Source organism: Phyllobates terribilis, unplaced genomic scaffold (genome assembly GCF_046119375.1).
Source record: "Phyllobates terribilis strain yellow unplaced genomic scaffold, ASM4611937v1 Scaffold_9__5_contigs__length_417890890, whole genome shotgun sequence".
Taxonomy (NCBI): Eukaryota; Metazoa; Chordata; class Amphibia; order Anura; family Dendrobatidae; genus Phyllobates; species Phyllobates terribilis.
Window position 1 is genome coordinate 100,077,397 of NW_027362769.1, and position 1,119,498 is coordinate 101,196,894.

A 1,119,498-nucleotide genomic window follows, 5' to 3' on the forward strand; every position below is an offset into this window, starting at 1 on the left:
CTTTGGAACAATTTATGTGCAAGTAGTGTCACACTGCAAGGGGAACTTAGGTGACTACAAAGCTATTCATTACTTTTGGAAAATGATCATATTAAAAGGTCATTAGTTTCTGAGTAGGTTTTCTTTACTCCAGAGTCCATTTTGCATGTGTATAGTATTCCTGTCCACGAGAACTCTGCTCTCTGGGAGATAAATTTCTCACCTCCCAGAAGTTAGTATCTCATTGCAGAGTCATTTATGGAAGCATCTGTCTGGAATCTAGCATCCTATTATTATGCACTTATGGTCGTTCCAAGATGGGGGACTTCATGAAGTTTTCTCAAGCACTTGTAGGTATGTTAAGCATTAGTCATTTTACATATTTCTGAACTATGCTGCAAATGAAAGCCCATATGTCATAGAAGGGTTGAAAATTCTGCTGAGAAATCACTCTCAATAGACATTTTCACATATTTTGCATATTATAGGGTTTTTCTCTTTTTTGCAATTAATGATTAGTTGGGCTCTAACTGCTGGGTGTCCACCAATCACAAGAATTCAAGTGAATGGAGATGAATTACAGGGGTTTTCCCACGAACAAGGTCAATTTTATTTAATAGAACTTGGAATAATAAAAAGACGCACAAAATTGTTCTTGTACTGAGATAACCTGATAAATGTGCCCCTGCTATGTACTGTGTAATGGCTGTCTTACCATGTAGAGTTGCTCCAATTCATGGTCAGAACATACCACAGCTCCTGGCCAGGGGAGAAAGCATAAGTCACTTATGATAAATGAGTATACAGATGAAACAGCAGTGGCTCACAGGTAACACATTTCCCTGCCTGTTTTATCACAGGAGTGAGTGTTTCTGCTTCATCTCTAGCCTCCTGATCTCATCATAAATCAAGTCAGTGCTTGACATATAAGCTCAGAGGTTGCTACGTCACTGACTTCATTTATGATGAGCTCAGGGGGGTTATGCAACAGAAACACTCACTTTGGCTTGGACTGGCCCACAGGGAAACAGAAGAATCCCCCAGTAGGCACCTGTGATGGAGTGCTAATGAGTAGTGCTATTGAACTTTAGTCACAATTTTCAGAAAAAAAGTATAATATAATCAATCATTAAACAAACTAACTATATTATTATTACATAGAACCAAAAGAAAAATTGTGTACTAGGGTCAGTTTATGTTTGCATGTAGCTGAACAGTGGGTCCCAAGAATCAATGTTGCTTATGGGCCTTTGCCAAGCCAGTCTGACACTGCACTCACTCCTGAGATAAAACAGGCAGTTAAATCTGTGATCTCAGAAAGCAGCAGCTGTGAGCACCTACCATTTTATCTGTATACTCACTTATCATAAGTTACTTATGCTTCTCCCCTGGCTAGGAGGTGTGGTATGTGCTGACCATGAACTGGAGCAGCTGTACATGGTCGGATACAGAAAATAACAGTATATAGCAGGGGGCAAATTCATAAGAAACATTTTTTAACACATCCAGTTCTGGAACTTGTTATTATTCCAAGATCTATTGATTAAAATATACTTTGCTCATAGGATAACACCTTTAAAGCACTTTCTGGATCTGAGTAACGACATGGTGCCTTCATTCTATCAATTATCAATCCCATTGACCAGTAAGTGATGACATGCCCTAATGATATAATGATATGCCTTCACTTTCGAAAAGATTAAGCCCTAAGCTACATCACTCCTGGAAGATGTTTCAACTAAGATTAACTTGTTTGGTAAGAAATGTAATTTAATAATATTAATCTTATTTTTTTATTTACACGGAATAAACTTATTTTTTACTTTGAATATATAATTAATTTTTTTATGGACAAAATATATCAATCATATTTAAATAAAAATAAATAAATAAATATATATATATATATATATTTATGTTTTGTTTCCCAAAAGCAGCACTGCCAGGTGAACCTGTGTCATTTTCTTGCACAGCTACAAGCACACATTCACGCGAACATGCCACTTCCAGTTTCAATCAAAGCTTTACGGAGCGAGTGCCTGCAGACATCAGAAGACACACAGGTCTGGAAATGACATACAAAGATACTAGTTAAATCCAGCCTGGTATCCCTGCATGTAGAAACAGTGAATCAGCACCTCTGACTTATCACAGACATTAACTGTGACATTGATGTGATCCTATACAGGTCACATCAAATGCACAGATTTTATTACGACTGTCTTTTATATAGTCTCTGAATATAATTGAATTAATTTAGTTAGCAAATAAATAAAAATGAATAGAAAGAGCGGCAATTTCTTTGACTGGTGGCAGCAATTCAAAATTGGGCATCTTTGTGAAGATCTATACAGGTATTTAGCCAGTAAAGAATGTAGAGACATTTTATGTTTGAATCCAGCAGAATTATGAATGCAGCTCTGGAGTATAATACAGAGATATAACTTAAGATAACTAATGCAATGTATTTATAACCCCTTAATGACTACAGTTTAATGATTTTTGCATGAACTCTTTAGGGGACTTTTTCTGATGTGTTACCTTTTGATGGCAGCGCTTCAGAAGAAAAAAACCTCAAAAGAAAAAAAACTTGATTTTGAATCATCACATTTCTCATTCTATTGCGGCATGTTTTGTGGAAGCAGGATGATTCCAGCAATGTGTCACTTACTGGGCTGCTTGGTGCAGTTTTGATAGAATCCCTGTTTTCTCTGCTGTAGATGTAGCAGTGCTCAGAATGCTGAGCTTTGTATAACCCCGCCCCCACACCACTGATTGGCAGTTTGCAGGAAGCTGCCAATCAGAGGTGGGGGCGGGATTACACTGATTCGCTGGTCTGGCTTCAGGTGAGATCTAGTCCTGCAGTGACAATCTCCTGCTGAGAAAACACTGATTTATATTGAAACTACAGCACACAGCCTACTTGGCACATCCCTGGAATCAGGGTCTCTGCCCCTACATTATTCTGCTGTCAGATTAAATAGCAAAAAAATGCTGACAAATTCTTTTTATGGCCTTCAACTTTTATTAATAACTTTGGGCATCATGTGCTGACCAGAGACCAATAAAGTTGATTTCTAATATTCTAACTCCTTAGACGCTGCTGTCAATAACGACTATGGCATTTAAGGTGCTTGATAGAAGAACAAAGGTTAAAAAAAATAGTCAAGAGAGGAAAAGCACTGGTAAATAGTTAAGGCTAGATGTAAGCTAAAACAAGGGATTTTACGTGTAATTAAAAAATCAATGCATATCAGTATTAGGCCTCGCTCACATGAGCGTATACATCGGACGAGTGCTATCTGATGTTTTGTCAAACAGCACTCGGACCAATGTTATACTATGGGGCAGTGCAGATCTGCGTTTTATTTCTCATGCCGATTTGGCAAGAGCAAAAAATGTCAGGACACTGCAAGTTGCTGCACAAATCAGATGGCACGCTACCTTTCAAGTCTGTGGGTGCATGGAAAACATCGGACTGCACTCGGATTACATCTGAGTGCAGTCTGATTTCCACAGACTCACACAATGGAGAAGATGGAGAAATCTTGTTCTCCATCTTCTCCTGACAATGTGCTAAGATTCTCTCATCCGAGAGAATAGGATCATACTAAGCTGACACTCTGATCAAACTCTGATCAGAGTTTTATCAGAGTGTCATTTGCATAATCGATCTGTGTGACCCGGCCTAATATTGGCACTTTCTTTAGGCCAACAAAAGCATAAATACTAGCAGTAACACACAGGTATAAATAGTATCAAAGGGGCAGGCAAAAACAGTTATAGTGAAATCAGAGAAATAGCACACGAATCCTGAAAAATTGTTAAAATAATGTTTAGATTCATAGTACAATTAAGGGAGAAGTCAGTGAAAATATCTTACGTGCAAACTAAATAGTAATGATGCAATAATGAATTTGTGATACAATGTTGGGGCATAACCATGAGCCGAGAGCATCAATTTGCCATAAATACCCCCAAAATTGTTGTCACGGCAAAGAGGGTTGAGATGAGCTGTGGGTTGGGAGCAGTGTGAAAAGCTGGTATATGCACACTGAGATCTAAGCAATATAGTGTCCTGCTTTGGTTTTCTCATTTTCTCAGAAAAATTGACAGATACAGAGGGCTCCTTCAGTCAGAACTCAGACCCATGACAAACCATCAGTGATACTTTCCTTAAAGAACTTGACCTTAATAATTTCTTGAAATACCATTTATGTTAAAATTTGCTGATTCAAGATCCCAAGTGAGGTTTTGTCTGGTAGAATAAAGTTAAAAGGAATCTGTCACCAGGTTTTTACTATGCAATCTGAGAGCAGCATGACGTAGAGGCTTAGACCCTGATTCAAGCAATGTATCACTTGCTGGTCTGCCCACTGTCATGTTGATACAATCCAAGTTTTCTATGCTGCAGATCTAGCAGTGCTCAGACTGTTGAACCATATACAACCCCGCCCAAACCCCTGATTGGTAGCTTACTGATTACTCTATATATTGATAGAAAGCAGCCAATCAGTGGTGGGGGTGGGGTTACATAGAACAGTTGACTAGGAGGCACAAGACACCTAGTCTTGTAGTGATAATCTACTGCTGACAAAACACTGATTTTATTGAAACAGACTTGTAAGCGACACATCACTGGAATCAGGTTCTCAGCCCCTACATCGTACTGCTCTCAGATTACACAGCAAAAACCTGCTGATAGTTTCCCTTTAAATAGGTTAATAGCAAAATAACAATTGGAATAGCTTGTAAGAAGGACACCGCTAGATAAACTTTTCAGTGCTTTATTGTGAAACATAACTGTGCATTACAGCAACATTTCTTTGTTATGTGCGTTTGTGCTCCATGATAAGTCTTTGAAAAAATTATCTGCCAATGATTGCACTGTTTCTACATATTGGACTTCTATGGTCGCACCCCTAAGTTACCACACCCCACCCTTACCTAGTGCTCTTATTTGGCGTTTATGATACCTATTCAGATCAGCACAAGCAGTTAGGTGGTTCAGTGGTTATGGCCTCGTTCAGACATCCATTTTTTATGTACATGCAATATTAGTGATTTTCATTGATAGAACCTATACTCATTATTGTCTATGGTGCATTTCATATATCCTTGTTTTTTGTGGACTGGTGTCTGTTTTTAATACATTTTTGCCTGGCGCCATTAAGTCACTGTATGATTTTTGGATGTGCGGTCCATGTCTTTTTCTACACCATTGATAAAAAGTTAATTAGTCTACAATATTTTAATATTGATACTACGTTACACGTGTTGGTTGATAGATATCTTACATTTATTTTATAGATGTTTTGATTCTGTAGATGGATGACTTTGATAAACTGACAAAATATATATCAGGATACTTTAGGGATATGCATTATGCACAAATATGAAAGATCGTAGGAGCAGAAGCAGTCAGAACATCAATCTTTCATAACAGCATCATATATTTTCAATCTAGCATGTTCTCTTTATATATATGTATTGGGCACATGGTATAAAAATCTAACATGGTTATTTAGATACACCGGGATTGTGACTATTCTACAAATATCTTACGTTTTATTGGATTTTTTTTTATAATATTCACAGACGCCAACTTGAAGAGCAGAGTTACGGAAATGGTCCAAGTGTCATTTCATCCAAAAATATGACCACAATAATGAAAAAAAACATGGAAATTCTCTATCTACCCATCTTCTGCCAACATCCCCATTTATCACACCATCAGAAGGTTCTTCTCGTAGAATCCTCTAACAACAGCGGAATGTTCACTTGTCATTGGCAAGTTCTCAGTTCTCAGTAACCCGAATCTACTGACTTATATATCATTGCTATTCAGTTCTATGATAACCTTTCTACATTTCGAAACATGCAGTTATTACAAGTACGAAGACCAAGGCAACCTTGGGAGCTTCAAAGCTGACCGCTCACTTCACAATTCCTTTCGAACTGATTGCAAAGTCTATGTGTTCCCTTTGATTCCATAAGAACTGGAATTGCCACTGAACACTTAACTGAAATTGCTGCTACCTAACTAATGACATTCATGTTTCAGAGGGTCAATGTGACTACTTATTTCTCATTCCCTTATATTCAGCAAGATTTCTGCAGATCGTCCTCTTCTGCCTCAGGCAATGTACATAGATGGTTATACACTATACACTATTTCTTCAACTCCTACCGTTAGAAGAAAGGAGAATCTAGTTATTACATTGATCAGAAAGGAACTTCTAGTAAATTAATAATCTAAAATATTGAAATACATAATAAGTAAAATAATAGATAATATTGCATTCCCAAACCAATCTACATTTTATAAATACATATTATTATAATGAATTAGACGTCTACAACTTCAGCGTTCTCATTCAAAGAAAGCACCTCCATTCATCTCCTACTCACTCTACTTATGCTTTTATTTTAGAAATATTAATAGTTATTTGTCTTAGTATAATGTCAGTTCTTTGTAATAAAATGTTGAATTATTCATGGCAAAAAGAAATAAGACACATTCATCAGAAAAAAAAAATCTATGTATCTTCTTCATCTACAGTAATTTAGGACCTAATCCTAAATTCTATTTATTATGACTTGTCTGTAATGAATACTGCCACTTCATGAGGCAGGATCGGAGAAGAAAAATCACTAAACCATGCACTCAGTAACAGACAAGTGAACTAAAAGTGGATCTGGCCCAACATAAGTATTGTTTGTGTACATACAATGTTCAGAATAAATGAGTACACCCCTTTTGAAAGGTAAGATTTTAATCAATATCTCACTAAGCACAAGAAGAATTTCAAAAATGTTGACACGACTGAGTTTTATAAAACATTTTTTGAACCCATAACATGAAAGTAAGGTTATTAATATAACTTTAATTATAAAATCTTCAGTTTTATGAAATTATTTGATGCAAAAATGAATATATCCCACGTCAAAAACTACTATATCTAGTATTTTGTATGACCTCCGTGATTTTTAAGGATAGTACCAAGTCTTCTAGGCGTGGAATGAGCAAGTTGTCAACACACTGCAACATCTATCGTTTTCCGTCCTTCGAGAACGACCTCTTTTAGAGCCTGGATGCTGGATGAAGAGTGAGGACAACTTGTCTTTTCAGAATTCCCCATAGCTGTTCCGTTGGGTTCAGATCATGAGACACTTGGCCACTGAATCACTTTCACCCTGTTCTTCTTCAGGAAAGCAACAGATGTGTGTTTTGGATCATTGTCATGTTGGAAAAGTGCACGTCTACCAAGGGCACAGAGTGATGGTGGCATCTTCTCTTACAATATAGAGCAGTACATCTGTGAATTCATGATATCGTCAATGAGATATAGCTCCCCGACACCAGCAGCACTCGTGCAGCCCCACATAAGGACACTGCCTCCACCATGTTTCATTGTAGGCACCATGCATTTTTTTTTTTGCACTCCTCATCTTTGCGACACCATAGCGTTTTGAAGCAATCAGTTCCAAAAACATTTATATTGGTCTCATCACTCAAAAGTATAGCGTCCCAGTAGTCTTCATATTTTTCACAGTGAGCCTTGGCAAATTATAGGTGACATTTTTTGTGCATGGGCTTTAGGAAAAGCTTCCTTCATGGACGACACCCATGCATGCCATTCCTTTGCAGTGTATATTGTGTCAGGAGAAACACTCTCCTCAGTTTTGCTTTCTACTTCTTTATTTAGCTGTAGTGAATTGCAATTTTCTACTACCCTTCTTATCAGAAGACATTCCTGTTTAGGTGTTAACTTCTGTGGTCGGCCAGGACGTTTCTGTGAGATAATTGCAGTTCCATCTTTGTTAAATGTTTGTATCACTTTTGCTACAGTATTGTGACAGATAAGTAAAGCTTTGCTGATCTTCTTGTTGCCTTCACTTTTCTTGTGTAAATAAATTATTTTCTTTCTCGGGTCTTGTGACATTTCTCTTCCATGTGGTGCCATTGCTGACAGCATGAAATTGGGAAAGGATTTTCTTTGTTAAGTAATGCCCTTTTATAGTCAACTGTCTGCTGGACACCTGTTTAATGAATAATTAGACTGTTTGTATATTAATATTATAATAGCACACAAAAGAGACTTAGCTTGGCTAAAAAAAATCTTCATAGATTCATTTGATAGCTAATTTACCAGTCAACCTATCAGTGACTTCAAATGGGAGGTTGCAGCTTTCAGTTACAGATTTTACAGCGTTAATGCAGGGGACTACACTTCTTATCCAATAATTCTTATACTTTGCAAAAGCAATGCAAAGGTAGAAGCCTCCAATAGTGAAGACCTGTGACAACCTATTTGCCTGAGCATATGAATTTTATTTTATTTACAAAAGAGTCTGATTAATCAGCTGAGAAGTCCAGAAGAATAGAGATATGGGTTTTAAACCTCTCTATCAAAATGGGCTTATTGTTAAAGGGAATCTGTCACCAGGCTTTGCTACCCCATCATAGAGTAAATCTCCAATCCGCAAAAAAAAATATAACCACAAAAACAATAAAAATGGTAATTTAATTAAATATTCATCTTTATTAAAGGATAGACAATACAAATAAATACACATTAAAAGGCGACACAACCCCAGGAGGAGTTGTTAATGTTTTTAGAATCTTTATATAAATATGATGAAAATCAATTCATATGGGCCTAACTTATTGGAATAAAGTGCAGGAGTACAATCAATACTTATAGTGGGCATATCTCTATATAGGACAATTCATATAGGACTCATTGAAGTAAAGTGCAGAAGTGCAATAAATAAATAATTACAATGGGCATGTCCCTATATTATGCACTACATAAGACAATGAATCACTATTAGTACATAAATGAATCAACCATACAATATGTGATGTAACTGCACAGTCATCCATATGCTCAGGCCATATATCGTATTATAAAGTAACATCACATGTACTGACCTGGGGGCATCTCCTCCTGCTGATATGGAGCCACAAGCATCCCAACGCGCGTGTCGGTGTCTGCCTTCATCAGGGCGCGTGGAGTCAGACCAGCAGGACTGTCTATTTATATGGTATAAATCCAATCAGATAATTTAATTTAGTAAGGGGGTGGGGTTATATGCGGCACACAGCGTGTGCCTCAGAGTTGCCAAGCACATCCCACACCACGTCATCCCGGGGGCGGGGAGAGTGACGAGAGCAGGTACCCGACCACATGGCTATCACATGATCAGGACATGGTCACGTGACCCGGCCAGCACCAGGATACAGTGACAGCATACGATACGGCCAGCCCTCCAAGAGGCCGCATGTGCACAACCCCAGATCCATCAATGAAGACATGATTTTTTAATAGTACGATCTGTTATGGACTTTAGTATTCAAACTATATACCACATACCTGAAATTCACATGATAAACACATAATCTAATGGGCAGCATGGTGGCTCAGTGATTAGCACTGCAGCCTTGCAGCGCTGGGGTCCTGGGTTCAAATTCCCACCAAGGACAACATCTGCAGGGAGTTTGTGTGTTCTCCCCGAGTTTGCATGGGTTTCCTCCGGGTTCTCCGGTTTCCTTCCACACTCCAAATACATACTGATAGGGAATGAAGATTGTGAGCCCCAATGGGGACAATGCCCATAATGTCTGTAAATTGTCTGAATTGTAAAGTGCTGTGGAATATGTTGGCGCTATAGAAATAAAAAGATTATTATTATCATCATAAACAGCTAGAAAAGGAACATTAAAGTATATAAATCTAATAATTGATGACATATAGATATTTACACCTATATACATATACAGTGGGTACGGAAAGTATTCAGAGCTCTTTACCTTTTTCACTCTTTGTTTCATTGCAGCCATTTGGTAAATTCTAAAAAGTTCATTTTCTTTCTCATTAAAGTACACTCTGCACCCCATCTTGACTAAAAAAAAACAGAAATGTAGAAATTTTTGCAAATTTATTGAAAAAGAAAAACTGAAATATCACATGGTCATAAGTATTCAAACCCTTTGCTCAGTATTGAGTAGAAGCACCCTTTTGAGCCAGTACAGCCATGAGTCTTCTTGGGAATGATGCAACAAGTTTTTCACACCTGGATTTGGGGATCCTCTGCCATTCTTCCTTGCAGATTCTCTCCAGTTCCTTCAGGTTGGATGGTGAACGTTGGTGGACAGCCATTTTCAGGTCTCTCCAGAGATGCTCAATTGGGTTTAGGTTAGGGCTCTGGCTGGGCCAGTCAAGAATGGTCACAGAGTTGTTCTGAAGCCACTCCTTTGTTATTTTAGCTGTGCGCTTAGGGTCATTGTCTTGTTGGAAGGTGAACCTTTGGTCAAGTCTGAGGTCCAGAGCACTCTGGAAGAGGTTTTCATCCAGGATATCTCTGTACTTGGCCGCAGTCATGTTTCCTTCAATTGCAAGCAGTCGCCCTGTCCCTGCAGCTGAAAACACCCCCATAGCATGATGCTGCCACCACCATGTTTCACTGTTGGGATTGTATTGGGCAGTTGATGAGCAGTGCCTGGTTTTCTCCACACATACCGCTTGGAATTAGCACCAAAAAGTTCTATCTTTGTCTCATCAGGCCAGAGAACCTTATTTCTCATAGTCTGGGAGTCCTTCATGTGTTTTTGAGCAAACTCTATGCGGGCTTTCATATGTCTTGCACTGAGGAGAGGCCACTCTCCCATAAAGCCTGTAAGGGCTGCAGTGATAGTTGACTTTGTGGAACTTTCTCCCATCTCCCTACTGCATCTCTGGAGCTCAGCCACAGTGATCTTGGGGTTATTCTTTACCTCTCTCACCAAGGCTCTTCTCCCACGATTGCTCAGTTTGGCTGGACAGCCAGGTCTAGGAAGACTTCTGGTGGTCCCAAACTTCTTCCATTTAAGGATTATGGAGGCCACTGTGCTCTTAGGAACCTTGAGTAATGCAGAAATTCTGTTTTAACATTGGCCAGATCTGTGCCTTGCCACAATTCTGTCTCTGACCTCCTTGGGCAGTTCCTTTGAGCTCATGATTTTCATTTGGTCTGACATGCACTGTGAGCTGTGAGGTCTTATATAGACAGGTGTGTGCCTTTCCAAATAAAGTCCTATCAGTTTAATTAAACACAGCTGGACTCCAATGAAGGAGTAGAACCATCTCAAGGAGCATCACAAGGAAATGGACAGCATGTGACTTAAATATTTGTGACGCACCCCCTGGGCCATATTCTTTAGGGGAATACCCGGAGCCGGATCAGATGGGGGTTGTAGTCTCCGAGTGGCTGTGACCCGGTCCGTGCCCAGGGTGTCAAGCTCAGTGTGTGGCAGTCCTTACTGATGTTACTAAAGTTCTTTATGTCGACTACGCCACCCGTTGAATTGCGGTCACTACGGCCGCCGCTGCAGCAGGGTCCGCTGAGGCTGATGGTGTTGGTGCAGCTTTAGATAGTATAACCCCCAACGGGAGGGGTATGGCCTCAGGGGGTCAGGTGCAGAGGATGGGGGTTGTGGTGGTGCAGCGTAGATGATAATTAAAGACAGAGTCGGGTTGTGCAGTTCAGGGTGTTTACTTACTGCAGATATTCCGGTCACTCCGGCCTTGAGTGACCACCCGAGCCGTGCTGCGTCCACCAGGTCCTGGATTCAGCCAACCCCCAAGCAAGTCCGGAGCGTGTCCCTGAGCCCTCCTTCTTGTCCTTTCTTCTGGCCGTCCCCACCAGGGATCCACCTAGGTCCAGCTCCCTCGGGCCTTCTGTTGGGAGACCCTTGGCCTTGGGTTCCCTGACCCTACACGTGGTTTGCCTTCAGGGTGGATGTGGTGGGTGGCCGTGGCAGATCCTGCCCACGGCCTCCAGTCTCTGGCTGAGGTATGCTTTAGCCCCCACCAGTTTGGGATCCGGTACCCTATTGCCAACTCTTCACCCTAGGGTTGTACTTGGGTTCTCAGAGTTCCTTCTGTCTCCCCCTCTCTGGGTCTTTCTTGTTCTCCTCTCTCACTCTCTCTGGGCCTTGGGCTGCTCTGCTCCTCTGCTTTCTTCCACTGCTCTGCAAAGGCTGACTTCTCACAGACTGACTGACTGACCTTGATCTTAGATGGTGCCCACCTTTTATACACCCTCTATGTGTGAGCTCAGGCGACCAGCACCCAATGAGCTCCTATCTTTACCCAGGCTGCTCCCCCTATCTGCCCCTACACTACTTGGGATGTTCCACCCCCCTCCCACTCCAGCCAGGAACAGACTCGGTCGTACCTGCACATTTCTAAGTGGGAGTACCGTCGGCCTGCCCCTCGGAAATGGGATGTGTGTAGTGCATGCAGCCTACCGAGCTCAGGTCCACACTCCATCCTTACCCGGGAGTGGAATATCACACCTCTGGGTTGAGGTGCAATACCCCTGTAGCAGCCGAACCCTCAGGGTGCTACATTCCCCCCTGGTAAATCACAGCACGTCCTCGGGCTGTAAGACATAAACAACACCAAAACATACAAATTTTTTTTTTTTTTCATATCAACAACATAATAAAAACATATAAAACAACATATATTAGCAGCATCATAAAACTTTTCATATAAAACATTCTCGTCGCCTCTGGCTTCTCCTCCGGTCACTGTGCAACGTGTGACCGGGTACAGTGCGACAGTCTTTTCTTGAAAAATGGTTTTCCTATAAAACCGGTAGGGGGCGCTTTAGGAAGCGCAACTTTATACAAAAGGGGTAGTGGCCGCTCTCAGTCCTCGGCCAGGTATTAGGGAGGAATGACCGCTCTCAGTCCTCGGTCAGTGGGATTTAAGGGTTAAACGGGTAAACAGTTCACACTTGCTGGTCCCAACGGGGACTATGATAGCAGCAGTAACAGTTCACGGTGCCCCGACGGGCAACTATATACAGCTTGTACTCTGCTGTACTTAACGACGGCGTCCTCCTGCTCTTTCTTTATGGTTACCTTTGGCTTCAGACCCGTCCGGGTCCTCTTGCTCTTCCTCCTCACACCGCAGCTCTTCCTCCGTCAGACGATGCACATGGAGGGCGTAGGGTCCTTTGGCACACTTGTGCCGGGTGAAGGTGACCTCGTCCCCGATGTAAAGGTCACGACCTCTGTGTCCCTCCGGTAGGTGGGACTCAACGTCTCTCCTGGTCACGAAGACGTCGCCTAGGGTGCGGTGGTCTCGGATGAAGCCCCACCCATGCTGCATGTTAAACTTTATCACAGTCCCGGTGGTGCGGGGACTATGCGCTGCACGGGGGTCTCTCCTGGCCCGGCTCTTCTGCTCCGCGCTCCTTATTTGAGCTTGCTGTTCCCGGACCCGCCTCTCTCTCCGCTCCCTCTCGAAGACCTCGAGCTGTTGGCGGCAGCACTCAGCACGCTCCGCTGCAGCTGCCCGAGTCTCCTGAGTGAACCCCATGAGATCTTCTCCGGTGGGGTCCCACTCAAACTGGGTCTCTTCTAGCGGGGGCGAGATCCTCTTTACGGGCTTTGGAGCCGGGATCAGGGGTGCACACATGGCCCCAGCCTTCCTCTGCCGTTCCAGTTCATGATATTCCTGGGGCCAGATGAAAGGCTGCCCATCCGGGCACGTGTGTTGGGTAAACAGGTCCTCTCCCAGATGCGGCACTTTTGGTCTTATGGGCGCGGTGGTGTTAGCGCCCGGGTTGCCCGGGCCTTGCGGCCAGGCCTGGGGTATCTGGAAGGTGAAGGGCACCGTAAGGACGGCGGCGCCCTGGGCTACTTGGCCCTGCGACCAGGCCGGTGGCTCCGCGGAGGTAGGGGGCGCTGTTGGTATTGCGGCGCCCGGGGGTACTAGGCCCTGCGACCAGGCTGGTGGTACTTCCTGCTTGGTCACGCTCGGGGTCGAGGCGTGTGACGTCACAGGGGTCGCGGCTCCCGTTTGAGGCCTAGTCTGCGGCGGTGACGTTGCAGCGACGGGCACGGCAGGATAGACTTCGGGCTCTGCGACGGGGAGCTGGGGCAGGTACGCGGTTTCCCGGTTTGGGGTATAGACGTCCCCTTTACCTGCCTCCTTTCGTTCGGCTCCCTTCCCGGCGCCGTCTCCGGCCTTCAGTCCTCCTGCGCCATCCTCAGAGGCGGTCTGTCTCCTCGTCTCGGGTGGCGTGCTCCGCTGACGGGTTCTTGTCTGCTGGGCCATCTCACGGCTCCATTCTGCTAACGTCTCTCGCTGCACCCGGGCCATCCTCCGTGCGAGGCCCTCCAGCGCAGTCTGTGCACACTCCCGATCTCGGGGGAGCTGTGCCAGGACCTCCACTAGGCCTAGTGGGGTCGTTGCTTCTAGCAGGCTCCTGACCAACGGGTCGGTGCTGCTCTGCTCTCCTCTCGTTGTCTCCAGCAGGCCTTCTGGAGTGGCGACCGGCAACAGGCTCCTGACCACTGGGTCGGTGCTGCCTGGAGTGGCGGCCCGCATCAGGCTCCTGACCGCTGGGTCGGTGCTGCCTGGCTCTCCCTCCAGACGTCTTGTCTCCGGGTGCGCTCTCTCCAGACTCCTCCAAGCGACACCCATCTTTGTTCTCTTCTTCTCAGTCCTCCCACTTCGAGGGCGGTCCCGGGGCCATTTGGTGATTGTCAGCTCCAGGGGCAGTTCTTTCACGCTGACAGACACCTCTAGCATCACAGTCTCTGTTGGTGGGGGCGGTTTCCACTTTTGGCGCCATTTTCGGTCCTGGCCCACGATGGGAGGTGGCCTCTTGCCATCCTCTGGCACGCCCATAATGGCGTCCGCTCTGACAAGGCGGGAAACCTTTGGAAATGGCGGGAATCGTCTCCCAGTGGCGGGAAACTCTGCAGATGGCGGGAAAAAGCTGTTAATGGCGGACAACCGGCTGGAATCGACCTGTGATGGAGTCCGATGGCATGGACCCTCCGGAACCGGCGGGAGACTTCTTTTTGAGGTAAACTTGTTCTTTTCTTCAGGCACGCAGTACCCGGTTGTTGTGGGCACGTAATCCTGCCAACTACGCCAAAGTTGACGCACCCCCTGGGCCATATTCTTTAGGGGAATACCCGGAGCCGGATCAGATGGGGGTTGTAGTCTCCGAGTGGCTGTGACCCGGTCCGTGCCCAGGGTGTCAAGCTCAGTGTGTGGCAGTCCTTACTGATGTTACTAAAGTTCTTTATGTCGACTACGCCACCCGTTGAATTGCGGTCACTACGGCCGCCGCTGCAGCAGGGTCCGCTGAGGCTGATGGTGTTGGTGCAGCTTTAGATAGTATAACCCCCAACGGGAGGGGTATGGCCTCAGGGGGTCAGGTGCAGAGGATGGGGGTTGTGGTGGTGCAGCGTAGATGATAATTAAAGACAGAGTCGGGTTGTGCAGTTCAGGGTGTTTACTTACTGCAGATATTCCGGTCACTCCGGCCTTGAGTGACCACCCGAGCCATGCTGCGTCCACCAGGTCCTGGATTCAGCCAACCCCCAAGCAAGTCCGGAGCGTGTCCCTGAGCCCTCCTTCTTGTCCTTTCTTCTGGCCGTCCCCACCAGGGATCCACCTAGGTCCAGTTCCCTCGGGCCTTCTGTTGGGAGACCCTTGGCCTTGGGTTCCCTGACCCTACACGTGGTTTGCCTTCAGGGTGGATGTGGTGGGTGGCCGTGGCAGATCCTGCCCACGGCCTCCGGTCTCTGGCTGAGGTATGCTTTAGCCCCCACCAGTTTGGGATCCGGTACCCTATTGCCAACTCTTCACCCTAGGGTTGTACTTGGGTTCTCAGAGTTCCTTCTGTCTCCCCCTCTCTGGGTCTTTCTTGTTCTCCTCTCTCACTCTCTCTGGGCCTTGGGCTGCTCTGCTCCTCTGCTTTTTTCCACTGCTCTGCAAAGGCTGACTTCTCACAGACTGACTGACTGACCTTGATCTTAGATGGTGCCCACCTTTTATACACCCTCTATGTGTGAGCTCAGGCGACCAGCACCCAATGAGCTCCTATCTTTACCCAGGCTGCTCCCCCTATCTGCCCCTACACTACTTGGGATGTTCCACCCCCCTCCCACTCCAGCCAGGAACAGACTCGGTCGTACCTGCACATTTCTAAGTGGGAGTACCGTCGGCCTGCCCCTCGGAAATGGGATGTGTGTAGTGCATGCAGCCTACCGAGCTCAGGTCCACACTCCATCCTTACCCGGGAGTGGAATATCACACCTCTGGGTTGAGGTGCAATACCCCTGTAGCAGCCGAACCCTCAGGGTGCTACATTTGTGTCTGAGCAAAGGGTCTGAATATTTATGACCATATGATATTTCAGTTTTTCTTTTTTAACTAAATTTGCAAAAATGTCCACATTTCTGTTTCTTTTTCAGTCGAGATGGGGTGCAGAGTGAACTTTAATGAGAAAAAAATGAACTTTTTAGAATTTACCAAATGGCTGCAATGAAACAAAGAGTGAAAAATGTACAGGGGTCTGAATACTTTCCGCACCCACTGTATATGACAATAAGTTCATATTCCCACTTCCACAACATACAGATATTACATCCCTGGAAATTCTATGTGAGAATGCCGCAAAATATAAAATAATAAATAAATATATGCATGTTAATACATACTATAGAGCAAATATATACATTCCAGAAATGTGAAAAAATTACACAAGTGAATATATATTGAATATGTGAATACTTGAATATATACTGTAAATAATATAAATCAAAATATACAGAATAAATAAAGTGAATGAATCAATAAAGTAAAAAATATATAAAGTGTATATGTACATCAATATGCCCACACGTCAATCATATGAATTCATCTTATATATATTAATTGAAAAAATTAATATGTGAAAAAACGTGATTAACCATGATTAAAAAATAAATAAAATAAATATACAAAAAGTGTGAGAATAAGTGATTGACAAGTTTAAAAAAAAACATTAAGATGAGATTCATATGTGTAAAAAAGGGAGAAAGTGAACAGATATTCATGTATGTGTTATGAAATACATATAAAATATATAAAAGATAGGTAATAAATGAAGAAGTAAATGCATACATACACACATATACACACACACACTTGGAATGTGTATGTGTATTGTAATGCAGCAGCTTGCTAGCATTACTGTAAATGGTCCAGGATGTGTTTACCGGACCATGTACCTTCCCCTTTAACTGACTGGTCACATGACCGTGACATCACACAGGTCCTGATGCACACAGTTAAGGTCCTGTCAGTATGGGTGTATGTGCGCACAGGATATATAAACCCTGCTTAATTTGAGACAGGTGTGTTCGGTGTGAGGCGTGAGGCCTGTGCTCCGTGTGTGTGGGACACCGTTTGTGAGAGGCCTAGTGAGGCCGAGTGAAGCCTGGCAGCCTGAAAGGCAAAGACTGGATCCTGTGCGGATGCTAGTGTCCTTGGAAGGCAGCGGCTTTGGAGTGAAGCCTGGTACCTGGAAGGTCGAGCCTGGATCCTGTGTGGATGTCAGTGGCCTTTGAGGGAGAGCCGGCTTGAGTAAGAGTCCTGAAAGGCAGAGCCTGGATCCTGTGTGGATGTCAGTGGCCTTTGAGGGAACGACGGCTAGAGACCCCTACCTGGGAAGCCACAAAGCCACAGTGGTGGCAAGCGTAATGGACTGAGACAGCTAAACCCGGCAAAGGTAATACCCTGTGCTATATGGACATTGTGATATGAACATTGCTACTTTATTACCTTGCCGTAAGCTGTAACCTGGAGCAAGTGGGCCTGTGTGCCACTTGGCTCATGAACATTGTGTTTATGTGTGTCGGCGTGCCACGGAGTTGGACCCGGTGAACTGTGGCTTATGATGTAATAAACTGCAACATTGTGAGAAAAACGTAAAGACATTGCACGTGTGCATTGATTGATGCAGCGAAGAGAGTTACCCCCAATATGATGACTAGCGCTGCCTTACAGTATCTACATCCGCACATGTGTCAACACCCATAGAGTATGATAAATGTGGTGCTGGTGAGAAATTAATTTGCATATTTTAAAGAATCATACTATACAAAGATAAATAGAATATAATATAGATGGTACCAAAGGGAAATATGCCAAAACAATATAGATATAGTATTAATAATTTACATAAGTTGAAGTATATATACAAATATATCGTTTTCAAAATATATTGTAGGATCTTGAGTCCGATAGATAGTATCCATATTTTCTAATATGATATAGGGTATGAACTTCCCATATTCTTCAGAGATAATTCAGTTTAATAGGCTACTAAGGAGAAAAAAATAGAAATTGTTTAGTCTTTATCAAAATTGCACATAATTTGCCTAAATCTTTCATCCTAAATAGGAGATCATAAACAGTCCACACATATAAATATACATAATTAAAACCAAAATAAAAACAGTAATAAAAATCTATTATAAAATCTAAACATGCGTAAGCAAGAACAATGGACCACACATATATATAAATATATATATCTATATATAGACATATCTATATATAGATATATAAATATAAGATATGATGGTCAAGTATATTCAGCAGAAGGTGGGCAGGGGAAGAGATGTCGGAATATTAAATTATTACAAAAAATTATTACAAAAAATTATTAGAAAAATGGTGCAAATCTTATAGTTTCATTTAAGCCAATTGGTTGGATTGTGTTAAGGGTAGTGTTGAGCATTCCGATACTGAAATATCGGGTATCGGCCGATATTCGCGGTATCGGAATTCCGATACTTAATTCCGATACTTTTGCAATATCGTATACCGGAATCGGAAGTTCCCATAATGCAATGAGCCATTTTCATTTTATTCAGCCAATGAGGATCCTAAGAAGTGTGGGCACATCCTGTTAGGCATGTAGGCATCTTAACTAATGGCATGGCTGTGATTGGCTGCTGAAATGATGTCATGATGCACTATAAAAGCCGCCGCCGCCATTTTGAGCTCATTCTGCTGTGAATTCAGTTTGGGATAGGACGCTGTTGTTCTGAGGGACAGTTTTAGCTACCTATTTGGTCTATTCTGCTTTACCCAAGCTACTTTATAAATCGCTGTGCCTTGCAGTGCTAGTGCACAGTTCTCTGTGCTGTTCACCGCTTTCTGCAAGGTCTCTGTGTGTGAGTGCAGCTCACCCTGTAGTGTGTACTTCAGCCACGTCTTGTTGTAGTGCACTCAGTGTGTGTCACTGCCTCATACATTGTCCTTTTTTGCCAATTCATAATTTTTCCTGATATCTCCTATTAGTGTGGTGGTTCCATCCGTATTCAGCTAAATTGGTTCCAAACACACTATATAGGAGAAGATAGAGAAATTTTTTTGGTCTTGCAGCGCTAGTGCACAGTGCTCTGCATCTGCACTGTTCACCGCTGTCTGCAAGGTCTGTGTGTGTGAGTGCAGCTCACCCTGTAGTGTGTGCTTCAGCCACGTCTGGTTGTAGTGCACTCAGTGTGTGTCACTGCCTCATACATTGTCCTTTTTTGCCAATTCATACTTTTTCCTGATTTCTCCTATTAGTGTGGTGGTTCCATCCGTATTCAGCTAAATTGGTTCCAAACACACTATATAGGAGTAGTTAGAGGAGCCTTTCTGCAGCATTGGGCCCTGCAGCCCCAGCCAGTTTAGTATTACCCTATTTTTTGTAGCCTCATCTATTGCATTGTAGGTTACCTTCCTACATTGTAATAGCTACAAAAAGTTTGTGATACTATCGGTATTACATCTTTAGGCACATCCAGTGTCTTTTTGTGACAAAAAAAACCTAAATAAAGTTCACCAAACACTCCATTTTACAGTTGTGTAGGCCACATTAGCTCATATTAAAGTCTAGTCCACACTTTATAAAATTAGTGTTTCTTATACCTGTTAGCAGCTGTTCAGGAATAAGCACACTAAGCCCTTAGTACTTTTCTGCCTATCTTTATCAGTCTACCAAGATGAAGAAGGCAGGGAGTAAGGCATGTGGTCGTGGGCGTGGGCGTGGAGTTTCTGGAGGGAGAGGACGTGAGGATTCTGTGCCTGCAGGGAGAGGACGTGGGGATTCTGTGCCTGCTGCGGGCACCAGTGACTCAGCATCCCCCAGTTTTACCAGGGAACAGTCCTTTATGCGCAGCTTTGTAGGAGCTAGCCGTACCCAATGCTGCGGGAGGACCAAATTGAAGCCGTTGTCGGATGGATGGCAGCTAACGCATCGACTTCAATTAGTTCCAGATCCTCTCAGGTCCTGAGCACTGAAGAGCACCCATCTATCTCTTCACCACCTGCCAAATTGCCCAGGCAGTCAGAGAGCCCTGGACAGGAGCCATCTCTACTTCTGTTCTCTGAATCTCTTGGCTTGGAAAGAGGGGGCCAGCCAAGCAGAATTCGAGAATTTGAAGAAGAGGTAGTATGCAGTGATGCGCAACCGTTTTGTCTCTCTGAATCTGAAGAGGCGGGTGGGCCAGTGCCTATGGTCAGCAGCACACCTCAGTACGCATCTGATGATGAGACTCAGGTGCCACTTTCTGGTGCGTACTGTGCTGTCGAGACTACCCAGGAGAAGCAGTTGTTTGAAGAGGGTGGTGTAGATGATGAGGTCCTTGACCCATCATAGCGTGAGGGACAGGAAGGTGGTGGGAGTAGCTCTCAGGAAGAGATTCCCCGAACAGCCCAAAAAGGAGGGAGAGGGAGGGGGCAGACTTGGTTGCCTGTAGCCTCCACTTCGGCACCCATTAGGAGCATGGCTCTTCCAAAATCCAAAGCGGGCGCTCCCAAGACTTGCAGTACCTGGTCCTTTTTTGACACAGTTGCAGATGACATTTGCTTTGTCAAATGCAAGCTGTGTAATCAGAAGGTGAAAAGAGGGAAAAGTGTCAGCAACCTCAATACCACAAATATGTGGAAACATGTGCGGACCAAGCACGTGGTGGAGTTACAAAAACACACTGAAGACCTAGGCCAACCTACAGCGCCACCTACCACCTCTTCAGCTCGTGTTGTAGCCTCTTCCTCCAGCTCACACACAGCTGGTTCGGCTTCCTCACAGGATCGCCATGGAAGAATCTCTGGCACTGTTGTACAGAGACACAGTGTAATTCCACCCACAGCACCACTTTCCCTGTCATCCTCACACTCCCAGGCCAGTCTACAGCCATCGTTAGCACAGGCATGGGAGAAAAGGCGCCCATACTCGGCAAACCACCCCCGAGCACAGGCTCTGAATGCTGGCATTGCTAAACTACTGGCCCTTGAAATGCTATCATTCAGGCTGGTGGAGACTGACACCTTCCGTAACTTTATGGCATTGGCAGTCCCACAATACAACGTGCCCAGCCGCTTTTATTTCAGCAGGCAAGCCGTCCCTGCCCTGCAACATCATGTGGAGGGAAAAATTAAACATGCGCTACAAAAAGCCGTCAGTAGAAAGGTCCACCTGACCACCGATGCGTGGACCAGTAAGCATGGACAGGGACGATACCTTTCCCTCACTGCCCATTGGGTAAATGTTGTGGAGCCGGGTACAGATCTTGAGAGTGGCGCTGTACGTGTTCTGCCAACTCCAAGGATTCCAGGAATCCAGTCTGTACACATTGACTCCTCCTCATACTCCAGTTCCTCTGAATCATCGCTGCAGGAGCCGTTACGGTCTACCTCCACATCGACCTGTGAACGGTTACCTGTTATGATGACCGATATGAGCATAGCCGTGGCCAAACGTCAACAGGCCGTATTAAAATTAATTTATTTGGGGAATCGAAGCAACACAGCGCAGGACCTCTGGAATGCCATCAAGCAGCAGAGCGACGTGTGGTTTGTGCCAGCGAATCTCCAGCCAGGCATGGTAGTGTGTGACAATGGCCGAAATCTGGTGGCAGCTCTGGACCTAGGCAACCTCACTCACATCCCATGTCTGGCACATGTGCTCAACTTGGTCGTGCAGAGTTTTTTGAGGGACTATCCGGACCTTGATGCACTGCTTCACAAGGTCCGCATAGAGTGCGCTCACTTGCGGCATTCCAGCAACGCAAGATCACGCATTGCAGCTCTGCAGCGCCGATTACGTCTTCCGGAACATCGCATCATATGTGACCTACCCACCAGGTGGAATTCAACGTTACATATGTTGGAGAGGTTGTGTGAGCAGCAGGCCGCAGTAATGGAGTACCAGCTGCAGCAGGCGCAAACAAGTCGCAGTGCGCGCCGTTCACACTTCACCACCACTGAGTGGGCCTCTATGAAGGACATTTGCCACGTTTTGCGTGCCTTCGATTATTCCACGCGGATGGCGAGTGCAGATGATGCACTAGGTAGCATGACTATCCCCCTTATCTGCCTGCTTGAAAAAACACTGCAAGCACTAAGGGACGAGGTTTTGGAAGAGGTGGAGGATGAGGAGTCACAAATGCCATCTGCTTCTGTACAGTCTGCGCAACGTGGTTCCTCACAAAGGCCTTGGCAGGGGACACTTTGTGAGGAGGATGAGGAGGAGTCAATGGATGAGGAAGACATCTGTCCAGAGGAGGGAGGTACACAATGCTCTAGTAGTCAGTATCTAGAGAGAGGGTGGGGTGATGCAGAGCAGGCAGAGATCACGCCTCAAGCAGGGGACAGCGTTTCTTGGCCAGTTGGCAGTCTGCAGCACATGGTTGATTTCAATCTGCAGTGCCTGAGAAACGACCGCCGCATCGCCCACATTCTCAACACGGCTGATTATTGGGTGTCCACCCTCCTAGATCCTCGCTACCGGGACAACTTACAAAGCCTCATAACACCGTTGAACCGGGAGCATAAAATGCGGGAGTACCAAGACGCACTGGTGCATTCCATCATGTTCTCCATTCCAACCGAGAGCAGTGCTGCTAGTGCTTTACAAAGCAGCTCAGTGCGTCGAGGCAGTGGAGAAGCTCTGCACAAAGAGGGAGCAGAAGCAGCGCCTCAGCACAAGGCAAGACCAGTATGGCCGAAATGTGGCAAAGTTTTGTGTCCCCGCCGCCACAAATGTCTACACCATCACAGACGGCTCCAGTCAGCAGGAGGCAACGTTTCCGTCAGATGGTGACAGACTACATGTCTTGCCCTCTTAGTGTACTCCCAGACGGCTCTTTTCCCTTCAAGTTTTGGGTCTGTAAGCTGGATACATGGCCAGAGCTTTGTCAGTATGCATTGGAGGTGCTAGCTTGCCCTGCTGCTAGTGTATTATCGGAACGCGTCTTTAGTGCCGCAGGTGGTGTACTAACAGACTGTCGCATGCGACTATCCTCCGATAACGTTGACCGGCTTACTTTTCTCAAAATGAACAAGGCCTGGATCTCTCATGAATTTGCCAATCCTCTTCCAGAATAAATAATTGGTTGGCAACAGTATCCAGGTCTCCTGTTGTGTTCATGTTTCTACCACCTGAACTGTAATCCCTGAGCTCCAACACCGCCAGTTGGCGCTCGGAAGTGCCGTCTGCACAGTCAACACTTGCTGCCGTGTTATTGGGGTTCAGTAACGTCAGCTGTTCCCCTGGTGTGCGGACGGCAATTTCTCCTGCTCTGTCCACCTTCTCACTACTACAGATTTTAAAGTTGCTCCAATTACACCTCTGGCTCCTCTGTTTTCAGTATTATCCCTGAGCTCCAACACCGCCAGTTGGCGCTTGGAAGTGCCGTCTGCACAGTCAACACTTGCTGCCGTGTTATTGGGGTTCAGTAACGTCAGCTGTTCCCCTGCTGCGCGGACGGCAATTTCTCCTGCTCTGTCCACCTTCTCACTACTACAGATTTTAAAGTTGCTCCAATTACACCTCTGCCTCCTCTGTTTTCAGTATTATCCCTGAGCTCCAACACCGCCAGTTGGCGCTCAGAAGTGCCGTCTGCACAGTCAACACTTGCTGCCGTGTTATTGGGGTTCAGTAACGTCAGCTGTTCCCCTGCTGTGAGGACGGCAATTTCTCTTGCTCTGTCCACCTTCTCACTACTACAGATTTTAAAGTTGCTCCAATTACACCTCTGGCTCCTCTGTTTTCAGTATTATCCCTGAGCTCCAACGCCGCCAGTTGGCACTCGGAAGTGCTGTCTGCACAGTCAACGCTTGCTCCAGTGTTATTGGGGTTCAGTAACGTCAGCTGATCCCCAGCTGTGTGTCTGGCAATTTCTTCTGCTTTGTCCACATCCACTGTACTACTGATTTAAAACCTCCTCCAAATACACCTCTGGCTCCTCTGTTTTTAGTATTTACCCTGGGCTCCAATACCGCTAGTTGCTGCTCAGAAGTGCCGTCTGCACAGTCAGCGCTTGCTCCAGTGTTATTGGGGTACAGTAACGTCAGCTGATCCCCAGCTGTGTGTCCGGCAAATTCTCCTGCTTTGTCCACATCCACTGTACTACTGATTTAAAACCTCCTCCAAATACACCTCTGGCTCCTCTGTTTTTAGTATTTACCCTGGGCTCCAATACCGCTAGTTGCTGCTCAGAAGTGCCGTCTGCACAGTCAACGCTTGCTCCAGTGTTATTGGGGTTCAGTAACGTCAGCTGATCCCCAGCTGTGTGTCCGGCAAATTCTCCTGCTTTGTCCACATCCACTGTACTACTGATTTAAAACCTCCTCCAAATACACCTCTGGCTCCTCTGTTTTTAGTATTTACCCTGGGCTCCAATACCGCTAGTTGCTGCTCAGAAGTGCCGTCTGCACAGTCAACGCTTGCTCCAGTGTTATTGGGGTTCAGTAACGTCAGCTGTTCCCCTGCTGTGTGTCCGGCAAATTCTCCTGCTCTGTCCACATTCACACTACTACAGATTTTAAAGTTGTTCCAATTACGCCTCTGGCTCCTCTGTTTTTAGTATTTACCCTGGGTTCCAGCACTGCCAGCTGTTTCCCAGCAGTGTCTTTGGCACGGGTACTCCCTCCTGCCCAGCCTGGTTCCAGCACGCCAACTGTTTCCGGGTAGTGTCAACGTCACTTTGCCTCCAATGCGTTGTCCTGTCGTGTTGCGGTCGGGTTAGCCGACTCTATGGTGCCTGCAGTTTAGGTGACTCCTATGTGGACTGCGGGATCTGGCAATGAAGGCTGGTTCCATAGTGCCAATAGGACAAGCACCCCCTGTAGGACTGTAGGTTTTGGTAACTGCGGCCAGCTCGCGGCCTTGAAACTTTTTTTTACATGGGTACCTTCTGCTACCCATCCGGGTTCCAGTACCGTCAGCTGGTTCTCAGCAGTGCCTTTGGATTAGGTGCCTCCTTCTCGGTATCCAAGTTCCACCAACGTCTGCTGGTCCTTGGTAGTGCTTTCTGGCACAGGTACCTCCTGCTTAGTAACCGAGTTCCAGTACCATCAGCTGGTCCTCGGTAGTTCCACTGGCTCTTGTACCTTCTGCTACCCATCCGGGTTCCAGTACCGTCAGCTGGTCCTCGGTAGTTCCTCAGCCTTCTTGTACCTTCTGCTACATTTCCAAGTTCAAGCTTTTTGAAATGGTTCTTGGTAATCACTCTGGATCTCCCTGACGAGGACCCTGAAGACGAGGACCCTGAAGACCAACCCGAAGAAGACGAGGACCCTGAAGACCACCCCGAAGAAGACGAGGACCCCGAAGACGAGGACCCCGAAGAAGACGAGGACCCTGAAGACGACGACCCAGAAGACCACCCCGAAGAAGACCAAGAAGATGACCCTGAAGAAGTTGACCAAGAGGACAAAGAAGAGAAGACAACCACCAAGATACAGAAGAACAAGAGACAGAAAACCAAGATGCAGAAGTACAAGAAGCTGCAGAACAAAAAGCGGAAGAACATTAAGCATAAGACTAAAAATCAGAGCAAAAGATAATATCTAAATTATAAGCAGAAGATGACTAAGCAGTGTATGGGGGTGAGTCCGTTCCTCCTCGTGGTGCCCCTGGAAAAGACCTGCTGCTGCAGGCCAAACTGAACACGGACAAATCCTGTTGTAAATCTTTTGTGACGGGCAGAACGAAAGGTGTAATGTCCAAACTTTTAAAGATAACAACTACAGGAATGCCTGTCACAAATAAGAATATGATGAAGAAGAAGAAGATGAAGAAGTAGAATATAAAGAATGTAAAAAAAAAAAGAATAATAAGAAGAAGGTGAAGAAGAAGAAGATGAAGAAGGTGAAGAAGAAGTGGATGAAAAAGATGCTGATGCTGAGGATGATGAAGGAGAAAGTGTGGGAGAAGTAAAAAAGAAGGTGAAGAGCATGGAAGCAGTGAAACATAAATATCTGACAAAATCTAAAAATACTTAACATAGTCAATATTTCCGTAACTCAGAACGTCTTAAAAAAAAAATATTAATTCCTGCTATTCCATTTGATTGGGCTAAACCTCTATGCCTTTATTGTCTCCCCCACCTCCCCCAATACATTCTACATTATTCTTAGTTGTTTTCCTTCATGTAGAATTAACCTACAAGGAAAGAAAGGGTTTATTTTCATTCCGATATTTCTGTCCCATTGACTTGCATTGGTTTCCGGTATTGGAATCGGCGATATCCGATACTTTTTCGGTATCGGTTCGATCCAATCCGATCCGATATTTTGGAAGGTATCGCTCAACACTAGTTAAGGGTCCAAATCCTTTAACACTCACATTGTGAGAGTGTCTTGTTCACATTACCTCCATGTGAACCTGATAGGATCCTGTCAATTCCTTTCACATGTAAAAGTGTGTGGTCACATCCATGGTATTTTTTAAAGTGTCTAGCAATTGTCTTCAGGGATTCTACATTTGTCTCTGTTTTTGCTGCCATAATATCTCTTACGTGTTCACGTACTCTTGTCTTCAGCTCTCTGGACGTAAGGTCTACATATATTTTGGGACACGGGCAGTATACATAATAAATGACAGCACCCTTAGAGCACGAGATATTATGTGTAATAGTGTAAGTTTTTGTGCCCTTTGCGTTTGTAAAGTGCGTAGCTCTCTCAATATTTGGACACACGATACACTTTCCGCAAGGGGCACATTCCCAGCTGCAGCCCGTTTTCATTGGTGCCAACAAGTTCTTGGTAGGTTGGTAAAGGCTAGAGACCAATAGGTCTCTCAGATTATGACCTCTCCGGGCCCTCATACTTACGTTCGGTGACACGTACTGTTTGATTATTGGATCTGTAAGTAGAATGGGCCAAATTTTCTTAACACTTCTCCTCATTATTGAGTCATTAGATCCCAGTGCGAGTGGTACTGAGTGATTAGTCTCACCTGGTTCTTTCTTGGTTGCTTAGTAGACGTGTATAGAAGTTGTTCGCGATCCAAGTTTTTAGCTCTGTAATGTCCTGATTAATATTTCTTTTAATGAAGCCTCTGTCCAGAAAGTGTTTTTTTTCAACTTTACTGCCTGATTTGTTTCACATGGAGAAATTGCCCGGTAGGAATGCCTCTGAACGTTTGCGGTGGGTGAGATGACGTAGCATGTAGGTATGAGTTCATGGCAGTCTTCTTTCGGTACACATCTGACTGTAAGACATTCATATGGTCCCTCTTGATTATTATATCAAGGAAATCCACTTGATCCCTATCATACTTGTATGTAAGGCAGAGGTTACGCTAATTGTCATTCAATAGTTAAAAAAATGAATATATTTTGAATACAGAAATATTTTAATATGGTATTTTAATTGTTTATTATTCAGCTTTGTCTAAAAGTTTACTATTGTCAGACAACATTATCTGATTAAGCTACTGCACTGGATTACTTTGTTTTAAATGCGTAAGTTAGATTTTCTCCCTTCCCATGTTCCTTTCTTTCATGTATCACTGTACTAGATAATAATTATATTTATGTTTTGTTCACTTTGAAAAATTCAATAAAGATAATTTAAAAAAAAAATGAATGGAGTTCTGCTGGAATGCTCTGCCAAATAAGAAAAATATCATCGATGTAACGTGCCCTAAATATGACACGCTCCATAAGTAACATTGAATCTGATAGAAATAGGTCCCTCTCCCACATTATGACACATCATAGAGCAGCATGATATAGGGGCTGAGACCCTGATTCCATTGATGTGTCACTTACTGAGCTGCTTGTTGCAGTTTTGATACAATCACTGTTTTCTCTGCTGCAGATCTAGCAGTTCTCTGAATGCTGAGCTCTGTATAACTCTGCCCACACCACTGATTGGCTGCTTACTATGTACACTGGGCATAGGCAGTAAGTTGCCAATCAGTGATGGGTCGTGAAGATACAGAGCTCAAGAATAAAAAGGACTACATGGCAGCATATTTACTAGTTCTCTAGTCCTCTTATAATTTCCTTGTGATAAAACAGTTATTTTATAAAAACTACAGCAGGCATCCCAATAAGTGACGCATCGTTGGAATCAGGGTCTCTGTCTCTATCTCTCTGTCTCAGTCTCTCATTATGCTGCTCTCAGATTAGATGGCAAAAATCTGGTGACAGATTCCCTTTAACTCATTCTGCACCCTGCTAGGTACAGCGATATATGGAGACTGTAGAAACCAAACCATCCTGAATTTTTAATGAAACTTCATTACAGAAATAATTTTTCTCAAAAAATGTATGCATTTACGTAACCAAATCTGCTTCCAAAAGATGTTTATATCCTTTCATCAAGTACTGTCACAATTTTAATACAACCAAGTATTGGCCAATTAATACAAGCAGATAGTTTCTCATATTCAAACACAAGTGATCAAGCATGTGCGTGCGCTGTGGTTATTCTGCACATTTGGGAACTATCTTATATGTTTTAGTTGCCAAATGTCTGCAAAAAAAATAAAAAATGGAGATAAATGTCTGTTTTTGGATCCTTATCATGGATCAAACTCACCAATGCAAGTCTATGGGTCAGTAAAAATCAATGACAGTGCTCGGATGCCATCCATGTGATGTCCATTTCTCACTGATAGAACTTAGAAAATCTACATCAGTTTTTTATTTTGTAAGCTTGAAAAACTGATGAAACACTGGTGCTAAAAACTGACACTCTGACCAAAGACTAAGCAAAAATTGATGAAAATCTGATAAAATAATTTTTATTATTAGTTTTATTACATACACAAAAAAAATGTAAAAAAAAGGTCTATGTGAGTCCTAAGCCTAAAAATGTATGAGTCCAATTATATTTTTGGACCATATTTGTCACCATTTTAGTTATTTTTGCGACATTTATCATGGGTGATTGGTGGAATCATTGCATTTATGGCTACAGTAGCTTCAAGTATAATTGGAATATAATTTCCTATTGTCCTGTATAGCTTATCATTAATAAATTGCAATCCAGGGGTCAAGTAAAACACAGTATTTTTATATTGTTATTATATTTATACATTTAAATGTCGTATTTTAAATCTTGTTACATTTTTATACTCAGGATAACTAGAATTACTAGGATATATTATGAATGTGCTTTCTACCCTCGTCATAGTGTGTAAATTGTGCAGGTCCTGAATTAACCTTCTAATGATGTCTTTATATGGATTCTACACATGTATCCCAATGAGTGGACACAGCTCTCGCTGTAGTGATGCCCTGGGGGATAATATGTCCCTGTCAATAAAATAAACCCATGTGCTGAAAATGCTGTCTTCACAATTACTGCACGTTTCCGTTATATGACCTACTGTTCACTGATTCTATTGCATACAGAAGTCTTGACCATGAGTATGTTTTGGTCTCTATACTTTGGCATGTACTAAGTTAAAGGGGTTGTCCGGGACTTTAACATTGATGATCTATCCTTAGAATAGGTCATCAAAGTCTGATCGGTGGAGGTATGACACCTGGTACCCCCGCCGATCAGCTGTGCCTGGTGTCGATGGCAGTCGGAATTCCTCAGTTATGGAGCTACACAGTTACAATGACAGAATAGTGGCTATTGGCGGGTACTGCACATCTTCCCCCTATTGTACCCGTCCTTGCCAACTATACAGTCGACACAGCACAGCTCCGTAACTGAGTAATTCCGTCCACCACTGACACCTGGAACAGCTGAATGATAAGGGTGCCGGGTGTGTGATCAGATATTGAAGACCTATCCTAAGGATAGGCCATCAATATTAAAGTCCCAGATAACCCCTATAATTTTTGGAATAGGAAAAGGCTGAAAAAAATGTGCATACGGGGACAGCTCGTAAGATACCGTACATGAGGATGAGTGCTGCTGTTTTTCACAGGAAAACTCAATATTTTTCTAACCTCATACAACCCCCTGTTACTCACCTGTCCCGGCTCCAGCACTGGACTTTGCTTCTTCCCGTATGGTCAGCTCTCTCTGTGCTAGTTCGCACCAAGTTATTATGGTAACCCGGCATGCACCTCTGATGTCATCATCCAAGGTCTTTTACGGTTGACTCAAGTGGCTGCACACCATCTACCTATGGGAGCGCACTGTCACTGCGCATTTAAAGGAAAGAGAGCACGGTTAGCGTGTAGCTCATACTAAGCATGCATTGGAATTGACAACAAAAGCATGCTATGTTGCTCAGGGACTAGCCCAGCCTTTAAAACAGATGTCACTCATGCCGCTTTGTTTCATGATGGTGACCACAGCTGTGATCCCCTGATGAAGTCCTGTTTGAGTATCCCAGCATGCACTTTGGATTCTCAAATGAAACATCATCAGAACAGAAGTTTAAAAAGAAAAAAAAAAGCAGGAAGATAGAGGAGAGAGATTTTCTTAATTAAAGTATATTAAAAAAGTGATTTGATTATTACATGAAACAGATAGACATTTAGACTTTGGTTTCAGACCATCCCTTTAAGGAAGAGAACATTCGAAAATAAAACCCAAGATAAAACACTACAGGGCGAATTAATTAAAACCGGCATGTCTTCATCCAGTCTTGAAGAAAAGTGGGCTGGAGTAAAATGCTTAGTGAATCTGGTGCATTCGACTGTCTGCTAAAATCTAAGTCAGCAATGAGCCAGAATAGGTTTTTGCTATAATTTACGCCACTTTCTGGTGTAAATTAGAATGAATTAATCGGATTGAAGTTGACCATTCCACTCCTGCTAAGACTAACTAAACTTTTTATGAAAGTAGCTGGGTTGGGGGCATAAAAGCCAAAATTTGTGAAATTTGTGAAATTATAAAACAGAAATCTGGCGTTAAGGCTATGATGAATTCCCTGACACCCCCCCCCCCAAAAAAATGCTACTATATTTTAAGTCAAGGAAAGTCGACAATAGTCATTGCTGCTCTGCATCAGGTCATGTGAAAATTCACAATATAATAAAATTAATATTATTATTTACAAAAAAAATTTGACCGAAATTAACATATTTGATAGTTCAAATCTACAGTATACCAGCCCCAAAGTATTTCTATATTTCCTACATCGTGTGTGGATCGAGCTGCTGCATGCATAATGGGGGCCGGCAGCGTTATACAGTTGGCATCTCCCTCTAAACAACAGTGTCCAGAGCCAGCTCCAATAGCTGCCGTTTAACTATTTACATACCGCTGTCAACCTCTAGGTATCACCACATCTGAAAATGTCTTAATTATAAAAATATAAAACCTACAGCTCGCCAAGCAAAAAAAAAAACTGTCCTCGCACAGTTCCATTGATGGAAAAATAGAAAGGTTATTCGTATTAGAAATTGGATTTGCAATTTTTTTTTTAACAAAATTCTGAGTTTTTTAAAACCACTAAAATAAGATTAAATGCTTCAAAACAAAATATAGTGTCAGAGTCTGTTAATTGCTGCTAATGTACATGCTGATTTCCAGGAAAAACAGGAATTTAGACCCTAATTCATCAAATTTTCACTAGAATTCTGATCTAAATCACTTCTAAAAATTTAACTTTTGCAAACTTTTTGCGCAACACAAGCTTGCGTGAACATTTTGTGACTTTTGGCATTTCCGCGACAATTTCGTCCGGCTCCACCAAAATCAGTGGAGCTAGTGTGGGATAGGTTGTAGTGATGGCACCTCATTTATTTCATGATGAGGTACGTCTTAAACTGGAGTAAGATTTGTGGTACGGCATACAGAGGTGCACACCACTTTTAAGATGCACCTGCATCATTAAGACGTGGGTGCCTCTTAATGAATCATGTCTCTGACTCCATCACGTCCCCTCTTTAAGTCCAGCAAGAACAACACCGGTTTTGATGAATCAGATATCCTAAAGTCTAAAAAAGCCCTAGTGGCCAGTGTGAAAATTGCAGGATTTCTAATTTTTATTTATTTTTTATAAAAATTGTGAAATGAAAAACAAAAAACACTGGGAAAGAAAAACATTTAACACAAAAATCTGATTGAAATGGTAATTCATTTTCTGATGACAAATTGCCTTTAAAAAGAACAGCAGTTGCAGTTTTACATTTCTAGTGGATTAGCAGTAGATTTTTTGCCATCTGACATAAACTGCTTTTTGGGGGATATTTCTATCGCACAACACTTAAGCCATAGTGACCTAGATACTGTATATTGGATAAGACTATAGACCTCGTTCACAGTTTTAATGTTTTCTTCTAAAACTAAAATAAAGACCATTTTGTCATAAAAATGATAACTGTGATCTACAATATAATGATGTAGAAAACACCGATATCTATCTATCTATCTATCTATCTATCTATCTATCTCATATCTATCTATTATCTATCGATCTATCACATATCTATCTATATATATATATCTATCTATAGGTGCTTCTCACTAAATTAGAATATCATGAAAAAGTTAATTTATTTCCGTTGTTCAATATAAAAAGGTAAACTCCTATATTATATAGAGTCATTACACACAGAGTGATCTATTTCAAGTGTTTATTTCTGTTAATGTTGATGATTATGGATTACAGCCAATGAAAACACAAAAGTCATTATCTCAGTAAATTAGAATACTTTATAACAACAGCTTGAAAAATGCTTTTAAAATCCAAAATGTTGGCCTACTGAAATGTATGTTCAGTAAATGCACTCAATACTTGGTCGGGGCTCCTTTTGCATCAATTACTGCATCAATGCGGCGTGGCATGGAGGGATCAGCCTGTGGCACTGCTGAGGTGTTATGGAAGCCCAGGTTGCTTTGATAGCGGCCTTCAGCTCGTCTGCATTGTTGGGTCTGGTGTCTCTCATCTTCCTCTTGACAATGCCCCATTGATTCTCTATGGGGTTAAGGTCAGGCGAGTTTGCTGCCAATCAAGCACAGTGATACTGTTGTTTGTAATCCAGGTATTGGTACTTTTGGCAGCGTGGACAGGGGCCAAGTCCTGCTGGAGAATGACATTTCCATCTCCAAAAAGCTTGTCGGCAGAGGGAAACATGAAGTGCTCTAAAATGTCCTGGTAGACGGCTGCGCTGACTTTGGTCTTGATAAAACACAGTGGACCTACACCAGAAGATGACATGGCTCCCCAAACCATCACTGATTGTGGAGACTTCACACTAGACCTCAAGCAGCTTGGATTGTGGCCTCTCCACTCTTCCTCCAGACTCTGGGACCTGGATTTCCAAATGAAATGCAAAATTTACTTTCATCTGAAAACAACACCTTGGACCACAGAGCACCAGTCCAGGTAAGACTCTTCTTGCGTTGTCTATTGGTCATGATTGGCTTGACACAAGGAATGTGACACTTGTAGTCCATGTCCTGGATACGTCTGTGTGTGGTGGCTCTTGAAGCAATGACTCCAGCAGCAGTCCACTCCTTGTGAATCTCTCCCAAATTTTTGAATGGCCTTTTCTTATCAATCCTTTCAAGGCTGCGGTTATCCCGGTTGCTTGTGCATCTTTTTCTACCACACCTTTTCCTTCCACTCAACTTTCCATTAATATGCTTGGATACAGCACTCTGTGAACAGCCAGCTTCTTTAGCAATGACCTCTTGTGGCTTACCCTCCTTGTGGAGTGTGTCATTGACTGCCTTCTGGACATCTGTCAAGTCAGCACTCAGCAGTCTTCCCCATGATTATGGAGCCTACTGAAACAGACTAAGGGACCTTTTTAAATGCACCTGAAGCCTTTGCAGGTGCTTTTTGTTAATTATTCTAATTTACTGAGATACTGACTTTTGTGTCTTCATTGGCTGTAAGCCATAATCATCAACATTAACAGAAATAAATACTTGAAATAGATCACTCTGTTTGTAATGACTCTATATAATATGAGTTTCACTTTTTGTATTGAAGAACTGAAATAAATTAACTTTTTGATGATATTCTAATTTAGTGAGATGCACCTGTCTATCTATCTATCTATCTATCTATCTATCTATCTATCTATCTATCTATCTATCTATCCATATATCGATCTATCTATCATCTATCTATTCCAAATCTATCTCTATCTATCCATCTAATATCTATCTCTCTATCTATTCCATATCTATATATCTATCTATATCTATCTATCTATCTATCTATATCTATCTATCCATCTATCTAATATCTATCTATGTATGTATCTATCTATTTAATATCTATCTATCTATCTAATATTTATCTAATATCTATCTATCTCTCTATCTATCCCATATCTATATCTATCTATATCTATCTATCTATCTATCTATCTATCTATCTATCTATCTATCTATCTATCTATCTAGCATCTATCTATTCCATATCTATCTATCTATTATCTATCTATGTATCTAGCATCTATCTATCTATGTATCTATCTATCTATCTATCTATCTATCCATCTATCTATCTAGCATCTATCTATTCCATATCTATCTATCTATTATCTATCTATGTATCTAGCATCTATCTATCTATGTATCTATCTATCTATCTATCCCATATCTATCTATCTATTATCTATCTATGTATCTATGTATCTATCTATTTAATATCTATCTAATACCTATCTATCTATCTATCCGTATATCTGTCTATTTAATATCTATCTATCTATCTTATTGGAAAGTCACACTACAGATAGTCTCCATGTAGCCCTAATGTATTAATGCTCCATGCTTTCTTGGAGTTGTACTTGTTTCTCTAGTATTTGACCTCTGGAAATAGTGAATCCAGTAATGTAGAGAGATGTAACATAGTAAGTAACTGGTTATTGCTTTAGATGGCCACTAGGGGTAGCTAGCCTCAGAAATATGACATGGCTAGCGAGCAGGAACATTCTTGCTGCTAACCTTCCAGGCACATACAATGCTGGGCAGCCCAGAACCTGCACCCAGGAGCGAGCAGCCTCCTCTCTGTCAGCCCTGCTGCTTTAGAAAGGTAAAACTCTTCCTGAGAGATCCAAGGGGGACACAGTAAGGGAAAGCTTCCTCCTCCAGACTTGTCCCCTGCCTGCAGTTCCTCCTGGGTCCTGACTTGCTACCTCTTATTCATTATATGTGTCTATGGAAATAGATGAAAAAAAAAAGAATAAATGAGGAGGCTGGGAGAGATGGGAGAGGAGTCATTTGTAGGCAAGTGTTGGTTGTGTGCTTCCTTGCAGTGGCTACCTGTCTTGTGGGTTGGACTCAGAGATTAACCCATGCTGTGCTGCCTGGCAGACTGAAGCACCATTAGGTGAGTAAACATTTGAACTTTCCCTCTTTCCAGCCTCCTGTGATAATAAGCCTTGCCCCATGTGATGGGAGAGAAAAAGGAGCTGGAGCTGACAGCATCCCTCAGAGCCCAGATGGAGCTGTTACAGCAATGTGTGTAGTAAAAGTTCTTGAGAGACGTTGGATTATTTATCATCGTGGACAATTTTCATTCCATTTGTTTGAATTTTTTTTTTTTTTAATATTTTTTTTTTCCCAAAAGTCTGCACATGGTTTTATTAGTAACTGATGGGACCTTTTAATGACACTGAAATGTTTAATGTGAATATTCTGTGGGAGGAACGCAGGAGTTAACCCATGTTGTGCTGCCTCGGAGGACCAGAAGGAAACAGACTGGGCTGAGTGAGGAACAAGATCTGGGTAAAGAACATCAACAAACACAAACTACTACTTCTACAGCAACTGACACTACAAGTACCAGCCTCTCCAACCTGCCCATACTGCTAACAGCCAGCAAAGGTAGGACGTTGGCACCTTTAAACCTCCCCTTTAATGACAGCTTGGCTTTGCATTGCTATGGGATAAGGATATTATTTACTTCCACTCTGTGTTACGTTCTGTCACCACTTCTAGCAGGAAATGTAACTTCTGTGCCCTCTCTGTGTATAACATACTGGCATCCCTGGCAGATGGGGAAATCAATCCCATGGCTTTAATTGTGAGTCACATGCTGCGTGACACAAACTGGAGAGAAAAGTACTAGATGGGATCTGTCAGTAATAATAAGAGTCCATCCCAATGAATGCCCTGTGCACTGGCCACAGCCCAGATCCTGCATGGAAATAGGTTAAAGCTGCGCAGTGTTGTCCTCAATACTTCAGTGTGAAGGATGGATTATTGTGTCGTCCTCTGTATACAATGTGCACAATGCATGCGCTGCAGTCATTCTGCTTTATTATATGTCCTATGTTTATGGTGCAAATATTTGTATAGCGTTGGCTTTATACTAGGAGGTGCAAGAGATAAATACAGGTGCAGGCAAAACGTATCCAGAAATAAGTGGTCATGCAATGCGATAAAAACACAAATATTATTATATCCCTTATAAATCAGTACTGGTGTATGCAGACGCTACCTAGGATTGAAAATTAACTCACATACTAAAATAATAACTAGCAAAAAAGTGCTTGATGAGAATCTAACTTTAGTTACAGCAGTCTAGAATATGTATAGAATATGAATGGACAATGTCTACCTACACAAGCATCCCCTATGTGTATATATATATATATATATATATATATATATATATATATATATATATATATATACACATCTATATCTATCTGATATATGTATATATAAAAAATGGACAAAGGCTCTGCTCTTTGGAGCTGAAACGTTGCTTCTTTGCACACATGACAAATTAAAAGTTTGTTCACTTTTTGATATTCCTATAGTGTGCTGTCTGCTTTTTTGTATTTATATTATTTTGTTACTAGGCTGTAACCTGCAGGCTGGCACCTATTATCTGCTTTTTGGTATAGCTTGTGCTGCATCATCTTTTTTCTATCTATCTATCTATCTATCTATCTATCTATCTATCTATCTATCTATCTATCTATCTATCTATCTATTATAGCAGTATCTGCTAAAAAGGCTCCATAGAGAGAGCTGAAACATAGCTGGTGTTGGTGAATAGAGGATCCTTACTTTTTCATGTGCTGCCTACTTTTTTTTGATTTTTTGGATTTTTACATCTTTGGTAGGAAACTTTGTCAGTTTCCTTGAGGGACTTTTGCACCCATTCAGGCAGTGCTGCTGTTTTTCTGGATATATATAGACATAGGGGTTCTTGTGCAGACATATATTACCTATGCATAATATAGTTTCTTTATAAGTGGATATGTAGAGCAGGTCTGGCTGAATGGCTACAATGTAGCGATCACCAGACCTTACACAGATGGTCTTTTACTTTTGGGGAGTTATTGAAGATTAGGTATATTCAAGAAAACTATGCAAAGTTAGAGCTGGCAGTGTTGACCTGATCCGAACACTTAGGCTATGTGCCCACGATGCAGAAATGAAGCAGAAAATTTCTGCAGCATTTCTGCATCTCCATGGCAGAAAAAAACGCATGCAGATTGTGCATGCGTTTTTCCTGCAGAATACATGCGGATCCACATGCGGGTTCACATGCGTTTCCGCATGCAGATTGACAAGCGCTTTCCAGGCGATAGCATCACTTGGAAAGTGCTTGACAACTAGGTCACACTGTATAAATCCATGCAAACAGCATGGATTTATACAGTGTGAACCGTAAAAATTAAAACAAATAAAGCTATACTCACCCCCGAGGCCCCGGCGTGGCTGCAGCGCTGCTTCCTGGCTGGTTCCCGGCTGCCGGCATATCGCGAGACAGAGCGGTGAAGGGCCTGCGGTCACATGACTGTGACGTCACCGAAGGTCCTTCAGCGCTGCTGGCATTCAGAGAGAAGACGCCGGACAGGTGAGTATAAACTTTATTTGTTATTTTATTCTTTTTTTACAGGTACAATGGTACCCAGGTCTGGATGAGAGTCTCCTGTCCTCCAGAACTGGGTACCATCCGCACATAGAGACGCATAGAAGCCGCTTGTAAAAATGTACAGTCGCGGTTTCTATGCGTCTCAATGCAAGTCAATGGCGGGAGTTCCGCTGCGCTTCCGCAAAATTAAATGACATGCTGCGGATTTTTGTACGCAGCATAAACGCTGCGGAAAAATCCGCAGCATGTGCATAGAACATGCGGAATCCCCTTGGGGACCATGGGGTGCGGATTACCTAGCGTTTTACAAGCGTTTCCGCTGCGGAAATTCCGCAGCATAAACGCTTGAAAAACGCTACGTGGGCACACAGCCTTATATGCCTATGAGGCTACTAAGTTCGGGTGAGGAGCTGCACTTCCGGTCCGGGAGTCATGGTCCATACTGGGACTGTGAATATAGATCTGGCCTCACACTGACTGTACTGCTGGATAAATCTGACAAGCTCAGCTGCACCGTGTATCTGTATCGTCTCAGCTCCTATCACATCTGAAACTGTTGTTTTAATGCAATTTCCCAGCACTGCTACATCTGACAAACGTAGAGCTCTCTATCTGGCTAAGTCAGCTCTGCGATATAATGCAGATGAATAGGGAAATATTGTGATCCGCACGGAGCTGTGACCTCAACAAACAAGTCACAAAAAATCTAACTGATTCTGACTTTCTGTTTTGATTGCTGTTGTGCCCTACCGGTCGCAATGTGAATCCATTCACCTGTATTATCTGCAATGTAGCAGCGGCACAGAGCAATCATTTGCTGTGTGGTCCTGGCCTAAAACTTAGCTCTGCTACATCTAACAAACACAGTGCTCTTTTATTTTACCAACTCGGCCCTGACTGACCCAAGCCGCGCTGTGTACCTACATTGCATCAGCTCCTCATACCGTCAGGAAGGTTTTGTTGCCAAACATCCTTAATGCAAAATCACTTGATCGGCAATAGACAAACTAATGGGATGAATGTCACCGTCACAAATCACCGGCAAATGCCTGTAGATGACTTCTACCAAGGAAAGTCTGCGAAATGTTCCAGTGCTCTGTGATACATCACTAATAATTCATGGGAATGCCCTATATTTTACACTTTAGTTTACGAGGGTCTGAGGATGTGACAATGAAGTTAATTTAAGTGAATGGTTAAAGAAGTAAAATGTAGCTGTACATATGTGTATCATTGAAGGTGATCTCACATCTATCTATCTATCTATCTATGTTACTCACGCAGGTGGCACACGTGGTTAGTGGACTCACTGTGCCACAGGGCCAGGCTTACCTAGGAGGGGCGCAATTAAAAGAAACCTGTCACCAGGTTTGTCCAATATTAGAGATGGCCAGCATCTTTCAGCCCTTATATACAGCATCCTATAATGCTGTATATAAGCCTCCAACCCGACCTGAAAGAGAAGAAAAAGAGCTTTTTTTTCTCTCACCTGTGGGGCGGTCCGGTATGATGGGTGTTCCTCGTCTTAGTCCGGTGCCTCCCTTCTTCTTGCGATGCCGTCCTCCTTCATGCTTCCTGTGGATGGCGCGTCCACACAGTCTCCCCAGCATCGCTCTCATGCGCAGGCGTACTTCTCTGCCCTGTCGAGGGCAGAGCAAAGTACTGCAGTGTGCAGGCGCCGGGGAAGGTCAGAGAGCCCCGGCGCCTGCACACTGCAGTACTTTGCTCTGTCCTCAACAGGGTAGAGAAGTACACCTGGTCAGGAGCGCAATGCCTGTATGGATGATGTGGGGATGCTTCATCCATACCAAGCAAGGAGGACGGCATCGCAAGAAGATGGGAGGCGACGGACCAAGACGAGCAATATCGATCTGACCGGATCGCCCCCCAGGTGAGTATAATAAAAGCTCTCTTTCTTGTCTTTGCAGGTCAGGTTGGGGGCTTATATACAGCATTATAGAATGGCTGTCCCTGGTATACAGCTGCTGACCACAGGGGTCAGGTACTCAGACACGGATATGGACTCGGACTCCGTTCAGACTAATAGGTTCTGCATCCACAGGTAGAACGGTTACTGACATGGAATAATCAGACAGGACTGATTCGGAGACTTGTTTTAGCAGTTTAGATGCACGGAATACTCGGATAGGCACACATTCAGACACACGGGTCTTGGATATAGATTTAGGCACTGGCCGCACACGGACCCGGGAGACGAGGTTCAGGCACTGGCTGCACAAGGACCAGGGGACCAGGGATTTTGGGTTAAGGACTGGCCCACAAGGACCAGGGACTTCGAGTTCAGGATTGGCCGCACAAGGACCAGGGACTTCGGGTTCATGACTGGCCGCACAAGGACCAGGGACTTCGGGTTCAGGACTGGCCGCACAAGGATGAGGAACTTTGGGTTCAGGACACTGACCACATCAGAACCAGGGGACCTCACACACCTCATTAGTAGACTACCACAGTATCTAATGATACTTGGGTTACTTGGCACCCTCCCTATTGCGGAGGGTGCCTTTTAAACAAGATGCCTCCCAGTTATTGGCTGGGGGCACCTTAGCAGGTGTGTGCACTAGCCCTTTAAGAGCAGGGCAGCATGCATGCACTAGGTGTGCTGCCTGAAACTGTGGCGCACACAACACCAGGGAACAGGGAGCACGCTGGGGACCATGACGCGTGACCGGGGCGGTTAGTATGCCGGCATCCCTGCACGGAGGGGGCAGGGGAACCATGCAGGGGCACCGGTAATAATGTTGCAATCTATCTATCCAATATCTATTTATATATCTATCTATCTATCCATCCCATATCTGTCTGTCTATTTATCTATCCATTCAATCCAATTCAAAGAAGCTTTATTGACAGGACCAAATATATACATTAGTTTTGCCAAAGCAAGTGTACAGTAGGGTATAGGAAGAGGGACTATGTGGATGATAGGTAGGGACTGTAGGAACCATGGATGGGGGCACATCTAGGGTGAGGGCTATGGAAGTCCATTGCATATCACAGTTCTCTGTTTATGACATGTGCTCACATGCTGCGCTGTTATCTCCACTGCTATATCTATCTATCTATCTATCTATCTATCTATCACTTTTTCAACTTATCTAAAATCAAAAATCAAAATCAAATGGGCTTTATTGGCAGGACTAAGTACATGTTAGCATTGCCAAAGCAAGTGGTAAAATAATGGGGGGATGGGGATAGGGATAGGGGGGACACATCCAGGGTGGGGTATCTGAGTCCATGACATATCAGGCTCCTCTTAGTCTGTGGCAGGCACTGACATATTGCGCTGCTATTGTCGCTGTACTTTCCTCTTCCCCCAGTAGTATAGGCAGTTTGTCTTCCTCCATGGAGGTGAAGTCTGGGAGGAGATCGGACAGTCTCACTGTGGAGTATTTGGGGCACCTCAGTAACAAGTGGGCCTCATCCTCCATGGCCTCCTGGGGGCATTGCTGGCAGAGTCTGCGCTCTCGGGGCATGTAGTTCTGTCGGTGCCGCCCGGATTTGATGAGTAGGCCGTGAGCGCTAAGTCTGTACCGGCTCAGGATCTGTCGCTCTTTGGGGTTTGTGAGTTTCTCTAGATATGGGTCCAGTTTGTATTCCCTCTGTAGGTTCTGGTATACCGTCAGTTTCTGTGATTTGGTAATGTCGTTCCTCCAGACGCTGAGATATTCCTCTTTGCCTTTGTGTACCATCTTCCGGATATCCCTTTTTGTCAGACCATGCCGGTTGGTGGCTTAGTCAGGCTGGTTTGGGGTGATTTGTGTTGGGGGGCTTTGTTCTCCTAGGGCTCCTGGTGTAGCAAGGCTTTGTGATGGTAGGAGCTAGAACTGCTACTTTGTAGATGAGCCTTGAATGATGGCGCCTTCTTCTGGATCGCAAGGTGCAGCGGGAATCTGCTCGGCAGGCGCTGTTTGATGTGCTCCGATGAACTTGGCAGGAGGTGTTTACAGAACTCTAGGTGGAATATTTCTGTTGGTCAAGCATCCCACTTTGACCAGTTTGGGTACGAGACTGGACCCCAGACTTAACTGCCGTACAGAAGGATTGGGGCAATGATGGTATCAAAGATTTTTAGCCAGACTGTTACAGGTGCCTTGAGATGGTACAGACGTCTTGTGATGGCAAAGAAAGCTTTGCACGCCTTGTCTTTCAGCAACTGTATGGCTTGCTTAAAGCTCACTGATTGGCCCAGGTAGGTGTACTTGTAGGTTTCCATAAGTGGACACCTGTCTGTTATGAATGGGGGATGGCCTCCTGGTTTCTGCTTTCTTTTTTGGAACACAATGATATTAGTTTTCTTCTGGTTGATTGTCAGTGCCCATGTGGTGCTGAAGGTGTCTGGGATTTTCAGATTATCCTGGAGGCCTTTCTCATTTGGTGATAAAAGCACAAGGTCTTCAGAATACAGCAGAAATTTCACCTCTGTGTCATGGAGTCCTGGTGCTGAGGAGGACTCCAGAGCCACCGCCAGTTCATTGATGTAAATGTTGAAGAGCGTTGGACTGAGGCTGCAGCCCTGTCTCACTCCTCGGCTCTGTTGGAAATAGGCCACCCTCCTTCCATTTACCCTATCTATCTATCTATCTATCTATCTATCTATCTATCTATCTATCTATCTACCCCATATCTATGTAACTATCTGACCCATATCTATCTATCTATCTATCTATCTATCTATCTATCTATCCATCTATATATCCCATATTTAGCTATCTATAACTTATCTAACGATCTATAACTTATCTAACTTATCTATCTATCTATCTATCTATCTATCTATCCCATATCTATCTATCTATCTATCTATCTATCTATCCCATATCTATCTATCTATCTATCTATCCATCTATATATCCCATATTTAGCTATCTATAACTTATCTAACTTATCTATCGATCTATAACTTATCTTACTTATCTATCTATCTCATATCTATCTATCTATCCCATATCTCATATTTACCCCCTATCTATCTATCTATCTATCTATCTATCTATCTATCTATCTATCTATCTATCTATCTATCTATCTATCCCATATATCATATTTAACCCATATCTATCTATCTATCTATCTATCTATCTATCTATCTATCTATCTATCTATCTATCTATCTATCTATCTATGGCTTTTGTAGGTTGGCATGGTATTCGCTGTGTTATCATGTTGAGAAACAGATCTATTTTCATGTCAGGGCTCATATTTGTTGAATGAGGGAGTACCAGGAGTGTCTCAGGTAATTAGGTGTATGTGTGACAGATCCCCTGACCAAGGTGTATGTGGAATCATTTAATTTTAATAAGCCTGTATCTAAGTATATTGAGGACGGCCATGCAATCCTCTGCTGGAATGCAGTGCGTTAATCACACTTTGATGAAACCTGCTGTGCTGTGTAACCTTTCAAATATCGAGACCAATGTTACACATTTAGCAACTAAGTCTGAAATTAGATTTCCGGAGCTGTGTGTGATCTAGATTCAAAGTGAGACATTTGCCGTGTGCTTCAGGGAGGTTGGTTTTGAGCATTGCAAACACTCCAGCAATGTCTGCGCCTTAATTCTGCGCTATTTGAAGTTTTACTCTCTTTAGCTGATGATTAGGAGTTTCGGCGCAAGAGGGAGGCGTGGACGCAGCAAGGTATTCCTTTCAACCATCAACAGGAAAAACCAAGAACAAGTATCTGAGTCAAGGGCAATGGGAAGGAGGGTGGTAGAAAGGGAATATCAGATTGTGGTGGACTGGATGGAAGGGCTAAAAATAAAGATTTGCAGAAAGATGCTTCAATGGACTATTATGAGGGTAGAACACATACATAAATATAAGAAGGCAACAGCCATAAATATATAACTACTACTAATAATCTAACATAAAGATGACGCATGGATACATGGTAGCTGAATAAAGATAACACCGGTCACATTTTGCTCAGAATTCTGCAGAACTTACACAGTGCGATTGATTTAATTGTCGCTAAAAATCACATCTACGGCACAGAGAGGGTGGAATTGTTTCTGTACAGTTGTATAAAAAACAAAGACAATTACCCAAATGTATTCCAAAAGAAACCCCGCCATAAATATTGGTATTTCTAATATGTCTTTACATATTAAGTTGATTGTAAGCTGTGCGTCTGAGCATTCTTATTTTGATATACAAGTAGCAAGTAACCATGGCTCAGAGCAGAATAGGATAGTAATAGGATCCCATTCCACCATGGCGGCCTTCTCCAGAGAGTTCAGCTTGTGATTATTTGTGATACAGAGATGGTAGAGGCATAATGCACACAGTGATGTCACAATTGAGACATAATGCACACAGTGATGTTACAATTGAGACATAATGCACACAGTGATATCATAGTGCAATTCATAATGCACACAGTGATGCTACAATAGAGACATAATGCACACAGAGAAGTCATAGTGCAGCCATAATGCACACAGTGATGTAATAGAACAGGCATAATGTTCACAGTAATGTTACAATAGAGACATAAAGCACACAGTGATGTTACAATGGAGACATAATGTACACAGTGATGTTACAACAGAGACATAATGCACACAGTGATGTTACAGTGGAGACATATTGCACACAGTGATGTTACAATAAAGACATTGCACGCAGTGATGTCACAGTAGAGGCATTTTGCACACAGTGATGTTACAGTACAGGCATAATGCACAAAGTGATGCCACAGTATAGTCATAATGCACATAGTGATGTCACAGTACAGACATAATGAACATAGTGAAGTCGCAGTACAGCCATAATGCACACAGTGATGTCACAGTACAGGGGTAATATACACAGTGATGTCACAGTACAGGCATAATTCACACAGTGATGTCACGGTGCCGGCATAATGCACACAGTGATGTCACAGTACAGGGGTAATATACACAGTGATGTCACAGTACAGGCATAATTCACACAGTGATGTCACGGTGTCGGCATAATGCACATAGTGTTGTCACAGTACAGGGGTAATGTACATAGCAATGTCATATTACAGCCATAATCCACATTGTGATGTCACAGTACAGGGGTAATGCACACAACAATGTCATATTACAGCCATAATCCACATAGTGATGTCAAAATACAGGGATAATGCACTTTATGAAATTCAAGCACAGGAAACTTGCACAAAAAGTTCACTATCTGCACCGTGACACATGTCACAAGTAGCCATTACATCCCAATATCAGGATTATGCAATGATATCTTAACAATGAAATAATTAAAAAAGTAATGTCGCAGTGAAGCAGTGATAAGAACAGCAAGGGCAGCTATAGTAAATCTTAGGACGGGGTCACATTCCATTACCCACAACCACTTGCATTGTTCACAGCCATTACTAGCTGCACCTTATACCAGTGGACCCTTAGTTGCTGATGAGACCAGTAGCAGCTGCTATAACTGCTTCCTAAATACTGTAGTGTATGGTAAAACTGGATTAACAAAGCTACATTTTTATCCCTTTGTACAGTAATGTGAATCATGTTGCATAAGTAAACTTTTACATATCTACACTTGTAGGTTATTTGGCTTCAGGCCACATACAGTATATACAACTGTATATAGCTTCCGTTTTGCTGTGGGGAGTTTCAATTCTGATTGATTGTCGGTTCCAAACTGCTCTGCATCTGCAGCAGAGAGGAGAACAAGGGCGCTGAAGATAGCCGGATCCAGCAATGCTGCCAGATTCAGAGTAACCATTGTTCTAATTGCCTAGGGGACCGACCACCGTTGATAGACTGCAGAGGTGACAGATAACCTAGGGAAAGCACAGTAAACTATGGAATTAAAAATTCACATCATTATAGAGAACAGAAAGGATTTTTAAAGGGAATCTGTCACCAGGTTTTTGCTTTCTGATATGAGAGCAGCATGATGTAGATACAGAGACCTTGATTCCAGTGATGTGTCACTTACTGGGCTGCTTAGTGTAGTTTTTAGAAAAGCATTGTTTTATCAGCAGGAGATTATGACAAGAGGACTTCTTGGCCTGTTGCACAGTGTACACAGAAAGCTGTCAATCAGTGGTGTGGGCAGGGTTATACAGAGCTCCGCAATCAGAGAACTGCTACATCTGCAGCAGATAAAACTGTGATTTTATCAAAACTGCAGCTAGTAGCCTGGTAAGTGACATGTTGCTGGAATCAGGGTCTCTTCCCCTACATCATGCTGATCTCAGTTGGGATATCAAAAACCTGGTAACAGATTTCAGTTAATAAGACGTAAATTGCAAAGTGCTTCGAACCATTTATGATGATGAGAAAACCCCTTAAAAATGGAAGCACAAGGATTTTCTTTTCCACACATGCCAAATACAGAGGGGGCAAAACCAGTTTTACTCTAAGGTCACTCCATTGACCCATCGCTCTCCAGTGCCAAACAACTTCCAGCATTGCAGGCCATTAGAATATGGTCCTCGGAGAAGACAGTAGGATATCAGGGGCTCTTCAGTCACCTCCAAGTTAGGTAATGATCATATTAAATGAGAGCCACATGTCCTTTTGTTAACGGATGTTCTGTATTATAACCAGTAGCTACATCACAAGGTGAAACAGATTTCCCTCTTTTCACAAGAAGAACGTATATGTTAATTTGTGGCTAAAAATAAAATGTCTTTGTATAGAAGCTAATGTTGGCTATTAGTGGATGAAGCGCAGGTTGTAATGAGCGCAGAAGGCTGTAATTCCTGAATTGTTTCATCATTTCAAAGTCACTTTGTGGGCAGCAGCGCTCCGCGGCTCGTGTACTGTATGTGGTTTGGTCAATCACTTTACATGTACAGTAGATCAAGCAGAAATGTTGATAACTTTAGAACAATGTTTCTCGTTGACGAGATTCTTTCATAGAGATTTCAATTAATCTTGTCTGTGAAAATTGTTATTTTTTACTTCCTAAATTAGCATCACATTTTCTCCTCCCTCATCACTTACATTTCACTTGGAGGTTGTTACCATTTAGTAATTGATCCACTGTTGCATAGATGAAACATTGCTCACAGATCTAGCCCAATTATTATTATTACTATAAGTGAACGTATTGGAGGCTAGGAAGATAAAGTGCTGATGGTGAGAAGTTAAAAAAACTTTAGAACAGTAGAAAATTATAGTAAATATATTAGGTCACAGTTGACTAGGCCCCCTCCTGCAAGTCCTGACAATTTTTTCCAAAATGGAAATAGTAGGGGAAAATTGGAAAAAGATGCAACATTTTTTGCCAAAATGCAGGATACGATAAAGTTGTGATTGTGCTACGCTACTCGGACAACTGCTTCTCAATTCTCATGTTTCCCCTTGTAAAGTAATAACACTTATACTCACCTCTGGCACCAGCTCTCCCAGGGATCGCGTGATATTGTTATGTCATGCGATCCCTGAGGCCAATCAGCAGCTGCTTCATTCTCACCACTTTTGGACAAATCTCATACATCCAGAGGAAGACAGAGCTGCCACTGATCTCTATCACCTTTTACAGATGTATGTGATACATTCAAAGGTGGGGAGAGTGAAACGGCTGCTAATTGGCCACAGGGATCACTTGACATAACAATGGCACGCGATCCCCGGAAGAGCCCGTGCCGATACCACTGGAACAGCACTGGCACCAGAAGTGAGTATAGATGTTATTATTTTACAAGGGGGAAACATGAAGATTGAGAGGGGATTGTCCAATACTCAGACTACCCCTACTCAATCCTCATGTTTCCCCCCCTTGTGAAATAATAACAGTTATACTTTAATAGATTTACTTAATACCATCAGGATTGGCCGATGTATGGGGGGGACCTTCCGACTTTGGCTTGACAGAAGATATCAGGAGAAATAATAGACATTTCAAAATTATATCGTAAACTTTGGGTAATAATTGGCTCTGGCTATATTCACACCCTCAGTGGTGTAGTGCGGGTGTACTCTTTTTTGAAAGAATAGATGAGATGGCTGTCAGCTGAAAGAGCCAACATCTGTCTCATGTGCAGCGTAGGATTCACCTGCAAGAGACTATACATCATATATAACTGCATTCACACCGTGCAAGGTTACAAAAATTGTCCTTATAGGGGTTTTTATAGGCAGATATTGACAAGTATGAGTATACAGTAAAACTTCTAATTGTCTTTTGCATAAAATGTTCATTGACGTTTTTTGTCTAATCACAGGTTTTGCATTAAATAACTCCAAAGGTTAAAAAAGGTTTAAAGCTTTCAGCTATGTTTTCATTTATGCTTCTTTATTCTTTCAGATCCACTCAGAAAGAACTGCACTAAAACTGCACAGTGTGAACTCGATCTGAGGGATTGTTCATACTCTGCTGCTATAAGTGGTTAAAGTATTATAAAGGAATTAAAGAAGTTTTCTAACTCTATAAAATCTTTTACAAATAGCTTAGAAACATTAAAAAATAACAAAATTAATAATATTCACTCTATCAATCATGTCACCAATACAGACAGTATTCGTCTGCTACGTAATTTCTGGAAACCATGGAAGGGTCAGCGCAAGAGAAACAGGCGACAGGCAACGTGTTAACTCTGTGATTTGATATAATTGTCAGCTGTTTGTAAAAAAATTCATGGCATTTGAAAATGTAGTTAGGGTGGCTTGACACAAAGGCCCCGATTTATCATTTGCATTTTTTTTTATGGTCACTTTTGTTTCAGTCTTGTGGCATTTGTAAAAAATTTTTGCACCAAATTCTTCAAAATGGCACCTTTGTTGCATGAATTTGTTGCTATAAATAATCTTTTTTTTTTCTTTGACATTTTTTACGACTTTTTAACTCAAAATGTTTCACATCTCGCAAAATGGCGCAGACATTGGGCCAAAATAACTGGCATACATAAAATCACTCTGGATGAAGGTGGATGAGAGGACGAGAGTATATTTGTGACAAATGTTACAACTTTTCAAAAAGTCAAAAAGGATGAATAAGGCAAAAACATTTGGAGACCCTAAACTTCGTGTATAGTGGCAAACTAGAAAAGGAACAAGCGAACAAATGGAAAGATGAATATGGCGTAAACAAAAAAATGGCACCAAAACACTAAAACTTGACAAAAAAAAACTGGTGCAAATGCAATAAGGTATCAGGCTCAAAGTGAATTTTTTTCTTTCTTTGCAGCCAGATGTTTGCTGTTAGTCATTATAGCAGTGTGAAGGAAATTGAGGATGTTCGGGGGTCGGGAAAGTTCTATTACTGTGGCACCGCTGGCATGTGAGACCAAGCCGCACAAAGATCATGTGAAGATGTGGCCTTATCACAATTGCGCCTTCACATGTGACTGACAGCCATAAAATTAATAGAAGTTAAATGCTAAGGTATATATGTAAAAAACAACAGACCTAAAGTATAACTCATAAGCTATGCTGGCAGAAAAGTATAAAAAAGTATGATTGCTGGGATACAGTGAAAAAAGTAAAAAACATAGGGCACAATTAATCATGTGCAATTTTTGAAAGTCACTTTTCTTTTTGTCTTGTTGTGTTCACAGAGTTTTTTTGCAGCAAGTTCTTCAAAACGGTGCACGAGGTTTTGGCACAAAATAAAAAAAATGCTCTATATTTTTTGTTTTAAACAGTTGTAGCAAAGACAGATAGGCTAAGGTTAAATTCTAGCTCTACAGGATTTGATTTGATGCACCTGCCTAGCTTTTTTCTAGGACCAGGTGTTCACTAGGTGTGTCAGTCTGGTGGTTGAAGAAGAGATGAGTGTGCTGCTGGTGAGTGACCAGCCAAAATGTGAGCTACAGCTGGGAAAGAGACATGCCAGGGTCTCTCTCTGAAAGGGGATTGCATGGTTCAGCTAAGAAAACTGAGCAGTCTGTGTGTTAGAGTTGCTGAGTGAGTGGAAGCTGCAACCCGTTCAGTGTGAACTGTACTTGGAGATGAACACTTCTGTTTGGCGCTGGAGCTCAGACTGAAGGGGATATCGAGACATGGTAGGAACGTACCTCTTCTGTATGTTAAGTTTGCTCCTTGAGAAAGGACTCTAATGTGTCTGGTGAACCTGCACTGACATATGTGCCCTGCTAAATGAACTGTTTAGTTGCTCTTATACCTTTGTGCCTGGAAGAGGCTGTTTTTGGTTTTGAATACTTTGGAGTTTTATGAAAGCAATAAAACTGCACTTGTTTGGACCAAACCCCATTGTCTGTGCGAACGCTACCTAATGCCTACCTAAGAGTGAACCCCTAAGCTGTTTTTTGTGATTTTTCAGCATCAAAAGTCACAAATCCTTTTAAAACTCTCACATTTTGTCAAATTGAAAACTCCACAATAAACACTACTCCCGGTGGGACTGGAGTGAGATGCTCCAAAAAATGTGACATTTGGTCAAAGTTGCATTTCATTAATCTGTCTAAAACATTTGAATAAGAAAAATTGGTGTGGAAAGATAAAAAAAAGACTTAAAAAAGAAAGACAACTTAAAAAATGGAGCAAATCTTATAGAAAATCAGGCACCCTAGAAAAAGCTGTTGCGAAACGCGGGTTGGGTGTGTTTGGTGGGTGAGCTACTTTTATACTCTGCTACTTGATCATTTACTTTTGTATCCCCTTTCTCTTTTGAGCAATTGATGGTTTATTGTGACTTTATTTGTTGGACATTTACTTTGGAATTTACATTTATGACTTTTCACTATAACTATTGTGGCCTATTGTTTAGTCTTCTATTGAGGGAGATTCCTCACTTCTGGTTCTATATTGTATGTGATACTCACCTGTCTGTGTGTTTTCATATTTCATATGACTTTTTAACATGCATTCAATATAAGTAATATTTTTTTAATTTAATTTGTGAGTTCCTAAATCTTGAACATTCCCATTGGTTGTTGTTTTTTTGAGTAATATTAAAGGGGTTGTCCACTACTTGGATAACTCCTTCTAAATCTCTATGTTGCTCTCTTGTAAAATAATAACACTTATACTCACTTAAAGAAAACCTCCAGTAGATATACAGAAAGGGGGCAATATGTAGCAAACTTAACAAGAAGAAAACCCCTTAAAAAATAACCTTTATTAATATCAAGTTAAAATTGAATTAGAAATTATTGTATCTATCGGAAAAACGATATTACACTATAGGGTCAAAGATATTGACAGATAAAGCTACCAGATATAATGAAAAATAGTAAAAAAAAAGTCTGTGGGGAGGATGAGGGGAATAAATTGACCCTCACTGACCCTACCTAGCCGCAGAGGTTGGAACCCTAATAAGTCGATGTGACACTCCCGCTCAACGTAGGCTATCCCTAAATGACCCTATTGTGGCCTCCCTTAAGTACATGTAAATGATACAAAATATACATATGTCTGGCTATATAACCCTATTTAAAAAAAGGAGCATTTTCGTGCATGGTTTGTCACTTATACTCACTTCCAGTGCTGGCGCTGTTCCATAGGTGTCAGCCCTGGCTTTCCCAGGAATTGCATAGCATTGTTATGTCACACAATCCCTGCTACAAACCAGCGTTGGCATCATTCTGGCGGCCTTCGGACAAATCACATACATCCGGAGGAGGTAAGAGAGGAATTAATGGTAAAAGTAATAATACTATATAACAAAGCAATGTATTTTTTAAACTATTGGCAACTATAGTTATAATACACAAATGTGGAAATAAATTAATTTTGAGAATTAATCCAGCTGGAGGAAGGGATAGGAGGTGCTGCGTTCATTGAAGTCTCAGATTCAGCATCTGTATCATGGAAAACACCTTAAGAAATCAGTTTCTGAGTATGTTTACAGCAAATCATCGCGGCAAACAGCTCCCAGCAATATCACTGTTAGAACCTTGCTCTTAGGTTTTTTCCTTTGCTGGTCACATGACCTTGTTGGCCTATTTAATCCTGCTCCGCCCTTCTGGCTTTGCTGGACTTCATTGTATATCTACTTTCTAGCTAGCCTGTGCTCTGTATCTAGCTCTGTTAGTTTGCTTGGTCTACGGACCTCTATGTTCTATCTATTTTGTTTGTTCGTCTGTCTGCTACTATTTCTGTTAGGAGGTGTCCCATATTCCTCCCAGTCCTTAGTACTTGTAGGGATTCCCTCCCCACATCTATAGGTCTCCGTACAGACTAGATTAGGACTTTAGCAGGTCTGATCGCAGGATCAGGTTCCCTGTTACATCGTAGGGATTCAGCTGAGTCCTATAGTAGGGACAGATCTCCTCTCTTTCCTTAGCTTTGGTAGCAGAACATAACAATCACTGACTGTGCTGCTGCTGGCCGATGATTGGTGTGAAATGACCACATTTAAAATGTAATATGATGAAGAGCTGTGTCATCACGTTTTATGATTGTCTTCTAGCTTATGACATAGAATCTGTATAGGATCTGCAGAAATGCTGAACCCAGGGAATTGGATCACTTATCTTCTTCTTTACTTCCTTTTGCCTGTAACACATTATTTCTGATTTAAACTAATAAGTGAAGCACGCTCCATACGTAAGTGCACACACAAGCGCCACTCTAGTCCATGGATAATGTACCGTGCTTCCTTTAATATGTATACAGCAGTAATCTTGAAATCTATCGATTCTCAACAATAAAGTCCAATACAGCAATAATTGTGAGAGTTCAGTTAAAATATAACTTGTATTATATCAATTGGCTGTGTGTTTAGGGTCATTGTCATGCTGGAAGACCCAGCCATGACCCATCTTCAATGCTCTTACTGAGGGAAAGGAGGTTGTTGGCCAAAATCTCAAGATACATGACCCCATCCATCCTCCCTTCAATATGGTGCAATCTCCCTGCCCCCTTTGCAGAAAAGCACTCCCAAAGTTAGGGGAGGATAAGACATTTTTTAATTAAAGTATATTAGAAAATTGTTTAAATTGTGGCATTAAATAGATAGGGATGTCACGGGTGTGTCAGGTTTGACAGACAGTCATTCTGGATCGGGCTGTAGAAGGTCGCTGCGCTTGGCCTTCCAGACACCTTCTTGATCCTTTCATCATCCCTCCCTCTCTTGGACCCAGCCATGATCTCCACCTTCTGCTGCTAATTAACACACCCTTGCTGGATCTTTAAATACACTCAGTTGCTCCAGAGAATCGCTGGTGATAGAGTATATTCCTCTGTTCAGGTCTGGAGTTTTAGTAGTCAGCTAGATTTTTCTTAGAGTTCCTTTGTGGATTGTAGTCGTGATCTCTCTGGTGTCTTCTCAAAGCTAAGTGTATCCCCTTGATTGTTTACCTTGTTTATCTTAAGTTGCAGTGGGACTGACTAGTGTTCACCCCTCCCTGCCTAGGGCCTAGCTCTAGGGTCAGCCAGGGCTAAGGTATCCTGCTCAACGATAGGTGCGGAACCTATTTAGGGACGATAGGGGAGTCAGGGTGTTGTTAGATCTGCCTAGGGGTCTCTACTCTCTCTTTCCCCAGTTGTTGGGCTTCCCCCCTTTTCCCATTATCATACGCTGGGTCCTTCCCACACCAGCATGACAAGGGATTTAGGATGAAAATTTATTTCTATTTCAGACCACCTCTTTAAATATGGATGGATAAATATATATCTCCAAAGAAAAAAAGGCAGCACTCCATATGTAGTGGAAAAAATAGGACTTTATTAGCCCATCAAAATTGTGGCAACGTTTTGGCTGAGCACAGCCTTTCTCAAGCTGGATAGATATATAGATAGATAGATATCCATTGCAAAATGTAGAAATAACTTGGTTCTTAGATTTTTTTTCTCAAACAGGATGATTAAAAATCCATATATTGTAGCCTGGTCATGACACAGTTAAAGCAATTATTTTTATTGCATCTGAACCATTGTGCCTTTCTCTCCCACATGAGCAGCATGTGTCAGAAATGACTTAACAGCAGGCTCCTGCCGCATGACATGATATTCCAAACTCCTTTGTCGCCTGCAGTCCAATATTAACGTGGTAAAGAAAAGCCACAAATAGAAGCATTGAACACCTTTACCTTGCATTGCTGCTGGTATTCTCAATGGTAAAAGCCGCTCAGCCTTGTATGAAGAAAGGAGCCATATACGTTCTTCACATAGGAGGTCAATGCTATTTAGGTAGTGATCGGTGGATAAGGCTATAACGATGGGCCTGATGGCGTCTGCTGGCAGGGTACGATCATACGAGGGAGCTCCAGATGGGCTTTTATGATGATTACGCTGATCTATACATATTATACAATACTTTTCCTCGCATTGATTTTTGCTTTAACATCAATAAATCATTTGGAAAATTCAGCTGGCATATATCTCAAGTGTTTTTTTTGTTTTTTTTACATTACTTGGAGCTTATCTTCCAGCATAATTAAAGCTTTAAAATCATTAGCTGTTTTACTAGAGGATATTTAATTATTTAAAGGAATAATATATAGCCATTTGGCATGCATAGCTTTTTAAAGTACTGTGCTAACAGCATTATCAAGGAAATAGCACATTTAGTTGTTATAAAATGAAGCTCGTAGACTGGCAAAGTTTATTGTTGGACATAGATTAAAAGGTTTTACTTGAACTTTATTATGGCCTCTATGCTGCAGACAGAAGGTCGGCACCGCTATCATTTTTTACTTAGGCGCAACGCCATATATACGGTTGTGGATGTGCCTGGTATTGCAGCTCTGTCAAATTCATCGTGTTGATTGGCGTGAATTTCAGGAGATGAGGCCCTGACCCCCACTGATCAAATATTAATGACCTACCAATTACCATAAAAAAATTTTTTTTATGGTCATGTATCTTGGACCATGTGCACTTCTGCCCATAAGGAGTTAAAGGGAATCTGTCACCCCCTGTGACATATCAGACCTCTACTATGGGCATACAGGTTATAGCAAAGTAAATCTATACTTACCTGTATGGCCCATAGTAGAGGTTTAATTGCAGAGAAAAGTGTTTTTATCACCTCTTTTTTCCAAAGGCGTGGCATCTGAGGGACTCCAAGAAATCCCCACCTAACTGTTTATTATTCTCCTAAATCACCGCCTGTATGCTTAGTTACCATAACCCCCCTGTGCACTGTGCTCCCTGACTTCCCGGGCATGCGAAAGCGCCGCTCACATAGAACTTTGCTTCCTCCCGGCCCCGTCTGTCTGTGCACTGCGCCGCAGAGTTATATTGCGCAGGCACCAGGAAGTCACCGTCACTTCCCGGCACCTGCGCAATAGATTCCTGCGGCACAGTGCACGGAGAGACGGGGTCGGGAGGAAGCAAAGGGCATTCTATGTTGAGCGGCACTTTGCGCATGCCCGGGAAGTCAGGGAGCACAGTGCACATCAGAGGGCCCTGTGACGTGCAAGTGAGGGGGGAATATGGTAACTTAGCATATACTCGGGGATTTAGGGGAATAATAAACAGAGAGGCGGGGATTTCTTGGCGTCCGGTGGATGCCAAGCCTGTGCAAAATGGAGTTTATAAAAACACTTTTCTCTGCAATCAAACCTCTACTATGGGCCATACAGGTATGTATAGATTTACTTTTCTATAACCTTTATGCCCATATTAGAGGTCTGATATCTCCCAGGGGTGACAGATTCCCTTCAACTGTTTAAGGAGTTGAGATTAGGATGATAAGATTAATAATGTCATTTTTCTTTATATTATATATAAGAAACCCCCTAAGTCAGCATTTACCAAACAGGAGGCCACAGTTGAAATCCTCAAAGGCTGCCACATTCAGGATAAAAATGAAGGTGTAGGAAGATAAAACAGTAATGAGTGACATAAACACAGGTGATAGGCAGGAAGTAGCACAGGCGGTAGGCAGGAAGCAGCTCTTGGCTTCCTGCAGCGCCTCTGATATATTCAAATGCCTTTGCGTCTTTAAAGGGATTGTTCACTACTGGACAACCACAATTTAATCAATTCAGGACCACATATAAAATAAGAACAGTGGATACTTATTGTAGCAGCGCCGGTCAGTTGTAAAAAAGGAGAATCATATTTTGAACCATCTACTCCTGATCAAGTTAAAGGGGTTGTCCAGGAGTATATTATTTTTTTACTATGGGCCTAAGAATTAACAGGCAGGTAGTTGCTACCTACCTGCCTGTTGTGCCTGGCGCCGATCTCTTGCGGCAGAGAGCGGTCATAGACCATTCCTGTCTGTGAATCAGCAGATTCTGCTGACATTATGTTGACAGAGCAGCGAGTTCTCTTCAAGGCTGCTCGGTTGATGAGGTGTGGCTACTGACATAATACTGATTGACATCCGGCTCCCCGCTGCCTAACTGCAGGGAGCTGGCTGTCAGTCAGCATGATGTCAGTAGCCACACCCCATCAACAGATCAGCCTTAAAGAAGAAAAGCTGGTCTGTTGACGTGGAGCAGCTGAATCGGCGGCAGGAGCGGTGGGTGACCAATCTAAGCCGTTGCTGGGTACAACGGGTAGGTAGTTGCATCTACCTGCATGTTATTTTTTAGGCCAATAGTAAAAAAAATATAGTCGTGGATATCCACTTTAAATGGGTTATCGACTTATCTAAAATTGATGCCCTATCCCTAGTGCAGGGCATCGATATTAGATGGATGGCGATCCGACTTCCCCTTTATATTCACCTGTTTATATTGCACCATACTACACACGCCATACTTTTAGTGCAGTCGAATAAATGTTGCCTAGAGCCCAAGCCTGATTCTCATTTTGTTTTTTTTTGTACCAGGAGTGGCATTGCTCAAGAGGCTGTGGAACATAACTGGGTCTAAGGGTACAAGAAGGGGTCTCTCCGTGGTTCCTATTATTGTAAAATCTAAAATGTGTAAAATGCTGTGATGCAGCAGAGGTTTAGCATAAAACATGTAACAAACAAAGCAGCACACTGTAACGCTAAGTAGGCGAACTTTAAATATATGACATTTGAATAGCATTACTGCTGTAGAAAAATAGAAATAAATGAGAAATCTTAGCGCATAAATTGGCCAATTCATGTTTACCTGGTAGCCACGGTAAGGCGTTTCTCAAAAATACCAGGACCCTTATTTAAAGTTCGCCTACTTAGTGTTACAGTGTGCTGCTTTGTTTGTTAGTTGTATATGGAGGTAGCTGCTCCTAGTAAGCACTTGTTCACGCCTATTTCTTGTTTTGGAAGTGGCAGCCAGTTTTTTCTGTTTCTAACATAAAACATGGCCATGGCTTCATTTTATTTACCAATGTCGCAGTGAATTTGGTGTGAGCAATGCCCGGAAGTTTCCTATGCCCCACTCCTACTTGTGCGTACAATTTATGAGAAAAAAAAGTTGGGTTTGTTGGATCAACTTGTGTTGTAGCTTGAATTGTCCTGTACATTTCTTTCCTTTTGCTTCCCCTTCAAGATGAATTATTAATGTTCACATAGAGACTGTGCTTTCCTAAGGAATGTATTATGAGTCTCTAAATGCTTTATACTATTATCCTGTTTATCAAAAACATTTGTGATTTACAAGACTGATAAAAAATTAGAAAGTTAAAAACTTGGCTTCAAATATCGCAACGTGGAAGCAAGAAGAATAAGAATGAACGAATGAAGAATTGTTTATGTGTCAAAGATATTGCTTGTTACTATGAGGACTGCGGTCATAAGGGTAGAATATTTGATTTATTGCAAATAATGTTTATTGTAAATGGAGCAAAAAATATAAGGAAATTTGACTTTTGTGACTACATTTGTTGGGTGCAGTGGCATAGCAAGTGAGGGCCAGGGCTTTGGTTGCCCTGGTTGCCACAATCTATGAAGGTACAACATTTTGCTGCCCCTTTCCCTCACTTCCCGCACTGTAAAATGATCACTGTCTGCAAGCCCTGCAGGTAGTGCCCACACAGCACTTCTTATACAGAACTGTTGCGCTCTGCGAAGGCAGAAACCGAAATGATAAAGCTCAGTACAACAAAGTGATCTTTGTCATCTCAGTCACTGCCTTTGCAGAGCGCAGCATCCGATGACAAACAAATCTCCACTGCTGTGCTCTGCACATGCAGTGATGTAGATGACAGAAGATTAGCAAGTAATGAATAAAAATGGTATTAAATCAAAAGCTGATTTTATATTTTCACACTTTTACCAAGCCTAACTAGGGTTAGGGTTAGATTTAGTGTTAGGGTTAGATTTAGGGCTAGGGTTAGCCTTAGGGCTATGGATTGGGTTATGCTTAAGGTTAGAACTAGGGATAGGCATGGGGTAAATAATATTATTACATAATGGGGAAAAAAAAACGGTTACAACTTTTTATTTTTAAAATTTAGGCAAAAAGCAGAAAAAAAAACTAAAAGGTCAAACCGCAAACCATAGCTACATCAACATTTTCCCCAAATTACAATACATGTGACTGGATAATGAGAGATTTAATACTGGACTAGTGGAGGGAACTCTGTGAGCGCTCATGGTTCATGGGTTGATGGGTGGAAACTAATTGCCTTTGCCTGGGCATTGGTAACTCAACCTACGCCATTGGTTGGGTATACAAGGCAAAAGTAATTACCTGTGGTTTGTCAAGCTGAAACTCTCAACGTCTAAACTTTAAAAGGACCATGAAAATATATATTTGATGTATTTTAATCAATTAAATCCCTGCTCATTCTAGCCTTAGGGGTCAAAGGAGTGGCTCTAATAAGTGATTGAGAGCCTTCCCCTATAAGAGTACCTACAGAGATAGCCGTCATTCACTTATTAGCCCCGCCCTCTTGACTCCTAAACCCAGAATGAGTGACTATTTCGAGCAATAAAATCCAAGTTATACGGAATCGTTTCCCTCAAACCTACATATCAATCTGCCCATCCATCTCTTCTCTGTAACACGTTTCTCATAGACTTCACATCATTTCCAAACCGACTGGATCCCTTTAAGTCAAGTTAACCCAATGCTAAATCCTATAAATCAGCTGAGAATCTCAAAAAGCGATTTAGGAATGTGTCTGTCTCCCTTGTGACCTACTTTTCAGTAAATTACTCTTCCACATGTATGCTGCATAGGATAAAACAGAATAAAAAGAAGCTCTTATAATTAATGTATATCAAGTAAATAATATACTGAGTTAGTGCATGTATAGGATGTGTTGACATCTAATTAATTAATATCAAATCTGTTAAGGCAACACAATATTCATTATTCATGTATTCATTTACTAGTGCCGCATGTATAAAGCATAAGGCGTTACAGCATTTACTTTGCAGATTGACCTCTCCGATTGATATCATTATTGAGAAAATTGTTTAGGTTGAATTGTACAAGAGATTAAGACAATTTCTACTGGCCATAATGTGGCCATGTGTTAGCGTGCGTAATTATGTGTACCTAGCATTTCAGGTGATTATTGGCTATTATATGACATTTTTACCATTAATCCCTTCTACATGCTCTGTCACTAGTTTTCAATTGTTCCTTAGCTAGTGTGGATGGATGGTAACCGCTATGTTGTCTGTCTTACTTGAAACTTAGAGACCTAAGGGATTCCTGATCTCCAAAGTAGCAGCAGTAGCATGGTAGACATCGGGTGAGATAAAACACTTAATAGAAAATAGCAGCACAAATTTGTGTGTTGATACCCTCACTCTGCTTTTCACTCTGCTCCTTTCTACCACCGCCACCAGCACTACCTCTTTAAGGGTAGGTTCACACGACCGATTTCTCCACATCCGAGAAAAATAGTCTGATTATTCTGATCAGATTTTCATCAGTTCAATAAGTTTTTCTCTCACGTCGAGAGAAAAAAAAAAAAGTTTCTCCACCCCCTCCATTCTGTTTGTCCACGAAAATCGGACTGCAGTCGGATGTCATCCGTGTGCGGTCCGTTTTTTTTCATGGACCCATAGACTTGCATTGCTGATTTTGATCCAACAGTCTGATCAAAATCGGACATGTTTCTGATTTGGTCCAAGGAAAACATTCTATACGTGCACAACCCCATAGAATGAAAAATTATGGTAGTTTCCGGCACAACCGACTGGATAAAAAATATAAGTTTATTGACACAAGTTAAAAGTCCATTAAAAGTTAAAAAGCCTCAACACCTGAGTAGCGTTGAGCGATACCTTCCGATATCGGGAAATATCGGATCGGACCGATACCGAAAAAGTATCGGATATCGCCGATTCCGATACTGGAAACCAATGCAAGTCAATGGGACAGAAATATCGGAATGAAAATAAACCCTTTCTTTCCTTGTAGGTTAATTCTACATGAAGGAAAACAACTAAGAATAATGTAGAATGTATTGGGGGAGGTGGGGGAGACAATAAAGGCATAGAGGTTTAGCCCAATCAAATGGAATAGCAGGAATTAATATATTTTTTAAGACGTTCTGAGTTACGGAAATATTGACTATGTTAAGTATTTTTATATTTTGTCAGATATTTATGTTTCACTACTTCCATGCTCTTCACCTTCTTTTTTACTTCTCCCACACTTTCTCCTTCATCATCCTCAGCATCTTTTTCATCCTCTTCTTCTTCACCTTCTTCATCTTCTTCTTCTTCACCTTCTTCGTATTATTCTTTTTTTTTACATTCTTCATATTCTACTTCTTCATCTTCTTCATATTCTTCTTCTTCATCATATTCTTATTTGTGACAGGCATTCCTGTAGTTGTTATCTATAAAAGGTTGGACATTACACCTTTCGTTCTGCCCGTCACAAAAGATTTACAACAGGATTTGTCCGCGTTCAGTTTGGCCTGCAGCAGCAGGTCTTTTCCAGGGGCACCACGAGGAGGAACGGACTCACCCCCATACACTGCTTAGTCATCTTCTGCTTATAATTTAGATATTATCTTTTGCTCTGATTTTTAGTCTTATGCTTAATGTTCTTCCGCTTTTTGTTCTGCAGCTTATTGTATTTCTGCTTCTTGGTTTTCTGTCTCTTGTTCTTCTGTATCTTGGTGCTTGTCTTCTCTTCTTTGTCCTCTTGGTCAACTTCTTCAGGGTCATCTTCTTGGTCTTCTTCGGGGTGGTCTTCAGGGTCGTCGTCTTCGGGGGTCGTCGTCTTCGGGGTCCTCGTCTTCTTCGGGTTGGTCTTCTGGGTCCTCGTCTTCGGGGTCCTCGTCTTCTTCGGGGTGGTCTTCAGGGTCCTCGTCTTCTTCGGGGTGGTCTTCAGGGTCCTCGTCTTCTTCGGGGTGGTCTTCAGGGTCCTCGTCTTCTTCGGGGTGGTCTTCAGGGTCCTCGTCTTCAGGGTCGTTGTCTTCGGGGTCCTCGTCTTCTTAGGGTTGGTCTTCAGGGTCCTCGTCTTCAGGGTCCTCGTCAGGGAGATCCAGAGTGATTACCAAGAACCATTTCAAAAAGCTTGAACTTGGAAATGTAGCAGAAGGTACAAGAAAGCTGAGGAACTACCGAGAACCAGCTGACGGTACTGGAACCCGGATGGGTAGCAGAAGGTACAAGAGCCAATGGAACTGCCGAAGACCAGCTGACGGTACTGGAACTCGGTTACTAAGCAGGAGGTACCTGTGCCAGAAAGCACTACCAAGGACCAGCAGACGTTGGTGGAACTTGGATACCGAGAAGGAGGCACCTAATCCAAAGGCACTGCCGAGAACCAGCTGACGGTACTGGAACCCGGATGGGTAGCAGAAGGTACCCATGTAAAAAATGTTCAAGGCCGCGAGCCGGCCGCAGTTACCAAAACCCACAGTCCTACAGGGGGTGCTTGTCCTATTGGCACTATGGAACCAGCCTTCATTGCCTGATCCCGCAGCCCACATAGGAGTCACCTAAACTGCAGGCACCATAGAGTCGGCTAACCCGACCGCAACACGACAGGACAACGCATTGGAGGCAAAGTGACGTTGACACTACCCGGAAACAGCTGGCGTGCTGGAACCAGGCTGGGCAGGAGGGAGTACCCGTGCCAAAGACACTGCCGAGAACCAGCTGACGGTACTGGAACCCGGATGGGTAGTAGAAGGTACAAGAGCCAATGGAACTGCCGAAGACCAGCTGACGGTACTGGAACTCGGTTACTAAGCAGGAGGTACCTGTGCCAGAAAGCACTACCAAGGACCAGCAGACGTTGGTGGAACTTGGATACCGAGAAGGAGGCACCTAATCCAAAGGCACTGCCGAGAACCAGCTGACGGTACTGGAACCCGGATGGGTAGCAGAAGGTACCCATGTAAAAAAAAGTTCAAGGCCGCGAGCCGGCCGCAGTTACCAAAACCCACAGTCCTACAGGGGGTGCTTGTCCTATTGGCACTATGGAACCAGCCTTCATTGCCAGATCCCGCAGCCCACATAGGAGTCACCTAAACTGCAGGCACCATAGAGTTGGCTAACCCGACCGCAACACGACAGGACAACGCATTGGAGGCAAAGTGACGTTGACAGTACCCGGAAACAGCTGGCGTGCTGGAACCAGGCTGGGCAGGAGGGAGTACCCGTGCCAAAGTCACTGCCGAGAACCAGCTGACGGTACTGGAACCCGGATGGGTAGTAGAAGGTACAAGAGCAAATTGAACTACCGAGGACCAGCTGACGGTACTGGAACCCGGATGGGTAGCAGAAGGTACAAGAGCCAATGGAACTGCCGAAGACCAGCTGACGGTACTGGAACTCGGTTACTAAGCAGGAGGTACCTGTGCCAGAAAGCACTACCAAGAACCAGCAGACGTTGGTGGAACTTGGATACCGAGAAGGAGGCACCTAATCCAAAGGCACTGCCGAGAACCAGCTGACGGTACTGGAACCCGGATGGGTAGTAGAAGGTACAAGAGCAAATGGAACTACCGAGAACCAGCTGGCGGTGCTGGAAACCAGGGTAAATACTAAAAACAGAGTGGAGCCAGAGGTGTAATTGGAGCAACTTTAAAATCAGTAGTAGTGAGAATGTGGACAGAACAGGAGAAATTGCCGTCCGCACAGCAGGGGAACAGCTGACGTTACTGAACCCCAATAACACGGCAGCAAGTGTTGACTGTGCAGACGGCACTTCCGAGCACCAACTGGCGGTGTTGGAACTCAGGGATAATACTGAAAACAGAGGAGCCAGAGGTGTAATTGGAGCAACTTTAAAATCTGTAGTAGTGAGAATGTGGACAGAGCAGGAGAAATTGCCGTCCGCACAGCCGGGGAACAGCTGACGTTACTGAACTCCAATGACACGGCAGCAAGTGTTGACTGTGCAGACGGCACTTCCGAGCGCCAACTGGCGGTGTTGGAGCTCAGGGATTACAGTTCAGGTGGTAGAAACATGAACAGAACAGGAGACCTGGATACTTTTGCCAACAATTATTTATTCTGGAAGAGGACTGGCAAATTCATGAGAGATCCAGGCCTTGTTCATTTTGAGAAAAGTAAAACGTTATCGGAGGATACTCGCATGCGACGGTCTGTTAGTACACCACCTGCGGCACTAAAGACGCGTTCCGATAATACACTAGCAGCAGGGCAAGCTAGCACCTCCAATGCATACTGACTTAGCTCTGGCCATGTATCTAGCTTACAGACCCAAAACTTGAAGGGAGAAGAGCCGTCTGGGAGTACACTAAGAGGGCAAGACATGTAGTCTGTCACCATCTGACGGAAACGTTGCCTCCTGCTGACTGGAGCCGTCTGTGATGGTGTAGACATTTGTGGCGACGGGGACACAAAACTTTGCCACATTTCGGCCATACTGGTCTTGCCTTGTGCTGAGGCGCTGCTTCTGCTCCCTCTTTGTGCAGAGCTTCCTCCACTGCCTCGATGCACTGAGCTGCTTTATAAAGCACTAGCAGCACTGCTCTCGGTTGGAATGGAGAACATGATGGAATGCACCAGTGCGTCTTGGTACTCCCGCATTTTACGCTCCCGGTTCAACGGTGTTATGAGGCTTTGTAAGTTGTCCCGGTAGCGAGGATCTAGGAGGGTGGACACCCAATAATCAGCCGTGTTGAGAATGTGGGCGATGCGGCGGTCGTTTCTCAGGCACTGCAGCATGAAATCAACCATGTGCTGCAGACTGCCAACTGGCCAAGAAACGCTGTCCCCTGCTTGAGGCGTGATCTCTGCCTGCTCTGCATCACCCCACCCTCGCTCTAGATACTGACTACTAGAGCATTGTGTACCTCCCTCCTCTGGACAGATGTCTTCCTCATCCATTGACTCCTCCTCATCCTCCTCACAAAGTGTCCCCTGCCTAGGCCTTTGTGAGGAACCACGTTGCGCAGACTGTAGAGAAGCAGATGGCATTTGTGACTCCTCATCCTCCACCTCTTCCAAAACCTCGTCCCTTAGTGCTTGCAGTGTTTTTTCAAGCAGGCAGATAAGGGGGATAGTCATGCTGACTAGTGCATCATCTGCACTCGCCATCCGCGTGGAATAATCGAAGGCACGCAAAACGTGGCAAATGTCCTTCATAGAGGCCCACTCAGTGGTGGTGAAGTGTGAACGGCGCGCACTGCGACTTGTTTGCGCCTGCTGCAGCTGGTACTCCATTACTGCTGCCTGCTGCTCACACAACTTCTCCAACATATGTAACGTTGAATTCCACCTGGTGGGTAGGTCACATATGATGCGATGTTCCGGAAGACGTAATCGTCGCTGCAGAGCTGCAATGCGTGATCTTGCATTGCTGGAACGCCGCAAGTGAGCGCACTCTATGCGGACCTTGTGAAGCAGTGCATCAAGATCCGGATAGTCCCTCAAAAAACTCTGCACGACCAAGTTGAGCACATGTGCCAGACATGGGATGTGAGTGAGGTTGCCTAGGCCCAGAGCTGCCACCAGATTTCGGCCATTGTCACACACTACCATGCCTGGCTGGAGATTCGCTGGCACAAACCACACGTCGCTCTGCTGCTTGATGGCATTCCAGAGCTCCTGCGCTGTGTGGCTTCGATTCCCCAAAGAAATTAATTTTAATACGGCCTGTTGACGTTTGGCCACGGCTGTGCTCATATTGGTCACCATAACAGGTAACCGTTCACGGGTCGATGTGGAGGTAGACCGTGACGGCTCCTGCAGCGCTGATTCAGAGGAACTGGAGTATGAGGAGGAGTCAATGTGTACAGACTGGATTCCTGCAATCCTTGGAGTTGGCAGAACACGTACAGCGCCACTCTCAAGATCTGTACCCGGCTCCACAACATTTACCCAATGGGCAGTGAGGGAAAGGTATCGTCCCTGTCCATGCTTACTGTTCCACGCATCGGTGGTCAGGTGGACCTTGCTACTGACGGCGTTTTGTAGCGCATGTTTAATTTTTCCCTCCACATGATGTTGCAGGGCAGGGACGGCTTGCCTGCTGAAATAAAATCGGCTGGGCACGTTGTATTGTGGGACTGCCAATGCCATAAAGTTACGGAATGTGTCAGTCTCCACCAGCCTGAATGATAGCATTTCAAGGGCCAGTAGTTTAGCAATGCCAGCATTCAGAGCCTGTGCTCGGGGGTGGTTTGCCGAGTATGGGCGCCTTTTCTCCCATGCCTGTGCTAACGATGGCTGTAGACTGGCCTGGGAGTGTGAGGATGACTGGGAAAGTGGTGCTGTGGGTGGAATTACACTGTGTCTCTGTACAACAGTGCCAGAGATTCTTCCATGGCGATCCTGTGAGGAAGCCGAACCAGCTGTGTGTGAGCTGGAGGAAGAGGCTACAACACGAGCTGAAGAGGTGGTAGGTGGCGCTGTAGGTTGGCCTAGGTCTTCAGTGTGTTTTTGTAACTCCACCACGTGCTTGGTCCGCACATGTTTCCACATATTTGTGGTATTGAGGTTGCTGACACTTTTCCCTCTTTTCACCTTCTGATTACACAGCTTGCATTTGACAAAGCAAATGTCATCTGCAACTGTGTCAAAAAAGGACCAGGCACTGCAAGTCTTGGGAGCGCCCGCTTTGGATTTTGGAAGAGCCATGCTCCTAATGGGTGCCGAAGTGGAGGCTACAGGCAGCCAAGTCTGCCCCCTCCCTCTCCCTCCTTTTTGGGCTGTTCGGGGAATCTCTTCCTCAGAGCTGCTCCCACCACCTTCCTGTCCCTCACGCCATGATGGGTCAAGGACCTCATCATCTACACCACCCTCTTCAAACAACTGCTTCTCCTGGGTAGTCTCGACAGCACAGTACGCACCAGAAAGTGGCACCTGAGTCTCATCATCAGATGCGTACTGAGGTGTGCTGCTGACCATAGGCACTGGCCCACCCGCCTCTTCAGATTCAGAGAGACAAAACGGTTGCACATCACTGCATACTACCTCTTCTTCAAATTTTCGAATTCTGCTTGGCTGGCCCCCTCTTTCCAAGCCAAGAGATTCAGAGAACAGAAGTAGAGATGGCTCCTGTCCAGGGCTCTCTGACTGCCTGGGCAATTTGGCAGGTGGTGAAGAGACAGATGGGTGCTCTTCAGTGCTCAGGACCTGAGAGGATCTGGAACTAATTGAAGTTGATGCGTTAGCTGCCATCCATCCGACAACGGCTTCAATTTGGTCCTCCCGCAGCAGTGGGGTACGGCTAGCTCCTACAAAGCTGCGCATAAAGGACTGTTCCCTAGTAAAACTGGGGGATGCTGAGTCACTGGTGCCCGCAGCAGGCACAGAATCCCCACGTCCTCTCCCTGCAGGCACAGAATCCTCACGTCCTCTCCCTGCAGAAACTCCACGCCCACGCCCACGACCACATGCCTTACTCCCTGCCTTCTTCATCTTGGTAGACTGATAAAGATAGGCAGAAAAGTACTAAGGGATTAGTGTGCTTATTCCTGAACAGCTGCTAACAGGTATAAGAAACACTAATTTTATAAAGTGTGGACTAGACTTTAATATGAGCTAATGTGTCCTACACAACTGTAAAGTGGAGTGTTTGGTGAACTTTATTTAGGTTTTTTTTGTCACAAAAAGACACTGGATGTGCCTAAAGATGTAATAATGATAGTATCACAAACTTTTTGTAGCTATTACAATGTAGGAAGGTAACCTACAATGCAATAGATGAGGCTGCAAAAAATAGGCTAATACTAATCTGGCTGGGGCTGCAGGGCCCAATGCTGCAGAAAGGCTCCTCTATCTACTCCTATATAGTGTGTTTGTAACCAATGTAGCTGAATACGGATGGAACCACCACACTAATAGGAGAAATCAGGAAAAATTATGAATTGGCAAAAAAGGACAATGTATGAGGCAGTGACACACACTGAGTGCACTACAACCAGACGTGGTTGAAGCACACACTACAGGGTGAGCTGCACTCACACACCAGACCTTGCAGACAGCGGTGAACAGTACAGATGCAGAGCACTGTGCACTAGCGCTGCAAGACCAAAAAAATTTCTCTATCTACTCCTATATAGTGTGTTTGGAACCAATTTAGCTGAATACGGATGGAACCACCACACTAATAGGAGATATCAGGAAAAATTATGAATTGGCAAAAAAGGACAATGTATGAGGCAGTGACACACACTGAGTGCACTACAACCAGACGTGGTTGAAGCACACACTACAGGGTGAGCTGCACTCACACACAGAGACCTTGCAGAAAGCGGTGAACAGCACAGAGAACTGTGCACTAGCACTGCAAGGCACAGCCATTTATAAAGTAGCTTGGGTAAAGCAGAATAGACCAAATAGGTAGCTAAAACTGTCCCTCAGAACAACAGCATCCTATCCCTAACTGAATTCACAGCAGAGTGAGCTCAAAATGGCGGCGGCGGCTTTTATAGTGCATCATGACATCATTTCAGCAGCCAATCACAGCCATGCCATTAGTTAAGATGCCTACATGCCTAACAGGATGTGCCCACACTTCTTAGGATCCTCATTGGCTGAATAAAATGAAAATGGCTCATTGCATTATGGGAACTTCCGATTCCGGTATACGATATTGCAAAAGTATCGGAATTAAGTATCGGAATTCCGATACCGCGAATATCGGCCGATACCCGATATTTCAGAATCGGAATGCTCAACACTACACCTGATGCGTTTCTGGCGTACTAGGGCGCCAGAAACGCGTCAGATATTGAGGTTTTTTAAACTTTTAATGATGAACTTTAAACTTGAGTCAATAAACTTACATTTTTTATCCAGTCGGTTGTGCCGGAAACTACTCTAGTTTTTCTCTCCGTCAGCTGCAGTCTCCAGCAGGTATGGCTCCCACCGGTTTCTAATCACAGCAACGAATTCATTTATGTTACCAGCGTGACAGCTCGCCTCTCCCCTATGCCCAACCCTATAGAATATCATGGCTACGAGTGCTATCCATGAAAATCACGGACAGCACTCGTCCCAGAAAATCGGTCGTGTGCACAAGATATAATAGGCAGCTGTAATGTGACAGCTAAGTGAACTGGCAGTTTATCTTGTTTTGATGATGAATTCAGGAGGCAGAGGACAGGGGAAGGAGGAGAAGAAGTGGCTCATAAGTGAAGAAAAAGCATATTTGTCTAGTACAATTGTTGAAGCCGCAGTGACCATTTAAACAAAAGCAGTCACAGACCATTCCTGCATCTGTCTGGCCAGAAGCAGCCTTAGGGTTTGTTCATATTTGACAGATCCTTCTATCAAATCTATCACATATTTACTAAAGGACCAATGATGGACATCCAAAACTGATACTCAGATTTCTTCTGCAGATGTGCATGTCCTGCAGCAGACCAGCACCAGGATTATTAGTATTCAATGGGGGTAATTTGCAAGTGGCTAATTGACTGTTTTACTCTGTGCAGAATAGTACCTAGGTCTTTCCTGTAAGAGTTCCTTTTGTTTTTCAAGAAAGATAATTTGCCAATTTAGAGGCAACGTGTCAGCAGTTTTATACCTTATAATCCATGTCCATCACTTTTAAAAGGATGCAAACCCCTTTATACCCTCATAGGTGCCCCTGCATACCTTTGAAAAAGTGTTTTATTCATGTCCTGTGCTGCATTTAAATTGCGCTGTCTAGTCCGATGGGCGAATTCTGATAACGCTCAAATGCCATCTAGTCCCTTCAAATGCCGCCTCTTCTATCTGGATGGAAGTAGATGATGTCTCCTACGCCATCCAGTGTTCGACGTCTCGTAGAGACTGGCACAGAGAAGTCGTGTACTCAATAGGGCAAAGTGAGGCACCTCTCTGCAGGTCTCTTATTCCACTGCTCAGGCGCGAGACTTCAAACACTGTGTGGATGACGTAGGAGACGTCATCTACTTCCATCAGGATAGAAGAGGTGGCAGTTGAACATTTGAAGGGACCGGTGCAGCACTGAGCACAATCTGGAAACATCCATAAGACCCAACCACGTAATTTTCATTCAGCGTAGGACATCAATAAAACACTTTTTCAGAGGTATGAGGTTATACACTGTGTGCAGAATTATTAGGCAAATGCATATTTTGATCACATGATACTTTTTATACATGTTGTCCTACTCCAAGCTGCATAGGCTTGAGAGCCAACTACCAATTAAGTAAATCTGGGGATGTGCATCTCTGTAATGAGGAGGGGTGTTGACTAATGACATCAACACCCTATATAAGGTGTGCTTAATTATTAGGCAACTTCCTTTCCTTTGGCAAAATGGGTCAGAAGAGAGATTTGACGGACTCTGAAAAGTCCAAAATTGTGAGATGTCTTGCAGAGGGATGCAGCAGTCTTGAAATTTCCAAACTTTTGAAGCGTGATCACCGAACAATCAAGTGTTTCATGGCAAATAGCCAACAGGGTCGCAAGAAGCGTGTTGGCCAAAAAAGGCGCAAAATAACTGCCCATGAATTGAGGAAAATCAAGCGTGAAGCTGCCAAGATGCCATTCGCCACCAGTTTTACCATATTTCAGAGCTGCAACGTTACTGAAGTATCAAAAAGCACAAGGTGTGCGATACTCAGGGACATGGCCAAGGTAAGGAAGGCTGAAAAACGACCACCTTGGAACAAGAAACATAAGATAAAACGTCAAGAATGGGCCAAGAAATATCATAAGACTGATTTTTCAAAGGTTTTATGGACTGATGAAATGAGAGTGACTCTTGATGGGCCAGATGGATGAGCCAGAGGCTGGATCAGTAAAGGGCAGAGAGCTCCACTCCGACTCAGATGCCAGCAAGGTGGAGGTGGGGTGCTGGTATGGGCTGGTATCATCAAAGATGAACTTGTGGGACCTTTTTTTGTTGAGGATGGAGTGAAGCTCAACTCCCAGACCTACTGCCAGTTTCTGGAAGACAACTTCTTCAAGCAGTGGTACAGGAAGAAGTTGGTATCGTTCAAGAAAAACATGATTTTCATGCAGGACAATGCTCCATCACATGCATCCAACTACTCCACAGCGTGGCTGGCCAGTAAAGGTCTAAAAGAAGAAAAAATAATGACATGGCCCACTTGTTCACATGATCTGAACCCCATAGAGAACCTGTGGTCCATCATAAAATGTGAGATCTAGAGGAAGGGAAAACAGTACACCTCTGGGAACAGTGTCTGGGAGGCTGTGGTGGCTGCTGCACGCAATGTTGATCGAAAACAGATCAAGCAACTGACAGAATCTATGGAAGGAAGGCTGTTGAGTGTCATCATAAAGAAAGGTGGCTATATTGATCACTAATTTTTTGGTTTTTGGTTTTGCATGTCAGAAATGTTTATTTCTAAATTGTGTGCACTGATATTGGTTTACCTGGTGAAAATAAACAAGTGAGATGGGATTATATTTGGTTTTTATTAAGTTGCCTAATAATTCTGCACAGTAATAGTTACCTGCACAAACAGATATCCTCCTAAGATAGCCAAATCTAAAAAAAAAAAACACTCCAACTTCCAAAAATATTAAGCTTGAATATTTATGAGTCTTTTGGGTTGATTGAGAACATAGTTGTTGATCAATAATAAAAATAATCCTCTAAAATACAACTTGCCTAATAATTCTGCACACAGTGTAAAGGGGTTGAAAGAACCTTGTTGACGTGCTTTTAAAGGCGCAGTCAGACGGCCGAATAAACCGCAGCAAGATTGGAATGCAGTGCACGGACTGGCCAGCAGCTCTTCTGACCCAAGCGTGACAGTTTAATGCATTTCTATGCAGCTCTCCCACTCAGGTTGCAAGATCCACCAGTCTTTTTATAGTGAGTCCATTGTGTTCCGATTTATATGGCCGTCTGATTTTACCCTAGATGTAATGGGCATGGATTATAGGATGTAAAACTGTTGACAGGTTCCCTTTAGGCTGTCTGCCCACGATGCGTTTTTTAAGCTTTTCCACAGTGGCAAAAACGCATGGTAGCAGGTCTGCCATGTTCCCCAATGATAATCCGCATGTGCTATGCACATGCTGCGTAAATTTCCGCTGCGGATTATCATTGCTGAAAAAACGCATTACTACCAATTATTTTGCGGAAGCGCTGCGTTTTCGCCGCCATTGACTTGCATTAGAACGCATGGAATCCGTATCACTGTACATGTAGATGCGGAATCCAAGCGTTTCAATGTACCCAGGTCTAGAGGAGAGGAGACTCTCCTCCGGACCCGGGTACCATAGAAACTGTAAAAAAAATAAATAAATATATACTTACCTTCTGGTGGCCCCCGCTGCGCTCCTCCTCTCATGCCGGCAGATCGCGGTGGACTGAAGGACCTGCGCTGACGTCATAGTCATGTGACGGGTCACGCGACACTGACGTCGGCAGGTCCTTCAGTGTACCGCGATCTGCCAGCAGCCTGGACGGTGAAGCAAGACTGCGGGGACCTTCGGAAGGTAAGTATATATTTATTTTTTTATTTTTAACCATTCTTTGGGGTCACAGTATATAAATCCATGCCTTTTGCATGGATTTATATAGTGTGACCAAGTTGACAAGCACTTTCCAAGTGATGCTAAAATCGCTTGGAAAGCGCTTGACAACCCGCATGCGGAAATGCATGTGAAGAACACTTCACTTCCGCATGTCCCTGGCAGGAAAACGCATGTACAATCCGCATGTACAATCCGCATGTACAATCCCCATGCGTTTTTTCTGCCAGGGAGATGCAGAAACGCTCAGGAAAAATCCGGAGCATTTCTGCATCGTGGGCACATAGCCTTAAGCTTCATTTACACTGCAAGATTATCTTGAACAAGTGTTCTTAAGAACGCTCATTTCACGATTATCTTGCCGTGTGAACTATCGGCCGATCACCCAATCAAAATGCCCGTTCATCGAGCAAAAGAATCCTGTGCGCAGCGCAAAAGATCACCGTTCTTGGCAGTGCATTGTTCTCTATAAACAGGACTTACACTATTACAGATTGTTCAGTACACATAGTTTTTTTTGGTCTGCCTGTGTAAACAGGATTATTAATGGACCACCAATTGGTAAATGTTTACTGCTCGGTAGTCGTTTAGTGCCGCTGGTTGGTCCTTGTAAACGAACCCTTACACCATACAGCTTGCTGACAGTAATCTTATGCGGTGCAGTTGAATAAATGTTTTATTTTACCATGGGAGAGAGGGAGAGAAAAGTAGAGTTGTCTATGAATATTCATTATGGGAGTTGGAGCATTAAATTGGTAGTGAAAAATTAAATATACTGTATTTTTCAAAACTCAATTGAAATCCCAATTTTTGTTTAAAAACAAATAACCAACCATTAAATTTTATGGACTGGTTGAGTTGATATTGTGCTGGAGTGAAATCAGGTTCCATCATGCTGACTGCACAGACAGGCGCCTGTTATATATAGTGTCAGTGATACATTCCTTAGCTTTGTGGAAGCTTTTTAGAGATTCTGATGTGTAACTTGTGTGGGAACTTCGAACCACTTGCTGGAAGACACCATTAAGATCATTGTGCTTGTTGTGTTTCTATTATGAAATTATATGAAAGAAATATGTAAGCTGAGTTTCTGCAAGGGAAAACAAATTTAATTATGCATTTAGGCATGAAATAATAAACTGATATTTTAATTGCTAGCACACACTGCGTAGTGTCATTGTATTCTGTCCTATGCAATTAGATAAGTTCAATTATATCAAGTTTACAGGGCATGGATAAATTGCAATGGCATAGTTAGAGACCTAAATACTCTGATGTATCATCGGAACTGGAAGCCCAACCCCCACCATGTGCAAATATCCTGCATAATTCAGACTCTCATTATGAAATACACTGCACGTACAGTAGCTACTAAACTGACTTCAGAGCGTTTTCACAATGCAAAAAGTTCTAAAAATAAATTCCACCTTTATAAAAGAACACACAAGTAGTTGAGTTGTAACATTGTGTTCATAGCTACTTTTGCACTACTTTGTAAGAAAATGTGCCATAAAAAATGAGAATCCCCAGCGCTGTGTGTACAAAAGATTGCCATCTGCCGTCCAGGCAGGACCCTGCGGAACCAATGGGAAGAGGGAGAGTTTCAGGAAGGAAGAGTTTAGATGGTACATCGGGTCAGGAGACCTTGATGATGCATTTACCCAATATAAAAGCCCAGCGGGCCAAAATTGGAGGAGATTTGGTGCCAAGTAAAGGAATGGGCAAGATTTGTGCTGGGGAAGAATCTGAGGCCATGGTAAGCAGGCTGTGGTAAAGAGCACGAAGCAGCGGGTTGTGGCTCGCCGGGAAGCAGCACCCAGGCTGCACCATACAAGTCACAGAGTCCACACTACGCAAGACAAGAGCTGAGTCCCAGCCCTCACTACTTTGGGTACGAGAGACGTCCGCCATTGGTCAAGCACTGAAGATCCTCGAGGAGATTCCTCTCAGGAGTACATGCCTACGGTGGAGAAAGGGAGGCGCGAGTAAGCTGGGCTGTTACTTGTAGCACTGACATATGGTACAGGGGTTGGTCCAAGCTAGTACAACAGACAGGGCGGGGGCCAGTTGAAGTGAAGACGGCCCAGCGAGCCTTGATAGACTTTGTCAGGAGAACTTGCGGCCTAGTTGGAAGAACAGGAGACCCCCGCTAGGGCCTGTGTTTGAGGAAGAGATAATGCTGTGGACTATATGTTTCAAGACTATCACCATTGTCAGTAGTTACAGTAAGATATGGTTAGAGACTGCTAAAATAGAGTGGAGACCCCTAAGCACATCTAACAACTCCCTGACTCACCTATCGTCCCTAAATAAGTTCCGCACCTATCGCCGAGTAGGATACCTTAGCCCTGGCTGAACCTTGAGCTAGGCCCTAGGTAGGGAGGGGAAGGGGTGAACACTAGCCAGGCCCCACTGTAACTAAAGACAAAAAAGGGAAACATACACAGGGATACACTTAGCTTTGAGAAGTACTAGAGAGATGATGACTACAATCCACAAAGGAACTCCAAGAAGAATCTAGCCGACTACTAGAATTCAGACCTGAAGAGAGGAATTTACTCTATCACCAGCAATTCTCTGAATAAACTGAGTGTATTTAAAGATCCAGCAAAGGTGTGTCAATTAGAAGCAGAAGGTGGAGATCACCGCTGGGTCCTAGAGAGGGAGGGATGATGAAAGGATCAAGAAGGTGTCTGCAAGGCCAAGCGCAGCGACTTTCTATAGCCGGATCCAGAATGACTGTTTGTCAAACCTGACACAGCCGTGACAGTGTTGTCTGATTTTCATGGACTGACAGAATGTAGAAGTTGGAGAAACTTTTTTTTCTCTCCACGTCTGAGAAAAACTGATGCCATTCTGATCAAACTTTGCTCAAAGTCTGATCAGAATAATCAGACTCTTTTTTTCAGATGTGGAGAAAACGTTTGTGTGACCCTACCCTAGGGCCACATTTAAATGTTCAGTATTTGGTCAGTATTTTACATATTTTTTGTAAGCCAAAATCAGGAGTAGAACAACCAGAGGGAAAGTAATAAAAATATGTGTACCACTTCTGCATTTCCCAGCCATTCCTGGTTTTGGTTTACAAGTACTGATGTAAAATACTGACCAAATTCTGAACGTGTGAACATGGCCTAAGCCTGATAGTAGGAGACAGAGTTGAAGTACACCTTTCACACTGACCATGCCCCAAAGTAGGATTTACTCGAGCAGACAGCGGGAACAGCTTGACTATTCAGATGAAAGTCTCCACCCACAGGACTGCTTCAGGGTAATTGTAATAAAACCACTCATAAATAAAAGTTAATTGCAGTAAATGTTATTAGCCAGCATAATTAAAACAATGCTAGTAAAACTATTACAGAGTCATCTTGGTGACAGTAGCTGGCAGGCTAAAAATCCAGTTGTCACAACTCTGTTGGCGGGTATCCTGGGACCAGGGGCTCCTTCCCTGTTCCTAATGCTAGGGGCATCCTAGCTAGCCCTGTTCCCGGGATTACTTCAGAAGGTGAAGACGCCGGGGCCACGTACCTTGTCTGAGCTCTTCAATCCACCCTCAGTCTGTTCCCTTCCCCCAAACAGGGAAGAGGGGAGTAGTAGTGTTTCGAAATACACCAACCAGACTAACAAAGTAATATAAACAGGTCTAAAAGAAAATACCAATCATACAAATATATACACACAAAAAACAGAGGATAGCACCAGGGAGTGGAGGATGGGGAAAAAAACAAAGTAGGAGAACGAGAGGATTAACACACAACCAAAACCTTGCTACAGTTTTACCTAAATCTGCCAAATGCCTTCTCAAACAACAAACCTCCAAACTCCTAACCATGCAGCAATGAAGCTATCTCTGGCAATGACTGTTAGTCAGAGTCCAGTATATATAGGAGCTGGGAGTGGCTAACAGTAAACAGCTGCGCGCATTAAGGCAGGAAAGCTTCCAGGAGTTCATAGCTAAACAGATTAACCCCTGTTGTTCTAGAGTCTAGGTAACTCCTTCATATAGTCAGCCTGCTGCTTCTGACATAAATGCGACAGGACACTGCTCCTGGCTGTTTCAGGTCTCACCTCTCAGGGTTAGAAATAACATTAGAGAACAGAGTAGATCAGGGCGGGGAGGAGAAGCCTCAGAGAGACTAGATAATACAGGATGTACTGTATCACAGTGTAACTTGGGAAGAAAGCATACACAAGGCAGTCTGAAGGGAGAGCAAGAAGGAAATTACAAACTCTTTAACATGAACTTTTTTGTCAGATCAATGGAGAAATGATCCTTCATGGTCTGTGGAAGTGGAAATCAGTACATGAATGAAGATGAGCTGACACATGAGAGCTAGTGAAGGCAACAGGATCCTGGACTCAGATCTCAGATCTAGACTGTACTACTAGGAAAGATACAGCCACTTGAGAAAAGCTTGAGATTAAGAGCAGTTTGCAAACTGAACATCATGGAGTCTGCAAATGAAGACTGCGGCCTGAAACTTAGTCAAGGCAACCATTAACATACGTCAAAATCATCTTCCATTCTTCCATCTCGGAGATTTCTACAGTCTTTAAAATTATGCTTAGCTATAATATACTTAAAATACATTAAAAAATTTTTTTCACAAAAGTAGCAGCAAGAAATGGCTTCCATTAAATTTCTATACCTAACAGAAAGAATTAGAAATCTGCTTAGTTCTTTTGTAATGGGACAAGGATGAAAACAGATAAGATGACAGATTTGCTGCTGTGAAAGATCAATGAAAATCCATGTGAATGTAATAGTGGCTATATTGGTTGTCACATTTTTTTTCTAAAATTATAGATATTCTACTTTTTTTTCTCTGTAATCCCTCCCATGGAGCCTTTATAAAGCGGATAACTGATATATAAAACATAGTTAATAGAGCAAAGTTCAGCATTTTGAACCCTTGTGTGGAGAACAGCTTTAAAAGAACACTTTTCTTCCACCACATCCTCATAATAAATGGACCATTGATTTCGATAAGCAGTTTTTATTGCTTGTAGAGATGAGTGGATCGCTTTTTGTGACCCAGGTCCATGGTTCAGGTCAGTGCTCTCTGGCCGTGAACAGGAACTTTTCAAATTTCCTTACTCTTTGGGATTCCAGAATTGGCGTATGATTAGCCGGGCTGGTGAGATGTCACTTGTGCGCTCCATGCCACAGACAAAAAATGAACTGCTGCTCAGGAAAATCTGAAAATTCAGGAAAATTGCGTAGCTCATGTCTGATGCCAGAGAGCACTGACCTGGACCATAGATGGAGGTTGCGCAAAGCGATCCACTCATTTCTAATTTCTTGTTTTCATCTGTTGACTTGTTCCTGGGGCATTAATACCTATGGATAGTAAATTCTATCTGATTGCTATGGATTGGAAGGTAGGGTAACACACAGAATCCACCATTTCCGCTGTGGGAGACATTTAAATTAATATTGGCCATATGCCCATAGATTGCACCAAACACATCAGCACTGCATATTTTAGTCATTTACAGTCGTGGCCATTGTTTTCTACTAGCTTTACTAGTTATCCTATACTATATTAATAGATGTGATCTTCAGGATATAGTAACAGATTGCATAGATACTTGACCTCACTAAACACTTTTTTGTAGATTCAACTTCATAATGTTTTAATATCATTGATGAATCACTGAATTCTTCTTGGTTTATTGAATTCAATTGTAGCAGAGATGACGTCCCTACATTCACCTATGAAATGGAGCTAACAGATATCAATATGAAGCTCTATTTGCACGACGGGAAATAGATAATTTGCCCTTTAAATGGAATATATTGCAACTACTTATGGTATGTCCTCTGCAATAGAGTAAAAGCTCCTTATATACAGTTAGGTCCATATATATTTGGACAGAGACAACATTTTTCTAATTTTGGTTCTAGACATTACCACAATGAATTTTAAACAAAACAATTCAGATGCAGTTGAAGTTCAGACTTTCAGCTTTCATTTGAGGGTATCCACATTAAAATTGGATGAAGGGTTTAGGAGTTTCAGCTCCTTAACATGTGCCACCCTGTTTTTAAAAGGGGCCAAAAGTAATTGGACAGATTAAATAATTGTAAATAAAATGTTCATTTCTAGTACTTGGTTGAATACCCTTTGTTGGCAATGACTGCCTAAAGTCTTGAACTCATGGACATCATCAGACGCTGTGTTTCCTCCTTTTTGATGCTCTGCCAGGCCTTCACTGCGGTGGTTTTCAGTTGCTGTTTGTTTGTGGGCCTTTCTGTCTGAAGTTTAGTCTTTAACAAGTGAAATGCATGCTCAATTGGGTTGAGATCAGGTGACTGACTTGGCCAATCAAGAATATTCCACTTCTTTGCTTTAATAAACTTCTGGGTAGTATGAAACAACGACCAATCAGTTTGGCTGCATTTGGCTGGTTCTGAGCACACAGTATGGCTCTGAATACATCAGAATTCATTCGGCTGCTTCTGTCCTGTGTCACATCATCAATAAACACTAGTGACCCAGTGCCACTGGCAGCCATGCATGCCCAAGCCATCACACTGCCTCCACCGTGTTTTACAGATGATGTGGTATGCTTTGGATCATGAGCTGTACCACGCCTCCGCCATACTTTTCTCTTTCCATCATTCTGGTAGAGGTTGATCTTGGTTTCATGTGTCCAAAGAATGTTCTTCCAGAACTGTGCTGGCCTTTTTAGATGTTTTTTAGCAAAGTCCAGTCTAGCCTTTTTATTCTTGATGCTTATGAGTGGCTTGCACCGTGCTGTGAACCCTCTGTATTTACTTTCATGCTGTCTTCTCTTTATGGTAGATTTGGATATTGATACGCCTACCTCCTGGAGAGTGTTTTTCACTTGGTTGGCTGTTGTGAAGGGGTTTCTCTTCACCATGGAGATTATTCTGCGATCATCCACCACTGTTGTCTTCCATGTGCGCCCAGGTCTTTTTGCATTGATGAGTTCACCAGTGCTTTCTTTCTTTCTCAGGATGTACCAAACTGTAGATTTTGCCACTTCTAATATTGTAGCAATTTCTCGGATGGGTTTTTTCTGTTTTTGCAGCTTAAGGATGGCTTGTTTCACCTGCATGGAGAGCTCCTTTGACCGCATGTTTACTTCACAGCAAAACCTTCCAAATGCAAGCACCACACCTCAAATCAACTCCTGGCCTTTTATCTGCTTAATTGAGAATGACATAACGAAGGGATTGCCCACACCTGTCCATGAAATAGCCTTGGAGTCAATTGTCCAATTACTTTTGGTCCCTTTAAAAACAGGGTGGCACATGTTAAGGAGCTGAAACTCCTAAACCCTTCATCCAATTTTAATGTGGATACCCTCAAATGAAAGCTGAAAGTCTGAACTTCAACTGCATCTGAATTGTTTTGTTTAAAATTCATTGTGGTAATGTCTAGAACCAAAATTAGAAAAATGTTGTCTCTGTCCAAATATATATGGACCTAACTGTATGGGGACACCTAATGGATCTGTCAGCAAAGTGAGTGTGTAATTCCGATTTCATAATCCTTTAAATAACTATATTTACAGTTAGGATAAAGTATCTATAATATAACCGGCTAAGCGTCTCTCTGTCTGAAGCCTTTATAGACTGAACACACATGCCAGGATTGTGGGGTGAGGGGACCATGCATACCGGGATTGGGGGGTGCGGGGACCATGCATACCAGGATTGTGGGGTGAGGGGATCATGCACACCAGGATTGGGGGGTGAGGGGACCATGCATACCAGGATTGTGGGGTGAGGGGATCATGCATACCAGGATTGGGGGATGAGGGGTACCACACATACCATTATTGGGGGATGAGGGGACCGTGCATACCAGGATTGGGGGGTGAGGGGTGCCATGCATACCAGAATAGGGATGAGGGGTACCATGCATACCAGAATAGGGATGAGGGGTACCATACATACCTGGATAGGAATGCGGGGTACCATGCATACCAGGATGAGGGATGGGGTGCCATGCATGACAGGATGAGGGATTGGGTGCCATGCATTCCAGGATGAGGGGTACCATACATACTAGAATAGGGATGAGGGGTACAATACATACCAGAATAGGGATGAGGGGTACCATACATACCAGGATAGGGATGAGGGGTACCATGTATACCAGGATTGGGGATGAGGGGTACCATGTATACCAGGATTGGGGATGAGTGGCCCATGCATACCAGGATAGGGATGAGGAGTGCCATGCATACCAGGATGGGGGTGAGGGAGCCATGCATACCAGTATTGGGGATGAGGGGTGCCATGCATACCGGGATTGGGGATGAGGGGTGCCATGCATACCGGGATTGGGGATGAGGGGTGCCATGCATACCGGGATTGGGGATGAGGGGTGCCATGCATACCGGGATTGGGGATGAGGGATGTCATGCTTACTGGGTTTGAGGATGAGGGGTGCCATGCATACCAGGATAGGGATGAGGAGTGCCATGCATACCAGGATGTGGGTGAGGGGCCCATGCATATCAGGATGAGGGATACCATGCATACCAGGATTGGGGATGAGGAGTGCCATGCATACCAGGATTGGGGGTGAGGGGTGCCATGCATACCAGGATTGGGGATGAGGGGTACCATGCCTTCCAGGATTAGGGTTGAGGGGTGCCATGCATACCAGGATTGGGGGTGAGAGGTGCCATGCATACCAGGATTGGGGATGAGGGGTGCCATGCATACTAGGATTGGGGGTGAGGGGTGCCATGCATACCAGGATAGGGATGAGGGGTGCCATGCATACCAGGATGGGGATGAGGGGTGCCATGCATACCAGGATGGGGATGAGGGGTGCCATTCATACCAGGATAGGATGGTGGGGACAGGAGGGGGGCAGCACATACCAGCATGGGAGACCATATACCAATAAAAATGCTCGCCACCCGGGCATAGAACGGGTTTAATATCTAGTTAATAGTATAAAAGTATGAAACTCTTCACTCTGCTGTGTAGAAAGATCCCAATGAATATGTTAGATGATACATAACCCCCATTCATTCAAAGAGATCAAATATCTGTCTTATTGTTCTTCTTGCTGTTTGGCGTACCTTTTTTTTACTCTATGGGCTCGCTCACACGACTGTATAAATTGGACGAGTGCAATCTGATAAAAAGGGTATTGCCCTCGTAGCTATGTCTACAGTGCTGATCTGCGTATTTTTCTCACATGTAGTCGGCGTGAGAAAAAAAATTGCAGCATGCTGTGATTTCACTCTGAAATTGGATGGGTGCGAGAAAAAAAATTGCATGCCATACGGAGCCATTATATGGCATCCGATACAATTCTGTAGCATAGGAAAGTGTAAATGGTCTTGTAAATGTTTAATAACTGATGAATAGAAAATGGATTGTGTACAGATGACAAGTAAGAAGAAATCGTCGCACTTTTCTAGTTGAAAATCGGACTGATTTTTTTATACACTCGTGTGACCCCCAGCCTATAAAAAAGCATTGTAGACAACCCTTTTTCGTAAGATAACATCCAGTAAAAAGTATGCCACACACTATATGTTTTTTAATAATGGAGCGTATCAGTGATGGATGCCATTCAGTGGCATCCGTTAATAGCATACATATTAGGTTTCCATCTGGATTTCTTCTTGACAGAATCTTAGAACAGAACAGGAACAAGAGAATGTAGTAGAAACGGAGCCTTAAGGAACCTTCTCTAAGGATCTCAACTGGCATCAGCCTAATCCGTATACAAGGAGAAAAATCAGTGAGATAATTTAGAATAGATGTCTAGAATTCTAATTTAGGATTCTATTACATAGACTTTTATAGTGCGCAGCTCGTTGCCTAAATTACTGACCACCCTGAAGTTTCAGAGTGGCCGGCTACCTAGGTAAGGAGTGCGTGCCGCGTGCAGGCTCTTTGCTTTAGATCCTGCTTGTGCTGCTCTGACACTCGCTGGATCACTTGATCTGACCAGCCTCAGCTTCCCTATGCTTCTCCTATGCTGCAAAGCTGCCGCCATTGAAGGCATGGAAAAGCTCTCAGTTTGGACCAGCGCAGACATGGCATTGGTCCAAAATGTCAATCTTCAGGAATGCACCGCCCGGCAATCAGGAATTTGAGAGGTTGGGAAGCGGTGTGCTTCTAAAGCAACAACATGAGAAAACCCCTTCAAGCCCTTCCATCTTTGGACAATTTTTATTTTTGCATTTTCATTTTTTTTTTCCTTTTTTCCAAGAGCCATTTCTTTTTTATTTTTCCATCAACTTTGTCTGTTTTGAGGGCTTGATATTTGCAGGACAATTTGTATTTTTTAATGACACCATTCATTTGAACATACAATATGCTGAACAATGGGATTTGAATTCGAAGTGCACAGAAATTTTTAAAAAAATATTTTTGGGGGGGGTTTCTTTTACGACATACATTTTGTGGTAAAAATGACTCTGAATCATGATTCTCCAGCTCAGTACAATTACAGCATTTTAAAATTATTTTGATTTTTTTTCCTTTAAGTGGAGAAAGAAAATTCAGAAATTTGTAAAAAAAAAAGTGTTTATTTTTTTAGTTTGTGTTGCCATTTACCGAGGTGTGTAACATTTTTATTTTTCCATTGAGCTATGTGAGAACTTGTTTTTTTGCTTGTCAAGCTGATTATTTTTTTAATACCATTTTAGGGCACTCAGGAGATATTGATCTGTTTTTGTTGCATGATTTTAGCAAGGAGTGGAGACCCCAAAAATTGCACTTCTGGCGTTTTTATTCTTTTTCTCATTACCGATTTGGTTAATAATTTAATATTTTTTTATATCAAACTTTTACAAAACATGACGATACCAAATATGTTTCATTTTTATTTCTTTAACTTCTTTATTTTTACTGGGGGAAAATAGGGGCAATTTGAACTTTTTATTTTTGTAATTATTTTTTACTTTCTTTTCTAGTCCCTTCAGGGTACTTGAACCTGCAATCGTCTTGCAGTATATAGTTAAAATCCCGGTCTCTTTTGAAGCTCAGCATATAGCTGAGCTTCAGAGGAAGATCAACATGGTCCCAACTGGTAACACATCGGCACCCTGCAATCTCATTACAGGGTGCCAACAGAAGCCAGTATGCTTGAGCACCCGGCATGCATTTAATTTAAATGCCGTTGTCATGGATTGACTGCAGTGTTTAAATGGTTAATATCCTTGTCCAAAGATCAGCTGTTAGGGGCAAATGCTGATTGTTTAATATAGCTGGTGTATACCATGTATGGAGAGAGCTCAGCTACTGAGCCCTTTCCACATGCGATCACCCCCGCAATCACATACAGTACAGACCAAAAGTTTGGACTCACCTTCTCATTTAAAGATTTTTCTGTATTTTCATGACTTTGAAAATTGTACATTCACACTGAAGGCATCAAAACTATGAATTAACACATGTGGAATTATATACTTAACAAAAAAGTGTGAAACAACTGAAAATATGTCTTATATTCTAGGTTCTTCAAAGTAGCCACCTTTTGCTTTGATGACTGCTTTGCACATTCTTGGCATTCTCTTGATGAGCTTCAAGAGGTAGTCACCGGAAATGGTCTTCCAACAATCTTGAAGGAGTTCCCAGAGATGCTTAGCACTTGATGGCCCTTTTGCCTTCACTTTGCGGTCCAGCTCACCCCAAACCATCTCGATTGGGTTCAGGTCTGGTGACTGTGGAGGCCAGGTCATCTAGGGTAGCATCCCATCACTCTCCTTCTTGGTCAAATAGCCCTTACACAGCCTGGAGGTGTGTTTGGGGTCATTGTCCTGTTGAAATATAAATGATGGTCCAACTAAAAGCAAACCGGATGGAATAGCATACCGCTGCAAGATGCTGTGGTAGCCATGCTGGTTCAGTATGCCTTCAATTTTGAATAAATCCCCAACAGTGTCACCAGCAAAGCACCCCCACACCATCACACCTCCTCCTCCATGTTTCACGGTGGGAACCAGGCATGGAGAGTCCATCCGTTCACCTTTTCTGCGTCGCACAAAGACACGGTGGTTGGAACCAAAGATCTCAAATTTGGACTCATCAGACCAAAGCACAGATTTCCACTGGTCTAATGTCCATTCCTTGTGTTCTTTAGCCCAAACAAGTCTCTTCTGCTTGTTGCCTGTCCTTAGCAGTGGTTTCCTAGCAGCTATTTTACCATGAAGGCCTGCTGCACAAAGTCTCCTCTTAACAGTTGTTGTAGAGATGTGTCTGCTGCTAGAACTCTGTGTGGCATTGACCTGGTCTCTAATCTGAGCTGCTGTTAACCTGAGATTTCTGAGGCTGGTTACTCGGATAAACTTATCCTCAGAAGCAGAGGTGACTCTTGGTCTTCCTTTTTTGGGGCGGTCCTCATGTGAGCCAGTTTCTTTGTAGCGTTTGATGGTTTTTGCAACTGCACTTGAGGACACATTCAAAGTTTGCCCAATTTTTTGGACTGCCTGACCTTCATTTCTTAAAGTAATGATGGCCACTCGTCTTTCTTTACTTAACTTCTTTTTTCTTGCCATAATACAAATTCTAACAGTCTATTCAGTAGGAATATCTGCTGTGTATCCACCTGACTTCTGCACAACACAACTGATGGTCCCAACCCCATTTATAAGGCAAGAAATCCCACTTATTAAACCTGACGGGGCACACCTGTGAAATTAAAACCATTTCCGGTGACTACCTCTTGAAGCTCATCAAGAGAATGCCAAGAGTGTGCAAAGCAGTCATCAAAGCAAAAGGTGGCTACTTTGAAGAACCTAGAATATAAGACATATTTTGAGCTGTTTCACACTTTTTTGTTAAGTATATAATTCCACATGTGTTAATTCATAGATTTGATGCCTTCAGTGTGAATGTACAATTTTCAAAGTCATGAAAATACAGAAAAATCTTTAAATGAGAAGGTGTGTCCAAACTTTTGGTCTGTACTGTACATATACGTGATATTGCTGTAAGGAGTTCAAGTGAACCTGTCATGTTGAAAATGGTCTCTGTTCTGCAGGTAGGTTGATACAGAACAGGAGGAGCTGATCGGATTCATGTACATTTTTATGGGAAAAATTTAAAAAACTTGTATTTTATTAATTGAAATCTATGGTGTTTGTGTACATAATAGTCCAGTGGGCGGTCCTATACAGTGATTGACAGTCTGCCATGTATGCCATGTATGAGTCCTTCTGGATGTCGTCTTTGTGTTTAATGAATCATCAGCACTTTTTGTTATGTTTATGTGACCTGAGTGCTCTGTTTCTGTTCCCAATAGGTTCATATACGGCATGGAATACATCATGTATAGTTACATTATACGTAATAGATAGTGTTGAGCAAGCGTGTATTGTTAACCCTTTCGGCGAGCATGCTTGGGTGCTCGCCGAGTATTTGCGACGTGCTCGGCATCTATGTAAGTGTCCCCGTGGCTGCATGTGTCACGGCTGTTAGACAGCTGTGACACATGCAGGGATTGCCTGTTTGTTAGTCAATCCCTGCATGTGTCACAGCTGTCTAACAGATGTGATACATGTAGCTGCGGCGACACTAACATAGATGCCGAGCAAGCCGCAAATACTCGCCGAGCACACGAGTGTGCTCACCGAAAGGGTTAACAATGCACGCTCGCTCAACACTAGTAATAGATCATAAAACAATACTAAAATGATCTTTTTACTTTTCATAGTATATAAAATTCAAACATATTATCAAAGCAATTGTGTTAATCTTAAAGGGAATCTGTCAGTAGGATCACCCCTCCTAAGCCGTCTATATGACCAGGTCATAGAAAGCTGAATAAAATGATATCTTGATATCTCTGATCCGATATCTTATTCTAGAGAAATCCACGTTTTTCTTGTAAGTAAATGAGCTATTAAGATCTATGGGCCGGACATAGATCCCCCCAAGAATCTGCCTCCAGAGTTTATTATAAATGAAAGTGGAAATCACCAGTGTAAGACGTGTAGGTCAGGAGAGCAGACTGTCAGTCATTACATGTCTCACACTTCTAACGCCCAGTTTTTATTTAAAATAAGTTCTGGTGGCAGATTCTCAGGGAGATCTATGTCCGGCCCATAGATCTTACCACCTCTTTTACATATAAGAACATGGATTTTTCTGGATTAAGATATCGGATTGCAGATATTAAGGTATCACTTTATTCAACTTTCTATCGCCTACATGACCATACAGACAGCTTAGGAGGGTTGATCCTACTGACAGATTCCATTTAGAGCAAGTGTTTTTTTTGTAGGATCCTTGAATTATTGTATCCTAATGTTCAGATCATTTTAAACTTATGAATTTTTGATTACAAATAAAAGTGAAAAAATGTGCAATCCGCAAAAAAAAAAAAGTTCAACTCATACTGTGATTTTGACAATGAAAATTCAACCTTACTAAAACATATAACACAGATCATTAATAATGTATATCTAAAGTGTGTCTTCACAATCCATCTCTGCATAATCTATTTACAGAGGAAATCAGATGGAAGGAGAGAATACTCTAAGAAAAGACGCATCCACTAAGTATATGTCAAACTAATAGCTGTCAATAAAATGTTTGCATAATTCAGATTTGCTGAATCATACAAATTTGTTCCCATAACATTTATTGCACATCCCCGCTATATGCTCAGACCTCGGCCAGTAATTCTTATAGGAGAATAGATTTCTGCTCAGTTGACATTTAAAGTTGCAAAAGCGTTTAGCAAATACATGACAAATTCAAGACTGACATGTTACTTTCCTTGTGTATGAGCTAGTGCTGACATCATCCTGCAGATGTTTTGTTCCTTATAGTGTTTGGCCGACAGCTACAGTGGGAGAAATAAGTACTTGATCCCTTGCTGTTTTTGTAAGTTTGCCCAATGACAAACACATGAACAGTCTATAATTTTAAGGGTAGGTTAATTTTAACATTGAGAGATAGAATATCCAAAAAAACAATCGAGAAAATCACATTGTATAAATTAGATAAATTTATTTCCATTCCTCCTGACATGTGCGCAAACCTCATCATCAACTGCAAAAAACGTCTGACTGCTGTTTTGCCACCAAGTATTAAGTGTTGTTTGCCAGAGGGATCAAATACTTATTTCTCACTGCAAAATGCAAAAAAAAATTATGTAATTTATACAATGTGATTTTCTTGCTTTTTTTTGGATATTCTATCTCTCAATGTTAAAATTAACCTACCCTTAAAATTATAGACTGTTCATTTCTTTGTCAATGGGCAAACTTACTAAAACAGCAAGGGATCAAATAATTATTTCCTTCACTGTACATACACATCATGGGGCCCAATAGTAGACATCAGAATTTCCTCCACTCCCCCCACAAAAAAATATAAAATAAAATAAAACAATTGTTAGACAGGCAGGGTCACGGTACATAGGCACAAAGAAGAGCATACCTCCTAACTGTGAAAGACCGGACAGGGGGACATATATTATGACAACACAAGTCCTTGACTAGGGTATTGAAAAGTGTCTAAAGCATCTATAAAATAACAACATAACGCTTGAGTGATGATGGAATATATATGGCCACAGCAGTCTCTATCGAATATATCATATATATATATATATATATATATATATATATATATATATATATATATATATATATATTAAACACACCATTAGTTCCCTGAATAGATCCTGGATGGCCCACCAGCACTGGACAGTACCGGACACAACAATCCCCAGGCGTCCCACTCCAACTCGGGGTTGACAAACTGTCATGATACTGCCCATACAATAATTTCCTGTTCCCCAGGAACCATCCAAGCGAGAACTAACCACACATAATAATGAGGAGTCACCATACCGCCGATGGGACCCCGACCCCATTATCCAAGGCCATCTCTGACCTCCTCAGATAAAATCCTACTTCCACCACTAATGTCTGATTGTTACTAACCAAATATGCAAGAAAGGGAGGGTGGGTGGGATGTACGCTGATCCTGGTTCAGGATGACAGCCGTTACTCCTGGTATCCTCCTCTCATATCAGGTACCCTGCCTCCCTAACTAAATTAATCCTAGACCCAGACCCATCAAGGGGTGGAAATATCATTGGGGCAACCTGTGCGGCTGCACAGGGGTCCAAGAGGTAAGGGAGTCCATTTCTACCTCCAAAGCAGGTGCAATTGTGCATTTTTAGGACCGCTTAGGCTGCAAAGGTCCCATATATTGTTCTTGCACAGGGGCCCTTTTCTTTCTGAGTCCAGCAAAGGGCCGACCCCCATGTGACCAAACTCTGACTCACGCCCTCTAACTGTCCCTACTGAAGTTCGTGCCAAACTAGCAATTAACCCTTACTTAGCCTCCTACTTTCAAACCCCTGTCATGTCTGGGCCTATTCTAGCTGAGCTCTTTCCAGCCCTATCTTTCTATGAAATATAGCAATAGTATAGCACTTTAATATAACAACAAAACTGCCCAGAAATGGGGAAAAAAAACTGGACTTAAATGAAGTGAACTAATAAAATAAGTAAATTTTTATTATATATATAATCATAAAACACAAATATTAAAAAGATGCCTGTGTGAGGGACACAGAAATAGCCAGTATGTAATGTATTAACTGACCGATAAATGTGGTATAAGAGGGGGCATGGTATAAAAAACATATATCCTAAATAAATTTCCAAATAAATCCACCCTGACACAAATACTACAAATGAGCAGTCAGAAATAGGTACAAAATAGTGCCACAGTAAAATGATACAGTTAGGAAGAATGTTCCTTAGAACAGCGCTAAGCCAGTGATGTGTTCAGCACAGGGTTAAGCTCTGTGTCCCTCCACTAGACGCGCGTTTCACCCAGCTTATTCAGGGGTGTTGTCCCCTAACTAACCCTAAACGCTGACGTCGGCGGTCGCGTGACCTGTCACATGACTAAATGACGTCATGAAAGGTCCTTTCACACCACCGCGAGCCGTACAAGAGACCGGACGCAGCGGAGAAAAGACCGAGGGCCATCAGAAGGTAAGTATAATCTTTATTTTTTACCATTTTTATTCTTTTTTTTTTAACTATTAACTTGGTCATACTGTATAAATCCATGCCGGTTGCATGGATTTATATAGTGTGACCAAGTTGTCAAGCACTTTTCTAAGTGATGCTAAAATCGCTTGGAAAAGCGCTTGATAACCTGCATGAGTGATGCTAAAAACGCTTGACAAACGCTTCTACCTGGCAGGAAAAACGCATGTAAAATCCACATACGTTTTTCCTGCCAGGGAGATGCGGAAAAAATCTGCAGCATTTCTGCATCGTGGGTACTTAGCCTCAAAATATTGCATTATTTTTGATTATTCAGTACTCCAGCTTTCTACAACTACAAAAGCCCCTGAATCCCAGGGTTAGCACCATGGACAAGGCCTGATAAGTGTTATGGTGTGACACAGCTTCCCAGCACTGATATTACGGTACAGTTTTGCTTTGTGCATTTACCTATGATTTATTACCGGTTATTAATATAATGTCTGTGCACACTACACAGTTTGCGCTCACATCACTCATGTGATTTTCCCCTGGGACGCCCACCATTTCCTGAATCTCAGGCAGGACCTTACTTATGATAAGACAGCCATAACAGTGTGAAGTGCATTATAGCGTAATCCCTCCGCCCTGATTCACTTTCTCTTTCTTTTCTGACCTGTATCTTGATGGATGGAGTAAATCCTCCTACTATGTTAATTGCAGGATTGCCTTGCAAGGAGTCACTCATAGGTCAGTGAGAAGTTTTACATGGATTAAACACTCATGGGTTTAGTCTTCTCCTCTGATGCTTTTTATAAAGTGAAGAGAATGCCCAATTTGAACAATTGTTAACTTAAAGGAGTTGTCTGGGACTTTAACATTGATCGTCTTTATCCTTAGGATAGGTCATCAATGTCTGATCAATGGTGGTGTGACGCCCGGCACCCCCGGCAATCAGCTGTTCCCGATGTCGGCGGTGATCTGAACTGCTCCGTCGTGGAGCTGCACAGTACAGTTCCGTCAACAGAATAGAGGCCACGGTTGGGTACTGCACATCCACCTCTATTGAATTGAATAGGTGACGGATGTGCAGTACCCGGCTGCGACCAATATACAGTCGACGGAGCTGTGCAGCTCCGCAACCGAACAGTACTCTACGACACCGGTAACAGCCAATCAGCAAGGGTACCGGTTGTCGCACCCCCACTGATCACTCATTGATGACCTATCCTAAGGATAGGCCATCATTGTTAACATCCCAGACAACCATTTAAAGCAAAATTCTACCTTGCATCTACTATTCATATCTAATAAGGATTTGTATTGTAGTTTGGAGATCACTTACAGCCTATAGTAGAGTTTCCCAACCTTCTCAGCCTTCCCAAACTTTTCAGTTTTTCAGTTGGTTAAAAAAAGAATGATCTTGTTTAAATCCCTATCAATTATTTTTTATAAATAACAAAAAAACACCTAAAAGGACAAAGCACAATACCAATACATCACTGTTGACTATTACCATCAGAATCTAACTTTACTCATCCCCATAGTGTGTGAATTTATTTCTGTACTTACCTACAATGATTTTTTATTTTTTTTAAGTGGAAATTTTTGTCAGCTGGGATCCTATTGCAGACACAAATGAGACAGATTTTTGTAAAGTTCATAGTTCAACATGTCAAAAGAATTGTTAAAATGGCTAAAGCGAAGCCACTGTGCCCCTGACATGTAATATAAAGCAACTATACCAACTGAATGTAAAATTAGGCTACTGTGCCCCTGCCACCCCCCCAAATCTAACATGAAGCCACTGTGCCCCCTAAATATAACACAAAGCCACTCTGCCCCCAGAATATAACACAAAGCCTCTGTTCCCCCTGACATGTAATATATGCCCACTGAATATAAAATTAGCCTCCTGTGCCCCTGTCCCCCCCTGAATCTAACATGAAGTTACTGTGCCTCTTGAATATAGTATGAAGCAACTATTCCCTCTGAACATAAAATTGAGCTACTGTACCCTCTGAATATAACACGAAGCTACTCTGCCCCCAGAATGTAACATGAAGCCATTGTGAAACTTGAATATAACATTAAGCCATTGTTCCTCTGAATGTAACGTTAAGGCACTGTGCCACCTAAATTTAACTTGAAGGCACTTTGGCCCCTGAATCTAACCTGAAGCCAATGTGCCCCTGAATATAACATGAAGTCACTGTGCCCCCAAAATATAACACGAAGCCACTGTGCCCCATGAATGTAACGTGAAATCACTATGCCACCTGAATATAACATTAAGCAATTGTGCTACTTGCATGTAAATAAAACCACCCACCTCCCATGTGGCTCTCCTGAATGGTGCTGTTTTCACGCCTCTCTCTTGCTGAATAACACAGGTGGCATAGTTGTCACACCATCATTTTCTCAGGGAAGACGTGGTGGTGCAAAGCAGAGAGCTGATCATTGCTTCCTGTGGCACTGCTGCTACATTAAATTGGATCTGTGTTTTAAGGCCATGGACGCTATGGAATATATTTTTGGCTCTTCAGGAAGCCACAATCAGCTTCCTGCCTCGCATCCTGCAGTTAGCTAGTGGCCTTTTTTTTCCACTTTTTTTCTTCCACTGTTTTTCCTTCCACTGTCAATTGTCTTGCACCCACTGTGAAATTTGGTGGAGGATCGGTGATGATCTGGGGATGCTTCAGCAAGGCTGGAATTGGGCAGGTTAATCTTTGTGAAGGACGTATGAATCAAGCCGCATACAAGGTTATCCTTGAAAAACACTTGCTTCCTTCTGCTCAGGCAATGTTCCCCAACTCTGAGGACTGGTTTTTCCAGCAGGACAATGCCTCATGCCACACAGCTAGGTCAATCAATGTGTGGATGAAGGAGCACCACATCAAGGCCCTGTCATGGCCAGCCCAATCGACAGACCTGAACCCCATTGAAAACCTCTGGAATGTAATCAAGAGGAAGATGGATGGTCACAAGCCATCAAACAAAGAAGAGCTGCTTAAATATTTGTGCCAGGAGTGGCATAAGGTCACCCAAAAGCAGCGTGAAAGACTGGTGGAAAGCAGCCAAGACGCATGAAAGCTGTGATTAAAAATCATGGTTATTCCACCAAATATTGATTTCAGAACTCTTCCCGAGTTAAAACATGAGTATTGTTGTTTCTAAATGAATAAGAACTTGTTTTCTTTGCATTATTTGAGGTCTGAAAGCACTGTGTTTCTTTTTTATTATTTTGAAGATTTCTCATTTGCTGCAAATAAATACAAAATATTTAGTTTTGAATTTCGGAGACATGTTGTCAGTAGTTTATAGAATAAAACAACAATGTACATTTTACTCAAAAATATACCTATAAAGAGAAAAATCAGAGAAAATGAAAATTTTGCAGTGGTCTCTTAATTTTTGCCAGAACTGTATATACGCTCCAGACTCAATGTTTTATGTCTTACTTCAGTGGTGACATGCGACTATACACTACAGCCATTTATTATAAAAAATATCATCTATTGCATCAATGTAAGAACCTGATCCTTTGTCTCTACTTAGATGTGGATTCCAGTACATGGCTGTGGGATTATTCTAATTAAGCACTATGTCACTTTAATTATCGTTTCCATTTTTGCTATGTACAGCACCATTTGGGTGCCCGTTTTGGGCATTATTTTAGCTTTATGAATTAAAAGGTAAATTTTATGGGATTTTTTTCTGTTATACTTGTCTACATTCCCTAACCACTAATTGGTACTTTGTAAACTCAAACATTCAGGCCAGTAAGACACATTGTAATTTACAATATACTGCACAATGTCACAATGTATCTACCTTGTTTATGGTCTCCATGTAACATACAGAGCCATGTATCAGGAAGGTCAATAGTTGCTTATTCCTTATAGACAAATACATCTAGTATTATTTTACACATTTTTTTTTTAATGAAGGTTTTAGCAACAGTGGGATTTCCCTTGTTTTCCACAGCAGGAAGGACACAGCAGCATTTATTTTCTACCATAAAAGTGACACTTTTCCTTGGAACAGAATTTTCAGCTTTAATAATCATTCTGAGTCTTCAGTATCTTATTACCACTGAAGAATTATGAAATGTTCAACAATTGCTTTTATAGCCGTTTGTTCAGTAACAACGTGTAGCCATGAAATTCTATTATCTGCCACAAAGTGGAAAAAAAAACAGAAAAATGTCAATTGCTGCTCCCTGTGGATCATGTTATATACACAGATACAATATGAACATGGAGTGACTGTGATTAAATGTGGTAATATATAATGATATAAAAGGAGATGATAGAATTGATTGATTTCCAAGTTTTAAAAATAGACATTTTATTAAAATGTATACAAAAGACAGAAAAATATCTATGGGTTTTATAGGGAATTTTGGGAAAGGACTACAAAATGTACTATTCTGAAAAACTTATGTGGGTAATGACATCCATATTACTTGTCACCTAGTTTTCACACAAGCATATATATTATGAAGCCTTAGAATGGGCGATAAGTCATTGCCAGTTTTCTTAAAGTGGAAGGTCACCTTTAGAAAATGAGTCAATAGCTATCAAATGTAATCATGAGCCACTCTTTGATATATTTTAATTATACATTTAGCCTTTTTTACCCCATAGTGTATTTCCCAGTAATGTACAGATTTTAGTGGTTAACCACTAGATTGACATCAGTCTCCTATGTAGTCAGGTTCAGTAGTATTCTATACCATTAGGCCATGTGCACACACGTTCAGTATTTTGTCAGAACAGTAGTTTGAATAAGTGTTTTCCCCCTTCCTGATTTCTTATTCTTTTGCATATTTGTCACACTTAAATGTTTAAGATAACAAAACAAATTCAAATATTAGACAAAGATAACACAAGTAAACACAAAATGCAGTTTTTAAATGAAGGTGTTTATTATTAAGGGGAAAAAAATTCCAAACCTACAGGGCCCTGTGTGAAAAGGTGATTGCCCCCCCCCCCACCTTAAAACATAAATTAACTGTGGTTTATCACATCTTTGGGAAGCTGAGTTCTATTTCCCTAGCCACACACAGGCCTGATTACTGCCCCACCTGTTATCAATCAAGAAATCACTTAAATAGGACCTACCTAACAAAGTCTACCAAAAAGTCCTGAAGGAGAATGTCCGGCCATCTGTTTGTGACCTCAAGCTGAAGCGCACTTGGGTTATGCAACAGGACTGTGATAAAAAATACACCAGCAAGTCCACTTTTGAATGGCTTAAGAAAAACAAAATTAAGACTTTGGAGTGGCCTAATCAAAGTCCTAACCTTAATCCGATTGAGATGCTGTGGCATGACCTTAAAATGGCGGTTCATGCTCGGAAACCCTCCAATGTGGCAGAATTGCAACAACTTTGCAAAGATGAGTGGGCCAAAATTACTCCAGAGCATTGTAAAAGACTCATTGTCAGTTATCGCAAACGCTTGATTGCAGTTGTTGCTGCTAAGGGCGGCCCAGCCAATTATTAGGTTTAGGGGGCAATCACTTTTTCACACCGGGCCCTGTAGGTTTGGATTTCTTTTTCCCTTAATAATAAAGACCTTCATTTAAAAACTGCATTTTGGGTTTACTTGTGTTATCTTTGTCTAATATTTAAATTTGTTTTGTGATCTGAAACATTTAAGTGTAACAAACATGCAAAAGAATAAGAAATCAGGAAGGGGGCAAACACTTTTTCACACCACTGTATTTTCCATAAGTATTTGTTAAGCCAAAACCAGGAGTGGGTGAAAAATGCAGAAGTGGTGACGTGTTTCTATTATACTTTTTCTTTGATTGTTCTACTCCTGGTTTTGTCTTACAAATACTATTGTAAAATACTGACCAAATACTGAACATGTGAACGTGGCCTTAAAGCGACAATGCACATCAGATAGCTGTCTGCTCAACAGCTATCTCTACCAGAGACATACAGGTCAAATACCTGACTGCCGAATGTTATGGCCTCACCTGTAGACGTGGATTCAGTATGCTGGAATTAAGGTCAACAGCACAGACTCGAAGCATTGATACAGCAGAGCTGGATAGCCGGATGGCATATGTATCAGGAAGTATCAGTGTAGCTGGAAATGCATGGCGGCACATGGAGCAAAGTTGGAACTAATAGATTCAGCTGAGCCAAGTCTGGGGACAGAACTAAGGATCACCGGAGATGAGTGGGCAGTTATGTATCTTGATGAAGCGGAGTTAAGAATGTAAACAGCACATTGGATAAGCAGAGACAAGTAGGCAGAATGGTACCTTAATACAGCAGAGTTAAGTGTGCAGACAACACACAAGACCTGCAGAGTAAGGCATCTTGTTGCAGGAATGTAGAAAGCACACCAGAACAATAGCATTAGATAGGCAATCATGCACTTTATTGCAGGAGTGCAACTGGCACAATGAATCTGCATAGTTGAGCAAGCAATCGGGCACCTTGTTGGAAGAGTTTGGATAGCACATAGGAATAGCAGAATTGAGTAAACAGTAAGCACATTGTTACAGAGTAGCCAAATGGGTATAGTAACCCGGCACAGACCAGCACAGACGGAGCCGGCTAAGTCGGAAAGAAGGAGAGGGGTCTAAGTGCCGATGTCGGGCAGGTTCAGAACGCTATTAACCTGGAGATTAACCACATGTATGCAGATTAATAGTGTTTTTTCACATGACAGGTTCTCTTTCATATACTGTAGAGTAGAATTTTGTTTTTGCTGCCAATACTGCTGACTGATCATAATGAAGGGTAGCACCTCCAGACCCAGATACCTCTCATCTACCATAACAGTAACATAAAAGTGGGATAGTAGTAGTAGGAGTGCCACTCGTGTCACCATGCACTATACACTTTTAGAGGGACTTTACATTCTTATGTTATTTTGTACCTATTTTGAAATACATTTTATTCTCCATCTACATTAAAACCAAGTTTTTTCCTGATATCTAGTAAAAATGCTACCTGTTCATCCCCCAGAATTTTTAAAACAGCTATATATAGAAATAGTAGACATAGATATGACATTGTATACCAGCATATTGTGCATTAATATTTTATTTACAGATTCTTCCTAAGTGTTCTTCACCCTTACTCTTGAGTCTTATATACTTTATTATACTCCATTATGACTTTCCGATAATACAGAATATTTTATAGTATGGAACCTGCCAGGTTATATATTCATGCTGTATTTGTACTATATTGTACTGTGTTTCCAGCATTTTGGCGAAATGTCTCTTAAGCAAAACTACAAATTTGCAACATTGTCCCGTGGTATGTGTTTTTCCTAAGTGGTTGTGGCAGAGCGAATTTCATGCCTAATGTAGCGCTAAGACCCTTTCACGCATTATCTTGGAAACCTAAGTTAAACTTTCTGTAGCTGCCGTTACAATGCTGACGAGAATTTTGCCTGGATATTATGTAGAATCTCTTAGACAGCATGCCTCCTCTTGGCAAAATGAAAATTAAAGCCACAGCTATGTTTTTCAGAGTCAGGAGTAAAATAAGTTTTATCTTTTTTGAAGTTTGCTTAATATTTATAGAGTTAAAACTCATAAGAACAACCCTAAAGGCTCAGCCTTACTGTGTTTGCTGCACTGTATAAAGTTGCACCCAAAGGGACATTTAAAACACATTTCAGGGTAATTAAAAAAGACAGTTCCTTGAGGAAATATAAAAAAGGCACAAACAGAAGGTACAAAATTCTGTGCATGAAAGTTGCAGTCAGGCTTGTACTTGACCGTAAACTGAAGCCATTCAGCAATAAGAACCGCAGTTAAAATGTTTATCTTGTTCCTGTAAGTCAACAGAGAAAGCCAAGTGATAGCAAACAGTTCAGAACAAAATGATGAAAGGGTAAAGAAATACAGATGTAGAAAATGTTGTCTAGACTGGATACAATTGTAACAAATTCCCAGCTATGAGTTGGATTACTTCTATGTGGATTGACAGCAAATTAAATTTTGTTGTAAATTTTTACAAAAATTGTAAAACAAATTTATGTAATTTTTACAAAATTTTTACAAAACATAATCACAGTTTTAAAGATTAATTTGAGGTTAGTTCCCAAATTTTATCTTTCATCGTCAACTCATAGCAAAATGCATAAATCCATAAGTTCAAATAATAATAATAATTATATCTGTATTCTGGGAATTTGATCACTAAGAAAAGTTCTGAATTTTAAAAATATATTGGTTGCAGCTATCAAGAGAACGACAGCCAGGTGATTACCTTTTAGCAGTGGCATGCCACTAATAGCAACAGACCACATGGCCACTATGGGGTCTGTAAATTTAGCAGCCTATAAATTGGGGGGATGGAGACGCTGTGTCACGCAAGGTGTGGGAAAGACTTAGTGCAACACAGAGGGAAGAGGGAAAGGGAGCCCAGACACTAGGAAAGGGGGGAGTGGAGACCTCCTAGTCTGGTCTAGCGTCACCCTGTCTCAACTACCGTCCCTATATTGGCTCTTCTCCAATCGCCGCACGCGTGCCTCGCCCTGACTTTCCCTGGCATGTGGCTAAGGCTAGGGAAGGAAGGAGATGAGTACTAGTCGATCTCCACTAAACTTTATAGACAACAAGGATAGACAAACAGGGGGGAATTGCTTAGCTTTAGACGACTCCAAACAATGGCCTCAAGCTCCAGAGAGGACGAAGTACTGCTCTTGCTAAGCCTCACAAGTAGTAATGAATATCACCGGCACCTCCCTCTCAGACACACCAGGTATTTCTACACCCAGGCCAGGGAGCTAATTAGTCAGAGGGAGGCAGCAGGTGGGTCCTAGAGACAGCCAGCCTCGAGGAAGATGTTTGTAATGCCAAATGTAGAGATCTCCTGCAACCAACTGCAGGGTGACTGTCTGTCACCTCTGACACACACATGACACGCTGCCCAGCTGCAAATACAGTGGAACACAATGGTGGAGCAGAGAGCCGTCAGCTCCTGCTTCACCGTTCAGTCTGTACGTCTGAGTCCCAATGTAGCAGGTGAGATGATATTGACGCACCCCTGGGCCTATGTCGCGCTGCGTTGCGCACGCGGGAGCTTACCCGGCGCCGGATCTGTTGAGGGTTGTAGTCTCGTGGCGGTGACCCGGTCCGTGCCCAGGGAGTCAAACTGAGCGGCGATGTATCAGCGGTAGATGTTGGACGACTACGCCACCCGTTGAGTACAGCTAAGGAGCTGCTGCTGCAGGGCAGACCGCTGAGGCCGGTGGTAAGATTGTGCAGCGTGATAGTATAACCCCCAACGGGAGGGGTATGGCCTCAGGGCAGCCGACGTGGATGATGGGGGTAGCAGGAACCACTCGGAGACGGTACGGTGTAGTTCAGGGTCTTTACTGGTGACAAAGATAGACCCTCCCGGAGTACTGGCTAGCGATTGGGGCCTGGTCAGTCCTTGAGCAGATGGGATCTCCCCTGGCCAGGCGGAGTTGTAGGCCTCCCAAACTAACTGTACTCTTCTGGCTACCTTGCTAGAGGCGGGTATAAGTAGCCCACGTCCCTGAGTGTACCGTGTGGTGCTCACCCGTATGGCCGGTGACTCGGGGCCTTCTAGTAGCTTCCGCTCCACGACGGCGGTGCTGGTCCCATGCGTGTGACCGTGCCTTCGGGTTTCTTGGCCAGAGGACCTGGAATCCCCTGCCTGACGGATTCTGCTGCTGGGTAGGAGTTAGTCCCCACAGCCTCGGACTCCGGGTCCGGTAAGAAATCTTCTCAGTCAGGGCGAGCTCTGCAGCTGCCAGCCCCTGACTCCTTGTAACACTGCTCCCACAGAGCTCCTGATGTTCTGTTCCTATATTTGCTTCTTTTCTCTGTCTCTACTTCTTCTCTACTCACTAACCCTGCCTCAGCCCTAGGTTTATATAGGGGAAGTTCTTCCCCTCCCAGGACTGGGCAGGAGGTGTGGCATGCATAGGATTCCTGACCAAGAGACCTCCCACCTGCTCTCAGACATAACATTGCTGTTACCGTGGAAACCAGATCCCTGGGGTGCCACATTCCCCCCTAGTGAAATTTAGTACTCCGGGACTAAACATATTTTAGAAAAACATAACAAGATATAACAATACAATAAAGAAACACATAAAGGTGGTCACGGCATGTCCGTAACCGGGTGCAGTCTTTGAAGAAAGCAAGGTGTGGGGTCTTCTGCCTCCTGGACCGGCTGTTCTTCCAGCTCTACCTGTTGCTCCGTAGGTGCTTGGGATGCTGGTTGGAGGAAGGTGAGTACGGGTACCACAACTGCACCATTGACTTGAGTCCAAGACCGAGGGAAGTCTCCGAGCACAGTACTAACCATATCTTCCCTTTCCTCTACGGGTCGATGGTCTTCTTGTTCCTCTTCAGGGTTCCGTAGCTGTTCAGGACACTTCTTCGGGTGATCCCGGGATACAATGGCTGTGGTCTCCCCTCCGTCTTTACTGATGGTACAGACCTTCGGGTTCTCGTGGCTTGAGGGCAGTACGGTGTACGGGTCCTTCTCCCACTGGTCGTCCAACTTGTGGAGCCGTCTTTTCCTCTTCAAGACCTGCTCTCCGGGCACCAGGGGAACAGCGGGAGCATACTGGTTGTAAGTTTTCTCTTGTCTCTCCCTAGCCTGACAGAGACTTCGCTCCACGCTCTCCTGTACTTTCCGGTACTGCTGCTGCCTCTCTGTGTCCCAGTCTGCTTCTGGTGAAGTGTCCTCGGGTGTCAGGACTCCCATTTCCAGGTCAACAGGTAACTTACCAGGTCTCGCCCTCATTAGGTAAGCCGGGGTACAGTTGGTGGAACCTACCGGGATGTGGTTGTATAGGTCCACCAGATCGGGCAGCTTCTCAGGCCACAGACTGCGTTCTTCCAGGGGCAACGTTTTCAGAAGATCCATTACCACCTGGTTCATTTTCTCACAAAGTCCATTAGTTTGCGGATGATAGGGTGTCGTCCTTATCTTCCGGCAGCCATACAGATTGCAGAATTCCTGGAAGACCTCCGCTTCAAAGGCAGGTCCCTGGTCCGTCAGCACTTGGTCCGGGTACCCGTGTGGATGGCAGAAGTGCTGCTGGAAGGCTCTAGCTGCTGTTTGAGCCGTTAAGTCCTTGACGGGGACGACAACCAAGAACCGGGAGTAATGATCCACGATGGTTAACGCGTAGACGTAGCCACTTCTGCTTGGGGTCAGTTTTACATGATCCAAGGCTACCAGTTCCAACGGCTGCCGGGTGACGATGGACTGCAGGGGAGTCTTCTGGCTGGCACGGTCCTTCCTCCTCAGGTTGCTCGGGCCACAGTCTCTGCACCACCTCTCGATGGTTCCCCTCATGCCTACCCAATGGAACCGCCCACGCAGCAGGAACTCCAGCTTCTTCCATCCGAAATGCCCAGCTCCATCGTGGTATGCCTCCATCACCATGGCTGCGTCTCGTCGTGGCACCACTACTTGCCAGATTAGTTCATGCGTCCGGGAGTTAACCATCCTGCGGCACAACTTCCCCTTGTAAAGGAACAGTCTACTCTTTTCTGCCCACAGTTGCTTGGCTTCCTCCGGAGCGTCTGGGTCAAGGCGAGCCTCTGGCTGAGTCAGCATCTCCTTCACCAGCCGGACAGCAGGGTCACTGTCTTGCGTTTCCGCCCAGTTGTAGTGAGGTAAGGGGTTAAGCGTAGCGCCTTGCTTACTCTTTACCCGATGGGAATACTGGATAGTCCCATGACGGTGAAACGCGGGGAGTTCGACTTCTTCCAGTCCCTCTGGATCTTCTCCTACGTCCGGTAGGTTTGGCATCCTGGACAGGGCGTCCGCGTTGGTATTGGAGCGTCCTGCCCGGTATTTGATGGTGAACTCGTAGTTGGACAGGCGGGCCATCCATCTCTGCTCTAGGGCACCGAGTCTTGCCGTGTCCAGGTGTGTCAACGGGTTGTTATCCGTGTACACGACGAACCGGGAAGAAGCGAGGTAGTGCTTAAAGCGTTCGGTGACTGCCCACACCACCGCCAGGAACTCTAGCTTAAATGAGCTGTAATTCTCAGGGTTTCTTTCGGTGGGTCGCAGTTTTCGGCTGGCGTAAGCGATTACTCGCTCTTTCCCCTGCTGGATCTGGGACAGCACGGCTCCTAGCCCGATGTTACTTGCGTCGGTGTAGAGGATAAAGGGCTGGCTGTAATCCGGGTACGCCAGGATTTCATCCCCCGTGAGGGCCATCTTCAGCTGGCGGAAGGACTCTTCTTCCAACTTCTCCCATCTGAAGGGCGGCTTCTGGTTCTTGGCCTTCCGGGACTGGCCTATCAGGAGGTCCTGCATAGGAGCTGCCTTTTTGGTGAAACCGGGGATGAACCTGCGGTAGTAGCCTACCAACCCGAGGAACTGCCGCACTTCCTTTACACTGGAGGGACTTGGCCATTCCTTAATTGCGGTGATCTTATCAGGGTCGGGAGCCACTCCGTCAGCGCTCACCACGTGTCCCAGGTACTGCACCTTTGGTTTCAGGAGGTGACACTTGGAGGGTTTCACCTTTAGGCCGTAGCTTGCCAGAGCTTCGAACACTTCCGCCAGGTGTTCCAGGTGGTCCTCATAAGTCTTAGAATATACGATGACATCGTCCAGGTACAACAGGACCGTCTCGAAGTTTCTGTGGCCCAGACAGCACTCCATTAATCGTTGGAAGGTTCCTGGTGCGTTGCAGAGTCCGAACGGCATGCAGGTAAACTCGCTAAGTCCCATCGGGGTGGTGAATGCGGTCTTCTCCCGGTCCGCCTCTGCTACAGGAACCTGCCAGTACCCACTAGTGAGATCCAAGGTAGAGAAGAAGTTAGCAGATCTTAAAGCAGCCAAAGACTCCTCTATCCTTGGTAAGGGGTACGCATCCTTGTGTGTGATACGGTTGATTTTCCGGTAATCTACACACATCCTCATGGTGTTGTCTTTCTTTTTGACTAAGACTAGTGGAGTTGCCCAGGGGCTACAGCTATCCCTGATCACCCCAGCCTCCTTCATGTCTCTAAGCATCCCCTTGGCGTGTTGGTAGTGTGCAGGGGGTACGGGTCGATACCTCTCTTTTATGGGAGGATGGTCTCCCGTGGGGATGTGGTGTTCTACCCCCTTGACTCGCCCGAAGTCTAACGGGTGTTTACTAAACACTCTCTCGTACTCTTGAACCACCCGATAGACTCCCTGTTTCTGGTGTGAGGGAGTGGAGTCAGTACCCAAATGTAGTTGCTGACACCAGTCCTCCATTGTTTTCTTAGAGCCGTTACCTTCCTCCGGGTGAGATGGAGGCAAGGGTTCCACAGACTGTATAGCATTTTGGTTAATGGTATATAATTTGGCTAGCGTGGCATACCGGGGCAGGTACACTTCCCTCTTCCCGATATTGATTATGCGAACGGGCACCCTCCCATGGCGTACATTAACCACCCCCCGTGCTGTCAAGATGGTGGGCCTACTGTCTGAGTAAACTGGTTCTACCATTGCCTGGTAATCTCTACCTCTCAGACCAATAGCTGCCCGGCACCAAATCATCATTTCACTTTTTGGGGGCATGGCAATAGGGAAAGGGTCACACATTCTCACGCTACCAATCTCACCGCCGGAGAGTTCCACCTGTTGCCGTCGCATCAGTGCCCGGATCTCTTTTTGGAGCACTCGCTGCTCGCCGGAGCTGGCGTTCTTGGCAACCTGCTGTAAAAGGAAAATCACCTCTGCAAGACAATTTTCAATTACATTAGTTCCTAGAGTTATCTTTGGGTGACTCTCGTGTTTGTCAATGTCTACAATGATCAGTCCCTGTGCTGCCAGTTCAACTCTACCAATTTTAATGGTCACCTCTTTAAATCCGATCTGTGGCACGGGCTGACCATTGCTGGCGATGATACTCAAGTCGTCGTCAGGGTAGCGGGTAATATCCGAGTCATTCCAGTACTGCTTGAAGAGCACGTACGGGATGGTGGTGACCTGTGACCCGGTGTCCAGTAGGGCACTCATAGGAATGCCATCCAGTACCACAGGCAAGACTGGACGTCCTCCCACATATTTGTCGCGCCAGTTCGATGGGCCTGATGATCTTTTTCCTAGGGGTTGGCCCTCTACCCTAGGTTGTGCCAGTTTAAAGGACAGTACCTTGCCATATGTCCGGGTTGATTACAGTGGCGGCAGATGGGTCGTCCGTCCTCGTTGTATCGGTCGCTGGGTCTTCCTCTGGCCGGTGGGGTCCTCCTCGGTCGACGCCACGGGATGTCCTCCGGTCCGGATGCCAGCTGGATCTTCCCTGGAGTAGAAACCTGTAAAGACTGCACAGTTCGGGTTAGCGCAGCAACGCTTTTAGCTAGCTCTTGGACCTGATGGTGCAGGTCTGGAGCCGGGTCATTGCTCAAAGCCTGCGCATCAGCTCCCACAGGCCCTGCCGACAAGGGCGCCGCCTCTTGATGGTAAGTAGTAGTGGGGCGTCTGTGGGTCACAACGCCACCTGGTGCCGGTTCTCGGAGCACCCGGATGGCTCTGTCCTTGAACTGTGCAAATCCCAGATGAGGGTCCTGTAAGGCCATTGCCCGCAACTGGGTTCGGTGGGCATTGCAATATAAACCCTCTATAAATTGTTCAGTCAACAGCCTGTCCTCGTCTCCCACGCCGTCAGGGTCGGTCTGCTTAATGGCTCTCAGGGCCTCTTATAGGTTCAGGGCATAGTCCCTTATACTCTCATGTGCCCGCTGTTTGCACCCGTAGAATCTAAGCTTGATCTCGGCTGAGGTGCGGGTATCAAAGGTGTCCCTCAGCCGGGTTAGTATCCCTGCGACAGTCCTCCCCCCAGGTGGCCAGGACTTTACCTCCCTTCGGGCTGCCCCAGTTAATTGGGCCACCAGGATGCTCACTTTTTGCTCTTCTGTGAGGGGGTACACCTGGAAGAGGCTATCCAGCTTTTCTCTAAAGTCATGCAGGGTATGTGACTCCCCTGAGTACTGGGGTAGCCAGGCCGCTCCCGGGATATAGGGCATGGTGAAAGGCATGACTGCAGCAGCGATGGCGCTGGCGGGGGTTGAGGAAGTGAAGCTCTCCTCCGTATCCGACATCCTCCTCCCCCCTAGTGGACCGTGGCCTACCTTGCGATGATCCTCTTCCGTAGGCCGCGGCTCCGCAGTAGATCGTCAGGGTTGAGGACCTTCCGTCGCGCTCCTGTGACGTCGGCGTCTGCTGGGCTCCTTCCAGGACCTTACGCGACGTCCGGAGGTGAGGCGGGGCTTCAGTTCTCGCGCGCTTTCGGAGTCCACGCCCCTCTTCTTCCCGCGCGACGTCTTCAAGATGGCGTCCAACGGCGGGAAAACTCCACGGAAGGCGGGAAGAAGGCTGAAAATGGCGCCGGATGGCGGGAATCTTCACCGATGGCGGGAAGAAGGCTGAAGATGGCGCCGGATGGCGGGAATCTTCACCACAGGTAAGTTTGAACAGTCTCTTTCAGGCACGCAGTACCCGGTGGTTGCGGGCACGAAATCCTGCCGACTACGCCAAAGTTGACGCACCCCTGGGCCTATGTCGCGCTGCGTTGCGCACGCGGGAGCTTACCCGGCGCCGGATCTGTTGAGGGTTGTAGTCTCGTGGCGGTGACCCGGTCCGTGCCCAGGGAGTCAAACTGAGTGGCGATGTATCAGCGGTAGATGTTGGACGACTACGCCACCCGTTGAGTACAGCTAAGGAGCTGCTGCTGCAGGGCAGACCGCTGAGGCCGGTGGTAGGATTGTGCAGCGTGATAGTATAACCCCCAACGGGAGGGGTATGGCCTCAGGGCAGCCGACGTGGATGATGGGGGTAGCAGGAACCACTCGGAGACGGTACGGTGTAGTTCAGGGTCTTTACTGGTGACAAAGATAGACCCTCCCGGAGTACTGGCTAGCGATTGGGGCCTGGTCAGTCCTTGAGCAGATGGGATCTCCCCTGGCCAGGCGGAGTTGTAGGCCTCCCAAACTAACTGTACTCTTCTGGCTACCTTGCTAGAGGCGGGTATAAGTAGCCCACGTCCCTGAGTGTACCGTGTGGTGCTCACCCGTATGGCCGGTGACTCGGGGCCTTCTAGTAGCTTCCGCTCCACGACGGCGGTGCTGGTCCCATGCATGTGACTGTGCCTTCGGGTTTCTTGGCCAGAGGACCTGGAATCCCCTGCCTGATGGATTCTGCTGCTGGGTAGGAGTTAGTCCCCACAGCCTCGGACTCCGGGTCCGGTAAGGAATCTTCTCAGTCAGGGCGAGCTCTGCAGCTGCAAGCCCCTGACTCCTTGTAACACTGCTCCCACAGAGCTCCTGATGTTCTGTTCCTATATTTGCTTCTTTTCTCTGTCTCTACTTCTTCTCTACTCACTAACCCTGCCTCAGCCCTAGGTTTATATAGGGGAAGTTCTTCCCCTCCCAGGACTGGGCAGGAGGTGTGGCATGCATAGGATTCCTGACCAAGAGACCTCCCACCTGCTCTCAGACATAACATTGCTGTTACCGTGGAAACCAGATCCCTGGGGTGCCACAATATCACTACATTGAACCTGCTGTGTGGAGCCACAGACAGTACAAACCGGATCTGTTCAATGAAGGAACGGTGTGAATATTATTTTATTCTGTCAGTACTCTGTTAGTGAGGCCTGTGGGGCCTCATAATTTGTGTGAGGGGGATGAATGTGGGGATATCATACTGATTTGAGTGCACTGTAGGGGCATCAAGCTATGGTGGGGACACTGTAGGGGCATCATACTATGTTATTAGCACTTGAAATTTTTACTTTAAGTCTTTTTTACCTAAATATAAATTTGGCAGATATGTTTTATTATTTTATTTTCCTACTAATACTCCTTTAAAGGAGTTGTCCACTACTAGGACAATCAACCCCTTCCTAAACTAAATGTTCGGCCCCGATAAAATAAAAAAACCTATACTAACCTCCAGTGCCGGCTCCATTCCAGCGGTGACAGCACTCTTGTTCCCGGGGCTGTGATGCGGTGGAATAACACATGATCCCGGTGCCTAATCAGCACTGGAGTCACTGTTCCCACCTTCGGACAAACTGAACATGAAGAGGATTTCCGGGATCAGCTGCAGCTGCCGAAAATTCAGTTTAAGAAGGGGTTGTCCTAGTAGTGGACAGCTCCTTTAAACGTCCTCATTTAAGCCCCTCAAGTGTAGTATATTATATCAGTATTTCTTGCATTGCATTTTCAGATTACCTTCACATATACTTTTAAGCAAGCATTTTTTCTGCCATTTTTTCAGGGTTCTTTTTTTAATTGTGTTTAAGTACCTGTGTTTTTTTAGTTATATTTTTAGCATATGTTTCATCGATCATGCAATTCCAAGATTCTTAGAATCCATGATTTATAATGTCAAAAGCACAACAAAAAACACCACCCAAAATGCAACATACAATAACACATGTTTTTAATAGAGTGGAAAAGAACAATGGAGGTATATGGGAGGAAACATCACAAATTGCCTGAAAAGCTTTCAAAGGGGTTGTCCGGTGCTGCTCACTTCCGCATTGGTATATGTGCAGTGCTGATGTCATCGCCTCCTCACATACCAACTGGGTATTTTGCACCTAACCTCTTCTTTAGAATTGGGTATGGTTCCCAGCAGGTATGTAGCATGCTATATGATAAGCGCTGCCCGCCTCCAAATTTAGAACTGAGCACAAAAAGTGCAAAAAAAGTGAAAACAAAATCACTGAAACTAGTGTAGGGCTTCCAGCAGACTTCAGAATGTAGAGCTAAAACCTTGTGTGTTTTCATAGAGTTTTCATAAAGTTTGTATCTTTTCTAAATGCTACAGTTAATCATTTTATCTGATGAATTCATTTTTTATGTCTTTATTTGAAAAAAAAAAAAAAACTCACAACATTTCCATATTACTCTTTAATGAGACCACAAATGATAGATTATGCTTTCATTTGTGTAAAAATGAAATATGAGCAAATGAAGTGGAAAGCTTTACATAAATTGTTGTGTACTCAATGTGGTTCTGTGTGCCAAAGAAGAAAGGTTCAAAGCAATTGCCGAGCCATTTATCACAGCGAGCTCTCAGAAGATCTGCTCCCATTAAAAGACTTTTGTGATTTTAATGAAAATAGAAATCCACAAATTGTAGAATAATCATTGAAGACAATATGTGCCAACAGGAATGTTTTTATAGAAAAGTAAAGAAATAATTATTTATACAGAGTTTCATAATAAGTATTGGTAACCCTCACGGGATATAGAGACGCTGTAAATTCTATGATGTGAGTACTTCCACTGTAACATGCATAGGGCTCGGCATAAATGAGTACACCACAACACATTTGTCATAAAACCTTTAGTTTCCTTTCAGAATCAACATTTTCTAGCTGATAACATACTACAAAATACTCCCACAAATGTAGGCCATTGATTGCAAACAAGATTTGTTATTTTGCAGACCCAAAAAAGGATTTTTACTAACAAATTCGTTCAAGACCATATTGCAAAAAAATGAGTACACCCTAGAAAAAGTCTTAAGAGCAAATCTAAAGTTTAGACTACAAAATTCTAGTAACAAGAATTCAACCACAGGGAAGTCTAATTATTCATTAAACAGGTGTCCTGCGGAAAGTTGACTATAAAATGGCATTACTTAACAAAGAAAACTCCTTCCCATTTCATGCTTTCAACAATGGCACCACATGGAAGAGAAATGTCACAAGACCTGAGAAAGAAAATAATTTCTCTACACAAGAAAAGTGAAGGATACAAGAAGATCAGCAAAGCTTTACTTATAAGTCAGAATACTGTAGCAAAAGTGATACAAAAATGTAACAGAGATGGAACGCCAACCATCCATTCACATATGTCCAGGCCAACCATGGAAGTTAACACTTAAACAGTACCATTTTCTGATGAGAAGAGTTGAAGAAAATCGACATGTAAGCTCCCTGCAGTTGGCTAAAGAAGTAGGAAGCTAAACCGGAGTGAATGTTTCACATGATATAATATGGCATACATGGCACGAAGGAAGCCACTCCTAAAGCTCATGCACAAAAAAGCCCGCCTACAAGTTCCAAGAGCCCATGCTGAAAAATATGAAGACTACTAGGACTCTATACTCTGGAGTGTTGAAATCAAGATAAATGATTTTGGAGCTGACTTCAAAACTGTATGGTGTTGCAAGGATGAGTAAAAAGAAAAATGAATGGTACCTACAGCAAAACATGGTGGTGGCAGTGCCCTTATGTGGGGCTGCATAAGTGCTGCTCTATGTTGAAAGAGAAGATGCTACCATAACTCTGTGCCCTTGGTAGACGTGCACTATGAAACTCAATCTTGTCAAAATTTTGGAAAATGTTCTTGTGTTCAGTGAGATATTGATTACAATCTTACATATCACAGGGGATGTACCGTGATTACTGTGTAATTTATGCTGAGCACTTCATGAACAAAAGTAGTTTTTGACCGACTAAATTACCTTACTTTGTGCACGGTGAATAGGTGATTAAAGTTGTGTTCACATCTCTTTAGGAGTGTATTCCTTCTTGTATACCTCCAACATATAACTTTAAGGGGTTGTCCGGTACTAATTGATATGTCTGCAGTCACGCTATGTGACTGCAGACTTATGAATCCTCTCGGCGTAAGCACTGTGCGCTGCGGGGATTCGCCAGTTTCTGCCCCGTGACTGAAGGGTATTTATGAGTTATACATACTTCCGGCCAGGGCCCGTCTAGTGGGTGTGGCCTTGCTCCATGCACTTGTATTGAGCGAGGCCGCGCCCCGTCTATTGATACGGCTGGCCTGGCCAGTGGGCGTAGCTGACTAGAGGGCACAGCTTTGCTCCATACAACTGTATGGAGTAAGGCCATTCCCACTAGAGGGGCCCTGGCCCGGAGTATGTGCAAATCATACATATCCTCCAGTCCCCGTCAGAAACCGGCGAATCCCCGCAGAGCACAGTGCGTGCGCTGGGGGGATTCATAAGTAGGTAATCACACAGAGTGACTGCAGACTTATCAGTTTGGACCGGACAACCCCTTTGAATACTTAAGCATGGACCATAATTATAAAAAAGGTATGTGTAATTTTTTTTTTTAGAATTATGGTAAAAATTATGGTCCATGTGGTATACATTTTTTTGGGTGGCTCACAGTATAGGAAACTGCAGTCTGCTGTGCCAACATTATATATATGTAAACACAACATGGGTAAGAACTGGCCAATACAGTGATTTTCTCACCAACTAGTAAAAGGAAGCACTCAATGAGACCTCCCTATTCTGTTTGTTTTTGAGGATTTACAGGGGTTGTGCTGTATAAGCTTTAAAAACTATGTCTGCTTTCTTCCACAAATAGCTTTATTTTCTCCAATGGCCTGTGTCACACATTGCAGCCCAGTTCCATTCAATGAAGCTGAGATGCCATATTAAACATATTCTATGAACAAGAGTAGCGCCATTTTGGGTGGAACTCAAATTTCTTTTTCTTAGAAACTCCATAGGCTAGACCCCAGGGTGGTTGTCACCTTTAGTCCCCTACTATGGAGTTTTTATTACAATTCGTGAAAAACTGTTGCGCTTATAATAACCTTTGGTGGAAATCTGGCAGTGTAAATTTAGGTGTGTAATTAAATATATGAACTATTTGCAAATATATAAACTATTTGCAAACTGTTGGTTTACCTATTTTGAGCCAGCTTGTGGTGTTTTGTTCCATATACTTCTATTGTCTTTTACCGTGGTTAAAAACAAATTACATTATCTCACCGTTGCCGTCACTCTGTCAGGACTTCATCAGGGATTCGCGAGCACATGATGCCGACTACTCACTATGTAGCTATCGGCAAGCGAGCAGAAAGCATATGGCATCACACCTTTGGATTCCAACGCATGGAATATGTGTACACGCCCCGTACGGTTACTTCTAGCTTCACGAAAGCCCGATAAATATTATTCGCTGCCACCACTGACCAAATTTGAAATATATTACTGTCCTGGTCGGACTCCTGTTTTCTGGTAGCGTATGGCTTCGGGGGAGGGAACGATTACAGGACAAAAAAACAAAACTATTACATTTTATATTTAATCCAAAAGGGAGGCAGTGTTTAGGAAAAATATACAAAGATTTTACAAAAGGAGACAATACAATACATATGCAGTTACACTAAATAATGATTAAAGAAGAAACTTACTATATGATCGCAGAGACGATTCAATATAGCTGGAGGGGAGACACTCCACTTGATTAGACCGTTATCGAATGTGATCCTTTGCTATAATAAATATATACTCCTGGCAATGAATACTACTCCAACCTCCGTGGATTATTTTATGCCTAAGGGGGAGACCTGCCTACACACCCCTTGGGATGACATCACAGGGACTAGGCTCCAACCTTCATATTTTTCTTAGAATATCTGGCTTTTGCGATAACTCATCGTTGGTTGATCGCAGAAGCCCGGAAGCAATACCATTTTTTCCGTTGTGAATTTACCTTCCTTTAAAGACCACACATGACATAGTTGCTGTCTGCTATTTTGTTACTTTTGCGCCACAGCCCCCCGAAGGGGCTTACAGCAGCGGAAAAAAATCCACACTGTTCCCCGGCTGACCCTGCACTAAAAACATAGGTCCATTGCCATCAGAATTATGGACCTTGAGATATTCCATATTTCGTATCGGCTCCAGCCGTCTGCAGAGCTCTGTTGAATTCCCGGGAACTAATCTTCCTTGGCTAGATGTACATTTTTTACAAATCTGTGTCAGAGGAAACTTCCCTCGCATTTTAATTGGGTTTGCAGCACCTAGCATTTGATTACAAGGCACTTCTCATGTGTGTGTTAATTTGCATAGGAGCAGATGGTCCAGGTGTCAGCTCTTGGTCCTTTGACAAATGGTATAGGGGAGGAGGATGAAGAGGGGTTTCATGGAAAGAGAGAAATCCTTAATATTTTTCTTAGTATCTCCATGACACATGTGTCAATGTGTTTTGCGTTTTTTGGTAGATTTTTTGGCAATAAACAGTACTGTGCAAAAATTTAGGACTGGTGTACAAAAAATGCTGCAAAGTAATAATCCTTTCAAAAATTGATTAGTTAACACCTTATTTTTTTTTATCAATGAACAAAATGCACTTGCAAAGTTTTTGAAGGGACTCAGCAGAGAATTTGTTCCAAACATCTTGGAGAACTAACCACAGATCTTCTGTGGATGTCGCTTGTGCAAATCATTCTATTTCTTCATGTCATCACAGACAGACCCAATAATGTTAAAATAAGTACACATAAACAAATAATTAGACTCATTTCTAGTATAACGTTCTATTCAAAAAAATAATGAGGATACCCAATATCGAATATATTAATTATCATACCTCATTATAATAAGTAAAAATAAACATTTCATATATTATCAAAGTATAGAAAGTTTATTACATCAAGAAATACCAAATTACACAGTCAATAGACAAAGCCCTTTTATTAAATTTGCCCCTAAAAAAGACCCATTAAAAAAGACTGCGGCAGTGTGGTTCTAGATGAAAATATTGTTTGGCACCATGATTATATTGTCAAAATTGAACAGCATTAAAGTTCATACATTCATAGAATAGAGTTACATAATTGGCATATATTATGAATTTCATACATGTACAGCTTTACAACAATAGCTGTTTGTAAAAGTAATTATAATTACAATGCATGATTCTGAGATAGATATTGAGGACTAGTGTGTATCACACATAATTTAAATCTATATCACAATTATTATCTCAATGGGTTCAAAGATCATTGGTTGCAAATACAAAAACCACCCAGAGATACTCTAGTTAGCCCAAGAAGGAGGAATTGCTGTCACCCCCATAGTTATATAAATCAATGGTGAGCATACAGACCATGTGCCATCTTGTAATGAACCACACTGCCTCGTACCCCAACGCGCGTTTATCTTTCTGCTTCATCGGGGGGTACTGAGGCAGTGCCATACCTGGGTTTTCATGTGGTGAACAATTTCAGGTCACCTGGAGCGTCCCATGGTTTATGGGCGCGTGCGTTCCGCCCATCGCACATCGCCTCTTATGGCCGGCGTCCCGGAAATCCAGATACGCATGTCCGCAATGCCGGAGTTCCGATTGGACGCCAGGCGACGGAGGTGAGGCCGCGATGATGCAGCGCGCACGCGCACCTCATGAGAGCTCACCAGGCGCCATTTTGGGTTAGGGCACACATCCCAATACCCATTTTTAACCATATACAGTACAGACCAAAAGTTTGGACACACCTTCTCATTTAAAGATTTTTCTGTATTTTTACATAGTTACATAGTTTATAAGACCGAAAAAAGACAAGCGTCCATCCAGTTCAGCCTATTTCTTGTGCACTGCAGCTATTCCGCAGCGTTGATCCAGGGGAAGGCAAAAAAAAACCCCATGCGGTATAGGCCAATTTACATCATTGAGGAAAAATTCATTTCCCGACTCCAATCTGGCAGTCAGATTAAATCCTTGGATTAATTAACTATCACTAAGCATAAGATGTAATTTTATTGTTCTCAAGAAAGGCGTCCAGGCCTCTCTTGAACTCATTAAGTGAGTTGGACATCACCACTTCCTCTCCCAGAGAGTTCCAGAGTCTCACGGCTCTGACCGTAAAGAATCCCCTTCTATGCTGGTGCAGGAACCTCCTTTCCTCCAGACGCATAGTGTGCCCCCTCATCTTTGTCACCATCCTTGGTATAAACAGGTCATGGGAGAGATCTCTGTACTGCCCTCTGATGTATTTATACATGTTTATGAGGTCTCCCCTAAGCCTTCTCTTTTCCAACGTAAATAGGCCTAATTTTGACAACCTCTCTGGGTATTCTAGTCCCTCCATTCCCTTTATTACCTTAGTCGCCCTCCTTTGTACCCTCTCTAGCTCCAATATGTCTTTCCTGAGCACCGGAGCCCAGAACTGTGCACAATATTCTAAGTGCGGCCTTACCAGTGCTTTATACAGAGGAAGAACAATGTTCTCATCATATGACCCTATTCCTCTTCTGATGCATGCCATGACTCTATTTGCCTTCGCAGCTGCTGCCTGACACTGGGCACTCCAATTTAATTTGCTGTTAACCAAGACGCCCAGGTCCTTCTCCATGTCAGATTTCCCCAACGGTTTCCCATTTAATATGTATGGGTGACTGCTGTTTTTCTTTCCCATGTGCATGACCTTACATTTATCGGCATTGAACCCCATTTGCCATTTTTTGGCCCAACTCCCCAATTTATCTAAATCCTCCTGTAGCTGTGCCCTATCCTCATCTGTATTAACTACTTTACAAAGTTTAGTATCATCTGCAAATATTGCTATTTTACTATGCAACCCTTCCACTAGATCATTAATAAATATATTAAATAATATAGGGCCCAAGACAGACCCTTGAGGCACCCCGCTAGTAACCCTGACACACCCTGAGCTTACTCCATTGATAACCACCCTCTGCTTTCTATCACTCAGCCAGCTATTTACCCACTTGCACACATTATCCCCCAGACCAAGCATTCTCATTTTATATACCAACCTTTTGTGTGGCACGGTATCAAACGCTTTGGAGAAGTCAAGGTATACAACATCCACTGACTCTCCCCGGTCCAGCTGTGAGCTCACCTCCTCGTAGAAGGCGATCAGGTTTGTTTGGCAGGAGCGATCCCTCATGAATCCATGTTGATATGGAGTTAGACAGTTATTATCATTAAGATATTCTACAATAGCATCTCTAAGAAATCCTTCAAACAATTTACCCACAACAGACGTTAAGCTTACTGGTCTATAGTTCCCTGGGTCACTTTTACACCCCTTTTTGAATATTGGTACCACATTTGCTTGGCGCCAGTCTAGTGGGACAGTCCCTGTCCATAAAGAGTGCTTGAATATAAGATACAGCGGTCTGTCTATCACATTACTTAATTCTTTTAGTACCCGGGGGTGTATGCCATCTGGGCCTGGTGACTTGTCTATTTTGATATTATTTAGGCGGTTCTGAACTTCCTCCTGGGTTAGGTGGGTGATATTTAGCGGAAGGTTTACTTTATCACTCTGCATTTCCTCCGATAAATTGTTTTCTTTTGAGAAAACAGTGGAGAAGAAGCTATTGAGTAGGTTTGCTTTACCCTCATCGCCCTCTATGATTTTACCCAGGTTATTTTTCAATGGGCCAACTCCATCAGTTTTAATCCTTTTACTGTTTATATAGTTAAAGAACAGTTTGGGATTCGTTTTACTTTCCTTGGCAATTAGTCTCTGTCTCCTCTTTTGCTATTCTTATTTGTTTCTTACAGATTTTGTTTTTTTCCCTATAAGATATTAGCGCTTCCTCGCTGCCTTCTTGTTTAAGTTTACCGAAAGCCCTTTTTTTGTTTTTCATTGCTCTCTTGACTTCCTTATTTAGCCACATTGGCTTCCTCCTATTCCTAGCCCTTTTATTCCCATAAGGTATGTACCTTCTACAGTGACTATGTAGGACTGTTTTGAAAATTTCCCATTTTCTATCCGTGCTCCTATTACTGAAGATACTATCCCAGTCTATAAGGTGAAGGGCATCTCTTAGCTGATCAAACTTTGCCCTCCTGAAGTTCAGTGTTTTTGTGACTCCCTTGCTGGGCACCCTACTGAAGCCCATGTGGAATTGTATAATGTTGTGGTCACTATTTCCCAGGTGCCCCCCGACCTGCACCTCAGTTATTCTGTCTGGCCTGTTAGTTAATATTAAGTCTAAAAGGGCCGTCCGTCTAGTTGGTTCCTACACAAGTTGTGACAAATAATTGTCTTTGATAATTGACAGAAACCTGTTTCCTTTCTGAGATCTACAGCTTTCGGTTTCCCAGTCTATATCGGGGTAGTTGAAGTCCCCCATAATAATCACCTCGTTATTTTTTGCTACTTCGTCTATTTGTCTCATTACTATGACTATGAAAATTGTACATTCACACTGAAGGCATCAAAACTATGAATTAACACATGTGGAATTATATACTTAACAAAAAAGTATCAAACAACTGAAAATATGTCTTATATTCTAGGTTCTTCAAAGTAGCCACCTTTTGCTTTGATGACTGCTTTGCACACTCTTGGCATTCTCTTGATGAGCTTCAAGAGGTTGTCACCGGAAATGGTTTTCACTTCACAGGTGTGCCCTGTCAGGTTTAATAAGTGGGATCTCTTGCCTTATAAATGGGGTTGGGACCATCAGTTGTGTTGTGCAGAAGTCAGTTGGATACGCAGCTGATAGTCCTACTGAATAGACTGTTAGAATTTGTATTATGGCAAGAAAAAAGCAGCTAAGTAAAGAAAAATGAGTGGCCATCATTACTTTAAGAAATGAAGGTCAATCTATGTTAGTTGAACTCAGGAAAAATTTGACTGCTGTCAAACCATCCTCATGGTTAATCGACGTATATGACGACTCAACGTCTGCAGTTGCCATGATAATATCATGATCAAAGGTTATGTCCTGAAGTCTAACTAGCAGATCTGTTGAGTCCCTGATATATGAGGGAAGATTCTGTACAAGTGGCTTTAACTAATGATCAAGAAATTTTCAAACTGGTTCGCATAGCCCATTCATACCCGACACTATTGGCCGCCCCGAAGGTTCAATCATATCTTTATGAACCTTCGGGAGAAGGTACAGCGTAGGTGTAGTAGGTTAATTTGTAATCAATCCCTCAAAGAATTGCGCGTTGGGGTACGAGGCAGTGTGGTTCATTGCAAGATGGCACATGGTCTGTATGCTCACCATTGATTTATATAACTATGGGGGTGACAGCAATTCCTCCTTCTTGGGCTAACTAGAGTATCTCTGGGTGGTTTTTGTATTTGCAACCAATGATCTTTGAACCCATTGAGATAATAATTGTGATATAGATTTAAATTATGTGAGATACACACTAGTCCTCAATATCTATCTCCGAATCATGCATTGTAATTATAATTACTTTTACAAACAGCTATTGTTGTAAAGCTGTACATGTATGAAATTCATAATATATGCCAATTATGTAACTCTATTCTATGAATGTATGAACTTTAATACTGTTCAATTTTGACAATATAATCATGGTGCCAAACAATATTTTCATCTAGAACCACACTGCCGTAGTCTTTTTTAATGGGTCTTTTTTTAGGGGCAAATTATATAAAAGGTCTTTGTCTATTGACTGTGTAATTTGGTATTTCTTGATGTAATAAACTTTCTAAACTTTGATAATATATGAATTGTTTTTTTTTACTTATTATAATGAGGTATGAGAATTAATGTTAAGATAAGGGCTCTGTGGGGCCATATCATCATGTCCAGGACTCCTTGTTCTTCTTTACACTGGCTGCATTTTTTGGGGTTATTGTTCTCCTGTAGACTCAATTTTAAGCCGGATGCCTCCTTGATAGTATTGCATGACGGATAAGTACCTGCCTGAATGTGAGTAATGTTTCATGCACTCTTTGACTTATAATGCGCAAGAAAAATGGTGCTCTGGACTGATGAGTCAAATTCTGAAATATTTGGCTAACAAAAGGCAATTTGTTCTCTGAAGGACTGGAAAGTGGTATGATAGGATGAGTGTCTGCAGGAACAGTAAAGCATGGTGGAGGGTCCTTGCAAGTTTGGGAAGCAATTCAGCCAATGGAGATGGGGATTTAGTCAAGATTATTGGTGTGCTCAATGTTGAAGAATACAGACAGATACTTATCCATCATGCAGTACCAACAAGGAGGCATCTGATTGGCTCCAGATTTATTCTGTAGCAGGCTCAAACATACAGCCAATGTCATTAATAACTATCTACAGTGTAAAGAAGAACAAGGAGTCCTGGAAGTGATTATATTGCTCCTAAAGAGCCCCAGTCGCAACATCATCGAGCCTTTGTGGGATTACACAAAGAGAAAGAAAGATTTGTGCAAGTGACATCCACAGAAGATCTGTGGTTAGCGCTCCAAGATGTTTTTCCTTCAAAAACTGTGTGCAGGTTTACCTAGAATTGATGCTGTTCTAAAGTCAAAGGGCAGTCACTAGTGATGAGCAAGTATGTTCGGTTAACCCTTTCGGCGAGTATGCTCTGGCGAGTACTCAAGATTTAATACACTGCTCAAAAAAATAAAGGGAACACTCAAATAACACATCCTAGATCTGAATGAATGAAATATTCTCATTGAATACTTTGTTCTGTACAAAGTTGAATGTGCTGACAACAAAATCACACAAAAGTCATCAATGGAAATCAAATTTATTAACCAATGGAGGCCTGTATTTGGTGTCATCCCCAAAATTAAAGTGGAAAAACACACTACAGGCTGATCCAACTTTGATGTAATGTCCTTAAAACAAGTCAAAATGAGGCTCAGTATGGTGTGTGGCCTCCACGTGCCTGTATAAACTCCCTACAACGCCTGAGCATACTCCTGATGAGGTTGCGGATGGTTTCCTGTGGGATCTCCTCCCAGACCTGGACTAAAGCATCCGCCAACTCCTGGACAGTTTGTGGTGCAACATGACGTTGGTGGATGGAGCGAGACATGATGTCCCAGATGTGCTCAATCGGATTCAGGTCTTGGGAACTGGCGGGCCATTCCATAGCTTCAATGCCTTCATCTTGCAGGAACTGCTGACACACTCCACCCACATGAGGTCTGGCATTGTCCTGCATTAGGAGGAACCCAGGGCCAACCGCACCAGCATATGGTCTCACAAGGGGTCTGAGGATCTCACCTCGGTACCTAATGGCAGTCAGGCTACCTCTGGCGAGCACATGGAGGGCTGTGTGGCCCTCCAAAGAAATGCCACCCCACACCATTACTGACCCACTGCCAAACTGGTCATGCTGAAGGATGTTGCACGCAGCAGATCGCTCTCCATGGCGTCTCCAGACTCTGTCACGTCTGTCACATGTGCTCAGTGTGAAACTGCTTTCATCTGTGAAGAGCACAGGGCGCCAGTGGTGACTTTGCCAATCCTGGTGTTCTGTGGCAAATGCCAAGCGTCCTGCACGGTGTTGGGCTGTGAGCACAACCCCCATCTGTGGATGTCGGGCCCTCATACCACCCTCATGGAGTCGGTTTCAAACCGTTTGTGCAGACACATGCACATTTGTGGCCTGCTAGAGGTCATTTTGCAGGGCTCTGGCAGTGCTCCTCCTGTTCATCCTTGCACAAAGGCGGAGGTAGCGGTCCTGCTGCTGGGTTGTTGCCCTCCTACGGCCCCCTCCACATTTCCTGGTGTACTGGCCTGTCTCCTGGTAGCACCTCCAGCCTCTGGACACTACGCTGACAGACACAGCAAACCTTCTTGCCACAGCTCGCATTGATGTGCCACCCTGGATGAGCTGCACTACCTGAGCAACTTCTGTGGGTTGTAGAGTCTTATGCTACCACAAGTGTGAAAGCACAACCAACATTCAAAAGTGACCTAAACATCAGCCAGAAAGCATTGGTACTGAGATGTGGTCTGTGGTCCCCACCTGCAGAACCACTCCTTTATTGAGGGTGTCTTGATAATTGCCAATAATTTCCATCTATTGTCTATTCCATTTGCACAACAGCATGTGAAATTGATTGTCAATCAGTGTTGCTTCCTAAGTGGACAGTTTGATTTCACAGTAGTTTGATTTACTTGGAGTTATATTCTGTTGTTTAAGTGTTCCCTTTATTTTTGTTGAGCAGTGTAGTAGTAATGCTTGTTTCTTAAGCATTCCTCACATGTATTAAAGCTGTCAAACAGTCGCAAATCATGCTCACGGGTGTGATTCAAACATCAGTACGCTGAAGATACTCGCTACTTGCCCGAGCATACTCGCCGAAAAGGTTAACCGAACATACTCGCTCATCACTACCGGTCACACCAAATATTGATTTGACTTAGATTTCTCTTTTGTTCTTTACATATTGATAATAGATAAAAAATAAACTATTAACACTTCTACTTTTGAAACCATTCTTACTTTGCAAAGTTTTAGGCTGATATGGGTGAAATGCTGCATAGTACTATGTATGTAGACACAGATATCATAATATCCATATGTAGCACCCTGAGGATTCGGCTGCTACAGGGGTATTGCACCTCAACCCAGAGGTGTGATATTCCACTCCCGGGTAAGGATGGAGTGTGGAACTGAGCTCGGTAGGCTGCATGCACTACATACATCCCATTTCCGAGGAACAGGCCGACGGTACTCCCACTTAGAAATGTGCAGGTACGACCGAGTCTGTTCCTGGCTGGAGTGGGAGGGGGGTGGTACATCCCATGTAGTGTAGGGGCAGATAGGGGGAGCAGTCTGGGTAGTGATAGGAGCTCATTGGGTGCTGGTCACCTGAGCTCACACATAGAGGGATATATAAGGTGGGCACCAACTAGAATCAGGGTCAGTTGTAGAGAACAAGTCAGTTGGAGAGGAGCCTGTCTGATGCAGAGAACAAATCGGCAGAGAGAAGGAAACAGCAGCCCTGGAGAGAGAGAGAGTGGAGCAGAGAAAGACCCAGAGGGGGAAGACTGAAGGGACCCAAGAACCCAAATTAGAGCACCGGGTGAGGAGTCAGCAAAAGGGTACCGGAACCCAAACTGGTGGGGGTAAAAACAATCCCCAGCCAGAGACCGGAGGCCGTGGGCAGCATCTGCCACGGCCACCCACCACATTCACCCCGAAGGCACACCACATGAAGGGTCAGGGAACCCAAGGCCAAGGGTGTCCCAACAGCAGGCCCGAGGGAGCTGGACCTAGGTGGATCACTGGTGGGGACGGCTGAAGAAAGGACAGAGGGAGAGCTCAGGGCCACGCTCCGGACTTGTTTGGGGGTTGGCTGGATCCAGGACCTGGTGGACGCAGCACGGCTCGGGTGGTCACTAGCAGCTGGAGTGACCAGTACAACATCTGCAGTAAGTAAACACCCTTAACTGCACAACCCGACTCTGTCTTCACTGCCGTCTGCACTACACCACCACAACCCCCATCCTCTGCGCCTGTCCCCTCTGAGGCTATACCCCTCCCGTTGGGGGTTACCATCACAAGCTGCGCACCCACCATCAGCCTCAGCGGACCCTGCTGCAGCGGCGGCCACAGTGACCGCATCACAACGGGTGGCGTAGTCGACACAAAAGAACTTTAGTAACATCTGTAGGACTGCCACATAACACTTAGCTTGACGCCCTGGGCACGGGGCCGGGTCACAGCCGCTCGGAGACTACAACCCCCCCCATCTGATCCGGTGCCGGGTATTCCCCTCAAAAAGGAATATGTCCCAGGGGGCGCGTCACATATGTCTTATAAGCAGTGGTTTCTACTATTAAATCTTGAGGACTCAGTATGACATTTTTTAGTTGCCTAACTACATTTAAGTAGGTCTTAAAATCTGTGAGCAGTGAAGTTATTTCCTCTACAACTTCCACGGAGTCAGCACTATCCTGCAAGTAAAACCTTGTCTTCTGACTAATTAATTAACATTACATTCAAGTTAATTTGACATATTTCAGTAGGATATGGAACAAATGTTTCTGTGCGCACAGATGTAAATATGAAAGATGTGCCTGAATACCGTTCCATTCCGTATTCCTGCTTTGGTGTTAGTATCTCCAGACAATTGGAATCAATTACAGACCATAACATAAACATAATTATGTGAACACAGCATTATGTTCTGCTCCATTTTGCAGGCAAAGAGCTGTTAAAAGTCTATAGCCGTGCATTATTTTAAATGTCCCCAGTGCTTATCTTAAGGCACTCATCTTTGTGAACTGCTACGAATGAAACAGCTTCCTGTTAAAGCTTCCATACTACATGGAGTCAGTTTAGCATTGTGCAAATGGGACACTAAAGGCCCCTTTATGGGTTGCAATTCTTCCAAATCACCGGTTAATGATGCCCAACTGCCATAATCCTTATGAGCATAAGATGGACGTGCACATCATTGCAATTATTGTGTGTACTAGGACCTACAAGATTGCAATTGCAAATGCAGTCAAATAGCAATGCAGTTCAATCGATAAAGTGGATAAAGTGGGAGAGCAACTGACGCACATCAGAAGAACAACATATTGTCATGTACTGAAATGACTTCACCTGAAATCTTGGGCTTTGTTCACATGTTGCGTTTTTAATGCTTTTTTTATGCTTTGTTTATGCAAATTAAAAGCTGCTTTCTACAGTACCAGCAAAAGCTATGCGATTTCAGAAATCTCATGCACACGCTTGGTTTTCTTTTCCTGACTGAATTGGAAAACTGCTGTTTTTTAAAAAAATTTGCACCATATCAATTCTTTCAGTGTTTTTGCAGCATTTCTTTCACCATAGAAAAACAATGAGAAAGTGCAAAAACGCTGGAAAAATGCAACCCTGCTGCGTTTTTTTTTGCATTTTCTCTTCGTTTTTGGTGAATAAAACTTCCTTTATTAAACATGTGCTGTAGACAAATGACACATAATCTGTACCAAAAAAATTCAGCAAAAAAAAGCAGCAAAAAGGCACCAAATCCTGCTTTTGATAAGCAGCTTTTTTACTGCCAAGAGAGCAGGTTTTGTCTGCAGAAAAAAAAGCAGCATAAATGCAATGTGTGAACATAGCCTTAAAGAGTGTCAGTTGTGCAAGAAGTGTGTGGGGTTTTGCAATTGTCTGTTAGTTATTATTACGGATAGCTAATTGGAACTGCAATACCAAGTGTATGATGAATAATGGTTCCATCTAACTAAAAGTGTTTATACTCAGAACTATAGGTACTGGTGCACAGATAACTCACAGCATCTACAAAAGGCCCTTCGTGATACAAAAATCAGGGTTCAGTGTGTGGCTGTGGATGCACTGGTTATGTGTCCACTCTTCTTTGATAAAAAATCCTCCATCTCTGTTGTTTGGCTGCAGAGGTGACGTCATGTCGACAGTGTTACAGGCAATCACTAAGCTCAGTGGTTCTGCCAGTTTAAACAGCATGGGCTAACTGGCTTTTTTAATATAGGGAGTCTCCAACTTACAAACCTCAGACTTCCGTACGACTCCTATTTACGAATGTTGGATGTTAAAAAAAAAATAATTTACTCAGCTCACCTTGGAGCTCTCTGACCGCCGTCCAATCCTCTGTTTACTGTCATCAGGTGCACTGTATCTCCACCCTCTCCACAATAGACCAGGACTCCTGGAAGCTTCCAGGCTTGATCTCGCTACCCAATATCACAACCTTATGACGTGCAGTAAGCTACGGCATGGATTCAGTAGGAAGTCCTGGCCTATAGTGAAGAGACCGGAAATGCGGTGCACTTGATGCAAAGAGGAGGACCAGACGGCCAAGTGGTGAGTATTGTTTAAAAGAAAAAAAAAGAAATACAGTAGTCACGTCTTCGGCCACCCCACTGCTCGTCATCCGCTCCAATTCTTTCGGCTGTCACGTACCAAATTTCCAAGACTTCTGGACACGTCCAAACAACTGGAAGTCACTGCACATCATAATGTCTCGACATTGATGTAGTGACCTTATGACGCACAGTAACCTCCGAGGCCTGGACGCAGGCATAAGTCATGACCTATAGTCAAGGAGCCGGAGATGTGACGCACACAACAACGGAAAGAAGAGGAATGGGTAGCAAGTAGCGGGTCGTCTGGAGTGACAGCAAGGTATTATTTATTTGTTCCTGGCCCTGTTCCAATTTACATAAGTATCCTGGACTTGAACAAAACTACAAAATGCATCTAATTTGCAATCTGGGGACTGCCTGTACTGAAACATAGCATTTTTGGACCAAAAATGAGCATTTTTGATCAAAATGCTGCAAGTGTGTGTAAAAGAAGCCTAATAGGAGTGTGTATGGAAGGAATAGATGGACTGTTTCTTTGATTTTAGCCAGGGACACTGGGGGGCCCAAGATAGCAGATACACTTGATACCCTTTATCCCTTTAGGACAAATGTGACTCATTTTAAAATACTAAAATACTGAATAAAACTAAAAAAAGGAGAGTTTTTGTATCCCCGAAAAGCTATGACTCTTCAATGGAATTTGGAATATTTACATAGTTATGATCAATTGCTCAATTTATCATTTAATTTGTTAATTTAATTAACCATAACTTTTGTAGCTCCAGCATATTATGCAGTGCTAAACATAGATTTTAATTTTGTATTTCATATATTTTCATGTAATAGATTGCACATTGGCGTATTGCTTTATTTTTCCTGTGGAAATATTTTAGCCAGTCAATTAAATGTAGACTGCATTGATTTGTTAAATCACCATAAATATAATATACTCATTTTCCTGTTGTATTGGAAATAATCTACTTAAAGCAATTAGCCATTAAAATTGCTAAGTTGCATTAAAGGAAGGTGCATGCAATCAATTTCTTTCACGTTTCCTGTCGGGCTCCTGTTTTTCCATTTATATTTATATCTCCAGGCTACATTTTGTTAGAGTGTGGACATAGGACAAAAAAAAATAAATTGGGCTCATGTCCTCTATTCTCAAAGGAGGTCTATAAATGATAGACAGAGCCTGGAAACTGGGATATAAAGATCCCACCTGGTCTTAGTAATTATCCATTAAGATGGCTTCAGAAAAATGCAGGGAATGAATGTGCCTTTGGACTGTCAGTCATTTAGCCCTCGGAAAAGAAAAAATGGAAAAAAAAAAAAAAAAGTGGTAATTTCAAATGCTTGAGTCAAATGAATCAGCAATGTCATTTAATGAAACCTGGGAGTTTTTCATAGCACAATATATAGTTACCTGATTTAAAGGGCATCTGTCAGAAAAATCAACCCCCTCTACATCGTTTCTTTGGATATGTAGGTCAGGGAAACATAAATGCATTGGTACCTTAATATCTGTTATCCGCTGCCTTCATTCTAATAAATCCACAATTTTCTCAATATGTAAATAGGGCTGTAAGTGCTTTCTCCTGCCCAGAGCACTTAATAAAACTCTGCCTCCTGGGGTTATTTCCATCATTAGTGTCTCCCTCCCTGTTAAGTGGTAACTCAATGCGTCTGTGAAGCCAGTCACTGACCAGGAAAGCTATTGCCTGCCTAGATCATCATTTTCCCCGCTTCTGCGCAATAAGGTGCCCAACTTCAGCTTTCTACTGCGCATGCGCTATCCAGCCACGATGTACACCTGGATGTCCTCCTTGCTCTTCTTTAGGGTGGCTGTCTTCTAAAGTGTGGCTTGGTGGTAAATTTGCAGTAGAAAGCTGAAGCCAATACACTTTAAGGGATTGTCCAGCCTTGTGAATATTCACATCACGTGCTTTGTGCGCTGCGAGGATTCTCCCGTGCCGGGGGCGGGAGGACATGTGACCGCAAGTGTACGATTTTCATATTTTCAGCCACATTCCAACTAGACTGTGTCCGGCCTCGCTGAGTACACTTGCATTGAGCAAGGCCGCACCCATCTAGTCGGCATGTAACCGCATGTATGCAAATCATATACTTGCAGTCACGCGCCCGTTGCCAGTACCGAAGAATCCTCACAGTGCATGATGTGGAAATTTCCTAAGGTCAGACAACCCCTTTAACAAGGCACTTTAGTGCTCATAAGCTAGTAGAATAGTGCTCTAGGCAAGTGCTAGACTTTCTGGCCAGTCCCTGACATCACAGACACATTGAACAATCACTCAACAGACAGGGAGGTGCTAACGATGCAAATAACGAAACTCTGTCTACTGAGGTTAAGTGCTCTGGGCATGACAAAGCACTTAATGCATACAGCAAAAATTCTGAATTTCTTTGCATTCAGGCAATTCATTGTGAATATAATAATACTAATGTGTTTACATTTTACTGTCCTCTTACCTCCGCACTCCAGAACCTGCACCACCACTCCGCATGTGTAGTCCCGAATAAACAGGAATATTATCAAGCAACACTGTCGGTGAGTGCATTATCTGTTCCATTTCTACAGCTTTTACGGCTCAGGTTTACATTTTACTGGCTTACATGCATTTATAAACAGTTTTGGGGGTTTGATCTTGTTGACAGTCTCTTTATTTATGCAATTTGCAAATGCTGACCTTTTCCTTGAAGGAGAGGACAGCATGACATGCGTAAGAGTGTCGAGGTTACCGCTCACGTAGCAGAGTGGTAACCATGATAAACAGCGAGTTACTAAGTGCGCGTGCGCCCCTAGTAACCCGCTGTTTATCATGGTTACCAACCTGATCGCTGCTCCCGCTGGTCACACACAGCGATGTGTGCTGACCAGCGGGAGGGCAAAGGCCAAAAAATGGTCCAGGACATTCTGCAGCGTTCAGCGACCTCACAGCAGGGGCCTGATCGCAGCAAAGTGTCACACATAGCGACATCGCTGGTGAGGTCGCTGTTGCGTCACCAAAACCGTGACTCAGCAGCGATCTCGCTAGCGATCTCGCTATGTGAGACGGGGGCTTTAGACCGGATGCGACACATATCTTAGTGGTTACGGACAATGGCACTTAGCTTAACGGTTGCATTTTATGGCACACAACTTGGTGGTTGCAATCTCTGGCACATAGCTTGAAGGTTACGATCTTGCACACACATCTTGGTGGTTACAGTCTGTAGCATATAGCTAGTCAGAGACTGGTAATTTAAACCAAAAAGCCAGGCACCAGGTAGGCAAGAGTTTTATTTCTCTCTCTTGATCTCTGATTGTCTTTGGTCAAGCTTGTGACACTTCACCCAATGTAGATGATCTGTTATTTTGGGGGGCAGTTCACTCCCGATTTAGTAACAGTTCAGGCTAAAATCATCGCCAAATCTGTGCAACCCTGATGCTGCTATGTGAAGCAGTTTTGCCTCTACAGCATCAGGAAGCACAAAGGGACTGAAGCTGGATGGGATCAGGTGCAACAGTGCACTCAAGGGATCCCAGCCAGCTTTAGTGCAGTGCTTACAAGCTCAATGGGAAAAATCTTGTAAGCACTGCACAAGTTCAGTCATTCCCTTTGGAAACCAGCATTAAACAATAGAAAAATAAACTTGTAAGTATCAGGAGAAAAAGGCAAATATTAATACAAATTAAATTGGGAAGTTGCTTGTTTTACAAGCGCTATCCTAACATCGCCAGTTATGGAGATGGAATTAACTCTTTAAACGCATTTAAAAATTAATTGTTACAATTGCTATGTTTGTTTATTGAAAAAAGTGTGCCTTAACGGCCTTGTTTTTTAGATATTATAAAAGGAAATATCTAGGTACTACCCAGCTAGGACCTTCTTCTTCAGTGGTAATTTTCTGCTTTTATTATTGTGTGGGTGTGTCAATTCTGGCACATTATAGGCACTGCTGTACAGGGTGCAGAGGTAGCAGTGACACCTGCAGTGTCCAAACAGCCCTTCTGTCACATACGAAGATGCCTGTTTTAAGAAATGGTAGGTGCAGGGGCTGTTGCACATATTGTATTGGGTCTCAAGAGTTTCATATTACTCCTCTGAATCTCTATACTTTTACAAGTGGTGCACATTTTGCTGCACCGATAGGAAGCAAAAATGGTGTGATAATAGGAGAATGCCTACACTGACTTACAAGGAGGAAGGATGAGAGCTCAAGGAACATTCCGTGTAATTAAGCAGGCTTGTAATCTGATAAAGGAGTCTGGAAGACCAGACTGCAACCTTATCAAGATATCAAGTTTGACACACATATAGATAGGTCTGCTTAAAAAAAAAACGACCAAAGTAAAAAAAAAACTACTGGTGGATTTTGGAGCACTGTGAAATGGACATTTTTGACTGAAGCTATAGTACATACAACATGTATATAGTAATTGTAGGTGTTATGAAATATAATAAAAATAAAATTCATCATACAAAATAACATTAATTGTATAAAGTAAATTAGGTCTGACTGGATAGAGGCTCCATTCAATTCCTGTTACATTTGGGATATTTCAAATACAACCTGCACATCGTTTGGCTTTTGTTATAATTAGAAGCCCGATATGAACAGATCCTTAAAGAGAACCTGTCACTAGGTCAGTGATGGCGAACCTTTTAGAGACCGAGTGCCCAAACTGCAATCCAAAACCCACTTATTTATCGCCAAGTGCCAACACGGCAATTTAACCTAAATATTGAGGTTTTAGTTTAGAAAAAACAACTGATACAAAGAGCAGGCGAGGGCAGTATAGAGCAGACACGGGAAGGAGCTGGGGTATGAGACCGCAGAAATAAAGAATGTGCTCACCCCCATCTTGGTATATGCCCCAATCCATGAATATATGCTGCCCTCCCCCCATCCTTGTATATATGCTGCCCCCCCCCCATCCTTGTATATATGCTGCCCCCATCCTTGTATATAGGTTGCTCCAAAAGTAGGTGGACAGAAAGTGTAATGAGGTTATGAAGGGGGAGATTTATCAAACACTAAATTGCTATAGGTTCGCCAGCACTGCACTAGGTCAATAGTGGTCAGGTTTTGCTTTTATTTTATTCCCGCTGCTCCTTTGAGTATTCCATATTTAGTTTTCTGTAAATCGCCATATGGTTCCTGAGATACGGGCCTTTTTATTGAGTGCTACCTGCTCTGGTCTCTACCAATTGGGCGTTGCTCACAGGGCAATTATGCAGAGCAGCCTGAAGACTCATCTCCAGAGAGTTCTGTGAGCCACGCCATCTTAGTAGAGACCAGAAAAATTAGCACTAAATAGAAATCCCATATCTCTGGAACTATGCGGCGGAGTGACAAAAAACAAAGACTGGAATACTCAGTGAAACAGCGGGAATACATTATAAGAAAATTCTGGTTACTTTTGATTTGGTGACAGGTCATCTTTAAACATGTGACTGTACTGATAAAGGTCTTGGATCTGGTTGTTGTGGCCAAAACCCTACCTACACATGGCTGGTCAATAGCTTTAGGGGAAGCCTTCAAAATCTCACCACCATTACCCAACCACAGTACATGGCGAATGCCGGACTGCTTAATTTTTAACCCTCCGTCACATACAATAGGCCTGACAGGCACATCTCTTTTACTTTCATTTCTCCTTCCTCACCAGATTGTGAGGAAATCCCCTCCCTCCAGGTAGTCTCCTGTCTCTAGCAGCTCTGTGAAACCTCATACCACAGTTGGATTGCAGAGCTTCAGGAGGACAGATATAACTGCGCTAATCTCTCAGGCTCATTGTATGTGAACACGTCACACTCAATAAGGTTGGTATTTTATGTTTTTATTCATCACAATTGTTTATTTAGCTTGTTTTATGAATGTATAGCACAAAGTGTGAGGATATTTCATAGAAATAAGGCAGATTAAAAAAGAAAGTGTGCTGCTCAGGCATATATGTAGCACCCCGAGGGCTCGGCTGCTACAGGGGTATTGCACCTCAAACCAGAGGTGTGATATTCCACTCCCAGGTAAGGATGGAGTATGGACCAGGATTCGTTTAGCTGCATGCACCACACACACCCCATTTCCGAGGGACAGCTCAACGGTGCTCCCACTAGACAGAAGTGCAGGCACGACAGCATCTGTCCCTGGCTGGAGTGGGGCGGGGGGTGGAATACCCAGTGGTGTAGGAGCAGATAGGGGTGGGTCTCTGGGCATAGGTAGGAGCCCATTGGTTGCTAGTCACCTGGGCTCGGGTGTTAGAAGGAGGTATATAAGGTGGGCACCATCTTAGGACAGTCAGTCAGTTGAGCGAGTTCAGAGAGGAGTTCAGCCAGAGAGGGCTGACAGGGAGCTGTGGCTCAGTCTGGGCCCAGCTCCAGAGGCAGGCCTGGAGTGGAGGCCAGAAACAGCAGAAAGATAGAGGAGAAGGAACGGAAAGGAAAGTAAGAAAGGAACTGGAACAGAGGAGAAAGGAAGCAAGGAACACAGAGAAAGGCCCAGAGACACGAGGACAGAAGGAACCCCATATGCCCAGGAGATACAGGATGAAGGGTTGGCAGAACAGGGTACCGGAACCCAAATTGGTGGAGGCAACAAATTCCTCAGCCAAAGACCGGAGGTTGTTACCACATCTTGGTGCGACCCCTCACTACATCCACCAGGAAAGCATACCGCATAGGGTCAGGGAAACCGGAGATAGGTTTCGCCAAGAGAAGGCCCGAGGGAGCTAGACAAAGGTGGGTCACTGGTGGGGACGGCCAGAGAAAGGAAAGGAAGGGAGCCCTGTGCCACGCTCTGGAATTGCCTGGGAGTTGGTCGAGTCCCTTGCCTGGTGAACGCAGCACGGCTCAGGCGGTCCCTCATGTGCACAAGCGACCAGAATAACAACTGTGAGTAAAGCATTGGAAACTGCAATTACAAGTCTCTGTGTTTCATCGCCGCACCAGCACCATCGGTCCTGGGACGCTCACACAATCACTCCCGTCATCCACATTAGCTGCCCTGAGGCAATACTTCTCCTGTGGGGAGTCATCCCATTCCTGGCTGCGCATATAACATCAGCCTCAGCGGTCTGCAGCACAGCGGCGGTCCCCACTGACCGCAATCCACGGGTGGCGTAGTCGGACAATTACAATACCAATAGACTGGCACTGGTTTGACCACCCTGGGCACGGACCGGGTCGCCGCCACACGGAGACTACAACCCCCAGCATCTTACAGAAGGCCCGGCTCCGGGTATCCCCTGCGCAGCACAGGCCCAGGGGGCGCGTCATATACAGTAGTTCCCTAACACATATTCCTTCTCTTGCTTTAGATTATCTGCTGAAATGGAGAGGAAAATGTACAATTTATCAAAAAACCTTGATGTTGAGGAAGTAACAAACATGCTGTTAGATGATGCAGACCCCACACTGAATGAGGATTTAGGAGAGGAAAGTGAGATTGATTCTCATGATGAGGTGGAAGTATGTGAAGTGGATTCTGAAACAGAGCAAGATGGTGACAGTCATGAGGATGAAGATGTAGAATCTTATTATATGGGAAAAGATCAAAAAAAACAATGGAACAAGAAGCCACTGCAGAAAAAACGTAGGGAACCTCAAAACATTATTACTCACCTTCCTGCAGTTATAGGAACTGCAAGTAATGCAAAAACTGCAGTTGAATGCTGGAATAGTTTATTCACAGATGACATTCTGGACTCTATTGTCACATATACCAACCAATATATAGACATTATAAAGGACAAGTTCATCTGCAACAGAACCATCAAGGCCACAGATGAAATAGAACTGCGTGCTTTTTTTGGATTATTATACCTTGCAGGAGCTTATAGGGCAAATAGACAAAGTTTGGAGGAACTTTGGAATAAAGATGGGGATGGAGTTGAAAAATTTGGCCTTGTTATGTCCATAAACAGATTCAAGCTTCTAATTCGGTGCCTTCGGTTTGACGACAGAACTACCCGAACCGAACGTAAAACACATAACCGACTTGCTCCAATTCGTGATATATTCCAAAAATTTGTTGAAAACTGTAAAAAAAGCTATTGCCCTGGGGAGAATCTCACTATTGATGAAATGCTCCCTGGTTTTCGTGGTAGATGTGCCTTTCGTCAATATATTCCATCAAAGCCTAACAAATATGGAATAAAAATGTATGCCCTTGTTGATGCCAGTAAGACCTACACTTACAACCTGGAAGTTTATGCAGGAAAACAACCAGAAGGTCCTTACTGTGTCAGCAACAAACCCAGTGATGTTGTAAAAAGACTGGCTGAGCCCTTATTTGGATCGGGTCGCAATATAACAGCTGACAATTGGTTTTCAAATTGTGATCTGATTGATTATCTGAAAATGCAGAAGCTTTCATGTGTTGGAACTGTAAGAAAAAATAAAAAAGAATTGCCTACACAGTTTGTAAGTGTGAAAGGGAGACAACAGTACAGCAGTATGTTTGCATTCCATAATGGAAAGGTTTTGGTTTCCTATGTACCACAAGCAAAAAAAATTGTACTTCTTCTATCAACACTTCATGATGATGATGCCATCGATCCTGGGACTGAGGCACAAAAAAAACAGAGATAATTACATTTTATAATGCAACCAAAGGGGGTGTTGATACAGCTGATCAGATGTGCTCAACTTTCAACGTCAGCAGAAACACCAAACGCTGGCCAATGGTCATATTTTTTGCTATGTTGAATTTGGGTGGTATAAATTCACAAGTCATTTACCTTGAAAACAAGCTTGAACCACTCCGTAGACGATTCTATCTGAAAAAATTGGCCCATGAACTAGTGCTTGGAGAGCTACGCAGGAGAAGTATGAAAACAATCGGTATCCCCTCTCGCCTTCAAGTTCAGCTCAAAAGATTCCGCCCAGAAGATGATAGTGAAAATTCACCACCTGCACCACCTCCCAAAAGAAGGAGATGCACCACCTGCACCACGGAAAGCGGAATCAGAAGGCTTTCTAATTATGAATGTCACAAATGTCATAATGCAATCTGCCTGACACATGCAAAAATGATGTGTAATTCTTGCTCTTTGCTCTGCAAGTGTAATTTTTCTGGGGAAACTTCAGGATCTAATTCTGATTGAATATGTGTTTAATAGTACTTAAGGTACCTTAAAATTAAGTTTGTTTCCATAAATTTTCTTTGTAGAGTTTTTGGACAGAGTCGAACTGGGGACTATTTGGCGGGAGTTTTGAAATGTTTGTATTTCATTGTTATTAGTTTTATGTTAAGTAAATGTTTTTTTTTTGCACCTGATTATGTGTAGTCTCTTTTATTACATCCCTATGAAGGTCACTGATCACTTTTAGAGCACTGAAATTGCAAACATTAGATATTATAGGTATTTTTCTAGCCTGCGCCTGACAGTCACATTGTATGTGAACTCGTTAGAACCGATATTGTATGTGACGGAGGGTTAAAATCGAGACAGTCCGGCTATCACCATGAACCTGTGCACCTACAGTTGTGCCAAAGGCTGCACAATTTCATGTGCATGCTACCAAATGTGCCAGGCCGACATGACCCATGTGCCAGCTGTGGCACATTTACCAATGATTGAGAACCCTGCCCTTGTGATTTTCTCTAGATCTGTATTTTTTTCATCTGTACCCTATTTTTCTTCTTTACTTCAACAAGAGCCATGATTAGGAACTTTTTCTAATCTGAAATACATAGGAACTATATTTTGCTTTTATTCTTTGTGAGTGCCAATTTTTACGATATGGAATAAAATTTTGGAATAATTTTTAATCAATGTTTGCTAATGCAATGACCGGGCGTCATCTTACTACCTGTTTGGTATCATGTGTCCCGTAGTCTAATAACTACCAGTGACAACCGCTGATGTGTTTATTACATACGTAAACGGGAAGTAATTCGCAGATAGATAGAAGTGTGCTCACAAGAGAGGGCCTATCCCCGGTCTCTGCAAGATTTGCTTCCGCTTTTCATGACATTGTCTTGTGTTATCGTTTCACACATAGGACATGTAATCATTAAGGTATCGTAACTTTTCTGTGAACTGTCCTGTATAAAATACAAGCAACTGATAAGTTTTGTTTGGCAAGTGATGCTCATTATGGCCCTGAAAAGGATGCACAAAGAAGGGAGAATTTGGGTAAAATATTCCTAGAATCAAGTTGCAAGGAACTTTTTCATAGACTTTGGATGCACATGATACATGGTATACCAGAATGTACAAAATATTAATAAAAAATAATACATAAACTATGCATTGATATTTATGGACGTACTGTGGCTATGTTTTCCTGCATGACTTACAGATTGGATATGCAAACGTAGATCCAACTCTGAATCAAACTATTCTTTCACTGTTTTGGATGCTTATATAGATAATTGATGGTTGTGTATGACCTTTTTGATGTCTCAAATAGATGGTAATTTGCAGGTGGACTCTAATTGAATGCAAATAATGACGGCTTGTAGAGTAAATTTTTGTAAAATACAGAATATTAAGAAAACCAGAAAAAGGAACGAGCTTGATTGCTGCAGCAAAACGTTAATATTATAAGTATGGGAACACAAAATGTTCTGCGGAGCGGACACTGTGAAGGATTGCATTATAAACTAGTTGTGAAGTCTTAATCACCTTCAGTTTTCGGTAAACACTAACATTCTCTGGGTTATTTCTTTTTCTGCCTCTTAAGTGTCCTCCATTTTAAAAAGAAAAGGGTACTTAATTATGCAAAAAAAATACTAGATTTACTGAGATTAGGTAACCTGAAGCGTGAACAAAAAGGACAACGAAATTCTGTATGTAAAATAATTTTGTAATTCCAATGATTTAGTATACTGGAGAAGGGTAAAAGAGCATCCTTCCCATATTGGAGACATTAAGTTAGCCCATTCATGTGTCAAACTGCTGCCACCCCCAGCCGATGTAGCACCCAACTAAGGTGATGTATTTTTTTGGATACTGCACTCCTACCCGCTATATTTTTAGGCTTCTGTAGCATTTGATGTTTATGCTTAGCTATTATTATTATTATTATTTATTGTTATTGCGCAATTTATTCCATGGCACTTTACATGTGAAAAAGGGGTATGCATAGTTGAAACACTTGCAATAATCTTAAACAAAATGAGTGAGTGACTGGTACAGGAGGAGTGAGGACCCTGCCCGTGAGGGCTCACAATCTACAAGGGATGGGTGAGGATACAGTAGGTGAGGGTAGAGCTGGTCATGCAGCGGTATGGTGGAACGGTGGTTACTGCAGGTTGTAGGCTTGTCGGAAGAGGTGGGTCTTCAGGTTCTTTTTGAAGGTTTCCACGGTAGGCGAGAGTCTGATATGTTGGGGTAGAGAGTTCCAGAGTAGGGGGGATGCACGGGAGAAATCTTGTATGCCATTGTGGGAAGAGGAGATAAGAGGGGAGTAGAGAAGGAGATCTTGTGAAGATCGGAGGTTGCGTGTAGGTGAGTATTGGGAGACTAGGTCACAGATGTATGGGGGAGACAGGTTGTGGATGGCTTTGTTGTATGCCAGGCTGGGCAGTAGCGGGGGACAGGTGGATTAGTCGGGCAGCAGAGTTTAGGATAGATTGGAGGGGTGCGAGATTGTTGGAAGGGAGGCCACAGAGCAGGATGTTGCAGTAGTCGAGGCGGGAGATGATGAGGGCATGCACTAGTGTTTTGGTAGAGTCTTTGCTGAGGAATGTGCAGATCTGGAAGATATTTTTGAGTTGGAGTAGGCAGGAAGTGGAAAGGGTTTGGATATGTGGTTTGTAGCAGACATCAGAATCCAGGGTTACCCCGAGGCAGCGAGCTTGTGGGACTGGGGAGAGTGGACAGCCATTAACTTTGATGGATAGGTCAGATGGGGGGTTGAGTGAGGTGGGGGGAAGATGATGAATTCAGTTTTATCCATGTTAAGTTTTAGAAATCTAGCAGAGAAGGATGAGATAGCGGACAGACATTGTGGGATTCTAGTTAGTAAGGAGGTGATATCAGGTCCAGAGAGTTAGATCTGTGTGTCATCAGCATAGAGATGATGCTGAAAGCCATGAGACTCTATGAGCTGTCCCAGGATGAGGGTGTAGATGGAGAGAGCAGGGGCCCTAGAGCTGAGCCTTGGGGGACACCGACAGATAGGGGACGAGATGAGGAGCTATGTACAACCATGTAAATATGGGATATTTCATTACCATGTGAAATATGGCACTTAGAGAAAAATAGGTAGGGGGATATTTATTCTATCATAATAGTGTACATCATAAATGTATGGCAAATACACAAATGATCCAAATGTATCAACACCATGTTTTTTAAATACATACATCTAAACAGGAACGCTATTTATTTCCCGATAGCAGTCCAAGAAAAAAAGTTAATTACAAAGCTCCAATTCCCTAATTAATTTCAGCCTAATAAACCCCCAAAATACAGAAAAAGTTTGGACCATACAAGACCTTTGTCAAGCCTTCATGTATTTTGCCAATGTTCCCTAAACAAATGTCATCCTAAATTTAAGCCAACTGTATTAGTTTCTTTCTTTTTGAACTATATCTGTAAATGCATATATTTATTAGTATCAAATATTTTTTATAGTATGGCTCCCTCTTACCAATATCTTATGGGTATAGTCCCACCAGTCCCATTCCTCTTCATAGCCATGCTATGGAGTCTCTTGGTCTACCAATTGTGCTCTTGACCTCTTCTTACTTTTGTAAGTGGATGTAGGAGGTGTCTTTTCAATGTGGGCCCCCAGTGCTGGCACCTCCACAACAACAAGAATAGGGAACCTGGGAGGATTAGTTGAACATGTACCGAGCTTCTGTTTTTCATATCTACGAGACTAACAAAGATAGTCGAATTCTGTACTTGGCCATTACTCAGTCTTACAGACTTGGCCCCCAGACATAATATACTCATCATCTTTCCAAAGGACAGGTGAAAATGTTGAACCTGGTTTAATCTTTTTTAATGTTGTCTTTAGCTTACAAGTGATAAATAAAATAGATAATAAAAAATACAATAAATTGAAATAAAAGTGAATTAATAAATAGCATAGAAAAATAAAACAAAACCCAATTATTAAAGCGGTGTTTTCAAACTTAAAAAAAAATTGTGTCAAAATCTTCTCTCCACTTTCTCTGACCAATTTATAAATAATCAAGTAGAGAAATCAAAAAGAGCTCTCCCGGATCACTGAATTCCACTTCACATACCCACCTTTTCCCCTGTGGTCTAAACCCCTGTGATTTTTTTTTTTATATTTTCTGTTGTCTAAAACCTGTGTGTGTTCTATAGTCTTGTTTGTCATTTACAAAAATATAAATTTGGTATTTTAATATAACATTCTTATGAGCATCTCCTTGAGGGTTTTGTAAAAAATTACTGAAGCTCTGCTTAAATGGTCACCATACATCTTTGCATAAATCAGTAGTTCTCAATGGTCCAAAAGGGGGTGTTCTCTAGCACCAAAGGGAAGTAGTTAAAACTTAGCCTTTAGTATGTATAGGAGAAAAAAATGGAGAATATGCACATTTAAAATAAAAAAACACATTATGCTTACGCATTTCAGGTAGAAAAACCCTTTTTTTTTAATCTGAAACGTATAAGCATAATTTTTTTTATATATACAGTACAGACCAAAAGTTTGGACACACCTTCTCATTTAAAGATTTTTCTGTATTTTCATGACTATGAAAATTGTACATTCACACTGAAGGCATCAAAACTATGAATTAACACATGTGGAATTATATACTTAACAAAAAAGTGTGAAACAACTGAAAATATGTCTTATATTCTAGGTTCTTCAAAGTAGCCACCTTTTGCTTTGATGACTGCTTTGCACACTCTTGGCATTCTCTTGATGAGCTTCAAGAGGTAGTCACCGGAAATGGTCTTCCAACAATCTTGAAGGAGTTCCCAGAGATGCTTAGCACTTGTTGGCCCTTTTGCCTTCACTTTGCGGTCCAGCTCACCCCAAACCATCTCGATTGGGTTCAGGTCTGGTGACTGTGGAGGCCAGGTCATCTGGCGTAGCACCCCATCACTCTCCTTCTTGGTCAAATAGCCCTTACACTGCCTGGAGGTGTGTTTGGAGTCATTGTCCTGTTGAAAAATAAATGATGGTCCAACTAAACGCAAACTGGATGGAATAGCATGCCGCTGCAAGATGTTGTGGTAGCCATTCTGGTTCAGTATGCCTTCAATTTTAAATAAATCCCCAACAGTGTCACCAGCAAAGCACCCCTACACCATCACACCTCCTCCTCCATGCTTCACGGTGGGAACCAGGCATGTAGAGTCACCTTTTCTGCGTCGCACAAAGACACGGTGGTTGGAACCAAAGATCTGAAATTTGGGCTCTTCAGACCAAAGCACAGATTTCTATTGGTCTAATGTCCATTCCTTGTGTTCTTTAGCCCAAACTTGTCTCTTCTGCTTGTTGCCTGTCCTTAGCAGTGGTTTCCTATCAGCTATTTTACCATGAAGGCCTGCTGCACAAAGTCTCCTCTTAACAGTTGTTGTAGAGATGTGTCTAATGCTAGAACTCTGTGTGGCATTGACCTGGTCTCTAATCTGAGCTGCTGTTAACCTGCGATTTCTGAGGCTGGTGACTCGGATAAATTAATCCTCAGAAGCAGAGGTGACTCTTGGTCTTCCTTTCCTGGGGAGGTCCTCATGTGAGCCAATTTCTTTGTAGCGCTTGATGGTTTTTGCAACTGCACTTGGAGACACTTTCAAAGTTTGCCCAATTTTTCGGACTGATGGCCACTCGTTTTTCTTTACTTAGCTGCTTTTTTCTTGCTATAATACAAATTCTAACAGTCTATTCAGTAGGACTATCAGCTGTGTATCCACCTGACTTCTGCACAACACAACTGATGGTCCCAACCCCATTTATAAGGCAAGAAATCCCACTTATTAAACCTGACAGGGCACACCTGTGAAGTGAAAACCATTTCCGGTGACTACCTCTTGAAGCTCATCAAGAGAATGCCAAGAGTGTGCAAAGCAGTCATCAAAGCAAAAGGTGGCTACTTTGAAGAACCAAGAATATAAGACATATTTTCAGTTGTTTCACACTTTTTTGTTAAGTATATAATTCCACATGTGTTAATTCATAGTTTTGATGCCTTCAGTGTGAATGTACAGTTTTCATAGTCATGAAAATACAGAAAAATCTATAAATGAGAAGGTGTGTCCAAACTTTTGGTCTGTACTGTATGTGCACATTCTCCCTATTTTTTATCCTATATGATTAAAGGCTAAGTTTCAACTACTTCCCTTTGGGGCTTGAGGACATTTCCTTTTGCACCATTGAGAGCTATTTAACAGGAAAACCAGACCAGTGCATACTCCGTGCACCACACACAGACCACAGACTATCTACCCTGGAAGTCTCCTTGGATACTTATCTCTAACACATAAGTCATGAGCTGAATTGATTTTTTTCAGGGTTTTTTGTTTAAATCAGTATTGCAAAGAGATATAACAAACTTTATATTTAAAAAGACAAATATGCTTCTTTCTCCACTCCACGTATGAGCCACTTCCCTCACCTCCTAAACTGATCATTCACAAGATGGTCTGTGAGCTCACTAAGGAATCAGGTTATAAGCTGCCTATTGAAGTCTGTGGATAGGTTGAAGGAGTAGGGAGGAGCAGTGTGTGAGAGAGACACAGGCAGTGTTGCTGCTTTTTAGTGTTTCATCGAACCTCATTGCTGGATTCACAGTTACCCTGCTCAGTATGTTTAATGTCCTCCATTCTGCTGCTGCTTCTGAACATGTGCTACCAGATAAAGGAGAGCGGATATCCCTCATGTGTCTGTGTACTACGTATGGTAGATATCTCAACAACAGCAACCATTTATATTGTTCTTTTCTCACAAAGGACTCAAAGTCTCCACACACCAGCTCAGAAAAAAAGTGAAATTAAAGACAGAGCCAACACAGGGAAAACTGGGGAGACAATTCAGGGTACAATCATATAATGGACAAAAAAAGACAAGTTTGGATTTTGGCTGTTTTCTTGCCCCCATTTAATGACAGGTACTTTTATTACATTTGGACCATCACAGATGTCACTGTCACTGTGTGATAGCAAGATATCTTGACAAACCTAGCTTTCTTGACATTTATAAATCTATGTCAGAATGTTATATTTAGTTACAAGTGAACCTTGCTAGAAAACTGCTGCAGAAACCAAGCTTTTTTTGCTATGAAGGATATCAAGAAGCGTTATATATTATTTCATTCCTTTTCATTACCCTCCTTAGGATCATTCAATTTCTGAACTTCTACGAGTTTCTCCAAGTTAGTAAATTGAGAATGGAAACGGAAGTCAGCGGAGAATATTTTATAATGTAGTTCTCTAACCTCTCACTTTCCACGAGTTCCAGAACAGTTGAATTTGCTGAATTTTATTAAAAAAAAAGGTCTATATTCATAATAGACTGTACAGAGCTCCCCAGAAGAGTAAAATGTATTCACCACATTCGAGAAAACCCTATACTGCATAATTGTTATGACTCATCATGAGTGGACAGTAGAAGCAGTTGTACCGTAGTCTATATTCTGTTTACCAGGAAAAAAAATTAGGGATCTTCCAAAATATAGCATAAAAATCCCCTTAAAGCACCACTCAAGCATTTTTTTTATTTCAGCCCAGAAATGGTGCTACTAATCTAAGCTTCCTGCACTTAGTCTCATACTTACCAGCCACCATCTTCTTCTGTTCTCAGTGTTGTCTTCTGCAGGTTGTGACCTGCTGGATCGCTCAAGTGTTTGCTGACGTCACTTCTTAATATAAGTCTATCAGAGCCTGAATGAGGCCAGAACAAGGCTCTCATAAACTTACACTGAGAGCTTGTGATCGTTACCTCTGACTTCTGGTCAGTCAGAAATTGCGGTCACAAGTTGGTTGTGTGGGACTGAAGTGGTGCCGGGAAAAGATGAAGATGGCGGCTGGGAACTTACATTAGTACCACCACTCCAGTGCTGAATTTAAAAAACCACTGGAGTGGTGCTTTAAGGACACTTTAGCATACACTTTTTCTTCAGTGTTTTTAAACGCTAGTAAAACCATCAAAAATATCAAACATTTTTCTTAGCCTTTGTAACAAGTGTCCCATATAGAAACCTTAGGAGAAAATTCCTGACCCACAAAATGAACCAAAATACTTTATATGTGGTGCATTTTGTATTTCACTATAGAAAAATGATGAAAAAACACTTCAAAAACATTAAGTGCAAATCCAATCTTACTGTGGTGCTAGTGGATGAAGGTGCTAGAGATCAAATCTCTATAAATGGGGGCTACATACAATAACTTTCAGCCGGACAAGCTCTTGGCTGTTAGTCTAGGTGTATGGACCACTTCACTGTGTCATTGCTTTAGAGAAGCTTAGAAAAGCTTGTTAATATTGATGAGCGAGCATGTTCTGTTAACCCTTTCGGTGAGCATGCTCGGGAAAATACATGTGAGGAATGCTTAAGAAACAGGCATTCCTCACATGTATTAAAGGTGTCAGTCGCAAATCATGAGCATGGAGTGACTCAAACATAACACCCGAACCCACTGAAGATACACGGAAATCACCCGATCATGCTCGTAAATCTTGAGTAACGAGCATGCTCGCTCATCACTACTTGTTAACTCTGATAACCATTTCTGGGCTACATCTTAATTACATCTGCTGTTAATCGCATGTGTATGGACACCAGATTCTTATCAGATTCTTCCATATTTAGCCGCGTATGCCAATGGTCGAAAAATAAATAATATTTTAGATTTATTGCCCACATACCTTAATACCAATCTATGGCCGCCATTTTTAAAAAAAAAAACGTAGACAGACACAGCCAGATTATTTTTCAAAATATAACATATTAATAAAAATGCCCAGAAATGCCCCTAATGCCCCTCTAAATTATGCGACTTTCTAGCATATGTCAGGTCTGAATTTCCAGATTGTGGGATCCTAACGTGCAGCTCATACAACCCTCCACATCCTCGCTTACTGTGAAATCAGAAGATCTCACATGTTATCGAGAGATCAAGTGTTTTCAACTAAACCAGCGTTGCCACATCTTTGACTAAGCAGGTACCGATTGACAACATCATTAGAGCAGTCACTCGATAACATGCAAGATCTCACGCTATCACAGTGAGGGGGCCATGGAGAGTTGTGGGATCACAATCAACATGCATTACTAGAATGTCTAGTCCCTAAGCCTGGCAATAGGGGCTTTTCTGAGTTTTTTTGTTAATAAGTTATATTTAGTAAAAGCACTTGTCTGGAGTTGCCCATTGTTTTCTTAAAGGGAACCTGTAATCTGCAGATATAGGGTTAATCTGCAGGTTGATAGCGTTATGAATGTGCCCGACTGCAATCCTAAAATGGCGGCACCTGGGAGAAAATTAACTTTATTTCTCTAGGGAGCCGCCAGCTTTTAGTCATAGGGGCGTGCCTGGAGAAATTACAATCCCCACCTATAGAACTGAAAGTGGAGGCTGTAAGCCTGCCCCAGCACTGACTGACAGCCAGCTCTGCAGGGCATCAGTGCAGAGCCGACTGTCAGTCAAAGTGCCGGTACGCCCTTACAGCCTCTAGTCTCAGTACTGTGATCAATGACTGAAGCCGCGTTGGCTCGCTTGCATGACTGTCAGTCGGCGCCTCCGAGTAAATTTCACATTCTCACAGGTACCACACGTTCAGCACTAAGCCAAGAACATTCATAACCCTATTAACCTGCAGATTATCCCTATATCTACAGCTTAATAGAGTTATCGGACCTGACAAGTTCCTTTGGAATAAAAATGGCAGACAAAGACTAGTGATAGGTGGTCTTTAAGGCTTTGATCGCATTTTGTTAATGCATCCATTGGAGTTATATGCCAGAAGTGTTTCCCAAAGAAAACCTCTGACCGAAGCCTCCACCATATACCACTGTATAGACATAAATGTGGCACATGTCAGCCATTGACTCACAATGTATAAACATGTATATTGTGAAGCATTGTGTTTTCATAGAGTCCTTCTGTATAAGAAAATATAGCAGATTATACTTTCATATATAGGGAAAAAATACTGTCAAATACTGGCTCAAAATATGCCAAAAAAGACGTATACTATGTGCTGGGGGAAGCCCATAGATACGTTTAGTAAGTGTGCCATTAGTTTTCCTGTGCTTACACTGAGCCTGTAAGTGTAAAAAATGGCTAATTTAAGATTAGTGTAAAATATGTGAATTAAACAAGTTACCAGAGAAATGGGACCTTTTAAAATCCCTGGGAGAAGGGCAATGCGGCCAGTGTTTTTCAAGTGTAGAAAAAACAAAAATGTATCGTCAAAGCCTAACGCTTTATTATTTATACCCTAAACGTAATTCACTAATATATAAATGAAAGAGATTGTCTGAAGACCTCTAGATAAATCTCTACTTTTGTCTCATTAAGAGTCATTTAAACCCCATTACAATATCCTTATTCATTAGTTTTACTTTCATTTACCTCTTTGAGCGTCTTTTTTGACAGAAGTAATAAAAACAAAGCTTAATAGGATTTTCATGATTTCATCAGTCTGAAAAGATGTAGGGATAACACGCCTTTACTTATTGTATGGAAATTGTATTACGCTACGCAGGAATTTTATAGTAAACCGTTTTTTTGTATAGGACCAGGTTCACACAATGCAGTTATATGGAACGTTATAGTATATAAATAAAACTTTTGCAGATGACACAGAGGGAATATAAGGGTGGCTTCAGGCTTTTTGCTCACTGAAGCCCATGGTCTGCAATCTGCAGATTGGGAAAGTCCATAGATACTGTGCTTATCATATTTGTAGCACATACCATTATTGAGGCCAATAGAGGCAAAACAATAGATATTCACTAAGGGGGTTATGTTTTACTGCCATATTAGAGTGTATTTAGCTAATAGATGATGTATTGGGAAGGGAGGGTATATCTATGCCATGTATTTCACCTGTGGTGACCATAATGGCCTCTATAATTGATGTGAGCTTGAATACAATTTTTGTCAACTTAACAGAAAAGGAATTAGGCTAGTTACCTTTCGTTCCCACTTCCATCATGGCTTCTGTTTTTATCCCACTGGACCTTGATGGATCTCATTGACCCGGTCAACCATCAAATTTTTGTTGGTTTTCATAGCAAAATTAGCAATGCAAACTGCACTTTCATTGGAAAAAATACTAATAGCCAGAGACCCACCACCAGGGTAAAGCCCCCTATACATTTTAGATAGGCAGCAGCTAATTTGTCCGACTCCCATATAAATGTTGCTTTGCCTAGTGCTCCTATATTTTCTTAGGAGAACCGTTGTTAGACATCTCTGGTGGCAGCTTATATGTTAGAGAATAAAAGTAACGGCAGTTCGAAATCAGTCATGCCATATCCTTAAAGGAGTTGTCCACTTCTGGGACTACTCCTTCTCAATCTCTATGTTTCCCATTTATAAAATAATAACACCTATACTCACCTCCGGAGCTGAAACTGCTTCAATGGTGTTAGTACTAGCGTTCCTAGGGATCGCGTGACATTGTTATGTCACATCATCCCTGCTGCCACTGTCCCCTTCTTCAGACAAATCACATACATAGAGAGGAAGTCAGAGCTGAATCTATAACAGTGTCACACAATCTCCAGGAGAGCCAGTGCCAACATTGCTGGAATGTCGCCGGCATTGGAGTTGAGTATAAGGGGTTCAGAAGGAATTGTCCGAGCAGTGCACAATCCCTTTAGCTACCTTGACTTCATCTGTTGAGGGAGAGTCTTGAGCCCTTATACACTGACTTTCGTCCGAACCCATCAATAATGACAAGTTTGCCCAATGTTAGCATAATTTGGATAGGGATCTTAAAAGGAGCCTTGTCTGTGAAGGCTATTGTACTCTTTAAACGTGCGATGGGAGTCGACTTGAAATACATTTTCAAAGTATCTCTAAAATGTCCTTTTTACAACTATAAGTAAAAGCTGAGTTTTTGTATTATGAAAAGTTATGCAACTTCCCAATATTCTTGTGTTTAAATTCTTTACTATTTTTAAGATCTACACTTGCTGTCAGTGGCTATTTGCTATGGGGCCGCATGATTTATATGTGTGCTCCTTTGCTGTCAGTCTACAGAAACATTTTTATCTATGTTAAAGGGGTTTTCTGGTCTAAGAAGCAAAGTCTGTAGTCACACTTAGTGACTGCGCACTGGCAATTCGATAAAGTGCACGATGACAACATTGTCACAATTCCCCTGTATGTCCCGTGTGGGAGGCGAGTCATGTTAACTAGAGATGAGCAAACCCAAACTTAAAAGTTCGGCGTTCGTGCCGGACAAGTAGTGTCAGGTGCTAAACTCCGAACATGGACTTTCAGTGGAAGTCCGTTGAAATGTTCCGGGAGAGAAAGAGGGAGAGATGTTTTTTTCTTGCCCAAACAAAAAGTTCGGGTCCCCATTATTTTCAATGGGGTTTGGGTTCTGGTTCAAGTTCGGGTATAGTTCTCGTACCTAAACTGAACTTTGGAATAAAGTTTGAGTTGGGTAACAAAACCCGAACTTACGTGGGTCCGCTCATCCCTAATGTTAACTTATTGTATGCAATTTTGAATATTTGGGGTCATATGATGACTTGACTCTCCTCCACTAAAACATGAGAAGCGGAGGAGAGCTAGGCGGGCACGTGACCGCTCACACGCACAGGGAATACCGCACACTGTCATGATTCAGCAGTCACATAGCGTGACTACAGACTTTTCTTTTTAGACTGGACAAGCCCTTAAAGCAGCTGAAATGTCTGTCCTAATTACTTCCTTCTTGCACAGCAAGAACCCTAGGCGCAGAGTCCCATATAGGAGCTGTGACTGTGTTGAGCTCATTCAGAAGAGTGCATTTTCGGGGCATTTGCTAACAGTCTGCACACGGACAGCACAAGGACCAATGCACGTGAATGGGGTAGGTCAGATGAATATTTTTGAAAGAAGCACAGTGGTTTGCATTTAAAAGTATCATAGTATCAGGTGTTACTCTGATGGAGTTTTAGGATCAGCCATTAAATTCAATTTGTGTGTAAAAAAAACAAGCTAACGCCATATAAACACCATCCACATGGCATCCATTTTTAATGAATTTGTTTCTCTTATCAGAATCAGTATTTGATCTTGTTAATGTATTAACATGAATTTCATACAGATGTAAAAATTGGACATACGGATGATATACCGATGGCATAGGGATGACAATACGGAAGAAAAATGACAGATATTGCATTCTCTTGTCTGAATCTGGCATTTACCTCACGGATTGATTGTACCAAATGCATAAAAAAAGAGCAAAAATGCAAAATAAATGGTATAATGCAGAGTTACATAACATTTTATCATGCAATTTAGACTTTACGTATAAGATTGAACAAGCTCTAGTATTTATGTGACAAATACTATGGTAATTTATGGAATATCCCTTTAAATTCATATGCTAGAGATAAGAAAAATGTCCTTCAGATACAGTCTCTATATTTATATGGGATGCATCCGTAATTTACAGCCTGGCCAGACTTAGTGTGTGTAAGATACCATCCTATATATAGATGACGGCGGCTCTTAATAAGACCAGTAGAATGGATCGCTTCTGTCACAACCTAGATTTAATGATCTGTTGGTTAAGTTCTTAGTGGCATGTCAAGGTTAGATGTCCCAGCCAGCTGATAATGTGAAGTGATGTATATGTACTTTATATTGTGCCGATTAGCGGAGGTGAAGGTAGGATTAACAATAGAGGTAGAGGCTTCATTATCCAGGAACCTGCACCCAGGTCAAGATAAGACATCACCGATACAAACATGTCTGATCAATACATTCTCTGCACCCTTCTCTGATCCGCTGTATGACTGAGCTATCCGGTGATAGATGTCTGCTGTCCTCTTCACATAGAGAACTTTCTATTTGCACAAGATGCGTGTACCAGGCAATGTAATTATATGGCAGTAGTATGGAGGCCGCTATGGCATTGGCTGAGACAGAGATTCCTGTCCATCATCTACTACTGATTGATTTGAAACCTTCTTATCTTTTTCTTAACGATAGAGAAAAACAGAAATGAGGTTCTCCCTGTGTAAAACCGCAAGTTGATTGTGAGAGTAATGGGATGAGAACCGCTCACCTGGGTTAGTTGTGTGCTGCACAACCCCATTGTAGGTTTGATAGCAAACACTGGACGGCTTCTGCTACGGCCGCTGCACTCACACCCGCCTAGGTGGAAAGAAGATTACAGAGTATGGGAGAAGGATCGGCAGTGGTGTCCGGACACTGCCAACAAGGTCACAGGTTTCGCAGGTGCTCAGTGCTGGATTCACAGCTACATTGTTCAATACTGTTGTATAATGTCCTTCATGCTGCTTCTGAGGGCATGCTATAAAAAGATAGGTGAGCAGGATCTCCTATTCTCTATCAAGTCCTGAGCAGAACAGGGCACTCGCTCATTAGCAGCTTCTCCAGTCTGCGCTGCAGTGATGGAAGATGTCTCCTTCAGTAAAAAGCTACAGGTAGAACTGAAACTACATTTTAGCTATTGAAAACTGTTCATTGTTAATATCAATAAACTAAGGCTTTTTACAGCAACACTAATGATACTGCCCTAGCACTGTGCTGTTCTGTGCTCTGCAGATGCAGGTGGGGGACTGAACAGCAGCAGCAGCATGAAGGACATTATACAACAGTACTGAGCAGTGTGGCTATGAATCCAGCACTGAGCACCTGCAATACCTGTGACCTTGTTGGGAGTGCCCAGACACCACCGCTGATTTTTCTTCTACACTTTTCCTAGTGAAGACCTTCTGCTGTCGCATTTCTATGTTCTGCAGCACCTAGGGGTACATTACTGTAGAGTTCACACTGCAGTTGCTGAAGGAGATCTTTGAAAAGAAAGGGTGGGAATACCTTCTATGGGGAACTATGCATGATAATTATTTTCAAGGGGCACTATGATGGCGTAAAGCTTTAGGAGCAATATGTGTGGTGCTATATCTTAAGGGGGCATCATATCTGACATCATCAGCAGACATTTCATTGGAGCAACTTGTGCAGCCACACAGGGGCCCAAGTGGTATGGGGGGGGCCATTTCTTCCTCCAAAGCAGTTGCAATTTTGCATTTTTTTGAGCTCTTGGGCTTCAAAGGTCCCATATATTGTTCTTGCACAGAGGCCCTTTTCTGTCTGTGTACGCCAGTGTCTGACACTGTGTTGTTGTAGGGCACAATGTGGTGCACTATTATATTCAGAAGCCTGTGGCATTTTTCTTTTTTGGGGCGCAGTGTGAGTCACTATGATCAATTTGCCTTAGTATAGAGGGTAGGGATGTGCAAAGAAAAAAGACCAAAATATCTATGTTGCTAACAGTACTGATGCAGGTTGTGGATGGGAGAGGTTGGCATGGCGGTCAGACAAAAAGGACAGGAAAATGATGGTGAAAACTAATAAATATAAGTCACCTTGATGTCAATGTTTATTCCGCCTCTGACTGCTTTTGACTAGTAGTGTACACTATCTGCTTAGATAGCCTACAGCGAAATGATGTGTGGTACAATACATTAAACTGAGTTTTGGCACCGTATTTACATTATGAGATTAGTTCTGTTACTGTGTTCACGTTATTACTTTGAATCTGGTGCTATTTTCAAGTAATGAGCTTGGTTCTGGTGCTTTGCCTACGTGCAGAATTTATTTTATGATTTTGGCTTTGGCACTAAGCTTTCATGTGATATTGTTTTAGTACACAAACATTAGAATTTAGGGGATGTATCCTAAAATCTGGGAAATTTGCCTTGCACAGCTTTCATCCTCTTTCTCACGGTACATCTAATATTTACATTTAACATTAAATGATATAATGCTTATTGTAATTGATTGATTTAGTCTATAGATAATTTCTGTTGCACATTACACACATATCTCAAGTGTCTGCTGTTAAAAATGTAAAACCCATCCATTTATAGGAAGGGTTGAACTTGATGGACCAAAGTTTATTTTCGACCTATGTAACTCTAACACTATAGAATTATATACACTACCGTTCAAAAGTTTGGGGTAATTTAGAAATGTCATTTGAAAGAAAAGCACATTTTTTTTCAATGAAACTAACATAGCATGAATCAGAAATACACTCTATACATTGTTAATGTGGTAAATGACTATTCTTGCTGCAAACGTCTTGTTTTTATTGCAATATATACAAAGGTGTATAGAGGCCTATTTCCAACAACCACCACTCCAGTGTTTTAATGGTACATTGTGTTTGCTAACTGTGTAAGAAGGCTAATGGATGTTTAGAAAACCCTAGAAAACCCTTGCACAAGTATGTTAGCCCAGCTGAAAACGGTTTGGCTGATTTGAGAAGCTATAAAATTGACCTTCCTTTGAGCTAGTTGAGAATCTGGAGCATTACATTTGTTTGTTCTATGAAACTCTCAAAATGGACAGAAAAAGAGAACTTTCATGTGAAACTCGACAGTCTATTCTTGTTCTTAGAAATTAAGGCTATTCCATGCGAGAACTTGCCAAGAAACTGAAGATTTCCTACAACGGTGTGTACTACTCCTTTCAGAGGAGAGCACAAACAGGCTCTAACCAGAGTAGAAAGAGAAGTGGGAGGCCCCGCTGCACAACTGAGTAACAAGACAAGTACATTAGAGTCTCTAGTTTGAGAAATCGACGCCTCACAGCTCCTCAACTGGCAGCTTCATTAAATAGTACATGCAAAACGCCAGTGGCAACGTCTACAGTGAAGAGGCGACTCCGGGATGCTGGACTTCAGGGCAAAGTGTCAAAGAAAAAGCCATATCTGAGACTGGCTAATAAAAGGAAAAGATTAATAGGGGCAAAAGAACACAGACATTGGACAGAGGAAGATTGGAAAAAAGTTTTATGGACAGACGAATGAAAGTTTTAGGTGTTTGGATCACACAGAAGAACATTTGTGAGACGCAGAACAACTGAAAAGATGCTGGAAGAGTGCCTGATGCCATCTGTCAAGCATGGTGGAGGTAATGTTGCTTTGGTGCTGGTAAAGTGGGAGATTTGTACAAGGTAAATGGGAGTTTGAATAAGGAAGGCTGTCACTCCATTTTGCAACACCATGCCATACACTGTGGACAGCGCTTGATTGGAGCCAATTTCATCCTACAACAGGACAATGACCCAAAGCACACCTCCAAATTATGCATGAACTATTTAGGGAAGAAGCAGGCAGCTGGTATTCTATCTGTAATGGAGTGGCCAGCGCAGTCACCAGATCTCAACCCCATTGAGCTGTTGTGGGAGCAGCTTGACCGTATGGTACGCAAAAAGTGCCCATCAAGCCAATACAACTTGTGAGAGGGGCTTCAGGAAGCATGGGGGGAAATTTCTCAAGATTGCTTCAGCAAATTAACAGCTAGAATGTCAAAGGGCTGCAATGCTGGAATTGCTGCAAAGGAGCATTATTTGATGAAAGCAAAGTTTGAAGGTGAAAATTATTCTTTCAAATAAAAATCATTATTTTTAACCTTGTCAATGTCTGGACTATATTTTCTATTCATTTTGCAACTCATTTGATAAATAAAAGTATGCGTTTTCATGGAAAACACAAAATTGTCATGGTGACACCAAACTTTTGAATGGTAGTGTACATACTTAAACATGCATATATACATAGTTATATACATAGTTATATACATACTTAAATACTATATACAAAAACATTTTTTTTCATAGAGATACAACTTTTTCCCCCACTCTCCTTATAGGAAGTGAGAGGAGAGTGTTATCATATATATGAATATGCTAGGTCCTGCCTATAGGGCTAAGGTAGAGGTCCCAACCTTGCTGAGCAGAACCATCAGGGCAAAAATATCCAAGTCATACAAGGACTACCTGCAACGACTAGACAAACCTTCTTACCTTGCAATTGGCAGAACATTAAATCACCTGGTTGGGATCCCTGGATGGAGATTGGCCAGATACAATTTCCACCCAAAAGTTAAAATGTAGTTGTGACCATAAATTGGATCTCCATGACTTAATTTCTCCATAATGTTCCCAAAAATTAACTACCAGCACAGTTAGCAGCTTAGAAACTATTATCCATAGCAAAATATTTTTGTTCTCTAATGCAGTGCAGTACATTAGGTTTTGAAAACATTCCCATTAGTGATGAGCCGTGGGTCACATTAACAAGCTATGTCTATATACGTCTATATGTAATGAAGCCTGGTGATGCTGTGCCAACATCTGCCATTTATCCATTGGGGCACCTCTAGATGTTTATGTCATCTTTTTTTTCCCTCTATCCTTTTCTTTCGGATGGAATTACCAAGTATGTCCTCTTCCTAAAAAAGTGCAAAAAGGGAGGCCATTATTGAGTATTAAAGCCCATTATAGGGAATTATTAAATGGAACAAATCTTTATGACAGTGCAAGCCACTAGAAATGCACTTGATGTCTCTTTTGCAAACAGATTACATAATATCCTTTGAAACTAAGCTGCTTGCCATATGGTTTATTGCTTCTAAGAATGTTTGTACCCGGCTTGTCCTAGGGAGAATTAAACAATGCCCTGCTGCTCTGTTTGCTTATTGTGTTTGTGTGATGTCAGTATCCATTACAATTATTACATTGGAATAACATGTTTGCTCATACAGATCATTACAGTAGCTTTGCATTACACTAATTTAATGAAAAAATCATGCAAAGATGAACGCGTCTTCCTAATAGGCCAATTATACTGTATATCTTCGATATTACTGTCTCGTGTCTCCATCCTGCTCAAACGTATTAAGATCTGCCATTACTATCTGTGAACTACCCCAACTCACCTTCACGGTATGTCACATTAGGAGAACACAGGGAAGTTAGAAACTAAACTTTTTTTTTGGAAGATGCACACAATTCTCTGCAAGTGTTAGAAAATTGGCATTATGTGTCACGGGTGTGTCAGATGTGACAGACAGTCGCCCTGCAGTTGGTTGCAGGAGATCTCTTCATTTGGCATTACATCTGTCTCACTCTAGGACCCAGCGGCTACCTCCCTCAGGCCTGGGTGTTTAAATACTTCCTGTTTGCTATAGGGAGGTGCCGGTGATATTCACATGACCCTTTGTGAAGGCTTGGAGCTGTTACAGTCTGGTTACTTCCTCTCTGGTGCTAAGAGGATGTGTGTGTAATCTCTCTGAAGTCGGCTCAAGCTAAGTTACTTCCGCCGTGTCTGTCTCCCCTTGATGTCTTTAGTTGTTAGTAGGGACTGACTAGCACTCATCCCCCCTTCCCTAGCCAGGGCCTAGCTCTAAGGAGATGCAGGGTTTTAGGTTCCTGATCGGCGATTGGTGAGAAACCAATATAGGAACGATAGGGAAGACAGGGTGATATCAGATCAGCTTAGGAGTCTCCACTCCCTCTTTCCTTAATGAATGGGCTCCCTTCCCCTCATCCCTTCGTGTTGCACTTTCTCTTTCCTACACTGTGCGTGACATTATGTAATGATAAATTGCTTTTGTGAAAACATGCCCTTAGGTATCACCTATGATTACACTGGTCTACAAATTTTCAAAAGTTTTCTAGTTCAGAAATGAAATGTACAATTTCTTAAAGAAGCACTCCCATTTTTCTCTTAATATATTGCAGTCATCATATTATATAGCACTGTGTGCTTAAAATTGCTCCTTTTACCTTTCTACCCTGCTAATTCTTCTCTTTTCTTCTCTATGTAGAAACAGGAAGTCTCTTGTCCCTGCATTTATCATCCCCCGTTTCAACTACTGACCCAGTTGCTTCCTCCTCACCCCTGACAGAGACTTTTGTAGTGACTCATGACTCATGCTGGGAAAATTCACCTCCTGTTTCTACATAGAGCATAGAAGGTTAGAAGGATTCAGCTAGTCAGCTTTTAATCATGTAATGTCATAGACCTAATGTAAAAGAGAAGAATTAACTGGGTAAAAGGACAAAATGAGCAATTGTAAGTACATAGTGCCATATAATATGATGATTGCAATATATAATGAAGATATACATTTTTATGGGAGCGCTTCTTTACTAATTTTGATGTGATGAATTTAAATATCACAAGTTTCATTTTACTACTGCACAAATTGCGTAGATAATGTATAGAAATTTAATCACAACTTTTAAACATTATTTCTGCCACCATAAACGAGGCACATAGTCATAATTCAATTTACTATAATATATCTAAACACAATTGGGAATGATAAGTGGAATGCACCATACAGAAATAGCAATTAGTTGTGTGATCGGTTGGCTCTCTACAGGACATTCAGCCATTGCTTAAGATGTGATGCGCATCTATTACTGAATATGTGTGGGGCCCAACTCTTGTCCCGATTTCCTATTCTGTAGCCAAAATACCGGTGGTAGGCTTTCGTATCCTTGGGAGTCAATTTCACTTTTGCATCACAAAAGTCACTTAGCCACATACGGTATATAGCAGAAATTATCAACTTTGTTCATGCAAGTTCTTGGAATCTCTGAATTTATTCATATAGAACCAAGCTAAAAGGCTCACAAATAATGCTGTGTGAGTGATAGAGAAAGGATATATAAAGCCAAGTGACGCAATTTTAATTAGGATTGCCTCATCGGGGCTGAAATGACAGATTTCTATTGGTCACTCTGAGATAATGCAATACTGATGACTCAATAGACATGCGACTGACTGTTAGTGTTAGATCCTAATTAGTGTTAGGTCCCAATAGACCCCATTGATTTATAACGGGGTACTTCAGAGTATGTATGTGATTGTATGCTTCTTTAAAGAATGACTAATCTTTTTTAGTTTAATTATTGTTCAGACTATTATTGTAAAGTTATGAATATTTGTAATATAGTTCATTACCATGGTTTGTTTCTTTCTGTGTTTAACACCATGCTGAAAGCGATTGCTTATCTGCCTAGTTCATGCTGTTGTAAGGTGCCTGAGCGGGTAGTCTCTGGCGAGCTGCAGCTCCTGCACGCGCTGACACCCTACAGGAAAATGGTGTCCCATCCCCAGTGTGCTGTTAGGTGTTGGGTGCATCACACTTACTTGTGGGCCATAGGCCTCTGCTGACTCCAGACTTCCATCTTTCGGAACCGCCACACACAATCCAGGGGACACCAAGTGCTTTTCAACAGTCAATCTTTTACTGAACAGTTCACAGTCATTACAGTATAGCATGTGGGATAGGGCACAACAGGTTACAGTCTTTCCCTCAGGTACCGGACATAACTTTATCCTTAGCACTCGTTCTCGATTCCTTCTCCTGCTGTCTTCACTACCTCTAGGGATCCCTCTCCACCAATGGAGTGCACCCGGATGCCATCATCCTCCACATGTGAGGATCTGTGTCCATCTTCCGCTGCAAGTCTGCAGGTGCAATGTGCCCGATGGCCCCGGTGCCAATCTCGAGATCCCTGGCCTGACGAATGAATCCACATGGAGGAGTTGTATGGCAATCCACTGCCACGAGTGATAGGCCCATGTTGTCCCTAGCAGCCCACTGCACTTGAGCTCCACAAAGAACTTGCTTAAACCTTCCACTACTCCTTGTTTGAGGATGCACATTCACCTTAAATGTATTGCGGTGCAGAGACTAACCGGGTCCCTGTACCGCAATACATGCTGCCAGCCAATAACGTTGACGTGCAGGTCACTGGCGGTGCATGGCAGTAACATTATGCATGCCCCATTACCTGCCCACTGAAGTAAGTTGCCGGCTTCTGCACTGGTTATTGAAGGAGTTCGCCCTGCTTGTCATGGGAGCGGAAGAAGGTGAGTAGAATGATTTACTTCATATTTGTTGGAGAAGAGCCGCAGAACAGGCACATTATCACTGGAAGAAGCCAAGGATTTGGCACATTATACCAGGATGGGGGACATATATTACTAAAAGGGGGCCAGGATGGGGGACATTATACCAGGACGTAGCCCAGGATGAAGAACATTATATCAAGAAAGGGGCCCAGGATGTAGGACATTATACCAGGAAACAGAGACATTATTACTGTAAAGGGCCCAGGATGGGAGACATTATTACTGTAAGGGGCCCAGAATGGGGGACATTATACCAGGAAAAGGCCCAGGATGTAGAACTTTATGCCTTGAAGGGGTCCAAGACGGGGTACATTATTACAGGAAAGTGGCACAGGATGGGGGACATTTTTATGGGAAGGGGCCAGGATCGAGAACATTATGACAGCATTGTGCACATTGTTACATGAGAAGGCAAATCCTGTATGTGTTCACAGGATCTGGAACGCTACAAAGGCCCATACATTTGACGGACATACAAGTGGGGGTCCAAGTCCAAATTTTGCATCGGGCCCATCTGACTCTTGTTGCGCCACTGGATAGGCATCAGTTTTAACAGTGGGCTTGCACTTGTGAGACTTTACACAACCACTAGCAAAATCCTCTGCAGCTACTCTGGGATAATCTTTGTATGACTCCTGTTCCAGCGCAGCACTCTCACTAGGTACAGCATCTCTTAAGAGCAATGAACTGCAATATCAAGTCACACATGTAAATGCAAATCAGTGCCTCTTACATCCAGGCATAGGTCTCTAGCCATCTTTGATGTAGTAAGCCAATTTTTGACCCAGACTCCTCTAGTATGATAGTCCTCAGAGTAACCTATTAATATGGGCATAAACATTATAGACTATTGAAAAAAGTCCTACCCGAATGCCTCATATCAGATGCCTTGTTGCGGATAAATCATCTTTACCTCTTCCAGGCTATGAGGAGGATGCTTCCCAGAAGATAACTCTGCCTCCATACTTCCTTATATGTGAAGCGCCTCCCACAGCGTCACTGGTTTTCGTCCTGTAATCTCGCGCCTGTGCGGTCAAAGTGCTGTCATTCCTCTTCAGTGTTCTGCCATTCTCAGGGCATTGGCTTCACGTTCCTTCTGCACAGGTGCTGGCGAGTCACTGGTACATCTGCTCCCAGTGATTCCGAGATAAGTTTGCTGTCTGAGTAAAACGGAGAGACCCAGAGGTTATTTAAGAGCTGGTTTCCATCCATTCTGGGTCAGTTGCAGAGGATTTGTTGAGTGGACATCAGCTACACTACTTGTTAGAGACTATGGCATGTAAATGGAAAGAGGACACATTTGAAGCAAGGTGTCACCCCAATGTACAAAGGGGAGATTTCCCCTGTGTTTTTGTCCAGACTTAAAGAAGCCATGCTCATTCATAAGGATAGGGAAAAGAAACCACCAGAATATGAGAGGAGTGGGTAGAAGCTACATTGCTTGATAGAGCCCATGACTTGTAAATTGGAAGAGGGCACATCTGAAGAAGTGTTTCACCCCAGGTTATGGAGAGAAGATTTCTTTTGTGATTTTCCAGGTCAGATGAAGATGTGCTCACCTGAAGGAGGAGGAGGAAGAGACAACCCAGAGAATGAGGGCAAGGCGCTTAGTGCGGGGGCCTCTCGAAGTAAAACAAATTTGTTTAATCTCACTGCTCTCTCATATGATCTCTGTCGCTCTGCTGTATCACCAGAGATTCTTGTGTGTACATAAAACAGTGGAGAGTTTGTCACCGAGATTGTAAAATGCAAGGACAGTGAAGAGTTTGTCAGTGAGACTTTGAGGTTTTCTGACTGTATGTTCTTAAATGCCAGCAGTGAAACTAGCCTGAAGTGATAGATTTGGAGGATTTGACAGCCACAAGTGTGAGTGTAAGCCCTTTGTGGTGAAGTAGCCAGAAGATGCCTGTGTGGAAGTGTGACGCCTCTTCTCGGAAGCCCTTGTCTTTACCCTGGGAGATGGGGACTCGGAGTCGGGTCCTGTGATGGAGAGATGGGGTGCAGCCGTGGCCCGGACCCGACCCGTGCTCAGGGCCATCACATTAAAAAGGATGGTGTGGGCTTATCCGGGTTGAGTGGCTGATTTACGACTACGCCACCTGTGGCACCTGGTGAAGGCCACCAGCGCCGCCGCAGTCTGCTGAGGCATGGTGTTATGGCGGCCAAAGTTATTACTACTCCCCACAGGCGGAGCAAGGCCTCAGGGCAGAGGGACAGGATGGAGGGGGTAGTAGTAGAGGAGAACGGGCGCCGCGTCGTGCGGTGTAGCGCAGAATAAACAGTCCGGAGGCCATAGGGGTGAACTTCCAAGACTTTACTCACTTTAGAGATGGCAGAAGGAAGGCGACTTCCTGCTCCCCACGGAGTCCTGCGGTCACCAAGGACGGGGGTCCGACAACCTCCGAGTAAGTCCAGTGTTCATTCGGGACCCTGCACCAGAGTGTTCCTGAACTACAGACCGAATCCTTTCCTGTCCGTGTGTGTGTGTAGATAGGCTGGGTCTCCCTCTGAGCTCCTCTCAGAATAAGGGCACGGGTGGCAGCTCCGCTCCTTCCGATACCCGGTGGGATCCTCAGGGCCTACCGGGCTTTCCCGACCAGGACATGGAGTAGCAAGGTCGGGTGTCGGGGGCCGGTACCCCTCTTGCAGCCGGACTCCCTCTGAATATATCAGCGTGGCGAGGACAGGTGGCGTACACCGCTCCGTCTGCATCCTGCCTGGGATCCATTTGCTGTGGAGCCACACTCTTAAGCTCCGGGCCTTCTTGGTCCTGGTCCTCTACCGGGTTGAGACACTCCTGGTCTACAACCTGCCCCTAGACCCAAGTCCAGGGTACGAGGGCTGCATCTCCATCCGCTGTAGGCCCACACAGGATCCACTATCAGGGTAGGAGAACACAGTACTTGACCGCCAAGAGACTTGACCTTCAAGGTCTAGGCTTCCTCGAACTAAAAGCACTAAAAAGGACCAAGAACCAAATATGAAATTTACAGTGTCACTAGATTGTGAGTCCTCCACCCTCACCCACTAACTGGTTCCCCTAACTCTTGGTTCCCCACTCTACCTGTAACCAGGAGGGCAGCACATTGTGCATTCTAACCCCCTCTGGTGGAGAAATGTGGTATTGGATGCAAAGGTTGGGTTCCGACCATCACACTGTTCTTACCTCAGAGGAGGAATACTACACTCCATTAAAGAAGTGCAGCATCCCTGTGGCGGTCGAACCCTCAGGGGCGCCACAGAAGAAGTGTATACAAACAGACTGAAAATATATTTTTGTTGTGACATTAAAGCCAAGTCTTCATCTAAGTAAAATTCTTTGCTGCTGCTATTAAAACAGACCTTGTCACGTCCATGCTTATCCACCACCCCAAGAAGGGAATCCCCAGCCAGGAATGCCCTGTAAGTTTAACTGAGGTGGCGGCATACCACACTAGTGTCTGTCTGGCATCTAATCTATCCTCCAGTATGATAGAACTGTGATATCAATTTAACTTTTTTTTTTTATTATTATTATTAGTCATGTCCTTTTTGTTTCCTCATCCATCAATCTCATGAAACATATGACAGATTCAACCCCCTTATGTTAAAGCAGAACAGTGTGAGGACTTACTATGCATCCGAGGCCTGCGGATTACGTTTTATCTGTGCCATAAAGGATACAAATCATTTAGATTAGACATAATCTGATTGTATGGAGGTACAAATTATAGCGCGGATGCTCTTCAAGTGGGTTAAGTGACCAAGGTTTTGCAAACACCATATGACTACTGATTGGTCCACAAAAGAGTATTAGCTGAGAGATAATGACGAGTATTAAGTCAAATCCCTAAAACACAACAGCTGTAGCTTGCAAATGAGTTCAGTTTCTCGACCTTGTGGGATACAATTTATTTTCTTCCAGTCACCAATTTCTTAAAAAGTAATGTATTGTGACGAAGCACAAATGCCATATGTTCTACCTCCTATGTCTGCAGTATTTGGATATGTTTTGGCAGCCTTATGATCTTTTGCCTATACATATGTAGCTAAGCTGAATTTGTCTCTCTGGGGCTGCATACAATAGTAAATCTCTGAATCAAGTCAATTCAGCAGGTGTTTAAGAGTAGTTCTATGTAACGACGCTTTCACGTTGCGCTGATCTTCACATTCGTGGGTCTCGTTGGGGCTTGCTTTCGAATCCCCCACAAAACAGGATCGGGCGTTTGCACCAATGGGACCATAGACAATAATGGTGCCGGCAGAGCGAACGTGCGCTCTGACGTGCATCATTTTCGGGTGTATACGCCTACTGGAAGCGGACACTCAGACGTAGTAGACTTCATTTGGGTGTCCGCCTCCAGTAAGCGTATACTCCCGAAAATGATGCATGCAAATTACACCATTATAGTCTATGGCCCTGTTGGCACATACATCTGTCTGGACGCAAGCCCCGAGGAGCCCCTCGAACGTGAACATGAGCGCAGTGTGAAAGCCCCCTAAGACTTAGTTCACGTATCCAGCAATCTTCCATTAGAATGGATCCAGCAGGAATACGTACATTGACAAAAAAAGTTGTGCAGACATAACTATTTTGTTCATTTTTAAAAAACTGAATTCAGCTGGATCCGTTTTTTTTTAACATTGTAGTCTATGGAATACAGTGCCGTTAATTATCCATCCGTTGTTCTTACATTTGAAACTGATCCGTTTTTTGATTACTGGACGTGGAAAAATAAATATTTACCATATACTACTGGACATGTGAATTTTCAAGTAACCATCTATTTGAAACTGATCCAGTAAGCAAAAAGCGTATCTGTTTCAAATGGGAGAGCAACAGATGTCTAATTATCAGATCCATTTTCCATAGACTTCAATGTTAAAAAAATGGATCCAGCTGAAATCAGGTTTTTTTAAAAATGGACAAAAAAGGTGTGTCTGCACAACTTTTTTGCCAACGGATTGCTGCTAGGTCCATTCTAACAGATGTGATATGTGAACTTAGCCTTAGAACGGATGCAGCAGCAATCCGTTGACAAAATTTGTGCAGACACAACTTTTTTGTCTGTCACCCTCAAAAAACTGATTTCAACTGGTTCTTTTTTTTTAACATTGAAGTCTATGGAAAACGGATCTGTTAAATAGCTTAAAAGTTCATACGTCCAGTAGTATATGGTAAATATTTATTTTTCCAAGTCCAGTAAGCAAAAAACGGATCCTTTTCAATTGGGAGAAAAATGGAAGGAAATTTAAAGAAGGACTCCTCCTCCCATCAAAATTTTGATCCTCTTAAAATATTGCAGCCATCATATTATATAGCACTGTGTACTTACAATTGCTCATTTTGCCTTTCTACCCACTAATTCTTCTCTTTTCCTTGAGGTCTATGACATCACATAATTAAAAACTGACTAGCTGAATCCTTCTAAGTGCTATGTAGAAACAGGATGTCAGTTTTCCCTTGCATGAGTCATGAGTCACTGCAAAAGTCCCTGGCAGGAGGGAGGAGGGGATGATTAATGCAGGGACAAGAGACTTCCTGAGTCTTCATAAAGCTGAGAAAACAGAAGAATTATCTGGGTAGAAAGCCAAAATGAGCAATTGTAAGTACACAGTGCTATATGAAAAAGTTTGGGCACCCCTATTAATCTTAAGCTTAATGTTTTATAAAAATTGGTGTTTTTGCAACAGCTATTTCAGTTTGATATATGTAATAACTGTTGGACACAGTAATGTTTCTGCCTTGAAATGAGGTTTATTGTACTAACAGAAAATGTGCAATCTGCATGCAAACAAAATTTGACAGGTGCATAAGTATGGGCACCCTTATCATTTTCTTGTTTTAAATACTCCTACCTACTTTTTACTGACTTACTAAAGCACTTTTTTTGGTTTTGTAACCTCATTGAGCTTTGAACTTCATAGCCAGGTGTATACAATCATGAGTAAAGCTACTTAAAGTGGCCACTTGCAAGTTGTTCTCCTGTTTGAATCTCCTCTGAAGAGTGGCATCATGGGCTCCTCAAAACAACTGTCAAATGATCTGAAAACAAAGATTATTCAACATAGTTGTTCAGGGGAAGGATACAAAAAGCTGTCTCAGAGATTTAACCTGACAGTTTCCACTGTGAGGAACATAGTAAGGAAATGGAAGAACACAGGGACAGTTCTTGTTAAGGCCAGAAGTGGCAGGCCAAGAAAAACATCAGAAAGGCAGAGAAGAAGAATGGTGAGATCAGTCAAGGACAATCCTCAGACCACCTCCAGAGAGCTGCAGCATCAACTTGCTGCAGATGGTGTCACTGTGCATCGGTCAACTATACAACGCACTTTGCACAAGGAGAAGCTGTATGGGAGAGTGATGCGAAAGAAGCCGTTTCTGCAAGCACGCCACAAACAGAGTCGGCTGAGGTATGCAAAAGCACATTTGGAGAAGCCAATTTCTTTTTGGAAGAAGGTCCTGTGGACTGATGAAACCAAGATTGAGTTGTTTGGTCATACAAAAAGGCGTTATGCATGGCGGCAAAAAACACAGCATTCCAAGAAAAACACTTGCTACTCACAGTAAAATTTGGTGGAGGTTCCATCATGCTTTGGGGCTGTGTGGCCAATGCCGGCACCGGGAATCTTGTTAAAGTTGAGGGACGCATGGATTCCACTCAGTATCAGCAGATTCTTGACAATAATGTTCAAGAATCAGTGACAAAGTTGAAGTTACGCAGGGGATGGATCTTTCAGCAAGACAATGATCCAAAACACCGCTCCAAATCTACTCAGGCATTCATGGAGAGGAACAATTACAATGTTCTGGAAGGGCCATCCCAGTCCCCAGACCTGAATATCATTGAACATCTGTGGGATCATTTGAAGAGGGCTGTCCATGCTCGGCGACCATCAAACTTAACTGAACTGGAATTGTTTTGTAAAGAGGAATGGTCAAAAATACCTTCATCCAGGTTCCAGGAACTCATTAAAAGCTACAGGAAGCGACTAGAGGCTGTTATTTTTGCAAAAGGAGGATCTGCTAAATATTAATGTCACTTTTCTGGTGAGGTGCCCATACTTATGCACCTGTCAAATTTTGTTTGAATGCAGATTGCACATTTTCTGTTAGTACAATAAACCTCATTTCAAGGCAGAAACATTTCTGTGTCCAACAGTTATTACATATATCAAACTGAAATAGCTGTTGCAAAAACACCAATTTTTATAAAACATTAAGCTTAAGATTAATAGGGGTGCCCAAACTTTTTCATATAACTGTAATATGATGACTGCAATATATTAAGAGAATAAAAACTTTGATGGGAGGAGGAGGAGTGCTTCTTTAACAAATCTATTTTTCATAGACCTCAATGTTAAATCAATTTTTTTCCAGCGGACATAAAAGTTGTGTCTGCACAATTTTTTTGTGAACGGATTGCTACTGCATCCATTCACAAACTTGACACATTACTTGACATGTGAACTTATTCTAACCCTACAGGTAACATTGTGAATTATTGGGAAGTTGTAACAAATGATAAGGCTCAGGCTACACTGCGACATGTTTAGAGCGAAACAGAAATCACTTGATATATTGAAACAGTGAATATAATGACTTCCTATGGTGTCATGTTGCGACCTGTGACTGCAACGCAGAGTTCCAAATGTATTGGATTCTCTGTCTCTGGTCGCATGCGACACACTTGACACAGACTTTAAGGCTCTTGGTAGAAGGTCTACAATGTTCCCCAATGATAATCCGCATGTGCTGTGCACATGCTGCGGAAATTTCCGCTACGGATTATCATTGCGGAAAAATCCGCAGCACTACCAATTATTTTGCGTAATCGCGGCGTTTTTGCCCCCATTGACTTGCATTGAATCGCTTAATATCCGCATGACTACATGTGCACATACAGATATTAAGTGATTCAATGTGCGGATGGTACCCGGGTCTGGAGAAGAGGAGACTCTCCTCCATACCTGGGTACCATAGTACCTGTAAAAAAAAGAATTAAAATAAAAAATATACATTATACTTACCTTCTGATGGCCCCCGGTCTCCTTAGTGATGCGTCCTGGCTCCCCGGCAGCTCGCGATGGTCTAAAAGGACCTGCCATGACGTAATTTAGTCATGTGACGGGTCACGCAATCGCTGACGTCGGCGGTCGCGTGACCTGTCACATGACTAAATGACGTCACGGAAGGTCCTTTTACACAACCGCGAGACACCGGGAAGACTGGACGCATCGGATAAGGAGACCGGGGGCCATCGGAAGGTGAGTATATGTTTTGTTTTTTAACATTTTTATTCTTTTTTTTTAACTAACTTGGTCACACTATATAAAATTCATGCCAGGTGCATGGATTTATATAGTGTGACCAAGTTGTCAAGCACTTTTCCAAGTGATGCTAAAATCGCTTGGAAAGTGCTTGACAACCAGCATGCGAAATCGCATGATCAAAACGCTTCACTTACGCTTGTCCCTGGCAGGAAAAACACATGTAAAATCCGCATGCGTTTTTTCTGCCAAGGAGATGCAGAAACGATCAGGAAAAATCCGGAGCATTTCTGCATCGTGGGCACATACCCAAACAAGTCGACACGACTTTTGTGCAACTTATCTTCAGCTTGGCTGCTTTATTTACAGTAAAACCAGAGCTATAAAATAGTCGAGGATGAGTTGTAGAAGTGTTCTGCAGAGAAATGTTGTCGCGCAGTACGTATCGCCGAGTATCCCCAGCCTAAACTTGGCTCTGCTACATCTGCTCATTCGCAGTCTAATCATACACAAGTAAAAGATCTTCTTCCTGCTGTTTAGATCCCATTACAGCTACATCTTTATTAAATGCAATCCTAGATCGCTTTTTAATAAATGTCACTGCAAGGTAATGAATTTGCCAACTGGAAAAGAATAAGAAAAATAAGTTACTGTTTACAATTAACTGCGGAGTTCAGTGTAATTAGCTTCTCTTCGTGCTGTAAATCTTCCAGCCTGTGCTCAGTACATCATTTCCCCTAACTTTAATTATCATATTTTAGTTAAGTGTTGCTAAGTTACTCTCTTATACATTACAGAAGTCTGCATTATCGTATCATACATTTGTACAAACAAATCTGCCCTCCATATCTGCCTACAAAGTGTATTTTTTTATTGTGTAGCTTATATTTTACATATTAATCCCAAAAACCAAAAATTTATGATTTTGGGGGAGTTTTTGTAGGAGGTTTTTTCTTCCTGAAGCATTTCCTAAAGTGGTTTTCATGAGGTTTTGAAGAGGTTTTTTTTCCCCCATGAATATTTCATTGCAGCCTTTTAATTGGACAGTTTCTTTTTTGGAGAAGTCTCTTCAGGATCCTTTTCCTAGATGTAACATGCACTTTTTTTCCACCTGGTGTTTTTCAAAAGAAAATCAGTTGGTTTGATTTCTAGTAATAAATTTTAACCGGACGACCACAGCAATTATAAAAATTATAGATCCTTTATTTGTAACTCAACAATTAAATAACATGACAAGGAAAAAATAATAATTAATAATTGAGTTTTCAAAGCAGAAATAGAGCAGAAAGAGTCCGGGGTCAAATGCCAGAAGGGAACGTCAAGATAATGGAGTAAAACAAACGAATAGTCAGAGGCCAAGTCCGGGTCAGATACCTGAAGACAGAGAACGTCAATAGCAGGAGGGATAATCTACAAGAATAGTCAAGACGGGGGCGTGGCCAGGACCTCAATGTAAGAGGCAGTGTGTGTGAAGAGCTCCTGCTGAGCTGAACACAATAGAGGCATAGAAGAGGCAGAGTACCGGCATTTTCACCTCAATTACAGCACACATGGGGCCACGACGTGCTAGGACACCGGCATCCACTCCAGGGCCAGTGATAGCGACCGCACTGGACACCTTTCTTCAGAAGGACTCAGCGCCTCATGGTGTCCCGGAGCCATCTTGGCTGGAACAGACCGGGCTGCAGCAGCCTCAGACAGAGCACAGAGGTGAGGGGAGTGGGAACCAATCTCAGCTTGCAGCCTCTGCTGATGTGGATTTGCAGGGACAGATAACAGCAAAAAGCCGAGGCAGAGCTGTGGGAGTCGTCTCCTCTGCAAATGACTCGCCCCCTGGGCCGTGGGGCACTCGGGACCAGTCTTCAGGGCAATGCTGGGAGTAGTAGTGGCGACCCGGTCCCGTGGCTCAGGGTGGTCAGACCAGTGGTAGTCTGCTATGTGCTGTAGGTAATGTCCGACTACGCCACCCGTGGATTGCGGTCAGGGCTAACCGCCGCTGCAGTGCAGACCGCTGGGGCTGATATAAATGTGCAGCACTGAATAGTTCAACTCCCCACGGGAGGAGTATGGCCCCAGGGCAGTATATATTATGGATGACGGAGGGGATGATTCCGACCGCGATAGCCAGGAAACGGAGGCCTCTTAAACAGTTCAGGGTCTTTATTAGAACAGGTAATATGACCCAGAAACAGGCCCGGCTAGGAGGGGGCCTGGATGTCTGAGAGCAAGTGGGAGGCTGGCCCTGGTCAGGGTGAGGGTGTAGGCCTACCGTGCTCTCTGTGCTCCTTCTGGCTATTTCCCTCCTTGTAGTGTAACAGCCCACGTTCCCGAGCTCACCATGTCCTCTCGCCCGTATTTCTTGCAACTTGGGTCCCTTTCTACTCCCGGCCTGGTACGGCTTTGCTGGTCCCTTCTGCTGTGGCGGAGCCTCCGGGCTTCTTAGGCCAAGGAACATACAGTCCCCTGCGGACTGGTTATCTGCTGTAGGACGTGGAATCTTCACAGCCTCAGACACCAAAGTCTGGTAGATTAGTCTCTTCGTCTGCCAGGACAGGCGCACTTCGCCTCTTGTCCCTGGCTCGTGGCTCTCCTACTGCCACACGTCCTCTTAGGCTGCAACACAACTGTCTGTCCCTGCTCTGGGACACTTCTCTATCCAGAGACAGGTTGTCCAGTTCTCCCTAACCCTGCCCCCAGCTCCAGCTTTTATAGGGGCAGCCTGCTCCCCCTACTGGCCTGGGACAGGAGGTGCTGCATGCTAGTGGTCCTTGACTAGAGGACCTCCCCCTTGCTCTCAGACACAGCTTTATTATATTTGTGGCATCCAGGCCAGGGTGACACACAAATAAGACTGTTGCAGCTCACATGAGGTGCATATCAGAGCCCCCCTCCTCCCCACTGACAATTGCACAGATAACAGCATGTGCTGCTGATCATCCCCATCCCCCATCAGAAGATGGAGGGACCTTCTCTATGCATTCCCATGGGAAAAGGAGCAGACAGGCAGACAGGGAGATTGAAGGAGAGGGGAATATTTTCACTGTCCATGGTAAAGGGGGTGGAGACTTGTCCTCTTCCCCTGGCTGTACTGAGGATGAATGGGGGGTTGGGAGCCTGCAGTCTTGTGCCCCCCCATGGCAGAAGTACCTAGAGCATTTACCCTCCAAGACAGACTTCAAAAACCTCATAAAGGAAGTCAAGGATACCTGCAGGTCAGAGATTGCTTGTGTGAGACAAGACCTGAGGGACTTGGCAAATCGTATAGAAATACTGGAGGAAGATCATAATACTACTAGAGCTCATGTAACCAAACTACAACAAGTGGCCACCCAGCAAAAATCAGTGATGCAGGATATGCATGCCCACATTGAAGACCTTGATAATAGGGGAAGAAGAAGCAACATACGGGTGAGGGGTCTCCCCGAGTCGGAGGGGGGGGATCTCAGAGCTATACTGCAGGAGATCTTCAACTCTACCCTGGGTGACAAATTTGATAGAGCTCACAGAGCCTTGAAGCCAAAAGGTACTACAGCATTTGCGAGGGATGTAATATGCTGCTTGCATGACTTTGAGCTGAAAGAAAAGATAATGGACAAGGCAAGGGCCCAGAAAGCCATAAAGTATAGGGGGGCGTACATCCAGCTCTTCCCGGACCTGTCTAGAATTACCCTGCAGAAGAGAAAGCATCTTAAACCTCTGCTCAGCATGCTCCTGGATAAGAAGATTCCCTATAGATGGGGCTTCCCCTTTGCTTTAATGGCTCGCAGGAATGGAGTGTCGGCAGCGCTCCGCTCTATGGGGGATTTGGCCAAGTTTTGTGGGGACCTCCAACTAACAGCACTGAACATTTCGGAATGGGACTATCTTCTCCCCCCGGAGGCTCCACCTCCCGTATGGCAAAAGGTGGGGAGGCGGGGCAAAGAGGGAACGACACCTCGCAGGCCTGGGGAGCAGGGCCCGTCCTCTGGAGTGCATAAGAATAACTATGGTTGACTGTAAAACCCAGAGCATAAGCGGCTTCGCTAGAGGGTTTACTTTTTGTCTTTACCGCTCTCTCTTTTTCACTTACAAGCCGGTATTCAACGTCAAGTTCTGAAATACTTATATTTGATATTTTTCTATGCCTTAAATGAATGAATATTTTAAAGTGTCACTTTGACAACCTGTTTATAAATGCTCAGTGGGGTTCCTTGGGTTTCGGGACAAGGATTTTGGTTATTGTTTCTCGTCTCACAGGAAGGTTTTTTTTTCCCCTTTTTCTGGACTCCCTCCAATATATTTTTCCAAAGGGTTGTTGGATAGCAAGGACATTGTGATTTCCCTTAACTGCATAGTACGTTTTTGAAACTTAGTGGGCTCACCTTGTGCCACCGTAACAACCCTTCTCCAAGAGTTACTCTTGGGAAAATTGTTCTGATTTGTATTGATATTTGTACATGTTTTCTCTTTATGTTGGTTTGTTTCAGTCTGTGTCTCCCCCGCATCCCACTGTCTTTCCCCTCCCTCCTTTTTACCTTTTCTTTTCCTTATCAAGAGAGCAGGGGTCATTCATGAAGCTCCATGGCAGGTCATTATGGGGCGGGAGGCTGCAACGATTGTCAGTGAGTATGATTATAAGCAGTAGTTCACCTTTTCTCACTAGCAATGGTTAAGTTGATCACTTTGAATGTAAAGGGGCTTAATTCCCCTAGAAAAAGAAGGCTCACACTGCAGGAGTTGAAGGCTCAGAGAGCGGACATTGCCTTTTTACAGGAGACGCATTATGACCAGAGTGGGACGTTTAGATTTGCGGCACATCATTACCCTTCTGCCTACTCTGCCTATAATAATAATAAAAAGGGTGGAGTGGCCATGCTTATATCATCTTTATGTCCAATTCAAATCTCTAAATCTCATGAGGGCCCGGCAGGTAGATTCTTGCTATTGGAGGTTTTTTTTCAGGGCAAAGCAATAATATTGTGCAACATTTACTTCCCAAATTCGGGCCAAATACCCTTTATTCACAAGGTTCTAGCTAGCCTTCAACGGCTGCAGCCTGGGGCATTGCTGGTGGGGGGGACTTTAATATCCCGTTCTCAGAAATAAATGATAGGCTTGCTTTGAGGGGGAACCCTCCATCTGCTGGTTCGTCCCGATTATCATTGGAATTTAGAAAATTGATCCGGGCAAATTCCCTTTTTGATATGTGGAGAATAGATCATCCCAAAGAAAAAGCTTACACTTTTTATTCAAATCCGCATCAGACTCATACCAGAATCGATTACTTTTTTGCTAATATTGTCACACTTAGAATGCTAGAGAATGTGGAGGTGGGGTCCATAACATGGTCGGATCATGCGCCGGTAATATTAAATTTAAAGTTGGGTCTCAGTTCCTCCAGAGCCTGTCACTGGCGACTGAATGAATTTCTGGTAAAGGATCCCTGTATTCAAAAATCTTTATCAGATCATTTAACCCAGTATTTTGAACTAAATTCGGGATCTGTGCCCTCCCTTCCTATTTTGTGGGAAGCGCATAAGGCGGTAATAAGAGGGTGTTGTATTGCAGAGGGAGCAAGGCTTAAAAAAAATTCAAGGCAACTTTTCTCAAATGTTAATTCTCAGATTCGCCTTCTGGAACGTAGATTTGCCTCTTCTCCGTCAACTGGGACTCAGAGGAAGCGGTTGGCCACTAGGGACAAATTGAATGATCTCTCCATCCGTAAAGTGGAGAAGATGCTTGTATTTTCAAAACAGAGATATTATGAAAAAGGGAACAAGGCCCATACCTTGTTGGCTAGGCAAAGGCAGGATCGCTCTGTGGCCGCGGCTCCTCAGGCTCTTAGAGACGATGAGGGAACTACCCACTATGACCCGGGGGAATTGTCAAATATCTTTTATAAATTTTATAAGAAATTATATAATCTTCAGGACCCACTGGCAGGCAATCCAGAATATAGGCGATCAGAGATAGACAGCTTTTTTCGGAGGATTAGTCTGCCAGTTCTTTCAACGGAGGCACAAGATTCCCTTAACAAACAGATCACTCTTGAGGAATTAACTGACATTTTGAAAGATTTGCCCCTGGGTAAGTCACCGGGCCCGGACAGTTTGACCTATCTATATTATAAAACTTTTGCGGATATACTACTTCCCTATATGGTTGACCGTTTTAACTCCTTCCTGACGGGAACCCCGATTCCTAGCTCGCTGTCTCATTCATATTTGGTGTTAATTCACAAGGCTGGTAGAGATCCCCTTGACTGCGCCAACTATAGGCCCATAGCCCTCTTGAACTCGGACTTAAAAATATTTACCCGTCTCCTTGCAAACAGACTGAATGTCTGGCTTCCGCACATGATTCATAAGGATCAGGTGGGATTTGTGCCCTTCAGGCAAGGAGGAGACCACACAAGGAGGGCTGTGGACCTGGTGGATGTGGTCAATAGGAATAAGTCTCGGGCGCTTCTCCTCAGTCTTGATGCGGAAAAGGCTTTTGACCGCCTTAATTGGCCCTTTATGTTTGAGACAGTGAAAACTTTTGGGATATCGGGTGCTTTTCTAACAGCACTAAAGGCCCTTTATTCTTCTCCCACGGCGTCCATTAAACTTCCCCATTGTGTATCACCCAGTTTCTCTATAGCAAATGGTACAAGGCAAGGATGTCCTTTATCCCCGCTCTTGTTTGTCATGTGTATCGAGCCTCTAGCGGCAGCAATAAGAGTTAATCCTGACATATCGGGGGTGGAGGTAAGGGGTAAAGTATTTAAAATTTCCCTATTTGCAGACGATGTGCTACTGACCCTTACGAATCTGCATATCACCCTCCCTAATCTTAAAGTGACACTTCGGGAATATGGCATGATCTCAGGATATAAGATTAATTCTAAAAAAACAGAGACACTTCCACTAAACCTTCCCCATCGAGAATTAGATCATCTTAAGCTGAATTACAAATTCCGGTGGAAGTCAGAGAGTATCAAATATCTGGGGATTAACATAACGTCAGACTATGGGACCCTGTTTGCTCATAATTTTCCGCCCCTTTTTAAAGAATTGAAGGGTCTTATGGTCAAGTGGGCCAATCTTCATATCTCATTTTTGGGGCGGATATCGGCGGTGAAGATGTCCCTTATTCCTAAACTCAACTACTATTTTGAAACTCTACCAGTTGGGGTTCCTATGGGGGAGTTGAGGGCTCTCCAATCCTGTATAATGAAGTTTATATGGAATAATGGGAGGCATAGAATCTCCAAGCAGGTACTGATCTTGGGGAGGGAGCAGGGGGGGTTATCGGTCCCGGATGTGGTAAAATACTATTGGGCGGCTCACTTGAGAAGGATTCCTTCGTGGTCATCCCTTTGGGCATAAAATAAGTGGACAGAAATTGAAAAATTATGGATAGCCCCAGTTCATCCGAATTCACTACTGTGGTCTGAGAAATCTGTTAAACTCCAAACCACTTTACTGGGCCCTATGCAATTCACTAGAGACATATGGGACACCTGTAGGAGGAGATTTCCTCTTTCTTCTAAACACTCCTCGATGATATCGTTTGTCTTTCAGCCTTTGCTCTCTCAGAGCCAAGAATCATCGATGGTTCACCCCTGGATCAATGCGGGATTATTTAGATTTGCGGATATAGTGGACAGAAACACCTTAGTAATACATCAGTTTGATTATTTAAAAGAAAGTTTTAACATCACTAACCGGGAATTCTATCAGTACATACAGATTCAGTATTTTGCAAGATCCCTGTTTGGCTCATATAAAGTGTCCATCCCCATGGAGTTTGAGAGGCTGTGCAGGAGAGGTCCCTGTACCAAGGGGTTGATCTCGGATATATATAAAATAATCAATTCACCGATGGGTGGACCCATCTTCCAGCACCCCTATATGTCTAAGTGGGAGGGATTCTTGGGAAGGAGGCTTTCCCCTCAGACATGGCAGACAATATGGTCTAAAGCAGCTAAGACATCAATTTGCACCCTATACAAGGAAAACCAATATAAAATTTTAATGCACTGGTACCATACGCCGGATATCCTGAATAAAATGAACCCGCAGGTCCCGAGTATATGCTGGAGATGTGGATCATCAGTCGGCACTCTGAAACATGTTTTCTGGACCTACAGCAAAATAGTTCCTTTTTGGGAAACAATAAGAAAACTGGTTCAGGAGGTGCTATTTACAGAGATTTCTCTGGAGCCCTCTGTTTTCCTTCTCAATGTGACCCCTAGGGGAATGGGTAAACATTCTTCCAAATTGCTCCTTCACTTGTTGACAGCAGCGAGATGTATGATTGCTCTTTGCTGGAGAAGGGACTCACCACCCTCTAGACAAGAGTACTACGCTAGGGTCTGTGATGTGAGGCGAATGGAGTCCTTGACCACAAGTCTTAATGCAAAGATGGACCTGTTCGAGACAGTATGGGCCCCATGGGACTACTATTGGGCGCAGCGTAGTGAATGACCAACTGTTTCTTGATCTTTTGTCTATATCGTTCTTCCTTTCCCTTCCTTCTCTCTGTGTTGTCTTAGTTTTGTTTGTTTTTCTCTTTCTCTGTGTTTTATGGACTGTTATTTAAAATGGATGTCATATCAGATATTTGAATTTGAAAGCTTTAAAGTGATCTCTAATGGGCCGGCCTGTTGGAGGCCTAAGTGTTTTCTCTGATATGAAAATGTGAATGACTTCTCTGTGTTCTATGTTTCCTAAAAATATGTGAAAAATTTTAATAAAAATTACAGTTATATATAAAAAAAAAAGAATAGTCAAGACAAATCCTAGGTCCAGAAACAAGGTCAGAGGAAAGAAACACAGGGCTAAGCAAACAAACCTAAGTTAAGCAAAGCTTCAACTGACACTGGCTACTAACAGCTAGCCAGCTAAATACCTTGCAAATGATTAAGGATAGAAGGCAGACTAAATCAGATTGACCAGCAGGGCTGTTAATCAAAATGTTGATAACCCAGCACATCCCAGGATCAGATTGGATAACTGGACTGTCACTCACAAAACTGACAGTCCAGCACACTCCAGATCCCAAAAAGGAGTTGAGCTGTCACTCACAGCATTCCTTGGCCAATCAATGTTGAAACAATGACACTCATCTTTATATTCTATGACCTCTATTCTTCATTTGCAATTTTTAAAGTCTCTCTCTTTTTTTTTTTTTTGTGGCAGTCTCTGTGATTTTTATTCCCGTGCAGGTTCATGGATATATCAAAGATGCTTTTTAGTTTTGTATTTTTAACCTTTTTATAGCAAAATAATTCCATGATTTGTTAAAATTTGCACAAAATTTTCTGGTATATGTAAAATCACTCCAGGGAAAGGACTGCAGTACATTTGTTCAGAAATCCTGCGATTTAAACCCCCTTCCCAAAAAACACAAATAATGATTTGGCCGCAAACATGTGGACTACACATAGCATACACACAATGCCGAACTGAGAATAAAGAACAGACAAACAAGTAGAAAATATACTTCAAAATTTGGTGCAAATTGGTCCCAAACAACAAAATGAATGTATGAAAAAAAAATAGGTGCGAATACAATAATGAAATGGGCCCTTCATCTCAATTGTTGTGCCCATTATTAATATCAGTGTGAAATCCATTTTTCCCAAATAAAAAAAAAGAGTAATAACATTTCCAAACTTTAGCTACCCATTAGACAATAAAAATGGACAGCACTCAGATGATAACTGGATGACATTAGATCGTGGTCCATTTTTGTTTTTTCATTAACCCATTAACTCAAATGTCCAAGTTTGATCCTCAGAATGGATCAAAAACTGGCATGTCTCTGTTTTTTTTTTTTGTGGACTATTAACCCAAAAAAGAAAATGGACATGTAATCAGCTTATACACTGTAATGGGTATGTGCTCTATTCCTAAAAAATACAGATAGAACTTATACATAAAACCTCGGTAAAATTTTGTCATTCAAAATGTTATTATCCCATGTAAAGGCTTCTTAGAACATTTACCTAAAAAATATTCCCATCATAAAAAGTGATCACTCCCCCAAGTTTTCTCCTATACTTTGGATATCAGTGGAGGTCTCAGCAGTCAATCTTATTCTAAGGGCTCATACGCACCACCAATTATATCGGATGAATACTATCATTGGTTTTCACAGATAGCACTCGTCCCCATGCTATTGTCTGGGGCTGTGCACATGTCTGATTTTTTTCCCGGACCGAGTGGTCCAAGGAAAACAAGAAGAAATCGGCATATGCGATTTTCATCCTAGTGTCGGATCAAAATCGGCAATGCAAGTCTATGGGTCTGTGATAAAAATCAGACTGCACTCGGATGACATCTGAGTGCAGTCTGATTTTCATGGACTGACATAATGGAGAAGATGGAGAAATGTTTCTTTCCTCTCCTCCGACAAGAAAAACTTATCAAACTCTGATCAGCGCCTTTTCAGAAAAATCTCACTGTTTTTCTCTGTTGGAGAGAAAACAGTCGTATGCAACTACCCTAAGGCTATGTTCACACATCATGTTTTTTTCAGCATTTTTTTGATGGAGATTTTTATGCAAATTTTCAGCTGCCTTTTGCAGTACCAGCAAAGTCTATGAGCAACCAGAAGTCTCTATTCACACATCATGTTTTTTTTTTTTTGTTCAGGATTTTGTGCCTTGCATGTTTTTTTTGGAAAATAGAGCAAATCACTTCTTTCAGCGTTTTTTCACCCATAGGAAGTAATGGGTGGTGAAAAAAACGCATCAAAATTTGTATCAGCGTTTTTTCAGCGTTTTTGATGCCAAAAATTGGGTTCTTTTTTTTCACAGAACTTTATGTACATGCATAAAAAAAAGAGATAGAAGGATAGTTAAAAAAAATGCATGAAAAAGCACCAAAACTGCAAGAAAAATCCTGAACAAAATGCCCTTGAAGATCAGGTTTTGCAGCAGATTTGTGATGCAAAAAAATACCATGATGTGTGTGAATATAGCCTAATAGTAGAAAAACTTTCTTAGGCAACGTACACACAGGACCATTTACCATGTACTGTAATTCCTGCAGACAAAAATCTGCTGCTGGTTTTGTTGCAGAAATGCTTTTGCCACAAATTTCAAGTAAGGTTAAATTCCCAGCATGAATTGACATTCTGCAGATGTCAAATCCACTTTGCCGCTCAACTTACGCTGCAGATTTGGTCCCCAACCTGTAAATTTCATACATATTTGTAATATGTAGAAAAATAACACTTGTGTAACTAAAAAAGAGCGATTAGAATTTAGGCTAACAAAATATATTACTATACAAATCCTGTATGTGTAGACTAGGATGGAATATTATTATTATTATTGTTATAATTATATACAATGATACAGTAGAAGCAAGTCTATTATTGCTTTTACTATTTAGTCCTTTTATTTTCCAAAAATGCAGTCTTCATAAACCATGTGAAATCTCAGTTTTGACAAACATGTTTGTTCTCTAAGCGATCATTCTGCCCAGTAATCTACAGTTATTACTTCTATTGAGCAAATGTTCATGTTCTCGTGCCAAAAATTCACAATAAATGGAAACACTGCAGGAGCGGACAATATGACAATGGGTTTCTCGCCTTTTGAAGAGAAAGGCTGTGACTCTTCTCGGTGCGTTATTTTATCTTTACGGAATGGCATGTATGGACATTGCCAAGCTATAATCCGCTGCAAGCTACCATCTACATAGTCCACATTGCTTTGAAGTCTCCGCGTACTGTAATTACAGGAAGATAAATCCGTACACTTGTAGTAAGATGAGCATAAAGCATTTCATGTATCGTGTTTTATAACTGCGCCATTAAATATAGAGCAGGTAAAGGGAACCTGTCATCTGATTCGTCCTGCCCAAACTGCGGACAGCATGAATAAGATGATTGCATCCAAGTATATTTTTCTCTGAAATGCTCCAGAATTTCAGAGAAAATATAAAAATATTTAGATTTGAGAGTCCTCTGGTTGATACCTTTTAATGGCTAACTGAAAAGATGGTAACAAATTGCAAGCTTTCGAGACTGCTCAGGTCTCTTCATCAGGCATAGTATACCACAAAATCTGAAGAGTCACATATTTATACACAATAAGACACACAAAAAAAATGCAATAGGTAAGACAGGTGATGAAAAGCAGAGTTATTATGGAAGAGATAAACAGTTCTGGCTATAAATATTTTAGCAGTTAATAGATAAGGAGTGTGAAGGTTTTATTGTCCTGTGTCCAGTGTTATGATGGCCTCACAGGTCTGAGAGTCTGAGGAGCACATTCCTTAGTTGATGTAGAATGACATAAATCCATGCGACACATTCATTCCTGCTCTGAAAGTGTTAAAGGTCACCATCAGTTTATATTCTGAGACTCTCCTTTCTCTTTGAGATTTGAAGTTACCTTTTAATACCAGTAATTTCATGTCTTTTATGCTGTGATCAGGGGAACAAAAATGCTTGGCTACAGGTAGATGTATTCTTTTTTATTTTATTGTGTGGCGATGATGATTCATCCTTGTTCTAAGTTTTTGCCCTGTCTCCCCTACATAAAGACCCCCAGCTGGACATTTGGTACATATAATTAAGTACAGTACATTAGATGTGATACAGCTGAACGTACCTGGGATCTTGTAGTCCTGATGTGAATTGGGAATCTTTATCTTGTCTGTGGTCATTATAAACGGACAGGTTTTAAATTTTTTCTGGTTGCAAGGAAAGGTTCCTGTAGCTGGTGGAGATGACAGGGAGCTTCTGACAATGATTCTTCTTAGATTTGGGGGCTGCCTGAAACACAGAAGTGGGGGGTCTGGAAATATGGATTGTAATCTTTTTGTAGTAAGGGTTGTAGTTTCCGTGCAGCTCTCCTTAGCGCCTCCAGATTTGGATTGTAGGTGACTACTAGAGGCACCCGGTTGCTTTCTTGTTTAGTTTTGTAATGTAGGAGATCATTCCTTGATATTCTGGTGGCTCTTGTAATCTGGTTCTCAGTTGTTCTTGGATGGTAGCCCTGTTTCAAAAAGGTCTTTCTGAGGCCATCAAGGAAAAAGAATAGATCTGCCTGTAGCCAAGCATTTTTGTTCCCCTGATCACAGCATAAAAGACATGAAATTACTGGTATTAAAAGGTAACTTCAAATCTCAAAGAGAAACAAGAATCTCAGAATATAAACTGATGATGACCTTTAACACTTTCAGAGCAGGAATGAATGTGTCGCATGGATTTATGTCATTCTACATCAACTAAGGAATGTGCTCCTCAGACCTGTGAGGCCATCACAACACTGGAGACAGGACAATAAAACCTTCACACTCCTTATCTATTAACTGCTAAAATATTTATAGCCAGAACTGTTTATCTCTTCCATAATAACTCTGCTTTTCATCACCTGTCTTACCTATTGCATTTTTTTTTCTTGTGTGTCTTATTGTGTATAAATATGTGACTCTTCAGATTTTGTGGTATACTATGCCTGATGAAGAGACCTGAGCAGTCTCAAAAGCTTGCAATTTGTTACCATCTTTTCAGTTAGCCATTAAAAGGTATCAACCACTGAGGACTTTCAAATCTAAATAGTTTTCTATCTACTGGCTAACACAGTACAAGAATATATATTTTCCCTATAGAGAAAATATAGTTAAAAGATCTGGCCGGTGACCACAGCTGTAGACTACTCCAGGACCACCCCAGGTCGGCTCTTCCCAGCGCCTCTTTAGGTGATTGACAAGTCCTCTCGCTGTGAGAGAGACCTGTACATCACCTTTAGCAGGCGATTGTGCAGCCAGGCGCTGCTTCATGCTGTCTGATGTTTGGGCAGCCATGAATGAGATGACAGCCAAGGGCCCAACAGTAACCAACTCCAGGGCCCCACTTTTCAGCTACATGCAAATGTGACATTATCCTCAATCACAAATTTATATAACAAGGAACTGGGTAGATTGTTAGATAAATAAGATGCTGCCTTTTACTGTACAGTAGTGATTCAACATGGTGGTGGCCCACCGGAGGATTCTCCTGCTCTCCTGTGGGCCAGTCCAAGCCCGGATGACAGGTTCTCTTTAATGTTAAAGTACATACGGCAGCTTAGGGCTTGCGAACTATGTTTTTTTTTTTAATACACAGTTAAATAAAAAAAAATCTTAAAGGAGTTTACTCATGATGATGAAAGTGGGTTGTTCAGGCATTTGATCTGATGACCTATCTTTCAACACCAGGTCAGTGGGGATCTGCTGTTATTAGCCGATGGATGTAAACAATAAATGGAGCTGAACAGCACAGATCAGTTTAATCTGTAGCGTCTGCTGCTGGGTACTGCAGATCAGCTATTCTCTTAAATAGGAGCTATTCTACAGTTCTCGACAGAGGCCAATCGAATTGAGCTGTGCTGTTAATCTTTGTTCAGTGTTTACACCAATTCACTGCCGGAGCCAATAACAACTTCTGTGGGCGTTCCTGGTGTTGGACAGCCACCGATCTGATATTGGCGACCTTTCCCAATGATATATTATCAATACTATATGCCCATATAACCCCTTTAAGTCTCTGAAAGATTCAGCACTCGACCTAGAAGACCCAACCTATTCAACTAATGCATGTAATACCTGATTTCCCTTCCATTTGGCAGCTTCCTGCAGTTTTCGCCAATGAGTATTGATTACCTAGAGCTTCAAAAGTGAAATTTTACTTTTGTTAATTAAATATGTAAAAAGTTAAGCGTTTATTTTGATAAAGGCTTCCTGTGTATGATGCTATTGTCCCATCCCCTGATGACGCCTCACATGCGGTGAAACATGTTGGGGGGAACATGTGTTATAAACTGTATGTCCTATTCTGCCAGTTAGTGATGACACTCCAGGGTGCCATCAATTGCAAATATAGGTTATCCTTACAAATAATTCACAATAGGCAGATTAAGGACATCATTTTTATTACCCAGTATGCATTTTAAATATAGTAATAAAAGCTAAGTCTTATGGCTTGTTAGAGAGGGATTGAATTTCTGCTTCCTATGTATGTGTGACGTAAGGGGTGACAAATGCATAACAGTGTCATCCATCACCCATAGGCATCAATTTACCAAATACGTTATGAGCTCTTGATAAGCTTTTGATGATGTATCGTCTGTTCGGTTACACCAATAGGCTAAAAAATTGTTTAAAAAATTGATATAATGTATTTTTACTTTTTTTATTGGATACTGTTGTATGACTTATATACATATGGATGCATTTTTCCATTTAATTTTTTTTTACTGGAAAGTATAGTATGACCTAGCATGGTTTCCTGTGCTATTGCATGTTTTATTGTGGTATATTGATGTGTACAAGCCAGAGGGCTCACTCTTGGCTTCTGACTAATGGACTCCTATGGATTTGTTCAGGCTACAGTATCTGCCTTAAGAATTCAAGTTTTCACTTCCATTACAGCAGCAATAAAATTAATTGGAAGCTGAGATGCACATATTACATGACGGAAGACCGTGCCAGATGGACCCCACTAACTATAATGAGATCCATCGGGTTTCTGTCCCAGTGTCCAGCATTTTTCATGAAATTAAAGTTACTTTAAATCTAATTTTCCACCTTTTTTAATGGAATCTGCAACAGAGGCTTTAAATGAAATAGGAATGTACCCTCAGCGCTTATTTTGGAACTTACCCAATGTATTAGTTAAATGTGAATAAAAAACTAGAACCAGGTGAAGGTTATCATTCTGATGTCCACGACAGTATTGTATTTGTTCTGCTGTGATTGCCTAGATTGGAAATTGTCTCTTCAGAGAGGAAGAGGACCAGAACTCTAGTGCCACCTACAGGAAGTAGCAATCCTAAAAGTCAATAGTGACCCTTTAACAAGCCTTGTCACATGACTTAGGAAATAATCCAGAACCAGAAACTCAATTTGCAGACACTGTTTCGGGGTACTGCCCCTCGTCAGTGCAAAGTGTGAGTTCTGGTTTGGCTGGGTGAGAGGTGTCAGACCGGTATCTAGGGGTAATATTTCTCCTTGCAGAGAGTGACATGTTAATCATGTCAAGTGAGGAGACTTTTAAAGCCGCAATGCTCCTCTGGGAAATATGCAAATTGTCTCTTCAGAGAGGAAGAGGACCAGAACTCTAGTGCCACCTACAGTAAGTAGGCATTGCGGCTTTAAAAGTCTCCTCACTTGACATGCTTAACATGTCACTCTCCGCAAGGAGAAATATTACCCCTTGGATGCCTAGACTGGATACTGCACTTTTGGTACTTTGTTAGTTGGGGGGAGGAAGAGTTGAACATGGACCCTCTGAATGTAAGGAACAATTGTGTAGCTTTAATAAAATAGTTTTTTTTTTATAAAGTATAAAATTGGACTACACAATCTTAAAATGCACCAAATTTATCACAGAGGTTCCCTCTGTAATTAATCATTTATAGTTTCCTATGTTACAGAATTGCCATGTATCCGTAAAAATTGGTTGCTGTAATGTGGTTATGTACGGCATCTGATTTGTTTCTTGCATTCATAAACTTGAATAGCTGAGTCTCATCTGATTTCAGAGTCAAATCGCAGTACCCTGCAATTTTTTTCACAGACAGATTCTGTCAGTAAAAAAAATTGGTAATCTGCACTGCCCCAATGAATAACATTGGTCAGTGTGCTAAAATGGATAGTTGTCGTCCGATTTATACGCTCATGTGCACGAGCCCTCCGGCTATGTACCCATGATGAGCTTTTGGTACCTTTTTGATGCTGCAGAATTTCTGCACCATTTCTGCACCTATTATGTTAGGCTATGTGCCTACGTTGCGGAAATGAAGCAGAAAATTTCTGCTTCATTTCCGCATGTCCTCTCCCGGAAAAACGCATGCGGAATTCCGCAAGCGTTTATCGCGCGTTTTTCACGCGTTTTCGACATGCGGAATTGCCTTGCGTTTTTTATTGCATCGTATAAGGCAATTCCGCTTGCAGAAACGCAAAATTAATGAACATGCTGCGGATTTTTGAACGCAGCATAAACGCTGCGGAAAAATCCGCAGCATGGGCATAGAACTTGCGGATTCTCATTGGGGACCATGGGATGCGGATTACCAAGCGTTTTACAAGCGTTTCCGCTGCGGAAAATCCGCAGCAAAAACGCTTGTAATCCGCAATGTGGGCACGCAGCCTAAAGGTTACTTGTGTTTTTTCATTGCGTTTTTTAGTGCATTTTTTTAACATGCGTTTTTATCGCGTTCTTGACGCTGCATTTTTTGTCTCTTTTTGTTGTGTCAGCTTTTAAATAAAGCTATTTTGTTTTTGATACTTCCTGGTTTTTGACTTTGACAAAACTTTATTGACATACTTAGGTGCGGATTACATGGATGTTTCATGCGTTTCTGCCGCGGAAATGCACTTAAAATGCATGTATGTTTTTTACCTGCGTAATTTTCCGCACCTATTGTAAGTCTATGGGGAAGTTCCACACAGAAAACTCAGCGTACCCGCAAGAGAGATTGATATGTTGTGGATTTGAAGCAAGCACCGTGGGCAGGAGATTTCTATAAATCCCATCCACTTTGCTGGAACTGTAAAAATGTAAAAATGCTACTTTTTTGACACCGCGAAATTATGCAGCATCAAAACTCACCAAAAAATTTTCATGGGCACACAACCTTAGGCTATGTTCCCATGATGAATTTTTGGTGACATTTTTTACGCTGTGAGTAACCTATTTTACTTAATAGGTGCAGAAAATCAGCAGCATCAAAACTTCGCCAAAAGCTCGCTGTGGGAGCATAGCCCTAGAGATAAAAGAAGAAGAGGTAGGTTGTTGTAAATAGATGTCCTTTGGAGAGGGGGGAAAGAATGCACAGAAAACAGTCAGAAAAATACATGGAGAGGAAAGTCCAGTCTTGGAGCTATGCTAATATATGAAAGGAAGTAAAGACAGCAGCCTCCTGGATACATACAGAGAACTTACATCCAGCCTATTTTACTGTGAGAGACAATCCCACAAGAAAAAAAAATCTGAAACTTGGATCTGTCTACAAAATACATCTTAGGGCCTTGAAAATGAATGAAAAAATGAAGGCGGCAGACTTAAACGGTAACCACTAACATGTAATGACTACCTTTTTTCCATGTCAAAGATGTCAATGGCCTTTAAAGCCAGACAATGAGCAGCGCCACTTCGCTTCCATAATGGATTTCCGTAACCACACTTTGATCCTTACACAATGATAATAATGTTGGTTCAGTAGGATTACACTGGGTTCAGCTGTTGTGGATGTAATAAAGACTCTATAAGGGCTGCATTACTACTAGAGATTCTTATGTGAAATCGGGTGCTAATTTAAGTCCATTTCAGCGCTTTTAAGACATTTTTTATTAAAGAGGTTGTCCACTACTTATACTTTAATGCCTTATCTGTAGGATAGGGCATCAATGTCTAATTGGCCGGAGTCTGACCATTAGCTGTTATCAGAGTCGGCGGCGGCATTAAATTGAATAGGAGGCGGATGTGTAGTACCCCACGGCGGCCACTACAAGTAGACGGCCAAGCTTAGCAAGTGCGTGCTTCTGGCCGGCGGTCGCCACTGCTACAGATTACAGCTGATCTGTGCGGGTACCGCGTGCTGGGCCCCGGCCGATCAAACATTGATGTTCTATCCTATGGATAGGGCATCAATGTATAAGTAGTGAACAACCTCTTTAAATACAACTATTTATTTAAACTAATATTAAACTTTCTGTTTTGTAAATTCATGTAGAATACTCTGAATTATCCAGATCAAATCTGTGTTTATGGTAAACTATGACATGCAGAAGTGGTGCTGTTGCAGAGTGTGACATGCAGAAGTAGTGCTGTTGCAGAGTGTGACATGCAGAAGTAGTGGTGTTGCTTTAAAAGAATTCAGCAACTATTAGAAGTAACACAAGCACATGAGATAGGAAGTGTTGTGCTCCAGAAGCATCCAGCAACTAGAGGGATTAACACAGTCACAGGAGAAGGGGAGTGTTTTAGCAGAGCCCCAGGGGGATTGTGGGGAAGTTGTTTACTGTCTGGCTGGAGCTGAAGAGAAAGGTGGTGTGTGTGATCTGTATCTCACAGAAGCACCCCTGCAGGTGAAAACGATTCAAGTCAGGAGTGAAGCTAAGCACAGGTCAGGTAGAGTTCCTGAACTAGCAGTGCAGAGTATTGTCAGGCAGAAAGATAAGGACTGGAAGAAATGGTGTCACAGGGATTATCTCCCTCAGCAAACCCTCCCCCCTCCTCCATCTCACTGTGCTGTATAGAATGCTGTGTTCATTAATGTGCCTTTGCATTAGAACTGTGCTTTCCTGTACTACTGGGAAGACTGTGAAATGCTGTGCTGCTAAGGAAACGGTACTGTTTGTCACTGGAGCCTGTTGCTCATAAGACTTAACTTGCACTGGCTGTGCGGCTTCTTATTAAATGCTACTGTTCAACCGTTTATGAGGACTCTTGTCAAGTGTGTCTGGTCAGCAAGTGAAACAACCTACGTGTCTGTGCCTGAGGGTCAATACCCCTGTGTGCCTGAGAGAAGCTGCAGCACATGGTCTATGGTCGCCCTGAGTAACGGTTCCCCCAGGATTCCAAAGAATGCATGTAACCTGTCTCGGCCCTATCTGAACCTAGCGGCGTGCGTGTAACAAAACTTACATTTTTATTCTTTGCGTGATTGAAATTATCACATTTAGATCTTAGTCAATAATTGATCACCAATTGAAAACAAGTCAATCTTGTAGAAAGTCCACGTCCGTCTGTTTTTCAGATGGATGATATGAGTTCATATGTACTTTCTTAGTTTGGGTTATAAATCTGTACAGGAATTGCAGAGTGTCTTGCAGGCGTGTTTTGGGCAAAGCAACTATGTGTTTACACACATTGTAATTTTGTCTAATTTTATCCGTCTTACAATGACCAGCCTTGCTGTGTACATAGCACATTACATTGTAGTGCTGACTTTTCACTTTGCTGTTTTAATAAGCAAACTGTGCATTCTGCATTGTAGGCAATGATAAAAGCACTGGTAAGGCAGAGTCTCATTACTCCTTTTTAGTCATGGGTGATATACTAATAAGACATCCATTTTTTTTTCTAATTTGCTTTTATTTTCTGATTACCTTTTATCTTCTTTATATGATTAATTATTAGGATTCTTAAACATAAGAAAATGAAATACTAAATACCTATTTATGAGGAAGTGCTGTGATCATGCTTAGTTTTATTTGCAGTAGCCATTGTGCATCAAGGAGGAGGGGGGATAAATTGCCCCTTCAATATTCTGTTTTCTTAAAGGGAATCTGTCAGCAGATTTTTGCTTTGTAATCTGAGGACAGCATGAGGTAGGGGCTGAGACACAGATTTCAGAAATGTGTCTCTTATTTGGCTGTGTGCTGTTGTTTCATTACAATGAGTGTTTTTATCACCAGGAGATTATCACTGCCTGGACTACAGCTCTCATGAGCTCTAGTTTGACCACACCCCCTCCTCTGATAAGCATCTCACTGTTAAAAGACAATGTATACAGAAAGCTGTGATGTGGGCGGGGTTATCTTTCTGAGCTCTGCTACATGCTATACCTAAAAACTCTGATTGTATCACAACTGCTGCACCCAGTAAACTAAGTGATACATCGCTGGAATCAGGGTCTCTGTTCCTACATTATGCTGCTCTTAGATGAAGTAGCAAAAACTTGCTGACAGATTCCCTTTAATAGGGATTGATTCATATGAGATGAAAGAAAAAATAATAAATATGTTTAAAGGGAACCTGTCAGAATATTTTTACATATGGAAGTAGTAGCATGGCTGTATAGGTGCTTTGTAGAAATCTGATGTATGAGAAATCTAGTATAGAAGCCAATAATAATTTTTCTTAAGGAGATAATGTAGCACCCTGAGGATTCGGCTGCTACAGGGGTATTACACCTCAAGCCAGAGGTGTGGTATTCCACTCCCGGGTAAGGATGTAGTGTGGAACTGAGCTTAGTAGGCTGCATGCACTACATACATCCCATTTCCGGGGGACAGAACAACGGTACTCCCACCAGTATATGTGCAGGTACGACAGCGTCTGTCCCTGGCTGGAGTGGGAGGGGGGTGGAACATCCCAGTAGTGTAGGGGCAGATAGGGGGAGTAGTCTGGGTAAAGCTAGGAGCCCATTGGGTGCTGGTCACCTGGGCTCACACATAGAGGGAGTATATAAGGTGGGCACCATCTTAGAATAGGGTCTTTAGTCAGAGAGAGGAGGAGCACAGCAGAGGAGCTCAGCCAGGAGGGCTGACAGGGAGCTGTGGCTCCGGCTGGGCCCAGCTCCAGAGCAAAGCCTGCAGTGAAGAGAGAGAGGAGGAAGAAAGGCCCAGAGAAGCAGAGACAGAGGGAACCCTAAGATCCCAGAATCAGACCAGAAAGGGTGAAGGGTTGGCAGAAGAGGGCACCGGATCCCAAGCTGGCGGAGGCAGAAGTAACCCTTAACCAGGAACCGGAGGTCGTGGGCAAGTTTTGCCACGACCCTCACCATATCCACCAGGAAGGCACACCACGAGTAGGGCCAGGGAAGCCAGAGAAGGTTCAACCACTAAGAGGCCCGAGGGAGCCGGACAAAGGTGGATCCCTGGTGGGGACGGCCAGGAGAAAGAGAGTGAGAGGGAAGCTCAGGACCACGCTCCGGAACTGCCTGGGGGTTAGCCGAGTCCCGCACCTGGTGGACGCAGCACGGCTCGGGTGGTCACTCAAGGCCAGAGTGACTAAAGCAACATCAGTGAGTAAAAACCCTGAAACTGCATCTCCTGACTCTGCCTCTCCTTCCTGCATCATCACAACCCCCATCATCCACACCTGCTGCCCTGAGGCCATACCCCTCCCGTTGGGGGTTATACCATCACTGCTGCACATATACCACCGGCCTCAGCGGACTGCTCTGCAGTGGCGGCTTCAAAGCCGCACTCAACGGGTGGCGTAGTCGACACTTAAACAACATCTACAAAGACTGCCACACACTTAGTTTGACACCCTGGGCACGGACCGGGTCACCGCCACAAGGACTACTACCCCCATACAGATCCGGCTCCGGGTATCCCTTGAACATGGCCCAGGGGGCGCGTCAGATAAGATATGCTAGTCATCTCCAGTGCAGCAGTCATATGCAAATCAGACAGGAAGTGCTCTAGGGGTGTGTCAATGCATTAGACAAAGCTGTCTAAATATGCTGACATGCCCTCAGCACATCTCCAGGCTGATTTGCATATGACTACTACACTGGATTTTCCTAGACTAGCACATCTATCCTTTAAAAAAGGTATTATTTTTATTTGTGAACAAGTACCTATATAACCATACTACTACTTACATATGTAGAAAATAAGCTGACAGGTTCTCTTTAAAATAAAAAAACTTAAAGAATAAACATTGTTTTATTTTTTATTTTATACTGTAAATCAATAGTACACATGAAAATAAGCAAGTTTGTAATATATCTTATCAGAGAAATCTTTTTTTTTTTTCTATTGGACTTATCTTTCACTCTCAAATCATTGGTAAAATCTGTATTCAGTGAAGACAGATATACCCATTACTGAGATAACGGTTGGTGCTTTTTAAATCCCATGCAGGGAGGGAGGAGCTAGAGGCAGACACAGACATTCTGCTGCAAGTTCTTCTTAAAGGGATTCTGTCAGCAGATTTTTGCTATGTAATCTGAAGACAGCACGAGATAGGGGCTGAAACACTGAATTCAGCCATGTGTCACTTATCAAGCTGTGTGCTGTTATTTACTTACAGTGAAGGTTTTATCACTGCCAGGTCTGATGTGCACACAACTACTAGTCCAACCCCTCCCCCTCCTGTGATAAGCAGCTCACTGTCAATAGACAATGTACATACTACAGAGCCTGATGTGGGCGGGGTTAGCTGTCTCAGCTCTTCTTCACGTTACCCCAAAGAACTCTGATTATGTCAGAACTACTTCACCCAGAAAGCTAAGTGATTCATCGTTGGATTCAGGGTCTTTTTTCCTATATTATGCTGCTCTCAGATGAGTTATCAAAAACCTGCTGAGAGATTCCCTTTAAATGACAGTTGCAGTTTTCCATTGAACTTTATGAGCACCAACTATCATCTCCTACCTCAGTAATGGAATAATATGCATTCACTGAAGACAGATTTTACCCATGAATTGAAAATTTTGAGAGTGAAAGATCAAACCAGGAGGAGAAAGAAGCAGAATTCTCTGATACAATATATTACAGAGTTTCTAATTTTCATGTGTACTGTTGATTTATGAAAATAAAATTAAAATGAAGGTTATTCTTTAACATACACAATTTGTCATTTTTAAACAATACTGTAGTTTACGTTTAAGCAGAAATATCAGACAGTTGATGCAGTTCTTTCTGTTGAACGCCTGATGTAAGTGCTATCTAGCAGGAAAAAAGGAAACTTTACATTTAAGATAACACAGCTTCCTCATTCCACTAATCAGTCAGTAGTGCTGGGGACATTTATATATGACAGCCTTTCGCCTCTCCTAAAAAATTCTGAAATGAGAACATTTAAAACAAATTCATAAGAAGGGGAGACAGTGATCTGTACATGTTGTGGCATCTCTGGAAAAAATGTAAAAGTTTTAGGCTGTGTGCCTACGATGAAATTTTTAATGTTGCGTATTTTCGTATTTTTGATGCCTTGGATAGGCCATCAATGTTGGGATCCGACACCCGACACCCCCGCCTACCAGCTGCAGTGTCAGCGGTGCTGGATGCAAGTACTCACTTGCCGAGCTGCTCGATTTTCTGATAGTGGCCACCGCAGGGTACTGCACATCTGCCCCCTATTGATTTGAATAGGAGGCGGATGTGCAGTACCAAGCCTCGGCCACTACAAGAAGACTGCAAGCTCAGAAAGTGGTTACTTCCGGCCGACGTGGATGCCAGGTGTAGCACCGCGGCCAATCAGACATTGATGACCTATCATAAGGATAAGTCAGCAATGCTAAAGTAGTGGACAACCTCTTTGGACACTTATACTGTGCGCTAAATAACATTGTCTGCAATTGGGTTAAATTTAGTTAACTGAGAATCTATTAGTGAGCTTGCGCTTATGGAAAAGTTTTCAGCTCTTTTGTGTGTTAATTTCTGCGTTCCTCTCAACTGATTTATGACCACATAGTTCAGCTCAATTTTGATGTGGCCTGTGGTCATAAATCAGCAGAGAGGAGCTCAGAAAAGGACACATAAAAGAGTTAAAAGCTTTTCCATATTAATAAGCTCACTAATGGATTCTCGGTTAACTCATTCATAAGCCAGCAATGTGCAGTGTTTGAATTGATATGCAAATGAGGCTTAAGAGCTATTTGTAGATCTGAAGCCTATGTCACTCCAGCTCTATTAACCGGCCAGTGCTGCTTTCTCCTGTTTGACTGATGGCTTATTTGCTTGAAGTCACACAGCATAGAGGCTGTCAATCAAGCAGGAGAAGGTGGTGCAGGGCAGGAATAGAGCTGGAGTGACAGAGGCTTCACATCTACAGCCTTCTTATCAATTCAAACATTGCTTTCTCAATAACCGAGGAACGGACTGGCCAGGTAAAAGTATTGCTGGACTTGTCTGTGAAATAGCTATATGCACATAGTTTGGGGTGTGAAGTCCTGCTGACCGATTCCATTTAACTCATTCTGCACCCTGCAACAGAAAGGAAACGCAGAGGCTATAAAAAGCAAATGGTGTAAAATTTTTAATGAAACCCAATTACAAAAATTATCCTTAGCCCAAAATTCATGCATTAAGGTGTTGTTGTCCCTTAAGCGATAATGAGAAAAGACATTTGATTTTTAATTAGTGCTGCCTAGCAAGTAAATGTCAGATGGCTAGTAATTAGATCAACACATCGGAAACTCCTTCACTGTCTCGCGCAGATAATAGTTCTTTTATTTCTTACTTAAAGTGTTATGACACATATTTTAATTTTCTGTGGCACAATGTGAAATGAGAAAGCCTAGTTGTAGTCCTCTGTCAGCATTTGCTGACCTTGGATGTTACTTTATATCACATTTTCAGAGGCATTAAGATTTGGATTGCAAATCTGTAACATTGAACTGATGTAGAAGTTCTACGCAGAAATTTAAAGGGGCAGTGGGTTGTATGTTCTCAGTCCTGCTCATAATCCCATATCTGTCTAAAGATGTCATATTGGCATTTGTGTTATAAACTTCTGTATTATATTCAGTATTATTCAGTATATACGTCCATCATGTTATGAAACTGAGGTCTCTCCAGACTCTAGACTTGCATTTCCCAAGCTCCAGTACTCATGGCCCCCAACAGATCATGTTTTCAGGATTTCCATAGTATTGCACAGATGGTGGAAGTATCATCATAACCTGACCCTAGTACACAAATTTACTTTTGCTTCTATGTAATATTAATTTGGCTAGCTTGTTTAATGAATGATTAAATTATACCTTTTTCTGCAAATTGTGAATCAAGTGTAATAGCGTTACTCATTAGCACTCCTTCACAGGGGCGGCCTACCGGAGGATTCTCCTATTCTCCTGTGGGCCAGTCCAAGCCTGGGTGAGGGCCTAGTGAGTATTATTTTTGTTTTATTTTTTTTAAACCCTTTCCAAGCACTTTTAAACCCAGCAAAATGGTGGCCATCCTGCCACAATAATGCTGGATGCATGTGAATTGGGAGGGAAGGGAGGAAAGCAGAAGACATGGAATGAACCACATACAGTACAGACCAAAAGTTTGGACACACCTTCTCATTTAAAGATTTTTCTGTATTTTCATGACTTTGAAAATTGTACATTCACACTGAAGGCATCAAAACTATGAATTAACACGTGTGGAATTATATACTTAACAAAAAAGTGTGAAACAACTGAAAATATGTCTCATTTTCTAGGTTCTTCAAAGTAGCCACCTTTTGCTTTGATGACTGCTTTGCACACTTTTGGCATTCTCTTGATGAGCTTCAAGAGGTAGTCACCGGAAATGGTTTTCACTTTACAGGTGTGCCCTGTCAGGTTTAATAAGTGGGATTTCTTGCCTTATAAATGGGGTTGGGACCATCAGTTGTGTTGTGCAGAAGTCTGGTGGATACACAGCTGATAGTCCTACTGAATAGACTGTTAGAATTTGTATTATGGCAAGCAAAAAGCAGCTAAGTAAAGAAAAATGAGTGACCATCATTACTTTAATAAATGAAGGTCAGTCAGTGCGAAAAATTGGGCAAACTTTGAATTTGTCCTCAAGTGCAGTTGCAAAAACCATCAAGCGCTACCAAGAAACTGGCTCACATGAGGACCGCCCCAGGAAAGGAAGACCAAGAGTCACCTCTGCTTCTGAGGATAAGTTTATCCGAGTCACCAGCCTCAGAAATCGCAGGTTAACAGCAGCTCAGATTAGAGACCAGGTCAATGCCACACAGAGTTCTAGCAGCAGACACATCTCTACAACAACTGTTAAGACGAGACTTTGTGCAGCAGGCCTTCATGGTAAAATAGTTGCTAGGAAACCACTGCTAAGGACAGGCAACAAGCAGAAGAGACTTGTTTGGGCTAAAGAACACAAGGAATGGACATTAGACCAGTGGAAATCTGTGCTTTGGTCTGATGAGTCCAAATTTGAGATCTTTGGTTCCAACCACCGTGTCTTTGTGCGGCGCAGAAAAGGTGAACGGATGGACTCTACATGCCTGGTTCCCACCGTGAAGTATGGAGGAGAAGGTGTGATGGTGTGGGGGTGCTTTGCTGGTGACACTGTTGGGGATTTATTCAAAATTGAAGGCATACTGAACCAGCATGGCTACCACAGCATCTTGCAGCAGCATGCTATTCCATCCAGTTTGCGTTTAGTTGGACCATCATTTATTTTTCAACAGGACAAAGACCTCAAACATACCTCCAGGCTGTGTAAGGGCTATTTGACCAAGGAGGAGAGTGATGGGGTGCTACGCCAGATGACCTGGCCTCCACAGTCACCAGACCTGAACCCAATCGAGATGGTTTGGGGTGAGCTGGACCGCAGAGTGAAGGCAAAAGGGCCAACAAGTGCTAAGCATCTCTGGGAACTCCTTCAAGATTGTTGGAAGACCATTTCCGGTGACTACCTCTTGAAGCTCATCAAGAGAATGCCAAGAGTGTGCAAAGTAGTCATCAAAGCAAAAGGTGGCTACTTTGAAGAACCTAGAATATCAGACATATTTTCAGTTGTTTCACACTTTTTTGTTAAGTATATAATTCCACATGTGTTAATTCATAGTTTTGATGCCTTCAGTGTGAATGTACAATTTTCAAAGTCATGAAAATACAGAAAAATCTTTAAATGAGAAGGTGTGTCCAAACTTTTGGTCTGTACTGTACATGTATATTGCGACCAGATGTATGAGGGAAAGAAATCCCGGAGGTGCGGTAGCTGTGAAAGATACCACAAGATGAGAAAGTGAAGAAAATACCCTTAAGTTTCATCCAGAGTGCAAGGAGTGGAATACCTTAGGAATGGAGGTGAGCAGATCTGATATATGGCGTGAGGAACGCGGTATCCACCGCTTGTTCTTAGAGGACGCCTACCATATGGACCCCATATGGCGGTTTATAGAAGAGGCGAGGTCCTCTGTATAATGGGGAGTGATTTGATTGGTGGCAGTGTGAAAAGCGCGCCTATAGTGTGATGGCGCAGGACCTGTGAAAACGGAAATTACGTCGCTATGACGTCGTCAGGTCCGCCGGCAGGTCATGTGACCGGAAATGACGCGGGTATGCGTTCCACTACTCTAATTGTGCGTTCCACAGCGCGGTTGATGTAAAAGGAGATGGATGTAAACAGAATAGGCGCGCCAAGGAGAACATGGGATGACCATAAAAGGAGATCCAAGGGGATGGGATTCAGGTGCAGAGCTGACCCTTTCACTGCCATCATCTGTACTCCAAATAAGTACATTTTGATATCAATATCTAAGCCACTGAAATGATTTTTTTTTTTACAGAAATGAAGACAAATCCCCTAATAAAATGATTTGCAAATTTTCAGAACTTTCTACGATGGACAAAACTCTTAAAAAATAGCTACTCTTTAAAAAAAAAATGGAATTTGTTTCCTTAACTGTGTATTATTAATAAATCATATCCGCTATATAGTGTGGTAAATAGATCTCTCCTCGCGCATCAGATTGCAATGATTCAGCCTTCTCAGAAATAACATCATGTTCTGGTGTATTTTTTTGACCATGACACAAGTTGATGATGACGTGTATGTATTAAAAGAAGCATTGAGATTAACTTGGCAGCTATGAGCAAATATTCTTTCCCATTTTAATCCCACCATTAATGGGATGCTGTTAAGCACTAATTAAACAGAAATGCAAATATTTCCTTCAATCTGTTACTTCTATTCTCAATTTATGATATTGGAAAGAGCCGTCATGGCCACGTATCAGGCAATTTAGTAAAAGTGCTTATTGTCAACCAGCGGAGTGAGAGAACAATAAGAATTTAGCTGTTTAAGAGCCACATCATTATTGATATGAGCAGGAAAGGGTTTTATGGCCACATAGCAGTTATTAAAATTTGAGTACTTGTGTTCATTTATTTTGTAGATTCCTTTGCAAAAGAATTAGGACTAGAAATGTTAAAATGTCATTTCAATTGTTCTTGTATGGTGATTAAAACATCAATAAGGCTCAACATTTTAACCTGCAATTATTATTTTATGATTTAAAGGGAAAGCTCAACACCTTCTGAATGTCAGTGGTCATGATTGAGGTCAGTGTTTTGCCTATCCATTACCATAACAAAGAGGATGTGTATTCACATTATAGTATAATTTAAAGGTATTATCCAGGACTTTTACATAAATTGCCTATCCTTAAGATAGGACATTAATATATGATCGGTGGGAGTGTAACACCCAGCTTCCCCACCGATCGGCTGTTCCCGATGCCGGCGGCAGTCAGATGTGCTTAGTTTTGGAGCTGAACAGCACCATTAACTGTATAGTGGCTACGGCCAGGTACAGCACATTCGTCCCCTATTTAGTCGAATAAGGCAATATGTAGTTGATAGAGAGGTGCTGTGCAGCACTTTCAGCAGCCGCCAGCATTGGGAACAGCTGATTGGTGGGGGTGCTGGTTGTTGCACCTTCACTGATCAGATACTGATGACATATCCTAAGGCTAGGATCAAACAATCGTGAAATTCTGTCATCCGAGAGAATCGGGTCCATCATGCAAGTCACGCTGTGATCAAATTCTAATCAGCGCTCAATCAGACCGTGATCACAGTGTGATCCGATTCTCTCGAATAAGGAGAAGATGGAGAAAAAAATTCTCCATCTTCTTCCTTGTGTCAGGCCGTGGAAATCATCGGACTGCACCACGAACTGACAGAATGAAGAAGATGGAGAATTTTTTTCTCCATCTTCTCCTTATTCGAGAGAATCGATTCACACTGTGATCACGGTCTGATTGAGCGTGGATCAGAATTTGATCACAGCGTGACTTGCATTATTGACCCGATTCTCTCGAATCACAGCGTGACTTGCATGGCCGAGTGCGATCCATATATCGGATGCAACTCAGACATGCAGCGATTTTTTTTTCACCAGACTGGCTCAGTTCTAGAAAAATGCTGACATGTGCACTGCCCCATATAATAACATTTTTGTTTTCTAAGTGTTATGCCTGTGTAGCAACTCACTCAGGAAAATAGGTTATACACTAAAAACTGCAACTGACCATTCCGGACACTGTACAGACTAAAGATCATGACCCCGCAGTCCATAGTGGTGCCTGCGGGTGCAGAGATAGCCCTAACCACAGACTAGGAGATGGCAACTCGGACCTAACTGCTTAAAAGGCCAACGAGTTGTCTTCACGTTCCTCCTAAAGAACCCGAGACTCTGAGCAGAGTGTGAGGAGAAGTGTACTGAACAAAGGAAAGATGCCAGAGTCAGTAAAGTAAATAATGAAATTCCAAACAAAGAATAAAGCAAGTGCTGTTAAGAAATATACTGCCTACGTCCTAATGATGAACAGAAGATAGACGCAAAGTATAGCAAACAAACAGCAAAGCAAAAAAAAACATAACTGGAATCTCACAGACTGGTCCCAAACATCAATAGAATATCAGAACATCCAAATGAATTTATCACCAGCAGGGGGACAGAATATAAAGCTGCACCTAAAAGGTGATAAGTAGACAATCAAAAACACCTGTGTTAAGTTAGACAGACTGCAGCCAGAATAGCAGAGCCAAAACACCCAGAGAAAAGACGTGTCTCCTGTGGCTATGTATAAAATATTTTTGTTCTAAATTGTCTGTTAGATCATAGATGTGTTTATATATTTTTTGGCTTTGACACATAAAACCTATAATATATGTGTGTTTTGGATTGAAGTCTGCCTTTATTTAAGAATAAAAAACATGGGCTCCTGTAAAGATAAGACGTATCATTACCAGTCACAGGTGAATTTTTCCGACAATTTTTACCTTTGGAAATATCAATTAATTATGATTGTCTTAAGGAAAAACATAATAAAAAAGTATGTATTGTTTAAATTGAGTTTTTGTGTTTAGTGTATTTTTAGACATTTTTGGCACTGTGCTTTTTTCATATCACAGTATGTAATTGTAAAAAAATAGAAATCTTTTACATTTCACACTGGGCACTGAGGCTATTTTAACTTTCTGTTTTTAAGAGAATCCTTTTCAGTAGTCTCACTATCATTACAGTATAAGGGGCCACTGGATTTGAGAGTTTATATCAAAGTTTATTAACAATAAATAGTCACACAATAGGGGTAAGTGCAAGTACAATAGGATAGACTAAAAAAGCCATAAAAACAGCCCACTCCACATGGCAGTCATCATATTAAGCCCCATATTATATATACTTCCGTCATAGATTTAAGACATAGAAAAGCAGAGAAGATGCCACCATGGGGAACATAGCAAGTGACAACTCTATGCCAAAAGTAATCTGTCTTAATGCCCTTATATCATATAGAGGGTGAAAGAAATGCTCATAAACAGTAACATATACATTATCCCCAGAGCATTCACCATATACATATACAGTCATATGAAAAAGTTTGGGCACCCCTATTAATCTTAAGCTTAATGTTTTATAAAAATTGGTGATTTTGCAACAGCTATTTCAGTTTGATATATGTAATAACTGTTGGACACAGTAATGTTTCTGCCTTGAAATGAGGTTTATTGTGCTAACAGAAAATGTGCAATCTGCATTCAAACAAAATTTGACTGGTGCATAAGTATGGGCACCCTTATCATTTTCTTGTTTTAAATACTCCTGCCTACTTTTTACTGACTTACTAAAGCACTTTTTTTGGTTTTGTAACCTCATTGAGCTTTGAACTTTATAGCCAGGTGTATGCAATCATGAGAAAAGCTACTTAAAGTGGCCACTTGCAAGTTGTTCTCCTGTTTGAATCTCCTCTGAAGAGTGGCATCATGGGCTCCTCAAAACAACTGTCAAATGATCTGAAAACAAAGATTATTCAACATAGTTGTTCAGGGGAAGGATACAAAAAGCTGTCTCAGAGATTTAACCTGTCAGTTTCCACTGTGAGGAACATAGTAAGGAAATGGAAGAACATAGGGACAGTTCTTGTTAAGGCCAGAAGTGTCAGGACAAGAAAAACATCAGAAAGGCAGAGAAGAAGAATGGTGAGATCAGTCAAGGACAATCCTCAGACCACGTCCAGAGAGCTGCAGCATCAACTTGCTGCAGATGGTGTCACTGTGCATCGGTCAACTATACAACGCACTTTGCACAAGGAGAAGCTGTATGGGAGAGTGATGCGAAAGAAGCCGTTTCTGCAAGTACGCACAAACAGAGTCGACTGAGGTATGCAAAAGCACATTTGAAGAAGCCTATTTCTTTTTGGAAGAAGGTCCTGTGGACTGATGAAACCAAGATTGAGTTATTTGGTCATACAAAAAGGCGTTATGCATGGTGGCAAAAAAACACAGCATTCCAAGAAAAACACTCGCTACCCACAGTAAAATTTGTTGGAGGTTCCATCATGCTTTGGGGCTGTGTGGTCAATGCCGGCACTGGGAATCTTGTTAAAGTTGAGGGACGCATGGATTCCACTCAGTATCAGCAGATTCTTGGCAATAGTGTTCAAGAATCAGTGATAAAGTTGAAGTTACGCAGTGGATGGATCTTTCAGCAAGACAATGATCCAAAACACCGCTCCAAATCTACTCAGGCATTCATGCAGAGGAACAATTACAATGTTCTGGAATGGCCATCCCAGTCCCCAGACCTGAATATCATTGAACATCTGTGGGATCATTTGAAGAGGCTGTCCATGCTCGGCGACCATCAAACTTAACTGAACTGGAATTGTTTTGTAAAGAGGAATGGTCAAAAATACCTTCATCCAGGATCCAGGAACTCATTAAAAGCTACAGGAAGCGACTAGAGGCTGTTATTTTTGCAAAAGGAGGATCTACTAAATATTAATGTCACTTTTCTGGTGAGGTGCCCATACTTATGCACCTGTCAAATTTAGTTTGAATGCAGATTGCACATTTTCTGTTAGTACAATAAACCTCATTTCAAGGCAGAAACATTACTGTATCCAACAGTTATTACATATATCAAACTGAAATAGCTGTTTCAAAATCACCAATTTTTATAAAACATTAAGCTTAAGATTAATAGGGGTGCCCAAACTTTTTCATATGACTGTACATACCAGGGTAAATCGACCCAGGTCACGGAAAAATCCGGGGGCAACCAGGAAATAAGGAGCCCAATAGGAGAGCGCACACGTGGAGTGGGATGCCCAGGATACCCTGGTATGTATATGTAAATGGTGAATGCTCTGGGGATAATGTATATGTTACTGTTTATGAGCATTTCTTTCACCCTCTATATGATATAAGGGCATTAAGACAGATTACTTTTGGCATAGAGTTGTCACTTGCTATGTTCCCCATGGTGGCATCTTCTCTGCTTTTCTATGTCTTACATCTATGACGGAAGTATATATAATATGGGGCTTAATATGATGACTGCCATGTGGAGTGGGCTGTTTTTATGGCTTTTTTAGTCTATCCTATTGTACTTGCACTTACCCCTATTGTGTGACTATTTATTGTTAATAAACTTTGATGTAAACTCTCAAATCCAGTGGCCCCTTATATCGTTTTTTGTTCTCTATGTGTTTTCCGCGTCTATTTAACGATGGGGTTTTATTTAGTCCATTATTGGTAGTGTTCAATATGGTAATAAATGGGATACTAATTTAAAGTGTACACCTGTTTAGGGTGTACACACTACCTTTTTTCCATGAATTGTGTATATCATTATCATTACAGGTATGATTACTATGGCAGGTAACACCTACAGTTGAAACCAGAAGTTTACATACACTATATAAAAAGACACATATTCATGTTTTTCTCAATATCTGACATGAAATCAGAATAAACCTTTCCCGTTTTAGGTCAATTAGGATTACCATCATTTTTAATATTTGCCAAATGCCAGAATAATGAGAGAGAGAGAATGTTTTAAGGCATTTTTATTACATACTGCAAAGTCAAAAGTTTACATAAGTTTCATTAGTACTTGGTACCATTGCCCTTAAAGTGAATGACTTGGGTCAAACGTTTGAAATATCCTTCCACAAGCTTCTCACAATTGTTGGCCGGAATTTGGGTCCATTGCTCCAGATAAAACTGATGTAACTGATCCAGGTTTGTAGGTCGCTTTGCTCGCACCTGCCTTTTCAGCTTTGCCCATACATTTTCAATAGGATTGAGATCAGGGCTTTGTGATGGCCACTCCAAAACATTGACTTTGTTATCCTTAAGCCACTTTGTTACCATTTTGGCAGTATGCTTCAGGTCATTGTCCATTTGGAAGACCCATTTCCGCCCAAGCTTTAACTTCCTGTCTGATTTCTTGAGATGTTGCTTCAGTATTGCCACATAATCTTCTTTTCTCATGATGCCATCTATTTTGTGAAGTTGTCCAATCCCTCCTGTAGCAAAGCAACCTCAGAAGATGATGATGCCACCCCCATGTTTCACAGTTGGGATGGTGTTCTTATATTTATCAATGAAGTAAAATCCGTGCACTCACATATGTTTTCAATGCTTCTTTAATGGACAACCACAGAAGACGTTTCAGCCCATCCCGAGCTTTTATCAATTGATAAATGCTTGGGATGGGCTGAAACGTTTCTGTGGTTGTCCATTAAAGAAGCATTGAAAACATATGTGAGTGCTGGGATTTTACTTCATTGATAAATATTCTGATTTTCCACGTGCACCACCTTTCTCAGAATGGAGTGCCGACCATTTCTACTGGGATGGTGTCCTAGGCTTCCAAGCTTCTCCCTTTTTCCTCCAAACGTAACGATGGTCATTATGCCCAAAAAGTTAAATTTTAGTTTCATCAGACCACAGGACATGTCTCCAAAAATTAAGGTCTTTGTTCCTGTGTGCATTTGCAAACATTAATATGGCTTTTTTATGTTTCTTTTGGAGTAATGGCTTCTTCCTGGCAGAGTGGCCTTTCAGCCCATGTTGATACAGTACTCGTTGTTTCACTGTGGATATTGACACAATCTTACCAGCTTCCGCCATCATCTTCACAAGGTCTTTTGCTTTTGTCCTTGGGTTGATATGCACATGTCGGACCAAAGCACGTTCATCTCTGGGACACAGAACCCGTCTCCTTCCTGAGCGGTATGATGGCTGGACATTCCCATCTTATTTGTACTTGCATATAATTGTTTGTACAGATGAACAAGGCACCTTCAGGTATCTTGAAATTGTACCCAAGGATGAGCCAGACTTGTGCAAGCCCACAATTCTCTTCCTGATATCTTGGCTGATTTCTTTAGGCTTTCCCATGATGCTACACAAAGAAGCAGTGTGTTGCAGGTGTGCATTAACATACATCCACTGGTGTGTCTCTAATTAACTCAGATGTTGCCAAAAAAACTGAAGCTTCCAAACACATGACATCATCATATGGGCAGTCCAGAATTGTTTAAAGGCATAGTAATCTTAGTGTATGTAAACTTTTGACTTTGCAGTAAGCAATAAAAATGCCTTAAAACATTCTCTCTCTCTCTCATTATTCCGACATTTGGCAAATATTAAAAATTATGGTAATCCTAATTGACTTAAAACGGGAAAGGTTTATTCTGATTTCATGTCAGATATTGAGAAAAACATGCATATGTGTCTTTTTATATAGTGTATGTAAACTTCTGCTTTCAACTGTATATACACAGCTGATAAGACATCTATACACCAATCACAATATGCAATATCACAGCTCCCTTGCTCTAGCTTCCTTCACAGTGACCTTTGCACCCGGTCATTAGATGTTTCAGTACAAAACATGGGGTATGAATTAGTCTATCGCTGCTAATGTACATATTCATTCCCAGGAAGAATAGGAAATAGCCCATGTTGCCAGTGTGAAAATTTATTTAATGCAGATAATGATATATGGGGAAAAAAAATTACAAAAAAACTTAAAATATATTTAACATAAAACCTGATGTAAGAGTTAACTCAAAAATATCATAATAGCCAATATAAAATTTTAAATCTTATATATGTTTATTCCTCAGATAAGTCTGTTCTGGGGCTTTTCTTATGGGGGATATTTGGCAAACATTAATGATAAATCACCTTTGATTATAATATGACTACAAACAATTGGTTAACAGCCCCATAAAGGACCCATAAAAACAGAGACATAAGGGCAGTGTGGTTATAACTTAATACAGGTACATCAATAATTCATATATCAAATATCAAAAAGTACAGGGGCATAGGTAATCTCTCATGTACAGTATTAACCCATTATGTTTTTTTTTTAACCAATTGTTTGTGGTGTGTCTAATTTATCTAATAATAAAGAATGAGTTTATAAAAAAGAATTTGATTCAGTAGATATTACTGTGCTACTTGGTGGTAATGTACATACAGAGCCTGGTGGGGGCGGTGTTAGCTTCCTCAGCTCTGCTGCTTTGCTAAATCTAAAAACTCTGTGTCAGAATGGCTTCATCCTGTAAACGGGATGCATCGTTGGAATCAGGGTCTCTTTGCCTACATCATGCCACTCTCAGATGAGGTAGCAAAAACCTGCTGACAGATTCCCTTTAAGCATTTCACTTTGGACTTGTCAGGACAGGAAACTACTTGCCACTTACTTTAGTAATATAAAAAATATAACTTCGCATTTATGATATTTGTTATAGGTTAGATGAATTCACCGTTTACCCAACTTAAGACCAGGCCATTATCCCCCGTTCCTCACCGGGCATACTTTTGAAGTTTGACATATATGCAGTTTATAGATCTGTACATTTTTTTTCTCATTTGGATATTCAAATGATTTTTTCTTTTTTCTTTTTTTATATTTGGGGCCTATTTTTTTTTTTTTTTTTAAATATTAAATATTAAAATACATTTTATGATTTGTTCCCCTTTGCATAACATTTATTTATTTAGTTTTTTTTTCTTTTTTTTTTCTCACACATTGTGTTCTTCATTAGATCATAAAAGATCCTTGGAAGGGGGCATTTCAACATTGAGATACTGTTTTTTAATATAATTATCCCTGTAACTGATGCCGGTATATTAGCCCCAGTTACGGGGGAAACTCAGGCCACTAGCTGCATAGCAGAGCTGGCTGTATTTCCGAGTCCCAGCTGGTCCTGTTCCCTCCCTACACCCATAAATCACACGATCACTGGGTCTTGAAAAAAGTCACTGTCACTGTATGAGAGATTTCTGACTAGGATCTAAGGGGTAACGTTTCTCTTTGTGGAGAGTGACATGCCTGGCAGAGGAGCACGTGCCTTATAAGCCTTCTTACACTGGCATGTCAGGTATGTCACTCTCCACAAGGAGAAACGTTACCCCTTAGATCCTAGTCAGAAATCTCTCATACAGGCAGATCAGATCTCATGCTGCAAACTGATGAGGGGCAACACCCCGCCACACATGTCTATAAATTGAGATTGTGGTTTGGCTTTTATCCTAAATCATGTGACAAGACTCATTAATATGTCGATATTGACTTTTAGGATTGCTATTTCCAATAGGTGGCACTAGAGTTCTAGTCCTCTTCCTCTCTGAATACGAAATCTGAGTATTTAAATCAGATTTTTATTATTATATTATACTTTATCATAGTTTTTGGTGGTATGTGTTTTTTTTTTTGCAATTGATATAAAATAAAATTTTGTAATGAGCTTTATTCACTATCTGTCTTTTTCTTCCATAGTAGTTTAACTTTGAACTAACATCCTCTCAAGGTTGCCCTCAGTGACTCAAGATTCCCTTTATTAACACATATTTCATTGTTACTCAATGCCTCTGTTTCAAAAATAAATCTTTTTTCACTTGACTAATGAGATTCTTTGCTGGTCATTAGTTTTTAACATTACAAGTTCAAACCCTTTTAGTAGACATTTTTCTTTCCTGATTATTCTTAGATAAAAGAAGCCATAATTAAAGATGTAGAATAGATTACACTATGTAGCAGAGTGAAACCGCAAAGAGTCCAAAATGGAAGTCCTAGAATTATGGTATGATAAGACTATGTCACATCTATTATTTATTTACTAATTGTTAATTTTTTATCAGTTGCTCATTATCATATGTACTTGCATTAGTAATACTTCTCTATGAGGTAGATTGAACATATTGATTCTGACTTAATGATCATGCATGTTCCAATCATATCACTGTGATATATTGCTTGCGTTAAAAGCTATTGGAAAATAGAAGTGGAAACAGCGCTGACTAGTGTGCTATCTCGCCAGTATTGAATACAAAGGAACACAATAATTCCACTCACTTTTAGATGTTGCTCTGTGGACATGACATCAATTGTCAAATAAATTGATATAGACCATTGCGTTGATCGTTCCCGGAGCATCATAAACGATAGATCTAGGGGAATCCTAGACCAGTGTCCGCTCAATGAGGGGTCACTGATAAAAAAGCTGTGACTGGCACTATACTAAATGACACAAAACTGGTGAAACCTACATTGTGCAACGCGTTTCAACCTTGGTACCAGGTCTTTGTCAAGCTCAGAAAAAGCTACAACATGACGCAATCTAAAATACATTAATAATAGTATTTTAGATTGTGCCACATTGTAAGTTTTTTTGTGAGCCTGAGGAAGACCTCGTACTAAAGTTGAAACGCGTTGCTCAATGCACAATAAACTAATTACAATTTCCACTGTGTGTTTCAACACTTCCGTGTTGCTCAGTAGAGCGCCGGTCGCTGTGTTTGATGAGTTCCCCTGCATTAACTAGACACTGGTAAAGGATTTCCCTCGATCTATCTTTAATGTTTCAGGTAATAGCAAAATTGGATCCTTTTATCAAGTTCAATGAAATTTTTTTAGCTTGGATATACATGGAGTTTATCCAATAAGACTTGCTGTTCTGTTATATGTAACCTTTTTTATGTTAAAGTAACAAAAGATTTGGTTTTAACCATAAACAATCAAATCAAAATTTGGTACATGAATACATACATGGCTTAGTCCGCAACCCCCTCCATACAAATAGTCTTTTGAAAAAACTTGCCTATTTGATGAAGGTAGACTGGGTGGAGGAGTCTTTTTAAAAGGAACGAAGAGTTTAAGATTTCTTTAACATTTGGGAGAGTTTCATAGAACTTTTACCTTTCCACATTCGTTAATCCTTGCAAGATAGTTTTTGACAAACCACATGGTTTCAACAAAGGCTGTTGATGGGAGTTATCCCATAATGTTACCTTAGTTTTCCACTACAGGTTAAGTCTACGACATGGAGATGCAAAGTCACGCACCACGAGGATGAGATCCTGTACTATTATTTCTTCTACAATCACTATAATTTTCCTTGATGGGAGAAAGGCGGAAGCATGGACAATTGTTGTTGTTGACCAATCTAGCAGAGCTCTGTGCTCGACAATCTTCATTAGTAACATAGACAGTGAATAGAGTCGTAGTGCATATCCGTGACCATAGCTCCATTCAAACATAGCCTTGTTCTTGGGATTGGTGGGGGCCCATTGGTTGAACTCATACATTTATCACCATTCTGTCTAGAAAGTCTCATATATTGTACTTATTAGCCCATTTGCTCTAAGAGAATGTATAAAAGGAAAATGACTTATTATTTAAATCAGGTTTTTATGTTAAAAAATAAGTCTCATCAAAATTTTTGTTCCATAGTGTATCGTAATTATGTATATAATGGTATATAAGTGTATTAAAATCTTTCCCAGTTTCCGGCACCATTCCGGTCCTCTTCTGACCCCACCCCGGACACTTCTGGCCCACATAACCTGAAATAAGACTAGCTGGCTTACACAGCTGTATATGTGTGGACCAGAAGTCACTTTCTCAATATAAGTCTATTGAGCCTCCAGAGCTGAGATAGAAAGAAGAGAAGATTGCAATCGAATCGGAAAGTATTTTTATATACTTACAAAGATAATTAGGAGGGATTTTAAAATAGAAATTCTGATAAGACTTCTTTTATAAATAATTATTCTTTTTATTTTATTTTGTCTTTGTGTTTAGATCACGATCTATTAAACAAAAATATAAGGCAATTTTCACAGTCAGACCCAATTTTTTTTTTATAGAAGCCTTCTCAATTTTTAGGGGGAAGAGGTGAGCTGTGATATTACAGGTGTTTTCAATAATTGTAATCCTGTTTGTGATGATAATAAGACTGCTGAAAATACTTTTATAAAGATCAGGAAGTGTTAATGTAGTATAAGACCTAAAGGTCAGCATTAAGAATGGAAGATTTGAGTTTTTTTTTAATATAGATAATGATATCGAAAATTGAAAAAAAAAAATCAAAATGTTAAACAAATACCTTCATAATAAAATGGTATGGTGGCTCAGTGATTAAGACTGTGGCTTTGCAGCACTGGGGTTCTGAGTTCAAATCCAACCAAGGAAAACATCTGTAAGGAGTTTGTATGTTCTCCCCGTGTTTGTGTGGGTTTCCTCCTGGACTCCAAAGACATACCAATAGGGAATTTAGATTGTGAGCTCCATTGGGGACAGTGATGATGATGTCTGTAAAGTGCTGTGGGATATGATAGCGCTATATAAGCAATGCATAATTATAAAAAAAAATCCTTATTTAAACAATATCTCATTTACTGATTACACATTCCCTTTAGATGAAAATTAGCTGAAATATTAGATAGGTTTCATGGAGAAGAATGCCTCTGTGTCTATAAAAAACAGTAAACCTTGTTTTCAAGTCCTGATCAACTCGTTTCAGAACATTAAACTAAAGAAGTGCTGATTACCCTTTCTTTTATTTTCCATTACTGGGGTTATTGACAGGGAACCTTTGGGCTTTCACTCTATATTTGTAAGTTCAGTGTTATTCTTTCACATTCACAATATTGCTTATTACCGTTAAATCATGACATGTACTTGTCAATATTTTATTGGTTTCCAATGTAGGTAATCAAAGGGTTTCTACAAGAGCAATTTAGCACTGGGTAATATATTAAACAAGCTCTTAGTAATCAATGAACTATTATACGACCATTCTAATAATAAAAAGAATACTAGAACATGAGTTTAAAATATTACCGTCCATGTATGACCTGCATTATATATGGTTCCTCTGCTGTTGACTTTGTGCTTACAAAATTTTGGGGGTAAACTGAATTTATTTTTTAAAACTTCATGAGGCAAAAGACTACAGCAGAAAAAAAGAATACTACTCACCTTTCCCCATTCCCCCACTGAAACGTCAGCTCAGATGCACAGGGAGTATGATGGAGGAGGGAGCTGATGGCTCCCTGCTCCATCATTGATTTTAACTGTATCTGCATCCATATACATTAGAAAGTATGATTTTGGGTAGGTTGAAGGCCGGTGCTGACATCAGGCCCCATAGTGGCTGCAAGATTTACTGCTATTAGCAATACACCACTGATTGCAACATACATTACATGGAAAATTGTATGTCAACTGCTCATATACACTCATCATTGACAGGTGCACAGCGTTTTTAGCTTATGTAGTCTGTATATGCCAATATATTGACTTTAGCGATGAGTGAATCTTTTGATATTTGAATTTACCAGTTTTTCTGAATTTTCCCAACAAATTTGATTAGCAGTGAATCGAATCATTTGCAATTGAAACTACTCCAAAGCCTCCAAATTCCATGAAAAACGTGTCTGACATTATTCTCTTTTCCTCACACACTTATCTTCTCCACTGCTGTCCTATCACACACTATCTGTATAGTCTTCAGTGTTTTATGGCTTTGTCTCCCTATGTCTATTGCTAAGTTGTGAGCTGAGATGTCCTCTTATTATCCAGAGTAGCAAAAAGTGGCTACTTTATTTCCTGCTTGTGCTTTTATTCTGGTTATGATAGTTCCTTCTGATTGGCTGTGCTATACCATGTAAGGTGATAGGTGCATGAAGAACCATGCCTGAGGTCAAGTGATCCTTCTCTGGATGATGCAATCTTCTGCAATGTGTAAAATAGTGGTGAAAATATATATCTTTGTATCGTGTTACCCAGTAGATAGAAAAATATTTCAATTTGTGAGTCCTCAGTAGTTGATATTTTTTAATGGTTAACTGAAAAGATGCTAACAAATTACAAGCTTTCGAGACTACTAGGGTTTCTTCATCGGGCACAGAATAACACAAAATCTGAAGAATCACATAATGATACACATTAGGGCACAGAAATAATGCAGTAGATGAGACAAGTGACATGAAGCAGAACTATCACTATGGGAGAGGAAGAAGCAGTTGTGGCTGTAAATATTGGAACAGTTCATAGATAAGGAATGTGAAAGTTTTATTTTCTGTGATTGAGGTCTGGTCCATGGTTGTGATGCTCCCACAGGTCTGAGGAGCACATTCCTTAGTTGATGGGTATTTGTAATAATCTATGTATATAAGAAGTAGTGATGAGCGAGCGTGCTCGTTTAACCCTTTAACCGAGCATGCTCGGGTGCTTCCCGAATATCTTCAGCATGCTCGTATATTATGTTCGAGTCCCTGCTATGTCTGCATGATTTACAGCTGTAAGACGGACTCAACACATGTGAGGATTCCATAACAAACGGGCAATGCCTGCATGTGTTCAGGCTGTCTTACAGCTGTAAATCATGCAGACGCAGGGACTCGAACATAATATACGAGCACGCCGAAGATACTCAGTAAGCATGCTTGCTCATCACTAATAATAAGCTCTGTAATAAGCTCAGGCTTGTCTATCTATGTATCTAAAAAAAAAGTGTGCAGAACTCAAAAGCAAATTCCATGTGCTGGCACCTTTACTTGCTTTTTTGTTTGTGCTGCTCCATTTTTTGTCTATCTATCTATCTATCTATCTATCTATCTATCTATCTATCTATCTATCTATCTCTCCATCATCTGCACATAGATTATGTAAATTAATATCTAATAAATAAGTACAGTATATATATATATATATATATATATATATATATACATATATACATGCAAAACATATGCTTCATTAAATTCTCTATTTATCATTTTCTATTCATTTGTTAAAAAAGTGTTTTAATTAAAGAAATCACATTTTTAATTCTGCAGGTATGAAGCGGTCATTGAGTCCCGATTATGGGCAAGAAAATGGGAGGATGAGCGCGGCAATGTTTTTACGATGCTTTGAGGAAAAAATGACTTGGACGGACAGGACGGACTGCCCGTTCTCTAGTGAAAAGAAAAAGATCTTATATTCGTTATGTGAAGTGTGCAACATTCAACTGAACTCTGCTGCCCAGGCACAGATTCATTACAATGGAAAGTCCCATCTAAAAAGAGTAAAACAGCTAAACAATGGAAAGCTACCGACAAACACATCGCCTGGATCTTTACTGGTCAGCACCACTGGAGGTAGGAGAAATACATTACTGCTAATATAAGAAATGCGTGTAACATTTCTGGTGCAAAAATATTTGGTAAAATCAATTTAAAGTGATATGTATTTACTATGACTAAAGTATTACTGAAATTTCATGTATTTACTATTTATGTATAATATGTATAGATGTCAGGTTGTACCTTCACATGTGGGATCTGTTATACATGTAAAGCAGGTGTTTGATTTACTTTTGTTTCTTCACTGCGTTCAATTAGCTAGACTTAAAGGGTTTTCCAGGAACAAAGTACACTTTAATCAATAGATATTGGAATAAAAATAAGTGTCATAATTGGATGTGTTAAAAAAAGTTCCTGCTCTGAGATAATCTTATAAATGTGCCCCTGCTATGTACTGTGTAATGGCGCCCCCCGAGGAAGTATTGAACACAAAACGTGCGTTGGGGTGGAGGGACATCAGGCTCCACATGTGCTCGTATTTCTACAACCCTCTGTTAAGATAATATACCTACACACGTTCATACCTTTGGCTGTTTCTCTATCTCACTTAGCACATGAATCTTTCACTGAATACTGAATATGCCATAACCTATATATAGGTGTATGATTGATTTATGCTATCCAGAGGGTTGTTAACCATTAGTATATATCATATGCTCATTTGTTGGTGGATAGAATCTTCAGTTTTTGTATACAGCAATTTGCCTTATAGAGACTGTTTTAAGCAAATATAGTTTTTTTTGGAAACTGATTATTTATCTCGCAGCGATGTCCTTTACAGTGTGAGGTTCTTTTTTTTATCTAATTTTTGTGTTTGTTATATTGTGTATATTTTCTTTCAGTAATAAAGGTTTCTTATTAGTGATGAGTAGTGATGAGCGAGTATGTTTTGTTAACCCTTTCGCCGAGAATGCTCGGGTGAGCACCGAGTAGTTACAGCTGCTCGGTGTTATGTTTGAATCACTCCCGTGTGCATGATTTGCAACTGTTTGACAGCTTTATTACATGTGAGGAATGTGTAAGAAATAGACATTCCTCACATGTAATAAAACTGTCAAACAGTCGCAAATCATGAGCACAGGAGTGATTCAAACATAACACCAAGCAGCTGTAACTACTCGGCGAGCACCTGAGCATACTCGGCGAAAGGGTTAACAAAACATACTCGCTCATCACTAGTGATGAGCGAGTATGTTCTGTTAACCCTTTCCGCGAGCATGCTCGGGTGCTCGCCGAGTATCTTCAGCATGCTCGGGTATTATGTTTCAGTCGCTCCGTGCTCATGATTTGCGACTGTTTGACAGCTTTAATACATGCCTGTTTCTTAGGCATTCCTCACATGTATTAAAGCTGTCAAACAGTCGCAAATCATGAGCACGGAGTGACTGAAGCATAACACCCGAGCACGCTGAAGATACTTGGAAAACACCCGAGCAAGCTCGTAAATCTTGAGTAACGAGCATGCTCCCTCAGCACTATTTCTTATGTTTTATATTGCAATGGTTGGTTGGTTTTGGGGCCGAGACCTCTAGTTAACCTTACCGTGTTGATCTCTATATGTTTTTGTGCACAGCAGTGCATAGTGCATGTCTTGAGGACACTTATTTTGGATTGTAGACATTACAGCAAGCTGGTTTCTGTAAAGAAAAACTTTTTCGTTAAAAACTTGTTTTACATCACATAACGATTAGAGATGAGCGGTGTTCGACTAGAACTGTTCGCCAATCTCAAATTCGAGCTGTTTTGGGTGGTGTTCGAGTTGTTCGACGAACCCGAACAATTTGCAAAAAATTCGGCTGTTCGAGGTTATGTTCGATAACTGTTCGTGCACCAAAAGCTTGTCCTGCATGTCTGGCGCTATTTTGAGCACCAATCATGCAGGGATTGCCTGTCACTCACTGTAATGCCACAGCCATGGTGGTTGTGGCATTACAGTGATTGCCCAAATCGATGGGAACAGTGCCAACAGTGAAACATGAAAAGCGGCAATTCAGCAGCGGCATAGACCGGTACCCGACAATTTAGAACAGAAAGAATAGAGCATCACACATAGATTAGATAGATAGAAACAAGTCAGTCACATATATACGAAGTACAGTGACAGTGTTGCTTACTGTACTTGTCATTTAGTGTAAAGGATTTATCAAAAAAAATAATAGTGTTTTCATGCACCGTCTCTTTAAAAAAGCCGGCCGGCAATTCAGCAGCGGTACCCGACAATTTAGAATAGAAAGAATAGAGAATCACACATAGATTAGATAGATAGAAACATGTCAGTCACATATATGAAGTACAGTGACAGTGTTGCTTACTGTACTTGTCATTTAGTGTAAAGGATTTATTAAAAAAAATAATAGTGTTTTCATGCACTGTCTCTTTAAAAAAGCCGGCCGGCAATTCAGCATCTGTACCCGACAATTTAGAATAGAAGGAATAGAGAATCACACATAGATTAGATAGATAGAAACATGTCAGTCACATATATATGAAGTACAGTGACAGTGTTGCTTACTGTACTTGTCATTTAGTGTTAAAATAAAGGATTTATTTAAAAAAAAATTGGCGTGGGGGTCCCCATAATTTTAGGCTCTAGCGGAGGTTAAGCAGACGGCTGGGGCAGATGTTTGAAGCCTGGGAGGGGGGTAATACCCATGGAGCTTCCCAGGCTACTAATATCAGCCCCCAGCTGAATACCTAGCCTTTACTAGCTATTAAAATGGGGGACCCCCCCCAAAAAAATGACGTGGGGTCCCCCCTATTTTAATAGCTAGCAAAGGCTAGGCAGACAGCTGGGGGCTGATATTAATAGCCCAGGAAGGGTGCCATGAATATTGGCCCCCTCCCAGGCTAGAAACACCAGCCGTCAGCCGCCCCAGAACTGGCGCATCCATAGGATGCGCTAATTCTGGCACTTAGCCTCGCTCTTCCCACTGCCCTGTAGCGGTGGCAGTGGGGTAATAGGGCTGGGGTTGATGTCAGCTTATAATGCCAGCTGCCATCAAGCCCAGGTTAGTAATGGAGAGGCGTCTATAAGACACCCCCATTACTAATCCCATAGTCAAAGTTAAAAGAAAACACAAACACCCAGAATAAACTCCTTTAATTGAAATAAATACACATTCCTTTATTATTCTAAATTAAACCATACTTACCACCACGCCCATTCCAGCTGAAGCCAACGATCTCCTGCAATAAAAGTAAAATAATAAAGCAACATCATCCTTACCTTTCCATGGTTCCCACGACAGCTTCAGCTCTGCTACATCGAGATGACAGGCTGGACCGCAGCAGAACGCTGCCATCCAGCTTGCCATGCTGCGGACACTGAGAAGCGCAGGCATGCTTGCGCTCCTCAGTGTCTCGCTGTGACGGCATAAAGATGAGACAAGTTCATGTCCAATGAACTCAGCTCACCTCATGCACGTCACTGACAGCGTGGGAGAATTCTCCTGCACTCAGCGCTACAGCGTGAGAATTTTCCCACGCTGTCAGTGACGTGCATGAGGTGAGCTCATTCATGTCCAATCATCTCAGCTCACCTCATGCACGTCACTGACAGCGTGGGAGAATTCTCACGCTGTAGCGCTGAGTGCAGGAGAATTTTCCCACGCTGTCAATGACGTGCATGAGGTGAGCTGAGATGATTGGACATAAATGAGCTCACCTCATCCACGTCACTGACAGCGTGGGAAAATTCTCCTGCGCTACAGCGTGAGAATTCTCCCACGCTGTCAGTGACGTGCATGAGGTGAGCTGAGATGATTGGACATGAATGAGCTCACCTCATGCACGTCACTGACAGCGTGGGAAAATTCTCACGCTGTAGCGCTGAGTGCAGGAGAATTCTCCCACGCTGTCAGTGACGTGCATGAGGTGAGCTGAGATCATTGGACATGAACTCGTCTCATCTTTATGCCGTCACAGCGAGACACTGAGGAGCGCAAGCATGCCTGCCCTTCTCAGTGTCTGCGGGATGACAGGCTGGATGGCAGCGTTCTGCTGCGGTCCAGCCTGTCATCTCAATGTAGCAGAGCTGAAGCTGTCGTGGGAACCATGGAAAGGTAAGGATGAGGTTGCTTTATTATTTTACTTTTATTGCAGAAGACATTGGCTTCAGCTGGAATGGGCGTGCCGGTAAGTATGGTTTAATTTAGAACAATAAAGAATTGTGTGTTTATTTCAATTAAAGGACTTTATTCTGGGTGTTGTGTTTTTTTTAAATACTTTACTAGAAATTCATGGCGGTCATGTCTAATATTGGCGTGACCCCATGAATTTCGGGCTTAGGGCCAGCTGATAATGCCAAGCTGGCCCTAACCCCTTTATTACCCAGTGAGCCACCGCACCAGGGCCCTGGATGAGTTGGGTACAGCGCCAGAAGATGGCGCTTCTATGAACGCGCCATTTTCCGGGGTGGCTGCGGACTGCAATTTGCAGCGGGGGGGGCGACCCAGAAAGCTTGGGCCTCCCTGCGCTGCAGATTCCAGCCCCCAGCTGCCTAGTTGTACCTGGCTGGACACAAAAATAGGGCGAAGCCCCACGTATTTTTTTTTTAAATTATTTCATGAAATTCATGAAATAATTAAGAAAAAAAGGGCTTCCCTATATTGTTGTGTCCAACCAGGTACAAATAGGCAGCTGGTGGTTGGGGGCAGTCCGTTCCTACCTGCTGTACCTGGCTGGACACAAATATAGTGCGAAGCCCCACGTCAATTTTTTTTTTAATTATTTCATGAAACTAGATGGTGGCCCGATTCTAACGCATCGGGTATTCTAGAATATGTATGCGGCAGACCCGGCGCAATCAGCAGAGCGGTGTTTAAATTTGGCGCCAAAATCGCTGACTGGTTGCGGCCAGCAACCGCGACCAATCAGCAAAGCGGTGTTGAAATTTGGCGACTATATCGCTGATTGGTCACGGCCGGCGGTTGCGACTAATCAGCAGAGCGGGGTTTAAATTTTGCGCCAATAATGCTGATTGGTCGCGGTCGCGACCAATCAGCAAAGCGGTGTTTAAATTTTGCGCCAATAATGCTGATTGGTTGCGGTTGCGACCAATCAGCAAAGCGGTGTTTAAATTTGGCGCCAATAACGGTGATTGGTCACGACCGCGACCATTCAGCAGGGCGGTGTTTAAATTTGGCGGCAACAATGTTGATTAGTCGCGGTCGGCGGTCGCGACCAATCAGCAGAGTGGGGTTTAAATTTGGCGCCAATAATGCTGATTGGTCGCAATCGCCGGCCGCGACCAATCAGCAGAGCGGTGTTTCAATTTGGCGCCAAAATCGCTGATTGGTCGCGGCCGGCAACCGTGACCCATCAGCAGAGCGGGGTTTAAATTTGGCGCCAATACTGCTGATTGGTCGCGGCCGGCAACCGTGACCAATCAGCCGAGCAGGGTTTAAATTTGGCGCCAATACTGCTAATTGGTTGCGGACGGCGACCGCGATCAATCAGCAGAGCGGTGTTTAAATTTGGCGCCAATAATGCTGATTAGTCGCGGCCGGTATCCGCGACCAATTAGCAGAGTGGGGTTTAAATTTGGCGCCAATCTCGCTGATTGGTCGCGGCTGGAGTCCGCGACCAATCAGCAGAGCGTTGTTTAAATTTGGCGCCAATCTCACTGATTGGTCGCGGCCGCTATTTAAATGTGGCGCCCAAATCGGTGATTGGTCGCGGGCAGTTTCCGCGACCAATCAGCAGAGCGGTGTTTAACTTTAGCGCCAAGATCACTGATTGGTCGCGTGCGGAGAGCGCGACCAATCAGCGAATCGTATTGGTGAGGACCGGGGAGCGCCGCTGCCTGGTCGGATACTTCCGCTGCGAGAAGCCGGGAGATGAGCGACTGCTCGCAGCAGATGTATCCCGACCCGCAGCTCCGCTCCCCGGTCCTCCCTTGACACCCTAGCCGCTGATCTCCCCACAGTATCCGCATGGTGTTACAAAGATCCGGACATTTGTGTTAAAAATCGCTGATTGGTCGCTGGCGCTGCCCGCGACCAATCACCGATTTGGGCGCCAAATTTAAATATCAGCCGCAACCAATCACCGATCTTGGCTCCACATTTAAACACCGCTGTGCTGATTGGTCGCCGACGCTGGGCACGACCAATCACCGATTTTGGCGCCACATTTAAATAGCGTCCGTGACCAATCAGTACAGCGGTGTTTAAATGTGGAGCCAAGATGGGTGATTGGTCGCGGCCGATATTTAAATTTGGCGCCCAAATCGGTGATTGGTCGCGGGCAGCGCCAGCGACCAATCAGCGATTTTTAACACAAATGTCCGGACCTTTGTAACACCATGCGGATACTGTGGGGACATCAGCGGCTAGGGTGTGAAGGGAGGACCGGGGAGCGGCGCTGCGGGTCGGGATACTTCTGCTCCGAGCGCCCGCTCATGTCCCGGGTTTTCGCAGCGGAAGTATCCACACAGGCAGCGCCGCTGACATCCATGCGGCTAGGGCGTGAAGGGAGGACCGGGGAGCGGCGCTGACATCCAATTGGTCGCGGCCGCTATTTAAATGTGCCGCACAAATCGGTGATTGGTCGCCGTCTTGACCGCGACCAATCACTGATCTTGCCGCCAAAGTTAAACACTACTGTGCTGATTGGTCGCGGACGCTGCCCGCGACCAATCACCGATTTGTGCGCCAAATTTAAATATCAGCCTCATGCACGTCACTGACAGCGTGGGAAAATTCTCCTGCACTCAGCGCTTCAGCGTGAGAATTCTCCCACGCTGTCAGTGACGTGCATGAGGTGAGCCGAGCTCATTGGACATGACCTCGGCTCATCTTTATGCCGTCACAGCCAGACACTGAGGAGCGCAAGCAAGCCTGCGCTTCTCAGTGTCTGCGGGATGACAGGCTGGATGGCTGCGGTCCAGCCTGTCATCTCAATGTAGCAGAGCTGAAGCTGTCGTGGGAACCATGGAAAGGTAAGGATGATGTTGCTTTATTATTTTACTTTTATTGCAGGAGATCGTTGGCTTCAGCTGGAATGGGCGTGATGGTAAGTATGGTTACGGATGCGCCATTTCTGGGACAGCTGACGGCTGGTGTTTCTAGCCTGGGAGGGGGCCAATATTCATGGCACCCTTCCTGGGCTATTAATATCAGCCCCCAGCTGTCTGCTTAGCCTTTGCTAGCTATTTAAATAGGGGGGACCCCACGTCATTTTTTGGGGGGGGGTCCCCCATTTTAATAGCTAGTAAAGGCTAGGTATTCAGCTGGGGGCTGATATTAGTAGCCTAGGAAGCTCCGTGGGTATTACCCCCTTCCCAGGCTTCAAACATCTGCCCCAGCCGTCTGCTTAACCTCCGCTAGAGACTAAAATTACGGGGAACCCCACGCCAATTTTTTTTTTAATAAATCCTTTATTTTAACACTAAATGACAAGTACAGTGATCAACACTATCACTGTACTTCTTATATATGTGACTGACATGTTTCTATCTATCTAATCTATGTGTGATGCTCTATCTTTCTGTTCTAAATTGTCGGGTACAGATGCTGAATTGCCGGCCGGCTTTTTTAAAGAGACGGTGCATGAAAACACTATTATTTTTTTAAATAAATCCTTTACACTAAATGACAAGTACAGTAACCAACACTGTCACTGTACTTATTATATATGTGATTGGCATGTTTATATCTATCTATGTGTGATGCTCTATTCTTTCTGTTATAAATTGTCGGGTACCGCTGCTGAATTGCCGGCCGGCTTTTTTAAAGAGACGGTGCATGAAAACACTATTATTTTTTTTAATAAATCCTTTACACTAAATGACAAGTACAGTAAGCAACACTGTCACTGTGCTTCTTATATGTGTGACTGACATGTTTCTATCTATCTAATCTATGTGTGATGCTCTATTCCTTCTTGTCTAAATTGTCGGGTACCGGTGTATGCCGCTGCTGAATTGCCAGCCGGCTTTTTTAAAGAGAGCGTCTTCTGAGCAGTTTGTCAGCTTTTGGACACCTTTGAAGGTGTTTTCTATGTGTTTCTATGTGTTTTTGTTTGCCTGCCATTGGTTTTAACGGTGTTCGACGGTGTTCTAAGGTGTTCGACGAACAGTTCGACGAACAGTTCCTCGAACATCCCGGTGTTCGACGAACCGAACCGAACCCGAACACTACGGGGGTGGCTCAACACTAATAACGATTCAGCTGTGATCCCATGCTGTCCTGTCTGTATCCTCTCTTTTGCGTCCTCCCCTGCCCAAGAGATGTGGTATGATCAGACCATGTTCCTGCACAGTCAGACACAGCCATTACACAGTACACAGCAGGGGCACATTTATAAGATTATCTCAGCACAGGAACATTTTATTATATCCAATTGTGGAACTTATTTTTATTCTAAGATCTATTACTTAAAATGTACTTTTTGGAAAATCCCTTTAAGTTTCATTCAAATCTCTGTGTAACATGGTACGAGTAGTGGCCGTGATGAACAGTCTGCCCGCGGGTCTTCCGACCAGAAGTCAACAGCCTCATATAAGCCTACGAGGCTGTAAGGTTTTGGTCAGAAGCCACAGGGACAGTCTTTGCATTACGGTCTGTACTCAGGCTGAGGTTCAGGGACGTCTGAATGAGACTTTAGGACAATATTTTAAATTTCTGATTTATACTTTAAATATGTCAGGAAGCGAGCTGATTGTGTTTTTGATTTATGGCTTCAAAATTATATTTTTGGTTTATTTGTTTTAAATGGGGCATTGGCTATGCAGATAAGGAAATCTATTGCTCCTTGGTATATAAGATTTTACATTTTGAAGGGGCTAACTAGGTTACATTTATGGTATTAGGCAAGGCTTATACTGCTTTTTGAGTATCAAAACTAGAGTTGAGCGAATCTCCTGAAATTCTATTTCCAGTGCTAAATTCTCTTTGCACCAAATAAATTATAAGCAAGCTGAATTGGCTAGGAAGGGGTTGAAAAAATAAAACCATATACTCACCACTCCTTAGCCCTCCCATACCCATCCAAATGCTACAGGTCCTCCCCAAATCAACTTTTCAATCCCCAACCTCCCTTCTGGCCGCTTCTTATTTTCACTAGGTCCCGCTCCATCACATTCGGTCCAGTTTGTATCAACTCACTTAATTGATGTTGGGCCCCACGTGGGCTATATGGGGACTAGTGAATGGAAGACTCAGCTGGAAGGAAGATAGAATAAAGAAGACAGAAGAGCCGATTGATGGAGAGGTATGGGAAGGGACTAGGAAAGGTCAGTATACATTTTTCTAAACCCTTTCCCAACCCTCTATAATGCAGCAAAATAAAGAACGCTCGGCTACCATTTTGCTAGATTTTCCAAAAGCAAATGGCAAAAAATTCGGATTTGGGTGATTTTTTTTTTGTTAAATTCAAGAAAACTTAAAGTGGCCTCAAATCATTTTAACTCAACTCTAGTCAAAAGTCAAGTGACATATTTGGATGTGAAACATTTGTGAACAGTAAAAGAACAAGAACTATTAATTGTTGGTAATCTATATAAGTGTGTGGCAGGATGAAGACTACTAGAGAGTATATTTTGCAGGGGTGTCAGTAGAGATCAGTTTGGAACTTTTTGGTGTTCTTTTCAGGGGGCGAACCCTTAAAACATTGCTTATAGAGGTTAGTAGAAGGGAAGTAATCATACCTGCAGACATAACTATGTTGACTGTGGTCTACAAAGGTGACCACCCTGTGACAATCTTCATGCCACTTATTGATGGACATTAATCACTTTATGTATAAGTAACCCATTTTTTACTTTATCTTTGTAACATTTTTTTTTGTCTTTTTAATATTTCATAAATCTTAGGCTTTTATTTATAATACCAGGTACCCCCTGATTGCTTGTCTGTATTTAGTAGCCAGATAGCAGTCGTTCATAAATATATGTAACCGCTATGGCTTCTGTTCACCTTCAGGAGGCCGGGTGCTACAGCAATGTCCACCATGTCTTGACATAGTAGAGCAGGGGTCTCAAACACGCGGCCCGAGGGCTGCATGTGGCCCCTGAGGCTGCATAATGTGGCCCGTAGGCACCGGAGCCCCCGTAATGATTACAGCCTGGTCCTGAGGGCCGCCTAAGTCAGTGATTATTTTCAGTTGAATGTTCTACCTTCTAAGTTAGGGACCAGGATGGGCACATTACTACACGATGGGGACCAGGATGGGCACATTACTACAAGATGGGGACCGGGATGGGCACATTACCACAAGATGGGGACTGGGATGGAGGACACTACTACAAGATGGGGGCCAGGATGTGCACTTTACTACAAGATAGGGACCAGGATGGGGGACATTACTACAAGATGGGGATCAGGATGGGCACATTACTACAAGATGGGGACCGGGCTGGGCACATTGTAAACTTGTAAAAACTATAAAACTGTCCCATAACCCATAAAATGAATGCCATTTAAAAGAATAAAATAAAAAAGCCAAAAATGTTCAAAAATTATCCAAAAGGTGTAAAGAAAAAACAATATGGTATCATCAAAAATTTCCTATCATCCTGCAAAGAATGCGGCCCTTCAAATTCACATTTTTTCTATGTGCGGCCCATATACTTAGCGGAGTTTGAGACTCCTGTAGTAGAGTGTCAAGATTCAATATAGATTTATTAGAGATTGGAAAAAAGCTCACATAGAGCATAATCCAGATAGCCTGTGGTTTTAACACATTTTTTTGTGCTCACCTTGTCAGGCTGTAAGATCGCAACACTTGAATAGCCTTAGATTACAATATCCCAACAGCAGCTTCTGTGAGTCGGTTTCCCTCTCTGTTGGACGACAGCCTGTGTTGTCTCTGTCCAACTGCTGATAATGCTCTTGCTTTGTTTTGTTGTGTTGCTTTTGTGCAGGTGTTTTCACTTCCTTGTTTGGTTTGTCCTATCACATCTTGGGAGGGGCTATTTATACTCTCCAGGCACATGCAGTCTTTGCTGGCTAAATTCCAAGTTAGATGGATGTTTGGAGTCCCAGCTCCCCAGTCAATGATTATCTTGCTGAGGTTTTCTCTATTGCTTCTCCTGGTTTTTTTTTGCGTGTTCCCGTTCTCAGCACTTTTCCCATTTTGTTACATTCAGGGTCTGTTTTTTTTACGTATACCGCAGTTTTTTTGGGGTTCCTTTCTTTTTCTTTCGTCTTTCATGTATGACTGTTTGAACACGTCTTTAGCTCTGTGTCTCAGCCTCTGACTGTGTGCACTATGTTCTGTTGTTGTTGTTTTGGGTTACACTCTGTATGTAGTTGAGGGTGCAGTTAAGGACACTCACGGTCAGTCGACATTGAGTGAGAGCGCCATTGCATAATTTTAGGGTGCCAACCTCTGTGGTCAGGCAAGTGCAAATCAGGGTCAGGTTAGGGATTTGCCTAGTCTGTATATGAAGCTGTGATGTGCAGGTTTAAAATTTCCCCTGTTTTTTTCAACCCCATATGAGTGTTAGGGCTCAGTCATAACACTGCTGATCCGCTGGTTGGATAAAAACAACGTTTGATACATTGGGTGGCTCAATGGTTAGCACTGCCGCCTTGCAGCTCTGGGGTCCTGGGTTCAAATCCCACCAATGACAACATCTGCAAGGATTTTGTATGTTCTCCCCGCTTTTGCGTGGGTTTCCTCCAGGTTCTCTGGTTTCCTCCCACACGCCAAAGACATACTGAGAGGGAATTTAGATTTTGAGCCCCAAGTGCTGATAATGTCTGTGAAGCGCTGTGGAATTAATGGCGCTATATAAGTGAGTAAAATAAATTAATAAATATACTAACGCGTTTCTAGGTTGAACGGACCTCATGGTAGCATAATAAAGAGGCCTCTGAAGAGGAAGAGGTCCGTTCGACCTAGAAACATGTTGGAAATAAACTGCAACCTCTTTCTGTTCATTTAAATCCCGTGAATTTGTCACCGGCAGCGCAGCACACTCGCATTTCTCCCTTTTGGTATAACACTCAATATAAGGGCACCTGAGTGGGTACAAAAGCTATAGCATGGTAAAGCTATGTTCACATGCCCAGTAATCATTAGTTAGAACGGATACAGCAACAATCCGTTAACAAAAAGTTAACTTTTTTGTCCAGCTAAAAAAAACTGATTTCAACTGGATCCATTTTTTTAATGTTGAAGTCTATGGAAAGCGGATCAGTTTAATAGCCATCAGTATTTCTTTAATTTAAAAAGGATCCATGTTTTGCTTACTGGATCAGTTTCAATTGGAACAAAACTGATGGCTTTTTATCATTGGTGTGCGGCTTGTTTCCTTCTTATAATTTACAAGTGTGCAGTATGTATTCCTTAGAGCAATGTGTACAATATACACATTTGTATATATTTTTCTTCGTTCATTAGTTTTGCTATATCACAACCAAAGAGGATAGCATTGGAGGAATGTATATACAAATAATGAACCAAATGGGAAAACCCATATAATTATCCCTCTCTAAAAAGGCTATAAAATGTAACTTTTAATCTTTATATTAAAATATGAATGTAGAGGGTATTAAAATATTATCCCTAATCAGCCGAAATGATAAATAGACTAAAATCTATGATGTTCTGATGGTACCGTGGGGTGTCATCACTAGAGATGAATGGGATAAATAAATCTCAGCACATGTCCCCCCAACATGTTTCACCACACTAGCTGTGTCATCAGGGGATGGGGCACTAACATTCCTGTCATTATTCATTAGTTTTGATAGCACAAGAGGCCTTTGCCATTAAAGGTACAGGCGCCCAAACACACTTCTTGCACAGGGGACCACGGCTTTTAGGGATCAGAATCTAAAGAATTATCTGTTCTTCAGCTTTCCTCTATGGAATTCCCAGTTTTCTACCTAGAATAGTCACTGCTGGCAGCAATTGACATTAAGGCAGGTTGAAGATCAGTATCAAGGCAAAAGACAGAGGCGTAATCGTGTATAAGCCGGGGTCGGATCAGACACAACTCTTGCAGAACTATGAGCTAGACACAGGGTCAGGCAGGCAGCGCAAGGTAGAAAAGTCAGGAGTCAAGCCAGAGATATATATAAAACAGAGAAGAACTTTTGCCCTGGCACATTAAGAGGTTGAGTGCAGTGCGTGCCAAGGCAGATAAATGGGTGACGTCCTATACAATGAGAAAAAAAAGTGTTATACCGGCTCCTCTAACCCAGTGGAGAATTTTTTCCATATGCCAAGTGAACGGAGCCCTATTGATGCATTCAGCATAAGCGCTCAGTGTAAACTATTCTCCTTTAAATACTACATCAGATAATCAGGATAATGTCAGCTGAGCAGCCACCGGCCCCATGCTGAGGATATCCACAGTCTGCTTATCACTAAACAATGTTCAGGACAGCTATTGATGCCAGCTTCAGCAGAGTATCATATTATGTGAGATCTCCTAGCCTTCCATTTGCCCTTGACTGATAAATTTGAGTTTAGTTACCTAATGTATGAGATATGCAAACTCATCGCAATGTCAGGACCTGCAGTTAAAAAAATATGTTTGTCCTGCAGGAGTAGGATAGATGTGTGTAGGTCGCTTTAAAGGTCGGCACGGTACCACGCAGAGATTAATCTAACTGTAAGTGTTCCGAACATTACTTCCACTGTGAGGCTGGCAGTTCACATCGCTGTCATTAATCTACTTACCCAGCACACGGGTTATGCTGCCGCACTTTATCTGAGCTAGGAAAGTCTTAATTTGCTAGAAAAGAACAAGGGATTGCGACATCGATATTTACATGAGCACTTCTTACTTTCTGCGGCAGAAGCCACTTCTAAGATATTTTAATTGCTTCTTTAAAGAGTAATCGTCATTTAAGTTTTATTTCATAAATCAATAATACACATGAAAATAAGCAGCTGTGTAATGTATCTTATCAGACAAATCTGCTTCTTTCTCCTTCTGGACTTTCATTCTCATTTTATGGGTAAAATCTGTACTCAGTGAGGACAGATTTTTCCATTACTGAGTATCCCCCATCCTCTGGAATTCTGTGCCCCAACATGTCTGATTATCTGCTACATTCAGAACTTTCAGACAGAATTTGAAAACCCATCTCTTCAAGAAAGCCTACAGCCTGCAATGTCCCCGCTGCCACCGCACCACCATCGGAACTTCTGGAACCCCCCAACCTACTGTCTCCTTCCCCATTATCCTGTAGACCAAGGGTGGACTATTCATTTTTCCAAGAGGCTGCATAACAGACAGTGACTTAATTCTACTTATTATTATTGTTTTCTACTAATTTTTATCCCTTAATATTGAGCGGAATTAAGTATGGCGACTCGCTGTTACTTTTAATACATGTTATGATCGGGGTAACTTGTATTCTTACCTGCAGCAGCGAATCAGCACCATATAATTTACAGCTTTTTATAAAGTTTATATGAAGCACTAAATCTTATGCTCCTGTTATGCAGTCCTTGGACCTTGATCAACAGCTTCCAACACAATAAGATGCCCCCAAAGTCTCCACACACAGTATGAAGTCTCCACTTAGTATGATGTCACAACACAGCCCCTAAAACAGTAAAATGTCCCCTCATCAGTATGATCTCCCCACAAAGCCCCCTGTACAGTATTATGTCCCCACACAGCCCCTTTACACAGTGTAATGTCCCCACACAGACCCTTAGACAGTGTTATCTTCCCACACAGCACCCATGCACAGTATGATATCCCCCACACAGCCCCCATAAGCAGTATGATGTCTCTCACACAGCCCCCATGCACAGTATGATTTCCCACACAGAAACCCCATGTCAATATGATGTCCCCCACACAGCCCCCTAGCACAGTATGAAGTCCCCCACACAGATCCTACACGCAGTATTATGTCCCCCACACAGCCCCCATACACAGCACGATGTCCCCTACATAGCTCCCATGGGCAGTAAGATGCAAAAAAAAAAAAAAATGCTAACCTTACCCTGTTCCCCCGCAGCTCTGGTTTGCACTGTGTACTGAGGCACAGCTAGCGCAATGTAGTGACATCATCACGTATGCTGCGCTCTCAGATGGAAGAGGGAGCCATTTTCTCCTTGTTCCATTATTGATTTCACTGGTATCCATATCCCGAGTATACAGATACTGGTGAAGGTGAGACACCAGGCATAGGGCAGCTGTGTGGTGCAGGACACTACTGCATAAAGCCCTTTGGTTGTCCAAGTCTGCGAGTCGCACCGGAAGAGCCAAAGGGACGCATGTGGCCCGCCGGTCGCATTTTGCCCATGTCTGCTGTAGTCTGTAAGCCTGCAAGCACAGGCCCTCTCCCCCTGTATTCCAGTCTGTCATTGTTACTGTAATTTGTTATTGAAATCTATATGCATATTTTTTATATAACCCCATTTAACATGTACAATACCATGGAATCAATGGTGCCCTAAAAATAAATAATAATAATAATAATAATAATAAAAATAATTCAGAACCATCACATTTTCTTAAAAATGCCAACATTTTTTATGTGGTTTTACATATAAAGCATGCCAATTCATTAGGCCTTGTTCAGACATGAAGGAAAACTTATGGTGCAGATTTTCCACAAATTTGGGTAAATTTATGTGGATCTAGCTTTGGGTAGGTTTTTCACAGATTGAATCCTTTTGACTGCATAATGTGAAATCTGGAACAAAATCACGGATATATAAAAACATGCAGTTAGCCCTAAAGTCCACACAATCTTTTATGCTGTGTATGAATAAGTTTTTGAACTGTACTTTACTTTTTTTTACAGATTTTCAATGTAAAATCTGAACCAAAAATCGGGAAAAAAATAGCCTTATTTTACTGAGATTCTTCTTTTCCTTGAATTTCCATGTTGCTTGCTAAGATTTTTGTCATTATGTTATATTGTCCCACACACACTCTATTACTGGGACACGTTTATTACCGATGGGAATAGATTTATTTCACTCCTCTACATCTGTTAAACCAGAATGTTAATAATCCTGCACCTGTCTGATCCAGTTGAAGGCAGATTAATGATATATTACTGTATTATTCATATTACCAGCTTATTATTTTTCCATAAAAAGCTGTGTGTATACTGACCCCCCAATCACGTGGTACCTCTCCCATCTGCCTCTTTAAAAAAAAAAGCATTTCGTGGAGAGGAGTGTCACCTGACTGCATAATTAGATTAAGCTCGTGTAACTACGGAAACATATAGATATGGATTAGAGCTGCAAACACAAAACTGGAAGACTTTTATTTTTTTGTATGCCGGGAGGACTGTGCTCTTGAAGATGGACAGTTCATGCAAGTGGCATGTTTACATCTCTGGCCCAAACATTGCGCTCTTCCATGATACAAGCAGAGGCAGCTTTGCCCTGTGCAGCATCGGAGGAGTGCAGGGCGCTGCAGCTGGCCAGATCCAGCTTTCCGACCAGCTTCAGAGCTGCACTGGCAAACAGCTGCTTGCCAGTGCTGCACTCTTTGCCTTTGAAATCGACCACCTTTAATAGACTGCAGAAGTGGTCGATAACCTAGTCAACAAATATTAAACTATAGAATTAAAAATCCATCCATTCTTGAGGAAGGATTTTTAATAGCAGGTGAATTGCAAATTTGCTTAGTTTTACAAGCACTTTGCAACGTTACCCATTGAAGAAGTTGAGGCAACCCCTTTAAGTCTCACCAATAGCCTGCCTTAGTTCCTAAAACGAAAAAAAAAATGTATACAGTATTTGCATAAACCTTAAAGGGAATCTGCCAAACTGTTTATATGTGCATGTAGCTCTTGTAAAGACAAGTCCATCCGTACCTTCAACTAGTCTGCCCGTTCCTCCATTGTCAAGAAATTGCAGTTTAAATCGATATGCAAATGAGGCTGAAGTGCTTTGAGTGTGAGAAAGCACTTCCCTTGCCTATGTCGCCCCAGCTCTACTCCATGACTTCTTCTGCTTTACTGACTTCTTTGTTGTCACACAGCAAAGGATCTGTCAATCAAGCAGGAGTGAATAGAACTGGGGAGACAGAAGCAAGGGAAGTGCTTCATCACATGCAAAGCACTTCAGATTCATTTGTATATTCTTGTTTTTTTAAGAATGGATTTTGTAGTTAAAGGTAGAGATAGACTTGTCTTTGCAAGAACTACAGAGCACATGTTTGAGGATAAAATCTAGATGCCAAATTCCTTTAAATGTGTCTGGAAACATTTTATCTTTGTAGATCAAACCTGTAGACTACGCAGAATTCAATAAAGCGCCATCATTCATATGAAATGCATCCTTTGTTTAATTCAGTACATGTAAAACCATTACACTGGTAAGAAAGTGTTTAGTGTAAAGACGCTCATTCTGGTTCTTCTATATGTAGAAGCACTGGTGCCCTCTTCTGTCAAAACACCATCTGCAAAGGAGAATTATTGAGAACTCATTAGCAGAACTAGCATTGCTCAAACTACATTACTGAATAATGAGCCAGTAACCTAACAAGTAGAAATCTTAATGGAGCATGTAATAATCCCAGAGATAAACCTGCCACAATGCCCATATATTCTACAGATGACAAGCGGTCACATCAGACACTGTGCCAAATGGTCCGGGCAATATTCAGCATTACTGATCAGCTGTTTGCAAGTTTCCTGTTCGTAAAAGTTGCTTATGGAAACGGAAGCAGAAGGACCTCATTGATGAAACGGAAGCAGAGGGACCTCATTGATTAAATGGAAGCAGAAGGACCTCATTGATTAAATGGAAGCAGAATGACCTCATTGATTAAATGGAATCAGAAAAACCTCATTGATGAAACGGAAGCAGAGGGACCTCATTGATTAAATGGAAGCAGAAGGACCTCATTGATGAAATGGAAGCAGAATGACCTCATTGATTAAAAGGAAGCAGAAGGACCTCATTGATGAAATGGAAGCAGAGGGACCTCATTGATTAAACGGAAGCAGAAGGACCTCATTGATTAAATGGAAGCAGAAAGACTTCATTGATTAAATGGAAGCAGAAAGACTTCATTGATTGAACGGAAGCAGAAGGACCTCATTGATTAAACGGAAGCAGAAGGACCTCATTGATTAAACGGAAGCAGAAGGACCTCATTGATGAAATGGAAGGAGAGGGACCTCATTGATGAAACGGAAGCAGAAGGACCTCATTGATGAAACGGAAGCAGAAGGACCTCATTGATTAAACGGAAGCAGAAGGACCTCATTGATTAAATGGAAGCAGAGGGACCTCATTGATTAAATGGAAGCAGAAGGACTTCATTGATTGAACGGAAGCAGAAGGACCTCATTGATTAAATGGAAGGAGAAGGACCTCATTGATGAAATGGAAGCAGAGGGACCTCATTGATAAAACGGAAGCAGAAGGACCTCATTGATGAAATGGAAGCAGAGGGGCCTCATTGATTAAACAGAAGCAGAAGGACCTCATTGATTAAATGGAAGGAGAAGGACCTCATTGATGAAATGGAAGCAGAGGGACCTCAGTGATAAAACGGAAGCAGAAGGACCTCATTGATGAAATGGAAGCAGAGGGGCCTCATTGATTAAACAGAAGCAGAAGGACCTCATTGATTAAATGGAAGCAGAAGGACTTCATTGATTGAACAGAAGCAGAAGGACCTCATTGATGACACAGAAGCAGAAGGACCTCATTGTTGACACGGAAGCAGAAGGAACTCATTAATGAAACGGAAGCAGATGGACCTCATTGATGAAATGGAAGCAGAGGGACCTCATTGATGAAACGGAAGCAGAAGGACCTCATTGATGAAACGGAAGCAAAAGGATCTCATTATTGACACATAAGCAGAATGACCTCATTGATGAAACGGAAGCAGAGGGACTTCATTGAGGAAACGGAAGCAGAGGGACATAATTGATGAAACTGAAGCAGAAGGACCTCATTGATGAAACTGAAGCAGAAGGACCAAATTGATTAAATGGAAGCAGAGGGACCTCATTGATTAAATGGAAGCAGAAGGACTTCATTGATTGAACGGAAGCAGAAGTACTTCATTGATTAAATGGAAACAGAAGGACCTCATTGATTAAATGGGAGCAGATTGACCTCATTGATGAAACGGAAGCAGAACGACCTCATTGTTGACATGGAAGCAGAAGGACCACATTGATGAAACGGCAGCAGAGGGACCTCATTATTGACACGGAAGCAGAATTACCTCATTGATGAAACGGAAGCAGAGGGACGTCATTGATGAAACGGAAGCAGAAGGACCTAATTGATGAAACTGAAGCAGAAGGACCTCATTGATGAAATTGAAGCAGAAGGACCTCATTGATTAAATGGAAGGAGAAGGACCTCATTGATTAAATGGAAGCAGAAGGACTTCATTGATTGAACGGAAGCAAAATGACCTCATTGATTAAATGGAAGCAGAAAGACCTCATTGATTAATTGATTAAATGGAAGCTGAATGACCTCATTGATGAAATGGAAGCCGAGGGATCTCATTGAATAAACGGAAGCTGAAGGACCTCATTGATTAAATGGAAGCAGAGGGACCTCATTGATTAAATGGAAGCAGAAGGACTTCATTGATTGAACGGAAGCAGAAGGACCTCGATTAAATGGAAGCAGAAGGACCTCATTTATTAAATGGAAGCAGAAGGACCTCATTGATGAAACTGAAGCAGAAGGACCTCATTGATTAAACGGAAGCCTGAAGGACCTCATTGATGAAACGGAAGCACAGGGACCTCATTGATCACACAGAAGCAGAAGGACCTCATTGTTGACACGGAAGCAGAAGGAGCTCATTGATGAAACGGAAGCAGAGGGACCTCATTGATGAAATGGAATCAGAGGGACCTCATTGATGAAATGGAAGCAGAAGGACCTCATTGATGAAACGGAAGCAAAAGGACCTCATTATTGACACGGAAGCAGAATGACCTCATTGATGAAATGGAAGCAGAGGGACCTCATTGATGAAACGGAAGCAGAGGGACTTCATTGATGAAACGGAAGCAGAAGGACCTAATTGATGAAACTGAAGCAGAAGGACCTCATTGATGAAACTGAAGCAGAAGGACCTCTTGATTAAATGGAAGCAGAAGGACTTCATTGATTGAACGGAAGCAGAAGGACCTCATTGATTAAATGGAAGCAGAAGGACCTCATTGAATAAATGGAAGCAGATTGACCTCATTGTTGAAACGGAAGCAGAGAGACTTCATTGACGAAACAGAAACAGAGAGACCTCATTGTTGACATGGAAGCAGAAGGACCTCATTGATAAAACGGAAGCAGAGGGACCTCATTGATGACACAGAAGCAGAAGGACCTCATTGTTGACACGGAAGCAGAAGGATCTCATTGATGAAACGGAAGCAGAGGGACCTCATTGATGAAACGGAAGCAGAAGGACCTCATTGATGAAACGGAAGCAAAAGGACCTCATTATTGACACGGAAGCAGAATGACCTCATTGATGAAACGGAAGCAGAGGGACTTCATTGATGAAATGGAAGCAGAAGGACCTAATTGATGAAACTGAAGCAGAAGGACCTCATTGATTAAACGGAAGCAGAAGGACCTCATTGATTAAAGGGAAGCAGAAGGACTTCATTGATTAAACGGAAGCAGAAGGGCCTCATTGATTAAACGGAAGCAGAAGGACCTCATTGATTAAATGTAAGCAGAAGGACCTCATTGATTAAATGGAAGCAGAAGGACCTCATTGATTAAATAGAAACAAAAGGACCTCATTGTTGAAACGGAAGCAGAGAGACTTCATTGACGAAACAGAAACAGAGAGACCTCATTGATGAAACGGAAGCAGAAGGACCTCATTGTTGACATGAAAGCAGAAGGTCTTCATTGATGAAACGGAAGCAGAGGGACCTCATTGATGACACGTAAGCAGAAGGACTTCATTGTTGAGACGGAAGCAGATGGACCTCATTGATGAAACGGAAGCAGAAGGACCGCATTAAGGGAAACTGAAATAGAAAGCCCTCATTGATTAAAGGGAAGCAGAAGGACCTTACATAGTTACATAGTTTATAAGGCCGAAAAAAGACAAGCGTCCATCCTGTTCAGCCTATTTCTTGTGCACTGCAGCTATTCCGCAGCGTTGATCCAGGGGAAGGCAAAAAAAACCCATGCAGTATAGGCCAATTTACATCATTGAGGAAAAATTCACTTCCCGACACCAATCTGGCAGTCAGATTAAATCCCTGGATTAGTTAACTAAGCATAAGATGTAATTTTATTGTTCTCAAGAAAGGCGTCCAGGCCTCTCTTGAACTCATTAAGTGAGTTGGACATCACCACTTCCTCTCCCAGAGAGTTCCAGAGTCTCACGGCTCTGACCGTAAAGAATCCCCTTCTATGCTGGTGCAGGAACCTCCTTTCCTCCAGACGCATAGTGTGCCCCCTCGTCTTTGTCACCATCCTTGGTATAAACAGGTCATGGGAGAGATCTCTGTACTGCCCCCTGATGTATTTATACATGTTTATGAGGTCTCCCCTAAGCCTTCTCTTTTCCAACGTAAATAGGCCTAATTTTGACAACCTCTCTGGGTATTCTAGTCCCTCCATTCCCTTTATTACCTTAGTCGCCCTCCTTTGTACCCTCTCTAGCTCCAATATGTCTTTCCTGAGCACCGGAGCCCAGAACTGTGCACAATATTCTAAGTGCGGCCTTACCAGCGCTTTATACAGAGGAAGAACAATGTTCTCATCATATGCCCCTATTCCTCTTCTGATGCATGCCATGACTCTATTTGCCTTCGCAGCTGCTGCCTGACACTGGGCACTCCAATTTAATTTGCTATTAACCAAGACGCCCAGGTCCTTCTCCATGTCAGATTTCCCCAACGGTTTCCCATTTAATATGTATGGGTGACTGCTGTTTTTCTTTCCCATGTGCATGACCTTACATTTATCGGCATTGAACCCCATTTGCCATTTTTTGGCCCAACTCCCCAATTTATCTAAATCCTCCTGTAGCTATGCCCTATCCTCATCTGTATTAACTACTTTACAAAGTTTAGTATCATCTGCAAATATTGCTATTTTACTATGCAACCCTTCCACTAGATCATTAATAAATATATTAAATAATATAGGGCCCAAGACAGACCCTTGAGGCACCCCGCTAGTAACCCTGACACACCCTGAGCTTACTCTATTGATAACCACCCTCATTGATTAAACAGATTTCGCTATTTGTCAGTTCTTAGAACAGAAGAAAATGTTTTTCTGCATGATGAGCTTTTCCTTTTGTTTAGAATCGAACACATGATGGAACCTATAGGGCCCCTTAATAATCAATGAGGTCCTCGGCTTCCATTTGTATCAGTTATGCAACGGATCTGTTTTAGACATTACAGTTAAAATTTCTTAAATGGAACAGACAAACAGAATGTCAGAATGGAAATGTGAACATGGTTTAAAACAGAGATCTGTCACCAACAGCGAGATAAAACAAGCTGATTACACCTCTGCACCTGCTATGTTTGCCTGTGATGTTGTTTTTTGTGAAATCTATGCTTGCAGCGCTCACATCTTGTTATGTCTCATCTGGGGAAGAGAATCCTCAAAGCCCTCAGTCTGGAAGAGCAGTGGGAATGCAGCACGGACTGATTATGCTGGTGCAGCAGAGAGGTCCATTTGGAAGTACGAAGACTGTAGCAGGGGGGACATAGCATTGGTGCAACCTGTGCAGCCAGACAGGGGCCCAAGCAACAAAGCAAGCCCAATTGTGCATTTTGCTGAATTATTGGATTGCAAAAGGACCATATACTGTTCTTACACAGGAACCCTCTTCTGTCTGTGTCTGCCCCTGGACTGTAGCACTTGAGAAGTAGAGCAGTGGTGGATAGATAAGAGACTCACTGAAGCGATTTAGCAGAGTCCAGTGATGTAGCAGATTTGAACATGTCAGAAAACACACTGTGGAAATGTAGCAGAGCCCAGCGACGAGTTGAGTTGGGTATGTCAGGAGGCACACCGTGTCATTGTAATAGAGTCCTGTGATGTGGCAGAGCTAAATGTGTAAAGAAGCACTTAGAGAAGCCTAACTGGGTATGTCTGGAGACACAAGGGAGAAAATGTAGCAGAGCACAGCAATGTAGCAGAGCTGGTTATGTCAGGAGACATATAGGGGCAATGTAGAAGAGCTTGGTTTGTCTGGAAGAGTAGAGTGTCAGGCCAGCAGAACTCAGCGATGCAGCAGAGCTGGGTATGTCAGGAAGTCCAGCATTATCAGTGTGGATTGGTGATAGTCTGATATACTGGCTCATGACAACCAGCTGAATTCTCTCGTTGCGTGAGTCGGGCTATATAGTTCAGGTGAGAAATGTAACAGAGATGTAACGGGAATGTGCGCAAAGGAACAGAAAAAAATCACTGCCTGTAAAAGGAAAACAGGACTGGGGTCAAGATCATGAGTAACACATCTTGTGTAAGGAAGGAGATGTCAGTATTTAGGAGCTAGTGATTATTTTAGTCATCCTGTCATTTTCATCCTACAGATTCTGGTCCTCGTTGCTCAGTGATGTATTCAGTCACCATTCTAGCACCTGAGGTCAGTGGAACAATCCCCTTCTGGTCATCCGTGGCAAACATTTCTGGAATATTCTTGGCTCAGTCTCATCACTTTGTACAAAACATTGATTATTACATAGTGGTCTGTGGGACAGTCAACATCTTATGGTCCTGATTAGGGATGAGCGAGTAGTGAAATAATCGGACTCGCTATACTCGTAACGAGTAGGTCCCAATACTCGGGTACTCGTTACGAGTAGCGAGTCCAATGTAAGTCAATAGGAAAAGTGAGTAAGCCGAGTAAGTGTCTGCTGGAGCCTATAAAGCGGTCTGGGGGCTGAGGAAAAGGCTGAAATGGGTGCATGATTGTTTAAAAGCCGGTGGTAAAAAGCCACCTTCTTTTAAACAATCACTCAGCCCCATACTCGCTTCCCCGCAGCCTCCCATCCCGATCCTCCGCTCCCCCCGCCGTCTCCCATCCCGATCCTAAGTTAGGAGCGGGCGGGGAGCGAAGCACCAGGGAGCGGGGAGCGCAGCACCAGTGAGCGGGGAGCAAAGGACCCGGGCGGGGCAGCCGGCAGTGAAAAAGCTTCACCGCCTACTTTCCCGTTTGGTGCTGCGCTCCCCGCTCCCTGATGTACGCTCCCCGCTCCCTGGTGCTTTGCTCCCCGGTGCTTTGCTCCCCGCCCGGTCCTAACTTAGGATCGCGATGGGAGGTGGCGGGGAAGCGGGGGCGTACAAAATTGCCCAAATCGATGGGAACAGTGCTCAATTAAACATCAGACAGGCAGAATATATAGGCAGACAGGCAGGTAGGATATATAGGAGGGTGCATGAAAAACATAGCAGGGCACTTGGAACTCACTAGTGCCCTCCGATTTTCATGCACCCGTCTCTTTAAAAAAGCCGTCCGGCAACTCATCAGCGGCATACACCGGTACCCGACAATTTAGAACAGAAAGAATAGAGCATCACACATAGATTAGATAGATAGAAACATGTCAGTCACATATATAATAAGTACAGTGACACTGTTGGTTAATTTTAGTCTCTAGCGGAGGTTAAACAGACAGCTGGGGCAGATGTTTGAAGCCTGGGAAGGGGGTAATACCCACGGAGCTTCCCAGGCTACTAATATCAGCCCCCAGCTGAATACCTAGCCTTTACTAGCTATTAAAATGGGGGACCCAAAAAAAATGACGTGGGGTCCCCCCTATTTTAATAGCTAGCAAAGGCTAGGCAGACAGCTGGGGGCTGATGTTAATAGCCAAGGAAGGGTGCCATGAATATTGGCCCCCTCCCAGGCTAGAAACACCAGCCGTCAGCCGCCCCAGAAATGGCGCATCCATAAGATGTGGCAATTCTGGCACTTAGCCTTGCTCTTCCCACTGCCCTGTAGCAGTGGCAGTGGGGTAATAAGGCTGGGGTTGATGTCAGCTTATAATGCCAGCTGACATCAAGCCCAGGTTAGTAATAGAGAGGTGTCTATAAGACACCCCCATTACTAGCCCCATAGTGTAAGGCAATTGTAAATTAAAAACACCAATACCCAGAATAAAATGCTTTAATTGAAATAAACACACATTCCTTTAATGTTCTAAATTAAACTCTACTTACCGTATCGCCAATTCCAGCTGAAACCAATGTTTTCTGCAATAAAAGTAAAATAATAAACCAACCTTACCTTTCCATGGTTCCTAGGACAGCTTTAGCTCTGCTACATTGACATGACATGCTGGAATGCAACAGAACACTGCCATCCAGCTTGCCATGCCACAGACACTGAGAAGCTCCTCAGTGTCTCGCTGTGACGGCATCCAGATGAGCCGAGTTCATGTCCAATGAACTTAGCTCGCCTCATGCACGTCACGGACAGCGTGGGAGAATTCTCCTGCGCATGCGGTGCCGGAAAATGACATCACCGCTTGAGCAGGAGGATTCTCCCACACTGGGATGGCATTGAGATGGCAGGCTGGATGGTAGCAGAACGCTGCCATCCAGCTTGTCATCCTTCAGAGACACTGCGGAGCGCAGACATTGAGATGGCAGGCTGGATGGTAGCAGAACGCTGCAATCCAGCTTGTCATCCTTCAGAGACACTGCGGACACTGAAGGATGACAAGCTGGATGGCAGCGTTCTGCCACCATGCAGCCTGCCATCTCAATGCCATCCCAGCGTGGGAGAATTCTCCTGCTCAAGCGGTGACGTCATTTGCCGGCACCGCATGCGCAGGAGAATTCTCCCACGCTGTCAGTTGCGTGCATGAGGTGAGCTGAGTTCATTGGACATGAACTCGGCTCATCTGGATGCTGTCACAGCGAGACACTGAGGAGCTTCACTGAGGAGCTTCTCAGTGTCTGCAGCATGGCAAGCTGGATGGCAGCGTTCTGTTGCGATCCAGCCTGTAATGTCAATGTAGCAGAGCTGAAGCCGTCCTGGGAACCATGGAAAGGTAAGGATGAGGTTGGTTTATTATTTTACTTTTATTGCAGATGATATTGGCTTCAGCTGGAATGGGCGATACGGTAAGTAGAGTTTAATTTAGAACATTAAAGGAATATGTGTTTATTTCAATTAAAGGACTTTATTCTGGGTGTTTGTGTTTTTTTAACTTTGACTATGGGGTTAGTAATGGGGTGTCTTATAGACGCCTCTCCATTACTAACCTGGGCTTGATGTCAGCTGGCATTATAAGCTGACATCAACCCCAGCCCTATTACCCCACTGCCACCGCTACAGGGCAGTGGGAAGAGCGAGGCTAAGTGCCTGAGTTGGCACATCCTATGAATGCGCCATTTCTGGGGCGGCTGAGGGCTGGTGTTTCTAGCCTGGGAGGGGGCCAATATTCATGGCACCCTTCCTGGGCTATTAATATCAGCCCCCAGCTGTCTGCCTAGCCTTTGCTAGCTATTAAAATAGGGGGACCCCACGTCATTTTTTTTTGAGTCCCCCATTTTAATAGCTAGTAAAGGCTAGGTATTCAGCTGGGGGCTGATATTAGTAGCCTGGGAAGCTCCGTGGGTATTACCCCCTTCCCAGGCTTCAAACATCTGCCCCAGCAGTCTGCTTAACCTCCGCTAGAGACTAAAATTACAGGGAACCCCACGCCAATTTTTTTTTTACTAAATCCTTCACTTTAACACTAAATGACAAGTATAGTAACCAACACTATCACTGTACTTATTATATATATGACTGACATGTTTCTATCTATCTTATCTATGTGTGATGCTCTATTCTTTCTGTTCTAAATTGTCAGGTACCGGTGTATGCCGCTGATGAATTGCCGGACGGCTTTTTTAAAGAGACGGGTGCATGAAAATCGGAGGGCACTAGTGTGTTCCAAGTGCCCTGCTATGTTTTTCATGCACCCTCCTATATACTCTGCCTGCCTGTCTGCCTATATATTCTGCCTGTCTGACGTTTAATTGAGCACTGCTCACTGGTGCTTCGCTCCCCACCAGGTCCTAACTTAGGATCAGGATGGGAGGCGGCAGGGGGAGCGGAGGATCGGGATGGGAGGCTGCGGGGAAGCGAGTATGGGGCTGAGTGATTGTTTAAAAGCCGGCGGCTTTTTACCGCCGACTTTTAAACACTCATGCTCCCATTTCAGCCTTTTCCTCAGTCCCCAGACCGCTTTATAGGCTCCAGCAGACTCTTACTCGGCTTACTCGCATTTCCCATTGACTTACATTGTACTGGTTACTCCTAGCGAGTAATCACAAGGAAACTCGGGGAGTAACGAGTAGCCCGAGTACCGTACTATTCGGTGAGTACCGCATAGTAACGAGTATACTCGCTCATCCCTAGTCCTGATGGCTGTGACCAGCAGATGATACACAACTGATCATTCCCCAGGCGACCTTTCATCTGACATATACTGTACAGATGTGGGGTCCATTTTTGGGACTGTGCTGTTATTGGCTCCATTATTGACTACGAGTGGCCGACGGCATTTAGGCTTAGAGACGGAGTCACAATTTTTATATTGTTACCATATTGAAGGAGCAAAATGTATATACTTTATTATGGCACATGCAGGACCTAAGAGGGGTAATGAATGACACAGAGAATCTCTCCTTATAGGGGTTGTCTAATACTTTAATATTAATGGTTCATCTTTAGGATAGGTCATCAATACCTCATCAGTGGGTGTGAGACACCTGGGACCCTCACCGATCAGCTCGGCGGGGGCTGGATGTGATCAGTTGCGGAGCTACACAGCTCGATCAACTGCATAGTGGCCACAGCCAGGTACTGCACATCTGCCCTTGTTCAAATTAATAGGAGTGGATCTGCAGTACCCCACTGCGGCCACTATGCAGTTGATGGCGCTGTGCTTTTCTGCTCTACAAGTGAGCACATACATCTGCTGCCAGCTGATCGTGGGGGTACTGGGTGGGGTATTGACGACCTATCTTAAGGATAGGCAATCAATATTTAAATGCCGAGCAACCCCTTTAATATTTTTTAAATACCTATTATGCATTGTCTTCTATGGCTCTCCACTAAATATAACTCAGTGCTGCTGAATTACTAAGATAAATGCATCTGAATCCCAGTTGAATTTGCACAGAAAACTTACTTTCCTTGCACTGCGTCATTGTGTGTTTTAAACACTTTTCCGACTTGTTTGACAAGTCAGCAGTATCCATTAGAACGTGGCTTGCCGACAATAAAGTGAAGCCTATACTGTATTGCTGCACTTTGAAAAGAGCACGAGCTGCTATAATAAATTTTGAGCATTTGTCTAATCTAAGTTTTTCTAAAAGTTAGTTTTGCCCTAATGAATTTTTTTCAGTGTTTCTTTAGCTGCTGAAATAAAAATTAAATAATCCCATAATAGCGGTAACTCACACTTGGAGAAAACTTACTTGGGTACTCTTGCATTAAAAAAAAAACAAAACGGAGAACAGCGACATAAAAGCTAAGTGCACACAGCGTCTTTCAAACTGGGGTGAACCTCACAAGTTCCTCAAGCAGAAGACACTTCAGGAAACTCTTTTTTTTTTTCCTGAAGCTTGTGTCATTTTTTCCGGCATTTCTTTGAGTGTTTTTTCTTTGTAAAGTACAGAGCGTCTTCCCGGAGGAAAACTGACGAAGAATGAATGAAGTCGCTCATTTTAACCATTTGCCGTCTTTTTTTTTTTTAGAAATATGAAGTGGTTAAAAGACGATCAACAGCCCATAGACATAGACATAGTTATGTTCTTTATTTTGAACCTTTTTTGAAAGGTTTTTCAGGTGATTTCTGTGGCAGAATTCACCTGAACAAGACGTTGTGTGCACATAGCCTTAAAATATAACTTAAAGGGGTTTTCCCACGAACACAGTTAATTTTAAAGTACATTTTAATCAATAGATCTTGGAATTATAATAATTTCCACAATTGGATGTGTTTAAATAAAATGTTCCTGTGCTGAGATAATCTTATAAATGTGCCCCTGCTGTGTACTGTGTAATGGCTGTGTCTGACCGTACAGGAACATGGTCTGATCATACCACATCTCCTGGACAGGGGAGAAAGAAAAATAGTATACAGACAGGACAGTACGGGGTCACAGCTGATTATTTTTGTGAGGTAAAACATTTCCCTGCCTTTTTTAAACAATGTTTTACCTCAATGAAAGAATTATATATGATCCCGTGCTGTCCTGCCTGTATACTCTTTTTCTTCCCTCCTGCCCAGGAGATGTGGTATGATCAGACCATGTTCCTGTACAGTCAGACACAGCCATTACACAGTACACAGCAGGGGCACATTTATAAGATTATCTCAGCACAGAAACATTATCTTTAATCACATCCAATTGTGGAAGTTATTATTATTCAAAGATCTATTGATTAAAATGAACTTTGTGGGAAAACCTCTTTAAGACTAAAAATGAGCATTGAAAATCATAACAAATGTGTCACATTAAAATATATTTAAAAAAAAATAAAGCAAATAAAAAATGTTCTGTATCATACAATACTAAAAGATATATCAGAGAACAAAACAAATCTGTGAAGTCTGAAATGAAATAAGGAATGTGGATGCTTGTTACTTGAATTGCCACTAGATGGAGCACTAGTCCTGTCATAGCACAGAGTCATAATGAAGAGCTACCAAGGAGGACACAAGTCCTGAGCAGAGGAGGCTGCGCTGCATAGTCTCTGTGTACTCCAGTTATTAACTACAGGGAAGCTCGGCAGCATCTGTTATTCTCTGTGGTTACTGTGTCTTATTGATCTTCACTCATCTCTTTTTACAGTTGGAAACACATTCCATTCATATCCGGCAGTAAATAATGTCAGGCCTCGGAAAACATCATCTTTAAGAAATATTTACACATTTTGCAGAATAAGAAGGATCAAGGGTAGAGAGGGCCATGGAGGATGAGGCATATAGAAAATGCATTGATGTCTTGCAGTTGTAAGACAGAATGGATAGTAGCGTTGACTATAGATCAGATACTGGTTATAGGGGACTAATGATAAAATAACAGATTTAACCCCTTAAGGATGATCAATTTTTCATTTTTTTATGCTGTAATTTCTTCCTCCCCATCTTCCATGACCCATAACTTTTTTATTTTTTCCATCACTAACTTTTTTTCTTTTTTTGCGAGACTACTTGTAGTTTTGAATGATATTATTCCTTTTATTCACAAAATGTACTGACAAAAAAAATCCAAGTGCAGTGAAATGGTGAAGAAAAAAAAAACACAATTCCGCCATTGTATTTTGTTTTTTTATGGTGTTCATTGTATAGTGGTTAGAAATAAAGATTTTTATATTTTATTATATATTATAGTTGGGCAATTAAACAATTGTCAGTACCAAAAATATTGTTTTTTGTTTACTTCTTAGATATTGCTATTATTATACGTTTGGGGAAAAGTAGGTGATTTAAACTTTATTTTTGGTAAGATGGTATGGCACTCACCAAGCTGTGTGAAAAAAACATTATTTTTTTTATTTTTTTAATTTTTTGGAACTTTTTATTAGTCCCCTCAGGAGACAAACTTGCAATAGTATTGTGGTTTATTGTAAATTGACTGGTCTCCTCTGAAGGGCAGGCACAGGCAGGGCTTAATTCTAGTTATACCATGGCAAACTTGGAGGTCTTCAGAAGTACAACTGCTGACATGGCAGCCCATCATCAGCAGCCCAAGATCCCATTGTATAGGGAGCAAATGGGCTCCGGAGTGATGGCGACCATGTTGGTGTCATTTAAAATGCTGCTGTCACACTTAAAAGTGGCGTTTAAGAGCTTAAAGGAAACCTGTCACCAGTTTTGTGACATAACCGCTAAAAATATCACCTTATTCAGCGTCTGTGGTGCATTCCCCACTTATATAACCCCCTGACTCCCTCAGTATACACCCGAAAAACCTTTTTAATGTCTCCCGCGCTGTATGCTAATCTTCTCAGTCCGATCTGATGGGCATGGTTTCGGGCCTCTCCATCCCTCCACCCCTGGCTGCTGCTCGCAGTCCTCCTCCTTTGATTTACATGATTGGCGCCTCCTGCATCATCCAAATAGCTGGGTTAAATCCCACTCTTGTGCAGAAAAATCGCCGGCTCGCTCATGCGCAGTACGCTTTGCCCAACTGGGTGCAGAGCCGAAGAACAGAAGTGATCATGCGCTGGCACACGTCTTTCCGGTCACGTACCGGAAGTATTTCACGACCATGGCTGTGCACATGCGCACTGATGTTCTCGGCTCTGCCCACAGTAGGGCACAGCATAGTGCGCGTGCGCGAGCCGGCGATTTCTCTTCTCAAGCGTGGGATTTCACCCAGCTATTTGGATGATGCAGGAAGCATCACCCATGTAAATCAAAGCAGGAGGACGGCGAGCAGCTGCCGGGTAGGGGGAGGGATGGAGAGGCCCGAATCCACTCCCATCGGACCAGACTGAGAAGATTAGCATAAAGCGCGAGAGTCAATAAAAAAGTTTTTTGTGTGTAAACAGGGGAGTCAGGGGGTTATATAAGGATTTAGGGAATGCAGTGCAGACGCGGAATAAAGTGATATTTTTAGCTGCTATGTCACAAAACTGGTGACAGGTTCCCTTTAAATTCATGCAATTGGCGCTATCTCCCTACAGCTAGCACCAATGCTGCATGGAGCGAGCTCAGCTCATGAACCCACTCCATACAGTGATGATGTACAGTCACAGTTTATGTATGGCAGCTGCTAAAAAGGGAACATGTCATCAGGTTTTAACACCCCTAAAGTGGTCACATTAAGCTTTACGTCATGTAAAAAGACCTTTCTAAATCTTTGCCTACATGTCCCAATTGAGAAGGTAAACTGTATAGAGAACAGAGCGCACAAGACCATAGGGTAATACCCTAATAGAGAAGAAAGTAAAATAAAGCATTGCCCTCATCTGAGCGAGTTGTGTAAGCCTTACACAACTCCTGGAAAAACGTAATGTCAGCAGCTAAAGCCCTGTAGCTAAGGGATAAAATCCTCCAGGACATTTGGCCTGAATGGACGATGCACGATGGTGTGGGCTGTGCTGCCGAAATAGAGATCCTTTTGTCAATGTTGAATTAACGGCTTTTATTCCACGGCGCGTTTCAGTCTTTAAGTGTAAATACAATTGTACAACACACAGAGCTTTAATGTCCCCAATGGAGCAGCAAAAGATACAAGAAGAAGTTTTTAACTTCTCATATGTAAATGAGGTCCTGAGGTGTCTGATGGGGGTATACTCTACGTGGAGGCGTCACACATTTTTATCTGTGGTCATGTTTCCTTGACTGCGTCAGCGTCATCCTCAGTTTTCTCCAAACTGTAACTAGCGAATGCGAAGAAGAGATTTGAACTGTTCACATACAACGTGCAGCAAGAATGTGTGTGTATGAGGCCTGGAGCAACATCTACATCAATTATGGAAAGATGGGTATGATGACAGGTAAAAGGCTGAACATTTCAGCCCTCCTTTACATGTGAGGCAGATATTAAAACTTCTTTTTGTAATGTAGGCTGCACTAATGAAGAGAAGCAAACATAGAATTAGATAGGTGTTTACATGATTTACAGATTGTTAGGACCATGTTAGGGGAGTAAAGTACACATGCCAGCTGCTTGTAGCCACCTCTAGAGGGAGCTAACTAGATTGCTGCATACATTGAACTAAATAAGAAAGCACAGAATTACAAATCACTGCTGATGATCGAGCATGCTCGTTGCTCGAGATTTACGAGCATGCTCGGGCGAGCACCTATTATCTTCAGCGTGCTCGAGCTTTAAGTTTTCGTCGCTCCGTGAACATGATTTGCGACTGTTTGACAGCTTTAATACATGTGAGGAATGCTGGAAAAACAGGCATTCCTCACATGTATTAAAGTTGTCAAACAGTCGCAAATCATGCGCACTGTAAGGATTCTCCGGTGCCGGGAGCAGCAGGCACGTGACCTCAAGAATGAGATTTGCATACATGCGGTCACGTGTCAATTAAATGGGCACAGCCTTGCTCAATGCAAGTGTATTGACACAGTCTAGTTGGAATGTGAAAATCGCATACTTGCAGTCACATGAACGCCCATTCCCGATGCCAGCACCGTAAAATCCTTACAGTGCGCCATGTACGTGATGTGAGGATTGACACATCTGCTGTCACGAAGTGACAGAATGACTGCAGACTTATAGCCTAAAGCTTGACAATCCCTTTAAGTTTAGGCAAACTTGTTCCTTGTCCACAAAGGAGATACCTCTTCCTTACAATGAGCAGAGAAGAGAATAGACAAAGAGGGCATATTGTTGTGTCATATATTCACTTCTTTTATTTGATTCTTTTATTTCTGTTGGACGGTGATGAATCATCTTGTATGTAGAGTATGGAAACTTCTTTTGGGTCGTGTGTACTACACAGCATTATTAAACCACTACTACTCTCGCCTTACTTTATGGATCAGTAATGTGGATACTATTAGAAAGCCAACAAATGCATATTCACGTCAGTAATACGGCCTATGCTAACTAGCTTTTTTCTTCCCCTCATTGTGGCACGCTGATTGGCGGTTAATTATGGCTAATCGCAGCCACCTTCCTATTGAAATGTGCAATCCGAGTGCAGTCCGATGTTTTTCACGGACCCATAGACATGAACGGGCCAGTGACATCTGATTGTCGGAGGCAGATTGTGCATGATGCTATTTTTTTCCTCTGACCATTTGGTCCAAGAAAAAAATCGGACTTGTGCACTCACTCATTGAATAACATTGGTCCGAGTGCGATCCGATGTTTTGACAGATCGCACTTGGACCGAAACTACAGTCGTCTGCACGAGCCCTTAGTAGTAGTGATGAGCGAGTATGTTCGGTTAACCCTTTTCTGCGAGTATACTCGGGCGAGTACCGAGTATCTTCAGCGTACTCGGTGATATGTTTGAATCACTCCCGTGTGCATGATTTGCGACTGCTTGATAGCTTTAATACATGTGAGGAATGCGAAAGAAACAAGCATTTCTCACATGTATTAAAGCTGTCAAACAGTGACAAATCATGCACACGGGAGTGATTCAAACATATCACCGAGTACGCTGAAGATACTCGGTACTCACCTGAGCTTACTCGCCGAAAGGGTTAACAGAACATACTCGCTCATCACTACTTAGTAGTAGTCATTAAATGGCTCATTCCAGTGCTAGGACAGGCAAGGCAATCCCTGTACGGTATAGCAGACTTTGTGTTTAGGAAATCTGGCTGCTGGGGTTCAAGGAGAAAGGCAGCTGCATCCTTTGCTCAGAAAAGTCAGCTGTAATATACACTGCCTCTAAACGATACAATCACACTGTTACCATGTAATACTATTATACAAGGGTTAAATAATACCTCCACACCAGGACCACATTTTACCAATTTCCAGTAACTAGATAATATTGTCCTAGTGTTATTGAATAAAAACCACTATACATGACCATGTAGTAGATATAAGCTCTATACAAGTGCACTGCAGACCATATCAGTTTAACACAGTTTAAATACAGAGACTCATAGGTGCTGTCTTCTCTAAATGTAACCATTTACTTTCCCTTTTCTTCTCCAACTGCTTCAGATCTCCACGACACCTTCTCCTGACGACAGCTCATCTATGCAGCGTTTTCTGTGCAGAAATCTTTGAATCCTCACTTTACCATCAACTACACTATCTATCCCCGTAATGTACACAAAATCGATATTCCCTGTACTGTACCTGAGGCTTCTCCTTGTGCCCCAATAAGTACAATTTCTACCAAAAAAGTGGCAAACAGATGCACCAAAAGATAATAGTTCCTGACAAAATATTAATGTCTATCTTTGTGTCCAACACAGTTATAGTGCCTCTTTTTGTGCCCCACACAGTAACCGTGTTAATTGGTGCCAGTGGTGGTGGTACTTCTGCTGATGCTAGCGGTTCCCCCATTCTTAACTGTGGTATATATTTTTTTCTTTTACACTGCCCTGTCCATTGCCTCTTTTTCTTTTACAATACATTTTGTACAATAAAATAATTTCCAACAAGAAATGTTTGGTAGGTGAGTACACATCCAGAAAGCAAAATGTGTCAGCAGGACGCAGTATAGGTGTGGCGTATACATTTGTCAAATTGGACTAGTAGAACAGGTGTGCAAAAACATACATGTACAGTTAAATATCTAAAACAAATTTTAGATATTTTAACAAAATTAAAGGTAAGGTAATTATGCATCCACAAAGTTATTACCTGCAACGGAGCACTGTACTGCTGTGGTGAGTTTGGATGTAAAAGTTGAAAAGTAAAACAGATGAGCAAAAGAATATTGTTTGCGACATGCACACTTTGACACTTTGCAGTTAAATTACACTAATTTCAGATTTTTTTCCTTTATAAGAAATATTGTGCTGGCTTGCTGCTCCTTTCTAGTGCATTAAGAATGAAAAAACAATGTATAATTAGAATTGCAGATGCAAGCTACACCATTTCACTGATTAATCTGTTACTGGTGCTGATGGCCGTTCTCCTGTCTCTCTCTCCCCATCAGTTGAATCTGTGTACTATGTACAGACTATTTCTCCAATCTTCTTATCTGCTGCAGTTGTACAACAGATTATTATCTGGAACATTTGTCTAATTTTTTATGGCATTTTCTTCCTATCTTTATTGCTAAGCTGTGACTTCTGGCATATTCTCACTATCCTAAACCACTCTAAAAATGTCAGCTGCATTCCCTGCCTTGACTTTTATACAGGTTATAATAGTCTACCCTAATTTTCTGGCTATGTCATGTGATGTGATAGCTGCAAGGCACTATCGAGAAGCCTGAGCATTCATGCTTGAGGTCATGTGAGTCTTCTGTGGCTGATGCAATTTTCTACAATGTGTAGGATGGCAATGGGCATTTTTTTGCGACTCAAATCGCAAAATAGTTCAAATTAAAAGGACCTACAAATTTCATTGGATTTATCATGAATTTAAGTTGCGTCAAATTGATTTGCTCATCTAACCTCTACACAAAAATTAGTTAGTGACCTCCTCACAGAAATAGTGCCCCTTTACAGCCCCTACTCAATAATAGTACATCTTTAGTGCCCCCACACTATAAAAATGCCCCTTTCACAGATAAAAAATACCACCTACCGCTCCTCATGCAGTAAAAATGCTTCTCTACATCCTGCTAGTTTCCCAGCCATTTAACACTGATGGTTTTGCGTTGCGACTCAGAACAAGCCCATGCTGATGTTGTATTGGTCAGTTGGACTTAGCTGCAATTTCTGGCAACCGACATGCCCTGCTGCCAAAGATCAGGGTATATGATGCTAGTCACACTCACATATTCCAGGTGCCTTCTGGGAAAAGCGAAGAGTCTCCTTCAGCTAGAAGATCGTTGGGTACAGCCGGGACCAGCTGCTTGGAAAGCATCGCCAAACCGCGCGCCTAACGGCGCGCGATTTTGTTTAATTCGTTTATCCTAGGGTATCACGAGAAAGAAGACAGACATCAAGTCAGCAGGGACAAGGAGCAGCATAGCAGATGTGACAACCTACATGGTGAGCTGCAACATGTGCTACATGTTCACAGATCGACCAGAAGCTGAAACCAACTTCACCTGCCAGAAGTGTAGACTACTGGATCTTTTAGAAGAAAAGGTGCGGGGACTGGAAGAAAGAATTGCGACATTAAAACTAATCAAGGAAAATGAAGACTTCCTGGACAGAACAGAAGCGTCACTACTGGTCACGGAAAGTGAAGGAAGCATCAGAGAACCTCCAGAGGCAGACAAGTGGAGGCAAGTGACCAAAAGAAGCAAGAAGACCATGGAGACACCACCAACCACACAACTGAGAAACAGATTCCAAGGACTTGTGGAGGATGAAGATTGCACACCTAAGGATGAGGAACTACCAGCAAGCAAAAAAGAAAAGAGCACCCAGAAACACCCAGAAGCGACAAGAAAAAGGACAGCCAAGAAGGGAAGAAGAGTGGTGGTGGTTGGAGACTCACTACTGAGAGGAACAGAAGCAGCTATCTGCAGACCGGACATAACCGCAAGAGAAGTATGCTGCCTCCCAGGGGCGAAGATCAAGGATGTTACCGATAGGATACCGAAGCTCATCAGTTCCAAGGATGTCCACCCATTTCTTTTGATACATGTTGGCACCAATGACACGGCAAAGAAGGACCTACCGACAATCTGCAAGGACTTTGAAGCATTGGGGAAGAAAGTAAAACAACTGGATGCGCAGGTAGTTTTTTCTTCTATCCTTCCAGTAGACGGGCATGGCGTCAGGAGATGGAACAGGATCCTTGATGTGAACAACTGGCTGAGACGATGGTGCAGACAGCAAGGATTTGGATTCCTGGACCACGGTGTGAATTACCTCTATGACGGACTCCTTGCCAGAGACGGACTACACCTCAACAAACCCGGGAAACACACATTCGCCAGGAGACTCGCAACACTCATCAGGAGGGCGTTAAACTAGAAGAAGAGGGGATGGGAAGAAAAACGCCGGACACGAACATGCAACCAGAGAACATACTAATGAAAGATATGAAGTGCGACAAAGAAGGTCCAAGACAGGATACTTGGAAGGGAGGTAAGAAAATTTCTAATACAATCCACAGGGAGAAGATTGGAACAAAACAAAATCGTGTAAACTGCATGCTAGCAAATGCCTGGAGCCTGACAAACAAGATGGATGAACTGGAAGCAGAAATATCTACAGGTAACTATGACATAGTGGGAATAACCGAGACATGGTTAGATGAAAGCTATGACTGGGCAGTTAACTTACAGGGTTACAGTCTGTTTAGAAGGGATCGAAGAAGTCGGAAAGGGGGTGGAGTCTGTCTATATGTAAAGACGTGTCTAAAGCCTACAATACGGGAGGATGTATGGGAGGGAAATGAGGAGGTCGAGTCCTTATGGGTGGAGATACATGGGGCAAAAAACAATAATAAAATTATCATAGGAGTCTGTTATAAACCACCAAATATAGCAGAAGCCACGGAAAGTCTATTAATGAGACAAATAGACGAAGTAGCAAAAAATAACGAGGTGATTATTATGGGGGACTTCAACTACCCCGATATAGACTGGGAAACCGAAAGCTGTAGATCTCAGAAAGGAAACAGGTTTCTGTCAATTATCAAAGACAATTATTTGTCACAACTTGTGCAGGAACCGACTAGAGGGACAGCCCTTTTAGACTTAATATTAACTAACAGGCCAGACAGAATAACTGAGGTGCAGGTCGGGGGGCACCTGGGAAATAGTGACCACAACATTATACAATTCCACATGTGCTTCAGTAGGGTGCCCAGCAAGGGAGTCACAAAAACACTGAACTTCAGGAGGGCAAAGTTTGATCAGCTAAGAGATGCCCTTCATCTTATAGACTGGGATAGTATCTTTAGTAATAGGAGCACGGATAGAAAATGGGAAATTTTCAAAACAGTCCTACATAGTCACTGTAGAAGGTACATACCTTATGGGAATAAAAGGGCTAGGAATAGGAGGAAGCCAATGTGGCTAAATAAGGAAGTCAAGAGGGCAATGGAAAACAAAAAAAGGGCTTTCGGTAAACTTAAACAAGAAGGCAGCGAGGAAGCGCTAATATCTTATAGGGAAAAAAACAAAATCTGTAAGAAACAAATAAGAATAGCAAAAGAGGAGACAGAGAGACTAATTGCCAAAGAAAGTAAAACGAATCCCAAACTGTTCTTTAACTATATAAACAGTAAAAGGATTAAAACTGATGGAGTTGGCCCATTGAAAAATAACCTGGGTAAAATCATAGAGGGCGATGAGGGTAAAGCAAACCTACTCAATAGCTTCTTCTCCACTGTTTTCACAAAAGAAAACAATTTATCGGAGGAAATGCAGAGTGATAAAGTAAACCCTCCGCTAAATATCACCCATCTAACCCAGGAGGAAGTTCAGAAACGCCTAAATAATATCAAAATAGACAAGTCACCAGGCCCAGATGGCATACACCCCCGGGTACTAAAAGAATTAAGTAATGTGATAGACAGACCGCTGTATCTTATATTCAAGCACTCTTTATGGACAGGGTCTGTCCCACTAGACTGGCGCCAAGCAAATGTGGTACCAATATTCAAAAAGGGGTCTAAAAGTGACCCTGAGAACTATAGACCAGTAAGCTTAACGTCTGTTGTGGGTAAATTGTTTGAAGGATTTCTTAGAGATGCTATTGTAGAATATCTTAATGATAATAACTGTCTAACTGCATATCAACATGGATTCATGAGGGATCGCTCCTGCCAAACAAACCTGATCGCCTTCTACGAGGAGGTGAGCTCACAGCTGGACCGGGGAGAGTCAGTGGATGTTGTATACCTTGACTTCTCCAAAGCGTTTGATACCGTGCCACACAAAAGGTTGGTAAATAAAATGAGAATGCTTGGTCTGGGGGATAATGTGTGCAAGTGGGTAAATAGCTGGCTGAGTGATAGGAAGCAGAGGGTGGTTATCAATGGAGTAAGCTCAGGGGGTGTCAGGGTTACTAGCGGGGTGCCTCAAGGGTCTGTCTTGGGCCCTATATTATTTAATATATTTATTAATGATCTAGTGGAAGGGTTGCATAGTAAAATAGCAATATTTGCAGATGATACTAAACTTTGTAAAGTAGTTAATACAGATGATGATAGGGCACAGCTACAGGAGGATTTAGATAAATTGGGGAGTTGGGCCAAAAAATGGCAAATGGGGTTCAATGCCGATAAATGTAAGGTCATGCACATGGGAAAGAAAAACAGCAGTCACCCATACATATTAAATGGGAAACCGTTGGGGAAATCTGACATGGAGAAGGACCTGGGCGTCTTGGTTAATAGCAAATTAAATTGGAGTGCCCAGTGTCAGGCAGCAGCTGCGAAGGCAAATAGAGTTATGGCATGCATCAGAAGAGGAATAGGAGCATGTGATGAGAACATTGTTCTTCCTCTGTATAAAGCGCTGGTAAGGCCGCACTTAGAATATTGTGCACAGTTCTGGGCTCCGGTGCTCAGGAAAGACATATTGGAGCTAGAGAGGGTACAAAGGAGGGCGACTAAGATAATAAAGGAAATGGAGGGACTAGAATACCCAGAGAGGTTGTCAAAATTAGGCCTATTTACGTTGGAAAAGAGAAGGCTTAGGGGAGACCTCATAAACATGTATAAATACATCAGGGGGCAGTACAGAGATCTCTCCCATGACCTGTTTATACCAAGGATGGTGACAAAGACGAGGGGGCACACTATGCGTCTGGAGGAAAGGAGGTTCCTGCATCAGCATAGAAGGGGATTCTTTACGGTCAGAGCCGTGAGACTCTGGAACTCTCTGGGAGAGGAAGTGGTGATGTCCAACTCACTTAATGAGTTCAAGAGAGGCCTGGACGCCTTTCTTGAGAACAATAAAATTACATCTTATGCTTAGTTAATTAATCCAGGGATTTAATCTGACTGCCAGATTGGTGTCGGGAAGTGAATTTTTCCTCAATGATGTAAATTGGCCTATACTGCATGTTTTTTTGTTGCCTTCCCCTGGATCAACGCTGCGGAATAGCTGCAGTGCACAAGAAATAGGCTGAACTGGATGGACGATTGTCTTTTTTCGGCCTTATAAACTATGAAACTTATAAACCTTGCGTTAACTGAGAGCAACACAGCATTAAGAGTCTGTAAGGGGATGTAAGGCTGCCCCAATTACATAGGGCAAATGTCTTTTGCCTCCACCATTGCATTTAACTGTACATGCCTCCTCTTGATGGGTTTAACTGTTATCCCTCCTTATACCCTTTTATATGACCCAGGTAAGTGTTAATACAGCAGTTATGCCATGAAAATCTTTCTTGTGATATCTCCTTTTTCTATATTATTAGAGAACTTGCTCTGAAAAAAACACCATCCATTAACAAAAATATTGTTTTTATGGTAATAGTTGAATACGAGATGACAAAAAAAAAACAACATTTCTAATATGCCGCTTGTTGCTCTCGTAGAATTAATATGACTACTCGGAAATAAGCACAGTCATTTCAGAAAGACCACGTGGGATCCAACAACGTGTTTAGATCATCTACTTTAACTTGACCTGATCTCGAAGGACGTGTTTCTCAGACTCATTAAATTCCTCCCGACATATAAAGGAGGTTTGTTTTACTTCCCTTTGCGAGGTTTAAAAGAAGATAGAAAATTGCTGCAAGAGACAAACCACTGTGATGTCTGCAAAACATCAAGTGCAAGTCTTAGAAAGATGTATGCAAAATAAATTTTAATTTTTTAGACAATTGCATTACTGCAGAGTACTAGAAATGTAGGGTAATTAGACGTAAATTATTATTATTTATGAATTTTAATTCTATAGCTGCACCTTCAAGGTGATGCTTTGTCTCTTTGTACTGACTTTTTCCGGAAAGGTTAATATATTATTGCAATTCCATGTGGAATGCCAGTTTTTATTCTTTAGTGCTTCAAAGGGCTGTCCGACCTTAGACTACAAGTCTGCAGTCACTCTATTGACTGCAGACTTGTGAATCCTCACATTATGTGCATTTTGCGCTTTGATGATTCCCTGGTTCCAGCGTGCGGTAAGATTCCGACTAGACTGTACAGTGAAGGAAATAATTATTTGATCCCTTGCTGTTTTTGTAAGTTTGCCCACTGACAAAGACATGAACAGTCTATAATTTTAAGGGTAGGTTAATTTTAACATTGAGAGATAGAATATCCTAAAAAATATCAAGAAAATCACATTGTATAAATTAGATAAATTTATTTGCATTTTGCAGTGAGAAATTAGTATTTGATCTCCTACGAACCATTATCAGTTCTGGCTCCTACAGACCAGTTAGACACTCCTAATCAACTTGTTACCTGCATTAAAGACAGCTGTCTTACATAGTCACCTGTATAAAAGACTCCTGTCCACAGACCCTATTAATCAGTCAGACTACAACCTCTACAACATGGGCAAGACCAAAGAGTTTTTTAAGGACGTCAGGGACAAGATCATAGACCTGCACAAAGTTAGAATGGGCTACAAAACCATAAGTAAGACACTGGGTGAGAAGGCGACAACTGTTGATGCAATAGTAAGAAAATGGAAGAAATACAAAATGACTGTCAATCGACATTGATCTGGGACACCATGCAATATCTCACCTCGTGGGGTATCCTTGATCATTAGGAAGGTAAGAGATCAGCCTAAAACTACACGGGAACTTGTTAATGATTTCATGGAAGCTGGGACCACAGTCACCAAGAAAACCATTGGTAACACATTACACCTTAAAGGTTTATAATTCTGCAGTGTCCGCAAGGTCCCCCTGCTCAAGAAGGCATATGTGCAGGCCCGTCTGAAGTTTGTCAGTGAACACCTGGATGATTATGTGAGTTATTGGGAGAAGGTGCTGTGGTCAGATGAGACAAAAATTGAGCTCCTTGGCATTAATTCAACTCGCCGTGTTTGGCGGAAGAAGAAGGATGAGTACAACCATAAGAACATCGTCCCAACCGTGAAGCATGAAGGTGGAAACATTATGTTTTGGGGGGTTTCTCTGCTAAGGGCACATTGACTTGAATAAAGCTGAGCTGCAGTTACTTGCACAAAAAAAGATTTGCAAATATGAACACTGTTTCTGAAAAAGGAGACCATTTTTTTTTTCTTAAAGGGATTTTCCCACGAACAAAAGTTCAATTCAAAAATTGTCTGTCTGACGGCGTATGGAACATACCACCACTCCTGGCAGGGGAGGAAGCAAGTGACAATACAGACATTACAGCAGGGGAACAAAGAGGAGTCATTTTGTGAGGTAAAACATTTCACTGTCTGTTTTTAAACAATATTTTACCTCACAAAATGAATCCTCTGCAATCCTCTGCTGTAATGTCTGTACACTCTTTTGCTTCCTCCCCTGTCCATGAGTTGTGGTATGTTCCGTACACGGTCAGACACCGCCAGTTTTTAAAATAAACTTTTGTTTGTGGGAAAACACCTTTAAGCAACCCTTTAAAAGGTTGTCCACTACTCGGACAGCCTTATCCCAATAATCATGTTTGCACCAGTATAATAACAACACTTATACTTATCTCCAGTGTCAGCTCTGTGACAGAGGTGATAGCACTCAGTCTCCCAGGGCTTGCATAACATTGTTATGTCACTCAAGCCCTGCAACCAATCAGCGCCGGCTTCACTCTCCCCTCCTTCGGAAGAATCACACACCAAGGAAAGTGAGTGACCGGCCGCAGCTCTGACTTCCTCTTGATGTCTGATTTGTCTGAAAGCGGGGAGAGTGAAGCCAGCGCTGATTGGGTGCAGGGATTGCGCAACATAGCAAGGTAATGCAAGCCCCGGACGAGCGAGTGCCAATGTGGCGGCTGTGTCTATAGTGCCACAAAATGCCTGCATGTGTAATATAATTCAAATGTATTGCCAGTTATGGTGAGGGTAAGTTCTCTGCTCATTACATACACATATTGTTACCCGATCCCTTACTGGAGGATTGTGCACTGTTACCTAAACCAGGAAGTTGTGCACAATCCCTCAGAGAGGGGAGGAGGTGGTTGGGTAGTTGTAGTGTGAGGAAGAAAGTAGCATCATGGAGGTCCTGGATGCAGAGGCATGCTCTCTGCATGTACAAGCTGCACAAGGCAGGGTCCAGTCCCTAGAGCACAGAGACTTCCAGAGTCTGTGCTAAACTGTGAGTCTGTTCGGTCTTCATATAACAAGCAGTGAAGTGTTTTCCTGGGAGCTCAGCAACTGCATAGAGTCACAGAGACACTGCTGCCAGAGAAAGTGAGTGTTCTGACAGGTTTCATGTTGCCTGCTTGCTGGAAAGGATAACAGATCCAGTAACTGTTTACCATGGACCCCTGGGGATCCAAGGAATCGTCTACCAGAGGTTTAATTAGCAGCAGGAAGGCTACACAACCTCACAGCAGAGAATCTGAACCCTCACCATGCAGGCCGATCCAAACCCCTGTATGTGAATTGCATAGAAGCTTCTGGAACTGTTTGCAGAATTCCAGTGAAAGGTACAAACTGGTTATTACCCTGTCTAAAGCTAATTATTTTCTTCTGCTCCATTCCTGCTCCAACTCCTGTAGGAGCCAGCCCCGGTTGGGAAGGGTTAATCATCTGGCACTGCTCATCACCACCTAACTCCCAGGGATCTTCATCAGTGCCCGGCCATACCAGGCCAAACATCCCAACTGACGTCACAAACCCTTTTTATTATTAACCCCCACAATTGATAAAGACTTGTGCGTGCCCTCGGTTGGACCATACCAGCACTCGGACCGTTGTGCACCAGCACCGTGACCGCAGCGGCCCGGCCGGGGTGGCACGCCATTGTAGCACCCCGAGGGCTCGGCTGCTACAGGGGTATTGCACCTCAAACCAGAGGTGTGATATTCCACTCCCGGGTAAGGATGGAGAGTGGACCAGGACTCAGTAAGCTGCATGCATCACACACACCCCATTTCCGAGGGACAGCTCAACGGTGCTCCCACTAGACAGAAGTGCAGGCACGACAGCATCTGTCCCTGGCTGGAGTGGGGAGGGGAAGGAAAACCCAGTGGTGTAGGAGCAGATAGGGGTGGGTCTCTGGGCATAGGTAGGAGCCCATTGGTTGCTAGTCACCTGGGCTCAGACATAGAGGGAGGTATATAAGGTGGGCACCATCTTAGAAGTTCAGTAAAAGACAGTCAGAGGAGTGAGAGAGGAGTTCAGCCAGAGAGGGCTGACAGGGAGCTGTGGCTCAGTCTGGGCCCAGCTCCACGAGGCAGGCCTAGGGTGAAGGCCAGAGCCAGAGAGAAAGAACGGAAACAGAAAGGAACAGAAAGGAAAGAAGGAAAGGAACATTAAGAGACGCCCAGAGACACGAGAGAAGAAGGAACCCCATAGGCCCAGGAGATTGCAGGTGACGGGTTGGCGGAATAGGGTACCGGATCCCAAATTGGTGGAGGCGACTAATCCTCAGCCAAAGACCGGTGGTCGTGACTATATCTCGGTGCGACCCCTCACTACACCTACCAGGAAGGCACACCACATAGGGCCAGGGACGCTGAGATCAGCATACCAAGAGAAGGCCCGAGGCAGCCGGACAAACGTAGAGTCACTGGTGGGGCACGGCCAGAGAGAGGGAAGAGAAGGGAGCCCTGTGCCACGCTCTGGAATTGCCTGGGAGTTGGTCGAGCCCCTTGCCTGGTGGACGCAGCACGGCTTGGGCAGTCACCGCCGGTACCGAGGTGACTAGGACCAGTAAAGAACTGTGAGTAAAGCATTGGAAACTGCAACCACACGTCTCTGTGCTTCTTCGCCGCACCAGCACTATCAGTGCTGGGACGCTCGTGCACCATCACTACCATCATCTGCACTGACTGCCCTGAGGATATACTTCTCCCATGGGGAGTCATCCCATACTTGGCTGCGCATACAACATCAGCCTCAGTGGTCTGCATCGCAGCGGCGGACCCCACTGACCGCAATCCACGGGTGGCGTAGTCGGACAACTAATCTAAAACCCTTATAATACTACTAAGACTGCCACTGATTTGACCACCCTGGGCACGGACCGGGTCGCCGCCACACGGAGACTACAACCCCCAGCATTCATCCTAAAAGGCCCGCTTCCGGGTTCCCCACAGGCCCAGGGGGCGCCTCAACTTCACCGCTGGAACAGAGCAGGCATCGGAGGTGAGTATAAGTTTTATTATTTTACTGATGCAAACATGCTGATTGAAACAGTTTTTTTCCAAGTAGTGTACAACCCCTTTAAACTACATTATTAATGTGTAGTTGACAATTGACTGTTTACCCGTTCTTAAAAGGGAGCCTGAAAGAGGTGTGCTATCTGCAGATGAGGCTGGACTGGACCACACTTGAGGCACGCCATTCTGACTAGTCTAATGATTTGGATATGCTTTCGAATGTAGAATAAAAAGGTGAGTATTGCTATATACTGTAAACTTTCCCCACACAATGGGGTTGTCAAAAATCAACTTTAAAAGACAGATGCAGCCATGTAATTAGTTTATAGGACTTGAGCCAGCTGTCAGGTTCCCTTTAAAACAGATGGGCTGGAGGCTCACCTTGACATAAATTTGATATATGCCACATGTGTAACTTTATGATACTTTGTTTTGTTAGAAACTTTTTAGATTTAGTTAGTGTTATAGCAAGCACATAAGATACAGATAAATCATCAGAAAAAAACATCTCGTTTGCGGGGTAGGTATTTAATTGTGCTAGGCAATTATAATCCAGGCTGGTGATTTCACCTGACATTTGACATTACTAGGTCTCCTGCGGCAGCTAAACCATTCCATCTATTGTTATTATTATTTTTCGTTGTCGGTGGCTCAAGAATAGTCTCATTGATCATTTGTAAAAGGTACACAATGAAAATAATCAAGTGATCAATCATAAACAAAAGGTTCAGATGACTAAAATGCTTTCTGTAGGAAGACAAAAATATCTCGGCTGCTAGACCCAGAGCTACAGTGTAATAATGTGCAAATACTTATATTGTGTGACACTGATATTTTTATGTAACATAATGAGAATTTCATGCTTCAGAGCAGATAAATACGCTTTGAAAGTTCAACAAGCAGAGCAACAATCGAGCAGCAATGTATTAGTTCATAAAAAAATGAACATGATAACACACTCATATGTATTAGGTTGTGTTTTATTTTGAGTTTTGTTAAATTGAAGGTCACATCCCAGTTATTACTCTGAATATGCTATTCCCCTAATTTTTTATGAGTAAAGTTGCAAAAAAATTGCTAGTAAAACTAGAAACTTTGTAATTTACTTGTTGTTAAAAGTGTTTTTTAACTTTACTGTTTACTGTTTATGGCTTGTTGCCCAAGTTGCCAGCCATTACTGCCATCTAGCATCAGTGGCCAAACATGCGCAATGCTTACAAGCTCTTTCCAATTGAGCTTGTAAGCACTACTCTAAGACTGGCCAAAATCGCACAGTTAGCTCTTAATCCTGACCAGCAATAATTCCACTGTGCTCTTAGGCATAGAAGCATCGAAGATCTCATAGTTTGATCTGCATTGGCAGTCATACATGAGAGCACAGCCCCAGCAAGCAGGATGCCGGGAGACTAGGGAGCAGTGCACACCCAAAAAGACATTGTGAGAGAAAATCCTATACGCAATCTTTTTTATTGATATTTTAAAATATACAAAAAAAAACTCCTTGTAGAAATGCTAGAGTTTAAAATGCAACATGCATTTTTTTATTGCACTTTTATAGCATTTTCTAATAGATGTCTTTTTTTTTGGCACACTAATTTTTCTGTTTTTAACTGACTCATCTCTCTGTATTCTTTGATGCACCTTCACCCTGTTTCCTGCCTCCTGCTTGTTATATGTGTCTCCCTATCAGCTCTTACAAGCAGAAGCCAGGAGTGAGCAATGTGCATCTTTTAGCAATCAGTCATGGAGTGTATATCTTCAGTTACATGGGGCAGGGGTAGGGAGTGGGGGACAGTATAGAGCCATAACAGGAGAGGAGTAGGGCTATAGAGAGAAGGTGTCTTGAGCGTTACCAAGAGGCATTTGAGGTGATGATGTCACACTGTGGTTCACTGGAACTCAAAGGCTGACCTCCTGTCTACACATGAGAGCATGTATTGGACTGGCTACTAGAGTACATAACACAGCTGCCCATAATGGAAGGTGGAAATTACATATCTATGGAATACTACTGGTGAATTATATTGCAATAAAATGTGTTGATGTGTTACTTTAAATCTATAACTTATTCACAGAAGGCAAAAAATGCTCATGTTAGGATTGGACTTTTTCATGTACTTCATTGATTTATTAATCACTTTTTATTTAAAGAAAAGTTAAATATCATTTTTCTGTATAAAGTCTATAGAGCTATTCATCTGGCACCACCTGGATCATGTATTGTTTTAATTTTAAACCCTTAGCTACATTTGCCTTATATTTGTGAAGGATATGTTTGCTTACTATACGGAGCAGGCTCAAGAGCTGAGCCTGCTCCATACTGTGCAGATACAAGCCTTTCTATACTGCCAGCACCTGTCAATGTTAATAGCGGCATTAAAGAGCTTAGTGAAGAGAGGTGAGGGTGGAATCTGTGTCTCCCCAGCTTGTGCAGTGCATAAACGATCAAGTGATCAAAGGTACAGTCTTCCAAAAAGACTTCTAAGGCCACGGTCCCACTATCTGTGTTTGGTCAGTATTCGGTCAGTATTTTTTCTTAGGAGAGGAGTGGGAGCCAAAACCAGGAGTGGGTGATAAATACAGAATTGGTGACTTGTTTCTATTATACCTTTTCTCTGATTCTTGGTTTTGGCTCCCACTGCTGAAAAAAAAATACTGACCGAATACTGACCAAATACTGATAGTGGGGCCGTGGGCTAAGAATGAAGAAAACATAAAAAAAATATAAAAAAAATATAAGGGTAAAAAACAAACTAATAAAATTCTATATCATCACCTTTTGCTTAAACGCAAATAGCGAAATCTAAAAAATAAAAAAATTAACATATTTGGTATAGTTCATCAGTATTGTGATAGACTTTGGTGCAGCTTCATATCATAAATTAGCAAATTGCATAATTGCAAAATAAAATCTATACTATATAATAAGTACCTTACAGTATGTACTACATAAGAGCGATACTCCTATTCTAATGCACTCCACAGCTACTGTCACATCTCTTTTCATAGAGCATGGGAAGCTTTCTGTCCATTATTGAGTGATGTGAAACCCCTTGTTCCTTCTCAAAAATAAAGTCTGCTGCATTTGACATGTCTGTTATGTTATTTTTACACATATATATATATATATATATATATATATATATATATATATATACTGTACAAATACGTACATGTATACAGTTGGAGAACCTAATTATTTTAGAAAGAGAGAACTACATGTCAGCCAATCAGTGATTGATAAAGGAAAATGAATTTCCTGTGAAAGCAATCTGCGCCACACTGCCTCCGCAGGAAGAGATGAGTAGTGCTGCTTATCAATGTATACTCATCAGGTCCTGATATCAGATATAATCTTTAGTTACATAAACGTTAGTATATTACACAGCCATAGTTGCTCCATTTACAAGAAGGAGAGCTGAGAATGGATAATAAATCGGATTTCCTGCTCATTTCTGAAAAAAAAAACAATATCTGAATGCGAGAAAACTGCTCAAAAAGCCATTACTATAAAAGTGGATAATACATTGTTTTACTTTAAAGCCTGCAAAAACACTATATATGCCATTCATTTATTTCCTATAGTAATGATAAGGGTGAATCTCCACAATTACCATTGCTTGCATTGCTCTATTTTTGTTTTTTTTTTGCTTTAAGGAATTTTTTTTTTAAAAATCTCCTTTTTTTTCTTTCCTAGCCTTCAAAACAATTACTCATCACGGCACAGAATGCTGATTATTCTCTGCCTCCACAGTCCGTTATTAAGAGGGGAGAGGGCTATTTTTAAGTGCACAGTTGATAACAGAGGACTCTTTCCATTGTACGCGGTTCGGAGCAGATTTGGTGGAACCTTTCATAATCGCACGCCTTTCTATGGCTTGCGTGAATTTGATCACAGTAGCTGATTTCATGCATTGATAATGAAGGCTTAGGTGACGTTTTCTTTTTTTTTTTCGCCTGCATAATTTCACATCAGGCTTCTGCTGTGACACAGCTCCGTGTGTTTCAGTCTGGATAAAGACACAGGGCTGGTAATTGCTTTTTTTTGCTTTTCTTTACAAATGACTCAGTGTGCGTTTTCTCCTTCTCTAAAATGTTGCCAGCATGTAAAGGATTTTCAATGAGTGCTGAGATGAACCAGCGTTGAGGGCGCTCGGAGCTGCATTGATTCGGAACTGTAGAGACACATACAGATGATCATCGGAGCTTGAGCCAAAGAACACTAGTTCCAAATATCATTCCATTTACCTTTTGGAACTTCCGCTCATCTTCCCCAGTCTCTGGCTACTCACTAAGCAATAGGCTGCAAAAAATGTGGAGTGGGTTATCACGTCGAGGTAAGCACTGATGTTCTCCATGCACGTCTTTGCTGGATGTGTGTTTGGTGTGCTGATCGCTATATGATGTATGATGATGATATATAACTTATCTGCAATCCTCCTCGGTCATACATATCCTTGAAATATTCTAGGAATTCTTCCTTCCTTCCACCTGCGCTTGTCTTCTACATATACCTATTTCTTTTTCCTTGATCTTATATAATTTTATATCCTGTTGTTATTATTGTGGCTTTATTATGTGTTTATATAGTCATTTTCCCATTTTAAAGCTTTTGGTATTGATGACTGTGGTTACTTATTCTATACAGAAAGGATCGACCGAGAATAAAATGTAGAATTTGCGTTAAGAGGTTGAGGATGACTTTGATGGAAAGAAAAAAAAACAAGCTAAGTGATAATAACAAGAACCACAATGGAATATATTGTTTTTGCAGGAAGGTACCAGGCATTGAAAAAAAAATATCATAGGAACTACAGGTTGCAATGGCATAGAAGACATGCATTCGTTCCTATACCTGCCCCATACGACTATGCATTCCTTCCTATACCTGCCCCATATGAATGCCTATGGAAGTGAGAAATGACTGTATTTTGTATTCTTCTCCTTAATCGAAGTTGCAATTTATATTGTGGATTATTTTAAGCAGTGTAGCGAGCCAACTTTTGGAAAAAAAAAACTCTTACACCATACTAATTTAGTTCCAATCTCTGCTAATATCATAAATAAGGCAGGTGTACAATGGCAGCCACCAGTGAATTATTAGGCACAGTGTTGATATCAGTAGAACAGAAGAGTTTATAATTTCCATTTGTTGCCAATATAACCCCCCCCACACACTAGATAAGAAGCAAACCAATTGTGCTAGCCAATCTGTCAGGTCCCAGGGCCACTATCTTGCTTGAAGCCACTGTGTGCTTTTGAAAGCATGAAATTAGTTTTATACTCAGCACATGGTTTCTCGTTTTACTGCTCTTTTTTATGGTAATGGTCAGTTTATGGTTCGGTGAAGGGATTAGACACTTTTGTAGCTGCTAGCTCTTGCAAAGATGATTTAAGAGGGATCAAAAATTGTCATTTTCCTTACAGCCGGGTTACGATTTGTCCCATCAGAAATTCATACCTTTATTTTTTAGCATTTTCTTTTCATAGCTTAGGCTTTTGGTAAAGGTAGTTTTACTATGGTTTGGGAGATTCAACTTGGTACTTAAGGTAGTGAAGATACACTGAAGGTATTGAGACATAACATTCTTTTAAGACTCGTTTCTGGGCCACCGATAAACCAATCATAGCTCTATTCTTAATAAATATGGACCAGTTCCAAAAGGCATTATAGGGTTCCTTCACTTGTTCCATAAATGAAGTAATTATTGTCTATCTTGGCAGACTACTTTATCAAATGTTCTTAGCATCTTCATACTACAGTGAAAATGATATTTGATCATATGTGGAGTCGGGGTGGAATTTGTCCCCTAGTATGGAGCTACTGGTGTCTGCCCCATGGAGTTTTTGCCTTCCTCTGGATCAACATATTAGGTTACAGGTTGAACTTTAATTCTACCTTCAACCTTAAAAGCTATTAAACTAACTATGAAAAATTTTCTTAGATGGTAGAGGGCTAAATGAGCATGGTTTGGGCTTCTAAATCTATGCTGCGGATTGGCAAAATCAAGTTACCCAAAAAATTGGTGAAAACCAATGTTCTAGAAACTTGAAGTTTCACCTTGCCCATTAGTATTTCAGCCTTTTCTTGGTTTCTATTATTGTTGGTTGTGTGGGACTGACCACGTCTCATCAAGCTATTTTTTTGTTTTCTTTCATACAGCAAAGCTTTTTTTAGATGTATCTTGAAGACGCTTCGTTTGGGGTAAATTATAAGATACTTTAAAGAGGTTTTTAGTCTTTAGAAAGACTAGAAAAATAAAAACAGCAGCAGCAAATACTCTAAAATGAAAAAACACAATTATTTCTTCTTCAATTGTCTACTGATCCAGCACACAACCTCAGGTAATCTCCCTGGTCTTTGCTTAGAGCAACCAGAAAGTGAATACTGTAGACAACCATTGGACCTAGTGGTCACTTACTACTGTAATGCTGTACTACTGGCATTGTGGCTCCCATTGCTGTGTGGTGGTATCATTCACTGGCTACTATAATGCTATGTGCCCACGATGCAGAAATGCTGCATATTTTTTCCGCTTCTCCCTGGCAGGAAAAACGCATGCGGTTTTTACATGCGTTTTTCCCGCCAGGTAGAAGCATTTGTCAAGCGTTTTTGCATGCATTTCTGCATGCGGGTTATCAAGCGCTTTTCCAAGCGATTTTAGCATCACTTGGAAAAGTGCTTGACAACTTGTTCACACTATATAAATCCATGCAACCGGCGTGGATTTATAGTAGTGTGACCAAGTTAGTTAAAAAATAAAGAATAAGAATGGTAAAAAATAAAGATTATACTTACCTTCCGATGTCCTCCCGGTGTTCTCTCCGCTGCGTCCGGTGTCTTGGGCGGCTCGCGGTGGTGTGAAGGACCTGCGGTGACGTCATTGAGTCATGTGTCAGGTCACATGACTCAATGACGTCATAGCAGGTCCTTCACAACACCGCGACCCATACAGCAGATCAGACGCAGCAGAGAAAACACCGGGAGGACATCGGAAGTTAAGTATAATCTTTATTTTTTATTTTAAATTCTTTTTTTTACAGTTTTCTATGGTACCCAGGTCTGGATGAGAGTCTCCTCTCCTCCAGACCTGGGTACCATCCGCACATTGAACCATGTGATATCCGCTTGTGCAAATGCAGTGATGCGAATGTCACGCGGTCCAATGCAAGTCAATGGCGGCGATTACGCTGCGTGTCCGCAAAATTAATGGACATGCTGCATATTTTTCCGCAATGATAATCCACAGCGGAAATTTTCGCAGCATGTGCACAGCACATGCGGATTATCATTGAGGACCATGGGGCACGTATTACCAAGCTTTCTTTAAGTGTTTTCACTGCTGAAATTCCACGGCAAAAACGCTTGAAAAACGCATAGTGGGCACGCAGCCTAATTACAGCTATCTGCTTGCAAGCAAAGACTAAGGGACAGCTGGGGCTTCTGCACTGGAATGGGAGAGGATGGATTGAAAAGGTACATATTGTTTGTTTTTTTTGCATTATGTGCTGTTTTTTTCTCTGTTTTTCAAAAGCCAACTAACCTGTTTACATCTTATCTTATGAAACTCAATTTTTAACTAACACTGTCAATTATTTTTGTCGACCGGCTTTGTGCTATGAAGTAGGGGAAAATAAGTACATAAAGGACTCTTCATTTCTTTTATGGGTTGATAAAATTGTTGTGAAGATTTTTTGACCTAAATGTGAGAACAATACATTTAAATTTCATATTGGGTATATGGAGTGGGCTCAGGAGCTGAGTCCACACCATACCTGGCAGATGATGCTGGCTGTGCTATACAGACGGCATCTGTCTGTAACAGCAGCGATCAGAGCTGAGGTTTAACTGCTTAACTCCTTTACCAACCTTGTGATTTTCCATTTTTGCTCTTCTGTTTTTTGCTTCCCTTCTTCCCAGAGCCATAACTTCCTTATTTTTCCATCAATATGACCATGTGAGGGCTTATTTTTTGCAGGATGAGTTGTACTTTTGAACCACACCATTGATTTTACTATATTGGGTACTGGAAAACAGGAAAAAAATTACAAGTGCAGTGAGATTGTTTTTTTATTTAGCATGTTCACTATATGTTAAAACTGACCTGGCATTAGTATTCTCCAGGTCATTACAAGTTTGCAGATAAAAAATAACATACACATGTTTGGTATTTGTGAAAACAAAATTCAATTTAAATTTTTCACTCTTTGTTTCATTGCAGCCATTTGGTAAATTCTAAAAAGTTCATTTTCTTTCTCATTAAAGTACACTCTGCACCCCATCTTGACTGAAAAAAACAGAAATGTAGAAATTTTTGCAAATTTATTAAAAAAGAAAAACTGAAATATCACATGGTCATAAGTATTCAGACCCTTTGCTCAAACACTCATATTTAAGTCACATGCTGTCCATTTCCTTGTGATCCTCCTTGAGATGGTTCTACTCCTTCATTGGAGTCCAGCTGTGTTTAATTAAACTGATAGGACTTGATTTGGAAAGGCACACACCTGTCTATATAAGACCTCACAGCTCACAGTGCATGTCAGACCAAATGAGAATCATGAGCTCAAAGGAACTGCCCAAGGAGCTCAGAGACAGAATCGTGGCAAGGCACAGATCTGGCCAAGGTTACAAAAGAATTTCTGCATTACTCAAGGTTCCTAAGAGCACAGTGGCCTCCATAATCCTTAAATGGAAGAAGTTTGGGACCACCAGAAGTCTTCCTAGATCTGGCCGTGCAGCCAAACTGAGCAATTGTGGGAAAAGAGCCTTGGTGAGAAAGGTAAAGAATAACCCCAAGATCACTGTGGCTGAGCTCCAGAGATGCATTAGGGAGATAGTGGAAGGTTCCACAAAGTCAACTATCACCGCAGCCCTCCACCAGTCGGGCCTTTATGGCAGAGTGGCCCGACGGAAGCCTCTCCTCAGTGCAAGACATATGAAAGCCCGCATAGAGTTTTCTCAAAAACACATGAAGGACTCCCAGACTATGAGAAATAAGATTCTCTGGTCTGATGAGACGAAGAAAGAACTTTTTGGTGATAATTCTAAGCGGTATGTGTGGAGAAAACCAGGCACTGCTCATCACCTGCCCAATACAATCTCAACAGTGAAACATGGTGGTGGCAGCATCATGCTATGGGGTGTTTTTCATCTGCAGGGACAGGACAAGTGGTTGCACTTGAAAGAAACATGAATGCGGTCAAGTACAGAGATATCCTGCATGAAAACCTCTTCCAGAGTGCTCTGGACCTTAGACTTGGCCGGAGGTTCACCTTCCAACAAGACAATGACCCTAAGCGCACAGCTAAAATAACAAAGGAGTGGCTTCAGAACAACTCTGTGACCATTCTTGACTGGCCCAGCCAGAGCCCTGACCTAAACCCAATTGAGCATCTCTGGAGAGACCTGAAAATGGCTGTCCACAAACGTTCACCATCCAACCTGACGGAACTGGAGAGGATCTGCAAGGAAGAATGGCAGAGGATCCCCAAATCCAGGTGTGAAAAACTTGTTGCATCATTCCCAAGAAGACTCATGGCTGTACTAGCTCAAAAGGGTGTTTCTATTCAATACTGAGCAAAGGGTCTGAATACTTATGACCGTGTGATATTTCAGTTTTTCTTTTTTAATAAATTTTCAAAAATTTCTACATTTCTGTTTTCTTTTCAGTCAAGATGGGGTGCAGAGTGTACTTTAATGAGAAAAAAATGAACCTTTTAGAATTTACCAAATGGCTGCAATGAAACAAAGAGTGAAAAATTTAAAGGTGTCTGAATACTTTCCCATCCCACTGTAGGTCGTAAAGGGGTTAGATGTCAATGTCAGTCTCTGACAGTGGCAATTAAGGCATGTAATCCTGGGGGCCCACCATTTATGGTACTAATTGTCTCCCCAATGTGATCATTTGGTACCAGTGGATTTCTATGGCAGCCAGGGGTCGATTAAAAACTACTATGGCGGCCATGTTCGTACTCCTGTGGAAACCAGTCACAGGCTGAGCTTCATAGTAAACCGTGATTTTAGGTATATTAGGGGACTAAAAAAGTAATATTAAAAAAGTGATTTAGAAATATTAAAGCATAAAAAAATTCCAATCACCCTCTCTTCTTCCATCTATCAAAATACTACATAGAAAAAAAATAGACTCTCCAGAACTGCCCCTCAAAATGCAATAAAATGTGATCAAGGAATTATATGCACTCCAAAATGGTTTCAATGCAAATGTCAGCTGTCACAGGTGTGTCAGATGTAGCAGACAGTAGTTCTGCACCTGGTTGCAGAAGATCACTTAGTTTGGCTTTACAGACGCCTTCTTAAATCTGTCTTACTTTAGGACCCAGCGACTACCTCCCTCCTGCTCTGATTGACACCCTGGCCTGGGTGTTTAAATACTTTCAGTTTGCTGTAGGGAGGCGCTGCTGATATTGACATGTTCCCTTGTGAAGGCTTGGAGCTATTGCTGTCTGTTTACTTCCTCTCTGGTGCTTGGAGGACGTTTGGTGTTATCTCTCTGAAGTTGGCTCAAGCTAAGTTTCTTCCCCCTTTGTCTCCCTTGTTGTCTTTAGTTTATAGTGGGGACTGACCAGTGCTCATCCCCATTCCCTATCCAGGGCCTAGCTCTAGGGATATACAGGGCTTAGGTTTCCTGTTCGGCGATTGATGAGGAACCAATATAGGGGAGGTATGGGAGACAGGATGATATTAGATCAGCCTGAGGGTCTCCACTTCCCCTTTCCCTAGTGTTTGGGCTCCCTTCCCCTCATTCCTTTGTGTTGCACTTTGTCTTACCTACACTGTGCGTGACATCAGCTTTCCAAACAAAAATCTAACCCTCACACAGCTCCATCGACAGAAGAATAAGAAAGTTAAAGGTTTCAGAACATGATGATACAAACCTCCTTTCTTTAAAAAAAAAAATACAAATTTCGGCATTTTTTCTCAAAAAAATTAAAAAAAACTATAACATTTTGTATCACTATAATCTTACTGACTTGGAGAATCATGATGCCCAATGCTTTTTCCTGCATAGTGAAAACCACAAAATCATGTCACTCAAAATGCCATCTCATCCTGCAATTCAAACCCTTATATGGCTATGATGATGGAAAAATAAAGTTATGATTCTTGGAAGAAGAGGCGTAAAAAACAAAAGTGTAAAAATAATAATTGTCTGCTGCTTGAATGGGTTAATGTTTTTCAATGCTTGATCAATGCTTCATCGATGCTTTTCTTTAACTAGCTGTCTATGAGTTTTATGGGTTTTTAGAGGAGACAAAATGAAAAAAAGAGCAATTCTGTATTTATTTATTTTTACAGCATTCACTTGGGATAAATAATGGAATATTTTACTAAGTCCGACAGATAGAAATACAACAAACCAAATATTGACAAATTTTGACATTTTCATTTTTTATTCAAAAAATGGGAACGTGGGCAATTTAAACTTAATTTTTTTTATATCTGTAAAAAAAATGTAAGTTTATTTTAAGAAATGGATTTGAAGGGTTAAATACAGGTACACAAAAGCTTCCTTGATTAGAACCTTGGATGCCACGGATGCCCATCATCAACCCATTATCAGTCAGTAAATGTGAGGCCAATAGGCACCAACCTATTTAACATTAATGTCGGCAGTCTTTTTTTTTGGAAAACAATAGCCATCTGCAGCTATATTCAGTGGTGCTTCACCATAGACATAAAACTTGCATTTTGTTGAGAGACAAGAAGAAAGGTGGCACTCACCATAAGCTGCGGTAAAAATAGTCCTTTATTCCAACAAAGACATCTGGAGAGGCAGTACGCAGTGGGTGTGCGGGAGTGTGGCGACCTGAATGATGGCAATTTCGCACAACAAACTGCCCTTCTACAGGTCCACCGGGTCCACCAGCTTATGGTGAGTACCACCTTTCTTCTTGTCTCTCAGCAATCAAGCCATTATCATACTGTGGGGAAGGAGAAGGGTGTGACAGATAAGGCTCGCCTCTTTCTAATCAAACTACCCTCACGCTGCAGTCTAGGATGTTGGCCAAGGGGCAGGGGTATTGATTACAGCGCTCTCACTGTACAGGGAGCAGTGACTGTTACCGCTCCCTGCCCCACCCAAATGACTAGAAGCGAGCAGCTGCAGGGAGAATAAAACTTAATTTTCGCCCTGTAGCTCCTCTTCCAATTAAACTGCCAAACATGGTTTAAAACAGTATTTACCTTCAGATTACCATTATGTCTGATGGTAAATACTGGATTTTTTTTGGGGGGGGGAGATGCTGACAGGTTTCCTTTAGTTTGCTAAATTTGCTACCTCCTGCCATCATAAACAATGAATGGAGTGATGTTGCACATTCTCTATTTCCACTCTATACAGATAGGGCGCTATAGAGCCCGATTAGCATGATACAACGTATTCTGATAATTTGCTAAATTGAGACAATCCCATTAAGTTTCTAAATGTGCAAAAAAAAAATAAAATAAGTGAACCTTCTGTTAAGTATCACTCAGCCTGGCCAATGTCCCTCATATTTAGTAAATTCAGTGGAGTTTGACTTTCTATTAGTCAGAATATATCATATTAATTAAAACCATACCATTTTGTGTATACATAAGCATCAAAACAAAATAAAATAGCAGTAGAAATATTCATGTAATTTCAAAAAGTGCTCCCCGAACCGTGAGGCTGGTCTCGCCTGTGAGGCACCCCTAGTTATTGGCAAGGCTCTGTCCTTTATCGGTCTGCTGCAATCTCTTGTTTTGCTGCCAATTTAACTCATTTTATATGTTGTACAGAAGTCTAGGGACAAAATATAAATTGAGAAATTGATTTCAGAATGCACATTGCAAATGGAAGGCGAGGCCCAGGCATCACCTTGACCCATCTGGTGAGACTCCAGCAGGAAAACTTTGAAGCTTTGAAGCACCTACTGGTGATATGACTGTGTATATTCCAGAGCACATTTTGGGCATGTGGTCAGCTTCTGGACCAAACACTGGTTGTTTTGGAGAATAATCCTAAACTAGTCATACAGTTTCAATTTAAATAAAAGAGGTTGTCCAGGACATTTTTTACTATGGGCCTAAAAACTAAAAGGCAGGTAGTTAACAAAGTCAACTACCTGCCTGTTGTACTCACCTCTGGCACAGAGCAGTAACCAACCACTCCTGCCAGTGATTCAGCTGCTCAGTGTCAACAGATCAATTCTTCTTCCGGGCTGCTCTGCCGATGTTATGCTGATTGACAGGCAGCTCCCCGCAGTCAAGCAGGGGGGAGCCGCCTGTCAATCAGCATGACGTCTGCAGTCACGTCCCATAAAAAGAGCAGAGCAGATGAGAAGCCGCTGCTCTGTCTACGAGATGTCAGCGGAAGCTGTTGAATCACCGTCAGGAGCGGTCTATGACCATTCTGTGCCGGCAGAGATCTATGCTGGGAACAACATGCAGAAAGATAGCAGCTACCCGCCTTAGGCACATTGTTAGAAAATATAATTCTGGATAACCCCTTAAAATTTGGCAGAAAATGTAAATTTGCATGAAAGTAATTCAATAATAATAATAATAGTACTAAATGTAAGGTTAAAAAAAAAGAATACTCACCTCACTGCTCACTTGCCCATCTGCAGAGCACATTTTTGACGCCTTCACTCCCGACACATGTCATCCATTTCAGCCTCCTTCAGGTTGCTTAGGGCTTCTGGCACTGAGTTTGCCTTTGAAGTCACGGCGTACATAGATGTTATGATGTGTGTTGCCAACGCACTGACTAGGTATTGATCAACCCACATGGTTGTGTCATGCTGTGTCATGATGTTCCAGTGTCAGAGGCCTACTTAGAAGAGCCCCCATGTTGTGGAAGACTGGGCTGCAGGCTGTGGTGGGACTTGAGTGGAGAGGTATTTTTTTTTAACTTTTGCAAATTGCAATTTTTAAAAAAAAAAAAAAATTCCTGACAAATTCAGCTTACCTTGAACAAATTGACTAATTTTTAATGACTAATGATTTTAGCTAAACCAGAAACTCTTCTAAAAAGAAGAGACACCCAAGTGGTGTTGATAACTGTTTTGGGGTCCTGGCTCTTGTTCTTTATAGTTGTTAATTTATCCTCTTATATTTGTAGTCCAGCTCGCAGGTAGTAGTTAATGGCCCTTTACAGGGTTGTCCACTACTCAGACAACCCTCTCTGAATTAGTATATTCCCCCATGTTACATAAAAACAGTCTGCACTCACCTCCGGTGCCAGCGTTGGGTGCATTGCTATGTCAAGTGAGCTCTGCAACCAATCAACATCTACTAATTGGCCGCTTCACTTTCACTTCTTTTGGCCGAAAATTACATTTGGAATTTGGAGGAAGTCAGAGAGCAGCAGCAGGTCTCATTTCCTCTGGATGTCAGTTTCATCCAAAGAAAGTGAAAATGAAGCGGCCCATTAGCAGGCACTGATTGGCAGCAGGGCTCACGTGACATAACAATGTTGCATGAAACCCTGGAGATCCGGCACCGGAGGTGAATACAGGTTGTTTTCATTTTAAATGGAAGAATATAGTAATTGAGAAGAGGTTTACTGAGTAGTGGGCAACCCCTTATAGCTGAACTCACATATCTATTGGAATGGTAGCATCTGTGAAAAATGGACTGTTTTTTTTCTCAGTTGTCATCTTAGTTGTTTGCATCCTGGCTACATGCAATGATGAAGTACATAGCTCGGAAACGCGTTTGCAACTTTTAACTCTTGTATGATTTATTCCAAGTTATACAATAAAGTAGATGCATTTTAACAAGGCATGAGTCCTGTTGCTGGATATTATCTTAACACACCCTAGTTGCTTCCATTTTTTTCTCTTCATTGATGAGTTGTGCTTGCTTCCAAGGCAATAAAAAGACCCCTATAATACCCCTGTTTTTATTCAAATGTATCACTAAGCAACAGATCTGTGAGACACGAATGCAAAATGGTAGCAAATCAGAAGACTTCCAATTTGCATGCATGTCTGACAAATGTCCATAGACTTTAATGGTTGATTCTGATCAAAATCAGATCAAAATAGGACCTGTTCTGAGTCACAATGATATCATGCTCAGATCCGAGATTGTAATAAACGTGTGACTATGTAGCGCCCCGAGGACTTGGTCGCTACAGAGGTATTGCACCTCATCCAGAGGTGTGATATCCCACTCCCGGGTAAGGATGGAGTATGGATCAAGGCTCAGTAGGCTGCATACAGCACACACACCCCATTTCCGAGGGACAGCTCAACGGTGCTCCCACTAGACAGAAGTGCAGGCACGACAGCATCTGTCCCTGGCTGGAGTGGGGAGGTTGGTGGAATACCCAGTGCTGTAGGGGCAGATAGGGGTTGGGTCCTGAGCATAGGAAGGAGCCCATTGGTTGCTAATCACCTGGGCTCATGGTCAGAGGGAGGTATAAAAGGTGGGCACCATCTTAGCTCTGGGAGAAAGAAGAAGAAGTTCAGTCTGTGAGGAGAAGTGGAGAAGGCAGGGAGCAGGGCTGCTGCATGGGCTCTGCTCCCTGGGCAGGCCAAGCACAGAGGCTGGGGCCAGAGAGAGAGAGAGGAGAGGGAACAGTGGAAAAGAAAGGGAACAAGACCAAAACAGAAGTAACAAGTGAAACTGAAAGGCTCAGGAACGAGAAGGAAGAGAGAACCCTAAGGACCTAGGAGATTGCGGGTGACGGGTTGGCAGAACAGGGTACCGGATCCCAAATTGGTGGAAGCGAATCATCTTCAGCCAAGAACCGGAGGTCGTGACCAGCCCTTGGTGCGACCCCTCGCTACACCTTGCTAGGAAGACATACCATAGAGGGTCAGGGACGTGGGCACGTAGCCCTCCCAAGAGAAGGCCCGCGGGAGCTGGACATAAGCTTGGTCACTAGTGGGGCACGAGCCTGAGAAAGGACGGAAGGGAGCTTTGAGACATACTCCAGAAAGACCCGGGAGTTGACCGAGTCCCTTGCCTGGTGGACGCAGCATGGCTTGGGTGGTCACTGCTTCGCGAGAGTGACCTGGAGAATACAAACTGTGAGTAAAGGACATTGGATTGCAACACGTTGTCTGTGACTTCTTGCTCCTCCGGCACTATTGGTATTGGGGCTATCTGCACTATCACCCCCACCATCCACGACACTGCCCTGGGGCTGTACTCTTCCCGTGGGGAGTCACACTACCTAAGCTGCATACACCATCTGCCCCAGCGGTCTGCCTTTCAGCGGCGGTCCGCACTGACCGCATTCCACGGGTGGCGTAGTCGGACTATTATCTCACTAATAAGACTGCCACTGAATTGACCACCCTGGGCACGGACCGGGTCATCGCCACGGAGACTACAACCCCCAGCGATCCAGCTCCGGGTATTCCCCGCACACACGTGCATGCACAACACAGGCCCAGGGGGCGCGTCAACTTCATCCAATTCACTCTATGGGTCCGAGTGCTGTCCGATAAGGCTCATTCACACCACTACATTTTTGGTCCTAGTGCTATCCGTGAAAAAAACAGTTATCACTTGGACTAATGTTATTCAATGGGGCAGTGCAGATGAGTTATTATTTCATGAGAGAGAGACCCCTAGCCCTTACTAAGACCATTTTACAGCACCAAAGTTAGGGTCACCATTGATTTCTATGTGAATCCTGCATTGAGCAGGGAGTTGGACATGATGACCCTGGAGGTCCCATCCAACTCTAACATTCTAGGATTCTAAGGGGTTCGGGTTCAAGTTGGGGTAGAGTTCTGGTGCCTGAACCAAACTTTGGACAAAAATTCGGTTGAACTGGAAGAACCCGAACATCCTCGGGTCTGCTCATCCCTAATTAATAGCTGCTGCTGTAAAAACACACACAAAAAAACTGCACACAGATGGATGACAAGTGAGAAACTTGTCCCGCTTCTCTGAACAATTCTTTATACGCTTCAAAGAACCAGGGCTGTGGAGTCGGAGTTGTGGAGTCGGAGTTGGAGCCCATTTTGGTGGAGTCGGAGTTGTGGAGTCGGAGTCGGTGTCCATTTTGGTGGAGTCAGTATAAAATGGACCAACTCCGACTCCTAAAATATATAATAAATTGGGTACAGTAGTTCAATGCAGTTTGTGGGGAATGTTTTTTCATAAGAATTTGGGAAAGTTATGAACTGTCCTATAAGTGTCTGTCCTATTCCTGATCTAAGGGTCTAGACTTTTAGCGGAGATGAATCTGTGCTACAGTAAATTTATCACTTAAACATAAGCCATGTATGAGGGAGTCGGAGTCAGAGTCGGAGGTTTGGCTTACCGACTCCACAGCCCTGGTCAGAACGTACCTTAACGATGCAAAATTGTCTTATAGGATATTTGAAATAGATCTTTTAATACAGACAACCCCTTTAATTTGTAATACAAATATATATTTTTCTAGCCATACTGTAAAGCGAATAATCCCGTACAGCAATACAAGTTGGACATTAAACCTCCAAACTTCCTATGCTGAATGTGCTGTTTTGCATACATTTTTCCTATGTTGCAGATCTTGCGAAACAGCACATCAGACGTTAATTACAGAGCAGGCAAAGCGTGACAGCTTAGATTGCTGTGACACTCACAAAGCCGCCCATCAACATGTCCTTCATACAATGCACTGCCTCTGAGAGATGAGAGCACTTCATGACTTCAAATTTAGATCGTAAAGCAAGGAGATAATTTAAGCAAACATATCTCAGAAACTGTGCAGTGTACTCAGAAGCCATCCAATCCTTATTATGTCTGCTGGCTAATTGTACAAAGCAATTGTCATCATAGCGTTTCATGGTAAATAACTTCTGCAATGACTGCCATTAGAACATTGAGATCTCCTCAAGGCTTGTCATCCATGCACATTTTTATATATTGGATAAATAATTACATTTGTTGAGAAAGATGGTGCGCCTATATGTGAGAACGCAAGATATTTTCATTTATTTCCACACAAATCATTCCTTCACAATTACCCAAATGTTGATGTCTTGTGCATAAAATTACATAATATGGTTCTGAAACAGCTCGGAGCATCAGTCAACCATTTCCTTAAATAGGAAGTTTTGAAGAATTTACTACATTAGAAAGTATATATTTAAAATGTATTTTAAAGGGGCTATCTACTTTGGACAATTCTCTTTGCGCCAGAAAAAAATAAAGTAATGTTGTCCTACTGGTGGTCTTCCTTCATCATCTGTTAACAATAAGAGGAGATAAGAAGCCGGGCTGATCCTCCGCGCTGGTCCAGAGACACACAAGGGTTAATGATAAACCAAACTTTCTTTATTACTTGGCCTACGCGTTTCGTGGCTACACTGCCACTTCCTCAGGTAGTCCTGAGGAAGTGGCAGTGTAGCCACGAAATGCATAGGCCAAGTAATAAAGAAAGTTTGGTTTATCATTAACCCTTGTGTGTCTCTGGACCAGCGCGGAGGATCAGCCCGGCTTCTTATCTCCTCTTATTGTTTACTGATCAGCGGGGTCTCCTGCTGCGGCCATCTGTCAGGTGCTTCACAGTTGGTTGTGACTCAAACAACCTCAGAAAGTGAGTCAGACTGATTGTGGGACCTGGTATTTACTGTTATACAGATAAAGCCCTATGTGCGCTGTCTTTTCTATCTTTTGCTTCATCATCTGTTGACATCATCAATCATCCTATGGTGCTCCCACAGGGAAAATGGAGCATTACTTGATGCTACAGCTGATCGGATCTGATCAGATTAGAATTCTTCAAATCCACCAGATTCAAATTCTAATTTATTCTCCACAAAATGAATGTCCCTTCTTATGTTTTGGGATTTGGAGAGACCCCAGGGCATAATAAATGTAAGATGTAGAAACAAAAACGAACAAACATTACTCAACACTCACCTCCACTGCTCACTGTCCCTCGTATGGTCCTCCATGTGTCTTCTTACCACCGCACCCTGAAATCCCAGGCATCTTCACGCTGGGCCGAGACTTCCAGCCACAACTAGGCCAGAAAGCCAGAAAAGTGACATCTCAGACCTAGTCAAAGTGGAAGTCTTGGCTTAGTGTCCAACATAAGGTCACAGCGCACGTCCTGATGTTCTGGTGTGAAGACGCCCTGGGTTTTAGCTTACAGTGGTGAGAAGAAAAGGATCGTACGAGAGAGAGAGTTCAATGGAGCTGGCCGGGAAGTTAGCAATGAGGTCAATACCCCTTTTTCTTCTTTTTTTTTTTTTTAACCTTTTGCCGACCATCTGTGGTTAAACCAGTCTCCATGTTGCTGAATTTGTGCAGAGCAAATTCTAAAAAATTTGCATTATGGAAAATAATACTTTTTGTAGAATTCGGGAAGAATTTAGTTTGAAAAAAAAAAAAGTGTCAATTTTGCTCACCACTTATGTGATAAGTATCCAAGGAGACTGCCAGGGTAGACAATCTGTGGTCTGGGTGTGGTGCACGGAGTATGCACTGGTCTGGCTTCCAGGTCAAATAGCTCTAAATGGTGAAAAAGGGCAGGTTCTCCAGCATCAAAGGAAAGTAGTTAGAACTTTGTCTTTAATCATTCAGGAAAAATTTGGAGAATATTCACATATTAAAAAAAAGATCCATAATGGGTAGTTTTGGGTAGAATAATCCTTAATCATAGGTTTGCTAGGTATGATTAAGGGTTATTTTACCCGAAACGCATAAGTGTGGCGCCCCTGAGGGTTCGGTCGCCACAGAGGTATTGCATCTCAACCAGAGGTGTGGTACCTCACTCTCAGGTAAGGAAGGAGTATGGCTCAGGATCCTAACACCAGCATTCACTGCACCACATTTCCGGGGGACAGGGCGAGATTGCTCCTACGGGAGAGCACAGTCCCTGGTCCCTGGCTGGAGTGGGGGGAACCACCTAGAGAGGGGGAACTATGTAGTGGATGGGGTGGAGGACGTAGATCCTGGGAGCACTGGAGTAGGAGCATATAAAAGGGGATGGAACCTTCTAGAAGCAGCCAGTCAGAGGAGGAGAAGTGAAGGAGCAGGGGCTCTGTAGGAGCTCTGCTCCAGGGGCGGGCCTAGCCTGAGAGGCCCAAGCCTGAGAGGAGAGAGAGGAGCAAGGAAAGGCTCCAGGAACAGAGAAGGGACCCTAGGGGTACGGGCCGTGCAGAAGGCCACCCGTATGCCCGCTGCTACCAGGAGGTAGAGGAGTCAGGCCAGATAAGGGGAACGGGTCCCTCAACTAGCGGAGAAACAGCAAGGCTCAACTAGAAACCGGAGGCTGCAGCACTTTAAGTACCGTAGGCCGAAAGTCCACACCAGTCGCAGTAAGAAGGTAGCCACATAGGACCCAGGGGACGGAACACACGTCGCCCTCCAAGGCCCGAGGATACCGGATAGAAGTGTCACTGGGTGTGAGGTGCAGGGAGAAGGCCAGAGAAAGGACACACAGAAGGGGGTCGTGCTAAATACTCCGGAGTTACCTGGGGGTCGGCTGAACCCCACACTGAGTGAGCACAGAACGACGAGGGCCGTTACATGGGTCCCTGTAACCAGAACTGCAACAACTGTGAGTAAAGATCTTGGGACTGCATCACACAGACTCTGTGTTCATTACTGACTCCCTGCACTATAACCACCATCATCCACCCACACTGCCCTGAAGCTACACTCTTCCTGTGGGGAGTAATAATACCCTTGCTGCAATACCACCAGTTTCAGAGGACTGTTCCGCAGCGGCGGCCCCCTTTAGCCGCACTCCACAGGTGGCGTAGTCGGACATTATAAAACCCATACATACAAATAACCCCTTGGATTGACCGCCCTGGGTCACGGACCGGGTCACCGCCACAGTGACTACAACCCCCAGCATCTACCGGCCCGGCACCAGGTACCCCACGGCCCAGGGGGCGAGTTAACAGCATTATGTTTTTTTTTTTAATATGTGCACATTCTCCCAATTTTTTTTATATCGTATATGATTAAAGGCTAAGTTTTAACTACTTTCCTTTGGTGGTGGAGAACCTGCCCTTTTGGACCATTGAGAATTTCATTTCACCAGAATAAATTCGCCCAACTCTACTTGATGCCCATTGAATTCAATAGATTTACCAGCTTGTCCAAAGTGTGAGACGCTGTTTGCAGCTCTCTTTCCATACTATCTAGTAGGGGAGAGTTCTGAATGAACAACTTTCTCTCTTAACCCCTAATATAATTTATTCTAAAATGGGTGTTCTGAACCACACAATGCATTTAAAGAGGCACTCTCACTTTCAGACTCATAAAGGCTCTTATGTGTGAATCAGAAGTTACATTCACTATGAATTCCTCCACTCACATCAAGGCTTTCATAGGAATACATGGAAAAACTCTCTTGCATTCTACACATGAGAGCCTGGCAGCCAGGCTCGGTCAGACGGTCGTAGATTCTCTTATCCGAGAGAGTCGAGCCGTTTATGCAAATGGCACTCTGATTAAACTCTGATCAGAGTGTGAGCATAGTGTGATCCAATTCTCTCGGATGAGGAGAGGATGAAGAAAAAAATGTTTTAATCTTCTCCATTCTGTGAGGCCTCGGAAATTGGACTGCACTCAGATGCCATCTGAGTGCAGACCGATGATTTCCACACACTCATTGACCTGCATGGCAGAGTGCGACCCAAATATCGGTTCAAACTCAGGCATGCTACAATTTTTTTCTTGCACTAGAATGATCCGAAGATACAGAAGGACAGGTGCACAGCCCTACAGAAAAACATTGTCCCAAGTGCGATCCGATGTTTTGTCGGATTGCAGTCGGATGCAAATTACGATGGTGTGAGCGAGCCTTTAGAGGAAATATGGAAAAAATTGTCTTACTTGTCTCTTTAAAGAACTCTTATCTCTTAAAGGTGTTGCCTGGTGCTGCCCACTTCCTTATTGGGAGGTAAATGGTTCTGATGATGTCACATCCTCACATATGTGTCGGGATGCAGGCACAATTGGCAGGTAATATGCACAATATTTGCTGATTGCAGGTGTGTCCAGGCTGTTTTGTAGGGATCCAATGTCATAGGCATCACTCACCTCTGGATGCAGAAGTGAGTAGCACCAGACAACCCCTTTAAAGAAGATGCCCAACACTTAAATATTGATGATTAATACTTAATATAGGTCATCAATTTCAGGTCAGTGGGATCCAATACCAGGCGCCATTATTAGCTTTTTGCAGCTCAAACGGTGGCTAGAGGTACACCGTGTACAGAGCCTGAACAGCTCCCTACCTTGTGTCCTGTGTGGTGGCCATTCTCAGGCACAGCAGCTCAGCTGTCATTCACATCAATAAGTGCTAAGCTGTAGCGCACGAGAACGGCCACCATGCAGTGCCCTGAGCTGTGCCGTCCCGGCACTGTACACTGTGTAAGTCCTGCATAATTTCTATAAAAAAAAAAATAACAAACAGCAGATCAGAACACATTATTAATTTATCTTTGTTTTTTTGGGAAAACTACACAACAGTAGTTTCAAGTGTTGTCATATTGACTGATGGCCCAGGGCCAGCAATACCACCCGGTGCACCCGGACAAGTGCCGGGGCCCTGGATAAACGGGGGCGGGGCCCACTCGCAGGGGCATAACTACTGTGGTTGCAGCGGTCGCCACCAGCGGGTGAGGGGCTCACCAATGCAAGCAAATACTTTGGCTGGATGTGTGTTCTCAGACGCACATTCAGCTGAAGTGTTTTGCAACGCACAGACCCATCAGGTCCGCGCACGGCAGTGCACTCTGCAGGCCAATCAGAGATGTTCATTACACTATATGAAGGACTATGGGCTGTGCATTATACTACATAGTTGACTATGGACTGTTCATTTTATATAGAGGTACATTATACTACTGTATATGGAGGAATATGGGCTGTGCATTATACTATATGGAGGACTATGGGCTGTGTATTATACTATATGGAGGACTATGGGCTGTGTATTATACTATATGGAGGACTATGGGCTGTGTATTATACTATATTGAGGACTATGGGCTGTGCATTATACTATATTGAGGACTATGGGCTGTGCATTATACTATATTGAGGACTATGGGCAATGCATTATACTACATTGAGGACTATGGGCTGTGCATTATACTATATCGAGGACTATGGGCTGCGCATTATTTATGAAGGTACATTTTACTATATGAAGGACCATTGGATGTGCATTATATTATATGAATGATATGGGCTGTGTATTATACTAATATGGAGGACTATGGGCTGTGCATTATATATGGAGATGCATTATACTATATGGAGGAATATGGCGGACTATGGGGGTGCATTATACTATATGGAGGACTGTGGGCTGTGTATTATACTACATTGAGGACTATGGGCTGTGCATTATACTATATGTATGACATTGTAGAATTTACAATAGATATCACTCATGTAATGTAAGAAGCAAGTGAAATCTTTGGCCTTGTACTATACCTATCTTTCTTTCTGTACCCGTGCATCATGAATCACAGTATGTGTTAAAGGAGCCCACTGAGACTCTTTTAACCGGGGCTCACGAAAACCTGGAGCCGGCCCTAAACTATGCTAAATTTTCCATGATATATTTGTAGTAAAAAAAAAGTCTAAGGCTGTGTTCACACGATGCGTATTTCATGCGTTTCCGCGGCGTTTTTGCAGTTGCGTAAACGCCGCGGAAACGCATGAAAAACGCATGGTAGAAGGGAAGCAATGTTCCCCAATGGAAATCCGCATGTGCTGTGCCCATGATGCGGATTTTTCCGCAGCGTTAACGCTGCGGTCAAAAATCCGCAGCATGTCAATTAATTTTGCGGAAACGCGGCGATTTCGCCGCCATTGACTTGCATTAGAACGCGCCAATTCCGCAAGACAGCATCTGTACTTGCGTAATTGGTGCGTTCTAATGTGCGGATGGTACCCGGGTGTGGAGGAGAGGAGAGTCTCATCCACACCCAGGTACCATTAAAAAAGCTGTAAAAAGAAGAATAAAATAAAAAATAATGTATTCTTACCTTCTGTCGGCCCGCGCAGCGCTCCCGCTTGGTTCCCGGCACTTTGCAGTGAGTTGTAGGACCTGCGGTGACGTCAGAGTCATGTGACGGGTCACGTGACGCTGACGTCGGCAGGTCTTTCAATTCAAAGTTGCCGGCAGCCGGGAGAACAGATTGAGCAGGACAGCGCGGGCCATCGGAGGTAAGTATATACACGCTCTCGGTTCACACTGTATAAATCCATGCTGTTTGCATGGATTTATACAGTGTGACCTAGTTATCAAGCACTTTCCAGGTGATGCTAACATCGCCTGGAAAGCGCTTGTCAATCTGCATGCGGAAACGCATGTGAATCTGCATGTGGATCCGCATGTATTCTGCAGGAAAAACGCATGCACAATCTGCATGCGTTTTTTCTGCCAGGGAGATGCAGAAATGATGCAGAAATTTTCTGCTTCATTTCTGCTTCGTGTGCACATACCCTTAATCAAACTTTTTTGGTATAACAACTTAATAAATCTATGTTCTCAAGATGTTTGAATATTTAAAACTAAAATAAGGGGTAAAACAGATGCAGAGGACCGAGCTCTTAATTAATTAATGAACCTTTTTCTATTTAGCTAATAAATATAGGTACCAATATTCAGCTTTTCTTGCTTTTTAGAGTTTTGTCATTTTGCAAGCACCTGAAAACACGTACAGAATCAATCTCTTGGCTTAGAACCTTGAAATGCTCTAGAAATGTTTGATTACCGATAGAGCATAGAAATGTACTTTGCCCCACATTATTGCACACATTTGATATAGGAGCTTTACATTATTACTTCTTTCTGCTTTCTACCATCATATTCTACTCCTTCTAGCACTTCACTTTCATAACTCACTTGCTTCAGCTTTTCTTTTCACTCATCCTCAATTTTTTGTGGTTTTACCGGTCATTGTCATCAGTGAAAATTCATGAATTAGTCCTTGGAAATCATTAGCTACTGGTTTTCTGTCCTCTTCAGCTGAGAAGAGTTGAGAACGACTTGTGTGATCATTCTAGAGAAGTGATTATTTGAATTAAATTATGAAACAAAGTAGTTACTTTTTTTCTAATGTGTACATGGATCTCTACCACTTAAAGAGAATCTGTCAGCAGGTTTTTGCTACTTAGGCTATGTGCCCATGATGCAGAAATGCTCCGGATTTTTTCCTGAGCATTTCTGCATCTCCCTGGCAGAAAAAAAACGCATGCGGATTGTACATGCAGATTGTACATGCGGATTGTACATGCGTTTTCCTGCCAGGGTCATGCGGAAGTGAAGCGTTCTTCACTTGCATTTCCGCATGCGGGTTGACAAACGCTTTCCAAGCGATTTTAGCATCACTTGGAAAGTGCTTGAAAACTTGGTCACACTATATAAATCCATGCAACCGGCATGGATTTATATACTGTGACCTTAAAGAATGGTAAAAAATAAAAAAATAAATCTATACTTACCTTCTGATGGCCCCAGCAGTCTTTATTCGATCCATCCTGGCTGCCGGGAGCTCGCAGTACACTGAAGGATCTACCGTCACATGACTGACGTCAGCGCAGGTTCTTCAGTCCACCGCGATCTGCCGGCAAGGGAGGACGAGCGCAGCGAGGGCCATCAGTAGGTAAATATGATATTTATTTTTTATTTTATTCTTTTTTTTACAGGTTCTATGGTACCTGGGTCCGGAGGAGAGTCTCCTGTCCTCCACACCTGGGTACCATCCGCACATTGAAACGCTTGGATTCCGCATGTACAGATCCAGTGATGCTTATTCCATGCGTTACAATGCAAGTCAATGGCAGCGAAAACGCAGCGCTTACGCAAAATAATTGGTAGTGCTGCGTTTTTTTCTGCAATGATAATCCGCAGCGGAAATTTCCGCAGGATGTGCACAGCACATGCGGATTATCATTGGGGAACATGGCAGGCCTTCTACCATGCGTTTTTTAAGCGTTTCTGCAGCGTTTTTGCGGCTGCGGAAACGCTTAAAAAACTCATCGCAGGCACACAGCCATAATCTGAGGACAGCATGAGGTAGGGGCTGAGACTCAGATATCAGGGATGTGTCACTTATTAGTCTGTGTGCTGTTGTTTCAATGCAATAAATGTTTTATCACAAGAAGATTATCACTGCCTGGACTACAGCTCACATGAGCACTAGTCTGACCACGCTCTAATAAGCGGCTCACTGTCATTAGACAACGTACACATAAAACTGTTTCTGGGGGCGGGGTTAGATTTCTGAGAACCGCTACATGCTACATCTAAACACTCTGATTGTGTCACAACTGCTGCACCCAGTAAACTAAGTGATACAGTACAGACCAAAAGTTTGGACACACCTTCTCATTTAAAGATTTTTCTGTATTTTCATGACTATGAAAATTGTACATTCACACTGAAGGCATCAAAACTATGAATTAGCACATGTGGAATTATATACTTAACAAAAAAGTGTGAAACAACTGAAAATATGTCTTATATTCTATGCAATGTTTTATTTTGTTTTAGATATGTCAGAAAAGAATAGTTTAAGAAAACGCATTCCCAGGTAGAAGACTACAGGGACATGGCAGGGAGGTTCCTTACGGCTACTCCTCCTGCCTTCATTGACAAGTTCCTCCCTATATGCAAATAATAGAAGACATGTCAATCAAGCCAGTATGCCACAAGCTTTCACATAAGCAGTTAATAAAAACGTAATCCTTACCAGAAAAGGGTTAGAATTATTCAATATAAACAACCTACAATCAGGTCCCATAATGAAGTTTTTAAAATACCAGATTATTCTTTATTTTGTTTTTTTTTAATTTTTTTTTTATTTTGTTTTTTTGGGGGGGGCTTTAGAGTAAACCATAGCCCTGTGTAATGTACATAATACTGCAGATGTTCGAAATTCAATATTAAAATGATATACAGTACTTGGGTAAATAGTGAGATCTTTTGGATAATAATTAGCATACAATGTCGTACTTTGCTCTGCTGCTGTTCTAATTTATTTCAGACTTCAAATTTTGCCCCCTCTATTGCCGAAACATTGGTGATAGTCGGAACGAAAAAGTACTAAAATAATAAAGCAATTATATTTTTAGACATCTTGCATGTGGTTGAATACTGTCCAATATTCTGTAATTCAGAAACTAATGTTGCTCATTAATATATGAAAATATATTTTTGACAATTGTCCTTTTCAAAGAATTAGAGTAAAACTAATGAAGAATGTGAATTTAAATCCCTGTATAATTTTGTAACGATTATAAAACATCTTCTTTTCGTATATAAACAACCAAAGTTTTTCAGCTTTGTGAGACAAAAATCATGAACAAATTTGAATAAATGGTTGAAGGGACCTGTCATGGTTAAAATACAGGACAGTAATTTTGGGGGCAAAATTACTTTAGCAGATTCTTAGATATCTTTGTTGGAAAAGATTCAGTATGTCTCGCAATTTAGTCATTGAAACCTCTGCTAATTCTGTGCTTAGGAGTCCAGTGGGTGGTCCTACTCAAGGATTGACCACCCACTGGACTCCTAAGTCTGGAATGAACAGAAATTTAATCAATTCAAATTATTATATTTTGATAAATAAATTATAACGTTTATATTTTTAATCTGTTTAAGTCTTTATAAGTTGGTTCTTGCAAATTAGACTACACTTCATTTCTCAAAAATATCTAATGTATCAGTTACCAGGGGAGGGGGGAAATATCACCTGGAATAAGGATATTTTCGGGTTCTCTTGGTAGTGTAAGGAGGGCGGGTGCAGACAACTTTATTATAATGGAACGCAACCGACCCCAGGGTCCGCAATGCAGCCTAGAGGGCTGCTGCCGAACACTTTCCGGGTGGAAAGTAAAGTAACCAACAAAAATGTTAAACCCTTCCGTGTTTCAGCACACAGGAACGGGTATAGCGGTTCGCTCTATCTCCGTTAGCTGCACGGGAGACGAGTGACCGGGATAGCACCTACTTAACTGAAGAACCACTCCGAGTTAATGCACACGGAGCGGGTTTCAGCGGCTCACACAATCTCCAAGAACCGCAGGGAGACGTGCGACCGGAGGGAAAGCAGTAACCCTGTCTTCGATACAGGCGCTACGCTGTAGGGATTGGCGCTAAGATGCGTGTGTGACTACGCGACGGGTACATGTGCCTCCAGCCGGCCTGCCACCGGACTGAAGGGTACTACTCCACGTGGCTGACAGGCGATAGCCGTGGACAGGGTGTCTGCAGACTGCTCGAGGTATTAGGCGACCTCTTTGGCTGAGCCAGGCTGCAAGACGTAGCTACCTGCCTAAACGAATCTAAGCCTGCCTGAGTGATCTGTGCTAATCAGCCGAGCTAATTCTGGCATCGGCAGGTCACGGAGAGAGCAGCTAGAGAGAAAGTGGAATACACTCGTCCACACAACGGCAACACTTGCAAAATGATCTGAGTGCATCACCATGTTTGTGGGCGGGCCTTTTAAAGACTAAGCCCTGCCCATCGACGCGCCATTGGTGACGTTACCCGTGAACCAATCAGGCGGTGCCAGTTCACCGGGTCAGGTGGGTACCGAACCACCAATCATGATCCGCCAGGTCACGGACATGCTCAGTGCGTCATATCCTGGACTTAGACTCCACGAGCCCTGTCTCCCTCTGCAACCTATGCTTAACACTGCTAGGCATAAAATACCTGTGAGACAATTTGTACGGCTCGTGGAGCATCTAGGCGTTGGGGCTGATGATGATGCTGAGCAGCATCAGCCCTGGCTGGACCAAAATGGGAGACCACAGAAGGTCCTGGACCCATTTCAAACCCAGCCACAGACCAATGCCTAACATTACCCCCCCCCCTCCACTTGACGCTCATTTTCCTCCATGAGCCGGGGGGCAAGAATGTGGTCCACTGGGTCACAGGAAGGATTCACGGAACTGTGACCCCTCCGGTGTACAGGGTACCCTTTTTTAACGTGGGAAGCAAGATGGCAAGGAGTGACAACCAGTTCTCCATGTGTCTTCACGGGTGACAGAGGGACAGGACCCGGCGCTCCCTGGCAGAAAGATTTATCTCTCGTGCAGACGAAACTCGCGTTTACAAAGTCCTTGACGTCCTGGCGCCACCGGGGCCACCAATAGGACCGTTGAAGAGACTTAGTGGTACGTTTGACCCCCAGGTGGGCTCCGATCTTAGGGGCATGAACCCAGGAGAGCACCATATTCTGTAGATTAGGGGAAACAAACGTCTTCCCTGACGGAACCGGGTTAGAGGACACTGCAGCCACCCTCTTTTCCTGAGAGTTCTTTACGACATAATCTGACAAAACCCGGGACCTGGGGACAGACAAAGAATCTGTACCGGATGCCACAACGGTAGAGGGATCAGAGACTACCCTCCGGGTGACTTTGACTATACACTGAGACGCACAATTCTCACTCCAGGAAGAAATTCTCTCCGTATTCCAGTCAATGTGTGGAGAATGACAAAGTAGCCAGGGGAGACCCAATAACACCTCGTCTACCCCACCGGGAATAATAAGAAATAAGATGACCTCCCGGTGGCCCTGAGGAAATGACATGGTGAGGGGAATCGACTGGTGGGTGATTTGCGCATCCAGGAGTGAACCATTGACAACATTGGTTCATTGGTCTGGAGAGTAACTCAATAGGGATGGCTTGCCTCTGGGCAAATGTAGAAGATAAAAAATTGCCATCAGCACCAGAGTCCACCCACGCCTTGGCAGTAACTGTAGATTTACCAAGGGACAATGTCACATTATATGAAAATTTGGAGGAAGAAGCCCCGGGCTTTAATACACCTCCTCCAACGGTGGTAAGACCTACTCGTTTTACCGACTGCTTGGAACCCTTATTTACGGGGTGCTCCAAGAGATGTGCGGGTCGGGAACGAGAGGAACTAGACTCAGTCTGGGAAATATCCATAGCCTCAGGCTCCGGGTCGAGAGTGTTGGGTTTGGGTCTAAAGACTCCTGGTGCCAACAGATGGTGAGGTCTGGCAACCTCCAGCTCTAACTTATGTTCCGCATGACGCAAGTCAATACGGTTAGCGAGAGATATTAACTCCTCCAGAGAGGTTGCAATCTCTCTGGTAGATAAGGCATCTTTAATATGCCCAGCCAGACCCCTCCAGAACACCGGAATAAGCGACCGCTCAGACCAATCCAGTTCAGCCGCTAGGGTTCTGAACTGGACGGCATAGTGACTGGCGGTGGCCAAACCCTGGACCAACGCAAGAAGCTTAAGAGCCCTATCATGCGTGACCTGAGGACCCAGGAAAACGCTTTTTAGTGTCTTAAGGAAAAGACCCGCATTTACTACAACCGGGTCGTTCCGCTCCCAGAGAGGAGTAGCCCACTCCAGAGCCCTGTGGGAAAGCAATGAGATGATATATCCCACTTTGGCTCTTTCGGAGGGGAACCGTGCCTCCATCATCTCCAAATGAATGGAGCATACATTAATAAAACCCCTGCAAAGTTTACTATGCCCAGCAAATTTCTCCGGGAGAGCAAACCGGGGTAATGGGGCACTTGCAGTGGTTGCAGTATTCACTGCAGCCGAGTTAATGATATTGGCTGCAAGAGTAGCTGCCTGGGAAGCTACTGCAGTGATATCAGCGACCGGAGCACTTTGTTCCAGAGTTCTAAGTCTGGCCTCCAGTTGCTGTATATACCGCTGCAGTTGTTGGTTGTCGGCCATGTTCGGCAAGACCCTGGCGCTCAGATACTGTTAGGAGGGCGGTTGCAGACAACTTTATTAAAATGGAATGCAACCGACCCCGGGGTCTGCGATGCAGCCTAGAGGGCTGCTGCCGAACACTTTCCGGGTGGAAAGTAAAGTAACCAACTTAAATGTTAAACCCTTCCATGTTTCAGCACACAGGAACGGGTATAGCGGTTCGCTCTATCTCCGTTAGCTGCACGGGAGACGAGTGACCGGGATAGCACCTACTTAACTGAAGAACCACTCCGATTTAATGCACACGGAGCGGGTTTCAGCGGTTCACACAATCTCCAAGAACCGCAGGGAGACGTGCGACCGGAGGGAAAGCAGTAGCCCTGTCTTCGATACAGGCGCTACGCTGTAGGGATTGGCGCTAAGATGCGTGTGTGACTACGCGACGGGTACACGTGCCTCCAGCCGGCGTGCCACCGGACTGAAGGGTACTACTCCACGTGGCTGACAGACGATAGCCGTGGACAGGGTGTCTGCAGACTGCTCGAGGTATTAGGCGACCTCTTTGGCTGAGCCAGGCTGCAAGACGTAGCTACCTGCCTAAACGAATCTAAGCTTGCCTGAGTGACCTGTGCTAATCTGAATCTCTCCAAAACTGAACTTCTTGTGTTTCCCCCATCTACTAACCGAACTCTACCTAACATCGAAATTACCTTGGAGGGGTCAACCATAACTCCCAAGCAGCACGCCCGCTGCCTTGGGGTCATATTCGACACTAACCTTTCCTTTACTCCCTATATCCGATCACTTACTCGCTCTTGTCACCTGCATCTTAAAAACATCTCCAGAATCCGATCTTTTCTCACTTTGGAAACTGCTAAAACTCTTACTGTCGCTCTTATTCACTCTCGTCTGGACTACTGCAACTCTCTTCTGATCGGTCTCCCTCTTACCAAAATTTCCCCTCTCCAATCTGTCCTGAATGCGGCAGCCAGGGTCGTATTTCTGTCCAGCCGCTTCACCGATGCCTCCACCTTGTGCCAGTCATTACACTGGTTACCCATTCGCTACAGGGTCCAATATAAACTCGTTGCTCTCACCCACAAAGCTCTCCACAGTTCTGCACCACCTTATATCTCCTCTCTCATCTCAGTCTATCGTCCTACACGTGCCCTCCGTTCCACAAATGACCTAAGTCTAACATCCCCCATAATCCGAACCTCGCACCTCCGTCTCCAAGACTACTCTCGTGCTGCGCCAGTTCTCTGGAATGCTCTACCCCAGACGATCCGATTGATGCCTAGCCCCGATGTCTTCAAGCGCGCTTTAAAAACCCATCTCTTTAAACAAGCCTACCATCTCAAATACCCAGTAAACTAACTTTCCCCTGTTCCCTCCTAAATACTACTCAGAATCTGCCCCCTACTGTTCATCTGTTTCTACACCCTCCATGCACACGATAACTGCACTCGGTAATTGAGTATTGCACTTTAACATACAGGCTGATGACCGGATCATAAAGCTTTATATGATAATCCCGACTTATTATAATTGCCTGACCTGAAATAACAAGCACTTTCCACCTATTGTGTCCCCCCATTTCTGTGTAGAATGTAAGCTTGCGAGCAGGGACCTCACTCCTGATGTAACTGTTAAACTGTCTCACCTTGTATTGAATTTATTGTTTGTACATGTCCCTGCTTAATTGTAAAGTGGTGCGGAATATGTTGGCGCTATATAAATAAAAATTATTATTATTATTATTATTATTAATCAGCCGAGCTAATTCTGGCATCGGCAGGTCACGGAGAGAGCAGCTTGAGAGCACGTGGAATACACTCGTCCACACAACGGTAACACTTGCAAAATGATCTGAGCGCGTCGCCATGTTTGTGGGCGGGCCTTTTAAAGACTAAGCCCTGCCCACCGACGCGCCATTGGTGACGTTACCCGTGAACCAATCAGGCGGTGCGAGGTCACCGGGTCAGGTGGGTACCGAACCACCAATCATGATCCGCCAGGTCACGGGCATGCTCAGTGCGGCAAATCCTGGACTTAGACTCCACGAGCCCTGTCTCCCTCTGCAACCTATGCTTAACACTGCTAGGCACAAATACCTGTGAGACAATCTGTATGGCTTGTGGAGCAGCTAGGTGCTGGGGCAGATGCTGATGCTGAGCAGCATCAGCCCTGACTGGACTAAAATGGGAGACCACAGAAGGTCCTGGACAGATTTCAAATCCAGCCCCAGACTGACACCTAACAGGTAGTTATCAAGGTTTGTGCCATTTTTAAAGAGATGACTCAGTGGTATGTCTTTGTGAGGTATGACTATGTGACAGTTTAAGCCTCTGTGTTATATTTAGGTCTTGTTGAAAGGGAGGATTTACAATTTCCTATAACCATTTCGTGGGTATATCAGGTGAATTGATTTACTGGTAATGGCTTTTGTCCACAGGGTGCAGTCCCGCGCACGGTGTGTATGTGTGATGCAGCTCAGTGTCCCAATAAATGATGCTGATCTATTTCTCTCTATACCATAACCACTTTCATTAGTGTAGAAGCTCCTTCTATTACATGGGTACACATTATTCTAACAATTTGTATTCTCCAGATAGCAAGGCCTCCTCCCTAATTTGTTATGGACTGTATGTTTCAGCTGCCTGTCCAAACAGCTTGATAATAAGAAATTAATCTGATCATATGCAGATCTGGATATCACACCGAGAGCTTAGTGACTAGATTATCTGCATGAAAAATATCAAAGGATTTGTGGTGAAGAATATGTTTCCCCTCCAGATATATCTGTTTGTACAGTTTACTTGCTTTTATGTGGATATGAATTTCCGATATTTCCCTGGTAAATAGAAACAACAAGGATATAAATACATTCACACTGGAACTATGATGTATTTTAGTGCCTGATACTGAGTAAGCATTACTCTGCTGCTAGGGGGCTATAGATGACGAAATAAGTCCCTTTCTTTGAGGCCCACACCCACCTTGCAACTAACAGAACTTAAATGATCAGCTACTATCTTCTTGGTGCCAGATACAGTAGGGCACCTTCAGAGGTCTTGTGGGGTCCATGCCTCAATGGGTCAGATCAATATTAGGGGCATGAGAAGGACCTACATAATAAGACATGTGGTTTTAATGTTATATGGAATGGTCTGTTGTTCAATGGGTTGTCGTTTTAAAAAAAAAAAAAGGGCAATAGTGTGAAATTATTAAAAATAACATAATAAACATGGGCTGCACTGGAATCTAGAATTCATATTGCACCAAGAACAACATCTGCAAGGAGTTTGTATGTTCTCCCTGTGTTTGTGTGGGTTTCCTCCAGGTTCTCCGGTTTCCTCCCACACTCCAAAGACATACTGATAGGGAATGTAGATTGTGAGCCCCAATGGTAACAGTGATGATAATGTCTGTAAAGTGCTGTGGAATTAATGGCGCTATATAAGTGAGTAAAATAAATAAATAATACTTACGTTCTGATACCTCTGTTGATACAGCGCCGCTACGTCAATTACTTTCTTCAACAGTAATGCTAAGGTAGACTATGCAAAACTGCTGAGCTTAGTGATTGACTGCAGTGTTAGATCTTAAACCACTGTCACTCCAGGTCTAGTCCCTACCTAGCGCCACATCCTCCTTCCTAGACTGATGGCTCCTCTTACTAAAGTCAAACAGCAAAGAGGCAGTCAGGCAGGAGGAGACAGCACTGGACAGGGAATAGACTTGGAGTGACAGACAGTAATTTGCATATCAATTCAAATGCTGATTTCTCTGTAATGGAGGAACAGGCAGGCCATGTAAAGATATTGCTGGACTTGTCTTTTAAAGAGACACATGCTCATATAAATAGTTTAGGCTGTGAAATCCTGCTGACAGATTCTCTTTAAGCATTTCTTGCCTTTGTCACATAATTTTTTTACTTTATAAAGGAATTCTGACCTTATAGAGGAAGGTCCATAGTTTAGAATTCCAATTCTCTAAAAAAAATTGTCTCTTGTTCTGTTGAATTAAACATATCCATACATTATATGATTAGCCCATTGCAATGCTTCATTCCACAAGTGGTGGCACTGGGGGGAAATTGAACACTCGCTGAAAGATCTCCTTCCAGAATATAACTAATAGACTGATTTATAGGGCCCCTAATGGATTGTCAAAAGTGAGTAACCCTTTAAACATTAGCGAGAGATCCCTGATATGCTAGGGTGCATAACAACTACTTGCTCTCTATACACTAGTAAACAGATCCATTACGACCATAAGATCAATGCACTCAGCTAACATTGTGGTTATTCAGGTTATCTGCTGTTGTAGTGCTCTGTCAGTGGTTGCCTGGCAGCTCTAAAAATGATAACCATGTCCAAACTTAGTGCAATCCACTCCATTTACCTTTTTTCTGGTTACCCTGGCCTTCCCCTTTAAACTGCTGTACAGGGATCTGGATTTTCACATGGACTCCTGGGTTGGGGCACATGGAGTCAGCTACTGGCCGATGGTGCAGGCTTGGAGGAGTGGTCAGGTAACCGGGTCAGAATGAGAAGGGCAGTCTAGGTAGAAGATCAGAAGGCAAATGAACGGTCAATAAATTGGCCATGGTCAGGCAACAGGAATACCCACAAGCTAATCAGGAGCTGAGAGCTCAGGACTGAACCAAAGAAGATAAACTTTTAATTGGCAGTGGGAGTCAGAGGTTCAGGAGTTTAAATAAAAGAAAGTACTGCCCAATGCTGACAGAATGGAGCAATCTAAACAGCAAGGAGTTAACCCTGTAGATCTTTGATTTAGCAGCATCCAAAAGCCCCAATAATTAAACAGGACTGCCCCACCTGTCCTTCAAAAAAGGTGCCATACCGCCCAGCAACCAAAGTGGAAACAGAGGGGATAGGTACTGCCTGAATGTTCCACCTATTAGCTACACGTCTTGTTACACTTAACCAATGCCCTAACACAATCGACCTATGTTATTTTATTCAAGGCAGTGCGTGAACTTGACTTTAATGAATGTCATAATACCAGTTAACACCACTTAACCTTACTTTCTAATATCATCAATCTGTCCTTTACTGTCATCAGCCTTGCATTACTACAAAGCCTGTTTACATATCGAGACAAGACTGCTTTTGTATTCAGTAACAGTGTATATTAAAGAGTTATTAAATATTCATATAGCACTGCTGTGAAAAAGTAGATCAAGAACAATATTCCATCTTGGTTGTTTGTTTTACAGTAGGTAGGAGATTTCAGACGAAAGAAATTAAAGGTAGGAATGAAGATTCAGCATTTCATCAAGTAAAATATTTAACACTTGTATTTTTTATAATTTTTCAAGGTAGAGATGGCACAGAATAAAAACACATATGATACTGTGTCATTTCTATTATTATGGGTCAGGAGACTGCATTAAATTAACCCAATAAAATATTCACACTCCATTAAAATGTGTTCAGAACCATTAATGTCTTCATTTAGAGCAGATTTAAAGGGGTTGTAAAAAAAAGAAAGCAAAATGATAAAATGTAATATTAAGATCTAATGGACAGTCAGAAGTTCAGCAATATTAAAAATGTTCATCTGTCACTCAAAAATGCAGTGCCCTTTTTCATTACAGAATGTTTTTACAGACTGTCAAAATTTGACTAATGAGATAATAAAATAAATAGGAATAATGGAGCTTTCCTATCTCTAAGGATATATATAAGGCTTTGCTTACATGCATCACATGTAATTAAAGTAAAAATTAGTAAAATGAATATATTGGGGTCACATGACATATCAGCACCATTGCTTCTTTCACTCTGGTTTTCTTAATGTAAAGATAATATTACACATTAGATAAAAGTTGGCTGAAAGTGCAGATTTTGGTGGGATTGGCCAACCAACTGATGTGTATCCCGACTCTCCTCTAACAGTTGATTTTGGGGAAGAGAAGACAGTTGGAATTTCAGATCCCTTTATTTCACTGGAGATAAGCTGCCGCCAGAGCTGCCTGGCAGTGGCTTTTTCCATTAAAAATACTTGTAAGAACTCGTGTATATGGGGGCAATTGGGAGAGATAACTGTCCACCACATGCATGTTCGGCTGACAGCTATCTGTGGCCAGCTTTAGTTACAAGGTGCATTGTACACTGTAGGTTCTAGACAGCAGAGTTAATAACTACAGCTGTATGAATTAGCCTGCACAGCAGAATTTGCCTATTCCTTTCTCAATCTCTGATATCACCTGCTGAAGATATTATATACGTGAAATTAGCCACTGCTATCTATATATATTTTGTATATATACTATATATAGTATATATGTATTTGGGCAACCAAATATTAAGTTGAGGGTGTCAACAATTTTGTCCGGCCCATTTTGGGGGTTTTGTGTGAAATTATGTCTAATTTGCCTTTTTTTTCTCTGTTTACTTGTGTTGTTCCAATACACAGAAAGGAAATAAACATTTGTGTAACAAAATATTTGTAATTGCATATATGTAAATTATTACAATTACAAATATTTTGTTATACACATGTTTATTTCCTTTGTGTATATTGGAACAACACAAGTAAACAGAGAAAAAAAGGCAAATTAGACATAATTTCACACAAAACCCCCAAAATGGGCTGCACAAATTGTTGACACCCTCAACTTAATATTTGGTTGCCCACCCTTTGGAATAAATAACTGCAATCAATTGCTTCCTATAATCATCAACAAGCTTCTTACATCTCTCAACTGGAATTTTGTATCACTCTTCTTTGCAAACTGCTCCAGGTCTCTCATATGTGAAGGCACCTTCTACCTACAGCAAATTTAAGATCTCTCTACAGGTGATCAATGTGATTTATATCCGGACTCATTGCTGGCCACCTCAGGATTCTCCATCTCTTTGTTTCCATCCATTCCTGGGTGCGTTTTGAAGTATGTTTGGGTCATTGTCCTGCTGGAAAACCCATTACTTATGACGCAAACCCAGCTCTCTGACCCTGGGCACTACATTGCGACCCAAAATCTTTTGGTAATCTTCAGATTTTATGATGCTTTGCACACAGCCAAGGCATCCAGTGCCAGAGGCAGCAAAGCAACCCCAAAACATCTTTGATCCTACACCATATTTGACTGTAGGTACTGTGTTCTTTTCTTTGTAGGCCTCATTCAGTTTTCGTTAACCAGTAGAATGATGTGCTTTACCAAAAAGCTCTACCTTTATCTCATCAGTCCAAAAGATGCTTTCCCTGAAGGATTTTGGCTTACTCACATACATTTTGGAAAACTTCAGTCTAGCTTTTTATGTCTCTTTGTCAGCAGTGGGGTCCTCCTCAGTCTCCTGCCATAGTGTTTAATTTCATTCAAATGTTGACAGATAGTTTGCACTGACACTGATGCACCCTAAGCGTGCAGGACAACTTGAATTTCTTTGGGTCTTGATTGGGGCTGCGTATCCACGATTTGGACTATCCTGCATTTTCAGCCTTTCATCAATTTTTCTGTGCCATCCAGGTTCAGGGAGAGTAGCTACAGTGCCATGGGCTGTAAACTTCTTGATTATGCTGCACATCGTGGACAAAGAAACATCAAGATCTCTGGAGTTGGACTTGTAACCTTGAGATTGTTGATATTGTTCAACAATTTTGGTTCTCAAGTCCTTAGACAGTTCTCTTCTCTTTTTGTTCTCCATGCTTAGTGTGGCACACGCAGACACACAAGGCAAAGATTGAGTCAACTTCTTCCTTTTTATATGGTTTCAGGTGTGATTTTTATATTGCCCGTACTTGTTACTTGCCACAGATGAGTTTAAATAAGCATCACATGCTTGAAAGAAAGTTGTTTACCCTCAATTTTGGAAAGGCGCCAACAATTTTGTCCAGCCCATTTTTTTTTTAAATTATATCCCATTTACTTTTGTCAGTTTTTTTGTGTTGTACCAATACACACAGAGGGAATAAACGTGTATAACAAAGCATGTGTAATTGCAATAGTTTTCTGGGAGAAATACTTAATTTTCTGAAACATTTATTATACATTACCACACATTACAGGACTCTGTGAGCTCCAGACAGGAAGAGGAAGAGGAGGAGCCAGTTGGTGCTGGGAGTTTGTGCTGCTGTAGGAGCTGGGAAGGAGGGAAAAACATCTCCAGGACTTTTTCATCTGACCCCTTCCCAGCTACAGAGAGAGCACGTGACCGGAAGTGAGAGCGCGCGTGGGGTGTGAGCACGTGGGCTGTGGTGTGGCTGTGGTGAGCGGCGTGCGGCGAGGTCCGACTCGGCTCGCGGCCCTCCGGCGAGGGAGCCAGGCGGAGGTGACCGAGTGGACCGGGTGGACCAGTAGGAGGCGACCGGAGGGACGAGCGCAAGAGAGCGCTGTGATAGCGTGCAGCGCCGGCCGGCGGAGGGCGCCAGGTGGTGGTGACCAGGAGGTGACCAGGAGGACCGGTAAGAGGCGACCGGAGGGGCGAGCGCGCTGTGATAGCGTGCAGCGTCCCTAGAGGAGGTGAGTGAGGGGCAGGAGGCCGCGATAAGCGGCCCTACTGAACCCGAGTGTGTACTGTACTGTACTGTATTGTATTTGTATTTGTATTGTAATTGTATTATATTTAAGTGCTCCCCCCCCGGCCTTATCTAAATTAATCCCCTGTCCATACTTGATCGATCTCCCCCCTATCCATATTTAATACAACTCCCCCGGCCATCTTTAGTGATCCCCCAGTCCATATTTAATTGATCACCCCCCGTCCATATTTTAATTGATCCCCTGATCACCCCCCGTCCATATTTAAGTGATCCCCCTGACCACATTTAAATTGACCCCCCCGTCCTCATTTAATTGATCCCCCAACCACCCCCGTCCATATTAAATTGATCCCCCGACCACATTTAACTGATCGACCCCCCCAGCCCATAATCAATTGATCCCCCTTGTCCATATTTAATAGATTCCCCCTGTTCACTTTTACTGATCCCCAGTCCCTATTTATTTGCCTTATCCCCATCCATATTTAATTAACCCCCTGTCCATAATTAATTGAATGATTCCCCAGTCCACAATTAATTATTTCCCCAGTCCATATTTATTGATCCCCAGTCCATAGTTAATTGACACACCATCCATACTTAATTAATCCACCTGACCTACTTAGCTGATTCCCCCGTCCATACTTGATACTTAATTGATTCCCCGTCCATACTTAACTGATCCCGCGCCGATATCTAATCGATACACTTGCACATCCCTAATTGATCCCCGTCCATACACCTATATATAAATAATTGTGTTTTGGACTTGTATATATATATACTGACTGTATCCCCATATTTAGAATGACGTCCATGTTGGCCGGAGCCGTGCAGTGTACATCTTGCGCAATGTATGCATTCCGTGAGCAACCGCTCGAGGATCCATACTGCTGTGAGAGATGTGAGCATATCGTGCACTTGGAAGCCCAAATTCTGGATCTAAGTGCTCAGATAGCGTTACTGAGGAGCATCGACAACATGGAACGGAGTTTGCTGCTCACCGATCAGACACTCAATGGGTCAATATTGGGGGTGGAGCATAGAGGGGAAGTGCAGGCTGAACAGGCAGGGAGCTGGATAACAGTTAGGAGGGATAGAGGGAAGAAGTATAGAAGAAGGCTGGTTCAGAACCGGCATTATTGGAGCACGACAGATCCTCTGACCGCCAGGGGAGTGTATGCTCCAGTAATGAGGGGGAGGGGGGAAGTGTAGGGCAGGCAAGACAGGTCCTGGTAGTGGGTGACTCTATTATTAGGGAGAACAGACAGGGCAATCTGTCACAAAGACCGGGATCATCGAACGGTGTGCTGCCTCCCTGGCGCTCGAGTCCGGCACATCGCGGATCGGGTTGACAGGTTACTGGGTGGGGCTGGCGAAGACCCAGCGGTCATGGTCCACATCGGCACCAATGACAAAGTGAGTGGTAGATGGAGGGTCCTTAAAAATGATTTCAGGGACCTAGGTAGGAAGCTTAGGGCAAGGACCTCCAAGGTAGTTTTCTCAGAAATACTACCAATCCAGCGAGCCACACAGGAGCGCCAACGGGAAGTTAGGGAGGTGAATAAGTGGCTAAAGAGTTGGTGCAAGGCAGAAGGGTTTGGGTTCATGGAGAACTGGGCCGACTTCGCGGTCGGCTACAGGCTCTACCGTAGGGACGGGCTGCACCTCAATGGGGAGGGTGCAGCGGTGCTGGGGAAGAAGATGGCTAATAGGTTGGAGGAGTTTTTAAACTAGAGACGGGGGGGGGGAACCAAGGAGATAGGTGGGATGTGAGGCAAGCATGTGAGGCAAGCAAGGGGGAAGGGGAGAAGTGAATATAATGAGGGTGGAGAGGGGGGTGGGGATAGTACAGTTAGATCGTTAGAGAAGAATAGGATGCTAAATAACCCCAAAGTTTTATCTTGCATGCTGACCAACGCAAGAAGCCTGACCAATAAGGCAGATGAGCTGCGGGCGCTTATATCGGAGGAGAGGTATGACATCGTAGGTATAACAGAGACTTGGCTAGACGATAGCTACGACTGGGCGGTAAATTTATTAGATTATAGTTTATTTAGAAGGGACCGGAAACAGGGGAAAGGCGGAGGAGTCTGCTTATATGTAAAGTCATGTCTAAAGCCCAGACTAAGGGAAGATATAGGAGAGGGAGAAGAGGGGGTCGAGTCCATGTGGGTAGAGATAGAGGGGGCAAAAAATAATAATAAAATATTACTGGGGGTCTGCTATAAGCCACCAAATATAACAGAGGAGAATGAGAATCTGCTATTAGGACAAATAGACAAAGTAGCAAAACATAATGAAGTGATTGTAATGGGGGATTTCAACTACCCGGATATTGACTGGGAAACAGAAACCTGTAGATCTCAGAAAGGAAAAAGGTTCTTGACAAATATTAAGGATAATTATCTCTCCCAACTAGTGCAGGAACCAACGAGAGGGAAGGCCGTGTTGGACTTAATATTGACTAATAGGCCTGATAGAATAACTGAGGTACAGATAGGGGGGCACCTAGGTAATAGCGATCATAATATTATCGACTTCAAAATGCCCTTCAGTAGGGTTATCAATAAGGGAACAACAAAAACATTAAACTTTAGGAGGGCGAAGTTTGATCAGCTGATAGAAAACCTTCAACATATTGACTGGAAAATATTAAAAAATCTTAAAAACATTAAGGATTTTTTCTGGAAAAACTATGAAATGTTACATATTTTTAGCTAAAAGAATATGGAGAAATAAAGATATAATGTGGTATATGCATGCAATAAATTTTACAATCTGCGATGTATATGGTTTTATGTGTAGTCGGGGATTATTTAAATATATGAATTCACTTGTTCTTTTTCATTGTGCAACTTGAGTTTATTATTGCTTAATTTTTTGTATGTTGTTGTAAATTCTGTTATATAAAAATTTTTTATTGGTCTACTCTTTTTTTTATGTTAATGAGAATTATGTCATTTCCGTGGATTTGTTTATAAATATCTTGACTGAATGTATTTAACCACAATTGAAAAAAGCCTTGGACAGGCTGAAACGTCTTGTGTGAGTTGTGGAATAAATCAACTGATTATCAACACGTGAGTGCCGGGATTTTCTTCTGTTGAGACTGGGTCTGTACCACTTGATTGGCGACAGGCGAATGTAGTGCCAATATTCAAAAAGGGAGCAAAAAGTGACGCCGGAAACTATCGGCCGGTGAGTCTGACGTCCGTTGTGGGCAAAATTTTTGAAAGCTTCATTAAAGAGGCAATTACGGAGCATCTTGATGCTAATAATCTTTTAATCCCAAACCAACATGGATTCATGAGGAATCGCTCCTGCCAAACAAACCTGATTGACTTCTACGAGGAGGTTAGCTCTCGAGTAGATCAGGGGGAACCAGTGGATGTCGTGTATCTCGACTTCTCAAAAGCGTTCGATAGCGTGCCACATAATAGGTTGGTATACAAAATGAGAATGATGGGTCTGGGGGAAAATGTCTGCAAGTGGGTAGCAAACTGGCTAAGGGATAGAAGGCAGAGGGTGGTTATAAATGGAATATACTCTGATTGGGTAAGCGTCACTAGTGGGGTACCACAGGGGTCTGTACTAGGCCCAATGTTATTTAATATCTTTATTAACGACATAGTCAACGGGATAAATAGTAAAATATCAATATTTGCAGATGACACAAAGTTATGTAAAACAATTAATACAAAAGAGGACAGTGCAGACCTACAGAGGGATTTGGATAAGCTGGGTAGGTGGAGCATTAAATGGCAAATGAGGTTTAACGAGGAGAAATGTAAGGTCATACATATGGGAAGGAAAAATGGAAGTCACCAGTACTCACTGAATGGGAAATCATTGGGGAATTCAGAGATGGAGAAGGACTTGGGCATCTTGATTGATAGCAAACTAAATTGGAGTGCCCAAAGTCAGGCCGCTGCTGTAAGGGCAAACAGGGTAATGGGATGTATCAGAAGAGGTAGAGCTGCAAAGGATGAGAACATTGTTCTTCCACTGTACAAAGCACTGGTCAGACCACACTTGGAATACTGTGCTCAGTTATGGGCCCCAATATATAGAAAGGATATAAATGAGCTTGAAAAGGTACAAAGGAGGGCAACAAAATTAATAGAGGGAATGGAGGGACTGCAATACCCAGAGAGGTTGGCAAAACTAGAACTATTCAGCCTGGAAAAGAGAAGGTTGAGGGGGGACATAATAAATGTGTACAAATATGTTAGGGGACAGTATAGAGATCTTGCCCGGGATTTGTTCAAAATGAGGGATATTATGGTAACAAGAGGGCATTCACTAAGACTGGAAGAGAAAAGGTTTCAGCACCAGCATAGGAAGGGGTTCTTTACGGTAAGAGCAGTGAGAATATGGAATTCACTGAGTGAGGAGACGGTAATGTCGGATTCACTAAAGCAGTTCAAGCGGGGACTGGATGCTTTTCTAGATACCAGGCAGATTTCTGCATATACTTAAAAATAAAATAAAATAGTAGGTTGATACAGGGATTTATTCTGACTGCTGGTTTCAGAGTCGGGAGGGAATTTTACCACAGGTGAAGATTGGCTAAATCATTTGGGGTTTTTGCCCTCCTCTGGATCAACTATAGCAATTACAGAACTAACAGGTCGAACTTGATGGACGCAAGTCTTTATTCGGCTTTACAAACTATGTTACTATGTTATATACAGTATATATATATCGGTGGCTGATGTCAGAGATTGAGAATGGGATAGGAAAATTCTGCTGTGCAGGCTCATTTCATATTAATTAATTAATACCATCATTAATACTGAGACCTCTCTCCTTCCTTTTAGTTACTATTTCATGTAGTTTGACCTGAAAGTACCGTAATAATGTCAGAGCACTGAAGCTTTGTTTTGATAGTAGTTATTATTATTATTATTATCTATGGTGTCAAGGGGTTCTTTAAACTACAATGTTAAAGTTGCATTTGAGGGGACCAGTTTGAAATAATTAAAAAGTCCTGGTATTTTAAATGACCCTAGCGGATCAATTTTTATAATTATGAAAATTTGCTTAGTTTTGCTTTTAAGTATTTATTGCATCTTGGAATCATGCTGGGACTTTCTGCTTTGAGAGGGAGATGGAGAAGTGCCTCATTCACAGTCCAGGCACAGAGCTGTTCACATATTTATTTATTTATATCTTTGTACCTCATCAATGATGTTGTACTTTTCATAAAGATGTAATCCAATCCTTTTAAGGGGTTGTCCACTACATTCCCCCACGTAATCTAATAACAGCCTGCACCTAATTCCTGTACCGGCACCGGATCTCCCGCGGCTCACTGCCACCAATTGGCTGATTCCATTTCCTTTGGACGAAACTGGCAAGAAGTGAGAATGACTTCTACTCTTTGACTTCCCACAGATGTCAGTCAAGTCCGAAGGAAGTGAGAGTGATTGACTAATTGGCTAGTGGTTTGACCCTTTTCTCTAGTCTCACACACACAAAGAACATACTGGATTTAATCTGTGATCAGTTGTATTAGTAAAGGTAAAGTATAAGCATGACATCCTACTGCTAAGTTAATCACATTATAAATTATGGATTTTGTCATTTCTTCAAGCACCCTCATCATGGCACTTATGAAATGCAAACACAGCTAATTCATGAATCAACTGTCAGATCACATTAGTTTTCAAGAGAGAGAAAAGGAAATGGAAAGTATTCTGCATATTAGTTATTTATAGCTTTGTGTAAAAATTAAACCCACATGAAATAGGAAATTAAAAGTCAGTAAGAATGGTTCAAATTGGAATGTTGAAATAAGATACAAAATGGGAAAATATTTTATTGGTAAGAAACCTGGTATACACTATTCAGTGTCTGAGACGATAGTATGTCATACCTTGTTAGATTTTGTATTGATTCGATAGCTAGATATTGGCATAAACAGATTCCCAAAATATAAAACATCAAATTTACTGTAGCGCGGAGCTGTCACCAGGTCTAAAGTGTCCAGATTTTGCTCTTATTTTATTCCCATTCCCACTGTGTATTTTTTTGTTGGATTTTTTTGTTGGATTTTTTTGTTTAAAGTCCACCATACGGTTCCAGAGATATAAACTTATTTAGGTACAATTCTTATGGTCGTTAAAAAGGGGGGCGATGCTCACAGGGTAATAATGCAGAGAGGTCTTTAGATAGTCCCCGAGAGAAATCTGTGGACAGCTACCCTTTGGTAAAAACCATAAAAGTTTGCACTAAATGAAAATGGCCCATATCTCTGGACCCTATTGTAGATTTAAAAAATAAAATAAAATGGAATACTCTGGGGGGAGCAGTGAGAATAAAATAAGAGCAAAAAATTGGCCACTTTTGACCTGATAACAGATCTTTAAAAATTTTGTACTTGTATAATTAGAAAATGACATATTGTTTAAACCATATTTTTGTGTGAGATGTATTTAAAAAAAATGGCAATGGTTTATTTTTCATATCAAAATCTGTATTAAAAAATAGAAATCTAGCAATTTTCACACTGACTGCTGTGGCAGTTTTAGATTCATACTTCCTGTTCTTTCAGGAAGAATTTTCAGAAGTCTCATTATCACCAGAGGCTGGATTACAATGACAGCTTTCTGAGCTCTGCTAAATGCTACATCTAAAAACTCTGATTGTGTCACAACCGCTGCACTCAGTAAACTAAGTGATACATCGCTGGAATCAGGGTCTCTTTTTCTACATTATGCTGCTCTCAGATGAGGTAGCAAAAAACTGGTGACAGATTCCATTTATCTTCTAATACAAAATAGAAAAAGAGGACGATAATGACCTTGGAGGAATGTCTACTGAATTCTTAACCAAATGGAAAGAACCCCATATAAATATCCCTCTCTATTAGGCCATAAAATTTAACTTTTATTAATGCATAGAGGGTATTAAAATATTGTCTCTAATCTGCCTATAACATTTTGCTTTAAGTTGCCACCTATATATCGATCTGATGGCACCATGGAATGCTATCATTTAAGGCTGAATAGGATAATTAATTGTTTAACAGCACATGTCACCCCATGTTTCACCGCACATGCGGCGTCATCAGGGGATGGAACACTAGCATGAATGAATGAATTCATTATCCTGTAGTAGGACATTTCCAGTCGATTTTTATCAATATGAGAAGTATAAAGTGCATATACCAATTAGTATATAATGAAATTGATGAACAAATGTGTATATTACGTGAACAGTAACATACTGTATTTAATACATAAAATATGTGTTAATTGTATCTAATCTATCAGGGAAAATATTCCATTAGTCAACCCTAATTCACCCCTTGATCCAGAAGGGGGTGATTTAATTCAGGGTTTTGGCATGCATTATGCCAGTAGTGGTGACTTTGTGACTAATGCCTGGGAATGCCATGCTGTTGTGTCACCCCAGGCCTGGATGCCACAAGCTTGTAAGGCTGTGTCTGAGAGCAGGAGGGAGGTTCTCTGGTCATGGACCATTTGCATGCAGCACCTCCTGTCCCAGGCCAGTAGGGGGAGTAGGCTGCCCCTATAAAAGCTGGAACTGAGGGCAGGGTTAGGGAGACCAGGACCCACTTCTGAAGCATCCAGAAGGGTTCCCAGAAGAGAGGGACAGGTCAGCCGCAGCTGAGGAGTCCAGGAGGCAAAGGAGGAACAGAAAGCCAGGGACAGAGGCGACGAGAGCCGGTCCCTGGTTGAAAGAGAACTACACACCGGACACTGGGGTCCGAGGCTGTCAGGATTGCAAGTCCTGCAGCAGATCATCTACCTGCGAGGGATTTTAGGTCACTTGGCCTAAGAAGCCTGGAGGCTCCGCCACACAGAGGGACCGGTACAGCACGGAGAAGCTACAGGTACCTAAGGCCCGAGTTGCAAGCCATACAGGCGTAGTACACGGCAAGCTCAGTGATGTGGGCTATCATACCACTAAAAGGGGGAGATAGTCAGCAAGGGCAGAAAGAGAACGGTAGGCCTACCCACTCACCCTGACCAGTGGAGCTCGCCCGAATGCCCTCAGACACCCAGGTCCATTCCTACCCTGTACTCCTAGTGGGTCTGTGATAAGTTCTGCAGTAAAAGACCCTGGACTGCATTGTTGGACTCTGTGTGGTTACTGCTGCGCCTGCACCATCACCCCCAACATCCTAGTACACTGCCCTGAGGCTACACTCCTCCATTGGGGAGTTGTACTATTCCCTGCTGCATCCACAACACCAGCCTCAGCGGTCTGCCTTGCAGCGGCGGTCCCCCCTGACTGCAATCCACGGGTGGCGTAGTCAGACTTTCAAAACCTATCAATACACCGCCACAGCATTTGGTCTGACCTCCCTGAGCCACGGGACCGGGGTGCCACTACTACTCCCAGCATTGCCCTGTTGCCCGGTTCTGAGTGCCCCACGGCCCAGGGGGCGAGTCACTGTCACGGGTGTATCAGGTTTGACAGACAGTCGTTCTGGATCAGGCTGTAGAAGGTCGCTGTGCTTGGCTTTGCAGACACCTTCTTGATTCTTTCATCTCTGTAGTGTAGTGTTATCCTTCTCTCGCTAGGACCCAGCAGTGATCTCCACCTTCTGCTGCTAATTGACACACCCTTGCTTGATATTTAAAAACACTCAGTGTCTCCAGAGAGTCGCCGGTGATAGAACTATTTTACCCTGCTCAGGTCTGGAGTACTAGCAGTCGGCTAGTTTCTTCTTGGAGTTTTTGTGGTGGATTGTTGTCGTCTTCTCTCTGGTATCTTCTCAAGTTAAGTGTATCCCCTTGTCTGTTTTCTTTGTCTTTAGTTGCAGTGGGGGCTGACTAGTGCTCACCCCTTCCCTTCCCTACCTAGGGCCTAGCTCTAGGGTCAGCTAGGGATTAGGTATCCTGCTCGGCGATAGGTTCAGAACCTATTTAGGGATGGTAGGGGAGTCATGGTGTTGTTTGATCTGCCTAGGGGTCTCCACTCTCCCTTTCCCTAGTTGTTGGGCTTCTCCCCTTTTCCCATCATCGTACACTTGGTCCTTCCCTTACCTAGCGTGACACATGCACACCCTGTACGTTTCCTCGCTAATCGAATGGCATCAAATGATTTTTGCCATATTGTCACCATTACTTTGTTGCACAGGAAACTGCTATGTAGCATTACAGTACAGGGGACGTCCATGCATCCTTTGTCAGTACAGTATCCTCTATCACTCACCTTGCAGAGTCAGAGGAAACTCTGAAATACAATTAACCTCAATGACAGAGCTTAAAACCCAGAGCGCGTGCCAGGGCTTGATGCGGCCAATGCTGTTTACCAGGTGAAGGCTATATCCTTGCTGCTGTTCTGCTAAATTGATCAGAAAGGAAATCTATTCTCCGTCTTTCTATCGTCTCACATTTTGTTTAAACGACTAGGTTTTTTTTTCGGTGTTAAAATGAGAAGCATTGAATGTGAAGTTTAATGTCAGGTTAGTAAATCTGGGTTAATAACAGATCAAATACTTGGGAAAAAAAAATGAAAGGATAAAAAGGCTCGAGCGTCAGTAAGAGATGCTTTGTCAGGGGAGGTGTTTTGTGTGGGCTCTATTGCTTTTCTGTGTAGCTGTAATGTTCAGACCTGGGGGTGACAGAATACAAGATGTTCCTCCAGGGAAAGTAAGGAACTACTATTCCCAGTACAGTGTTTAGCACTTCTTATATAACTGTGAGCTTCAGGAAAATCACTGGATGCACTGCTGGATGTAAGTAAAGAGATTGACTTATTACATACATTTATACGTCTGATATTTGGACAGCCGGGAGAGTTTATTTCCTAATACGAAAAGAGAAGTGGTCAGCTCACCGATGAAGTGGTAACTAGATACAGCAGCAGGATCCGCACGGAATAGCCTGGGACCGAGTTTGGTGTCCAAATACGAAAAGAGAAAAGTTCCAGCGGATAAAGTGAGATAAAAATCCAGTTTATTAGAAAATTAAAAGGAATGGAGGCACTACAATCCAGCAGGTACACAGAAACCAACGCGTTTCAGCTTATACAGCCTTACTCATGGTTCATTGTATAAGCTGAAACGCGTTGGTTTCTGTGTACCTGCTGGATTGTAGTGCCTCCATTCCTTTTAATTTTCTAATAAACTGGATTTTTATCTCACTTTATCCGCTGGAACTTTTCTCTTTTCGTATTTGGACACCAAACCCGGTCCCAGGCTATTCCGTGCGGATCCTGCTGCTGTATCTAGTTACCACTTCATCGGTGAGCTGACTCTCCCCCTCCCCGTTTTGAGTTTATTTCTTAGGTACATAAAGAGTAGGAGTAAAGTCAAAAATAATAGTATTGTATGGAAAAAAGAAAAATGTTTATTACAGTCATCATTGTATATAAAAATGCAATACAATTTATACAAAAAGAAGGGCAAAAATTGGACGGCAGGACTGGATAGACATTAAAGGGAACCTATCACATTATACTAGCAATCTGATCTATAAGCAGAATCTGGGAAAAGATTTAGTATTATTTGTATAATATTCATTGAAATCGATTCTCATTCTGAGTCAGGTGGGCGGTCCTAATTAGTCTATACAGAACTAGTTACCAATCATTAATAAGGACCACCCACTGGACTCCTAAATCCAAAGAGAAAAGGAATTTTATTCTCTAAAATTCAAGTTACATTTAATCGTTTCCTACTAACCTATATATCAATCTGCTCAGCTCCTCCTGCTCTATAACAATCACTTTACATGATCAATGTGACAGGTTCTCTTTATAAAGTAGTTTTGCTTCAAAAAAGTTTTGACATTTTTCCTTTTTCACAGGGTCTAATGGCGTCCAATGATAACAGCGTGTTGATAAGACTAAACATAGACCCGTATAAATTGGAGATGGTGCAAATCGATTCATGGGATCCAGTCCAGTGGGACCAGGACAGTAATCTGTGGTCATCGAATAGGAGCACTGAGGACCGGCTTCTAATTTCTGGCATCCGTGGCTCTTTATTTGATAAGCTGGTCTGACATTAAGTCATTATTGGGGCATGACACACATTTGATGTCCAGCCAGCTAATCAAAAGGAGGACTGGGGATGCTGGGAGGTAAATGGTGATTCTCAGGGCTCCCATCTATAGGTCACAGATTACCGACCTGGTCTATTGACTGAGTCCTGTAAATCGATTCACACCATCTTTACTAATTGGTAATGACATTATATTGTTTCTATTAATCATGTGAAGGGTCCTATGGTCATTGCTAATCACAAGGTTCCCCACTGCCTAGACCCCAGTGAACAGTTGTGGTCTGAAACTTAGTAGAAAGTTTTCAAATCTTTTGCAAAGACACCATAGTAAAGATAAAGATAAAGCATGTAGTAAAGGAAGGATAATCCAGCCTAACAGCCTTGCAATCTTCTTTATTCAAGTAAGTAGTTTACAGAGGACAACTGGATAGACCTTCATGTTTAAATCAAAGATGGCATCTATGCGTTTCAGGTGCCGCAGCGTCCTTAATCATGATCAAGATAAAGCATGACACAAATTTTGCCGAAATCAAAGAGCTGTCCATATAATATATTGAAGTTGGGTCTTCCAGAGCAATGTGTGCTCTTTTTAGCTTAATTTTAGTCTAGCCAATAGTTGTGGGGTATTTAAAAGATGTCAACCCTCTATTAAAGGTGTTTTCCCAAATCATATTTTATCATAAGATAGGGATAACTTACTGATCGCTGGGGATCCGACTGCTGGGCTCTGGGCTACGGATCTCTAAGAACGGTTTCTGCTCCATTACTATAGGAATTGTTTACTCTGCTTTCTCTGGCAGTCCCATAGACAATGGATGGAGTGGATGGACCCCCAGCGACAAGCTAGTTATTGCCTGTCTCACAGATATGGGATAAATTGTGATTATGGAAAATCCCCTTTAAAGGGAATATTCGGGACTTAAAAAGCTGTCTAAGCACTAACAGTCAGGCAGTTGCTTCCTACCTGATTGTTGTTAAGGGCGCCATTCTCCACCGGTACAGAAGTCCGCTGATGTCACATCAACAGAGCAGCGGTTTCTCTTCCTGTTGACAGGGCGGGACTACTGGTGTCATGCTGATTGACCACTGCAAATTGGGGGAAGCCGGCTGTCAATCATCATGATGCCAGTAGTCCCGCCTGTCAACAGGAAGATAAACCGCTGCTCTGTTGACAGGGAGCAGCTGAATCTCTGGGAGGAGCGGTCAATGACCGGTGCCGGGTACAACAGGCAGGTAGTTGCCTCTGTTAGCAAGTACATGCCTTTTTTAAAGTCCTGGATATCCCCTTTAACTTTAAAAGAGTGTTTGAAAATAAGTTTTGTGAATCAGGTAATCACTTTAATAAATGTAAAAAGTTAGTTGCCCTTCATTTTTTGCTGCATTCGGTTACACAACTGAATGTTCAGGGGCATCAGTGACTCAATACCCAGTATCTTTTATCTATATCCCTGCAGATGAATTTAATCTATCATCACCTTTTTACTTAGGCTCTATGATCCTAGCCTCTACAAAGACCGCAATAATTAAAAAAGGAAAATTGCTGCAATATAACTCTAACCTGAAAGTGACTCAATACATGCCATCTTATACATCTCCGTTAATTAAAACTCATTGTCAAAAGTGGTTGGTGTGAACTCCGCTGTACAACCAGCTTTAAGTCTGCTAAGTTTCAGAATCACAAAATTATTTTCCTAATTGGTGCTGAGATTGAGCAGTGAAGCTAATGGACCATTGAAAAAGCTTAGTCTTGTTATACGTAATATGTGGCTTTAATGAAGGACTCGGCTCACATTGCTCGTGATCATAAGCGTCTAATTAATTCCAACAACACGATTGATGCAGCCATGCTTCCCATGAAAGAACAATATGCTCCACTCAGCAAAATTATATTTACTGATACACTGGTATCCAGACAAGAGAAAATTATAGTATTACAATTAATAAGAAATAATGTTGGCTCTGCAAAATTCAATTTATATTGATGGATTGTAGTGTAAAGAGGAAGGCAAAGCGCTACTATTAAGCTAAAGGTAGTGGGAGGTTATAGGGAACCCCCATGGTATCTATCGTCATTGAGGATCCGAAAGCAGAGACTAGTGATGAGCGAGCGTGTTTCGTTTACCCTTTCGCCGAGCATGCTCGGGTGCTCGCCGAGTATTTGCGGCATGCTCGAATGTTATGTTTGAGTCACTCCATGTGCATGATTTATGACTGTTTGACAGCTTTAATACAAGTGAGGAATGCCGAATAAACAGGCATTCCTCACATGTATTAAAGCTGTCGAACAGATGCAAATCATGCACACAGAGTGACTCAAACATAACATTCAAGCACTCCGAAGATACCCAGAAAACACTCGAGCATGCTCGCTCATCACTAGTAGAGACCAATCACACCACCACTATGGGGCTTGTAGTGGCAGGGAAACTGACACAGCTGAATCCTTTCACTGGATCTACTGCCACCACTGCAGAGATTTCCTACATTAAAGGGGTTGTCCAGGACTAAATTATTTTTTTTACTATGGACCAAAAAACTAACAGGCAGATAGTTGCTGACTAGTTAGCAACTACCTGCCTGTTCCATCCAGCGCCAGCTAAGAGCGGTCACTGACAGTTCCTGCCGGCGATTCTTTTGATCCACGTCAACAGAGTAGCTCTTCTTCTTAGCTGGCTTGACTACTGGGCTTGACTACTGATGTCATGCTGATTGACAGGTGGCTTCCCGCAGTTAGGCAGCGGGGAGCTAGTTGTCAATCAGCATGACATTGGCAGTCACATTCGGTCAACAGAGAGAATCCGCTCCTCTGTTGAGTTGATGTCAGCAGAAGATGCAGAATCACTGGCAGGAGTGGTGTGTGAGCATGTACCCGCCTGTTAGTTTTTAGGCCCACAGTGAAAAATTATATAGTCCTGGAGAACCCTGTAAGATTTATACAGGTTCCAGAAACTGTAAATTTGATCTTGTGATGGCTGCCAGCAATCAGATTTTGAGGAGCAGAAAATATGGAGCTTTTTATTTGAACAATGAAGCTTTGAAGCCTATATACTGTAGATTATGTTTACCATCAGAGAATTTCAGAATTTTAATAAGGAAGTAGCACTCTGAAATATTGCAACACATACTGTGTACATCTACACTAAAATTCCAATAATCTTTAGAACAATGGACATTGTCCAGTTGATTTTTATGCCATTTTGTTGATACAATGTTACTATCCAATCGTACGGAGTATCATACTAAAGTGTCTAACACAGGTTTTGAGTCAAGTTGGTTCCTTACCCTTCAAGATTATTACATGTGGCGGCTTATTGTAGGGACGAGGGGAATAGTTTGGTGACACAATGTTTTTATGTGTTCCCCTGGCTATAATTCTAATATGATTCTGGCCAATTTTATCAATTGAAGGAGAGAGAGATCTTGGGTCCGCATTGTTTTCAATGGAATTCAGGTCCTGGTTCAAGTTCGGGTGCAGTACTGGTACCCTAACAAAACTTTGGAATAAAGTTCAGGTTGGTTACCAAAACCCGAACTTCCACGGGTCTGATCATCCCTAATCGTAATACACATATAGAGCGAAGAGTGTGATACATGACTTCACCTCGCCTGTTTCATTTGTTAGGATCCAGCCTAAAATACCAGTCACCTATCATAATCTAAACATATAGTATAAACCCTCTTAAATATCACCGATATGGCCATCATCTCAAGGTCTTCTGTACTAATTCACAGCAGTCACAAATAGGCAGTTCAAATGGAGGAAATATCAAGTGGATTTCCGCAAGAACACAGCCTAAACATAATGCAACTACAGCAAATAAAAAAATCCTATAGAGAAAATACGCTTTGAACAGAAACGTGCTAAGGACGACAAGAAGCACATTGATGCATAAAGGAGCATGTGGGGTAAGACCTGTGTGTGGAGGGTAATCAATGGAAACACCCAAACGCGCGTTTCATGTGCGGCTTCTTCCTGGAAGACCCCCCAGAAGAAGCATATTTTCTCTATAGGAATTTTTAACTTGCTCTAGATGTATTATCTTCACTCACTGATTAGGCTGTGTTCTTGTGGAAATCCACTAATTATTACTCCTTTTGGAGTGGAACGGCTTAATCTGAGTTCTATATGTACTTGCTGTTAGCCACTTGGCTTCTTTTTACTATGCCTCATTTTTGTGGTAAACCATTTGGTAACTCCACAGCATAAATACTGCTTAGGTATATGGTTACCTTAAAGAGGTGGTCCACTGCACTGTACAATGTGCCCATCGATTTACACCTTTTAAATAAGTGTTTTTGTAGTTACCTTCAGCTGCCATATGTGCCTGTGAGTGGCGTTATCACTGCTCGCTCAGTCCGCATCACGTGACCCTTGCTGCAGGATGTCACGTCAACTCCTGGACTTTCTGGATTCACCCAGTCATGTCCCAGTGCCCCCCCCCCCCCGATTGACTGGGCTGTGGGCGGCGTATCACCGCACGTCACAGCCCAGTATCCAGCACGCGCTTTCACCCTCTCCGCTGCTTTCATTGGCCGCAAGCGTGCGCTAGATACTGGGCTGTTACGTGCGGTGAAACGCTGCCCACAGCCCAGTCAATCGGGGAGGGGGGGTGTGTGACTGGGTCACACCTGGGTAAATCCAGGAAATCCGGAAGTTGACATGACATCAGTGGATGTCATAGGCGGCGGCTGCAGCTGAAGTCACGTGATGCGGACTAAGAAAGCAGTGATGGCGCCGCTCACAGGCTCATATGGCAACAGAAGATATTTACAAAAATACTAATTTAAAAGGTTTAAATCGATGGGCGCATTCTACAATGTAGTGGACCACCTCTTTAAATTGCATTCTTACAGTGAGCTGCTTGGCCTTTCCTTACTATATTCTATAGCTCAATATCCTTCTGGTTTCCGCAGTTTCCTCCTATATATTTCCCTACTGGAGATTCACTATTTCTGCATGTTATTTAGTGCTTAATAGTGATGAGCGAGCATGCTTGTTGCTCGAGATTTACGAGCATGCTTGGGCAAGCACCTATTATCTTCAGCTTGCTCGGGCGTTAAGTTTTCGTCGCTCCGTGAACATGATTTGCTACTGTTTGACAGCTTTAATACATGTGAGGAATGCCTGTTTTTCCAGCATTCCTCACATGTATTAAAGCTGTCAAACAGTTGCAGATCATGTTCACGGAGAAATGAAAACTTAAAGCCCAAGCACACTGAAGATAATAGGTACTCGCCCGAGCATGCTCGTAAATCTCGAGCAACGAGCATGCTCGATCATCACTAGTGCTTAATGATAATTTGACAAGTTGTTTTGCGGACTTACGTTATGGACTAGTCTTCTGTTTGACATCCTCATTTTTATTCAATTATACCATGTGTGTTTTTCTGTTAATAAAGATTTACTATTTTTATCCTGATTCTGCCCGTCATACTCCTATTGCTTTGTGGGTTATCTTGCTTTTTGAGGAGGGCTTTCATTAATTTGGTCAACTATAAGTGTTTATTCATTTACATATAAGAAAAATGTAGATTTCTCTGGAATAACACATCGGATCGCAGATATCAAGGAAATATTTTATTCCACTTCCTATGACCTACATGCCCATATAGACAGCTTAGGAGGGTTGGTCCTATTATTATTATTTATTTATATAGCACCATTAACTCCATGGTGCTGTACATGAGGAGGTCCTACTGACAGATTCCCTTAAAATGATTTTAATTGTCTTCATGAAAAGACAAAATTAAAAACATCAGGCTGTTTTTTTTTTTATCTATAGTTCCAATGCAGACCTTTGTGTCTCCATGGTAACAGACTACAAACAAACTGTGTGTAGTCTGATCCTTCAATCATACTTCCAACTAATACTCCTTTGATAAAACATTTGGTAGGAATGGTAAGAAATACATGGCTGGCAAAGCGACTGCAGGATCACAACTCAAGAGTTTGTAGATTTTTAACATGGGCGCACATTGGTGTGCATAGGAGCTGTATACAGAAAAAGAATAGGATTAAGTCAGACTGTTTACAAAGTTTTTCATATTAAATAATAATCAAATATCTAACTAGTTTAGAGGAATGGCAATATCTATAGAAGTAATATTCTTACCTGAGTTTTACGTCTCAGGGTCATTTATTTTGATAAGTGCCCATTGGTTGAAGTCTGGGCACTGTTACATACTCCGTGACTTTTATTCCCCTGTCTTTTTCTTAAACTTGTAGAATAATGTTCCTGAAATGTGTTTGGTAAACAGTGCTTTAGAAAATGTGACAAGATAATAAGCTCATTACATTTACATATGTTCCCGTCACAGTGAATAATGAGTTAAGAGATGAACCTCAACTTTGAGGTGAACAGTTAATCAACATAAATGAGAAATGAGGCAAAAATGGAAAATTATCATCTACTCCGCAGAGAGAAATCACATTTTATTCCGCATCTGAAAGCATTTGATACACAATTTAAAGGAGCCACGTGCAATTTTTGTTCAATATCCAGTATAGCAGCTTTTTACTACCTTGTGAGCTGGTTAGGAAATTGTGGTTTGCTACTAAATAAAGTTTTGGTATGTGTTTAAAAATAGAGTAGATGGTGTGTATTTATATAGCGGGACATGATGTTTCATTCGGAGGAAAAGAAATAAAGCTATGGCGGAAAGTGAGTAGAGATGAGCAAACCCAAACTATAAAGTTCGGGGTTCGTACCGGACACCTAGTTGCCGATGCTGAACTCCGAACACCGACTTCTCCCGGAAGTCCGTTTTAGAGTTCGGATGGTGAAGAAAGAGAGAGAACCAAATTTTGGCTCCTCATTGACTTCTATGGGGTACAGTTCTGGTACCTAAACCGAACTTTGGAGTAAATTTTGCTCAACCCCGACGAACTCTGACATCCATGGGTTTGCTCATCCCTAGAAGTGAGTCATAGAAGCCATCTAGATGAAGCACCGGAGGTTATTCCATCAAAATGCCCTATAAAAATTTATTTAACGGCTATGCAAACTTTTCACTGAATTATTTTTGTCATTCATTTGCTCTCTAAATGTAAATATATGGAGCGTTTCTAAAAAGTAACTATTAAAAATATTCCTTCCATTTTGCTGCTGTAGATTTCATGTAACTTCTACAGGTGGTACCCTTGAGATTATGGAGTGGAAAGGGAGGAAAGCATCCAAGTTTTCAGTGAGGTCAGATCACATAGACTGCAGTACATCAGTGTAGAAAGGGAACAAAGCTACAGTAATTCATGACAATTAGTGAAGTCATCATTTTGGACAAGCAGTCTTCACATCCAGCATGTATTACTCTAAGGAAAATTGGAGAATAGAAGAATTAACCAAAATGATAATGACCGTATTGTACACTTCTCCACTTAGGAGAGATCTTAGACAATCTGCAGTGTCAAGTGAGGGTGTTCACACTCATCCTTGAAAAATTCTGCTTTAGAGGAGTCCCTGAGATACGTGTGGTAATGGATGTACAGGACATCAGGAGCCTGTAGACACAGATTTTCTCGGGGTCTTTTCTCTACCACATCAAAGGATCCATTATGCACATTATGTGGTATTCAAAGGGAAATATAGCATTGAATGAAGACATCTCAAGGGAATCTTACCCACCCTATTATTAATCAATGAGACCTACAGCAGGTGGCAGTCATGTAATGGATCCTGAGCAGCATTGATGCTTCAGTCATAAATTGAAACCAATGTGATCCGAACATTAACGAGTAACTGTTGTTTCAGTTTTTATTTCATAAATCAATAGTGCACATTAAAATAAGCAACTTTGTAATATATCTTATCAGAGGAATCTGCTTCTTTCTCTGCCAGGACTGATTCTTCACTCTTAATTCAGGGGTAAAATCTGTATTCAGTGAAGAGTGATTTTCCCATTACTGAGATAGGAGATGACAGTTGGTGCTTTTACAATTCTATGGAGAAGTGAGGAGCTAGAGGCCGACACAGAAATTCTCTTGCAAGTTCTCTTGAAACGACATTTACAACTGTTCATAGAACTTCATGAGCATCAATAGTCATCTTCTATCTCAGTAATGGGAAAATCTGTGTTCACCGCTGAAGACAGATTTTACCCTGAGTTATAAGATTTTACCCATGAAAAAGATGAGTCCAGGAGAAGAAAGAAGCCGATTTCTCCGATAAGATCAATTACAAAGTTTCTTTTATTCAAGTGTACTATTAATTTATGTAATAAAAATTAAAAAGATGATTATTCTTTAAACTTATTCTTCAACTTAGAGGAATTTTCGGAAGAAAAAAAAAACCAAATGATCCTTTATCCATAGCATAGTGGATATCTTGCTGATTGCTGGGGACCCGACTGCTGGGATCTCTAGTAATCACAAAATTGGGGTCTGGAACCCCAAGACTAGGGCTCTGCAACCTTGTCTTGTATGGAGTAAAGGTGCGCATGCTCCACATCTTTTCCATTCATTGACTATGTGACTGCAAAACAAAACTGTTCCCGACAGTCCCATTGACAATGAATGCCGGGAATATATAATTTACAGATGAATACACATACTAATTCTGTTTAATTTAGCATATGCATATATATATATATAGTACAGACCAAAAGTTTGGACACACCTCATTTAAAGATTTTTCTGTATTTTCATGACTATGAAAATTGTACACTCACACTGAGCATCAAAACTATGAATTAACACATGTGGAATTATATACTTAACAAAAAAGTGTGAAACAACTGAAAATATGTCTTATATTCTAGGTTCTTCAAAGTAGCCACCTTTTGCTTTGATGACTGCTTTGCACACTCTTGGCATTCTCTTGATGAGCTTCAAGAGGTAGTCACCGGAAATAGTTTTCACTTCACAGGTGTGCCCTGTCAGGTTTAATAAGTGGGATTTCTTGCCTTATAAATGGGGTTGGGACCATCAGTTGTGTTGTGCAGAAGTCTGGTGGATACACAGCTGATAGTCCTACTGAATAGACTGTTAGAATTTGTATTATGGCAAGAAAAACGAGTGGCCATCATTACTTTAAGAAATGAAGGTCAGTCAGTCCGAAAAATTGGGAAAACTTTGAAAGTGTCCCCAAGTGCAGTTGCAAAAACCATCAAGCGCTTCAAAGAAACTGGCTCACATGAGGACCGCTCCAGGAAAGGAAGACCAAGAGTCACCTCTGCTTCTGAGGATAAGCTTATCCGAGTCACCAGCCTCAGAAATCGCAGGTTAACAGCAGCTCAGATTAGAGACCAGGTCAATGCCACACAGAGTTCTAGCAACAGACACATCTCTTCAACAACTGTTAAGAGGAGACTTTGTGCAGCAGGCCTTCATGGTAAAATAGCTGCTAGGAAACCACTGCTAAGGACAGGCAATAAGCAAAAGAGACTTTGGGCTAAAGAACACAAGGAATGGACATTAGACTAGTGGAAATCTATGCTTTGGTCTGTTGAGTCCAAATTTGAGATCTTTGGTTCCAACCACTGCGTCTTTTGGCGACGCAGAAAAGGTGAACGGATGGACTCTACATGCCTGGTTCCCACCGTGAAGCATTGAGGAGGAGGTGTGATGGTGTGGGAGTGCTTTGCTGGTGACACTGTTGGGGATTTATTCAAAACTGAAGGCATACTGAACCAGCATGGCTACCACAGCAGCTTGCAGCGGCATGCTATTCCATCCGGTTTGCGTTTAGTTGCACCATCATTTATTTTTCAACAGGACAATGACCCCAAACACACCTCCAGGCTGTGTAAGGGCTATTTGACCAAGAAGGAGAGTGATGGGGTGCTACACCAGATGACCTGGCCTCCACAGTCACCAGTTCTGAACCCAATCGAGATGGTTTGGAGTAAGCTGGACCGCAGAGTGAAGTCAAAAGGGCCAACAAGTGCTAAGCATCTCTGGGAACTCCTTCAAGATTGTTGGAAGACCATTTCCGGTGACTACCACTTGAAGCTCATCAAGAAAATGCCAACAGTGTGCAAAGCAGTCATCAAAGCAAAAGGATGCTACTTTGAAGAACCTAGACTATAAGACATATTTTCAGTTGTTTCACACTTTTTTGTTAAGTATATAATTCCACATGTGTTAATTCATAGTTTTGATGCCTTCAGTGTGAATGTACAATTTTCATAGTCATGAAAATACAGAAAAATCTTTAAATGAGAAGATGTGTCCAAACTTTTGGTCTGTTCTGTATACACATATATATATATATATATACACACTACCGTTCAAAAGTTTGGGGTCACCCAGACAATTTTGTGTTTTCCATGAAAACTCATACTTTTATTTATCAAATGAGTTGCAAAATGAATAGAAAATATAGTCCAGACATTGACAAGGTTAGAAATAATGATTTTTATTTGAAAGAATAATTTTCTCCTTCAAACTTTGCTTTCATCACAGAATGCTCCCTTTGCAGCAATTACAGCATTGCATCCCTTTGGCATTCTAGCTGTTAATTTGCTGAGGTAATCTTGAGAAATTTCCCCCCATGCTTCCTGAAGCCCCTCCCACAAGTTGGATTGGGTGGATGTGCACTTTTTGCGTACCATACGGTCAAGCTGCTCCCACAACAGCTCAAAGGGGTTGAGATCTGGTGACTGCACTGGCCACTCCATTACAGATAGAATACCAGCTGCCGGCTTCTTCCCTAAATAGTTCATGCATAATTTGGAGGTGTGCTTTGGGTCATTGTCCTGTTGTAGGATGAAATTGGCTCCAATCAAGCGCTGTCCACAGGATGTGGAATGGCGTTGCAAAATGGAGTGATAGCCTTCCTTATTCAAAATCCCATTTACCTTGTACAAATCTCTCACTTTACCAGCACCAAAGCAACCCCAGACCATCACATTACCTCCACCATGCTTGACAGATGGTGTCAGGCACTCTTCCAGCATCTTTTCAGTTGTTCTGTGTCTCACAAATGTTCTTCTGTGTGATCCAAACACCTCAAACTTTGATTTGTCTGTCCATAAAACTTTTTTCCAATCTTCCTCTGTCCAATGTCTGTGTTCTTTTGCCCATATTAATCTTTTCCTTTTATTAGCCAGTCTCAGATATGGCTTTTTCTTTGCCCTGAAGGCCAGCATCCCAGAGTCGACTCTTCACTGTAGACGATGACAGTGGCGTTTTGCGTGTACTATTTAATTAAGCTGCCAGTTGAGGAGCTGTGAGGCGCCGATTTCTCAAGCTAGAGACTCTAATGTACTTGTCTTGTTGCTCAGTTGTGCAGCGGGGCCTCCCACATCTCTTTCTACTCTGGTTAGAGCCTGTTTGTGCTCTCCTCTGAAGAGAGTAGTACACACCGTTGTAGGAAATCTCCAGTTTCTTGGCAATCTCTTGCATGGAATAGCCTTCATTTCTAAGAACAAGAATAGACTGTCGAGTTTCACATGAAAGTTCTCTTTTTCTGGCCATTTTGAGAGTTTCATAGAACAAACAAATGTAATGCTCCAGATTCTCAACTAGCTCAAAGGAAGGTCAATTTTATAGCTTCTCAAATCAGCCAAACCGTTTTCAGCTGGGCTAGGGTTTTCTAAACATTAGCCTTCTTACACAGTTAGCGAACACAATGTACCATTAAAACACTGGAGTGGTGGTTGTTGGAAATGGGCCTCTATACACCTATGTAGATATTGCAATAAAAACAAGACGTTTGCAGCAAGAATAGTCATTTACCACATTAACAATGTATAGAGTGTATTTCTGATTCATGTAATGTTAGCTTCATTGAAAAAAAAAAGTGCTTTTCTTTCAAAAATGATGAAATTTCTAAATGACCCCAAACTTTTGAACGGTAGTGTATATGACGCGCCCCTGGGCCTGTGTCGCGCTGCGTTGCGCACGCGGGAGCTTACCCGGAGCCGGATCTTTTGAGGGTTGTAGTCTCGTGGCGGTGATCCGGTCCGTGCCCAGGGAGTCAGACTAAGTGGCGCTGTATCAGTGGTAGATGTTGGACGACTACGCCACCCGTTGAGTACAGCTAAGGAGCTGCTGCTGCAGTGCAGACCGCTGAGGCCGGTGGTAGAATTGTGCAGCGTGATAGTATAACCCCCAACGGGAGGGGTATGGCCTCAGGGCAGCCGACGTGGATGATGGGGGTAGCAGGAACCACTCGGAGACGGTACGGTGTAGTTCAGGGTCTTTACTGGTGACAAAGATAGACCCTCCCGGAGTACTGGCTAGCGATTGGGGCCTGGTCAGTCCTTGAGCAGATGGAATCTCCCCTGGCCAGGCGGAGTTGTAGGCCTCCCAAACTAACTGTACTCTTCTGGCTACCTTGCTAGAGGCGGGTACAAGTAGCCCTCGTCCCTGAGTGTACCGTGTGGTGCTCACCCGTATGGCCGGTGACTCGGGGCCTTCTAGTAGCTTCCGCTCCACGACGGCGGTGCTGGTCCCATGCGTGTGACCGTGCCTTCGGGTTTCTTGGCCAGAGGACCTGGAATCCCCTGCCTGACGGATTCTGCTGCTGGGTAGGAGTTAGTCCCCACAGCCTCGGACTCCGGGTCCGGTAATAAATCTTCTCAGTCAGGGCGAGCTCTGTAGCTGCCAGCCCCTGACTCCTTGTAACACTGCTCCCACAGAGCTCCTGTTGTTTCTTCCCATAGCTGCTTCTCTTCTCTGTCTCTACTTCTGGCATGGCCCAGGAGCTGGGCCCAGCCGGAGCCACAGCTCCCTGTCAGCCCTCCTGGCTGAACTCTCCCTCTGAACTCCCCAACCCTGCCTCAGCCCCAGGTTTATAAAGGGGAAGTTCTTCCCCTCCCAGGACTGGGCAGGAGGTGTGGCATGCATAGGATTCCTGACCAAGAGACCTCCCACCTGCTCTCAGACATAACATTGCTGTTACTGTGGAAACCAGACCCCTGGGGTGCCACATTCCCCCCTAGTGAAATTTAGTACTCCGGGACTAAACATATTTTTAGAAAAACATAACAAGGTATAAACAATAATAATACAATAAGAAAAACACATAAAGATGGTTACGGCGTGTCCGCAACCGGGTGCAGTTTTGAAGAAAAGCAAGGTGTCCATTTCACCAAAACAGGGAGACGTAACCAGGTAGGGGTCTGTCCTGCCCCGAGTCCTTAACAGTCTTTAGTCCATTCCTGGGTTACGCTCCAACCATGTACAAAGGATTCCCGGTAAATCCACCAAAGACTCCCATAAATTACTAGAAACACATAATTATTTACAGGATATGGCCGCTCTCAGTCCTCGGCCAGTGGGGATAAGGAATGGCTGCTCACAGTCCTCAGCCTGGTTTAAGATAGGGGCACATGGGGAACAATTCACTAATCCCAACGGGGACCATATTTTAATTAGCAGCAGTCCTTGTACCCTTACGGGTAACTATTTACAGCTCTTTATTCACGCTACTTCCCTTCAGTAGCTATGTCCTCTTTGTGCTCCCTCCTGAGGGTAGTCCTCAGACCCGTCCGGGTCCTCTTGGCTTTCCTCGTATTGGTAGTACTGCAGCTCCTCCTCGGTTAGCTGGGTTAGTATCTCTGCGACAGTCCTCCTCCCAGGTGGCCAGGACTTTACCTCCCTTTGGGCTGCCCCGGTTAATTGGGCCACCAGGATGCTCACTTTTTGCTCTTCTGTGAGGGGGTACACCTGGAAGAGGCTATCCAGCTTTTCACTAAAGTCATTCAGGGTATGTGACTCCCCTGAGTATTGGGGTAGCCAGGCTGCTCCCGGGATATAGGGCATGGTAAAAGGCATGACTGCAGCAGCGCTGGCGCTGGCGGGGGTTGAGGCAGTGAAGCTCTCCTCCGTATCCGACATCTTCCTCCCCCCTAGTGGACCGTGGCCTACCTTGCGATGATCCTCTTCCGTAGGCCGCGGCTCCGCAGTGGATCGTCAGGGTCGAGGACCTTCCGTCGCGCTCCTGTGACGTCGGCGTCTGCTGGGCTCCTTCCAGGACCTTACGCAACGTCCGGACGTGAGGCGGGGCTTCAGTTCTCGCGCGCCTTCGGAGTCCACGCCCCTCTTCTTCCCGCGCGGCGTCTTCAAGATGGCGTCCAACGGCGGGAAAACTCCACGGATGGCGGGAAGAAGGCAGAAGATGGCGCCGGATGGCGGGAAAACTCCACCGATGGCGGGAAGGAAGCGGAAGATGGCGGCGGATGGCGGGAATCTTCACCACAGGTAAGTTTGAACAGTCTTTTTCAGGCACGCAGTACCCGGTGGTTGCGGGCACGAAATCCTGCCGACTACGCCAAAAGTTGACGCGCCCCTGGGCCTGTGTCGCGCTGCGTTGCGCACGCGGGAGCTTACCCGGAGCCGGATCTTTTGAGGGTTGTAGTCTCGTGGCGGTGATCCGGTCCGTGCCCAGGGAGTCAGACTAAGTGGCGCTGTATCAGCGGTAGATGTTGGACGACTACGCCACCCGTTGAGTACAGCTAAGGAGCTGCTGCTGCAGGGCAGACCGCTGAGGCCGGTGGTAGAATTGTGCAGCGTGATAGTATAACCCCCAACGGGAGGGGTATGGCCTCAGGGCAGCCGACGTGGATGATGGGGGTAGCAGGAACCACTCGGAGACGGTACGGTGTAGTTCAGGGTCTTTACTGGTGACAAAGATAGACCCTCCCGGAGTACTGGCTAGCGATTGGGGCCTGGTCAGTCCTTGAGCAGATGGGATCTCCCCTGGCCAGGCGGAGTTGTAGGCCTCCCAAACTAACTGTACTCTTCTGGCTACCTTGCTAGAGGCGGGTACAAGTAGCCCTCGTCCCTGAGTGTACCGTGTGGTGCTCACCCGTATGGCCGGTGACTCGGGGCCTTCTAGTAGCTTCCGCTCCACGACGGCGGTGCTGGTCCCATGCGTGTGACCGTGCCTTCGGGTTTCTTGGCCAGAGGACCTGGAATCCCCTGCCTGACGGATTCTGCTGCTGGGTAGGAGTTAGTCCCCACAGCCTCGGACTCCGGGTCCGGTAATAAATCTTCTCAGTCAGGGCGAGCTCTGTAGCTGCCAGCCCCTGACTCCTTGTAACACTGCTCCCACAGAGCTCCTGTTGTTTCTTCCCATAGCTGCTTCTCTTCTCTGTCTCTACTTCTGGCATGGCCCAGGAGCTGGGCCCAGCCGGAGCCATAGCTCCCTGTCAGCCCTCCTGGCTGAACTCTCCCTCTGAACTCCCCAACCCTGCCTCAGCCCCAGGTTTATAAAGGGGAAGTTCTTCCCCTCCCAGGACTGGGCAGGAGGTGTGGCATGCATAGGATTCCTGACCAAGAGACCTCCCACCTGCTCTCAGACATAACATTGCTGTTACTGTGGAAACCAGACCCCTGGGGTGCCACATTCCCCCCTAGTGAAATTTAGTACTCCGGGACTAAACATATTTTTAGAAAAACATAACAAGGTATAAACAATAATATTACAATAAGAAAAACACATAAAGATGGTTACGGCGTGTCCGCAACCGGGTGCAGTTTTGAAGAAAAGCAAGGTGTCCATTTCACCAAAACAGGGAGACGTAACCAGGTAGGGGTCTGTCCTGCCCCGAGTCCTTAACAGTCTTTAGTCCATTCCTGGGTTACGCTCCAACCATGTACAAAGGATTCCCGGTAAATCCACCAAAGACTCCCATAAATTACTAGAAACACATAATTATTTACAGGATATGGCCGCTCTCAGTCCTCGGCCAGTGGGGATAAGGAATGGCTGCTCACAGTCCTCAGCCTGGTTTAAGATAGGGGCACATGGGGAACAATTCACTAATCCCAACGGGGACCATATTTTAATTAGCAGCAGTCCTTGTACCCTTACGGGTAACTATTTACAGCTCTTTATTCACGCTACTTCCCTTCAGTAGCTATGTCCTCTTTGTGCTCCCTCCTGAGGGTAGTCCTCAGACCCGTCCGGGTCCTCTTGGCTTTCCTCGTATTGGTAGTACTGCAGCTCCTCCTCGGTTAGCTGGGTTAGTATCTCTGCGACAGTCCTCCTCCCAGGTGGCCAGGACTTTACCTCCCTTTGGGCTGCCCCGGTTAATTGGGCCACCAGGATGCTCACTTTTTGCTCTTCTGTGAGGGGGTACACCTGGAAGAGGCTATCCAGCTTTTCACTAAAGTCATTCAGGGTATGTGACTCCCCTGAGTATTGGGGTAGCCAGGCTGCTCCCGGGATATAGGGCATGGTAAAAGGCATGACTGCAGCAGCGCTGGCGCTGGCGGGGGTTGAGGCAGTGAAGCTCTCCTCCGTATCCGACATCTTCCTCCCCCCTAGTGGACCGTGGCCTACCTTGCGATGATCCTCTTCCGTAGGCCGCGGCTCCGCAGTGGATCGTCAGGGTCGAGGACCTTCCGTCGCGCTCCTGTGACGTCGGCGTCTGCTGGGCTCCTTCCAGGACCTTACGCAACGTCCGGACGTGAGGCGGGGCTTCAGTTCTCGCGCGCCTTCGGAGTCCACGCCCCTCTTCTTCCCGCGCGGCGTCTTCAAGATGGCGTCCAACGGCGGGAAAACTCCACGGATGGCGGGAAGAAGGCAGAAGATGGCGCCGGATGGCGGGAAAACTCCACCGATGGCGGGAAGGAAGCGGAAGATGGCGGCGGATGGCGGGAATCTTCACCACAGGTAAGTTTGAACAGTCTTTTTCAGGCACGCAGTACCCGGTGGTTGCGGGCACGAAATCCTGCCGACTACGCCAAAAGTTGACGCGCCCCTGGGCCTGTGTCGCGCTGCGTTGCGCACGCGGGAGCTTACCCGGAGCCGGATCTTTTGAGGGTTGTAGTCTCGTGGCGGTGATCCGGTCCGTGCCCAGGGAGTCAGACTAAGTGGCGCTGTATCAGCGGTAGATGTTGGATGACTACGCCACCCGTTGAGTACAGCTAAGGAGCTGCTGCTGCAGGGCAGACCGCTGAGGCCGGTGGTAGAATTGTGCAGCGTGATAGTATAACCCCCAACGGGAGGGGTATGGCCTCAGGGCAGCCGACGTGGATGATGGGGGTAGCAGGAACCACTCGGAGACGGTACGGTGTAGTTCAGGGTCTTTACTGGTGACAAAGATAGACCCTCCCGGAGTACTGGCTAGCGATTGGGGCCTGGTCAGTCCTTGAGCAGATGGGATCTCCCCTGGCCAGGCGGAGTTGTAGGCCTCCCAAACTAACTGTACTCTTCTGGCTACCTTGCTAGAGGCGGGTATAAGTAGCCCTCGTCCCTGAGTGTACCGTGTGGTGCTCACCCGTATGGCCGGTGACTCGGGGCCTTCTAGTAGCTTCCGCTCCACGACGGCGGTGCTGGTCCCATGCGTGTGACCGTGCCTTCGGGTTTCTTGGCCAGAGGACCTGGAATCCCCTGCCTGACGGATTCTGCTGCTGGGTAGGAGTTAGTCCCCACAGCCTCGGACTCCGGGTCCGGTAATAAATCTTCTCAGTCAGGGCGAGCTCTGTAGCTGCCAGCCCCTGACTCCTTGTAACACTGCTCCCACAGAGCTCCTGTTGTTTCTTCCCATAGCTGCTTCTCTTCTCTGTCTCTACTTCTGGCATGGCCCAGGAGCTGGGCCCAGCCGGAGCCACAGCTCCCTGTCAGCCCTCCTGGCTGAACTCTCCCTCTGAACTCCCCAACCCTGCCTCAGCCCCAGGTTTATATAGGGGAAGTTCTTCCCCTCCCAGGACTGGGCAGGAGGTGTGGCATGCATAGGATTCCTGACCAAGAGACCTCCCACCTGCTCTCAGACATAACATTGCTGTTACTGTGGAAACCAGACCCCTGGGGTGCCACATATATATATGAAATGCAAATTATGACACCAGTGTATCGAATACAATTGTATTCTGCAAGCAGGTGACTGTTCTCTGCCTCTTTCCAATGTTTCTTAAAAACTTCCTCTCTAATTTGGAATATTGGAGAATGCCTGATTAAAGGTATTTTAATATAACGTCCTTTAACATAAACTGAGCTCTATTTATCAATCTGACACAACTCCATATAGGAAAAAAAAAATATTTTTTTTCCTTCATTAAAATGTGCGTATTGTAAACGAATAAAGCAGTTTTTTAGACACCAGAAAGAAGAAATATAAAGCAATTATATTAATGCAATTGCACAAAATGAGGCTATAATTCTATACAAGGCTCTAAATATATTAAATGTTTTCATCCCTGCAAAACAATTAAGATTTTAATTTGCAAGATGATATGCCCTCAAGGGCTCATTTGTTTTCATATCCGCTCATTGGTGTGCCACAAAACAGATGGGATAGCACTACAGCCACTCAAAGAGAAAACATTGTTTCTACCTTAGTATATTCACAGAAAAGGATGTTGTTTATGACTTAAGGGTTCTTGCTATTTTTCTTTTCTAGGTGTCCAAGTGGTGATACTTAACTGCTGTTTATTAACTGAAGTACCTTGGGCTACAATGTTAGTATCTGTGAATTTTTTGGTAACTTTGTTTTTAATGTGTATAGACACCAATATATTCTGTTTAATGCTCCTCAAAATAATACCGTCATGTAACAATCATATAATAAATGACTAATACCAAACGAATAATACTACACAATAATCAAATAGCAGAACCATGGTGTATAAATAAAACTACTAAATAGTGGTGAAATAAATGGAAATACCAGCTGTAGTGCCCTATAAGTCATGTCATTGGTAATGGTAGTCACACTGCCACCTTAAATGGTGCAAACTAGGTCTTCATGACCATTAACCTACTGGATATTTCAGAAAATGCCTGACCTTACGAAGACTGCACACGTTAGTAGACTCATGCATGATCGGTGTTTAGGCGGTATGTTTTGAACTTTGACATATGGTGGATATAAAAAAATGTACACTCCCCTGTTAAAATGCCAGGATTTTAGCACACGTTTCAGGACTTTTTCACTCATAATCTGTACAAATCCATTGAGAAACAAACTGAACTTATTTTGAGGGGAAATAGAAATAACAAAACTAAAGTAATGTGGTTGCATAAGTGTGAACACCCTTATATAATTGAAGATATGATGGTGTCCAGAATTAGCCAATGACATTTAAACTCATGTTATATAATAGTCATGATTCTAATTAACTTAGTTGCATTTTGAAACAAAAGCCATGGTTAGTAAACAGCTTACAACACAGCATAGGGTATTCTTGAAAGTTATCAGTCAGGAGAAGGGTACCAAAATCTTTCCAAAGCATTAGCTATACTATGGAACACTGTGAAGACAGTCATCAAAAAGAGGCTTACATTTGGCACAACAGTGACATTACCTAGAACTAGACTTCCCTCAAAAAAGTGATGAAAAGACAAGAACAATATTAGTCTGAAAGGCTGCCAAGAGGTCTACAGCAACATTAAAGGAGCTGTAGGAATTTCTGACAAATACTGGCTGTGTACTGCATGTGGAAACAATCTCCTGTGTTCTTCATATGTCTGGCAAGATATGGGTGGGGTAGGGTGGCGAGATGGAAACCTTTCCTTACACAGAAAAAACTCCAAGCCTGGTTATATTTTGCCAAAACGTACATTAAGCCTGCCAAAAGCATGTGGAAAAATGTGTTATTGTCTGATAAGACCAAGGATGACATTTTTGACCATAATTTCAAAAGGTATATTTGGCGCAAAGCCAACATTACAAATAACCCCCCAAAAAAACACCATACCCACAGTGAATCATGGTGGAGGTAGCATTACGCTTTGAGGCTATTCAAATATCAGTCAGTTTTGCAACAAAACCCTCAGGCCTCTGCTAAAAAGCTGAATAGGAAGAGGAATTCCACCTTCGAGCATGGTAACAACTATAAGTAATACCTCTAAATCAACAAAAGAATGGCTTCATCAGAAGAAGATCAAAGTTTTGGTATTGCCCAGCCAGAGCCCAGACCTGAATCCAATAAAAATTTGTGGGTTGACGTGAAGAGGGCGCTGTACACAGGAAATGCCCCCTCAACCTGACAGATTTCAGTCTTTTTTTCAAGCGAATTGTACAGATTGTAGGTGGCATTAAAAATAAAAAAAAAGTCCTGAAATGATTATTCTTGTTATTACTTTTTTGCATGAACAAAACCTGGGATTTTAACAGTGGTGTGTAGATTTTTATATCCACTGTATATACAGTTAAAATAGTAAAACACGAGAGTTTTGCAATCAGTAATTCACTTTTTTAAATTTTTACTGGAATGGTTAAAGTTAAAGATTTAAGCTTAAATAAAGATGTTGGCCACTATTTTTTCAGCTCCATCATTTCTATAGTGGGCACTGCCACAATAGGGGATGGACTGCAGTACCAGCCGCAGCCACTATAGTTTTGACTGAGCTGCTGTGTACCGACGGCATCCGAGAATTTCTGGCTGCCCCCGACGCTGGTAACAGCTGATTGGCGGGTGTGCTGGGTGTTGCACCCCCTCTGATTAGATATTGATGGCTTATCCTAACGATAGAACATCAATAAAAAAAAGTTATAACCAACCTCTTTAAACCTTTTGCTAAGGATGTGCCTAATTTGTCATTTATGGAAAAGTTCATTGATAACTGTGTCATATAATGCTCTTGAATAAATTCAGTTTACTTGTATGGCCTCACATTCTCCAATCTCTAATGTACCCAAAACCTTTGGAAAGATTTCAGACACTAGGAATCTTGGACACAATTGTTGGATTTATAACGCATCAATGTTACTAAGAAAATTAGCAAAATGATTTATTATGCTTGTTTATATACAGTTATATAAAAAAGTTTGAGCACCCCTATTAATCTTAAGCTTAATGTTTTCTTAAAATTGGTGTTTTTGCAACAGCTATTTCAGTTTGATATATGTAATAACTGTTGGACACAGTAATGTTTCTGCCTTGAAATGAGGTTTATTGTACTAACAGAAAATGTGCAATCTGCATTCAAACAAAATTTGACAGATGCATAAGTATGGGCACCCTTATCATTTTCTTGTTTTAAATACTCCTACCTACTTTGTACTGACTTACTAAAGCACTTTTTTTGGTTTTGTAACCTCATTGAGCTTTGAACTTCATAGCCAGGTGTATGCAATCATGAGAAAAGCTACTTAAAGTGGCCACTTGCAAGTTGTTCTCCTGTTTGAATCTCCTCTGAAGAGTGGCATCATGGGCTCCTCAAAACAACTGTCAAATGATCTGAAAACAAAGATTATTCAACATAGTTGTTCAGGGGAAGGATACAAAAAGCTGTCTCAGAGATTTAACCTCTCAGTTTCCACTGTGAGGAGCATAGTAAGGAAATGGAAGAACACAGGGACAGTTCTTGTTAAGGCCAGAAGTGGCAGGCCAAGAAAAACATCAGAAAGGCAGAGAAGAAGAATGGTGAGATCAGTCAAAGACAATCCTCAGACCACCTCCAGAGAGCTGCAGCATCAACTTGCTGCAGATGGTGTCACTGTGCATCGGTCAACTATACAACGCACTTTGCACAAGGAGAAGCTGTATGGGAGAGTGATGCGAAAGAAGCCGTTTCTGCAAGCATGCCACAAACAGAGTCGGCTGAGGTATGCAAAAGCACATTTGGAGAAGCCAATTTCTTTTTGGAAGAAGGTCCTGTGGACTGATGAAACCAAGATTAAGTTGTTTGGTCATACAAAAAGGCGTTATGCATGGCGGCAAAAAAACACAGCATTCCAAGAAAAACACTTGCTACCCACAGTAAAATTTGGTGGAGGTTCCATCATGCTTTGGGGCTGTGTGGCCAATGCCGGTACCGGGAATCTTGTTAAAGTTGAGGGACGCATGGATTCCACTCAGTATCAGCAGATTCTTGACAATAATGTTCAAGAATCAGTGATAAAGGTGAAGTTACGCAGCGGATGGATCTTTCAGCAAGACAATGATCCAAAACACCGCTCCAAATCTACTCAGGCAAGCATGCAGAGGAACAATTACAATGTTCTGGAATGGCCATCCCAGTCCCCAGACCTGAATATCATTGAACATCTGTGGGATCATTTGAAGAGGGCTGTCCATGCTCGGCGACCATCAAACTTTACTGAACTGGAATTGTTTTGTAAAGAGGAATGGTCAAAAATACCTTCATCCAGGATCCAGGAACTCATTAAAAGCTACCGGAAGCAACTAGAGGCTGTTATTTTTGCAAAAGGAGGATCTACTAAATATTAATGTCACTTTTCTGGTGAGGTGCCCATACTTATGCATCGGTCAAATTTTGTTTGAATGCAGATTGCACATTTTCTGTTAGTACAATAAACCTCATTTCAAGGCAGAAACATTACTGTGTCCAACAGTTATTACATATATCAAACTGAAATAGCTGTTGCAAAAACACCAATTTTTATAAAACATTAAGCTTAAGATTAATAGGGGTGCCCAAACTTTTTCATATAACTGTAGCAGTAACATTCCACAGTCTGTTACATACATTGTCATTTCTCACTATCCCCCATTGTGTCTCACAATCTAAATTCCATGTGAGTCTGTCTTTTTTATATTTGGAGAATGGGATAAAGCCCACGCAGACAGGGAGAACATATAAACTTCATGCAGATGTTGTCTTTGGTCAGATTTGAACCCAGGACCCCGGCGCTGTGACAACCACTGAGTCACCATCTGCCGCCGATACGATAGGACAGGATAATATTATTAGAACACCAGAAAAAAAATATCAAGAATCAGCATAGCAATGGATTTTGTAAAGCAGATATGAGATAAAAAGAATTTTTCTCTGTGATGGAGAATAACATCAGATATGGGATCAGAAACCTTATTCCCCACATTACAGTAATATATTATTTATAAGCTGTGCTGCACTCCGTTCTGTATGACTTCCTGTATTGCTTGGTTATTCCGCAGCTCACTACACTATTGTATTACTGTTTCATGTAAGTAAGATGAGTTGCTGCATAGGGATAAAGTTATATACTCGCTGTGCATTGGTTAATAAAATGCAGGATGTGCTGCCCGAGTTTCAGAACTGTTCTAGAAATGTAATTCAGAGCTTAATAATGGAATTGATTATACTTTAATATTGCAATTTGAACTCTTTACTTACTGAAATATTCCATAACACATTTCCATAGTAAATCTTATCTTTGTACTTTTTTTTGGATGTAATAAACTATTCATAACTTTCAAAAATTTCAGTCTTTTTATTAACATCAGAACCCTGGACCAGACTTCAATCACAGGACAATACAAATTTCACACTCCTTATCTATGAATTGCTCCAATATTTACGGCCATAACTGTTTATCCCTCTCCCATACTAATAGTTCTGCTTTACGTCACTTGTCTCATCTATTGCATTATTTCTGTGTCCTGTTGTGTATAAATATGTGACTCTTTAGATTTTGTGTTATACTATACCTGATGAAGAGACCTGAGTAGTCTGTAAAGCTTGCAATTTGCTACCATCTTTTCAGTTACCCATTAAAAGGTATCAACCACTGAGGACTCTCAAATCTAAATAGTTTTTAATCTTTTTATTAAGACATCATACCTGGCAAAATAACTTGCCTATAGAGAGCATTCAGTGCAGCATGGCACTTATTTGGGATGGCCACAGAGCAATGTGCTATGCCCTAATTCACATCAGATTAGGACATGGGTACAATGGCTACTAGCAACTGCACCCTCTAAATTATTCCCAATATTATTACAGAATTTATAAAGATAAAATGCCCAATCCGATTTTCTGTGCTCTGCAATATTATTGGAGTCATGAAAATCACCTTGCACTTGATGAAAATCACCTTGCAGCACCAGCTTTGGTTGAAAAGTTTCAAGAGTTCTGCAATATATTAGCAATATATTAGCTTAAACAAAAAGCGGTTGGCCGGTGAAAATAAGGTATCACCTATCCACTAAATAGATGATAACTGCTGATCAGTGGGGTCCAGCCGCTGGAACCGGCACCAATTGACAGAACAGACACTTTTATCCTCATTAGAAAGGAGCAGTAGTGTGCATGCTTGACCTGAGCTTCACATATTCCTTATGGGTCTGCCGAGTGCTCCACTCAACTTTTTTCTATAGCCCCATAGAGAATAAATGGAGCGATGGTTGGGCGTCCTACCTGCCACGCCATTTTGTAGCAGAGATAAAAGTTCCCCATCCAAAAGAAAACTTCCCCAACCAATGGATCAGCAAGTTATTCTCTATCTTGCAGATAGGAGATAACTTTTTTAACTCGACAACCCATTTAAAAAGATGATCCCATATTGGTTTTTGGTTGTGATCACACTTAGATCTGGAATACCTTCTTCGGGGTCTGCCGATCGCTCCACTTGGCTTTTTTGTGCAACTCCATAGAGAATGAATGGAACGATGATTGGGTGTCCAATTTGACATGCCATTTTGTTGCAGTGATAAAAGTTCCCCATCCAGAATAAAAGTTCCCCAACCAATGGGTCAGCAAGTTATCCCTTATCTTGCGCATAGTTGATAACTTTTTTAACTGAACAACCCTTTTAAAAAGATGATCCCGTATTGGTTTTTGGTTGTGAGCACACTTAGATCTGGAATATTGTCTATCAGGAGCTGTCTTAATGGGACATTCCCTTTTTTATACTTGCCCCATTGATCAGCTGATTACGGCTTGTCCAGCACCTGGTATATCTTGCTTTCAAGCAGAAGAATTTTAAAGGGGTTCTTCTCAGCGGGGGCCCAACACCCTGAAACTCCACCACCGATCAGTTATTAGTTCTGGAAGCCTTCGGATGGAAACATTGACTAGAGCTGTGCTGCGCGGCTCCGTTCAATGTATAGCGTCTTCTGCCGAGTACTACATACATTCTCTTATCTTCTTGAATAGGGAATGCAGTGCAGAATTTTTCAGCCACAGCTGATAACAACTAATCACTGGGGTGCTGGATGTTGGACTCATCGGATCTGACGTTGAAGATCTATCCTATGGTCTAAGGATAGGTCATCAATATCAAATTATGGCAGAACCCTTTTAATTATTACGTGGTGACCATCCAAATGCCGAGTCCCTTAGAGCAGAAGACACTCTTATAAACCAATGGAGTAGAAAAAAGCAATGGTTTTACAAAAAGTGTCATGAAGCTTTACCTTGTGTGGGCTATGATATTTAAAAATTGTGTAGCACAAATCAAGTTATAGATTGAGTCTTCAATTTTATAACCTATATTACAAGCAACTAGATTGCCTGCAGAATTCTTCTCAGGAGATGCCGTGTCTCTATGGTAACAGCAATTGCACATTATAACATTCGACAACAGCTTCTGGGGTAAGCCAGGCCTCATTCTAAAGAAAAAGTGAAGAAGAAAGATGGTTGAGAATCAATAAGGCTTTAATCGAAGAAGTAGAAAGATAGTGGTCAACCAATGAATGATGTTATGACTTCCTTCATCCTTCATTAGCCTTCTTCTCTCACTTTTCTTTAGGCTTAGAAATTGATGTCAGAATTTTTTGATAAATTGCTTTCACCAAAATCTAAAGATTTAATTTTAAAAGGAACCTATCAGTCTGTAACATGGTGCCCAAACCATGAACCTCACGAATCAGAGCCTGGCTTCACAATTGCAGCCAGATATGTTTTTCTACGAAACTTTTTTTAGAGAAAACATAGTGTAAAGATTGGGGACTATAGGAATACAACTGACTAGTCTGGCTGTGCCCCCCGGTCGGCTTCTACCCACAATGCTCTAGTTGATTGACAGGTTTTTCATGATGTACACACTCAGGGAGCCTGAAACAATGACCTAGCTTTCTTAGGAGTTATGCAAGTCAGATTATAGTGACAGTAGATAAATTGAGTTGTACTTGCATCTAGCAAGTTTAGAGAAAAAAGCTCAAAAAAGTGCATAGCAGGAGGAGAATTGAGACTCATTGTATGCTGATCAAAAGTCTAGGTGGTGGAGAATGGAGTTCTCCTGAATCATGGAGAGTGAGACCTAAGAAAGACATATAAAAAATTAGTCTGCTGAACAAGTAAAAACTTTCAAGTATTGTTCCTCTTCATGAGAATCACTATACTTGCATGCCTCCGTGAACTCAAGAGCTGTGCAATGTGGATCTTGAAGTTACATAACTCAACTGAGTCAGATTTCTTGCATCGATCATAAAGTTGCTTGTTCCTTTTTTTCCATTGGGAATCATTAGGTTCATTGTAATTCCCAAATGTAATCCAATTGATGAGCAATGTGATGGTGCCTTCAACTTTGACTTCTACTAATAATAATGTCTAATAAAGGGGTTGGTTTAGTTGATAGAACACATTATTAGGAATATTTAGCACACATGAAAGCTGCCACTACCACTAGATTAGGGTTATGTAGATAAATGTTTGCCCAGATGACAGCTATCTTTCTGCCCAGGAGAGTTCGTAATTCCATGATCCAACTATCATGATGTACCCACATGGATGCCACAAGGATCCTGCGAATCTCTTGACTTATATGAGCTCATCTGGCTTCAAAAAATCAAAATCCGAGACACCTCAATTATTTTTTATGGGCACTGAAAAAATGCCATATTTTTACGGACTGTCGAGTAAGTTACAGACAGTTGGGAACTCAGAGGTTAGCACTATTGCATTGAAGCACTGGGGTCATGAGTTCGAATCCTATTGAGAAGAACATCTGCGATGAGCTTGCATGTTCTACCTGTTGGTGTTTGGACTTCTAATGGGTACTCTGGTTTCCTCCCACACTCCAAATACATAGTAAGGGTATGTGCACACAACATTTTTCAAGTGGATTCTGCCTGATATCCACCTATAAAAGCACTTATGAAATGCTAAAAACAATGGGCATATGCATTGCAATGTCAAATCCACTTGCTTTGAACATCTTCGGTCTTTTTAAGCTTCTTTTAACTGCTTCAGGATTCCAAAGCCATGAAGTGGCTAAAATACGTGACCTGACAATTCTTCAAGCAGCTTCTGTTTGGAAGATACTCACTATTATATAATATATATACAGTAAAAAAAAGCCAGTAGTTGTAAAGCCACTGTAAAGATATCCAAAAACACGCCCTTTGAAGATGCTTTAGGAAAAACACTGCTTGCGTTTTCCTGAAGGATCTTCTGCTTTAAAAATTCAGTGAGTACATTGGCTTTTCAAAGACATCTTGTGCATATACCCAAATAGGGAATTTAGATTGTGAGCCTCAGTGTGGACAGTGATAATAATGTCGGTAAAGGGCTGTTATCTAAGGAGATGGAAAAAAACTTTTTCTTATACTTTGCTACATATGAAAGCAAGCAAAATAAATAGGTAAATACATAAAACGAGCTGCTATTTGGTCACCCATCCTGTATATAGACCCACTACCTCTCCTCTCCTCATTTTCTACTTGTATTTCAGTCATGTGTATAGTGTGTAGTCATGCTCTTATGTCTTCTTTATCTACTATAAAAGAAAGGTTCCCATCACTCACATGACATCCCACTGCTCATTGCCTGAAAACTTGCAATGCAGGTTTGAGACGGGTGTACTTACTGTGAAAACACATGTCAATATGGCTGTCTAATCCTAATATTCAGATTAGCATATGAGTCCAGCTAATGAATGAGAGAGCTCATGACTTCATGTACTTTTAATCTCTTCCCACACAGGCAGACTGACAGCTGCAGCTTGTACTGAGTAGTGTGAGGCTTCAGCTGCAACAGAGGAGGAGAGACACTGAGGTGCTGTCAATCAGGATAGATGGGTGGAGATTGAGTGTAAACTTTCATAAAGGGTTATACAACCATTGTGACATGGTTTTCAAAGTAAGCAAACCAGCCTGAAAACATGCACTGTTGGTGGCCCTTGAGGACTGGAGTTGTGCACGGCTGGTCTCATCTAAGGTCTAAAAAATCTATATAATGTATGCAGTGATTATTAGGCCCCCGCGATGTCATGACACTGTTGGAAAACGCAGGTTATGACATCTTGTGAAACCTCGTGACTAAGATTCATGTGAAGTCATGACATCAAAGAGGCATAGTAATCACTATAGGCTCCTTGGATGATGGCATTCGAGTGCCAGCTGAGGAAGTTTGCACTGCCCTGGTCCATGGACATCGGACCAGGGTAATGCAAATCTTTCTCCTCAACTCTAGAGATATGTTAAGGTTATGTGCAGTGCCGTCATGTGCTGAGTCTCTGAACATGTTTTTTTGAGACTTCCAAACTTTGGAAATCTTAACTTTATTGAGTTTATATTCTTCTTTTTTTTCTAAAATAGCTAAACAAGCTGGGCAGACTTTTTTTTCTCACATGAAAGACATTTGCTACTCCAAGCATTAAGCAGCATGCAGTGTATAGAAAATGAAACATCATAGTCAACATGTAGCAGAAATGTCAGCAAAGCTATTACTTGTTTTTTTCTGAATATCTTACATCTGGTCCTTAATTATAAAGGTTTCGTTTGCTAGCGTTAGCAAATGACTGTTTTTAACTAAATATGAGCGCTTCTCGGGAAACTTGATGGCTATTTTTTACCTTCTTTTTTATGACTTGAAAACTGTAGAGTACAAGAATAAGACTTAAGAGAGGGTTGTGCAACATCTTTCCCTTCCGCCTGATCTGGCACGCTGCACGCTGGGCCAGACACTTGAGACATTTGCCATGGTACAATTCCTGGAAGGAATCATTGACGTGACCTATTAGTTTCTCTTTCTTTTATTTGCACTTGCAATTTCACCTACATACAAATTAATCAAACTAAATATTTTAAATAGTCATGTATGTATCTTATATATAAAGAATTTTTGGTAGATACTTGACCCCTTGGTCAAGATCCTTGTAGTGCACCAATAATTTTATTATGGTGGTAGCAGCATTTTTAATGGCTCAATAAAAGCTATGTTTTATTCAAGTTTATAGTCTGACACGCTGGATTATGCTACCAGAAATATCGCTGTTAATCTGCAGGTTAACAACGTTATTATGCTGTCCGGCGCCTGCACGCAGCCAAATGCAGCCGGGAGAAAATAAATGCCAGCATTCGGTTTCAGTTATGGAGGTGGAATAGAAAATATAGAGTGGCGGCTGTAACCGTGCCCCCGGCCAGCCGCAATGCAGAGGGTGTGCAAGTCAGGGCCAACGGGTGAGGTTGCAGCGGCCCCTCTGTATACTCAGAGAGATGACTGAACCCGCAGCGCCCCCACCCCCAGGACTGAAACCAAATGCTGCCGGGGAGAATAAAGTTAATTTTCTCCCTGCTGTATTCGGCTGTGTTCAGGCGCCGGGCAGCATAATAATGCTATTAACCGCATATCTGCAGGTTAATAGCATTATTTCTGGTGACAGTTTCATGGGTACATGTTCTATCCTTAAAACCACAGGTTTAAGATTTATGAGAAAATCGGATGTGTGAAAGGGCTTAAAGCTTGTGAACTTATCGAAATCTAGCAATAATTACTCTGACAATAAAAAGGAAGTTATATATAATTAAACTTATATATCCTTTACCTCATTTCAATGATGGTTTACAAGTGGATTGAATACCTCCAGGCATAATCGGTATTAAATATGAATATGAATATAACTTCTGTCCTCCCCATTCATTATCCGTTTCAATGATTTTCCTGTTCTGAAACCAATTTCTATACTCTATGGCTTCATTTTACCTGTTGAGCTTTTAGTACAGTTTCTATTCCGAAAGAACATGATTTTCCACATCTGAAATCATAAAGAAATTTTTCATTTCGTCTGCTTGCATCCAACTGCGCTCCGCATGAGCCAGCTGACAATTTCCTGGGAAATCAGAAAATAAGAACACACAAAAATACTGGAGAACATCAGATCTTCTCATTTTGGATAATCTATCTAATTTTGAAGAAGTATAGAGTAAGATTTTACCCATATGGCTCCTGAAAACTACAGTGCAGAATATCATGGTGCGAGAATTCAAAAGTGACCTTGTCGTGATTTATTTCATTGGTTGTTATGTCTGAAGTGTATCAGTTTAATATAACTCTTGTTTTATAGCTGTGCAGTGGAGCTGTGTATGAGTGTGCGAGTTCATTAAAGAGATTTTCGAGTTTTATGTGAATATAGATTTTCTTTCTAAGCCAGACGTCAGTGTCAGAGGAGAGCTGTGCTCGGCTGAGCATCTGGACTCGGCATCTGGACCCCCAACAATTGAAACTTGTAATGTGTCTCTATAACATATCAAACATTTTTAGAAATGGTATTTGCACTTTAAACATTGTATAGTGGAAAGTTCTGTAACTTTCTAGTATACTTTGTGTTTCCATGTCCAATGATTTGGTTTTGGTTTTCCATATTGTATCAGCATAGGTAAAATGTATCAAGCTGCTATGGCTAGGGGCGGTGAGTAAGCTGGCATCCCCGCATGGTGGAAGGAGGGCAACCATGCAGAGGCACCGGCAGACGCTACAATTACCAATTACCCATAAACATATGACCGCTACAGAGAAAAGTCCATGACGTGTCCATGGCTTCTGCTGCAATAATACCCATTAAATCATTGTCTCGGGAAAATTTAACAAATTTGTAGTCGCCTTAACCGTGGTTTGAGGCTGGAATATGATCACTTATTCAGTTTAGAACTCTTAAATTGGATCTGTCACCCCCATATGCAAACAGCATACATTATTAGATCTCATAGATCTGAGGAGACTGATCTACTTACTTTGACAATTAATTGCAGAATAGTTTTTCGCCTGATATTACAGTGAGTATTTTAATATGAGTATATAAGGCTCATTTTCATTTGAGGATAATAATAATAATGAATGCAGATTTTATTATGAAATCTGGTGATAGACCCAGTTTAAACTTATGTTCTTGCTTTTCTGATTGCATTATATTTTTTTCCAACGATTTAATTTTTCTTTTATTTTTAATCACTTGGAATATTTGAAAATGTCTTTTACCAAAATGTATAGAAATATGACTAATTTGGTTGTAACAGGAAGAAAAAAAATGATTTAAGTCTTGGCTTTTAGACCTTTCCTTAGACTGCGTTAAGCCAAAATTATACTTTGAGCTAAAGACCTGAATAATCTGAGCCAGATCAATAGCTAGGGACGTTCTGCTTGACAACCACACGGAATATACACTATATGTTACAAAATATATCCATAGCAATCAGACTGTTAAGTATAACTGCTGGGATAAAACTATACTGACACCAGAGATAGGATTACAGTGAAAGTTTATCCTCTATACACAGCTGATAACACAGGATCCACCAATCAAAATAGGTGGTGTCACCAAAATAGGTGATGTCACAGCTCCCCCTCCCTTCTCAATGATCAGTTTCTGATTTATTTATTTTAATTTATTTGACTTACTTATATAGCACCATTAATTCCACAGCACTTTACAGACATTATGGGCACTGTCCCCATTGGGGCTCACAATCTACATTTCCTATCAGTATGTCTTTGGAGTGTGGTAGGAAACCGGAGAACCCGGAGGAAATCCATGTTAACACGGAGAGAACATACAAACTGCTTGCAGATGTTGTCCTTGGTGGGATTTGAACCCCGGACCCCAGCACTGCAAAGCAACAGTGCTAACCACTCAGTGATGATAGATTCTCTTTAAAGGGAATCTGTCACCCCCTGGGACTTATCTGACCTCTAATATGGGCATACAGGTGATAGAAATGTAAATCTATACTTATCTGTATGCCTCATATTACAGGTTTGGTTGCTTTGAAATGTCTTTTTATAAAATCAGTTTTCCTATGCTTGGCGTCCGAGGGAAAGGAAGAAATCCCCGCCTAATTACTGAATTTCAATATTCACCCCCTCCTCTGCACGTCACAGTGCCCTCTCGTTTTGCAGATCCCACGCATGCGCAAAGCACCTACAACTCAAGGCATGCTTTTTTTTCTCCCGGCCCTATTTTTCCCTGCAGTTCTCTAGTGCACAGGTATCGGGGAGTCACTGTAACTTCCGCTCCAGTGACCTCCAATGTGCTCAACAATAAGGCATTCTGATAGTTAGAAACCATATTGTGTATATGTATATATATATATTTTATATATATATATATGTGTGTGTGTGCATAGATATATATACATATATGTATATATATATATATACAGTACAGACCAAAAGTTTGGACACACCTTCTCATTTAAAGATTTTTCTGTATTTTCCTGACTATGAAAATTGTACATTCACACTGAAGGCATCAAAACTATGAATTAACACATATATTCCGCAGCATATATGCTTGTAAAACAGTACGTGGGCACATACCCTTATGGAGGCCACTGTGCTATTAGGAACCTTGAGTAGTGCAGAAATTCTTTTGTAACCTTGTCCAGATCTGTGCCTTGGCACAATTCTGTCTCTGAGCTCCTTGGGCAGTTCCTTTGAGCTCATGATTCTCATTTGGTCTGACATGCACTGTGAGCTGTGAGGTCTTATATAGACAGGTGAGTGCCTTTCCAAATCAAGTCCTATCAGTTTAATTAAACACAGCTGGACTCCAATGAAGGAGTAGAACCATCTCAAGGAGGATCACAAGGAAATGGACAGCATGTGACTTAAATATGAGTGCCTGAGCAAAGGGTCTGAATACTTATGACCATGTGATATTTCAGTTTTTCTTTTTTAATAAATTTGCAAAAATTTCTACATTTCTGTTTTTTTTCAGTCAAGATGGGGTGCAGAGTGAACTTTAATGAGAAAAAAAAGTGAACTTTTTAGAATTTACCAAATGGCTGCAATGAAAGAAAGAGGGAAAAATTTAAAGGGCTCTGAATACTTTCCGTTCACACTGTGTATATAATGAAAAAGGTCCACAATATGGAACCGAAATGCCGCCACATGGCCTATTAAACTATATCAATTTTTTTCATTTATTTTGTGTTCTGCCTCCGTACTTTTTTTTAGAATTTTATATATAGATAAAAACGAGACTTTATATCTATCTATCTATCTATCTATCTATCTATCTATCTATCTATCTATATATATATATATATATATATAGCGCTATATATGTGTATATACAGATAATTTCTGTCTCCTGGACTATCCTCCCAGTCCAGTTATTCCAGACTGGTGCTCACTGTTGAGCGGTGCGTTCAGACTGCCTGGGTGACAGCTGTAGCCGGAATCAATAATTTCTGTCTCTTGCGGAGCACAGCAGTACGTTACCAGCGGGGTATGTGAGAGAAAGTGGATATAAGGGTATGCTCGGTTAGGATTACTTTCCAGAGTTGATTATCAGCATATAATGGATATACATTGTTACTGCGTTTAAACTCACAACCAAGCATCTTATTACATATTAGCATGCATTATGTATTGTGGGATAAGATAGGATAGAATGGAATAAGTAAATGATTTTTTGGGTGAAAAACACCCAACATTTATACACACAGACATAGTAATGCTGCTTTTGTCATCTAACAAGTTTTTTTGTATGTTTCTTGCCTGTTCTGGAAATAACTACCATATGTATCAATGTGCCGAACTGTATATATTTGCTGCATTGACAAAAATGACTTACAAAATAAGGTTTTTGTACCAAATGTGTTTTTTTATTTTATTTTTTGCATTTTTTTTTAAGATTATTCACGATCTTTATTAAAAAAAAAAAAAAAAAAACATTGGCTTATTCTTGGAACAATGTTAGTCTATGGGGCTATTCATATCTCCTCTTTTTTTGCTCGGGCACAGTCTGTCCGAAGAAAAATATTGCAGCATTCCCTGAGTTTGATCCGACATTTAGATGCAAGTCTGTGAGTCCATGGAAGAAATCGGACAGTGCTCAGATGACATCTGAGTGAAATCCGATTTTCATGGACTGAAAGAATGGAGAAGATGGAGAATTTTTTTCCTCATCTTCTTGTCATCCGAGAAAATCGGATCACACTATGTTCACACTCTGATCCAACTCTGATCAGAATGTGATTAGCATAATCGGGCCGATTCTCTTGGATAAGAGAAAATACGATGGTGTGACCCTACCCTTAGGCTTAGTTCACACTTGTCCACAATTATCCCTGGCTTGTGCTTCCATGCAGTGTATGCCCTATTTCTTTTGATAATAAAATGTTTTGTGCTCTTACCCATGTTCTCTGATAAGCGTGCACTAGCCTTTACACCATAAGTGTATCGTGAATCTGGTATTACATTTCCCAGCTGATAATCTGCAGGTTTTACATCTAAAATGTAGACAGACAATAATGTATCAGAACATAAACTACACTAAATTTACGCCTACACATTACATCTATAGAAGCTTTTATGATATCCCATTGTAATTCATTCTAATCCACAGTCATTAATATGGAATTAGTCCCCCCCCCCCCCCTTAGCAGTTAAAACATCTTCTGCGCTTCTGGGAAGGCTTCCTACAAGATTTTTGAGAATGTCTGTTGAAATTTTTGCCCAATTTTTCAGAAGAGAGTTTTGGAAGGTCACACTTTGGAGATGTTTCCATTCTAGTTTATCCCAAAGATATTTGTTTGGGTAACGGGTGGTGGGCTAAGGAGCCTTGGTGAACCCCTGAAAAACAATATCATAGTTTTAACTCTCTTCCACCAGACTTTACAATTAGCACAATGCATTCACCGTATACAAACTTGCCCAGAACTGTAATTTGTCACTCTACAAGACACGTTTCCGCTGCTCCAGAGTCTAGTAGCATCGTGCTTTACATCACTCCATCCAATGCTTGGCATTGTCCTTTGTAATGTACGGCTTTCATGCATCTTCTGTTGATGCCAAAGTAAGTTTGGACTCTGCAGTTATAGAGTCAGCGTTGATGACTTTTCTGCCCTCTGCTCCTCAGCATCAGGTGACCCCACTCTGTAACTTTACATGGTCTCCACTTCATAGCTGAATTTCTGCGGTTCCTTAAATTTTTCAATATGTTACACGCACGCCGCTAGGTTCAGATAGGGGTGAGACAGGTTACATGAATTCTTTGGAATCCTGGGGGAACCATTACTGAGGGTGACCATAGATCATGTGCTGCAGCTTCTCTCAGGCACACAGGGGTATTGACCCTCAGGCACAGAAACGTAGGTTGTGTCACTTGCTGACCAGACACACTTGACAAGAGTCCTCATAAACGGTAGAACAGTAGCATTTAATAAGAAGCCACACAGCCAGTGCAAGTTAAGTCTTATGAGCAACCATCTCCAGTGACAAACAGTACAGTTTCCTTTCCTTAGCAGCACAGCAGTTCACAGTCTTCCCAGTAGTACAGAACAGCACAGTTCTAATGCAAAGGCACATTAACGAACACAGCATTCTTTACAGCACAGTGAGATGGAGGAAAGGGGGAGGGTTTGCTGAGGAAGATGATCCCTGTGACACAATTTCTTCCAGTCCTTATCTTTCTGCACTGCTAGTTCAGGAACTCTACCTGACCTGTGCTTAGCTTCTCTCCTGACTTGAATCCCTTTCACTTGCAGTGGCGCTACTGTGAGATACAGTACACACACACCACCTTTCTCTTCAGCTCCAGGCAGACAGTAAACTACTTCTCCACAATCACCCTGGGGCTCTGCTAAAACACTCCCCTTCTCCTGTCACTGTGTTAACCCCTCTTGTTGCTGCATGCTTTTAAAGCACCAGCACTACTTCTGCATGTCACACTCTGCAAAAGCACTACTTCTGCATGTCACAAATAGAACCACTCACATGTGATGTGGGAATATTTGGGAAGGTAGAAATGCCATAAACTGACTTGTTAAAATGGTGACGTCCTATTACAGGACCATTCTGGAACTCAGTGAGCTCTTTAGAAAGAGCCATTTTGTCCTACTTGTTAGTAAAGGTGGACGGCATGGTGGAGGGCCAGATAGTATATACCGGTAGCAGTGGTTCTGAATGAAAAACCTGAATTCAATGATTAAGACGTGCGTCCTAATACTTTTATCCTTATAGTATATGATCATTTGCTTCCCTAAATCTTTTCAGTACCTTGGAGAGCTCCTTCAGTTTTCGAACTTTCTTACACTGGAACAGATTGCAGAACTCATTTTACGTGCCAGGTCTTTTTTTATCCCTTAATCTTACTCTTCATGTTTTCATATAATTATGAGCTGCTGGAAGAGCCCTCCTTGCATCAGACACTATTCGGGGACATGGTATAGTAGTAGTGTGGTTTATTGTTAATATAGGCAGGAGAGCTATCAGCGCTAAACAGACCTCAGTGGCCATCATCACAATGGTATCCACTTTTAAGTAATATCTTTCATAGTTTATGTGTCTTGTAACAAGGTTTGTTCTGGAACAAGATAGAAACAATGTCAAGGAGCAAGGCCAGGACTGGAGTTTGGAGTCTTCACTATTAGTCAACATGTTACATGTTGAGTATAGGTATGTCAGCGTTGATAAATTTAATAATTAAGGGTGGGGCCCCCAAATAAATAAAAAAAAAGTAAATTTTTAGTTCAAAGAAAAATTAATTTACAGGATACTGTAGACTTTGGCTCATGCACATGTGAATGGAGCTATGCAGGAACTGTTGGTAGCATGAAGTTCAGAAATATCTGCATGGGAAAAAACTCATGAGAGGCACAATCTTCCTATCTTCTTATACAGTGGCTTGGAAAAGTATTCACCTCTCTTGGCTTTTTACCTATTTTGTTACATTACAGCCTGTGATTAAATATTTTTGTAATCCGATTTCACTGTGATGGATCAGCGCTAAATAACTAAAAATTGGCATGTGCATATGTATTTACCCCTTGTGCTATGAAATACCTAAAAATTCCACTTGTGTACAATCTAAGTGTCACTGGTCTGTCAGTATATACACTTTACCTTTTCTGAAAATCCACAGAGGATTCAACACCATTAACAAGAGGCACTACTAACCAAACACTATGAAGACCAAGGAGGTCTCCAAACAAGTCAGAGACAACATTTTTGAGAAGTACAAGTCAGGGTTGGGTAATAAAATAATATCCCAATCTCTGATGATCCCCCCGGAGCACCATCAAATCAATTAGCATCAAATGGAAAGAACATGGTATCACAAACCTGCCAAGAGAGGGCTGCCCACCAAAACTCTCAGCCCGGGCAAGGAGGGCATTAATCAGGGAGGTAACCCTGAAGGAGCTGCAGAGTTCCCAAGCAGAGACTGGAGTATCTCTCCATAATATGACCACAATAAGCTCAAAATTTCATAGAGGTGGCCTTCATGGAAGAGTGGGCAGAAAAAAAGACTTTACTTGCACACAAAAATTGTAAGACTCGTTTTGAGTTTGCCAAAAGACATGTGGGAGACTCCCCGAATGTATGGAGGAAGATGCTATGGTCAGATGGGACATATATACCAGGGAGGGGCCCAGGATGGAGCACATATATACCTCGAAGGGGCCCAGGATTGTGGACATTAGTACAGGATGGGGGACATTACTACATTATGAAAAGGGGAAGCGAACATATATGTCTTTGTAGGATTTAGAACGCTACAAGGGCCTATACATCTGACCAACATGCATGGGGGCCCAGGTCCAAATTTTGCATCACTCTAGTTACACCACTGGTAATAAGCTTCATATACTGCAAAACATGCTGTATGTAATGTAGCACTGCAAAAAGATTATGTAAAAACATCCAACAACATGTTCATCACAGATATTCTGTAACATTAACATTCTCCATCTTTTAGTCCCATTCTTTAATATTTAAGTATTTCTGACATATTAGTAAAGATTAGTAAAGAAATATAATATGAAAATACATTCCCCCAGCCAATAATCACCTTCAGGGCTGACCTGAATTTTTACTTCTTGTCCCTGTCCAGCAGATTCTGCTGATCGCTATCATACACCAAACACTTGTTAAATCCCTGAACATCAAGTGGTCAGTCATGTCTCTGCTTATCAGTACAGCAGGTTTACCAGATAAATGATCACTCTTTATCGCCGATGATGCAGCACCTAACACTTTATCAAGCTCTTGTGACTCCAGCAAAAGATAAATGACCCCTTTTGATATGCGTACTATAGATATTAGGCATGTAAGTGGTATTGAAAGATTGCTGCATTCTACAGCCTTAGATAAGCCTTATAGCCTTAAGGCCCCGTCACACATAACGAGATCGCTAGCGAGATCGTTGATACGTCACGGTTTTTGTGACGCAATAGCGATCTCGCTAGCGATCTCGTTATGTCTGACAGGTAGCAACAATCAGGCCCCTGCTGTGAGATCGCTGATCGTTACAAAGCTTCCTGGACCATTCCTGGGTCGTTGCACTCCCGCTGGGCAGTGTGCATCGCTGTATTTGACACCTTATCAACGACCTCGTTAGCGATTCAGAACTGAGACTCGTAGGCGTGCATAAATTGGACTTTTCCGCGCCCCTTGTCCCCGATTGGTGGTCGCTACAGCGTTCTCATTTTCCGCCGTGCATAAAGAAGGCAACAGAATAGCGATTCCATCCTTTCTTTCTGACCTCGTGCTGGATTGCAGATCCTAGCAGAATTCTCCGGGCTGTTGATATCCGTTCATTCGACTGAGTCCTGATTTTGCGTAATTTTATGCACGCCTTTGTGACACAGTGCAGTCCCTATCAAGGTGTGGATCGTTGAAATAGCTGCTGTGTGAAAGCGTCCCAACGACCGCCGAGATCGTTAGTTAGATCGCTGGGGCGGCCAAAATCGTTGGGAAGTTCTGCATGTTTGACAGCTCCCCAGCGATCACGAAACGACTCTCCAGCGATCCCAAAACTGTGACGTAATAACGATCTCACTAGCGATCTCGTTATGTGTGACGGGGCCTTTAGATACAGTCTTACATTCCCACTGCTTGGCACCAGATAAATCTATCGTTAACATGTGAGACCTATTTTGCAGTTTTAGATAACTGTTTTGCTTATTATAATAATGAGGTTGACTGCAATGAGCACAAATAGTACTCAAAAAATTTGCTCCAAAGAACAGATCTTAACCATTGCAGCTACAGACTATATTGGATGAGAAAGTGGCGCGTATCAATTAAAGAGGTTGTCCACTACTTTTTGATTGATGACCTATCCTCACTGCCCCCTCAGTGAGGATACACACAATGATCCTAGCTACAATCAACAATAGCTCTATGAAAAAGAAACAGAGAGGGAAAAGTGGCAGCACTTACTCTGAGAAGTATGAGCTATTTCCGTAGAAAGGTGTGTTGATTAGGCAGGCTTTGCAGAATCACAGCCATCAGCTGTTGGTTGTGGCGTGGAAGTCCTCAGCCAGCCAGACCGAGCGCAATACTTCAGCAGTTGATGCACGGTTACCATACGTCCAGTTGGGTCTGTACTGATGAGCCGGCGGGGTAAAGCAGGAGCGTGCTCTCGAAAACGTGCCTCTTACCCACTCTGTAGCGCTGGTACAAACGCGGCGTGCTCCAGCTGTAGGCTTGTGGCACCCTGTACATCTCATACTTTGGGCTGTGAAGTCACAGTGCCGCGCCCCCACCAGCTCTGCGCTCACGCGGCCAAGCACCTTTTCGGGAGGACGCTCCCGCTTTACCCCGCCGGCTCATCAGTACAGACCCAGCTGGACGTATGGTAACAGCGCGCATCAACTGCTGAACTATTGTGCTCGGTCTGGCTGGCTGAGGACTTCCACGCCACAACCAACAGCTGATGGCTGTGATTCTGCAAAGCCTGCCTAATCAACACACCTTTCTACGAAAGTAGCTCATACTTCTCAGAGTAAGTGCTGCCACTTTTCCCTCTCTGTTTCTTTTTCATAGAGCTATTGCTGATTGTAGCTAGGATCAATGTGTGTATCCTCACTGAGGGGGCAGTTAGAAGTAGGATATCCATTTGGGTTGCACTTTCATTTTCCTTTTTTTGTATTTATCTACATCCATCTAGTCAGAGCCACCAGCTCTGAGTGTACTTAGCGCGGTAGTATTTGTGGTTGTTTTATTATTATTATTATTATTATTATTATTATTATTATTACATTGTGCAGGCAGATACACACAGAGCCTGCTTACTACCAGCAGCTTTTATATCCTGTGTGAAGCGCCAGTGTGTTTTTTAGTTTTATATAACCCTTATTCATAGTTGTCAATGTTTCGGGTTAACAACCCTTATTCATAGTTGTTAACATTTCTGGTTAGCAACCCTTATTCATAGTTGTTAACGTTTCGGGTTAACAACCCTTATTCATAGCCTTTAACGTTTCTGGTTAGCAACCCTTATTCATAGATGTTAACGTTTCGGGTTAACAACCCTTATTCATAGCTTTTAACGTTTCTGATTAGCAACCCTTATTCATAGATGTTAACGTTTCGGGTTAGCAACCCTTATTCATAGTTGTTAACATGTTAACATTTCTGGTTAGCAACCCTTATTCATAGTTGTTAACATTTCTGGTTAGCAACCCTTATTCATAGCTTTTAACGTTTCTGGTTAGCAACCCTTATTCATAGATGTTAACGTTTCGGGTTAGCAACCCTTATTCATAGTTTTTAACAGCTATGAATAAGGGTAGTTAACTCGAAACGCTTAAGCTTATGGATCCTTGCCCTTTCTTTATCTTTTTGTGGTTTCACCCATGTTTTAAACTGCACAATAAAAGTTATGTTTTAACATTTTCCCATTGGTGCTGGAACCCAGTCCTCATGGATCTTCTCTCCCATTTCTGACCTGGATACCAGCCTGGGGTGTTCCTACACTCCTTGCACCACACCCTGACCAAGCAAGGTCTACCAGGGTTCCATTTTTTCTCCTTCACTTTCTTCTCTGCACCCGCTCTAGTTCAGCTATTTCCTTCTTATACATCGGAGACCAAAATTGTACACAGTATTCTAAGTGTGGTTGCACTAGTGACTTGTATAGAGGCAAACCTATGTTCTTGTTATGAGCATATATGCTTCTTTGAATACATCCCATTATTTTATTTGCCTTTGCAGCAGCTGCCTGGCACTGGTCACAAAAGTGGACTTTGCCTTCCACCCATACACCCAAGTCTTTTTCAGTGAGTTTTACACAGCGTTTTACAATTTAGTACATAATTATACATTTCCTCTGCCCAATTGTCATACTTTCAAGCATAATCTATGTGTCTATGTGTAAAATGTATTTATTGACCTCAACAGGTACAACAACAGGTGAGCCGTCAATCCTCCATACCCCTTCCAGTTTTGGAAAACTATACATGAAGCTGTACAATTCTGGGGAAAAATTAAATGGAGTATGTTTTGAAGGCGCAATCACTTTTTTCTCAGTAACCGTTTTTGATAATTTGATGATCCAGGGACGATACAGTCATAATTAGTCTGTCACAAGGATTTTATATGGGAACTAGAATCAGCAACCAGCTGATGCTCGTACACCTCTAATTACATAGACGCCATGCCGCTGAGAAGAATACAGTCAATCACGATTCACCGAGCCTTATATGTAAATAGACTACTTAAAACTCATGATCCATGCAAATTGGTCTCTTCTCTGTCACCGGCTCTTATTTGCCCAGGTTCGGTAATATTTTATCACACATTGTCAAATGTGTTTGCTGTTATATAGTCAGCTGTCTTGATAATAGTTTTAATCACCTAAAGGCCCCATCATACTTAGCGACACTACAGCGATCCCGACAACGATACGACCTGTCAGGGATTCTTGCTGCGTCGCTATGTGGTCGCTGGTGAGCTGTCAAACAGGCAGGCTCACCAACAATCAGGGGAGCAGCGACATCGTGGAAAGAATCTTTCCATGATGTCCTGCTCCTGGTTACCAGCCTGCTGAAGCAGGAGCAGGCTGGTAACCATGATAAACAGCGGGTTACTAGGGGCACACGCGCACCTAGTAACCCGCTGTTTATCATGGTTACGAGCCTGCTACGGTGAGCGGGAGGTTACCGCTCACGGTAGCAGAGTGGTAACCATGATAAACAGCGGGTTACTAAGTGTTCGTGTGCCCCTAGTAACCCGCTGTTTATCATGGTTACCAGCCTGATCGCTGCTCCCGCTGGTCACACACAGCGATGTGTGCTGACCAGCGGGAGGGCAAAGACCAAAAAATGGTCCAGGACATTCTGCAGCGATCAGCGACCTCACAGCAGGGGCCTGATCGCTGCAAAGTGTAACACATAGCGACATCGCTGGTGAGGTCGCTGTTGCGTCACCAAAACCTTGACTCAGCAGCGATCTCGCTAGTGATCTCGCTATGTGAGACGGGGGCTTTACATACAACTGTGCAGACACCCAGTCAGGAATCAAAAAGTAAAGTATGTGGACAGAAAAATGTTAATCAAAAGTACTGAAGGTTTATCTCCTAGTTAGATTTGATGCCAATCGGTAGGACCCAGTCCTTCAGCCACATCAAAAGTCTGTGTCTGCTGGATGGGAACTCTAAGAAGTGCCTCTTACCTCCCAGAATCTGCAGCTCTGCTTTTGATTAGCCAGCCTGGCACGACGTCTTCAGAGCCCTGTTCTCAGGTTCGGTTTGGGTCCCAGCAGTCGGACCCCCAGTGATCAGGAAGTTGTCCCCTATTTAATAGATGGGGGATAATTTCCAAGCTTGGTTCAACCCCTTTAATTCACCCATTACATTCTGTGGACCAGCAGGGGCGTTTTTTAAGGTAATAGCTACTAAATGTCATGTATTCACTATGAACTAATGACCACTATGCACTTTTAGTGTTACCTCTGATTTTACCTGGGGTTGTGGAACTTTAGTTACCATTTTTACTGTTGTATTCCGTTGGCTTTTTTTTTATATTTATGTATTTTGACCATCTTTGATAACTCACTTTTTGATTGGCGACACTTTGTCATGTAATTACAGTTATTGATACAATATTATTGAAAAAAAGTCTTACCGTACTCATAGTGAGCTTTTTTTTTTGCTCTGGTTCACCCTCTTACATTTTTTTGTATCTGTTTCATAATTTATATACATCATTTGGCTATATCCCCTTCATCTTTGGTATTATGTTGCCCACAATGTTATCGCCTATTATCAGGTTTTAACTTTTGTTTCAATAAAGATAATATTTTAGTTATAGCACAGTCTATACTTTTGTAGGTTTTTGTTTTTATATGCTATATATGTGACTGTGCTTTCTTTTCTTATTTACTTTGTTTACACTGGCCCTTTGTCCAGACGCCATACCCTTGTAGGATCAGCAGGTCAACAAAATGGAAAAACGGCTCTACTTTTCACATGTTGTATAGAATTAGCTTCTCTCTCACAATTAGTATCTCCCAGAAAAGAGAATGTCACTAGCAAATCAGATGATTTTCCTCAGTAAAATCTAAAGACATATAACTTAAAGGGGTTGTCGACTACTAGAACAACTCATTTTTTATCTGTTTGGCCCCGATGAAATAAAAAAATTTATACTCACCTCCTGTGCCGGCGCCGTTCCAGCGGAGTTGGCACTCGCGGTCCCAGGGCTGCCGTGCTGTTGTTGTGACATGGGAGCCCGGCGCCCAATTAGGGCTGGTGTCACTGTCTCCTCCTCCTGTCGAATTGAACATGAAGAGAAAGTCCGGGCAGTGGTTGATCTCTGATTTCTTCTTCATGTTCAATTTGTCCGAAAGCGGAGACAGTGACGCCAGCGCTGATGGGCACCTGGCTCACATTTCATAACAACCGCACGGCATCCCTGGGTACGTGAGTGACGACACCGCTGGAATGGAACCGGCACAGGAGAAGAGGATGGGCTTTTTTATTTTATCAGAGCCATGCGTGGGGGATGAGAAGGATTTGTCCAAGTAGTGGACAACGTCTGTAGTCGGTTATCATTTTTTGTGTTTTTTAAAACCGATTGGTCCTCTTTAATCTAGAGTCAGTCCATGGAGCCATTAGAGAGAAAGAGTCCATCCATGATCGGTCCCATACTGTGTGTCTTCTTTCCAAGAATTTGTGCAGGATTCTCCAAAAGAAATGCTAGAACATAAGGATATTGCCCAGGTTTATAAAGAGTATGTGAAGTAGAAAGCAAACAACACCACCTTCTTTACTGGCAAAACTTTTCTCAGGGGTGAAGCTGGAAAGGTCAACTGGGACATGTGCCGTGGGTGTTGAATGCCGGGAGTGCACCAACAAGCCATTAGCTTAGAGAGCGTATTTAGACACAGCTAGTTCAGCAAACTGAATCTTAGCCCCTAGTGAAAGAAAGCCTAGCTATTGCCGTGCTTACTATGATGTCTTCTTTCTATGTGCACGGCTCAGTCTGTTGTATCAGATGCATAGAGAAGGCACTTCAGACTTGAATTCAACTTCTATACATATACAGTAGCTTTGATCTAAGAAGTCATTGTGAATTTCAAGACTTTTCAATTAGGCTCTTTATAGATAATGGATTTCTGTATATTTTATCAAATCCCTTGCAGCGCATGCTAAAGTGACAGTAAGTATTAGTTATGAGTGCTCTGTGGGCAGTGTAGAAACGATTTTAGAATTCTTTTTCCATCGATAGTAATATTAAAAATAAGAACACACCATGAAAAATAGCCAGCCCTCTGGTTCAATGCTCACCTGGAAGCAACGTGCTCCTGATTGACTGACAGTTGGTAGCAGTGGCATGTCTCTCTCCAATCCTCAAATTAAGGAAAAGTATAAGAGTAGCACAGCGAATCCACCATCTTCAGAGCAGTGCTTACAAGCTATTTTGGAGAGAGCTTGTAAGCACTGCCTTTCTTGCTTTAGAGATCAGCCATTACAAGCAATAGGCAATGAACAGTTAGCAACAAAATTATAAATCCCTCCATTCTTGAGAAAGGAGAGGATTTTTAATAACAAGTGTTGCATGATTTTACAAGAACTTTGCAATCTTACTGATTTTAAAATAATGAGAATAACCCTAATGAGATAATGAGAATAGAACTGTACTTTTAACAGATTGTGCATACATCAATAATACAGGCAAATATATGAAATTTAGTAATGTATCTTATCTGAGAAATCAGCTTTCTTCTCCATTGATACAGTGGGGAAAAAAGTATTTATTCAGCCACCAATTGCGCAAGTTCTCCCACTTAAAAAGATGAGAGAGGCCTGTAATTGACATCATAGGTAGACCTCAACTATGAGAGATAAAATGAGAAAACAAATCCTGAAAATCACATTGTCTGATTTGGAAAGAAATTTTTTTCAAATTTTGGTGGAAAATAAGTATTTGGTCACCTACAAACAAGCAAGATTTCTGGCTCTCACAGACCTGTAACTTCTTCTTCTTTAAGAGGCTCCTCTGTCCTCCACTCATTACCTGTAGTACTGGCACCTGTTTGAATTGTTATCAGTATAAAAGACACCTGTCCGCAACCTCAAACAGTCACACTCCAAACTGCACTATAGTGAAGACCAAAGAGCTGTCGAAGGACACCAGAAACAAAATTGTAGCCTTCACCAGGCTGGGAAGACTGAATCTGCAATAGGCAAGCCATTACATGTCCAGGCCTGTCTGAAGTTTGTTAGAGATCATTTGGATGATCCAGAAAAGTATTGGGAGAATGTCATATGGTCAGATTAAACCAAAGTAGAACTGTTTGGTAGAAACACAACTCGTCATGTTTGGAAGAGAAAGAATGCTGAGTTGCACCCAAAGAACACCATACCTACTGTGAAGCATGGTGGTTGGCAACATCATGCTTTGGAGCTGTTTCTCTGCCAAGGGACCAGGACGACTGATCTGTGTACATGAAAGAATGAATGGGGACATGTATCGTGAGATTTTGAGAGCAAACCTCCTTCCATCAGCAAGGGCATTGAAGATGAAACGTGGCTGGGTCTTTCAGCATGACAGTGATCCAAAGTACACCACCAGGGCAACGAAGGAGTGGCTTCATAAGAAGCATTTCAAGGTCCTGGAGTGGCCTAGCCAATGTCCAGATCTAAACCCTATAGAAAACCTTTGGAGGGAATTGAAAGTCTGTGTTGCCCAGCAACAGCCCCAAAACATCACTGCTCTAGAGGAGATCTGCATGGAGGAACCAACATACCAGCAATAGTGTGTGCCAACCTTGTGAAGACTTACAGAAAACGTTTGACCTCTGTCATTGCCAACAAAGGATATATAATAAAGTATTAAGATGAACTTTTGTAATTGACTAAATACTTTTTTCCCCCACTGTAAGTCACTTCCTCCAGAACTTGCCATCTTCTCTGAAAAAAAACAGCTCACATTCATCTTACTCAGACAAAATGGACTGCAGGCTCCCTGTGGCATCATGTGTCTCACCCCCTTAAACTGTAAAAAGAAGAGAATTGAGAGGAGAAATGAGGAGCAAGAAGAGGAAACAAGCAGAGGGAGAAATAGAAAGATCGAGGTGAGCTTTCTAACAAGTCACTCATTTTAATTCAGAGCAGATTCACATCCAGATAGCTCAGTACTGCCGAATAATTTCCTCCATGCAGCTTTAGCTTGACAATATGGTAAAAAGAATGAAGAGCAGAATCCCTGCCAGAGTTCTGTGTTTTGTATGGGAAAGATCACTTCAGCTAGTCTCCTCTATCCAGCTCTTAGTGAATTACCGTATTTTTCGGATTATAAGACGCACTTTTTTCCTCCAAAATTTTGGAGGAAAATGTGGGGTGCGTCTTATAGTCCAAATGTTGGGGGGGGTATATATATGTGGGGTGTGGTGGGATCGGTAGCGGTGGAGGAGCGTGGCTCAGGAGGTAGCAGCCGTCCGCTGCAGCCTACACTGTCCCCGCTGCTAAAGAAAATGAATATTCACTGCTCCCCACGCCCATGGAGCGTGGAGAGCACTGAATATTCATGCTCCTTAATAGCAGAACACAGTGCATCAACAGTGCTGCTCTTGCTGCTGCTGGAATCGCCTGTGCCCGCTGTTAAAGGGCATGAATATTCAACCTCTCTCCACGCCCATGGGCGTTAGGAGGGGTGAATATTCATGCCCTTTAATAAGCGGACACACGCGATAGCCCGGCAGCAGTGCGGCTACACTGTGTGCTGGCTATTAAGCAGCATGAAGTCACTGCTCCCCACGCACACAGTCCCGGCGTGAGGAGCAGTGACTTCCGGCAGCTGATCTCTCCATGTGAGCCGCGCATGGTAGTGACGCCATGCGCGGCTCACATGGATAGATCAATGGGGGCAGACCGGACGCAGCACTGGAGGAGAGAGAAGAAAGGTGAGTAGGAGTGTTTATTTTTTTTCTATGTGCAGCCTAATGGGGATGAGGGGGCCATACATACCAGGTTAAGGATGAGGGGGCCATACATACCAGGGTAAGGATGAGGGGACCATACATACTAGGATAGGGATTAGGGGTGCCATGCATACCAGGATAGGGATTAGGGGTGCCATGCATACCAGGATAAGGATTAGGGGTGCCATGCATACCAGGACGGGGATGAGGGGTGCCATGCATACCGGGACAGGGATGAGGGGACCATACATACCTGGATAGGGATTAGGGGTGCCATGCATACCAGGATAGGGATTAGGGGTGCCATGCATACCAGGATAGGGATTAGGGGTGCCATGCATACCAGGATAGGGATTAGGGGTGCCATGCATACCAGGATTGGGATGAGGGGTGCCATGCATACCAGGATAGGGATGAGGGGTGCCATGCATACCTGGACAGGGATGAGCGGTGCCATGCATACCAGGATAAGGATGAGGGGTGTCATGCATACCAGGATGGAGGGATGCCAGGCATACCAGGATGGGGATGGGGACTACGTATAAAAGGAAGGGGGGGCATATATACCAGGATAGGAAATATTGTCAGAATTGGGGGATATTACCCCTATACTAGTGTCAGCAGAAGACCCCCTCCCCCTTAAAAGTGCATCATGAACACATTTTTTGCTTACATTTTTTTTTTTATTATTTTCCTCCTCTAAAAGCTAGGTGCGTCTTATGGTCCAGTGCGTCTTATAGTCCAAAAAATACGGTACATATTAGAGATAGAGCCTGCAGAGCAGAATACTGGTGAAAATGCCAGATGCAAGTCATATAATGACCAGATATAGTATTATTTTTCATAAAAATACTGGTCAAAATGCCAGATACAAGTCATATAATCACCAGATATAGTATTATTTTTCATGTACACACTTGGGACAGCGTATTCACTTATTCTTACTGTACATTTGAATTTAATTCCATGTGTAATTTTGTTTAATATTATGGGGCAAAAAACTAATGAACATGAAAGCCATTCATGAGCTGGTATAAAGAAAAAAATCATGCCTTATATGCCAAGTAAGTTGTGTTAAACTATCATGCCATATGAAATTTGGTCCAACTTACATGATTTTTAGTGGCTCATAAGCTAATGCATTCTATGACATTATTGTTACATTTTCCTTAGGGCAGGTGCTGGTGAGCTTATTTTTGGTCCGAGTGCAATCCGACCAAATGTTGGATTTCACGTAGACCAATTTTATGCTATAGGACCGAGCACGTGTCAGATTTTTTCCTCGGGCCAAGCTGGTGCGAGGAAAAAGATAGCTGCATGCCCGACTTTGATCTGATATTCGGATTGCACCCGGCCATGCAAGTCAATGAGTTGGTGGGAAACATTGGTGTCTCTATACTGTTGTCTGATTACCTGGGACCAGGGTCTCCTACCCTGTCCCTAATGCTAGGGGCGCCCTAGTTATCCCTGCTCCACAGGTTACTTCTGATGGTGAAGATGCTGGAGCCTCATACCTTGCTGTTCTCCTGAATCAGCCCTTATCTGTCCCCCCCACTCAGGGAAGTGGGGAGGAGTAATGTATGTAAATACAAAAACTAGACAAACAAGGAAAGGATGTACAGGAATAAATGAAAATACCAAACATACAAAATATGCACTCACATCCAACCGAGGGTAACCAGTTAAAGGATTAGGAAGGTAAACAAAAATAGAAGAGGAAGGGGCTATGCACACAACCGAAACACCAAGCAACAGTCACAGAACAACTCTCCTGAAAATCAGATCACACTATGATCAGACTCTGATCAAACTCTGGTCAGAGTGTGATTAGCATAATTGATCCCATTCTCTCAGATGAGAGAATACACGGTCGTCTGTACCAGCCCTTAATGTTCCAGTTGCTGAGATCTGCTGACTTTGGTTGTTTTATATAGAATATAGCACATTCATTTCAAATACATAAACTAAAAGAAATACAGAACAAAAGTTGTATTTCTTACTTGACTTATCTAGTGTCTCATAAACTGATTGACAGCAACCTCATAAATATTGGCACAGGCATGTTAACAAATTCATGCTAGCGAAAGAGCAGCATTTCCAAAGCACAGAAAAAAACCTCTACAGCTGGGGACAAGCAATCACATCCTGATAATAGTCCTATTTGGAGGGAAATTTCATACCTAGTCATTGCTTATAAATATACAGCAGACAATTCCAGCACTACCGTAGAAATGTTAGAAAATTGCAGCACCCGGTACAGCCATTGATTTCTGTTGTTAGTCATGAATCCTTTGTCCCCAGTTCTGCCATTTTTACAGGTTGCTATCTTTATTTAAAGCCTCAAATACTGAAAAAATGAATCTTGGTAAATGGACGACGACAGGTACATATCCTACAAACTACTGTGATATTAAAATCAATATCAAAAGAGAAAAAGTGTGCTAAATTCACATTTCAAAACTGGGTGCAATATCTATAGACTATATTCGCTTCATAGGGAAATTGTTTCTCCATTCTGAGAACCAGGAGAAAAGAAAAGAAATTAAAGGGAATCTGTCAGCAGGTTTTTGCTATGTATCTGAAAGTTCCATAATGTAAGGGTTAAAACACAGATTTCAGTGATGTATCACTTACTTGGTTGCTTGATGAAGTTTGGATAGAATCCCTGTTTTTTCTGCTGCAGTGCTCAGAATGCTGAGCTGTGTATAATCCCGCCCACACCACTGATTGGCAGCTTCCTGTGTACATTGTCAGCCAGCTGCCAAGCAGTGGTGGGGGCGGGGTTACACAGATTAGCTGGACTGGCTTGCATGTGACACCTAGTCCAGCAGTGATAATCTCCTGCTGATAAAACGCTTATCATATTAAAACTACATCATGTAGCAGAGCAAACTACATATTCCTGGAATCAGTCTCTCTGTCCCTACATTATACTGCTCTCAGATTTTTATTAAAATGTATGGTTTGTTCTTGACATGGAAAACAGCCCAGCAAATATTTTATACAACCAACCAAATCTTAATAAAATTCAAACTGATGGAATTCTTCAGCAAAGGCGAAAATAAAATAAAAATTCTAAAGGCAAAATTCAGATTCATTCCAAACTTTCTGGTGAGCTTTAGCACATGGTTCCTATTGCTGCATTGTTATTACAAAATGTCTGAAAGGTGGTAAATCTTTTACTCTTTATTCAGTATTTTTCATCAGTATTTCATCAGTATTTGTATGTCAAAACCAGGAGTTTCTCCAAAACACAGAACAGGTGTCATTCTTTCAAGTATAGTTATTCTCTGTACAATCCACTCCTGCTTTTGGCTTACAAATACTAATGCAAAATACTGACCAAATACTGACATGTGAATAAGCCCTTAAATGCACTTCAAGGGACTGGTCGCATTTAATTTGCAGTACCAATTTATAATTTTATAAGAAAAAATTCAATAGAACTTTTAATTAGAATAATAATAATATTTTTTATTTTTATAGCGCCAACATATTCTGTAGCACTTTACAATGCAGAGGGAACTTGTACAAACAAGAAAAGACATTACAGAGTAACACACAGTCCAACACATACCAAGAGGAGTGGAGGTCCTGCTCGCCAGATTACATACTACGAGAAAATAGGGGGGACACAAAAGGTAAAAATAAAGTGCTTGTCTTGTAAGGTCTAGTCATCCGTATAATAAGGAGGGGCATTCAAATAATGATTCAGTCACCAGCCAGTATTTGTACATGTACAGAGTAAAAATGTTATTATGTGCATGGAAGGAGAACTGGGAATAGTTAGTATATTAGTGAGGTGAGGTGAGGTGATAGGATAGTCTAAAGAAATGTGTTTTAGGGCATGCTTGAAACTGTGGATACTAGTAATTAACTGGATTGTCTGGGGTAGTGCATTCAAGAAAACTGGTGCAGCACAAGAGAAGTCCTGGAGACAGGACTGGGAGATTCGGATTATACATGATGTTAGTCTTAGGTCATTAGCGGAATGGAGAGCATGGGAAGGGTGATAGACAGAGATGAGGGAGGAGATGTAGGGTGCTGCAGAACTGTGGAGAGCTTTGTGAATGAGAATAATAAGTTTATATTGGACTCTGTAGCAGATGGACAATCAGTGCAAAGACTGACACAGAATAGCAGCATCAGTGTAGTAGATGGACAGAAATAGGATTCTGGCTGGTGTATTTAGGATAGGTTGAAGAGGGGAGGGTTTTAGAGGAAGACCGATTAGTAAAGAGTTGCAGTAGTCCAGATGAGAACAAAAAAAAAGCAACTTTAAGAGTTTTTGCAGAGTCAAAGGTAAGAAAAGGTTGAATTCTAGAGATGTTTTTGAGGTGCAGGTGACTTGAACGAGCGAATGAATGAGATATCTGAATCAAATATAACCCCAGACAGCGAGCCTGCTGCTTGGAAGTTATAGCAGAACCACCCAAGGAAATGGTGATTTCAGGTTTAGATACGTTAGTAGAGGGGGGAAACACAAGGAGTTCAGTTTTTGACATTCAAATTCAAATCATTTATTAATTCAGATTCCTGCTCATTCGAGGGATTAGGAGTCCAGTGGGCAGTCTTATCCAGTGAATGACGGCCATCTATGTGTGCACAGTAATACAGGGGAGAGTTTAAATTAGTGATAGACCAAGCACTAAACTCCAAGGCACAACGTGAACAATCTAAGGGATTTACAAATTCTATTGAATCTGTTCCCATAAAACTGCATATCATTCTGATCAGCTTTTCCATGCCAGGTTCCTGTTAATTTGATACTGTCAGATTATGTCAGTAGAACTAGACACAGGTTTCTAGTTCTCCAAAATTATTAATTGAACAGTTCTGTCCTCATTTTTTCTGTGCTGACAGAAAAGTTGCACAACTTTTTTTTGGGGTTCACTTGTGGCTGAAAAGCTCCTTGAGTTTGTTTCACAAGTACAAGTATGTTAGTTTGGATCCCAGAGCACACTTCACTAGTAAACGTCAATCACTCGGTCTGAGAGTCCTGGGAGTGATGTTGGAGCTGTTTACGAGTGATTTACTGATGGCTGCCCCAGGGCTGTTTTCTGCATTATGACAGTGTGTACCGGGCTGCTTGACAGTTATATAACGTATCATTATTTTTGTAGATGGGAATCTTTGATTATGTTCAAACACTGAAGAACAGTTAAGTTGTTAGTCTTCCCTTATTGAACTCTTTGCGAGTAGCTTCGATGAGTAATGTACAGTGGAAGTCTGCTTCGTTTGACAGTTTAAACTACAGAACTTCATTTATGGGGTTAAAGGGAATCTGTCACTTGATGGATGAGTCTGTAGGCAGCACGGTACAGAGCAAAAGCAGCTGAGCAGATTGGTATATAGTTTTGTAGGAAAAGATTCAGTATGTATTCATTTAAATTGATGCAAATTTTTTTGCTCAGGAGTCCAGTGGGCGGCCCTACTGAATGATTGACAGATGTATTTGACAGTTCCTTGTATGACTGGACTCCTAAGCATAGAGCAAAGTGAAGAAATAGGGCATGTGGGCAGCAGTTTTCCAAATTTGACTCATCATGAAACCACATAACATTAACTATTCTAATCAATACAATTGGATAAAGAGCATTTTACCATTGTTTTTTTATTTAAAAAAATGCAGCCAATCAGGTCAACATGTAGTTCTGTAACATTAGTAATTGAGATATTACTTGGGTTAGATCACATTTTATGATCTAAACATACATCTCAGCGTCTGATCTATTATACTTATTATCTTACAGTGGCTAACAAATTTAGAGCGCTGGCAGCCACCAATAAAAAACTACAGAAGACCAGAAGGAAACGTTTAGAATGTGTCCACTGTTTATGGCTCCTCCAATGCAAACAGCCTCTTCTTAGAGGAAGAGAATAGGAACTCTAGTGCCACCTGGTGGAAGTAGTAATCCAAAAGGTCAATATTGACCCTTTAAAGGGCTTTGTCACATGACTTGGGATACAAAGCCAAACCACAGCCTTCTTTGGCAAATACACTTGAAACCAGAAGTTTACATACACTATATAAAAAGACACATATTCATGTTTTTCTCAATATCTGACATGAAATCAGAATAAACCTTTCCCGTTTTAGGTCAATTAGGATTACCATAATTTTTAATATTTGTCAAATGCCAGAATAATGAGAGAGAGAGAGAAAATGTCTTAAGGCAGTTTAACAACTTTAACAAAAGTTTACTTACACTAAGATTACTATGCCTTTAAACAATTCTGGACTGCCCATATAAAGATGTCATATGTTTGGAAGCTTTTGATAGTTTTTTGGGCAACATCTGATTTAATTAGAGACACACCTGTGGATGTATTTTAATACACACCTGAAACACACTGCTTCTTTGTCTAGCATCATGGGAAAGTCTAAAGAAATCAGCCAAGATATCAAAAAGAGAATTGTGGACTTGCACAAATCTGGCTCATCCTTTGGGTACAATTTCAAGATACCTGAAGGTGCCTCGTTCATCTGTACAAACAATTATACGCAAGTACAAACAAGATGGGAATGTCCAGCCATTATACCGCTCAGGAAGGAGACAGGTTCTATGTCCCAGAGATAAACTTGCTTTGGTCTAACATGTGCATATCAATCCAAGGACAAAAGCAAAAGACCTTGTGAAGATGATGGCGGAATCTGGTAAGATTGTGTCAACAACCACAGTGAAAAGAGCACTGTATCAACATGTGCTGAAAGGCCACTCTGCCAGGAAGAAGCCATTACTCCAAAAGAAACGTAAAAAAGCCAGATTAATATTTGCAAATGCACACAGGAACAATGACCTTAATTTTTGGAGACATGTCCTATGGTCTGATGAAACTAAAATTGAACTTTTTGGGCATAATGACCATCGCTACATTTGGAGGAAAAAGGGAGAAGCTTGGAAGCCTAAGAACACCATCCCAACTGTGAAACACGGGGGTGGCAGCATCATGTTGTGGGGTTGTTTTGCTGCAGGAGGGACTGGTGCACTTCACAAAATAGATGGCATCATGAGAAAAGAAGATTATGTGGCAATACTGAAGCAACATCTCCAGACATCAGCCAGGAAGTTAAAGCTTTGGTGGAAATGGGTCTTCTAAATCAGTGGTCGGCAAACTTTTTTGCACCAGGGACCGGCTTTAAGCAAGACCAGTTTTCAATGGCCCGGTGGGGGTGGGGGCGGGGCTTTGGTCATATGTGGGTGGGGTTATGGAGGGGTGGAGCTTAGTGCATACTTATCATATAATTATGACATTTATAATGAGAATGTGATTCAACTTACCATAGGTTCAGAATGAGTGGGAGCACCAGGCTTGTTTCCCTGGATCAGTGGGAGCACTGGGCTTGTTTTCCTGCAGCAAGACGGTCGCATCTAGGTCCCATCTGATGATGATGACCACTACTGCTGCTACTGGACACAGCCACTGCTGCTATGAATTTTCACTGTTATTTGCTTTTTTCACTTTAACCAGAAAATCTGCTGCTGGGCCGCACGACACCAGAACACAGCTACAGGAGTCATAAGGGTGGGACACCTGACGTCATATCTAGCTGCCCATTAGCATCCAGAGCCCCTCCCCCTCCAACTCGCAGCTAGCAGGAGGGGAAGGAGCGCTGGACACACATGACCTGCTTGTCCCTGCTCCTGCCTGAGCACATTCTGCGAGTAGGGCCGCATGGCTAATTATCTATTCACTGCCAGTCCCTCCTCCTCTTTTCCTATAGGCTACTGATCACATGCTGGCTTTCTCCCTGCTGATCCTCTACAACTGTCAGCGGCGCCGCGGACCGGCTGAAAAACCCCAACGGCCCGGTCCTGGTCCGCGGACCGGCGGTTGGGGACCTCTGTTCTAAATGGACAATGACCCAAAGCATACTGCTAAAATGGTAACAAAGTGGCTTAAGGATAACAAAGTCAATGTTTTGGAGTGGCCATCACAAAGCCCTGATCTCAATCCTATTGAAAATTTATGAGCAAAGCTGAAAAGGCAGGTGTGAGCAAGGCCACCTACAAACCTGGATCAGTTACACCAGTTTTGTCAGGGGGAATGGGCCCAAATTCTGACCAACTATTGTGAGAAGCTTATGGAAGGATATCCCAAATGTTTGATCCAAGTCATTCAGTTAACCCTAGAACGCATGACCATAAAAATCTACTTTTTCACATACCTGGGGCCTTTTAGGCCCGTGTGCAAATAACATGGAATAACTCACACAAAAATGACAAACAACTATATACCTGAGGAATACCTAGAGTTTCAAAATTCTAACTAAAGTAATCTTGCAGAAAATAGAAAACAATTAACAGGGCGGGTCTGCGAGGCCCCAGGTATGCGTTCTAGGGTTAAAGGGCAATGGTACCAAATACTAATGAAATGTATGTAAACTTTTGACTTTGCAGTGAGTAATAAAAATGCCTTAAAACATTCTCTCTCTCATTATTCTGGCATTTGGCAAATATTAAAAATTATGGTAATCAACTGTACATGTATAAGGGTTTTTGCCCCTCATCCGTGCAAAGCAGAAGAACATTGACTGAATGAAAGTCTCTGACATGGGGTCCAAAGGGTAAAGTGTCTTCTTGTGAAGAGGAACAAGTTGGCATAGGGAGACTTATAGGCAGTGCAATATCCCCCTTTTCAAATAAATATGCAAATAGCCTCTTCACACAGGAAGTGAACAGGAACTTTAGTGCCACCTATTGAAAGTAGCAATCCTAAAAGTCAATATCAACTCTTTAAAGCACCTGTCCAATTTTTTATTTTATTGTAGCGCTGGATTGGTGCTACTAATGTAAGTTCCCGGCATTACTCTAATACTTACCAGCAGCTGTCTTCATCGTTGTCCGCGCCGCACCAGTTGGTCTTCAGTGGTTTGTGAACTCCCAGATCTCTCCAGTATTTTCTGGAGCAAGCCGGAGGTCACTTTTCAATTCAAGTCACTGAGAGCCTCGTTCTGGTTCTCGTAGATTTGCATTGAGAGCTTGTGACTATTACCTCTGACTTACGGTCAGTCAGAAGTTGCAGTCACAAGATGGTGGCATGGAACCAGAGCTGTGCTGGGAAGAGCTGAAGACAGTGGGTGGTAAGTACACTGCTCAAAAAAATAAAGGGAACACTTAAACAACAGAATATAACTCCAAGTAAATCAAACTTCTGTGAAACCAAGCTGTCCACTTAGGAAGCAACACTGATTGACAATCAATTTCACATGCTGTTGTGCAAATGGAATAGACAATAGATGGAAATTATTGGCAATTATCAAGACACCCTCAATAAAGGAGTGGTTCTGCAGGTGGGGACCACAGACCACATCTCAGTACCAATGCTTTCTGGCTGATGTTTTGGTCACTTTTGAATGTTGGTTGTGCTTTCACACTCGTGGTAGCATGAGATGGACTCTACAACCCACAGAAGTTGCTCAGGTAGTGCAGCTCATCCAGGATGGCACATCAATGCGAGCTGTGGCAAGAAGGTTTACTGTGTCTGTCAGCGTAGAGTCCAGAGGCTGGAGGCCGGCGCTACCAGGAGACAGGCCAGTACACCAGGAGACGTGGAGGGGGCCGTAGGAGGGCAACAACCCAACAGCAGGACCGCTACCTCCACCTTTGTGCAAGGAGGAACAGGAGGAGCACTGCCAGAGCCCTGCAAAATGACCTCCAGCAGGCCACAAATGTGCATGTGTCTACACAAACAGTTAGAAACCGACTCCATGAGGGTGGTATGAGGGCTAGACATCCACAGATGGGGGTTGTGCTCACAGTCCAACCCCGTGCAGGACGCTTGGCATTTGCCACGGAACACCAGGATTGGCAAAGTCGCCACTGGTGCTCTGTGCTCTTCACAGATGAAAGCAGGTTCACACTGAGCACATGTGACAGACGTGACAGAGTCTGGAGACGCCGTGGAGAACGATCTGCTGCCTGCAACATCCTTCAGCATGATCGGTATGACAGTGGGTCAGTAATGGTGTGGGGTTGCATTTCTTTGGAGGGCCGCACAGCCCTCCATGTGCTCGCCAGAGGTAGCCTGACTGCCATTAGGTACGGAGATGAGATCCTCAGACCCCTTGTGAGACCATATGCTGGTGCGGTTGGCCCTGGGTTCCTCCTAATGCAGGACAATGCCAGACCTCATGTGGCTGGAGTGTGTCAGCAGTTCCTGCAAGATGAAGGCATTGAAGCTATGGACTGGCCCGCCCGTTCCCCAGACCTGAATCTGATTGAGCACATCTGGGACATCAGGTCTCGCTCCATCCACCAACGTCACGTTGCACCACAGAATGTCCAGGAGTTGGCGGATGCTTTAGTCCAGGTCTGGGAGGAGACCATCTGCAACCTCATCAGGAGTATGCCCAGGCGTTGTAGGGAGGTCATACAGGCACGTGGAGGTCACACACAATACTGAGCCTCATTTTGACTTGTTTTAAGGACATTACATCAAAGTTGGATCAGCATGTAGTGTGTTTTTCCACTTTAATTTTGGTGGTGACTCTAAATCCAGGCCTCCATTGGTTAATAAATTTGATTTCCATTGATGATTTTTGTGTGATTTTGTTGTCAGCACATTCAACTTTGTACAGAACAAAGTATTCAATGAGAATATTTCATTCATTCAGATCTAGGATGTGTTCCTTGAGTGTTCCCTTTATTTTTTTGAGCAGTGTACAATATTAGGCGCAGGGATCTTATATTAGTTGCACCACTCCAGGGCTGCAATAGAAAAACCGCTGGAGTGGTTCTTTAAAGAGTTTTGTCACTTATCTAAGGATATACAGTATAGCCAAACCACAAGTTTCATTTACATTGTTTCATGTTCATTGTTTTAGTTGTATGCCAGATCCCAGCTCTAAAGAAGTTATGTATGATATGCAATTTTTTTTTTAACAATCAGGCACCAGCTTAAAGTCAAAATAAGTTTTTGAAAGCAACAGGCACAGTTACAGCATTGTCAGGAATGGTTAAGAAAAACAGTATAACTAGTTCTGCAATACTGCCTGCTTGCAATCTTTATTGTATGTGTGATAAAACTGTCGATAGGGAACACAGCATCATAAAACAACTCCATATTTGTTAGATCTAAACTAATATAAAGGAGTTATCTCAGCCATTAATGGTATGTCATTAGGATTTAATACCAGTGTCTCATAAGCAGGGATGTTGTGATGATGCTACTTCGCCTCCTGTTGGCTCCAATTGGTAGTCTTAGGCTATGTTCACACGTTGCGTTTTTGCTGCCTTTTTTTTTGGCAGTAAAGAATCAACGTAAAAAAAACAGCTTTTCATGAGTTTTTGGTGCATTTTTTGCTGCATTTTTTACTGCAGTTTTGTCAGTGTACATTTGTCTCTTGTGCATGCTGATAATGTTTAGTGCATAAAAAAATAAACTGATTTAACTTCCTCAGGTTTTGGCACCAAAAACGCAGAAGAACGTGATACCTGCATTTTTTTGCTGCGTTTTTGCTCTACCCATTGCTTTTTATGGGTCAAAAATGCTGCAAAAACATTGAAACAAGTGACATGCTGCATTTTGCAAAAACGCAGCTCATTGACAAAACAGTCTGGAAAAAACAAGGTGTATGCATGAGATTTCTGAAATCTCTTAGACTTTGGTACTGTAAAATGCAGCTGAAAATTTGCAAAAAAAAGTGCAGCAAAAAAATGCTGCAACAACGCAACGTGTGAACATAGCCTTATAGACAGTATGCTCAGCCTTATATAGTTAATGGCTGACTGTTCATACGAGACAGGTCGTTCTGGCTAAATATAGCATCAAGTTATTGTAGAGGGGAGCACACGGGGCCTCTACCATCATGCTGTGTGTCGGAACTATCTTTTCTTCGCCCAATTTCCACTGCACTATTAAGGACTGAGACCGGAGTGTGTGTTGCCATGGAGGATTTTCTGTACTCACTGTTACGCCGTCCTTTGGACTAGGACTTACAGCGACCGCAAGCAAGACAGGAGATCGTGGATCCGGGTTAACAGACTCAGTTTTACTGCGCAATTCTTCCATACACGGCTGCAGTATATCGATCAAGACAAGATGTTTGGTTAGTGAAGCCCTTGGGAATGTGCCTTTACAGTGTCTGTTCTCATCCCTTCTTGAGACTCCACATCTTCCACATCTCCTGGGACCCGGCTGAGAGACTCTCCTCTAGGGAAACAGAGGCCTTGCACTGAGCACCTCTTACAGGCCATGAGCCTAGGACATAGCCAGCGTCCAGATTCTGTCTCAAATGTGCCCTCATTTTGTTCCGATAACTTGTACTAATAAAACACCTTTTCACTGCTGATACTGCTGTTGTAGTCTGCTTTCCTTTCTGCTCGGTCGTCCTCCACACTCCGTCTCTCTCTGTGTATGGGAACAGAACCTTCCCCGGTTCTGTACACTCGGGTCTTGAACCCAGGAATGGAGTGGCCTGGCACAGGCCTCTCCTAACGGCAGGCGTACACTGCCTAATGTTCCCCACTCCGCACTCTCCCCCAACTAGACTGTCTGTAACCAGGAAATGATCTTCTATAAAAAAAACTGTTCTTATGCTGTAACTCCTCCCAACTAATGGTGTAACCCTTTTCCTATCCCTCTGGTGTCTAAGCAGTGTAGTGCAGCTGAACCCCTGTTTATTGTATAGTTCCCCTCTGGGCAGACCTCCCGCATCCCAGGGACTGCCTTAGGCAAAGCCTATGGAGAACCGGATACAATAACGGCCATAGGGATATCACAGCAAACACTTTATCAGAAACTATATACCCATATAAACATATAACAAATACAATACACTTAACCCCTTCTTGACCCGGCGTCTTCATCACCCCTCAGGCACCTACATTATTATCAGCACATCTTTTGTTTACATGGGGTGAGGTGCTGCTGAGAACGACGATTTTTATTCCGATATCCAATGATAATAATTGATGACATGTTTTCATCGGTCGATAACTGGGAATGAGTGTTTGCTCGGTGATTGATGGTTTGTCTAAATGCACCTTTAGATGTGTAATATATATAAATAAGGATGATAAGTTTAGGGATTAATTAGACAGCTTGGAGGTAAGGAGTTCTGGTTCTGACACTTTTCATAACTTTGTAGTCTTGATGGTGAAAAGTTTTGTAGAACTTTTATTATTAAGTAAAGAAGCATTTTTTTTTTTAATTGAAATTAGAGTTGCCTAAAAAAAAATTTTGACTTTCTTTGAGCCACTGTCTAAGGTTGCAAATTCATGTGCGGTGCCTCTAATAAATCAAAGGATATTCAACACTAAAAACCTCATTAAATGTTAGCAGTGTGTCTGTAGAGATCTCCCATAGATTGCACTGTGTGTGATATTAATTAACATGTAATTAATTTACCTCTGACCAAACGAGAGATGGTGTATCAACGGTTTGAACATAGTCTTTGTAGAGGAGGATCCCTGGGTATTATTTTTTGCAAGCTGATTAAGAATAAAAGAATTAATAGATTTCTCCAATTACAGTTAATGGCCTGCCAAACCGATATGTCTTAAGAATTATATCAGTGTAGTTCCTGAGGTTGGGCCCGCAGAGATTTACAGTCAGGGCCCGCAACTCATTATAATTGTGATTAATGACTAGGTATGTACAGACACGAGTCCATTGGAATTAAGGAGCGTTGTGGACCCCTAGGAGTCTTCTCATGTGTAGGTGTCCAAAGCTCCTATTGATTTTAATTGAATGATACAAAGATTAAATAACATTTTACAGTGTAGTCATTTGCTTAATGTACAACATGAACCTTTTCTGATATTTCTCCTTTGATAAATCAGACTTTTATAATTCATTAGGTAGATTTTGTGGAGCAGGCTGCCATGGTGAGTTCTCCTTCAATGGAAGTCTTCAAACAGAGGCTGGACAGACATCTGTCTGAGATGGTTTAGTGAATCCTGCATTGAGCCGGGGGTTGGACACGATGACCCCGGAGGTCCCACCCAACTCTAACATTCTGTGATGTTGCCGAAGAAATATAAATTGAGTAACATGCTTCATAGTCATGAAGAAGACTGTTATGCACACGCCCGGGCTAAGCGGCGTGTGCGTGTGATTGGTAGTGATTCCACTGGACCGTGCCGGAGAGTGAATGCCTGGAGGGGCGTGACTAAGTATTCACCCGATCCGACCAGGGTCGCACGACGGCATACGACGCCAGTGCACCAAGGAGGAACCGAGCAGAGGGACCAGGTGCTACTCCAGGACAGACCCCGGACACGGCTGTTGACCCACACAGGGGAATACAGGAACAGGCTGGTAGGCTGGCACACAGACTGGTGGGTATAGGCAGGCACGACTGGTATGCAGGCAGGCGGGTATGCAGGCAGGGGGGTAAAGGCAAGCACAGCTAGAGTGCAGACAGGGAGGCACTAGCAGGTAGGAACACAGGCGGGATAGGACCCAGTACACACCGGGACTCAGGAACAATACAGGCAGAGGGTTACAGGCAAGCACGGCTAGAGTGCAGACAAGGCTGAGCAGGGAGGACAGGGCTCTGTTCACACGGAACAGACAGGAAGGGAAAGGCAGAGCCAGACACCCACAGGGTACTTGCAGTGAAGTAGCGAGTGGACCACAAACTCACAAACGGGAGTACAGAGACAACTGGCAGGAGTTAGGTACGAGTTCAGACTCTGCAGAAAAAGGAAGGGAACGGACATAGAGGCAAAAACAGGTAAAGGATAGGAGAGAGTTCAGACTGGAACTGAGTGTACGGAGGAGACCGACACTGCAGCGGGATACAGGAGCGGGTCTGGGAATACTGCCCCCAGAGAGGCGGGACGAACAGGCAAGGAGCGTGTTCAGACAGGACAGACAAGATACAGGAGCGGGTCTAGGTAATCGGCCCCTAGAAGGCGGGAGGAACAGGCTAGGAGCGTGTTCAGACAGGACAGACAAGAGAACACAGAAAGGACTCAGTTCAGACACGGGAACTAATACCGCAAAGCAGGAGACATACAGGACTCAGTTCAGACACGGGAGCTGATACCGCAAAGCAGGAGACATACAGGACTCAGTTCAGACACGGGAACTAATACCGCAAAGCAGGAGACATACAGGACTCAGTTCAGACACGGGAACTAATACCGCAAAGCAGGAGACATACAGGAGTCAGTTCAGACAGGCCTGGAAATACAGCCTCCAGGAAAGGCAGACAAGGAAACAAAGAACGGGACCTGGCACCTTCAGAGTGCAAGCACACACTGAAGGAAACACTATGCTCAGGCGCCATCTTGAGGAAGAAGGTGGTATAAATACCCAAAGATGGACAGCAATAGGCTGAAGGTGCAACAGGGGCGTGTCCGCAGCAGGTACAAGAAACAGGAAGTTCAGCGGGCGTCGCCCTATGCAGCCAAAACAGACAAACAGACAGCAAGGAGGAAAGCCAGAGAGACATTCTGGACAGGAGATCAAGTGCGCGCTCTTGCACAGTGGGAGATGGACCACTATGCAAGGACGCCGCCAGGTATGTTACAAAGACTACAGTGATCTATATGCACTATCAGGGTGCAATATTGTCATAGAGAGGCTACATCGCTCATGTCCACCAGGGGCCCACTCCACAGCTTTTGCAAATATAATTTGACCTTCTTTCGCAAAATCCCTACATTTGGTTGGAAAGGTGGCTGAGTTTACATGCAGCCACATATCCACTGAAGTGTATGGAGAACGTGATGATGGGAATTGCTGCACCTTAAGGCAGATGATCTTAGAAATCACATTTATGGCATAACCATTGAAGGATAATTGAACCGGCACATGACTTTTTCCTTTCAAAGACTTTACAAAGGACCAGGGAGCACTCATTACGGGTGGAAGAAAGGTGATTCCGGTAGCTAAACAGGAAAGGGTTCTTTACAGTTAGAGCAGTCAGACTGTGGAATGTTGACCACAAGAGGTAGTAATGGCAGACACTATAACAGTTTTTAAAAAATGGCTGGATGATTTCCTCATTATACATAACATTGTGGGATATAGATAATTTAGTGACAAAGAATTGAAGGTTGAAGTTGAAGGACCTGAATCTTTTTTTCAACCTATGTAACTATGTAACAAGTAGCGGCCGCAGTGTGGCCAAAAGCTTCAACATGTAGTTTTACAATAAAATGCTTTTTTTCCGTTTTCTGATTGAGTAATAGCTGTGCATTTGTGTAGGGTCACATCAGCTTATTATGCTAATCACACTCTGATCAGAGTTTGATCACCGTATAATCCGATTTTTTCTGATGAGGAGAAGATGGGGAAAAAACCCTTCATCTTCTCCAGTCTGCCGGCACTGCAACCAAATGCCACTCACTTCCTATCCATAAAGTTGTGAATAACTTCCCGATAGCTGGGGGGCTGACTGCTAGGACCCCTACCAATCCCAAGAACGTGGCTTTGAAGAGCTCTGTCTAAATGGAACAGAGGCTGAGCATTCGCACCTCTTCTCCGGCACTAACATTGAGAATAACTGGAATGGAGGTGCGCATGCTCAAACTCCACTTTCTTCAGACAGGGCTCCATTCTCAAGATCGATGGAGGTGCCAGTAGTCGGACCCACAGCGATCATGAAGTTATTCTCTATCCCATGCTTACGAGGTAATTTCGAATCTTGATGCATAACCTTTAAGAAAGTTACTTTGTGGAGTGTAATATGGGGAAACCTTCACCTCCCATCAGGTCCGGAGGGTCGGGAGCTGTTCCTTATGGAATAAAAAGTGATGACAGTAACTTGAAAATTAGTTTATTCTAATTATTTAGAAGAGAGGGTGCACTCACTTTTTTCAGTTTTCAGATTTTTATTGCAGTCAGTACTTTATTCAGTTCTCTGACCAAGGCAAACACCGTCAATATCGAATAATTCCTTTTCCTTTCTGTACTTCAAGTAAATCAAGTTAATTTAATGGAAGGTTCACAAAAACAAAACCTTCATTGGAAATACTTCCAGTCTGAACTGACGGGAAAAAAAAGATCAATCCTTGCTTGTACATCAGAAGGTGAAACCACATTTCGTGTAACATCATAATCAGGACTGGATGATGAACAGAGCAGAAGTCATTGATGTAATTAACCTTCAGCCCGATGCCATGTCCCTCTTCTTGACTATCTCACAAAATTAAGCAGTGAGGAGCCGTATGTTAAATCATCAGATAGTTTGAAATGATTAAATTGAAATTCCCATCATTGTAATGAACAGAAAAGAAACAAAACTTATTTTTCCCAAAGGGACACGTACATTAAATTCTGTATAAAGTCTAATATTGCTGTATAGTTGAATACAATCTATTACCATGTCTAAGCAGCCACTTCGATAGCCTGATTTCAGCGATGTGTCACTTACTGGGCTGCTTGCTGTAGTTTTGATAGAATCCCTGTTTCCTCTGCTGTAAATGCAGCAGTTCTCAAAATGCTGAGCTGTGTATAACCCCGCCCACACCACTGATTGGCAGCTTCCTGTGTACACTGTGTCAGAAAGCTGCCAATCATTGGTGGGGGCGGAGTTACACCGATTAGCTTGACTGGCTTGCACATGACACCTAGTCCAGAAGTGATAATCTCCTGCTGATAAAACACTGATTGTACTGAAACTATCTCAAGCTGCTGAGCAAGTGACACATTGCTGGAATCAGTCTCTCTGCCCTTACATTATGCTGCTCTCAGATTATCTAGCAAAAGCCTGCTGACAGATTCCTTTTAATCATTACTATTTTTCTAATGCATCTCCAGTGGAGATAGCGCAAATTGGCATGACCTGAGCCACAGGCTATGTCAGTTATCTGTGACCCCTAGACAGGAGCCTTCTTTTGATTAGCCAGCCTGGTGCGACATCACGTGTGTCACAATACTACAATGAGGTCACACCAGACTAGCTAAACAAAAGGAGAGCTACAGATGACGTCAGGTAAGAGGTTTCTGTCCAGCGGCAACAGATTATTGACATAGCCAATGGACCGGGTCATGAGAATCTGAAACTGTAATCCACAGTGAATCTCCAGACACATTTATATACATGTGTCCACCCTTAATTCTTCTTGAATTTTGTTAAGAACTTCAATTTCTCAACAAAAAAAAACAAATTCAATACAGTATCGCATCATGCTGGCAAAACACGTGACTGGCTGCAATTCACATTATAACCACTGGGTGGTCACACATATAGCGTGGATATTTTGTGACAGAGTATCAGAAATTCATGTTTTTTTTTCAAAGCTTGTCATCTCACACCATTTATCTCAAGATATGTTGAGCCAAGGGAAAAAGTAAAGAAGATCATATTGGTATGTGAATGATATTAGCAGCTCCCTTTACTGTATGACCCTTGGATTTTAGATTTAGTTGCCTCTAACCTTCTCCTGTTATATTTTTCTTTCTTTTTTTTTTTTAACCAAGGATATATAAAGTAATTCAGTCACTAATTTACTTGTTCACATTTCAGCCTATATAGTAAACTTTTATTCCCATTTTTGTTACTGCCTTACCACTTTATGATTGTCAAACCTGCTGATCTACCCCACACTACAGTTCCATGATCTGCCCTACTCTGCAGTTCCATGATCTACCCTACTCTGCAGTTCCATTATCTACCCTACTCTGCAGTTCTATGATCTGCCCTACTCTGCAGTTCCATGATCTACCCTACTCTGCAGTTCCATGATCTACCCTACTTTTCAGTTCCATGATCTACCCTACTCTGCAGTTCCATTATCTACCCTACTCTGCAGTTCCATTATCTACCCTACTCTGCAGTTCCATGATCTACCCTACTCTGCAGTTCCATGATCTACCGTACTCTGCAGTTCCATGATCTACCCTACTCTGCAGTTCCATGATCTACCCTACTCTGCAGTTCCATGATCTACCCTACTCTGCAGTTCCATGATCTACCCTACTCTGCAGTTCCATTATCTACGCTACTCTGCAGTTCCATGATCTACCCTACTCTGCAGTTCCATTATCTACCCTACTCTGCAGTTCCATGATCTGCCCTCCTCTGCAGTTCCATGATCTACCCTACTCTGCAGTTCCATGATCTGCCCTACTCTGCAGTTCCATGATCTACCCTACTCTGCAGTTCCATGATCTACCGTACTCTGCAGTTCCATTATCTATGCTGCTCTGCAGTTCCATGATATACCCTACTCTACAGTTCCATGATCTGCCCTTCTCTGCAGTTCCATGATCTGCCCTACTCTGCAGTTCCATGATCTACCCTACTCTGCAGTTCCATGATCTGCCCTACTCTGCAGTTCCATGATCTACCTTACTTTGCAGTTCCATGATCTACCCTACTCTGCAGTTCCATGATATACCCTACTCCGCAGTTCCATGATCTACCCTACTCTCAGTTCCATGATCTGCCCTACTCTGCAGTTCCATGATCTACCCTATTCTGCAGTTCCATGATCTACCCTACTCTGTTGTTCCATAATCTACCCTACTCTGCAGTTCCATGATCTACCCTACTCTACAGTTCCATGATCTACCCTACTCTCAGTTCCATGATCTGCCCTACTCTGCAGTTCCATGATCTACCCTACTCTGCAGTTCCATGATCTGCCCTACTCTGCAGTTCCATGATCTACCCTACTCTGCAGTTCCATGATCTACCCTACTCTGCAGTTCCATGATCTACCCTACTCTGCAGTTCCATGATCTGCCCTACTCTGCAGTTCCATGATCTACCCTACTCTGCAGTTCCATGATCTACCCTACTCTACAGTTCCATGATCTACCCTACTCTGCAGTTCCATGATCTACCCTAGTCTGCAGTTCCAGAAAGACATGGAACATGCACATGTTAGTGTTTTTGGATTAAACGCCACCACTCTTGATCTCTGAATTTCAGCACAATAACAAATGGATGGAAAATCATTCTTTTTAAACAGATCCGTCACTAGATTTAACAATACTATACATTATTAAATAGATCTCTTAGACCTGATGAATGTGTGCTAAGTCTCCGCTCACCCAGCCTGACAGCTGCAGTTGATGATGAGCAACATGAGATCTCAACAGGGAGGAGGGACACTGAGGAGCTATGAATCAGACTAGGTGGGCAGAGATTGAGTTTTAACTTTTATAAAGATTATACAGCCTTCAGACATGCATTTTATAGTAAGCCCACTGGCCTCATCAGGTCTAAGAGATCAATTAAGTAATGTATGCAATTGATGAAATCTAGTGAAAGATCCACTTTAATTATCACCTGTTACATTTCTCTCCATTAGTCTCTATTATATTTATATGGGGAACAGTAGTAAAAAATGAAGGGCAGGACACAATGTTTTACATTTAGTAGAAGTGAATCATGCTTTGATGATTTGTACTTTTTATTCTTCCTTTAAGAACCCGCAGCTCTCTGTACAAGTTGCATTTTACTGTAGTTATACTATGTCTACTGTGTTAATAACTAGTATTGTCCTCACTTACAAGCTGCTATTGAAGGAAATGTAACATTGGCAGGTAGAAAAATATCTATATACCCATAATCTCTAAGCTTCTCTATGTATTTTTTTTTTTTTTGCATGAAAAGTTAACAAAAGAAACGATGCAGACATCAAAAGCACTCAACAAATCAAGTACTAAAAGTAACATAAAGGCACAATCATCTCTTTCTTTTCTTGTGCTTTTCCATTTTAGGAGTCTGATGGAAAACATGCATTTTATTTCTTCATTTCCATAAATTTACTTGCAGACTCAATTTTTCCTGAGGAAATCTGCTTTTTTGCTAAGTACTGTGATCTGAGGAAATGGTTTTGTTTCCCCAGTTAATATATTAATTTATGATCGCTCTATTAATAAGTAAGCATTTTAGGGGAAGATAAATGATAGGACAAGCAGACATTTGTCAGAAGTCGTAGAGAGGACAGATGGGAATTCAACTTTTTTTTTTTTAAACAAATCTTAAGTGATAACCATTGAAGTAATGTGAACAGCGAGATTTTCTCATTGCACTTGACCTTGGAACTTATATGATATCAGGGCGGCATACTTTTAGAAAGTTATCATCTTTATATACAGCACTATGCTCCCCCTTCCCTATGAGTTAGGTGTGGCACTATCTGTGCATATTTCTTAAGTTTTATGACAGCAAGGCCTTACTTATCACCTGGCATGCCAGGTAAATCGTGATAAAGCTAGAAAACTGACAAGAAGAACACAAGAATTACTTCATAGTATAGAATTACATAATCAAATACAATGGGGTATATATGTTTATATAGCGCTAACATATTCCGCAGCGCTTTACATACATAATTATCCCTGTCCCCATCAGGGCTCACAATCTAAATTCCCTATCAGTATGTCTTTGAAGTGTGGGAGGAAACCGGAGAACCCGGAGGAAACCCACGCAAACACAGGGAGAACATACAAACTCCTTGCAGATGTTGTCCTTGGTGGGATTTGTATCCAGGACCCCAGAGCTGCAAGGCTGCAGTGCTAACCACTGAGCCACCGTGCTGCTCTCTACATCATCCACGCAGTTCCCGAAGTCTCACGCCAGTGTAATCGGAGACCTCACTGTGCCCTATTGAACAACTAGTGATTCCATTGCACAGGCGGGAGACTTTGGGCAGAGTCGGGATGACGTAGAGACGTCATTCATTTATAGGCGTTTGAAGGGACCATTGCAGCGTTTGAAGATAGCGGGGCGGTGCTGATCACAATTTGAAGACACCCACTGGACCTGACCTCACAATTTACATGTAGCATGGGACAAGTATAAAACACTTTTTCAGAAGTATGCAGGAGCACGTCTGAGGATATAAAGGGGTTGCAGGAACCTCATTCACGTGATCTTAAAGGTGATGGGCATAGTTTATTAGCGAAAAAAAATGATGACATGTTCCCTTTAAATGATATGTTACATACAGTGGGGTAAATAAGTATTAGATACACTGCCGATTTTGCTAGTTTTCCCACCTACAAAGAATGGAGAGGTCTGTAATTTTTATCGTAGGTCACTTCACCTGTGAGAGGCAGAACCTTAAAAAAATATCCAGAAAATCACATTGTATGATTTTTACATAGTTAATTTGCATTTTATTGCATGAAATAAGTATTTGATCACCTACCAACCAGCAAGAATTCTGCCTCTCACAAACCTGTTAGTTTTCTTTAAGAAAAAAACACAGCAAAAAAGGCAAGAATGTTTACCTGCCATATCTCAGAACTAATGCACTCAGGATGCAGCAAACCCATATAATAAAGATGGCGGCAGCACAGGTGCAAAATACTGATGAGATAATCACTCACAACCTACCAATTCATAGACTCATAGAGGGAGTGATTACTTAGTATTAAAATTCCACACAAAAGGCTTGTATAGGGCGCTGTTCACACCTTGGTAGTGCACAGTATCCAGCTTACAGCCTATTAGTTACACCCATACTATTAGATTAGTTGGGCTGCCTGGTACTATCTAAGTGCACCCAATGAGAACAAAGACCCTAGTTTACAATGCCAGCACTAATGGGCCTGGCTGCACCCTGAAAAAAAAAAAAAAGTGCAATATATATATATATACAGTACAGACCAAAAGTTTGGACACACCTTCTCATTTAAAGATTTTTCTGTCTTCATGACTATGAAAATTGTACATTCACACTGAAGGCATCAAAACTATGAATTAACACATGTGGAATTATATACTTAATAGTATATAATATATATTAAGAGAATGCCAAGAGTGTGCAAAGCAGTCATCAAAGCAAAAGGTGGCTACTTTGAAGAACCTAGAATATAAGACATATTTTCAGTTGTTTCCCACTTTTTTGTTAAGTATATAATTCCACATGTGTTAATTCATAGTTTTGATGCCTTCAGTGTGAATGTACAATCTTCATAGTCATGAAAATACAGAAAAATCTTTAAATGAGAAGGTGTGTCCAAACTTTTGGTCTGTACTGTATATATATATATATATATATATATATATATATATATATATAATATATAAGGTATTAGTTGATATTTTGATCAATATACGCAAGCTCGCAACCTGCGTCAAGGGTCCTCATTGCTTGCGAGTCCCTATTCTAAACACAAAGCAAAGCCCAATAAGAAGAATTAAAAATTCCCCCAAGATTCAAGAAAAAAAAACAGCAAAAAAGGCAAGTGTGTTTACTTGCCATATAATAAAGGTGGCGGCAACACAGGTTGTACTCTTTACCTGTATTAATTGCACCTGTTTGAACTCGTTACCTGTATAAAAGACACCTGTCCACACACTCAATCAACCACACTCCAATCTCTTCACCTTTGCAAACAAAGATTTCTGTACCAAATATTAAGTTCTGTTTTTCTATTGTATCAAATACTTATTTCATGCAATAAAATGCAAATTAATTATGTAAAAATCATACCATGTGATTTTCTTGGTTTTTTATTAATATTCTGTCTCTCACAGTTGAAGTGTACCTACGATAAAAATTACAGACCTCTCCATTCTTAGCAGGTGGGGAAACTTGCAAGATCAGCAATGTATGAAATACTTATTTTCCCCACTGTAACTTATTAGGCCAGGTGCCCTGGTCCTCTGCTAGCCGCTTCATTCTAGGTACCACCAGACATTTTGCTTCAATAGCAAAGTCACCCAACTTCTCTGTTGTGTAGACAGTAGGAGGCTCACATAGTTATTAATATAACAGTCAGTCAGCCCTTGTACACACTGTGTGGTCACATGCCAGGAAATTCTGCCCAGTGTCGAGCACTATACTGGAAAGTGAGGAAATGATGCGACTGAGGGAACGATGAAGGAGTTAGCTGAGGAATAGGCACCTGCCCCAATAGGACTATGTTACTACATTAGAGAACCTTCTATTTCAAACTCATTTATTCTTCATTTATTTTTGGGGTCACTGAGTACTGAGGTGCAGAGTGCATAAAAAGTCACCAAGGCTCTGCTGACTCAGTGAATGCAAAGTTACCAACCTCCTCTGGCATTAACATCAGCATAAAAACTGTTTTCCGCCGAGAGCTGCTTGGTGTCAGTTTCCAAGGTTAAGCGGCTGCATACAAGCCTTGCATTACCAAGCACAATGCCATGCTCGGGATAGAGTGGTATAAGGTCACCCTGGAGCAGTGGAAACGTGTTATCTGGAGTGATGCTTCTCTATCTGGCAGTCTGATGGATGAGTCTGTTTTTGGTGAATGTCAGAACATTCCCTTAAAGGGAATCTGTCAGTAAGATTGACCCCTCCACCAAAAAAATGCAAAAGCCATCCTACCACTTCATGGTGACCCTCACCTTGATATGATGGGATGGCTTTTGCATTTTTTTATCAAAATTATGTTAACTAAGTACCCTATATTATTTTCATGCATTATTGCTGTTTATTTATTTACTGCAGGATATTTGTTTATTATGTTTCTAATTATCTTTGTTTTTTTCTGTTTAGTGCCCAGTGTGAACATGCACTTACATGCTGCATGCACACCCACTTATATCCCAGTTCATTTCCTTAGGTTATTTTGACATTTATTGTTGTTCTGTTAAACCATTTTTACATATACAGCATTGCTGAAACACGTAACCATGTGAGTAAATCGAGTTCATTTTTTCAACCTCAAATACATATAATTATATAGTTCTGGTCTACATAACTCAGTGTTCTTACTTTTCTATGTACTTTTTGTGCATTTACTTCTAGCTCCATGAACTTTTAACACAGGAGGGATTAATGGATTAAAATAACATCTTAAATACATACAAGTGTGCTGAGTTCCAGCTTATAAGAAATCTCTCTGAATACACTTCTGCTTTTTCTTGTTCCTTGTATGGTTTATATAATCTATTATATCAGTTATACATTGTTAGACGTATACATCAATTTAAATACCAGTATAGAAAAAAAGGGTTTAAATGGAGTCTTGTCAGCACAAAATGACTGTTCAAACCAAGCATTGATACAACCTTAACGTGGACAATCAGTTTAGTGTACCTTCCCACTTACTTGTTTTCTTTCTATCTCCGGCTTTCTCTTGGTCCGGATAAAGCCAGACCTATCAATTAAGAAAGAGGGAGGTGGATATAGATGGAAAACAAGTAGGGGGGAATCCACACAGAGAGTCTGTGCTTGGTTTGAATAGTCATTTTGTCCTGACAGACTCCCTTCAAGATGGACACAGCAAACTTTTATTTTTAACTTTGTGGATTATGTGTTTTAAGTAGCTCACTACTTGTTCACATTGTGCTTGTGGCCTCTGTTTAACATATACTGTACATCAGCAAAAAAATGGCATCCATCATAGTTAAAAAAAAATCTGGGATCAGTTTTTTTTAACTGGACTCCTCCCCAGGATGGAAAAGCAGAGTTTACTCCTATTTTCCATACTTTTTTTTTATACTTATACAGAGTTTTAGTCATTACTTTGGAACTCTTCTGGCATAAATTCTAAATGTGGGACACAAACATGACATAAACCAAGAATTAATGGGATCTAGGGCAGTCATGATGAGTTTTTGAGTGCCAAACATAAAATATTGAGGGCATTTTATGAGTCTTCTAAGCAATAACATTGGGGATGGTAAAGTGTTCAGTATCTTTAACTTATCTGATTGCATTAAAACTTCTCTGCCCATTATTTGTTTTACGAGTTTTTTGTGACACAGAGCTCTAAATTTACAGATTTACTCCACTTAAAAAAGCCAAATAGCTAAATCCCCAAATTATAGCTGGCTATAGCCAGAACAAAGACCGGCTGCCAGAAAAATTATCATTCAATTCTATGTTGTTGAATGGCTCGGTTGGCACCCTATTTGGCTCCTAAGGGCAGTACTACCCTGATCCTGATTCAGGTCTACATAGGTCCCTTCAGTCAGTCATGACTTGGTAATGGGACATGTATAGTCCTGAAATACATTTTCTGTAAATGGGTTTTCTAGGTTTGGCACAAAAGTCTGCAGTCAATCTGTGTGACTGCAGACTTGTAATTCCTCACATCGCGCACAGTGCATGCTGTCAGGATTCTCCGCTGCTGTCTTGTGACTGCAAGTATGCAATATGCTTACTTCTGGCCACATTCTGACTAGACGTGCATGTCTGATCGGAATGTGGCCAAGAGTATGCATATCACATACTTGTGATCACATGACTGCCCACTCCCGACACCGGCACAGAAGAATCCTGACAGTGCACAGTGTTCGAGATCTGAGGTTTCAGAAGTCTGAAGTTATATAGAGTGACTTCAGGCTTTCAGGCCAAACCTGGAAAACCCCTTTAACTCAAAAAATGATGTCTTATTGCTAGAATGGAGATCTCTGCCTATTTCTACATTTCATTCCATTTTACAAATAGAGTTGGTACGAATCAATTCACTGGACCCCATCCGTCGACCAACCATCCATCCATCGACCATGTCAGTAATCTGTGGCTGCTGGACGGGACTTCCGAAAACGTCCTCTTACCTCACGGAATCTGCAACTCTTCTTTTGATTAACCGGTCTGGCACAACGTCACATGTGCGTCATACCGCAACGCTGACATCACGCCAGGCTGGCTAATCAAAATAGCAGCCATGGATATTGGGTTGTAAAAGGCTGTTCTCGGGGCTCCCATGGCCACAGATTATTGACGTGGATGATAGATCGGGTCCTGCGAATGATTTAGCACCAGCTCTAATTACAACATTTCTTATCTACTCTTCTACTATTGATTGATAGATACATGATTGCAATAAATTTCACAAATTCAGTACTAGGTAAAAATAGATTAATAGCAGTAGCCGGGTCATTCCCGGGAAAAAGGCTCTGATAAGTCCTATTAGAACGGACCTGAGTCCAGCACTCAGAACCACATTCTGGGATTGGTACAACCTCTTTAAAGGGATTTTTCCAACAAGTTGTGGGAATAAAAAATCATTCATCTGCACAGCCCTATTGAATAACATGGGTTAGTGTGTTCTCCGATTAAAAATCGGATAGCACAAGTCCGATTTATGCGCTTGTCAGCATGAGCCCTTAATGTTAACCTAATGTTGGAGCAGAGAGCCTGATTCCTGGGATGTGTCACTTGCTCAGCATCTTGTTGTAGTTTCACTACAATCATTGTTTTATCAGCAGGAGATTATCACTGCAGGACTAGGTCTCTCTTGCAGCCAGTCCTGCTAATCTGTATTACCCCGTCCCCACCACTGATTGGCTGCTTGCTGACAATGTAGACAGAAAGCTGCCAATCAGTGGTGCGGGTGGGGTTATACAGATTGGCTCAAATACAACAGATAAAACAGGGATTCTATCAAAACTACATCAAGCAGCCCAGTAAGTGATATATCGTTATGATCAGGCTCTCTTGCCCTATGTTATGCTGCTCTCGGATTACATAGTAATAATATGCTGACAGATTCTCTTTAATTCAATGTTCATATCTGTACATTGTAACTAATGTGCTTGAGTAGTAGGCAGCTATGGTCCACCTTAACTTTGATAAGGCTACTTGCCCCCCTGAGACCCACTTTCAGTGCATCCAAATAAAGTTGTATATTAAATAAGAAAATAGTAATAAATGATTTGCCCTTCCTGCCTCTCAGCATTTTGTTTTGCTGCTTTTCATTATAAACTACAACATAAAAACGTTGAGTCATTGACTAAAGCTGTGAATTGATGGTTTTGTAGAATATTCTCAAGCAGCACCAGCGCTGTGCCAGATGCTAATGTCAAGGACTATTAATATTATTGACAGTATTCAGTTTGGGTTCTTTCTGTGCATTGATGCTGAAAGGAAATAGGGTAAATATTGTCATTTTTAATATAAAAGAAAGTACATCTGCTACGGCTGTTCTACAACATCATTCCTTACAATGGTCTCATAGAAAGGTTCTTCATCGTTCTGAAGCTGATTTATAGAAAATATCTGTTATGTTCATTTTCAGAAGTGAGATGAGCACATATAGCCGGTCTGCTTTACACATCTGGCATAAGGCTATGTGCCCACGATGCAGAAATGAAGCAGAAAATTTCTGCAGCGTTTCTGCATCTCCCTTGCCAGAAAAAACGCATGCAGATTGTGCATGCGTTTTTCCTGCAGAATACATGCGGATCCACATGCGTATTCACATGTGTTTCCGCATGCGGACTACAAGCACTTTCCAGGCGATTAGCATCACTTGGAAAGTGCTTGACAACTAGGTCACACTATATAAATCCATGCAAACAGCATGGATTTATATAGTGTGACCGTAAAAAATAAAGCTATACTTACCGATCCCCCGCCGCGTGTGCTGCCGCGTGTGTTGTCGCGCTCCTTCTGGGTTGCCGGCATATCGCGAGACAGCCTGCGGTCACATGACCGCAACATCATCTCAGGTCCTGGAAGATAAGCGCTGCCGGCCGCACGCGAGAAGGTAAATATAAACTTTATTTATTATTTTATTATTTTTTTCACAGGTACAATGGTACCCAGGTCTGGATGAGAGTCTTCTCTCCTCCAGAACTGGGTACCATACGCACATTGAAACGCATATAATTCCCGTGTACAAATGTACAGACACGGATTATATGCGTCTCAATGCAAGTCAATGGCGGCGCTTCCGCAAAATTAATGGACATGCTGCGAATTTTTGAGCGCCACAGAAACGCTGCGGAAAAATCCGCAGCATGTGCATTGACATTGCGGAATGCCATTGAGGACCATGTGGTGCGGATTGCCAAGCGTTTTTGATGCGTTTCCGCTGTGGAAATTCCGCTGCGGAAACACATGAAAAACGCATCGTGGGTGCGCAGCCTAATACCAAGCTCAAATCACCTTGTTCCTGAAAAAAAAAATCCAACAGCAAGAAGAAATCCTTATAAAACATCCAGTTTATAAAACATCCAGTTTATTTTAGATACATTCAAATTCCAGAGCCTGTATTGCCGGATTACGCGCTTCAGACATATGTATCCAGTCTTGAGGCCAACTAACTTACATTTTTTTCTATATAAAGTTGTCCAACATGTAAAGTTCTAAAACTTTGCAAATCACTTTATTTGGGGATTTGTCTTCATTCCTATAACAATTGCATGTAAGTACCTGTACATTATTACATAGATCTCTTAGACCTGATGAGCCTACTTACTTTTAAAGTCAATGTCAGAATGTCATGCACAGTGTGGGAAAGACTAAGTGCAACACGAAGGGATGAGGGGAAGGAAGCCCAAACACTAGGGAAAGAGGGAGTGGAGTCCCCTAGGCTGACCTAATAACACCCTGCCTACCCTACTGTCCCTATATTGGTTCCACACCAATCGCCGAGCAGGATTCCTAATCCCTGTATATCCCTAGAGTTAGGCCCTTGATGAGCACTGGGGAATGAGCACTGGTCAGTCCCCACTATAAACTAAAGACAACAAGGGAGACAAACAAAGGGGGAAAACTTAGCTTGAGCAGACACCAGAGAGATAGCACCAAACGTCCTCCAAGGGCACCAGAGAGGAAGCTAGCCGACTGCAAAAGCTCCAAGCCTTCACAAGGGAAAATGTGAATATTACCGGTGACTCCCTGAAGCAGATTGAGAGTTTATAAACACCCAGACCAGGGTGTGTCAATCAGAGCAGGATTGAGGTTGTTGCTGGGTCCAAAAGTGATAAGGATTAAGAAGGCATCTACAGTGCCAAACGCAGTGACCTCCTGCAGCCAGATGCAGAGCGACTGTTACATCTGACACACCCGTGACACAGAATGGCTGTATAATCCTTTATTAAAAAATTAACTTCAATCATCGCCCACCTAGCCTGATTGACAGCATCTTATTGTCCCTCGTTCCTCCCGCTGCTGAGATCTTACACTACACAGTACATGCTTGTCACGGGTGTGTCGCCACGAAGATCGTCACGATTACACAGCCTGACTTCTCGCAGCTGAGTTTTTGGTGCTTTGTGTTTTTCGGCAGTGAGGGAGTTAACTCTCTCTCTCTCTGTGCTAGACGAGGTCCAGCCTCGCCCAGCTGCAATCAATGTTGCTGTAGTGGGACTCCTTCAAATGCCTGCCGGTCTGTTAGGGAAGTGTCGGTGAAAGCATTTCATGCAGACTAACAGAGCGGATCGTGGTATTTGGAGTTTCAGAGCTAAGTGTATTTGGAGTGTTTTTTCCCTTCCTCGCTTTATCATTTATCTCCTTTCCCATTGGTGTTCCCTCTGTTGTAGTTGTGTAGTTTTTGTATGCAAGGTGGTTTTGGTTTTACCCTTGTACTGTCTCGTTCGTCTAAGTACTGAGTGTGAGCATATTATTACCTGTCCCCTTTTGTTGTGATCAGGGGTCCTTCTCAGGACTAGATTACTTAGGTGCAGGGATCCTCAGGAGGTAGGGGTTACGCTGGTGGCCTGGACCTCTGTACCTTTAACAGTACCTCTAGGTAGAGGGATTAGTCAGGGCCCCAGCTTAGGGTCAGCTTAGGCCCCCTACCTCCAGTACACAGAGACAGCGTGACATTTTCACCGACCACTTAGATTTTCTCCAGCTACCATGGATCCAGTAGCCGGTCTAGCTCGGCAGTTGCAGAGTTTGTCCATGGAGCTGGCGGACGTTAGGTCCAAGGTTTTGTATCCTCAGGAGCAAGCCGGACCAGAACCTAAAGTAGCTCTCCCTAACAGGTTCACTGGGGGGCGGGACAAGTTTTTTGTTTTCCGGGAGGCATGCAAGTTGTACTTTCGGCTGCGGCCTCGGTCATCGGGGAGTGAAGAACAAAGGGTTGGAATTGCCATCTCGCTCCTACAAGGGGACCCACAATCTTGGGCGTTCTCTCTTCCCCCGGGCTCTCCGGCTCTCCAGTCAGTGGATAGGTTTTTTGCAGCTCTGGGTCTCGTATATGATGACCCGGATCGGATCTCCCTTGCTGAATCTAAGTTACGTAGGATCCAGCAGGGAGATCGTCCGGCGGAGGAATTCTGTTCGGAGTTCCGTAGGTGGGCCACTGACACCCAGTGGAATGACCCGGCTCTTAGGAGCCAGTTTTGTCAAGGTTTATCCGACAAATTACAGGATGTGTTGGCACAGTATGACTCTCCCGCGTCACTGGAAGCCGCTATGGCCCTTGCTATTCGCATTGACAGACGGCTTCGGGAGAGGTGCGGGATAACTCCACCCCCTGTGATGACTCCACCTCCTACAAGGTCCCCTCATATGGTGGTTCCCCTGGTCAGTCCAGAGGAGCCTATGCAATTAGGAGGGACATCATTTCGGGGGAGGGGACCGGTGGTGCGCCATAAGACAGGAAGGTGTTTCTTCTGCGGGAGAAAGGGACATTTTATTGGGGGGTGTCCATCCCGTCCCTTGCAGAGTGAAGAGTCGTCGGAAAACTGTTGATCCCGGGTTGTGTGGTGGACGGCAATCTGGGAGTAGGTATTTCGTCCCTAGGTTCGTCTCAGTTTCTCGTTCCGGCGGAGGTGGTGGTGGGTACGAGAACTGAGAGGATATCTGTTCTTCTGGATAGTGGGGCCGGGGCTAATCTGGTGGACGCTCGGTTTGCCCGGGTTCAAGGTATGCGATTGAGTGAGTTGGCTAAACCCATCCCCATATTCTCGATCGATGCCAGGCCTCTCGGTCAGGGAAGTTTTTTGCAAGCTGTGCATAACGTAAAACTTCAAGTGGGGGCGATACATAAAGAACTGTTGTCTTGCTACGTGTTGGAGGGTCTTCCCACTCCTATAGTGTTGGGCCTTCCTTGGTTAACTAAGCATAACCCGGTTATTAATTGGCAATCCAGAGAGATAAGCCAATGGAGTAAATTCTGTAATAAAAACTGCATGAATACGGTCATCGGTGCGGTTACTCCTAGGGTCTTACCTCCATTTCTGGCGGACTTTGAGGATGTATTCTCGGAGAAAGGGTGTCAGGAACTACCTCCTCATTGCGAGTATGACTGTTCTGTAAAACTGCTCCCTGAGGCCAAGTTACCTAAAGCTAGGTTGTATAACCTTTCTGGTCCTGAGAGGCAGGCCATGAAGGATTATATTTCAGAAAGTCTGGCTAAGGGGCATATTAGACCTTCATCTTCACCGGTGGCCGCGGGGTTCTTCTTTGTTAAGAAGAAAGATGGAGGCCTACGCCCTTGCCTGGATTTCCGTGAACTTAATCGGATTACGGTCCGAGATCCGTATCCGCTCCCACTTATTCCCGATCTCTTTAATCAGATCGTGGGCGCCAAATGGTTCTCTAAGTTGGATCTCAGGGGGGCGTACAGTCTGATTAGGATGAAGGAGGGGGATGAGTGGAAGACGGCGTTTAACACTCCGGAGGGGCATTAGGAGAACCTTGTCATGCCATTCGGTCTGACTAATGCCCCGGCGGTGTTCCAACACTTTGTTAATGACATTTTTCGCCGCCTGGTGGAACAGTTTGTTGTCATATATCTGGATGATATCTTAATTTACTCGCCGGATCTGGTGTCTCATCAGGAGCACGTTAGGCAGGTGTTACAGATCTTGCGGGATAATAAACTGTATGCCAAATGGGAAAAGTGTGTGTTTGCCGTACAGGAACTCCAGTTTTTAGGCTTCCTGGTTTCAGCGTCCGGTTTTCGTATGGACCCTGGGAAAGTGCGGGCAGTTCTTGAGTGGGATCGGCCAGAGAATCTTAAGGCACTACAACGTTTCCTGGGGTTTGCTAATTATTACCGGAAGTTCATTCGTAATTTCTCGTCCATGGTTAAGCCTCTCACAGACATGACTAAAAAGGGGACGGATTTTTCTAGGTGGTCTGACAAGGCTTGTCAAGCATTCTCCTTGAAAAAATGTTTTGCCTCAGCACCCATACTCATTCAACCTGATGCGTCACAGCCATTCATTGTAGAGGTAGACGCTTCCGAGGTAGGGGTGGGAGCAGTATTGTCACAAGGTTCGTCCCCTGGTAAGTGGCATCCGTGCGCATTTTTCTCTAAAAAAATTGTCGTTCCCTGAGAGGAATTACGATGTCGGCAATAGGGAACTCTTGGCCATTAAGTTAGCTTTTGAGGAGTGGCGCCATTTTTTAGAGGGGGCAGTCCATCCGGTCACCGTCATCACCGATCACAAGAACCTGCTATATCTGGAGTCCGCGAAACGTCTGAATCCCAGACAAGCTAGGTGGTCATTGTTTTTTACCAGGTTTAATTTTGTCGTTACATATCGTCCTGGGTCAAAAAATGTAAAGGCGGATGCCTTATCTCGTAGTTTCCCTGGGGCCGGGAATACGGACGACCCGATTCCTATCCTTCAGGAGGGGGTGGTGGTTTCGGCAGTATGCTCTGAGCTTGAGGAGGAGGTATTGGAGGCTCAGGGGGACGCCCCTGTTGGACCTCCGGGGAGACTGTTTGTTCCAGATCAGTTGCGACAAAAGGTGATCGAGGCACACCATAACTCAGTTTTTGCAGGACACCCGGGGAGTAAAGCAACTGTGGATCTCCTCTCGCGTCGGTTTTGGTGGCCTAGCTTACATAAGGAGGTGGTAACTTTTGTCGCATCCTGTGGGGTTTGTGCGCGCTCTAAGACCTCACATACCCGTCCGTCTGGGGCCCTCTTACCTTTGAAGATCCCGGAGCGTCCTTGGACTCATCTGTCTATGGACTTTATTACGGACCTCCCTCCGTCTTCGGGTAAAACAGTCATACTCGTTGTAGTGGACAGGTTCAGCAAGATGGCACATTTTATCGCTCTTCCTGTTCTTCCTAATGCTAAAACTCTTGCGCAGGTGTTCATTGGGGAGATTGTGAGGCTTCACGGGGTACCCTCCGAGGTGGTGTCAGATCGGGGGTCTCAGTTTGTGTCCAAATTCTGGAAGGCGTTTTGTACACGGCGGGGGATGCATTTATCGTTCTCATCGGCTTTTCATCCTCAGACCAATGGTCAGACGGAACGTATGAACTAGAGCTTGGAGACATATCTCCGGTATTTTGTGTCAGAGAACCAGGAGGACTGGGCTTCTTTCTTACCTCTGGCAGAGTTTGCTCTTAATAATAGGCAGAGCGAGTCCACTGGTAAGTCCCCGTTTTTTGGGGCATATGGTTTTCACCCCCAGTTTTGTACTTTCAGTAGGGGGGGCTCTTCGGGGGTTCCTGAGGAGGAACGATTTTCCTCATCACTCGCTTCAGTATGGAGAGGGGTGCTGAAGAATCTGAATACTATGGGGAACCGATACAAACGTATGGCTGATAGGAGGAGAGTGTCTGGTCCGGACCTAAGTGTGAACGATCGGGTATGGTTGTCTACCAAGAATATAAAACTTAAGGTTCCCTCCTGGAAACTGGGTCCCAGGTTCATCGGGCCGTACAGGATCAGTTCTATAATTAATCCGGTGGCATTCCGTCTTGACCTCCCCCCTACGTTTAAAATTCACAACGTGTTCCTCAGATCATTGCTTAAGAGGTATGTGGCGCCGGTGGTACCGTCACCTTTACCTCCCCCTCCAGTGGTGGTCAATGGTAACTTGGAGTTCCAGGTATCGAGGGTCATCAATTCACGCTTTAATCGCCGGTCCCTTCAGTACCTGGTTCATTGGAAGGGGTATGGTCCTGAGGAGAGGATGTGGGTTCCTGCGTCGGATATTAACGCAGACCAATTAGTTCGGGCCTTCCACACGACTCACCCGGATAAACCTGGCCCTGAGGGTCCGGAGGCCCCTCATAGAAGGGGGGGTACTGTCACGGGTGTGTCGCCACGAAGATCGTCACGATTACACAGCCTGACTTCTCGCAGCTAAGTTTTTGGTGCTTTGTGTTTTTCGGCAGTGAGGGAGTTAACTCTCTCACTCTCTGTGCTAGACAGGTCCAGCCTCGCCCAGCTGCAATCAATGTTGCTGTAGTGGGACTCCTTCAAATGCCTGCCGGTCTGTTAGGGAAGTGTCGGTGAAAGCATTTCATGCAGACTAACAGAGCGGATCGTGGTATTTGGAGTTTCAGAGCTAAGTGTATTTGGAGTGTTTTTTCCCTTCCTCGCTTTATCATTTATCTCCTTTCCCGTTGGTGTTCCCTCTGTTGTAGTTGTGTAGTTTTTGTATGCAAGGTGGTTTTGGTTTTACCCTTGTACTGTCTCGTTCGTCTAAGTACTGAGTGTGGGCATATTATTACCTGTCCCCTTTTGTTGTGATCAGGGGTCCTTCTCAGGACTAGATTACTTAGGTGCAGGGATCCTCAGGAGGTAGGGGTTACGCTGGCGGCCTGGACCTCTGTACCTTTAACAGTACCTCCAGGTAGAGGGATTAGTCAGGGCCCCAGCTTAGGGTCAGCTTAGGCCCCCTACCTCCAGTACACAGAGACAGCGTGACAATGCTGCAGCTGAACGCATGAACTATTTAATAAGCTGGTAGCCGAACTCATAAGCTATTTAATTTTATAGCTGGATTTATAAAATGCCTATATTAGTAGCAAGGTAAAATAGCTATTCAGAAGGATTTTCTAAGTAAATACACTGGTCTCATCAGGTCTAATATATCTATTTAATAATGTAAACCATTTGTATTCTGAAGTTTGGTGACAGATCCGCTTTTGTTCTAACACAGTGTAAATATTACATCAATGTTACAATTATAATATATGCTGGGTCATATGAACAACATTTATAGACATAAGAAACCTGCCTATTGAATATAGTGTCTGATCTGTCAACAGAATTTTACAGAATAAGAGACACTGAACAGATGGATATAAAGTTTTGTGAGAAAAGGTTAAATATAACATACTGTATAATTTATTCATTTAAAGAGTACTTGTCACCAATCTGAGGTGGTGCACTTTTTATTTTTGTTTGAACTGTTGGCCACTACTTGGACAACCCCTTTTGAATCTCTGTTTCCCCCAGGGGCTGACACAGGCTGTAGTGGGCCCCTGCGCAAGAATTTTTTGAGGGCCCCCCCGCCCTTCATAGGGGGCATGAAGGGCCCCCTCGTGCATCTCATCCCCCCCGTGCATCTCTGATTCCCCCCACTCCTAGTTAATTAATTGTATTTAAAAAAAAAAAACATGTTATACTTACCCCCAGGGCCGGCTCCAGGTTTTTGTGGGCCCTGGTCGACAGAGTCTCAGTGGGCCCCTTTAACACATACCATGATTCATGATGCACAGATACCACAGAGAAATATATATATATATATATATATATATATATATATATATATAGTACAAGGCCAAGGATTTCACTTACTACATTGCATGAGCGATATCTATTGTAAATTCTACAATAGCTCAGAAACCGGCGAATCCTCACAGCGCACAGTGCAGACCGGACAGTATAGTCCTCCATACAGTATAATGGGCCCCATATAATGCTCCATACAGGATACTGACCCCCATAAAATGCTCAATACAGGATACTGGTCCCCATATAATGCTCCATACAGGATACTGGTCCCCATATAATGCTCCATACAGGATACTGGTCCCCATATAACTCTCCATACAGGATACTGGTCCCCATATAACACTGAATACAGAATACTGGTCCCCATAAAATGCTCCATACAGAATACTGACCCCCATATAACGCTCCATACAGAATACTGGCCCCCATATAACGCTCCATACAGAATACTGACCCCCATATAACGCTCCATACAGAATACTGTCCCCCATATAACACTCCATACAGAATACTGACCCCCATATAACACTCCATACAGAATATTGGCCCCCATGTAAAGCTCCATGCAGGCTGTTCCCCCCTCATAATGCCCCCATGCAGGATGTCAATTCCCCCTCCCCCATATAATGCCCCATGCAGGATGTCAATCCCCCCCCTCTTATAATGCCCCATGCAGGATGTCACACCCCCTCCTTTATAATGCCCCATGCAGGACGTCACTTTTCCCCTTCCCCTCTTATAATGCCCCATGCAGTATGTCACACACACCCCATATAATGCCCCATGCAGTATGTCACCCCTCCCATATAATGCCCCATGCAGGATGCCACACACCCCTCCCTTATAATGCCCAATGCAGGATGTCACCTCTCCCCCAATATAATGCCCCATGCAGGATGTCACCCCCCCATATAATGCCCCATGCAGGATGTCACCCCCCCATATAATGCCCCATGCAGGATGTCACCCCCCCATATAATGCCCCATGCAGTATGTCACCCCCCCATATAATGCCCCATGCAGGATGTCACCCCCCCATATAATGCCCCATGCAGGATGTCACCCCCCCCATATAATGCCCCATGCAGGATGTGACCTCTCCCCCCATATAATGCCCCATGCAGGATGTCACCCCCCCATATAATGCCCCATGCAGTATGTCACCCCCCCATATAATGGCCCATGCAGGATGTCACCCCCCCATATAATGCCCCATGCAGGATGTCACCCCCTCATATAATGCCCCATGCAGGATGTCACCCCCCCATATAATGCCCCATGCAGGATGTCACCCCCCCCATATAATGCCCCATGCAGGATGTCACACCCCCTCTCCCCCCACCATGTAATGCCCCATGCCCCCATACATAAAAAAAAATATCAAATACTCACCTCACTTCTCACCTGATGCTGATCCGGACTCCAGCATCGCCCACGTCTTCCCGCTCTGCGCTGTGACAGCTCAGGAGAGATCGCGCGCAGTGTAAACATATCACCGTGCCCTCTGACCTGAGACGTCACGGTCAGAGGACGCGGAAGACACTGTGGAGGCACGGGGAGGGGTAAGTATTGTTCCGGCGCCGTCACATGACCGGAGATGTCCCTGTGCTTAGCGCTCAGCATGGGGCCGGGGGCCCATGCTGAGCGCAGGGACATCTCCGGTCATGTGACGGCGGGGGGTCATGTGACGGCGGGGGGTCCTGCGGGGGGGCCCCATGAGGAGACGCACAAGAGGGGGGCCCCAACAGGGCTCCGAGGGGGTCCCGACCGGCCGGGCCCCATGCTGGAGTCAGGGCAGTCATGCCCTGATGGTGGCCCTGCTGGAGGCTGGAGGGGCCCCGTCTCCCTCGGGGGCCCCCGTTCAATGAACCGGCTGCACGGGCGATAGGTCCGCCCCTGGTTTCCCCCCCAGTAAAATAATAACTCTTAGGCTATGTTCACATGTTGCTTTTTTGCTGTTTTTTTTTTCTGCAGCTAAAACCTGATCCCTTGCCGTAAAACAGTGCAGACAAAAATAGGTTTTGCTGGCTTTTTTGCAGCTTTCTTGCTTCGTTTTTTGCTGCGTTTTTAAGTATACAAGAAGCTTTGCTTCCACCATACAAGCATGAACAATGCAAGGTGTTAGGCCACTAATGCAAGACATATGTGACGCCATAAAACATTTTTGGAGAAAAGAGCAATTTGATCAAATTATTTAGTATAAAAAAAAATTATTCCTGAAAAAAATAGTGACTATTCTGAACAAAAAAGTTCATATGAATTCATGAAAAAATATGCAGTTGCAAATGTAAAAACAGCAGGGGGAGAAGAATTGGTGAGGCATTGTTTACCGAAGACATTGGCAGGGCATTGAGTTGCTCAGGCATTGTTTACTTTAACACATATCACTAATTTAATTCAACTGTACTAATACTAACATCCTTTCTCATTTGAGAAAACCAAGACATTTTAGTTTAGACTTGGGAAAATCATAAAAATAGATGGGTTTCACATCCTGCTGTACCTGCATTTTTTTTTTCACTAAAATCGCTGTAAAAGCTGATGACAACATTTTTGCTGTTGTTTTGCACTTACTCATTGCTTTCTATGGGTGAAAAAATGCTGCAGAAACACTGAAAAAATTGACATGTTGCAGTTTTAAAAAAATCAGGAGTTTTCCAATTCAGAAAAAAAAAACTTTTGTGTGCATGAGATTTCTGAAATCTCATAGCTTTTTTTCTGGTACTGTGAAAAGCAGCTATTAATTTTCATAAAAAAAAACACAGCAAAAAAATGCAAAGTGTGAACGTAGTCTTATACTCAACTCTGGTGCCGGCGCTGTTACAGTGGTGTTGGCACTGGCTCTCCCAGGGATCACCTGACATTGTTATATCACGCAATCCCCGCGGTCAATCAGTGCTGGCTTCACTCTTCTCTATTTCGGACAAATCAAGACATTCAGAGGAAGTGAGAGAGTGAAATCAGCGCTGATTTGCCGCAGAGATCACATGGAAGGGGCCTGATTTTTGCAAGAACTTCCAGGTTGTGGAATCCCAGCATTAATAGTAGGGTCCCACAACGCTATCCGGCCCGTCTCTCAGTGAAATAGCGAGATCTCTTCAGATCTTGCTCTTTGCAGTAACCTACGCTGTCGCCTACTTTACTAAGTTGTTACCAATCGGTAACTACTCTACTGATGTTACAATACGGTAACCGCTTATTAAAGTACTCTTCAGCGCAGTTAGTGCAAAGAGCAAGGACTTGCTGGATCTCACTCTTTTATTGCAAGAGAGGCCAGGGAGGGTGGTGGCACCTCGATTTGCATAAAGTTAGGGCCTGACTTTTTCTAGAAAATTGTGCCCTTTCTGAGGGAATTAAGGTTACTTTTGATAATATTTGTTAATAGGTGATAGTTAGGAAAATCACCAATCTGGGACTGCCCACTCTTTTTATTAGATAAAAAGCACAGCCCCAGATTGGTGATAAGTCCACTTTAAAGGGGTTATCCAGGACTATATTATTTTTCACTATGGGCCTAAGAACTAACAGACAGGTAGTTGCTAAGTACCTGCCTGTTCTGCCCAGTGCAGATCTCTGCCGACACAAAGCAGTCAGTGATCGCTCCTGGCGACGATTGAGTTGCCTCTGCTGACCTCACGTCGCCAGAGCAGTGGCTTCTCTTCTCTCTCTGCTCTGTTGACGGGGCGTGATTGCTAGTGTCAGCTAATTGACAGCCGGCTCCCTGCTGCCTAACTGCAGAAGCCGGCTGTCAATCAACATGATGTAGGCAGTCACATCCCGTTGACAGAAACGAACAGCCTGGAAGAATTGCTCTGATCCAGTGCCAGATAGAACAGGCAGGTAGTTTCTAACTAGTTAGCAACTACCTGCCTGTTTGTTTTTTGGCTCATAGTAAAAAAATAATTTAGTCCTGGACAACCCCTTTAAGTCACTCCTCTTTATATAACTAGGAGTCTAGTGGGTGGTCCTATTCAGTGACTGACCACTTTCCTTGTATATAAATATAAGTGTCAATCTCAAAGTTGTAGAGCTCACCTTGTGAGGTGGACCCTCTAAGCCCAGGTCCGGGTAGCCACATGGATCTCGGGCGTTGATGCAGCAGCTGAAAGGCCCATACTGATCAAAGACTTGAAGCACTGGAGGCCACAGGCAAACAGGACACAGGGAAGCAGGTATGGAGCAGGTAGTGGTGGATAGTCAAACAAACAGAACAAGAGTCTTGATGAGCCTTATTTAGGCCTATGCAGATGATCGCATGGGAGCACGCCGGGCCAATTAAAAAAACAGGAGTGCAGCACAGCTGAGGACAGCAACTATAGGAGAAGGAGATGAAGCCCTTCCGAGCCAAAACCGATGAGTAACAGGCAATCGGTGTCACTAAGGACCTCCCACTGGACTACTAAGCATCCAAAAGTAGTTAAATACATAACGTACAAGTTAAATTGAATCTTTTCTCACAAAACTTTATATCATTCTGCTCAGCTCCTTCTGCTCTATACCTACAGTATATAGACCTGCATGTACAACTAGATCCGTTCCCCTAGAGAGTCAAAGCTGGGGGGTTAATGGTAAAGGCTGTCCATGGTGAACTCCCTGACCGAGCTGAGGGTTCTGTGTTAATTAGTCTATAGTATTATACTGAAAGTGTTAGTGTTATCTGCATGCTCCAATCATATTGGAATTAGACATATTGATTAGAAGAACATGAGGATGCGTCCAATTAAACAAAGACACCAAAAACAAACATCAGAGGCAGCGGTAAAGCAATGATTTCTGTGCTAAGTGTGAGGAGTTCAGTTCAGACAGTAATGATTTTATTTCAAGGGTCACTAAATAATAATTATTCTACCATTGAAAATCCTTAAGCAAACTGAAAACATGTTTACCAGCTTTTAGGGGAAAAAAAACAACTTTGTTTGCTGACAAAGGCTTGAAAGCAAATGTCAACACAGTGCCAAAAATCTCATTAAGTGATCCCGTGTATGAGATTGCAGGTCTCCCCAGGGCTTATTTAATTATTGTCACTTTAAACATCCTGACGACAAAGAAAAGCTAATTTTCTCTCAAAATGAGTTTAACCATAAACGCTACTAATTTATAGTATAATAGCGCTCCCCGATTTATTGTCCATAAGTGGATTATATCGTGCATAGATTCACATGAATCAGGCAGTTGATTTAAAGGGAACCTGTCACTAAGTTTTCCCAATATAAAGTAGGGCCAGCACCATTAAGCCCTCTTTTATAGCATTCTAGTAAACTGTATGAATGTCCCCAATCCCCTTTGTATTGAACAAAAAAGACCTTTTATTTTGCACACAGACGGTCCGGTCTTATGGGCATCTCTGGTCTTGAACTTGTAACTCCTCTCTTCTTGCGATCACCTTTTTCCTTCCCTGCTCCATGTGGATGACTTGTCCTACGTCATCCACACAGTGCCCCCCCCCAACGCGTTCCTGCGCAGGCGCACTTCTCTCTGCCCTGCTGAGGGTAGAGCAAAGTACTGTAGTGCGCATGCTCCGTCTTTACCTAGAGGTCATCGGCGCTCTTTGTCCTCTCCTGACGCATGCTTATTACAGTGCTTTGCCCTCGGCAGGACAGAGAGAAGTACGCCTGCGCAGGTGCGCGTTGGAGGACACAGGTGACGTAGGATGCGTCATCCACACAAAGCAATTAAGGAGGACGGCAATTGTAAAAAGAGATGAAGTGCCGGATCAAGACCAAAGACACCCATGGGATCAGTCCACACCATCTGTGAGCATAATAAAAGCTAATTTCTGTGCCTTGGGTAGGGAATCAGGGACATTCATATAGCATTCTAGAATGCTGTAAAAGAAGGTTTAAAGGCGCTCGCCCTACTTTATATTGGGAAAATCCGGTGACAGGTTCCCTTCAAGCTGAGAAGTTACCAGCCATATATTCTGAATATGTCTTCAATCCAACACCCTATCCATACTGTTGCAAAACATTGCTTTTAGAATAATAACCCAGTGTCATACAATGGCAATATCCGGTAACCCTAGAATGGTCAAAATCTCAACAGGTCTGTGTGCTTCAATGTTTTTGCTCTGTATGGAAATCTGTTTGGGGTGGGAGATGGAGAAGGAAGCAGCAAAGTGAAAGAAAGAGCAAAAGACACAGACCCATGCTGCTTCTTTCTAGGAAGTGTTTTAGTTTACCACAAAGCTGGATTTACAGCTACACAGCTCAGTGTTGCCTAATACTATTCTCCATGTTGCTGCTTATAATCATGTTCTACATAGAGACTGGAAAACACGAATCCCTCATATCTGTATGTACAGTGTTTTGAAAGCCTTCAAAGCAGCTAGTCTCCATCCACTAGTTAGGTCGATATCTGTTGAGACATTTTATTGCCAAATATGCCAATCATTGTAAAACAGATGGGGTGTGAAATGTCTAAATGATAGTGTCACTATGGCGGCTTTTGTAGTATACATAAAAACTTTAATTTCTCACAGTGCAAATATAATACATCATTGCTAACAAAACCCGAGAGGCTGGAGCGCGCAGCACAGTCACTGGGTGGCTCAATATAGACACATATAGCATAAACAACTCCTGACATAGGGTCAGGATATCATGTTTTGCTTGTTTTTTGTTTTTAGAAGAAAAGCGGGTCATCTCATGTCACTCATCTCAGGATATGTTCAGCCAAGAGAGAATGACTCCTCTGTACAACATGCCATTGAGTATTTGCGTAAAGCTACAAAAAGCCTAAGTGTGAACTTTGTAATTAGCCACTCTTACCTTTGGAAAACTATAATTTGTTGGAAAAGTTCAGAATCAATAATGACTTTTGCTAATAGAAATGTTTATTATGTAGCAACAAAACAGCTAAATATGTGTCGGAAAGTTTTATTTTCTCAATAAATTTAAGTATTTTCTCCCAAATTCTCTGTTAAATACACGTTCATTGTTTTGTCACCCTTAATTTTTCTTTCAGACGCTTATTCTTTATTGTTGAAAATGCTGTAAGTGCATTAGGACAGCTAATTAGGAAGAATAATTGCACTTACCTTGCACTCATTTAGAGGCACTCAGAGAAAGCGCCCTGTACGAAAGAACACACTTAAGCAACGTAATTACAGCCATAATAACACACCCTGGAGTGTCTTATTGTACATGTGTTGTGTATGACAGTTTTGTATTAATACTCAGCATAGGAGATTGGAGAATGGAAAACAAGTGATGTTATTATTGGCTAATGGGCAAAAGCCATAATAATGTGCATGGATTTCACACCTCTATAAATGTTATGCTGTCATTAGACTCTCCCTTTCTTTAATGTATATGTGCTATCTGTTCATCGAATATAAACAAGATCATTGCTCTCACATTGTCGTATTCTTTATTGGTTTAAAGGGGAGTTTTCAATCTATAGCAACCCTGTGGGTTCTGGTGACTTCTGAATAAACTGTTCTATGGGTACATTAGGAATAACATTATATTAAAGTGATTTTGGAAAATTATTGTCCCCCAGCAGCATATTGTTTAAAATAAATCTGCCAGGTCAAGGCTGAGTATCTGCTCTATTTCGGGCTATTATATGACTTCTATCTTGCATTTTTCACCATTTTTATCCTCTTCAGACGTTATCTGTAATTTTCACTTATCTCTGAGCTAGTGGGGAGAGACTAGCTGCTATGATGTCCCCTGTACACTGCATACACAGACAGGAAGGATTCATGCTTTCTGTCCCTATGTATGTAGGAGATAATCAGCAGCAGTATCAGAGATCTTGTACAACTGTGATAAGCAGTGTAGCTGTGAATCCAGCACTGGGGTGAGAAAACACTTGATAGAGCTAACAGCACCATCTGTATCATCCTTCTTCTCTCCCTCATTATAATCCGCCTTCCCCTACACTTGCACAGTGCTCCTTGAGATGTTTCAAGTGCAGAGAGCATCATGAAGACCAAGGAGCACACCAGGCAGGTCCGAGATACTGTTGTGGCGAAGTTTAAAGCCGGATTTGGATACAAAAAGATTTCCCAAGTTTTAAACATCTCAAGGAGCACTGTGCAAGCGATCATATTGAAATGGAAGGAGTATCAGACCAGTGCAAATCTACCAAGACCCGGCCGTCCCTCTAAACTTTCATCTCGAACAAGGAGAAGACTGATCAGAGATGCAGCCAAAAGGCCCATGATCACTCTGGATGAACTGCAGAGATCTACTGCTGAGGTGGGAGAGTCTGTCCATAGGACAACAATCAGTCGTACACTGCACAAATCTGGCCTTTATGGAAGAGTGGCAAGAAGAAAGCCATTTCTCAAAGATATCCATAAAAAGTCTCGTTTGAAGTTTGCCACAAGCCACCTGGGAGACACACCAAACATGTGGAATAAGGTGATCTGGTCAGATGAAACCAAAATCAAACTTTTTGGCCACAATGCAAAACGATATGTTTGCCGTAAAAGCAACACAGCTCATCACCCTCAAAACACCATCCCCACTGTCAAACATGGTGGAGGCAGCATCATGGTTTGGGCCTGCTTTTCTTCAGCAGGGACAAGGAAGATGGTTAAAATGAATGGGAAGATGGACGGGGCCAAATACAGGACCATTCTGGAAGAAAACCTGTTGGAGTCTGCAAAAGACCTGAGACTGGGATGGAGATTTCTCTTCCAACAAGACAATGATCCCAAACATTAAGCAAAATCTACAATGGAATGGTTCAAAAATAAACGTATCCAGGTGTTAGAATGGCCAAGTCAAAGTCCAGACCTGAATCCAATCGAGAATCTGTGGAAAGAGCTGAAAACTACTGTTCACAAACGCCCTCCATCCAACCTCGATAAGCTCGAGCTGTTTTACAAGGAAGAATGGGCAAGAATTTCAGCCTCTCGATGTGCAAAACTGATAAAGACATACCCCAAGCGACTTGCAGCTGTAATCGAAGCAAAAGGTGGCGTTACAAGTATTAACTCAAGGGGGTCGAATAGAATAATATTGCACGCCCCACTTTTCAGTTTTTAATTTGTTAAAAAAGTTTAGAATATCCAATAAATTTAGTTCTACTTCACGATTGTGTCCCACTTGTTGTTGATTCTTCCCAAAAAAAATAGAATTTTATATCTTTATGTTTGAAGCCAGAAATGTGGCTAAAGGTAGAAAAGTTCAAGGGGGCCAAATACTTTCACAATGCACTGTATATATATATATGTATATATTTTAGTGGTTGAAAAAATTCAGAACTTTGTAAAAAATAATAACATCCATCATTTTTTTTAATTTTCCGTTGATAGAGCTGTATTAAAACTTTTTTATTATTTCTTACATTTTTTTTGGACTTTATTTTTTTTAATACCCTTAGAGGACTTAATCATTTAGTATCTCATACTATAGTACATACTGCAATACTGTCTCCTACGAAGCCCAGACAGTTATAAATACAATATATTCATACCTAAATTATGGACTGGTTTTCACAGGAGGAACAACATGGAAACCATGGGGACCTTTAGAAGGCATCTGGCTGATATTGTAGCCCATCAGCAACCCAGTGCCTCGGTGCCAGGTGGTGCACGTGCGCATCAGCAGCTCAGTCATTTACATGCCGCTTAGAGTAATGGAAATTGAAAATTGTCAAACAGCAATGACAATGCAACTCTGATCGCTGCTGTTACAGGAGGTTGCTGGCTGTGTAACACAGCTGGAATTTGACTGGAATGTGCAGGGTCAGCTCCTGAGCCTGCTCCATACAGACGCACTTTGTCTGTGATATAGACTGTAGTTACATCAGACTGTGGAAAGTGGTTACTGGTAGGGATGAGCGGATCCATGGAACTTTGGGTTCATCGAGTTTGACCGAACTTTGGTCTAAAGTTCGGTTTGGGTACCAGAACTCTACCCGAACTTGAACCGGAACCCAAACTTCATAGAAATCAATGGGGACCCGAACTTTTGAGCTGGAAAATCTCTCTCTCCCCTTCCCCAACTGTAAAACGGACTTCCAGGAAAAATCCGCGTTTGGAGTTAAGCACCGTATGAACTACGAACTTTACAGTTCGGTCCCGCTCATCTCTAGTTACTGGTGTTGTGACATTTTGTTTTTACATTCTGTATTAAGGTCTGTGCATAGGTTGCGGTTTTATCACATTTTTGTTGCTTTTTTTCTGTGCAGATTTGTCATAAAACAAAAAAGGCTTTCCTGATGCCAGCAAAGTGAAAGGGATTCCTGGAGTCTTGTGCACATGTTTCTTATTTTTTTCCTTGCAAATTTGCAACAGATTTAAATCTGCAGCATGTCAACTCTTTCAGCGCTTTTGCTGCAGATTACACCCATACTAATAAGTGGGGAAATATCTGCAACAAAAACACATGACAAATGAGTAAAAAATGGAACAAAAATACGGCAAAAAACCGCACCTCTCGTTATTCCTGCCTAGAGATGCAGAAATGGTGCAAATACGTAACGTGTGCAGGTATCCTTATTCTGTATTAGCTTGGAGTGCACACATCTCTCGTGTATTGCCTCCAATCTATTTACTAGCACAGTTTTCTATAAATATTAGCACCCAACAGCTATACTTTAAGCTGCAGTCATCATATTATTGGTTGGGCGCGTACAAGTCAGTGAATCCCTATGGACGACAGCTGTAGTGAGACAGTTACAATTGGAGATATTGATCTAGAAAAAGTCTGTATGTGGCCTCAGCCTCTATAGCAAAAACCTCATAGAAATCTATGACCTTCAATATTTTGAAACCTATTATTAAAGGTCAATTCTCCCTTCTCTAATGTATATCTGTAGAACTCCGTGACAAAGCAAACCAAGTCTTTCCCATTGTGTTGTACAAACATCATTTAGCTAACACATTTTAATTTCAGAAATTGAAGAAGTTCAGCGTTTCTTTTTTTTGTACAGCTGATATCTTCTGTTTTGGATCCTTTTGTGCAAGTGGGAATAGCTTAAGAGACTTCTGCTAGCATTATGGTCCTAAAGCCTGTGTTTAGGGTATTAGGAAGGTAAATCCTCACACACTTGATTTATAAGCAGTTACATTCAATGTCTGCCAGTATTTTCTGGCTAGACAACGCTCATCTACTAGTTAAAAAAATGGTCAAGTTCAATGCAATCTACTAGGGTGATTTTAACTATACGTATGCTGGAGGTGATGGTTATTGATCCTACAAGCAGGCAGGATAAACTTGCAGAATTGTGAAAATCTTTTGGGATGTGACCCCCCGATACTGTGTTTTTACTTAATTATCATGTTACATTCGTAACAGTTTTCGTTAAGGATTGCCGCCGTGCGGCTCTCATCCTAAACCTCCTGTTACTATCTGTGCCAAAGTGCTCATATTGTTCTATGAGACATTTCATGTAGGTTATCATCTGGAAGTCAACTGAGACATTTCTGTCTTCTCATGAAGCTGAGCAGATTCAGAATAGCAGGAAGCAAAATGATAGTCTCCTTCTTGTTGTGCATGATAGTAAGATTGCACAGTTCCTGGCAGTGTCGAAACTGTTCCCAGTAGGAAGTAGTGTGACAGTCACCAAGAACATATGCAAGAAGAGGGAAGCCACCGGGCACGTAGCATCAGGGAATCCAAATTCAGCACTGTCTTGGCAGCACAAGACAAAGAATAGTGTAAGGAATCTTCATTGTAGCAGCTACTGTACATTTCTTGCCAAGAAAAGAGATTCTTTCTTTAGTTATATGACCATATGAACAACTATTGATACAAGGAAAACGTTTATTCCATAAATGCATAGCTGCATTATCAATGAACTAAATGTTATTATTGAAAAACTATGCTATTATTTACCATATTTCGCTAGTCACTACTCATGGATAAACCATGAGGTTGGGTAGTCAAGAGGTCAAAAGCCAAGACAGTACGGTATAGACAGAGGGATGAAAAGGAGGCATAGTCAGGAAACAGTCCGAGGTCAATAATCCAAGAATGTATCGGATCACTACAAAAGGGCTAACCAAATGGATGGTCAAGACAAATCTTAGGTCAAGCAACAAAGATCAGAATACCAGACAAGGAGCACAGAGCAAGCACACATCTCATGAGCAAAGCTACAATTGGCAGAGATCAAAGACAGAGAGTTGGTTAAATAGGCAAGTAATTAGTCTAAACACGAGACACATGGATGAAGCCTCGGCACACGCTGGTCCCGATTGGACAGCTAAACTGTCACTCCAGACACTGACAGTTCAGCACGCCCCAGCATCCAATTGGGTGACTGAGCTGTCAATCACCATACTGATAGCTCAGCACACCTCATTCCTAGATTGGACAGCAGAGCTGTCATTCACTGGATCCAGACACTCAGATAGGAGGAATCATGACGATAGATTTCCACATCAAGCGTACATGCAAAAAATGTGAAGCCCAAAAGTAGTAAAACTGAACCCTGAGATGCTTGTTCCATTTTTTGATTGTATTGCTACTGAGCACCATTCACTTAATTACATTTTCAATAGAAATGAGCTGCAATATCGCACACAGCCAGTGGGGGTGCTATTTCTTGGCAAAAAAAAGTAGATCTCTTTCTCTATTCCAGGATAACCTCTTCATGATAGACGTGACAGTAGACTTTCAGGTTGTAATAGTGTCATTTAGGTAACTGTGTAGGGATTTAGTTAAACATTATGGACACAATTAAACACTATAGTTACATAGGTTGAAAAAAGACCCAGGTCCATCAAGTTAAACCTTTTTCCACCATTTACATATTTTTTGTCACTAAATTATCTATAACCCACAATGTTATGTGTACTGAGGAAATCATCCAGCCCATTTTTAACATCTGTTAGTGTCTGCCATTACTACCTCTTGTGGTCGGACATTCCACAGTGTGACTGCTATAACTGTAAAGAACTCTTTCCTATTTAGCTATCGGAATCGCCTTTCTTCCACCCGTAATAAGTGCCCCCTGGTACTTAGTATGGTCTTTGGAAGGAATAAATCATGTGCCGTAATATGTATTGACCACACATGCTGTATATTATACATTTAAATGAGATCTCCTCTTTTTTCTAAGCTAAACAAGCCCAACTTTACCAACCTCTCATTATGAGAGGCCTTCCATCCCTTGTAATAATCTAGTTGCCCGCCTTTGAACTGGCTCTAACTTCTGAATGTCCTTTTTAAAACGTAGAGCCCAAAACTGGGTCCCATATTCCAGATGTGGCATCACCAGTGATTTTTTAAAGGGGTAACAAAACGTTGGGATCACAGGTGTCACGCAAGGTGTGGGAAAGACTTAGTGCAACACAAAGGGAAGAGGGAAAGGGAGCCCAGACTCTAGGGAGAGGGGGAAAGTGGAGACCTCGTAGGTTGATCTAGCATCACCCTGTCTCCCCTAACGTCCCTGTATTGGCTCTTCACCAATCGCCACACGCGTGCCTCGACCTGTCTTTCCCTGGCGCATGGCTAACTCTAGGGAAGGGAGGAGATGAGCCCTAGTCGATCTCCACTAAACACTATAGACAACAAGCGTGGACAAACAGAGGGAAATTGCTTAGTTTGGATGAATCCAGACAAATGTGCACACGTCCTCAAGCTCCAGAGAGGACGAGCTACTGCTCTTGCTAAAGCCTTCACAAGTACTAATGAATATCGCTGACACCTCCCTCTGAAACACAGCAGGTATTTATACATCCAGGCAGAGTGTTAATTAGTCAGAAGGAGGTAGCCACTGGGTCCTAGAGACAGCCTCTAAGAAGATGTCTGCAATGTCAAATGTAGAGATCTCCTGCAACCTACTGCAGGGCGACTGTCACCTCTGACACCTGTGACAGTACCCACTCCTCTACGAGTGGCTTCTGGATACTCAGGACCGAGTTTCTCAGGATAAGAGGTGTGGAATGAGCGAACCAACCTGGGAGCGTTCACCTCTGATGCTGAAACCCACATCCTTTCCTCTGGACCATAGCCTTTCCTGTGCACCAAGTATTGTAGAGAACAACATTGCAAACGAGAATCTACAATCCTCAAAATCTGGAACTCCAGATTACCATCAACCATTACTGGGGGCGGTGGTAGAGGTGAGGGCTCTAGAGGTTCCACATACTTTTTGAGTAAGGACCTGTGGAACACGTTGTGGATCTTAAGGGCCTGAGGAAGTTCAAGACGAAACACTGCTGGGTTAATGACGGCGGTTAATTTATAGGGAACAATAAACCTAGGTCCCAGCTTCCAAGAAGGAAGGACCGTGACAACGGGATTCTATCTCTCTTTTTATACACCCCCTTCAACTGTGCAAAAAAACATTAGATAGATTTTGTAATCAATTAGTGTACTAAAGAACAATTACACAAAAATGTTGAAAAGTCTCAAAAGCTAACTTTGGTTAATCTATTTGCCTAACCAAAACCATGGTCATAATGCCAAACAAAAAAATACAGATAAAACCAAATAGGGTGAAGTTAAAATAATGGCATAAATTAAATAAAGCACAAATAAATAGTCACTGTTGGAACTATTTTTACTCCAGAAAAAAATACAAAAGCAATGATGAAAATGCCTCTATGTGCCAGTAAGAAGAAGTAATTCTACAAGTGTCAAATTGTTGCTATATAATGAACTCTATTTTTTGGCAGATAATTCTAACAAAAATTACCCTAAAGAGTAAGATCCTTGGAGTACAGTCTTGATATTAGAAAATAATGAAGACCATATGATCTGGTGATACAATGCTGTCGCTAAATGGAAGCCCTTGGTGGGTATTGTGGATCAAGTCTTCTTAAAGACAAGTACCACTTAGAATCAGAGAATCATAGAAAGACAGAGTTGGAAGGGACCTCCAGGGTCATTGTGTCCAACCCCCTGCTAATTGCAGGATTCACTAAACCATCTCAGACAGATGTCTGTCCCGACTCTGTTTGAAGACTTCCATTGAAGGAGAACTCACCAACTCTCGTGGCAGCCTGTTTCACTCATTGATCACCCTCACTGTCAAAAAGTTTTTTGTAATATCTAATCTGTATCTTCTCCCTTTCAGTTTCATTCCATTGCTTCTCGTGTTTCCATGTGCAAATGAGAATAAAGCTGATCCCTCTACAGTGTGAAAGCACTTGAGATATTTGTAGACAGCTATTAAGTCTCCTCTCAATCTTCTCTTTTCCAAGCTAAACGTGCCCAAATCCTCTAACCGTTCCTCATAGGACATAGTTTGCAGACCGGACACCATTCTGATCGCTATTCTCTAAACTTGATCCAGTTTTTTTTTAAATGTGGTGGCCAGAACTGGACACAGTATTCCAGATGGGGCCTGACCAAGGAGGAGTAGAGGGGGATAATTACTTAATGTGATCTAGACACTTGAGCTCTGCATCTGCCCAGGAGTGCTGTCCAAACTTTTCATTACTTACATATTTCTTTGACAAAGTTATTATGATTTCAACCTAAATTGCTTTACAGTTAACAATATTAGCTCCAACAAAGTGTCTTTCTAGATATTTGTGTATCATTTTTTAATGTTTTTCATGAGCAGTATTTTCACTGTCTCTTTAGGCTGGGTCCTCGAACATCCCAAAAGTTTTTAGTGATTTGAAAAAGCATTGGGGAGAAACTTCACCCTTATAAATACTATAACTTAGGCGTTTATTGATGAGTGCGGAATAAACATTGGTGTTTTTGGAGGTTTTGTTAAAGACTTTAAAGCACCAAGGCATTTTTTTTAATTTCAGCTCTGGAATGATGCAACTAACATAAGATCCTGGCACCTAGAATTATACTCACCACCCACAGTCTTCAGCTTCAGCTCTTACCGGTCCCGGCATCTTGTGACTGCCACTTCTGACTGACTGTAAGTCAGAGATAACGGTCACAAGCTCTCAATGCAAGTGTGACACCCCAGGGGTCTGGTTGCCACAGTGATAGAGATATTATGTCTGAGAGCAGGTGGGAGGTCCTTTGGTCAGGGATCCTGTGCATGCCACACCTCCTGCCCAGTCTTGGGAGGGGAAGAACTTCCCCTATATAAACCCGGGGCTGAAGCAGGGTTAGCAGTCAAGGAGAGTAGAGACAAGAAACAGCAGAAGCAATACTACTACGAGTCAGGGGCTGGCAGCTGCAGAGCTCGCCCTGACTGAGAAGCTTTCTTACCGGACCCGGCGTCCGAGGCTGTGGGGACTAACTCTTACCCAGTAGCAGAAGCCGACCGGCAGGGGATTTCAGGTCCTCTGGCCCAGAAACCCGAAGGCACGGTCACACGCGTGGGACCAGCACCGCCATCGTGGAGCGGAAGCCATTAGAAGGCCCCGAGTCACCGGCCATACGGGTGAGCACCACACGGTACACTCAGGGACGTGGGCTACTTATATCCGCTTCTAGCAAGGTAGCCAGAAGAGTACAGTCAGTTTGGGAGGCCTACAACTCCGCCTGGCCAGGGGAGATCCCATCTGCTCAAGGACTGACCAGGCCCCGTTCACTAGCAAGTACTCCGGGAGGGTCTATCGTTGTTACCAGTAAAGACCCTGAATTACACCGCACCGTCTCTGAGTGGTTCCTGCTACCCCCATCATCCACATCTGCTGCCCTGAGGCCATACCCCTCCCGTTGGGGGTTATACTATCTACGCTGCACCATCCATCCACCGGCCTCAGCGGACTGTCTTGCAGCGGCAGCTCCATAGCTGCATTCAACGGGTGGCGTAGTCGTCCTGCATCTACCGCTGTTACATCGCCGCTCAGTTTGACTCCCTGGGCACGGACCGGGTCACCGCCACGAGACTACAACCCTCAAGAGATCCGGCTCCGGGTAAGCTCCCGCGTGCGCAACGCAGCGCGACACAGGCCCAGGGGCGCGTCAACTTTGGCGTAGTCGGCAGGATTTCGTGCCTGCAACCACCGGGTACTGCGTGCCTGAAAAAGAGACTTTTAAAACTTACCATCCGTGAAGTTTTTCCGCCATCGGTGAAGATTCCCGCCATCCGGCGCCATTTTCAGCCTTCTTCCCGCCATCTGTGAAGATTCCCGCCATCCGGCGCCATCTTCAGCCTTCTTCCCGCCATCTGTGGAGTTTTCCCGCCGTTGGACGCCATCTTGAGGACGCCGCGCGGGAAGAAGAGGGGCGTGGACTCCGAAAAGCCCGCGAGAACTGAAGCCCCGCCTCACGTCCGGACGTTGCGTAAGGTCCTGGAAGGAGCCCAGCAGACGCCGACGTCACCGGAGCGCGACGGAAGGTCCTCAACCCTGACGATCCACTGCGGAGCCGCGGCCTACGGAAGAGGATCATCGCAAGGTAGGCCACGGTCCACTAGGGGGGAGAAGGATGTCGGCTACGGAGGAGAGCTTCATTGCCTCAACCCCCGCCAGCGCCACCGCTGCTGCAGTTATGCCCTTCACCATGCCCTATATCCCGGGAGCAGCTTGGCTACCCCAGTACTCAGGGGAGTCACATACCCTGCATGACTTTAGAGAAAAGCTGGATAGCCTCTTCCAGGTGTACCCCCTCACAGAAGAGCAAAAAGTGAGCATCCTGGTGGCCCAACTAACCGGGGCAGCCAAAAGGGAAGTAAAATCCTGGCCACCTGGGAGGAAGACTGTCGCAGGGATACTAACCCGGCTGAAGGATACCTTTGATACCCGCACCTCAGCCGAGATTAAGCTTAGATTCTACGGGTGCAAGCAGCGAGCGCATGAGAGTATAAGGGACTATGCACTAAACCTACAAGAGGCCCTGAGGGCCATTAAGCAGACCGACCCTGATGGAGTGGGAAACGAGGACAGGCTGTTGACCGAACAATTTATAGAGGGACTATATTGTAATGCCCACCGAACCTAGTTGCGGGCGATGGCCTTACAGGATCCCCATCTGGGCTTTGCACAGTTCAAGGACAGAGCCATCCGGGTGCTCCGAGAACCGGCACCGGGTGGCGTTGTGACCCACAGGCGCCCAGCTAGCACTTACCACCAGGAGGCGGCGCCCTTGTCAGCAGGGCCTGTGGGAGCTGATGCGCAGGCTTTGGACAATGACCCGGCTCCAGACCTACACCATCAGGTCCAAGAGCTAGCTAAGAGCGTTGCTGCGCTAACCCGAACTGTGCAGTCTTTACAGGTTTCCACCCCAGGGAAGATCCAGCTGGCATCCGGACCGGAGGACATCCCGTGGCGTCGACCAAGGAGGACCCCACCGGCCAGAGGAAGACCCAGTGACCGATACAGCGAAGACGGACGACCCATCTGCCGCCGCTGCAATCAACCCGGACATATGGCAAGGTACTGTTCTTTAAACGGGCACAACCTGGGGTAGAGGGCCAACCCCCAGGAAAAAGATCACCAGGCCCATCGAACTGGCGCGACAGATATGTGGGAGGACGTCCAGTCTTGCCTGTGGTACTGGATGGCATTCCCATGAGTGCCCTACTGGACACCGGGTCACAGGTCACCACCATCCCGTACGTGCTCTTTAAGCAGTACTGGAATGACTCGGATATTACCCGCTACCCTGACGACGACTTGAGTATCATCGCCAGCAATGGCCAGCCCGTGCCACAGATCGGATTTAAAGAGGTGACCATCAAAGTCGGTAGAGTCGAACTGGCAGCACAGGGACTGATCATTGTAGATATTGACAAACATGAGAGTCACCCAAAAATAACTCTAGGAACTAATGTAATTGAAAATTGTCTTGCAGAGGTGATTTTCCTTTTACAGCAGGTTGCCAAGAACGCCAGCTCCGGCGAGCAGCGGGTGCTCCAGAAAGAGATCCGGGCACTGATGCGACGGCAACAGGTGGAACTCTCCGGCGGTGAGATTGGTAGCGTAAGAATGTGTGACCCTTTTCCTATTGCCATGCCCCCAAAAAGTGAAATGATGATTTGGTGCCGGGCAGCTATTGGTCTGAGAGGTAGAGATTACCAGGCAATGGTAGAACCAGTTTACTCAGACAGTAGGCCCACCATCTTGACAGCACGGGGGGTGGTTAATGTACGCCATGGGAGGGTGCCCGTTCGCATAATCAATATCGGGAAGAGGGAAGTGCACCTGCCCCGGTATGCCACGCTAGCCAAATTATATACCATTAACCAAAATGCTATACAATCTGTGGAACCCTTGCCTCCATCTCACCCGGAGGAAGGTAACGGCTCTAAGAAAACAAAGGAGGACTGGTGTCAGCAACTACATTTGGGTACTGACTCCACTCCCTCACATCAGAAACAGGGAGTCTATCGGGTGGTTCAAGAGTACGAGAGAGTGTTTAGTAAACACCCGTTAGACTTCGGGCGAGTCAAGGGGGTAGAACACCACATCCCCACGGGAGACCATCCTCCCATAAAAGAGAGGTATCGACCCGTACCCCCTGCACACTACCAACACGCCAAGGGGATGCTTAGAGACATGAAGGAGGCTGGGGTGATCAGGGATAGCTGTAGCCCCTGGGCAGCTCCACTAGTCTTAGTCAGAAAAAAGGACAACACCATGAGGATGTGTGTAGATTACCGGAAAATCAACCGTATCACACACAAGGATGCGTACCCCTTACCAAGGATAGAGGAGTCATTGGCTGCTTTAAGATCTGCTAACTTCTTCTCTACCTTGGATCTCACTAGCGGGTACTGGCAGGTTCCTGTAGCAGAGGCGGACCGGGAGAAGACCGCATTCACCACCCCGATGGGACTTAGCGAGTTCACCTGCATGCCGTTCGGACTCTGCAACGCACCAGGAACCTTCCAATGACTAATGGAGTGTTGTCTGGGCCACAGAAACTTCGAGACGGTCCTGTTGTACCTGGACGATGTCATCGTATATTCCAAGACGTATGAGGACCACCTGAAACACCTGGCGGAAGTGTTCGAAGCTCTGGCAAGTTACGGCCTAAAGGTGAAACCCTCCAAGTGTCATCTCCTGAAACCAAAGGTGCAGTACCTGGGACACGTGGTGAGCGCTGACGGAGTGGCTCCCGACCCTGATAAGATCACCGCAATTAAGGAATGGCCAAGCCCCTCCAGCGTAAAAGAAGTGCGGCAGTTCCTCGGGTTGGTAGGCTACTACCGAAGGTTTATTCCCGGTTTCACCAAAAAGGCAGCACCTATGCAGGACCTCCTGATAGGCCAGTCCCGGAAGGCCAAGAACCAGAAGCCGCCCTTCAAATGGGAGGAGCTGGAAGAAGAGTCCTTCCGCCAGCTGAAGATGGCCCTCACGGGGGACGAAATCCTGGCGTACCCGGATTATAGCCAGCCCTTTATTCTCTACACCGACGCCAGTAACATCGGGCTAGGAGCCGTACTGTCCCAGATCCAGCAGGGGAAGGAACGAGTAATCGCCTACGCCAGCCGAAAGCTGCGACCCACCGAAAGGAATCCCGAGAATTACAGCTCATTTAAGCTAGAGTTCCTGGCCGTAGTATGGGCAGTCACCGAGCGCTTTAAGCATTACCTCGCTTCTTCCCGGTTCACCGTGTACACGGATAACAACCCGTTGACACACCTGGACACGGCAAGACTCGGTGCCCTGGAGCAGAGGTGGATGGCCCGTCTGTCCAACTACGAGTTCACAATCAAATACCGGGCCGGACGCTCCAATACCAATGCGGACGCCCTGTCCAGGATGCCCAACCTGCCGGACGAAGGAGAAGATCCGGAGGGACTGGAAGAAGTTGAACTCCCTGCGTTCCACCGTCATGGGACTATCCAGTACTCCCACCGGGTAAGGAGTAAGCAGGCTGCTACGTTGAACCCCTTACCTCACTACAACTGGGCGGAAACGCAAGACAGCGACCCTGCCGTCCGACTGGTGAAGGAGATGCTGACTCGCCCGGAGGCTTGCCTTGAACCAGACGCTCCGGAGGAAGCCAAACAACTATGGGCAGAGAGGAGTCGACTGTTCCTTTACAAGGGGAAGTTGTGCCGCAGAATGGTTAACTCCCGGACGCATGAACTACTCTGGCAAGTAGTGGTGCCACGAAGAGACGCAGCCATGGTGATGGAGGCATACCACGACGGAGCTGGACACTTCGGGTGGAAGAAGCTGGAGTTCCTGCTGCGCGAGCGATTCCACTGGGTAGGCATGAGGGGAACCATTGAGAAGTGGTGCAGAGACTGAGGCCCGTGCAACCTAAGAAGGAAGGATCGTGCCAGCCAGAAGACTCCCCTGCAGTCCATCGTCACCCGGCAGCCGTTGGAACTGGTAGCCTTGGATCATGTAAAACTGACCCCAAGCAGAAGTGGCTACGTCTACGCACTAACCATCGTGGATCACTACTCCCGGTTCTTGGTTGTCGTCCCCGTCAAGGACTTAACAGCTCGAACAGCAGCGAGAGCCTTCCAGCAGCATTTCTGCCGTCCACACGGGTACCCGGACCAAGTGTTGACAGACCAGGGACCTGCCTTTGAAGCGGAGGTCTTCCAAGAATTCTGCACTCTGTATGGCTGCCGGAAGATAAGGACGACACCCTATCATCCGCAAACTAATGGACTTTGTGAGAAAATGAACCAGGTGGTAATGGATCTTCTGAAAACGTTGCCCCTGGAAGAACGCAGTCTGTGGCCTGAGAAGCTGCCCGATCTGGTGGACCTATACAACCACATCCCGGTAGGTTCCACCAACTGTACCCCGGCTTACCTAATGAGGGCAAGACCTGGTAAGTTACCTGTTGACCTGGAAATGGGAGTCCTGACACCCGAGGACACTTCACCAGAAACAGACTGGGACACAGAGAGGCAGCAGCAGTACCGGAGAGTACAGGAGAGCGTGGAGCGAAGTCTCTGTCAGGCTAGGGAAAGACAAGAGAAAACTTACAACCAGTATGCTCCCGCTGTTCCCCTGGTACCCGGAGAGCAGGTCTTGAAGAGGAAGAGACGGCTCCACAAGTTGGATGACCAGTGGGAGAAGGACCCGTACACCGTACTGCCCTCAAGCCACGAGAACCCGAAGGTTTGTACCATCAGTAAAGACGGAGGGGAAACCACAGCTATTGTATCCCGGGACCACCTGAAGAAGTGTCCCGAACAACTGAGGAACCCTGAAGAGGAACAAGAAGACCATCGACCCGTAGAGGAAAGGGAAGATATGGTTAGTACTGTGCTCGGGGACTTCCCTCGGTCTTGGACTCAAGTCAATGGTGCAGTTGTGGTACCCGTACTCACCTTCCTCCAACCAGCATCCCAAGCACCTACGGAGCAACAGGTAGAGCTGGAAGAACAGCCGGTCCAGGAGGCAGAAGACTCCACACAAGCAGAACAGGAGGATCAACCCTCTGTTTATAGTGAGCCTGCCGTACCCCTAGTGAGACAAAGAGCCGGTAGACAGCTGCCCAGTTTACCCTTGACAGCTCCTACACCCTGTAGTTCAGGGCCAGACAGTCAGCTCCGTAGGTCCACTAGGGCCACTAGAGGCCAGTTGCCCGCACGCTGGAGGATTTGAAGTGTATAAATTGTTTTATTTATGTTTATCTGTGTATTGTTGCTTGTGTATAATTTTGTGTTTCCAGTTATTTTTAGGAATCCTTGGTGGATTTACCGGGAATCCTTGTACATAGTTGGAGCGTAACCCAGGATGGACTAGAGACTGTTAAGGACTCGGGGTAGGACAGACCCCTACCTGGTTACGTCTCCCTGTTTTGGTGAAATGGACACCTTGCTTTCTTCAAAGACTGCACCCGGTTACGGACATGCCGTGACCACCTTTATGTGTTTCTTTATTGTATTGTTATTGTTATATCTTGTTATGTTTTTCTAAAATATGTTTAGTCCCGGAGTACTAAATTTCACTAGGGGGGAATGTGACACCCCAGGGGTCTTGTTGCCACAGTGATAGAGATATTATGTCTGAGAGCAGGTGGGAGGTCCTTTGGTCAGGGATCCTGTGCATGCCACACCTCCTGCCCAGTCTTGGGATTGGAAGAACTTCCCCTATATAAACCCGGGGCTGAAGCAGGGTTAGCAGTCAAGGAGAGTAGAGACAAGAAACAGCAGAAGCAATACTACTACGAGTCAGGGGCTGGCAGCTGCAGAGCTCGCCCTGACTGAGAAGCTTTCTTACCGGACCCGGCGTCCGAGGCTGTGGGGACTAACTCTTACCCAGCAGCAGAAGCCGACCGGCAGGGGATTTCAGGTCCTCTGGCCCAGAAACCCGAAGGCACGGTCACACGCGTGGGACCAGCACCGCCATCGTGGAGCGGAAGCCATTAGAAGGCCCCGAGTCACCGGCCATACGGGTGAGCACCACACGGTACACTCAGGGACGTGGGCTACTTATATCCGCTTCTAGCAAGGTAGCCAGAAGAGTACAGTCAGTTTGGGAGGCCTACAACTCCGCCTGGCCAGGGGAGATCCCATCTGCTCAAGGACTGACCAGGCCCCGTTCACTAGCAAGTACTCCGGGAGGGTCTATCGTTGTTACCAGTAAAGACCCTGAATTACACCGCACCGTCTCTGAGTGGTTCCTGCTACCCCCATCATCCACATCTGCTGCCCTGAGGCCATACCCCTCCCGTTGGGGGTTATACTATCTACGCTGCACCATCCATCCACCGGCCTCAGCGGACTGTCTTGCAGCGGCAGCTCCATAGCTGCATTCAACGGGTGGCGTAGTCGTCCTGCATCTACCGCTGTTACATCGCCGCTCAGTTTGACTCCCTGGGCACGGACCGGGTCACCGCCACGAGACTACAACCCTCAAGAGATCCGGCTCCGGGTAAGCTCCCGCGTGCGCAACGCAGCGCGACACAGGCCCAGGGGCGCGTCACAAGGATATGAGAGCCAGAACGAGGCTTTCATAGATTTGCATTGAAAAGTGACCTCCGGCTCACCCAGCAAACACTGGAGCGATTCGACAGGTCACATCTTCGGAAGACCGACTGGAGTGGCATGGATAAGAGATGAAGACAGCAACAGGAAAGCGTGATAGTGGGGGCAGGGACTTTGTATTAGTAGCATCACTCCAGCTCTGCAATAATAAAAAACGCTGCAGTGGTGCTTTAATATCTACATACTTCTCATTCATTAGTGAAGTATATGAGCTTTCTTATCATTGAATCCTATAGTATATAAGGAATTATGCCTAATTTTGCTTTGCGTACAGGCTAATAATAATCCCTAAATCAGAAAACAATTCTCATGAAAATTAAAAGAGAGAACGGATTGAAATAAATTATTACCATATGTATAATGGCCAAATTATGTAATTATTCTGCCATTCAAATCTGCAGAATAGACCGAGGAGCAGAATTTAGTTGTATATGGTAAGGTTGAGTGATCATACTTTCACTGGGGGATCTGAAGGACGGGAAAAAATCCTGGATGTCAGAAAATAGTTTTCTCCAATTATATAAATTATAAAAAAAAATAATTGTTTCATTTTTAATCATTTTATTTTTTATTGTAATGTTTACTTGTTATTTTTTATTAGCCATTTTTAGTTTTGGGCAAATTTCTATTTAACAGAGACAACAAATATTGGAGATACCAGACCTAAAACCAATTTCAATAAGTATGGTATCTCTACACATTACAAAAAATCAGATGTTGCCTAAACAAAAAATATTTTTTTTCATCTTGCAACTATTACTTTGAAAAGCACCTGTAACAGCTTGTGCTAAACTAATAGTGTAGCTTTCTCATGATGAAGACATTTATGCGAGCCATTATGCTCATAAATGTGATTGATATGTACATTAAGTGTGCGATCGAAATTTAGACATCTAATAAGCCGGTCATCAATCCCACAGCTGCTCTCACAGAACTTGTGCCAGTCATGATTTATCTCTGAGCGGTGTTCACCCATTACAGTAATTGTTTATATATGGTCATGCTGTTGTATAGACTATGGTTATGCTCCCGCGGTCTGCCGTCAGATGGTTGACAAAGCGTTTAATGTGTCACATATCTGAAATTTATAACATATACTGTATTTTGACATATACATTTTCCAAATCATTACCTGCTCTTCATGACTTGTAAAGGACTTTTTGTTAAAAATTTTTATTAGACAGCTAGAAATTTCTGAAACTTGGTTACCTTTTCTGATAATTATATAGTGCGATGTCCAAAAACTAGTGATTTCTGAATAAATATGGAATCTTCTTGTAGCAGTTCTTGCTAGTAATCTTTTCTTAAGCTTTATTATCTTTTTGGAACAGAAACCCCAAAAAAAGCCTAATGCTAAATCAAACATAATCAAACATCTGCTCCATAGAGCTGACCACTGGTATTCCTAGCAGAAGGTCTCCATAATTAGCTTATCATCAGATGACTTTTACAAAGGGTTTGTCCAAAGCCAAAGATACTTTTATTTCTATAGGGCATCACAGCTTATTCTAGTACTGTATATAGAGTCAAAAAGTAAGTATTGTCAGCCTTCAAAAAAAACATGGACATATAAGAGATGCTTAATTACCATCATAGAGGGGATCCTTTTGTTTGTTAAATAATCAGATCCTGTTGACGCTGATATACCTATGAGTGGTACATTTTCATAGCTTGATTGGGTATAGAAACTCATTTATTGGCCAGCTTTAAAAGAGTTCTCCAAAAATATAATAAAATGCCCCCCTGTCAGGTAATTCAAACTGAAGTTCGTCTGAATCACGTCAGGACTAGCTGCAGCTCCTGACACCTGTGTCTCAACTGAAAGAGGAACTGTATCATAAGCACACATATCGGAGCTTCCAGAGAAGGGCTGTGACAGGAAAAGAAATACATCTTGACATAAACTGACTGTGCACGGAGGATTGAGACTGGAGAAAAATTCCTTTGTGCTCAGTAAGACAAGGGGAAGATTTATTTCTTCTGATTTCACAGCCCTTCTCTTCAGCTCACTGAGGTACTTGTGTTTACGATACAGCTCCTCTGTCAGTTGAGATACAGTTTCTTTAGAGCTGCATTTCTTCAGACAGCAGCTAATCTTGACACGTGACTAGTACGGGCTGCTGTTTGGATTACATGACAACTACTATTTTAATATACTCTTGGAAAATCCCTTTAATGAAAAATCAATGGCCATTGAAAAAGCCTGAGTTTGGGTCAAAGTCAGTGTAAAAGTATAAGTGTCTTTCGATTTACTAAGTGCTAGAGCCCATTCATTTAACCTTCTCCTCTAATAACCAGTTAACTTGTCAATTCATCAATGGTTTGAATGCTTCTTATTCTGAAATCTTACCGTGTATCAATAAATATAGAATCCATTCTAAAGATATGTACTCTGATGTCAATGATTTTTATTCATTTTAAAGAGCTAAATGGTGATTTGGTAATTTTGGTGATTTGTTTTTAGGGAAAAATCCTACATGTATTAAATGTATTTGATCAATCATTGTATTATATTGCTTCATAAATTAGATTTAAAAAAGTAAATATCTGAATAAACATGAATACACATTTGTTGAAAAACCTTGGTAAATTGCTTCCCGATATGGGGATAAGGTGCAATTAAAATGCAGAATATGTCCTGATTTCTTGATTCACCATTTTGATACCTATATTAAAGCACAATGGTAAATCACGTGAATGGTGAAGTTAATTTTATATATAAATAATATATTTTTATATTTAAATGTATAACTAGAGGAATTCTGTAGCACATAACGTAGTCATGATTAAATTAAAACTACTCTTTTATGTATATAGTTCCTAGTCAGTCCTGTGTCTCCACAGTAACAGACTACAAACAAACCTTGTGTCGTCTGATTCAGAAATTCATGTGTTACTCTCTTTAATCTGCAATACTCTTCTTGCTCACTTGTAGACAGAAAAGGGGCACTTTTGACAAATCACAGCTGTCATCAAACCCATATATTAACACAATTGCTACCGCATCAGGGCAATCATAATGGGCCAGGTAAAGGGTCAGAATTGGGGCATATAATGTGATATGCCAATTCTGGGGCAGCTGCGGGTTTCTATGTTTGGCTGGGGACGGACCTTTAACTATGGACCGTCCCAGCCTAATAATAGAAGAAGCTTGCAGCTGTCTGCTTTAGCTGTGCTGGTTTTAAAACATAGGGGAAACCCCACACCGTTTATTTATTTATTTATTTAATGCGCTGACTACAACTATCATCAGCGCTGCCTGGTCTTGCTGATCGCAGGGAGACCAGGCGAGGATGATGAGAGTTGTAGTAGCTTCCGGCGCCTGGGAAAAGCGCTAACTGTACTGCTTTTCCCAGCCGCCAGAGTTTTTCATGCGGCTATGTGTCACACAGATGTCATCCATGTGTCATCAGTGTGCACATATGCAACGCGCATTTCCGCCATGCTGCCGGAAACTAAAGAGCATGTCAGCAGATTTTTCACAGGGATACACGGTCTTTGTGAAAAACCAGACATGTGCGCACCACCATTGAACACAATGAGTGTGCGTGTGTCTGTATTTGTGGTCCTTGAAAACAGACCTTATACGGAACAAAAAAACGGACGTGTGAAGGGGACCTTAGATGGTTTCCGCTGGTGAACAGTAATCTTCAAGTCTGACCACAGATTGTTTATTGGATTAAGGGCGGGGCTTTGAGTAGGCCACTCCAAAACATTTACACATTTACCCTTAATCCACTTGAGTGTTGCTTTAGCAGTGTGCTTTGGGTCATTGTCTTGTTGGAAGGTGAGCCTCCGTCCCAGTCTCAAATTACTGACAGACTGAAACAGGTTTTGCTCAAGGATATACCTGTATTTCGCACCATCTACCTTCACCTCGACTCAGACTACTTTCCCTGGCCCTGCTGCCTAAAAACATCCCTACAGCATGATGCTGCCACCACCATGTTTCACTGTGTGGATGGTGTTCTTGGGGTGATGAGCTGTGTTGGTTTGGCGCCAGACATTGCGTTTACCTTGATAGCCAAAAAGTTCACTTTTGGTCTCATCTAACCACAGCACCTTCCTCATACATTTGGGGAGTCTCCCTTATGTCTTTTGGCAAACTCAAAACAAGCCTTACAAATTTTGTGAGTAAAGGCTTTTTTTCTGGCTACACTTTCATAAAGGCCACCTCTATGGAGTGTATGGCTTATTGTGGTAGCATGGACAGATACTCCAGTTTCTGCTTGGGAACTCTGCAGCTCCTTCAGGGTTACCTTTGGTATGTGTGCTGCCTCTCTGATTAATTGCCCTCCTTGCCCGGGCTGAGAGTTTTGGTCGGCGGCCCTCTCTTGGCAGATTTGTTGTGGTACTATTTTCTTTCCATTTGATGATAATGGATTTGATGCTGCTCCAGGGGATCATCAGAGATTGAGATTTTTTTATAACCCAATCCTGACCTGAACTTCTCAACAACTTGTCCCTGACTTGTTTGGTGATATCCTTGGTCTTCATGGTGTTTGGTTAGTGGTGCCTCTTGTTAATGGTGTTGCAGCTTCTGTGGCCTTTCAGAAAAGGTAAAGTGCATATACTGACAGACTATGTGACATTTAGATTGCACACAGGTGGACTTCCTTTCACTAAGCATGTGACTTATAAAGGTAATTCCTTGTACCAGAAATTTTCAGGGGCTTCATAGCAAAAGGGATGAATACATATGCACAGTCCAATTTTTAGTTATTTTATCCCATAAATGTATTTGTTGCCTATATTTTTGTTACTTCACTTCATCAACTTAGACTATTTAGTGCTGATTCATCACACACAAATCAGATTAGAAAATATTTAAACATAGGTTATAATGTAGCAAAATAGTGAAAAAGCCAAGGGGGTGAATACTTTTGCAAGTCACTGTACAAGTTATGAAAATCCAGTTTATAAAGTGGCATGTGATGTCATAGCATTATGGGGAAGCCCACTCATCAGCACAAACCGACATTAGGCCGCTCACTCATGCTTCTCTAGAGTGGGAAAATGGTGATGGGCATTTTTTATTTATTTTTATTTTTTTTAAATCGCAAATCGAATCTCAAAGTGTTCAAATTCACATGGAAGCGATCCGCTCATCTCTAGATTTTATCCTTAACTTTTCTCTGTGGATATCTTCTTGAGGGTCACACCCCCTTTGAAAAAAAAAAATACGACAAAATTTTGATACGTAGTGCAAAAGGAAAGTGAGGGCCATATCTCAGGAATGGAGGGGCACCAAAGCAAAAATAAAATGCCAGATTTATGAGAAAAATGGAATTTAGACCAGGTAAAAAAAAATTGACTGGAAATAAAATGCCAGATTTATGAGAAAAATGGAATTTAGACCAGGTAAAAAAAAATTGACTGGTCCTCTTGAATGTGAGGCAACTGCAAGGGAATTTGAAATCTTGTGACTGTGTATAATTAATGAAAGTCTGCTGCGGCGGCTGAAGGGACTGTTTCCAATAATATCATTACATCAGGCGATTGTTATATTCATGCAATACCCCAAAATATTCTTTAAAGCTGTTCCAAGGTGGATCTTTAGTGTAATCTCATGCACAACATGCGTTATTCGCTTTGCCAGCAAGTGCATTTTCATTTTACTGACAGGGTAAATATATCACATCCATAATACAAGATATTACCATCAGACTTTGTGTTCAATGCCACATAGAGGCTAGTTTACAAATCATCTTGACAACGTGTTTAATATGTTGCATTTGGCATCGGTGAATGATTTAGCATTAGTAAGTGACTTGTGCAGTAATTAACAACAGTATCACTTTACTTTAAATCCCATATGGAAGCAGGGTCATTAATAATAGCATCACTGAATGAAAGAATATGAGCTTGCTGCTTTTGTTTCACAGCTGTTATCAAACGTGTTCCCATTCAAGAGCCTCTTCTATTATGCAGCTGAAGTAAAGCAAATAAAAAAAAAGAAGGGGAATAGCGAGTGTCGAGAGCCTGGAAAGTGATTCACCATACTGGAAAGGGCTGCACTAAAAGCATTTTGGAATATTTCAGTTCTTATAAAAGAAAAATTAGTTGTAAATACGGTGAAATGTATAATTTATTATAAAGCTCTTAGAGTGCGATCATTCTCCAAACATTAGGTGAAGGCTCCTGATTTTGTTTTTTCCAGCATAAACCCTCATAACTAGGGATGAGCGGACCCGTGGAAGTTCGTGTACTGGTACCTGACCAAAGTTTGGTTCAGGTACCAGAACTGTACCCGAACTTGAACCAAAACCCGAACCCCATTTAAATCAATGGGGACCCGAACTTTGGAGCTGGAAAATCTCTCTAAACTATAAAACGGTCTTCCAGGAGAAGTCTGTGTTCGGAGTTCAGCACCGGACACTAGGTGTCTAGCTCTATCATACATACATACTTGTAAATTACTCTCTGCACAAAAATACAACTAGCAATGAGTGAATTGATTAGTAATGAATCAAATTATGAATTTTCCCCAAAACTTTAGATTTTGGCTAATCCAAAATATATGGGATTAAACTCGTACAAAGCAAGGAAAATAAAAACCAGCCAGATAACACTTTCTTCTTTTCTTTTGAGGGCTAGGAAGGGATTAAAAATAATAATAAAATACATGATGGTTATAGATTCTAGGCCTTCACCTGCACTAATGCTGCCTCCACTCCCTGGCCTCAGGGCTTGGCCGTACACTGAGGGGATGGCACGCATGTCATTGATGTGCGTTGTCCTCCCCATATCATTGCGTGAAGCCAATCACTGATCTCAGTAGTTAATCCCCTCTCTTTATTAAGCCTTATATAGATTTTTTTCACCTCAGTCAGAATAGTTTAAATTCAGACCGATTTTATTCGCAAAGTTTGGTCATCTCTAATTATAACATGACTTGTGCATTAAGAAAAAAAAACATCTAATTTCCAAGAACAGTTTTCAGATATGACAAAATGAAATAAAGAATAATAATAATAAAAAATAAACTAATTTAAAATGCCCCATATGGGAATTAGGAAGATCCCAAATTTTTAACCATTTGCAAGAGAAACTAGAAAATCACTTCATTGCTCAGACATCCGATTGACATTAAGTGACACCATGCAATGTCTCCTTCTTTGGTGAGAAGAATCAAAACTTGCTACTAGGTTTGCCAAAATTCCCTGAAATTACAGGGATAGCCTGTGATCTGCCTATTACCAGTATTTCTGTAAAAGATTGGTTTCACATGTCCGACATTCATAGTCCGATTACCAACCACGATGTCCTTATGTGAGTAGACAAAACGGCTGACAGCACTCACTTGTAGAGGACGCCTGTTCAAAATTCCAAGGAACCCACTTGGAAATTATAGACAATAAAGCGACAAATGAACAGCGACCAATTCAGGGTGATAAATCTAATTCTTAAGTTTATTCCGCCATCAAATACAACGTTTCGACCACTTGCCACTTTTCATACTTGGCAAAGACCCATAAGTGGTCAAAACGTTGTATTTGATGGCGGCATAAACGTAAGAATTAGTTTCATCACCCTGGATTGGACGCTGTTCATCTGCTCCTATATTATTGGCATATGTGAGGCTGTCGAGTTTGGGTTAGGAGACCTGTAGTCGGTCCAGAGAACGCGGTCCGTACTCAGGATGTGAATGTTGGACTTGTGAAACTAGCAAAAAGGAATTGTCCCAGGCAGACCACCCCTTTGAGAACTTGAAGCATTACATATGCTCAGGTTTCCCGTTATTAAATTACCCATCTCCCTCCTAATTGGATCCTAACGATTTATTGCATGCGCCCCTGCAACCCAGCATGCCCCTAAGGGTCCGTGTTCTCTACGTCTTTTAAACATGTATGAACCCACCAACTTTTTCAAGAGGAGGATACGCCAGTATCTTTTGTCCTAAAACATCCCTCTTTTTGCATCTTTTCTAGAGCGCTTTTTGTGACATATTTGCATTTTTTTTTGTATTGTATAACTTAGTGAGAAGAATGGTCAGGTCACTTCTTTTAACTGCTTAGCATCTTTGAAAACGTTAAGTGTTGAAGAGAAGCTCAAAAGACTAAAAATATCCACAAGCCATTTCTAAATAAAAATCCATATGTTCATTCTTTTTAGAGTTTATTTAGAGCTTTTTCAGGTGGGGTACAGAGCAGACCCACCTGAAAAAGGTGTGCACATATCCTACAAATGCTCTTTATCCACTTCCCTCCTGCATGGTACTGGTCAGTAAGCTCGCATAGCTAGCACCATGAGTCAAATACATAGGGGTCTGGTTAGCGAGCTCACTACAGGTTAATCCGTACACTCTCATCGGACCGCTCACTTCTGAGTAGTATGCAGTAAAGCAGTGAATAAAGATCATTTTTAGAGGTATATCGGGTTGCATGGAATGGATCGTTAGGTTCCTGATTAGGAAGGACTTAATGTGTTGGCAGCATTTTTATAACAAGATACCTGATGACAAGTTCAGTTTAAGGTTTTTTTTTTTATAAAAGCGTATAGGACCAAATGAGAGAACAGAATCTCTACTCTACCTTCATTACCTTCATTGATCATAGGTGATGACTTACCTTATATCCAATAAAAAAAGCATAGATTTCTTTTTTTCGTAGAAACAGGGCATGTAATCAACAGGAATATGGCTGCGATAAGAATAATTTCTCCATTAGTCGTCTTCCAATTTCATGCTTCATTAGTGATTTTCATCTCATCAAGGGATATTTGCTAAAATTCATTTTACAGTAGGTTGTTTTTTTCTGCATATATCTAAGTGCATGACTCTGGACCGGTACTTTAAAGCATCACATAATTCAGTATGGAGGATTGGAGTTTAATAGATGGGAGACATCCACACGGCTGAATTTCTGCATTTTAAAGCTGCGAGTCTCAGCAAGATGATATTTATTGCACCAGTAGATAGACTTACAAGTGGACTTTTCAGGAGCTCCAGAAGGGGCAGTCACTGTGTGCTGTGATATTTTATGGTGGGGTTATTAGGTTGAATTCTCCCTCTTGTGCCCTAACTTTTCTTGGCTCATGTCCTATTGTGGCAATTGTGACTGTCTTGGTGAGCATAACTTTTGCTCCCTTTAACTAATTAAAGTGGTTGTCCATCCTCTAGTAAGCCACTGCAAGCCATGTAAGTCTCCGAATCCTAACACCAGTTTAACACCTTAGAAGACAATTTCAATCATGACAGCAGCATTTAAGAGGTTGGAAATGGGAATGAGATGACCCCTCCTGATGCCAATCAGCCCTCGTAACACGATTCTAGAGTACCTGAAGGCGTTGACATATAGCCGGGAGCCTACTGATGGCACCCTTATTTGCCATGTTTGTACACATATGAAGCCCTGACTTTGGGGGGGTTGGGATTAAAAAAAATGAGATGAACAATAAAAAATATATATTTATAAATGTTTTAAAATGTAAATACCCCCCCTTTTTCCCAGAACGTAATTAAAATCCAAAAAAAACACAACTGTAAGTGTCCCAAAGTAATAATATCTAACAATATTTACCCCATGTGGTGAACGTTGAAATTAATTAAAAAAATAAAAATCGAAATGGCAGAATCACTGTTTTTCAGTCACTATCCCTCACCTCCCAAAAAAAGAATAAAAATAAATCAGAAAGTCCGAAAACCCTAATGCCAATAAAAACTACAGCTTGTACCATTCTCAATCATACAATTATATAGACCGAAAAATTAAAAAGTTACGGTAGCTCTTGGAGGGCTCTTGAGATTGTTGATATTTTTCAACAATTTTGGTTCTCAAGTCCTCAGACAGTTCTCTTCTCCTCTTTCTGTTCTCCATGCTTAGTGTGGCACACACAGACACACAATGCAAAGATAGGGTCAACTTCTCCCCTTTTTATCTGTTTCAGGTATGTTTTTCCACACATGCTACTTGCCACAGATGAGTTTGAATGAGCATCACATGCTTGAAACAAAGCTGTGTATCCACAATTTTAGAAAAGTGACATCAATTTTGTCCGGTCCATTTTTCGGGTTTTGTGTGAAATTATGTCCAATTTGTATTTTTTTCTCTATTTTTTCGTGTTATTCCAATGCACACAAAGGAAATAAACATGTACATAACAAAACATCTGTAATTGCAATAATTTTCTGGGAGAAATACCGTATTTTTCGCATTATAATATATATTGGACCATAAGACGCACCTCAAATTTTGGGAAGGAAAATGTGAAAAACATTTTTTTGATAAAATGGTGGTGCGTCTTATAGTCCGCTTTTACGGTAGCTTATTTGAGGGGCAGCTACGGTGGAGCGGGGTCCAGGAGACAGGGTTGCTTGCAGGAAGCTGGTGGCGACGGTGGCATGAGTGGTGTGATGCTGCAGGCCCCGGGCCGGGAGGAGGGGGTATTTGGCGGTGCGAGGCTGTGGTGGGCTCCAGGCTTTCAGAAAATTTCAGGAGTTCCCGCACTTCCCATCCTTTTCACTGTGGTGGACTGCTGGAAAATGGCCACCGGATGCAGCGCATGCACAGATTGATATCTCCTGGGCCTATATGTGTCTGGTTAGACTTAGGTAACAGTATTTATGTATTTAAGCTGCCAAGAGCATCCTCAATGGTCATCACAGATATACATGCATTTTACTAAGGAGTCTGAGACATATCCATACATAGTATATCCTATACTTAGATGAAGATGAAAGTTCACCTTAATCCTGTTCTTTTTCATGTATAGTGTAGAGATGTGAACAAAGTGAACCGGAATATTTAAATTACACATTATCCCTATTATGCATTCCTGTTTTTAGCCATGTACTATGCTATTCACTCCCACCGGCCAGAAATAGAGACGCCAGAGCAGCTCTTTAAATAGGATGTCAAAATAAGTGTTCTGATTAGTCTAGATAAAATGCTAATGAGCCAAAAAGTCAGGTAAGTTTATCCCACACACTTCCGATTAAAATATCTCACATCATTTTTCTTGTTCTTCTTTTGGACAGGTAATACTTAAATGCAGATTTAATTTACATGCATGTCATAAGTGCTAGACTGGGGATGTACAATATATTTGAAATAGAGCACAAGGATATACAGTAGGTAATTAATATTATCATTTATTGTTCATTTCTAAAAGTTGTCTTCTAAAGAGAACCCCATAGTTGGCAACAGTTCTATAACTTCTGCCCATAACCCTGGACATGAGATAGTTGAATGAGGACTTATTTTGGCCAGGACATGTTATACTTTTTACTTATACCAATTAGGGGTGTGCACCGATGTAGTAAATGTCAACTGTGAATGGGTTAAATTATCTCTTAAAGGGAAGCTGTCATCAGAAAATTCAATCAGGTTTTTGTGTTACATGTATTTTTTTTTTAGAAATGTTGGCAATGTTTTTTTCTTTTTTTACATATGCTCTTTAAAAAAAATAAGACATAGTCTGCTTGCAATTTTCACACTGTCCACTAGGGTTTGTTTAGACTCATAATTCCTATCCTTTTAGGGTGGCTTCTCAGCAGTTTCCTTATCAGCAGGGGCAGGATTCCAATGACTGATAACACCTCTATACACAGCTGATAGATAACACAGGATCCACCAGTCACAATAGGTGATGGCACAGCTCCCCCTGCTCCCTCTCCTTTAACAGTGACATGTGTACACGCTCATTAGATGCATCAGTACAAAACATAGGGTGGAGATCCAACAATTGTGGCTAATGCACAAGTATTATGTCCTGAAACAAAAGGAAGGGAGTCTAAAAGAAAACAACATGTGGCCAGTGTGAACATTGCTATAGTTCTTAATTTTATCTCTAATACCGATTTTGTTATGTACACAGAAAACACTGACCATTTTTTTTGGGGGGGGGAAATACATTCATTGCAAAAACCTGATTTAGTCAATAGGTCATTTTCTGATATTAGGTTCCCTTTAAAATGTTGCAGACCTGAATTTGATACTTATGGGCATACGATGTGCTAAACATTTGCCACATCAAGATATGTAGCACGGGAAATGCCAAGTTACAAGTTTGCTACTTCTGTAAACTTTAGCAATATATTTTATTAGTTATATATTTAAGGACACAAGCAAAAAAAGAGTGAGATTCATTTTATGTTATGTTTTTTGTTAAAGAATACATTCTGACAACCCCGTCTTAACAGGGACAGTTTTCAGATTTGCGATTTAATTTTTTCCTCAATTTTTTTCCATAAGACATAACCTTTTTATTTTTTTCTCAACATATTTGTATGAGGGCTTGTTTTCTTGTAGGGCGTGTTGCAGTTTTGTATGATACCAATCATTTTACCACAAAACGGGCTAAAAAAAAAAAACAGAAAAAAATGTGGGGTGAAATAATGAAAAAATAAGGAATTCTGCCCTAGTTTTTCAGACTTTATTTTTATGGCGTTCAGTATTTACGATGCTCAGTTATGATCATACAAAACAGACTGTTGTTTGTATTTTAGTGGTACAACTTGATTTTTGTTTTGGGAAAAGGAGGGTGATTTTGATTTCTTTTTTTTACATTTTTTAATATTGTTAAAAATATTTTAAAACTACTCCCCCTAGGACAGTGAACCAGCAATTTACCGATCACTTACATTATATAGAGCAATACTCTACTATTACAGCATATACTGAAAACAACTATTTTCAATGAAGCGCAGCCACAGGCTGTACATCCAAAGAGGCACAAGATGGTGGCAACTAGGGGCCATCGGTACAAGAACAGACCCCCACCCCCCATATCTTAATGACAAAATGCCACACTCAGTGATTGACAGTGACATTTAACAGATAGCTGTCAGGAAGGAATGAAAAAATTAGTATAGTGTTTATTTATTTCTTGTTTTTCTCATTTTAACCATAAGTCTACCAGTTGCAGAGGAAACAAGGCTATATATTACAGTCCAGATCTGTGATGTTCGTGTCAGTGCATGCATTTCCTATCTCTGCTTCTGTCACCAGGCGGCACCGTGCTCTTATTACGGACGATGCAAAGCGAATACTTTAGTTCAGTGTTCACAGGTACTTGTAAATCTGTCTATTCCGGGAGATCAGGTGTTATATTTTCTCTTTTTGTTTCCTTCTGTGTGGTCTGGGCAGAGCCCCATGCTATTTAAGCTCCTGAAAGCCTGCCGTCCACTGCCAGTTATAATTTGACTTAGTCCTAGTGAACTTCTCATAGTCCTGCTTTGGCTCCCTGCAGACATTTCTGATTTTTGACCATAGCTTGTTTTTTGACTACTTTGCTGACTTGTGATTTTCCAGTGTACTGACCTCCTGGTTCTGACTCAGCTACCAGACTATTCTACTTACCATATAGCACCACCGATTGGCAGCTAACTCTGTGGTCCCAGCCTAGGGGTCCTTGTTAAGTCCAGATTCTTGTATAGTTTTTAAAGGGTAAAGGCCAGGGTAACCCCTTTGATCTGGAAAATGGAGTAGCTAGCGCAAAGCCTATTCATGGTAGCGTTTGTTAGAGCTGCTAAGTGACCATGTAGAGTACTCCCATTACAAGATCCTTACATTGATATTGTGGATGTAATGTTAGTGCTCATGACAAAAATATATGTCATAATGCGGCAACTCATGGTTGTCCATGTTGCACATTTTACGTCAATAATATATTTTTTCTCAAAAAAAATAACCCCATCTACATTTCTTATGCTTTCTATCAACCCTCAAGTTCATATGACTCAATAAGATCCAATATGTTAGAATTTCAGGATGCAACGAGGTAAGGCTTTTTTTTTAAGCTAATGACTGCCATTCATTTTTTTTAATACAGCAATTGCTTCTTTTCCATGGCAACAGAAAATGTAACAACAAAAGACTAGCTTGCCGATATGTCGACTAAAAAAAAAATGCGACAGTGATGACGGTGATTGACAGCAAGGAAATCAATAAAAGGGACATGCTTCAAACTATTAAAGAGTCGACTCCTCGCTTATCATTCTCGTGACATTTTATAAAGGGGGAAGAAAAAAAAACGATAAGTGCAAATATTTTATAAATGATATATTGTATTCATCGCACCCTGAATACAAGGCTGAGGCAATAAATATAGCTTGTCAAAAGCTGAAGTGGTTTGACATATTTCTCCATCGCTCGTAGGTGCAGGCTTTATAGCCACACCTATGAATAATGCATACGCGTCTTTCCTTTTTTATGTTCTTTTCCTAATCAATAAAAATAAAAAGTTTAATCAATCATCAATTGTAAAAGCTCAGAATCAATTTCAGATTAAAAAAAATATAAAAAAATATAGGGTACAGCCTAAAAATAAATGAAGGGTAATAATGGCCTCAGCTTCTGCTTAGTCAAAAGTACATACAGTGCTCAACAGAAATGAGGTCACCCCCATAGATTTGTCAGAAAACCTTTAGTTTCTTTTAAGAATAAACATTTCCTATGGGATTCCGTACTGTAAAATACTTTTACAAATGTGGGCTATTGATTGCAAACAAGTTTTATTATTTTGCACAGCCAAAAAAGGAATTTTACTAACATTCACTCAAGACCATGTTGCAAAAACAAATACACCTCAGTGAACGTCTTTGGAATAAAGCTAAAGTTTAAACTACAAAATTCTAATTAACAAAAATCCAACTGCAGGGAAGTCTAATTATTCATTAAACAGGTGTCCAACAGACAGGTGACTATAAAAGGGCAGCACTTAACAAAGACAACCTCTTACTATTTCAGCATGTCCGCAATAGCACCACAGGGAAGAGAAATGTTACAAGACCTGAGAAAGAAAATAATTTCTTTATGCAAGAAAGGTAAAGGCTACAAGAAGATCAGCAAAGCTTTTCCTATTAGTCAGATACTGGAGCAAAAGTGATACAAAGATGGAACTGCAACCATCTCATAGAAACATTTAGGCTGACCATGGAAGTTAACACCTAAACAGAAGTGTCTTCTGATGAGAAGAGTTGAAAAAAATTGACCTGCAAGTTAACTGCAGATAGCAAAATAAATAAAAAGCCAAATCCGGGTGAGTGTCTCCCATCAAAATACGGCATACACTGCGGAATGGCATGCATGGGTGTCGTCCACGAAGGAAGCCTCTCCTAAAACCCATGCACAAAAAAGCCCATCTACAATTTGCCAGGGCCCATGCTGAAAAATACGAAGACTACTGGGACTCTACTCTGGAGTGATGAGATCAAGATAAATGTTTTTGGAATTGATATCTTCAAACCTGTATGGTGTCGCAAAGGTGAGGAGCACAAAGAAAAATGCATAGCGCCTATGGTGAACCATGGTGGTGGCAGTGTCCTTATGTGGGGCTGCATGAGTGCTGCTGGTGTTGGGGAGCTACATCTCATTGATGGTATCATGAATTCACAGATGCAATCCTCTATGTTGAAAGAGAAGATGCCCCCATCCTTTGTAGAAGTGCACTTTTCCAACATGACACTGATCTAAATCACATATCTGTTGCTTCCTGAAGAAGAATAGGGTGAAATTGATTCAGTGGCCAAGTGTCTCCTGATCTGAATCCAACCGAACACCTATGGGGAATTCTGGAGAGACAAATTGAGCATCACTCTCCATCCAGCATCCAGGCTCTAAAACAGGTCATTCTGGAAGATTGGTAAAAGATAGGTGTTGCAGCATGTTGCCAACTTGTACATTCCAGGCCTAGAAGACACGGTGTGGTCCTTACAAATCATGGAGGTCATACAAAATACAAGATAAAGTAGTTTTTTTTATGGGGGGGGTGTTCATTTTTGCCTCAACTAATTTTGAGTAAAACTTAAGATTTTGTAATGAAGGTTATATTATTAACCTGACTTTCATGTTACAACTTACAGGTTAAAAAATGTTCTATGAAACTCAATCTTGTCAAAATTGTGGAAATTGTTCTTGTGTTCAGTGAGATATTGATTAAAATCTTACTTTTCAAAAGGGGGTGTACTCATTTATGTTGAGCACTATTTTACGGGCAGGTTATTCTGTGCTCGGTGTGCATGAATGGTGACGCCTGAATTGTTTTACTTATCTCACAGGGATATGAAGCATAATGTATTCTTCTCCATTCACATCTAAAGCTGCATCAAAATGTTAAATAGTCTCTTGACTTTTTTCACAAGTACAGTAACTTGCAGAATCTTAAAGGAAGCAACTCAATGTATGTTTGGATGAAACGTAAAATAAGTACAGAATAAGTCGATTTTTACTGGAAAATGTTAAAATTGCAGATATACTCTAATAGGTTTATAGTTATTTCTGTGCCCTACCAGCCACTTGTTCACTGCCATGTTTGCCTATTCGGTTGATCCTCCATGTAATAATATATTTTCTATATATTGGTTTCATTAGCCAGGGCTCCACGATCAAGAGAGGGGTACATTTAGAAAGGGAGTGGTCTCACTGGTCAGTCAATTTAAAGGACTACAACAAAAAAAAACAAAACAGGGAGGTCTTCTTTCAAAAACAGCGCCACCCCTGTTTACAGGCTTTATTTGGTAATGCAGCTCTGCTCGATTCACTTCAATGGAGCTGAGTTGCAATACCAGACAGTCTACCAGGATACAAATAGGCAGCCATTTTTAAATTCTAGACAATTAATTTTATCTAGAAGAGGCAATTTCCCGGAAGAAGCTTGATGTTCTGATGGGGCAATGTGACCTTTTCCATTTGATATCTTGTCTTCGTAATTCTGTATGTCTGCATTCCTCCTATACAATGAGCCAAGCCATAATTTTCACAAATGCATGGGAAAGCTGGCAACGGATAAACAATCAATGATATCAATGGTGAATGCATGACGCTTTTTTCATTAATCAATGATCATTTAGTTTGTAATTATAATTACAAGCTCTCATTAGGACCAAGATTTTGCGGACATTCCATGGGGACGGAACATCCACAACAAAAGTATTTCATGTTTGCTTTTGAATATTGCTTTGAATGCAATGCTTTTACATAACAAAAAAGGAAAAGGAGAAATTTTGATATTTTTTCTCAGTTCTATAACTTGGTTTTCACCCGCATTTTGGTTGTGAGTCTGGAGTGGTAAGTGACAGATTGCCTACTCAAAGCATTATGTCGACATTGCCATGCTGTGCTATTATCAATGCATCACAGCTACTTCACACATTTTCCCTGGATTTGGTCTGAAAGCGGGCATGGAACGAAAGAAGCCATGTTTACCAGTACATGTTTCTAAGGGGTAACATTTCTCCTTGTGGAGAATGACAAGCCCAGCCTGGCATGTCAGTGTAAGAAGACTTATACACCATGCATGCTCCTCTGCAAAATTAAATATGCAAATTGCCTCTTCAGAGAGGAAGAAGACTAGAACTCTAGCGCCACCTATTGGAAGTAGCAATTCTATAAGTCCATATTGACCCTTTAACAAGCCTTGCCATTTGACTTAGGTTTGGCTTTTATCCTAAGTCATATGGCAAGGCTTGTTAAAGGGTCGATATTGACTTTTAGGATTGTTACTTCCAATAGGTGTCACTGGAGTTCTAGTCCTCTTCATCTCTGAAGAGGCAATTTGCATACCAATACATGGTCACAGTACTAATGTCCTAAGGAAAAGGGGGGGTGGCTGCTTTGTATTATAATTGCATACTGCTAAGGATTGCATATGGTGTCAGACACACTGATACATGTAGTGCACCAGGCCTAGAGATGAGCAAATATATTTGAGTTGAATTGAATTCTACTGAAATATTACAAAAATTTGCATTCAACAAAATGCAGATTTTTTGTAATGCATTTTTGTGCGGCTGCCATTTTGTTAAACCATAAAGATCCTTCGAACTGCTAAAAAAATAAAAAAAAATCTCATACATTATTTCTCACCTCTCTGGCCTTGTCGCATCTTATGGCTGCCCCAAGTGCTGAATCCTTGGTCCTCTTCACACTAGGCCGGGACTTCTGGTCCTGATAAGGCCTGGGATGGTTTGGCGCATTCGTGCTCAAGGTCATGGCGCACGTAACAACTTCTTGACGTTGTGACTTTAATGGCCAAAAGTCCTGACCTTACATGAAGATGCCCTGGGATCTGGGACTTATCAATGATCGTGGCAGTGATAAGAAGATGCTAGGAGGACCAGTGATGGTGAGGAGAGGAGAGTATGATGAAATGATAAGTAAGGTGTGTATAGGACTTATTATTATTTTTTTACATCTTGGGTTTATTATACTTAAAGGTTTGGAAAGACCCCAGAGCATAATAGGGTACATACAATTTGTGTAGAATAACTTCTCTTTGAATCGAATTTCCCAGGAAAATCCGCATGACATCAGGGGTGCACACAGACAGAAGGGGGCCCCTGTGCAAAAACAATATATAAGCCCTTTGCAGTCCAATAGCTCATCAAAATGCACAAATCAACTTTCTTTGGAGGTGGAAGTGGGCCTCCTTACCTCTTGGGCCCCTGTTCGGTTGGCCCTGGTTGACATTTTGGCCAAAATACGCAAACCCGCAGCCTTCATCATGGTTCCTCATTGTCTTGTGAGTCCATAAATTGGATCATGGTTGTTCATATTTTATTTTCATTTTCAATATTATTACATGACGTCTAAAAAACAACATAAAAGTCATACATAAAGCAAAACATAGAAAAAAAATATATTTCGGGATTCATAACCTTAATTGGCTTTTTGTCTCCAACTACAGTTGTTCATGCCGAGTTTAATGTACTACAATAATGGACTTTTTCATAACATTTTGATCTTGTATAACTACCTCAGTTACTTAATACAGAATAGTAATAAGATTTTTTTGGCAAACTAAATTCCCGAGCCGATACCTTTTGCATATTATGATATGATCAGTACTAAAAACATTAACCTTAGCTAGAAATACAAACCTAAAACAATGAAACATGAGCGTAACCCCATTATGGAAGTTGTATAATAAAGCTTTTCATCTTCATAATCCAAAGCAAGGAAAATAATAATGAATGTGTTCTACGTATACCTGATAAACTTTTCTCTACAACCCAGTAAATCCCATCCTGTCCTATATAACCACAAAGTCCATTATTGTTATTTAGTATTTAATAATGGACTTTGTGGTTATATAGGACAGTATGGATTTACATGGTTGAAGAGAGAAGTTTATCAAGTAGACGTAGAAAACATTTCTTATTTCTTTCCTTGCTTTGGATTATGAAGATGAAACGTTTTATTCTACAACTTCCATGATACCACACTCATGTTTGTTTTTCTTTTAGGTTGGTATTTTTAGGTAAGGTTAATGTTTTTAATACTGATTACATCAAAATATGTAAAAGGTATTGGCTTGGGAATTTAGTTTGCTGAAAAATCGTATTACTATTCTGTATTAGGTAATTGAGATAGTTATACAAGATCAAAATGTTATGAAAAGATGGATGAATTGCTGATACTAGGATTCCCTGAGGAACTTTCCAATTCAGTGTGTTTGCCATATTAATAAATGAAAGTGAGGAATTGAAGCGTTCTGTGTGGTTCATTAAAGCGAACTTAAAGCTTCACTAGATTTGTATTTTGTGAGACTCCACATTAATTATATTTTCACATGAGATATATTTGTATTACTTCTACATAATTGATCAATAGTAATGTCATAGTTTTACTTTATAGTGTTCCAAGAAAAAAGCATATTACATTGATTAATAGGTGGATGCTTAGTCGCCCTTTTTTTTCATCTAGTTGTGTTTATTAAGAAGGATCACCCTTAGCTTAGAGTGCCAAAGAAAATAAAAAATGAAGCCCTATCTGTGGAGTTTGGTCTCCCTCTGCTTTTCTTTCTATGGACCTGTACGAAGAAGAATCTAGCACCGAATTGCTCAACGTCTTCTCTGTATTTTTACTTGCAACCACCACGAGGGGAAGAGATCAGTGAAAAGCAAAATTCACATCTGTGCTGTCAATTCTGGCTTTCTTACTCATTTTAATAGCAAAAACCTACAATGACGGTGTAACCAGCGAACTCTATTAACTTATAATGGGGTTATCTTGAACACCATTCTATAGACGTGAAGAAGAGCACGTAAGGGACGCACTAGGTGACGGCATTGTGAGTAAGCATGAGTGCGAATTTTTATGCCCCAACCACCCTGTGATGGCGACGTTTTACAGTCTACCTAAGGTGCATAAGGGATTAAACCCATTGAAAGGACGTCCTATTGTATCTGGGGTGAATAACCTTACACAAAACCTGGGGGTCTACCTCGATAGAGTCCTTAGACCCTTTATGACTGGTCTCAATTCCTTCATCGGAGATACTAATGACCTTCTCCGAAGATTGGAACATATGGTGGTGGATACCGATACACTACTGGCGAGCATCGACGTGGAATCTCTATACTCCTCGATACCACATGAGAGGGGTATGGAGGCAGTGCATTATTTCCTTAGTGGGAGGGGTAGACAGTTCGGTAGGCATAATATGTTCATTTTGGAGGCCCTTCAATTTTGTCTAACAAAAAAACGTTTTCCTGTTCAGCAGTAAGTACTTCCACCAGCTCAGGGGCACAGCAATGGGGAGTCCGTGTGCCCCCTCATATGCTAATTTGTACCTGGGCTGGTGGGAGGAAACAGTTGTTTTTGGGGACATGCCCGTGGAGGGGAGTGACAATGTTTTATTGTAGATTCGCTATATTGACGACGTGTTGATTATGTGGAAGGGGGGGGGACATTTGAGGATTTTGTCAAAAGACTGAATCTTAATGATCTAAACCTCCACTTTACCTTTGAACACGGCATGGAAAAACTACCCTTTTTGGACATTCTTATCAAAAAAGGAACGGATGGATCGATAGGAACAAAAACGTACAGAAAGAAAACGTCCTCGAACTTTCTTCTCAGGTGGGACAGCAACCATCCTGTGCCCCTGAAAAGGGGTATTCCGAAGGGTCAGTTTATGAGAATTCGGAGGAATTGCTCTAGTGATGCCACTTTCAGGGAACAGGCTGATGATCTGTGTCGGCGGTTCTATGATAGGGGATACCCTAAGAGGGTGGTGACTGAGGCATATGGGGAGACTCTGGCAAGGGACTGCACCTCTCTATTGTATCCCCCCCCAAAACCGGCTGAGGGTGATAACTCATGCAGACTGATTACCACATTCTCTAACAGAGCTCACACCGTCCGCAGGATTTTACTGAAATATTGGCCTATCTTGCAAATGGACGATGACATAGGCACATTGGTGGGCTCAGGACCCTTGGTGACCTATAAAAGGGGAAGATCTTTGCGAGATAGGCTAGTTCACAGCCACTATATAGGTCACCAAGGAGGCAGTTGGATTCAAAACCCCACTAAGGGCAGCTTCAGGTGTAGCGGATGCATAGCCTGCAGAGTCATGCTGCAAAGTAAAGATTTCGTGAGCAATGTTACCGGCGAGACCTTTGTCATCAAGAATTTCATCAATTGTAGATCAAAGGGGATTGTCTATAAGGCCACGTGTGTGTGCGGTCTGGAGTATGTAGGTAAAACAAAGAAAGAGCTGAGGAGAAGGGTGGGGGAACATCTAAGGGATATTGCACTGAGAAGGGACACTCCCTTAGCAAGGCACGTTTACAGCGCCTATTCAGGTTGTGTAGATGTGGTGCGATTCCTGGGAATTGACAAGGTCAACGCCCCACCAAGAGGGGGGGACTGGGACAAAATGATTCTCTACAGAGAGACTAAATGGATCTTTAAGTTACAAACAATGGTTCCACAAGGTCTGAATGAGCAATTATCCTTTAGATCCTTCCTGTAAATGTAGGGCGTATCAGGGATAGGAGTGTAGGGTGAGCCGTCGCGGAGTGGGGGCGCCAATTGCGCAGGTTTTTAGGGTGCCAACCTCCACTATTAGGCAGGGACGGTATGGCTAGTTCTGTACTAGGGAATACTAGTTCCCCATCCCTCACCTACCCCTCTATCATTGGTGTGGTCCCTGCCCTGGTCTCCCTTGGCCTCTTGTCCCATTCATCGGGGGTCTTCTTTTGGGTTGAGTGTGCGCCATTTACTCTCAATTGGCTAGTGACTACTGATTCATTGTGCCGCTTTTCTTAAGCCATTTTATCCCCTGGGGACTATGCAGTGCGGTCTGTCACTGCATAGGGTGTATTTCTGGGGCTGTGTCTTGATATGCCTGTGTGCATAGACACACCCCCTATTTAAGAGTGCGTACGGGTATTGCAGGCAGAATGTGTGTGTCCTCCCATTCCCGCGATCACGTGATCAATGTTTACCTCACGTGATGTACCCACTCCATGTCTGGTGCGCGCGCGCGTTTGGTGACGCGCGCACCGGATGTTGTTTGCATGTCACCTGCGTTCCACACACAGGAAGTGACAATTCCGGAACCGGAAGTGACGCGCTCGCGTGCCCATAGCGCTGGGATTTAAAAAGATGATAGGATCTTCTGCAAACTGTGCCACCCTTAGTGTGAGGTTGGCAACAGACACCCCCATCTCCCCTGATGAGCAAGTAAGCATAAGAAACACTTTGGGAGCGGTGTTTCTTCATGTGGATGGCGGACAAAGAGATGCTGATGCCCCACATAGCGAGCTGTCCTGAGGAGCATCCGTGAGCCGATCACGTGCACGGTGAGATTGTTCCTATATTGTTGTGAAGTTAGAACTCTCACCTAGAATCACAGGCACCGGCCTGATTGCATACCTCCTTGTGATTTTCTGACGGCTCTGATATATATATATGTTCTGCCACATTCTTGTTAATGTGATAGGTGGGATATGCCCTAGGTATGTGCCCTTCCATTCCTATTTATAACAGGTACACATTTTGGTTTAGGCAATTTTTAGGCGGACATTCTATTGCATTTCGGGTCCTAGTGATATTTTTATCTTCTATATCGTTTTAACATAAATATATTTATTAAAGGTTACGTTTTATCTTCTTTCACCATCCATTTGCTTCTTTACCCATATTTCGTGTGGTGAACTATTTGAAGTATTTATCCCTTTTGGCTGTCGCTATGTGCCCACAATGCAGAAATGCTCCGGATTTTTTTTGAGCGTTTCTGCATCTCCCTGGCAGAAAAAACGCATGCGGATTGTACATGCGGATTGTACATGCGGATTGTACATGCGTTTTTCCTGCCAGGGACAAGTGGATGTGAAGCGTTCTTCACTTGCATTTCCGCATGCGGGTTGACAAGCTCTTTCTAAGCGATTTTAGCATCACTTGGAAAGTGCTTGACAACTTGGTTAGACTATATAAATCCATGCAAATGGCATGGATTTATATAGTGTGACCGAAAGAATGGTAAAAAATAAAAAAATAAATCTATACTTACCTTCTGATGGCCTGCCGACATCAGCAGTCGCGTGACCCGTCACATGACTAAATGACGTCACCACAGGTCCTTTAGTCTACCGCGAGCTGCCGGCAAGCCAGGATGTATCGGATAAAGACACCGGGGGCCATCAGAAGGTAAGTATAATATTTATTTTTTATTTTATTATTTTTTTTACAGGTTCTATGATACCCAGGTCCAGAGGAGAGTCTCCTGTCCTCCACACCCGGGTACCATCCGCACATTGAAACGCATGGATTCCGCATCTACAGATGCAGGGAAGCGGATTCCAAGCGTTCCAATGCAAGTCAATGGCGACGAAAACGCCGCGCTTCCGCAAAATAATTGGCAATGCTGCGGATTTTTCCGCAATGATAATCCGCAGCAGAGATTTCCGCAGCATGTGCACAGCACATGCGGATTATCATTGGGGAACATGGCAGGCCTTCTACCAAACGTTTTTTAAGCGTTTCTGCAGCGGAATTGCCGCTGCAGAAACGCTTAAAAAACGCATAGTGGGCACACAACCTAAAAGAAATTATTATAATTAATATATTAATATTGTGCCAAATTAATTTCAAGTGAACTATCATATGATCTATCACAGGGGATCATGTGACATGTGATACATCAGGTGTGTGTGTGTGTGGGGGGGAGTACGCCTTCTAAACTGCCCGGGGCCCTTGCTACTCTTAATCCACCCCTGTCTGCAATGGACGCAAATGGACGAAGATACAAATCTAATTCGATGCATTAAGCTTAAACTATATTTAATACTTCCAGAGAATTCATAGGTCTGTGCCAGTAAAAAAAAAGTATGCCTCTTTTCTATAAATCCAATGTACCCTGTAGGCGAATCACACTTTGGCTCCATATGCTAATTATTTGGATTGCAAGTGATTTGTGGATGCACATGCAGAGTCAAGTTCCACTTCAGTACTCCACATCTGGTGCCATCCTCATCTCTCTGATTTCTTTCCCATTCTCTTTTTGTTGTCTGAAATCTTGTGCATCCTCCATCACTGCCTTTGCTAAGAAATGTGCAGTCTGTTCCAATGTGTGAGCAAATGCCTCATTATTGCACTGCGCATGAGCCGGCCAAAGCGGTAGTGGAGGATGCAAAAGATTTTGGATGGCCAAAGGAATTATAGGACAGGAAATCAGTTAATAGTTAAGGACAGACTCTCCAGTCCGTTCTTAACTCTGCTGCCTGACTTATCCATCTCTCGCCCCGCTACTCCTCCACTTCTCCCCTCTGCAGATTCCTCCCAGTTCCCCAGTGTATCCAGTTCAAACTACTAACACTGACCTACAAAGCCATCCATAACCTGTCTCCTCCGTATATCTCCAAACTAATCTCCCCTTATCTTCCCTCACGCACTCTCCGATCCTCCCAAGACCTCCTTCTCTCCTCCACACTTATTCGTTCTCACCCAGTCACCTCCAAGATTTCTCCCGAATATCCCCCATCCTCTGGAATTCTGTGCTCCAACATGTCCGATTAGCCTCCACATTTGGATCCTTCAGATGGAACCTGAAAACCCATCTCTTCAAGAAAGCTTACAGCCTGCCATGACCCCCGCTGCCTCCTCACCACCACCATCGCTGCTGCAACCCCCCAACCTACTGCCTCCTTCCCCGTTCCTGTAGAATGTAAGTCCGTGAGAGCAGGGTCCTCCTCCCTCTGTACCGTTCTATCATTGTTAGTTTGTTTACTGTAAGTGATATCTGTATTTGGTGTGTAACCCCTTCTCATGTACAGCACCATGGAATCCATGGCGCTATATAAATAAAAATAATAATAATAAAGAAGGACATAGCTGTGCAAGTCCATCCACATGCCTTCAATGCACTTGCAGTTTAATTGACCGAGAGTCAGTCCAAAAAAAAATCAGTGCATGAGCAAGATTGATCCGATATTTGGATCACACTCAGTCATGCAAGTCAGTGAAAGCATGGAAAAAAATCGGACCACACTCCGAGTGTCATCCAGTTTCTACGGACTCCCAAAATGGAGAAGATAGAGATATTTTTTTCTCCAACTTCTCTGCATCTGAGGGAATCGGATCACACCCCATGATCACACTCTGATCGGAGTTTGATCAGAGTGTGATTTGCACAACTGACCTGATTCTCTCGGATGAGAGAATCTATCGTCGTCCGAAACCTGCCCTAAATATAAATAAAATAATATTGCTCTGAAAATTTCCATTTAATAATTATTCGGCAGTGGCAGGTCTTATAGTTGCTGATTACATTATCTTTTTATATGCCCTCTGTACTGATTGTCGCTTGCACCTATTCTAAGATATTGTCTCGTGTATTATACCTATGATAACCATATGGTATGAATGAATGGAAACCTGATGCGTTGTGGTTCGTCCTGATGAAGAAGTATGTGTACTTCGAAATGTGTTGATTAATAAAAAACGCTTTTCAACTCTTCCAGTCTCCTATTCTTTTCCGGACCATTGGCAGCACGGATTTGTACCCATCTACTTCCAGCCTCACAAGTAACTACATGGTAGAGTGCATGTTTTTCCTATATCCGTAGGGATCCCTTCCTTTGTACTCACTGACCTTTGTACCATGGAGATCAATAATATCAGTCTATAAACACAGATCCACCTGCAGCTCTGAATGTTATATAACTGGGAAAAATGCATTTATTCCATCTACAGCGTACGAGCCGCGGCACCACCGAGTGCGAATAAAAAAAATGCTAAGATCAGACTATGATATCTCCGGCATCAAACAGCCCACTCCTGGCTCACGCTGTCTATGTGGTGGGTATATGAAAGACATCTACTGCCGATATCTCCCCCCAACATAAGGAACAAAGTTTCTTATTCTTGAACTTTCCCCCATTGTCTTTAATGTTTTATAGTTGAAAACTGAAGAATGATGTGAAATCTTTCTGGAAGAAACTAACTCAAGCTTGTGCCTCATAGAGCTGTAATGTGTCATTATATCAGATAGTTACTGTGACACTTCTGTACATGTAATGGAATATGGGTCACCCAGACCTGAGGTGAAGCCGATACAAGGCATCCTACCACCATCCACCACTTATTAGTAGCAACATTTAATTTACCCTATAATACAATAAATGAAAGGGGTTGTCAGGGTATTCGATGTGTGCAGAATTATTAGGCAATTTGTATTTTTTGATTATTCATTTTATTATTTAACAACTCCAGTGCTGTCTGTCAATCCAAAAGGTTAATAAACCTGAAACCTGAATATTTTAAAAAAAGTAAAAGTGAGGTTTTGTGTTTCTTAGGAGAATATCTATGTGCAGAATTATTGGGCCACTAAATTAAAAATTAAAATTTTCCCATTTTGATTGTTTAGTTTCACCTGTTAAAGTAAGGATAATAACCCAACAACTCAAAATGTACAAAAATACATTTCAAAAAAATATATTTCAGTGCTTAACAGAGCAGCTCTTCTCTTCAGTAACAGTCATAAGCCGTCAGTTTCTTAATCTGTTGACAATCATCTTTTGGGCATCACCAACCACAGCCCCCCAGACACTGTTCAGAAAGGTGCTCTGCTTTTCTTCACCTTAAATCTTCCATTTCAGAAGGGCCCACGAGTTCTCAATAAGGTTTAGGTCAGGTGAGGAAGGGGCCATGTCATTATTCTTTAATCTTTAAGGCTTTTACTGGCAGTCGAACAGTGGAGACTTCAATGTTGCGATGGAGCATTGTCCTGTATAAAAATCATGAAATATGATATCTAATCGGTAACATGTCTCTTTGCGGAGAGTGACATGTTAAGCATGTCATGGTGAGGAGACTTTTAAAGCCGCAATGCTCCTCTGGGAAATATGCAAATTGTCTCTTCAGAGAGGAAGAGGACTAGAACTCTAGTGCCACCTACAGGAAGTAGCAATCCTAAAAGTCAAAAGTGGCCCTTCAATGAGCCTTATCACATGACTTAGGATATAAGCCAGAAACTCAATTTGCAGACACTGTGTTTTGGGGTACTGCCCCTCGTCAATGCAAAGTGTGAGTTCTGGTTTGGCTGGGTGAGAGGCGTCAGACCGGTATCTAAGGTGCTTGCAAATTAAGTTTCTGGTTCTGGCTTATATCCTAAGTCATGTGATAAGGCTCATTAAAGGGTCACTTTTAACTTTTAGGATTGCTACTTCCTGTAGGTGGCACTAGAGTTCTAGTTCTCTTCCTCTCTGAAGAGACAATTTGCATCTTGAAACATGCAGACATTTTCCTGTACCTCTTGAAGAAAATTACTTCTAAAAACTGGCGGTTCGGTTTGGGAATTGATTTGGAGTCCATTGTCAACCCGAAAAAGTCTAACTAGTTCTTATTTATTAATACCAACCCATAGTATTATACCACCTCCACCTTTTGGTGTCTGAGTGGAAGTGGAGGTCTGTGCCCGTTACTGATCCAGCCCCGAGTCCATCCATCTGCTCTGTCAAGAGTCACTCTCATCTCAAAAGTCCATAAAAGCTTTGAATAATTTATGTTCAGATATTTCTTGTCCCAGTCTTGACGTTTCACCTTCTGGGTCTTGTCCAGTGGTGGTCGGGTTTCAGCCTCCTTACCTCGGCCATGTCTCTGAGCACTGAACACCTTGTACTTCTGGGCCTCCAGGGAGGCTGCAGTTTTGGAATATGACAGCACTGGAGGATGATGGCTTCCTGGTCGCTTCATGTTTGATTTTTCTCAAATCTTTGGCAGTTAATGTGCGTCTTTTTTTCTTATCACACAGTGTACAATACTGATCAACTATCATAGAAATAGGTTATTAATGTCAGATTTCCAGGGGCCCGACACACAGCATCCCAACCAATCAATTGCTTGCAACTCTAGTATAAAAGAACTAAACTTTATCTTTTTTTCATAATTTTCTCCATCATGGAAAGTTATGAAACTTTGCAAATTAATTATTCCTGTAAAAAAATTGCCTGTGAGCAGCTTCTAAACCCTGTGCTTTTACCCTGTCTATTTGCCTGCCTTAGAAGTATTAGAGTACTGATCCTGGCAGTAAAAGTGTCAGCACTTTTGTCCTAGACCTCATTCAGATATCAGGGTTTTTTTTTCTTACATACGAGAAAAACTAACCGAGTTTCTTCTGTGATTTTCTTAGAGTTTCATCAGATTTTCATAAGAGTTTGGACAAAGTTTCAGCAGTTTTTTCACTGATTAGAAAGAAAACAATGGTTTCTCCACCTTCTTTTATCGATCAGTCAATGGAAAGCAGACAACACTCACATGGCATATAAATGCTTTCAGATTTTTTTCACTGACCCATAGACTTTCATTACAGATTTTGTTCTGACACTCAGATCAATATCGGACATGTCTCTGCGATTTGCATGGACCTCTCGGACCGAGGAAAAAATCTGACATGTGAACAGCCCCATAGACCCTCTTAGGTATGAGTGCTATCCATGAAAAAAATGGAGAGCACTCGTATGTGAAATACTGATCTGTTTTTTGGGCTTTGTAAGTAATAAGAGGGCAAAGATTGTAGACTTTGGGCCTTCATTAGGCTCTAAGCTGCAATGCCAACCCATGGGCACCCAACGATCACGTTGCAGAGGGCTAATGGTGTAACAGAGGGTGCTAGTTATAATTGAGGCAGTTACAGGTGAGTGGTACCCGCTGCTTAAAGGGATTGTCTGGTCTGAACCAATAAGTCTGCAGTTACTTTGTGTGACTACAGACTTATGAATCCCTCCCGTGCACGCATTGTGCACTACGGGGATTCGCTGGTTTCAGACCCGGGACCGGAGGGTATGTATGAGATATACTGTACATACTCCCGGCTAGTGGACACAGCCTCGCTCCATACACTTGTCTTGAGGCAAGGCGGTGCCCCGACTAGTGACACGACCGCCTAGTGGGCGTCGTCGACTAGAGGGCGTGGCCTCTCTCAATACAAGTGTATGGAGAGCGAGGCCGTACCCAGTGATAACTTATACATACCCTCCGGTCCTGGATCTGATACTGGCGAATCCCCACAGTGCACAGTCCAGACTTATCGTTTTGGACTGGACAACCCCTTTAAGGATCCTCAGTCTGCATCATACAACTCTGTCTGACATCCACCATAAACATGCAGCGGATGTTAGGAAAGGCCTAAAGGAGTTAGTTGTCTGAGACAGTTTTTCTTCCAGAAATAGTGGTACTCTCATCCATGGATTGTCTGTGCAGCTCAGACCCATTCACATACACAGGGCAGATCTGAAATACTTTATGCGGCCTATGGACAAAACCGGCGCTATATCATAAAGTAAGAAAAATCAAGGAGACGTGGAAAAAGTAAATATAAACTGTACTAAGAAACGCAATGATAAACCACAGGAACGATAGATAGGAAGCATTATAAGATTAAAACAGTTTAGTCAAAACTCGTCAACATTTACAACTCCTTTGTGATGACGATTTTTTAATTGAATTTAAATAAAGCAAGGAATATTATGGAGTTACCAGCTTTCTTCCTTTTTCTAAAGGAAGTATTATAAGTAAGATTAGGCTGGTGCAATAAATGAAATTTGCTTTCTTTACTAATTTGTATTTACTTTGTATTGCTGAAATACTTGACTGATGATAATTATAGTTTTATGCACATTTTAAATTATTCAGTCCCAGCTTCATACTTACCTTATTTCTCATTTATTTTAATGCCAACCCAGGAATATTTGGTAAGTCATACAGAAAATATTTCTTTGTTTTGTTTTGCACTAATGCAAAGAGTAAATATGGAGAGCGCTCATTTATATGTCAGACCTCAGGGCATACAAATTGTTTCCATGTATATTGTGATGTATGTAATGTTATTCAGTGGAGCCGTTTACTTGTATATTATCACGGCTGTAATTTCCATATGGTATAACTAAATACACCAGGAGCGTGCTCTTACAGATGTTGGATGGGAGACACATTTCCCTAAAGGAGGTAATGGAGCATGAAAAAACATGTATTGACAATAGGAATTAATATTTTACTTTTGTATGCATATGTGTCTGCATGTATCAGTATAATGGATCATTATTTGTATCTGCAATATGATAAATGGTGGAGAATATGGATGAAAAACAATGATGGCACAAACACACAACTGCCACAAGATATGACAAATACTGGGTTAAATATATGAACAGTCTATGTTTCATATTCTATCTAGCTTCATATTCTCATTATATATTATCACTTGTGGGCATTAGGCCTTAAAGAAGCACTCCTCCTCCTCCTCCCATCAACTTTTTTAGAATCTTAATATATTGCAGTCATCATATTATATCACAATGTGTTATTACAATTGCTCATTTTGCCTTTCTACTCAGTTAATTCTTCTCTTTTCCATTAGGTCTATGTCATCATCTGATTAAAAACTGACCAGCTGAATCCTTCTAAGCTCTATGTAGAAACAGGAGGTCAATTTTCCCTGCATGAGTCACAAGTAACTGCAAAAGTCCCTAGAAGGGGGAGGAGTGGAGCAGCTGCGTCAGGAGTTGAAGAGGAGAATGAAATCTGCACGGACAAGAGACTTCCTGTTTCTACATAGAGCAGAGAAAAGAGAAGAATTATCTGGGTAGAAAGGCAAAATGAGCAATTGTAAGTGCACAGTGACATACAGTGCCTACAAGTAGTATTCAACCCCCTGCAGATTTAGCTGGTTTGATAAGATGCAAATAAGTTAGAGCCTTCAAACTGCAAACAAGAGTAGGTTTTATGAACAGAAGCATAAATCTTACAAACCAAAAAGTTATGTTGCTCAGTTGAATTTTATTAAATTTTAAACATAAAAGTGTGCGTCAATTATTATACAACCCCTATGTTTAATATTTTGTGGAATAACCCTTGTTTGCAATTACCGCTAATAATCGTCTTTTATAAGACCTGATCAGGCCGGCACAGGTCTGTGGAGTTATCTTGGCCCACTCCTCCATGCAGATCTTCTCCAAGTTATCTAGGTTCTTTGGGTGTCTCATGTGGACTTTATTCTTGAGCTCCTTCCACAAGTTTTCAATTGGGTTAAGGTCAGGAGACTGACTAGGCCACTCCAACACCTTGACTTTTTCCCTCTTGAACCAGGCCTTGGTTTTCTTGGCTGTGTGCTTTGGGTCGTTGTCTTGTTGGAAGATGAAATTACGACCCATCTTAAGATCCTTGATGGAGGAGCGGAGGTTCTTGGCCAAAATCTCCAGGTAGGCCGTGCTATCCATCTTCCCATGGATGCGGACCAGATGGCCAGGCCCCTTGGCTGAGAAACAGCCCCACAGCATGATGCTGCCACCACCATGCTTGACTGTAGGGATGGTATTCTTGGGGTCGTATGCAGTGCCATCCAGTCTCCAAACGTCACGTGTGTGGTTGGCACCAAAGATCTCGATCTTGGTCTCATCAGACCATAGAACCTTGAACCAGTCTGTCTCAGAGTCCTCCAAGTGATCATGAGCAAACTGTAGACGAGCCTTGACATGACGCTTTGAAAGTAAAGGTACCTTACGGGCTCGTCTGGAACGGAGACCATTGCGGTGGAGTACATTACTTATGGTATTGACTGAAACCAATGTCCCCACTGCCATGAGATCTTCCCGGAGCTCCTTCCTTGTTGTCCTTGGGTTAGCCTTGACTCTTCGGACAAGCCTGGCCTCGGCACGGGAGGACACTTTCAAAGGCTGTCCAGGCCGTGGAAGGCTAACAGTAGTTCCATAAGCCTTCCACTTACGGATGATGCTCCCAACAGTGGAGACAGGTAGGCCCAACTCCTTGGAAAGGGTTTTGTACCCCTTGCCAGCCTTGTGACCCTCCACGAACTTGTCTCTGATGGCCTTGGAATGCTCCTTTGTCTTTCCCATGTTGCCCATGTCTGAGTGCTGTTCACAAGTTTGGGGAGGGTCTTAAATAGTCAGAAAAGGCTGGCAAAAGAGATCTTTAATCCACACATGTGAAGCTCATTATTCTTGGTGCCTGAACTACTTCTTAATACTTTAGGGGGACCAAACAGAATTCTTGTGGTTTGAGGGGTTGAATAATAAATGACACTCTGAATTAACTTTTAACGTTTTAAAAAAAAAAAAAAAAAAAAAAAAACAATTTGCTGCAGTGCATTTCCCACTTCCAGGCTGATCTACAGTACAAATGTCACAATGCCAAGTTAATTCCGCATGTGTCAACCAGCTAAATCTGCAGGGGGTTGAATACTACTTGTAGGCACTGTATAACATGATGAGCGCAACATAGTAAGAGGATAAAAACTTTGATGGGAGGGCTTCTTTAATTATATGTGCAGCATCCAAAATCTGTTGTACAATGGCACACATTTCAGAAGAGAGGGGCTTTATAGCAAGGATCAAAATAGATCCTTAATATGATGCTGATTTTTATTGCCCAAGACAGAAGGAATTAAGGTTTGCTTCCCTCTAGATGTCCTTTGATTTGAGTTGGTACAAATCGATTTACAGTCCCCAGTCCATTGACTACGTCAGTAATCTAAAAACATAGAAAACAGAAAAAAAGGGGCTTTATTGAAGTGCTTCTGAATGGACTCTTGACACACAAAAAAGGGATGTAGGTACAAGAAAAAAAACTTACACTCTGTGAATGGCAACCCAGGGTCTGATGAAGGGGCAACCCGAAATGCGTAGATAGATTTCTTTTTATCTTTGTAATGGTTGATTACATTTTTATCACTCACCATGAGTCGATTCATCTTTCCAACTCATCAGCTCGGCTGGGATTCAGATGGCATACTTGGAAGAGAAAGGGTATATTGGGAGTAAGTGCTGTCTAGTTGTAGTTTGCATATCCACAGTCCATTCTTGCTTTGCTGTTTTTTGTTACAGTTTATGTACGTCAGTAATCTGTGGCCAATGGACTGGAGCCCTGAGAACCGTCTCCTACATGACGGCATCTGCGGCTCTTTTTTTGATTTGCCAGTCTGGTGCTATGTCACACCGCACACCGCAGCAATGACATTGTACAAGGCTGGCTAATTAAGGAAGAGTCGCGGATGCCAGGAGGAAGGAGGCAGTTTTTAAGGCTTCTGTAGAGCAGAGAAAAGTTGCTGAAGTGGCCAATGGATCGGATCCTGTAAAGCGATTCGTACCAACTCTAAGCCATTTCTTCTCAGATCTCTGTAGACAGGAGTCACCCAATAGCAAAGAAGATGGAACCAACCTAGGTCTTCTCTCTGTAATGGCCTATAGAAGCCCCCTAGTTTGCCTCTATGTATATATGAAGTTACTTACAAAAGAGTGTCATTTAAAGCTATTATATTACGTGTGACATTAATTCATTGGCAAACTCTTACTTTGCTAGTTTTAGTGCTGGCCAACCACATGGCAGTTGAGAGTACTGAATTTTTTCTTCATAAACACATACAATCTATGCACATATTTCCACTCTGTTTAGAAACTGGAGCTCTGGGCGTCATACACAAAAGCCTTCAGGAAGCACCATTTTCTAGGGGGTTTTAGGAGGCTTTGGCGGTGCCTGTGAGATTTGACAACACTTTAGAGAGGCCAGGAGATCTTTTTCCAGGAGTTTTCCTGGATATTTCGAGAGAGGTGACAAATATGGGTCACCCATGGTCACCTCCATTTTTTTCTCCTAGAAAACATTTTAAAATTATTTACAGAAACTCACATAGCATAAACTTCGCCTAACTTCAGAAACATGTTAGGGCTCATCCAGATGTGAGTGATTTTTCTCGTAGGCAAGAAACTGATCGATTTTCAGCAGTATTTTGGATCCGATTTCCATCAGTGATTTCGATCAGAGTTTTGTCCATGTGTCAGTTTTTGCCATCAGACTTTCATCAGATTTTCTTGTATGCAAAAGTAAAACTGATGGAGGTTTCTCAAGCTTCTTCCATCAAACAGATTTTTTCAGGGACTCAAATACTTGCATTGGTCAGTTTGATGCGTAACTCAGATCAAAATCGGACATATTTCCATCCTTTATTGTGGACCACTTGGTCTGAAAAAAAACATGGACAGCCCCATAAACTATAATGGCTACAAGGTCTATCTGTGAAAAACATGGATAGAACTTGTATGTGAGAAACTGAAGTCTGAATGAGGTCTTAGGATCGTTTTTACATTTTCTTTTTGAAAATGTATAAGGCTAAGTGCCCACGATGCAGAAATGCTGCATTTTTTTCCCGCATCTCCCTGGCAGGAAAAACGCATGCGGTTTTTACATGCGTTTTTCCCGCCAGGTAGAAGCGTTTGTCAAGCGTTTTTGCATGCATTTCTGCATGCGGGTTATCAAGCGCTTTTCCAAGCGATTTTAGCATCACTTGGAAAAGTGCTTGACAACTTGGTCACACTATATAAATCCATGCAACAGGCATGGATTTATATAGTGTGACCAAGTAATAGTTAAAAAAAAAGAATAAGAATGGTAAAAAATAAAAAATAAAGATTATACTCACCTTCCGATGGCCCCCGGTCTTTTCTCCCCTGCGTCCGGTCTCTTGCACTGCTCGCGGTGGTGTGAAAGGACCTTTCATGACGTCATTTAGTCATGGAAGGTCCTTTTAGACCATTGCGAGCCGCCCAACACACCGGACGCATCGCTATGGAGACCAGGGACCATCGGAAGGTAAGTATAATCTTTATTTTTTATTTTAAATTCTTTTTTTTTACAGGTACCATGGTACTTGGGTCTGGATGAGAGTCTCCTCTTCTCCAGACCCGGGTACCATCCGCACATTGAATCGCTTAATATCCGCATGTGCACATGTAGTCATGTGGATATTAAACGTTTCAATGCAAGTCAATGGCGACAATTACGCTAAGTGGCCGCAAAATTAATGGACATGCTGCGTATTTTTCCGCAATGATAATCCGCAGTGGAAATTTCCGCAGCATGTACACAGCACATGCGGATTATCATTGGGGACCATGGGGCACGTGTTACCAAGCGTTTTTTAAGCGTTTTCGCCGCAGAAATTCTGCGGCAAAAATGCTTGAAAAACGCATAGTGGGCACTTAGCCTAATTCTTCACATTCTTCCAGATCATGGACGGTGTTATGGGGCTTTCATGCAATGTGTATTCATTTGCTTCTCATTGTGAAATCTGAGTTTATGAACTCATTATTTTAAAAGATGGATGTGTCCGAGGGCTCCATAGTGCAAAGCTTGTAAAGATCTTGCTGTTTTCTCTGGAGGCAAATTTGTGGAATCCTCTATCTCCGCTAACTAGTACGGCCTGCATTGCTTTGTAAATAACATGACTTGACCTAAAAGGTTGAAGTCAGTTTCTTTACAAGGAACAGTAGCTTTTGTGCCGTAAACTTAGAACCTTTCTTTATTGTCATCTAGCACGGGTATGTTATTAAAGCATCAAGTTCAGTTTAAATGTGCACAACCTCCCACCTTGCCCTTGCCCACCCGGGACCTAAGCCTTGTCTTTAGTCAAAGCATCAGAATTATATCTTGTAAACAGAACTGTAGTGTGGATAATTTGGTGCACAAAGTAAAAAATAACTAAGCAGTAAGAGATGCATCAGTGAAGTTTGGCATTGTGTAAAAATGTCTGACATGTAATATAAAAGACAGAATACAGCCTGAGGATAACAAGCAATATCTAGTTGATAAATTCATTTGTTTTGAGACTTATATTTCTAGTATAGAACTTTAAAGGTGTTTTATAATATAAAAGGCGGACTAATGATTACCCATGGGTCCAGTTCTTCTAACTGAAATGTGGAGCAGGTCTGTAGCCGTGGGTGAGATACTCGTATTTTACTCCCTGGCACGCTATGTGAAAATGGGGGTCTTGGTTGGGTAGGTGGACTTTAGCTGTGATGGGGAGAAGGTCTTGCAGACCTCATGGTGCCATTGTTTTTGGCTGGCCAGGACCAGTTGTTATACAGTTCAAAGAGAGAGGCCATAGTCCATAAATAAACATATTTTTACCAAAATAATAACTTCTGAGGAACTATATACAACAGATAGTAGGCATTCTTCTTCTTGGACATTTCAGTTATGACATAGTACATTATCATACACTTCTTCCCCTCTCTTCTTGGAGTCACTCTACCTTTCTGCTTCTCTTAGCTCTTCTGTCTCAACACAGCCCAGCTCACTACCCCAGGAGTCTCCTCAGGCCCCAATAACGGCACTAGAGACCAGCAAGCAAGAGTCCTATACTTCCACCCGCGATTCTGCATCTTACTCCCCTTAGGAGAGTTTTCAATGCCAATAAGGCTGCTACTTAATTTCTCATACTTATTGATGCCTCTGGACTATAACACGGGGCTTTTCCTCTTCATCTCACTTGTACTTGCTTCTCCGTCCCATTATTCGACAGAGAGACAACTCTGTGCCGTCCCACTGGGCTTCCTACCCCAGGCCCGGATACTTCTTACTTTCCTCTCTTTTATTCTGAACCTACTTCTGACTTAGCTGGGTAGAAAGGCAAAATGAGTAATTGTAAGCACACAGTGCTATATAATATGATGTCTGCATACCAAGTTTAAGAACACTATGTTCGAAACGCATCTGGTAACCTAATAGAAAGCATCATACCCCCTGTACCCCATCTAATTTTGTATGGATTATGATTTTCATCATGTTTTATCTAAGTATTAAATAAAATTTTGGATTTTACACGTTGGTTTCCGGTGAGCTGAGTCAACTCCATTTTCCAATCCACATTGCCAAGCGCCGGCAGAGCGCTGACTGCGTGCTCCTGGATTCATCGACTTTACGGGGGGTGAGCTGTTTTTTTCTTTTTTTCACAACTGTTCATACAGCTTCACGGAACACCGGGGACCATCAATGATTTACATTCATATTTCCCTAGTGTTTTTTAAAGTTTTTTTTTTAACCATCCAAAAATATTGTTCGTGTAGTCCATTTATTACTGCACAAAAAAATCTTTCTAAACTGTTATTTACTGAGCAGTAGAAAACAAATCTCTCTTCTCATTGTATTGTGTTTGAATTCAATTATGATTGTCGAGTTTAATAGTTCATGTCCAATCACCGCAGAAATAAAAAGCGGCTACAGTAACAGGGAGATTATGGCTTTGGCAAGATAATCCTGTTTGCTTTCCAAATCAATTTAAATTTAGAAAACAATAGAAGGATTAGCTAAGTCCATCCTCCCAAATCTGTCACATTTCTTTCCAAGAAACTTCCATTCTTTTGAACATCAATTTTTTTCATAAATTTTATTTTTCAATGTTTGTTTTGCAAATAATTGCACATTTGCATTTCCGGGAGACATAGAATTGTAAATTAAAATGCAAACCACAAATGCAATATATAAAAATTCTGCATATCTAGAGCTGCAAAAATGGCCCCCAGGTTGTACGCTTTTGTCATTGGTATGAAAAGACTTCACACCAGCTTCTGAAAGGGTCGTTGATCTTGAAGATTAAGTTATGCTTCTCGTAATCCATAAACATAGCAAAATGTTATGAATTCCAAATGTATCACCACATTAATGCTACACTCTTTCTCAGGATATGAAATGTCTGTCATTGCAAGTAAATGTTTTGTAAGGCTCAGAGCTGCGCCCGCACAGAACTATTCATTTATACTGCATTTAAACCCATTCAAGTAAAAAAAAGATAGAATATGTCATGCGATAAATGCATTGCTATCCGCACAGCTACATAGGCGGAATTTGATACCAGAAAACTACATTTTAAAAGTTGTCTAGGGGTTTATATAAAATATCTAAAATACAAAAAATATTCTGGGAAGAAATACAAACTGCTCAGTGTCCCTTAAATCAATAAAAATAATGCTCAGATACAACATCCGACAACCCCGCCAGTCAGCTGTTACCGGCGCCAGCTTCAGGGTACTTCAGATCCACTCCCTCTTCATTTGAATAGGAGGTGGATCTGCAGTACTCAACTGCGGCCACTATAGAAATGACGAAGCTTTTGTGTTCCGACAGCATCCGAGAACTTCTGGTCACAGCCGGCGCCGGAAACAGCTAATCAGCAGGTGTCACACCTCAACCGATCAGATAGTGATTGCCTATCTTGATCTTTAGGATAGGCCGTCAATCAAAAGTAGTGGACTCCTTTAATGAATAATAATGCCAAGAGTACACCCTAAATCAGCAATAATTTTTCCAGAGTGCCCCTTAAAGGGTATTTTACAGGCTGAGAACAAAAGTATGCAGTCACTCACTGCGATCGCAAATTGCCAAATGATGACAGTATGCGTTGTGCACACTACTATGATCCCCCTTCATTCTCCATGCGAGGGAGGGAGAGACTCGCTATAGCTATTCTCTAAAAGTGAAAACCCCCCTGCATATTAAATCAGAATGTTCCAATTTGGTAGTTTTTTACACCAGAAAACTTTTTAACCTTAGGATGGCAATGCTCACTGCAGTTTTCTAAACCAAAGTCAAAAGTGGTTCCAAGAAGAATAAGTATACATTAATCCTTTATATTTTACATTTCTTTTAAACCCACTTCTGATTCTTTTAAAAAAAAACTGCAATAAAAATGGAATGAGGTGCTTAAAAAAATGCTGAGTGTGAAACCATCCTTAAGAATATGAACCTGAACAAGTATCTGAGTGGAGCATCTCTTTAGAATATAGGTATGTGCCTTGGAACAAATATTGCTACTATATATTTTTTTTGCAATAACTGAGGCTATAGTACAATTAATAAAACACAATCCACTATATAATTGTCTTATCCCGTCTGTCTGTCTATCTATCTGTCTGTCTGTCTTGGAAATCCCGGGTCGCTGATTGGTCCGGCCGCGGCCAATCAGCGATGCGGCATTTCTGAAAAACATGGTGACTGTTAGCGGCTCATGTGCGGCATGGAGGTCAGCGGCGATGCAGCCGGGAGATGCAGCCGACTACTCGCAGCATAAGTCCCCCGACCGCAGGCGCCGCTGACCTACATGCGGCTATCGTCGGAAGATCAGCGGCTACGGCCGCTTATCTCCCGAGGACAAGTGTGACGCCCCTCCCCTCCTCTCCCCTCCCCTGTCCTCTTCTCCCCTCCCCTCTACTCTCCTCTACCCTCCCCTCTCCTCCCGTCCCTCCCCCCGCTCGATCAGGACCGCGGCGTCATACTTACCCCTCCCCTCCCGTCCTCTCCCCTCCCCCCGTCCCTCCCCTCTCCTCCCGTCCCTCCCCCCGCTCGATCAGGACTCCGGCGTCATACTTACCCCTCCCCGTGCCTCCGCAGCAGCTCCTGTGTCTTCCGCTGATGCTCTATGACGTCTCAGGTCAGAGGGCGCGGTGACGTCTTTACACCGCGCTCTCTCCTGACCGGTCACAGCGCACAGCGTCAATATGCGGGCTACGCTGGAGTCCAGAGAAGCAGCTGAGAAGAGAGGTGAGTATTGGATTTTTTTTTTCTGTATGGGGCCATAGGGGACCTGCATGGGGCACTATGGGGGGATGGATATACAGGGGATATGACTTCCTGCATGGAGCATTATATGGGGGGGAGAGGTGACATCCTACATGGGGCATTATATGGGGGAGAGGTGACATCCTACATGGGGCATTATATGGGGGGGGGAGGTGACATCCTACATGGGGCATTATATGGGGGGGAGAGGTGACATCCTACATGGGGCATTATATGGGGGGAGAGGTCACATCCTACATGGGGCATTATATGGGGGAGAGGTGACATCCTACATGGGGCATTATATGGGGGGAGAGGTGACTTCCTGCTTGGGGCATTATATGGGGGGGGAGGTGACATCCTACATGGGGCATTATATGGGGGAGAGGTGACAACCTACATGGGGCATTATATGGAGGGAGAGGTCACATCCTACATGGGGCATTATATGGGGGGAGAGGTCACATTCTGCATGGGGCATTATATGGGGGAGAGGTGACATCCTGCATGGGACATTATATGGGGGGAGAGGTCACATCCTGCATGGGGTATTATATGGGGGAGAGGTGACATCCTGCATGGGACATTACATGGGGGGAGAGGTCACATCCTGCATGGAGCATTATATGGGGGAGAGGTGACATCCTATATGGGGGAGAGGTGACATCCTGCATGGGGCATTATATGGGGGGAGAGGTCACATCCTGCATGGGGCATTATATGGGGGAGAGGTCACATCCTACATGGGGCATTATATGGGGGAGAGGTGACATCCTGCATGGGGCATTATATGCAGGGAGAGGTCACATCCTGCATGGAGCATTATATGGGGGAGAGGTGACATCCTACATGGGGCATTATATGGGGGGAGAGGTCACATCCTGCATGGAGCATTATATGGGGGAGAGGTGACATCCTACATGGGACATTATATGGGGGAGAGGTGACAGCCTGCATGGGGCATTATATGGGGGGAGAGGTCACATCCTGCATGGGGCATTATATGGGGGAGAGGTGACATCCTACATGGGGCATTATATGGGGGAGAGGTGACATCCTGCATGGGGCATTATATGGGGGGAGAGGTCACATCCTGCATGGGGCATTATATGGGGGAGAGGTGACATCCTGCATGGGGCATTATATGGGGGGAGAGGTCACATCCTGCATGGGGCATTATATGGGGGAGAGGTGACATCCTGCATGGGACATTATATGGGGGGAGAGGTCACATCCTGCATGGGGCATTATATGGGGGGAGAGGTCACATCCTACATGGGGCATTATATGGGGGAGAGGTGACATCCTGCATGGGGCATTATATATGGGAGATGTGACTTCCTGCATGGGGTATTATATACGGGGGATGTGACTTCCTGCATGGGGCATTATATGCATGGGGTATTATATATGGGGGATGTGACTTCCTGCATGGGGCATTATAAAGGAGGGTCGGAAGACATATGCTAGAATACCCGATGCATTAGAATTGGGCCACCATCTGTCTGTCTGTCTTTCTGTCTGTCTGTCCTGGAAATCTCGCGTCGCTCATTGGTCCGGCAGCGGCCAATCAGCGCCGCGGGATTTCTGAAAAAAGATGGCGGGTGTTAGCGGCTCATCTGCGGGACGGAGATGCAGCCGGGAGATGACCGGCGCGAGGCGCTCATCTCCCGGCCGGTAGCAGCGGAAGGACCGCCGGCGTCGCTGACCTCCATGCGGAAGTGAGGACCGAGGAGCGGCACTGCGGGTCGGGATACTTCTGCTGCGAGCGCCCGCTCATGTCCTGGGTTCTCGCAGCGGAAGTATCCGCACAGGCAGCGCCGCTGGCATCCATGCGGAAGGGAGGACCGGGGAGCGGCGCTGACATCCATGCGGCTAGGGTGTGAAGGGAGGACCGGGGAGCGGCGCTGACATCCAATTGGTCGCGACCGCTATTTAAATGTGCCGCACAAATTGGTGATTGGTCGCGGTCTTGGCCCGCGACCAATCACTCATCTTGCCGCAAAAGTTAAACACTACTGTGCTGATTGGTCGCGACCAATCACCGATTTGGGCGCCACATTTAAATATCGTCCGCGACCAATCACCGATCTTGGCTCCACATTTAAACACCGCTGTGCTGATTGGTCGCCGACGCTGGGCGCGACCAATCACCGATTTTGGCGCCATATTTAAATAGCGTCCGCGACCAATCAGCACAGCGGTGTTTGAATGTGGAGCCAAGATCGGTGATTGGTCGCGGACGCTATTTAAATGTGGCGCCCAAATCGGTGATTGGTCGCGCCCAGCGTCGGCAACCAATCAGCACAGCGGTGTTTAAATGTGGAGCCAAGATCGGTGATTGGTCGCGGCCGATATTTAAATTTGGCGCCCAAATCTGTGATTGGTCGCGGGCAGCGCCAGCGACCAATCAGCGATTTTTAACACAAATGTCCGGACCTTAGTAACACCATGCGGATACTGTGGGGACATCAGCGGCTAGGGATTCAAGGGAGGACCGGGGAGCGGCGCTGCAGGTCGGGATACTTCTGCTGCGAGCAGTCGCTCATCTCCCGGCTTCTCGCAACGGAAGTAGCCGCACAGGCAGCGGCGCTCCCCGGTCCTCACTAATACGATTCCGCTCCCCGGTTCTCACCAATATGATTCGCTGATTGGTCGCGCTCTCCGCCCGCGACCAATCAGTGATCTTGGCGCTAAAGTTAAACACCGCTCTGCTCACCGATTTGGGTGCCACATTTAAATAGCGGCCGCGACCAATCACCGATCTTGCCGCCACATTTAAACACTGCAGTGCTGATTGGTCGCGGACGCCAGCCGCGACCAATCAGCGAGCTTGGTGCCAAATTTAAACAACGCTCTGCTGATTGGTCGTGGACGACAGACGCGACCAATCAGCGAGATTGGCGCCAAATTTAAACAACGCTCTGCTGATTGGTTGCGGACAGCAGACGCGACCAATCAGCGAGATTGGCGACAAATTTAAACAACGCTCTGCTGATTGGTCGCGGTTGCCGGCCGCGACCAATCAGCAGTGTTGGCGCCAAATTTAAACCTCGCTCTGCTGATTAGTCGCAACCACCAGCCGTGACCAATCAGCGATATTGGCGCCAAATTTAAACACCGCTTCGCTGATTGGTCGCGGTGGCCGGCCGCGACCAATCAGCGATATTGGCGCCATATTTAAACAACGCTCTGCTCATTGGTCGCGGTTACTGGTCACGAATAACCAGCATTATTGGCGACAAATTTAAACACCGCTCTGCTGATTGGTCGCGGCCATGACCAATCACCATTATTGGCGCAAAATTTAATTACCGCTCTGCTGATTGGTCGCAGCCGCCGGCCGCAAACAATCAGCATTATTGCCGCCAAATTTAAACCCCGCTCTGCTGATGTGTCGCGTTCGCTGGCCGCGACCAATCAGCATTATTGCCGCCAAATTTAAAGCCCGCTCTGCTGATTAGTCGCGACCGCCAGCCGTGACCAATCTGCGATATAGGCGCCAAATTTTAACACCGCTTTGCTGATTGGTCGCGGTTGCCGGCCTCGACCAATCAGCGATTTTGGCGCCAAATGTAAACACCGCTCTGCTGCTTGCGCCCTGTCGGCCGCATACATATTCTAGAATACCCGATGCATTAGAATCGGGCCACCATCTAGTAATATAATAGTGAGCTGGTAGTGATTGGCTTCCTTGCTGCTAGTGAGTTGCTGGTGGTCGAGGTTTTGTAGCTTTTACAGTTCTTTTGCTGAGCGAAATAAGCTGTGATTAAATTACATTGAAAACCTGAAATCAATATTAAACCCAGCAAGTTTTCATTTATATTTTGAGTTAAAGAAATATAAATTTTTTTTTTGTTGTTTTAACTGTAATTATGATGACGGTAGTGGCTTGACTACAAAGTGGGGATGATTTTGAAAAAGGATAATAGAAAAGTTTGTTTGCTTGTAATTTCTGACATATAACTGTGTGGTTGGTCAGCAATGTGTTGTATCCTTCTTTGTTTGCAGGGTTATATGAAGCTGGTGCTGATGGAGTAGTATATAAATAAGGGTTTTACCATAACTATACATCAAAAATTTGACCAATCAAATTACAAAATCCAGAATTTAACATTTTTTTTAAACAAATATGGAGATCCCATGTTTGGAATCCTTCTCTATGAGCCAGAATTAAAGGGAATCTGTCACCAGATTTTTTCTATGTAATCTGAGAGCAGCATGATGCAGGGGCTGAAACCCTGATTGCAGCGATGTGTCACTTGCTGGTCTGCATGTTATAATTTTGATAAAATCACAGTTTTCTCTACTGCAGATCTAGCAGAAATCAGAATGCTGACCCCCGTATAACCCCTCCCGCACCACTGATTGGCAGGTTTCTGTGTACACTGTACATTGACATAAAGCTTCTAATCAATAGTGGAGCGGGATTACACAGAGCAGATGAGTAGGAGGCTCGAGACACCTAGTTTCATAGTGATAATCTCCTGCTGATAAAACACTGATTATATTGAAACAGCAAAAACAGCCTATTAAGTGACACATCACTGTAATCAGGCTCTCTTTCCCTACATCATGCTGCTTTCAGATTACATAGTACAAACCTACTGGCATAGTCCCTTTAAGAGGATGGGCCATTCATCTAAAAGGCTGCCTTATTATACTACATTTTTACCTGTAGCAATTTATGCAGGTGAAATTTTGGCTGGCCACTTCTACATCCAGCAAAATGAGCTGTTTTCCCTTGGGGCCAAGAAAATTAATATGAAAGGGACTATCCCTGATGACACAAACCCTTTAAGAGATAGAAAAAGAGATGGCGATAAGAGATAGAAAAAATATGGCATTATTCCTATATATATTGAATGGATGTGTAAAAGTCAATTCTTAAGAGTAAACCTTTGTAAATATATCCTAAAAGCATTGTGTATGCCTTATAATATACCTAATACAATACATGCTATTTAGGTTTAAGAAATATGAGCAAATCTAAAAATTTTAGTTTAAAAGCTAAACCTTAGGAGCAGTTTGAAAGTGGAATAAATTTACAATTCTGTTGGGAGAACATGCGGCAAAGTGTAAATGAAACTATAAATTTAAACTTGTGATGGTACATAATTGTAAAGCAGACTGCTGATAAATGTGTTGATATTTTTGACAACACTGAAATGCTGTAATGCGAAACGTAAAAGTAGCTAAAATCAGTAGCTAGAAAAGTAAACAAGTGATAACTGCAGTTAGTATACTATGTATACATGCACTTACTGAAGTTGACAAAATTGTTGGTTTCTTAGGGAAAATACCACCCAGATTCTCCCTTTTTGCCATCTTCTGGCATCCCCAGTTGTCCATTGTATTGTTCCTTAAGTATTAATATTAAAGGGGTTGTCCACTACTTTTATCCGTAGGATAGGGCATCAATGTATGATCGGCCGGGGTCCTGCATGCAGCACCCCCGCCGATCAGCTGTTATCGGTGCCGGCGTCCGGAAGTGCTCTCCTGCGGGGCTCCGCCGTCAAGTGGTAGTGGCTGCCGCGGTGTACTGCACATCCGCCTCCCATTCAATTCAATAGGGCATCAAAGTAAAAGTAGTGGACAACTTCTTTAATATTTGTCTTCAGCTTAATATGACAAATTAGTAATTGAAAAGTATTTTGAATGGATTGGAAGATATTAATATTCATAATGCTGTAAGTCTTAAATCAATTGGGGACTTGATCAAAACCTTTACATCAGTTTTCTTTGATTTTACGACAGATGCATTTCTTTTCTAAATAGTCAGTGGGGCTTTATGATAGCGGTAGATTTAGATCCACTGCACCACTGGCCGAGCTTATCCTGGAAGGGTGTAACTAAGTGGATACTTGGTCTTCACTAAAGCCTCTGATTGTGAGGTTAGGCTTGGACCGTTAGGATAGCCACCAGGTGCCACTTCAAGGCAGAGTCCAGACCTGCAGAAGCTGAACAGTGGGTCAAGGCAGGGATATGAGGCACCGAGGGCATATGCAGACATGTGTTCAAGAGGTACGAAGTCAGGGCAGGCAGCACAGGTTCAGGAGACGTAGCCAGAGTCAGGAGAGGAGAAGTCAAATGAAAGGGTCGGTAACAGGAAAGTCAGAACAATACAACACCTTGACAGAGCACTAGAGCAGACGGCAACTAGGAGCTAAACTCAGGCAAGGTGTGGAAGGAGAAGCTGCCTGATATACCACCTGCCTGCAAGGGATAGGCCAGGGAACTTTGCAGGACACTGTGATTATAAATTCCTGCAGAGTCTGGCTGCACCTCAATAAAGCCGGGTGGAGACTCTCAGCAACAGGATAGAGTAATAGTAGTGCTGGAAGTGTCTGCAAGAAGCAGCTCAGTGAGATGGCCTGACCCTGGGAGGAGCAGAGCTGTGCACACAGTGAGTAGGGTGGCACTTACAAGCTGTGTGATTCACCGGCGTGATAGGTTTAAAGGGAAGGAGCATAACCAATCACACTGCAACAGATTTAAATGCAGAAATTGGCATAAATTATAGCAGACATCTACACCAGCTCATAACTGGGGTAAATTAAATTTTCTGGCACAAAGACAGCACAAAGGTGCATCAAATTTATTAGGAGGTGTGTGTCTCTCAATAAATAAGGCACATTTTTCTTTAATGAGTTTTTAATCAAGACAAGCATATAAAAATGTTTTATAATACAAGTTTGTGTTTTACATTGCCTGATAGCACTAAATTAAAGCGATAGTCTCAATTTATCTCTTCAATAGTACACAGCTCTGAAGTCTCCTTACTTCCTGGTTGCTTTGGGGGCAAGTGCTCCTCCTTGAGTGACAGTTCTGTTGAGTAGTTTTATCATCACATCAACTGTCATTGTTCTGAAGTATACACTGTTATCATTATATTTACATATAGAAATAAGAGTGTATTTTAAAGGCGTTGTCCACTACTTTCACATTGATGCCCTATCTGTTGTATAGGGCATCAATGTATGTTCGGCTGGGGTCCCGCACATGGCACTCCCGCCGATCAGCTGTTATTGGTGCCGGCGGCGGTGGCCGCAGGCCGGAAGTCCTTACCTGTGGTACTGGGCCGTCAAGTTGAAGTGGCCGGTGCTTGTTGCTGTACATCCGTCTCCTATTCAACCAGCCGATCATACATTGATGCTCTATCCTACGGATAGGGCATCAATGTGAAAGTAGTGGACAACTCCTTTAACGAACTCACAGCTCAGGAAAGTGAGACCCTTAATTAGGAGGACTGCTCAGCCCAGGGCAATGTGGGGAAGTAGATTGTGATTATGCAGGAGTGATAAAAGAAGCTCAGTCAGGAGCTAAAAGGGAGGGTGAGAGAAGTGAGTAGCTAACTGCTATATAGAAATCAATGGGCTGGAGAGAGGTTGCTGGGAGCTTAGGAGTTTACTCTTCTCCTGGAATGTAATTACTGCAGAAACTTGGCCAGGCTCTGGTGACCAAGATCCTTGGAGACAAGCAGAAAACTATGTATGATAAAAGCAATCACAGCAAGATAATGGCAGCAGATAGAAAAGCAAGTCAATTGCAAACTTGCAAAATTGTTTCCATGCTGTCTAACTAACTAAAGCAATTTAATAACATGAGACTGAGACTACCCCTTTAATGAGAGTGGGACACTCATATACTATAGTCACACTTCCTCAAAAATGTAAACTACTCTCAATTTATTGCTACATTTCTTAAAGCAACCCCCTTTTCTACCCATCAAGTTGTATTCACAGTGATACATGAATCTGAGATCTGGACTGCTTAATGCAAAATTGTCACATTATGACTAAGGCCTTATTCACACATTCAAGTTTTACTAAAGTGCTCTATGAGTTAACAATGTACTATTGACTCTTACCACAATATGAATTTACAAGAAAGCTCCATGATTTCAGTCATGGGAAACATGCACTATGAGACTTTTCTCCAGAAATGTCACAGTTGTGGTGACAGAATAGTCCTATTTGTGGACTTTTTCATCCACTAACAACATTACTTAACACTAACGATACATTGCGGAGGAGGTCATAGAAGGTTCCAGCCAATAGATGACAGTTAGTTCTGTTAAATCCATGCATTTATATTCCATTTATCTTGATCGAATGCTTGAATCGATTCTTTAATATGTAATTTTAATACAAGAGCTCATTCCTCCTTAAGAAATAAATTTGTTTTTGAGATAATTGCAGCGTTTAACAATCTCAATGAGGAGATTGATCCGTTGTCTGAAGCTTTTCCTTTCTTTTATGACTTCAATCAATCAAAATCTTAAAAGTGGGCAAATAAAAATGATCGATTTGGCGCCCAGACTGCTCCTGCTGGCACACGTGTTGGGATTATGAGACAGGCTAGGGAACCTGCAGAGATATTTTGATAAAATCAGTCTGCGGTGAGGAAGGACTGAGATAGGATCTGGTTTTCTCTTCCCTTCCCCTTGACGCTTCAACATAAATTATAACATTAAGATTAAGAGTGCAAGTTTAATCATTGCTTACCTCCGAGTCTTAGCGACATATTACTAACAGACTGCTTTACTTCCCATAATGAAGCTGTTACATTAGTAATGCTCTGCTTAAAATTACAAGGTGTTTCCTCAGGATACAAGAACGTAGTGATACAACTATCCATCTCTATCAGCGTAATGTCAAATGGGACATGCTTGCACATAGAACAATAAATATCCAGCGTTAATAATTTATTATTCACTATCTATAAAAAAGGTAAACCGTCACAGAAGATAGTAAACATAGTATTTAAAATGATTTTCCAGTCTTGGAAAATCCCTATCCACCGGTTGCAGATTGTTTTTTTTTTCTAATCAGACCATTTTTTATTGACAAGTGTAAAAAAGCTAACAGTTGAACAACAACCAACTATGCATTGCAACATCAATATAATTGTACAAAATCGTACCATGAATTATATCTAAAATACAGTTAGCTATTCATATTTTCTTTGTTTTTATATGCTCTAATTAAATGAAACACCCATTCCCCTCCATCCCATTAACGTACCAGAGAAACCTATATCTATTCTATTTCCTAGACATGCAGCTTCATTGAGACAGTACTAACTACTCTTCGGGCAGAATAAATACATCACCCAATAAAAGATTACCAATGAGCTATTTATTGGACTAGGTATAGCGCTCAGACCGTAATAACAGGCAATACTAATTGCACCACCCTCTCTAACAATAACATTTCAGACTGCCGCCAGCGCATGCGCAGTAGCATCTCACGTTTGCCGAGAGATGCTACCTCTCACGCGCGGGTGCCAGTTTGCGTTTGGAAAAAGAATTTGAGTGTAGTAATTTGGCACCGCGCATGCGCAGTAGCATCTCTCGGCAACTGAGAAATGCTGCTGCGCAAGCGCGGGCGGAGGGGGCGATATTGCTGCAGGCAAATTTCTATTTTCTCTAGCAAAATGCATGTGCAGTAGCTAAGCGCCGCTAGCAGCGCCTTGTTGCTGGAGGAAAAATAAATTTACCTGCAGCAATACGGCTCTTGCACAGTAGCATTTCTCAGTTGCCGAGAGATGCTACTGCGCATGCATGGCACCATATTGCTGCACCCAAATTATTTTTCGAAAAGCAAAATGGCGTTTGCGTGTGCGCAGTAGCAAACGAGAGATGCTACTGCACCTGCGCTGGCGGCCGCAGCCATTTTGGGGAATGTAAATTTCAATGTGACACAGAAATTACAAAGTCAGTATGTAAAATAGTAGGCAGGTCACTGAAAGCACAGCAGCCTGTCACAAGACACAGATAGGGTACATGAATACATAATGAGAGCACCAGAGCACGAGCATATCATTATGGCAGAAATGAAAATAAAGATTACACAAGAACAACTGGATGAATTTCATCAACAAAGGTATCATTTTACTCAGTGTAATGTCGCCCACCTGATAGTGTATGTGGTTTACTAACCACAATCCTGCTGACAGGTGCGCTTTAAGCAACCTTGCCAATAGTTTTTTATTTTGTGTCTACCACTATTATGCAGAACTATGTGTCACCATGTTAAAAGACTACAAGCAAATGCGAAGTAGTTGGATATTGCAGACATACTCCATTCCATCTGTCCTCTAAATCATGATACTACATATTTAGCAGGCTAATAAGAAATAAGGGAAGAATAAAAGGGCATATGACTTCAAGATCAAACTACACATAGGTTGTTTATGGACTTTAAATATTATATGGGTCTGCAGATTAGCTATAGAACAAAGATCGCTCATGGAAAAAAACAATATGTTCAATATCTAGATATATGTATACGGCACATATTATCAAATATATATCATGCCAAATATTTAGAAGACTAAATTGGACCACTCGTCATAACATACATAAACAAATGGAGAAAACGATGATTAACAGTCCAGAGTATATATAAAAATAGTAATTTTTATTAGTCAATTATAGATATAAGATGGAAAAATAGGGAACAGGCACATGTGTGGAGAATACTCTGCAAGGGGGGCGCACAAACTTGGAGCAATATACATATATAAGTATATAAATATGCATGCACATGAAAATCACATAAACTGACATATATATATGATATAGTGAGATATCCTGCAGTTTATCTATAGTGGATACACAGAGTGACAGGTTTACAGGTAATCATCAGTATAGACCAAGGTAATTTTGTCTGGCCATGCAAAGTATAGTTCATGTAAATACCTAAATCATCCATGTGTGCAGGAGCACCCAAGGTTTGTGCGTCCGCCCCGACGTGCATTTCAGTAACCTTCGTCAGGGGGCAAAGGTTACCAAAACTTACGTTGGGGCGGACGCACAAATCTCGGGTGCTCCTGCACACATGGGTGATTTAGGTATTTACATGATCTATATTTTACATGGCCAGACGAAATTGCCTTGATCTATACTGATGATTACCTGTTACCCTGTCACTCCGCGTATCCATTATAGATAAACTGCAGGATATCTCACTACAGTGGGTACAGAAAGTATTCAGACCCCTTTAAATTTTTCAATCTTTGTTTCATTGCAGCCATTTGGTAAATTCTAAAAAGTTCATTTTTTTCTCATTAAAATACACTCTGCATCCCATCTTGACTGAAAAAAAACAGATATGTAGAAATTTTTGCAAATTTATTAAAAAAGAAAAACTGAAATATCACATGCTCATAAGTATTCAGACCCTTTGCTCAGACACTCATATTTAAGTCAGATGCTGTCCATTTCCTTGTGATCCTCCTTGACATGGTTCTACTCCTTCATTGGAGTCCAGCTGTGTTTAATTAAACTGATAGGACTTGATTTGGAAAGGCACACACCTGTCTATATAAGACCCCACAGCTCACAGTGCATGTCAGACCAAATGAGAATCATGAGCTCAAAGGAACTGCCCAAGGAGCTCAGAGACAGAATTGTGGCAAGGCACAGATCTAGCTAAGGTCACCAAAGAATTTCTGCATTACTTAAGGTTCCTAATAGCACAGTGGCAGCCATAATCCTTAAATGGAAGAAGTTTGGGACCACCAGAAGTCTTCCTAGACCTGGCCGTCCAGGCAAACTGAGCAGACACAGTTCATCACCTGCCCAATACAATCCCAACAGTGAAACATGGTGGTGGCAGCATCATGCTATGGTTTTTTTTTTCAGCTGCAGGGACAGGACGACTGGTTGCAATTGAAGGAAACATGAATTCGGCCAAGTACAGACATAAACCTCTTCCAGAGTCCTCTGGACCTCAGACTTGGCCGAAGGTTCACCTTCCAACAAGACAATGACACTAAGCACACAGCTAAAATAACAAAGGAGTGGCTTCAGAACAACTCTGTGACCATTCTTGACTGGCCCAGCCGGAGCCCTGACCTAAATTCAATTGAGCATCTCTGGAGAGACCTGAAAATGGCTGTCCACCAACGTTCACCATCCAACCTGACGGAACTGGAGAGGATTTGCAAGGAAGAATAGCAGAGGATCCCCAAATCCAGGTGTGAAAAACTTGTTGCATCATTCCCAAGAAGACTCATGGCTGTACTAGCTCGAAAGGGTGCTTCTACTCAATACTGAGCAAAGGGTCTGAATACTTATGACCATGTGATATTTCAGTTTTTCTTTTTTAATAAATATGCAAAAATTTCTACATTTCTGGTTTTTTTTCAGCCAAGATGGGGTGCAGAGTGTACTTTAATGAGAAAAAAATGAACTTTTTAGAATTTACCAAATGGCTGCAATGAAACAAAGAGTGAAAAATTTAAAGGGGTCTGAATACTTTCCGTACCCATTGTATACATATATATATATATATATATATATATATGTCAGTTTATGTGATTTTCATGTGCATGCATGTTTATATACTTATATATGTATATTGCTCCCAGTTTGTACTCCCCCTTTGCACAGTATTCTCCACACATGCGCCTGTTCCCCATTTTTCCATCTTAAATTTATAATTGACTAATAAAATTTACTATTTTTATATATACTCTGGACTGTTAATCGTTGCTTTCTCCGTTTGTTTATAGGAGCAATAGATCAGAAACTTTTGGAGATTTTTAAACAAAACCCTCAGCAAACTTGCTTCTATTTTGTGGGAGATACATTCGAGAACTAAAATATTAATTGCAGTTGTGTACATACCTTGTAATAGGGGAAGACAGAAATACCAAGAGGATGAAAATGGGCTTTTATGATCAAGTTTATTTTTGCCAAAATGTGCAATGTTATCGTCAGTTTTCTGATTGGATGAATCTGAATATTTTCTATGGCTTCTTAGTCATGCGTCTGGTTGCAATTGATTAGAATTTGTTTTTAAAAGCATGCAGCTATAATTTTTGTGAATTTCCATGATTAGAGGGGTATTTATTCAAGTTATTTAAACGTACATTGCATTTACTTTGCTTCATTACATGACATGTTTCACAAAAAGAATGGTTCTCTCTAAGTGAGAACGTTCCTTTCATCACACAGAACACATTTCTGTTTAGATGTGAAAAAAAAATAAATTAGATTTTATTTTCATCTTCTCCCCGGTTCTGATTGTATTTTGAGAGTTGATTTTTTTTTCACTCTTCAGAGACGTGTACTTTATTAATATCTACAGAAAAGTGTACACAATGTGATTATAGGAGAGTGCACTGTCATTGCAGCATTATTCTCATGTATTTTTCACACCCACAGTTTCTGCCGCTCTTTTACAATTCACTTTAAGATACGGAATGTTTTCTAATGGGAAATGTGGTTTTAACTCCAGCTGTGGTCTATTGAAATGTTAATGTTCTTTGGAAAGAACTTATTTAAAAAGTGTGAAAAAAAAGAAGTGTTCATTGTTCATTCTTACCACACTTTCCTGTGTTGGAGTGTATGCTTTAACATCCTGGTATGTTTTCCTCATTCATAGAATCATAGAATGGTAGACTTGGAGGGGACCTCCTGGGTCATCTGGTCCAACCCCCTGCTCAAAGCAGGATTCACTAAATCATCTCAGACAGATGTCTGTCCAGCCTCTGTTTGAAGACGTCCATTGAAGGGGAACTCACCACCTCTCGTGGCCGCTTGTTCCACTCATTGATCACCTTCACTGTCAAAAAGTTTTTTCTAATATCTAATCTGTGTCTCCTCCCATTCAGTTTCATCCCGATAATGTATGTAAAGCGCTGCGGAATATGTTAGCGCTATATAAAAAAAGAAAGATTAGATTATTATTATTATCCCATTGCTTCTAGTCTTTCCTTGTGCAAATGAGAATAAAGATGATCCTTCTACAATGTGACAGCCCTTGAAATATTTGTAGACAGCTATTAAGTCTCCTCTCAGTCTTCTTTTTTGCAAGCTAAACATTCCCAAATCCTGTAACCGTTCCTCATAGGACATGGTTTGCAGACCGGTCACCATTCTGGTCGCTCTTCTCTGAACTTGCTCCAGTTTATCGATGTCTTTTTTTAAATGTGGTGCCCAAAACTGGACGCAGTATTCCAGATGAGGCCTGACCAAAGAGGAGTAAAGTCCGATAATGACTTCACATGATCTAGACTGTATGCTTCTGTTAATACATCCCAGAATTGTATTTGCCTTTTTTTCTGCTGCATCACACTGTTGACTCATGTTCAGTCAATGATCTATTAGTATACCTAAGTCTTTTTCACATGTACTGTTGCTTAGCTCTATTCCTCCCATTTTGTATATGCTTTTTTCATTTTTATTGCCCAGATGTAGTACTTTGCATTTTTCCCTGTTAAAAACCATTTTGTTGGTTACAGCCCACTGCTCCAGTTTATTTAGGTATTTTTGAATCCTCTCTCTCTTCTGTAGTATTAGCTATCCCTCCTAACTTTGTGTCATCAGCAAATTTAATCAGTTTACCCTCAATTCCTTCATCTAAATCATTGATAAAGATGTTGAACAATACAGGTCCCAGGACAGAGCCCTGTGGTACCCCACTTGAGACATTCATCCAACTCTTTGCCATTTACGACCACTCTTTGAGTCCGATCACTAAGCCAGTTAGGAATCCACCCAACAGTTGCCTTGTCCATTCCATACTTGGTAATTTTTTCAATAAGGATGGTGTGAGATACTTTGTCAAATGCTTTGCTGAAGTCAAGATATACTATATCTACAGCATTTCCCTGATCCACCCAGTCAGTGATTCTGTCATAGAAGGAAATTAAGTTAGTCTGACATGACTTGTTAGTTACAAACCTATTCTGACTCTGGTTAATCACTTCATTCTTATCCAGGTACTTTCATACATATTGTTTAATAATTTGTTCAAAGATCTTTCCTGGTATAGAATTCAGACTCACCGGCCTATAGTTCCCTGGGTCCACCTTCTTCCCCTTTTTGAAGATGGGAACAACATTTGCTCTTCTCCAGTCTTCTGGGACTTCTCCTGTTCTCCAAGAATTTTCAAAGATTATGGAGAGTGGTTCTAAAATTTCTTCTACGATCTCCTTCAGTACTCTGGGGTGTAATTCATCTGGACCTGGAGACTTGAACTCATTTATGTTAGCTAAATATTCCCTCACAATCTCTCTGTTTACAGATAACTTGGATTTTTCTATTCCTTTAATAGGACAGTGAAGATCAGTTGATGTTACATTTTCTTTCTGAGACAAAACTGATGTAAAATAGGAATTAAAAAGTTCGGCCTTCTCAACATCCTTTCTTACCATTTCACCATTTTCATCCTGTAAAAATCCTATAGCATCTTTGACTTTTCTTTTACTTTTGACATACCCCCAAAATCCTTTTTTATTGCTTTTGACATCTCTTGCAAGCCTTAATTCATTGTCAGCTTTAGCTAACCTGATACGTGCCCTGCAGGATCTGCAAACTGCATTATAATCTTCTTTAGATATGCCTCCCTCTTTCCATTTGATAAACATTTCTTTCTTTCTTTTTAGCATGTGTTTAAGTTCTGTGTTCATCCATCCTGGTTTCCTTAAATGCTTCCCATTCTTCCTACTTTTCGGGATTGTTAACGATTGTGCTTTGAGAATCTCATTTTTAAAAATTTCCCATCCTTCCTGGACATTTTTGTCCTTAAGGACATCCAGCCATTGGATCCCTCCTATTCTCTTTCTGAGTCGCTTAAAATCTGCCTTTCTGAAATCTAACCTTGAAGTTTGAGTCTTCACATGTCTTCCTCCTCTAGTTATCCAAAATTCTATAATAGCATGATCGCTGCCTCCTAGGGTCCCAGCCACCTTTACCTCCTCAACCATTTCCTCCCTGTTTATAAGGATTAGATCCAAAGTATCAGATCCCCTTGTTTTCTCCCCTACCTTTTGGAAGATAAAGTTGTCAGCAAGAGAGGATAAGAATTTGCTTGACCTGTTAGTTTTACTTGAGAGAGATTCCCAACAAATGTCTGGATAGTTGAAATCTCACATCACCACTACGTCATATTTTTTGGTGAACTTGGTCATTTGATACATAAAGAATTCATCCATATCTTCAGCTTGCCCAGGTGGCCTGTAGTAAATGCCTACAATGGTGTCCTTTCCGTTGTTCTCTCCTTGTATTCTTACCCAAACAGTTTCCACAGAACTCCCAGTCACTGCTTCAATCTCTGTGCAGATATACGCTTTTCTAACATACAATGCGACGCCTCCTCCTCGTTTATCAAGTTTGTGTCTTGCAAATAAGTTGTATCCTTTTAGCCTTGTATTCCAATCATGTGTATCGTCCCACACAGTTTCAGTGATTCCGATGACATCATATTTCTTTTCCTGCGTTGGTAGTTCCAATTCTCCTTGTTTGTTGCCCATGCTTTGTGCATTTGTATAAAAACATTTTAGTTTGTGATTGGTTTCTCTTCCTCCCATATTTTTATTATTTACATTTTTTTGTCTTTGTTCTTCCTTTCCACTTCCAGTAGCAGAGATCTCAATAGTATTTGTCAGCTGTATATCTTTTTCTGGCCTTTTGCTTCCCTTCCCACATTGTTCTAGTTTAAAGCTCTCCTGATGAGTGTAGCAAGGCGACTTCCAAATACATGTTTTCCAGTCTTCGTAAGGTGCACCCCATCTCTAGCAAGTAGTCCATCATATAGGTAATTCATTCCGTGATCCAGAAATCCAAATCCTTGTTGACGGCACCATCGACGTAGCCAGTTGTTCACCTGTAGAATCTTATTCCACCTCATTGTTCCATGGCCATCCACTGGGAGGATGGATGAGAAGACCACCTGCGCTCCCAATTCTTTCACTTTCTTGCCTAAGTCTTCAAAGTCACTGCAGATGGTTTCCAGGTCCTTTCTTGCGGTGTCATTTGTCCCCACATGTATTAGCAGGAATGGGTAGTGATCTGTAGGTCTGAAGAGTCTTGATATCCTGTCAGACACATCTTTAATTTTTGCTCCTGGAAGACAGCACATTTCTCTTGAGGTTATGTCTGGTCTGCAGATAGCGGCCTCTGTTCCTTTCAACAGGGAATCCCCCATGACCACCACTCTCCGTTTTTTCTTCACAACATTTTTCTTTCTCCATCCAGGAGGATTCTGAGGGCTTACAAGATTATTAATTGTGGGCAAAGTCTTATCTTGCTGTATTTCTTCATCGTTCTCCTGCGTGAGCGCCTGGTACTGGTTCCTGAGCAGTATGGGTGCTGACTGCCTCTCGATCCTCCTGCTTCTCTGGGTCACCTGCTTCCATTCCTCTGTTTCGTCAGGTGCAGTTCGAATTTCTTCTCTTTCTGTATCATGAAGATATAATTCTGCTCTAAGAACTCTTCACCTTCCTTAATGATTTTCAAGGTAGTTAACCTCTCTTCTAGATTTTGCAACTTTTCCTACAACAGGGACACAAGCTTGCATTTCTGGCATGTGAAGTTTGGCTTTTCCACTGGCATGTCTGTGAACATGTAGCAGGATATGCAGCTCACCAAATGGCTCCTGGACTCTTCCATGTTCTTATTGTTGATATGTTATGAAAACAGTGAAAAACGCTCACCGATGCCCTCCTTTCAGCTCCAACGGCCAAAATCCAGTGTTCTTTGAGCTCGCGGAGAATCTTCACTTATCCCAAAATGCAGTGAGAATATGCAAATTGTCTCCTCAGGACTCCTCCCCTGGTTCACCGATGTCCTCCTTTCAGCTCCAATGGCCAAAATCCAGTGTTCTTTGAGCTCGTGGATACTCTTCACTTATCCCAAAATGCAGTGAGAATATGCAAATTGTCTCCTCAGGACTCCTCCCCTGGAAGTGATTCAGAGAGTAAGGAACATAGGAGAGTGCTTTTAAATACACCGACCTGAAAAGTAAATCTACCCACACCTGCACAGTATTTGTAAGAATTCTTTAAAATATCCCTTTTATCTTAATGAATTACTGCATTTGTTTTTCTTTTAGGTTTCTTTTGTTTTGTTTTTTGTTTGGTTTTATGGCATCAACATACTGATCAGCAGTGTCAGACTGGGATGCCAAGGGCCCACCAGTAACAATGACTCTGGGGTCCCACTTTTCAGATGCATGCAAATATTATATTACACTCATTCCCACATTGATATCATAATAGACTTGGTAGTTAAATGAATAAGATCTTGCCTTTGCCTGTACTTAGTGAATAAAGTGTATTTTACCAACCACTTCTCATATGGAAGGATGGGAGGCCCACCAGAGAATTCTCCTGCTCTCCAGTAGGCCAGTCTGAGCTTGCTCAGCAGTATTTTATAGAGACTGTTAGCCAGGGGCGGACATACGATTGGTGCAACCTGTATGGCTGCACAAGGGTCCAAGAGGTAAGGGGGCCCACTACCCCCTCTGTAACATTAGGATTTGTGCATTATGATGAGATATGGGACTGCAAAGGACCCATATACTGTTCTTGCACAGGGGTCCTTTTCTGTCTGTGTCTGCCAGTGGACTACATGATTGATGTGACAGGTTGACTTTGCAACAAATTGTTGTATGTGACATTGTAAGGAGCGTATTACTTTTAGTGAATAACCTTTCATTTTTGTCATTTGTTTTTTTAAATGTACAATATTAAGTAATATATTTTCCTGTTGAGTTAAACCCAGTTATTCAAGCTAGAATAGGATCACGATGATATGAGGAAAACAAATCTTTTTTTCAGATGTATGTTAGCTTATTACAAAACTAATAGTACATATGTCAGGTAACATAAATATGTGCACTGTGGTTTATAGATTGGGCATAATGAGTTTCTGTTTTTCAGACTCACAGTCCAATTCTTTTTTCTGTATATTTATATGGAATATATTATAGAAGATTTGTGATGTCCAAACCATAGGAAGATTTTTTCCAAAAATCTATGTTTTAAAGATGTAGAGCGAGACCTGCTAGTGTAGCTGAGCAGACAGAGAGATGCCAGCAGGGACCAGTCCCTTGTACTAGTCACCTAATCCCTAGCCAAATTAGCATGAATTAGCAGATACGTTCCTTTTGAACAGGTATTCTCATGTTATTAAATTGCTTTAATTAGTTGGACAGCATAAAAATAAGCTGGTTTGCAATTGACTTGAATGGTATTTAATTCTCCTGCTGTGAGAGCTTTTATCTGACATAGGGTACAGCTCATTTTCAAAGCGCTCGGCCACCAGAAAATGGCTAAGTATGTGATACCAGCCTTCTCTCTCTAGCCCATTGATTTCTATATATCAGTTAGCTTCTCATCTGTCTCCCTCTCAGATCCTGACAAAGCTGCTCTAGTCAGTCCTGCTTAATCACAATCCCCTTGCTCTCAGCATTGGCAGTTTCCAGAGTAGTTCTAATCATGGCTCTCACTTTCCTGTGATTATTCAAATGTCCTTTATGAAAATATAGCAATAACAGTGTAGACTTCAGAACAATGAACAGAGTAGAAGAAAATTCACCGGAAATGTCATTCAAGATGCCCCCCCATCCTTCCCCAGCAACTAGGAAGTAAGGAGACTACAGAGCTGTGAGCTGATCAGGAGACAATTTAAGAATATCGTTTTAACCAACCCATGTCTTCTGGCTTTGGAATTTGAACATGTGTGCTATATCTAACACCAGTGCAAAAATAACACAGCTTAATTTTCTTTTGGTTAAGTAAATTTACACCACAATTATAGTTACCTCATTCTTAATACTCTTATGTAAGAAACACAACAGTCAGGCAATATTTGCAATGTCTTGATTATATTATGACATCGCATGGCGAATAATCACTATGAAGCAGTAGCCTACAGTAGAAGCTTCAACAACACCATCCAAAGTATGCATATATTGATAATACTGGTACTCTTTTTTGCTTTGTTTTGCCAAATAAGTGGTAATTTGGAATGATATTTTGAATTGAACCCTATATTCTAGAAGAAAAGAGGCAACTCACATCTTTTTGTTCACATTGTTAGTAAAAAAAAAAATAGGAATAAAAATGGATGTCATCAGAGATTTCAAAATGGCGACATTTCTGATAGCTTTCTGAGAACGTTTTACCAAATTTTACAGCTATCTTTGCCTTTCAGACTGCAGAGATAGAATAGGCTGCACTATGCCCAGTGGAATGAATTCTCTCTGTGCAGCACCTTGGTCAAGTAGGAACCACCAGTGGTCCCCAGGAAGTTCATAATGACACCATTGCATATCAAATTGGACTTACTGAAACATTTTGACACAGCATTAGATAAGGAGTAGGCAGGTTTTGAGAGCCTTCAACACTTTTCCTAAACTGTCTGAGACAAAAGTAAATCAAGTGTCTTCATATGACTACAGATAAAGAAGATCCAAGAGTGCACAGAATTTAACAAACAGCTAGCTTGCAAGGAGGACGTGGTTTGGAAAAGCTTTGTCTCAGTGGTTCGGGCATCCTTGTCACTTAAGAAATGGAGGGTAGAAAGATGTGTGACACTGTATGGAGTACTTTGGTGAAGAACTAATGCACAATGGCTGCACCATGTCCCTTAACTTCCATATACTCAATGATCATATTGATAAGGGAGAACATGGGAGCATGCTAAAGGTGGCCATAAACAGAAGTAGGTCGAACAACCGTTGGAGAAATGATTGTCCGATGAATATATTTTAGGCTGTTACAGTCATTAAAAATTTATTGGGAACATTATGTTATGGAAATATTTTTCTTAGGCTAGCTACTATTGGACAAATATTTTAAACATGGCCGACTTCTTTTCAGATGATCGCTATCTGTTAACTTATCGTTCCTTATTGGATTTTACCTACGAACTATCATTTTGATTAAAATTATCTATTTTGATCAACTTTAGATTGATATGTATGGCCTCCTTAAGATGGTTAGCATTTTTCAGTAATCTTTGTACAATAGATGCATATTCTATAGTTAAGAAATACCATTTACTAGCTATGAACATTAATTGCATTACACAGTGGCTTAGTTTATACAGGCTTAGACATCACATCTGCTTTAGGCATGGACGCTGTCTCCACACGAAATACATCTCTAATCATACATTCCTGCCCTAGAACTGCAATAAATCGAAACCTTGCGAGGATGGCCAGGTGTGATTCATAAAATATTAAAAACCATAAGGCCATAATACTAATAAGCCTCCTAGTCTATCTCAACACTGCTCAATTTCTGAGGAACGTTACTCCTCCTTAGCTTGCTTCTGGCCAATTAGTTATATACTGTACATTTGTAATCTCATCTGAATAGAGATAATTGGGATGTATTTTTCTTGTTTTTCCACGATTCTTAACAATTTTTGAGCAATCATGTTGCTAAAATGTTTGCCAACAAAATTTATTGATTATGCAGACATGCTTTACTGTAGGCGCTTGGTTTTACCGCCTAACACATTGGGCCCAATTCACTATTTGTGATTTATTGAACTCACTTTTCTTTTTTGTTTTGTGGTGCTGATATTTTTTGTGCCAAATTAATCAAAAAGGCTCAAATGGTTCATGAATTTGGCGTATTCTCAAACTTACTATTTATTTTTTACTTTTAACTGTTTTTTTTTCAACTTTTCACCACCAAAATCACAATCCTTTAAAAAGTTGCAAAAATGTGCCCAACTGAAACCTCATCCAGAAACCTTACTCCAGGGAGGACAGGAGTGGGATGTCCCAAAAAAATGAACATTTGGTAAAAGTCATATTTCATGTCTAAAACATCTGAATAAACAAAGCTATCGAGATGAAATAAAACAAGAAAAAGTCTGAAAAAAGAAAGACAAGTGGTGCAAAATGTATAGAAAATAAAATGTAAATATGTAAAAATACAGATTTTATTCAGACAGACGTGGTATTCAGATCATTGAAATAAAACAAGTTTTTAAGTGGCAGTCATTTAACCGATAGGGCCGCGGAGCACAGCGCTCATCTATAGGATGGGGTCATGCGTTGTTAATTGAATTACACACATCACATATAATCTCACTGAGATCTAAATGTTTCTTCCTACAGCTGGAGAGCTACATATAATATACTGCAATTAAAAAAATAAAAAATTGGGAGATTAAGTTTCATTTAAATACCATAAATTGTAGATATATTTAGGGAAGCATTGAACATTTTTCTGACGTGTGTATTAAATTCTACACATAGACGTGGACAGAGTAAGACTAAAACAGAATACAAAAGTGGTCAGTTTGTTTATCACCATGAGTTTGATGGTAGATTTACATCACTATCTGCTTCTGAGTGCACTAAAACATCCATCTTCTGGCATTGATGGGGATTTACACCTGCACCAATAAAAGCATTTATGGATTTACTCACTTGGTTAAACTCCAAGCTTGTTCCAATGTTCATTCCTCATCCTTTTATTCCCACACAATATAATCCCTGAAAACAGAATTTGAACTTTGGAAAATGCACCAATTGAGGTCAAAGGGGTTAGCCAGCTGAAGAATTTATCTGTTATTAATTGTATAGAGGATGAATGGTAGATCCGTGACAGCCCAACTACAGCAATCCCTACAGAAATGGTAGATCGGTGCGCTCCAAGTACAGGAATCCCTACAGAAATGGTAGATTGGTGGCAGTCCAACTGCAGGAATCCATACAGAAATGGTAAATCGGTGGCAGTTCAACTACAGGAAACACTACAGAAAAGGTAGATCGGTGGCAGTCCAACTAAAGGAATCCCTACAGAAATGGTAGATCGGTGGCTGTCCAACTACAGGAATCTCTACAGAAATGGTAGATCGGTGGCAGTCCAACTGCAGGAATCGCTACAGAAATGATAGATCAGTGCCAGTCCAACTACAGAATCCCTTCAGAAATGGTAGATCGGTGACAGTCAAACTACAGGAATCTCTACAGAAATGGTAGATCGGTGGCAGTCCAACTACAGGAATCGCTACAGAAATGATAGATCAGTGCCAGTCCAACTACAGAATCCCTACAGAAATGGTAGGTCGGTGACAGTCCAACTACAGAAATCTCTACAGAAATGGTAGGTCGGTGACAGTCCAACTACAGAAATCTCTACAGAAATGGTAGATCGGTGGCAGTCCAACTACAAAGATCTCTACAGAAATGATAGATCAGTGGCAGTCCAACTACAGGAATCCCTTCAGAAATGGTAGATCAGTGACAGTCCAACTACAGGAATCCCTACAGAAATGGTATGGTAGATTGGTGTGCTCCAACTACAGGGTTACCTACAGAAATGGTAGATCGGTAACAGTCCAACTACAGAAATTTCTACAGAAATGGTAGATCGGTAGCAGTCCAACTACAGGAATCCCTACAGAAATGGTAGATCATTGACAGTCCAACTACAGGAATCCCTACAGAAATGGTAGATTGATGCGCTCCAGCTACAGGAATCCCTACAGAAATGGTTGATCGGTGACAGTCCAACTACAGGAATTTCTACAGAAATGGTAGATCGGTGGCAGTCCAACTACAGAAATCCCTACAGAAATGGTAGATTGGTGACAGTCCAACTACAGGAATTTCTACAGAAATGGTAGATCGGTGGCAGTCCAACTACAGGAATTTCTACAGAAATGGTAGATCGGTGACAGACCAACTACAGGAATCACTACCGAAAAGGTGGATTGATGGCAGTCCAACTACAGGAATTTCTACAGAAATGCTAGATCAGTGACTGTCCAACTACAGGAATCCCTACAGAAATGGTAGATCGGTGGCAGTCCAACTACAGGAGTCCCTACAGAAATGGTAGATTGGTGACAGTCCAATTACAGTAATCTATACAGAAATAGTAGATTGGTGACAGTGCAACTACAGTAGTCCCTACAGAAATGGTAGATCGTGGCCGTTCAACTACAGGAGTCCCTACAGAAATGGTAAATTGCTGACAGTCCAATTACCGGAATCTCTACAGAAATGGTAGATCAGTGACAGTCCAACTACAGTAATCTCTACAAAATTAGTAGATTGGTGACAGTGCAACTACAGGAGTCCCTACAGAAATGGTAGATCGTGACAGTCCAGCTACAGGAATCTCTACAGAAATGGTAGATCGGTGACAGTCCAACTACAGGAGTCCCTACAGAAATGGTAGATCGGTGACAGTCCAACTACAGGAATCTCTACAGAAATTATACATTGGTGGCAGTCCAACTACAGGAATCCCTATAGATTAGTATTGACTGGAACCCCAGACTTTTTTTTTTGACCACCACCCAAATACAATTAAGAGATGTTTAAATTTTATTTAAAGTGTGCTTAGTGTAATATGCTACCTCCACTTATATTAACCTTGGACCTATAGATACTTATATGTTGTATTACATTCAAAATAATGGTTTCCATACTCATGATGATCCATGGAAGAAGTTTGAGATTAACTTAATCACGTTTCACTCTTAAAGGGAATCTGTCAGTAGGATCAACCCTCTATGCCGTCATTATGGGCATGTAGGTCATAGGAAGCTGAATGAAATTATATTTGCGATCTGATGTTTTTATTCCAGAGAAATCTACATTTTTCTTAATATGTAAATGAGCTGTTAAGATCTCTGGGCTGGACATAGATCTCCTGGAGAGTCTTTCTTCAGTGCTCATTTTAAATTGAAGTGTGAGACATATAGATCAGGAGAGCAGACTGTCAGTCATTACACATCACACTAGTAATGCCCCCTTTAATTTAAAATAATCCCTGAAGACAGATTCTCGGGGACAGTCTTCACATTTTCATGGTTATTTTTTCCTGCTCAGCTGTATCATTGCGGCAGCCTGAGATTCTGTTGGGTGGGACTGAAGGCTTATACTACAAGATTATTGTGAATCACATTCCTATTAACAATCGTTTCACAATAATTTTGCAGTAGAAACAGGCTACTAATCACCCAACGAATGAGAAAAATGCTCAAAAATTTATTTTTTGTTCTACACAAAAGATCATCATCTTACACATTGTCCTGTGTAAACAGGATTCGTGCTACTGAGCACTTCCAAAGTAGCAAGCAGCCTCTGTCACAGACACCTAATCCTAACCCATGTACGGTTCCTGCACAGGACCAACTGAAAGGAGTATTCCCATCTCCAAAATCCTATCTCAATAAGCAGTAGGTGTAGTAATAATAATATTAGCAAATACCTCCAGTTTAGTGTAGTTCTTCTGATTAGCTATGTTGCTTACCCCATGTGCAGGGCATTGTAGTAGCTTAGGTATCAAGGGTTATGGCCGCTCATGCAGTGAAAGTTAGTTAGTGAGCTGTTAGTGGTAGTAACCATGGATATCTAAGCTACTGCAATGCCCTGCACATGGGGTATGTGTACATAGCTAATCAGAAGAACTATACTTCATTTCTAATTGGAGGTATTTGCTAACATTATTATTATTACACCTACTACATATTGGGATAGGATTTTGGAGATGGGAATACCCCATTAAGCTTGTGTCCGCCACTGTTCTCGACTTATTGTTGGACAGTGATGGATACTTATATACTCATTCAAGGTTCATTCACATTATAAAAACATGTATCCGTATAAGAATTCACAACCAGATATTTACTTCTGACTCAGAGTGTAACAGGTTTGCAAAACAGACAATCATTGAATTAAAGCCTCAAATTGATAGATAATCTAATGTATTATGGCAATCCTGGGTCTATTTTTGGATCAGATCAATACCCAAGTAATTGTGTCTCCTTGTTGAGCTGAAGCTGGGAGATTACTCATCAGTTTAATTCAATTTCTTTGTATTTGTGTAAGGACGTGACCTAAAGAACATATTTGATTGAGTTTCCATTAAATTAAAGAGGTCTTTGGTATTGTGTGGTGCAAAGATCGTAAGAAAATTCTACTTTGTGTTTTATGTACAAATCCTGAGACTTCAGGTTATTTTAGCAGTACTCTCTTGTTAAAGGTCCTGCATTTTGTTTCAAGGACCTTTCTCAGTCAATGATTGACGGAGCAATACTAGTTGCAGCAAATACCCAAGAGGGGCTATAGTTCTTATTTTTGTTTAAAAAACAACAACTCTACTTTGTGTTTTATGTACAAATCCTGCGACTTATTTAAGGTTATATCAGCAGTACTCTCTTGTTAAAGGTCCTGCATTTTGTTTCAAGGACCTTTCTCAGTCAATGATTGACAGAGCAATACTAGTTGCAGCCAATACCCAAGAGGGGCTATAGTTCTTATTTTTATTTAAAAAAAAACAAACAAAAAAAACTCTTATTTCTATTCAATGACAAGAATGGACAGTTCACAGATTTAGGCTGAATAAATTAAGATCCTTGATCTAGAGATATAATAAGCGTTTTTTATTCCACGACGCATTTCAGTCGTGTACCTTTAGTTGGTTTTTACACTTGATGCAGATGCTTATTATATCTCTTGATCAAGGATCTTTATTTCAGTAGTGCAGCCTAAAACCGTGAACGGTCTCTTCTTGTCAACAATCCTGGTGGAGTTAAGATGAGCATATTACCTGGATCTATTGTATTTTCATATAAGGGTATCACCATATAGTCTGGTCCTCTGTTTCCCTACGGTTTCTACCCATTCCTATTCAAGAACACCCTGAAACTGTTACTAACTCTCTGCGACTGTGGTCTCTGAGACAGCTAGGTGACAAACCATTAAAGGGGTATTCCCATATCCAAGATTCTATCCAAATATGTAGTAGGTATAATAATAACATTAGCAAATACATCCAATTAAAAATGTTGTATAGTTCTTCTGATAAGCTATGTCGCTTACCCCATGTGCAGGGTAATGCAGTAGCTTATATATCCATGGCTATGACTACTAACAACTAAGTAACTGTCACTATATAAGTGGTCATAAATATGGATACCAAAGCTACTACAATGCCCTGCACGTGGGGTAAGTGACATTGCTAATCAGATGAACTATACTACATTTCTAATTGGAGGCATTTGCTAATATATTTTTACAAATGCTACATATTGGGATAGGATTTTGGAGATGAGAATAACCCTTTAAAGCCAGTATTACAACTCCCATTACTTGGCTCCACCTTGGCCACATTTTAGTATAGCCAGACAGTAAATATTCAGTTCTCATCATAGGCACTACGTTATCTTCCAATATTCTTGTGCTACAGTTTAATGGGAATCTGTCATCAGTTTCATTGTGACGAACCACAAGAGACATAAAATCCCAAAAGTGACCCCTATGAGAGAGAACTACTGTATGATTTACTCTGGATTGCTCTAAAAATTACAAAAGAAGAAATGTCCACTGTGAGCTGTCCCAGCCCAGTTTTGCTTGATTGACACGTCTTACCCTATTTTCGTATAAAGAGAGACCCATCAATCAATCTGAGCTAAGTCTTGGTTGATAATTCTTTTCCTATTTAACGTATAGATACAGAGACCTATCAAGCAAACCAAGTCTGGTTGGCTTTTTTTTTAAAGCTATGAGATAGATTTACTGCTGTGACTTGGACCTTTGATGTATTTTGGTGTAAATTGTTGCTTCAAGTCTACATGTTTTTATTGTGTTCAGAGAAGAGCGACCAGAATCGTGACCGGTCCGCAAACAATGTCCTATGAGGAACGGTTAGAGGATTTGGGCACGTTTAGCTTGCAAAAGAGAAGACTGAGAGGAGACTTAATAGCTGTCTACAAATATCTTAAGGGCTGTCACACTTTAGAGGGATCAGCTTTATTCTCATTTGCACTAAGAAAGACTGGAAGCAATGGGATGAAACTAAAAGGGAGAAGATACAGATTAGATATTAGAAAACCTTTTTGACAGTGACGGTGATCAAAGAGTGAAACAGGCTGCCACGAGAGGTGGTGAGTTCCCCTTCAATGGACGTCTTCAAACAGAGGCTGGACAGACATCTGTCTGAGATGGTTTAGTGACTCCTGCATTGAGCCGGGGGTTGGACCAGATGACCCTGGAGGTCCCTTCTAACTGTAACATTGTATGATTCTATCTGTGTTAAGAACAAAGGCCCCAATTAATCATTACCTTTGCACTTCTTTTTTGTCTGGTTTTGTGTATTCTGCACCTTTTTTTTGTTCACACCCAATTCATTATTCTATTTGCGCATTTTTTGAAGTCTATTTTATATGTGCTCGCCTGTTTTGTTTTGTTCTTTTTCCCCTTTGTGGGCAGAGTTTAGCGATTCCAGATGTTTTAGCCTGATTCATCAATGGTGCCTTTTTTAAAAGCCACAAAATATGGTGCAGCTTCACTCCAGCCCCTCCCTTGTGAATTTTCAGTACGGCTGTATGTTGGTTCAACTTTTTAGACTTTTGGTGCCAACTTGTGACTTTTGGTACCAGACGTTGCTAAAACACCGGAGAAAGCCCATTTTTGACTTTATGACAAATTCATGAATCGTTTGCGTGATTTTGATGTATTTGGCACCAAGAATTACAACTAAAACCACAAGACAAAAAAAGGAAAGTGACTTAAAAAAAACCCCGCACATGATGAATCGGGTCTAAAGTTTTCATCTCTCTTGAACAAGGGGTATGGCTTTGTAGAGAGGGCGAGGCTTACCTGGGAAGGGGCATGGCTGACTGAAATTGTGGCAAAATGCTCCAAATTCTAGGCCCAAAGAAAGTTCATCAAAAGTCAGTATAAAGTTAGACAAAAGTGTTTAAAGTTGAGCCAATACACCATATAGTATAAGCTACTGTAATAAATTTGGCTCATTTTCTCTGGATTACAGTAGAAAATTTTGGTCCTCTGTAATGAGGGGCGCTGTCTGGATTTCTTGCTACCTGTAGTTCAGGCATCATGAAAATGATAACAACACCAAAGAAATGAGCCAGAGCATAAGTTGTTATACATGCAGTGTATAAGAGCATGTTCACACTGCTGCCATTTAGCAGAACAAAATAAGCATATACCCTGCTGTAAGTAATTAAATAGTAATAATCTTGTTCTGCCCCCATGTACATTGAGGTCATCTGACACAAGGTGAGGTTTTAATATTAGAGGATAGGACCATTCTGATTGGTTACACCTTGACACGGAGGGATGGTTTTTATGCTTTTTTTGATCAAAATCAGTGTTTACTAATGTCCCTGTGTTTATACGCACTATTACTATTTACTTACTTACAGCAGGGTATATGATCATTTTCTTTCTATCTTAGGGTTTATCTGTTAAATGGCCACAGTGTGAACATGCTCTAACACGCTGCTTGTATACCAACTTATGCTCCGGCTCATTTCTTTGGTATTGCTGTAGTTTTTTGTACTTTGTAAAAACAAGGTTGTGCTTCTCTTCCTTTTTTGACATAGGCATTTAATTTATATAGCTTCCCATGGCCAGGTGTCTGACCAGTCGGACCCCAGTCCTGCTCTGCCTCCATCTACATTTAGGTCGTCTGTCATAAGGTGAGGTTTTAATACTAGAGGATAGGACCGTCCCAATTGGGTACACTTGTTGCGGTGAGATGGCTTTTACGCTTTTTTTTTTAATCAAAAAGTGTTTACTAAGTACCCTATGGGATTTATATGTACTATTACTATTTACTTACATACAGCAGGGTATTTGCTCATTTTGTTTCTATCTTGGGTTTTATCATGAAAATTATGACAGGTTGTTGTTATTGTGAATCGCATCCCAGATCTACTGGATAGATCCCACTAATCCTCATGTTATTTTTTTATTTTTTTTTTCTCTTTACTGATGTATTGTTTTTAGCTTATCATTTGTTTTGTTTTTTGCCTTCTAACCAAACAAAATTTCAGCCTACAATAATACAGTATATGTTCAATCAATAATTTCCATCCAAACGAGGTAAATCAGTAATCATTTTTTGGTAACTATTCTCTTGTGGCATGAAGCTGTCAATCATCTGTCACATCTGTTCTGTTCACGGCGCTCGTTCCGACAGTGGAATGATAACTAAGTTTAGTCCAACATTGCAGCCGTAACTCCTTAGAATAACTCTGGACTATTTATAACAGCGCTCTCCCATTGTTATTGAAAGGATGAAGCTGTGATGATATGAGACTGGTTCTTCTCTCTCCGGATTCACGCTGCACACATGATGTGGTCAGTAATTAGAGCTAGTCAGCAATTACATGTGACTTGCTCAGACTTATTGGTCTCCTAGCAGCCGGTATAACAAAAGGAGCCGCGATGAAATGATGAGAGTGTTTACTTCGAATTGTAACTGTCTACAAAATACTTGAATGCTATAACGAGAGTGGAGTTTAATCTTGTAATCCAAGGTAAGGATGGGAGTCTATCGGCACTTAGCACCTTAATGATGATGATGATGATATTATTATTTATGATTACCCAGGTAGAGTAATACACAATCACATGCAATTAGAGGATATGCGGAGCAATATTTTACATCAGGGCAAAAGGGAATTAATTACTTTCGTCTATTTCCTTTGCCGGTACTAAACCTTCTGTGCTAATGCTTCACTTGAAGATGAATGGTGTGTGTTGTGTAAATCACAGGGCATTAGTTTTAAAGTAATATCTATTTTTTGTGAATTAATTTCAGTTGCAAACATAATTATAACATTGACTACATTCTAGAAAATGACTTGAAAATTCTAATATTGCAAGAGAAACGACCCCATAGAATAGAGCCGCAGTTATAAATCTGTTCTAAGATTCCCCAAGTACCAATTTACATTAAAAATGACAAATGGATAATGAATATTACATTTTCTTTAAAATTGAATTTAAAAATTTGTGCGGTGGGAACTTTTGTCACTTAGCACTGGATAAAATGGTGATGATGTGTTATGATGACAAATTTCGATGAGATGAAAATTGCTTTGCTTCGAAGGTTGCAAATATTTTCCTATAGGTAGGTATGTTTACATAAAGCAAAGAAAGAGTCATTTCAGGAGACCCCTATAATTTGTAATGATTAATACATTATTATTTACTTAGGATGACCCAATTTTTAATGTATTCTTTGAATACTATCACATTCTTTCTTTCATGACCTGCCTAAAAAAGTGAAATATTTTTCTATATAAGTTGAATTTATCTAATATATATAATCGTCTTATCCCGTCTGTCTGTCCGTCCAGGAAATCCCGCGTCGCTAATTGGTCCGGCCGCAGCCAATCAGCGACACGGGATTTCTGAAGAAGATGGCGTCCGTTAGCAGCTCATCTGCCGCACGGAGGTCAGCGGCGATGCAGGCGGGAGATCACCTCCATGCGGCTACCGTCGGGAGATCAGCGGCTAGGGCTGCTGATCTTCCAACGGCAAGTGTGAAAGGAGGACCGGGGAGCGGCGCCGCCGGTCGGGATACTTCTGCTGCGAGCAGCCGGGAGATGACCGGCGCTAGCTGGTCAGCTCCCGTCTGCTCGCAGCGGAAGTACCCGCACAGGCAGCGCTATTGGCGCGAAATTTAAAACCCGCTTCTCTGATTGGTCGCGGCCAATCAGCAACTGGCGCAGACCGGCCGCGAATTGGCGCCGGATTTGAAATATGCAGGCCACCGTCGGGAGATCAGCGGTGACGCAGCCGGGAGATGAGCGGTGCTAGCTGGTCACCTCCCGGCTGCTCGCAGCATAAGTACACTGACCGGCGGCGCCGCTGACCTCCATGCGGCTAGGGCCGCTTATCTCCCGACGGCAAGTGTGACGGGAGGACCGGGGAGCGGCGTCGCCGGTCGGGATACTTCTGCTGCTCGCAGTGGAAGTACCTGCACAGGCAGCGCCGATCCCCGGTCCTCACTAATACGGTTCGCTGATTGGTCGTGGTCGCCAGCCGCGGCCAATCAGCGATATTGGTGGCAAATTTAAACACCGCTCTGCTGATTGGTCGTGGCCGCTGGCGCGACCAATCAGCGATATTGGCGCCAAATTTCAACACCGCTCTGCTGACTGGTCGCGGCCGCCCGGCCGCCACCAATCAGTGATATTAGCATGAAATTTAAAACCCTGCGCGAATTGGCGCCGGATGTGAAACATGCAGGCCACCGTCGGGAGATCAGCGGCGACGCAGCTGGTAGATGAGCGGTGCTAGCCGGTCATCTCCCGGTTGCTCGCAGCATAAGTACACCGACCGGCGGCGCCGCTGACCTCCATTCGGCTACCGTCGGGAGATCAGCGGCTAGGGCCGCTGATCTCCCGACGGCAAGTGTGACGGGAGGACCGGGGAGCGGCGTCGCCGGTCGGGATACTTCTGCGAGCAGCCGGGAGATGACCGGCGCTAGTGGAAGTACCCGCACAGGCAGCGCCGCTCCCCGGTCCTCACTAACATGGCCGCGACCAGTCAGCGATTTCGGTGCCAAATTTAAACACGCTCTCCAGCCAATTGGCGCCCGATTTAAAATAAGTACGCCAACGTCGAGAAATAGCAGCGCTGACTCCGCCCATGTGACTCACCAACTGCACATGATGTACTGAACATGTTTTGTCAGTCACAGTGTGTGATGTACTTCTGTCACGTTTAAGGAATACGTTCTGTCAGTCACAGTGCGGCAAAGTTCAGTCACGTTTACTAAACACGTTCTGCCAGTCACAGCACGCTGAACAGATACTTCTTTACTGCACGTTATCACGATTTATGCTTCCTGTCTTCCAATGGGTCGTAAGCGAAAATACGCCACTGAGGATGACAGAAAAGCAGCAGAAGCAGCAAGGAAACGACAACGTCGAGTGCAACAGACACCACAACAAACTGCTGCCACACAAGCCCAGAATGCGTAATCTCACAGAAAACGTCGGCAACAGGAGACACCACAACACACTGCCGCCAGACAAGCCGAGGATGCGGAATCTCACAGACAACGTCGGGAACGGGAGACACCGCAACACACTACCTCTAGGCAGGAACACGATGCGGAATCCCATAGACAATGTCGGGTGAATGAATCTCCAGAATCCAGGGCAAACAGACAGCAACACAATCGCCAAATTTATAAAAAGCGAATGCTCTGCCAACTAAGGAAAACGCAGCAGAATATTCAACAACTTGCACGTTACGTAACAGACAATGAAACTATAATTATTCAACACTACTGTGGGAATATGAATGCAGTTTGTTCTAAATGCAACTCTCTGAATTTCATTGATGAAAAACCATCTGCCAATCAGTTTACTCAATGCTGCCAAAAAGGAAAAGTTATGCTACCGAGACGTCACTACTCAGATCTGTTTGAGCAGTTGATGAAAGGAACGCATGAACACAGTAGAAATTTTATGGAAAATATCAGAGAGTATCAACAGCTCTCATGTGTTTGCTTCATTTGGTCCCAACATTGCACCGCCCCCTGGATTCGGACCGTATTGTTTTAAAATTCACGGCCAGATCTACCACCGCACTGGAACACTTCACCCAGAAATAGGACAACCACCAAAATTTGCACAATTATACATCTTTGATACAAATGAGGCTACAGAACAAAGGATGAACCTGAAAGAAAATGAAAACTGTTATGCTGAACTGATGAACCTAATTGCCGTACATTTACAAAAAAACAGCCCATTTGCTGCCACATATCGAATGCTAAAAGACGTCGAAGCTGAGGAGGAACAGAGGGCTATACAAAATGGGACTGAAATGCCTTCTATTATCATGGCCATTAAACAAGAACGTAAACAAGATCCCTGATGTTACAACAAACCACTTGTAAGTGAGGTCGCAGTTTTTCAAAATAATGATGGAGAGCCTCCTTTTCAAAGGGATATATTAGTCCAACTTAAGCCAGACCAAAACAACCCTTTCGTTCTTAAAACACAACGAATTAGCATTTTGCACAGCAACCTTGATGCTCTTCTGTATCCGCTATTCTTTCCAAGAGGTGATCAAGGGTGGCATGAAAACCTACACCAGCAAGGAACTTCAAGAAGAATTACACAACTGCAGTACTACAGTTATCTTCTGTCTGTCCAAAATTACTTCAATCCTATTTTAAACGGTGGGAAACTGACACAACAGTACTTAGTCGATGCATACGTTAAAATTGAAACTAATCGTCTAAATTTCATACGAATAAACCAAAAACAACTTAAAGTTGAAGACTACTGCGTTGTTCAAGAACATTTGCAAACACAATCAATTCAAAAGGGAATTCCAATTGGAAAAACAGTAATTCTCCCGTCGTCGTTTGAAGGTAGCCCCCACAACATGCAACAGCGTTATCAATGACCTGTAATCCTAAATGGCCGGAAAGTACCGAAAATCTAGAACCCTGGCAGCAAGTTGAACACAGGCCAGACTTAGTTGCACGCGTATTTCGACTAAAACTCAGCAGCCTTTTTAAAGACATCAAAAATGGACTTATTGGAACAGTCGTAGCAATGGTACACATCATAGAGTTTCAGAAACTAGGTCTTCCACATGTGCATATACTAATTATCTTAGACGCGGATTCCAAGTTTTGCACTGAGGAAGAAACTGACAACATAGTGTGGGCTGAAATTCCAAACCAAGAAAAGTATCCTGAATTGTATAATATTGTAGTCTGTCATATGGTTCATGGCCCATGCGGTGTAGCAAATCCAAAAAGTCCATGCATGCAAAATGGAAAGTGTACAAAAGGGTTTCCAAAGCAGTTAAAACAGCACACTGTTAAAGACTTGGATGGCTACCCATCCTACCGGCGACAACACATTGATAACATTGTACACAACAAAAAAATTATAAATAACTCATGGATAGTCCCATACAACCCGTACTTATTAAAACGCTACAACTGTCACATCAATGTTGAAATCTGCGCTTCAATAAAAAGTGTAAAATATTTTTTCAAGTACATCTACAAGGGGCATGACAAAGCTAACGTTGAAATGCAACAGAAAACAGTCAATCACGATGAATCATCAAGTTTTGTTGATTCAAAATATGTGAGTGCTCCAGAAGCTGCTTGGAGGATATTTGCGTTTCCAATGCATTCACAGTCCCATGCCATTATACATTTAGCTATTCATTTACCAAATCAACAGCAGCTTTATTTCTTTGAAAATTCTCAAGTCGAAGATGTCCCAAAAACTTTAAGCACGACGTCAACATTAATGGAATGGTTTTTGCTGAACCAACTTGCCGAAAACGCAAGGCAGTATTGGTATCGAGAGATTCCAGAGCATTACGTTTGGAATAAAACTTGGAATCCAAGACAACGAGGACTTAGCAGAATAATTGGACACATGTATACTGTTAGTGTCAAGGATCAAGAAAGATATTGCCTTCGGCTGTTACTACTGCATGTCAAAGGAGCTAGAAGTTACGACGATTTGAAAACGGTTAACGGAGTATTGCATGATACATTTAAAGCTGAAGCTTTGGCTTTAGGACTTCTATTGGATGATACTGTGTGGACACTTACTTTAGAAGACGCAGTTACCCTACATATGCCTAAGAAACTTTTCGAATTGTTTGCCTACATTTGTGTATTTGGACCGCCTACAAATCCGGCTCAACTTTGGACAAATTTCAAAGAACATATAATTCAGGATTACTGCTTCCGTCTTCACAACAAAAGTGGAAATTGTCAAAATTGCGAATCTTATGCCATGCAAGATGTCCAAAATGTCCCACTACTGCATGGAAAAACGTTTTCAGACTTTAATTTGCCACAGCCTGCAAGTTAAGTTCCACAAATTCCAGAGTATGACGAAGCTTATGAATTATTGTTGGCAGCAGAGAAGAAAAACTCCTTAAATGAACAACAACGGATTGCATATGACACTATTGTGAGCGCTGTAGAAAACCAAGCAGATCCAAGGCCAAAATGTTTCTTTATTGACGGTCCAGGAGGCAGGGTAAAACATACCTCTATGAAGTTTTAATGCATCACGTTAGAGGGTTGGGAAAAGTCGTATTGCCATCGGCTACAACAGGTATTGCAGCAAACCTTTTACGAGGAAGTCGCACTATGCATTCACTCTTTGGGATACCAGTTCCAGTCAATGAAATCTCCGTTTCCAGAATAAAACAAGACACATTTGCAGGAAGACAGTTAAACAGTGCAAATCTTTTGATACTTGATGAGTGCACCATGGCACCCAAAAATGCTTTGAGCTTAATTGACAGACTTCTGCGTGAAGTTATGACTACAAATGTTGCTGAAAAAAATGAAATTCCTTTTGGAGGTAAAGTTTTTGTAATTGGCGGAGATTTTAGGCTATGCCTTCCAGTTATACCAAATGGAACAAGAACAAATATTATCGAGTCCAGCTTAAAAATGTCTGACCTTAGGAAACAGTTTAATAAACTCCAACTAATTAACAACATGCGATCTTCTGACCCAGAGTACAGCAACTGGCTTCTTAAACTTGGTAATGGTGAACTTAGCAATGAATATAACCTTGGAGAAGACATTATTAAAATACCAGAAGACTTGTTGTGCACTGACTGCATCGTAAGTGATGCTTTTGGACAATGTGTTGAAATTGATGTGAACGATCAAAGCAGTGTTGAGAGGGCTTCTTCCTATGCAATTCTCTGTCCCAAGAACGATAACGTAGCTCTGCTAAATTCCCGTGTGATGGATAGAATGCCTGGAGAGTATAAATTGTACAAAAGTGATGATTCGGTGGATGTAGACAATGAAGATGAACGAGAGCATTATCCAGTTGAATTTTTAAATAGTGTTACGCCATCAGGAATGCCATCCCACAGACTACAACTTAAAGTTGGAACAATCGTAATGTTGCTGCGGAATCTAAATACAAGAAATGGTCTATGTAATGGAACTCGCCTTATTGTTACTGGACTCCATTCCCACATAATTCAATCAAGAGTGATCACTGGATCAGCAAAAGGAGACGAAGTGTTCATTCCCCGCATTGATTTATGTCCTTCGGACACCGGTCTTCCATTTAGGCTTCGGCGTCAACAGTTTCCAGTAAAACCAGCATTTGCCATGACAATAAACAAGTCACAAGGTCAAACTCTACACCGTGTTGGCATATATTTACCGGAGCCCGTTTTTGGTTATGGACAACTCTATGTTGCATTTTCAAGAGTTAAAATGAGATCCAACGTCAAGGTGCAAGTTTTGGATACCCCTTTACAAGGAAAGTTGCTTAGAGATAGTAAAAAAGTATTCACAAAAAATGTAGTGTACAAAAATATTTTGGGTTGATATTAAGAAATATATTATAGGGTCGTACTTCTTTTGTCCGATGATTTATTTAAAAATATAGTTAGATATTCATGGAATAGTTTATATACAGTTATATGAAAAAGTTTGGGCACCCCTATTAATCTTAAGCTTAATGTTTTATAAAAATTGGTGTTTTTGCAACAGCTATTTCAGTTTGATATATGTAATAACTGTTGGACACAGTAATGTTTCTGCCTTGAAATGAGGTTTATTGTACTAACAGAAAATGTGCAATCTGCATTCAAACAAAATTTGACAGGTGCATAAGTATGAGCACCCTTATCATTTTCTTGTTTTAAATACTCCTACCTACTTTTTACTGACTTACTAAAGCACTTTTTTGGGTTTTGTAACCTCATTGAGCTTTGAACTTCATAGCCAGGTGTATGCAATCATGAGAAAAGCTACTTAAAGTGGCCACTTGCAAGTTGTTCTCCTGTTTGAATCTCCTCTGAAGAGTGGCATCATGGGCTCCTCAAAACAACTGTCAAATGATCTGAAAACAAAGATTATTCAACATAGTTGTTCAGGGGAAGGATACAAAAAGCTGTCTCAGAGATTTAACCTGTCAGTTTCCACTGTGAGGAACACAGTAAGGAAATGGAAGAACACAGGGACAGTTCTTGTTAAGGCCAGAAGTGGCAGGCCAAGAAAAACATCAGAAAGGCAGAGAAGAAGAATGGTGAGATCAGTCAAGGACAATCCTCAGACCACCTCCAGAGAGTTGCAGCATCAACTTGCTGCAGATGGTGTCACTGTGCATCGGTCAACTATACAACACACTTTGCACAAGGAGAAGCTGTATGGGAGAGTGATGCAAGCTCGCCACAAACAGAGTCGGCTGAGGTATGCAAAAGCACATTTGGAGAAGCCAATTTCTTTTTGGAAGAAGGTCCTGTGGACTGATGAAACCAAGATTGAGTTGTTTGGTCATACAAAAAGCCGTTATGCATGGCGGCAAAAAAAAACAGCATTCCAAGAAAAACACTTGCTACCCACGGTAAAATTTGGTGGAGGTTCCATCATGCTTTGGGGCTGTGTGGCCAATGCCGGCACCGGGAATCTTGTTAAAGTTGAGGGACGCATGGATTCCACTCAGTATCAGCAGATTCTTGACAATAATGTTCAAGAATCAGTGACAAAGTTGAAGTTATGCAGGGGATGGATCTTTCAGCAAGACAATGATCCAAAACACCGCTCCAAATCTACTCAGGCATTCATGCAGAGGAACAATTACAATGTTCTGGAATGGCCATCCCAGTCCCCAGACCTGAATATCATTGAACATCTGTGGGATCATTTGAAGAGGGCTGTCGATGCTCGGCTACCATCAAACTTTACTGAACTGGAATTGTTTTGTAAAGAGGAATGGTCAAAAATACCTTCATCCAGGATCCAGGAAATCATTAAAAGCTACAGGAAGCGACTAGAGGCTGTTATTTTTGCAAAAGGAGGATCTACTAAATATTAATGTCACTTTTCTGGTGAGGTGCCCATACTTATGCACCTGTCAAATTTTGTTTGAATGCAGATTGCACATTTTCTGTTAGTACAATAAGCCTCATTTCAAGGCAGAAACATTACTGTGTCCAACAGTTATTACGTATATCAAACTGAAATAGCTGTTGCAAAAACACCAATTTTTATAAAACATTAAGCTTAAGATTAATAGGGGTGCCCAAACTTCTTCATATAACTGTATTTTGATCATCTGTTTAATAATTTCGTTCAGTTGTATTAAGTTCTATAAGCAATAATATTTAATGATAAAGTATTATTTTACCCAGAAAATCCTGTGTATTCATTGCATTATTCTTAAATCTTCATAGCGGCATCTGCAGCATCTGGTACTAAAGTGAATGCAGATTTGTGCCTCTTCATGCACTTAGTCCCGGCGTGGAGAGGAGCGAATCTACAGACAGCAGCAACTCAGGGCAGTATCTGAGAGCGCGTGCTGTGCCTCCAATCCTGCCAGGAGCTGCTGTAGACAGGAAAGACAGCGCTGGAGCAGAGGTAAGGAAAGAAGGTGAGTATTAGTGTTTATTTTTTTAACTGTGCTGTGGGGATGGGGGAATGAGGAGGTCATACAAAACCAGGATGATGGGGCCATACAAGCCAGGATGAGGAGGCCATACAAGCCAGGATGAGGGGGCTGTACAAGCCAAGATAAGGGGGCCATACAAACCTAGATTAGGGGAATGACGGAGCCTTCCAAACCACAATTAGGGGATGAGGGAGCCATACATACAAGGATATGGAAATTTAACAGTAGCTGCTGCATTTCCCACCCTAGGCTTATACTCAAGTCAATAAATTTTCCCAGTTTTTTGGTGGAAAACTAGGGGTCTCGGCTTATACTCGGGTCACCACGCACAGGCAGCATGTGACCCCCGGCTGCAGCTGGCTCTTCCGCTTATGTCACGACTATTTGCGGCTGCAGCCAAGGGGTCTCCTGTTTCACGTTCCACGGTGAGTAATAGGCTGTGGGCGGGGTTATCCCCCATCCCGTCACACCCGGCATCCACCGCACGTGCATTCATTGACAGAGCGCGCGGTGGATGCTGGGTGTGACACGATGGGGGATAACCCCGCCCACAGCCCGTCATTCACCGTGGTACGTGGAACAGGAGACCCCTGGCTGCAGCCGCAAATAGTCATGATGTTAGCGGAAGCAAGAGCCGGCTGCAGCCGGGGGAATCATGTGCTGGCTGTGCGCGGTCAGCGATGTTGTCACAAGCAGTATTGACAACATGACGTAATTACAAAATTCATTAGGGGACCCGGGGGGATACTTTGGGGGGTTAATTTAAAGTAGTGCACAACCCATTTAAACACTGCTTCGCTGATTAGTCGCGCCCGGTCGGCCGCATACATATTCTAGAATACCCGATGCGTTAGAATCGGGCCATCATCTAGTAGTTCATAGTCTGGACTGAGTCATAAGAGAAAGGCAACGAATCAAGAATTTAACTCTGCATTACAATAAAAAAAATATATCAATTACTCCCTTGAACAGCTCAGTTACAAACCAAGTGATTGTGAACATTAAAAATTAGCTTCACCTCTAAGGTTGAGTTCAAATCATGCTGGCTCTGTAAAGGCTTCAGTCTGATGCCCGAAAAATGAGATTTAGGTGTTGCCACCAATGAGGCCATTGACTTTAATGAAGCCTAGAAAATCACTTTATGTTCTGTCTAACCTCATTTTTGTCAGTGTAGGCATTTTTGAGACTGGCCCAAAAAACGTAGTCAACTACCTTCTTTGCCTGACTCTAAAAGGCGGACACTGCCAAAAATAAGTTCAGACAGAGCACAAAGTGACTCTATCTGTTTAAGTAAAGTCATGAGCTCCATCGACGAATCTCATTTTTTACAGAAGGAAGCCTCAATAGAACTATTGGTGTGTGGTTAGCGTGACGTGAACCCGGCCTATTTAGGCAAAGTCAAAATCAGGGTCACCAGAATCATGATCTATGAAAAAAATTAAACTACTATATGTGTACTGACACTATGGAAGGCTTTATGAAAACTTGGCATCCCTGGATCCAGTTTCTCAACATTCCAGATATTTAACCAATGGTTCCTTAAAGTATAACTAAACTTGGTGAATCTTCAGTATATACTATTAGGGGCAGGCACAGTCAGATGATTGTATAAAATGGATGACGATCGTATCGCAGTTCATGGGCTGGCCAGCGGCTCTCTTGACCCGAGCGCAGAGCTTCCAGCCAGTCCGTGCACTACGATGTGATCGTAGTCCATTTTATATGGCCATCTGGCTGCGCCCTTAAATTCTGGTTCGGTCTGTCTTCCTTCCTTCTGCTTGTAAGTACTGACAAGGAGAAACCTGTCTCAAGAAGCAAGTAGGAAAGACATACTGAAGCTGAGTCACAAAGGATACATTAAGAACCTCTAGAGCCAGTTTAGAAGTAGTAGTTTTATGTTGCTGATAAATCACTGCTGCCTAGAGATAGGACTCAGAGCATACTTAGAGCAGTAGGATGATTCTTGGCTCCTCTGAAAAGTGTAATTTGCATTAGGGACACCATATTTAAAGATTTTATTGGACCATGCATTTTGCTTTAATATGCACATTTCTAATATCCACTAATTATTATTATTTATTATTATAGCGCCATTTATTCCATGGCGCTTTACATGTGAAAGGGGTATACAAAGCACAAGCAATTACAATAATTTTTGAACAATACAAGTCAGCAACTAGTACAGGAGGAGAGAGGACCCTGCCCGCGAGGGCTCACAATCTACAAGGGATGGGTGAGGATAAAGGAGCAGCGTGCAGCGGTATCATGGAGTGGTGGTTACTTTTGATTGTAGGCTTGTCGGAAGAGGTGGATCTTTAGGTTCCTTTTGAAGATATCCACGGTAGGCGAGAGTCTAATGTGTTGGGGTAGAGAGTTCCAGAGTAGGGTTGCATTTTTAACATGGTTGTTGCAGGAACTTCAGCGCTTGCCCCATTCATTTGAAAAAGGACCTGCAAAAATCCACAAAAATACTGCACAAACAACCCTAGCTCAGATGTAACTTATGGATTCTTGATTTATTAAGCTAAATTAAGATGAGCTGTGAACTTTTCAGATGTGACTGGATCCATATGCATCTCTGTGTATGCATCCACATAGCGGACAGGTGCAGGAGCTGTCTACTATTTAGATGTCCTAGTCTGGTAATGTGAAAAATCACCAATACACACTAGCACATAGGCAAACATTGGTCCATGTGCAGTCTGTTGCACACACAGACAGCACACAGATCAAATAAATGTTTGTGTGAACATAGCCCTAAATAAACTATTGTAAGTAATGGATCAAGATGATGGAACTCTTAGTGACCACCAGTTTTAGCCAGTATGTGATGATGTGTGAATAATGTCCTAGATGCAATATTAATAGCCAGGCTATTACGCTGTGTATGTGATGCATGAGCTTATAGTTAATATCCAGTAATCCAGTCTGGGATTTCTTTTATGATCCATCACTTAATATGGCTACGACCTCAGCTGTCATCCTCAGCTGCATCGATGCAAAATTGATGTTTTTGTAAATTGTGTTTATCTATGTAGAAGAGAGGCATGAATAAGTAAAAGTAGCAACAAATTTGGCATGGTATGAAACTGTTTAGTATTTCTCGTCTGCTGTCCTGGAGTTCTGGGAATGACCAGCGCCATCTTGTTATTTTATGTATTTTATGTCATGTTAGTACCTTTTCTCTTATTTTTTACAAAAAAAAAGCATACAGTGGTTTCATCTTAGGTACCGAAGAATATGTTTGAGATGCTGATGCACAATTGCAGTGTCCACTTTACATGTGCAGGGACTTCATCAATGAATGTTTTGCAATGAGAAATAAAAAATATTGTAATGCTGCATATGCTATAGCAAAGTTGGACAAAATACTATAAATTTATAGGAAAATGCCACTTCTGGACATTTTTAACCATCTGTAAACACTTTTCTTGCAGGCAAGTTTAAGCTAACTTACGTGTTTGCTCATACATACTTATAATAATATTTTTTTATTTCCATAGAGTCAACATATTACGCAGCACTTTACATTTAAGAAGGGACTTGTACAGACAATAAAAGACATTACAGAATAACAATAATCACATAAATCAACAAATACCAGGAGGAGAGAGGGCCCTGCTGCTCGGAAGCTTACAATCTATGAGGAAATAGGGGGGACACGAAAGTTAAATGGTAAAAAGTGCTTGTATTATATGGTCCAGCCATCAATATAAAAAATAAGGAATTCATATAACGCTATAAGAACCGGTCACCAGATAGTATGTGAACAAGTACAGGCACAGGGGGCTATTATGTGCATGTAGGGTGTGTGAACAGATGTTACGAGGGCCCTGGTTTGGAAGAAAATGTTGTAAGGGCAAAACGGCGATAGCTAGATAAGTGAGGTGCTAGGCCAGTCTAAAAAAAGTGCATTTTTAGGCCACGCTTAAAACGGTGAGTATTGGGAATTAATCAAATTGTTCTGGGTAGTACACTCCAGAGAAATGGCGCAGCACACGAGAAGTCTTGGAGACGGGAGTGAGAGGATCGAATTATTGAGGATGTTAGTCTTGGGTAGAAATGAGCGTTGTTCTACTCGAACTGTTCGCCAATCTCAAATTCGAGCTGTTTTGGGCGGTGTTCGAGCCGTTCGGCGAACACGAACAATTTGAGAAAAATTTGGCTGTTCGAGGTTATGTTCGATAACTGTTCGTGCACCAAAATCATAACTGGATTTTTTCTCAGTAATGATGAAAATTAATGTTAATACGCAGTTTGAGTGTACAGCGGGGTGGGGGGAGGGGCAGGGGATGGATCTCTGCAGGAACAATGAAGATCTCCATTTTTTTTTCTCTTTCCCGCATTTGCAGTGGGGAGGTGCAATCTGTCAGCCTATCAGCAGCGCACACACGGAGCGAAGTGCTTTTTTTCACACAAGCAAGGGCATGTGTCATTGGCAGTGTATGTCACATGTCCTTGCCCTATAAGACCAAGCCATTTTCCCCGTCGCCACCATTTTCTCACTGCTGCAGCTGCGTGTTAGACGGCACCGCTGTTGCTGTGTGCGCTATACCTTGTTAATTTCAAGCCAATTTTCGCACAAATATACAGATAGCTTGGGAGTAGGGAATAGTTGTGATTGCAGTCCTTTTAAGGACTAGGTTACAGCATTTCCTACGACTTTTATCAGGGAGGTCTGTGCTCTTAAATAGATAGGTTGTGGGAGTAAAGACTAATTGTAATTGGAGTCCTTTTCAGGACTAGGTTACATCAGTTCCTATCAGTTTTTGCCAGGCAGGTCTGTGCCAGTGCTGTGCAAGTTTTTTTCACAGCATTTGGCTGAATCTAGCAAAGCTAATCCTTTTTGGCCTATTGCAGAGTGTGTTAGTCAGTGGAGTAGCCTATCTGTGTTGCAAGATATACCACCTGTGTATAGAATACCAATTTTTTTACTGCACCTAGTGAAGTAAAATCTTTTGGGCATAGCATCATTCTATTAGTCCATCTATACTGACCTCCATCAGGTTGCAAATTAAAACTAATTTTTATCTGCATCTACAGTACCTCTGAAAAAATATTTGGGCTTCTACCTGTGTGTGGGACTTGTTGTATTAGTCCATCTATACTGACCTCCATCAGGTTGCAAACTGAATATAATTTTTTTCTGCATCTAGCTCTGAAAAAATATTTGGCCTTCTAGTAGTGTGTCGGACTTTCTCTATTAGTCCATCTATACTGACCTCCATCAGGTTGCAAACTGAATATAATTTTTTTCTGCATCTAGCTCTGAAAAAATATTTGGCCTTCTAGTAGTGTGTCGGACTTTCTCTATTAGTCCATCTATACTGACCTCCATCAGGTTGCAAATTAAAACTAATTTTTATCTGCATCTACAGTACCTCTGAAAAAATATTTGGGCTTCTAGCTGTGTGTGGGACTTGTTGTATTAGTCCATCTATACTGACCTCCATCAGGTTGCAAACTGAATATATTTTTTTCTGCATCTACCTCTGAAAAAATATTGGGCTTCTAGCTGTGTGTGGGACTTGTTGTATTAGTCCATCTATACTGACCTCCATCAGGTTGCAAACTGAATATATTTTTTTCTGCATCTACCTCTGAAAAAATATTGGGCTTCTAGCTGTGTGTGGGTCTTGTTCTATTAATCCATCTATACTGACCTCCATCAGGTTGCAAACTGAATATAATTTTTTTCTGCATCTAGCTCTGAAAAAATATTTGGCCTTCTAGTAGTGTGTCGGACTTTCTCTATTAGTCCATCTATACTGACCTCCATCAGGTTGCAAATTAAAACTAATTTTTATCTGCATCTACAGTACCTCTGAAAAAATATTTGGGCTTCTAGCTGTGTGTGGGACTTGTTGTATTAGTCCATCTATACTGACCTCCATCAGGTTGCAAACTGAATATATTTTTTTCTGCATCTACCTCTGAAAAAATATTGGGCTTCTAGCTGTGTGTGGGACTTGTTGTATTAGTCCATCTATACTGACCTCCATCAGGTTGCAAACTGAATATATTTTTTTCTGCATCTACCTCTGAAAAAATATTGGGCTTCTAGCTGTGTGTGGGTCTTGTTCTATTAATCCATCTATACTGACCTCCATCAGGTTGCAAATTCAAAATAATTTTTTTCTGCATCTAACCCAGCCAATAGTTTTGGCCTAATACCACAGTTTGGCCACTCAGCTCTGCTCGGTTACCATCCATTGTTTTTTTGTGCAAACAACTCCAGAGTTGTGAATTAGTTAACCACCAAAATGAGTGGAAAAAGGCCTGCTGCTGGTGGAAAGGGGAATAGGCGTGTTGGGAAGGGGAAAAAAGGTTGTGTCCGTGGGGTAGGTGTTAAAGCAACAGTAACATCTGCAGAAGAAAGACCATCTTCCAGCCAAACTAAAATGTCTACTTCTTTTAGCGGACAATGTGATAAGATCCCTTTCTTACGGCCACGCCTATCGCTACAAATTCCAGATGAGGCACAAAAACAGCAGGTGCTTCAACGGATATCAAGTGCTCCTTTAAGTGGGCTCTCCTCCACATCAACTTCAACATCACAAATACTCCAGTCCTCAAAGGTGTCACCCAAATCGCACTTGCTTCCTCACAGCTCCCAAATCTCCAGCTGCCCGTCTGAGTATGAGGTAGAACAGATGGTTGAGTCTGCAGAGCTGTTTACTCATACTATAGCCTGGGAATCAGAGGTCGACTCCAGCGCTTCTGTGAATCCAGACGAGGAAATGATCTGCACTGATGCCCAGAATCTTTATGAGTCGGATCCAGGACCAGACGCAGAAGGTTCTGACCATAATGTAGACCCTCATTCCCAAACTGTAACTCCTGTTGGTGGAGACAATGAGGAAGACGATGATAAGACTCAAATACCTGATTGGAGCGACAACTTTAGTTTTTTGTCAGGGCAGGAACAGGTTGGCTCTGAGGACGACGGGTGTGATAACGCACAGGGTGATGATGATGAGGTCGGAGATCCCACTTACTGTCAACCCACAGTCAGCCAAGAGATCAGGTCAGCAGAGGAGGTGGAGGAAGATGCTAGTGACGACGAGGTCAGGTTGCGCCTTCCTGGACAGAGACGTAGTACTGGAAGCACGTCAACAACTGCATCCTCAAACACAACTCTGCCTCTCACCACAAGTCGTGGTGGCTCTTCAGGTCGCATGGGTGCTAAGCCTTGCATAGCCTGGGCATTTTTTCAGATCGATAAAGATGACCCAACTCGTGTTATCTGTAACATTTGTCAGCAAAAGCTAAGTAGAGGCCAAAAAATACATAGTTTGAGTACTTCATGCATGAACCGGCACATGGACATGAAGCATAAGTTGCAGTGGGAAGCTCAGTGTGCTACAATGTGGCCTAGCCAGCCAGGCCAACCACCGTCTGCCATATCTTGTGCATCCGCGGCCTCTTCATCCTCTGTGACTGGGGGGACAGCAGTCACACCTGTTTTGGGGCGCAGACCTGCCACCTCTTTACCCGCAACAGCCAGCGTGATTGGCAGGTCATCATTTTCTTTGGAGGTGGTAACACCAGCTGGTGTTGAGCGCTGTCCGACATCGATAGCACCACCTTTGGATCAAGGCAACCTAACATGTCCGCCTGCATCTTCCTCACAGACCGGCAGTTTGCCGGGGACACCCTTATCAACCCCGTCTAAGCACAATAGCCAGCCCTCGGTCCCTCAGATGTGGACAAGTAAAAGACCATTTCCTCCTAGCCATGAGAAAGCTAAGAGGTTGAATTTCACCATCTGCAAGCTCTTGGCTACAGAAATGCTGCCTTTCCGCCTGGTGGACACAGAGGATTTTCGAGACCTTATGTCCGTCGCAGTGCCCCAGTACCAGATGCCCAGTCGGCACTACTTCTCAAAGAAAGGTGTGCCTGCGCTCCACCAGCATGTCGCACATAGCATCACCGCTTCTTTGAGAAACTGTGTGTGTGACAGGGTGCATTTCACCACAGACACTTGGAGGAGTAGGCATGGACAGGGGCGTTACATGTCGCTGACTGGGCACTGGGTAACTATGGTGACAGCAGGACAAGGGGCTGCTGTCCAAGTCTTGCCGTCCCCACGAGTTGTGCGTCAATCCTCTTTATGTCAAAGTTCCTCCACTGCTTCTGCCTCCTCAACCTCCTCTCGGTCTTCCACCTGCACCCAAAGCCTGTCTGGTCATGCCACAAGCTTTCTAACTGCGCAGAAGGGATCCTGCACACCTCCTTACTATGCTGGCAGTAGGGCTCAACGTCATCAGGCGGTTTTTACATTGAAATGTCTGGGAAATGTGAGTCACACAGCTGAGGAGTTGTGGTCAGCTCTGGAGAACCAATTTCATGAATGGTTGTCTCCACTGGACCTGAAACCAGGGAAGGCCGTGTGCGACAATGCTGCAAACCTGGGTGCGGCCCTTCGCCGGGGCAATGTCACACACGTGCCTTGTATGGCTCACGTGTTGAACCTGGTTGTCCAGCAATTTTTAGCCCACTATCCCAGACTATATGGCCTTCTGCAGAGGGCACGGTCGCTGTGTGCTCACTTCCGCCGTTCGCATCCCGCAGCTCAGCGACTTACATCTCTACAGAAGTCGTTGGGCCTGCCACTTCACCGGCTAAAATGCGATGTGCCTACCCGGTGGAATTCAACTCTGCACATGTTGCAGCGACTGTGGCAGCACCGACAAGCCCTGGTGCAATACGTTCTGACGTATAGCCTGGGCCAACGAGATTCAGAGGTGGGGCAAATCACGCTGGAGGAGTGGTCTCAGATCAGGGACCTATGCACCCTTCTGCACAGTTTTGAAATGGCGACGAAGATGTTTAGTGCTGACGATGCCATTATCAGCATGACTATTCCGGTGATTTACATGCTGGAGCACATGTTAAACAGAATTCGGAGTCAGGTGGTGGCACAAGAGGAGGTGGAGGAAGTAGAGGAGGAGGAGTTGTATGCGGAAGGGCTAACATCTGCAAGGTCCAGACGGTCGGCAGCACCAAGGCGGCAGGCATGTGAGGGTGGGGGAGATGGTTTTACCAGGGCGCATGGTAGCAGCCAAACTAGTGAGGAAGGTGCAGGAGCCCAGGAAGAAGTGGAGGACGAACTGATGGAAGACTCATCAGATGAGGGAGTCCTTGATCACATTTCTGTTGTGCGAGGTTGGGGGGAGAGGACAGAGGAAGGAAGCATGATTGTTACCTCGCCACCAACACAACAGGGACTTGGTGCTCCTGGATGCGCAACACACATGAGTGCCTTCTTGCTGCACTACCTGCAACATGACCCTCGAATTGTGAGAATTAGAAATAATCCTGACTACTGGGTTGCCACACTGTTAGATCCCCGGTACAAAAGTAAATTTGCAGAAATTATTCCTGCCATAGAAAGGGATGCACGCATGCAGGAGTATCAGCAGAGACTGTTGCAGAATCTTACATGTGCTTTTCCACAAAATACCAGTGGTGCACGTAGTGAATCTCACAGTTCCAACTTGCCAACCGTGGGACCGTCAAGTGTTCAGCACTCAAACCGTAACAGAACCACAGTATCTGCTGGTAACATCAATTTTGCGGAATCATTTCACCACTTTTTTAGCCCATCCTTTGCAAGGCCACAGGAGACAAGAAGTCTGACACATAGTCAACGCCTAGAGAGTATCTCCAAGTAAACATTGAAGCCACGACTGTGTCACTGGACCCTTGCTCTTTTTGGGCTTCCAATCTGGATAAATGGCCGGAGCTAGCCACTTACGCCTTGGAGATCTTGTCATGCCCCGCAGCCAGCGTTCTGTCTGAACGTGTGTTCAGCGCTGCTGGTGGTGTGCTGACAGATAAGCGCACGCGGCTCTCCACTGATAATGTAGACAGACTCACGTTCATAAAGATGAACAAATCATGGATCCGAAACGACTTTTCTACTCCTGTGTCATCCTGGGGAGAGTAAAAGCTTGATGATTGGTTAAAATCACCCTACCAACCGTTTTAAGCTTTCAAATTACTAATCATGTTTATCTGTATCTTGACTGGAAAATAATTTGGGCTTTGTAGCAGTGTGCAGCACTGATCCTATTAGGCCATCTATACTAAAGCTTCACCAGATTTAAAATTAAAAATAATTTTTAGCTGCATCTAGCCCGGAAAATAATTTTGGGGCTCCGAGATACGCAAGGCACATAAGTGCCTTCTTGCTGCACTACCTGCAGCATGACCCTCATATTGTCAGAATTCGAAGTAATCATGACTACTGGGTTGCCACACTCTTAGATCCCCCAAACTTTTCGATCAACCTTTTCATTTTAATAAAGACCAAAAAAATGGTCATTTTTGAAATTATAAGCATTAGCAGGTTGTTAGAAACTGAAATCAAACAGTTTTCAACTCAAAACTTTATTCTAGGTGATGTTACATTTTCACATAGGACCCCTTGTTCGAAAGGAGCTTCTGAACTCTCTCGTCCATTGAATTTGTCAGGTTTTGGATGGTTTCTGCTTCAATTGTTTTGCATGAGGACAGAATACCCTCCCAGAGCTGTTGCTTAGATGTGAACTGCCTCCCGCCATCATAGACACTCCTTTTAATGATGCTCCAAAGGTTCTGAATGGGGTAGAGGTCAGGGGAGCATGGGGGTCACACCATAAGTTTGTCCCCTTTTATGCCCATATCAGCCAGAGATGCAGATGTTTTATATGCAGCATGAGATGGTGCATTATCATGCAGAAAAATGATCTTGCTGTGAAATACACGGTTCTTCTTCTTGAACCATGGCAGGAAGTGCTGTTTGAGAAAATCCACATACATTATGGAGTTCATCTTTAGCGCCTTCAGGGATCCTAAAGGGGCCGACAATCTCTCTCCCCATGATTCCAGCCCAAAACATTACTCCACCTCCTCCTTGTTGGCGCTGTAGCCGTGTTTGCGTGGGGTGTCCATCAACCAGCCATCCTCCACTCCATCCATCTGGACCATCGAGCGCTGCACGGCACTCATCCGTGAACAAAACAGTTTTGAAATCAGTCTTCATGTAATGTTTGGCCCACTGGAGCCGTTTCTGCTTGTGTGAAGTGGATAGAGGAGGTCGACAGGATGGCGCATGCACAGCTGCAAACCTCTGAAGGACCCTGCATCTTGTTGTTCGGGGGACGTTGGAGGCACAAGCAGCTTCAAAAACTTGTCTGCTGCTATGACAAGGCTTTTTTGCCGCTGCTCTTTCAACCTGACGTAATTGCCTGTAGGAAAGAGTCCTCAATTTGCCCTTATCAGCACGCACACGTGTGTACTGTGAATCAGCTACATACTTCTTGATTGCCAAGACACTTCATCCTGATCATCGCACAATGTTGATTGTAGTCATGCCTTGACCTAAACACTCCACAATTTGTTGCTTCTCAGCAGCCGACACATCCTTTTTCTTTCCCATTTTGGCAGAAAATGTAGGCTGCTTAATAATGTGAGAGAGCCTTCTTAAGTAGTCTTGCCTTTCATTGGACACACCTGCCAAACTAATTAGCACAGGTGTCTGCAATTGCTTACAGTGATATAAAGAGCCCTGACACACATCACCATCAATGAGTTTAACTGACAAACAAACAAATTCTTCCCTTATCACTCCTAAACACGTTTTGCATAATAATTTGGAACGCAGTGTACATGTGCTTTTCCACAAAACACCAGTGGTTCACGTAGTGAATCTTACAGTTCTAACTTGCCAACCGTGGTCTGTATGGAGTTGTTCAATAAAGGGCCCAAAATTAAGATAACATAGATGGGAGAGGTCTCTATGAATAGGAATTCCTAAGTATTTGATACCCTGTGAGGGCCAGGCAAAGGGAAAGTTGGGCTGGATGGAATCCTATATGGATTTGGGGAGGGAGACATCGAGGGCCTCAGACTTCGCTGCATTGATTTTAAAATTTTACCATGTAACAAAGTGATCTATTTCAGCCATAACAGCATGGATGGATATATGTGATTGAGTGATATATACTAGGACATCATCAGCAAATAGAGAGCACTTGTACTCGGTGCCTCCCACCTCAATCCACCTAATATTGGGGTTATGGCGAATTGATGAGAGCAGGTGCTCCGTCACTAGGATGTATAAGAGAGGGGACAGAGGACATCACTGCCTTGTCCCATTGGTGATTGTGAAAGGTGATGAAAATGTTCTGACGCACCCCCTGGGCCTTGGGACACCCGGAGCCGGACCCTTTTTGGTGGATGCTGGTGGTTGTAGTCTTCGTGGCGGCGACCCGGTTCCGTGGCTCAGGGCGGTCAAACCAGTGGCGGAACTATTTATGTGGTTTTGATGTTTAAATGTCCGACTACGCCACCCGTGGATTGCGGTCAGAGTGAACCGCCGCTACAGGGCAGACCGCTGAGGCTGGTGTTGTGGGTGCAGCAGAGCGTAGCATAACTCCCCACGGGAGGAGTATAGCCTCAGGGCAGTGTATGCGGAGGATGGGGGTGATGGTGCAGGGCAGCAGCAGTAACGACACGGAGTCAGTGATGCAGTTCAGGGCCTTTACTCACAGTTCTTATTATCCAGACAACGTCTGCAGGTAACGGCTGCCCACGTCGTACTGTGCTCACCAGGTGAGGGGCTCAGACAACTCCCAGATAACTTTGGAGCACTTCACAGGACCCCCTTTGTGTGTCCTTTGTCTGGCCTTTCTTACCAACACTTCTGTCCGGCTGCCTCGGGCCTCCTCTTGGTAAACTTGGCGCCAGTTTCCCTGACCCTATGTGGTGCCTTCCTAGCGGGTGTAGCGAGGGGCTGCGCCACATAAAATGTCAGAGCCTCCGGTTTCTAGCTGAGGGTCGTTTCCTGCCTCCACTAGTTCGGGGACCGGTCTCCCCCTTTGGCCTGACCCCTCCACGCAGGTGGATTCGGGCGTGCGGTGGCGACTCGCCCGTCCGCAACCCTGGGATCCCTTCATTCCTCGTTCCTGGAGCCTTCTCCGCTCCTCTTCCTTCCTTCTCCCTCTTCCAGGCCTGGGCCTCTGTTACTAGGCCCGCCTCCGGAGCAGAGCTCATGCAGAGCCCCTGCTCCCTGCCACTTCTGCTCAGACTTCTCTGCACTGAACTAAGATGGTGCCCACCTTTTATACTCCCTTCTCAATGCACCCAGGAACTGCTTCCTCCCTGCTCCTGCACTACAGGGTTCCCCTTCCTCAGTGTTCCCTCCCCCCACTCCAGCCAGGGACAGGGACTGTCGTGCCCATCTCAGGGGCATATTGGTCGCCCTGCCCCACGGCAATGTGGTGTAATGCATGCAGGTGTCGGGTCCTGATCCACACTCCATCCTTACCTGAGAGTGAGATATCACACCTCTGGGTGAGGTGCAATACGTCTGTAGCAACCGAGCCCTCAGGGTGCTACAGTTCCATTTATCTTCAGCCTAGGTGACGTATTGCGATACAGGGCCGTGATTTTGGCTATAAAAGGGTCCCCTAGACCCCTACCCCAAGCTTTTTAAGAGAATCATATATGGCGTGCCAGGAGACTCTATGGAATGCTTTCTCAGCATCCAACGAGAGTATCTAATTACAAATTTTTAACTGCATCTAGCCCAGGAAATACTTTGTGCCTAGTAGCAGTGTCTGCTAGTCAGCGGATTATCCCGGCTGTTAAGCAAGCTGCACCACCTGTAGTTTAGACACTTAATTTTTTCAAAGGAAATGCTTCGGGACCATGGGATACTTAGTGAAGAGCATCAGGAGGCACCCCAAGGCATAGGGGCTGGGACTGGCAGTAGGATGCCTTGCGGTGGACAGCCGAGCTCGATCCTTATAAAAGCTTTTTAACTGCAGCAGCTTTAGTGGACGCTACTGGAGCTGGAATTACCGCGGCTGCTGGCATGAGACTTGCCCTCCAATAGATCCTTGTAAATGGATTTAAAGTGTATTCATTCAAATTAGAGAGACAATTTAAATTAAAAAGCTTAGAGCTGCCTCCACCACAGGGGGGCTCGCTCGACCCACCAGCGGACAGGCACCAGTATTGGGAGAGGGGGGCTGGCCGTCAGGGTTCACCGCGGCTCTGGCACAAACCCAGCGACACGGAGGTGGCACGGGCAGGAGCGGACTGGCCGTGTCGGCTTCTCACTTTTTGGATTTTAGAAGGGCATGACATGCCTATATCTGTGTCTCCCCCTCCTTTTACTCCTCCACCTCTTTTATTTTCGCATGACTATATGTACTTGTCACTTTTCCATGTGTTAGTTATGTCTTCTCAACAGTTTGTCATCTTTTGGACACCTTTGAAGGTGTTTTCTATGTGTTTCTATGTGTTTTTGTTTGCCTGCCATTGGTTTTAACGGTGTTCGAAGGTGTTCGACGAACAGTTCGACGAACAGTTCGGCGAACACACGGGTGTTCGACGAACCAAACCGAACTCGAACACTACGGGGGTGGCTCAACACTAGTCTTGGGTCATTAGCAGAAGGGAGAGCACGGGAAGGGTGGTAGACTGAGATGAGGGAGGAGATGTAGGGCGGTGCTGACGTGTGGAGCATTTTGTGAGTGAGAGTGATAAGTTTATCTTGAGCTCTATATCGGATGGGCCACCAGTGCAATGACTGGCACAGGGTAGAGGCATCAGTGTAGTGGTTGGAAAGCAATATGATCCTGGCTGCTGCATTCAGGATGGATTGGAGAGGGGAGAGTTTAGTAAGAGAGAGAACGATTAGTAGACAGTTGCAATAATCCAGTCGAGAATGAATAAGAGCTACAGTAAGGGATTTGCAGAGTAAAAGGTAAGAAAAGGTCAAATTGTAGAGATGTTTTTGAGGTGTAAGTGAAATGAGTGAGCGAGTGATCGGATGTGAGGAGTGAAGGAAAGATCTGAATCAAAGATGACCCCAAGACTGCAGGCATGTTGCTGGGGAGTAAAGGTAGAGTCACACACGGAAATGGCAATATCAGGCACAGGTAGGTTAGTGGAGAGAGGAAAGACAAGGAGTTCAGTTTTTGACAGACTCAGTTTTAGGCCACGGCCCCACTATCAGTATTTAGTCAGTATTTGGTCAGTATTTATTCTCAGGAGTGGGAGCCAAAACCAGGTGAGGAACAATCAGAGAAAAGGTATAATAGAAACAAGTCACCAATTCTGCATTTATCACCCACTCCTGGTTTTGGCTCCCACTCCTGAGAAAAAATACTGACCGAATACTGATAGTGGGGCTGACGCCTTAGAGGAAGGACTTAATGTTAGTGACAGCGGACAGACAATCCCTGATATTTTGTAATATTGCAGGGATGATGTCAGGAGAAGAAATGTATAATTGGGTGTCATCAACATACATCTATCAACGAGAAGTGTGCCTGCTGAGAATGGGTGGATGGGGAGAATCATCATTGGCCGTTTATTGCCCTGCATTCTCCACCTAAGCTGAGAATACTGATTAACTCAGAGCATTATGGTATGCAGAGACATTACTGTATTTATAGACGCAAGCACAAAACTATAAAGCTAGTGATCCAAGGAATTCAGAGTTATCCCTACCTTGTTGGGTTTTATTTTTGCCATTTTTAGGCTTTTTTGAAGCTTTATTTCAAATGACAAGAGGCAATTATGCCAAATATCAATTACATTTTGCCTATTTTAAAAGTAAATCAGATTTGATGTTTTGTAACAACCAAAAAACAACTGATATACCTGAAATAGTAGAGTAGTAAAATTTTGAGTTGCTTAATATGGAGAAAGCTAAAAGAAGTCATACACTGATCCAATCCAAGGGGGGGATGATATTGGAACATATTTAGAATAAAATATATTCATTCTGAGACATCTTCTAATATGACTATATGCAGTCAAAAAAGAAAAAATCCCTGCAGCTGCATCTCAGAGAACATTGACTCATGTCTTAAGTCATGTCACTTATTATAGACTTTTTTACACTTTCTCAGCAGTCTTCAACTCTAATTCTAGCTCTACTTAGCTAAAGGTTTCGCTTGAGTTTTTCCATATCAAATAATATTATTTTACCATCTGCAATCTGTTATTTTAGAAATAAATCTCCCTATATATTTTTTTAAGAAATCTGTGTAAATGTTTGGGAGGCTTTTTTTATATATATATATATTTATTTCTATATAAATGTTGTTAACAGCAGCTCAAACAAGATGGATGCAACCATAATCATGTACAGAAAATTGAAAAAAATATCTAGAAATGATAAAAATGGATTAGCAAAAAATAGTATTTATCAGAACTTGTTACAGATTTAGCCATTTTTAAAATAACCAACATGGTGCCCTATGTCATCATCGTAGAGTGTTTACAGCAACTGCTGTGTATTGAAACACCTGTGCTATGTAGTTTTAGTAAGAGACATTGGGATGCCACAACCTATGTCTCTATATTCCGTTCAAAACATGGATATTACATGCTACCATCCTCTATGTGGACATAGCTTTGGATTTGGTAACTCTTGGACTATGGCTCTTCAACAACATCTCTTCATTTCTCATCCATGCAAATAACATGGATTTTTCTATTCTTAGTCTAAGGGGTAGCGTTTCTCCTTATGGAGAGTGACACACCAGATCTGGCACTTCAAGGTAAGGAGGCTTATTCGCCATGCAATGCTCCTCTGGGAAATTCAAATCAGTTCTCATACTTTGCACTGATGAGGGCCAACAGCCTGAAACACCGTCTCTACAAATTTGGATTCTAATTTGGCTTTTATCCTAAGTCATATTGCACGACTCGTTAAAGGGTTGATTGTGACTTGTAGGATTGCTACTTCCAATAGGTGGCGCTATAGAGTACAAGTCCTCTTTTTCTCTGAAGAGGCAATTTGCATATTAAATTTCCCAGAGGAGCATTGCATGGCGAATAAGCCTCCTTACCTTGAAGTTCCAGATCTGGTGTGTCACTCTCCATAAGGAGAAACGTTACCCCTTAGACCTCAGTCCAGAGCCTCGCACCTAGCCAAATCAGTTCTCATACTTTGCACTGATGAGGGCCAACAGCCCGAAACACAGTGTCTGAAAATTGAGATTCTAATTTGGCTTTTATCCTAAGTCATATTGCACGACTCGTTAAAGGGTTGATTGTGACTTGTAGGATTGCTACTTCCAATAGGTGGTGCCATAGAGTACAAGTCCTCTTTTTCTCTGAAGAGGCAATTTGCATATTCTTAGTCAAAGCTTGAATTACGGATGGGGAAAGTTGGATTAAGATATATACATTGCACATATATTGTTTGTAAAAGAGATAGTTTGTAAATCCATTGGAACCTGCTATTTCACTAATTATTTAAAAAAAAAATTATAATAAAATTTGGAGATTTTATGGAGGATCTGTTCGCTGGATTTTTTCCTTCTGAATTCTGATCTACGTTGTTGCACTACGAATATCCGTGCGGAGGATCCTTCTGACGGTGAGCTGACTCTCTTCATCTTTTTTGGACTGCTGCTATTTTTTCATCATATTGCTTTGTATGATATACCTTGACATTAGTGATATTATAATGGTCCGATGATCACTCACTGAAGTAGAGGTTTCTGTGTCTCCGTCTTTGATTGCCCGTCCTGTGTTGAGTTGTCGGTATTTCATTTCTTTCCTTCCAGGAATGTTGGATAAGAGACGCGATTGTCATCTGATCTGTGATGTGCTTGACTGAGCACTTTTACACTCTGATGCTATTAATACGACCTAACGGTGCTAAAAAGGCATTGAAAGGTTTATTCTGGTACTATCATCCTAATGACCTTTTCTGACATATGTCCATATTCACTAAGCAGTGCTGCCAAATCAGGGTAACATTGTATTATCCTGCTCACGTCTGCTGCTCATCTACGGTCTGTTATCACATAAATGGCTATTAAAGGGGTTGTCCAATGAAAACAAATTACCGCCTATCGACAGGTGGGGGGGGTCCTATTGCTGGGATCAGCTGAATATTAGAATGGATCAGTAGTGCATATGCTCCAACACTGATCCATTCATTCCCTATTGAGATGCCCATGTGTTGCACTTGGCTTTTTCCAGCAGCCCCATACAGAATGAATGGAGAAGGGGTCGGACATTTTACGGGCCGCTCCATAAAAGTTCATTGTCTTGGATAAAAATTCCTTGTTTTGCTGATATATGCACCTCCCTGTTTTCGGACACCCACTGATGAGCAAATTATCATAAAATATCTTGTTTTCACTGGACAGCCATGAAGATTATAATTTACATGTCCCAAGCAATTTATAATTATAGAGCAGACTGGCTTAAAAAGATCAGCTATGTGTAAATATAAAGGAAGGGGGCACCTGCTGCATGACAATGTTCCCTCCTACATTAGGTGCTCATTTAAATGGGGTTGTCCACTACTTGCACAACCTCCTTCTCAATCCCTATGTTTTCCCCTTGTAAAATACAACACTTACACTTATCTCTGGTGCCGGTACTGTTTCCGCAGTGCACTGATTTTCCAGAACTGGCTTCACTCTCACCTCCTTCTGACAAATCATATATATCAGGAGGAAGTGAGAGCTGCTGCTCTTTCATCTCCTTCAGATGTATGTGATTCATCCAAAGGTGGGGAGAGTGAAGCAGCCTTTGACTGGCCACAGGGATTGCGTGACATAGCAGTGTCACACCATTCTCGGGAGAGCCAGTGTCGACACAGCTGGAACAGCACCAGCACCAGAGGTGAATATAAGTGTTATTATTTTACAACAGGAAAACACAAGGATTGTCTAAGTCAAGTGGACAATCCCTTGAAGGTGAAGTCATTTATATGTGCTATTCGAATTCTGAACCAACATCTAATCTAAAGGCTACTTCTCTGGTTAAGGTTCTATGAGATGGGAAATAAAAGGTAACATTTATGTGTGCAGGATGAACATTTTCACTCTCACACTTTCTAATCCTTTAACCCCCCTTATCTTCATCTATAGCCATGTAGAACATGTTGTCTTAGGTTTTTCAAGAACTTGGCCATCGAGTTGTTTGGCCACATGCTGCTCCACCTTTTGATGTCCAATGCCTGTCCATTATTCGGATGTCTGAAACTGGAAAATAATCATTCATCATTACGAATTACATGGGGGAATTCCTAAAAATATTCCTTAAAAGCTAAAATAAGAAAGTGAGCCAATCTCTAAGAATTATTACATTCAGATTTTAGCACTGCCATGGAAAGTGTCTGGATGTGTTACTGTACGTGCTAAGTTGTTAGAGAAGGTTTAGAGCTACAATAGAAAACATATTTTATTTTTTTGTAACATTTACAAGTCATTAGTGAACGTATTTCCAAAACTGATTAAATAATTGAACAGGTGGCTAACAACAAGCCGCAAAAGTTCACGGTGGTTGTTATATTCCGAGGGCGTAGTTATACTTTTTTAGTTTTCCTTTTTTTTCTAAATAATTAGATGATCTTATTCATTTCTATAATACTTGAGAATGTTTAAAGGGGTCGGTAACTGACTGTACAGCTGCCCAAAAAATGGCTGGTGGCCTGTCAATCAGCCTCTTTCAATTGAAAAATAACTTTCCCATGTTAAGTGCTTTTAGATTGGAGGAGGAACTTATTATACTTATATATTAACAGGTAACACAAAATCCTGCCACCACCACAGTTGTTAGAATAAAGTAGATAATCCCTTTAAATCTAGCTCTTTGCTTTACTGCTAGTGCTAGCAGCTCCTGTTTTCAATTCTGATCACCTCTGATGGTGGAATTATACAATGAAGTGGTATTATTGCTGCCAGAAGTGGCAATGAAGTCTTAAAGGAGTTGAATATAATTAAAGTAAAGGATCTGATTTTTCCAGAAACAGCTCCACTTATCTATAGTCTGTGTCTGATATTGCAGTCCCATTTATTTGAAGGCTGCAGAGCTGCAATACCAGACAAAGCCAGTTATAAGGGTGGTGCTGTTTCTGCAAAAAGATTATATTTTAACTAATCTCATAAAACCCTTTTAAAACATTATTATAGGTGTAATGTCTTCTCAGACATTTATGCCATAATCCCCCCCCTCCTGACAAAGGAGGTGCTCATTGCTGAGCCATTTTTGGAACTCCCATAAAAGTCAATGGAGGCAGCAAAGCATGCATAACCACCTCTCCATTGACTCCTCTGAGAAGGACGGGAGACCCCCATTCCCGAGAAAGATGTAGGTTCAGAGAATTGCCTCTTCCAATAGGTGGCACTGAAGTTCTAGTTTTCCTCCTCTCGGAAGAGGCAATTTGCATATTTAATTTCCCAAAGGAGCATGCATGGCTTATATAAGTCTTCACACGCTGACATGCCAGACCTGGCTTGTCACTCTCCACAAGGGGAAACGTTACCCCTTAGATCCCAGTCTTAAGCCTCTCACCTAGCCAAATCAGATCTCATACTTTGCACTGATGAGGGGCAATACCCCGAAACACCGTGTCTATTGTGATTCTGCTTTGGCTTTTATCCTAAATCATAAAGGAAGGGTCAATATTGACTTTTAGGATTGCTACTTCCTATAGGTGGCTCTAGTGTTCTAGTCCTCTTCCTCTCTGAAGAGACAATTTACATATGTAAAGTTTAGGTTATAATTTATGATAAACCCAATTGGGCATTACCAGAGATTTTCTTCTTCCCCTATATGACATTGACCAATCATAACCAGGTAATAACATACAGGGGACAAAATAAAACAACCACACAATAGCTTAGAACAGTTTTTTTTTCAGCATAAGACATGTAGTGACAGACAGCTTAATCTCAATGATCTCGCTGCAGAGCTGTGTGTCATTAAAAACTGCCAGGACTAGAGCATAGATGAGTGTGATTACTTCTTCATCTTTCATAGCATGCAGTGTGGGGGGAGGGGAAATACAGCTAAGCTGAGCTTTGTCGCATTGCAAACACCTCTAGCAGTTCTCCTTTCAAAGTGTTGTCAGCTCTACTTTCCCTCCCCCACACTGACTGCTGTGAGATGAAAAGTGAAGAAGTGTTAGTAATCATACGAACCTGGGCTCTTCTCCCATCCCTTTGTAACACACAGCTTTGCAGTGAGATCAGTGAGAAGAGTTAACTGTCTGTCTTTACATGTCTCTCACAAGAGAAAGCATGTTCTAAGTTATTTCATCTTATCAGTAACAACCGCCATCTCCTATGTCAGTAATGTAACAATCTGTCTTCACTGAATATAAGTTGTACCTGGAAATTGAGAATTTTCAAAATAAATGATTAGTCCTGGTGGGGAAAGAAGCAGTTTGTGCCTTTCTTTTACACTGCTTAAACTGACCTGCGGTGCGTTTTGAAGCCTGCAACATGTCAATTTCTTTATCGGGTACGGAGAGTTTTATGTGCGGATTTTCCCCATAGAAATGTATTCGTTGTGTAAATTCTGCAGGTAAAAGAATACGTGTAATACGCACATGATTATATAGATAAGATGTTATCAGAGCCAAATGCCAGGAATTAGCAAAAGCAAAGCAGCTTTATTTAATATATAACATCCCAAAAATGACAAAAAACGCAGCGTCAAAAACACAATAAAATTGTCTGCCCACAATGAGTTTTTTTTTGCTTTTTGACGCTGAGTATTTTTGCTGCTTCAAAAAAAGTCTTAACAAATACCAGGAAGTATCAAAAACAAGAGACAAAAAATGCATGCAAAAAAAAGCACACAAAAATTCAATGAAAAATTGCAAGTAACCTGAATTACTTAATAAGTGCAGAAATGGAGCAGAAATACGACAGCATCAAAAACTCACCGTGGGAACATAGCCTAATAAGTATAGAATGGTGTGGTGCTATTATATCTTTCTTTAAAAAAAAATACCGGCATATTATCTGAAAATGTTGGTTAATATTTCATCAAGGTTAATAGTTTCACTGGGAAACTCAAAGTGCAAAGGCCACAGCAAAGCACCCGAGGGACAGTTTAGATTGGACATTTATGTAAAATATACTATTAAGGAATTTCTAGATTGTATGTAAATAGCATCAAAGAGTAAAACTAAAAGCTGGGACATTAAGACATACATGGAAAAAGGTCTGAACAATATCCAAGAACAATGGGATGGATTATGGAACCTTTCTGCGTTATTCACAATTGTGAAACTGGACACTGAAAAAGAATCAATAGGGGAGGGTTCCTTTTTTACTCTCGATCTCACCTGTTCACTCATTTACCTGTTACTCTGTGTTTCAACATAGCAAGGAGTAAAAGCAACTGGAAATTGGCACGAAACAGGATATTACTTCTCCAATGTTTTCTCCACTGATAATGTCTGATCAGAGAGGTACATGCAAAATGAATGTTTTATATTTTTATTACAATCATGTGACCTTTTACATAGATGATAGAGTCAATAAGATTAAGATAATAAGATTTTATTATCAGCACTAATAGAAAATGTAGATGGCTGTTAGGAAGTAATAATTTTTAAATTATGATGTATTTATTATTATGATTATTATTATTATATGTTTTTAAAATAATATACATTGTAGTGCCATAAAATGAGATTCATTTAAAGATCTATAATATAATCGGCCAAGCGTCCCTCTGTCTGAAGCCTCTATAGACTGCGCATGCGCGACGCGCAGTCTGGCTCAAGACAGAAGAACGCATGGAGCCATTACAGGTAAGAGGAGTGTATGGCACCAGAGATCGCGGTATACGTAGACACTGAACGCATACCGCGATCTCCGGCGCCATACGTACATACTTACCTGACTGGGAGGAGCGTTGTCGCGGCACCTCTCTTCTGGCCAGAGACCGGGGGCGGAGTGAAGGCGTCGGAATCGGTGCATGCGCATAGCACTATCAGGCGCCATTTCACTGAAGACACATTTGCAGGGTGTCTTCAGCAAAATGGCGCCGGACAGCGCGGTGCTCCGGCGCCACACTCCTCCTCCAGCCTCCGGCAGAACAGGACAAGGCAGCGCTGAAGCACAGGGAAGAAAGGTGAGTATAAGTGTTTATTTTTTTTGTATGTGTGCAGCGTGAAAGGGATGATGGGTGCCATACATACCAGGATTGGGGGTGAGGACCATGCATACCAGGATTGGGGGATGAGGGGACCATGCATACCAGGATTGGGGGATGAGGGGGCCACACATACCAGGATTGGTGGTGAGGGGACCATGCATACCAGGATTGGGGGATGAGGGGGCCACACATACCATGATTGGGGGTGAGGGGACAATGCATACTAGGATTAGGGATGAGGGGTACTATACATACCAGGATTGGGGGGTGAGGAGACCATTCATACCAGGATTGGGGGACGAGGGGACCATTCATACCAGGATTGGGTGATGAGGGGACCACGCATACCAGGATTGGGGGATGAGGGGACCACGCATACCAGGATTGGGGGATTAGGGGTACCATACATACCAGGATTGGGGGATGAGGGGTACCATACATACCAGGATTGGGGGCTTAGGGGGCTATGCATACCAGGATTGGGGGTGAGGGCACCACACATACCAGGACTGGGGGATGAGGGTGCCATGCATACCAGGATTGGGGATGAGGGAACCATGCATACCAGGATTGGGGGTGAGAGGACAATGTATACCAGGATTGGGGGTGAGGGTACCACGCATACCAGGATTGGGGGTGAGGGTACCATGCATATCAGGATTGGGGGATGAGGGGGACCACGCATACCAGGATTGGGTGATGAGGGGTGCCATGCATACCAGGATTGGGGATGGTGGGGTGCCATGCATTCCAGGATTGGGGATGAGGGGTGCCATGCATACCAGGATTTGGGGAAGAGGGGTGCCATGCATACCAGGATTGGCAGGTGAGGGGACCATTCATACCAGGATTGGGGGACGAGGGGACCACGCATACCAGGATTGGGGGACGAGGGGACCACGCATACCAGGATTGGGGGATGAGGGGTACCATACATACCTGGATTGGGGGATGAGGGGTACCATACATACCAGGATTGGGGGCTTAGGGGGCTATGCATACCAGGATTGGGGGTGAGGGGACCACACATACCAGGACTGGGGGATGAAGGTGCCATACATACCAGGATTGGGGATGAGGGAACCATGCATACCAGGATTTGGGATGAGGGGACAATGTATACCAGGATTGGGGGTGAGGGTACCACGCATACCAGGATTGGGGGATGAGGGGGACCACGCATACCAGGATTGGGGGATGAGGGGTGCCATGCATACCAGGATTGGGGATGGTGGGGTGCCATGCATTCCAGGATTGGGGATGAGGGGTGCCATGCATACCAGGATTGGGGGAAGAGGGGCACCATGCATACCAGGATTGAGGGGTGAGGGGTACCATGCATACCAGGATTGAGGAGTGAGGGGTACCATGCGTACCAGGATTGAGAGTGAGGGATGCCATGCGTACCAGGATTGGGGGTGAGGGGTGCCATTCATACCAGGATTGAGGGTGAGGGGTGCAATGCGAACCAGGATTGAGGGTGAGGGGTGCCATGCATACCAGGATTGGGGGTGAGGGGTGCCATGCATACCAGGATAGGGATGAGGCGTGCCATGCATACCAGGATAGGGATGAGGGCAGCACATAAAGAATGGGGGAAAAGAATTGGGGAGCACAAATACCAGGATGGGGGCAGCACAAATACCAGTATGGGGGCAGCACATACCAGCATGGGAGACCATATACCAATAAAAATGCTCGCCACCCAGGCGTAGAACGGGCTCAATAGCTAGTATAGATATAATCATAAAATGGCTTTTAGGAATTAATAATATTTAAATTTATGATATATGTTTTTTATTATTATATGTTTTTAAAATAATATACATTGTAGCTCCATCAGATGTGTATAATTGTATGGATTTGCCAATAAGCCATGCATTTTAGTAATCTAAGAGCTCATAATTTTTCTCAGTAAGTGTATGTGCCATCGGATGATGTTAGAGATGAGTAAAATTATTTGAGTGGGATTGAATTCTACTTAAATTTAAAAAAAAATCCATATTCTGGAGAATATAGATTTTTTTGTAATTCACTGTGTGAGAATTCAGCAAAATGGTGACCAGCTTCAGCCTCCATATTGTTAAACAGTAGTGTTGAGCGAGCATGCTCGACACTGCTCGGTACTTGCCCGAGCATCTCACTACTCGGGATGTTCGGCGAGCACCGAGCATTTTCGGGTTACTCGGGCGGGAGCTAGGGTCTCCGCCCTGCATGTTTGGCGCTCTTTACTAGAGATGAGCGGTGTTCGACTAGAACTGTTCGCCAATCTCAAATTCAAGCTGTTTTGGGCGGTGTTCGAGTTGTTCGACGAGCCCGAACGATTTGCAAAAAATTCGGCTGTTCGAGGTTATGTTCGATAACTGTTCGTGCACCAAAAGCGTGTCCTGCATGTCTGGCGCTATTTAGAGCACCAATCATGCAGGGATTGTCTGCCACTCACTGTAATGCCACAGCCATGGTGGTTGTGGCATTAGAGTGATTGCCCAAATCGATGGGAACTGTGATCACAGTGAAACATGAAAAGCCGGCAATTCATCAGCGGCATACACCGGTACCCGACAATTTAGAACCGAAAGAATAGAGCTTCACACATAGATTAGATAGATAGAAACATGTCAGTCACATATATATGAAGTACAGTGACAGTGTTGCTTACTGTACTTGTCATTTAGTGTAAAGGATTTATTTAAAAAAATAATAGTGTTTTCATGCACTGTCTCTTTAAAAAAGCCGGCTGGCAATTCAGCAGCGGTACCTGACAATTTATAACAGACAGAATAGAGCTTCACACATAGATTAGAAAGATAGAAACATGTCAGTCACATATATAATAAGTACAGTGATAGTGTTGATTACTGTACTTGTCATTTAGTGTTAAAATAAAGGATTTATTTAAAAAAAAATTGGCGTGGGGTTCCCCTTAATTTTAGGCTCTAGCGGAGGTTAAGCAGACGGCTGGGGCAGATGTTTGAAGCCTGGGAAGGGGGTAATACCCACGGAGCTTCCCAGGCTACTAATATCAGCCCCCAGCTGAATACCTAGCCTTTACTAGCTATTAAAATGGGGAACCCCCCAAAAAAATGACGTGGGGTCCCCCCTATTTTATTAGCTAGCAAAGGCTAGGCAGACAGCTGGGGGCTGATATTAATAGCCCAGGAAGGGTGCCATGAATATTGGCCCCCTCCCAGGCTAGAAACACCAGCCGTCAGCCGCCCCAGAAATGGCGCATCCATAGGATGCGCCAATTCTGGCACTTAGCCTCGCTCTTCCCACTGCCCTGTAGCGGTGGCAGTGGGGTAATAGGGCTGGGGTTGATGTCAGCTTATAATGCCAGCTGACATCAAGCCCAGGTTAGTAATGGAGAGGCGTCTATAAGACACCCCCATTACTAACCCCGTAGTCAAAGTTAAAAAAAAACACAAACACCCAGAATAAAGTCCTTTAATTGAAATAAAGACACAATTCTTTATTGTTCTAAATTAAACCATACTTACAGTCACGCCCATTCCAGCTGAAGCCAACGATCCCCTGCAACAAAAGAAAAATAATAAAGCAACATAATCCTTACCATTCCATGGTTCCCACGACAGCTTCAGCTCTGCTACATCGAGATGACAGGCTCGACCACAGCAGAAAGCTGCCATCCAGCCTGTCATCCCGCAGACACTGAGAAGCGCAGGCTTGCTTGCGCTCCTCAGCGTCTCTCTGTGACGGCATCCAGATGAGCCGAGTTCATGTCCAATGAACTCGGCACACCTCATGCACGTCACTGACAGCGTGGGAAAATTCTCACGCTGAAGCGCTGAGTGCAGGAGAATTCTCCCACGCTGTCAGTGACGTGCATGAGGTGAGCTCATGTCCAATGAACTCAGTTCACCTCATGCACGTCACTGACAGCGTGGGAAAATTCTCCTGCACTCAGCGCTTCAGCGTGAGAATTCTCCCACGCTGAAGCGCTGAGTGCAGGAGAATTTTCCCACGCTGTCAGTGACGTGCATGAGGTGAGCCGAGTTCATTGGACATGAACTCGGCTCATCTGGATGCCCTCACAGAGAGACACTGTGGAGCGCAAGCAAGCCTGCGCTTCTCAGTGTCTTCGGGATGACAGGCTGGATGGCAGCGTTCTGCTACGGTACAGCCTGTCATCTCGATGTAGCAGAGCTGAAGCTGTCATGGGAACCATGGAAAGGTAAGGATGATGTTGGTTTATTATTTTTCTTTTATTTCAGGAGATCGTTGGCTTCAGCTGGAATGGGCGTGACGGTAAGTATGGTTTAATTTAGAACAATAAAGAATTTAGAACAATAAAGAATTGTGTGTTTATTTCAATTAAAGGACTTTATTCTGGGTGTTGTGTTTTTTTTAAATACTTTACTAGAAATTCATGGTGGTCATGTCTAATATTGGCGTGACCCCATGAATTTCGGGCTTAGGGCCAGCTGATAATGCCAAGCTGGCCCTAACCCCTTTATTACCCAGTGAGCCACCACACCAGGGCCCTGGATGAGTTGGGTACAGCGCCAGAAGATGGCGCTTCTATGAACGCGCCATTTTCCGGGGTGGCTGCGGACTGCAATTTGCAGCGGGGGTGGCCCAGAAAGCTTGGTTCTCCCTGCGCTGCTGATTCCAGCCCCCAGCTGCCTAGTTGTACCTGGCTGGACACAAAAACAAGGCGAAGCCCCACGTCAATTTTCTTTAAATTATTTCATGAAATAATTAAGAAAAAAAGGGCTTCCCTACATTGTTGTGTCCGGCCAGGTACAAATAGGCAGCTGTTGGTTGGGGGCAGCCCGGTCCTGCCTGCTGTACCTGGCTGGACAGAAATATAGTGCGAAGCCCCACGTCAATTTTTTTTTAATTATTTCATGAAATAATTAAAAAAAAAAGGTCTTCCCTATATTGTTGTGTCCGGCCAGGTACAAATAGGCAGCCGGTGGTTGGGGGCAGCCCGTTCCTGGCTGCTGCACCTGACTGGACACAAGTATAGTGCGAAGCCCCACGTCAATTTTTTTTAAATTATTTCATGAATTTCCTGAAGTAATTTAAAAAAATTGAAGTGGGGCTTCGCACTATATTTGTGTCCAGCCAGGTACAGCAGGCAGGAACGGGCTGCCCCCAACCACCAGCTGCCTATTTGTACCTGGCCGGACACAACAATATAGAGAAGGCCTTTTTTTCTTAATTATTTCATGAATTTCATGAAATAATTAAAAAAAAAATATGTGGGGCTTCGCCCTATTTTTGTGTCCAGCCAGGTACAACTAGGCAGCTGGGGGCTGGAATCTGCAGCGCAGGGAGGCCCAAGCTTTCTGGGCCCCCCCCAGCTGCAAATTGCAGTCCGCAGCCACCCCGGAAAATGGCGCGTTCATAGAAGCGCCATCTTCTGGCGCTGTACCCAACTCATCCAGGGCCCTGGTGCGGTGGCTCACTGGGTAATAAAGGGGTTAGGGCCAGCTTGGTATTATCAGCTGGCCCTAAGCCCAAAATTCATGGGGTCACGCCAGTATTAGACATGACCGCCATGAATTTCTAGTAAAGTATTTAAAAAAAACACAACACCCAGAATAAAGTCCTTTAATTGAAATAAACACACAATTCTTTATTGTTCTAAATTAAACCATACTTACCATCACGCCCATTCCAGCTGAAGCCAACGATCTCCTGAAATAAAAGAAAAATAATAAACCAACATCATCCTTACCTTTCCATGGTTCCCATGACAGCTTCAGCTCTGCTACATCGAGATGACTGGCTGGACCGCAGCAGAACGCTGCCATCCAGCCTGTCATCCCGCAGGCACTGAGAAGCGCTGGCATGCTTGCGCTCCTCAGTGTCTCGCTGCGACGGCATCCAGATGAGCCGAGGTCATGTCCAATGAACTCGGCTCACCTCATGCACGTCACTGACAGCGTGGGAAAATTCTCACGCTGAAGCGCTGAGTGCAGGAGAATTCTCCCACGCTGTCAGTGACGTGCATGAGGTGAGCTCATGTCCAATGAACTCAGCTCACCTCATGCACGTCACTGACAGCGTGGGAAAATTCTCCTGCACTCAGCGCTTCAGCGTGAGAATTCTCCCACGCTGTAAGTGACGTGCATGAGGTGAGCTGAGATCATTGGACATGAACTCACCTCATGCACGTCACTGACAGCGTGGGAAAATTCTCACGCTGAAGCGCTGAGTGCAGGAGAATTTTCCCACGCTGTCAGTGACGTGCATGAGGTGAGCTGAGTTCATTGGACATGAGCTCACCTCATGCACGTCACTGACAGCGTGGGAGAATTCTCCTGCACTCAGGGCTTCAGCGTGAGAATTTTCCCACGCTGTCAGTGACGTGCATGAGGTGAGTTCATGTCCAATGATCTCAGCTCACCTCATGCACGTCACTGACAGCGTGGGAAAATTCTCCTGCACTCAGCGCTTCAGCGTGAGAATTCTCCCACGCTGAAGCGCTGAGTGCAGGAGAATTTTCCCACGCTGTCAGTGACGTGCATGAGGTGAGCCGAGTTCATTGGACATGACCTCGGCTCATCTGGATGCCGTCACAGCGAGACACTGAGGAGCGAAGCAAGCCTGCTCTTCTCAGTGTCTGCGGGTTGACAGGCTGGATGGCAGCGTTCTGCTGCGGTCCAGCCTGTCATCTCGATGTAGCAGAGCTGGAGCTGTCCTGGGAACCATCGAAAGGTAAGGATGAGGTTGCTTTATTATTTTTCTTTTATTGCAGGAGATCGTTGGCTTCAGCTGGAATGGGCGTGATGGTAAGTATGGTTTAATTTAGAACAATAAAGAATTGTGTGTTTATTTCAATTAAAGGACTTTATTCTGGGTGTTGTGTTTTCTTTTAACTTTCACTATGGGGTTAGTAATGGGGGTGTCTTATAGACGCCTCTCCATTACTAACCTGGGCTTGATGTCAGCTGGCATTATAAGCTGACATCAACCCCAACCCTATTACCCCACTGCCACCGCTACAGGGCAGTGGGAAGAGCGAGGCTAAGTGCCAGAATTGGCGCATCCTATGGATGCGCCATTTCTGGGGCGGCTGACGGCTGGTGTTTCTAGCCTGGGAGGGGGCCAATATTCATGGCACCCTTCCTGGGCTATTAATATCAGCCCCCAGCTGTCTGCCTAGCCTTTTCTAGCTATTAAATTAGGGGGGACCCCACGTCATTTTTTTGGGGGGTCCCCCATTTTAATAGCTAGTAAAGGCTAGGTATTCAGCTGGGGGCTGATATTAGTAGCCTGGGAAGCTCCGTGGGTATTACCCCCTTCCCAGGCTTCAAACATCTGCCCCAGCCGTCTGCTTAACCTCCGCTAGAGACTAAAATTACGGGGAACCCCACGCTAATTTTTTTTTAAATAAATCCTTTATTTTAACACTAAATGACAAGTACAGTAACCAACACTATCACTGTACTTATTATATATTTGACTGACATGTTTCTATCTATCTAATCTATGTGTGATTCTCTATTCTTTCTGTTCTAAATTGTCGAGTACAGATGCTGAATTGCCGGCCGGCTTTTTTAAAGAGACGGTGCATGAAAACACTATTATTTTTTTAAATAAATCCTTTACACTAAATGACAAGTACAGTAAGCAACACTGTCACTGTACTTATTATATATGTGACTGACATGTTTCTATCTATCTAATCTATGTGTGAAGCTCTATTCTTTCTGTTCTAAATTGTCGGGTACCGCTGCTGAATTGCCGGCCGGCTTTTTTAAAGAGACGGTGCATGAAAACACTAATATTTTTTTTAATAAATCCTTTACACTAAATGACAAGTGCAGTAACCAACACTGTCACTGTGCTTCTTATATGTGTGACTGACATGTTTCTATCTATCTAATCTATGTGTGATGCTCTATTCCTTCTTGTCTAAATTGTCGGGTACCGGTATATGCCGCTGCTGAATTGCCGGCCGGATTTTTTAAAGAGAGTGTCTTCTGAGCAGTTTGTCAGCTTTTGGACACCTTTGAAGGTGTTTTCTATGTGTTTTTGTTTGCCTGCCATTGGTTTTAACGTTGTTCTAAGGTGTTCGACGAACAGTTCGATGAACAGTTCCTCGAACACCCCGGTGTTCGACGAACCGAACCGAACCCGAACACTATGGGGGTGGCTCAACACTACTCTTTACAGAGCCAATGAACATGCAGGGATTGCCAGACAGTCACTGTAATGCCACAGCCATGTTGGTTGTGGGCATTACAGTGATTGACTGGCCGCACAGTGTCACCTCGAGTATTTAAAACCAGGCGCTGCCATCTTGGACACAGTCGCTCCGGATCAGACAGTGCAGGGAGAGTGCTGCTGAGCTAGGGAGAGATTTATATTGTGAAATAGGTAGTGTAGGGTCTCTAAAGCCTGCCAAATCAAACAAACTGTCCTTCTCAGGACTAATATCCATCCCAGATAGACAAGGACTTGCACGGGGATAGTTGCAAGTCTGCATCTTCTGATGCGGCAAGGATCACTTCTGATGGGCACACTTTTAGGCAGTGACCTGGGTGTCAGAGATGCTTCAAGGGGTCTTCCCCATGCTGTTCTCATGTCTTTTCAGCACTGTATGCATGTGTCACACAGCATATGGCCAGATAAGGTTGTAAAATGTTAAAATGACATTTCCCGGTGAATGCATTTGTCACGGTTGAAAGCAACACAAAAGTGCAAAAACCCATAAAAAATGCTACTTGTGAACATAGCCCAAGGTGTGGAGGAGTATTTTTGTTTTTGGTTATTTATTTTACCTTATACACAAGTCTTTACCCTGGAAAGGAAGTTCCTTAACATATTTCACAGGAAAACCGTTTCAGTTTCGTTTTTGAACGTTTTATTGTGAGCCCGTAAAAGTGGCTTAATACCTCTGACCACGTTGTTGACAGCAGTGACCTGGGGGTCAGAAATGCTTCCTGGGGCGATGCCCATGCTGTCCCCATGTCATTTGAACACTGTCACTATCGTTTTGGGCACTTTTTAGGCTTTCTACAGACTGCCGGGGGTGCCGCCGCAAAAATGCTCGGGTCTCCCATAGACTAACATTGGGCTCGTTGCTCAGGTCGAGCACCCGAGTATCACTGTGAGCTCTGCCCGAGCTTCGAGCACCCGAGCATTTTAGTGCTCGCTCAACACTATTAAACAGTAGAATGCTGGCAAAAGGTTAAAAAGAATATATATGTATATATATATATATGTATATATATATACTAGATGGTGGCCCGATTCTAACGTATCTGGTATTCTAGAATATGTATGCGGCCGACCGGGCGCGACTAATCAGCGAAGCAGTGTTTAAATGGGTTGTGCACTACTTTAAATTAACCCCCCAATGTATCCCCCCGGGGCCCCTAATGAATTTTGTAATTACGTCATGTTGTCAATATTGCTTGTGACAACATCGCTGAACCCGCACAGCCAGCACGTAATTCCCCCGGCTGCAGCCGGCTCTTGCTTCCGCTTACATCATGACTATTTGCGGCTGCAGCCAGGGGTCTCTTGTACCGCGTACCACGGTGAGTGATGGGCTGTGGGCGGGGTTATCCCCCATCGTGTCACACCCAGCATCCATCGCGTGCTCTGTCAATGAATGCACGTGCGGTGGATGCCGGGTGTGACGGGATGGGGGATAACCCCGCCCACAGCCCATCACTCACCGTGGAACGCGAAACAGGAGATCCCTTGGCTGCAGCCGCAAATAGTCGTGACATAAGCGGAAGCAAGAGCCAGCTGCAGCCGGGGGTCACATGCTGCCTGTGTGCGGTGACCCGAGTATAAGCCGAGACCCCTAATTTTACAACAAAAAACTGGGAAAATTTATTGACTTGAGTATAAGCCTAGGGTGGGAAATGCAGCAGCTACTGTTAAATTTACATATCCTGGTATGTATGGCTCCCTCATCCCCTAATTGTGGTTTGTAAGGCTCCGTCATTCCCCTAACCCTGGTTTGTATGGCCCCCTTATCTTGGCTTGTACGGCCCCCTCATCCTGGCTTGTATGGCCCCCTTATAGAAGGACGTCACACTGTGACTGACAGAACGTGTTCAGTAAACGTGACAGAAGTACGTCACACTCTGACCGTGTTTAGTAAACGTGACTGAACTATGTCGCACTGTGACTGACAGAACGTAATCATTAAACGTGACAGAAGTACATCACACACTGTGACTGACAAAACATGTTCAGTACGTCACGGGCAGTTGGTGAGTCACATGACCACATGGGCGGAGTAAGCCCTGCTATCTCCCGATGGTGGCGTACTTATTGGCCGCGGCTGGACCAATCAGCGACGCGGGATTTCCTGGACGGACAGACAGACGGGATAAGCTGATTATATAGTAGATATATACAGTATATACAGTACAGACCAAAAGTTTGGACACACCTCATATAAAGATTTTTCTATATTTTCATGACTATAAAAATTGTACATTCACACTGAAGGCATCAAAAATATGAATTAACACATGTGGAATTATATACTTAACAAAAAAGTGTGAAACAACTGAAAATATGTCTTATATCCTAGGTTCTTCAAAGTAGCCACCTTTTGCTTTGATGACTACTTTGCACACTCTTGGCATTCTCTTGATGAGCTTCAAGAGGTAGTCACCGGAAGTGGTCTTCACTTCACAGGTGTGCCCTGTCAGGTTTAATAAGTGGGATTTCTTGCCTTATAAATGGGGTTGGGACCATCAGTTGTGTTGTGCAGAAGTCAGGTGGATACACAGCTGATAGTCCTACTGAATAGACTGTTAGAATTTGTATTATGGCAACTTTTTTGTTAAGTATATAATTCCACATGTGTTAATTCATAGTTTTGATGCCTTCAGTGTGAATGTACAATTTTTATATTCATGAGAATACAGAAAAATATTTAAATGAGAAGGTGTGTCCAAACTTTTGGCCTGTATATATATATATACAGTACAGACCAAAAGTTTGGACACACCTTCTCATTTAAAGATTTTTCTGTATTTTCATGACTATGAAAATTGTACATTCACACTGAAGTCATCAAAACTATGAATTAACACATGTGGAATTATATACTTAACAAAAAAGTGTGAAACAACTGAAAATATGTCTTATATTCTAGGTTCTTCAAAGTAGCCACCTTTTGCTTTGATGACTGCTTTTCACACTCTTGGCATTCTCTTGATGAGCTTCAATAGGTAGTCACCGGAAATGGTCTTCCAACAATCTTGAAGGAGTTCCTAGAGATGCTTAGCACTTGTTGGCCCTTTTGCCTTCACTCTGCGGTCCAGCTCACCCCAAACCATCTCGACTGGGTTCAGGTCTGGTGACTGCGGAGGCCAGGTCATCTGGCGTAGCACCCCATCACTCTCCTTCTTGGTCAAATAGCCCTTACACAGCCTGGAGGTGTGTTTGGGGTCATTGTCCTGTTGAAAAATAAATGATGGTCCAACTAAACGCAAACCGGATGGAATAGCATGCCGCTGCAAGATGCTGTGGTAGCCATGCTGGTTCAGTATGCCTTCAGTTTTGAATAAATCCCCAACAGTGTCACCAGCAAAGCATCCCCACACCATCACCCCTCCTCCTCCATGCTTCACGGTGGGAACCAGGCATGTAGAGTCCATCCGTTCTCCTTTTCTGCGTCGCACAAAGACACGGTGGTTGGAACCAAAGATCTCAAATTTGGACTCATCAGACCAAAGCACAGATTTCCACTGGTCTAATGTCCATTCCTTGTGTTCTTTAGCCCAAACAAGTCTCTTCTGCTTGCTGCCTGTCCTTAGCAGTGGTTTCCAAGCAGATATTTTACCATGAAGGCCTGCTGCACAAAGTCTCCTCTTAACAGTTGTTGAAGAGATGTTTCTGCTGCTAGAACTCTGTGTGGCATTGACCTGGTCTCTAATCTGAGCTGCTGTTAACCTGCGATTTCTGAGGCTGGTGACTCGGATAAACTTATCCTCAGAAGCTGAGGTGACTCTTGGTCTTCCTTTCCTGGGGCGGTCCTCATGTGAGCCAGTTTCTTTGTATCGCTTGATGGTTTTTGCAACTGCACTTGGGGACACTTTCAAAGATTGCACAATTTTTCAGACTGACTGACCTTAATTTCTTAAAGTAATGATGGCCACTCGTTTTTCTTTACTTAGATGCTTTTTTCTTGCCATAATACAAATTCTAACAGTCTATTCAGTAGGACTATCAGCTGTGTATCCACCAAACTTCTTCACAACACAACTGATGGTCCCAACCCCATTTATAAGGCAAGAAATCCCACTTATTAAACCTGACAGGGCACACCTGTGAAGTGAAAACCATTTCCGGTGACTACCCTACCTCTTGAAGCTCATCAAGAGAATGCCAAGAGTGTGCAAAGCAGTCATCAAAGCAAAAGGTGGCTACTTTGAAGAACCTAGAATATAAGACATATTTTCAGTTGTTTCACACTTTTTTGTTAAGTATATAATTCCACATGTGTTAATTCATAGTTTTGATGCCTTCAGTGTGAATGTACAATTTTCATAGCCATGAAAATACAGAAAAATCTTTAAATGAGAAGGTGTGTCAAAACTTTTGGTCTGTACTGTATATATATATATATATATATATATATATATATATATATATATATATATATATATATATATACACACACACACACAGGTGCATTTCTCAAAATTAGAATATCATCAAAAAGTTAATTGATTTCAGTTCTTCATTTCAAAAAGTGAAACTCATATATTATATAGAGTCATTACAAACAGAGTGATCTATTTCAAGTGTTTATTTCTGTTAATGTTGATGATTACGGTTTACAGCCAATGAAAACACAAAAGTCATTATCTCAGTAAATTAGAATACTTTATAATGCCAGCTTGAAAAATGTTTTTGAATCCGAAATGTTGGCCTACTGAAATGTACCGTATTTTTGTGACCATAAGACCCACTTTTTTTCCCTAAAATTTGGAAGGAAAGTGGGGGTGCATCTTATGGTCTGAACTGTACTTTACCGGTGGTGGTGGAGCGGAGATCGCAGGGTCCTCCGGCGGCGGCAGAGGTGAGATGCGGCTGGAGCTGGGGCCTGTACGTCTGCTGGTGTCCGGCGGTGAGGCAGAGGAGCCGGGGCCTCGGCTGGGCTGTGAGTGGCGTCCGGCGGTGAGGCAGAGGAGCCGGGGCCTCTGCCGGGCTGTTAGCGGTGTCCGGCGGTGCGGCAGAGCGGCGTGTGCAGCTTCCGGTGGCCGCGGCCATCTTCCCGAGGCCGTAATCCACGGGAAAATGGCCGCCGGAGCTGGCGCATGCGCCGACCCAGAGCTCCGGCGGCCATTTTCTTGCATATCACAGCCTCGGGACGCCGGAAACCGCACACGCTGCTCTGCCGCATCTCCGGAAACCACTCACAGCCCGGCAGAGGCCCCGGCTCCTCTGCCTCACCGCCAGACGCCGCTCACAGCCCGGCAGAGGCCCTGGCTCCTCTGCCTCACTGCCAGACACCAGCAGAGATACTGGCCCCAGTCCACAGGTCCAGGCCCCAGTTCACAAGTGCCAGGCCAGGCCCCAGTCCACAGGCCAGGCCCCAGTCCACAGGCCAGGCCAGGCCCCAGTCCACAGGCGAGGCCCCAGTCCACAGGCCACAGGCCAGGCCCCAGTCCACAGGCCACAGGCCAGGCCCCAGTCCACAGGCTAGGCCCCAGTCCACAGGCCAGGCTAGGCCCCAGTCCACAGGCCAGGCCAGGCCCCAGGCCCGTACACAAGCCCCAGGCCCGTTCACAAGCCCCAGGCCCGTCCACAAGCCCCAGACCAGGCCCCAGTCCACAGGCCAGGCCCCAGTTCACAGGCCCCAACCAGACATCAGCATCTCACCTCTTCTGCTGCCGCCGGGTTCCTGAGGCAGGGAACAGAGGGACCTGCGATCCTGCTCCACCACCCCCAGGTAAGATACCTAATCAGACTATAAGATGGACTCCATCTTATAAAAATTATTTTTTCCTATTTTACACCCCAAAATTTGGGGTGCGTCTTATGGTCCAGTGCGTCTTATAGTCCGAAAAATACGGTATGTTCAGTAAATGCACTCAATACTTGGTCGGGGATCCTTTTGCATCAATTACTGCATCAGTGCGGTGTGGCATGGAGGCGATCAGCCTGTTGCACTGCTGAGGTGTTATGGAAGCCCAGGTTGCTTTGATAATAGCCTTCAGCGCATCTGCATTGTTGGGTCTGGTGTCTCTCATCTTACTCTTGACACTGCCACATTGATTCTCTATGGGGTTAAGGTCAGGCGAGTTTGCTGGCCAATCAAGCACAGTGACACTGTTGTTTGTAAACCAAGTATTGGTACTTTTGGCAGTGTGGACTTGTGCCAAGTCCTGCTGGAGAATGAAATTTCCATCTCCAAAAAGCTTGTCGGCAGAGGGAAGCATGAAGTGCTCTAAAATGTCCTGGTAGAAGGCTGCGCTGACTTTGGTCTTGATAAAACACAGTGGACCTACACCAGCAGATGACATGGCTCCCCAAACCATCACTGATTGTGGAAACTTCACACTAGACCTCAAGCAGCTTGGATTGTGTGCCTCTCCACTCTTCCTCCAGACTCTGGGACCTTGATTTCCAAATGAAAATTGGAATTTTGGGACCTTGTGGAGTGAGTCAATGACTGCCTTCTAGACATCTGTCAAGTCAGCAGTCTTCCCCATGATTGTGGAGTATACTGAAACAGACTAAGGGACCTTTTTAAACGCTTAGGAAACCTTTGCAGGTGTTTTTCTTAATTATTCTAATTTACTGAGATAATGACTTTTGTTTTTCATTGGCTGTAAGCCATAATCATCAACATTAACAGAAATAAACACTTGAAATAGATCACTCTGTTTGTAATGACTCTATATATGAGTTTCAATTTTTGTATTGAAGAACTGAAATAAATTAACTTTTTGATGATATTCTAATTTAGTGAGATGCACCTGTATATGTACCTCACTGGTCACTTCTCCGGATGCCCCCGCTACTCCTTGCCCACTGTCCGGTTTTCCATGCCTCTGTCGTGCCAAATCTTTAGCTCGGTGTTCATTCTGTCCTATGACTTCCAGTTGAGAAGTCACAAGAGAGACCTCAGGGGCCAACTCGTGGCCAGAAGTCCGAGTCCAGAGTGAACACCAGGCCAGAGATGCAATGCAATGGAGGCACAGAGAACCAGACAGAAGGCAGGGAGCAGTATGGGTGGCCAGAGAGTTGAGTAGGGATTTATGAGGTTTTTTTCTTTTTACATCTTACATTTATCATGCTCTGGGGTCTGGAGAGACATTAAATTCGCGGAGGATAATTTTGATATGAATGGAATTTACTGGTAAAATCCGCACAATTCGATTTTTTTCTGATCCATTCAGCTCTACATCTAATACAATGGAAAGATCCTCCTCTAGACCAGGGTTGAGGAACCTTCTTTCTGCCAAGGGCCATTTGGATATTCAAGCCATCCTTCGGGGGCCGTACAAATTGTGCGCTAACTCAAACCACAAAGTACGTCCTGACGCTGGCACTGTTGTCCGGACATAATCTTTAATTGCACACTCCTCAGCATGCAATAGTGAACGCTGCATGCATGTGCTCACAGAGCAAGAAGAAATTAAAAGGCTGGTAGCCATCAAAACACAGCTGTCAGCCCAAGCACTGCGGCCTCTAAGAATCTGCCTGGAGGCTGGAGAAAAGGTCATTGCGGGCCGTAAATGGCCCTCATGCCTGAGGTTCCCACCCCTGCTCTAGAAGCATTGCTTCCAGTGGGCTATATTTGTGTAAAATATTTCAGCATAATAGAGAACTGTAAGGGCATACAGTGGCTTGCGAAAGTATTCACCCCCTTGGCATTTTTCATGTTTTGATACTTCACAACCTGGAATTTCACAGTAATTTTTTGAGGGTTTGCATCAGTTCATGTAAAGAACATGTCTACAACTGTGAACATTTGGTTTTATTTTTACTGTGAAGCAAACAACAAATAGGACAAAATAACTGTAAACTTCAGTGTGCATAACTATTCACCCTCAAAATTCAGTACTTTGTAGAGCCTCCTTTTGCGTCAATTACAGCTGCAAGTCGCTTTGGATACGTCTGTATGAGCTTTCCACATCTTGCCACTGGGATATTTGCGCGTTCTTCAAGGCAAAACTGCTCCAGCTCCTTCAAATTACACTGTGTGCAGAATTATTAGGCAAATGAGTATTTTGATCACATGATACTTTTTATACATGTTGTCCTACTCCAATCTGCATAGGCTTGAGAGCCAACTACCAATTAAGTAAATCTGGTGATGTGCATCTCTGTAATGAGGAGGGGGTGTTGACTAATGACATCAACACCCTATATAAGGTGTGCTTAATTATTAGGCAACTTCCTTTCCTTTGGCAAAATGGGTCAGAAGAGACATTTGACGGGCTCTGAAAAGTCCAAAATTGTGAGAGGACTCGCAGAGGGATGCAGCAGTCTTGAAATTTCCAAACTTTTGAAGCGTGATCACCGAACAATCAAGCGTTTCATGGCAAATAGCCAACAGGGTCTCAAGAAGCGTGTTGCCAAAAAAGGCGCAAAATAACTGCCCATGAATTGAGGAAAATCAAGCGTGAAGCTGCCAAGATGCCATTCGCCACCAGTTTTGCCATATTTCAGAGCTGCAACGTTACTGGAGTATCAAAAAGCACAAGGTGTGCGATACTCAGGGACATGGCCAAGGTAAGGAAGGCTGAAAAACGACCACCTTTGAACAAGAAACATAAGATAAAACGTCAAGAATGGGCCAAGAAATATCTTAAGACTGATTTTTCAAAGGTTTTATGGACTGATGAAATGAGAGTGACTCTTGATGGGCCAGATGGATGGGCCAGAAGCTGGATCAGTAAAGGGCAGAGAGCTCCACTCCGACTCAGACACCAGCAAGGTATAGGTGAGGTACTGGTATGGGCTGGTATCATCAAAGATGAACTTGTGGGACCTTTTCAGGTTGAGGATGGAGTGAAGCTCAACTCCCAGACCTACTGCCAGTTTCTGGAAGACAACTTCTTCAAGCAGTGGTACAGGAAGAAGTCGGTATCATTCAAGAAAAACATGATTTTCATGCAGGACAATGCTCCATCACATGCATCCAACTACTTCACAGCGTGGCTGGCCAGTAAAGGTCTAAAAGAAGAAAAAATAATGACATGGCCCCCTTGTTCACCTGATCTGAACCCCATAGAGAACCTGTGGTCCATCATAAAGAGAGATCTACAGGGAGGGAAAACAGTACACCTCTGGGAACAGTGTCTGGGAGGCTGTGGTGGCTGCTGCACGCAATGTTGATCGAAAACACATCAAGCAACTGACAGAATCTATGGATGGAAGGCTGTTGAGTGTCATCATAAAGACAGGTGGCTATATTGATCACTAATTTTTTGGTTTTTTGTTTTTGCATGTCAGAAATGTTTATTACTAAATTTTGTGCACTGATATTGGTTTACCTGCTCTAAATAAACAAGTTAGATGGGATTATATTTGGTTTTTATTAAGTTGCCTAATAATTCTGCACAGTAATAGTTACCTGCACAAACAGATATCCTCCTAAGATAACCAAATCTAAAAAAAACAACACTCCAACTTCCAAAAATATTAAGCTTGGATATTTATGAGTCTTTTGGGTTGAGAGAACATAGTTGTTGATCAATAATAAAAATAATCCTTTAAAATACAACTTGCCTAATAATTCTGCACACAGTGTAGATGGTTACTTCTATTGAACATTAGTCTTCAAGTCTGACCACAGATTCTCAATTGGACTAAGGTCTGGGCTTTGACTAGGCCACTCCAAAACATTTACACATTTCCCCTTGAACCACTCGAGTGTTTCTTTAGCAGTATGCTTTGGGTCGTTGTCTTGTTGGTAGGTGAACCTCTGTCCCAGTCTCAAATCATTTACAGACTGAAACAGGTTTTGCTCCAGAATATCTCTGTATTTCGCACCATCCATCTTCCCCTCAACTCGGATCATTTTCCCTGTCCCTGCTGCCGAAAAACATCCCCAGACCATGATGTTGCCACCACCATGTTTCACTGTGGGGATGGTGTTCTTGGGGTGATGAGCTGTGTTGGTTTGGAGCTAGACATAGAATTTCCCTTGGTGTCCAAAAAGTTCAATTTTGGCCTCATCTGACCACAGCGACTTCCTCCATACATTGGGGAGTCTTCCACATGTCTTTTGGCAAACTCAAAATGAGCCTTACAATTTGTGTGTGTAAGTAAAAGCTTTTTTCTGTCCACACTTTCATAAATGCCACCTCTATGGAGTGTACGGCTTATCGTGGTCATATGGACAAATACTCCAGTCTCTGCTTGGGAACTCTGCTGCTCCTTCAGGGTTACCTTTGGTCTCTGTGCTGCCTCTCTGATTAATGCCCTCCTTCCCCAGGGATGAGAGTTTTGGTGGGCGGCCCTCTCTTGGCAGGTTTGTTGTGTTATCATGTTCTTTCAATTTGATGATAATGGAATTGATGGTGCTCTGGGGGATCATCAGAGATTGGGATATTTTTTTATAACCCAACCCTGACTTGTACTTCTCCACAACTTTGTCCCTGACTTGTTTGGAGATCTCCTTGGTATTCATGGTGTTGTTTGGTTAGTGGTGCCTCTGGCTTAATGGTGTTGCAGCCTCTGTGGCCTTTCAGAAAAGGAGTGCATATACTGACAGACATGTGATACTTATATTGCACACAGGTGGACTTCCTTTCACTAAGCATTTGACTTATGAAGGAAATTGCTTGCACCAAAATGATCAACAAATAGGTGATAACTTGGCAGCAGCCAGATGGCAGCACAGTGGCTCAGTGGTTAGCACTGCAGCTTTGCAGCGCTGGGGTCTTAGGTAGAATTCCCACCAAGGACAACATCTGCAAGGAGTTTGTATGTTCTCCCCGTGTTTGTGTGGGTTTGCTCTGGATTCTCCGGTTTCCTCCCACACTCCAAGGACATATTGGTAGGGAATCTAGATTGTGAGCCCCAATGGGGACAGTGATGATAATGTCTGTAAAGGGCTGTGCTAATAATGACGCTATATAAGTCAGTAAAATAAATAAATAAAAACTTGTTTTCAATGGACAACCCCTTTAATTAAACTGAAAAGTGTCTTGTAAAGAGCCATGCACTTGTGTATCCATCACATCACATTGGCAAGTCAATTTTTTTTTTTTATCCCCATTAATTTAAATATTGGTTTCTATTGATTGACAGCAAACAGAAATCTTGGAGAATGAGAGGTATTGATATAATTCATACATACTGGAATATTAGAACACATTGGGATATTGAAGAACGTTCCCATATAGAATCATTAAGCATATTTATTGTATGCTTCATATCCTTGTCATCTTGGTGAGATAAAGCTATAGAATGTTATAAGTTGCCCTTTGTTCCTCGGAGTTTAACGGATAGTCCTGTTGTTATTGCACCAATTATCTGGACTTCAGTAATATATATTACTCTGCTTTATCTTGCTGCAAAGATAAAACATTTTAGGCTGGGCTCACAAAGGGCATATATGCAACTTTTTTTTTCTGGTTAGGATTTATCATTTGTGGACTATAAAAGTTACTGGAAGACTGCCACCTAGTGGTGCTCAGTGCTACTGCACATTTGCTAAGAAGTCAAAAGTGATTTCTAGGTGTGTTTTGTGACACACAACTTGGATGTCTGTCTTGTTAGACTCCTAAGGATATTGCCTATATTATTCTTGCAATTTTGTATTTTTTTAAAATCCTACAAATATAATGGAAAGACTTACAAGAACAAATTAATTTAATAATGTGCACTGGAAATAGCACATGATGAGCAATGTGTTCAACCTTGTGATAAGAGTCACACCAAAGGGATGTGGCAAAATGAATTGCCAAATTTGTGTGGATTTGCTCAATTTTTTATATAAAATATATCAATATAATATCTATTAGGTGATGAAATTTAGAAGACTGCATCTAATATGCCATGTGTTGGCATTCTGGATATTTGTAGCCACCACTAGAGGTAGTATGGGAGCTTACTGTAGACCATGTGTTTTTGGATTTCAATGTGCGCCAGTGTGCAGTAAGTTTCTTAGCTCCCTCTAGTGGTGACTGCAGGTAGCCAGCAAATTCTGATTGAAATTAATGTCAATGCAGGGAATCTGCAGCTGTGTAACAGAAAATGGAGTGCTCACCACTATCAAAATATATTAATAAATTTAACAGGAAAGAATTTTGAATATGTTTAAATAAAAAATAATAATGCATGCATCGGTTAATACTCACTGTACACGCCCTATAATTCTCTTTTATTTTTTTAATTCAATCTCTGATTTAGGCTTAGCAGGAGACATGCGCTCTCTATTCTGGATGCTCTGGAAGTGATAGAATAAAAGAATACCAGATTCTGCAGAGATGTGTGTCTGTAAGGGCGCATTCAGACTGCTGTATAGACCGGAACGCAGTGCATGGACTAGCCAGCGGCGCTCCCGACCCAAGCATGACAGCCTCATGTATTTCTGTTCAGCTGTCACGCTCGGTCGCCAGCCAGTCCATGCATTGCGTTCCCATCTCCCATGTCCAATTTTTTCCTTCCATCTGACTGTGCTCCTTATTGTGCTTGATAACCTCATTGTCATGCTGTTTTAACTCTTTCCACTGCAGATCACTCAGCGTAGAGGAAACACTGGGTTGTCACCGACTACAACCCAACTCATTTGCTCTAATTTAGGCCAGAAATAAGCTCATAAATTGCATGCATTTCAGTTACTAATCAAGTTGACTTATTTTTAAAGGAGTTATCCACTACTTGGACAACCCTTTTTTGAAAAGTTATCCCCCTTGTAAAATAAACAAAAAAACATACTTACCTCTCGCACCAGCACCGTTTCAGCAATATCAGCATAGGGTCACCCGAGACTCCCGTGACATTTTTATGTCATGTGAACCCTGCAGCCAATCAGTGATCGCTATTGAGCTGCTATGCTCTCACCTCCTTTAGGCAAATCTTGGAACCCTGTGGAGTTGTGAGAACTGCAGCACATTAGCGGACACTGATTGGCTGCTGGACTCGCATGGAATAATTATGTCATGCGAGCCTCAAGACACCCGGCACCGACTGCATTGGAACAACATCATTATGGGAGTTGATTATAGGATATCTGTATTTTGGAAAAGGGTATATAGTATTGAGGAAGAGGTTATCAGAGTAGTGGACAACCTCTTTAAGTCCAGGCAAGAGAAGTAATGTTTATTAGTCCAAATCAAGGTAAATTTCTTCCTTCTAAAATCTTGTTGACCTCAGAAAGTAGTGTTGAAGAAAAGGAGTTCAAGAATTATTATTTGATGGAGAATACTAAAACAGACATGTCAGAAGAAACTGAAGGCTCCTCTGCAATGTGAAAATTCTGCCTGCCTGCATCGACCTCTAGGGGGAGCTTACTGCATGCATAGGACTATGTAAGAATTGTATGCAGTGACTTTCTATGCTCCCCCTAGTGGAGGTTGCAGGTTTCAAATTGTATAAATGAACTATGTCAATGTAGGAGATTATGAGCTATTTAGTTTAAAGTAAACGTGTAATCTGAAAATGAACTAAATGCATTTTTTTTAAATGTTTGGCAAAGAAAGTTTTTTCTTCCTATGACAATTTGTATTAAAAATAAAAACTGTCCTCTGGGACATTTTTAGATTCCTATTTTCTGATGTTTCAGGGAATTTACATGAACATTACAAGCAATAGACTGACTCAGACCCTATTTTTGGTATTGAAGCATCTAATGAGCATGTGCAAAGGTCATTGTGAAGGGAGAGGAGCAGGGTCAGCTGTGACATCCCCTATTGTGATTGGTAGATCCTGTGTTATCAGCTGTATATAGAGGTATTACATGTCATTGTAATCCTGCCTCTGATGATAAGGAGACCGCTGTAAGCTCTTCCTGAAAGGACAGGAAGTACGAGTCTAAAACAGCCCTAGTGCCCAGTGTGAATATTGCAAGACTATTATTATTGTTATTAAGCAATATTATTATTATTATTATTATTAACAATTCTTAATTATTATTAATACAAATTCTTATTATGAATAAATAATAATTAATTAAATATAGAATATAGAAATAAATAGAAATATAAAGAATTAAATAAAGAATTAAATATAATTCATAAAGATTGTGATAAAGGCCAAAATAAAAATAAAATAAATACATGCAACCTAAAAACCCAATTTAGACAATAGTTCTCAGTTTCTTTAAGGAGACAAAAATGTGTTTAAATTTATAGCATGCAGAAAACCAATAATAATGCAGACGATCGCGATATACCTTTTTCGAAATCACTTTCATTAGCAATTTTTCCCATCAATAATATCACAGACCTGTGCCATGGTCTGTGCTTTCTCCTAGGTTTCCATCTCCGTTGCTGTAGAATTTGATGTGATCACACAGCGCCGGAGACAGAAACCTGGGAGATGGTATTTTCTACTGTAAGGGAGGACATGATATGACCTATAATTATTACATTGTGCTGATTGCTATTAGTGGCTCTTCTGTTACTTACTAGCATAGATTGGATCAGTGTGACTATAAGTAACTGCATCACATACTTCAGTATAGTCCATCCTATTATAACACCATTTATTGGCTTTAGCCTGGTGACATTAGAGACTGGAATGTACTGTGACCACATGGCGGCTGTCTGAGTGCAGGATCAGGCTTGCAGATTTCATTCCCACAACTAAGACAGAAAGAGATCATTACGGAGTTGTGATACATTTCATTTGCAGCGTGTTGACAGCCTCTTCTGCGCCATCTGACCTAATTGTTTCTTTAAGTGCTAAACTGAGGCACCAGATTGTGCTACCAAACGACTGGATAAAATGTTCATTCTGCACCGGAGTCTCACTGTCCTGGGATGGACTCTCATAAATGGCATTGGCTAAGGCTATGTTCACATGTCTAGTAATCATCCGTTAGAACGGATCCAGCAGCAATGTGTTGGCAAAAAAAGTTGTGCAGACACAACTTTTGTTCTCCTGAAAAAAAAACTGATTTCAATCGAATTAGTTTTTTTTAACATTGAAATCTATGGAAAACTGATCCGTTAATTAACCATCCATTGTTCTCCCATTTGAAACAGATCCAGTAAGCAAAAAAAACGGATCCTTTTCAAAAGAAAGAAAAACATTTAACTCTTTAACAAATCCATTTTCCATAGACTTGAATGCTAAAAAAAATAGATCCAGCTAAAATCAGTCTTTTTTTTTTAGCTGGACATAAAAGTTGTGACTGCACAACTTTTTTGCCACTGGATCCATTCTAATAGATGATTACTGCACATGTGAACATAGCCTTATATAAGTCATGTCTATTCTATGTACAGTATATTGTCTATTCACTGTTAAAAAGGAAAAACTAAAACTGGGGTATATATGAGTTTGATAGCTGTCTTCTAGGAAAGACAGGGCCAGATTTTAGGATATGTGCAAACTGAGTTTTTTGAAGGTGGAAAAATATGGAGAATTTTTTATAGGAATCGACTTTTTTATTTTTTTTTAGGTGTTTTTTCTCGTGAACTTTTTTTTTTATAAGAGGACTTGAAGAGGCTTTAATATATTTTTCTTCTTTTTTGTCGTGGGTACTGATATCTCAATCCAGGCTTTGGTTTATTGCAAAGGTTTCAAGTTAGCATGTTCATTGCAAAGCCTTCATGTTCACAAAAAATCACAGCGGGTTTTTATGAAATTAAACTATATGTTGTTTTTTTTTTCACACGCTGTTTTGAAGGCTTTTCCTTTGACACTGTCAAGTTTGGAGCGAATTCCATCGCATCACTTTCACGTGGAGAGATTTTCATTAACCTTATCAGAAGAACGTACAAAAAAAACTTAGGAACAGCAAAGTAGATTTTCAATTGAAGTGAAAATAAAGAGCATTAAAAGTTTATTTGAAGCGGTTTCTCATGTGGATTTTGAAGCTGATCCACTTCAAAATCCTCTTTAAAAAATACTTTTGCGCACAGCTCCAGCATTTCAGAGAAAATATACATTAAAGGGGTTGTCCACTACTTGGACAACTCCATCTTAAACTAAATGTTCGGCCCCCATGAAATAATAAAGGCTCTGCTCACCTCCCGTGCCGGTTCCGTTCCAGGGGTGTTGGCACTTCCGGTCCAGGGGCTATGATAAGAGTGGAGTGACACATGGTGCCCAATCAGTGCTGGTGTCACTGTCCCCACCTTCATACAAACTGAACATGAAGAGGAAGCCAGGGCTTCAGCTGATCCCAAACTTCCTCTTTATGTTCTGTTTGTCCAAAGGCGGGGACAGTGATGCCAGTGCTGATTGGGTGCTGGGCATCACTTGTCATTCCAGTGCATCACAGCCCTGGGACCTTGAGTGCCGACACCGCTGGAACAGAGCCGGCACGGGAGGTGAGTATAGGTTCTTTTATTTTATCGGGGCCGAACATTTAGTTTAAGAAGGGGTTGTCCTAGTAGTGGACAACCCCTTTAAACATCCAGATATGGACCCTACTTGGAGACAAGACAAGTCTGGCTCAGCCCCTGGCCTTTTTTTTCAAGTGGTGGTGCAGGTGATTGACAGTTCTCTCGCTAAGCAAGAGACCCGTCAATCACTTGCACATGCACTGGGAAGAAGTGACCAGGGGTGATGCTAGACTAGTGTCGTCTCCGGTTATAGTTCACATATGGACGTTTAATGTATATTTTCTCTGAAACTCTGGATTATTTCAAAGAAGAGAGTATACCCAATTGCAATCATACAACCAGGCTCTGATTCATGCTGTATGCAGTTTGGGCAGCATAAATCACTTGAGAGGTTCCCTTTAAGGGTTGCAATGTAGACTTTTTCCCAGAGCACCAGCTGAAAAATGAGAGCCTTAGGGGCTAAGGTTTTTTTTTATGAAAGACAGCTCATTCTTATCTATAACACTGAGGGACATATATGAGTACATCTGTGTGACTCTCGCAGCCCTTCCCTGGGAGATGGGGGTACACGGAGCCAGGTCAGATGTTTGGTGGGTTGTAGCCGTGGCCTGGACCCGTTCCGTGCCCAGGGCCATCACACTAAAAGGGATGTAATGGGCTTTCAGGGTTGGTGCTTATCGAGTGGTTTAGACTACGCCACCTGTGGTGCCTGGTGACTCCCCACCAGCGCTGCGTTCAGTCCTCTGAGGCGGGATGTAGTGGCAGCAGAAGATGGAACTACTCCCCACAGGCGGAGCAGGGCCTCAGGGCAGAGAGGACAAGAGGATGGGAGCTGTAGTGGAAGATGTGGTGCGATGTGGTGCGGTGCCGCGTTGCAATAAAGAACCGGAGGCCATAGGGGTAGTCTTCCAAGCTTTACTCACGGTAGAATGCGCAGCTGCAAAGCTTCTCCCTGCTCCTCACGATGCGCTGCGGCCACCAGGACCGGGGGGTCGACAACCTCCGAGTAATTCAGATGCTTTGATCAGCACCCCGCACCAGAGTGTTCCTAGACTTTCCCACTAGGTCCTCTCCTGTCCGTGTGTAGTACTTGTACTAAGGCGGGGTCTCCCTCTGGACTATGCACAGAACCAGGGTACGGGTGGCGACTCCGCTCCATCCGCTATCCGATGGGATCCACTGAGCCTCCGGGCTTCTCCGACTAAGACTTGAAGTGACAGAGTCAGATATAGGGAGCCGGTACCCCTTTTGCAGCAGGAATCCCTCTGGTTAGGCCAGAACAGTGAGGACAGGTGGCGTACACCGCTCCGTCTGCATCCCCCTGGGATCCTTTTGCTTGTGGAGCTTTATTCCTCCGCTCCAGGCCTTTTTGGGCAGGGACCTTGACCAGGTAGAGACAACCGTTAACTCTTGCCCGCTCCTCGACTCAAGGCCAGAGTACGAGGGCCGTGTACCCATCAACTGCAGGTTCACACAGAAAGCCACGTTCAGTGATGAAGATCACAATCAAAAGACCATAAGTCCAAGATGGCCGTTTATTAAATATGAATTATTAAGTGTAACCTAAATGTGCGTCCTCCACCCTCACCCACTACATGGTTCCCCCTATCTTTTGGTTCCCCTCCATCTCCTCTTATCCCGGTTGGGGCAGCACACTGGTGCATATAAGCCCCCCCCTCGGGTGGGAGAGGTGTAGTGTTGGATGCAAAGGTGGGGTCCTGTCAGCCGCACCATCCTTACCTCGAAGGAGAGATACCACACCTCATTAAAGAGATGCAGTACCCCTGTGGTGACCGAACCCCCAGGGGCGGCACATTCCCCCCGGGTGAAACACAGCACGTCCGCGGGCTGCAAAGAGAGAAAACCTGGTACAGACTTTTTATATTTTTGTTATAACAATTGAACAATCTTCCCATTATGGGAGGCACTTTTTTTCTTAAATGTTTTAAATTTTAAATAGTACACAAGTATAAAAACATATAAAAACATCACAGAGACATTATGCATATAGACAGGCTGATTAAAGTGCGGTATGAAAAGGTCAGTTCAGAAGTGCGAGGGACCTGTCCCAAACCCTCAACGTAGGCCCTGGGGTGGCTGCAGGGCATGAAGATCCCGAGTTGGATCTTCATGAGAGCCACGCCAGGCAGGTTTTTCTTCCGAGGTCTGAGGTAGAAGTAGACGGCGTTTTGCATAAAACCAATAGGGAGCGCCTAAAGAGATGCAAACTATATACAATAGAAGAGTCTGTCTACTGCAAGTCCGCAGGGACAAATGTCTCTATAATCCGGGAGGAAAACATGGGGTTAACTTGAAACATAATAACTGCAAAAAAGTTACAGCCGCCAGGGCCGCTTACTCCATAGGTCCCCACCGGGGAAAGGGCTCATTCCTCCCAACGGAGGCTGACCGATCTTCCACTGTCGATCGCGAGGGGGCGTCACTCCTGGACACTTTGTGAACATCCAGGGCGTACCACCCCCGCACCCCATGGTGGCGGGTGTACGATACAAAGTCACCCGGGAAGAGGTTCTGGCCAGGGTGTCCCTTCTTCAGCCGCGGCTCGACATCCCGTCGGCTGACAAAGACGTCTTGCTCAAACTGGGGACTCCTAATGAAGCCCCATCCTGCCTCGTGGTGGAAGCGAACAACTTGCCCTTCCTCACGGGGGCTTGGATAGGCTGCCTCCTCCTGGCGGGCCCTGGATTTTGCGCCCATGGCGCGCACTTCCAGGCGCTCACAGCGAACCTCCCTTTGCCGTTGCTCCCGGTCGAGCTGGAGGATTTGCTGCCGACACAGGTCGCTCCTCCTCCTCGCTTCAGCCCGGGTCTCCCGGGGGAAGCCCATCAGGTCCCCCCCTGGTTGTCCCAGGCCAACTCTTCAGCTGCCAGCCAGGTAACTGGAGGTGCGGGCAGCGGTGACAGCAGGGGCTGCTGCAGGTTCACAGGGAGTGCGGACCAGTACGGGTTGGGGTCGGTGGATTCCCCAGCAGACACAGGTTCCTCCGAGATGGGAGGCGGGCGGCAATGCAGGCCTCCGGCGATGGCGAAAGCTTCTGGCTCCGGGGCAAAGACCTGCTCCCAGGTTACCGCGCCAGGTAGCAGGTAATCCGTCATTGGATCCAGGAGGGGCACTGTGGGCTCAGCAGCGGGGACGGGGGTATCACACTCACCCGATCCTGGACTGCACGCGACCTCTGTTGCTTCTTCCTCCCAAGTTGCTGCTCCTTGGCGGCGGGCCCGGATCCGCTGCAGCATTTCTTCCCGCCACGCGGCGGGCGCTGCATGCTGGGCCTCAGCTACCCTTCGGGCAAGGTCCGGGGTTTCCTTGAGGAGAAACTCAATATCTCCCGGGGTCAGGGACATGCCACACTCCTCGCCGACGGGAGAAGGACCTGGGCCAGGTTCGGAAGGCTCCAGTAGACTTCTCTCAGCAGCGTCCATGTCTGCTCCTAAGGATGGTAAGTCTCGGACTGTTATGGCCGCACCTTGTGGTTTTCCTCGTTCCCTCCTCTTTTCGGGGTGACCCCAGGGCGGTGAGCTGGCAGGCCCTCCTCCAGACATCCCATCCATCTTGACGGGCACTACCCCACGGACAGTCTCTAATGGAAGGGGCGGTCTGCTCTTTTGGCGCCATGGGGGAGCCAGGCCCACGATAGGAGGTGCTAGGACGCTGTCTTTTCTACACATTATGGCGTCCGTTCTTCTTGGGCGGGCGCCATTTTAAGTGGAAAACGACAGTCTGAGGTAAAAGGCGCACAGTACCCGGTAGCAATGGACAATCCTCTTCCGTTGCTGCGGGCACGCTATCCTGCCGACTACGCCAGTTGTGTGACGCTCGCAGCCCTTCCCTGGGAGATGGAGGTACTCGGAGCAGTGTCAGATGTTTGGTGGGTTGTAGCCGTGGCCTGGACCTGTTCTGTGCCCAGGCCGTCACACTAAAAGGGATGTAATGGGCTTTCAGGGTTGGTGCTTATCGAGTGGTTTAGACTACGCCACCTGTGGTGCCTGGTGACTCCCCACCAGCGCTGCGTTCAGTCCTCTGAGGCAGGATGTAGTGGCAGCAGAAGATGGAACTACTCCCCACAGGCGGAGCAGGGCCTCAGGGCAGAGAGGACAAGAGGATGGGAGCTGTAGTGGAAGATGTGGTGTGATGTGGTGCAGTGCCGCGTTGCAATAAGGAACCAGAGGCCATAGGGGTAGTCTTCCAAGCTTTACTCACTGTAGAATGCGCAGCTGCAAGGCTTCTCCCTGCTCCTCATGGCGCGCTGCGGCCACCAGGACCGGGGGTCGACAACCTCCGAGTAATTCAGATGCTTTGATCAGGACCCCGCACCAGAGTGTTCCTAGACTTTCCCACTAGGTCCTCTCCTGTCCGTGTGTAGTACTTGTGCTAAGGCCGGGTCTCCCTCTGGACTATGCACAGAACCAGGGTACGGGTGGCGACTCCGCTCCGTCCGCTACCCGGTGGGATCCACTGAGCCTCCGGGCTTCTCCGACTAAGACTTGAAGTGACAGAGTCAGATATAGGGGGCCGGTACCCCTTTTGCAGCAGGAATCCCTCTGGCTAGGCCAGAACAGTGAGGACAGGTGGCGTACACCGCTCCGTCTGCATCCCCCTGGGATCCTTTTGCTTGTGGAGCTTTATTCCTCCACTCCAGGCCTTTTTGGGCAGGGACCTTGACCGGGTAGAGACAACCGTTAACTCTTGCCCGCTCCTCGACTCAAGGCCAGAGTACGAGGACCGTGTCCCCATCAACTGCAGGTTCACACAGAAAGCCACGTTCAGTGATGAAGATCACAATCAAAAGACCATAAGCCCAAGATGGCCGTTTATTAAATATGAATTATTAAGTGTAATATAATTGTGTGTCCTCCACCCTCACCCACTACATGGTTCCCCCTATCTTTTGGTTCCCCTCCATCTCCTCTTATCCCGGTTGGGGCAGCACACTGGTGCATATAAGCCCCCCCCTCGGGTGGGAGAGGTGTAGTGTTGGATGCAGAGGTGGGGTCCTGTCAGCCGCACCATCCTTACCTCAAAGGAGAGATACCACACCTCATTAAAGAGATGCAGTACCCCTGTGGCGACAGAACCCCCAGGGGCGCCACACATCCACATCAGTGCCATACAAATTGAATGGAGCAGCATAGCTCATTTGCCACCATGTTGCTCCAGTCAGTCCTGTCTGCAGGAAGGAAGAACAGATGATCTGGATCCTGATCTTGTGCTGTTTTCATTGGAAAACACCTTTAAATTGCAGTATTATTTTGGTTCTTTAGAGAAGTTTTATTTGTTTGCTATATTGTATATTATTGTGTATGTCAGTATTACCTTGTCACTTTATAGCTAGTAGCATTATGAAATTATAAAATAAACTAAGAATGACAAAGGTGGAGGAGGAATCTTTGTTTGAGGCCACATTTTGCATAAAACCAGTTCAAAGAGAAGGGTCCTGTTATGGCTGCCAAAGCACATTCTTACGGGTAACGTACAAACCAGGAAGACAAAGAACTGAACCTGACAGGTCCCTGTTCAGACTAGGAAAACCCCTTCTCTGACCCTGGTCTGTCCCTGCCTGACCATGGAGGTTGGCACCCTTTGATAATGTAATGGTGCTCCCACTTGATGGCGGCTTACCCTTAATGTCCTTAGCAGTTCCTAAGATCGCTACAGTAGCAGTTCTCGAAAGAATAAAGCAATCGCACACAAAACTACAGCAACCAACAGAAACTACAGCAAAACAAATGAATGAATCCAACAAAGTCTATCACCAGCAGGAAACATCAGTAGGGGAAGGTATTTAAAGCTGAACCCGAAAGGTGATAGGACAGACAAACAGAGTAAGTAAAAAACACCTGTTACCCAAAACCGATAGAAACAAAGATAATAGAACTGAAACACCCAAAGAAAAGGTGTATCTGTTGTGGCTCAGCGGAAAGAGATGCCGACCACAGAACGCAGAATCAAGGGTTTGAATCCAGAAGCATGACAGGTCCTCTCTGGCTAAAATAAAATATGACCCATCCTTTAACGCTGTTTGGCGACACTGTCACCATGTAGAGTGATGTAGCACTTGAGCTTGTTGCCCTTGGTGTGGTTTGCTACCATTTCGGTGTTTGTGCAGAGGGTATCCATATACAGGTTCTTACTACCCATGAGGAAGAGGATGGAATGAGTCTGAGCGGGGTCCACTACTGTACATGGCTCTATATCAGAAATGTCAGACTTTCATTTTCTCAATAAGTTTCTCTTTTCTTCTTGTTGTTTCTAGTTTTATATAGGTACTCTTAGTTTTACTGAATAAGCTGAAATAAAGTCGTGATGTAAAGTTTTCTCGTAGAATAAATTATTTATACTTCTCTTAAAAATGGGTGGGAACCAGACAAGAGGTTGTAGGATATTTGAGCTGAATGTTACTCACAGCTCCTCACCGGTCAGAGTTGCAGCGATCTGTAAGAATTACATGTATTATTCAGCAGGTCATACAATAACGGCGCTGTAATCCTCTTGTAATTAAAGGGCTTTTTTCCAGTTGTAATTAAACCAAATGATCATTAAATAAGGTAATAGGTAAAAAGTACAAGCTAGAATCCTTGAATCACAGACTTTCTCACGCATTAATAATATTTTTCTTCCCAAATAATTTTTTTTCTGAAGGTCTAAAAATTATTACACTTTCAGCCTGAACCTGATGGAAATCTCAATGGTCTGCTCAACTAGACCCAAACTACTTTTTAATCTAGACATGAACTAAAATGTTCTGTATCACAAAGACAACAATTTCCTGCTGTGCATAGGCTAATTGCCTCTTCAGAGAAAAAGAGGACTTAAACTCTATAGCGCCACCTATTGGAAGCAGCAACCTGCAAGTCACAATCGACCCTTTAACGAGTCGTGCAATATGACTTAGGATAAAAACCAATCAGAATCTTAATTTGCAGACACTGTGTTTCGGGGTATTGCCCCTCATCAGTGCAAAGTATGAGAACTGATTTTGGCTGGATGAGAGGCTCTGGACTGAGGTCTAAGGGGTAGCGTTTCTCCTTATGGAGAGTGACACACCAGCTCTGGCAGGTCAAGGTAAGGAGGCTTATTCGCCGTGCAATGCTCCTCTGGGAAATTTAATATGCAAATTGCCTCTTCAGAGAAAGAGAGGACTTGAACTCTATAGCACCACCTATTGGAAGCAGCAAACCTACAAGTCACAATCAACCCTTTAACGAGTCGTGCAATATGTTTTAGGATAAAAGACTGCTGTACATAGAAAATCTTCAGATCTAAGATAAAAAATAAGCTCCCATTTGGGTTCTACTTGACATCACCATGATCCTAACCACCTGGGATCATGTAGTTTGGTCCAGTGGATCAATAAGTGGGATCAGGAGGGAAAGATTAGCTTATTCATTACATGGCAACACATGTACTCTTTGTGTTTGCTACCATTGTTGTATGCAGGATCATCACCCATTATATATTAAAGACTACTCCTTTAAGGACTAATGTACAGATCTCAACCATAAGGTCCATTTACACAGACTGACTGGCAGCATGATACTACTGTCGATCTGTAACATTTTACTGATCTGCGGTGGCAGATCAAAGCAAATGACATGCACTGAGCAATTTATACTAGATCGTTTGGTGCGCATAGGATGCCATGGTTCTCAGAAATTTAAGTCCTGTTTACACAGGATGCTGCACCACCGAGAACAGTTATCTTTTATTCTACACAAAAGATCATTTCACCCAATGATCGAGCATTTTGCTCATTGATCGGCAGCCTGTTTACATGGCAAGATAATCATGAAACAAGCACTTTTATCAACACTTATTCTCTATTATCTTGCATTGTAAATGCCCCTTTAATGTTTACTGTGTATTTCCATGTGACTCTTTTATATAGGGAAACTAAAAAATGTATACAAATTCTGTATGCCTCTGTGAAAAAAATTCTCTATGTATCATCACATGCTCTGATATGGAGGTATTCTCCCCAAAAATATTGTTTGATAATTAGATAATCTTACCAGTTTTTTCATCGTTGGGTATGTGCACACTAATGTCTTTTAGATGCAAGCGGTACCGAATAGGGATGAGCGGACCTGTGGAAGTTCGGATTCTGAGACCCGACCCGAACTTTAGTCCAAAGTTTTGGTTTGGGTTCTAGAACTATACCCGAAGTTGAACCGAATCCCATCGAAAACAATGGAGACCCAAACTTTGGATCTGGAAAAATGTCTATCTGTCTTTCTCTATGCAACGGACTTCTCCCCGAAGCATCGAACTTTCAAACGGACTTCCGGGAGAAGTCCGTGTTTGGCATTTAGCACCTGACACTAACTGTCCGGTATGAACCCCGATCTTTTAAGTTCGGGTTCACTCATCTCTAATGCCAAGGTTTTCAAGCAGATACCACTTCAGGAAAATGCTGTTAGTGTTTTTCCTCATGAGTTTTCTTTGGCATCTTACTGTTCGTTTTTGCGGCGACTTTGCACTGGCGTTTTTTTTAAACACTATATGAACTAGTGAGCGGCCACCTGAAGCCACCTGAAGAATGGTTAGATGAGTACTTTTAGCCGATTCGTGGCTTTCGAAACCTGAATCGGTTAAAGGAATCTCAAAAAGTCAGGACTTGTGCACAGCAAGTCATTTTGACATTGCAGTGCATATATTCTTTCTTTCTAACATTTTTTAAAGCACAACTCTAGCAATTTTTTTATTGGAGTGGAGTGGTGTTACTAATCTAAGTTCCCTGCACCTAGACTTACCAACCGCCATCTTCTTCTGTTCTGTTCTCGGCACCTCTCCGGTTGTCTTCTGCAGTTTCTGACCTGCCGGATCGCTCCAGTCTTTTCTGGGCGAGCCTGAAGTCACAACGCAGTGTAAGTCTATGAGAGCCAGAACCAGGTCAGAACGAGACTCTCATAGACTTACTTTGAGAGCTTGTGACTAAGGATGAACAGACCCATGGATGTTCGGGTTCGTCGGGTTCGACCGAACTTTAGTCCAAAGTCCAGTTCGGGTATCAGAACTCTACTCGAACCCGAGCCCCAACGCCATTGATGTCAATGGAGACCCGGACTTTGGTGCTGTAATTGTAAAAGGGCTGTAAAACGGTCTCTCTCTCCATCCAAACTCTGAACGCTAAAACAGACTTCCAGGAGAAGTCCGTGTTCGGAGTTCAGCACCAGACACTAGTTGCCCTGTACGAACCGCAAACTTTACAGTTCAGGTTCACTGATCTCTTCTTGTGACCATTACCCCTAACTTCTGGTAAGTCAGAAGTTGCGGTCACAAGATTTGCGGCACTGGAGTAGCAGCGGGAAGAGCTGAAGACGGCAACTGGTAAGTATAATACAAGGGTCAGGGAATTACATTAGTGGCACCACTCCAGCACTGAAATAAAAAAAATGTTGGAGTGGTTCTTTAAGCATTTTTTCTGGTGGAATCCTCGTGAAAAAGATGTTGTGTGCACATACCCTTAGTTTTGAGAAATACCCTATTTTATTGCTTTATGTTGCAGAGCTATCTTGCTACAACCAAATGACGAATTTACAGACTTTCTAGATTACTGGAAAAAGAAGTCCTAAGTGGAATTGAAGCAGAGAGAGAATGCATTTCCCTCATAGTATTTATATAATAGCACTGACCATCCAAGAAGAATATAGCCGAGAGGGAGAGCAAAAAGCCGACCCCATACTGTATATAATGGTGTAGAAAACATTTTTGTTATACAATCGATTTTACAAAGCGAATGCTTGAGACGTCTCCATTCTTGGAGTAGACATCATTCCCCCTCATTAATAAACAGAACAGAACTTGACAACCAAGAATATAAATGAGAAACAACGTGAGAAATAAAAGGCACCATGCAGAAAGATTTACTACGTTACCTTTCTTTCCAGAGCACAAAAGCAAACAACCAGCCCCATAAATAATACGATACAATGATATAGGATGATTTTGGTAAATTGAGTTCATATAATATTGAAATTAATTTGAGGGAGATTGATATATCGGTAAATTTAGAAGTCACATGTAACGGTCTGTTTCCTCAGTGAACTTCACCTTCAAAGTGAGAAGTGTTAATGGTGTGAGAACCATCTGGCTGCTTCCCTGTAAGGTTATATGCAGGGTGTGCTTCTAGAAGATCATTAACATTATGGATGTTATCAAGTTTTATTGTGTCTATGTGAATTATAGGACAATCTAACGTAATAAAAAAATGTTTATTAACCATTGTGATGTCAGATTAGGGAGTTATATCTATTTCTTTTACTAAAGTTTAATGAAACTCTTACCTTCCTGTGTACTTACAATTGCTCATTTTGCTTTTCTACCCAGTAAATTCTTCTCTTTTTTTTCTGTTCTATGTAGAAACTGGAAGTCTCTTGTCCCTGCATTTATCATCCCCCTCTTCAACTCCTGACCCAACTGCTTCACTCCTCCCCCTGCCAGGGACTTTTGCAGTGACTTATGAGTCATACAGGGAAAATTGACCTCCTGTTTCTACATAGAGCTTAGAAGGATTCAGCTAGTCTGTTTTTAATCACATGATGTCATACACCTAATGGAAAAGAGAAAAATTAACTGAGTAGAAAGGCAAAATGAGCAATTATAAGTACATAGTGCCATAGAATATGATGACTACAATGTATTAGGAGGATAAAAATTTTGATGGGAGGAAGAGGAGTGCTTCTAAAACTGTGAGTCTACCAGTGAGCTTATTATGAGGATCGCTGGGATAGTTTGTAGAACTTTTATTTGTCTTTTCTGAGCTCCTTTCAGCTGATTTACGACCTCTGACCACATCAAAGTTGAAAGTGCAGGGAAACAAAGTGCCTGTAAAAGCAAAACTTGTTATGAATAGTGATGAGCGAACGTGCTCTCCACTACTCGATACTCGGTACATCTATTTCAAACTGTGTTTTCTCCGTCACACGGCTCACATATACGTTGTCAGAAAATACTGCCATTTCTGGCCTCCATTAAAAATTTCTTTCAGTGTGTCAGTGAAGGAATTCACAGCAGTTTGCTGGTCAAACTACTTACCTACAGGCCAGGTATTTAAAACTCTGTTTTCTCCGTCACACGGATCACATATAAATTCGCTCCAAACTCAGTCATTTGTAGTGAGCGTGGAAGATACTGTACTCCATTTAAAATGGGCAAGGCACGTGGCAAGGGACGGGGAACTGGACATGATGGTAATGGTGCATGCAGAGGCCGAGGACAAGGCCGTGGGCAAGCCGAAATTGTGCCACAACAAACACCCACATCTTCTCGCCTGACCTTCCTGTCCCAATTTCTAGGGGACCGCAGCACACCATTATTGAACCCAGAGCAGTGTCAAAAGGTTGTTGGTTGGATAGCGGATAATGCTTCCAGTCACTTAGCCACCACCACCACCACCCTGTCTTCCACACGGTCAAGTTTCAGTAGCCGTGAGTCTGGACCGCATATTCCTCACCCTGATCCTCCTTCCTCCCACCATGCCGAGTAACCGGAGACAACTGATCCCACACTTGGACACTCTGAAGAGCTGTTCACTTTTCCATTTATAGATTCGGGCCTCTCGCCCGGTCCACTTGAAGCGGGGCTAGAGGAGATCGCATGTAGCGATGCCCAAATACTTGAGCAGCCACGGTCACACGAAGGCGACGGTGGGAAAGTGTCACAAGAGGTGGACGATGATGAGACACAATTGCCAGAAAGTCAGGAGGAGGACCAGGGTGCGGAAGTGGAAGACGAGGTGGTGGATGATATAGTAACTGACCCAACCTGGCAGGAGGACATGCAGAGCGAGGACAGCAGCACACAGGGGGAGGGAGGCAGAGCACCCCAACAGACAGGAAGAAGCAGTATGGTGGCCGCAGAAAGAAGGCAGGCAACCATTCCCCGTAACACCAACATGAAGGAAGTTGCCAGTACAACTGTTAGGTCTTCCCGAGTCTGGTTGTTTTTAAAAGACTCTGCCGATAACCCCAAAAAGGCTATTTCCAACACCTGCCAGGCCAGCATCAGCAGGGGTGGCAAAACGACCAGCCTGATCACCACCAGCATGATCAGGCACAAGGCAGCAAAGCACCCGACTTTGTGGTCCGATCCCCAGGGTCCAGGAACAGTGTCTGCGGGTGGCACCATTGCTTCTTCCACTGTTGTGCATGCAAGCCAATCCCCTGTCCATGGTGCATGCAAAGATGCCGACTGCCCTGCACCTGTCGTTGCACACTCTCAAGTAGCAGCATCAGGAAGCATGTCCATGTCCTTGTCCCAGCGCAGCGTTCAGTTGTCCATACCCCAGTCCTTGGAATGCAAGCGCAAATATGCAGCCAACGCCCCACAGGCCACGCTACTAAATTCTCACATTTCACGACTGCTTGCGCTCGAAATGTTGCCTTTTAGGCTCGTGGAGACGGAAGCATTCCGCAACCTGATGGCGGCGGCCGTCCCTCGGTACTCGGTCCCCAGCCGCCACTATTTTTCCCGGTGTGCCGTCCCCGCATTACACAAGCACGTGTCCCAAAACATTAGCCGTGCTCTCAACAACACAGTTACCGGTAAAGTCCACCTAACCACAGACACGTGGACAAGTGCTTGTGGGCAGGGACGGTACATCTCGCTGACGGCACACTGGGTTAACATAGTCGAAGCCGGGACCCAGACGGACCTTGGGACGGAACACGTCCTCCCGACGCCAAGGATTGCGGGCCCTAGGTCAATCAGGGTTGCCCCCACAGTCTACAGCTCCTGCACCTCATTCTCCTCAGCCTCCTTCTCATCTTCAGCCTCCATCTCCAAAATGACCACATCAGTCACAAGCTGGAAGCACTGCAGCACTGCCTCGGCCAAGCGGCAACAGGCTGTGCTGAAGCTAATATGCTTAGGTGAAAAACCGCACAATGCTGAAGAGTTGTGGACAGCTCTGAAAGAGCAGGCAGATCTGTGGCTCACACCGCTGAACCAACAGCCAGGCATGGTCGTGTGTGACAATGGCTTGAAAGCCTTGAAATTAATAAAATCTGCATTACTTACCTACGGCTAATTAATGGATCCGTTTTCCATAGACTTCAATGTTAAAAAAAACAGATCCAGCAGAGATCAGTTATTAAAAAAGGGACAAAAAAGTTATGTCTGCGCAATTTTTTTGCCAACGGATTGCTGCTAGATCCGTTCTAACTGATCACTTCTGGACAAGTAAACATAGCCTAAAGCCCCCGTCTCACATAGTGAGATCGCTAGCGAGATCGCTGCTGTGTCACGGTTTTGGTGACGCAACAGTGACCTCACCAGCGATGTCGCTATGTGTGACTCTTTGCAGCGATCAGGCCCCTGCTGTGAGGTCGCTGGTCGCTGCAAAGTGTCCTGGACCATTTTTTGGTTGTTGTCCTCCCGCTGGTCAGCACACATTGCTGTGTGTGACCAGCGGGAGCAGCGATCAGGCTGGTAACCATGGTAAACATCGGGTTACTAGGGGCACACGCGCACCTAGTAACCCGCTGTTTATCATGGTTACGAGCCTGCTAAAGTGAGCGGTAACCTCCCGCTCACCGTAGCAGAGTGGTAACCATGATAAACAACGGGTTACTAGGTGCGCGTGTGCCCCTAGTAACCCGATGTTTATCATGGTTACCAGCCTGCTCCTCCTTCAGCAGGCTGGTAACCGGAGCAGGACATCGTGGAAAGATTCTTTCCACGATGTCGCTGCTCCCCTGATCGTTGGTGAGCCTGCTTGTTTGACAGCTCACCAGCGATCACATAGCGACGCAGCAACGATCCCTGACAGGTCGTATTGTTGTCGAGATCGTTGCAGCGTCGCTAAGTGTGACGGGGCCTTAAGTTTACTCTTGACAACAGGCAGTGGTCAACAAGTTAGATAGTAAGGTCACGGCCTCACTGTCAGTATTTGGTCAGTATTTTGTCTCAGGAGTGGGAGCCAAAACCAGGTGAAGAACAATCAGAGAAAAGGTATAATAGAAACAAGTCACCAATTCTGCATTTATCACCCACTACTGGTTTTGGCTCCCACTCCTGAGAAAAAATACTGACCGAATACTGACCAAATACTGATAGTGGGTCCGTGGCCTATGGTGACAGCTAGTGGCCGGCAACCTGGAATAATTCAGGGGAAAAACAACTTTTTTAAAAAAAAATAATAATGCAGACTCCCTATTTAGCATGTTATCAAGTTGTCTGAAACTACAATGACCATTTAAATGGATGCAAGTATTCTGCCACATATCATGATAAATACAAATTATCTTTATGCTACCCTCCCTCTATCTAATGGGGGTCACAGTGAAAATACTTTTAAGATAATTAAAGGGGTTGTCCACTACTTTTTCATTGATGACCTATCCTTAGGATAAGTCATCAATGTCTGATCGGTTGGGGGTTCGACATCCGGCACCCCCACCGATCAGCTGTTATCGGTGTCGGCAGCAGCCATCGGCCAGAAATATTCACTAGCGGAGCTGGCCGTCTTTTGGTAGTGGCCGCGGCTGGATACTGCACATCCGCTTCCTATTGATTTAAATAGGAGGTGGATGTTCAATACCAAGCCGCGGCCACTCTAGGAAGACGGCCTGCTCTGCTAGTGAGTACTTCTGGCCGGCGCCTGCAGACACCCAAAACAGCTGATTGGCGGGGGGTGCCGGATGATGGACCCTAACCGATCGGATGTTGATGCCCTATCCTAAGCATAGGTCATCATTGAAAAAGTAGTGGACAACCTCTTTAAGCAGGAATTTACTTTGGCAGGGTGGAGACTGGCTCTGCTTTGGGTTTATTATAATATAGCTGTCAGTATGGGAGAAGTTTCTGGGACTTTTTCATCACAGTATATTTTGATACATCTGACGAAATGCTGCTGATCGCATCCACATTTATCTCGCAGTCGCTGCTTGATGCTTCATTGATATAAATGTAGTGTTATACCAGAAATCTGCCTCCATGAACATAAGAAAATAAAGCTTAGTCTGGACTTAAATCTAACATGTCTATCACTGATGAGCTGGTGGCGGATTATGACCCTGACCGGTGTTCTCATCTATTTCCATATATTTCATAATAAATACAAAGATGATAACTGACAGCCACTAACAGGGCAGAGCGCTGTCGTTCTGTGTATTCATTTCAAGCTTCAGTGTTTTAGCTTTTCTCTGAGCATTTAGCCAGTCATCTGAATCCCGACAGTCCGAAGCTCAGCTATATGTGAAAGCAAATTTGCATTGATATATCTGTGATTTGGAGAAAAATAAAATCACTTTTCGGGAAATGAAATGAGATGTATGAAAAGCCAGCCAGACATTTATTAGATAGACAGATAGATATGGATTGGTGGATAAATATATATCTCATACTTTTTCAGTCTCAATCAATATAGTTATATGTTAAAGGGAACCTGTCACCAGCTTTTTCCCATATAACCTACGGCCACCACCTTTCAGCCCTGTGTAACAGCATTCTGGAATGCTGTATATAAGTCTCTAGGCCGTCCTGCAAAACAAAAAAAGAGCTTTTATTATACTCACCTAGATGGCGGACCGGTCCCATGGGCGTTTATGTTCTTTATCCGGCACCTCCTCTCTTCTTGCGATGCCGTCCTCCTTCTCTGCTTCGTGTGGATAACATATCCTACATCATCTATACGGTGTTCCCCATCACGCTCCTGCGCAGGCATACTCCTCTCTGCCTTCTCTAGGACAGAGCAAAAGTACTGCTCTGAGCATGCGTGGGAAAATGCCAAAGAGCTCCGATGCATTTCAGAATGCTGTTACATCGGACTGAAAGGTGGTGGCTTTAGGTTATATGGGAAAAACCTGGTGACAGGTTCCCTTTAACTGTTCTCTTAATTCATAGGTCATATACGGAGCTATAGTTCTCCATTTATGTCACTTTTTCCCCTCGCCCTGCCGGCTCAATTCATCATTTACTTAGAAGTGCAGTCAGCTATATCTCACCCGAGTGTCGTATTCACAGCTACACTGCTCAGTACTGCTGTTCAATGTCTTTCATAATGCTGCTGCTTTATTGTATGTGTGTGTGTTATATAGAGACAGGAAAGCAGAAATTCCTCATGCCTCTGTGTGTCTTGTGTATGGGAGATATCAATGCAGTTAGTCTCTACTCACCAGCTCGGAGATAGCTGAATATTACAGACAGAGCATGCAGAGGGGAAAACTGATGAAATATTTAGGCTATAAGTCATATAATGGCCAAAAAAGTGTTACATACCTTATTTATACTGCACTAAAGTATGAAAAAAGAGACACACGCCTTCTAATACATTTGGCACACATTGGATAGACCACGCTGGAAGCAAGTGCTGCAAAGTAAGCATTTGTTTGTTTTTAACCCAGAGAAGTTTATGGGCTCAAAAAAAATTAATTAATGAAAAACCGCTTTAATACATTTCTTAAAGTGGTTTTCCACAGCTCGGACAACTCCTTCTCAATTACTATATTCCCCCATGTAAAATAAAAACTACTAACCTATGGTGCCAGCATCTCCTAGAGCTCATGTGACATAACAATGACATGCAAGCCCCAGGAGACCTGATGCCGGCACTGGAGGTGTGTACAGGCTGTACAGGTAACTGACTACATGGGAGGGCTTGCGTGTCGTTATTATGTCACATGAGCCCTATAGCCAATCAGCGGCCCCTAATGGGCTGCTTTACTATTACTTCTTTTGGACAAAACTGAAATCTCGAAAAAGTAAGAACTGCTGCTGCTCTCACTTCCTCCAAATGTCAGATGCATCCAAAGGAAGTGAGTGTTACAACTCTCCTGTTAGGTTTTTTTTAGTTTGCTGGTCACATGACCATTTTGCCTATTTAATCCGGCTCCGCCCTCCTGGCTTTGCTGGACTTCATTTGTATTTACTACTGTTGAGCTAGCTTGTTGCACTGTTGCCGTTCTCTGTTAGTTTTGCTAGGTCTTCTGACCCTTATGCCTTTTTGTTGTGTGTTTGTCTTTGACTGCTACTATTTCTGCTAGGAGGTGTCCAACTATTCCCAGTCCCTAGATCATGTAGGGATCCCTCCCTCACATCTATAGGTCTGCGTTCAGACTAGCCGAGGACTTTAGCGGGTCTGATCGCAGGATCAGGTTCCCCGTTACATCGTAGGGATCTAGTTTAGTTCTATTGTAGGGACAGATCTCCTCTCTTTCCTTAGTCTCTGTAGCAGATCATAACAGTAAGTCCAGCCCTAAAAAAAAAATTTTCTCTAAGGAAAGACCTCCAGTTTTCCATCATGGTCTCGGTGCAAGATTTGGCTCAACGCTTGCAGGGACTCTCTCTGGAGGTGACCAAGCTCCAACAACACGTGAGTAGCTGTTCTGGAGCGCATTTTGTGGAACCTAAGGTACGTCTGCCTGATCTATTTTTTGGCGAACAACAAGATTTTTTTTCTTTTAAAAATGCTTGTCTATTATATTTTCGTTTGAGACCCGGATCCTCTGGTGATGAATCACAGCGCATAGGGTTCATAATGTCACTTTTGCGCAAAGATCCTCAGGGATGGGCCTTCTCTCTCCAACCTAGTGATCCGTGCTTTAGATCAGTGGATAGTTTTTTTTCTGCTTTGGGTTTGTTGTACGATGATCCTGATCGTGTCTCATCTGCTGAGTCTGAATTAAGACGTTTGAGGCAGGGATCAGGTAATGTGGAAAAATATTGTTCTCACTTCCGTCGGTGGTCTGCCCAGGTGGGGTGGAACGATTCTGCTTTGAAAAGCTTGTTTCTTGCAGGGCTATGTGAAAGGGTAAAGGATTTACTGATTGCTTATCCCACACCTGGAAACTTGCAGGAGGCTATGCAATTAGCTATACGGGTGGACAGGAGACTGCGTGCAAGGGTTAATCAGAGCAAATCCTCTGCTATTTCAGCTTCGAGTCTTGAGAGGTTCTGTGCTGACAATGGAGAGCCGATGGAAATTGGGGCGATGCACCCCGCTCTCAGGAAAAAGACCGCCGACTTTCTGAAGGCTTGTGTTTCTATTGCGGAAATTCTGGTCATTTTATTAAGAGCTGTGTGCTTCGTAAGAAGAAAGAAAAAAAAATGGTCAGTCATGCTCGTATTGCCTGTTTAAATTCTAAGGGAGTATTCCTATCTGCCACTACTGCTGCTCAGGATGAATTAATTGAATTTCGGGTATTTGTGGATTGTGGTTCTACTCTGAATGTGATTGATGGGGGATTCTTGGAAAAACTTAGATTAGAACCTAAAACTTTGTCATCCCCTATTGCTGTGGTTTCTGTCGATGGCTCTCCCTTGAAGAGTGTTACTCACAAGGTCTGTGAATTTCCCCTCAATATTAATGGTATTCATCAAGAGAATTTGGATTTGGTGGTATTGGATAATTTGCCTTCTCCAGTAATATTGGGGTTACCCTGGTTAAAATTGCACAATCCTGTACTGGATTGGTCTACCAATGAAATTAAGTCCTGGAGCTCTAAGTGTTATGACAAGTGTTGTAACGGGCGCATTGCTGCTGTGGATAGAGGGGAATTGCCTGTACCTATTCAGGATTTTTGGAGAGTTTTTTCTGAGGAGGAGTCGCAGGTTTTGCCTCCCCATTGAGACTATGATTGTACCATTGAATTTGTCCCTGGCGCGACTCTTCCTAAGAGTCGTTTATTTAATCTTACTATTCCTGAAAGAAAGGCTTTGGAAGAATACATACAGACAAGCTTGGCCGCCGGTCACATTAGGCCTTCCAAGTCTCCTGTGGCTGTTGGATTTTTTTTTGTAAAAAAAAAAGATGGCGGTTTACATCCTTGTCTGGACTTTCGTGAGATTAATAAAATTACTGTACGCAATCCTTACCCACTGCCATTGATTCCTGATTTATTTAACCAGTTAGTGGGGGCCAAGTGGTTCTTTAAAATTGATCTCCGGGGGGCATACAATTTGTTGCGCATGAAGGAGGGTGATGAATGGAAGACTGCTTTTAACACTCCTGTGGGTCATTTTGAGAATCTGGTTATGCCTTTTGGTCTCACCAATGCTCCAGCATTTTTTCAGAATCTTATTAATGACATCCTTAGACCTTTAATCGGCAAAAATGTGGTTGTGTATTTGGATGACATTTTGATTTATTCGCCGGATCTGGAGTCTCATTGGCGGAGCGTACGTGAGGTATTACAGTTATTAATGGACAATTCGCTTTTTTCTAAGCTGGAGAAATGTGAGTTCGCTGTACAGAGAATTAGTTTTTTGGGCTACATTATCTCCAGTGAAGGTTTTGAGATGGACCCGGTTAAAGTTCAAGCTGTGCAGGAATGGCCTAGGCCTATTGGTTTGAAATCGATACAGAGGTTTTTGGGTTTCGCCAATTATTACAGAAAATTCATAAAAATTTTTTCTATTATTGTCAAACCGCTGACCGATCTCGCCAGGAAAGGTGCTAATGCGGTTCAGTGGACTTCTGAGGCCATTGAAGCTTTTGTGTTTCTAAAGGAGAGGTTCACCTCTGCTTCCATCCTTATGCAGCCTGATGTGACTAAGCCGTTTTTGGTTGAGGTTGATGCTTCTTCGGTGGGGGTTGGTGCGGTGTTGTCTCAGGAAAACCAGGATGGAGTACATCCCTGTGCCTTTTTTTCAAAAAATTTTCCGAGACTGAACTTAATTACGATATTGGTAATCGGGAATTGCTGGCGATTAAACTCGCATTTGAACACTGGCGTCATCTCTTGGAAGGTGCTGAATTTCCCATTCAGGTTTTCACTGATCATAAAAATCTGATCTATCTTGATGCTGCCAAGCGCTTGAATGCCCGTCAGGCTAGGTGGGCACTTTTTTTCTCGCGGTTTAATTTTTCCGTTACTTACATCCCGGGTACCAAGAATGTTAAAGCGGATGCTTTGTCTCGCAGCTTTTCTCCCATGGTCGGTCTTGAGGAGGAAGAGGAGACCATTTTACAAGAAGGTGTTGTGATTGCTGCTTTGGACTCCGTTTTGGAGGATGAGATTCTTAAAGCACAGGAGAATGCCCCATCTAACACTCCCCATGGGAGGTTGTTTGTGCCTAGGACCTTTAGGAGAGATTTGTTTGTTGAGTGTCATGAGTCTCGGTTGGCAGGTCATCCAGGAATTTCTGAGACCAAGAGACTTGTGGGTCGCAGTTTTTGGTGGCCTGGATGGCAGAAGGAAGTCATTAAGTGGGTGCGCCAATGTACTGTTTGTGCAAGATCCAAGTCTTCGCATGCTCCTGCTGCGGGGTTGCTTTGCCCTCTGGAGGTTCCTAGTGCACCTTGGACACATCTGGCTATGGACTTTATTACTGACCTTCCTCCCTCTGAAGGTTTCACGGTCATCTGGGTGGTCGTGGACCGTTTTAGCAAGATGTGTCACTTGGTTCCCTTCATCAAACTGCCTTGCGCTAAGACACTCGCCAAGGCCTTTGTCAAGGAAATTGTCAGACTACATGGTGTTCCTACTGACATTGTTTCTGATAGGGGACCTCAGTTTGTGGCTCGTTTTTGGCGTGCCTTTTGTGACAGGTTGGGAGTTCATTTGTCGTTTTCATCCGGATATCATCCTGAGTCTAATGGCCAGACAGAAAGGAAGAACCAGGATGTTGAGCAGTTCTTGCGTTGTTTTGTGGCAGACAATCAAGATGGGTGGTCTGAGTTTCTGCCACTTGCTGAATTTGCTCTTAACAACCATACATCCTCTTCTGCTGGGTGTTCGCCTTTTTTTTGTTGTTCTGGGAGACATCCGTCTTTTGGGTCATTTTCCAAATTGGTTTCGGCTGTGCCTGAGGAGGAGAGTTTTTCCGGTGATTTGGAGAGAGTTTGGACTGATGTGCGTGGTAATCTTCAGGAGGCTAACAAGAAATCTAAGAGGTACTTTGATAGGAAACGGCAAGAGGTTTTGTTTGCTGTTGGTGACATGGTTTGGTTGTCCTCTAAGAATCTGCGATTGAGGATTCCTTCTAAAAAATTGGGTCCCAAGTTCGTAGGGCCTTTTAAGGTACTTCAGATAGTTAACCAATCTGCTGTTAGGCTGGAGGTTCCTACGTCCTGGAGGATTAATCCGGTGTTTCATGTTTCTCTGTTGAAAAAAGCTGATGTGTCGGATGGTGACGCCTCTGCCACTGTTCCTCCGGTGGTGGAGGACAGGGAATATGAAATTTCCCGCATCCTAACTTCTAGACGGTATAGAGGGAGTTTGCAGTATCTCGTCGCTTGGAAGGGTTTCGGACCTGAGGATAACTCATGGGTGAGGGCGGATGATGTTTCTGCTCCCAGACTTGTCCGAGCGTTTCACAGGAGGTTTCCTGGTAAGCCTGGGCCTAGGGGATCCGGAGGATCCTCTTAGAAGAGGGGGTACTGTTACAACTCTCCTGTTAGGTTTTTTTTAGTTTGCTGGTCACATGACCATTTTGCCTATTTAATCCGGCTCCGCCCTCCTGGCTTTGCTGGACTTCATTTGTATTTACTACTGTTGAGCTAGCTTGTTGCTCTGTTGCCGTTCTCTGTTAGTTTTGCTAGGTCTTCTGACCCTTATGCCTTTTTGTTGTGTGTTTGTCTTTGACTGCTACTATTTCTGCTAGGAGGTGTCCAACTTTTCCCAGTCCCTAGATCTTGTAGGGATCCCTCCCTCACATCTATAGGTCTGCGTTCAGACTAACCGAGGACTTTAGCGGGTCTGATCGCAGGATCAGGTTCCCCGTTACATCGTAGGGATCTAGTTTAGTTCTATTGTAGGGACAGATCTCCTCTCTTTCCTTAGTCTCTGTAGCAGATCATAACAGTGAGAGTCTAGTGACCAATTAGTGGCCACTGATTGGCTGCAGGACTCACATGACATAAAAATGTCATGTGAGCCTCGGTAGAACGGCTACAGCTGCAGAAATGAGTACATGCTGTTTTTATTTTACATGGGTGAATATATTAATTAAGTAGTGGTTGTCTGAGTAGTGGACAACCCCCTTAAGGGTTCCTGCTCTGCTATATAAACTATGTAGGAATTCAGTAAGAATAAGTCATTCTTGGGGATTTAATTATTAGGAGAGAATTGATGGAGTTTGAACGTACAAGTGCAATAATTTGAAATATTTTAATGTCTATGAAAGTTTTGTCTTATGTGTATTATGTAATTCATGGCTTAAAAGCTGAGTGAAAAAATGTTCTTCTTATTAACCTTTTTATGGGAGTGAAGACATTCTTAATTAATGTTGATCTCGGATTTGCTTATCAAGACAAATCTTTTGTATTTCTGGCTTTGCTGAATCTAAGTATTAACCTTCTTCAAATTATTTATTCACTGTTGAACCTTTTGTGAGGGATGTTTGTGCCTATAAACCCTTTGTGACTTATCACAACTCTTCCACTGAACCCCCAAGGTTCAGAAATGAATACTTCATGTGCTGTGTAACAGTATATGCGCTCACAGGTCACCGGCTTGTCTTGGAGGACAAAGGATACTACATTTCCTAATTACAAAATCACTATGTAATTTAATAGAACACTTCCATGGTGTGACTTTGGAGAAAATGAATATTACTCTAATTGAAGGGATTTTTTGGGCACCACTTGCCAGTCTTTTCATTAACATATAGGCACAAATTAACCACTTTGCGCCAGAGCCTGTTTTTGCCTTCGTGACCGGGCCAATTTTTTCAATTCTGACCACTGTCACTTTATGAGGTAATTACTCTGGAACGCTTCAACGGATCCCCCTGAGATTGTTTTTTTGTGACATATTGTACTTGATGATAGTGGTAAAATTTCTTTGATATCACTTGCGTTTGATTGTGAAAAAATCAGAAATTTGGCGAAAATTTTGAAAATTTTGCAATTTTCAAACTTTGAATTTTCATGCCCTTTAATCAGAGAGATATATCACACAAAATAGTTAATAAATAACATTGCCCACATGTCTACTTCACATCAGCACAATTTTGGAACCAAAATTTTTTTTTGTTAGGAAGCTATGAGGGTTAAAAGTTGACCAGCGATTTCTCATTTTTACAACAAAATTTACAAAAACATTTTTTTTAGGGACCACATCTTATTTGAAGTGACTTTGAGGAGCCTTTATGACAGAAAATACCCAAAAGTGATACCATTCTAAAAACTGCACCCCTCAAGGTGCTCAAAACCACATTCAAGAAGTTTATTAACCCTTCAGGTGCTTCACAGGAATTTTTGGAATGTGGAAGAAAACAATGAACATTTAACTTTTTTTCACAAAACTGCTACTTTAACCTCAAATTTTTAATTTTCACAAGGGCAGCCAGAAAAAATGGACCCCAAAATGTGTTGTGTAATTTCTCCTGAGCACGCTGATACCCCATATGTGGTGCAAAGCCACTGTTTGGGTGCACGGCATGGCTTGGAAGGTAAGGAGCGCCATTTGACTTTTGGAATGGAAATTTGACTGGAATGGATAGCGGACGCCATGTTGCATTTGGAGAGCCCCAGAGGTGTCTAAACAGAGGAAACCCCCAACAAGAGACCCCATTTTGGAAACTAGACCCCTCAAGGAACTTATCTAGATGTGTGGTGAGCACCTTGAACCGCCAGGGGCTTCACAGAATTTTATAATGTTGAAGTGTGAAAATAAAAAAACACATTTTTAACACAAAACTGCTACTTTAGCCTCAAATTTTTAATTTTCACAAGGGCAGCCAGAAAAAATGGACCCCAAAATGTGTTGTGCAATTTCTCCTGAGCACGCTGATACCCCATATTTGGTGCAAAGCCACTGTTTGGGCGCACGGCATGGCTTGGAAGGTAAGGAGCGCCATTTGACTTTTGGAATGGAAATTTGACTGGAATGGATAGCGGACGCCATGTTGCATTTGGAGAGCCCCTGAGGTGCCTAAACAGAGGAAACCCCCAACAAGTGACCCCATTTTGGAAACTAGACCCCTCAAGGAACTTATCTAGATGTGTGGTGAGCACCTTGAACCCCCAGGGGCTTCACAGAATTTTATAATGTTGAAGTGTGAAAATAAAAAAACACATTTTTAACACAAAACTGCTACTTTAGCCTCAAATTTTTAATTTTCACAAGGGCAGCCAGAAAAAATGGACCCCAAAATGTGTTGTGCAATTTCTCCTGAGCACGCTGATACCCCATATGTGGTGAAAAGCCACTGTTTGGGCGCACGGCATGGCTTGGAAGGTAAAGAGCGCCATTTGACTTTTGGAATGGAAATTTGACTGGAATGGATAGCGGACGCCATGTTGCATTTGGAGAGCCCCTGAGGTGCCTAAACAGAGGAAACCCCCAACAAGTGACCCCATTTTGGAAACTAGACCCCTCAAGGAACTTATCTAGATGTGTGGTGAGCACCTTGAACCCCCAGGGGCTTCACAGAATTTTATAATGTTGAAGTGTGAAAATAAAAAAACACATTTTTAACACAAAACTGCAACTTTAGCCTCACATTTTTAATTTTCACAAGGGCAGCCAGAAAAAATGGACCCCAAAATGTGTTGTGCAATTTCTCCTGAACACGCTGATACCCCATATGTGGTGCAAAGCCACTGTTTGGGCGCACGGCATGGCTTGGAAGGTAAGGAGCGCCATTTGACTTTTGGAATGGAAATTTAACTGGAATGGATAGCGGACGCCATGTTGCATTTGGAGAGCCCCTGAGGTGCCTAAACAGAGGAAACCCCCAACAAGTGACCCCATTTTGGAAACTAGACCCCTCAAGGAACTTATCTAGATGTGTGGTGAGCACCTTGAACCCCCAGGGTCTTCACAGAATTTTATAATGTTGAAGTGTGAAAATAAAAAAACACATTTTTAACACAAAACTGCTACTTTAGCCTCAAATTTTTAATTTTCACAAGGGCAGCCAGGAAAAATGGACCCCAAAATGTGTTGTGCAATTTCTCCTGAGCACGCTGATACCCCATATGTGGTGCAAAGCCACTGTTTGGGCGCACGGCATGGCTTGGAAGGTAAGGAGCGCCATTTGACTTTTGGAATGGAAATTTGACTGGAATGGATAGCGGACGCCATGTTGCATTTGGAGAGCCCCTGAGGTGCCTAAACAGAGGAAACCCACAACAAGTGACCGAATTTTACAATCTACTCCTCTGTATAAATTTATCTAGTGGTGGGAAAATAAGTAGATAGGTAAATGGTCACTAAACCCATTGATGAATTCCCACAGAGGTGTCATTTCTATAATGGGGTCACTTCAGGGGGGATTATGCTGTTCTGGCACTTTTCAGAGTACCAGAGCTAAAGAATCCCCCCTGAAGTGACCCCATATTGGAAATGAAACCCCTCTGGGAATTCATCTATGGGTTTAGTGACCATTTTAACTCAATGGATGATTTCCAGAAACAAGCACGCAATGGAAGGTTTAGATTCTGGAGAACCCCCCCTGGAAATTAAGTGAGCTCTACTCGAATGTGTCATTCACTAAATGAACCAAATGTTTGAATGACAAATTGGGATACATTTTTACAGTTTAAAAACGTGGTTCTGTGTGGAAGATTTTAAAGCAGTCAGTGACGCATAAGGCTGGCAATGATGGGCATTGTGGGCAATAGTAGCGGGTATCACGCCTCATTCCTCTCTTAGTACATACACAACATCTTTTCTGGGGGTTCCTTCTTGTTTCCGTTGCTGGAATAAGTGCAATAAAATGTCGCTCAGTGAGTCTTTTCACATCCTCAGATTCTAATGGATGAGCGGGGCTAACACTTTGAAAGACAAGATTTTCAATTACCTTTTCTTGATAATCAAGAAAAGGATCTGAATTTCCTGCTTTTTTGTACAACACAAAAGAATTGTATGTGGCCACCTGAAACAAATAAATAACCAACTTTTTATACCAGGTATAGGACTTTCTTGATACCTGGTATGGCTGTAGAACCTGGTCTGCAAGGTCCACACCCCCCATGTGTTTGTTGTAGTCAATGACTGACACAGGTTTTTGCTTCGGAGTGGTGGATCCTAGTTCTACAGTGGCCCTTGTGGCATCTGTGTGGATCGAGCTGAGGACAAAAATATCCCTCTTATCCCTATATTTCAGGGCAAGCAGCTCTCCGTTGCGTACAGCCCCTGACTGCCCCTTTTGAAACTTTTGGTTGACCAATGGTTGTGGAAACCCCTGACGGTTTTTACGGATGGTCCCACAAGCCCCGATGTTGTGTTCAACCAGACTTTTAAATAGGGGTATGCTGGTGTAATAATTGTCCACATATAGATTGTAGCCTTTTTGAAAAAATGGACTTATCAGCTCCCAAACAATTTTTCCAGATGTCCCCAGATAAGTAGGGCATCCTGGTGGGTTTAGTTGGCTATCTTTCCCCTCATATATGCGAAAAGCGGATGTGTATCCGGTTGAACTTTCGCACATTTTATAGAGCTTTATTCCAAACCTTGCCCTTTTAGATGGGATAAATTGCTTGAGGTGCAGTCTTCTTTTGAATTTTACAAGGGACTCGTCTATAGAAATATTTTGTGTTGGGGTGTAGAGGCTTAAGAATTTTTCTGACAAATTTTCAATGATGGGTCTAATTTTATATAACCTGTCATGTTCTGGGGCATTTCTGGGCAGGCATTGACTATTGTCGTTAAAATGCCAAAACCGCATGAGCATTTCATAACGGGTCCTAGGCAGAACGACTGAAAACATAGGGGTGGCTTGAACAGGGTGGTTGGACCAGTAGGATCGAATGCTCGGTTTTTTAACAAGCCCCATGGCAAATGTAAGTCCTAAAAATTTTTTTATTTCCGGGACATTAGTTGGTGTCCATAAATTTGCCCTAGCATAGTAAGATCGGGGATTCTGGCTTATGAATTGGGACGCGTATAAATTTGTTTGCACGACAATATGCTCTAGCAAGCTGTCTGTAAAAAACAAATTAAAAAAATGAATTGGTCCAAAATCTTCCACCTCCACATTTATACCAGGAATGGCGTTGAAATCAGGGCTGAATGGAGCAGCCGAATCTGAAGCCTCCCATCTGGGAAATGCTAGATCATGTGGCAACGCCCCTTGTACACTGGCGTGCGCCAATTCACTAGTAGCAGGGACAGCTCTTGTACTGGGCAGTGTTCCCTGATTTGGAGACGTTTCTCCAGTAGCGCTATTTGCCCCTATTGCTGTACTGGTCCTTGGGCTTGAGGATGGAACAGAATCACTGCTCATTTCTGGGCTCTCAGTGTCGCCGCTACTAAAGCCCTCAAAATCCATATCTCCATCTGAGATTGCGCTGTCATCAGTGTCAGAATACAGCAGGGCATACACCTCCTCTGCGGTATAAGTCTGACGGGCCATTTTATTTTTATATTTTTTGACTGGACTGAACGGACCGGACTGAAAGGACGGGACCGGACTGGACTGACCGGACTGATCTGACAGGACTGACTGACTGATGTGACAGGACTGACTGACTGATCTGACAGGACTGACTTACTGACAGATCTGACAGGACTGACTGACTGACAGATCTGACTGACTGACAGATCTGACAGGACTGACTGACTGACAGATCTGACAGGACTGACAGATCTGACAGGACTGACTGACTGACAGATCTGACTGACTGACAGAGCTGACAGGACTGACTGACAGATCTGACAGGACTGACTGACTGACAGATCTGACAGGACTGACTGACTGACAGATCTGACAGGACTGACTGACAGATCTGACAGGACTGACTGACTGACAGATCTGACAGGACTGACTGACTGACAGATCTGACTGACTGACAGATCTGACAGGACTGACTGACAGATCTGACCGGACTGACTGACAGATCTGACAGGACTGACTGACAGATCTGACAGGACTGACTGACTGACAGATCTGACAGGACTGACAGATCTGACTGACAGATCTGACAGGACTGACAGATCTGACTGGACTGATCTGACAGGACTGACTGATCTGACAGACTCACTAACCCTAACTCTTACTTTCTTTTTTATTTTATTTTTTTTTTACTTTCACAGTGGCAAGGCTGACAGCTCTTGTCACACTGTTTCTCCTCTGCTCTCTCACTGAGATCGGAGGAGAAACTGCATTTATCAGGCAGATCGCCCGGGAAAGTTTGTTGCTAAAACAAACTTCCCTGGTGATCTCTCTGATTGGCTGGTGTGACGCTGACATCATCGAGACCTGAGCCAATCAGGTCTCGATGATGTCAGAGGTCACAGCACCGGGATCCCCGGCGCTGACAGGTATGTGGGGGGTCCCGATCGCCGACCACCGGCTGTCCCTATCTTTTAAATGCCGCGATCGCTATGGATCGCGGCATCTAGAAGATAGGAACAGGTTAACATCATGGGGACCTGATCCAATCAGGTCCCAATGATGCCACATGTCAGAGCTATCGCTCTGAACCGGTACCGCAGCGCTAGCAGGACCCTGGGGGTCCTGAGCGCTGCGGGACCACCCACCGTTTTTAAACGTCGGCGCTGCACAGAGCCCAGGCAGCGCCGACGTTTATGTACAGTGGGCGGTCCTGAACCGGTTAACTCAGGGTTGATTTATCCTAATGGTGTTCGGGCAAATTGGAACACGATGGATGGATGATTGATGCATTTTTCTTCTACTGACAGTGACGCGCCCCCTGGGCCTGTGCGGTGCAGAGGGATACCCGGAGCCGGATCGCTGGGGGTTGTAGGCCTCCGTGGCGGTGACCTGGTCCGTGCCCAGGGCGGTCAAACCAGTGGCAGTCTATTGGTGTTATAATAAGTGTCCGACTACGCCACCCGTGGATTGCGGTCAGTGGGGACCGCCGCTGCGCTGCAGACCGCTGAGGCTGATGTAGTTTGCGCAGCCGAGTATGGGATAACTCCCCACGGGAGAAGTATTGCCTCAGGGCAGCTAGTGTGGATGATGGTGGGAGTGATGGTGTGAGCGTCCCAGTACTAATGGTGCTGGTGCGGCGATGAAACACAGAGACGTGTGGTTGCAGTTTCCAATGCTTTACTCACAGTCTTTACTGGTCCTAGTCACCTCGGTACCGGCGGTGACTGCCCAAGCCGTGCTGCGTCCACCAGGCAAGGGGCTCGACCAACTCCCAGGCAATTCCAGAGCGTGGCACAGGACTCCCTTCCTTTCCTTTCTCTGGCCGTCCCCACCAGTGACTCTACGTTTGTCCGGCTGCCTCGGGCCTTCTCTGGGCACGCTGATCTCTGCGTCCCTGACCCTATATGGTGTGCCTTCCTGGTAGGTGTAGTGAGGAGTCGCACCGAGATATAGTCACGACCGCCGGTCCTTGGCTGAGGATTAGTCGCCTCCACCAATTTGGGATCCGGTACCCTGTTCTGCCAACCCTTCACCCGCAATCTCCTGGGTCCTTAAGGTTCCTTCTGCCTTCGTGTCTCTGGGCCTCTCTTGGTGTTCTGTTCCTTTCTTCCTTTCCTTTCTGTTCCTGTCTTTTCTGCTGGCTCTGGCCTCACAGGCTAGGCCCGCCTCCGGAGCAGAGCTCCACAGAGGCCCTGCTCTGTCACTTCCTCTCTCAGACTGAACACTGTTCTAAGATGGTGCCCACCTTATATACCTCCCTCTATGTGTGAGCCCAGGTGACTAGCAACCAATGGGCTCCTACCTTTGCCCAGAGACCCACCCCTATCTGCTCCTACACCACTGGGTATTCCACCCCCCACCCCACTCCAGCCAGGGACAGATGCTGTCGTGCCTGCACTTCTGTCTAGTGGGAGCACCGTTGACCTGTCCCTCGGAAATGGGGTGTGTGTGTTGCATGCAGCTTACTGAGCCCTAGTCCACACTCCATCCTTACCCGGGAGTGGAATATCGCACCTCTGGTTTGAGGTGCAATGCCCCTGTAGCAGCCGAGGCCTCCGGGTGCTACATTCCCCCCTGGTAAATCACAGCACGTCCTCGGGCTAGAAAAGAATAAAACAATTTGAAAACATACAAATTTTTAGAATGCATTCGCATATAAGACATTCAACAATTAACCCATCCCTTTATGGGAGGTACTCTTTTCCTTTTAAACGTTACTGGTATAAACATCGTAAAAACATTATAAGACTTTCTTCACACACATATAGAATACTATAAACTCCTTTAGCAGCATATGAAACTTTTTCAGTATAAGACATTCTTGAACAAAAACATTTTCAAGTAAAACATTTTCAAAACATATTCTTGAGTTCTGGCCGCTGTGCAACTTTTGACCAGGTGTTCTTTCTTCTTAGGGGAATGGCTGCTCTCAGTCCCCAGCCAGATTAGGAAAAAGGGATGGCTGTTCTCAGTCCCCAGCCAGATAAGGGATATAGGGGGTAACTTCAACACAGTTCTATATCAGTCCCAAAGGGGACCACACTCCACTCAGCAACAGTTTCTATACCCTTACGGGTAACTATATACAGTTCCATTTACCATTCACTGGTAACGGTGTCCTCCTGATGCTTCCTTCTTGTACTCTTCAGACCCGTCCGGGCCCTCAGGGTAGTCCATGTCTGGGCGGTACCGCAGTTCCTCCTCTGTTAGATGGTGGACATGGAGGGCATACAGTCCCTTTGCGCCCTTGTGTAGCAGGCCTTGCGACCGGGCCTGGAGAAGGTCGCTGTTAATGACGCCCGGGGTCAGAGGGTGCGACTTTGGGCCTGGGCGCGGGCTGGTGGCGGCAGTGACCAGGGCTGGAGGGCTCGGCAGCAGGGCTTGTTGCGGGGTCTGGAGCAGGTCGGTGTTTGCAGCGCCCGGGATCGACGGCTCCACCAGGGGGCCCGGGAGCAGGCTGACGCTGGCAGCGTCCGGGACAGGGAGACTCCTTTTACCTGCTCCCGCGACCGCTCCTGCATCACGCGTTTTCTCCTGGCGCTGGTCGGGGCCCGCGACGGCTGGGGCACTGCCGATGCTGGGCAGCTTAGTCTGCTGCCGGTCCGCCATCTTGCTCTCCGTTCCTGGTGTCCTCCTCACCCCTGGTGGACCGCGGCCTACCTTGCATTGATCTTCCTCCGTAGGCCGCGGCTCCGCAGTCGATCGTCGGGGTTGAGGACCTTGCGTCGCGCTCCTGTGACGTCAGCGTCACTCCCTCTCCCTTCCAGGACCTTACGGAGCGTCAGTGCGTGGGGCGGATCTTCGGATCTCGCGCACTTTCGGCGTCCACGCCCCTCTTCTTCCCGCGCGGCGTCCCGAAGATGGCGCCCGATGGCGGGAAAACGACTGCGGATGGCGGGAAGACGGAGGGAAACGACCCAAGATGGCGTCCGATGGCGGGAAACGGTCCAAGATGGCGTCTGATGGCGGGAATCGGCTCCGGATGGCGGGAAACGACTCCGGACAGCGGGAAACTTCTGGAAATGGCGGGAGACTTCTTTTCCAGGTACATGTACAATTTTCTTCAGGCACGCAATACCCGTTTGTGGCGGGTTGGTCTCGATCCTGCCGACTGCGCCAAAGTTGACGTGCCCCCTGGGCCTGTGCGGTGCAGGGGGATACCCGGAGCCGGATCGCTGGGGGTTGTAGTCCTCCGTGGCAGTGACCCAGTCCGTGCCCAGGGCGGTCAAACCAGTGGCCGTCTATTGGTGTTATAATAAGTGTCCGACTACGCCACCCGTGGATTGCGGTCAGTGGGGACCGCCGCTGCGCTGCAGACCGCTGAGGCTGATGTAGTTTGCGCAGCCGAGTATGGGATAACTCCCCACGGGAGAAGTATTGCCTCAGGGCAGCTAGCGTGGATGATGGTGGGAGTGATGGTGTGAGCGTCCCAGTACTAATGGTGCTGGTGCGGCGATGAAACACAGAGACGTGTGGTTGCAGTTTCCAATGCTTTACTCACAGTTCTTTACTGGTCCTAGTCACCTCGGTACCGGCGGTGACTGCCCAAGCCGTGCTGCGTCCACCAGGCAAGGGGCTCGACCAACTCCCAGGCAATTCCAGAGCGTGGCACAGGACTCCCTCCTTTCCTTTCTCTGGCCGTCCCCACCAGTGACTCTACGTTTGTCCGGCTGCCTCGGGCCTTCTCTGGGCACGCTGATCTCTGCGTCCCTGACCCTATATGGTGTGCCTTCCTGGTAGGTGTAGTGAGGGGTCGCACCGAGATATAGTCACGACCGCCGGTCTTTGGCTGAGGATTAGTCGCCTCCACCAATTTGGGATCCGGTACCCTGTTCTGCCAACCCTTCACCCGCAATCTCCTGAGTCCTTAAGGTTCCTTCTGCCTTCGTGTCTCTGGGCCTCTCTTGGTGTTCTGTTCCTTTCTTCCTTTCCTTTCTGTTCCTGTCTTTTCTGCTGGCTCTGGCCTCACAGGCTAGGCCCGCCTCCGGAGCAGAGCTCCACAGAGGCCCTGCTCTGTCACTTCCTCTCTCAGACTGAACACTGTTCTAAGATGGTGCCCACCTTATAAACCTCCCTCTATGTGTGAGCCCAGGTGACTAGCAACCAATGGGCTCCTACCTTTGCCCAGAGACCCACCCCTATCTGCTCCTACACCACTGGGTATTCCACCCCCCGCCCCACTCCAGCCAGGGACAGATGCTGTCGTGCCTGCACTTCTGTCTAGTGGGAGCACCGTTGACCTGTCCCTCGGAAATGGGGTGTGTGTGTTGCATGCAGCCTACTGAGCCCTAGTCCACACTCCATCCTTACCCGGGAGTGGAACATCGCACCTCTGGTTTGAGGTGCAATACCCCTGTAGCAGCCGAGCCCTCGGGGTGCTACAACAGTAATGCAGTAACATTAGAATGAAAAATGTCAATTTCTGGAGCCAAAGAACAATGCGGCGGTACATGATAGTCTGTTTGTTGGCCTTTATTTTCATTTGGAAATTAGGAGAGAAAAAACTTTGTGGACATATTTCATATAAGGACACCTGTTCCTTGCCTAAAGGGATTGTCTAATCAAAACAACCATTTTCATATTGAAGTGATTGACATAGGTTCTGCTGCAGAAACTTCAGCTGTTCACTTTCAGGGGCTGTGGCTGAACCCCACAGTGGAATTGTAGTCCTTGCTGGACCTTCAAATGAATGATTGGTCATCTGATACATGAATTGACCAGATTCTCTAGCAAAGCTCCCAACTGTCCCAGCTTCAGCGGGACTGTCGCAATTTAAGGGCTCAGTCCCACTGTCCCGGCACCTATGGGGCTTTGCCCTGATTTCCACTCAGACGCTTCTCTCTGGCGTCTTCATTGGTCCATAGCTCCTCCTCCTTAGAGGCAGGGGACGAGCGTCTCTGCACACACTTACATTACTTAAATAAAAAATGATCTTTTTGCAGACCGTAGCTATATCTATGTCTATGAGTCACAAACTGCACTGATCAGCCTATGAAAATTTGGTAATCTTGAGCTGTATTGCAGAATCTGACATCACAGGCAGATTATGCTGATACATAAGAGATAAATCTGTATATAGCAGTGTATGTCTTTGTCCCTATATTCTAGAGAAAAAATAAAGTTCAGATTTTTTGTTCCTATAAAACTACTAACAAAAATGAAAAACAATTTAAAAAATGTAATTTTCGCTTTTATGTGTGAGTCTCCCGGGAATCGAGTACACTACCTACACTATAGTAGGCAACAGCTAAAGCTATGAGCCACAGTCTACACTGACAACACTGGAAGAATTTTGTATACTTGAAGCTGCATTGCAGGCTCTGAATCCAAAGGCAGATTAAACTGATACATAGAGATACATCTGTACACAATGGTGTATTTCTATGTCCCAGTATTCTAGAGGTAAAGAAAAAGTCAGATTTTTTTTCATCCTATAAAATTACTTAAAATAATGAAAAACAATTACAATTAAGTCATTTTACTGCACTTTTTAAAAAATTAATAAATATAAAAAATCAGCAAATAACAGACATATTTGTGTCTCTGTAATTGTGATAACCCGCACAACCCAGCAATCAGATTATTTACGTTGATCGATGAATGGTGTAAAAAAATTGTGTGATTTCCACTGATTATTGTGTGTTAGCTGTGTTTTTTATGCCTTTTCCCCCTTATTTAATGCTTATTTGGTGCAGATGTGAAGCTGTATTTTTAATAGGGTTTTGTAGTGCAAAAAAGCTTTGATTCTGCACTTAAAAATGCAACAGCATTTTTTTTCTACATGCGTTTTTTTCATGCTCTCCATAGAGCCCTAAAGAGAATAACAGCACCAGAACGGCACAGTTCAAAAGCGTCTTCAGTTGCACCGAGAGTAGTGTCTTCATGAAATCATCCACGTAACTTAGACATTTAGGCCATGTTCACAAGTAATGTAAATGCTGCATTTTTTGCAGATAAATTATGCTATTTAACTGTCCAAGGAAAGCGGGTGTAATTTCATGAAAACAAAACGCTCAAATACGTTGCTGAATTGTGCGGTTTTGATGCTTATTTTCTACAGTCTTCTATATGGAACTTAAAAAAAAGGTATGTAAAAAATGTTGCATTTTAAAGTGCAAAATCAAAGTTTTTCTGTACTATAAAAACCACATTAAAAACTTAAACGTAATTCTAATACTAGGCGACCACCCCTGAATGGTCGGTGTGTGAGCGATGGTTTCATCAATATTTTGACCTGTGCTGCCTCCGTCTTCATCATAGCGGCTGCTGCATCTTCTAAGTGCATTAGTTTTCTGATCTGTGTTGGAAAATACAGCGACTGACTTTTTTCTGCTATATTTTTTACAATTTTTGTGTCCTTTTGTTGTGTTTTAGACTAAATATTTAGTTACATCTATTGCTCAGTGGCTCATCATAAATGTGTCTTGTCATAAGATTATAGGAAAAGTTAAAAAGTTCCGGTTTGAATTTCTTCAAATGACATTGTTTTCCAGGAAATATAATGGCAATATATCAGCTGCTGTTATTAATCAAAGCTCATTGTAGTAGAGAATCCTGGAATTCTTTTTCTGTAGCTGGAAGGAAAATAATGCATTGTGTCTGAGAAGCCAGAGTCGGCTGCACCATTGTGTTATGTTCCAATCATCAGAGTTACATCATGTCGCTATTACCTTACTTAGGCAAAAGCAATAAATATTTTATATTCTGTGCTTCAGTCTGTTACATTGTTGTTTTATTATTGGGTGGTGCAAAAGCTGCAGAATACTAACATGCTTATTCCATACAATGTGGGCAGCACGGTGGCTTGGTTGTCAGCATGGGCGTACCCAGGATCAAAACTGGGGGGGGGGGGCAAGCCATGGTCGTTCAGGTTGTAAAATTTTAAAACGAAAAAGGTGAATGAAATGAAAATTTTAAGAAAATTATATGTAATTATAGAAGTGCTTTATTAGTTATTACAATTATTTGCTTGCAAAAAATATAGATTTTTATTCTAATTACATGTCTTATACTAATATCATTTTTCTTGGGTTTGAAAAAATCTTGTTCAAAACTTTAGTTTCAATCCAGTCCTGATTTTCCTTGAAGAATTTCTGATGGACGCTCATCAAACACAATCCAGTCAGTCTGTCCAGTCATTGTACTTTTGAGCCAGGTCTTTACCCTTCGAAGGGTACTGAAAGATCGTTCAACAGTAGCTGTGGTGGACGGGAAAGCACTTAAAATGAAGAGTGCGTGCCTTGTTGCAGGGAAAAAAATATTAGCCTCCTCAAAAAGTGCAGCCACTTCAATGTCTTTAACCACCTGTCCTTTCTCCAGGTCTGGACCGGTTCCTACTCCCAAGGCCCAGGCCCTTCCAAATTTCAATAATTACACAGTAAGTGAGTGTATTGTGTAATTTACACTGGCTGGCTTCCACAGTCACTGGCAGCCGGCCCACAGTAACAGGACAAGCGCTCCGCTCCGGCGGGATTCTCAGAGACAGGAAACAGGGGAGGCAGGCAGCGTGCTACGTCAGCACTCCTCAGGAGTCAGGACCCTGATCAGGTGACATGCGGCGTGCTGTGTCACTCAGCGTGCGTTAAAGGTAATCCCGGCCGGACCCCATGCAGTGACACTGCGCAGTTCCGGCCGCCGGGTGCAGAGCAGAGCAGTCACCTGCGGCCGGCCACAGAGGGAACCTTCACTGGCCGCGACCGCCGGTGATCTAAGTGTGTGTGCGGCAGGGCCGGCTCCAGGTTTTTGTGGGCCCAGGGTGAAAGAGTCTCAGTGGGCCCCTTTAACACATGATGCACAGATACCGAAGAGAAATATATATATAGTACAAAGCCAGAGATTTCACTTCTCACATTACATGAGTGATATCTATTGTAAATTCCACAATAGCTCAGAAACCAGCAAATCGCTCCACACAGTATACTGGCCCCCATAAAATGCTCCATACAGGTTACTGGCCCCCATATAATGCTCCATATAGGATACTGGCCCCCATATAACGCTCCATATAGAATACTGGCCCCCATATAACGCTCCATACAGAATACTGGCTCCCATATAACGCTACATAGAGGATACTGGCCCCCATATAATGCTCCATACAGAATACTGGCCCCCATATAATGCTCCATACAGAATACTGGCCCCCATATAACCCTCCATACAGAATACTGGCCCCCCATATAGCGCTCCATACAGGATACTGGTCCCCATATAATGTTCCATACAGAATACTGGCCCCCATAAAATGCTCCATACAGAATAATGGCCCCCATATAACACTCCATACAGGATACTGACCCCCATATAACGCTCCATACTGAATACTGGCTCCCATATAACGCTCCATACAGGATACTGGCCCCCATATAACGCTCCATACAGAATACTGGCCCCCATATAACGCTCCATGCAGGATGCTGGCCCCCATATAACGCTCCATGCAGGATACTGGCCCCCATATAATGCTCCATACAGGCTGTTCCCCACACATAATGCCTCATGCAGGCTATTCCCCCCATATAATGCCCCACGCAGGCTGTTCCCCCCACATAATGCCCCATGCAGGCTGTTCCCCCCCATATAATGCCCCATGTAGGATGTCACCCCCCCTTAAAATGCCCCATGCAGTATGACACTCCCCCATTCCTTATAATGCCCCATGCAGGATGTCACACACAAACCCTCCCTTATAATGCCCCATGCAGGATGTCACACACCCCCCCCTCCCTTATAATGCCCCATTCAGGATGTCACACACACCTCCTCCCTTATAATGCCCCATGCAGGATGTCAACCCCCCCCTTATAATGCCCCATGCAGGATGTCACACACACCCCCCTTCCTTATAATGCCCCGTGCAGGATGTCACACAACCACCCCATATAATGCCCCATGCAGGATGCCACACACACCCCCCCTCCCTTATAATGCCCCATACAGGATGTCACACACACCCCCTCCCCCTTATAATGCCCCATACAGGATGTCACACCCCCCCTCCCTTATACTGCAACCTGCAGGATGTCACACACCCCCACCTCACTCCCCTCCCTTACACTGCCACAGGCTTCCATACAATAAAAAAAAATCAAATACTCACCTCACGTCTCACCTGCTGCCGCTGCTCCGGACTCCAGCGTCGCCCGCCTCATCTCGCTCTGCGCTGCCTGTGACTGCTCAGGAGAGAGCGCGGTGTAGAGACGTCACCGCGCCCTCTGACCTGAGACATCACAGTGCCGCAGCCGCGGAGGATGCAGGAGCTGCTGCGGAGGCACGGGGAGAGGCAAGTATTGTGCCGGGTGCCGGGGCCCTGAGCAAGCGGGGGGAGCGGGCGCTGACACCGCTCTCCTCCGCTCACGGGTCCCATAGCGCGTGGGGTGCCCGATGATGAGGGGCCCCCCCGCCTGCTCAGGGCCCCGGCATTTACCCGGGTGCGCCGGGTGCTGACGCCGGCCCTGGTGTGCGGCGTGCTTCCCTGCTTCTAGGGGGGGACAGCTGCCCCCCGCTGCCCCACGGTGGGTACGCCCATGGTTGTCAGTACTGCTGTCTTGCACCATAAGCAGTTTCCATATGTGATCTATGTGTTTATGATATTGCTCAATCCAATGATATCAGGGACTGTAGAGAATAAGTGCACAGTTCTGCAAAATATGGAGATCCATTATAAATGGAATAAAATAATAATAAATATCCACTAGGAAAGTAAACAATGTAAAGCGACAGATGAGACTTTTGAATATCATATTATGGCCTTTTAGAAATATTGTTACTACAAGTACTTAGGTGAGATAAAGTTTTTAACTTTTTGGGTCCTGCACTGTAATAACATTCCCTGTAATCAGTTGGGGGGGGGCAGCAATTGTGGGGGCAGTCCTTCTGTAAATGTAGAGATCAGCATATCCGCTGTTCTCCGCTATCTAACATTTGGAATATCATAGTCATCGGTACGAGCCAGAGAGGTGGACCACCATTGATCACATCACAATCCTTGTGATTAGAGCCCATACCTTAAATGAGTAGCCATCCCAGGGTTCAATGAGGGAAACCTCGGCTTTCTGACCATATTTTATCTTGTTAGTGCATACTTAAAGAATAAATAACTTTTTTTTAAATTATCTTTGAGGCATTGCAAAATAATGAAATTTTAGCATATACCATACTTAATTTCCTTAAATTACCTACTTCTCTCCCAAATACTATGCCACAATGCTGTTTCATTGCCCACTTTTTGCTGCTTTGGAAGCTTCTTCAAGCTACTGCTCAATAAAGATCCCTAAAGATCACAAAATGTAAGCAGTGTGAATACAAGAATTCCCCAACATGGGGGGGGGGGGAGTACAAGACTCAGACATGGAAAGTGCTGTAGACAGACTGCATCAATATAGTGCATGAATATTTGCTGAGCAGCAGTTGAAAGCAGCTTCTAAAGAAGCATTAAAGAGGTTGTCCACTACTTTAGAATTGATGACCTATCCTTGGAACGGAGCAGCTCCGCAAGCGAGTACTTCTGGCCAACGGCCGACACCGATAACAGTTGATCAGAGGGGGTGCCGGGTGTCAGACCCCAACCTATCAGACATAGATGACCTATCTTAACCCCTTTTTGACGTGGTACGTAATAGTACGCACCACGTCGGCACCCCCTGCCCTATTCAGCGTGGCCTCCAACGCTGAACCCGCACTGAACCAGGCACATGTGAGCTGATTTATACAGCTGACATATGCCCGCAACACCCGCGGGTGAAATCGCGATCCACCCGCGGCTGTTAACCAGTTAAATGCCACTGTCAATCTCTGACAGCGGCATTTAACTCACGCTTCCGGGAAGCGCGTCCTAGACCCCGCCCATCGGTGACCCCGTCACGTGATCGCGGGTCACCGATGCGTGGGCATGACAACCCGGTGTCTGCAGCAGACCCCTGTGGTTGTCATGTAAAGATTGCTATGAGCGCCACCTAGTGGTCGGCGCTCATAGCACATGAACATTTCTACTACATAGAGGTCGATCTGCTCATCACCTCTATGTAGCAGAGGCGATCAGACAAGTGCTGCTTCTAGTCTCCATGGAGACTATTAAAGCAAGTAAAAAGTGTAAAAAAAATGTTTTTAAAAAAATATAAAAGTTTAAATTGCCCCCCTTTTGCCCCATTCAAAATAAAATAATAAAAAATAAACCCCACATACACATATTTAGTATCGCCGCGTTCAGAATCGCAAAAATTATGTTTTTTTGGTCTCCGCAACATTGCAATAAAATGCAATAACGTGCAATCAAAACATCGGATCTACCCCAAAATGGTATCAATAAAAACATCAGCCCGGCACACAAAAAATAAGCCCTCACCCGGCCCCAGATCTCGAAAAATGGAGATGCTACAGGTCTCGGAAAATGGCGCCTTTTTTTATTTTTTTTTAGCAAACTTTGGAATTTGTTTTCACCACTTAAATAAAAAAGTACCTATACATGTTTGGTATCTATGAACTCGTAATGACCTGGAGAATCATAATGGCAGGTCAGTTTTAGCATTCAGTGAACGTGGTAAAAAAAAACAAAAACAAAAAACAACTGTGGAATTGCATTTATTTTGCAATTTCACTGCACTTGGAATTTTTTTACCATTTTCCAGTACATGATATGGTAAAACCAGTGATGGCGTTTAAAAGTACAACTTGTCCCACAAAAAAAGCCCTCACACGGCCATATTGAACAAAAAATAAAAAAGTTCTGGCTCTGGAAAGAAGGGGAGCAAAAAGCAAAAACGGATAATGCTCCGGTCACAAAGGGGTTAAGGATAGGTCTTCAATGCTAAAGTAGCGGACAACCTCTTAAACTGGGCATTGAAACAGCACTGATGCATAGTGTTAAGTAGAGAAGAAAGCAAAATATGAAGTATGTTTAAAAAATTGTAGGATTTCAATTAAGAAAAAAAGTTTAGTTACTCTTTAGTTATGCTCACATGCACATTTTTCTTAGAATCTTTTTGAAGATTTTTTTATACAAATAAGAAGCTTCCTTTTACAGCCAACAAAAGCTATGATAATTCTCGTGCACACTTGTTTTTTTTTTCCTGACTGAATTTGAAGAACTGCAGCGTTTTCTAAATCTCCAGCATGTCAATCCTTTCAGCATTTTTTCACCCATAGAAAGCAAAGATAGAATGCAAAATTGCTGCATTTTTTACTGTGTTTTTGTTGACTGAAACTAACTATTAGGCATGTACAGTGGACAAAACATATACAAAATGCAGTTAAAAAACACAACAAAAAAGTTGGACGAAATGCAGCAAAAACTGCATTTTGAACACAGCGTTTTTACTGCCAAGAGCAAAAAAATGCTACCTGATGTGAACATAGCCTTTAATTATGACCTAATAACTGCTTACTAGTGATGAGTGAGTATATTTTGTTAACCCTTTCGCCGAGTATGCTCGGGCGAGCACCGAGTATTTACAGCTGCTCGGTGTTATGTTTGAATCACTCCCGTGTGCATGATTTGCGACTGTTTGACAGCTTTAATACATGTGAGTAATGATGAGCGAGTATGTTTTGTTAACCCTTTCGCCGAGTATGCTCGGACGAGCACCGAGTATTTACAGCGTGCTCGGTGATATGGTTGAATCACTCCTGTGTGCATGATTTGCGACTGTTTAACAGCTTTAATACATGTGAGGAATGTCTGCTTCTTACATATTCCTCACATGTATTAAAGCTGTCAAACCGTCGCAAATCGTGCACATGGGAGTGATTCAAACATAACACCGAGCATGCTGTAAATACTCGGTGCTCATCCGAGCATACTCGGTGAAAGGGTTAACAGAACATACTCGCTCATCACTACTGCTTACCCAAACACAGTGTAAGTTAAATGCCAGAACATTATAATTAAAGGGATTGTACAATATTAACAAACAGTTGCCCAACATCAGGAATTGTTATAAAATACTAAACTCTTTCCCTGTTGAATCCCCCTGCGCACTCGTGCAGACAATGCGGTGATCGCTGCTGTCAATGACATCACGTCCATAGTTCATGTAACCACAGCCAATCACTGGCACGTGCAAGTGTCACTGCTGAGGCCAGTGATTGGTAGCAGTCTTGCTTATGTGACTAATTGTCATCACTTTAAGGTTACATTCCCATGATGAGCTTTTGCGAGCTTTTGATATTGCTGATTTTCTGTACCATTTCTGCACCCATTAATCCCTTTACGACCTATGACATATAAGTACATCATAGGTCGCCTCCACCTGTTTGATGTGTTCCCGCTTCTTTTCTGGCACATGTCAGCAGATGAAAGCCCCTAACAGCCGTGTGTGGAATCACGATCCACCCACGGCTGTTAACATGTTAAATGCCGCTGTCAATCTCCAACAGCGGCATTTAACACAGCAGCGCCGGAAGCTCGTCATAAGACTCGCTCATCAGCATGCCTGTCACATGATCACGGGGCGCTGATGGGTTGGCATTACAACCAGGGGTCTGCAGGAGATCCCTGTGGTTGTCATAGCCGATCTGCTATGAGGGCTGCTCAGCGGTCGGCGTTCATAGCAGATGAGCACTTTTGTTACACATGGCAGGGCTGAAGCCCTGCTATGTGTAGCACAGGCGATCGGATAATCGCAGTTTCTAGTCTCCCATGGAGACTATTGAAGCCAGTAAAAAAGTTCAAAAAAAAGTTTTTAAAAATAGAAAAAATATAAAAAAAAATAAAGGTTCAAATCACCCCCCCTTTCGCCCCATTCAAAATAAAACAATTAAAAAAATCAAAAATGCACATATTTGATATCACTGAGTTCAGAATCGCCCGATCTATCAACATATAAAAAGAATTAATCCGATTGGTAAACAGCGTAACGAAAAAGAAATCGAAACACTAGAATTAAGGTTTTTTTGGGTATCGCAACATTGCAAGAAAATGCAATAACGGGCGATCAAAACATTGTATCTACACTAAAATGGTATCAATAAAAACATCAGCTCAACCCGCAGAAAATAAGCCCTCACCCGGCTCCAGATCCCGAAAAATGGAAAAGCTACAAGTCTCGGAAAATGGCGCCATTTTTTTTTTTACAAACGTTGAATTTTTTTTTTCACCACTTAAATAAAAAAGAACCTATAGATGTTTGGCGTCTACAAACTCGTAATGATCTGGAGAATCATAATGGCAGATGAGTTTTAGCATTTAGTGAACATGGTAAAATTAAACCCAAAAAATCGTTTTGCAATTTCATGGCACTTGGGATTTTTTTCCTGTTTACCAGGACATCATATGGTAAAACTAATGAGGTTGTTCAAGAGTACAACTCGTCCCACAAAAAACAACCCCTACATAGCCATATTGATGGAAAAATAAAAATTATGGCTCTGGGAATAACAGGAGCAAAAAAAACAAAAACTAAAAAATGGAAAAACCCAAGGTGGTGAAGGGGTTAAGTACAATAGGTCACTTGTATTTTTAAAAAAATATGCAGCCTAAAAAACTCACCAAAACTCATTGTGGCAACATAGCCTAAGCCTGGCAGATATCACCAGTGTGGCAGTGCTAAATATATTGTGACTGCAATGCAGAATGATGCTCTTTTACTAGGTATCTGATTCAATATATTTTCTTTATTTGTTTGCCTTGATTTTCAGAACTGAAAATCTTAGGAGGGTTGGAACATTGTGATTATAAATCCATGAAATGATTTTTTGGTGCTGACTGAGACATGTTGCTCAGTGCCAAATAAGGATACAACAAAGGGGGGGGAGAATAAATGTAACTAATTTTCTGCTAATGTGTTTTCCATTTTGCTCCAATGCAAATTTATGTTTTTTAATGGAATAAAATTGCTAATACGTATTATTTTTCCTTTGCTATTTGCAAAGTAGTTATGAAATGAAAGAATGCACTGATGAGTGGTTAATTATGCAGAACAATTCCCATCTACAATCCTTACTTTTTATTGGAGCAGAGTAAAATGAAAATGTATTTATTAAATATGAGCTTTACTTTGCAAGGTATTGAATCCTGCTAAGGAAGGCAATTACTTTGCATTATTTTTCTTACTACATGAGAACATCCCTGTAATGAATGTTTCAGCTCTTTTATATTGTTTGATTGCTTATGTTTTATTCCAATAGTTACTTATAATTAAAGCTGTGAGTCGCATCCTATAAATAGTGCGCTCTTTGTCTTAGAAGCCGGGGGAGTTGTAGACACATCTTCTTCCAAGAATAACCCAATCAGCACTTTGTTGCCCTCTTTATCAACTCCCTTTGGGGAATTCTCTTCCTCCAAGAAAATCGCACTTCTTCCAGACCATGTAGCACTGCAGATAATGATTTGTTAAACATGTCTTTTACATTTTGTATTTAGTAAGAGCAGTTCAGTCCATGTATCGTGCTTTGTGACAGTTATCAGAAATTTTAGGAATCAAGCATAAAGCTTGTAATATGGCAATCCATAAGATGGGAGCTATAGCTTGCTAAGGAAGGACCTGAAGTTTTTGGGACGAGTGTCATGCAAGTGTCATGTGATTTTCATGCGAGTACAATACGATTTATATGACATAGCTTCCGAATGACATCCAATTGACATGCAAATGCGATCCTATTGCACTGCAATTTTAACATGAGCCTTTACATAGAGGAATTCTCTATGTCATTTACACATAGTTTTCCAAGGAAATATTCTTCAATACAAATAAATAAATAAATATATATATATATATATATATATATATATATATATATATATATATATATATATAGCACAGACCAAAAGTTTGGACACTCCTTCTCATTTAAAGATTTTTCTGTATTTTCCTGACTATGAAAATTGTACATTCACACTGAAGGCATCAAAATAAAACTTATCCTCAGAAGCAGAGGTGACTCTTGGTCTTCCTTTCCTTGGGCAACTGCACTTTGAGACACTTTCAAAGTTTTCCCAATTTTTCGGACTGACTGACCTTCATTTCTTAAAGTAATGATGGGCACTCGTTTTTCTTTACTTAGCTGCTCTTTTCTTTCCATAATACAAATTCTAACAGTCTATTCAGTAGGACTATCAGCTGTGTATCCACCAGACTTCTGCACAACACAACTGATGGTCCCAACCCCATTTATAAGGAAAGAAATCCCACTTATTAAACCTGACAGGGCACACCTGTGAAGTGAAAACCATTTCCGGTGACTACCTCTTGAAGCTCATCAAGAGAATGCCAAGAGTGTGCAAAGCAGTCATCAAAGCAAAAGGTGGCTACTTTGAAGAACCTAGAATATAAGACATATTTTCAGTTGTTTCACACTATTTTGTTAAGTATATAATTCCACATGTGTTAATTCATAGTTTTGATGCCTTCATTGTGAATGTACAATTTTCATAGTCATGAAAATACAGAAAAATCTTTAAATGAGAAGGTGTGTCCAAACTTTTGGCCTGTACTGTGTATATGTTCATATATATATATATATATATATATATATATATATATATTGTTAGATTGATAGATAGAAGGAAGAGCGGAGGCTAAGCGCGAGAATTGGCACCTTTTCTGGGGCGTCTGAGAGTTGATGTTTTTAGTCTGGGAAGGGGCCAATATCCATGGCCCCTTCCTAGCCTATTAATATCAGCCCACAGCTGTCTGCCTATCCTTTGCTGGTTATTAATTATAGGGGGGCGCCACGTAATTTTTTTTTCGGGGTTCTCCATTTTAATAACCAGTAAAGGCAAAGTAAACAGCTGTGAGCTGATATTAATAGCCTGGGAAGCTCCATGTTTTTTACCCCCTTCCCAGGCTATAAACATCAGCCCCAACTGTCCGCTTTCCCTCTACTGGTTAATTAAATTTCTGGGGATCCCACACCATTTTTTTCAGAAATGTATTCATTTAGTAATTAAATACATGTACAGTAAGCTACACAGTCAAAGTAGTAATTATATATGTCACTAACATCTTTATATCTATCCATTCTATGTATATATATCTATTCTATCTATTCTATTCTGACTTGTCACGCTGTGATTTTACTGTACGCGGCTGATGAAATATCGGGTTTTCAAGGAGATGGATGAGAAAAAAAATCGGACGGCACTCTCATGGTCCGAGTGGCGTGCAATTTTTTTCTCACACCCATTGACTTGCATTGGTGAGTCTGGTCCGATATACACAGCAAATCGCAGCATGATGCGATTTTTTTCTCAGTCCGATCTGAGCTGAGAAACAAATCGCAGATGAGGAGAGACTCATAGATTTGGTCAGAGTGCAATCCGATTTTTTGCACTTGTCCGTTTTTCATGCAGATGAGTATGAGCCCTTATACACAGCCACACAAACATTTTTTCTCACCAGTATCTGTGAATCCCAAGACCAAAGAGTTGTGGTATATTCCAAATGCTGTTATGGAGTTATCCTTACCTAGAAGCATTACTTTAGGAGATAACACTGTACCTCCTTAAGGCACCATATGGCGGCAGGTAGATGGCTGTTGTGCTGGCTTTTTTCTTGTTTGAGGTCCTAGGCCACATTCACACATTCAGTATTTGGTCAGTATCTTACAGCAGTATTTTTAAGCCAAAACCAGGAGTGGGGGAAAAATACACAAGTGGTGATGTTTTTCTACTATACTTTTCCTTTGATTGTTCCACTCCTTATTTTGGCTTACAAATACTGATGTAAAATACTGACCAAATACTGAACGTGGCCTTAAAGAGTTTTATTGGGGACTTTAAAATTTGATTACCTATCTTTAAATGGGCTATACCATCATTTATTTCCTAGCCACAATGATTGTAGTATTATGTAAGTGTGATCACTTTATCCACTGTCTATGGTAGCGGTGGTCACACATGTGCACTACTGCTCCTATACAGTATCAGGAATAAGAAGAACATCCAGTATCGAAGTATTAAAAAATCTTCTTTTATTGTGGCAGGAAGTATAAAATTACTTCCAACCACAGAATACCAGCATGTGTGATCATACACATTACAGAATTAATCCTTAGTCATTTTCTCTAAGGATCAAGCTGGAAACGCGTTAGCAGGCATGTGACGCACCCCCTGGGCCATATTCTTTAGGGGAATACCCGGAGCCGGATCAGATGGGAGTTGTAGTCGCCGAGTGGCAGTGACCCGGTCCGTGCCCAGGGTGTCAAGCTCAGAGTATGTGGCAGTCCTACAGATGTTATAAAGTTCTTTATGTCGACTACGCCACCCGTTGTATTGCGGTCACTACGGCCGCCGCTGCAGCAGGGTCCGCTGAGGCTGATGGTGTTGGTGCAGCTTTTGATAGTATAACCCCCAACGGGTGGGGTATAGCCTCAGGGGGTCAGGTGCAGAGGATGGGGGTTGTGGTGGTGCAGCATAGATGATAATTAAAGACAGAGTCGGGTTGTGCAGTTTAGGGTATTTACTTACTGCTGATGTTCCGGTCACTCCAGCTTCAAGTGACCACCCGAGCCGTGCTGCGTCCACCAGGTCCTGGATTCAGCCAACCCCCAAGCAAGTCCGGAGCGTGACCCTGAGCCCTCCTTCCTGTCCTGTCTTCTGGCCGTCCCCACCAGGGATCCACCTAGGTCCAGCTCCCTCGGGCCTTCTGTTGGGGAAACCCTTGGCCTTGGGTTCCCTGACCCTACACGTGGTTTGCCTTCGGGGTGGATGTGGTGGGTGGCCGTGGCAGATCCTGCCCACGGCCTCCGGTCTCTGGCTGAGGTGTGCTTTAGCCCCCACCAGTTTGGGATCCGGTACCCTTTTGCCAACTCTTCACCCTGTGTTTGTATGTGGGTTCTCAGAGTTCCTTTTCTTTCACCCTCTGGGTCTCTCTTTCTCCTCTCTCTCTCTGGGGCTGCTCTGCTCCTCTTCCTCTGACTTCTCACAGACTGACTGACTGTGGCAGACTGACTGACTGACTGACCCTGATCTTAGATGGTGCCCACCTTAAATACTCCCTCTATGTGTGAGCTCAGGTGACCAGCACCCAATGAGCTCCTATCACTACCCAGACTGCTCCCCCTATCTGCCCCTACACTACTTGGGATGTACCACCCCCCTCCCACTCCAGCCAGGAACAGACTCGGTCGTACCTGCACATTTCTAAGTGGGAGTACCGTTGGTCTGTTCCTCGGAAATGGGATGTGTGTAGTGCATGCAGCTTTCTGGGCTCAGCTCCACACTCCATCCTTACCCGGGAGTGGAATACCACACCTCTGGGTTGAGGTGCAATACCCCTGTAGCAGCCGAATCCTCAGGGTGCTACACATGGGCTAGTGTTTTCTGTTTAGATGTGACAAAAGTATTCTCAGAGTGATACCTTTACTGGCTAACCAGAAAAAATATATATTGGCAAGCTTTCAGAGCACAGAGGCTCCTTCTTCAGGCAGGATTACATTCATTTGTGATCCTGCCTGAAGAAGGAGCTGCTGTGCTCTGAAAGCTTTTATATATATATATTTTTTTCTGGTTAGCCAGTAAAGGTATCACTCTGAGAATACTTTTGTCATTTTTGGTCATAAAAGTATTTACATCTGTTTAGATGTGGTATTATACCCGATGCTAGAATAAAAGAAGACTGTACTGAAAAATATTTATTATGTTGAGATAAATCTTTGACAGATGGATGATGGATTTGATGGATTTTCTTGTCTGTGTTCTTAACGCTGAAGTTTTCCACCATCAAATTTGAACAAAACATCAGCATCATATCCGCCACATGTGAACATACTCTAAAGAAGCTTCCTATAGAATGTATTCACGACCTGTCTCAAGGACATATCTGTATAGATTTGTTATAGCTTTAACTCTGCCATTAATGTAACGTAATATTACCGTGTTTAACCTTTGTGAATTATGGCAGCTGTTGAAATCTCTGTGTTAGAGGGATTTTTTTTCCAATCAGTCAAGTTTCATTTGCTTTTGTGATAACATATTGATCTTTCTCCTAAGCCCAATATCACGCTGATGTTGAAAGTTCCATATTGAGAAGCATCTAAGGTCATTATGTTGTGAGAGATCACAGCTATAGACTTCAGGACTCCTCCAGTCGGCTTTCAGGGGAGCCTGATATAAAGAAGAAATCCTATTTTATGTATTACTTAAAAACTTTCTACAAAAGACAAATTTTCAATTTGATTATTTTTTAAATCAGAAACCATTAGTTTTTCAAATCTGCTTAAAGGGGTTGTCTAAGATCAGAGAAAAATATTTTTTACTTTATTAGATAATTGAATTGTACTTTACTGTTAGGGTAGATGCATATGACCGATGTATCCACATCTCAGAAAAATGGTCCTATTATTCTGACCAGAGCTTGATCAGAGTTTGATCAGAGTTTGGTCAGAGTTTGGTCAGAGTTTGGTCAGAGTGTGACCAGAGTGTGACCAGAGTGTGACCAGAGTTCCATAAGTTTTTCTCGGAGGTGAACAGCAAATGAAAAAATTCTCCACCTTCTCCATTCAATCAGTCCTTGAACATTGGACTGTATTTGGACGTTCTCCGAGTGTGGTCCAATGTTTTCCACCAACCCATAGACTTGCATTGTCGATTTTGATCCGACCCTCAGATGTAAATTGGACATGTCACTGGACATATGCAAAGCCCCATAGAATAACATGAGTATGAGTGCTCTCCATGAAAACCACGGCTAGCACTTGTCCAATATAACTGGTCGTTTGCCCTTAAAGCAATTGTATTGTATGGAATAGGGGTCTTCATTTTTTCCTAGAAATAGCAACCACTTTCGTCCTAAAGCCTCATTACGATGTGTGTTTTTCAGTGTTTTTTCACAGATAGAACACCCACTCATCATAGTCTTTGGGCCTGTTTACATGTCTATGTTTTTGTGGACCGAGTGTCTTGAAAAAAAAATGGAGATATTTCCTTTATTTATCCAAGCGGACACACATGTGTGTCATCCGAGTGCTGCATATTTTTAGTTTCATGTGAGGGAGAAGATTAGAAATTTTCAGGAGGTGGGGGGGTTAACACATTAGGAAAAACGAATGCCACACTAATGGTAGTAATGGACACTGGGAACAAAAATATATGAAAATTGGATTTAGCAAACTGATGAAGATTTATTTATTTTACTCACTTGTATAGGACCATTAATTCCATCATCATCATCACTGTCTTCATTGGGGCTCACAACCTAAAATCCTTATCAGTATGTCCTTGGGAAACTGGAGAACCCAGAAGAAATAGACGCAAACATGAGGAGAACATACAAACTCCTTGCAGATGTTGTCCTTGGTGGGATCTCAACCCAGGACCCCAGCGATGCAAGGCTACAGTGCTAACCACTGAGCCCCCGTGGTGCTATCGGTCCATTTTTCACATACGAAGAAAAAATGGATGTCTGAATGAAGCCTTAGATTATTTCTGATACAGAATCTTGAATTTGTTGTAATATCAAAAATTGTTTATGGGCAATGTCTACTTTCGGAAAATCACATTAACAGGTATTTTGCTCACTGATTGCTTCACCCCACAAAATGTTTGTACCTCTATTCAAAACTAATAAATATACAAATGAATGTACCATATATAACTGTAACTGTTTTTATATTACCAGGCAGTACATGTCATACCACCGCTCTCCCTGCATTAGTTCGGACCCCGAGCCTTGTGGTGCAACCCTCCTTGGATATGAAGCCATTTGTGACATTTCCAATGGAAAATAGTCCGGCTGTTGGACTCTTCCCAAACTTCAACACAGTAAGTAAATTTATTCATGTATTGTATAAGCGTAAAGGAAACCAGTCAACTCAATAGCACTGTATATGTGTATACTCACCAGTTCACCACCCATAACTATCAATTGGTTTACAAAGCTCTGATTATCAAATCAGGCAAATCTGCAAAATGTGTAGTTAAGGAAGGAAATTTACATTCACATTCATCCTTTGTAATGATTGACAGATAAAGGCAAACACTTTCAATATGGTCCAATCAGCAGAAAATGGCCTATTGTTTAAATCAGGTTCTTGTGTTACATTTATGTTTTAAAAATTGCTGTCAATGTGTTTTTTATTCATATCACAATCTGGATTAAAGCTAAAATCATAATCTTTCAATTTTCCCTGGCCACTGGGCTATTCTGGATGCTTACTTCTTGTTCTTTACCGAAGACTTTTCAGAACTCTCATTATCATCAGAGGCAGGATTACATTAACAGAGTAACACCTCTATATGCAGCTGATAACACAGAATCCACCAATCGCAATAGGGGATGTCACAGTTCCTCTTCCCTTCACAATGCACACACAAATTAGATGCTTCAATACAAAACATGGGGTCTGTGTCTCTAATGCTGCTAATGTACATGCAAATTTCCTAAATGAACAGTAAGTAGAATAGCGCAATAGCGAGATTGAAAACTGCAAGATTTTTTTTTAATACAAATTGTAATATATAAAATAATAATAATAACAAAAAAAAACATTTAACTTAAAACCCTGATTTAAACAGTGGGTAGTTTTCTGATGACACATTCCCTTTAAGTGAGTTAAATGACTGTACAGTAATTATAGTAATTAAAAGACTAAAATAACAATTTCATAATACAGTGTTAATAAAGGGAATCTGTCAGCAGGTTTTTGCCATGTAATCTGAGAGCACTATGATTTGGGGTAGGGGAAGAGAGCCTGATTCCAGTGATGTGTCACTTACTGGGCTGCTTGTTGCTTTTTTCAATATAATCAGTGTTTTATCAGGAGGAGATTATCACTACAGGACTAGCTGCCTCATGCCTCCTAGTCCAACCACCTCTGATTAGCAGTTCTCTGTCACTATACAATGGACACTGAATACGGTGGTGTGGGCGGGTTATTCACAGATTAGCTTTGCTAAAACTGTAGCAGAGAAAAATGATTCTATCACAACTGCTGCACCCAAAGATGGAATCAGGGTCTATGTCCCAACCTCATGCTGCTGTCAGATTACATAGCAAAACCTGCTGACAGATTCCCTTTAATGGAATACTTCCTGTAACAGAGGCGGCTTTCTGATATAAAACAAGATGTGTTATTTATAGTTCTTGCTGCTAACAGCAGCCTTTAGATGATAGAAAGCAGAAAGTCATAATACGTCACATCTCCTACCAGCAGTATGTCATTTATAATACTAATGTCTTTGGACCCCCTCAGTCTACATGACCCTGGTGCAACTTCTACTCCTGGATTCCCTATAGCCAGGCTCGGACTGGCCCATAGGAGAGCAGGAGAATCCTCCGGTGGGCCACCACCCTCTTATATGAGCAGTACTTGGCACAATACACTTGAATCACTATGTACAGACAGAGGCAGCATCTTATTTATTTACCAGTATACCCAGTTTATTGTTATATACATTAGTGATTGAGGATAATGTCACATTTGCATGGAGCTGAAAAGTGGGGCCCTGGAGTTGGTTACCGGTGGGCCCTTGGCACCCCAGTCCGACACTGCCTATAACTAAGCAGGTCCGGTCTGATGTTGTGATTCTTGTTCTTGATCCTGTGGATATAGAGCACAGTTCTCTTTAAAGCTTTATATTCTAGTATTGTTGTTTGGGAATTTGCAGAATATATTCTAGTAGGGCAGGCATGTCCAAAGTCCGGCCCGCGGGCCATTTGCGGCCCGCGGTCCGGACTAATAAGGCCCCCAGGTATCCAGCAGCATGTACCTTGCGGCCGCTGCCGCTCTCGTCGCCACCGCCGCTCTCGTCGCCACCGCCGCTCAGTACTCCGGCGCAGGGAGAAGAGCCGAAATCTCGGACATCGCGAGATTTCGGCTTTCCTTCTCCCTGCGCCGGAGTACTGAGCGGCGGCAACCGGCCAGCCAAGATCTCGCGACGTGCGAGATCTCCAGCCCCCAGGGGTTGTAAGACGTTCAGAGGTCAGATAGGCTGAAGACCTCAGCTTAGTTGTGTAAAATTATATAAATAATATATATATTAAGTTATATATAAGTCCCTGCGCCACCTTACACCTCCAGAAAGGTTAGGCCAGCAGGGCTCTCACACAAGCTTGTGGTAGCAAGCTGTCATACCCTTCATTAACCCCTGACTGCCTGTCACTGTGCTATAATTCCATTATCTGATGTGCGACTGTTGCACAGCTTGCTATTCTCTGCCTGTGTTATAAAGCATATAGCAGTATCTTATTTTTGCTGTTCCACCCTCTGCGCCTTTTAATCTCTCCCCTTCTGGCCAATTTTTATAATGGCAACTACAAATAAGAAACGAAAAGTTGACAGTGAGGGCCGCCGCTTCCAGGACAAGTGGAAAGTAGAATATTTTTTCACTGAAATAAAGAATCACTGTGTTTGTCTGATATGCCAAGAGACCGTTGCTGTTTATAAAGAATTTAATGTCAAGCGACACTATCAGACGACACATAGCACATACGACAAGCTAACAGGGCACGACCGAAGTGAAAAGTATAAGCAACTTGAAGCTGTTTTATTGTCACAACAGCGACTTTTTACAAGAGCCCGTGAGTCAAATGAAAATGCCACAAAGGCGAGCTATGAGGTGGCAGCGTTAATTGCTAAAAATTGCAAATCTTTTGCAGAGGGTGACTTTATCAAAGAATGTGTTATGAAAATGGTAGAGAATGTCTGTCCCGAGAAGAAGCAAGAGTTTTCCAACATTTGCCTGGCTCGTAACACTGTAGCACGGAGAATTGAAGAAATTTCATCGGATATTAAGAGACAGTTAATGTCAAAAGGAGCTGATTTTGACTTCTTTTCAATAGCCTGTGATGAAAGCACGGACCTATCTGACACGGCTCAGTTGCTGATTTTTTTAAGAGGGGTGGACGATGAAATGAATGTGACTGAAGAGCTACTTGACCTCCAGAGCCTCAAGGATCAAACAAGAGGGAAAGATTTATTTGATTCTGTTAGTTCTGCCATAGATGACATGAAACTGCCTTGGAACAAAGTTACTGGGATTATTACTGATGGGGCACCTGCCATGACTGGTGAACGAAGTGGATTATCAACCCTAATCTGTAACAAGGTGAGCGAAGAAGGAGGCAAAGCTATTAAACTTCATTGCATCATTCATCAACAAGTTCTCTGTGCTAAACATCTCCAATATGATCATGTTATGAAACCGGTACTAAAGACCATTAATTTTATCCGCTCTAAAGCCCTGTGCCACCGCCAGTTTAAACAGTTTCTACTGGATATCCAGGCTGAATATGAAGATGTTTCATATCATAACGATGTAAGATGGCTCAGTCGGGGGTCTGCACTGCAACGTTTCTACTCTCTCAGAAAGGAAATAGGAGAATTCTTGGAAACAAAGGGACAAACGATGCGAGAACTATCTGATCCAATTTGGCTGGCTGATTTGGGGTTTCTAGTCGACCTAACAAAGCATCTGAATGTACTGAACATGAATCTTCAGGGCAAAGATGCAGCGGTGAACCAACTTTATTCACACCTCAAAGCCTTTGGAACAAAGCTGCAACTTTTCCTAAGGCAGTTGTCACAAACACCGCCCAATACCATCCATTTTTCAGCGCTACAGGAAATAATTAACAGTTTTCCACAGGATGATATCCATGCGCAAATAAGCAGGTATGCAGCAGACATCACATCTCTGGCTGGGGAGTTTCAACGGCGCTTTCAAGATTTTGCAGCTATTGAAAAGGAGATCAGCATTTTCTCCTCTCCATTCTCTGTTGACCCCGACAATGCTCCTGATCAGTTGCAGCTCGAGCTCATTGAGCTACATTGTGACAGCGAGTTACGCAGTCGTCATCAACAGCTCTCTCTTGTTAACTTTTACCGCCAACTGGATAAGAGCCGGTTTCAAGAGATTCGAACATTGGCTAAGAAAACCCTGAGCTTGTTTGGCTCAACATATTTGTGTGAGAAGACATTCTCTGTTATGAACTTTAACAAGAACCGCGTGAGGACAAGACTAAGTGACTCTCACCTGCGTGACATTTTGCGCATCAAAACCACGGCCATTGAACCAGACCTAGTCTATGTGCTGCAGTCCAGATCCCAGTTTCACCCTTCACATTAGTGCAGGCTAGTTTCTTTTTTTTAATTGAGATTAATATGTTGTAAAATCTCAATTAATGTCAGTTGGATAGACAGTTATATATTTGAACACATGTATACTTGCTGTTATGTTCCTGTTCACATTTTTTGAACTTATAAGTTGACAGACAACCTTACATTACTTTGTGTAATGTACTTTAAAATGTTCCTGAGATATCTCAGTTTCCTGTTTTTATTATATTAAAGGGGTTGTCCAAGTTCAGAACCCAGACATACCCCCTTTTTCACCCAGGCAGCCCCCCTGCCATGGGCATCAAAGCATCTCATGCTCCGATGTGCTCCCTTGCCCTGTGCTATTTACAATGACACACTGCCGGTAGGAGGCTTCACCGGCTCTAATGTGCAGGCTTTAGCGCTGCTCTAGCTGGTTTACTGGTGATAAAGCCCGCCCATCAGTGCCGGTGACGTCACTGGGCTTTCTGCCAGCCCCGTGGAGAGCCGGGTATGTCACTAGAACTCCAGAAAATGCCTTTCCTCTGCGCAATTTAGTGCAGGGCAAAAGTAGGACATTGGAGCATAAACTGCTTCGATGCTCAAGTCGGGGAGGGGCTTCCTGGGTGAGAATGGGGGTATGTCTGGGTTAACCCCTTTAAGGCAGATTGATTAAACACCTGTTTAGATTTGTCATCCAAGTCACAAAATAAAAAGTATGCCGTTTTCAATAAACTTTGCAAAAAAAGTTTATTTGCATTCATTTTAATGGTCCAAAGAATGTCAAGCAAAATGATCGGCCCTCGCACATGTTCACTTCATCAAATTTGGCACTCTTAGAAAAAAGTTTGGACACCCCTGTAGTAGGGTAAATGAAGGTGACTTTATACTGGAAGATATTTATTTACTAGAGAAGAATCATTTTACAAATCTCCCATATTTCTGTCTTGCTGGCTATTTATTTAGAAAACAGACATGAAATAACAAGTTTCCATCGAAGTCGTCCGAGGCTTGAATTGCAGTGCAGAGAGCCGTGTGCCGGCCGGGAAGGCCTCTCCATACACAGATTACAGTGCGTGCATTGATTTTTTTTTCTTAACTGGAAAGAGTGAATTGATTTTGGGTTTCATCTCACCAAAAGCGGTTTTTATATGGATTTAAATCAATGTTCCATCAGCTAGGATGAGTAACGCTTTTACGTAAAGCTGCAGGGGAGCGCACTCCTCCACTTTGAATTTTTCCAGACAACACAGTTTAATGAATCCATTGTCTAAAAAAGATATTAAATGTTTGATAAAATGTCTTGCATGTGAGATTTATAGTAAGTATTGTGCTTGTTTCCTCCGGCCCTGTTACTTTCGCTATTGATTCCATTTCACCATATTGGATATATAGATACATTTGTAGATTGTGAGCCCTCGTGGGCAGGGTCCTCTCTCCTCCTGCATCAGTCAGCGACTTCTATTGTCGAAGATTATTTTTATTATGTACACCCCTCTTCATATGTAAAGCGCCATGGCGCTATAATAATAAATATTAATAATAATAAAAATTGGAAGAATTTCTTCATCGCTTGATGTATGACAAAGCATTCTTGTCAAGAATGAAAGTAGCAGTATCATTTTAACATAGCCATGAGGACCGCTACCATCAATCAGAATAAAATGAACACGTGATAAACAGGTAAATGCCAGTGTACGCCCAACAGACAGAATCACTCCCAACTACACTGAGTACTCAGATGTGTATACAACATAGGACAGTGGTCAGCTCACTATGGGTGGTCTGAATCTTGGACAGGACCCACCTAACATATAGTTGTTGTCAGGGTTGGATGGGCCGATCAGAGAACCGGAGAATCCTCCGGTGGGCCCTGGCTTCTCCTTCAGGAGAGTTCATATTGCAAACCCTGCAGGTGCTATGGGGCAGGAAGATCAAATCCTCTGGTGGGCCCAATGTTCTTCAGTCTGATACTGGTTGTTGTATATAGTCTTTTTAAAATGAGTGATCATTCATAATCAATCAAGGGTGAGTAAAAAATAGGAACAGTCTCACCCGTTTGTTGTCTCCAGAGAGCTTCCAAGCGTCTCAAGTCATAATGCCAGGCCTCATCTGGTTAGAAAGGTGGGGTCTGGAGACCTTATTATGCCCTAAAGACACTAAAAAGGCCCTGGTTTCCCAAGACTCCCGCCCTGACAAGGAGAGTCCACATCGGTCCCTATGTAGACAAACCCTACAATTGCCCTGCGTGCTTTCCGACCCGTTTCTTCCTTACAGGGTCATCAGGGGATCGCAATGCACCCATATGTCAGTATACGGGTTCTGGCACAACCTAGTTGTGATCCAGCAAAAAGATTTTTTTTGTATCAGCCTGCTTTTTGCTAGATCTAATGTGTATGGGGGGGGGCCTTTATAAATAAAGAGTTATTAGTGTGTATTTTTCATATATTTTTTATTTATGTTTTATTCGACTCTTTTTTTGCTTTTTATAATTTTCTTTGAAAATATGTTGCTTGCACTGTGAATGCTGCATTGGCTGGGACCTCAAAGCCTATAATATTACATGTTGTACAGAGTCTAAAGTTGAAAAGATAAAATGTAAAAGGATTATATAATGGTAAAAAAAAATCAAAGTTAATAAAAAAGCAACTCACAGTAAAGCTTGTACGTAAACGTATGTTTGAAGTAATATTGGAATATGGAAATAGCTGAATATAAAAAAAACATAAAACAGTTTGTCTAGTAAGAAGTTTATTAACTAACTGTTCTAATAATTCCTAATAAAATGAAAACCTAAGGATTCATGAACATGGAAACGCTATGTGTACGGGTCCTGTACAGCAGTACGCAGAATAAAACAGAGTCCCAAGCACTCCGTATGCGCTTTTCTGATTCCAGTTTTTTCTATAATATGTCAGGAGTTGTAATAAGCCAAGAAAAATAAGTGTAAAAAAAAACAAGTTTTATAGATATTAATCGTTTTCTGTAATCATATCCCATTAATTATTTTTGGGTATTGTGTAGTAGCCACTTTTGTTTTACCACTGGTTATTTATGCTATATATATTACTTTTTTTCCATGGATTTTGTTTTCCTATGAGCTGTGTTTATTGATCTTTGCTCTTTATTTTCCCTCTGAGTATTTATTTTTCTTCCTTTTATCCTTACTGTACGCCTTCCAGTCATCCACCGAACATGTACACCTGAAGTCAGGTGAGGGTGTATGGAGCGGGTTCCAAGAATTTATTTATTTTTTATTTTTTAAAAAGTACAGGTCTCAAAAATACCAACGTGAAAAAAACAAACATCTTCTTCATATTTCAAAACTTTTTTCACAACTAAAATATAAAAAAAAAAAAACTGGACAAGTTTAGAATCGTACTCACCTGTAAAATCATAAACTCAGGTCATTATTGCCAGATAATAAACGCTATAAAAAGAAAACGCCATAAAAACAATGTTGGAATTGAATCTTTTTTTTTTACAATTTCATCACACTTGAATTCTTTTTCCTGTTTTAAAGTTCTTTTTATGGTTGAATTAATGGCATCATTCAAAATTTCATCTTGTTCCAGAAAAACGAGCCCTGAAATAATTCTGTGGATGCAAAACTTAGAAAGTTAAAAGAAGGCAAGTAAAAAAAGGAAACACAAAAACGAAAAATGAAGTAAGGATGTAGGTAATTTGTATAACATTATCTACAAGACACTTCATTTAGAATCGGAATTGAATCTTATTGTATTGCTAGTGATATTGGATCAGGGGATCTAATTTCGCAAGTACTTTTTATACTGTGGACTATTGGGCTCTAGAGATGGATGAATTTATTTGAGTGGAATTGAATTCTACTCAAATTTTACAAAACTCCACATTCTGGATTTTTTTTGTAATTCACTTCATGCGAAGTCAGCAAAATAACGGTGAGCTGCATCGGCCTTCTTGATGAACAGTAGAGGACTGGCAAAAGTTTAAAAGAAAACAACTGCTCACCTCGCCGGCCACCCCCACTGTTCTCTGCTTGCCGTCTGGTCTTCCATTCCTCCATTGCATCTTTGGCTTTGTGTTTAGAGATGACGGTGAACCCAAACTGTAAAGAAAGAGAGAGATTTTCCAGCTCCGTTCTGGTACCTGAACCAAACTTTGGATTAAAGTTCGAACTCGACAAATCCAAACTTCCACAGATCCACTCAACCCTACTTGTGATGATTCTAGCCCAGGGCTCATACTCTGGTGCCCACTTGCAGGCTTAAGCCATAGCCTAGAAAACATTGGGCCTGATGCTCGCTGTGATAGAGTTGTGGAGGACAGGACAGCGGGCAAAGAGTCATGTGAGTGGCTGGAGAGGTGTGCGGAGGGCGAGTATAAGGATTTATTATATTTTTATGTGTTATATTAATTTAATTTGTGAGAATAACTTCTCTGCAAATTGAATTTCCCAGTAAAATCCACACGAGCAGACAAATTCGAATTTTGTCTGATTTGCCCATCTCTATGGGTCACTATATTCAGAATCTGATTATTATTATATTGTAGGTGATATTGGAACATGGGATGTTTTTTGCTTCCTATATTTTGAGTCCTGCACTCCTTTCATTATCAGTAATTGTATTATGTAGTAGGCTACAGCATTCTGCTTCCTTTGCTTGGTTGTTTTATCGGTGTCATTAGAGGTGTTTTCTATAGTTATGAAGGCAGTCTCCTTGTCTGCTGAGATGTCTGCCCTGTGGACAGATACTTGTTAGGATAAAGAATTATACTGTCCCTTTAGGTTTTCATTTTGTTGAATTGCCTGAATTTCTTGACCTCTGTTCCCGGAAGATGAGATCCAGCGCAGCAGTCCAGCCAACGCTCCTCATTATGAGGTCTCCATAGAGCGTAGAAATACTATAGGTGACTACTGTTCATGATAAAACCGCCAGAGGGACAATTAGAGCATGCAGTCTCTGTCTTCTTGTATCTTCTTTCAACTTTATTCTTTACAAATCTTCGCTTAAACTTTTGAAGTCTTTTTACAATTTTATTTTATGGACACCTTCAATGTGCATTGGTATTTTGTATGATTTGCCAGCTTCTGACACTAAAATAATATGGTTTATTGTAGTACAACTGTGGTTTAAGTTGGGGAAACTTATAAATAATGCTATTTGTTCAGTCTACGTTTTTAGTACTATAAAGGTCCAACTCATCATAGAATTATAATGATTGTGTATGAGACTGCCACAAGCCTTTACCCACAGCAGTTTTCAGCAGATGTGATGAAAAGTAGTCCGAATGCAAAAACAATGATAGGGGGAGATTTAACTAGACTGGCGTTACACATGCTACTGTTAGGCTATGTGCCTACGATGCAGAAATACTCTGGATTTTTCCTGAGCGTTTCTGCATCTCCTTGGCAGAAAAAACACATGCGGATTTTACATGCGTTTTTCCTGCCAGGGACAAGCGTAATTGAAGCGTTTTGATCATGCGGGTTGTCAAGCGCTTTCCAAGAGATTTTAGCATCAATTGGAAAGTGCTTGACAACTTGGTCACACTATATAAATCCATGCAACTGGCATGGATTTTATATAGTGTGACCAAGTTAGTTAAAAAAAAGAATAAAAATGGTAAAAAAAAATTTAAAAAATCCATTATACTCACCTTCCGATGGCCCCCGGTCTCCTTATCCGATGCGTCCGGTCTTCCCGATGTCTCGCGGTTGTGTAAAAGGACCATTTCTGTGACGTCATTTAGTCATGTGACAGGTCACGCGACGTCGGCAGTCGCGTGACCCGTCACATGACTAAATGACGTCATGGAAGGTCCTTTTAGACTATCGCGAGCTGCCGGGAAGAAAGGACGCATCACTATGGAGACCGGGGGCCGTCAGAAGGTGAGTATAATGTATATTTTTCATTTTAATTCTTTTTTTTTACAGGTACTATGGTACCCGGGTCTGGAGGAGAGTCTCCTCTTCTCCAGACCCGGGTACCATCCGCACATTGAATCGCTTAATATCCGCATGTGCACATGTAGTCATGCGGATATTAAGTGATTCAATGAAAGTCAATGGTGGCGAAAACGCCGCGATTACGCAATATAATTGGTAGTGTTGCGTTTTTTTCCGCAATGATAATCCGCAGCGGAAATTTCCGCAGCATGTGCACAGCACATGGGGATTATCATTGGGGAACATGGCAGACCTTCTACCAAGCGTTTTTTAAGCGTTTCTGCAGCAGAATTGCCGCTGCAGAAACGCTTAAAAAATGCATAGTGGGCACACAGCCTTACTCTACAGTATCACTGATTAAAGTGGAAAGAAACTTAATTAAAACTATAATATCCTACTGTTAGACTGAATGTAGTGGTGTAAAATGCTCACATGTCAAAAAATGAACTTTATCCTAGCAATGAGCAGGCATACAGCCTTGGCCAAAAGTTTTGAGACTGACCCAAATTGTGGACTTCACAAAGTTTCCTTCTAAAGTGTTTTTAGATCTTTTAACATTTATTATATTAACTTTTATACTCTTATTGACAAATATATCAGGTTCATGCAAAGACTCAATATTTGCATGACATGCTGGATATCTGTTTCTTGGCAGCACAGTGGCTCAGGGGTTAGCACTGCAGCCTTTGCAGTGCTGGGGTCCTGGGTTCAAATCCCACCAAGGACAACATCTGCAAGGAGTTTGTATGTTCTTCCTATGTTTGCGTGGGTTTCCTCCAGGTTCTCCGGTTTCCTCCCACACTCCAAAGACATACTGATAGGGAATCTAGATTGTAAGCCCCAATGGGGACAGTGCCCATTAATGTTGTAAATTGTCTGGATTGTAAAGTGCTGCGGAATATGTTGGCGCTATGTAAATAAAAAGATTATTATTATTATTGGCCACATCCTAACTGATGCCATCCAATTCTTATGTAAACAGTGCTTTAAGTTGTTCACAATTTCTGTGTTTTTGTTTGTTCACCGGCTTTTTGAGGATTTACTACAGGTTCTCAATGGGATTCAGATCGGGGGAATTTCCTGGCCGCGGACCTATAATGTCAATATTTTTGTTACGGATCCAGGTGGTGGAACCTCTGTGCTGGGATGCAAGGAGGGACCAGAGGGGCGTAACTAAGTGCCTACTCGGACCGACCCTGGTCGCACAGCGGCTTAGTCGACTCCGTGAATCCAGGAGGGACCGGGAAGGTGGACCAGATGCCACTCTGGGACCGACCTTGTGTGAGAGCAGGCGACTCCCACTGGTCGGATGGCTGAAGCTGACAGGTACAGCGGGAGAGCACGGTAGGTAGCCTGATGGCCATTGGCCTGTGACTCTTTAGGACGGCGCTTGCAGTCCTTTTAAGAGAGAGCGCACGTGCGCGCCCTAAGCACGGTGCCCGGGAAGCTGCGCGCGGTACGCGCAACAGCAGCAGCTGTAGCAGGGGAGCTGGAGGACGCCGGACCGGGACCGCGGCGGTGAGGGGAACAGCGTCTCTGCCCTGCAGAAGGCAGAGAGGCTGACGCTACAGTTTTGCTCATCGAGCCACTTAGTTATGACTTTTGCCTTGTGACGTGGTCTCCAACATGCTGAAAAAAAGATTGTTCATCACCAACTACTCCTAGATAATTGGGAGAAGATGCTCTTGGAGGGTGTTTGGATATAATTTTTTAACTCATGGCAGTGTGAGTCCACTTCTCTGGATAAAAAGCAATGTTACACATGAATTGTCTCAGGATGCTTTATTGTTGGCATGACACAGGATTCATGGTAGCGCTCATTTTTTCTTCTGCAGAATATCAGTGTTACAGATGCCCCATACAGTCTGAAGGAGGCTTCATTAGAGAAAATAACTTTAGTCCTGTCCTCTGCGGTCCAATCCATATACTTCCTGCAAAATGTCAGTCTGTCCTTGATGTTTTTCTTGGAGAGAAGTGGCTTCTTTGATGCTATTCTTGACTCCAGGCCAGCATCCAAAAGCCTTTGCGTTACTGTGTATGTACAGTACAGACCAAAAGTTTGGACACATCTTCTCATTTAAAGATTTTTCTGTATTTTCATGACTATGAAAATTGTACATTCACACTGAAGGCATCAAAACTATGAATTAACACATGTAGAATTATATACTTAACAAAAAAGTGTGAAACAACTGAAAATATGTCTTATATTCTAGGTTCTTCAAAGTAGACACTTTTTGCTTTGACGACTGCTTTGCACACTCTTGGCATTCTCTTGATGAGCTTCAAGAGGTAGTCACCGGAAATGGTTTTCACTTCACAGGTGTGCCCTGTCAGGTTTAACCCCTTTAAAGCCCATGACGTACTAATACGCGTCTGTGCCCTGGGCTTTAAGAGCCTGACCAGTATTAGTACGTCATGGCGATCGCGCGCGCACACAGGCTGTGCAGGCGCGATCGCCGCCGGGTGTCAGCTGATTGTCACAGCTGACACCCGATACTATGTGCAGGGAGCGGTCCTGCACCGCTCCCAGCACATTAACCCCCACAATGCTGCAACCGAAGTCGATCGCAGCATTGCGGAGGCAAGGGGAGGTGATCGCCGATACTCACCTCCTCTTCCGGCGTCCAGCGCTGTCTGCCGCGGCTTCCCGGGTGTTGCCATGACGACCCGATGTCGTCATGACAACATCCGGGTCACCAGACAGCAGGAAGATTGTTTGGACATGCGCAGTGCATCTCCAAACTATCTTCTCCCTGTCCAGCGCTGACAGCCTGCATGGCACAGGGATGGTGCTCCATTCCTGTGCCATGCAGGCGATCAGAATAAAAAAAGTGAAAGTCCCAGAGTGGGACAAAGTAAAAAAGTAAAAAAAACTGTCTGAAAGTGAAAAAAAAATTAAAAAAAATTTGTAAAAATATTTTAAAAAAAATAAAAAAAATAATCCACTAAAAATAAAAATATAATGTACCCATCAATAAATATTATTATGAAAAAAAAACAAACAAACAATAAAAGTACACATATTTGATATCGCCGCGTCCGTAACAACCTGACCTAGAAAACTGTTCCACTAGTTAACCCCTTCAGTGAACACGGTAAAAAAAAAAAAAAAAAAAACAAAGCAAAAAACAATGCTTTATCATCATACCGCCAAACAAAAAATGGAATAACACACGATCAAAAAGAAGAATATAAATAAAAATGGTACCGCTGAAAACGTCATCTCATCCTGCAAAAAACAAGCCGCCATACAGCTCCATCATCCGAAAAATCAAAAAGTTAGAGCTCTCAGAATAAAGCGATGCAAAAAAATATTTTTTTCTATAAAATAGCTTTTACTGTGTAAAAGCGCCAAAACATAGAAAAACTATATAAATGTGGTACCGCTGTAAACGTACTGACCCGAAGAATAAAGCTACCTTATCAATTTTACCACACGCGGAACAGAATAAAAAAATGTAAAAAAACACAATTCCTGAATTGTTGGTTTTTGTTTATTCTGCCTCCCAAAAATAGGAATAGAAAGCGATCAAAAAATGTCACGTGCCTGAAAATGGCACCAACAAAAACGTCAACTCATCCCGCAAAAAACAAGCCATCACATGACTCTGTCGGCCTAAATATGGCAATGCAAAAACTAGATTTTACAAAATGTGTCTTTTAGTGTGTGACAGCTGTCAATCATAAAAACCCGATATGATTCTGGTAACGCTGTAATCGCACCGACCCGAAGAATAAAGTAATCTCATCACTTATACCGCATCAGGAATGGCGTAAAAAATAAACGCTAGGGCTGGGGTTGGGGTTGTGCTAATGTTAGGGTTGGGGTTGTTTTTTCACCCAATGTAAAAAAAACAAACAAAAAAAAAAGATGACGATATGGCGACTAGTGCTGAACGCAAGTGCTCGCTACTTGAGTTTGCATCGGGTGCTCGGGTATGCACTGAGTATCGCGGGTGCTCGAGTCTCCGCCCCATATGCTTCGCGGCCAAAAAAACTCGCGGGGATTGCCTGCCATGCACGAGCGATCCCCGCATGTTTTTTTTAGGGTGTCTAATAACTGTGAAACATGCGGGCGGGGAATCAAGCATTTCACTTGAGCACGGTGCATACCTGAGTACCCGATGCAAACTCAAGTAGCGAGCACTTGCGCTCAAGAGTAATGACAGCTTATTCAATATGATGACCTAATGTTATCAAATTCTGTGTTGTACCTCTGGGTTCAAAATATTCACTATACCCCTTGATAAAATCCTTGAGGGGTGTAGTTTCCAAAATGGGGTCACTTGTGGGGGAGCTCCACTGTTTAGGCACATCAGGCGCTCTCCAAACGCGACATGGTGTCCGCTAACAAATTGAATGGAAAATCGGCTCAAATTGTTAGCGGACACCATGTTGCGTTTGGAGAGCCCCTGATGTGAATAAACAGTGGAGCTCCCCCACAAGTGACCCTATTTTGGAAACTAGACCCCCCAAAGCACCTATCTAGATGCAAAGTGAGAACTTTGAACCCCTAGGTGCTTCACAAATTGATTCGTAAAAATGAAAAAGTATTTTTTTTTTCCACTTTTTCATTTTTACGAATCAATTTGTGAAGCCCCTGGGGGTTCCAAGTGCTCACTATGCATCTAGATAGGTGCCTTGGGGGGTCTAGTTTCCAAGATGGGGTCACTTGTGGGGGAGCTCCACTGTTTAGGCACATCAGGGGCTCTCCAAACGCAATATGGTGTCCGCTAACAATTTGAGCCGATTTTCCATTCAGTTTGTTAGCGGACACCATGTTGCGTTTGGAGAGCCCCTGATGTGCCTAAACAGTGGAGCTCCCCCACAAGTGACCCCATTTTGGAAACTATACCCCCCAAGGCACCTATCTAGATGCATAGTGAGCATTTGGAACCCTCAAGTGCTTCACAAATTGATTCGTAAAAATGAAAAAGTGGAAAAAAAAATACTTTTTCATTTTTACGAATCAATTTGTGAAGCACCTAGGGGTTCCAAGTTCTCACTATGCATCTAGATAGGTGCCTTGGGGGGTCTAGTTTCCAAAAATGGGGTCACTTGTGGGGGAGCTCCACTGTTTAGGCACATCAGGGGCTCTCCAAAGGCAACATGGCATCCGCTAATTATTCAAGCAAATTTTACAATCAAAAAGTCAAATGGCGCTCCTTCCCTTCCGAGCCCTGCCGTGCGCCCAAACAGTGTTTTTTCCCCACATATGGGGTATCTGCGTGCCCAGGGGAAATTGCACAACAAATTTTGGGGTCCATTTTTTCCTGTTACCCCTGCGAAAATAAAAAAAATTGGGTCTAAAGTAACATTTTTGTGAAAAAAGTTAAATGTTCATTTTTTTCTTCCACATTCCAAAAATTCCTGTGAAGCACCTGAAGGGTTAATAAAGTTCTTGAATGTGGTTTTGAGCACCTTGAGGGGTGCAGTTTTTAGAATGGTGTCACTTTTGGGTATTTTCTGTCATAAAGAACTCTCAAAGTGACTTCAAATGTGATGTGGTCCCTAAAAAAATGGTTTTGTAAATTTTGTTGGAAAAATGAGAAATCGCTGGTCAACTTTTAACCCTTATAGCTCCCTAACAAAATTGTGCTGATGTAAAGTAGACATGTGGGAAATGTTATTTATTAACTCTTTTGTGTGACATATCTCTCTGATTTAAGGGCATAAAAATTCAAATTTTGAAAATTGCAAAATTTTCAACATTTTCGCCAAATTTCCATTTTTTTCACAAATAAACGCAAGTGATATCGAAGAAATTTTACCACAATCATGAAGTACAATATGTCACGAAAAAACAGTCCCAGAATCAGGGGGATCCGTTGAAGCGTTCCAGAGTAATTACCTCATAAAGTGACAGTGGTCAGAATTGTAAAAATTGGCCTGGTCATTAACGTGCAAAAAACCTTGGGTTGTAAAGGGGTTTATAAGTAGGATGTCTTGCCTTATAAATGGGGTTGGGACCATCAGTTGTGTTGTGCTGAAGTCAGGTGGATACACAGCTGATAGTCCTACTGAATAGACTGTTAGAATTTGTATTTTGGCAAGCAAAAAACAGCTAAGTAAAGAAAAATGAGTGGCCATCATTACTTTAAGAAATGAAGGTCAGTCAGTCCGAAAAATTGGGAAAACTTTGAAAGTGTCCCCAAGTGCAGTTGCAAAAACCATCAAGCGCTACAAAGAAACTGGCTCACATGAGGACCGCCCCAGGAAAGGGAGACCAAGAGTCACCTCTGCTTCTGAGTATAAGTTTATCCGAGTCACCAGCCTCAGAAATCGCAGGTTAACAGCAGCTCAGATTAGAGACCAGGTCAATACCACACAAAGTTCTAGCAGCAGACACATCTCTACAACAACTGTTAAGAGGAGACTTTGAGCAGCAGGCCTTCATGGTAAAATAGCTGCTAGGAAACCACTGCTAAGGACAGGCAACAAACAGAAGAGACTTGTTTGGGCTAAAGAACACAAAGAATGGACATTAGACCAGTGGAAATCTGTCCTTTGGTCTGATGAGTCCAAATTTGAGATCTTTGGTTCCAACCACCATGTCTTTGTGCGATGCAGAAAAGGTGAACGGATGGACTCTACATGCCAGGTTCCCACCGTGAAGCATGGAGGAGGAGGTGTGATGGTGTGGGGGTACTTTGCTTTGACACTGTTGGGGATTTATTCAAAATTGAAGGCATACTGAACCAGCATGGCTACAACAGCATCTTGCAGCGGCATGCTATTCCATCCGGTTTGCGTTTAGTTGGACCATCATTTATTTTTCAACAGGACAATGACCCCAAACACACCTTCAGGCTGTGTAAGGGCTATTTGACCAAGAAGGAGAGTGATGGGGTGCTACGCCAGATGACCTGGCCTCCACAGTCACCAGACCTGAACCCAATCAAGATGGTTTGGGGTGAGCTGGACCGCAGAGTGAAGGCAAAAGGGCCAACAAGTGCTAAGCATCTCTGGGAACTCCTTCAAGATTGTTGGAAGACCATTTCCGGTGGCTACCTCTTGAAGCTCATCAAGAGAATGCCAAGAGTGTGCAAAGTAGTCATCAAAGCAAAAGGTGGCTACTTTGAAGAACCTAGAATATAAGACATATTTTCAGTTGTTTCACACTTTTTTGTTAAGCATATAATTCCACATGTGTTAATTCATAGTTTTGATGCCTTCAGTGTGAATGTACAATTTTCATAGTCATGAAAATACTGAAAAATCTTTAAATGAGGAGGTGTGTCCAAACTTTTTGTCTGTACTGTAGATGCACTGACAGCAGCCTGCTGCCATTCCGGAGCAAGATCTGCAATCATGTTTAACCAATCCAATAGCTAAATTCTCTTTATGAGATGGTCTTGGCACTTGCTGGACTTTCTTGGGCACTCTGAAGTCTTCTTCACTGCAATTGAACCTCTCTATTTTAAATTCTAAATTATCCAATAAGTGGTTGATTTAGGAGCAATCTTACAAGTAGCAATATCCTTGCTTGTAAAGCCTTTTTGATGCAATGCAATGATGACAGCACGTGTTTGCTTGGATGTAATCATGGTTAAGAGAAAGTCAATTATTTCAAGCACCAGCCCTATTTTTAAAGCAACCTGCCTTTTTACAATGCAGTCAGTATGACCAGAGTGTTATCAGCTGCCTTGTCACCATGTCTCCAGAGACCAAGGAGAGCACTGAAGTGATGTAAGCAGGTCATTTTGTACCAGGGTTGAAATTCAGTGGAAATTCGGTTTTTGATTCATTTAATTTTCCTGGCAGGGAATTACTTTGAATTTTTTTTGCAATTCATGTGATCACTCTTCTTAACAAATCAGAGTTAAATTAATTTGCCACTATGAAAACACTGAAGCGCAAACTGGGAAAACCAAAATTTGTGTCATTCTCAAAACTTCTGGCCAAAACTGTAGATCTGTGGGGGAAGGGGGTGCCATTTTATGGTCTTAAACTTGTTGCTGATTTCAGATTTTAACAGAATCATGCAACACTCAGACATTGTTTGAGAGTGACCTGTTATACTTGGGACATACAGCATCCATTGCCATCTACATCATCAACAGGGAGGTTTACATGAAAAAACTTACACACATTATCTTGAAAGGTCATACTTTAGAATCAAGGTGAGCTATTTGCACAAAAACAATCTAGAAAAGTTAACAGCATCATCTGCTGTCTGCTCAAGATAGTCCTTCTACAGCATAAGCCCACAGTTGTTGTATGCAACATCCTACATCCAACAACATTTTTCGACAGCAAAAGCTTAGTCTATTAGGCAGTTCCGGCATCAGCACCTGTGCAAGTACCAGGGCCCTGAGCAAGCGGGGGGGCCCACTCACCGTCGGGCACCCCGGCGCACTATGGGATCCGTGAGCAGTGCGATGCTCAGGGCCCCGGCACAATACTTACCTCACCCCGTGCCTCCGCAGCAGCTCCGGTCTCTTCCGCGGCTGCTGCTCTGTGACATCTCAGGTCAGAGGGCGCAGTGACGTCCTTACACGGCTCTCTCTCCTGAGCCGTCACAGGCAGCGCAGAGCGGGAAGACTCCGGCGTGGGTGAGGGGTCCGGAGCAGCGGCAGCAGGTGAGAAGCGAGGTATTTGATTTTTTTTTTATATGTATGGAGGCATGGGGCATTATATGGAGGGGGAGGGGACAAGTGACATCCTGCATGGGGCATTATATGGGGGGGGGAGGTGACATCCTGCATGGGGCATTATATGGGGGGAGAGGTGACATCCTGCATGGGGCATTATATGGGGGGGAGAGGTGACATCCTGCATGGGGCATTATATGGGGGGAGAGGTGACATCCTGCATGGGGCATTATATGGGGGGGAGAGGTGACATCCTGCATGGGGCATTATATGGGGGGAAGAGGTGATATTCTGCATGGGGCATTATGTGGGGGGAGAGGTGACATCCTGCATGGGGCATTATATGGGGGGTGACATCCTGCATGGGGCATTATAAGGGGGGAGAGGTGACATCCTGCATGGGGCATTATATGGGGAGGCAGAGGTGACATCCTGCATGGGGCATTATATAGGGGAAGAGGTGACATCCTGCATGGGGCATTATAAGGGGGGGTGACATCCTGCATGGGGCATTATGTTGGGGCCAGTATTCTGTATGGAATGTTACAAGGGGGCTAGTATCCTCTATAGAGCATGATATGGGGGCCAGTATCCTCTATGGAGCATTATATGGGGACCAGTATCCTGTGTGGAGCGTTTTATGGGGACCAGTATCCTGTATGGAACGTTATATGGGGAGCAGTATTCTGCATGGAGCAAAATATGGGGCCCATAATATTGTATGGAGGACTATACTATCCTATCTGCACTGTGCGTTGAGATTTCTGAGCTTTTGTAGAATTTACAATAGATATCACTCATGTAATGTAAGAAGTGAAATCTTCGACATTGTACTATATATATATTTCTCTGCGGTATCTATGCATCATGAATCGTGGTATGTGTTAAAGGGTCCCACTGAGACTCTTTCGCCCAGGGCCCACAGAAACCTGGAGCCGGCCCTGTTGTTAGGCCATGCCTCTTCATCAGCCTGGATCCTTTCTTGTTCAGTGCCGTAACTCCATATGTTCTTCTTCTTGAAGGTGCCATGAGTTCTTCAGTTGGAGGTGTCAGATAGACAGGTCTGATCACATGCTTCTCTGTCAGGCAGCCATTCCTCCCTTCAGCAGTGGACACAAGCTCTCCGTGGTCTGTGAGGAAAGCTGCATTAAAAAGTACATGACGAGATCCTATAATACTTATATATTAATAAGTGCCACAAAAAATTATGTCCCCAACATATTTTGTAAAATATTGATAAAGTAGCAATCCCTTTAAGCATTAGAGATTATAGCTTCTTGTCAGTCCACTATAGTTTTTCATTACTGATACATTTTATTATCACACTCAACATTGTCTCATGTTTCATTGGGTGTTTAAAGAAGCACTCCTCCCATCAACATTTTTATCCTCTTGATATATTGCAATCATCATATTATATAGCACTGTGTACTTACAGTTGTTGATTTTGCCTTTCTACCCAGTAAATGATTCTCTTTTCCATTAGGTCTATGACATCACATGATTAAAAACGGACTACCTAAATCCTACTAAGCTCTATGTAGAAAAAGGAGGTCAATTTTCCCTGCATGAGTCATCACTGCAAAAGTCCCTGACAGGGGAGAGCAGGAGCAGCTGGGTCAGGAGTAGAAGTGGGGAGTAATAAATGAAGGGACCAGAGACTTCCTGTTTCTACACAGAGCAGAGAAAAGAGATGAATTAGCTGAGTAGAAAAGCAAAATGAGCAATTGTAAGTACACATTGCTATATAATATGATGATTGCAATATCTTAGGAGGATAAAAACTTTGATGGGATGCTTCTTTAAGGGTGTTTTTCAAAGCTTCATGTACAATGAACAGTTGTGCTCAAAAGTTTACATACCCCGGCAGAATTTTTCCTTTCTTGATCTTGTTTCAGAGAATATGAATGATAACAAAAAAACGTTTTCTCCACTCATGGTTATTGGTTGGGTGAAGCCATTTATTGTCAAACTACTGTGTTTTCTCTTTTTAAATCTTAATGACAACCAAAAACATCCAAATGACCCTGATCAAAAGTTCACATTCCCCAGTTCTTAATACCGTGTCTTGATCCCTTTAACATCAATGACAGCTTGAAGTCTTTTGTAGTAGTTGTGGATGAGGTTCTTTAATTTCTCAGTTGGTAAAGCTGCCCATTCTTCTTGGCAAAAAGCCTCCAGTTCCTGTAAATTCCTGGGCTGTCTAGCATGAACTGCGCGCTTGAGATCTCCCCAGGCTCAATGATATTGAGGTCAGGAGACTGAGATGGCCACTCCAGAACCTTCACTTTGTTCTGCTGTAGCCAATGACAGGTCGACTTGGCCTTGTGTTTTGGATCGTTGTCATGTTGGAACGTCCAAATACGTCCCATGCGCGGCTTCCGGGCTGATGAGTGCTCACACATCCCCAAAAAATCAACGATCCACCTCTGTGCTTTACTGTAGGAATGGTGTTCCTGTCATCATAGGCTTTGTTGACCTCTCTCCAAATGTAATGTTTATGGTTGTGGCCAAAAAGTTCAATTTTGGTCTCATCACTCCAAATTACATTGTTCCAGAAGTTTTGAGGCTTGTCTCTGTTCTGTTTGGTGTATTGTAGGCAAGATACTTTGTGGCATTTGCGCAGTAATGGCTTTCTTCTGGCGACTCGACCATGCAGCCCATTTTTCTTCAAGTGCCTCCTTATTGTGCATCTTGAAACAGCCACATCACTAGTTTTCAGAGAGTCCTGAATTTCAGCTGACATTATTTGTGGGTTTTTCTTTGCATCCTGAACAATTTTCCAGGCAGTTGTGGCTGAAATTTTTGTTGGTCTACCTGACCGTGGTTTGGTTTAAACAGAGCCCCTGATTTTCCATATGTTAATCACAGTTTGAACGCTGCTGACTGGCCAATTCCTTGGATATTTTTTTATATCTCTTTCCTGTGTTATACAGTTCAACTACCTTTTCCTGTAGATCCGTTGACAATTCTTTTGCTTCCCCATGACTCACAATCCAGAAACGTCAGTGGCTAGATGAAAGATGCAAGAGGCTGTCTGGATCCCAGAAACTCACTCAGCTTTTATGCACACACACTTATTACAAGCAAACAGGTCACATGTGAGGAGGTTACCTTTAGTAGCCTTTTAAACCCATTTGTGTCAAATTCTGTGCATGTTATCTAGCCAAAATCACCAGGGTATGTAAACTTTTGATCAGGGTCATTTGGATGTTTTTGATTGTCATTAAGATTTAAAAAGAGAAAACACAGTAGTTTGACAAAAAATTCTGCTGGGGTATGTAAACTTTTGAGCGCAACTGTATATCTCAGAAGAGAAGGATATGGGTTGTGCAAATTACTGTAAAATAAATATAGAACCTGTTGTTTTTAGATATCTCATTCCCACATTCAGAAATCCCATTCTTGCACATTAGTCTATACATCTGGATCTATACAGTGTATCATGACAGTTGTGTTTTGTCAGCTACATTAGGTTATTGAAATTTAGACTTCTCCTCCTCTAGCATCTGAGTAGATAGTGATACATTCATACATTCATCAAGACTTCAGTTTTGTTACTAGATATATGTTTTCTCTGTAAAGTAATACACTAAACTGTGAATGTTGGTCACACCCCACTATCCTGTCTATTGCCTTATTCTCAACTTACCACCCCGGACACTGATATTCCATAATGACTATCTACCAAGCAATGCACGCTTAAAATATTTAAACATAAACCAGCAGTCCTTTCCAGTTGTACAGATTATACATTTTGAAGAAAATTAAGAATTGATATAGTGTTCTCTACACAGGAACGCTCGTTAAGTTGTGTTATACAAATAATTAATATGCAAATTGCCTCTTCAGAGTAAAAGAAGACTTGAACTCTCTAGAGCCACCTATTAAAAAATTATTAAATTAATATAGTGATCTACTTCTTATATGACTAACATCATATATACACTAAACATTTTATAAACAATTTTTTTAACAGCATTTGGCTCATTTGATCGATGAACCCTCCGTAGGAAGATCGATCTTGTGTAAGCCTTGATAGGTCCACCAGGGTCTTCTCTATCGTTATCTTGATAGTATCAAGCCATCGGGTTGCTGGTCTTTCTCTTTGCCTTGTTCCTTCTCTTCTTCCGACCATGATCTCCTCCTCCAGTAGTTGCTCTTTTTGTATGATGTGTCCAAAGTATGCAAGTCGTAGCTCGGTGATCTTTGCTTTGAGTGACATGTCTGGCTTGATTTGTTCCAAAATTGATTTGTTTGTTCTTCTTTCCATCCATGGTATTGATAACATCCTCCTCCAGCACCGCATTTCAAAAGCGTTGATTCTCCTTTCTAAACGATATGTCACCATAATTGAAGAGTGAAGAGCATATTTGCTGTAATAGATGAGCTGTCTTTCTTTAAAAAAAAAAACTTTTCCTCCTGTTTTCCAGGTGGTGCTCTGGGAAAAAGTCTACTTTGTTCAGCCCTGGTTCTTATATTCCATAAAACTCAACCTTCTCGGTTAGACAGGTAATTCAGAGAATTGGGGCACTGGTAAGACCAGTGGTGCATCTGTCACAACAATGCTTAGAGATCTCTGAGCTGCTCAGGAAACATACAGATATTCCCATTTACGGTACATACCAGGGTCGTTGATAAATGTGTAACAGAAGTTGTACGTTTATAGCACAAATCCCTTTCCATACCCTACAATAAGCTTCCCTGTACAATGGTCCCTAAACAATTAATCACGGCATTGTTAAAGTTCTCCACAATTATCCTCTTTGCTTTGACCTTTGTTTTTTGCTGCTGAGTTCACAGTTAGTGTATGCACAGGGACAGATGTGCCGTTATCCCATAATATCTTTTATTTCTATCTCCAGAGTTCAGTCTTCTCGTTCAGTGTCTCTTCTCACTATTATTCCTCATTCTGTGGAATCCAAACTGTTCTCCCTTCTGTTTGCATATTTTATGAAGCACAATAAAAGATATGGAAAGTTTTCGGTTTTCTAAATGTTACGGAAACATAGTATCTCTCTTTTACAACTTAAGGTGCCTATTGTAGAAACTCGGGAGATCTTTTTTTTTCTGAGCAACAACTCATATCTGTATCATTCTTCAGAAGGGATTGTGTTAAACGGTTACACCTAGAGTGAGTAAGTGTGTATATATTATGTGTATATATTTATATGTAGTGTGTATGTATGTACTATATATATGAGTGTGTATGCATGTATGTACAGTCATGGCCAAAAGTGTTGGCACCCTTGAAATTGTTCCAGAAAATGAAGTATTTCTCCCATAAAATTATTTCAATTCCACATGTTTTGTTATACACATGTTTATTTCCTTTGTGTATATTGAAACAACACAAAAAAAACCAGAGAAAAAAAGGCAAATTAGACATAATTTCACACTAAACCCCCAAAATGGGCTGGAAAATATTGTTGCCACCCTCAACTTAATATTTGGTTGCGAACGAGCACTAAAATACTCGGGTACTCGTTGCTCGGGTCGAGCAAAGTGGAATACTCGGGTGCTCGACCCGAGCAACGAGCCCAATGTAAGTCTATGGTAAACTATAGCATTTTTCAGGCAGCTCCCCCCGGCGGTCTGCAGAGGGCCTAAAAATTGCCCAAATCGACAGGAACAGTGCTCATATGACACGGGAACAGCATGGGGAAGACCCCTGGAAGCATTTCTGACTCCCAGGTAACTGCTGCCAACAACCTTGTCAGAGTATTATGGCACTTTTACGGACTTACAATAAAACATACAAAAATGAATCCAAAATGGATTTTCCTGGGAAATATGTTAAGGAACATCCTTTCGAGGGTAATGACTTGTGTATAAGGCAAAATAAATAACCAAAACCAAAAATACTCCTCCACACATTGGGCTATGTTCACACGTAGCATTTTTGATGCGTTTTTGCACTTTTGCATTGCTTTCAACCAAGACAAATGCATTCACTGGGAAATGTAATTTTAACATTTTACAACCTTATCTGGCCATGTGGTGTTAGACACATCATCAGACACATGCATACAGTGCTGAAAAGACATGGGAACAGCATGGGGAAGACCTCTGGAAGCATCTCTGACTCCCAGGTCACTGCCTAAAAGTGTGCCCATCATAAGTGATCCTTGGCACATGCGAAGATGCCTCCCGCAATGCACCTGTCATTGCAGACTTGCAACAATCACTGTCCACGTCCTTGTCACACTGCAGCGTTCAGTTGTCCCTACCCCATTCCTTGGAATGCAAGCGCAAATATGCAGCCAGCCACCCACCCACAGACTGCAATACTACACTGCCAAATTTTTGACAGCTGCTTTCACATGAAATGTGGCCTTTTAGGCTCGTGGAGGCAGAAGCTGTTCACAATCTTATGGCGGCGGCAACCGGGAATCTATACTCGGTCCCCAGCCGCCACTATTTGTCCCGATGTCGTCTCCGCCTCCCACAAGCACGGGTCCCACAACATTACCCATGCCCTCCCCAGTGAAGGAAGGACCGCCTAACCACAAACACATGGTCAAGTGAATGTGGCCAGGGACGGTATGGAGCCAGTCCACAGCTTTTTTTGCTGAGTTGTATTTCACCACAGCCATATTCTTTAGCTCGGTGAAAGGACTGGTTGGTATAGAGGGAAACTGTATCTACTCTGGGTGTCATTTCTCCCAGGAAGTCCTCTAATGCGGCTTGTTTCAGAAGCAATGGCAGCCCGTCCAACATCAACTCGCACTTGTCGGTGGTGCTTTGACACAAAAACATCTTTCTTTGTGCATTTAATTTCATGACTACAGAGTTGGGCAATGGCCTGATCTGCAATGCGGTTTGAGAAATAACATGCATAAGCACATCTGATCCACATTACAAAAGCAGCCATAGAGTGTCTGGGAATCTTCCCTCGCACTTTTCTTAGCCAGGGCTGCTTCTCGGCAGTGATGGACGGGCCCACCAGAAAACCGGAGATTCCTCCGGTGGGCCCTGTCTTCTCCTTCAGGAGAGTTCACAGTGCCGAGGTGAGGCCATGATGATGATAGAGGCCACCATCTGCTTAGTTTTCTGTTACTTGGAATGCAAGCGCAAGTATGCAGCCAGCCACCCACAGGCCGCAATACTAAACTGCCAGATTTCTGGGCAGCTGCTTGCACTTGAAATGTGGCCTTTTAGGCTCGTGGAGACGGGAGCTTTTGACAACCTCATTCCGGCGGCAGCCGGGTGTCAATACTCGGTCCCCATCCACCACTATTTCTCCCGGTGTTGTCTCCGCCTTCTACAAGTACGGGTCCCACAACAATACCCGTGCCCTCCCCAGTGAACACGTGGTCAATTGAATGTGGCTAGGGACGGTACGGAGCCAGTCCACAGCTTTTTTTGCTGAGTTGTATTTCACCACAGCCATATTCTTTAGCTTGGTGAAAGGACTTGAGAAACCATATCTACTCCAGCTGTCATTTCTCCCAGGAAGTCCTCTAAAGCTGCTTTCACTTGAAATGTGGCCTTTTAGGCTCGTAGAGGCGGAAGCTTTTCACAACCTCATGCCCCGTGTCCATACTCGGTCCCCAGCCGCCACTATTTCTCCCAGTGTTGTCTCTGCCTTCTACAAGCGCAGGTCCCTGAACATTACTGCTGGTACTTTTCTGTGGGAATCTGCTTGCCTCCTACCAGCCTGGAATATTTCCAGTAAACTATGGTACGACGTCATGGTATTAGCACTGCCCCCAGTACCAGTAGCGAAGCCATCCCCAATTTCCTTCTCAGGAATTTTATTTGGTAGACTGAGTGGCTGCCCAAATACATTTTCTCACAAAGGAGCTGAAGATAGAGTGGCAGTAGGTGCAAGTTTCTCCAGCCTGTTAGATATCAGAGGGTGAACGGCAGCACATTGGATCAGTGGTTAGCACTGAAGCCTTGAAGCACTAGGATGCTGGGTTCCAATCCCAGCAAGGACAACATCTGCAAGGATTTTGTATGTTCTCCCCGTGTTTGCGTGTGTTTCAACTAGAGATGAGCGGTGTTCGACTCGAAATGTTCGCCAATCTCAAATTCGAGCTGTTTTGGGCGGTGTTCGAGCCGTTCGGTGAACACGAACGATTTGAAAAAAATTTGGCTGTTCGAGGTTATGTTCGATAACTGTTCGTGCACCAAAATCATAGCTGGATTTTTTCTCAGTAATGCTGAAAATTAATGTTAATACGCAGTTTGAGTGTACAGCGGGGCGGGGGGAGGGGCAGGGGATGGATCTCTTCAGGAATAATGAAGATTTCCATTTTTTTTTCTCTTTCCCGCATTTACAGTGGGGAGGTGCAGTCTGTCAGCCTATCAGCAGCACACACACGGAGCGAAGTGCTTTTTTTCACACAAGCAAGGGCATGTGTCATTGGCAGTGTATGTCACATGTCCTTGCCCTACAAGACCCAGCCATTTTTCCCGTCGCCACCATTTTCTCACTGCTGCAGCTGCGTGTTAGACGGCACCGCTGTTGCTGTGTGCGCTATACCTTGTTAATTTCAAGCCAATTTTCAACAAATCTACAGATAGCTTGGGAGTAGGGAAGAGTTGTGATTGCAGTCCTTTTAAGGACTAGGTTGCATCATTTCCTACGACTTTTATCAGGCAGGTCTGTGTTCTTAAATAGATAGGTTGGGAGTAAAGACTAATTGTAATTGCAGTCCTTTTCAGGACTAAGTTACATCAGTTCCTATCAGTTTTTGCCAGGCAGGTCTGTGCCAGTGCTGTGCAAGTTTTTTTCACAGCATTTGGCTAAATCTAGCAAAGCAAATCCTTTTTGGCCTATTGCAGAGTGTGTTAGTCAATGGAGTAGCCTATCTGTATTGCAAGCTACACCACCTGTGTATAGAATACCAATTTTTTTACTGCACCTAGTGAAGTAAAACCCTTTGGGCATAGCATCATTCTATTAGTCCATCTATACTAACCTCCACCAGGTTGCAAATTCAATATAATATTTTTCTGCATCGAGCTCTGAAAAAATATTTCGGCTTCTAGCAGTGTGTGGGACTTGTTCTATTTAGTCCATCTATACTGACCTCCATCAGGTTGCAAATTCAATATAATTTTTTTCTACATCTAGCTCTGAAAAAATATTTGGGCTTCTAGCAGTGTGTGGGACTTGGTCTATTAGTCCATCTATACTGACCTCCATCAGGTTGCAAATTCAATATAATTTTTTCTGCATCTAGCTCTGAAAAAATATTTCGGCTCTAGCAGTGTATGGGACTTGGTCTATTAGTCCATCTATACTGACCTCCACCAGGTTGCAAATTAAAAATAATTTTTATCTGCATCTAGCTCTGAAAAAATATTTCAGCTTGTAGCAGTGTGTGGGGCTTGTTCTATTAGTCCATCTATACTGACCTCCATCAGGTTGCAAATTCAATATCATTTTTATCTGCATGTAACCCAGCCAATACTTTTGGCCTAATACCACAGTTTGGCCACTCAGCTCTGCTCGGTTCCCATCCATTGTTTTTTTGTGCAAACAACTCCAGAGTTGTGAATTAGTTAACCACCAAAATGAGTGGAAAAAGGCCTGCTGCTGGTGGAAAGGGGAATAGGCGTGTTGGGAAGGGGAAAAAAGGTTGTGTCCGTGGGGTAGGTGTTAAAGCAACAGTAACATCTGCAGAAGAAAGACCATCTTCCAGCCAAACTAAAATGTCTACTTCTTTTAGCGGACAATGTGATAAGATCCCTTTCTTACGGCCACGCCAATCGCTACAAATTCCAGATGAGGCACAAAAACAGCAGGTGCTTCAACGGATATCAAGTGCTCCTTTAAGTGGGCTCTCCTCCACCTCAACTTCAACATCACAAATACTCCAGTCTTCAGAGGTGTCACCCCAATCGCACTTGCTTCCTCACAGCTCCCAAATCTCCAGCTGCCCGTCTGAGTATGGGGTAGAACAGATGGTTGAGTCTGCAGAGCTGTTTACTCATACTATAGCCTGGGAATCAGAGGTCGGCTCCAGAGCTTCTGTGAATCCAGACGAGGAAATGATCTGCACTGATGCCCAGAATCTTTATAAGACGGATCCAGGACCAGACGCAGAAGGTACTGACCATAATGTAGACCCTCATTCCCAAACTGTAACTCCTGTTGGTGGAGAGAATGAGGAAGACGATGATGAGACTCAAATACCTGATTGGAGCGATAACTTTATTTTTTTGTCAGGGCAGGAACAGGTTGGCTCTGAGGACGACGGGTGTGATAACACACAGGGTGATGATGATGAGGTTGGAGATCCCACTTACTGTCAACCCACAGTCAGCCAAGAGATGAGGTCAGCAGAGGAGGTGGAGGATGATGCTAGTGACGACGAGGTCAGGTTGCGCCTTCCTGGACAGAGACGTAGTACTGGAAGCACGTCAACAACTGCATCCACAAACACAACTCTGCCTCTGACCACAAGTCGTGGTGGCTCTTCAGGTCGCATGGGTGCTAAGCCTTGCATAGCCTGGGCATTTTTTCAGATCGATAAAGATGACCCAACTCGTGTTATCTGTAACATTTGTCAGCAAAAGCTAAGTAGAGGCCAAAAAATACATAGTTTGAGTACTTCATGCATGAACCGGCACATGGACATGAAGCATAAGTTGCAGTGGGGAAGCTCACTGTGCTACAATGCGGCCTAGCCGGCCGGGCCAACCACCGTCTGCCACATCTTGTGCATCCGCGGCCTCTTCATCCTCTGTGACTGGGGGGACAGCAGTCACACCTGTTTTGGGATGCAGACCTGCCACCTCTTTACCCGCAACAGCCAGCGTGATTGGCAGGTCATCATTTTCTTTGGAGGTGGAAACACCAGCTGGTGTTGAGCACTGTCCGACATCGATAGCACCACCTTTGGATCAAGGCAACCTAACATGTCCGCCTGCATCTTCCTCATAGACCGGCAGTTTGCCGGGGACACCCTTCTCAACCCCGTCTAAGCACAACAGCCAGCCCTCAGTCCCTCAGATGTGGACCAGTAAAAGACCATTTCCTCCTAGCCATGAGAAAGCTAAGAGGTTGAATTTCACCATCTGCAAGCTCTTGGCTACAGAAATGCTTCCTTTCCGCCTGGTGGACACAGAGGATTTTCGAGACCTCATGTCCGTCGCAGTACCCCAGTACCAGATGCCCAGTCGGCACTACTTCTCAAAGAAAGGTGTGCCTGCGCTCCACCAGCATGTCGCACACAACATCACTGCTTCTTTGAGAAACTCTGTGTGTGACAGGGTGCATTTCACCACAGACACTTGGACGAGTAGGTATGGACAGGGACGTTACATGTCGCTGACTGGGCACTGGGTAACTATGGTGACAGCAGGACAAGGGGCTGCTGTCCAAGTCTTGCCGTCCCCACGAGTTGTGCGTCAATCCTCTTTATCTCAAAGTTCCTCCACTGCTTCTGCCTCCTCAACCTCCTCTCGGTCCTCCACCTGCACCCAAAGCCTGTCTGGTCATGCCACAAGCTTTCTAACTGCGCAAAAGGGATTCTGCACACCTCCTTACTATGCTTGCAGCAGGGCTCAACGTCATCAGGCCGTTTTTACTTTGAAATGTCTGGGAAATGTGAGTCACACAGCTAAGGAGTTGTGGTCAGCTCTGGAGAACCAATTTCATGAATGGTTGTCTCCACTGGACCTGAAACCAGGAAAGGCCGTGTGCAACAATGCTGCAAACCTGGGTGCGGCCCTTCGCCGGGGCAATGTCACACACGTGCCTTGTATGGCTCACGTGTTGAACCTGGTTGTCCAGCAATTTTTAGCCCACTATCCCAGACTAGATGGCCTTCTGCAGAGGGCACGGTCGCTGTGTGCTCACTTCCGCCGTTCGCATCCCGCAGCTCAGCGACTTACATCTCTACAGAAGTCGTTGGGCCTGCCACTTCACCCGCTAAAATGCGATGTGCCTACCCGTTGGAATTCAACTCTGCACATGTTGCAGCGACTGTGGCAGCACCGACAAGCCCTGGTGCAATACGTTCTGACGTATAGCCTGGGCCAACGAGATCCAGAGGTGGGGCAAATCACGCTGGAGGAGTGGTCTCAGATCAGGGACCTATGCACCCTTCTGCACAGTTTTGAAATGGCGACGAAGATGTTTAGTGCTGACGATGCCATTATCAGCATGACTATTCCGGTGATTTACATGCTCGAGCACATGTTAAACAGAATTCGGAGTCAGGTGGTGGCACAAGAGGAGGTGGAGGAAGTAGAGGAGGAGGAGTTGTATGCGGAAGGGCTAACATCTGCAAGGTCCAGACGGTCGGCAGCACCAAGGCGGCAGGCATGTGAGGGTGGGGGAGATGGTTTTACCAGGGCGCATGGTAGCAGCCAAACTAGTGAGGAAGGTGCAGGAGCCGAGGAAGAAGTGGAGGACGAACTGATGGAAGACTCATCAGATGAGGGAGACCTTGATCACATTTCTGTTGTGCGAGGTTGGGGGGAGAGGACAGAGGAAGGAAGCATGATTGTTACCTCGCCACCAACACAACAGGGACTTGGTGCTCCTGGATGCGCAAGACACATGAGTGACTTCTTGCTGCACTACCTGCAACATGACCCTCGAATTGTGAGAATTAGAAATAATCCTGACTACTGGGTTGCCACACTGTTAGATCCCCGGTACAAAAGTAAATTTGCAGAAATTATTCTTGCCATAGAAAGGGATGCACGCATGCAGGAGTATCAGCAGAGACTGTTGCAGAATTATACATGTGCTTTTCCATAAAACACCAGTGGTGCACGTAGTGAATCTCACAGTTCCAACTTGCCAACCGTGGGACCGTCGAGTGTTCAGCACTCAAACCGTAACAGAATCTGCTGGTAACATCAATTTTGCGGAATCATTTCACCACTTTTTTAGCCCATCCTTTGCAAGGCCACAGGAGACAAGAAGTCTGACACATAATCAACGCCTAGAGACGACGGTACAGGAGTATCTCCAAGTAAACATTGAAGCCATGACTGTGTCACTGGACCCTTGCTCTTTTTGGGCTTCCAATCTGGATAAATGGCCGGAGCTCGCCACTTAAACGCCTTGGAGATGTTGTCATGCCCTGCAGCCAGCGTTCTGTCTGAACGTGTGTTCAGCGCTGCTGGTGGTGTGCTGACAGATAAGCGCACGCGGCTCTCCACTGATAATGTAGACACTCACGTTCATAAAGATGAACAAATCATGGATCCAAAACGACTTTTCTACCCCTGAGTCATCCTGGGGAGAGTAAAAGCTTGATGATTTGTTAAAATCACCTCACCAACCGTTTCAAGCTTTCAAATTACTAATAAAATTACTAATCATGTTTATCTGGCTGGAAAATAATTTGGGCTTTGTAGCAGTGTGCAGTACTGATTCTATTAGGCCATCTATACTAAGCTCTACCAGATTTAAAATTACTAATCATGTTTGTCTGTATCTTGGCTGGAAAATCATTTGGGCTTTGTAGCAGTGTGCAGTACTGATTCTATTAGGCCATCTATACTAAGCTCCACCAGATTTAAAATTAATAATAATTTTTAGCTGCATCTAGCTCGGAAAATAATTTTGGGGCTCCTAGATGCGCAAGACACATGAGTGCCTTCTTGCTGCACTACCTGCAACATGACCCTCAGATTCTCAGAATTCGAAGTAATCCTGACTACTGGGTTGCCACACTCTTAAATCCCCCACACTCTTCGATCAACCTTTTCATTTTAATAAAGAACAAAAAAATGGTCATTTTTGAAATTATAAGCATTAGCAGGTTATTAGAAACTGAAATCAAACAGTTTTCAACTCAAAACTTTATTCTAGGTGATGTTACATTTGCACATAGGACCCCTTGTTCGAAAGGAGCTTCTGAACTGTCTCGTCCATTGAATTTGTCAGGTTTTGGATGGTTTTTACTTCAATTGTTTTGCATGAGGACAGAATACCCTCCCAGAGCTGTTGCTTAGATGTGAACTGCCTCCCGCCATTATAGACACTCCTTTTCATGATGCTCCAGAGGTTCTGAATGGGGTAGAGGTCAGGGGAGCATGGCGGTCACACCATAAGTTTGTCCCCTTTTATGCCCATATCAGCCAGAGATGCAGATGTGTTATGTGCAGCATGGTGCATTATCATGCATGAAAATGATCTTGCTGTGGAATACACGGTTCTTCTTCTTGAACCATGGCAGGAAGTGCTGTTTGAGAAACTCCACATACATTATGGAGTTCATCTTTACCCCTTCAGGGATCCTAAAGGGGCCAACAATCTTTCTCCCCATGATTCCAGCCCAAAACATTACTCCACCTCCTCCTTGTTGGCGCTGTAGCTGTGTTTGCGTGGGGTGTCTATGAACCAGCCATCCTCCACTCCATCCATCTGGACCATCGAGCGTTGCACGGCACTCATCCGTGAACAAAACAGTTTTGAAGTCAGTCTTCATGTATTGTTTGGCCCACTGGAGCCATTTCTGCTTGTGTGCAGTGGATAGAGGAGGTCGACAGGGTGGCTTACGCACAGCTGCAAACCTCTGAAGGACATTGCAACTGGTTGTTCGGGGGACGTTGGAGGCACTAGCAGCTTCAAAAACTTGTCTGCTGCTATGACAAGGCTTTTTTGCCGCTGCTCTTTTAACCTGACGTAATTGCCTGTAGAAAAGAGTCCTCAATTTTCCCCTATCAGCACGCACACGTGTGTACTGTGAATCAGCTACATACTTCTTGATTGCCAAGACACTTCATCCTGATCATCGCACAATGTTGATTGTAGTCATGCCTTGACCTAAACACTCCACAATTTGTTGCTTCTCAGCAGCCGACACATCCTTTTTCTTTCCCATTTTGGCAGAAAATGTAGGCTGCTTAATAATGTGGGACAGCCTTCTTAAGTAGTCTTGCCTTTCATTGGACACACCTGCCAAACTAATTAGCACAGGTGTCTGCAATTGCTTACAGTGATATAAACAGCCCTGACACACATCACCATCAATGAATTTAACTGACAAACAAACAAATTCTTCCCTTATCACTCCTAAACACTTTTTGCATAATAATTTGGAACACAGTGTACATGTGCTTTTCCACAAAACACCAGTGGTTCACGTAGTGAATCTTACAGTTCTAACTTGCCAACCATGGTCTGTATGGAGTTGTTCAATAAAGGACCCAAAATTAAGATAACATAGACGGGAGAGGTCTCTATGAATAGGAATTCCTAAGTATTTGATACCCTGTGAGGGCCAGGCAAAGGGAAAGTTGGACTGGATGGAATCCTGTATGGATTTGGGGAGGGAGACATCGAGGGCCTCAGACTTCGCTGCATTGATTTTAAAATTTGACCATGTAACAAAGTGATCTATTTCAGCCATAACAGCAGGGATGGATATATGTGATTGAGCGATATATACTAGGACATCATCAGCAAATAGAGAGCACTTGTACTCGGTGCCTCCCACCTCAATCCACCTAATATTAGGGTTATGGCGAATTGATGAGAGTAGGTGCTCCGTCACTAGGATGTATAAGAGAGGGGACAGAGGACATCCCTGCCTTGTCTCATTGGTGATTATGAAAGGTGATTAAAATGTTCTGACGCGCCCCCTGGGCCTTGGGACACCCGGAGCCGGACCCTTTTTGGTGGATGCTGGTGGTTATAGTCTCCGTGGCGGCGACCCGGTTCCGTGGCTCAGGGTGGTCAAACCAGTGGCGGAACTATTTATGTGGTTTTGATGTTTAAATGTCCGACTACGCCACCCGTGGATTGCGGTCAGAGTGAACCGCCGCTGCAGGGCAGACCGCTGAGGCTGGTGTTGTGGGTTCAGCAAAGCATAGTATAACTCCCCACGGGAGGAGTATAGCCTCAGGGCAGTGTATGCGGAGGATGGGGGTGATGGTGCAGGGCAGCAGCAGTAACGACACGGAGTCAGTGATGCAGTCCAGGGCCTTTACTCACAGTTCTTATTATCCAGACCACTTCTGCAGGTAACGGCTGCCCACGTCGTACTGTGCTCACCAGGTGAGGGGCTCAGACAGCTCCCAGATAACTTTGGAGCGCTTCACAGGACCCCCTTTGTGTGTCCTTTGTCTGGCCTTTCTTACCAACGCTTCTGTCCGGCTGCCTCGGGCCTCCTCTTCGTAAACTTGGCGCCAGTTTCCCTGACCCTATGTGGTGCCTTCCTAGCGGGTGTAGCGAGGGGCTGCGCCACATAAAATGTCACAGCCTCCGGTTTCTAGCTGAGGGTCGTTTCCCGCCTCCAATAGTTTCGGGGACCGGTCTCCCCCTTTGGCCTGACCCCTCCACGCAGGAGGATTCGGGCGTGCGATGGCGACTCGCCCGTCCGCACCCCTGGGATCCCTTCATTCCTCGTTCCTGGAACCTTCTCCGCTCCTCTTCCTTCCTTCTCCCTCTTCTAGGCCCTCCTCCGGAGCAGAGCTCATGCAGAGCCCCTGCTCCCTGTCACTTCTGCTCAGACTTCTCTGCACTGAACTAAGATGGTGCCCACCTTTTATACTCCCTTCTCAATGCACCCAGGAACTGCTTCCTCCCTGCTCCTGCACTACAGGGTTCCCCTTCCTCAGTGTTCCCTCCCCCCACTCCAGCCAGGGACAGGGACTGTCGTGCCCATCTCAGGGGCATATTGGTCGCCCTGCCCCACGGCAATGTGGTGTAATGCATGCAGGTGTCGGGGTCCTGATCCACACTCCATCCTTACCTGAGAGTGAGATATCACACCTCTGGGTGAGGTGCAATACCTCTGTAGCAACCGAGCCCTCGGGGTGCTACAGTTCCATTTATCTTCAGCCTAGGTGACGTATTGCGATACAGGGCCGTGATTTTGGCTATAAAAGGGTCCCCTAGACCCCTACCCCAAGCATTTTAAGAGAATAATATATGGCGTGCCAGGAGACTCTATGGAATGCTTTCTCAGCATCCAACGAGAGTATCTAATTACAAATTTTTAACTGCATCTAGCCCAGGAAATACTTTGTGCCTAGTAGCAGTGTCTGGTAGTCAGCGGATTATCCCAGCTGTTAAGCAAGCTACACCACCTGTAGTTTGGACACTTAATTTTTTCAAATGAAATGCTTCGGGACCCCGGGATACTCAGCATCAGGAGGCACCCCAAGGCATAGGGGCTGGGACTGGCGGTAGGACGCCTTGCGGTGGACCGCCGAGCTCGATCCGTATAAAAGCTTTTTAACTGCAGCAGCTTTAGTGGACGCTACTGGAGCTGGAATTACGCGGCTGCTGGCATGAGACTTGCCCTCCAATAGATCCTTGTAAAAGGATTTAAAGTGTATTCATTCAAATTAGAGAGACAATTTAAATTAAAAAGCTTAGACCTGCCTCCACCACAGGGGGGCTCGCTCGACCCACCAGCGGACAGGCACCAGTATTGGGAGAGGGGGGCTGGCCGTCAGGGTCCACCGCGGCTCTGGCACAAACCCGGAGACACTGAGGTCTCACGGGCAGCAACGGACTGGCCGTGTCGGCTTCTCACTTTTTGGGTTTTAGAAGGGCATGATATGCCTATATCTGTGTCTCCCCCTCCTTTTACTCCTCCAACTCTTTTCTTTTCGCATGACTATATGTAGTTGTCACTTTTCTATGTGTTAGTTATGTCTTCTGAGAAGTTTGTCAGCTTTTGGACACCTTTGAAGGTGTTTTCTATGTGTTTCTATGTATTTTTGTTTGCCTGCCATTGGTTTTAACGGTGTTCGACGAACAGTTCGACGAACAGTTCGGCGAACACACGGGTGTTCGACGGACCGAACCGAACTCGAACACTACGGGGGTGGCTCAACACTAGTTTCAACCTCAGTAAAAAGCGGCTGTAAAGTGTCTGGGAACCTTCCCACACACTTTTCTTAGCCAGGACTGCTTCTCGGCAGGGTTGGACGGTCCCACCAGAGAATTCTCTGGTGTGCCCTGGCTTCTACATCAGGAGAGTTCATGATAGCGCTAACTTTGCAGCTGCTATGGGGCTCTTAAGCGGGGGAGAAAGAATCAAATACCCTGGTGGGCCCAATGTTTTTCAATCTGAAACAGCTTCTCAGTGGGAGTTGTATTTCACCACAGCCATATTCTTTAGCTCGGTGAAAGGACTGGCATAGAGGGAAACCGTATCTACTCCGGCTGTCATTTCTCCATCACCAGGTTCCGCCCATTGTCACACGACCATGCCTGGCTGTATGTTCAGAACCACAGATCAGGCTGCTGTGTTACAGCTTTCAACAACTCTGCAGCGCTGGGTGGTTTGTCGCCTAAGCATTAAGCATGTTATCTTCAGCACAGCCTGTTGCCGCTTGGCCAAGGCAGTGCTGCAGTGCTTTCAGCCTGTGACTGTTGTGGTCATTTCGGAGATGGAGGAGGAGGTGCAGGAGCTGAACAATGTGATTACGTTAAGGTTAAATTGCTGACGCTGTTTTTTATGTTAAAGAAAGATCCTACTGTTTTGTTTTTTTTTACGTTATTTTTTAAGACAAATGCATTCACCGGGAAATGTCATTTTAACATTTTACAACCTTATCTGGCAATGTGGTGTGTGACACATCATCAGACACATCCTGTTTCATTTATGATGGAGGGACTATGAAAGTCACAAAGCCTATTTTTATAGGGCCATCAGGCGGCCCTTATTATTCTTAAAAGGTCAGCAGTCGGCCCTCGCTATTGTTAGAGAGCCATCAGCCGGCTATGCTTTGTTGTTCCCATTATTAACGAGTGGGTCTCCTATACTGTTATTACGTATGCAGTGACTGCAAGGGCTGCCAAAAATCCGGATGCAACCTTATACCCCTTTGAAGAAAAATAGAGGAGGGTCTCAGTAAAAAAAATGTTCCCATTATAAAGGAGAGGGTCTCCTATAGTGGTAATGCCCATGCTGTGACTGCAAGGGCTGCCAAAATTTGGGAAAAACCCCACTAAGAATTTAAAGACACATAGAGCAGGGCCACAGTAACGACAAATTCCCATTGGAAAGGAGAGAGTCTGTCTGCTATACAGTTATAGGGTATGCAGTGAGTCCAACGGCTGACCTGACCAAATTTAGGAAAAACCCCACTAAGAATTTAAAGACACATAGAGCAGGGCCACAGCAACGAGTACGACATGTTCCCATTAGAAAGGAGAGAGTAACAACAAATTCCCATTATTAAGGAGAGAGTCTCCCATAGTGTTGGCCTATGCAGTAAATGCAAGGGCTGCTAGAAATTGAGAGGCACTCCAATGCCCCTTGGAAAAGACTTAGATGGCCTCATAAAAAAATGTTCCCATTAGAAAGGAGCGGGTCTCCTATACTTGTAATGCCCATGCACTAAGTGTATGGGCTGACAAACATTTACCCCTGGGGGGTATACATGAACAAAATATATAAAAATAAAAATTTTACGGGCATCATAAACACCCTTTAAAAAAATGATGTGCTTGTTGCATCACGGACCACGGTCACCCTGGTGATATGGTAGTGGAGGATGAGGAGAAGGAGGAGGACAAGAGCAAATAGCCAAAATCAGGAAGCGTATACCCATGTGTGGGTGTGAAAAGGTGCATGGAAATACACCTCCCAAAAAAAGACACTGGATTTGAGTTTATGTTACGCTGCTATCATTCAGTGGTGTTGAGAAGACTGGCCCAATTCAGCCCTTGTTCATTTCTTGTTCAGCCTGTCAGCATTTTCAGTTGACAGGCGGATGCGCTTATCAGTTATAATTCCACCAATGGCACTAAAAACCTGCTCTGATAAAACGCTGGCGGCAGGGCAGGCCAGGACCTCCAAGGCATAGAGAGCCAGTTCATTCCACGTATCCACCTTGGAGAGCCAATAATTATAAGGCACAGAGGAATCACGGAGGATGTTGGTACGGTCGGCAAGATAATCCCTCAGCATCTTCCCAAACTTTGCACTCCTTGTGAGAGTACCCCGCGCCTCAAGGCTTGTGCGATGGGAGGGGCTGAGAAAATTCTCCCAGAACTTTGACAGTGTTCCCCTGCCTCTACTGGATTGGAGTTGTGCCTCTCTCGACTATAGTCCTTGGTTGTCCAACGAACTATGACCTCTGCTGCCAGCGTTTTCAGATGGGAATTCTGGTATTGCCCCAATTTTGTAGACCTGTCCGCCTCAGGAATAAGAGATATAAAGTTCTCCTTGTAGCGTGGGTCTAGAAGTGTCACCAACCAGCAATGAATGTCACCCAAAATTTTGAGAATGCGAGGGTCATGGGAAAGGCAGTGTAACATAAACTCAGCCATGCGTGCCAGACTGCTAACAGGCAAGACTTCCGTGTCCTCACCAAGAGGATGAGTGACCATGCTCTCCTCCTCCTCCTCTCTGTCCTCAGGCCATCCACGCTGAACAGACAGTATGACATTTGTGCAGGTAGTACCGTCTATAGCGCATAAAACTAGCTCCTGTTCTTCCACCTCCTCCTCTTCCTCATTGTCACCTAATCCACGTGGGGATGAAATGAGGCTGGGCTGTGTGTAATCACCGTGTATGGTTCCTTGCTCCATCTCATCGTGCTCCACCTGCAATGCATCCTCTTTGATTGTGAGCAGAAAGCATTTCAGAAGACAGAGAAGAGGGATGATGGTGACGCTAATTATGGCGTCATCGCCGCTCAACATCTTGGTGGAGTCCTCAAAGTTTTGGAGGATGGTACATATGTCTGACATCCATGTCCACTCCTGAGGTCTTATGTGTGGAGTCTGAACTGAATACTGACGGCCTTGTTGATGCTTGTACTCAACAACTGCCCTATTCTGCTCACAAATCCTTCCCAACAACTGCAGTGTAGAGTTCCAACGCGTGGGGACATCACACACCAGTCTGTGAGCCGGAAGCTGCAAACACTGCTGAAGCACGGCAAGGGCGGCGGAAGCTGCAGGTGACTTTCTAAAATGGGCACACAGGCGGCGTACTTTGACAAGCAGATCTGGCAGCTTCAGACAGGATTTGAGAAATCGCTTAACCACGAGGTTTAGCACATGGGCCAAGCATGGAACGTGTGTGAGCTCGCCTCACCCCAGAGCGGCCACCATGTTCCGGCCTTTCTCACACACGACCATGCCTGGCTGTAGGTTCAGTGGTGTGAGCCACAGATCTGCCTGCTGTTTCAGAGCTGTCCACAATTCTTCAGCATTGTGCGGTTTGTCACCTAAGTATATTAGCTTCAACACAGCCTTTTGCCGCTTGGCCGAGGCCGTGCTGCAGTGCTTCCAGCTTGTGACTGATCTGGTCATTTCGGAGATGGAGGCTGAAGAGGAGGAGTAGGATGAGGTGCAGGAGCTGTAGACTATGGGGGCCACCCTGATTGACTTTGGGCCTGCGATTCTTGGCGTCGGGAGGCTGTGTTCCGTCCCAAGGTCTGACTGGGTCCCGGCTTCCACTATGTTAACCCAGTGTGCCGTCACCGAGATGTACCGTCCCTGCCCACAAGCACTTGTCCACGCGTCCGTGGTTAGGTGGACTTTCCCGGTAACTGCATTTTTGAGGGCACGGCTAATGTTTTGGGACACGTGCTTGTCTAATGCGGTGTCGGCACACCGGGAGAAATAGTGGCGGCTGGGGACCGAGTACCGAGGAATGGCCGCCGCCATCAGGTTCCGGAATGCTTTCATCTCCACGAGCCTAAAAGGCAACATTTCTAGCGCAAGCAGTCGCAAAATGGTGCAATTTAATAGTGTGGCCTGTGGGGCGTTGGCTGCGTATTTGCGCTTGCGTTTCAAGGACTGGGGTATGGACAACTGAACGCTGCGCTGGGACAAGGACGTGGACATTCTTCTTGATGCTGCTACTTGAGAGTGTGCAATGACAGGTGCAGGTCAAGAGGCATCTTTGCATGCACCATGGACAGGAGATTGGCTTGCATGCACAACAGTGGAAGAAGCAGTGGTGCCACCTGCAGACACTGTTCCTTGACCCAGGGGTTCGGCCCACAAAGTCAGGTGCTGCTATGTGCCTGATCATGCTGGTGGTGGTCAGGCTGATCATTTTGCCACCCCTGCTGATGCTGGCCTGGCAGGAGGTGCAAATGGCCTTTTTGGGGTTATCAGCAAAGTCTTTAAAAAACAACCAAACTCGGGAAGACCTAACAGTTGTACTGGCATCTTCTTTCATGTTGGTGTTACAGGGAACGGTTGCCTTCCTTCTTTTTGCGGCCACCACACTGCTGCTTCTTGCCTGTTGGGGTGCTCGGCCTCCCTCCCCCTGTGTGCTGCTCTCTTCGCTATGCTTGTTCTCCTGCCAGGTTGGGTCAGTTACTATATCATCCACCGTCTTTCACTTACGCACTCTGGTCCTCTTCCTGACTTTCTGCCAATTGTGTCTCATCATCGTCCACCTCTTGTGACACTTTCCCACCGTCGCCTTCATGTGACCATGGCTGCTAAAATATTTGGGCATCGCTACATGCGATCTCCTCTTGCCCCGCTTCAAGTGGACCGGGTGAGAGGCCCGAATCTATAAATGGAAAAGTGAACAGCTCTTCGGAGTGTCCAAGTGTGGGATCAGTTGTCTCCGGGCATTCGGCATGGTGGGAGAAAGGAGCATCAGTGTGAGGAATATGTGGTACAGACTCACAGCTACTCAGACTTGACTGTGGAACACAAGGTGGTGGTGGTGGCTAAGTGACTGGAAGCATTATCTGCTATCTAAACAATAACCTTTTCACACTGCTCTGTGTTCAATAGTGGTGTTCTGCTGTCCCCTATTAATTGGGACAGGAAGGTCGAGCGAGAAGATGTGGGTGTTTGTTGTGGCACAATTTCAGCTTGCCCACGGACTCGACCTCTGCATGCACCATCACCATCACGTCCAGTTCCCCGTCCCTTGCCACGTGTCTTGCCCATTTTAAATGCAGGACAATATCATCCACGCTCACTACAAATGACTGAATTTGGAGCGAACCTATATGTGATCCGTGTGACGGACAAACCACAGTTTTAAATACCTGGCCTGTGGGTAACTATTTTGAACACCAAACTGGTGTCAATTGCTTCACTGACACACTGAAATTTTTTTTAATGGAAGCCAGAAATGGCAGTATTTTCTGAAAACGTATATGTGATCAGTGTGACGGAGAAAACACAGTTTTGAATACAGGCCAGAAATAGCTGGCCTGTAGGTAACAATTTTGAACAGCAAACTGGTGTCAATGGCTTCACTGACACACTGAAACAAATTTTTAATGGAGGTCAGAAATGGCAGTATTTTCTGAAAACGTATATGTGATCCGTGTGACGGACAAACATGGTTTTTTAAGGTTGAAGGAAGACTAAGTCCATCTAGTTCAACCCATTAAAACCACAGTTTTAAATACCTGGCCTGTAGGTAACTATTTTGAATAGCAAACTAGTGTCAATTGTGTCACTGACAGACTGAAATTTTTTTTTAATGGAGACCAGAAATGACAGTATTTTCTGTAAACGTATATGTGATCCATGTGACGGAGAAAACACAGTTTTAAAAAGTTGGCCTGTAGGTAACTATTTTGAACAGCAAACTGGTATCAATTGCTTCACTGACACACTGAAAAATTTTTTAATGGAGGCCAGAAATGGCAGTATTTTCTGAAAACTTATATGTGATCCATGTGACGTACAAACCACAATTTTAAATAGCTGGATTTTTAGCGTTGTAATATGGAAAGGACCTGGCTGCATTCTGCAGTGCTAACAAGCAAATGGCGCAGAACAACGGTGTTCTCTGGATTGCTTTTTAAGGAAATAATGAGGATTAAGATACAAAAAAAAATATTCGTGGACCCTGAGACCTGGGCCTATTTCTAGAAATATCTAACAGCAGCAGCAGACAAAACTGGAATGGAGCCTCTTGTGCTATGTGCACTGCAGTCTGCTATATACTCTGCCTGCCTATATACACTGCCTGCCTGATATCTCTGCAGATGGATTAGTCCTCATAAGGACTGTTTGTTGAGATGATATGTGTCTCTAATATAGTTTGGTATACCTACACTAGCTAGAAACAAGCAAATCTCTCCCTAGCTCAGCAGCAGCTCTCCCTACACTGTCTGATTCCAGAGTGACTGTGACGAGCATGGCGGCACCAGATCTGATATAGACCTGATGACGCTGTGCGGCCAGCCAATCACTGTAATGCCACAACCAACATGGCTATGGCATTACAGTGAGTGGTAGGCAATCCCTGCGTGTTCATTGGCTCTGTAAAGAGTGCCAAACATGCAGGGAGGAGACCCGAGCTCCCGCTGATAAACCCCGGAAATACTCGGCGAGCTCCGAGCATCTCGAGCAGTGAGATGCTCGGGCGAGCACCGAGCAGTAGCAAGCATGCTCGCTCATCACTAGTTGCGCACTCTTTGGAATAAATAACTGTAATCAATCGCTTCCTGTATACATCAACAAGTTTGTTACACCTCTCAACTGGAATCTTGGAACATTGTTCTTTTGCAAACTGCTCCATGTCTCTCATATGTGAAGGCGCCTTCTCCCAACAGCAATTTTAAGATCTCTCCACAGATGTTCAATGGTGTTCAATGAGATTTAGATCCAGAGGCCACTTCAGAACTCTCCAACGCTTTGTTTCCATCCATTTCTGGGTCTTCTTGAAGTATGTTTGGGGTCATTGTCCTGCTGGAAGAACCAAGACCAAAGATGCAAACCCAGATTTCTGACACTGGACACTATACTGCAACCCAAAATCCTTTGGTAATCTTCAGATTTCATGATGGCTTGCACACAATCAAGGCACCCAGTGCCAGAGACAGCAAAACAACTCCAAAACTTCTTTGAACCTCCACAATATTTGACTGTAGTTACTGTGTTCTTTTCATTGTAGGCCTCATTCCATTTTTGGTAAACAGTATTATGACGTGCTTTACCAAAAAGCTCTATCTTGATCTCATCTGTCCACAAGAAGCTTTCTCAGAAAGATTTTGGCTTACATACATACATTTTGGCAAACTGCAGTCTAGCTTTTTTATGTCTGTGTCAACAGTGGGGTCTTACTGGGTCTCCTGCCATAGTGTTTCATTTCATTCAAATGTCGATGGATAATGCGCACTGACATTGATGAACCCTGAGCCTGCAGGACAGCTTGAATTTATTTGGAGCTTGATTGGGGCTGTTTATCCACTATCCGGACTATCCTGCGTTGCTGCCATGGGTTGTACACTTCTTGATTATCTTACTATGGACAAAGGAACATCAAGATCTCTGGAGATGGACTTGTAACCTTGAGATTGTTGATATTGTTCAACAATTTTGGTTCTCAAGTCCTCAGACAGTTCTCTTCTCCTCTTTCTGTTCTCCATGCACACAGACACACAATGAAAAGATTGATTAAACTTCTCCCCTTTTTGTCTGATTTCAGATGTGATTTTCATATTGCCCACACCAGTTACTTGCCACAGTTTGAATGAGCATCACATGCTTGAAGCAAAGTTGTTTATCCACAATTTTGGAAAGGTGCCAACAATTTTGTCGGGCCCATTTTTGGGTTTTTGTGTGAAATTGTATACAATTTGCCTTTTTTCTCGTTTTTTTTTTCCAATACACACAAAGGAAATAAACATGTGTATAATAAAACATGTGTAATTACTGTAAATTTCTGGGAGAAATACGTAAGTTTCTGTAACAGTTTTAAGAGTGCCAACACTTTCAGCCATGACTGTGCTGTGCAATATGTGTATATAGTGTGTATGCGTAGGTTTACTGCATTGTATATGTGTAGCATGTGTATATAGTGTGTGCATGTATTTATTGTATTGTATGTGTATGTATGTAGTTTTTGCATGTATGTACTGTGGATATGTACTGTGTGTATATAGTATCTGTACATGTATATACTGTATGTGTATAGTGTTTGCACATATGTACTGTGTATGAGGGTGTGTATTATGTATGTGTAGTGTCTGTGTGTATGTGTGTACTATGTATGCAGGTGTGTACTATGTGTATGTAGTGTGTGCATGTACTGTATATCCTGTGTATGCTGGTGTATACTGTGTATATGTATTATGTTCGTGTATGTAATGTATATATAGCTGAGCACTGTATCTGTAGCATGTGTATGTACTGTGAATGTGGGTGTGTAAGTGTGTATACGTGTATGTATGTAATGTTTTAGTGTGTATATAATGTATATGTATGTGGATGTGTATGGTGTGTGTAAGGTTGCGCTAATATAATTTTAAAATTAAAGAGAATCTATCATGGGTGATGGGCGCCCCCTAACAAAGGACAACTTTGAAATGGCCTATGAAGCATGACCCAGCCAGTGTTTAGTACTACAGCAGGTGTTTGGGGAGCTGTTCATGTATGCTGGAAAATCGACTGGCTTGTGTTTCTTATGGTACCTAATAAATGGCCCATAATTAAAAGATTTTCCTTTTACTGGTTTATTTTAATGTCAAAGGGAAAGTAATACTTTACAACAATTTGTTTATTAATCCATGTTATCCCATCATTTTATGTCAACAGTTCCTACACAATCTCATTTGTCTCCATAGTTGCAGACTACAAACAAGCTGAATATTTTCCCTCCTTCTTGTTAAGATACATTTGCAAGGTTTTTAAGATGAAGGGCACAGGTAGATTTTGACTGTGGGCTTTAGACTACAAAGGGTTTGTTTGTAGTCTGGGATGATAGAGACGCATAAGAGGCGTATGATCTGTAGGCACAGAACAATACGATTGTTATCATCCAGTTTATTTTTTATTATTTCCATTTAGCTGAATTCATATTCCAACATGGTATTGAAATATGTTTCAGGCATGTCAGTGGTATTGTACTGAGCATCCTTATCTTTCAGCCTTTAGCTCTATTATTATCTGTATTACTTTTTTTTTTTTTTTTTTTAAATGTAAAGGATAAGTAATTATTTTTTTTTTTAATTTTGATATGTTGTAAGTATGGTTTTGTACTTTTTATCAGTGGCTGAGATCCCCACTGATCACTTAAAGGAAGAGGCAGCAGTGCTCAGCTTTACCCCATGCATGGGCAGAATGGTTCACAAGTTCAGTAGAAAGTCTATGGAATCGTACTGCACTCCACTCATGCTCTGAGGATTCGCTGAGCCTTTCTGTCTTTTTTGAGCCAATGGAAAGGTTCTCAGGATCCAGACCACCACTGATCAAAGCTACTAAACAGTGGCTGCCACATATCAAAAACTTGAATAAGTTTAGTTTCCTTTTAAACTTTACCTTCAAATCACTGAAGAGTTTATGTAAGAGATTTTAAAGGGATTCTGACAGACAATTCATGCTGCCCATTGTTTGGGCTCTTGCAGCCAGGTGTTTTTCTCTGAAATGCCAGCCAAGAACTATTGGAACAGAGGAGACTAGTCTGGATCAACCCCGGCCAACTTCTCCCCGCACCGCTCTAGGCGATTGACAGGACTCTAGTTGAGTGACAGGTCTCTCCCATGTACATAGCCAGAGTGATGCAGGGAGAAGTCCACACCACTCTACTTGGTTGACAGGTCTCTCTCCTAGGCTCATCAGACAATGTTTTGTTTGAAATGCCAGATTGTTTTAGACAGTAACATACCTGGTTTCAGTCGTGCAGTCTGGCTCTGATTCATGCTGCCTGTGGTTTGGTCAGCATGAAGTGATTGACAGGTTATTATTATTATTATTTATTATTATAGCTCCATTTATTCCATGGTGCTTTACATGTGAGAAAGGGGTATATATAATAAAAAACAAGTACAATAATCTTGAATAATACAAGACACCGACTGGTACAGGAGGAGAGAGGACCCTGCCCACGAGGGCTCACAATCTATAAGGGATGGGTGAGGATACAGTAGGTGAGGGTAGAGCTGGTCGTGCAGCGGTATGGTAGAGCGAGGGTTACTGCAGGTTGAAGGCTTGTCGAAAGAGGTGGGTCTTCAGGTTCCTTTTGAAGGTTTCCACAGTAGGCCGAGAGTCTGGTATGTTGGGGTAGAGAGTTCCAGAGTACAAGGGATGCACAGGAGAAATCTTGTATGTGATTGTAGGAATAGGAGACAAGAGGGGAGTAGAGCAGGAGATCTTGTGATGGTAGGAGGCTGCGTGCGGGTATGTAACGGGAGACTAGGTCATAGATATATGGAGGAGACAGGTTGTGGATGGCTTTGTATGCCATGGTTAGGGTTTTGAACTGGAGTCTCTGGGCAATGGGGAGCCAGTGCAGGGATTGACATGCTATAGGTTCCCTATAAGCAATCAGGATCAATTTAATAATAATTATGCAGAAATGCAGTGAACTGCAGGTTTCTAAACACAGTGGCTCAGCGGTTAGCACTGCAGCCTTGCAGCGCTCGGGTCATGGGTTCAAATCCCACCAAGGACAACATTTGCAAGAAGTTTGTATGTTCTCCCTGTGTTTGCGTAGGTTTCTTCCCACACTCCAAAGACATACTGATAGGGAATGAAGATTGTGAGGGAGACAGTGCCGATATTGTCTGTGAAGCGCTGTGAAATTAATGGTGCTATATAAGTGAGTAAAATAAATAAATAAATGAGAACCCATCTGTAAAATACAACCAATGGCCATGTGTTGTGATGTTGTCCTGTGATGACTAGCAAAGTGACAGTTCCACTAGAAGCAGGAAAAAATCATAACTACCCTACGACTTTAACCAGACATCGATTTCATTACCATGCCATGTACAATCCAGCCAACTTAATAGCCATTCGCCTCACATTCCTATTATTGAGTAATATGTATTCTGAATGTGACTGAATAGAACTTTATGGGGGCGCTATATGGTACTGTTATATACATTATTTGATTCTAAACTAAGCTTCTAGAAAATGAGATTTGTCTTTCAAAAATGTCTTCATACTTTTATATTGATCTGTATTTTACTAAATTTCACGTATATCTCCACTCCAACTTTGAGATCTCCAGCTGATTATTAGTGGTGCACGTCAGGAAATAACATTGAATATAGTTATAAATAGTGTTGAGCGATACCTTCCGATATCAGGAAATATCGTATCGGATTGGATCGGACCGATACTCAAAAAGTATCGGATATCGCTGATTCCGATACCGGAAACCAATGCAAGTCAATGGGACAGAAATATCGGAATGAAAATAAACCCTTTCTTTCCTTGTAGGTTAATTCTACATGAAGTAAAACAACTAAGAATAATGTAGAATGTATTATGCGAAAAGCCGGCAATTCATCAGCGCATACACCGGTACCCGACAATTTACAACAGAAAGAATAGAGCTTCACACATAGATTAGATACATAGAAACATGTCAGTCACATATATATGAAGTACAGTGACAGTGTTGCTTACTGTACTTGTCATTTAGTGTAAAGGATTTATTAAAAAAAATATTAGTGTTTTCATGCACCGTCTCTTTAAAAAAGCCGGCCGGCAATTCAGCAGCGGTACCCGACAATTTATAACAGACAGAATAGAGCTTCACACATAGATTAGATAGATAGAAACATGTCAGTCACATATATATGAAGTACAGTGACAGTGTTGCTTACTGTACTTGTCATTTAGTGTAAAGGATTTATTAAAAAAAATATTAGTGTTTTCATGCACCGTCTCTTTAAAAAAGCCGGCCGGCAATTCAGCAGCGGTACCCGACAATTTATAACAGACAGAATAGAGCTTCACACATAGATTAGATAGATAGAAACATGTCAGTCACACATATAAGAAGCACAGTGACAGTGTTGCTTACTGTACTTGTCATTTAGTGTAAAGGATTTATTTAAAAAAATAATAGTGTTTTAATGCACTGTCTCTTTAAGAAAGCCGGCCGGCAATTCAGCATCTGTACCCGACAATTTAGAATAGAAGAAATAGAGAATCATACATAGATTAGATAGATAGAAACATGTCAGTCACATATATATGAAGTACAGTGACAGTGTTGCTTACTGTACTTGTCATTTAGTGTTAAAATAAAGGATTTATTGAAAAAAAAATTGACGTGGGGTTCCCCGTAATTTTAGTCTCTAGCGGAGGTTAAGCAGACGGCTGGGGCAGAAGTTTGAAGCCTGGGAAGGGGGTAATACCCACGGAGCTTCCCAGGCTACTAATATCAGCCCCCAGCGGAATACTTAGCCTTTACTAGCTATTAAAATGGGGGACCCCCTCAAAAAAATGACGTGGGGTCTCCCCTAATTTAATAGCTAGCAAAGGCTAGGCAGACAGCTGGGGGCTGATATTAATAGCCCAGGAAGGGTGCCATGAATATTGGCCCCCTCCCAGGCTAGAAACACCAGCCGTCAGCCGCCCCAGAAATGGCGCATCCATAGGATGTGCCAATTCTGGCACTTAGCCTCGCTCTTCCCACTGCCCTGTAGCGGTGGCAGTGGGGTAATAGGGTTGTGGTTGATGTCAGCTTATAATGCCAGCTGACATCAAGCCCAGGTTAGTAATGGAGAGGCGTCTATAAGACACCCCCATTACTAACCCCATAGTCAAAGTTAAAAAAAAAAACACAAACACCCAGAATAAAGTCCTTTAATTGAAATAAAGACACAATTCTTTATTGTTCTAAATTAAACCATACTTACCATCACGCCCATTCCAGCTGAAGCCAACGATCTCCTGCAATAAAAGAAAAATAATAAAGCAACCTCATCCTTACCTTTCCATGGTTCCCACGATGGCTCCAGCTCTGCTACATCGAGATGACAGGCTGGACCGCAGGAGAAAGCTGCCATCCAGCCTGTCATCCCGCAGACACTGAGAAGCGCAGGCATGCTTGCGCTCCTGTGTCTCTCTGTGACGGCATCCAGATGAGCCGACAATGAACTCAGCTCACCTCATGCACGTCACTGACAGCGTGGGAGAATTCTCCTGCACTCAGCGCTTCAGCGTGAGAATTTTCCCACGCTGTCAGTGACGTGCATGAGGTGAGGTCATGTTCAATGAACTCAGCTCACCTCATGCACGTCACTGACAGCGTGGGAGAATTCTCACGCTGAAGCGCTGAGTGCAGGAGAATTTTCCCACGCTGTCAGTGACGTGCATGAGGTGAGCCGAGTTCATTGGACATGACCTCACCTCATGCACGTCACTGACAGCGTGGGAAAATTCTCCTGCACTCAGCGCTTCAGCGTGAGAATTTTCCCACGCTGTCAGTGACGTGCATGAGGTGAGCTGAGTTCATTGGACATGAACTCGGCTCATCTGGATGACGTCACAGAGAGACACTGAGGAGCGCAAGCATGCCTGCGCTTCTCAGTGTCCGCGGGATGACAGGCTGGATGGCAGCGTTCTGCTGCGGTCCAGCCTGTCATCTCGATGTAGCAGAGCTGAAGCTGTCGTGGGATCCATGGGAAGGTAAGGATGAGGTTGGTTTATTATTTTTCTTTTATTGCAGGAGATCGTTGGCTTCAGCTGGAATGGGCGTGATGGTAGGTATGGTTTAATTTAGAACAATAAAGAATTGTGTGTTTATTTCAATTAAAGGACTTTATTCTGGGTGTTGTGTTTTTTTTAAATACTTTACTAGAAATTCATGGTGGTCATGTCTAATATTGGCGTGACCCCATGAATTTCGGGCTTAGGGCCAGCTGATAATGCCAAGCTGGCCTTAACCCCTTTATTACCCAGTGAGCCACCGCACCAGGGCCCTGGATGAGTTGGGTACAGCGCCAGAAGATGGCGCTTCTATGAACGCGCCATTTTCCGGGGCGGCTGTGGACTGCAATTTGCAGCGGGTGGGGCCCAGAAAGCTTGGGCCTCCCTGCGCTGCGGATTCCAGCCCCCAGCTGCCTAGTTGTACCTGGCTGGACACAAAAATAGGGCGAAGCTCCACGTATTTTTTTTTTTTAATTATTTCATGAAATTCATGAAATAATTAAGAAAAAAAGGGCTTCCCTATATTGTTGTGTCCGGCCAGGTACAAATAGGCAGCTGGTGGTTGGGGGCAGTCCGTTCCTGCCTGCTGTACCTGGCTGGACACAAATATAGTGCGAAGCCCCACGTCAATTTTTTTTTAATTATTTCATGAATTTCCTGAAATAATTAAAAAAAAATTGACGTGGGGCTTCGCACTATATTTGTGTCCAGCCAGGTACAGCAGGCAGGAACGGGCTGCCCCCAACCACCAGCTGCCTATTTGTACCTGGCCGGACACAACAATATCGGGAAGCCCTTTTTTAAAAAAAATATTTCATGAAATAATTTAAAAAAAAAATACGTGGGGCTTCTCCCTATTTTTGTGTCCAGCCAGGTACAACTAGGCAGATGGGGGATGGAATCTGCAGCGCAGGGAGGCCCAAGCTTTCTGGGCCTCCCCCCCACTGCAAATTGCAGTCCGCAGCCACCCCAGAAAATGGCGCGTTCATAGAAGCTGGATGCTGTACCTGGCTGGCATACAAAAATATGGCAAAGCCCACGTCAAAATTTTTGGGAAAAATTAATTAAAAAATAAATAATAATTTAGGGACTGCATCTTTATTAACTCCTCAAATGTCATTTAGTGTTAAAATAAAGGATTTATTTTTAAAAAAAATGGCGTGGGATCCCCCATAATTTTAGTCTCTAGCGGAGGTTAAGCAGACGGCTGGGGCAGATGTTTGAAGCCTGGGAAGGGGGTAATACCCACGGAGCTTCCCAGACTACTAATATCAGCCCCCAGCTGAATACCTAGCCTTTACTAGCTATTAAAATGGGGGACCCCCCAAAAAAATGATGTGGGGTCCCCCCTATTTTAATAGCTAGCAAAGGCTAGGCAGACAGCTGGGGGCTGATATTAATAGCCCAGGAAGGTTGCCATGAATATTGGCCCCCTCCCAGGCTAGAAACACCAGCCGTCAGCCGCCCCAGAAATGGCGCATCCATAGGATGTGCCAATTCTGGCACTTAGCCTCGCTCTTCCACGCTGCCCTGGTGCGGTGGCAGGGGGTAATGGGGCTGGGGTTCATGTCAGCGCCAGCTGCCATGAAGCCCAGGTTAGTAATGATGGGCGTCTATAAGACACCCCCATTACTAACCTACAAAGTGTTAAAAAGAAAACACACACTACACCCAGAAAAAAATAATTTATTTGAAATAAAACACACCATTTTATTTAATTCTTAGTTTACTAAAAATAATAGTTACCTGTCCACGTTCCTGCGCTGATCTCCCATGCACAGCTGTCACATCTGGAGATGGTGACAGCTGTGCATGGCTGCTGTAAGCTCACGCTGCCGGGAACACGTCCGCTCCCGGCAGCGGGAGCCACTGACTGAGGTCACCGGAGTGCATTCAGGCAGCGCAGCTCCGGAGACCTCCTTTACGGCACTGCTGTACCGTGGGAATTTCTCACGATACAGCAGGGCCGTAAAGGAGCTGACCGGAGCAGCGCTGCCTGAACTCCGGCGAACCCGCTTATGCAATGACGGGGCTGCTTTACGGCCCCATCATTCTAGCGGTGGCAGCGGTTCAGAGCGGTCACATTCTATGTGGCTGCTCTGAACTGGAGATCATCGTGGGACACTCATGGACTACTATGGAGGGGTAAGGATAAGGTTGTGGTTTATTATTTTATATTTTATTACAGGAGATCGATGGCTTCGGGGAATTAGGTGTCTAGGTGAGTATAGGTGTATTTTTTTATTTTTTACTTTATTTTAGGTGGCGATCGGCGGGGACAGGTAATATATGAACTAATTTATTGTAGGTAACCACTGGCCACCAATGACATGTATTTAAAATTTATTGGGGACACAGTAGGGCAATTTAAATAGCAGGATCAGGCTGATGGGAACTACTGCTCCCATAGAGCTGATCCTGCTGGCACGAGTGGACGGGGGACAGACATAGGCCTATGGGAGTAGTAGTGTCACATCGGCCTATGTCTGCCTGCACGCACACACCCGCAGACACCGCACAGACACCGCACAGACACCGCACAGACACCCCACACACCCCCACACACACCAATCATGACCGGTCTGGGAGGTGAGGCTGACCTGTGCGGCCGTGGGAAAGTTCATGTGAGTTCATGCAATGCAGTCAAGCATGAACTCACATGAACCCTCTGAGGGCACCGCGGCGACTTCAAATGAACAACTGATCGGCATCACCTGATACCTCAGCTGTTCATTTGAAATAACCGGCGGGAAAGCGCAGCACAGAACGGGAAAGCCGGCGGTGAAGTCTTTTCACTGCCGGCTTCCCCGCCCGGGTTCTTCGCTCCCCGCTCCTTGGTGCTGCGCTCCCCGCCCGGTCCTAACTTACGATCGGGATGGGAGGTGGCGAGGGGAGCGGAGGATCGGGGTGGGAGGCTGCGGGGAAGCAGTATGGGGCTGTGTGATTGTTTAAAAGCCGGCGGCTTTTTACCGCCCGCCGGCTTTTAAACAATCAGGAGAATTCTCCCACGCTGGGATGGCATTCTGATGACAGGCTGGATCTCAGCTGAGCGCTGCCTTCCAGCTTGTCATCCTTCAGAGACACTGCAGAGCGCAGGCATTATGGGAACTTCCGATTCCGGTATTCGATATTGTAAAAGTATCGGAATTAAGTATCGGAATTCCGATACCGCGAATATCGGCCGATACCCGATATTTCAGTATCGGAATGCTCAACACTAGTTATAAATAATTGTAAAATCTTTAAATTGACTATAAGTCAGAGCTTTTATTTAATTTTACTGCACCAACCACCACAACATTTCTACAGTAAAAGATATGGTTGGTACACATCTATAATTGTCCGCACGGCACCTTATTATTATTAAGTTTACTTTCTGCATTTATTTCTATTTTCAGTTACATTTTCCATCAAAATGTGCTTTCAGATCTCATGTATAATAAATAGGATGAGTGGGCTGCCCTTGTTTTGATAGAGGAATGAAGATATGTTTCGTTTCATTAGATTGTTCAACAGACAAAGCTATGGTATTGATTTTGCTCGGGTTGAATCACAAGGACATCTGATAATATTTAAGACTCATTTTCTGACAGCACTGACCTTACACCATGAAAATTTATATCTTACATCATCTATGGCTCAATTCAATATATAATGATGATATTCTACTTAAAGAGAAAATTCCCAAAACTGTATATGTACAAAATGCAATGATGGTTTATCACAATGCAAGGGATGGATGGCATGTGACTCAGCTTAAAGGGTAACTCTACTCCCAGTTATAGTTCATATCTGACCATGAAACTTATAACTGTCATTGGGGAAGCCTAGGACACCTGAAGTCACTACTGCAAATCTGCAAAACTCAGCTATGCAGGGCACAATTTTGTTCTTTTCAGCGGATGCAAAAGCACAAATTGGCCATTACTTAAAGGGAATCTGTCAGCTGGATTTCACCCCACCTCAAAACTGTATATATCACCCCATGCAGCTATTTCAAAGACAAATCACAAAGCTTCTCACCCAGCCAAATCAGATCTCATACTTTGCCCTGATGAGGGGCAACACCTGGAAACACCGTGTCTGCAAATTGAGATTCTAGTTTGCCTTTTATCCTAAGTCATATTGCAAGGCTTGTTAAAGGGTTGATATTGACTTTTAGGATTTCTACTTCCAATAGGTGGCGGTAGAGTTCTTGTCCTCTTCCTCTCTGAAGAAACAATTTGCATATTTAATTTCCCAGAGGATCATGCATGGCTTATAAGTCTCCTCACTCTAACATGCCAGGCTTGGATTGTCAATCTCCACAAGGAGAAATGTTACCCCTTAGACCAAAGACAAATCCCAAAATACCTTTACCAGTATTTACACAGTTCGTGCCTCTGTTACTGAGAAAACAGCATTTGAATTGATATGCAAATGGCTATGGTTAATCTGAAGCCTCTGTCACTCCAGCTCTATTTCCCCCCACTCATCATCACCGCCTCCTGCTTGACTGACAGCCTCTATGCTGTCCAACTTCAGGCAAAGGAGTCATTCGTCAAGAAGGAGGAGGCGGCGCTGGGTGGTAAACAGAGCTGGAGTGACAGAGGCTTCAGATCTACCCTGCCCATTTGCATATCAATTCAAATGCTGATTTCTCAACAACAGAGGAACTGGTCGGCCATGTTAAGGTATTGCTGGACTTGTCTTTGAAAGAGCTACACTCCCATATAAATAGTTTGGGGGTGAAATTCTTCTGACAGATTCCTTTGAGGTGGTTTTCTCACTCAGCTGATTTTGAAGACCGCTCCATCACACTGTTTTAGTGGCTGCTGCTTTGTATTGGAACTCAGCCCCTATAATTCAAATAAGAGCAAGCAGTCACTAAAAAGTGCGATGCGGTAATGTTCGGCTCCGTACAATCGTTACAATAGGCCTCATCCAGTACTGCAAACAGTTGGATTAGAGGGAGTGCCAGGGGTCGGACCCCAACAATCTAATATTGATGACCCATCCCGAGAATAGTGGCTTTTAATATCTTTTATGGCTCAAGAGCCAAATTATCATAATCAACCTTTCCCAAGGTCCATAATAAAACTTAAAGGGGCATTACTCTCTGAGACATTTATAATACATCAAAAGTAAATACCATAAATGCTTGATAGGTTCAGGTTTCACTTCCAGGACTCCCACCTATCAGGAGAAGGTGGGACCCCAGCATCCCCAATCAGCACTTCAGAGGAGAGTAGACCATGCAGACATGTGTCTATCTCCGTTGAGGATTATGAGCATTGTAGTAACTGTGTAACATTTCACCACTCCCATAAACTACAATGGACAGACTCATAGCATGCCTCCTCTTAACTCATATATTCTCTTATTAATTGGCAAACAGGCATCTCCTGATATATGGGGGATACAGAAATGGCTTCACAGGCTCACAGTGCTTTATTAGTGCTAGGTCATATCTAATCCTGAGCCACTCCACTTCTCTCTGACTTGGAAACTATATGTGAGTCCAGATGTTTCACGGGCTGCATCTGGTTCCCGGGACACAGGTTGTGCCCTCCTGCCCCAAATCATTCTTATATTTGTAAATCAGTGAGTTATGTGAATCAGAAACTTCAAAAATCTACTAGATCGCATGGGTGGCTCTTCATCCATGAGATGATCCATACTAACAAGACTGTTCCTTAAGGGGGTTGTCCACTACTAGGACAACTAAATGTTAAAATAAAAATGCTTATACTCACCTCCCATGCCAGTGCCATTCCAGCGGTGTCGGCACTCGTGGTCCCGGGGCTGTGATGCGGTGGAATGACACTTGATGGCCAGCGCCCAATCAGCGCTGGCGTCACTGTCCCCGCCTTCGGACAAACTGAACATGAAGAGGAAGTCTGGATCAACTGCAGCCATGGCTTCTTCTTCATGTTCCGTTTGTCCAAAGGCGGGGACAGTGACGCCAGCGCTGATTGGGCATGGGAGGTGAGTATAAGCTTTTTTATTTTATCGGGGAAGAACATTTAGTTTAAGAAGGGGTTGTCCTAGTAGTGGACAACCCTTTTAAAAGGGTTTTTTCAGGGAATACAGTATTAATAATTTGTTAACACGTCTCAGACTCCTGGGGGGAATAACTGAGAGTGTGTTGTATTTCTTTCATTTTTTTTTTTACGTATGAAAATTTGAAAAGTAATTTATACTCCATGAAAAACCCCTTTTAAATACTGTATGGATCTCCATATGCTAATATATAACCACGTAATGTACAGCATTTCATTTCCTTATGAATCTACATTACATTTATGAATCTAATAAGAGAACGGTTATCACTTGACTTGTTGCCGCGCAGATTGTTTTGCATTCAAAGTTCTAGATAGAAAATAAGCATTGAAATGGAAAATTCCGAACAGATGTCAGCAGTAGATATTTCCATTCTATAACTTGCCGGTAATTAATTTTCATGGTCAGACCAGCTTTACAGTCAATAAATATGTTCTATGCAGATAATAATAATTGCAGTTTATGCCATTACCTAATATATTAGCGGAGGTTCATCAAGCCAGAACTTACACATTACATTTGTTACACAGATTTTGGAACAGATAATGGGAAATACTACACTCACAGCACCTCTACGAGGTCACTTATCTCAGAGAGCTTCTCATACACTTTGCTGTTATGTGACTTTGCTATAATTAAAAATTGATAGTAATAGGAATAAGGCCAGGTGGATAATGGGAACAATTGTGATGCTGAGGTGTATAATGATTGCAAAAAACAATAAGTAAAAACTGCTTACGTGGAAAATACGCAAACAATAAACATTTGTAATACGCTGTTCTCATACAAGGGACCCACTACATTTTTGATTGACTATCGAGAGTGCAGTGAATATCTTTCTCAAAGAGCAGCTTGGACATTCTTTTGGCTCTCGTATGTGGAAATTTGTGGAGTGGATGGTCAGTGGCCACCATTTAGGTGCTCAATAGTGTCACGCGAATGTGCTCGGATTAGGTGTAATCCGAGCACGCTCAAGTCCTAACCAAGTGTCTTCGGCATGCTTGTCAAATATGTTCACATTGCATGTCTCGCAGCTGTTAGAGAACCCCAACACATGCAGGGATTGCTTGTTTGTTAGGCAATCCCTGTATGTGTTGCGGCTGTCTAAAAGCTACGAGACATGCAGCCGCTGTGACGCAAACATATCTGATGAGCATGGCGAAGACACTCGGTTAGGACTCAAGTGTGCTCGGATAGCACCTTATTCGAGCAACACTAGTGCTCAACAAGCAATCATTGGGGGGGGTTAATTATTTTTTTTATAGAAATCAAAATAACTTGGTTGAGCAAATGCAAATCAAATTTGTGGCGATTTTTTAGGAATTCGCCTTATTCAGTAAATTCGAACAACTTGCTTAGCGCGAATCGCGTAAAATTGTAGCCACTATTTCACACATTGCACAAGATTTCATCAGTGATAGAAGGCTTACTTGACTTGCCAGGCAGGGTTATCCATAATACATTGCAGCTATAATATCCCATGGTATAGCCTAGCCAGTCACAAGTGACTATCATAGCCTGTTTAAAAGCAGAGGCCGGGAATGCAGCAGCTATTTTATGCTGAATCTGGATAGCGAGAGGACATTGGTGTGTGAAGAACAGGCTGTTACCATGCAGTAACCCTAAGCTATGTATGTTGAGGTCACTTTGACAGTTCCTTTCCTGTTATTAGGTCCCCACCCTGGGCCCATTTCTATAATAATGTCCCTCATTCTTGGCCCTTTCTGTAATAATATCTCGCGTCCAGGCCCCTTCTAATAATAATATTTTCTGTTCTGACATTCTTAACCAAAACATTTACAAAAAATAATCAACTCTTCTTCTCCCATAGTCAGTACAGAGGCCAGCAGCTGACTTCAGCTTGCCCTCCACGGGCAGTGCATGACATCACTGCCATGAGCCACCCATGACGACCACACCAACGTCAGTTCTGGACTCTGAGTGGCTGGTGGGGGGAATTGCAGTGCAGGGAGCCCGCGGGTCTCTGCACCACAATACATTTCAGCTGAATATGCGTCCCCAGAAATGGGCACTAGCGTCGTCTGGTCCCCTTCCCGCATGGGTCCAGTCGTGGTCACACCCGTTGCGACCAAGATCGTTACGCCCTAGCTTGGTGAATTCTGTCTCTGGTAGGTGCCTGCGTGATTGTCCATGACTGTCATAAATTTTACTAAAGCATGACTATGCATTCGTAGCTTCATCTCAAGTGAAACTGAGAAACAGGACTTGATTCATTCTTGGGATCTGTGGGGGTCTTAGCTGTCAGACCTCCACCATTTTAACTTTAGACATGGCACAAAAAAGTGTTTTTCTGGGACATCTTCTTTAATGAAACAACTTCTAATAATTTTTGCTAGTCTCCTTTCACACTTTCACATCACATTGACGAGATTCATATTCCTATGTCTTTTTTTGCTTATAATGAGGGACAGATCTCATAACTAAAGGGGAAACAGCTCCTAAGGATATTAGGAAATAGTTATCTTTACCCGTGTGCCAAAGTTCAATTCTACTTTTCAGCAAAAAAAAAAACCAAAACATACATACTAGTGAGGGGATCTTTTAATCTTTTAAAAATGATGTGCACGATGAGGGACCATAAACTAGATTGTTACATTTAGGTTGTTGCATCCTCCAGATCTCAAGCTGAATTCCCAACACGAAAAGGGAAACAAACCCTTATTTCCATCTAAAATGAAGCTGGAACTTTATTGCCCTATTTAAGATTAAATAAAGTTTTGGGTTTTGTTTTCTAAATTTTAGAAACTTTCTTACCACTATGGGCTACACTTGTAGATTTCTGCATATCTCTTTTCACTTCCCGTAAATTCCCACTAGTTGCCTGTGACTATGGCAAGACAAGAATTAATTGAACAAGAAGTTGTGTCTATATTGTTTCAGTTCTCGAGTTACAACCAGACGACACTTTGAATTCAACCATAGAGTAATCCACCTAAGTGTCAGCCATATTTAAATGTTAATGTAGTCCCTTCCTGAATTCTAATAATGACCTGACTCCACTCAGCTCCCATGTTTGGGAAGCGTCGTCATCTGCTCAGAAAGGAATCTTACACTTTAAAGCCCTGGAGACTTCCGGAGAGTACACTTTGTGTTGCTCTGTCCTCATTGCATTTGTTTGCACAGACAGGAACTTTGGGCATGATCTGCCCTCTCTCTCATCATCTGTCAATTGCCAGAGGATTCTCAACTCAAGAGGCCACAAGTTCTTCACTGCTGAGCAGACAATACCTGGAAAAGTGGTTCAGGTAGTTGAAGCAAAATGTTCCCTTGTGCTTTTAGGTGAAGCTTTTCTCTGCACCTTTCTTTGTGGCTGTCATTCTGGAGTTACACAGACAGTAGTCCTCCACTGTAGAGCATCTCAGATTTGCAGTTTTTGACTTTTTAGGCTGTGTGCGGTGAGTTTTTGACGTATATTTTCTACAGCTATTAGGTAAATTAGGTTTATTGCGTTTTTGAGTGCATTTTTTTTTACATAGTTTTTATCTCTTTTTGGCATGTCGTGTTTTAAAGCAAAGCTGCTTTGATTTTTATTCTTCCTTGTATTTGGCTTTGACAAAACTTTATTGATAAAGTTCATGTCTGCATTACATGCATTTTTTAATGTGTTTCTTCCGCGGAAATGCATTAAGAACGCATGTTAATTTTTACTTTCAGATTTTCCGCATCTAATGCAAGTCTATGGGAAAATCTGCACATTAAACTAAGCATACCCGCAAGAGAAATTGACGTGTTGCAGATTTGAAACACGCAGCGCAGGTCAGTTAACGCTGAGTAAAAAAAGCTCAGAGGACACGAGATTTCTATAAATCCCATCCACTTTGGAACTGTAAGATGCTACGTTTTTGTCGCAGTTAATGTGCACAGTGTCAAAACCAAATCAAAAACTCATCATGACCACCCAGCCTAAAACTTACTTTTGATTTAGATTTTATTCGTTTTTTCATTCTGTCTCTCGTTATCTAGCTATAAATGGAGGAGAGATGAATTTGTCAGGAAGAGGAGAGTCTGACAGTTCACCCTGATATCATGATTTGATTGCAGTGCTCCTCCTAGATTATTGTAAATCTCTAATGATTAATATAGCAAAAATACCTCGGCTTCTTATGTATGTTTCCAATCACAAAAGACTTTAGAATAGTGACTAGCATTGATCTATGGCAGAAGTGCTCAATTCATTTTTTTTGAGGTGCCGCATGAGAGACTCCAGCTATTGGAAAAAGCCGAATTATTATTATTGAATTATTAATATTTTATATTATTATTTTATTGCTCAATGTAGGGCACAATTAAGTTTGGTGAATTGCTGCTATTACTAATATATGGTATAAGATGGCTTATTGTAACATGTATTCTCACCTGTAGCATCTAATAACAACAATATTAATTCAATGTTTTTTGTAAAGTTTATAAATTATACTGCTTGTTTTATTCAACCTTAATCATATACAAGTTTAAAACATACCTTAATCTGCTTTAATTCTTACAATGATCACTCCATGGACTCTATACGTGTCCTGTTCTCTGTGTTTCTCTTTCTTTTTATCTCACAATCCCACTCTACTTTTTTCTCCTTCTCCTGCTCTTTGTGTTGTTTCTGTTTCTATTCTCACACTCCTTTTGCTTCTCCGTTGGCTTTACAATGTAGTGTTTGTACCTGACCTGCATTTAATGGTCAGGTCTACGTATCTACACAGGTCAGGTGCACACACACTGCAGCGCCGACAGGAACAGCAAAGTAGCCCTTGGGCTGCAGTTTAGACAGGTCTGGTCTATAGTGTCCAGGGATGCTAGTTGTCATGCATGTACCACACTCGCACATGTGTAAAGGAAGTAAGGAAGACTTACTATAGAGAGATCCCTAGCCGCACAACAAAAAACACCACCTCAGACCTGACTCCTTTAAAGACCGTCAAGGGGTTTCTCAAGCCTCCTGAGGAACCAGAGGTGAGGCCGCAACACACTGTCAACAAGAGGAGAGGGAAGAGTGCAGGTGGGCACAAGACCCAGGGTGAGAAACTTAAGCACATTAATAAAAGGTGAGAGAGGGAATAATAAGGAGAACTAAACAATAAACAAAACTAGTATATCGTCCTAGAAACCTAACAGTGGTAAAGAGAAAATGTACTGGAAAGGTAGGCAAATAGGCACACAGCAAGAATAGAAGCAGTGTAAATTTAGCAGGGAAAATCCCTTTGATAAAGGGCTGATACTCCTTAGCACAAATCCACCTTGAAGTATTGCCAGCAAGGAAGTGCAGTGAGCGAATAATATGTAAAGCCCAGAACGTGATAGGGCAAACCAAAATGGAAAAATGGAAAACACATGGAGAGAAGCAAACCAAGAAGGGAGAATAAAGATAATAGGAAAAGTCCGCATTTGGACAGGGCTGGAAAAGAGCAACAGCTCAACAAACAGAAGAGCCGACCATAAAAAAACAGATCACTAAATTGAATCCCCAAACCGTGCCATGACCCCAGCAATCTGTAAATTCCTGGAAAGTCCGCAAACAAAGAGGATTTTTTTATCTGGAGACCATAACAGAAATGTGATGCCCCTGTGATTTTCCAGACATTGTGCAGGTTATTATGATCATAATTATCATAATTATGTTAGTCACAGTAGGTACATAAAATTTCTTTACATTAGTATTTTTATCTTTAGAGATATACAGTTACAGTTTTTAAATTTGACAGTCTGTGATGTTTGGAGTTGTCTAAAAAATAAAAATAATCAGGTAATCCTGTAAACTATACATTTTATTTTATGATTTAAAAGTAACTAAAACGTTTTAACATTTTTTATATTTTACTGCCCTTTCTTTTTAATTGCAAGCAGATCACTGGGGTCCGATTGATAAGACCCCCACCACTCACCCTCCCCACCATCCCGCAGAGGCTATGAAACCTGTACTGACTCAATAACTAGAGAACGAATGTAAGGCTCTTGAGACACCGTTTCTTGGCTATCTTTATGTATTGGTACTCACACAAAGATATTTCATCAGATAGCTTGACTCGACTGCAAAGGCACGTATGAAGATTCCATAAGAAAGTTTATTTTCAAGCTGAATTCTTGTAGTTATGCACAATTACAGTAGGTAAAAAAAATACTATTCAAGACATGAGCTTCTACAATGGCTGACATACTCAGAATGAGGAAGAAGAATGGAGGGGTTACTGACATCAGAGCAAGGAAGGCAGACAGGGAGAGAGGGAGGACAAACTTCTTAAAGGAAAACCTTACTACATAGCACCACAACAGGCACAATACAATACTGTATGATTTCTAATTTGTGGAACATGACAAAATAGTGCATTCTATTGAATCTGTATCGTGCTCTGTGTGCGCTCTCAAACAGAAGCTATTTTCTCCTGTCACCTCAACTGTGCACCTCTCAGAAGAGTTTTAGACAATTGATGGGGGTCACACGTGAGACCATGACTGGGGTCCAAACCAACATAAAAGGTTTAGTTACCCTTTAACAATGATATTGATACCATTTAAAATAAACCATGACTATATAAATCTTTAGTGTTTTTCTCTTGGTTTGATATTTTGGCATAGTTGAAAAGTTGTTGGCAACTTTTACTCCCACAAGGAACCTTAAAATGTAATCTTGAAATTGTAATGCAACTCGAAAACGCTGACCTGCTGCTAAAGTTTCTTTTTCTGAGGGTATTATACTATACAATAGGGAAATGCTGAGCTTGGATTTATATAGTTTGTTATAAATTTGAATTAGTTTTCTTGTGTAAAAAGCAGTTTAAAGGGAATATGTCAGCAGGTTTTTCCTATGTAATCTGAAGACAGTTGGAGATGGAGGCTTTAGATACAGAGTTGAATGATGTGTCATTTATTACCCTGTGTGCTGTTGTTTACTTATAGTGAAGGTTATATCACTTGTGATTAGCATTGCTGGGGACTACACTAGTTTGACTCCACCACCTCCCCCTGTGATAAGCAGCTCAGCTCAGTGTTACTTGCCATTGTATATAGAGAGGCTTGTGTAGGCGAGGGCATCTTTCTCAGCTCTGCTGTATTCTACATCTGAAAGCTTTGATTGGGTCAGAACGGCTGCACCCAGTAAACTAAGTGATACATAAGAATCATGGTCTCTTTTCCTACATTATGCTGCTCTCAGATGAGGTAGCAAAAACCTGCTGACAGATTCCTTTTTACTCACGGACAAGCCGTGAGGCCGGGTAGTCAAACGTTCTGGGGTTAGATAACAAGAAAGCATGTCGTAAATTAAGGGGAAAGACAAAGGCATAGTCAGGTCACGGTCCGAGGTCAGAATACCACGAAGATAGCGGATCAGAGCAAAGGGGTTAGGCAAACAGAAGGTCAGAGCAAGGTCCAAGGTCAGGCAGCAATAGATCAACAAGCAGAGCACTGAAATAGAAGGCAAACATGCACCACCGAGCAGATGCTACAACTGGCAGTGATCTGGGACTGAAAGCTTAGCTATGTAGCTAGGTAATAACTCAGAACAGGGAACACCTGAAGGAAGCTTTACATTTCACTAGGGCTTGGGCCACGTGCATACTTTCAGTATTTGGTGAGTTTTTTACATCAGTATTTGTAAGCCTAAACCAGGAGTAGAACAATCAGAGGAAAAGTATAATAGAAACACGTCACCACTTCTGCATTTTTTACCCACTCCTGGTTTTGTCTTACGAATACTGAAGTAAAAACCTCACCAAATACTGAACGTGTGCATGTGGCCTAAGGATTGTGCGTTGTTGAGAACAAACTCATTTTTGAAATTAAATATTTTTAAGATTTTTCAATTTAATTTTGATTGTCTTTTGCTCAGTTGTGGCTGAATCCAACCCTGTTACCTGACAGGCAGACGATATGAAGCTCTTCTATTTTCCTAGGAGAAGGAATATATTACGAGCAATAGAGAATGGAATGAATTAATAATAAATCAGGTTGACTCATTAGTCATTGCTGGTCTATGCTGTTGGCATTCTCAATGTTTTCTAACAGCCCATCTTATTTCTATGATCTAGCAAACATTGGGGCATTCATCAGTGCAATTACGACAGTGTTCTGGAGCTCAATCTGAGAGAGACATTTTTTTTTTTTTTTTTCTAGTAATATTTGGTGTCTCAAGGGCTGAGTGCTGAGAACCTCTTCAGCGTCCATTATGGTGAAGAGTGCGCCACACACTTTACTAACAGTCCATACTGAGGGACTGCACAGTATGAGTGAACATGCCCCATTGATATGAAAATGGATTATGAGAACTTGATTGATTTTTTTTTAAAACTATTTGAGAATATTTTGGACAAATGGATTTTCATAGGAATTTGATTTAGATTCTTGGCTACTTATAACTTGTAGCCTGTGTGAGTGTATGTGCAAGTGGAAAAAAAGTTAAAAAAAGAAAAAAACACAGTCTGCACATAGAAAGTAGATCAATTAGACCAGATAGACACACATTCAACTTATAAGATGTGACACCTTATGTTGCAGTCAATGGAGTATACATTATGTTTGCATTATACATCACCGTGTAGACTTGTCACCCTATATACCTAGCGACAAATGAGCAGATGTCACCTCCGTGTGAAGACAAACGTGATGTATCAACTGCTCCCATCCAATATTCAGCAAAACATAGCTGTGTGTACAATGCAAGACAGTGCGTTTATATGTATTATCTTTCTTTTTAGATGGATCCTGTGCAAAAAGCAGTCATAAACCATACGTTTGGTGTTTCCATTCCACCAAAGAAAAAACAAGTCATTTCTTGCAATGTCTGCCAGCTTCGTTTTAATTCTGATGTAAGTATACATGATATTCTAATGGACAAAGAGGAGGAGTTATTATTGGATCGTTTGCTATATGTAGGATATGTCATTTGCTGTGCTCAGACCAGACATGACAAAGTGTCACTTGAATTCTTCAGAAAAATGTTCTCACCTTATCTCATGTACACGTCTGTATTAATAGGGTTCTTATTCCATTGTATGAGGCTTTTACTATAACTATGTCGGAAATTGTGGCAATACGTCACTAGGGAGCCGCGTGACTTCCATGATGTACTAGCTCCGTGGACCTGACTCTGCCATGAGCATGAGCATTATGCAGTCTGTAGTTATTTGACTTTTACAGTATCATAGTTGCCAACATTCTAGAATTTGCTGGACTGTCTCGAATTGTTGGAAACAACTGGCAAAAATGAAAACTGTCTTTTTTAGGTGGGCGGCGCTGCGGAAATGAAAAGCCTTGGGGTTTCAAAAGTTTTTTTTATTAATACCAACGCGTTTCTGCGGTACCTTTCTCAAGTTATAAAAACCAACAACCAAATGACACTTGTTTTTTATATCTAGAGAAAGGCGCCGTTCTGGCACCGAAACGCGTTGATATTAATACAAACCGATTGGGAATCCCAAGACTCTTCATTCCCACAGCGCAGACCGCCTAAACATGACAGTTTCCATTTTTGCCATTATACATCTGGAAGAACCATTTCCTCCAGCCACGGAGCAGCAGTAGCAGATTTCCATGCTTTATAGGTGTTGTGCCTGCATACAACACCTTCAGGTGAGCGCTACCATCGCTTAGACTTATCCTGTACCAAGAAGTTACCCTATTTTGCAAATTTTGGCATATCCCAAACCAGAAAGGGGCAAGACTATTGCTGCTGGGCTGAAGCGATCGCACAGATGAGCCGCTGTCCAATATGTCATTTGCACATGCTTTTATATTTGGCAATGCTCGGCAAATTTCTTTTCTATTTTGTACCTTCTTTTAACGACGAAGACCTACTTCATTCTATTACTATACATGATTCCCACTGATTAACCATTTATGGCCGATCAATGTGTTTTCCAGATGCTGAAATTCAACTAGTTAAATTGAGTCAGTCAGCACTGAACGACTGTTCAAACCAAGTACAGTGCCAGGTGCACCCTTGGTGTGGCTAAACCTTTAAGGGCACCTTCCCACCTACTTGTTTTTCCATCATCTCCGCTCCATAAAACCAGAGCTGTCAATCAAAGAAGGATGAGGGTGGAGCAGGGCCAGCTCCAGGTTTTTGTAGGCCCTGGGCGAAAGAGTGTCAGTGGGCCCCTTTAACACATACCACGATTCAGGATGCACAGATACCGCAGAGAAATATATGTATAGTACAATGCAAAGATTTCACTTCTTTCATTACATGAGCGATATCTATTGTAAATTCTACAATAGCTCAGAAACCGGCGAATTCTCTCAACGCACAGTGCAGACCGGACAATATAGTCCTCCATACAGTATTATGGGCCCCATATATTGCTCTATGCAGAATACCGTTCCCCATATAACGCTCCATGCAGGATACTGGTCTCCATATAACGCTCCATACAGGATACTGGTCTCCATATAACGCTCCATACAGGATACTGGTCCCCAAATAACGCTCCATACAGGATACTGGTCCCCATATAACGTTCCATACAGGATACTGGTCCCCATATAATGCTCCATACAGGATACTGGTCCCCATATAATGCTCCATACAGGATACTGGCCCCCATATAACGCTCCATAGAGGATACTGGCCCCCTCATAACGCTCCATACAGAATACTGACCCCCATATAACGCTCCATACAGGATACTGGTCCCCATATAACTCTCCATACAGGATATTGGTCCCCATATAACGCTCCATATAGGATACTGGTCCCCAATATACTGCTCCATACAGGATACTGGTCCCCATATAATGCTCCATACAGGATACTGGTCCCCATATAATGCTCCATACAGGATACTGGTCCCCATATAATGCTCCATACAGGATACTGGTCGCCATATAACGCTCCATACAGGATCCTGGTCCCCATATAACGCTCCATACAGGATACTGGTCCCCATATAACGCTCCACACAGGATACTGGTCCCCATATAATGCTCCATACAGGATACTGGCCCCCATATAACGGCTCCATAGAGGATACTGGCCCCCTCATAATGCACCATACAGAACACTGGCCCCCACATAATGCCCCATGCAGGATGTCACCCCCCCTTATAATGCTCCATGCAGGATGTCACCTCTACCCCCATATAATGCCCTATGCAGGATGTCACCTCTCCCCCCCATATAATGCCCAATGCAGGATGCCACATCCCCTCGCCATATAATGCCCCATGCAGGATGTCACCTCTCCCCCCCATATAATGCCCCATGCAGGATGTCACCTCTCCCCCCATATAATGCCCCATGCAGGATGTCACCTCTCCCCCCACATAATGCCCCATGCAGGATGTCACCTCTCCCCCCCATATAATGCCCCATTCAGGATGTCACCTCTCCCACCCATATAATGCCCCATGCAGGATGTCACCTTCCCCCCCATATAATGCCCCATGCAGGATGTCACCTCTCCCCCCTTATAATGCCCCATGCAGGATGTCACCTCTCCCCCCATATAATGCCCTATGCAGGATGTCACAGGATACTGGTCCCCATATAACGCTCCATACAGGATACTGGTCACCATATAACGCTCCATACAGGATACTAGTCCCCATATAATGCCCCATTCAGGATATCACCTCTCCCCCCATATAATGCCCCATGCAGGATGTCACCTCTCCCCCCATATAATGCCCTATGCAGGATGTCACCTCTCCCCCCATATCACGCTTATGCAGGATGTCACCTCTTCCTCCATATAATGCCCCATGCAGGATGTCACGTGTTCCCCCCCATATAATGCCCCATGCAGAATGTCACTTGTCCCCCCCATATAATGCCCCATGCAGGATGTCACTTGTTCCCCCCCATATAATGCCCCATGCAGGATGTCACTTGTTCCCCCCCCATATAATGCCCCATGCAGGATGTCACTTGTTCCCCCCCATATAATGCCCCATGCAGGATGTCACTTGTTCCCCCCATATAATGCCCTATGCAGGATGTCACTTGTTCCCCCCCCACCATATAATGCCCCATGCCTCCATACATTAAAAAAAAATCAAATACTCACCTCACTTCTCACCTGCTCTGGACCCCACACCCGCCCTGGCGTTTTCCCGCTCTGCGCTGCCTGTGATGGCTCAGGAGAGAACGCGGTGTAAAGACGTCATTGCACCCTCTGACCTGAGATGTCACAGTGCAGCAGCCGCGGAAGAGACTGGAGCTGCTGTGGAGTCACGGGGAGAGGAAATTATTGTGCTGGGGCCCTGAGCAAGCGGGGGAAAGCGGGAACTGACACCGGCACCGCACCGCTCACAGGTCCCATAGCGCGCCGGGGTGCTCGATGGTGAGTGGGCCCCCCGCCTGCTCAGGGTGCCGGCACTGATTCCGGCCCTGGGGTGGAGATAGAAGGAAACCACATTGGACGGAAGGTGCACTTAACTGATCAGCCCCGCCATGGTGCACCGACCTCCTGTACTTGGTTTGAACAGTCACTCTGTGCTGCGGACTCTCCTTAAACTCTGATGGCCTATCAATGCCTTATTCTCAGAATACCTCATTAATACTAGAGTGCCATGAGAGATGTATGGCAATATCTCATATTCATTGACACAACTTATGCTATGCTGTTACTTGTAGTGCAGGCCAGAAACCATACCAGCTCAGATCAGAAGTTCTTCTTTGACACTTTTTTAAAAGGTAACGTTGTAAAGATTGTCAGTAGATGGATCACACACTTGTCAGAATATGAAACCCGGAACAGGGAAAATATATTGATAAATCTGCCCGACCTTGTTCTTGTTTATGGTCTCGCATACAAATGTAAAAGAGTCTACAGGCAAATCACCTCCATAGACTTCAATATACATAGGTCAATGCCAATATTTCAGACATTTATACCTGACTGTAAGGATATTCCCTGCCAATCCATTACTAACTAGTAGATCAGTGAAGCATAGATCATAGATGACTCAAAAGCCATGGCATTCCAATTAGCTATTCTTAATGGATAGACTTTTCTGTACATACTACTCAGCTCCTGTAGCTGGCCATGCACTTTAGGCCACGTTCACACCTTCAGTATTTGGTCAGTATTTTACATCAGTATTTGTAAGCCAAAACCAGGAGTGGGTGATAAATACAGAAGTGGTGATATGTTTCTATTATACTTTTCCTCTGATTGTTCCACTCCTGGTTTTGGCTTACAAATACTGATGTAAAATACTGACCAAATACTGATAGGCTAAGATGGCTTTCAGCTGAATGTTTGCTCACCTTACAGCTACCCTTTCTGAATCCCTTATACATAGGCACATGCACTCTTGACTCTTCAGGATGAATGAGATCTTAGTAGGAAGAATGGAGTACGCCGATGCCAGACACCTCTGGCCGATGCTCTATTCCCTTGACAGCAAAGGGATGGGGTATGTTGAAACCCACCTGCCCAATCCTTCTTTCCTTTTGATGTCAGAAAAAAAAAATCGGAAGGCCTCCATACACAGTGGATAATCGACTGGTCCCACAAAAAATTGTGGATTCAATTGACTTTAATGTGTATAAGGCCATACGGCTTAATTCATCCATCCTAATTAATAAGTTTACAGCTATTCCTCATTACTCCAATTTCATATATTTTCTTAATATGAATAAGGCTGTACACCGATGCCAGAAACATCTTTCGTCGGTTTATCTTCTCTGACAAGAAAAAGTACGGGCTTAAGATGAGGGAATAAATTCGAATTTCGAATGGAATTGAATTCTACAAAAATCTGCATTTGCCAAAATGTGTATTTTTTTGTAATTGGTTACCGCACGGATTCAGCTTAATGGCTGCCATTTTTCTAAACCGTAAAGTCCCCTTGCCTCACGCTGGGCCGGTATTTCCAGCTATGATGAGGAGGGTTCCGTGTGAACGTCATGATATTGCAGCGTGCGTTGTGACTTTGTTTGCGCATGCGTAAAACCCTTCCGGCTCCATCAAAGCCAGAAATCCCGGCCCAGCACGAGAGACCCAGGGATTTAATTGCATGCGGCGGTGATATGAAGATATGGAAGGACCAGATGGGTAACGGTGAGAACCCGAGGGGCAAGAGAGGTGAACAGTAAGGCGAGGATAAGGATTTTCTTTATTTTTTACATATATTACTCTATGGGGTCTAAAGAGAACCCAGATCATAATAACGGACATTACATTTTCAGAGAATAACTTATTCACAAATTTAATTTCCCTGGATAAAAAACCACGCGGATTTGAATTTTGACTGATCCGCTCATCTCTCGTACGGGCATGTTGAAATCCAAAAGCTTGTTCCTTTTTTTTTCCCGTCATGTGATATCAGACAAGAGTCAGGACACAATTATGCACAATAGATGGTCGTCCAATCCAGCCAAAATCAGCAATTTCCGTTGACATTCATGTAATGTATACGGGTCAGCTTTATTCCGTGTAATATGTATCTAGGGTATCATGTAGCTTTATTATGGAACCTTTAATAACTTATCATTTTTATATCTAAGCATACATTGGATAAATTGCATAAACTATTTATTAAAGCACTCAATGCTCGTCTTTCAAATTTGTATTTTTATTTTTTTATTATTATTATTATATCTTGATTCTGTTGTAGACGATCGAATGAAGAAAAAAAAAAAGCCAGAACATGATATTGTGTTGTAAGAACTAGAAATATATTTTGCCATTTCAAAGTACTAAAATATTGGTGCATGGGAACAATAGAAATACATGCCGCTCCTTACTTAGTATTGCAGGAATGTTCAGCAAGTCTAACAGAGATTGTTGTCTTTGGCAAGCGGAGATGACACATTAGGCCTGGTTTATCAGCTGTTTATACTAATGCCAGTTTATAGATCGGCACCAGCGCCTGTGCCAATTCTGTTGTGTCAGCTGTACCAAATGACCCGAGATCTAATAAGGATTATTCTTAATGGCTTAAGGAATCTGTGTTTCCATTGTGACAGATGCGCTCTACTCTCATCCGTGTACAATTCCATTTAGGATGCTATTTATTGCGCCTGTCGAGGACAAATAAGCAGAACATTGTTATGAAAGGTAGAAAGTTCAGTGGCTGAACCTGTTGGGTAGAAAGGGGATAGTAATTTGTTTTCTGGCGATTTGGCCAACCTATTACCCGCGTCTAAGTATTCTCTTTTTTTATAGGAGATATCTTTTATTATATCTCATATATAACTGTTCTTCGAGCACAGAGCACTTTACAGGTGTAGTGTACTGATCCGCACTATCCTCAGATAGGTTCAGCCATCCGGTGTTGAAGAGATTTTCTGATTTCGGAACAACTTCTGTGTCTGGCTGCATTTTTTTTTTCCAAAACAAACAGTACTTTACTCACCCTCCCTGGGTCCAACACTGATTCTCTGTCTCTCACTCTCTGTTACTGTCAACAGCGTTGTTTTCACGTCAACAGCACTGCAGACAATCAGTGAGCTCAAACTGCAGCTGGGGGACCACAGTTTTTCTTTTAGGGCTCATGCAGACAAGCATATAAATCGGACTTGTGATTTCTGATTTTTAATCTGACAGCCAACTGACCAATGTTATGCAATAGAGCTGTTCAGATGAACGATTTTTCTCTCGGTCCAACTATCCGTGAGAGAAAAATTGCACCATGCCGCTACTCTCTCCCGAGTTTTTGAAAAGACTCACCCAATCAAGTCTTTGGGTGAGTAAAAAAAATCAGATCCCACATGGAACATCTGAATTTTACGGATACATTTCTTCTTCATCATCAATATAGTCAACATTTCTAATATACACCTAGGAAACTTTATTTGTTCATGCACATTTTTTAAAAAGCAGTGTCTTACAGTTCTAGTGGATGGGATTTATAGAAACCTCATGCACACTGTGCTTCTTTTTAATGCTGCGTAAACTGACCTGTGGTGCGTGTTTCAAATCCGCAGCATGTCAATTTCTCTTGCGGGTACGCTGAGTTTTCTGTGCAGATTTTCTGCTTAGATTCGCATTAGATGCAGAAAATCAACATTAAAAAAAAGCGCACATGCGCTTTTAGTGCTTTTCCGCGGTGGAAACACATCAAAAACGCATATAAACTGCATCTAAATATAGCAATAAAGTTTTGTCAATTCAAAAAAAACAGGAAGTGTCAAAAACAATGCAGCTTTATTTAAAGCATGACACACCAGAGACGAAAAACCCAGGGTCAAGAACGCCATAAAAATGCATGTTAAAAAAACGCACACAAAAACGCAATGAAATAACACAAATAACCTAATTTAAATAATAGGTGCAGAAATTCTGCAACATCAAAAACCCATCATGGAAACAAAGCCTTAGGCTATGTGCCCAAGATGCAGAAATGAAGCAGAAAATTTCTGCAGCATTTCTGCATCTCCCTGGCAGAAAAAATGCATGCAGATTGTGCATGCGTTTTTCCTGCAGAATACATGCGGAATACATGCGGATTCACATGCGGACTGACAAGCACTTTCCAGGCGATAGCATCACTTGGAAAGTGCTTGACAACTAGGTCACACTGTATAAATCCATGCAACCGGCATGGATTTATACAGTGTGACCGTAAAAATAAAAAAAATAAAGCTATACTTACCTCCGGTGCCCCGCCGCGTTAGCTGTCGCGCTTCTTCCTGGTTCCTTCCTGGCTTGCCAGCATCTCGCGAGACAGCCTGCGGTCACATCTCAGGTCCTGGAAGGAGAAGCGCTGCAGGGGCCGCCGGACAGGTGAATATAAACTTTATTTGTTATTTTATTCTTTTTTTTACAGGTACAATGGTACCCAGGTCTGGATGAGAGTCTCCTCTCCTCCAGAACTGGGTACCATACGCACATTGAGACGCATATTATCCGCGTGTACAAATGTACAGACACGGATTCTATGCGTCTCAATGCAAGTCAATGGCGGCGCTTCCGCAAAATTAATGAACATGCTGCGGATTTATGAGCGCTGCAGAAACGCAGCATGTGCATTGACATTGCGGAATGCCATTGGGGACCAAGGGGTGCGGATTACCATGCGTTTTTGATGCGTTTCCGCTGCGGAAATTTGGCAGCGGAAATGCATGAAAAACGCATCGTGTGCACGCAGCCTTAGTGCTGAAAAAAATCCTGAAATTTGGAAAAAAAAATTATTTTGCTTTATTTTGCCATTTTTGGAGACCTGTAATGTTTTTATCTTTCCATTGATGGAGCTGAATAAGAGTTTGCAATTTGTGTGGTGAACCGATGTTTTTTATTGATACCAATATAAAACATTTTGATCACTTTTTATTGCATCTCTTATAAAGGTGAGCTGACCAAAAAAAAAAAAAGAATTCTGGCATTTAATTTTTTTTTCTATTTACTGTGTGTACGGGTTATTTATTTTGATTCATTATTTTTAATGGGGGTGATTTAAATTTTAATTTTTTTTTCTATTTTCAAAAAATGTTTTTTTTTTTAAATATATTTTTAGTCCCCTTAGGGAACTTGAAACTGCAGCCATCCGATCGATAATACTGCATATTGCATTACCGCAGTATTGCAGTCTGTAGTACAAATCATGGTCTCTTATGGAACTCTACCTGAGGATGGGCATATCAAGAGTACCAAGATGAGATCAGCATGGGGCATTCAGATACCCACTGGCTGACATGGTATGGTAACCTATTGGTACCCCACAATCTCATTGTAGGGGGACCTTTTGGAGCTTGTGCGCTTATGCACCAGCAGCAGCTGTCACGGGTGTGTTGCCACGAAGATCGTCACGAGTACACAGCCTGACTTCTCGCAGCTGACTTGTTGGTGCTTTGTGTTTTCTCGGCAGTGTAGGAGTTAATTCTCTCTCTCTCTGGGCTAGCTGAGGTCCAGCCTCGCCCAGCTGCAATCAATGCTTCTTTAGTGAGACTTCTTTATATTCCTGCAGGTCTGTTTGGGAGATGTCGGTGAAAGCTTTTCATTTAGACTTACAGAGCGGATCGTGGTGTTTGGAGTTGCTGAGATAAGTGTATTTGGAAGTGTGTTTTCCCTTTCCTCGCTTTATCATTTATCTCCTTTCCCGTTGGTGTTCCCTCTGTTGTAGTTGTTTAGAAGTTGTATGCAAGGTGGTTTTGGTTTTTCCCTTGTACTGTCTCGTTCGTCTAAATACTGTGTGTGGGCATATTATTTCTGGTTCCCTATTGTTGTGATCGGGGTCCTTCTCAGGACTAGATTACTTAGGTGCAGGGATCCTCAGAAGGTAGGGGTTACGCTGGCGGCCTGGACCTCTGTACCTTTAACAGTACCTCCAGGATGAGGGATTAGTCAGGGCCCCAGCTTAGGGTCAGCTTAGGCCCCCTACCTCCAGTATTCTGTGACAGTGTGACATTTTCACCGACCGTCTTAGTTTTTCTCCAGCTACCATGGATCCAGTAGCCGGTCTAGCTCGGCAATTGCAGAGTTTGTCCATGGGGCTGGCGGACGTTAGGTCCAAGGTTTTGCATCCTCTGGAGCAAGCCGGACCAGAACCTAAAGTAGCTCTCCCTGACAGGTTCACTGGGGGGCGGGACAAGTTTTTTGTTTTCCGGGAGGCATGCAAATTGTACTTTCGGCTGTGGCCTCGGTCATCGGGCAGTGAAGAACAAAGGGTGGGAATTGTCATCTCGCTCCTACAAGGGGACCCACAATCTTGGGCGTTCTCTCTTCCCCCAAGCTCCCCGGTTCTCCAGTCAGTGGATAGGTTTTTCGCTGCTCTGGGACTCGTATATGATGACCCAGATCGGATCTCCCTTGCTGAGTCTAAGTTACGTAGGATTCAGCAGGGAGATCGTCCGGCGGAGGAATTCTGTTCGGAGTTCCGTAGGTGGGCCACGGACACCCAGTGGAATGACCCGGCTCTTAGGAGCCAGTTTTGTCATGGTTTATCCGACAAATTACAGGATGTGTTGGCACAGTATGACTCTCCCGCGTCACTGGAAGCCGCTATGGCCCTTGCTATTCGCGTTGACAGACGGCTTCGGGAGAGGTGCGGGATAACTCTACCCCCTGTAATGTCTCCACCTCCTACAAGGTCCCCTCATATGGTGGTTCCCCTGGTCAGTCCGGAGGAGCCTATGCAATTAGGAGGGACATCATTTCGGGGAAGGGGACCGGTGGTGCGCCATAAGACAGGAAGGTGTTTTCTCTGCGGGAAAAAGGGACATTTTATTGGGGGGTGTCCATCCCGTCCCTTGCAGAGTAAAGAGTCGTCGAAAAAACTGTTGATCCCAGGTTGTGTGGTGGACGGCAATCTGGGAGTAGGTATTTCGTCCCTAGGTTCGTCTCAGTTTCTCGTACCGGCGGAGGTGGTGGTGGGTACGAGAACTGAGAGGATATCTGTTCTTCTGGATAGTGGGGCCGGGGCTAATCTGGTTGATGCTCGGTTTGCCCGGGTTCAAGGTATGCGATTGAGTGAGTTGGCTAAACCCATCCCCATATTCTCGATCGATGCCAGACCTCTCGGTCAGGGAAGTTTTTTGCAAGCTGTGCATGGCGTAAAACTTCAAGTGGGGGCAATACATAAAGAACTGTTGTCTTGCTACGTGTTGGAGGGTCTTCCCACTCCTATAGTGTTGGGCCTTCCTTGGTTAGCTAAGCATAACCCGGTTATTAATTGGCAAACCAGAGAGATAAGCCAATGGAGTAAATTCTGTAATAAAAACTGCATGAACACGGTCATCGGTGCGGTTACTCCTTGGGTCTTACCTCCATTTCTGGCGGACTTTGAGGATGTATTCTCGGAGAATGGGTGTCAGGAACTACCTCCTCATCGCGTGTATGACTGTTCTGTAAAACTGCTCCCTGAGGCCAAGTTACCTAAAGCTAGGTTGTATAACCTTTCTGGTCCTGAGAGGCAGGCCATGAAGGATTATATTTCTGAAAGTCTGGCTAAGGGGCATATTAGACCTTCATCTTCTCCGGGGGCCGCGGGGTTCTTCTTTGTTAAGAAGAAAGATGGAGGCCTACGCCCTTGCCTGGATTTCCGTGAACTTAATCGGATTACGGTCCGAGATCCGTATCCGCTCCCACTTATTCCCGATCTCTTTAATCAGATCGTGGGCGCCAAATGGTTCTCTAAGTTGGATCTCAGGGGGGCATACAATCTGATTAGGATGAAGGAGGGGGATGAGTGGAAGACGGCTTTTAACACTCCGGAGGGGCATTATGAGAACCTTGTCATGCCATTCGGTCTGACTAATGCCCCGGCGGTGTTTCAACACTTTGTTAATGATATTTTTCGCCACCTGGTGGGACAGTTTGTTGTCATATATCTGGATGATATCTTAATTTACTCGCCGGATCTGGTGTCTCATCAGGAGCACGTTAGACAGGTGTTACAGATCTTGCGGGATAATAAACTGTATGCCAAGTGGGAAAAGTGTGTGTTCGCCGTACAGGAACTCCAGTTTTTAGGCTTCCTGGTTTCAGCGTCCGGTTTTCGTATGGACCCTGGGAAAGTGCGGGCAGTTCTTGAGTGGGATCGGCCGGAGAATCTTAAGGCACTACAACGTTTCCTGGGGTTTGCTAACTATTACCGGAAGTTCATTCGTAATTTCTCGTCCATGGTTAAGCCTCTCACAGACATGACTAAAAAGGGGACGGATTTTTCTAGGTGGTCTGACAAGGCTTGTCAAGCATTCTCCTCCTTGAAAAAATGTTTTGCCTCGGCACCCATACTCATTCAACCTGATGCGTCTCAGCCATTCTTTGTAGAGGTAGACGCTTCCGAGGTAGGGGTGGGAGCAGTATTGTCACAGGGTTCGTCCCCTGGTAAGTGGCATCCGTGCGCCTTTTTCTCTAAAAAATTGTCGTCCGCTGAGAGGAATTACGATGTCGGCAATAGGGAACTCTTGGCCATTAAGTTAGCTTTTGAGGAGTGGCGCCATTTTTTGGAGGGGGCAGTTCATCCGGTCACCGTCATCACCGATCACAAGAACCTGCTATATCTGGAGTCCGCTAAACGTCTGAATCCCAGACAAGCTAGGTGGTCATTGTTTTTTACCAGGTTTAATTTCGTCGTTACATATCGTCCTGGGTCTAAAAATGTAAAGGCGGATGCCTTATCTCGTAGTTTCCCTGGGGCCGGGAATACGGACGACCCGATTCCTATTCTTCAGGAGGGGGTGGTGGTTTCGGCAGTATGCTCTGAGCTGGAGGAGGAGATATTGGAGGCTCAGGGGGACGCCCCTGTTGGACCTCCGGGGAGACTGTTCGTTCCAGATCAGTTGCGACAAAAGGTGATCGAGGCACACCATAACTCAGTTTTTGCAGGACACCCGGGGAGTAAAGCAACTGTGGATCTCCTCTCGCGTCGGTTTTGGTGGCCTAACTTACATAAAGAGGTGGTAACTTTTGTCGCGTCCTGTGGGGTTTGTGCGCGCTCTAAGACCTCACATACCCGTCCGTCTGGGGCCCTTTTACCTTTGAAGATCCCGGAGCGTCCTTGGACTCATCTGTCTATGGACTTTATTACGGACCTCCCTCCGTCTTCGGGTAAAACGGTCATACTCGTTGTAGTGGACAGGTTCAGCAAGATGGCACATTTTATCGCTCTTCCGGCTCTCCCTAATGCTAAAACTCTTGCGCAGGTGTTCATTGGGGAGATTGTGAGGCTTCACGGGGTACCCTCCGAGGTGGTGTCTGATCGGGGGTCTCAGTTTGTGTCCAAGTTCTGGAAGGCGTTTTGTGCACGGCGGGGGATGCATTTGTCATTCTCGTCGGCTTTTCATCCTCAGACCAATGGTCAGACGGAACGTATGAACCAGAGCTTGGAGACATATCTTCGGTGTTTTGTGTCAGAGAACCAGGAGGACTGGGCTTCTTTCCTACCTCTGGCAGAGTTTGCTCTCAATAATAGGCGGAGCGAGTCCACTGGTAAGTCCCCGTTTTTTGGGGCATATGGTTTTCACCCCCAGTTTTGTACTTTCAGTAGGGGGGGCTCTTCGGGGGTTCCGGAGGAGGAACGATTTTCCTCATCTCTCGCTTCAGTATGGAGAGGGGTGCTGAAGAATCTGAATACTATGGGGAACCGATACAAACGTATGGCTGATAGGAGGAGAGTGTCTGGTCCGGACCTAAGTGTGAACGATCAGGTATGGTTGTCTACCAGGAATATTAAACTTAAGGTTCCCTCCTGGAAACTGGGTCCCAGGTTCATCGGGCCGTACAGAATCAGTTCTGTTATTAATCCGGTGGCATTCCGTCTTGACCTCCCCCCTACGTTTAAAATTCACAACGTGTTTCACAGATCATTGCTTAAGAGGTATGTGGCGCCGGTGGTACCGTCACCTTTACCTCCCCCTCCTGTGGTTGTCAATGGTAACTTGGAGTTCCAGGTATCGAGGGTCATTGATTCACGCTTTAATCGCCGGTCCCTTCAGTACTTGGTTCATTGGAAGGGGTATGGTCCTGAGGAGAGGATGTGGGTTCCTGCGTCGGATATTAACGCAGACCGATTAGTTCGGGCCTTCCACACGACTCACCCGGATAAACCTGGCCCTGAGGGTCCAGAGGCCCCTCGTAGAAGGGGGGGTACTGTCACGGGTGTGTTGCCACGAAGATCGTCACGAGTACACAGCCTGACTTCTCGCAGCTGACTTGTTGGTGCTTTGTGTTTTCTCGGCAGTGTAGGAGTTAATTCTCTCTCTCTCTGGGCTAGCTGAGGTCCAGCCTCGCCCAGCTGCAATCAATGCTTCTTTAGTGAGACTCCTTTATATTCCTGCAGGTCTGTTTGGGAGATGTCGGTGAAAGCTTTTCATTCAGACTTACAGAGCGGATCGTGGTGTTTGGAGTTGCTGAGATAAGTGTATTTGGAAGTGTGTTTTCCCTTTCCTCGCTTTATCATTTATCTCCTTTCCCGTTGGTGTTCCCTCTGTTGTAGTTGTTTAGAAGTTGTATGCAAGGTGGTTTTGGTTTTTCCCTTGTACTGTCTCGTTCGTCTAAATACTGTGTGTGGGCATATTATTTCTGGTTCCCTATTGTTGTGATCGGGGTCCTTCTCAGGACTAGATTACTTAGGTGCAGGGATCCTCAGAAGGTAGGGGTTACACTGGCGGCCTGGACCTCTGTACCTTTAACAGTACCTCCAGGATGAGGGATTAGTCAGGGCCCCAGCTTAGGGTCAGCTTAGGCCCCCTACCTCCAGTATTCTGTGACAGTGTGACAGCAGCTCCCTTGAAAGCACCATTCCAGCATTTTTTTTTATTTCAGCACTGGAGTGGTGCCACTAATGTAAGTTCTCTGCCCCTACTCTTATACTTACCAGCTGTCATCTTCATCTGTTATTGGTTCCATTCCGGTTGTCTTCTTCAGGTTCTGACCTTCCCAGATCACTCCAGTGTTTGCTCGGCAATCTAGAAGTCACTACTCAATGTAAATCTATCAGAGCCTGAATGAGGGCAGAACGGGGCTCTCGTAGACTTACATGAGAACTTGTGACTTCCGGTCACTCAGAAGTTGCAGTCAAAAGATGGAGGAGCGGAACTGGAGCGGCACTGGGAAGAGCTGAAGATGGTGGCTAGTAAATATAATACTAGGGGTAGGGAACTTACATTAGTGGCACCACTTCAGCATTGAAATAAAAAAAAATCGCTGGAGTGGGGCTTTATATGCCGCTGTCGAAAATTAACAGTTCCATCTAAGCGGTTAACAACCGAGGCCAGAGCTCAGTTGCAGTGGATGGAGATTAATTTCTGTCCTACTTTACACCTGTGGACCTCTTCCCAGGATACTTATTCATGGCCTACTGCAGAAATGAACTAAGAACCTTATTAAAGAGCGTTTGGGAGCAGCTTTAGTTCACTTCCATTTCCAAAACTTCCTAAATGTTCTAGGATATGGTAGTTGCAATCAATGGAATGAGCAGAAGCCTTGAAAACTATCTCCCGCTGAGCACCATCAATAATTTTTATTGAGGAGAGGTCACCCTGAGCGTTAACGTCGGAGGACTTCATTGACATATACATTTATTATAACTTTATTTAGTATCCGCTTTTGATACATTTCGAGCCTGTCTTTTACTGTCAATTATGGAACATTACAATGCTAAATTATGCAGCAGATGCTAAAGGAAATCTGGGTTATCTATCCCGAAGAATGAAATACAAAAAACAGCATCTTTCTTTTTCCTGAGGAAGAGAAGCAGATTCATAGGAAGGAAATTGGCCGCCTGCCACCGTGTGTCATCCTGAATGAATCACCTCACAAGTTTGCCGTCATTATAAGTTTGAAGCGCTAAATTATTTATCAGTATTGCAGAGAATGCAATAATTCCAGCTCATCTGATGACCCAATATAACGCATGTCTTCCATTTACATAAAGCCCCGAGTCTATGTCACATATAATGGCTTTCTGAGGCCATTTGACGTTCTTGTGAATGAAAGATGTTGGAATACTAAAGCCAATTACAAAAAATGCTCCCTGTAGACTCTGAGCCGAGCAGTCTCCATGGCTGTGAAAGGGAGTCTAGAGATTTATATGTATAAGTAAAATTGTAAGTGTGTTCTAATAGATAAATATGTCATTTCTGAATAGAATCTGCAGAGGGATTTGCGTAATTGAACAGCGTTGATTTTGAGATGTGGTAGGAGTAGAAAATTGGAAGGAAAAAATGACTTCAAAACATCATTATTGGGTAAAGGCTGCAGACATGGCCATTATATAGTTTAGGCTGATAACAGGCTAGTCCATCACTGGCACTATATTGATGCCTTGACATTTTGGGGTTACCACTTTTGGGTTTTATCTCTTGGACAGCAATCAGATTCCCTGAATCGACCATACAGATATGTGTAAGAAGACAGGCAGATGTCAGACCTTACCAGAACCACTTTTCTTGATGGAAACAATAGATATGGAAAGTTAAAACCCCAATGGTCTTTCTTTCCTTTTGTGTGTGTCTTGTGTCTGTTCTGTGCTGTTTTCTATAGTGTTCATCATCTTCTTAGTTCTCATAACTTTTTTGATATTTGTATTGGATTCGAAGGGCTAATTGGAATATCTTTGACTAACCGAGCCATGTTGGTACAGTTCCCTCCAAAGCCCTTCATTTATCTAAGATGCGTAATTGTACACGTATATCACCTTTTACTGTTTCATTGCTTGCCTATGTGATTCATCTTTCCAATGTTTTCTGTAAGTTTTGGATCTGCTGATTTAAAAAGTAAAGTGTAAGAAAAAACAACTACTGATCTACTTTTTTTCCCTGATATTAGTCATTAAAGGTGTATTCTCAAGTTTAGGGCTCATGCAGACGGCCGTACATTCTATCATCCAAGAGAATCATACCGATTATGCAAATGACACCAAACTCTGATCAGAATGTGAGCATATTTTGATCTGATTCTCTCGGATAAGGAGAAGATGGAGAACAAAATTTCTCCGTCTTCTTCATTGTCAGTGCGTGGAAATTTTTTCCTCGGATCGACTCAGTGCGTGGAAATTTTTTCCTCGGATCGACTCTGTCCGAGGAAAAAAAAAACAAATCGGACAGCTATCCGACGTTTTGTCGGATCGTACTCGGACAGAAAATATGTCCGTCTACACCTGCCCTTAGTTTCAAAGTTATCCCCTATCCAAAGTGATAGGGGATAACTTTCTGATCACTGGGGGTCAGACCGCCGTAGCCCCCCAGCAATCCCAAGCCCCGGCTGAATAGAGTGGTGGTTGATCATGTGCACTATTGCATTCACCCTTATTAGTAGTGCCGGAGATTGCCAAGCTCTGCACTCGGCTGATCTTCAGTATTTCCATAAGGCTGAATGAGGCAGCAGTGCATATGATCGACCTCCACTCCATACAGCTGGGGTTCTTTTGAGCCCCAGTTCTTGGGATCGCTGAGGGCCACGGCAGTCGGACTCCTAGAAATCTGCAAATTACCCCCTAGCCAGTCGATAGGGGATAACTTTTAAACTTGAGAATACTCCTTTAAGCCAGGGTATAAGAGACCCAAAACACAAGGGGTGTAAGTTATAATTACTAGTACAAAATACATTGGTACAACCAATTGGATTTTGTCATTTTGTTCAAATGCCGGCAGTGAGTTAAAAGGCTTATCCAGGGAAAATATATATTCTTGTACCGTGTTAGCCAGTAGATAGAAAAATATTTAGATTTGAGAGTCCACTGAGGACTCTCAAGGCTTATCCAGAACTTCATTTCAAAGGTAACTAAGCTGCAGTACCTGAGTACCACTACACAGTGCACGGAGCTGTGGTATTTCAGCTCCAAACACTGTTAACTTCCTTCCGTCATGGATTCTGCAAACAGCTGATCTGTGGATGTGTCAGGTGTCGGACCTCCACCGCTCTGATACTGATAAACTATCTTAGGGATATCATTAATATCTAACACAGACATCCATGCATACAATATGCAGACATGCCACATAGAGTAGGCAGACATGCACAAACAATATGCAGACATGCACACATATAGTACGCAGACATGCACACACATACAGTACGCAGACATGCACATACACAGTATGCAGACATGCACACACAATATGCAGACAGACATACACACACAATACACAGACATGCACACATACTGTACAATGCGCAGACATGCACAAACAGTCGCAGACATGCACATACATAACCAGACATGCACACACATATGCACACATACAATATGCAGAAATGCACACATACAATATGCAGACATGCACACACACAATATGCAGACAGACATACACACAATACACAGACATGCACACATACTGTACTGTACAATGCGCAGACATGCACACACATTCGCAGACATGCACATAGATAACCAGACATGCACACACATATGCACACATAAAATATGCAGAAATGCACACACACAATATGCAGACATGCACACACAATACGCCGACATGCACACATACTGTACAATACGCAGACATGCACACACATACTCAGACATGCACATACATAACCAGACATGCACACACATATGCACACAAAACATATGCAGACATGCACACATACAATATGCAGACATGCACACATACAATATGCAGACATGCACACATACAATATTCAGAATTGCACACACACATATTCAGACATGTACACATACAGTACGCAGACATGCACACACATACAGTATGCAGATATGCACTCATATAGTATGCAGATGTGGCACCCTGCTACAACAGGTACCACAGGACCCAAAAGGGTGCATGGATGGACTACTCCACAAGAGGCCCTCACTACAAACAAACACCTCCACCTTCCACCTCATACCACCAGAGGGAGCCCTGTTAGGGACATATATATGGAGGGTGGAGTCAGGCAGTTCAGTTTAGTCTGAAGATAGTGTGCTGGCACTTAGACCAGTGAAGAAGCAGCATGGCTGCTGCTGTATTGAGGGCCCCGAGTGTGGCCGACGCAAGGAAAGAGGAGAAAGGAGTTAAGGGGGCAGAGGAGCATCACAGGCTCGCCTCAAGACATAATCCAGACACCGTGTCCACGCCTACAGGGTCCTCTATACCCAGTAGGGATTACCGGTATACCAGGAGGATTACAGATCCCTGGTCGACCCGAAGCTAAACCCTTTACAGGACTAAGAACCACGAAGGCCCCCGCGTCCAGGGATAGTGGTTGCCAGAGAAAGGTCCTACTACCAAGCGACAGGTGAGAGAACGACACAACACAGAAGCTAGGCCCAGTTGCAGGCTGGCCAGGAGCTTAGAGAGAGGAAGAAACGGACCAGGAGGCCTTATACCCGCTCACTGGGGAGAGTCCAGAAGTGCACCCTTCCTACCGAGTACCCTGGACCGCCCCTGACATCCGCACCAGTAAAGGTACTGAAGTGAATCTCCTGTCTCTTTCAGTTACTCCTGCTGTGCCATCTCTTCTGCACTACAACGCCCAGCATCACCATCTGCACCCACACTGCCCTGGGGCTGTGCTCTGCCTGTGGAGAGCCGCACCAACCCAGCTGCCCTAACACCTGCCCCAGAGGTCTGCAGCAGTGGTGGTACCCGTTACCAGAAACCACAGGTGGCGTCACGAGACAAAAACTGTTACCAACCATAAAACCCCTTTTTCAAGAGAGACCCCAGAGTACGGGCCCAGGAGCCGACTGCCGTGACATCCTAAACAAGGTAAAAGGCCCGGGTACCAAGTCCCGTATATCCCCCTGGGCGAGACACTCTCTTCCTGGCGTCACTACAGGATTTCGTGCCCGTTGCCACTGGGTACTGTGTGCCGTAATTGAACTGTGATTAAACTGTGGTGAACATCACCGCCATTACCGCGCGAGAAGAAGAGGGGCGTAACCGCGGGAACCAGAGAGGCGTGACTGTTAGTAGCGCACGAAGCCCAGGCCCCGCCTCGACGCTGAACCGTCGCCTGCGGAGCTGCGGCCTACCCGATCAAAAGTAAAGGAGGTAGGCTACGGTTCACTAGGGGGGCGCAACCATGGCCGACGACCAGCAAAACGCCGGAGCACTGGTTAACGCTCCTGATGCTCAACTCGCGCCCGGCACTGCTCAGGCCGGAGCAGCCGCCTCACCAGCAGGGGTCGCGATTCCAGTCATACCCATGGCCCTGCCGTATATCCCCGGAGCGAAATGGCTTCCCCAGTATTACGGCAAACCGGACACCCTGTCTGGATTCAAAAGGAAAATATGCGGTGTACTGGACATGTACTCAATGACTGGTAAGCAGAGAGCCGCTGTTGTGTTGGGACAATTGACTGGTGCCACAGAGCGGGAAGTTGAGACCTGGCCAGCCGCAGACTAGGAATCAGTAACTATTATATTTAAGAGACTGCAAACTGTGTTTGAAAACCGCACTGAGACAGATCTTCGGATGAGGTTCTATCACTGTACCCAGAAACCTGAGGACAGTATCCGGGACTATGCCTGGCGTCTACAAGAGGCACTGCGGGCCCTGAAACAGGTTAGTCCAGCCAGCATACATGATGAGAACAAAATGCTGACAGAACAATTCATCCGGGGGTTGAGGTCCCAGGAGGAGAGCAGAACTGTACAGTGGTGGGCATTAGATCATCCAAATGCCACCTTTGACACCCTGAAGGGCATGGCTATTAAGGGCCTTCAGCCCCTGGAAACATCATATACTGCTATCCAGCGTTACCAGGGTGGGGCCACCCCAATGGCCACAGCACTTACTGCCCCTTCATTAGCGGCTGAGACAAAAGTGCAAACAGCGCCCCCTAGCGAGCTGGACAGCCTGCTCTCTGAAGTAAAACCCTGACCACTGTCCTGAGCGCCCTGCAGCTACAGACAGAGCCCGAGCTGGATGGAAGGATCCTACTAGCCGACAGTCCTGAGGATGTCCCGTGGATGAGGAGAAGAAGGAGGACAACGCCACCCTGTGGGAGGACCAACGACCAACGTCGCCCTCCAGGAGAACTCATCTGCTACCGTTGCCACAAGGCAGGCCACACCGCGCGGATCTGTCCTTTAAACGGGCAAACCCTGGGGCCAAGGCCTCACACCCAGGAGTAGATCAACCTGGCCCATCAAGCTGGTACGACCGGTTTGTAGGAGGAAGGTCTTTCCTGTCCATCGTGCTGGACAGCATAGCAACACCTGCACTACTGGACACCGGCTCACAGGTAACCATCATACCTGATGTCCTCTACAAAAGGTACTGGTCCGTAGACGAACTCCACCCGCCAGCCCCAAATCTCTCTGTGTATGCCCATCAGTTCAGAACACAGACCTACACTCCTAACTGCTAGAGGGGTAGTTGATGTACGCAATGGAAGGGTACCCGTACGCCTCCTAAATTGTGGGGAGGAGGAAGTTAAATTGCCACAATACGCCACTGTTGCCAGATTGTATACTGTGAATAATGATGCCATACACACAGTGGAATCCTTGACCCCACCAGATACAGTGGAGGACAATGACTCTGAAGCTCAGCTGGAGGAATGGTGTCAACAGCTCCATGTTGGGACTGACGCCACTCCTGTCCATCAGAAACACGGTGTTTACAGAGTGGTTCAGGAATATGAACAGGTGTTTAGTAAACACCCACTTGATTTTGGAAGGGTTAAAGGGGTACAACACCACATACCCACAGGTAACCATCCACCCATTAAGGAGGGTTACAGACCCGTACCACCAGCACATTACCAAAAAGCCAAAGAAATGTTGCATGATATGAAAAAGGCAGGGGTAGTAAGGGATAGCTGTAGTCCCTGGGCAGCTCCCCTGGTCCTGGTCAGAAAGAAGGACGGTAGCATGAGGATGTGTGTAGATTATAGACAAATTAATCGAATAACACAAAAGGATGCATACCCTTTGCCCTGTATAGAGGAATCCCTGGCTGCACTAAAATCTGCCAATTATTTCTCTACATTGAATCTCACTAGCGGGTACTGGCAAGTCTCTGTTGCTGAGGAAGACCGGGAGAAGACAGCCTTCACCACCCCGATGGGATTGTGCGAATTCAACAGCATGCCGTTTGGACTCTGCAACGCACCCGGAACGTTCCAGAGGTTGATGGAGTGTTGCTTGGGACACCGGAACTTTGAGACAGTGCTGCTATACCTGGATGACGTTATCGTGTACTCGAGGACGTATGAGGACCATCTAAAGCACCTAGCGGAGGTATTTGAGGCATTGTCCCGGTATGGGATGAAACTAAAACCTTCTAAGTGCCACCTGCTCAAGCAGAAGGTTCATTACCTGGGACACGTGGTCAGCTCAGAGGGAGTAGCACCAGACCCGGAGAAGGTCACTGCCATCCAGAAGTGGCCTGAACCGAGAAACATTAAGGAAGTACGTCAGTTTCTGGGACTGTTCGGGTACTACAGGAGGTTCATAAAGGATTACACCAAAAAGGCAGCACCTTTACAAGATCTCCTGGTAAGACAGTCCAAGAGAGGTAAATATCCCCCATTCCAGTGGGGTAAGGAACAGGCTGAATCCTTTGCAGTAATGAAGGACGTCCTAACTGGTGAAGAAATCCTGGCTTACCCTGACTACAGCCAGCCTTTCCTGTTGTATACCGACGCCAGCAATGAGGGACGTGGAGCTGTGTTGTCCCAGAAGCAAAAAGGCATAGAAAAGGTAATTGCCTATGCCAGTCTGAAGCTTCACCCTACTGAAAGGAACCTGGAGAATTACAGTTCCTTCAAGCTGGAGTTCCTGGCGTTGGTCTGGGCTATCACTGAAAGATTCAAGCATTACCTAGCCTCAACTAAATTCACAGCCTTTACCGACAATAATCCCTTGACACACCTGGAGACAGCCAGGTTGGGAGCCATGGAACAGCGTTGGGTGGCCAGACTGTCGAATTATCAGTTCACAATCAAGTACCGGGCAGGTCACAAGAATACCAATGCTGATGCCTTGTCAAGAATGCCCCACCAGTCGGACACCGAGGATGAAGTGGATGATCTCGAAGAAATTAAACTACCTGCTTTCCACAGAAATGGAATGGTCCACGAGCAGCACGCCTCCAGAAGATGTCATGGTAGGATGCCAAACCCTCTACCTCATCACAGCTGGAAGGAGACCCAGGACTGTGACCCGGTTGTCAGCCTCATCAAGAGACTGATAACCCAAGAAGGTTCTCACCTGGAGAAGAATGCTCCCCCACAAGCCAAACACCTGTGGAATGAGAGAAGCCGGCTGTTCATCTACAGAGAGAAGCTGTGCAGAAGGTATGTCAACCCCAAGACCCATGAAATGGTGTGGCAGATTGTTGTACCTAGGACGCATATCCAGATGGTGTTAGAGGCCTACCATGACCAAACGGGTCATTTTGGCTGGAAGAAACTGGAAACCTTGTTGAAGGACCGATTCTATTGGGTTGGGATGCGGAGTTCCATAGAAAGGTGATGCCGGAATTGTGGGCCCTGTAGCCTCAGAAGAAAAGACTACAGCAGCCAGAAAGCACCCTTGCAGTCTATCAAGACAACCCAACCCCTGGAGATTGTCGCTCTGGATCACGTCAAACTGTCGCCCAGCAGATCAGGCTATTCCTATGCCCTGACCATGGTGGATCACTATTCCCGGTTCCTGGTGGTAGCCCCTGTCAAGGATCTGACAGCAGAAACTGCAGCAAGAACGTTTCAAGCCTACTTCTGCAGACCCCATGGATATCCGGACAAGGTGCTAACAGATCAAGGCCCTGCTTTCGAAGCTGAGCTATTCAAGGAATTCTGTCACCTATATGGATGCAAGAAGATCCGGACTATGCCATATCATCCGCAAACCAACGGTATGTGCGAGAAAATGAACAACATCGTTATAGACCTGTTGAAAACCCTACCTTTGGAAGAGAGGAACCAGTGGCCAGAAAAGCTACCTGACCTAGTGGACCTGTATAACCACATACCCGTGAGTTCTACAAATTGTACCCCAGCGTACCTTATGAGAGCAAGACCTGGAAAATTGCCCATGGACCTGGAGCTCGGAGTGGTAGAACCTGCTGCAGATACGTCCACTGAAGATTGGGACACAAGTCGGCAAGAGCAGTACAGGAAAGTACAGGCCTGTGTCGAAGACAGTCTAAACAAGGTGAGGGAAAGCCAAGAAGAACAGTACAATAAGCATGCACCAGCAGAACCCTTGGCACTTGGAGAAATAGTGCTAAAGCGGAAAAGAAGAGGTCACAAGCTCGATGACCAATGGGAAAGAGAGCCCTACACCGTGTTAAACTCCAGATTTGACAGCAGTAAAACCTGCCTGATCAGCAAGGATGGAGGTAAGACAACCGCAACAGTCTCAAGAGACCACTTGAAAGTGTGTCCAGGTCTACTGAAGACACAGGAGGAAGAAGTACCTCTTATAGCATCGGAAGAGCCCAAGGAAGATGTAATTCATACAGTTCTAGGAGACTTCCCTGCGGACTGGCCTCAACTTGATGGAGCAGTTATTATACCAGTGATACACTTCTATCAGCAACCAGGAGAACCTCCACCAACAGTAGAACCTGTAAGCACCCTAGAAGAACCTGCTCAGGAACAGGAAGAGTCCCCAGTAAGAGGAGGATCACCCGTTGAAACAGAGCCTGAAGGCCCAGTAATCAGTGTACTTGCCAGTCCCATAGAGAGATTGAGGCAGTTCTATGACTTACCTACACGTAGACCTGAAAGGTTAGCGGATAGTGTATGCACAAACACCAGTACCACCCCAGTGCTATGAAGGTCCACACGCAGCACACAAGGCCAAATCCCTGCCAGGTATAGGGAATAAGTACAAAGTGCCTACATTGTAAATAGTTACACAGTTGGGTAATGCCTACTGTTATTTATTGTGTAAACTGCAAATAAAATGTGTTCATTTAGTTACCCGTAAGGGTATAAAGACTTGTAGGCTGAGGACTGTGAGCAGCCAAAAACTGTCCCTGTAAGTAGTTGCACTTATCAAAGTGCCCCCCCTTATTTGTTTCATAAAAGACCACTGAACAAAAACCCGTTTGGCGTGGCCGAAGACGTGGTCCAACACCTGGATAACTTATGCCCTGTAGCCACGCCCAGGGCCTACGTTGAGGGTTTTCAGGCGGGTCCCTCATGCTCCTGTTGTTACACCTTCATCAGTGGAATGGACACCTGGTGACGGGACTTACTGTAACATGGTTATTGTTATTGCTGTTATTGTTATTGTTGTTACCTGTTTTAAAATGCTTCAGTCCAGGAGTACTGAATTGTACTAGGGGGGAATGTGGCACCCTGCTACAACAGGTACCACAGGACCCAAAAGGGTGCGTGGATGGACTACTCCACAAGAGGCCCTCACTACAAACAAACACCTCCACCCTTCCACCTCATACCACCAGAGGGAGCCCTGTTAGGGATATATATATGGAGGGTGGAGTCAGGCCGTTCAGTTTAGTCTGAAGAGAGTGTACTGGCACTTAGACCAGTAAAGAAGCAGCACGGCTGCTGCTGTATTGAGGGCCCCGAGTGTGGCCGAGGCAAGGAGAGAGGAGAAAGGAGTTAAGGGGGCAGAGGAGCATCCCAGGCTCACCCCAAGACATAATCCAGACACCGGGTCCACGCCTACAAGGTCCTCTATACCCAGTAGGGATTACCGGTATACCAGGAGGATTACAGATCCCTGGTCAACCTGAAGCTAAACCCTTTACAGGACTAGGAACCACGAAGGCCCCGGCGTCCAGGGATAGTGGTTGCCAGAGAAAGGTCCTACTACCAAGCGACAGGTGAGAGAACGACACAACACAGAAGCTAGGCCCAGTTGCAGGCTGGCCAGGAGCTTAGAGAGAGGGAGACATGGACCAGGAGGCCTTATACCCGCTCACTGGGGAGCGTCCAGAAGTGCACCCTTCCTACCGAGTACCCTGGACCGTCCCTGACATCCGCACCAGTAAAGGTACTGAAGTGAATCTCCTGTCTCTGTCAGTTACTCCTGCTGCGCCATCTCTTCTGCACTACAACGCCCAACATCACCATCTGCACCCACACTGCCCTGGGGCTGTGCTCTGCCTTTGGAGAGCCGCACCAACCCATCTGCCCTAACACTTGCCCCGGAGGTCTGCAGCAGCGCTGGTACTCGTTACCAGAAACCACAGGTGGCGTCACGAGACAAAAACTGTTACCAACCAAAAAACCCCTTTTTCAAGAGAGATCCCAGAGTACGGGCCCAGGAGCCGACTGCCGTGACATCTTAAACAAGGTAAAAGGCCCGGGTACCGAGTCCCCTATATCCCCCTGGGCGAGACACAGGCATGTACATATACATTACCCAGACATGCACACATGCAGCACGCAGACATACAGACACATATAGTATGCAGATATGCACACACATGAAACATACAATACAGAGACATGCACACATACAGTACACAGACATGCACACACTCAGACATGCACACACATGCTTGTACACGGTATGCAGGTATGCACACATTAACAGAAACCAAGAGAAAAAAAGTTTGAATACAGGTCCAATATAAATTAAACAAATTTTATTTGTTCAAAATACTGACATGAACGACAAAGTGTAGTACGCAGACAAGGGAATAAAAACAACATGCAAAGAGAGGGCGCCACAGCAGATCCATCCATGTGTGGTAAACAATCAAATGTTTGTTTAGCGTATCTGGCCTGTATAATGACCAGAAATGTACAATGTGCCTAAAAAAGAGAATAAGCAGCACAGTGCTGGTGTAAAAAGATATTCACATTATTGTTTCTGAGAGATGTACATAGATAAATGTGAACATGGTTCTAAGCAACCTGAAATAAGCTAAGAACACTCACAAAACTGAACAAGTCCCATACAATGTCTGTTTAGCGTATCTGGCCAGTGTAATAGCCAAAAATGTACAATGTGCCTAAAAAAGAGAATAAGCAGCACAGTGCTGGTGTGAAAAAATTTTCACATTACTGTTTCTGAGAGATGTACATAGATAGATGTGACCATGGTTCTAAGCAACCTAGAATGAGCTAAGAACACTCACAAAACTGAACATGCTTGTCAGTGGGGCACTAATAGTACATACTGTAGAAAAACAAGTCCCATGCAATGTCTGGAACTAACATTATGCTGAGGAGGTAAGCATACTCACATGTGGATGATGGACTACTGCTCTGCGATGGTGCCCACCCCGACGCGCGTTTCGGCTGAAGCCTTCGTCTGGCTGACATGCACACACATGCTTGCACACGGTATGCAGGTATGCACACATAAAATTTGCACACATACAATACGCAGACACTCACATACACAAACATATACAAGGATATGTACACATACAGGCATACTTACATATAGATATTTGAAGACAAATTCACAAAAATACATATAAACAGACATAAATACAGTATATACAGTCATACACACTGACATACTGTACATATATATACACATCATACATGCACACCCAAATACACATTAGAAATATTTTTTAATATGGGGAACCCGGCAACAAGCCTCGCTCACCTACCCCCGGCTTGTCTCATGTTCAGCTCCTGTGGCATGTGGCTGTGCAGGGAATGCTGCTTGATGGCCGACAGTTTCACAGACATTGCTGCACACAGTGCACTGTTCGGCTGTGTCTGCCAGAAGTGGCACGGCTGGGTCAGCACTGAGCCTTTAACTTTGCTTGTGTATCTGCCCAGCCGCATCACTGGTAGCAGACACAGCCGCACAGTGCATGTCTGTGAAAATGATGGCCATCAAGCGGCGCCGAAGAAGAAACAGGTGGCCCTGCACAGTTTCGGACCCAGCGGAAAATGTATGCTGGCAAGCGGCGAACCGCATGTGCTGCAGACAGTGTTCTCGACGGCGGGGGAGCCATGCCCACCCTGCCATTTGTCCAGGGTCCAGACACTTGCCCGGGTGCGCTGGGTGGTGACGTAGGCCCTGGTATTGTCAGATAGCAACTCATACAGGAGTAAGAAGTAGTACAGGAGCCCAGTGCTACTTTTTATTTAGCTCTGGAGCCCCTATTACATCGTGTGTCTACAGAGTGTCCCTAAAGTCTGAACACATACAAATTCTCATTAACTATAATTTTAATTAATTTAATTGGATTAACTATAATAGAAGTTTGCAAAGCGCATCAACCTTTGCATTGTAAATGATGGAAATCATATTGAAGAAGTTATTTAATATTCCTATTGAATAAAATGTTGTTAATCAATTTCATTTCTTGAAAATATTTATTTTTGCCTATGTGTCCTGTGTGCCCAGACTTTAGGGACATCCTGTAGTTCATGAAAAATTTAGTGAATGGTCCTTTTTAGACCTCATTCTCACATATGAGAAAATGGACCAATTATTTTAATCAGACTCTGACCGGCGTTTGATCAGTGTGCTCAGAGTCATCAGTTTTTTCTCATACTGTATATGGAGAAAAAAAAAAACTTTCTCCAACTTATCCTTTTACATAGTTACATAGTTTATAAGGCCGAAAAAAAGACAAGCGTCCATCCAGTTCAGCCTATTTCTTGTGCACTGCAGCTATTCCGCAGCGTTGATCCAGGGGAAGGCAAAAAAAAACAAAAAACATGCGGTATAGGCCAATTTACATCATTGAGGAAAAATTCACTTCCCGACACCAATCTGGCAGTCAGATTAAATCCCTGGATTAATTAACTAAGCATAAGATGTAATTTTACTGTTCTCAAGAAAGGCGTCCAGGCCTCTCTTGAACTCATTAAGTGAGTTGGACATCACCACTTCCTCTCCCAGAGAGTTCCAGAGTCTCACGGCTCTGACCGTAAAGAATCCCCTTCTATGCTGGTGCATGAACCTCCTTTCCTCCAGACGCATAGTGTGCCCCCTCGTCTTTGTCACCATCCTTGGTATAAACAGGTCATGGGAGGGATCTCTGTACTGCCCCCTGATGTATTTATACATGTTTATGAGGTCTCCCCTAAGCCTTCTCTTTTCCAACGTAAATAGGCCTAATTTTGACAACCTCTCTGGGTATTCTAGTTCCTCCATTCCCTTTATTACCTTAGTCGCCCTCCTTTGTACCCTCTCTAGCTCCAATATGTCTTTCCTGAGCACCGGAGCCCAGAACTGTGCATAATATTCTAAGTGCGGCCTTACCAGCGCTTTATACAGAGGAAGAACAATGTTCTTATCATATGCCCCTATTCCTCTTCTGATGCATGCCATGACTCTATTTGCCTTCGCAGCTGCTGCCTGACACTGGGCACTTCAATTTAATTTGCTATTAACCAAGACGCCCAGGTCCTTCTCCATGTCAGATTTCCCCAACGGTTTCCCATTTAATATGTATGGGTGACTGCTGTTTTTCTTTCCCATGTGCATGACCTTACATTTATCGGCATTGAACCCCATTTGCCATTTTTTTGGCCCAACTCCCCAATTTATCTAAATCCTCCTGTAGCTGTGCCCTATCCTCATCTGTATTAACTACTTTACAAAGTTTAGTATCATCTGCAAATATTGCTATTTTACTATGCAATCCTTCCACTAGATCATTAATAAATATATTAAATAATATAGGGCCCAAGATAGACCCTTGAGGCACCCCGCTAGTAACCCTGACACACCCTGAGCTTACTCCATTGATAACCACCCTCTGCTTTCTATCACTCAGCCAGCTATTTACCCACTTGCACACATTATCCCCCAGACCAAGCATTCTCATTTTATATACCAACCTTTTGTGTGGCACGGTATCAAACGCTTTGGAGAAGTCAAGGTATACAACATCCACTGACTCTCCCTGGTCCAGCTGTGAGCTCACCTCCTCGTAGAAGGCGATCAGGTTTGTTTGGCAGGAGCGATCCCTCATGAATCCATGTTGATATGGAGTTAGACAGTTATTATCATTAAGATATTCTACAATAGCATCTCTAAGAAATCCTTCAAACAATTTACCCACAATAGACGTTAAGCTGACTGGTCTATAGTTCCCAGGGTCACTTTTAGACCCCTTTTTGAATATTGGTACCACATTTGCTTGGCGCCAGTCTAGTGGGACAGTCCTTGTCCATAAAGAGTGCTTGAATATAAGATACAGCGGTCTGTCTATCACATTACTTAATTCTTTTCTGACAGTCCGTGAAAATCGGATAGCACCTGGATGTCATCCAGGTGTGGTCCAATTTTTTCATGTACCCATAGACTTGCATTGACGATTTTGATCCTGGTCCAACCCCATCCCTACAACTGATTAGAAGATTTCTGTCAATATACAATGTACACAGAAAGCTGCCAATCAGGAGTGTGGGGGGTGTGGTTATGCAGAGCTCAGCATTCAGAGCTCTGCTAGGTCTGCAGCAGAGAAAACTGTTATTCACAACTGCTGCACCCAGTAAATTAAGTGCTGGAATTAGGGTCTCTGCCCCTACATCATGCTACTGTCGGATTACAAAGCAAAACACTGCTGACAGATTCCCTTTAGAAGACAGAATTAGTAAACTAGCAATTTTTAGACTGCCCACTGTGAGAATGAATGGAGTAGAAGTCGAGCATGTGCACCTCTGCTCCATTAAGAGCAGGGCCGCAGATCCTCAATCCAGAGTTCCAGACCCCAATCTCGGGATCACTGGAGGTCCCAGTGACCAGACCTAAAATGATCAGCAATGAGCTAGGAGATAACTTGATTTTTTCGAAATAACTTTTTCATATTGGTTTTAACGTGACAGGGAAATGGCTTCTACGGTGGGGAGCAAATTAAGAATATCAATAGTGATGAGCGAGCACTAAAATGCTCGGGTGCTCGTTGCTCGGGTCGAGCAAATTGGAAGGCTCGGGTGCTCGACCCAAGCAGCAAGCCCAATGTAAGTCTATGGGAAACTCGAGCATTTTTCAGGCGGCTCCCCCAGCTGTCTGCAGAGGGCCTAAAAATTGCCCAAATCGATGGGAACAGTGCTCAAATGACATGAAAACAGCATGAGGAAGACCCCTGGAAGCATTTCTGACTCCCAGGTCACAGCTGTCAACAGCATTGTCAGAGGTATTACGCCACTTTTACGGACTCATAATAAAACATAGAAAAACAAAACCAAAATGGATTTTCCTGAGAAATATGTTAAGGAACATCCTTTCCAGGGTAATGACTTGTATATAAGGCAAAATAAATATACAAAAACAAAAATGCTCCTCCACACCTTGGGCTATGTTCACTCGTAGCGTTTATGATGCGTTTTTGCACCTTTGCATTGCTTTCAACCAAGACAAATGCATTCACTGATAAGTGTCATTTTAACATTTTACAACCTTATATGACCATGTGGTGTGTGAGACATCATCAGAGGCATCCTGTTTCATTTATGATGGAGGGACTCTGAAAGTCACAAAGCCTATTTTTATAGGGCCATCAGGCGGCCCTTACTATTCTTAAAGGGCCAGCAGTTGGCCCTCGCTATTGTTAGAGAGCCATCAGCCGGCTATGCTTTGTTGTTCCCATTATTAACGAGTGGGTCTCCTATACTGTTATTGCGTATGCAGTGACTGCAAGGGCTGCCAAAAATTTGGAGGCACTCCAATGCCCCTTGCAAAAGACGTAGAGGTCGGAGAGCCTCCTAAAAACAATGTTCCCATTATCAATAATTGGGTCTCCCATAGTGTTTGTCTATGCAGTGAATGCAAAAGCTGCCAAAAATTTGGAGGAACTCCAATGCCCCTTGCAAGACACGTAGAAGAGGTGATATGGTGGTGAATGATATGGTGATGGAAGATGAGAAGGAGGAGGACAAGTGCAAATAGACAAAATCAGGAATCGTATACCCATGTGTAGGTGTGAAGAGGTGCATGGGAATAGACCTCCCAAAAAAAGACTGGATTTGAGTTTATGTTACGCTGCTGTCATTCGGTGGTGTTGAGAAGTCTGGCCCAATCCAGCCCTTGTTCATTTTTATGAGTCAGCCTGTCAGCATTTTCAGTTGACAGGCGGATGCGCCTATCGGTTATAATTCCACCGGCACCACTAAAAACCCGCTCTGATAAAACGCTAGCGGCAGGGCAAGCCAGGACCTCCAAGGCGTAGAGAGTCAGTTCATTCCACGTGTCAAGCTTGGATACCCAGTAATTATAAGGCACAGAGGAATCATGGAGGATGTTGGTACGGTCGGCAAGGTACTCCCTCACCATCTTCCCAAACTTTGCACTCCTTGTGAGAGTACCCCACGCCTCAGGGCCTGTAAAATGGGAGGGTTTGAAAAAACTGTCCCAGAAGTTTGACAGTGTTCCCCTGACTCTGATGGATTGGAGTTGTGTTTCTCTCGCCTGTACTCCTTGGTTGTCCAACGAATTGTGACCTCTGCCGCCAGCATTTTCAGACAGGAATTTTTGTTAATAATTCCGCAACAAGGGCCTTCTGGTACTGCCCCATAAAAGTAGACCTGTCCACTTCGGGAATAAGAGATAGAAAGTTCTCCTTGTAGCGTGGGTCACCAATCAGTAATGACTGTCACACAAAATTTGGAGAACGCGAGGGTCATGGGAAAGGCAGCGTAACATAATCTCAGCCATGCATGCCAGACTGCTAACAGGCAAGACTTCTGTGTCCTCATCAAGAGGACGACTGACCATGCTCTCCTCCTCCTCCTCCCTGTCCTCAAGCCATCCACGCTGAACAGACGGTATGATAGTTGTGCAGGTAGTACCGTCAATAGCGCATGAAACTAGCTCCTCCTCCTCTTCCTCATTGTCACCCAATCCATGTTGGGATGAGATGAGGCTGGGCTGTGTGTAATCACCCTGTATGTTTCCTTGCTCTATCTCATTGTGCTTCGCCTGCAATGCATCCTCTTTGATTGTGAGCAGAGAGCATTTCAGAAGACTGAGAAGCGGGATGGTGACGCTAATTATGGCATCATTGCCGCTCACTATCTTGGTGGAGTCCTCAAAATTTTGGAGGATGGGACATACTTCTGACATCCATGTCCATTCGTGAGGCCTTATGTGTGGAGTCTGAACTGAATACCCACGGCCTTGTTGATGCTGGTAGTCAACAACTGCCCTATTCTGCTCACAAATCCTTCCCAACATCTGCAATGTAGAGTTAAATTGGACATCACACACCAGTCGGTGAGCCGGAAGCTGCAAACACTGCTGAAACACGGCAAGAGCAGCGGAAGCCGTAGGTGACTTTCTAAAATGGGCACATAGGCGGCATACTTTGACAAGCTGATCCGGCAGCTCCGGGTAGGTTTTGAGAAACCGCTGAACCACGAGGCTAAGCACATGGGCCAGGCATGGTACGTGTGTGAGCTTGTCTCGCCTCAGAGCCGCCACCAGGTTCTGGCCATTGTGACACACGACCATGCCTGACTGTAGGTTCAGCGGTGTCAGCCACAGATCAGCTCTTTCATAGCTGTCCATAACTCTTCAGCGTTGTCACCTAAGCATATTAGCTTCAGCACAGCCCGTTGCCGCTTGGCCAAGGGAGTGCTGCAGTGCTTCCAGCTTGCGACTGATGTCATTTCAGAGATGGAAGCTGAAGAGGAAGAGGAGGTACAGGAGCTGTAGAATATGGGGGCATCCCTGATTGACCCAGGGCCCACAATCCTCAGCATTGGGAGGACGTGTTCCGTCCCAGGGTCCGACTGGGCCCCGGCTTCCACTTTGTTAACCCAGTGTGCCGTCAGCGAGATGTACCGTCCCTGCCCACAAGCACTTGTCCACGTTTCCGTGGTTAGGTGGACTTTCCCAGGACCTGCGTTGTTGAGGCAACGGCTAATATTGTGGGACACGTACTCGTGTAATGCGGGGATGGCACACCGGGAGAAATAGTGGCGGCTGGGGACTAAGTACCGAGGGTCGGCCGCTGCCATCAGGATTTCGAGCGGAAGCAGTCTCGAAATGTGTGAATTTAGTAGTGAGGCCTGTGGGGCGTTGGCTGCGTATTTACGCTTGCGTTCCAAGGACTGGGGTAGGGACAACTGAACGCTGTGCTGGGACAAGGACGTGGACGTGCTTGCTGATGGTGCTTCTTGAGAGTGTGCAACGACAGGTGTAGGGCAGGAGGCATTCTTCGCATGCGCCATGAACAGAGGATTGGCTTGCACGCATAACAGCGGAAGAAGCAGTGGTGCCACCTGCAGACACTTTTCCCGGACCCTGGGGTTCGGCCCACTTAGTCGGGTGCTTTGCTGCCATGTGTCTGATCATGCTGGTGGTGGTCAAGCTGTTAGTTTTGCTATTGCTGATGCTGGCCTGGGAGGTGGTGCAAATGACCTTTTTGGGGTTATCGGCAGAGTCTTTAAAAAACAACCAGACTCGGGAAGACCTAACAGTTGTACTGGAAACTTCCGTTGTGTTGATGTTATGGGGAACGGTTGCCCGCCCTCTGTCTGCGGCCACCACACTGCTTCTTCCTGCCTGTTGTCGTGCTACACCTCCCTCCCCCTGTGTGCTGCTGTCCTCGCTCTGTATGTCCCCCTGCCAGGTTGGGTCAGTTACTATATCATCCACCACCTTGTCTTCTACTTCCGCACTCTGGTCCTCCTCCTGACTTTCGGGCAATTGTGTCTCATCATCATCCACCTCTTGTGACAGTTTCCCACCGTCGCCTTCGTGTGACCATGGCTGCTCAAATATTTGGGCATCGCTACATGCAATCTACTCTCGCCCCGCTTCAAGTGGACTTTGCGAGAGGTCCAAATCTATAAATGGAAAGTGAACAGCTCTTCAGAGTGTCCAAGTGTGGGATCAGTTGTCTCCCGGCCAGGGCCGGCTCCAGGTTTTTCTGGGCCCCGGGCGAAAGAGTCTCAGTGGGCCCTTTTAACACATACACGATTCATGATGCACAGACACGGCGGAGAATATATATATATATATATATATATATATATATATATATATATATATATATATATATATATATATATATATATATATATATATATATATATATATATATATATATATATATATATATATAGTACACAGGGCCCAGCCTGCCACCTCATCCTTCACATATGCAAACATGCGCACGCACACACGGTACGCAGACGCGCACGCACACACGGTACGCAGACGCGCACGCACACACGCAGACATGCACGCACGGTACGCAGACATGCACGCACGCACGGTACGCAGACATGCACGCACGCACGGTACGCAGACATGCACGCACGGTACGCAGACAGGTACGCAGACACGCGCACACGGTACGCAAACACGCGCACACGGTACGCAGACACGCGCACACACGGTACGCAGACATGCGCACACACGGTACGCAGACACGCGCACACACGGTACGCAGACACGCGCACACACACATGCACACACGGTACGCAGACACGCGCACGCACACACGGTACGCAGACGCACGCACACACGGTACACAGACACGCGCATGCACACACGGTACACAGATATGTACATATACAGACAAACACATATTTTTACACAAATTCTTAAAGACATATATAAAACAGACAAATATATATACACAGTCATACACACTGACATTCACATAGATGCACTCACACAGACCCATTACAAGTATTTTTAATATGGGGATTGGGGAAGCCTCACTCACCTGTCCCCGGTCCAGTGTCCTGTCCAGCAGCTCCTCAGGTATGGGGCAGTGCAGGGCCCCCGGCGTGTCACAGACTTCATGGCCCTGGACCATCAGAGGGGCCCACTTGCGGTCGGGTCCGGGCCGCTCCCCCCCCATCTGTGCAGGACCTCCGCTCCGACGGTGTTTGATGGCACTCCCCCAGACATGGCTGCGCGCTGTGCGACTGTGTCTGCTAGTAATGACGCGGCAGGGGCGACACATAAGCAAAATTAAAGGTGCAGTGCCGTCGACCCTGCCGTGTCATTACTAGCAGACACAGCCTGACAGCGCGCGGCCATTTCTGGGACTGGGGGAGTGCCGGCAATCAAGCAGCGCCTGCGTCACTGAACAGGTGCCGAAGATGCGGCCATGGCCCCGACAGTGAGTGGGCGGGTGGGTGTGTGGGCCCGTCCCCCACAGTGAGTGGGCGGGCGGGTGTGTGAGCCCGGCCCCGACAGTGAGTGGGCGGGCGGGTGTGTGAGCCCGGCCCCGACAGTGAGTGGGCGGGCGGGTGTGTGGGCCCGGCCCCGACAGTGAGTGGGCGGGTGGGTGTGTGGGCCCGGCCCCGACAGTGAGTGAGTGGGCGGGCGGGTGTGTGGGCCGGGCCCCGACAGTGAGTGGGCGGCTGGGCCCCTCTGATTTTCCAGGGCCCCGGCACTTGCCGGGTACGCCGGGTGCTGACGCCGGCCCTGCTCCAGGCACTCGGCATGGTGGGAGGAAGGAGGATCAGGGTGAGGAATATGCGGTCCAGACTCACGGCTACTGAGACTTGACCGTGTGGAAGACAGGGTGGTGGTGGTGGTGGCTAAGTGACTGGAAGCATTATCTGCTATCCAACCAATAACCATTTCACACTAATCTGTGTTCAATAGTGGTGTTCTGAGGTTCCCTATTAATTGGGACAGGAAGGTCGAGCGAGAAGATGTGGGTGTTTGTTGTGGCACAATTTCAGCTTACCCACAGCCTCGGCCTCGTCCTCTGCATGCACCATCATCACCATCACGTCCACTTCCCTGTCCCTTGCCACGCGCCTTGCCAATTTTAAATTGAGGACAATATTTTCTACGTTCAGTACAAATGGCTGGATTTGAACCTCAGTGATATGTGATACGTGTGACAGAAAACCATAGTTTTAAATAGCTGGCCTGTGTGTAACTATTTTTAACAGCGCCGACCTCGTGTCAATAACTTCGCTGACACACTGCAACCAAATTTCAATGGAGGCCAGAAATGGCAGAATTTTCAGCACAATTATATGTGATCCGTCTGACGGACAAGCCACAGTTTTAAATAGATGGATTTTTAGCGCTGTAATATGGAAAGGATCTGGTTGTATTCTGCAGTGCCAACAAGCGAATGGAGCAGAAAAACGGTGTTCTCTGGATTTCTTTTTAAGCAAATAATCAGGATTAAGATCCAAAAAAAATTATTAATGGCCCCTGATACCTGGGGCTATTTCTAGAAATATCTGTAAAAGTACCAGCAGACAGAACTGGAATGGACCCTCTTGATATATGCACTGCAGTCTGCCACATACACTTCCTGCCTAGCACTGATATCTATGCAGCTGGTTTAGTCCTCAGAAGGACTGTTAGTTGAGATGGATATGTGTAGAATATGTTGTGGTACACCTACACTAACTAAGAAACAAGCAAATCTCTCCCTGACGCAGCAGCAGCTCTCCCTACACTGTCTGATTCCAGAGTAGACTATGACGAACACTGCGGCGCCAGGTCTGATATAGACCTGATGACGCTGTGCGGCCAGCCAATCATTCTAATGCCACAACCAACATGGCTGCGGCATTACGGTGTGTGGCAGACAATCCCTGCATGTTCGTTGGCATGCTAAAGAGCGCCAAACATACAGGGAGGGGATCTGCGCTCCCGCCGAGCAACCCTGGAAATACTCGGCGAGCGCCGAGCATCTCTAGCAGTGAGATGCTCGGGCGAGCACCGAGCAGTAGCGAGCATGCTCGCTCATCACTAAATATCAATCTTCAGGTCTCCAATCAGTCTTAACTGAATTTTCCATATTTGTAAGTTTCACATACAACAAATAACATTTCAGTTACTTCTTACTATTAAAAATAGAAAATAGCATCCTACCCCAAAACTATCATTAATATGTATGCACGTTCTGCCCTGCAGCCTGTTGCCTCAGGAGTTTTTTGTCACTTGTGGTTTTCTTCTTACTGATTCAGATGTGTCCAAACTACATTAGATGACTTTATAATTAAAAAGATTAGTCAGATAAGCACTTAATATTCGTTCTAGTGTGACAAGCGAATGGCTTATTTGTATTCCAGGGTGGGGAGAAAAATTAAAAATACCATAGTCTCAAGCCCTCCAGCCAATCATTTTTTACAGATAAACAATATGATAAATAAAGCTTCCATTCGACAAATATTCTGCATTTGTCCAGTAAATAAGAGTATTTCCATTGATTGCTTGGTTTGGAAAGTAGTGAGGAAGATAGGAGGTAATTAAAAGCATAAATCTCTGGAGGTTGTGGAAGGTAATTCTGCACTTGGAGACGGGAATGACAGAATGATAAACATTTTTGATCCCGAAGGCTTCCATTACCTGCTTTATAATGAGCCAAATACTGCATGATTTCACATCTCTCTGACCTTTTTATTGACAATCATCCATGTTTCCACTTAATACTGCGTGTCATAGAAAGGATAGCCAAATGGGTATTTTCTGAATGCAGAAATGCGAAATGAAATCTCAAGTCATCCCAGATGTAAATTGTGTTTCTTGCATTCCTGCATAATTGGCTGCTTGTCATATAATAATCAGGTTCTCTTGTAGGCAATTATAAAACTCAAAAGGGAGATGCTGGGGGGAGCAGGACAAGGTTGATTCAGATATTATCATCACAATTAGCTTTTATTTTATAGACATTATGCCAAAACCTTGAAACTGTGTGGCACCATTACTTCTAGAACTGCAAATGGCTTGACACAGGCTAGACAGGAACCTGCTGCCTAATGAAATCCATGGTCCTCACTAGAGATGAGCAAAAAGATTCACAGGACCCTGGTCCTGCATCTGTATCGGTACTCTGTGGAAGTCAGACCAGAGTCTTGTGAAGTTCCTTGGCCGGCACTCTGGTACTCCTCCACTGGCACTCTAATGCAGCCATTCAAAGCGTTTCTGTCAGTTGCAAAGCCGACACATAAAGCTTAGGGACTAGGCGACGCAAGACATTAAAATGGCAAGTTGAGCTTGTAAACACCAAAGGCGACCAAGATACTAGCATTCGAGTGCTGGCTGTGGAAGTTTGCAGGATCCTGTTCCAGCTGCCTCAGAGTACCAACGTGGATGCTTTACCAGCATCTTTTTGCTTATTCCTAGTCCTCACCCTTTCCTCAAATGAAGCCTGAAGTTGCAGTCACCAGAATAGTTGCAAACTGGCAGCTATAGCACTGGCGGAAAAGAAGGATAGTTGGGTAGAATGACAGCATAGTCTCCAGAATAATTCTACAGATACCCAGTGTTGTATTAAAGTTGGAGCGGGAAACCTTTTTTCTGCCAAGGGCCATTTGGATATTTATAACCTCATTTGTGGGCCATACAAAATTCTCAGCATGAAAATTATCTTGCTCTATTTAATCAAATAATTTATTAACTCACCTCTAATGTGATTGATGGAGCTACTTCTCTTTGAGGCTGTGATGTTAGGTGGTATTGATAATGTTGCTACTTGCAACTGCTTTTCCAGGTTTGCGTCAGTCTGGAGCATAGTTGACTCTTTGTGATAAGTTTTGTAAAGAACTTGCAGCACTGTGTTGTTCCAAAAACAGATGTATATTATACTGCATGTCTCCTCACAGTGGGAAATTTATCACTGCTCATGCTACATTTATATAACTCAAGCAGTTGGAGGTCTGCTGTATACATCACATAAGAGACACTGAGACTGGTGCATATATATCATATAGGAGACACCAGGACTAGTGAATATAGATCACATTGGAGATATTGGGGCTAGTGCACATAAATCACTTAAGAGACTCTGGGACTGGTGCATATGCATCACATAGGAGACACTGGGACTGATGCATATTTATCATATAGAAGACACCAAGACTGCTGTATATACATCACATAGGAGACACTGAAACTGGTGCACATGTATCACATGGGAGACACTGGAACTGGTGCATATACATCACATAGGAGAAACTGAAACTGGTGCATATGCATTACATAGGAGACAATGCAATTGGTCCATATGCATCACATAGGATACACTGGGACTGGTGCATATACATCACATAGGAGACCCTGGGACTGATGCATATACATCACATAGGACACACAAACTGTTGTATATAAGTCACATAGGAGACACTGGGTTGGTGCATATGAATCACATAGGAGGTACTGGGACAGATGCATATACTTCACACAGGAGACGCTGAGGCTGATGTACTTACATCACATCGTAGACACTGGGGCTGTTTTCTTCATCGGCACAGTGTGCTAACTCCGCCCACAAAGAACGTCTTGACACTGGCACTGTCCAACGTCGAGACACATTCCTTAAATGCATGCGCCGAAGAATTCAGTAGTGAATGCTGCTTGTTTGTGTTTTCGGTGAAATGATGAATTAAAGGGTCAGTGGACAGCCAAACTGGACCTCCAGTCCAAGCACTGCAATCCATGCGAATCAGCACAGGGGCCAGAGGAAAGAAGCATATTCTGGAGCTGTTAAGGGAGGGCAATAACCCTTCACGGTAGACCAAGTGAGTGTCAAATTATTATGTTGATTGCAATCCACAGAAAACCAAACGGAAACAATGTTCTGTATTGGGAGGATTCAAAGAATCTCTGATCCCGTTTATTTTGCTTAGCATTTTATATTGTTTTGAGTATATCAAATAGCCAATCAACTCTACAGCCATACTACAATACTATAGGCTAACTGATGTTAGTACAATTATTACCGAAACACATATATGGTCATATTATCATTGTTAGTTTGAAGCACTATGGAAATTTTACAAGGTCAAACCTGGCCTAAACAAGTTAGATAACAGAGTGTCAGACAAAATGTTCTCTTGAGAAAAGGTTAGTGTGAGATAAGTTCTATGGGAAGAGAAAGAAAGAATGTATGTTATACCAGGAGTGATAATAACATGATTTTAAAGCGAGCAGACTAAATGGAGTTGCTCTAGCATGAGTATCAATATGTCCTTTACAGAGCCAGGACCAAGAGAAAAAGTTCACGCGTCAGGGAAGTCAAAGGATCCAAGCTTGAACAATGATATTTCCAAAGCACAATATGAGGGATGAGAAGGGTCAGAATAGTTCAGAACAGTGATACATTAACGTTTTTGTACATGTCTGAAAAAGATGAATACTGCAAGGACGGAGGTTAGACAAGGTCCATAATAACTTTGTCAACTTCATTCAAGTGGTTCTATCGAGGCTCTGTTGGGGTTACTATTAAAATAATGTTTTTTGGGGATTCTGACAGAAACCCCAACGTAGTGCTGGTGGGGAACCTAGCCTAATATTTCCTTCTTATTATAGATTTTCTGTTTCTTTTCATAGCATTTCTAGGTGAAATATTTCCAAATGTAATTTTTTGTTGTGTGAAGCTGCCTATTCCCTCTGCTAAAGACTGACTGCTATGTCCGCCTTTGATTCATTAAGCCTGTTTCTTTCATAACTTAGCCTCTTCACTCATAAATCTTATAGACATGAGTGGGAAGGTCTATTTTATTATTTTATGCAGAGTGATTATTTACTTCCTCTATGCATTTCAAATTATTTGATTAGCCACTGATAGAAATGCATTATTCACAAGGCTCCGCTGCCAGCATCTATTATTGTAATAAATTATATTCTACTTGGTTGTAGCCCAGTTGGCTACCTACCATATTATCAATAGCCATGGCATCAACTGAGCACAACTCCCAAGCATTAAACCATGAGCCCTTTGTTACGGATCCGGGTGGTGGAACCTCTGTGCCGCGGTGCAAGGAGGGACCCAGAGGGGCGTAACTAATTATCAACTCAGACCGACCCTGGTCGGACGGCGGCTAACGATTCCGTGACCAGGGAGGGACCGAGAAGAGGGACCAGGTGCTACTCTGGGGACGACCTTGTAAGAGAGCAGGTGGCTCCCACGGGTCAGCAGACTGGGACTGACCGGTATAGCGGATGGACACAACAAGCAGGCGGAAGTCTCTGGGTAGTTGACAGGTGGTCACGGCACGTGACGGCAGAGCAGGCTGAAGTCTCTAGGTTAGCAGACAGGTAGTCACGGCAAGTGACAACAGGAGCCTCCAGGTAGGCTATCAGGTGGTCATGGCAAGTGACGGCCAAGCAGGCTGAAGTCTCTAGGTTAGCAGGCGGGTGGTCACGGCAAGTGACAGCAGTAGCCTCCAGGTAGGCTATCAGGTGGTCACAGCAAATGACGGCAGAGCCTCCAGGTAGGCTAGCAGGTAACAGGCAGGTAACAGGCGAGTGCTCCCAGGTGAGCGGGCTAGCAGGCACGGCAGGTAGCAGGCAGGTAACTGGCAGTTGCTTCCTGGTAAGCAGGCGGACTTGCCCATAGACAGACTGGCGGGTAGAACGGAAGACAGACTGTCGGGCTGGAGAGTAGTCAGACTGGCGGACTGGAACAGTAGTCAGGCTGGCAACTGGACCTGAGGGCTGAAGCAGAGGTAAGTATGCTGTGCATCAACTATTGCTCGGGCACCTCCATTTTGGAGGAGGTGCCTTATATATGGGAGGTCCTCCGGCTATTGGCCGGGGACTCCTTAGGACGGCACGCGTGGCCCCTTTGAGATAGGGGGGGCGCGCGCGCGCCCTAAGCACAGTGCCCGGGAAGCTGCGCGCGCCGGCAGCAGTAGGAAGAGGAGCACAGGAGGATGCCGCGCGGGGAGCGGGGAGGTGAGAGGGACGGCAGAGATGCCGATGCTACACCCTTTCCCAACCTCTGTTGCTATGATATACTTGTTTTGGATTGACACGTTGCATTTGAAGAGCACTTGTCATTTGTACTAAGTTTCTTAATTTTGCATTGGCCCTCCAGGAATGCCCTAATGCCTATTTGTCCCCATGGTAGTATTCTAATGCCCATTTGCCCAGATGGTAGTATTCTAATGCCCATTTGCCCAGATGGTATTATTTTAATGCCCATTTGTCCCCATGGTAGTATTATAATGCCCATTTGCCCACATGGTAGTATTCTAATGCCCATTTGCCAAGATGGTAGTATTCTAATGCCCATTTGCTCACATGTTAGTATTCTAATGTCCATTTGCCCATATGGTAGTATTCTAATGCCCATTTGCCCAGATGGTAGTATTCTAATGCCCATTTGCCCATATGGTAGTATTCTAATGCCATTTGTCCATATGGTAGTATTGTAATGCATATTTGCCCAGATGGTAGTATTCTTATGCCCATTTGCTCACATGGTAGTACTTTAATGCCCATTTGCCCACATGGTATTATTCTAATGCCCATTTGCCCACATGGTAGTATTCTAATGTCAATATGGTGCTATTCTTATGTCCATATGCTCAGTCTGCAAATTCTTATCACAAATGTGCATGCAAGATTGTAATAGTTCTCTATATATCCCTATATAAGTTGCATTTTTTCCCTTGTTTTTTTCCCTTATAAGTTCACTACTCCGACTGTGCCATTGATCTCAAAGGACAAGCTTTAGCAGATACATGTGCTAACACTGGTGCTACATGGCAACTTAGGCCATGACACAAGTCATACGTCCAAAGATTATCTTGTGCCGCTACATTACCCCTATAGTACCACCACAAGCATGTCTCAAAAAGTCAGAGCCAGTTGGCACTTTGGGGGTCGCAATACTACCCCACTCAGTGCGGTGTAGCAGGGGCACAGAGCGATTTTTGGCTTCAAGACCTGTGTCGCGGCCAAAGTCGACATGTAGCCCTAGTCTAAATGTGGAAGATGAAAAGACATCAATGGGTTACAGAGATATGTTCATAAACATTGTATTGTTAAAGGGGTTGTCTAGTTCGATAGATGTCTTGTTATATACTCTAGAAATCCTTTCAAGTCATTTTTTGCTGTTCATTTCCTTTCTCCCCTTTCTTTCAAGAACCATAACTACGAATTGTAGCTTTGAAACACATAATTTATTTTATCACATAATGTTCTGAAAAACAGGAAAACAAATTCAAGTGAGGTGAAATTGTGAAAAAAAAAGCAATGTCATCATTGTTTTTGAGGTTTTGTTTGTACAGTGTTTATTAAGCAATAAAAATGACATGGAAATATAATTGTCAATGTTGGTACAAATACAAGTAATACCAAACGTATAAGTTGAAGTTAATTTTATTATTTAAAAAAAAAATCACAACCGTGTAAAAATGAATTTTCTTTGTGTTGCCAGAGACTTGTAACTTTTCAGATTTTTTTTTGTCGATGGAGTAGTATGAGGGCTTCTTTGAGTGCTGAACTGATGAATTTATTGATACCATTTTGTAGTGCATATAGTGTTATGAGTGCCTTTTACTGCATTTTTTTAAGGGAGAAAGTGACGTGACCAAAACTAAAGAAATGCTTGGGTTTTGATTTTTTTTTTCTTTTCAGCATTTAACGTATAGCTTAAATAATTTTCCAAACACAACAATACCAAATACATTTAATCTTTAATTATTTCTTTATATTTAAACAAGGAAAAACGGAGGTGATTTAAACTTTTGCATATATATTTTTTACTTTCTTTTTTTAGTCCCCTTAGGGGATTTGCATCTACATTATATTATAATTTATATATATATATATATATATATATATATATATATATATATATATACATGTGTGTATATATATATATATATATATATATATATATATATATATATATATATATATATATATATATATATATACAGTACAGACCAAAAGTTTGGACACACCTTCTCATTTAAAGATTTTCTGTATTTTCATGACTATGAAAATTGCACATTCACACTGAAGGCATCAAAACTATGAATTAACACATGTGGAATTATATACTTAACAAAAAAGTGTGAAACAACTGTAAATATGTCTTATATTCTAGGTTCTTCAAAGTAGCCACCTTTTGCTTTGATGACTGCTTTGCACACTCTTGGCATTCTCTTGATGACCTTCAAGAGCTAGTCACCGGAAATGGTCTTCCAACAATCTTGAAGGAGTTCCCAGAGATGCTTAGCACTTGTTGGCCCTTTTGCCTTCACTCTGCGGTCCAGCTCACCCCAAACCATCTCGATTGGGTTCAGGTCTGGTGACTGTGGAGGCCAGGTCATCTGGCGTAGCACCCCATCACTCTCCTCCTTGGTCAAATAGCCCTTACACTGCCTGGAGGTGTGTTTGGGGTCATTGTCCTGTTGAAAAATAAATGATGGTCCAACTAAACGCAAACTGGATGGAATAGCATGCCATTGCAAGATGCTGTGGTAGCCATGCTGGTTCAGTATGTCTTCAATTTTGAATAAATCCCCAACAGTGTCACCGGCAAAGCACCCCCATACCATCACACCTCCTCCTCCATGATTCACGGTGGAAACCAGGCATGTAGAGTCCATCCATTCACCTTTTCTGCGTCGCACAAAGACACGGTGGTTGGAACCAAAGATCTCAAATTTGGACTCATCAGACCAAAGCACAGATTTCCACTGGTCTAATGTCCATTCCTTCTGTTCTTTAGCCCAAACAAGTCTCTTCTGCTTGTTGCCTGTCCTTAGCAGTGGTTTCCTCGCAGCTATTTTACCATGAAGGCCTGCTGCACAAAGTCTCCTCTTAACAGTTGTTGAAGAGATGTGTCTGCTGCTAGAACTCTGTGTGGCATTAACCTGGTCTCTAATCTGAGCTGCTGTTAACCTGCGATTTCTGAGGCTGGTGACTCGGATAAACTTATCCTCAGAAGCAGAGGTGACTCTTGGTCTTCCTTTCCTGGGGCGATCCTCATGTGAGCCAGTTTCTTTGTAGCGCTTGATGGTTTTTGCAACTGCACTTGGGGACACTTTCAAAGTTTTCCCAATTTTTCCCACTGACTGACCTTCATTTCTTAAAGTAATGATGGCCACTCGTTTTTCTTTACTTAGCTGCTTTTTTCTTGCCATAATACAAATTCTAACAGTCTATTCAGTAGGACTATCAGCTGTGTATTCACCAGACTTCTGCACAACACAACTGATGGTCCCAACCCCATTTATAAGGCAAGAAATCCCACTTATTAAACCTGACAGGGCACACCTGTGAAGTGAAAACCATTTCCGGTGACTACCTCTTGAAACTCATCAAGAGAATGCCAAGAGTATGCAAAGCAGTCATCAAAGCAAAAGGTGGCTACTTTGAAGAACCTAGAATATAAGACATATTTTCAGTTGTTTCACACTTTTTTGTTAAGTATTTAATTCCACATGTGTTAATTCATAGTTTTGTTGCCTTCAGTGTGAATGTACAATTTTCATAGTCATGAAAATACAGAAAAATCTTTAAATGAGAAGGTGTGTCCAAACTTTTGGTCTGTACTGTATATATATATTGTGGTAGATTGCTCCCTCAGCTACAAACGGAGGTAGACACAGGTACGCTGTTTCTTTAAACTTCTGGTTAGTTTATTAAAATGCAGCATAAACTAACACTGAGTCCATAAAAGAAAACACGGCCCTTTGGGCAAAACAGGGAAAACAAAGTAAAATGATAACACAAAAGCACAGACTTAGTGGTAGCCGGGATCCCCCTGCTCAGAGTTCAGCAATTCCATGTGGTTCAGGATAGCTCCACACAAACAAATCTGGAGTTCCTCTCTCTAGACTTACTGAACAACTAATGCCTCAGCAGGTCCTGTATTTAAACCCCAGACCACACCCTGATGTGGAGATATGGAGAACAACCTACTGCCCCCTCTATGGTTGTTCTCATAAAAACACGCCCTTTTACAAATGGTGGATTAACCCCTCTTACCAAATAAATGCTGGAGGAAACAACGATTTAAATTCACTGAAGCTAATAGCCTCAGGGAAACATATCTCCCCTCCACCACTTTACAAGTGACTTTACCACAATATATATATATATATATATATATATATATATATATATATATATATATATATATATATATATATATATATATATATATATATATATACACACTGCTGAAAAAAATAAAGGGAACACTCAAATAACACATCCTAGATCTGAATGAATGAAATATTCTCATTGAATACTTTGTTCTGTACAAAGTTGAATGTGCTGACAACAAAATCACACAAAAATCATCAAAGGAAATCAAATTTATTAAGCAATGGAGGCCTGGATTTGGAGTCACCCCCAAAATTAAAGTGGAAAAACTCACTACAGGCTGATCCAACTTTGATATAATGTCCTTAAAACAAGTCAAAGTGAGGTTCAGTATTGTGTGTGGCCTCCACGTGCCTGTATGACCTCCCTACAACGCCTGGGCATGCTCCTGATGAGGTTGCGGATGTTCTCCTGTGGGATCTCCACCCAGACCTGGGCTAAAGCATCCGCCAACTCCTGGACAGTTTGTGGTGCAACGTGACGTTGGTGGATAGAGCGAGACATGATGTCCCAGATGTGCTCAATCGGATTCAGGTCTGGGGAACCGGCGGGCCAGTCCATAGCTTCAATGCTTTCATCTTGCAGTAACTGTTGACACACTCCAGCCACATTGTCTGGCATTGTCCTGCATTAGGAGGAACCCAGGGACAACTGCACCAGCATATGGTCTCACAAGGGGTCTGAGGATCTCATCTCGGTACCTAATGGCAGTCAGGCTACCTCTGGCGAGCACATGGAGGGCTGTGCGGCCCTCCAAAGAAATGCCACCCCGCACCATTACTGACCCACTGCCAAACCGGTCATGCTGAAGGATGTTGCAGCCAGCATATCACTCTCCACGGCGTCTACAGACTCTGTCACATCTGTCACATGTGCTCAGTGTGAACCTGCTTTCATCTGTGAAGAGCACAGGGAGCCAGTGGCGACTTTGCCAATCCTGGTGTTCTGTGCAAATGCTAAGCGTCCTACACGATGTTGGGCTGTGAGCACAACCCCCATCTGTGGATGTCGGGCCCTCATACCACCCTCATGGAGTTGGTTTCTAACCATTTGTGCAGACACATGCACATTTGTGGCCTGCTGGAGGTCATTTTGCAGGGCTCTGGCAGTGCTCCTCCTGCTCCTCCTTGCACAAAGGCGGAGGTAGCGGTCCTACTGCTGGGTTGTTGCCCTTCTACGACCCCCTCCATGTCTCCTGGTGTACTGGTCTGTCTCCTGGTAGCGCCTCCAGCCTCTGGACACTACGCTGACAGACACAGCAAACCTTCTTGCTACAGCTCGCATTGATGTGCCATCCTGGATGAGCTGCACTACCTGAGCAACTTCTGTGGGTTGTAGAGTCCATCTAATGCTACCACGAGTGTGAAAGCACAACCAACATTCAAAAGTGACCAAAACATCAGCCAGAAAGCATTGGTACTGAGATGTGGTCTGTGGTCCCCACCTGCAGAACCACTCCTTTATTGAGTGGGTTTTGATAATTACCAATAATTTCCATCTATTGTCTATTCCATTTGCACAACAGCATGTGAAATTGATTGTCAATCAGTGTTGCTTCCTAAGTGGACAGTTTGATTTCACAGAAGTTTGATTTACTTGGAGTTATATTCTGTTGCTTAAGCGTTCCCTTTATTTTTTTGAGCAGTGTATATATATGATAATCTATCTGTTCAATTGATTACTCTATATACAGTGGTGTGAATAAGTGTTTGCCCCCTTCCTGACTTCTTATTCTTTTGCATGTTTGTCACACTTAAATAGTTCAGATCACAAAGCAAATGTAAATATTAGACAAAGAAAACACAAGTAAACACAAAATGCAGTTTTTAAATAAAGGTCTTTATTATTAAGGGGAAAATAAATCCAAACCTACAGGGCCCTGTGTGCAAAAGTGATTGTCCCCTAAACCTAATAACTGGTTGGGCCACCCTTAGTAGCAACAAGTGCAATCAAGCGTTTGAAATAACTGGCATTGAGTCTTTTACAATGCTCCTGAGGAATTTTAGTGACTTATCATTGCAGAATTGCTGTAATTAAGCCACATTTGAGGGTTTCTGAGCATGAACTGCCTTTTTAAGGTCATTCCACATCATCTCAATTGGATTAAGGTCAGGACTTTGACTAGGCCACTCCTAAGTCTTAATTTTGTTTTTCTTAAGCCATTCAGAGGTGGATTTGCTGGTATGTTTTGGATCACTGTCCTCCTGCCTAACCCAAGTACGCTTCAGCTTGAGGTCACGAACAGATGGCTCGACATTCTCCTTCAAGATTTTTTGGTAGACAGCAGAATTCAAGGTTTCATTTACCACAGCCAGTCTTCTAGGTCCTGACGCAGTAAAACAGCCCCAGACGATCACACTACCACCACAATATTTTACTGTTGGTATGATGTTTCTTTTCTGAAATACTGTGTTACTTCTACGCCACATGTAATGGGACATACACCTTCCAAAAGGTTCAACTTTTGTCTCGTCAGTCCACAGATTATTTTCTCAAGAGTCTTCGCGATCATCAATATGATTTCCGGCAAAACTGAGATGAGCCTTTATGTTGTTTTTGCTCAGCAGTGGTTTTCATCTTGGAAACTCTGCCATGCATGCCATCTTTGTCCAGTCTCTTTATTATGGTGGAATCATGAAATGAGGCCTGCAGTTCTTTGGATGTTGTTTTGGGGTCTTTTGTGACATCTTGGATAAGTTGTCGCTGTACTCTTGGGGTAATTTTGGTCGGACGCCAACTGCTAGGAAAGTTCACCACTGTTCCATGTTTTCGCCATTTGTGGCTAATGTCTCTCATTGTGGTTCACTGGAGTCCCAAAGCTTTAGAAATTACTTTATAACCTTTTCAGACTGATAGATCTCAATGACTTTGTTTCTCATTTGTTCCTGAATTTATTTAGATCTCAGCATGATGTCTAGCTTTTGAGGATCTTTTAGTCAACTTCACTTTGTCAACCATGTCTTATTTAAGTGATTTCTTGATTGATAACAGGTGTCGCAGTAATCAGGTCTGTGTGTGGCTAGGGAAATTGAATTCAGCTTCCCAAAGATGTGATGAACCACAGTTAATTTATGTTTTAACCCCTTTACCACCATGGATTTTTCAGTTTTCATTTTTCTCTCATGTTTTCCACAGTTTGGTCACAAAACCAGAAGGATTTCAAAGTGAATGAGATACCTGAAGTCTCATGCATACGTTACTTATTTTTTCCTTGCAGAATTGCAGCATATCAATTATTTTTGCTGCAGATTTCCGCCATACTAATGAGCAGGAAAAAATCTGCAACAAAAACCCAACAAAAATGTGGCAAAAGCACACTTATTTTATGCTGTCTTTTTCCTGCCAACACATCAGGATTTGCAGTAGAATTTTCTGCAGCAAATCCTGATGTGTGCATATACCCTAAAAATACATGGTTGTAATAATATGGCCAGTGTCTGATGCTGCCCAAAGAGCAGGCAGGATGAATCTATCAGCTAACAAGTTCCCTTTAGGCAGCAAGGTTAACTCGTTACACCACTATACATGCTAATATAAAGTGATAAGAAGGAGGATTTCCACTCATCCTTTTCATAAAGTTGTATAACTCTGATTTTTAGTACGCTGATTAATGTTTCTTTCCATATTTTTTGGTTCCTTTTGATGCAGTTCTGTAGAAGAAGCCAGAGAAACCAGTTAATAACGGGAATATTTTAACTTCTTATAAATGAAAATATCAAGTGCCAAGTGTCCACAGGGCTGAAAAAGCCCTTTATGAGTTGCATAATGTGTAAGGATTATTTATTTTACATGTAAATCCAAACTGCAATTTACTTAGAATGCAAACCTCCATTTTGTGCATTTCATGTTTAGAAATAGATTTATGCAGATCTTGCTCGAATGAGAATTGGTGCATCATGCCAGAAGTTCAAATGACATCCCTGTTGTCTGTGATCATCCTTTTAAGTTAAGGAGTAGTTGGACGACATAGAGAAAAACCAAATGGGATCTCCTGCTGCTAGTTAATGCTGTTATCTTTCCAGCCCCTATGTTACTTGCTTCCATAACATGCCACAATATGTTCCCCTGAGAGCCACGGGTGGAATTGTGATCCACATGCAGCAGTTAACATGTTAAATGCTGCTATCAATCTCCGACATCGGCATTTAACTCGGGCAAACCTTATGCGCGTCACAAACCCCGCCCATTGGCACACCTGTCACATGATCGCGGGGCGCCGATAGGTTGGCATGACAACCTGTGGTCTGCAGGAGACCCCTGTGGTTGTCATTGCTGATCTGCTATGAGCGCCATTCATAGGAGATGATGATTTCTGCTACACAATACAGGGTTGATGGCCCGCTATGTGTAGCACAAGTGATCGGATGATCGCAGCTTTAAGTTTCCTAAGGAGACTATTGAAGCCAGTAAAAAGTGTAAAAAAAATGTTTAAAAAAAAAAAAATATATATATATCTAAAAGTTCAAATCACCCCCCTTGTGCCCCATTCAAAATAATACAATAAAAAAATACACATATTTGGTGTCGCTGCGTTCAGAAACGCCTGATCTATCAAAATATAAACGAAATTAATCCAATCGGTAAACGGCGTAATGAGAAAAAATCGAAACGCAAGAATTAAGTTTTTTTGGTCGTAGCAACATTGCAATAAAATGCAACAACGAGAGATCAAAACAATGTATCTACCCCAAAATGGCATGAATAAAAACATCAGCTTGGCACGCAAAAAATAAACCGTCACCCAACCCCAGATCCCGAAAAATGGAGACGCTACAGGTTTCAGAAAATGGCGCCTTTTTTTTTTTTTTTTGCACAAATTTTGGATTTTTTTTTTTCACTGCTTAAGTAAAAAAAGTACCTATACATGTTTAGTATCTGCATACTTGTACTGAACTGGAAAATCATAATGACAGGTCAGATTTAGCATTTAGTGAACATGATAAAAAAAAATTGTGGCATTTCACTTTTTTTGCAATTTCACCTCACTTGGAATTTTTTTACCATTTTCCAGTACTCAATATGGTAAAATCAATGGTGTCGTTCAAAAGTACAACTCGTCCAACAAAAAACAATCCCTCACATGGTCATATTGACAGAAAACTAAAAAAGTTATGGCTTCGGGGAGAAGGGGAGCAAAAAACGAAAATGCAAAAATGGAAAATACCAAGGTGGTGAAGGGGTTAAGACAGTATACTTTTACCAGTAACGATAATTCCCTGTCCAATTATTTTTAGGATCGCTGGTTAAAAAGCAAATCATCACATTTTCTGAATGTACACTTGTTCCTTAACATGATCCCCTTCCCACAAAAGAACATTGTACTCACGTCATTGGAAGGGGTGAATACAAGCTGAGCTCCCTCCACACTTGGCCGATGCCGGCTATATTATACTAGGTACTGAGCCTGTTCTACGCCTGGGTGGCAAGCATTTTTATTTGTATATGCTACCCCATCCTGGCATATGCTCCCTCATCCTGGTATATGTGCCCCCAACCTGGTATATGATCTCCCATCCTGATATTTGTGTCCCCATCCTGGTATATGCTCCCCCATTTTAGTCCCCCATCCTGGTATTTGCACCCCCATACTGGTCCCCCATCCTGGTCCATGCTCCTCCATCCTGGTATTTGCTCCCCCATCCTGGTATTTGCACCACCATCCTGGTATTTGCGCCCGCATCCTGATATGTGCTCCCCCATCCTGGTATATGTTCCCCCATCCTGGTATATGCTCCCCCATCCTGGTATTTGCATCCCCATCCTGGTATATTCTCCCCCATCCTGGTATTTGCACCCCCATCCTGGTATGTGCTCCCTCATCCTGGTATGTACTCCCCCATCCTGGTATGTGCTCCCCCATCCTGGTATTTAGCTGAGATCCATAGGAGATTTTCATTATATCCTGCAATACTGTGACATTGCAGCATATAGTACAAGTGATCAAATCATTGCAGGTTCAATTCACCTAAACGGAAGAAAAAACTAAAGAAAAAAAGTTTTAAAAAATATTCAAAATTAAAAAAATATATAAAAGCTCAAATTACCCATTTTCCCCCCATTAAAAATAAAGAAAAGGAAAAAATATAAAAAACATATTTGGCATCACCGTTCATAAAAGTCCCGTCTATTAAAATAAGGAATTAATTAACCTGATCTGTAAACGCCGCAAAGAGAAAAAATATCTGAATGCCAGAATCTCGTTTTTTGTTACTTCACCTCCCTAAAAAATATAATGAACAATCAAAGCGTTGTATGGACACAAAATTGGTATCCTTAAAAACATCAGCTCACCGCACAAAATTACTAGCTCTCACTCAGACTGATAAACAGAAAAGTAAAAATGTTATGGGTCTCAGAAAATTTCAACACAAAGCAAACATTTTTTTTTTATAATATTCTGAATTTCTTTTCATCACTTAAATAGAAAAAAGGTTATGTATGTTTGATATTGCCGTATTCAGACTGACTTGGACAATCATTTTTCCAGGTTATTTTTACAGCGCTATGAAGGCCGTAAAAACAAAACCCATAAAACATTGACGGAATTGCATATTTTTTACTATTTCATCACACTTGGAATTTTTTTCCCGCATTTCAGTACATTACATGGTAAAGTGAATGCTGCCATTCAAAACTACAACTTGTTCTGCAAAAAAACAAGGTCTCACACATCTATGTTAACAGAAAAATAAAAAAAAGTAAACTCATAGCTCCATAACATGAACAAGACTTTGCATTTTTTCCACTTTTTGTTTTTTTCTTATATTTTAGGAAGGAATGTTCCAAATTCCAGTTACATTTTGTAGATTTTGAAATATTCCCCACAATGATTATTTTGCTTGCGACAACTGATAAAGCTTTTAATTAGTTTCTCTGTAACCTGCGGTGGCTGGTCATTTGGTTCCGAGTTGTTAGATCATAAGGAAAAAATATATTTCAAACAGATTAAAGAGAGGAGAATAAAACACTTCCAACCAATTTGCTTGCCAGTTTCCACACTTTGTGTATCTGTCCTGCTTTCTTTTAATCATATGTTTACATTGGTGCTTGAGGGAGTTTTAACTACACAGGCATGTAACATTTTATTGTAGTACAGTCATGTAGAAGTTCCTGACATGAATTCCTCCAGTCTTTAATTACCAGTCAGGTCGACTTCTACACATCTACAGAGTAACACCAGCAATGAATATTAAATTATTGCTTCGGAACGAGCACTGCGTTGATGGCCTGCAGCTCCTCGGCCTGTGCCCTCTCCACTTCGCATCGCATATTACGTCCACACTTAAGATAAAAAGGTCTCGCCTAACACATTAAAGCTCTTTTCTGCAATTACTCTTGGAAGCTTTAACTAGCAAGTTATCTTCTTTAGTTTCCACAGTCTTAAAGGCCTATTAGTAGCGTGTCATTCCAGAGTTATGGACTGTTATTATAGGTTTAGTATACACCTTCATTCCAATATGAACTGTGATATGTTTTATTTTTGTAATACATATCGATATATAGGCATGTCTATTAATATGTGATTGGTGAAAAACCAATAGGCATTGGAGGTAGGGCATCAATGTGTGATTGGTGACGAACCAATGTACAGGTGCATCTCACTAAATTAGAATATCACCAAAAAGTTAATTTATTTCAGTTCTTCAATACAAAAAAGTGAAACTCTTATATTATATAGAGTCATTAACAACAGACTGATCTATTTCAAGTGTTTATTTCCGTTAATGTTGATGATTATGGCTTACAGCCAATGAAAACACTAAAGTCATTATCTCACTAAATTAGAATAATGAACAAAAAACATCTGCAAAGGCTTCCTACGCGTTTAAAAAGGTCCCTTAGTCTGTTTCAGTAGGCTCCACAATCATGGGGAAGACTGCTGACTTGACAGATGTCCTGAAGGCAGTCATTGACACACTCCACAAGGTCCCAGAGTTCCAATTTTCATTTGGAAATCAAGGTCCCAGAGTCTGGAGGACGAGTGGAGGGGCCACAATCCAAGCTGCTTGAGGTCTGGTGTGAAGTTTCCACAATCAGTGATGGTTTGGGGAGCCATGTCATCTGCTGGTGTAGGTCCACTGTGTTTTATCAAGACCAAAGTCAGCGCAGCCGTCTACCAGGAAATTTTAGAGCACTTCATGCTTCCCTCTGCCAACAAGCTTTTTGGAGGTGGAAATTTCATTCTCCAGCAGGACTTGGCCCCTGTCCACACTGCCTAAAGGACCAATACCTGGTTTAAAAACAACAGTATCACTGTGCTTGGTTGGCCAGCAAACTTGCCTGACCTTAACCCCATAGAGAATCTACCACAGATGTTACAATATCAATGTTTGATTGGTGAAGAATATAGGGCATCAATGTGTGATTGTTGAAGAATAAATTTACATCAGAAGTAAGCTAGGAGAACTCACCAACTCTCGTGGCAGCCTGTTCCACTCATTGATCACCCTCACTGTCAAAAACTTTTTTCTAATATCTAATTTGTATCTTCTCCCTTTCAGTTTCATTCCATTGTTTCCATGTGAAAATGAGAATAAGGATGATCCCTCTACACTGTGACATCCCTTCAAATATTTGTAGACAGCTATTAAGTCTCCTCTTAGCCTTTTTTTTGCAAGATAAACATTCCCAGATCCTTTAACCGTTCCTTGTAGGACATAGTTTGCCATCCGCTCACCATCCTGGAAGCTCTTCTCTTATCTTATTCCAGTTTTTATGTCTTTTTTAAAATGTGGTGCCCACAACTAGATACAGTATTCCAGATGAGGTCTGACCAAGGAGGAGTAGAGGGGGATAATTACTTCACGTGAACTAGACTCTATGCTTCTCTTAATACATCCCAGAACTGTTTGCTTCTTTTTCTGCTGCATCACACTGTTGACTCATGTGCAGTCTGTGATCTATTTGTATACCCAAGTCTGGTATGGTATCAATGTATGATTGCTGAAGAACCAATGTACATCAAAGGCGTAATTGGAGAAAAACTAATATACATCATAGGAAGGCTATCTATGTGGGACTGGTGAAGAACCAATATACTTCGAAGGTAGGAAATCAATGTGTAATTTGCGATGAACCAAGATACATTGGAGGTAGGCTATCAATGTGTGATTAACATCTACATTAGCAGAGCAGCCGAGCTCAGGGATTGGATGTAGCGGTGATATGTGCTATCAATGGGGTGTCACCACTGCAGCCAAAACACAGAGGTTAGAGCAGCAGAGTCGAGAGAGAGCATTTGGGGACCACTTTTCTTAAAGTGGTAAAACCTTTAATACTAAAGCCAGAAAATGGAGCAAATCTACACTTGTTCATAACTGCCAACAACTAGTCCAAAATATGCTAAATTTAATAGAAAGTGCACAACTTTTTATATATTTTGCACAACTTATTGAAAAAAAATTTTAGATTGGAATTTTAAACCATTTCGGGAATCAGTATGGGTTAAGGATAAAACAAAAGTCAAAGTGGAAAAACCACATACAAATTGTACTTACTCCATTCTGTTGGTTGGATTAAAAATCTCAGGACATTGGTGTTTACAATGCAGCCACTAAGTCACCATGCCATCCAAAATTTCCTACAGATTTCATTGTCCCTAGAGGGGAATTAGCTGGCCGGGGAGGGTAAGTAATTGATTGAAATAAACAATTTTTTAACTAAAACTAAATTCCTGTCATGGGCACTGGTATTCACATTTGTGAAGCACAGAAATTATGATGTCTACCGAATTAAAAGTAAAGAGACAATTGAGTATCCTACAATACGCTTAGTTTCTGGTACCCATCAGGCGACCCAGTCAAGGTCTATTTAAAAAAACCTATCCAGCTCTATTACCTCTCAGAGGATGTGAAGTCAGAAAGCGAGAAAAAAGAATATAAAGGCAGGGAGTGGACTGGGAATAGTCTGCAGAGACAACCTGCTGAAATTCATTAGCTTTACTGCACTGGACTGCCAACCTAATAAAAAGATACAGAACTTTAGGTAAATTCAGAAAATGGAGTCGTTTGGAGATCCAAGGGCACTATTAGAGAGCAATTCTCTTATGAGGTTTTATGTTTTCTTCCCTTAACCTCGTCCAAACTTTTAGAATGTGAAGGAATTAGATCATGTTTTAATTAAAAGTGGAAAGGAACTAAAAGTGCTATAAAAGCAGCCTAACTAGTGAATAATAAAGGGGCTCTCCTAGGAACAAATGATTGCAGCTGCAGCAGAAATCCGGATTTTGATGAACCGAGATCGGTAGTGGACACAAGAGCGAGTACTAAAGAGCGCTACCGGTCAGGGAAGGGAGTATGCCATATTTTTTATTATTATTACACCCTGGGTTGGAAAAAAAAGGGGGGGAATCACTTTAATGACCAGGGCGGCCGGTACACTGATGAACCCTCATAGCTAGGCTTTACTTCACCCAACTTGAAAAGTTTGAGTTTGCTGACTTAGCCATGTGCCAAAAAGACTTGACTCGGGCACTGTTACATCCATCACTGGAGATGAGCAGATCGATTAGTGCAACACCAGTCAACATCAGTGCTTTGTTGCCATGGACAGAAGCTGGTGAGAATTTCCTCCGCTTCTAGGATCCCAGGCTCGTTTTATGATTAGCACAGATGAGGTGATGCCAGTCCAACAAATAAAATGCCGATCCTGGGACCCCGGAAATCTCAGGAAAGTTGCGTAGCTCCTGTCCACAGTCAGGGAATACTGACCTGGACTGTGGACAGAGGTTGTGCGAAGCAATCCAGTCATCTCTATTCATCACCCATGTTCATGCCCCACAAGTCTCCTACTAGGTAGGTCCCAGCATGTTGAAGTCAATACACTTCACAGGTAGAACATGGAAAGGCAGCTGCAGTGATTCCTCCATTCACTACATCTACCTCTTCTTTGTCCCCTTTTCTGACCCATCAATTATTATGATGTACCTACATCAGTTTGCATGACCAAAGCACATGCTGTGGAAATTTCCGCTGCAGATTATCATTGCGGAAAAATCCGCAACACGTCCATTATTTTTGTGGAAACGTGGCGTAATTGCTGCCATTGACTTGCAAAGAAACGCTTAATAACCGCATCACTACATGTGCACATGCGGATATTAAGCGATTCAATGTGCGGATGGTACCCGGGTCTGGAGAAGAGGAGACTCTTCTCCAGACCCGGGTACCATAGTACCTGTAAAAAAAAAAGAATTTAAAATAAAAAATAAACATTATACTCACCTTCTGATGGCCCGCGATCTTCTCTCCGGTGCGCCCTGTCTCCCCGGTGGCTCGCGATGTTGTAAAAGGACCTTCCATGACGTCATTTAGTCATGTGACGGGTCACGCGACCGCTGATGTCGGCTGTCGCGTGACCTGTCACATGACTAAATGACGTCATGGAAGGTCCTTTTACACCACCGCGAGCTGCCCAAGACACCAGACGCATCGGAGAAGGAGACCGGGGGCCATCAGAAGGTGAGTATAATGTTTTTTTTTTTTTACCATTTTTATTCTTTTTTTAACTATTAACTTGGTCACAGTATATAAATCCATGCCGGTTGCATGGATTTATATAGTGTGACCAAGTTGTCAAGCACTTTCCAAGTGATACTAAAATCGCTTTGAAAAGCACTTGATAACCAGCATGCGAAAGTGCATGCAAAAACGCTTGACAAACGCTTCTACCTGGTGGGAAAAACGCATGTAAAATCCACATACGTTTTTCCTGCCAGGGAGATGCAGAAAAAATCAGCAGCATTTCTGCATCGTGGGCACTTAGCCTTACTGAACACTGTATCAACATAGCAAATATCATGTAAACACATTGCCTTATTTTGAAAGTGTGCATAAACGTCATTAGTTCAACTTCCTTCAATTTCCTGGACGGTTTTGTTGCCTGGTACAATGGCCTCGCTGGGGTTTCTTGCTGAGAATATATAATAGTTTTCCTAAGTGTCTCGCATTTTGTATTCATTGCTTTTGATAAATACTATGGCCAACTTCATCAAGACCATCGTCGTTCATATAGGTCTTTATGAGGGTTCAGGGTTGAGTGTAAGGCGCCTTATTCTTCAAGAGGCACACACCTACTGAACTGGAGTACGATTTGTGACATAAGGTCCATGAATTTGATGAGCGGGGGTCACCACACCCAGTCACATCCAGACTTCACCCACTTTGTCAGAGCTGGCCAAAACATAACATGAAAATGCCAAAAGTCCCTAAATTTTTGAGCATGATTAACATGATTTTATACCCATCTCTACATCATGGATAATGATGAACACTATTATACAATGATAAATAATTATATCTATATTTTAGAGACATTCTCTTATCTTTGGACGTCTCCCAAGCAAGTCAGCGGTGTGATTTCCTGTTATTTTTTTCTTACTATCTTGCATATCTAATATTCATTATCAGATAGATATCTTTATTACATAGTAAAAATGGAATTCAGGAAATACAGTTATGCCAATTACATTATTATCCTGCTAATTAAATCCCTCACATCATTGATGCAGGGGAGTATTTAATTTATGTATTGTGGGAAATGGTAACGGATCACAACTAATGAAATTGACCATAAAGGCTTGAAGTAACGTGAATTGAATTAATTGTCAAAAATTATAATGCTATTGTCAATATATTGTCAATAATTAAAATTATAATTTTATGAAGTTCAGGTATTATAAGTATTGACCACTATAGATTATATGTTTCCTGCACATTTCTTGCTAATTGTAATTACACCAATCAGGCAATAAATTACACTTAGGTATACAGTTTTGTATCGTGCTGCTTTCTTCTGAGGATATATATATGGATATATATATATATATATGTATATATATATATATATATATATATATATATATATATATACATATATATATATATATATATATGATCCTCAGGGCTTGCTGCTAGTCCCTAACAATCGTGAGAAAAGTAATCACATATGCAGTCACTTCAGCACCTGAGAAGGGAATTGGGAATCATGGGTTTTAGAATAGTAGTGAACCCATTGGTGTGGCTTCTATGTGCAATAGTCAGTCAGTATGAAACCCTTTTAGAATCCTTTAAAAATAAAAAATCAATTACTTTTGTACTTTTATTGTTGGTATCTACGACTTTTTGTTGTGTTGAAATCTGTGCTATGGATCCATTTTTGGCTTTGGAACTTTACAGTTTTCTTGCTCAGTCGACATTACAAGCAAAGAACAAGAAGTCTAATGATAGACATGCACAGTTGACTTTTATGTACATGTACAATATCCTTACATGCTTTCATTAAAGAGGTTGTCCACTACTTTTTTATTGATGACCTATCCTTAAGGGTCTGACACCCGGCGCCCCCACCGATCAGCTGTTATCGGTGTTGGCGGCCGCGGCTGCCGGCCAGGAGTACTCACTCGCGGAGCTGGCCGTCTTCTTGTAGTGGCCGGGCTTGGTACTGCACATCCACCTCTTATTCAAATCAATGGCCACTACCAGAAGATGGCCAGCTCCGCAAGTGAGCACCCCACCACCACCAACACCGATAGCAGCAAATCGGTGGGGGTGCTGGGTGTCGGACCCCAGCCGATCAGACGTTGATGACCTATTCTAAAGATAAGTCATCAATAAAAAAGTAGTGGACAACCTCTTTATCATCATCGCTAACCTTTCACTTACTATTAGTTTCCAGCGTTTAACGCATTATTTCATGAAGTAATGAGTAAAATTGTGATACAATTTTATTGTGTGTATATTGTATGTACTTTAAGAAATACAAATGCAAAGTCATCCCTCCCTCATTGTAAATTTGGTTTATTAGCAAAATTTACAAACTTTCTGCTGTCTGCAATAGAAAAAAATCAAATAAAAAGAATCTAAATATCTCAACACCACTAATACAACAAGTGGTTTCTCCAAATTCATCACAAAAAGTCACTTTTAATTACTACTGCAGTCTCAGAATTATTCAACCCCTTAGAGGGAATCTGTCAGCAGTTTCTTGCTTTGTAATCTGATAGCAGCATGATGTAGGGACAGAGACCATGATTCCTGTGATGTATCACTCACTAAGCTGCTTGCTACCATTTCAACAAAAATCAGTGTTTAATCAGCAGGAGGGCTAGTTGTCTCATGCCATATAGTCCTTCCTCCTGCTTTGTATAACCCCGCCCTCACCACTGATTGGCAGCTTTTTGCCTATGTACAGCGTAAGCTGCTGATCAATGGTGTGGGCGGGGTTATACAGAGCTCAGCAGTCAGAGAACTGGTTGATCTGCAGCAGAGAAAACAGGGATTTTATCAAATTGGTAGTGTGCAGACCAGTAAGTGACACATTGCTGGAATTGGTGTGTCTGCCCCTACATCATGCTGCTCTCAGATGGGGTAGCAAAAACCTGGTCACAGATTCCCTTTAATGTCCATTATCTAGTCTTTAGTACTTAGTGGAACCCCTCTGGCTGTTATGACCTGCTGCAAGCATGGTGCATAGCCAAGCACCAACTTCTGGCAGCGAAACTAAGGAATCATGGCAATGGCCTACAATTCACTAATAATCTTGTGTTTGTGTGATGCAAACGCCTTCTTCAAAGCCCACCAAAGATTTTTTTTTTGTGAGGTTCAATTTAGGCCACTGTGACACCAACTCCTTAATCTGCCAGGGCTTCTTCTGAAACCAAGCCTCGTAGACTTTGAGGTTTTGCCATAATAAGTACTAAAGATGCTTGTTATGAGGGTGGTTGAATAATTCTGATACTGCAGCATTAGTAAAAGTGGTATTTTGTGTTGAATTTGTACTTGTTTAGATTAGTTGTGTTGAGAGATTTAAATTGTTCTTGTTTGTTTGGTTTATTGAAAACTTCAAAAATGGTGTATATATACTAGAAATGGTGTATATATACTAGAAATGGTGTATATACAGTACAGACCAAAAGTTTGGACACACCTTCTCATTTAAAGATTTTTCTGTATTTTCATGACTATGAAAATTGTACATTCACATGGAAGGCATCAATACTATGAATTAATACATGTGGAATTATATACTTAACAAAAAAGTGTGAAACAACTGAAAATATGTCTTATATTCTAGGTTCTTCAAAGTAGCCACCTTTTGCTTTGATGACTACTTTGCACACTCTTGGCATTCTCTTGATGAGCTTCAAGAGGTAGTCACCGGAAATGGTCTTCCAACAATCTTGAAGGAGTTCCCAGAGATGCTTAGCACTTGTTGGCCCTTTTGCCTTCACTCTGCGGTCCAGCTCACCCCAAACCATCTCGATTGGGTTCAGGTCTGGTGACTGTGGAGGCCAGGCCATCTGGAGTAGCACCCCATCACTCTTCTTCTTGGTCAAATAGCCCTTACACAGGCTGGAGGTGTGTTTGGGGTCATTGTCCTGTTGAAAAATAAATGATGGTCCAACTAAACGCAAATCGGAAGGAATAGCATGCCGCTGCAAGATGCTGTGGTATCCATGCTGGTTCAGTATGCCTTCAATTTTGAATAAATCCCCAACAGTGTCACCAGCAAAGCACCCCCAGACCATCACACCTCCTTCTCCATGCTTCACGGTGGGAACCAGGCATGTAGAGTCCATCCGTTCACCTTTTCTGCATCACACAAAGACACGGTGGTTGGAACCAAAGATCTCAAATTTGGATTCATCAGACCAAACCACAGATTTCCACTGGTCTAATGTCCATTCCTTGTGTTCATTAGCCCAAACAAGTCTCTTCTGCTTGTTGCCTGTCCTTAGCAGTGGTTTCCTATCAGCTATTTTACCATGAAGGCCTGCTGCACAAAGTCTCCTCTTAACAGTTGTTGAAGAGATGTGTCTGCTGCTAGAACTCTGTATGGCATTGACCTGGTCTCTAATCTGAGCTGCTATTAACCTGCGATTTCTGAGGCTGGTGACTCGGATAAACTTATCCTCCGAAGCAGAGGTGACTCTTGGTCTTCCTTTCCTGGGGCGGTCCTCATGTGAGCCAGTTTGTTTGTAGCGCTTGATGGTTTTTGCAACTGCACTTGGGAACACTTTCAAAGTTTGCCCAATTTTTCGGACTGACCAACCTTCATTTCTTAAAGTAATGATGGCACTCGTTTTTCTTTACTTAGCTGCTTTTTTCTTGCCATAATACAAATTCTAACAGTCTATTCAGTAGGACTATCAGCTGTGTATCCACCAGACATCTGTACAGCACAACTGATGGTCCCAACCCCATTTATAAAGTAAGAAATCCCACTTATTAAACCTGACAGGGCACACCTGTGAAGTGAAAACCATTTCTGGTGACTACCTCTTGAAGCTCATCAAGAGAATGCCAAGAGTGTGCAAAGCAGTCATCAAAGCAAAAGGTGGCTACTTTGAAGAACCTAGAATATAAGACATATTTTCAGTTGTTTAACAATTTTGTTAACTATATAATTCCACATGTGTTAATTCATAGTTTTGATGCCTTCAGTGTGAATGTACAATTTTCAAAGTCATGAAAATACAGAAAAATCTTTAAATGAGAAGGTGTGTCCAAACTTTTGGTCTGTACTGTATACTAGAAATGGTGTATATATACTAGAAATGGTGTATATATATAGAAGTTCACTGGCTCCATTGATTTGCGTCATGTGTTTGTGTTGTTCCTTGTAAATTTTATTACCCAATTGTGTTGTGTGAAAAGGTAAGAAAATAAGCCTGATTTGTTCTCCTTTGTAGAGCCAAGCTGAAGCGCACTACAAAGGCAGTAAACATGCCAAGAAGCTCAAAGCACTAGAGTCCACGAAAAATAAGCAAAAAACGGGTTCTCCCAAGGACATCACCAAGGCTATTACGAGCTCAACGGCCAGCCACAAATCAGGTCAATAAAACTCTTGTTTTTTTCTGTGTTACCTTTTCTTTACCTTATCTGAAAGTGAACATGTGAATGTATTTGTGAACAAATCTAATGTCACATATTCTCTAGAAGAACAGGCTGACATTTTACAAAATGGCAATGAATAAATAAAGTTATAACGGCATAAAGCCGAGAAATATATTTATTACAAAATCCCGCCTGACTAAATTTGTATTTTCAATTAAAGGCATCAAACAATTCATGAAATTTAAAATTTTAAAGAGTAACCGCTATTTAATTTTTATTTGATAAATCAATAATGTACATGAAAATAAGAAATGTTTTAATATATCTTATCAGAGAAATCTGCTTCTTTCTGGGCTGATCTTTCACTCTTTCACTCTCAGTTCAGTGAAGACAGATTTTCCCATTACTGAGATAGGAGTTGGTGCTTATAAGATTCTATGGAAACGGGGAGGAGCTGCAGGCAGATACAGAGTTCTCCATAGAACTTTATGAGCACCAACTGCCATCTCCTATCATATTAATGGGAAACACTGTAAACACGGAAGACAGATTTTACCAATAAACTGAGAATTTTCAGAAAGATCAGCCCAGGAGGACAGAGAAACAGATTACTCTAATAAGATATGCTGCAAAGTAATAGCAAAAAAAAAAAAAAAAGTTATTTTATTATTATTTAAGTTTTATGGAGCATATGGCGTTAGATTTCTGAGAGTCCGTACTTTATCTGTGTGAGAATCAGAATTTTAAGCAGAAGTATGTGTCCAAATAGAAAAATATTGTACAACTTTATTACATAGATATTCTGTCCTAAAACAATTGATTTAATGGAAAATATCTTCATAGTAGGAGCCATACAAAGGCATTTACAGGTTTGTTTTTTTTTCAATTGCACCATGATCAGGCAGAGAATGATTTCACCCTATCTATTGTATGATATCAGCATGGATGACTTATTTTTGCAAGGAACCAACTTCAATCTTTAACTACAATGTCTAAACAAAATAAAACAAGTTATTTTTATTTCCTTAACTAAGTGGAATTGCTCTTAAGTTAGTTAAAAATGTGTCAACACTTGTATCTAGATAGTATAGAAGCCAAGAAAATATACAACTGGCCATATGTATATAAATGATATTCAAGATCATGAAATTAAATTTAAAGAAGACCTTTATTCAATTTTTTGCCTTATAAATTGTACATTCCTGCACATAATAGCAGGAATGTACATAAAAACTTTTTTTTTTTGTTTTTTTATTACCGTATTTTTATTTCCACTCCGATGTTGATATACAAGTCACCAAAATTACTGGTGCATAAATTTTAATCCTCTTATCATTGAATAGGGCGTTTTATTTCCGTTAGCTCTGTATGCATGTACTTTCATCCCACTATGATGCTGTCAAATCATAAAAAGGCAGCATCCATAGGCAGAAAAAAATAGGCCATGCATGTCTATGGGTGTCTGGAAAATCACCGAACTGCATTCAGATGACTTCTGAATGCAATCCAATTTCCTAGCACTGACACAATGGAGAAGATGGAGAAATTTAGTTCTCCATCTTCTCCTCAGTGTGTGCTCCGATTCTCTCTTCCAAGAGAATTGGATCACACTAAGCTGACACTCTGATTAAATTCTGATCAGAGTTTGACAAGAGTGTATTTGCATAATCGGGCCTATTCTCTTGGATGAGAGAATCTACGGCCATTTGCACGAGTGTTAATACTTACTATTAGTACTCGGCTGCTCCCATGACGCTCCTCATTCAATGCTACTGTCCGCCTTCTATTCCATAACTATAATAACAGGAAGGGCCAGGAGGGAGTTATGGTCAGATGAGCTAGATGACGTGTTGTGCAAGTCCAGAATGTGGACTGCTGTGGGCCTATATTGTACCTAATTTAATATGGATGCACACAAAGGTTTTTATTGTCTGAAGCAATATTTTGGAGAAGAATAAGTGCACATAGGTCCATAATTCCTTAAGCCACCATCAAAGTTTTTTTTAACTTTTTCTGTAAATTCCACTTTTTTTTTACTTAATAGAAAACTATAGCATAAAATATAAAATATACTGTTGTTTTCTAAGTTTTCTATTAAGTAAAAAAAAAGTGGTGGAATTTTATGCTATACTACGTATCGGTATGTTTAAGTAATATGTCAGCTCTGTCCATCTAGCGCTCATGAAATTGCCCCCTCTTGTCCACCTTTTTCCAAAATCATTATTTAGGTTTAACAGAATGTCAGAAAATAGATTTCTGACATTTCCACAGTCGAGCTTCGTCCACACTCACAGTTTTAGTTAGTTCTTGCACTTATTTTTCTAAAATGTCATGCAGCCATTTACAGTGCAAGACTTATAAAGTGCGCTTGGGGGTATTTTTACTTTTTTGTGATTTAAGTAATTTTCTAATTTTATTTTATAGTCTTCATAGAGTTTCCCCCCTACTTTTGTGCAGGTTTTTGTTCACATGTGTAAAAATATTGAGCTTCTTTCTCCAGATGTGGTGGCAGTGTATAGTAAAATGGTTGTGATTTTCCTATAAAGTAGGAGGAGGAGTGCATTTATTAGCCAATGAAAATTACATAAATTGCACAAAATTAATCAAAATAACACATGACATAAACTTTGCACACCTTGTTAAGTATTTAAAGGGAACCTGTCACTACATTCAGTTCATACAGTCCAAACTAAGGGCAGGATAGATCAGAGCTTTGTCTTTCTGGGAATCGTTCAGTTATTTCAAAGAAAACATAGTTTGGAGATCGTCGGACCATAGGGAGAGATGAGACTAGTCTGGCGCCACCCCTGGTTGCCTTCCCCGAGCACAGATCCAGGCGATTGACAGGTTTCTTACCATGTACACACATGAGACCTGACAATCACCAGAGCATTTCAAATAAAGATATACCTGGCTGCAATCGTGAAGCCAGGCACTGATTCATGCTGCCTGTTGTTTGGGCATTATGAATCCAGTGACAGTATCTGTTAGAATCTATGTTGTTTTACTTTTCGGCCATCTTTTTGTGGTTTGCTGGCTTCTAGTCTTTTCCTCTGGTGCTGGGTTTCTTGGTCACGTGATCTCCTCACTCTTTATTACTCAGCACCTGTCTCCCATTCCTCGCTGGACATCAGTGTTGTTGCGCTTGTGCTCTGGCTAAGTTGCCTTGTTAGTTCTTTGTGTTTAGGACAATTGATATCCTGGGACTTCTTGTTCCACCAGTTTTGTTTCCTTTAATCTTCGTTTCTGCAACTAACTTTTCCTTTAGGAGGTCACCTGTATTTGCTCCCAGTCCTTAGATCTTTTAGGGACACCCTTTCCCCTTCCTTTAGGTCTTCGTTTGAGTTCAGTGCAGGATCGTCGGTGGGGCTAATCACAAGGAATAGGGCACCCACCCCAGCGTAGGGTTTAAGCAGAGTCTCAGTGCAGGGACAGCTTTTCCCTCCTATTTCTTAGTTCTTAGTTGCAGAACATAACAGTATCCCTTTAAGAAAACTCAGTGCTGGCATACATATAGTGCAAAAAACAGGAGTGGACATAGAGAGGGGGGCCCCTGTGCACAACCATGGGCCCTTTGTTCTTCATAATGCACAATTCCACCTGCTTTGGATATGGATCTGGGCCCCCTTACCTCTTGAGTCTCTGTTAAGCTGCACAGGTTACCCTAATGGTATGTCCACCACTGCCAAAAAATTATTCATCTCAAATTAAGTATATTTTACAACTCAAGACTACCTGCTTTTCTATACATTGATGAGGCAGGTTTAAAATTTATTTGAAATACATACTAAATTTTGCTAGTCATTTAATCCATCCAATTCATGCAAGAATTCTGGAAGATCTTGTTTCTTAAAGGGGTTTTCCGGCCTCAGGTTTCAAGTCTGCAGTCACTCTGTGTGACTGCAGACTTGTGAATCCTCACATCGCGCACACTGCACACTGCGCGCTGTGAGGATTCTCTGGTGCCAGCGCCGTCATGAGACTACAAGTGTGTGATTTGTAGACATGCGGTCACGTGCTGACTAGACTTGCATGGTTTTGCTCAATACAAGTGTATTGAGCGAGATTGGACACAGTTTAGTTGGCATGTGGCTACAAATATACAAATCACATACTTGCGGTCACATAACTACCCGTTCCCGGCATTGGAGAATCCTGACAGCACAGTGCCCACAATGTGGGGATTCACAAGTCTACAGTCACATAGAGTGACTGCAGACACCCTGAGTCTGGACAACCCCTTTATCCAATTGCAACAAAATCAAGTATGTTAGGTGATGATGATCGCATGGGGCATAGAACCAATTCCCCTGCATTTGCCTGCTGGAGACAAAAGCATCAGCTGTCAGGAACTTTCCATAATCCCTTTTTAAGGAAACTTCTTGATAATCCCACCTGATTAACCCTAACTTGTACTGATCTCAATCTCATTCAGGACCCCTGCAATCTCATGTTGATGACCTTTGCTAGACAACCTATCCTAAATATCTTGGACAACCCCTCAATCAAATTTGAGACCATGATTAATGAGAAACTCGGAGTGTAGACTGCTTGCCCCTCTTGAATCCTGTTGCTCTGGGCATCCTGATGTGCGGTTGATTAGTTGAGATGATTGGCATTTACTCTTCTAGATACTTTCTCACCCTGATCTTATTCTGTCCAGTCGTTTCTCCATTCTCCTAATTCCCCTTCCCATGATACACTTTATACAATGCCTATAAAAAGCATAATTCCCATTGGAATGGTTTGTGCTTTCTTGTGTAACAACATGAACTCACAGAGGAATTAATTAGCTTTTTGACACTTTTCAAAAGAAAGGGATTGTTTATTGTCATAGGAAAACAAATCTGTGCAAAGTGATCTTCATTGACTGAAATTATTAAAAACGAGGCATGACACAGTATTTAGTAAAGGAACCTTTTGCAGCTATTAGAGTTTTGACTCTTTCTATGTAGTGTTACCCATGTAACCAATGTGTGTCAGCTGCAATTTTTGTGTTAGATTTGATATATTTTATTGAATTGTACATGGAGTCAAAAATGATGAACATCAAAATTACAACTGAAGACATTACTCTCTAGTCTATACCAGTGTTCCCCAACTCCAGTCCTCAAAAGCCACCAACAGATCATGTTTTCATGGTTCCCTTAGAATTGCACAGGAAATAATTCCATTACAAGTGCAATAGTAAGGAAATCCTGAAAGCATGATCTGTTGGTGGCCCTTGAGGACTGGAGTTGGGGAACACTGGTCTATACATTTATCACCTTCGGGCCTTTGTATGTTGATAAAATGCTTAAAGGGATTGTCTGCTCACATGCTATTGATCATCATTATAAGTCATCAGTATCATATCGGTGGCAGTATGACAGTGCTTGTAGTGGTTACTGCTGGGTTCATCAAATCAGCTCCTAATCTCTTGAATATGAGCTCATCTGCAGTACTCAGCAGAGGTCACTGCAGCTCTACTACAACTCTCTAAATAACTCACATATTTATACATGAAAGGGAATCTGCCAGCAGGATTTCACCCCTCAAACTATTTATATGTGCATTGTGGTAAAGCAACTTGCTCGGCTCTCCGGAGGTAGACACAGGACACACGGTTCGAGTAAAACTCCCTGCAGGTTTATTATGCGACATAAACTCCAGCAGCGTCCCATAAAAAATAAACAGGCCCTCTCGGGGTTATCGGGAAAACAAAAGAGAAAGTACAACTGAGTCTATTAGGAAGCAAGGCTCGTCCTGCTCCAGGTAGCACAGTGAAGTCTTCAGCAACACCAGTCCTCCGGTGTTGCTCTCTGGCTTCAGCCCAATACAGCTTGGAGACTTCCCTCTCCAGGCCACACACTACACAGAGCAAACTATTGACTGAGTATTTAACCCTGCTCAGCCACAACCTGAGGGGAGGTAGGGGAATGGCCTCCCACCTTTTTTGCCATTCCCATAAAACCACACCCTTTAAGTGAGTTAACCCCCAGAATATAACATGCTGGCAGAAATTTAGTAGGTTTCAGTTCACACAGGAGAGCAACTTGAGTGACACATTCCTCCCCTGTTATATCATACCAGTGACTCTGTCACAGCATGTAGCTCTTTCAAAGACAAGTTCAGCAATAGCTTTACATGGCCAGTCCGTTCTTCCATTACTGAGAAATCAGTGTGTGAATTGATATGTAAATGAGGCTGTAGATCTGAAACCTCTGTCACTCCAGCTCTATTCCCTACCAAGCATTGTCTACTCCTACTTGAGTGACAGCCTGTATACTGTGTGACTTCAGGCAAAGGAACCATCAATCAGGCAGGAGGAGGTGGCGCTGGGCCGGGAATAGAGCTGGAGTGGCAGAGACTTCAGATCTACAATAGCTCATGAACCTCATTTACATATCCATTTAAGCGCTGATTTCTCAGTACATGCACATATGTAGTTTAAGCTGTGAAATCCTGCTGATAGATTCACTTTAAGCATACATACACATAGTACACACATTAACACAAGCATATATAAAATGTACACATAACACATACAGAACATATACACAATGACATTTTTGTGATGTACAGTACTTGTTCAGAAGGCCAATATTTTTTTTGTTTATGCACTTATACTTGTAACAGTCATATCTTTTTTTATTTTTACATAAGCTTCACTATATGAGGTCTATTTTTTATGAGATTAGCTTTAGTTTTGTTAAAGGGGTTTTCCGCACAAAGTACATTTTGATTAATAGATCTTGGGATAATAATAAGTTCCACAATTGGATGTGTTAAAAAAATGTTCCTGTGCTGAGATAATCTTATAAATGTGCCCCTGCTGTGTACTGTGTAATGGCGGTGTCTGACTGTACAGGGACATGGTCTGATCATACCACATCAACTGGCATGGGGAGGGTGCAAAAGAGTATATAGACAGGACAGCCCTGGATCGCAATTGATTCTTTTTGTGAGGCAAACATTTCCCTGCCTGTTTTTAAGCAATGTTTTACCAGAAAGAAGTAATAATTTGCGATCCCCTGCTGTCCTGTCTGTATACTTTCTTTTGTGTCCTCCCCTGCCCAGGAGCTGTGGTATGATCAGACCATGTTCCTGCACGGTCAGACACAGCCATTACACAGTACACAGCAGGGGCACATTTATAAGATTATCTCAGCACAGGAACATTTTTTTTTAACACATCCAATTGTGGAACTTATTTTTATTCCAAGTTCTATTGATTGAAATGTTGAATAAAATTAACATTGTTAGTGGAAAAACCCCTGTAAGTGCCGTTTTACAAAACAGCAAAGCAGATATGTAGCAATTAGGTTTGTATTAACATTTTTGGGGGTTTAATGGGAAAAGAAATACAATCACACCATTTTTATGAGATTTACTGATCATCATAAATAACCTGTTCACTGTATTGTCCGGGTTGCTACAACTACAGGGATACCAAATATATTCTTAGTGTATATTGATTTGTGAGGTTAATTTTTCAAAAGTATATGCAAATAATGTGATTAATAATTTCTATAACTTTTTAATAATTCTATACTAAAAAAAAAAAAAATTTTTATTTTACCCTTGATATACAGATGTGTAGAGTAGAGATGAGCGTTGTTCTACTCGAACTGTTCGCCAATCTCAAATTCGAGCTGTTTTGGGCGGTGTTCGAGCCGTTCGGCGAACACGAACAATTTGAGAAAAATTCGGCTGTTCGAGGTTATGTTCGATAACTGTTCGTGCACCAAAATCATAACTGGATTTTTTCTCAGTAATGATGAAAATTAATGTTAATACGCAGTTTGAGTGTACAGCGGGGTGGGGGGAGGGGCAGGGGATGGATCTCTGCAGGAACAATGAAGATCTCCATTTTTTTTTCTCTTTCCCACATTTACAGTGGGGAGGTGCAGTCTGTCAGCCTATCAGCAGCGCACACACGGAGCGAAGTGCTTTTTTTCACACAAGCAAGGGCATGTGTGATTGGCAGTGTATGTCACATGTCCTTGCCCTATAAGACCAAGCCATTTTCCCCGTCGCCACCATTTTCTCACTGCTGCAGCTGCGTGTTAGACGGCACCGCTGTTGCTGTGTGCGCTATACCTTGTTAATTTCAAGCCAATTTTCGCACAAATATACAGATAGCTTGGGAGTAGGGAATAGTTGTGATTGCAGTCCTTTTAAGGACTAGGTTACAGCATTTCCTACGACTTTTATCAGGCAGGTCTGTGCTCTTAAATAGATAGGTTGTGGGAGTAAAGACTAATTGTAATTGGAGTCCTTTTCAGGACTAGGTTACATCAGTTCCTATCAGTTTTTGCCAGGCAGGTCTGTGCCAGTGCTGTGCAAGTTTTTTTCACAGCATTTGGCTGAATCTAGCAAAGCTAATCCTTTTTGGCCTATTGCAGAGTGTGTTAGTCAGTGGAGTAGCCTATCTGTGTTGCAAGATATACCACCTGTGTATAGAATACCAATTTTTTTACTGCACCTAGTGAAGTAAAATCTTTTGGGCATAGCATCATTCTATTAGTCCATCTATACTGACCTCCATCAGGTTGCAAACTGAATCTAATTTTTTTCTGCATCTAGCTCTGAAAAAATATTTGGCCTTCTAGCAGTGTGTGGGACTTGTTCTATTAGTCCACCTATACTGACCTCCATCAGGTTGCAAACTGAATATATTTTTTTCTGCATCTACCTCTGAAAAAATATTGGGCTTCTAGCTGTGTGTGGGACATGTTGTATTAGTCCATCTATACTGACCTCCATCAGGTTGCAAACTGAATATATTTTTTTCTGCATCTACCTCTGAAAAAATATTGGGCTTCTAGCTGTGTGTGGGTCTTGTTCTATTAATCCATCTATACAGACCTCCATCAGGTTGCAAACTGAATATAATTTTTTTCTGCATCTAGCTCTGAAAAAATATTTGGCCTTCTAGTAGTGTGTGGGACTTTCTCTGTTAGTCCATCTATACTGACCTCCATCAGGTTGCAAACTGAATATATTTTTTTCTGCATCTACCTCTGAAAAAATATTGGGCTTCTAGCTGTGTGTGGGTCTTGTTCTATTAATCCATCTATACTGACCTCCATCAGGTTGCAAACTGAATATAATTTTTTTCTGCATCTAGCTCTGAAAAAATATTTGGCCTTCTAGTAGTGTGTGGGACTTTCTCTGTTAGTCCATCTATACTAACCTCCATCAGGTTGCAAACTGAATATATTTTTTTCTGCATCTACCTCTGAAAAAATATTGGGCTTCTAGCTGTGTGTGGGTCTTGTTCTATTAATCCATCTATACTGACCTCCATCAGGTTGCAAACTGAATATAATTTTTTTCTGCATCTAGCTCTGAAAAAATATTTGGCCTTCTAGTAGTGTGTCGGACGTTCTCTATTAGTCCATCTATACTGACCTCCATCAGGTTGCAAATTAAAAATAATTTTTATCTGCATCTACAGTACCTCTGAAAAAATATTTGGGCTTCTAGCTGTGTGTGGGACTTGTTGTATTAGTCCATCTATACTGACCTCCATCAGGTTGCAAACTGAATATATTTTTTTCTGCATCTATGTCTGAAAAAATATTGGGCTTCTAGCTGTGTGTGGGACTTGTTGTATTAGTCCATCTATACTGACCTCCATCAGGTTGCAAACTGAATATATTTTTTTCTGCATCTACCTCTGAAAAAATATTGGGCTTCTAGCTGTGTGTGGGTCTTGTTCTATTAATCCATCTATACAGACCTCCATCAGGTTGCAAACTGAATATAATTTTTTTCTGCATCTAGCTCTGAAAAAATATTTGGCCTTCTAGCAGTGTGTGGGACTTGTTCTATTAGTCCACCTATACTGACCTCCATCAGGTTGCAAATTCAAAATAATTTTTTGTATGCATCTAGCTCTGAAAAAATATTTGGCCTTCTAGCAGTGTGTGGGACTTTCTCTGTTAGTCCATCTATAATGACCTCCATCAGGTTGCAAATTAAAAATAATTTTTATCTGCATCTACAGTACCTCTGAAAAAATATTTGGGCTTCTAGCTGTGTGTGGGACTTGTTGTATTAGTCCATCTATACTGACCTCCATCAGGTTGCAAACTGAATATATTTTTTTCTGCATCTACCTCTGAAAAAATATTGGGCTTCTAGCTGTGTGTGGGTCTTGTTCTATTAATCCATCTATACAGACCTCCATCAGGTTGCAAACTGAATATAATTTTTTTCTGCATCTACCTCTGAAAAAATATTGGGCTTCTAGCTAACTCTGAAAAAATATTGGGCTTCTAGCTGTGTGTGGGACTTGTTCTATTAATCCATCTATACAGACCTCCATCAGGTTGCAAACTGAATATATTTTTTTCTGCATCTACCTCTGAAAAAATATTGGGCTTCTAGCTGTGTGTGGGACTTGTTGTATTAGTCCATCTATACTGACCTCCATCAGGTTGCAAACTGAATATATTTTTTTCTGCATCTACCTCTGAAAAAATATTGGGCTTCTAGCTGTGTGTGGGTCTTGTTCTATTAATCCATCTATACAGACCTCCATCAGGTTGCAAACTGAATATAATTTTTTTCTGCATCTAGCTCTGAAAAAATATTTGGCCTTCTAGTAGTGTGTGGGACTTTCTCTGTTAGTCCATCTATACTGACCTCCATCAGGTTGCAAACTGAATATATTTTTTTCTGCATCTACCTCTGAAAAAATATTGGGCTTCTAGCTGTGTGTGGGTCTTGTTCTATTAATCCATCTATACTGACCTCCATCAGGTTGCAAACTGAATATAATTTTTTTCTGCATCTAGCTCTGAAAAAATATTTGGCCTTCTAGTAGTGTGTCGGACTCTCTCTATTAGTCCATCTATACTGACCTCCATCAGGTTGCAAATTAAAAATAATTTTTATCTGCATCTACAGTACCTCTGAAAAAATATTTGGGCTTCTAGCTGTGTGTGGGACTTGTTGTATTAGTCCATCTATACTGACCTCCATCAGGTTGCAAACTGAATATATTTTTTTCTGCTTCTACCTCTGAAAAAATATTGGGCTTCTAGCTGTGTGTGGGACTTGTTGTATTAGTCCATCTATACTGACCTCCATCAGGTTGCAAACTGAATATATTTTTTTCTGCATCTACCTCTGAAAAAATATTGGGCTTCTAGCTGTGTGTGGGTCTTGTTCTATTAATCCATCTATACAGACCTCCATCAGGTTGCAAACTGAATATAATTTTTTTCTGCATCTAGCTCTGAAAAAATATTTGGCCTTCTAGCAGTGTGTGGGACTTGTTCTATTAGTCCACCTATACTGACCTCCATCAGGTTGCAAATTCAAAATAATTTTTTGTATGCATCTAGCTCTGAAAAAATATTTGGCCTTCTAGCAGTGTGTGGGACTTTCTCTGTTAGTCCATCTATACTGACCTCCATCAGGTTGCAAATTAAAAATAATTTTTATCTGCATCTACAGTACCTCTGAAAAAATATTTGGGCTTCTAGCTGTGTGTGGGACTTGTTGTATTAGTCCATCTATACTGACCTCCATCAGGTTGCAAACTGAATATATTTTTTTCTGCTTCTACCTCTGAAAAAATATTGGGCTTCTAGCTGTGTGTGGGACTTGTTGTATTAGTCCATCTATACTGACCTCCATCAGGTTGCAAACTGAATATATTTTTTTCTGCATCTACCTCTGAAAAAATATTGGGCTTCTAGCTGTGTGTGGGTCTTGTTCTATTAATCCATCTATACAGACCTCCATCAGGTTGCAAACTGAATATATTTTTTTCTGCATCTACCTCTGAAAAAATATTGGGCTTCTAGCTGTGTGTGGGACTTGTTGTATTAGTCCATCTATACTGACCTCCATCAGGTTGCAAATTGAATATAATTTTTTTCTGCATCTAACCCAGCCAATAGTTTTGGCCTAATACCACAGTTTGGCCACTCAGCTCTGCTCGGTTACCATCCATTGTTTTTTTGTGCAAACAACTCCAGAGTTGTGAATTAGTTAACCACCAAAATGAGTGGAAAAAGGCCTGCTGCTGGTGGAAAGGGGAATAGGCGTGTTGGGAAGGGGAAAAAAGGTTGTGTCCGTGGGGTAGGTGTTAAAGCAACAGTAACATCTGCAGAAGAAAGACCATCTTCCAGCCAAACTAAAATGTCTACTTCTTTTAGCGGACAATGTGATAAGATCCCTTTCTTACGGCCACGCCAATCGCTACAAATTCCAGATGAGGCACAAAAACAGCAGGTGCTTCAACGGATATCAAGTGCTCCTTTAAGTGGGCTCTCCTCCACATCAACTTCAACATCACAAATACTCCAGTCCTCAAAGGTGTCACCCAAATCGCACTTGCTTCCTCACAGCTCCCAAATCTCCAGCTGCCCGTCTGAGTATGAGGTAGAACAGATGGTTGAGTCTGCAGAGCTGTTTACTCATACTATAGCCTGGGAATCAGAGGTCGACTCCAGCGCTTCTGTGAATCCAGACGAGGAAATGATCTGCACTGATGCCCAGAATCTTTATGAGTCGGATCCAGGACCAGACGCAGAAGGTTCTGACCATAATGTAGACCCTCATTCCCAAACTGTAACTCCTGTTGGTGGAGACAATGAGGAAGACGATGATAAGACTCAAATACCTGATTGGAGCGACAACTTTAGTTTTTTGTCAGGGCAGGAACAGGTTGGCTCTGAGGACGACGGGTGTGATAACACACAGGGTGATGATGATGAGGTTGGAGATCCCACTTACTGTCAACCCACAGTCAGCCAAGAGATGAGGTCAGCAGAGGAGGTGGAGGAAGATGCTAGTGACGACGAGGTCAGGTTGCGCCTTCCTGGACAGAGACGTAGTACTGGAAGCACGTCAACAACTGCATCCTCAAACACAACTCTGCCTCTCACCACAAGTCGTGGTGGCTCTTCAGGTCGCATGGGTGCTAAGCCTTGCATAGCCTGGGCATTTTTTCAGATCGATAAAGATGACCCAACTCGTGTTATCTGTAACATTTGTCAGCAAAAGCTAAGTAGAGGCCAAAAAATACATAGTTTGAGTACTTCATGCATGAACCGGCACATGGACATGAAGCATAAGTTGCAGTGGGAAGCTCAGTGTGCTACAATGCGGCCTAGCCGGCCGGGCCAACCACCGTCTGCCATATCTTGTGCATCCGCGGCCTCTTCATCCTCTGTGACTGGGGGGACAGCAGTCACACCTGTTTTGGGGCGCAGACCTGCCACCTCTTTACCCGCAACAGCCAGCGTGATTGGCAGGTCATCATTTTCTTTGGAGGTGGTAACACCAGCTGGTGTTGAGCGCTGTCCGACATCGATAGCACCACCTTTGGATCAAGGCAACCTAACATGTCCGCCTGCATCTTCCTCACAGACCGGCAGTTTGCCGGGGACACCCTTATCAACCCCGTCTAAGCACAATAGCCAGCCCTCGGTCCCTCAGATGTGGACAAGTAAAAGACCATTTCCTCCTAGCCATGAGAAAGCTAAGAGGTTGAATTTCACCATCTGCAAGCTCTTGGCTACAGAAATGCTGCCTTTCCGCCTGGTGGACACAGAGGATTTTCGAGACCTTATGTCCGTCGCAGTGCCCCAGTACCAGATGCCCAGTCGGCACTACTTCTCAAAGAAAGGTGTGCCTGCGCTCCACCAGCATGTCGCACACAACATCACCGCTTCTTTGAGAAACTCTGTGTGTGACAGGGTGCATTTCACCACAGACACTTGGACGAGTAGGCATGGACAGGGGCGTTACATGTCGCTGACTGAGCACTGGGTAACTATGGTGACAGCAGGACAAGGGGCTGCTGTCCAAGTCTTGCCGTCCCCACGAGTTGTGCGTTAATCCTCTTTATGTCAAAGTTCCTCCACTGCTTCTGCCTCCTCAACCTCCTCTCGGTCTTCCACCTGCACCCAAAGCCTGTCTGGTCATGCCACAAGCTTTCTAACTGCGCAGAAGGGATCCTGCACACCTCCTTACTATGCTGGCAGTAGGGCTCAACGTCATCAGGCGGTTTTTACTTTGAAATGTCTGGGAAATGTGAGTCACACAGCTGAGGAGTTGTGGTCAGCTCTGGAGAACCAATTTCATGAATGGCTGTCTCCACTGGACCTGAAACCAGGGAAGGCCGTGTGCGACAATGCTGCAAACCTGGGTGCGGCCCTTCGCCGGGGCAATGTCACACACGTGCCTTGTATGGCTCACGTGTTGTCCAGCAATTTTTAGCCCACTATCCCAGACTAGATGGCCTTCTGCAGAGGGCACGGTCGCTGTGTGCTCACTTCCGCCGTTCGCATCCCGCAGCTCAGCGACTTACATCTCTACAGAAGTCGTTGGGCCTGCCACTTCACCGGCTAAAATGCGATGTGCCTACCCGGTGGAATTCAACTCTGCACATGTTGCAGCGACTGTGGCAGCACCGACAAGCCCTGGTGCAATACGTTCTGACGTATAGCCTGGGCCAACAAGATCCAGAGGTGGGGCAAATCACGCTGGAGGAGTGGTCTCAGATCAGGGACCTATGCACCCTTCTGCACAGTTTTGAAATGGCGACGAAGATGTTTAGTGCTGATGATGCCATTATCAGCATGACTATTCCGGTGATTTACATGCTGGAGCACATGTTAAACAGAATTCGGAGTCAGGTGGTGGCACAAGAGGAGGTGGAGGAAGTAGAGGAGGAGGAGTTGTATGCGGAAGGGCTAACATCTGCAAGGTCCAGACGGTCGGCAACACCAAGGCGGCAGGCATGTGAGGGTGGGGGAGATGGTTTTACCAGGGCGCATGGTAGCAGCCAAACTAGTGAGGAAGGTGCAGGAGCCCAGGAAGAAGTGGAGGACGAACTGATGGAAGACTCATCAGATGAGGGAGACCTTGATCACATTTCTGTTGTGCGAGGTTGGGGGGAGAGGACAGAGGAAGGAAGCATGATTGTTACCTCGCCACCAACACAACAGGGACTTGGTGCTCCTGGATGCGCAACACACATGAGTGCCTTCTTGCTGCACTACCTGCAACATGACCCTCGAATTGTGAGAATTAGAAATAATCCTGACTATTGGGTTGCCACACTGTTAGATCCCCGGTACAAAAGTAAATTTGCCGAAATTATTCCTGCCATAGAAAGGGATGCACGCATGCAGGAGTATCAGCAGAGACTGTTGCAGAATCTTACATGTGCTTTTCCACAAAACACCAGTGGTGCACGTAGTGAATCTCACAGTTCCAACTTGCCAACCGTGGGACCGTCAAGTGTTCAGCACTCAAACCGTAACAGAACCACAGTATCTGCTGGTAACATCAATTTTGCGGAATCATTTCACTTTTTTAGCCCATCCTTTGCAAGGCCACAGGAGACAAGAAGTCTGACACATAGTCAACGCCTAGAGACGATGGTACAGGAGTATCTCCAAGTAAACATTGAAGCCACGACTGTGTCACTGGACCCTTGCTCTTTTTGGGCTTCCAATCTGGATAAATGGCCGGAGCTAGCCACTTACGCCTTGGAGATCTTGTCATGCCCCGCAGCCAGCGTTCTGTCTGAACGTGTGTTCAGCGCTGCTGGTGGTGTGCTGACAGATAAGCGCACGCGGCTCTCCACTGATAATGTAGACAGACTCACGTTCATAAAGATGAACAAATCATGGATCCGAAACGACTTTTCTACCCCTGTGTCATCCTGGGGAGAGTAAAAGCTTGATGATTGGTTAAAATCACCCTACCAACCGTTTTAAGCTTTCAAATTACTAATCATGTTTATCTGTATCTTGACTGGAAAATAATTTGGGCTTTGTAGCAGTGTGCAGCACTGATCCTATTAGGCCATCTACAATAAGCTCCACCAGATTTAAAATTAAAAATAATTTTTAGCTGCATCTAGCCCGGAAAATAATTTTGGGGCTCCGAGATGCGCAAGACACATAAGTGCCTTCTTGCTGCACTACCTGCAGCATGACCCTCATATTGTCAGAATTCGAAGTAATCATGACTACTGGGTTGCCACACTCTTAGATCCCCCAAACTTTTCGATCAACCTTTTCATTTTAATAAAGACCAAAAAAATGGTCATTTTTGAAATTATAAGCATTAGCAGGTTGTTAGAAACTGAAATCAAACAGTTTTCAACTCAAAACTTTATTCTAGGTGATGTTACATTTTCACATAGGACCCCTTGTTCGAAAGGAGCTTCTGAACTCTCTCGTCCATTGAATTTGTCAGGTTTTGGATGGTTTCTGCTTCAATTGTTTTGCATGAGGACAGAATACCCTCCCAGAGCTGTTGCTTAGATGTGAACTGCCTCCCGCCATCATAGACACTCCTTTTAATGATGCTCCAAAGGTTCTGAATGGGGTAGAGGTCAGGGGAGCATGGGGGTCACACCATAAGTTTGTCCCCTTTTATGCCCATATCAGCCAGAGATGCAGATGTTTTATGTGCAGCATGAGATGGTGCATTATCATGCAGAAAAATGATCTTGCTGTGAAATACACGGTTCTTCTTCTTGAACCATGGCAGGAAGTGCTGTTTGAGAAAATCCACATACATAATGGAGTTCATCTTTAGCGCCTTCAGGGATCCTAAAGGGGCCGACAATCTCTCTCCCCATGATTCCAGCCCAAAACATTACTCCACCTCCTCCTTGTTGGCGCTGTAGCCGTGTTTGCGTGGGGTGTCCATCAACCAGCCATCCTCCACTCCATCCATCTGGACCATCGAGCGCTGCACGGCACTCATCCGTGAACAAAACAGTTTTGAAATCAGTCTTCATGTAATGTTTGGCCCACTGGAGCCGTTTCTGCTTGTGTGAAGTGGATAGAGGAGGTCGACAGGATGGCGTATGCACAGCTGCAAACCTCTGAAGGACCCTGCATCTTGTTGTTCGGGGGACGTTGGAGGCACAAGCAGCTTCAAAAACTTGTCTGCTGCTATGACAAGGCTTTTTTGCCGCTGCTCTTTCAACCTGACGTAATTGCCTGTAGGAAAGAGTCCTCAATTTGCCCTTATCAGCACGCACACGTGTGTACTGTGAATCAGCTACATACTTCTTGATTGCCAAGACACTTCATCCTGATCATCGCACAATGTTGATTGTAGTCATGCCTTGACCTAAACACTCCACAATTTGTTGCTTCTCAGCAGCCGACACATCCTTTTTCTTTCCCATTTTGGCAGAAAATGTAGGCTGCTTAATAATGTGAGAGAGCCTTCTTAAGTAGTCTTGCCTTTCATTGGACACACCTGCCAAACTAATTAGCACAGGTGTCTGCAATTGCTTACAGTGATATAAAGAGCCCTGACACACATCACCATCAATGAGTTTAACTGACAAACAAACAAATTCTTCCCTTATCACTCCTAAACACTTTTTGCATAATAATTTGGAACGCAGTGTACATGTGCTTTTCCACAAAACACCAGTGGTTCACGTAGTGAATCTTACAGTTCTAACTTGCCAACCGTGGTCTGTATGGAATTGTTCAATAAAGGGCCCAAAATTAAGATAACATAGATGGGAGAGGTCTCTATGAATAGGAATTCCTAAGTATTTGATACCCTGTGAGGGCCAGGCAAAGGGAAAGTTGGACTGGATGGAATCCTATATGGATTTGGGGAGGGAGACATCGAGGGCCTCAGACTTCGCTGCATTGATTTTAAAATTTTACCATGTAACAAAGTGATCTATTTCAGCCATAACAGCAGGGATGGATATATGTGATTGAGTGATATATACTAGGACATCATCAGCAAATAGAGAGCACTTGTACTCGGTGCCTCCCACCTCAATTCACCTAATATTGGGGTTATGGCGAATTGATGAGAGCAGGTGCTCCGTCACTAGGATGTATAAGAGAGGGGACAGAGGACATCCCTGCCTTGTCCCATTGGTGATTGTGAAAGGTGATGAAAATGTTCTGACGCACCCCCTGGGCCTTGGGACACCCGGAGCCGGACCCTTTTTGGTGGATGCTGGTGGTTGTAGTCTTCGTGGCGGCGACCCGGTTCCGTGGCTCAGGGCGGTCAAACCAGTGGCGGAACTATTTATGTGGTTTTGATGTTTAAATGTCCGACTACGCCACCCGTGGATTGCGGTCAGAGTGAACCGCCGCTACAGGGCAGACCGCTGAGGCTGGTGTTGTGGGTGCAGCAGAGCGTAGCATAACTCCCCACGGGAGGAGTATAGCCTCAGGGCAGTGTATGCGGAGGATGGGGGTGATGGTGCAGGGCAGCAGCAGTAACGACACGGAGTCAGTGATGCAGTCCAGGGCCTTTACTCACAGTTCTTATTATCCAGACCACGTCTGCAGGTAACGGCTGCCCACGTCGTACTGTGTTCACCAGGTGAGGGGCTCAGACAACTCCCAGATAACTTTGGAGCACTTCACAGGACCCCCTTTGTGTGTCCTTTGTCTGGCCTTTCTTACCAACACTTCTGTCCGGCTGCCTCGGGCCTCCTCTTGGTAAACTTGGCGCCAGTTTCCCTGACCCTATGTGGTGCCTTCCTAGCGGGTGTAGCGAGGGGCTGCGCCACATAAAATGTCAGAGCCTCCGGTTTCTAGCTGAGGGTCGTTTCCTGCCTCCACTAGTTCGGGGACCGGTCTCCCCCTTTGGCCTGACCCCTCCACGCAGGTGGATTCGGGCGTGCGGTGGCGACTCGCCCGTCCGCACCCTTGGGATCCCTTCATTCCTCGTTCCTGGAGCCTTCTCCGCTCCTCTTCCTTCCTTCTCCCTCTTCCAGGCCTGGGCCTCTGTTACTAAGCCCGCCTCCGGAGCAGAGCTCATGCAGAGCCCCTGCTCCCTGCCACTTCTGCTCAGACTTCTCTGCACTGAACTAAGATGGTGCCCACCTTTTATACTCCCTTCTCAATGCACCCAGGAACTGCTTCCTCCCTGCTCCTGCACTACAGGGTTCCCCTTCCTCAGTGTTCCCTCCCCCCACTCCAGCCAGGGACAGGGACTGTCGTGCCCATCTCAGGGGCATATTGGTCGCCCTGCCCCACGGCAATGTGGTGTAATGCATGCAGGTGTCGGGTCCTGATCCACACTCCATCCTTACCTGAGAGTGAGATATCACACCTCTGGGTGAGGTGCAATACGTCTGTAGCAACCGAGCCCTCAGGGTGCTACAGTTCCATTTATCTTCAGCCTAGGTGACGTATTGCGATACAGGGCCGTGATTTTGGCTATAAAAGGGTCCCCTAGACCCCTACCCCAAGCTTTTTAAGAGAATCATATATGGCGTGCCAGGAGACTCTCTGGAATGCTTTCTCAGCATCCAACGAGAGTATCTAATTACAAATTTTTAACTGCATCTAGCCCAGGAAATACTTTGTGCCTAGTAGCAGTGTCTGCTAGTCAGCGGATTATCCCGGCTGTTAAGCAAGCTACACCACCTGTAGTTTAGACACTTAATTTTTTCAAAGGAAATGCTTCGGGACCATGGGATACTTAGTGAAGAGCATCAGGAGGCACCCCAAGGCATAGGGGCTGGGACTGGCAGTAGGATGCCTTGCGGTGGACAGCTGAGCTCGATCCTTATAAAAGCTTTTTAACTGCAGCAGCTTTAGTGGACGCTACTGGAGCTGGAATTACCGCGGCTGCTGGTGACGCGCCCCCTGGGCCAGTGTTGTTTGGGGGATACCCGGAGCCGGATCAGATGGGGGTTGTAGTCTCCGAGTGGCGGTGACCCGGTCCGTGCCCAGGGTGTCAAACTCAGTGTGTGGCAGTCCTACAGATGTTGCTGGATGTTCTTTAGTGTCGACTACGCCACCCGTTGATTTGCGGTCAATACGGCCGCCGCTGCAGCAGGGTCCGCTGAGGCTGGTGGTGTGTGTGCAGCTTCTGGTAGTATAACCCCCAACGGGAGGGGTATAGCCTCAGGGGGTCAGTTGTAGAGGATGGTGGTTGTGGTGGTGCAGTGAGGATGGTAATCAGACTCAGAGTCGGGCTGTGCAGTTCAGGGTTTTTACTTACTGCTGTTGTGCTGGTCACTCCGGCCTTGAGTGACCGCCCGAGCCGTGCTGCGTCCACCAGGTCCTGGACTCGGCCAACCCCCAGGTAATTCTGGAGCGTGATCCTGAGCTCCCTTTCTGACGTTCCTTTTCTCTGGCCTTCCCCACCAGGGATCCACTTATGTCCGGCTCCCTCGGGCCTCTTGTTGGTAAAACCCTTGTCTCTGGGTTCCCTGACCCTATACTCGGTGTGCCTTCGCAGTGGATTTAGTGGGGGGTCGTGGCAGATCCTGCCCACAACCTCCGGTCTCTGGCTGAGGATTAGTGCCCTCCACCAGCTTGGGATCCGGTACCCTTGTGCCAACCCTTCACCCTTCTGGTTGTATTTGGGCTCTTGGGGTTCCCTCTTCTTCCCCTCTGGGTCCTTCTCTTCTCCTCTCTCTCTTCTTTCAGGACTGCTTGACCCTCTACAAAAGACTGACTGGTAACTGTCTGCCTGTCTGACCCTGATCTAAGATGGTTCCCACCTTATATACTCCCTCTATGTGTGAGCTCAGGTGACCAGCACCCAATGAGCTCCTAGCATTACCCAGACTGCTCCCCCTATCTGCCCCTACACTACTGGGATGTTCCACCCCCCTCCCACTCCAGCCAGGGACAGACACTGTCGTACCTGCACATATACCTAGTGGGAGTACCATTGATCTGTCCCCCGGAAATGGGATGTATGTAGTGCATGCAGCCTACTGAGCTCAGTTCCACACTCCATCCTTACCCGGGAGTGGAATACCACACCTCTGGCTTGAGGTGCAATACCCCTGTAGCAGCCGAATCCTCAGGGTGCTACATTCCCCCCTGGTAAATCACAGCACGTCCTCGGGCTGTAAGAGAATAAAACATCAAACATACAAAATTTTTTTTTTTCATAAAACATAAACAAATAAAACATCATATATATGTATCAGCATAAAACTTCTTCATAATAAACATTCTTGTAAACTTTTCTTGTTCCTCCGGCCACGGTGCAACTTGTGACCGGGTAAAGTGCGACAGTCTCTTTTAGAAACACGGTTTCCTATAAAACCAGTAGGGGGCGCCTTAAAAAGCGCAACTATATACAAGGGGAAATATGGCCGCTCTCAGTCCTCGGCCAGGTATTAGGAAAGGAATGACCGCTCTCAGTCCTCGGTCAGTGGGATTAAGGGACACACGGGTTAACAGTTCACTCTTGTCCCAACGGGGACATATTTAAAGCAGCAACAGTTCACTGTACCCCGACGGGTAACTATTTACAGTCTCTTTACCGTACTTTAACGACGGCGTCCTCCTGCTCCTTCTTTGTCTTCAGACCCGTCCGGGTCCTCTTGCTCCTCCTCACACCGCAGCTCCTCCTCCGTCAGGCGACGTACATGGAGGGCGTAGGGTCCTTTGGCACACTTGTGCCAGGTGAACGTGACCTCGTCCCCTACGTACAGGTCACGACCTCTGTGTCCCTCCGGCAGATGGCTTTCTACGTCTCTGCGGGTTACAAAGACGTCGCCGGGGGTATGATGGTCTCTTATGAAGCCCCACCCATGCTGCAGGTTGAATTTAATCACAGTCCCGGTGGTACGGGGACCATGAGCTGCACGGGGGTTCCTCCTGGTCCGGCTCTTCTGCCCTGCGCTCTGTTCCTGCAGCCGCTGCTCACGGATCCGCCTCTCTTTCCGCTCTTGCTCGAAGGCTGCCAACTGCTGGCGGCAGCACTCCACTCGCTCTGCTGCGGCTGCCCGCGTTTCTTGAGTGAACCCCATGAGGTCTCCTCCGGTGGGGTCCCACTCGAATTGTGCTTCTTCTAGCGGGAGCGGGGTTCTCCTGACGGGCTTCGGAGCTGGAATCAGGGGCTCGCACAGGGGCCTTGCTCTTTGGAGTTCCAGTTGGTAGTACTCCTGGGGCCATACAAAGGGCTGCCCATCCGGGCACGTGTGCTGGGCAAATAGATCTTCGCCCAGGTGCGGCACTCGAGATGTTGAGGGCGCGTTGATGGTAGCGGCGCCCGGGTCGACCAGGCCTTGCGACCAGGCTTGGGGCACCCTAAAGGTAAAGGGCACTGTAAGGACGGCGGCGCCCGGGGTTACTCGGCCCTGCGACCAGGCCGGTGGCTCCGCGGAGGTAGGGGGCGCTGTTGGAATTGCGGCGCCCGGAGGTACTAGACCTTGCGACCAGGCCGATGGTATTTCCTGCTTCGCCGCGCTCAGGGTTGAGGCGCGTGACGTCACAGGGGTCGCGGCCGCGGCTTCTGCTTGAGGCCTAGTCTGGCACGGTGACGATGCAGCGACGGACACGGCAGGGGGAATTTCGGGCTCTGCGACGGGGAGCTGGGACAGGTACACGGTTTCTCGACTCGGGGTAGAGACGTCCCCTTTACCTGCCTCCGTCCGTTCAGCTCCCTTCTCGGCGCCGTCTCCTGCCTTCATTCCTCCTGCGCCATCCTCAGAGGCGGTCTGTCTCCTCGTCTCGGGTGGCGTGCTCCGCTGATGGGTTCCGGTCTGCTGGGCCATCTCACGGCTCCACTCCGTCAGCGTGTCTTGCTGCACCTGGGCCATCCTCCGTGCGAGGCCCTCCAGCGCGGTCTGTGCACACTCCCGGTCTCGGGGGAGCTGTGCTAGGATCTCCACTAAGCCTAGTGGGGTTGTTGCTTGCAGCAGGCTCCTGACCACTGGGTCGGTGCTGCCTGTCTCTCCCTCCATCTCCGGGTACGCTTTCTCTGGACTCCTCTCCAGACTTCTTGTCTCCGGGTGCGCTCTCTCCAGACTCCTCCAGGCTGCACCCATCTTCGCTCCTTTGTTCTGTCTCCGCCCACATTGAGGGTGGTCCCGGGGCAACTTAGTGATTGTCAGTTCCAGGGGCAGTTCTCTCACGCTGATGGACACTTCCAGCATCACAGTCTCTGTTGGTGGGCGCGGTTTCCGCTTTTGGCGCCATTTTTCGACCTGGCCCACGATGGGAGGTGGCCTTTTGCCACCCTCTGGCACGCCCATAATGGCGTCCGCTCTTCCAAGGCGGGAAATCTTTGGAAATGGCGGGAATCGTCTCCCAGTGGCGGGAAACTCCATGGATGGCGGGAAAAAGCTGCAAATGGCGGACAACCGGCGGGAAACGACCTGTGATGGGGTCCGTTGGCGGGGACCCTCCGGAACCGGCGGGAGACTTCTTTTTGAGGTAACGGTGAACTTTTCTTCAGGCACTCAGTACCCGGTTGTTGCGGGCACGTTATCCTGCCGACTACGCCAAAGTTGACGCGCCCCCTGGGCCAGTGTTGTTTGGGGGATACCCGGAGCCGGATCAGATGGGGGTTGTAGTCTCCGAGTGGCGGTGACCCGGTCCGTGCCCAGGGTGTCAAACTCAGTGTGTGGCAGTCCTACAGATGTTGCTGGATGTTCTTTAGTGTCGACTACGCCACCCGTTGATTTGCGGTCAATACGGCCGCCGCTGCAGCAGGGTCCGCTGAGGCTGGTGGTGTGTGTGCAGCTTCTGGTAGTATAACCCCCAACGGGAGGGGTATAGCCTCAGGGGGTCAGTTGTAGAGGATGGTGGTTGTGGTGGTGCAGTGAGGATGGTAATCAGACTCAGAGTCGGGCTGTGCAGTTCAGGGTTTTTACTTACTGCTGTTGTGCTGGTCACTCCGGCCTTGAGTGACCGCCCGAGCCGTGCTGCGTCCACCAGGTCCTGGACTCGGCCAACCCCCAGGTAATTCTGGAGCGTGATCCTGAGCTCCCTTTCTGACGTTCCTTTTCTCTGGCCTTCCCCACCAGGGATCCACTTATGTCCGGCTCCCTCGGGCCTCTTGTTGGTAAAACCCTTGTCTCTGGGTTCCCTGACCCTATACTCGGTGTGCCTTCGCAGTGGATTTAGTGGGGGGTCGTGGCAGATCCTGCCCACAACCTCCGGTCTCTGGCTGAGGATTAGTGCCCTCCACCAGCTTGGGAACCGGTACCCTTGTGCCAACCCTTCACCCTTCTGGTTGTATTTGGGCTCTTGAGATTCCCTCTTCTTCCCCTCTGGGTCCTTCTCTTCTCCTCTCTCTCTTCTTTCAGGACTGCTTGACCCTCTACAAAAGACTGACTGGTAACTGTCTGCCTGTCTGACCCTGATCTAAGATGGTTCCCACCTTATATACTCCCTCTATGTGTGAGCTCAGGTGACCAGCACCCAATGAGCTCCTAGCATTACCCAGACTGCTCCCCCTATCTGCCCCTACACTACTGGGATGTTCCACCCCCCTCCCACTCCAGCCAGGGACAGACACTGTCGTACCTGCACATATACCTAGTGGGAGTACCATTGATCTGTCCCCCGGAAATGGGATGTATGTAGTGCATGCAGCCTACTGAGCTCAGTTCCACACTCCATCCTTACCCGGGAGTGGAATACCACACCTCTGGCTTGAGGTGCAATACCCCTGTAGCAGCCGAATCCTCAGGGTGCTACACTGGCATGAGACTTGCCCTCCAATAGATCCTTGTAAATGGATTTAAAGTGTATTCATTCAAATTAGAGAGACAATTTAAATTAAAAAGCTTAGAGCTGCCTCCACCACAGGGGGGCTCGCTCGACCCACCGTCGGACAGGCACCAGCATTGGGAGAGGGGGGCTGGCCGTCAGTGTTCACCGCGGCTCTGGCACAAACCCGGCGACACGGAGGTGGCACGGGCAGGAGCAGACTGGCCGTGTCGGCTTCTCACTTTTTGGATTTTAGAAGGGCATGACATGCCTATATCTGTGTCTCCCCCTCCTTTTACTCCTCCACCTCTTTTATTTTCGCATGACTATATGTACTTGTCACTTTTCCATGTGTTAGTTATGTCTTCTGAGCAGTTTGTCAGCTTTTGGACACCTTTGAAGGTGTTTTCTATGTGTTTCTATGTGTTTTTGTTTGCCTGCCATTGGTTTTAACGGTGTTCGAAGGTGTTCGACGAACAGTTCGACGAACAGTTCGGCGAACACACGGGTGTTCGACGAACCGAACCGAACTCGAACACTACGGGGGTGGCTCAACACTAGTGTAGAGATGTATAAAGAGAAGAACTGATATATAAAGAATTTTATTTTTATTTTTATGCACCAGTTCTAGATGCCTGTAATGAAGAAGCATACTAAATAGTTATTTAGGATGAGAAACTTTTCTTCTGCAATCTCTCACTCACTACTAAAGCTGCTGCCTGCCATGCGACAGGTTCTGAGTTTGAATCCCAGGGAAGACAACACTTCAAGAAAAGACACTTTAACTTTTAGTTAATAATTGATTATTATTATTATTATTATCTAATGAACACAAACAAATACTGGGTGACCTTCTCCTCAAAATGCCGAGTCAGAGTAGAGAAAACACATGCAGTGTGTCTGTACATCCCTCTCCCACAGCTCCCGATGCAGCTGAACCGACTGCACATGGGGTATGTCTGCCTCTGGCTCAGATGACTATTGAGAGTGTCACGTGGCAATTTCATTATTTTAATATCTTCAGACTACTTTGGAGCACTATAAGATCTTGCCCTTAAATTAATAGCAACATATTGGCTCACAGGCTCCTATATAAGATGTATAAATATTTGCAAGGCCTTGTGGCCATGAGTTATTTAGGATAAGGTAACTCATGGCTGTCCAGTGAAGACAAGTTATCACCTTACCAGACGATAAGTGATAGTTTATTAATAGGTGGGAGGCCAACTTTTGGTTGGCCCACAGCTTTTGTATCTCCTACTAATATAGTCTTTAATCACAGTCTTGCTCCTCCAGATGATGGACATCACGACCATAGCACTTTTATCCCTCTCCAGCCAGGAACAACATATTGTACAGTCCCATTCGGGGTTCTCCAAATGTCTTTGTGGGTTCAGTGATGGGCAGAGGAGCAGACATGTATTCCACATGATGTAGCCATGGTTCTTTGGGCACTTCATGTAGGCCCACTCTGGAGTGAGAGGCAGAGACTTTATACCCACTGCTCCCATTCAGGACATTCTTCCACAAGATGGGGGGAAAGTAAGGGAGGTCTTTTCCTGAGGCGGAGCCCATCACCTGGGTCTGCATGTGAGGTCCCCTGTGGTGACGGCTCCGCTGGGTCTACTACTCCCATCCACACAGTGGGAATAGTGTCTTGGAGAATAAGGCTATGTGCCCACGTTGCGGACCTGAAGCATATTTTTTACGCTTCTCCCTGGCGGGAAAATCGCATGCGGATATTACATGCGGTTTTCCCGCCAGGTAGAAGCGTTTGTGAGGCGTCTTTGCATGCATTTACGCATGCGGGTTATCAAGCACTTCTCCAAGCATCACTTGGAAAAGTGCTTGACAACTTGTTCAGAATGGTAAAAAATAAAAAAATAAACTTTATACTCACCTTCTGATGCATTCTCTGCCCCGTCCGGAGGCTTGAGCGGCTCACGCTGTTGTGTGCAGGACCTGCGGTGACGTCATTGAGTCATGTGGTGGGTCACATGACTCAATGACGTGGCAGGTCCTTCAGACAACAGCGCGACGGAGGGAAAACATCAGAAGATAAGTATAAACTTTATTTTATTCTTTTTTTTACAGGTTCTTTGGTACCCAGGTCTGGATGAGAGTCTCCTCTCATCCAGACTTGGGTACCATCCGCACATTGATTCCGCTGCGCTTCCACAAAATTAATGAACATGCTGCGGATTTTTGACTGCAGCATATACGCTGCGGAAAAATCCGCAGCATGTGCATAGAACTTGCAGAATGCCATTGGGGACCATGGGGTGCGGATATACATGCGTTTTTCAAGCATTTACGCTGCGGAAATTCCGCAGCATATACGCTTGAAAAACGCTACGTGGGCACACAGCCTAACAGCTTAATTGAGGTCCCTGAGACACTAATGAAAGTAATGGAATATTTGCTTTACCTTTAGCAATCTCCTGTCTGGAATTATGTAAACATAAGATTCAGCCCGTAGGTCTTCCTCTGCTCACTGTTACTGAATGGAAACATCAGCAACTGGTGCCCCCTGTTGGAAAAAGTCTGTATCCCTTAGGCCAATTTCACAGGTCAGTGTGTCCAGTACGTGTGGTGACAGTTTTTACACGTATCAGAGACACTGACAAACACAGACCCATTCAAATTAATGGGTCTGCCCACATGTCAGTGTGTTTCCAAGGACCGTGTGTCCGTGTGATCCACACGTAGACATGTCCGTTTTTGGCCGGCAGCACGGATCACAGTAACTCATTTAAGTCAATGGGTCCGTATAAACACATACCGCACACGGATGCCATCTGTGTTACACGTACCGGTGCTTGGGAATCAGCAGCACAGTTAGAGCTGTTCCCAAGCGCCAGGTGCTGAACGCTGTGATCTGCACCAGCAGGGGATAATGATGAGAGTAGTAGTCTGCTCCCACAGTGTCCACCTGTAAAAATAAGAATAAAATAAAAAAAATCCATATACCCGCCAGTCCTAAGTGTCCCTGCTGTAATCCATGCTAACAGTTACGCAGAAAAGCCGGGGAGAATGACTCCTGCAGCAAGCGGACCCCAGAGTTGCACTCAGCGAGTGGTGTTCTGTCACTCACTGAGCTCAGCGCAGCTCCGAGGCCCGCTCGCTGCAGTGAGTCATTCTCCTCGGCTCCTCGGCGTGAGGAGTACCGCTGATTCCCAGGTGCTGGCACATGTGCTCCTGATGTGTAACACAGGCGGCACATTTGTGCCAAACAGGTGCACATGGGCACGGATATCTCCGGTACTGGTTTCTGCGGTACCGGCTATATCAGGACTTGTGACAAAGCCCTCAGAGACATGAATTCCGCTCTACATCCATTGGTCCAGTAGTCTTTAGTCCTTGGCCCGCTCCTCACAGGCACTTTGATTGACACCCTGCTCTGCAGCCCGTGTGTGCAGAGCAGGGTGTCACTCAATGTAACGGGGAGTGATTACAGTGCTCCCTGAACCACCCAGCTGCAGGGAGAATATGACTTCATTTTCTCCCTGTAGCCAATGCGCCACTAAGCTGGCTTAACAGGAAACTGAAAACCCCCTGTAAGAATTTACTTTTGTACTTATTTACTTATTTGTTTAATCTCTGAGACATTTATTTCAATTGAATATATTACTGCAAAGAAGCTCAAGTTGTTGTTTTTTTTGTCTGCCAGAAGTAAAAAATCCCCTGAAGAAAGTGACATATCATATACTCTTTTCAAGTAAAGTCAATCAACAAAATACTTTTTCTATTCTACCCTTGGAAAAAGGAGAGTAATCATTCATTACCCACTAGGTGTCCCATTTAGCATAAAAGCATGACAGTAAAATATATGTTGAAAATCTGGCCATTTCCTAGGAAACAGAGAGAGAACAATCATCTAAACTAAATCCCTCCACAAAGGAAGTGTAGATTTCCATTATGTCGGCACATGGAGCTTCCAAGGAGAAAATAGCTAGACAATTTCTACGAGCATGCAGCGGCACAAAGAAACTATGTCAACATACAGCCGTGTCGTACATCACGCACTGCCATTTACAGACTATTTTTGCCAAGAGGAAAATCACATCTTTCTTTTAGAGTCTGTAAAATTTATATTGACTGGAAAAAAAATGGACAGAGTCAATTTATTCTTCTTTGATTTGCTGGTTGGTGACATGAATAGTGTTGCATGCTTGTTTATTTTAGCAATTTGTTTTAATGTCGAAGATTAAAAGAATATTCTTATATATACTAGAGAATGCTAATTTTCCAGATAACCCTTGATAGATTTATTTATTTTACTCGCTTATATAGCACCATTAATTCCAGTCATTGGGGCTCACATTGTAAATTTCCTATCAGTATGTCGGTGTAGTGTGGGGGGAAACCAGAGAACCCGGAGGAAACCCACACAAACACAGGAAGAACATACAAACTGCTTGCAGATGTTATCTTCTGTAATGTAGGAACCCAGGACACCAGAACTGCTTAGCTACAGTGCTAACCACTGAGCCACCTTACTGCCCTACCTTACTGCCCTATAGATACATTAGATAAAATATATTCTCATAGTTTCACTATTTACACTACAAAGCCACATTCAGATTGCCATAATATATAATTCACGGCCACAACATCTGGTCCAAGCCAAATCTAAAGTGAATTTACCCCATTATGCATTCTTAGATTATCCAAGTTGAGTTGTACAGCTAGATGACTGGTTCCTCCAAGTTGAGTTGCACAGCTAGAAGTCTGGTTCCTCCAAGTTGAGTTGCACAGCTAGAAGTCTGGTTCCTCCAAGTTGAATTGCTCAGCTAGAAGTCTGGTGTCCTCCAAGTTGAGTTGCACAGCTAGAAGTCTGGTTCCTCCAAGTTAAGTTGCACAGCTCGAAGTCTGGTTCCTCCAAGTGGAGTTGCACAGCTAGAAGTTTGGTTCCTCCAGGTTAAGTTGCACAGCTAGAAGTCTGGTTCCTCCAAGTTGAGTTGCAAAGCTAGAAGTCTGGTTCCTCCAAGTTGAGTTGCAAAGCTAGAAGTCTGGTTCTTGCGGCAGTAATTTGGCCTCTTACATGTGCTTTTACTTACATGACCTTCTTAATGAGGTTAAAGTCTTCATGTATATTTTTATGGTAAGAGAGCTCAGCACAAGAAAGTATCAAGCTTGACATCAACCACCATCCAGAGGCCCCTATACATATAAAATTGTCAGCAAAATCATCTAATGTGTATGGGTAATTAGTTAGTGTTTGCTAGAGCTGCTACATATGACCATTTATTGGCTTTGAGTTGTTTGGAGCCATAATACGACACCCATAGAAGCTCAGAGGCCCAAATGTACCTGATATATCTATAATTTGATACTAAGGCATACAAAAGTTTTTGCTGTTATTTTGTCATGTTCAATCATATGCTTTATTGTGGAGATATTGAGTCGTATAAGGATTGTTTTAGGGGAAATACTGTATATCCATAAGAAGGTGCTATACAGTGGTCCTGCTACAGGAACAATTCGTTGAGATGTAACAATTTTTAAGAAGGCTTCCACAGACATTTTTTGCGCTGGCCACTCCATTATTATCAGGTCCCAGGGAATGCTTTGGTTTTCATCTTTTCACCCCATTTCTAGAGTAGCTGCTGGCTGGTGAGGCGAGTTGACAGTAGTCGATGCGCCAGTAAGCCGGCTAAACAGGAAACTGGAAAACCCCTGTAAGTATTTGCTTTTGTTCTTACTTACTTATTTATTTAATCTCTGAGACATTTATTTCAATTGAATAAATTTCTGCAAAGAAACCCAAGTTGTTGTTTTTTTTTTGTCTGGCAGAAGTAATAAATCCTCTGAAGAAAGTGACATATTGTATACTCTTTACAAGTAAAGTCAATCAGCAAAATACATTTTCTATTCTACCCTCGGAAAAAGATAAATGTCACAGAGGAAGATAGCACATATCTATTATTATTCACTACATAATATTTTATAGATAATAGTTACAGAAATGTGTCTATAGAGACAGAAACACTTGCAGGAGAAGTCAGAGAAAACTTGACACTAAAAGGAGAAAGAACAGACCAAAGAGTCCATAATGTCCATAGTTTAAAAACTTGTATTTGGGAAGTACAATAAAATCAGAAGTGGATAGAGAGGTCTGAAGGATAGCTGGAATATACACTAGGAGAGCAGGACCATCAAGAAAGAAGTGAAGTGACTAGCTGATTAGGATGCCAGAATACTAATCGGAGGTATAAGCCTACAGAAATTGTAACAATGTATATAACTAACTTTCAAGGCATTGCGAGTAAAGGGAATATTTAAAGACTGCAGTGCTCAGTAATTGATGGTCGGACCTGTCCTGTTATTGGTCCGCCAGCAAGACCTGATGTACTGTACACATTTGTTTGTTTTTCAAATAAAGATCCTGCATTAAATGTATACATTTTATCATATATCACCCACTGCTTTTACCAAGAGGTGAAATTCATGCTCAGTCATAAAAAGGAAGACACTATCCATCACGTCACTTTAAGAACAGAGTGATATGAACTTGGTGACATTGAAAACCGTGAATTTTCAAGATAAAACATTTGTGTTTTTTATGAGACTTTTCTGCAATTCAGAATCCATTAAATGTAATTGAAAACAGTTTGCTCCAAAGAAGGAAAAACAAATTACACTCTGTCCTGTGTTGCGACTCCAGTAAGTTTTATTTTTTTCTACAACTCTTCTTGTAAACTGATCACTTGGAAAGAAAGAAATTCAGAGTCATACCCTTTATTGGATTTTGCCAGCTACAGTATGACTGCGGGGAGCAATTACTCAAAAAAGGACAGACACTGAACAGTGGCCCTCCCTTTCCTTTGAACTTAATTTTAAATCAGTTCTAAATACTCTTAGCAATAAATAACTTTACAGGACTGAGAAATTCTTTGGTGAGAAGCTTTATTACTGTGAGGCTAGTCAGCCGGACTTTGTCATGAACGAGAGACTTTTTTTCTCACAAACACAATGCCACCAGGCTCTGGTGAACCATCCCAGGAGTGGCCGGCCCAACACCGTGCAGGATGCTTGGCATTTGCCACAGAACACCAGGATTGGCAAAGTCACCACTGGCGCCCTGTGGTCTTCACAGATGAAAGCAGGTTCACACTGAGCACATGTGACAGACGTGACTGAGTCTGGAGACGCCGTGGAGAGCGATCTGCTGCCTGCAACATCCTTCAGCATGACCGGTTTGGCAGTGGGTCAGTAATGGTGTGGGGTGGCATTTCTTTGGAGGGCCACACAGCCCTCCATGTGCTCGCCAGAGGTAGCCTGACTGCCATTAGGTACCGAGATGAGATCCTCAGACCCCTTGTGAGACCATTTGCTGGTGCGGTTGGCCCTGGGTTCCTCCTAATGTAGGACAATGTCAGACCTCATGTGGCTGGAGTGTGTCAGCAGTTCCTGCAAGATGAAGGCATTGAAGCTATGGACTGGCCCGCCCATTCCCCAGACCTGAATCCGATTGAGCACATCTGGGACATCATGTCTCGCTCCATCCACCAACGTCACGTTGCACCACAGACTGTCCAGGAGTTGGCGGATGCTTTAGTCCAGGTCTGGGAGGAGATCCCACAGGAGACCATCTGCAACCTCATCAGGAGCATTCCCAGGCGTTGTAGGGAGGTCATACAGGCACGTGGAGGCCACACACCATACTGAGCCTCATTTTGACTTGTTTTAAGGACATTACATCAAAGTTGGATCAGCCTGTAGGGTGTTTTTCCACTTTAATTTTGGGAGTGACTCAAAATCCAGGCCTCCATTGGTTAATAAATTTGATTTCCATTGATGATTTTTGTGTGATTTTGTTGTCAGCACATTTTACTTTGTACTGAACAAAGTATTCAATGAGAATATTTCATTCATTCAAATCTAGGATGTGTTATTTGAGTGTTCCTTTTATTTTTTTGAGCAGTGTATATAGAGAGAGAGAGAGAGAGATCCAAAAAATAAGGACCGCACTCCCAATAGAGTCCAGTGATTTATTAACTCAAAAGACGTGAGGCAATGTTTCGGCTCTGTGTGTTTGAGCCTCTCTCAGGCTTTTGTTTGCTAGTGCTGTTTTTGGATTCTTTTTCTCTCTCTCTCTCTCTCTCTCTCTCTCTCTCTCTCTCTCTCTCTCTCTCTCTCTCTCTCTCTCTCTCTCTCTCTCTCTCTCTCTCTCTCTCTCTCTCTCTCTCTCTCTCTCTCTCTCTCTCTCTCTCTCTATATCTATATCTATATATATATATATATATATATATATATATATATATATATATATATATATATATATATATATATACAGTGGGTATGGAAAGTATTCAGACCCCTTTACATTTTTCACTATTTGTTTCATTGCAGCCATTTGGTAAATTCTAAAAAGTTCATTTTTTTTCTCATTAAAGTACACTCTGCACCCCATCTTGACTGAAAAAACAGAAATGTAGACATTTTTGCAAATTTATTAAAAAAGAAAAACTGAAATATCACATGGTCATAAGTATTCAGACCCTTTGCTCAGTATTGAGTAGAAGCACCCTTTTGAGCTAGCACAGCCATGAGTCTTTTTGGGAATGATGCAACAAGTTTTTCACACCTGGATTTGGGGAGCCTCTGCCATTCTTCCTTGCAGATCCTCTCCAGTTCCGTCAGGTTGGATGGTGAACGTTGGTGGACATCCATTTTCAGGTCTCTCCAGAGATGCTCAATTGGGTTTAGGTCAGGGCTCTGGCTGGGCCAGTCAAGAATGATCACAGAGTTGTTCTGAAGCCACTCCTTTGTTATTTTAGCTGTGTGCTTATGGTCATTGTCTTGTTGGAAGGTGAACCTTCGGCCAAGTCTGAGGTCCAGAGCACTCTGGAAGAGGTTTTCATCCAGGATGTCTCTGTACTTGGCCGAGTTCATGTTTCCTTCAATTGCAACCAGTCATCCTGTCCCTGCAGCTGAAAAACACCCCAATATCATGATGCTGCCACCACCATGTTTCACTGTTGGGATTGTATTGGGCAGGTGATGAGCAGTGCCTGGTTTTCTCCACACATACCACCTAGAATTATCACCAAAACATTCTATCTTCCTCTCATCAGACCAGAGAATCTAATTTCTCATAGTCTGTGAGTCCTTCATGTGTTTTTGAGCAAAGTCTATGCGGGCTTTCATGGGGTGCAGAGTGAACTTTAATGAGAAAAAAATGAACCTTTTAGAATTTACCAAATGGCTGCAATGAAACAAAGAGTGAAAAATTTAAAGGGGTCTGAATACTTTCCATACCCATTGTATACATATACATCTATCTATGTACTCACTCTACAAGTCTCCCATCTCCCCTTTATACTTCTCCCTGGGTTGCTCATTGGTTCCTTGTCAGTTTCTTCACTTCCTCGTCCTCTTAGATTGTCCCAGTTTTATCCTGTCTATTTTTGACATTTATTTACATCTCAAGCCCAAGTCATTAAGTGTTGTTTGCAGTGAACTCCCGTCTAGTGGGACTTCACAGATTCCGGTAGTTTTCACACAGTTTTTATGAAATCTAAGTAACATGATTGAGTTCTGTTAAACATTTTTTCATTTTCCCAGCGCTGCTCGAACACCACACATCTGCAGGTGAAAACCTCTCTCAGTTCTTTAAATAATGCAGCCGCCCGTAACCTCATTATTCAACTCATTGAGTTTTCTGAAATCATAGTGAGAAGAAAATAGGAAGATGAACAAAAAATGAGTTTTTATTTCGGCACTTGTTTATTATATGAAGCTTAGCAAAGTGCAGTTCATTTTGCTTTTCTTGTGGAATAAATGCATCAGATTTTATAGATTCTTCAATAAGGTCGGGTAAGCTGAACCTCCGCTGCTCTTTTCAACCTGTCTTGCCCAAGTTTTCAACTTTAGAAAAAGTGGAGATAAGTTCTTGACTTTTTTCATTGGGTAAGGTAATGTATGATGTCATTAGAACTGCTATGTTGCTTCTAAGATCCTACACTTCCCGCTCCCCATTACCATTGTTATTACTGTCTTTTCTATGCACAGAGTGATAATGAAGCACCTTGAGTCCTTTTGAAACCATAGATGGTCTCATGTCAAAACTGTTTTTACATCCAAACATTTTTGGCAAAGGGATTGTCTCATGACAATAAATTATTTTTATTACTGCATGTGAATTTAACGAAGGGTACTTCGATATCAACCAAAGCAGAGAGCCACCTTAGAAAAACTGATTTTACATAGGTAGACCTGACCTGTCCTTGTATTACATAATCAGTCGTTCAATTGAATGGGTAGCATGTAATACTACATATCTCTCAAATCCAATCACTGGACACTTCTCGAGCTAGACCATTAGTGATCTGCTGATTACTATGCTGGCTTTTATCTAAAATGTTAATAAGTGATTATTACATACTGAATACAATATGTAAATGACCTCTTCAGACAGGAAGAGGACTTAAACTCTAGTGCCACCTATTGGAAGTAGGAATCCTGAAAGTCAATATCGACCCCTTAACGAGCCTTGCAATATGACTTAGGATGAAAGCCAAATCAGAATCTCAATTTGAAGACACGTGTTTCAGTGTGTTTACCCCTCCTCAGTGCAAAGCATGAGATCTGATTTGGCTGTATGAGCGGCCTCTGATTGGGTTCTAAGAGGTATTGTTTCTCCTTGTAGAGACTGACATGCCTGACCTGTCAGGATAAGGAGGCTTATAGGCCATGCAGTGCATCTCTGGGAAATTAAATATACAAATTGCCTCTTCAGAGAGGAAGAGGACTTGAACTCTAGTGCCGCCTATTGGAAGTATCTATCCTAAAAGTCAAAATTGACCCTTTAATGAGCCTTGCCACATGACTTAGGATAAAAGCCAATCCAGAGTCTCAATTTGCAGATGTGTGTTTCGCGGTGTTGCCCCCTCCTCGGCGCAAAGCACAAGCTATGATTTGGCTGTATAAGAGGCCTCTAAGGGGTCATTTTTCTTCTTGTGGACAGTGCCATGCCAAGGTGCTTATAGCAATTGCTATTTCCAATAGGTTGCACTAGAGTTCAAGTCCTCTTAGACCCCAGTGAAAGGCTTCTCATAGAGCCAAATCAGTCATGTGGCAAGACTTTTAGGATTGACTTTTAGGATCTTCTAATAGGTGGCGCTAAAGTTCAAGTCCTCTTCCTCTCTGAAGAGGCAATTTACATATTTAATTTCCCAGAGGAGCATTGCATGATCTATAAGTCTCCTTACCATGCCATGTCACTTTCCACAAGTAGAAATATTACCCCTTATACTAAATACAAATAACACATGTTTATTGTTTGTGGTTCTTGCATGTTTCAATAAGATTAATATTCAAATTTTTTTTGCAATAATGATGGTGATCCAATTTGGGTAATATGATTGGAAGGCTTCATAAACCTGTAATCAGTGGAGTAACAATCAGGAGAGGATGGGTGAAGGACAGGCATGATTTCAACATTTTGCGCACCCTAATGGATAGAGTGGAAAAATGCGGCAGAAAAAGAAGCTTTCATCTCCCTGCTTCGCTGCTTACTCTGGCAAGCCGCAGACTGTTGGAGGTCTGTGGTCTTCAACAAGTTGGAAGTGCAGGGAGCCCGATAGGCAGAACGATGTCATCACTTCACTGTGCCGCCTACGCCGGGCTGACTGCAAGGGAGAAGGAGCATAGATACGTTCATCATTGTGGGAGTGGGATGATGTGCGGTTGATTGGATTTTGTTGTTTTAAAGGCACAAAGAGAGTATGGAAGTACTATTAATTATATAGTGGCACAAAGGAGACGCTATTAATACGTGTAGGCACAAGGAGGCATTACTAATACTTGGGAGAACAATTGGACATTTATGTAATACTAGCTGTACCCGGCCATGCGTTGCTGTGGCTCAGTCTGGTTAAATGGAAAAGAAAGAAAAGAGAAAGCGCATGTTTCTAAAATATTTAATTTCACAATGCTTGTGGGTATACAATATTTTTTGTTGTTCCATTGTCTGTGTAGATATAGAGATTGTCTGGTTTGCCAACTCTAGAACACGCAACATATAATTGTCCATGTGAGAAGCAATCCAAGTCTAGATATAAACCGCACAATTCTAAAGATCAGTGCAAATCCCATTGCGCCACCGACGGGAGCGGCGCTGTGATCTGGCCGGTACCGGCCCGGGACATGTCAAGCGGGTCACCCCCTCCTCCTCTGCCGCCGCTTGCCTTCATCTCTGCGCCCCTTCATGTCACATTTCACTGTACTAGGAAATTGCATAACTAGCAATCCCTGACATGACCGGCTCCATTGTGACACCTGACTGTGTCAAAATTTCAAAGGAATCGGTGAAGAACTTTTGGAGATTTAAGATTTTTGAAATTTGCAATCACCATCTACAAAGCTCAGGGGCAATCTTTAGAATTGTGCGGTTTAAATCTAGACACAATTATATGTTGCGTGTTCTAGAGTCGGCAAACCGGACAATCTCTATATCTACACAGACAATGGAGCAACAAAAGATATTGTATAACCACAAGCAATGTGAAATTAAATATTTTAGAAACGTGCACTTTCTTTTTTCTTTCTTTTCCATTTAATCAGACTGAGCCACAGCAATGCGTGGCCGGGTACAGCTAGTATATAATAAATGCATAAAACCAATCTTATAAATAAGCAGCAGAGAAAGTAAAATCAGCTTCGGAGAGAAATATGATGAAATATTTTTTTTACAATGAGGGACTTATATTTTGTTTTGATGGAAACTCTTTACAGTATGGTAATTAACGCCTTTGCTGCAAATAGAAAGACATAGACATCAAGTTATAATACAGTTGCTGCTATGTAAAAATGACTGCCGTGTATAAAAGATTGCACTTTATAAATAGCAGTAAATCGTTTAGAGTTTTTCCATCTCTTTCCTCCTTTGTGGAATGTATAGTATTTCTTTAGTGAAGTGTGCTCTAGCTCTACAGCACTTACACCTATCTTGTGTTCAGAATACAGCACCAGTTATTGCTGGTATATTATAACACAACGCTGCTCTATTTAAAGCCTGCCTGCAGAATAATTGCATGTTCTCTGCCCCATACCAAGCCAATGTAAGAATGAGCAATTCTCACATTACATTCTGCTGTCGGCGGTTGTATCGCTTTAATATAAATGGCAGCTTGAACTATCCATGCTCCCTAATCATTTGCCATCTCCCTCTTTTACCTATGACTGTTATGGGTAGATTGAATGCTGCAATTTATTGCAAATTTCCTTGGCTTAATAATCTGACCCTTCAATTTAAAAGGAATCTATCACCAGATTTTTGCTACCCCCATCTAAGAGCAGTATTATGTAGGGGCAGAGACCCTGATTCCAGCAATGTACATTTATTGATCTGCTTGCTGCAGTTTTGATAAAATCACAGTTTTCTCTGTTGCAGATCTATCAATTTAGCAGTTAGGGGTCTATTTGGATATCCCTTTTCCATGATGTTGAGGCAGAACTTGGATTATAAAAAAACTTTCTTCAACACTTATTTGGCCTGATGATCTGCCCAGTAGCTCCTGACATTTGCATTCCTTTTTGCTGGACACTTTTAGACTGTGCTTCCAATTCGTCAGAGAACACCAACAAACTATCCCAAGAATTCTTGCTTTCATGATAATTTGCATCAGAGTCTCCCTAATTACAACTTATTTTGCAGTTCAGTCCTGTAAAAAAACGATCAGGGGGGTATACATTATTGTACCCACCCAGCTCTAAACTACCATCTCCGTACAGTGGTCTCCAAACTACAGCTCTCCAGTGTAGGGTGGCGGTGTTCACACCGTGCAGTAACTGAGGCAGTGACCCAAGCAAGTCCAACATAAACAGCTTTTATTCAGCATCTCACGGGTAAACAGAAAAGTCCTCCGGTTCACAGCCGGGTTAACACAAGTCAAAAACAATGGTTGCCGGGGGCAACGGCTGCATCGGGCCGCTCAGAGCCTGACGGGTGCAGAGCCTACCCAGGTGTGGGTTCAGCTACACACAGGTCCGCCGAGCTTTCCTGCTATGCTCCTAGCAGGTCCCAACACTGAACAACACTAATCATTAATGAAGGGTTTTTAAAGGACCTGTGGCAAGAGCCACTGGAAAACCCGGGTTGGAGGGAGGAGGCCGCCCCACTTCCTTCCTGTAGCCTCCTCCAAGAAATGAAGGCCCTGCCGGGTTTTACTTGATCTGCCTTAGCCAGATAGCCTGACCAGGTGATTGCTCACCTTCATTCCTGCATTGCAGCCGCAGCTGTGTCTGTGACTGCAATGCACTCCAATGGGTTTAATAGGTCTCTGTACACATTCTGGGGGATATATAACGTCCCTCGTATACGATCCCCATCACTGCCTCACACCAGCTAATGTGTAACATGGCATTCTGGGTGGTAAAGTTTTACCACCTTTTGGAAGGAACCCAAATCTCATTTTCCATTTATGAGAAATATTTCGTCTGGCTTTACCTGTGATTCAGTTAGAAGTGGTTTTGGAGTGGATCAGACAATGATTTCCAATATATAAAACTATTTCTAACAATATTAATTTATGAAACTTTTTAATGTTCCTACATTGAGATTTCTATATCTTCAATTTACTATGTTAAAGGGGTTATCCGGTCAAAACCAATAAGTCTGCAGTCACTCTGTGTGACTGCAGACTTATGAATCCCCCCAGCGCACGCACTGTGCACTGCAGGGATTTGCTGATTTCAGACCCAGGACTGGAGGGTATGTATGTGTTATACATATTCCCGGCCAGTGGGCGTGGCTTCGCTCTCCATACACTTGTATTGAGCCGAGGCCCCAACCCGTGATGCAGCCGGATAGTGGGCGTGTCCAACTAAAGTGTCATACAAGTGAATGGAGAGCGAGGCCACGCCCACTCGCCAGGAGTAAGTATAACTCATACATACCCTCCATTACTGGGTCTGAAACAGGCGTGCACTGGGGGGATTCATAAGTCTGGAGTCACACAGAGTGACTGCAGACTTATCGGTTTTGCCCGGACAACCCCTTTAAGTGACTACATCAACAGACGTTGACACTGAGAACAGGTTACAGCACCCCCTGTTTCTCAGGATTATTGGGAGTCAAAGTAACTGGAACCCTAACAATTACAGGGCGTGATCTTTATTGACTTGTTATAAAGCTTTATCTATGGAAAACCCTTTTAAGATGAACACATTTATGACATCTGAAGGATGGCTGTTTGAGTTTCAATGAAAATCACCACATTTGTATTGACGATTCCAGATTTTGTTTGCTATGGCGCTCACTTATTTTATGACAAATCATTTTTCTTGTTTTACTTTTGCTGTTAATCATTTTTAGAAGAACCTAAGGAGATGTTATTAGTCGATGTGAGTATGACCTGTTATAGATAAGAGCTCAGTCTATCACTTCTGCAGATGAATGTAATATAATGACGCACAGATGATCTGTATTTTGGCTAGAGCTGGAGTTTTACATGCAGTCCTTGCACACTTCTTCATTTCAAGGATTTGACCTTTATCAAGCATAGACAAAATAGCATTTATTCTGTATTGAAAGATTGTGTTGCCAAGATAAATGTAAAAACACAATTCAAGTTTTTGATTGCAGCTACAGCTGGCAATACTGATACCAGGGGTGGATTAAGAGTAGCCCGGGCCCCGGGCAGTTTAGAAGGCATGGTCCCCCCCCCAGGTACCACATGTATCACGTGACATGTCACATGATCCCCTTTGATAGATCATGTGATAGGTCATGTGAGTAACACACATGCTTTGGTCACATCTGTAGACGGAAAATGATGGATTTTTTTTTCCATTATGTACAGCCCTATACATAACATAGCGCTATACATAATAGAGCAGGGGGAGATTAATTTTCCCAAGGGGCCACATGAGAGACCATGACTGTTGTGGGGGCCAAACCAATAGGCTGAAATTAATTCTGCTCAATATTAATAATATTAACAAAATAATAAAAAATAATTCTATTAATTGTATGACTTAATATTGAGCAGAATTAAGTATGCTGACATCCCCCTACATACCGTGTGAGCCCCCACATAGCCTCCTAGATACAGTATGAGCCCCCACATAGCTCCCTAGATACAGTATGAGACCCCACATAGCTCCCTAGATACAGTATGAGACCCCACATAGCTCCCTAGATACAGTATGAGCCCCCACATAGCTCCCTAGATACAGTATGAGCCCCCACATAGCTCCCTAGATACAGTATGAGCCCCCACATAGCTCCCTAGATACAGTATGAGCCCCCACATAACTCCCTAGATACGGTATGAGCCCCCACATAGCTCCCTAGATACAGTATGAGCCCCCGCATAGCTCCCTATATACAGTATGAGCCCCCGCATAGCCCCCTGTATATAGTATGAGCCCGTACATAGCTCCCTTCTCTGATCAACTGTCGGTTCCACAGCCAGCTCAGAGAATGATCGAATGCAAAATGCAGCTACCTGGGAGACACCTCTGACCAGCGCATGAGGTGGCCCGAAGGCACCCCCCTGACCGCTGTACCCAGGTCACATGCCCCCCCTGATTCCGTAAGGTATGGCCCTGTACAGTCTATATGACAATACATGACTGGTATCTATAGTATAATCAGGGATGTGTCCTTCTGTCCGAAGCCTCTATAGACTACGCAAGCACAATACCTGCGCAGTTTGGCCGCAGACAGAAAGACACATCCACATCCCAGACAGGGATGAGGCGTGTGGCACCGGAGATCGCGGTATGCATAAGCACTGAGCGCATACCGCGATCTCCGGCACCATAAACACACACCTGTTCGGTCTTGTCATCTCTGGAGAGGCCAGTGGAGGAGTGTGGTGCCAAGATCAGCGCCTGCGCATAGCACGATTTTCAGCGCTATTTTATTGAAGACAAATATGCACAGTGTCTTCAACAAAATGGACAGCGTGGTATACGCATGCGCATGCTCTGGCACCATTTTGTTGAATACACTCTGCACAATTGTATTCATTAAAATGAAACCGGTTATCGCGATATGCGTGGGCGCCGATTCCAGTGCCATTTTAGTAAAATAACGCAGGTGATGAGCTGCAGTGGAGCAGTGGAAAGGCAAGTAGGAGTGTTTTTTTATTTACTTATGGATGGGGGAGCTCATATCAGGATGGGGGACCAGGATGGGGGGGGGGGCAAGGATCAGGATGGGCGAGCATATACCAGGATTAGAGGGAAGCATGGACCAGGATAGGGGAGAATATACCAGGATGGGGGACCAGGATGGGGAAGCATATACTAGAATGGGGTACCCGGATGGGGGAGCACATACCAGGATGGGGGGGCATATGTATTAAAGCTGTCAAACAGTCGCAAATCATGAGCACTGAGTGACTAAAACATAACACCCAAGCACGCTGAAGATACTCGGCGAGCACCCGAGCATGCTTGTAAATCTCGAGTAATGAGCATGCTCGCTCATCACTAGTTCAGATAGTTCTGCTTAATTACAAAGCAAGATCCAGTTGAATAGAACTAGCAATAATAATTTCATAAATCTGTGTTAAAATGAATCTATCAGTAGGATCAACCCTTCTGAGCCATCTATATGGAAATGCTGATAGAAAGTTGAATAAAATGATACCTTAAAATCTGCAATCCGATGTGTTATTTCCAGAAAAATTTATGTTTTTCTTAATATGTAAATGAGCTGTTAAGATCTATGGGCCGGACATAGATCTCCCTGAGAATCTGCCTCCAGAGCTTATTATAAATGAAAGGGGGAGTTACCAGTGTGAGACATGTAACTACTGACAGTCTGCTCTCCTGATCTACATGTCTCACATGTAGATAAAATTTAAAATAATCTCTGGAGGCAGATTCTCAGGGAGATCTATGTCCGACCCATAGATCTTACCAGCTAATGTACATATTAAGTAAAATGTGGATTACTCTGGAATAAGACATCGGATCACAGATATCAAGGTATCATTTTATTCAACTTTCTATGACCTACATGCCCATATAGACGGCTTAGGAGGGCAGATCCTACTGACAGATTCCCTTTAAGGACTTTATTCAAGGTGTTGATTTAATAATACCATGAACATAGAAAGTATTTTATTCTGAAGTTTAAAGGGAACCTGTCACCTCTTGAAACGTTACCTGAAGGTAAATAAGAATTATTTAGTCATGTCTCTCCAACTTACTGGACCAACAGCTATAGTGAGAAGGTGGAGTTATATCCTCTCTACTTACAGGTGTGCACGAGGTTAGCTTTCTGAGCTCTGCTACATACTACAACTAAAAACTCTGATTGTATCATAGCTGTTGCACCCAATAAACTAAGTGATACATCGCCGGAATCAGGGTCTCTGTACCGACATTATGCCACTCTCAGATGAAGTAGTAAAAACCTGCTGACAGATTCCCTTTCATATCACTGAGTTTGTTATAATAGATGGAGGCTATCTCAATTAAAAATATTGTGTTGGATATACTTAAAAGGATTTGAAAAAAGAAATCCAGTACAAGTAGAATTGTTCTTAGCTTATTTTAAATGTTGATATGGTGATATATGGTGTGTGTTATGGGAATTCATGTCCTTCAAACGAGTGATTTATAAGGGATTTTGACATGTACATTGTATCTGTGAAATCATAACGTGTCTTACAGTAGTGTCTTTACGTTTACAGGCTTTGTCTGACATAGGTTGATATTCACAATATTGCACATTTTGAGATTCCCAATTACATGTTATGGGTCTATTTTTTCCACATGGAGTTAGTCATCCATTGAAAGTGACAGTGACGCTGGGACATTTATGTACAAAAGAGAATAATCAGACAAATTATACTGGTGGACCCTTCTCCTTCTGATGGATGAATAACACCATTCTTCCTTTTCAAACAATTTGTATCTCGGCGTAATTGCTTGCAAATGTCAAATGTCCCCTGTAATAAAGGCTCTAGATAAATACTTGATGATGAGTTTGTGGACGGTGGCTAAATAATTTGTATCTATTTTCTACTTTCTAGGAGAAGAAGAACGCTTAAAAGCCAGCAGTTCTATTAGCCACAGTATGGCCGAGATAAGGTCTTTCATCGCCAAGTCAGAGGTGGCGATAACAGCAGTAATACCCGCGGCACTTGTGAAGACCACCAATGGCAGTGTGATCACCGTCTCCGAATCAGAAGAAGAGAAAGCCAAGAAGTTATTGTACTGTTCACTATGCAAAGTAGCAGTCAACTCTTTGTCACAGCTAGAGGCGCACAACACAGGTATTGTAACCTGCTCTTTCACCTGCAATACAGTGCCAGTAATGTTCCACAGGGGAGCTCACTGACCATGCATTTCATGGGCTAAAAGGGAAAGTGTAACCAGTTTTTTGCTACCAAATCTGAGAGCAGCATAATGTAGGGGCAGAGATCCTGATTCCAGCGATGTATCACTTACTGAGCTGCTTGCTGTCATTTTTATAAAATCACTGTTTTATCAGCAGGAGATTATCACTAAAGAACTAGTAAACCTGCTGCCAGGGAGTCCAGCCACGCCCCCACCACTGATTGGCCGCTATGCACAATGTACACAGAAAACTGCCAATCAGTGATGTGGGCGGGGTAATACAGAGCTGAACATTTAGGGAACTGGTAGATGTGCAGCAGATCAATATCAAAACTGCAACACCCAGTAAAGTAAGTGATATATCACTGGAATCAGGGTTTCTGTCTCTACATTATGCTGCTCTCAGATGGGTAGCAAAATCGGTGACAGATTCCCTTTAAAGAGGAACTGCACTCTGCATGGCACTCTGCTGTCATTATTGTCCACGGAGGGACTCTGATTACAATTAAAGGAGAGTAAAGTATATGTATTCTTAGACTGGAACTACATGGTGACTTTTGGCCTTGACACAGGTCAAAGATTTCTGTATGTGCAAGGGGATGGATTACAAGCCTGTATGGGAAAGAGCTGACATTTTATCAATTTGACAAGAATGTTAGAGGATTGCCCTAGTATCAAGATATATGACAAATGTATGATTACTGGAGTCCTGGCTGCTAAGAACTCACTGACCAGGAGAACAGAAGTCATAGAATCATAGAATATTAGCGTTGTAAGGGACCTCCGGGGTCATTGTGTCCAACCCCCGGCTCAATGCAGGATTCACTAAACCATCTCAGACAGATGTCTGTTCAGCCTCTGCTTGAAGACTTCCATTGAAGGAGAACTCACCCCCTCTCGTGGACGCCTGTTCCATCCATTGGTCACGCTCACTCAAGTCCCAAAGTCCCTTGTGTGAATGATACATTACTGAGCATGTGCGACCACTGCTCTATTACCTTTCTATTATTCCTAAAGACACTTTCCATCCCTGTTCTTGTGATTTGTGGGGGGTCTTAGTTGTCAGCCCCACAGCTATCATACATTTATCGCCTATGCCATAGATTTGTTATATACAGTGCCTACAAGTAGTATTCAACCCCCTGCAGATTTAGCTGGTTGACACATGCGGAATTAACTTGGCATTGTGACATTTGTACTGTAGATCAGCCTGGAAGTGGGAAATGCACTGCAGCAAATTTTTTTTTTTTTTTTTTTTTTAAAAACGTTAAAAGTTAATTCAGAGTGTCATTTATTATTCAACCCCTCAAACCACAAGAATTCTGTTTGGTCCCCCTAAAGTATTAAGAAGTAGTTCAGGCACCAAGAATAATGAGCTTCACATGTGTGGATTAAAGATCTCTTTTGCCAGCCTTTTCTGACTATTTAAGACCCTCCCCAAACTTGTGAACAGCACTCAGACATGGTCAACATGGGAAAGACAAAGGAGCATTCCAAGGCCATCAGAGACAAGATCATGGAGGGTCACAAGGCTGGCAAGGGGTACAAAACCCTTTTCAAGGAGTTGGGCCTACCTGTCTCCACTGTTGGGAGCATCATCCGTAAGTGGAAGGCTTATGGAACTACTGTTAGCCTTCCACGGCCTGGACAGCCTTTGAAAGTGTCCTTCCGTGCCGAGGCCAGGCTTGTCCGAAGAGTCAAGGCTAACCCAAGGACAACAAGGAAGGAGCTCCGGGAAGATCTCATGGCAGTGGGGACATTGGTTTCAGTCAATACCATAAGTAACGGACTCCACCGCAATGGTCTCCGTTCCAGACGAGCCTGTATGGTACCTTTACTTTCAAAGCGTCATGTCAAGGCTCGTCTACAGTTTGCTCATGATCACTTGGAGGACTCTGAGGCAGACTGGTTCAAGGTTCTATGGTCTGATGAGACCAAGATCGAGATCTTTGGTGCCAACCACACACGTGACGTTTGGAGACTGGATGGCACTGCATACGACCCCAAGAATACCATTCCTACAGTCAAGCATGGTGGTGGCAGCATCATGCTGTGGGGCTGTTTCTCAGCCAAGGGGCCTGGCCATCTGGTCCGCATCCATGGGAAGATGGATAGCACGGCCTACCTGGAGATTTTGGCCAAGAACCTCCGCTCCTCCATCAAGGATCTTAAGATGGGTCGTAATTTCATCTTCCAACAAGACAACGACCCAAAGCACACAGCCAAGAAAACCAAGGCCTGGTTCAAGAGGGAAAAAGTCAAGGTGTTGGAGTGGCCTAGTCAGTCTCCTAACCTTAACCCAATTGAAAACTTGTGGAAGGAGCTCAAGAATAAAGTCCACATGAGCAGGGTCGGACTGGGGTGCCTAGGGCCCACCAGGGAAACTGACTCTAGGGGCCCACACTACAGCCCACCATAAACGGTTTTATTACTTGTTATGCTTTTCTATAATGTACTATAGTTACATGATTGGCCGCGCTGTGAAGCACTGAGCGGCAGGACTTTCTTCGAACAGTCATTCCGTACTGCCAGAGTCCCTTTAATGGTAACTTGTCACCTTGAAAAACTATATTTATCTGCAGATATGGGGTTAATCTGCAGGTAAATAGGGTTTAAAGCCTGGTTAGACGGCTTATTGGAAAAGCGTTGGCTACACGGAGAAAATTACATTTTATTCTCCCTGCCGCCACTCGCTTCCTGTCATAGGATCGGTGCAAGGAGGGAGACATTACAGTCACCGCGAACTACAAAGTGAGCGTGCTGCAATAACATCCAGCACCTTGATTGTGACACTTCCATGGAGGCCAACCTCAGGCTGAGCTTCATTGAATGACTAACATGGCAGCTTCACCTGGCAACTAGTGCTGAGCTAGCGTGGTTGGATAAGGTGTGATCCCAGCATGCTCGGGTGTTATTTGAGTATCTTGTAGTGCTCTGCTACTATTCTCGAATCCCCAGGGTAGCATGTTTTGGGGCGGTAGACAGACGCAACACATGCAGGAATTGCCTGTTTGTTAGGTAATCCCTGCATGTGTTGCTTCTGTCTACCGCCGCAAAACATGTTACCGCAGGGACTAGAGCATATTAGCAGAGCACTACAAGATACTCGGATAACACCCGAGCATGCTGGGATCACACCTTATCCGACCACGCTCGCTCAGCACTAGTTGCCAGGTGCTGCTGCCATGTTAGTCATTCAGCCTGAGGTTGGCCTCCATGGAAGTGTCACAATCAAGGTGCCGGACGTTATTGCAGCACGCTCACTTTGTAGTTCGCGGTGACTGTAATGTCTCTTATCCGACCACGCTCACTCAGCACTACTGGCAACCCATCAGCAACCTGCAACTGCATCACAGGGGGCTGAAGGGAACAGGTGACTGCATGCACCGGCCATTGTGCTATCTAAATGCCGCTGTCAGTGATTGACAAGGGCACTTAAATACTCAAAACAGCAGCAATCAAGGCGAGCTCTGATCACTGCTGTTACAGGCTTGGCTCCGGCTATGTAACACAGCCGACATCTGCTCGGTATGGAGCAGGCTCAGCTCCTGAACCCGCTCCATACAAGCACATCCCTATGGTGACAGTTATGACAAGGTTAGCAAATTTCACTTGTCTGTTCCTAAATGTGGAAAGACAAATGGAATTCCTTAACACATGTGAAAGAGACCTAATAGATTTAGTAAAGGTGCCCCAAGCATATGAATGTTATTACACACCACAATGCACAGTTACATACACGCATCTTACAAAAATACATATTATTCCAGATACGCAGACACGCACAAACACGCAGACGCGAACAAACACATCAGTACATGAAAGCATCATCTGAACCACCATCATTTGTAATGTCAGGTCAGCCCCATATATATTTGTATCGCATAAACCTACAACTCCCAGTATGTAATTAACAATAGAGATACTGGGAGCTGTTATCAGTCATCATCAGACTGCGGACCATACAGGAACCACAGTACTGATGAGACGTAGGCAGGATCACAAATGAACATTTACATCCAGGTATCTTACCTGAGACGTCTTCTCTGATTAGAGTTGTTCTCTTTCTTTTCTCCATCTTGTCCAGTCTCCATGATGACTTTTCTCATCCACAGCTCATCTCTGCAGACTTCCATCTTCTCCGGTCTTCTGCAGCACATCCCCACACGATGCCCTTAAAGATAGCAGAGTCATTATAATGCTCCTGAATAAAAATATCTGCCCTACACTGAGCCCCTGAATAAACCTAACTCTTACAATGCTCCCTGCACAAAACATGACATACACTGTACCCCTCTTATGGTACCTGCTCTCCACACTGTCCTCTCCTTACCATACTGGTCCCCCTCTCCTCACTGTCCTCTCCTTACCATACTGGGCCCCCTCTCCACACTGTCCTCTCCTTTCCATACTGGGCCCCCTCTCCACACTGTCTTCTCCTTACCATACTGGGCCCCCTCTTCACATTGTCCTCTCACACTGTGTCCCCCCTATACTGTCCAGTCTCTATACTGTGCCCCTTCATCACACTCCCCCTCCTCAGCATACTGTTCCCCCCTTTCTGTGCCCTCACACTGTTTCCCCCATACTGCCGCATCTCTATACCTTCCCCCACACTACCTAGTCTCTGTGCTGTCACCTCACACTTTTCTCCCTCCATACTGTCTCCTCACACTATTCCCCCACTCTCCATACTGTTTCCTCATACATCCCCCTTCCCCATTCTGTTCCTGCACTCATTCCCACCCCTCCTCTGGTTCACCATACTGTTTCTTCACACATCTCCCCATTCTGTCTCCTAAAATTTCTCTCCCATCTCTCCCCAAATATAATAAATCTTCGGAAGACGACACAGACATGCAGAAACGCGCTTACACACACGAAAACAAGCGCACACAGACACATACTAAGGGCTCTTTCACACATCAGTACATGCGGTGACAGTTTCCACACGTACCAGAGACATTGGTACACGCAGACCCATTCAAATGAATGTTTTTACCTGCTGCACCTCCCACAAAACATCCCGCACACTGATGACAGCGCTCTTCCTAAGCACCAGGTGCTGAACGCTGCTCTCATCATAGATCCCTGCCGGCGCTGCGATCAGCAGCAGCAGAGTCAATGATGAGAGTAGTAGTCTACTCCCGCCGTGTAGAACTGTAAAAATAGGAATAAAATAAAAAAAATCCTTATACTCACCTCTCCTAAGCGTCACCCGCTGTAATCCGTGCAAGCGCTCACGCCGAGGAGAACGACTCCTGCAGCAAGTGGGCCCCGGAGCTGCGCTCAACAAGGGGTGCCCTGTCAATCACTGAGCGCAGCTCCGGGGCCTGCTCGCTGCAGGAGTCATTCTCCTCGGCATGAGCGCTCACACGGATCACAGCGGGTGACGCTTAGGAGAGGTGAGTATAAGGATTCTTTTATTTTATTCCTATTTTTACAGTTGGACACGGAGGGAGTAGACTACTACTCTCATCATTGACCCTGCTGCTGCTGATCGCAGCACCGGCAGGGATCTATGATGAGGGCAGCGCTCAGCACCCGGCTCTTGGGAACAGCGCTAACTGTACACTGATTCCCAAGCGCCGGTACGTGTCACACGGATGACACACAGGTGGACACGGATATCTCCAGTCCCGTAAATATCAGGACATGTGAAAGAGCCCTAATATGCACACACAGATACACATACTCACAGAAATGGGGACACGTACACACGCAGGCAAGCACACACAGAAATGCACACGCAGTCATGCACAGACACACTCAGACAATCACACACAAAAATGCAGACACACAGGGAAGTACGCACACATGTGAAGACATATATACACACGTAGACATGCTGGCACTCAAACACATGCAGGCATATACAGTACACACACGCAAGCAGGCATATACACACACACTGTACACACACAGGCATATACACACACACAGGCAGGCATATACACACACACACACATGCAGGCATATACACACACACACACACAGCCATATAACTCACCCATAAAAACGTTATTGACTATTTGGCACGGTGCTCTTGACATGAAATTGAAGCAGTGAAAGCTGTAGGACTGCAGTCTTGTTTCCAATTCCAGGCCAGGCCACATTCCACATATCCAGCCCCGGAGCCGGTATAAAAAAGCCCAGAGTCAGAGCAGGAGAGAAGGGGCGGTGCTCCGGTGCCACCACCTGGTCGGGAGCCGGTATTACTACAGGGGAGCAGGCCATGGCAGATATAGAGCCGGGATGGGACCGTATCAGAAGCCCGGGAGCAGGGAGAGCAGAGCGAGACATCAGCTTCGGTGGCGCCGGCGTTTCATAGGACGGCCCCGGAGCAGAGAGAGCACTGCAGAGCGCGGGCGCGCGTATCAGAGGCCAGGAGAGAGCGGCGTCAGCGTCACCACAGTCTGCCTGCCAGCGGGAAAGCAGAGCGCAGTGCGTGTCACCGCCCAGAAAGAATCCATCCTCTTAGTGTCAGAGACTCACGTGGTAAGTATGCTGCATGCACGTCACTGCAGGCCCGCTGTCACCAATGAATGTACCGTGCGCGCGACGCTACATTTGATTCAGCTGCGCTTCAAAAGGGCTCACACTTTTAAAGGGCCCCCGCCACCAATTTTCTCACTCTCATATCGGGGCCCACCGGGAAATTTCCCGATTTCCCGCCAGGCCAGACCGACCCTGCACATGAGACACCCAAAGAACCTAGATAACTTGGAGAAGATCTGCATGGAGGAGTGGGCCAAGATAACTCCACAGACCTGTGCCGGCCTGATCAGGTCTTATAAAAGACGATTATTAGCTGTAATTGCAAACAAGGGTTATTCCACAAAATATTAAACATAGGGGTTGTATAATAATTGACCCACACTTTTATGTTTTAAAATTTAATAAAATTCAATTGAGCAACATAACTTTTTGGTTTGTAAGATTTATGGTTCTGTTCATAAAACCTACTCTCGTTTGCAGTTTGAAGGCTCTAACTTATTTGCATCTTATCAAACCAGCTAAATCTGCAGGGGGTTGAATACTACTTGTAGGCACTGTATGTTGTTTATAGGACAACCCTTTTTAAGAATTTAAAGGTAGCTTATATTATGTGGAAATGCTCCAATGAAATGAAGTAGTAACTTTAGGGAAAATTCAGACATGGAGAACGTAATGCAGATGCAAGTTGGTTGAGAATCGTAGCGGTCAGGTGCGACTGTTGTTTTAAAATTGCAATTAAACAATTTTTGGGGTTTTGTGGAGGGAACAGCTGTGTCACCCATAAATCTGCATGACATCCACCACACAAACACCAAGTCTGACCTTAAGCAATACATTGTTGGCGATGATTGTGTTTAACATCCTACCGTACTTAATATCTAAAGTTATTACAACTTAGTTTTATTGTCTTAAGGTTCTAAACACAAGACAATGCTAGAAGCTCGGAATGGTGCAGGTCCAATCAAGTCCTATCCCAGGTCCGGATCCCGACTAAAACTCCAAAACGGCAGCAAAGGTTCAGGACTACAGAACAAAACTTTTCATTGTGAAATCTGCGATGTCCATGTAAATTCTGAAATCCAACTTAAACAGGTACTGTAGCTAATTCTTTTTACCATCACTTGACCAATTACTTTACGTCATCCATTCACTATTTCTTTTTGCTGTCTTTTGGCCATATTATACTCTGCAAACAAAATACATATTCAGTTCCTGAAGATTTATCTTTTAGTAATTGCTGGGTCTATCAGCAATCCAATGGCAGGAAATAGGTGGTTGCTCAGTTCCTACAATCCCCTGTTATTAGCTCAGACCATTGGTTCAACCTGCGCAGTCGCACAGGGCCCCAAGAAGTAAGGGGGCCACCTACACCTCCAAAGCAGGTGGAATTGTGAATTATGATGAGCTATTGGACTGAAAAGGGTTCATATATTGTTCTTTCACAAGGTCCCTCTTCTGTCTGTGTCCACCCCCGGCTCCAATGGTGGCCGAATGTAAACACTAAGGGGAGCTGAACAGTTCTGTTAAAGAGGGTGTCCATATATGGGGACATTTTTTATTGAAATGCATATATTTTGGGTTAAAAAACAACAACATTTCTTGCAATTTGGTTCCATTAAAAAATTTTTAGTGTTTGGCTTTCTCAGGCTCCTTGTTTCCTTGCACATTCAGCTTTAATGTGCTCAGTGGTCATAAATCAGCTGAGAAGAGCTAAGAAATGATGGATAAAAGAGTTAGAAACTGTCCCATTGGACCATCAGAATGAGTTAATTGATGGATTCTCAGTTAAATAGAATGTCAAAAGGTTTTTTTCTCCCCATCTGAGAGCAGCATGGTGTAGGGGAAGAGACCCTGATTCCAGTGATGTACCACTTACTAAGTGCTGCAGTTTTAATAAAATCACAGTATTCTCTGCTATAGATCTACCAGTTCTCTGAATGCTGAGCTCTGTATAACTCCGCCCACACCACTGATTGGTAGCTTTCTGTGTACACTGTGCATAGGCAGAAAGCTGCCAATGAGTGGTGAAGGCGGGGTTATACAGAGCTTATGATTATGGAGGACTATCTGGCAGCAGATTTATTAGTCCTATAGTAATTATCTCCTGCTGATAAAACAGTGATTTTACCAAAATTACAGTAAGCAGCTCAGTAAGTGACACATCGCTGGAATCAGGGTCTCTGCCCCTACACTATGCTGCTCTCAGATGGGCTGGCAAAAACCTGGTGACAGGTTCTCTTTAATCCTTTCTGCAACCAACAATAGACTGTGCAATGTAGAGGCTATAGAAGGCAAACAAAGTACCAGTTTTAATGAGTCCCAATTACAAAGATTATTTTTAACCCCCCACCTACCGTTCTTCTGTAGTTGGACACCGTGTTGAAACTTGTAACGGCCACTGTCGAGACCTGCAGCACAGCTCCTATTCATTTGATGCAGCCACTAAACACTAAACCACATGGTGCTTTCCAGCTCCGTTCAATCTTTACATTCGGCCGCCGCCTGAGTCAATAACGGCTGATGAGTGGGGGTCCCTGGTGCCTCCCACCAATATGATACTGATGACCTATCTCGAAGATAGGTCATCAGTGTTAAATAAATTAACAACCTCTTTAATAATTTGGGAAATTAGTTTAAATAAAGTTTAAAGAAATGCTTTACTGATACATCTCTATGGCATGACAAGTTTTTGGCAGATACATTGATTCCAAAATAATTAGTTCATTTTGTGTCATTCCAGCACATCTCCAGCAGAAGACATAAGGACAGGGTAGCAGGAAAGCCAATGAAGCCTAAATATAGCCCCTACAACAAACTTCAGCGCAGTCCCAGTATTTTAGCGGTAAGTAATTTTAATTCTCTAAAAAACCCAACAAATCTGACCACCTTCAATATAAGGCCACGGCCCCACTATCAGTATTTGGTCAGTATTCGGTCAGTATTTTTTCTCAGGAGTGAGAGTCAAAACCAGGTGAGGAACAATCATAGAAAAGGTATAATAGAAACAAGTCACCAATTCTGCATTTATCACCCACTCCTGGTTTTGACTCCCACTCCTGAGAAATAATACTGACCTAATACTGACCAAATACTGATAGTGGGACCGTGGCCTAAAACTGTCATACAACAAAAGATACATTTTTGAGCAGCACAAAGTCATAGACAGCAAGTTTGACTATTTAAGTAAAATACAGAATTATAGTATTTTTTTCTCCGATCACATTCAGATTGGAAAAATAATGAATATTCATAAAGATAATTCCCAAATCTGAACAAACCAAATAATGATCCTTTATAGTTCATTACTGATTACATTATTTATGCAGAATCATTTTAATGATCTTTCATTTATAGTTGCATGAATGCCATGTACACCATAATTGTTTTATTATTCTGATGCTTCTGAAATTAAAACATTCCACAAATGGTCATGACTAGGAATCTCCAACTACTTTGTGATCTCCATGGTGACAGACTACAAATAAACTTTGCGTAGTTGGATTTTGCAGTACAGCTGCCCAGTATTTTTTCCCATACTTCTTGTTAATATGCTTTCAGTAGGTAAGAAAGAAGATGGGGGCACATACAAGGAGTATGTCTGTGTGACCAGTGCGCACAGGGTTTGTTTGTAGTCTGTAAAGCTGGAGACGCACAGATCGCTGCAGTACCAGAGATACATGGCGATTCTTTTATTGTACAAATTATGTATTCTTTGGAAAAGTCATCATTATCAGTCCGATGGGGCTCTGACAAGTGAATAGGAGCTACACTGCAATACCTGGGAGAGGTCACTAAACAGTGTACAGAGCTGTGCCATATGGGCCCCGTAGCGGTTACACCTATCACGTCAGCGGTCGCGTGAACTGTCACATGACTAAATGACGTCATAGAAGGTCCTTTTACACCATTGCAAACCGCCGGGGAGCCAGCAGCATCGCCGGGAGCAGACCGGGGGCCATCAGAAGGTAAGTATAATGTTTTTTTCTAATTTTAATTCTTTTTTAATTACATGTACTGTGGTACCCAGGTCTGGATGAGAGTCTCCTCTTCTCCAGACCCAGGTACCATCCGCACATTGAATCGCTTAATATCCGCATGTGTACATGTACTCATGCGGATATTAACCCCTTTACAGCGTGGGGCGTAATAGTATGCACCAGCCTGTCACCCCCTGTTCAGTGCGGGCTCCGGCGCTGAGCCCACACTGAACCGGGCACATGTCAGCTGATTCTTACAGCTGACATGTGCCCGCAACAGCCGCAGGTGGAATCGCGATCCACCCGCAGCTGTTAATCAGTTAAATGCCACTGTCAATCTCTGACAGCGGCATTTAACATCGCCGCGCTGGAAGCGCGTCACTTACCCCGCACATCGGTGACCCCGTCATGTGATCGCGGGTCACTGATGGGTGAGCATGACAACCCTGGGTCTGCAGCAGACCCCAGTGGTTGTCATGTAATAATCGCTATGTGCACCACCTAGTGGTCGGCGCTCATAGCACAAGAGCATTTCTGCTACATAGAGGTGATCTGCTCATCACCTCTATGTAGCAGAGGCGATCGGACAGTTGCTGCTTCTAGTCTCCTATGGAGACTATAGAAGCAAGCAAGAAGTGTAAAAAAATGTTTTTAAAAATATCTAAAAACTTAAAAAAATATAAAAGTTTAAATCACCCCCCTTTTGCCCCATTCAAAATAAAATAATAAAAAAAAAAACCACATACACATATTTGGTATTGCTGCGTTCAGAATTGCCCGATCTATCAATATAAAAAAATAATTAATCCGATCGGTAAATGGCGTAACGAGAAAAAAATTCTAAACGCCAGGATTACATTTACATTTTTTGGTCACCGCAACATTGCAATAAAATGCAATAACAGGTGATCAAAACATCGGATCTACCCCAAAATGATATCAATAAAAACTTCAGCTCGGCGCGCAAAAAATAAGCCCTCACCCGGCCCCAGATCCCGAAAAATGGAGATGCTGTGGGTCTTGGAAAATGGCGCCATTTTTTTTTTCCGCAAACTTTGGATTTTTTTTTCACCACTTAAATAAATAAGTTAAGAACCTATACATGTTTGGTATCTACGAACTCGTAATTACCTGGAGAATAAGAATGGCAGGTCAGTTTTAGCATTCAGTGAACGTGGTAAAAAAAAAAAAAAAAACATCTGTGGTATTGCACTTTTTTTGCGATTTCACCGCACTTGGAATTTTTTTCCCGTACACGATATGGTAAAACCAGTAATGCCATTCAAAAGTACAACTCGTCCCACAAAAAATAAGCCCTCACACGGTCATATTGACTGAAAAATAAAATGCTATGGCTCTGGGAACAAGGGGAGCAAAAAACGAAAATGCAAAAATGGAAAATCCCAGGGTCCTTAAGAGGTTAAGCGATTCAATGCAAGTCAATGGCGGCGATTATGCAAAAATAATGGGCATGCTGCATATTTTTCCAAAATTATAATCCGCAGTGGAAATTTCCGCAGCATGTGCACGGCACATGCGGATTATCATTGGGGACCATGGGTCACGTATTAACAAGCGTTTTTTAAGCATTTTCGCTGTGGAAATTCCGCAGCAAAAACGCTTGAAAAACGCATAGTGGGCACGCAGCCTAACTGTTTTACACCTGCCTGTGGAAAGCTAAGTAGGCAAAATGCACAGCCCAAAGGGGGTAGGGGGCACATGCTATTATGTACAGAGTACAAGGAACTAAAGCAAAACCGAGAACATGGGCTGGCACACCTGTTGGTATAAGTGTAATGTGTAGGTGCACATTCACACTGTGGTACTGAAAAAGTGGCCTGTATGAAAGCTTCTATTGATATCTCTAATGAGTCTAGGTGAGTATAACTTTAGTGGAGGGGTGGGCACCATTTTTTTTTCAATAAAAGTGTAGAGTTGACCAATAAGATTTGCAGGAGCCAGGTCAAGCAGTAAAGCTTGCAGTCAGTGGCCACTGGACCAGAGCCCGGCAAACCTCCTCCTACTTGTTGACATCGCTGGTATCTCTTGTGATTAGTAGGTCCATAGCGACATTATAAGTGTGTTGCACCTCAACAATGACATCACACAGAGAGTACTAACCAGAAGAGGCTCCGTGGTTCCGGCAAGTAGGTGAAGGTTTGGATGGCCCTGGTTTGGCGGTCATGGACAACTGACGCAGCAACTAGACTGCAAATCTTGTTGCTCAACTCTACAAAATTGTATTTTCATATTTCTTTCCTAGGGTCACTTGTAGCCTAACATTATTTTATACTGTACAGATTTGGTCCAATTTTATTTCCATTACCTATTTTTTTGCCAAAACAGAAAAACATCCTAATCAGAAGACGAATATAGTGGAAATACATTTATTCCTATACTCTGGTAATGGGGAGCACAAATTACTGCACTGTGTGTAGGTCTTACTATGTATCTGCTCTCTAAAACATTTTAATCGAGGGCAGGCGGTGAAATTACAAGTGAATAGAACTGTTTAATATATTTTTTTGAGCCCTATATAGCGGTGGAAGCTCGGGACATGTACAAAGAAGGGGGCAAGACAGATGAAGGCAATTGTTAGAGTTGTACTTTTCTTTTTGTACCAAAGCTTTTACTCCACAGTTGATTGTATTGTGGAGAACATAACGTAAGGTCCACTTGCTTCAATTGAAAGTACATTAACTAATGCATTTCATACTGGTGTGCAATTTGTTTTAAATGTACTCTTGATGGACTTTCCAGTGCATTTGGAAGAAGGTAGAAAACTTTCAATATTATGTAGCCTCAGCGGTAGGATCCATAATAGCTGTGACTGTGGACGGCCACTCCTTTGTGCTCTCCGCAGGGGTCAAGTGCTCCAATCAGCAACCTGCTGAACCAAACTACGCACTAAAAGAAAATGAAAAAAGATGCAATCAGGCTTGTAATATAGGAGGACATATTGAAAGAGGTTCTGCAATTTAGAAATAAAGTGGAGGTCTTTAGAAGCACTGAAACACTGTACTTTAAGTGCTAACACCGCTATCATGTTAAATGAACATCTCGTACAACATGGAAGTTCATTGCTTGACAAGCAATAGCATAATTCTGTCCCACTGCGCCTTATAGCCTTCTATTTTAATGCTCCGCTCCCATTAAAACATTTTCCTTGCATTTGCATATGTCACAGAATGTAAAATCCAGGATTTATTTATTTCATGATCATTATATTTCAGCAATTCAAACATTAATTAGAAATATGCCCCATGGGTCATCTTGAGAAGAGGTTGCCTAAATCACAAATATGGAATCCAGGAAGGGAATTCCCAGCCAAAATTGCTCCTAAAGTAGTGATGGCACTGAACCCCTAGGTTAATTGTGTCTGATGGAAGTTCTGTAACGATAGAAAATAACAAATACTTGCTTGTGTATAAAATTCTTGTTCGGAATGTTAATCTAGTCTTATCGACAACCGGGATTTAGAAGGAAAATTTGTCCTTTTAAAGCAAATTGGTTCATTCTTTATGGTTTTACATATATACTTCATTCATATTCTTTCCCGTAACTCCGTTAAACATCATGGATACATGTCTATTTTCCACTTGTACAGCCTGTTTGGTGTTGGTGAGGTTCTAGTGACCAAACCAGTATCACAAAGGGTGCCCGCTGAGGCTTAAAGGGAACCTGTCATCAGATTTTCCCATATAAAGTAGGGCCAGCACCTTTATGGTCTCATATACAGCATGCTAGAATGCTATACATGTCCCCAATGCGCTCTGCATAACACAAAAAAGACCTTTTATTATACTCGCCTACAGAGCAGTCCGGTCCGATGAGCGTCACTGGTCTTGATCCGGCGCCTCCTCCTTTCAATCTCCATCCTCCTTCTTGCTTCATGTTGATGATGCGTCCTACATCATTCACACAGCGTCCTCCATCGCACCCCTGCGCAGGCGTACTTTTCTCAGCCCTACCGAGGGCAGTGCAAAGTACTGTGGTGCACATGCGCCAGCGCTCTTTGACCTTTCCTTGTGCATGTGCATTACATTACTTTGCTGTGCTCTTGGCAGGGCAGAGAGCAGTGCACCTGCCCAGGAGCGCTATGGAGGACATTGCATGGATGATGTAGGAAGTGTCATCCACATGAAGGAGGATGGTGATCGCAAGAAGAGAGGAGGCTCCGGATCAAGACCAGCAACACCGATCAGACCGCCCTGTAGGTGAGTATAATAAAACCTTTTATTCACTAAAAAGGTTAGAAATTTCCCCTTCACCTATTAACAATAATTAATGGAGATTAATACACATTCTAGACAAAATACAAAAAAAAAAAAGAAAATACTTGCACTATCCCGAACACAACAGTGATTTACAGCTACACATGAATGTGGACCATTAGCTCATCATGGCTTAGTGGATGGCATGATAAGCATTTGCCTGGTGTTGATGGCAGCCCAGCCTGCAGTGTTACCTGTTCATGTGTTATTTTGCCACATTTCACAGCCACACACAGTAATAAACGAATATGGGACTTGATAGAAAAACCTGGAATGGGGCAGGAGTTATGCTGAATTTAGACAAGCAGATCACGACCATTCATTGACCGCTGATCGGCTACATCTAAGCCGATTGATTCAATAGCTATTTTAGAAAGGCCAACCGCACTTCGATGCATGCAGAACATTTGTTAATACGATTATTCTGTGCCCATATAATGAGATGTTGTCGGCAGCACTTTACCTGTTTACACAGGACGATGTGCTGCCAAGAATTATGACTTTTAAATTGGCTTAAAAATAATAAAAATTACCTGACGAGTGAGCAAAATGCTTGTTTGTCAGATGATTTCCAGCCTTTTTAGACAAGCTGATAATTGGGAAATTAGTGTTCTTAGGAAAATAGCGTTCACGATTGTCAGGTCTAAATGAGCCCACGGTCTACCCACTTTAGCTAGGTATGTCAGTGAATATATCCAGTCTGGAGAACCCTTATCTCCCTATTCAACAGCCGTTTTGCTGGCGCTTTCCATATCACTGATGAAACTGATTCCCAGAGGTTTCTCTTAGGCTAGGGTCACTCGACTGTATTTTCTCTCATCTGAGAACATCGGTCTGATTATGCTTATCACATTCTAATCAAACTCTGATCAAAGTGTGATCCAATTTTCTCGGATGTGGAAAAGATGGAGAAAAAAAAATTCTCCATCTACTCCATTCTGTCAGCCCTGATTCATTGACTTGCATGGTCGAGTGCGATCCAAATATTGGATGCAAATTGTGCATGCTGCAATTTTTTTTTCCCACTAGGACTGAATCTATCCAATGAAAAAATAGGACATGTGCATGGCCCCATAAAATAACGTTGGTCCTTTTTTTTTAATGAAAGTGCTCCAAAAGATACCCTGCTGCAGAAGCCGCTGTGCCAACTACTTTGTCAATTAAATTCTTCCTTACATGTTAGGAATCATCTTTATGGTCCGTACCTAGATGTCTCTCTGGTTATTATTTTTTTTTAATTATACCAATATTCTATAATTTGATCTCTTCTGTGAAGCCTTGACCTGCTTATCTTTCCACACTGTGGTATCTGTGAAAACAGTAGATACTGAAATCTCTCTCCTTAACTAACAAGCAATGACTTGTGGTAGCAGCATTAGACAGGCCATGTGTGAGATCTGTGGGTATGGACTGGCTGACTCACCAGATATGTCATCCCTTATCATTCCCTGTCATGAAATTGGCAGCTGTAGTCACCCAGAGCTCATAAACAAGACAGATGCCCAAATCACCGTATAATACCGTACATCAAAAGAATCAGAACTCTTAAAACATCAACAAGGAGCGTACAATGTCATAAACTAGGCAACGAACCGGAATCAAAGGAGAAGCTGATACTACTAGATCCTCCACGTGCACAGATTTTAGTGACACAACACCAGCAAAATTGTCCTGCTTCATACAGTTTTCCCCAATTTAACCAAACTAGCGATGAGTAAATCGCTTGAGGCAAACTGAATTGGCCTCAAAGTTCTCATAAAATTCAGATTCGTCAGAATTGTCAATCCAAATTGGAATTTGTCAGAATTTGCATTTTACACGATTCACTTCACACAAATTTGTTCCGGTTTTCACTCAGAGGCCAATAGTTTATTTCCCGCCAAAGGTCCCGTTAGATCTTTAGGGCCTCCTTTGCCCACAAGGCTTTGCAACCTCATGACATCACAGCCCGACTAACTACGTAACGTCACTGGGCCTAGTGGGAGCTGGAAATGCGTGACCTGTGGCATGAAGAAGATTGGCAGCCTGTGAGTTAAAACCAAATTGAGTGATCAAGTGGGCAATCAGCGGACAAGGTGAGGGTCAGGAAGACGGGAGTATTAATTGTAACCTGACAAATGCAAATTCGAATTTCATCTCCTCAGTTCCCCACAACAGAAACTAGAACAGAACCTGAACCTGAATCCAGACCCCATTCATATGGACCCAAACATCCCTGGCTTACCATTATGCCATTTGCGCGACAGCGCGGGAAAAAAGGGGTTTTGATTCACATCGGTCAGAGCGCTGAGGGATCATGCTGTCAGATATCGGCGTGATCCCACAGCTGTCACTGTGACCCATGGTAAAAAGCTTACCCTGGGTCACAGGCGCCAGCTGATGAGACTACTGCTCCCATCAGCCAACGCCTGCTGTCACTATAAACAGTGAGAGCAGGCACCGGCGATGGGAGAAGTAGTCGCTCATCAGCCGGCGCCTGTGCTCAAAGTAAAAATAAAAAGTTAAAATTAATAAATAAATATTGAAATAAAAAACACATTATACTCACCTACACCTAAACCCGATGCCCTTGTCCCCTGTAAAAAAATAAAAAACACCATATACTCACTTTAAGGCCTAATCCCCGATGCCAATGTCACCTGTAAAAAAATCAAAAATAATAAACCACCATATCCCTCACCTGTCCGCCGTACTCCACGTAATCCAGATTGTCCCACAGCGATTGGATCATTTGTAGAACAGTCAATTCAACAGTCACAGGTAGAACAGTCACATCTATAGAGATTCTTGTGCGTGATTGTACATCAGCCAGTGTCACATAACCGACATTCATGGTCCAATTTAAGATCATCAATGTCTGGACTGGTTGAAGGTATTGTAGCCTAAACTCAACAGCCTCATACATGAGTTTTTTGAGTTCTGGTCAGGAGACCCACTGCTTTTCTAGAGATTGCAGTCTGTGTATGGAACGTGAACATTGGATGTAAAAACACCGGCCTCAGTATGACAATACTAAAATTAACTTTTGTGTGTTTTGCAGCTAAAAAAACAGGTCTGCCCTTCCTGTGCATTAAAAACATAAACAGCTCTGTTTTGCATCGGAAAAATGAAATTATAATCCAGAAAATTGAATGAATTTTAAAACATTTATTCAGTATCGCTACTACAAGAGATTATTAAAAAAAAAAAAAAAAAAAAGGAAAATACATTAATTACAATGATTACTTTCCAGGCCACATTCAGGAAGTGCTAATTGCTTCATTTTAAGTACTGTAATTAAATATTCTAGTTTATCAACATTTTATATGTTATGGTGTTTTATTACTGTAAGGGTCAAAGGCAGCTGAGCTAATATTATACCTAGAGAATTTGTTTTAAGATGTAAATTCTCCTTGGAGAAAAATATGTAAAAAATAGGGAGGCGTTTATACCGAACCTTTCTGAAATATCACTTGTTATTGTGAAATGTGGCTTAATTTTCCATTAAAAATGAATGGGTAAATGTAACAGAAACATAGAGCTCCATCCCTCATAAAAATGAGGCTTGAGTTAAAAACATACATAATGTAACTGATGATATTTTTTTTGACTGACTGCAACCACTGGTAGGGGGATCTTAAAGGGAAATTGTCAGCAGGTTTTTATTATTTAATCGGAGAACAGCATGATGTATGAGGCAGAGAGCCTCATTTCAGGGATGTGTCACTTACTGGGCTGCTTGCTGTAGTTTTAATATAATCAGTGTTTTATCAGCAGATTATCACTGCAGGATTATGTGTCACATGCAAACTAGTCCTGCTATTCTGTATAACCACGCCCCCACCACTGATTGGCAGCTCCTGTTATTCGCCGCTCTTCTTTTGATTAGCCGCCTTGTGATATGTGCATCACGCTGAAACACTGACGTTGCCCCAAGCCGTCAAATAAGAAGAAAAGCAGCGAATGCCTGGAGGTAGGAGGAGGTTCAAAGGGCTTCCGGCCATTGCTGATGGAACAAGTCCTGAGAATTGATTTGCACCAACTGTAGCAGGCATAAATCGTACAGGTTCATTTTATAAAATCTAAGATAAAAAAAAATGAACAAATACCCTGTAGTAATTAAATAAATAAATTGTAATAGTACATGTAAATAACATATGGTACTTAGTTGACACTATTTTGATTAAAAAAAAGAAGTGTAAAAGCCATCCCACCACGACAAGGTGTACCCAATCGGGACTATCTCTAGCATTAAGCCTCACTTTGTGTTAGACAACCTCAATATAGATTGGGGCAGAGCAAGACCCAGACCCGACTGTTCAGACACCTGCCCATGGAAAGCTATATAGATGAAATGTAGAGTCCAAAAAGAGGGAGCCATGCCCCTGTTTGTACAAAGTACAAGAAACTAAAGCAAAACCAAAGAAATGAGACTGAGCATACAGTATGTAGGTGTAAGTGCAAAGCGTTGGTGCACATTCACTCTGTGGCCATTTAAATGTTAAATGGCCACAGTGTGAACGTGCAACTACACTTTGCATTTATACCTACATATGTTCCAACTTTTGTCTTTGGTTTCATTTTTGGTTCATTTTATAGTAAATTAAGAAAATTATCTAATGGTAAAATTAAAAGACAGAACATTTCCCAGAGGACGCAATGCCATTGCTTTATAATGGTTAAGCATGTAGTGTAATGATTAGTGTTGAGCGATACCTTCCGATATCAGGAAATATCGTATCGGATTGGATCGGGCCGATACCCAAAAAGTATCGGATATCGCCGATTCCGATACCGGAAACCAATGCAAGTCAATGGGACACAAATATCGGAATGAAAATAAACCCTTTCTTTCCTTGTAGGTTAATTCTACATGAAGTAAAACAACTAAGAATAATGTAGAATGACATGAAAAGCCGGCAATTCATCAGCGGCATTCACCGGTACCCGACAATTTACAACAGAAAGAATAGAGCTTCACACATAGATTAGGTAGATAGAACCATGTCAGTCACATATATATGAAGTACTGTGACAGTGTTGCTTACTGTATTTGTCATTTAGTGTAAAGGATTTATTTTAAAAAATATTAGTATTTTCGTGCACCGTCTCTTTAAGAAAGCCGGCCGGCAATTCAGCATCTGTACCCGACAATTTATAATAGACAGAATAGAGCTTCACACATAGATTAGATAGATAGAAACATGTCAGTCACATATATATGAAGTACAGTGACAGTGTTGCTTACTGTACTTGTCATTTAGTGTAAAGGATTTATTTAAAAAAATATTAGTGTTTTCATGCACCGTCTCTTTAAGAAAGCCGGCCGGCAATTCAGCATCTGTACCCGACAATTTATAACAGACAGAATAGAGCTTCACACATAGATTAGATAGATAGAAACATGTCAGTCACATATATATGAAGTACTGTGACAGTGTTGCTTACTGTACTTGTCATTTAGTGTAAAGGATTTATTTAAAAAAATATTAGTGTTTTCGTGCACCGTCTCTTTAAGAAAGCCGGCCGGCAATTCAGCAGCGGTACCCGACAATTTATAACAGACAGAATAGAGCTTCACACATAGATTAGATAGATAGAAACATGTCAGTCACATATATATGAAGTACTGTGACAGTGTTGCTTACTGTACTTGTCATTTAGTGTAAAGGATTTATTTAAAAAAATATTAGTGTTTTCGTGCACCGTCTCTTTAAGAAAGCCGGCCGGCAATTCAGCATCTGTACCCGACAATTTATAATAGACAGAATAGAGCTTCACACATAGATTAGATAGATAGAAACATGTCAGTCACATATATATGAAGTACAGTAATAGTGTTGATTACTGTACTTGTCATTTAGTGTTAAAATAAAGGATTTATTTAAAAAAAAAATGGCGTGGGGTTCCCCTTAATTTTAGGCTCTAGCGGAGGTTAAGCAGACGGCTGGGGCAAATGTTTGAAGCCTGGGAAGGGGGTAATACCCACGGAGCTTCCCAGGCTACTAATATCAGCCCCCAGCTGAATACCTAGCCTTTACTAGCTATTAAAATGGGGGAACCCCCCCAAAAAAATAACGTGGGGTCCCCCCTAATTTAATAGCTAGCACAGGCTAGGCAGACAGCTGGGGGCTGATATTAATAGCCCAGGAAGGGTGCCATGAATATTGGCCCCCTCCCAGGCTAGAAACACCAGCCGTCAGCCGCCCCAGAAATGGCGCATCCATAGGATGCGCCAATTCTGGCACTTAGCCTCGCTCTTCCCACTGCCCTGTAGCGGTGGCAGTGGGGTAATAGGGCTGGGGTTGATGTCAGCTTATAATGCCAGATGACATCAAGCCCAGGTTAGTAATGGAGAGGCGTCTATAAGACACCCCCATTACTAACCCCATAGTCAAAGTTAAAGAAAAACACAAACACCCAGAATAAAGTCCTTTAATTGAAATAAACACACAATTCTTTATTGTTCTAAATTAAACCATACTTACCATCACGCCCATTCCAGCTGAAGCCAACGATCTCCTGCAATAAAAGAAAAATAATAAAGCAACATCATCCTTACCTTTCAATGGTTCCCAGGACAGCTCCAGCTCTGCTACATCGAGATGACAGGCTGGACCGCAGCAGAACGCTGCCATCCAGCCTGTCATCCCGCAGACACTGAGAAGCGCAGGCATGCTTGCGCTCCTCAGTGTCTCTCTGTGACGTCATCCAGATGAGCCGAGTTCATGTCCAATGAACTCAGCTCACCTCATGCACGTCACTGACAGCGTGGGAAAATTCTCCTGCACTCAGCGCTTCAGCGTGAGAATTCTCCCACGCTGTCAGTGACATACATGAGGTGAGGTCATGTCCAATGAACTCAGCTCACCTCATGCACGTCACTGACAGCGTGGGAAAATTCTCACGCTGAAGTGCTGAGTGCAGGAGAATTTTCCCACGCTGTCAGTGACGTACATGAGGTGAGCTGAGTTCATTGGACATGACCTCGGCTCATCTGGATGCCGTCACAGCCAGACACTGAGGAGTGGAAGTATGCCTGCGCTTCTCAGTGTCTGCGGGATGACAGGATGGATGGCAGCGTTCTGCTGCGGTCCAGCCTGTCATCTCGATGTAGCAGAGCTGAAGCTGTCGTGGGAGCCATGGAAAGGTAAGGATGAGGTTGCTTTATTATTTTACTTTTATTGCAGGAGATCGTTGGCTTCAGCTGGAATGGGCGTGATGGTAAGTATGGTTTAATTTAGAACAATAAAGAATTGTGTGTTTATTTCAATTAAAGGACTTTATTCTGGGTGTTGTGTTTTTTTAAATACTTTACTAGAAATTCATGGTGGTCATGTCTAATATTGGCGTGACCCCATGAATTTCGGGCTTAGGGCCAGCTGATAATGCCAAGCTGGCCTTAACCCCTTTATTACCCAGTGAGCCACCGCACCAGGGCCCTGGATGAGTTGGGTACAGCGCCGGAAGATGGCGCTTCTATGAACGCGCCATTTTCTGGGGCGGCTGCGGACTGCAATTTGCAGCGGGGGTGGCCCAGAAAGCTTGGGTCTCCCTGCGCTGCGGATTCCAGCCCCCAGCTGCCTAGTTGTATCTGGCTGGGCACAAAAATAGGGCGAAGCCCCACGCATTTTTTTTTTTAATTATTTCATGAAATTCATGGAATAATTAAGAAAAAAAGGGCTTCCCTATATTGTTGTGTCCGGCTAGGTACAAATAGGCAGCTGGTGGTTGGGGGCAGCCCGTTCCTGCCTGCTGTACCTGACTGGACACAAATATAGGGCGAAGCCCCACATAATTTTTTTTTAATTATTTCATGAATTTCCTGAAATAATTAAAAAAAAATTGACGTGGGGCTTTGCACTATATTTGTGTCCAGCCAGGTACAGCAGGCAGGAACGGGCTGCCCCCCACCACCAGCTGCCTATTTGTACCTGGTTGGACACAACAATATAGGGAAGCCCTTTTTTTCTTAATTATTCCATGAAATAATTAAAAAAAACAAAACGTGGAGCTTCTCCCTATTTTTGTGTCCAGCCAGGTACAACTAGACAGCTGGGGGATGGAATCTGCAGCGCAGGGAGGCCCAAGCTTTCTGCCCCCCCGCTGAAAATTGCAGTCTGCAGCCGCCCCGGAAAATGGCGCGTTCATAGAAGCTGGATGCTGTACCTGGCTGGCATACAAAAATATGGCGAAGCCCACGTCAAAAGTTTTGGGAAAAATTAATTAAAAAATAAATAATAATTTAGGGACTGCATCTTTATTAACTCCTCAAATGTCATTTAGTGTTAAAATAAAGGATTTATTTAAAAAAAAAAATGGCGTGGGATCCCCCATAATTTTAGTCTCTAGCGGAGGTTAAGCAGACGGCTGGGGCAGATGTTTGAAGCCTGGGAAGGGGGTAAAACCCACGGAGCTTCCCAGGCTACTAATATCAGCCCCCAGCTGAATACCTAGCCTTTACTAGCTATTAAAATGGGGGACCCCCCCCAAAAAAATGACGTGGGGTCCCCCCTATTTTAATAGCTAGCAAAGGCTAGGCAGACAGCTGGGGGCTGATATTAATAGCCCAGGAAGGGTGCCATGAATAATGGCCCCCTCCCAGGCTAGAAACACCAGCCGTCAGCCGCCCCAGAAATGGCGCATCCATAGGATGCGCCAATTCTGGCACTTAGCCTCGCTCTTCCACGCTGCCCTGGTGCGGTGGCAGGGGGTAATAGTGGTGGGGTTCATGTCAGCGCCAGCTGCCATGAAGCACAGGTTAGTAATGATGGGCGTCTATAAGACACCCCCATTACTAACCTACAAAGTGTTAAAAGAAAAAACACACACTACACCCAGAAAAAAATAATTTATTTGAAATAAAACACACAATTTTATTTAATTCTTAGTTTACTAAAAATGATAGTAACCTGTCCACGTTCCTGCGCTGATCTCCCATGCACAGCAGTCACATCTGGAGATGCTGACAGCTGTCATGGCTGCTGTAAGCTCACGCTGCCGGGAACACGTCCGCTCCCGGCAGCGGGAGCCACTGACTGAGGTCACCGGAGTGCATTCAGGCAGCGCAGCTCCGGAGACCTCCTTTACGGCACTGCTGTACCGTGGGAATTTCTCACGATACAGCAGGGCCGTAAAGGAGCTAACCGGAGCAGCGCTGCCTGAACTCCGGTGAACCCTTACGGCCCCGTCATTCTAGCGGCGGCAGCGGTTCAGAGCGGTCACATTCTATGTGGCTGCTCTGAACTGGAGATCTTCGTGGGACACTCGTGGACTGCTACGGAGGGGTAAGGATAAGGTTGTGGTTTATTATTTCATATTTTATTACAGGAGATCGATGGCTTCGGGGAATTAGGTGTCTAGGTGAGTATAGGTGTAGTTTTTTATTTTTTACTTTATTTTAGGTGGCGATCGGCGGGGACAGGTAATGTATGAACTAATTTATTGTAGGTAACCACTGGCCACCAATGACATGTATTTAACATTTATTGGGGACACAGTAGGGCAATTTAAATAGCAGGATCAGGCTGATGGGAACTACTGCTCCCATCGAGCTGATCCTGCTGGCAGGAGTGGACGGGGGACAGACATAGGCCGATGGGAGTAGTAGTGTCACATCGGCCTATGTCTGCCTGCACGCACAGACACCGCGCACACACACCGCGCACACACACCGCGCACACACACCGCGCACACACACCGCGCACACACACCCCGCACACACACCCCGCACACACACCCCGCACACATCGCACAGACACCGCACACACCCGCACAAACATCGCACACACACCCCGCACACACACCCCGCACACACACTAATCATGACGGGTCTGGGAGGTGAGGCTGACCTGTGCGGCCGTGGGAAAGTTCATGTGAGTTCATGCAGTCAAGCATGAACTCACATGAACCCTCTGAGGGCACCGCGGCGACTTCAAATGAACAGCTGATCGGCATCACCTGATACCTCAGCTGTTCATTTGAAATAACCGGCGGGAAAGCGCAGCACAGAACGGGAAAGCCGGCGGTGAAGTCTTTTCACTGCCGGCTTCCCCGCCCGGGTCCTTCGCTCCTTGGTGCTGCGCTCCCCGCCCGGTCCTAATTTACGATTGGGATGGGAGGTGGCGAGGGGAGCGGAGGATCGGGGTGGGAGGCTGCGGGGAAGCAGTATGGGGCTGTGTGATTGTTTAAAAGCCGGCGGCTTTTTACCGCGCGCCGGCTTTTAAACAATCAGGAGAATTCTCCCCCGCTGGGATGGCATTCTGATGACAGGCTGGATCGCGCTGCCATCCAACTTGTCATCCTTCACAGACACTGCAGAGCGCAGGCATTATGGGAACTTCCGATTCCGGTATCCGATATTGTAAAAGTATCGGAATTAAGTATCGGAATTCCGATACCGCGAATATCGGCCGATACCCGATATTACAGTATCGGAATGCTCAACACTAGTAATGATCCTTTCACATTACCTTCAGAAGATCTGCTTGCTTTTATGTATATCTACACCAAAAGATAGATTCTATTGTTAAAGGGGAAACACCTGATCTTTCTAACAGGACACTAATGGGGCCTTAACAAAATCTGCAAAATTCATTCTCAGAGTAACTGCCTTTGTCTTTCCATTGCTGAGAACAAATAAAGTGAAGATCTCCACGATCGTATAACTAAAAGCTTATGAGCCCCAGTGCAAAATCTACAACAGTGTCCCCAACTAGCACAGCTCTTTAAAGGGAACCTGACAGCTGATTCCTGCTGCCTGACCCATGGGCAGCATATATCAGGCACTGGCTGTATGATTTCAGCCATGTATCATTGACTGTGAGAAGATGCAGCGTTTCAGGCTGCTTCCCTTGAGTGACAGGTCTCTCCCTGTGATCATGTATCAGACACTGGGGAGCAGCTGCCAGGGATCTTACTGTCTGACTAGTCTCCTGTGCTGCTTGGTCCTCGGTTGGCTTTTAAGGTAAGTTTTCCCCTGAAATGCCACAGCATTTCAGACCTAACCATACATGACTTAAAGGGGTTGTCGGGTTCAGATCGATAAGTCTGCAGTCACTGTGTGTCTGCAGACTTATGAATCCCCCCAGCGCACACACTGTACACTGCAGGGATTCACTGGTTTCTGAGCCGGGACCAGCGGTGATGTATGTGCTATACATACTCGTGGCCATACACTTGTATGAAGTGAGGCTGCGCCCTCTAGTCACCAACACCCACTGGACGGCGACATCTTTAGTCAAGGCACAGACTCGCTCAATATAAGTATATGGAGCGAAGCTGTGCCCACTAGTCAGGCTTTGGCCAGGACTATGTATAACTCATACATACCCTCCGGTCCCAGCTCAGAAATCAGTGAATCCCTGCAGGGTACAGTGAACGCGCTGTGGGGATTCATAAGTCTGCAGTCACACAGAGTGACTGCAGACTTATCGATTTGGACTGGACAACCTCTTTAAATCATACAGACGTTGTATAATATGTGCATCGGGCAGCATGTATCAGCTGTCAGATTCCCTTTAATAGCATTGGTCTTCTCATATGGGCCAATGGGACTTGTTGGATACTCCTAGGCTCCGGGATCTGCATGATTACAGCCCATACACTCACTATCGTTACACCCTTTGCTCTCCATATTTGCTTCATCCCTCACCTTCAGTCCCTACCGAGTAGATAGGATACTTCCTCTACTAGACACCACAGGATTGTGCAGTCGGAGTATCACTTTATACACATGGCCGGGTGGTTGTTATAGTATTATGTGATGGAGGTATTATTATCTGGAGTAAAGAAGAAAGAGAAGCCTCCAGATCTGTGAATTTGGAGTAAAAAAATATATTAGAAGTTGTAAATTTGGTCCTAATATTGGAAAATATTGAAAAATGGAGGCAAATAATATCAGAAACTTGAGAAACTCAATTTTTATTTCTTTTTTTTCAGGCAAAATTGGCATTCCAGAAAGACATGATCAAGCCTTTAACACCGACCTTCTTGTCTTCACCCCTTGCAGCTGCTGTAACGTCGACACTCTCACTACCACCACGGCCCCACAATTCTCTGTTTCAGGGGTCCGGTTTAACCCCTACCTTTTTAAGACCAGCACATGCCTCCATTCGAGCTACTACAGCCTCCATTCTCTTTGCACCGTATTAGTATAATATAGTGCCGGGTAGTAGCCTAGAATGGACAAAGGACTAGAAACTACAGCTCCGTTACAGACTCCTGTCGTCGCTTCTCTTAAAGGGCCACCTGACGATCAGAGAGCGCACAGGCTCAGCCATTCTTTGCCATTATGAAAAAGCTCAGTAAACAATCACTGACATACTTGCAGTTCGTGTCGTGAAAAGCAAGCTCTTTCTAAGCTCATGTAGGATTGTTTTTGCAACTTTGTGATTTTTTGATTTTTTTTTTATGTATCATCAGCGAATGCAGTTGTTTTTTCTTTTTTTTTTGTTTGTTTTTTTTTGTTGTTTTTTTTCCTGGCAGACTTGAAAATGGGGGTCTTCCTAGTCCTTTGATGTAAATACATGTTTGGAATCCAAATGTCCTATCTTGGAGTGTGGAAACTATAGACTAAAATAAAGTGCTTTATCGTGGATAACACCAAATCAGTGGCTAACATAAAGTATTATTCTATGTGATCAACGTGTAAAGTTTACAGGGAACGTGTAGTATTGTTCTTGACCCAAATGTCGTTGTGTCTTGTAGAGTTCTAGAATCTAAATGCTGTGTTACAAATGGAAGGCAACTCAGCTTTGATGCAATTTTATTTTTTCATTTTCGTTCCAATTTTTGATAGATGATCCAACCTAGAAAAGCCATATTACATTATGCTGTCATCGAGAGAAATCATCTATGTTGCTTTAGTCTATGGATCAGCTAAGATACTGGTAAAGTAGAGCAAATATATATTTAATATATATATATACTGTATATACCCAGAAAGTTAGATGACCACATAGAACATTTCATTACTCTCACATGGAGGTAATAAGTTCTGTAAGAATAATAAATGGTCTATTTTCTGTTTTAAATCTATTTTCTTTATTTTTTATTTTTATTAAAGCCACTTTGGATTTTTTTTTGTGGCTCTTTAATGCAATAATGTACAGAGTATAAGGTATTTATAGTCAAATATCTGTCCTTTTTTTTATTTCTAAACACTTATTGTAATACTGGCATTTTATTGAAGTTGTGTGGAAATAAAAGGGTAACAGTTAAAATGTTCAATTTTTCGGTTGTCACAGCACATTGAACAATGGAGCACAAAAGAGAGCCTTTTCAAGCACATTCGTTTAGCTTATTTTTCTGCGGCCATTAATGGTTTCAATCTCTGTGTAATTTTTTTTAATGTACCTTTTCAATAAAATATCAAAAGCATGAATTGTATGTGTTTTTTTGTCATCTTAGAGTAGGTGTCATTCCAGAATGAGTCCACTAGGTGGCAGCACTAGATATTACAAGTTCTGCATTCAAAATCTCAGAAACAAAATATAGATTTTTTTGCTTTATGAATTTGTTTTTTTATGTTCCTTTACAAGAAAAGAAAAATAGAATTTATGCAGCGGATAGATGTAGGAAAAATGGACATAATCTTGTAAAAAAAAATATAGGATCTGTGACAAAGTCACCTAAAGGAAGTTCAAGCATACATGTGAACAAACTTTTAAGTCTCCGTCAGGGCCAGCATCAGTACCTAGTAAATTTAGGGCCCGAACAAATATTAGGGCCCACTGCATCGCGGGACCCACTTGTCCCAAATTTACATTGGCGATATCAGCCATACATGCACAGCAAATGTGTGATCATGCAATTGCAATGCAAGATGTTTCCTTTAAAATATATATATTTTATTTTATCTCTAAAGGAAATATTTTTTATTGCTTCTATATAGTGATTATATATATATATATATATATATATATATATATAAAATCATATATGCAAAGTTCAAATCACCCACCTTTTCCAAGAAAGTAGATACAATCTAAAAATAAATAAGTTAAATGTAACTGTCTAAACTAATAAACTATCATAATATAATAATAACAACTACAGCTTATACTGCAAAAAACAAGCCCTCATACAACTCTATGGACCGAAAAAAACAAAAAACAGAAGTGAATAGGTAGCTGTCATGCACGCAGGTGGCGCACGTGGTTCGTGGACCCACTGTGCCACAGGACCGGGTCTGTCTGGCAAGTGGCGCAGCTAAGCAGCTACCTGGTTTTCACTGAAGCTCCTGATGGTGGAGACAGACTGTGCTGCAGGTAGCCATCAGATACCATTCCTAGGTAGTTAGTTGCCGGTACTGCAGCTGCCGATCCCAGGCGTCAGGTTCGCTCACACGGACTTGGGCTACGTTCAGAGTGAGCTGCTTTGGATACTGTTTTTAGCAGTCCGGATAGACGGGTTACTCGGATAGGCATACGTTCTGACACACAGGCCTCAAATACTGATTCAGTGACTGGCCACACATGAACAAGGGGACGGGGTTCAGACACCGGCTGCCCAAGGACCGGGGAAGAGCGTTCAGGCGCTGGCCCCCAAGGACAAGGGGAGCATATTCAGGCACCAGCCGCACAGGGACCAGGGGAGTATGTTCTTGCACTGGCCGCACAAGGACCAGGGGTTCGGGTTGAAGACTGGCTGCACCAGGTTGTTTGTTTTGAGGACACTGGCCTCACAAGGACTACACACTAATGAATTCCATTGCTTCGGCAACTCCCTAAGTGAGTCTTTTATACAAGATGTCTCCCAGCTATTGGCTTGGAGCCATCTTGCAGGTGCATCATTATACTAAATGTCTCTCAGATACAGGCGCATGCTGCCCCTTTAAGAGCAGGGGAGCCGTGCACCAGGCGAGCCGCCGGGAGGTGCGGCAAGCACACACAAACCAGGAAGCGGGGAACTTGCCGGGGACCAAACTGCGGCGTTGGGCTGTGAGTAGATCGGTGTCTCTGCATGGTGGGGGAATGGGAGCCAAGTGGGGACACCAGCAGCAGCATTACAGGATCCACTGGGACTCTGCTGACCAAAGGCCTGTACAGGATCCTCGCTCAGACATTAGGACAAAATATTTTGTTCAGTAAAATTTCAGACCCCATGAAAGAACACAACAGACCCCTATTATAGTCATGGTTGTCTATTGGGTACTGCTGGTGTCCGTCATGCGATGGATTGTGCAATGCAATTAATTAGATAAGGGAGCAGAGTTATGACACTAAAGGGAACATTGCGAGGCTGCAGACGAGTGGGTTAAATTCTGCGCTGCCAGTAGTCCAGCGATAACCAGGAGACAAGAACTAAAGAAACGCGGTTTATTGGTCAATGCATTTCGAAGTGACACACTTCTTCATTGAGACAAACCACATCCAGTCTATTGTCAGTTACAGGCACTATCTCTATGTGCTGACATTATGTATCCACAAGAGGACGCTGTCTGTCCTCAGCGGTAGTTAATCATCTTCTGTACTACTTCACCATTATCTTCAATTGAAAATTGAAAAATTCACATTGCTCAAAAGTTAACATCTCTAACAAGTGTGGAAGGTTATTTTTCACAAAAGTTCAGACATTTTTCCTAATATCCCCTCCCTCCAAACTGCACTCAAAAGCCCCAAGCGGTGTAGGGAGATTTCCTGGGGTTGTCACATTATGGAGGGGCTTTAGCTGTCCCCTCACTGGCCAGTGACATAGAGGAGACATAGATTCTTAAAATTGTCTTCACTTATTTAAAATACTAAACAACTAAAGTCAAACAAAACCAGTTTATAAACAGGGCAAACTGAGCAGTAACATCTGGAATTTCAGCATTACATAATGTTCATTTCTAGAAACTAGGAGGTAGAGGAGCAGTCAAAATTGTGACCTGGGTGTACCGAGTCTGCGGTAATTGTATCTGCTCACAACAATATCTTAGTCCAGGATTAAGTAATAAAAGTCAGTTCCTGGACCGAAATGGAAATATGAGCAAATAATTTTTGGACTGAAGGCATCCAATGAGGTCGCCTCATATTAACATGACATAATCCGGAGCAGACGGTATTTTATGAGAGGGTTATTTTCCTTACTGAAAACAGCTGTCTATTCACGACAGACACTTACTTAAAAGTTAGGCTACTGCAACATAGTGCAAAATGTGCAAGCCAATGGCAGATAGTTCTAGCAAGATCTTTAACCCAAATACAGGCTTAGTGATGACAAAGTGACCCCAACACACAGTGGTGCTTGAAAGTTTCAAAAAACTGACCGTCACTTCCAAACAAAAATATTAAACAAACAAATTAAAGCCAGACTCTGTGACACTATAGTATGCAAATATTGAATATGTGAAATTGGAATTGCATTACTGCTATAGAAAATAAGTTAAAAATGAAGAAACCTAGCGCATAAATTGGCCAATTTATGTTTGTCCAACATCCAGTGACAAGGCGATCTTCTCTGGTGGGAACCTAACCTATTAAGATACCTCTCCCGGCCTGAAAGCCTACAATTTCTATAGCACTAATGCAATTCCAATTTCATATATTCAATATTTGCATACTATAGCGTTACAGAGCGCAGCTTTAATTTGTTAGTTACATATAGAGTGACTCTCTTAGCTTGCACCTGTTAACATTTGTCTTTCTGTTTGGAAGTGATGGTCAGTTTGAAGAAAAGTTGTTGAGGCTCATCAGGTTGGAAAAAGTTACAAAACTTTCTCCAAAGATTTGGACTAGACCAATCCGCAGTCAGAGAGATTTTATGAAAACAGAAGGAATTCAAGACCATTATTACCCTTCCCAAGAGTGGTCGACCAGGTAAGATCACTTCAAGAGCAAGGCGTATAATAGTCACAAATGAACCCTAGGAAACCTCTAAGCAACTAAAGGCTTATCACATTAGCTAATGTTAATGGCCATGAGTCCACCATCAGTATGATGATGAACAACAAGGTGCACATGGCAGGATTGCAAGTAGAATCCCACTGCCCTCTAAAAAGAACATTGCTGCCTGTGTGCAGTTTTCTAAAGCTCATCTGGACCAGCCAGAAGGCCACTAGAGCAATATTTTGTGGACCAATGAGACCAACATAGAGTTTTTTTGTTTAAATGAGAATCCTTAAGTTTGTAGAAAGAACAATACTGCATTACTGTATAAAAAACACATACATCTGTGAAACACAGTGATGGGTAGTATCATGGTTCGGGCATCTCGGACTTGCCATTATTGATGGAACAATGAATTCTTAATTTTCCAACAAATTCTAAAGGAAAATGTCAGCACATCTGTACCTGGGATAAATTTCAAGACAACGTGGATCACACAGCAAGATAACGACCCAAAGCACACAAGTCATTGTACAAAAGAATGGTTAAAAAAGAATAAAGTTAAAGTTTTGCAATGACCAAGTCAAAGTCCTGACCATAATCCTATAGAAATGTTGCAGAAGAACCTGAAGCGACCAATTCATAAGAAAAAAAACACAAACGTAAGAGTTGAAGCTGTTTTGAAGGAATGCTGTAAAATTTCTCCAAGCCGATGTGCTGGGCTAATCAATAATTACCGAATATGTTTAAATGCAGTTATCCCTGTTCAAGTCACACCAGACACTAAATGCCAATGTTCTCATACGTTCGCAACATACTGTTATGTGATATGGGATCATTTTTCTTATTTAAAAAATGACGGCAAGTACTTTGGACTCATTTGCTTAATTTGATTCTCTTTATCTACTTTTCGGACTTGTGCGAAAATCTGATGAAGTTTTAGGTCAAATGTATGCAGAAATTTGGAAAATTCTGGAGGTTCACAAACTTTCAAGCACCAACGCAGATAAATAAATTCAGCCCCTCGCCATGCCGTCTGCCAGCATGGTCTTATAGGATGGTATAGTTGTAATAGGCTAGTTTGTGAAGTTTCTTACCTCCTAAAAATTCCACTATCACCTGTGAGTGGTGTTAATGAAAAGTGGAAGCGTTTTGAAATCACAGCAACTCAACCACGAAGTGGAGACCACATAAAGTTGCAAAGCGGAGTCACCGAGAGCTGAGGAGCAGAGGGCAAAAAAGTCACCAATGCTTTGCTGACTCCATAAATGCGAAGTCCAAATCTCCTCTGTCATTTACAATAGAACAAAAACTATGCCTCCACCAGGAACTTAATGCAGGGGCCGACATACTGCCGATGCAGGGGCCGACATACTGCTGGTGCAGGGGCCGACATACTGCCGATGCAGCTGCACCAGGCCCGAGCAGGAGGGGGCCCAAGAGATCCATCACAGAGCTGTCAGCATCATTAACACTAAACAGGAGAGGCAGGGCCTCACTCTGCTACACACTACACAAGATTATGATGAAAGCCCCCCCCCCTCCTTGTGTAAGGGTTAATTCTACTATCTGTTCTTATTTATGTGCAGACTCTGCTGGGAGGGAGGGAGTCTTGCTGTGATTCCCCCTCTGCTACTGACACCTGACCTGCCTGTGCCCTGCTGCTGATCTGAGGTTGTGAGAATAGGGGGAGGTGTTGGGAGGGAGATCACTGAAGCAGGATATTAACCATGTCCTGATCACTATTAGAGGGGTCTCCAGAGCACCCTTTCATACACCATTATAAAGTTATAGGCACTGCACACTGACATTTGTGCCTCATTGCCTGTCAGCCAATCATAGACTTTGCTTTATAAGCACATCTTGCTGACAGGGGATGATATTCAAGTGTCTTCAGTACCCTGGAGTCACAGCTTGGAGCGGGAAGCTTCAGCAGAAGACGACCTTGACCTAGACCGACAGGATAGTAAGACACGCAGCCTCTCGTGTGAAAGTTCTGGAACAGTATTGTTTTAAAAAAAAATCAAAAATTATTATATGAACATGTTGGCAACAGTAGTCACCTGCGGAAAGTGCCGGTCACATATCCACAAGTTGTGTGCACAGCAGCTGCCAGTGACATGCACTAATATGGTCTATACCTGGCAGGTGGCCGCTGCAATCTCACATAGAGCATAAGTCTGTATCACTGAAGTCCCCTGGTACACTGATCATTATGGGGTCAGTCTCCTGTCTGTTGAACATGGGCATCATACTGGCCCAATGTACAGTACAATTGTTCAAATGGGCCTGTTACATCCCTTAAAATAAATTACAGTCCTGATTGCCAGTGCAAGTGGGCGGTCGCGTGATCGCTTGTATGTGATCTGTGCTGCTGTTGTAAGCAGCATGTACACAGTGTGTGGACCCATAGGATTACTATCCACCCCATATACTGCTCTATGTGTGTGCTGCTTACAAGAGCAGCGTACTTCAGAGCGGTGTTTTGAGCAATTGGTGGGGGTTTCAGGACCCAGACGCCCACCGATCACAAGCTATTTGCAGTGCCTATTGTATATTTAACAAAAAAATTGTTATAATACTAAATAAAATGACTGGTTCACTTTAAAGAACTATATTAATTTTAATGCCAAACTCTGCTTGCAGACAGCGATCACAGACGGCTCCTGCCAGCGATTCAGCGGCTTCTGCGGGGAGAAGCCCCCTGTCAATCATCATGACGTTGGCAGTGATCTCCCATCAACAGAGCAGCCCGGAAAAAAAAGATGCTCTGTTTATGTGAAGCATCAGAATCACAGGCCAAAGCCGTCTGTGACCCCTCTATGCCAGCACTGGGTAGGACAGACAGGATGTTACCAACAATCTGCCTGTTAGCTCATAGGCCCATAGTAAAAAAAAAAAAAAGTTCTGGATAATCCCTTAAAGTTTTGAAAAAAAAATCAATTTCTCCTAACTACAGTATTATTTCCTCCAATATGTAAAGCAGTGAGAGTCTGGACCACTTGATAAGTGATAGGCCACAATAAGCACGTCCAACGTATCAATGGCATGGCTGCGTTCTTAAATATCGAACTTACATTTATTGTTTAGATTTTATAATTGTGTTCTAAACTAGTAATAAATATAACAATCTATATGTTTATATAACATTGTTGCATTATGAAGGTGGGGGGCCCAGAAATATTTCTTGCACAGGGGCCCTCTGCAGTCTGTGTCCGCCCCTGACTTAATGACATGGGTTTCCAAGGCCGAGCATCTGCATGCAAGCCTTACATCACCAAGCCCAATCATTCAATAGAGTGGTGTAAAGCTGTCACCACTGGACTCTAGAACAATGGAAATGTTTTCTGTGGAGTGACGGATCACTATCTGGAGAACGTTACCTGTCTGACTGCATTGGGCCAATTGTAAAATTTTGTGAAAGAGGAATAATGCTATTAACATTTATTATTATAGCGCCATTTATTCTATGGCGCTGTAAATGTGAAAGGGGTATACATGATAAAAAATAAGTACTATAATCTTGAACAATACAAGTCATCCACTGGTACAGGAGGAGAGAGGACCCTGCCCGTGAGGGCTCGCAATCTACAAGGGATGGGTGAGGATACAGTAGGTGAGGGTAGAGCTGGTCGTGCAGCGGTATGGTGGAGCGGTGGTTACTGCAGGTTGTTGGCTTGTCGGAAGAGGTGGGTCTTCAGGTTTCTTTTGAAAGTTTCCACGGTAGGCGAGAGTCTGATATGTTGGGGTAGAGAGTTCCAGAGTAGGGGGGATGCACAGGAGAAATCTTGTATACGATTGTGGGAAGAGGAGATTAGAGGGGAGTAGAGAAGGAGATCTTGTGAGGATCGGAGGTTGCACGCAGGTAAGTACCGGGAGACTAGGTCACAGATGTATGGAGCAGACAGCTGTGGATGGCTTTGTATGCCATGGTTAGGTTATGCACACAGTGCCTGCGCTGTGAGGATTCACAAGTCTGCAGTCACAAAGAGTGGCTGCAGACTTGTACCCTAAGGCCAGAAAACCCCTTTAATGTGTGTACGGATTTAGAAGGAAATGTCCTGAAATCTCCTGGAAATGTAATGTGTGTGGGTGTCACAATACTTTTATCTATATATTATAGATAGATAGAAATATAAATACATTACTGGAAATCGCAATATAGCAGAGACATAGCTAGAGGGAGACGGCGGGACAATGGTGGGGAATGCACCACTTGCCGTGCGGCATTGATCAGGGTTTATAAGTATAGAACTAGGGCATTGGGCTGGATTTTTGCCCCAGGTGATGAAAGCCTAACTGTGACACTACAGGATGATATTGATCATCATGGAATTACAGTATACCATTCCTTTCAAGTGCATGTAATACAGCCATCCAGAATCGCTTAGCTAAATGCAGTTTACGTCTTTGTACTACTGTATATTCATATTCACGGCGCAGAACAGTCTGAACATTTGATGCAATGTGTAATTTGCATATTAACCGGTGAACGCGTTCATCAATGCCTTGCTTATGGTAGCGGCGCTCTGAATGTTATTATGTGGATTTCAGATGTACTTGATTAACACACAATATTGCATTGTATTGAGGCTTGTCTGCCAAAAGAAACTCTCTGGAGACACGGACAGCTGGTTAGAAAGTTCATGAATTTAATTGCATAAAGGACTAATGTTTAACTAAAACGTTCAGAATGAATAACACTGCCGAGCTTATATCAACTCCGCAGAATGATATTTTATAGGAAAGGTCATGTGCAATTGCACAAAACCACTGGTGAGTTTTCCTGACATATTAGCAAACATAAGGCAGTGATTATATCACACACAAAAAAATCCCAATTTTTATCATGTCTTGTGCAGCGACTTGGGCGCACTTTCTTCCTGTGCTGTAGCCTGTATTCCAACTGTTAACTCTTTATTCACAGAGTTAAAGAGGTTTTCTGTTTTCAGTAAACTATTTTCACCAGGCGCAGTTTAGTGTAAAAAAAAAACAAAACTGTGCTTTATTTACCCTCTCTCGGTCCAGCATTAAGTCTCCGCCACTTCCATAGTCTGTTTTTCTTATCTGCAGCTCTGATGTCACACTGACAGCGCTGCAGCCAATCACTGAGCTCAGCGGCTCAATAAGCTGGGCAGGAGAGCATACACAACACTGGACTTGGGGAGGGTAAGAAAATGAAAAAGGAAAATCACAAGGTTAGAGATGGTAGATCATAAGATAATTTTGGCACTGCTACAATGCCACCCTGTGACTCGAGAAACTCGGCCATTACCGCAGTTCTTTCTGAGATCTGTCCACACCTAGACACACTTCTGAAAGATTGGTGGGGTTTGAACCACTTGGCAGAATGGGGCATATCTATACCCATTATAGAAGAGTGGCTGTGAACATCGTCGATGACTGCTCCATTCATGCCCCATGGGACTGAAGAATGCTGCACTCAGACTTTACCACAGGTCACATAGAGAATAAATGTAGCAGCAGTCGGCCAAGTGCACTGCCACTCCATTCCAATGGGGATAAAAGTGCACCGTTCTGCCAATCAGTAGCTGTCTAACCACTGGGACCCCCACAGATGTATAAATTTTCACTAATCTTATGAATGAGTGATAACATATTTTCCCGAGACAAACCCTTTAAATCCTGCAATGTTACTGACGCACCCCCTGGGCCATATTCTTTAGGGGAATACCCAGAGCCGGATCAGATGGGGGTTGTAGTCTCCGAGTGGCTGTGACCCGGTCCGTGCCCAGGGTGTCAAGCTCAGAGTGTGTGGCAGTCCTACAGATGTTACAAAGTTCTTTATGTCGACTACGCCACCCGTTGGATTGCGGTCACTACGGCCGCCGCTGCAGCAGGGTCCGCTGAGGCTGATGGTGTTGGTGCAGCTTTAGATAGTATAACCCCCAACGGGAGGGGTATGGCCTCAGGGGGTCAGGTGCAGAGGATGGGGGTTGTGGTGGTGCAGCGTAGATGATAAGTAAAGACAGAGTCGGGTTGTGCAGTTCAGGGTGTTTACTTACTGCAGATATTCCGGTCACTCCGGCCTTGAGTGACCACCCGAGCCGTGCTGCGTCCACCAGGTCCTGGATTCAGCCAACCCCCAAGCAAGTCCGGAGCGTGTCCCTGAGCCCTCCTTCTTGTCCTTTCTTCTGGCCGTCCCCACCAGGGATCCACCTAGGTCCAGCTCCCTCGGGCCTTCTGTTGGGAGACCCTTGGCCTTGGGTTCCCTGACCCTACACGTGGTTTGCCTTCAGGGTGGATGTGGTGGGTGGCCGTGGCAGATCCTGCCCACGGCCTCCGGTCTCTGGCTGAGGTATGCTTTAGCCCCCACCAGTTTGGGATCCGGTACCCTTTTGCCAACTCTTCACCCTGTGTTTGTATGTGGGTTCTCAGAGTTCCTTCTGTTTCCCCCTCTGGGTCTTTCTTGCTCCACTCTCACTCTCTCTGGGGCTTGGAGCTGCTCTTCTGCTCTCTTCCTCTGGCTTTTCTGCAAAAGGCTGACTTCTCTCAGACTGACTGACCTCTCACAGACTGACCCTGATCTTAGATGGTGCCCACCTTAAATACTCCCTCTATGTGTGAGCTCAGGTGACCAGCACCCAATGAGCTCCTATCTTTACCCAGGCTGCTCCCCCTATCTGCCCCTACACTACTGGGATGTACCACCCCCCTCCCACTCCAGCCAGGAACAGACTCGGTCGTACCTGCACATTTCTAAGTGGGAGTACCGTTGGTCTGCTCCTCGGAAATGGGATGTGTGTAGTGCATGCAGCTTTCTGAGCTCAGATCCACACTCCATCCTTACCCGGGAGTGGAATACCACACCTCTGGTTGAGGTGCAATACCCCTGTAGCAGCCGAATCCTCAGGGTGCTACATTCCCCCCTGGTAAATCACAGCACGTCCTCGGGCTGTAAGATATAAAACACCAAAACATACAATTTTTGCATAAACATATAAAACATCATATAAAACATTATATATATATATATATCAATAAAACTTTTCATATAAAACATTCTTGTAGACTTTTCCTCGCTTCTAGCTCCTCCGGTCACTGTGCAACTTATGACCGGGTAAAGTGCGACAGTCTCTTGAAGAAACATGGTTTTCTATAAAACCGGTAGGGGGCGCTTTAGGAAGCGCAACTATATACAATAGGGGATATGGCCGCTCTCAGTCCTCGGCCAGGTATTTAGGAAAGGGATGACCGCTCTCAGTCCTCGGTCAGTGGGATTAAGGGAAATACGGGTAACAGTTCAATTCTCTGGTCCCAACGGGGACTATAATAGCAGCAACGGTTCACTGTGCCCCGACGGGCAACTATATACAGCTTCTACTCCGCTGTACTCAACGACGATGTCCTCCTGCTCTTTCTTTGTGATTAACTTTAGCTTCAGACCCGTCCGGGTCCTCTTGCTCCTCTTCACACCGCAGCTCCTCCTCCGTCAGGCGATGCACATTGAGGGCGTAGGGTCCTTTGGCACACTTGTGCCGGGTGAAGGTGACCTCGTCCCCTATATACAGGTCACGTCCTCTGTGTCCCTCCGGTAGGTGGGACTCAACGTCTCTTCTTGTCACGAAGACGTCGCCTGGGGTGCGGTTATCTCGGATGAAGCCCCACCCGTGCTGCATATTAAACTTGATCACAGTCCCGGTGGAAGGGGGACCATGAGCTGCACGGGGACTCCTCCTGGCCCGGCTCTTCTGCTCCGCGCTCTTTATTTGGGCTTTTTGTTCCCGGACCCGCCTCTCTCTCCGCTCCCTCTCGAAGACCTCGAGCTGTTGCCGGCAGCACTCTGCACGCTCCGCTGCAGCTGCCCGAGTCTCCTGAGTGAACCCCATGAGGTCTTCTCCGGTGGGGTCCCACTCAAACTGTGCCTCCTCTAGCGGGGGCGAGGTCCTCTTTACGGGCTTTGGAGCCGGGATCAGGGGTTCGTCTAGGGGTCTCTCTTTCCGGAGTCGGGGATGGTGAAACTCCGGTGGCCATATAAAGGGCTGCCCATCCGGGCACGTATGTTGGGCGAACAGATCTTCTCCCAGATGCGGCACTCTTGGTTTTATGGGCGCGGTGGTGGTGGCGCCCGGGTTGCCCAGGCCTTGCGGCCAGGCCTGGGGCACCTGGAAAGTGAAGGGCACCGTAAGGACGGCGGCGCCCTGGGCTACTTGGCCCTGCGACCAGGCCGGTGGCTCCGCGGAGATAGGGGGCGCTGTTGGTATTGCGGCGCCCGGGGGTACTAGGCCTTGCGACCAGGCTGGTGGTACTTCCTGCTTGGTCACGCTCGGGGTCGAGGCGTGTGACGTCACAGGGGTCGCGGCTCCCGTTTGAGGCCTAGTCTGCGGCGGTGACGTTGCAGCGACGGGCACGGCAGGGGATACTTCGGGCTCTGCGACGGGGAGCTGGGGCAGGTACGCGGTTTCCCGGTTTGGGGTAGAGACGTCCCCTTTACCTGCCTCCTTTCGTTCGGCTCCCTTCTCGGCACCGTCTCCGGCCTTCAGTCCTCCTGCGCCATCCTCAGAGGCGGTCTGTCTCCTCGTCTCGGGTGGCGTGCTCCGCTGACGGGTTCTTGTCTGCTGGGCCATCTCTCGGCTCCACTCCGCCAACGTCTCTCGCTGCACCCGGGCCATCCTCCGTGCGAGGCCCTCCAGCGCAGTCTGTGCACACTCCCAATCTCGGGGGAGCTGTGCCAGGACCTCCACTAAGCCTAGTGGGGTCGTTGCTTCTAGCAGGCTCCTGACCAACGGGTCGGTGCTGCTCTGCTCTCCTTCCGTTGTCTCCAGCAGGCTCCTGGCCAGCGGGCCGGTGCTGCTCTGCTCTTCTTCCATCTCCGGGTAAGCTTCTTCTGGACTCAGCTCTAGGCTTCTTGTCTCCGGGTGCGCTCTCTCCAGACTGCTCCAGGCGACACCCATCTTTGCTCTCTTCTTCTCAGTCCTCCCCCTTCGAGGGCGGTCCCGGGGCCACTTGGTGATTGTCAGCTCCAGGGGCAGTTCTTTCACGCTGACAGACACCTCTAGCATCACAGTCTCTGTTGGTGGGGGCGGTTTCCACTTTTGGCGCCATTTTCGGTCCTGGCCCACGATGGGAGGTGGCCTCTTGCCACCCTCTGGCACGCCCATAATGGCGTCCGCTCTGACAAGGCGGGAAACCTTTGGAAATGGCGGGAATCGTCTCCCAGTGGCGGGAAACTCTGCAGATGGCGGGAAAAAGCTGTTAATGGCGGACAACCGGCGGGAAACGACCTGTGATGTGGTCCGATGGCGGGGACCCTCCGGAACCGGCAGGAGACTTCTTTTTGAGGTAAACTCGTTCTTTTCTTCAGGCACGCAGTACCCGGATGTTGCGGGCACGTAATCCTGCCGACTACGCCAAAGTTGACGCACCCCCTGGGCCATATTCTTTAGGGGAATACCCGGAGCCGGATCAGATGGGGGTTGTAGTCTCCGAGTGGCTGTGACCCGGTCCGTGCCCAGGGTGTCAAGCTCAGAGTGTGTGGCAGTCCTACAGATGTTACAAAGTTCTTTATGTCGACTACGCCACCCGTTGGATTGCGGTCACTACGGCCGCCGCTGCAGCAGGGTCCGCTGAGGCTGATGGTGTTGGTGCAGCTTTAGATAGTATAACCCCCAACGGGAGGGGTATGGCCTCAGGGGGTCAGGTGCAGAGGATGGGGGTTGTGGTGGTGCAGCGTAGATGATAAGTAAAGACAGAGTCGGGTTGTGCAGTTCAGGGTGTTTACTTACTGCAGATATTCCGGTCACTCCGGCCTTGAGTGACCACCCGAGCCGTGCTGCGTCCACCAGGTCCTGGATTCAGCCAACCCCCAAGCAAGTCCGGAGCGTGTCCCTGAGCCCTCCTTCTTGTCCTTTCTTCTGGCCGTCCCCACCAGGGATCCACCTAGGTCCAGCTCCCTCGGGCCTTCTGTTGGGAGACCCTTGGCCTTGGGTTCCCTGACCCTACACGTGGTTTGCCTTCAGGGTGGATGTGGTGGGTGGCCGTGGCAGATCCTGCCCACGGCCTCCGGTCTCTGGCTGAGGTATGCTTTAGCCCCCACCAGTTTGGGATCCGGTACCCTTTTGCCAACTCTTCACCCTGTGTTTGTATGTGGGTTCTCAGAGTTCCTTCTGTTTCCCCCTCTGGGTCTTTCTTGCTCCACTCTCACTCTCTCTGGGGCTTGGAGCTGCTCTTCTGCTCTCTTCCTCTGGCTTCTCTGCAAAAGGCTGACTTCTCTCAGACTGACTGACCTCTCACAGACTGACCCTGATCTTAGATGGTGCCCACCTTAAATACTCCCTCTATGTGTGAGCTCAGGTGACCAGCACCCAATGAGCTCCTATCTTTACCCAGGCTGCTCCCCCTATCTGCCCCTACACTACTGGGATGTACCACCCCCCTCCCACTCCAGCCAGGAACAGACTCGGTCGTACCTGCACATTTCTAAGTGGGAGTACCGTTGGTCTGCTCCTCGGAAATGGGATGTGTGTAGTGCATGCAGCTTTCTGAGCTCAGATCCACACTCCATCCTTACCCGGGAGTGGAATACCACACCTCTGGTTGAGGTGCAATACCCCTGTAGCAGCCGAATCCTCAGGGTGCTACATTACCAGCACATCACTCATTACTGTCCCTCCACCCAGTAACATGATGTTGTGAACCGGGCATGAGTCCATGCATGTATGCTTGTACTTGTAATGTGAAAGTGTTTATGTGCAGGTACACCTCATTTGCCATAATGAGAGGCCATATGTAAAAATTCAAGGCAAGTGTTTAAAGGATTGTGTCATAAAGATAATCCCATCCACATGTCCTATCAGGGTATATGGACAAATGAATTGTCTGGTTAAGGAAACTTAAAGGGGTTGTTCAGTGCAAACACATCATCTATACATCAGTAGGGGTCTAATCGCTTGGACCCACACTGCTTTGCAGAATGCAGAATTTTTATCCCCAATTTGGCATTTTTTCTCCATTACAAGATGGAGTAGCAGGTCATTCTTTATGGAGCTGCTGGAAAAAAATGAGCGCAACATTCCATGGGAGTGAAAGGAGCAGTGGCTGAGCATGCACACTGTCGCTCCATTCTACCAGAGATATTGCCTTGTTCTGCTAATTGGTGCAGGTCCCAGCAGCCAGACCCCCACGATCAACAAGTCATCACCTATTCGTAGAATAGATGATAACTTGTCTTCATCAGACAACACCGTTAATATCGACATTCTGAATTAATAGTTGGGAGCCTCGGTTGCTTAGTTTTAGTTGAGATTGAAAAGCATCTCTTCCTTTCTAAAGTGCCAATCTGATAGATAGACATGTATTAAAACATGGAGAATGTGTTGAAAAAATGAAATTCTGTATATTATATTGGAAAAGTTTAAGAAATGTCTGCAACAAATCTGCCTCGTTAAAAGATATACTTATAGACAGCATTTTAAAATTGAATGAAACACTTAAAAGGGTTGTTCACTACTTGGACGACCCCTTCTCAATCTGTGTTTGCCTCCAGTAAAATAATAACACTTTTACTCACCTCCAGTGCCAGTGCCGTTCCAGCGATATCGCCACCGGCTCTCCTTGGGCTCGCAATGTTACGTCATGCAATCCCTGCAGCCAATCAGTGGCCACTTTACTCTCTCTGCCTTCGGATGTATCACATACATTCAGAGGTGATGAGAGAGCTGCAACTCTGACTTCCTCTAGATGTCATTTGTCCGAAGGTGGAGAGAATGAAGCAGCCGCTGATTGGCAGCAGAGATTGCGTGACTTAACAATGTCACGCGAGCTCCAGGAGAGACAGTGCCGACACTGCTGGAACAGCGCCGACACCGCTGGAGCAGTGCTGGCACCGGAGGTGAGTATAAGTGTTATTATTTTACTTGCGGCAAACATACGGATTGAGAAGGGATAGTGCGAGTAGTGGACTATCCCTTTAATGCAGATTCCACTACAAAATTTCCAGCTGTCTTTCTCATCAACATATTATGGAGGAGACTTTCTAACAAAAGTTTGAGTTCAAAATGTACAATTTTTCTCTTGCAAAATCAGAAAAAAATTCTGCTTAGTGAAGAAAGCTACTCTCATGATAAGAAGACTTCTAGGTTTCTATAGAAAATGTCTGGCTGATTTAGGCTTTAAAATACTAGATATCCCGTGATGAATGAAACCATTCGTAGACATATACCAGTCCTGTTTACTAACATATCACCATAAATCTTCTCACATAAAATAGAATTATGAGCCGTATATCTGAAATGACAAACGTACAGTAAGTTACCTGAACGAGAAAACAGCTTGCTGCTGTCTACATATCTTATGATCCTAATAAAGCCGATGCTTCTTATGCTGGTTTACTGCCAGGCATTAATGCGGATTTCTTCTAGAGCTATCTGCTCCTTCTAGGTTCACATTATTAATGTCTTCCCCTAGTCATGCAGTACAATTTAGATAAGATGATGATAAAAACGTTGTGTTCAGAACACATTGAAATAATATAGCTCCTTGTAGATTTCTAATATGTCAGTCTGGAAAAGTTCAGCATTAATTGTAAAAGAGGTCTACCAGTCTGCATTGACATTGAACAGGATTATAAAGCTACTAGACCTGATTCATGTACTTGTGAGCTGCAAAATTAACCCAGAAAAAAAGTTATAATAAAGCAAGGAAAAAAAATCACGTTCCAACTGCTCCGTGAGTCTGAAGCTTAAAGGGGTTGTCCGGCCCAAATCTCTGTGTGACTGCAGACTTATGAATCCCCCCAGCGCACGCACTGATGATCCCCCGGAACACCATCAAATCCATTATCATCAAATGGAAAGGACATGATACCACAGATACTCCAGTCCCAAACAGAGACTGGAGTATCTTTCCATATGACCACAATAAGCCGTACACTCTATAGAGGTGGCCTTTATGGAAGAGTGGGCAGAAAAAAGCCTTTACTTACACACAAAAATTGTAAGGCTCATTTTGAGTTTGCCAAAAGACATGTGGTAGACTCCCCCCAATGTATGGTGGAAGGTGCTGTGGTCAGTTGAGACCAAAATTGAACTTTTTGGCTACCAAGGTAAATGCTATATCTGGCGCCAAACCAATACAGCTCATCACCCCAAGAACACCATCCACACAGTGAAACATGGTGGTGTCAGCATCATGCTATTGGGATGTTTTTTGGCAGCTGGGACAGGGAAAATGGTTTCAATCTGTCAGTGATTTGAGACTGGGACAGAGGTTCACCTTCCAACAAGACAATGACCCAAAGCATACTGCTAAAGCAACACTCGAGTGGTTTAAGGGGAAACATGTAAATGTTTTGGAGTGGCCTAGTCAAAGCCCACACCTTAATCCAATTGAGAATCTGTGGTCAGACTAGAAGATTGCTGTTCACCAGAGGAAACCATCTAACTTGAAGGAGCTGGAGCAGTTTTGCCTTGAGGAATGGACAAAAATCCAAGTGGCAAGATGTGGACAGCTCATAGAGACTTATGCAAAGCGACTTGCAGCTGTAATTACTGCAAAAGGAGGCTCTACAAAGTACTGACTTTAGGGGGTGAATAGTTATGCACACTGAAGTTTTCAGTTATTTTGTTCTATGTGTTGTTTGCTTCACAATAAAAAGAAAACCAAATGTTCACAGTTGTAGGTATGGTCTTTACATGAATAATGTAAACCCTCAAAATAACAGTGAAATTCCAGGTTGTGAGGTAGCAAAACACGAAAAATGCCAATGGGGTGAATACTTTCACAAGTCACTGTATATTCGGTGCATCATTACAGGAGTACACAGAGCAAATCATTTAACTACAACCCCTGGCAAAAATTATGGAATCACCGGGCTCGGAGGATGTTCATTCAGTTGTTTAATGTTGTTGAAAAAAAGCAGATCACAGACATGGCACAAAACTAATGTCATTTCAAATGGAAACTTTAGGGCTCTAAGAAACAATAAAAGAAATCAAGATAAAAAATGTGGCACTCAGTAAGGGTAATTTTTTTCAAACCAAGCAGAGGGAAAAAATATGGAATCACTCAATTCTGAGGAAAATATTATGGAATCATGAAAAACAAACACACAAAAGAACACTCCAATACATCACTAGTATTTTGTTGCACCACTTCTGGCTTTAATAACAGCTTGCAGTCTCTGAGGCATGGACTTAATGAGTGACAAACTGTACTCTTCATCAATCTGGCTCCAACTTTCTCTGATTGCTGTTGCCAGATCAGCTTTGCAGGTTGGAGCCTTGTCATGGACCATTTTCCTCAACTTCCACCAAAGATTTTCAATTGACCTTATGTGTCTTCTTTCAAGGAATGTTTTCACAGTTTTTGCTCTATGGCAGGATGCATTATCATCTTGAAAAATGATGTCACCATCCCCAAACATCCTTTCAATTGATGGGATAAGAAAACTGTCCAAAATATCAATGTAAACTTGGGCATTTATTGAAGATGTAATGACAGCCATCTCCCCAGTGCCTTTACCTGACATGCAGCCCCATATCATCAATGTCTGGAAATTTGCATGTTCTCTTCATGCAGTCATCTTTATAAATTTCATTGGAACGGCACCAAACAAAAGTTCCAGCATCATCACCTAGCCCAATGCAAATTCGCTTGTTTGTATTTGGTCCAGATTTTAGACACAGCTGACTGTGAACAACCAACATCTTTTGCAACATTGCTGATGATTTACCTTCTTTTAAGAGTTTGATAATCCTCTCCTTTGTTTCAATTGACATCTCTCGTGTTGGAGCCATGATTCATGTCAGTCCACTTGGTGCAACAGCTCTCCAAGGTGTGATCACTCCCTTTTAGGTACAGACTAACAAGCAGATCTAATTTGATGCAGGTGTTAGTTTTGGAAATGAAAATTTACAGGGTAATTCCATAATTTTTTCCTCAGAATTGAGTGATTCCATATTTTTTTCCCTCTGCTTGGTCTGAAAAAAATTACCCTTACTGAGTACCACATTTTTAATCTTGATTTCTTTTAGTGTTTCTTAAAGCCCTAAAGTTGCCATTTGAAATGACTTTAGTTTTGTGCCATGTCTGTGATCTGCTTTTTTTCAACAACATTAAACAACTGAATGAACATCCTCCGAGCCCGGTGATTCCATAATTTTTGCCAGGGGTTGTAAAAATCATCACATTTCTTTCACATGTACTGGCACAGGAATACAGCAAGTTATTAGTCTTAGGCGCCAGTACATGTGAAAGAAATGTGATGAGCCAAACATTTGCAAATGACTTTCATGTATGCTAATGGAAGCATTTAGAAATTGTCCCTCAGTATAAATAGACCCGGAGAGGAACAGCAATGCAGTGACACTATTGTCATTCATGAGGTTGACAAGGAAGATCACTGAGCAAAGCCTTCAATATTTTGACTTCTTAACCTTCTGAAAACATTTCTCTGAAAAAAAATTAAAATGATAATGCATTTTAAAGCAACTTTGGTAAAGGTTAAAAATAATTATGGTGTATACAAACTAAGCCTTAAAATGTCAATCTTCTAAATGGAGGTCATTGACTAACATTTAAATAGAAATCTGACATCAAGGAGTCATTGGACATCAAGGAAGATTTGTGTTCGCAAATAAATAATATTGAAGCAGAACATTTACATATTGTAGTATTTACATTTTCACATTGACTGTGGCATTTTAATGATATTTTATTTATTCTGCTATGAAGAGCATATGATCCATAAAGAAGTACACTGATCTGCAGTAGCAATCAACCGACTGCCTAATACTTCCTATCATGCCACCAAAACAGCTCTGACCCATTGACTCCACCAGACCTCTGATGGTGTCCTGTGCTATCTGGGAAAAAGTTAGCGGCTGATCCTTTAAAGGGGTTGTCCGGCCTTAGGCTACAAGTTTGCAGGCACTCTATGTAACTGCAGACTTGTGATTCCTCACATCGCTCGCACTGCATTCTGTATGGATTCTCTGGTGCCGGCAGCAGCGAGCATGATACTGCAAGTATGGGATTTGATACATGTGGTCACATGCCGACTAGAAGTGCGTGGCCTCACTCGAGTCAGACACGTCTAGTTGGAATGTGGCTGGAAGTATACAAATCGCATACTTGCAGTCACATGACCACCCACTCAGCACGTAGTGCGTGCGATGTGAGGATTCATAAGTCCTCAGTCACATAGACTGACAGCAGACTCGTAGCCTAAGGCCGGACTACCCCGTTTAAGTCCTGTAACCTGAGAGGTACAAACTCCATAGATTGGACTTGTTTTTCTACATTACCATCTATGGAAATTGGAGGGCAAGTCAACACCTTGTAGAGGTGTCCTGCCTCAGCCAGTGATAGATTGAGCAGGCATTTATGGCAATTACCGGTGTATTAAGAACCAGTAACCAGCAGGGATATAGTAAGCTCTTTTAAAATATTTTTGTTGACTGCACAACCTCTTTATTTTTTTCAGCAATTTTTGCTACAGTGGCGCATCTGTTAGTTCAGACCACAAGTATTGTAACGCTGGCGGGTGTGGACTCACTGCACCATGGGCCAGGCTTACGCTGGAGGGGCGTAACTAGAACCTCTGATGGTGAGGATAGGCTTGGCCGCTGGTAGTCATCAGGTACCACTCCAGGGCAGTCCCCGGGTCTGCAGCAGCTGACCGGAGGGTCAGAGACATGGGTACGAAGTACAGGTGGACAGAGGCAAAGACGTGATCAGACAGTCCGAGGTCAGGGCAGGCAGCACGGGTTGAATGTACTTAGCTGAGGTCAGGAGTGGAGAGGTCAGGATAAACGGGTAGGCAAGCCGACTACCCGACTCTCAGAAAACAGGAGAGACAATACAAGACTGTACCTTACAGGAATCTAGACAGAGATTGAACTAGAACCTTAGATCAGACGAGAAGTGGTGGGAGGAGCCGCCTTATAAACCCCCTGCTGCTTGGGGATAGGCCAGAGGATCTCATCTCTGCAGGACACAATGGAGTTAAAAACTTGCAGAAAGTGGCCTCCTTATAGGCAGGTGGAGACTTACCAGCAGCAGGAGAATGCAGCAGTGTTGGAAATGCTAATGCTACAAGAGGCAGCTCAGTGAGACAACCTGTGACTGGGGAGGGCAGAGTGATGACCACAGTGAGTGGGGCCGCGCTTACCACCTGTGAGAGTCACCGGTGTGACAGGTATGAGCATTAAATCTCCATGTTCATCTTTGAGTTTAGATGCTCATAACCTGGTTACCAATTGACTTTTCTTGTACCTCTTTTAGGTCCAAGTACTAACCAACGCATACTTGGAACACTCCTACAAGATTTCTTGTTCTGTAGATGCTCCAACTCCGATGTTTAGCCATCACAATAGGGTCTTGATGAAAGTTTCAGAATAGGATAGATCACTGGGAGCATAATTACTAGGACCGTGTAATTACTGGAACAGGAGTCCCAAGTTCCCGCTCTGGAGAAATTGGAATAAAGCAGTGGCGCCACTTCTGTTCTGCACAAAAAGTTGGTGCAAAGTAAGCCAATCAAGTGGTAGTGTAAAGTGTTGAAAGATGCCCTAAATTTATCATCCAGCATGTGCCACTGTAATGAAGGTGTCAGCTCACCAGTGGGGGAGATGGGTGTTGCTTCCATACCAATGTGATAGTAGGCTAAGTTTCCACTTTGTGAAAATACAGCACATTTCTAGAAAGTCTGCTTTGTTTTAGTGCCAGTAAAGTGCATGAGATTTTAAGAAATCTCATACACATGCAGCAAAATATCTCATCAGCGTAAATTGACAGGAGCTGCGGGTTCGACATCTGCAGCAAAGGGTGAAATATGCGGCCTTTCTGCACATTTTTGGCAATTAAATAATACCGTGCGTATCGTTCCTGAACCTCTGCTGCCAGAGGTCCGCAATATAAGGGAACAGTCAGACGGCCCTATAACACAGACGATGATCGTATCGTAATGCAAGGACTTGGCCGACTGCTCTCCCGACCCGAGCATGACAGCATTTATTTCTTTCTGTGCCAGCTAGTCCGTGCACTGCGATCTGATTGTTGTCCGTGTTATACGGACATTTGACGACGCCCTAAATTTTCAATGGAAATATTGACCGAAACTAAAGACAACCCCTTGAAAACACTTTGGCTACAATATTTCTACTTCTAAACCTTACTTTTTTCTAAACCATTGTTAACCTGCAATATGACATCCACGGCAGCAAAAACTGAGATGGAATTAGAATCAGGCATTTTAATTGCAGCTTTATTTCTTCTTTGACGTGTAATTAATAGACTGAATTACAGCTTTGCATGGTTCACCAATGGTCGAGGTATAAAATAAGTATAATGCATGCATCTAACTGTAGCTAATTAACATTTAGTGTGTGGTTCACCAGTAGTGTTCGGGTTTTTACCAGTTTCAGTTCAGTGAATACTCTCTTCCGGAAATCATTAATAAATATGTTCTGGCTTAACTAATAAGTATCATGGAGGCAGTGAACCAGCACTATAAATGATACAGATAGAACATATGCTGGTAATAATAAAAAATCATTCATTTAATTGGAAAGGATATTACGCAAATACAATGATCTAAAATAACTTGATCTTTGTAATTCATTTACATTTGCTAACGAAGAGAAATCGTTGTGTCCAGATATGTTCAGAAACATTTAGGTCTTTTTTCACACAACAATACTTTCATTGTTTTTGTACTTTTTGATTTTTTAACGCTTTAAAACTCTATGATTTTCCAGCGTTTGTCATTGTTAATTTTAAAAGTATTTTAGGTGGCTTTTACTTAATTGTCTTTTAGAGCTGGTTTGATCAAAAGTCGCTTGAAAAGTCATTCAAAAAACACTTGAAAGATTCTTCATATTCATTTTTTATTGTAAAACCAGTTTGCTGTTTGTATGTTCGGTATTTTGAGTTTTTTTATTTTTCACTTCAAGTTCTCAGAAAACATCTAGTGGCAGAAAGAAAAGCACCATGTTACTTCTTTGAAGTGTCTTTCTGATGGAAAATTCTCCAAAGTAGGCATGGTCCAATCAACCGGCTGCAAATAATATGCTTCGGGAAAAAAAAACAACTCTCAAAAAAACACTTGAAAAACGCCGACCAGCTTTTCCCAGTGTCGGCGGCTGCCGGAACTGCTCAGTTATGGAGGTGCACAGAACAGTTCCATCGACATTATAGTGCCTAAGGCCGGGTACTGCACATCCAGCCCCCATTAATTTGAATAGGTGGCGGATGTGCAGTACCCGGCCGCGGCCACTATTCAGTCAACAGAGCTTTACTGTGCAGCTCCATAACTGAGCAGTTCCAGTCTCCGTCGACAATGGGAATGGCTGGTCAGCGGGAGTGCTGGGTGTTGCACCCCCACCGATCAGACATTGATAACATATCCTAACGATTAGCCATCAATATTAAAGTCCCAGAAAACCGCTTTGTAAAATTTTGGTTTCTGACTGCCTCAAAAAAACTCTTACATTTGTAGCGAGCTTTTTTTTATGTGTTTTCCAAGACCTAAGAAGAAGCATATTGAAAAATCTCCAGAAAAAAAACACCATACCCTGAGAACCTGCTAGGTACCGAATAAAACAAAACTGCTAAAAACAAATACAGATATAGCAAGCACCAATTATAGTTACAGCATGACTGACCACAGAAGAAAACACTGTTATAATTGTATGCTAGTTGTGCAAGCCTAAAAATAATATAAATTACATGATAATTTTTGCACCATGGAAAGTTACAAAAATAAAAAAAGATATCTTACAGTTAATCTAACAAAAGAATAAAAAGGTTAAAACACAGCCAAAATAAACGCATCTTCAAGAGGTCACAATCATTTATGTTATCACCTGCAAGAGAATTTTAGCAAAAGGTGACAATGAGGCTTTTTGACTGATTTCTTCACATTAGGAATTTTCAATTTTCTAAACAAAAACTTTTCTTTAACAAAAATAATAAAAATGGGTCAAAAGGTGCAAACATAATTACAGAGGACAATTAGGTTCTGGATGCTGGCAATTCACATATCAAAGCAAATATCAAAGAGAGAAAATAAAAGAGGTCAGTGTAAGGGCTGGAGTCTGACAGTGTAATGTTTTATTTTCATCTTAATTAGGAGAAAGTGGATAGAATAGGAAGCAAATGAAACATGTTCTAGTATTCTGGCCACCTCTAATTAAGGTGCGCACCTACTGTTGTTGTAGACAAGCACATCGCTAACAGCGGTGCTTCTACGTATGTAGGGCAGACGAGTCAAATGCAAATGACTCAGAGGGCCAAATTAACGAAATTTAGTAAGGAATTGGTGCACGTTCCCTTTGTGTCAGCGTAATTCCGAAATTATTTTTTTAATAACCCTCTGGCCAGAATATGGATCAAACTACAAAAGGATTTTTGTAACATACATGTGTTAGTAACATGCCTTTTTTGTCCTATTGTGGGATTGCACTGTGTAGGCATCATAGTGAGTAGGCATCGTTTTGGAGGCACTGTCTGATTATCATAAAATGTGGAAGGGTAATGTGGGGCATCATATTATATGGGAAAGCACTGGGGGATGGCACCATACTGGATATGGGAGGCTCTGTGGTGGTAACATACTGTTTTGGGGGCACTGTGGGGGCATCATCCTCTGTGCAGGACTCTATGGGGGCATCAAAGTTTTTGGGGGTACTGTTGGTGAAACATACTATGTGTGTAGAGAAATGCACTATGGGAGCATTATACTGTTTGTAACGCTGGTGGGTGTCAACCCACTGCGCCACAGTGCGGGCTTACCCTGGAGGGGCATGACTAGGTGTCTACCTGGTATTCACTAGAGCCTCTGATGGTGAGGAAAGGCTGGACCACCTGTAGACACCAGGCAGCACCCCAGGGCAGTCCCCGGGACTGCAGCAGCTAACTTAAGGGTCAGGGACTCAGGTATAGGAAACAGATGGGCTAGACAAAAGCATAGTCAGATGGTCCGAGGTTGGGGCAGGCAGCACAGTTTCGGAGTTAGTAGCCAAGGTGGAGAGGAGAGATCAGGATAAATGAGAAGGCAACCCGGGTTGATAACAGGTGGGACAAAACAGGAATAAGCAAATATAAGAACTAGAGACAAAACTACTAAAAACCTAAGTTAAGGCGAGGAATGGAGGGTGGAGTCGTCTGATATATCACCTGCTGGCCTGGGAAGCAGAACTCTGCAGGACAAAATGGACACCAATTCCTGCAGAGTTCGGCCGCGTTGCACCCATGACTGACAAACAGCAAAGCTGGAAGAGAATCACCAGGCAGCTCAGAGCAATGGTTAGGTACTGGGTGGAGCAGAGCAAAACATACGATGGGTAGGGTGGTGCTTAGGAGGTGAGCGAGTGGCTGGCATAACACTGTTTGTGGCAGGATATTGTGTCTGCTAATTGTGTGTGGGGCTCTGTAGTGGCAACATATTTTAACATTGTGGGGATAACATATAACAGAGGGGTATTTTGAGCATATATATTGTGTTGCACTCAGAGGTAGACACGGAACACTGTCTCTTTAAATTTCTTGGTGGTTTATTTAAAACAGCATAAACCATGGCTAAGTTCATAAAATAAACATGGCTCTACTGGCATAACAGTAAAGAAAAAGAAAAAGGTACAGAACAGTTCTTACGTCGGCCGGGGTCTGGCCACTCAGGGTTACCAATAACACACGGTCCAGGTTAGCACAAAAACACAAGCTCCTCTCTCTCAGGAGCCAGCTTCTCCATAAACTGAATAACACCTGGCTGGCTATTTATAGCCCAAACCACACCCTGGGGTGGAGATATGGTGAATGGCCTTCCACCTGCACTATGGCCATTCACAAAAAAACCAAGCCCTTTGAAAATGGCAGTTTAACCCCCAGCACATAACATACTGGAGAAAATTTCAAGGCTTCAATTCAATGAGGCTAACAGATGCAATGAAACATATTTCCCCTCCAGTACTCTGCCAGTGACTTTGTCACAATATATACACAGCATTCCGCTTTCCTTTTTATTTTTAAAGCTTAATTACTGAATAATGAAAGTTATTGTTCTTCCCCGGGCTAGAATACCAGCATATCAAAGCATCCATTGGAGCATACATAATATGTGGGAAAAAAAACTGTGTGCGTCTATACAAAATTGGAGGTGCACATACAGTAGGTAATGAATGTTCTTATAGTACTATAAAGTCTTTATTGCAGATCTTTACAATATGGATCCATAATACTTGTAATATATTGTAATACTGACTGATAACAGGCTCATCAGCGTGTAAGCAGGATTAGGTCAGGAACAGGCCAGTTTCATTCTAATACCCAAATTGCAAACATATTCATTATATATAGATGGTAGTATACAGCACACCATTCTATATGATATATATATATTTTAATTTCCTCATTTTAATTTAAGAATGAAGTGCGTGGGTGTACAATTGATATATACAGTTGAAACCAGAAGTTTCCATACACTATATAAAAAGACACATATGCATGTTTTTCTCAATATCTGACATGAAATCAGAATAAACCTTTCACGTTTTAGGTCAATTAGGATTACCATAATTTTTAATATTTGCCAAATGCCAGAATAATGAGAGAGAATGTTTTAAGGCATTTTTATTACTTACTGCAAAGTCAAAAGTTTACATACACTAAGATTACTATGCCTTTAAACAATTCTGGACTGCCCATATGATGATGTCATGTGTTTGGAAGCTTCTGATAATTTTTTGGCAACATCTGAATTAATTAGAGACACACCGGTGGATGTATTTTAATGCACACCTGAAACACACTGCTTCTTTGTGTAGCATCATGGGAAAGTCAAAAGAAATCAGCCAAGATATCAGTAAGATAACGGACCGCGGTCACCAAATATGTTCCCATTCACCTGTCTCACAGGCCAGACGCCCATTATAACGATGCCGGGGGACAGTTATACATCTTGTCAAATTTGATCTTCCAATTTTTTTTATTTCTTTCGAAAGTTTAAAAAAAGTTTTATTTCAAATGTTCCCCAAAAAAGTAGTAAAGTAAAGTTGTCTGGCTCATCCTTGGGTACAATTTCAAGATACCTGAAGGTGCCTCGTTCATCTGTACAAACAATTATATGCAAGTACAAACAAGATGGGAATGTCCAGCCATCATACCACTCAGGAAGGAGATGGGTTCTGTGTCCCAGAGATGAACGTGCTTTGGTCCGACATGTGCATATCAACCCAAGGACAAAGCAAAAGGCCTTGTGAAGATGATGGAGGAATCTGGTAAGATTGTGTCAATATCTGCAGTGAAACAAGTACTGTATCAGCATGGGCTGAAAGGCCACTCTGCCAGGAAGAAGCCATTACTCCAAAAGAAACATAAAAAAAGCCAGATTAATGTTTGCAAAAGCACACAGGAACACAGACCTTAATTTTTGGAGACATATCCTGTGGTCTGATGAAACTAAAATTGAACTTTTTGTGCATAATGACCATAGTTACGTTTGGAGGAAAAAGAGAGAAGCCTGGAAGCCTAAGAACACCATCCTAACTGTGAAACATGGGGGTGGCAGCATCATGTTGTGGGGTTGTTTTTCTGCAGGAGGGACTGATGCACTTCACAAAATAGATGGCATCATGAAAAAAGACTATTATGTGGCAATACTGAAGCAATATCTCAAGACAGGAAGTTAAAGCTTGGACAGAAATGGGTCTTCTAAATGGACAATGACCAGAAGCATACTGCCAAAATGGTAACAAAGTAGCTTAAGGATAACAAAGTCAATGTTATGGAGTGGCCACTAGTGATGAGCGAATGTGCTCACCACTACTCGGTACTCCCTCGAACATCATGGGGCTCGACAAGCTCGGCGCTCGGCAAGTATTTCCGGGTTGCTCGGGCGGGAACTCGGGTCCCCTCCCTGCATGTTTGGTGCTCTTTAGAGAGCCAATGAACATGCAGGGATTGCCTGCCATGCACTGTAATGCCGTAGCCATGTTGGTTTTGGGCATTACAGTGATTGGCTGGCAGCACAGCGTCATCAGGTCTATATCAGACCTGGCGCCGCCATGCTCGTCACAGTCACTCCGGATCAGACAGTGTAGGGAGAGCTGCTGCTGTGTCAGGGAGAGATTTGACTTTGGATTAGGTAGTGTAGGGAGAAAAACTGTACATTACACATATCCATCTTAACAAACAGTCTTCTGAGGACTAATCCATCTGCAGAGATATCAGGCACGCAGGGTGTATAGGCAGGCGGTGTATATAGCAGACTGCAGTGCATATAGCACAAGAGGCTCCATTCCAGTTTCGTCGGCTGCTGCTGTTGGATATTTCTGGAAATAGGCCCAGGTCTCAGGGGCCAGGAATAATTTTTTTTGTATCTTAATCCTCATTATTTGCTTAAAAAGCAATCCAGAGAACACGGTTTTTCTGCGCCATTTGCTTGTTGGCACTGCAGAATACAGCCAGGTCCTTTCCATATTACAGCGCTAAATATCCAGCTATTTAAAACTGTGTTTTCTCCATCACACGGATCACATATACGTTTTCAGAAAATACTGCCATTTCTGGCCTCCATTAAAAAAAAAATTCAGTGTGTCAGCAAAGTTTTTGACACTGGTTTGCTGTTCAAAACAGTTACCTACAGGCCAGGTATGTAAAGCTGTGTTTTCTCCGTCACACGGATTACATATACATTTTCAGAAAATACTGCCATTTCTGGCCTCCATTAAAAAAAAATTTCAGTGTGTCAGTGAAGCAATTGACACCAGATTGCCATTCAAAATAGTTACTTACAGGCCAGGTATTTAAAACTGTGTTTTCTCCGTCACACGGATCACATATACGTTGTCAGAAAATACTGCCATTTCTGGCCTCCATTAAAAAAAAATTTCAGTGTGTCAGCAAAGTTTTTGACACTGGTTTGCTGTTCAGAACAGTTACCTACAGGCCAGGTATTTAAAACTGTGTTTTCTCCGTCACATGGATTACATATACGTTTTCAGAAAATACTGCCATTTCTGGCCTCCATTAAAAAATGTTTTCAGTGTGTCAGCAAAGTTTTTGACACTGGTTTGCTGTTCAAAACAGTTACACTGAATTTTTTTCTCCTGTTGTCTTTTAAGCTAGTGATTGATTGCTAACGAGTTAAATCTGTGTAGATCTAAGCAGATACGTCCCTATATATTGAGACATAGTCAAGGGGCAGCATTTATGCGGGGGCATTTATGCATATAGCATTTATGCATACTTTATTGAAGTGCCATAATTTATCAAAGTGCCCTGGCAGTTAGAAAATGGCAGTTGGAGAAGGCAGGAGACAGGTAAGACATGCAAGACATTTAAACAAACTTGCTTCCAGGTCATCTTTTTGGCAAACAGTATTCAGCATTTGTATCTGTGCCATTTATATTCTGGCTGCTACAATCATCCACATTCACCGTTCTCCCACAAATTTAGCACACGTCATCCATATTAACCCCTCACTCCTCTCTTCTCCTATGTACAGTTGTCATGCTCTCTTCACAATGTTATACCACGCAGATCCATTCATTCCCACCATACAACACAGGAAACGCTCTCACAAATCACTCAATCATCTGCTCACTCTCTGTATCTTCCTTCTATTAGTTGCAGGTGATATTTCTCCCAACCCAGGACCCTCCAGTAATAATAACACTAACTCTTTCCCTGTTACATTCAGAAACCCTGCTAATCTCAATATTCCCTGCAGATCTTCGGTCTCATTCAACTGTGCCCTTTGGAATGCGCGTTCAGCTTGTAATAAACTCTCTTACATTCATGACTTTTTCCTCGCTAATTCCCTCAACCTTCTGGCTCTCACTGAAACCTGGATCCAGCAGTCGGACACCACCGCCGCTGCAGCTCTCTCCTATGGTGGCCTACATTTCTCTCATACCCCGCGACCTGACAACAGATCAGGTGGAGGTGTTGGTCTGCTTCTTTCAACAAAATGTACTTTTCAGGTTATCCCCCCTGTACCCTCCCTTATCTTCCCGTCTTTTGAGGCCCACACAGTCAGATTCTACCGGCCCTTCTCCCTGCGAGTGGCGGTTGTCTATCGCCCTCCAGGTCCCCCTGTCAATTCCTGGATCACTTTGCTGCCTGGCTACCAAATTTTCTATCCTGCGACATCCCCACGATAATCATGGGAGATTTTAACATCCCAATTGGCGATCCTCTTTCCCCATCTGCCGCTCACCTTTTATCACTAACCTCCTCCTTCGGCCTTTCACAGCTTGCTAATTCTCCTACACATGAGGACGGAAACACATTGGACCTGATCTTCTTCCGGCTTTGCTCAGTACATGACTTTACTAACTCTCCCCTTCCACTCTCTGACCATAATCGTCTTTCATTCTCTGTCAAGAACTGTGATTCTACTCAAGACACTCCCACCGTCCACACTTATAGAAATTTACGCGCCATTAACACCCAGAAATTTAAAAAAAGGTTGCAATCATCATTGGCCCCCAATCTCCTCCCTCTCATGTCCCGACTCTGCATTGAAGCATTATAACAAAATAATGCTATGAGCCCTGGATGAAGCCGCACCTCCTACACAAAGAAAAATTCGGCATAGAGGGCGACAGCCCTGGCACACGCCTCAAACACGTCTTCTCCAGAGGTATTCCTGGTGCGCCTAAAGGCTGTGGAGAAAATCAAATCTGCCCGAAGATTTCCTCCATTATAAATTTATGCTGAAAACATATAACTCTGCCCTTCACCTCTCTAGACAAACCTACTTTAACAACCTCATAATCTCACTTTCCAATAACCCTAAACGACTCTTTGACACGTTTCATTCTCTCCTCAATCAAACAACACAGGCCCCGACCACCGACCTCAGCGCTGACGATCTGGCCAATTATTTCAAAGAAAAAATTGACCATATCCGACAGGAAATTTTCTCCCAATCCCCAAATGTTATGCATGCTCTCCCCCGCCACATTGTATCTTGCTCACTTTCTGACTTCGAACCAGTCACGGAAGATGAAGTGATCAGGCTCCTTGCATCTTCTCGCCCTACCACCTGCACCAGTGACCCTATTCCCTCACATCTCCTTCAGTCCCTTGCTCCAGCTGTCACCACTCACCTAACTAAAATTTTCAACCTTTCCCTCTCATCTGGTATCTTTCCCTGTTCTTTTAAACACGCCAGCATAGAACCATTACTTAAAAAAACATCCCTTGACCAGAACTGCACGGCCAACTACAGACCTGTTTCCAATCTTCCCTTTATCTCTAAACTCCTGGAACGCCTGGTACACTCCCGTCTCATCCGCTATCTCTCAGACAACTCTCTTCTTGACCCTTTACAATCTGGTTTCCGCTCTTTACATTCTACTGAAACTGCCCTCACTAAAGTCTCTATTGATTTACTAACAGCTAAATCTAATGGTCACTACTCCCTGCTGATTCTCCTGGATCTCTCTGCAGCATTCGACACTGTGGATCACCAGCTCCTCCTCACTATGCTCCGCACTATTGGCCTCAAGAACACTGTTCTCTCCTGGTTCTCCTCCTATCTCTCTGACTGCTCCTTCTCTGTGTCTTTTGCCGGCTCCTCCTCCTCCCTACTTCCCCTTACTGTCGGGGTTCCTCAAGGATCAGTCCTAGGCCCCCTTCTTTTCTCCTTATACACCGCTCCTATTGGACAAACAATCAGTAGATTCGGTTTTCAGTACCATCTCTATGCTGATGACACCCAATTATACACCTCTGCTCCGGACATCACCCCTGCATTACTACAAAGACCAGTGATTGTCTTTCTGCTGTGTCTAACATTATGTCCTCCCTCTACCTAAAACTGAATCTGTCAAAAACTGAACTACTCGTCTTTCCTCCCTCCACTAACCTACCTGTGCCCGATATTGCCATTTCCGTTTGTGGCTCAACCATTACTCCCCAGCAACAAGCCCGCTGTCTTGGGGTCATTTTTGATTCAGATCTTTCTTTCACTCCTCACATCAAATCACTCGCTCGTTCATGTCATCTACACCTCAAAAACATCTCAAGAATCAGGACTTTTCTCACCTTTGACTCAGCAAAAACTCTTACTGTAGCTCTTATTCATTCTCGTCTTGATTATTGCAATGCTCTACTAATCGGTCTCCCTCTTACTAAACTCTCCCCTCTCCAATCCGTCCTTAAAGCAGCAACTGTTATGATCTGCTACAGGGACTAAGGAAAGACAGGAGATCTGTCCCTACAATAGAACTAAACTAGATCCCTACGATGTAACGGGGAACCTGATCCTGCGATCAGACCCGCTAAAGTCCTCGGCTAGTCTGTACGAAGACCTATAGATGTGAGGGAGGGATCCCTACAAGAACTAGGGACTGGGATAAGTTGGACACCTCCTAGCAGAAATAGTAGCAGTCAAAGACAAACACACAACAAAAAGCATAGAGGTCAGAAGACCTAGCAAAACTAACAGAGAACGGCAACAGAGCACCAAGCTAGCTCAAGAGTAGTAAATACAATGAAGTCCAGCAAGGCCAGGAGGGCGGAGCCGGATTAAATAGGCAAAAATGGTCATGTGACCAGCAAACTAAAAAAAAACTAACAGGAGAGTTCTAACAGTACCCCCTCTTCTAAGAGGATCCTCCGGATCCCCTAGGCCCAGGCTTACCAGGAAACCTCCTGTGAAAAGCTCTGACAAGTCTGGAAGCAGAAACATCATCCGCCCTCACCCATGAGTTATCCTCAGGTCCGAAACCCTTCCAAGCGAAGAGATACTGCAAACTCCCTCTATACCGTCTAGAATTTAGGATGCGGGAAATTTCATATTCCCCGTCCTCCACCACCGGAGGAACAGTGGCAGAGGCGTCACCATCAGACACATCAGCTTTTTTCAACAGAGAAACATGAAACACCGGGTTAATCTTCCAGGGCGTAGGAACCTCCAACCTAACAGCAGATTGGTTAACTATCTGAAGCACCTTAAAGGGCCCTACGAACTTGGGACCCAATTTTTTAGAAGGAATCCTCAATCGCAGATTCTTAGAGGACAACCAAACCATGTCACCAACAGCAAACAAAACCTCTTGCCATTTCCTATCAAAGTACCTCTTAGATTTTTTGTTAGCCTCCTGAAGATTACCACGCACATCCGTCCAAACTCTCTCCAAATCACCGGAAAAACTCTCCTCCTCAGGCACAGCCGAAACCAATTTGGAGAATGACCCAAAAGACGGATGTCTCCCAGAACAACAAAAAAAAGGCGAACACCCAGCAGAAGAGGATGTATGGTTGTTAAGAGCAAATTCAGCAAGTGGCAGAAACTCAGACCACCCCTCTTGATTGTCTGCCACAAAACAACGCAAGAACTACTCAACATCCTGGTTCTTCCTTTCTGTCTGGCCATTAGACTCAGCAGATGAGACACGATCAGGATCATCGTACAACAAACCCAAAGCAGAAAAAAAACTATCCACTGATCTAAAGCACGGATCACTAGGTTGGAGAGAGAAGGCCCATCCCTGAGGATCTTTGCGCAAAAGTGACATTATGAACCCTATGCGCTGTGATTCATCACCAGAGGATCCGGGTCTCAAACGAAAATACAATAAACAAGCATTTTTTAAAAAAAAAAAATCTTGTTGTTCGCCAAAAAATAAATCAGGCAGACGTACCTTTGGTTCCACAAAATGTGCTCCAGAACAGCTACTCACGTGTTGTTGGAGCTTGGCCACCTCCAGAGAGAGTCCCTGCAAGCGTTGAGCCAAATCTTGAACCGAGACCATGATGGAAAACTGGAGGTCTTTCCTTAGAGAAAATTATTATTTTTTTTTTTCTTTTAGGGCTGGACTTACTGTTATGATCTGCTACAGGGACTAAGGAAAGACAGGAGATCTGTCCCTACAATAGAACTAAACTAGATCCCTACGATGTAACGGGGAACCTGATCCTGCGATCAGACCCGCTAAAGTCCTCGGCTAGTCTGTACGAAGACCTATAGATGTGAGGGAGGGATCCCTACAAGAACTAGGGACTGGGATAAGTTGGACACCTCCTAGCAGAAATAGTAGCAGTCAAAGACAAACACACAACAAAAAGCATAGAGGTCAGAAGACCTAGCAAAACTAACAGAGAACGGCAACAGAGCACCAAGCTAGCTCAAGAGTAGTAAATACAATGAAGTCCAGCAAGGCCAGGAGGGCGGAGCCGGATTAAATAGGCAAAAATGGTCATGTGACCAGCAAACTAAAAAAAAACTAACAGGAGAGTTCTAACAGCAGCCAGTATCATATTCCTCACCAACCGCTACACCGATGCCTCTTCCCTGTGCCAGTCATTGCATTGGTTGCCCATAGAATTCAATTTAAACTTATCACGCTTACCCACAAAGTGCTCCATGCTTCAGTACCCCCCTACATCTCCTCCCTTGTCTCAGTCTACCACCCTACAGGTGCCCTCCGTTCTGCAAATGACTTAAAACTAAAATCCTCCATAATCCGAACTTCCCACTCCCGTCTCCAAGATTTCTCGCGTGCTGCGCCAATTCTTTGGAATGCACTACCCAGAACAGTTCGATTAATTCTCAATACCCACAGTTTCAAGCAAACCCTGAAAACACATTTCTTTAGACTGGCGTATCGCCTAAACACACTCTGTCCGTCCCAGTTTTCCCCCATATTAAAATCTTCTTCAACTTCAGGTTCCTACCAACCATGCACATAATAGCCTCGGTCAGGACTGTACACATACTGGCAGGCGACCAGTCCATGTATTATTTATCCTATATAGTATATCAAGGCTGCATTATACAATATATGTACATTCTACCTTTTGTGTCTCCCCCATTTCCTCATAGACTGTAAGCTTGCGAGCAGGGCCCTCACTCCTTTCGATATGAGATATGCTTATTCTGTATTGTCTGTATATGTCCCCCCTAAAATTTGTAAAGTGCTGCGGAATATGTTGGCGCTATAAAAATAGAAGCTATTATTATTATTATTAGTTACCTACAGGCCAGGTATTTAAAACTGTGTTTTCTCCGTCACACGGATTACATATACGTTTTCAGAAAATACTGCCATTTCTGACCTCCATTAATATTTCTTTCAGTGTGTCAGTGAAGCAATTCACAGCAGTTTGCTGGTCAAACTACTTACCTACAGGCAGGGGTGGATTAAGAGTAGCAAGGGCCCCGGGCAGTTTAGAAGGCGCGCCCCCTCCCCCCCACCTGATTTATCACGTGACATGTCACATGATCCCCTGTGATAGATCATGTGATAGTTCACGGGAAATTAATTTGGCACAATATTAATTGTGCTGCCTCATCTGAGAGCAGCACAATATTGGGGCAGATACCCTGATTCCAGCAATGTGTCACTTTTTCAGCTGCTTGTTGTCATTTTGAGAAAATCACCGTTTCATCTGCTGCAGATCTAGCAGCTCTCTGAATGCTGCGCTCTGTATAGCCCCACCCACACCACTGATTGGCAGCTTTCTGCCCATGCTCAGTGTACACAGAAATCTACTGATCAGTGATGGGGGTGGGGTCCGACAGAACTTACTAGTCATCTAGTGATAATTACCTTCCGACAAATCAATGATTTTATCAAAACAACACTAAGCAGCCCAGTAAGTGACACATTACTGGAATCAGTGCCTCTAACCCTACATTATGCTGCTCTCAGATTAGGTGGCAAAAACCTGATGACAGATTCCCTTTAAAGGAGCTGTAAACACAAAAAGGTTTGTATTAAAAAAAAATACAAGCCATCTGTGAAATTAACTTTTTTTCATTGTTAATTCACATTAGACTGTATCTTCAACACTTTTGTCAGTAGGTCTTATTACAGACTCTGAATAGGGCAGCTCTCTCCCTCTCCCTCAGCAGAAAGTCACAGCATGGTTAAAAAACGGGATCTTTTATGATTTTCTCATAATAAATAAAAAAGGACATGCAAGTCCTCCAAACTATTTTCCGTTTCTCTATAGGGGAGGTCCTAAATCTTTCTTGTTCTTTAGTTGATCACATGTCAAAAAGGCAAAGCATTTACTATGAACTCGCCTAAAAAAATATACACTTGGAGAGTAATATCATCATCTGCATGTAAATATTCCTTGACTCTAAGGGCTCGCTCACACTGTCGTATAACACGGCCGAATGCTATGTGATGTTTTATCGGATAGGACTCGGTCCTATGTTATACTATGGGACAGTGCGATTATTGGCATGAGAAAATAATCTCATTCGATATTCGGACCATGTGCACCCATACAAGTCTATGGGTGCACGTAAAACATTAGACTGCACTCGGATGTCATCCAAGTGCAGTCTGATGAACACTCACAGAGACTATGGAGAAGATGGAGAAAGTAAGTTCTCCATCTTCTCCATATCTGTGCTGCGAGAGAATCGGATCACACTCAGTTGAAGCTCTGACAGAGTTTGAGCCGAGTGTCATTAGCATTATTGGCCCAATTCTCTTGCATGAGAGAATATATGGCTTAGTGAGTGGACCCTAAAACTGAATAGTAGTGACGGACAGGCACCTCACAAGCGGGATCCATGTAGCTCTCAGATGTCATGTAGGTAGGGCTTCATTCCATGGGGTAGGGCTTAATTTCAAGGTATATAAAAAAATGGATTTCAAATAAAAATTAAATGAACACAAAAAGCACTAAATGAATTATTTTTTTCGTATTTATGTTTGCAGCCCCTTTAAAAACCCTTTGAGGACCAAGGCACATATATGTCCCATAGTTTTAAACTGGAAAAAAATTAGATTGAATAAAATTTAAGGTCCTCAAAGGTTTAAGTAGGTCATAAATTCATATGAATACATGCTCATACAATTGCACATGCCAAAAGATGAAGAAGAACAGAATCAAAAATATGACATTAAGTGGAGCACTTACAGGTATTCAAGGTGAAAGAGACCAGCAAAGGCATCGTCTCGAATGACAGTAAATGAGTTAGAATTCAGCAAGCTGAAAATGAAGACAGCAGGTTAGAAGCGAACCAGACTTTATGGTGCTCAGAATTAGTCAAGCAGAATTTATTGACTGCTCTTGCAAAGCACTGAGACTCCCGCTGTGTATAGATGGCGCCGTGCGGCCTCCCGCTGTGTATAGATGGCGCCGTGCGGCCTCCCGCTGTGTATAGATGGCTACGTGCGGCCTCCCGCTGTGTATAGATGGCACCGTATAGATGGCTACGTGCGGCCTCCTGCTGAGTATACGTGTATAGATGGCTACGTGCGGCCTCCTGCTGAGTATAGATGCCGCACAGCGCCCCCCCCAGAGACAGCAGGAGGCCGCACAGCGCCATCTATACTCAGCGGGAGGCCGCACGTAGCCATCTATACACAGCGGGAGGCCGCACGGCGCCCCCCCCAGAGACAGAAGGAGGCCACATCACCATCTATACTCAGCGGGAGGCCACACGTAGCCATCTATACACAGCGGGAGGCCGCACGGCGCCCCCCCAGAGACAGCAGAAGGCCGCACAGCGCCATCTATACTCAGCGGGAGGCCGCACATAGCCATCTATACACAGCGGGAGGCCGCACGGCGCCCCCCCCCAGAGACAGCAGGAGGCCGCACAGCGCCATCTATACTCAGCGGGAGGCCGCACATAGCCATCTATACACAGCGGGGAGCCGCACGGCGCCATCTCTACACAGCAGGGGGCCGCACGGCGCCATCAATACACGGCGGGGGGCCGCACGGCGCCATCTATACACAGCGGGGGGCCGCACGTAGCCATCTATACTCAGCGGGGGGGCCGCACGTAGCCATCTATACATAGCGGGGGGGCGCACGGCGCCCCCCCCAGATACAGCAGGAGGCCGCATGGCGCCAACTATACTCAGCAGGAGGCCGCACGCAGTCACGCACACACACAAACATATACAGACATATACATACATGCATAAACACATTTGAAACATAAAAATACATATAAACAGACATGACACAATGATATCTGCCCACACACACACACATACAAACAGACATCACACAATGTCATCTGCCCACACACACACAAACAGACATCACACAATGACATCTGCCTACACACACACACACACATACACACACAAACAGACATCACACAATGACATCTGCCTACACACACACACACAAACAGACATCACACAATGACATCTGCCTACACACACACACACACATACACACACACATACACACACAAACAGACATCACACAATGACATCTGCCTACACACACACACACAAACAGACATCACACAATGACATCTGCCTACACACACAAACAGACTTCACACAATGACATCTGCCCCCACACACACACACAAACAGACATCACACAATGACATCTGCCCACACACACACACACAAACAGACATCACACAATGACATCTGCCCACACACACACACACACACACATACAAACAGACATCACACAATGACATCTGCCCACACACACACAAACAGACATCACACAATGACATCTGCCCACACACACACACACACAAACAGACATCACACAATGACATCTGCCCCCACACACACACACACATACAAACAGACATCGCACAATGACATCTGCCCCCACACACACACACACACAAACAGACATCACACAATGACATCTGCCCACACAGACACACACACACACAGACATCACGCAATGACATCTGCCCACACACACACAAACAGACATCACACAATGACATCTGCCTACACACACACACACACACACACACACACACACAAACAGACATCACACAATGACATCTGCCCACACACACACACAAACAGAGATCACACAATGACATCTGCCTACACACACACACACACACAAACAGACATCACACAATGACATCTGCCCACACACACACACAAACAGACATCACACAATGACATCTGCCTACACACACACAAACAGACATCACACAATGACATCTGCCCACACACACACACACAGACATCACACAATGACATCTGCCCACACACACACACACAAACAGACATCACACAATGACATCTGCCCACACACACACACATACAAACAGACATCACACAATGACATCTGCCCACACAAACAGACATCACACAATGACATCTGCCCCCCCCCCCACACACACACATACATACATACACACATACATACATACACACTCACCATCCCCTGGCTCGGCTCCAGTCCTCCTGCTCCTCTCCGGTGCAGCACTGCAGGCCGCGTGCGCACTGCGTGACGTCACAGCTAGGAGACACGGCCGCGCACAGGGCCGTGTCTCCTAGCAGTGACGCGGCCGGGCCAGCACAGGGAAGTTAACTGCTGCAGTGCTGGCACGGCCGATGAAGAAGTAGCGGCGGTCGCTGCTGGGGGAGCGGTACGGGGCCCCCCCTCCTGCCACTGCTACCGGTATGTGCCGCGGCGGCCCGCACATATAATGAGGGCAATCCGGCATTAGACACCCTGCCCGGAGCCGCGGGCCCTCTGCAGGCTCGGGGCCCCGGGCGGTCGCCCGGATTGCCCTCATTATAATCCGCCTATGCCTACAGGCTAGGTATTTAAAACTCTGTTTTCTCCGTCACACGGATAACATAACTCAGTCATTTGTAGTGAGCGTGGAAGATACTGTCCTCCATTTAAAATGGGCAAGGCACGTGGCAAGGGACTGGGAACTGGACGTGATGGTAATGGTGCATGCAGAGGCCAAGGACAAGGCCGTGGGCAAGGCGAAATTGTGCCACAATAAACACCCACATCTTCTCGCCTGAACTTCCTGTCCCAATTTCTAGGGGACCACAGCACACCACTATTGAACCCAGAGCAGTGTCAAAAGGTTGTTGGTTGGATAACAGATAATGCTTCCAGTCACTTTGCCTCCACCACCCTGTCTTCCACACGGTCAAGTCTCAGTAGCCGTGAGTCTGGACCGTATATTCCTCACCCTGATCCTCCTTCCTCCCACCATGCCGAGTACCCAGAGACAACTGATCCCACACTTGGACACTCTGAAGAGCTGTTCACTTTTCCATTTATAGATTCAGACCTTTCGCCCGGTCCACTTAAAGCGGGGCAAGAGGAGATCGCGTGTAGCAATGCCCAAATATTTGAGCAGCCACGGTCACACGAAGGCGACGGTGGGAAAGTGTCACAAGAGGTGGACAATGATGAGACACAATTGCCAGAAAGTCAGGAGGAGGACCAGGGTGCGGAAGTGGAAGACGAGTTGGTGGATGATATAGTAACTGACCCAACCTGGCAGGAGGACATGCAGAGCGAGGACAGCAGCACACAGGAGGAGGAAGGCAGAGCACCCCAACAGGCAGGAAGAAGCAGTGTGGTGGCCGCAGACAGAAGGCAGGCAACCGTTCCTCTTAACACCAACACGAAAGAAGTTGCCAGTACAACTGTTAGGTCTTCCTGAGTCTGGTTGTTTTTTAAAGACTCTGCCGATAACCCCAAAAAGGCCATTTGCAACAGCATCAGCTGGGGTAGCAAAACGACCAGCCTGACCACCACCAGCATGACCAGGCACATGGCAGCAAAGCACCCGACTTTGTGGGCCGAACCCCAGGGTCCAGGAACAGTGTCTTCGGGTGGCACCACTGCTTCTTCCGCTGTTGTGCAGGCAAGCCAATCCCCTGTCCATGGTGCATGCGAAGATGCCTCCTGCCCTGCACCTGTTGTTGCACACTCTCAAGAAGCAGCATCAGGAAGCACATCCATGTCCTTGTCCCAGCGCAGCATTCTGTTGTCCATACCCCAGTCCTTGGAACGCAAGTGCAAATATGCAGCCAACGCCTCACAGGCCACACTACTAAATTCTCACATTTCACGATTGCTTGTGACGCGCCCCCTGGGCCAGTGCTGTTTGGGGATTACCCGGAGCCGGATCAGATGGGGGTTGTAGTCTCCGAGTGGCGGCGACCCGGTCCGTGCCCAGGGTGTCAAACTCAGTGTGTGGCAGTCTTTACAGATGTTGTTAAATGTTCTTAATGTCGACTACGCCACCCGTTGATTTGCGGTCAAAAGGCCGCCGCTGCAGCAGGGTCCGCTGAGGCTGTTGGTATGTGTGCAGCTGTGGTAGTATAACCCCCAACGGGAGGGGTATAGCCTCAGGGGGTCAGATGTAGAGGATGGTGGTTGTGAAGGTGCAGGATGATCCAGCAAGAAGACTCAGAGTCGGGCTGTGCAGTTCAGGGGTTTTTACTTACGGGTGTTCTTATGGTCACTCTGGCCTGAAGCGACCACCCGAGCCGTGCTGCGTCCACCAGGTCCTGGACTCGGCCAACCCCCAAGCAATTCTGGAGCGTGGTCCTGAGCTCCTGTCTGACTTTCCCTCTCTTCTGGCCGTTCTCACCAGGGATCCACTTATGTCCGGCTCCCTCGGGTCTCTTGGTGGGTACACCTCTTCTGGGTTCCCTGACCCTATACTTGGTATGCCTTCCTAGTGGATTTAGTGAGGGTCGTGGCAGATCCTGCCCACGACCTCCGGTTCCTGGCTAAGGTGTGCTTTTCTCTCTGCCAGCTTGGGATCCGGTACCCTGGGTGCCAACCCTTCACCCTGCTGTTTGTATTCTGGGGTCTTGGGGTTCCTTCTTCTTCTCTCTGGGTCCTTCTGACTCCTCTCTCTCTCTCAGACTTGGCCTTGGAGCTGGGCCCAGCCGGAACCACAACTCCCTGTCAGCCCTTCTGGCTGAGCTTCTCTGCTCTGCTCCTCAGGCTAAACTCTGACAGACTGACTCACTCTACAAAAGACTCTGTCCTAAGATGGTGCCCACCTTATATACTCCCTCTATGTGTGAGCTCAGGTGACCAGCACCCAATGAGCTCCTAGCCTTACCCAGACTGCTCCCCCTATCTGCCCCTACACTACTGGGATGTTCCACCCCCCTCCCACTCCAGCCAGGGACAGACACTATCGTACCTGCACATATACTGGTGGGAGTACCGTCGGTCTGTCCCCCGGAAATGAGATGTATGTAGTGTATGCAGCTATCTGAGCTCAGTTCCACACTCCATCCTTACCCGGGAGTGGAATACCACACCTCTGGCTTGAGGTGTAATACCCCTGTAGCAGCCGAGTCCTCAGGGTGCTACATTTGCACTCGTGGTTCAGCAGTTTCTCAAATCCTACCCGGAGCTGCCGGATCTGCTTGTTAAAGTACGCCCCCTGTGTGCCCATTTTAGAAAGTCAGCTACAGCTTCTGCCCCCCTTGCAGTGTTTCAGCAACGTTTGCAGCTTCCAGCTCACAGACTGGTGTGTGATGTCCCCACGCGTTGGAACTCTACATTGCAGATGTTGGGAAGGATTTGTGAGCAGAAGAGGGCAGTTGTTGAGTACCAGCATCAACAAGGCCGTCGGTATTCAGTTCAGACTCCACACATAAGACCTCAGGAGTGGACATGGATGTCAGACATATGTATCATCCTCCAAAACTTTGAGGACTCCACCAAGATGGTGAGCGGTGATGATGCCATAATTAGCATCACCATTCCGCTTCTCTGTCTTCTGAAACGCTCTCTGCTCACAATCAAAGAGAATGCATTGCAGGCGGAGCACGATGAGATGGAGCAAGGAACCATACAGGGTGATTACACACAGCCAAGCCTCATCTCATCCCAACGTGGATTGGGTGACAATGAGGAAGAGGAGGTGGAAGGACAGGCGCTAGTTTCATGCACTATAGACGGTACTACCTGCACAGCTGTCTTACCGTCTGTTCAGCGTGGATGGCCAGAGGACAGAGAGGAAGAGGAGGAGGAGAGCATGGTCAGTCATCCTCTTGGTGAGGACATGGAAGTTTTGCCTGTTAGTATTCTGGCACGCATGGCCGAGTTTATGTTATGCTGCCTTTCCCATGACCCTCGTGTTCTCAAAATTTTGGGTGACAGTCATTACTGGTTGGTGACACTTCTAGACCCACGCTACAAGGAGAACTTTATATCTCTTATTCCTGAGGCAGACAGGTCTACAAAAATGGGGCTGTACCAGAAGGCCCTTGTTGCGGAACTATTAAAAAAATTCCGATCTGAAAACGCTGGCGGCAGAGGGCACACTTCGTTGGACAACCAAGGAGTACAGGCGAGAGAGACACAACTTCAATCCAGCAGAGGCAGGGAAACACTGTCAAGGTTCTGGGAGAGTTTTCTCAGACCCTCCCATTGGACAGGCCCTGAGGCACGGGGTACTCTCACAAGGAGTGCAAAGTTTGGGAAGATGCTGAGGGAGTACCTTGCCGACCGTACCAACGTCCTCCGTGATTCCGCTGTGCCTTATAATTATTGGGTATCCAAGCTGGATATGTGGAATGAACTGGTTCTCTATGCCTTGGAGGTCCTGGCCTGCCCTGCCACCAGCGTTTTATCAGAGTGGGTTTTTAGTGCCGCTGGTAGAATTATAACTGATAAGCGCATCCGCCTGTCAACTGAAAATGCTGACAGGCTGACTCTTATAAAAATGAACAAGGGCTGGATTGGGCCAGATTTCTCAACACCACCAAATGATAGCAGCGTAACATAAACTCCAATCCAGTGTCTTTTCTTGGGAGGTGTATTCCCATGCACCTTTTCAAACCTACACATGGGTATACGCTTCCTGATTTTGGCTATTTGTTCGTGTCCTCCTCCTTCTCCTTTTTTTTATACAGTGTGTTCATGTATACCCCCCAGGGGTAAATGTTTGTCAGCCCATACACTTAGTGCATGGGCATTACAAATATAGGAGGCCCGCTTCTTTCTAATGGGAACATTTTTTATGAGGCCCTCCTCCATGTCTCTTCCAAGGGGCATTGAAGTGCCTCCAAATTTTTGGCAGTACTTGCATTCACTGCATAGGCCAACACTATGGGAGACTCTCTCCTTTCTAATGGGAATTTTTCGTTACTGTGGCCCTGCTCTGTGTGTCTTTAAATTCTTAGTGGGGTTTTTCCTAAAATTGGTCAGCCGTTGGACTCACTGCATACCCTATAACTGTATAGCAGACTCTCTCCTTTCTAATGGGAACATGTCGTACCTTGTTACTGTGGCCCTGCTCTGTGTGTCTTTAAATTCTTAGTGGGGTTTTTCCTAAAACTGTCAGCCATTGGACTCACTGCATACCCTATAACTGTATAGCAGACTCTCTCCTTTCTAATGGGAACATGTTGTACCTTGTTACTGTGGCCCTGCTCTGTGTGTCTTTAAATTCTTAGTGGTGTTTTTCCTAAAATTGTCAGCCGTTGGACTCATTGCATACCCTATAACTGTATAGCAGACTCTCTCCTTTCTAATGGGAACATGTCGTACCTTGTTACTGTGGCCCTGCTCCATGTGTCTTTAAATTCTTAGTGGTGTTTTTACTAAAATTGGTCAGCCGTTGGACTCACTGCATACCCTATAATTGTATAGCAGACCCTCTCCTTTCTCATGGGAACATGTCGTACCTTGTTACTGTGGCCCTGCTCTATGTGTCTTTAAATTCTTAGTGGGGTTTTTCCCAAATTTTGCCAGCCATTGCAGTCACAGCATGGGCATTACCACTATAGGAGACCCACTCCTTTTTAATGGGAACATTTCTTTTACTGAGAACCTCCTCTATGTCTCTTCAAAGGGGTATTGGGTTGCGTCCAAACTTTTGGCAGCTCTTGCAGTCACTAGATACGCAATAACAGTATAGGAGACCCATTTGTTAATAATGGGAACAACAAAGCATAGCCGGCTGATGGCTCTCTAACAATAGCTAGGGCCAACTGCTGGCCTTTTAAGAATAGTAAGGGCCGTATGATGTCCCTTTAAAAATAGGCTTTATGACTTTCAGAGTCCCTCCATCATAAATAAAACAGGATGTGTCTGATGATGTGTCACACACCACATTGCCAGATAAGGTTGTAAAATGTTAAAATGACATTTCTCGGTGAATGCATTTGTCTTAAAAAAAAAACGTAAAAAAAACAAAACAATACGATCTTTATTTAGTATAAAAAACAGCGTCACCAATTTAACAACAATGTAATCACATTGTTCAGCTCATGCACCTCCTCCTCCATCTCCGAAATGACCACATCAGTCATAAGCTGACAGCACTGCAGCACTGCCTTGGCCAAGCGGCAACAGGCTGTGTTGAAGATAACATGCTTAATGCTTAATTGACAAACCGTCCAGCGCTGCAGAGTTGTTGAAAGCTGTAACACAGCAGCCTGATCTGCGGCTCTCACCGCTGAACATACAGCCAGGCATGGTCGTGTGTGACAATGGGCGGAACCTGGTGACGGAGAAATGACAGCCGGGGTAGATACGGTTTCCCTCTATGCCAGTCCTTTCACTGAGCTAAAGAATATGGCTGTGGTGAAATACAACTCCCACTGAGAAGTTGTTTCAGATTGAAAAACATTGTGCCCACCAGAGGATTTGTTTCTGAGGGCTAACCTTTCTACCCCGCTCAAGAGCCCCATTTCAGCTGCAAAGTTAGCGCTATCATGAACTCTCCTGAGGTAGAAGCCAAGGCACACCAGAGGATTTTCTGGTGGGACCGTCCAACCCTGCCAAGAAGCAGTCCTGGCTAAGAAAAGTGTGTGTTAAGGTTCCCGGACACTCTATGGCTGCTTTTTTACTGAGGAGGAAACACACGCAAACATGGGGAGAACATACAAAGTCTTTGCAGATGTTGTCCTTGCTGGGATTTGAACCCAGGATTAGAGATGAGCGTTGTTCTACTCGAACTGTTCGCCAATCTCAAATTCGAGCTGTTTTGGGCGGTGTTCGAGCCGTTCGGCGAACACGAACAATTTGAGAAAAATTCGGCTGTTCAAGGTTATGTTCGATAACTGTTCGTGCACCAAAATCATAACTGGATTTTTTCTCAGTAATGATGAAAATTAATGTTAATACGCAGTTTGAGTGTACAGCGGGGTGGGGGGAGGGGCAGGGGATGGATCTCTGCAGGAACAATGAAGATCTCCATTTTTTTTTCTCTTTCCCGCATTTACAGTGGGGAGGTGCAATCTGTCAGCCTATCAGCAGCGCACACACGGAGCGAAGTGCTTTTTTTCACACAAGCAAGGGCATGTGTCATTGGCAGTGTATGTCACATGTCCTTGCCCTATAAGACCCAGCCATTTTCCCCGTCGCCACCATTTTCTCACTGCTGCAGCTGCGTGTTAGACGGCACCGCTGTTGCTGTGTGCGCTATACCTTGTTAATTTCAAGCCAATTTTCGCACAAATATACAGATAGCTTGGGAGTAGGGAATAGTTGTGATTGCAGTCCTTTTAAGGACTAGGTTACAGCATTTCCTACGACTTTTATCAGGCAGGTCTGTGCTCTTAAATAGATAGGTTGTGGGAGTAAAGACTAATTGTAATTGGAGTCCTTTTCAGGACTAGGTTACATCAGTTCCTATCAGTTTTTGCCAGGCAGGTCTGTGCCAGTGCTGTGCAAGTTTTTTTCACAGCATTTGGCTGAATCTAGCAAAGCTAATCCTTTTTGGCCTATTGCAGAGTGTGTTAGTCAGTGGAGTAGCCTATCTGTGTTGCAAGATATACCACCTGTGTATAGAATACCAATTTTTTTACTGCACCTAGTGAAGTAAAATCTTTTGGGCATAGCATCATTCTATTAGTCCATCTATACTGACCTCCATCAGGTTGCAAACTGAATCTAATTTTTTTCTGCATCTAGCTCTGAAAAAATATTTGGCCTTCTAGCAGTGTGTCGGACTTTCTCTATTAGTCCATCTATACTGACCTCCATCAGGTTGCAAATTCAAAATAATTTTTATCTGCATCTACAGTACCTCTGAAAAAATATTTGGGCTTCTAGCTGTGTGTGGGACTTGTTGTATTAGTCCATCTATACTGACCTCCATCAGGTTGCAAATTCAAAATAATTTTTATCTGCATCTACAGTACCTCTGAAAAAATATTTGGGCTTCTAGCTGTGTGTGGGACTTGTTGTATTAGTCCATCTATACTGACCTCCATCAGGTTGCAAACTGAATATATTTTTTTCTGCATCTACCTCTGAAAAAATATTGGGCTTCTAGCTGTGTGTGGGACTTGTTGTATTAGTCCATCTATACTGACCTCCATCAGGTTGCAAACTGAATATATTTTTTTCTGCATCTACCTCTGAAAAAATATTGGGCTTCTAGCTGTGTGTGGGACTTGTTGTATTAGTCCATCTATACTGACCTCCATCAGGTTGCAAACTGAATATAATTTTTTTCTGCATCTAGCACTGAAAAAATATTTGGCCTTCTAGTAGTGTGTCGGACTTTCTCTATTAGTCCATCTATACTGACCTCCATCAGGTTGCAAATTAAAAATAATTTTTATCTGCATCTACAGTACCTCTGAAAAAATATTTGGCCTTCTAGCAGTGTGTCGGACTTTCTCTATTAGTCCATCTATACTGACCTCCATCAGGTTGCAAATTCAAAATAATTTTTATCTGCATCTACAGTACCTCTGAAAAAATATTTGGCCTTCTAGCTGTGTGTGGGACTTGTTGTATTAGTCCATCTATACTGACCTCCATCAGGTTGCAAACTGAATATATTTTTTTCTGCATCTACCTCTGAAAAAATATTGGGCTTCTAGCTGTGTGTGGGACTTGTTGTATTAGTCCATCTATACTGACCTCCATCAGGTTGCAAACTGAATATATTTTTTTCTGCATCTACCTCTGAAAAAATATTGGGCTTCTAGCTGTGTGTGGGACTTGTGTATTAGTCCATCTATACTGACCTCCATCAGGTTGCAAACTGAATATAATTTTTATCTGCATCTAGAGTACCTCTGAAAAAATATTTGGCCTTCTAGCAGTGTGTCGGACTTTCTCTATTAGTCCATCTATACTGACCTCCATGAGGTTGCAAATTAAAAATAATTTTTATCTGCATCTACAGTACCTCTGAAAAAATATTTGGCCTTCTAGTAGTGTGTCGGACTTTCTCTATTAGTCCATCTATACTGACCTCCATCAGGTTGCAAATTAAAAATAATTTTTATCTGCATCTACAGTACCTCTGAAAAAATATTTGGCCTTCTAGCTGTGTGTCGGACTTTCTCTATTAGTCCATCTATACTGACCTCCATCAGGTTGCAAATTCAAAATAATTTTTATCTGCATCTACAGTACCTCTGAAAAAATATTTGGGCTTCTAGCTGTGTGTGGGACTTGTTGTATTAGTCCATCTATACTGACCTCCATCAGGTTGCAAACTGAATATATTTTTTTCTGCATCTACCTCTGAAAAAATATTGGGCTTCTAGCTGTGTGTGGGACTTGTTGTATTAGTCCATCTATACTGACCTCCATCAGGTTGCAAACTGAATATATTTTTTTCTGCATCTACCTCTGAAAAAATATTGGGCTTCTAGCTGTGTGTGGGACTTGTTGTATTAGTCCATCTATACTGACCTCCATCAGGTTGCAAACTGAATATAATTTTTTTCTGCATCTAGCTCTGAAAAAATATTTGGCCTTCTAGTAGTGTGTCGGACTTTCTCTATTAGTCCATTTATACTGACCTCCATCAGGTTGCAAATTAAAAATAATTTTTATCTGCATCTACAGTACCTCTGAAAAAATATTTGGCCTTCTAGCTGTGTGTGGGACTTGTTGTATTAGTCCATCTATACTGACCTCCATCAGGTTGCAAACTGAATATATTTTTTTCTGCATCTACCTCTGAAAAAATATTGGGCTTCTAGCTGTGTGTGGGTCTTGTTCTATTAATCCATCTATACAGACCTCCATCAGGTTGAAAACTGAATATAATTTTTTTCTGCATCTAGCTCTGAAAAAATATTTGGCCTTCTAGCAGTGTGTCGGACTTTCTCTATTAGTCCATCTATACTGACCTCCATCAGGTTGCAAATTAAAAATAATTTTTATCTGCATCTACAGTACCTCTGAAAAAATATTTGGGCTTCTAGCTGTGTGTGGGACTTGTTGTATTAGTCCATCTATACTGACCTCCATCAGGTTGCAAACTGAATATATTTTTTTCTGCATCTACCTCTGAAAAAATATTGGGCTTCTAGCTGTGTGTGGGACTTGTTGTATTAGTCCATCTATACTGACCTCCATCAGGTTGCAAACTGAATATATTTTTTTCTGCATCTACCTCTGAAAAAATATTGGGCTTCTAGCTGTGTGTGGGACTTGTTGTATTAGTCCATCTATACTGACCTCCATCAGGTTGCAAATTGAATATAATTTTTTTCTGCATCTAACCCAGCCAATAGTTTTGGCCTAATACCACAGTTTGGCCACTCAGCTCTGCTCGGTTACCATCCATTGTTTTTTTGTGCAAACAACTCCAGAGTTGTGAATTAGTTAACCACCAAAATGAGTGGAAAAAGGCCTGCTGCTGGTGGAAAGGGGAATAGGCGTGTTGGGAAGGGGAAAAAAGGTTGTGTCCGTGGGGTAGGTGTTAAAGCAACAGTAACATCTGCAGAAGAAAGACCATCTTCCAGCCAAACTAAAATGTCTACTTCTTTTAGCGGACAATGTGATAAGATCCCTTTCTTACGGCCACGCCAATCGCTACAAATTCCAGATGAGGCACAAAAACAGCAGGTGCTTCAACGGATATCAAGTGCTCCTTTAAGTGGGCTCTCCTCCACATCAAATTCAACATCACAAATACTCCAGTCCTCAAAGGTGTCACCCAAATCGCACTTGCTTCCTCACAGCTCCCAAATCTCCAGCTGCCCGTCTGAGTATGAGGTAGAACAGATGGTTGAGTCTGCAGAGCTGTTTACTCATACTATAGCCTGGGAATCAGAGGTCGACTCCAGCGCTTCTGTGAATCCAGACGAGGAAATGATCTGCACTGATGCCCAGAATCTTTATGAGTCGGATCCAGGACCAGACGCAGAAGGTTCTGACCATAATGTAGACCCTCATTCCCAAACTGTAACTCCTGTTGGTGGAGACAATGAGGAAGACGATGATAAGACTCAAATACCTGATTGGAGCGACAACTTTAGTTTTTTGTCAGGGCAGGAACAGGTTGGCTCTGAGGACGACGGGTGTGATAACACACAGGGTGATGATGATGAGGTTGGAGATCCCACTTACTGTCAACCCACAGTCAGCCAAGAGATGAGGTCAGCAGAGGAGGTGGAGGAAGATGCTAGTGACGACGAGGTCAGGTTGCGCCTTCCTGGACAGAGACGTAGTACTGGAAGCACGTCAACAACTGCATCCTCAAACACAACTCTGCCTCTTACCACAAGTCGTGGTGGCTCTTCAGGTCGCATGGGTGCTAAGCCTTGCATAGCCTGGGCATTTTTTCAGATCGATAAAGATGACCCAACTCGTGTTATCTGTAACATTTGTCAGCAAAAGCTAAGTAGAGGCCAAAAAATACATAGTTTGAGTACTTCATGCATGAACCGGCACATGGACATGAAGCATAAGTTGCAGTGGGAAGCTCAGTGTGCTACAATGCGGCCTAGCCGGCCGGGCCAACCACCGTCTGCCATATCTTGTGCATCCGCGGCCTCTTCATCCTCTGTGACTGGGGGGACAGCAGTCACACCTGTTTTGGGGCGCAGACCTGCCACCTCTTTACCCGCAACAGCCAGCGTGATTGGCAGGTCATCATTTTCTTTGGAGGTGGTAACACCAGCTGGTGTTGAGCGCTGTCCGACATCGATAGCACCACCTTTGGATCAAGGCAACCTAACATGTCCGCCTGCATCTTCCTCACAGACCGGCAGTTTGCCAGGGACACCCTTATCAACCCCGTCTAAGCACAATAGCCAGCCCTCGGTCCCTCAGATGTGGACAAGTAAAAGACCATTTCCTCCTAGCCATGAGAAAGCTAAGAGGTTGAATTTCACCATCTGCAAGCTCTTGGCTACAGAAATGCTGCCTTTCCGCCTGGTGGACACAGAGGATTTTCGAGACCTTATGTCCGTCGCAGTGCCCCAGTACCAGATGCCCAGTCGGCACTACTTCTCAAAGAAAGGTGTGCCTGCGCTCCACCAGCATGTCGCACACAACATCACCGCTTCTTTGAAAAACTCTGTGTGTGACAGGGTGCATTTCACCACAGACACTTGGACGAGTAGGCATGGACAGGGGCGTTACATGTCGCTGACTGGGCACTGGGTAACTATGGTGACAGCAGGACAAGGGGCTGCTGTCCAAGTCTTGCCGTCCCCACGAGTTGTGCGTCAATCCTCTTTATGTCAAAGTTCCTCCACTGCTTCTGCCTCCTCAACCTCCTCTCGGTCTTCCACCTGCACCCAAAGCCTGTCTGGTCATGCCACAAGCTTTCTAACTGCGCAGAAGGGATCCTGCACACCTCCTTACTATGCTGGCAGTAGGGCTCAACGTCATCAGGCGGTTTTTACTTTGAAATGTCTGGGAAATGTGAGTCACACAGCTGAGGAGTTGTGGTCAGCTCTGGAGAACCAATTTCATGAATGGTTGTCTCCACTGGACCTGAAACCAGGGAAGGCCGTGTGCGACAATGCTGCAAACCTCGGTGCGGCCCTTCGCCGGGGCAATGTCACACACGTGCCTTGTATGGCTCACGTGTTGAACCTGGTTGTCCAGCAATTTTTAGCCCACTATCCAGACTATATGGCCTTCTGCAGAGGGCACGGTCGCTGTGTGCTCACTTCCGCCGTTCGCATCCCGCAGCTCAGCGACTTACATCTCATAGAATCATAGAATCATAGAATGGTAGAGTTGGAAGGGACCTCCTGGGTCATCTGGTCCAACCCCCTGCTCAAAGCAGGATTCACTAGATCATCTCAGACAGATGTCTGTCCAGCCTCTGTTTGAAGACGTCCATTGAAGGGGAACTCACCACCTCTCGTGGCAGCCTGTTCCACTCATTAATCACCCTAACTGTCAAAAAGTTTTTTCTAATATCTAATCTGTGTCTCCTCCCATTTAGTTTCATCCCATTGCTTCTAGTCTTTCCTTGTGCAAATGAGAATAAAGATGATCCTTCTACAATGTGACAGCCCTTGACATATTTGTAGACAGCTATTAAGTCTCCTCTCAGTCTTCTTTTTTGCAAGCTAAACATTCCCAAATCCTGCAACCGTTCCTCATAGGACATGGTTTGCAGACCAGTCACCATTCTGGTCGCTCTTCTCTGAACTTGCTCCAGTTTGTCTATGTCTTTTTTAAAATGTGGTGCCCAAAACTGTACACAGTATTCCAGATGAGGTCTGACCAAAGAGGAGTAAAGACCGATAATGACTTCACGTGATCTAGACTGTATGCGTCTGTTAATACATCCCAGAATTGTATTTGCCTTTTTTGCTGCTGCATCACACTGTTGACTCATGTTCAGTCTATGATCTATTAGTATACCTAAGTCTTTTTCACATGTACTGTTGCTTAGCTCTATTCCTCCCATTCTGTATATGCTTTTTTCATTTTTATTGCCCAGATGTAGTACTTTGCATTTTTCCCTGTTAAAAACCATTCTGTTGGTTGCTGCCCACTGCTCCAGTTTATTTAGGTCTTTTTGAATCCTCTCTCTCTCTTCTCTAGTATTAGCTATCCCTCCTAGCTTTGTGTCATCAGCAAATTTAATCAGTTTACCCTCAATTCCTTCATCTAAATCATTGATAAAGATGTTGAACAATACAGGTCCCAGGACGGAGCCCTGTGGTACCCCACTTGAGACATTCATCCAGCTGGATGTGAAGCCATTTACAACCACCCTTTGAGTCCGATCACTAAGCCAGTTATGAATCCACCTAACAGTTGCCTGGTCCATTGCATACTTGGTCATTTTTTCAATAAGGATGGTGTGAGATACTTTGTCAAATGCTTTGCTGAAGTCAAGATATACTATATTCTACAGCATTTCCCTGATCCACCCAGTCAGTGATTCTGTCATAGAAGGAAATTAAGTTAGTCTGACATGACTTGTTAGTTACAAACCCATGCTGACTCTGGTTAATCACTTCATTCTTATCCATGTACTTACATACATGTTGTTTAATAATTTGTTCAAAGATCTTTCCTGGTATAGAAGTCAGACTCACCGGCCTATAGTTCCCTGGGTCCACCTTCTTCCCCTCTCTACAGAAGTCGTTGGGCCTGCCACTTCACCGGCTAAAATGCGATGTGCCTACCCGGTGGAATTCAACTCTGCACATGTTGCAGCGACTGTGGCAGCACCGACAAGCCCTGGTGCAATACGTTCTGACGTATAGCCTGGGCCAACGAGATTCAGAGGTGGGGCAAATCACGCTGGAGGAGTGGTCTCAGATCAGGGACCTATGCACCCTTCTGCACAGTTTTGAAATGGCGACGAAGATGTTTAGTGCTGACGATGCCATTATCAGCATGACTATTCCGGTGATTTACATGCTGGAGCACATGTTAAACAGAATTCGGAGTCAGGTGGTGGCACAAGAGGAGGTGGAGGAAGTAGAGGAGGAGGAGTTGTATGCGGAAGGGCTAACATCTGCAAGGTCCAGACGGTCGGCAGCACCAAGGCGGCAGGCATGTGAGGGTGGGGGAGATGGTTTTACCAGGGCGCATGGTAGCAGCCAAACTAGTGAGGAAGGTGCAGGAGCCCAGGAAGAAGTGGAGGACGAACTGATGGAAGACTCATCAGATGAGGGAGACCTTGATCACATTTCTGTTGTGCGAGGTTGGGGGGAGAGGACAGAGGAAGGAAGCATGATTGTTACCTCGCCACCAACACAACAGGGACTTGGTGCTCCTGGATGCGCAACACACATGAGTGCCTTCTTGCTGCACTACCTGCAACATGACCCTCGAATTGTGAGAATTAGAAATAATCCTGACTACTGGGTTGCCACACTGTTAGATCCCCGGTACAAAAGTAAATTTGCAGAAATTATTCCTGCCATAGAAAGGGATGCACGCATGCAGGAGTATCAGCAGAGACTGTTGCAGAATCTTACATGTGCTTTTCCACAAAATACCAGTGGTGCACGTAGTGAATCTCACAGTTCCAACTTGCCAACCGTGGGACCGTCAAGTGTTCAGCACTCAAACCGTAACAGAACCACAGTATCTGCTGGTAACATCAATTTTGCGGAATCATTTCACCACTTTTTTAGCCCATCCTTTGCAAGGCCACAGGAGACAAGAAGTCTGACACATAGTCAACGCCTAGAGACGATGGTACAGGAGTATCTCCAAGTAAACATTGAAGCCACGACTGTGTCACTGGACCCTTGCTCTTTTTGGGCTTCCAATCTGGATAAATGGCCGGAGCTAGCCACTTACGCCTTGGAGATCTTGTCATGCCCCGCAGCCAGCGTTCTGTCTGAACGTGTGTTCAGCGCTGCTGGTGGTGTGCTGACAGATAAGCGCACGCGGCTCTCCACTGATAATGTAGACAGACTCACGTTCATAAAGATGAACAAATCATGGATCCGAAACGACTTTTCTACCCCTGTGTCATCCTGGGGAGAGTAAAAGCTTGATGATTGGTTAAAATCACCCTACCAACCGTTTTAAGCTTTCAAATTACTAATCATGTTTATCTGTATCTTGACTGGAAAATAATTTGGGCTTTGTAGCAGTGTGCAGCACTGATCCTATTAGGCCATCTATAATAAGCTCCACCAGATTTAAAATTAAAAATAATTTTTAGCTGCATCTAGCCCGGAAAATAATTTTGGGGCTCCGAGATGCGCAAGACACATAAGTGCCTTCTTGCTGCACTACCTGCAGCATGACCCTCATATTGTCAGAATTCGAAGTAATCATGACTACTGGGTTGCCACACTCTTAGATCCCCCAAACTTTTCGATCAATCTTTTCATTTTAATAAAGACCAAAAAAATGGTCATTTTTGAAATTATAAGCATTAGCAGGTTGTTAGAAACTGAAATCAAACAGTTTTCAACTCAAAACTTTATTGTAGGTGATGTTACATTTTCACATAGGACCCCTTGTTCGAAAGGAGCTTCTGAACTCTCTCGTCCATTGAATTTGTCAGGTTTTGGATGGTTTCTGCTTCAATTGTTTTGCATGAGGACAGAATACCCTCCCAGAGCTGTTGCTTAGATGTGAACTGCCTCCCGCCATCATAGACACTCCTTTTAATGATGCTTCAAAGGTTCTGAATGGGGTAGAGGTCAGGGGAGCATGGGGGTCACACCATAAGTTTGTCCCCTTTTATGCCCATATCAGCCAGAGATGCAGATGTTTTATGTGCAGCATGAGATGGTGCATTATCATGCAGAAAAATGATCTTGCTGTGAAATACACGGTTCTTCTTCTTGAACCATGGCAGGAAGTGCTGTTTGAGAAAATCCACATACATTATGGAGTTCATCTTTAGCGCCTTCAGGGATCCTAAAGGGGCCGACAATCTCTCTCCCCATGATTCCAGCCCAAAACATTACTCCACCTCCTCCTTGTTGGCGCTGTAGCCGTGTTTGCGTGGGGTGTCCATCAACCAGCCATCCTCCACTCCATCCATCTGGACCATCGAGCGCTGCACGGCACTCATCCGTGAACAAAACAGTTTTGAAATCAGTCTTCATGTAATGTTTGGCCCACTGGAGCCGTTTCTGCTTGTGTGAAGTGGATAGAGGAGGTCGACAGGATGGCGTACGCACAGCTGCAAACCTCTGAAGGTCCCTGCATCTTGTTGTTCGGGGGACGTTGGAGGCACCAGCAGCTTCAAAAACTTGTCTGCTGCTATGACAAGGCTTTCTTGCCGCTGCTCTTTTAACCTGACGTAATTGCCTGTAGGAAAGAGTCCTCAATTTGCCCTTATCAGCACGCACACGTGTGTACTGTGAATCAGCTACATACTTCTTGATTGCCAAGACACTTCATCCTGATCATCGCACAATGTTGATTGTAGTCATGCCTTGACCTAAACACTCCACAATTTGTTGCTTCTCAGCATCCGACACATCCTTTTTCTTTCCCATTTTGGCAGAAAATGTAGGCTGCTTAATAATGTGAGAGAGCCTTCTTAAGTAGTCTTGCCTTTCATTGGACACACCTGCCAAACTAATTAGCACAGGTGTCTGCAATTGCTTACAGTGATATAAAGAGCCCTGACACACATCACCATCAATGAGTTTAACTGACAAACAAACAAATTCTTCCCTTATCACTCCTAAACACTTTTTGCATAATAATTTGGAACGCAGTGTACATGTGCTTTTCCACAAAACACCAGTGGTTCACGTAGTGAATCTTACAGTTCTAACTTGCCAACCGTGGTCTGTATGGAATTGTTCAATAAACCGCCCAAAATTAAGATAACATAGATGGGAGAGGTCTCTATGAATAGGAATTCCTAAGTATTTGATACCCTGTGAGGGCCAGGCAAAGGGAAAGTTGGACTGGATGGAATCCTATATGGATTTGGGGAGGGAGACATCGAGGGCCTCAGACTTCGCTGCATTGATTTTAAAATTTTACCATGTAACAAAGTGATCTATTTCAGCCATAACAGCAGGGATGGATATATGTGATTGAGTGATATATACTAGGACATCATCAGCAAATAGAGAGCACTTGTACTCGGTGCCTCCCACCTCAATCCACCTAATATTGGGGTTATGGCGAATTGATGAGAGCAGGTGCTCCGTCACTAGGATGTATAAGAGAGGGGACAGAGGACATCCCTGCCTTGTCCCATTGGTGATTGTGAAAGGTGATGAAAATGTTCTGACGCACCCCCTGGGCCTTGGGACACCCGGAGCCGGACCCTTTTTGGTGGATGCTGGTGGTTGTAGTCTTCGTGGCGGCGACCCGGTTCCGTGGCTCAGGGCGGTCAAACCAGTGGCGGAACTATTTATGTGGTTTTGATGTTTAAATGTCCGACTACGCCACCCGTGGATTGCGGTCAGAGTGAACCGCCGCTACAGGGCAGACCACTGAGGCTGGTGTTGTGGGTGCAGCAGAGCGTAGCATAACTCCCCACGGGAGGAGTATAGCCTCAGGGCAGTGTATGCGGAGGATGGGGGTGATGGTACAGGGCAGCAGCAGTAACGACACGGAGTCAGTGATGCAGTCCAGGGCCTTTACTCACAGTTCTTATTATCCAGACCACGTCTGCAGGTAACGGCTGCCCACGTCGTACTGTGCTCACCAGGTGAGGGGCTCAGACAACTCCCAGATAACTTTGGAGCACTTCACAGGACCCCCTTTGTGTGTCCTTTGTCTGGCCTTTCTTACCAACACTTCTGTCCGGCTGCCTCGGGCCTCCTCTTGGTAAACTTGGCGCCAGTTTCCCTGACCCTATGTGGTGCCTTCCTAGCGGGTGTAGCGAGGGGCTGCGCCACATAAAATGTCAGAGCCTCCGGTTTCTAGCTGAGGGTCGTTTCCTGCCTCCACTAGTTCGGGGACCGGTCTCCCCCTTTGGCCTGACCCCTCCACGCAGGTGGATTTGGGCGTGCGGTGGCGACTCGCCCGTCCGCACCCCTGGGATCCCTTCATTCCTCGTTCCTGGAGCCTTCTCCGCTCCTCTTCCTTCCTTCTCCCTCTTCCAGGCCTGGGCCTCTGTTACTAGGCCCGCCTCCGGAGCAGAGCTCATGCAGAGCCCCTGCTCCCTGCCACTTCTGCTCAGACTTCTCTGCACTGAACTAAGATGGTGCCCACCTTTTATACTCCCTTCTCAATGCACCCAGGAACTGCTTCCTCCCTGCTCCTGCACTACAGGGTTCCCCTTCCTCAGTGTTCCCTCCCCCCACTCCAGCCAGGGACAGGGACTGTCGTGCCCATCTCAGGGGCATATTGGTCGCCCTGCCCCACGGCAATGTGGTGTAATGCATGCAGGTGTCGGGTCCTGATCCACACTCCATCCTTACCTGAGAGTGAGATATCACACCTCTGGGTGAGGTGCAATACGTCTGTAGCAACCGAGCCCTCAGGGTGCTACAGTTCCATTTATCTTCAGCCTAGGTGACGTATTGCGATACAGGGCCGTGATTTTGGCTATAAAAGGGTCCCCTAGACCCCTACCCCAAGCTTTTTAAGAGAATCATATATGGCGTGCCAGGAGACTCTATGGAATGCTTTCTCAGCATCCAACGAGAGTATCTAATTACAAATTTTTAACTGCATCTAGCCCAGGAAATACTTTGTGCCTAGTAGCAGTGTCTGCTAGTCAGCGGATTATCCCGGCTGTTAAGCAAGCTACACCACCTGTAGTTTAGACACTTAATTTTTTCAAAGGAAATGCTTCGGGACCATGGGATACTTAGTGAAGAGCATCAGGAGGCACCCCAAGGCATAGGGGCTGGGACTGGCAGTAGGATGCCTTGCGGTGGACAGCCGAGCTCGATCCTTATAAAAGCTTTTTAACTGCAGCAGCTTTAGTGGACGCTACTGGAGCTGGAATTACCGCGGCTGCTGGCATGAGACTTGCCCTCCAATAGATCCTTGTAAATGGATTTAAAGTGTATTCATTCAAATTAGAGAGACAATTTAAATTAAAAAGCTTAGAGCTGCCTCCACCACAGGGGGGCTCGCTCGACCCACCAGCGGACAGGCACCAGTATTGGGAGAGGGGGGCTGGCCGTCAGGGTTCACCGCGGCTCTGGCACAAACCCGGCGACACGGAGGTGGCACGGGCAGGAGCGGACTGGCCGTGTCGGCTTCTCACTTTTTGGATTTTAGAAGGGCATGACATGCCTATATCTGTGTCTCCCCCTCCTTTTACTCCTCCACCTCTTTTATTTTCGCATGACTATATGTACTTGTCACTTTTCCATGTGTTAGTTATGTCTTCTGAGCAGTTTGTCAGCTTTTGGACACCTTTGAAGGTGTTTTCTATGTGTTTCTATGTGTTTTTGTTTGCCTGCCATTGGTTTTAACGGTGTTCGAAGGTGTTCGACGAACAGTTCGACGAACAGTTCGGCGAACACACGGGTGTTCGACGAACCGAACCGAACTCGAACACTACGGGGGTGGCTCAACACTACCCAGGATCCCAGCGCTGCAAGTCTTCAGTGCTAACCACTGATCCAATGTGCTGCCGTTCACCCTCTAATATTTAACAGTCTGGAGAAACTTGTGTAGCACCCTGAGGATTCGGCTGCTACAGGGGTATTGCACCTCAACCCAGAGGTGTGATATTCCACTCCCGGGTAAGGAAGGAGTGTGGAACTGAGCTCAGGTAGACTGCATGCACTACATACATCCCATTCCAGAGGAGCAGGCCGACGGTACTCCCACTTAGAAATGTGCAGGTACAACCGAGCCTGTTCCTGGCTGGAGTGGGAGGGGGGTGGTACATCCCATGTAGTGTAGGGGCAGATAGGGGGAGCAGTCTGGGTAGTGATAGGAGCTCATTGGGTGCTGGTCACCTGAGCTCACACATAGAGGGATATATAAGGAGGGCACCAACTTAGATCAGGGTCAGACGCTGAGAACAAGTCAGTTGGAGAGAGAGAAGGAAACAGCAGCCCTGGAGAGAGAGAGAGGAGAAAGAAAGAGAAAGACCCAGAGGGGGAAGACTGAAGGGACCCAAGAACCCAAATTAGAGCACCGGGTGAGGAGTCAGCAAGAGGGTACCGGAACCCAAGCTGGTGGGGGTAAAGACATTCCCCAGCCAGAGACCGGAGACCGTGGGCAGTGTCTGTCACGGTCACCCACTACATTCACCCTGAAGGCAAACCACATGAAGGGTCAGGGAACCCAGGGCCAAGGGTGTCCCAAAAGAAGGCCCGAGGGAGCTGGACCTAGATGAATCACTGGTGGGGACGGCTGAAGAAAGGACAGAGGGAGAGCTCAGGGCCACGCTCTGGACTTGTTTGGGGGTTGGCTGGATCCAGGACCTGGTGGACGCAGCACGGCTCGGGTGGTCACTAGCAGCTGGAGTGACCGGAACATCAGCAGTAAGTAAACACCCTTAACTGCACAACCCGAGTCTGTCTTCATTGCCGGCTGCATCGCACCACCACAACCCCCATCCTCTGCGCCTGTCCCCTCTGAGGCTATACCCCTCCCGTTGGGGGTTATCTCACCAAGCTGCGCACCCACCATCAGCCTCAGCGGACCCTGCAGCAGCGGCGGCCACAGTGACCGCATCACAACGGGTGGCGTAGTCGACACAAAAGAACTTTAATAACATCTGTAGGACTGCCACATAACACTTAGCTTGACGCCCTGGGCACGGGACCGGGTCACAGCCGCTCGGAGACTACAACCCCCCATCTGATCCGGTGCCGGGTATTCCCCTCAAAAAGGAATATGTCCCAGGGGGCGCGTCACTTGCACCTACTGCCACTCTATCTTCAGCTCCTTTGTGAGAAAATGTATTTGGGCAGCCACTCAGTCTACCAAATAAAATTCCTGAGAAGGAAATTTGGGATGGCTTCGCTACTGGTACTGGGGGCAGTGCTAATACCATGGCGTCGTACCATAGTTTGCTGGAAATATTCCAGGCTGGTAGGAGGCAAGCAAATTCCCACAGAAAAGTACCAGCAGTAGTGTTCAGGGACCCGCGCTTGTAAAAGACGGAAACAACACCGGGAGAAATAGTGACAACCGAGTATGGACACGAGGCATGAGGCATGTGGTTGTGAAAAGCTTCCGCCTCCACGAGCCTAAAAGGCCACATTTCAAGTGAAAGCAGCTTTACAGGACTTCCTGTGAGAAATGACACGCAGGGTAGATAGGGTTTCCCTCTATGCCAGTCCTTTCACCAAGCTAAACACAACTGTCAGCAAAAAAAAGTTGTGGACTGGCTCCGTACTGTCCCTGGCCACATTCACCTGTCCACGTGTTTGTGGTTAGGCGGTCCTTCCCAGTAAGTGCACTGGGGAGGGCTCGGGTAATGTTGTGGGACCCGTACTTGTGGAAGGCGGAGGCGATACCGGGAAATATAGTGGCGGTTGGGGACCGAGTATGGACACCCGGCTGCCGCCGCCATGAGGTTGTGAAAAGCTTCCGCCTCCACGAGCTTTAAAGGCCATATTTCAAGTGCAAAAAGCTGCCCAGAAATCTGGCAGTTTAGTGTTGAGGCCTGTGGGTGGATGGCTGGCTGCATACTTGCACTTGCATTCCAAGTAACAGAAAACTAAGCAGATGGTGGCCTCTATCATCATCATGGCCTCACCTCGGCACTATGAACTCTCCTGAAGGAGAAGCCAGGGCCCACCGGAGGAGTCTCCGGTTCTCTGCTGGGCCCGTCCAACCGTGCTGAAAAGCAGCCCTGGCTAAGAAAAGTGTGGGGGAAGGTTCACGGACATTCTATGGCTGCTTTTTTAATGTGGATCGGCCATGCTTATGCATGTTATTTCTCAAACCGCATTACAGATCAGGCCATTGTCCAACTCTGTATTCAAGAAATTAAATGCGCAAAGAAAGATGTGTGTGTGTCAAAGCACCACCGACAAGGGCGAGTTGATGTTGGACGGACTGCCATTGCTTCTGCAACAAGCTGCATTACAGGACTTTCTGTGAGAAATGACATGCAGGGTAGATAGGGTTTCCCTCTATGCCAGTCCTTTCACTGAGCTAAATACAACTGTCAGCAAAAAAAGTTGTGGACTGGCTCCACACCGTCCCTGGCCACATTCACCTGTCCACTTGTTTGTGGTTAATCGGTTCTTCCCAGTAAGTGCACTGGGGAGGGCACGGGTAATGTTGTGGGACCCGTGCTTGTGGAAGGCGGAGGCGATACCGGGAAATATAGTTGTGGCTGGGGACCGAGTATGGACACCCGGCTGTCGCCGGCATGAGGTTATGAAGAGCTTCCGCCTCCACGAGCCTAAAAGGCCACATTTCAAGTGCAAGCAGCTGTCAAAAATTTGGCAGTATAGTATTGCAGCCTGTGGGTGGGTGGGTATCTGGCTGCCTGCATACTTGCGCTTGCATTCCAAGGAATGGGGTAGGGACAACTGAATGCTGCAGTGGGACAAGGACGTAGATGGTGATTGTTGCAAGTCTGCAACGACAGGTTCATGGCGGGAGGCATCTTCGCATGCCCCAAGGATCACTTATGATGGGCACACTTTTAGGCAGTGACCTGGGAGTCAGAGATGCTTCCAGAGGACTTCCCCATGCTGTTCCCATGACTTTTCAGCACTGTATGCATGTGTCTGATGATGTGTCAAACACCACATGGCCAGATAAGGTTGTAAAATGTTAAAATTAAATTTCCTGGTGAATGCATTTGTCTTGGTTGAAAGCAATGCAAAAGTGCAAAAACGCATCAAAAACGCTACGTGTGAACATAGCCCAAGGTGTGGAGGAGTATTTTTATTTTTGGTTATTCATTTTGCTTTACATACATTGTACATGTCATGGAAAGGATGTTCCTTAACATATTTCCCAGGAAAATCCATTTTAGTTTTGTTTTTGTATGTTTTATTGTGAGTCCGTAAAAGTGGCGTAATACTCTGACCACTTTGTTGACAGCAGTGATCTGGGAGTCAGAAATGCTTCCAGGGGTCGTCCCCATGCTGTTCCCATGTCATTTGAGCACCGTTCCCATGGATTTGGGCAATTTTTAGGTCCTCTGCAGACCGCCGGGGGGAGCCGCCTGAAAAATACTCAAGTTTCCCATAGACTTACATTGGGCTCGTTGCTCGAGTCGAGCACCCGAGTATTCCAATTTGCTCGACCCGAGCAACGAGTACCCGTGCATTTTAGTGCTCGCTCATCACTAGTGGCCACCACAAAGCCCTGATCTCAATCCTATTGAAAATGTATGGGCAAAGCTGAAAAGGCAGGTGCCAGCAAGGTGATCTACAAACCTGGATCAGTTACAACAGTTTTGTCAGGAGGAATGGGCCCAAATTCCGACCAACTGTTGTGAGAAGCTTGTGGAAGGATATCCCAAACGTTTGACCCAAGTCATTCAGTTTAAGGGCAATGGTATCAAATACTAATGAAATGTATGTAAACTTTTGACTTTGCAATAAGTAATAAAAATGCCTTAAAACATTCTCATTATTCTGGCATTTGGCAAAAATTAAAAATTGTGGTAATCCTAATTGACCTAAAACAGGAAAGGTTTATTCTGAATTCATGTCAGATATTGAGAAAAACATGAATATGTATCTTTTTATATAGTGTATGTAAACTTCTGGTTTCAACTGTATATATATGAAAACATTTATCACTAGAGATATTTTTTTCCCAAAATAGAGACTACAGACCTATTGAGAAATAACCTCGAGATAAGAAGGTTAACTGAAATGGCCACATGTGCTGACTTTTGTATAAAGGATGCACTTCAGGTGGGGTAGACTTGGTGCTACTTGGGCACAACACTTGTCAACCAATCATTTGAGAGACAGAATATATCCTTTTTATGCAGGGGCAGACACAGACTGTAGTGGGCCCCTGTGCAAGAAATTTTTGCCCCCCCCCTGCCCTTCATAGGGCAACAAAGTTATGTAAACATAACCCCCCATGTGCATATCTCACCCCCCATGTGCATCTCTCATCCCCCCCATGTGCAGCTCACACCCCCCGTGCATCTCTCACCCCCCCCATTTGCATCTCATCCCCCACGTGCATCTCTCATCCCCCCCCATGTGCAGCTCTCATCCCCCCATGTGCAGCTCTCACCCCCCCCTGTGCATCTCATCCCCCCTGTGCATCTCATCCCCCCCGTGCATCTCAGCCCCCCCCATGTGCAGCTCTCATCCCCCCATGTGCAGCTCTCACCCCCCCTGTGCATCTCATCCCCCCTGTGCATCTCAGCCCCCCCCGTGCATCTCATCCCACCCATGCATCTCTCATCCCCTCGTGCATCTCTGATTCCCCCCACTCCTAGTTAATTAATTGTATTTAAAAAAAATTAAACTTGTTACACTTACCCCCATGCGACCCTTGCAGAATCCTGGCGCTCGTCCACGTCGCTGCCACCAGGTTCTCCTGACTTCCGGCCATGTGACGGCGCCGTCACATGACCGGAAGTCAGGGGAATCATGAAGGCGCTGCCACAGCTGCGCTGCACTGCTAGACAGAGGAAAGCTGCGCTGAGATGTCCAGCATGGGGCCGGGGGCCCAGGGCCGGCTCCAGGTTTTTGTGGGCCCCGGGCGAAAGAGTCTCAGTGGGCCCCTTTAACACATACCACGATTCATGATGCACAGATACTGAAGAGAAATATATATATATAGTACAATGCAAAGATTTCACTTCTTACATTACATGAGTGATATCTATTGTAAATTCCACAATAGCTCAGAAACCAGCAAATCGCTCCACACAGTATACTGTCCCCATAAAATGCTCCATACAGGAGACTGGCCCCCATAAAATGCTCCATACAGAATACTGGCCCCCATAAAATGCTCCATACAGGATACTGGTCCTCATATAATGCTCCATCCAGGATACTGGCCCCCATATAACGCTCCATACAAAATACTGGCTCCCATATAACGCTCCATACAGGATACTGGCCCCCATATAAAGCTCCATACAGAATACTGGCCCCCATATAACGCTCCATACAGAATACTGGCCCCCATATAACGCTCCATACAGAATACTGGCAACCATATAACGCTCCATACAGGATACTGGCCCCCATATAATGCTCCATACAGAATACTGGCCCCCATAAAATGCTCCATACAGAATACTGGCCCCCATATAACGCTCCATACGGAATACTGGCCCCCATATAACGCTCCATGCAGGATACTGGCCCCTATATAACGCTCCATGCAGGATACTGGCCCCCATAAAATGCTCCATACAGAGTACTGGCCCCCATATAACGCTCCAAGCAGGCTGTTCCCCACACATAATGCCCCACGCAAGCTGTTCCTCCCACATAATGCCCCACGCAGGCTGTTCCCTCCACATAATGCCCCATGCAGGCTGTTCCCCCCCATATAGGATGTCACCCCCACCCCTTATAATGCCCCATGCAGGATAACAACCCCCCTTCCTTATAATGCCCCATGCAGGATGTCACCCCCCCTTATAATGCCCCATGCAGGATGTCACGCATCCCCCTCCCTTATAATGCCTCATGCAGGATGACACCCCCCCCTTCCTTATAATGCCCCATGCAGGATGTCACCCCCCCCCTCCCTTATAATGCCCCATGCAGGATGTCACACGCCCTCCCTCCCTTATAATGCCCCATGCAGGATGTCACCCCCCCCTTATACCCATGCAGGATGTCACCCCCCCCTTATAATGCCCCATGCAGGGTCACACACCCCCACCTCACCCCCTCCCTTATACTGCCACAGGCCTCCATACAATAAAAAAAAATCAAATAATCACCTCACGTCTCACCTGCTGCCGCTGCTCCGGACTCCAGCGTCGCCGGCCTTATCCCGCTCTGCGCTGTGACTGCTCAGGAGAGAGCGCGGTGTACAGACGTCACCTCGCCCTCTGACCTGAGACGTCACAGTACAGCAGCCGCGGAGGATGCAGGAGCTGCTGCGGAGGCACGGGGAGTGGTAAGTATTGTGCCGGGTGCCGGGGCCCTGAGCAAGCGGGGGGTGCGGGCGCTGACACCACTCTCCTCCGCTCACGGGTCCCATAGCGCGCGGGGTGCCCGACGGTGAGGGTCCCCCCCGCTTGCTCAGGGCCCCGGCATTTGCCCGGGTGCTGATGCCGGCTCTGCGGGGGCCCCATGAGGAGACGCACAAGAGGGGGGCCCCAACGGGGCTCCGAGGGGGCCCCATACTGGAGTCAGGACAGTCATGCCCTGATGGTGGCCCTGCTGGAGGCTGGAGGGGCCCCCTCTCCCTCGGGGCCCCCGTTCAATGAACGGGCTGCACGGGCGGTAGGTCCGCCCCTGTTTTTATGTTAAAAACAGCCTTGATGTTTGAATAAGTGCAGAATTGTACTCTAAGTTACGTATGATATTTTCTTCATCCAAGTCATAATAAAGAATAATGATAACTATGTTTAATAAACATGCAGCATTTACATTCCTTGTCTTTGTTACACAAATGGTTTAAACACTGAAGGCCATTTATGGAAAAAGTTTGTGAGCCTGGCTGACAGGACAGTGCCCAGCAAACAATATACTATTGTAATAACAGGTTCTTGCTACTTACATTTTGCCAGTAAGATCTCATGGAAAAGGATATATTTTTATCCTTGTAATGTGCATTTAAATACATGACCCATAAAAATCTACAGGCCCATTGTCACAGATAACAGCTGGGGGATGCCAAGCAGATCCCACCGCTGTCACGTGTTTGTCGCAGATAACAGCCAGGGGGTCATGCAGATTCCACCGCTGTCACCATTTTGTAAAGGGATTCAACTCCGTTGATTCCAATCATAAGCACAATTACGCAATTGACAGATGCGTTATGGACGAGGCCGCAGCTGCTTCCACTACTAGGCCAGTTATGGGGGAGTTCAAAGTGAGCGTGGGGTATATATCTGGCACCCCAGGGGTCCGGTTGCCACTGTGGAATTGCCTCCCTCACAAGGGGTGATGCCATGCCTGGAAGCAAGCAGGGGTCCCCTAGTCAGGTATACTAGCATGCAACACTTTCCTGGCTCCAGACCAGCAAGGGGAGCTCCTCCCCTTAGCAACTGGAATCTGGAGGCGGGGTTAGTTAGAGTTAGTGAGAGGAGTTGAAGACAGAGCAGCGATGAGGAAAGACCTGGGGAGTGGAGCTGCACGGCAGCTCACCCCAGAGAGGAGCGCAGAAGAACCGGACCCCGGAGTCCGAGGTTATAGGGCACTGAAGGCCCAGCAGCAGAAACCGGAGGGCATGAGACTGCAGGTCTCCTGGCCCCATCAGATGCCCGGAGGCTCCGCAGCACATAGTGCCCAGCACCGCCACGTGGGAGCGACGCACCAGCAAGGCCTGAGCTGCCTGCCATATGGGTGAGCACAAAGACGTTTTACTCAGGGACCAGGGCCGCAGCACAGCTACAAGCAGCAGGGCCAAAGAGATTAGCGCAGAGGGAAGGCCTCCAACTTCACCTGGCGAGGTGGATTCCCAACTTGCTCCCAGGCCACCCGGACCTCTACTACCAGCTAGTACCTGTGCCCTGGTCTGCTTAACAAACTGCAAGTAGAGATAAGAGGAAACCGCCATTAAGTTGTGGACTGGTCATTATCTGCACCATCCCCTGCACTACACTGCACAGCAACATTTATAATATCACCATTTCCTGCCCTGGAGCTTAGCTCTGCCTGTGGAGAGCTGAACCAACTCTGCTGCGTCATCATCAGCTCCAGAGGTTCTGCACCGCAGCGGCGGCTCCATATAGCCGCATACCACAGGTGGCGTCACAAACATTATATAAAAACTTTATTCCCCTTTTACTTTTCGCCTTTTATTGACCGCCCTGGGTCACGGACCGGGTCCCTGCCACTGTGACATACCCTAGCATCGACCAGCCCGGCTACCGAGTACCCCACGGCCCAGGGGGCGCGTCTTATACACCTCTGATTCCAACTCATGGAATATATATATATCCTGGTACGGTCACTGCCAACTCCACAATAACTAAAGAACTACTAGCTGCCACAACCAATCACTTATACAGGCCAATTGGAAACCCGCTACAGGTAGCATATGGCTTCAGGGGGTGCGGTTTACAGAGCAAGAGGAACAGAGCTATTAAATTTTATATATTTAATCCGTAAAGGTAGGCAGTGTTTATAAAAAATATACACAGATGTTACAAAATGGGAACAAAACAATACAATATATACAATTACATAAAAGGGAATAATGAAAGAGAATTACTAAACCTGATGTCACGGAAATGGCTCAGAACTTAGCGGAGGGAAGTACTCCTTAGGAAAATGGACAGAATCACAGCAAGCTGTACCTTCCAAGACTGACAAAATACACAGACCCAAATTATGCTTTTTATTAGATCAAGGTTATGCCCACATACCTCCCCTTGGTGAGCTCAAGTGGGGGCTGGTTGTGAGATGTGCCAGGTCTTTTAAAATTTTATGAGTTCACAAACTTACAGGATATCTTCGCCCCTGGAAGTCCCAGGCGGTAGATACTGTTGTCATGTTTCCTATTTTGATTTTACCTTTATATAGAGATGAAACATGGCCTGGATAGCATCATCCATCAAACCATTATTAAGTTGCAGCGGTTAGAATGGCCTTACGGTGATATGAGTGACTTTGTTATGCTTGTCCCTTTGCTGAAAGTATATCTCCCATAAATATCGGATCGATGCAAACCTCAATATTCATCACTGATCACTAGCTTCAAAACGTCGCAGAACAGTGCTTTGATCAGAGGAAGCTCTATCTCTGGGATGTGTACTTCCCTGCCTCTGCGTAAATGGATCCCAGTCATAGTGCCTGGCTCTCTGAGCAAATCTCCTGTGTTGATTACCTGATCACATCAGGAGGTCCATACTTCTATGGAGGTTGAAGTATTAGCTTTTTCCCACTTCCCCAGTTATAATTAATGCCATATGGTCAGTGTGAGTGTGATATATCCCCAACAATTTTTTGTCCAACTGCTTGCCAATCCTTTATGTTTTTAAACGTTTTTAAAATAGTGTGTGTTTATACATGAAATAAAGTTGCCATTATATTTATTAATTGTGATTATCTCAATGATTCTTTTTAGGTGTGCATCATTTTACTATGCAAGCTTTTCTTTACATATTCAGGTGACATATCCCCACTCCGAAGATGTCTTTATGGGTTAAAAAATTTTTCTACGACACAATACGGTGATTTTACATGTAACATTGCTTTCTGTGATACTTCAGTCATTATTATTATTATTATTATTTATTATTATAGCAACATTTATTCCATGGCGCTTTACATGTGAAAGGGGGTATACATACAAAGAAAATTACAATAATCTTGAGCAAAACGTGACAGCGACTGGTACAGGAGGAGAGAGGATCCTGCCCGCGAGGACTCACAGTCTACAAGGGATGGGTGAGGATACAGTAGGTGCGGGTATAGCTGGGCGTGCAGCGGTATGGTGGAGCGATGGTTACTGCAGGTTGTAGGCTTGTCAGAAGAGGTCGGTCTTCAGTTTCCTTTTGAAGGTTTCCACGGTAGGCGAGAGTCTGATGTGTTGGGGTAGAGAGTTCCAGAGTAGGGGGGATGCACGGGAGAAATCTTGTATGCGATTGTGGGAAGAGGAGATAAGAGGGGAGTAGAGAAGGAGATCTTGTGAAGAACGGAGGTTGCGTGCAGGTATGTCCCGGGAGACTAGGTCACAGATATATGGAGGAGAGAGGTTTTGAGTGGCTTTATATGCCGTGGTTAGGGTTTTGAATTGGAGTCTCTGGGCAATGAGGAGCCAATGAAGGGATTGACAGAGAGGAGAGGCCGGGGAATAGCAGGGGGTCAGGTGGATTAGTTCGGCAGCAGAGTTTAGGATAGATTGGAGGGGTGCAAGAGTGTTTGAAGGGAAGCCACAGAGCAGGAAGTTGCAGTAGTCAAGGTGGGAGTGCACCAGTGTATTTGCAGATTCGTGGTTGAGGAATGTGCGGATAAGTGGAAAAGGCTTGGATATGTGGTTTGAAGTAGAGATCAGAGTCCGGGGTTACCCCAAGGCACTGAGCTTGCGGTACTGGGGAGAGTGAATGTTGATAGATAGGTCAGTTTGGGAGGGTTGAATGAGATGGTGGAAAGATGATGAATTTTGTTTTATTCATGTTAAGTTTTAGAAATCTAGCATAGAAGAAGGATGAAATAGCGGACAGACATTGTGAGATTTTGGTTAGTAGGGAGGAGATATCAGGTCCAGAGAGGTAGATCTGTGTGTCATCAGCATAGAGGTGATACTGAAAGCCTTGAGACTCTATGAACTGTCCTAGGCCGAAGGTGTAGATGGAGAAGTGCAGGGGTCCTAGAACTGAACCTTGGGAGACACCGACAGATAGAGGGCGAGATGAGGAGGTGGTGTGTGAGTGGGAGACACTGAATGTCCTGTCTGTTAGGTATGAAGAGATCCAAGATAGGGCCAAGTCTGTGATGCAAAGAGATGAGAGAGTCTGTATTAAGAGGGAATGATCCACTGTGTCAAAGGCAGATGACAGGTCTAGGAGGAGGAGGACAGAGTAGTGTCACTTGGATTTGGCAGTTAGTAGATCGTTGGTGACTTTAGTCAGGACAGTTTCAGTAGAATTGTGTGGTCGGAAGCCTGATTGTAAGTGGTCAAAGAGAGAGCAGGAGGAGACGAGGGAGGACAGTTAAAAGTGGACATGTTGTTCCGGTAATTTTAAGGCATAGGGGAGAAGTGATATAGTGCGGTAGCTAGTCAGAGAGGATGGGTCGAGGGAGGGCTTTTTGAGGATGGGTGTGATCGAGGCATGTTTTAAGCATGAGGGAAAGACACCAGTTATTAGTGACAAGTTGAAAAGGTAGGTTAGAGTTGGGATGAGGATAGTGGTAAGGTTGGGGATGAGGTGCGACGGGATTGGGTCAAGTTCACAGGTGGTGAGATGTGATTTGGAGAGTAAAGAGGAAAGTTGATCTTCTGTAATGGTGGAGAAGCTGATTTTAGAGGAGGAGGATTAAGTAGGTGTGAGGAGGGGCTGGGGGGACTTTAGGCAACTTTGTCTGATGGTGTCAATCTTCTGCTTGAAGAATGAGGCAAAGTCTTCGGCTGAGATGAGAGGAGAGGGAGGAGGCGCTGGGGGGACGGAGGAGAGAATTGAAGGTGTTGAATAGCTGTTTAGGTTTGCGAGACAGGAAGGATATGAGAGATGAGATGTATGTTTGTTTTGCTGTAGTGAGTGTGGACTTGAAGGTAGTGAGGGACTGTTTGAATGCAATGAAGTGCTCATTGGAGTGGGACCTTTTTCATCTACGCTCAGCAACCCTGAAGTCATTGCTTCTTTTCATATGACTGCATGAAGGAGAGCATAAAGGTTTTATAAAATATTGGCATATGAATATTGGCATACACTAGAATATAGCATACTTGCAAATTCTATATTAGCAACAGATCAAAGCAAAATACATATGGTTGTGCAACCGCAGTCAGGACAAGCTATAAATAATTGCACAACTTCAGGTAATTAAAAAATTAACAACTTTATTATATAAAAAATCAATAAAAGAAACAGAAAAAGAAAACAGGAATCCAACAGGTGGGGTAACATACAAGGGGTACAAATATATCAACAATACATGATCAGTAGTAAAATAATTAATATTATATCAAAGTGATAATAAAACTACCAATTAAGTATAAATAGAAAGCTCGGCACCTAGTAGATGGAATAAGCTCAAGTGGTGCTACAAATATAATTAAGATCTCTCCACAGAGCAAGAATAACTAAGCACAGGATAAAGTGACAGTGCAGTGTCTGAAAACTAAAGACTCAAATATAGACTATATATCAATAAATATAATAAATAAACAGAGCCAGTAGAATAAAGTGACAGTGAGTAAGAATTAATCAAGCAAAAAAGTATTAATAAATCAGCTGCACAAAGTGACAGTGCATATAAATAAGACCATGTGGAATATACATAGAACTCAAAGAAGGCAAGCAGGAAAGCGCCTAAAGTACCCCAAGAACCATTTCCCCGTGGTTCTTGGGGTACATTCTGCTCGGAGATAAGCATACTCTGTTTGGTGCTATGCCATTTGTGTGTTCTCAGTAGTGTTGAGCCACCCCCGTAGTGTTCGAGTTCGGTTCGGTTCGTGGAACACCCGTATGTACGCCGAACTGTTCATCGAACTGTTCGTCGAACACCTTCGAACACCGTTAAAACCAATGGCAGGCAAACAAAAACACATAAAAACACATAGAAAACACCTTCAAAGGTGTCCAAAAGCTGACAAACTGCTCAGAAGACACAACTAACACATGGAAAAGTGACAAGTACATATAGTCATGCGAAAAGAAAAGAGGTGGAGGAGTAAAAAGAGGGGGAGACACAGATATAGGCATGTCATGCCCTTCTAAAACCAAAAAAGTGCGAAGCCGACACGGCCAGTCCGCTCCTGCCCGTGCGACCTCCGTGTCGCCGGGTTTGTGCTAGAGCTGCGGTGGACCCTGACGGCCAGCCCCCCTCTCCCAATACTGGTGCCTGTCCGCTGGTGGGTCGAGCGAGCCCCCCTGTGGTGGAGGCAGGTCTAAGCTTTTTAATTTAAATTGTCTCTCTAATTTGAATCAATACACTTTAAATCCTTTTACAAGGATCTATTGGAGGGCAAGTCTCATGCCAGCAGCCGCGCAATTCCAGCTCCAGTAGCGTCCACTAAAGCTGCTGCAGTTAAAAAACTTTTATAAGGATCGAGCTCGACGGTCCACCGCAAGGCGTCCTACCGCCAGTCCCAGCCCCTATGCCTTGGGGTGTCTCCCCGATGCTCTTCACTGAGTGTCCCGGGGGCCCGAACCATTTCCTTTGAAAAAATTAAGTGTCCAAACTACAGGTGGTGTAGCTTGCTTAACAGCTGGGATAATCCGCTGACTAGCAGACACTGCTACTAGGCACAAAGTATTTCCTGGGCTAGATGCAGTTAAAAATTTGTAATTAGATACTCTCGTTGGATGCTGAGAAAGCACCCCATGGAGTCTCCTGGCACGCCATATATTATTCCCTTAAAAAGCTTGGGGTAGGGGTCTAGGGGACCCTTTTATAGGCAAAATCACGGCCCTGATTCGCAATACGTCACCTAGGCTGAAGATAAATGGAACATTTTCAACACCTTTCATAATCACCAATGGGACAAGGCAGGGATGTCCTCTGTCCCCTCTCTTATACATCCTAGTGACGGAGCACCTGCTCTCATCAATTCGCCATAACCCCAATATTAGGTGGATTGAGGTGGGAGGCACTGAGTACAAGTGCTCAGCATTTGCTGATGATGTCCTAGTATATATCACTCAATCACATATATCCATCCCTGCTGTTATGGCTGAAATAGATCACTTTGTTACATGGTCAAATTTTAAAATCAATGCAGCGAAGTCTGAGGCCCTCGATGTCTCCCTCCCCAAATCCATACAGGATTCCATCCAGTCCAACTTTCCCTTTGCCTGGCCCTCACAGGGTATCAAATACTTAGGAATTCATAGAGACCTCTCCCGTCTATGTTATCTTAATTTTGGGCCCTTTATTGAACAACTCCATACAGACCACGGTTGGCAAGTTAGAACTGTAGGATTCACTACGTGAACCACTGGTGTTTTGTGGAAAAGCACATGTACACTGTGTTCCAAATTATTATGCAAAAAGTGTTTAGGAGTGATAAGGGAAGAATTTGTTTGTTTGTCAGTTAAACTCATTGATGGTGATGTGTGTCAGGGCTCTTTATATCACTGTAAGCAATTGCAGACACCTGTGCTAATTAGTTTGGCAGGTGTGTCCAATGAAAGGCAAGACTACTTAAGAAGGCTGACCCACATTATTAAGCAGCCTACATTTTCTGCCAAAATGGGAAAGAAAAAGGATGTGTCGGCTGCTGAGAAGCAACAAATTGTGGAGTGTTTAGGTCAAGGCATGACTACAATCAACATTGCCAAGACACTTCATCCTGATCATCGCACAATCAAGAAGTATGTAGCTGATTCACAGTACACACGTGTGCGTGCTGATAAGGGAAAATTGAGGACTCTTTCCTCCAGGCAATTACGTCAGGTTAAAAGAGCAGCGGCAAAAAAGCCTTGTCATAGCAGCAGACAAGGTTTTGAAGCTGCTGGTGCCTCCAACGTCCCCCGAACAACAAGATGCAGAGTCCTTCAGAGGTTTGCAGCTGTACGTAAGCCATCCTGTCGAACTCCTCTATCCACTGCACACAAGCAGAAACGGCTCCAGTGGGCCAAACAATACATGAAGACTGACTTCAAAACTGTTTTGTTCACCGATGAGTGCCGTGCAACGCTCGATGGTCCAGATGGATGGAGTGGAGGATGGATGGTTGATGGACACCCCACACAAACACGGCTACAGCACCAACAAGGGAGGAGGTGGAGTAATGTTTTGGGCTGGAATCATGGGGAGAGAGATTGTCGGCCCCTTTAGGATCCCTGAAGGGGTAAAGATGAACTCCATAATGTATGTGGAGTTTCTCAAACAGCACTTCCTGCCATGGTTCAAGAAGAAGAACTGTGTATTCCGCAGCAAGATCATTTTCATGCATGATAATGCACCGTCTCATGCTGCACATAACACATCTGCATCTCTGGCTGATATGGGCATAAAAGGGGACAAACTTATGGTGTGACCCCCATGCTCCCCTGACCTCAACCCCATTGAGAACCTCTGGAGCATCATCAAAAGGAGTGTCTATGATGGCGGGAGGCAGTTCACATCTAAGCAACAGGGTATTCTGTCCTCATGCAAAACAATTGAAACAGAAACCATCCAAAACCTGACAAATTCAATGGACGAGAGAGTTCAGAAGCTCCTTTCGAAAAAGGGGTCCTATGTGCAAATGTAACATCACCTAGAATAAAGTTTTGAGTTGAAAACTGTTTGATTTCAGTTTCTAATAACCTGCTAATGCTTATAATTTCAAAAATTACCATTTTTTTGTTCTTTATTAAAATGAAAAGGTTGATCGAAGAGTGTGGGTGATCTAAGAGTGTGGCAACCCAGTAGTCAGGATTACTTCGAATTCTGACAATCTGAGGGTCATGTTGCAGGTAGTGCAGCAAGAAGGCACTCATGTGTCTTGCGCATCTAGGAGACCCAAAATTATTTTCCGGGCTAGATGCAGCTAAAACTTATTATTAATTTGAAAGCTGGTGGAGCTTAGTATAGATGGCCTAACAGAATCAGTACTGCAAACTGCTACAAAGTCCAAATTATTTTCCAGCCAAGATACAGATAAACATGATTAGTAACTTTAAATCTGGTGGAGCTTAGTATAGATGGCCTAATAGAATCAGTACTGCACACTGCTACAAAGCCCAAATTATTTTCCAGCCAAGATACAGATAAACATAATTAGTAATTTTAAAGCTTAAAACGGTTGGTGAGGTGATTTTAACAAATCATCAAGCTTTTACTCCCCCCAGGATGACACAGGGGTAGAAAAGTCGTTTTGGATCCATGATTTGTTCATCTTTATGAACGTGAGTCTGTCTACATTATCAGTGGAGAGCCGCGTGCGCTTATCTGTCAGCACACCACCAGCAGCGCTGAACACACGTTCAGACAGAACGCTGACTGCGGGGCATGACAAGATCTCCAAGGCGTAAGTGGCGAGCTCCGGCCATTTATCCAGATTGGAAGCCTAAAAAGAGCAAGGTTCCAGTGACACAGTCATGGCTTCAATGTTTACTTGGAGATACTCCTGTACCATCGTCTCTAGGCGTTGACTATGTGTCAGACTTCTTGTCTCCTGTGGCCTTGCAAAGGATGGGCTAAAAAAGTGGTGAAATGATTCCGCAAAATTGATGTTACCAGAAGATACTGTGTTTCTGTTACGGTTTGAGTGCTGAACACTCGACGGTCCCGCGGTTGGCAAGTTGGAACTGTGAGATTCACTACGTGCACCACTGGTGTTTTGTGGAAAAGCACATGTAAAATTCTGCAACAGTCTCTGCTGATACTCCTGCATGCGTGCATCCCTTTCTATGGCAGGAATAATTTCTGCAAATTTACTTTTGTACCGGGGATCTAACAGTGTGGCAACCCAGTAGTCAGGATTATTTCTAATTCTCAAAATTCGAGGGTCATGTTGCAGGTAGTGCAGCAAGAAGGCACTCATGTGTCTTGCGCATCCAGGAGCACCAAGTCCCTGTTGTGTTCGTGGCGAGGTAACAATCATGCTTCCTTCCTCTGTCCTCTCCCCCCAACCTCGCCCAACAGAAATGTGATCAAAGTCTCCCTCATCTGATGAGTCTTCCATCAGTTCGTCCTCCACTTCTTCCTCGGCTCCTGCACCTTCCTCACTAGTTTGGCTGCTACCATGCGCGCTGGTAAAACCATCTCCCACACCCTCACATGCCTGCCGCCTTGGTGCTGCCGACCGTCTGGACCTTGCAGATGTTAGCCCTTCCGCATACAACTCCTCCTCCTCTACTTCCTCCATCTCCTCTTGTGCCACCACCTGACTCCGAATTCTGTTTAACATGAGCTCCAGCATGTAAATCACCGGAATAGTCATGCTGATAATGGCATCGTCAGCACTAAACATCTTCGTCGCCATTTCAAAACTGTGCAGAAGGGTGCATAGGTCCTTGATCTGAGACCACTCCTCCAGCGTGATTTGCCCCACCTCTGGATCTCGTTGGCCCAGGCTATACGTCAGAACGTATTGCACCAGGGCTTGTCGGTGCTGCCACAGTCGCTGCAACATGTGCAGAGTTGAATTCCACCGGGTAGGCACATCGCATTTTAGCCGATGAAGTGGCAGGCCCAACGACTTCTGTAGAGATGTAAGTTGCTGAGCTGCAGGATGCGAACGGTGGAAGTGAGCACATAGCGACCGTGCCCTCTGCAGAAGGCCATCTAGTCCGGGATAGTGGGCTAAAAATTGCTGGACAACCAGGTTCAACACGTGAGCCATACAAGGCACGTGTGTAACATTGCCCTGGCGAAGGGCCGCACCGAGGTTTGCAGCATTGTCGCACACGGCCTTCCCTGGTTTCAGGTCCAGTGGAGACAACCATTCATGAAACTGGTTCTCCAGAGCTGACCACAACTCCTCAGCTGTGTGACTCACATTTCCCAGACATTTCAAAGTAAAAACCGCCTGATGACGTTGAGCCCTGCTGTCAGCATAGTAAGGAGGTGTGCAGGATGCCTTCTGCGCAGTTAGAAAGCTTGTGGCATGACCAGACAGGCTTTGGGTGCAGGTGGAGGACCGAGAGGAGGTTGAGGAGGCAGAAGCAGTGGAGGAACTTTGAGATAAAGAGGATTGACGCACAGCTCGTGGGGACGGCAAGACTTGGACAGCAGCCCCTTGACCTGCTGTCACCATAGTTACCCAGTGCCCAGTCAGCGACATGTAACGCCCCTGTCCATGCCTACTCGTCCAAGTGTCTGTGGTGAAATGCACCCTGTCACACACAGAGTTTTTCAAAGAAGCGGTGATGTTGTGTGCGACATGTTGGTGGAGCGCAGGCACACCTTTCTTTGAGAAGCAGTGCCGACTGGGCATCTGGTACTGGGGCACTGCGACGGACATAAGGTCTCGAAAATCCTCTGTGTCCACCAGGCGGAAAGGCAGCATTTCTGTAGCCAAGAGCTTGCAGATGGTGAAATTCAACCTCTTAGCTTTCTCATGGCTAGGAGGAAATGGTCTTTTACTTGTCCACATCTGAGGGACCGAGGGCTGGCTGTTGTGCTTAGACGGGGTTGAGAAGGGTGTCCCCGGCAAACTGCCGGTCTGTGAGGAAGATGCAGGTGGACATGTTAGGTTGCCTTGATCCAAAGGTGGTGCTATCGATGTCGGACAGCGCTGAACACCAGCTGGTGTTTCCACCTCCAAAGAAAATGATGACCTGCCAATCACGCTGGCTGTTGCGGGTAAAGAGGTGGCAGGTCTGCGTCCCAAAACAGCTGTGACTGCTGTCCCTCCAGTCAGAGAGGATGAAGAGGCCGCGGATGCACAAGATGTGGCAGACGGTGGTTGGCCCGGCTGGCTAGGCCGCATTGTAGCACAGTGAGCTTCCCACTGCAACTTATGCTTCATGTCCATGTGCCGGTTCATGCATGAAGTACTCAAACTATGTATTTTTTGGCCTCTACTTAGCTTTTGCTGACAAATGTTACAGATAACACGAGTTGGGTCATCTTTATCGATCTGAAAAAATGCCCAGGCTATGCAAGGTTTAGCACCCATGCGACCTGAAGAGCCACCACGACTTGTGGTCAGAGGCAGAGTTGTGTTTGAGGATGCAGTTGTTGACGTGCTTCCAGTACTACGTCTCTGTCCAGGAAGGCGCAACCTGACCTCGTCGTCACTAGCATCCTCCTCCACCTCCTCTGCTGACCTCATCGACTGGCTGACTGTGGGTTGACAGTAAGTGGGATCTCCAACCTCATCATCATCACCCTGTGTGTTATCACACCCGTCGTCCTCAGAGCCAACCTGTTCCTGCAATGAGAAAAACTAAAGTTGTCGCTCCAATCAGGTATTTGAGTCTCATCATCGTCTTCCTCATTGTCTCCATCAACAGGAGTTACAGTTTGGGAACAAGGGTCTACATTATGGTCAGAACCTTCTGCGTCTGGTCCTGGATCCGACTCATAAAGATTCTGGGCATCAGTGCAGATCATTTCCTCGTCTGGATTCACAGAAGCTCTGGAGCCAACCTCTAATTCCCAGGCTATAGTATGAGTAAACAGCTCTGCAGACTCAACCATCTGTTCTACCCCATACTCAGACGGGCAGCTGGAGACTTGGGAGCTGTGATGAAGCAAGTGCAATTGGGGTGACACCTCTGAGGACTGGAGTATTTGTGATGTTGAAGTTGAGGTGGAGAATAGCCCACTTAAAGGAGCACTTGATATCCGTTGAAGCACCTGCTGTTTTTGTGCCTCATCTGGAATTGGCAGCGATTGGCGTGGTCGTAAGAAAGGGATCTTATTGTCCGCTAAAAGAAGTAGACATCTTAGTTTGGCTGGAAGATGGTCTTTCTTCTGCGGATGTTACTGTTGCTTTAACACCTACCCCACGGACACAATCTTTTTTTCCCTTCCCAACACGCCTATTCCCCTTTCCACCAGCAGCAGGCCTTTTTCCACTCATTTTGGTGGTTAACTAATTCACAACTCTGGAGTTGTTTGCACAAAAAACAATGGATGGGAACCGAGCAGAGCTGAGTGGCCAAACTGTGGTATTAGCCCAAAAGTATTGGCTGGGTTAGAAGCAGAAAAAAATTATATTGAATTTGCAACCTGATGGAGGTCAGTATAGATGGACTAATAGTACAAGTCCCACACACTGCTAGAAGCCTAAATATTTTTTCAGAGCTCGATGCAGAAAAAAATTATATTGAATTTGCAACCTGGTGGAGGTTAGTATAGATGGCCTAATAGAACAAGTCCCACACACTGCTACAAGCTGAAATATTTTTTCAGACCTAGATGCAGAAAAAAATTATATTGAATTTTCAACCTGATGTAGGTCAATATAGATGGACTAGTAGAACAAGTCCCACACACTGCTAGAAGCTGAAATATTTTTTTCAGAGCTAGATGCATAAAAAAATTATATTGAATTTCCAACCTGATGGAGGTCAGTATAGATGGACTAATAGAACAAGTCCCACACACTGCTACAAGCTGAAATATTTTTTCAGAGCTAGATGCAGAAAAAAATTATATTGAATTTGCAACCTGATGGAGGTCAGTCAGTATAGATGGACTAATAGTACAAGTCCCACACACTGCTAGAAGCCTAAATATTTTTTCAGAGCTCGATGCAGAAAAAAATTATATTGAATTTGCAACCTGGTGGAGGTTAGTATAGATGGACTAATAGAACAAGTCCCACACACTGCTACAAGCTGAAATATTTTTTCAGACCTAGATGCAGAAAAAAATTATATTGAATTTGCAACCTGATGTAGGTCAATATAGATGGACTAGTAGAACAAGTCCCACACACTGCTAGAAGCTGAAATATTTTTTCAGAGCTAGATGCATAAAAAAATGATATTGAATTTGCAACCTGATGGAGGTCAGTATAGATGGACTAATAGAACAAGTCCCACACACTGCTACAAGCTGAAATATTTTTTCAGAGCTAGATGCAGAAAAAAATTATATTGAATTTTCAACCTGATGGAGGTCAGTATAGATGGACTAATAGAACAAGTCCCACACACTGCTACAAGCTGAAATATTTTTTCAGAGCTAGATGCAGAAAAAAATGATATTGAATTTGCAACCTGATGGAGGTCAGTATAGATGGACTAATAGAACAAGTTCCACACACTGCTAGAAGCCAAAATATTTTTTCAGAGCTAGATGCAGAAAAAAATGATATTGAATTTGCAACCTGATGGAGGTCAGTATAGATGGACTAATAGAACAAGTCCCACACACTGCTACAAGCTGAAATATTTTTTCAGAGCTCGATGCAGAAAAAAATTATATTGAATTTGCAACCTGATGGAGGTCAGTATAGATGGACTAATAGAACAAGTCCCACACACTGCTACAAGCTGAAATATTTTTTCAGAGCTAGATGCAGAAAAAAATTATATTGAATTTGCAACCTGATGGAGGTCAGTATAGATGGACTAATAGAACAAGTCCCACACACTGCTGCAAGCTGAAATATTTTTTCAGAGCTAGATGCAGAAAAAAATTATATTGAATTTGCAACCTGATGGAGGTCAGTATAGATGGACTAATAGAACAAGTCCCACACACTGCTAGAAGCCGAAATATTTTTTCAGAGCTAGATGCAGAGAAAAATTATATTGAATTTGCAAACAGATGGAGGTCAGTATAGATGGACTAATAGAACAAGTCCCACACACTGCTAGAAGCCTAAATATTTTTTCAGAGCTAGATGCAGAGAAAAATTATATTGAATTTGCAACCTGATGGAGGTCAGTATAGATGGACTAATAGAACAAGTCCCACACACTGCGAGAAGCCTAAATATTTTTTCAGAGCTAGATGCAGAAAAAAATTATATTGAATTTGCAACCTGATGGAGGTCAGTATAGATGGACTAATAGAACAAGTCCCACACACTGCTAGAAGCCGAAATATTTTTTCAGAGCTAGATGCAGAAAAAAATTATACTGAATTTGCAACCTGATGGAGGTCAGTATAGATGGACTAATAGAACAAGTCCCACACACTGCTAGAAGCCGAAATATTTTTTCAGAGCTAGATGCAGAAAAAAATTATATTGAATTTGCAACCTGATGGAGGTAAGTATAGATGGACTAATAGAACAAGTCCCACACATTGGTAGAAGCAGGGGCGGACACAGACTGTAGTGGGCCCCTGTGCAAGAAATTTTTTGGGCCCCCCCCCCCCCTGCGCTTCATAAGGCAACAAAGTTATCTAAACATAACCCCCCCCCATGTGCATCTCTCGCCCCCCCATGTGCATCTCTCAGCCCCCCTATGTGCAGCTCTCATCCCCCCCATGTGCAGCTCTCATCCCCCCCATGTGCAGCTCTCATCCCCCCCCATGTGCAGCTCTCATCCCCCCCGTGCATCTCTCATCCCCCCCATGTGCAGCTCTCATCCCCCCCCCATGTGCAGCTCTCATCCCCCCCGTGCATCTCTCATCCCCCCCATGTGCATCTCTCAACCCCCCCATGTGCATCTCTCAACCCCCCCCATGTGCATCTCTCATCCCCCCCCATGTGCATCTCTCATCCCCCCCACTCCTAGTTAACTACTTGTATTTAAAACAAATAAAACTTGTTATACTTACCCCCATGCGATCCCTGCAGAATCCTGGCGCTCGTCCACGTCGCGGCCACCAGACGGTGCCACATGCATAGCCATCAGCTTTTGTTTTGGCCAAAAGATTTTTAAAGCCGCCACCACGATAAGGTAGACTCTTCTGGCAGGGCCCTACTCTAACCTATTAAAATTTTCTTAAAATATCCAATACTCTTTTTAGATATATTTTTATTTAGTTTTCTTTAAGGGAATGTGTCATATACATTTTTTTTTAAAAATGACCAATAATACCACATACAGGGAATACTGCCACACCATGACCAGACCACATATTACCACAACATAGTGACCGAATAATACCACACAGAAGGGGGAAAAACTGCCACACCATGACCAGACCACATATTACCACCACATTACTAATATTACCACCACATTACTAATATTACCATAAGTGTCATTATGCACGGGAGCTCTATACATGGTATGTATAATGTAAGTGTCCAGGTAATCTAGTGATCACCAGTGACATTATACACAGGAGCTCTGTATATAGTGTCAGTGTACAGGTAATACAGTGATCACCAGTGACATTATACACAGGAGCCCGGTACATAGTATATAGTGTAAGTGTACATGTAATACACTGACTCACTGGTGACGTCTCTAGGTGAAGTCCTTCAGCTACGCTTTTCTCCTTCATCCAGCACAGACCGCCATTACGTCTTCCAGCCAGGACTCGTCTCTGCATAAAATAACACAGTTATCTAGAGCACATTCCCCAACTTCTACATTACGCAGCTGAATACAGACGTGTATCCACCATCAATATATGGTTAGTTATTATACAACCTACCATTCCAAATATAAATTGTAATCCACCACGGTGCCCCCATTAACTGTAAATAGGCACTTAATATATAATTTAATTAGAACCTCTACTCTTTCCGCCAATTTGTTACCAGTTACACTCCTGCATCCGCAACGCCCCCTACTCTATACTTCCTGCTCCCCGCATTCATTATTTACATGCACCCCCTGCCCCAATTCATTATATCATGTCCTGCTCTCCCCACCCCATCATCATTTATCATTTACTGTCCCCCACCCCACATTCATTATGTGCAGCTCATTATCCCCCTACTCCCAATTCCCCCATGTGCAGCTCATTTTCTCCCAATTCCCCCATGTGCAGCTCTCACCCCCCCATGTGCACATCTCTCACCCCCCTCCCCCACATGTGCCCCTCTCTCATCCCCCTCCCCCACATGTGCACCTCTCTCATCCCCCTCCCCCACATGTGCACCTCTCTCATTCCCCTCCCCCACATGTGCACACCTCTCATCCCCCTCCCCCACATGTGCACCTCTCATCCCCCTCCCCCACATGTGCACCTCTCTCATTCCCCTCCCCCACATGTGCACCTCCCATTCCCCCCACTCCTAGTAAATTGTATTTAAAAAAAAAAAAAAAAACTTGTTATACTTACCCCCATGCGATCCCTGCAGAATCCTGGCGCTCGTCCAAATCGATGACACCAGGTTCTCCTGACTTCCGGTCATGTGACGGTGCCGTCACATGACCGGAAGTCAGGGGAATCATGAAAGCGCTGCCGCAGCAGCGCAGCGCTGAGATGTTCCGGCCCCAGCGCTTAGCATGGGGCCGGGGGCCCCATGAGGAGAGAGACGCACAAGAGGGGGGCCCCCAAGGGGGCCCCTACCGGCTGGGCCCCATACTGGAGTCAGGGCAGTCATGCCCTGATGGCGGCCCTGCTGGAGGCTGAAGGGGCCCCCTCTCCCTCGGGGCCCCCGTTCAATGAACCGGCTGCACGGGCGGTAGTTCCGCCCCTGGGTAGAAGCCCAAATATTTTTTCAGAGCAAGATGCAGAAACAAAATTATATTGAATTTGCAACCTGATGGAGGTCAGTATAGATGGACTAATAGAACAAGTCCCACACACTGCTAGAAACTGTAACGGGTCTGGGAGGCAGAACCTCTGAGCTACTATACAAGGGGGCGATCCTTGTAAGGGAGCGGGTGGCGACCAGGGAAGACGGGCAGGCAGTCACAGCAGGTGACCGGGACAGTCTCTGAGTGAAAGGGCTGGAGGTCACGGCAAGTGACCGGGGCAGTCTCTGGATGAACGGGCAGGAGGTCACGGCAAGTGACCGGGGCAGTCTCTGGAAGAACGGGCAGGAGGTCACGGCAAGTGATGACCGGGGCAGTCTCTGGATGAACGGGCAGGAGGTCACGGCAAGTGACCGGGACAGTCTCTGGATGAACGGGCAGCAGGTCACGGCAAGTGACCGGGGCAGTCTCTGGGTAAAGGGTAGGTACGACCTGTGATGGCAGAGCCTCCAGGTAGGCTAGCAGGCAGATGGTAGATGTGTGCTCCCAGGTGAGCAAGCGAGAGTCTCTGGAATGGCAGGTGGTCACAGCACGTGACGGCGGAGCCTCCAGGTAAGCTAGCAGGCAGGTAACAGGTGTGCGCTCCCAGGTGAGCGGGCAGGAGTCTCTGGAATGGCAGGTGGTCACAGCACGTGACGGCGGAGCCTCCAGGTAGGCTAGCAGGCAGGTAGCAGGTGTGCGCTCCCAGGTGAGCGGGCAGGAGTCTCTGGAATGGCAGGTGGTCACAGCACGTGACGGCGGAGCCTCCAGGTAGGCTAGAAGGCAGGTAGCAGATGTGCGCTCCCAGGTGAGCGGGCAAGCTGGTCCATAGACAGACTGACAGGAGTTGGAGGGCAGACCGTCGGACTTCAGGCTAGCAGGCAGGTAGCAGAGGAGCGCTCCCAGGTGAGCGGGCAAGCTGGTCCTTAGACAGACTGACAGGAGTCGGTAGGCAGACCGTCGGACCTCAGGCTAGCAGGCAGGTAAGTAGAATATCAGGCAGGAATCAGACAGCAAACTGGCAGGAATCTGGCAGGTAACTGGCAGCGGGACCTGAGGGCTGAAGCAGAGTAGTGAACAGTGCAACAACATTGCTCGGGCACCTCCATTTTGGAGGAGGTGCCTTATATATGGTGAAGTCCTCCGGCCATTGGCCGGGGACTCCTTAGGACGGCGCGCGCGGCCCCTTTAAGAGGGAGGGAGCGCGCGCGCGCCCTAAGCACAGTGGCCGGGAAGGAGCGCGCGCTGCCAGCAGAGCGGGAGGAGGACGCCGGGCTCGGAGCAGAGGGGTGAGGGGAACAGCGTCCCTGCCTAGCAGAGGGCAGGGACGCCGGCGCTACAGTACCCCCCCCTTTAGGCACCCCCTTTTTTAGGCCAGAGAGAAATTTAGCTAGGATGAGAGGGGCATGGATGTTCTCCCGGGGCTCCCACGTTCTCTCCTCAGGACCAAACCCCTTCCAATCTACTAGAAAAAAGGTCTTCCCTCTTACCCTTTTGGTGGCCAGAATGTTCTCTACCTCAAACTCGTTTTCAGCGGAAACCGGAGCAGGAGGCGTACCTATAGACTTGGAAAAAGAGTTAAGTACCACAGGTTTGAGGAGAGATACATGGAAGGAGTTAGGGATCCGCAAGTTGGCCGGGAGTTTCAATTTGTAGGCCACCGGGTTGATCTGACTGATGACCTCCAGAGGACCGATGAACCGAGGCCCTAATTTATAGGAAGGAATCTTGAGCCGGACATACTTGGACGAGAGCCAGACCTTATCCCCTGGACGGAATTGAGGAGGATCCAGACGTTTTTTGTCAGCATGTCTTTTCATACGCTCGGATGACAGAAGGAGTGCTGATCGAGTACTCTCCCATATGGAGGAAAATTTGTTAACAAGAGATTCCGCAGCCGGATTGTCCACCGAGGTGGAGACGGGAAATGGGATCCGAGGATGCTGATCGAAGACAACAAAAAACGGGGATTTGGAGGAAGATTCGCTCTCGTGATTGTTGTAAGAAAATTCGGCCCATGGCAGGAGATCCACCCAGTCTGAATGGTGGGCATTAACGAAGTGCTGGAGGTAACTGGTCAGGTTCTGATTGATCCGCTCCACTTGACCATTAGACTGTGGGTGGTAAGCGGAGGAGAAGTCCAGGGTGACGTCTAGCAGTTTACAAGTGGCTCTCCAGAAGCGTGAGGTGAACTGTACCCCACGATCCGACACGATGTGGAGGGGCAGGCCATGAAGACGGAAGATGTGGCGGATAAAGTCTTTAGCCAGCTCGGGTGCAGATGGGAGGCCTGGCAGGGGAACGAAATGAGCCATCTTGGAAAAGCGGTGAGCGACCACCCAAATGACTGTACAACCGGCAGAGACGGGGAGATCAGTTATAAAGTCCATTGCTATATGCTGCCAGGGGGCAGCAAGTACTGGGAGCGGAAGGAGGCGACCGGCTGGCAGATGTCTCGGAACCTTGTTGCGGGCGCAGGACACACAGGCAGAAACAAAGTCTATTACGTCCTTGTGCAGGGTAGGCCACCAGTAGTGCCGGGTAATAAGCTGGAGGGTCTTTTTCTGACCGGCGTGGCCAGCTAGTTTAGACGAGTGACCCCAGTGTAGGATCTTCTCCCGATCAGGTACTGATACGAACGTCTTACCGGGAGGGAGACGATTTAGACTCACGGGAGCCACCTGCATTACTCTGGCGGGATCGATGATGTGTTTCGGTTCCTCCTCGAGATCAGACACCAGAAAGGATCGGGACAAGGCGTCCGCCTTGATGTTTTTGTCAGCCGGGCGAAAATGAAGAATAAAATCAAAGCGAGCAAAAAACAAGGACCACCGAGCTTGGCGCGGGTTAAGTCTCTGGGCATGCTGGAGGTAAGCCAAGTTCTTGTGGTCAGTGTAAATTATTACCGGGTGAAGAGCCCCTTCGAGCAGGTAACGCCACTCCTCCAATGCCAGCTTGATGGCCAATAACTCTCGATCTCCTATGGAATAGTTGCGCTCAGAAAAGGAGAAGAGTTTGGAGAAGAAGCCACAAGTTACCATTCTCCCGGAAGATGATTTTTGGGTAAGTACCGCTCTGGCTCCAGAGGAGGAGGCGTCAACCTCCAGGAAGAACTGCTTGTTGCCATCTGGGCGATGCAGCACCGGGGCGGAAGAGAAGGCCTGTTTTAAGGAAAGAAAGGCCTCCTCTGCTTCGGGCGGCCACTCTCTGGGATTAGTGCCCTTACGGGTGAGCGCGGAAATTGGGGCAGTCCGGGAAGAGAAGTGCGGTATGAAGAGGCGGTAGTAGTTGGCGAAGTCCAGGAACCGCTGAATGGCCTTCAACCCCTCCGGTCGGGGCCATTTCTCGATGGCAGACAGTTTCTCTGGATCCATTCGAAGGCCGGTCTGAGAAATAATGTAGCCCAAAAACGGAAGCGAGGTCTGCTCAAAGAGGCACTTCTCATATTTAGCGAAGAGGTGATTCTGCCTGAGCCTGAGCAGGACTTGACGAACGTCTCTCCGGTGAGTCTGGAGATCCGGAGAGAAGACCAAGATGTCGTCCAGGTACACCACTACGCAGGAGTAGAGAAGGTCCCGGAAGATGTCATTGACCAACTCTTGAAAGACGGCAGGAGCGTTACAGAGACCAAAGGGCATTACCAGATATTCATAGTGGCCGTCCCGGGTGTTGAATGCAGTCTTCCATTCATCCCCTTGACGGATACGGACCAGGTTGTACGCCCCACGGAGGTCCAGTTTGGTGAAGATTCTAGCCCCCCTCAGACGATCAAATAATTCTGGAATGAGCAGAAGTGGGTACTTATTCTTCAACGTGATCTGGTTAAGGCCTCTATAGTCTATACAGGGACGGAGAGAGCCGTCCTTCTTTTTTACGAAAAAGAAGCCTGCTCCCGCCGGGGAGGTAGATTTCCGGATGAATCCCCTGGCCAAATTCTCCTCAATATATTCGGACATCGACCGGGTCTCAGCAGCGGACAATGGGTAAATACGCCCACGGGGAGGCGTAGTACCGGGTAACAGGTCGATAGGACAGTCGTATGGTCTATGAGGAGGTAATGTCTCTGCCTCCTTTTTATTAAAGACATCAGCAAATGACCAATAGGGAATCGGAAGTACAGGTAGATTAGTTGGGGTAGGAGAAGGATGGACGGGATGAACAGGAACCAAACAAGTCTTATGACAGTCCTGTCCCCAGCGAAGGACCTCTCCGGTCTGCCAGTCAAGCACGGGTGCATGTCTCTGGAGCCAAGGTAGACCTAGTAAGAGGGCGTGAGAGAGTCCAGGCAGAACATGAAAAGAGATGCTCTCAGAATGCAGCATTCCCACCTGCAGAGTTACGGATTCGGTGATGAGTTGGATGGGACGTGGTAAGAGGCCCCCATCCACAGCAGCGACAGATAATGGTATAGCCAGAGGTTTGGTGGGAATGCGGTATTTTTCTACCAGGGCCTGTGAAATAAGATTCCCGGCCGCTCCAGAGTCAAGTTGGGCTAGTTCGAAATAACGATTCTCCCCGCAGATAATTGAGACTGACAGCAGCAGAGATGGAGAGGATTTATTCTTGTCTAGGTCGACCTCTCTGAGCGAACCTAGACACAGGCGTTTCCCGACCTCTCCGGGCAGGTACGGATCCGGTGCTCCTTACTGCCACAGTAGAAGCAGCTCCCCTCGGCACGGCGTAAGTCCTGACGGGTTTTGACCATCTTGGTCTGGTCGACCTGCATAGGCTCAGGAGAGCCCTAAGCACAGTGGCCGGGAAGGAGCGCGCGCTGCCAGCAGAGAGGGAAGGAGGACGCCGGGCTCGGAGCAGAGGGGTGAGGGGAACAGCGTCCCTGCCTAGCAGAGGGCAGGGACGCCGGCGCTACAAAAACCTAAATATTTTTTCAGAGCTCGATGTAGAAAAAAATTATATTGAATTTGCAACCTGGTGGAGGTTACTATAGATGGACTAATAGAACAAGTCCCACACACTGCTACAAGCTGAAATATTTTTTCAGAGCTAGATGCAGAAAAAAATTATATTGAATTTGCAACCTGGTGGAGGTTAGTATAGATGGACTAATAGAACAAGTCCCACACACTGCTACAAGCTGAAATATTTTTTCAGAGCTAGATGCAGAAAAAAATTATATTGAATTTGCAACCTGATGGAGGTCAGTATAGATGGACTAATAGCACAAGTCCCACACACTGCTAGAAGCCGAAATATTTTTTCAGAGCTAGATGCAGAAACAAAATTATATTGAATTTGCAACCTGATGGAGGTCAGTATAGATGGACTAATAGAACAAGTCCCACACACTGCTAGAAGCCGAAATATTTTTTCAGAGCTAGATGCAGAAAAAAATGATATTGAATTTGCAACCTGATGGAGGTCAGTATAGATGGACTAATAGAACAAGTCCCACACACTGCTACAAGCTGATATATTTTTTCAGAGCTAGATGCAGAAAAAAATTATATTGAATTTGCAACTTGATGCAGGTCAGTATAGATGGACTAATAGAACAAGTCCCACACACTGCTAGAAGCCGAAATATTTTTTCAGAGCTAGATGCAGAAAAAAATTATATTGAATTTGCAACCTGATGGAGGTCAGTATAGATGGACTAATAGAACAAGTCCCACACACTGCTACAAGCTGAAATATTTTTTCAGAGCTAGCTGCAGAAAAAAATTATATTGAATTTGCAACCTGATGCAGGTCAGTATAGATGGACTAATAGAACAAGTCCCACACACTGCTAGAAGCCGAAATATTTTTTCAGAGCTCGATGTAGAAAAAAATTATATTGAATTTGCAACCTGGTGGAGGTTACTATAGATGGACTAATAGAACAAGTCCCACACACTGCTACAAGCTGAAATATTTTTTCAGAGCTAGCTGCAGAAAAAAATTATATTGAATTTGCAACCTGATGGAGGTCAGTATAGATGGACTAATAGAACAAGTCCCACACACTGCTAGAAGCCTAAATATTTTTTCAGAGCTCGATGTAGAAAAAAATTATATTGAATTTGCTACCTGGTGGAGGTTAGTATAGATGGACTAATAGAATAAGTCCCACACACTGCTACAAGCTGAAATATTTTTTCAGAGCTAGATGCAGAAAAAAATTATATTGAATTTGCAACCTGATGGAGGTCAGTATAGATGGACTAATAGCACAAGTCCCACACACTGCTAGAAGCCGAAATAATTTTTCAGAGCTAGATGCAGAAACAAAATTATATTGAATTTGCAACCTGATGGAGGTCAGTATAGATGGACTAATAGAACAAGTCCCACACACTGCTAGAAGCCGAAATATTTTTTCAGAGCTAGATGCAGAAAAAAATTATATTGAATTTGCAACCTGATGGAGGTCAGTATAGATGGACTAATAGAACAAGTCCCACACACTGCTAGAAGCCTAAATATTTTTTAAGAGCTAGATGCAGAAAAAAATTATATTGAATTTGCAACCTGATGGAGGTCAGTATAGATGGACTAATAGAACAAGTCCCACACACTGCTAGAAGCCGAAATATTTTTTCAGAGCTAGATGCAGAAACAAAATTATATTGAATTTGCAACCTGATGGAGGTCAGTATAGATGGACTAATAGAACAAGTCCCACACACTGCTAGAAGCCGAAATATTTTTTCAGAGCTCGATGCAGAAACAAAATTATATTGAATTTGCAACCTGATGGAGGTCAGTATAGATGGACTAATAGAACAAGTCACACACACTGCTAGAAGCCTAAATATTTTTTCAGAGCTCGATGCAGAAAAAAATTATATTGAATTTGCAACCTCGTGGAGGTTAGTATAGATGGACTAATAGAATGATGCTATGCCCAAAAGGTTTTACTTCACTAGGTGCAGTAAAAAAATGGTATTCTATACACAGGTGGTGTAGCTTGCAACACAGATAGGCTACTCCACTGACTAACACACTGTGCAATAGGCCAAAAAGGATTTGCTTTGCTAGATTTAGCCAAATGCTGTGAAAAAAACTTGTACAGCACTGGCACAGACCTGCCTGGCGAAAAGTGATAGGAACTGATGTAACCTGGCCCTGAAAAGGACTGCAATTACAATTAGTCTTTACTCCCAACCTATCTATTTAAGAGCACAGACCTGCCTGATAAAAGTCGTAGGAAATTATGTAACCTAGTCCTTAAAAGGACTGCAATCACAACTCTTCCCTACTCCCAAGCTATCTGTAGATTTGTGCAAAAATTGGCTTGAAATTAACAAAGTATAGCGCACACAGCAACAGCGGTGCCGTCTAACACACAGTTGCAGCAGTGAGAAAATGGTGGCGACGGGGAAAATGGCTGGGTCTTATAGGGCAAGGACATGTGACATACACTGCCAATGACACATGCCCTTGCTTCTGTGAAAAAAAGCAGTTTGCTCTGTGTGTGCGCTGCTGATAGGCTGACAGACTGCACCTCCCCACTGTAAATGCGGGAAAGAGAAGAAAAAATGGAGATCTTCATTATTTCTGCAGAGACCCATCCCCTGCCCCTCCCCCCACCCCGCTGTACACTCAAACTGCGTATTAACATTAATTTTCAGCATTACTGAGAAAAAATCCAGTTATGATTTTGGTGCACGAACAGTTATCGAACATAACCTCGAACAGCCGAATTTTTTTCAAATCGTTCGTGTTCGCCGAACGGCTCGAACACCGCCCAAAACAGCTCGAATTTGAGATTGGCGAACAGTTCGAGTCGAACACCGCTCATCTCTAGTTCTCAGGCTTTACCTATCTCCCCTTTCTGCTTTAGGCGAATTATAAGCTGTTCATACTTTCAAATTCTGCCAAAACATCTGGAAGTGTCCCAGAATCAGGAAAAATTCCCTAGACTTCCATAAAAGTTGGAAAATCTCTCAAGACAGATGCTAAATCATCACTGAATCACCAGGAAAGTTGCTGAGATCTAAACTTGTGCATGCGCCATCTCCATGCGCCCCCTCCTCACAGCCCAAGACCCGCAGCATCGCCTCACTCCTGCCTCTGCCAGCTTCCTGCAGCAGCGACACTGCCTCCTGGGACCCCGCTCCACCACCGCCGCCTCCTCCCCAGTAAGTTAAATTCGGACTATAAGACGAACCCCAATTTTAACATCAAAAAATGTTTCCCCTATTTTCCTCCCCAAAATTTTGGGTGTATCTTATGGTCCAGAGCATCTTATAGTCAGCAAAATACAGTACTTAACGTGAGCATATACCTTTAGGTTGGTCTTTTCTACAGCTCACCGCATCTCTGAAACTTTTCATTTTGCCTGGAAAAACCCTTTGAAGTTTTTTTCTTATCTTCATTTGTCAGAAGTTCACCACTACCCAGCCTCCTGGCTTCCTCCTTGCTGGGGGTGGTACACTTCTTCTTGCAACACTGCACTCTTTGAAGCTGCAAGTGGAGGCAGCTTTGCCTCTGCAACATCGGAAGAGTGCAGTGGCACTGAATTTGGCTGAGATCAGGAGCTAAGAGTGCACTTCAGCGATCCTGGCCATCCTCAGTGCTTAAATTGGAAATAGCTTGTAAGCACTGCACAAGTTCAGAGATCGCCTTTATCCTCGGCAGTAAATAATAAAATAAAAAATCACTCCTTTTTCTTGAGAATGGAGAGGAATTTTTACAACCAGTAAATTGCAACAAGTACTTTGCAATTTTACACATACAGTACAGACCAAAAGTTTGGACACACCTTCTCATTTAAAGATTTTTCTGTATTTTCATGACTATGAAAATTGTACATTCACACTGAAGGCATCAAAACTATGAATTAACACATGTGGAATTATATACTTAACAAAAAAGTGTGAAACAACTGAAAATATGTCTTATATTCTAGGTTCTTCAAAGTAGCCACATTTTGCTTTGATGACTGCTTTGCATACTCTTGGCATTCTCTTGATGAGCTTCAAGAGGTAGTCACCGGAAATGGTCTTCCGACAATCTTGAAGGAGTTCCCAGAGATGCTTAGCACTTGTTGGCCCTTTTGCCTTCACTCTGCGGTCCAGCTCTCCCCAAACCATCTCGATTGGGTTCAGGTCTGGTGACTGTGGAGGCCAGGTCATCTGGCGTAGCACCCCATCACTCTCCTTCTTGGTCAAATAGCCCTTACACAGCCTGAAGGTGTGTTTGGGGTCATTGTCCTGTTGAAAAATAAATGATGGTCCAACTAAACGCAAACCGGATGGAATAGCATGCCGCTGCAAGATGCTGTGGCAGCCATGCTGGTTCAGTATGCCTTCAATTTTGAATAAATCCCCAACAGTGTCACCAGCAAAGCCCCCCCACACCATCACACCTCCTCCTCCATGCTTCACGGTGGGAACCAGGCATGTAGAGTCCATCCGTTCACCTTTTCTGCGTCGCACAAAGACACTGTGGTTGGAACCAAAGATCTCAAATTTGGACTCATCAGACCAAAGCACAGATTTCCACTGGTCTAATGTCCATTCCTTGTGTTCTTTAGCCAAAACAAGTCTCTTCTGCTTGTTGCCTGTCCTTAGCAGTGGTTTCCTAGCAGCTATTTTACCATGAAGGCCTGCTGGACAAAGTCTCCTCTTAGCAGTTATTGTAGAGATGTGTCTGCTGCTAGAACTTTGTGTGGCATTGACCTGGTCTCTAATCTGAGCTGCTGCTAACCTGCGATTTCTGAGGCTGGTGACTCGGATAAACTCGTCCTCAGAAGCAGAGGTGACTCTTGGTCTTCCTTTCCTGGGGCTGTCCTCATGTGAGCCAGTTTCTTTGTAGCGCTTGATGGTTTTTGCAACTGCACTTGGGGACACTTTCAAAGTTTTCCCAATTTTTCAGACTGACTGACCTTCATTTCTTAAAGTAATGATGGCCACTCGTTTTTCTTTACTTAGCTGCTTTTTTCTTGCCATAATACAAATTCTAACAGTCTATTCAGTAGGACTATCAGCTGTGTATTCACCAGACTTCTGCACAACACAACTGATAGTCCCAACCCCATTTATAAGGCAAGAAATCCCACTTATTAAACCTGACAGGGCACACCTGTGAAGTGAAAACCATTTCCGGTGACTACCTCTCAAAGCTCATCAAGAGAATGCCAAGAGTGTGCAAAGCAGTCATCAAAGCAAAAGGTGACTACTGTGAAGAACCTAGAATGCAAGACATATTTTCAGTTGTTTCACACTTTTTTGTTAAGTATATAATTCCACATGTGTTAATTCATAGTTTTGATGCCTTCAGTGTGAATTTACAATTTTCATAGTCATGAAAATACAGAAAAATCTTTAAATGAGAAGGTGTGTCCAAACTTTTGGTCTGTACTGTATAAGATGAAGTGAATAACCCTTTAAATAAACTGCACAATGTTTTTTTTAGGCTATACAGTGCTGCTCACCATTATTAGCACCCTTTCATTTTTTTTCATAGACTGTACAATATCTTCAGAATTAAATGGAAATGTGCCAAAGTTATATCCTCAGGATTTTTTAATTAGTGGTCCAAAGTAATACAACAATAATTGTTTTTCAACTTCCATGTTACAATTTCAAAGAAGAAACAGAATAAACAGCATGTGCAGCAATAAAGGCATCCCTAATTAATACTTGGTTGCATAACCCTTTGGCATTGATGACAGTCTCCAAACATTTATTTTAGGCTACGGCCCCACTATCAATATTTGGTCAGTTTTTGGGTAGTATTTTTTCTCAGGTGAGGAACAATCAGAGAAAAGGTATAATAGAAACAAGTCACCAATTCTGCATTTATCACCCACTCCTGGCTTTGGCTCCCACTCCTGAGAAAAAATACTGACCGAATACTGACCAAATACTGATAGTGAGGGCCTTAGCCATCTATAAGCTTTTTGCACTTCTCAGATGGAATTTTCTCCCACTCTTCCATTGCAGTTTGTTCAAGCCAATGGCAGATTTAAACTCACCCCAAAGATTTTCAATGGGATTGAGGTCATGACTAGTGTTGAGCGAGTATGTTCTATTAACCCTTTCGCCGAGTATGCTCGGCCCGAGCTCCGAGTATTTACAGCTGCTCGGTGATATGGTTGAATCGCTCCCGTGTGCATGATTTGCAACTGTTTAACAGCTTTATTACATGTGAGAAATGTCTATTTCTTACACATTCCTCACATATAATAAAGCTGTCAAACAGTTGCAAATCATGCACACGGGAGCGATTCAACCATATCACCGAGCAGCTGTAAATACTCGGAGCTCGGCCCGAGCATACTCGGAATAGAACATACTCCCTTAACACTAGTCAGGACTCATTGCTGGCTATTTTAAAACAGTCCGTTTTTTCTTTTTCAACCATTCTTGTGTACTTTTGGAGGAGTGTTTTGCATCATTGTCTTGCTGGAGGACCCATGATCTTCGACTCAAGCCACGTTTTCTTACACTGGGTAGGACATTTCACTCTATAATCTCTTGATAATTCTCTGATTTCATGATTCTTGTGATATGTTCAAGGTCCCCAGTACCAGATGCAGCAAAGCAACCCCACAGCATTATGAATCCTCCACCATGCTTAACTGTTGGTAGTGTGTTCTTTTCCTTATAATCTTCATTGCACAGTCTGTAAACAAACTGTTGCTTTGCATTGCTAAAAATCTCTATTTTTGTTTCATCTGTCCACAGATCGTTTTCCCAAAAGGATTGTGGTTTGTCAAGGTACTCTTTGGCAAGTTGATCAGTTATTCCTTTTTATGTCCTTTTTTCAGCAATGGTTTCTTCATTGGCCTTCGCCCATAAAGCTCTGCATGGTTTAGTGTGCAGCTTAGATACTTGCTGAAACCGTGACCCCAGATTGTTCCAGGTTGGCCTTCAGGTCTTTGGATGTTTGACGTGATGTTTTTTACACCATTTGCACCAACCTTCGAAGACATCTCTTGTCAATTTTCCACTTTCCCCCACGTCCAGGGAGTTTCTTGACAGTTCCATGCTTGGCAAACTTCTTAATAACATTGCGCACTGTTGAAACTGGGATACCAAGGTCTTTGGAGATGGCCTTATACCCTTTAGAAGTCTTGTGTTTGCTAATAATTATAATAGCAGTTCTGATGTCCTCAAACAGCTCCTTTGTCTTCACCATTGTGACAAAGGAACAGGGCCTACCATGTGGCTTTTTAAAACACTGAAGTTAAAATTCATTGGCTAATTCATGTCACATGGGCACCGACAATTAATCACAGGTGAATCTCTTTTGTGATATACCACAGATGAGTCAAAATGCGTTTCCATACTAAATTAATGTAAAGGTGCCAATACCAGTGACACAGCAAGCTTTAAGTTTTTCTATTTTTCCATCCCATTGTTTTTTTGTTTTTAATTATTGTTTATCATTTGCTCTTTTGTATTTAACACGAGTGTCTATACAAAAAAACTATTTCACTTAATTCAATTTTTTCAGGAGATATTCCACATTATGTACTTAAACTTCATGGGTGCCAATAATGATGAGCAGGACTGTATATGAGATAACAATTTCTATAAAAACAGGTTCTTTGGATCCCTAAGTCCCACTACATTTGTTTTACCCTCAGTGTGTTTACAATATTAATAAACTGCACAAATCAAACATCAGAATTTTCTTATTATTCACTACGTCTGTTTTCTCTGCTGTTCTGTATACGTTTGCTATGTATGTTGATGATTTGACATGATGCTTTGATGATGAGCAGAATCCTGACGGTTAAAAATCTATAGATTTTGAATGAATCTTATTGTAGATAACAATATTTTTCACTCTAAAATGATCAAAAATATCCAGAAAAACTTTTTTTTCTGTTCAGATGTATATATTCAAAGACAAGGTTCTGACTGCATTACTATTCCTCATCAACTGACTTCATGTTTTTTCATGAAATCCTGTTTATTCTTTGATGAGGTCCCATAATCAGCAAAAGCATTTACTGTGCTTTGTGTATATTTAACATGAAGGAAAATGGCTTTATCTCTCTGAAATGTATGGAAAATCCAATAAATGTATCACTGGAGACAGAGAAAGAGCATGTCAATATTTCAGAACTGCCATATGTGGGCCAAAAACATCCGCAGTCAAAAGTACGATTTGAAGGTAAGCTCCGGACATCACAAAATGTTCCACTGATGAAATATAAACAATAATATGATAATCTTTAGCACCAACAGATTCCACAACACTTTACATTTCAAATGATATACAGTATTGTGCAAAAGTTTTAGGCGGGTGTGCAAAAAATGCTGCAAGGTAAGAATGCTTAACAAAGTACCTTGTCTGAAGGAACTCGGCAGAAAGGTTGTTCCAAACATCTTGGAGAACTAATGTGGCACCCCAGGGGTCTGGTCTCCACAATAATAGCAATATTATGTCTGAGAGCAGGTGGGAGGTCTCTTGGTCAGGGATCTTATGCATGCCACACCTCCTGCCCAGTCCTGGGAGGGGAAGAACTTCCCCTATATAAACCTGGGGCTGAGGCAGGGTTAGGAGAGAGAGAGAGAACAAGAGTAGAGAAGAGAAGCAGCATAGGAAGAAACAACAGGAGCTCTGTGGGAGCAGTGCTACAAGGAGTCAGGGGCTGGCAGCTGCAGAGCTCGCCCTGACTGAGAAGTTATCACCGGACCCGGAGTCCGAGGCTGTGGGGACTAATCCTTACCCAGCAGCAGAAACCGACCGGCAGGGGATTGCAGGTCCTCTGGCCCAGAAACCCGAAGGCACAGTCACACGCGTGGGACCAGCACCGCCATCGTGGAGCGGAAGCCATTAGAAGGCCCCGAGTCACCGGCCATACGGGTGAGCACCACACGGTACACTCAGGGACGTGGGCTACTTTTACCCGCCTCTAGCAAGGTAGCCAGAAGAGTACAGTTAGCTGGGAAGGCCTACAACTCCGCCTGGCCAGGGGAGATCCCATCTGCTCAAGGACTGACCAGGCCCCGATCGCTAGCAAGTACTCCGGGAGGGTCTATCTTTGTCACCAGTAAAGACCCTGAACTACACGCATCGTCTCTGAGTGGTTCCTGCTACCCCCATCATCCACGTCGGCTGCCCTGAGGCCATACCCCTCCCGTTGGGGGTTATACCATCCCCGCTGCACCATCCTTCCACCGGCCTCAGCGGTCTGCCCTGCAGCGGCAGCTCCAAAGCTGCATTCAACGGGTGGCGTAGTCATCCAACATCTACTGCTAGTAGACTCGCCACTTAGTTTGACTCCCTGGGCACGGACCGGGTCACCGCCACGAGACTACTACCCCCATCTGATCCGGCTCCGGGTAAGCCCCCGTGCACGCGATGCCGCACGACACAGAAGGCCCAGGGGCGCGTCAACTTTTGGCGTAGTCGGCAGGATTTCGTGCCCGCAACCACCGGGTACTGCGTGCCTGAAAAAGACTGTTCAAACTTACCAGTGGTGAAGTTTCCCGCCATCCGGCGCCATCTTTTGCCTTCTTCCCGCCATCCGCGAAGTTTTCCCGCCATCCGGCGCCATCTTCTGCCTTCTTCCCGCCATCCGTGGAGTTTTCCCGCCGTTGGACGCCATTTTGAAGACGCCGCGCGGGAAGAAGAGGGGTGTGGACTCCGAAGGCGCGCGAGAACTGAAGCCCCGCCTCACGTCCGGACGTTGCGTAAGGTCCTGGAAGGAGCCCAGCAGACGCCGACGTCACAGGAGCGCGACGGAAGGTCCTCGACCCTGACGATCCACTGCGGAGCCGCGGCCTACGGAAGAGGATCATCGCAAGGTAGGCCACAGTCCACTGGGGGGGAGGAAGATGTCGGATACGGAGGAGAGCTTCACTGCCTCAACCCCCGCCAGCGCCAGCGCTGCTGCAGTCATGCCTTTCACCATGCCCTATATCCCGGGAGCAGCCTGGCTACCCCAATACTCAGGGGAGTCACATACCCTGAATGACTTTAGAGAAAAGCTGGATAGCCTCTTCCAGGTGTACCCCCTCACAGAAGAGCAAAAAGTGAGCATCCTGGTAGCCCAACTAACCGGGGCAGCCCAAAGGGAGGTAAAGTCCTGGCCACCTGGGAGGAGGACTGTCGCAGGGATACTAACCCGGCTGAGGGACACCTTTGATACCCGCACCTCAGCCGAGATTAAGCTTAAATTCTATGGGTGCAAGCAGCGAGCACATGAGAGTATAAGGGACTATGCACTAAACCTACAAGAGGCCCTGAGAGCCATTAAGCAGACCGACCCCGACAGCGTGGGAAACGAGGACAGGCTGTTGACCGAACAATTTATAGAGGGACTATATTGCAATGTCCACCGAACCCAGTTGCGGGCCATAGCCTTACAGGATCCTCATCTGGACTTTGCACAGTTCAAGGACAGAGCCATCCGGGTGCTCCGAGAACCGGCACCGGGTGGCGTTGTGACCCACAGGCGCCCAGCTATCACTTACCACCAGGAGGCGGCGCCCTTGTCGGCAGGGCCTGTGGGGGCTGATGCGCAGGCTTTGAACAATGACCCGGCTCCAGACCTGCACCATCAGGTCCAAGAGCTAGCTAAAAGCGTTGCTGCGCTAACCCGAACTGTGCAGTCTTTACAGGTTTCCACTCCAGGGAAGATCCAGCTGGCATCTGGACCGGAGGACATCCCGTGGCGCCGACCAAGGAGGACCCCACCGGCCAGAGGAAGACCCAGCGACCGATACAACGAGGACGGACAACCCATCTGCCGCCGCTGCAATCAACCCGGACATATGGCAAGGTACTGTCCTTTAAACTGGCACAACCTGGGGTAGAGGGCCAACCCCCAGGAAAAAGATCACCAGGCCCATCGAACTGGCGCGACAGATATGTGGGAGGACGTCCAGTCTTGCCTGTGGTACTGGATGGCATTCCTATGAGTGCCCTACTTGACACCGGGTCACAGGTCACCACCATCCCGTACGTGCTCTTCAAGCAGTACTGGAATGACTCGGATATAACCCGCTACCCTGACGACGACTTGAGTATCATCGCTAGCAATGGTCAACCCGTGCCGCAGATCGGATTTAAGGAGATGACCATTAAAATCGGTAGAGTCGAACTGGCAGCACAGGGACTGATCATTGTAGACATTGACAAGCGTGAGAGTCACCCAAAGATAACTCTAGGAACTAATGTGATTGAAAATGATCTTGCAGAGGTGATTTTCATTTTACAGCAGGTTGCCAAGAACGCCAGCTCCGGCCAGCAGCGAGTGCTCCAGAAAGAGATCCGGGCACTGATGCGACGGCAACAGGTGGAACTCTCCGTAGGTGAGATTGGTAGCGTAAGAATGTGTGACCCTTTCCCTATTGCCATGCCCCCGAAAAGTGAAATGATGATTTGGTGTCGGGCAGCTATTGGTCTGAGAGGTAGAGATTACCAAGCAATGGTAGAACCAGCCTATTCAGACAGTAGGCCCACCATTTTGACAGCCCGGGGGGTGGTTGATGTACGCCATGGGAGGGTGCCCGTTCGCATAATAAATATCGGGAAGAGGGAAGTGTACCTACCCCGGTATGCCACGCTAGCCAAATTATACACCATCAACCAAAATTCTATACAGTCTGTGGAACCCTTGCCTCCATCTCACCCGGAGGAAGGTAACGGCTCTAAGAAAATAATGGAGGATTGGTGTCAGCAACTACATTTGGGTACTGACTCCACTCCCTCCCATCAGAAACAGGGAGTCTATCGGGTGGTTCAAGAGTACGAGAGAGTGTTTAGTAAACACCCGTTAGACTTCGGGCGAGTCAAGGGGGTGGAACACCACATCCCCACGGGAGACCATCCTCCCATAAAAGAGAGGTATCGACCCGTACCCCCTGCGCACTACCAACACGCCAAGGGGATGCTTAGAGACATGAAGGAGGCTGGGGTAATCAAGGATAGCTGTAGCCCCTGGGCAGCCCCACTAGTCTTAGTCAAAAAGAAAGACAACACCATGAGAATGTGTGTAGATTACCGGAAAATCAACCGAATCACACACAAGGATGCGTACCCCTTACCAAGGATAGAGGAGTCTTTGGCTGCTTTAAAATCTGCTAACTTCTTCTCTACCTTGGATCTCACTAGCGGGTACTGGCAGGTTCCTGTAGCAGAGGCGGACCGGGAGAAGACCGCATTCACCACCCCGATGGGACTTAGCGAGTTTACTTGTATGCCGTTCGGACTCTGCAATGCACCAGGAACCTTCCAACGATTAATGGAGTGCTGTCTGGGACACAGAAACTTCGAGACGGTCCTGCTGTACCTGGACGATATCATCGTATATTCCAAGACTTATGAGGACCACCTGAAACACCTGGAGGAAGTGTTCGAAGCCCTGGCAAGTTATGGCCTGAAGGTGAAACCCTCTAAGTGTCACCTCCTGAAGCCAAAGGTGCAGTACCTGGGACACGTGGTGAGTGCTGACGGAGTGGCTCCCGACCCTGATAAGATCACCGCAATTAAGGAATGGCCAAGCCCCTCCAGCGTAAAGGAAGTGAGGCAGTTCCTCGGGTTGGTAGGCTACTACCGAAGGTTTATTCCCGGTTTCACCAGAAAGGCAGCTCCTATGCAGGACCTCCTGATAGGCCAGTCCAGGAAGGCCAAGAACCAGAAGCCACCCTTCAGATGGGAGAAGCTGGAAGAAGAGTCCTTCCGCCAGCTGAAGATGGCCCTCACGGGGGATGAAATCCTGGCATACCCTGATTATAGCCAGCCCTTTATCCTCTATACCGACGCCAGTAACATCGGGCTAGGAGCCGTACTGTCCCAGATTCAGCAGGGGAAAGAACGGGTAATTGCTTACGCCAGCCGAAAACTGCGACCCACCGAAAGAAACCCTGAAAATTACAGCTCATTTAAGCTAGAGTTCCTGGCAGTGGTGTGGGCAGTCACCGAACGCTTTAAGCACTACCTCGCTTCTTCCCGGTTCACCGTGTACACGGATAACAACCCGTTGACACACCTGGACACAGCAAGACTCGGTGCCCTAGAGCAGAGATGGATGGCCCGTTTGTCCAACTATGAGTTTACAATCAAATACCGGGCAGGACGCTCCAATACCAACGCGGACGCCCTGTCCAGGATGCCAAATCTACCGGACGTAGGGGAAGACTCAGAGGGACTGGAAGAAGTTGAACTCCCCGCATTCCACCGTCATGGGACTATCCAGTATTCCCACCGTGTAAGGAGTAAATCCGCTACGTTCAACCCTTTACCTCATTACAACTGGGCGGAGACGCAAGACAGTGACCCTGCCGTCCGACTGGTAAAGGAGATGCTGACTCGGCCAGATGCACGCCTTGACCCAGACGCTCCGGAGGAAGCCAAGCAACTGTGGGCTGAGAAGAGTCGACTGTTCCTTTATAAGGGGAAGTTGTGCCGCAGAATGGTTAACTCCCGGACGCATGAATTAATCTGGCAAGTAGTGGTGCCAAGAAGAGACGCAGCTATGGTGATGGAGGCATACCACGACGGAGCTGGGCACTTCGGATGGAAGAAGCTGGAGTTCCTGCTGCGCGGGCGGTTCCATTGGGTGGGCATGAGAGGAACCATCGAGAGGTGGTGCAGAGACTGTGGCCCGTGCAACCTAAGAAGGAAGGACCGTGCCAGCCAGAAGACTCCCCTGCAGTCCATCGTCACCCGGCAGCCGTTGGAACTGGTAGCCTTGGATCATGTAAAACTGACCCCAAGCAGAAGTGGCTACGTCTATGCACTAACCATCGTGGATCACTACTCCCGGTTCTTGGTTGTCGTCCCCGTCAAGGACTTAACAGCTCGAACAGCAGCTAGAGCCTTCCAGCAGCATTTCTGCCGTCCACACGGGTACCCGGACCAAGTGTTGACGGATCAGGGACCTGCCTTTGAAGCGGAGGTCTTCCAAGAATTCTGCACTCTGTATGGCTGCCGGAAGATAAGGACGACACCCTATCATCCGCAAACTAATGGACTTTGTGAGAAAATGAACCAGGTGGTGATAGATCTTCTAAAAACATTGCCCCTGGAAGAACGCAGTCTGTGGCCCGAGAGGTTGCCCGACCTAGTGGACCTATACAACCACATCCCGGTAGGTTCCACTAACTGTACCCCGGCTTACCTGATGAGGGCAAGACCTGGTAAGCTACCTGTTGACCTGGAGATGGGAGTCCTGACACCCGAGGACACTTCACCAGAAGCAGACTGGGACACAGAGAGGCAGCAGCAGTACCGGAAAGTACAGGAGAGCGTGGAGCGTAGTCTCTGTCAAGCTAGGGAAAGACAAGAGAAAACTTACAACCAGTATGCTCCCGCTGTTCCCCTGGTGCCCGGAGAGCAGGTCTTGAAGAGGAAAAGACGGCTCCATAAGTTGGACGACCAGTGGGAGAAGGACCCGTACACCGTACTGCCCTCAAGCCACGACAACCCGAAGGTCTGTACCATCAGCAAAGACGGAGGGGAAACCACAACCATTGTATCCCGGGATCACCTGAAGAAGTGTCCCGAACAGCTACGGAACCCTGAAGAGGAACAAGAAGACCCTCAACCCGTAGAGGAAGGGAAAGATATGGTTAGTACTGTGCTCGGAGACTTTCCTCGGTCCTGGACTCAAGTCAATGGTGCAGTTGTGGTACCCGTCCTCACGTTCCTCCAACCAGAATCCCAAGTACTTACAGAGCAACCGGTAGAGCTGGAAGAACAGCCGGTCCAGGAGGCAGAAGACTCCACACAAGCAGACCAGGAGGATCAAACCTCTGCTTATAGTCAGCCTGCCATACCCCTAGTGAGCCAAAGGGTCCGTAGACGGCTGCCCAGTTTACCCTTGACAGCTCCTATACCCTGTTATGTTTTTGTAAAATATGTTTAGTCCCGGAGTACTAAATTTCACTAGGGGGGAATGTGGCACCCCAGGGGTCTGGTCTCCACAATAATAGCAATATTATGTCTGAGAGCAGGTGGGAGGTCTCTTGGTCAGGGATCTTATGCATGCCACACCTCCTGCCCAGTCCTGGGAGGGGAAGAACTTCCCCTATATAAACCTGGGGCTGAGGCAGGGTTAGGAGAGAGAGAGAGAACAAGAGTAGAGAAGAGAAGCAGCATAGGAAGAAACAACAGGAGCTCTGTGGGAGCAGTGCTACAAGGAGTCAGGGGCTGGCAGCTGCAGAGCTCGCCCTGACTGAGAAGTTATCACCGGACCCGGAGTCCGAGGCTGTGGGGACTAATCCTTACCCAGCAGCAGAAACCGACCGGCAGGGGATTGCAGGTCCTCTGGCCCAGAAACCCGAAGGCACGGTCACACGCGTGGGACCAGCACCGCCATCGTGGAGCGGAAGCCATTAGAAGGCCCCGAGTCACCGGCCATACGGGTGAGCACCACACGGTACACTCAGGGACGTGGGCTACTTTTACCCGCCTCTAGCAAGGTAGCCAGAAGAGTACAGTTAGCTGGGAAGGCCTACAACTCCGCCTGGCCAGGGGAGATCCCATCTGCTCAAGGACTGACCAGGCCCCGATCTCTAGCAAGTACTCCGGGAGGGTCTATCTTTGTCACCAGTAAAGACCCTGAACTACACGCATTGTCTCTGAGTGGTTCCTGCTACCCCCATCATCCACGTCAGCTGCCCTGAGGCCATACCCCTCCCGTTGGGGGTTATACCATCCCCGCTGCACCATCCTTCCACCGGCCTCAGCGGTCTGCCCTGCAGCGGCAGCTCCAAAGCTGCATTCAACGGGTGGCGTAGTCATCCAACATCTACTGCTAGTAGACTCGCCACTTAGTTTGACTCCCTGGGCACGGACCGGGTCACCGCCACGAGACTACTACCCCCATCTGATCCGGCTCCGGGTAAGCCCCCGTGCACGCGATGCCGCACGACACAGAAGGCCCAGGGGCGCGTCACTAACCACAGATCTTCTGTGAATGAGGCTTGTGCATATCCTTCTGTTCCTTTATGTAATCCCAAACTGACTCAATGATGGTAAGATTAGGGCTCTGCGGAGGTCAAATTATCACTTCCAGTACTCCTTGTTCTTCTTCACGCTGAAGATGGTTCTTAATGACCTTGTCTAAATGTTTTGGGTCGTTGTCTTGCTGCAGTATAAATCTGAAGCCAATCAATCTACTCCCTGATCGTATTGCATGATGAATAAGTATCTACCTGTATTTCTCTTTACGGAAAAAATATCTCAAGCGTCTGAATTGCTGTTTTTGCTTTCTGCACATCTCACCAAAAAAAAATGCAAAAATCAAGCCTGCACACGGCTCCATTGTCAGAATTTTTTTTTTTTTTATCTTTTATCAAAATTCTAACTTTTTTTTTGCCGCTAAGATAATTTTAAAAGCTATACAATTTTGGTATTGCCATATTGATGCTGACCTGAAATAAACTGAACTCCATGAAAATAAAACCCAATGAACAATGGGTGAATTTTTTTTTCTCCATGTTGTCTCACTTGAAGATTGATTCTTGTTTTGACATTTTTTTCCTGTTTTTTTAGCAGATTATATGGAAAATTGAACTGCGTCGTTCAAAACTACAAACCTTCAAACAATGAAAAATAATATCCAGTAGTCATACAGCTGTGGCAATGGAAAAATAAAAAAACGTATACATCTTGAAAGAAGGGGAAGAAAAAAATAAAGGGAAAAAAAAGAAAAATCACACAGTCCTGGAGAGGGTAAGGCACATTTAAAGGGAATCTGTCACCACATTTTGACCTATCTAAACTATTAATATGGGCATATATAGACTGCTGAAAAAAGTCCTATCTGTATGCCTCATATCAGATGCCTTGTTGCTGATAAATCAACCATCTTTTATCACTTTATATAAATGAGCTCTTTCAGCCTATGGAGAGGATGCTGCCTGGAAGATAACTCTGCCTCCAGGGATTATTTTACATGAAGGGGGAGTTACCAGTGTGATGTGTAATGGCCGCTCTCTGCTCTCCTGATCTCACTGCAGAGCTGTGTGTGACTATACCTGATACATTTGCAGGTTCCTCTCAGCTTCCATCTCACAGGCAGACAGGGCTGCAATATTGTTGCAATACAGCAGAGCTCAGAGAGCTGCAAAAATGTATTTGCAAGAAGACAGAGTTCAGTTCTCCGGTTCTGTGTTAGTTACTTGTATCACAATGGTAACTCCCCCTTCATGTAAAATAATCTCTGGAGGCAGAGTTATCTTCCAGGTAACATCTTCCCCATAGCCTGGAAGAGCTCATTTACATATAGGAAAAACATGGACAAGACATTAGATTGCATATATCAAGGTGACCTACATACCCATATAGACAGCTCAGGAGGGTTGATCCTACTGACAGACTCCCCTTAAAGAGGACCTTTCACCAAATTTTTCATGCTGAAATGGACACAGAATGTAATAATGGCTGCAGAGCGGAATAAAACATTTTTTTTTTATTTTAACTTTCTGTTGTGGAAATGTTAACAATCAAAGTATTTGGCACCGAATGAATTCATTTTTTTTAAATAAAAATGGGTGTTATCAGATAGTTTTCACTGAGGGAGTGTACTACTTCTCCCTGTATGATGCTGACAAATCATAAGCAGGCAGCAACACTCAGGAGAACGAAGAACACTCTCCCACCGTACCTTAGAGCAGGTTTCTCAGTGTGTAATATGTACAAAGACAGACAGCTCTAATCTCCTGGCTTAACCTGCTGCATCAGTCAGTGTGGGGTGAGGGGCAGTGCAGCTGAGTTTAGCTGTATCACATTACAAACCCTTCTATCGGCTCTTCTGATTACTGAATGTGACAGTAATCACACTAATGCCTGCTGTGCTCAAGCAACCTGCAATCGCTCTTCAGTGACATCAGGCTGTCATTACATCTCACACAGGAGTAACCTGCCAGTTCTGGACTATTTCTATGTAAGATGTAATGAAACCCTGTTCTGATCTCACTGCAAAGCAATTACAAGTTGAGCACATGTTAACAGCTATGCGGATGCAACAGCGCAGACAATGAGGAGACAGTGGTATTTGCCAAACAAATATTTATTCAATTAAAACAATCAAAGAGGGGTGCCTTCGGCACAATATCGGGGGACAACGGAAACTGTAAAAATGAAACAAGTTATGTTACAAGACAAATACAGTAGCTTAGATGAAAAGGGTATTGACACAATGCTATTTACACACTATAGTTCTATTATTACCATTAAATAACTGTTACTGTCAGTGATGTCTTAGTCCTAATGCCAATATGGAGGTGCCCGTGCAAGGTTGTTGCTCTGTTATACTTACTTTGCTTCAGCCCTCAGGTCCTCTGCAAGTCAGTCCTGTCCGCCAGTCTGTTCTTCAGTCCAGTCCGCCAGTCTGACTACTTTCCAGCCCGCCAGTCTGCCTACAGTCCAGTCCGCCAGTCTGTCTATGGGCTCTGCCCGCCTGATTACCTGGAAGCACCTGCCTGTTACCTGCCTTGCCCGCCAGCCTGCTTACCTGGAAGCACCTGCTTTTATCTGTCGTGCCCGCTTGCCTGCTTACCTGGAAGCACCTGCCTGTTACCTGTTGTGCCCGCCAGCTTGCCTACCCGGAGCACCTGTCTGGCTATCATCGAATCAGCCTGCCTGTCTACCCGGACCACCCGTCAGCCTGCCTGCCGTGCTCTTCCGCTGTACCGGTCACTTCCTGCCTTCTGACCCGTGGGAGTCACCTGCTCTCATACAAGGTCGGTCCCAGAGTGGCACCTGGTCCCTCTGCTCGGTCCCTCCCTGGTTCACGGAGTCGACTGAGCCGCCGTGCGACCTTGGTCAGGCCGAGTAGATACTTGTCACGCCCCTCTGGTCCCTCCTTGCACCGCAGCACAGAGGTTCCACCACCCGGATCCGTAACAATGGCGGTGTTCACTTGCATACTGTTAGACATTAACTGTGTGTGTCTTCACACTTGTCTATCTCCTTACATTACAGATATAAGTGTGATTACTGGCACTTTGAGGTGTCAGTGCAGAAACAGGGGTAGCACAGCAGAACTGACAGTGCAGGTAGAGGAGAGTTGATAGAAGGGTTTGTAATGTGACACAGGTAAACTCATCTGAGCTTTTCCCTTCCTCCACAGGGACCTTATTTGAAATGTGTAAATCTGTGCTTTCTAATCATGCAGGAGGATAGACAAAGAGTTTATTATACACTCATCTCATACACTGAAAAACCTGCTCTAAGCTATGGTGGAGGCACTTTCTTTTTTCCTTTGAATGTACTTTCCTTCTTAGAATCGGTCAGCATCATATAGGGAGAAGAATTACGGCCCCCTGTGAAGATTGTCTGATAACACCCAATCAGATCTAAAAAAGTGAACTAATTAGGAATCAAATACTTTGATTGCTAATATATCTGCAATAGACAGTTGAAATAAAAAATATATAAATACAAGGTTTTTTTTTCTGCTCTGTGACCACATTTACATTGTATTTCCTGTTCAATGTGAAAAAGTTGGTGAAGGGTCTTCAGTAAAAATATTGATGCTGGGACTCAATTTGTTTATGGGAGTACAAAAAAGAACTGATACAGCATGAGAAAAATTGTGTAAGGTTTGGATTATATCTGATATAGGTGGCGCAGCACTGTGGAGAGCTTTGCAGGTGAGATTTGTTATTCACCTGTCCTGGCTCCAGCACCAGGCATTTCATCCTCCTTCGGATCCATCCAGCTCCGTCTGTTGTTCTACATAACAGTAACTGTTCTGCACATCCTATGCTGTCACACTGTGAGACTGCACTCTCTTTAACCTGCTAATAAGTCCAGCACTGCTGTATAAGTAGGTACTCCGTGACAACACCAGCACTGGTATACCACTGATTAACTCTGCCATACTGCTGCATTGGGCTCTGTGACAAACCAAGCTCTGCTATTTCGCTGGTTAACTCTGCTATAATGTTGTGTCAACTCTGCATTTGACTTATTATGTTGATGTTATTATTTACTACCTCCTAAAAAAAGTTATTCCCTATTCACAGGATAGGCGATAACTTGCTTATTGCTGGGTGTCCAACTGCTTAAGCCACAGTGATCGCAATTGAGTCACTGGAACCCTGAAAACAGGTTCCTGCTGCTCCAACCTTAAAGCACCACTCCAGAGTTTTTTCTTTTGCCTTGCTGGAGTGGTGCTTCTAATGTAAGGTCCCTGCCCCCGGTCTTATACTTACCCGCTGCCGTCTTTACAGTCTATCGTCACCGCTTCTGCCGATCTCCAGCAGGTTGTGACCTTCCACATCGCTCCAGTGTTTGCTGGAGTGAGTTAGAGGTCACTTTTCAAGGCAAGTCTATGAAAGCCTCATTCTGTCTTTCATAGACTTGCATTGAGAGCTTCTGAAGTAACTTTTAACTTCCGGCCAGTCAGAAGGTATGGGCACAAGATGGCGCCGGGTGACCAGAGTTGCTCCGAAAAAAGGTGAAGACGCCATCAGGTAAGTATCAGACTAGGGTCAGAGACCTTAGATTGGAAGAACCACGCCAGTGCTAAAAAAAACCCCGCTGGAGTGGTACTTTAAATGAGCAGAGGTGAGAGGATCCTCCCTCTCATACACATAAGTCGAATAAGCTGTAATTGGTGGGCCCAGATTACTTTTTTATTTTACCACCGACAATTAATAGTACTGACGCGCCCCTGGACCTGGGCCGAGTAGCGTTGCGCACGCGGGGGCCTACCCGGAGCCGGATCTGATAGGGGTAGTAGTTTTGTGGCGGTGACCCGGTCCGTGCCCAGGGAGTCGAACTAAGTGGCAGTGCTTGTCAGAAGATGTTATATTGCTCGACTACGCCACCCGTTGAATGCGGTTATGAGACCGCCGCTGCAGGGCAGACCGCTGAGGCCGGTGGTACGGTTGTGCAGCGTGGATGGTATAACCCCCAACGGGAGGGGTATGGCCTCAGGGCAGCGGACGTGGATGATGAAACACTCAGAGACGGTGCGGTGTCGTTCAGGGTCTTTACTGGTGGCAAAGGTAGACCCTCCCGGAGTACTGGCTAGCGATCGGGGCCTGGTCAGTCCGTGAGCAGATGGAATCTCCCCTGGCCAGGCGGAGTTGTAGGCCTCCCCAACTAATCGTACTCTTCTGGCTACCTTGCTAGAGGCGGGTAAAAGTAGCCCACGTCCCTGAGTGTACCGTGTGGTGCTCACCCGTATGGCCGGTGACTCGGGGCCTTCTGGTAGCTTCCGCTCCACGACGGCGGTGCTGGTCCCTTGCGTGTGACCGTGCCTTCGGGTTTCTTGGCCAGAGGACCTGCAATCCCCTGCCGGTCGGTTTCTGCTGCTGGGTAAGGATTCGTCCCCACAGCCTCGGACTCCGGGTCCGGTCAGAACTCTTCAATCAGGGCGAGCTCTACAGCTTCCAGCCCCTGATCTCTTTTAGCACAGCTCCCACAGAGCTCCTGATCTTTCTTTCCCTAAAGCTGCTCCACTACAGACCAGACTGTGTCTCTGTCTGTGTTCTCTCACTCTACTCTACTCTACTCACTAACCCTGCCTCAGCCCCAGCTTTATATAGGGGAAGTTCTTCCCCTCCCAGGACTGGGCAGGAGGTGTGGTATGCTTAGGATTCCTGACCAGGAGACCTCCCACCTGCTCACAGACGTAATATGGCTATTACTGTGGAAACCAGACCCCTGGGGTGCCACATTCCCCCCTAGTGAAATTTAGTACTCCGGGACTAAACATATTTTTGTAAACAAAACAAGTTATAAACAGAAACAGCATAACAAAGAAAAACACATTATGATGGTCACGGCGTGTCCGCAACCGGGTGCAGTTTTTGAAGAAAACAAGGGTGTCCATTTCACCAAGGAACAGGGAGCCGTAACCAGGTAGGGGTCTGTCCTACCCCGAGTTTTTAACAGTCTTAGTCCTTTCCTGGGTTACGCTCCAAACATATATACAAAGGATTCCGGTTAATCCATTAAAGACACCTATGAAATAACTAGAGATACATAATTATTTACAAGCAACAATAAACAGGTAAATACAAATAAAACAGTCTAAACACTTTAGATCCTCCAACGTACGGGCAACTGGCCTCTAGTGGCTCTAGTGGACCTACGGAGCTTACTGACTGGTCCTGAGCTACAAGATGTAGGAGCTGTCAAAGGTAAACTGGGCAGCTGTCTACGGGCTCTTTGGCTCACTAGGGGTACGGCAGGCTCACTATAAGCAGAGGATCGATTCTCCTGGTCTGCTTTTGTGGGGTCTTCTGCCTCCTGGACCGGCTGCTCTTCCAGCTCTACCTGTTTTTCCGTAGGCACTTGGGATGCTGGCTGGAAGAAGGTGAGGACGGGTACCACAACGGCGCCATTTACTTGAGTCCAAGACCGAGGGAAGTCTCCGAGTACAGTACTAACCATCTCCTCCCTTTCCTCTACGGGTTGAGGGTTTTCTTGATCTTCTTCAGGGTTTCGTAGCTGCTCGGGACACTTTTTCAGGTGATCTCGGGAGACAATGGCTGTGGTTTCTCCTCCGTCCTTACTGATTGTGCAGACTTTTGGGTTCTCATGGCTTGAGGGCAGTACGGTGTACGGGTCCTTCTCCCACTGGTCGTCCAACTTGTGGAGCCGTCTCTTCCTCTTCAAGACCTGCTCTCCAGGTACCAGGGGAACAGCGGGAGCATACTGGTTGTAAGTCTTCTCCTGTCTTTCTCTAGCTTGACAGAGACTTCGCTCAACGCTCTCCTGTACTTTCCGGTACTGCTGCTGCCTCTCTGTGTCCCAGTCTGCTTCCGGTGAAGTGTCCGCGGGTGTCAGGACTCCCATATCCAGATCAACAGGCAGCTTACCAGGTCTTGCTCTCATCAGGTAAGCCGGGGTACAGTTGGTAGAACCTACCGGGATGTGGTTGTATAGGTCCACCAGATCAGGCAGTTTCTCAGGCCACAGACTGCGTTCTTCCAGGGGCAATGTTTTCAGAAGGTCTATCACCACCTGGTTCATTTTCTCACAGAGTCCATTGGTTTGCGGATGATAGGGTGTTGTTCTTATCTTCCGGCAGCCATACAGAGTGCAGAACTCCTGGAAGACTTCCGCTTCAAAGGCAGGTCCTTGGTCCGTGAGCACCTGATCTGGGTATCCGTGTGGACGGCAGAAGTGCTGCTGGAAGGCTCTAGCTGCTGTTTGAGCCGTTAAGTCCTTGACCGGGACCACCACCAGGAACCGGGAGTAATGATCTACGATTGTGAGGGCGTAGACATACCCAGATCTGCTTGGAGCCAGTTTCACATGGTCCAGGGCTACCAGTTCCAGTGGCTGTCGGGTGATGATGGGCTGCAAGGGAGTCTTCTGGCTGGCACAGTCCTTCCGTCTTAGGTGGCACGGTCCACAGTCTCTGCACCACCTCTCGATGGTTCCTCTCATGCCTACCCAGTGGAACCTCCCGCGCAGCAGGAACTCCAGCTTCTTCCATCCGAAGTGCCCAGCTCCGTCGTGGTATGCCTCCAGTACCATAGCCGCGTCTCTTCTTGGCACCACTACTTGCCAGATCAGTTCATGCGTCCGGGAGTTAACCATTCTGCGGCACAACTTCCCCTTGTAAAGGAACAGTCGACTCTTCTCAGCCCACAGTTGCTTGGTCTCCTCCGGAGCGTCTGGGTCAAGGCGGGCATCTGGCTGAGTCAGCATCTCCTTCACCAGTCGGACGGCGGGGTCACTGTCTTGCGTTTCCGCCCAGTTGTAATGAGGTAAGGGGTTGAACGTAGCGGATTGCTTACCCCTTACACGGTGGGAATACTGGATAGTCCCATGACGGTGGAACGCGGGGAGTTCAACTTCTTCCAATTCCTCTGGATCTTCCCCTACGTCCGGTAGGTTTGGCATTCTGGACAGGGCATCCGCGTTGGTATTGGAGCGTCCTGCCCGGTATTTGATCGTGAACTCATAGTTGGACAGGCGGGCCATCCATCTCTGCTCCAGGGCACCGAGTCTTGCCGTATCCAGGTGTGTCAACGGGTTGTTATCCGTGTACACGATGAACCGGGAAGAGGCGAGGTAGTGCTTAAAGCGTTCGGTGACTGCCCACACCACTGCCAGGAATTCTAGCTTGAATGAGCTGTAATTCTCAGGGTTTCTTTCGGTGGGTCGCAGTTTTCGGCTGGCGTAAGCAATTGCCCGTTCCTTCCCCTGCTGGATCTGGGACAGTACGGCTCCTAGCCCGATGTTACTTGCGTCGGTGTAGAGGATAAAGGGCTGGCTGTAATCAGGGTACGCCAGGATTTCATCCCCCGTGAGGGCCATCTTCAGCTGGCGGAAGAACTCTTCTTCCAACTTCTCCCATCTGAAGAGCGGCTTCTGGTTCTTGGCCTTCCTGGACTGGCCTATCAGGAGGTCCTGCATAGGAGCTGCCTTTTTGGTGAAACCGGGAATGAACCTTCGGTAGTAGCCTACCAACCCGAGGTACTGCCGCACTTCCTTTACGCTGGAGGGTCTTGGCCATTCCTTAATCGCGGTGATCTTATCAGGGTCGGGAGCCACTCCGTCAGCACTCACCACATGTCCCAGGTACTGCACCCTTGGTTTCAGGAGGTGACACTTGGAGGGTTTCACCTTTAGGCCGTAGTTTGCCAGGGCTTCGAACACTTCTGCCAGGTGTTTCAGGTGGTCCTCGTAGGTCTTGGAGTAGACGATGACATCGTCCAGGTATAACAGGACCGTCTCGAAGTTTCGGTGTCCCAGACAGCATTCCATCAACCGTTGGAAGGTTCCTGGTGCGTTGCAGAGTCCGAACGGCATGCAGGTAAACTCGCTAAGTCCCATCGGGGTGGTGAATGCGGTCTTCTCCCGGTCCGCCTCTGCTACAGGAACCTGCCAGTACCCGCTAGTGAGATCCAAAGTAGAGAAGAAGTTAGCAGATTTTAAAGCGGCCAAAGACTCCTCTATCCTTGGTAAGGGGTACGCATCTTTGTGTGTGATACGGTTGATTTTCCGGTAATCTACACACATTCTCATGGTGTTGTCTTTTTTTTTAACCAAGACCAGTGGAGCTGCCCAGGGGCTACAGCTATCCCTGATTACCCCAGCCTCCTTCATGTCTCTAAGCATTCCCTTGGCGTGTTGGTAGTGTGCAGGGGGTACGGGTCGGTATCTCTCCTTTATGGGAGGATGGTCTCCCGTGGGGATATGATGTTCTACCCCCTTTACTCGCACGAAGTCTAACGGGTGTTTACTAAACACTCTCGTACTCTTGAACCACCCGATAGACTCCCTGTTTCTGGTGTGAGGGAGTGGAGTCAGTACCCAAATGTAGTTGCTGACACCAGTCCTCTATTGTTTTCTTAGAGCCGTTACCTTCCTCTGGATGAGATGGAGGCAAGGGTTCCACGGACTGTACAGAATTTTGATTGATGGTATACAATTTGGCTAGCGTAGCATACCGGGGCAGGTACACTTCCCTCTTCCCGATATTTATTATGCGAACGGGCACCCTCCCATGGCGTACATCAACCACCCCCCGTGCTGTCAAAATGGTGGGCCTACTGTCTGAGTAGACGGGTTCTACCATTGCTTGGTAGTCTCTACCTCTTAGACCAATAGCTGCCCGGCACCAAATCATCATTTCACTTTTTGGGGGCATGGCAATAGGGAAAGGGTCACACATTCTCACGCTTCCAATCTCACCACCGGAGAGTTCCACCTGTTGCCGCCGCATCAGTGCCCGGATCTCTTTTTGGAGCACTCGCTGTTGGCCGGAGCTGGTGTTCTTGGCAACCTGCTGTAAAATGAAAATCACCTCTGCAAGACAATTTTCAATCACATTAGTTCCTAGAGTTATCTTTGGGTGACTCTCGCGCTTGTCAATGTCTACAATGATCAGTCCCTGTGCTGCCAGTTCGACTCTACCGACTTTAATGGTCATCTCTTTGAATCCGATCTGTGGCACGGGTTGACCATTGCTGGCGATGATACTCAAGTCGTCGTCAGGGTAGCGGGTTATATCCGAGTCATTCCAGTACTGCTTAAAGAGCACGTACGGGATGGTGGTGACCTGTGACCCGGTGTCAAGTAGGGCACTCATAGGAATGCCATCCAGTACTACAGGCAAGACTGGACGTCCTCCCACGTATTTGTCACGCCAGTTCGATGGGCCTGGTGATCTTATTCCTAGGGGTTGGCCCTCTACCCCAGGTTGTGCCAGTTTAAAGGACAGTACCTTGCCATATGTCCGGGTTGATTGCAGCGGCGGCAGATGGGTTGTCCGTCCTCGTTGTATCGGTCGCTGGGTCTTCCTCTGGCCGGTGGGGTCCTCCTTGGTCGACGCCACGGGATGTCCTCCGGTCCGGATGCCAGCTGGATCTTCCCTGGAGTAGAAACCTGTAAAGATTGCACAGTTCGGGTTAGCGCGGCAACGCTTTTAGTTAGCTCTTGGACCTGATGGTGCAGGTCTGTAGCCGGGTCATTGTTTAAAGCCTGCGCATCAGCTCCCACAGGCCCTGCCGACAAGGGCGCCGCCTCCTGGTGGTAAGCGGTAGTAGGGCGCCTGTGGGCCACAACGCCACCCGGTGCCGGTTCTCGGAGCACCCGAATGGCTCTGTCCTTGAACTGTGCAAAGTCCAGATGAGGATCCTGTAAGGCCATTGCCCGCAACTGGGTTCGGTGGGCATTGCAATATAGTCCCTCTATAAATTGTTCGGTCAACAGCCTGTCCTCGTTTCCCACGCCGTCAGGTTCGGCCTGCTTAATGGCTCTCAGGGCCTCTTGTAGGTTTAGTGCATAGTCCCTTATATTCTCATGTGCTCGCTGTTTGCACCCGTAGAATCTAAGCTTAATCTCAGCTGAGGTGCGGGTATCAAAGGTGTCCTTCAGCCGGGTTAATATCCCTGCTACAGTCCTCCTCCCAGGTGGCCAGGACTTTACCTCCCTTTGGGCTGCCCCGGTTAGTTGGGCCACCAGGATGCTCACTTTTTGCTCTTCTGTGAGGGGGTACACCTGGAAGAGGCTATCCAGCTTTTCTCTAAAGTCATTCAGGGTATGTGACTCCCCTGAGTACTGGGGTAGCCAGGCTGCCCCCGGGATATAGGGCATCGTGAAAGGCATGACCGCTGCAGCGGTGGCGCTGGCGGTGGCTGTGGCAGTGAAGCTCTCCTCCGTATCCGACATCCTCCTCCCCCCTAGTGGACCGTGGCCTACCTTGCGATGATCCTCTTCCGTAGGCCGCGGCTCCGCAGTGGATCGTCAGGGTTGAGGACCTTCCGTCGCGCTCCTGTGACGTCGGCGTCTGCTGGGCTTTTTCCAGAACCTTACGCAACGTCCGGACGTGAGGCGGAGCTCCAGTTCTCGCGCGCTTTCGGAGTCCACGCCCCTCTTCTTCCCGCGCGGCGTCTTCAAGATGGCGTCCAACGGCGGGAAAACTCCACGGATGGCGGGAAGAAGGTAGAAGATGGCGTCGGATGGCGGGAATCTTCACCACAGGTAAGTTTAAAAGTCTCTTTTTCAGGCACGCAGTACCCGGTGGTTGCGGGCACGAAATCCTGCCGACTACGCCAAAAGTTGACGCGCCCCTGGACCTGTGCCGAGTAGCGTTGCGCACGCGGGGGCCTACCCGGAGCCGGATCTGATAGGGGTAGTAGTTTCGTGGCGGTGACCCGGTCCGTGCCCAGGGAGTCGAACTAAGTGGCAGTGCTTGTCAGAAGATGTTATATTGCTCGACTACGCCACCCGTTGAATGCGGTTATGAGACCGCCGCTGCAGGGCAGACCGCTGAGGCCGGTGGTACGGTTGTGCAGCGTGGATGGTATAACCCCCAACGGGAGGGGTATGGCCTCAGGGCAGCGGACGTGAATGATGAAACACTCAGAGACGGTGCGGTGTCGTTCAGGGTCTTTACTGGTGGCAAAGGTAGACCCTCCCGGAGTACTGGCTAGCGATCAGGGCCTGGTCAGTCCGTGAGCAGATGGAATCTCCCCTGGCCAGGCGGAGTTGTAGGCCTCCCCAACTAATCGTACTCTTCTGGCTACCTTGCTAGAGGCGGGTAAAAGTAGCCCACGTCCCTGAGTGTACCGTGTGGTGCTCACCCGTATGGCCGGTGACTCGGGGCCTTCTGGTAGCTTCCGCTCCACGACGGCGGTGCTGGTCCCTTGCGTGTGACCGTGCCTTCGGGTTTCTTGGCCAGAGGACCTGAAATCCCCTGCCGGTCGGATTCTGCTGCTGGGTAAGGATTCGTCCCCACAGCCTCGGACTCCGGGTCCGGTCAGAACTCTTCAATTAGGGCGAGCTCTACAGCTTCCAGCCCCTGATCTCTTTTAGCACAGCTCCCACAGAGCTCCTGATCTTTCTTTCCCTAAAGCTGCTCCACTACAGACCAGACTGTGTCTCTGTCTGTGTTCTCTCACTCTACTCTACTCTACTCACTAACCCTGCCTCAGCCCCAGCTTTATATAGGGGAAGTTCTTCCCCTCCCAGGACTGGGCAGGAGGTGTGGTATGCTTAGGATTCCTGACCAGGAGACCTCCCACCTGCTCACAGACGTAATATGGCTATTACTGTGGAAACCAGACCCCTGGGGTGCCACAGTACCACCAGTTTAGAATATAAAAGTGAGTTAGTTTTAAATGAGTGTCTTTTGACCCTGAGCATGGCTCTTTACTTGAAGATGATGCCATTATGGACACAAACAAATTAGGTTTATGCCGCATTCACATATCTGTGTGTCACAGTCCAAGTACGGACCATGTTACACAGATTGGACTTGAGTTTCCTAATCTAAACTTTACAGCCTCATATACAGTATGCCTATGAAGCTGTCAAGTTCGGGGCAGGAAACTTGCGTCAGTCCGTGCATCAGTCTGCACTTGGATCTTGATACACAAATTTGTGAATGCAGCATTAAAGCACCACTCCAATGTTTTTTATTCTTTTCACCTCTGGAGTGGTGCAACTAATCTGAGTTACCTGACCCTAGTATTATACTCACCATCCGCCGTCTTCAGCTGTTCCCAGTGCCACTCCGGTCCCGCACCGCCATCTTGTGATTGCAACTTCTGACTGACCGGAAGTCAGAGGTAATGGTGACAAGCTTTCAGTGTAAGTCTATGAGATCCTCATTCTGGCTCATAAACTTACATTGAGTTGTGATTTCTGGCTCAACCACCAAACACTGGAGCCATCCGGCAGGTCACAACCTACAGAATACGACCAGAGCGACATTGATAAAAGATGAAGATGGCGTCTGGTAAGTATTAGACTAGGAGCAGGAAACTTAGACTGGTTGCACCACTCCAGTGCTGCAATGAAAAAATGCTGTAGTGGTGCTTTAAAATGAGACAGGTATTACTCAATAAAGCTATGTTTACACATTGCGTTTTTTCAGCATTTTTTTTCTGCAGCAAAACCTGATTTCTTGCCAGGAAGGTTTGTTCAGGATTTTCTTTGTTTTTTTGCTGCGTTTTTTTCACTGTTCTTTTGTCTCTTTATGCATATACATAAAGTTCAGTGAAAAAAAAAATTATGCACAAAAACCGCTGAAAAAACTGACACCTGTGATTTTGGTGCGTTTTTTCACTACCCTTTACTTCCAATGGATGAAAAATGCCAAAAAAACGCTGAAAGAAGTGACATTCTCTATTCTGCAAAAAAAACATGCAAAGCACAAAATACTGATGAAACAAAAACCAATGTGTGTGCATGAGATTTGCGGAATCTCAAAGACTTTGCTGGTACTGTAAAACGCAGCAGAAAATTTGCATAAAAAACGCATAAAAAAAACTCTGAAAAAACGCAATGTGTGAACATAACCTTAGAGTTAAATCAGCATGTACAAAGTTTGGAAAATTATCTGCCACCTTCTTATATAAATGCTACACGGTCCCCACTGTCATAGCTAACCGTTGATCTCCTTTCATTCTGTTGCAGTGGGTATACCACTTAGTCACTGCTGTGTATATGTCATGTTACACCTTGCCATATTGTGCAACATGCCACCAGCAAAGTATCGGTACTTTTGCTAATTACTTTCTTTGTCGTTAAGTATCTGACAGCAATTGCATATAGTGTGGTTGTCCGGGACTAAAATATTGACAACCTCTCCTTGAAGGGGTTGTACAGGCTTAGGTCAAAAGTCTGCAGCCACTTTAAGTTACTTAAGACTGCCGAATCGTGACAGTATGCGGTGCGGATGATCATGATTCCCCGGTATTCCCTGTGCAAGTCAGTAGTCACTTGACCTCATGTATGTGATTTGCATACTCGCAGTCAAATGCCAATTGCACACATTTGGCTTCTCTCAATAGAAGTGAATAGTGAACAGCCAGTGGAGACTAGTTGGCACGTGACTGCAAATATACAAATCTCATAAAAGAAGTCAAGTGGTTGCTGACTGGCACAGGGAATACCAGGGAATTGTGACACCATGCACACTGCATCCATTCCTTGCTAAATGACAGAAGTCAAAATACCATGAAAGGTTCGGAACTAATAGGCTAAGCAGTGAAGCTTCATGCGCTGCATGAAAAGCAAAGTGTTAGAACCCTCCTGTTTGTTTTTTCCATCTTGTGTTTTGCGGTCACGTGACCACCTGCCTTTATATTCCAGCTCCGCCCTTCTGGCTGTGCTGGACTTCAGTGTTTGACTGTTTTTCTAGCCAGGTGCTTCGGTGCCTATCTCTGTCAGTTCGCTTGGTCCTTCTGGGACCTCTAGTACCTTTTTGTCTGTTTGTCTTTTTGTGTTCTGCAACAACTTCTCTGTTTAGGAGGTGTCCCATTTTTGTTCCAGTCCTTAGTTCTTTTAGGGACCCCTCCCCTTATGCTATAGGTCTTCATTCAGACTAGCCGAAGACTAAGGCGGGTCTGTTCGCTAGGAACAGGCTGCCCGCTACATCGTAGGGATTCAGCTTAGTCTTACTGTAGGGACAGTTTTCCCCTATCTTTCCTTATTACATGTTGCAGATCATAACACAAAGAAAATACGTTACAGCACATTTGGATGAGTCCCCTTTAATTGCACTAATTTCAGCATGAAGAAATCGGTCAATTTAATTTATCCGGGCAAAGATATTTGAACAAATTATCTAGCAGACATGTCCGCTCTAATCAAAGGAGTGTCTGGGCATAAAAATGTGCCGCCGATCTGAAAGCTTAGTGTTCTGTTTGAAGATAAATATTAATATTTCAGGTGGATATATCACATAACTATTGATTACAACCAGAAGGGAAAGTGAATCAGCACAAAATGCCAATATGTAAATGGTCTGTGAGTGATTGTGGATCTTCTGTTATTTGGTTTGAGCTCAAAGGATAAGTTATTTCAGTGATTGGGCTTCTCATTCGCCCTTGGGCAGCCATTCAGGGTCAGAGAAGCTTCATCTCAGTCCACTGTAAGGGATACAATGTGTTCTCTCTATAAGATGGGAATGAGCACGTAAGACCATCCTGACCTTCCAGGATAGCACACCACAATGAAAGCACAATGTCTAAAGAAACCTATTTCCTCGTCTCAATCCTAAACTCGCCGAATATAAATCACTGACACAGCATCGCAGACACAGCCAACATCTTTAATAGCAACAAGGGAAGTTTTTTTCTACCTTAACAAGTACATTGTGACATCTCATTGATTTGCCCTAAAAGAAGATCAAGTATCAAAGGCATTTGAAAATAAAGGAAACCGGAGGTATAAAATTACAAATAGAGGGTGGAAATCATATCATCTCTTTCTTCTATATTCTTCATTTCTACTCAGTAGTATATATTTGATATGGTGTGGTTGAGACAACTAGGTCAGACATATATGGAGTACACATTTGGGAATGATGTATCACATGTGATATTTCTAAGGAAGGCACAGTCTTCTTCATCAGCTTCTCTTTATCATTGTCTGTGTGGAGACCTTTGTTGTCTTGCTCATCTCCTGTTCAAAATTGTATATGTTGCCTTGTAAAAGCGAGAGGTAGCGTAACCTGCAGCCAATAAGATGTCTGAGGAATAGGTGATATTATGAGACTTGTTTATTTAAACAAGGACGACCCCCTCTGTATCGCAGCTCCACAGACAATATGCGGACCATCAAGGATATGGTTCCAGTCAATGGAAGAGGCAATTGGCATGTTGACATTTATCTTGTAATGTCAAAAATATTACATTGTGCCCACTTAAAGGGGTTGTCCACTACTAGACAACGCCTTCCGAATCCCTATTTTCCCCCCAGTAAAACAATAACACTTATACTCACCTCCGGTGTCCTTCCGGCAGTGTTGGCACTAGTGCTTCTGGGGATCGTGTGACATTGTTATATGACGTGATCCCTGCAGCTAATCAGCGCTGGCTTCACTCTCCTCTCTGATGGATGAATCAAGACATACAGAGGTAGTGAGACAACAGCAACAGCTCTCACTTCCTCCAGATGTTAATTACATCTGTAGGAGAGGAGAGTGAAGCCAGTGCTGATTGGCTGCAGGGATTGCTTGACATAATAATGTCACACAATCCCCAGGAGAGCCAGTGCCAAGATTGCCGGAATGGCGCCGGAGGTGAGCATAAGTGTTATTGTTTTACTGGGAGAAAACATAGGGATACAGAAGGGGTACCCCTTTAATTCAGTAGTCAACTGTGTAACACGTGGCTGCAAAGAATCCTATAGAATGGGGGACCACTTCTTATAGCAGTTTTCAGTTCTTTCTAAGGGCTCATTCACACGTCAGTTTTTCACGTACGAGTGCTATCTCTTGTTCTCACGGTTAGCACTCATACCTGTGATAATGTGATAATCTATGAGACTGTTCACGTCAGTGACTTTTTGCAGACCGAGTGGTACGTGAAAAATTGCAGAGACATGTTCAAATTTGATTCAAGTGTCTGATCAAACTCGGCAATGAAAGTCTATGGGTCCATGAAAAAATCGGACAGCATTCAGATGCTATCCATGTGCTAGTAGTTTTTCACTGATAGGAGAAGGTGTAAAAACTTTTTTTTATCAGTAAAAAAAAAGCTGATGACCAAACTTAGATGAAAATCTGATGAAACGCTGATGAAAATCACTGATGAAATTCAGTAATAAACTGACATGTGAATGAGGCCTTATCTTATAGAGGAGGTTATGTTCTGCAGAAAAATTTGGTACAGTAGAGTACATAGAAGAGAGGTGGTCCTGTAGCAAAGATCAAAATGGACTCAGCATAATGGTGATGAGTTTTATAACACAGAATGGAAGGACCTAGGTTAGTTCCCAAAAGCTCAAGTTATACCAGATCCAGAAGATAAGGGATAACTTGTAGATTGCTGGTGATTGTGTGATGCTCTCAGCCTTCACCCTGGGAAGTGGGGTTACTCGGAGCCGGGTCTGATGTTGGGGGGTTGGGAAGCAGTCGCGGCCGGGACCCGGTCCGTGCCCAGGGCGGTCACATAAAAGATTGAATAGGCTATCAGGGTTGAGTGGTAATTTTCCGACTACGCCACCTACGGTTCCCGGTGATGGACACCAGCGCTGTTTCAGTGCACTGAGGCCGGTGTTACGGACAGCTAAGGTGGGACGGCTCCCCGCAGGCGGAGCAGGCCTCAGGGCAGTGCGAGGAAGGATGGTGGGTGCAGTGCCGCGCAGGAAATAACAGGCTGAAGCGGGGTGTGAAGTCATCCAGGGTTTTTACTCACATTAAGATGAACTTTAGCCGCAAAGCTTCCCTCTGCTCCTCCCGGCGTGCTGCGGCCGGGGGTCCAGCACTTTCCAGATAGATCAGGAGCACCTGTCGAGACCCCTCTGGTGTGTGTGTTCCTCTCCCAGGTAAGTTCTCCCACTAAGTCTCCTCTCGACTGTATGTGTTGTTAGAACTAGGTGTAAGGCTCAGTCCCTCTGGATGAACACAGGTAGAGAGGTACAGGTGGCGTATGACGCTCCGTCCGTATCCCTCCTGGGATCCACTAAGCCTCCGGGCTATTCTGACAGAGACGTGAAGTAACAAAGTCAGATATCGGGGGCCGGTCACCCCCCTTGCAGTAGGAGTCCCTCTGGCTAGGCCAGAGTAAGAAATACAGGTGGCGTACGCCGCTCCATTCGTATCCCCTGGGATCCTTTTGCCTGTGGAGCTTTTCTCCTCCGCTCCCCTCCAGGCCTTCTTAGGTAAGGACCTTGACCGGGTAGAGGCAGTAGTTAACTCTGACCCACTCCTCGTCTCAAGGCCAGAGAACGAGGACCGTGTATCTTCAGTCGGATGAGGCCTATTGATGAACTCTGGTGGGTGACCACAATCAGAGACAGAGACCACAATCACTGATGAAGATCACAATCAAAGACCTTGAACTTAAGATGGCTGTTGGTTAATATGAATTGGTAAGTGTACCCTTAAAGTGTGTCCTCCACCCTCACCCACTACATGGTTCCCCCTATCTTTGGTTCCCCCCACCTCCTATATCCCGGGCCGGGGCAGCACCCTGGTGCATTTAGGCCCCCTACAGGACAGGAGTGGTGTAGTGTTGAATGATGAAGTAGGATCCTGAGAAGTGCTCCATCATTACCTGGAAGAGGAGATACCACACATCTACTGAGGTGCAGTACCCCTGTGGCGACTGAACCCTCATGGGCGCCACAGTTGGACCACTGGGACCTGGGCTTTACAGAGTCCTGCGCTGAATGGAGTGGATGTGCATATGATCAGCTTACACTACATTCATTGTCTATTGAACTGCAGGAGAAAGCCGAGCACTGTACTCTGCTATTTACGGCAGTTCCATTGACAATGAATGGAGCAGAGGCCAGGCATGTACACCTCTGATTCATTCAATCTCGATCTCGAGATGGCTGGGAGATAACTTGTCATTTTTAGAATAAACATAACTGTAGAAAAAGACATGAACATCCAAATATTATGCATTGAATTATCCCGGCTAAACAAAATTTACAAAACTGAACCTGAGTTTCTTAGTTACCATTTTGATCAGAATGTATAAGCCCACTGCCACATCATGGCGAACCTCTAAGCAGTACCAAAACTTAGGCATAGCACCGTAAGGTAATGTCACGGGTGTATCAGAGGTGACAGACTGTCGCCCTGTAGTTGGTTGCAGGAGATCTCTACGTTTGGCATTACAGACATCTTAGATGAGAGGCTGTCTCTAGGACCTAGCGGCTACCTCCCTCTGGTAATTAGCTCCCTGGCCTGGATGAATATATACATGGTGTGTCTGAGAGGGAGGTGCCGGCGATATTCATTTCTACTTGTGAAGGCTTAGCAAGAGCAGTACTTGTTCCTCTCTGGAGCTTGAGGCCAAGTTCGCATTTGTCTGGAGTCGTCTAAAGCTAAGCATTCTCATCCTGTTTGTCTACCCTTGTTGTCTATAGAGTTTAGTGGAGATCGACTAGTGCTCATCTCCTCCCATCCCTAGCCTTAGCCATATGCCAAGGCAAGACAGGGCGAGGCACGCGTGCGGTGATTGCTGAAGAGGCAATATAGGGACGGTAGTTGAGACAGGATGACACTAGACCAGACTAGAAGGTCTCCACTTCCCCCTTTCCCTAGTGTCTGGGGTCCCTTTCCCTCTTCCCTCTGTGTTGCACTAAGTCTTTTCCACACCTGGCGTGACATTATAGCTGGCCGAGCACGTTTTAGAAAGGAAAAAGAAAAAAAACGGACTTTTTTTTTTCTGTGTGTTTTTGGGTGTGCCCCTTTGAATTTTTCCTTTCTCTCTTGGTATGGGTTCAGTTGCAGAGCTTGCAGAGTGGCTGCACAGGCTGTCTCTGGAGGTGAATGACCTCCGTGGTGAGGTACAGCAGCATCAGCGGTTACAGGCCGCCAATGTGGGGGTCTCTGCAGGTAGGCCTGTCCAGCCAGAACCCAAGGTTGCCCTCCCAGACAGGTTTTCAGGAGGTAGGGACAAGTTTTTTGAATTTAAGGAGGCATGCAAATTGTATTTCAAACGTCGTCCTTATTCCTCCGGTAATGAGGAGCAATGGGTTGGTATTGTGATCTCTCTTTTGCAGGGAGATCCTCAGTCATGGGCGTTTTCGTTACTGCAGGACTCAGTTTGTTTCCAGTCTGTGGAGGGTTTTTTCGGAGCTCTGGCCCTCATTTATGATGATCCTGACCAAGTCGCCTTGGCTGAGTCTAGGCTACGTTGTCTTCAGCAGGGGAATCGGTCAGTGGAAACATACAGTTCGGAATTCCGTAGATGGGCGACGGACTCCAAATGGAATGACTCAGCCCTTAGAAGTCAATTTTGTGAGGGGCTTACTGAAAGGTTGAAAGATGCCTTAGCAGTATATAAAACCCCTCGGTCCTTGGAGGCTGCCATGTCTTTGGCCATACGTCTTGATAGACACCTTCGGGACAGACATGTGAGACCACCTTCTCTGGGGCCTTCTTTTCGGGGTTGTGTACCTCTCCCAGGGTAGCGGTCTGGGGGTGAACCAGTAGTGGGGGAGGTGGAGGAACCTATGCAGTTAGGGGGTGTCTCTACATCATACATCTCCCCAGAGATTCGCAAGAAAAACATGTTTTTTTAGTGGGGAAAAAGGGACATTTTGTTGGGACTTGTCCTTCAATTCCTAAACAAAAGGAGACTCGATTAACTCTTGGTAGTCTGGAGTTGGATAAGCAAGGGGTGCATTTGTGGCCAAACTGCAGCTCTCGCTTTGTCCTGACAGCTGAGGTGGTGCTAGAGAGCAAAACCGAGAACATTTCTGTATTTGTTGACAGCGGAGCAGGAGTCAGCATGGTTGATGCTGAGTTTGTGAAAACTCATGGTCTTGCTTGCTGTGCTTTAGCTGAACCTATTTCCATCTTTGCCATTGACTTGGTGCCACTTGCATGGAAAGCATTAACTCAGATTGTACATAATGTAAAACTGAGGGTGGGGTCAGTTCATTGTGAAATAATTCCTTGCTATGTTCTGGACAATCTTCCCACAACGATTGTCTTGGATATACCTTGGCTTGTTAAACATAATCCGTTGGTGGATTGGCGAACCGAGGAGATTATTGAATGGGGAGATTACTGCCATGAGAACTGTTTAGAAATTTCCCTTGCTACTGTCTCTACGGAAATATTACCTGCTTTTCTGTTTGGTTTTGAGGACGTTTTTTCTGAGAGGGGGTGTCAAGATTTACCTCCTCATCGTGCATATGACTGTCCTATTAACCTGACCCTCGGAGCTAAACTACCGAAGTCCAGACTGTATAATCTTTCTGGCCCTGAGAGGCAAGCCATATAGGATTTCATTGTGGAAAGTCTGGAGAAGGGACATATCAGACCTTCATCTTCGCCCGTGGCGGCAGGATTCTTCTTTGTGAAGAAAAAAGATGGCGGTCTACGTCCCTGTTTAGATTTTCAGGAATTAAATCAAAATACCATCTGTGATCCATACCCTCTTCCTCTGATTTGTTCAGCCAGGTTGTGGGAGCTAAGGTATTCTCCAAGTTGGATTTAAGGGGAGCCTACAACATGGTTAGAATCAGAGAAGGGGACGAATGGAAAACAGCGTTCAATACCCCAGAAGGTCATTTCGAGAGTCTGGTTCTGCCTTTTGGTTTGACCAATGCACCTGCGGTATTCCAGCATTTTCTAAATGATATTTTCCATCATTTGGTGGGGAGGTTTGTGGTAGTCAATCCGGACGATATTCTGGTTTACTCACCTGATTTTGAGACTCATCGGGGGCATGTTAAGCAGATGCTTCAGATATTAAGGGATAACAAACTTTATGCCAAACTAGAAAAATGTGTCTTCACTGTTCAGGAGGTGCAGTTTTTGGGGTACTTGTTGTCATCTTCGGGTTTTTTGATGGATCCGGAGAAGATCCGTGCAGTCCTTGACTGAGAACGTCCCGAGAACCTGAAGGCTCTTCAACGTTTTCTGGGCTTTACTAATTTTTATCGGAAATTCATCCAAAATTACTCTGTTATAGTGAAACCCCTTACTCACATGACTAAGAAGGAGTCTGATTTTTCCAAATGGTCGGATGCCTCCCTCCAGGCTTTTTCCTTAAAGAATCATTTTGCCATTGCACCTACAGTCAGTCAACCCTATGTTTCTCAACCCTTTATTGTGGAGGTTGATGCGTCGGATGTCGGGGTTGGGGCTGTGTTGTCTCAAGGTTCGTCCCCTGGTAAATGGCGTCAATGCGCCTTCTTTTCTAAAAAATTGTCTTTGGCTGAGAGAGATTATGACGTGGGTAATAGGGAACTTTTGGCGATCAAATTGGCATTCGAGGAATGGCGACATTGGTTGGAGGGGGCTGTCCATCCTATTACTGTTATTACTGACCATAAGAACCTGTCATATCTCCAGCTAAAAGTCTCAACCCTAGGCAAGCCAGATGGTCCCTGTTTTTTTACTAGGTTCAATTTTGTTGTCACTTTTCGTCCAGGGGTCAAAAATGTCAAGGCTGAGGCTTTTGTCCCAGAGCTTCCCTGGTGGTGGGGACCATGAGAATACTGCCCCGATATTACAGAAAGGGGTAGTCATTTTGGCACTTTATCCTGAACTGGAGGGTGAGGTGTTGGAGGCACAGGGGGACCTCCGTGCCTCCTGTCCTTCAGGAAAGTGATTTGTACCATCTGATCTGCACCGCAAAGTAATTAAAGAACATCACAACTCTGTGCTTGCTGGGCATCCAGGTGGTAAGGCAACCGCGGACCTCCTCTCTCATCGTTTTTTGGTGGCCGGGGTTGCATCGGGATGTGATTGAACACGTAGCTGCTTGTAGTATTTGCGCGCGTTCTAAGATTTTGCATACCTGTCCGTCTGATACTCTTCTTCCGCTACCTATCCCTAGTAGGCCATGGACACACTTGTCCATGGATTTTATTACTTACCTACCGGTTTCTGCAGGCAAAACAGTGGTTTTGGTGGTAGTAGATAGGTTCAGTAAAATGGTTCACTGCGTTGCATTGCCTGCACTTCCAAATGCCAAGATACTTGCTCAGGTGTTCATAAATGAGATCGTGAAGCTTCACGGGGTTCCCTCCGATGTGGTGTCACATCGGGGGACCCAGTTTGTTTCCAAGTTCTAGAAGGCATTCTGTTCTTGACTTGGGGTGCAGCTGTCCTTTTCCTCTGCCTTCCACCCTAAGTTGAATGGTCAGACCGAGCGCGTCAATCAGAACTTGGAGACCTCAGGTGTTTCGTCTCCGAAAATCAGGAGGATTGGGCATCCTACTTACCGCTGGCAGAATTTGCCATTAATAATCATCAGAATCTACTGGCAGGTCACCGTTCTTTGGTGCATACGGTTATCACCCACAGTTTGGTACCTTTAGTGGGGAAGGAGCTTCAGGAGTTCCTAAGGAGGAACGGTTTGCGTCTTCACTCTCCACGGTATGGCATGGTGTTCTGAGTAATTTAAAGATCAAGGGAGACAGGTATAAATGTAAGGCTGACAGAAAACGCTTGCCAGGTCCGGACCTGAATGTGAATGACTTTGTGTGGTTGTCTACAAGGAATATAAGATTGAAAGTTCCTTCTTGGAACTGGGTCCTAGGTTTATTGGTCCCTATAAAATAACCGCCATCATTAACCCAGCAGCGTTTCGTCTTGAACTTCCTCAGGCCCTTAAAGTCCACAATGTGTTCCATAGATCCTTACTCAAAAAGTATGTGGAACCTCTTGAGCCCTCACCTCTACCACCGCCACCAGTAATGGTTGATGGTAATCTGGAGTTCCAGATTTCGAGGATTGTAGATTCTCATCTCCAATGTCGTTCTCTACAATACTTGGTGCACTGAAAAGGCTATGGTTCAGAGGAGAGGATGTGGGTTTCAGCGTCAGAGGTGAACGCTCCCAGATTGGGTCGCTCATTCCACACCTCTTTTCCTGAGAAACCCAGTCCTGAGTTTCCGGAGACCACTCGTAGAGGGGGGTTACTGTCACGCGTGTTTCAGAGGTGACAGACAGTTTGGCATTACAGACATCTTCTTAGATGAGAGGCTGTCTCTAGGACCTAGTGGCTACCTCCCTCTGGTAATTAGCTCTCTGGCCTGTGTGTATATATACCTGGTGTATCTGTGAGGGAGGTGCTGGCTATATTCATTTCTACTTGTGAAGGCTTAGCAAAGAGCAGTACTTCGTCCTCTCAAGAGCTTGAGGCCGAGTTCGCATTTGTCTGGAGTCGTCTGGAGTCGTCTAAAGCTAAGCATTCTCCCCGTTTGTCTACCCTTGTTGTCTATAGAGTTTAGTGGAGATCGACTAGTGCTCATCTCCTCCCATCCCTAGCCTTAGCCATATGCCAGGGAAAGACAGGGCGAGGTTTTCGTGCGGCGATTGCTTAAGAGGCAATATAGGGATGGTAGTTGAGACAGGGTAACACTAGACCAGACCAGGAGGTCTCCACTTCCCCCTTTCCCTAGTGCCTGGGCTCCCTTTCCCTCTGTGTTCCCACACCTGGTGTGACAGGTAACCTCCACTGTGACACTGCGCCAGCAAAGAGAGCGACCCAGCTGCTGCACAGCACCGATGCAGTACGGCAGAGCACTCACAGCTCCAGGTCGCATCACCCCACAGGCAAAGCACCAATGGTCGCCAGAAAGCACCAACACCAAGTGAACAAATCTAAAACACTCACTTTCTTTGTGGCTTTAGACAAAAAAGCTGAGAACAAAATAGGCGAGACAACTCTTGCGTTCATCTGCTAATTTAAAAACAACTTGGCTAAACGGTAGGCGTGCTAGTACCTTGAAAAACAAGAATAAATAAGGGACAGAGTGTGCAATACAACACATTCTGACTGGCCGGAAGTCAGAAGCTACATCACAAGCTCTCAATGTAAGTCTATGAGAGCTGGATCGAGACCAGAACGAGGCTCTCGTAGAGTTACATTGATTAGTAACCTCCAGCTTGCTCCATGAAACACTGGAGCAGCCGGCAGGTCACAAACTGCAGAGGAGACAGACCGGAGCGGCGGCAAAAACAGATGAAAATGTCGGAATGCATCATACAGGGAGCAGCGGACTTGGATTTTAAGCACCACTAGAGCAGTGAAATAAAACAAAAACCCTGGAGTGGTGCTTTAATATTGCCGGAAAACAGTTATTTTACCTGCAAGACCACAAAGCCGATCATAATGGCCACAAGATTTTGCAAGTGAAATCCGCAGCGTCTCAGCTGAGTGCGGACGCAGCATTAGGGTATGTGCACACAACGTCTTTTTCAGGTGGACGAATCTGCCGAGTTTTCCAAAAAGAAGGCGATTCAGTACACGCCAGTGTTTTTTTGTCCTGAATGAACAACAGCGTTTTTTTTTTTCCTTTCAAGCTATTTAGTATCGTCTTAGTTACTGGAGTTTTCCAGACGCTTTTTTTTTCTCCAGTCAAAAATGAAGTAACTGGCAGCAGGGTGGCTCAGTGGTTAGTACTGTTGCTTTGCAGTGCTGGGGTCCTGGGTTCAAATCCAGCCAAGGACAACATCTGCAAGGAGTTTGTATGTTCTCCCCATGTTTGCTTGGGTTTCCTCCAGGTTCTGAGCCCCAATGGGGACAGTGATGATGATGTCTGTAAAGCGCTGTGGAATTAATGGCTCTATAAAAGTCCATAAAATAATAAATAACTGCTGGGATAAAGCTTCAAAAGATGCCTGGGTGTCTTTTAAACTTTTCCCATTGATTTTTACTGTAAGGTATAGGGCGTCTTCAGAGCAGAAACTGCCAGACAACTGGTCGGTCACTTCTTATATCCGTCTTTAAAACCTGAAGTGGTTCAAAACAGCTCAAAGGCCTGAACATATGGACAGCAAGTGGATTTTACATACAAAAACTTCTGATCATTCTATTGTGTTTTCTGAGCACCTTTCAAGTGTGCTTCGAGGCGCACCCGCCTGAAAAAGCGTGCCGTGCACATATTCTTGGCGTTTGTTCACATGGATTTTTCTGCACCAAAAACCAGACTGTTGGCAGTAAAGTCCCGTTGTACAGTACTTGAATCTTTTTTTTCCCCTATTCATTTGAATGTGTGAAAAACACTGCAAAAAAACCCCTGAAAGAATTGACACTCTGCAGATTTCAAGAAATGCCCTGCCGTTCAAAAACTGCAAGGAAAAAAAATGGCGGCATGTAATCAACAGGTGAAAAAAAAAAAAGCTGCAAAAAATGCCCCATAGTGGTGATTTTATAGAAGCACCTGAATTGCGGCAGTTTTGCAGTTTGCTCTTCGGACTTGTGGTTGTTACAGATGATAAGACCTGATTGGCCGTTGATCATGTGATGCTGTTTTTATTTTTACGATGAAAGATCTGTAAAAACTGCGGCGATTGCAGTAAAACCTTACGGTTACGCAGCGCTGACTCCATGGTAAAACATCTCATGGAAACAAACCCTAAACCTTTCACAACTTTAGGCTATGTTCACACATCATGGTTTTTTTTGCGACACAAATCTGCAGTAAAACCTGATCTCTCAAGGTAGGTTTGCTACAGATTTTTCTTGCAGTTTTGGTGTTTTTTTCACTGTCCTTCTGTCTCTTTTTATGCATGTACATAAAGTTCTGTGAAAAAAAAGATCCACATTCTATTTTGCCATCAAAAATGCTGAAAAAATGGTACCTGCGTTTTTTCACCACCCATTACTTCCTATGGGTGAAAAACCGCTGAAAGAAGTGACATCCTCTATTTTCCAAAAACCCAACCAAGGCACAAAATACGTAACAAAAAAAACCATGATGTGTGAACAGAGAATTCTGGTTTCTCATAGACTTTGCTGGAACTGCAAAATGCAGCAGAAAATTTGAATTAAAATCTGCAGCAAAAAACGCTGAAAAACCCAACATGTGTGAACATAGCCTTACAACACGGGCACTGCGCCATCAGACTGTCTAGAATGGGTTTACAAATTCTAGTGTTTTTTTTTGGAAAAAACAAACAAACACACATGCTCTAAGGCTATGTGCCCACGTTGCGGACCTGAAGCATATTTTTTACGCTTCTCCCTGGCGGGAAAATCGCATGCGGATATTACATGCGGTTTTCCCGCCAGGTAGAAGCGTTTGTGAGGCGTCTTTGCATGCATTTCCGCATGCTGGTTATCAAGCACTTCTCCAAGCATCACTTGGAAAAGTGCTTGACAACTTGTTCAGAATGGTAAAAAATAAAAAAATAAAGTTTTTTCACCTTCTGATGCATTCTCTGCCCCGTCCGGAGGCTTGAGCGGCTCACGCTGTTGTGTGCAGGACCTGCGGTGACGTCATTGAGTCATGTGGTGGGTCACATGACTCAATGACGTGGCAGGTCCTTCAGACAACAGCGCGACGGAGGGAAAACATCAGAAGATAAGTATAAACTTTATTTTTTTATTTTTTTTACAGGTTCTTTGGTACTCAGGTCTGGAGGAGAGTCTCCTCTCCTCCAGACTTGGGTACCATCCGCACATTGATTCCGCTGCGCTTCCGCAAAATTAATGAACATGCTGCGGATTTTTGACCGCAGCAATGCCATTGGGGACCATGGGGTGCGGATATACATGCGTTTTTCAAGCGTTTACGCTGCGGAAATTCCGCAGCATATACGCTTGAAAAACGCTACGTGGGCACACAGCCTTAGGCTATGTTCACACGTTACATTTTTGATGCATTTTTTTCCACAGGCAAATCCTGCTCTCTTGGCAGTAAAGAAGCAACGTAAAATAAGGTTTTGCTGCATTTTTTTACTGCGTTTTTGTCAGTGTACATTTGTCTCTTGTGCATGCTGATAAAGTTAGGGGCACTGATCAGCTGACATGTGCCCCTTAATAGCTGCAGGTGGAATTGCGATCCACCCGCGGCTATTTACTAGCTAAATGCCGCTGTCAATCTCTGACATCGGCATTTAATTTGCGCTTACTGGGAGCGCGTCACAAACCCGTCCATCAGTGACCCCCGTGACATGATCGCGGGTCGCCATGACAACCCAGGGTCTGCAGGAGACCTCTGTGGTTGTCATTGTCAGATTTCTATGAGCACCGCCTAGTGGTCGGCGCTCATAGCAAGTGAGCATTTTTGCTACACACAGGTGATCTGACAATTGCAGATTTTAGTCTCCCATGGAGACTATTAAGGCAAGCTAAAAGTAAAAAAAATATGTTTTAAAAAAAAAAAAAAAAAAAAAAAAAAAGTTTATTTCACCCCATTCAAAATAAAACAATATACACATATTTGGTATCGCTATGTTCAGAATCACCCGATCTATCAATATACAAAAATAATTAATCCGATCAGTAAACAGCGTAACGAGAAAAAATCAAAACGCCAGAATTGGTTTTTTTTAGTCGCCGCAACATTGCAATAAAATGCAATAACGGGCGATCAAAACATCGGATCTACCCCAAAATGGTATCAATAAAAACATCAGCTCAACCCGCAGAAAATAAACCTGCATACAGCCACAGATCACGAAAAAAATGGAGAAGCTACGAGTCTCAGAAAATTGCGTTTATTTTTTTGTTTACAAACTTTGGATTTTTTTTTATCACCACTTAACCACTTCGCACCAGAGCCTGTTTTTGCCTTCGTGACCGGGCCAATTTTTTCAATTCTAACCACTGTCACTTTATGAGGTAATTACTCTGGAACGCTTCAACGGATTCCCCTGATTCTGAGACTGATTTTTCGTGACATATTGTACTTCATGATAGTTGTAAAATTTCTTCTATATCACTTGCGTTTATTTGTGAAAAAATCGGAAATTTGGCGAAAATTTTGAAAATTTTCGCAATTTTCAAACTTTGAATTTTCATGCCCTTAAATCAGAGAGATATGTCACACAAAATAGTTAATAAATAACATTTCCCACATGTCTACTTCACATCAGCACAATTTTGGAACCAAAATTTTTTTTTGTTAGGAAGCTATGAGGGTTAAAAGTTGACCAGCGATTTCTCATTTTTACAACAAAATTTACAAAAACATTTTTTTAGGGACCACATCTTATTTGAAGTGACTTTGAGGGGCCTTTATGACAGAAAATACCCAAAAGTGATACCATTCTAAAAACTTCACCCCTCAAGGTGCTCAAAACCACATTCAAGAAGTATATTAACCCTTCAGGTGCTTCACAGGAATTTTTGGAATGTGGAAGAAAACAATGAACATTTAACTTTTTTTCACAAAACTGCTACTTTAACCTCAAATTTTTAATTTTCACAAGGGCAGCCAGAAAAATGGACCCCAAAATGTGTTGTGCAATTTCTCCTGAGCACGCTGATACCCCATATGTGGTGCAAAGCCACTGTTTGGGCGCACGGCATGGCTTGGAAGGTAAGGAGCGCCATTTGACTTTTGGAATGGAAATTTGACTGGAATCGATAGCGGACGCCATGTTGCATTTGGAGAGCCCCTGAGGTGCCTAAACAGTGGAAACCCCCAACAAGTGACCCCATTTTGGAAACTAGACCCCTCAAGGAACTTATCTAGATGTGTGGTGAGCACCTTGAACCCCCAGGGGCTTCACAGAATTTTATAATGTTGAAGTGTGAAAATAAAAAAACACATTTTTAACACAAAACTGCTACTTTAGCCTCAAATTTTTAATTTTCACAAGGGCAGCCAGAAAAAATGGACTCCAAAATGTGTTGTGCAATTTCTCCTGAGCACGCTGATACCCCATATGTGGTGTAAAGCCACTGTTTGGGCGCACGGCATGGCTTGGAAGGTAAGGAGCGCCATTTGACTTTTGGAATGGAAATTTGACTGGAATGGATAGCGGACGCCATGTTGCATTTGGAGAGCCCCTGAGGTGCCTAAACAGTGGAAACCCCCAATAAGTGACCCCATTTTGGAAACTAGACCCCTCAAGGAACTTATCTAGATGTGTGGTGAGCACCTTGAACCCCCAGGGGCTTCACAGAATTTTATAATGTTGAAGTGTGAAAATAAAAAAACACATTTTTAACACAAAACTGCTACTTTAGCCTCAAAGTTTTAATTTTCACAAGGGCAGCCAGAAAAAATGGACCCCAAAATGTGTTGTGCAATTTCTCCTGAGCACACTGATACCCCATATGTGGTGCAAAACCACTGTTTGGGCGCACGGCATGGCTCGGAAGGTAAGGAGCGCCATTTGACTTTTGGAATGGAAATTTGGCTGGAATCGATAGCGGACGCCATGTTGCATTTGGAGAGCCCCTGAGGTGCCTAAACAGAGGAAACCCCCAACAAGTGACCCCATTTTGGAAATGACACCCCTCTGGGAATTCATCTATGGGTTTAGTGACCATTTTAACTCAATGGATGATTTCCAGAAACAAGCACGCAATGGAAGGTTTAGATTCTGGAGAACCCCCCCTGGAAATTAAGTGAGCTCTACTCGAATGTGTCATTCACTAAATAAACCAAATGTTTGAATGACAAATTGGGATACATTTTTACAGTTTAAAAACGTGGTTCTGTGTGGAAGATTTTAAAGCAGTCAGTGACGCATAAGGCTGGCAATGATGGGCATTGTGGGCAATAGTAGCGGGTATCACGCCTCATTCCTCTCTTAGTACATACACGACATCTTTTCTGGGGGTTCCTTCTTGTTTCCGTTGCTGGAATAAGTGCAATAAAATGTCGCTCAGTGAGTCTTTTCACATCCTCAGATTCTAATGGATGAGCGGGGCTAACACTTTGAAAGACAAGATTTTCAATTACCTTTTCTTGATAATCAAGAAAAGGATCTGAATTTCCTGCTTTTTTGTACAACACAAAAGAATTGTATGTGGCCACCTGAAACGAATAAATAACCAACTTTTTATACCAGGTATAGGACTTTCTTGATACCTGGTATGGCTGTAGAACCTGGTCTGCAAGGTCCACACCCCCCATGTGTTTGTTGTAGTCAATGACTGACACAGGTTTTTGCTTCGGAGTGGTGGATCCTAGTTCTACAATGGCCCTTGTGGCATCTGTGTGGATCGAGCTGAGGACAAAAATATCCCTCTTATCCCTATATTTCAGGGCAAGCAGCTCTCCGTTGCGTACAGCCCCTGACTGCCCCTTTTGGAACTTTTGGTTGACCAATGGCTGTGGAAACCCCTGACGGTTTTTACGAATGGTCCCACAAGCCCCGATGTTGTGTTCAACCAGACTTTTAAATAGGGGTATGCTGGTGTAATAATTGTCCACATATAGATTGTAGCCTTTTTGAAAAAATGGACTTATCAGCTCCCAAACAATTTTTCCAGATGTCCCCAGATAAGTAGGGCATCCTGGTGGGTTTAGTTGGCTATCTTTCCCCTCGTATATGCGAAAAGCGGATGTGTATCCAGTTGAACTTTCGCACATTTTATAGATCTTTATTCCAAACCTTGCCCTTTTAGATGGGATAAATTGCTTGAGGTGCAGTCTTCCTTTGAATTTTACAAGGGACTCATCTATAGAAATATTTTGTGTTGGGGTGTAGAGCCTTAAGAATTTTTCTGACAAATTTTCAATGATGGGTCTAATTTTATATAACCTGTCATGTTCTGGGGCATTTCTCGGCAGGCATTGACTATTGTCGTTAAAATGCCAAAACCGCATGAGCATTTCATAACGGGTCCTAGGCAGAACGACTGAAAACATAGGGGTGGCTTGAACAGGGTGGTTGGACCAGTAGGATCGAATGCTCGGTTTTTTAACAAGCCCCATGGCAAATGTAAGTCCTAAAAATTTTTTTATTTCCGGGACATTAGTTGGTGTCCATAAATTTGCCCTAGCATAGTAAGATCGGGGATTCTGGCTTATGAATTGGGATGCATATAAATTTGTTTGCACGACAATATGCTCTAGCAAGCTGTCTGTAAAAAACAAATTAAAAAAATGAATTGGTCCAAAATCTTCCACCTCCACATTTATACCAGGAATGGCGTTGAAATCAGGGCTGAATGGAGCAGCCGAATCCGAAGCCTCCCATCTGGGAAATGCTAGATCATGTGGCAAAGCCCCTTGTACACTGGCGTGCGCCAATTCACTAGTAGCAGGGACAGCGCTTGTACTGGGCAGTGTTCCCTGATTTGGAGACGTTTCTCCAGTAGCGCTATTTGCTCCTATTGCTGTACTGGTCCTTGGGCTTGAGGATGGACCAGAATCACTGCTCATTTCTGAGCTCTCAGTGTCACCGCTACTAAAGCCCTCAAAATCCATATCTCCATCTGAGATTGCACTGTCATCACTATCAGAACACAGCAGGGCATACACCTCCTCTGCGGTATAAGTCTGACGGGCCATTTTATTATTATATTTTTTGACTGGACTGAACGGACCGGACTGAACGGACGGGACCGGACTGACCGACAGGACTGACTGACAGGACTGACTGATCTGACAGGACTGACTGACTGGACAGACTGATCTGACAGGACAGACTGATCTGACAGGACTGAATGATCTGACTGGACAGACTGATCTGACAGGACAGACTGATCTGACAGGACTGACTGATCTGACAGGACTGACTGATCTGACAGGACTGACTGACTGACAGGACTAACTGATCTGGCACGACTGACTAACTGATCTGGCACGACTGACTGACTGATCTGACACGACTGACTGATCTGACACGACTGACTGACTGATCTGACAGGACTGACTGACTGATCTGACAGGACTGACTGATCTGACAGGACTGACAAACCTGACAGGACTGACTGACAGGACTGACTGATCTGACAGGACTGATTGATCTGACAGGACTAACACTAACTCTTACTTTCTTTTTTATTTTATTCACTTTTACTGTGGCAAGGCTGACAGCTCTTGTCACAGTGTTTCTCCTCTGCTCTCTCACTGAGATCGGAGGGGAAACAGTGTATTTATCAGGCAGATCGCCCGGGAAAGTTTGTTGCTAAAACAAACTTCCCTGGTGTTCTCTCTGATTGGCTGGTGTGATGCTGACATCATCGAGACCTGAGCCAATCAGGTCTCGATGTCAGAGGTCACAGCACCGGGATCCCTGCCGCTGCTGAGGTATGTGGGGGGTCCCGATCGCCGGCTGTCACTATCTTTTAAATGCCGCGATCGCTATGGATCGCGGCATCTAAAAGATAGGAACAAGTTAACATCATGGGGACCTGATCCAATCAGGTCCCCATGATGCCACATGTCAGAGCTATCGCTCTCAACCGGTACCGCAGCGCTAACAGGACTCTGTGGGCCCTGAGCGCTGCGGGACCACCCACCGTTTTTAAACTTCGGCGCTGCACAGAGCCCAGCAAGCGCCGACGTTTATGTACAGTGGGCGGTCTGGAAACGGTTAAATAAGAACCTATAGATGTTTGGTGTCTACGAACTCGTAATGGCCTGGAGAATAACAATGGCAGGTCAGATCTAGCATTCAGTGAACGTGGTAAAAAAACAAACAAAAAACAACTATGGAATTGCATTGTTTTTGCAATTTCACTGCTTTTGGATTTTTTTTCACGTTTTCCAGCACACGTTATGGTAAAACCAGTGGTGTCATTCAAAAGTACAACTCGTCCCGCAAAAACCAAGCCCTCACACGGCCATATCGACAGAAAAATATAAAAAGTTATGGCTCTGGGAAGAAGGGGAGCAAAAAACAAAAATGGCCCAGGATTGAAGGGGTTAAAAGCCTATTATATATAAAAAAAGAAACAGAAAAAAAACCTAAGGCAACCCCCAGTAATGTATTCCGCGGTCCAGTTGTGCGGTGATTCCGCCTCCTCCCGCCTCAGCTGCCGGGCAGATGTGCGGCGCTGCCTCCCTCGCACCATGAGCTGCCGCCGCCGGAGGACACGCCCCTCATTCCCTCCCGACCGCATCACTCTCATTGTTTCCATGTCTGCGGTCGCCAAGGAATCGAGGTCCCAGTCTCCCTGAGGGGCGGGACAGCGCGGGAGAGAGGTTCTACACGTGGATGCGGCTCGTCCAATCAGCGCTGTCGCAGCCTCCTGGCTTCCTTGGAGATCCTCCCCTTTGTAGGCGTGGTCTGGAGAGAGGAGGGAGCGCTGGATTGTAGTGGGGAGGGGACGCAACAGGAAGTGTGGAGCGAAGCTGCCGGAGCCGCCGCCGCCGCGGTCACTGCCTTATCTCATGTAAATATTGATGGGGACGGGAGTGCGGGTGATGCGGGCTGGGGAGGGAGAGCGGCCCGGGGGGCGGCGGCGGCGGCAGTAGTGCTGGCCGGGTGTGTGCGCCGCCGGCTCCAGGGATGGCTGTGCGGAGATGCTGCATGTGTGTGATGAGCAGCCAGGTGTGAGCGGTGACAATAGCAGCATTGTATCTGCTGCCTGCTCCTCTCTGCCCCACTCCCCTCTGCTGCCCCCTGGCGCCTCTGGCCGGTAATCCACAGTCTGATCGTTCTGGCCACACACATCGCGATTAGTGATGACATCCGATCGTGACATGTTGGGACAGTCATGGGGTTATCTCCATGTCGTGATAGTAGCTTAAAAAAAAAAAATGTTCACGTATGGGGGAATGTTGTGAGGCTGCACTGACAGGTGTCCATTATTGTAAGGCTGAGGTCCCTGACATGTAATATTGGTACAAGGTCATTAATCCACTGTGGGGGTAATAATTACAACAGCGGGGGTACTCTGATCTCTAGGAGAACCACTGATCTCCAGAATGGGCCCACCCATACTCCCAGAGAGTATGGCACTGACAGCGGAGTGCTGTCCTGACGGTCCGGCGGGGCACTGACAGCGGAGTGCTGTCCTGACGGTCCAGCGGGGCACTGACAGCGGAGTGCTGCCCTGGCGGTCTGGTGGGGCACTGACAGCGGAGTGCTGCCCTGGCGGTCTGGTGGGGCACTGAGAGCGGAGTGCTGCCCTGGCGGTCTGGCGGGGCACTGACAGCGGAGTGCTGCCCTGGCGGTCTGGCGGGGCACTGACAGCGGAGTGCTGCCCTGGCGGTCTGGCGGGGCACTGACAGCGGAGTGCTGTCCTGACGGTCCGGCGGGGCACTGACAGCGGAGTGCTGCCCTGGCGGTCTGGCGGGGCACTGACAGCGGAGTGCTGCCCTGGCGGTCTGGCGGGGCACTGACAGCGGAGTGCTGCCCTGGCGGTCCGGCGGGGCACTGACAGCGGAGTGCTGCCCTGGCGGTCCGGCGGGGCACTGACAGCGGAGTGCTGCCCTGGCGGTCCGGCGGGGCACTGACAGCGGAGTGCTGCCCTGGCGGTCCGGCGGGGCACGTAGGTGGTCTGTTGCTACTGGACCAGACCCCTACAAACCTCCCCGTACTGCTGCCATCCCCATGCTGCTCTATGTGGCAGCCTTGCTGGATCGGAGATGCGCAGTTAGCTAAAGGCGCTCGTCAGCAATGTTGGCCGACTCCAGAGCTGCGCTTACAAGCTTCATTGGAAACAGCTTGTAAGCTCTGCACAGGTTTAGCGGTGGTCGGTAACCTAGGCAACCAACAGTAAACAATGATTTTAGAAATCTCTCCATTCTTGAAAGCAAATTGCAAAGTTGCTTCGTCTTTCCAAGCTATTTGGAATTTTACCCTTTTCTTATAGTCGCCCTTTATAGAGGATGTATGGCAGTACTGACTGACAACTGCTGCAAAACCAGGACTGGGGCCACAATGGTTGTCAGCCAGCACTGCTATACATGGACTGGTGACTTTTTGGCTGCTTTGTACCTGTCTCATCTGTCTTCCGACCCTGGACCTCTAATGGTCGGTATAGTGAGTAGATCCCTGCAGCAGTGTTACTGCCATCACTGATGGTGTTCCACTTTTGTGCTCGGCCCCCCAACCATCAAGCATTGGTGGTCTTTGCTGTGGTAGGTCACCGGTGTTAGCACCTGCTTAGTTCACACTTGTTATCAGCTTTGCTTGTGAATAGATTTATTATTTTTGTGCATTTTTCCATTTTCTTGATTTGTTCAGTTTCTGGCTTTGGATGCGGCCAGTGATCAGATCTATTTCTATTCAAGACGCCTTGTAAAAAAGTGCTGTGTCTGGTGACAGTGAGTCATGGTATTGGGTCATTGAGGAAGAAATGCCTTGGATCTCTTCTCTTCAAGGTCTGGTATTGTCTGCAGACGATAACTGAGCGCAGCACCTCTTCCCTAGTTCACAGTATGAACCAGAGCTTCTGAGCTCACCGATTGGCTGCAGCATTGTCGACTTGATGTCAGCGCTGCAGACAATACCACACATCAGGAGCTACGGCAGAGACTCAGTGCTAGATGATGAATATAGCACAGTTGTGTTTTATTATTATTTTTTTTTTAATTAAAACAAACTGCAACCAGGGGACGGGCGTTTAACAAGCCCAGAAAAACCCTTTAATTGCATGGATGACACGAGGACAAAGTGTTTTTTTTTTAAATTACATTTAGTTTTGCTTCAGATTTGATAGTCATCAGATTTCACAAGTCAGACTGTATATATTAAATACCGTAGATCTGTTAGACCTGAATAGGCTGATGTGCTTACTTTGAAAATCAGAACAGCTGTATAATTTTTGTGAAAATGGTGAAGTCTGATATTAAATTGAGTAAGCTATGTGTCCACTTTGAGCTGTAGCTGGGCTGCTATAATGCTTGTCAAGGATGACACCGGAGAGAGAACGCAGATCCTACCGCTGCCACCGGTTTGTCAGGGGCCACAACTCCGCTGCCTCCAATCGTCAGGGCAGTTACACAAGTGATGGACGAGGCAGCGGCTGCTTCCACTACTAGGCCGGTTATTGGGGAACTCACAGTGAGTGTATGGTACGTACACCTCCGATTCCAACGCTTGGAATATATATATATTACGCCCTGATACAATCACTACCAGCTCCACAATAACAAAAGGAACTACTAGCTGCCACTACCAATCGTTTATACAGACCGATTGGACACCTGTTACAGTTAGCGTATAGCTTCAGGTATGCGATGAACAGAGAGATAAAAATTTTATATACTTAATTAGGAAAGGTAGACAGTGTTTATAAAAATATAAAAAGATGATACAAAATGGAAACAAAACAATACGGTATATACAATTACATAGAATAAAAAGGGATAACGAAAGAAAAGTACTAAACCTGATGTTGCAGGAATGGCTCTTATCTTTATAGAGGGAAGCACTCCAATTAGGAAAATGGAACATGATCACAGTGAACTGTGTCTTCCAGAATGAAGAAAGACGGAGACCTAAACTCTGGTTTTTATTAGATCATGGTTAAGCCCTCATATCTTCCCTTGGTGAGCTCATATGGGTTGCTGGTTGTGGGATATGCGAGGTCTATTCAGTTTGAGATTTCCAATTTTCAGGATATCTTCGCCCCTTGAGGTCCCAGGCGGGAGATAGCCTTGTCATGTTTCCTATCACAATTTTACCTTTCTATAGAGATGAAGCATGGCATGGATAACATCATCCGCCTGGCCGATATTAAGTTAGAGGGGTTAGAATGCCCTTTTGTTGATGTGAGTGAATGTGTTATGTTCGTCCCTTCGCTAAAACACCGAAAATATACCTCCTATAAATATTAGGTTGATGCAAACCCCAATATTTATCACTGACCACTGGCTCCAAAAAGTCTTCGATCAGTGCTTTGAACAGAGGAAGATCTTGCCGTGTTGGTTTGTTTCTCCACCTTTTGAATACACGAATCCGAGGCTTAGTGTCTGGCTCTTAGAGTAGATCTCCTGTTGTAATAACCTGGAGGTCCCTACTTAACTGGAGGTTGAAGTGTCTGCTCTTTCTCACTTCCCCAGTTATAATTAATCTCATCTGTTCAATGTGAGGGTGATATGTCCCCTCTCCGGTGATGTCTTTATGGATTTTTATTTTTCTCTGTGACAATGCTCCTTTTTTAATTTGAGGATTATATCGATATTTAAGGTAAGTACAGTGGCCTCATCAGGTTTAAAATCTGTTTAATAACGTATGTAATTTGTACTGTTAAATCTGGTGTGAGCCTAGCTGACAGGCCGTAAATAAAATTATCTCTTGAAATGCCCCATTAAGTCTAGTTTTGCGTATGATGGGGTGTTTTTACTGTTGCAGATTTTGCTGTGAATGTTCTCTGGCCGCTTGTGGCAGCACGTGCTTATTACCTAATACACATTCTTATGTCCCCAACATCATCTATCAGGGAATAGTCGGGGGGCTCCCATACACATTAGATGGTTGGACGATCCCCACAATTCAGGCAACTTTTATCTAATAAGTATGGGGCCTTTAGGCTGCGGTAAAGGTAATATGCCTTGGAGAGAGGAAAAAAGAGTTTTATATCTGTAATGTATGGATAAAAGTAGAGGACCATCAGTGAAAAGTTACCTTTAGCCTATGTTCACACTTTGTGTTTGCTGCATTTTTATGCAAATTAAAAGCTGTGTTTTACAGTACCAGCGAAAGCTATGAGATTGTTTTTTGCAGCGTTTTTTACCCATAGAAAGCAATGATAAAGTGCAAAAATGCAGGTATCAGGTTTTGCTGTGTTTTTAGTGAAAAAGGCAGGTACAGCAGTATGTCAAACCCATTTATTTTTGTGATTTTCCCAAGTTTAAACCATAATGTCTTGGTGTTCTCACCTGAGATGGCAGTTAGGATTAGTACAATTTAATTAAATTAGTGATATGTGCAAAGTAAACAATTGCCTGAGCAATTCAATGGCCGACCAATGTGTAAAACTAAAGTGTCCTACAAACTCAATGCACTGCCAATGTCCTAGGTAAACTATTCCTGACCAATTCAACCCCCACAGTTGTAATTCTGTATTTTTTTCATGAATGCATATGAACTTTCTTGTCCAGAATAGTCACTATTTTTTTCAGATATAAAAATCTTTTTCCACTAAATAATTTGATCAAATTGCCCTTTTTTTTCAGAAATGGTATCACATACAGTACAGACCAAAAGTTTGGACACACCTTCTCATTTCAAGATTTTTCTGTATTTTCATGACTGAAAATTGTACATTCACACTGAAGGCATCAAAACTATGAATTAACACATGTGGAATTATATACTTAACAAAAAAGTGTGAAACAACTGAAAATATGTCTTATATTCTAGGTTCTTCAAAGTAGCCACCTTTTGCTTTGATGATTGCTTTGCACACTCTTGGCATTCTCTTGATGAGCTTCAAGAGGTAATCACCGGAAATGGTCTTCCGACAATCTTGAAGGAGTTCCCAGAGATGCTTAGCACTTGTTGGCCCTTTTGCCTTCACTCTGCGGTGCAGCTCACCCCAAACCATCTCGATTGGGTTCAGGTCTGGTGACTGTGGAGGCCAGGTCATCTGGCGTAGCACCCCATCACTCTCCTTCTTGGTCAAATAGCCCTTACACAGCCTGGAGGTGTGTTTGGGGTCATTGTCCTGTTGAAAAATAAATGATGGTCCAACTAAACGCAAACCGGATGGAATAGCATGCCGCTGCAAGATGCTGTGGTGGCCATGCTGGTTCAGTATGCCTTCAATTTTGAATAAATCCCCAACAGTGTCACCAGCAAAGCACCATCACACCTCCTCCATGCTTCACGGTGGGAACCAGGCATGTAGAGTCCATCCCTTCACCTTTTCTTGTTCCCACAAAGACACGGTGGTTGGAACCAAAGATCTCAAATTTGGACTCATCAGACCAAAGCACAGATTTCCACTGGTCTACTGTCCATTCCTTGTGTTCTTTAGCCCAAACAAGTCTCTTCTGCTTGTTGCCTGTCCTTAGCAGTGGTTTCCTAGCAGCTATTTTACCATGAAGGCCTGCTGCACAAAGTCTCCTCTTAACAGTTGTTGTAGAAATGTGTCTGCTGCTAGAACTCTGTGTGGCATTGACCTGGTCTCTAATCTGAGCTGCTGTTAACCTGCGATTTCTGAGGCTGGTGACTCGGATAAACTTATCCTCAGAAGCAGAGGTGACTCTTGGTCTTCCTTTCCTGGCGCGGTCCTCATGTGAGCCAGTTTCTTTGTAGCGCTTGATGGTTTTTGCAACTGCACTTGGGGACACTTTCAAAGTTTGCCCAATTTTTCGCACTGACTGACCTTCATTTCGTAAAGTAATGATGGCCACTCTTTTTTCTTTACTTAGCTGCTTTTTTCTTGCCATAATACAAATTCTAACAGTCTATTCAGTAGGACTATCAGCTGTGTATCCACCAGACTTCTGCACAACACAACTGATGGTCCCAACCTCATTTATAAGGCAAGAAATCCCACTTATTAAACCTGACAGGGCACACCTGCGAAGTGAAAACCATTTCCGGTGACTACCTCTTGAAGCTCATCAAGAGAATGCCAAGAGTGTGCAAAGCAGTCATCAAAGCAAAAGGTGGCTACTTTGAAGAACCTAGAATATAAGACATATTTTCAGTTGTTTCACACTTTTTTGTTAAGGATATAATTCCACATGTGTTAATTCATAGTTTTGATGCCTTCAGTGTGAATGTACAATTTTCATTGTCATGAAAATACAGAAAAATCTTTAAATGAGAAGGTGTGTCCAAACTTTTGGTCTGTACTGTATGTCTTGCATTGGTGACCTGTGTTCATGCTTCTGTGGTGGAAGCAAAACTGAACTTTCGGATCCCAAAATACGCAGCAAAACATGCTTTTTGTAAGCAGCGTCTTTACTGCCCAGAGAGCAGGTGTTGCCTGCAGAACCAAAACGCATCGTGTGAACATAGCCTTTAGCGAACTTGTCAGCACGATTTTACAATGTAAAATAAAGACACGGCTGTAATACAGTGTGTATTGATACCTTTGGTGAATAAATCTGCTGTTATTCTTCTTTAAAGGTATCAATATAATCAGTTTTGCAGCGCCATGACTTCCCCACACACATGCATTCTCAGATTGGCTGAGCATTCATTCATACATATATATATATATATATATATATATATATATTTTTTTTTTTTTTTGAGAGTGAAATAAGACTCCTCCTTCTGTCTTTTTTTTTTTTTTGTCTGTTGGGTTTTGTTGCTGTTTTTTTGTGCCAAATTCTTCAGAATGGTGCACCCAGTACATATATTTTCTGTAAAATCAGAAACGGTATTTATTGTCTGTCTAACCTTTTATTGTAACCTTTTTAGCACAAAAAGTCACACGTTTAGGCAAAATGGTGAACACACATAACATTGACTTGGAAGAAAGGTGCAAATGGAAAGATGAATATGATGTAAACAAAAATTCACAAAACACCAAAAACTGCACAAAAAATAGGCAAAACTCGATAACTCTGGACCCATGGGTTATTGCAGATGTCTCAAACACTCGGGCTGCGGGCCGCATGCGGCCCCTGAGGCTGCTTTATGCGGCCCACAGGCACAGACCCCTTGACGATCCCGACCTGGTCCAGGAGGAGCCGCTGACAGCAGCACTGCATTGCCGCGCAGAGACCGGCTCCCTGCACAGCATTTCCAATGCCAGCCGCTGGCCAATCAGAGGCCAGCAGCTGATATCTGCGTCCCAGCGCAGCGGCATATGACGTCACTGCCATGCGCAGATGTCAGCTGCTGGCCTCTGATTGCCCGGAGGCTGGCAGTGGGGACAATTCTACCAGATAGGGACCTGCATGGGGCCCATTACTGAATGATGGGGACCACCAGGATGGGGCACATTACTGAATGATGGGGACCCCCAGGATGGGGCATATTACTGCATGATGAGGACCCCCAGGATGGGGCATATTACTGCATGATGAGGACCCCCAGGATGGGGCATATTACTGCAAGATGGGGACCCCCAGGATGGGGCATATTACTACAAGATGGGGGCCACCAGGATAGGGCACATTACTACAAGATGGGGACCACCAGGATGGAGCACATTACTGCATGATGGGGACCCCCAGGATGGGGCATATTACTACAAGATGGGGACCCCCAGGATGGGGCACATTACTACAAGATGGGGACCCCCAGGATGGGGCACATTATTGCATGATGGGGCCCCCCAGGATGGGGCACATTACTGCATGATGGGGACCCTCAGGATGGGGCACATTACTACAAGGCGGGGACCACCAGGATGGGGCACATTACTGCAAGGCGGGGACCACCAGGATGGGGCACATTACTGCAAGGCGGGGACCACCAGGATGGGGCACATTACTGCAAGGCGGGGACCACCAGGATGGGGCACATTACTAGATGTTTGCCAGAATTACTATATGGTGCTAATTGTAAAACAATATTACTTTATGTGGCCAATTGGAGGAAACAAAATTGTAAAAATTAAAAAAAAATAAATAAAAATAAAACATGAAAAAATATTTTGCCACTAAAAATGCTGTTTTATATATAAACTAAAGTAAGCACAAAAAAGTGCACGTTTATTATCGCCACATCCGTAGCGACCCAAGCTATAAATAAAATAAACACATCAAAAATGTTCAGACAGTGTATACAAAAAAAAAAAAAAAAATGGTATCACTAAAAATGTCACTTTGACCTGCAAAGAATGCGGCCCCCCAAATTCAAATTTTTTCCATGTGCGGCCCATATACCCAGCAGAGTTTGAGACCCCTGGGTTATTGTTTAGTACATACAATCATGGCCAAAAGTGTTGGCACCCTTGAAATGGTTCCAGCAAATGAAGTATTTCTCAAAGAAAATGATTGCAACTACACATGTTTATTTCCTTTTTGTGTATTGGAAAAAAAACAAAAAACAGTGAGAAAAAGGAAAATTGTACATCATTTCATACAAAACCCCCAAAATGGGCCACACAAAATTGTTTGTAAATAACTTTGTTTCAAGCATGTGATGCTTGTTCAAACTCATCTATAGCAAGTAACAGTGGAGGACAATATGAAAATCACACCTGAAGCCAGATAAAAAGGGGATAAGTTGACTCAACATTTGCATTGTGTGTCTGTGTTTGCCACAAAAAGCATGGAGAAGAAAAAGAGGAGAAGAGAACTGTCTGAGGATTTGAGGACCAAAATTGTTGAACAATATCAACAGTCTCAAGGTTACAAGTCCATCTCCAGGGATCTTGATGTTTCCTTGTCCATGATGTGCAATATAATCAAGAAGTTTACAACCCATGGCACTGTAGCTATATCTCCCTGAACGTGGACGACAGAGAAAAATTGATGAAATTGATGAAAGGTTGCAACACAGGATAGTCCAAATGTTGGAGAAGCAGCCCCAATTAAGCTCTAAAGAAAGCTGTCCTGCACGCTCAGGTTGCATCAGTGTCAGCGCGAACTGTCTGTCAACATTTGAATGAAATGAAACGCTATGACAGGAGACCCAGGAGGACCCCACTGCTGACACGGAGACATAAAAAACTAGACTGCAGTTTGTTAAAATGTATGTGAGTAAGCCAAAATCGTTCTGGGAAAGCGTCTTGTGGACAGATGAGACCAAAATAGAGCTTTTTGGTAAAGCACATCATCCTATTGTTTACCAAAAACGGAATGAGGCCTACAAAGAACACAGTACCTACAGTCAAATATGGTGGAGGTTCAAATATGTTTTGGGGTTGTTTTGCTGCCTCTGGCACTAGGTGTTTTGACTGTGTTCAAGGCATCATGACATCTAAAGATTACTAAAGGATTTTGGGTTGCAATGTAGTGCCTAGTGTCAGAAACCTGGGTTTGTGTCCTAGGTCATGGGTCTTCCAGCAGAACAATGACCCCAAACATACTTCAAGAAGCACCCAGAAATAGATGGAATCAGAGCACTGGAGAGTTATGAAGTGGCCAGAAATGAGTCCGGATCTAAATCCCATTGATCACCTGTGGAGAGCTCTTAAAATTGCTGTTGGGAGAAGGCGCCTTCAAATATAAGAGACCTGGAGCAGTTTGCAAAAGAAGAGTGATACAAAATTCCAGTTGAGAGGTGTAAGAAGCTTGTGGATGGTTATAGGAAGCGATTGATTGCAGTTATTTATTCCAAAGGGTGTGCAACCAACTTCATTCTCTGGAACAATTTCAAGGGTGCCATCACTTTCGGCCATGACTGTATCTGATTAGTAAGTGGATTAAATCCAACTTTTACAACCCGGCACTTCTGTGAGTGTTAAAACCAAAGTTCTTGATCCTCTAAGCCGGAATAAAGGCAGTATTACAGACCAGTGTATTCGATAATGTGATCCTTTATAGTAGTGATCTGTCCCATCCCCAACCTTCCAGACCTGATTGCTCAGATGTGCGGAGAGGTAAAAGTAGATTTGTGAAATATTCCTTGATGACATGGCAAGGGTTAATCAGTTCAGTTGATCTTTTGGAGCTCTCCATCCTGAATAGTCTCAGCTGTTCTGTGTTGGTCACTCCCCTCTGGTGTATATGCTGGCCACTGGCACTTGGGAATTGCTATAGATAGTTCCACTTTTTGGTTTGTAGTTGATGGGAGAAAGTTCAGTGTTCGGAGTTGGCGGTTGGAGAGTTTTTCTGGAGATTGCTGCGTGGAGTTGGTTTGTGTGATTTCCCTTATCCTCTCACATTTGGTTTCCCCTTCCTATACATCCTCTGTTTCCCAGTCTGCTTTTTTGTGAGTGCATTTGTATGATTGTAGTTTTCATTTATCCCTGTCTGTTAACCCTGTATATCTGGTTAGTGTTTTCCTATACACTTCAGCCCCACACCTCCCTGGGTGTGGAGGGGGGGGGGGTAAAATCAGATCAGGATTAATATAGGAGCATAGCAAGGCAGGTGACCCCGGTGTCTCCATCTTCAGGAGTAATCCGGATGACAGGGATAGACTAGGGCGCCCCTAGTTCGAGGGATCGGGTAGGTGCCCACAGTCCCTTGACACTACGTGACACCGAGCCTGAAATGCGTGTTCTCCGATGGATCTAGAAAGGGTCTTGCCACGACAGAATAGGGGGAGAGCAGGAGCACTGACACTGGCCAGATCCAGCAATCCGGACAGTTTCGGGGCAGCACTGTCGAGCTGTATAGCAAAACAGTCTGCAAGCGCGCACTCCGTGCCTAGGAACCTGGCCGCTTCTGAGGTGGCCAATAACGTTGCATCGGATGCTGTATGCTAATGTGAACCCGATCTAAGGCTGTAGTCAATCTACAACATGTTTATGCCACTTTTTTGCAAAATCATAGGAAAAAAACTTTGTGGTACTGCTTTTTTTCACCTGGATTGAGCTTGAGCTTAGACTAGGCTTACAGTAAGCCTTTTGCTGCCATGTAATGTATGGCTCCTGATTATATACATTAAAGGAGTTGTCCAGTATAAATAAGTTATCCAATAGATCGATGTGGGCCAACTGCTCGAACCTGCACTGTTCGTCCGAATGGGGCACTATTATTTCCATTAAAATAATTATACACATGCCCAACCTGAGCTCTATTCATTCCCTATAGGGCTGGTGAGCGTTGTGCACAGTTTTTACTGGCAGTCCTGTAGAGAGTGACTGCAGCGGTGGTGGGGCATCTGACCAGCCGAACACGTCATTTTAGTGTTTTATAGTAGATGACTGAGAAGTATCCATCTTTGGCAATGCTGATATGACTTGCCCCTCATTCAGACGTCCGTTTTTCACATGTAGAACATTAAAGTCTATGGCGATGTGGACTTGTTGGATGCCATCCAAGTGCTATTTGTTTTTTTTTTTACTATTTAATGGATAGAAGTTTGGATTTTTTTTTTCTTTGCATTGAAGAAAATCTGATGTCACGCTGGCAATGAAACAGATGAATCCGATTTTCATTCAGTTTATTTATCTCACTGATGGAAAACAGCAGGGTCGATAGTGACTTGTAGATCGCATATGATTTGCACTGACGAGGGACAGTACTGTCTGAAAATTGAGATTCTGATTTGACTTTTATCCTAAGTCATATTGCAAGACTCGTTAAAGGGTCCATAGTGACTTGTAGGATTGCTGCTTCCAACAGGTGGCTGTCATGCTAGGTATGGGAAGGACCCAGCGTACGATGACGGGAAAAGGGGGGGGAAGCCCAGCAACTAGGGAAAGGGAGAGTGGAGGCCCCTAGGCAGATCTAACACCCTGACTCCCCTATCGTCACTAAATAGGTTCCGCACCTATCGTCGAGCAGGATACCTTAGCCCTGGCTGACCCTAGAGCTAGGCCCTAGGTAGGGAGGGGGAGAGGTGAGCACTAGTCAGCCCCACTACAACTAATGACAAACCAGGTCAGACAAGGAGACACACTTAGCTTTGAGAAGACACCAGAGGGATCACGACTACAATCCTCAAAGGAACTCCAAGAAGAATCTAGCCGACTGCTAGAACTCCAGACATAAACAGAGGAATATACTTTATCACCACCGATTCTCTGGAGCAACTGAGTGTATTTAAAGATCCAGCAAGGGTGTGTTAATTAGCAGCAGAAGGTGGAGATCACCACTGGGTCCTAAAGAGGGAGGGATGATGAAAGGATCAAGAAGGTGTCTGCAAGGCCAAGCGCAGCGACCTTCTACAGCCTGATCCAGAATGACTGTCTGTCAAACCGGATACACCGTGACAGTGGCACTATAGAGTTCGAGTCCTTTTCCTCTCTGAAGAGGCAGTTTGCATATTTAATTTCCCAAAGGAGCATTGCACAGCGAAAAAGCCTCCTTCCAATGGCATGCCAGGCTTGGCTTGTCACTCTCCACAAGGAGAAACGTTACCCCTCAGACCTCAGTCCAGAGCCTCTCACCTAGCCTAATCAGATCTCATACTTTGCACTGAGGAGGGGCAATACCCCGAAACACCGTGTCTGCAAATGGAGATTCTGATTTGGCTTTTATCCTAAGTCATATGGCATGGCTCTTTAAAGGGTCAATAGTGACTTGTAGGATTGCTGCTTCCAAAAGGTGGCGCTATAGAGTTCAAGTCCTCTTTCTCTCTGAGGAGGCAATTTGCATATTTGATGGAAAACAGACATTTTATTCTCGCATGCAAAAAATACCCAAAAGCGAAGGTCTTAACGAGGCCTTAGAATTATATATCAGTATTATTGGTAATTCATTATAATTGTGTTGACGTCTTTCCATGAATGTGGTTTTCAGACGCGTTTCCTGATCTATGGCCGCCATTCATAGTCCCAAAGTAATTGTCATCCTATAATTAGCAGACGTGTGACAAATGTCGTGGTCTCTCCCCCCGCCGTGTGTCTTGTGTGCGGTCACTGAGGATGGGCGCTGTCGGCTGTCTTTGCCGGTGTCAGAAGCGTGCCTGTGGCCAGGACTTCTCCAGCCTTTGTTTCTCGGCCCTGTTCATTGCTGGCAATGCTTCCTGTTATTACAGCTTTTCGTTGTGTTCAATCAAAAAAACAAAACCAAAAGACCCTTTTTTCACCGCCCTTCATTAATCAATAAAAGCTGCTCTATTATAGCTCCAACATGTTACACCAGCGACACAATAGGAAACCAAACACCGTCGCTGATGAACGTCTACGGTGCCTTTAATGCTGCGAGCCGGGATGCAGGCACTGAACGGTTAAAAGAAGAAATTGGAGTCCTGTTCAGGAGACCTCGCCGTGCTGCTGGCTGACCCGCTACGCCCACTTTTTTTTCGCCCAAAGGAAAAGTGTTTCCCATGTCGTCTCTCGGCTCTAATGAATGTTTCATGAATGTCCCTTGTAGGTTAAATCAATTTTTCTCCCGTCATACACTCCCAGCGTTTCCATAATGCAGCTGCTCTTTCCAATTACAGCATCCATTAATCCGGCACAGTTTCTACCATTGATTTTTCTTTCTAAATATTTAGTATCTGGGTTATGATATAAAAAGCTGTTTGTGCACAATATGGGCATTCGTGGCATTGTCTATGGAGGAAACGAGGTCGGAGGGCGCCTGGTCGGCCGCATTATCTGGAGAGCTCGCAGCCCTCTGTGTAATTGTGGCTGAATAGAGAGCCACCGGTAATGGGGTAATCACATTAATTCATAACGTCCTCTGGAGGAATCGCTGCACAGTGGTGGGACCATTATGATGGAAGGATTCGTCCCATACACGGCTGCCGGTATAGTATACTGCTATTGACTAATCACTACACTTCGCTAAGCATGCACCCTCAATAGCTATTTCTCCCAAAACCCGCAAATACATATTTATCTTCTATGTATGTGTTATCAAGCTGCAGATCATTTCCCTTGAGAGTAAAGGATCGGGCATCTTGAAATTCAGCATGCCCAATCCTTTTTTTCATCCTGACATTACAAATGAATGCCGGCCACCGAAATCACCAGTCAGTTGATTTTAGTCTGAATGGTCACGTCTCTGGCATAGTTAGTGAATTAGAAGTGTCGTTTACATTCGCTTGATCGTGGTCCATCGATGGTTGCAGTAAAATTGGGTTCTTGCACCTTTTCCCAAAGTGGGATTGGGTCATTTGAGTAGAGCTGAGTAAAAAGATTTGCATGACCCTCACCCGGCGTCCATATCTGTACACTGTGGTTTGTGAAGCAGGGTAGTTTGCAGTCGAATGTGGCGCCAGGGGTGTCTCTTGCGATTTCTAGGTTCTCGCGATGTCAGGACGTTGCGTGAGGCCTAGTCACTAGCAACTTTTAGTTTTGCAATGGTTACCCTAAAATCATGGCCTTACCTGGACTCCCCCCATCTAAGAAAGATCTCAGACGGCACAATGCCTCTTGCAATTATAAGGTCACCGCAACATCTTCACGGAGGTCTTGCAATCACAAGACGTGCACAGGATGCCGGCATTCAAGTGCTGACCGAGGAAGTTCGCACTGCCCGCATACGGCTGCCAAGAAGTATTGAAGTGGACGCCGGGCCAACGTTATGCAAATCTTTTTGCTCCTCTCTACAATGTGGCTTTTGAAAGCTTGGCATAAATTTTGTGATTACATTGAGTTATATGGCAGGGGTCCGGGTAGCCCATGAGTATAGGTTTATCATTGCAAGATTAATAGTTGGTTTGGTGCCTTATTCTAAATTGGCATTCTGATTTTAAATAAATTGCTGACAATTTTCATGTTATCGCATATCCAAATGATAAGTGATAATTTGAGGATCAGTGGCGGTCCGACAGCCGTGACCCTCAACATTCCACAGAATGGGGCTCTGAAATGTCCCATTGAAATGGAGCAGTACCACCGGTTCATTCAGTGTCTAAAGGACTGCTGGAGATAGCGGGGCGCTGTACTTTCTCAGCAATCCCATAGAGAATGAGTGGAACTGTGTTGCACATGTGCGACCACCACTTCGTTCCGACAGGGCACTCGGAGCCGCATTATCGGGCTCAGTGAGGGTCTCGATCACTGGAGTTACGAAGCCAGCATGGTGAGCGGTCTGGACTGTTTCCTATATAGTTCTGTGCAGTGGTTGGTCGCATGTCTGACTGTCCCTCCCTAAAAGAAGCCTCCTTCCTGTGACGGGTGCCCCAATCTGGCGCCATTCATACTGAGTTTTGTAGGGCGTTAATGTCTCCCACCTCAGACTTTATCTGAAACCCAAAAAAAATGGATTCAGAAGTGCCCATGACAGATCCGTTGACTTGAATAACTTCCTTTTGGGCTACTTCTGTGCTGCTTTTTAAAGGTCTCCATCTTTTCGGACGGACACAAGAACACATTCTTCTACCCTTATCCAATAAGAAGATAACTTATGGGGGCTGTAATAATCTTTTAAAGGGGTTTAGTACCCGGAGTATGGATGAGTCGGGAGGGGTAGCTGTGGGATGATTGTTCAGCTGACAGCTATCCAATGGGCTTTAGAAGGGTCTGCTGGTAATTCACAGGGTAACCCCCCCCCCCCGCTAGACCCCAATTTATCAGCTGTATTAAGTGTTTTAAAAAGGATTTAAAAATGTTTAAAAGCAGGAAATAATAGGAATAATAAGCGTTAATTACTCGTTAATGACCCCGGCCGGATAGACATTGATGACTTATCCTAAGGAAAGGCCATCAAAGTAAAAGTTGCGGACAACCTCTTTAAGCCTCCATCAGCACCACTGCAGGGAAGGATGACAAAATTCTTTAATGGACTGACTGTACACGTCACAGATGTATTGGGTTCTTCTCAGTGAAAGAGCCTCTTTGTACAAACTAATAGAGGAAGGTCCCAAATGGATGGACCCCTCCGTAAAGACTTTTATTAAATTTTCTAATTAAAAATCCCCTTAGGTCTGTAAAAGTTGGGCAACTATTGAAATCAAGTGCCTTATTACTCAGTCAGCTGCTTTTTAATTATCATATATGCTGTTTAATTGCTTGTCCTTCTAGGAGCTATCTTCTGCAATAACGGAGTAAAAGCCGGTAGTTAACGTGATAGTGCGATACAGCGAAACCAGTGGAAGTTTTTAAATCAACCATGATTATAAATGGCGGATAGTTGATCCAAACCCAAAATGGCAAAAGATTTGTGAAGTTAAGACCCTATATGTCCTAGACTAGCCTGCTGATATAGACTCGGCCGACAGTGTAATGAGTACGGGGGCTTCCCTACTCTCCCCCTGATAAATGATGTTGGGGGAGATGAGCATCCAACATGTCCAATTATGGAGAACCGATCCTTTTATTCTCAGTGAGATAGGATGTCACCGGAGGAGTCTGGCCACGACACTTTCAAAGAGACCAAAAGACGTGCTCGACAGTGAGCGCTACCGTGTATGGAGGAGTCAGGAGAGATAATACTGGCCGAGCTAATGTTCCGCGCAGCTATCTGTTGTGCATTGGGCCTCTTAAATAGTAAAAGTTGTTTCAATTTTTACTTTATAAATCAATAATACACATGAAAATAAGAAACTTTGTAATATATCTTATCAGAGAAATCTGCTGCTTTCTCCTCTCGGCTGATCAATCTCAAAATTCTCAATTCTGGAGTAAAATCTGTATTCAGTGGAGATAGAATGTTACATTACTCAGATAGGAGATGGCAGTTGGTTTTTATAACATTCTATGTAGAAGGGATGGGAGAGTAGGAGGAGCTCTGCCTTTAGCTCCTCCCTCCTCTCTACATAGAACTTTATGAGCACCAACTGCCATCTCCTAGTAATGTAACTGAATACAAATTTTACCCAAGAATTGAGACTGAATAATCAAGTTATGGTGGAGAAAGAAGCAGAGTTATCTGATAAGACCTATTACAGTTTCTTATTTTCATATGTACTATTGATTTATGAAATATTAAAACAGCGGTTACTCTTTAATCTTGTTATTGTAAAAAATTAGAGAAGTACCTTTTAACTTTTGAAATCCGATAAAAACGGGAGATTATATACAGACGCTGAGAAAGCTGGCATGCAATTACTAATGGGTAGAAGTCCTATTTATGGGGAGATATATATATTTTTATTTTACCTTTTGATCTTTTGGATTGAAAAGCGAAAAGTTATCGAATAAAGTTTTGCCATCTGCGGAGGCGCCTGCTACTGAGGAAGAACACGTGCCAACTTCATAGCAATGATTGTGCACTTTATTATGTTTTACCGCTAATAACAAGGGCTTTTATGTGTTTTTACTCTGATGTTGGCTTCCACTGATGCCAGCATAAAAGGAATCCTGGACGACAAAGCAATCCATTAGGTGAAAATAAAAGAGCGCACAGCGTAGGGAATCTAATAGTAAATTATTTTATTGCTTTGCTAAGTAAGTGCTGCGTCTTCAGGGGGAGTGCGCCTGGTGTGACCCGGGGGCCGAGAACTTCCCTATATGCAAAGCTGAATCTTCATTGCACCCGACGGTCTGATGCGCAAAGACTAGTGCTTGCAATCACCTGTATAAACCATTCTAATACCATTATATTGTATATATTCTAATCATATCGTAGAGCTGCTATACGGTATTCAACGTTACTGCAGCTTACCAATTGGCTGTTATATGGCAGCATGTGATCTCAATTATAGCCTGACTTAAACAGCAGCCTGTAATATGTCAGGTGTGTGAGGCATCTGTACTGAATCTGACATTTACCACACCTCTCCTATGAAGGGAAAGTTGGGCCTGTTCAACGTCTCAGAGGAGATCTCATTTATATGTATAAATCCATATGTGGTCAATGCAAAGGACCAGAGGGCACTCATTATATGTGGAGGAAAGGAGATTCCGGCAGCTAAACAGGAAAGGGTTCTTTACAGTCAGAGCAGTCAGACTGTGGAATGTCCTATCGCAAGAGGTGGAAGACACTATAATGGCATGTAAAAAAGGGCCGGATGATATTATCACAACAAATGGCCATTGTGGGTTATAAATAATTTAGCAGTAGAGAACTGGTGGAGAAAAGTTGTACTTGATGGACCCAAGTCTTGTTTTCAAACTATGTAAATTGGGCTGTCGGTTTTGTATAAATTTAAATAATTATTACTCCTGTTTCTAAATGACAACATACTGAGAAGCTGCACCCCCACAATACTGAGACATATTGATGATATCCCCTAAACCGTCCCTAATGCGACATGCAGTGCAATCCACCAAAGTTTGGGATTCCATAAATATCCATGAAAAAAAAAAAAAAGAATTTAAAGAGGTTGTCCTACTTTTACATTGATGGCCTATCATTAGGATAGACCATCAATGTCTGATCAGCCGTAGTCTGACACCCGGCACCCCCCCACCGATCAGCGGTTATCGGTGTCGGCAGTGGCAGCCGCCGGCCGGAAGTACTCATTTGCCGAGCTGCTCCTTCTACTTGTAGTGGCCACCATAGGGTACTACACATCCGCCTCCTATTGATTTGAATAGGAGGCGGATGTGCAGTACCAAGCCTCGGCCACTACCAGAAGACGGAGCAGCTCGGCGAGTGAGCACTTCCGGCCGGCGAAACTGATAACAGCTGATCGGCGGAGGTGCCAGGTGTCGGACCCCGGCCGATCAGAGATTAATGACCTATCCTTTGGATAGGTCATCAATTTAAAAGTAGTGGACAACCTCTTTAACCTTTGGATGCAATTTGTGGCACATGGAGGTACCATACACATGTGCCACTATGGGAGCTCGATGCAGATACACAGGTTTTTTTTTTTGTAAGGCTACCTTCACACGTCCCATTGCTGTTTCCAATTTTATGAACCATTTGGAATGCAAGAAAATAGAAATATAGCATTAATTTCTAAGGCCTTAAAAGGTGTCCACTTTCATCTGTTCCGTTTTCGATCTCTTGTTTGGACAGACCAGAAACGGTAGTCTGCTCAACTCCTCTACAGAGACCCTGCTTGTAACAATGGATCCTTTCACCCCGATACGAACACCAAAGAATGACGGATATGTTTAAAAATGAAGACCCATGTTCCCAAGATTCTGTTGCAAAACTGTTTCAAATATTTATTTTTCTTGTGCAATTAATAGTGAATGCAAAAATGTATTGACTTTTGGCGATTGTTTAATGCCAGTCCTGGTCAGCTCTGCTAACTTTTTGAAAAAAGTAGGTGAAACTTCATCAAGAGGAGACGCGGCCAAGTTCAGCTGGCGAATTCATCATAATTTACACCACAAAAGTGTCTGTCTACTGAAGTCATAATGAAATATCACAATGTGAACAAAGCCTAACCAGCATATAAAAATGCTGCAAAAAAAGGATGTGCATATGAAAATCTACGTATTCCCCCTGCCTGCATATGCCCTATCAGTATCATGAGTGTCTTTATATGTAATTCCCAGATATACAACAGGCACACATATATACGACGTATATGGAGCCGCACTGAGGTCCTTACAGGCAATGTTATGTCTGACTTAGTGCAAGATCACTGCACATTGATTTACGGGGAAAGATTAATCAATGTCTACAATTGGGCTTATAATACTTAAAATGGGCTTACGAGCTAGCGATCCCCTCCCCCAGTCATTTACTGGTCCGAGCTCTGTATACACAGACAGGACAAGAAATGGAAATATTAATATTTTTTTTTTCTATAGGGACTTGGGGGGGACTTGTTAGTTGTTCTGAGCAACTTCTCCACCTTTCCCTTGCACTAGAGTTTCTGATTTGGTTCCTTCTTGGGCTCTGTTCGCACAGCTGTCTTACACGGTCCATTTTTTTTCTCTTTTGGTTTATAATTGAGGAGTCCGGTATTAGTATTGCTGGATAAAGCCCTTGTCTGGACTTTAGTTACTTAAACATCCATTTGTTCTTAAAAGTTAATATTTAACCGGTATTTTAACTTGAGCTTTAAAGTGTCACTTGTGATCATGGAGTAGACACATTCCTGAATGACTGGCGCTGACCCTTGGATTGAGACTACTGTGGCGGGTGTTGTGCCCTGGTTGTCAGGTCTGGTGTCCTGGTCTCGGCTATATAATATTGTACTCTGACCATAGCACAGAACTACCTGCTCGGTCCGGTCATTACTGCTGAAAGTGGATCTATCATTAGACTTTGTCGCCTTGTTTAAAATTATACTAAATTTGCCATCATCATGAACATCCAAAAATAATAGCTGATCTGCTGACCTTCGCAGGCAGTGTCCGCGGCACATTGAATGGAGCTGCGCAGCTCTTACAGTGTTTATACCTGGCAGCCGCTAGAGCTAATAGCAGTTGATCGGTGGTCGTGTTGGGTAACGGACCCCCACAGATCTGAAATTGATAACTTATCAAGGATTAGGACACTGTTATTTAATGTATATATGAAATATTGGAAAAATTAATCTAATTACTATGAAAAATTACAGTAGAAAAAGAAGGTACTTAGCCCATAGATTGGCCAATATATGTGTGCCCAACAGCCAACATCAAGGTGACCTTCATTGTTGGGTCCCTGTCCTGATATGACACCCCTCCAATTTATGGGGCAGGAATGAACCAGGGACAAGGACCCAACAATGAAGGTCGCCTTGATGTTGGCTTTTGGGCACACATATATTGGCCAATCTATGCGCTAAGTACCTTTCTTTTTTTACTGTAATTTTTCATAGTAATATTAGATAAATTTTTCCAATATTTCATATATACATTATGTAGCGCTTTACTATTTTCCATTGTAGTAATGCAGTTTCAATGTTCTAGAGCAATCATTCTTAGCAACTTTAATTCTTTTCTATAGTTACATTTTTTTAGTTAGCTCCTGTTCACACTAGCTTGGATGTGCTGGCCATTTTCTGCTATTTCATCAAGGATTAGTTCATCAATATCAATTGCCCTGAGAACCTCTTTATTGTCAGTAACTTTGGTGGTCCAGAGTAGATGAGACTGTTAAACAATTGTCCAGCCGATGAAAAAAACAAACTTCTTGCCTTCTTGTCTCTCCTGTTCTGATACTACTTAGAGCTGTAGAGCTCTCCGGTCTCTATATTTTTTTTCTTCTACATTTATATTGACTTGTGACTGCTGCAGCGGTCGGTGACCGACTTATCATTATTACAGTCAGTGATTGGCTACAGTGGTCACATGTTAAGAGAGAGGTAGAGAGACCAGTGGGTGACCTGGGACGTGTTGGAACAAGAGCAGCAGGGAATGGTAAGGGCGAGTAGAACTTATTTCAATATTTCACAGCTTTCTGAGAGTTTTAAATATACGTTCCTATTAATAGGATCTGTACATGTCGTGTTATCAACAGGTTTTAAAAAAACAAAACATAAAAGGTTCCCAGATGTTTTATCATCAGGTGATCAAGACATTAAAAATGTGTCCTCAGGTTCTTAGCTCCTTTTGATTTACAGTCCAGGACGGCAGCATGGCTGACATGCCGGCTCGCTGACGCTGGAAGCAATGGCTGCTTTACCTCTTCAGCATAGGAGGGCATCGGATCTCTGAAGCTGGTCTTATCCAGCAGTAAAGGAAACTACTGCAATTGTGCTCTCTTTTCCTAGGAAACCGGCCACCTCTGATAGATTGCAAAGTGGCCGGGAGAGTTATAAACATTTCATAAGTTTTTAAGCTTTTATTGATAAATACACAAAGTTTATTCAAAGATTCAATATCTACAGTGTCGACCCTTATTTTTCAACACATCTTCAATGTTCTCTGGCAGCTGGATATCTGCTTCTGGGCCAAATCCTGACAGATTTCAGCCCATTCTTGCCTAAGCAATGCTTGGCAACGGCATATGTTGTGTTGGAGGCCCGGCTTGTCTCGTTTAAAAAAAAAAAAAAGATCCAGTTGGCTGGCCCGATCATCGCTACATCATCAGATCTATCGTGTGAACCTGATGACGGTGGGGCACCCACATATAGCTGGGACCTTTACAACGTAGACAGAAGTTTCACCATTTTTTGTTTTCTTACTACAGCTATATTGTATCCAAAAAAGATTAAGAACCTATACTCTATGATTGGGCAGAGCGCTGCATGTGCACTCTTCTCGATCATGAAGGAAGCGGTGGGGTAGAGCATATGCATTAAAATACCAAGGCAGCAGTACCCCAAAACGCTGTTGTATCTGACCGCATCCTACAGCTTTGTTCATCTTGATCTCACTGACATACCATGAGCTGTCCAGGTATTCAAGGTATGTTCACACAACATTTTTTTCAGACGAGCTTTGAGCAGGTCTGCTTGGAAAAACACTCTCAGAAAATCTTACGTAGAATCTTCCTTTTTATTGTCTCCAAAAAAACGCCAGCAAATAGCCCTTAAGAAAACGCTAAAAACAAAGCAAACGTTTATGGAAAACTTCAACGGAAAATGTTAACAATGGAAATAGTAACAAAATGTTTTATAAAAAATGCTTCAGGATAAAAACAAAACGGCGTTTTCTGAAGTGGTTTCTACTTGAAAGCCTCGTCTTTTTCGCCTGCTTGAAAAAATAAAGCCTTGTGTGAACATACCACTGTTCTTCTTTTTTTACCTGTTGATTCGGTTTGGAAAGAGCATCTCTTACTTTGTGGTTGGTTTCTGTCTGGAGCGATCACTTCTGTATTCTGAAGCCGTCATTTGTGGTCACTTTTTACTGAAGACTTAAAATATGAAATGACTTTCTGACAGTTTTTACCTTTCTTCTGCGGTTTTTCAGGATTCTAGTCTTTATTTATTTTTTGACGGTTTCATAATTAGATTTCAGGTCCACACAAAACCGCTGTCACGGGGCGTCCACGTCACAAGTCAGATTAAACTAAAAATGTAACTTCCCGCTATTAAAAACAGCCGAGGATCCACTATAGAAAGAAGACTTCACTCTCCTGATTATGTGGGGCCTTAAAATCAATGACAAACTAAAATATGACGCAAGATGTTGCAATTTAGACACTTGGCACGAAAGTTCCTAAAAAATTCTTAGGCTAGGTCATCAGTATAAGGCTAGTGTAGGTTCGACAGCCGGCACCTCAACCGGTCAGCTGCTATTCCCTCCTGCGGGGGCTTGTCCACTTTCAGAAAAGTTTTTCTTAGAAGCTAGTAGTTAAAGAACAAATTGTGTTTACTCACCCTTACTGGGTCCATCACTGATTCCGCAATGCTGCTCCAGTGTCTGTTGTCATCTGTAGCCAATCAGTGAGCTCAATAACACACCCTGACAAAAGCTGCAGAGACTCTCATTGGACCCAGGGAGGGTGAGTAAAGCACAATTATGTTTATTTTTTTATATATATATGAAAATCTTTTCTAAAAGAGGAGTAACCCTTTAAACCATGTAAAACCCCCATAAATCAGTGGTGTGAATATCAGAATATTTTATTGTAGACTCTAAATATGCAATTTTTCTCTTCAGAGAGGAAGAGGACTAGAACTCTAGCGCCACCTATTGGAAGCTGCAATCCTAAAAGTCACTATTGACCCTTATCAGTGCAAAGTATGAGATCTGATTTGGCTAGGTGAGCGGCGCTCTGGCTGGGGTCTAAGGAGTAACGTTTCTCCTTGTGAAGAGTGGCAAGCCAAGCCTGGCATGTCAGCGTGAAGAGAATAATAAGCCATGCATGCTCCTCTGGGAAATTAAATATGCAAATTGTCTCTTCAGAGAGGAAAAGACTTGAACTCTAGCGCCACCTATTGGAAATAGCAATCCTAAAAATCAATATTTACTCTTTAACAAGCCTTTCCATATGACTTCGGATAAACGCCAAACTAGAATCTCAGTTTGTAGATACGTTGTTTCGGGGTGTTGCCCATCATCAGTACAAAGTATGAGATCTGATTTGGCTGGGTGAGAGGCACTGGACTGGGGTCTAAGGGGTAACACAATTAATATTTAATTTCACAGAGGAGCATGCATGGCCTATAAGTCTCCTTGGTCACTTGGCTTGGCTTGTCACTCTCCACAAGGAGAAACGTTACCTATTAGACCATAGTCGACTCTACAAATGCAGAGCTGTGCTGGAACCAAGGATGGAGAACTCAGCCTCCTGCGCTGCGGTTCATTAACATAATTGTACAATTGAAATTGGGAAAATAGCAGAATCTCCTGAAATCTACAGAACAAATTAAAACTGCATTGTAGGTTCCTGTAAATCTGCACTTTTTGGAATCCATTTAATAAATTAGTGAACTGCATTATTATCAGTTCTACGTAGCAGTAATCTCATCCGTTTCCTTCTCCTGCAGATAAATGCAGTTCTCCAGCTGAAGGATCCCATGTAGTGGCCGATTTTTGCGGATACATTTGTAATTCTTTAACATCTGAAGCTGTATTTGGTCTTGTAAATTTTAATAATTACTTTTGATGTATAAAAACAGATGCCGTGACGCGTGAGAAGAAAATCTTGTTTTTTTCCGTGCAGAAAATTCTGCTGCACATCTTCCATGTAAGAACAAATTCAAACAAAGTTGCTTCCAGAAACCTCCCCAACATACAGTCAGTGCATTTTTCAACTTGATTGATAATGGCCACACAATTTTTCAGGTACTTTTTATATTTTTAAATGTCCTTTTCTTTTTTTGTTTTGTTTTGCCTTACAAAGAGCTGCCAGAAACTTTGGACCCACAAAATACATTAAAATCCATATTAACAAAATACCATAATTTTCCACCTCCCAACCCAAGAGACACATTCTTAGTTTGTGCCCTGGCAGCTACCTCGTCCTTAATTCACTCCATATAAACGTTCTGCTCGCTATGGGGTCCCAAACTCCCTGCACATATCCCACGATTTTCCAAGTGATCCGCAGTTTAACCCGCAAAACATCATGTCCATGAACTATTAATATTAAAGGCGGTATGGTTGTGTGAGTAAAACCTGTAAAATCCTGCAGTCCTTAACTTTCAATTTAAAGGAACCTGTTACTAGATTTGTGCTGCCCACCTACGTGTTCATCCAACTGGATCTTATGACTATATGTGGCATATATACATGAAAACTGCACTGACAAGCGGCCGGCAAGGTGTTTCAAGGCAACCTGTCCCTAGATTCATGCTGCCTGAACCATGGTCAACATGAATCCGATCCTTGCTGCCCGATTGCAGCTAGGTATTTCTTTCTCTAAAACGCAGCAACGTTTGAAAAGCTGCTTGAAAACATCTTATTGAGTTGATTGACAAGTCTCTGCAACGTTCCAAAGAAAGACCTGCAATGGAACATCCAGGCTCTGATTCATGCTGACCATGGTTCAGGCAGCATGAATCTAGGGACAAGTTGCCTTGAAACACCTTGCCGGCCGCTTGTCATTGCAGTTTTCATGTATATATGCCACATATATTTATAAGATCCTGTTGGATGAACACGTAGGTAGGCTGCGCTGCTGGCGTCTATATCAAGTGAAAAAAACCAAGCAGGTGTATATTCAAATAACAATCAATGATCTGCAGTACCCACGAATGGCCACTAAAGAGTGTGATGGAGCTGTACTGTTCTGCACCTTTCGCGGTTTACATTCGGCCAATGCTAGCGCTGCAAACAGCTGATCGGCAGGGGTGTTGCTCATTAGATGCTTCAATACCAAAGATAGGTTATGAGTCATTGCTGCTAATGTACGTGTGCATTTCCTGAAAGAATAGGAAGTTAGTCTAGAAAAGCCCCGGTGGCAAGTGTGAAAACTGCAAGATTTAATTTTTTTTGCTTTTAAAGAAATCTGTTACCAGGTTTTTGCTATGTTACCTTAGAGCTTCATGATGTAGGGACAGAGACCCTGATTGCAGCTATTGGGGTGCTGTTTTGATGAACTCTTTGATTTTCTCTAGACTGTATATCTAGCAGAATGCACAGCAGGAGGACTAGGAGGCACAAGACAACTAATCTGGCAAAAAAAAACCAAAACAGTCCTATGATAAAACGATGATTTTATTGAAACAGCAAGAAGCAGACCAATAAGGGACACATCGCTGGAATCAGGCTCTCTGTCCCCTACACAAGCTGCTCTCAGGTTAAATGGCAAAACACTGCTGACAGATTCCTTTTAGTACGGATTATTTGACAGCGCATTGCCAAAAATGATTTTAAAATCCATTTAACATAAAAACCTAATTTAAAGATTAGGACATTTTCTGATTCCTTTTAATGCAAAAAGACGTTTTCGAAAGTGTCATTTTTAGAAGCCGATTACATCCTGTGTAATGTTATGGTAACGTTTTAGGGACGTTCCCTTCGTCACTGTTTATACAGGAGATTTACACTGTAACACAAAAATGTAGCTATGAAGATATATTAGGAAATAATGTGCACAGAATATTGCACCTATTTAGATGAAGAACGCACATAATAGGCATGAGGAGTGTACACTCGTTTTCTGCCGTTTGTCCTCGGCTATTAGTTGATGCAATATGTGCTGTACGTTTCCCGGAGAGGCTGTTGGCTTCTTTATTCACTTTCCAATTAAAGTAAATGCCTGCATGAATTTTGTAACAGTTGTGGAATTTTATTGGGAAATAAAATCAGTTTAGTTTGCCATTAAAGATTGAAGAAATTGGCCGTATTGCAGGAACATCCTGCGGACTTCTCTGTCCTGTACTATCCAGAATATCGGATTGAGAAATAGAAAATGTGGCCCTGCATTAGGTCGGGGCCACACGGCGATCTGTCGCAGTTCTCAGACAAAGCTTCTGACCTGAGAAGTGCAGCCAAAAACTTTTGTGCAACTTCTCTGTGACTTGCAGCTATTTTTATAGCTTTGATTTCGCACTTGCATCAAAGTGAATTGCAAGTTGTCATGTGCCACCTGCGTCCAAATAATACAGCACATCTTGAAACAATTACGAGTCTGTCTCAATCATGGTAGATTGCAGGTCGCTGGAAATCATTAGTCTCAGTGCGATACCGCCAAGCTTGGACTGGCCACAGGAGAACAGGAGAATCCTCCGGTGGGCCCCCACCCTCTTACAGTACAGACCAAAAGTTTGGACACACCTTCTCATTTAAAGATTTTTCTGTATTTTCATGACTATGAAAATTGTACATTCACACTGAAGGCATCAAAACTATGAATTAACACATGTGGAATTATATACTTAACAAAAAAGTATGAAACAACTGAAAATATGTCTTATATTCTAGGTTCTTCAAAGTAGCCACCTTTTGCTTTGATGGCTGCTTTGCACACTCTTGGCATTCTCTTGATGAGCTTCAAGAGGTAGTCACCGGAAATGGTCTTCCAACAATCTTGGAGTTCCCAGAGATGCTTAGCACTTGTTGGCCCTTTTGCCTTCACTCTGCGGTCCAGCTCACCCCAAACCATCTCGATTGGGTTCAGGTCTGGTGACTGTAGAGGCCAGGTCATCTGGCGTAGCCCCCCATCACTCTCCTTCTTGGTCAAATAACCCTTACTCAGCCTGGAGGTGTGTTTGGGGTCATTGTCCTGTTGAAAAATAAATGATGGTCCAACTAAACGCAAACCGGATGGAATAGCATGCCGCTGCAAGATGCTTTGGTAGCCATGCTGGTTCAGTATGCCTTCAATTTTGAATAAATCCCCAACCGTGTCACCAGCAAAGCACCCCCACACCATCACACCTCCTCCTCCATGCTTCACGGTGGGAACCAGGCATGTAGAGTCCATCTGTTCACCTTTTCTGCGTCGCACAAAGACACGGTGGTTGGAACCAAAGATCTCAAATTTGGACTCATCAGACCAAAGCACAGATTTCCACTGGTCTAATGTCCATTCCTTGTGTTCTTTAGCCCAAACAAGTCTCTTCTGCTTGTTGCCTTTCCTTAGCAGTGGTTTCCTAGCAGCTATTTTACCATGAAGGCCAGCTGCACAAAGTCTCCTCTTAACAGTTGTTGTAGAGATGTGTCTGCTGCTAGAACTCTGTGTGGCATTGACCTGGTCTCTAATCTGAGCTGCTGTTAACCTGCGATTTCTGAGGCTGGTGACTCGGATAAACTTATCCTCAGAAGCAGAGGTGACTCTTGGTCTTCCTTTCCTGGGGCGATCCTCATGTGAGCCAGTTTCTTTGTAGCGCTTGATGGTTTTTGCAACTGCACTTGGGGACACTTTCAAAGTTTGCCCAATTTTTCGGACTGACTGACCTTCATTTCTTAAAGTAATGATGGTCACTGGTTTTTCTTTTTCTTGCCATAATACAAATTCTAACAGTCTATTCAGTAGGACGATCAGCTGTGTATCCACCTGACTTCTGCACAACACAACTGATGGTCCCAACCCCATTTATAAGGCAAGAAATCCCACTTATTAAACCTGACAGGGCACACCTGTGAAGTGAAAACCATTTCCGGTGACTACCTCTTGAAGCTCATCAAGAGAATGCCAAGAGTGTGCAAAGCAGTCATCAAAGCAAAAGGTGGCTACTTTGAAGAACCTAGAATATAAGACATATTTTCAGTTGTTTCACACTTTTTTGTTAAGTATATAATTCCACATGTGCTAATTCATAGTTTTGATGTCTTCAGTGTGAATGTACAATTTTCAAAGTCATGAAAATACAGAAAAATCTTTAAATGAGAAGGTGTGTCGCGTGACCATCAACTGACTAAATGACGTCACCGCAGGTCCTGACAGTACACTGCGGGACGCTGAAGAGGGAAGACGCGGCCGGTAGCAGATCGGAGGAGACCGGAGAGCAGACCAGGGGCCGCTGGAGAGGTGAATATACAGTTTTTATTTTTAACGTTTTAATTCTTTTTTTTTTTTTTTTTAACTATAGATGCTGCATTTAAAGCATCTAAGTTGTTCACACATTATAAATCCATGCCGGTTACATGGATCTATATAGTGTGACCAACTTGTGAAGCACTTTCCAAGTGATGCTAAAATCGCTTGGAAAACTGCTTGAAAAAAACGCATGCAAAAACGCTTCTCTCTGGCAGAAAAAACGCATGTAAATCTGCATGCGTTTTTTTCTGCCAGAGAGAGGCAAAAACGCTCTGCATCAAATCTGCTACGTGGGCTCATAGCCTAAGGGAGAGATACTTTTAAATGCAAGATAAGGTCTTTGTTTGCGGCACTATAGCGACATGAGAACTAGAGGGTTTATTTTTTGGAGGTAAATACTTATTATTGCATCTATTGCATACACTACCTTATTTGTGGTGGTTTTTTATTTTTATTGTATTTATAGAATTTTTTTATTTTTTTTTTGCAGCAATCTCTGGATAAGGTTTTTTTTTTATCAACTTTGATCTTTTTCTCCCATAGAACTTTTTTCCCTATGTTTAAAAACACATTCATCCGTATTTTTTCTTTTTAAAGATATTACAGCACGTAACTATCATAACTTTAATTGTAAAGTGCTGCGGAATATGTTGGCGCTATATAAATAACAATTATTATTATTAACTGTATGATACATTTTGGAGTTATTTAATTTATAAATTACATGACTTGTCATTGATATCCCCATTAAAAATGCAATCAAATTCAGGTGCTTAAACACTTTGCAGAAAAATAATGGCAGACAATAATGCAGGTAAAGCTGCTTTATATGCACTGCTTGGGCTAACAGTTTTACATATGTTTGTTTCGTATTTTTTTCTGCAGCAGTTTATTGGAGTGGAAAGGGAAATAAATAAAATGGAGATAAAAATAATTCAAAGAAGCATAGCATTTTTATTTATTTGGTTGTTATGGGTAACTTCTTTTTTTCCTTTTTTCCATTTTGATTATTCTTCCACAATAATTTTCAGATGTATTGTATAAATGAAATTAAAGTTTCTCTTGCTGGAAAAGAACCACGTAGCCCCTGAAACCCCCCCACAGTGTTTCATATATCCTTTTTTTATGATGATGGTAATTATTATTATTTTTCTGGATTTTATAAAGTTCTTTTTTGCTTCTTTCAGAGACCTGTGATCCATAATTAGGAAACATGGACGTCACTGTGATCTTACCGATCCTGAAGAAGAAACTTGCCTTTCTCTCAGGTATGTTCATTCCTGGCTGCAGTTTGTGGATTTACATGAACGGTAGCTGAATACGAGCTGCCATTGCAGAAAAAGAGGATTTTCAGAAGCTCTTGTATTTGTTACACTTTTTTTTTTTACTACATCTGTTAGTGGTTTTGGCAGAGGATAGCTGAACTCGATTATACGGATTGTTCCAGGGCAGGTGTTAAATATACAAAGCAGCCATGTTTTACACCCGGCTACGTCTTTGTTTGCAGACAGACTCCTGCGACCGCGGCGGTGTTTTAATAACATGGCATAGGTTCCATTAGGCCATTGTCCCCTATTCTAGTTCCCTCCCTCCACCATGTGTATAAAACGCGGGCTTTCCTTCCGGACCACATACACCAGCACAGGCCTCTTTTCTGACCTAGCACAAAACGGCACCCTCAAAAGTGGGCACCATATGGACCAATTCATGCAAGTCTTTTTACATCTTAATCTCTTCTATGTATATTTAGTCATTCGGTTCCCTGTTTTCTTCCTTCCCCCTTTTCTCTGTTCCCTTTTTCTTGTATCGGTAATCTTATCTTTAGTTTCTTTCTCCTCCTTTAATTCTCTCTTCTCCCCTCTTTTTGGTGCCCTAATTCTTCCCCCTCCCCCCCCCTTTCCTCTCCCCCTTCCTTTTTTTGACTCCAAGGCTGCCTAATCTATATACAGTACAGACCAAAAGTTTGGACGCACCTTCTCAGTTAAAGATTTTTCTGTATTTTCATGACTATGAAAATTGTACATTCACACTGAAGGCATCAAAACTATGAATTAGCACATGTGGAATTATATACTTAACAAAAAAGTGTGAAACAACTGAAAATATGTCTTATATTCTAGGTTCTTCAAAGTAGCCACCTTTTGCTTTGATGACTGCTTTGCACACTCTTGGCATTCTCTTGATGAGCTTCAAGAGGTAGTCACCGGAAATGGTTTTCACTTCACAGGTGTGCCCTGTCAGGTTTAATAAGTGGCATTTCTTGCCTTATAAATGGGGTTGGGACCATCAGTTGTGTTGTGCAGAAGTCTGGTGGATACACAGCTGATAGTCCTACTGAATAGACTGTTAGAATTTGTATTGTGGCAAGAAAAAAGCAGCTAAGTAAAGAAAAACGAGTAGCCATCATTACTTTAAGAAATGAAGGTCATTCAGTCCGAAAAATTGGACAAACTTTGAAAGTGTCCCCAAGTGCAGTTGCAACAACCATCAAGTGCTACAAAGAAACTGGCTCACATGAGGACCGCCCCAGGAAAGGAAGACCAAGAGTCACTTCTGCTTCTGAGGATAAGTTTATCCGAGTCACTGACCTCAGAAATCGCAGGTTAACAGCAGCTCAGATTAGAGACCAGGTCAATGCCACACAGAGTTCTAGCAGCAGACACATCTCTTCAACAACTGTTAAGAGGAGACTTTGTGCAGCAGGCCTTCATGGTAAAATAGCTGCTAGGAAACCACTGCTAAGGATAGGCAACAAGCAGAAGAGACTTGTTTGGGCTAAAGAACACAAGGAATGGACATTAGACCAGTGGAAATCTGTGCTTTGGTCTGATGAGTCCAAATTTGACATCTTTGGTTCCAACCACCGTGTCTTTGTGCGACGCAGAAAAGGTGAACGGATGGACTCTACATGCCTGGTTCCCATCGTGAAGCATGGAGGACGAGGTGTGATGGTGTGGGGGTGCTTTGCTTGTGACACTGTTGGGGATTTATTCAAAATTGAAGGCATACTGAACCAACATGGCTACCACAGCATCTTGCAGCGGCATGCTATTCCATCGGGTTTGCGTTTAGTTGGACCATCATGTATTTTTCAACAGGACAATGACCCCAAACACACCTCCAGGCTGTGTAAGGGCTATTTGACCTAGAAGGAGAGTGATGGGATGGTACGCCAGATGACCTGGCCTCCACAGTCACCAGACCTGAACCCAATCGAGATGGTTTGGGGTGAGCTGGACCGCAGAGTGAAGGCAAAAGGGCCAACAAGTGCTAAGCATCTCTGGAAACTCCTTCAAGATTGTTGGAAGACCATTTCTGGTGACTACCTCTTGAAGCTCATCAAGAGAATGCCAAGAGTGTGCTAAGCAGTCATCAAAGCAAAAGGTGGCTCCTTTGAAGAACCTAGAATATATGACATATTTTCAGTTGTTTCACACTTTTTAAGTACATAATTCCACATGTGTTAATTCATAGTTTTGATGCCTTCAGTGTGAATGTACAATTTTCAAAGTCATGAAAATACAGAAATATCTTTAAATGAGAAGGTGTGTCCAAACTTTTGGTCTGTACTGTATATATTTACTAAAACGGAATATCACATGATTTATTTTCTATGTATTACAGGTACAGTTGTGCTGAAAAGTTTACATACCTCGGCAGAATTTTTCCTGTCTTGGCCTTGTTTCAGAGAATATGAATGATACCAAAAAAAACTTTTCTCCACTCATGGTTATTGGTTGGGTGAAGCCATTTATTGTCAAAGTACTGTGTTTTCTCTTTTTAAATCTTAATGACAACCAAAAACATCCAAATGACCCTGATCAAACGTTCACATACCCTGGTGATTTTGGCCTGATAACATGCACAGAATTTGACACAAATGGGTTTGAATGGCTACTAAAGGTAACATCCTCACCTGTGACATGTTTGCTTGTAATCAGTGTGTGTACATAAAAGCTGAGTGAGTTTCTGGGATCCAGACAGACTGTTGCATCTTTCATCCAGCCGCTGACGTTTCTGGATTGTGAGTCATGGGAAAGCAAAACAATTGTCAACGAATCTACGGGAAAAGGTAGTTGAACTGTATAACGAAGGAAAGAGATACAAAAACATATCCAAGGAATTGATAATGCCAGTCAGCAGCGTTCAAACTGTGATTAACAAATGGAAAATCAGGCGCTCTGTTAAAATCAAACCACGGTCAGGTAGACCAACAAAGATTTTGGCCACAACTGCCAGGAAAATTGTTCAGGATGCTAAGAAAAACCCACAAATAACATCAGCTGACATTGAGGACTCTCTGAAAACTAGCGGTGGTGACTGTTTCAAGATGCACAATAAGGAGGCACTTGAAGAAAAATGGGCTGCATGGTCGAGTCGCCAGAAGAAAGCCATTACTGCGCAAATGCTACAAAGTATCTCGCCTACAATACGCCAAACAGCACAGAGACAAGCCTCAAAACTTCTGGAACGTTTTGGCCACAGCCATAAACGTTACATTTAGAGAGCGGTCAACAAGGCCTATGATGAAAGGATCCCTATTCCTACAGTAAAGCACGGAGGTGGATCGCTGATGTTTTGGAGATGTGTGAGCTACAAAGGCAGAGGAAACTTGGTGAAAGTTGAAGGAAAGATGAATGCAGCACGTTATCAGCAAATACTGGAGGCAAATTTGCACTCATCAGTCCGGAAGCTGCGCATGGGACGTTCTTGGACGTTCCAACGTGACAACGATACAAAAGTCAAGGCCAAGTCGACCTGTCATTGGCTACAGCAGAACAAAGTGAAGGTTCTGGAGTGGCCATCTCAGTCCCCTGACCTCAATATCATTGAGCCACTCTGGGGAGATATCAAGCACGCAGTTCATGCTAGACAGCCCAAGAATTTACAGGAACTGGAGGCTTTTTGCCAAGAAGAATGGGCAGCTTTACCATCTGAGAAAATAAAGAACCTCATCCACAACTACCACAAAAGACTTCAAGCTGTCATTGATTTTAGAGGGGGCAATACACGGTATTAAGAACTGGGGAATGTGAACTTTTGATCAGGGTCATTTGGATGTTTTTGGTTGTCATTAAGATTTAAAAAGAGAAAACACAGTAGTTTGACAACTGGCTTCACCCAACCAATAACCATGAGTGGAGAAAAAGTTTTTTTTTTGTTATCATTCATATTCTCTGAAACAAGGCCAAGAAAGCAAAAATTCTGCCGGGGTATGTAAACTTTTGAGCACAACTGGTTATCTGCGCCTGACTATGAATGCTTATACTTGGATAAAGTGACTCCTGTGTTGTCACATGAGCTTTATGTACGTTTAATTAGATTTTTCTATGTGACATTTATATGATTTGATGCTTTGGTGACCGATTACCTTCTACATAAATGTATGTTTTTTTATTTTTACTAATAGAAACCCTTGAAAAAGGCGTTTAGCCGAAATGGTTTTAATTTCACGGTCAATTGTAATAAATTAATTTTTTGGCAAACGGAAAATCCTCTGAAATCAAAAGCCTCATATACAGTATACCTATCAGGCTGTCAGGTTGGAGCAGGGCCGGCTCCAGGTTTCTCTGGGCCCCGGGCGAAAGAGTCTCAGTGGGCCCCTTTAACACATACCACGATTCATGATGCAGAGATACGGCGGAGAAATATATATATATAGTACAATGCAAAGATTTCACTTCATGAGTGATATCTATTGTAAATTCCACAATAGCTCAGAAACCGGTGAATCGCTCCACACAGAATAGTGGCCCCCATATAAGGCTTCATACAGAATACTGGCCCCCATATAAGGCCCCATACGGAATACTGGCCCCCATATAAGGCCCCATACGGAATACTGGCCCCAATATAAGACCCCATACGGAATACTGGCCCCCATACGGAATACTGGCCCCCATATAAGGCCCCATTCGGAATACTGACCCCCATATAAGACCCCATACGGAATACTGGCCCCCATATAAGGCCCCATACGGAATACTGACCCCCATATAAGACCCCATACGGAATACTGGCCCCCATATAAGGCCCCATACGGAATACTGACCCCCATATAAGGCTCCATGCGGAATACTGACCCCCATATAAGGCTCCATGCGGAATACTGGCCCCCATATAAGGCTCCATACGGAATACTGGCCCCCATATAAGGCTCCATACGGAATACTGGCCCCCATATAAGGCTCCATACGGAATACTGGCCCCCATATAAGGCTCCATACGGAATACTGGCCCCCATATAAGGCTCCATACGGAATACTGGCCCCCATATAAGGCCCCATATGGAATACTGGCCCCCATATAAGGCTCCATATGGAATACTGGCCCCCATATAAGGCTCCATACGGAATACTGGCCCCCATATGGAATAGTGGCCCCCATATAAGGCTCCATACGGAATACTGGCTTCCATATAAGGCTCCATACGGAATACTGGCCCCCATATAAAGCTCCATACAGAATACTGGCCCCCATATAAGGCTCCATACGGAATACTGGCCCCCATATAAGGCCCCATATGGAATACTGGCCCCCATATAAGGCTCCATATGGAATACTGGCCCCCATATAAGGCTCCATACGGAATACTGGCCCCCATATGGAATACTGGCCCCCATATAAGGCTCCATACGGAATACTGGCTTCCATATAAGGCTCCATACGGAATACTGGCCCCCATATAAGGCTCCATACAGAATACTGGCCCCCATATAACGCTCCATACAGGATACTGGCCCCCATATAACGCTCCATACAGGATACCGATCCCCATATAATGCTGCATGCAGGCTGTTACCCCCCACATAATGTCCCATACAGGCTGTCCCCCCCCTTATAATGCTCCATGCAGGCTGTTACCCCCCACATAATGCCCCATACAGGCCCCTCCCTTTTAATGCTCCATGCAGGCTGTTACCCCCCACATAATGCCCCATACAGGCTGCCCCCCCCCTTATAATGCTCCATGCAGGCTGTTCCCCCCCATACAGGCCCCCCCTTTTAATGCTCCATGCAGCCTGTTACCCCCCACATAATGCCCCATACAGGCTGCCCCCCACCCCTTATAATGCTCCATGCAGGCTGTTCCCCCCCACATAATGCCCCATACAGGCCCCCCCCTTTTAATGCTCCATGCAGGCTGTTACCCCCCACATAATGCCCCATACAGGCTGCCCCCCCTCTTTATAATGCCCCATGCAGGCTGTCACCCCTCCTCTTTATAATGCTCCATGCAGGCTGTCACCCCTCCTCTTTATACTGCCCCATGCAGGCTGTCACCCCTCCTCTTTATAATGCCCCATGCAGGATGTCCCCCCCTCTCTTTATAATGCCCCGTGCAGGCTGTTCCCCACCTTATAATGCCCCATGCAGGCTGGTCCCCACCTTATAATGCCCCATGCAGGCTGTCACCCCTCCTCATTATAATGCCCCAAGCAGGAATCCCCCCCTCTTTATAATGCCCCATGCAGGCTGTCACCCCTCCTCTTAATACTGCCCCATGCAGGCTGTCACCCCTCCTCTTTATAATGCCCCATGCAGGCTGTCACCCCTCCTCTTTATACTGCCCCATGCAGGCTGTCACCCCTCCTCTTTATAATGCCCCATGCAGGCTGTCACCCCTCCTCTTTATAATGCCCCATGCAGGATGTCCCCCCCTCTCTTTATAATGCCCCGTGCAGGCTGTTCCCCACCTTATAATGCCCCATGCAGGCTGGTCCCCACCTTATAATGCCCCATGCAGGCTGTCACCCCTCCTCATTATAATGCCCCAAGCAGGAATCCACCCCTCTTTATAATGCCCCATGCAGGCTGTTCCCCACCTTATAATGCCCCATGCAGGCTGTCACCCCTCCTCTTTATAATGCCCCATGCAGGCTGTCACCCCTCCTCTTTATAATGCCCCATGCAGGCTGTCACCCCTCCTCTTTATACTGCCCCATGCAGGCTGTCACCCCTCCTCTTTATAATGCCCCATGCAGGATGTCCCCCCTCTCTTTATAATGCCCCGTGCAGGCTGTTCCCCACCTTATAATGCCCCATGCAGGCTTGTCCCCACCTTATAATGCCCCATGCAGGCTTGTCCCCACCTTATAATGCCCCATGCAGGCTTGTCCCCACCTTATAATGCCCCATGCAGGCTTGTCCCCACCTTATAATGCCCCATGCAGGCTGTCACCCCTCCTCATTTATAATGCCCCAAGCAGGAATCCCCCCTCTTTATAATGCCTCATGCAGGCTGTTCCCCACCTTATAATGCCCCATGCAGGCTGTCACCCCTCCTCTTTATAATGCCCCATGCAGGATGCCCCCCCTCTTTATAATGCCCCGTGCAGGCTGTTCCCCACCTTATAATGCCCCATGCAGGCTGGTCCCCACCTTATAATGCCCCATGCAGGCTGTCACCCCTCCTCATTATAATGCCCCAAGCAGGAATCCCCCCCTCTTTATAATGCCCCATGCAGGCTGTCACCCCTCCTCTTTATAATGCCCCATGCAGGATGCCCCCCTCCCCTCTTTATAATGCCCCATGCCTCCATACATTAAAAAAAAATAAATAAATAAAAAATCAAATACTCACCTCCCTTCTCCTCACCTGCTACCTGCTGCCCGCCGCTCGCTGCTCGGCTCCGAACTCCAGCGTTGTCGGCGTCTTCCCGCTCAGCGCTCCCTGTAACGGCTCAGGGGAGGGCGCGGTGTAAAGACGTCACCGCGCCCTCTGACCTGAGACGTCACAGGGAGCGCAGAGCAGGAAGACAGCTGATCTGCGGAGGCACGGGGAGAGGTAAGTATCGGGCTGCCGTGGCCCTGAGCAAGCGGGCGCTGACACCGCTCTCCTCCGCCCATAGCCCAGCGGGGTGCGCGACCGCCAGTGGGCCCCTCTGCCTGCTCAGGGCCCCGGCATTTGCACGGGTGCGCCGGGTGCTGACGCCGGCCCTGGGTTGGAGTCCGGAGAACCACGGTCCGTACCGCGATGTCTGAATTAACCCTAATATAGATTACAAAAAAATCCTGAATATATCAGGACCTTTGAATTTCAGGGAAGGGGCGGCCTGTTGGGGAATGAGCCTTGTACTGCTGAATTAGTCCTCCCTGCCAAGAACAAAGCTATAAATCTTTGGTTTTCTTTCAGTCCTAGTAAAAGGTTAGGCCGTGATGTGATGTGATGGGGGAGCTCCACTTCTCTCGCTATGGAGACTGTAATGAAGGCTTATTTTTACTTTGGTTATATCCTGCAAGGGAAATGAAGCGTTACACGACTGTCATTAATATCCGTGTACTGTATGGATGTAGGGGGGTCCTCTGGAGTGTGAGACCCTCTTTGTATCTGCTCTTCACTCTGGCTAATAAATGATGGTCATGGACTCAGGAACCACAAATTCCCTAATACTGGATAAGAAAATGAGTTTCCTAAACCCAACACCTTTGGGTGGCATTGTTTTTACTTAATTACATGTGTTTTGGTTTAAAAATAATTTTTGCAATTAGATTTCATTAAAACGTCTGCACCATCTTTTATAGCCTCTTCATTGCACTATTGTTGGCTGCAGAATAAGTTAAAGGGGTTATCCAGGTGTGAGGTGAAAGTCTGCAGGCACAGTGTGCACACTGTCAGGATTCTCCAGTGCTAGAGGCGAGAGCGGGTGGTCATGTGACCGCATACTTTCGGACACATTCTGACTAAACTTGCACAGCCTCGCTCAATACACGTTAATTGAGTGAGGCTGAGCACGACTAGTCATCACTTGCGGACATATGACTGTCTGCTCTCGCCACTGGCACCGGAGAATCCTCACAGCGTGCTGTCCACACGCTGTAAGGATTCAGATGTCTGCAGTCACATAAACCCTGAACTGAGAATCCTTCAGGAAGCTCATTGTGACGGGAGAGTTTACAACTATTATCTCCCTTCTTCTGAGCTCTTCCCAGCTGATTTAACACCACATGAAAGTTGAGTCGATATTTGTGGTTATATGTCAGATGAGAGCAACTCAGAAAAAGGTCCTCCCATTAGAATGAACTCCACGACAGATTCTCTGTTAACTCAATTTGCTTCCAGCAGTAGTTATCAATTCCCTTGATATCTGTAAGATGGTTTTCTACACATGCTTTGTGATCTGTGCAGAGTCACTGAACAGAGAGGGGGAGGAGGTGAGCTGAGACATCACCTATTGTGAATGGTGGATCCCGGGATGGATCTATATCCCGGGATATGTGAAATCAAACTGTCCACTTAGGAAGCTACACTGATTGACAATCAATTTCACATGCTGATGTGCAAATGGAATAGACAATAGATGGAAATTATTGGCAATTATCAAGACACACTCAATAAAGGAGAGGTTCTGCAGGTGGGGACCACAGACCACATCTCAGTACCAAGGCTTTCTGGCTGATGTTGCTGTGGGTCAGTAATGGTGTGAGGTGGCATTTCTTTGGAGGTCTGCACAGCCCTCCATGTGCTCGCCAGAGGTAGCCTGACTGCCATTAGGTACCGAGATGAGATCCTCAGACCCCTTGTGAGACCATATGCTGGTGCGGTTGGCCCTGGGTTCCTCCTAATGCAGGACAATGCCAGACCTCATGTGGCTGGAGTGTGTCAGCAGTTCCGGCAAGATGAAGGCATTGAAGCTATGGACTGGCCCACCCGTTCCCCAGACCTGAATTCAATTGAGCACATCTGGGACATTATGTCTCGCTCCATCCACCAACGTCACGGTGCACCACAGACTGTCCAGGAGTTGGCGGATGCTTTAGTCCAGGTCTGGGAGGAGATCCCACAGGAGACCATCCGCAACCTCATCAGGAGCATGCCCAGGCGTTGTAGGGAGGTCATACAGGCACGTGGAGGCCACACACAATACTGAGCCTCATTTTGACTTGTTTTAAGGACATTACATCAAAGTTGGATCAGCCTGTAGTGTGTTTTTCCACTTTAATTTTGGGGGTGACTCCAAATCCAGGCCTCCATTGGTTAATAAATTTGATTTCCATTGCTGATTTTTGTGTGATTTTGTTGTCAGCACATTCAACTTTGTACAGAACAAGTATTCAATAAATAAATATATATATATATATATATATATATATATATATATATATATATATATATATTTTAGATCCTTCCTGTCATTACAATCCTGCGGACAATTTTATAACTCCTAAAAAGTAATTGTTTTATTTTTTTGGGTTCTGAAATGTTTTACACACAATTTTACAACATTGTTCATTTCCTAGTGACACATTCCCTGTGAAAGCTGTGAGTCAATGTGCAATTCACCGTTCTACTATTGTGTACTAGGAATGTAATTGCTATAGTATTTCTTAAACTTTTTCAGAAGCTCCATGTGCAGATGTCAGTGACATAAAAAAAATAAAAATCTGGACCGTTTGTGAGCAATCATTATTTTACGGCACTGATGTAGTCCGAGGATTGAGGCCAGCATGCTGGGCTGCTATTCACTGACTCTGAGTTATGTGCAAAAAAATGGAGCTGATTACATTGAAACGCGGCATGAGGCTTTTGTTTGTGGATTTACAACGGCAAATTAGTGTAGTAAAATTCATTTTAATCCGACATCTAAGGATCCGGCTGGTACTGTATTATCAAACTTTATTTCTGAGTAAATAAGAAAAACTACATATATGAGGGTAGTGATCCTGGAGGAATGAATGTATGTGGTCCATGGAGAATTAGTGCTCCAGCAAGAATATAATACCGTGCCATGAAATATGCTGTCCTGCTCCTGAACTTTTGGGTGTTGGTTCACTTGGCCACTGAATGTCTCCAAATGTGACAGAGAGTTTGTGAGTCATTCTGAGACATACAATACTATAGTAATATTCTACTGGTGAAAAAGTTTTACAATAATCCTCGCCATGCTTACCCAACTGTTATATGTACAGAAGAGATTGCAAAGAAATGTTAAGGGTTTTCTGGCTTCAGAAAACTCCTCTTCCCAGATGTAGTTTGATTATAAAAAAAATTATATGCGTGCTTAACTCACCCTCCCCGGGTCCAGCACTGAGTTTCTGCCTCTGCTCCCTGTGTCTGTTGTCTGCAGCGTTGGCGGCATGCAACATCTCTGCAGCCAATCAGTATTCTCAGCGGCTTGTGTCGTCTACTCAGGGAGAGCCACTGAGCTCCGTGTTGGCTACAGCGCTGTTGACATGACAGTGCTGTAGATGATAACAGACACCGGGAGCAGCGGCAAAGATCCTGCACAGGACCTGGGGAGGGTGAGTAAAGCAGTTTTAATATTTTTTTTAAACAAAAACAAAGTCAAACTGCGCCTGGATACAGGAAAAAAAGCCATAAACCTCCAACCAGCTAAAGACACGGTCCTGTTCAATTAGAGTCTTAATTCACTTGCTGCTTTTTAATTGCTCAGCATGACCACGATATTGCTAAAGGGACAGTTAAAGTGACCCATCAGCGCCATTACCCCACCAAAACAAGTCCCTTTATCACTTATTTGAATTTTCATCAAAGTTAATCAGTGTGTGATTGTTACCTGCCCCACAAGGATCAGCAGAACATTGCTGATCTATCTGATACAGCACCGCCATTGTGCTTGTGGCTGTGCGTGGTGCTAGACCAATATAAGGGGTGTTCCAAAATCGCAAGATGTCTCCTATGAATTCCCTTCTGATAAACTACCAGTGAATCGTTGATGGGGTCTTAGATGCCCAAGGTGCACATGGGAATTAAAGATTAGTTTGAGTGGTCTGAGATATATAATGTGTGTGTATCTTTACAATTCAGACAATTTACAGACCTCATCACTGTCCCCATCGGGACTCACAATCTAGATTCCCTATCAGTATGTCTTTGGAGTGTGGGAGGAAACCGGAGAACCCGGAGGAAACCCACACAAACACGGGGAGAACATACTAACTCCTTGCAGATTTGAACCCAGGACCCCAGCGCTGCAAGGCTGTAGTGGTAACCACTGAGCCACCGTGCTGCCCTATGTTATACATACGTACACACACACTAGAAGGAGGGCATTTCTCTGGGCAGGTGAGGCCCTTTGGTTGGCAGCACATGTGAAAGCTGGTGAGGATTTGTCCTTATGAGACTGAACACTTTGTTCTCTATGGGAGGAACAAACCTCAAATCATTTACAAATTGTGGGTGTATAAACGGGTATTTTGCGGTAAAATGCAGCTAACTGCAGGCTTTTGTGCGGTGTCTCAGGTGGTTCAGCTAATGAAATCCGGCGTCTTCTGCAGAGGAGAGCAGCAGATTGTTGATGAAGTGGCAGAGGTGTTTTTTTTCTTTTTTTTACACTAGACACAGCATAATTAACAATCCAGCCAAGTACTGCTACAAAAGCTTCCGGCAGATTGTCTCTGCTGAGTTGCTTCAAACCAACTTGATTACAAGTAGCACCGTCAAATGCATTTAAAGGGGTCGTCCTCTCTTCATAAATTTAAGGCCATATGCTGCAATAGTTACTTTGTTTTGTTAGTTTAAAAAACAAAACTGAGTACTACTTACCCTCCACGGGTCCAGCGACAGCCCTACACCATGGAACCGATCTCTGTTATTTGGTTGCAGTGGTGACCAGTCGCATGTCGGCAGCGCTGCAGCCAATCATTGAGCTCAGCAGTTTTGCCCTTGCAGACGGTGAGAGCCCCTGAGCTCAGTGATTTGCTGCAGCATTATTATCAACCTTTCAGCCAGAGACCGGTGCAGTGGCAAAGGGCAGGAGCGGGACCCTTGGAGGGTAAGTAATACTCAATTTGTTTGTGGTTTTAATGAAAAAGAATATGGCTTTAAAAGATAACAATCACAGCTGAATAAAGGGGATCTGTTACCAGATTTGATAATACAAATTGCATACATTATTAACATATTTTAAACCTGATTAGGCTGGTGTACTTACTTTTAAAACCTAAGTCAGAATGGCTGTATGATCCTAATGATAATGCGGTTTTACATATTCATAAATACTGACTGTTTCTGCTTCATAAGTCCTGGTCCGACCAAACTGAGCTAAGTGCTTTGTGGCATATATGAAGCTGTTAGCTTGGGTCGGGGAGACCTGCCGCTCGGCCAAGAAAGGTCCATGTTTCACAAATGTATAAAACTGGCTTAACAAAGCCCTCCTCCTCCCATAAAAATTTTTAACCTCTTAATATATTGCAATCATCATCTATAATATAACGGGAGATGTGTGTCTCTGTCTGAAGCCTTTATAGACTGCACAAGCGCGACACGCAGTCTGGCTCCGGACAGAAGAACTCATGGAGCCGTTACAGGTAAGAGGAGTTTATGGTGCCGGTGTTCACGGTATGCGTAGATACTGAACGCATACCGCAATCTCCGGGCGCCATACTTAAATACCTGACCGGGAGGAGCATTGCCGCGGTGCCTCTTCGCCGGAGACCGGGACAGGAGTGAGGCGTCGGAATCGGCGCAAGCGCATAGCGCTATCCGGCACTATTTTACTGAAGACACATTTGCAGTATGGGCACGTGCGTACTCCGGCGCCGCACTCCTCCCCCGGCCTCCGGGAGAACAGGACACAGCAGCGCTGGAGCACAGGGAAGAAAGGTCCGTATAAGTGTTTATTTTTCTGTATGTGTGCAGCGTGAAAGGGATGAGGAGTGCCACACATACCAGGATTGGGGGATGAGGGGGCCACACATACCAGGATTGGGGAATGAGGGGTACCATGCATACCAGGATTGGGGGATGAGGGGTGCCATGCATACCAGGATTGGGGGATGAGGGGTGCCATGCATACCAGGATGAGGAATGGGGTGCCATGCATACCAAAATGAGGGGTACTATGCATACCAGGATTGGGGGGTGAGGGGACCATGCATATCAGGATTGGGGGCGGTGAGAGGTACCATGCATACCAGAATAGGGATGGGGTACCATGCATACCAGGATAGAGATGTTGGGGGGCCATGCATACCAGGATTCGGATGAGGGGCAATACATACCAGGATAGGGATGAGGGGTGCCATGCATACCAGGATGAGGGGTACCATGCATACCAGGATAGGGATGAGGGGTGCCATGCATACCAGGATAGGGATGAGGAGTGCCATGCATACCAGGATTGGGTATGAGGGAGCCATGCATACCAGGATGAGGGTGAGGGATGGGGTGCCATGCATACCAGGATAGGGATGAGGGTGCCATACATTCCAGGATTGGGAGTGAAGGGTGCCATGCATACCAGGATGGGGATGAGGGGTGCCATGCATACCAGGATAGGATGATGGGGGCAGCATATACCAGCATGGGAGACCATATACTAATAAAAATGCTCACCACCCAGGTGTAGAACGGGTTCAATAGCTAGTATTATACACTGGTCAAAAAAATAAAGGGAACACTCAAATAGCACATCCTAGATCTGAATGAATGAAATATTCTCATTGAATACTTTGTTCTGTACAAAGTTGAATGTGCTGACAACAAAATCACACAAAAATCATCAATGGAAATCAAATTTATTAACCAATGGAGGCCTGGATTTGGAGTCACCCCCAAAATTAAAGTGGAAAAACACACTACAGGCTGATCCAACTTTGACGTAATGTCCTTAAAACAAGTCAAAATGAGGCTCAGTATTGTGTGTGGCCTCCACGTGCCTGTGTGACCTCCCTACAACGCCTGGGCATGCTCCTGATGAGGTTGCGGATGGTCTCCTGAGGGATCTCCTCCCAGACCTGGACTAAAGCATCTGCCAACTTCTGGACAGTCTGTGGTGCAACGTGACGTTGGTGGATGGAGCGAGACATGATGTCCCAGATGTGCTCAATCGGATTCAGGTCTGGGGAACGGGCGGGCCAGTCCATAGCTTCAATGCCTTCATCTTGCAGGAACTGCTGACATCCTCCAGCCACATGAGGTCTGGCATTGTCCTGCATTAGGAGGAACCCAGGGCCAACCGCACCAGCATATGGTCTCACATGGGGTCTGAGGATCTCATCTCGGTGCCTAATGGCAGTCAGGCTACCTCTGGCGAGCACATGGAGGGCTGTGCGCCCCTCCAAAGAAATGCCACCCCACACTATTACTGACCCACTGCCAAACCGGTCATGCTGAAGGATGTTGCAGGCAGCAGATCGCTCTCCACAGCGTCTCCAGACTCTGTCATGTCTGTCACATGTGCTCAGTGTGAACCTGCTTTCATCTGTGAAGAGCACAGGGCGCCAGTGGCGACTTTGCCAATCCTGGTGTTTTGTGGCAAATGCCAAGCGTCCTGCATGGTGTTGGGCTGTGAGCACAACCCCCATCTGTGGACGTCGGGCCCTCATACCAGCCTCATGGAGTTGGTTTCTAACCGTTTGTGCAGACACATGCACATTTGTGGCCTGCTGGAGGTCATTTTGCAGGGCTCTGGCAGTGTTCCTCCTTGCACAAAGGCGGAGGTAGCGGTCCTGCTGCTGGGTTGTTGCCCTCCTACGGCCCCCTCCACGTCCGCTGGTGTACCAGCTTGTCTCCTGGTAGCGCCTCCAACCTCTGACCACTACGCTGACAGACACAGCAAACCTTCTTGCCACAGCTCGCATTGATGCGCCATCCTAGATGAGCTGCACTACCTGAGCAACTTCTGTGGGTTGTAGAGTCCGTCTCATGCTACCATGAGTGTGAAAGCACAACCAACATTCAAAAGTGACCAAAACATCAGCCAGAAAGCATTGGTACTGAGATGTGGTCTGTGGTCCCCACCTGCAGAACCACTCCTTTATTGAGGGTGTCTTGATAATTGCCAATAATTTCCATCTATTGTCTATTCCATTTGCACAACAGCATGTGAAATTGATTGTCAATCAGTGTTGCTTCCTAAGTGGACAGTTTGATTTCACAGAAGTTTGATTCACTTGGAGTTGTATTCTGTTGTTTAAGTGTTCCCTTTATTTTTTGAGCAGTGTATACCACTGTGTACTTACAATTGCTCATTTTGCCTTTCTACTCAGTTAATTCTTCTCTCTTCCATTAGGTCTATGATATCACGTGATTAAAAACTGACTAGCTAATTCCTTCTAAGCTCTATGTAGAAACAAGAGGTCAATTTTCCCTGTATGAGTCATCACTGCAAAAGTCCCTGACAGGGGAGGAGGGAACAGCTGGGTCAGGAGGTGAAGAGGGGAATGATAAATGCAGGGACAAGAGACTTCCTGTTTCGACATAGAGCTGAGAAAAGAGAAGAATTATCTGGGTAGAAAGGCAAAATTGTAAAGTACACAGTATAATATGATTGCAATATATTAAGAGGATAAAAACTTTGATGGATACTTTAAGATAAGCATTTTATGAGTTCAGGTAGAGCTGGACTCATAAAATGCTCATTTTATTATCTGGCATGAAAACTTTCAAATAGGAATGTATAGCCTTTTTGCCATGTCATATCAAAGTAAGTACACCAGCTTCATCAACAACAATTTAATAGTACAATGCAGAAAAAAAAAAAAGGGATTACTTAATCAGATCTCGACGAACGAAAGAGTTAAGTTGAAAATCGTTACCGATTATAAAGTGTGTAATTCGTTGAGAACAAATTGATGGATCAACGGTCAATGGAAACCAAATCCTCAACTAATTAAGGGCTGGATTGTAAATCTCCTTGAAAACATAGTTAAAAGCTGAAGGAGCAAGCAGATTCAATATGCCTGAATTTCATCACGGCAGGTCACAATGTGACTCGGTAGTGTGTATGGCACCACGTGCCTATGTGCGCTCCCGTCACGGCATGCTCCTGCTGAGATGACAGGTGGTGTCCTGAGGAATCTCCCAATCTGGATCATGACATCAGTGAACCACTGGGCCGTCTGTGGCATTACTTTACAGTGTTGGATGCACTGATACATAATGTTCATGAGCTTCTCCATTTGATTCAGGTTTTGGGGAATGTGAGGGCCAGTCACTGGCGTCAATGTCATCGTTATCTAGAAACTGCCTAGACAGTCTGGCCAGATGAGGTCGGGCATTGTCATACACCAGAAGGAAACCAGGGCCCGCTTCACCAGCATAAGATCTGACAGTCGCTTTCAGTATTTCATCCAGGTACCTGACAGCACACCGGGTAACATGGGCTATCACATGAAGGATTGTGCAACCATCCAAGAATGTTCTTCACAAAACCCACCACCAACCAAGTCGTACAGGACAATGTATCAGACAGCATAACGTTCACCATGGCGTCTCCAGACTCTTCCCCCGTCTGTCACGTGTGCTCAGTGTGAACCTGCTCTCATCTCTGAAGATAATGGGGCGTCAGTGGTAGATCTGCAAATTTTGGTGTTCTCTTGCGATTGCAAGTTGAGCTGCACGGTGCTGAGCTGTGACCATTGGTCCCACTGTGGAACCTCTGGTCCTCATACCTCCATCATGGAGTCTGCATGCGAGTGTGGAAAGTAAGTTTTTAGGGCTCAGGCATTTTCTTCTGGTCCTTCTCACTCAAAGGAGCAGATACTGGGTAGTGTTGCTGGGTAAATGCCCTTCTACAGGCCTGTCTGTCTCTCCCCGCATAACACTCTTCAGACTGTGCTTCGAGACGCCGCAAACCACCTTGCAATAGCATGTATGGATGTGCCATCGTGGAGGAGCTGGACTGCCTGTCATCGTGAAAGGGGTGCAGGTACCTTCTCATCCTTCCAGTAGTGACAGGAACACAAGCAAAACTAGAGAAGAATTGGTCAGCAAGGATATGGAGAGAGTAAATGTTCTTTTTTGGGTGGTTGTCTTGCTGTTCTTCTCCACTGCTCCTGTTGTCACTTTCATTTGCACCAAATCAGGAGACATTGATTGACAATGAATGCCGATCAATGGGTATCCAGGTCCTGAGACCCCCACCGATCGCTCACACTGCTCTGAAGTGCGTAGCTCCTGCAAAACGGTGTCTGTTCTCAATAAGTAAGTCTATGTACTAAGTACTCTGTTCAGTACTGACATATTGCCAGAACCTCTAACATATTCCATCTATGTGTAATCAGCAGTAGTCCCACCGCTATGACCACTAGAAAAAGTTGCAGGTCTACTAGGAAAATATGGTCGACCCTTTATGGTCAGCTGCTGATCATGCAGTCCTTGGAGAAAGCTGGCAGAAAACCAAGTGGTCGGTGTTTTTCCCCAGTCACCCTCTACTATTTTGCTAGATAACCCTTGATTGAAGTGTTCTGTCTGTAGTACAGAACCAGCCATTAGACCGTAATGTAATTTAGCTGTGTCCCCAGCTTACAGACATGTCTTCATGCTATTTTTCCAGTGGAAATATGGACTGTACGCAAAGAAATGATCAGAAGGGGAGGTTATTGGGACAACTCCGGAGAGACGTAATGAATCCCCTATTATGAGAATATTAGCGGTCATGGTCATGAAAAGCTCTCAGTAGGTAAATTGCTTTGAATCAGAGTGGAAATATTTATTACAACGATTCTATAAATGAGTAGAACATTTTCCATTTCAATCATAATGTTATTGAAATCATTGAATAACCCCCCCCCCCCAACTTTACCAATCTACATCTGTTATTGGATTTCGTAGTCTGTCACTATGTAACTCTAGGTTCTTTCCACATTATAAGAAATAGGAACGATGGAAATATTTAGCAATGGAGTCAAAAGGCTGGAAATATTTTTATAAAAAAAGCTTAATACCCAAGCGTTGTTTTACTTAAAAGTAATTCATGGAATAATTGCACTAAGCATTTTTTTTAATATATTCAAGCCATGTAATTTGCACATAAATGGATGTGCTGGCGGCCACCCTACTGGCGGCCACCCTACTGGCGTCCTCTCTACTGGCGTCCTCTCTACTGGCGTCCTCCCTACTGGCGTCCACTCTGCTGGCGGCCACCCTACTGGCGTCCTCCCTACTGGCGTCCTCCCTACTGGCGTCCTCCCTACTGGCGTCCACTCTGCTGGCGGCCACCCTACTGGCGTCCTCCCTACTGGCGTCCACTCTGCTGGCGGCCACCCTACTGGCGTCCTCCCTACTGGCGTCCTCCCTACTGGCGACCACCCTACTGGCGTCCACTCGGCTGGCGTCCTCCCTACTGGCGTCCTCCCTACTGGCGTCCTCCCTACTAGTTTCCTCCCTACTGGCGTCCTCCCTACTGGCGTCCTCCCTACTGGCGTCCTCCCTACTGGCGTCCTCCCTACTGGCGTCCTCCCTACTGGCGTCCTCCCTACTGGCGTCCACCCTACTGGCGTCCACCCTACTGGCGTCCACCCTACTGGCGTCCACCCTACTGGCGTCCACCCTACTGGCGTCCACCCTACTGGCGTCCTCTCTACTGGCGGCCTCTGGTTTGTCAAGCAACAGATCGCTGTGTATAAGGTTTACAATTCAATGCTATGCAAGCGGTTTCAGTAGAAGGTATTGGGGCAGTTTTTACATGCATTTTCGCTGGCTTTGGCGATATTCTTTGTCTTCTGTGCTGTTAGGACTCTTCATTGTGTATGAAGGCACAACTATGGGTTAAAGAGGTTGTTCAGGATATGATAGATGATCAATGTGAAATTGTCAGGCATCCGACACTTGGCACCTCCATCGATCAGCTGAAAACCACCCCAGGCGTGATCGGGTATAAGCGGTGTAGGGGGTGGAACACTGCTGCCTAGGACAGCACGTGGTAATGGGAACTATCTCCCATTCAAGTGTCATACCCAAATTTTTTTGCATTTTGAAAAAAACTCCACTTAGCCCTAAAAACCACCCCACAAGTTATAGGTAGTGCAACTAATACTTTGCAATTTTTTGTTAACCTCTTCCCCACTCCATGACACACATATCTGTCATGGAGTGGTCAGGTGCTTGCTGTCGCTTTTAAGAAGTGACAGGAGCTGGCTCCCATTGCTGCTGTTTAAACAGTTAAAGGGGTATTCCTATCCCAACATGTAGTAGGTGTAATAATAATAATATTATCAAATACCTCCTATTACAAATGTAGTATAGTTCTTCTGATTTGCTATGTTGCTTACACCATGTGCAGGGCATTGTAGTAGCTTAGGTATCCATGATTATGACAACTCAAATAGTGACAATTAGTTTGCTGTTAGTGGTTGTAACCATGAATATCTAAGCTGCTGCAATGCCCTGCACATGGGGTAAGCAACATAGTGAATCAGAAGAACTATACTACATTTCTAATTGGAGGTATTTGCTAATATTATTATTATTACCCCTACTACATATTGGGATAGGATCTTGGAGATGGGAATATCTCTTTAAATGCTGCATTCTAGCATACAGTTCATGGAGACTGGCTTGCAAAACTCCAGTGTTGATGAATCGGGACCTGTGTGTGGTACCAGTGTTATGGGATCTCTACAGTTGAGCATTTTTTTTTTAGTTTTATCATTTCCTGCTCGATTTTCGCCTCTTAAGGGTCAGATGCGCTATAAAGATATCAGAAATGATGATCAGCATGTGCTTCTGTCCTTCAGTTTGTTGCACGTGGGCTCCATGTGACAGGTAATGCTCATTATTAAGTGCAGGATGCATTCTTTTACGTAATTACATTTCGACAATAAATGCTGCTTTGTGTTTAGCCAGAAGGTCTAATCCTCGGAGGATTGTGAATCAACAGCTTGTGATTCTGATTCTGGAGAGGTCTTGACGTTGCTGGTTAAATTGAGAGCCTGTTAAATGGAAGCTCATTGCCCTCGTTCTAATTAATTCCAGGTTTTTACCGTTGAAGGTAAAGCTAATTTTAGCTTTTTCATCAAAAGGTAGGCCGGCTTCATCCCTTATCCAAACAGATTGCCGGAGAGATTTTAAATTAAATCATGTCTTTTGATGAGTCAAATGAATTAACTTAGGCACGGTATAATTAGTCCTATGCAAAATTGCTCTTGATTTTCTATAATGTGATGCACAGGCTTTGTCGGAATAGCGTCACGGTACTTGACAGCAGCCACCATCTTTGACCGATTATTATGCTGCAAAAAGGAACAAAGACCAGTTCTGATGAACTGGAAAATTCCTTTTTTTTCCAGTAGATTCTCTACATTACTGTATTAACTTTTTGTAAGTATTTTAATAAATTGGACAAGGTAGAAAAAAAACAAAACGTGGGTTTATTGGTTATTACATTTAATTAGATAGTATGTACTTAAAGGGGATCTGTCAGCAGGCTTTTGCTATGTAATCTAAGAACAGCATGATGTAGGGGCAGAGAGCCTGATTCCAGCGATGTATCACTGGCCTGCTCGCTGCAGTTTTGATATAATCCCTGTTTTCTCTGTTATAGGTGTAGCAGTGGTCATATTGCCGAGCTGTGTATAACCTCACCCACACACCTGATTGGCAGCTTCTTCTGTACATTGTCAACAAGCTGTCAATCAATGCTGGGGGCGGAGTTACAAAAATTAGCTTGACTGCCTGGCACAGGACATCTAGTCCTGTACTGATTATCTCCTGCTGATAAAACACTGATTGTATTGAAACTACAGCACACAGGCTAGTAAGTGACACATCCCTGGAATCTGTGTCTCTTACTCTGTTACGCTACTCTCAGATTAAATGGAAAAAAACTGCTGACAGATTCCCTTTAATAGACGTCTTGGGCCTTTTTTCCAGAAATGTACACAATATTCATTCAGACAGGGACTTGACCTGTCTTCAGAGCCTGCAATTAAAGGGGTTATTCCAAGGATAACCATTATCACCTCTCCACGGGATTGCAGGATGCCTTACCACTGTGATTCTGAGAACATGAGTCCCATAGTCCGAGTGGTAGTGTGCCTGTTTGACTACCACTCAATTTACTTCCATGGGTTTTTTGCAGTGGTATTGCTCATGTATGACCACCGCTCCCATAGGCAGTGTATATCCGCACCATTTACGGAGGGAAGGGGTGGTATAGGACTGTCTTTCTTGTGATTGGTGGTCCTAGCATTTGGACTCCCACTGATCCAGAGAATGTGGGAACACTTTGCCATAAGAGAGGTCATTCTGTGAATAACAATTATCACCTATCCACTGGAACTATCAGGGACTCCTCCCGACTGGGACCCACATAGGTTCTGAGAACATGTCCCTTGTTAATAGAGTTGTACTATGGATGTTTCCTAATTTGAATCTTTGGTAGTGCACTCCCATAGACAGGTCATGAAGGCGCACATTGCGCCATTCACAAGGAAGCACTTGTTCTCGAGATTGGTTGGGTCCCAGTGGTGAGACCCCCTCCGATCATCCACTTATCACCTATCCACAGTATGTGGTTCGTGGGATTATCCATGTCTGTTTAGTCTATAAACCTCAACGTGACATCAGTTTATTGTATACATTCATTAGAGGATTATCAACCACTTGGAAATCTAGCATCTTGGTACTCTGACATACTCAACTAGTCTCAAGACATTTTTTGGTCTAGACCAGTGCTGCTGCCCATTCAGTCTCCACATTGGTGGGAAGGTCCCATATGTTGGACCCCCACAGATCATTGAATGACTGTATATGTTAGGGATAGTGTATCACTTAAGTGGGACTCTTTTTTTAAGATTTATTTTTATTTTATTTATTTTACTCGCTTATATAGCTCCATTAATTTCACAGCACTTTACAGACATTATCATCACTGTCCCCATTGGGGCTCACCATCTACACTCCCTATCAGTATGTCTTTGGTGACTATAATAACAATGGCTGATATATAAATTATTAATTTCAAAAGTCCTTTAGCCAAGTGTAGTTCCAAAAAAGCCCAAATTCTATTGAGACCAGCGGAGCCGTCTATAAACGGAATTTTGATGCACAGTATAATTGCATGGTATAAAATACCGGCGTGTAGCTTTCAGCCCATCTGTGGCCATCCAAATCTCTGATTGGCATCCAAGCGTTCTCTTTGCTTTATTTTATGAACTTCGCACCATCACAAAGGAATGAGAGCTGGCAGCGGCTGCCGTGTGACTGCACCCTTGCCAAGGCTGGATGCCATATTTCTTTCCATGCTGGTTCACTTGCACCTGCAATTTTGTTTTATGAGGATTTTTATTCTATTCATCGGGCCAGAATTTGAGACGCAGGCGTTATTCATATGCATTTCAGGAAGAAGTCGAACTGTGTCCCAGTCCTCGAAACCATTGCGGACTGAATGTTCCCGGACTTTGCTATGATGATAAAGCGGCTCTCACGCTGGTCTGGTAGCAATCTCATTAAAGATGCAGGTTAATTGCATAGCACCAAGCTGGTGACAGCCGTTTTCCACTTTCTCTTTTATTGTCAGATTTCTTAGATCGGGAAAAGCTAGACCATCAGTCCTACGACTAAAGGTTATGGGAAGGTAGAATGTAGCGGAAAAAGTAGCAACATTTCTGGGACAGTCTAACGTGAAGATAATAGAAAACCTGTGTGGTCCTAATTTTAAAGTTTTAGTTTGGGTTTTCTGTTGTTCTTTGCAATAGAAAAACTTCAAAAATCTGAGAATTGCTGAGTCTATCCATATTAGATGCAATCTGAAGTTTCCCATCCCTCCAAAGTCAGTAAATGAATTGTTGTGTTTCGCCAGGGTCCAGATACAAAGTATCCAGGCACAACCTCTTCTTTCTGATCATGGAGAAGAGACGTTTAATACCAACCAGTTTCTGTACTTAGCACCATACCTTCATGCTTGGATTTAACACACCATTTCTTTATGTTTAGGAGAAAAACAAGCGAGCGGACACAGTGCAATCAACTCCCGATTTAAAGGCTCTGCAGTGATGTTTATTAGGGTTGAGCGAGTATGTTCTGTCCGAGTATGCTCGGGCCGAGCTCCGAGTATTTACAGCTGCTCGGTGATATGGTTGAATCGCTCCCTTGTGCATGATTTGCAACTGTTTGACAGCTTTATTACATGTGAGGAATGTGTAGACATTCCTCTCATATAATAAAACTGTCAAACAGTTGCAAATCATGCACACGGGAGCGATTCAACCATATCACCGAGCAGCTGTAAATACTCGGAGCTCGCCCGAGCATACTCGGCGAAAGGGTTAATAGAACATATTCGCTCAACACTAATGTTTATTCATACTTAACTCACCCTGCTTTATTGCTGATGAAGGGAAAGAATCCTAATACTCTGTTGGAGCCGTGGTTATTAAATCACGATTGTGCTCCAGAAGAAGCCGGACTAAAGGTGAAACTTGAGTCAAATGAAAGAAGTCTTGTGTTAAGAAAGGATTTAATTTGTGACATTTTATTGCGTTTGAGTATGAATAAACACCATTCTTGTAACCAGTTGGGAGTTGATTGCAGTATGTCCATTCGCTTGTCTTTTTAAATTAAAAGAGAAGGTTTGTTAACCCTACATAAGGTAAATTTACAACATAAGGCCACACCAGGCATATGGAATGGGCTCAGGAACTAAGCCCGCACCATAACAGGCAGCACAGTGGCTCTGTGGTTAGCACTGCAGCCTTTGCAGCTCTGGGGTCCTGGATTCGAATCCCACCAAGGACAACATCTGCAAGGAGTTTGTATATATTCTCCCCGTTTGCGTGGATTTCCTCCGGTTTCCTCCCATACTCCAAAGACATACTGATAGGGAATGTAGATTGTGAGCCCCAATGGGGACAGTGATGATAATGTCTGTAAAGCGCTGTGGAATTAATGGCGCTATATAAGTGAGTAAAATAAATAAATAACAGGCAGATGCCGGCTGTGTTACACAGCCAACATCTGCCTGTAACAGCAGCACCTGGAATTGGCATCACCTGCTGCTGTTAATTTCTGACGGCGCCATTTAAATAGTGAAATCGCCGGTGTTTGATATATCCAGCACACTAATAAAAAAAATAAATAAATAAAAAAATTTTTTGTTTGTGTGTGGACATGAAAAAAAAAAATCACTGACGTGTGACTGAGCCCTAAATATACTTTTCTGCTTCAGCGCCTGTGGTGGTGATAATCAGGAAATTAAGCCTTCCCGCCAGAGATTACAACTGATTACTGGGGTCTTAAAACAGCAGATCCTGTAAGCAGCATCTTTTTTGGGAGATCTTATGTAAGGGTTAATGTAATGTGGACCTATCCAAACTATTAAACTAGTTACAAAAAGCTGTGATGTAAAATGCCAACACTTTCCTGGTTACCTTCCCCACAATCTCTATTCACCTAATTCCAGAGAAGTATTGCCATGATTATGTGACGGAACTAGGAGGGGCTGTCATTAATTCTGGCTGAGTAACCCATGAGATAGGGGGATGAGACTACGTGGCCTGTGGGGGGGGCCGAACCACTGGAGGAAATTATGTGCACAGTAGAATGCCACACCTTTAGGCTGAGTGCCCACGTAGCGTTTTTCAAGCGTTTTTGATGCGGAATTTCCGCAGCGGAAACGCTTGTAAAACGCTTGGTAACCCGCAACCCATGGTCCCCAATGTGATTCCGCAAGTTCTATGCACATGCTGCGGATTTTTCCGCAGCGTTTATGCTGCGTTCAAAAATCCGCAGCATGTCATTTAATTTTGCGTTTCCGCAAGCAGAATTGCCTTTGTCCAATGCATAAAAAACGCAAGGCAATTCCGCATGTGGAAAACGCGTGATAAACGCGCGAAAAATGCGCGATAAACGCGTGCGGAATTCCGCATGCGTTTTTCCGGGAGAGGACTTGCAGAAATGAAGCAGAAATTTTCTGCTTCATAAATGCAACGTGGGCACATAGCCTTACCCATTTAGTTATTTGAATTTTAAATTGTAACTGTCATTTCAGGAGCACTTGTACCAGAATGTCTGTGTATTCTCTAGCTCCTCCCTTTTCCATAGAATCTTCTGAGCACCAACTGTCATGCCTTATATTAGTAAAAGCAAAGTCTGTTTCCACTGAATTCAGATTTTACCACTTAATACAGAGTTTACAGAGTGCAAATTCAGTCCAAGAGGCGAAAGAAGCCAGATTTCTCTGATTGATAGATATATCAGAAATTAAGTTAATTTTCATGTGTACTATTGAATTATGGAAAAGAAATAAGCAGATTTTACTCTTTTTAAAGATTAATCAACATTTTAACTTTTTGTTTCGTAGACCTATAGTACACATGAAAATAATATTTATTACAAAATTGCTTATCAGAGAAATCTGCTTCTTTCTCTTCCTAGATTGATCTTTTCATTTTCTAAATTCTCAATTCCTGGGTAAATTCTATATTCAGTGAAGACAGATTGCTACATTACTGAGACAGGAGAAGGCAGCTGCTACTGATAAGATTCTATCTAGAGGGGAGGAGGGAGGCGCTAGAAGCAGAGCTCCTCCCCCCTGGAGCTCCATCTCCTACCTCTTTCGAAGCTCCACCTCCCTACATAGACTTTTATGGGCAGCAACTGTCATCTCCGGTCTCAGTACTGTAAAAATCGCTCCACCTCCCTACATAGACTTTTATGGGCAGCAACTGTCATTTCTGGTCTCAGTACTGTAAAAATCGCTCCACCTCCCTACATAGACTTTTATGGGCAGCAACTGTCATCTCCGGTCTCAGTACTGTAAAAATCTATCTTAACCGAAGACAGATTTTACCGGTAAATTGAGAATTTTTAAAATAATCAGTCCAGGAGGAGAAAAAAGCGGATGCCTCTGATAAGATATGTTACAAAGTTACTTATTTTTAGGTGTACTATTGATTTCTGAAATTAAAATTAAAATGAAGGATTCACTTTAAGTAAGAATGTATTAAAGCAATATGAAAAACAATCGTAATTCACTTGATAACCTCTTTAAGAAGATGGGATTTGTACCGTGCTCTTAAAATTAAGTGGACAGATGAATAAAATGTCTATATTCCTATTATGATGCTTTTTTTCTTCTTAATTGCATATAATTAGAGCTTTGATACACTTAGTAATGGTTCAGCTTTTAAAGTTTTTCTCCTTATTGTATTATAAATTATGCCTTTTCCAAATAACTGTTCCTTTGGTTAGAGGCCAAGCTTTTCTTTTCTCTTCCTAGAAGAACCTAGCAAGACTCAAAGGGCACCTTCCCGCTGCTAACATTGTGCATTCTTCCTACAGGCGGAAAGGACAGAAGAAGCGGCCTCATTCTGACAATCCCATTGTGCTCCGAACAGACAAATATGGATGAGCTGAGTGTCACCCTGGACTACCTGCTCAGCATCCCAAGGTGACTTTTACCTCTGGCATGAATAAATTATAGTGAACTTTAGCTCCAGTCACATCCAGCTCTTTATAACGCGCGTTGTGATCAGACACTGTCGTTTCCTTTTTACTCGGTTAAAACCAGAATTCAGGAGTAAAACAGTAATAGAAATGCATGCCACGGCCTGTTAACTTAGTATTTGACTGCCTGGATGGACTTAGAATTGGCAACGATTATTCTTTGCAAATCCAGCTAGACGGGGTATTAACCTGTCAAGTTATTTATCCAGAAACAATTTTTCTCAATTAGAAGCTATTTTGGAATTTGATATATAAACAGGGAATGCATTTGTGTATAGATAATACCATGGGCGAGGCCAATACCAAAGCGTTATGGTAACAGTGGAAATAGGAATTGCGGTCAGCGTAAATAAGGAAGTATTAGTTAAAGGGTTTCTCTAGATACATATTATTGAAAGGCATGCCTGGGTGTAAAAGATGGGACACCCCCCTACCACTAATACCCTAAGCCAATAGAAAATGTGCTCCTTTAATTATATACTTTTTCACATTTCTGCCCAAGAGAATAACTTTTTACAGTGAAGTTGAAGTTTTGAGAGGTTAAAGTAAGAGAAAAGTTGGCCAAAACTATCAACCATCCAAAGTGTAGGCTTTTCCCAGACAGATAATGTGGGGGGGGGGGGGGGAGAAGGACTGGACATATTGAATTTCAACTCCCTATTTTTGATCTCACAAGAGATAAGCTGCTACAAAGGTTATTAGGTCAGAAAAAGGCCCTCATACACAAGCTGTTGGCCAAACGATTGACTCGCTATTTTTCCCGAGTCGCCCATATACAGGAACGATCGGCTCGGACCAGTGCTCCTGTGTTCTCATGTTGGCATGACACAGGACTCATGTCAAGCCTCACCTTTTTCCCTCTAGACACAAATTTTTCCAGATGACCAAACACTCTGAAGGGGTCTTCATCAGAGAAATAACTTTGTAGGAAGTACAGGGATTCGACTGCAGAGGACTGAGGAATAGTTATTTTCTCTGATGAAGCCCCCTTAAGACTGGGTCATCTGAAGGAATGCTTGTTTGGAGAAGAAATGGTGAGCGCTACCATGATTCCTGTGTCATGCCAACAGTAAATCACCATGACACCATTAATGTGTTGGGTTGCTTTTCATCCATGAAGGAGGCTCACTCAAAAGTTTACCTAAGAACACTGCCAGGAATAAAGAATTGGATCTAAACATCTTCCTAAAGCAACTTCTCCCAACGTTCCAGGAGCAGTTTGGTGATGACCAATGCTTTTTCCAGCATGATGGAGACAACGTCACATGGCAAAAGTGATAACTTAAAACACTGAAATTTTGGGTTCATGGCCAAAAAATTCCCCAGATCTCAATCTCGTTGAGAACCTGTGGTCAATACTGAAAAAATGGGTGGACAAACCTAAGCACAGAAATTGGGATAAATTCCAAGCACTGATTAGGCAAGAATGGATTTGGCCTGAAGCCGATATCCAGCTGACGGGGTGAATTGCAGAAGTTTTGTTAAATAAGGGTCAACACTATAAATATTAAGTCTTTGCATAAACTTGATGTATTTGTCAATAAAAGTTTAAAATCTTATGAAATATTGATAATTGTACTTCGGTAATCCTAGAAACCTCCAGCTAAAAACTGTCACAAACTGGGGAAAAAAGGATTTTGGTACCGTGTTAGCCAGTTGAAAAAAAGATTCATTGATCCTCAATGGGAAAAACAAAATACTAATCTTGTAGTAATGATACCTTCTAATGGCTAACAAAAATATAATAAGCTATGTTACAAAGGAAGCTTTGCAGACTTCTTAGGTCTCGTCATCAGGCATGGTATAAATGAAGAAGAGACCTAAGAAGTCTCGAAAGCTTGCTTTGTAACATCACTTATTATCTTTTTGTTAGCCATTAAAAGGTATCATAACTACAAGATTGTTCTCAGTGGGAGAAACAAAATAATCAAACTGAATGATGAATTTCTTCCCAAAACATTATCAAATGGTTGTAACATTTAACAGTATTTCCATTTTCACCAACCCCCCCACTTTCTTACTAAAGCACTTACTCTTCAGCCTTTGATTGAACAGCGAGGGGGGAAGGTTTAACAAAAAGTAATCCAAAGGAAAAAGTAGAGTTGCTATCCATGGTTGCCAAGAGAGTGATGTTTACATTTTTCTTAAAGAACTTTTGAAAAAGAAAAGTTGGGATCTGGTTGCTGTGGGTTTGGAGTTACTCTTCCTAAGTATGTTTTTCTATAAAACATATTTTCTGGTGACACTAAATATTTAGTCAAACACGTTTCCATCTCATAGTTCTAATAACCTTGGATTTTGTCTAGCTTTTTTTTAAGCTGCTTTGTTTTTTTACAATTGCTCCAGTTTTTTGTTTTTTATAACTTATTTGGGCTGAAAGGTAGATGAAGGACCTCACTGTCCCCCCTCAATCTCTAATCCATCTTCCTATTTGTCATGATCAACTGCTGAGTTATGGGGATCTTTTACCTGATCAGTGTAATGGCTCCTGCGGACAGCCGACGTGATCAGAATATATAGCAGCACAATATGAGGACTTTCCCTTTTTGTGTGTTTTTAGGCTGTAGACCGGCATTATGGCAATCTATTCTGCAGACCATGAATATTTGTAACACAGGGCTGTAACGTTCTCTGCTCTTCTTCATTAGGCAGGCCTCGCACCGTCTGTTCTATTCTCGGATGTTTGTGTATTAGTATGTTACACTTTTTATGTATACTTCTATCCTAACACTTTCTTGCACGTTACAGGTTTTGTTCCAGAAGTAGAATTTTGTTATTAGAAATAATGTCCCAGTATTGTGACTGAGGCAGGATATTAGTCACAATAGTTAGCTGGCAAGTATAGAAGCCCTATGGTCTGATGCCTTTATTTGGTCATTGGAGATTGCTCCATGCTACTTTTTATCTTGGCAGAGGATGATGTATCCCCTTAATATCATAAATTACATTGAACAGTACACCCCCGGGACTCCAGCTGTAATCCTAGTGCAAATGTGATGTCATGGAGCTAGCTGTTTCTACCGGCACATATTTACATCCCAGGCTATTTTTTATGATAATGATTTGTGTCCAAGGTGCAGTTTTAGTTCCAGATTATATGGAGGGGGAGCGACATGTATGGGCAAACATGAAGGGTGTGAGTACAAAAGCAAAATACATCACCAGCAACAACTGTACCTGACATTAAAGGGTTATTCACAAAATAACAAGTTATCCCCCATCTTAACTTGTTGATTGCTAGGGCACCAACCTCTGGGACCCCCAGCGATACCAAGATTGGGACTCTGGAACTAAAGGAGCTGAAGTGCACCTGCTCCTCTTCCTCTCCATTCATTGTCTATGGGACTGTGAGAGACAACTAAGCACTGTACTTGGCTTTTTCCTGGCAGTTCAATTGGCATTGGATAGAGTAGGAACCATGTGGCACAGCTCCGTCCACTGCGGCCAATGAAAGGAGAGGAGAGAGGGCAAGCTGGATACTGGGCTGTGACATTTGGTGAAACTCCACCCGCAGCCCAGTCAATCGGGGGTGCATGCGACTGGGTCACTCCTCTTGGTTCCCAAAACTTGGCATGACGTCAGCGGATGTCAGAGGAGGCTGCAGCCGGGGGTCACGTGATGCCCAGTGAGAGGTCAGCGTAGTGGACAACCTCTTTAAGATTCAGGTGTGGAAATTTTTGCAACATTTCTGCATGTTTTGGCTGGAAAAAACGCACATTTTTGCTTTGTTTTTTTTTTTTACTTAAGATTTTGGTGCAGATATTTCCCCACTCATAGTTCGGGTGAAGTCTGCAGGAAAAACGCTGAAAGAATTGACATGCTGCCGATTTATATCTGTACCAAATCTGCGAATAAGCGACATGTGCAGGAGTCTCATTCACTTTGCTGGCATCAGGAAATTCTCCAGGTTTTGTGACAAATCTGCACCGAATAATAGCAGCAAAAGTGCAACGTGTGCACATTGCCTTAGACTCCCAGCAGCGGGAAACACTGCAGCTAATCTTACTCTTGAAGCCCTGTAAATGAAATATGGCGCCCTTCTTGCTATTTATAAACACCATGAAAGGATTGTTCTAAAGTTAAATCATCAGAAGCTCACCGCTCCCCTGCCTCGCATCCTCCTGTTTGCCATAGGCAATTTTAATCATTTATGTTGAGACAACACATTTGAATATTGGTTTGTACTTTTTTATTTATCTTATAAAGGACATTTATAACCTAACCACAACATACATGATTGCTGGAGGCCAACCAAACTGTCACGGGTGTGTCAGGGCTGACGGACAGTCATACGGTGTCCGACTGTAGAAGGTCGCTGCATTTGGCCTTACATACATCTCTTTGATTCTTTCATGATTCCTATCTCTTTATGACCCAGCAGTGATCCTCACCTTGCTTGGGGATGATACCTTTCCCTTTAGGACCCTGAGGTATCTTCACCTTTCTGCTGTTAATCAGCACTTCCTTGCTGTGTCCTTAAATACCCTCAGATCCTCAGAGAGTGCTGGTGATAGCGTGTTATACCTTTTCAGGCCTGGGATTCTAGTAGTCGACTAGAATTACTTTGGAGTTTCTTCGTGGACTGTTGCCGTGCTTTTTCCGGTGTCATCTTGGAGCTAAGTGGTTTCCGCTTTGTGTACTTTAGCTTGTAGTGGGACTGACTTAGTGCTCACCCCTCCCGCTCTCTACTTAGGGCCTAGCCTTGGGGTCAGCTAGGGCCTGGTTTCCTGCTCGGCGATAGGTGCAGAACCTTTTTAGGGTCTATAGGGGAGTCAGGGTTTGTGGTTAGCTCTGTTTAGGGGTCTCCACTCTTCCTTTCCCTAGTTGTAGGACTCCCTCCCCTTTTCCCGTCATTATACGCTGGGTTTTCCCCATACCTAGCGTGACACAAACGGAGTGGCTTCAGTGAGGGGACACTGGGTACCTTAAACCCCCCTCTCCAGTGATCTCTGGGAGGCCTATTTATCACCTATCCATCATCTGAATACCCCTTTACAGGAATTGCCCAGGATCAGGAAGCTGCTTACAGTTCTTCGCACCTTCTTATTCACTGCATCTAAGTGGAGGTAGAGGACTAGACTCTTCCAAGGATAGTATAGCCAATGGCCGAACAATCATCAAACCTTTAAACCATTTGGATTGTTTCTATATATGTCTATGATCGGAGGGAAAAAAAAAAAAAAGCTGCCGAATATACAAAAAAATTACCAATAATTTTTTTTGTCGTCAGTCTCTTATGTTGTTTATATAAGAGGGTGTGATTTTGTAAATGAGATTTCGGAAGGCGATTGCTCTTTTTGTAGAGTTTAGGTTTAGGTACAAAATAAGTAATAACCGTAAATCTTCACAGAAAATAATGAAGTGGCTTCATGTTGTACTTTTAGGTGCTAGTTTTTAATAGCATGAATACATCTGGAGAAACCAGTGAATTGAGGCTGACTTGTTTGACCTAAAGAAATGTTGTTGGTTGTATGTACACATTCACATTTCTGCTACTTATTCATTGAAATTTTTCCATTTTTTTATTCTTTTACATACCACCACCGTATGTTTTTTGGAGATTTTTCTGAAAGGTTAGAGGCTCCCCCTTATAAGTGTGTGGTCGTAAGGCCTCCATACACATTCAGTGGACGTTGTCTTATTTCTATTGGACCTGCAGAGACCACCTGATGTGTGCAGGGGCCTCCTGACTTTTCCCGAACAGATGATGTAGGAGGCAGGGAAGGGGTGTGAGAGAGATTTGGATATGTTTGAACATAAAGTTTTTAATCCTTTTGATTTTCTCTGGAGATATGTCACCAACAGAGATGTGTAATAGAAACTTAAACTCCTTCCCCATTGAAAATATCCAAAACTCTATTGGCCTCAAGGACACTGTTCTCTCCTGGTTCTCCTCCTACCTCTCTGAGCGCTCCTTCACTGTCTTTTGCTGGATCCTCTTCCTCCCTTTCCTCTTACTGTCGGGGTTCCTCAAGGATCAGTCCTAGGCCCCCTTCTCTTCTCCTTATACACTGCTCCTATTGGACAAACAATCAGTAGATTCGGTTTTCAGTACCATCTCTATGCTGATGACACCCAATTATACACCTCTTCTCCGGACATCACCCTTTCATTACTACAAAAGACCAGTGATTGTCTTTCTGCTGTGTCTAACATTATGTCCTTCCTCTGCCTAAAACTGAATCTGTCAAAAACTGAACTCCTTGTATTTCCTCCCTCCACTAACCTACCTTTGCCTGATATTGCCATTTCAGTTTGTGGCTCCACCATTACTCCCCAGCAACAAGCCCGCTGTCTTGCGGTCATACTTGATTCAGATCTTTCCTTCACTCCTCACATCAAATCACTCACTCGCTCATGTGATCTACACCTCAAAAACATCTCAAGAATCCAAACTTTTCTTACCATTGACTCGGTAAAATCTCTTACTGTCGCTCTTATTCATTCTTGTCTGGAGTACTTCAACTCTCTACTAATCGTTCTTCCTGTTTCTAAACTCTCCCCTCTCCAATCCGTCCTTAACGCAGCAGCCAGGATCATATTCCTCGCCAACCGATACCTCTGCCCTGTGCCAGTCATTGCACTGGTTGCCCATCCAATACAGAGTTCAATATAAACTTATCACTCTTACCCACAAAGCTCTCCACGATTCAGCACCCCCCTACATCTCTTCCCTTGTCTCAGTCTACCACCTTTCCCGTGCCCTCCGTTCTACTAATGACTTAAAACTAAAATCCTCTATAATCCGAACCTCCCATTCCCGTCTCCAAGACTTTTCTCGCGCTGCGCCAATCCTTTGGAATGCACTACCCAGGACAATTCGATTAATTCGCAATACCCACAGTTTTAAGCGTGCCCTAAAAACCCATTTCTTTAGACTGGCCTATCACCTCAACAAACTATCTGTCCTAGTTTGGCCCATATTTAAAATTTTCTTCAAAATCATGTTCACCCCATCCATGCACTGAATAGCCTCTGTCTGTACTGTACACATACTGGCTGACGACCAGTTCATGTAGTGTTATGTACTTATGACGCGCCCCCTGGGCCGTGAGGGTACACTGTGCCGGGCCGGTCGTTGCTAGGGGTGATGTCACAGTGGCGGTGACCCAGTCCGTGACCCAGGGCGGTCAATCAAAAGGGGAATATTTACAGGGGATTTATAGGTTTTATATATAGTTTGTGACGCCACCTGTGGTATGCGGCTATGTGGAGCCGCCGCTGCGGGGCAGGTCCTCTGGAGCTGGTGTAAATGCAGCAGAGTTGGTTTAGCTCTCCACAGGTGGAGCTTAGCTCCAGGGCAGTGCTGAGTTGTTATGGATGTTGCGGTGTAGTGCAGTGGGTGATGGCGCAGCAATAACTTCACAGAGACAGTGGGGTGCAGTCTTCAGAGTTTACTCACAGTTGTTAAGTTCCTCAGGTTGCACTGTCCAGCTTACAGCCTCCCACGTCGCGCTGCGTTCACCAGGCAGGGGTTCAGCAAACTCCCAGGTGTTTCAAGAGTGCCTGACAGGACCCCGTTCTATATGACCTTCTCAGCCGTCTTTCTGCGCTGGCCCTCACCCTTCTTGCCCTGCGCCTCGCTAAACAATGTCGCATGCCGGTATCCTCGGATCTTTCTGGGCAACCTGGAGTTCCCTGGATCCTATGTGGTTACCTTTTTGGCGACTTGAGTGCGGATGTGGCAACTGCACCCTGAAAGTATGGAAGCCTCCGGTTTCCAGTTGAACTTTATAATTCTCACTGGTCAGGGGCCGGACCCTCTGCGGCTTGATCCCTCCACCACCTGGCAGATTCGGGCGTATGGGTGGCCTCCAGCACTGCCCGTACCCCTGGGATCCCTTTCACGTTCCTGGAGCCTTTCTCCTGCTCCTCTCTCCTTCCTCCTCTCCTTCTCAGTCTTGGGCCTCTCTGCTAGGCCTTCCTCCCGAGCAGAGCTCCTGCAGAGCTCCTGCTCCCACTACTTCTCCTCTCAGACTCATCTGTCTTTCCAAGATGGTTCCCTCTTTTATATCACTTTTAACAAGTGCTCCCCTGATCTACGTCCTCCACCCACACCCATTACATGGTTCCCCCTACTTTGGTTCCCCCCACTCCAACCAGGGGCAGGGCTCAGCAGGAAGCGCGACACATCTTGCCCCTCCAGCTGGTCTGGAGTAGTGTGGTGTTGGATGCAGGTTTATGGCCCCGGGCAGCACTCTATCCTTACCTGAGAGTGAGATACCACACCTCTGGGTGAGATGCAGTACCTCTGTGGCGACTGAACCCTCAGGGGCGCCACACTTACCCTATTTAGTATATTATGGCTGTATTATACAATATATGTACATTTTACCTTTTTGTGTCCCCCCCCCCCCTATTTCCTTAGACTGTAAGCTTGCGAGCAGGGCCCTCACTCCTGTTGATATCTGAGTTATGCTTATTCTGTAATGTCTTTATTGCCTGTACAAGTCCCCCCCTGAAATTGTAAAGTGCTGCGGAATATGTTGGTGCTATAAAAATTATTATTATTAAGTGCGTGTGAAATGTATATGGAGGAGTCCTGAGTAGGGATGAGCGGACCCGTGGAAGTTTGGGTTCTGGTACCCGACTCGAACTTTAGTCCAAAGTTCGAAAGTTCCATTCAGGTACCAGAACTGTACCTGAACTTGAACCAGAACCTGAACCCCATTGAAAACAATGGAGACCCGAAGTTTGGATCTGGAAAAAAAATTCACTCTCTCGAACTCTGCAATGGCCTTCCGGGAGAAGTTTGGCATTTTCGTGCCAGACGCTAACTATTTGGTACGAACCCCGAACTTTTAAGTTCGGGTTTGCTCATCCCTAGTCCTCAGAGATCGCTGTTCGGCCATCTAAGGTTTATCAACACCTTTTAGGATCTATTCAAAATTACTTTAAAGGGGTTGTCCTATAAACAACATTCATCACCGTTTAAAATGGGGACACATTGTCTCCTGTGTGTATAGAGCGGTACTGAGCATGTGTAGACATGAACCCTCTATGCAGTGAATGGCACAGTGGTCGCACATGCTCACTAACATGGCGTTAACACAAATGGGCAAAACAGAAACGTGGGACAATAACTTCCATTTATGAAGAGAATATGAATGAGATAAGGATTCTAACCTTATGGAGTGGTGCATGTAATAGGCACAACTCTACCCTGAGCGTTCCTGGGCCTTCAAACATCTCCCAGCGGGTGAGAACTGCTGCTGCTCCTCCGCGAGTGTGGAATCCTCTGATCTCTGCGGCTGTAGGGGTAGGAGATGAATTGTAGGGTAATGGCTAAGATTAAACAGCCTTGTGAAAGTAGTGGAGAACGTGCAGGCAGATTCTGAAAGTAGTATTTAATAGTTAAAGGAAAAGCAAAAGCAATGTAAAACAACGCATTTTGGTGCAGGATTTGCACCTTCCTCAGGTTAAATACAGTATGAACAGACTTAGAAAACCTAAAGTATAAATACATCCCTAAATGTGTTGTCACCTTGAGTGGGTGCATTGATAGGTGTGCGATGTAAAAAAACTTCAATTGGGTGTAAGCAGAGTGAAACCAAATTAGATTGAAGGGGATGATACCGCTTGAAAAAAGTGCTCAAATGATGTTTGACTTGGGAATGCCGGCGGTGTTACCAGGGCTGTGGAGTCGGAGCCCATTTTGGTGGAGTCGGTATAAAATGGACTGACTCCGACTCCTAAAATATATAATAAATTGGGTACAGTAGATCAATGCAGTTTGTGGTGAATATTATTTCATAAGAATTTGGGAAAGTTATGAAATGTCCTATTTCTGATCTAAGGGTCTAGACTTTTAGCTGAGATGAATCTGTGCTACAGTAAATTTATCACTTAAACATGAGCCATGTATGAGGGAGTTGGAGTCATGGAAATTGAGGAGTCGGAGTTGGAGTCAGAGGTTTGGCTTACCGACTCCACAGCCCTGGGTGTTACTAAATGCTTTGCCCCTGCTGAGTAGTAACAATGCTGCCATCATTCCATTAACTGAGGGGATTTTCAGTTCTCTTGCTCAGTAGGCGGACGTCATCCATCCTGTAAGTTGGTGACATATGTTGTTCATGGGGCAACCTCCTTAATAGTCATATAAATATACACCAATTTCCATCTATCATTGCGTCCAAGACAAATCGTGATTCAATGCTGAAGAAGCTAGACCTCTATTCCAGTCTACATCTGGAGACCACATGGGCAACGCTATGAAGAGGCCTTCACAAGGAAACATCACATCAGTCACACTCCCATAATTTTCTTATCGGGTGGCATAATGTAAGGTAGCTGGACCCCTCTAGTCTTCACTCCAGATACAGTAACAGCTCTGCGTTACATTGATTTGGTCGTAGAACAGCCATTTCTGCAAAGTGTCCCACAACACAACAACGTCAGGCCGCATATTGCTTATGCTTCGGTGAGCAGCCTACATGGCCTAACCGTGCTACCATGGTCTGCAGCGTCTCCAGTCTTCTCTCCCATTGAGTACATCTGGGACGTCATTGGTGGATAATTGCAAAGGGAGCTGCCAGCAGCGGATCTTGTTGATATGCCCAAGTGCATTCAGCGTGACACAGCATTAACCTCACTGATAGCAGCTGAGGCTGTAAGTGTGGGGATTTCTGCAAGTGGAGCTCATAGTTGACACTGAATAAATCGAGATGTTTGGAAAATTTTGCTTCCATTTTTTTCATCATTTGCAGAGCATTAACCTGTCTATTCATCCTGTAATTTCCATAATTCCACGACTTTTCCTTCTTGGTGTTGCAATGTGGAGGAGTATATACATTGTACACACAATTTTGGAGACACCCATTAAATCTTTTCTTAATGTTGCAGCCACTTGACTTGGTAGATCAGGGAACCCCATTCAACCTATAGTTGGGAGTCCTAGAGGTGAGACCCCTGCCTATCAGATGTGAGACCCCTGCCTATCAGATGTATAGGTGCCTCTTCATATTTTGACATTCCATATTAGTGAAAATATAAAAGGGCATGTTATACCAGATAGCCTACGGAATTATTCTCAGACTTCAATTATTTTTAATTCCTATTTATTGTGCAGTATTTGCTCCTTCAAATGGGACCATATACTGCAGATTGCGACAGGAACACTACTGAAGAAAAATCATTTTGTTTTTGTCACCGTGGTAAATAGTTAAGCACCGGACTGGAATTTAAAGTGTCATTGAGTGGAGTAGGCTCGGGCACCTCTTCATTGTGTTGTATGATGATGGAGCCCCATTATTTACAGTATTTTATGATAAACCACAAGTATAATAGGTAGAGCTAAAGTAGAAGTCTAAAAGTGAAGTTCGACTAACTTTGTCATGAATCATTTTTATCAGAAGAGTTGCTCTCCCGATATATAAAAATCTGATAAAAATGTAATTTATTTTTCAGTGACAAATGTAAAGCTCGAGGGTTTACCGTCATTGTGGATGGAAGAAAGTCACAGTGGAACGTAGTGAAGACCGTTGTCCTCATGCTCCAGGTAAATGATTACATTTTCTTGATTTATTTTTTTCTAACTATACAATTACATTTTTTTTGTTATTATATCCTCCTTCATCGAAATGTGTCTTGAGAAAATGACCTATTGCTAGAGCCTACAAAGTCTAATACTAGACACTTACAACCTTTTCTCAACAGAGTACTTTTCAGCAGTCTCATTATCATTACAGACAGTATTACAATGAAAGGTAAAAGTAGTTAACTCAAGACTCATCATTCATAATAGAGGATGTCACAGCTCAACTCCCCCCTCTTCATTTGTCTTGAAGAGAAGCATGCTGATTAAATACTTCAGTAAGGTTCAGTCTATTGCTGCTACTTTTCACCCAGGAAATAGTTTAATATTAGTGAATAGCTAAAAGATTTTTTGTATTTATTTATTTATGTGTGTGTGTGTGTGTGTGTGTGTGTGTGTGTGTGTGTGTGTATATATATATATATATATATATAATATATATATACACACTGCTCAAAAAGATAAAGGGAACACTTAAACAACACAATGTAACTCCAAGTCAGTAACACTTCTGTAAAATTTACCTGTCCAGTTCTGAAGCAACACTGATTGTGAATCAATTTCTCCTGCTGTTGTGCAAATGGAACAGACAACTGGTAGAAATGATCAATTAGCAAGATACCCCCTATAAAGGAGTGGTTCTGCAGGTGGTGACCACAGACCATTTCTCTGTTCTCATCCTTTTTGGCTGTTGTTTTGGTCACTTTTTCATTTTGCCATTACTCTCACCCCTAGAGGTACAGTAGCATGAGGCGGTGTCTGCAGTACAACCCACAGAAGTTGCTCAGGTAGTGCAGTTCATCCAGGATGGCACATCAGTGCAAGCTGTGGCAAGAAGGTTTGCTGTGTCTGTCAGCACAGTGTCCAGAGCATGGAGCAGATACCAGGAGATGTGGAGGAACAGGAGGAGCACTGCCAGAGCCCTGCAAAATGAGCTCCAGCAGGCCACAAATGTGCATGTGTCTGCACAAACAGTTAGAAACCGACTCCATGAGGGTGGTATGAGGGCACGACGTCCACAGATGGGGGTTGTGCTCTCACAGCCCAACACCGTGCAGGACGCTTGGCATTTGCCACAGAACACCAGGATTGGCAAAGTCGCCACTGGTGCCCTGTGCTCTTCACAGATGAAAGCAGGTTCACACTGAGCACATGTGACAGAAGTGACAGAGTCTGGAGACGCCGTGGAGAGCGATCTGCTGCCTGCAACATCCTTCAGCATGACCGGTTTGGCAGTGGGTCAGTAATGGTGTGGGGTGGCATTTCTTTGGAGGGCCGCACAGCCCTCCATGTGCTCGCCAGAGGTAGCCGGACTGCCATTAGGTACCGAGATGAGATCCTCAGACCCCTTGTCAGACCATATGCTGGTGCAGTTGGCCCTGGGTTCCTCCTAATGCAGGACAATGCCAGACCTCATGTGGCTGGAGTGTGTCAGCTGTTCCTGCAAGATGAAGGCATTGAAGCTATGGACTGGCCGCCCGTTCCCCAGACCTGAATCCCATTGAGCACATCTGGGACATCATGTCTCGCTCCATCCACCTTCACGTTGCACCACAGACTGTTCAGGAGTTGGCGGATGCTTTAGTCCAGGTCTGGGAGGACATCCCACAGGAGACCATCCGCAACCTCATCAGGAGCATGCCCAGGCGTTGTAGGGAGGTCATACAGGCACGTGGAGGCCACACACAATACTGAGCCTCATTTTGACTTGTTTTAAGGACATTACATCAAAGTTGGATCAGCCTGTAGTGTGTTTTTCCACTTTAATTTTGGGGGTGACTCCAAATCCAGGCCTCCATTGGTTAATAAATTTGATTTCCATTGATGATTTTTGTGTGATTTTGCTGTCAGCACATTCAACTTTGTACAGAACAAAGTATTCAATGGGAATATTTCATTCATTCAGATCTGCGATGTGTTATTTGAGTGTCCCCTTTATTTTTTTGAGCCGATAGATAGATATTTAGTATAAATACTTTAAACATGATGAATCTGTCTGAGACCCTGATTCCAGTGACGTGTCATTTATTCGGCTTAGTGTAGTTTAAAAATAAAAAAAAAAACATTATTTATCAGTAGGAGATTATCACTAGAGAACATCTATAGTCATCCTAAAGCCAACCACACTCTAGCATTTTGTTCATAGCAGTTGAACTTCCTTTTCTGCTCTTCCCAAAATAACTACCACATGTTTAGAGTTTTACAATTTAAAGGCATTTACCAACACTATAAAAAATTTTTTTCACAAACCGCTTAGAATGGTATAAATACCAAAAGGGGTAAAATTTTAACAATCCCCCCTGCTGCTCCCCTGTCCAATGATCTATGATTCTTCAAAGCAGCGCTTACAACCTCTATAGCAAACAGCTTGCAAGCGGACACTCCTTACCTTGGCCGTTGGCCACCTCCGATAGACTGCATAAGTGGCTGCTAACCTTGGCAACAAGCTCAAAACGATAGAAATAAAAATCCCTCCATTCTTGAAATTGGAGAGGGTTTTTAGTAAGAAATGAATTGCAAAGTTGCTTGTTTTTACAGGCACTTAGCAATTTTACCCATTTGTGATGATGAGATTAACCCTTTCACTTTATGGATAAGTGAGGAGTGGAGAGGACTATCTGTCAAGACTCAAACCTCCACGGGATATAGAATTATATTAATCCAGTTCTACCCGATCCTAACTTCTTAACGACTGTAGAGCTTCTCAGAATTGGTTGCTGTCTTGTGTTGCGTATGACATTGTGACTAATGATAGTGGATTCACGTTGTGACCTACTGCAACCGTGGATCGGCTATTTCCTTATCTGTGAGTTTGCCGACAGACCTTAGTCTTTGTGCCGGTCCCTAGTCAGCCATGTTGGAACTGTATAATTCCCTCATTACATCCTATTGTTTCCACCACTGATAATCGAGGTCGGTGGTTTCTGGAAGCTTCACTGAAATAACATGTACATTCAGGCGAGCCGCCAAACATAATTGTTATTAAGGCAAGTGGAGCTGATAGCTGATGACTGAGCAGCGGATTTACTAGCCATTATCTCATGTCTGCTCTTGTCCTGCACCCATCAGACATGTGAAGGATAATGCTCTGCTCTCGCCCCCAGAAATTTGCTATATTTGTGGTTCTTGTAGGGTGAAAGGAATTAACACTATTTATCAGATGTGAACACACCAGTCTCTATACTGATCTGAGGATCTTTAGTAAATCACAAGCAAATGAGGCGTTACCAGATCAGTGATTTCTTCTATTTCTGTGGAGCCCAACCACAGCACATCGCTCACATTACAGGGAGTAACACGTGGCGGCCAAACAGATTAAAGTGAAACCTAAGCTGAGATCCACCCTGTAATTTTTCTCCTTTATTTGGGATGAAGCCGGGAGCGGCGCGGTTTTTCATCGCCAGGATGGGATAAAAAATAAGTTCAAGGTTAATGTGTCTTAATTTGCAGGCCTATTATCACATATGGGACAGGACCAAACCATTCATGATAAAGACACGTACACACTGTAAAGCTATCACCTGCTTGCCTTAGCCACGCTCCCCATCGCCCACGTATGCCACGCTCTATTGCCCGCATGGTCCATGTTCCCTGTCGCTCATGTGTGCCACACACCCTATTGCCTGTGTGCTGAATATATGCATTTTAAGTGAAAAAAAAATCTGCCTGGAAGTCGAGTCTTTTTAAACATATGATTATTACAATTTATTTCACTGTTTACACCAGATTTCTGTGCAAAAAAAAAAAAGAAAGATGCTAATTATAGGGCACAGCATTTTTACATTTTTTTTTTTTTTTAATTTTACGACACTAGCCTTATTACTTAAAAAGAGCAAAATGTGTATGGGGCTTAGCGAGGGGCCTACCACGTCCAACAGGTTTATTATGAGTTACGCTTGAAATTGGCATAAATTATAACCTCTCATAACTGGCGTAGATGTTCCTTTAGTGGTGCACGGACTGCTCCTACATTCAACAAATTAACGAGAAGGCGCGCGCCTCTTAATAAATTTGTCCCGTCCTGCTGTGGTGGCCGCTGTATGACACAGTCTCCTTCACTCTTCCTTGGTCAGTCATCACATTAATGGTGTCTGACCTGGTGGTTCTCCTAGTCAGGTACTGCGCTTGCTCTGGGCTCCCATCTTGGTTAATGGTGGATAAATGAAGGCTGCCCGGGGCTCGCACTGCCGCCCCACCGTGCCCGTCTCTCAGGCCGCACAACCTGTGGCAACAATTAAGATGAAATGCTTTTTTCTTTGCCCTGAGGCTCCTCTTCAAGCGAGAAAAAAATCTCCACGACCGGCTCTAAGACTGAGCACCGCAGCACCGCAAGTGCCTGACAGAAGTCAATAATCGCTGGGGGTCGTCTAATATTGAGTTATTTGATATTTAAAGGAACATGACAGGATTCGTCTTGAGGTTAATGTATAAGTATTGACTTTACGATGGTGCCCTTGAAGTAAACCCCTCGGGTTGGAATAATTTGATCACTGAACCTGTTTTTCTTTTCACAGCTACATTTGTCTTTTTTTTTATTCCTTTCTGTCCTTTGTTGTACAGAATTACAGTTATGGTGTTGTCACAAATAATTGCGCTTCTCTGTCTGTTTTTATAGCGCAGTTTGTTTCTCTTAAAGGGGTTTTCCCACGAACAAAGTACCACCGTACATTTTAATCAATAGATCTTGGAATAATAATAAGTTCCACAATTAGATGTGTTTAAATAAAATGTTCCTGTGCTGAGATAATCTTATAAATGTCCCCTGCTGTGTACTGTGTAATGGCTGTGTCTGACCGTACAGGGACATGGTCTGATCATACCACATCTCCTGGTCAGGGGAGGAAGGAAAAGAGTATACAGGCAGGACAGCACGGGATCGCAGCTGCTGCTTACTGTAATAACTTAAAACATTTCCTCACCTTTTTTTAATTAATGTTTTTAGTACCATATTTTTCGGACCATAAGACGCACTTTTTTCCCCTCAAATTTGGGTGGGTGAGAGGAAAGGGTGCGTCCTGTGGTCCGAATGTACCGTTTTGTGACATGGGGGCGGCTGGGGCTGCGGCAGCGGAGGCGACGATGGAACAGTGTTACCCAGTGGACACCGCCATGAATTCACTACGTTCACGCTAGACATCAGGAGGTGGGCGGTCTCCCCTCCAGATCGCGTGCTGCAGTGACGTTACTAAGAGGCAGGGTAGGGGATGACTGTGCTCTGTGCTGTTCTGTGTTGCCCCTACCCTGCCTGTTAGTAACGTCACTGCAGCACGCGATCTGGACGGGAGACCACCCACCTCCTGATGTCTAGCGCGGCCATGGTGAACTGATGTCAGCGCCCACAAACTTGCCGCAGCCCCCTCAGCTGCCGCAGCCCCCTCCGCTGCCACAGCCCCCAGCCAGTGTGACCCCGCTCCCTGCCTATCGTGGGTCCAGAATAAGAGGCAAGAATTAGAACGTAGAAGTAAAATATAAAGTAAAGTGAAAAAGCACATGTCATTAAACACTGTATCACTCCTGTGGTGAACTATAACTCCCAGCATGGCATAAGAGCTGAAGGACATGCTGGGAGTTATAGTTCTCATGGCAAACCAATGACATAAATGTGGGGAACTATAACTCCCAGCATGCCATAGGAGCTGCAGGATATGCTGGGAGTTATAGTTCCCCTCAGAGGCAACCGCAATACCTGTGGGATCTTATAGGACATACCTTACGTGGCTGAAGTCATACTGCCAGTACATGATACAAGCTGCTAATGGATCGGGCAGCATACTGGCTGTATGACTTCAGCCATGTTTGTTTTCTGCGTTTCTTCCTGCGTGGGTGTACAGTTAGAGACCACTCAGTCATTGACAGCAGGAGAGGAGAAGCCAAAGTACAGTATGTTTTCCTCTGCCGCAGCATTTCAGACGGAAGACTGAAACATACCATATCAGCCTTACGTCATACATCCAGTGTCTGATACATTCTGCCTGATCCACGGGCAGCATGCATCAGCTGTCACAATCCATGGGCAGAATGCTTCAAAAGGTTTTTTTCCCTATTTTCCACCTCTAAAACCTGGGTGCGTCTTATGGTCCGAAAAATACGGTATCAGCTGCGATCCCGTGCTGTAATGTCTGTATACTCTCTTGCTTCCTGCCCCTCTGCCCAGGAGCTGTGGTATGATCAGACCATGTTCCTGCACGGTCAGACACAGCCATTACACAGTACACAGCAGGGGCACATTTATAAGATTATCTCCGCACAGGAACATTTTATTTAAACACATCCAATTGTGGAAATTACTATGATTCCAAGATCTGTTGATTAAAATTAACTTTATTTGTGGGAAAAAACCCTTTAATCAGGAAATATTAGGACCCGAGACTCGAAAGATTTTTTTACATTGCTTGTATCTGTTTTTTCTACTTCTAGATGTGTGGCTCTCAGATTGCAGGTCCCTAGTCCCTGATTGCTGCCTTTTTTTGGTTGTGGTTGTTCTGAGGATGCCCTTAGGGTATATGCACATGGCATCTTTTAGACAGCGTACCTGCATCATATTTTGAAGCGGAAGACGCTCCAGGAGAACGCTGGCAGTGTTTTCCCTTACTCCTCTTTTTCCCCTTCTCCCATGACAGCACCACCTGAGAGAGGGTATCCGCCCACCAAGGACAGGAACCTACTGAATAAAAAGGCGGTACCTCTCCTCCGCATCAGTTTTTGGTTCCTGTCCCTGATGGGAGCCTCACCAGGTGGTACCTCACGTACCTGGATTATGGACGGTGCGGCCTGGAGGCCGTGGAAGCAGCAGATGGTCCCTGTTCCCAGCCCGTCTGGCTGCTGCCCGGGTCTGCGTGTGGGGAGGAGGTGCTGTTTTCCTTCGGATGCCTCCCCGCGTGCGCCGGGGCCTGCGGCCGGGTCTGCGCCTCGCAAAGATGAACTGAGCGCGCCGGCCGGCAGGTCTTCCGGGCTGCGCACGTGGGGGTCGCGTCGCACCCTCTGACGGAGCGCGCCGGAAGTCCGGGCTGCGCACGCGCGGGGTGCTGACGCGCCCTATCACGGAGTGCGCCGGAAACCGGGTCTGCGCATGCGCGGGTGGGAAGCTGTCATCCCGCTGCAAGCGCGCCGGGTGCCGCTGGGCTGCGCACGCGCAGAGGCAGGTGGATCTGCGGGTAGCGCGCCAGCTGGCTAAAATTTAAAAAAAAAAAAAAAAAAAAAAAGGAAAAAGAGAGATGAACACGCTGCCGGAAGGGGAGGAGCCTAAAGGAGGTGGAGCCCTACTGCTTTTAAGGATGGGGAGCAATCAGGATGGCGGTGTCTGCATCCCCGCCATGATGAATGAGGAACCGCAGTCACCTGGGCAGCAGCTGTCACCGCCACAGGAAGTACAGCAGCAGCCACAGCCATCAAAGCAGCGCAAGCAGCTCAAACAAATGGAACGGGAATCTTCCCATCGACAAAGTCACAGCAGTGAGGGGCGTACGAGTTCCGGCAAGACTGGTCAGAAAAGACTTCGTCAGTCCACCTCCGCCAGATGGGAGCCCTCATGTGAACGGCAACCACCGCCTCCGGTACCCTAGTCTGAACGGCAGTGTGGTGAGTGATCTTCGTGAAAGTCTCACCTTGAATAATGTGCTCTTCTCTCTCTCTCTCTCTCTTTTCCTCCTTCTTCTCCTTTTATTTCTTGGGGCAGGAGGCGAAGAAGTGTAGTGCTAAAAATAAAAACAGGGAGTGTGCTTTATGCAAAATCGGTCTTCCCACCTCCTATGCCAAAAACCTATGCTCAGACTGTATTCAGAAAACCATTGCAGAGGAGTCCCCCAGGTTTTCTTTAGAATTAAAGGATCTAATCCAGACAGAGGTCAGAGAGTCTTTAAGAGGCTTAACCTCACTCAAAAAGAAGAAGCGAAAACTAGTTTCTTCAGAATCAGAGGAATCAGTGGAGTCCCGTTTTACGAGAGAACTGCCTTCCTCCTCTAATCACTCCTCATCGTCATCGGAGTCTTCGGATGATAATGGGGGGGGCAGACCTTGTTTTTCGGTTGATAATACTGAGAGACTAGTTAAAGCCGTCAGAGGGACTATGGGTATTACCGATACCAAAGTGCCCAGAACAGTCCAGGATGTTATGTTCGGGGGCTTAGACCAAAGGAGGAGACGCTCATTCCCGGTCAATGACAGGATTAAATCTCTGATAGAAAGGGAATGGAAGAAACCGGAGAGGAAGGGTCAGCTGCCGTCATCCTCCAAGCGGAAGTACCCCTTTGAGGATGAGGATGCGGCTAAATGGGACAAAACCCCTAAGATTGACATGGCCATTTCAAAATCTTCAAAAAAATCCACTCTGCCCTTTGAGGATTTAGGAGCCTTAAAAGACCCGCTGGATAAAAAAGCGGAGTCCTTCCTTAAGCAAACCTGGGAGTCGTCAGCAGGGGCCCTTAAACCGGCAGTAGCAGCGACCTGCACTGCTAGATCTATGATGATCTGGCTTCAACAATTGGAAGACCCAGATCAGGGGGAATGTGTCCAGGGAGAAAATTCTATCAGACCTTCCTCTTGTGCAGGGAGCGGCTGCATTCCTGGCAGATGCATCGGCAGATTCAGTTAGGCTGGCTGCCCGGTCTGCAAACCTCTCTAATGCAGCCCGTAGGGCGCTATGGCTCAAGAGCTGGCCAGGAGATGTGCAGTCAAAGTCTAAACTGTGCTCAATCCCTTGTGAGGTGGACTTCTTGTTCGGCAAAGGTCTAGATGACATCCTAGATAAAGCCGCAGACAAAAAACATGGATTTCCCACGGTGTCTGGTTCCCGATTTAACAGTTCCTTTCGGAAGAGAAAATACAGCCGCAGTAAAGCTCCCAGAGACCAAGGTAGCTGGAAAGACCGAAAGCCGTATAGCAGAGGCTTCATGTTTGGGGGTCCCTCCTCAGAGAATAAGAAAGCCCCTAAGTGACAGTTCCCCCCAGGTGGGAGGAAGATTGTCCCACTTCCTGCCTGCCTGGAAGAAAATTTCATCCAATTCTTGGATCTTAGGGATAATCAGGAGGGGGCTCACACTAGAGTTCAAGAGCAGGCCCAAGAACACTGTCAAAATATCAGCCCACAGAGGTTTAGTGGAACAGATAGCCTTACAGCAGGAAGTTCTCTCTCTGCTCAGGAAAGGAGTTCTGGTGGAAACACCTGCACCCGAGCAAGGAAGAGGATTCTATTCGACCCTCTTCCTAATAAAGAAGCCGGACGGCTCCTTCAGGACCATTGCGAACTTAAAGAGACTGAACGACCATTTAATCTACAGGCCTTTCAAGATGGAAACAATAAAATCAGCCATAAAGATGTTATTTCCGGACTGTTTTATGTGCGTCCTCGATCTGAAGGACGCCTACTACCACGTCCTGATTTTGCCAGATCATCAACAGTTTCTAAGAGTAGCTGTACAATTCGGCAGGCACGTAAGGCATTTTCAGTTCGCAGCTCTTCCCTTTGGCATTTCCATGGCGCCGAGAGTCTTCACAAAAATCATTCTGGAGGTCACAGCGCACTTGAGGGAAAGAGATATTTTAGTCATCCCTTATCTGGACGACTTCTTAGTAGTGGGCAGATCAAGTCAACTCTGTGCTCTAGCCCTGGCGGACGTCATGGCCAGTCTAAGACGCCTAGGTTGGCTGTTAAATCTGGAGAAGTCGAGGCTGGAACCAAAGAGGGTTCAGTCTTTCCTGGGTCTCATTCTGGACTCGGAAAACCAAACCTGTCTTCTGCCAGAGGAAAAGAAACTGAAGATCAGATCCCTAACATCTCAGATTGTCAGCAATCCGACCATCACCCTGAGGAGTGCAATGTCTCTGTTGGGTACAATGACGTCTTGCATTCCGGCGGTTCAGTGGGCCCAGCACCATTCCAGATGTCTTCAACAGGAGATTCTGGCAGCGGACAGGCGGCTCAAAGGTCGCCTGAATGGGAAAATATCTCTTCCAGATGTTGTGATCAACTCCCTGGACTGGTGGACATCTCCGGTCAACCTATCTTTGGGGGTTCCTTGGACCTTCCAGGTGTCGGATACAATTACAACAGACGCAAGTGCGGAAGGTTGGGGAGCTCACCTAAGGGATCGTTCTGTACAAGGCCTCTGGTCGGACAGCGAGACAAGCCTCTCTTCCAACATGAAAGAGCTGTTGGCAGCCAGAAACGCGCTAAAAGAATTCAGTTCTGTTCTTCAGGGTCCTCACGTCAGGATAATGTCAGACAACAGATCAACAGTCGCCTACATCAATCATCAGGGGGGTACCAGGTCTCTCCCTCTGATGTTAATAGCGGATCAGATCTTTAGGTTTGCCGAGAGTCGGCTGGTTACGCTCTCGGCACTACATATAAAAGGGGAAGAGAACATAAAGGCCGATTTCTTGAGTCGTCACATCTTGAAACAAGGAGAGTGGGAGTTGAATCCAGCCGTTTTTCAGCAGATTGTGGATCGGTGGGGACAGCCCCAGATAGATCTGTTTGCAAACAGACACAATCGGAAGACCGAAACCTTTTGCTCCCTGAATCCAAAAGAGGGGGCGTTTGCGGTGGACGCGCTGCAGATTCAGTGGGATTTCACTCTAGCTTATGCCTTTCCCCCTTTAGTACTGATCCCTACTATCCTGAGGAAGATCCGAGAGGAACGGGCGAGGGTTATATTGATCGCCCCGTTCTGGCCCAAGAGACCATGGTTCACTTGGATGAAGAGAATGTCCCAAGCAGATCCATGGGTTCTTCCGGACATCCCGGATCTCCTCAGGCAGGGCCCAGTCTGTCATCCCCAAAGAGCGGGCCTGCATTTGACGGCTTGGATTTTGAGAGGTCGCTATTGACGCAAAGGGGGTTTTCTCCAGATCTTGTTACTACCCTTCTAGCAAGTAGAAAGCCGATAACAACTAGAATCTATGGTAGAACCTGGGCTAAGTTCTTGTCTACCTCGGGTCAGTCTGCCAAAGGGAGGGTTCCTATTGAGGCCATACTAGAATTCCTCCAGAAGGGGTTAAACATGGGACTAGCCACCAGTACTCTTAAGGTACAGGTATCTGCTCTGGGGGCACTGTATAATTATGACTTGGCAGCAAATAGATGGATCATTAGATTTATTAAAGCCTGTCATAGATCCAGACCTATTCCTGTTCCAAGAATGCCTCATTGGGACCTTAATTTAGTTCTGGAAGCATTAACCAAACCTCCCTTCGAGCCCTTAGAGAAGGTTTCAGAAAAAATCTTAACTTTAAAGACTGCTCTACTGGTAGCCCTGACATCAGCTCGTAGAGTCAGTGACTTACACGCACTATCCGTTAACCATCCATTCACTCAAGTATGTATGGATAGAGTAATCTTAAGACCAGACCCGGCCTATCTTCCAAAGGTAGCCTCCAAGTTCCATAGGACGCAAGTAATCACTCTCCCTTCCTTCTATCCTAATCCTAGGGATTCTGAGGAATATAAGCTTCACACCTTAGATGTTAGGAGGGTGTTAGTCCAGTATTTGGAAGTGACAAAAGCCTGGAGAAAGAGTGACGCTTTATTTATATCCTTTCAGGGGGCTAGGAAAGGACTTAAGGTTACAAGGGGGACCATAGCTAGATGGGTCAGGGATACTATTGCCTTAGCCTACTCTTCTAGCAATCTGCCGGTTCCTGAGAACCTGAAGGCCCATTCCACCAGAGCGGTAGCTGCTTCCTGGGCTGAGAAGGCGGATGTGCCCATCGACATTATATGTAAGGCGGCAACTTGGTCATCCCCTGCTACATTTTACAAACATTACCGTCTTGACCTTTCCTCTTCTACTGATCTGTCCTTTGGTAGAAGGGTGTTGCAAGTGGTGATCCCTCCCTCTGGTATTTAATCTCTATAAATCTCTCAGGTGGTGCTGTCATGGGAGAAGGGGAAAAGATCCTAGTTACTTACCGGTAACGGGATTTTACAGAGCCCATGACAGCACCCTATTAATTCCCTCCCCTTTATCACTGTGGTGTGCACTTTTTTTAAGGTGTTTAGTACATATGTTGAGGTGGTGGTTATGTATTAACCTGTCTTCGGAGGCCCTCTCATGCTCTGAAACAAAAAACTGATGCGGAGGAGAGGTACCGCCTTTTTATTCAGTAGGTTCCTGTCCTTGGTGGGCGGATACCCTCTCTCAGGTGGTGCTGTCATGGGCTCTGTAAAATCCCGTTACCGGTAAGTAACTAGGATCTTTCTGATGTCTTTTCGGATGGGTTTTGCGGCTGCTTAGTTGATTGCGTTTTTTTTTTTATTTTTTCATTTTTATTCCATATATAACCTAGTGGTGATTTTCACGGACCCACAGTCTTGATCTGTGACTCGCACCAAAAGTGGACATATCTCCCTGATTTTTTTTTTTGTGGACACAGTCTGCTAAACAACACAGACATGTGAACGGCCCCATAGATTATAATGGGTACATGTTCTATCTGTGAAAAATATGGATAGAACACGTACATGAAAAACGGATGTCTGAATGAGGCCTAAAGTTGCTGAAAATTAACCATTTCACCCTTAACTAACTCTTCTGGGGTAAAATTTAATAATTTACTATTGTTTAGCTGACTTGGCACCCTGTCCGGATATGTATGTACCAGAGACTGACACTCGAATTATCGCTACAGATGCGCCAGTCTATTCACATGAGGAATAGCCCCTTCATCATTCATTGGGGCTAAGTTTTGGCTTTTTTCATGCATGTTACCCGTGAAGAATGAACATGCCCATTGCTCCTCCGGATGATTTTTCTTTTTTAGTGGCCCTTTTCCAGAGCATGAGAGTGAGGTATGAGGATGTAGATCTGGAATCTGTGGCTAAACCTTTGACTCTCCATCCGACTCTCCACATGCCCTCTGGTCTCTAAGCTTTCACCTCTGCTTTTTTTTTTTTTAAATTGCATTATATGCTGTGATTGCAATCTTTTATGAGGCTCCTAAAATGACCCTGATTCATAATAGTCTTTGTAATCTTTTTCTAGAGTAAAATTGGTTATAAGGGCTCGTGCATGCGACCATAATAATCGGATGAGTACTATTCCCCCTCATTTTGACAGATGGCAATCCTCCCCCTGTTATTCTATGTTTGATCCGATAATCGCATCTCATTCGGTCATGCAAGTCAATGAGTGCGTGGAAACCATCGGACTGTACTCAGATGACATCTGAGCGCAGTCCAATTTCCACAGACTGACACAATGGAGAAGATGGAGAAATTTTTTTTCCATCTTCTCATTGGAGAGAATCAGAGCACACTATGCTGAGTGTGATCGACCCGATTCTCTCTAATGAGAGAATTTACGCTCGTGTGACCTGAGCCGATTAATTACTTTTGTATGTGCACCCGTTTTTATTATTATTTTTTTAATTTCCATTGGTTTCATCTTTTTTTTTTTTTTTTTTTTTTGTTCAACAATGTGGCCGTGTTTTTCTCATCCAGATCTTTTAGCCTAAGTTATCATTTTCGACCTTTTCATATTGTTGAAAAAGTTTTGCGAAATTATTCTCTGGTAGCCTACTAGAATACAGAATCTAATTTTATGTTTTGTGCAGTTGAAGACTAAGATGAGGCATTGTAAGGGATCATGTAACTTTTTGCTTTAAAAAGGCGCAAGTAGGTAAAAAAAAAAAAAAATCGTGATTCGACACAAAACGCATCAATTCTGAAAATTTTGGCACAAAAAATGTCAACGTATACCACAAGATTTAATGGTGTTTGACAAGACTGCGATCAAAGCTATTGATTGGGCTAATAGGAATGGATATCGCTAATATAGGCAGATTGTACAAGGAATAATCTGTATTCATTTAGACTCGTGTTTGGGTTGCATAATAGAAAGGCAGCTCAGCCTAATGCCGTATGTCATGGTGGGAGTACAAACTGTCATTCACTGGTTGGCCAAGGTTCTCCCGACCGCAACTTGATAGACTTATATATGCCTGAGGCTGTCAAGTCCGGGTTATGAGAGCCGCAGCTGGACCGTGCCATACGGATGGATGTGTGAATGCGGCATTAGTATGTTGACACCATGTTTGGTTATCTAGGTTGTTCTCGGTGACATTGCGAATTGCCAAACTTGACAGCCTCAGGCATATATGAGATGGTCAAGTTCCGGTCGGGAGAACTACGGCCAGTCAGTGAATCACAGTGTGTACGTAGACCGTCACGTGACATACGGCATTAGACTTAACTGTCCTTTTCACATGCAGCAATTAAAGAGGTTGTCCACTACTAGGACAAGCCCTTTAGTAGTGGACAACCCCTTTAATTGCCATATTTCTAGCAAAATCGTAGAAAAAGCCTTCTGCTCTTATACAACATTGTAGCAAAAATGTCTCTAATTAGCAAACAAGGCAATTATTTTTCGCCACATTTTCAAAATAATTTAGTCCAGAAAGCTGGCATATGTGAGCATACCTTTATTTTTACGGTCATTTCCCTCTTCCAGGTGGCTAGTGAAAAAACTGTTGTATCCTGATTAAACTGCTCTTTAGCAGGTGGATCAAAAAGGAATAAACCAATTAGCAAAAATTTACTGCACTAAATGAATTCCTATTAGCAGCGCTGAAATATTTATAACCTGTAATATATTGTGGGAGGGTTATATGGCCATAGAGAAAATGCCATTCAGTCGCTCTTTTATTTGTGACAGCTTTATGAGTCGCTGTAATCCAGAACGCTCGTTAACATAATGATTACAGCAATGAGTCTACTAAAGTTATGCACGAAAACATACGGGGCTACTTTTACAACCGCGCCGTATAAATATACCACTGGAAATCTGAAAATAGCAGCTAAGTGCCAGGCTGTGGACACTTAATATTTGCATGGCTTTCAGAAATATTAAATTTCGTGGATTTAATACTAAAGAGAAATTGACATGAAACGTTCGCAGGTCCGTTTACGCGGAGTAAAAAGAAAAAGACTCAGTGAGCATCAGGATTCTATAAATCCCCTCCACTTTGCTCGAACTGGAAAGAAAAAAAAAAACAAAAACCTGTTTCTTGACTCTGGGGAAAAATATGCAGTGTCAAAAACTCACGAAAAACTCATCATGGGCACACAGCCTAAGGGATAGCGAAATTATTGCAAAGACAACATGAATATCTATGGTGTATCTGTCACGGGTTTACCGCGACAGAGAGGGGCCCGAAGACCGCAGTGTCTGATTCCACATACTCTTGCACTGAGTAGGAGTAGAAACACTTCACCATCATATTAAACGGTACAGGTTTCTCCTAGCAGTGTAGACGTTAATTTGTGCAGTTGAGAGCTTCTGGAGCTTTCCTGCTTTGATGATCTCAGCTGTTCAGTGTTGGCCACTTCCCTCGGCTATAGATACTCGCCTCTGGCAATCTGGGATTGCCAGTGTTTGTTTCATATTGCCTGGTTCTGGAGTTGGAGGTGTTGGTTGTTTGAGGAGGTATTTTGGAGTTTTGTTCTGAAGACTGTTGCTTAGTGATTTGTCTGTGTGCATATCCTCATCCTCTCCTATGTGGTTTTTCCTTCCTTCACTTCCCGATGTTCCACTCTGTAGTTTGTGAGTGCATATTTGTATGATTGGTATTTTCATTTATCCCTGTATGTCTTTCCTTGTTCGGGGAGCAGGGATACCTAGGGCACCCCTAGCTTTAGGGAAAGAGAAGGAGCCCTTAGCCCCAGGATATCCTACAACAGAGTCATGACAGTATCCATATTTGTTGCCGCGTAGGTCCAGCCTAAATATTTGCTATATGCAAGACCCACCCCCTATGTGGGAAACGCAGTCTTCCGATCCTCCTGTTATGGGAGCCTGTGGCCACTGCATGAGGAAAGAGAGTAAATGGAGAGGTGGTTGTGCATGTAAGCAACATACTCTATTCACTTCTGTAGGAGTTATGGAGACAGATCCCTGTTTTCCACATGGGTTCCTGTCCCAGAGATGGATCCTTATGAAGCTGTCAGATCTGCCAGGCCTACGAGCGATCTCTGAAGGCTTTGGGGGCCAGTCATGCAATGACCAGATCTAAAGTGTCCATACATTTTAAAGGCAGCTCATTGACTTGACCAGAAAATGTGTAATGCTTTGTCCTCAGCGGTAGCACTGTAGGGATACTAAGACACGTGATGCTAGGTTGAAGGCAATGGACTCCTATGACATGGGGAAAATAATTTTTTTATATAGTGGTTACATTTAGTTAATGAAATTGCACATTTTAATCTGCAATGGTCATTCCTTCATTCATTTTCAGTCCCCCTGATATATAGTTTGTATCCTGATCCAAATGTTACATTTTTCTCTTGTGGGATTATCTCTCCTTGTAATACATGCTGGTTATGAGCTCTGTGCATTTTTTAGGTTCTCCTCCAGAACTGCACTTATTTCCTCTCTTTCTGATTTCCTCTTTGTCTAGAGCCAATTTTCTCTTCCCTCCATAAAGCTTTAGTTACTTTCCTCTCTCTCCACTGCAGATCTGTGTACAACCCCTTTTTATTTCCCTGCTGCTATCTCTAACACAGGAAGAAGTGAGAGAGGAGCAGGGAGACATCAGGAGCTCTGATTTGTTTTCTTTGATTTCTTTTGCAGATCACTTCTTCAGCAGCAAAATGGTAGTAAATATTTAATAAAGACCATTTAGAAAGTTGCTTATCTTTGCATTTAGGAAGCAAATGAACAATAACACAAATTCTGGGAGAAGATGTACAAAGCCTTTTTACGTGAACGCTGTTTTCTAAAAATGAGTGGCACCTTTCTTCCATGTGGTTGTCGAACTTTCTTTATTCCAACCTGTAGCAGCCTGAGCTTTCCAGATCGTATATCTGATTTTTTTTGTTCTTGGTACGGCCTGGAAAGTGCTTCTGAGAGCGCAGTGATTGATATAGGAAGGTGTAAAGTTCAGCTCGGTATTTTGTTACCCGCTGTAGGCGCTGAGCTATGGATTGAAATCTGAACTGTAGGAAACAGGCAGAGCTTTGTGCGTCTCTTCCATCAGATATTCATTTTTTTTTTTTTTTCTTCTTCAGACTTTGATTTGTAGGAAAAATATAAAATGTTGGCTGTTTTCTGAGACGAGTTGGTAATCTCTGGCTTTACAGAATATAACGTTTTTCTTTATAGCTTTTATAGCAATCTTTTATCGGAGCAGCTGGGGATTGGGCAAGTGCCTAATAGAGTTTGATAGTCTTATCTAACAGTTCTCAGGAGCAGGCGAGATGGATAATCTTTTATCTGCTCACAGAAGGTGATAAGTAGCTTCCACAAGTTTATTTAGGGGGCCGGAATCCTTTTCAGGGGAATAAAGATAAATCCATAATATTAGGATTATAAATAAGTTATAAAATATATCGCTGGTTACGACTTGTTCGAGTTTGTGAACTTAGAAGTACGGTAAATATATGTTTGATTGTTTGTGCTCCAATAACTTGGAGACTCTGTCAGAAGGTTTTTACTATTTAATCTGAGAGCAGCATGATGTAGGGGAAGACAGACCGATTTCAGCGATATATCACTTACTGGGCTGCATGTTGTACTTTCAATACAATCAGTGTTTTATCAGCAGGAGATTATCACTACAGGACTAGGTGTTGTGTGCAAACCGGTCCAGCTAATCTGTAACCCCGCCCCCACCACTGATTTTACTGTGTACACAGTGGTGTGGGCGGGGTTATACACAGCTCAGCATTCAGAGAACTGCTGCATCTACAGCAAAGAAATCAGGGATTTTATAAAAACTACACCTAGCAGCCCAATAAGTGACACATCGCTGGAATCAGGCTCTTTATCCGTACATCAGGCTGCTCTCAGATCCCATAGCAAAACCCTGCTGCCAGATTCCCTTTAAGCACAATTGTATATGCTATCCTTCTCTTTAGCTTCAAGAAATATATGGGTTCTCCAACTAAGCCCTCATTCAGTTGTCCATATATCGCGGTCATGGTACTGATATCACAATTTTTATTTAAAACTAAAATTAGTCATTTTGAAATGTTCACACTGGTCACTGGGGCTATTTTATACTTGTATTTCTTCCTATCAGGAAGAGTTTTCAGCAGTCTCCTTATCGTCACAGGCAGGAATTACAATGAATGAGCTGATAATAAAGGATCCATCAATCACAGTAGGTCATGTCACAGATTACACTGCTCCCTTTTCCTTCACAATGATTTTTGCACACGCTCATTAGATGCTTCAGTACAGTAGATAGGGTCAGTGTCAGTCTATTGCTGCTAATGTACAAGTGAATTTCCTGAAACTGGAAGAATCAGTCTAAAAAATCTCCATAGTCAGTGTGAAAATTACAAGATCTCTAATTTTTACTTTTAATAAAGATTGTGATATGGAAAAAAACAAATAAAACATTAAAACAAAAATCACATTTAAATAATAGGTTATTTCTGATGAGATCTTCCCTCTAATGCGCTTCGATAAAGCCCAGCTCATCCCTTTATGTACATGTTTTATTTTTCAGAATGTAGTTCCTGCCGAAGTTTCTCTGGTTTGTGTGGTGAAGCCGGACGAATTCTGGGATAAGAAAGTAACACATTTTTGCTTTTGGAAGGAGAAAGATCGCCTTGGTTTTGAGGTAAGACTGATGGGACTAAACGTTATCTGAGAAGTAGCTCTTATCTATGGAGGGCTTGCTCTGACTACCGGGAACAGGATTAGGAAACATCAATGCTGGACGCGTGAAACCGGCCGGAGAACAGGACCACAATGTCTGGACCTGAACTCAACAGCCTCATATGTGGCAGTCCAGACCTCAGAGTCCATACTCGGATATTGAATGTTGGCCCCGTTACAACCTGACTTACTTAGTTTTTTAGGAGGGTAGAAGAGTGAGGGAATTACTGTAGGGGTGTAATATTACTCCAAAAATGTTTTACCCTGACAATAAATAGAGAGCATCCTGACTTGGGTTCCTTCAAGCTTCCTACACTTGATCTGCTTTCGGATCTGTAAGGCTGGGTTTCCATTTGTCCATCCGGTTTTTCTTGACTCCACATATATTCGAGTGAAGAGGAAAGTAAAAAAGGGAGTTGTTTATTCTATATGTGGCTACCCTATGGTTTTAATGTGAATAGTGACTTGTTGAAGGGAACCTCTCATGTCCCCAAACACTGTTACCCTGCAGATAAGGGGTTTATCTGCCGGTTAATGGAATGCTAAGGCTATGTTCACACGTTGTGTTTGTGCTGCGTTTTTTAATGCATTTTTTATGCAACTTTTCAGCTGCTTTTTTTTACAGTACCAGCAAAGGATATGAGATTTTAGAAATCTCATGCACACCGTTTTTTTTCCTGACTGATTTAGAAAACTGCTGCATTTTTTGCAAACTGCAGCATGTCACTTCTTGCAGCATTTTTGCTGTGCTTTTTTCACCCATAGAAAGCTTTGGGTAAGTGCAAAAACACAGCAAAAATGCAGGTATCAGGGTTTTGTTGCTTTTTTAGTGAAAAAAGCTGGTACAGCAGTACACATTTATTTGTGATTTTCCACAGTTTAAGGGTATGTTTACACTGCGTTTTTGGTGCGTCTTTTTTCTGTAGGAAAACAAGCTCTCTTGGCAGAAAAGAAGCAGAGTCAAAACACAGGTTTTGGTGCGTTTTTTTTGTAAGCAGCTTCTTAACTGCCAAGAGAGCTGGTTTTGCTGCAGAACAAAAACGCAACATGTGAACATAGCCTAAAGGTGCCCAGCTGCAATACTGAAAGCCTGGCATGACTTCTGTGAGGAAATTAACTTTATTACTTCCAGCAGCCTCAGGTTTCAGTCATAGAAGCGTAGCCTAGGTCCATAAAACTATTTCAGGGGCTGGGCTGATTTTTTTTGCTTTCCCTGCGTGGTGCGGTCTCTCCTTTTTCAATGCATAGTGACAGTGCGCTCTCGTGCAGGCTTCTCACCTGGGGAAGGAGTGCAATGTCAGTGTGCATTGAAAGAAATATAGCGCAGTTTGCAGAGATTGCATACTGAGCATGTGTCAGAATTACTAACCAGCACATGCTCAGTAGAGAAAAGACTAGCTGCACACCTGAAACAGTTGTCACTGATGACATCTCATTTCAGGGCGCTGGCAGTAACTGCAATGCCTTGTCCCCAATGTCTTGTTTGAGAATCCCCCCTGCATGTTGGGATCCTGAAACAACAAAAAATATATATGTTTTTGATTGAAGTACATTATAAAAGTGCTTAGATTAGGAAATGAAATGGTTAGACATTTAGTTTGAAATTCACTGTTCGTTTTGGACAACCCCGTTAAACTGGGCAATAAACAACAATACTATGCTGCATGATATTTGGGGGGAAGGAGGCAAAATAAGGTTTAAATAGTTTACAAAAACGCTTACCTTAGCAATGGATGATCAATCTAATATATACTTACCTTGTAATGTCTTCAGATCCGGTTCCGTCCAGATGTGTCTGGATCCCAGAATTCCAAGAGGCGGAAGTTCGTCGACCTCCATATTGGGACACCCAAGTGATGGGTCTCTCAATATGGAAACCGCTGGTGGTACCAGCCTCTTGTGCAGTACCACCAGCGGAACACCGTTGCGAACACGCCGCCGCCGGGATCTGCCGAATGATTCACTGACCTCCGCCATCCTTGTACAGGAGGAGCGCATGCGCAGTTTTAATGTGACCGCCATTATGCTGCCTGCACAAAGGTCTGGGGTGAGTGCATATAGGAAAGAGAGGACACACAGGGGGGAGACAGCTCAAACGAGAGAACACATGAGGGAAGAAGCCAGCACAGGGGTGGAGAGAGAGAGAGCAGACAAGGGGGAGAGCACATGGAGTACACAGGTCAAACAAGAGATCACATGAGAGGAGAAGACAGCACAAGGGGGAGAGAGACAGAGCACAGGGAGGAGACAGCTCAAACGGGACAGCACATGAGGGGAGAGCACAGCACAGGAAGGAGAGAGACAGCAGACAAGGGGGATAGCACATGGGGTAGACAGGTCAAAAAAGAGAGCACAGACGGGAGAAGTCTGCACATGGGGGAAAGAGAGAGTGGATAGGTGGGTGAGCACATGGGGGGAGAGATTCTCAACGCTGCAAAGCCTGCCCCCATTGTGACATTACCGCCCTCCCGCGGACCTCCATCTAGTAATTAGATAAGACAGGTTTAGTTAGTTTGTAATGAGTTTTGTGGAAAGATGACACATTTGTAGGTTCTATAAACTTTTTTTTTTTTAATCTTTGACTGGAAAGACTAGTGCATGAAATGCTGTGCAATCCTAGCTGTTACAATAAAACCAAAAAATGAAGACCCGATTTGAACAAAACAAACAAGAACCAAACTAACAGAAGGTTAAACCAAGCCTATGATCAGATTAGATCTACTGATTGTCCCTAAACGACTGCTGATCGGCAGCATGTACCCGGTTGGTGGTCATTTAACTGCTGCCATTCTAAACAAATCCGAGCAGCTTTCCTTTGTTTCCGGGTAATAAGTAATTCATCTGAATTCATCAGGCTCTGAACATGCACTGGCCACAAAGTAGTCATCAGTGGGGTGTACAGTGAAGCGCACCACTCAGTCATACTTTTTGTGACTATGAATAATGCTGTAGATCTTTGCACTTTATAACACAATAAGTGGCCTATTTTTGGAAGAACTAGTTGTAAAGTCGCTATTCAGATATTCTAAGCCACCTGTGTAGCACATATTCAGCTTCCCCCGACAATTACTTCACTGATTTGGGTCACATTTGTGTTTTAAGGGTCACATATTTATATTTTTATTCTTATCGTTGTTGTTTTTTCTTTCTTTCAATCAATTGAAAAGCTAATGTAAAAAAAAAAACAATTAGCTGGTCAGTTTGATCTCAAAATATTTTAATTATGTGTTTGACCCCCTCAATCCATAAACGTAGCGAATCCATTTATCTGTTGATTTACAGTAATGCTTAATTATTAGTATAAATCCATTTATTTGAGAAGTAGGGGTATATATAGGGGCACGCCTGTCATGGGAGAATGGAAAGACCCCACTCATAGAGAACATTTATGAGCTTTGTGGCCTTCCTGCTTCTAATAACCTGTTTTTACCATTATTTAGAGAGAAATATTGTTGGGTGCATAGGATTTGTGAATTTGGGGCAAAGACAAAAAAATTGACTTTCTTCCTGTTTTGAACTGTTTTTGCACCAAATGTCGCAAAAATTGCATCGTACTCAAAAAATATACAACACAAAGGGACTGAAGCTGCACCAAACTTTGCTACTTTTTAAAACGTTGCAATTGATAAATCGAGTGAAAACATTTGGATTCGCAAGACTCCGCTCACAAAGCAGAAAGGATAAAAAACGCAGGCGAGCATATATAAAATAGACTTAAAAAAAGGCTGAAATAGAATAAAACAAAATAAAAAGGCAGAAAAGTAGAAAAAAACAGATGCAAAAGTGGTGTTGAATCAGGGCCATAGTTTTGTCTACATTTACTAATTCCAGGATGCAGATAGACTTCATTGGTAAATGATGGGTTAAGTATAGATGAAAAATGCCGATGATCATCCATGAGGAGAGGGGATGGCAGTGAACTGGTATTTTTTCAGTACTGTGTAGAAAATTTGATGTCCTTTTTTCATTTTTGTTTTTTTGTGCACTTTCAATGGGGTGTCCCATATCAAAAATCTCTCTTCAAATCCCCCATCAGGATCCTCTATTTGGGATCTTTTTACCAAAGTGCAGAGTGGTCACAAAGAGCGTCTCCCTCTGGAGGGCCTGACCTGTCCTACTTTTAACAGACCGCCTACTGATTTATATTGGCGCTGTGTAATGCTGAATCTTCTCTGTGGTGGCGCTGCAGGGATACTTAATTTACACCTATCCACAGAATACAGCTAATTGTTTCAGCAGGGGGACATCAGGACTGTGGAGTTGGTAAGCCAAACCTCCGACTCTGACTCCTCAATTTCCATGACTCCGACTCCACGACTCCGACTCCCTCATACATTGCTCATGTTTAAGTGATAAATTTACTGCAGCACAGATTCATCTCAGCTAAAAGTCTAGACCCTTAGATCAGGAATAGGACAGACACTTATAGGACATTTCATAACTTTCCAAATTCTTATGAAAAAATATTCCCCACAAACTGCATTGATCTACTGTACCCAATTTATTACGGTATATATTTTAGGAGTCGGAGTTGGTCCATTTTATTCCGACTCCACAGCCCTGGAGGACACTTCCTCAAAAGTATTATTAGTTCAAAGCACACAGCATGCATTTGCCATATAGTAGTCATCAGTATGACGTATAGTGAATCACAGTGTTCACACATAGTGATGATTTTTGTATAATATTTTACATTGTAGATCTGTGAAGGGTTCTCAGATCTACAGGATCTGTCTTCCCTTCCCGTTATAGGACGTTCACGTCCATCCTGCATTGGGCGCAGGTGATGGAGCAAACTTAGGAGCTGAGGCCGCTCCATACAGCGCTGTGCCTGCTGTGTTATACAGCCAGCATCTCCCTCTAACTGCAGCTATCAACTTAAAGGGGTTTTCCCATTTCCAAGATACTATCCCAATATGTAGTAGGTATAATAATAATAATAATAATATTTTTAGCAAATACCTCCAAACAGAAATGTAGTATAGTTCTTCTGATTCTGTCGCTTACCCCATGTGCAGGGCATTCCAGTAGCTTGGGTATCCATGGTTATGACCACTCATATAGTGACAGTTAGTTAGCTATTAGTTGACGTAACCATGGATACCTAAGCTACTGAAATGTCCTGCACATGGAGTAAGCGACACCGTAAATCAGAAGAACTATACTATATTTCTAGTTGTAGATATTTGCTAACATTATTAATATTACACCTACTTCATATTCGGATAGGATCTTTGATGATGGAGAAAAAAAAGTTGAAAAGATAATAAAAATATAAGTTTAAATTAACCCCTTCAAAACTGGTAGAAATAAAAATGACAGGTCTACAGACAAAAAACAAGCCCTCACACAGAACCATCAGCAGAAAATAAAATTGAGTCTCAGGCAATGGCGAGAAAAAACAATTTTTATTTTTTCTCAAAGTTTTGAATTTTTTAACCAATAAACTATATAAAAATACAAGTTTAGTGTCACTGTCATCAATTTGACATAAGATATCATATGAAGAATTATGTCACCAAGTCATTTTTTACTGCACAATGCAGTAAAATTGAAGGACAGAAAAAGTAATGGTGTTTTCTTTTTTGTTTTTTTTTCCCCATAATTTCACTGCAGTTGTAATTTTTTTTTCAAAGTTTTTAGTACATTATATGATTAATTGAAAAATGCGCAAAAAACAAAATTTTCTTGGTGTGGAAGGGGTTAGTTATATGTGACAACACCTTTCATATCCGTTTTATTATTATTTTTAAGCAGTAAGAATTCACCAATAGCACATGTATAAGTTTGTTTTCGTGCCTTACCATTTTCATGATTTTAATTTCACCCCTCGAGCATGATTATGTAAAAGCGTACACCACTATTTTTTGCGCTTGCTGCAAAGTGCAGAAATTGGAAATAAATTCCCTGGAGCTGTTGCGGCTCATTTGATGGCCGGCTTATGTTTTCCCAAGGATCACAGTTATATTACAGCAAATCAATGCAAACAAACACAGCCGTGCAAATACACCGACCATAAACCGCCAGCGCGCATTGTGGATCTATGATCATCCACCAGAGACGGGAGGGGGCAGGTCGTTGCATCAGTAACAGAAGTGCGATTTACATGTATTTTAATATAACGTTCCCTGCTATGCACCAGTTACCAGGGATATATAGAGGGTAAATCGTCTTTACTGAGCAATATTAAGACTCCGTAGAGTCCCATGTATGACGCTTATCACAATGAATCATTGCCGGCAGGATATAAAGTAATAAAAGGAGGCTACATGACTTAGAAACTTAATTAAATAAAGGCTTCTCCATTGTATTTGACAATCATTCCTTTGGGGGATGTATTTGCGTTTCCGTGCTGCGCGGTGACACAGATTGCTTTGTTCTGAATCTACCAGAGGTTCGCAGTCATTGTTTTATTGCACAGCCGGACCCTGCCCGTGTTTCCTGTACTCTACTCAGTACAGGACCATTATAATGGTTCTCGAGAAAGCAGAATGTTGGATTTCTTATTTGCCCACATTATTCTCACCATCCATAGGGCTGATCCCTTATTACTATTTTAGTGTTTTAAAGGGAAACTGTCAGCAGATGACTAATGTCATCTGTGTAAAGCTTCTGAAATCTTGGTGACATCCATACCTTTATATTGAAAGTCAGTGCATCTGTTTTCGTGAAATCCAATTTTCTTGAAATTGGACTTAACTTACAGTTCTCCGACTTCTCCAGCCTCTTTCTCCTCCTATTGTCTGTGACTGTCGGGTCGCTCTTGTCTGTGACTGTCGGGTCGCTCTTGTCTGTGACTGTCGGGTCGCTCTTGTCTGTGACTGTCGGGTCGCTCTTGTCTGTGACTGTCGGGTCGCTCTTGTCTGTGACTGTCGGGTCGCTCTTGTCTGTGACTGTCGGGTCGCTCTTGTCTGTGACTGTCGGGTCGCTCTTGTCTGTGACTGTCGGCTCGCTCTGGTCTGTGACTGTCGGCTCGCTCTGGTCTGTGACTGTCGGCTCGCTCTGGTCTGTGACTGTCGGCTCGCTCTGGTCTGTGACTGTCGGCTCGCTCTGGTCTGTGACTGTCGGCTCGCTCTGGTCTGTGACTGTCGGCTCGCTCTGGTCTGTGACTGTCGGCTCGCTCTGGTCTGTGACTGTCGGCTCGCTCTGGTCTGTGACTGTCGGCTCGCTCTGGTCTGTGACTGTCGGCTCGCTCTGGTCTGTGACTGTCGGCTCGCTCTGGTCTGTGACTGTCGGCTCGCTCTGGTCTGTGACTGTCGGCTCGCTCTGGTCTGTGACTGTCGGCTCGCTCTGGTCTGTGACTGTCGGCTCGCTCTGGTCTGTGACTGTCGGCTCGCTCTGGTCTGTGACTGTCGGCTCGCTCTGGTCTGTGACTGTCGGCTCGCTCTGGTCTGTGACTGTCGGCTCGCTCTGGTCTGTGACTGTCGGCTCGCTCTGGTCTGTGACTGTCGGCTCGCTCTGGTCTGTGACTGTCGGCTCGCTCTGGTCTGTGACTGTCGGCTCGCTCTGGTCTGTGACTGTCGGCTCGCTCTGGTCTGTGACTGTCGGCTCGCTCTGGTCTGTGACTGTCGGCTCGCTCTGGTCTGTGACTGTCGGCTCGCTCTGGTCTGTGACTGTCGGCTCGCTCTGGTCTGTGACTGTCGGCTCGCTCTGGTCTGTGACTGTCGGCTCGCTCTGGTCTGTGACTGTCGGCTCGCTCTGGTCTGTGACTGTCGGCTCGCTCTGGTCTGTGACTGTCGGCTCGCTCTGGTCTGTGACTGTCGGCTCGCTCTGGTCTGTGACTGTCGGCTCGCTCTGGGCTGTGACTGTCGGCTCGCTCTGGGCTGTGACTGTCGGCTCGCTCTGGGCTGTGACTGTCGGCTCGCTCTGGGCTGTGACTGTCGGCGCGCTCTGGGCTGTGACTGTCGGCGCGCTCTGGGCTGTGACTGTCGGCGCGCTCTGGGCTGTGACTGTCGGCGCGCTCTGGGCTGTGACTGTCGGCGCGCTCTGGGCTGTGACTGTCGGCGCGCTCTGGGCTGTGTCTGGCGGGGCGCTCTGGGCTGTGTCTGGCGGGGCGCTCTTGTCTGTGACATGCTCCCCCCACCTGAGATCTCGCACATTCCCCGGGGTTGCACAATACACAAATCTTTAGGCCCTCACAGCGTCTTCAGGACCTTACAGTCCATGCTCCTCGTCTGCACAAGTTCTACTCACACAAACGGGTAATGATCGAGACTGAACCTTCAGGTGAACTCTTATTTGACCAATCATGGACCAGTGTAAATGAGTCTTAAAAAGGGTCTATCACCAGATCTAACAGTCGCCTCTATATACATCATCTCACCCTGATGAGGCTGGTGTAGTTCCTTTGTAAATCCACCTTGGAATCACTCTGTTCCTTCCTGAAAACTCAGTATTTTTTAAGAGTCCAGCTATACACTTCCATATTTTATGAGTCCAAGTATATACAAAATGCAAACTTTCTTTCCACCTACCTTGGTTGATTGACACGCTCTTTTCATTCTCATCCAGTTGAAATCTGGATGCCTGCAGTAAGTGTCTTCCTGACTTGATTGATGTGGATGACGTGTCCTACGTCATCCCCAAATCGCCTTAAATCTTGTAACTGCACAGAGTAAAGTCCCGTATGGCGTAAAGTGCCGGCACTGGCTTCATGTCCTTGTTAATATGCGCCGGGGCATTATAGCACTTAGTTGGCTTCCGCTACATAGGCTCAAGATTTGCAGTGATTTGTGGATTCCTTAGGACACATCATCCACATCAGTCAAGCCAGGAGGATGGCAGCTGCAGGTATTGTGGAGATGCCGAGAAAAAAAAATAGACTCTCATTGGACTGCGCCGTATGCCAGAAGTATATATGGTATTTTTTGACATCTGCAAGGGGAGTTGGGGTCTTAGATACAGATCGATGGGTGGTGGCTTTGGTTTATATTGGGAAAACTTGGTTACAGGTTCCCTTTAGAGGGGGAGGAAAATATATATATTCATAAATACACCAGTCTTCCGAATGCTGTGCTACGTGTATGTGTGTGTGTGTGTGTGTGTGTGTGTGTGTGTGTGTGTGTGTGTGTGCGCGCGCGCGTGCGTGCGGTTTTATGACATCATTGAAGAAATCTCACAACTTTAAGAACTGTTTCCTAACCACACTTGTCCTCTGCTTTACATTTCCAATAAAAAATTAAAACTTTTTGTATTCAACTAAAAGCAAGAAATGTCTTTATTAGTGTTTTGGAGAAAGAATTTCTTTGTACCTTGCAGGGGATCTTAGTGGTTTTGGGGGTTTTGACAGTTTATTTACTTAATAATTAATAACTTTTGGAATTGCTGAGGAATAACATCATTAAGGTCTGAAATAACATCGGGTTCTTCTTTATGAGCCAAATACTTCATGTGAAAATAAAGTGAATGGCACGTGCTGTAGATATAAATATACCACAGTTATTCCACTGTGCACTTGTTCTCTTGCCTCTTAACATGTAACTTGGGATCTCCATAAATTAGCTATATGGGGGTGTTTTTACCCCCGTGTGACACCAGTAGGGAGGTGGAAATGTGGCCATGCATGTGTGCTACTATTTTTGTTGTATTTACATCAGTAGTAAAACACATCCATTTTAGCAACTTGCATTGATGGGAACTTGTAAGCTGATGCATGCTGCCCGAATCACAGAGAGCATGATTCGGAGATCTACTGCTGCCTTTTGCATCTGTGTTTTACTCTGAAACGTTGTGGAATTTCAGGGAAATCCATGATTGAAAGCACTGACTGATATTAGGTGACTAGTCCAACAGGCAGGTCCCTGATCAGTCAGCTACACTGATAGATCTCTCCTTATACCCACACATAGGAAGAGACCCTTCAGTCTGTTTGAGGGGATGGGGTGAAGCTGGTGGGGATCCTCCGTTTTGTCTAGTCACCTCTTCTCTGGCTGCCATTTAAAGTACATGTTTCTCTGAAACTCTGCAGCAAGCAACACATGTTGCCCACGGATCGGGCAGCATGAGTCAGCCAACAGGTTCCCATTGAGTACAATACAGAGAGCTGCATGTATGCATGGTCTATTCCTTTCTGGAAGGTGAACAGTGAAAAGAAAACTTCTATTCTCCAGATAGGATGGAGTTCTAGGATTAGAACCTGCCACCTATCATACATTTATCGCATATACTTGAGATTTGCCATAAATGTTTCAAGTTTAAGATTTATTGCAGGCTTAATCTGACAGTGTAACTCTTGGACCAGAAAGGTTGAGCATCCCTAGTCTACACTGTCTGAGTGCTGTTTACAGAAACTCCAGTGTATTCTTTGAAACCCAGGTTTCCTTTTTCGCTGTTACAAGCAGAGGCAGGGGAAACAAATCACAAGCAGGAGGCAAAGGGAGACAGGCTTATGTATTTTAGCTGTTACAAGCAGAGGCAGAGGAAGCAAATCAAAAGCAGGAGGCAAATAGAGACAGGCTTATGTAGCCTCATATAGTATAGAATACATTGATACTGTACAGGATGAAAATGCATCTTGTAGAAAACACTGAGACGCAGTGCAATTCAGGGGTCGGCAGTTCCATGTAGGACGACTATCACTGCTACTCTTAGCACTTCAAGACTCAAGACTGTTCTCGTAATGGTTAGTACTGAGCGGTCAGGGCTGACACAGCAATAGGAGATGACTTGCACAGTGTCTGATTAGAAAAACATCCGATGATGCACAGCTCAAGTCACCTGACTGCTGCAGACAATCGCTGGCAGCAGTCCTGCTGTATGTGGAACGGGGACATCTCCTCTGCCTGTGCCAGCACGTCGGTGCTGTCTTTTCTTCATGCGTCAGTGCAGACCACTTAGCGGCCTGTGCTGTATCTAGGTGGGTGCAGTAGCTGAGTATCACTTAGTTTATTCTTTACAGTTCCAAGTCCCACAAAAACTTTTTTTTGACGGACAACCCCAATAAGAATGCAATAATTAAAGTGTCTGCCTTTAGATGTACATAATATATTGTTTTAAGTTGATAATGCAAATCTCTCATTTGCATATTAAATATTCTGTCTATAAGAATAGAGAGGTAATAGTGTCAAAATCCACTCTTTCTATTATCATAAGGAGGAGGGCCGGGGATGGCCATTAAGCAATGTGTGACATTTTCATCCACCCGGACTATATACTTGCTAATTCTGTACTCTGCTGCAGACTGACGCTGAGGATTTTGGCTAATTTTGTTGACTTCTTACTTTGGCCAATTGTTTCCCATGTCATTTTTATCTCTTGATCTGTCATGTAAATTTTTCTTCATGGGTAAAAGATTATCCGTTCCAGACAGCCTCGGAAGTAAAACCTAGCGGCCTGTGAAAGTATGAAATTAATTTGAATTTAGATGATATTTTAGCGAATGAAGGATTGGCTTTTCATCCATATCCAATATTGTGGTTTTAATCAAATTCCATGGCTGACAGACAGAGATTTGTAAAACTGAAATATTTTATACATTGTGACATTCAATATATGAGTTTACAAAGATTTGCAAATCACATAATACCCTTATAGGTTACATTTTAACCTGTACACTTTCTACAGTGCAATCCACCAAGTAGTATAGCATATTTTTTTATGTGCTTTCTTGTCCTTACGGAAATCAGAACTCTGAGGTTAAGTTCACACACAGTAATTGCTCGTCGGAAAAATCCAACATGAATCTGCAGCAGAAATCCAAGGCAAATCATTGCGGATTTGAAGTTGGCTCTACCGCGGGTTTTTGAGCAGATTCCTCCTGAAATCAGCTTCAATTTGTGACATTGAAGACTTTTTTGAAAATTAGTCGGAAAAAAAACAGCAGCCGTATGAACTGCAACTTAATTTTCCATTAAAAACAATAGGCCTTGTTTTGTAGGTGTTCTTCACATGGAATTCGGCATGACTGTTTGTTTTCTGTGCCAAAATCCACGCGTAAATGCTCCAATATGAACATATCCTAAGATGGCTTAAGATGACTGTTAGCTGTTGATTCATTTTCCCATCATATATTCATTCCAAATTCTTATCTCCACCCCTTGCACATGCATGATTTTTTTGGATGAGAGTGCATGTGTCCTGTACAGAGTTTGAGAAGTAAGCTGCTGTCAGACCTGTTTTAGCGGTGACTAGGGATGAGCGGACTCTTGAAAGTTTGGGTTCTGGTTCGGGTACCAGAACTGTACTTGAACCTGAACTCTTTCTCGCTCTCCCTCTTCTGTTTGCTAATTGATACCAGTAAAACCTTTTCAATTAAAGGACTTCATAAAGAGGACCTATCCCTTTATAGGAAACTTCACGTGGTGAAAGGAAATCATATTATAACCATTTCTCAAATATACAGATAATTATGAATAGTAAAGAAATCCTGTCAAATTTAGCAATAGAAACTCTGGCCATTAAAGAGAGGGAGGTGGAAGTTGGATGGGGTTGAACTTGGGTTTTCCAAAATTTTGACAGCTGTGTGAGACATCCAGCCTGTGACATCCCACCAGACAGAAGGTGGTCAGACTGTATGCAGCATGGAAATATTTGAGATCTGTGCTGCTGTCTTCATGCTTGATGTTTTGATATTTTCAGTTTTGGAAGATGGATTCCTGTGTATTATGGAGCAGCAGAGGGAGCAGGAGAATAAAAGTTTTACCTCAGTTGTCATTTCTGTCACAATTGGGCGTTGTGTAGCAAGAGACTCCGATAAACCCTTTAGAAACAGAGTTGTCGCCCTCTAGCATATTAAACGTTTAGAGGCAGCTATGTCCTCCTTTCCAAATTAACCCTTTAGAAGCAACTGCATTTGTGTCCTTTTTCTGGGCTGCATAATACACAGAGTCATCTTACTACAGGGAGTCCCCCACTTATAAACATCTGACTTACATACAGTGTAAACAAAAAAAACCCCAACAATATACTCACCGCAACGCTGACCTGACCTCTTCGGCCACCATCCGTCCTCTTCTTTCAGCAATTGTCCACTGCATCTCTGGCCTTTGCACTATATGCCAGGCACCCATCCGCGTCCAGGCTGGAGCTCACTATGCGTCATAATGCTCCTCATCTTTGCAAACTTATGACGCGATGTAAGCTCCAGCATTAATCTGGTGGGAAGTCCTGGCCTATGGTGAAGAGGCTGGAGATACGACACGCTCGACAACGGAAAGAAAAGAACAGGACAACGAAGTGAATATTGTGGCCATGTCCTGGCCCTGGAGGTCACCAAGCGTAATGACTTCTCCTTCAAGAGAATAGGAGCTGACCTGCAGTACTCGGCAGCTGCCACTACATATTGATCAGAACTGTGCTGTTCAGCTCCATTGAATGTTTACATCCAGCCACCGCTAGAGCTGTTCAGTGGGAGTGATGGGTGTTGGACCACCAACAATCTGATATTGATGATGTTAAATGTGTGCATTCTGTAATATGCGTTCCTTCTGTTAGATAATATGCAGCTTAATGTAACATTTTGGGGAGTAGACGCAGCCAGTTTATGACATCTACTGCACTTTTTTTTTCTAGGTGATCTTGGTGTCCGGTAATAAGCTGACAAGGTACATAGAACCTTCCCAGCTCACAGAAGAATTCGGTGGAAGCCTTACTTATGATCATATGGATTGGCTGAATAAGAGACTAGTAAGTAAAAATCAAATCGAACTTACATTCACACATCTGTCATGTATTTATCATTATTGATTTGAAGGGAATGTATCATCAGAAATATATATAGATAATAATAATTTAGACTCCTACTTCCTGTTCTTTCAGGGACTTAACATGTACATTGACCATGATGAACCTGTTCTGACCCTTTCTTTTGTATTGAAGCATCTAATGAGGGTGTGCAAAGTTTATTGTGAAGAAAGGGGGGAGCAGGGTCAGCTGTGACTTGGCATTTTGTGAAAGGTGAATCCTGTACTATTGGACTTGTACAGAGGTGTTGCCTACCACTGTACTCCTGACTCCGATGATAATGAGACTCCTGAACAGTCTTGTATAAAGAACAGGAAGTTAGAGTCTAAAATAGCCCCAGTGGCCAATGTGAAAATTGCAAGATTACTTTTTTTTTTTTTTTTTTTTTTTTTTTAATACAGATTGTGATATGAAAAAATAACAATGTAAATTTTTTTTTTTAAGATTGCGTTTAACACAAATTCTGATTTAAACCATGCTGATGAGTTGTCTTTAAATTCAGCTATGATGGATTATTTGTGCTTTATTTTATTCTTGTCAGCAGTATTGTTTGTTTTTTTTTACAATATGCCGTGCCCGTAGTGTTTCTGTCTGTAATATGTAATTTGTATTCATTCTGCCAAACCGAATAGAAGTTCTTCGCCTTTTGTACGGGATAATGTTTTGCCTCTCTGCATTGCAGGTATTCGAGAAGTTCACAAAAGAGTCGACTTCGCTTCTGGACGAGCTGGCTGTTATCAACAATGGAAGTGATAAGGGAAATCAGAACGAGAAAGACAGGTTTGTGAAACAAACTGATTGTACTTTGCTTGTACTTGTGCTGTGCAGCGCTATCATCATAATCCCATTATCAGACGTGTGTGCCCGCCTGCCTTCCAGAACCAGCAGAGGAAAGAGCGTGAAGAGCCATTCACTGATGAAATGTGCATCCGTGCAACATCTGCGGGGGCTTCGACTTCTCTAAATAATGGCGGACTTAATGTGGAGCTCCATCTTTGATCACCGCTGCGCCTGTAGCCTGCAAAAATAAAAGATCTAGCGTTTTGTATTGTCCCCATAATATTTTTCTTATCGGAGAAGTTAGAAGCCAGAAATGATGGACAATGAACTCGCACATGATGATTTTTTTTCTCTAAAACTCAGATCAAGTCCACTAAGAAAGTTTTATATCATCAGAAACTTTTATATGTAACTTCCCTCCAAGATAAAACCCAAGAAAAAAAACAAAATGACCATATACCCTGTAGTAAGTCAACCGTCACGCGCCGTCATCAGAGCAGCCCGAAAGAGGAAGAGCCGCTCTCTTGACGTGGAGCAGTTGAATTGTCGGCAGGAGCGGTCAAGCTGGCGCCGGGTAGATCAGGCAGGTGGTTACCTTTGTTAGCACCTACCTGCCTGTTAGTTTTTAGGCCCTTAGTTAAAAAAAAAAAAAAAAAAAAGTCCTGGAAAATCCTTTCAAACATTTATCCTTTTTTTTTCTACTTATTTTTCTTATGACGTAAAGATTTCTTCTCTTACTTTAAATGGTGACTTTTATGACCACAGCATTAGACGTCTTCAATATTCTGCCAGTATACACTGTCTGGGAGTTTGCTTCCCACCCAGGCGCACTGCTGGGCGAAGTACATTACTTCTACCTGTCGAGGGACCAGTTTAAGTAAAATATGAAAATTACCTAAAGTTTGCTTCTCTGATGGATTACTATTGTGTCAGTGTAACATACTGAAATTAGAATACGTTATATATGCATTGGAAGCGATAAAAATCCATTTTTCCTTTTCCTCTCAAGGTCAATGGATTTCAATTACCTTCCCTCTGTTGATCCAGAAACGGTTCTACAAACAGGTAAGATGTGTTTAACTATAAAAATGAGCTGTACAAATACATCCTTCCTTACCTTCCCTTTTGGCTTAACATATCACGAGATGAACTGTAGGAGGTTTTCCGTTTTGGGGAGAAAAAAAAAAATCACGATTGTGTCCTGCTCTGCTGGGAGACGTTTGTTATTTCATGGCCACCCTGTGGTTGTGATGTGAGGTGCAGCCTGTTGAGGCTTTTGCTGGCATGTTCAATAATCCTTCCTTACCTTTCCTCTTGGCTCAGTATATCACTAGATGAATGGTAGGAGATTTTCTGTTTTGGGAAGAAAACAAAAAATCATGATTGTGAGGTGCTCTGCTGGGTGATGTTTATGCTATTTCATGGCCACCCTGTGGTTGTGATGTGACATGCAGCCTGATAAGGCTTTCGTTGGCATGTTCAATAATGTACTAAGTATGTATGAAAAGAAATGCGTCCTTAAAGGGGTTGTCCGCTACAGGACAACTTGTATTGACCCCAGCGTGCTATAAAAGTGAATTATTTTTTTTACTTACCTCCTGGACCAGTGATGCTCCTCTGTTCTCATCCCTGAACCAAGTGACGCCAGTCCGGGAAATAAGTCTGGAATTGTTTTTTTTATTTTTTTAATGTATGCAGCCCACTGGTTCCATTATAAGGGGTCTTGTAGTGGACAGTCCCTATAATAAAATTTCAACCATGGTAAGGGGGGGCACACATTGGTTCATATAATTAAAGGGTTATTCCCAATATTGGAAGTTCTCACCAATCCACAGAATAGGTGATAACTTTGTGATCACTGAAGGTTCATCCCCTGGGACCCACATTGATTTCGGGAACTAGGCTTGAAAATGCTCCATGGATTGGAGCGGTGGCCGCGTATACACGTGACCACTTCATTCATTCTCTATAGGACTGTTCGGATTAAGCTCCACTCCAGTAAGACTTTTTAGAGCCCCTCACAGATCAGTGAGCTATCACCTGTTCTGATCTGCATGGTAGCAATTGAGGAGCTGACATTATTGGGACTCAGTCTGTACAGAATGATTGTTCACACGAAGTAAAGGCACTCGGTGCACCCTTGGTGTGGCCAGACAGTTCAGTGCACCATCCCACCTACTTGTTTTCCATATATCTCTGCCCCACCCTCTCCCCTTTTCCCTCTATTTTGATTGACAGCTCTGGCTTTATAGAGTCAGAGAAAGGCCGAGATAGATTGAAAGCAAGTAGGTGGAAAGGTGCATTAAATTGAGCGTCTGTACTTGGTGTGAACAGTCATTGTTTGCTGACAGTCCCTTTAACACACATAAAACTTGTTTTGCGATTTTACTCCCAATATAAGAAACAAAATACAGTAGGATGCACAGGCAGCAGGCACACTGACATCACTAGACTGCGCCTGCTGAACAGAGCCTCTGTCTGCACAGTGCCATCATACTGTGTGGGGCTATTCTAATGGGAGAGCAGGAAACAATGGGGAAGGAAAAATGGTGAAGAGGGCTGTGGGGCTATGAAACGTGTGTGAAGGCCATCATAATGTTTTTGTGTACTGTATGGGGCCATGATACCGCGTGTTGGGGTCTTTGGATGACATCATACTATGTTGTGTGTGAAGGTCATGATACCGTTTGTATGTGTGCCATGATGCCGTGTGTGTGCCATGATGCCGTGTGTGTGTGTGTAGGGGAAGCCATGATGCCTTGTGTGTGGGGGGGTCATGATGCCATGTGGGTGTGTTGGGGGGCCCATGATGCCGTGTGTGTGTGGAGGCCATGATGCCGTGTGCTTATGTGGGGAGGCCATGATGCCGTGCGTGTGTGGGGGCCATGATGCTGTGTGTGTGTGTGTGTGTGTGTGTGTGTGTGTGCGCGCCATGATGCTGTATGTGTGTGGGGGGGCGCATGATGCCGTGTGTGTGTGTGTGGGGTGGGGGGTTTGGGGGTGCATGATGCCGTGTGTGTGTGAGGCAATGATGGCGTGCATGCGTGTGTGTGTGGGGGGGGGGCGCCATGATGCCATGTGTGTGTGTGGGGGGGCAACATGATGCCATGCGTGTGTGTGTGGGGGGCGCCATGATGGCGTGTGTGTGGTGGGGGGGGCGCTATGATGCCGTGTGTGTGTGGGGGCCATGATGCCGTGTGTGTATGGGGGCCATGATGCCCTGTGTCTGTGTGTGTGTGGGGGGGCGCATGGTGCCGTGTGTGTGGGGGGGCCATGACGCCGTGTGTGTATGGGGGCCATGACGCCGTGTGTGTATGGGGGCCATGATGCCCTGTGTGTATGGGGGCCATGATGCCCTGTGTGTATGGGGGCCATGATGCCCTGTGTCTGTGGGGGGGGGGGCGCATGGTGCCGTGTGTGTATGGGGGCCATGATGCCGTGTGTGTGTTTGGGGGGGGGGGGGGGCGCATGATGCCGTGTGTGTGGGGGGGGCCATGGTGCCGTGTGTGTGTGTGTGTGGGGATGATGCCGTGTGTGTGTGTGGAGGCCATTATGCTGTGTGTGTGTGTGGGGGGGGCCATGGTGCCGTGTGTGTGTGTGTGTGGGGATGATGCCGTGTGTGTGTGTGGAGGCCATTATGCCGTGTGTGTGAGGGGTAGGGGTTGGCCATGATGTCATGTGCGCGTGGGGGGGGGGGGGGGCATGATGCCTTGCGCATGTGTGTGTGGGGGGGGGGGGCGGGCATGACAGCATGATGCCGTGGGGGGGGGGGCATGGTGTCGTGTGTGTGTGTGAGGGCAATGATGGCGTGCGTGTGTGTGTGTGGGGGGGGGGTGCCATGATGCCATGCGTGTGGGGGTGGGGGGGAGGTGGGCGCCATGATGCAGTGTGTCTGTGTGTGTGGTGGGGGAGGTGCCATGATGCTGTGTGTGTGGGGGGGGGCCATGATGCCGTGTGTGTATGGTGGCCATGATGCCCTGTGTCTGTGGGGGGGGGCGCATGGTGCCGTGTGTGGGGGGGCCATGATGCCCTGTGTGTATGGGGGCCATGATGCCCTGTGTCTGGGGGGGGGGGGGGGCATGGTTCCGTGTGTGTGTGTGGGGCCATGATGACGTGTGTGTGTGTGTGGTGGGGGGGCGCCATGATGCCGTGTGTGTGTGTGTGGGGGGGGGCCATGGTGCCGTGTGTGTGTGTGGGGGGCGCATGATGCCGTGTGTGTGTGTGGGGGCCATGGTGCCGTGTGTGTGTGTGTGGGGCCATGGTGCCGTGTGTGTGGTGCCGTGTGTATGTGGGGGGCCATAATGCCGTGTGTGTGTGTGTGTGTGTGTGGCCATGATGCCATGTGTGTGTGTGAGGGCAATGATGCCATGCGTGTGTGTGTGGGGGGCGCTATGATGCCATGCGTGTGTGTGGTGGGGGGGCGCCATGATGCCGTGTGTGTGGGGGGGGGGCGCCATGATGCCGTGTGTGTATGGGGGCCATGATGCCATGTGTGTGTGTGTGGGGGGGGACCATGATGCCGTGTGTTTGTGGGGGCCATTATATTTTGTTTGTGGGGTGTATTATACTGTGTTGGGATCACTCTGGAGGCATCATACTGTGTTGGGTTGCTATGGTTTTTTTTTTATAGTGTGTTGGGAGCACTGTGGCTGCATCATAATGTGTGGGCATCATACTGTGCATGTGGATGATACTGTAGGAGCAATTTGTGTGGGGGTATATACCATGTGGTATCTTGCTGTATGTGGGGGGACATTATTGGGGAAATCATATGTAACACAGGTACTTTAGATGCAGTGACACAGAAACACAGAGCAGCCAGTACAGGGTTAATAAACAAGTGGGATTTACTGTAACAGGGTCAATCTCCACGCAGGGAGTAACAGGGGAAATATGGGGACAACAAGGGAAGTAGCAGGTAATATGCTATAACTGACAATCCACAGTTGGGCTAGATGAAGCAGAGTCGACACGGTTGTAATCGGCAGTTTTTACACTTAGCTGACTTTTGCTCCTCACAAGGCAGTTGCCGGCTGGTGCTGGTGTTTCTTTCTTCCGGCTTCCCCGCCTAAACAATGCTCCGTCTTCTGGCGGCAGCGGGCGGTCTCCGCTTTGACCCACTGAGACCCTAGTCCATAACACTGCACCTCACTTACTCGGCTCCAGGGATCCTGCGTCTCTTCTCCCTCTAGTCGGGCTTGATTCCCACTGTCCACTGCCGCTTTTCCCGAGCAAAGACTCCTTTTTCCACCCTCTTCCTAGACACGAGCTCAGCTCCCCGGTCACCTGACTCCTCAGCTCTCTCTCTGGACACACCCCCAGCTTCCCTGTCACCTGACTCCTGTCTCGCAGTCTGTCTTCCCCCTGCAACAAGAGGCACGGCCCCGGCGGTTACGGATCCCTTGTTCTGAAAGTACTTACACCCCGGTCTCCCCCCTTACACATACACATACACTATAGGGGCCATGAAAGGGGTATCGTAGTGGGTGAGAACGCGTAGGCACAATTGCTGCTTCCGTGCTGCAATGCTTGTCTTGAAAAGTTGAGAGCTGTGACCTTCTTTGACCACTCCTATGCACCATGACCCGGCCTACTCCTCCGAATGTTTTTTCTTTTTGTGGGGGGGGGGGGTGGTAACTAGGACTATTGCTATTGGGCTCCATGATTTCATTATACGGCCTTGACCAGAAATATTCTCCATTCTCTCTATGGTAGATTGAGTGTCTGAAATGAAAATACTCCTTTAACCAAAGCCCTGCATTGGAAATTTCCGCTGCATTTAAAGAGTTTTTGCTTTTAGAAAAGTGGACCCCCAAATGATTCTTGTATTTTAAAGTAAAATTCGATAGCACCCGGCATCGGCTCTCCACCGCTGCTCCAGTTTCTGCGTTTGTTCTGTGTATCCAGAATACTGAGGATGAAATCAGATGTGAAATCATTTTAACAAAGTTAAAGGTACAAAATCCTGCGTGCGTGCCCGGCTCTACAGACCTGTCACTGTCTGAAGCTACGGTAGCTCCACAATGTATGGAAGGATTAGGAAAACATGACAAGGACACTTCTCCCCATCAAGGGAAAACATTAGGTCTGACATCCCTGCTCACAATTCCCAGAGCCAGAAATAAATGAAGAGAATTTACGTCTACATGACGGGTAAGAATGACTAAAGGTTCTATATTTACTGCTGCTTGTGTCTAAGCTTTGCTGCATCCGCTTTGTGCTGATCGGCAGCTGAATTCCTCATGGCTGCTCCGTATGGAGTTTAGACTAATCATCATATGTGGATACAGAGAAAAAGCAAGGAAAAAACGCCCAGAAGGTCTAGAATCAAAGTGTAAGATTAAAATTGTTTATTTTATTGAGTATCATGAAGATAACAAACATACAACAAGGAAGTGGCGCACATACGATATGGTATCACATGATTAAAAATATAAAATGAGGATCCCATAAGAGGTAAATCTAATAAGTACGGATCAATTTATAATTGTTGTCATTGTATCTTGCATTGTGCAATCAAAGAATATGCAGCAAACATGTACGAAATAGAGTAAGATTATGACATCATATGTGGTTCAGTTATATGCCTTAAGTAGATGCAGAAAGGAAAATAGAATAATGGTATGGTGGTTAGTTACTGGTAGAGGGACTCTGAGCAATGTGGCACCCACCCCGACGCACGTTTCGGCGTTGGTCTTCATCAGCTTTCAATATAGGGGTGACTACACATTGCGGTATGTCAAAAAATATGGGGCTGATATTTAGAAGCACCGAGTCTTGCCTGTAAAATTGGTCGTCTGGAAATCCTTGGCATAAACTCTCTTGTTCCAGCGTGGCCTAGAAAGGATTATACTCACACACCACTGCCACAGCTTTTTGAGTACCCAATTTGTCTAGTTTTTTTTTTCCGGCGGGGCAGTGCATGACCAATGTGTTCAGTGATTGGCTGCAGCGATCATGCGCTGTCCCCACCAGAAGAGGAAGCAAAGAGACCAGTGGGGAACCTGTCTTGTAGTGTGAACGCAGCCATGAACGTTTTTTTAGCCAAGTGTATTTAGCGTCCCAACTATGGCGGAAAGACTTGGACCAAACCATCGTCGCAAACTCTATTTTTTATTTCTGGAAAATAAGGAACCGACAGCTGGGAATGATGCCACAACATCTCCAGTAATGGCATCATAATGCTTCTCAGGTCTCCAGACCCAAAAAGAATAGACGTGCCAATGATGGGGTTGTAAATAAGTAGCGGAACAGCAGATTGCCTTCGCTACAATGATGCTAAATCATCCGAGCCGCTCATCACTAATTACATGCCGTGCTGCTTTCTCTAAATGCTATGAAAAATATATATTTATATTTTTTTCACCAATTGACCATCTTTTTTAATTTCACCACACCTGAATTTTAGCAGTAAATCATGCAGTATTTAATAGTTTGGACACTCATCATGTAATTACATATCTATTGATGTTTATGGGGTCCAGCGAGTCGCTGATAGTTTGGGGTTTCATCCAGAAATCACTGGAGATAATGATGTCAGCTGCTGAGATGAATGGGAACAGAGTAATTGATATCAGAGATGATAGGTGAGTCTTAAGATTTCCACCTCAGTAGGGGGTCATAAAAGCTCGTTGGCTCTTATTAGCCACATTATATTGAAGAGAAGTTGTCTAATCGCTGGAGGAAGAGGAATAACGTGCAATTTTATGTGCATGATATGGGTATTGACATAAGGAAATGGATAGGGTCGCGAGCCGCAATCCACCTCTGAGAGAGGGTCGCGAGCCGCAATCCACCTCTGAGAGAGGGTCGCGAGCCGCAATCCACCTCTGAGAGAGGGTCGCGAGCCGCAATCCACCTCTGAGAGAGGGTCGCGAGCCGCAATCCACCTCTGAGAGAGGGTCGCGAGCCGCAATCCACCTCTGAGAGAGGGTCGCGAGCCGCAATCCACCTCTGAGAGAGGGTCGCGAGCCGCAATCCACCTCTGAGAGAGGGTCGCGAGCCGCAATCCACCTCTGAGAGAGGGTCGCGAGCCGCAATCCACCTCTGAGAGAGGGTCGCGAGCCGCAATCCACCTCTGAGAGAGGGTCGCGAGCCGCAATCCACCTCTGAGAGAGGGTCGCGAGCCGCAATCCACCTCTGAGAGAGGGTCGCGAGCCGCAATCCACCTCTGAGAGAGGGTCGCGAGCCGCAAACCACCTCTGAGAGAGGGTCGCGAGCCGCAAACCACCTCTGAGAGAGGGTCGCGAGCCGCAAACCACCTCTGAGAGAGGGTCGCGAGCCGCAAACCACCTCTGAGAGAGGGTCGCGAGCCGCAAACCACCTCTGAGAGAGGGTCGCGTGCCACATCTTGATGCACCCATCCTTCTCCACCCCAACTCTCACCTCCCTAACAGTAGTGACACCAGAGCCTCCATTATCGGCATAATGACAGCCAAAACTTTCCACAGAAATCACACCAAGGCTCTATACTTGATTCCAGGGGTTCCCATCTTACCCGCATACGGTGTTCTTGCATCAAGCATTCCCACCATTCTAACACATCCAACTTCAAGCACCCCCTCTTTCTGGCAGTATCAACTTATGTCCAGCTTAGCACTTGATTTGTCTCTCCAGCCGCATTGCCAGTATTTGCAGATCCACATCCACAGTTCTGTCTGGGTCTGCTCACAAAAGTCACCCTCTGGAGACCTGCACTTCATAGCTGTGTGCTAGACCCTGGTGCCAACCTGCCAGACAGCCATGAGCCACACATCATGGGTCCGCAAGCCATAAGTGGCCCTCGAGTCACTGGTTGGGGATCCCTGAGCATTGATGCGCTGGATCAGAGAGTCTGTTTCACAAAGTGAAGAACCCCCATAGAAGTTCCCCAATAAAGGAAAGAGATGACTCCTTGAGTGAATCCAAATAGAAGCCTCCTGGACCTCAATGATCTTCTTGGGATCTGTTGAAAATTATTATTATTTTTTTTTTTTTACAAAATATGCTGACGCACCCCCCTGGGCCGCGTGGGGAACCCGGAACCGACCCTTTTGTGGGATGCTGGCGGTTGTAGTCACCGTGGCGGCGACCCGGTCCTGTGGCTCAGGGTGGTCAAACCAGTGGCAGTCTATTTATGTGGTTTTTATGATTAATGTCAGACTACGCCACCCGTGGATTGCGGTCCGGATGAACCGCCGCTGCAGGGCAGACCGCTGAGGCTGGTGTTGTGGGTGCAGCAGAGTGTAGTACAACTCCCCACGGGAGGAGTATAGCCTCAGGGCAGTGTAGAGAGATGATGATGGTGGTGGTGGTGCAGGGCGTCCCAGTACTAGTAGTGCTGACGCGGTGAGAAAGCACAGAGACAAGGTGTTGCAGTTCAGGTTCTTTACTCACAGTTCTCATCCAGGTCACTTGTGCACAGATAGGACCGCCCGAGCCGTGCTGCGTCCACCAGGCAGGGGGCTCGATCAACCCCCAGGCAATTCCGGAGTGTGGCACAGGACTCCCTTCTATCCTTTCGGCAGCCGTGCCCCACCAGTGACACTACTTCTGTCCAGCTGCCTCGGGTCTTCTCCTGGGAGGACTGGATGCCCACTTCCCTGACCCTGTGTGGTGTGCCTTCCTAGTAGGTGTAGTGAGGGGTCGCACCAGTAAATGGTCACGACCGCCGGTCCTTGGCTGAGGATTAGTCGCCTCCACCAACTTGGGATCCGGTACCCTGTTCTGCCAACCCGTCACCCGCAATCTCCTGGGTCCTTAGGGTTCCTTCTGCTTTCGTGTCTCTGGGCCCTTCTACACTTTGGGTACTTCTCTTTCTCTGCTGTTCCTTTCTGTTTCTGTTCCTTTCTGTATCTGTCCTCTCTGCTGGCTCTGGCCTTCTTCTAGGCCTGCCTCGTGTAGCTGGGCCCAGACTGAGCCACAGCTCCCTGTCAGCCCTCTCTGGCTGAACTCCTTCTCTCTCTTCTCCTCCTGTCTGAACTCACCCAGAACTAAGATGGTGCCCACCTTATATACCCTCCCCTAGTATATGAGCCCAGGTGACTTGCAACCAATGGGCTCCTACCTATACCCAGAAACCGTCCCCTTCTGCTCCTACATCACTGGGTATTCCACCCCCCTCCCCACTCCAGCCAGGGACATGATCTGTCGTGCCTGCATTTCTGTCTAATGGGAGCACCGTTGAGCTGTCCCCCGGAAATGGGGTGTGTGTGATGCACGCAGCTAACCGAGCCCTGGTCCACACTCCATCCTTACCCGGGAGTGGGATATCACACCTCTGGTTGAGGTGCAATACCTCTGTAGCGGCCGAATCCTCGGGGCGCTACAATGCAAATTCGGATTTTTAGGTCACAATGAACAAAAACATCAAAACATCATCCACCCGTGTTGTATTATGGATTTGCTGTGAATGTCCGCTGCGGAATCCACACTGAAAATCCTTCATGTCTGAACTGGCCCATGTACTTTATTCAGGCCTCTCCTAGGTTTAGCTGCACTGTATCTGCCGGATCTGCTGTTGGAAAATACAAATCCTAAAACAACATCTAAGGCTTAGTGCAAAGAGTGGCATGTCTGTGTGAAAAGAAAATATCTGGTTGTTTTGACAATATATTTTTTTACTTTTTTTTTTTTTCACTGCTACAATTTTTTTTTTATCATGTAAAGGTCATGAGTTGCTATCTGAACTTCAGCAGCGGCGCTTTAATGGTTCAGAGGGAGGTGTGGCGTGGTCCCCTATGGACGATGAACTTCTGGCTCAGCCTCAGGTTATGAAACTTCTTGATTCCCTCCGAGAACAATATACTCGTTACCAAGAAGTGTGCAGGCAGCGGAGCAAACGCACGCAGCTGGACGAAATCCAGCAGAAGGTTATGCAGGTAAGAGAGCGGCACTGCTGATTGCTACAGTAGAACTAGTTATATGTGATCACTGGTAAATAATTGTGCTGGTTTTAAGAGAAGCGGTCTTCAGAAAATAACCTATTGTTTAAATCAGATTTAAAAAAAAAAAAAAATGGAAGAGTTTTCAGCAGGCTCCTTATCACCAGAGGCAGGATTACAATGACAGATAATACCTCTATACACAGCTGATAACACAGCATCCACCAATCAGTGTTCTGTAATGTCAACACATGCAAATGTGTCTTATTATAAAAACATATAAGACTAACAACTCATTGCCCAGTATATACACTAAATCTTTTTATGTAGCTCAGCTCATTATGGCTACATTGATTGTTTACAATAATATAAGGCACTCAGGACAATGTAAGGTACAGTACCAGCGCACTAGTGTACAGTCATACCCATAATAGGGTGCAACATGCAGAGTCCCACAGACCATGCTCCCCAACGCGCGTTTCGCTTTGTTCCCAATCGCTTGCTCAGGGGGTGCCAGGGCAGGTGGCTGTTGCGGCCATCGCTTTAGGCCACTTTGACTTCCGCTTTATGGATGCCCCACATCACCACAACAGTTGAGGATGTCTCCTTTTGTTATTTTAGTTCATTGTTAGTTGTATAATATTTCATGGGATGGAATAACCGCTGTAAAGTTTAGGATTTTTTAAAAAATTCATTCCCCTTACATAATTCTTAAGATTCGGGAGAAACAAGGCAGGGGTGTTCACTTTTTTTTTTAACCTGTTTTGTTGAATACTGCATTGATTGTACTGCATTTATTCCTCTGGGAAGTTCCTGTTTCCAGCCTGAAGGGAGCCATCATATTTTATTTTTCTTCTTAAGAATGATTTCAGAGTTTCTGGACCCACCTAAAGAGGACTTGTCACTTGCCATAAACATGTCATTTTTTTCTTCCTGGTGTAAATGCTGCTATTCTCCTGAATGTGGCATTTTCTTTCTTTTTTTTTTTTCTCTTTTTACTTTAAAAGCCAAGTGGGCGTGATCCTGATAAAGGCGCCCACTTTGCTAACAAGAATAAGTTTGCAAACATCCAAGAGGAGGCCATATCTCAGGAGCAGAAAGGTGCAGGAACAAAAGAAAAACATCACCAGATTCTGGAGAACAAAATTTACACCAAAATAAATTTGATGGTAAGTGACAGGTCCTCTTTGAAGTTTAACTACACCCTTTATTGTATAGGCAGAGAAAATTGTTCCATTTACCCTTTGTACCCGATTCTGTCATGGGCGAGCAAATATCACATACCAGGTGAATCAATCCGGAATTCTTCGCTAGATTTTGGAGCCTGGTGACTTTTCTTTTACTGTTTGGACCCCCGGGAGGCCTGCAGCCCTATAGTTTTCTGAGCCTTTTGTATCCTCCGGATGTAATATTGTGTTTTGTATGCTTGAATATGCATTTTCCGTCTCTTTTCCCTGCGTGCATTATCCAGCTCCTTCCTCTAAATAATTCAGAGTCGATGACAACTGTCTTCATTGCAGGTTGTAAACTGGCTGGAAGGACCCGGATCAGAACAGCTGAGAACACAGTGGGGGATCGGTGACTCTATCCGAGCTTCTCAGGCTTTACAGCAGAAGCACGAAGAGATTGAGAGTCAGCACAGTGTAAGTGTGGGTATGCCAAGATGTTTTATTATGTTATATACATCATGTACTGTCACATTGCCCTGTATGTTATTTAAAGGAAATCTGTCAGCAGGTTTCTGCTGCATCGTCTGAGAGCAGCATGATGTAGGGGCAGAGACCCTGATTCCAGCGATGTGTCACTTACTGGGCTGCTTGCTGCAGCTTTGATAAAATCACAGTTTTATCTACTACAAATCTAGCAGTTCTCTGAATACTGATCTCGGTATCAACCCGCTCACACCACTGATTGGCAACTTTCTGTGTACACTGTTCATAGGCAGAAAATTGCCAATCGGTGGGGGCGGTGTTATACAGCGCACTTGAATTTGGAGGACTGCATGGCAGCAGGTTTACTAGTCCTCTCAGTAAAATCTCCTGCTGATAAAACAGTGATTTTAGCTAAACTACAGCTAGCAGCCCAGTAAGTGTTTATCGCTAGAATCAGACTATCTCTACTCCAGACTTATCAGGTCTTTACCCTAGAGGCTGCATTTGAAAGGAAGTTGTAGCTTGTGTGAATGGCCTTAATGGGTTAAATGGATGTAAGGTGTTCCCACTGTCACCCTGTTGCAACCCTCCACAATGTAATCACAGCCTACTGATGAGCTGTGACGGTGATCAGGGGGCCTAACCTTGGCCCCCAGGTCTGACCGATTCGGAAGCCCATTAGAAGCCTTTTAGACTATCGCAATGCAAACTGCATAATTTATTAAAAAGATCTCTCAAAGGGAACCTGTCACCAGAAATAATGCTGTTAAGCTGAAGATATGGGGTTAATCTGCAGGTTAACAGTGTTATTATGCTGCCCGGCGCCTGCATGCATCTGAATGCAGCGGGGACAAAATAAACTTTATTCTCCCCTCAAGCATTCGGAATCAGTCACATTGGGTCTCATTTGTCAGTCATGGCCGGGGGCGCAGTTACAGCAGCCGCTCTGTATACTCAGAGCGGTGACTGAACCGGCCACGCACCCGCCCCTAGGATTAAATCTGAATTCTGGCGGGAGAATAAAGTTAATTTTCTCCTCGCTGCGTGCAGGCGCCGGGCAGCATAATGACGCTGTTAACCTGCAGATTAACCGCAAATCTGCAGTTTAACAGCATTTTTTCTGGTGACAGGTTCCCCTTAAACCTGACAAGGCTAGTGTAGTTACTTTGAAATTCCATTTCCGAATGACTGTACGTACAATCCTCATGAAAGTTATCATTTTACGACTCCAGCTAGAACTGGAATAAAAAAAAAGAAGTTAATTTGCATATTAGGTGAAAAAACTGTCAAACAGAATCGAATAGCCATTGTGACATGTATTTTCAAAGTAAATGCACCCGCCTCATCAGGTCCAAGAGATCGCTTAAATAATGGTATGCAGTTTAAATTGTGAAATCTGGTGAAGCCTTTTACACAGAAAGACATAGAACACCATAATGCAGAAATACTGCAGTGTTTTATCTAAGCCATCATTAACCTAGTGAAAGTAGATTTAAAATAAAGTTCAATAAAGGTTTTAGGAAAATGTAAAAAAAGAAAGCACTTTTTCTCTTAAGTCCTGTACTGTAGGGAAAACAGTGAAAGCAAATACTGTAACAAGTCCTGCAATAAATTAATCTGTTGCTGTGAACACTGAAAAAAAAAAAAATAAACTTAATATCAACATCACTTTAGTGACCCGCAGAATAATAGGTATTTATGCCATTTGTACCTTCCTGTGAGATCTGTAAAAACGGTGGCTTTTTTTTCTACCCCTCCACAAAAAAAATGTATAAAAGTCGAGCAACTTATTTACCCCAAAACTGTGTCCTCAACAGACACAACAAAAAATAGGTCCTCGTGAAAAAAAAAAGTTTCAACTTTCAAAATGGAAAGATGAAAAAAAGTAAAAAAATATATCTTGCCCTCCCTGGGCACAGGAGTCTTGTTTTAATCAATAAAAGGATTGTAAGGGTTAATCTGCGCTGCCGGTGTAGTAGAATGGAAGAGGAGAACAATAGCCAGGAATGCAGTAAATTAGTCAACGCGTTTCGAAGTTCCAAACTTCTTCATCAGGACAAATCACTGTGGTCTGGAACTTCGAAACGCGTTGACTAATTTACTGCATTCCTGGCTATTGTTCTCCTCTTCCATTCTACTACACCGGCAGCGCAGATTAACCCTTACATTCCTTTTCCCTTTTCCAAGCCGTGGGTCTGCAGCAGCCTTGAGCTTTTCGGCAGTTGTGGATACACAACCCTTACTAGGTGCGTACCATCGCTTTTGGTCTCCCCACCGTGTCTCGGATAAGACCCTATTTGCCTTTTATGGTTATTCCATTTTTCTCCAAATGATTATGTTTTAATCAGTAACAGTAGGGAATGTTTCGCCGACGCTGAGCTCGTGGTTTACAGTCGTTAGTGCACACGCCTATCTCTCTATTTTTGACATTATCTCAGTGCTGACAACTCCTCCGTCACGAGATTCTATTATTACCGGCTCGGATACTCATCATTAATAGAATAGCTGGAGCTCCTGCCGGGTCACTGCCTGCGCTCCGCTCACTAAATATAGCGGAGATAACGGCCAGGAACTCATTAGAGGAGCTATTTACAACCAGATAAACAGAAGGGGCTTAATGGTGTTCAATGCAGACAGGGAACTTGTTCAGAAGTTATTGAATGCACTAGCAATAAATCCAGGGGCCAATAATGGAGCCTATATCTTGTCCAAAGTGAACAGAGGAGAGAATTAGGAACTGCTCCTCATCATTGGCAATACATTGGTACATTGGTTTTAATAGATATAGTTCTAGGGTGAGCAGTCCTTGTCAAAGGCTTTTATGCTTTTTATTTTTATTTATATATTTTATCTATATATATAATCGTCTTATCCCGTCTGTCTGTCGAGGAAATCCCGCGTCGCTCATTGGTCCGGCAGCGGCCAATCAGCGCCGCGGGATTTCTGAAAAAAGATGGCGGCCGTTAGCGGCTCATCTGCGGGACAGAGCTGAGCGGCGATGCAGCCGGGAGATGAGCGCCGCGAGGCGCACATCTCCCGGCCGGCAACAGCAGAAGGAACCCGACCGCCGGACCCATCTGCGGGACGGAGATGCAGCCGGGAGATGAGCGGCTGACGGCCGCGACCAATCAGCAGAGCGTTGTTTAAATTTTGCACCAAAATCGCTGATTGGTCGCGGCCGGCGGCCTCAACCAATCAGCAGTATTGGCGCCAAATTTAAACACCGCTCTGCTGATTGGTCGTGACTAATCTGCGATTTTGGTGCCAAATTTAAACATGCTCTCCAGTCCTCACTAACACGGTTCGCTGATTGGTCGCGGCCGCCGCCCGCGACCAATCACCAATATTGCCGCCAAATTTAAACACCGCTTTGCTAATTGGTCGCGGTTGCCGAACGCGACCAATCAGCGATTTTGGCGCAAAATTTAAACACCGCTCTGCTAATTGCGCCCGGTCGGCCGCATACCTATTCTAGAATACCCGATGCATTAGAATCGGGCCACCATCTAGTTTATATATATATATTTATATATTTTTTTGTCATTTCTAAAAGTTCCAAACAGTTGGAAATGTTCTCTCTAAAAAAATGTAGAAATAAACATTTCTACCTCCCATTTAATCTCCAACCAATAAAGTGTCACCACACTACAGATTTCCACCCCTATCTACCCCACAGTCCTGCATAGATGACATTCTGCCCATCAGTCACGTGACCTCTTCATCGGCCTTGGCGATCACTGGCTGTACATGCAATTGATCGGCTGCAGCAGTCACGTGACTGCTGCACAGGATGTCATTGCTTCCAGAACTGGTGGGGTGTTTTTTCAGCTTTTTTTTTCTGCAACAAAACCTGATCTCTTGGCAGGAAAGAAGCTGCAGCAAAAACGCAGGTTTTGGTGCGTTTTTCAGATCCCAATGTTCAGTTTGCTGCCACCACATAATCACAGGTCACCAGTGGCAGTGCATTTACTTACTTTCACACTTTGGTCTGCTATTGAGTTGCTCAGGCATTGAATTTCACACCTTTGTCAGCCACTGTTTGGATTAGTACAGTTTAATTAAATTAGTAATGCCTAAAAAGTAATCATTGGTTCACCAAGGTGTGAGATTGAACAGTACGTGGTCAGCCAATGTTTACTTTGTACGCATCACTAGTTTAATTAAATTGTACTAATCCTAACTGCCATCTCAGGTGACCAAGACAATATGGTAAACTTGGGAAAATCACAAACATGAATGAGTTTCACATACTGCTGTACTTGCTTTTTTTTCACTAAAAACGCAGCAAGCCTGATGGTGAAAAACCTATATTTTTCATCACCCATTACTTTCAATGGATGAAAAACACTGAAAGAAGTGACATGCTCTATTATGAAAAAAAAACATGCAAAGCACAAAATTCTTGCTGACAAAAAGAACAATGTATGTGCATGAGATTTCTGAAATCTCAGTCTTTGCTGGTACTGTAAAACACAGTTGAAAATTTGCATAAAAAACACAAAAAAATGCCTAGTGTGAACATACCCTTTATGGTTCTTATTTCTTTAACATACCCTACAATGAAAAAACTCAAGGTGTCTGGGTTTGAAACATGCTGTAATAGGGCACAGTTTCATGGGGCACTGCTTAATATCCCTAATGGGATGAAGCAGACTAACAATCTTGGTCAGCCCAATTGGTTGCTGTGTGTGTATGTCCTGAAAATTTTTCTAGCCATAACTTTTCAAAAATTCTGACTCCAGATATATCAAAAAGTATCCTGTTTGTTAAATTTAAATAAAAGGGAACCATGTGTGACGCGTTTCAGTATTTACTCATATAGAGCAATCATGGTCTGAAACGCGTCTACCATATTTAGCTTTTTCTGATGCAATATTTAGCTGGACTAAAAAATATATATATTTTGAGGCATCCGGTGAGAATATTCGCTATTTTTGGAAACTTCATTCACCTGCGTCTTTTAAGTAGAACAAATTAGATTTTTTTTTAATGGAACCTTGGTGTATAAATTAAGAGATTTAGATAATTAATATAAGTAGTTTAGTAGATGTCATTGTTGTGGCGCAACACAAGGAGGCTCCATCTCACCTGGACGATTCATCAAAAGAAGAGCTGGGGATGCCGGCAGGTAAGAGGTTTGGTCCAGAAGCCACGGACTACCGACGTGGCCACCCGACCAGGTTCCTGCAAATCTTTGCTCAACTCTAATCCTGACAGTTGTAATCCTGCAGCATTTTAATAATTTATTTTGATTAATTAGGTTCAATTCTTATTTTGCTGCTTTAATATTTTCTGTATTTTGTGATGAACACGTTCTTGATGTTTGATCTGTAGTATTTGACTTATGTTGTAGTTTTGATAGAACACGTCTTTTTCTCATGGGAGGCTTATTTCCTTTTCCTTATTGCAGGAATGGTTTGCTGTGTACGTTGAGCTGAATCAGCAGATTGCAGCCCTCTTAAATGCTGGGGATGAAGAAGATTTGGTAGAGCTGAAGAGTTTGCAGCAGCGGCTCAGCGATGTCTGTTATCGGCAGGCAAGCCAGTTAGAGTTTCGCCAGAACCTGCTGCAGATAGCGCTAGAATTTCATGGAGTCGCCCAAGAGGTATTACACTCCTAAAGATGGGGACAAGCTATAACCGCCAGCAGAAGTAGCTTTACAAGTACTCTATATTCCATCACACTTAAAGGGAATGTGTCATCACAATGTGGTTTAATTAAAGTATGAATAATTAATTAAAATCTATTCCAATCAGATGCTGGAGTATTTTCTTAAGTTAGCTTTTTTTTTTTTTTTTTTTTATGTACGTGATCAGGAGAGTAGTGAATCTTAGCTGCACTTCTGTTAAGCATTTGTGCTTTACAGCAGTCACATGGACCCTAGAAAACAATGCAGTAGATTAGTTGCATAATCTGTGCAGAGGTCAATGTGCAGGGGGGAAGAGGAGGAGAGTTTTCTAGGCATGATCTGTGCAGGGAGAAGGAGGAGGTCTGTTTTCTAGGGGGGGTGGGGGGAGTTTTCTAGGCATGACATGTACAGAAGTAATTGTGCAGGGAGGAAGAGGAGGAGAGTTTTCTAGCCATGATCTGTACAGAGGTCATTGTGCAGGGAGAAGGAGGTGGTCAGAGTTTTCTAGGGGGGGAGGAGGAGAGTTTTCTAGGCATGACATGTACAGAAATTGTGCAGGGAGGAAGAGATGAGCGTTGTCTAGGAGGAGGAGAGTTTTCTAGGCATGATCTGTGCAGAGGTCATTGTGCAGGGAGGAAGAGGAGGTCAGAGTTTTCTAGGGGGGGAGGAGGAGAGTTTTCTAGGCATGACATGTACAGAATTTGTGCAGGGAGGAAGAGGAGGTGAGAGTTGTTGGGGGGGGGGGAGTTTTCTAGGCATGATCTGTGCAGAGGTCATTGTGCAGGGAGGAAGAGGAGGTGAGAGTTGTCGAGGAGGAAAGTTTTTTAGGCCTCATCTGTGCAGAGGTCATTGTGCAGGGAGGAAGAGGAGGCGAACTGTGCCATCACCTATTGTGAATCTTGTGTTTTTAATAGATATAAAAAAAATAAATAAAGAAAAAATCACCAAGAATTAGTAAAAACAAAAAATGCCTGAAAAAGTGGATCAATTTGTGATGACACAGTCCCTTTTAAGATGGTGCCTGGCCAGCAAAATATTTGTGCACTGTGCCGCTCCTGCATAACAGGCTGCAGACCGAGCATGTATAGTTACAGAGAAAACATATCTTCGGTAATCAGGAGAATGGAGAGAAGAGCATAAACGACATTGATTTTGGGTTACACCCCACATAGTTACACTTCGCAAATGCAATTTTTTCCTAAGTATTTTCTTAGGGCTCCTGAAAAGGAAATATTTTAATATAAAGGCCTTTTGTTGCCAGGCATAGTAACAGCTTGTCTCACAGTTCCTGGCATTGCAAAAGTCTGATTTCTAAATATTGTTTTTGTCAGCTATCGCAGCAATTGGACGGCCTGCTGGGTATGCTGTGTGTTGATGTGGCCCCTACAGACGGAGCAGCTATTCAGCAAACATTAAAACTGCTTGAAGAAAAACTCAAAAGTGTTGGTAAGAAGCCGCCAGGCGCATTGTGTACACTCACTGTAAATAACCACAGATTAGCCACTACCACCCACAATGCATTTGCTATGGATAGCTAACCGTGCATGGTCATATACATAGAGGTCACGGATGGTCCAGTGATGTCGGCCATCATTGCAGTACACAGGTGGGGTTTTTATGTAAAGCAGTGGGAGGTTTATAGGAATAAACGGTAGAATATTTCCCGGTTTTCCATGAATGTGTTAGAACTTGTTTAAAGTTTCATAACTTTTATATATAAAAGTTTATTAATGGATATTTTAAAGGGGTTGTCCATCTCTGGGGACTTTTTTTTTTTTTACATACATGCATGTATTAAATTAATTTTGCAGTTAGGATTCATCCAAAATGTTACACTATTTAGCTTGTGCTTTCTGTGTTGCACTATGAAAAAGCTATGTTTTTCTGGCTGCAGAATGAGTTATTTCCGAATAATCTGTGTGTGAGCTCGTTCTGGCGGTCTATTGGAAGAGTTTGCACTAGACCATCAGATTGAGCTCACACACCGATTCTCAGATTACTCATTCTGCAGTCAGCGATACATAGGGCAAAAAAAGCCTTGAAAAGGCAAACTGTGCGAAACAGTGCTGATTGGCAGAAACCTGCCAATCAGGGGCGGGGTTACACAGAACAGTTGACTATGAGGCACAAGGCACCTAGTCCTGTAGTGATAATCTGCTGATAACACACTGATTGTATTGAAAAAGCAACACACAGTCTTGTAAGTGACACATTGCTGGAATTTGGGTCGCAGCCTCTATATCGCACGGCTTTCAAAAACCTGCTGACCAATTCCCTTTAAGTAATCCGTCAGCGTGGATGACCCCTTTAAGTGAGTTTTTTTTTTTTAACCCTTTCACGACATGCACCGTACATGTGCGGCGCATGTTGGGTCTCCCGCTTTGGCCCGGGCTCCGGTGATGAGCCCGCACCTTTCCGGGGACATGATGGCTGATATGATTAGCTGTCATGTGCCCCTAACAGCCCTGGGTGACATCGCGAGCAACCCGCGGCTGTTAACATGTTAAATGCCGCTGTGAACCTCTGACACTGGCATTTAACATGACTGCAGCGGAAGGACATCATAAGTCCCGCCCATCGGCGTCCTTGTCACATGACCGCGGGTCTCCGATGTGTTGGCATGCCAACCTGGGGTGTGCAGGAGGCTATGAGCATCACCCAGCGGTTAGCGCTCATAGAAAGTGAGCATTTCTGTTACACACAGGCGATCAGACAATTGCATCTTCTAGTCCCATGGAGACTATTAAAGCCAGTAAAAAGTTAAAAAAAAAGTTAAAATATAAAAGTTTGTCGCCCGATTCAAAATAAAACAATAAAAAATATATACATATTTGGTATCGCCGCTTTCAGAATCGCCCGATCTATCAATATATAAAAATAATTAATTGAATCGGTAAACGGCGTAACAAGAAAAAAAATCAAAACGCAAGAATTACGTTTTTTTTGGTCACCGCAACATTGCAATAAAATGCAATAATGGTTGATCAAAACATTGTATCTACCCAATAATGGTATCAATAAAAACGTCAGCTCGGTGCGCAAAAAATAAGCCATCTCCTGGCCCCAGATCACGAAAAATGGAGATGCTACGGGTTTCGGAAAATGGCGACTTTTTTTTAACAAACTTTGGATTTTTTTATCACCACTTGGAAAAGAACCTATACATGTTTGGTATCTATGAACTTTTAATAACCTGGGGATCATAATGACAGGTCAGTGTTACCATATAGTGAACGTCATAAAAAATAAATAAATTGTGAAATTGCATTTTTTTTGCACTTGGAATTTCCCATTATCAAGTGCACGATATGGAAAACCAATGGTGTCAATCAAAAGTAAAACTAATCCCGCAAAAACAAGCCCTTACAAGGCCATATTGACCAAAAACTAAAAAAGTTATGGCTCTGGGAAGAAGGGGAGCAAAAAAACGAAAGCACAAAAACTGAAAAGGGCCGTGGCGTGAAGGGGTTCAATTTACCTGTCTTTTCACACAAAACCTGTAGCATGGTATTGCTGCACATACTAATCTAATAAATCCAGGACTTGTCATAATCTCTCTATCTTTTGGGGGGGGGGGGAGTGAGCAATTACTAATTATTTGCATTCTGCCTGCACATTAAGAGCTGGAACATCCTTTCCCTCACTGCCTAACATGCATTTATATTCTCAATGTCCAAGTGGTATATTTGCCCCAAAATGAAATCCCTCCTCTCTATTACGCCTGTGTGAAGTTTGACAGACAGAAGTGAAGGAGCAAAGAGTAAGAGACTCGCCCCCACTTCCTGTAATATTGTCTCAGCCCCTAGCGGCCTGATCCTTGGAGTGATTTTTCAGCTATAAACCAACATATTATTTAAATGAAATGAGATTAAACCGAATTTGTCACCAGATTTTTGCTGCCCCAATTTAGGGTGGCATAATGTAGGGGCAGAGACTCTGATTCCTGCAACGTGTCACTTACTGGGCTTTTTTCTGTATTATCTGCTGCACCTCTGCTACTCCTCGATCTGTAACCCTCGATATTAATGTACCCCTCTCTCCCCATCGAGTTCTCTCTGCTCTCACCATTGATTGACAGATTTCAGCCAACACTGTGTATACGCAGAATACAGCCAATTGATGGTGAAGTGACAAGGTTAGGCAGAACTTATCATTGAGAAGACTAGCAGAGCTGCAGCTGATAAAACAGTGATTGTATGAACACTACAGCAAGGATCTGCATAAATTGCACTGTCTCTGTTATGCTGCCCTCAGATTAAAAAGCATAAAAACCTCTTTACATATTTCCATTAAAGGGGTTGTCCAGCTACAAATAGTTATCACCTATCTGCAGGGTAGAGGGTAACTTGTTGACCTGCACTAATCCTTATCAACTTTAGAATGGAGCGGCAGTGCCCATGCTCGACCTGCGAGCCATTCATTCCCTGTCTAGTGCTGTACTCAGATTTTCCCGGCACCCCATAGAAAATAAATGAAGCAGCGGTCAGGCATCGAACCTGCTGTGCTATTTTGCAACAGGGATAAAAATTCCCTGCCAGGGATAAAAGTTCCTCGACCTGCTGTGGGACTGCCACCGATCAGCTGTCCTGGGGATGGATAGGTGATAACGTGTCTTACTCGGACAACCCCTTCAAGTTGTTTAACCATTTGAAACTTGAGAAAATAATATACCAGAGAAAACAAAACAAACTCTAAAAAAGTGGTTTGTATGGCAGCTATTATCTCTCTTGCCCATCCTCCACTAATTGAAGCCAGTGTAATATACAGGATCATGTTAATTTTATGTAGATTAGGATGGAAAGCAGGACCGGGGTTCTGTCTTGCAGTTACTGAATACACAATAGTGGTCATTGTGGCCATCCAGCTCCGGCTGTGCCATGTAGCTGATTATACAAGAGAACAACTTAATAGTTTGTCAATGATGATCCTCAGTCATCTCCACTACATGAATATAGGACGTGTCTGCTCCATGCTCGCCAGCTGCCTCCACATTACATCTGTGAATGTTCACCTTCTAAGGCCTGGATGTTGGTGGTCCCACTATTACATTTCTTTGTGTTTTAAAATTTTTCAATTGTCATCCATAAAAAATATATTCATAAATCCACTGTAAATAGAAAGCTATATAGCCTACTAATAAAGTCCTATTAGGTCGGGTGCCTTATCCCGGGTTCTGGCCGCTTTACTTATGGTCCAGAGCTCGACATGCAGCAGTGATTCCTGCCTCATCACTTGACCAAAGCAGTGTGTGAAGGGGGCTGGCTCATTAATTTAGTAGCTAAGCCATCATTATACAGAGAAATTAATATTTGTTGTCTTAAGCTACAACTCTGCTGTTACTCTGACTGCTGACTTGTGAATCCTCCCCGCACACGCTATAAGGATTCTCCAGCAGCAGGCCCGTGACCGCAAGTATGTGATTTGCATACATTTGGTCACATACCGACTAGATAGACGCGACCTTGCTCAATGGAAGTGTATTGAGCGAGGCCGGATACAGTCTAGTCGGAATGTGGCCGGAAGTATGCAAATCATACCCGGCACCAGACAGTCCTCACAGTGTGCAGTGCTCCGCGTTGTGAGTATTCACAAGTCTGCCGTCACATAGAGTGACTGCAGACTTGGAGCTTCAGACCCGACAACCCCTTTAACGCACTGACACAAGAAATCCTGGACTATGTTGAGCACAGGACTGGAGGCCAATGACCAGGATGGAGCGCCTACCTGTGGACTAACTTAAGTTCTATAACTTAACCATTTATAGCAAAAATTGATCATTTTTTTTCCCTAGAATCCCTCTCTAAAGGGTGTGAGCCATTAGGAGATTACTTATTATTTAAATTATTATTTTTTTTATAATTTATTTAAATCTTTCATATTACGGTCTATATTAAATAATACATAAATAAAATCTTTCAGTTTTCACACTGACCTAATACTAGACTCACATAGACACAAGCTTTCTGTTCCTTGTGAAGGGAGGGGGCGGAGGTGAGCTTAACCATCACCTATTGTGAATGATGTTGTACTGGGTTATATACTACAGAAAGATGTTACCTTTTTAATTGTAACCCTGCTGATAATGAGGTTGTTGAAAACAAAAAGTGTGAGTTTAGGATTAATGTCCTGTGTGCAAGGTTCAAGATTCCGAATTTTGGGGGATTTATTTTTTTTTTATAATATAGTTGTCATAGTGATGTGGAAACTTAGAAAAAAAATTCTAATAACACATTCCATGTAAATTCTAGCTGCCGACAACTACCACTAGGGGGAGCTCAGGAGCTTTTAATGCATACTGGTTTATTAAATTCTTCATATATACTGTATGCAGTTGAGCTCTCTAGTGGCGACTGCAAGCATACAGACTTTTTTATGTAGTGTTTTTGGAGCTCTGTGTCAGAAAAAAATGTTTTTACTCCCCCCATAAAGATATTTGATTTGCCAGTGCATTTTGAATCTGGGGATTTATGAAAGAAGTTGGTCTCAGACCATTTTTTAATACAATTAGCCCGAGGGTTGGCAGCGTCCACATCTTTGTTGATATTTGATTTTTTTCATATCACATTTCAGTCTGTCTTGAAAAAGTTTTTCCTTTCAGACACTGGCCTTCAAGGTTTACGGGAGAAAGGACAAAATCTTCTGGATCAGATTTCTAACCAGGCTTCTTGGGCTTATGGAAAAGACGTGTCAACTGAGAACAAGGATAATGTGGATCATATTCAAGGTGTAATGGAGGACATGCAGCTGAGGAAGCAGAGGCGAGTTGGTCTTCTGGACTGTATGATTAAAGTGAATGTTATAATATTAAATTGAATCTGTCAGCAGTTTTTTGCTATGTAATCCGTGGACAGTATGAGGCAGGGGTTAAAACACTCAAGGATGTGTCATATGTCCGGCTGTGTGCTCTTGTTTACTTTAAACTCAAGGGTTTATCACCTGGTGGTTATCATTGCTGTGCTTTTCAGACACATGGGTAATCATCCAACTCTGCCTCTTCCTGTGATAAGCAGCTCACTGTCTATTGCACATATAGCGTTTGCCGTGGGCGGGGCTAGCTTTCTTAGCTCTGCTTCATTGCTAAATCTAAAAACTCTGCCAGAACGGTTGCACCCAGTAAACTAAGTGATACATCGTTGGATTCAGGGTCTCTTTGCCTACATCAGGCTGCTTTCAGATGGGGTAGCAAAACCTGACAGATTCAATTTAAGGGTGTTGTATAGGATTTCCCACAATTTTCCCAACAGCAGCAATTGGTATAAAATCAAAGAACCTACACTCTCTCGTTAAATCCTGCGCTGTTTAAACACTGCCGATCTAGTGAATTCTGCAGCAAGGACATTACATCATTCACATGGCCGCTGCAGCCAGTGACTGGCCTCAGCGGTGACATTGCCTGCATCAGTCATATGAACGATGCATCCAACGCCATCGCTGCAGGACTGGAAGAGATTATATCTGCAGCAGTGCTGGAGTAGCAGTGTATTTATATGGGTTTTGTCTTCAGGAGCGCACCTCTCCCCTGCCTCCCAGATTCCCGCTAGCCGGGGATCAGTGTGCTCCTGATTTACTTACCAGCCAGACCTTCAGTATCATCACACGGTGGGCTGATCTCTGGACTCTTAGAAACTGCTAGAAGCTTTGGAGAAGCACAGATCCAGCCTGCTGCAGAGCTGCCCTTGCACGCTCCATTGGGAAGAACTTGCAAGAGTTGCACTTATTGACTAGTAGACTGCTGATAGGCAGCAGTGGTGGCCGGTAACCTAGGCAATAAGCAGTACACAATAGAATTAAAAATCCCTCCATTCTTGAGAACGGATAGCATTTTTATTAAGGTAAATTGTAAATTGCAAAATTGCTTTATATATATATATATATCTATCTATATATAAAATGTACTTTGCAAATTCAACCATCTATGATATTGAAAAAACCCCACTAACAATTGTACACTGCTCAAAAAAATAAAGGGAACACTTAAACAACAGAATATAACTCCAAGTAAATCAAACTTCTGTGAAATCAAACTGTCCACTTAGGAAGCAACACTGATTGACAATCAATTTCACATGCTGTTGTGCAAATAGAATAGACAATAGATGGAAATTATTGGCAATTATCAAGACATACTCAATAATGAAGTGGTTCTGCAGGTGGGGACCACAGACCACATCTCAGTACCAATGCTTTCTGGCTGATGTTTTGGTCACTTTTGAATGTTGGTTGTGCTTTCACACTCGTGATAGCATGAGACGGACTCTACAACCCACAGAAGTTGCTCAGGTAGTTCAGCTCATCCATGATGGCACATCAATGCGAGCTGTGGCAAGAAGGTTTGCTGTGTCTGTCAGCGTAGTGTCCAGAGGCTGGAGGCCGGCGCTACCAGGAGACAGGCCAGTACACCAGGAGACGTGGAGGGGGCCGTAGGAGGGCAACAACCCAGCAGCAGGACCGCTACCTCCGCCTTTGTGCAAGGAGGAACAGGAGGAGCACTGCCAGAGCCCTGCAAAATGACCTCCAGCAGGCCACAAATGTGCATGTGTCTGCACAAACGGTTAGAAACCGACTCCATGAGGGTGGTATGAGGGCCCGACGTCCACAGATGGGGGTTGTGCTCACAGCCCAAGACTGTGCAGGACGCTTGGCATTTTCCACAGAACACCAGGATTGGCAAAGTCGCCACTGGCGCCCTGTGCTCTTCACAGATGAAAGCAGGTTCACACTGAGCACATGTGACAGACGTGACAGAGTCTGGAGACGCCGTGGAGAGCGATCTGCTGCCTGCAACATCCTTCAGCATGACCGGTTTGACAGTGGGTCAGTAATGGTGTGGGGTTGCATTTCTTTGGAGGGCCGCACAGCCCTCCATGTGCTCGACAGAGGTAGCCTGACTGCCATTAGGTACCGAGATGAGATCCTCAGACCCCTTGTGAGACCATGTGCTGGTGCGGTTGGCCCTGGGTTCCTCCTAATGCAGGACAATGCCAGACCTCATGTGGCTGGAGTGTGTCAGCAGTTCCTGCAAGATGAAGGCATTGAAGCTATGGATTGGCCCGCCCGTTCCCCAGACCTAAATCCGATTGAGCACATCTGGGACATCATGTCTCGCTCCATCCACCAACGTCACGTTGCACCACAGACTGTCCAGGAGTTGGCGGATGCTTTAGTCCAGGTCTGGGAGGAGATCCCACAGGAGACCATCCACAACCTCATCAGGAGCATGCCCAGGCGTTGTAGGGAGGTCATACAGGCACGTGGAGGCCACACACAATACTGAGCCTCATTTTGACTTGTTTTAAGGACATTACATCAAAGTTGGATCAGCATGTAGTGTGTTTTTCCACTTTAATTTTGGGGGTGACTCCAAATCCAGGCCTCCATTGGTTAATAAATTTGATTTCCATTGATGATTTTTGTGTGATTTTGTTGTCAGCACATTCAACTTTGTACAGAACAAGTATTCAATGAGAATATTTCATTCATTCAGATCTAGGATGTCTTATTGGAGTGTTCCCTTTATTTTTTTGAGCAGTGTATTTATTTTTCAACAATCCTAGACAACTCCTTTAACGTCTTCATCTTTACCTTGTTTTCAACTCCTTATGCATATTTACAAGACAGACCTGTTGTCACACATGTTCATATGAAAAAAAAAATCTTCTAGAGGGATGGTCCTCACACAGAAGATGGTCTATGATGGGCCTGAAAATCTGTCACACGAAATCTGGGGTTTCACTTCCCAATGTTGCTCCCATTTTGCAGAGATATTGCATTTTGCTAGGATCTGATATCACTGTATAATCTCTGGCGTCCGACCTCTGGTGCACCTACTGATCCTGAGAATAAAGGGGGCGCAGCTCTGATTTTGCACTGTATCTTTTCCAAGATTTCCCTGCACAGCAGGTGGCTGGGGTACAGCCGTGCGGGGAAATGCAAGAAAATAAGATCACCATTAACCTAGCGATATGTCTTTGTGTGGTTGGAAAACCTTATTTAAAGGGAATCTGTCAGTAGGATCCACCCTTCTAAGCCGTCTATATGGGCATGTAGATCATAGGATGCTGAATAAAATGATACCATGATATCTGTGATCCGATGTCTTATTCCAGAGAAATCCATGTTTTTCTTAATATGTAAATGAGCTGTTAAGATCTATGGGCCGGACATGAATCTCCCTGAGAATCTGCCTCCAGAGCAGATTTTAAATAACAGGAGTAGTTACCAGTGTGAGATATGTAGATCAGGAGAGCAGACTGTCAGTCATTACATGTCTCACACTGGTAACTTCCCCTTTCATGTAAAATAAGCTCTGGAGGCTGATTCTCAGGGAGATCTATGTCCGGCCCATAGATCTTAACAGCTCATTTACATATTAAGAAAAGCATGGATTTCTCTGGAATAAGACATTTGATCGCAGCTTCCTATGACCTACATGCCCATATAGAAGGCTTAGGAGGGGTGATCCTACTGACCCATGCCCTTTAATAATGAAAGTCAGTGGCAGAAGTAGCCAAACATAAAGGAAACACATTTACACCCATCAGAGGGATAAGGAGGCAAACAGGCTATACAAAATATACCACAATGTCAGTTGAAGCCCATCAGCGATCCTGTATCGGCAGCATACTCCGAGAGTAAAAATAAGTTTAATGAGTTGGCAGACACCACATTGGATCATTTTACTTATTATATTTCACCAGAAAATATTGTAATTGTCTATGTAAAGTTCCGATTACTTTTCATGCAATGCAGACATGTTATAAAGGGAATCAATGAATCCTAACGTTTGATTGACACTTTCAAATAAAAAAGATGGAAGTAAGAAGAGTGTTCAGAAGAGTTTCGGAGCTCCAAGGTGAAGGTCTAGATAGATTAATTCCTTCTCGTCGTCATACCGAGCAGAATCCTTTTGTGATTTTGATCAGGAGCGATTCAGCTTTCAGCACGTTTATCAAGATTAAATCAACTGATTCTCATGCGCACCCTCGGCCCTGCCAAAGTCATGACATGTTCTTAAGTGGTGCTGAAAGTTATCTGAATGGCTCCATGGTCCCCGGGCATTGTGCTCGCCCGTGGGAGCTTATCATTACGGTGTGCTTAAATAGCTGGAAACACACAAAAGGCGATCCTGACACTTTCCTCACTCTGTCCACTATACACTTTAATGTTGGGCAGTGGTTAATCTGAAAAAGATGATTTATCCAAGGTTACAAAGGATCTGAAGGGAAACGTTAAAAATAACACAATAGTTTTTATTTTTCTTGGGGGGTGGGGAAGATTTTCTAGTTTCAAATTGCAAAACCACTTACCTGTAAAAAGGAGTGAAAAGATACAGCTGGCCGCACACATAAGAGATGTGTTGTATGGATATAGGGGTCTGACCCAGTTGGGATCGCACATACGGTTATATACTCTTTATCAGTCTGCCGTATATACATGCACTGTTACATTACTTATATTCTCTTCTCAGGTGTGAGGACATGGTGGACGTCCGGAGGTTAAAAATGCTGCAGATGGTCCAACTGTTCAAGTGTGAAGAAGATGCAGCTCAGGTAAGACCGAAATCTACAGGATCTACTTATCTGTATCTATCATCATCTGGACACTTGCTGTCTTTAGTTAGCCGCTTTTCTCTAGGGGTTATAGTAGGTTCTTGTCCCACATTAAAAAAGCTAATTCTTTGGCTCACCAGTGGCGTGAAGGCAAAGGATCTCGCTGAACCTCCTCACCCACTGAAGTTGTTGCCTAGACTAACGTTTCTCCATGTTACCTGCTCACGTTCCCCTAAAGCTGGTCATAGAAATAAGATAGCTGACAGCTGAACGTTCATTCGGAAGACTGCATTCTTACCAAAACACATGAGCACTTACCTCCGCTGTGTTTTCAACAGGGAGAGAGAAGAAAGTTGACCTCAGGTTCCTCTGGCACCATCTTATCTTCTCTAAAAATAAAAGGATCAGCTGTTGAAATTCCAACTGCATGATCTTTCTTTCTTCTGACATCGTCTATCGGGGAAAAGTTGGGAGGTCTCCATGCACATCACACGATCTTCTGGTCTCAATGAAATCGGTGGTCCCATCCAATGTTCATGTAATGTGTATGGGGGCCATTACTTATCACAGTTTGGACACCGTGTCAGTACCCCACTGAGACATGCCCTCTACTCCCTGGGATACACATTTTATCTAGACTTCTCAGATTCATACATATGTAGCAATGCATCCATATCTTACTTGTCACATTGACAGTTCATGGTCTACCTGCCCCGTTCCTGGGGAGGAGGCATTTTGTGCTTTTCTTTGTAACTCTGTTTCCCCTCCTTGCTGTTCTGCAGGCCGTAGACTGGTTGAATGAATTACTCGATGCCTTGCTTAAGACGCACGTCAGGCTGGGAGACGACAGCCAAGAGACCAAAATTCTGATAGAAAAACATAGAAAATTTGTAGATGTTGCTCAGGTAAGTGGTGAGGTGTTCTGCGCGACTAATATTGATATAAATTAAAATCTTTGGACATTGTCCTCAGCGCTAAGATCTCTCAAGCTATATCCTTGCCATACACTTTGGATACACTGTGGACAAAAGTATTGGGACCCCTACACATTGCACCTACAGGAGCTTTTATGACTTCCCATTCTAAATCCATAGACATTAATATGGAGTTGGTCCCTTTGCAGCTGCAACATCTCCTAATCTCCTGGGAAGGTTTTCTACAAGATTTTGAATGGGGTCTGTGGAAATCTTCGCCCATTCATACAGAAAAGCATTTGTAAGGTCAGGCACTGATGAGTGGGATGGGCTCACGATCTACGTTTTAGTTAATCCCAAAGATATTTGATGGGGTTGAGTTCAGGACTTTCTCTGACCGGTTATGTTCTTCAGCACCAAATTCACCCAACCATATCTTTATAAACATTACTTTGTCCACTAGGGCACAGTCACGGGGGAACAGAAAAGAGTCTTCTCTAAAGTGTTTCCACAAAGTTGGAAGCTCCAATTGTCCAAAATGTCTTGTATGCTGAAGCATTAAGATTTCCCTTCACTGGGACTAAGGGTCCGAGGCCGACCACTGAAAACACCCCCATGGTATTATCCACCAAACTTCCCTGCTGGCACATTACATTCAGGCAGGTAACATTCTCCTGGCATCTACCAAACCCAGGAGTGTGATTCATCACTTTACAGAACGAGAGTCCAGTGGCGGCTTTACACCACTACATCCTACGCTTGGCATTGTGCTTGGTGATGTAAAGCTTGCATGCAGCTTCTCGGCTATAGAAACCCATGAAACCATGGTACTGAATCTAAAACCTGATTTCAAATCTTAAAAGGAACACTTTTGTAGCTGTTGAGTGAACACTATTACACCATTATAAATCACTGGAGTCAGTCACGATCCTTATTATGATTGGCTTAGAAGTTATGGCTCTAATATAAACCAAAGCCATGACACTAGTGTGAACAGAGCCATACAACTTATATTCAGACATGTTATATCTTGCGTGTGTCTGTGAAATCTGGTTGACAACATATCCGTCATTGCGGTACACACAGATCTGTAGTGACGGTGATTGGTTCTCACTTGCAACCAAGACACATTTTGTGTAGACTTTTGAGGGAATTTTCATAACATGGTCAAGACTAGCGAAAGATATAAGATAAGAAAAAAAATATATATCCGATCCCCACCGGTCCTGATTATCCTTTGTCCGTCATTCACGTGATTGCTGCAAACAGTCATTGGCCTCAGTAGTGACATTTGGATGTACAAAACATGACGATTGAGGCTAGTGATTGGCTGCAGTGGTCATGTTAGTAATGGGCGGGACGTCATCAATGCAGCGCCGGAATGCCGGCTCATCCAATGGTTATTCCTTTAGCTTATAACATTCTCTACTGTTTTTATAAAATCCCAGAAACCTCCTTTTAATTTTTTTGCTTTTAATGGAAATGTGTTTAGTAAAGAAACTGAATCCTAAATATCAAGTCCTCAAAGTATTTATCATGTGCTTTGTCTACTCGGAGCCTGACCCCAGGAGCCGGGCTGATTTCTCGACCCCTTTTATTTCAGCCATGATAACAAATAATTGCTTTGTTCCCGGCCTTCTTCTCTTCTGCAGAGCACATACGATTATGGCCGCCAGTTACTCCAAGCCACAGTTGTATTATGTCAGTCTCTGAGATGTACGTCGAGGTCATCGGGGGACACGCTTCCCAAACTAAACCGAGTATGGAAACAGTTTACGATAACCTCAGAAGAGAGGGTTCACCGCCTGGAAATGGCTCTCGCTTTTCACTCAAACGCAGAAAAGGTTAGAGCCATTTGCATATGACCCGAGCCGAGTAGTCCTATTCATCTAAAGGTCACTGGTACTTTCTAAAGCGTTTTCCTGTATTGCGCCGTCAGTTCTGTGCAGCTCGCTTTTAGTTTTTAATGCATTGTTTGTTTTTTTCCTTTTTTTTCTTTTTTCCCTTTTTTTTTTTTTTTCTTTTTATTGTAGTTTCGTTCTTTTTGTTAAGCGTTTGACATTGAGTTAGGTTAATCCTTAATTTAAACTGCAGATATTTCCCCCCAGTTGATGTATATAATTCTAAATAAAAGGGCAGCAAGGATCTGCAAGGTTTTGTGGCCCAAGCATGGTTAAATATTGAATGTCCTTCTGTACAATGTGCAATAATACATTTCCCCTCTAGAGGCCACTGCAGGATAAATGCACGGAGCTTAGAGAAGCTGAACCCGCAGCGATCCCCTGATCAATGGAGCAGCTTTGTTCTAACAAATAGTTTTTTATTAATTTCTTAGCTTGTTTTAGGAATTGGTTATATTCTACATCAGTGTAACGGATCTACTGTACATGCTACAATGTTTTGCAGATTTTACAAGAAAGCCCGGACCTTCCTGAATCAGTGTTGGATTTTGAACAGTGTGAGGAAGTTGAAGGAGTTGGGAAATCTCTGCTGGACAGACTGACCGTGCCTGTAATTTACCCTGACGGGTAGGTCATATCTCTGTACGGTGTGATCCTGCCATATCTGGTGTGCTGCAGGATCCTCTTATCTGCTCTTCTGATTTAGATTTTTCATGAAAATGGAAAAAATATATACATTTTTTTCTATTTTCAATTCAGTTCAAAAATATTATTTGTCCTCTCACATTTTTCGCCGAAGCATGAGGGTTCCCCATTGACATTAATGATATTTTATAGTTTGGTTTATTTTTGGGGGGTGTAGAACAGTGTTAGCAATCTAGATTAGATTATTTTATCTTGAAAAAATCAGGGGGGGGAAACCTAACCAGACTGATGTTAAAGGGATTATATGGGGAAGGATCCCGACTGTCTAAAAATTATCCCCCATCACATGTATGGGAGACTGCACAGGGGCTCTGTGAATATCGGCAGTTGCACATCCGTACAAGGTGAGCAATACTACCTTACAACTACTACTCCCATCATGACTCTAATATTGGAGATCTGTACACTACGGGGCACCCTATTGTTTTTACCTGAAAGAAATAAGTCAGTGGAACTGGAGATGTGGGAAACAATTGTGCCACTTAAAGGGGTTGAAAATCCTTTAAGGTAATGGGCTAAGGATGTCACTGTTGTCCTCCTGCTTGAACTTCCATAAGTCTACTTTAATCTGGGGAGCAGCCCTGTAGGAAGCGTTTCAATTTACTGCAGCGCCCCCAGTGGAGAGATGAAGCATTACACTGCAGTCATTGAAATCAATGTACTAACTGTGTATATCAAATCCCAGAATGAAAGGTGTTCCTTATCATTGCTGTATGTACCCAAAATTCTGTGGATAGGTCTTCATTTGTTGAGAAGACAACCCCTTTAAGTAAAATGTGGAAGCCTTGACTATGCGAACACCATCTTAATCACCAAATGCAACAATATAAATCTCATTAAAGGGTATTGTTGTGTAAAGGGCAGATCGCTTCCATTTGCTAATTTCAGATATTTCTTGCACATTGTACACATGAAAACTGCATGAAGCATCGAATCCATCATAAGCCAAAGCTAATGGGATCTATAAATGTCTGCTGTACAATAGCATTATGAATGCAGGCATAATAATGAAGGACTTTCATCACTGCGGAGCACAGTACGAGGAGCTCAGCGGCTGTGGCTCGTCCTTTGTACGAGAACAGAGTAAAGTTCACAGCTATTTGATATAAAAGCCCCGCTAATTTCACTTGTGTTTGGCTCTCTGAGTTTTCTAATTACCATGTCCATCAATTGGTGCAGAATGCTAACATTTTACAGAAATTCAGCTTCCTAATGTATGGATTTTATTGTTTGTAAAAAAAAATATATATATATTTGCAATGTTCTCCCTAGAGCCCAATAATGACTCATAGCAGTATTTGGCTTTTGTGGAAAGACTTAGGCTATGTTCACACACGTTGTGTTTTTATCTGCTGCTAACTTTTTTTCTGGCAGGAAAACAGCTGCGTTAAAAACGCAGGTTTTGGTGCATTTTTTTGCTACATTTTTGCTTCATTTTTTTGACCACCTATTACTTCCTATGGGTGAAAAAGCGCTGCAAATACGCAGCAAAAACACAGGTGCGTTTTCTGCTGTAAAAACACTGAAAGAAGTGACAAACTATTTTCCAAAAACACAACCAAGTTACAAAATACGCAGCAAAATAAAAACCATGATGTGTGAACAGAGAATTCTGGAATGTCATAGACTTTGCTGATACTGCTGAACGCAGCTGAAAATTTGCATAAAAATCTGCAGCAAAATACGCCGCAAAACCCAACGTGTGTGAACATAGCCCTAAGGGTATGTTCACACATTAAGTATTTGGTGCAGAAATTTCTGCATCTTTTAGCAGGAAAAGATTAGTATGGTTGAAATCTGCAGCAACAACGCTGAAAGTATGGACTCTGCACCAAATCTGCAAATAAGCAGATGTGTTCATGAGGCTTCAGGAATCTCATTCACTTTGCTGGCATCAGGAAACCCTTCAGGTTTTGTGCTAAACCTGCACTGAAAAAATGCAGCAAAAACTCAACGGGGTTATCAGGGATCATCCAGAATTGAGAAACAGATAGTAAATGTTAGAAAATGACAGGAAAAAATGTACTTTGTATGATATCTTCCCGGCCAGTACAGCACCACAATCCCTGTGCTCCCCGCCGGCCTTTACTCCCCTGCAGTGATCATGTGCCATCTAATCACCTGACGGATGCAACCAATCACTGGCCTCAGCAGGGATGCCAGGGTGGAAAGAATGAGACTGCTGAGGCTAATGATTGACTGTAGCGGTCGCATGGGTAGATGACCACTCCAGAAAATTGAAAACAGGGATCTGCATAGCATTTATCAGCTAAGTAATAGCACTTTTATCATTTTACACCATTCCTAATTTCCAGTCTGATTTTGGTTGAACCTGAATCCTTTAAGGCTTAAAAGACTTAAAAATGTAAACCCAAATATTACTGTTTTCCCTATATCCCACTCGGGTGGGTCCAGGAAGCTGTGATATGTGGAGCTGTTTGCTGAAGTCCCTGCACTTGTCCTAGATCTGGCTTAGTTGTCCCTCTGTCTGTCTGTGGGCGGCAGTGAAGCAATGTTTGCTGTTCCTGACGCACAGTGACCCAGCAGGTTTAACAACTAATGCAATAGGGGTTTTTTAGGTTTTGAACCTAAATAGCAGCCATTTTGTTAAAAGAACATTCTCAAGGGATGGGGAATAGCTTGCCAATTGCTAGGACCCCCACCAGTCCCATGAACCCCGGGGGCTTTGAGGAATGCTGTGTGAATGGAGCTGTGGTCGATCATGCGCATTGCCGCTCCATTCATTCTTATGGGAGTGCTGAAGACCAGCTGAGTGCCGGCTGTCCCATTAAAAATTGATGGAGTTGAGGGGCGCATGATTGACCAACACTCCATTCACACAGGACTTTTCATAGCCCTGGTTCTGAGGATCGGTAGAAGTCCCAGCGATCAGAAAGTTATCCCCTATATTATGTATAGAGGATCCAAATTTGAGAATACCCCCTTTAAGAAAAAGTATAACTTTTCTCTCGTTTATAGGGGTTTTACCACCAAATGTATAACTGTCTGCTTGTTGTGGGGGGCTCCATTGCCAAGGTCTGTAATCACTTGGATGGGGGTTCTTTAGACATTTCTGTCAACCCCATAAAGTGACTGGAGCAGCAAGACACACGCTAGAATGCAGTAAGGAGGAACAGTGGGCTCGGCTGTAATCCTAGAATGGTAGAGTTGGAAGGGACCTCCTGGGTCATCTGGTCCAACCCCCTGCTCAATGCAGGATTCACTAGATCATCTCAGACAGATGTCTGTCCAGCCTCTGTTTGAAGACTTCCATTGAAGGAGAACTCACCACCTCTCGCGGCCGCCTGTTCCACTAATTGATCACCTTCACTGTCAGAAAGTGTTTTTTCTAATATCTAATCCAAGTAATCTGACACTTATCACCTACCCAACTTTCAATTATTAGATAAACCCTTTACAACCCCTGCGGACCAACTGCACATATGTCCGCAGGACAGGTAAGTACAACATCCAAGTGAGATTACGGTAGTCACTTCTGGATTGTTAAATTTTGCCTTGATTGTGCATGTATTAAATGTTGGGTTAATTCTATTAGTTTATGTTCCTCCCATTATACTGGAAGTCTCTATTGATAGAGAAAAGTATTTAATTGCTACTTATCCAACTAAGTACATGCAGCTCATCTAAGAATCTATGGTTTTGTGGGAATCGGACTCACATTGATTCAGTCAACCTGGAAACAGAGCCAGCCATACGCATATGTGTACCCAGTGCATAGAAGTGTCACTTTTCATTGGAATTCCTCAAAAATTAAACTGTACAATTTTTTTTTTTTTTTTTTACACCTGAAACTTGTTCATGGCCGGTATCTAAATTTATACACTGAGTAATAACCTTGGTAGTTAGATTAGATGTAATGCCTAGTGATGAGCGCAAGTGTTCGTTACTCGAGTTTGCATCGGGTCCTCGGGTATGCACAGAGTATCACGGGTGCTCGAGTGACATGTTCGAGTTCCCGCTGCCGCATGGTTTGCGGCTGTAAGACAAATACAGACAATCCCGCATGTTTTGTGGCTGTCAGGCAATCCCCACCGCGTATGTCAGGCAATCCCCGCGTGTTTTGTGGCTATCAGGCAATCCTCACTGCGTATGTCAGGCAATCCCCACCTCGTATGTCAGGCAATCCCCACCTCGTATGTCAGGCAATCCCCACCTCGTATGTCAGGCAATCCCCACCTCGTATGTCAGGCAATCCCCACCTCGTATGTCAGGCAATCCCCGCATGTTTTGTGGCTGTCAGGCAATCCCCGCATGTTTTGTGGCTGTCAGGCAATCCCCACCGCGTATGTCAGGCAATCCCCGCATGTTTTGTGGCTGTCAGGCAATCCCCACCCCGTATGTCAGGCAATCCCCGCATGTTTTGTGGCTGTCAGGCAATCCCCACCGCGTATGTCAGGCAATCCCCACATGTTTTGTGGCTGTCAGGCAATCCCCACCGCGCATGTCAGGCAATCCCCGCATGTTTTGTGGCTGTCAGGCAATCCCCACCACGTATGTCAGGCAATCCCCGCATGTTTTGTGGCTGTCAGGCAATCCCCACCGCGTATGTCAGGCAATCCCCACCGCATATGTCAGGCAATCCCCGCATGTTTTGTGGCTGTCAGGCAATCCCCACCGTCTATGTCAGGCAATCCCCGCATGTTTTGTGGCTGTCAGGCAATCCCCGCATGTTTTGTGGCTGTCAGGCAATCCCCACTGCGTATGTCAGGCAATCCCCGCATGTTTTGTGGCTGTCAGGCAATCCTCACCGCATAGGTCAGGCAATCCCCGCATGTTTTGTGGCTGTCAGGCAATCCCCACTGCACATGTCATGCAATCCCCGCATGTTTTGTGGCTGTCAGGCAATCCCCACCACGTATGTCAGGCAATCCCCGCATGTTTTGTGGCTGTCAGGCGATCCCCACCGCATATGTCAGGCAATCCCCGCATGTTTTGTGGCTGTCAGGCAATCCCCACCGCATATGTCAGGCAATCCCCGCATGTTTTGTGGCTGTCAGGCAATCCCCACCGCGTATGTCAGGCAATCCCCACTGCGCATGTCAGGCAATCCCCGCATGTTTTGTGGCTGTCAGGCAATCCGCACTGCGCATGTCAGGCAATCCCCACATGTTTTGTGGCTGTCAGGCAATCCTCACCGCATAGGTCAGGCAATCCCCGCATGTTTTGTGGCTGTCAGGCAATCCCCACTGCGCATGTCAGGCAATCCCCGCATGTTTTGTGGCTGTCAGGCAATCCCCACCACGTATGTCAGGCAATCCCCACCACGTATGTCAGGCAATCCCCACATGTTTTGTGGCTGTCAGGCAATCCCCTCCGCGTATGTCAGGCAGTCCCTGCATGTTTTGTGGCTGTCTAACAGCCGCGAAACAAGTGGGCGCGGGGACTCGAACATGTCTCTCGAGCACCCTAGACAAACTCGAGTAACGAGCACTTGCACTCATCACTAGTAATGCCCTATAACGAAACTTCTTCCCCTTCTCTTACAGAACTGAGCAATATTTTGGAAGTCCAAGTGACATGGCCTCCGCAGCAGAACACATAAGGGAGAGAATCAAGATGGTTTGTCTAAAGAAACAGCAGCTTCTAGAGCCCGACGCCTCCATAAGAGAGAGTTAAAAAGAGACTGGACTGTGACATACCCAATAAGCTAAAGTTTGTAACGCAGCATGTCGTCATTACCCAAGAATCCGTATAATCCATGGAGAAAGGAAAAAAAGAAATACAAATGCATTTCACAACCATCTCATGAGACCGTATCTTCTCAATCTAAAGCATTGCTCTGCGTATTGTAACACTTTCAATCTATAAAGCCTTACTTATATACTGTGCTGTGAAATCATCCAGTGTCTGAACAGCGTAGTGTTCGTTCAACACTATCTTAGCCCTTACAGCTACCAAACGGGCCCAAAACGCGTGGCAGGATAGCGCGTCTTATGGCCCTCGGACTGCGAATGGGTGAAAAGCTTTACCTTACATGGTAGTTACATAGATAACGCTTCAAATGGTGCTACCTGAAATGAAGGATCTCTCCGTGGGAAATATAGGAAGGAGAAGACTGATTTGTAAAGTGCTGTGCCTAATCGGATAATGTAGTATTTTTAGAATGTGGGTAAATTACCTGTTGTTTTTAGGCTGTAGCGTACTTCTTCTCTTGTCTTATTATCAGAAAACATTTCATTTTTGCTTTTTTTATTGTGCCATTAAAGCAACCTGCCCATGAAAACTTTGATATATCTTACATGAAACAAATGTTTTCTTACTTATGTGGGACTATGTATTTAAAGCTGTTTGTGCTGAATGAATAAAACCATCTTTATAAGATTGGACACTTGGCCTACGGTTAGACTGTTGTAAATTTTATCTGAAAATTTTAGCTCAAAGTAAAAGCCAAGAAAAGAAGTCTTTGCACTGGCTCAATGTGTGTCCAAGTACAGGCGCTCGGTGCTTCCCGGCGGGGCCAATCATTTAAGTTCACCTTCCCACCTGCTTGTTTTCCATCTCTCTCCTCCCTTCTTTGGCTCTGTGAAGCCAGAGCTGTCAATGAAATAAGGGGGTGGTGGAGAAAGAGGGAAAACAAGCAGGTGTGAAGGTGTTTATAAATGACTGAACCCACTATGAAGCACAAAGCACCTGTACTTGGTTTGGACAGTCATTCTGTGCTGACAGAGTCCCTATAAAGGGGTTTTCCAGGAAAAAAAATACAGGATGTGGCTGTCCTTGTAATGAGTTCCCAACCCTCACTGTTACCTTTTTAATTTCTTAGCTCCCATTTAGTACCCTGCAGTCATTCTTGTTCTTAAAATTTACATCCTGAAATTCCTGCTTGTTCTCCCTCTGAGCCTCTAGACTACATTTGCCAAGAGGAAAAGTTGTGTAGCTCTCCCACAGATCCCTCACCCCCACTCTCTGTGCCAAACCACTCCATCTACAAAGTACCATCTAGAGACTCCTATACAGTCTCAAGATGCATAAATCGCTGCCCACAACTTCGGCTTCTTAACAGTCCTCCCGCTTCCCCTAGTTTGTGCTACACTGACATTTATTCTAATTTAATTTAGCACCATCTCATTTGGCTAAAACCACAAGCTGATAATATTTTATGGTCTGTGTGGAGCCTACAGTGAGCACTCATTCCTTGTACACAACTCCAGTCACTCTAAACTTGCGTAGTATCACAGGCCATTCCTCCTAGCAGGAAGAAAGGAGCTGGAGGTCACATCTGTGGCAGCTCAGAAACTGAGAAGAATTTTAACAGCAAGTAAATTAAGAAATTCCTTCATTTCTTTTTTAAATCAGATATTTTTTAGTAAGATATTTTCCAACATTGCAAATAAACAGCAGTGAGACATCACCAAACTGGTAGTGCCTCTCAAAACCCACCCATTCCCCTTCCCCCCACCCATTACAACTCCAAGAGCCATATGATAAGAGCAAATTTTGTTATTACAGACCGTGTACTGTCACATAGCTTGCTTGGAAATTCCTTCATTTCTGATGGGTTTACAGTTCTTCAATAATCGGTGTGCAGTTTATAAACTAGTAAATTTAGGACAGAGTAGTAGAAGACTTGAAAACAACAGCTCTTTACTTACTCCCTGCTGCCAGCTTGGAGGTTCAGTTTATAATGGATAAAGTAAAATAATTTATAAAAAAAATATCTAACAACAATTTAAATTGTTGCCCTCATTGTTTAAAGCATATCTCTGATTGAGAATACAGCTCTGGCAAAAATTAAGAAAGAGACCACTGCAAAATTTTCATTTGCTCTGATTTTTCTCTTTATAGGTATATTTTTGAGTAAAATGTACATTGTTGTTTTATTCTATAAACTACTGAAAACATGTCTCCGAAATTCAAAGCTAAAAATTTTGTATTTATTTGCAGCAAATGAGAAATCGTCAAAATAATAAAAAAAGAAACCGTGCTTCCAGACCTCAAATAATGCAAAGAAAACAAGTTCTTATTCATTTAGAAACAACAATAATCACGTTTTAACTCGGGAAGAGTTCAGAAATCAATATTTGGTGGAATAACTATGATTTTTAACCGCTTCCCGACCGCCCACTGTACATAAACGTCGGCGCTGCCTGGGCTCTGTGCAGCACCGACGTTTATGAACGGTCGGTGGTCCTGCAAGTGGTGCGGTTGCGGTTCAGAGCGACAGCTCTGACAGGGGACATCATCGGGACCTGATTGGATCAGGTCCCAATGATGTTAACCCTTTGCTATCTTCTATATGTCGCGATCTATAGTGATCGCGGCATATAGAAGATAGTGAGAGGAGAGGGGGTCGTCCACTTACCTCTCCGACGGCCCCCTGATGCCTTCCAGGACCTGCTGCTGTTATGGCAGCTGGAGGTCACATGACCGCCTCCAGATCTGCCATATATGGTGTCCTGCTAGGCTCAGCCTGCAGCTGAAGCCTAGCAGGAGACAGACAGTGTGAAACTGTCAGCAAACTTCTCATGCAATGTAATACATGTCTATTACATTGCATGAGAATAGTGATTAGAAAAATAAAAAATTAATGTCGCATACAGGGGCTAAGTAAAAATGTAAAAAAAAGTCTAAAAAATGTTTTCAAACTGTTAAAAAAAAAATCACAAAATAAATAAAAATAAATAAAATATTAAACCAATAAATCCGTATATTTATGCAAAAACAAAAAGAGTACACATATTTGGTATCGCCGCGTCCGAAGCAACCTGATCTATAAAACTGTCACACTAATTAACTCCTTCTGTGCACACCGTAATAAAAATAAATAAAAAACGGAGCAAAAAACTATGCTTTTTCATCATATCGCCAAACAAAAAGTGGAAAAAAAATGCGATCAAAAAGCAAAATGGAAATAAAAATGGTACCACTGAAAACGTCATCTTGTTCCGCCAAAAAAAAGCCGCCATACTGCTCCATCAGCCAAAAAATAAAAAAGTTATAGCTCTCAGAATAAAGCGATGCAAAAAAAATATTTTTTCTATAAAACTGTTTTATTGTGTAAAAGCGCCAAAACATAAAAAATATACAGTAAGTGTAGTATCGCTGTAAACGTACTGACCCGAAGAATAACGCTGCCTTATCACTTTTACCACACGCAGAACGGCATAAAAAAAAACCTCAAAAAACAATTCCTGAATTGTTGGTTTTTGTTAATTTTACCTCCCAAAAAATGGAATAGAAAGCGATAAAAAAATGTCACGTACCCAAAAATGGTACCAATAAAAATGTCAACTCGTCCCGCAAGAAACAAGCTGTCACATGACTCTGTCGGCCGAAATATGGAAAAATTATAGCTCTCAAAATATTGCGATGCAAAAACTAGATTTTGCAAAAAAATGTGTCTCTTAGTGTGTGACAGCTGTCAGTGATAAAAACCCGATATAAATCTGGTATCTCTGTAATCGCACCGACCCGAAGAATAAAGTAATCTCATCACTTATTACCGCACGAGGTAAATAAAACCAATTCTTCACCTGCTAGTGATTTGTTTATTATGTCTCCCAAAGATCGCAGTAAGGCTCTGCTCACATTTATCCTGCGCTCTGCGTTGAGCACTTACACCAGAGTTTCCGTGTAAATCTCTGAAATACGTGATTCAGACGGAACCCATGACGGAAGATTCCCTGTAATGAGGCAGATATAGGCCACTGTGGATGCCGTCTGGCCTGTGATGCCACGGTGTCATTTGTTTTAGGCGTGCATAAAAGTGCGGTTGGCCACAGTTTTGTGCACTTCTGAAAAAAAGGACACCACTAAACAGAGGCCAGACGGGGTCCAGAGTAACTCTGCTGCCTCATTACAGTGAATGGATCCCACAGGGGTTTCATCTGAATTACATCACTTGGAAACTTAGATGGAAACCCCGATGTAAGTGCTCAGCCTAGAGAGCCGGATAAATGTTACTTAAAATGTTCCCAATAAAATCTTCAACTCAGTCCTCAAAAAAAGCTAGTCCCCACTCAGGTCCGTCATCTGTTAAAAATATAAGGGACTTCCAAGTTACTGGTAGCAGAAAGGCTCTGGAAAAGCGAAATGGCCCTTGCCCCCCAAAAGAAATTCAGAAAATTTTGTGCTCCCAAATCCAAATGCCTATTCTACAATAATTTGTTCTCCAATTGTCAAATAGCACTCCGTCCCCCCCAGATCTCGCCATATGGCTGAGCGGTACGATACAGCCACATATGGGGTATTGCCACTTTTAGAAGAAATTGTGTGACACATTTCGGCACCATTTTTACCCATTGCCCTGTGTGAAAATGTAAAATCTGAGGGTAAAACATTTTTTTGTGGTATAAATACAATTATGTTTTCTTCACTGCCCAATGGTATAAAATTAAAAAATACTCACTACTTCCCTAGATGAATTCCTTGAGAGGTGTAGTTTACAAAATGGGGTCACTTGTGGGGGTTTCTGCTGTTTCGGCATGTCAGCAACTCTTCAAATGTGACATGGTGTCTGCAACCTATCCCAGCCAACATAGCGCTCCTTTCTCTTCCGAACCCTGCCGTACACCAAAGCAGTGGTTTTCCCCCACATATGGGGTATCGGCGTACTCGAGAGATTGCACAACAAATTTCATGGTGCAAGGTCTCCTGTTATCCTTATGATAATACAAAATTAGGGGATGAAAAACATTTTTTTGTGGGAAAAATGTGAAAATTTTATTTTTACGGCTCAATATTATAAACTTCTGTGAAGCACCTGGGGGTGCAAGGTGCTCACCACACATCTAGATAAGTTCCCTAAGGGGTCTAGTTTCCAAAATGGTGTCACTTGTGGGGGGTTTCCACTGTTTAGGCACATCAGGGGCTCCCCAAATGCAACATGGCCAGTAAGTAGAGGCTAGTAAAGCCAGAACTGAGCCCTTCTTTTCCTCACTTAAGACTTTTCTTTTCAACTCCTTTGGCATGGTTAAAAGTTATTTTTTCATTCAAATAACTTTTGGGCTGTTCCTAGCACTTGTTTTGCCATCCAGCTTGTCCTATTGCAAGAGGATTGTGAAGACCACAGCAGTGTTTTTTATACTTTCCCTCGTTACATAAGATAAGGTTCAGGTGATCACCTAATCAGAAGCACATTAAGTAGAATGAGGTGGACTTTGGTTGGAATTCCACTGACACTGGAATCGAATGGCTGACAGACATGTAGAGATGGTGATTTTTAGAAAGCTGTGTATATACAGTACAGACCAAAAGTTTGGACACACCTCATTTAAAGTTTTTTCTGTATTTTCATGACTATGAAAATTGTACTTTCACACTGAAAGCATCAAAACTATGAATTAACACATGTGGAATTATATACTTAACAAAAAAGTGTGAAACAACTGAAAATATGTCTTATATTCTAGGTTCTTCAAAGTAGCCACCTTTTGCTTTGATGACTGCTTTGCACACTCTTGGCATTCTCTTGATGAGCTTCAAGAGGTAGTCACCGGAAATGGTTTTCACTCCACAGGTGTGCCCTGTCAGGTTTAATAAGTGGGATTTCTTGCCTTATAAATGGGGTTGGGACCATCAGTTGTGTTGTGTAGAAGTCAGGTGGATACACAGCTGATAGTCCTACTGAATAGACTGTTAGCTGCTTTTTTCTTGCCATAATACAAATTCTAAGTAAAGAAAAACGAGTAGCCATCATTACTTTAAGAAATGAAGGTCAGTCAGTGCGAAAAATTGGGAAAACTTTGAAAGTGTCCCGAAGAACAGTTGCAAAAAGCATCAAGCACTACAAAGAAACTGGCTCACATGAGGACCGCCCCAGGAAAGGAAGACCAAGAGTCACCTCTGCTTCTGAGGATAAGTTTATCCGAGTCACCAGCCTCAGAAATCGCAGGTTAACAGCAGCTCAGATTAGAGACCAGGTCAATGCCACACAGAGTTCTAGCAGCAGACACATCTCTACAATAACTGTTAAGAGGAGACTTTGTGCAGCAGGCCTTCATGGTAAAATAGCTGCTAAGAAACCACTGCTAAGGACAGGCAACAAGCAGAAGAGACTTGTTTGGGCTAAAGAACACCAGGAATGGACATTAGACCAGTGGAAATCTGTGCTTTGGTCTGAAGAGTCCAAATTTTAGATCTTTGGTTCCAACCACCGTGTCTTTGTGCGACGCAGAAAAGGTGAACGGATGGACTCTACATGCCTGGTTCCCATGGAGAAGCATGGAGGAGGAGGTGTGATGGTGTGGGGGTGCTTTGCTGGTGACACTTTTGGGGATTTATTCAAAATTGAAGGCATACTGAACCAGCATGGCTACCACAGCATCTTGCAGCAGCATGCGATTCCATCCGGTTTGCGTTTAGTTGGATCATCATTTATTTTTCAACAGGACAATGACCCCAAACACACCTCCAGGCAGTGTAAGGGCTATTTGACCAAGGAGGAGAGTGATGGGGTGCTACGCCAGATGACCTGGCCTCCACAGTCACCAGACCTGAAACCAATCGAGATGGTTTGGGGTGAGCTGGACCGCAGAGAGAAGGCAAAAGGGCCAACAAGTGCTAAGCATCTCTGGGAACTCCTTCAAGATTGTCGGAAGACCATTTCCGGTGATTACCTCTTGAAGCTCATCAAGAGAATGCCAAGAGTGTGCAAAGAAGTCATCAAAGCAAAAGGTGGCTACTTTGAAGAACCTAGAATATAAGACATATTTTCAGTTGTTTCACACTTTATTGTTAAGTATATAATTCCACATGTGTTAATTCATAGTTTTGATGCCTTCAGTGTGAATGTACAATTTTCATAGTCATGAAAATACAGAAAAATCTTTAAATGAGAAGGTGTGTCCAAACTTTTGGTCTGTACTGTATATATATGTTGCATTTTTTTGTGTTTTACCTTTTTGATGCTTTTTGGGGTGGATATGACTTCTTTTTGTTTGTTTTTAGTGCAGGAATGCTGCAATTTTATTCTTTAAAAGTGCAATTGTAAGTTTACATGCATTTATTCAGGTTTTCCACAGTAGTCTGCTAGGAAAAAATGCCACCAAAAAACAACACGCAATGGACATGAGTTTTCATGAAATCACTTTTAACTTTGAACCGTCAAACATTTACACGACGTTGGAACATGGCCTTAATGTAGAGATGACCCTCGGTTCTGTACTAATATACAATCTTTGTAAGACTAGAACAATATTTTCTTATGGAGCCTTTCCAGTCTCTTATTCCTAGGCTGATAGACTATGAAAGTCATTGTAACATTTACTAGGTGGACCCCAGGGAGGAGAGCAGGGGACTATACATTTTTATAAAAGTTTGGTGACTGTGGGACACGAATTGTAACTCAGCCACTAAAACCAACGCTCTTCTTACTATACAGCTTTCTCCTATGGCCTAAATTCTTCCTCCAGATACCAAAAGTAGCTGGGAACTGTACTTATAGCAATTTCTTACTAAAGATCATCCTTGGTGAACCTTTTTGATCGTGACTTTGGGCTTGTGCTGTGTGCCTTCTCCTGGTCGTCCGTCAAATGTCTTCCAAAACAAAATGGAGACTTTTTTTGGAGAGACAGGTTTTGTCCTATGATTAAATCTGTTAGACTTTACCACAAATAAAGATGTCACAAAGGCAGTGGAGTAATAAAAATGGTTGCCAGCCCCGCTATTACTGTTATTTCTAGGTTTACATGACTGTATCTTGCTCTTATGGGCATAGCCATAAAATGATCTTGCTATGCTACAAAGGAGGCGATCACAACAAAGCTTATGGTGGATTTAAATGGGCCGTGAATCTGTGTACAAGTGTTTGGAAGAAGGTTCGTTGCCAATTATGGTCCCATTACAACATGCCGGCAATCACCCTATGAATGAGTAAAATGTTCATTTTGTCAAATGGTCACAGTTTTGAGTAATATATAAGTCCATGTAAATAGGGAACGTGCAGCCGATGACCTGATGCTCTATGGGGACAGAACAATCTTATTAACCCCTTTGCGCAGTCTGCCTTATATGTAGGTCGTACTGAAGTGTTATTAGCTGCACCATGACGTACATGTACGGCGCTGGGATAGCGCCATCTACAGCAGGAGCCAGCAGTTACATACAGCTGGGCTCCCACTACAACAGCCAGGATCACAACTGTATGTGATGGCTGTTTAACTCTTTACATGCCATAATCACACTAACCGTGCATGTAAAGACTTTAACAAAGAGAGAGTTTGCGCCCTCTGCCTGCCCATTGACACCCCTGCAGTGCAATCTCAGCTTGCCAACAGGTTGGTATGGCAGCTGGAGGCCTAACAAAGGCTTTTTCATGTTCAAATCCCCTTATGAAAACTATTAAGTATTGTAAAAGAAAAAATGTAAAAAAAAAACACATTCCCAGATGGAATAATAAATGGTTTATTTGTAAAAAACAAAACAAAACAAAACACAAACAACACCTATTTGGTATTGCAGCATTCATAATATCCCATACTAATTGTTTGTCTCGGCCGGCGGAACAGTGCTAGAATTACTTTATTTTATTTTTTTTGCAATGAAAGATAAACCAAAAAAAAGAGTAATTAAAAAGTTGTATGCACCCAAAAATGGTATCAATAAAAAGCACAGCTCATTACATGAAAAACAAGCCCTTATACAGCTTTTTAAAACAAAAAAATGAACAAGTTAGAGCTTTCAGAATATGATGACCCCTCTACCCCATAAAAAATGTAAAAAGCTTTTCTGCTTCAAAAGTAATAAAATCTAAAAAGATATTTAAATTGTAACAAGCTGCATAATAAAGGTAACGTGTAAATAAACTTACGGCCATCAGAATATAGCGAAACAGAAACAAATATTTTTGCACAAAAAATGTTTGAAAAAAAATTAGCAAAACTTAAAATGATAAAAATTTACTAATCGCTATAGTGATACGGACTGTCATGGGTTTACCACAATAGAGAGGAGCCAGAAGACCGCAGCGTCTGAGTTCAGGTACTCCTGCATTGAATAAAAGCACTTCTCCTTATTGAATGGTGCTAGTTTCTTAAAGCAGTGCGGCAGTTAATCTGCTCAGCTTGGAGTCTCTGTAGCTTCCTGTGTGGATGTTCTCAGCTCAGCAGTATCAGCCACTCCCCTCTACTATATAGTCTCTGCACTGGCAATCTGAATTGCCAGTGTTAAGTCTTGTACTGCCTGGTGAGGAGAGGAGGATTCGGTGTTTGTTAGAGGGCTTTAACTAGAGTTGTTTAGTGACTCATGCTTTGTGTTTTGGCTGTGTACATAGTGCCATCCTCTTCTATTTTTGTTTACCTTCTTAATCCCTTCAGTGTTTTCCCTCTGTTGTCTGTGAGTGCATATTTTGTATGTTTGGTATTTTCATTTATCCCTGTAAGTCCTTTCCTTGTTTGGCAGATTTGTGTATTTACATACACTATTCCTCCCCACTTCCCTGGGTGGGGGAGAGGACAGATAAGGGCTGATTCAGTAGAACAGCAAGGTATGTGGCCCCAGCATCTTCACCATTAGAAGTAATATGGGGAACAGTAATAGCTAGGGCCCCCCTAGCATTTGGGACAGGGTAGGATCCCCTGGTCCAGAGTTGTCATACAACAGTATTGTGACATGGACTCACAGAATGAAGATATAATTTGTGCATCAAAGTGAATGGTGTAAAATTTTAAATGTAAAAAAACTATCAGAATTGATGTTTTGTTTTTTTAATTCCTTCATGTAAAGAGTTGAGAAAAGATGGGTTAAAAGTTATAATGTCCAAAAAAAAATCTTTGTCCTAAAGGTCAAAGATAGGTCAGTCCTGAAGGGGTTAAGGAAAGTTCTGTTCCTATGCGTTTTCCTTTGACCATGTGAATAGGTTAGTAAACGAGCGACAATCAACATTTTTACAGTAGAACAGCCAGTCTAAATGCACCAGTAAACTTGTGACCGCTGTTTACTGTTACATTTCGTGGTAACATAAATTCCACTAGATACAATATTTCCATTAATAACCGTGGCTCAAAAATCTTCCCGCAAACCATTGTTAAAGTTGCATTTTAATTTATTCTAGCTTTTAATAAGAACTGTGGGATCAAATCAGATTTCCATTTCTTTTTCTTCTCAGAGTCTGTTCTAAATTTAACTAGTTGAGTTATAAAATGTAATTTGAACGGCAAATCTTAGTCTACTAAGACTTCATCTAGACCTCTGCGAGAGTCCCAAAATCAGATCCCCGCAGATCATACATACATGGCACTCTGGCTTTTGTGACGCAAAGCTCTAAATCCTTGACTTCGCTTCACACAGTTTTCTTTTCTTACTTGGCAAACAAAAAAAGTATAAGTACAGTGAAAAACAGAATTATGAAACTTTGTTTAGTTCAGGGCACATACGCAACGAACCAAAGATCCTCAACGTCTTTTCAAGAAACTGCTTAATATTTAAGGGGTTTTCTAATTGATAATCTTGGTGGAATATTTTCTGTACCATATTCTAATAGGCCAGCAATTCAGCTGAGACTAGTCTCCAGTGATGGCTTTAAGGGATTGTGGCATCCGAAAATGTCCTATTTTTAAATTGTGTTTTTATGTTAAAGGGGTTGTCCAGTACTTTTATATTATCCCCCTAAGGAGTTTTGTAATTACCTTACATTGCAGATACTGCCTGTGAGCGGCGCTATCACTGGCCACTGACAGGCATCACGTGACCCCCGACTGCAACCGGCTCTGACATCCGCTAACGTCACGACAAGTGCTGGCAGCAGCCGGGGCTCTCTGTCTTCTGCGTTCCACGGTGGCTGCTGGGTTGTGGGTGGAGTTACCCCCGCGTCACACCCGGCATCCACCGCGCACTCTGCCTCTCTCCATTCATTGGGAAACCGCGCGGTGGATGCTGGGTTTGACGCGGGGGGTAACCCCGCCCACAACCCAGCACCCACCGCTGAGTCACGCCTCACTTGTCGTGACGTCAGCGCGGGGTCACATGATGCCTGTGAGCGGCCAAGGATAGAGCCGCTCACAGGCAGAAACAGCAACATAAGGTATTTACAAAAATGCTTAGGGGCCGCGGGGGGGATACATTGCGGGGGTAATATAAAGTACTGGACAACTTCTTTAAATTTATTAGCATTTTTTATTTTTGTTCCTTTATTTTTCAAATCAATATTAATTTAAGAAAAATCCTAATATTGTGCTGTTTTCACTCTGACTCCCTTATTAGTCAAAACAATACAGTATAGTACTATAATCTATTACAGGATTACACTTCAAGAAATAGTCATAGCCCTACTCCTCCCCCCTCCTTGCACAATGTCCTCCTCAGAGATCACCGAGCATGCTAGAGCACTCTTCCATAGAAATACAGTTGACGTCATAAGTTTAAATACACCTTCGTCGCATTCATTAAAATCTGTGTTTTTCACAATTTAACCCTATTAAAAAAAAACATAGGGCCCGCACCCTTAGTATTAAATTAATATACAGGTGCACAAATATGCTATATGGCCAATATACAAGTATATACATATACGATGCGTCAGCACACTGTGATTAATGAATACATGAACTCCAATATTGCTGTAAACGTTGAAAACGAAAGGTACTTAGGTAGCATTTTTCTTAATTATAGGGTGCAAAAGCCATCCAACCTTGTCAGGGTGTACCTAAATAAGGATAGTCTCTATTACTTCTGAAAATGAGGCTTATCTACAATGGCGCAACAAGAGAAACCAAAAGCACTGAACTGGAATATAAGTTGGTGTGCATGCAGCGTGTAGATACATGTTCACACTGGCCACTAAACAAACAAAACCCAACACCAGATGCTCCCCGCTGCTGGCTGTCCATTAGTTGGAGCTTCGGTCCTTCTCAGCCCTTATTCACACTTACGTCATTAGACACATGGTAAGGTTTTACTACTAGGAGGTTAGGACTGTCCCGAATAGGGTCACCGTGACACAGTAGGACGACTTTTATGTTTTTTTTTATCAAAATTATGTTAACCAAGTACCCTATATTATTTTCATGCACTATTACGATTTATTTTTTCACTGCAGGGTATTTGCTCATTTTGTTTTTGTCTTGCTTTTTTTTAGGGGCGCAACAATAGTTGGTGCAGGAGTTGCGATCACACCATTAAACAACCGCTCATTGGCCTGCATATACAGTGGAGAAAATAGGTATTTGATACACTGCTGATTTTGCAAGTTTTCCCACCTACAAAGAATGGGGAAGTCCGTAATTTTTATCATAGGAACACTTCAACTGTGAGAGACAGAATCTAAAAAAAATCCAGAAAATCAACTTGTATGATTTTTACCTAATTAAATTGCATTTTATTGCATGAAGTGGGTATTTGATCACCTACCAACCAGTAAGAATTCTGTCTCTCACAGACCTGTTAGTTTTTCTTTAAGAAGTCCTCCTACTCTGCACTCATTACCTGTATTAATTGCTCCTGTTTGAACTCGTTACCTGCATAAAAGACACCTGTCCTCACAATCAATCACACTCCAACATCTCCAACATGGCCAAGACCAAAGAGCTGTCTAAGGACACCAGGGAAAAAATTGTAGACCTGCAAAAGGCTGTGATTGGCTAGAGGATAATAGGCAAGCTGCTTGTTGAGAAGGCAACAACTGTTGGCGCAATTATTAGAAAAAGGAAGAAACACACATTTGACTGTCTATCTTCCTCGGTCTGGGGCTCCATGCAGGATCTCGCCTCATGGGGTAAGGATGATTCTGAGAAAGGTCAGGAATCAGGCGAGAACTTCATGAGAGGACCTGGTCGATGACCTGAAGAGAACCGGGACCACAGTCTCAAACATTACCATTAGTAACACACTATGCCATCATGGATTAAAATCCTGCAGGGCACACAAGGTCTCCCTGCTCAAGCCAGCACATGTCTAGGCCTGTTTGAGGTTCGCCAATGACCATGTGGATGATTAAAAGAAGGCATGGGAGAAGGTTATGTGGTCACATGAGACCAAAATAGAACTTTTTGGTATCAACTCCACTCTCCGTGTTTGGAGAAAGAAGAAGGATGAGTACAACTCCAAGAACACCATCCCAACTGTGAAGCATGAAGGGGGAATTATACTTTTGGGTTGCTTTTCTGCAAAGGGAACAGGATGACTGCACTGTATTGAAGGGAGGATGGATGGGGTCATTTATCGTGAGATTTTGGTAAACAACCTCCTTTCTTCAGTACGAGCATTGAAGATGGGTCATGTCTGGGTATTCCAGCATGACAATGACCCAAAAACACACAGCCAGGGCAACTAAGGATTGGCTCTGTAAGAAGCCTTTCAAGGTCCTGAAGTGGTGTAGCCATTCTCCAAACCTGATCCCAGTAGAAAATCTTTGGAGGGAGCGGAAACTCAATGTTGCTCAGCGACAGCCCTGAAACCTGAAAGAACTGGAGAAGATCTGTATGGAGGAGGAGGGCCAAAATCCCTGCTGCAGTGTGTGCAAACTTGGTCAAGAACTACAGGAAACGTGTGACCTCTGTAATTGCAAACAAAGATTTCTGTACCAAATATTAAGTTCTGTTTTTCTATTATATCAAATACTTATTTCATGCAATAAAATGCTAATTAATTATGTAAAAATCATACCATGTGATTTTCTTGATTTTTTTATTAATATTCTGTCTCTCACAGTTGAAGTGTAACTACGATAAAAATTACAGACCTCTCCATTCTTTTTAGGTGGGAAAACGTACAAAATTGGCAGTGTATCGAATACTTATTTTCCCCACTGTAGGTGATCAGCAGTCATTTAAAAGCCCTGGTTGGCTAGTGTAAATGGGATCTTAGCCTGCATCGGTATCTCATGTCATACAGTTTCAGGCCATAGTGTGGCTGCATTTTATCATTCATATTACAGCAATACCCAAGCTTTTTGTAGTTATTTTATGATCTAAATTTTGTTCTATAGAATGGGGGATGATCTTCAGTCTATCTATCCATTTTTTTTCTTTATAACCAGTGTCCTAAAATTCTATTAAAAACATTTTATAATATCAATGAGACCAGCGATGCAATTAAAATGGACATGTTCAGCATGTACCTTGTTTCCCAGAAATTGATGAGGTTTAATGCTGGATTATGTGATATTTTGCTGAGCAGAGTCCTATGATGAAACGCTCCATTAGATAATGCTGACTGGTAAAGTTCTTTTAAATTCAGATGAGTTCAGAGTAGAAAGCTTCTTATATCATAAAGTATTCAGATTCTCTGTCATAAATATAGCACTATCTAGCAATGCCAGGGAATGAGACATTTAATCCTTTCTTTAGTAATATGGGCAGAGATTTACAATTTGTTCCTTAAATATCCCTTGTGATTTAGTATCCAGGGCAGGTGGCTTAAAATAAAAAAATACAGCAATGTAAGGCTAAGTGCACACTTTTTTTTTACAGTTCTTTCTGCAGAGCATTGTGCCAAAAACCCAGACAGAAAACCCAACTGAGCCATTCCCTATTAGGATGATGGCTAGAGATGAGCGAACCAGAACGTAAAAGTTTGGCGTCCGTACCGGACAGTTATTCTTAGTTGCGAAATGCTGAACAAGGACTTTTCCCGGAAGTCAGTCACAATGTTCGGAGGTCCGAGGGAAGTCTGTTGCAATTTTCAGAGTTCCGAGGGAAGTCTGTTGCAATTTTCAGAGTTCCGAGGGAAGACCGTTGCAATTTTCAGAGTTCCTGGAGAAGTCCGTTGCAATTTTCAGAGTTCCTGGAGAAGTCGGTTGCAATTTTCAGAGTTCCTGGAGAAGTCCGTTGCAATATTCAGAGTTCCGGGAGAAGTCCGTTGCAATGCTCAGAGTTCCTGGAGAAGTCGGTTGCAATTTTCAGAGTTCCTGGAGAAGTCCGTTGCAATGCTCAGAGTTCCGGTGGACGTCCGTTGCAATGTTCAGAGTTCCGGTGGAAGTCCGTTGCAGTGTTCAGAGTTCCGGAGGAAGTCAATTGCAGTGTTCGGAACTCTGGGGTGGGGAAAGGGAGTGGGAAAGGAGGAGAGAGAGAATTTTCCATCTCCAAAGTTCAGGTCTCCATTGTTTTCAATGGGGTTTGGGTTCTGATGGAGTTTGGGTTTGGGATAAAGTTCGGGTCGGGTACCAGAACCCAACATTCCATGGATCCACTCATCCCTAATGGTGACAGAGTCACTGTGGACGCTACCTGGCCTCCATCCAGTGTTTTCTTCTTTTTTTAGATGTGCACCAAGAGCACGGCAGACCACAGCTTTTGGGCACATCTGAAAAAATATGAACACTGTCACGACATCAGCTTCATGAAAGGGAATGTTTCCGTTGGGGGTTTCCATTGGATTCCTGTTTTTCCAGGATTCCGATGGCAACTCCGACACTGTGCACAGCGGTGAGCACGGTACATGTGCACCTCGCCTTGGGCTGTATTCACACATGCAGTTTTTCACATTTCTCCTTTACCCCCAGAATGTAAAGTTGTGACAAAACCTCCAAGTGGGAATACAACTAATGGCTGCATTCACATTAGTGTATTACAGCTTCAACTAGGAGCTATAAAACCATGTTCCCACATAGCAAAAAAAACAGTGGATTTTTTTAAGCGGAAAATTTGCTGTGTTTTACAGTTGAAGTAAAATGGATGTGATTTTCTGAAAACTCATGGCCACTGTGTGTTAATAGACAGTGTGGAACTCCGCATTTTTTTGGTGCGTTATTTCCCTATATTTTCTATGGGGAGCCTGAAAAGTTCATGTAAAATCCCAATTACGGTTATTTAAGTGTGGAATAATGGCATTTCTGCACTGAAAAATATTGCATCAAATCCACACCCAAAAAAATGCTTTTAAAAAAAGTATCTAAAAAGCCACAACAAAAAAAGGAATAAACCGTGCGGAATGGTGTTGCGTATTTTGATGCAGACACCTGCAGGAAAACGTGGAAAATTGCACTGTATCCACTATGTGGGAGCATGGCCTAAATGAAGCATTACATATGTCTAATTCCATCATGGGAGTACAGACAAACGTCATAGGATCTGATCCAATTTATGGAGCTAAATTGACAGATCTAATACATAATCTGTAAACATTATTTTTAGCGGATTTTTTTCTGCTTTCTTGGGAGGACAATTTTTGGACATTTTTCTAAATTAAAAATTTTTTAAAATTCTAGAATCTCTGGAGCCAAAAACGTTTACAAAGCCTTCGAAAAGATGCCCATGTGTTTTCCGCAAATTTTTTAACTTCCCATTGACTTCTATTGTAAAGTACGGCTCGTCTTACTAGCGAATAACACCTGCTCTGCTCCCTTTTTTTAACCACTTGGTGTTTTTGGAAACCTGAAGCTGTTAAAAAATGCTGAAAAGCCTGAGCATATAAACAGCGAGACGTTTTTACATAGAAATTAATAGGAACATCCTTTGGAACAGTTTATAAGCCAATTTCAGGCATTTTCCAGAACGAGCCTGATCTAAACTAGCCTAAAAAAAAAATGTGTGAACATACCCTTAAAAAGTCATGCCTGCTTTTGTCCAAAAACAGCACCATTCTTGTCCATGGTTTGGGTAAGTTATTACAGCTGAGCTACATTGAAGTGAATGGCACATAGCTGCAATGCCACAAGGAGCCTTTGGAGAGGCGTGGCACTGTCTCTGGAAGAAAACAGCCATGTTTCTTCTAATTCTGTGCAACTCCAGGTCATCAATATCAGATTGGTGGGTGTTCATGACCCGGTACCCCTACCAATCAGCTCACTGGCGGACACAGACAGAAAAGGGCCTCTGTGCAAGAACAATATATGGGCCCTTTGCAGCCAGAGAGCTCCTAAAAATGCTAAATTGTACCTGCTTTGGAGGTAGAAATGGCCTCCCTTACCTCTTGAGTTGCACCAATGATATGTCCACCCCTGGATCAGCTGTTCTCTGTATCGGCGGTGGCCAAATGTTAGTAGTTGCGGAGCTAAACAGCACAGCGCCATGAACTGTGTAGTGGCTGCTGCCAGGTATTACAGATCAAATGAATGGGGACGGATTTGCAGGACCCAGCAGTGGACACTACCTCTTCCTAGAACAATCCTTTTAAGATTTAGCTGCACAAAAATCAGAAAAACCTTCACCCTTTATGGAGGGTATTGACCTATTTGTATTGTCACTATGGGCGGCATGCAGATTATAGCAGTCATCAGTTGTAAATGAATATTCTCAGCATGTCTTCATGCTTTTACCTTTCATGTTAATTGACGCGCCCCCTGGGACATATTCCTTTTTGAGGGGAATACCCGGCACCGGATCAGATGGGGGGTTGTAGTCTCCGAGCGGCTGTGACCCGGTCCCGTGCCCAGGGCGTCAAGCTCAGTGTGATGTGGCAGTTCTACAGATGTTACTAAAGTTCTTTTGTGTCGACTACGCCACCCGTTGTGATGCGGTCACTGTGGCCGCCGCTGCAGCAGGGTCCGCTGAGGCTGATGGTGGGTGCGCAGCTTGGTGAGATAACCCCCAACGGGAGGGGTATAGCCTCAGAGGGGACAGGCGCAGAGGATGGGGGTTGTGGTGGTGTAGTGCAGACGGCAGTGAAGACAGAGTCGGGTTGTGCAGTTAAGGGTGTTTACTTACTGCAGATGTTGTACTGGTCACTCCAGCTGCTAGTGACCACCCGAGCCGTGCTGCGTCCACCAGGTCCTGGATCCAGCCAACCCCCAAACAAGTCCGGAGCGTGGCCCTGAGCTCTCCCTCTGTCCTTTCTTCAGCCGTCCCCACCAGTGATCCACCTAGGTCCAGCTCCCTCGGGCCTTCTGTTGGGACACCCTTGGCCCTGGGTTCCCTGACCCTTCATGTGGTGTGCCTTCGGGGTGAATGTGGTGGGTGACCGTGGCAGACACTGCCCACGGTCTCCGGTCTCTGGCTGGGGATTGTTTTTACCCCCACCAGTTTGGGTTCCGGTACCCTTTTGCTGACTCCTCACCCGGTGCTCTAATTTGGGTTCTTGGGTCCCTTCAGTCTTCCCCCTCTGGGTCTTTCTCTTTCTTTCTCCTCTCTCTCTCTCTAGGGCTCTGCTCTGCTCCTCTTCCTGATTCTGACAGACTGACCCTGATTCTAGTTGGTGCCCACCTTATATATCCCTCTATGTGTGAGCTCAGGTGACCAGCACCCAATGAGCTCCTATCACTACCCAGACTGCTCCCCCTATCTGCCCCTACACTACATGGGATGTTCCACCCCCCTCCCACTCCAGCCAGGAACAGACTCGGTCGTACCTGCACATTTCTAAGTGGGAGTACCGTCGGCCTGTTCCTCGGAAATGGGATGTATGTAGTGCATGCAGCCTACCGAGCTCAGTTCCACACTCCATCCTTACCCGGGAGTGGAATATCACACCTCTGGGTTGAGGTGCAATACTCCTGTAGCAGCCGAATCCTCAGGGTGCTACATTCCCCCCTGGTAAATCACAGCACGTCCTCGGGCTGTAAGACACAAAACACCAAAAACATACAAAATTTTCATATAAACATAATAAAACATATAAAACATTATCTATATAAAACTTTTCATATAACATTCTCGTCGTCTCTTGTTTCAGGTTCCTCCTCCGGACACTGTGCACCGTGTGTCCAGGAAAAGTGCGACAGTCTCTTAGAAAATCTGGTTTTCTATAAAACCGGTAGGGGGCGCTTTAGGACGCGCAACTATTTACAGGGGAAGTTGGCCGCTCTCAGTCCTCGGCCAGGTAGAGGGAAGGGAATGGCTGCTCACAGTCCTCAGCCTGTAGGATGAAGGGGTTAACGGGTAAACAGTTCACTGGTCCCAACGGGGACTATTTTAGCAGCAACGGTTCACTGTGCCCCGACGGGCAACTATATACAGTCTCTATTCCCGTCCTCAACGACGGCTCCCTCCTGCTTTTTCTTAATATGGTGTTGCTTCAGACCCGTCCGGGTCCTCTGGCTCCTCCTCCCCGTACCGCAACTCCTCCTCCGTCAAGCGGTGTACGTGGAGGGCGTAAGGTCCTTTGGCACACTTGTGCCGGGTGAAAGTGACCTCGTCTCCGACGTAGAGGTCACGACCTCTGTGACCTTCCGGCAGGTGGGACTCGACGTCTCTGCGGGTCACAAAAACGTCACCGCGGTTGTTACGGTCCCGAATAAAGCCCCACCCATGCTGCGGGTTGAACTTTATCACCGTCCCGATGGTGCGGGGACAGTGCGCTGCACGGGGGTTCCTCCTAGTCCGGCTCTTCTGCTCCGCGCTCCGGATTTGGGCCTGTTGTTCTCTGACCCGCCTCTCCTCCCGTTCTCTCGTAAACTCTGCTAGCTGCTGACGACAACACTCAGTACGCTCAGCGGCGACTGCCCGAGTTTCCTGAGCGAACCCCATTAAATCTTCTCCGGTGGGGTCCCACTCAAACTGTGCTTCCGCTAGCGGGGGCGAGATCCGTGCCACGGGCTTCGGAGCCGGAATCAGGGGTTCATCCAGGGGTCTTAGTCTCTGCTGCCCTTCCAGCTCATGGTATCCTTCGGGCCAGATGAAGGACCGCCCGTCCGGCCATGTGAGCTGGCTGAAGAGGTCCTCCCCCAGGTGTGGCACCCTTGGTATTGCGGGCGCGGGCGCGGTGGTGGTGGCGCCCGGGTTGCCCAGGCCTTGCGGCCAGGCCTGGGGCACCTGGAAGGTGAAGGGCACCGTTAGGACGGCGGCGCCCTGGGCTACCTGGCCTTGCGGCCAGGCCGGAGGCTCCGCGGAGGTAGGGGGCGCTGTTGGTGATGCGGCGCCCGGGGGTACTAGGCCTTGCGACCAGGCTGGTGGTATTTCCTGCTTTGTCACGCTCCGGGTCGAGGCGCGTGACGTCACAGGGGTCGCTGCGGCGGCTTCCGGTCGGGGCCTAGTCCATGGCGGTGACATGGCGGCTACGGGCACAGCAGGGGGACTTTCGGGCTCTGCGACGGGGAGCTGGGGCAGGTAAGCGGTGTCACGGCTTGGGGTATAGGCGTCCCCTTTACCTGCCTCCATGCGTTCGGCTCCCTTCTCGGCGCCGTCTCCGGCCTTGGGTCCTCCCGCGCCATCCTCAGAGGCGGTCTGCTTCCTCTTCCAGGGTAGCGTGCTCCGTTGACTGGTCTCTGCTTGCTGGGCCATCTCCCGGCTCCACTCCGCCAGTATCTCACGCTGTACCCGGGCCATCCTCCGTGCGAGGCCCTTCAGGGCAGTCTGTGCACACTCCCGGTCTCGGGGGAGCTGCGCTAAGATCTCCGCTAGACCTAGCGGGGTTGTGGACTCTAGCAGGCTCCTGACCATCGGGTCGGTGCTGCTCTGCTCTGCTTCCGGCAGGCTCCTGGCCAGCGGGCCGGTGCTGCTCTGCCCTCCTTCCTCGGTCTCTAGCAGACTCCTGGCCAGCGGGCCGGTGCTGTTCTGCTTTCCCTCCATCTCCGGGTGAGCTCCTCCGCTACTCCTCGTTAGACCTCTTGTCTCCGGGTGCGCTCGCTCCAGACTGCTCCAAGCGACACCCATCTTTTCTCTTCTCTTTCGTCTCCTCCCACTTCGAGGGCGGTCCCGGGGCAACTCGGTGACTGTCAGCTCCAGGGGGAGTTCTTTCACGCTGACAGACACCTCCAGCATCACAGTCTCTGTTGGTGGGGGCGGTTTCCACTTTTGGCGCCATTTTCTGTCCCGGCCCACGATGGGAGGTGGCCTCCTGCCCTCCTTTGGCACGCCCATAATGGCGTCCGCTGCTCTTCCAAGGCGGGAAATCTGCGGTTTTGGCGGGAAGCGTCGCCCAGTGGCGGGAAACTCTGCAGATGGCGGGAACAAGTTGGAAATGGCGGACAATCGGCGGGAAACGACTGGTGATGGAGTCCGATGGCGTGGACCCTCCGGAACCGGCGGGAGACTTCTTTCTGAGGTAAACTTGCACTTTTCTTCAGGCACGCAGTACCCGGGTGTTGCGGGCACGTAATCCTGCCGACTACGCCAAAGTTGACGCGCCCCCTGGGACATATTCCTTTTTGAGGGGAATACCCGGCACCGGATCAGATGGGGGGTTGTAGTCTCCGAGCGGCTGTGACCCGGTCCCGTGCCCAGGGTGTCAAGCTCAGTGTGATGTGGCAGTTCTACAGATGTTACTAAAGTTCTTTTGTGTCGACTACGCCACCCGTTGTGATGCGGTCACTGTGGCCGCCGCTGCAGCAGGGTCCGCTGAGGCTGATGGTGGGTGCGCAGCTTGGTGAGATAACCCCCAACGGGAGGGGTATAGCCTCAGAGGGGACAGGCGCAGAGGATGGGGGTTGTGGTGGTGTAGTGCAGACGGCAGTGAAGACAGAGTCGGGTTGTGCAGTTAAGGGTGTTTACTTACTGCAGATGTTGTACTGGTCACTCCAGCTGCTAGTGACCACCCGAGCCGTGCTGCGTCCACCAGGTCCTGGATCCAGCCAACCCCCAAACAAGTCCGGAGCGTGGCCCTGAGCTCTCCCTCTGTCCTTTCTTCAGCCGTCCCCACCAGTGATCCACCTAGGTCCAGCTCCCTCGGGCCTTCTGTTGGGACACCCTTGGCCCTGGGTTCCCTGACCCTTCATGTGGTGTGCCTTCGGGGTGAATGTGGTGGGTGACCGTGGCAGACACTGCCCACGGTCTCCGGTCTCTGGCTGGGGATTGTTTTTACCCCCACCAGTTTGGGTTCCGGTACCCTTTTGCTGACTCCTCACCCGGTGCTCTAATTTGGGTTCTTGGGTCCCTTCAGTCTTCCCCCTCTGGGTCTTTCTCTTTCTTTCTCCTCTCTCTCTCTCTAGGGCTCTGCTCTGCTCCTCTTCCTGATTCTGACAGACTGACCCTGATTCTAGTTGGTGCCCACCTTATATATCCCTCTATGTGTGAGCTCAGGTGACCAGCACCCAATGAGCTCCTATCACTACCCAGACTGCTCCCCCTATCTGCCCCTACACTACATGGGATGTTCCACCCCCCTCCCACTCCAGCCAGGAACAGACTCGGTCGTACCTGCACATTTCTAAGTGGGAGTACCGTCGGCCTGTTCCTCGGAAATGGGATGTATGTAGTGCATGCAGCCTACCGAGCTCAGTTCCACACTCCATCCTTACCCGGGAGTGGAATATCACACCTCTGGGTTGAGGTGCAATACTCCTGTAGCAGCCGAATCCTCAGGGTGCTACATTAATAAGTAAAGCGCGTTCCCAAATCTTGCATTTGCTGTAAACGCTGTATTCTACATCAAAGCTCCGCGTGTCGGATGGAGCCTGTACACGGTGCAGCGCTATTTTTATGTCAGCAAGTAATGAATGCAGACACCCGGAGTCGTTTAGCCTAGAGAGTCTCTGATGTGGCAAGTCTGACAGATATGTGCCCTAAACTCCTGTCCCCTGTCCCTTTTTCAGCTGCTCTGTTGCAGGATATCAAACAGCTGTCATCTAGCCCTGAAAGCAATGCCTGCAATGTCTGTTACTTCTAGTAAAGGAGCTGCCGAACTACAGTCACTTTCCAAGTGCTCACGCTCTTTCATCTTGTCTCCACCAGCGCTTTGTCGTTTTTTTTTTTGCTGGGGAAAAATGGTGAATTTATTTATAATAATGGAGCACATTCTCAATATGTTAAGTAACTAATGGTAATAAAGTCAGCTATCAATGTGATACATTTACCGTATATTCCGGCGTATAAGACGACCTGGTGTATAAGACGACCCCCCTACTTTCCTGTTAAAATATAGAGTTTAGGATATATTCACCGTATAAGACTACCCCTTTTCCAATGCATACCAAACACCGGTAAAAATTAAAAAAAAACAGATTTGAATTTAACATGGTCCTTTTTTAATTTAAATTCTTATGACATGCAGGTATATAGCAGGAAAACTGTCACTCATAAACATATTAAAATAGGGGGGACCCCACGTCATTTTTTGGGGGGGTCCCCCATTCTAATAGCTAGTAAAGGCTAGGTATTCAGCTGGGGGCTGATATTAGTAGCCTGGGAAGCTCCGTGGGTATTACCCCCTTCCCAGACTTCAAACATCTGCTCCAGCCGTCTGCTTAACCTCCGCTAGAGACTATAATGATGGTGGATCCCACGCCAATTTTCTTTTTAAAAAATCCTTTATTTTAACACTAAATGACAATTGAGGGGTTAATAAAGATGCAGTCCCTAAATTATTATTAATTTTGTAATTAATTTTTCCCAAAAATGTTGACGTGGGCTTCGCCATATTTTTGTGTCCAGCCAGGTACAGCAGGCAGGAACGGGCTGCCCCCAACCACCAGCTGCCTATTTGTACCTGGCCGGACACAACAATATAGGGAAGCCCTTTTTTTTTTAATTATTTCATGAAATAATTAAAAAAAAAAAGACGTGGGGCTTCGCCCTATTTTTGTGTCCAGCCAGGTACAACTAGGCAGCTGGGGGCTGGAATCTGCAGCGCAGGGAGGCCCAAGCTTTCTGGGCCACCCCCGCTGCAAATTGCAGTCCGCAGCCACCCCGGAAAATGGCGCGTTCATAGAAGCGCCATCTTCTGGCGCTGTACCCAACTCATCCAGGGCCCTGGTGCGGTGGCTCACTGGGTAATAAAGGGGTTAAGGCCAGCTTGGCATTATCAGCTGGCCCTAAGCCCGAAATTCATGGGGTCACGCCAATATTAGACATGACCACCATGAATTTCTAGTAAAGTAATTAAAAAAAACACAAACACCCAGAATAAAGTCCTTTAATTGAAATAAAGACACAATTTTTTAATGTTCTAAATTAAACCATACTTACCGTCACGCCCATTCCAGCTGAAGCCAACGATCTCCTGTAATAAAAGTAAAATAATAAAGCAACCTCATCCTTACCTCTCCATGGTTCCCAGGACCGGTCCAGCTCTGCTACATTCACATGACAGGCTGCACCGCAGCAGAACGCTGCCATCCAGCCTGTCATCCCGCAGACACTGAGAAGCGCAGGCATGCTTGTGCTCCTCAGTGTCTGACTGTGACGGCATCCAGATGAGCCGAGATCATGTCCAATGAACTCGGCTCACCTCATGCACGTCACTGACAGCGTGGGAAAATTCTCCTGCTCCCCGCATGCGCAGTAGAAGTTTCCCACGCTGTCAGTGACGGACGTCCAGGAGGTGAGCTGAGTTCATTGTCGGCTCATCTGGATGCCGTCACAGTCAGACACTGAGGAGCGCAAGCAAGCCTGCGCTTCTCAGTGTCTGCGGGATGACAGGCTGGATGGCAGCGTTCTGCTGCGGTCCAGCCTGTCATCTCGATGTAGCAGAGCTGAAGCTGTCATGGGAACCATGGAAAGGTAAGGATGAGGTTGCTTTATTATTTTACTTTTATTGCAGGAGATCGTTGGCTTCAGCTGGAATGGGCGTGACGGTAAGTATGGTTTAATTTAGAACAATAAAGAATTGTGTGTTTATTTCAATTAAAGGACTTTATTCTGGGTGTTTGTGTTTTTTTTAACTTTGACTATGGGGTTAGTAATGGGGGTGTCTTATAGACGCCTCTCCATTACTAACCTGGGCTTGATGTCAGCTGTCATTATAAGCTGACATCAACCCCAACCCTATTACCCCCTGCCACCGCACCAGGGCAGCGTGGAAGAGCGAGGCTAAGTGCCAGAATTGGCGCATCCTATGGATGCGCCATTTCTGGGGCAGCTGACGGCTGGTGTTTCTAGCCTGGGAGGGGGCCAATATTCATGGCTCCCTTCCTGGGCTATTAATATCAGCCCCCAGCTGTCTGCCTAGCCTTTGCTAGCTATTAAATTAGGGGGGACCCCACGTCATTTTTTTGGGGGGGTCCCCCATTTTAATAGCTAGTAAAGGCTATGTATTCAGCTGGGGGCTGATATTAGTAGCCTGGGAAGCTCCGTGGGTATTACCCCCTTCCCAGGCTTCAAACATCTGCCCCAGCCGTCTGCTTAACCTCCGCTAGAGACTAAAATTATGGGGAACCCCACGCCAATTTTTTTTTAAATAAATCCGTTATTTTAACACTAGATGACAAGTACAGTAACCAGCACTGTCACTGTACTTCATATATATGTGACTGACATGTTTCTATCTATCTAATCTATGTGTGATGCTCTATCTTTCTGTTATAAATTGTCGGGTACAGATGCTGAATTGCCGGCCGGCTTTTTTAAAGAGACGGTGCACGAAAACACTAATATTTGTTTTAATAAATCCTTTACACTAAATGACAAGTACAGTAAGCAACACTGTCACTGTACTTCATATATATGTGACTGACATGTTTCTATCTATCTAATCTATGTGTGATTCTCTATTCTTTCTATTCTAAATTGTCGGGTGCCGGCTTATGCCGCTGCTGAATTGCCGGCTTTTCATATATTGTCACAGAAGCGATGCGAACTTCCCTGCTCCGGACACAGCGCAGCGCTTCTGTGACAAGTGAAAGCTGTCGGCACAGAAGCCCTGCGCTGTGTCCGGAGCTGGGAATACGCAGCGATGTGTCCGTTTCAGCACAGAAGCGCTGACTGTCTGGACCTACCGCCGCCGTATTTTAACTCCCTCCACCTTATATTAACTCCGACATGGCAGGGATACGGCCACGGCAGCTTATTAACACCCCCAGAGTATCCCCGCATGTCAATTTCTGAAAGTTTAAAAGCATTACCGGCGTATAAGACGACCCCAGACTAGACAGAAGATTTTTCAGTCTTCAAAAGTCGTCTTATACGCCGGAATATACGGTACTTAGGTTACATTCACATACAAATAGGGAGATTTACACTTCCCAAACAAGTATCAAAATTGCATCTCCCTGCAGCCACCGCTAGAGGGAGCCTACTGCATACTGATTACTATTGCATTCAATAAGAGCTGTATAAATCAGGAAGATTTATTTTATCCACCAACGTATTCATATTTGTCTCTGTCCCCATTGGACAATCTCAATTCCAAATTAAAGGGGTTGTTGAAGAAGTAGATATTAATGACATTTTGAAGCTGCAGTCCCCTAGAACAGCCACTACAGAGTGTATGGAGCTGTGGTGTCCCAGCACAGTATACGGTTTACCACCAGCCAAGTCAGGACCTGCAAACAGCTGATTGGTGACATTTCAGGGGTTTGACCCCCACTAATCTATTATTAAAATCTACAACATCAATTCCAAAAGAGTTGGCACAAGGCTGGAAAAGTAAGTGGTAGTAAGGAAAAACCGCTGGAGGGTCAATTTTAAACGAAGTCACTTTCACACGTCAGTATCTCCTCTACGAGTGGTGACAGTTTCCACACGTATCGGAGAGACTGACACACGCAGAACCATTAAAATCTACGGGTCTGCATACATGTCAGTGTGTTTCCACAGACCGGGTGTCCGTGTGCTCCACACGCTGGCATGTCCGTTTTCTTGCGAATACATGGTCCACAAAAGTGCCTCACGCTGAATACACACGGATGACATCCGTGTGTCATCAGTGTGAAGCGGATTGGCGCCTAGGAATTAGTGTACAGGTAGCGCTGTTCCCAAGTGCCGGGTGCTGAATGCTGCCCTCATAATGGATCCCTGCCAGTGCTGCCATCAGCACCAGCAGGGACAATGATGAGGGCAGTAGTGTCTCCTCCCGCAGTGTCCCCCCCCCCACCTGTAAAAATAAGAATAAAATAAAATCCATATACTCACCTCTCCTAGGTGTCCCCCGCTGTAATCCATGCGACCGCAACTGCCGAGGAGCCAGGGAGAATGAGCCGCTCTGGAGCTGCGCTCAGTGAGTGACAGGACATCACTCCTGAGCTGCAGCTCCGGAGCGGCTCATTCTCCTCAGCTCCTCTGCAGCAGTGGTCGCATGGATTACAGCGGGGGACACCTAGGAGAGGGGAGTATATGGATTTTATTATTTTATTTTTACAGGTGGAGACACTGCGGGAGCAGACACTACTGCCCTCATCATTGTCACTGCTGATGCTGATGGCAGCGCCGACAGGGAACCATGATGAGGTCAGGGTTCAGCACCTGGCGCTGGGAACAGCACTAACTGTACCGCTGATTCCCAGGCGCCAGTCCGTGTGATCCTGATGTGGCACACGGTTGCCACACATGTGACACAGATATCTCCGGTACTGGTTTTTCCAATACCAGAAATATCCGTACATGTGAAACGAGCCTAAAGGAGAATTTTAGAAAGGCAGAGCCTCTCAGAAGGAAAGATGGTCAGAAATTCACCAATCTGTGAACAACTGTGTTTAAAAATGGTGGAACAATTTCCGAAAAATGTTCCTCCACGTAAAATTGCAAAAAACGTTGGATATCCTACCATCTACAGTACATGCATAGGCGGATTATAATGAGGGCAATCTTGGCTACCGCCTGGGGCCCGAGGCTCCGGGGGGGGGGGGCCATGACCAGATTGCCCTCATTATAATGTTTTATGTGTGTGCAGCCGATGTGGTGTCCATATTCCGGCAACTTTCAGGGGTGGGCTGAGCCAGGGAAGCCCTTGGCCATGCCCCTAGCAGCTCCTAGGCCGCTCCCCCAGCCTGGAGAGCCCTTGGCAACTCCCCCAGCAGCTCCTAGGCCACTCCCCCAGCCCGGAGAGCCCTTGGCTGCTCCCCCAGCAGCTCCTAGGCCGCTCCCCCAGCCCAGAGAGCCCTTGGTTGCTCCCCCAGCAGCTCCTACGCCGCTCTGCCAGCCCGGAGAGCCCTTAGCCCCTCTCCCAGCAGCTCCTAAGCTGCTCCCCCAGCAACTATCCACAGATAGCACACATGGCCCTGTGCGCGGCCGTGTCTGCTGAAATGACGTCACGCAGTGTGCGCCCGGCCTGCACTGCTGCGTGCTTACCACCTGAACCTGGACCGGAGACAAGCCGGGGGATGGGGACCGGAGACAAGCCGAGGGATGTTGAGTGACTGCTTCCCAATGTACCCCCTTTGTGTCTGTGCGCATGTATGATTGTGTGTTTATCTATGTATGTGTGATATGTCTGTTTATATGTATTTTTCTGCATGTCTTCAAATATGTTTAAGCCTGTCTGTATCTTTGTATATGTCTGTATATGTGTCTGTGTGTGCATATTTCTGCGACCCGTATATGTGCAAGTCTGCATGTGTACACATGCAAAAGACAAAAGACAAAAATATATCTCATACCCTACCATCATTATATATAAATATAAAGCAAAGTTGCATAATAAATATAGGGTACTTAGTGAACTATTTTTGATCAAAAAAAGTATACAAGCCGTCCCACCAGCGGCAAGGTGACCCTAAATTGGGACGGTACCTATACTGCCTATATTAAAAACCTTACTGTATATCAAAGTTGAAGAAATGCATATAAAAGGGTAGACAAATAGGACCGGGTCCCAACTCCAGACCACCCAGGCCCGTGGTAAGCTACATATATACCAGTCAGCTCAACAAAAGGGAATGCCACACCCTTAAATTGCACAGAATGCAAACAAGATAAAAAACCAAGCAATGTGAACTGAGGTCTAAGATGGTAGACATGCAAGAATTAGGAGCATGTTCACACTAGCAAAAAGAAGCAAAACCTGCAAAAGACAAAAGACAAAAGACAAAAATATATCTCATACCCTACCATCATTATATATAAATGTAAAGCAAAGTTGCATAATAAATATAGGGTACTTAGTGAACTATTTTTGATCAAAAAAAGTATACAAGCCGTCCCACCAGCGGCAAGGTGACCCTAAATTGGGACGGTACCTATACTGCCTATATTAAAAACCTTACTGTATATCAAAGTTGAAGAAATGCATATAAAAGGGTAGACAAATAGGACCGGGTCCCAACTCCAGACCACCCAGGCCCGTGGTAAGCTACATATATACCAGTCAGCTCAACAAAAGGGAATGCCACACCCTTAAATTGCACAGAATGCAAACAAGATAAAAAACCAAGCAATGTGAACTGAGGTCTAAGATAGTAGACATGCAAGAATTAGGAGCATGTTCACACTAGCAAAAAGAAGCAAAACCTGCAAAAGACAAAAGACAAAAATATATCTCATACCCTACCATCATTATATATAAATGTAAAGCAAAGTTGCATAATAAATATAGGGTACTTAGTGAACTATTTTTGATCAAAAAAAGTATACAAGCCGTCCCACCAGCGGCAAGGTGACCCTAAATTGGGACGGTACCTATACTGCCTATATTAAAAACCTTCTGTGACAAGTGAAAGCTGTCGGCACAGAAGCCCTGCGCTGTGTCCGGAGCTGGGAATACGCAGCGATGTGTCCGTTTCAGCACAGAAGCGCTGACTGTCTGGACCTACCGCGCCGTATTTTAACTCCCTCCACCTTATATTAACTCCGACATGGCAGGGATACGGCCACGGCAGCTTATTAACACCCCCAGAGTATCCCCGCATGTCAATTTCTGAAAGTTTAAAAGCATTACCGGCGTATAAGACGACCCCAGACTAGACAGAAGATTTTTCAGTCTTCAAAAGTCGTCTTATACGCCGGAATATACGGTACTTAGGTTACATTCACATACAAATAGGGAGATTTACACTTCCCAAACAAGTATCAAAATTGCATCTCCCTGCAGCCACCGCTAGAGGGAGCCTACTGCATACTGATTACTATTGCATTCAATAAGAGCTGTATAAATCAGGAAGATTTATTTTATCCACCAACGTATTCATATTTGTCTCTGTCCCCATTGGACAATCTCAATTCCAAATTAAAGGGGTTGTTGAAGAAGTAGATATTAATGACATTTTGAAGCTGCAGTCCCCTAGAACAGCCACTACAGAGTGTATGGAGCTGTGGTGTCCCAGCACAGTATACGGTTTACCACCAGCCAAGTCAGGACCTGCAAACAGCTGATTGGTGACATTTCAGGGGTTTGACCCCCACTAATCTATTATTAAAATCTACAACATCAATTCCAAAAGAGTTGGCACAAGGCTGGAAAAGTAAGTGGTAGTAAGGAAAAACCGCTGGAGGGTCAATTTTAAACGAAGTCACTTTCACACGTCAGTATCTCCTCTACGAGTGGTGACAGTTTCCACACGTATCGGAGAGACTGACACACGCAGAACCATTAAAATCTACGGGTCTGCATACATGTCAGTGTGTTTCCACAGACCGGGTGTCCGTGTGCTCCACACGCTGGCATGTCCGTTTTCTTGCGAATACATGGTCCACAAAAGTGCCTCACGCTGAATACACACGGATGACATCCGTGTGTCATCAGTGTGAAGCGGATTGGCGCCTAGGAATTAGTGTACAGGTAGCGCTGTTCCCAAGTGCCGGGTGCTGAATGCTGCCCTCATAATGGATCCCTGCCAGTGCTGCCATCAGCACCAGCAGGGACAATGTAGTGTCTCCTCCCGCAGTGTCCCCCCCCCACCTGTAAAAATAAGAATAAAATAAAATCCATATACTCACCTCTCCTAGGTGTCCCCCGCTGTAATCCATGCGACCGCAACTGCCGAGGAGCCAGGGAGAATGAGCCGCTCTGGAGCTGCGCTCAGTGAGTGACAGGACATCACTCCTGAGCTGCAGCTCCGGAGCGGCTCATTCTCCTCAGCTCCTCTGCAGCAGTGGTCGCATGGATTACAGCGGGGGACACCTAGGAGAGGGGAGTATATGGATTTTATTATTTTATTTTTACAGGTGGAGACACTGCGGGAGCAGACACTACTGCCCTCATCATTGTCACTGCTGGTGCTGATGGCAGCGCCGACAGGGAACCATGATGAGGTCAGGGTTCAGCACCTGGCGCTGGGAACAGCACTAACTGTACCGCTGATTCCCAGGCGCCGGTCCGTGTGATCCTGATGTGGCACACGGTTGCCACACATGTGACACAGATATCTCCGGTACTGGTTTTTCCAATACCAGAAATATCCGTACATGTGAAACGAGCCTAAAGGAGAATTTTAGAAAGGCAGAGCCTCTCAGAAGGAAAGATGGTCAGAAATTCACCAATCTGTGAACAACTGTGTTTAAAAATGGTGGAACAATTTCCGAAAAATGTTCCTCCACGTAAAATTGCAAAAAACGTTGGATATCCTACCATCTACAGTACATGCATAGGCGGATTATAATGAGGGCAATCTTGGCTACCGCCTGGGGCCCGAGGCTCCGGGGCGGGGGGGCCATGACCAGATTGCCCTCATTATAATGTTTTATGTGTGTGCAGCCGATGTGGTGTCCATATTCCGGCAACTTTCAGGGGTGGGCTGAGCCAGGGAAGCCCTTGGCCATGCCCCTAGCAGCTCCTAGGCCGCTCCCCCAGCCTGGAGAGCCCTTGGCAACTCCCCCAGCAGCTCCTAGGCCACTCCCCCAGCCCGGAGAGCCCTTGGCTGCTCCCCCAGCAGCTCCTAGGCCGCTCCCCCAGCCCAGAGAGCCCTTGGTTGCTCCCCCAGCAGCTCCTACGCCGCTCTGCCAGCCCGGAGAGCCCTTAGCCCCTCTCCCAGCAGCTCCTAAGCTGCTCCCCCAGCAACTATCCACAGATAGCACACATGGCCCTGTGCGCGGCCGTGTCTGCTGAAATGACGTCACGCAGTGTGCGCCCGGCCTGCACTGCTGCGTGCTTACCACCTGAACCTGGACCGGAGACAAGCCGGGGGATGGGGACCGGAGACAAGCCGAGGGATGTTGAGTGACTGCTTCCCAATGTACCCCCTTTGTGTCTGTGCGCATGTATGATTGTGTGTTTATCTATGTATGTGTGATATGTCTGTTTATATGTATTTTTCTGCATGTCTTCAAATATGTTTAAGCCTGTCTGTATCTTTGTATATGTCTGTATATGTGTCTGTGTGTGCATATTTCTGCGACCCGTATATGTGCAAGTCTGCATGTGTACACATGACTACGTGTGCGACTGCTACAGGGAGCTACGAGCGGCCCCGTCCTGCGCATCGGGAGCTACGGGCGGCCCCTTCCTGCACATAGATGGATATGTGTGGCCTCACACTGTATCTAGGGAGCTATATGGGGACTCACACTGTATCTAGGGAGCTATATGGGGACTCACACTGTATCTAGGGAGCTATATGGGGACTCATACTGTATATAGGGGGATTATGTGGGAGCTCATACTGTATGTAGGGGCTATATGGGGGCTCATACTGTATATAGTGGGATGTCAGCATACTTAATTCTGCTCAATATTAAGTCATACAATTAATTTTTCATTAATATGTTAATATTAATATTGAGCAGAATTAATTTCACCCTATTGGTTTGGCCTCCACAACAGTCACTGTCCCCCATGTGGCCCCTTGGGAAAATTGATCTCCCAATCCTGCACTATTTTGTTTAGCACTATGTTGTACACAAGGGAAAAATTTTCGTGGCGTGCTAAGCGTGCCACTTTCTGTCTTTTTCCATCTATAGATATGCACCAAACCACCTGTGTGTTGCTCACATTAACTATCACATGATTTATCAAAGGGGCTCGTGTGACATGTCACATGATACATCAGGTACCTGGGGGGCCCACACCTTCTAAACTGCTCGGGGCCCTGGCTACTCTTAATCCACCCCTGAGTCCATGATATCATCAAAAGATTTAGTGGTTTTGGAAAAATCCATGTGCCAAAAGGACAAAGACAATGGTCGTCATTATTAGATCCTCGTAATCTACATGTCTTCAGGTCCCTTTGCAGCAAGACAAAGCTAAACTCCACACTGCATCCATCACAACTGCATGGCTTCACAGAAGAAGAGTTCGGCTGATTTATTTATTATGCATTGCTTATACAGCACTATCATATTATGCCGCGCTTTACATACATTATTATTAGTGCTGTCCCCATTGGGGCTCACAATCTAGATTCCCTATCAGTATGTCTTTGGAGTGTGGGAGGAAACTGGAGAACCCGGAGGAAACCCACACAAACACGGGGAGAACATACAAACTCCTCGCAGATGTTGTCCTTGGTGGGATTTGAACCCTGGACCCCAGCGCTGCAAAACTACACTGCTAACCACTGAGCCACCATGCTGACCATTTGGCACATTATGAAATAAAAAATCCAGCAAAGACCCTGGACTGTGGAGCAGCGAGAATCCTACATCTGAAAGGAATAACGTTCCTCTCCCAAAACTTCTGCAATTGGTCTCCTGATTTTCCAGACATTTACAGACTGTGATAAAAAGTAGAGATGATGCTCTAAAATGGGAGACATGGCCCAGACACAACTTTCTTGATGTCTTGCTGCCATCAATTTCCAAATGATTTAATTATTTCAAATGAAATAGAAAAACGTCTAATGTTCAACTTCTGATCTATTATCTATTCTTCTACATTCTGCTGTGAATATAATATGGCGATAAGAGATTTCCAAATCATTGCATTCTTTACATTTTACACAGTGTCCCAACTTTTTTGGAGTTTGGGTTGTAATTCCTGGACAATCCCTTTAACCTATCGATATGTATTTGGACTGTTGTAGAAATGCAGAGTATTCAGAGGAAACATTGGGGAACATACAGACACCATTCAGATGTAGCCCTTTTTCAAGATTCAATCCCAGGACCACAGCACTGAAAAGCAACAGTGCTAACCTTACAAGTGCTTCTCACTAAATAAGAATATCATCTAAAAGTTATTTTATTTCAGTTCTTCAATACAAAAACTGAAACTCATATACACTGTTCAAAAAAATAAAGGGAACACTTAAACAACAGAATATAAATTCAAGTAAATCAAACTCCATTGAAATCAAACTGTCCACTTAGGAAACAACACTTATTGACAATCAATTTCACACGGTGTTGTGCAAATGGAATAGACAATAGATGTAAATTATTGAGAATTATCAAGACACCCGCAATAAAGGAGTGGTTCTGCAGGTGGGGACCACAGACCACATCTCAGTACCAATGCTTTCTGGCTGATGTTTTGGACACTTTTGAATGTTGGTTGTGCTTTCACACTCGTGGTAGCATGAGATGGACTCTACAACCCACAGAAGTTGCTCAGGTAGTGCAGCTCATCCAGGATGGCACATCAATGCGAGCTGTGGCAAGAAGGTGTGCTGTGTCTGTCAGTGTAGTGTCCAAAGGCTGGAGGCGCTACCAGGAGACGTGGAGGGGGTCGTAGGAGGGCAACAACCCAGCAGCAGGACCGCTATCTCCACCTTTGCGCAAGGAGGAACAGGAGGAGCACTGCCAGAGCCCTGCAAAATGACCTCCAGCAGGCCACAAATGTGCATGTGTCTGCACAAATGGTTAGAAACCAACTCCATGAGGGTGGGATGAGGGCCCGACGTCCACAGATGGGGGTTGTGCTCACAGCCCAACACCGTGCAGGACTCTTGGCATTTGCAACAGAACACCAGGATTGGCAAAGTCGCCACTGGCGCCCTGTGCTCTTCACAGATGAAAGCAGGTTCACACTGAGCACATGTGACAGATGTGACAGAGTCTGGAGACGCCGTGGAGAGCGATCTGCTGCCTGCAACATCCTTCAGCATGACCTGTTTGGCAGTGGGTCAGTAATGGTTTGGGGTGGCATTCCTTTGGAGGGCCACACAGCCCTCCATGTGCTCTCCAGAGGTAGCCTGACTGCCATTAGGTACCGAGATGAGATCCTCAGACCCCTTGTGAGACCATTTGCTGGTGCGGTTGGCCCTGGGTTCCTCCTAATGCAGGACAATGCCAGACCTCATGTTGCTGGAGTGTGTCAGCAGTTCCTGAAAGATGAAGGCATTGAAGCTATGGACTGGCCCGCCCGTTCCCCAGACCTGAATCCGATTGAGCACATCTGGGACATCATGTCTCGCTTCATCCACCAACGTCACGTTGCACCACAGACTGTCCAGGAGTTGGCGGATGCTTTAGTCCAGGTCTGGGAGGAGATCCCACAGGAGACCATCCACAACCTCATCAGGAGCATGCCCAGGCGTTGTAGGGAGGTCATACAGGCACGTGGAGGCCACACACAATACTGAGCCTCATTTTGACTTGTTTTAAGGACATTACATCAAAGTTGGATCAGCCTGTAGTGTGTTTTTCCACTTTCATTTTGGGGATGACTCCAAATCCAGGCCTCCATTGGTTAATAAATTTGATTTCCATTGATGATTTTTGTGTGATTTTGTTGTCAGCACATTCAACTTTGTACAGAACAAAGTATTCAATGAGAATATTTCATTCATTCAGATCTAGGATGTGTTATTGGAGTGTTCCCTTTATTTTTTGAGCAGTGTATTATATAGAGTCCTTACAAACAGAGTGATCTATTTCAAGTGTTTATTTCTGTTAATGTTGATGATTATGGCTTACAGCCAATGAAAGCACAATAGTCATTATCTCAGTAAATTAGAATACTTTATAACAGCTTGAAAAATGATTCAAAAATCCAAAATGTTGACCTACTGAAATGCATATTCAGTAAATGAACTCAATACTTGATCGGGGCTCCTTTTGCATCAATTACTGCATCAATGCGGCGTGGCATGGAGGCGACATGGAAGCCCAGGATGCTTTGATAGCAGCCTTGAGCTCGTCTGCATTGTTGGGTCTGGTGTCTCTCATCATCCTCTTGACAATACCCCATAGATTCTCTATGGGCTTAAGGTCAGGCGAGTTTTCTGCCAATCAAGCACAGTGATACTGTTTTCTGTAAACCAGGTATTGGTACTTTTGGCAGTGTGGACAGGGGCCAAGTCCTGCTGGAGAATGAAATTCCCCCCCCAAAAAAATCTCCAAAATCTTGTCGGCAGAGGGAAGCATGAAGTGCTCTAAAATTTCCTGGTAGACGGCTGCGCTGACTTTGGTCTTGATAAAACACAGTGGACCTACACCAGCAGATGACATGGCTCCCCAAACCATCACTGATTGTGGAGACTTCACACTAGACCTCCAGCAGCTTGGATTGTGGCCTCTCCACTCTTCCTACAGACTCTGGGACCTGGATTTCCAAATGAAATGTAAAATTTACTTTCATCTGAAAACAACGCCTTGGACCACTGAGCAACAGTCCAGGTCTTTTTCTCCTTGGCCTAGGTAAGACGCTTCTGGCGTTGTCTATTGGTCATGAGTGGCTTGACACAAGGAATGTGACACTTGTAGCCCATGTCCTGGATACGTCTGTGTGTTGTGGCTCTTGAAGCAATGACTCCAGCAGCAGTCCACTCCTTGTGAATCTCCCCCAAATTTTTGAATGGCCTTTTTTTCACAATCCTTTCAAGGCTGCGGTTATCCCGGTTGCTTGTGCACCTTTTTCTACCACACCTTTTCCTTCCACTCAACTTTCCATTAATATGCTTGGATACAGCACTCTGTGAACAGCCAGCTTCTTTAGCAATGACCTCTTGTGGCTTACCCTCCTTGTGGAGTGTGTCAATGACTGCCTTCTGGATATCTGCAAGTCAACAGTCTTCTCCATGGAGCTTACTGAAACAGACGAATGGACCTTTTTAAACACTTAGGAACCCTTTGCAGGTGTTTTTTGTTAATTATTCTAATTTACTGAGATAATGACTTTTGTGTTTTCATTGGCTGTAAGCCATAATCTACATTAACAGAAATAAACACTTGGAATAGATCACTCTGTTTGTAATGACTCTATATAATATGAATTTCACTTTTTGTATTGAAGAACTGAAATAAATTAACTCTTTGATGATATTCTAATTTAGTGAGAAGCACCTGTATGTTGCCTAATTATGCGCCTCCCAGTGGCAGCTGCTGACAACGACAACTGTATTGGTTACAATCCCTATATGGATACATTTTCAGATGAATTAGAAAAAATTTAATACCTAAAAATTTGGTGATGATGAGTTGCGGTTATTGTACAAGTTTTCCCTGCTGATTTCTTTGTGCCATGTCTCCATATTTTTTCTGTATTCTTATGGCTACATGTAAATATTCCGTACATAGATAATTAGCGTGCACTCAGTTACAATAGAGAGGTGCTGATAGAACAGGCTTGTAATGCCTGTGTCATGTAGGGGATTAATTCATCGCACACTCATAGGATAATTGCAGTGGGTATTTATTAACAGGCATAAAAAAATAATAGATCAAACCATAGGTGTGAAAGCGACAGCAGACGTTTCGGCCACAACATCGGCCTTATTCATTGAGTCGCTACTGAAAAGAGAGACAACAGTGTCAGAATATAGTACAACGTTAAAAACAGTAAAAATACATAAAGTTCCAGTGGGGTCAGTTAGTGAAGCATAGACAGGACTAGGAAAGATGGGAGATGAGGAAAAGAGGTAGATGGGAAGGGAGAAAGGGAAGAGGGAGAAAGGGAAGAGGGAGGCGGAAAGAGGAATCAGGTGAGGTGATGAATATTTACCGTACATATATACAGTATCCATGGTATAAAAGATAAGAGTATCATAGCAAGTACAGTGGAAATAAATCTTACTTTTGATGAGGTGTGCATGTATGCCAGATATTTTACGTAGGAGCCACGGTGTGGCAAGTTGCACGAGGAAGGGCTACAATAATAGGAGGCATGTCAGAGTCACAAAAGTATGTTGAGTGGTAGAGGGGAGGCAGACATATGGGTACCTTCACTATGGTTCCGTAAGTTTGTCAGCCTGTGAGAATCTAGAGTACATAGGACAGAGGTTAGAATAGTATATAGTCTATAGTCAATGATAGTTGACGCGCCCCCTGGGTCGTGGGGTACTCGGTGCCGGGCCGGTCGTTGCTTGGGGAGATGTTACAGTGGCGGTGACCCGGTCCGTGACCCAGGGCGGTCAGTAAAAAGGGGGATTTTATAGTTTTTATGTATGCAATTCGTGACGCCACCTGTTGTATGCGGCTATGTGGGGCCGCCGCTGCGGAGCAGGTCCTCTGGAGCTGGTGTTTAATGCAGCAGAGTTGGTTTGGCTCTCCACAGGTAGAGCTTAGCTCCAGGGCAGGAAGTGGTGCTGTAATAGATGTTGCTGTGCAGTGTAGTGCAGGGGATGATGGCGCAGTAATAATTAGTCCACAACTTAATGGCGGTTTCCTCTTATCTTTACTGGTGGTGATTAGGCAAACCGGGACTAGGGTACTGGATAGAAGTGGAAGTCCGGGCAGCCTGGAAGCAAGTAAGGAATCTACCTCGCCAGGTGAAGTTGGAGGCCTTCCCTTTCCACTAATCTCTTTGGCCCTGCTGCTTGTAACTGTGTGGTGGCCCTCGTTCCTGAGTGCAACGTCTTTGTGCTCACCCGTATGGCAGGCAGCTCGGGCCTTGCTGGTGCGTCGCTCCCACGTGGCGGTGCTGGGCCCTGCGGTGCTGCTGAGCCACCGGGCATCTGATGGGGCCAGGAGACCTGCAGTCTGGAGCCAGGAAAGTGTTGCATGTTAGTATACCTGACTAGGGGACCCCTGCTTGCTTCCAGGCATGGCATCACCTCTTGTGAGGGAGACAATACCACTGTGGCAACCGGACTCCTGGGGTGCCACATTCCCCCCTAGTTAACTTCAGTACTCCCAGACTGAGGATACCTTTTTAAAATTAACAATCAACCATCCACATTACAAACAATGTACAAAGTCAAAAATTACAAAACCAAACTAGAATTGAAAACAGTCATTGTGGCGCTTAGTCTTTACACCACAATCCAGGTAACTGCAATTTGGCTGGTGGGAACTGCATCAACCCACTTTGTGTATCATCCCTGGGCGTGGCTTCAGGGCACACTTTCGGTGGGCGTGGTCTTCAGCCACGCCTGCAGTTTATTTTCTAGGCCAATTAGTAACTATATCCAACATTGTCCTGACCACACCTAGTCCTGTGGTCCAATTGTCCATAAATTTAACAAATATATATATCTAGCATTATTTAACGGTTACAACTATATACAAAATACACTTTAATTCTCTTACACTTTAGTTCCCCCAGCGGGCAGGGAGCTGACCTTTAGTACTCCGGGTCGATCTACGTAGTACATTTGTTGTCACTGACCTACCCTGGTCCCTATTGTCTACCCCTGGTGTGGTGGGTTCAGTGTGAACTACACTATGGGTAGTCTGAGGTAATACCGGTAGGCTGGGTAATCTCCTACGAATTCTTTGACTCACCCTGGGTACGACAGGTTCACTGCTAGCAGAGGGTAGATTCTCCTGATCTGCTGCTGATGAAGCATCTGTCTCTGGGGCCGACTGGTCTTCCAGATGTTCTGGAGCCTCTGCAACTTCCGGTGAGGCCGCTTGGAGAAAGGTTAGGACAAGCACCACAATTGCTTTGTTCACCTGCGTCCAAGACCGGGGAAATTCTCCGAGGACTGTCTGGACAGTTTCCTCCACTTTTTCTGTGGGTCGAGGGCTGCCTTGATCTACTTCTGTGTGTTTCAACTGTTCAGGACATATCTTCAAGTGATCTCTTGAGACTGCCGCTGAAGTTTCCCCTCCATCTTTACTGATGAGGCACACTTTGGTGTTATCGTAATTTGAGGTTAGGACGGTGTATGGCTCAACCTCCCACTGGTCATCTAATTTGTGGACTCGTCTCTTCCTTTTGAGTACTTGTTCTCCAGGTGACAAGGGAACTGCAGGTGCGTGCTGATTGTAAGTTTTCTCTTGCTTCTGTCTCGCCTGGGACAAACTTCTCTCCACACATTCTTGCACTTTGCGGTATTGTTGCTGCCGCTCTGTATCCCAATCTGCATCTTGTGATGTCATCTCTGGTGTTAAGACTCCCATGTCTAAGTCGATGGGTAGCTTACCAGGTCTTACTCTCATCAGGTAAGCGGGTGTACAGTTGGTGGAGTTCACCGGGATGTGGTTATATAGGTCCACCAAATCTGGTAACTTCTCTGGCCACAGGCTACGTTCTTCAAGGGGCAACGTCTTCAACAGGTCTATTACCACCTGGTTCATCTTCTCATACAACCCGTTGGTCAGGGGATGATATGGCGTCCATATTTTCTTGCAGCCGTACAAGTTACAGAATTCCTGGAACACCTCTGCTTCAAAGGCTGGACCTTGGTCGGTAAGCACCTGTTTTGGGTAACCGTGCGTGCGACAAAAGTGCTGTTGGAACGCTTTGGCTGCCGTCTGGTCTTTCACTGGCACTACTACCAAGAACCGGGAGTAGTGGTCTACTATGGTGAGAGCGTAGACATAGCCTGACCGGCTTGGGGCTAGGTTCACGTGATCCAAGGCTACCAGTTCCAGTGGTTGTTTGGTGATTATGGGCTGCAGGGGAGCCCTCTGGCTATCACGGTCTTTTCGTCTCAGGTTGCATGGACCACATTCTCGACACCATCTCTCGATTGCTTTCCTCATGTCAACCCAGTAGAATCGCTCACATAGCAGGACTTCCAACTTCTTCCACCCGAAGTGTCCTGCTCCATCGTGGTACGCTTCTAAGACCATTGGCGCATCCCGCCTTGGGACTACCACCTGCCAGACCAGTTCGTGTGTCCGGGAGTTGATACTTCTTCGACACAGCTTCCCCTCGAAGATGAACAGTTTGCCCTTCTCCTTCCACAACTGTTTGGTCTCCTGTGGATCATCTGGATCAGGGTATGAGTCAGCTTGTGTCAGCGACTCCTTTACCAGGCGGACAGCTGGGTCGCTATCCTGCGTCTCTGCCCATCCATGATGGGGCAATGGGTTGAACGTGGCCTCTCTGCTGGCGGAGCGATTGTCGCTCACACAGTGGGAGCACTGGGTCACCCCGTGACGATGGAAAGGGGGAAGCTCTATCTCCTCCAGATCTTCCGGGTCTTATCCCCCATCTGGCAAGTTGGGCATCCTGGACAGCGCATCAGCATTAGTGTTCTTATGCCCCGCCCGATACTTGATGGTAAACTCATAGTTAGACAGTCGGGCCATCCATCATTGCTCTAGGGCACCAAGCTTCGCAGTCTCCAGGTGCGTCAGTGGGTTGTGGTCCGTGAAGACTGTAAATCTGGAGGAGGCGAGGTAGTGTTTGAAGCGCTCTGTTACAGCCCAGACTATGGCTAAAAACTCCAACTTGAAGGAACTATAGTTGTCGGGGTTCCTTTCCGTAGGACGGAGCTTCCTGCTGGCGTAGGCAATCACTCTCTCTCTGCCCTGCTGTACCTGGGACAGCACCGCTCCAAATCCTACGTTGCTGGCATCCGTATGGAGTACAATGGTTGGCAGATAGAGGTATGGTATCTCCTCTTCCAGGTAAGGATGGAGCATCTCACAGGACCCCACTTCACCACTCAACACTACACCACTCCTGTCCTGTAGGGGGTCTAAATGCACCAGGGTGCTGCCCCGGCTCGGGATAGAGGAGATGGGGGGAACCAAAGATAGGGGAAACCAGGTAGTGGGTGAGGGTGGAGGAAACACTTACAGGGAGCACATACAGTCATGGCCAAAAGTATTGAGAATGAGACAAATAGTAATTTTTCCAAAGTTTACTGCTTCATTTTTTGTAATGGCAATTTGCATATACTCCTGAATGTCAAAGAGTGATCAGCTTAACAGCAATTACTGTACTTGCAAAGTCAATATTTGCCCAGAAAATGAACTTTAACCCCCAAAACACATTTCAACATCATTGCAGTCCTGCCTTAAAAGGAGCAGCTAACATCGTTTTAGTGATTGATCCATTAACACAGGTGTGGGTGTTGATGAGGACAGGGCTGGCGATCAATCAGTCATGATTAAGTAAGAATGACATCACTGGACACTTTAAAAGGAGGCTGGTTCTTGGTATCATTGTTTCTCTTCAGTTAACCATGGTTATCTCTAAAGAAACACGTGCAGCCATCATTGCACTGCACAAAAATGGCCTAACAGGGAAGAGTATCGCAGCTACAAAGATTGCACCTCAGTCAACAATCTATCGCATCATCATGTACTTCAAGGAGAGAGCTTCCATTGTTGTCAAAAAGGCTCCAGGGCGCCCAAGAATGACCTGCAAGCGCCAGGACCGTATCTTAAAACTGTCTCAGCTGCGGGATCGGACTACCAGCAGTGCCGAGCTTGCTCAGGAATGGCAGCAGGCTGGTGTGAGTGCTTCTGCACGCACTGTGAGGCGGAGACTCTTTGAGCAAGGGCTGGTTTCAAGGAGGGCAGCAAAGAAGCCACTTCTCTCCAGAAAAAACATCAGGGACCGACTGATATTCTGCAAAAGGTACAGGGAGTGGACTGCTGAGGACTGGGGCAAAGTCATTTTCTCTGATGAATCCCCTTTTCGATTGTTTGGGACATCTGGAAAACAGCTTATTCGGAGAAGAAGAGGTGAGCGCTACCACCAGTCTTGTCTCATGCCAACTGTAAAGCATCCTGAAACCATTCATGTGTGGGGTTGCTTCTCAGCCAAGGGAATCGGCTCACTCACAGTCTTGCCTAAAAACACAGCCATGAATAAAGAATGGTACCAGAATGTCCTCCAAGAGCAACTTCTCCCAACCGTCCAAGAGCAGTTTGGCGCCCAACAATGCCTCTTCCAGCATGATGGAGCACCTTGTGGTCAATCATCAAGAGACGGGTGGACAAACAAAAACCAACAAATTCTGGCAAAATGCAAGCATTGATTATGCAAGAATGGACTTCTATCAGTCAGGATTTGGTCCAAAAGTTGACTGAGAGCATGCCAGGGAGAATTACAGAGGTCTTGAAGAAGAAGGGGCAACACTGCAAATATTGACTTGCTGCATTAACTCATTCTAACTGTCAATATAACCTATTGGTACTCATAATATGATTGCAATTATATTTCTGTATGTGATATAAACATCAGACAAACACTAATAAAAACCAGAGGCCAGCAGATCATGTGAAAATATAATTTTGGTGTCATTCTCAAAACTTTTGGCCATGACTGTACAGTATCATATATAATATACGACCATCTTAAGTTCAAGGTCTTTTGCTTGTGGTCTTCGGTCAGGGTCCAGCAAGAGTCTGCAGCTGGCTGAAGATACACGGTCCTCGTTCTCTGGCCTTGAGACGAGGAGCGGGTCAGAGTTAACCAGTGTCTCTACCCGGTCAGGGTCCTGTTCTAAGAAGGCCTTGGAGGGGAGAAGAGGAGATAGGCTCCACAGGCAAAAGGATCCCAGGGGGATACGGATGGAGCGGAGTCGCCACCTGTATTCTTCACTCTGGCTTAGCCAGAGGGATTCCTGCTGCAAAAGGGGTAACCGGCCCCCGATATCTGACTTTGTCACTTCACGTCTCAGTCAGAAAAGCCCGGAGGCTTAGTGGATCCCAGGGGGATACGGACGGAGCGGAGTCGCCACCTGTATCTCTCAAACCTGCGTTTATCCAGTGGGACCCGGCCTTACACCACGTTCATACCACACACAGTCAGGAGAAGAATCAGTGGGAGAACTTATAAAGGAGAGGAACACACCAACGGGGTCTTGACAGGTGCTCCTGATCTACCTGGAAAGTGCCGAGCCCCCCTTCCTGGTGGCCGCAGTACGCCGTGTGTAGCAGAGAGAAACTTTGTGGCTGAAAGTTCATCTAAAGTGAGTAAAGACCTGGATGACTTCATTCACCGCCTCCGCTTGTTTATTCCTGCGTGGCACTGCACCCACCATTCCTCCACACAGTTCATCTATCACTGCCCTGAGGCCTACTCCGCCTGTGGGGAGTAGTACCAACCGAGCTGCCAGAACACCAGCCTCAGAGGACTGTCGCAGCGCTGGTGGCCTTCACCAGAAACCACAGGTGGCGTAGTCGAACAATTAACCACTCATCCAAAAAGCCCAATTTTTATGTGACAGCCCTGGGCACGGAACGGGTCTAGGCCATGACTGCATCCCCGCAACATCCGCAAGGCCCGGCTCCGAGTATCTCCCCCAATTTGCTCAGGGAGGGCGTCACAGTAATGTCTGAATCAGTCCAGTATTGTTTATAAAGGATATATGGCATCGTGGTCACTTGGGACCCAGTGTCCAGCAATGCGTTCAATGGGATGCCATCAAGCACGACAGGTAGGACCGGTCGTCCTCCCACGTACTTGTCTCGCCAGCTTTGTGGGCCTGGTCGACTTAGTCGTGGGGGTTGGCCCTCTGCCCCAGGTGTTGCTCGTTTAAATTACAGAATCTTGCGTAGTGCCCCACCTTTTGACAGCGGCGGCAGATGGGTTGTACATCCTGGTCGTAGCGATCGCTGTTCCTCCCTCTGGTCAGTGGAATTCTTCTCTGTCGCCACCACGGGACGTCATCTGGACTGGAAGCCAGCTGGATCTTTTCCTTTGGAGACACTTGCATGGCCTGCACGGTTTTGGTTAACGCAGCCACACTTTTGGTCAGCTCCTGGACCTGAAGGCGCAGGTCTGCAGATGGATCATTATCTAGGGTCTGAGGGGCAGCCTCCACAGGTGCTGGGGGAAAGGACGCCACCTCCTGGTGGTATGTGATAGCTGGACGCCGGAGGGATGCAGTGCCACTTGGGATTGATTCTCGCAGCACCCGGATGGCTCTGTCTTTAAATTGTGCAAAATCCAGATCAGGGTTTTGCAGAGCCATAATGCGCAGCTGTGTCCGGTGAGCGCCAGACAGGAGCCCCTCAATAAACTACTCAGTTAGCAATCTGTCCTCCTCTTGCACACTGTCGGGGTCTACCTGTTTGATGGCCCGCAGCGCCTCCTGCAGGTTTAGAGCATAGTCCCGTACACTGTCCTGCACCCTCTGTTTGCACCTGTAGAACTTCATCTTTATTTCTGCTGCGGTGCGGATGTCAAAGGTATCCTTCAACTGGGCCAGTATTTCCTTGACAGTGCCTTTGTCCCTGCCCGGCCAGGACTTCACCTCTCTCTGGGCTGCACCGATTAGCTGTCCTATGAGGATACTGCCTTTTTTCTCCTCAGACAGGGGGTATGTGACGCCCAGCTGCGCTTGGTATCACAGATCCTTGAAGAGTACATTGATGGATTCCTCCACAAGAGGCCCCCATAAACATTCACACATCTCCACCTTCCACCTCAGACCAGCAGAGGGAGCCCGTTAGGGATATAAACAGGGAAGGTGGAGCTAGGCAGTTCAGTCTGTTGAGAGAGTTCCTGCAGTAAACGTACTTGAGAGGAGTCAGCTGCAGTGGAGCACAGTCCAGACTCAGTTGTAGCTCAGAATAGGGAGCTTTAGGTGTGCCGGCGCCATAAGATCGGTGAGACGCGGCAAGCTGCCGTTAGTGTGAGTAGCCTAGTGAGGGCCCGAGCGTGGGCGAAGGCGAGTGGAAAGTGAGTAGCAGTGGGGGCAGAGGAGCTTACCCAGCTCACCCCGAAACATATACCGGACACCGGGTCCGAGCTTACCGGGATCTCTACGACCCAGTAAGGCATAACCGGAATCCCTGGAGAACTACAGGTCCCAGGTTCACCAGAGAGCTGATACGTAACAGAGCCAGGAGACACATAGACCCCGTAAGCTGGGAGCGTGCACTCCAAGAGAAGGCCCTACCACAACGTCAGCCGGTGCAGGACAGAGATAAAGTTAGGCCTAGCTTCAGGCAGGTCAGAAACTTACTACGCAGAGGCAAGAAACAGGAGGCCCTACACCCGCTCATTGGGGAGGATCCTGATATGCACCCTTCACCCTACAGTGCTCCGGGACGTGCCTGAATTTCCATCAGTAAAAGGTACTGAAGTGACTACCGTGTCCGTCCCCGTTCTTGCTCTGACCCGGCTGGGTCTCGCCTGTCCTGCATCCCCCTCTCCGTACGCTGCCCTGAGGCCTAGCTCCACCTGTGGGGAGCTATACCATCGAGCTGCCTTATCACAGGCCTCAGTGGACTGCCGCAGCGCTGGTGATTCTCACCAGAAACCACAGGTGGCGTCGCGAACTTTCATAAACTTAACAAACAATCCTCTTTTAAAAGCTGACCCCAGGGTACGGGCCCGGGAGCCGACCACCGCGACATCCCCAAGGCCAGGCAAAGGCCTGGGTACCGAGTCGTCCCCATCCCCCTGGGCTAGTCATCTTTCCCTGGCGTCACGAACAGGATCGCGTGCCCGCTGCAACGACGGAGTGTTGCCACCGGGTACTGTGCGCCTTTAATCAAAAGAACTGTATATTTGACTGTGGTGAAGATTGCCGCCATTGTTGGGCCACCGAGCGAGAAGAAGGGCGTAACCGCGGAAAACTGAGGGGCGTACCTGCAAAAGCGTGCGAAGCCCCGGACACGCCCCACGCCTCGACGTCAAACCGGGAAGCGCCAGGTCCCGGAGCTAGCGTCGCTGAACGCTCTGACATAGGACGCAAGGGACGCAAGGTCCTGAAGACGACCGTCACCTGCAGAGCTGCGGCCTACCGGAAGAAAAGAAGGTAGGCCACGGTTTGCTAGGGGGGCGCCGGAATGTCCGAGGAACAGCACGACGCCGGAATACCGGTTAACGGCCCTGATATTCAACCCGCGCCCGACGCCGGGCAGGCCGAGGCGGCCACTTCACCAGCAGCGCCTGTAACTCCTGTCATCCCCATAACTGTACCGCACATTCCTGGAGCAAAGTGGCTCCCCCAGTACATCGGCAAACCAGATACCCTGTCTGGATTCAAACGGAAGATATGCGGTATCTTGGACATGTACTCTATGACAGGCAAGCAGAGGGCCGCTGTTGTATTAGGACAACTGACTGGTGCTGCGGAACGGGAAGTGGAAACATGGTCAGCCGCAGACCAGTAGTCAGTGTCCGCAATCTTTAAAAAGCTACAGACTGTTTTTGAGGATCATACTGAGGTGGACCTCCGGATGAGGTTCTACAACTGTTCCCAACAGCCGGAGGACAATGTTCGGGACTATGCCTGGTGTCTACAAGGGGCCGGCTCTGAAGCAGGTTAGTCCGACCAGCATCGATAATGAAAACAAAATGCTGAAGGTACAGTTTGTCCGGGGACTGAGGTCTCCAGAGGAGAGCAGGACTGTGCGTTGGTGGCCCTTAGACCATCCAGATGCTACCTTTGACAACCTTAAGGACATGGTTATAAAAGGACTGCAGCCCCTGGAAACAAATGCCATCCAATGTTACCAGGGTGGGGCTACCCCAGTGCCTGCTACACCCACCTTTTCCCCAGTGGCTGCTGAAGCCAAGGTTCTAGCAACGTCCCCTAGAGAGATTGACAGTCTGCCCTCTGAAGTGCGCCAGTTGAGCAAAACCCTGACCACTGTGCTGAGTGCTCTGCAGCTGCGGACGGAGCCCGAGGAAGGAGGGAAAATCCTGTTAGCCGATAGCCCTGAGGATGTCCCCTGGATGCGAAGGAGGAGGAGGACAACACCATCCTCTACGAGGATCAGTGACCAGCGCCGTCCACAGAAGGACCCTACCTGCTACCGCTGCCGCAAGACCAGACACACTGCCAAGAATTGTCTGTTAAACGAGAAAACCCTGGGGCCGAGGGCCGACACCCAGGAGTAAACTCCCCAGGCCCATCAGACTGGTACAACAGGTTCGTCGGAGGAAGACCTTTCCTGTCCATTGTGCTGGACGGCATCCCAACGCACGCTCTGCTGGACACAGGATCTCAAGTAACCATAATGTCTGACGTCCTCTACAAGAGGTTCTGGTCCATGGACGACCTAAGTCCGCCAGCTCCAAATCTTTCTGTTTATGCCTCAAATGGACTCCCCCTTAACCTAATCGGGGTTAAGAATGTGACAGTAAAAGTGGGGAGAGTGGAGCTGAAGGACCAGGGACTAATTGTAGTAGAGACTAATCTTGATGATACCAATCCGTATATGGTACTTGGCACTAACATTGTTGGTAACTGTTTGGGAGAAGTTGTGTTCTTGCTCCAACAGATAGCTGATACTGCCAGACCAGGACAGAGGAGGGCGCTGCAGAAGGAGATCCGAGTCCTGATGTACCAACAGCAAGTAAGGTTAACAGATGGTGAAATCGGTAATGTGCGTGTGACGGACCCCATACCCATTGTGATTCCCCCAATGAGTGAAATGCTTATCTGGTGTAGAGCCGCTATAGGTCTTAGAGGACAGAGCTACCAGGCGGTAGTAGAACCCCTTTGCTCCGAGCACAGATCCACGCTCTTAACCGCCAGAGGAGTGGTAGATGTATGCAATGGGAGGGTGCCCGTCCGTCTTCTCAACTGTGGGGAAGATGAGGTCAGATTGCCCCGTTATGCCACTGTTGCCAAATTACATGCTGTAAATAACAACGGCATTCACAAGGCGGAGTCCTTAACCTCACCAGCTGAAGTGGAGGATGATGACCCTGCAACCCAGGTGGAGGATTGGTGTCCACAGCTCCATGTTGGGACAGACACCACTCCTGCCCATCAGAAACAGGGTGTACACCGGGTGGTTCAAGAATATGAGCAGGTGTTCAGTAAACATCCACTTGACTTCAGGAGGATTAAGGGGGTTCAACACCATATCCCCACAGGTGACCATCCACCCATCAAAGAACGTTACAGGCCTATACCACCAGCTCACTACCAGAAGGCTAAGGGAATGTTGCACGACATGAGAAAGGCAGGGGTAATAAGGGATAGTTGTAGTCCCTGGGCAGCTCCCCTAGTGCTAGTTAGGAAAAAGGACGGGAGCATGAGAATGTGTGTAGATTACAGACAAGTAAATCGCATTACACATAAAGATGCATACCCTTTACCACGCATAGAGGAGTCTCTAGCTGCCTTAAAGTCTGCAAATTACTTTTCCACCCTTGACCTCACTAGTGGGTACTGGCAAGTAGCTGTGGCTGAGGAGGATCGGGAGAAGACGGCCTTCACTACCCCGATGGGACTCTGCGAGTTCAACAGTATGCCGTTTGGACTCTGCAATGCCCCTGGAACGTTCCAGAGATTGATGGAGTGCTGCCTGGGACACCGCAACTTCGAGACTGTGTTACTTTACCTGGACGATGTGATAGTGTACTCCAAAACGTACGAGGACCACTTGAAGCACCTGGTAGAGGTATTTGAGTCACTGTCCCGGTACGGGATGAAGCTGAAGCCCTCAAAGTGCCACCTGCTCAAGAGAAAGGTGCAGTACCTGGGGCACATTGTCAGTCCAGAAGGGGTAGCACCAGACCCGGAGAAGGTCACTGCCATCCAGAAGTGTCCGGAGACGAAGAACCTCAAAGAGGTGCGTCAGTTCTTGGGACTAGTGGGATACTACCGGAGGTTTGTAAAAAAGACTACACCAAGAAAGCAGCTCCTCTGCCAGACCTCCTGGTAGGGCAGTCCCCCAAAGGCAGAAATCCCCCATTCCAGTGGGGTAAGGAGCAAGCCGAGTCGTTTCAGGAGATGAAGGAGATCCTGACAGGTGATGAGATCCTAGCCTACCCTGACTACAGCCAACCGTTCCTGCTGTATACTGATGCCAGCAACGAAGGACTGGGAGCTGTCTTAAGTTAGAAGCAGAATGGCCAAGAGAAAGTGATCGCACATGCAAGCAGGAAGCTCCGCCCGATCGAGAGGAACCCAGAGAACTATAGCAGCTTCAAGTTGGAGTTCCTGGCCTTGGTCTGGGCCATCACTGAAAGGTTTAAGCACTACCTGGCCTCCAGTAAGTTCACTGCCTTCACTGATAACAACCCCTTGACCCATCTTGAGACAGCCAAGTTGGGAGCACTGGAACAACGATGGATGGCTCGGCTGTCAAATTATCAATTTACAATTAAATACTGGGCGGGCTACAAGAACGCCAACGCTGATGCCCTGTCTAGGATGCCTCACCAGTCAGACACAGAAGAAGAAGTGGATGACCTGGAAGATATTGAGCTACCTGCCTTTCACCGGAATGGGATGATCCACGAGCAGCGAGCCTCCAGGAGGCAGCGTGGAAAGACATTAAACCCCCTGCCTCACCACAGCTGGAAAGAGACCCAGGACAGTGACCCGGTTGTCAGCCGCATCAAGGAGCTGATAACCCTAGAAGGTTCCTCCCTGGAAAAAGAAGCGTCTCCGCAAGCAAAGCAGCTGTGGAACGAGAAAAGCCGGCTGTTTATCTACCGTGAGAAGCTGTGCCGGAGGTACGTCAATCCAAAAACCCATGAGATGGTATGGCAGATAGTGGTCCCCAAGACAGACATCCAAATGGTGTTGGAGGCCTACCACGATCAGGTTGGGCACTTTGACTGGAAAAAGTTAGAGACCCTGCTTAAGTGTCGATTCTACTGGGTAGGAATGCGCAGCTCCATTGAACGGTGGTACCGGGACTGTGGACCCTGTGGCCTTAGAAGAAAAGACTACAGCAGCCAGAAGGCACCCCTGCAACCCATCAAGACGACTCGACCCCTGGAGATCGTGGCCCTGGAGCATGTCAAGCTGTCCCCCAGCAGGTCAGGGTACTCTTATGCTCTGACCATGGTGGATCACTACTCACGTTTCCTGGTGGTCGCCCCCGTCAAAGACCTGACGGCAGAGACAGCAGCAAAGACGTTCCAAGCGTATTTCTGTAGACCTCATGGTTATCCTGAGCAGGTGCTAACGGACCAAGGCCCGGCATTTGAGGCTGAGTTGTTCAAGGAGTTCTGCCATCTATACGGGTGTAAGAAGATAATAACTACACCGTACCACCCACAAACTAATGGTCTCTGTGAGAAGATGAATAACATCATCATCGACCTGCTAAAGACCATACCACTTGAGAGAAATCAGTGGCCAGACCTACTGCCTGATCTAGTAGTTCAGTATAATCATATACCAGTAAGTTCCACCAATTGCACTCTGGCATATCTCATGCGGGCAAGGCCAGGAAAGCTGCCCATGGATCTGGAGCTTGGTGTTGTTGAGCCTGAAGCTGATATGACCACTGAGGACTGGGACAAGACCAGACAAGAGCAGTACAGGAGGGTACAAGCCTGTGTCGAAGACAGTCTCACTCGGGTGAGAGATAAGCAGGAGGCGCACTACAACAAAAACGCGCCCGCAGAACCCTTCACACCTGGTGAAGTAGTATTGAAAAGGAAAAGACGAAACCACAAACTTGATGACCAGTGGGAGAGAGAACCCTACACTGTGTTACAGTCAAGATTTGATAATAAGAAGACCTGCATAATTAGTAGAGATGGAGGAAGAACGTCTGCAACAGTGTCCAGGGACCACCTAAAGTTGTGTCCAGACTTACTAAAACCCCAAGAAGGATCCCCGGTAGGAGCAGAGCAAGAGGGCCCATCCAATGGTTAACTTCCAGTCCCAGAGAGAGGTTAAGGCAGTTTTACAACTTAGTCACACGTAGAACTGGTAGGGTAACTGACAATACAGACTCTGTTACCACACAAACCACCGCACTACACAGATCAACACGTAGCACGCGAGGCCAACCCCCTGCCAGATATAAGCAGTAAAATAGCTAAACTCTGACAAGTATAGATAGTTACCCCTGGGGTATTGTGTATGATTGTACTGAATTATTGTGTATTTTCATGCATATGCTTATTACTTTGTGTTTTGCCTGTTTACTTCCTTAATTATCTAAGAACTCCGTGGCTGAGGACTGTGTGCAGCCCAAAAACTGCTTTTTGTATATAATTGTGCTCCCTGGAGTGCCCTTCTAGGTGACCTCAGAAGTAAAACCTGTCTGGAATGGCTTTACTGGAGGTCCAACTCGGGATCTTCATGCCCTGCAGCCACCCCAGGGCCTATGTTGAGGGTTTGGGACAGGTCCCTCAAACCACCAAGTACTCTACCCTGTGAGATGGACATCCTGTCTGGGAGCCTCACCACAAGAGACTTGAACTCTGAGGACACTTTGTATTTGTTTATATTGTTATGCAACGTTTAAGCTTGGTGCCTCCCATAAAGGGAAGATTGTTCATGTTTCCTATTGTTGTTTTAAAATGTACTTCAGCCCGAGAGTGCTGAGCTTTGCTAGGGGGGAATGTGACGCCCAGTTGCGCTTGGTATCACAGATCCTAGAAGAGTGCATTGATGGATTCCTCCACAAGAGGCCCCCATAAACATTCACACATCTCCACCTTCCACCTCAGACAAGCAGAGGGAGCCCGTTAGGGATATAAATAGGGAAGGTGGGGCTAGGCAGTTCAGTCTGTTGAGAGAGTTCCTGCAGTAAACGTACCTGAGAGGAGTCAGCTGCAGTGGAGCACAGTCCAGACTCAGTTGTAACTCAGAATAGGGAGCTTTAGGTGTACCGGCGCCATAAGATCGGTGAAGCGCGGCAAGCTGCCGTTAGTGTGAGTAGCCTAGTGTGGGCCCGAGCGTGGCCGAAAGCGAGTGGAAAGTGAGTAGCAGTGGGGGCAGAGGAGCTTACCCAGCTCACCCCGAAACTTATACCGGACACCGGGTCCGAGCTTACCGGGATCTCTACAACCCAGTAAGGCATAACCGGAATCCCTGGAGAACTACAGGTCCCAGGTTCACCAGAGAGCTGATACGTAACAGAGCCAGGAGACACATAGACCCCGTAAGCTGGGAGCGTGCACTCCAAGAGAAGGCCCTACCACAACGGCAGCCGGTGCAGGACAGAGATAAAGTTAGGCCTAGCTCCAGGCAGGTCAGAAACTTACTACGCAGAGGCAAGAAACAGGAGGCCCTACACCCGCTCATTGGGGAGGATCCTGATATGCACCCTTCACCCTACAGTGCTCCGGGACGTGCCTGAATTTCCATCAGTAAAAGGTACTGAAGTGACTACCGTGTTCGTCCCCGTTCTTGCTCCAACCCGGCTGGGTCTCGCCTGTCCTGCATCCCCCTCTCCGTACGCTGCCCTGAGGCCTAGCTCCACCTGTGGGGAGCTATACCATCGAGCTGCCTTATCACTGGCCTCTGGACTGCCGCAGCGCTGGTGATTCTCACCAGAAACCACATTTGGCGTCACGAACTTTCATAAACTTAACAAGCAATCCCCTTTTAAAAGCTGACCCCAGGGTACGGGCCCGGGAGCCGACCACCGCGACATCCCCAAGGCCAGGCAAAGGCCCGGGTACCGAGTCGTCCCCATCCCCCTGGGCTAGTCAGGTACACTTTAAACAAACTGCGCAGTCTTTCCTCAAAGTTGTTCAGGGTGTGCGACTCCCCTGAGTACTGGGGCAAACACGCGCCCGCGGCTGAATCCGCTCCCATGCTGGGCATCTTCCTCCCCCCTAGTGAACCTCAGCCAGGGCCTGGGTGTCTGCTGACGTACTAGTATGCTGCTCTGCAGGCGGAAGGATTTTCTTACCTGGCGGTTCCGGATCGGGGCTTCTTGCTTCCACTCGGCGGGCGGCAAACCACGTGATAACACCGTTTAGTAAAGTCTATGGCACACAGGACCCGGTTATACCGGGCTTCGTGAATCCTGTTTGTGACGCCAAGTTGACGCGCCCCCTGGGTCGTGGGGTACTCGGTGCCGGGCCGGTCGTTGCTTGGGGAGATGTCACAGTGGCGGTGACCCGGTCCGTGACCCAGGGCGGTCAGTAAAAAGGGGGATTTTATAGTTTTTATGTATGCAATTCGTGACGCCACCTGTGGAATGCGGCTATGTGGGGCCGCCGCTGCGGAGCAGGTCCTCTGGAGCTGGTGTTTAATGCAGCAGAGTTGGTTTGGCTCTCCACAGGTAGAGCTTATCTCCAGGGCAGGAAGTGGTGCTGTAATAGACGTCACTGTGCAGTGTAGTGCAGGGGATGATGGCGCAGTAATAATTAGTCCACAATTTAATGGCGGTTTCCTCTTATCTTTACTGGTGGTGATTAGGCAAACCGGGACTAGAGTACTGGATAGAAGTGGAAGTCCGGGCAGCCTGGAAGCAAGTAAGGAATCCACCTCGCCAGGTGAAGATGGAGGCCTTCCCTTTCCACTAATCTCTTTGGCCCTGCTGCTTGTAGCTGTGCAGTGGCCCTCGTTCCTGAGTGCAACGTCTTTGTGCTCACCCGTATGGCAGGCAGCTCAGGCCTTGCTGATGCGTCGCTCCAACGTGGCGGTGCAGGGCCCTGCGGTGCTGCTGAACCTCCGGGAGCGGGAGTCTGATGGGGCCAGGAAACCTGCAGTCTCCTGCCCTCTGGTTTCTGCTGCTGGGCCTTCAGTGTCCCACAGCCTCGGACTCCGGTGTCCGGTCTTTCCGTGCTCCTATCCTCAGGGGTGAACTGCCGCGCAGCTCCACTCCCTTGGTCTTTCCTCTTCAACATAATGACTTCAACTCCTCTCACTAAGTCTAACTAACCCCGCCTCCAGATTCCAGTTGCTAAGGGGAGGAGCTCCCCTTGCTGGTCTGGAGCCCGGAAAGTGTTGCATGTTAGTATACCTGACTAGGGGACCCCTGCTTGCTTCCAGGCATGGCATCACCTCTTGTGAGGGAGACAATGCCACAGTGGCAACCGGACTACTGGGATGCCACAATAGTACTAAGCCAGCATATATGGGGCACAAGCCAAGATAGGCACCTACATTATGAGCTCAGTCAGGCGCTAGTGTTCTGGTGTCAGAGGTCCCTGTGTGGGTATGGAGCAGCGTTCCCACGCCTTGCTGCTGCCAGATGGTGTGGCTGACTGCTGTCTGCAGGGCTATTTGAGCGCTGGCGCCGTGCGCCAGAGCAGAAGTGCATCATTGGTGGGGGTCGTGGTCTGAATTGTGACACATCGGGGTATGGGGAGTGGTCTAAGGTAACCAGAGCAGCGTGATGCGGTCTGGTGCCGGCGCATGCTCAGAGGCGCTTTGTGTCAGAGAGAGCAGTGCGGTGGTTGCTAGGATAATACAGAGGGAGTGGCCTAGGCCAAAAATAAACGGCATGAACGGTAATAATATTAAATATTAAAAATATACTTTATTAGATAGAGCATGATACAGAACATGGGATACACTCTATAAAAACACTCTTTACAGCCATCAGGAGTGGTGGCACATGGTGTTACATTTTAATTGCGCTCTATATAAATATAGGGGATTGATGCAAAAAATACTGAATCAAAGGGTGTCTCATATATAGACATCTAACATCATACATCAAATAAATCTACAACATACCTCCCAGAGCGTTCTACACCTGGTCACCACACTGAGGCCGTCCCCAACGTGCGTTTCAGCGCTTTGCCTTTCTCGCTTTGCGAGCCACAAGTCGACCATTCGCTGTGGCAAAAACTGGCTCCCTTTGCCCGATCACTTCTCCAAGGCAAGACACACTGTGTCCCAACTCCGCTTTCAGATCATTGATCACGTAAAAATATACTTTTGTGACTCTGACATGCCTCCTATTATTGCAGCCCTTCCTCGTGCAACTTGCCACACCGTGGCTCCTATGTAAAATATCTGCCATACATGCACACCTCATCAAAAGTAAGATTTATTTTAGCTGTACTTGCTATGATACTCTTACCTTTTATACCATGGATACTGTATACAGTGGTGGCCAAAAGTATTGGCACCCCTGCAATTCTGTCAGATAATACTCAGTTTCTTCCTGAAAATGATTGCCATTACAAATTCTTTGGTATGATTATCTTCATTTAATTTGTCTTCAATGAAAAAACACAAAAAGAATTGTCCATTATGCTGCAAAATTTGTTGGTAGTCTTCAGACTTCATTATGCCATGCACACGGTCAAGCAGTCCAGTGCCCGAGGCAGCAAAGCAACCCCAAAACATCAGGGAACCTCCGCCATGTTTGACTGTAGGGACCGTGTTCTTTTCTTTGAATGCCTCTTTTTTTTTCCTGTACACTCTATGTTGATGCTTTTTGCCAAAAAGCTCTACTTTTGTCTCATCTGACCAGAGAACATTTTTCCAAAACGTTTTAGGCTTTCTCAGGTAAGTTTTGGCAAACTCCAGCCTGGCTTTTTTATGTCTCGGGGTAAGAAGTGGGGTCTTCCTGGGTATCCTACCATACAGTCCCTTTTCATTGAGACGCCGACGGATAGTACGGGTTGACACTGTTGTACCCTCGGACTGCAGGGCAGCTTGAACTTGTTTTGATGTTAGTCGAGGTTCTTTATCCACCATCCGCACAATCTTACGTTGAAATCTCTCATAAATTTTTCTTTTCCGTCCACATCTAGGGAGGTTAGCCACAGTGCCATGGGCTTTAAACTTCTTGATGACACTGCGCACGGAAGACACAGGAACATTCAGGTCTTTGGAGATGGACTTGTAGCCTTGAGATTGCTCATGCTTCCTCACAATTTGGTTTCCCAAGTCCTCAGACAGTTCTTTGGTCTTCTTTCTTTTTTCCATGCTCAATGTGGTACACACAAGGACACAGGACAGAGGTTGAGTCAACTTTAATCCATGTTAACTGGCTGCAAGTGTGATTTAGTTATTGCCAACACCTGTTAGGTGCCACAGGTAATATACAGGTGCTGTTAATTACACGAATTAGAGAAGCATCACATGATTTTTCAAACAGTGCCAATATTTTTGTCCACCCCCTTTTTTAGGTTTAATGTGGAATTGTATCCAATTTGGCTTTAGGACAATTCTTTTTGTGTTTTTTGATTGAAGACAAATTAAATGAAGATAATACCAAAGAATTTGTGATTGCAATCATTTTCAGGAAGAAACTCAGTCTTATCTGACAGAATTGCTGGGGTGCCAATACTTTTGGCCACCACTGTATATGTAAATATTCATCACGTCACCTGATCCCTCTTTCTGCCTCCCTCTTCCCTTTCTCCCTTCCCATCTACCTCTTTTCCTCATCTCCCATCTTTCCTAGTCCTGTCTATGCTTCACTAACTGACCCCACTGGAGCTTTATGTATTTTTACTGTTTTTACCGTTGTACTATATTCTAACACTGTTGTCTCTCTTTTCAGTAGCGACTCAATGAATAAGGCCGATGTTGTGGCCGAAACGTCTGCTGTCGCTTTCACACCTATGGTTTGATCTATTATTTTTTATGCCTGTTAATAAATATCCACTGCAATTATCCTATGAGTGTGCGATGAATTAATCCTCTACATTTAAATATTGGCATTTGACCTGGGCATGTGGGTTGAGTGTGGGTTTTGGATAAAGCTTGGGTCATGCAACCGGGCCGGTTATGCTAATCACACTCTGATCAGAGTTGTGATCTGATTTTCTATGATGTGGAGAATAATAATAAAAAAAGTTTCTCCACCTTATGCATTCTGTCAGTTTGTGAAAATCAGACCACACTTGGATGTCATCCGAATGCGGTCAAATTTTTTCCACGGAACCCCTAGACATGAATGGCCGAGTGCGATCCGAAAATCGGATGTAACTTGTGCATTTTGCAATTCAACTTGGTCCAAGAAAAAATTCAGACATTTGCAGGGCCCCATAGAATAATGGGGACGAGTGTTTTCCGTCATAATGATGGAGAGCACTCGTTCGATTTTTACCGTCTACCCAATTCAAACATTCTTTCATTCTGGCAGTAAGCGAGGGTCTCAGCGGTTGGACCGGTTTTAGAAAACAAATAAAAAATTAAATGAAAAAAAAAAATTCAAGTTTGAAACAAAATTGCCTTTTTCTCAATCAAATTGTTTATTACTGAGAAAAAAATGTAAACTATCAATGCACTGATAACAGCTCACACTATAAAATCATCACATTGCTTATCTGGCATTTTTAATGTAGTCAAAATAAAAGTAATTTTTTTTTTCTTTGCCAAAACAAATAATTATGGCTCTTACGATATTGTAATATAAAAAAAATAATATATATATATATATATATATATATACATATATATACACATATATTTTTTTTTTCATCCAATGACTTTTTCTGTCAGCATACTCGTATTAGAGCATGCTTTTTTTAAGGGGAGAAGTATATTCTGAGACCCATAACAGCGGTGACTGTTACGGGTGGGTAAGTGTCAGCGGGTAAGTGCACAAACCTAAACCGCCTCTCACAGGGACAAAGTTTTATGGTAGTGACCTTGGTGGAGGGGCAGGCAGATCCATTTTCTGTAGCCTGGCCTGTTCTCTAGGTCAGATGGTACAAATCAGTCAAACCAGCAAGACGTCCCCTGTCCGCTCCCATAACGTCTGTTCACAGTTGGACCATGGCCAGTCTATACCACTGCATGCATGTTGGGGCTCTTTCACAATTTGATACTCTAGGGATCGCACAAGACAGCTACAATAAAATTCTTTTTATTGATGAATATAAACAGGTCTTCATCAGTCATAATGAACAAGGAACAATAAATACACAAGAAAAGGGTCGGTGACCTTTGATTTCAGAATGATGCAGTTCCATTGCCTCCCAGTGTATAACAATCGATGTAACAAATTTTCTTCCCTCCTACATATTCCACCATCACCTGTAAGTGTCACGCAAGGTGTAGGAAAGACTAAGTGCAGCACAAAGGGAAGGGGGAAAAGGGGGCCCAGACTCTAGGGAATGGGAGTAGTGGAGACCTCCTAGGCTGACCTTATATCATCCTGTCTCCCCTAACATCCCTATATTGGTTCCGCACCAATCGCCGCACAGGAACCTCACCCTGGCTTTCCCTGGTGTTTGGCCCTGGCTAGGTAAGGGAGGGGATGAGCGCTAGTCGATCCCCATTGACAACTAAAGACAACAAGGGGGAACAAACAAGGGAAGATAGCTTAGCCTTAGTCGACTTCAGAGAGATGAACACATGTTCTCTTAGCACCAGAGAGGACGAAGTAATGCACTTGCTCCAAGCCTTCAACAAGGGGTCATGTGAGTATCGCTGGCACCTCCCTCTAGTAAACAGCAGGTATTTATACACTAAGGCCAGGGTGTTAATTAGCCAGAGGAAGGTAGCCACTGGGTCCTAGAGAGACAGCTTCTAAGAAGGTGTCTGTAATGCCAAACGAAGAGATCTCCTGCAACCAACTGCAGGGCAACTGTCTGTCATACCCGTGACAGTAAGTGATATTATTGAAAATTGGAAGTGTTTAGGACCCATAGGAGCATAGCCACAAAGTGGCAGAACACAAAGTTCCAGTGCAAGGGTCCTGAGGAGCAGAGGGCATAAAAGTCACCAATGTTCTGCTGATTCAATAATGTTAAAGTTCAAACCTCCTCTGGCATGAACATCGCCACAAAACTGTGCACCGGGAGCTTCATGGCATGGGTTTCCATGACCGAGCAGCTGCATGCAAGACTTACATCACCAAGCACAATGTCAAGTGTTGAACTGAGTGGTGAAAAGCCACCACCACTGGACTCAGGAACAGTGAAAACATGATCTGTGGAGTGACAGATCACACTTTTTTTCTCGGGTTGGCCTAAGCCTCTTTTTTTCCATCTTAATGCTTTAGTATAGCAAGACATTTTGGACACTTGTGGATTTCAACTTTGTAGGAACAGTTTGGGGAAATCCTTTTTCTGTTCTTCATGACTGTGACCCAGTGCACAAAGCGAGGTCCATAAAGACATGGTTGGGGGAGTTTGGTATGGAGGAACTTAATGGTCGCACACAGAGCCCAGACCTCAAGCCCATTCAACACGTTTGGGATGAATTAGAACAGAGACTGTGAGCCCGGCCTCTCCTACATCAGTGTCTGTCTTACTCTTCTGGATGAACTGACAAAACTTCTCACAAACACCTCCAAAATTCTTTATAAAGCCCTCCCAGAGCAGCGGAAGCTGGTATAGTTCCAAATTAATTCTATGATAAAATCTCCTGCAAGTGTAATGTTTAGGGTTCCCAAAACTATTGTCCATATAGTGTAATGAAATCCGCAAAGGCCAATGACATGTTTGTGGTAAGGTAAAGTGTATTGATTCTTTTAGTTGTAGTAAATCGGCTTTTGTGCAAAAAAGACTCTGGGGGGGAGGGAGTCCAAGGATGCATTTATATGTAATGAAAAAAATATGTTGCTGATTTCGACACAGATCCTTATCAAAATCTGCATGACACATTCAGATTTTGTTGCAGATTTGCTGAGGTTTTAAAGGGGTTGTCCAGGACTTCACACATTGATGACCTATCCTAAGCCATCAATGTTAATCATTGGGGGTGCAGCACCCGACACCACTGCCGATCCGCTGTTCCCGGTGTCAGATGGAACTGTAAAGCACAGCTCCATTGCCGGAATAGAGGCTACGGCCGGGTACTTTTCAAATCAATAGGGAGCGGATGTGCAGTACCCGGCCGCAGTTATTATTCCATCAACGGAGTTGTGCTGTGCAGTTCCATCCGACACTGGGAACAGCGGATTGGCGGGGGTGCTGGGTCACACCCTCACCGATCTGGTTGTCAATGTTCATGTCCCGGACAACCTCTTTAATCCTATGCGTTTTAAAAGAGTACAATCCACAGAGAAAATCCGCAATAAAAATTGACATGCTAAAATCCGCAATGCAAGCCAATTTT

The 1,119,498-nt window shown here is 43.9% G+C and overlaps 4 protein-coding genes and 2 long non-coding RNA genes across 11 annotated transcripts; 4 read left to right on the forward strand and 2 right to left on the reverse strand.

The window, feature by feature from the left end:
• The first annotated feature begins 125,891 nt into the window (after positions 1-125,891).
• On the forward strand, positions 125,892-131,351 carry LOC141162706 (uncharacterized). Its single transcript, XM_073649074.1, has 5 exons — positions 125,892-125,985; positions 127,154-127,253; positions 127,425-127,508; positions 129,002-129,625; positions 131,171-131,351. The coding sequence occupies exons 1-5, from the start codon at positions 125,892-125,894 to the stop codon at positions 131,349-131,351; spliced, it is 1,083 nt and encodes a 360-aa protein (XP_073505175.1).
• Positions 131,352-253,114: 121,763 nt separating this feature from the next.
• ZNF385B (zinc finger protein 385B) lies at positions 253,115-781,727 on the forward strand. 3 transcript variants are annotated; one of them, XM_073646802.1, is made up of 8 exons: positions 253,115-253,643; positions 581,851-581,993; positions 646,811-646,921; positions 709,781-709,922; positions 753,358-753,600; positions 761,076-761,254; positions 762,903-763,004; positions 780,333-781,727. In XM_073646802.1, the coding sequence occupies exons 1-8, from the start codon at positions 253,619-253,621 to the stop codon at positions 780,543-780,545; spliced, it is 1,158 nt and encodes a 385-aa protein (XP_073502903.1). In that variant the 5' UTR covers positions 253,115-253,618; the 3' UTR covers positions 780,546-781,727. The 3 variants fall into 3 exon arrangements, with proteins under 3 accessions (XP_073502903.1, XP_073502904.1, XP_073502902.1); XM_073646801.1 differs by lacking the exon at positions 253,115-253,643 and adding an exon at positions 506,539-506,922; XM_073646803.1 differs by lacking the exons at positions 253,115-253,643; positions 646,811-646,921 and adding an exon at positions 506,536-506,922.
• LOC141161673 (uncharacterized) lies at positions 500,559-506,487 on the reverse strand. The gene is made up of 3 exons (XR_012250671.1): positions 506,392-506,487; positions 505,920-506,021; positions 500,559-503,701 (listed from the first exon to the last, which is right to left on the reverse strand). It is a non-coding gene; the product is annotated as an uncharacterized lncRNA (long non-coding RNA).
• A 137,103-nt stretch (positions 781,728-918,830) lies between the features above and the next one.
• On the forward strand, positions 918,831-1,059,906 carry SESTD1 (SEC14 and spectrin domain containing 1). 4 transcript variants are annotated; one of them, XM_073646804.1, is made up of 19 exons: positions 918,831-918,985; positions 948,800-948,880; positions 975,580-975,688; positions 987,151-987,241; positions 1,005,725-1,005,838; positions 1,019,386-1,019,499; positions 1,020,239-1,020,336; positions 1,021,346-1,021,401; positions 1,030,984-1,031,195; positions 1,032,206-1,032,367; positions 1,032,719-1,032,847; positions 1,038,261-1,038,455; positions 1,039,811-1,039,925; positions 1,045,078-1,045,237; positions 1,049,947-1,050,028; positions 1,050,811-1,050,933; positions 1,052,595-1,052,786; positions 1,053,349-1,053,470; positions 1,059,056-1,059,906. In XM_073646804.1, the coding sequence occupies exons 2-19, from the start codon at positions 948,826-948,828 to the stop codon at positions 1,059,183-1,059,185; spliced, it is 2,259 nt and encodes a 752-aa protein (XP_073502905.1). In that variant the 5' UTR covers positions 918,831-918,985; positions 948,800-948,825; the 3' UTR covers positions 1,059,186-1,059,906. The 4 variants fall into 4 exon arrangements, with proteins under 4 accessions (XP_073502905.1, XP_073502906.1, XP_073502907.1 ...); XM_073646805.1 differs by having other exon boundaries at positions 918,832-918,985; positions 1,032,719-1,032,841; XM_073646806.1 differs by lacking the exon at positions 1,032,206-1,032,367 and having other exon boundaries at positions 918,832-918,985.
• On the forward strand, positions 993,808-1,000,143 carry LOC141162708 (uncharacterized). The gene is made up of 3 exons (XM_073649075.1): positions 993,808-994,830; positions 994,953-995,817; positions 1,000,037-1,000,143. Exons 1-3 carry the CDS (start codon positions 994,492-994,494, stop codon positions 1,000,141-1,000,143), a joined length of 1,311 nt encoding a protein of 436 aa, XP_073505176.1. The 5' UTR covers positions 993,808-994,491.
• LOC141161676 (uncharacterized) lies at positions 1,021,074-1,025,789 on the reverse strand. Its single transcript, XR_012250672.1, has 4 exons — positions 1,025,493-1,025,789; positions 1,021,932-1,022,075; positions 1,021,454-1,021,689; positions 1,021,074-1,021,193 (listed from the first exon to the last, which is right to left on the reverse strand). It is a non-coding gene; the product is annotated as an uncharacterized lncRNA (long non-coding RNA).
• Positions 1,059,907-1,119,498: the final 59,592 nt, after the last annotated feature.

Bases quoted from the DNA above. Each gene is read 5' to 3' on its own strand.
- LOC141162708 (XM_073649075.1), top strand. From the start codon at position 994,492: ATGAACACGCTGCCGGAAGGGGAGGAGCCTAAAGGAGGTGGAGCCCTA. The intron at 994,831-994,952 runs GTACCCTAGTCT...TTCTTGGGGCAG, and splicing joins AACGGCAACCACCGCCTCCG to GAGGCGAAGAAGTGTAGTGC. The intron at 995,818-1,000,036 runs GTGCAGGGAGCG...TTTCTTTTTTAG, and splicing joins TTCTATCAGACCTTCCTCTT to TGGCCCTTTTCCAGAGCATG.
- LOC141162706 (XM_073649074.1), top strand. From the start codon at position 125,892: ATGAGAGCTCAAGGAACATTCCGTGTAATTAAGCAGGCTTGTAATCTG. The intron at 127,254-127,424 runs GTACATGGCGAA...CTCATACCACAG, and splicing joins ACCACCATTACCCAACCACA to TTGGATTGCAGAGCTTCAGG. The intron at 127,509-129,001 runs GTTGGTATTTTA...CTCTTGCTTTAG, and splicing joins AACACGTCACACTCAATAAG to ATTATCTGCTGAAATGGAGA.
- ZNF385B (XM_073646801.1), top strand. From the start codon at position 506,889: ATGTTTTCTCCACTGATAATGTCTGATCAGAGAG. The intron at 709,923-753,357 runs GTCAATAAAACT...TCTACTTTCTAG, and splicing joins AACGGCCAGCCACAAATCAG to GAGAAGAAGAACGCTTAAAA. The intron at 753,601-761,075 runs GTATTGTAACCT...TATTGTCTTAAG, and splicing joins GCTAGAGGCGCACAACACAG to GTTCTAAACACAAGACAATG.
- SESTD1 (XM_073646804.1), top strand. From the start codon at position 948,826: ATGGACGTCACTGTGATCTTACCGATCCTGAAGAAGAAACTTGCCTTT. The intron at 975,689-987,150 runs GTGACTTTTACC...TTTATTTTTCAG, and splicing joins TACCTGCTCAGCATCCCAAG to TGACAAATGTAAAGCTCGAG. The intron at 1,050,934-1,052,594 runs GTAAGTGGTGAG...TCTCTTCTGCAG, and splicing joins AATTTGTAGATGTTGCTCAG to AGCACATACGATTATGGCCG.